General features: G+C 43.7%; 3 protein-coding genes across 5 annotated transcripts; 1 reads left to right on the forward strand and 2 right to left on the reverse strand.

Moving 5' to 3' along the window:
* Positions 1–20,068: 20,068 nt before the first annotated feature.
* On the reverse strand, positions 20,069–730,486 carry LOC119177243 (nephrin-like). 2 transcript variants are annotated; one of them, XM_075878328.1, is made up of 14 exons: positions 730,262–730,415; positions 493,307–493,372; positions 318,183–318,530; positions 317,193–317,294; positions 313,770–313,997; positions 226,456–226,749; positions 222,894–223,175; positions 197,753–197,936; positions 184,311–184,417; positions 153,617–153,736; positions 64,836–65,117; positions 35,725–35,931; positions 22,254–22,281; positions 20,069–20,390 (listed from the first exon to the last, which is right to left on the reverse strand). In XM_075878328.1, exons 1-14 carry the CDS (start codon positions 730,347–730,349, stop codon positions 20,372–20,374), a joined length of 2,355 nt encoding a protein of 784 aa, XP_075734443.1. In that variant the 5' UTR covers positions 730,350–730,415; the 3' UTR covers positions 20,069–20,371. The 2 variants fall into 2 exon arrangements, with proteins under 2 accessions (XP_075734443.1, XP_075734444.1); XM_075878329.1 differs by having other exon boundaries at positions 20,224–20,393; positions 730,262–730,486.
* A 62,270-nt stretch (positions 730,487–792,756) lies between these two features.
* LOC142775156 (uncharacterized) lies at positions 792,757–793,609 on the forward strand. The gene is made up of 2 exons (XM_075876498.1): positions 792,757–793,172; positions 793,426–793,609. Exons 1-2 carry the CDS (start codon positions 792,757–792,759, stop codon positions 793,607–793,609), a joined length of 600 nt encoding a protein of 199 aa, XP_075732613.1.
* Positions 793,610–802,500: 8,891 nt separating this feature from the next.
* On the reverse strand, positions 802,501–806,322 carry LOC142775886 (uncharacterized). Of its 2 annotated transcripts, none has more exons than XM_075878331.1 (3): positions 806,084–806,322; positions 805,368–805,412; positions 802,501–804,814 (listed from the first exon to the last, which is right to left on the reverse strand). In XM_075878331.1, exons 1-3 carry the CDS (start codon positions 806,220–806,222, stop codon positions 804,648–804,650), a joined length of 351 nt encoding a protein of 116 aa, XP_075734446.1. In that variant the 5' UTR covers positions 806,223–806,322; the 3' UTR covers positions 802,501–804,647. The 2 variants fall into 2 exon arrangements, with proteins under 2 accessions (XP_075734446.1, XP_075734445.1); XM_075878330.1 differs by having other exon boundaries at positions 805,368–805,490; positions 806,084–806,320.
* Positions 806,323–1,153,433: the final 347,111 nt, after the last annotated feature.

Below are 1,153,433 nucleotides of genomic sequence, written 5' to 3' on the forward strand. Positions count from 1 at the left end.
GCACGCAGCCGTCTTTTATCGCCAGCAAAACGAAATTACTCCATCACGGAACGCGAATGCATGGCGCTCTTCTAGGCAGTGGCTAAATTTCTGCCTTATTTGTCTCGACGGCCGTTCACGGTTGTCACTGATCACCACGCCTTATGTGGATTGTCACCCTTTAAAGATCCCAGTGGACGTCATGGCTGGCAGACTCTACGGCTACAGGAATATTCGTACACGGTTGTCTACAAATCAAGCCATCACCATAAGGATGTTAATTTTTTGTCGTGTCATCCAGTCTATAGACACAGCAGACTTTTCTGAGAGTGGTGAGTCTATTGCGTTTTTGGCACCTTCCACGTTCAGAAACATCGGAGATCAGCAATGCCCTGATCCACACCTCAGAGACACAATTCTTCGGCTCAGTAGTCCCACAACTCCACCGTCTCACCGTATGTTCCTGCTCTAAGATGGCGTATAATATCGCTACACCAGGCATACTGACGGACCTGAGCTACTGTTGGTAATACCATAACATATGCATCAGGCTGTCCTCGCACAGTTGCATGATATTCCGACAGCTAGTCCCCTGAGAGTTTCAAGAAATTATGGCCGCGTTCGACGCCGTTTATTTTGGCCCTGTATATACAGATTCGTGTACCATTACGTCGCCTTATGCAAATCTTGTCAACACCGCAAAAAAACAGCAACTATTCCAGCGGGATGCCTTCAGCCTATTGGGATCCTATCCGAACCATTTTATAGGGTAGGTCTTGATTTACCTGGACCTTTCCCTTTATCGGCCATCGGAAACAAGAGGATAGCAGTCGCCACGGATTGCACCACTCGGAATGCCATCACGTGGGCCCTTTCTACCGGTTGTGCGAGTGACGTCGCTGATTTTCTCCTGGAAGACCTCACACTACACCACGGTTATCCTCAGCAACTGCTTACCGGTCGGGGTCACTACTTTTTATCACAAGTTATTCAAGGCATATTACACTCTTGCGCTACTAAACACAAAAATAGTTATATGTATAAATAATTGTGTATATATGTGTTTATTGCTACATATGCTCTACTAAGCTGCTTTTATGTACTCCGATATGGACCGATCACTAGCCAATGTAGGCTAACGGTCCAGATATCTTGTAATCTTTTCTTTGGTTTGTAATAAAAATCAGATTGATTGATTGAAAAAAAACACCAGTTCACAACGGCGTGTCGCCCTCAAACTAACGGGCTCACAGAGCGGCTAAATAAAACCATCACGGACATCCTCGCCATGTACGTTTCTTCCAACCATGGTGACTGGGACTCCGCCCTGGTATTAGGGACGTTTGACTATAATACGTCCCGGCATAATACTGCATTCTTGCCATTTTTCTTCCTGTATGGTCGAGAACCCCCGCTGCCTTTTGACACGCTTCTTTCTGCCGTTAGCCACACATCTAATTACATCTGCGATGTGATCTCTAGAGCTCTGGAGGCACGTGAGATCGCTCGCCTGCGTCTGAGAGATTCGCAGGAATGACAACGACTGGTCTAGAATTTCCGCCATCGCAATGTCCGTGGTGTTAGAGTCATGGTGACAAAGTCCTTCTCTGGGCGCCTTCACGGTGAGTCGGCCTGTGCGAAAAGCTGACTTCGACGCACTCGGGTCTGTACCGTGTGGTGCGCCAAGTCACCGACGTTACATACGAAATTGAACTTTTTATCACCACCAACGCACGATCGTGTTCTGAGGTTGTTTACGTCACTCGGCTAAAGCGATATTATTCGGACCAACCAAGCACCGATACAGTGCCTTCGCCGCTGGGCGTGATGCTACGGGGTGACACAGATGAACATGGAAGAAAAGAAAATGTTTAGTGCGAGCTCGTGCAGACGAGGCTTTATATTTTATGCATGCCTGTTTATCTAAACTAGTTATATTTTTACACGTTATTTTACGGTAATATTATCGTGGGTTTCAGGACTTCAAACCGTGCATATTATAATTCAAGACCATAGTCTTTCTTGGAAACCTTCTACGCAAACATTTTTGTCTCTCTGTCTGTCTATCTACCTCTCTGTCTGTATATTTGTCTCTTTGTCCGCCTTTAACGGTATTCTTAACACTACCAGAGTAGCCAGACTATACTCCAACGGCCGACCCTAATCCCAGTGCCCACCAATATTGCTCAAGATTCAGCGTTCATACTTGTGCGATTGTTAATTAAACAGCATTTATTACGCATATCTAAGGCACCATAAACGCACGCCCATATTCTGTGTGTGTCTTTTACTAAAAAAGGCATACATAAGTAATTATAAGGAACGTAGCATTTATCACGTTGCACTGACCAGGCAACGCTCGCACGAAAAGGCAAACCTTTGCAACGCTTTGCTGAGACGACACGGTTGTGTCACCTACGCGTCGCCTTGCGTTCTACACCTTATCACCTCCGAGACGCACGCGCAGGGCGCGCATGCTTTGTTCCAGATAACTGCCAGATAGCACTAATGCCTCACGTGTGACAAGATTTGATGCGCTCGTTCGCCTTCGCTGCACGCTGGAGGTACTCTAACCCAGTGCCTCGAGAATACCATTCACAAATTTTCTTGCACAGGACATCAAATAGACGTTTTGCTCACCCTCTCCAAATGCAAGACTATCGTCTTTCGATGACAGTTGCAGATTAAGATGCAGACATGGGGCCCATTTTTATTATATGGTTACTACCTGAATACTACGTTAAGACCACTGCTACACTTTAAAATCTCGATAATTAGGCCTTTAACGGAACAAGACAGAGAGAGAACTCTTTACTGAAATAAAGAGAATTTAGCCGGCATATGAAATTCGCTGTCTTGCTACTCTGCGTGGGAAGGGGATTTAGGATTGAAAGTACGAATAGGAACGAAGAGAGAAAAAAAATACAAATTGTAAATATAGATGATAGAATAAAAAAAGAAAGAAAAAGGCCAGCTCTTTGACCATTGCATGCGGACGTGCGTTAATAGTTTTTCCGTGGTGTCAAGCTACAGCTACAGCTTGTCCAGCTGACCAATGCTGTCGAAGTACGCAAACTTAAGTTTCATAGCACGCCTTTGTAAAGTGGGGCAGGCTAAAGGTCCCAATACACAGTCAAAGAAGAAAGTTCTCTTGGTTACAGAACGCATGTGATGTTCATAAAGCGCACGCTCATCAGCATATACACTCAAACAAGATATGTTTCACAGTTTCGATAGAGCCACAGTTGTTGCAATACGGACTCGCTCATTGACCGAAGCCGTACCGTAGGCTTTTAACATAGGCATTGTTTAGACGTAGACGATGGCGCAGCGACGTGACGGCGTCCGACGTAGACGTGCCGTCGTCGCAGGTTAAATGAAAGGACGAAACGTGCAGGAGGAAGCGAGATGCCGAAGTAGAGCAGTGGCTGTGGCGTCGAGCCAGCTAGAAGCCTGCGAACATTCTAGGCTCCTCGCGCCACGAGCCACCAGCACTCGTCATCCTTTTTTTTCTCCAGCCGGCTGACTGCCACTAGCGCTACGCTACACTTTTACCGAAATCTGCCGTTTTTACTTGAAACGTGTGTGCATTTTTTTAGGCAATGAGCCATCGTAGCAAGTAATTCAACATCCTTTGTAGCGGCAGTGACTCCCTTTCATGCTGCGTCTTTGTACGCATTCCAATCTGTGGACATCACTACGGTTCTCATTATTGTCATATTTGCCTCAGCAGCTGATATCATTATTGGGTAGTGATCACTCCCACGCGTTTCCAAGTCGGTGCACCAGTCAAAGTTGCGAGTGACTGAACTTGTTACGAAGGTCACTTCAATGCTGCTGGTAGTCGTCGTACTTCGTAGGTAGGTGATGCTGCCGTCATTTAGAGGTTCGATTGAATGTTTTGAGAGCTGCTCCGCAAGCTTAACGAAACGGCAGGTTAACTCAGAACCGATGTGACCATTCCTTTGCTTATGACTATATAAAGTTATGCCAGAGCAATCATTATGATATGAAAGCAAAAAATAGCCACGATACAGCTCACGCATTAACCTACTCGATGTAAATTTCTGTAGTAGGACGACTTGCCGAAGTAATGTGACCTATGTGAGATATCGATGCAATTTGTAGGAGAGGCACTGAATTCCAGAGGCGTTGCCAGAAGAGCAAAAATAAAAGGAAGGGGCGGGGGTTTAATACGTTTTACGTATGTTTGTGCATGTGTTTGTATGCGTGCGTGAATGCATACGTATGCACATACCAAATTGAAACTTCCGGTGTAAGGGAGGGGGGTTCAACTTTCAATTCTACCTGCTGGGTACGCCAGTGTTGAATACCCTCGGCAAGCAAGCACTCTGTCATTACTGATTCAGGTAGATTCCAAGCCAGCAGTATTTTTAATGACAAACCGCAGCGCCCAGCAATGGCTTGTTTTTGTGTGTGCTGTAATAAGCGATAATCACTGGCCTTAAATGGCCTTGGTACTCGAGGGACTGAGTTAGCCTATAAATTCCTAGTTTTAGCCAGAATAGTTTTACATAGGACGGTGCGCTAACCAGTGCGCACGAGGAGGGCAAGCTCCTCCATATCACCTAAACAGAGGTGCCAATTCTGCCGCACTTTGCTTCATCTTAGCATTGAAATGATTCTTCAGCCTGTATAAGTAACGTTAGATCCAACTACCAATGGCAAATCCCCGTGGAAAGTACGTTGTGGCATCATTTTCATTTTGGCAACCTTTGCGGGTTTCGTTCTCTATGCTACTTACCCATGAGGTGAGGGAGAGGGCGAATCGGTGCCCACTTTCGCCAATGCCGAATCCTGCGCAGGCATATGATGCCTGCATCAAACATTAAAAGCAAACATTAAGGTTCTTTGCTATGTCATTCATGAAATCCATGTCTCACACGTGAATACCTGAAGCCCCTATTGTTTCACACATTTTGAAACCAAAAGCGTCACAGCTGCAGTTACGTTGCCTATATCGAATATTGGCTGAAACATGTATGTTGGCCAGTAAAATCTAGTTTTCATGCTGAAGATATGTGCGCGCTCCGTGTGTGTAGTGAAATTTCTTCACATGCAGCTTTACTTATCGGCGATCCTTCTGAATTTTCGAAACGATGTCAATGGTATTCGAAATATACTTTGTACTCAATTCAATAGATCAAATTTCAAAGACGTTTATCTTCAGAAGTTACCGAAGTGTTTAACAGTTTGTAAACTTTTTATAACATTAATCTATACTACAGATCACAGACACCACAAAAAGGTGTTCAGAAGCTGTGTTTGGCAGTGGAGTTTAAAAAGCAAGCAATAAAAGTATGTGATTACCTGCACATGTTTAACTGAGTCCACGAAGCACAACGCTGCAGTACTGAGCTCGGTAAAGGCGCCCTGGGACAAATGGTTGGCAGACGACGGTAGGTGCAGGTGCAGACGGGCGAACAATGCTTCTGACGTCCCCCGGCTGGTTAACACAAGGCATCTTCGTAGCTTTTTACTAACGACACACGACGAGCGTTGCGCGACAAACAGGCAAGAAACTTGTCTAGTTGCGTTGAAGGAGCCCACACCTGTCGATATTGTGGCTGCAAAACACCCAGGCCTATATGCCAAACTATAGCTGAACAGAAATACCGCAGCGCTCAAAGAAGCTCCAAAATATTGCCACGTTCCTTTCCTCAAGTTCTGTTATCACTTAGTTACACTACGTTCAGCGCAAACTGCACCTACAATATTCGAAAAGCTTCAAGGCTGTAGTAGATCGTTATGTCAAGGTTACACCCACTTCGTGAACACTTCAGATTATTCTGCAACCTACGTCGCTGCTAGCGACAACGCTAGAACATTTGATGGCAAATGCATAAATGCCGACGTGCTTCGCCGCTTGTCAGTTGATCGACTGCCGACGCTCCATTCACCATTATCAGTGCAAGACTTTCCGTTTACCGGGCACAGGTTCGCCCAAATGAAAAGTTTATTATTAGACCTGCAGTCTGCTTCATTTTTCCACATCCCGACTCCGTGGCATCTGGTGGAGGTGCTGCTTTTATGTACCGGATGATCCCTTCAAGCCAGGAAGCCAGCCCACGTCGCCAAGAAGACCCCGACGCCAGCCGCAAGCAACGAGTTAGCAGCAGGCACGAAGGCCTCTCATCGGAGTATGGGGATTCTACCTGACAAGACTACGAAGACCAAGACATTGAGAGCGACTACGACGACAATGACAGCGCCTGTGCCACCTGCACCGCTCCCGCTGTGGCTTCCAAAGGAGCCGCCAACTTTCCGTGGTTTGCCGCTCGGAGACCCGGAAAACTGCCTTGTCAGGTTCGACTGAGTCGTCGTCTTCGACACCTGGACCGAGGACGACAAGCTTCGGCATGTATATTTCGCTTTAGAATACGCTGCTCGGACCATGGTTCTGGATCAAGAGTGAAACCTGAGATCGTGGGACGTTTTTCTTTTCGGGCCAGGTTCCTTGCCATTTTTGCAAGTGCGGTCAGCCAGGAGAAGGCTGAAGCGCTTCTCGAAACCCGCATGCAGCTGCCAAACGAAAACATGACGCTCTTCACGGAAGAGATGACCAAAACTGTTGCGTCACTCCGACCCCGAAATGCCCAATGACAAAAAAGTCCGCCTCCTCTTGCGAAAAGTTAAGCAGGAGATTTTTGCGGGAGTGATGCGGAACGCTCCGAACAGTGTCCAAGAATTTGTCTCAGAAGCGACAACTATCAAGAAGACCCTTCAAATGCGCACACGTCAATTCAACCGCCGCTCGACGCCAGGCTGTGCAGAGATCCAGTCACTCTGCCCAGACGATCTGCGTGAAAGCATTAGAGCCATAGTGCGCGAACAACTTTGCCGAGTGTTCCCATGGTGCCAGCCTGAAGTTTCGTCAATCGGAGACGTCGTCAGAGAAGAAATTCAGCGATCACTGGGCATGCGTGAGTCAGCGCAGTCGCAACCCCAAGCCATGACCTACGCTGCTGCTGTGCATACGCTACGCTCTTCTTCCGCGTCCTCGTAAAGAGGCCGCACCGTCACATTTTCGTCGCCAGACACCGCCGCCACCACCACCGACGACATACCATCCACCTGCCTCCCAGCACTACACGCCGAGGAAGACCGACGTTTGGCGCACCCCTGACAACCGCCCGCTCTGCTACCACTGCGGAGAAGCTGGTCACACATGCCGCCACTGCCAGTACCACCTAATGGGACTACGCGGCTTCGCCGTCAACGCGCCACCCCCGCAGCGCGGTGAGCAACCACGCGACATCGCCGACTACCTGACCACCACAGAATGGGCACCTCAACGGTCCTCCCATTCCCCATCACTGGGACCTTACAGGCCTCCACACCAACCACATCAGTACAGCAGCCCCAGCAGCAGCCGTTCCGTGAGCCCATATTTAGAAAACTAAGGGCAGCAACCGATGGAGGGGCGGTTGCTGAACGACAAAACACCGAAGACCCTCCGCCGCCGATGACAACGCGATGAAACGTTAACACGCTGCAAGCCGGACAGAACCCTGAAGTAGCAACTTCTCGGCCAGAAGGAGACCTGACAACAACGCGTGGAAGCAGTGGAAAAGACCGACGTATAGCCATGACCCGGCGCCATGATCGAACCGCAACGCACTACGACGAACAAGCCACCTCGACGTAAATATTCGACGGCAAGAACGTCGCCGCTCTCGTCGATACTGGCGCTCACTATTCTATCGTCAGTGGGCTTTTTGTAACGAAGTTGAAGAAAGTGAGAACTGCTTGGCAAGGCCCTGAAATCCGGACCACTTGGGGTCATCTAATAACACCAAAAGGTATTTGCACAGCAAGAGTCACCATAAGTAACTGGACTTATCCCGCAAGCTTTCGAATTCTATAGCACTGCTCCAAGGATGTGATACTTGGGATGGACTTCTTGAGTCAACGCGGTGCCGTCATTGACGTGAAGTCTGAGGCAATAACACTATCCACAAAAAAAGCGCTGCCGCCGCACAGGCCGTCCGGAAGTCACGCCTTATTGGGCTTGAAGATCAAGTCACCGTTCCTCCTCACTCCAGCGTCTGCATTTCCGTCGGCTCTCAAAAATAAACAAACATGCAAGGCGTCATTGAAGGCGACCATAACCTGTTGATCAACTGAAATTTGCGTCGCCATAGAAATAGCCGAGCTGCGGGAAGGTATTGCAAGAGTGCTGCTCATGAACTTCAGCTATGAGTACAAGCACTTGAGCAAAGGTAGGACGATTGCCTACATCGAAGAAATACTGGAAGCCAGCAACACTTTCGCCGTCATCGATACTGCCGAATGCACTCCAACGACTCGCGCGTTTCAACCTGCTTTCGACGTCAATCCGAGCCTTCCGACGCATAAACAAGAGCAGCTCAGAACCTGCTCCTGAAATACAAGAACTGCTTTTTGTCGTCATCGATAATTTGGCAGACGCCTGCCGGGAGACATCGAAGAGAATGCTGGGCTACTCCGTCAAGGTCCGTACAGAGTTTAGGCGCGAGAACGCGAGGCCATAAAGAAACAAGGCGACGAAATGCTCCGCGAAGACATCACCCAGCCTTCAAAGAGCCCATGGGCGTCACCGGTGGTGTTAGTGAAAAAAAAAAGGTTGGAACACAATGCTTCTGCGTTGACTATCGTCGACACAACAAGATGACAAACAAGGACGTGTACCCTTACCCCCGAATAGATGACGCCCTTGATCGACTCCACAACGCAAAATATCTCTCATCGATGGACCTCAAGACAGGCTATTGACAAATCGAAGTAGATATGAGAGACAGAGAAAAGACTGCGTTCAAAACACCAGACGGCCACTTCGAGTTAAAGGTTTTGCCCTTTGGTCATTGCTCGGCGCCTGCGACGCTCCAGCGGGTAATGGACACCGTGCTTGCTGGATTGAAGTGGCATACATCCCTTTTGTACTTGGACGAAGCCGTTGCGTATTCGTCAAGCTTTTACAACCATCTACAGCGTCTTCAAGCTATACATCAAGATATAAAAACCTTCAGACTCTCTCTGCAGCCAGAAAAGTGCCGCTTCGCATACGAGCAACTCTTGTTCCTGGGACACGTGATAAACAAATCTTGAGTACGCCCCGACCCGCAGAAGACAGCATCCATCGCCGCATTTCCGTCACTCGCTGACAAGAAAGCCGTACATCGATTTCTCGACCTCTGCACGGCGTTTCGTCAAAAATTTCGCCCACATCACCGAGCCACTCACTAACCTGACAAAGACCGACGTCGAGCACAAGCGGGAAACCGTGCAGGAGGAAGCATTTCAAGAACTAAAAGGACGCCCGCGGACACCGACAATACTTGCTCATATCAACAAAAACGCCGACACGGAAATCCACACCGACGCAAGCAGTGTAGGGCTCGGAGCCGTCCTCGTGCAGTAGACTGACGGAATCGAAAGGATCATCAGTTTCCCAGCCAGTCACTATCTAAGGCGGAAATCAGCTATTCCACGACAGAAAAAGAGTGCATTGCCATCGTTCGGGCTACTTTCAAATTTCGCCCTTACATCTACGGCAGTCTTTTCAAAGTTGTGAGCGACCACCATGGCGTCTGTTGGCTAGCTAACTTGAAGGACCCTTCAGGTTGCCCCGCACGTTGGAGTCTGCGACTTCGGAAATTCGACATCACCGTCGTTTTGAAGTCGGGACGAAGGCACTCTGACGCCGATTGCCTGTCTCGCGTTCACGTCGACCCATCGCCGCAGGACTACGAGGACGGTGACTGCTTCCTGTGAACCTTAATGGCACTGTGTACCGCTCTGAAAAATTTTTGTTGACTGTAGTGGAAATGAAAAGATCGTTCATCACATAAGTGGCTATGAACATGCTTTCGGGCCAGAAACAAATAGTTATAATTTTACTTGATGTTGAAACTGTATAAAAAGTGACCACTAGCGTCACTCTACAGCGAATGCGGTGAATCTTGACAATCTATTGGTAGGACAAGAAATGCTCTCAGGTAAACTTATTTTGCTTAGAAACAAACATGTTTGACTTGCAATTGTAATTTATGCACTTGAGGCAGTTTTAGGTTGCACCAGAGACAAACTTCTGTTTTTTTTCTCACGTGCTCAAATAGACACATGGTTGCGCGGCCAGCAGTGTATTTGATTGCAAGTACTCCTGCCTGCAAACGGTGGAGAAACACGACCACGGCGTCCGCCACCGCACATAAGAACAACAAAAAGTTGAGTGCCTAAAATGTCCACTAAGATATTTGTTTGATCAATAGCCAGACTTGATGAAGCGTGCAAATACCACACCAGGTTTGGGTTTTTGACTTTCACCGGCACCGACCAGTGTTGTGGCAATTCATACTACCGATGGAAGGATGGAAGGAGATACAACGTGTACAGAAAAACTCTGCTTTAAAAAATTTTATGCACTTTCCAGAGAAACCGCTGCAGGGTTAGACACTTCATAGGGTACGCTTTCAATTGCGACACAAAAGAGAAGAACAACGAAGGACGGTAGACAGTCCCTTTAAGCATCGATGATTTTGCAGAACGACAGCGTTCTGACCCTGACAACAAGGTCCTTGTAAAATACCTAGAGGGCAAGGCTGCCGGTGTTCCAAAAGTATTCAAGTGAGGACTGGCGTCGTTTTTCTTGTAAAACGACATCCTCGTCAGGAAAAACTTTTCATCACATGGGGCCAACTACCCTCTCGTAGTTCCTTCAGCGTTACCTCCAGAAGTTCAAGACGCTCTACACAACGACCCAATGGCTGGTCACCTCGGTGATTTGCGTGCACTCGCGAGAATACAGGAGAAGTTTTACTGGCCATGACTTGCCACCAACGTCGCTTGTTACGTCAGGACATGTCGAGACTGTCAACGACAAAAAACACCACTGACTAGGCCAGCCGGACTTCTGCAGCCTATCGAGCCACCTAGCCGGCCGTTTCAGCAAATTGGCGTGAACTTACTGGGGCCGTTCCTGACGTCGAATTCTGCAAACAAATGAATCGGCGTAGCTGCTGCCTACCTCACCCGCTACGCCAAACAAGGGCTCTACCCAAAAGCAATGCCACCAAGGTAGCAAAGTTTTTCGTCGCGAACATTGTCTTGCGTCACGGAGCTCCAGAGTTCCTCATCACAGAGGTATGACCTTCACGGTGAACCTAACTCCAGAAATCCTAAGGTAGAACCAGACAAGTCACCACCGGACCACCACCTACCATCCACAGACCAATGGCCTCACCAAACATCTCAGTAAGACCATCGCCAATATACTGGTCATGTATGTCGACGTCGAGCACAAGACGTAGGATGCAATCTTTCCGTACGTGAACTTTGCGTAAAACACCACCGTACAAGAAACGACGCAGATGACGCCGTACAAGTTGGTCTACGAAAAGAAACCAACAACGACGCTCGACGCCATGCTGCCAAACGTCGCTGAAGAAAGAAACCTCGACATGACCGTCTACCTTCAGCGCGCGAAAGAAGCTCATCAACTCACCCGCCTGTGCATCAAGAATCAGCAGGCGGCCGACAGCTGCCGTTACGATCTTCGACGAAGCTTCGTGGAGTACCAGCCCGGTTACCACGTCTGGTTATGGACGCTGATACGCTGAGCTGGACTCAGTGAAAAACTTCTATGACGGTACTTCATACCGTACAGAGTAGTTGAATGTCTCGGCCCACTCGACTACGAGGTTGTTCCCGATGGCATTACGAACTCTCAATGGCACCATGCTCGACCTGAAGTCATCCATGTCGTGCGCCTCAAGCCATTTTATGTGTGAACCTGAGGACTCTATTTTGTTGTTGATTATGTGCTTTATCGCATGTACTTACTGTTTATTGTCTTCATTACTGTACTTTCGTGTTTTCTTAAAGCATCGGGACGATGCCTTTTTCAGAGAGGGGCACTGCCTCGTTTCTTTCCTCAAGTTATGTTACCTACCCATTACACTAAGTTTAGTGCAAACCATGCCATCGATATTTCAAAAGCTTCGAGGCTGTGGTAGATTGTTTTGTTAAGATACGCCCACTTCGTGAACATTTCAGAGTATTCTGGAACCTACGTCGTCGCTAGTGGTAACGCTAGAACATTCGATGGAAAGTGTATAAATGCTGACTTGCGTCGCCACTTGTCAGTTGATTGACCGCCAATGCTCCGTTTGCTGCTATCAGTGCAAGCCTTTTCGTTTACCGGGCACAGGTTCGCCCAAATAAACAATTTATTATTAGTTCTGCAGTCTGCTTCATTCTTGACAAGCGCGACAAGCGTTTATATGCCTACCCCGCCCAAATACACCAACGCGGGGTTTGGCATATAAACAGTGCGTAAGCGGCGAGGCATGCTAACATTGCACTTTTGTCGAATGCGCACACCGCTGACGCAGCCCGTGCGTTAGAACACAGCCGTGCCGCTATCGAACCATAATGTGCAGATATTTGTGCTGGTGCATGTAGGCGTCACTGGTAGCACCACGCAGAGCGTGTTCTGGTGTCTGCGCCAAGCGTATACAAAGTACTCAGGGGTGGAATCAAAGCACTTTAAGGGCACGGCTGCCGGTACATGCAGCGCCACTCGTAGTTGCTCATTCAAGCAAGTTGTTTCATTGCGGCATAGAGTGAGGGGAAGAACATCTACGGAGTAGCATTGCTGCTTTCAGTGGCCAAATATTTGCCCTGTAGTCATCATGTGCACATGCCCCGCTGCGGTGGTCTAGTGGTTAAAGTACTCGGCTGCTGACCCGCAGGTCGTGGGTTCGAATCCCGGCTGTGGCGGCTGCATTTGCGATGAAGGCGGAAATGTTGTAGGCCCGTGTGCTCAGATTTGGGTGCACGTTAAAGAACCCCAGGTGGTCGAAATTTCCGGAGCCCTCCACTACGGCGTCTCTTATAATCATATGGTGGTTTTGGGACGTTAACCCCACATATCAATCAAATCATCATCATGTGCACACTGCCAGCGGGACACTGTAATGCTCCCGCACTTTTGTATGTCGGCCAAACTGGCTCACTGATGTGCACCTCTTGTAACCAGTGGGTGTTCATTCAATTTTGCCACAAACATCCGTGTTCTTCCCTGGGCGAATGCCTCAACAAACGTTTGCGGTGCAGTATTGGCTGGAATGAGTGACCCCCCCCCCCCAAAAAAAAAGTAATTGATTAATTGATATGTGGGGTTCAACGTCCCAAAACCACCATATGATAATGAGATACGCCGTAGTGGAGGGTTCTGGAAATTTTGACCACCTGGAATTCTTTAACGTGCACCAAAATCTGGACACACGGGCCTACAACAATTCCGCAAGAAAATAACATTAGTACATTCCTTCATTGTGGCACCAACGAGGTTCAAACTACTTTTTTCTTTTTTAACCGGACAAGAAGTCGAAATAAATTTTCTGTACTCTCCCGCAAGAGCTTATCTTCTCTACGAATGCATACAGGGTACAAACTATTAGCTGTGTCATGTGTCCTACTTCTAGGACATGGGTGCTCGATCACCAAGGCGCTCAAAATGAGTCGTCTGAATGAGCCAGGAGTTCAGCGCACTGGTGAGCCAGTTCGACCGAAAAGCGAAAGCACGCAAACCTCGCAGCGCTGCGCTAGTAGTGTGCACATAGTAAACTACACGCTGATTTGTTCACGACTTGAAGCAGCCGTCCTGCTTCGTACATGTTCTCGCTCTGTCCCTATACCACAATCGCAACACCTAATTTCATCTGATGCGAACACACTACGCAGACTATCCTCCGTTCCTCCGTAAATATGGAGATATAACATTTACACACTAACCGGTGCAACAACTTAAGATGCCCATACTTATCGAAAGGTCGTACATCCATTCTATTGGCCTCAATATCTTGGAGAGGCACCCTCTCGCGTGTGACTTCATTATGTGGACTCCGCTATCAATAGCGCTGCAGCAGCCGCTGTTCCTGTGCGCTGATTGTCATCTTTTGGCGAGAACTTTGACAAACAAATAGCCCCGCTAGGGTCAACAAACACCTGCAACGAATCTTTTCGAGTGCAAATATGAATTTGCTTTAGTTGCGGCCCAACTGACAACACCAAGAAACCTCTCACATAGCCGACAAGCACGCCGATGCTGCTGACTGCATTGCTGGTGACAAAGCGAAACTACGTCTGAATGTTCTCACTCGTCATCTGCAGTTTCGGCCCCACAATACTAGTTAGTTAAGGTGTTTCGGAATCTCAATAAGCGTGACTTTCTCCGGCCTCTACAAGCATGTAGATACAGCTTGTGAAACGTCCCAGTACCTCATTGACGGCGCGGTGGTGTACGACGCAAGCAATGTTGTTGAATGCGTAGTTGAGGTCGTCAATGGAGATTGCATCACCGTCGCAGGTATGGTCCTGCAAGCACGTCGACTAGCGAACCCGGCACACAATGTATCTGAGGCGATCAAGTGCTGCACATTTGTGATGTACTGCTCTGCGCCTCAGTGTGTTTCCTCAAGCCGTGAAAATGGCGTTAGCTTTCACAACTATAAAGAGAAGGGCGCGCCTGCCCTTCTCTTGAGGATATTTTTTTCTGCAGTGCAAAGATGTGACATGAACACGAGGACATAAGTTATAATCACCGATTTCTGTGACCCTGGCATTCGCAAACAAGGCATGAGATATTTACTGCATAGAAGCTGTTTAAATTGCTGCCTCGGCAATCAATCGGCTGTTCAAGGCATCTACTTAAAATGCAAAGCAGCAACAAATTCCCGAATTTGAGATAATCGTGCTCGGATTGAAGCTATCGGCATTGACAGAACGCATGCCCGCGTCGTGTCGCAGGAAGAGGTTGAGGGGCAGGTGCTGGTGCAACTCGGGGAGGGCGCAAGTTCCACTTTATTGCACTAACCAATGCAAATGACTGCAGTTTGTCATAGTAATGCTTTGTCCTGGAGAATGACATCAGGAAATAGTTGATAGTAATACCACTAAGGGCCGTACCTTGGTTATCAGTATATAACAAGTAGTTATCGCTGATTATATATAACGTGCAAAGGGCCACAAAGATTAATGTGGCAAAGGCAAGCTGGGTGAGTTTTGTGCTCACACAAGTAGCGTAACAAAAAGCTTAAGGAGCTCCGCCTAAACTGTCTGCATTACCTGGGGCGACAACCTTTATCTAATGTGCACTAAAAAGCGACAGCAGTTCTTGATGACAAATTTACGGTAAGCAGTGCTAGGCGACCGTTTGTCTTGATCAGTAAACTACGTATATTTGTACGTACACCAACCAGATAAAGCCGTAGTCTCAGATGTCCTGCGCTGCTCATCAGCGCTCACGAGGCGCACTTACACGAGGTGATTCAGAAGCCGCATCGTCGGCTCCCTGTCTAGGGGCTTTTGTGGTAGGTTTCGGGATGGCACCTCACCTGGTGTAAGTCGCCTACGCTTGTAGCCTGCGTGTAATAATTCTTGAAGTACTGGCGAGGCGCTGAGGCTCAATTTCCAGCTTAACAAAGAATGGCGCGTAGGGCGGGTATAGCAAAAGTCACTCTCAGCGAACAGCTTGCTGCACATGGTCGGTGAAGGTGTGGGACATTTTCTCTTTCTGTGTTTGACTATCCACTTCATCCCCAGCTTCGGTTACTTAGAATAGTCGTGAAGTATTACGCCCTTTTCACGGATGCGTGATCATATAGTCGCACAGAGAACTACTTCACCAGTGCGTAGCACAGCCACGGAGACAAGCGGCCGAAGTTTTAATGAAGAAAAGGCTGTGCTTTTGAAATGAGCGTTACACGTGGCCAACCACGGTTGTTAGAACAGTGTCGGTAGCCACCACACACAATATAATCAATTGAACTGCTACTTTATCGTGTTGAACCACGGCGGTAGTTTCTACACGGCGCCGCGCCTCGAAAGCGCGTGAATCCTTGAAGTGACATCATACAAGCGCGGTTTGCAGCGCCGTCGTCGGTGGCACACAAGACTATTAGCTTCAATTTAGAGGGCAAGTGGACGGCCACATCAATGGGCAATCGCCTCAGTTGGGACTGACACCTGTTAGATTCCAAAATAGCCTCAACGTACAAATTCAAGCTGACACTTAATCAGCGCAATTCAGGGACTTCGCATGACTTTTAAAGCATCATTTATAGGCCCCTTTTTGTGGTTAGCCAACGTAGAGAATGCAGCTATGGTGACTGCGCAGTGCTCGCTTTCGTCCTCTTGTTCTCTTCTAGGCCTCATCCCCTTACCAGAAGTGCTGAGTAGCAACCAGCACGCACGTATTGTTGGCCTTCTTGCCTTTCCTCTCGTTGTTCTGACACACTTTTTTTCCTCAAGAACAACATTTTTATTGAGACATTGCCCTCAAGTTTCATGGTTTCACCAAGATCACCTGTGTCGTTACTGTGCCTATGCGCCATTTTCAAGGCTTTCCTGTCATTACAGGCGTAAAGAAAAAGTAACAGTTTCACCAAATTGATGGATCAATCAGTGCAATAGCAGGAAAATGGTATGTCATACGAAGAAAGGTCTGTAGGCCAGAACTGGAGGAGCGCAGCCTCACTAGAGCGAAATGTGGGTGGGGCGACGCCCATAGCCCGCGCCCTTTGCGCCGCCTCATTGGTCATAGTGAACAAGCTACGGCCTCACAAAACACTCCAGAAATTGGAGTACCAGCAGCAGGAAATGGTGTAAAGTGAGGCGTTTAGGAGCAGCGCTCATTTATATAACAGAGGAGCAGTCACAAGTGAACTTTTACTGGCGGAACCAGCCTGTGTACCGAACCAACCATACGTCGTCCTGTTCACAGTACGAGTTGTACGTACCCTCTACTTTTCTGAGTTGCACTCATCTTCTTCACTGGATTTTCCTCTTCTCCGAATAAAAGCCATCCTCGCGACTCATGACCAGGAGACTATAGAGAGATGGCAATATGATTTTAGGCAGTCCATGGGGGAAGGTGTCACGTCCACGACGTCGTTGATCAGAGTGCCATTCAAGTGGTTCCAGGATGTAATTCATCAGTGACGTTTGTTTAACTACACGGTTAGGGTCGCGATATTTGGACAGAAGTTTCATTTAGAGACCACGGCTGGTTGAAGGGATGCGAAGCCAGACAAGGTCATCCAAGACATATAAAGCCGGAGGCGTCGGGCTATCGTAGAGCTGTTTCTGGCGTTGCTGATCTGCACTTGCAAGGGAGCGGGAAAGCTGGCGACACTCTTCTGTGTATTAGGGGGGAAGCTACTAAAGCCGTCGATTTGTCCATGCGTGCCTGTGACTGGTTCGTAACCACACATAGCAGTATGACTCACTCAGCAGGTGGAGCTAGTGCGAGTGACAGACAAATATATGGCCAGACGGACGGGCAGACATACAGGCAGACATGCAAATAGACAGACGAACGGGCGGACACATGGATGCATGAATGAACACGCGGACGAACAGATATATGTATAGTACTGGGGTAGCAGCTGCACAAAGTAATGTACGCAATATCGTTCGCCAAATGTTTTTTTAAAGTTGAGCTTACCGCCATCAGACAACTTTCCCATGCTTTAGAATGTCACATTTTGTACGGTGTACGCGAACAGCAATCGACATAGCGATACTGAACCCTGTAAGGTATCCAACCACATGATAAAAATAAGCAAAAGCTGATGATAACCCACGTGGAAACTTTATTTTCATATTTTCCCACATGAATCATGAAGCACTTGACTTTCTTGTGGCTAGCCGTTAAAATCACACTTCGCGTTGCTCGGTGTTCATTGTCAAACCAGCCACAATAAATATCTATTAAGGAAGAAGGCAAGGCTTCATGTTTTCCCCTTCACTTTTACGCATATGTGTATTTAATAGTTGTTCATCCAGGCTACAATAACTGATTTTGACAAATCACTTCATGAGAACTGTTGTGAGAACAATGGTGACCAAATTATCTTTTCTTCTTGTACCGAATAGTCAACCAATGCAGCCAGTAACGAAAAAATTAGAGTAGCACTTTGAAAAGAAGCGAACTTTGCCTAACAACAACAACAACAACGACAACAACAACGGAGAAGAAACACTACAGGTATATCGAACAGCATGAGCTGGGCTTCCGACGCCCGCAGACATCATGAAGCAAACTCGATATACAGATATCACTTGAACAAATGAACTCCAGTGTGCGAAACTCACTTCACGTTTTGATAGGTTAGCTCAGTTTTCCTGTGATTTGTGGGGCCCCTTACCAGGTTTGGTCAATGCAAACGCACTAGCGCGGGCCATGGATGACGCTGTGAGATTGCTGTCTGCAAATTTTGTAGGGCAAAGTGTTGTAAAGGTAGTCGAAGTTTCAAACAGAAACTCACATGCCTTATATGAGCGACAGTGGAAACGTACACTTAGAAATTCGCAATCCAACACGCATTGCTTGCACCGTTACTCGCTACGGTGTGGGTCGCTGCTTAGTCATCTTATGCCAAATGTACAATGACATGACCTGAAATCTCTCGTGAAGCAATGTAGCAAAACAAGAAATGGTCAGGCTTAAGACAAAAACATGGCACGGTTCCAAGGCTACTGCACAAAAGAGAGTGTAGGAGAGGAACGTCTCTTGCAGTCGCTTTTTGGGAAAGGGCAGAACGGGCGTTAGCTGTGAAGCTAGCCCTCGTACAGCGTACTGATAGGATGGTTCAATTTCTTTCAACTCCTTTAAAAACAAGTCAACTCGAAAACAATCATTACATTCAGTAAACTATGTCTGTACGGGTCTTTAAAAGTTGCAGTGTGCAATGAAAATTCGTAATTTGGCCTGGTGAGGCGCCCTTTAAGAGGGAACTTTAGCTAAGATACTCCTATATGAATACAAGAAAAAGCAAAGAGCTTTTTCACAACAACCACCGCATCTGATTTATTGACGTTTTTTTTTTTGTATTGCAAAGGGAAAGTAAAACTGCTGTGACGGCGAGAAACCAAAAGCTCATTGAGGAGTTCACTAAGAAAACAAGAATTTTAAAATTTCAACAATTCAAAACATGAAACAATGACGCTGACAACTCGAAACGTGGCATAGCAGAAATATAACTTATGTCTCTATAGATCCTCCAAAATTCCTAAAAGGTTACGTGAAACAGTCCTCTCAAATAAGCCCTTTATTTTCGAGTAGGAGTTTTTGCAAGGCCAACGCAAAACTTATGGCACCTTCGGGTACGCCTCGAACTGGTGATACATTAAGTGAGTTAGCTTTAGCTGCTCTTGTACATGGCCTTTACTGAAGTGCGATGCCTTGTGTTTTTCTCGCTCAGCTAAGAGGTATCAGAATAACAATGATTTTCTTCACAACTCATACGTTTAACAACATATTTTAAAGTATATCATGCACCATGTCGAAATTTTAAACTTTAAAGTGATTGCAATGCGAGTTCCTCTATCAAATGAAACAGACTTCATAAAATTGATCAAGCGGCTCCCTCATAAAAGTATTCTCCATTTTATATTTTTTTGAATATGCGGCATTGGAGTTCACCATGACATACGGCTTCCACTGAAAAGACTAGTATGTACACGAATGAAATCACTGTGACATAAATATTTACATTGGTAACAGGATATTATGCTCTGGGCCCGCGAACTAAGTCCTCTTCATCACTGACCTCACAATGTTTTTAACAACCTGAGAGGTTTCCATATGTCAACAAAAAATATAACGGGCCACTCTCACACCCAGCCTGTGAGATTCATATCGCTGTACATAGCGCAGGCTCAGAAAAAACTCGGCACAAGATTTGCAGGTTTCACCGTGTGTGGATCAAAAATAAAATCACGGTGCCGCAGCATTCTTTATACTACAGACGAGCAATATCAATGTGGCAGGAGTGATTAATCGCACCAGAGCGATTGATCACTCGAGACCCCAGCCACAAACAGGCACTGTTACAGCCCCATCAAGATTCTCATCATGCAAACTTTTTTAGGAGCAGCGTTTGAACAACTTTCCAGCGCTGTTGAATTACGCCACCAGCATTCTGATGTACGTTCATTCTGGTTCAGGGCTGTTGATGCAGCTGATTATTATTCGAAAAAAAATACTGCCAGCAGTGTGACACGTGAAATAGTTCCAAGGGTCATTTATGACTAACGGTTGTTGGCTTCCGCTGTACTGCAGGAAAGTTCACTTGTGTTGTCTGAAGTAGCGCAGTCCACTGATGCGGCAATCTGTTTGTCCTCTAACCAACAGCTGTCATTCATTTCCAGCACTAATAAAGTCACTCACGTCTATAGCGTTTCACGAGCGTTTTGTTCCTAAAGAGTGTCTACATTCACATCACAGCTACATCACGAATTCGGCCACCACTCAGTCACCACATGCCCATTAATGACGCTCTACGTCGGAAGGCAACTCGACGATTTCGGCCTCGACGGCTGTTTGTCACTTGACTTCTTGAAGGCTGCTGAGAATAAGGGCAAACAAGAAAGGAAGGAGAAAAAAGTGCGCTGTTAGATGTATCTCAGAACCAACGTTTGCTGTGTTAAGGAAAATAACATTTTTTTTGCTCGTTGAACAATGCGTGAGACATCTAAAATGCCAACTCCTCACCCTGTAAACCTAAGCAGATGAACAGTTGTTCTTTCAGTGGGCAAAAGTGTGTACCATTATTGTCTGATGATATTTGGTAAATCAAGTAAGCTTTGCGTGGTGCGCACCGGTATTAATTATGTCATGAATAAAATTAAAACTTCAAATGAAAAATACGCCAGTATATAGGCATAAGCAGACTCACTTGATCAGCAAACTCACTGCATTAGCACTTGATTACAATAGTTTTCAGATGAAGTTGAAGCATGTATTGAAGTTCAGAGAATTCATGAAAGGCTTTTGTTATGATCAAGCCACGTACGGAAGTAATCATTTGTTAGCTAACTTGGTGTACTACAATAGATTGATCAATTATTACACAAGTAAAATAACTAAGCATTGAAGGAATGTTATTCTGTTCGGTTTTTTTAACGTGAGTTGCTTTCATTAAAAATATTGCATTTGATAGAAACTTTCATCTTTCATGTATGTTTTTTTCTGTTCTCATAAAAAAAGACAACAAAGTCCAGTGATTCGAAGGGATTCCCAGAGCTTGTATGATTGCATTACATTGTTTTAGAAGACAATGCGTGTCCAAAAAAAAAACAGTCATCTCATGAAGCTTACTGTAAGCTGCACAAAAAATCATGAAAGGGGCTTAGAATGTTCTTCGAATATTAAGGCAAAATCCTTTAGCTGCACCCATGGCGATGTGAAATTAAATACTGACTCCATGCGGTAAAATATAGCCCTCATGCCATGGAGATCTCAACATGCCACAAAAGCGCAAGAAGCTATAACCTCGCCAGGAAAAACAGCCGAATTGTATATGACCCCGACTGGAAGAGAACCTAAGGCGCGCTTCTCCGAGTCTAGACTTCATATGCTTGGTGGGGCTATCACTACAGAGAACCGGTGTATAGCAGACGTCTTGCCTTTGTTTGTGCTCCTACTGAGTTTGTGCTTACGCCAACGGCGCGAAGGTGAAGTAGAAAGAACACGCCCAGCTCACGCGTACACTTCACTTTCATTCATTAAAATTTTTGGACCTCGCACGGCCTTTAGACATGAAAATTTACGTTTCCTCGTTAACACTTGATGCAGTAGCTGATGGATAGCATGATTGCACGTGTCACAGTATTTTGCTGTTATATTGAACAAAACATTTATAAATGTACCATGCCACCACCGAATACACTGCAGCGCTATTTATTGATAACTTGCTGTTTTTTCTTACCTTTAACTCTCATTTTTCCACTCCCCCTTTCCATTACCCCAGTTGAGCGAGCAGCCAACCCGATATGTGTCCAGTTAGCTTCTTGGCCCTTTCTATTTTTTTTTCTTCTGTTCTTATTCCCTGTTAGAACATGACCAATATATGTCGAATATATCATTTATTTTGTGTGTGGATATATATAAAAGAAAGCATTAGTGGGGGACCAACCATCAAGTATAAATAAATATCAAACGAGACTTTTGCTGAAATACGCATTATCTGAAAATGAGAAACAACTATCCTTTGCTTCTCATTCATTACTCTTCAACCTATTATACAGCCGTAATACGGTGTCAGTGTAAGTAAACTCGCACCTAATCAAAATTCAATTCATTTCACACAAAAAGGCTATTTCAGTGTAGCGATACTCGATTATTTAAGAAACATTTCCTAAAGAGACTGAGTGATAATTAGAAACCAGGAAGTCAAGTTACACGAAGACACAAAAGTGTGACTTACTATATTTCCGGTGGTCGCCTGCGCCGGCCTGGAAAAAATTGCAAATGAAACATCATGAATCCCTCGTAAATAGCACGGGAAGGAACACAAACGAAAATGTCCAGTCATTACGTATTGCAGAAGAAAATTCATTGCGCTGGTAGTCGTTTAGTAAAGAGTGATTATACTAGCCAACTAGTGAACTCTACAGAAGAGTGATTTCGACGCATCAACATCATCATCATTATCATTATCATCATCAGCCTGACTACGCCCACTGCATACCAAGTGCCTCTCCCATGATTCACCAATGAACCCGGTCTTGTGATTTTCGTTGGCCTGTTATGCCTGCGAACAATTAATTATCTTTGGCCAGCCTAACTTCCTGTCTCCCCTTTGTGCGTTTGCCTTCTCTGGAAAACCAGTCAGTTACCCTTAATGACCACCGGTTATCCTGCCTACCTGTTACGTGTGCGGCCCATGCCCATTCCTTCTTGATTTCAAATATAATATTCTTTACCACGGTTTCTTCCCTGACCCACTCTGCTCTCTTCTTGTCTCTTAAGGTTACACCTATGATTTCCGTTCCATCACTCGCTGCGTCGTCCTCAGTTTAAGCTGCACCCTCCTTCTAAGCGTCCAGGTTTTTGCTATGTAGGTAAGTATTGGCAAGATGCAGCTGTTATATACTTTTTATGGGTTATTGGCGGATTATCACTCATGTTTTCAGAATGCTTTCCTGTTGTGATCCACCCCGTCCTTATTCTTCTAGTTTTTTTTCACTCTCAGCTGCTCGGTTACTATCTGTCCTAATAGACATACTCCTATACAACTTCCAGCGTCTCTCAACTAATCGCAAAGTACTGTCTCTGCTGAGACGGTTGCACATTACTTTAGTTTTGTGCATAATATTTTAAGACCTACATTTATGCTTTCCGTCTCAATTTCGGTAATGATGAGCTGCAATTAGTCCCTTGAGCTACTCGTCAAGGCAATCTATTCAGCAAATCTCAGGGTACTAAGACTCTCTTCAATAACTTTATCCATAACTCTTCTCGATCTAGAGTCCAGAAAACATCCTGTAAACACTCGGTGAATAGAATTGCAGAGATCGTATCTCCTTGCCTTAAACCGTTTTTTTATCGAGACTTTGTCGCTTCCCTCAAGAAGAACTATGGTGGCTGTGGATCCACTGTAGATTCCTTCCTGTATGTTTATTGTAGAGTTCTTCGAATATAGCTATATGACATATACTTAGAAATTTTGGCGCAACCTCGACTCACGCAAACACTCACACAAGCACACACACTTACACCAGAGCAACACACACGACACGAGCGCTGCGTGTCGTGTGTGTTGCTCTGGTGTAAGTGTGTGTGCTTGTGTGAGTGTTTGCGTGAGTCGAGGTTGCGCCAAAATTTCTAAGTATATGATGTATAACCAACTAGCCCAACAACAAGTTTTATTATAGCTATATGATATATGCTATACACAGAGATGTACTGGTGGATTGTATTCCGCGCATTTCTTTATTTTCTTATTGATAGTATGAATATGGTCTATTGTGAAGCAGCCTGTATGAAATCCTGCTTGGTCTTTTAATTGATTGAACTGTAAGGTTGCCTATATATATTAGCTATTTTTAGTACTGTAGAGAACGGCCAGTAAGCTTATCGGCCTGTAATATTTAGTCTTTGGCGTCTTCGTTCTTATGAATTATGATGATGTTGGCGTCGTTCCAAGATCCTGCTACCTTTCCCGTCAAGAGACACTTCGCACATAAGGAAGACAGTTTTACAGCGACGGTGTTATGAGATCAATACTCGGTTTATGCGCTGCCGTAGTTTTCCGCTTCCACCACTACCGCGCCGGTGTCCGTAACCACAACGGAAGAAATTAGACGAAAAACCTAGTACCAATGACACAGTGGTTCTCAAACCCAGATACACTGGGTTCCAGTCCAGCATTCTACCACTGAGCCACGCCGGTGCTTGGAACTTGTTGGCAAACTTGCCTTAGGCAGGCTTGATGTCGTGAAATAAATCGCGTTTATATGAGTAATGAAGCGTTTTATAAGCGCAAAAGAACAATCAGTCGTCACACAATGCGAATAGCGTAATGAGTAGGTCGTCCAATGCTTCATCCCATTACAAAAGCTTGTTCTTATCACCTAATAACTGTGGCGCATACGCACTTCAGCCATAATTTCTCTTCTTTGTAAGTCATTGCATGAACAATTGGCACAAAATTTCTTGCAAGTGTTTAGCGGATAACACGCTTCTCAGAAGAATGACAAAAAATAGCATAGCGAATGGTGGCCTACTACCCAAGAGTTTATTATTAATGCTCTAGTGGGTATCAAGCAAGTGTGCTTGCAGCTGTTGTTTATTAAGTGTTAAGAAAGGTCGCTCTTTTAGCTTTCGCTGTGACTGTGCGGCGCCTTCTGCGCACACCTGGCGTTTTTACTGACAGAATTTCTCCGCATTGTAAAGCATGCTTTGATGAGGCATCAGCAGGATATTTGGGAGTGAGCAGAACGCTCGAACACGTATTTGGACAAAACACTACTGGCCAACATTGCTGAATTTTGTGCTGCGCTACGTAAGAAACTGCGGAAATTGCCAAAAGCGCAAAGCACCATGAATGAAACCAGCTGGTCTCCTCCAACCTACAGCGCCAGCAGATGCCCTTTTCTCACAAGTGGGAATGAACTTACTTGGCCTGTTTTTCACGTAGTTATCAGAGAAGCGATGGATCATCGTTGCAATGCACTATTGAGCTAGATATGCGGAGACAGCATTGCTTGTTCGGGGAACGGCGGTGGAAATAGCCTAATTCTTCATGAGCAACATTGTACTTTGGCATGGAGCTTGTACTGTGCTTATCACTGATCGGGGAAGAGCTTTAACGGCTGGCTTCGCAAATTTCAAGTTGATATTGACACAACCTGTCATAAGAAAACCACGGTGTATCATCCCCAAGCGAATGGATTGACAGAACGGCTCAACATAACGTTAACTGCATGTTGTCGATGTACGTCGACGTAGAGCATCGAACTTGGGACAGAATACTAGCGTACGCAACGTTCGCATACAGTACCGCTGTGCAGGAGACAACACGAATAAATCCTTTTCAACTTGTTCTTGGCCGACCAGTTACGATGCCCGTGAAGACAATGTTACTTGTCGATGACAACTGTGACCATGACCATAGCACGAGTGACTTCATGCAAAGAGTTGAAAAAGCAAGGCATCTGGCGTGACATTGAAGTCAGCAGTAACAAAAATATGATGCTTATCGGTGTAATTTGCGACGAAGAGACGTCAAGTAGGCTTCCGGAGACAAAAAATGAGTATGGACACCAGTATGCGTACGTGGGCTCTCCGAAGATGTACTTCGACGTTATTTTGGCCTCTACAACGTGCTTCGCCAGCTTGGTCTTTTGAACTATGAAGTTGTCTAAGAGGCGCAAGCAACATCATCCAGATGGCGGATCGCACAAAAGCTGTTCACGTCATTCAAATAAAATATACCATGAAAAACAACGAGCAATGAAGCAACACCGCAGGATGATGCCTGCTAATACCGTTAGTTACTATAAAACACCAGCCTGAAACCTAAACAACCATCGGGATGATACATTCTCGGAAGGTAGATATTGATGCCAGATACATTGAAAGTTTGCGCGCAAGTCGTTGGCTGCACCCTCAATGTTGCCTGTGGTGTGCATGCGAAACAGGACAAGCGAAGCGCCAGTGGGGACTGCCAGGATCGACGCTGACAACTCAGGCACGTGCGAGCTGCGGGAGATAAGAAAATAAGACGAGCTGTCGAACTTGGAAGAAGCCAAGGCGTTCTGGACATAAACACTTTTTCTGACTTCTTTGTTTGTAGGACACAAGTTTGCCCAATCGATCTATCTTATAAAGCCTACTTTTGAACTGTGCGTGACAAATTTTGTGAAGGTGCCGGGTTTAAACCAAGCTTTTATGAAGTTGGAGAAGGCAATTCGGAGCAAAGGAGACTCGGACCCACCGAGCTGACCACTGTTCACTGGCGCAGCAGCCGTCGATTACGCGGTGGGGACACTGAATTTTTCCTCTTTAAATATACAAGAGCAGTCGCAGTTCTCAGCGAAGACCTTACTGAGATGACTTCCCTGGTCGCGCCAACACAAATTGTAGGAGATCCGCCGATGACACCCAAACCTTTCCACAGCGACGCACACGAAGACGCAGAGGACTCGCTCGAGCAATTTGAGCGCGTCGCAAGGGTCAATAGCTAGGATGCTGCACGGAAGCTAGCACGTGTTTATTTTGTGTTGGAGGACTCTGCACGAACATGCTTTGAAAAACACGAGGCTGCCATCTCGACCTGGGATGACTTTCAACTGGAGCTACTTCCCACATACGCGAGTACGGATCTCAAGGAGAGGGCTGAGACCACTCTCCAAGCTCGAAACCAGCGGAACAATGAAAGCGTGGCTATGTATGTAGAGAACATACAAGGTCTCTTTCGCCGAGCATATTCTAACATGAGGGAGGACAAAACGCTTCACCATTCAGTGCGATGCATAAGACAGAAAATTTTCACCGAATTGGTTAGGAATCTGCCGTCCACCGTCGTGAAGTTTTGTTTGCAGGCGGCCACAATGAAAATAGCGCTTCAGAAACGAGCGATCATGTACAACCGCATCTGGTCATTGCCGCTGGTGTTGCGGCACCCACTGCCTTGATAAAGAGCATAAAGCTTTTACGCGAACTTGTGAGGTCTGTGGTGCGAGAGGAGCTGCAAAGGCAGCGACTCGATCACTGTGCTCCAGCTGTGTCGCCACTGGCCAACGTCATGCGTGAAGAAGTCAGACTGGTAGCTCGGGATCTCCAGCCCATTCGGGAACGTGAGCAGTATGCCCAGCCAGAAGTGTCACCATTGTTATTGCAGAAAGTCTCATATGCCGACGCTCTACATCAAGGACCCTCTTGCGTAGGGACATCGCAGCCCATTCGGTGTTCAGCACTGCGCCACCAAGCACGCTTCCGCCACCAGATAGAAGACCAAGAAAGACTGATATATGGCATGCTCCTGACAGGGTACTTCTCTGCTACAACTGTGGAGAGGCCGGCCACCTGTGTCGAATGTGCCACTACTGCCAGGCAGAGCTTCGGGGATTTACAGTGAATGCACCTAGGCCTAGAAACGGCGAGCGTCCTTTCAAAATTAAGCAGTACCTGTCGCCTCGTCAGTACCCATATGATCTTCAGCCACATCAGGCTCAATTGACATCATCGTAAAGATATCGGTCACCGAGTCCCCATTGATCATCAGCCTATCTCACTGCAAGGCGCCGTTCACCAAGCCCAGGTCGGGAAAACTAGGGCCAGCGACCTGTGGAGGTAAGGCCGCTGCCAATGCTGAAACAGAACCTCCAACGCTGACTCCGCGTGATAACGACGAACTAGTAAACCACTACAGCAATCATGGCGGCGCTCCTGACTTGCGTGTATTTGTTGACAGCTACGACGTCAACGCACTAGTGGATACAGGTGTAGATTACTCAGTAGTCAGTAGTGAGCTCGCTAGAACGCTCCATAAGGTACTGACTTCATGGGATAGACCTCTAGTTCATACCGCAGGGGTACACCTCATCGACCCGTGTGGTACGCGTACGGCAAGAATTGCACTAAGAGTTTTCGCATATGTCGCCACTTTCATTGGGTGGCCGAAAAGCTCTAGAGACATAAATATTGTCATGGACGTCCTGAAGGCTAATGGTGCTGCGATTAACTTGCCTGAACTTGTGTCTCATTTTTGAGCAAGCACACGACTGCAACCTTCGAAACAGAAGAAAAAGTCAATGATCTGTGTATTGCGGACGACAACGTGGCGGTAACTCCGAGTTCCAGTGTAGCTGTCAGGGTGAGAAGCAATGCGTTTAGTGATCATAAAGGGCTCGCTGAATGCAACACTTCACTCATACTTGAAAATGGAATCTGCATGGCAAGGGGCCTTGTGCAGCTTGGTGATAGTTGGGCTAACGTCTTGCTTTGGGAATAAAGTACAGCCCCTTGCGAAGAGGACTGTCATTGGAAGCATCCATGACCTCGTCCAAGTTGCAAACCTGAGCACCTCTGACACGTCACCACCTGATTTTCAAGACGTGGATTTCGTACTGTAACCCATTGACATTGACCAACGACTGTTGCGAAGCCAAAAGAGAGAAATAGAAAACCTTGTAAGAGAATTCGCCACGTGCTTTTGAACGCCATTAAAAGTCCGATGAACGCCAATGAAGAAACTCCACGTCATTGTCGACAAATCTGACAGACCCATCTGCCAGCACCCCTACAGAGTTTTACTGAAGGAAAGAGAAGCTATCGGAAATCAGGTCCAGGAAATGCTGAAAGACGATGTAATTCAGCTGTCGGCGAGTCCATGGGCGCCACCCGTGGTAATCGTTAAAAAGAAAGACCAGTTCTTACAATTCAGTATAGACTACCGAATGCTGAACTCTGTCACTAATCGAGATGTTTATCCTCTTGCAAGGATTGACGGCACTCTCGATAGACTACGGAGAAGCAAAATTCTTTGCTTCCCTAGACCTTAAAAGTGGGTACTAACGGATAAAAGTGGACGAACGTGATCGTGGGAAAACTTCATCTGTGACACCGATAAGGTTATACGAATTTAGGGTACTTCTATTCGGTCTTTGTAAGCTCCCGCAATGTTTCAGCAGATGATGGCCAGTGTGCTCTCCGGACCGAGGTGGTAGTCTTACCTTAATTATTTTGACGATGCGGTAGTTATTTTGGCTACCTTCAAGCAGCATATTTGCAACGGCTGCGATATGTGGTTAAAGCGCCTGGTTTGGCAGACCTAACAATTAAGCCACAGAAATGCCACTTTGGCTTCCAAGAGCTTACTATTCTTTGGCATGTTGTCAGTGCTTAGGGTATTCGCCCAGATCCTCAAACACCGTGGCAACAGAAACAAATTTCCAATACCAACGAACAAAAAATTGTTAGACGGTACCTGGGACTTTGCATTTATTATTGGCGCTTTGTAAGTTTTTTTTTGAAGATCGCCGAACCTCTAACGTGGCTGACAAAGGGAGATGCATTTTTCATTTGGCTGAAGAAACAGGAGGATGCCTTTGATGAGCTGAGGCAGCGCCTTCGGAGCCATCCTGTCCTCGCCCAATTTGAATGAGGAAGCCGATACTGATATTCACAATGACGCAAGCAACTCGGATCTCGGGGCCGTCCTTGTTCAGTGGCAGGATGGTGTAGAGCGGGTCATTGCGTACGTTAATCGTACACTTTCGAAGGCTGAGGCCAATTACTCAACGACAAAATAATAACGCCTTGCGGTTGTTTAGGTAATAAGCAAGTTTTGTTCATACTTATACGGCAGGCCTTTTCGAGCCATCAGCGATCACATTCACTGTACTGGCACGCAAATCTTAAAGATGCATCAGGACGTCTTGCGAGTTGGAGCCTACGACTGGAGGAAGACACAATAACCTTCCTGTGTAAGTCTGGTCGCAAGCACAGCGATGCTGACTGTTTGTCCTGTGCACCGGTTGATTCTACGGAAGCAACCTCAACATAAATTGAACAGCACGTTCCTTTTTTGGGAGCTATCACTGCATGAGAGATGGCGCAGCCACAAAAAAATGAGCGCGAGTTGCTGATGCTGATAAAGTACTTAGACGGACAACCCGTTGACCTTCCTCGTGTTTTTTCTCAAAGTCTGTCGTCGTTCATACTCAGAAATGACGCCTACTACAAAGGAAATTTCGAACCCAGCATGAAAAGCCTGCTTGTCGTTCCTTGAGCGCTACGACCCGATAACTTCAAAGCATGCCACAATGACCCATCAGCAGGACATTTGGGAGTGAGCAGAACGCTGGCACGTATTTGCACAAAATACTACTGGCCGAAATGGCAGAGTTCTGCGCAGCACTACGTAGAATGTTGCCGAGATTTCCAAAGGCGCAAAACATCACCAGTGAAACCTGGTGGTCTCCTCTAACGATTAGCGGCACAATATGCCCATTTCGCACAAGTGGGAATGGACTTATTGGGCCCATTTTCCACGTCGTTCTCAGCGAAGCAATGGGTCATCGCTGCAACCGACTATAAAAATAGATATACGGAAACAGCATCACTTGTTCGGCAGCGGCTGGGGAAGTAGCCGAATTCTTTATGACCAACATTGTACTGTAGCACGGAGCTCCTACTGTGCTTATCACTCATCGGGGAGCAGCGTTTACAGCTGGCCTGACATATACCATTATGAGATCGACACACACCTGTCTTAGAAAAACAACAAAGTATCATCCCCAAGCAAACGCATTGAGAGAATGGCTCAGCAGAACGTTGACTTGTTGTCGATGTACGTCGACGTAGAGAATCTAACTTGGGACAGAATACTACCGTACGCAATGTTCGTGTGCAGGGGACAACACTAACGAGACCTTTTCAACTTGTTTTTGGCTGAACAGTTTCGACGCACCGGGATACACTTGTCGATGACAACTGCGACCAAGACCATAGCACCAGTGAGTTCACCGAACTAGCTGAAGAAGCAAGGCAGCTGGCGCTACATCACATGCAGCAGCAACAAAGAGGCAATGCCGATTGGTATAATTTGCGACGAAGAGACGTCAAGTTCACTCCTGGAAACAAAGTATTGGTATGGACACCCGTGCACGTGCATGGGCTCTCCGAAAAGCTACTTCGACGTTATTTTATCCCCTACAAGGTGCTTCACCAGCTTGGTCCTTTGAGCTATAAAGTTGTCCCAGAGGAGCAAGTAACACCATCCCGATGGCAGCACCGCACAGACACTGCGCACGTCATCTGAATAAAGCCATACCATAAACGACACCGAGTAACGAAGGAACACTGCTAATTGATGCCTGCTACTACCGGTATCTACTATGAAATACCAGCCTGGAACGTATACAAGCATCGGGACCATGAATTCTTGGAAGGGGGATAATGATGCTAGATACATTTAGGTTCGCGTGCCAGTCGTTTACTACGCCCTAAATGTTGTCTGTGGTGCGCATGCGAAACAGGACATGCGAAACGCCAGAGAGGACTGCCAGAATCGACGCTGTTAACTCAGGCACGTGTGAGCTGCGCGATATAAAAGAAGAATTTGCGGTGCCAAACTTGAAAGAAGTCAAGGTGTTCCGGACATAAGCACTTTTCTCTAACTTGTTTGTTCATAGGACACAAGGTTCGCCCATTTTAGCTATTCTATTACTGTCTACATTTTCAACTGTGCTTGACAATGTGTCTGATTTTTGCCTGCGCACAAATTCGCCTTCGCAGCTTTTAGGCTTCTGCTACTTTTTACAGCCTGCTCAATTGTCTACACGTTATACCTTCTGACGTCGGCTACCTCACGCCTATTCATTAACTTCGAAATTTCGCTAGCTCTATCTTGTCAGTCGCACTTGAAACTTGCTTGTCTTGTCTCTTAATAACATTTTTTGTCTCCTGAGTTAGTTTGCTAGTCCTCTGTCTAGTGACTGCACCTCAGGCTTACATTGCACAGTCTTTGATGATACTAGTAGGATTATCGTTCATTGTGGCAGCGCTAACGTCGGTTACGTTTTTTAGTGCCTCAAATCTATTTTGAAGCAAAACTCTGAATTCCTGTGCTTTCGATCTCGCCACTAGTTCAAGAATTGACTGCATTGATATTGAAATGATTAATTGCATTGCAAATATGTCGTGTGAGTTTGCACAAAGTAAATTTGGAGTTTTGAATGAATTGATTTAAATCTGACGTTCATGCTAGCGACAAGCGGCCTCTTCCAGTTATCTTTCTTTCCCTTTTGCTTTATAATTACCACATATCTGAAAGCTACATATATTGCTTCTTATCTTTCCTTAGCTTTTTGTGGTGAAGTCAAGCGATACATGCCATTTGATTCATTTTTTTTTCAATTCACTCAAAACACAACGATGATTGTTCGGTTTCTACACTTAGAAGTAGAGATCCTGCGGAACGCCATGGTGAAGGGCTCTGGAAGTTTTGACCATCTGATGTTATTTAACGTGCACCTCAATCATAGTACGGGGCCTCAAACCATTTCAACTATTCACACTTCTCAAATGGTGACTCAAGGTAAGAAGAAATCACGAGAAAGGAACACAAAACACAAGCGCTGACTCTCACCTGAAATTTTAATGACATGCCATATTCACACTCCGTTACTAACCAATTCGGCTGAATGAATTCTTACAAACTTGTCCAGTAGCCAGTTATTCCACCTACACTGAATTGCAGCTACCACGGCCAAGATTCAAGCCCGCGACCTTCGGGTCAGCAGTCAAACACCTTAACCTGGTGAATGCGACAGGTATTTCCACCAAGCGAACAAGGTTGTTTCAAGCCAGTGAGACTAAAATAATCATCCCGATTCATTTTCGGGGCTAGAGAAATGGTGGTGCATATGGGGCATATAAAAAATGTTGTGAAAATGAAACATTATACAAAGCTTCTACTGATATAAAGCCGCATAAACATTAAGGCTAATCAAAATAAAGGCATGACATAAAGGCAAATCAAACATTAGAACTGCTTTCATCACGCGTCTTTCCCTCAGCCATGGCCGGACTACCACCTCGTGGAGGAGAGAGTCTAGCCCTGACGTGAATCACCGTGGCCTTCTTCCTCTTTCGCTGGCAACTCTAGCCTTCGCGGGCGTGCTCCCAGTGGCCGCCTTCATCCACACGCACAGCTAATCAACCTCCTGCTCTCTATTCCACTGCACCCCACCTGCTCCGTTCCCACCATAGCTTCGCCTCTCCTCCTCTCAGCCCAGCGTCACGCTCTCCCCTTCACTACCCTTCACTTACCAGGCTTAACCACACTAGACTTTTTTCTCACTCACTTAGCTTTCCTCATGCTGTCTCTCAATTATGCTATCGCAGCTGGGCTAGAAAGTGCGTACTATGATCTCCAAAAATGCACCTCGATTGTAAGCAGCTCAGCTGTTAATACGCATAGAGCAACGTTTCCAACTGCCTTGAGCCCGGAACATAAATGAATGTGAGTGGTTGACGTCATGCAGTAGGGATGGGAGAATGTCCAGGCCGTTACTTCGATCACGCTCCGCGCAGCATTTGCACGATATTGCGATGAGAATTTTAGATGCCCCCACTTCAAAATAACACACATACCAAGTCATTTGCTCTATAGGACTTCCCTTCTTTTGCATTCATGTATTTGTACGCATTGCTGTTTTATACGAAAACGATGCGCTGAAATGCTGCATGATAGAGATAATTTCGTAGTTTCCAGTTAGTTTTTTGTAAGAATTTAGACTTTCCTCCGAAAGGTAGATTATTTCAGTTGAAGCAATATATCAGACAACTAGCCCAGTAATCATGATTTTGCCCCGCCGTGGTGGTCTAGTGGCTAAGGTACTCGGCTGCTCACCCGCAGGTCGTGGGATCGAATCCCGGCTGCGGCGGCTGCATTTCCGATGGAGGCGGAAGTGTTGTAGGTTCGTGTGCTCAGATTCGGGTGCACGTTAAGGAACCCCAGGTGGTCGAAATTTCCGTAGCCCTCCACTACGGCGTCTCTCATAATCATATGGTGGTTTTGGGACGTTGAACCCCACAAATCAATCAATCAAAATTCATGATTTTCAACGGTGTATTTGCCGCAATAAACCTCTCATTACTAACTAAATCAATGAGTATGTTGTACCGCAAACACAACGAAACATAAAAAATTGCACTTGATGTCAGTGAACACCGGCTGTCATAACGCTAGGAAGATGATCCTTTGAAGCAGAGGTGGATAAACACTGCACTGTGCCCGTTGCGTGGTCCCGCGTACAAAATTTTGAGACAGCTTAACCTCCGACACTAAACTGGCGGGAGGATAGTACTCCCGGTCCACTAATTATCCAGGATTGCCCACTCTACTTACCAAGCGCAATGTGCCTGTGGAGAGCGTGCTCGGGACATCAATGCGCTCCACTGTACGGAGATTTAGCCCATCCGCAACAGCAACGCCGTTTATAAGACAATACGTTTTCTTTCATTCTCGATCATTCGAAGCTCCGCCTCTACTAATTGGCTACAGCTGACATGTGGAGGCTTATATACCTGACAGGCGCATTTATAGCTTACTACAACATCAGGTAACAATGACTGCATCGAAGAATTCTTCCACCAATGGAGTCGTACTACGCGGTTCAGTTCCTTCGGATGGCATTCTCTCTTGAGCATTCATGTTAGGTGCTAACCGGTTTAAAGCCTTAAAATTGGCCTAAACACGCGCGAAGACGCATAGACGATTTTCCGCAGTGGAGCCCGGCGCTTCCGTGTGTCATCGCGTGACCGTAAACCGGCCTTTTTCATCCGTGAACGTAAACTGGCCTTGCCCGTAAACTGCCCGAACACGTGACTGTAAACTGGCCTTGCCGAAGCGTCGGTAGCTGAGTTTAGAAACTAACATGGCGGCTCCCATGCGGACGTGATCACCCAACTCGGTCCCAACCCACGCTTGCTACTGCCCACTGTCGTCACAGCAATAAAAGAATGATGAAATAGTACCGCTTCGTGCCATGTCACGGTAATGACATCAGGTGTGTATTATCTTCATTAGGAAGATTAGCTGTGTTTCTTTAGCCATGCCTGCTCAACCTTGTCTCGGAGAATTTAAGGATCAATCTAGCAAGACCGCAAAGTACCGATGAATACATTGCTCTCGAAGCTTCAGTACGTAAATAAAAAGCAAACAAGCGCATGCGTTGCGAACCTACGGGTCACACAATGCAGGACAATAAGACAGACCCGGATGGAAATTTCAGCAATAAGTACCGCCATGTTGACTTTTTCTATTGTGGCCGTCTTTCTGCCGTGGCCTCCTGCTGCTGCACATCCGCATCACGTCCTCTGCTTGGCATTCCTATTGCACCTGCTTCGATTTTATTCGCGCGTGTGCAGACGCTACGGGTACGCCGAGAAGACGACGCGAAGCAGTTGTTGAGCATTGCCGCAGAATGCCATTGCAGAAAGACGACCATGGTAAGGAGACGTCCATGGTGTTGTGGCATCATCCATATTTATTGAGCAAACCTGCTGCGGAATATCATCAATAGACTGGTCATTTTAACACGTGCTCGTTGTCCGCTGCAGTGAAACATGAAGTGCTATAAGCTTCACACTCTTTACAATGGCTAAATGTTGAGCTATAACTGGCAGGTGTTGAACGAGCCGATATGAACACATGAATTCAGTGGAAGAGACGGACAGAAACAAAATGCTGAATATATAACGGGTCGTCGTCTTCTTTTGCGCCCGTGCTTGCAAGCCCTACTCTCTATACATTCTGCTGATCATTTTTTAGCAAACGAAAACTAAAACAATAATGTAGGCACTACTCAGTTAGTCGTGAAACCTTGACGCAGAATTTCGAAGATAGTCTAGATAAACGCGTATCGTATATGTATACATACGGTAGTATTTCTTTTTTAGACGAAGACCGATGAATACTGCAGCTGGGAGTAGTGTGACCAAGGCTGCAGAAAGAGCGCACGCAATCGTCACGAGCTTCGAACAGCAGCCGTTTTGTTCCTGGCTAGCGTCTTCTTCATCCGGAAGCAGTTCCTCCTTTTGGTTGGCGTCAGGTAGCAAGGACTGCTGCTTTGTTCGCCTCTCTTGGGCTGCAGAGAAAAAAGAGAAGAAAAACATCAGACAAAATGTTTTGTTGTAGCGCGTGACATTTCAGGCACCACTCTTCACTTTTATTTGGAAATACTGTCATAAACTTAACACCAATAGCCCATTTTTAGAGCGAAAAAATCTAAATATTTCTGCTAGCCCTACGCTTATCATGAACATCAGACCTAGTAAAAACGCTGGCAGTACAATTGAATGAATTCCTGTTACGAGATGATCGCACGAAGCATCTAGAAAGAAAACTGCTCTCAGAGTTGGCACAATAAAAACATTTACCATTTATTGCATGCAAGAGTCAATGATGCATTGTAGTTAGCGCTATATAGATCTAAACCCTTGTATTGTTTTTTTGCTATGAGACATTACGATGCACACATAACACCACGAAGCACTCAGTTACGCATGCGGTGTATTGTGCATAGAATGTCTGCTGCCCCACCTTACAGAATGCATTCAGAAACTTTCTGCACAACAAACTAAATTACTATTGCGTAAAACTACAAATTATTATCGCCTATCCGAGGTTTTTTAAATTGCAGCTAAGTGCATGTACGCAGGTATTACTGAGTTCAGGGGTATGTGGCGGCCATGGATCAGAGTCGAACCCACGCACTCGTGCTTAGCTGCGCCACGCACCTTAACTGTAAACAGCCCCGTTGTTACCCCGAACGTATGGCACTCTACACAAGTATAAAAACCTCGGAAACAATCCGTATTGTCTACGGTCAGTCGCCCCGCAGGTCGCGGGTTTAAATCCCGGCTGCGGCAGCTGCATTTCCGATGGAGGCGGAAATGTAGGCCCGTGTGCTCAGATTTGGGTGCACGTTATAGAACCCCAGGTGGTCGAAATTTCCGGAGCCCTCCACTACGGCCTCTCTCATAATCATATGGTGGTTTTGAAACGTTAAGCCCCACATATCAATCAACTACGATCAGTCGTATGCGTACATGCAGGTTCTGCCGCGGTAACGTGTGACCTGGCAAAATATAGGAAGGCTGTATTAGTGCATTATTCCTTTTTTGAACTCACCAACAGGTCTACTTGGCAGAACACAGTATCAGATCTGCTTCAATGTGATTTCCGGATCCTGCCTTCAAAATGAACAGTAGGTTCTATGGTAGGATGATGGATGAGTGTGGATTCACCCAGTCTTTCTGGGCGCATTAATGAGGTTGAGTGAGGCGCCTAGCACAAATTAGGAAAATTGTTTGCACTTGGAATTTCCTCTGGTGTTGTCTCAAAGTGTTGTCATGGCTTGCTAAGAAACGGAAAAGCCGCCGTCCCCATGATGAAGCCCAACGTCGAGCTCTTCTATATTCCTTGCTCCGATTTGATCTTATCCTGGTGATGATAGTGTCACTCGTCGTCTTCTGCACAATATTCAACATCCTCCGTGCCCGAACACTGGCGAGTGACGACGAAAAACACAAATACACACAGTTTCTAAGTACACACTTTTTGTTCGTGGGTTCTTGTACAAGGTCACAGTCAATCCATTAAGGTTAGTCGGACTCTTCACCGATGTTTGGTCTTCCAGCGATGCTTCCAACGTTTGTTTAACTCTCGAGCCTTTAAACATGTTTCACTTGATGTAGTTGCACGGTCGATGAGCAGTTTTCGTTCATGTGCAAACCGATGATGCTGACTTTTCCACAAGGGTCTGCAGGAGCTATTTCTGAAAAGTTTTCACGAGTTCTTGGTCTTATCTGCAGTCACCTTGGAATCATCAGCTTTACTTCTTTGCCTTAATCTGAACTTTCCCACTTTTAACTTTTACGCTCTTATGGTATTTTTTTCTCACAGATGAAATAAGACATATGATTTTCATTTCCTTCAACCCTGGCGTATGGAGATTTCTCAAAGAGCATAGGCTACGATCAGTATAATGGGCTTGCTTCAGCGTTCTTGTAGTTTTCCTTTGTTTTTTTTTCTAGTGACTAACTGGCCTTGTTTCGCTTTCTGCATGTAATTGTACATATTGTTGCGAACGCTTATTAAATTGGTGACCTGTAGTTTTATGCAGGCACTCATCTTCAAGATCTGGTGGGTAGTCTTATGAAGTTTCAAATGTTTTCCGCTTTCCCTTGATTGATTTGTGGGGTTTAACGTCCCAAAACCACCATTTGATTATGAGAGACGCCGTAGTGGAGGGCTCCGGAAATTTTGACCACCTGGGGTTCTTTAACGTGCTCCCAAATCTGAGTACACGGGCCTACAAATTTTCCGCCTCCATCGGAAATGCAGCCGCCGCAGCCGGGAATCGAACCCGCGACCTGCGGGTCAGCAGCCGAGTACCTTAGCCACTAGACCACCGCGGCGGGGCCTGCTTTCCCTTGATACAGGTTTCTTCCACCAGGTACGACTGAGTTGCTGATGTGATCTTGTCATTCAATGCATGGGCACAGCATCTTCACGAAGCTTCGGAAGTTGTGGAAGGAGTCTCTGGCCTCTGAAGTTGTGCTTCGGCGCCTATTGTACTCTCTGCTGTAAGAGTGCATGTCTCTGTGTTTTCAGTGTGCTCTTCTATTCCTCGTAAAGTCGACTCATCAAGCGTCCGGCTGACAAGACCATCATTGAGGAAGCATTGGCTATGTGTTAGTGCTATAGACGAAGAACCCAGTTTTCCTTCCACTTCAGTTGTAATCCACTCTTTTATTAATTCCAAATCAACACTCCCAGCTTTTATAGCGTCTGCAATCTGGTACTCTGCCCTCACTTTCGCTCGAATATTCTGGTGAACATAACAGTCTGCTTCCTTCATCGCCGCTTCTATACAATGAGTGGGAACTGCATCTTTTACCTCAATGTCAATTTCTTGGAGAATCCTACACTGTAAACCAAATTACACCCATATAGGTGTTTTATGGTGTCTATAACTCACACCCCAACACCCCACGAAATGGGTGTATCAAGCAGGGCTACACCTATATCGTGGGGCGGATTTCCGAATTTACACCCTATCGCACAAACATTTCTTCGGGTGTAAAGACAAATTCACACCCAAGTGGCCTTAAGGGAGTGAGGGTGTAAAAGCGAATGTACCCAAGTAATCTTAAGGGCGTAAGGGTGTAATATTGCTATGACACCCTAACACCCTTAAAAAACAAAAGTAGTGTAAAGGTGTAATTGCTCAAACAACAAAAAGGGTGTGGGGGTGTTCATGCTGAATAATGCCCCAACACCCATGCGAAAAATACCATAATTCTAAAGTTACCCCTTTCCAGTAAGCCCCTGTGGAAGCACGTGAAAGCTTACCCTTTAGCTAGACCATTCATGTGCAGATGTCCTATTGTAGTGGCTCCTGCCACAGTGTGGTAATCCTGGCCTTAGCACAGCTTTTATGGTGCATATATGAAGCACGGCATATAACACGTAATCCTAGCTTAATGCAAAGGCATCACTCAAAATGAGCTGCCACACATAACACGACGTTCACAAAGTCATGCCATTGTGCAAAACGAAATCAAGCTTCATTTTATTAGGCACAGAGAACATACAGGATTCAGAGACAAATTGCACCTTAATCAAAAACCTTTTTCAATAGTGCAAAGCAGAATGCCATTTGCTACAAAAGAAGACCGGAAATCAGACGTCAATGGTACGGCATGGAGCTCTAACGACCAATGCATGCATATCAAAGTACAACAAAACAGCCTTTATTTGCACTTAAGAATCAAGAACTAATTTTAACATGCTTCAATGCAGCACAAAAGCACAGTGCAGTGAAGCATACACACAGTAGGAAGAGTAGTGCAATGCAGCATGCCTTGTTTCTCCAATATACTGAAATAATATATCAATGCACACTACAATTACCACAATGGTACGCCGCAGTTTGCATGTGTTGTGGCATGCCTTATGCATATTATGCAAGGCTAGTGGTATTCTAATGAATGTAATGACAAAACAGTCTTAAAATGGCATTTTCATTTCACAATAACCCTTGTGTGTTCAGACATTCAGAATACTGGGGAAACAATACAGGAGTGAAAACAATAGGCAAAATTACAATAGCTTAACAGTGTCACTAGATACTAACCACGCAGAATAAGTGATTTAACGATGTAAAATATCAAGCGCATCACATAATATGTCCCCCTGAAACAATGCAACATCAAAGAACATAAAATGGGCACACATAAGCAGGGTGAAAGAGTAACCACTTACAGCTAGCAGAGGTGGAGCAGCCAAGCTATCATCTGGAGCAATATTTTGGAGCATCATATCTTGCTTTTCTAGGGAGAAAATCTAAATTTGTAGCAGGTTTTAGGAAAAACAAACACAGCATTTTTGAGCTTGAAATTTCAAATTTACAGCATTGATTGATATGTGCAGTTTAACGTCCCCAAACCACCATATGGTTATGAGAAACGTCGTAGTGGAGGGCTCCGGAAATTTTAAACACCTGGGGTTCTTTAACGTGCACCCAAATCTGAGCACACGGGCCTACAGCGTTTCTGCCTCCATCGGAAGTGCAGACACCGCAGCCATGATTCGATCCCACGACCTGGGGGTCAGCAGCCGAGTACCATAGCCCCTAGACCACCGCAGTGGGGCTCCAAATTTACAGTAGTACAACAAATTATACTGAATCACACACACAAAAAAGTATATGTAGAAATTATTTGACATACGCTAATTCATTCAAAATACACGAGAGTGCAGCTATTTCAACAAAAGCACTCTTGAACTGTCCCACAGTGCAAACAATGCTACCCTCCCTATATACGAATGTTCCTCGACTCGAATCTCATCCTTCACTTGTACTAGCTAAGCACAGCGCCACCGCTTGTCTAAAAATGACGCTGCGTTTCTTGAGAATCGCAGCAGATTATCCCTGATATTGAGTGACTTGCTCTGCCAAGAGACTGCGCTGGAATCAATTTTCTTAAGTCAAGGTGAAGCATTTAGTGAAGGGATGTTTTAAAATACGGGTGTAAAACTCGCAGTGGCATTTGGTGAGCTTGTCCAACTGTTTGACAGGCAACCCGGAAATTCCAGATATTCGTAAAGGAGGAGCTCAAGGGGGTGGCGAAAAGAAAAAAAGTGGCACACGATTTTCTTTATCGTCGCTCAAGGCTGCAAAAACCTCATAAATCACTCTGAAAGACGGCCAGCACTTATACTAGCACTCGTTATTGAATGGCATCTGCATGGCAGAGTAAAATAGGGACCAAAATATTTTGTGTCCTGTAAATCAAAAAGCACTTTTCCGCAGAGCGAAAGCATATTCTGGCAAAAGCGACTTGAAAAGCGTTATGGACGTCATAGAAATGGGGGGGGGGGAGTAGAACTTTCTTTTAAACCGTTCTACTCTTTTCTTTTGCTGTGAGGTTAGAATATAGTCAATTAAAAGTTATAATTACGGTTGGCACATCTGTATTAGATTGGATGATGATGACCCCGCCTCGATGGTTTAGTCGCCAAAGAACTCAGCTGCATTTTTCATGCAGGTGGAAATGCTGTAGGCCCATTTCCTTAGATTTGGGTGCACAAGAACCCCAGGCGGCCGAAATTTCTGGAGCCCTACCCTAAAGCGTCTCATAATCAAATCGTGGCTTTAGGAAATTAAACTGCACACATCAATCAATTGGATGGTGATGCGCAAGCTTAAGTTGAATAATGGATTTTATGTTTCTTGATAAAATTAACAATACTGAGAAATAATTGAGGCTGGTTGGGCACTTCATAATGGTTTTGAGCAAAATTAGGAAATTGTATCCAATTGACACAATTGGCACGGCTGCTGTTCTCTTGAACATGCAAATATGAATACGAAAATATCATGTAATATTTTGCTACAGACATTAAACATGTGCTGTGAATAGACATGAATGCCTGAATTGAATAGTCAATTTCACGTCAAAACCACGACCGCACAAAGAAAACACATGACCAGGACGGGTGCTCACTAGCAGCTGTTTGTACCTTATATTCATAATATACTATATATTCATACGTACAACCTTAAAAAGGTGGCGAGCCGGCATGAAGTACTGATCGTGTTAGTGCCCCTAACAAACTAGCAAAATTGCGCCGGTGCATCGCTGAAAATCATGCTGAGCAGCTGAAAGGCTGTAAAAAGAAGCATGCGTGGCCATTCACGAAGTCTGCCACTGAAGTGGTTTACAAAATACCCCTATCGTGCAGAAAGACACATGTTAGCCAGACGACGAGGCGCTGCGTCAATGATCGAGCAAGGGAACACGCCCTTACGGCAAAGAATAACGACGGTGCCCGTTCAAGACCACATTTCACTTCATGTGGATTCACACCAAGAGCCATTTTGATGGGCTTTCACAAAAAAAAGGGGTATCAATTGCGTTAACAAAACTTCACTCATCATGTATGAGCTGGAAGCACGGTATCTAGCGATCATGTGTCCTATAGCGTGATTAGGTAAGGGACGGCCCGAGTAGGTTGCACAAGCGTTGACAAAAAGTGGGTTTACATCAGCCTATTTCCTCAAGAAATCAACAATTACAAATGAGTGCCCATTCCGTTTATGTGTTTTCTTCGTTTGTGTGGTCGTCATTTTGGTGCGAAATTGACTAATAGTTAATGCAAACATGCACCAACTATCCCAACAGCAAGTTCTACTACATATTAATGCTACTGCTGCACATGTAAACAACAATAGCATGTGCAGTTAGTTCCCTTAGAACTGTGAAAAAAGCGGCACTATACAGTGCCTCAGAGGAGGCACTTTTAGTATATTTTTTGGTAAAAAAAGGGCTTAATAAGCATACGACCTTTTTCTGTCTTCATGACACACTGTTAGGGTGATATCATGCTAAACGCCCAGCCGTTTCGGCGACGATCTCAAATGCATTCGAAAAATATTGTGCTGATGAACTGTATTGAAACCAGTGAAACAGTAGGATATTTCGGAGAGAAAAAATGTTTGGTCGCAAGGTTGCCGTCGGAACTTTCCAGGATGTCGTTTGGGTGTGTGTGAAAAAATTTATTTTAAAAGTACGTTCTATAACAAACTTGGTCTACATGTTGAGTAAAGGTTCTTGTGTAAGGTGTTTGAAGCTCAGTAATATTATTGCAACTATACTGGCACATATGCTTCTAAGAATTTATTCAAAATGTGCTTTGTTTGCAATTTCTTTATTGCAATACTGCATGTATGAATATCTGTGTAGTGAATACCTACTCCACGCAAGGTATATTCTGAGAAAAAAATATTTGAGACTTATCAAGCTGGTAAACTTTATGAGAAAAAATCATAAATTCTACAAAATCGTAATTTTTGATCATATTCAGATGCGATTTACGCCATGTGGTGGCTTAACTAAAAATTACCTTTATACATAAATTGAAAGCAAATGAACACTTATTTTTATATACAATCATTGAATTTTTTGTTTTAAGGAAGAAAATATTTTTTTAGCATTCCCATTGGTGCCTACCTTCCCATTTCGTCATACGACAGCTGCCACCTTGAAATTTCCTATTTTCATCAATGGGAAAGTTCAAAACTTATTTTCTTCCTTAAAACAAAAAAATGTAATGATAACAATTGGCACATGAAAATACCTTTTTTTTCCTTTCGATTTAGGTTTGAAGGTCATATTTATTTGGACCACTCCACAGTGCAAGTCGGGTCTCAATATAAACGAAAATGACGATTCTGCGAAACTCGTAATTTTTTTTGTAATGTTTAGCAGCTTAAGAAGTCTCATAATATTATTTCCTCAAAATATACCTTTTGTGTAGTTAGTATTCATTAGTCAGACATTCTTAACACATGTTGGCTAAGTTCTTCTGGGTGTAGTAGACGAAGAAAGTGCTTAACAGTGCAAATAACAAGAAAGAAAAGATGAGACGAGAACAGAGCCCTGAACAGACAACCAAAGTTTATTGCAAATCAACTGCAATATACAGAAAACAGAATCTGCGCATAACCACGCATTATAAGCTGAATTGCACATACATGCCCCATACGGCCTACCTTATCGACAACCGGTTATATAAGTGGACCCCAGATAACTAACTTCACAGCAGTTAAAAAAATTGAGGGTGCGCTAAGACAGGAAGCGCCAAGTTCTTGAATATAGAAAGCTTCCTTAATCTCGTGCTCGCGCCGATTTTTATATCCCCCGTAATCAAACACTTGTCAAGAATTGGCTGTCAACAAGACTTATTACAATGGTCTACCAAGTGGCTGGGAAGGAAACCTTTTAGAGAGATAGCGTGCTCCCTCAACCGATCATTTATGCATCGCCCTGTTTGGCCGATGTCCACAAGTAAATAATATCTTGCAGAGAATAGCTAAAACACATTCAACATGGTGCATAGCTTGTTTCTTAGTGCATGCTTCTTTCTCAGGTCCTTCGCTGTTGACCCTGCGACATAGGCCAGCGAGCTTGTCGCGTGCGCACAACGCAACTCTTACACCTATTTTTCCAGCGACCTTCTTTAGCCTATGGGAAACTTCGTGTACGTAGGGAATAACAGCCTTGCTAGAATGAGGCTTGTTGAGTTAGCTCTTGCTTAGTGTCTCATCAGGAAATCTTAGTGACGTTAGGAGAGTCTTGGCAATAGAAGTTAGCAGGAGATTAGAAAAGCCTGCTTGTTGAAGGCAGTGAACTTAGAACGAGAAACTGCACTCTATCTGGCGGTGACAAGAGTCAGTTAGAATTGCCTTTAGGCAGGAAAAAGCAATGCTTCGCTTGACTAGCTTAGAATTAGTGCACGTAAAAAGAAGGCTTTTCCTTGAGAAAGGTTCCTATACCGCCAATATACATGGTCAACCAAAAAAGCATGTCCAAGTCAAGGCATCGTAACTTGTCGTCATGAATCGAACTCCGACTTTAATTCCAGTTGCATCACTTCACGCCAAAAAATGTCAAATATCTCACCGGTGCAGATGTGTGCAATGGCTCAAGTTTAGCACCGGTTCTTTGTGACTTTTTACTCGCGCGGTATGAAAGAAGTCTCATGGCTAACTTTGATCACACGAGTACAGTTAAAGTGTTTGACTACGTTGACGACTTTTTAGTGCTTTACCGCATCGATCAATGTGACCCTCGGCGAACCACCGATGAGATATTTGACGTTTTCGGGTGTGAAATGAAGAAACTAGAAATAACGTCGGAGTTTATTTCTGACGACAAGCTACGATGTCTAGAATTAGAAATGCTTTTTTTTTTGTTCATCATGTATGTTGGCGGTACGAGTCATGCTCAAGAAAGAACCTCCTTTTTACGTCCGCCCATTCTAAGCTGGTCAAGTGAAGCATCGCTTTTTCCTGCCTAAAAGTAATTTTAACTGGCTCTTGTCACCGCCAGATAAAGTGCAGTTTCTCGCTCCAAGTTCACTGCCTCCAACAAGGAGGCTTTTTTAATCCCGAGCTAACTTCCATTGCCGAGACTCTCCTAACGTCACTAAGAGTGGTTGATAAGAGACAAAGCAACAGCTAACTCAACAAGCCTCATTCTAGCAGGGCTGTTATTCCCTACATACACGAGGTTTCCCAAAGGCTAAAGAAGGTCACTGGCAAAATAGGTGTAAGAGTTGTGTTCTGCGCACGCGATAAACTCGCTGGGCTATGTCACAGGGTCAACAGCGAAGGACCTAAGAAAGAAGAATGCACTAAGAAACACGCTACGTGCCATCTTGAATGTGTTTTAGCGATTCTCTACAAGATATTTTTTTACTATTGGGCATGGTTACATTGGCCAAACAGGGCGATGCATGAGTGATCGGTTGAGGGGGTACATAACTCTCTAAAAGGTTTCCTTCCCAGCCACTTGGCAGACCATTGTAATAAGTCTTGTTGTCAGCCAATTCTCGACAAGTGTTTGATCATGGGAGATATAAAAATCGGCGCGAGCACGAGATTGGTGAAGCTTTCTATATTCAACAACTTGGTGCTTCCTGTGTTAGCGTACCCTCAATGTTTCTTAACTGCTGTGAAGTTAGTTATCTTGGGTCCATTTACATGACCGGTTGTTGATAAGGTAGGCTGTATGGTGCATGTATGTGCGATTCTGCTTATGGTGAGTGGTTATGCGCAGATACTGTTTTCTATATATTGCAGTTGGTTTGCAATAAGCTTTCATTGTTTTTTCAGGGCTCTGTTCTCGTTTCTTCTTTCCCTTCTTGTCCTTTGCGCTGTTAAGCACTTTCTTTGTCTACCATACAGCACCGACCAGTCGTATCAAGCACATTGTTAGTCTTGGAGGCGTATGTGCCAGTGAAATTGCACTAATATTACTGCGCTTCAAACACTTTACACATCAACTTGTACTTAACATGTAGACAAATTTTGGTATCGAAGCAATGAGCAGTACTTTTAAACTACCTTCCCACAAACCACACTGAAACGACATTCCGGTAAGTTCAGAAGGCAACTACGTGACCGAAAATTTTTTTTCTTTTGAAATTATTTTACTGTTTCACTGTGTTCAATGCAGTCAATCATCACAATTTTTTTAATACATTTGAGATGGTCGCTAAAATAGCTGGGATGTTTGGCGTGGATTGACCCATTAGTGGATCAACCTTTTAAGCTGGCGACATCTAGGCTATCTCCAGTTTTTCATACAACTGTAACATTATGCATTGTACACAGTTTTCTACACGCACTGCTGTTGATCTGATGGCAAACTGATACTTATATTGAAAATATAAATAGGTATATAGGACACATAGCTTGAGATGAAGCCTTTCCCATCAGAGGAATGTTCCTAAAATGTACAAGATATTTGGTGCACCCTATGAGTAGCGTCCATCACTGCTGCGACCCTTTGAGTGAGGTCGTGAGCCCGGAACAGCTGCTTTCAGGTTGTGATGAAGAGTGCACTGCATTGTCAGCACCCAGTCCATCGTAGAAGACGTAGTGTGCTTTCCTTTCAACATTCTGCATGTAAGAGATGCAGAACATTTAACTAAGCATTTAAAAATACTGGGAACAATCAGAACCTCATTATGATGTGTCATATAATAAAAAGCTCCAGCTTCTCCACTTTCAGCTTTACCCCTATTCACTTTTACGTTTACAAGCATCTGTGCATATTAGTGTACGAATGCAAATGCCATGTTTGAGTATGGTTTTTTCACCACCGTGGTGGTGGTGAAAAAGTGCTTCTCTCTTGAATCATGCACCTACCAAGAAGCTTTAAATATACTGGGAAGCTCAAATTTCAGCGTTTATACCAAGTTTTCTTGCTAAGCTAGAATACCCTAACCAATAGCCACTACAATGGTTGATACAAAAAATTATATAAACCCATTCAGACAGAAAAGTAGCAATATTTATCATTTACTTTGAAGGATCGTTGTGTAGACATGTACATATCACAGATGTACTATCTACTGTGTGAAAATAGTGTAAAACATCGAGCAAGCCCCAATATGGAAGGATCAACAGCACTTACAATATGACAACTGCTGCTGGAAAAACAGCACTGTGTATTTGTGGAAGCTCACCTCTAAATTTCTTCTCCAGATACATAAATTTGGTGTACTCGATAATTTCATGTCTTTCACAGGTTGCTTATTGGTCAACAAAATGATTACTTTAGGCCACGAGTAAAACTGACCACTCTCAAGAATAAATAAGACGTGCTAACCCTATTCTTCGAGTGCATGCATAAGCAGCTCATTTGCAGTTGAATTTTTTTAATTCATAAAAACAGCCATGCAACACATAACATATCACAAGTAAATTCAATATATGCTGAATAAGTTCTGAACTGTTGGACCATAAATATGTGTAATTTAAAAAATGCACGCCATATTGGAGAAGTAGCTAACAGGAATATATGCATGGAGGGCTTATTAGTTGGATCAGTGTCCTTACATTCGTACGGATAAAACCTCCACAGACAAAATGCATGAAACAGACAAGAGCTGTTAGGTCTGCCTGCTTTCGTTTACAGCCACCTGTGTCGCCATCCTCATTTTGTTTTTCGCGAGCGTGTTCTTTAGTGGCTAACTATGCCTACACCATTATCATCTGTGCTGTATCAGTCTAACTGAAAGTTTCGTGTGCGTGTTTGTTGGTACACTATGGCTAAGCTTTCATATGTAACCACATCGCAAAACCCTACACCAAAATATACAGAAATATTCTATTCTACAATATTCTATGTGCCGCAGTACAGTGGTGCAAAAATGCAAAAAGATGTGTGCAGTTGAGTGTGGCTATTCAATCCCTTATTAAAGCAGATCAATGTTTCTATATCCTGATTATTTACGATATACTAGTATAAATATAAACAAACCTAGCAAGGCATAAAAAGCGCGAATCACTGCTTAAACAAGGTACATATAAATTCTTTGGTTAGCTGCACGATTTTTAACAAAACACGTCACGCCGCTGCAAAGCGCAGGCATCAAAGAGGTACTGATACAAAGTTTAAGTATTTTTCAATTGTTGCTTTAAATAGCGTATTTAGTCGCATTAAAAACGCACCCCTATCTTCAGTAATTGAAATCTGGATTTTTTTTTTCTCCCGCGTAATAAACGCGCCCCGTTTGTCCACTGCAGTCCCGCTGACAACTGGCGCCTCTTTTACCGTTGATCTGCTTCGTTTTTATTATTAATATTATGCCATTTCTTTCGCCCACCTCGGCTCGCTCAGCCCCCCCCCCCTTCCCCTTGTTTTCTCACCCGCTGCCGAATGCCGTAAGGTTTATCTGCGCGGGGCACATCCCCCCGTTTTCTTTAACCATGCCCCAAAGCGAGGTTCACGAACACTGCGACTGTTGAGACATCGCAGCTGATAAGCACACAGCGAGCGAAGGTCACGAAGCTACCGACGCCATGAGACGGTCGCTTCCTGCAATTACGAGTATCGCGGGCAAATCGGGAGTTGGCAGGCAGGCACGCACTTCTGCACTTCGTTGTTCGCATACACGAAAGCTTACCTTTTAAGCAATAGCACGAAATCCAAAAGCGTTCTCCATGTAGCTCCCAGCGTACAGTCCGTTGATTGCTTGATTAGAAACGCTCTGCTTGCGGCGGGCACAAGCTTCAACGAAAGCCGTTGACAGAGGACACACACTCCGCCGCACCGAAGTTGTTCTGTACTAGCCGACACGCCACAGATTGCAGTGACACGTACTGTATCTACTGTGAGCACAAGTTAAACTGTGCAAGCCGTACAAGAACGCGTCCCTGACAAAGCAAGTGAATAGTAAAATAATAAACCACCGTCAGCCTGCAGCAAACACGCACACGACATGTTACCACCTAATTCAAAGTCTGCCTGTTGACGACGGCGATGCGCAGTTGCCCCGAGACCTCAAAACTGAAACCGAAACCGAAACACATAGCAGTACCGTTTTATGATATAAATTCCAACCTATGCCAAGCCTCCAAGATATAGTGTAATATTTCATGCTTGATAACATATTTAGTCGCTAGCAGAGCTTCAAAGTCCTTTTTTTGCCACTGACCTGTGCAGGTGGCAAATGCGTAGCCTTCGTAATGTACATTTTTTTTTCCCTGGTGAGGCGTTATTGCGGCGTTGTTTCGACATTTCGGAGTCAAAATTTTTTACTTGCGGAACATAGATATAAACAAAAAGTTAGGGAAGGGTGGCAAGGAGGTTGTTCCATATTTGACACATCTCCCACCCTTTTTTATGTTCGTTTGAGGAGATAATTTTTAATTCAAAATGGGGCAATTCTAGAACCGAAACAAGCTCAACTAACGCTGCCTTGACATATACATACTATCAACGTTCTTCTAGAACAGTAATATTTATAAATAATGTTTTAATATTACTGTTTTAGAGGAAACGTGAACGTATGTATGAGCCAAATGAGTGTCATTTGAGCTACTTTCGGGTCAGGATTTGGCCCATTTCGCAAAAAAAAGAAAAAAGAAAGCTTGCGATTCGGATTCGCTTGTATGCAACTACAGGCAAAAATTTACATACAAATTATGCCAGGCCCCATTTTTTCCTCTTTCTGTTCCCTTGCACGCATAAATCCTAGCAACACCCCTGCTGTGCTATTAGCTTCTTTTAAATAACACTCTGCCAATCAGCAAGAACCAGGGCTTTGCTTTTTTTACCGACAAAGTATGAAGAACGCTTGCTTTTATTTCAAGTCTTAAATTTTGTGTGAGCATACCAATGTGCGATTATCAGTGCATTGTAACGCGACAGTAACAACTATCAATTACAATGCTGCAATTAGTCAACTACTCTCCATCTTTGTGGCACGGGTACATTGCGCTAGTGTTGTCTACGATCGTTCACGTGTATATTATACGACGCGCAAGCGTGCATTTTAGTAAATATAAAAAGAGCACTAAGTGCCCACAGAGTGGTGCGACCCATTGGAAGAGTTCACCCGTGCTTAGTGGATGTGCGCCAAGCTTGTCCTGCGGCCTAGCATGCGTGCACAGCAGCTGCATTAGAGTAAGCTTAGCCTGTTAATTGCAAACATGCCTAGTTCCGTGGCAATGCGAATACTACAAACATTCAATTTGAACTGACCCATATTCATATATCTAAATATAACTCACTGAATAAATCAGGGATCTGTGTATTGATGCGAAATACTTCAGTGTGAGGAAATATATGGACCCCCATTGTAAAAAATTGGCCCCGTATCTCCATGTTTCTGCAAATGTCGTCAAAAGACGATAGTCTTGCGTGTGGAGAGAGTGAACAGGACACTTATTTGGTGTTCTGCGCAAGAAAGTCGGTGAGTGGTATTCTGTAGGCACTGCGTTTGAGTGTCTCGAGCGTACAGCTAAGGCGAAAAAGAACATCAAATCATGTCGCACGTGAGACATGAGCGCCATCTGGCAGTCTTCCTAGAAAACAAAGCGTGTGGCTTTAAGACGGGTGTGCGCGCCCCTCTCAGAGGTGATAAGGTGTAGAACGCGAGGCGACAGGTAGATGCCACCACCGTCTCGTCTTAGCAAAGCGCTAGAAACACTCCCCGTTCCGTGCAAGCATTGCATGGTCAGCGCAGCGTGATAAGTGCTACGGCCCTTAATATTACTAATGTATGCTTTTTCTAGTAAAAGACGCACATGCAGAATATATACGTGTTGTTATGGTGCCACAGACATGCGCAATCATGGCTTTTTAATTGACGATTGCGCAAGCATGAACGCTCAATCTTGAGCAACACTGGTGGGCGCTGCGGATGAGGTCGACCATCTCAAGTACCAGATGCCGTATAGAGTGGACAAACCAACAAATGTACAGACAGACAGACAGACAGGCAGGCAGACCAAAATTTTTGCGTTGAAGGTCCCCAAAAAAGATTATCGTCTTTAATAAATCAGGACCTCTGGTACAAAAAACTTAGTGTGATTTCAAATGAGAAAGCGCGCACGATAGCCTGTCGAAAACCGTGCGTAATCGTTTCATGTTATGTTTAAGTGCAACATAATCTCTTTTACTGATGTCTCTGTGAGAATCAGGGAATAATGGACATAAGCGGCAGCAAAATATTTTTAGTAGGAATCCCAAAAAGTTAACCCATGAATTATGTCATTGAACATGTGAGGAATCTTCTGAATATAATAAATTGGGGTGGTTTAATATATATAATACATAGCACGATATATTTTGGCGAATGAATTATGGGAAATGAAAACGAATGCCGCAACATCAATCTTTTCACCAGACTTTTGGCATGCGGTTTGATTGCATCCGTTGAGATGTGATATGTATTGATGCTCTAAACTATATACATATATGATAGGTGTAACGTTCAAGGAAACACCCTTGGGTGTAATTTGCTAACATATACCTCTAATACACCTAAAAATGAGAAATGGGCGTACAAAAGGTGGAATTGCAGAACTTACACCCATGCGGATAAGTTTGGCAGAAATAATAGGTGTAAGACGGGTGATTTATTCAAAAATCCACCCTTAAGGGTGTGAAATGATTTGCAGTGTATACTCGTTAGTCAAAATTTCGTGAAAATTCATCAGCTCACTAATTGGTGGGTGATCTATATGCAGGAGACTTTCGACGCTGGCGATGGCTTCCATGACGGTCTTTCGTACGTGACTATGCCTTTCGATTAGGGCCTCCATAAAGCGGTCCAGTGTCGGGAAACGTAGAAAATCACTGGCCGGCTACGCCACGAGGTGAAGTAAGCATCACCGTGCTATCCGTCACGAAGCATCCCATGATGAAGCTCCGGGCATCGTCTACATGTCACTCTCCACGGTCTGGGTCACGAGCAGCCTTAGGCCTTGCACATGAGATTTACCCACCAGCGGCATCAACAAAAGTCCTGCAGCTGCAGATGTCGTGAAAGTCTGCTCTGTCTCACATCTATAGGCACTTTCTCCCGGGTTTTACGGCACCAAAAAGTTGAGAAAATAATGATCCGCCGTCCCCATGGCGAGGCCCATTGTCGGCCTCTTCTTTATTGCATGCTCTGATTTGATCCTATTCTAATGGTGATAGTGTCCCTCGTTGTCTTCTGCACGATATTCAACATGTCTCTTGCATTATTGTGGCGAATAAATTAAGGAAGTGACGCTATAGCAATGTTAATTTGCCAGTAACACATAGTAGCGATAATATTGCTTAGAGCAATGAATCATTTAAGCCATTGACGCAATGCGTGGTATGCCAAGGGTTAAGCTTGTGCTCGGGCATTATTATTGTACGGATGTTAGTTTTGCAGCTGTTGGATACGAGGGTAGTGATTCATAGAGATGCAAGCTCATGTCTTGTGCACATGCGAACTACATTAGAAACCGATGCAATATTGTTTATTATTTGTCCAAATTCTTTGCATGCAGAATTTTAGTGGCGTATTTTCGTCCACACTACGTAAGATAAGTACAAAGCATTCATGGTTAGGTTTCAGCAGTATAACAAATCTATAACGCTGAAAATGTCTGCAAAAATAACATTGCGCACAATTGCAGCATCTATACTGAACCTTTTAAAATATACCTTGTCATTGTTTACCATGTGGCATGTAGTAACTCACTTTATGGTCATCTTTGACATGGCCGCACCGCAGAAAACTTGGTTATACTAAGCAAGCGCATGTTTAATACAATTTTTTATTTCTCCTAAAATGCTAGCCTTGCTTCGCAAAACATTCGAATATGTTGCCATTGCATTCATCATTTCCCCGCTTGGAAAAACTGTAACTTTTTTTCTGATGACTCGACAAAACCGACCACTTTTGGTGGCCTGCGGATAGATTGACATGAAGTGCAGACACTGTGATTTAAGACATCCCGTGCAGCAATGACTATACGTTACCATGGCGCACGGCTTTTCATTACACTTAGTCCTTTATGAGCAGGCTGGCTACTCAGAAATGACTATGCAGTTTACGCAATCTGTTCTCTGACGTAGACTACCCTAGTAGCTGACGTGAGAAATTGTCGAAAATTGAAAACTACGTCAAAAGAAAGAAAGAATTTCCTTACTAGCTAATGCTGGAATAATGAAAATGACTTCGAAGACAAAGATTCTTGAGCATAGCATCAGGAACACAAGGTCGATCTCAATAAACTTTCCAGCACAGATTGTGAAAAGCAGCCAGAACCTGACGCAGACACACTCGTTAGCCCAGTGTAACAGCCCATGTATAAGGCGCACCAGCTTGCAGAAACTAATCCCTTCACTACTAAAAGCGTCATGCGAAACTCATCAATGTGAAACATTGCTTATTTGTCGACAGCGCTTGGGACTTGCTCTTAAAAAGAATTACGCGACACTAATTGGAACGACCAGCACGATTGCTAACAATGTTCGTGGTACTGAAAAAAAAAAACATCAAGAATTTATTTTTGCTGGGATTTCAATCACCAGACTAACTCCTCCCAACGCTTCCCAACGACTCGATGATGAGCCGAAAAAGTCCAACTCGAACGCTGTTCCCATCGTTCTTCATCCCATAAGACACTCAATCTTCTCTTGGGGTGCTTGAAAGCGACTGGTTAGTGCGACGCCGCTGATTAGGTGGGAGCTGCCATCTCAGCACGTATCTGACATTTACCAAGATTTTTACATCATGGGTCATCTTATTTATATGTTTTTGTTTCCTCCCCCAAACGTAATCAACCAGATGCCCTTCTGGCTAGCGCTCTTGCCACCTTCCTTTATTAAAGACGATAGCCTTTTTTGGGGACCTTCAGCGGAAAAATTTTGATTTCCTTTTCTGTCTGTCTGTCTGTCTGTCTGTAAATTTGTCTTTTTTTCCGATCTCACGATTTCTCAAATGCACTAAACGGCCAACCCCATTCGCAGCGCCCATCAATATTGCTCAAGGTTTAGCGTTCATAGTTGTGCGATTGTAAAATTAAAAAGCAATTATTGCGCATATCTGAGTTGCCATAACAACACTTCGAAGTTTTGTATGTCTGCCTTTATACTAGAAAATGCACACACACAAGTAACTCTAAGGAATGTAGCGTTTATTGCGCTGCGCCGACAGTGCAACGCGATGCTGAAAAAGGTGTTTCCAACACTTTGATACGACGTCACGGTGGTGGCACCTGCCCGTCGTTTTGCGTTCTACACCTTGTCACCTCCGAGAACGACGTGCATCTTTCTCCGCGGCTTGCACGCCTTCGTTTTCGAAGATAACTGCCAGATGGCGCTTCTGTCTAACGTGCCTCGATGCGCTCGTTCACCTCCGCTACACGCTCGAGGCACTCTAACGCATCGCCTCCAGAATACCCTTCACCGATTTGCTTGAGCAGAACATCAAATAAACATTTTGTTCACTCTCTCCAGATGCAAGAATATCGTCGTTCGACTACATTTGCGGTGTAACATGCAGATTTGGAACCAATTTTTTCTTCTAACCACTTCACCACCTGAAGAACTTGCATGTGGACAGATTTTGTCTTTTCTCCTAATCTTTTTCTGGTTGATCGCGCCAACCGTGGTATTGCAGATTACCTCTTCCCGAAGTAGAAGGAAGACGTCCTGCGTTGACAAATGCTGGTGAAAACCAAACATGCCTCAGAGCAACGGTGAAGCAGATCTCCCGTATGATTAATAGAGTCACCTATCACCAAAAAGGTTTCAAGGAAGCTGAGACGCTCCGGCTGGTTCAGGTTTTTGTCCTCAGTCGGCTAACATATAGTCTTACTTCCCAGGAGATCAATAAAGCGATTTAAAGACCCCTAGATGCATTGATACGAACATCGAACAAGGCGGCTCTTGGCCTACCACTTGGAACGTCCACAGAATGTCTCGAATCCCTCGGTATACAGAATCATTATGAGGAGTTACGCACAGCGGTGCTCATTTCTCAACGGGAGGGGCTTAACTTAACCACTACTGGGAGAATGCTACGCCGTGTAGGTTACCGAGCTCGTCCACAGTATGCGGGAGAGGAACTGGAGTCCATGGCTGAACAGCTACGTGAAAAGATTCTAGTATCCCCTATCCCAAAAAACATGAGCTCCTAATATCACAAAGGTTGTAGGAGTGCACGAGCTCGCAAATTACAGCGGCAATTCGGGAACAATCCGGACATGGTGTACACAGATGTCGCCCTATGCGGCACGAACAATTACGCGCTCGCAGTCGTAGGAGTGGCCCCGGGTCAAGGCCTTTTGATTTGCGCCTTGGTACGAGCCGCGTCCGCGAATAACGCTGTGGCTTTAGCTATCGCGCTTGCTATTAAAGCTAAGGATGTTCTGGGACGATCGTCCCTTGATCTCATCGATTCCATGGTCGCTTGCAACTCTTTCTCATGGGCAGACTACCACACAACACCAGTCGCCTATTAGGACCGGACCTAACGCAGGACCATGCTATCATCTGGTGCCCGGGTCACGCAGAACTCGATGAAAATGCGAGAGCGGGCAGCGCAGCCCGTGCTTTAACCAACCGAGTGGCCTCCCACTCCGACGACAGCCCCTTTTTACCGCCAGATATCCTTGAAAACCAACAGCTTGAGCGACGAAGGTTCAGTGTACCACACACAGCTTTACCCGGCCGGAATTCTTACGACTGGCCCCGTATACAAACACACATCCATATTTTTCGTTGAAGCACGTCATTCACTCTGCGATATACAGCGATAGTTGTCCGTGGTGCGGAGGCAGGCCTACTCTCGCCCACATAACGTGAGATTGTCGGAAATGGCCAACCGAAATTAACTCGCCGCGAATAGCCGGCGAAATTTCCGCAAGGGAGCAGTGGGAGACTTTGCTCGCCAGCGAGGATCTGGGAGTGCAACTGGCGCTCTTCGACCAGGCGCAGCGGGCCGCTAAAGCCAGTGGAGCCCTGGAAGAGGGGCCCCACCCACATGCTCCCCGTATCTTTTTTGCTCTTGTTTTTTTAATGAACGTTTGAATATATATTTTCTCGTTTATGTCATCCCACTGTTGTTGGTAGCCAAGTCGATAATAAACCTTCCTAAGCACTTTGCCCTAAATATTTTGCTGTTCCACGCACATGTGCGTCCATATGGGTGCGCTCACACATGTGGGTTCATGTGTGTGTGTGTGCGTTGTGTGTACGTGCACGTGCACACACAACTCACAGACGTATGCGAACGTGCGCAAAAATTATTTGTGCAGTTATAAAATTAAATCGAATTGAATTCAAAGTTTATTTGCCCTGATATAACTTACAGAAGCAGGAGCAGAGACTAAGGCCTGACAAAAGGCCTCTGCTTCTAAATACAATTTGAAACGTAGGCCACTGAACATCTGCATATCTAACAAATATTTTGAGTATATTATTGCACAAAATACAACAAAACCTAGCATATTCCTAATACGCAATGTGAAATAAACACAAAACAAAGTACAGTGGCATTATTCCGAATGAGCAAGTATATCGAATTAGTATCGCCTGTATGCCACTATTTACGTAAACTAAGTACATCGCGTTAGAAGGACGTTTAAAGTAGTAAGAAAAGGCTGAGGCTTTGCGTGGCTGAGGTTTTCATGTCTTTCCTATGCGAACAAAGCCTGTTACACTGAGCGGGCTTTCGAGAGAGGTTGCGCCATTATAATTACTCATGATAGCTACACTGCACATAATCACTGCACATAATATCTGGAAGATGAGTTTACAAGTAGTTTTTAATGTGAACCTCCTAAATGTTCATGTTTCTAATCCGCATGCATCGCAAAAGAAATAGAGCAAAAAGAAGAAGAAAAGAGCGCACCAGCTCCACCTTTGTTTACTTCGATCGCGTCGTCTTTGCGGCGCACACTTGATTAAAAAAAATTCTGAAGAGGTTACCACTTTCTGTGAATGAGAAGACGAGAGCCTATCTTGGACATTTATTGATCTGCTGTTGAACTCCCTGCTGATGTGCTGAACTTTATGTTGAATGGCAACGACGAACAAAGCCTTGTGCATCGATTTGGAATTTCACAACTGGGACTTAACAAAACGCGCTACGATGTGTATCATGCTACTTCCGTGGTCATAAGTTAATTATAAATATGCATGTGAATGTTCATACGCACCACATTTTCGGAGTGGCTAGGGAAGGGGGTGCACTTGTGCTGTGAATGATGTTGTCATTGTGGCGTAGTTTGAAATGGATGGTAAATATATGCGCGGTGAGGATTGAAGTGTGTAGTGCGAGAGCTGAATTTTATAGAGTGCAAATAAAGTATGCAATTAAACAGTACGGTTGGTGCAGTCTAGGTTCATTAGAATTTAATAAAGATAATCTGGTTTCAGAGCTTACCTTCGCATTAAAAAAACCGTGATCTTGTTAGAGCATTGCTTCGAAACTACTCTGGCCGAATGAAAGGTAAACAACACTTAAAAGCTCTAATATCTGCGTGTTTACGTCCAAAAACGACGTAGTGGAAGGGTGAAGAAGTTTTGAACATGTGGTGTTTTTAACGTGCATCGCATTCAAAAGTTTTACACAACGTCATCATAGGAGTACATAAAAGTCAGCAGAATATACAGCAGAATATACACAACCGTCATCGACAAGTTCTTCTGGAGCGAACCAGAAAGTTTACCATGTTTCTATATAAACAATCAGCATACCGTTCAACAGCAGATCAAGAGAAGTACCAGGTACGTTTTCTCCTTCACAATATTGAAAATTCCTAAGCATTCCGCAAGAGTGCCTCAAACCTTACTTTTGTTCACATTACTCTTTCTCATTAGTGGACAGGCTACGCCAAGAACCGGTAAAGCATAATCACTGTCTGGAAATTTGACCTGCATACAATTGTATTGTAAGGAGGTTTTGCGCAGGCGTGCCCTGAGGTACAATATACACAATATCAATTCGTAAGTAGTCTATTCCATTGGTCAGCTTGTTTAGTTATAACATATCCAACATCAAGTTGGCTAGTAGTTGGGAAGTTGCCCGTGAGAACAGTTGCAAAGGAATGCGAGAGGAAGAAAGCAGCCTTGATAAGATAAAAATATTTTAACTAACCAAATGAGACCGTCACAAGTTCTGTTAATTAGAGAGACGATCGCCGGGCTAATTCCAAGGGCCGAAGTATCGGCCCCCCCGAACTGCAACATGAAAGCGCAGACAATTTAGAAGTGGTTCTATTTGATGCACCGGCGGATGCTGGCTGTGGCCAAAAGAACCAGTCAGAGCCGAGAGTTGATAAACAAAACAAAATTATACTTTCAAATATGGCAGATCAAACAATACATAAATATGCACACTCGACAATAGGTGAATACAATATGTCAATGATAAAACAACGTACTACACAGTACAATCAGCTACACTCGAAACAACGGACACAAACAACAATGCGCGCTACATTGCAATAACATGGATCGAACAGCCAAGACACCCAAAGACTAAAGAGTTCGAAAACTCATTCAGTCCAAAGTCCTTGGAACAAAGCCTGAATGATACTCTTCCAAGAATCGCTCACTCAAAGTCCAGTGCTGTTGTTGATCCGCTGCCCCGAAGTTTCTCTTCCAGGAAACCTCGCGTCTTCGGTTGGCCGCTCACCAAGCACCAAACTTCTTTTCCGGTATCACGTCAGCTACCCACGCGTTGCGATTTCAGGACGCGTCTTCGCTCTCAGGTGGTAGACTCACACTATTCTTCTGCTGGTAGCATCAGCCTTCCCCCTTCCGAAAGAAATACTTTTCATTACCTGCTTTCTCACTGGGGACAGAAGCCTTCGCCGACACGGCGAAACGACCTTACGCACCTCTTGCCTACGCACACGGGCGCAAATTTCTTCTTCTCCTGATCTCCCTTGTCCACTGCTCGCTTAATTACCTTTCGTCCCAGATTCCAAAAAATTCTAATCGTTTCGTCGGCGCGATGCACAACTAAGGCTGGGGAAAGGGTGAAACGTTTCGAGAGCCATCTGCGACACGTGACGCAACACTTCATCATCACGCCTATTTCCTTCGAGATCTTTCCAGGGCTTGCTCGGCGGCTGATATGAGGAGATTGGTCGGTGAAACTACGCTTCCGAGGGAGAGAGGTGGAGCGCCGGGGCAGTCTTTGGATGCATGTTTTTTTCTTTATCGTTGACCGTGAGGCACCCCTCCAGCGCCTGGCACCGTTACCACCACCAGAACTCAGTGGTGCGCTTCCTTTCTGAGCCCTCATTTGTGACCCTGCCCCCCCCCCCCCACCAATTTAGAAATATTATCACACAATATTCAAAACCACACAAATGGGCGCGAACAGTCTCCACACAACAACAGTCGGTAACACAGTCTATCGCTCATGGCGGGTCACATTCACAGCAGAATACTCGATACACTGTACATTGTAATTCATTTTCACAACACATAAAGTATACCCACAGGTACCTGAGTACAACCCTCCATCGCACATTTCAAACAATAAAAAACGTACAAGGGTCTGCCTATACATCACGTCACCGAAATAAACACTTTGACACTTGTGACTCAGGATAACAACAATATTAACACAACATATTGCACTCAGCACTGCCAAACACATTCCGATTCGACCTCAGCACCTATCCTTTGTACTTCGAGCGGCACTTGCACCCTTTCCTGTGGTGCTCGCTCGATCTCTTGTTATTTTTTTCTGTTTTGTTCCTGTGAGCCCTTCCAATCTACGGTATCTGAGGCGGCTTTTCAGCCATCGTTGACACTTTCGACGTCGTTAACGGGTCATAAGGTTCAACCGATCTTGTCTGGTTATTCACCAGCTTGTTCACGTCGCGACATGGGGCCTGGCTGGCCAACTCCGTCACCTTTGCATGGTTGGTCAGTTGAGGTGGTTCTGCTGCAAGACCAGCTGCACGGCACGTTTTCTCATTCAACACGATCATCTCTCAATTCACCGTCTTTTGCACTCGGGCTTCACCTTTACCTCGGGTGACATCCACCGTGGGATGCTCCTCCACTCAATCTCGCTGTCCCTGTGCCCGCGAGGGCTCTCCATCTTCGGGTCTTTCCCCAAACGTTCGGGATCGCTTGGCCCTCGCGCTCCGTCAATATTTCTGATGATGAGGTCGTACAGAGGGGTCGTCATGCACAGGGCAGTAACCTTTCCATTGAAGCACGGAGTTTCAACCTCAATATCCGCTTAAGGAAGCATCCGAGTCGTGCTGTCAATTAGGCAAACCAGTTTCGTTTTGCCTGTTCACTCACTTTTCCGTACCGAATTTCTCCTCACGATAACAGTGGAGCTACCGATATATTTTAACACCGTGACCTTCTTGCCCGCAACTTTTCCAGGCAGCGTTGGCATTCCCTTCGTAACACCGGTCGGCCGTTTTGTCATTACAGCACTCACAACAGGAAGTTTCTTCCCATTTTTCAACCCTACGAATCCGTTAATAACGTCATCATCGCCTTCTGGTGCCACCTGCACACAGGCTACTTGGTGCGTTTTACTCGCTTCGCTACGACATGCGCCTGCCTTGTCTTGCCACATTTGAAACATTTTACAACAGTAGGGCTCGTAAAGTTATTTCGACAGCTGTTACCGTGATGACCCACCCAGTTACACAGAAAACATCATGGAACACTCTCCGGTGCACGCTTCTTTTTTTCGGGCGCATTTCTTCAACTCTTCGGGACGCTCCTTTACCTTGTCCAAATTTGTGCCACCTTGCGCTTCCAAGAATTGATCAGCCAATTCAAGCATGCCCTCAAGTGACTTAGCTCTCCTCTTTTTCAAGTACAGCGACAGGCTTGGATGTCAACTGGTAAGAAATTGCTCTCTAATAAGGAGCTCTCTAAGCTCACTGTACTCCTGTGCTGTCTCTGAAAGTTCGATCCACCTGTCGAAATTATGGCTAAGTCAGGCGGCGTACTGTGTAGCCGTCTCACCATCAGCTGGCTTCCCTGTCCGAAATCTGTTGCGGAAACCTGTGACAGTAAATCGAAATCACTTCCGTAAAGCAGCTTTCGCCTTTGTATAGTTGGCTGCATCGATTGGAGTAAGCCTACTGTACACACTGAGCGCTTCACCACTCAAAAAAGTACTCAAAGCAGTTGCCCATTGATGTTCCGGCCAATTCTGGCTCCTTGCAATTGTCTCAAACTTGTGAAGGTACGCGTTGAGGTCATCCTTCATTTTGTCAAACGCTACGAGCAGCTTATTTGGATTCAAGCGGAAGCCATGATCTTCCCGTTCGCTGCTTTCGACTCTAGGTTAGACGGCAGTATTGTTTCGCTGTTGCAAGCGGAGCCGCTCGAGTTCTATCTCGTGCTGCTGCTGCCGTTTCCTTTCAGCCATCTCAGCTTCTCTTTCTTTTTTTGCTCTCTCAGCTGCTAGCTTTTCTCTCTCCAGCTCAGCTGCTTTTTCTTCCTTGGCCCTCTCTATTTCTTCTTTTTCCATCTGGCTGACCAACTTCCGTACTTCGGCGCCAGGAAGACCCATCTTCTCGCCAAGGACTACTAAATTCTCGAGATTCATGGTGTCTCGCAAATAAAATCTTGCCCCGTGCACAAATTATCTGCCTAAAGCAGTCTCAAAAGCGTTCCGATAGCGCTATCAACAAATCGATGTTCTTTCTCAGTATTTTGGACCCACTGTGCACCAAAAAGGTCCCGTCACGGACGCCAGAATAATAATTGTCACGAATATCGTTAATTAAGGAGGCGATCGCCGGACTAATTCTAAGGGCCGAAGTATCGGCCCCCCTGAACTGCACCACGAAAGCGCGAACAATTTAGAAGTGGTCTCATTTGGCGCGCCAGTGGAAGCCGGCTGTGGCCCAAAGAACAAGTCAGAGCCGAAAGTTGATAAACAAAACAAAATTATATTCTCAAATATGGCAGATCAAATGATACATAAATATGCACACTCAACAATAGTTGAATACGATATGTCACCACACAAACAACGTACTACACAGTACATTGAGCTACACTTGAAACAACGGACACGAACAACAATACGCGCTACAATGAAATCACATGCATCGAACAGCCAAGACACCAAACGACTAAAGATTTCGAAAACTTATTGAGCTTAAAGTCCTTGGAACAAAGTCTGAATGATACTCTTCCAAGAATCACTCACTCAAAGTCCAGCTCTGTGTCGATCCGCTGACCCCGAGGTTTCTCCTCCAGGAAACCTCGCGTCTTCCATTGGCCGCTCTCCAAGCACCAAACTTCGCCGGTAACACGTCAGCTTCCCACGCGTTGCGCTTGCAGGACATGACTTTGCTCTCAGGCGGTAGAGTCACAGTATTCTTCTGCTGGTAGCACCAGCCTTCCCACTTCAGGCGGAAATCCTATTCATTACCTGCTTTGTCACTGAGGACAGAAGCCTTCGCCGACACAGTGGAATGACCCCACGCACACTTGCCCAAAACTTTCATATCCTGCCTACGCACACGGGCGCAAACTTTCTCCTACTCCCTTGTCCGCGGCTTGCTTAAATTACTTTCGCACTAGATTCCAGAAAATTCTAGTCGTTTCTTCGGCGCGATGCATAGGCAAGGCTGGGGAAAGGGCGAGACGTTTCGAGAGCCGTCTGCGACACGTGACGCAATACTGCATCACCACGCCCCTTTCCTTCGAGATCTTTCCAGGGCTTGCTCGGCGGCCGATGTGAGGAGGTTGGTCGGCGAAACAACGCTTCCCAGGGAGAGAGGCGGCACGTCGGGGAGTCTTTGGAAGCTTGTTATCTTCTTTGTCGTTGACCTTGAGCTTCCCCTCCAGCGCACGGCACCGCGTCACCACCGCCAGAACTAGGTGCCGCGCTCTCTTTCTGAGCGCTCGTTTGGGACAAAGACTGCACGTGGCAGTAGAAAGGATTCATGCATCAGACCTGTTTAGTATTAGTTTGTGTGCTCGTGTGCGTTTGTGTGCGTGTGTGATTCCGTTACTGTGCGTGTACAGGCAGAAAAAAAATGAGCCCAGCTATAAGTCAAGTAATACCTTTCTTGATCCGCCGAAAAGTAACACATAATTTGAATAGCGATAACACACAGTATTGCGAGTAGCAGCATGCACATACGGCTCTCGGGCTGCATAAAGAGGAAGAACCAACCTCAGAAGTAATCGAGTTCGCATTCACAGCTAGTTTATATTCGCAGGTTACTCATTAATCGAAATCTACCGTCACCCACATTTCTAGGAAAAAACGATAATTCCATTTGAATACTGTATCGGGAATCACACCTTGTTGACAATTAATTTGTTTAAGTACCTAGCTCTCACAATAACGCATAACCTAAAGTGGCACACACATATTGATTATGTTTGCTCTAGGGCCTCACAAAAATTTACATATTAAGAAAAAAAACTGCAGGGTGCTAGTATGGACGTAAAACTTCTTGCTTTTAAAACTTTCATACGGCCGATACTGGAATATGCCAGTATTGTCTGGAGTCCCCACCAAAAAGTGCTTGTAAATAAACATGAACACATACAAAGGCTTGCAGCTCGCTTTATATGCTCGAGATATAAGCAGAACGACTCAGTCACAGAAATGCTACAAATATGTGATCTGGAGACGCTCCACAAGCGCAGACGCAAAAATAGATTAAAGTTTCTTTCTCAATTATTAGAAGGTGAGTTCAAAATTAACAGAAATGACTACATAGAACAATCTGGGAAACGAAGCGAGAGGGCAAACCATACACGAGTACTGCACCCTTATTTTGCACGAACGAAGGCGTACCGTCATACTTTTTTCCCCGATGTCATTGAAGATTGGAATGGGTTACCGAGTACCATAGTCAATTCGGGTGATCTTAATGAATTTGTGCATTTACTTGATTTACACTTATGTGATTTATTGTATATATTATTGCGATTGTTATTTGTTGCATTGCGAATCAGGGTGTGTGTTTTTCGTTTGAAATGAAGACCTTTCACGGATTTGTATATATGTATACCTGGTTTATCATTGGGAGATGTATAGTTATATCCCCAATTTGTTTGTACAGTGTGTTGTACCTTTCCTGTAATGACTCTTAATAGAGGGTTGACAGTATTTAAAAATAAAAAATAAAAAAATAAGAGCACTTTTGCTCCCATTTCAAGTAATTCAAGCGGGGAGAAGGTAGGTTTGGAGGAGTAGAGGAGGTAGGCGCATTACCAAGGTTTAAACGCAACCCCCGTGGCTCCGTCACCAGTAATACCTACCTACCTACCTACGTACCTACCTACCTGCATACATACATACATACATACATACATACATACATACATACATACATACATACATACATACATACATACATACATACATACATACATACATACATACATACATACATACATACATACATACATACATACATACATACATTCATACATACAGCTCAGATAGGTGGCGGACCTCCATCAGGCAAAGTTGAACCCCAGCCCCCTCTCTTGAGAAAGGGAGATGATGCTGGACGAATCACTGAATCAGGTAATCTATGCAAACTTCTATGGAGAGAAAATTTGTTGAAAAAAACAATTAAAATTCAGAAACAACAAGGTATATTACAACGAAGCAAGGACAAATGTTAACACCCATCGCATTGCCGTTGTTGTCTCTCACCTCTTCCAGTGCTGCCAGGAGCTACCGATGCCTCAGGCAGAGTTTGAGCCCTGAGTGCGGCGAGCTGGCTGCGCCCTCTGGAGCTATCGGCGAACACCAGCAGCTCGAGTGGTGAGTCTGGTGCCAGGCCGCGCAGCCAGAGGGAGCGCCGACCGGACTGAGTTCTGCTCCAGGCGGCACTGCTGCTTGCGCGGCTCGTGTTGGTACCTCCTGCGGTTCCCGACAGCGGGCGGCGCAGTTCCAGGGTTAGCTTCGGTTCCTCTTCACTTGCATCTCCGTCCACTGGTGAGGAGGAGAAAAAGGACACTAATTAGGAGGTCCGTCCACGCACATGACACGCGTTACGAACCGCTCTGTGCTCCCTACTAGGCTGCAGAAATTAGGTGCTTTCTTCTTCTAACCAACACCACCCCTAAAACGCGTGCCGACTGAGACTGAAGAAAGGACTCACCGTCACGGCTATCTAAAGCACATCAGGATTGGAAAGCTTCCCAAACAATGCATTTACGCTTCGCTCGACAAGTGCTTCTCTGACGCACCTGTCATTAGGACTGCTAAGGCTTTGTCTAAGCGGCTTAGGGATAGGTACGAGCGCTGTCTCGATTGGTCAATGTAAAATTCGTCTGATTTAAGACCTTGGGCTGCAGCCACACTCTGCTATCACTGCTCTGAGTAAGGGGAAGTGTGCTCTTTGTTTCTTGCAGTATTTAAAGCCACAGGGGCGTTTTTCCTTATGTATGCATATTCATGAGACATGGTTCAAGTGCAGCAATGCATAATATACACGAAGAATCTTCACGGTGTGTGTGTGCTATGTGCTCTGCAACTTCAGCGTAAATAGAAACAAACTCACTGGCACACTCTGTTATCCTAGGCGTTCAACGAAACGAAAGCATGAAATCCTAAAGAAACCCGAATAACGAACTTCATTGCCGCTTTCAGAGAACACAAACGGCGACTGCACTTAAAGATTGCTACAGAATGTGTTTCTCAAAAATAGTACACTCTGGTATTGCTAAAATATTGTTGTTATCTTGGTGCATTGAGAAATAAGCGAACGTGCACGCAGTGAAATAGACGGTATTAACTGAAATTTTCCACGTGTCAAAGCCATATGTCAAGGGGCAGTTGACAAGCACTATGTGCCAGGAGCTAAAGCTAGAATGCAGCAGGAGGTAACGTTGAATGTGTGACTAATATATGTGGCAAGTGAATTGCCGCAAAAGTAACTAACTTGATGGATTTGACTTCCCAAACAGCCGATGTTCATCCCTCCCATGACGAGATTTCTTATAATGTTGAATTAGCGCAGCTATGCATTGTTCACCAAAATCTAGGATTCCCCATATAACAAAAGGCAGACGCTGGCTCTTAATTTAGTCTTTATTGAATAATAACGATGTATAATATCAAAAAGTTACATTCTTACAGTACTTGACGTGTGTCAATTGAGAGATCGGGGTGAAATGCGAGGTATTTTAGAACTTAAAAGAATCCGCACTTACGTTCTGAAAGACACATCAAATAACGCCAATATCGAAGTTTATTGCCGCAAGAATTGATTGCCGCGAAACTTTTTCGAGTCTGTTAAGAGCGAGAAAAGTTCCGAGAATTGGTCAACCGCTATAAACGCTTTTTGTCTTTTCTTTTCCCGATGAGTTCACTTGTGCTCGGCTACAGAGACAACAAGAAGACAAGAAGTCCACGTGATTCATGGCCATGAGTGCGTGATGAAGCCAGTTTTCTCTGTCCTGTTGTGATTCCTGAGTGCGCTATAGTATGCCTAAGTGCGCCGTGTTGGCTGATATTTGAGTACGGTGCCTGACGCCGTGGCAAGAAGCGCGTCTGATTACCAACTGACTCACCAACTTCTCTAATGCTGGCGAATAGCATTTCAACCCTGGAAGATAGACGAAAAATTGATAGGCTGAAACTGCTGTTTGCTCTTTATACTTGTTCTACAAAGGTAAATGCATCGGTATACATTCAGCCATTTCAATCGCACCCCACGAGACATCGGCACGCGCACAATTTGCTTCCTTATCGAGCCCACACAAACATGTTCAAGAATTCGTTTTTTCCACGTACAGTATCGGAATGGAATTCACTGCCTGAAGTGGTCTTCACATCTCAGTCTATTTGCCATTTTGAGCGTGCCATATTGTCTGTACTGTAGTCTGTACTCGACTTGCTTTACTGTTTATCGAAATTGTGAATGTATAATAGGGAGATAGACCCATCTCCGTTGTTCTGAAGGTCGTATTAACCTGTGTTTAAGCTCATCTATATATCTCTGTATAATGTACTTATCTTCTTGTATTTTGTGCACATCATCTATCACGCTTGCGTGTGTTTTCCACTTAATTTTTGTGCCTCTCCTGCTTGGTCTTTTCAAGACCGCAGTATGTTGTACGTAAAATAAATAAAAAACTCACGCTATTTCCAAGGGCTTCAAGCCAATAGCAGACTATTTGTTGTTTGATGCCAAACAGAAGGCACCGGCAGCTCGAAAGAGGGATAGTATTGACACGCCTCTGTATGAAAAGAGAGCGCCTGAAAACATAACAACTTCATATTCCACTTCTAAACTCTTCTGGCCACACACGACCCCAAAATGTGGCTGAGCTGTTTATAGGTACTGTCAGCTTCTTTCAGGATGTGTACTCTCACGAAGCCCGAGGCGTGCTTTGTCACACATTTTAATATAGCTATGGCTCCATGTTTTTGTATCAATCCGAAGAAATATTATAAACACAAGCCGGTAAAATTTTTTCACAACTCGGATCTATCCAATGAACACCCATTTAAACGTCCAATATGAACCTGTTCTGTTTTTTTTATTAAAAGAGCATGCTCTAAGCTTCTGTGGGCCAGCTCAGCAAATACGAAATTTGCCGCACATCAACATAATCTAATGTTAATGAGATCCAGCAGGCAATAATACGAACTAAAGTATAGCGGATACGTGTTATTAGAAGTAACTGCAATGTAAATAGCAAGAAAAAAAAGTTGACGAAACGATAACTTACCGGTGGCTGGGACCAAACGTGCGGCCTTCGAATAGCACATCCGATGCGCTACCATTTGGTCTACCTGTCTACTTGGGGTTTAACGGTAGCCAAGGGTAGCTACGACGGTGAGCGTTTTACACTCACCGTCATGGCTACTGGCGACACTAACTGCCGCTTCCACGTTTAAGGGCGCATTTGTACCCCATAAAGTGAACTGGGGAATACTCGCTGGGATAGCTCAGTAGGGAAAGCATCGGATGCGTTATTTGAAGATCGTTGCAGGCTCAGTCCCTGCGCATGGCAAGGTAATTCTTGTCTACTGCTCTTTCTTCATGTCTACTATAGAATTACTTCTAACAACACCCCCCTTACTTTTCTTGGTATTAATGTCTATTAGTTCTCATTAACATTGTATCTTATGAAAAAAAAAACGAGCCCTTCAATTGTCTACTTTTTTCTTCATCTAGAGCTAAGGTCTCATTCTGTCAGACTTGATACTTTCACGGAGTATGCGACAGATTACTGGTCAGCTGCCAGCTCCTAATAACATCACGTGCTACGTGACGCTAACACAAAAAATAAGATTGTTCACACTACTACAAATTATTTCTTCTCTCTCTCTCTCTCTCTCTCTCTCTCTATATATATATATATATATATATATATATATATATATATATATATATATATATATATATATATATATATATATATATATATATTTATATATATATATATATATATATATATATATATATATATATATATGCTTTACTTAGTAGTACACTGAACCATAATTGACGCCCTCGAGTCGGTTTGTTTGGGTGGCTGAGTGTACCACTGGGTCTGATGCTGCCTTCATATGAGATCATTGTTTGTGGAAACTCATGATGGGCCGACATGCGAGCATTTCATACACCAAGCTCGAGGTGGAGTATTCAGGTCCACACTATTAGATATTGCTATGATCAGCCTCGGGAAGGTACAAAAAAATATGTGCAGATATTTATCTATGCAGCAAATATTGGTGTTCGGGCATCATATGTAACATGTCTGCAGGTACGTGCAAGACTTCAGAAAGAAATGAACTCTATTTTGTCGTACCTTAGAGAAAAAAGCCTCAAAAATTCTCCAAAGAGATTGGTGCTGGTTGCGTTCTCGTGGAAGACAATGATTTCACATCCCATCTTTATCAGTTGACAAATTGTCTACTACACCCGAACAAACAGGCCCTTGGGTGTCACCACTGATCGAAATCTCTGCCGAAGTCCCCATGTGGCCACTCTAAAAAAACGCCTAACAGTCATCTCCCAAGTTTTCATCTTCCTCATAGGAGAAAAGTGGCGCACGTCACTGCATGCAATGTTGTAGCTATACAGGACGCTGTTCCTGGGGTAATTACGGTACAGCTTGCTGGTTTTGACGAACGCCTGCAAAAGTAGTATACGAAAAATTGAAAATGCCAAGAGCCCGAAACTCAGAGTTTGTCTTGGACTACAACGCTGCACATTCACAGCGGAGACCATCGCAGTCACCAAAGACCGTCCAGCCACAGTGAACATTACTCTAGAGGTGCTTCGAGCACACATTAGCTACCTCGTTCGGTCCCCTGCCCAACACCTCGCACCGCTTCCAGAAGACCGACAGAGTGCCTTCTTCTGTAAGAGAATATTGAGTTACCGTTAGCGCTTTCCAGCAGGCCACACAATTAAGAAACGTATCCTGACACCCCCTTGGTGTTTCAATCGTCCAAACCTAGATTTCACAGTGCCAGGCATTCGCAAGAAGGCGGATCTCTTGACACCAGCTTTGAAGCAACTGACTCTACTTATGTTGGACGAAATATACTAGCACTACGTTAAACTTTATACGGGTGGTTCGACAAATGTTAGGGTATCTGCAGGAGCTGTGATCTTCTCAGCAACAGCCAAAACCATCCAATTTCGAACGTCTTACAAAACAACATCGATAGCCGCAGAGCTTGCCACACTCCACAGGAATGATAAAGAAGCTTCTCTCAAAAGGTAGTATATTTACTGATGCGAAACCAGCTCTGTATTGTATTCGAACTGAAATACGTCGTGGACCTCATGACCAATTTCTGCTGGAAACGAGGCATTTGTATCAACATTTAATACAGAGAGGACATGATGTAACTTTGCAATGGTTACCAGGCCACTGCGGAATCATCGATAACGAGCATGCCGATGATGCAGTAAAGAACGTTCACGAAAATGGCGAGATGGATCCCAATCTGCAGTAACGAAGCAGCGCAGCAGCAAGGACTACTACGCTCACGCACCATGTCACCAGGTTTCTGTGGAACACTTCCTGTTTCCTCCACACCCGTCATCACCGCCTAGATCCATGCCTATGACTTACCGTTTTATCTGTTTTATATCCACATATGAGACAGCCATTCTTTGCCACATGTGGCTTGGGGTGTCTTATACGAGCACCTTTGCTTGCCGCATCGGCTGGGCAGACAGTGCTACGTGTGACCATTCCGCGCTGACGAAACCATTGAACATATTTTGTGTCAGTGCCCTCAGTTCAGCTGTGAGAGACAGTCCCTATCAGCAGTGTTTGCACACCTCGATGACCAGCCGCTTTCCTAAAATTAAATTTTGGAATGTCGGAAAGATTGAGCTTCACGCCCAAGCTCGACGTAGGTTCTCCTGAAGTTTCTGTGATCAACCCGGCTCGTCGAACGATTGGGACATCTTACTGTGTGTCTCTTCGCTTCTGTGTCGCTCTCTCTCTGCCTCGTTCCGTGTTCTTTACTTTTCTGTCTCATTTCTCTTTCTCTAGTACAGGTTAGCAAACTAGATTTTTTCTTTTTGGTTAACTTCCTTGCGTTTCTTCATACTATCTCTCTTTCGCTCTCTCTTTCTTGTTTGTTAGATCTTATCACCATTGTGTCTAACAAAGAAAAACAAGCTCTTGAAATATTTGTTCTTTCTTTCATCAAATCTAAACAGAAGAACACGCCCGTTGTACTTTTCAAAGGACTTGTCACGCATGGAGCGAGAGACGTCAACCTACACAGAGGTCCTGGGAGCGCGAGGAGCCATTTTGATATGCGGTTTCCTGTTGGCACTGGGACTTGACATACAACCAATATACGAGCCTCGTAAATTATGCTTCAGTCCCCTACAACAGACTTTAAGGGTGTAAAAAGAACAAACGTAGGTGTTTTGTGTGAAGGTATTGGTGCGTGTATCTATGTTTGTGCGCTCAAACCTTCCAGGCAACTAAGATACGCCTTACGATGTTTCCGTGCCTCGACGTCGCTTTATTTTAAATGTTGGAGTACTAAGAATTATGCAAAATTAAAACTGAAAATTTCTGGAAATTGGGGATTCGCGAAATATAAACACTGGTACATGCCGTACTTTCGCCGAAAAAAAATCCGAAACCCACCACGGAATTTTATAAAAGATGAACTCCGAAAACACGGGGCCCTAAATATAGGTGAACAAGTTTGATCATTGGGCTGAATTAATTATTTGCCTGCTTCCGGCATTTCTTTTTTAAACCTCCCCAAGATGAAAGAGAAAAATTTTATAGTGGTTCTTACTAACGATTTTTGTCATTCGTCAATGCAACTGTCTGCTTTCAGTGAATTATATTTCGTCAAATGTTTCGAGTTGGTCCCAATAACTTGACAGTTTATAACTTAGTAATTGTTACGATAATTGGTGGCACAACTGTAATAGCTTACGTTGCATTTTCCCCTAAATTTACACTGCTTCACTCACCTTACGCACGTGTGTGTGTGTGTGTTCCCTGCTGGTAGAGGAAGTCTTTTTATAAAAACTGATGTTTAAGGTGAGTTTCTGCTCTATCCGGCTCCACTTTCTTCTTTTCCAGCTATATTTGTCAAGCTCAGAGTAAAGCTCATGGTTTTTAAGCGCTCGTAAATATGTAGTGGTTCCCGTATTTCGCTTAGACTGAAATGCGACGACTATGAGTGAGCTTTAAAAATACAACGAAACTCGCGGCATTCAGCTGCAAACACAGTTGTGGGTGCCTTAAAGAAGTGTACTTTGTTATGCTTTTCTTCATGACGTACATCATCCCAGGCACATAATGCACGAATAGCCTGATACTTGCCAAAATACAAGAAAACAAATGCAAACAGAAAAAGCTGGTTATACGGTGCTTCACGCACTACGCACAAGTTTACCGCACCTATATATGTATAAATAAATAAATAAATACACACACACACACACATATATATATATATATATATATATATATATATATATATATATATATATATATATATATATATATATAGCGACATTGCCCCCAGTAGAACTGTACATAGCAATGCGCAAAAGTAGACGCATCCTGTCTATTTCTTGAAGTTTGTGTTGTATATTTAAGCAGCCTACTTTGGAAAATTACGATCGCCACAAAAGGTGTGTAACGGACATGACCCGAAATGCTTACATTATTTCCTCGGGCGCATGGGTGGTTACTTTAGTTCTCCGGATATTTCTCTGCCACCTCAAACGCCCCAAGGAAACTCAGTACAGGAGCGGAACGTGGGCCGGATTATTCACATTAGGTATACTCGTACTACCACAGGAGCTGGTGAGTTAGTGAAATTTCTTTGCGTCTCCTGCCCAGACATTGATTATGATGAGCAACAGACGCGCGGTGATAAGTTCCCATTTAGAATGAAAGATTGCTCCACAATATAGAGCTAGTGATTACTTGTATAGCAATATTCTTAACGAACTTACTAAACATGCTGTTTTCGGTAAGTGCGCGTGACCGAGTTTGTATAGGCTGACGGGTGCACTTGTGTTTCTGTATTTGACCGCAATAACCACAAACGTCAAGTTTTCAGGACATGGTTTTTAAGTGCTTTAGACTTGCTGGAGAGATCTAGATCAAGCTTCGAACTAGTTTTTTTTTTTGTTGCACTAAATACTGTAATTTCAATTGCACTCTACTTCTGACAGCAATATTTTATTATTTACAAGCTTGCCACGCCAGCAAGTTTATACAGGATTAAGTCTCTTGCGCTCTCCTACTTTTTGATTGCATAGCGTCATGCAGCATGACACGATGGTGACACCGCGTTGCGAGGAAGTGCTTCTGTTTTAGGGGTCGTTGTTACTGATCTAAACGGGTCATAAATGTTATCTCGTTCAACAAAACCCCCTCTACGGTAGTGTTTTTAATTAACAAAGAGAGCCGATAAATATTTCCCAGGCAGCGATATATGTATACGCAGTTTCATAGAATAAATATGTAGTTAGTGGGACATGCTCTTAAAATTTGCTCAATTATAACCAGCGACATATTATCTATCGCTTCTTAAATGATACTTTGAACTTTCCGTTATGCAAAGATAAAACGTCTAACGTTGTCAGTAAAAAACAATTTTTTAGCAAGCCCTCTTCTTTTATATTTTTCCAAGACTTGCTTATTCATCCGTCTACTCATTTCAATGTCTTCCTGTAAAATCTCATCGACTAAAAATAAGGAAAGACACAGTAAACTTAGTGCCACTTAGGTGCATCAGCAATCTATGGTGGCCTCATTCACGCGATAGACGTGTTTGACACCAAGTATCCCAATTTCAATCTGCAATTCATGTTTAGCTCTAAAAAATTGATGACCCACGGTGAATCATGGCCTCAGAAGCTGATATAACAATGAACGTATAGTTGGAATTGTATTCCGCAGTGGCAGAATAGATGCAGGAACAACGAATGCATACAAATAAGGTCACTTCAAGTTATTGGATGATGTAGTCAGAGTGCTAAACAATCTCGATATACCTTCCACTTCCGCAAGATGCTTCGCGGGTGTCGCACAGCAGGCACCAAAGGCAACATTTCGCTGGTGGCACAGCTTCAAACCAATAGCCCCTACTCGTCATAATCCTTTAACTCAGCCAGAAAGTCGATTGTCATGTTCATCATAAAAAAAACTTGTCTAACTTTACTCACACCCTTCAGTGAGCACGAGATGAATTTGACGGTCTACTTGAACTGTTCCCGTCAATAATTCCCCGTAGTCAAGTGATTCCAAATCGCTGCCAAATGTATTTTTTGTTTTCAAAAAAATGGTAGTTCTTGAAAAAAAATGAAGTTTTGAGAGAGCACGAAAACGACGTGCCCGATCGTAATTATGCTTGAAGAGAGTTGGGAACGCTGCTCATGCTTCTAATTACCTCATGAGGCACGCAGGACCGTCAAGCGCTGATTGGGCTCTACAGACCTGTGAGGTGTAATGGCGTGAAGAATCTTCACAATATCAAGCAGTACAGTGGCCTTCATCGACTCTGATTTTGTACTGACTCACTAATTTAATTTAGAAGCAGCGCGGAAACGCAACTGACATTACTTCTGAGGCGCGCAGCCTGTAATTACAAACTTACAGAGATGTATGGAAACTTGTGACTATAACTTCGAGATGACTTGTTTAGGTTTCTATATTATAACATGTGACATATTAAGCCTAATTTTAAATGTAGGCCATGTATTTGAATTGATTGCTTTTCTCTTACAACCAATGGCCACCTAAACAAACAATTCCACTCAAAAAATGTATATGATTACATTTTTAAGCGTTCACTAAAAAAATGTGGTCACAATACAACAATAAGATTGACGCAGTTCCGTAAAACTCTTGGCATGAAAGATTAGGTAGTTCGTATGACATCAAAGAATAACTTCATAGCACCGAAAACAAAGACAGACGAAAAATAGGTGACACCACGAGCACTGTGAAAACTTATTTCCGTAAAACTTACTGTAAGAAAGTCATTTCCTTCTTTATACGTGTCAAATACAAACAAGGCCGCGTCTTCTTGAACTAAGCGGTTGTCACTAGGTGACGAAGCACATGATGTGACTCTCTAGCTAAACACGCACAAACAAGTGATAAGCTACCCGAAGGAGTGCGAAAGTGTTTTGGTACTTGACTTCAGGCGCATGTTGAATAAACCTCAAATGGGATCAATAATTACGTACTCCCTCATCATATTGTTTTTCAACGCATGTGTGTTGCTTTGAGATGCAGAAGGCTCATCAAACCTTCGCATTCAATCTGAAGTGATGCGATCTCATTTCAACATATTTCGCGCAATTGTATTATTCGCACACAACCGCTATTCTATGTGGGTTTGCGTTTAGCTTTCAAACAGAATCATGCTAACTGCATCTTACATTTTTTCACTATAGACTGACATGTACACTCATTGATTGATTTGTGGGGTTTAACGTCCCAAAACCACCATATAATCGATTATGAGAGACGCCGTAGTGGAGGGCTCCGGAAATTTTGACCGCCTGGGGTTCTTTAACGTGCACCCAAATCTGAGTACACGGGCCTACAACATTTCCGCCTCCATCGGAAATGCAGCCGCCACAGCCGGGATTTGATCCCACGACCTGCGGGTCAGCAGCCGAGTACCTTAGCCACTAGACCACCGTGGCGGGGCGACATGTGAACTCAGTAATTATGGATGTAATAGAACAGCACCTTTATGTGTACAATGGTTGATATAGTAAACATGTTCTTTTCTCTGTACATCGGATTTCCTAGTTCCTTCCTCTATTGTGACTCAATCGTTTCTCAGAGTCCCCGATAAAGTAACAAAAACACGGCACAACTCCTGCTGTTCTGATCTTCTCACGCCAGTGTCTCATTCTACGCCATGGTACACGTACTTTTTCAATTCCACTTTTTTCTTTTGTTTCATTATTCAGCATCAGCCTTCTCCAAACACTTGCTCACAACTCAGACACGAGCATAAAGGGTGCATTGCATTGCCCCACACCTTCTTTTGCGAAGCCACTGCGCTCATCGCCGTTTCCTCGCAAGAAATATTCCACTGGGAAATGGCAATGAAAAACAAGATAGCGCGTGTGGTGCCCAAATGGGTGAAAAAAGTGGAGGTGGAATGTGCATAGCATTCCAGCAATGAAACTTCGAATATTCCGGGTTGATAGTAGGCAGACGTAACAACGTTTATACATTACTTAGCTGTTGACGCAGCTCTTTTTTGCTATCTATATCATTCGCTCTTGTCAAAATAACCTTTCATATTTAAATCGCGTTTTTATTGCCTGAAATCACGCAGTTCGTGTTGTTCTTTTTCCCAAAATTATTGATCCTTTTTTTCGGGTGAGTAGTTTTTCTCCAAAAAGAATTCGTTTGTCGCATCTTGTTCAAAATGAAATGCCTTTTTTGTTAACCGTATTCAAATCTTTGTCAAGTTATTTTATCGCTTTTATTTTCGTTCATTGTTGTTTTTAACTTGATGTTATTTCCTATTTGAGAGCAGGAAGGGTAAGATGCCATTGAACCGCCTGTCTCACGTTTGCAAAGTTAGATTCCTTTCGGCAATTTGCCATTAACGTCAGCTTCGGCTTTATAATAAAAGTAATATTATAATATTCTTGCCACAATAATGATGATGTTGTTTGGTGCTTTGTCGCGCAAGGGACATTTGATGGCCAAAGAGCGCCAGTTCATGAGACAAGAGATGTGGACAATGATTGTGATTAGCGGCTGTGTAAGGGCCTTAAAATTCCTCGCGCTAAGGCGGGTAAAAGCATAGAAGTAATAAAATCTTGACCATGCCATTAAACGTGTGTGGTGTTAATGAATGATGAAAATTGTGATAATAGAAACCATGGTGGACATGTATGGCATTACCACAAGTGCCTCTATAGTTCACACCCTTGCGTCCAAGGGCTGTGAGGCAAGTGCTTTGTTGAGTGTAGCCACCGCAGTGGAGACCTCTCTGGAGAGTTCGTGCTACGGAATGCCCGGGTATATGATATGATATGTACGAACTTCTCTCAAAAAAGCTAACAAGGATTTATGTGTGAAAAGTGGTTCCCTACAGACGAACATTGCAGGATTAAGTGGTATCTGTTGTCGGTCGGGTAATAGAAAGTGTTGTTTTCTTAGCGTGTATAATTATTTGCACTGGATGAGAATGTGAAGTACGGTGAGCGCTTCTCCACATCTATAACACAAGGGTGGATCGCCACCACACAAAAGAAATGAGTGTGTAGTGTATGTATGTCCTGTTCTTAACCTTGTAACTATGTGTGGCATGATTTTGATACTGGCGGCCAATGAGGTTGCGGCTTGATGACATGCAATTTATTACCTGTGTGTGTGTCCCATGTGCTCTACCTATAACCCGTGAGCTTTCGTTTTAGAAAAGGTTTCATGCCGAGTGCAGGAATAGGTATCAATGTATTGGTAGCGGTTTTGTTGGTGGATCCTGATAGCTGGTCCACCAGAGCGTTGCCTTGTATTTCGCGGTGTCCTGGCACCCAACAGACTACAACATGCTGCTTGGTTGAGTAGACCGTGCATAAGAGCGAATAAAGTGAGAAAACGACAAGGTTTTTGTGCTTTTTAAGAGTTTTCGGAGCTTTTACTACACCTAAGGAATCTGTATATATTACTGCCCTCTGTAGTTGTAATTTCTTAATGTGTTTAACGGCCGCAAGTATCACATAAGCTTCGCCAGTGGAAAAACTTGTATCAGAAAGCAGGGCGCCGGCTTCTGAAAAGGATGGGCTGATGGCTGCGTACGAGACAGAACTGTTGGTCGTTGAAACACCTGTAAAGAACTCAGGACATGTGTACGTTGTAGTTCTACGAAGTATGTCTGAATATGTGCAATTGGTGCGTGCTTTGTAACCTCCAAGAAAGACACGTCGCAATCTATCGCATGTCACTGCCCCGGTGGCAGGCATACTACGGGAGCCATCAAACGGTGTTAAACTGGCACACCGTTTTCCTTCGCTAGGCCCCTAGCAGAGAGTGAGTAGGGCTGTCCTATAGAAGGTCGTTTCTAAAACACAGCAAGGCTTGATATGTCATTAATTTCGAAATATGAAGGATGTTCCTTGTCTGCGTTCACTTTGAGATAATATTTAAAAGACAATTAACACATATGTAGGTGGAGCGACCATTTGTTCAATTCCACGAACAGGCTTTCCACAGGGCTAGTGCGAAAAGCATCTTAAAGAGGCGGATGCATTCTTGCCATAATAGCCACACGGTTCAAAAAATCGGGAGACTTTCAAGCATTGCTTTTAAGAGATGAACGCGATAGCAATATCCTGCCCGTAGTGCGTACTTCAACCACTTAGTGCATACTTTTTATTCTATGATGTTACTCGAGACGTTTATTCTGTGAACTACAGTAGTGTAATCAACAAAGTTTAAAGTGGCTCGTGTCGGCGAAGTTTTCGCATATGGTGTAATTCTGTGTAATGGCTGACATGCTTTATACCACGAGCAGTTATGTACGCAAAATAGTTTCCACCTTGCTATGCATCCACTACGTGGTTTTAAAGGCCAACTTCATAAATTTTTCCAGGTCAGTGGATCTCAATGAAATTTGCTGGGTACGTTAAATTGCACGTTTGCGCCATTCACGCCAAATTGCAGGCTTGAGAGTTTCACACATTTTTTTTCAAATGCATTTTATAGCTTGCCTCAAAACGCTCATCTCGCTTGCCAGAATTCATGGCAACATTGTGTGTGTCACGTTGAGTTTTGCCTAGTGGAAGTGACGAACTGATGTGCCACTGCAGCGTCTGCTATGAATTGTGTGGGTTTGACCGGCGCTTCCTTGGTTGAGCGTGCGATTTGCTTCTCCGTATTGGTGGGCGTGCAATAGGTGCCAAGTCGCGTTGCGTTGTGAGCCACGCACGATTTGCTGTATATTCACAATAACAGCGTAAGCGTTTCAGCTGATCACCCCAGGTGGCGTGGACAGGTAGTACCATTTGGCGGGCATTATGTGCATTCAGGCAGGTTCCGGCAGTGACAAGCAAATCTTTACGTCACACGTAGAAGCGCCCTCACTTGAATTTCGCTTTTCGAATTGTGGTTTCTCCGTAATTAAAAAAAAATTAATTTTTTAGCATTTCAGTTATCAGGTGCGTGAGAAGAGGGTCTAAGGAACATAAACGCACCATTATCCTGACATGGTCAAAAAATAGCCGCAGTTGGTCTTTCAAAGGGCCCTGAAACATTTTCTGAGCATGGTGAGAAAACGCTTCCGAACGGTAGTAGAGGCTCCCGGGAACACAGGAGCCAAATATTACAGCGCAGCCTGTGACCTGGTATGCACAATAAATTGTCAAATTTGGCTGAAAATTGCTTTCTTTTCTACCGACAAATGACGTAAAAGGCTCAAATATTACTTGTCAGGGCCGTTCTATCAGCCACTGGCTGATTTTGAACAGAGCACGCCTGGTCGTAACAGGGATCACCAGGGAGGCCATGATTTTTCTACGCAGTGTAAGAGCTACGTCTTCGATGAAGAAAAAAAACAAAAAGTGCTCGAGGTCACGACGCACGCGTGATGAATTTCCTCTGCCCGTGCCATCCCTCCCTGTCTAGCTTCCAGCGCTTTCATCGGGACAAGAGAAGAGGGAATGTGAATACAAGATGAGACATATTTTTGCAAATCTGTTCGTACTGCACGGTTTCTAAAATATTTTGCGGGGGTGAGTTCGTGAGGCGATAAACTCGTTTAGTGAGTTCAATCTATGGCTACTTGAAAACGAGTTGCATGGTCCCTTTATAAGAATACGCACAGTAAGGTCTGTAGCTTCTGTATAGGGTGGTTAGCTTTAAACCACGTAGTCGTTCGATAATTACATGTTCTGACGCCCGATGGCAATGTAGGCTTGTATCTCGCAATATCACTGCGATAATACACGTTGGATATTGAAGCCTGTATACAGGAAGCGTGTATCGGCCAAATATAAAAGTTCTTTTCACTGAATTTCGAAGCAGTGAAAATTTATTTCACCTGCATATCCAAGCATGTGCATGACTGTGGGGTATAACACCTGTTTTCCGCGCAAACGACCTGGGTGCGATCCTCCCTCATACGCAAAATTTTTGTTATTCATTTTATACGCATATTTCTCAATTTTTCGGTCACGCACAAGTTGATGATTTTTCGCTCGAAACCAACAACGCCCACGCCGACACCGATGCCAGAACTTCTGCCTAGCGAGCTCTTTAACGCTATCGAGGTAAATGTGTGCTCCTTTTCCCCAATACCTAGAAACTGTACAAGAAAGCTGGTCTCTCCGCATAGAGAGTCATTAGGCTCTTTAGGCGGATATCTTTCTTTCAACTTTATTGAGACTGTCGCGTCATAAATAAAATGTTGGGAGAATAACGCTGACAAACGTAATAAATAACGTAATAGCGAGAGACGGAGTGTGAGCGTGAGAGAGAGAGTGATAAATTAGAAAATATATCACGGTGTAAGCTTGCTGGTGTCCATTATCGCTATTCAGTCGAATAGCGTAACGCTTACTTGAAGACTTTCGATCTGTGTTGTCAAAACACGCCTTTAGGGGCTGGCTTATGCGGAAGAGATTATTGAAGAAGCCATCAGCGTTGTGTAAAACACGCTGGGCGCCAGGGCGTGTTTATTTGGATGTGAGGTATCATTACCGGCATTGAATTTCACATGACGAGGCATGTTCCTCTGATGTGATGGTTAGAGCATCGTGCTTTGACACTATAGGCCCAGAGTGAAAATCAGGCTGTCAGAATATGTCAATATTTTAATTTTCGGTTATTATAGCGTACATACGCACTGCGCGTATGCCACTCGTTCATGTTTTCGTGTGAGTGTGCGGGTAATGGAATGCAGGAAAATGGATCGTTATCCTATCTAGAAGAGGTCGTAATATGGAGTGACACGCCTTATGCATTAAAAAAAAGAAAAAAATTCAAGCACACTGATGGCGGTAGCCGACATGCAAATTATATCCTCTCGAGCATGAAACGAGCCCTTAATCGACCGTTTGTTTTGCATACAGCCACTGGCTACCTGCAGCGTTTAGGCAATTCGCCGAACAGGCCGATGCTCTATATATAGGACATGTCCCAGTACTAGTGAGTGCTTATGAGAGCACGCTTTTTGTAGGCCTTGATAATTGATAATAAAGCTTAGAGCACCTATTTTCCGAAAGCATAAAGCAGTGCCTGCAAGTTGCAACACCCCTAAGTCGTGAATAAGTGCTCTTTAACACACTGTGTATTAAGTAGTGGACACCACGACTTCTTGATTTCTGTTTTTTTTTTTTTGTCATAGCATGGCGGTGAAGTAAAGCCTCTAGCCACGGCGTCAACTACAGCCACGTCAGCAGTGATGGATTCAGAGTCGCTGATTTCGCAATGCGGCCCGTGTACTCAGATTTGGGTGCACGTTAAAGAACCCCAGGTGGTCAAAATTTCCGGAGCCCTCCACTACGGCGTCTCTCATAATCAAAATAGTGGTTTTGGGACGTTCAATCCCACAAGTCAATCAATCAATGATTTCGCGATGCAAATTTCAAGAATTATCGATGTAACGCCTTTTTTGCCCTTGAGGAATCCGCTTCAAAGAGGCTTCGGATCACGTAGCCGTAACCGACGCAAGATTTTTAACGCTGCATTTGGAGTTTCGAAGCGAAAGCTTTAGGTGCATAATCGAACACAAAAATTGGCCGGCGGGCCTCGTAATGTTGTCGTCACATGACGTTGTTTGCTCAAAAGTGGGCCGATTATAGACAATAAATTATAAGCGCACACACAGACGAGGACAAAAAGCACGCTTCACACGCATACGTCTTTAGATGCTCTGTCACCGTCTGTTTGTAGGCTTATAAATATTGGTCTTGTCATACAACAGACCACCACAGTACAAAACATGAAGGCAGTGCGAAGCTGTGTCAGATACAAAAAGCTCTCGCAGGGGTGCGGGAGAGGATAATACATCAGCTGAGAGGTAAAATAATAAGATGGTTCTCCTCTACGAGTCGTTTGAGGCGAATGTGTATGGGATCCTGCCAGTATTCTTGATCTCAAAACACGGCAACTTGAAAGTTTACCCCTCGGGTGTGCAGAATAAAATTCACTTGGGCGCGGTTGCTTGCGTATGGTTAAGCAGCAGAACGACTGCTAGATCGAGTAATTCATGGTAAAGAAAAATTTACCATTGCAAAAAGACAAAACACATAGGAAAGAATTCACAGACACACTGCTGTGTCTGTGTATTCCTTTGTATATGTTTTACCTTTTTCGGCTAGTAAATCCATCTTAAGCAGCAAACTAGGATTGTAAGTAGCTCTAGTAAATTACTGATTATCAACGTTCTTTATATTTTGAGAATATACTGCACGAATGCTGCTTACCATAATTGAAAAAAAACTCAGTGGAGGTGATTTTTACTCATAACTTGACTACAACTGGCGACACTTGTTATCGCTGGGTCGTTGGCCAGAAATGTACGTCAACGTGGCAGAAGCATACGACATTTACTTATCTCTAATTCAGCAGTCTAAAAATTTATCACACAAACCAGGCATGCGTACACTGGTATAGTGCGCGTAGTTATTTCCTTTATATTACCTGTTGCTCTGAGTCTATAAAAAAAGAGAGAAAAAGAAACCATACACACACGTGAAATTCACCTGAACACACACGTTGCCGCATGCATAGCTTTCTGCAAATAGCGCAGTCGTTTCTGCACAGATGGTACATTTTACTTCACAGATTCATGTCAAATTGAGTCTAGTATATTCTTTTTACTGAACGAAGAATGCTACAAAAAAAAAAAAAAAATAATAATAATAATAATAATAATAATAATAATAATAATAATAATAATAATTTTTTGAATTACCCAGAAACAACCATGAGGCCTTTTTACAAGCACACATACAAATAAAATACTAAAATTGAACAACATAATACAGCCTACAGAAAAATAAAATAAGAAGTAGAAAACGAATGACGAAAAGAAATAACCGTAAAACAAGAAGAATAAAAAATAGGACAAGAATCATAGAATGGGAGTGAGAAACAAAGCGGAATAAACACAACTATGTAAAGACAGAAAACTTCCTGAAAAACGGAAAAAATGATTTCATGATTGATTGATTGATAGATTGATTGATACATTGGGTTTAACATCCCAAAACCAACTTTTGATTATGAGAGACGCCGTAGGGGAGGTTCACGGAAATTTCGACAATCTGGGGTTCTTTAACACGCACCAAAATCTGGGCACACGGGCCTACACCATTTTACCCTCAATTAAATGCAGACGCAGCCGCCGGGATTCAATGTCGTGACCTGTGGGTCAGCAGCCAAGCTCCTTAGGCACTACACCACCGCGGTGGACCAAAAAAGTAAAAAAAAAAGCCGGAAAATGGAAACATCTGTACATTGTGAAAGACTATGTTAAAGCAGTGCGAAACTGAGTTAAAAACAATGAAAGTAGATTGTGAGAAGCATCAATATCTGGAATGTTAAAATTATGTATATTTTGTATTTTGTGAGCGGTAGAGTGTTGAAAGAAGTTGGCAGGTACAAGTAATAGTCGATTTCTTTGGGTTAATTCACGTGGAATTCAAGAACTTACACAACTGAGAAGCAAAGGGCAGGATACCATACCGTGAACAAGTTTGTAAAGAAATAATAGGTCAGCGCCATGGAGTTTCTCACAAAAATACCTAGAAGAAATCGTGGCTTCACCGTCTATGCGAATTTTTGAATGACCCCATTGGAGCACTGGGAATGACGGTGTAGGTTGGATTGTTCCAATATTCCCCGTAGACGGCTAATAGACAGCTAAATGGACAGCGGCCATCTTAAGTCCCATTTTAATTCTGATGCAGCTGGCAAAATAGACAGCTCTGAGAAGGCCGCATCGTATAGACAAATACGATGCATGCTACTTTGCTGTTCAAACAAAATGACGGCTCAGCGAGTCGCTCAAATAGATGAGATTTCGCCGGAATGCCTGGTCGTCTGCACACAAGCAGACGCTTTTCAATGTCGGTAACATTTACTTTTTAAAATTTAACACGAAATAAACCAGATAATACAACAGCTACATTTGTTCATTTTAGCTTTTTATTCTCGACGCGAGGTGGCGCCTTGTCACGTATAAGCCGTCCAGACGTTTTCCATTTCTAAGACAGCATGGGCTCGGAGCTGTCTTTCGAGCTGTCTGCGTAGGCTGTCTGCGTGCGGTTTAAGAATTGGAACACAGCCTGTGTCTGCGAGGCTTGTGTTGGCTTGTGTTGAGTGAGGCTTTGGCTTAAAAGTGAATACGACTGTGTAAATAAAGCTTCTATAAAAACATCTTTAACTGAATCTTTTCCATGCGTATTGTATTATAAAATAAAAGTGCACTTGACGGGGCAACAATACGGCGAAAGAAAAAATATCAGACGACGCAAAGTGCCAGAGGAAACGCTGGCTTTGTCTTCTGCCTGCTAAGTTTAGCAGGCGTTGGTTTCTTCTTATGCTCGTAAAATTTTACATCGACATAAAAGGCTCCAGTGTTGAATAAAACCCGTTTTTGTGCATTGACAAAAAATAAATAGCTTATTCTAGTAAGAAGTCAACCGTGTCCTTCTAGTAAGAAGTCAACCATTGTAACGTGAAGCCAGACGAGTCTTCCAGGTATACAAATCCGAATCAAGTTCCAAGCTCACACATATCCCGACATTCCCTTGCATCCAGCATCTCACTAGCGCCACATTTCTCTCTAGGTAATTTTGTGAAAAACTCTACGGCAAGCAAAATTTTGTCGGCAGTGAAATGAATGTATTTATAATAATCTGGCCAAGTTAGAACGAGATGCAAAGTCATTTCTAGCAAACAAATAGTTGGAAAGCCTTATGAATGTTTCTGGAGTCATTCAATGGCATCACTGGCAGATTTAGTGATGCCATTTCAAATCGCAGATGCATACTCCAGTTGAAGAAGTCGTAGTGGGGTGTAAAACTTCTGGAACGCTGTTGAAGAACTGAATTCTCGACAAATTCTGCAAACACAATCGAAAGAACGACAGCCTCGTGTGGCAGTATGTTTAGTGTGAGCAAATAATTGAGCATACTGTCAAAAAGAACACCAAGATCAGTGAACTCAGAAGCCTTACATAAGGACACGGTATTGACAGTATGGAAATGACATGATGAATGTTTTGAAGATATACTCAACAACTTGGTGCTTGGTGTATTCAGGGAAAAGCTATTGTACTCACATCATTCAGAGGAAGAACGCAAATCTGACTGCAGCACTGCAGCAAAAGACAGTTGTTAACTGAATGAATTTGTTTAAGAGAGCCCTAAAACGCTTTTTGAGCATGGTCAGAACACGCTGCCTATCAGCAGTAAAGTCTACCGACAACGCGCGAGCCAAATAATATAGCGCAGCACGTAGCCTGGAATTCACAATAAATTACCAGTCAGCTAAAAATTGCTTTCTACTCTCTCCACAAAAACAGAATACGCTCAAAAATCACTCGTAGAAAGCCGATATATGAGCCATTGACTGATTTGAACATGGCGCGCTCGGTCGTTACAGAAATTGCCGCGGGATGCCATGGCTTGTCCACGCGTGCGTGCGTGATCACAGTGAAGAAAACGCGCATTTGAAGAAAATAAAAACTCTCAAGGTCCCGAGACACGTGTGACGTATTTTGTTTGCCCCTATTGTTCCTTCCTGCTTAGCTTGCACTGCTTTCGACGGGGTGAGAGAAGAGAGAATGAAATTTCCGCATGCGACCGATCTTTGTAACTCCCTTCGCACTGGACGGATTCGTAAAATGTTTGCGGTGTTTAATTTGTGAGGCAATAAGCGCTTCCAGTGAATTCATTCCATGGTTACTTGAAAAAGTGTTTCAGGGCCCCTTTAAATAGCTTGATGTCATCAGTCATGCCCCGCCGCGGTGGTCTAGTGGCTATGGTACTCGGCTGCTGACCCGCAGGTCGCGGGTTCGATTCCCGGCTGCGGCGGCTGCATTTCCGATGGAGGCGGAAATGTTGTAGGCCCGTGTACTCAGATTTGGGTGCACGTTAAAGAACCCCAGGTGGTCAAAATTTCCGGAGCCCTCCACTACGGCGTCTCTCATAATCAAATGGTTGTTTTGGGACGTTAAACCCCACAAAATCAATCAAAAAATGTCATCAGTCATCAGCCAAGAAGAGAAAAGAAGAATAATGAATTACAAAAGATACACCGCTAACGTAAGTCAAAAATAAGATTGAGCCTAATACCGACCCTTTAGGGTCTACACTAGTCACTTCGTACTATATACGGTAACAGAACATTATCCTTTAGGTAAATAGCTGAGCAGAAGATTGAGAACAAAATAGTCCACATCAAACTTTGCAAGCTTAACCAAAACAGTGAGTGGCTGACTATGTATTTATTCACGCTAACATTTATCAAGCTGTGAAGAGCCAGCTCGAAGACATTTGATGTAGAACACAGCAGAAAAATCAGGTGGTCATTAAAACTGCTGTTTGCAGCCCATCCTAAATGCCGGAAAAACACGTGCGGTTTAACACATGCTGGGTATTTTGAAGGTGATCAGACAGTTTTTGAATATTGAAGTCAGTAGTGGGGCTTTTATACTACCACAAGCCTCTAGTATGGCGAAAAAGATGCCATCTGAGCCACACGATAAAAACTGTAGTAGAACTCGCTGTTGGGCTAGATGGTGCATGTCTGGAATAAATAGTCAGGAACACGTCAATTAGAGAGCATGTGTCTGATAGCGTGATTAAGAGAAGGGCTGATCATGTTGCGCATGTGTCGAAGAGAAGTGGGTTTATATTAGCCGGTTTCCTCAAAGAATAAACAGTTGTAAGTGGGCGCCCGTTGTGTCTGTGTTTTACTTTCTTTGTGAGGTTGTGAGTTCGGCGCGAGGTTGACTATATAATCCAGACAATAAGGACAGTTTTAAGCACCTAATGCATGAGCAGATGAACTTTTCATCCAGAGATAGTACACAAGATGTGCTAACGACCTTGTGATGTTGTACTATCCGAGTCCTAGAGTCTCAGACCTTATAAACGAACAAAAAAGGCATTGCCAAACAGTCAGCGACGGCATGCATTTCGACACCGTCCGAGTCCAGTAGATTGAAGGACATCCCAATTTTGCTAGACCGTTTGCGTACATGCTTCCAAAACACAGCTGGCCGTTTAGAAATATTTTTTCTAATAATGAAATATATGACCTTTGGTCCAGTTTACATGGGCGTTTAGAGAGAGTTCGGAAAATCTGAACTCTCCGTTCCACTGGCTGAATGGATTCTTGTGTGCGCTTATCTTTATGCTTCAGTAAACTTATAAGTTCAAAAGAAAACCAGTGGGGATATGTACGATGTTTAGAAGTATATCATGGTATAAACTTACATATTCTGTTTAATACGAGCTCTGTAAACTGCCCCACTCGGTGATCAACATTTGGTTTGTCAGTAACCTGGGACCAATCAATGGCTGACAAGTAATAATAAAAGCTCGTGTAGTCCCCTCTCTTGAAAAGAAATCTTGGAGGTTGGTAAGAATGACTGCTGTAGCTCGTAGTTTCCGCACACGCAGGTAATCGTACATTAAGTAGTAGGTGGAATTTGTCAGGACAAACAAAAGAGAAGTCGGAGCATTAAATTTCAACGGATAGATCGTTGCACAGGCAGAGCTCCGAGACGTCGTCATTGGAATTGACGGCTGTTTTGCGTTGCAGTACAAAGTTATACGTTAGAATATTCAAGAGCAAGCTGTACATTTTGTCGATGAAGTGGTTAAATTGAGAAAACGTGAGCGTGCTCCAGTTTTTACCTGGCACATTGAAGCCACCAAGAACAATGATTCTCTGCCTACTATGAGACTAAATCACATGTTCAATGAAAGACATGACATCATGGAACAAGGCTAGGTAAATTCTAGGTGGTAAATAGAAACATCCAATTAACATTTTTTTTGCACTCCAGGCTGATTTTCACCAAGACAGATCCTTCGAAAGAGTCCAATTCTTTTCTTCAAGCAGACTTTAGTGAACTATGAATGGCAAACAGCACGTGACCACTTTTCTGTTTGATTGCACTAAAAACCTCGGTTGCTGCAGGAGGTAGTGAAGGTCGGTAGAAAAAAGACAGATGAGAGGATTTCAGGGCCCCGCCAGGTTTCAGAAGTAGCCATAACAGGAAAAGAAGACGAAAGAACATTAGTGAAATTCTTGTTTCTCTTGGTACGTAGAACACGAGCATTCTGGTAGAGAATATTCAATAATAATAATAATAATAATAATAATAATAATAATAATAATAATAATATGAATGTAATGGTGATGATGATTCATGTTGTTTGCATGATATCGTAGTTTTGCACTTGTGTATGCACAAACGGCTGCACTTAGCGATTTATTAATGTTATTATTACTATTATTATAATATATAACCTAACGTCTTTATTTTACGGAATACTGCAACATTTACCAAGTACAAACAGAGTGTTGAAACCAGTGTGCTTTTTACAAAACTTTTGTTCTAGTATAATATCATTTATTGACCATAAGGCAACCTTATAGACGCCTCGTAAAAATTAGTTATGTACGAGACAGGCATTGCGACTGCTATCCCGAAAGACGTGGGTTGCACCACTATTTCGGTGGCCGCATTTATATGGAAGCGAAGTGCGAGAAGCTCGTGTACTGTGCAATGTCAGTGGACCTTAAAGAACCCCAGATGGCAGAGGTTATCTCGAGCCCCCGGTAACAAGCTTTTCACAAACATACATGCTTTGGGACATCAAATGCTACAAACCAACAAAAATAGCCGTTCAAAAATTCTTGCAGTGGCTTTGTGCAAGACGGAAAAGCAGTTTTGAGGAGAATTATTTCCCTCCGATGCTCGCATTCGTCACAATTTCCAATTGTGGCATTATAAACACCATCATAAATAGTTATATTTACCCTCTAGAGGAGCCCTACTGGACTTTGGCACTTCTATATATGTTAATCTTGTCGCTCACAGAGTTTGGGAATGTTCAAGGAAAGTATCAAATAGAAAGTAACACATAATAGAAATTTTCGCATCACGCACGACTACAAACTTTTCTAGTTTCGATCACTGTGTGCAAGCACAATCCTAAGCGCTTTCGTTAGTTGACCGCAGATATAAAATGAAACAGTAAAAACTCATCACGCAACTCGCTGTGAAAAGTGGACACTAACCTTGCAAGGCGCTTGCAGCAACCTCTGAAGATGTACAACATTCGCCTCAGGCGTGCATTAATTCGGGGTGCAAAAAGTGAACGCACGAGCTTTAGTTTATTAATCACCGACTAGCTTATTAATTTTCGACCGGTTGAGCAAACAGGAGCTTGCAGTCGCGCTTGTACAATGGAGCAATCCGAGGTCGTCGTTCATTTGTCATACCCCGCACGGCCCCATTAATACCCACGCTGTTTTGAGCGGAGGAAAATATAGCTGGATGTGAAGGAAGAACTGCCATCCCACGAAGTTAATACGAAAACAAAGATCGATGCTCCAATGAAGCGTCTAGACGCATGCGCGCGAAAGGTGAAATAAGTTCCGAGCCAAAACATTGCACTCCAGGCACTGAGAGAGAGCGTATGCCGGAACGACCCTACAACAATGAACACGCCCCTCACTCACAAATTTGCCGCAGGTAATCCTAAGCCATGAATGCAGTGAGATAGCCCACTGAAGCACGAACCGCTCGTTTAATTTCTCTCCGGTACCAGTTTCAAACTTTCCAGCATGCTTAATTTTAACTGACTATAGCGACAGTTTCGTGATGTTTTTGTTTATAGGAACGCTGAAAGCGGCTTTACGTTCCTTCATCCTTCATTGATATAGGAGTGGCGTAAGAGTAAAAAAATAAAAAAAGCTTACTCGCGCAGTGTTTCCCCAGAGCGATCTAAACTTCAGAAAAAAAAACGTAAATGCTACCAACCTCGATTACTGTTTTTTTTTTTTTTTGGTTGTTCGACTAGACTCTGATGAAATGTCTGACCTCTCTTTACATTTGCCTGATTCCATGTCCGCACTATTGGATGCGTTTGGAAGACTTTGGTGGTCAGAAGTATTTTTCTCTAATTTACAACAATGAAAGCAACTTTAAATTGCGCGTTTGTCGTTATTCTGAACAATGTTATATGTCCCGAAAAACTGTCTTACGAACACTCGGCACTGGCTGCTGAAACAGCATAGATTCGGCAGAACAAAAATAGAACAAACGAGAAGCTAAGGAAACACATCACTGTGACGAATGTGCCATTATCTTTTATTTATCAGCCGGTCAATGAAAAATTTGCCAGCGCACATTAACAGCCAACTATAAGATTCTGTTGCGTCGTCCTACGCGAATTAACGGAGTCGGAGGACGTGACGTACAGCAGAAAAGTTGTGTTGACATTGTCTAAATTATTATGCCTTTTCACGCCATTTTTTTGGGGGGGACACTATATCGAATAGAAAGTTTTCAAATGTGTTTCCCAAAGCGTATTTCACAGGAGTTGAAATGTGCACAAGACGATGGTGAAGTACACGTGTGTAATTTGCGGAGAAGGTTGCCTGATAACTTAAAAAAAAGCCGCAATTCGTCTTTCTTCCTTCTGCCTTTTGGTGGAATGATATACCATACATATATACTCGGATGATTGGTGAAGTTTTCTTTTTCTTTCTTTTTCGATTTCAGAATAAGATTGCCGGTGCAGCAATACACGAAAAAAATTCGGCAAACTTCACGTGCCATGGGAATCGACGTCATGCGAGCATGTGGTGAGATGGTGAGCTTGGTGTAAAGCTTTTGTTTCTGTTGAGTGAAATATCACTAAATTAGACTAAACATAGGTATCAATTGTATACGCACAGACATTTATCTTGAACAATCGCATATGTTTTATATAACCGGATGTTTACACCAGGTGAAGATGACGGTCAAGTAAAAACTCAGGCGTAGGCGGCTAGATAGATAGATAGATAGATAGATAGATAGATAGATAGATAGATAGATAGATAGATAGATAGATAGATAGATAGATAGATAGATAGATAGATAGATAGATAGATAGATAGATAGATAGATAGATAGATAGATAGATACGCAGGCTCAAAGTCGCCGCAGTTCGCTTAGAATTGCTTCGCATTTAAAATACTGGTTGAGTGGTAATCGCGGCGTCAAAAGCAGGGGCCACATTCTTTTTTATTTCGATAGTGGCCTATACCTGTTCCAGGAAAAGTTGTTTCTTACAACGTGCCTTGGTCGCCACCGACTGGTCTTAAGTATAATTTCCACCATATTTGCATTTGTTTTCTACCACATTTAGCGGGGAGTTCTCTCTTATTTCAACTTTTATTTTTTCGCTGCGGTGTCTTGTACTTCTATCTGCATTGTTCCCTCCCACTAGGAAGAGTGCCAAAAAACAAACGAACAAAAAAAACGGCAAGCTTTGTGAATTTCGTGAGGTTGCAAGGATGTTATTTCTCCTCCTCTTTCTCTGAACTCCTCACGTTCTCAATCTGCCTTTTTCCCAGGTAAGATCCTGCTGCGTTTCATCGCGTTCTCCTTCGAGATTTCCGCGACCTTAAAACTTTTCTCCACCATCTTGAAGGTAACGTCAGCGCACTTTTCTAAAATGCATTTCCATACGTATAGAAAAGGTGGCCCCTTCAGCCGTCAAGTCAGTATTTTTTGGAAAATGGCTGTGCCTCGGAGGCATCCCGCACATCCCGATGACTGAGCGCCGAAAACTGGGTATGGCTACCCTGCTTCAGGGGCTACGTTAGGCAGGAATTCCTGTAAAACAAGGTGACACCTAGGCCGCTGAGGAGTGCATTCTTGGCACTGTTCACAGAAGTGAGCAAGTTTTGTGGTGCAGATACCAAACGGCCACAGTCATGACTTCCTCCTTCTCTCCTTCATAAACGCATGGTGAAATCGCTTATCACTGCAACTTGCATTCTAGCACCAAAGCCAACTTTAATCGTATCTTTGTAAATTATCCAAAGCAACCAACGCCCCATGGCAAGGCTCAGAACACTAGAAACGGCCATATACAGCTGCCCGAAGGCCCTCCATCGTTTCTCCACCCCATTCGCTTGCACAAGTTTTTCGTGACTGAATAGCTTCCTTGCCTGTCTACCTCTTTTGAGTATAGCATAAAAAAACTTTGGGATAATCGCGCTTCTCAAACATAACACTAGTATCTGAAAAATCATGGGCATATATGGCTTAGACATGGGTAAATTTATAGGGGCCCTGAAACACTTTTTCAAGTAACCTTAGAATGAATTCACTAAAATAGCTTATTGCCTCATGAATTCAACGCCTCAAACTTTTTAAGAATTCGTTCAGTGCGAGTGGAGTTACAACGATCTGTCACTTGCTGCAATTGCATTCTCTCTTCATTCGTTCCGATGAAAGCGCTGGAAGCTAAGCAGGGAGGGATGGCAGTGCCACGGAAAAACGTCATGTGCAACTCGTGACCTTGAGCACTTTTTTTCTTCGAATGCGTGGCTTTCTCAGTGTGATCGTGCGCGCACGAGTGGACAAGTAGCCGCCTGTCGCGACGATCTCTATAATGAGCGAGTGCGCCATGTTCAAATCAGCCAATGCCTGATAGATCGGCTTGCAATGTGTGATTTTCGGGCATATTTTGTGATTTGTCTAGAGAAGAAGAAGGTTTCTATCTGACTTTGATAACTTATTCGGAATGCCAGGCAGCGTGCTGCGCTATAAAATATGGCTTGCGTGTTGTCGAGAGCCTCTACTACCGATCGGCAGCGTTTTCTGACCATGCTCAAAAAGCGTTGCAGGGACCCTTTAAATATTTTTCGGGGAAGTTTTTTGACAAAGTTCTGGGTGCGACGTCTACACGGGTGTGGTCTCCACACGACTATATAACGGTAAGGGGGCTAATCCAATGTCAGAATAAATAATGCAAGTTTCATTTTCAAGGGCCAGTAAATTGTACCGAGAAGGGTAATATTTTTCGTCAAATGGCCTAATATTTCAAACAGTATACTTGTGCTTGTTATAGAACCCCATGGTGCTTACTGGGGCAAACTGTTTTTTTGTTAGTGGGTGACCATACTAAAGTACTGCACTGATTAAACGTTAATTCTGTGCGAGTATTTAGAGTCGTAATTATTGTTTTTCTTAGCTGCACAATTAGCAATGAACGAGTCACTTGGTGAGTTGTTCAAAATTGTTTTCTTTATGCGTTTTCGAACGGTCACCTTACTACGTTATATATATTGATTTCCTGCATAAAGAGTTTTTTACTTTATTGCAGCCCAAAAGGGTAAAAGTTGTTCTCAAAGAGCTTAAACAAGAACAACTAGCTACTTCAGCTTCTTGGACTCTTTTGAATAAACATGCCCTAAATCATTAAACTCGATTTATTTAAGGTTCGCTCTAGTTGTCGCCGCCTTCGTTCTGTTCATCTCTGCGTTCTCGTTCTACGCAGTCTTAGGACAACAACATCGAGCCGCCAACGCCCGCGCACGTGCGGCCGACACTCTTGAACACTTTCAACGAAGGCATATATCAGAGGGCACACTTCAAACTCTCCAGAGATTTGAGGCTACGACGCCAAGTTCGTCCGTCCACACGATTATACTTTGGTATAGAGAGCTCCATTATGGGATTAGCTACGATAAAGGCCAAAGGCCGGCGCATACCTGCGTATATTTCTTTTACAGCAAAAGGTGTTGTGAGGACACAAGGGCCATTTATGGGGCCGTAGTTGCCGGTGCCGCCACCAGTGTCCGTAACCAGTATCGCACGAAAGAAGAGAAGAAAAAAAAGTAAGCAAATAAAAAACATCGATGATAGAATAAGATTCAAACCCGGGGCCCCAGTGTACCAGACAGTGATTTACCACTAAGCTGCTCTCGTTTTCTTATTGCCTTGCATATCAAGACTGTTCACATACTAGACAAATTACAAGGGAATAGTACAACCACAAAGTACAATGAAGAACCATCAGCTCTGACCTGGCTTTGGCATTCGCAACAATGGCTCAATTCGCAGAATGCACTCTGGCACATCCTCTTGCCACTTCAGCACTTCAAAATAATGACATACAGATACGCAAAAATATTCACGCACAGATCTTCATTTTCAAAAGCATTTGGGGTTTGCCATATACTGTGCAGGCCCAGGAATATAATTAGATCATAATGTACTCCGGCCTCGTTTTTAAGAGACAGAAAGCGGATGGCTTGAGCACTTAACGGCAAGTTTTTTTTTTCAAGGTTCTCTGCAATATGTTCCAAAAAAACACCCAACTTTAGTGATCTATAGATGCGTGTTTTATTGCTTCTAGCTTATTGCAAAAATGCCAATGTGTGCCCCATGCGACGAAGAATACCCCATCCTTCAACCAAGTTTTAACTGGTTGGAGCATTACTATAGGTTGGAGCATAGTGAAAGAGGGTGAGGAAGAGGTAAAAATGAAGCACAACATGCGCAGCCTGGTAAACGAAAGTGAGGAGGAAGTACAGTCAACCATATAGCATATAGGGCTAACTGTATTGGCGTGGTTCCATGCGCATGCCCGTGATCAAAAAACCTTTGATGACGCAAAATATTTTAACACATACTGTTGTGATCAGACTATAAGCAGGAGAGGTGGCGTTCTTCTAGTGGCTTCAAAATACATTACTTCTTCTTGTATACATATTAACACTGACTGATTGACTGATTGATTGATTGATTAATTGGTGTGAAATTCAACGTCTCAAAACCACCATATGCTTATGAGAGATGCCGTAGTAGAGGGCTCTGGAAATTTAGACCAGCAGCGGTTCTTTATTATGCACCCAAATCTGAGCACATGGGTCTACAACATTTCCGCCTCCATCAAAAATGCAGCCGCTGCAGTGGGTATCGCCAAACCAGCGGGTCACCAGTTGAGTACCTTAGCCACCAGACCACCAAGGCGGGGCATAATAACACTGCACTCCAGCAAGTTTGGCCTGTAGTAACTATCGGAACCGCATGATGATATTAGGTATATGCTTTCACTCTCCCTCGTCACCTTCAACATTTGTCGATGATCCTCACGACGCTACTAATATTGTTTGCACACAATTTCCATCACATCCTCCGTTTCTCCTCGGAGATTTTAACTTTTCTAGTGTATCATAGGACGCAAACGCACCTTAAACATTTCTGTCTTCACCACAACTACGTGAACTTAATAATCTATGTTCAGTGATTTCCCTGACACAAGTAGTGACGTCCCCAAATAGGGCAACTACTATCAGTGCTAGCATTCTGTATCTGATATTACCAAACCGACCAGACGTTGTTACTGGTATGAATTATACTCCAGGTATTAGTGATCACTCATTACTATCATTTTCAATTATTATTGCACCCTGTCCTAAAGGAGATAAAAAAGAAAATGACACAGGACTATAGGACAGCTAATTTCGATATAAATAAAAGTGAACTAGCAAACTTTCTAGATCTATTTTAAAGCAGTTTTACTCATTTTTATTCCGTTTTTGTGCCCGTTCAGTGCAGTATAACTGGGATATGCTTGCAGGTGAGGATGATAGACTAACAAGTATATTTCTTGCCATCAAACATTTTTTAAGAGAGAGAATCGTACTTATCGTGCCGCAATTTATTTACCGACTAACTACCCCCACTGGGCTGCCTACAAATTAGCATCATTCATCCACGTATCTGCACTGAGATCCGCTGAAGATGATTTTCTTACTAACACTTTGCTTTCTATGTAACAAAATGAGACACTAAAATATCTGGCGAGTCATTGACCCCCTGTGCGACAACTATATTTCCTTGATTGACTCATCCGGGGACAAAATTGTGAAGGACATTGCCCTGCTACTGTTAACGAATCTTTTATCAAAAACGTTTCCGTTGATAACCTTAATGATTTACTCAGCGTGATTTGATGAAATTTTTTACCTATGTCCTAAGTGATTATTGAAGCTCTACGAGTTGCACGCCTCATCGAATCACTTCAACATGATTGGTCTCCTCGTTATGATGGTATCAAAAGAATTTTTTTCAAAGTACTGGTGTTTAGTTTTGTTATATTAACAAAAAGTGTCCAACAGTTGCTAGACATCTACTATTCCTAGTAAATGAACAATCAGGAAAGTTGTTCCGCTTCACAAATCTGATAATAAGGACTGTTCGGACAATTATCTTCGCAATGCTCTACCTGGTGTTTGTTGTAAGATGCTCGAGCATATAATATTTACCATCATCGTCCATGCTTTAGAATCAAATTTATTCTTCACTTCAGTACAACATGACTTTCTCAAAACATATTCCTGTAAAACACAGGTAATATCAATGACTCGTGACTGACATCAGATCATCGATAAATCATCCAAAACCCCAAGGGCGGAGTTTTCTAGATTTTACAAAAGCTTTGGACAAAGTTTGCCATAGACTGTTACTTTACAAGCTATGCCAAATAAATCTTTACGGTCACCTACTAATGTGGGTTGAATGCCTTCTCGCTAACAGATCAGAATTCGTTACTGCAAGCGGTCACCATTCATATTTTTGTGAAGTTCATTCTCCGGTTCCGCAAAGGTCTTAGGCCCCCTGTTGTTTCTCATTGATGTTAATGACCTCTCACCCTTTGTATCATGTGACATGCATTTCTTTGATGACTACTGTAATATTTTTTGAGACATTGCTAATCACAATGACATTAACATATTGCATTCTGACCTAAACGCTATATCTAACTAATGTGAAAATTGCTATTAGACCTCAAAACTAAAAAGTCCGAAATCTTGCGTGTATGTAGAAGTCTCTCTACCTCACTTATTTACTATTTAATGACCTTCCTCTGGATTCTGGTTACCCTTATAAGTATCTTGGAGTTCGCAGAACAACTAATCTTCACTGGTCACTGTGATGCGTATGATGAGTATTAGGTGACTTCACAGTCACCTAATACTCACCTAATACTGAATACAAAACTAGGAATGCTATCGACATGCTTGGATATTTACGACGCAACTTTTTATTGCTCCATATGGCTTGCAACTTCATCTTATAAAACACTAGTACGCTCCGACCCCGAAAGAGTATAGCCGTGTGGGACCCCACCTATAATAATCTCGTAACTTCCCTTGATCTTTTTCAGAATAAATTCGTTCGCTTAATATTATCTAATTAAAAGTAAACTATGAGTACCTAAACGATGAAAATTTCTGTTACACTCCGGTCTTTCAAATCTTATAGAAAAGTCTCCCTCTTAACACTGTCGATATGCCATCCCCCCTTCCTGCATAACCAAACACTTCGTCGACCTCAGCAGATATCACGCCGCATTGATCTCCGTCACAAAGTATGTATTCCTTCAAGCAACACAAAAACTGCAATTAAATTTTGCTTCGTACCATCAAAGGAGTGAAACAGACTTCTCGATTACATTATTGCTATTAGCGATAACAACTTGTTCCCTGCAACATTGGGTAACATTGTGTAATAACGTCTTTTTGTTGCATTCGCTCACATTGTATAATTAGGTTCTGTGTTGTAGTAGCAAACATGTATTAATATATAGAACTATTAGCAAACATTGTATTTATATGACATTTCGTTTTGCGATCTAACCGTATTCACATCTTCCTATTCAGGTACGTTTTTTTGTATTGACCCACCCCCCTATGTAATACCAGTTGGCCTTGAGAGGAAAATAAATAAATATATAAATAAACATTGATATATTGCATAGTAAAACGATAGTGGCAAAGAGAAGTTAGGTAAGGAAGAGTGATGTGTGACTTAAAAGGAGGGAAAGGCAAATGAAGGGTTTAGCATAGTATTGGGTGTGAGCACGTACCATGGCGCCACCATGCGGACAAATCTCTGTGACCTGCGTAGTTGGACACGACCTGGCTAGACAGTACCTGCGCTCTAAGGTGCAGTCAAGGCCGGCCGTGGGTTCGATCGCTCCGCGAGCATTCTCGCGCACGGCCCACAGCCACTTTCACGTCTTCTTTTTTTTTATTATTAGAGACGATAGTCTTTCTTGGGGACCTTCGACGCAAAAAGTTCGGGTCTGTCTGTCTGTACATCTTTCTGTTTGTCCGCCCTTAACGGTACCCTAAACGGCATCAAAATGAGCAAACGATACTCCAAACGACCGATCCCATCCGCAGCGGCCCCCAATATTGCTCAATATTCAGCGGTCATACTTGTGGAATTGTAAATCGAAAAGCAGTTATTGCGCATATCTGAGGCACCATAAAAACACATCAATATTGTGTATGTGTGTCTCTTACTAGAAAAGGCATACATAAGTAATTCTAAGGACCGCAGCGTTTATCACGTTGCGCTGACCATGAAACGCTTGCACGAAAAGGAGAGTTTTTCCAATACTTTGCTATGACAACACGGTGGTGGCACCTACCCGTCGCCTTGTGTTGTACACCTTATCACCTCCGGGACTGGCGCACAGGGCGTGCGCGCTTCGTTTTCCAAGATAATTGCCAGATAGCGCTCCTGCCTCACATGTGACATGACTTGTTGCGCTCGTTTGCCTCCGCTGCACGCTCGAGGCACTCGAACGCAGCGTCTTCCTTCAGTATACCATTAACCAATTTTCTTTGACAGAACATCAAATGAAAGTTTTGTTTATTGTCTCTAGACGCAACCCTATCGTCTCAACGACATTTGCAGTGTACTTTTCAGATACGTGGCCAATTTTTATTCTTATGTGTACTTCATTGAACAAAATCATGAAAAAAGACTGCTGAATCTTCTTCTTTGACTGTTCGAAGCGCTAAATTACTGTTCTGGGAACGTTTTACGCTTCTCATAATGCCTGACTGCAGGCAGCGTCTGCTGTGGCCACCTATATAGAAATCGTGGTGACCGAGCACAGTGTATTTGTAAAAGGTAACGACTCATTCCGTGTCAAACTGAAGCATCAAAGGGGTAGAATGCGTGCTTGCGGCAAAGAGACTTATTTCCGTTAAAAGAAAACGTGCAACCACCCTACACCATGCATTGTAGGTTGTAGGCTCAGGGCTAATGGTTGGATGAAGCTCTCAGAAAGCAGGCAGAGTCAGCATAGTGAACATGACCTTTACTCACCGCAGGCTCAAGGTCGACTGCCAAGGCGACCGTTCATCTGCGCACGTCAGCTTGTGCACTCTAGCACCAAAAACCCAGGTTGATACCCATACTTCCCCTCCCCCTCGACGAGTGATGGCTCATTCTTAAAAGTCGAGGAGGCCGTCGACTGGCATGGACAAAGCACAAGCTTTTTCAAGTAACCATGTAATGACTTCCCTAAAAGAGCTTGTTCTCTTGCGAAGTCAACGCTGCAAAAATTTTAAGAATTTGTCCAGTGCGAGTAAAGTTATAAAGGTTTGTCGCATGCTGCAGTTGCATTCTCTTTTCTCGCCCAGACGAAAGCGCTGGAAGCTAAGCAGGGAAGGATGGCATGCCCACAGTAAAATGTCATGCGTGCCTCATGACCTTGAGCACTTTATCTTTTTTTCTTCGATTGCGCGGCTTTGTCAGTGTGATCGCGCGCGCACGCATCACTTGCAGCGGCCTACCGCGGCAATTTCTAACGAGCAACCGCGCCATGTTCAAATCAGCCAATGGCTGATACATGGGCTTGCTACGTATGATTTTGGGTATACTCCGTGATTTGTCGAGAGAAGAGAAAGCAACTTTTTGCTTACTTTGATAATTTATTGTGAATTTCATGCGGCGCGCTGCACCATAATACTTGGCTCTTGTGTTTTAGGGAGCCTCTAATACCGATCGGCAGCGTTTTCTGACTATAACGACAGGGGTGGTTTGTCACACTTGCCCTGCGTGGTCAACGAAACGAACAATATGAAATGACGCAGGAGTCGTTCTCGGACAACATTTATAACAAGGGACTCAATCAAAAGTCACGAAGACAAGCACAGATGTACACAGGTGAACTACCTAAAGTCCAAGACCTACTGTTCAATCTACATAGCAACACGATCGCTCACAATTTGCTGAACCAGCGCTTCAAGGAGGCAAAAGTCTACGCACAGCGACGACCTTTGTCTGTAGTGACCTTAGGCACGCAGGTGGCACGTCCCGCACGCGGCCTCAGCAGGAGCCAAGGCCTCCGTCAAGTCTCACATTTGTAGACGTCTTTCAGTCGTCTCAGGTGGCGGCAGCGATCCGGAACCCGTCGTTCCTGTCGCGCACGCCTACGTAGCAGGAGCCGCACCCAGTGTCGCTAGTCCTGGAGAGGTACAACTTCTCCCGGATCTCGATTCCCAGGGAGCAGGCAGAGGGAGCTCCACGGACAGCGCCCTGGTATGGCGTGTCCCAGTTGGAGCCACCTTCAGTACCATCAGGCGAGCACCGGGCCCTCAGCTAGCATGGCCATGAAAACCTCCAAGGACAGCGCCCTGATCTGGCATGCCCTTCGGCTAGGTGTTGATCGGGGCTCTCTGTGCGTTCTTCGCGTGCCTCTCTTTTTTTTCTTCTCTTTCCTCTTGTGCAATGACCGCACGTGCCACCTGTTGCCACCTGTCGTTGGCTCGACTTTTTCTCACTGTCCTTCTCTTCCTCGAACGCCCGCACAATTATTTCGAAATTGCGCCAAAGTTCACACGCACACGTGTTTACGGAACACAAAATTCATCGATGCATTGCACTGACCATGCTCCAAAAGCGTTGCAGGGCCCTTTTACAGAAGCTGGCATGCAATGCTTTGACGATAACGTGAGCTTGTGATCTTGCAACTTCCAACAGAGAATGTGCCAGCAAGTAAGTAGTGAGAGGTTAAACGTAATAAGTATTAAGCTCGGAGACATGTATAGGTCCCACGAGCTCTCCGGTTGTGGTGTGCTTCAATCGGTATGATAAGCTTACAAGCTTTTGTGAAACGCGAAATGAACCCTCCAACTTAAGGGCTAAGCATGTGGAGAAACCTTTAGACGCGTTACTCAGGTAGTGTGCACGGCGCAAAACTAAATCGCCGGGCTCGTATCGAACGTGACGACAGTGGGCTTTCTATTGACGCGTTTGCTCAAGCCTTGCATTATCCAACTGCTCGCGAGCAGGAACGATGGCATTGGAAAAACGATTTTTCTGAGTTTCGGTAAAAGTACGGGTGTCGGAGTAAGATGGCGGGGACGCTACAAGGGTGTGGCTTATTGGAAACGAAAGCTCCCTCCCGAAGTTAAGAAATTCGTGTGTATAACCTGTTGACCTATTAACCTGGTGCGCGAAGAAAACGCCATTTTCAGAAGATTGACATCTCATTGCGTATGGTCCGTGGTGTGCGCCCAGAAGGTCGCCTTCAAGTTTCAATTGACGCGTTCAGTGATGTTAGCTTGTGGGTGAGATTGGAGCTATTCTTGAGTCTGATACCCAACTATGAACATGCTTTGACAAATGTACGACTGGTAAAGTACGGGGCGTTGTCCGTGATCAATTGTGGTGGAAGACCGAACCGCGAGAACACATCGAGAAGGCAACGCCAAATTGCTTGCCAAATTAGGACACGCAAAGGTAAAGGTCAAGCCGTTTGGTAAAGTTATCGGTATTTACTAACAGGTAGTGGTTTCCCCTTGGTGTACGGAGAAATGGGCCAATCACTTCCCATGCGACGATCTGCCATGGGCTTTGGCTAAGTACTGGATGCTATAAGCCAAGTGGGAAGTCATCACGTGGTTTCACTTTTCGTCAGACAGGGCAACTGCGCACGTAACGCCTGACGTCCTTCCGCATTGATGCCATGTGGCGGTCTGAAATAACTTATCGTAAGTCTTGCTAGCAGAACGGTGACCTGCTAAACATGAATCATGGAAGTATCGAATAAAATCCCGTCTGAGTCGGCTTCGGATGATTATTCTCGTCGGCTTGTGAGATAGAGCGTAGCAGGATGCCGTCGTCTGCAAGGCCATAAGAATCAAACTCACCCCTTGGTTGCGAATTAAGGTCAGCTAAGTGATTGAGGATCCGCCGACACATGTAGTCATTGCACTGCTCTTCAAGGAGACGCTTTCTTGCGATCAGAGTGCCCAAGTGAGGAGCTTTGTTCACAGCAGCACAAGGAAGGGTTCTCCTGTGAGGACGACTGTGGGAGGTGGTTCTCCTGTGGGGAAGGCTCGGGCAAAGGTGCGCGAGAGGGTACAGCAACTTTGTTTTGCACACCGCTACATTGCTTAACAGTGAAATGATAATTTTGAAGCGTTAATATCCAACGAGCTAAGTGGCGGGGTGGATTTTGTAAACGCTGTATTCAAGTGAGTGTCGGGGGGTCTGTTTTTACTGTAAAATAGGCACCATCCAAATCCATGTCAAATCTCTTGAGTGCGAACACAATCGCCAAAGACTCTCTTTCTGTGACAGTATAGTTTCTTTCAGCTGGTGTTAAAGTGTAAATGGCGAACGCGACTGGCCGTAAGAGATAATGAAATTATGGTGACAATACAGGGTCAATACTGTAGTCGCTGGCATCTGTTTGGTGCTCAAAAGGCTTGTTTAGGTCGGGGAGCTTCAGAGATTCGGTATCCACAATTGCACGAGTGACTGTTCTAAAGGCATTTTGCTGAGGTTTTTCCCAAGTCCACTCTACACGTTTTTGAACGAGTTCACTAAGCGGAACGGTGATCTGCGCGGAACGCTGCATAAAAGCGCAACAAAATGCAATCATGCCAAGGAAACGCTGCAGACTTTTAACGTCGTGAGGGTATTCCGCAATGGCACGAAGCTTCGCGTCATTAGGGCGAAGGTGACCGTCGTCCACGAGAAAATCAAGCAAGTCAATCCTGGAGCACGCTAACTGAACTTTTTCAGGGTTTATTGTAAGTGGTGCTTGCTGCATTTTTGAAGAACAATGGAGAGAGATCTTGAATGTTTATCGAACTTTCGTGAAAATATGACAACATCCATCGTCTATATATGCCATAGCGAACTTTTACCGTGTGTCGTCGAAAACAATATCCATGAGGCGTTGAAATGAACTAGGGGGATTCTTAAAGCCAAATGGTATGCGGGAAAACTGAAAACCCCTTTATAGCAAGAGATTGTGGTTTTAGGAATGTCTTCGGGTTCCATTTCAATTTGAAGGCAACTGCGAGAGCAGTCGAGTGTGGTAAAACTCCTGCACTGCCAAAACTCCACAATATTGAGTCAATCGAGGGGAAAGGATAGGCGTCCCGAACAGTAGCATCGTTTGAGCGATGATAGTCTACGCACAAGCGTGCGGTGCCATCTTCTTTCGGCGCTAGAACGATAGAAGATCCCCAAGAGCTCTGTGACGGTCTCACCACACCGGCGTCGATCATCTCCTGTAGGGCGACATCCAGTAGTGCCCACTTGTGGACGCTGGGGGGCCTGGGAATGCAACTCCAAGAGCGCATGTCGCCTGTGTCGATGCGATCGCGCAGAACAGAGTTGCGGCCAGGTTTCTCCGTTAGCTGTGAACGGCTCGAGGGTGCGCACCAGCTGTCATTTCTGGGTATACCAAAATGAACTTTTTTTGACTGCTTCGAGTATCTTAGAAGGCAATGTAGTTTTGCTAATGAACTCGATGGAGGTATGCGCGTGCTCAAGGGAAAATGACGCTAGAAGAAAATGACGCGATTCGTCTGTGCACGTAATTCCAAAGCCATTCGCGAAGTTCAAAGTGAAATTTTCACGTGAAATGCAGTCTCGACCGAGTAGCACAGTTTCTGCCGATTCCAGACAGTAAATAAAACGCTGTCTTGCTTGCAAAGGAGAGATGGAGACGCACTGGAGCACTTAAAACGGGCCGGGGTACACGACAAGCGTGAGCAAATTTGTATTTTTGTTTAGCCCACACAGCCTTACGAAGCAAAATGCAAGTGGATTCCCCGCTTTGTGGAAAGCAACATGGCGTTCTTGCAGCCGCAACGTTTCAGTCATGATGGCGAACAAACGAGACAGACACGCTCACGCATGCCTTATTCATAGTGGTAACAAGGTAAAATTTCACGTGAGAAAAAAGTTTCCCTGCGGTACGATCATAGTAGTTATTGCGAAAATTTTGTACAGTTGTTACACGGTGCACATATCTGATCGCCATTGAGCCACACTTGGAAGAAAATTATGAATGATTGGCTCAGTTTCATACTGCAGCTTTTACAAACAGGCAAATCGTGATGAAGAAATGCAATCCCGACCGGGCTCCCTTACCATAGCAAATGCACTGCGCGCCAGCTGTATTATTTGGTGCCCTTGATGGTGAGTGCTGCGATGTACGTGGTGCATGCTGTGATCTACATGACAGTTTTATGTTTTAGTAAAAATGCCAATGTAGAGTTTTTTTACAGCTTCATTCATAAGCTGTGTGAAATTTTATGGCAGCTTTTAGATGGATCAGTTTTCAAAGATGACCAAATTTTCGCCTGTAGGTCGAAAAAACACTGAGAAATTAGTGACAGTGACTGTGGGCCCTGAATTCGAGAAGGGCAGGGGCGTAGGCACAAACTTCTTCCGGAAGAAGCACCACGTTGATTAGAATCAGGGTGTCGGGCAGGGAGATGTGGTCGACTGTTACTTTTGCGCCATATGCCACAGGAAAAAAATTCGGGAGTGGAGGCACGGGCTTGCTGTGCAACTGCCTGGCTACGCAACTCGGGTGGAAACCCATGTGGTCGGGCACACACATGGGGACAGATATCCGGGAAGGGCAGTGGGGGATCACGTAGACTTCGATGAAAGTTACCATGACGATGGAAGTACCCTTGGAAGACTGGAGGGGAACATGCATGATGAAGGAAAGAAGGTTTCATCGGACGCGCAGGCCGAACATGCAGAAGCAACTGGCCCCGAAATAGACCAAACTTAGGATAAACTTAAAAAAATTAAGGAAAAGAACTGGACTTTTGGGCTTTATTTTTACTCTTTGACAATTCAAATGACGGCGCACATTCTAAAATGTAATGACGGAAACACCACCCACATGTACCGATTTACCTCGTATGTCAAGATATACATAATCGGAATGTTTGCACATTCATTTTTTTTTTGTAAACGAGCTCCCATGCGATAACTGAAGCGTTCTGCTTTTATGTGAACAATTGTGGTCGGTGCTCAATTAAACCCAATGCGTTTGAAATATAACCACAACAAGATACAAAGAGAGAGGTGACTGTGGGACTGCCAGTGACAGTGGCAGTGGAGTCGCCTACTTAGCCCGTGGTGGCGCGCCGTCGATAACTTTTACTGCAGCTCTCCGGATTGTGAAGTGAGAGAAAACACATGAAGTGAGAAAAAACAACGCAGTTCAAAAGTGAAAACACCACGCAGTCGCCGTTAAAAACAACGCAACCAACCGCCAGCTTTCCTTTGTCAGAGCGTGGCGAGAGCACGTGATCCGATCCATGTAGTTTCCTAAATATATACTAAAGGAAACTGTGACGCTAGTGTCCACGAGAGCTGCAACGCACAGCGCTTCAGCGAGCGTGGGAATGATTGGTAGTGCACGGGTTTGTTTAAACTTTGCACTTCAGGCTCTGTTGGTTTTCGTGTGGCTTGGAGCTGTTTTCTCACGAAACAAAGATCAAGAAATGTTCAGTAGTTGCACTTCACCACCTTAATATTAAGCTTACCATTCCAAATCGGATCACGAAGTTCAAAAGGGTTCGTGCTTTTCTTCAAAACAATACCAAAACACAGCCACAAACGAAGCCACAAGTGCGGTTCACCGCCCGCAAATACCAAGACTAGACAAATACGTGTACTACCCATCATTTCCATGGTGATTGAACGATCTCAGTGCCAGAGTCCTCCCTAGTTAATTTTAGGAAACTCTATAATCCCACCCTGAACGTTACCACTATTGCAGCGCCCACTCCTCTAGATGTGGGCTTCGCGCGCCATAGCGAAGGCGAGCGGGGGAGGTTGGCTTGAGACATGCAAACAGATAGAGGGAGCAGTGCTGCTTAGTATAGGACGGAGTCTGACAAGGTAAGCTACTCATAAATTCTTGAAAGTGTGAGAGGAGAATGAGGACGGACAGGGGTTGAGGAAAGAAGTGTGACAAGGGTGTGGGAAAGGAAAGTTGCAAAAAGTGATGTGAAGGTGAGAAGGGAGTGCATAAAAGCATAGATAATAAAGGATCAGGGAGACGGAAAGAAGCAGGGGTAGACAGTAAAGCCCAGCATAGGCATGTGTTGTATAATATAGCAAGGAGATGAGAAAGAGTTGCTTAGGTGAGGGTATGAGTAAAGAGTGAAAGCATATCCCATTCAGTTAGTAAAAGTGAAAGCATATCCCAAGCATTTCCCATTCCCCTACGCATGGGGAATGGGAAAGGAGAGTATAAAGATGACAGAGGAAAACGATGAGAAAATCTTGTTATAACAAGTGGGAGACAAAGGAAACAAAGGCTGGAAAGAGAAAGCAAAAGAGGAGAGGTTAAATGAAAATTGAGAGCGTTTGCGTGCATGCGTGCGCGAGTGTGTGACTCTGCGTGGGTGTGTGTTACACTAACGATATGGACTGATAACTGCTACTCCCCAATTGTGTAGAATTGATTAGAGCTCTCCCATTTTCGTCAGCGGAAGAAGTTGTGCTTTCATTTTGGTTTCATCTGGAAAACATATACCAAATGTAGTTTCAGGGCATTTTCTTGGGCCAAGAAAACACATCTTGTAGGCTTCTAATATAAAATTTGCGCAAATATAAGAAATTAAGAATATGCCCCTGCGCAATTCAAAAAGAAGGCAAAGGAAATGGATAAATGACTGATGCATGTACAGGCGCCCTGCTTTCACCATTTTGTGTGCCCGGTTACGTACACACGAGGTACACGTATTAAAAGCGAGAAGCGACGATGAGTGACGAAGCAGGCCGTCGCGCAACCACATCGCTCGTTCTAATCGCTACGGTCTAGGAATCTCGAATTCGCCATGCATCAGTAGGAATTTCTTCGTGCTCCACAGAAGACCAGCTGGCCGAGTCCGAGCATTCTCTACATCACCGCTCCTCCTCCGTGAGTAGCAGCGCAGTAAGCCTCCGTCTCGGCGCACGCATCTGTTTGTTTCATGCGCATGATCATCGCCGAAGAAACGCTGTTTCTCTCTGCATGAATCTGTAAGTGTTGTACAAAATGTTTTACATTTATTCTTTTAGGAAGCGCTCATTCAAGACTACGTAAGTTTAGCTATAAAAAATGTTGCGCATGTTGAGGTGCCCGATTCGCGTTCTTTGAGTAACGTAATCAAGGAAGTCACCGTACAGTTGGTTGCAGCATCTATTGTTGATGCATTCAACGGCAAGTTTTTCTAAACAGCGAGAATCAGTAGTATACCGTCATTAACGAGTTTAATCTCAAATGCAGTGCCTCTTCCCCATGTCACCCACAGCCGACGCTGCCCTTGTCACCCACGGCTGTCGCTTGTACCTTAAATTCAAGTTTTTCTAAAGCAACAGGTTCACCGATTGGTGGCGCTTCCCATGCATGGCGTCTCCTGTCGATGGCATTGTTTAAATCTGGTTGAAGGTACGAGCATCGCACTCCGCCAAACGCACGGCGATGAAAGTGACGCCCACAACGTTTAAGCCAAGTCGCTGTCCACCGATGTAATTCGTGAATACATGCAAGGTATATAAAAACGTAAGTCGGGTGCCGGATAACGAAGGGCACATAGGCAGCACACTCCTACCATCCGACTAAAATCCTGCTTGTAGGGAGCCTATAGCACAAGAAAAAAATAGCTGTGACCGCCGTGTGGTACGGGACTACTGCTTAGAGCTGTGTAAAAGCGGGCGCAAGCACCGAAGAAAAAAAAAGAAAGAAAGAAAAAGAAACATAAAAGGAGAGAATTGCCGCCACTGTGTCTCCAGCTTATTCTTACACCGTGGTCACCAGCCCATAGAATAAAGAACCAATTGCCAGCCCCTGCGCCCGGAGCCGACATCAGCTGACGCACACCCGTTCACTGTGGCTTTTATACGTCCCCGTTTGGCCCCAATGCCTTGTGATAATTGTTTCCGATTCGCTCGGCGTTGTCAACTATGTGTGGTTGTTTTGTTCTTGCATCTTGACCGTGTTCTCGACTGGACGTGAACTGCGCTTTCCAAAGGCTCTAGAACTCTGCGTGTACTGCAAGTGCGCTAGTTTTTTGAAGGTCTCCGGCTTGGAGCGAGTCTGCCACCGCTACTAACAAGCCAGATGATACGGACACTGCCTGCTCGGTGCAGTCCGGAAACCAAACAGTTAGTAATGCGCCAGTGTTCTGTTTGCTCGTCCGCATCGTTGCTAGGGCTCTTTCGGGTGTTCTTCTGCACCGTGTGTCGGGGTGAAAGTACAATGAAAAGAAAAAAGAATAAGAAGTGACATTACGTCCACATAGAAACTATGTCAGGTGCCTGATGCACGTGAGAAGAATTCTGTCAAGGCCACTGGATAACAAAAAAACTATCTAGCGGTCATGCTACTGAGTAAGCAGTACTAACATGTATCACACGGCCATCGACGTGGCATGTAGCTGACGGGCAGGTTTTAGGTAGACGTTTATAGGTTTAAAAACGAGGGAGCAAATCACTAATAAGAAGAGTTAGATCCTGCTATGGCATTCGCATAGTTTCATTTCAATGCACAGTAACAAATCAAAACTGTTGTATTTTGTATGCCTCATATGCTACGCATTGGTTTTGTATGGTTGAGCCCCAGATTTATTTAAACTACTTGGCAGAACTTGCAGTAAGTTTTCAGGATGAATGAGTTATCTTTTTCATAAACGCACCTTTTATAAGAGAATTATTAGCCTCGAATTCCAGCCAACATATATTGTTTATCTGGTTTGTGTTAAGACATTGTAAAAAACGTGAACTAGCTAACCCACAGTGTTTGTTTTTTTCATTTTTTTCTACATATCAAAACAGCAAAAGTGTACTCTACGCTTTGTTCACGAACTGCAAAACTCAGCATGAATTATCAGCAAGCAACTTCTCAATATTGCATTTTCTTTTGTGTTTTCAAAAAAACTACATGCGCAGTGAAAAATGTCCAGCCAGAAGTCTGAGTAAAACACGCAATCTCATGACTGCCGAAACCATGAGGGATTTATTGGTTCGATATTTTTTTTCAGAAAGACTCTTCGAAGCAGCAAGAGTTATTGACCCCCCTGTTTTTTTTTTTCAGAAGATAGTCGACGACGCTAACCGTTTCCAGTGCCCCACGGCACACTTAGTTCGAGATAATATACACCTCCCTGAATTTGGGCAAACACTGGGACGCGCGCAGTCCCAGTGTTTTTCTGTTGAGCCCAATAAAAGACTACGAATAACAGTTATATCAGTTGTTAAGTATGATATTTGTCATGCATAAAAAAGGCATAATTGCGTATGCACAACAACTGATACCTGGTGTACAAACCGAAATTTCCGGAGCCCTCCACTACGGCGTCTCGCATAATCATATGGTGGTTTTGGGACGTTAAACCCCACATATAAATCAATTATCATGGCCTACAAACCAACCTGAACAGACGTTCTTTGGAAAGCATTGCTGTTAATAAAGTGACAGACAGCAGCAAGACAGAAAGTGATCAACATTGAAAATAGGTGGGTGGATAAATTATTATTGGTTGCCTTCTTTCAGGATCAACTCGACAATGTGCAGATGTCAGCTCGAGAGCGCAAAGGGTCTGACATTTTTCTCAATCTTGGATATAAGCGTCACTTCTTGCATTGCAGAATGCAGCATGACATTTGTAAGATTGAACAGCCATCATGCGAACCTATTTAGCTGTGTACTGCTGTGGAAAAGATGTACCAGTTATAAAAAAATCTCATTTACTGAAGAGCAGCTGTTTTTTAATGAGGCATGCAATATTGATAAAGATTTTCAGGTTAATTCAGCACGATCTCTTGATGTCAACTGCACGCAGACCTTTGAGAAAAAGATGTACAAAAATATTTGCTATTTATTTGAAGGGTAACCTTCAAATAAATAGCTCCGTTGGTAATTTGTGGACGTAATACTTGACATTGTCGTACATTTCGCCATTCACATGAGCAGCGGTGTCATGCTGAGTAAAAGTAAGAGTAGCAACTCCCCATTTGTGAGATAAGTTGAAGACTAAAAAAAAAACTCCGATATCAGAAAATAGCTCGCATAAATGCTATTGCAAAAATAAATGATCACCAAAATACTAAACGGTACTGCAGCCCAAGCGTGCAGCTCGCGATAGTTCACGCTCATGAAATGCAAACACTAGTGCAGGTGCGGTTTATTACCCATTTAACGTTAACGTCTGAAAGCAGATTGTCTTCGAACAGCTGAGAAAGGGCTGCTGCCACCTACACGCGCGTACCTCACGAAACTAATTACTCACAGCACGCGCACTTGGGAGAAACACACATGGTTCTCAGGAGCTGCAAATATTGTCGTCACGCTGGGATATCCGCATATTTTCAGTGTGCGAAACACCAACGGTTGAGAGAGAACACTAAAGCGACATACATATACACGTTAAATGTTCTTACATGACGGCGCACCAAGTACCAAAGTCGTAGCCCAAGGCCCTCAACAAGGTTGTCTCAAGTTCATGAAGCCCCGCAAACGACTGACTGACCTAATACAGGCCCAAAGTCACGCATAAGACACCGAAAAAAAAAGAAGCTCTACGTTCCGCTGATGGTTTGAAAACCACTTCTTTATATATATATATATATATATATATATATATATATATATATATATATATATATATATATATATATATATATATATATATATATATATATATATATAAAGGGAAAGAAGTGTATACCTAAGGGCTCGTTTCTCCGTGTTTTTGACACAATAATAATGAGATCCAACAGACAGTAATGCCAAGGAATGCACAGGGGAAGCTATTAGAACCAATGGAATGTAAATAAGGAGCAAGAAAAGTGGATGAAAAAATAACCAGCCGTGAGCTCACGGCTGGTTATTTTTTCATCCACTTTTCTTGCTCCTTATTTACATTCCATTGGTTCTAATAGCTTTCCCTGTACATTCCTTGGCATTACTTTCTGTTCTATCTCATTATTATTATTATATATATGTATATATATATATACCCCTGCGAAAAAAAAATTGCATGCGGTGACGCTGTGGTGCAAAGGGTAAGGTGTCGGCTTCGAATGCGTCCGTAACTTCTGTGTTAATGTCGCAGATTTGAATGAATGTGCTATTGTTCGTTTCTAATCACTAGTAATAAGAAATAGTACAGGCAAAGTTGTGACTCAGCGCACTAAAGACGTGCAAATTCAGTTTTATTCCGCAACCTCCTTAGGGACACCTACATACAGGCTGTCTACGGGCTGTCACGCATTACGACAGGCCGTACCTAGCCTGAAAAAAGTGTAACCTCGAATACCACCTAATCTTTGTCACGGCTATTCGGAACACCGTCTAGAATAGGGCCGCTTCCTCTAGAACACGACTACGCAGCCGCTTCTTGAACGGACTATAGATGCGGCGAAAATTTGTTCGGATTTCCTCCCTACTCGCGTGTACTGTAGCCAGAATTTAACTAAGAGTGTAAAGACAACCCGATCATCCGTCACCAGAGTGTGTATGTACTCTTCGGGAATATCTAGCGCCTCCTGAGGCACCATCTGTCCAAAAACTTCGGCGAGACATTTTAGTAGGGACTTCGGTAATAAATGTATAAAATATAAATTCCGCCATTGCCTAATAATATGCAATAGGAAGCACTACCTTCTCTATCTACAATCCATGGGTAACGGAAGGTCTACTAACCAGCATGAGAAAAAAAATTGATACAGAAAGTGTAACAAAAAATTTTCAATGTTCGTTTGGCTGCTCGATATAAATTGTATTGTAATGTGTTAAACCATTTGCTAAAGAATTCAAGACAACTATGTTATGAAAACGAATTTGCAAGGCATAAGGGAAACCTGAGGAGCAGTGAAAACAACATAATATTTTATGAATTGCCCATAGACTTGTGATTTATGTAATAAACATTAATTACAAAGTGAAATTTATAGGTGATGTGTCAACCAATGCCAAATCTTCAGCGACTACTTCTATAACATATGCAACAGCCATCAGACAGCTTCTGCGGATCCGATGACGTCATGTAATCGCTCTTTCTTCCTGTTTCCTGTAACTGCCGATGAAGTGTACTCTGTTTTATCAGCTCAAAAAAATACTAGTGCTGGCTTAGACAACATTTCAGTTTTCCACTTGGAAATTGTTGCACCTTTCGTTTCTGAAACACTTTGCACTATAATTAATTGCACTTTCAAAAGCGGCGTTTTTTCTAGTTCACTAAAAAGGCAAATATTATTCTGGTATAACATAAAGGTGACAAATCTGAGGTGTCTAATTGTTGTCCTATTTTTATTACATCATCAATTATTAAAATTGCAGAAAAAGTATTTTTAAACGAATAAATGCTTCCATAAAAAATCAGTTCCTTAAATTCCTGCCAATTTGGTTTTGGTACGGGTAGTTTAACTAGCTTAGCTTTGCTATCGCTAACAGATTACATTCGTCACTCACTTGACAACAGAACTTTTGTTGCATCTGTTTTTTTAAACTTTACTAAAGCTTTTGATATCATAACATCATTTTTCTAAAATTGGAGTCATTTGGAATGACTGGTCTTGTGCTAATCCTCATTTGAAGTTACTTGCTTAACAGAAAGCAAACAGTATTTACAGGTGATTATTCCAATACCAAAATTGTCAATCAAGATGTACCGCAGGTATCTATACTAGGCCCGTTACTTTTTTATCTATATTAGCGATTTACTATCACATCTTAGCTATGCACAGTGTGTGTATGCAAATGATACTAACGACTCAATACATAATGAATTTGTATCTATCCTAATCTCTAAACTTATCAGTGAAATTAAACGAATTGTTGCGTGGTCCGTTTCAAATTAATTATTCATCAATCCCAACAAAACGACAATTATGATCTTTAGAACTGTTCAAGGCAGACTACCAAATAGACCTGATTTATTTAAAGTAATCATATCAACCACGACACCAACTGCGCATCTGTTTTGGGCATGAAACAAGATTTTAGCCTTAAGTTATCTGATCTTGTTGGTTTCATTATATAGAAATGTGCATTCGGTATAAGAGCTCTGACTTGATTAAAATCATATTTATCTACAGGTGTCTTACTATCATTATAATTTGCCTTTCTTCACAGTCCCTTCATCTACAGCATTGTCTTCTCGAGTAATACGTATCATTGCCATTTATCATATATTCAGCACTCAAAAACGAAGCCATTCGCATCATCACTAATAGCAAGTCTTTTAACCGATGCATCTCCATTACTTCGCGACCACAACATATTACAGATATCCGGTTGTTTAGCTATCATCTCGCTGATATGTTTTACCAGCTGCTTAATAAACAACTGCCATACGAGTTTATTGATTCCAGTTATCTTACTAATAAAAATAATAAATGTTTGCAAACAACTTCAACTTCGTTTTACGCGATGTACATAACTACGGCAAAATGACCTCTAGATTCACCGCGATAAAACTGTGGCAGGATTCACCCCTGACTATCAAAGCTTTACCAATTTTTTTCCTATATTCAGATACGCAATTATACGTTTTTTTCTCCAAATATAAACTTATTCAATTCAGTATGTCGCTACTTCTACAGATTATTGTTTGTGATCGTCGCAATGCAACACTTGTGTTTCTATTGGTTTTGTTAGAATTTTTCCTCAATTATCGCACTTAGCCGCTGTGTTCAATCTATATATTTACTTTGTACATTAATTTTAATACTTTTTTTTGCTGCTCACCTGCTCTCAGTTTTTTTTTTCCTTTTTAGAGTTCTTGCTATACATTAATACCAGAGGGTCCCGCTGCAGTCTTGGGACTATCGGAGCCTCGTCTGTCTATTTTTCCATAACAACATTTTATTGCGTAAGAATAACAAATGACTCCGACTTTGATTACTTGCAAACTGCGCATTTGTTGATGACACTTATCAAACCTTTTTTTTTAAACTTAGGATACCAACACTAAGGTAAAACTTTTCACGAAACTATCAGTTTGTCAAAATTTTCTTTTTCATTGTTCAGGTTTTTTATATGGGAGCAAAAATAAGGCCCGTGTGCTCAGGTTTAGGTGCACGCTAAAAAAGTACACCTGGTCAAAAGTTATTTCGCCCACCACTGGGCGTCTCTTATAATCAAATCGTGGTTTTAAGGCATAAACCTAAGATGATATTAATATTATTATCAATAATAATAATAATAATAAAATGTATTATTATTATTATTATTATTATTATTATTATTATTATTATTATTATTATTATTATTATTATTATTATTATTATTATTATTATTATTATTATTACTTCCACACCACAGCTCCCAGCCGGGACGGATGCTTGCTGTGCGTGCTCTTGCCTGTTGATGGTAAGCAGCAGTTTTTATGCTCTGACAGCGTATTCACGCGAAGTGTGTGACCTGACCTGATGAAGAGCTGCAGCTTCTGAAGTCGGGATTACGTTAATCTTGATGCAATTCTTGTGATCCTAGCCACAATGATGCAAAGCCTAGCGAACACGACTCTGTGGCTTGCTGCCGTGAGGAATGGAGCTACAGCGCTTGAAGCTACATGGAGCTACAGCACTTGAATGAAGCTTCAATGTGGCTTCTAGGATGCACCTTTAAGCCTTTATGTGGGGTGCTGCTCGACAACAGGCTTCATCCCTCTGGGCTTGTGTCTGAAGTGCAATGCAACATAGACATTGTTCACCAGATTGCTCGTGATCTACGTACACAAAAAAAAAGGTTTCTTGCTGATGTCTTCTCGTCTTTTTTTCCTGTTATGGCAATTTATGAAACCTGGCTGGGCCTTGAAGTTTCGTCATCTGACTTCCCCCTACCCCCATCATTAAACACCTTCCGCAGTGACTGAGATTCCAGTGCAACCAAACAGAGAGGCGGAGGCGTGCCGATTGCCTTTGACAGTTCTCTGAAATTTATTAGAAGAAAAGATTTAGAATCTTTCAAAGCATCTATCCGGCTAAAAATCACCGTGAAGCGCCGAGCAAAATTGTTGATTCGATCTTTTTATTTACCACTCAGCATTTCCCCTTCCTTGTTACATGATGTCATGTCTTCCATTGAGCATGTGGTTTCGTGTCTTAGTGGGCACAAAGTTATTGCTCTTGGTGACTTCAGTCTGCCTGGAATTGACAGAAGCACGCTCACTTTTTCTCATTATAACCACATGATCGAGAAAGAGTGCAGCCTGCTCCTAAAATTTTTGGCATTTACTTCTGTACTATGACATAACACAGTCGTCAATAGCAAAGAAAACGTCTTGGACCTCTGCCCGTCAAATAATCAACTAATTGAAGTTTCAAGCTCCGACTTCTCTCTTATTTGTCCTGACAAATCCATCCACCATTTATTGTAAGTTTTTCTGTATGTGACGAAACTATGAGGTACTGCAGTCATATAAACCAATCTTCAATATTTGCTTTCAATATAGGAGACTACACGGGCTTTTATCATTAAGTTTCAGCCGCTGATTTGACCTGGGTTACTGACAAACCGAATGTTTATGACCAAGCTGATCAGTTTACGAAGCTTGTATTATTAAACAGCATGCGTAAGTTCATACCAAAATATAGGCCTAAATATTGTACATATCCCCAATGGTTTACCCCTCCACTTAAAAGTTCACTGAACCATAAAGATCACGTGCACAAGAAAGGTACTGTTTTCAATTTTGAATTAGAAGCAGAAGTTCCGAGATGAACTCGCCAGAACAAGCTGGAACGCAGTTTTTGCGTGCTCTACGGCTGATACCGCATATGACCATTTCATAGAAATTTTTTCTTCGGTATATAAAAAACACTTTCCGTACAAAGAAATAACTAAGCCAAAACGCGCACGTAAGCCTTGGGTAACGTTAAGTATATTGAAAATGATACGTACGAAAAACAGACTGTACCAGGCGTTCTTGAAAAATCGCGATTTGAATGCACTGAAAGCGTTTAGGGCCTACAGAAACAGTCTTTCAAAAACTTTAAGACAAGCCAAACGCGACTATTACCATACTATTTTTAACGGTATCGTAGATGTCAAGCAAATGTGGAAAAAACTAAACACAATCATATCTTCAAGTAATAGGACGCCTGGTGTCGACGAAATTACAATTGATAATCATATATTTAAAGGAACAGCATTAGCCAATAAATTCAATGGGTACTTTACTTCTTTGTCAGAAAGTACTTACGACGGAAATGCATTAAGTTACATGCCAACACCTATAGCCCCCTCAATATTTATTGACCCTACGGAGCAAACTGAGGTAAACAACGTTTTCATGAAACTTAAAAAAAGCAAAAGTGAGGACATTGACGGCATAAAAATGGAACCGGTTATCTTTGTTATTGATTTATTATCACCCTGCCTGACGCATATTTATAATATTGTTTTAAGCACAGGTATGTTCCCTAAGCGGATGAAAAATGCCAAAGTTGCAGTGCTTTTTAAAGGTGGTGACAAAAATGAAATGAGTAATTACCGGTCAATATCGGTATTACCTATATTTTCAAAGGCTCTAGAAAAAATCATTTTCACTAGATTGTATAAATTTTTGGACTCGCATTCTGTGATTACAACAGCACAATATAGGTTCAGGTCTGGCGTATCGACGGAGACAGCGCTGTTGCATCAAAAATAGTTGATACTGGGCAACATTGAAGCAAGAAAGCTAACATTAGGCGTATTCATAGACTTTACGAAGGCGTTCGACAGAATTGATCACCAATTCTTGTTAGAAAAATTGTTTTATTACGGGATTAGAGGCATCGCGCTCGATTTAATAGGAAGCTACCTTAGTGATCGGTACCAGTGTGTGTCTATAAATAGGCAAACATCTATGCCCAAAAAAATCAAACGCGTTGTACCACAGGGAAGCATATTAGGACCCCTTCTATTTAACCTTTATATCAATGATATTGTAAATGTGGATCACTCAATAACGTACATTATTTATGCAGATGATACAAGCTTATTCTTTACGGGAACAAATATAGACGATTTGATCAAAGCAGCTAATAAAACGTTAGTCAATTTTTCGAAATGGTCCTACCGAAATTCGTTACAGATCAACAGCTCTAAAACCAAGGCCGTTCTTTTCCGTGCGAAAGTAATAACATGTACGTACACACAAAAACTGATGCTAAATAATTTCAAAATCGAACTTTCAGAGACTGTCAAAACTTTGGGCGTCATCTTTCATCAACATATGTTCTGGAATTCTCACACTGAACAATTGTGTATTAAGCTAAGAAAAGCCCTTGGCGTGCTGAGAAGGTGTCAGTCGTTTCTACCGCTCCCCCAGAAACTTCTTATCTTTAATACGCTTTTTTGTTCTCATCTACGCTATTGTCAGTTGGTATGGGCTTCTGGAACTGAAACATCAAAACAAAAGTTGTATACACTTCAAAAAAGCGCTTTGCGGGCTGTTGCAAATATAGGTTACAGAGAACACACATCCCATTTATTTGTCAAGTTTAAAGTTTTAAAATTTTGTGTGGCATATGAACATAATTTGTTGTTGTCTTTGAGGTCTGAAATTCGAAAGAATTGCGCAAACCTGAGAGGCTTAGCACATTTACAGCCGAAAATTTTGTTGCGTCCGATGCGGAGTTCTGAACACTGGCACATCCCCCGACCGCGAACAAATTACGGACTCCAAATGCTAAAGCACTCTGTTCCCCATATACTAAATAAGTTCAAGCTCACAGAACAGCAATTGCGTCTCCTTTCAAGTAGTGATATATTAAACCTGTTTGTATAAGGAGCTATAAACCCAGAAAAATTACACCCAGTACTTGTAAATGCATGAAATTTTAAGTGTACCCCTTTCTGTTATAGCGTCTTATATTGGTTGCCTTTTTTCCCAAAAATTGTTTGTTTGTAAACACCCAAGTGTGCATCTATTCTGTACTTCATAAACAACCACTAGAATGTTATTTTCTTTTCTTTTTTCTTTCAATCATACGTGAGCACCGTATGGAGCTTGGTGTGCCATTGTTTCTGTTGCCTTGTACAAATGGGAGGTGGGGCTAGTCAAGCTGCTATAGCGCAGCTTTTTTCCTACTTTCCATGCCACAATTGTTTCTTGTTTGTGTAAATCATGGTGTATCGTTGTGGTGAAATAAATTTCAACTTTTAACTTTCAACTTTCAAGTGCAGCCTTTTCCGAGCTCTCTAAACGCCCATGCAAACGGGACCACAGTTCATATACTGCATCATTATAAAAAAAACTTTCTGCCAGGCCAGCTGAGTTTTGGAAGTATGTACGCAAACAGTCTAGCAAAAGTGGGATGTCCTTCAGGCTACTGGCTGTTTTGCAACGCATTTTTCATTCCTTTATAAAGCCTCAGACTCTAGGACTTAAACAATACAACAGCTCAAGGTAGTTAGCACATCTAGTGGTCTATCGCTAGATGAAAAGCTCATCAGTCGTATCTCATTAGAAATTGATTCCAGTTGTCCGGACTGCAATGAAACACACCGTTCATTAGCGCACATGTTTTGGCAACGCCTGGCGTAGCCTAATGACCCTCTATTCAGTGAATCCGACTGGGAAGAGGCCCTCTGGAGCTCATCGCTCCATTTGCAATTTAAGGAAATCCTTCTGGATTGCCTTAAGGTACTCAGGATCTATAAAGATTTTTGTCTGCCGGCCCTTCCTGGCCTGCCTGCCTGCCTGCCTGCCTGCCTGCCTGCCTGCCTGCCTGCCTGTCTGTCTGCCTGCCTGCCTGCCTGCCTGCCTGCCTGCCTGCCTGCCTACCCACCATGCCTGCCTGCCTGCCTGCCCACTGCCCACCGTGCCTGCCTGCCTGCCTGCCTGCATGCATGCATGCATGCTCATGCATGCTCATGCATTAAGCGCTTAACACCAGCCTAATCGTGTGGCCCTGACGGCATCCACTCCGCCAAACTAAAGTCTTGTGGTAGTATGTTTGCCACAGTACTGACTACCATATTTAACAACTCTCTGAATGCTTCCACATTTCCCAGCATGTGGAAAACTGCACGTGTTTTTCTGTATTTAGGTCGGGCTGCGGGTTGCAAAATTCATGTTTCTAATTATGGCCCAATTTCTCTACTGTGTGCCACATGGCACATCTTTGAGTTGGCTCTGCACAGCATATTGTATGTTAGCGTGAATAATTCATGGATTCCTAATCAACGCGGGATTTATCTCTGACCGCTCAACCGCCACAAATATTGCTAGTTTAATGACACAAATATCTTCACATATTTTTTTAGAGTGGACAGGTTGACGTAGTGTACTGCGACCTGAACAACGCTTTTGACGTAGTTAGCCACTCACTGTTTTCGACTAAACTTGCAAACTAGGATGTTTACTCGTTTGATGTGAATCTACTGCACAACTGTCTGCTTTATATATCATGTTGCGTTGTTTGATATTGCCAAACGTGTTCCTTCTACAAAGTGACTTGTGGAGTCCCCTAAGGGTACGTATTTATCCCACTCTTATATTGTGCTTACGTTAACCTTGTATCGTTAGCGATTCGATATTATTCTTTTATCTTGTGGGCTCATGACATCAAGATATTTAGGGAATTTTTTTTTCAGTGAACGACCATCGTTAGCTTCAGTAAGATTTGTGTTCTTTTTCTGAATGGTGTGACAACAATAACTTTTCCTCAATACCTCAAAGACAAAGTTCATGAGTATCTATCGTGTCATTTGCATACTCTGTCAATACTGTGTCGTTGTGTAAGAATCATAAGTTCAGTGATTTTCGTGTTCTTTTTGATAGTGAGCTTAATTTTTCTGCTGACACTAAAGGTACTGAAACGCTAGGCCTTCGTTTTTTCGGTTATGTTTGGAGAATTTCTCGAGGATGCAGTTCTCTTACAGGCTTCCGGAAACTGTACACTGAAATATGTCTTCCTCTACTGGAGTATACATCTGTGATCTGGCACGGGGTTGCTAAATCTGGCAGTGACGCCATTGAGCGAGTACAGAAAAAAAAAACATTTTCAAGCATTTACAACCATCGTTTTTGCTATAAATAACCTGTATCTCGCTGTAACACTGCCAGATTATTATCATTCGTTTCATTTCACGGCTGACCAAAGCGCGCTAAAATCTTATTTTTTTAAAAACTAGTTTACGGTATGATACCCTGCTCTCTCTTTCTCAGTTGTGTAAATTTTCGGATTCTGCGTAAATTAACCAGAAAGATTGGACCATTTCATGTACCTGCCAACTTCTTTGAACACTGTGCCGCTCACAGATTAAAACGTGTATATATTGAAAACTTTCATGATGATATTTTTCACAGTTCACTTTCATTGTTTTTATCTCAACTTTGCACTGCCTTATTATAGTCTTTAACAATTCACAGATTCTTCCCTTTTCCTTCTTTCAGGAAGGTTTCTACGTACTTGTGTATATTTCTCTTTGTTTTTCACTCCAATTCTATGATTATTGTTTTGTCGTTCTATTTTTTATTTCTGCGTTGGTTTTTTATGCGTGTGTGCTCACAAAGACCCTGCGGGTGCTCCTGGTCATCTTAAATACATTATTATTTATTATTCACTGATTATTAATATTATATTTATTTACTAATAATATTACTCGTATTATCACAAATTTTTCAGTTCTGACACTTCTTTAGAGTGATTTTTTTGTATTCAACAACAAAAGGAGTTCTCACGGCGTATTTTTGTTTCGAATATGAAAGAGCCTACTACAAACACTCACGTTGCAAGCTGCAGTTGCCCGAAAGGCAAGGAAAATATTAAATTCACGACAGTGCTGTATGACCTTCCACGACGAACAACGTACAAGTTTTCCCGGTACGTTGGGCAACACGCGTGATGACCATACACGTCACAACCACACTCCCCTATATTCTGGAGAGCCAGCGCTGAAGCACCACTGTCACTCATCTGTACAAACATGTCGCAATGTGATAAAGCAGGCACAGAAAAAAATATGAATTGCCTGCCACAACACTGGTTGCTGCACTGTCGTCAGAAAAAAAAATTCCTGGGACATGGAACGCTTGGCAAACCTGGCGCGATTCACAGCTATTGCATGTGGGCAGAAACGTAAGAATCACCTATAGCGAGAAACAACACACAACAATAATGCTTCAAATAACAGTGGCTACGCAGTCACGAGCATCTCAGCGGAGTGTAGTACGGAAAAAGAAGAGAAATGGAAGGAATTGAAGCGAAGCGTTCTTGAATTCAACAGGTTTTTAGTTTCTAGGCTCCATGGGGGAAATTGGGTAGTTGCTCCAAGACACGATGCAGTATACCGAGACGTTTAGTATTGGAGATAAAAATATAAGATACCAGCAACGGAAGTGTATCCAGTATTATACTTGTCATTTCTAATCAAGATACTTTGATACATCATTAAGCAAACAGCACGACAAAATGAGATGAAACTACATCAGCAACATAACACAGCTTTCGATATTGTTTTTTTGTTGTGCCGTTATTCATTATGCATTCCTACCCACTGTCCATCCTATACAGTTGGGTAGCACGGTAATAAAACCACAGTATAATTAAGAGAGACGCTGAAGTGGAGGGCTCCGGAAATATCGACCGCTTGGGTTTCTTTCATCTTTACCATCATCATCATCATCATCATCATCACCACCACCACCACCACCACCACCACCACCACCACCAGCCTGGCCACGTCTATCGCAGGGTAAAGACCTCTCCCATGTTCCACCAGTCAACTTGGTCATCTGCTTGCTGCTGCCACTTTATCCCCGCAAACCTTGTAATCTAGTCTGCCCATCTAACTTTGGCTTCCCCTCACCTGCTTGCCTTCTCTGCGTTTTTTTATTTGCACTTAAACATAACTGCATGGACCTGAAGCTTTTTCGCTGCCATCGAAATGCGTTCGGTGCAGTCGAATTCAATCTCGAACTTTTCTCGTCAGCAGTCAAGCCTGAAAACTATCGACCAATACGGCGGGTGCATACTTTGATACATTAGTTGGTAATTCATCATTATAGCTTCATTGATGAAGCTGTTGTAGTTGCGGGTTTGATTGAAAAATGTTTCTCTTGCATCTACAGTTTCTTGCGCGTAGGCAAAGAACTGGGTCAGAGAGCCGACGACTACGGGCTCCATCCGACATGTTCGTCTCTCTGTTTCAATTATCAGACACTTTTAGTTGGGCGTTCATAACAAACCGACACAGCTCTGGGAGAGAAGTCTGCATGCGCAGTACTTAACGTATCTTTTTTCAGAGATGCGCGCGTACGCCAGTAACAAGATGCTGCGTAAGTATAACAGAATGCTTACCACGTTGCGTTCTCACAAGATCTAGCTTAAATCAGACACAAGAGCTGGTGGTGGCTGCAGTGGTGTTCGACGCAGACATCAACAGCGAACCTAATGTAGGTTTTGTATATACTGCACATTGAAAGGACGTGTTTTCATGTCAGACAAGGTATATTCTAGCAGTTTGTTCCGGCGTCACGACGAGTAGGAAGACACAGTCTGGCGTCTCAAGGAACTGTCATCAATCAACCATCTTCGATCATTTGTATGCGGGAACGCGTCTCTTTCTGTCAAGTTTTTCCGCGAATGAGCCCATAAAAATTGTTTTTTTTAAAAGAAAGACCGTTTGGTACGCACGTTTATTCATGCTGCAACGTAACACGCGTGAGCGTTTTCTGAGGTTTCACTCCATAGCAGTCTAGGATACCTGAAATGAGACCACTTTCAGCAGAATATGCTGAACCTCATACACATCGTCGCTGGATAGAAAGCTGTTTTCAATTCAGCGCGACCGTACTCTATTATATGTCATAACGTTGAACGTACATGGCAAAGGTCTACGTATGTATGCAATGAACCCAAGAAGAACGATAAAATGTACACAGTGAACACCACTGCCTGACAAGTACTGCTGACTGGGCGAGTTGGTTTATGATGAATTGATATTGCTTTAGAGCAACTCTGTTTGAGCGCGAAGAAAAGGTGCTGTGCAGTCAAGAAACCAACACTATGGTCGCCAGTTTTGCAGGACAAACGAAACGATTATCTTTGGCAGACTATCCCAGTGTTGGTGCAGGTGCCGGTAGCTGAGTGTCTTTTGCATGGCCACGTAGGCGGGGATGGCTGCAGAACAATGGTGAGCCCGATGCTGGAATAATTCATTGATTGATATGTGGGGTATAACGTTCCAAAACCACTATATGATTTTGAGAGACGCCGTAGTGGAGGGCTGAGGAAATTTCTACCACCTGGGGTTCTTTGAGCTCGATGCGGGGAAAACCACTGTCATACCGCAAGTACATCAAGTTTAACACCATTTGAAAAAGATAGCCCAGAGAGCAAATGTCCGCATAGTGTTCTGTGCTCCCGACAAACTAAGTTGTCTATGTAAGCTTACAATCCCCAAGAAGGAGGTGCAACCAACCTTTAGAAAGAAGCATGTAACTAAGTTTGTTGAATGTTCCCAAGCTCTTGTCTACATGTTCCTGCTGTCGTGTGGTGCTGTCTACATAGGACAGACTGGTAAGTGTGTTAATGACCACTTGCGCGAGCACCCTTACAATGTAAAAAACAAGATTTATTCTGGTTGTTTCCTAGCTATGCATTCTAAGACGTGTGCTTGCACTCCATTCTTTGAGCTATCTGTAATCTTGGGCCACAGTCGTAACCAGTTGACGCAGAAAGTTATTCAGGCGTATGCTATCGCAAATGTGCGAAGCTGTGTATGAGTATCTGTGGCCTTATTTGTAAAAGAATTCAGTTTTCTGGAGCGTGTGGTGTGAAGGGTTGATATAGAGTTGTTAATTTGAGATCAGATCACAACTAGGTTTACTTGGTAATGTGTGCTGCGCCACACGTTTACGATTTTGTCATGTGTGTGGCGTTTTTCACGCTCAAACAAAGCTGCGCTAAACCTATATCATTTTACCGCTGCCTGATTTGCATGCTGGCAGCCGTTGCTCAGGCGATCGGGAGGCTACATTATTACTGGCACCTAGCATAATCCTGAGGGTGGTGGCGCTGATAAGCATGTGAATATAGTTGCATCTCGCATACGGCTTATCTAGTTAAGTGAAATACATCAGGGAACGTTAAACTAAATGTATTGTCTTCTGTGTCACTAGACACTTTTAATTGGGCGTACGGGGAAGTTGCGTACGCTGTGAAAATTACGTTGCGCACGGTGCAAGTGAATCGTGCAACGACACTTTTAGGTTAACGTACCTTGATGCGTTCTACTCAACTACATAAGTCATATTCGAGATGCAAGGATTCAGAATACTTATCAGCGCCACCCATGCTAGAAGTATGCTAGGTCCTAGTAATAACGTGGTCTCTGTGATGTGCACAAAAACATCCTGACTGCCAGGGTAAGGGCCCCCAGCGTACAAGTCAGGCCGTGGCGTTCGCTATGTAGATATTTAGCATTGTTCCTAGGTGCATTGATTGTGCACGTTCACTTTTGCTGTTTTGGAACTTGGGGGCGCAATGTAAGAACGACGTCAGATTGGGCACTGCTGCACTGGGTCGACCCCAGCGTTCTATCCAGCGCTGCTGTGGACGAGGCTTAGCGTACCCCGCAACAAATGGTCGTGTCCCGGGTATTCATGACCATACGATGTACTACCAGTACATTGAAGGCGTGAAGTCTTGCACAATAACCAAGGCGTGTTATGTTGCACCTTAAATAAAAGCACGTACAAAGCTGTCGTTTTATTCACGGGTTCATTCGTCGAGAGGCTTGGCAGAAAAATCACAGCATATCCATGGAGCGCATGATCATGACTGAGGAGAAGCGTGCGTCCGTCCGTTCGTTCTTGCTTCCGTCCATCCGTGCGTCAATTCGCGCATCCATCCGTCCGTCCGTCTTTGCATTCATCCATGCAGCCGTTCATGCGTTTATCCCGGCGTTCGTCCGTGCATTTGTCCGTGCATTCGTCCGTGCATTTGTCTGTGCGTTCGTCTATGCGTTCGTCCATGCGTTCGTCCATGCGTTCGTCCCTGTGTCTATCTGTGTGCCCGGCTATCCATACGTCCATCCGTCCGCCAATCCATCCGTGCATCTGTCTGACCGTCCGCCAATCCATACGTCCGTCCATCTATTGAACACTCCAAGTACCGCCATCTCGTATCTTTTCAATCGTTTCATCCTATATTCAGCATAAAGAAGTACAGCCATTGAACGGACATTCCGAGGACTAAACAAGAAGTGGCACTCGCGCACTTTCTTAAGGCCTGCGCTTCGTGTCTACTTCCACCTTCCATCACCTCTAGTTAATGGCTATATACTAGATTTCCATATTCATGGGACTGAGGCCCAACCCTCTCTAAAACTGGCTAAAACCAAGGAAGTTACGCCCAGCCAGTTTAATGTGGCAACTTTTTCTGGTCAGGTAGTGCTCAAAGTGCGTTCTTCTGATACTAGTTTTGTTTTTGTAAGCATCAAATTCAAGGCAAATTTTATTGTAGATTAAGTAACGAATACTCGTCTCTGTAAGTTATTTCATCAGAAATAACTGCTTTTTTATTTATATAATGCGCGCGCGTTTAATCTTGAACTGAATAAAGTGCGTGCGTGCCGTTCCTCAAGTTCGACCATGGAGGTGGCTACCTACTACTACTACTACTACTACTACTACTACTACTACTACTACATACATACATACATTGCGGACGCACAACTCACGGCATAGGGAGCATCGTCCCCAAAAGACGCGTTCCCGCACACAACCTATCGAAGGCGATCCATGGGGATTTCGTGAGACGCCAGGCAATTTCTTCTGAATCATCAGGATGCTGAAACGCACTGCTTGATTTTACTTTGTCCGGCATGAAAACATCGCCTTTCATTCAAGTTCGCAGTTGCTGTCTGCGTTGAATGCCACTGCTGTCACCATATACTCTCGTTCTGGTTTCTTCGAGGTCTCACGAGAACGTAATTTAGTGAATGTTGCGTTACGTACGCAGCATCTTGTTTTGGGTGTACGCTTGCATCTCTCAAATAGATACGTTACGTACTGCACATGCGCAGTTCTCTCCCGTGGCAGTGCTGCGTACGTGGGCTCGTTACGTACGCCCAACTAAAAGTGTCTACTTACAGCGTACACAACGCATTTTGCACAGCATATGGAACAACGGCATGCACCCAATTATAAGTGTCTTTTGCCTTCAGCGCAAGAAGAAGTATGAAAAGCCAGAGAAAGGCCGATGAATCGCCCTCCCAAACTTCTCGAAAAGGTAATAAGCTTCATGAATTTTGGAGAAAAAAGTTCCGGCAGAGCACGCGCTTTCTGGTAATTGATTTCATGGGAAGCAGTCAGCGAGGAACTGCCACTGCTGCATTCTTCAGCCATGAGCCAAGTGTTTTGAGTAGGATCAAAATTTTGCGTTAATTGATTAGTTGTGCACTCATCGTGCGATTACTGGGCAGATCGTCTAAGTTTACGCCTAAAATGTCATTATGCTCCTCCATAACTTCGGAGATTGCGTTAGAGCAGACGATGTCAGCTCCATATAAGCTATAAGTGCACGCTATAGAATGCGCTCATATGCTATCATAATCGGCGCTCACTGGCCTACTTGTGCGATGACGAGCAACGCTTCACTATCGCTTGCTGAATCCAAAGAGCACGTATGAAATGTTTATTACATTGTTATAGGAACGGGTAGACAGCCGTGGAAACAATTTACGTTAGACAAGCGCAAACAACCACCAAAGTTGATATTAGGCAGGGGTCACTATAACTGCTAAGGTATTTCATATGTGAGTTTTAACGTCCCAAAACCACGATATGATTATGCGAGACGCTGTAGTAGAGAGCTCCGGAAATATCGACCACCTGGGGTTGTTTAACGTGCACCCAAATATGAGTACACAGGCCTACATCATTTCCGCCTCCATCATAAATGTAGCCACCGCAGCCGGGATTTGATCCCACGACCTGCGGGTCAGCACCCAAGTACCTTAGCCACTAGACAACCGCAGCGGGGCAGAATTGCTAAGGTAAAAATTTATGATTTGTACTGCGTGGTTGCTAGCAAAGACATATTGTAGCTGGCTTCTCAGCACTTATCTGCTACAATGAAGTCATCAACTGTACCAAAGAGTACGTCTTTCTTTTGCTTACCCACGCAAGATGTCTTGTGAAACGACCTGAGATGATAGTCAAAAACACGTAAGGCTTTGCGCGGCTGGTGGTATGTACTGTATCCGTTTCTTTCACTCCAGCCGGCGATGTAAGAAAGGGAAATTTTATGATCAACAGAAACGTTTCCATTCATCTAGAAGTAAAATGAAAGTTTATGTTAACCGGGTATGGTAGAGTATATGGTATATATCAGTTTTAGCGTAGTATTTCAGAAACGGTTGCAAGTATTCCCATCGAGTTTCAGACGCTTACAAAAAGTGCCACTGGTTATCAAGTGACAACCTTTCGTGCGTCTAGGTTGCTTATCCTTCCGAGGACGCACTATCAAATTTTAAAGGGGGTTCACTAAGTCAATGTACTTTTTCTCTGCAACTACAAAAAGAATGTAATGATATTCAGCCGTTTTATTTTAGAGGTTCATAGGCTGCATCTCAACTTGAAAATATTACGTTTTTTTCCAGCTTTTGTAAAAAAATACTATACTGCATTCAGAAGGCCACAGAGAAAGCGTATTTTTGAGTAAATTTTTACAGCTTCACTTTTTGTGAAATAAGATTTTTTTTTACTGTTTGTAACTTTTTATCGCTCCCGCATACAACGTTTCATCGCAATCAATTGCATACTTTATGAGAAAAGATACATTGAAGTTGAAAATTTTATTAAAAAACGAAAATTGAGAAAACGATGTTGTACGTGCTCATATTGCTTACACCAGAGGGTGCTTGGCGCTTTTCCTGGCGGCAGTTGAACATCTTGGAGCGGCCACTCGACGTCGGACTTCTACAGGTTTGTCCCTCAGAGTACAGTGATTTTTTTTATTAGTTTCGCGTCTGAAGCGGCTAGCTAACGGTTAAGCCGCGTGTTCCCACCACAGCTCCAATTGTCGCAACTATAGTTTATCGACTTCTTCACTGCTTCAAGCAGTCGTGCTTCTCTGAGCTGCCTTCAGAATCCACAGTGAGGCGAATATATAGCGTAATAATGACTACACAGAAAGCGTGGTGCAGGCATTGCGATAGTTAGCCGTGCTTACGAAATTATTTTTGTCTCTTTGTAAGTAGGCTGTTCGATTATTGGTCTCATTATTCTACTGCAGTTAAATTCCCGAAATGTGCAGGGAGACAACGCATGGTGTCCCTATCTTGTTGTAGCGACTGCTTCATCATGCATTTGCTACAAATAAAACAATCATAACTTTTGTTAGGAGGCGCTAGCATGCTGGCACGCTTCCAGTGCACGCATGTCCTTTATCAGTGCTCCCATGGTGAAGCGGGTGATCTGATTGGCATTGAAACACGTCAATATGATTTAGGGTTGACGGATGGTACCCTAGTCCGTGGCGCTATACGTAATTTGGAATTTTTATCACGAGGCACGCCAACACACATATACACGGGAGACGTTTTTTTGGCGAAATTCGAAAAAAAAAATCCTGACTTTTAGCGACATTTTGCTCGTTGATCTGCTCATCGACGTTTCGCTCGTCGAAAGTAAGTGGCAACCCTGGAAGAGAGGGTAGGAGGAGAGTTACGCATGCATGCTGTGAGTGCACACACAGCCGACGCCGGAGGACGTAGGCACGAGCAAGGGATGCGGTACATCTAAAAATACTTTAAAGTATAACGCGTACACCCAAACACCGCTCTTTCCGTGGCGACGCTTTAGTGTGCAGCCAAATTAGATTATCCTCTGGCATTACGCACACATAGCCGTTCTGTGGACGCCAAGAACGGCAGGTCGTCCAATTTGCGCTCACGATTCACAAAAGGGGTTGCAGCTGGATTGCTGGAGCAGGAAGCGATGAAAAACTAAGGAGAGACTGGGTGAAATCTTATTGCGATAATGGCTTTTATTTCTATCCTACCCGAGGCGGAGATAACGAGAAGCACAAAAAACGACGAATCGAATCGCAAACAAGATGCTAAGTGCAAGTACCATTGAACAAAGAAGCAGTCAGGGCGTCGACTGTGCATCCAGAGATAAGCTAATGTATTTTTAAGCGAATTCGCGTCCCTTGAAAATGTCCAAAAACTATTATTGCGACAGGGCTGGAAAGAGTACGATATCTTAGTTTCATTCGAAGCAATGAAAACACATTGCAGCACCGCGGGGTTCAGCGAAGAGCACCAGTTTACGATATACTCTATAAACAGTGCGTGGTCTTTTCAATTGCTTTGTTTTGTTACAGCTTTCCAAAGGGGCATGAGAAAACTCATTTTTTAAATTTGCAATTTTCGAATAATTAGCCTAAAAATGATATTGGAACAGGCCTGGAGGGGTCGCATGTAAACCTAACACTTCGATAAGGTGCTCCAACTGCAATAATACTCGCAGCTCTCACATTATTGCCATTTCTAGTTGGCCAGAAAGCCGAGAACTGTCCCTGTGTAGCTATATGCCGCAGGCCTACCAGCGCCAGACACCCCTGCGGAAGTAATTATATTACTCGCGAAGATCACTGAACGATCTCACACAAATATTACAGCAACCAACACCCAGCGGAAGAATGGCGGGCAGCGTGCGAAACGAATTATTTAATTAACAAATCTATTTTTGTTAGCAACCCTTTTACGCGCCCACTTTAAAATTTGACTTAGACTGGATGACAGAACGCACGCACAAAAAGGTCACAGACACGTATTGACGTAATGCGGACGCAATATTGCCTGCAAAAGCGCACCAGCTACAAAGTTGGTAGCTGCGAAACATCTAGTCCTTATTCCAAAATAAAATGAAGAAATTATCGACGAATCCCAAAAGTAGAGGTAAAGAATTACAAAACATTATTCTGCATTGTTCTTTGCTATCAGAAGTTCACCTTCGATAATAACATGACAGTAATTGCTCGGGTTTAGGCCAACTTGTGTTAGGCCAACTTCTGTTATTTAACGTGGACGTAAAGCCTCTCACAGGGGTGCACATGTTCTTTGATTTCCCCTCCACCAATCGAATTGTGGCCGCTGTTCGCTTGAGTAAGTCTCACAACAGGATGACCTAAAATTTTCTCAAGCAAAATATTAGAATATTGTTTTATGGCGATAATACCTTGTAGTGAATAATATCGCATGTTGTGAGCAGTATATCTATTATCAACTCGAAATGCAGAATGTAGCTAAGAATTCAAATCGACCCGATGTTGTATTGTATAGTGATTGTGGAGCTTTGCTGTTGATCCGTAGGTTGCTGGATTGAATATTGAAGGTGATAGCCTCATTTTTGACGAAGGCGAAAAATGCTCTAGGCCCGTCAAGTCATATTTAGGTGCAGGTGTAAGAACCCTATGTGGAGAAAATTTCGGGAGCCATCCGCTCCGGCATCTTTTATAATCATGTTGTGGTATTCAGACGTTAAACCTCATAAATTATTTTAATTGCGGTGCATTTTTTAGCGTCCTGCAAGCACGTTTAGCGTGTATTTACGTAAATTATGAAGAACCTGTTCATTCAGCCAAGCTCGAGCTAAATCACACTGGTGATGATATTTACAGATGACGAAGATGTACAGGTGAGGATGATATGTAAAGAGAATGAAGAGTCATTCGCTTTTTGCGCTCACAATATATCTCTTCATCTACCTGTATAGCCAACTACGTCTGAGTTCTCTCTGGATCACCCCCTTGTATTAAAGTGGTAAACCAAAATTAGTATGGGAGGGTAAGATGGTTTAACGAATATCACTTGCTGCTCATGGCATGAATAATGTCACAATTCGGTCGTGTACGGTGTAAAACACTTTCCGCCAGATAGTGGCACATATCAGCGAGTGGGTATGTGCTACAAGTAATTGACACTTCATATCTACCCAAGAAGAGCAAGAACAAACGGGCAATTTTAACGTGCGAGCTTTAAGAAAAAGCTGACTTCGGCTGCGTTTACGCGAGGATTAAACATAAAAAATGTCTGCGTCCCAGCAGTAATTGAACCCCAGAATTCTGCATGGCAACCAAATAGTCTATCACTACGCCAGGTCTCACAACTGCTGCTTCAATAGACTGTGATGTTCGTGAAGTGTGAATCTGGTATGCAGTAATGGCTATCCATCTTTATAAACTATACATATCTACTCCTACGATTCGGCCAACATGCCGTGTTAAAATCAACTGTATTTAAGCAAAATGCGCTGATGGTAAATAAGCGTTTATATCAACCAAGGTACGGCACGAAATAGACATTGGCTACTTACTTTAGAAAGCGTTCAGAAAAATCAGTACATTTCCTTGAAGAGAATGAAGACGAGCGGACGAAGCCATAGCTCCTAAGGTCGATAATGTCTACGTTGAAGTGGCCGGCTAGTATAAGAGAGGAACAGATAGACAGACGGACGCATGGACGGATGTACACATGAACGTATGCACATACGAGCGGACAGACAGAGGGAGGGGCGTGGAGAATCATCTATTGTGCGATCGTATAGTTTATTACACATGCAGTCGTTTGTTTACAGAAATGCTTTTGTGCTTTGTTGTGTAAGTGTTAGGTTATGGTTTGACTTTTATAGGGCGTGATCGAAACAACAAGGTCGGCCCTAAGGTGCTTCGCCACTTAAAGCTGGCATCGGCAGCGTTGACCCAACGAACGCATGGAATAAATATTATGGCCCCAGCAGCAATCCAACGCCACATTCTGCTTGGCAATCAAGTGGTCGACCACGGAGCCAGGCCTTGTCTTGGAACTGCTTTTAAAGCAGACCGTATGTTCGTTGAACGCCACTTGAGGTTGCAGTGGTGGCTATGCACTCTTATAAACAGCACATACACACTCCTATCATACAGCCGTCACGCCGGGTAACGTCAACTGTTGTAAACCTTCATACACTGACGCTCATTTATCTAGCAGTGTCCAGGTACCCCATCCTCGCTGTCACAAGCGTTAAATATTCGCTTACCGCTTGTGGCGTTGCTAATACCCATATTAGCAACATAAATCGAAGCATATTTAAGCAACAGTAAATATGCTTCTGTTTAACATTTTTATGTGAATACATTTTTCAATATCTTTAGCATGGTTTCGTAATGTTTCGCTCAATAAAAGATTTTAAAAAGAGTCACTTTCTCTCCGCATACTATCTATTCCAAAGGTACGTAGGATCTGCCGTATTTCGATTAGAAGTACAATTCTTTCGAAATGGTGAAAATTCTGATGAAACGTGCTGTGGTAAAACGTATAACTGTAGTTAAAGAGACACTAAGGTGAAATAACAATTTACGTCATTGTGAAAGCTCAATGTATGACAACAGCTAAAACGACAATATTACCAACAGTTTCCTACTTACCGAGAAATTAAAGTAAATGCACGAGAACACAAGCACCGCAGAAGGACATTTTCAAAATGATCCCGATGACATTAGATGAACCACCTACAATTACTCATTAGTATTCGATCTAATTGCAATAATATAAGAACCTTCCGTGCATCAAGAGACGCAGCAAACTGCTACTTGTTCATTTCTGTTTGATTCACGAAAAAAAAAAGAACCGCTGGATGTTACTAAGGGGAATTGCGCGAGTGGTTCAAAAATTCAATTTCCTCGTGGTTACACGGGACAGGTGGTGCTGTCTAGCGGGGCGCAGTTAAAACAAAAGCAGCTGAAATCTCGAAGCCAATGGCTGGAAATTTATCAATGGCCGTTCTTGCTGCTGTGGCTCCCGCTGCTTTCGGACTGCTGCTATTTGCGCAGTAAAGCCGGGTAACGTTGCACACGGCAACAGTGACGTGAGTCGGTCCGGTTGGTCCGCTTCTTGAGACAAGTAAGTTGAAGTGTGCTAATCCGATGCGGACCACTAAAACGTGATTTTATTTCAAAAGGGGCCCTTCCTTGGCATAAAAGTAACATTGCGAGGTTTCTGTACCACCATTTCAAAAATCAACGTTGACTTAATAGCTGACTTTAGTGTCTCTTTGAGCCCACGCAAGCGCATGTTAGTAAGGATGCGTTCACATACCTTCCCTCTGCATACTCTTCATCTAGGGGCAGGCGTGCATACATGTGGTAGTGAGCATACTGATATCTCAGAAGGAAAATGCTACAGAAGCGATATTTGTTGTGTACTTCAGCTTTTTCCTTAAATCAAGCCTATCTATAACGTAAAGTTTAACAGCAACGTTTTACAGAAAGAAGTATTTCAGCTGCTGCTTCTCTTGGTTGTTTAAACGTGTTTAAAAATGTTAAAAATATCTTAATTTCGAAAGTACTGAAGGATATTATCAATATAATTAAAAAAATTCTAAATGTTGCAGGAAAAGAGAGCAGAGCAATCATCTATATAGTTATACCACGTGCGTGGTATCCGCGCTCTCCAATCTATAGGGAACAGAGCATGTGTTCCGTCCATGCGAGTGGACGAAAAAAACTACCGGCGGCAACTTCAAGAATTAGCAGGTGCCCCCTCCTCTCTTGCATCATAAATAAATGGTACCTAGGCATACCACATTTAGTTGTTGACGACCACATTGCCGCATTTATATTCATACTGGCTAGCACTGACTAATGAGGACCACTGCGGTTAAAATATAGCTAATAGCGGCTGTAGTTGCCTATAATGCAGCCAAATATCATCTGAGTTGGTCGTATGAATACTACTGTTGGCTCATTATTAACACACGTTGGTGTTGACACATGCTGCCTAATGTGCGCTTGCGTAATACGCTACCGACTGTTATAACAGCTTCGCTAGAGCATAGTTCAATTTAATGACGCTATCGCATATGCACCGAAAACTTCAGTTTATTCTGTCAGAGTTTACATTTTTGAATAATGATACTGACATATCATAAGCTGATAGTATTTATAAGAGTGCGAGGGAAACACAATAGTTATGTTATTTTATAATGGCATTCCTTAGCTTCATGCTATGCTACGGACACAATAAAGCTTTCAAAAAATTAAATACTGTCACAGCATCCATAAATATTGTTCCATCTGATGGCAGTATGTTTCTATATCATCGTAAAACGGAAAATAGTTAGGGTACAAAGTTAGATTAGATTTGTGGGGTTTAACGTCCCAAAACCACCATGTGATTATGAGAGACGCCGTAGTGGAGGGCTCCAGAAATTTTGACCACCTGGGGTTCTTTAACGTGCACCCAAATCTGAGTACACGGGCCTACAACAATTCCGCCTCCATCGGAATTGCAGCCGCCGCAGCAGGGATTTGAACCCGCGACCTGCGCGTCAGCAGCTGAGTAAGTGTACAAAGTTCATAATGCACGTGCTTCAGTAACAATTTAGTAGTTTAAGGGCAACGTTGCCCCGCCGCGGTGGTCTAGTGACTAAGGTACTCGGCTGCTGACCCGCAGGTCGCGGGTTTGAATCCCGGCTGCGGCAGCAGCGTTTCCGATGGAGGCAGAAATGTTGTAGGCTCATGTGCTCAGATTTGGGTGAACGTTAAAGAACCCCAGGTGGTCGAATTTTCCGGAGCCCTCCACTACGGCATCTTTCATAATCATATAGTGGTTTTGGGACGTTAAACCCCACATATCTATCTAAAGGCAACGTTCAGTAGAGTATGAATAGTGCTAATGTGACAAGTACAAAGATGGTGTGGACGACGAAGATGACGAAGAAGGAAGATAAGCACATGGAAGAGGCACGAGCGCGTGTATGAAGTAGTACACGGCTCGATGCGCGTAACACGAGCAGTAATGGAAGATGACAGTGCGATGAGTTGGAATTGCATGGACGGGAGAAGAAGGTTGCATCGGCAGTTACGCTCTGTCGATCGTGCAGTTGGCACTTTGTTCCGACAGCCGCAACGCTGGCACTCTGTGGCCTAGCGTTTTACCACGGCAATGCTTGGACGAGGCTCCTCGGAGGTTTTGCAGCATCTTTCGGCTGTTCTGGGAGCAACCGCCACAGTCCCCGTTCGTCGGCCAGCAGCAATCCATGAGACGTCACCACGTCGAGCAGAAGGCCAAGCTCGTCCTTAAGTCTAATCAACGACAACGCAATGCCACGTCACCTACAGTGACGGGAGACGGCTTAAGGCAGCTTGGCTGCCCGATGTGCATCGTAGAGACCATGGGAGAGGACCGTCTGTAGCATCAACTGTGGACCCAAACAACGCCGGTTGGACTTACAGCGATGCGTAACAAGTAAGAGTGTGCCATTCGGACTACGATCCCATGGCGAAGCCTAAGTGGCCAGACTGCAGATAGACTGTAGTTAGGTATAGCGGAAGAAGCTGATTATTTGAGTTCGAGTTTACTTTTGGAGATTTTGCTAGCAGTCTTCCGTCAAAATTTTCACTGTTAATTGTTTGCTTATGGACTTGTAAGACTTTCTCCGTGTTTTTTGTTTCATGGTCCATATTAAATCTTGTTTGCTGTGTCGCCCAGGGTCCTGGTGATCTCTCCAATAACATACGCCTCAGAAATCCATGACAGCCTAACTATGGTAGCAGTATACCTAGTCAAACTCTACAATACCACTTCACAATATACTGTTACGACCGTCATAATTATTGAAGTTTTTCGGCCTTTGTGAACGGGACGAAAATATTTCTACGCATTCCAAGCACGCGTGTGCCATCAAGATGGGTTGCTTTCCTTTCGGCAAAACCTGAACGAGGGGTTCGGGACTGCTTCGCGCAAAAGAAACGCAGGAGCCAAGAGAGGCCATTGTGAGCTCGACTCAAGAAAGGCTATTGTGTTTGCTGCGAGCAAGGCTTTCGAGGCAGACAAGGGGGCAGCTGGGCCATTTTCGAGATCACCGAGGATCTAGAAGTCTCGGAACCAGCATGGTATTTGCAGTTCAGGCAGAAAGCTAGAGCCAAACTGGTTGTGGCTGCATCTTATGAGGAGAAGTGGAGCCTTGGATATTCGCAGCTAAGTCCCTGCTTCTAGCAAACAACTAGGAATGGAATAATGGGTTGAAGAGAAGGAAAAGGCACTATCTGCTGCAGCACTTGCGGGAACCCGCCTCGATGACGAGGGATAAGTCGACCACTCCTTTTTCCCCCCTTTCTCCATAGGATCGGATGAATGGGGTGGCATATTTTGACGATATGCTGGCCCACCACTACATTGTCCTACCCAAACAGTCAGGCAAGTTTGACACGTGTACTGGCAGCCGGTTTTTCGAACCTCACCCAGCTGCCAGAAGAATCTTGGAAACCAAAATCCTCGGACGTGCACAAAACTTGGTGACGGGTGCGAAAACGTCGGTGCAGTGCTTTGGTGACCATATTTGAGCACCGTGTGGACTGTGCCCTCGCTGCATGCATTGTGTGGTGTCTTTCCTCTCCTTCGTATGTGGAGCACCTAGACCATGGAGCGCCATATCGGCAGAAGCCGCGGACATTGTGCCCATGGTTGGCAACGAGGCGCTATATAAGCCGAAGACTTTCGTGTATTTCAAGTTCTACAGTTCAACAGTTCTCATGTACAGTTCTTGACTTCTCGTTCTCCTTCTCAGTTACTAACCATGTAAATGAATTGTTGTCGTTTTTACGAGCGCCTCATCTGACTTGTTCAACGGTGGATCCTAGGACGGGGGCCCACTGCCAAACTGAGACCCGCGGGACCCGGAGTAGCAACAATACACTGATCTTGTGGCTTTTGCACTCCGAGGTGAACCATGCATCACCGGATAAACTTCATCGTTGCCTACACAAACTGTTTGAAGTATAAGATTAGACAGTCGAACTCTAGAGTGCCCTCGACATGTAATGTGAGGCAAGACTTGAGCCACATCATGTGTGATTCTTCGCGTCACTAGTCAGAGTGACAGATCTTCATGGCACAATGCGGCTCGAGCCTCGAACTGCGGCACCTCCTCAGCTAGTGGCAAAGAGCCGTCTCTACAATATGCAGCACGAGAGAGCAACTGGTGTTTATAAGGACAACACACCTGAACGAAACATCATGCACTACTATTTCGTTTATTTATAGTCAACCTAAACTATAGTCATCGCCTGACGCCTAGAGTAGCTGTAGCCAGATGATAAACCAGGCTATAGCATCTCTGGCGTTATCATTAATAACTTAATCTGTCTACGTAAAGTTAGATAGAAAAATTAAAATATTGAGATCTAGGTTTTTTTTTTCTTAGATCGACTCTTGTAACATGCAGAGCATTAAAGGTTTATTTCAGTCCACTGTGGATCATGGTGGTTACGGGGCTCAGCTGCTATCCCCAAAGTCACGGGTTCGATGCCGGCCGCGGTGGTCCCGTTTTGATGAAGGCGACATACAAGCGGTCCGTGTACTGCGCGATGTTAGTGCACGTTAATTAACACCAGACGGCCGAAACTTCTAGAGCCCCCCACTACGGCATGCCTCGTAATTATATCGCAGTTACGGCACACAAAACCATGTAAATTATTAATTCATAGGCTTATACAGACATTTATAAATGTCTGTATAACGTCGTAGTTCCTTTACTGTTTCCCTTACGACTGTATCAGTTTTACGAAAACAGCTTTCTAGCTTTTCTGAGCTCACCTGTTTGTATTAAGAGTGGGCATTAGCGAAATGGCAAGGGTGATACAGTGCTAACTTTGAAATTCAGCATGACATCGACTTTGTCTTTAACGCCATCGATCGCGGCCTTGGCCCGGTATTGCCGCATTGTATCTATGGTGTGAGAAAATGCAACCCGAAGCTCAGATTTCTCAGAAGCAAGTTTACCCCCCCCCCCCAAAAAAAAAGATACACATGCCATACCAGCTGTCAATGCCAAGCAGTTCGGGTGCGTCCTTTTTTGCAAATTAAAGATGTCATGTGTCATGATCATACAGACTGAGCGGCGCGCTTAGACATCCCCCGCTAAAGGCAACCTCGAAGCTGAGATTGCGTTGATTAGGAAATGCATTTTTGCTCACCATGGCATCACAATTCCGTTGTAAATGTCTTTTTCCCAGACAGGGGCTCAGTGGTTGATTAGCCAGTGCATTTTGTACTGAAGCGACGAACGGTCATACGAAGCCACGCTGCGTTTGGCGTTTCCCTTAACCCCCTTACGTGCAAAAGATGCATGCATATAAAGATGTATGCAAAAGAAACACATTTGTAATGGAAGCCAATGTTTTGAAGAAAGGTCGTTACCTCAGGAAGCATTATGATAAAACGTACAGGACGAATGTTTTGCACAGAAGAATGCGCAAAAGACGTTTAGGACACAAACCTGACGGGTGCCTTATTCACGATCGGCGTTGTGAATAAATTAAGCTCCCATTGGGAAAACCGAAACGCTGTTTCTCTAGTTTGATGTGAGGGGTGTATTTTGAAGTTTACTTTTTATCACATCTGATATTCTAATAAAGCCCCACCGCGGTGGTCTAGTGGCTAAGGTACTCGGCTGCTGACCCGCAGGTTGCGGGTTCAAATCCCGGCTGCGGCGGCTGCGTTTCCGATGGATGCAGAAATGTTGTAGGCCCGTGTGCTCAGATTTGGGTGCACGTTAAAGAGCCCCAGGTGGTCGAAATTTCCGGAGCCCTCCACTACGGCATCTCTCATAATCATATGGTGGTTTTGGGACGTTAAACCCCACATATCAATCAATCAATGATACTCTCATAAAGCTTTCATGGTGTTAAAACAGCGCGAACAACATATTGTAGAAGCACATTCCCAAGGGAATCCAGCGCGGAATCCAGTTCGTTGGTGGCGAAATTAGCAGATATATGAAATTCGCGTTGGCAGTGGTCTGTTCCAGACCAACTGTTTCAGCTGCTCCCATCAGAGTTCCTAAGAGCGGAGCCACCATTGCCGTTACAGTTTAGTAAAAAAACACTTAAAAAAGCAAATGTGGTCACTCTATGCGAGCATACATAACCACGCACCTAATCCGGGTGGTCTCATGTGCAATTAGGCGCTTTCGCCGCAGATAGCGCTAGCATCAATGTATAAAAAAACATAAATGTATAAAAAACCCCGCTATGAGTAACTACCGAAAGGGCAAAACGAAATAAGGAGGGAGAGGTTTTATGATAAATCAAAGGAAGCGCTTTACTGCATGCATGCAAAGCGCGTGAGTCTTGCAGCGTCACACTGGCAGTGTGCAGTTTGTGAAACAAATGCCAACTATTTAGCGACTGGAAGGAGCAAGCCTCCTCCATTGCTGTTCTCGCCCTCACTCTATACCACATTGCAACATCCTGGTTCTGCGAGCACCCACGAGCGGCGGCACATGTAGCCACGCGTTACGACTGTCCTGTTTCAATCCGTGAGCGCTGTACGCTCTTTAAGGTGACTGCTTCAGAGATTTTTTTATTATTTGCTCAAACAAAGCTGATGCACTCAATATTTCTGAAGATTTTCTTTACGAAAAAAAAAAACTGCTCAAAATACCTCCGCCTCCGCCTCGCGTTCCTATACGCGGGCATTCGCCTATAGACAAGTGTAAACTCTCGCTATTCTATGCCTTATCAATTTGAAAGCAATGACATATGCTTCCTTCGGGACTGCAAAGCGCACGCAATCGTAAAAACCGTTATTCCACGAGAAATGAACACCGCGCCGCCACAGCCTCGGTCACGCTGTACAAAGTTTGGTGGTGGGCCGAATGGTCGCGGTACTTTTTCGTATTCAGTGACTTTAAATGTGCTTTGAGCGCCTTCACGTCGTCGGAACATCTTGTTACCTTTCGAGAACATAGATGCTACCATACCGCGCACTAAGCACTCAGAATATACTGTCAACTCTTTGAAGGTAAAATAGGTACAATTACATGGTCTGTCAGAATTCCCCATGAAGGCCTCATTGTTGTAGAAAAAGTGGCCTGGGAATTTTTCACGTATCCTTAAAGTCACCAACAACAACAACAACCACAAGACGTTCAAAGACGTAGAAAGATGTTATTGCCTGTATGTTTGTAACGCGCGCCTTCTCGTTGGTTTTTTTTTTCTCTTGGCATGTGCTGCTATACATATTCGGAATATATCATATATTTTTTTGCACCAATGGTTCTCCGTTCCGTTTGCATACGCTACAAAGGCGCTGCACCAGCTAGTTTTGGATTCATCTTTTCCGCTTATCGCACCCGCAAAATGGAAAACTCTCTGGTTTGGAGCCTGTCAAAAAGTGGCGGTTTCTTTAGTATCTCGTTTATTGCTCCCAGGATTACGCTTGTTTCCGTGCAGGTGCTGACTCGCCCAAACGATGCCGTTGCAGTTCCGTTTTCTGTTTCAAATACTCGCAAAAACAGCTACCCTTTTGTTGGAGATAAGACGCATGATGATCATAAATGTCGGACTTGTTTTTGCTTTCCGGGCGAGCTTTTCACAATACACGATTTTCTTCAGTGCGCTCACCTACGCAGCTTGCTTGCGCTATAGAAGTGCGCTCCACTTTCGGCTGCAAAAGTGACTTTAGCGGTGATTCTTTCGAATCGCCGCTGGACTGCCGAATCTGAATCGATTCAGTAAATATCAGCCTATAGTAGCAGCTGTTAATTATTAGTCAAGACTCCTATGTTGATGAGCGTGAGACATCACAAAAGTTGGCGTGGCAAGACGATGCTCACCGGAAAGAAGTAGCTTTTCTCCTTCTGTGTTTCCCCTTGACGCCACTTCATTAGCATACATTTGTATTTATATGAAAAAAAAAACGTTTATTACAGCGTGTAGTCTTTAAGCAGTAATATTGTTTTTTTTTCAATTTTTCTTTGTGTTACTCACAAAAAAACAAAAAATCTTAGACATTTTTTTAAGTTTGATTCGAAGGGTTCCATTCAGCAGTGTAAAAATGACACAATTCTTGGATGCATTTACCGAGCAAAATTGACCCTAAAAGTTTGATCACAATTGCGAGGATGTACATATACGTTACATAGTCGAAAGCTTGTTTAAGTTTGAAGCAACGTGTAGGAAATTGTTTGAGAGGCTTATTCCTGTTTGTTAGGCACAGCCTAAGGTATTCAACACACGGCTATTGTTCAGTGTCATAGTTGAATAATAAAGCTTGAACTTGCATCGCACGTAATACTGAGCCATGGCCACACCTAAACTTCAACAAACGCGTGAATTGTTTTAACGTTATTGAATATAATTTTTAGTTCCCTTGCTCCGGCGCTGTTGTGAACCGTGAGTCAGCGTTAGGGGTGTCTTCATTTCTTTCTTTTGTCAGTGTTTGCACACTTTCTAATTCAGAACAAAGCAATGAATACGTTCTGCAGTTGGTGTTCTGTATGATAGCACCGTACACTTTTCTGCTGACACAAAGTGCAATGTTATGCGGGATTTTCGTTTCCTTAGCTCTGTCTGCGCTCAAAGCATGCTCATGGCCGTTTCACTAGCTCCATATATAGCAAATATGGTATCACGTGACGTAACAAGGCGACAGAGGTGAATGACACGTCGAAACAATAATCCCGAGAAGCGTGTCATGTAAAACATGACTATACACTACACTCATAGTGTGCTCACGGCCGTTTCGCTAGCTTGACATGTGCCAAATTTGATATTACGTGACATGAATAAACGACAAATTCTAGACACAAACATGATATCCATGACATTGATTGATCGATTTTGTCACGCGCTAAGAGCTCGAAGAAACGTACAAAGGGACGCGACTGTCTAAATCTGAGAGACAAAGAAGGACGTCTCCGCTGGCACGGGTTGCTCGTCTTCGTCTTCCTCGTTCACCGGCACAGAACTGACCCACTGTTCACTGGCACAGAACACCAGGTGGCATTAATCCTCCTCCCAAGAGAGCATCAACCCGATGCTCAAACAAAAGTGTGCACAGCAGTGGGTCGAAGTAGGCAACATAAAAAACATTAAACAAATTAGTGCACGACAGAAAATGCGTCACGTTACCACCCTGTGCAATTGTTGTGGTTCAGGTGGCATGGGACGGAGTAATGCCACCTGGTGTTCTGTGCCAGTGAACAGTGGCTCAGTTCTGTGCCGGTGAAAGCTCAAACTGGCAACAAATGTACAACCGCGGACTTGCATTCTTGCCGTGCACATATCGAGTGGCGTGACGATATGCCCGCCAGCTGTACGAATTGGCGTTCGCTTCCAAGGCGTCGTTACTTACTTGAGATGGGCGGCCAGCTTTTCGCTAATTATGGAATAGTCCGCACCAGTGTCTACTAAAGCGCTGACTTCACGACCATCTAGCAGAACAGCAATATCTAAGGAAACTCTTCCGCAATCAACCGGTGGTGCCATTGTCGATGTATCGTCGGTATCTTCAGTCCGCGTCGATAGGGGGCCTTGAGCATGACCAGTCTGAGCGGCCTTGCCCCTGAAGGTCGCCGAGGCTAGTTTTCCCGATGCGGGCTAGGTGACCGGCCCTGCGCCACACCCGCATAGGTGCGATGATTCGGCGGGAACCGCCGCGGTGATGGAGAGCGTGAGTGGTGCCGAGATGTCGATCCGCGCTGCTGAGCAACGTATTCAGCGATTTCCGGAGGCCGCTGGCCGAACCTAGGAGGTGGGGAGTTGGCCGAAAGACCATGAAGTCCCAGCTCTCGATAAGTGCACTGTCGGTAGATGTGCCCAGGTTAACCACAGTGATAGCAAAGGGACGTCGATCGGGGGCCCGCCACACGTCTGATTTTTGCGGAATCGGTCGGCGGTCACTGAGGTATGGGCCCACTTGGACTGCTTAAAGCATGGCTGGGGCTGTGGTACAAGGCGGAGTAAAATGTGGTACAGCTTGGCGCAGAGTTTGGTCTGCCGGAGGCGTGGCAGGGGCCGCGGTGGGAAGCGGAGCCAAAGGTGGTGCTGGCTGGAGCAGAGTTTGCTCATACGACATGTGAGGGAAGTCATTTAGGGGCCGCGGCTCTGTCTGACAGGACGGTTCTCGTAGTGCCTGCTGAAATTCATCTCGGACGATGCCGGACAAAGGACTGACAGTGGGCGCCAAGGGTACAGATAACTTCTGCAGTTCTTCGCGAATTACAGAGCGTATGAGCTCTCGGAAGAAGTCGACGCGGCCCCCAAGACCACCCATGTAGTCCGTAGCAGAGGCGAAGTTCACTTGTCGCTCGTGCGTCTGGGCCCGTTGCCGAAGCGTGCTTTCAATCATGACGACTTCAGCAAGAAACTCTGACGTAGTCTTGGGGGGCTGCGTACAACACCACCGAACAACTGCTCCTTCACTCCACGCATCAGGTATCGCACCTTCTTCTCTTCCGGCATGTGAGGGTCGGCTCGTCGAAAAAGGCGCGTCATGTCCTCAACATACATTGCTACGCCTTCATTTGGCATCTGCATACGGCACTGGAGTTCACGTTCAGCTCGCTCTCAGCGATCGGGACTTGCATACGTTTAGAGAAGCCGGCGTTTGAAGTCCCCCCCATGACGTGAACACACCTGCCTGGTTTTCGTACCAAACACGTGCCCCGTCATTCAAACTGAAGTAGACATGTCGGATCTTGTCTGCGTCATCCCACATGTTATGAGTGGCAAAGAAGTCATAGTGGACTAGCCATTCTTCAACATCCTCATGGACAGCACCAAAAAAGGGATTCGGCGTTCGTGGTTTGAACAGCGTATATTGCAATGATGTTGCGCCTTCCATACCGGCTGGGTTGGAGCCACTTGGGACGGTGCTGCCTGGAATAGTTGGGGCCGTCATCTCCTCTGAGAGAAGTCCGAACTCAGGGTCCAGTCCATGGATCCTGCGGCTAGCACGGTGAACAAGCGTAATCACCGGTATGGGGCTGGAGCTTCTTGTACTGGGAGGGGTTCGGTGCATAGGGTACCCAGCACCTCCACCAGTTGTCACGCGCTAAGAGCTCGAAGGAACGTACAAAGGGACGCGACTGTCTAATAAATCTCAGAGGCAAAGAAGGACGTCCCCGCTGGCAAGGGTTGCTCGTCTTCGTCTTCCTCGTTCACCGGCACAGAACTAACCCACTGTTCACTAGCACAGAACACCAGGTGGCAATATGTAGGGTTTAACGTCCCGAAACCACCATATGATTATGAGAGATGCCGTATTGAAGGGCTCCGGAAATTTCGACCACCTGGGGTTCTTTAACGTGCACCCAAATCTGAGCACACGAGCTTACAACATTTCCGCCTCCATCGTAAATGCAGCCGCCACAGCCGGGATTTGATCTCGCAACCTGCGGGTCAGCAGCCGAGTACCTTAGCCACTAGACCACCGCGGCGGGGCGGTAATCATGACATGGAAGTGCTGTACAGCCTAATTTACGTCCACCTCGTAACGTTGTGCTGAATTTAAAGTGACATATCAACGTTTCTCATTCGTGCTTCGCATATCGTCAATTCTTGCTGCACGTGGGATCTGTGAATTTTTTTACATAGCCAGTTGTCTACTTTTGCTTAACGATGTCAAGAGCCATATGGGTTTTAGCAACACCAGATGCGCTAGGCTTAAAATGAAGCGCTTGGGCTCGCGAGGGTGGTATCCCTGGACACTGCTACATAAATCAACTTCACCGTATGGCACTTAATTACAACTGAATTTAACCCAACGTGACGGCTGTTTTATAGAATTACTATGCAATGTTTCAAAACAGACTGGATTGTGAGTATTGCAATCATAATTAACGCTTCAGGAACATTTGGGTCTATTTGAAAGGCAGGTCCGACACCTGGCGTGGCTCTGTTCTGGAATACTTGATTGCCAGCAGAATGCTGAAGTTTCATTCCTGCTCGGGCCACGACATATATTCTTCGCATTCACGTTGCCTGTTCCTGGGTAGATGTCTGCGCTCAGTCACCTGCAGCATAGACCTGCATACCAGTGTCACATAACCGCCCGTGTTATACGGGCGTGTTCCACATATGCCTGGTGAAAAGGCTTTGAAGCCGTACGCTACCGGTTTCTGATATTAGTCACTTCATAGCCAGTGATTAATATTCATCAAACCATCTTGCCCTCACGTACTAACTTTATTTTGCCCCATGTTAAGGGGCTGATCATGAGTGCCCAGATATATATATGTATATATATATATATATATATATATATATATATATATATATATATATATATATATATATATATATATATATATATATATATATATATATATATATATATATATATATATATATATATAATTAATAGATAGATAGATAGATCGACAGGCAGACAGATAGATGGATGGATGCAATCGTAGTGTCCGTAGTACGCAATGAAATGTTTCACTTTAAAAACTCGTAAACATACATAACTATCACTTCACTATAAACATGATTTCAAATCTAATTTTGGCACTGTTGAATAATTCTTATCACTTCACTGTAAAGAAAATCACTCTGATCTACTGTTTCTTTTTAACTAGGCTTGTTCACAATATCGTAACTGCACCTGAACTGGCCCGTTGTTGCAATTTTCGAATAGGCGTTCGATAACCAAAGAGCATAAACCGTTTCAGGTATCCACCTGCCTCTGCAACATTAAACATTTCCGAAGATACAAAGTCTTTACATTTCTGTTTTTCTTGATGTCAAAGTTTTTCATAGCTCACAGTCATTGTTTTTCTTCAATCTTTGTGCAGTTTAAGCATAATGTCGCACCTTGAGCATAATATTTACTCCTTAGTCGTTGAGCCTGCCTGGTCAATTGGCGAATGCAATATTATTTAAAATTGACAATCTGTAGGTATTGTGATATTTTACTGTGCCTTTATTTTATTGCTCAGACTTTTTGTTTCGAAAGTATTGCTCTTTTTTTACATGTTGTCCTGTGCGCAATGCTTAATTCGTTGTTTATTCGTAATTGTTTTCGTGTGTCATCACAACGACCTCATATTATTTCCTAGGCACACTAAATATTCGGGAGATCAATTGCTTGATTGATTTTTGTTGCGTATATAAAAGAGTGTAGGTAGTCATATGAGCGAAGATATCTCGATCGAGGTGGAAATGCTGTAGGCCCGTGTGCTCAGATTTGGGTGCACGTTAGAGAACCCCAGGTGGTCGAATTTTCTGGAGCCCTCCACTACGGCGTCTCTCATAATCATATGGTGGTCTCGGGGCGTTAAACCTCACATATCAATCAATCAATCAATGAGCGAAGATAGGAGGAAATTTGCTTTTGAAAGTTTTCATCCGAAATTCCCGGTATGTAACAAAGAAAAAAGTGAAAACTTACAATATATTTATTCAGAGGTTTTCAAAAGCACGAATGCGAAATAAATGTTTACTTAATGTCACGGGCACCAGCCTCCGTGAAACAGTGGCTAGGGTGCCTGTCTGCTAACCCGAAGGTTGCGAGCTCGATCTCTGCGAGGGCGATCACATTTCAATGGAGCCGAAATGGGAGAGGCCTACGTACTGTGCGATGCCTGTGCACGTTAAAAAATACCAGACAGTGAAAATTTCTGGAACCCTTCACTAAGGCGTCTCTCATAATCATTTCGTTGTTATGGGACATCAAACCGCAGTTATTATTAATGTCACAAGCGGCTACGATTGCAAATGTTTATTCTTGTGTGTGTCGACACCCGCAAGAAAAGCGGTAGGCCTGGCACCCGTTATGCAATAATTAAAAAATAAGATGTTTTCAGGATAGCAGTCCCAGATCTTAATTTAGAAAACACGGTGACTTCCACAAGGCATGCACCAATGGTGAGCGACGTTCATTAAGTGACCTGCATTAATTTATGTGCAAACTATTTTTCAATACTTCACACAAGAATATTATTACTGATTAGACGAAATGCTTTTCGGGTGGCGGAGACATTTTAATCAGTGTGCCGATTTTAATTCGAGAACGAGCTGTGACCATCGGGAACGGAACTCGCGGAAAATACTGGTGGGTTTCCTTTTTACCGTGTACATTTGTGTCTTTAGAGGCTGGCTGAGTGAAAAGCACTTTTCGAAATCTCATACAAGTACAATATCAATCGAAACATTTTTGAATGAGGATACAACTCTTTTCTGTGCTGTACTCGAACTGCAAAACGCTTTGCTTAAGCAATTAGGCGAAGAAACCGTGAAAAAGTCATTACCGACGAACACCACAATAGGACCGGTGAAGTAGTTTCTGCCTTTACAGAGTTTTTTTTTTTTGAAAATCCTGGGCTGCCCAAATTATTTGGCCAGATCACAAAAAGGCACTGGTTCACGGGGAGTGTTACAAATATAAATGTGCGCTTGAATTTGTTTTGTGCTGCGGAGACACCGACCGTAAAATACGTTTGCTGTGAACAGTTACAATGAGCTGGGAGCGCAGTATTGCGTTTTGTAAAGTTCCCAGAACATTCCCATCAACAGCGCCCAGTCTACATGAGCAATGCTTCTATAAGGAACGCTGTTTTTTCCTGAACTTTCATCTCAAACTCTCATTATTTAAACTTCTCAAGTAAATCGGAAAAGATTTTCCGTAGAAACAAAAAGAAGATGGTTTGTGCTATGGCTCCTGAGCTATACGTAGCTCGGAGTCTAGAATTCATTTCTTGACATTACTTGCTGCTCATTCGCTAGTGGTGAGGTTAGTTGTTTCAGAAAGGGGGGCACTTTTTTCACAAAAACTGTGTGTGGAAGTAGGAAAAGACCACAGCCATTCACTGAATGATGATTCTTCGTTTCTTTTTCATTTGGTTTTCATTAGCCTATAGGTTCACTTCTTATCAGCAATGTTCGTTTACCCAATTACTTGACTCGCCTATCTGCAATACACCCAAATCAAAACCTTCATTATTTTGCTTTATGTACTCTCTAGATCAAGAGCACTTGTTTGCGTAGCTTTTCGTACACAATGCGCCTTGTGGAAGTTTGAAAACGAGGGACATGGTATAACAAAAAGTTACGAAGCTAGCGTAGCGAATATTTTTCTTTTTTGAAACACGGAACACTCTTTCCATAACAGCCGATGCCTGCAAAGCAGTTTTTTGTGTGGCGTAGAATTTACTGCGCACATCGCACTTTACACATCACAATGTACTGTACACTTCGTTTCGAAAAAACTGACATGTGCGCTCTAACGTGCGTGCCGATGTTAGGACGGACCATAACATACCCATTCACCGCCAGTGTCTGTGACTGGTAAAACCACAACGTACCGATATCTACTCATAATGTGCAAATACGTCGGGCCAACACGTAATGCGACTTGGTTAAATCAATAAATAATGATGGGCTATATATGGCTAATCGTCCATTGCTTCGGATGACATTCTCCCCATATTTGTGGGATCTGCCAGAAGTTTTAAGCTGACACTTCCCTAATTATTCACTGATGCTTATCTCCCGTGCACGTTAACTCACCACGACAAACATTTGTTCACTGTTCTCCATAGTGCGCTTTTGCTACATGCTTAAAAATGAGGCGACAGCAACAACAATGAAATCGCACAGAATGCTCAGACTCAGTGAGCGTTGGCATCGTATTTGAATGCCGGACGTCCGGCCACCTCAACAGTAACTGGAAAACACACATAATTCGAACAAGTGCGCTTCAGTCTAAACAAAATTCTACCTTTCTCTCACAGTAGCTGTGGTGTTGATTTGTAAATAAGCCAAAACTGAAGCTAATGTAACCAAAGTGGCGATATCGTTTCATTTTAGCGACAAGTCTGTAGCCAAGTAGTACAAAAAAAATAAAATGTGTAGATTTGGTATTCAACAGTGAATACTATAATTTTGAATGAAAAACAAACATCAGCACAGCCAGGATAATACTTTTATCCTCTTGCTTGGTCTTAAAGGCGGTGGTAAACTGCAAATAAATTAGTAAATTATTATATTTTCAGTGCGCTTGCACTGAAAATATAATAAATATACTGTCTACTGTCCAATTATACTGTCTATTGTAAGCAGAGTTCTTAAATAAGTAGCTCAGTGCCAACAACTAAGTAGAAACATTAGACGTTGGAAGCTGTTCTTTCTTGAAACCGTTTACCAAAATCGATACCAAGTTCCATAATAATGATCCGGCTTCAAATAGTAAAATTTGTTGGAAGATGAGGGTGTCGTGTCAGCTATATCTTTGATTTCCAGTGCTTCAGCATTACAATATGGCGCCAGCAGTGTGCTATTTAGACAAGCGTTGCCTTGCATGTTAGCGTCCCTGTGCCTTATCAGACAGAGGGACACTCGTAAGGTTTTCAGGTGTGCACTTGGCTGCTGCACTGGGGGGAAGGACACATGCACGCATAGGTCAACACGGCAGAAAAACTTGCAAACAATGGCTATTATTATTATAATCCTCCCTGTTTTATGTTAAAATAATACAAACAAATGGCCAGTAAATGCGCCAAAATAGAAGTTAAAAGTAGACCTCACACCAACCTAAAACTTTTGTCTCCAGGCTTCCTCGAAAAATAGCCAGTTTGGCGTAACGTAACCATGCATGACACCCTTTTTTTGCAATGATTCAAAGACACGCTTTCAGTCTACACGAACGAAGTACTGCTAACTGCAACGCTCTTTCTGAGACATGCCCATGACGCAACGCGCGCTAATAACCTGAAATTATGCCCAGCCCACATTCTCCTATGAACTGCAATAAAATATGGGTGATTTGAATCATCATGTCTCTGGGAAAGGCACACGTAATTTCAAAATAGTAGTCTGGAAATCGCAGCGTCATGCTTAGCGTCAATTTTGTTGTTAGGGGCGAAGCTCCTTAAAGCGTGGGTCTGTACAGCCGTCTACACCTTTATCACGAACCCTTGGATGCATAGCTAGGGCTAATTTGATTGATATCAGCCGCGAAGTACTGGGCGCTTTTGCCGAGATAATACCTCGGTAGGCTTCTATAGTATGTATGTCGGCATGTATAGTTAGCATCTTGGCAACAAAACCAAACGTACGTGGTGCCAGCGTCAATCAAACTGCTACAGGACACGTGGTGGAGCATTCGTGTTAAAGTGCTGATGGCTGTACATCCTCTGACGTATGTAGTAGTAGGTAGCCACCGGTGGCGCATACCCGCTTTAGAGCGGCTATGTGCCACAGGGGATGCGAGATAGGAGATGGCGGTACATGGAGTGTTTACTAGATGGACGCATTAACGGACGGGGACGGACGGACAGACAGGCTATCAGACAGATGGGCGGACGTACGGACGAATGAACGCACGAACGGACAGAGAGACGCATGGACGGACTCGCAGACGGACTCACGGACAGATGGATGGATGCCTGAAAGGACGCATGGATGGTCGCGCAGATGGGTGGAAGCAAGAACGAATGAACGGATGGAAGCATGGACGGGCTGATGGACGCTTCGTCCCACTCATCATCATTTACTCTGTGGATATGCTGTGATTTTTTTTTATTTTACTTTAGTAATTTTTGAGAACATCGCATGTGTGGATATTAAACATTCCGCCAACCAAGCTGGAATGCAGCACTAATCAACATAAAATATTTTAAAAAGTTGTAGCTATAAGGAGAACTACCAGTCACAAATAGAAAAGTGTTCTCTTTGAGAATTTCTTTTTTCGCATGACATATATATATATATATATATATATATATATATATTTGTGTGTGTGTGTGTTATATATATATATATATATATATATATATATATGATCATTCTGCTAGCGAGGGCGTTATCACTAGCGGGTAAGTCACAAGCCTTCGGAACGTGGGCCTGAAGTTCAAAACCCATCGAGAAATTTTTATTTTTATTTATGCGTATTTTTGTTGTGATTCATCTTACGTGACAGAGGATTGGACAGACATTTTACCTCATTGAGTCGGCATAAGGATTCTTGAGCATATATACTACTCTCTCTACATACCAAGATACCATCCTGCATAAAAATGCTATATATCATGGCGCAAAACGGCGGAGTACAGAGACCCATAACTGCAATTCTATACTTCCCATACACTCGCGTTTTACAGCGAAAGCTGTTATGAAATCCGAAGGAGGATCAAGCGCGATGCCATAGTTGACCACCACCGCCGGTGTCTGTAACCGATATCGAAAAAAAACAGTAAATAAAAAAACTCTAAGTACCCAATGAAATTTGAACCCTGGTCCGCTTGATGCCAACTCAGTATTTTACCACTGAGCCACGTCAGTGCATAGAACTCTTATTTAAGCTGGCCTTAGGGAGGCTTGATTTCGGAAAAGGAATCGCGTTATTATGAATAGCGAAGCGTTTCAGAACATGAAAGAAACATCAAGGTGACACACAATGCAAATTCTGTAACAGATGGGTCATGCACTGACCTAACTCATTAGAAAACTTGCTCTTCATCACTTAATAACTGTGGCGCATACTCACTTTTGGCATAAGTCTTCATTTTCATCAGTCCCTGCATGAAGCAATTGCACAAAATTCCAAACAAGTATGTAGCGGATACCACGCTTCTGAGAAGAATGACGAATGATAGCAGATAGTGAATGCTGGCTTACTACACAAAAATTATGATTATTTATGGCGAAATGGGTACGCAGCAGTGTGCTTGTAGTGGTTACCCAAATAGGGTTTAGAAAAATTAGGGGACCCTAAAGCTTCACCTTTAGCAGTTGAACGCGATAGCGACATCCAGTTTCTAGTGCGTACTTCGAACACTTAGTGCATGAAACCTTTTCGATTGATATGCATCCATTACGTGACCTTGAGAAAATAGGCACAGGTGAGTTTGTGCCTTTTGTAGTGGGGTACCGTCTTTAAACCAGGGAGCCAGCCATTATGATAATCACATGTTTTGACACTCGTTGATAATGAAGGCTTGTACCATGCATTATTACTGCAGTATTTTGTGCTGAATTGCGAAGCATGAAAGCCAATTCTCTGCATTTCCAAACAGAGGAAGTTCGTTTCACTTCTTTCACAAGCAGAGGCGTGGCCTTTTGGTATAAAACATCTGCCTGCCATGCAAACGACCCGGGTTCAAATCCCACTTAAACCCTAACAACCCTGATTCAGTGCCCACTCTGCTCCAGCGTTTTTTATACTTTATTTAGTTTATTTGCATCGTTCTCGATTTCTGGGTCATGCATAAGATGAGGATTTTTTCGCTCACAACCAGTGACGTCGACACCGACACTAGAATTTCTGCGAAACGAGCTCTTCAACGCTGTGCCGTTAAAATACTCTGAAAGGCGGCTCTTCTCTGTTTCGCTCTGACTGTGCTGCGCGTTCAATGAAAGCCTGGCGTGTATTTTATGCCTACTGAAGTGCGAATGAACTATTCGAGGCCTAAATTTACTGATACTTGCGTTATGCAGATCCATGTAAAGTGACACGTTTGGGTAGCGCAAGTTTATGCAGACATGTCAAGCCTGAATACCTTAACCAGAGCTTTATGCAGGAAAAGTTTCTGTTGCAATAAATTGACCTAACATATGAAATAAGATTCAAGCAAAATATACGTGACTGAGACAAAAAAGTCGCAATATTTCTAAATAGCATGGATAAGAATTGTCGTCACACACATACACATGCATATATATATATATATATATATATATATATATATATATATATATATATATATATATATATATATATATATTATATAGTGCGACAATCAGAGGGCATGCTTTTTCGTTCCGCCTCGGTGGAATTGTGCCTCATAACCTGAAGGTCGCGGGTCGGGCCCCGGCCGTGGCGGACGCATGTCGATGTAATGTAAATGAATAGAGACACATGTACCTCGCGATTTCAGTGTACGCTAGAGAATATCACATAGTCAAAATATTCAGAGCCCTTCACTAAGGCATCTCTCATAATCATATCATGTTTTAAGACATAAAACTCGCCTATCAATATTATTATTACCATAATTTTTCATCGTCTGTAGGAATGTAGCTATTGAAAGCGCGCAACCTTCGCGTATTAAGTAAGTTCAGCAATTGTCGATTATATCTTGCAACCACAGCCACTGTTTATCAACAGGTGTCCTCTTTTCTGACGACGTCTTTATTGAGTTATACTTTCGCACCTAAAACTTCTGCATGTATTGGTGCCATTAACAAGGCACGCGGAACGGATGGAGTTGGCAAGGTGAAGTTAGAACAGTCACCCTTTCTAAAAACAAAGCAATGGTTCCAATTTGCAATTTCCGTTCTCAGGATCATTGGTAGAGTACGTCGAACGTTCAGGTTTGTTCGCTCTGTCTGTTCATTGAAAGGCGTCACGGCATATGTTCCCCAGTCGCTACATCACCTCATGTCCAATGACCTCTGTTTATGCAAACTCACACCACAATGTAGAAGTTCTTCGTGGCCGCTTCACACGTCCGACAAAGGGAGCAAGAGACATGATTTATTATGTACGGATCTAGTTGATAGACATCTATAAAGATCTATTAACTTAACCCGTACTCTACATAGAGAACAATGTGAGGAGTCGACAATCACCATTGCATGGTGGCTGGATGGAGATCAGCTCACCTCTCACGATTCTAATTATTTGTCAGAGCATCCTACGCCAGTGCTTCAAGGCTTGTCCTGTATCTCACATACTCTCACACTCTCACCGAGATAAATACATTTAGGGATTACATTACAATGTGGCTACAATGTTCTGTTGCACTACAGTACAAAAAGACCTATTAAGCCTTCACCATACATCTCAGTGCTCTCCAGTCAAAATTCCAGTGCACTGAGTAAGAATCATTACGGTTTTCAGTATAAACGACCACAGTGAGCTCTATGCACTAGAGAAGTAGTTTTTATACCATGGTTGTCTGACGAACGCAGTATGTTAAAAAGGCCAACAGAAAGCAACCTACAAACAAACAAAAAATGCGTAGCTCGGAAAACAGTTTCCTTAACATGACGAGCAGAAGACTCAAGGGTAATGCGTGGAGCGAAGCGTGTCATCTGAATGCGAAGTAGAGGCAAACAATTTAATAAAGAAAGAAGGCCCACCAGGTTACTGACTAACTTACCCAACGCACCTGGGTCAGCCCCTGTAGGAATGGGTCCCCTCTGGCAGACCACTTGCACCGCGGATGACGTCGCATTCCAGACGCTGCAGTTGTACCACTTACGGGAAAGCCACGAGTTGCCTGTAAAATAGGTCAATATTTCGGGAAGTGAAAGTTTCTTGTTCGTGTCTGTTTTTGCACAAACTTTGGGATTAGGAGAAAATTACAGTGCGATGTAAAGTGGTCTGAAGCAGACGCATGCACTGTTCTTGCCCCCGAATAATACCCCCACACACGTAAAAGCCTCTTCAAACTCATTGTACGTAGTCATCAACAGTAGCTCAGCAGATCAAAACCGATATTTATCTTTATTATTAATACACTATTTTTCTACCAAACTTTGTTTTTAATATTATCATCAGCATGCACGCTTGCGTTTATACGCACGCACACTAAATAACCAAGCGCAGTTTATCAAGATTGGTTTACAGATTGATTGTATATTCACCATGCTACGCACAAAGCAACTGTGCTAAATGCTGCAACCTAATCATTCTGTACTGATTTAGTAAAATTCGCCCATATTAAGACCCGGTTTATTCAGGCGTTGCTTTTATTATAACAATTTTGAATAGGTACAAGCGTAGGCGAATACTGCGCATAGACCACACCACGGGAAATCTGGACCAGACGCTATTTTTGGGAGGTGTGCCGAATATCGCAAATGGGTTTCAAGCACAAGTGAAGTTTAACTCTATAGCAGAACCTGCTCGACAAAATTTTTGGAACCCATCTCTACCGTTACCGTATACTCTTGGTCGTTACGGTTTAGTGCAAATTGCAGTTACGAGACAGGAAATGCGCCGATCTGGTTCGTTCACCCGCCCTCTCTGTTCGTCGTCAAGCTTACGACACGACGTAAAAAAGACATCCTGAAATCAGCGGAAACGATCGTCTGACCTCCCTCATCCAGGCTTTCTTATCTCCGCTTCCCTTATTCCTTAACTTACAGCAGCTTGCCCGCCTTTTCTGGTTTTTCTAGTTTTTTTATATATTAACATACCTAAATCCTATGCGTTTGGTGGCTCGTGCATAAAATCGTCATCATGGCTCAAAGTTTTATGCATTAAAACGTGGAAAGTATTCGTGCATGCTTAATAGGTAGCGGATATTTGCGAAGATAAAAAAAAATGTTGGAGCAGCAGTTGGTGTACTCATATGTCAAGCGACATCACTGACACACTTGTGAACTACAGACATTAGATGGGCTTCTCGTAGGAAGAACGCCCGTAAACGGGGGATGCCATCGCAGACGTTGGGTGGCGAGAGCAGCTAAAACATGTCGTACGCTCATTGCGAAATTACTATGAACACATAAAAAACAAAAAAAAAGAAAATAAGTGATGAGTTGGCTATCTGTCAGTACACGCGAGTCGTATGGCAGGTAATTATTCTTCTCATTAATCTCTTATGTGCCACATCACGCAAGAATTGCATTTTAGAGGTCAAGTTTACAGAAACTGCACTTTGCCTTTTGTATCGTACGAGTGCGTGCCAAAATGTGAAGTCGGGTTAACGTGCTCTGACGAACTAACAATATCGTTATGCAAATGGCGTGTTATTTATAGCGCCTGGCCATCAAGTATTTTTTTCGGCATATGAGGTGGTTTTTTTCGTTTTCTCATTTTTTTCTTCTGCCCATCTTGCAGGGTGCAGCTTAGTGGCAAGCAATCTTGCTATATTGTTGGAAATGAATGTGTGATGAAGTCTGTTTTAGTTTTTGTTCAGGCCAGTTATTTTCTTGTTAGATTTAGTTTCCAATGTGAAACATCATTTTATAGTGAAATGAGAGACATGCGAAAATATATACGATGTGCACGCAAAGCAAGAGATGAGTGGCTCTGAAACTGACAAAAATAATACTTGTATCGCGAAAGAACAAGCACTTGAAAGTATACGCTGACAAACACAAACCTGTTCTATCTCTTATATTAGTACGGATTTTTGTTTCGTTCGAAAAGTTGCTGGCAATGTGTATGTAGCATGTATGCACATTGTAGGTAGAAGCTATTTTAGGGACGCTCTTCAAACGTACGCGAAAAAAGATTTTTAGTCGGGTTCCCACGACTCTTGGTTCGTCGCTGCACATAAAGTGTTTGATATGGTTAATGGTATCAATGTCTCCACCCGCATGTCCTGTTAATGTCGTTGCATGCGTGGCTACATTTTCTGTAGTTATGCTGTAAGGGTAGGCAGGTTAATGTTTTTAAGAATGCATGTATGTCACGATACCCACACCTCCACAAAGCACGCTTGTTCGCCTGCGTGTATAGCCCATGTTATGCCTGTGCGAGCATTTAAGTAACCTCAACCTGCAATTGGACCAATAGCTTCAGCTGTAAACGCTGCCGTTTAACATTTGCTCAACCTCTATTTGCCACTCGATCTAGTTCCTCAAAAACATGCAAGCAATAAAAGAAGAAATCGCTCAATGGTCACTCTGAAGAGACCTCTAAATAGCAAACAATTACATTTGGCATTCAGAAAAGCGAAATACGTGTTATTGCCCCTATTTGCTGCACTGCAAATTATGGCATCAGGCCATATGGTAAGTTGATCACGATGATGTGCCTGAGAGATTGGTGCACACGTACGCAGTATGCGTTTCGATACCATTCTTTGTTGAGCCAAGTTGGTAGATTGCATTTGGTGCGCAAACTTCAGCGCAAGCAAGGTCGGATCACAACGAATAGAATAAAAAAAGCACAAGCGCTATATAACTGCTTCATTTTTCTCGCAACCCGGCGTGTAAATTATACAACCCGAATTCGTTTCCTCCGCACGTGGAACAAAACCTATTAAATACGTAAGGACAGAGTCAACTAACGAAGATGCACACGTATGCATGCATTCATATTCGGAGGTCTATAAAGATATATGGATATCCCAATTATTATCGGTTCTCTTTGTCAATGCAAACCGCTTCTTAGTTAACTTCAGCGAGTGTTATCTATCTATCTATCTATCTATCTATCTATCTATCTATCTATCTATCTATCTATCTATCTATCTATCTATCTATCTATCTATCTATCTATCTATCTATCTATCTATCTATCTATCTATTAGTGGCGTACCAACTCACTCATAAGCGGGGAGGGAACCTGATGATGACGATAATGATGATGATGATGATGATGATTGGTATTTATTTGCGCAAGAACCAATTGATTGCCAAATAGCACCATTTCAATAGACCAGAGATATGAACAATGATATGATGCGTGGCTGTAAAGGGGCGTTGAAATTCTTAGCGCTAACGCGGGTAAAACATAGAAATAATAAAATCATGACAGTGGCATGAGATATGTGCAGTGAAAGTGGATGGCAAAATGTCATGATAATAAAACCATGAAGGAGATGCAGTCGCCGCAGCCGTGACCACAATACAGAGGTCGTGCTACGACTCACCTTGAAATATGGAGTGAACGCTATGAATATTTTTTTAGGAACGTGAAAAGCGATTGCAGTTTAAAAAGAGGATCCCTACCAATGAGCATCTCAGGGTGTAGTGGGAGCTGCTGTCGGTAGGGCAGAAAAAAGTGCTTTTTTCTTAGAGCATCCAACTCATTGCACCGCACGAGTATATGGAGAACCGTAAGTGGTGCTCCGCATCTCTCACACAATGGTGGATTGCCGGTGGACAGAAGATATGAATGTATAGAGTGTGTATGTCCTGTTTTTAGCCTTGTAAGTGTTACTTCTGTGTGTCTGGATTTTGATAGGGGTGGCCAATTACGTAGTTGCAGCTTAATAGCATGGATTTTATTCGCTGTGTGTCTATCTCACGTGCTTTGAAATTACCCTTTAAGCTTTCGTTTAAGAAAAGTTTTGAAGTCAAGTGCAGAGTTGGTATTGATGCATTGGAAGTAGTGTCGTTTGCGAAAGCAGCCAGCTTGTCAGCCGAAACGTTCCCTTGTATCTCATGGTGCCCTGACACCCAGCAGACAATGACATACTGTTTTGATGTGTGCAGTGTGCACATAAGTGAGTAAAGTGACACCAGCACAGGGTTCTTGTGCTTTTCTGGAATTTTCATGGCTTTAACCACACTTAGAGAATCTGTGTACATTACCGCCTTTTGTAATTTTATCTGTTTGATGCGTTTGACGACCATAACTATTGCATAAGCTTATTCTGTGAAAATGCTTGCATCAGGATGAAGAACACCGGCCTCGGAAAACCTACCGCTGCATTGGCCTACCGCTGCATATGACACAGAAGTGTTTGACTTTGACGCGTCGGTAAAGAACTCAGGACATGTGTATTTATATTCTGGTTCTAGTAAGTATGTATGTCTGTGTGCAAGTGGTGCGTACTTTGTGACTTCAACAAAAGAGACATCACAGTCTATAGGCTGCCAGTGCCACTGTGGCAGATATGCAGCAGGAGCCATTAAACTGTGTTCGAGAAGAGGCACGCCTGTTTCTTCGGCCACGCCCCTTACACAGAGCGAGTAGAGCTGCCTCATTGAAGGACGGTTCTCGTACAAGCCAGAACAAAACAAATTCTTAATTGTGAAATAAGAGGGGTGTTTCTTGTCTGCCTTCCTCTTTAGAAAGTACAAAAAAGACAGGTAACATGTTTGTAGGTGGAGCGACCATTCATTAGAATCTACGTACAGCCTCTCCACAGGGCTAGTTCAAAAAGCACCCGTAGAGAGGCGTATGCCCTGATGTAGGACAGGGTCGAGAACCTTCAAGGCTGATGGTGTTGCTGACTGATAGAATGTAGCACCGCAATCTAGACGTGTGCGTATGAGGCTTTTATATAAATTCATCAGCCATTTCTTGTCACTGTCCCATGTAGTGCGTGACAACAGTTTCAGAATATTAATTGTTTTTAAGCACCTGTCTTTTAAATACTTCATGTGTGTGATAAAGGTTAGTTTTTTGTCTAATATAAGTCCAAGAAACTTGTGCTCAGTCTTCACTGACAGAGGTTGACCATGCAGATCAACGTCGGGGTCAGGATGGAGGCCCCTCTTTCAGCAGAACAAGACGCAAGTGCTCCTTAGCGCGTTGAGTATAAATCCATTCTCATCTACCCATTGAGATACCTTGTTCAACCTTAGTTCAACTTGACTTTGGCAGATTGAGATGTTGCACAATTTAAAGCTAATCTGTGCATCATCCTCATATATGCAGTAAAAATAATACGTGGGAGAGACAGGTGCAAGGAATTCATTTTAACTAAAAAAGTGTGCAGCTCAATACACCTTCTTGTGGCACTCCTGTTTCTTGGACAAATATTCGAGATAAGACAGTGCCAACTCCGACACGGAGTGTACGGTTGGACAGGTAGCTTTCGATGATTGTCAGCGTTCTACCCCGCACACCTAAATGTGAGAGGTTTCGCAATATACCGAAGCGTTATGTAGTGTCATGTATGCCTTTTCCATATCGAGGAACACAGAAAAAAAATGCTTATGAACAAAAGCGTCGCAAGTTTATGCCTCGATACGGAAGAGGTAGTCAGCGGTGGACCGAGCCTCTCAAAACCCAAACTGGTATGAGTCAAATAGGCCATTTTTTTAAAGAAGTGCATCAGACGCATGTTATTCTTTTTCTCAAAGACCTTGCAAAGACAGCTGGTTAACGCTAGCGACCTGTAGCTGAAAACTGGGGCTAGGTCCTTGCCTTGTTTTAGAATTGGGATAACAATAGCTTCCGTCCAGGCAGAGGGTAGCTTACCCGAAGACCATATCGCATTATGCAGGGAGAAGAGAGCTTTCTGGGTTTCAGTGGGCAGGTGTTTAACCATTTCATGTGCCACACGGTTCTGGTCTGAGGTAGATTTATTGCAGCAGGTAAGTGAGGCCTGTAGTTCATCCAAACGGAAAGGTTTATTGTATGCCTCATGTGTTGTGGGTTTGCGCTCTACTCTCTGTTTTTCTATTCTTGTTTTGTATCGTCGGAACCCTTCGCTATAGTGTGATGAGCTGGACCCTTGTTCGAGGTGTGCCCCGAGAGTGTTAGCCTGGTCTTCCAAACTGTCCCCTTGTGTGTTCACTAGAGAAAGTGAATGTGCTTTTCGTCCTGCCACCTTACCATGTTCCAGACTCTCGTCTCATCTGTGTATGAATTAATGCCTGATAAAAATTTGTGCCAACTTTCCCTTCTCGCTCGTCGACGTGTCCTCCTTCTTTGCGACTTAATGTTCTTAAAGTTTACAAGATTCTCGGTTGCAGGGGAGTCTCTAAGCAACTTCCATGCCTTATTTTGTTTTTTTTCGGGCGTCACGGCACTCTTATTCCACCATGGGATTCGTCGTCTGCCTGATGGTCCACATGTTTGGGGAATACATTTCGTTGCTGCATCAACTAAGCAAGCTGTAAAGTAGCACACAGCATCCTCTATGCTTAACGCCGCCACGTCAGTCCATGTTAACAGAGTCATTTTTCGAAACTTTTCCCAATCGGCTTTGTCGGTGAGCCATTCGGAAACCTGTGCAGGACATGCATTTGTTATTGATGTGCTGATAACGATAGAAAAATGGTCACTACCATATGCATTATTAATGACTTCTCATTTGTGTAGAGGAAGGAGTGATGTGGATGTTATGCTGAGGTGTATTGTTGAGTACTTATTGTTAGCGATATTGTAATATGTTGGCTCTTTCCGATTCAGGAGGCACACACTGGAAGAAAAAAGGAATTGTTCAATCAGGCGGCTTCGCGCGTCACAGCAAGAGTCACCCCCGAGGCTACCATGTGCATTAAAGTCCCCTAGGACAACGTAGGGTTCTGGAAGTTCGTCTACGAGGGACTGAAATTCATTATTTTCAAGACAGTGTTGTGAAGGTATGTATAGATAGCAGATGGTGACGAGCTTATTCAAAAAGAACTGCTCGAACAGCCACTGCCTCAAAAAAAGTTTGTAGCGGTATGTTCGTGCATGCAATCCCTTGATTGACACTAATGGCAACACCACGAGATGGCACAATGACATCAATCCGGTCCTTTTGAAAGATAACGAAATTTCGTAGAAAGTTAGTGTGTTTTGTTTTCAAGTGTCTTTCTTGCACAAATATAATTTTTGGTGTACGTTCCTGTAAGAGCTCCCGCATACTGTCGAGGTTTTTCAGCAGTCCTCTGACATTCCACTGCAGTATTTGTGTCATTTCAGTGTTGTGTGGTGCTGTGTGTACAAACGTGTTGCCTTAGGTTACTGGGCCTTTTGGGGGCCCTGTGGCTTGTGTATTTTTTTCTTTCTTGGCGTGCCTAAGAGTTCCGCCTATACTTCGACGTCTGAGGCGCCGGAGGAGTTGTACTTGTATCAATCACCTCTTGTGAGGTGGTGGATGGTGCCAGCTCGGCAGGCATGGTCACAGAACTTTCGAACCTAACTGCGCTTGCAGTGGTGCGACGTTCAACAGACACGGGGGTCTGCCAGCCCTGTTTGTCAGGTGGCGGAGCAGCACAAGCCGCTCCAGTGGGGGGCGCTGGTAGAACGACCGCGGCCACGCACTGTGTAACATCACAGGTGCAGAAACATTTGGCACGGTGCCCCGGCGAGTCACATCTGCGAAGGAGGGATAGGAGGGGTTGTGTAGTGCGAAACGTTGACGTGCTTCTAGGAATGACAGAGTCAATTTGACCTTAACTTCCACCATTTGTGTCTCTTTTTTCTATGTGGGGCATGATCGCGAGTAGGCAGCATTTTCTGCTTCACAGTTTCAACATAGAGTTGTTTCTGAAGTGCGTTCGTGTGGTATGTGTTGAATGGATTCACACTTTGCACAAGTGGCACGCCCTCTGCGACTCTATGATCCATGACCGAAAGGTTGACACTTGAAACATCCACGAGGGTTGGGAATGTATGGTCTTACACGGAGCTTACAATAGCCGTTTTGGATTGATTCTGGTAGGTCACTTGTTCCGAAGGTAATTATTACGCGTTTTTTAGGGGCCAGCTTGTTGTTGCGCCTTATTGTTATTCGTTCGACTTTTACCACGTTCTGGTCCCGCCAACCTTCGAGCAGCTCACTTTCAGAAAGCTCAGTAAGATCATCATAGGAAATTACGCCACCGACAGTGTTCATAGACCTGTGTGAGCCCACCGAAACAGGGGTTTCCCAAAACGCTACAAGTCTAGACAGCTTCTCATACTGAGCTTTGTCACGAACCTCCAGAAGAAGATCACCATGCCTATTGCTTCCGTGGTAGTTTTCGACACGAGGAAAAGGGAAAGCGCTCGGACTTTTCTTTTCGTTCTGGCTGTGGATAACATGGTACTTTGGTAATGTCGGCTTTGGTGTGTTAAGCTGGAAAGTGTCTTCGGTGCGCCACCTTTTCAGGGAGCGATAAGGAAGGAGGGGGGAAGAGCTTTTGCCTAAAAAATACTATAGAGTTCGGTGGCGATGGTGGCCACCCACCACCGATCCCAACATGGGGATGCTAAAATGTTGAAAGCAAACAATGAAATGAAGACGCCAGCCATACATCACCGCTATAACCTGTTATAATTATCCTAGGTTGGAAAGCTACACCATCGCCACCAGGAAATTTGGAAGTAAACGGGAGAGAGAAGATGACTGGACAGATAAAAAGTGAGATATAAAGACGAATATTGGGGGGAAAAAATAGGGAAAGGCGACTGCCAATTTCCCCTAGGTGGATTTACCCAGGGGTGCCGTCTACGTGAAGCCAGGGCCAAAAGGGTGAGTTGCCTCTGCCGGGGGGCCTTAAAGGTCCAATCACTCAGCGTTAGCTCAACCACTAGGATCCCTTTTTCGCCGGACACGGGAAAGCCACACATAGCTGGGGGTTGGAGAGAGTCAAACCCCCCCCCCTCCCCCCGTTAGCTCGGGTCCGTGGTGTCGCTACGCACTGAACGCCTGCTTGTGCAGACGCCCCGGCGTGGGGTGGGGGTTAACCTACCTCACTCGTCAGCCGATATATATATATATATATATATATATATATATATATGGTGTCTCACGTACGTTAGACAGAGTTTAGGAATATTCCGGAACACGCAATCACGCCGCGACCCAATGCATGTTGCTCACCGTTGGCTGGAGTTAGACTATTTTCCGTCTTCTGAAATATTCTTTAATTAAACATGTTTAATGAACTAACTTTTCGAAAACAAAGATAAATAAAAATTTCATTGAGAAAGTTGTAGATCGTTTTGCAAAACGTCCGATTAGACAGTTTAGAACTTTATATCTGTTAGGTATTATTGTTTTCTGCTAATTACAAATGCCTGCGAAATACAAAAAACACCACGTGACAAACCCACTTGTGCGCCAGTGCGCGCAATGATTCTAGTGCTCCCTAATGTTCCGCGTACGAACTACCATAGCATTTGCCTCATTGTGCTGTCTCGGCAGGACCACAACGTTAATGGTGGCTTTACTATGAACACGTTTTGCTATCGGCCACATAAACGATTACCGCTGTGACTGCTTATCGCTGTCATAAACCGGTGCGAGTGAAGCGTATCGTTCGTACGCGGAACGTGTGGGAGCACTAGAATCATTGTGCGCACTGACGCGCCAGCGGGTTTGCAATTACCGCGGGCATTTGCAATTACCAGAAAAACACTAATACCAGGCATGGCGTCTTTAGCCTAATTGTCACGTCCAATATGCGACGCTCACCTTGCTATAACACCTCTTTATCTAATTATGCTTTGGCGATTAACATTTGGAGATACCACAGTAGTTTAATAAATTTATGATAAATGTTAGTCGTTGGGTTGGAGATGTACCAATCGTGAACGAGGAAACATCCACGTTGAACGGGCCATAGCTGCCAAATACCAAAACATACATTCGGCAAACCATCTGTTATAAATCCACACTAAACAGTTAATTACCTCTGTAAAGGTTCATCCCGGCTGCGGCGGCTGCATTTCCGATGGAGGCGGAAATGTTGTAGGCCCGTGTGCTCAGATTTGGGTGCACGTTAAAGAACCCCAGGTGGTCGAAATTTCCGGAGCCCTCCACTACGGCGTCTCTCATAATCATATAGTGGTTTTGGGACGTTAAACCCCATATATCAATCAATCAATCTGTGAAGGTTTGTTTTACTTTGTGTTATATGCAGATTTCTACGGCAAAAAGATCAACCATGTTTTTTCAACAAATGATTGCAATACCATGTTTTTCATAGTAAGGATTACGCTTTCTTGCATATACTCAGGCGTGTGTGTATTATATTTTCCCTTTTTTCTAATAGTCTGAACACTTTCTGGAGCGTGCCATTAGTAATAATATTGTATTGTTATATTACTGTTAGTAACTTATCAACTTCTCCACCTTTTCCTTAAAAATGTATATTTTCTTGTGTTAGTGGCGAAGTACATTGTTTACACTTATCGTATTTGTAATATGTTCCTCAACGGGCCCCCAGGCACCTCCATAAATACGCCAATAAAAACGGTGTAAACAAAACTTTTCTTTGAAACAACAAAATGTGGGTGATTATATCGTTAAACTGTCGGTTATTGCATGCTTTCGAAAAGGTTGTTAGCTGTACACGATTGGTGTAAAGAGTCTTTGTCAAGCAAACAGCACCAGTTATTACGCGAGGCAACAAATGACGCAAAAGTGATCCATCGCGTAATAGCCACGTATTCACCACCACACACAAAAAATAAGAAAATAAACAATCTTCGATACCGCAAATTGTTTGCCATTGGTTCTATTGCATTTAAAATTTTTTTGTGTATCACAAAATTACCTGCTTGTTACATGACGTGACGAAGCCGAGAGCATCTCCTTCTATGTGAATTTACGTAGGCTAGCTCTAAATCAAATAAGCTGCCGCTGCATATAGCGTCTGGCGATATGGAGTATTAGCTTAATAAAAATTGCACATACAGAATAACGGTGTTTAGTAGTTTGATCGCGTATACATCTTTGTGAGCTCATACTTGCTGAGAAAAAGTGGAATAGAGAGAAATAAGCAGCGCCGCACGTGTATACTTCTTTGCTGTCACAGATGTATTTTGAGCTGTAAAAGACAATTCAAGTTGAGTGAAAACCAACTAACTCGACTCTCAACTAAGCCTCCTTAGTGCTAAAAACACGGTCTTTCACCTTCTCTCTGGTAGGGTGGGTCAAGTTGCGGGGCAAGCTTAAAAGCTGAGCTTCCTACTGATCTTGAGTCAATTCGTGGCCACTTTGCAAGCTGCCGCTATGGCTCCAAGTTATTAAAAGCAAGGCTCATCAGGTTTATCAAAGACTAAAGTGGAAAAAATGTTGTGCGTTTCATTACGGAAAAACTTGAACATCAAAAACGATTCCTCACATTCATCGGCTCACAACAGCTTTGACAGAGCAGCGGTGATGCTGTATCCTTTTCGAAGAAAACAATTTTGTGGAAGCAGCAAATGCTTTGACCGGTTCACAAATATTTTGTTCGATCCTATCCGTAACTGCACCAACCAGTGAAAGCATAAGAAATTATGAACAAGTGGCGTAATATTCTAGGGCCCCTGTTCAGCACTTGCCTGCTCTGCAATACTACAGTACGAGACGCGAAAGCGTCGCATAGGCAACCCGCACCACAAAGAGCCTACAAGGAAAATCATCACAATGGAAGTGTTGGCAAAATTTCGCTCTGTGGCGACATTGCCTCGTAACATTTCATTCTTCCGTAAGAACATAATTAAGGGATTACTGCTGTGACGGAAACTTCACCTTCCTTGTTGGTTTCCCCAGAGTGCAGCCAAGAGTGACCACTGTCGACTGTGGAGGGGCTCAGCTTCACAACTTTACTCTGTGGGAGGCCTCGCGCCCCCTTGACTTCCCCTCCCCCGATTGATACGCCTATCTATCTATCTATCTATCTATCTATCTATCTATCTATCTATCTATCTATCTATCTATCTATCTATCTATCTATCTATCTATCTATCTATCTATCTATCTATCTATCTATCTATCTATCTATCTATCTATCTATCTATCTATCTATCTATCTATCTAGAACTATTACCTCTCCAAGCCTTTTCGATAATGTATCGATGCTAAAATTTCTGTGGCATGTCATGACTCTATATCACAAGCATAAGTCACTAGTCATAATATCAAAATCATCACATGTATGTCATGAATGTCAGAATTTACAAGCCAAGGTTTTGCTGCTCATACGGTGGTGTTATTCACATATCACAAGACATGAATGCTTTCCCATGACTGCATGGCGAACATAAGTGACGGGCCATCGCGTTGAATCGAAGACATGCGTGTCACGTAAGAACATTACTACATGCCGAGTTCATGATGGCCCGCGGTAATTTCGCTATAGCTTCACATGCATCAAATTTTGTATTACGTGAAAGGAATGGACGACTAAAGTGTATGACTGGTGCAAACACGACAATCACAACATGCGTGTAATGTAAGAACATGACTACATGCCACGCTCATGATGCGCTTGCGCAGTTTAGGTAGGTGCACATACACCAACTTTGGTATTACGTGACATGAATCGAAGATAAAGGTATATGACTAATGCAAACATGACAATCATGATATGCGTGTCGTGTAGAAATATGACTACATTCTACGCACATGATGCACTCGTGGCCGTTTCGCAAGCTTCACTTATACAAATTTTGGTATCACGTCACGTAAATAGACAGCAAAGATAAATGACACGTCCAAACATGATAATCAGGTCATGCGTGTCACGTATAACATAACTAAATGCTAAAATTAGAGCGCGCTTGAGGCCGTTTCGCTAGCTTCACATATACCCAATTTTCTATTGCGTCACGTGAATGGACGACGAACACAAATGCCAAGCGCAAACATGATAATCATGATATGGAAGTCATGTACGGCATAATTGACGTCGGCCTCATAAAATTGTGGCAATTTCGATGCGGCAACTTCAATGTGGCAATTTCGATGTGGCAATTTCGATGTGGCAATTTCGATGTGACAATTCAACCTTCGTCATTTGTGCTTGGCGTATCATTGATTCCAACAGTACGTGAGATCTGCCAATCTTCTTGTTCTTACGCATCATTATGTATACTTCTGCGCATGCAAGTTGGTTGTGGTATTTTTATAGATTACTGTGAAAATAATAAAGCAGTTGTTAATCAGCGCTAGTGCTTGCATCTTCTGTAATTTGTGGTCCGTCCTGGTTTTTACTGAAGTCTGTTTCTTTAACGCAGAGCGAGTTTATAGCCTCCCTGTCCTTCCTCCTTTTATCCTCCTCCTCACTTCGTCGGCTTCGCCGCAGTTGAAAGTGCGTTCGCATTGTAATAAAAAAAGCAAAAAAATGCATTCCATTGCACGCTTACGAGCGGCGAGTTCTGGGCTCTCAAGCGTGTCGTACATGCACAAACAGTGCCGTTAATCAAACCAAGAGGATTATTGCTGAAAACGTGGTGTATACTAGTGGCGCAAGCTTAAGGCGCGCAATTCACGCCACGATCAATACTGTGCTTGCACGCGCATTCATGATAGCAAGCGCGCTGGGCAACAGGAGTCTTGGGAGAGGCAACAGGCGCTGTAGTTTGCGGGGTAGCGACAAGTGGTCTGAAGATGCCTAAATTGTCACTCTCTCAATTCATCGCAAATGAGCATTAACACACAGAAAAAGGGCTAGAGTGCTTCACGCTGTTTCTTCTTTCATTCGCTCCATTAACATATTTTCTTTGGTTGTGCCCAGTGACCCTCAAGTGCTAATCTTATGCAAGGCGAGTGATTGAAACAGTTGACGGAGAAGTGGCCACGTGGTGAAGCTTACTTAAGGAGAGAACTGAGGAGGGAGTCTTACTAAAGAACTGAACTGAAAGAGAGTCACGTGATCAAGTTAACGTAAGGCGGGATATTAAAAAATAACTATAAATTGTGGTCACCTGACAAAGCTTACATGAGGTGGATGATTGAAACAGTTAATTGAGAGGGTAATTGTTACCCATAAAATGCAAGAAGGTAGATTGAAGTGACATAAAATGTCATTGGAGAGAGAAAACTGTTGGACAAGCCACGCCTTTACCGGAAACATCAACTGAAACTGAAGACCTTAGCCTAAATAGAGAAATAACGAAGATAATTTGCCAATGGTAAAAACTGAACCTACGACCTCCGACTAATGTGCCAGATTCTCGACCCTATCAGCTCCATAAAGTGGACGGTAGCACAACCGCCCCTCCAGGTTAGTTGGTAGAGCCGCGGACGTGCTATTCGAACGGTGCAGGTTCTATCCCTTCCGGCGGGAGGTTATATTGCGATAGCAATTATATGGACACTCTTGGCTGGATTCACGTATCTATATATACGCTATATACGTGTCTATGTATATGAAACCGCAAGAAAGAAAAAAATGGCCTCGTATCTGCATGTTACACTGGAAATGTCGTCTAAAGGCGATTGTCTTGCGTCTGAAGAGAGTTAACAAAACGTTCTTTTGATGTTCTGCAAAAGAAAATCGGTGTATGGTATTCTGGAGGCACTGCGTCAGAGTGCCTCGAGCGCGCAGAGGAAGCGAACAAGCGCATCGAGTCAGGTCACACGTGAGACATGAGTGCTGTCTGGAAGTCATCTTGGAAAACGAAGCGCACGGCGTGCACCCGTCTTGGAGGCGATAAGGTGTAAAACGCAAGGCTACGAGTAGGAGCAGCTACCGTCTTAGCAAAGCGTTGGAAACGTTTACCTTTTCGTGCAAGCGTTGCATTATCAGCACAGCGTGATAAACGCTACAGTCCTTAGAATCACTCATGTATGCCTTTTCTAGTATAAAGGCACACATACAGAATATTGACGTGCTGTTATGGTGCCTCAGATATGCGCGATAATTGCTCTTTAAGTGACGATCGCACAAGTATGAACGCTAAAGCTTGAGCAATATTGGTAGGCGCTGTGGATGGGTTCCGCCATTCGGAGTATCGTTTGGTGTCGTTTGAAGTACCGTTAAGGGTGGACAAACATACAAATGCACAGACAGACAGACCAAAATTTTTGCTTCGAAGTTCCCAAGAAAGAGTGTCGTCTTTAAAAATCCAGGAAAAAACACTCAAGCACGCGCAATCGAACGTGGGACCTCCGCGTCGTGAATGCGACGCGTTAAACACTGAGCCACTGAGAGATACCTCCTACAACGTTCAAACGGCAGGCTATTTATATCTACTACTTACCGCTGTTGGTGGGCGTTTTGATTGATTGATTTGTGGGGTTTAACGTCCCAAAACCACCATATGATTATATGAGAGACGCCGCAGTAAAGGGCTCCGGAAATTTCGACCACCTGGGGTTCTTTAACGTGCACCCAAATCAGAGTACATGGACCTACAACATTTCTGCCTCTATCGGAAATGCAGCCGCCGTAGCCGGGATTCGATAATGCGACCTGTGGGTCAGCAGCCGAGTACCTTAGCCACTAGACCACCACGGCGGGGCTGGTGGGCATATCGGGGGGGGGGGGGGGGGGGGGGAGGGAGGGGAGGAACTATCGTGTTTTCAGCATTATCAGCAAGATGGCGCAATGAGCGCGCGGTGGCTCTCATTTCTCGTGCGTACTTGTGCCCACGGATAAGAGGAGAATGGGCGACTTCTCACAGGCCTTTATCTCCGTGTGGGGAGAATCATAGGCCTTGGCTGGCGTTCGGCCTGCACTGGAACGATTCCGCTGTTGTTACGGGGCGCACAAAGGTCACTGCAATTGTTGCACAGCCTCCATTTGCGAGAAGGACGCGCTTTTGAGACAAAGCGAAGTAACAACTGAGACGCCTATTCACTTTCATCTGTACCTGTGAGGACGTTTTATGCGTCATTAGTGCGTGAGAAATGCAGGGCACTTTTCGATCGGCTTTCCATTCTGCGCGTGACTTTGCAATTTGTTGCTATCGCGTTTATTGCTTCGCCTTTGCGGCAAAGCTGTGACTTCTTCCATCTTTTTTTCTTCACATTTACGTTTCAACTACTACTATCAACACCTGTACTTTCCTAGGTATAATTGTCTGTTGCTTCTTATTTCCCCGCTGCGGTGTTCTAGTGGCTGAAGTATACTCGGCTGCTCACCCGCAGGTCGCGAGATAAAATCCCGGCGGCGGCGGCTGCATTTACAACACATATCAATCAATCAATCATGTTGTTTTTTATTACTAATGGTTCTAACAAAAAAAGAAGCTTTTAAGTTTTTCCATATATATATAATATATATATATATATATATATATATATATATATATATATATATATATATTGTGAACAATAATTAATAATATATATTAATATGTATTATTATTATTATTATTATTATTTATTATTAAGAATATACTGGGAGTAATATTTCAATGGACCAGTTAGTCTTCGTGAAGGTATGGGATATGGCACAATAGGAGCGTTGTCAGCAAGGATAAATTATTTTTTCCCAACAGTTATGGGAGGGGTCCTCCTTTCGTCAGGGGATGACTTATACTAACCTAACATAGACGTTCAAACTGAAAGCCTTAATTGTGACTCCAGTAACGTAATACACATGCTACATTGCAACATCTGCGGACAAGAATATATTGGCCAAACAGACACGCCATTTCGGCTATATATATATATATATATATATATATATATATATATATATATATATATATATATATATATATATATATATATATATATATATATATATATATTTATAAGGGAAAGAAGTGTATACCTAAGGGCTCGTTTTTCCATGTTTTTGACACAATAATAATGAGATCTAACAGACAGTATTGCCGAAGAATGTACAGGGGAAGTTATTAGAACCAATGGAATGTAAATAAGAAAGAAAAGTGGGTGAAAAAATAACCAGCCGTGAGCAGGAAGTGTATTGTTCCTGCTCACGGCTGGTTGTTTTTTCACCCACATTTCTTTCTTATTTACATTCCATTGGTTCTAATAACTTCCCCTGTACATTCCTTGGCATTACTGTCTGTTATATCTCATATATATATATACATATATATATATATATATATATATATATATATATATATATATATATATATATATATATATATATAACCAAGTGCAAAGATGCATGACCGCCGTTGTAGCTCAATTCGTAGGGTATGTAGGGTTGTAGGGTGCCACAGCTGTCTTCAGCCAGAGTTTCAAAATATTCAGACACGCGCAATCACGACTCGATCAAATATATGTTGCTGACTGTTTTCTGGAGGCAGTCAGACTCTTCTTGGTATACTGAATAATTGCTTACTTAGGTCACTTTTATCAATAAACTTTTTAAGCAATCAAAACTGGCCGGGCATTCTAACAAGAAAGTTGTTCATCGGTTTGCGAAGCGTCCACTTATACAATTTTAAGCCATATATCTTTTTTTCGTGTTTTCCTACTAAGTGCTAACTCCCGCGAACTGCGAAAAATACCACAAGACAAGCGTGTTCGTGCCCCAATGCGCACGATTATTCCAGGGCTCTCTAACGTTACGCGTACAAACGACCAAAGCATTTGCACGATTCTGCTTTCCATTGGAACGTTAAACCCCACATATCAATTATTCATCATTGATTCTGCTGTCTCGACAGGGCCGCAACGATACTGATGGCTTTTCTATGAACACGTCTCGCTGTCGGCCACAATAGCGACAGCCGCTGTGACTGCTTACCATTGGCATGAAACGGTGGGAAGGAAGTGTATTGTTCGCACGCGTTATGTTAGGAACACCAGAATCGTGGCACGCGAAGGGGCGCCAGTGGGTTTGTCCAGTGGTATTTCTCTTTATTTTGCCGGCATTTGTGGTTAGGAGAAAAACACTAATAATAACACATATATAGTTCCATACTTTCCAATGTGACATTTTCAAACTCCATCTACAGCTTTCTCAATAAAAAATTTGACCCATATTCGTTCTTTTAGAAGCTAAGTAGTTGAAGGGGCCTAATTAAACAATTGATAAGAACAAAAAATCGTCTGATTTGCTCCAGACAACGGTCAGCAGCATGCATTTGATCGCGTCGTAATTACGCGTGCCGGCATATTTTTAAAGACCAACTCCGGCGATTTTTTACCATGTTGAAGTAATGATGTTTCTATGTTTCTGAAACACTCTTGTCACAATCCCAATAGCTGGAATGCTCAGGAAATTAGAAAATGATTCTGAATTAGCAAAACGTGTAATACCGAAACAGAAACCCATCCGGGCACCCTGTCTGCGTATGAGGTATTATTATTTGGTCAGAACTGGAGGCTGTATACTGGTCCTTCAGTGCAGAGTATAAAACCTCTCAAAGCTAGACCAGCGAAACGCTGGCCAAACACCCGAGAGGAAGGAAGAAAGCTTTCTCGTGTTATACAAGTGCCAAACAAAGCCTCCATCACCCTGTTCCTAGCACAATAAGCGCTGTAGTGGCCGAAGTAGCATGCAATCTGCTGGGTCAATTTCATCGACATACCAAACATCACTTCACACAGATAGTGTTGCCAATAATTCTGGAAAGCGAAATGAGCTTTTTGAGGAAATCTTTAAAATTTATTTGTGAACCATCAGTGCATCTTTCAAGCTCGCAATTTGGCGTAAATGACGGAAATGTGCAAAGAAACGTACCCAGTGAAATTCATTGAGATCCACTGACCTCAAAATATCGACGGAGCTGGCCTTGTGTTCTGGCTAAAGATAGCTAGGGCACCCTGTATATCGGACAAATTATTTGAAGGTCGCAGATTTAGTACCCACCAGCGCCGAGACATCGTTTCCTCGACTTTTCTTTCTTTACATTCACGTTATAATTAGTGGTAATTACATATTTTTCTTTGGCATAGATGTCTGTTAGTTTTCAATAATATTGCCTCCTTACTATCCTTCTGAAGAAACGGTGTAATATGTGACCTTCCAAATTAACAAGAGGTATTAGTTTTGGGGGCCGCTTTTGTTAAATTTTACTTACCTGGAGATTTTTACAACTTTTTGGGGCTGCCCAGTGATTGCCGCACATTCTCATATTTACGGTTCCCATGTGTCGTGCAGCGATGACATCTGTCGGCCAACATGCGTGCGACAAATAACGTTTTTCTACACCTACCATGGTGAAGGATTTTGCCTGTCTCAGGTTTGTTTTACGCATGCACTTATAAAATTTATGTATGTAAACTACGCCCTAATCTCTCCCTTCTATTCACTTAACGGATATTTGAAAAAATATCTTTTTTAAGTACCTGAAATGAAACAATTAGGAAAGCACTGAACCTCCATAATTCTGAATTCTGGTCATTTGTGGGCTCACTCACACAGAGACTGTATTTTAATTTCATTAAAACGTGCGGGCTTCTTTCTGAACTTCTTGCCCGAAGCACACGCCTTACCCAGTTGGAAAGTTTTTGTCTACTACGTTCTTGTCCTTAGCCACCCGCTCGGCTCGGGGCTTCAGAAATGAGGCACTAGCGTCGTGCCAAAGACTTTTTTTTTCAATTTCTTGCGTAATATGGCTGTAAACCTCGACGGGCTTTTTGTTTCTGTATGCTCTGCATCTAATTTGCTTGTTGTGATGTCATTTTATTTACACTTTTGTGCTCTTTCTTTTACACGAGAAGGGCCACTGTGCACATGTCCTTGTATTGCATATAGGTCTACGTCCTCCACAATAAAAGAGATTCCGAGTCCGTGCTTCGGACTGTTCGTGGTCGCTCTATGGCCATACACTACAATGGCGACGAGGTATACTGCTACGCAATTGTTTGCGTACCGCGCTCCGCTCATTTGTTCTTTCGCCAGTGTGACCAGGATTCATCTACCATGAGCTGTTCTGGGTTGGCCCTGCCACCGCCGTTCCTGCTCAGCCCCGGCCATACAGTCGTGTCTTAGTAGCAGTGGCATCGCATATTTGAGACCTACCTGTTTCCTTCTGAAGCTACCGAAATTTCGCCGTAGCGACGCAGGGCCCTACTTACATACTGTGTCAGAACGAAGGGAAAGCGCATTTTCTACACGCTACCAGCTCCCGTAGCTACGACGCCAACCACGTCTGCAGCCAAGCGTGACGCCACTGAAACGTCAATCGCGTCTGCCGAGAAGTCCGACACAACGGGGACGTCAAATGTACCGAATGTGTACGACGTAGCCATCACGGCCTTGAAACAGCACTTCGCGTCTACCAGCAACGTGATCGTAGAAGGCCCTCGGTTTTATTGTCGCTACCGAAGTACAGGCGAGTCTGTTTCTGACTTTGTCGCCGCGTTACGGGAGCTAGCATCGCTTCGTCTTTTGTTTTTTTTCGGAGCACGATGCTCTTCGAGAGCAACTTCTGGCAAGTGTTTCTTCAAATTCCTTACGCAAGCGTCCTCAACTTGAACGTTTAGCACCTTCATTCACCAAAGCAGCTCGGTAGTACTGCATTTTGAGCAGGCGAGCGAAGAATTGAAGACATTTTCTGGATATGTGCAGAATCTTATTTTTAAGTGTGCATATGCGGATGGTAAACATTCTTCAAGGAAAGAAAGTGCATGCCTGAAACCGAAGATAGTGCGTCAACGCATCATAGAGCTTCACATGCTTCGCAGCGTCGTTCTCAGTTTCCACATTATTTTCGTTATGGGTCCCGGAACCACAACGTTTCGTGGTCTCGATGACCAGCCTTAGGCAAGCGTTGTTGATTCTGCAATCGGAAAAGTCCCTTTCAACGCGTTTTTAACAAAAAAGGTCGGCGTACGGAGGTGTCTGTGAGGTTGAGTTCGACGACGCTGCTTCGACACCCGATGATCCTGTGCAAGTTTTGGCCGTCTATCATACGGCCTGTGATGTGTTCCCCAATTCTGTGCAAATTGCTGATGGTAGACTGACTCTATTAGCGGACTCAGGTTCATCCGTTTCAACCCTTGGCGAGGAAATCTACACTAAAATATTTCCTAGCTTGTCACTTCTACCAGCTCCACGCGTTTCGTTGCTTGATTATTCAAATAGTGTTATAGCTGTGTGGCTGTTTCTGGGCCGATGCCGAATTGAATATACGCAAAGAACACCTACTGTTTCACGTTGTTCTTCACGGCGGAACTTCTATATGAGTGTAACGTGATCAAGGCCTTGCAATCAATTATTGAAGGTGTGACACACCACGTATCATGCCTGCTGCCCTTTCAAGCTGCGAGGCTGAAACTCCAGGAGCCACAAAACCTGAACTACCTTGGCGAAAACTTTACGTCGCCACTGTGGGCCCCTGGAACATGCTCATCAGAGTAAGAGACTCATCATCACACTCTTACCACTCGAAATTGCCGGAAGCGTGTTTCTGTAGTCGCGTGTCTACAAGCGTAGTCAAGGAGCTTCTGAATGGCGTATTATCGTGAGAGGGATATCCTGAAGAGACAGTCACCGACAACAGGGCACTATTCAACTCTACTGAGTTCAGTGAATTCCTTCATGATTAAGCCATGCGGTTGTCGCATTCAGCAATCTACTAAGCTCACGATTACGGGCAAGTAGAATGCTTCAATTGCACAATGAAGAAGTTTGCACGTGGTTGTCTTCGGGAGCAATAGGCACTCCATCAAGCAGTGACTGATTTATGGGCTTGTGTAGGTGTACACCGCGTTCAATGATTGGTGTTGCTCCTGCAGTTCTATTGCATGGAAAAAGGGCTTTCATAAAGCTAGACAAGGCCAAATTTCAGATTAGAGCCGCTGCGAAACTTTTAGATTACGCCTTCACATGCAGCAGCAAAGCAGTGTGCCAAGGAATGCGAGGGCCGGAGAAGAGTTAACAAAGATCCGAAGTGTGCAGTTGGCGATTTCGTTCGTGCCGGGAAGCCGTTCATTTGTTTCAAAGGAGTTAGTGTCATTTCACCACCAACACAAGTTGTAAAGCAACAAGGCCCTACTTTCTTCCAGCTACAAGATAATTGGACCCGGAATGCCTCAGAACTTGTCCATGTTCTTCAGAGGAGTTAATCTCATTTTCGTGTGTGCTAAGCTGAGCTGCTGCCATTTCGGTGTGAGTGTGCTGTGACGTGCTCTCGTGATGTTATCACGTTTCCTTCAACAGTGAAAACTCACCGGCCTTTCGTTCTGCCAGGTTGCACACACCGCCGCTTTCTGCTGAGTCACCTGTTGAGGTACCAGTGCCAAAATGTGCTAACGTGCATTTAACTTCATCCGGGGATGTGCAGTGTAAGCCTGTGCTGACGCAGACTGTTGCCCCCTAGAGTTTCCCACAATACTATCTAAAGGGAACTCTGGCGCTAGTGTCTAGGGGAGTTGCAACACACGGCGCTTCAGCGAGCATGGGAATGATGGGTAGTACACACATTTGTCTAATTTTCGTACTCCTGGCTTGCTTCTGGCTCCATGTGTGTTCGTGTGGCTTATAGCTGTTTTTTCACGAAAACATAAATTAGCAAATGTTCACCGTTTGCACTTCAAAACCTTATTTTTTAAGCTTACTACTTCGAATCAAGTCCCTAAGTTCAAAAGGGTTCGTTCTTTCCTTCAAAACAAAATCGAAACACATCAATAAATGAAGCCGCAAGCCTGATTCGCTGCCCGCAAGTACGAAGACTAGACAAATGTGTGTACTACCCATCACTCCCATGGTCGCTGAACGATCGCAGTGCCAGAGTGCCCTCTAGTTATTTTTGGGAAACTCTATGTGTTGCCCCACAACCACAGTGTAAGAAAAAGTCTAGTAATAAAACAGCACCTGGTGCCGCGTCCAGCTTGTGTTCACCACCTGGGCTGTTTCCATTTATTGTGACAGATGGTGCTCACGAAAGGTAGGGTCAAGGCATTCACTGGGAAGCAACTACGACTATGATTCGCATGTAGAAGGTAATTGCGCCGGAGCCTCGTTTTTTATTACGCTTGATTTACACATGTACATGGATATCAATGAATTAACACACATGTGACTCTGCTGTACCGCATTTGATTTCTCACTCTTAAACGAAGTTTAATTTCTTAGTGTTTTTCTGGTATAAATGCTGCCACAGCAGGGAATGTTGGCCTGGAGGATGGTCGCATTTTGACAAGACAACACCAAAAAGCTCCTTTCGGTAAAATTCAGATGACGATAGTGTTCGCGGTGTCAACGTTGGCATCTTTTGTTCAGAACAAAAAAGCAGCGGTGTCCGTGATAGAAAATTTAAGGTGTTTGCACTAAGGACAGCAGCCCGAGAGCAACGGCACACTAGCTCAGGAAGGCAATAGTCTGCGTGCTTGTGCGTGTATGTGAGGACTTGTGTTCCTGCGTGTGTTTGACGCTGGGCGTGCGTGTGTGTGTGCGCACATATCTCTGTCGCGTTCTCGTTGCTCAACTAAATGGGCAAGAAACTTCGTGAGAAAACTTTGAATATTGTATCACAGTTTCCGCGCGTTCTATTAAGAACATAATCTACACACTACCATTAGCAGATAGGCTGTTAGCGTCACGCAGATGACTCAATTTTGTCCTCTGGCAGTTTTGCCCTAAGGTGGGAAGTACTCCAATGGGTCCACAAGGTCGACCATGGGTTAACTCATGCCACACCCATGTCCGGAAGGTCAGGCCAGTTTAACTTGACGAAGCACACATCTAGAGAGTAAAACCAAGCACACTACCTAAAGCAGTATATTTTGAGCATTTTCTTCATTACGCCGAAAATCCCATTTAAGTTTGATGAGGCATCTTAGACTATGTAGGGCCTTTGCCTTAGATAGCTTAAGATGCCTTCGTCAGAAGTGCACCTGCAATGTTACAAGACGGTGACATTCAAGTGTGAGAGACATAAAAGAACAAGAAAATCTGGCTTGACGACATCGAGCATGGCAAACTAACTATAATCATGCTAATATAGTGAAGTAGTATTTTCATTGATTTGTATTCTTTAGTTAATCAACAACATATAATTTTTCTCGTTCAGATACGCATAGATTAGGCACCTCAAAAAAGCATCAATTCAATAAAAAAGTTCATTTACCGGTGGGATGTTGAACTGAGTCAGTAGCGCATAGACCCACACTATCAGTGTCATGTTGAGAAGTATCCTCCTTTTCACGTGGTGGAGCCCCGTTACTGTTAAAGTCGAAGCGCTGCCTTTTGCATGCGTGCGTATTGATTCATCATCGCCATGCTGTTGACTCGCTGTCTCCTCGCGCAATAAATTTGACTTACTTTCAGTGGTAGTGCCACGCAATTCAGATGCAGTTGCCTCTTTGGCCCCCATCGCTTCTGAGAAGCCGGCAGTAGAGCGAGTGATTTTTGCAGGGCTCTCCTGGATTTTGCTACATGGTCAGGTATTTTAAGCAGCCCAGTTGGCAGGCAAACCATCCCAACTGAGCGTAGGCTTTTTTTCGGTGTGCATCACGTTTATCTTGTATTCTGCATGATATGGGACAGAAATCACTTCTGCCAAGATATGCTTCACGCACACGTGATCAGTAGGGTGGAAGGTTACGTAAGCTCTCGAAATTGCCCATCGCCACCTATATAAGCGCTCTGGTTAACGCGAAGCCTTGAAAAGTGACACAGGACCCGTAGAAGTCTGATATCCTGACTTCAGTTGAAGACAAAACACCACGTGCCCATTTCAAGGCGCAGCCAGCGACAAGACAAGCCAGCGACAAGACAAGCGGAAAAGAAATTATCTTTCTTGAGAAGAAAACTGCGCAATGCACCACCACATATTAAAATAAATGCCTACAAAACACTAATTAGACCATGTTTAGAGTACGCCGATCTCATCTGGAGTCCACATCAAAAGTACCTGATTAGTAAAATAGAACGAATACAAAAATTGGCAGTAAGGTTCGTATATTCAGAATTCGCGAGGCAGTCCAGTACCGCAGATTTACTCGCAAGGGCAAACTTAAAACAACTTTTTCAACGCAGAATAATGTCACGATTAAAATTCCTTTACCAATTATATCATGGTCATTTCCACATATCACGCTCTCATTATCTGCAAGATCCACTTAAACAATCATTCCGACTAAATCATTCTAAAACAATACGCCAACCTTTAAGTCGTGTAAACGCTCACAAACATTCACTTTTTCCGTCAGCTATCTCCCTCTGGAACAGCCTACCCAACGACATTGTTTGTTGTAGTACGATTGACTCTTTCATCAACCGCATACAGTGTATTGAATTTGCACCATGATTTTTTTTTTTGGCAATGTATGTATTTCGATGTATCTGTGTACCCACTCCTGCTTGGGCCGTGAAGGGCCTGCAGTATATTCAAATAAAAAAAAAAAGACCACTGATGCGTCCTTGGAGTCATATGCAGTGTCGAGGTATACTTGCACAGAATCATAAAGCGTGAATCAGCAAAAAAATGCACTGGCAAGGCTCGCATGTACAGAGCAATGCATTTATAAATCACAAAAATTTATGCGTACAAAACTTTCAGGAACATTTTCTTTCGTGCTTGAAAATCGGAATGAGCACCGTGCGAATACCTGGCGCTCCTCCATATAGTAGCGCCCCCTCATCTCAATCGACGTAAGCTACTTGTTGCTCAAGGTCGTCGGTGAACACAATCTTTCCCCGCCCTGTTCTTGCGCAGAGCAGCGAGTATCAGCACCTAACTTATTCTCACACCATGCGCACAACCAACCGGGCAACCGCAGCGAGATCGGCGACTTCCTAGAAGGTTGAAGGAACCATACATTGAATCCTTTCCCATGTACATTATGTAAATATGATTTGTTTTTTGGGCTTACATTTATAACAACGCTTCTAAATTAAGGAACAGAATATGTTGTGATGTTATTTTAGGTCTAGTTTCGTTCTGTTCCTTCTACCCGGAAGTGGGCGTTACCGTACGTGTCTCTGTCGTTTATATAAGCCCGTATCCTTTAAAATGAAGGAAAGTCCGAGTCCATGCTTCGGACTGTTCGTGATCGCTATTCAGACACTACATTTATGTCTCTAATTCATGATTTTGTTGTTCATATTTGCGGGCCTCCGTACCTGTACTAGTTATCATTACCTTCGACTTGGTGGTTGACTCATCATCCTGTCGACGAGCTGCAGCAGAGCACTAATACTTGGCAGCTGAGGCACTGAAAGTTGTACTTATCTTTCAGTACAGAATATGCTGCCCGATACCAGGATACCAGCACGTACAGAAGTTGCACCCCAAAAGTAAAGGTTACTGCTTGAGTTAATCTGCTGAGGTTATGTCAAATGGAAAATATTGAAAAATTCCCCGGAGTTAGGTTACAAAAGAAGAGTAATCCATCCTTTTTTCAAGGCGTTTTCGCTCTTTTTACTCTGCAATACCTCTAAAATATTAATGCCTTAGCTTCGTTTGATAGTATCAATCATGCCATATCGTATTTAAATTCATCTTTAAGTATATCTCTGTATGGTTTCCGATTCCCCGTTCGCTTACCTAAACTTCTCTTACTTTTCCACAGTTTGTTTAATAAGTCTTCGTAATCACTATTTTATAAATGTACATGGTACGTCACATGCAGTTAGCCACTTGTTTTACGAGTCCCTTAACAACTCCTCTTGAGTAGCAACAGAAAGCGAGTGCTTAGACTACTCGACATCTCAAATATGACACTAGCAGTATTTATACAGCACTTGTGGTAGCTGAACCGGCCAAATTATAATCATTTTTAGGTTCATTCTGTCACCAAACCAACATCACGAAAATGAAATAGTGCTATTCGACACAGTAGATTCTTTGAAAAAACCATATTAAAACAGTCCCCAAGTATTTCAGAGAAACTGTTTTTACGAACTCGTTAGTTGCGAGCTTTTGGCAGGCTGTGTTCCACATATAGAAGAGGTAACTTTAGTTACCGTTATTTTTGTTATGCTCGGAGTAAAGTCAGCTGGCACATATAACGTGTAATTATAGTCTACGTTTGAAAGTAGCAAAATCGTTTAAGTAAACAAACATCAATCTTGCTTCACCACGAGGTATGCTGAAGAGACTGGCAACATAAATATAACTTCCTGGACTGACTTACAGTCATATTGTTCGCCTAAAGGCAATGAGAGATTCATTAAAATCTCGCTCAACTTGGCTCACGTGTGGCTCAGGCTTAACAAAAGTAAGTGTAGTCGTCTTAATTATAGTAACCTGCTCAAAGACGACTGCTCTTTTGCCCGCTCTCAAAATTAAAGACATCACTGACTAATTTTAGGGGCGAAGCACCTTTAACGGCACCCGTTCGTCCCTCGTAGCCGTTGTAGTGTGTAACAAGTATAACATTTTGGCCTCCAAGGTGGTGCCGTTGAGAGATTTCTTCTGTGCGTTGTTGAACAGCGAAAGATAGTGCTCAATGTACATGCCAATTGCTGCTAAGGGAGAATGAGAGACAGGAGAATTCGGCTTTTGGATAACGCGCACGCTGCAAATTTTTTATTGTTCAACAACGCACAGAAGACAAGAAAGGATTGCTACGTTATACTCGCTGGGCGTAACCCACTAGATTTTAGAAATGTTTAGCGAGCGTAGGGCCACAGTGCCATGAATACAGTGAACTAGTATATACCATGAACTCGAGGTAGTTAAAGGTGGGAAGTAGACACGAAGCGCAAGCCGTAAGAAAGTGTGCGTGTGCCTCCTCTCGTTTAGTCCTTGGAATGTCCGCTGAATGGCGGTGCTTTTACGTGAGGAATATATAACGAAAAAATACGAGATGGTGGTACTCAGAGTGTTGAATAGCTGGACGAATGGACACACGGACAGATGCATGGACGGACGCACGGACGGCTGCACGGACGGATGGACGCATGGACGGACGCAGGAGTGGATGCATGGACGAAAGCAAGGACGAACGCACAGATGAACGTGCGGACGCACGAACTGACGCACACACGGACGGGTGGATGGACGCACGGGCGGCCACAAAGACGCACGCATGGATGGACGGAAGCAAGAACGAATGGACGGACGGATGCTTCGCCCCACTATCCATCATTCACTCCGTGGATATGCTGCCATTTTTTAGGCCTTGGATACAAATTTAGTCGTGTTATTTAGCAGGCCTGCCCATTTGGACTTTTATCATATTACATGCGGAGAAAAGGCCTGGAGCTGGCAGACGCTAAGTCTAGAACAGAATGTTTTTTTTTTTTTGCTGTGCTAACCTTTCAGTGTGACTTAATGGTTTGACCCTAAGCAAACCCACGCTTCACATAAATTAAGGGTGTATTACAAAAAAATATCAAGATATTACGCTGTGTCATACGCTTGACTTCAGCTTACGGCTAGGTGACCACGTCAACTGGAAAAGTGCCATTTAACTCTTTCGTTACCACACCTATTCAAAGCGATCACCATTGATAGACGCTTTGGATCATTCATTTTGGCATTTTAAATCTGTTTCTCGTGCAACCAGCATTTTATAGTAATTAGTCCATCCACTAAACTTTCAGAATCAATTTGAATTTGCCCGTTTTGACAACAGTTATTTTTTACAGACATTTGCGCGAACCAATGTGCGTGTATTGTTGGAAAGGTGCTCTAGGCTGGCGAACTTGACGGAAGTGCGTGCCTCACGTGATTATGCTTCAGTAACATCGACGGTTTGTAATGAAAAGAACCTTTGCAAACCAAACATCTAAATAGCTTCGCAATTTTAGGTTCTGAGCAGTATTAATGGCCAGATATTTATGCAGGATATTGAATTGAGAGTTGTTGCTAGGAGTTGGGAAGAATTTCTTCTACAAAAATAATTACGAAGGTCCACCGCGTGTTTAAAATTTCGAGGTGGCCTTCTGTTACTGTTTTCCGCTGTTTTGGTTTTGCTTGCATCGTTGCATCAGACACAGGGTGCCACTAGTCGCTCGTAAGACATCGTCGTCTCGTGCGCATGGGTGCGCACCAGTGCTGCAAAACGCATGCGCTGGCCGAAACTGTTTTGCATCCCCAATTCAATTGAGTGAAGACGAGCTTAGAGTTCGATGATGAAAGCACCTCAGCTTCAAATTTTATGGCGACGACCTTTTGCGTCAGCCTGAGACATCCACAGCCGTTCGTGGGTTTGTTTATATTTACATCCTCAAGTTGTCTCCTCCACCACAAGTGCGTATTGCTTCTGAACTTTGTGCATAATCTTATAGGTACTCTGTTTAAGTGAGTGGTTCACACCTCAGGGTAAACTGGTGTGCGCAAATACAGACAACTACACAAAAAATATGGGAGAAAGTCAACTTTTTTGTGTCGTTGTCTGTATTTGCGCACACCAGTTCACCTTAAATTATGAACCAACTCACCTAGCTACAAGCTTTACTGGTTCCCACTTTGCTGGGACGCGGTGGGCTGGCGCTGGCCGCGGAGCTTTTTTTAACGATGATAAGGCCCCTCAAGCACATCTTAGCCCTAAATTGCGGAGCCGTGTTAAACATTTTAGAACTGCGCGATATATTGTGTTTTTTAGTATGATGTACGCAAAAAAGCAAAGAAATATGCTTGGATGCAAGTATTGGAACGCCAACCTGTGCGGAGTGCAGTGGCTCATAGAAAGAGGTGACGCATAATGAAATAGCAAATATCAATGGAAATCTAATTTACCGAGCATTCATTCACATCATGGGGACCCACCTATAATAAAACACTCGGAGGCTGTTATCGAAAGACAACAAAAATTTATTGAAAGAAGGGTCCGAGTACTTTTGCGTCTCACAGAAAAAAACCATGCAATGCTTCACCGCAAGGCACGAGCCACAAAGCAGCATTCAGGTTTTGATGTTCTCTGTATATGTGAAGAGATATATATTTTGTACAACATTCACTATTTTATACTGTTCCTGGGTCATTTACCTACAAATTGTGTAAACTGAATTTTTAAAATGTTTTTCCATATATAGAGTTGTTTATTCCATTGTTTACCCGGTGGCGACAAGAAATTTCACGCTCTTCACATTTTATTCATTCCGAAAAATTTTTTGTTGTTCTACAAGATATAAAATTCTTGAAAGAGCATTTCATTGGGCCAAAGTTTGGTATGCTGCAAAACGTGCTGGAGTACTTTTCAAACTGGAAAAAGACAATCTTCCCGAGACAAATGAAAAAGAACTATTTTGACGCGGTAACGAAAGAGTTAAATGCTCTTAGTACAAAAGTTCCGCACGTTTTTGTAGTTTCGCCGAGCACCTTTTATAACGCTCTTGCTTCTATATACTATAGAAGCAATCAAATACGTCTTAGTGGTGTTCGTTCATAATAACACCGAAGAAACCAACAAGGCAGCGCTGCTCCTAGAAACTTCTCCATATTGAGTTCCGTACTTTCTTTTCCTCTTTTAATTCTAGCACTGCTATCATGACCGCATAGACTAGCCATTTTCAATCAACATATGCAGAGAGAATTTTTTCTTAAATCTTGTTCTTTAAAGGTTCTTCACACGTATACCTTACGGGCTCAATTAGGAAAGGGATGCTCTAAGAACTACTAGTTCAACACATCACAGACAAATAAGATATATACAGAGTTACGGGATAAAACTTCATCGAACTGAACGTGACACTAAAGCACTCTGACAACCACACGTAAACATGCGTATACACGAGATACGACATGACTGAACGCAAAAGTGATTATTCTTTTTTTCCGTATGCTGTTTACGCCAATTCCTAGGCTGGGAGTACGCATGAGAACAACATCTTTGATCGTGCAGAAATCACGACATTCATCACTTAGGCCTGTCACGATATTTTCAAAAGAAAGCAACAAGGGCAAATAACAATTGTTTTGGCCCAAGTAAGTCAGAAGCGGACGCCTCAATTCATTTTCATACAGTCTTTTTCACGCACCTGGAGGTCTCAGGAGATGAAAGATGCACGGCCGAATTGCAGATCCGATGCTGTTCCGCGCTGTGCACTCGAGGGTACCGTAGTCCACTTCAGACTTTGGTCGGAACCTACGAAAGTCGCGTTTGAAAAGAAGACGCATAGTTCATGAGAAACAAAGAAAAAAAAACACAGAAGAGCACTTAAGCGAGGTAAGGATTGGGAGTGGATATTTCTGCTCAAGATATTTAACGAGAAACAACAAAAGGCAAGAAGACGTTTTGCAAGATGCGACTGTAGGTCCCTAAGGGCACACGCGTGATGACGAATGGGAGTGCTGAGCGCAGGTATCGTAAAACGGAAAGCACACCGATCGTCGTCTGGTGCTTTGGGTTATGCGGCATTCGTATGCACAGCTGCTGTCTGCGAATGTCGGCCAAAACTACTATTTTTATCTGGAAGTGTAAAGGTGCTTTCTCCCCTGTCTATAGTAACCTATGTATCGTAACTCGTGAATTGGCGTCTGCACTTTATAGTGAGGATGCCCTAGGGTGAATTCTATCTGTTTATTAACATGGCAATTATATTTCATACTTTGTTGTCATTGAAAGTCTCTAGTCTAATTAGTGTGCCAAAATTACATGCGTCCCATTTTCAGGCATACTATTATGCAATATTTCTGGGAGTGTGACCGCAAATGAAGAGCTAGACCAGCACACAGTAAAGAGAATTCATCAAGTATACCTACAAAAATAGCGAATTACAACCTATACTTCAACAGATGTCATTTAGTAGTTGCCGAGCGACATGGTAAGATGGAAATTCAAAATATTTAGACCTATTTCATGTTGATCCTAGCTTAGAATTCCAGATTTATTTAACGTTTGAATCAAGCAGGACCTTTAAAAGGCTGTTTCACCACCTCCGCCTTGGTAGCATGTTCACAAAGCACTTTCTACAAAACCATTCATGAGCGGAAAGCCCAGCATGCGCATGTACACATATACATGAATATTGGCTACATACTCTATTAAAATTCCTGTGATATCAGGACAAGTGACCACAGCTAATAAGAGATTTAATGGCACTGGACCATAGTCCTTTCAGTCTTCAGAAAATCCTAAGGGAATGGGCAACACCTACCTTACTGAAAAAAGCGCACAAACAGCAGTAAAGAAATTCATAGAAGAGAATGGTATACTTGAAAAATATCTAGCAAACCTGCTTAGACAGATTTTCTACATTGATTTTACCTGACCGAGTCATGCTTTGTGACACCTCATGTAAGACTCATTCTGCATTTGTTCCTCTTACTGCACATAAAATTTGCATGCTGTTTTTTTCTGTGTTTTCCACAGCGTTAATTCACAACATATATGGTGTACGTGGAACTGCATCTTATGAGAACGATAGCGTTACGTGACAAAATTCTATATTTTTTTTCTGGGTATTATTATCACAATTACCTTGTATGAACTCTGCCTAACTATTTTTTTCTTATTGAGTTTTCCTCGTTGCTTTGCTCCTCACATCAGTGAAAAATGAAGTTGCTACTTTACAATAGCGCCAACATCTATTAAGAATTAATAAATAAATAAATTACAAGGCCATCAGTGGATGAGAGACTCCATTGCACAGCATCACTTAAAGCTATAATCAAAACAGGCAAGGCTTGGTCGGGGCACATTTCTAGGGATACAAAAACTTTCTCACATTCTTCTTTAACATAAACGTGAATACAACAACCTAAATGTAGTTTACTGCATCACCCTTGGGGCAGCTTTCATGAAAATAGCCAGTGGCACCGCCAGTGACCCGTCTGCACTCAACTACGCTACACTGGTCGTAACTGCATGCAAAAAATAACACTATAGCAGCACAACACGTTTCGCCTCTTTACCGTTTTAACGTTACACTTCTCCTTAAAGGGACACTAAAGTCAAATAACAATTTGCGTCAAAGTGAAAGCTCAATGTATGACAACAGCTAATGATTGAAATGTGGAGTTTAACGTCTCAAACCACCATATGATTATGAGAGACGCCGTAGTGGAGAGCTCCGGAAATTTCGACCACCTGGGAACCTTTAACGTGCGCTCAAGTCTGAGCACACGGGCCTACAACATTTCCGCCTCCATCGGAAATCCAGCGGCAGCAGCCGGGATTCGATCCCGCGACCTGCGGGTGAGCAGCCGAGTACCTTAGCCACTAGACCACTGCGGTAGAGCATATGACAGGAGCTAAAATGACAATATTATCAACAACAGTGCCCTACTTACCGAGAAATTAAGGTAAATGCACAAGAACACATGTGCCGCAGTAAGAAATTCTCAAAATCATTCCGGTGACATCAGACGGACCGCTTACAATTATTCACAAGTAATTGATCTAGCTGCACTAAATAAAGAGCCTTCCGTAGATCAAGAGACGCAATAAAATGCTGCTTCTTCGTTTCTGTTTGATTCTTAGATAAAAGAACCGCTGGACGTTACTATGAGGAAGGGCACGAATGGTTTGAAAACTCAATTTTTGCGTAGTTACACTGGACAGGTGGTGGCACCTAGCGGGACGCAATTGAACCAAAAACGTCTGCAATCTCGGAGCCAATGGTGGGAAATTTATCTACGGCTGCTGTTGCTGCTGTGGCTTCCGCTGCTTTCAGTTTGGTGCTACTAGCGCAGTAAAGCCGGGCAACGATGTGCACGGCAACAGTGACGTCAGTCGGTCGAGTCGGTGCGCTTCTTCAGGCGAGTAATTTGAAGTGCGCTAACCTGATGCGGACCACTAAAACGTGATTTTATTTCAAAATAGGCTCTTCCTTGTCACAAAAGTAACGCTACGAGGTTTCTGGACCGCTTTTTTTAACAATCAAGGTCGACTTTATACTTGTCTTTAGGATCGCTTTAACAAGCATGAAGCAGAAAAGGAACACCACCCCGCCAACAAACGTATTGCTCCCACCGTAACTACGCGAAAAGAGAAATAAATAAAAGGAAGAGACAGGGAGGTTAACCAAGAATAACTGGTTTGCTACCCAGTACAAAGAAGGGAAAATGAGGGTCGTAAAGAGAATAGTCATAGAGAAAGATAAAATAAATTTTAGAAAAATACACGTGCACACACATGCAGGGTGTTCTGATCACAGTTGTTTGGAGATGCCGGTTGACCGCAAGAAGCGCAGGCACGCCTTCATAGCCTTCTTTTGTGACATAAAGTCCTGTCGGTAGCACAGGATTCTTTCTTCTGAAAGAGCCAGGTTGTCTAGTTCATCTAGTGTATTGCAGAGTGACTGTCTCCGCGAGCAGTATTGTGCATGTTCGCAGAGAATACGCCAAGTTGTTTCATCACTGCCGCAATGGTCACATGCAGCAGTGTCGGCCATTCGTATGCGGAACGCGTGAACAGTGGTAAATGCGACACCCAATCTCCACCTGAGCATATGTCTCGTCGGCAAAGTTCTGAAGGAATTCGAAGACTGAGGGTTCGGTCTAAGGTATATAATTGTGCGTGGGTGAAATGTGACTCGTTCCATTGCTATGTGTTGCGCTTGCGAGCAAGCATGCTTAGTTTCCATGCAGCGTCTGTTTTTGAGAGCGAGATTGATATTTGATTGTTTCAGTATGGGCAGGACGTTGAGCTAGATTAGCCCGTTCATTGTCAATCATTCCACAATTAGTTGGAAGCCGTTGAAAGGCTATTTGATGTCCTTTCTGAATTGAATGGTGAGTCTCTTCTGCAATCTCGACTACGAGTTGTTTGTACGGGCCACATCGTAAAGGTGATAAAAGGGATTAGAGTGCTGCCTTAGAGTCACTGAAAATTGTCCACTTTTTCTGGCTGTTGGTCACTATTGAATGGCAATGCGGCACGAAGAGTTGTGAGCTCCACTCCTATTGATGTCGTAAAGTGGGAGTTCTTGAATTTTCATGTTGTGGCTTTTATCGGTATAACAAAAGATGCCGTTGAAATGTTCTGTAAAATGGAGCAGTCGGTGAAAGTGAAAGTGAAAACAAGGTCATCGGGTTGCCCTCTCAGGATAGGCAATCATAAAAGACACGGCAGTATTTGAAACTTTGAAGTGCTTAGCAGTACGAAAAAATCGAAGTTCCAGTGAAGACCACATAGAACAAAGAGCTTTCATTTCGACAACGTGCATGGTTGATTGCGGTAATTTAACGAATCTTTGGTCAAAAGAAAGAGATCAAGGAAGCAGTTGCGTTGGATTGGACTTTTTCTATCTTTGGTAGCTAGTCGAATTACCAACGACCCACAAAGTAAGTCGAAAACATGCTGAGATTCTATCAAGTTCTACCGAGAGAACTACCGCGCGTGTGTATTCATGTGTCTGCGTTCGGTTTGTTTCTCATAGAAATACGTCCATCGTTTTCATATAGTGCTTCGTAGAGCACGAACAGAGCTCCACAGCGGTGGCACACACTCTGTGCATTTTTCTTCATTCTTGCTTCAGTTTGCTCACGTTGTTTTGCTCACTACTATATGAATAAGACGCACGCTGCTGTGGAGCGCTAGAGAAATTTCGGCCACCCGGTGTTCTTTAATGTGCACGGACAGGGCACAGCAGGAGCTTATAGTAGTTCGCCTCCATCGAAAGGCGAACGTTGAGGTCGGATCAAACTCGTGACCTCCCAGTCAGCAGCCCAGCTCCGTAGACACTAAATACGCCATCGCTGTGGACATATTTTTTTCCTAAGAAGCAGCCAATGCTAACATTGTTTTGTATTTGGCAATGTTTGTTTACTGTGCCACTGTTTTAAAGACGATAGTCTTTCTTGGGCACCTTCGACGCAAAAATTTTGGCCTGCCTGCCTGCCTGCCTGCCTGCCTGCCTGCCTGCCTGCTTGCCTGCCTGCCTGCCTGCCCGCCCGCCCGCCCGTTCGTCTGCCTGCCTGCCTGCCTGCCTGCCTGCCTGCCTGCCTGCCTGCCTGCCTGTCTGTCTGTCTGTCTGTCTGTCTGTCTGTCTGTCTGTCTGTCTGTCTGTTTGTCTGTCTGTACATTTGTCTGTTTGTCCACCCTTACCGTCCCGAGTACTTGAAATGGCCGACCCCATCCGCAGCGCCCACCAGTATTGCTCAAGATTTAGCGTTTATACGTGTGCAATGTCAATTATTAAGCAATTATTGTACAAGTCTGGGGCACCATAACAACACATATTAATTCTGCATGGGCATCTTTTACTAGAAAATGCATACATAAGTAATTTTAAGGACCGTAGCGCTTATAACGCTGCGCTGACCATCCAACGCTTGCACGAAAAGGTGAGTGTTTCCAACGCTTTGCTAAGACGCGATGGTGGTGGCACCTACCCGTCGACTTGCGTTCCTCACCTTATCACCTCTGAGACGGGCGCGCACACCCGTATCAGAGCCCCGCACTTCGTTTTGAAAGAAGACTGGCAGGTTGCGCTCATGTCTCACGTGTGACGTGACTTGATGCGCTCGTTCGCCTCCGCTGCACGCTCGAGGCGCTCTATCGCAGCGCTTACAAAATACCATTCACCGATTTCCTTGCGCAGAACATCAAATTAATTGTTCACTCTCTCCAAACGCAAGACTATCGTCTATCGACGACATTTTCAGATAACATGCACACACGGGGCCATTTTTTTTTAATATTTGTTAACGTTCGCTGTTCAAAAAACTTTCACCAATTGTAGCGGCAAAGTACGAAGACTGAACATCAATTTTCTTCAACAGTAAGGGGGAATAAATTATTTTCAATGTTAGTCTCGCGATCTTCTACAAATTAATGCCGAAGCTAAGAAAAGCAAAGATATTTTTATTTCAGTCGTTTTCCTAACAAGAAAAAGGGGCAGTGATCGAAGCTTGTGCATGGGCGCCTTCCCTGACAAACTAAATATGCTTATTCAGGTGCGACACGCAACTGGCGCGACTCGCAACACATTCCAGAAAGCGCCACTCTTTTCAGAATTACACGCGCTGTATCTTTTATTATATGCCAGGTTTCGAGAGGAAAGGTGATTATACCCAGCATATTGGCGATCTGTCATGCTTTCTTCGTGTATTTCAGCTACCATTGTGTGCACTGATCCATAATTTAAGCGCGGTTTCTCGAGGACTCAGTTTATGTGGCACCACCAGAGAAAAAGGAAATGCGTCACTACGCGTACCGATGTAGTTTTGACACCTGGTTACACGTATATGTACGTGAGGTTTTAAGCAAAATTAACAGCCTAGATAACATAACGAACGTGTGAGTGCACACGCTGGAGTGACGACTGGTCGTTCGCTAATCGCTGTATAAATTAGATACCGGATCCGGAATAAGCTGTGTGAGAAGATTTTTACAAGCCACAAGTACGACAGTGCAAAAAAAAAAAATTCTACAGCCCGTGCTGAATCAAGCGAATGCGGACAAGCAACGCTTGGTGTGCGTGGCCTACAACCTACCTTCCTTTTTTTATCTCCTTTGTTTCTCTCTTTCCTCTCTTTCTTTTGCTCCTTCTTTTTGTTCTATCTATCGCATACCGCAATGCTCCCAGAGGAGATTGTCCTCCCTCCATGCAGTGATTAGACCCTGACCAACCTGCCTAGGAAGCGCAACACTTCTTTTCCTCGATCTCTCCTCCTCTGTTTCTGCAACCATTAACTACCATCGTACGTAAAACAACGATTTAAAAAAAATGACATATAGCAACGTGAAATTACAAGTTACCTAGATAAAAGATCACATTTCCGCATCATGAACGGCTGATCGCCGACAAGCCGACGGAGAACTGAGCATGAGTTATTCTAAAACGAAGCATCTAAATACGCATGTGACCCACGCTCCTTTGAGGGCATGCTTTTCTAGTACACCCGCATATTTTTGCACTCGCCGATACTGAGTCTTTTGTGAAGTATACTATCCAGCAAATTTCTTCGCAACGAAATCTGTACGCGAAAGAAGCTTCGCGGAAAAACAGTATTCTGAAGTGGCATTGTCCGCTTATTGTTAACCTTACGCTGCACTGAATCTTACACTATAGTTTAACGCTTCTAGGGCGTCATTGCCATCTTGTTCAACTGTACATTCATAGGTTCACAAGTAGCCTGAAGCCTATTTGTGAACTTAATATTGTTCAGTTGTTATTTTCTGAAAGTTGTTACAGCAACCACGGCCTCGCTATTGACAAAAAGGGAGGTGAGCGAGGAAGTGCAACAAAGTAAAAAAAAAGCGTTTTCTTCAACATTACAAGAAACCCGCACATGAGCGCGTTACTGCGCATACACTGCACCATGCTTGCAAACAACTTATACGGCAAAGCATTTGTATTTTCTCTCACTATTAGGATCTCTCCCTATTAGGCTTAAAACCGGGTAAACTACAGCGTAGTGAAGATAGATGTGCGAACCCTAAAACCAACTACCAGCTACAGTATTATGTTTCAAAGAACGTTAATGGTGTCGATTGCCAGGTTGTACTACAGACTTGTTAACGCCCCCTGTTTTGAACAAAAGCAACAGTATAGTCGAGATAAAAGCAGCTATGTATACATACCAATAAATCAATAGGGCGTGGAGATGAACTGCTTTTCCCCGCCAAGGCTATCCAGTTGCGTTGCTTACTCCATTGATTGCCGTCGATATTCCTCTGTTGTATACTTGTAATACTGAAGCTGAGTGCCCGCCACTCCGTTCCCGACTCTGCCTCACAGATAATCCATTTCATTTACTATCTTTATGCCTTCTTGATGCGCGCCTTATTTCTACAAGCAGTGCTATTTTATATACGCATCGAAAGGGATGTTGCCAGGCCTTTTTTTTTTCAGGGAGGGTTAAACCATATTTTATTCATGTGCGTGGGTGGGTTTTTATGTGCGCATGTGTGTGGGCGTGTGTAAGCAAGCAAAATTTGAAAAAAATTGGTGGTATGGTTCGAACTCCCAAATCCCCCCTGGGCTACGCACGTGGCGTTCTACACCTTCGCGGAAAATGTCCAGTTGTACCCATTATTGCTGTACGCTGACATGAATGGCGTACGCTACATATATATGCCGTATACGTATAGCAGTAACTCTATAATTCTATACTCTACAAAGGTCACGCAAAAGCTCTGACAGCGCCAGTGTGCGTGTCGTCATTCGCTTGCCATCCCAGAAATACGGCAACCCCTTCGGCAACCCCTTCGGTTTTCATCTGTTTTGGCAGTGTAAGTACATCAGTTTACATGGCCACTCTGATCTCTGCCTCGTGACTTATGCACTGCCATTACCTGATTACAATGTTCCAACCTAAATGTTGCGTCCATCAAGCAGCTCCTGTTATTGACATCCTTGACTGGATCGGTGCGGCACACAAGGGACGTGAAGTGCGCCAAAACCACACAGGTTCCGGAGTTGTGCATAAAGGACATCCATCTACAAAAAGTTTACATAACGCCAGATCCGAACAATACTTTATTACCCACTCCGTATGCATGATATTAAGTTTAATGTATTCGCCTGTAGTGGCTTTTTGTGACGTGTACAGCCACTATAAACTCTGGGGGAGCAGTCGTATGCGTCCTTGGATCATGCGCCCACGCGTTTGTGCGTACGTGTTGTTGGGGTTAAGTGTCGGTTCTGCGCGGACCAAGATTGGGTGATGTGCGTGAAGTCATGACTTCGAGGAAGTAGCTTAGAGAAACTAATTTGTTAACATTGAGAAAACGTCCACCGGTCCAATAGCTTGGGCACCCCATTGTCTTCTACTGCTGTATACGTCTTCTGCCTTGCCCCTGCTTTTTCTATCTCCTTCTCTTTCTCCTCCCGGTGGATTCACAAAAGTAGTTCCCGCCTGTAAGTGGGAAGGTCCAATGCGTCAGCGCTGCTTCTTGATTTTGAACATCGAGACCGGCAGACCATGGTGTCGAAGCCCCTGCACAGCGCCGTGGCAGAGACGACCAGCCTAGTGGCTTTTCGTGAGGTTTCTCAGGGACACCAAGAACCGCCGCATTGCGTCGATCAGCGAGCCTCCGCCGTCACCAGAACAGCGTCCTCTGTGGCACTAGTCATAGTGGCTCGAGCTCCCCTCCCCTGCTTGACTAGGGGAACAGAAGGCAACAATGTGCTCGAGTGCACTTGCGTGAGAGAGGTGTGTGTGTTTACGTGTGCGTGCTCCTCCGGGCATGTGCATCATTAACAATAATTATAGCTGCTCGCGAGTCGGATAACGTAGTGCGGGATCCGTAACTTCATGAGAAATGGGTACAATGTTGTTACTTATTTAACACAAAGCAGGATGCGCCACACTGTGTAGTTGATAAATAACGTCCTGCACGCGACCATTTGCTGCTATCGACTCAAACGTTTGCCCGAGTTGACAGTAAACAAGTAACTTTCCTTGAGTAACTTTAATCAAGAGAAAAAACCTGAACAACTTTCGAACGAACTCATGTAAGGGGAATGAACACTGACTAAGTGAAGTCATACGGGATAGATTTTTCAGTCAGCACGTAAAAAAACTGTCTTGTGTACCCACTCATTGTCGCTTTTTTTACCAAAGTAAATTTTCATATTCCCGGAGAAAAAGAAGTATAAAGACTATAGTCACGTATTGCCACGTATTGTCACTTTTTTTACGAACAGAAATATCAAAGCAACGTACCTGTTCAGCTGTTGCTCGTGTCTCTCATGAATTTTGCACGCTCATTTTGTAACATCATCCCTGTTTTCTATTTTATCACCTCGACTCCATACGTGGTAAAACTTCCTGTACAGAATGACAAAACAAGCTAACCTATACTTCAAAAGAGTGCTTTGCTTGTGGACTACGCTTATCACAGCAAGGCAAATATGGCGCTCTAGCCACAGTTTTACGATGTAGCTACGAATGAAAATCCTCAATTATGTGTCATTGCGTATTTCACGAAGCTGAAAGGTCCTTCGAAGGTGAACGCGGTATTTTCTTTTTTTCTCACTGTCACTATAGCTTTTGTCTTTTAATGCTCGAACACCCAAGAGACGAAGAACTTGGGACTAGAAGCCGGCTGATCACAGTTTCGTCATACGTTTTATTAGGGCTGGGGCCGCATAAGTGCAGGGTCTAGACAACGAAGTCAACAGTCCACGTTAGTTATTGCACTAGGTGTTCGAGAGGTAAACATTGTGCGAGTACAGAACCACCTCACATAGGGCTCGGATGGGATTACACTTAAAAGTATTCTCAAAAAGATTCTTCATTTTCCACTTTATAAAAAAAAATACCATGTGCGTAGCCCCTTAGCTTTACCCGAGCAATTAAGAACACTGGTTCGTGTACCATAGAAGCAAGTTTCAGTAAAGTGAGTTCATACTACATACATATGGAAGAGGCGTGAACTATGTACTTTGATCAAGCGCTGCCTTTGTATATTACATTCATAAAAAGCGAACAATAATTATGCTTTGCTCTTAATCAGCAAAGAGCATAATATTGCTCAAGGTTTTCTGCAAAAACTTAGTTATGCATTCTTCAGATGGTCGCCAAAAATAGCGCAAAAATCCGCAAATTCAGCGTCTGAGAAGCCCACAACTCAGTGATCCAAACTGTGAGACCTCGAACACAGAACCGTCTGAATTTAGGTTCAACACAGAAATCTAGAACCCAAGTTGATTTTTTGGCTATCTACACAGCCTACAGCCGGAAGAGAAAAAAGAAAAAAAACTAGATTAAAACTAATTAAAACAAAGCCCGATTCCTTCAACGAAGCAAAGATGCAGTAGAACGGAATACAATATATACAAGGAAGTGTTCTTTAGCGAGCTAATTAACCACGGGAATATATTGCTCTGTTCACTCCTAAATACTCCACCATGACAACGGATGGATATATTTCGTGTTGAGTGAATTAAAGTTTTCAGGAAGCACTCTTCGAGGATGTGCTCCTGAGATAATTTGCGCAAGTTTGGACCTGGATGCCTTATGTCCTGCCGCTGAACATAGCGGCAACAAAAAATGATCGTGTTTACGTAATTTTTGAATTCTGCTATTGTAGCAAAAAAAACTGCTCCGAATAGCTGAAACTACGAAAAAAGCGTTTTCTGACAGGAGTTGTTAAATTGCTTACGAGGTTACGTGAAAAGTGCACCACAATAATTTCGTTTTATACTATAACCACGGATTAGGTACATACGTGTCATGGTAATCTGGGACACCGATAACTTTACTTATGTTCTGGTAGAATAGCATCAAGTGAGAAGGCTAATGCAAGAAGTACTCTCAAAGCTACCAGGTTGGGGCTGCTGGCAGGCGAGCTTTCTGGTGGCCCATATTTCTTTATGATAGCAGTTGACATTAATTTGGGCTTTATCATTAACATCTGCATGCGGGTGGCTGCCCACTAACAACTAGAATACAGAAACGCCAAGAAATGTGACGGAAGCATCTGTGCATACTGAGCACCTACCCTGTACTTTATTGAACTGCCATCCTACATTACAGAGGTGATGACATGGTCACCCTACAATTTGTTTTTTTTTTTCGGGGAAAAATGAAGGTAGAGGGTTGAATATGTTCGCACACGCGTGAAAACTGTACTGTGAAAGATTATTTCAGTCCAAAATAAGACGTGGAAGTCTTCGGCGGTAAACTTCGCCCCCCGCCGGCGACTGCCACTTTGCCGTGGCGTGCGTGACGTCAGAAACCGATGAGAGCAGTGCCGTCGTCTGCTACGAAACGGCACCTTCGGCACGTGGTCAGTGTGTTCACTGTGTTGCGAGCGTTCCTTGTCGCGTGGTCCACACGTTTCGCAAGAGTTGCGAAGTGGTACCGGTACTATCGCCATGTAGTCTGCATCGTCATCAGCTCAAGGTTTGGGCAATGATTCATCGAGCAGCAGAAGTGGTGATGACGTCGTATACGCTGCGGATTTTATCTCGACCCCATCGCCACCAGCTCGAGCGACGACGAAAGCGTTGAAAACGGAGCGAACCCTAATGCCAACGACCTCGGTGCTGTGGTAGACGTCGCAGACGGCCTTCCGCAATGGTAAGTATATAGCTTTATTTCAAGCGTACCAGGTTAACAAACGAGCTTAGGAGGCGCTGCATTCCCGAGCGCACGGTCGGCACAGCGTCCGGCCACAACCTAGGCTTTTTCACTGGTATGCCGAACTCGCCGAAAAGACGCTGGTCATCATTGTTGCTGTCTGCCGTGAAGTGCGCTGAGCACAAAACAGATGCGTCGCTTGTGCACCAGTCCTTCCTGCGCACGTACGTTTATCTCCCAAGCCTTGCGTTTGGCGGGTTCTTTGGGAAACTTGAAGAATGACACAGTGCTTTCCCTGCTCTGTACGCTCTGTCACCCCGCAGCGCAGCATGGGTGACGCGGCGGCATTGCTTCAACCGTTTCATGTCATTTAGTTCCAGTAGCACGTTGAATAACGCTGAAAGAACTCGATTGCAAGCGCAGCTGACAAAGAAACACGATCACCCTCCGTATATTGCCCTGCATGAAGAAGTTCGTGGAGCAATCGGTTTGTTACGTCACGGCTAGCGAGCACGCCACTGTTGCCCAACCACTAGGCCGCTCGCTCTTATATAAAAATATTCGATTATAAATTACCGACACGACCTAATGCGCTAAAATTTTGCCAGCTTGTTTGTAAACGTACAAGGGCCAACCCACACAACACAGATTATGGTCGAAAATTGGGTATCATGACCCCTTTAAATTGATAATTACTCCATGCTACGTGCTATTTATGGTGACAACATCTAACGAGTGGTGCTTCATTGTACGTGATTTACAAGTCTGTCTAAATGAGCCTAATCTAAACATCATTTAACTCTTCCTCACATGCTGTTCTCCTTCCGTCCTTTACGTCACAATGCTAACACATCACCAGTTCTGGGTCGCAAACCAAAAACTTGCATAATATGTGATTTTGCCGTTTTTCTCTCACTGTAGTAGCACTTCTTTCTACAGTGTCAAGTGAAAGTCCGCTTGCTTTTTAAAGAGAGAAATGTATTTACAAATAAAGTTCTCTATTTTCGAAAGTGGGCTTTTCCCACTGAGTTTTTATTACTTAATGTAACAAAATATTTGTTTATAGCTTACAATGTTGACTATTTTTCATAGAAAACACACCTAGTTATAACACATTAAAACAGAGTCACTGAGTGATGTTTTCGGTAGAAAAATAGTTCAACATAATTTGTTTTTCTGTTGCCTTTTAAAGAAAACACCAACGTAAATAATACTGGTCAGACTTTGGCCTGTTACTTCTCAAACATCATGTGCCACTAAAAAATAATATTTTTAGACTTGTATCAAGACACACAGTCTCTTTCCTCAATCAATTTTATATGTAAAAACATCTGTCATTTCGAAGTTGGTGGCGAACTATCTAATGCAGTGGCATCAGGATGTCTGCAGGTTTTAACATAACTAATATTTAAGAACCTTCAACTTGTCTAGAATGGCTTCCACTTCAGCCATCGCTGGCCAGCCTTTTTAGTATCGAGAGATGGCGACTTGGTGCACTCACTTAAGGCTGGAGCGTGCGCCGTGGCTCTGGAATCCGGTCAGCTCTCTTTTTCCCAGGGAGCCGTTCAGGGACCAGGAGAATACCAGCTGAGATGGCTCGGCCACCATGGCACACGGAAGCTCCACCTCCTGTTCAACGGCTGATATGAACAGTGCACTCTCCTCACGCTCGCACACAGGAGCGTCTGCACATAGAAAGGTGGAATGACCGACACTATAAAAGCAACGGTGATGGTTTTTTATGCGCACTGTACTTCATGACAAAAGTGCGTAAGACATTTGTTAGCGGCCGTGAGGCAGGGCAAAAAGTAATACTGATGAAGTGTATTTGGGGTGCCTGTACAAACTCATACAGTGAGGCAACTAATTCTTTTTAATATTTATGCAAAGTAAGCTTTAACGTGAAGAGACAATCAAAATAGCTTCGCCTTAACAGGGTGCTGTCTTCGTTGGACATTTGGCTAACCTCCCTGTCCTTCCTCATTTATTCCTCCTCCTCCTCGTTGGACATTACTTTGAATTAAGCTCTACAGGAATGCACAGACGTTGTATGCCGTTCACATGCAGAATGGAAAAAAAAATCTTTGTATAAAGCGTCAGTAAATATTATAAAAAGGATAGTAAAGACAACCAGGCATTGCACAGAGATGATGCGTAGCAGTGTCTTATTCTTAAACGATAAACTTCTAGTCACTTGTTGACTCTGTACACAGCTCCGCCCAGTCAAACTGCATGAACTTTACTACATCTAACAAAAATTTTGTCATGAATGCTGAGGGCGATTAAAGAATGCGCCAGGGTATGCAGAGCCGGGTAAGTTGCAAGAACTACAGAGGACCTTTCTCACCATAACGATCAGCATGGTGGTGCGCTTATATCGGAACTTTTTATTTGAGATTATTCTTGTGCGTCCCGCATGAGTTCACACAATTCGAAGCTGGCGTAGGTGTTTGTCTCCATGAACACAAAATTTTCTTTTTAGATAGTTTACGTAGTTGTCTTCCTATAGCGCACAGATCCGCAACCAACAGCTGCGGCTTAGCCGAGTAAGAGGTGTTACTGTGGCAACGGTAGTTCGGGTAAGCCGCAATATGGCTTTGTCTTAAGTAGGCCTTGTTTGCATCAGGCCTGTAGGAGACGCGGCAAATGCTTGCTCACTGTCATTTAAACTCAAACATTCGGCCTGTAACCGGAGTCGCCTTAACTGCATCATACCGTATACTTAATTTAATGTCGATCACTTTCTTTAGAACAAAAACTAATAACAGTAAAAATAGGTTAATTGCATCAAATGAAATTCGCTGTACATTTCGTCAAACCAGAATCAGCACTGTTTGTCACAAATTCGAGATTCAAGGCCACAAAATGAAGCGCCCATGTTGCGATACGCTATAGCTGCTTATAGGTTCTTCTAAGCACGAAATGCTATTACTGTAATAGGTGGCATGCATACGACTTTCATCCAAATTCTAATGCAATATACGGGTATTAAAAGCAAGACATCAGAGGAAATCAACGATATTATCCGCCCACCATGATGAGACGTTCGGGCGATCAGCCTAAATGTGTAAAGGAGCGCTCTCTTTGGCAGTCAACCCTTTGCATAGGACAGCTCTATGTGTACCCTAGGTAGAATTTGAAGCAAGTTAAAAGAATATAGTGTTTCAAACTTTTTTTGAGTGTTTGTTCGCATTACCCTAAAGCTTTATATTTTATTACGTTTATATACTACTATATAATTTACATATGTATGGCGTTTTTTACAGAAAAATCTGAATGCAAAAACGAAACTGGGCTGAATTTCACGGGAGCGTAAAGCGCGCCGACGAATCTTCAACCTATAATATAGTTAGAACGAAAGTGAACTCAAAAAGGCAGTTTATAATAAAAAAAATGAGCCAAATACCGCACCTGTTTTGTAGAGACTGAGGCATATTCATTAAATCAGCCCTGTGTCAATCATCGAGACCAAAACAGCCTACATAGTCTCATCCAATGTGTTCCATCTGTGTCCCATGTGTCCACATGGACTCTGTGTCCCATGTGTCCCATGTGTTCTATCTGTGTCTGTGTCCTCATAGTTGCTTTGAGGCCATTTTTACGTTCCAGAATTATTTTTTCTTGGGAAACTTGAGACTAAGGGAAAGACATTATGTAAGGAAAAACCTGAACATAAGGAGTAAAACGCTGACTTTTCTTCTTTTTGACTCGGAGTTTCTTCTGGAATTTATCACTGCAGTATCATGTCCTTTTTTCACTCCAAGATAGTATGCTTAAAAAAAACATGCTATGAAGGTATTTGCACCGAGCTATTCTGTGAAGTAGAAGAAGTGATCTGCAACGCCTTCACATAAAACTAACTCAAAATAAGAAGGAGTGAAGGACGTTTGAAGGCATTCAATGGAGCCCAAGAACAGTAATAGAATGCCGACATTGAAAAATAGTGTGGCTTTGCCGGAAAGGACCACTTGTTATTCACGTCTAGTAATCTCCATAACGCCGATACGATAAAGGGCGGCTCCAACGGAATCACGAGGTTCATGTTAAATTTATCGCAAAACGATACCGCACGTTGAAAGTATTAGTTTTCTTGATATAACTGGCATTCATGAAATGTACCTTAATATGAGAGCAACTTAAGTCACTTACTTATATTGAAAATATCTGTATTTCAGTGCAATTTTGTTGTATACCAAAAGTATACTGAACATTGATATGATTTTACACTTCTGTACTAGTTCTTTGTGTATTATTTCAATTAGGTGAAGCTATTCAATGAATCACTATATATTTTCTGATTGTATTGTTAGTATTTCACTCTTTTACGGGCCCGATGAGGGCCTGCAGTGTCTAGTTTAGGTCGCTTTTAGAACTATTTTACAAACTAATTCAAGCCCAAATTAAATGTTTCAGTATATAAGAGCGAAACACACACTTTACTCCTCAATATCGACACTCTTGGGCTATGTAAATTTTATCCGCCATTTAGATTTGAGGTATTTAGTCAGAAGGAACAAGCCGACCTAAGAATTGCTCGAGCAGACCCTACCTTATTATCAGTAGTAGTGCGTTTTTTTTTCAGATTTAGTGGAAATGCAGTTGGCTCTAATAAAAAAACGCATTATATAACGTTCGAAAGGCAGACAGGGCACCATGCACTTGCTGTCTTAAACGCCAGCAGTGAGTGAGTAAACAGACCGCTGGCAAAGGTAACATTGCCCGCTGTTGTTACAGGGCACGGCTAGCCGTATTCTACGAGCAATGACAACACGCTGTGGTAGGCTCACCAGGCGGATGTTTCTTCATAGCCGGATCAACCGTATACGCGAGGCAAAGCCCAAGATATAGTGTACTAGAATGATCTAATAGTGACCTGTTGAAGGAGCGCGCGGGCCCACCGCGGTGGTCTAGTGGCTAAGGTACTCGGCTGCTGACCCGCTGGTCGCGGGATCGAATTCCGGCTGCGGCGGCTGCATTTCCGATTGAGGCGGAAATGGTGTAGGCCCGTGTGCTGAGATTTGGGTGCACGTTAAAGAACCCAAGGTGGTCGAAATTTCCGGAGCCCTTCACTACGGCGTCTCTCATAATCATATGGTGTTATTGGGACGTTAAACACCACATATCAATCAATCAAGGAGCCTGCGATCTTGTTTGAGTTGACGTCATCAGTTGCCGCCAAAGCGCCGTGTTACAGCTTACCAGCCGCAGACTCTATCGTTGTGCCCGAATGTGTTCTTGTTTCTACAGTAGCCTCTGAACAGGAGTATTCAATTATTACAAAATTATTGGCTTTAGTATAACACAGATAAAAAAGCTGGTGAAAATCACATTAGCACACTGACATCGACAACGTCAACAACCAGCGTAAATGCCGCAGACCGGCAGACTAATTTCACTTGCAGTTCGTGACATCACGTGCGACAGTATCCATTCGAAGTTTTTAGATGCGGAAGCATCTTATACTCGCGCCTTGTAGTGCGCCGTCCGCACCGCTTCTCGAACATTCGACAGCTGACGCGCGCGCATGCGCCGTCGCGCCGTCGCCCACCATCTGTGCCGCGCGCGCTTCTCCTTCGAGAACATTCGACAGCTGACAGTGCATGCCGTCGCCATCTGTGCCGCGCGCGCGCTTCTCCTTCGAGAACATTCAACAGCTGACAGTGCATGCGCCGTCGCGCTGTATATATACTCAAGGTCGGCGCTCGCTCGCTCAGTTGCCGCTCGTCGGTTGGTTTGTACGGCGCGTCGACGTCCAAGGTCGCGGTGAAATGAATTCCAACGAATCCACAAACACAATGATCGACGTCCCTTCGACCAGCGCCGTCCTTTCGCATACGTGTGTACGTGTTCACTCATTTAACACCCCCTCCTACAACCACGTTAACCAATTTAGCCATCGACCCAAGTAAGTCGCAATTTAACACCCCATTTCACAACCACGTTAACCAATTTAGCCATCGACCCAAGTAAGTCGCACTTTAACACCCCGTTAACCAATTATATGCTCCGCATCCTCCTCAGTGTTCCCCCGAGGGAAGCTGCGGGCAATTTTTTTTAACCACTCATTACGAAAAAGCCAGCATATCTGCGCCTGTTTTTTTTTTCTATTGCACAATAATGAACCAAACATTTAAACCACGTGCTTATCACAAACGGCCGAAATGTGGCAGCAATACTTGCGCGGCGTTGCTATCCCAGAATCCTTACAAGTAAATAACCACCCCGACTATTACTCATTGATGCTTGTAAAACTTCTGTATATTATTGTACATTTATATAGACAACCAGAAATTTTTGCTGTGCTCTGTTACGCCATTTCAGGACATGCAGTGATGTTGTTTTTTTCTTTTTTGGCACCCTACGTGGAAAAGTCCGAGTAGTAGCGTCGTACGGGATACACACGAGACAAACAGCTGCGAATTGCGCCTGAACCAAACCTTGCACAACCGCTCGGTGACTATAGGCTCCGCAACGCTGCAACTGGCACATACAGGCATTCGCCTAAAATGGCTCATTGTTCCTCTCCCCTGAACGTGCAACTAGGGTACTATTTTAGTGCACTATAGCCGGAGATTTTCTCGCAGTGATGGCAAAAAACACTCTAAGACAAAAAGGTGTTAAAAGGGTGTGTAGTTAGTCCTTTTGGAGACTAATGGGGCTGCCACAACCATTATTCCCTTTAAGGACTAACGGCACCGGGTCTAACAGTTAGTCCCTCTAGAAGAGCTCAAGGGACTAACATTTAGTCTTCATATATACAGTTTAGTGAATAACCGTTAGTCCCGCAATTCACCTCAAAGGACTAACAATTAGTCCTCACATTTGCACCTTATAGGGCAACTGTTAATCCCCACATTTACACCTTACCGGGCCACCGTTATTCCTCACAGTTGAACCTCGCCGGACAAACGGTTGATCCACTCAAATACTCCAATCGGATGAACTTTTTATCTCCAGTTCAAACATTGTTTTTTTTGTTTATTTTTTGCCAGGCCTGAAACTTTTTTCGCCTGTTTTTCTGCGCAGTGAGCAACAAATAGCGCAGAAAGAACACGCGAAACAGTAGTTAGCCACCTATGTGTAACTGCTTTCGCAGTCACGGCAACAACGAACGACAAAAGTGAGACATCGAAATCTTTTATTTTTCTACACACACATGAAGTTTCTTCATACTTTTAAGTGAATTCATGGTGAAGTGCACGATTCCAGTCTCGTTGTCACATCTTGTTCACTTCTTGTGGAGCTCCTCCGACGGAAGCGATACCTGACAGGCATTGCAGACGCCAGCGCACGCAGCCTTCCGCCTGTTGTGTTCCCACGGCTGCACGTACAATATTATTGTAAAAATAGTTACGCACACGTGACAGAAGATGAGGATGCACGCATATAATAGGTACGTGCAAGTTAATATAAAAACATGCGTGTAAAATATGACACAAATAACTTCACCTTCACATCTCGCACAGTCCTTCTGAAGCTGCTCTGACGAAAGAGATGGATGACAGGCATCGCAGACGCCAGCGCACACAGCCTTCAGCACGGTGTGTGCCGACGGTTGCACAATAATTATGTAAAATAGTGAGTCACACGGGACAGAGGATGAATACGAATGCATAAGAAAAATACGTGCAAGGTGAAATAAAATCATACGTGAGATATGACGTGCTAATAATTTCACCGTAATGTCACACATCGTCTCGTCAGACTCATTTCGATTTCCGTAGCGCAACAGTTTAAGAGCGGCGGCCGCAGCCACAACTCCGTGAACCACCGTGTCGCCAACAAGTCGGCGAGTCCTAAGCGAGTGACGTCGTTTAGCTCGAGCAAGCGAACGCGAAACCAAGCACGGCGCTGCACGCGGAGTGTCTGCCGCCAGCGAACTTAGAACAGGAGAGCGAGCGTACGCTTGGTTGCTGTCAAGAACAGCGCCGAGCTGGTTTGGAGCTAGCACCGAAGAAATCAACGGTAATGCGGCCCTTTTCCACAAACTCGAGTGAGTGCAGGGCGCAAATGCGAGTCCACCGCCGCGGCCAACGGATGGCGCTGAGCTGCTTGCGACCGACTGACGGAAAAGCCAACTGTAATGGCGACCAATTTTCACTGAGTTCCGACGCTAGCGAAAACCCCGCCAGCCTGTGCTGGTGCACTGACAGCGCGCGATGCACTACAACCAAGCACGTTACGAGAAACCACAACGTGTTTTCCACGACTCCGAACACGGCGACGAGTTCTCAGCCCAATATCGTCAGCCCGGAGTTCATCGCGGCGACGAAGACAGGCGAGCACTCGATGAGCGAGCGTACGGAAGGCCGACGGCAATGGCAGCAAATTTACAGGGCGTAGCAAAGCACAGGTGAAGTGCAGATGCCCAAGCTGACCGCGGTGTATTTCGTGCGTGCGATATACAACATGACCGAGCCTATTACTGGCAAGCGCAATCCGTATTGCACACGCGAAAAGTATAGTAGAATAAAGATTAATAACCTACTTGCAAAAGAATCCAGCGCTGATTTCTGCCCCGAGTTGGACTGAGGACTGAAGTATATATCCGATAGGCCTACTGTCTTTTCGGCCGCCATGTTGGCCTTCCCTACTGTTGCTGTCGTGTGTTGGTCGTTACTATATTGAAGCAAGAGATATACAGCGCGGCGTGGTGACGTGTCGAGACTTGCTCCAGACTTCATGGGTGCAGCGAAGCGTAAAAGCAGCAGCCCACGCTCATTCAAGCGTACACACAAGCACCACGTCGTAATTCCTAGATCGTCGAATCCAGGCGGCTGTGGTCGAGCACTCTGAGTGCTACGCAACGCGAACCGTCGCCAGCGAAATACGGGGAACGACAGAGCCAGGAGAGGAGGAGGACAGCTAGTGACCTTGGCAAGGCTTTCCGCGCTGCCTGCATTCCCCGGGTGGTTGATTCTTTGGAGCGTGTTTGGAGACTAAGTGGTTTGCACGCGGCACGCTTCCCCCTGTGGTTCCTCCTCAATGGTCTATACGTTCATCGCGCGCGCGTATTAGACTCCATTACTCCTTTTCGGATAATTTTGCCTTAGAGTGAATGGTGTCCATATGAATGAGTGGAGAACATAATGTAGAGCAGTTTGTTGGGATGTACCCTTGTGAACCTCCACAACATAGTGACTATAATCATTTCCAGGCAATATGCTGTGCCTGTAGATATATCGTGCTTATATTGCCTATATTTGCTCTCTATTGCAAGACATCTAAACATCTTTTCTCACATCAGAACAAGAGACAACAACACCACATTCTTTTGATGTCACCCTAGATGCGAGAATACTCAAAGAGTGCGACCAAGATACACAAACTCTCATCGCAATTGATTTTCGCTGGAGTGCGCCGAAGGTGTTGAGAAAACGCGGGGTATTGCATCATTCACATTTTCAATCGATGACGAAACGTCTTCTGATGGTGCGTACAATCCATACCTATACATACATACTCCTATGCAGAAAAGGGTACCAACCAAAGATTCTGCAATGAAGCCAGTTTATTTCGTTCCGACTTAGAGCCTCACATTCAGTCGGTGACTGTAGTACGAACATCATGTTGCGCATTTTTTTTTGAAAACTCGTAAATTCATGTTTCGGCATCCGAGTTGCAAGAAATGTTGCTTCCTCGGGGGAGTGTCCATCTACTTATGCTTATTGGTGTGCGCATACAGGAGTAGCACATTAGGATTGCGTTTGGACGCTGGTGAGCAGCTTCACTAACTCTCAAAGTTTGAATGAATGCATGGCTGACTTTACATTTCCGCAATGTTTAGACAAACTTATGGTTGCCCTTTGGTGAAAAGATGAAAACAGCCAACGTGACTACCTAAATATTCCATATGCTTGAGCTCGAAGCGAGAACGACGCCCATCAATTTCAATAAAAAATATATGCATACAAAAATTAGGTAAGAACGTTAGACTTGTCAAACCTACGTTAAATGTTATCGTAACTATTGTCACAATGGCGTCGAAAAATATTTTAAATGTACATTTGCCTTCTCAGCTTGTCTCTACATATGAAGTATACGAAAACAAAAAAGTTAATGAAGTGCATGGTGACGCAAAGAAAACAAACACAGAAGTACATTAGTTAGACAGAAGATAACACCAAATTTTAAAATAAACAGAGTAAGACAATGCAACAACCACTGTGGAATGTACCCATGAAAAGTCCTTATATATGAAAATGCATTGAACTATTCAAATTCCCTTGCACTGCAGATAAGCACAGCATAAGCTTTCAATGCCAGGTGATTATTAAGGAAAGTTGCGGCCGTATTTCTACGCATATGCGTGCCTTAATTTGTCATGTTTCGTAGGGACAGACCTTTTAAAATCTAACGTTATATTTTAGAGAGCTTTAGCTTGAAGTGGGCCTGCAACACATTTTCAAGTAATCCTCAAGATACTTCATCATCCGAGTAGTGCTTGACGAATTGACTGTCACAAAGAATTTTAGAACTCGTTAAGCAAGAGTGGAGTTGTGTACATTTGTGGGCAGGGTTCCAACCTGATGATGCAGACGGGGCTTACCTGATTCGTCTTTTTTGCGCAGGTTTTCGCTGCATGGAATGAATCACTGCACTACAAAGAAATCGGATCATTACCTGTGTTGCAACAAGGCATCGGAGCAACATCGTCATCACCCGAACCGCCCGGCCCCATCGGCGGTTCTGAGCAAGTAAATTGTCAGTGATCTTAGATAATAAAAAAAAACACACCAAAAGCGAGCTTAAGTCTAAGCGGGAGAGATTAGAATGCCACGTTACTGAAACTAACAAAAGGATGGTCTCAATTCAACCGAAGCTGCTGTCATGCTCAGAGACTGTACCAAGGGTAGAAGAGTGTGAGCGTCTTGTCTCGAGGTTGCATGAAAGGACATGCCTTCTACTGAAAAAGATGGATCTTGAAAATAGCAATCGACGAAATAATTAGATTATTTATCGCATTGATGAATGTAAAACCGAGATGTGGGTGCTCTGAAAGAATCTGTTTTGAGAGCTTTCGAAAATAGACTAGGAATTCAAGTAAGCAGCCTTCAACGTATTCACCACCTCGGCAGAGGGAAAGCAAACAAACCGGTTCTAGGTAATAAATGCTCTTTTTTATTTCGTTGAAAAAACGCAACTGCTAAAAAATGCAAGAAATTTACCAACACAGGGTACTCGTTTTCGGAAAACTATACATTCAGAATTCAGAAAATAAGGAAGCAGTTGTGGTCGACCATATAAAGATAGCCGCATGCCTGAGGATAAAGTGTATTTCAAGTTTGATGAGCTGGTTATCAATCAGGCGATGTACGGTATGGCCCACTGTTACGGGGAACACGCAAACGCGTGGCCAGCAGCTCGCGTGGCCCGAACTGGTGGCGAGATTTGTACATGTCGCGCATACGCATACAAGCACAAAAACGGCACTTGTCGCTTTTCGTCTGCTACTCTCCACCTCTGCGCTCGCAGAGCGCCTTCGTTTTTCCGCGGCGCGATTCATTCCGCCGCCATCCTGCCGGCCCCTTTTCAGGTAATCAGCAGGTACAAAAAGGAGTAGCTTGTTCCTTGCTGTGGTTTCTCGCCCCTTCTGATATTAAGTGATTCATGCCCACAGCAGTCGATTTTGATTAAAGGCGTTAAACAATAAAAACTGATTGGTTAATTCATAAATACATTAATAAGCACCTACTAATACTAAATAAAGGTATTTCACATCGCAAAACAGCGATATGATTATATGAGACGACGCAGTTGAAGGCTCCAGAAATTTCAACCACCTGGGGTTTCTTAACTCGCACCTGAACCTAAGTACACGCGCCTCGAGCATTCCCGCCTTCATTGATAATGCGACTGCTGCGGCCGGGATTACATATCGTGACCTGCATGACACCATTCGAGCACCATAACCCTTACACCACCGTAACGAGTTAAGTAATCACTTGCGGATGAAATAAATGTCTTCGAAGGCAATCAATATCCCGGCAAATATTAGTTTTTATGTTCTAAATTGTGTGAGTTTTTTTATTATTGAAACAACATGAGTAGAAGCTCCATATTTCGAATATTCGATAACACGCACGTTTACGAAAGGTACTACGCTTCACCAACATATGCCTGCATGAAAAAAGCTTTGCGTGGAATTATACCCCCAAGTAAACACGGAAGAGAAAGTTTATTCGTCATATTTTTGTGAAAAAAGATGAACCAGGCCAGATATACGGCCTGTCACCATTAGAATAAGGAAAAGCTTCGTTTAATAACGGTTTAGCCGCCTCCAATATCGAGTACGGCCTTCATCCTTGTAGGCAGATACTTGTACAGAGCTTCTGCGGTAAAAAAAGTGCGCTTTAGCCGCTCTCATTCTTCATTTACATTAGCGCAGAGGTCATCCGCAGATTTTTCATTGAGACTTTGGCGGAAGAGAGATTATTTCTTTTTTCCCCACAGGTCTTCGATTACGTTCAAGTGCCAGCGGAGCCCTGGACTAAGGGTCCCACCACAACTGCCTGCATTCACCTTTTTTTTCGAATGAAGTTTCTTTCTCCTCCTCCTCCTCCTCCTCCTCCTCCTCAGGTGACGGGGGGGGCGCAGTCAATCCGTGCTGCTGCAGTAGGTGGTCCAGCTTTTTTGCAGTGTCAACAGGCGAGCAGTCGTGCTACAAAATGCAGCCACGCTGCGGTGTTACGCCACTGATGATTTGCGGAAGGCTGACTGCATCCAGAGTATTCTTATATTTTTCTGCAGTGAAGGCCCCTTGTATGCGTACTAGTGGTCCAAGGACGTTTGACCGTTCAGTTGAAAGCGCTGGTGCATTTCATTAACTGAAGCTCGTGGGTTGTTAGCTGCGGAGGTAGCAATATACATATATTCTTCCCGAGCATTCACTCGTGACCTTGGTCTCCGAGGGGGATTCTTAATTCAATTTTAAACCCTGAAATCCTGGATAATCCTGTTGACACTCTTCAGTGAACTGTTCATGCTGAGTAGCGGCAGCACGCTGACTGTATTCTCTAGTGTAGAACTCGACTATGCGAAGCCTTTGATCCTCAGGTACCCTGGCCATGCCACATCCAAGAGCTGGCGCCACCGAAAATTTTTGCAGCGAAAAATCACGCCCCAAGCTGTGCTAATTTATGAAGGCGATAACAAAGCCCATCACTTGCGTGACAATAGTGTCGATGCTGACCGAAATGCTAGTTGTAAGCATTGCGCAAGCAATCGAACATGCCAGCTGTTTTTCATAACAGACACAAAAATTAGAGCTTGATGTAACGAGTATAACCAGCTTTTAATTTCAACCATGAAACATTTCAAAGCGTTATCGCGTGTTGAGCGCTTGGGCCCGGAAGTAGCAGACGACTGTGGTGTACTATTGTTACGTGGTATTGCGTGGAAGTGTGGTGGCACCACGACGGTGTAACGTACAATGTGTTTGTAGGTGACGGCAGCGGTGCTTCTCGATTGAGCGACGGAGAGACGATGATAACGTCGACACAAAACATCACGCCTGAAACTGCGGCCCACCAAAAGGATGCACGGCCAAGGCACGAGGGAGAACAAGAGGGGGACAGTCGAAGACGAGTCGAGGGCCGACCAAAATTGAGCAGGCTAGACTGAAGATCCTGGGTGTCCCGCAATGGCGGTGTCGGATTCCGGACCCGATCGCGTGAAGTCAGGCCAAGCCAGGACGCTCCAGCTGCCCACGGTGTACTCGGAGGTACGCGGCCTTTCAGAGTTCTGGCCGTGACTGTTCAAGGCCCCGTCCGAGGTATCCAGGTCTCGACTCCGGTCCTGAACCACCCGTGGAGGGCGGAAACTTCCGGGTGGTGATCACTTCCTCGAAATGAGCCAGCGTCTGTAAAAAGCCGCAGTTTTTTCTAGGGCAAAGGCTACCTCGTCTTCCGCCAAGCGTCGACGTGCTGGTGAGCGCGTGACTCCAGCTGCTGAGACATCGCCAGAGTACGTCGTTCCAACACACCAGGCCACCGCCACCATCAACACCACCGGTGACTGTGAATTTTCAAAAACATTATAGCCGGGCAACTTATAGGACAAGTTTTAGTTTGTCAGCTTGGACTCTATGTGTGTACATTGCAACTTTATCTCTTCCCCCCCTTTAATTATGCTTAAAGTTTTGATTTTTGTTACTTTGAATGGCTTCGTCATTTTTTAGCTCTGAGGCTTTCTCTCCGAGCAACAGTTTACTCAATCGTAAACCTGCATCACAAATTGGCGTCCGCTACGACAGGACGAAGCCGTTTGTCGTAGCGCTAGGCGTATTAAGAATGGCAAGCGCACGAGATCTAGTGGCTTTGGCCGAGTGCATGGGGCTCAAAAATGAAGAGCTGAGAGCGTGGTTAGATGAGCAGGAGGCACGGGCACGAGATGAACGAGCTGCAGAACGCGAGGCAAGAAAGGAGCTGTTAGAACTGAAAGAAAGAAGAGAGAGCTTTGCAGTTGCAGCTGAAAGTAGCCGAATCGAAATGCAATCGTAGCGAGACGAGAATGGCTGACCTTGGATCTGGAGGGAACGCTTTTTTGCAACGTGAGCCCTCACAGCCTAATTCCAGGACTTAATGAAAACCCGGGACGACTTCGATGTCTACCTAAAGAAGTTTGGGAACTTCGCCACCGGACAAGAGTTGCCGAAAGGAAAATGGGCCACAGCCTTAAGCTTATGTTTTAGTGGGAGGCCTTGAAAGTCAGTGGACGGTTGTCTCCCGAAGATTCACTCGACTATGATAAGGCGAAGGAAGCTTGGCTTCAACGTTTTCGGTTTATGGCAGAGGGCTACCGCGAGAAATTCCGCCAGAGCAAGCCCCAAGATGGCGAGACCGGATAACAATACGCGGCTAGGCTTTCGAGTTTCTTTGATCGGTCGGTGAAAATGTCAAAGACAAACAAAGAGTATTTGGCACTCCAGAATCCAATAGGTTGGAGCAATTTTTGAACAACTGCCATAAATGGCTTACGCTGGTTCTTTGTGAAAAGGAGCACACAATCTTGAAGACATAGCGGAAGCCGCTGATGACTTTTTAGAGGCACACCGACAGCCTAACTTGCTCCTGTTTTGTGAGAGAACGGACCATAGTAGTATCACAAAGAAGGGCGGAGGCTTATCCGTGAAAACAATCATAAAGTGTTTTGTATGTAGCAGAGCTCGTCACAGGGCCTCAGATTGCCGAACCAAGCTTAAACAACCTTACTGTGGATATTGCCATAAGTCAGAGCATGATACTAAGGTCTGCACAAAAAGAAAAGGCTCTATGAAGAAAACATCTTGTTTGCGGTCACCTGAAGAGAACCCCACTGATAATACCGATCCACCATCCAATGAACCACAGGGAAATGTTGCTAGCGCGGTGAGAACTCACCCAAAAGCTGCGACTCGCCAGATGCCGACTTTGCAGGGCCTAGTGTTTGGCCAGATGGTTTCAATGCTGCGAGACAAAGGAAGCAGTACGCTAGTAGTCCGTCGAGCTCAGGCGCCAGATGAAGCTCTAGCAGGCACTAGTGATACGTCGTTCCTCGCCGATGGCAGTAGGATTAGCGTTCCGGAGGCAAAGGTTGAAATTCAGTCACCCTAGTTTTCGGGTATTTCATTAGTCAAATGCATGACAAGACCTTTGTACGATGTCATCGTTGGCAATGTTCAAGGAGCTATGGAAGTCCAAAATCTTGACGCAAAGTGGAAAGAGAGAATTTTGGGAAGTAAGTCGAAATCGGGAAGCTCATGAGGAAGAGAAACGAAGGAAGAATATTCGCCAGATTCTGTGGTGGTTGGGGTCAAGGGCCGAGAACGGTCGACATCATCTAAGGTCAACATGAAGACATTAAATTTGACCAGAGAGGATGTAAGCAAAGCTGAAAAACAAGACAGAACTGTAGATTCATGTAGCACGAAAGTGGGTCAAGAGCTCCGAGGAACATGTGCAGCTCATTCGTTCAAGATAGAAAAGAGAATTCAATACCATTGCTACCAGGCACACTAAGACAAAATGATCCAAAACGTGGTGGTACCCAGAACACTGCGTGGTCAAGTGTTGGCTTCGGCTCACGAAACATTGATTCAGGGGCATCAGGAAATGAAAAGGATCATCGACCAAGTTTTAGGAGCATTCTACTGGCCTGGTATTGAGGAGGCAGTGAAAAGATGTGTAAGCTCTTGCGACATATGCCAGCGGACCTATCCTAAAAACAAAGTTGGAAAGGCCCCAGCTAGTCGCATGCCTTTTATTGGCACTCCGTTTGAAAGAGCGGCGGCGGACATCATAGGACCTTTAAAGTCCACATCAGTAATTGGGAACCGATACACACTGACTCTGGTGGACTTCGCTACTCAATACCAAGACGCGGTAGCTCTACCATCGATTGATTCTGCTACAGTCACCGAGGAATTATTCAAATGTTTTCTCGCATTGGGTTGCCTAACGAGATACTGTGCGATCGGCCGTCATGTGTTCCATCGGAACTAAAGAGAGAAGTGAACGATTTGTTAGCCATTAAGCATCTTAAATTGACGCCTCACCATCCCTTGTGTAATAGTTTGGTGGAGCGATTGAGTGGTGCGTTGAAGCAAATGCTGCGGAAATTGATTCAAAAAGAACACAAGTCACGGGATCGATTGTTGGCACCTCTGCTCGTTGCGTACCGCGAAGTAGTGCAGACCAGTTTGGGCTTCTCCCTATTCGAGTTGTCGTATGGCAGACATGTTCAAGGACTGCTAATCATACTCAAAGAGCTATGGACAGGAGATCATATACGTGAAGAAGTAAAGACCACGTATGTGTTGTCCTAGACCTCACAGATCATTTAGAAAAGACCATATCGTTGGCACAAGAGAACTTGTCACGTGCCAAAGGGACAAAGAAGAAGTATTATGACCGAGGAAGTAAAACCTGTCGACTGAACATAGGTGATCGCGCCCTTATTCTGCTTCCAAGTACAGAGAACAAGATACTGATGCAGTGGAAGGGACCCTTTCTAATCACAGGAAAAAGGAAACTTTGATTGCTGGTTGGACATGGGCCGAAATACTAAGCTCTTCCACATCAATATGTTGAAGCGTTATGAGAAACGTGAACCTGTCAGCGCATTACAGTCGGCATCCTTTATTGTAGTGGGGGAGAAAAAGACCGATACGTCAATACCTACCTTCAAGGCTACTGCTAGCTCTGGTATAGAAGCGGTTAAGCCTAGCCGAGACCTCCAAGAAGGCCAGCGTAACAAACTTCGCGAGATCTTGACAAGTCACGGAGACGTCTTTTCGGAAATACCGCGAAAAACAAATTTATTAGAATGCCATCTTCAGTTCACTACCTCTAAGCCCATCCCCACTCAACAATATCCACTGCCTTTTTCCACAAAAGAAGTAATTGGGAAGGTGTAAGATATGCGCAAGCTTAACTGGTTTTCTTAGAGATATGCTCAAGCTGTATCTGGTTTCTTAACCAGCACCAACGGTGCTGGTTAAGAAACTAGATAAAAGCTACCACGCTTGCATCGATTTCCGCCGAATGAACGATGTCTTAATCTCCGACGCGGAACCAAACCCAAGGACAGATGTCATGTTTGCGGAGATCGAAACTTGAATGTTCTTTTCAAACTTCGACCTCACTAAAGTGTATACTGGCAAGTGCCTCTGGACAAGAATTTCAAACTGAAAACGGCCTTTTCCACTCAATCATTACATTATCACTTCTTGTACATGCTGTTTGGGATCAAAACAGCGTCTGCTGTTTTTACTCGATTAATGAAACGCCTTTTACAGGGCATAACAAATGTCGTACACTACATCTATGATGTGCTCATCGCCACTAAGACATGGCAAAAACATACGGAAACCATGCGGCATCTGTTGAGCAGGATCCGCGAGGAAGGACTGACGATCAAGCCCCACAAGTTTGAAGTTCGCGTGAAGTCTGTAGTTTTCCTTGGCCATAGACTTGGAGCTGGAATAATTCAACCGGTGGAAGACACGATTTCAAAAATAGCAAAAGCTCTACGACCTGAGACCAAGAAACAACTTCGTTTGTTCCTTAGTGTGACTGGGTATTACCGTGATGTGATACCCCATTACGCGGAGGAGACTCAGCCCCTAACCAAAATGACGAAGAAAAAAAGATAGCAACAAGGTCAGCTCTTTTGGCAGTGCATCCAATGATAAAATCTTGTAATTCTTCCAGGACAGTCCAGTGTTTTGATTCCTGTGTTATTCATTTTGGTTCATTGGCCTTTGTTCTTGTAACTGATATTTGTTTAAAGTGTCATCGTGATAATTCATTTCTGTATTTTTAAAACTATAACCAAGTTATTATTACGTGTTAACTTTCTTTGCCCCTCCCCTCTTCAATGTACGTTTGTACCCTGAGGGTATTTGAAATAATAAACAGCGAGAGGAAACAGCCTTCAAAGTCCTGAAGAAGGCGCTCACCCAAGTACCTATCGTCAAGGCTCCGGATTTCAAACGACCCTTTATAGTACGTAGTGATGCTTCCGATACAGGCATTGGCGCAGTCCTTATGCAATACCATGACTTGGTCTTATACCCAGTTTCATAGCTAGATGACAGTTATTGCCCCGAGAACAGAAGTACTCGGCTATAGGGCGCAAGTGTTTAGCTCTCATGTGGGCTATAGAAAAATTCTATATATATTTATACGGAATCCACCTTTATAGTACAGACCAATCATCAACCTTTGCAATATTTGTCGCAGGTGAACCATCTGGACAGCAGAGTCTTGAGATGGAGTTTGGCCCTGCAGGAATATGAATTCCATGTACAACACATCAAGGCGTCTGAAAATGTCGGGGCGGATTACATGAGGCGAATTCAGTGACTATACGCTAGTGCAATCATTTCACCATGGTGAGATTACATCTCAATGCAGTAAACCAGCAACATAATGCAAATGGACAATTTTGGTTTTTGGCTCACTGTGTGTTTTTTTTTGAGTGACTTCATCCAAGAACTGAGCAGTAGTTTTTCGTGCGGAAAAAGTTTCCCAAAAAGGGGCATATGCAGGTTTACAGTTGAATAAATTGTTGCTCGTAGAGAAAGCTTCAGAGCTAAAAAATGACGAAGCCATTCAAAGTATGAAAGGAAAAGTAGAAATTTTAAACAAAATTAAGAGTAAGAAAAAAGTTGCAGTGTACACACATCGAGTCTAAGCTCACAAACAAAAACATGTGCTATAAGTTGTCCGGCTACAATGTTTTTGAAAATTCACAGTCACCGGTGGCGTTGATGGTGGCGGTGGCATGGTGGGTTGAGCCGGCGGACGCTGGCGATGTTACAGCAGCTGGAGTCACGAGCTGACCAGCACGTTGACGCTTGGTGGCAGACAAGGCAGCCCTTGTCCTAGCAAGAACTGCAGCTGATTACCGACGCTGGCTCATTCCGAGGAGGTGATCACCACCCCGAAGCTTCCGCCCTCCATGGGCGGTTCCGGACCGGAGTCGAGACCTGAATACCTGGGACGTGGCCTTGAACAGTCACGGCCGCAACAAGTACACCGTGAGCAGTTGGAGCATTCTGGCCTTGCCTGACTTCAGGCGTTCGGGTCTGGAGCCCGACACCGCAGTCGCGTGAAACCCAGAATCTTCACTCCAGCCTGCTCGATCTCGTTCTGCCCTCGACTCGTCTTCGACTGTCCTCCTCTTTTTCTGGCTCGTGCCTGTGCTACGCAACTTTTCGCGCATACTTTCTCTTCCTTTTGGCGGGCCACAGTTTCATGTGTGACGTTTCGCGCTGACGCCATCATCGTCTCCCCACCGCTCAATCAAAAAGAACCACTGCCGTTGCCTCCAAACACGTTGTACATAACACCATGGTGCTACCACACTTCACAGACACTACTGCGTCACTATACTGCACCACAACGACGCAGGACACGGACGGCCCTTGCGATTCAGTGCACATGTTTCGCGTTTTATTGCGATATCAATTATATCGAGACTCTCGGCTGGATTTTGCTGCCGACGTCAACGTCGATGGCATGCTCATATATGGATATGTATCTATGTACATGAAAACGTAAGAAAGAAAAAATATCCAGAAAAAATGACCTGAATTTAAATGTTACACTGTAAATGTCGAAAGACGAGAGTCTTGCGTCTGGAGAAAGTGAAAAAAATGTTTATTTGATGTTCTGCGCAAGAAAATCGGTGAATGGTATTCTGCAGGCGCTGCGTTAGAGTGCCTCGAGCGTGTGGCGGAGGCAAATGAGCACATCTAGGCACGTTAGACACAAGTGCCACATGGCAGTTATCTTCGAAAACGAAGGCTTGCAGCCCGTGGAGAAAGGTGCGCGCCAGTCTAGGAGGTGATAAGGTGTAGAACGCAAAGCGACGGGCGGGTGCCACCACCGTGACGTCGTAGCAAAGCGTTGGAAACACCTTTTTGAGAATGGCGTTGCACTGTCAGCGCAGCGCGATTAAATGCTACGTTCCTTAGAGTTCCTTGTGTGTGCCTCTTCTAGTATAAAGGTAGACATACAAAACATTGAAGCGTTGTTGTGGCGCCTCAGATATGCGCAATCATTGCTTTTTAATTGACAATCGCAGAACTATGAACGCTAAACCTTGAGCAATATTAGGGGGCGCTGCGGATGGGGTTGGCCGTTCGGTGCCGTTTGAAGTATCGTTAGGGCGGACAAACAGACAAATGTACAGACAGACCAATAAAAATTTTGTTGTAGAAGTTCCCCAAGAAAGACTATCGTCTTTAAAACACTCCAGCGCGCGGAGTCGAACGTGGAACCTCCGCGTCGTGAATGCGAGGTGTTACCACTGAGCCACCGTGGCGCACCTCCACAGACGTTGAAAGGGCAAGCTATTTATTTCTACCACTTACCGCCGTTGGCGGATGTCTGGGGGGTGGGGGACTATCGTGTTTTCATCATTATAAGCAAGATGGCACAGTGAGCGCGCGACAGCTTCGGCGGCTCCCATCTCTCACGTGTACTTGGGCCCACGTAGAAAATAAGGGGGTGTACGCTCAATCACGCGCCCTTATCTTGTAGTGGGGAGAAATCGAATGTACCCATCGCACAAAGGTCACTGCAATCATTGCACATCCTCCGTTTGCGAAAAAGGCGCGCTTTTCAGACAGGGCAAAGTAACAACTGAGACGCTTATTCGCGTTCATCTATAGCTGCGAGTACGCTTATTCGTGTTCATCTGTACCTGTGAGTATGTTTCGTGCGTCATTTGTGCGTGAAAAACGCGGGGCACGTTTATATCTGCTTGTCATTTTGCGCGTGACCTTAAAGGTTCCTGCTATCGCGTTCATTGCTTCACCTTTGCGGCAAAGCTGTGAATTTTTTAAATCTCGCCAGGAGATAGCGCCCTGCAGATCGGCGGCCGCGTGCTCTCGTGTTTCCTCTAACAATAGACCTTACTCTATGTGTGGGATGAGGATAGGAACTGAAGACGCAAGCTTGCTGAGCCCGGTACGGATTCACACGGTGTCACTACACGAGGTAATGAAAATCATGATGCACATTACAATGTTGCAGTGACCACCGTACGGCGGCAGAGAAACTGCACGCGGGGCAAACAGGGCTAGAAACCACGCAAGAAACCACTGCAAATGGGATATCTATATGATGAAAAAATGACACGTGCCATTTACGGCTCCTTTTAAATTGTGCAAAGTGTCATAAATAATACAGCTGAACTTGAAGCCCTCCTTTATGACTGCGACCCACACGTTACTCTGCTGACAGAGACCTGATTGCACGCTGGAGTGACTGAAAATAAAATAGTTCCCCCAACCTATAAAATACTCAGATGTGACAGACAAACGCGTAGCGATTGTAAATAAGGGAAACATAATTGTGACAGTTTTATCGGCTACTCCAGAACATGAAAGCATCTTTTGCGAAATTGAGTTTTACGGCAATTCAATCGTTGCCGATGTTAGTTACCACCCACCGACAGCAGTGTTTGTGTTCCTCGAACAACTCTACGATTACCCCATTAGGTGCAGCACTGAAAACTGAGGTTAAGAAAGATAGGGACTCCTTCTTTACAAATATTTTAGCCAATTTCGCCAAGAAAGTGCCCGGATGATTGCGGGGCTGTATAGGCGACAACAAATCCGGTAGTAATTCTATATTGATAGATGATACACCAGTCTTCGAGGCTAAATCAGTAGCGGATAAATTTAACCGATACTTCCAATCTGTATATGCGTTGAAAGGTACTAATGTTGTTATGAGCCTGAATGGTTCATTCTATGCAGAATCTTGTTGTTCACATAGAATGTATTTTTAATTTTCTTCTTTATTTCAATGCTAAAAAAGCTGGTGGCCCAGATAACATCCCTACGATCTTCTTGCGCTGTTACACAGAGTGGATTACGCTATACTTGTTCATCAATTATAACACTTTTTTGCACAGTGTTCGCTTCCGTTAGACTGGAGGGGTGCGTATTCTTCCTATACACAAATCAGCTGATCGCTGGCTTGTGTCTAATTACCGCCTAATATTTTTCACTTCAACAAGCTGTAAAATAATCAATCCTAAGATTTTCCAACACTTGAGCACAATTTTGGAAGAAACGTTTTTGCTATCCGATGCCCAAAATAGGTTTCGGCGTGGTCTGTCAACAGTGACACAATTGCTTAGTGTATGTAATAATTTTTCACTTGCGAATAACAACAAAGAACCGAGAGCGGCTGTATTTTTGGGCTACGTGAAAGGGTTCGGCAAACTTCCTCATAATAAACTAATACATAAACTTGACGAAACTGGAATAAATAGCAAACTGTTTCAGTTCATTCTGGCATATCTGAAGGAGAGGTACCAATATGTACAGGTGAATAAGTACTGCTCAGTGACCATTCAGGTAACTTCAGGCGAACCACAGGGGTCAGTTTTGGGCCCTATTTTATTCCTCGTCTATATAAACGATATTGTAATTGTAATACTCAGTGATGTCAAGATAAAGATTTCTGCAGATGACTGCGTCCTCTAAACTACAGGTAAATTTCACGCTGATCCGACGTCGCTTCAGAAAGCCCTCGCTGAAGTTTCCGACTAGTGCAAGATATGTAACATGTTCTTAAAAGCTGATAATTGTTTAGTTCTCAGTATATGCAAAAAGAGAACCATTTTGCACCATTCTCATTCTGTAGATGACAGTATACTACAAGAAACAGCAATTATTAGATATCTAGAAGTTACTATCACACAAACTATGAACTAGAATGTTCAATACAATCTGCACCAAAGCATTTAAACAAGTCTTGTTTATTCGACGCAAGCTTGCAAAATCACCATCCAACGTCAAACTAGCTGCATGTAAAGCACTTGTCCTTCCATTTTTGGAGTACTTCTCAGACCCTAACAGACTAAAAAACGTAGTTAAATTTGAGAAAATTCAAAGATCTATGTTTAGATTTATCTGTAACAACTACAAATGCACCGGTAGTGCGACTGATATGATGAATTCCATTGTTCTAGTAACACTTAAAGCTATAAGTGCTGTAAGCAGAATAAAATACTTGTATTTTGATACATATATACTCGATACAAATCAACAGTCATTATTATATTAAGCACCACACAGTGCACACAAGTGATCGTTGAGTATTATTTTTTTTCCGAGAACCATTAGCACCTGGAACAAACTACTAGAGAAAGTTTTAAGTAGTCATAATGTTGAAGTCTTCATAGCTAAATTGAAGGAAATACTTGCATAAAGGTATCCTTACATCGTTGCATTTGAATTGTACTGTTGGTTGGGTTGATTTTTTATGTACGATTGTATCATTCCTTACTGGTGCGTTGTTTTAATGTAACTTTATTTATGTCCACTCCTGCTTGGCGTCAAGTTACTCTGCAGTATTGCTACATAAATAAAAAAAAGATTGTCACACTCTCTAAGCGCATTCCCTCCCTTAGCATCCTAGCGAGCACATCACGAATACTTGGCTGAGTGCTGAAAGCTCCACGGAGGTAGGGGGATGACCAGGGGCCAACAAGACACGCCCTCAGGTCGGCACGTCAAGATCTTCAGTATTTACATTTCTTGTTTTCTGTGAACTGGCACGCTGGGGATAACCTGTACCTACCACGGCAACCCGCTATGACCACGATAACTGTGCAGCTCACGATGTTGAAATAAGTGAACGGCCGTAACTTGGGTTAAGGGACCAGTTTTGTTTGGGTATGTGGCATCATTTGTCAGTTGAGAAGCGAGCTATTGCTGGCTGACTTTAAAACTCAATTTTATGCATCCTCCCACGTGCTGCGCGGAAACTTTCGACTCATGTTCGCAGGAGCCTGGACTACGGATTGGCAACTTTTTATGGCCTTGTTCAAATAGTGCTGCCGGCCAAATTAAGCTCGTCAGTATGTAAACTAACGATCTTCATGTTGTGAAAATTTAGCGCTACCTTGACTCTGGCAAACACTCACACAAGCACTCACACATCCACGCGAGTAATACACACGACATGCAAGGCTTACTACCAACTGTTTATTGCTCCTATGTGACCTTCTTATATACGTATAGCTGAATGCACAAAGGCAATAATTCACAGAACTGCGCCTGTGGAAATCAACAGCACGTGAGGTATATAGCACCGCCACACAATAAGGAACAAGTGAAAAAAGGTGACAATGAAAAGCAGGTAAACTAGCTCAAATCACTAAATCCTTGCCTCGAGAAAAGCAAAGATTTAGGGATTCCTCGGGCATGCTCATTAATACTTGCAACAAAAAAAGTGTCACTGCTTTGTACATCGAGAGTTCAGAATAAACTTTCTAGGGGAAATCATATTTGTTTTTTTTTATTTAAAAATTACAGTATGGAGAAGAAGGCTAGATGGTGAGCGAGAAATTCTATCTTTGCCAACACAAACCTATATATGTGCTTTAAAAGAAGCAAGTAACCGGAAAGCACTGATTCGTATGCACCGTTTTTGTTGTTTTATGAGCTATTCGGAGTACCGTAATACTTGTTGGGTCGTATTTTGCTAATTTGCGCAATATCTTACGTTACTATTTTTAGCAGCGCTGCAAGAGTCCCAGCACCAACGACTTCAACCCCGCTATACTTCGGAAGAAGGAAAAAAAAAAAACATCTCGCTAGAGAGAGGTCACAGGTACTTAAACGCAGTCTATCAATGACGGCACACTACCGGGAGAACGAACATGAGCTGCCTTAGCCTGTTCCTAAAGGCTTCGCAGTGCGTTTTTTTTTTTGTAAAGGGGGATTTCGAAGACTTCCCGAGAGGCAATGTCGGGACGTATTGCTTTTACAGTGAAGTTTTTTTTCCAAGCCAGCGTATTTGACCTTTCGAAATTGAGTCAATAAATCAAAGAGTTCGACGAAGCGTTGAGGTGGATCCCTGCCTTTGCACATTTAATTACTTTAACGTTGGAGCCTAACGGGAGACGTCGTTCTCGGGCGTTTCGAGTTCAACGATGCACGGCTTGGCACCTCAGGCGATAACCGTGCATCGATCCATGAAGGGTTATTATTTACTCCTTTTGGAGTTTGGGCTTTGCCCTGGTACCGTGCAAAAATACCCGCCACTTGCTGCTCAAGTGCCTGCATTTTGTGGCAATCGACGGCTGACAAGTTCTCTTAGTCGCGTCTTTACCCGCAAGTACGAACGCTTTCATAAGAGTTATACAGGCGCCCATGCTGACATGGAGTGGAGTGAGCCTAGGATCGTAGCTTGTAAGTAAAATTTTTGTAGCATCTGAAAACGAGAATGCTTTAAACGTCTTGTGATAGTTGTAGAGCCTTTAGCCAAGATGAGTTGACTCGTAAGTTGCGTAGACGCTTAGTTATCCCAGCAATTGATTGATTTGTGGGGTTTAACGTCCCAAAACCACCTATGATTATGAGAGACACCGTAGTGGAGGGCTCCGAAAATTTCGATCACCTGGGATTCTTTAACGTGCTCCCAAATCTGAGTACACGGGCCTACAACGTTTCCGCCTCTATCGAAAATGCCGCCGCCACAGCCGGGATTTGATCCCGCGACCTGCGGGTCAGCTATTCCAGCAATGTTTATCTAGTAGACGTCGTAACTTCATATAAAAAGGCGACCCTTCTAATCTCTACTTTGCAGCTCTCTGCGAAAGATTAAAAGTAAGGCGTAAAACCAGTGAGCCTGTAATGACGAAAAGTGAAAACCAATACATTGCGCGATTTCACTGGTGGCCACAGCTGACATAACACTAGCTCAAGTTAGTGGGGTCTACACTAGCAACGGGGAGAAGCAACCTTACGAAAACCTCATCGAAAAAACAGTGAAGTTTTCTTTCATTGGCTTTCTTTATTTTCCCTCTTCCGTTTTTTCAAATATTTTCTCTCTGACTTTGTTACCTGTTTAAAGTTTTTTGAGAGCGCAGTAGCAGGAGATGGATGTTTTTTGGCTCAGTTTCGAATTTCTCGTGTTTAAATATTCCTTTTTTTGTATGTGACCTTGTACTGATACGAATGGGGGGGGGGGGGGGCGTGTATGTACCGACAGCGACTAAAGTAAATGTGTGTTCGTCGTTATTTCCATGGAAGAGTTTCGAATAATTCGCACTGAGTATCCTTTCTACCAAGACGGGCTCTCCCTGTCACTCTATGCTGTAACTGCACGCAGCTCGAAAAGAGCACTCACGTTTAATTCGAAGGCGGACGGAGTTGCTGACGGTCTGTCCAGCCGAATTCTGCGCCAAGCAGCGGTAGAGGCCGGCTTGGTGGCGTGTCACCTGCCGTAGTGCTAGTGACAGGTTGCTCACGATGAGGCGAGCGCCACTCAGCCGCCGCCCGTCCAGGCTCCAGGTGACTTCGCTCACTGACGGGTTAGCACGAACGGAGCACTCGAAGTAGACGTCGTGGCCCTCTTGCACACCGGAGGAGTCCAGGCCCTGGCCTAGGCGCAGCTCCACGATTGGTTTGTCTGCGAAGCACATGAAGCTTTACATGGCTAGTGAGGTGACTGAATGCGCTCTTCTGCACTACCTCTGGTTCATGAGTAGCGAAAAGCTCTTCTGTAGGCGTTCCCGTCGAATTTCAGGGTTGACAAAACTCTTAAAGTGGAGCCTACTAAAGCTAGAGGGCTCGGAATGACCGAAGTGGCTGCTCCACCAAGGCATTGAAAGTGATGGCCAAATAGGGTAAATCCATTTGGGGCGCTGCGATTAGTACGTTGCAATATGTGGTCATTTAGCAGCTGCGCGCATGTAGACCACAATTAGGCAGAGGTAGAATGTCCGCTTCCATTCAAAAGTACCGGTTTAGAGAGGCAGCCGTAGATGGTGTTCACTTGTTTGGCATGACATGCTTTTTAGATTTTCTTTTATTTTTTTTCTTAAAAATCTGTACTGTCGACACGCTATGACAAAAAAGGTAACGCGAAATTTCAAGATAAAATATTGAGAGTTAACAAAAGCTTCATAGAGCCTCATACAGTATTAAACAAGTACATGAAGAAAAGTACGGCCTACGAGATTTTTTTATGTATACGAGACTCGGACGCACACCTTTCCTTAGGCCAAATCAAGGAACTCCTACTTAACAATTCGTCTTGATTATGAAGCTTGTGCACACATTCATAGACTCCCCTTCTTCAACTTGACGCATGTTTGATGTTCTTTTCCCTCTGACAAACAATGCAATTGACTCAAAAACCTCTTCGATGCCACTACGTCTTAAGGAAGGCTTCACGGGTTTCGCCTAAAAAAATAGACGTGTGTTCAAATGTAGTACTCGCAGAAAAACCTCAGAAGCCGTAGCTTTTTTTTTTTTATCACGTGCGGTGGTGCTGTAAATATTTATGTTCACTGTGAACTTGTGGCATGAATGTTATGTAATCGTGAGAATGAGGCAATGGCACACGTGTTCGCGGAAAAAGCCTTCCAAGTTTTCATGTTCGCTTTTTCCGGGTGATATTTTGTCTGATATTCACGATTTTTCATAAGCAAGCAAGTTCACCAGAATGAACCGTTTACTGACGTCAGCACTCTGCCCCGTGTCTTTCATTTGTCGTGTTTTGTTTGTGTTCCCATAGGGCTGATTTGGCAAAAAAAAAAACGACACCACAAGAAAGAAGACAAAACTAACATATACAATTCAACTCATTTCGTGGAACTATATCCTTTTTGTGCTGTTTTACTTAAGAACTGTGCATCACCAACTGTAGTGTCAGCAGATGTTCTTAAAAAGGAGGGCGACGACTCAGAGCTAGTTTTAAACGTGTGTTACCTTTCAGCAAATGCTTTATCTTAAAACAAGGCACACACTTATACAACATAGCAACGTTACATGCCACGGCAAAATATCGTGTGCAGAGGAATGTCCTTCTTTGGCCTTTGACTCAATAACGCGTTCACACAATATACGTCTGTCTGTCACATCTTGGGATATGACATCTTTAAGTAGGAAATTCGTTTTCTGTGATGAATGGGAGTAATACAGTTGGGCGAAAGGTATTTCTAGTTTGCAAAGCTTCTGTTATTAACCTCGTTAACTCGTCTCCGTGCATTACTTAAACCGCTGGTTTAGAAAAGACAAAAAACAACAAAAACCGTACGCGAATGTTTATTGTAACTCCAGCTGGTCACGGCACTCCTCTATTATGATTAAATATTCATATTACTGTGTCATTAAAAGTACAACACACTAACTGCTGAAGGAAAGTGTTTCTTCAGAACCACAAAACGCTGGGGGTGTTTTTCTTTGTACAGGTTAAAAGCATGGTTAACTGCCAAATCTTTAGAAATAAATTTTACCTTGTTCAAAGACTGAGAAGACTCACCAAACGTCTGCACAGTCCATTGGAGTTTTTAGTTTGTGCTATTTATGTAAATATGAAAGAATGGCTTTGCTCTTCAGATCGTCAGCGCTGCTCGGAATGCTGACTCGACCACCGCAACGATGCTTATTAACGTTCATAACGCCGATAGGTTAGAGTCGCGTGTAAAAAAATATATAGACGTAAAAACTCTTGTAGCAGTTTTTTGCAAGTTCGCATGGTCGAGAAAGCTTTATAAAAACGAAAAAAAAAGAATGGTTCACAGCCGCCTTTAGCAAGGATACAGAAAGGCCATATGGTTATGTTCTTTTGTTTCTTTAGAAAGTTAGTTTTGTTAAGAGAGTTTAGGACATGACTTTCACAAAACATTAACAAGAAATCAGTTTCAGACTAGGAAGAATTTTCCTTTAGGAACGAGGCTTCCTGTCTGCCAAGTCTGTAAAAGTTCAAATATAGCTTCGTGTCACATATGGGGAGATGACAACTTCTCGTAAAACTCCTCTGTCATATTTACTGAACATTTCGCAGAACTTTGACCACGTTGGCATCAGTTTCAGGTCAGCTGTACAATACAGCATTACGTGACACGACAAGGAACTAATGATATCAAATAATATAAATCACATCAAAACTTCGGGAAAAAAAGACCGAAATATGTGGTTTACAAAGTGCAGAAAGTGGTTTACTCTTTCAAACAGCACACCGGGCAGACGAGCCGCTGCCCCAATGATAGATTAGAAGAGCACTGCAAAAACATCAGAAAACGACGCTATGGATTGCAGCCTGTAGCGAGAGATTAAATTGTGGTACATGAGGGTTCACATTTTTGTTTGTTTTTTAGAAGATTGTGAGTGTTTTATTAGCTCAAGCGGAAAAAGTAACGCGACTAATATTAGGGAAGAAAATGCAAATTTGGTAATATTTGTGTCTGTATTTCTGCTCTCTTCTCTTCAGAGTGCTGTCACTTTTGGTGTCTTCACATAAGTGAGCCATCTAACAGTTTGATTTGTTTTGTGAGTGCACAAATATGTCAACAGCAATAACAAGGTCACAAGTTTGTAAGCGTGTATTGTTGTGGCATGTGGATCTCGGGAGTGTGTATGTGCTAGGACTAAGACAAGCCATTTTTGAAAGTGCCCCTTTTGTGTTCTCCTTCGTTCTCGTCCTTACCTTTGTAAGCGCTTCACGTTTGTTACAATCCATCCACACTAACCGAGTTCAAAGTGTTATTTGCCGTTTTGCCGATCATTTGCCGATCATATTATTCGCCCGCTTCACGATTAATTTCCCAGTAGCATCAGCCTGTGTGCAAAATTTTTGCGGCTAGGGACTTACAAAAGGAAAAACTAAGTTCAAATCAAGGACACTCACTGAGCGCCGATTCACAACAATCACTACACAAGCACCTTAGTTACCTGACACTTACAGTGTACGTCAAGCCTCCAAGTGTCATCGATGACGTCATGAGGAAAGTGATCGTTCACTGCGAGGCAGATGAGCCGACGGCCGTTGTCCTGTGGCCGTGGCGTCCAACGGAGCAAGCTGGCTGTGCCGTTGGCGCCCTTGGCCAGCACCTGGGCCTCCCGCAGAGTTGTCTCCTCGAGCCGCCAGCTGATGTTGGCTGGAGGCTGGGAACCCGTCGTTTCACACTCGATCACTGCCTCCACGTCGGCAGACACCGGACTTCGCAATCCTTTGATGCGCACCTGTGCCGGCTTCACTGCAACACGAAGCCGATACGCTTCCGTCACTTTCCCCAGTAGAAAAGAAAACGCTAATTGGGGCAACCTTGCCAGGTTCTTTCACCCAGCAGGCTGCTATAATGACTGATGTCGCTTATAAAGTTGGGCGGGTTGGCTTTAACCGCGAAAAAGTGCGACACAGAATGGAAAACACAAAACGACACAACTGACCTATTTTATTCACAAAAACATTTATTTAGAAAACGCTTAATCTGCAAAAATTACAGCTTGTTCATTATTTTTATAGAGACTTATAGAATCTCCACATAGACCGTTTCATTAGGAAGGGTTTTTCACGAGTAAGGTGTCCATCGCTACTAGCGCATTATTTTGTGTTTTTTTGTTTTCTGTTTGTCTTTATAAAAGATATTTATCCGTCAAAACCGGTAAATATTATTCCCATTTAGTCTGCCTTCTCTTTTTTCTTTTAAAATGAAAGACCTGACTCCGACAGTCTCAATTGTTCTACAGAGGCTTGTTGTTCTTATTGAAGTGTTTCCTGTTTTTCAGTAATCACTACGACTCGCTTACGGCCTTTTTTTTTTCGAACTAAGAAAGGCGGTGATTTCAACAACCGAATACTAGAGCAGGGAAGTCGCGTATGTCAGCGTAGCTTAACTATATGTTACATCTGCGATTTTGCGTGCAAAAACTAGGAAATAATCAGGAGAAACGCTGTAGTGGGGGACTCGGGGAATTTAAACAATCAGGTTTTCTTTAAGTCACACTGGCACCGCATGGGGCCCAAGAATTTTGCCCGCATTGAAATGCGGCCACCATGGCTCGTATTAAATCAACGACTTTCAGTTCAACAGGCGAGCACCGTGACTTCCACCCACCACGGCGTATTACAACATTGTTGATTCAGGCTGTTTGTGTTGTAAATTTTTTTTTCTCGCTACTACGTATTACTTGGGACGAGAGTACCCCATTCTGTCAATAAAAAGGATCGCCTAATCCTCTTTGCGAAAAACTACATATAATACCTTTCGGTCGTGCGGTCTGTGTACCAAGGACCGAATAACTGCAGACGCAAAAACTAAGGAGTTAAACGGAGTTCACGGGTGACCGTACGACAATAGTATTATGCGTGAGTCACAGTTTAAAATATATTTTCAAGATCGCAATCATACTTTTTAGGTTCGAAGAGACGTTTGGAATGACTAAGTCTTGGTGGAAAAAGAAGAAAAAATCGGCAGATTTCACGCACCTGGGAATCGACGTTATGCGAAGCATGCGGAGAGAAAGTGACCGTGTTGCAATGTTTTTATTGAGCGACATGTCATGCATTGATGCTAAATATATGTGCTAATGTTGCATGCACAGACATCTGTTGAAAAACTGCAGACGTTTATATAACCAGTCGTTTGCATTTGTGCAACGATGCCAACTGGAACATGCATGTGCATTAGCAACACCACAAGCTGATATGAAGCGCTGATGCTCGCGAGAATGGTGGCCCTTGGCACTGCTACATAAATAAACTTCAGTGCATGGCACATAACCACAGCTGACGTTAACCCGAAGTGGCGGTTGTATGAATGCAGTGCATATGTAAAGTTTATAAAAATGGGTTGGCAGCACTGAAACCACTATCGCCTGTTTCACGAAGATTAGCGTCCACTTGAAAAGTAGTTCCGATACCTCGCGTAGCTTTGTGGCAAAATGCTTCATTGCCACGCAGAATGCTTGGGTTTCATTCCAGCTGGGACCCTGACATTCATTTTATGAATTCGTCGGGTCGACTCTAACGATGTCGGGTATTTCTTAACGCTCGAGCGTTAGAATTGTCCAAGTGTCTTCTCATCATTCCTGGCTAGATATTAAGTGTCAATCACATGCGGCACATACCCGTGTACCAGCGGCACGTACCTGCCCGTGGGTATGTGCCACTGTCTGGCGGGAAATGTTTGACAACGTACGCGATGGTATTGTCACATTATTCATGTCTTGACCAGCGCGTTATATTCGTCAAATTATGCTACACTCCCATGCTAGTTTTGGTTCACGCCAAGTTAAGGGGGTGACCTTGAGAGCACGCAAACGTAAGCGGCTAGATAGATAGATAGATAGATAGATAGATAGATAGATAGATAGAGAGAGATAGATAGATAGATAGATAGATAGATAGATAGATAGATAGATAGATAGATAGATAGATAGATAGATAGATAGATAGATAGATAGATAGATAGATAGATAGATAGATAGATAGATAGATACGCCCAAAGTCGCCGAAGCTCGCTAAGAAATGCTTCGCATTTAAAAGAAAAGAAAGTACGGAAGGCGACACTCAGAGAGAGAGAATAAATTCAGAGAAAGGCCGGGTGACAAAGCAGGATCACGGCATCCGGTTTGCTACCTTGCATTAAGGGGAGGGGGAAATGGGAAAAGGATGAGAGGCAAAGTGGAAAGAAACGTAGGCGCATGACAAAAAAAAAGGAGATGCAGAATGCATATGAAGAAATCGTAACTAGATTTCACGAAGCTCAATAACAACTGATTTGCTACAATTATTTGGATTTTCAATTTGCACTTTGCCAAGAACGGAGCCTAACTCAATCAAAATTTCACATTTTTCACCAAACGTGTATGAATCAGGCTAACTCGCTCTGCGTGTGCATGAAAAAAAACACACTTTGCTCTTTCATTTGAGTGCCACTACCACACGTTTCTGAGCGACCTGTGCTATAAACGTCTAGGTTGTGAATTTGTGAAATTATACCGTGCCTGTATGCAGGAAGTTACATCGCGTAAAGGTAGTCCTGAAGTGTTCATCTGTCGAGTGCATATTAAATTAAATTGAGAGCCTTATGCCAAAGCTGCCAGATCATTGGTAGAAATGATCACGAAGTGCATGGAAGCTCCTAAATTACACCCCCCTTCCCAGAAAAAAAAATCCAGAACGGAAGTAAGCGATGTTCATGCTGTACACACACAAACACGCATAGAAACTACGTTAAAGACGTGAGTAATATGCAGTTGCTGCTTAATGCTGTCGGCAATTAGACGAGATCCAATGAACGTACGAAATACGAGTTCATTTGTACGATCCTTCCATATGAATCAATGTGAAACGCACGGAGGCCCTTTTGAAAATCACCCTGTATTGTTGTTTTCATTCGTTTAGCAAGCTTACGTGTTTTCTCATATCAGTTTCGAAACATTACATATGAAAGGTGGGTGTCGGAGCCGGAGCGATCATACATCTATATATGTGCCCTTTACATCAGATTAACGACGTTCTGCTTCACTCCATGAATCACAATTTCCGTCTCTAGCAGTCATCTTTCACAGACTCAGTATCTTGCCACCAGAAATAAATGTATCGGTCTCAGAATTTCATGGGGGAAAAGCAGCTAGCGATGTCTTCACCTAGAGCAGCTTTTCAGCCGACTAACTACAGACCTTATTTAGTGCTCATTATCTCTAGGGCATGTAGGCCACCGAAAATATAGCTACGTACTTTCCTTAAATTTTCATGCCAAGGTCATCTTTTCTTCTACAGCTTGTTCGCGTAAATAACTTCACTCAAGTCTTTTAGGCATGATGAAACCACTGCCATTGTATTGGCAGGCTGCCGGTTTTTAGGGGCGAAGCTCCTTAGGGCGTGGGCTGTGCGTCCCCTGTAGCCTGTATGTAGCCACCTCTAGTTTAGTTCTTGCAGTGTTCACTAGATGGCGGTACCGTCCCCTGTATGTAGCCACCTCTAGTTTAGTTCTTGCAGTGTTCACTAGATGGCGGTACCGTCTCCTGTATGTAGCCACCTCTCGTTTAGTTCTTGTAGTGTTTACTAGACGGTGGTACTTATAGCTGATGATGAAAAGATGCAAGATGTTATAAGCTAGAAAGCGGTACTTGTAGTTGATGAAAGACGCGAGATCTCATAAAATAGGAATGATGTCACATATGGCGCGTGTCATTGGTTGAAGGCAATCGTTCGATTTAGTGCGGCGACGTACGCTAGGGGGAGCGATGTAATAAAATCGAGTGGGCAAAATCTACAGAGGATTCATGGTTTACCAGGTTTACCTCCGGAGCTTCGCCCACTCATCATCATTCACTTCGTGGATATGGCGGAATTTTTTTGTTTGTTTGTTTGTTTTGTGCAACTTGTCAGCAATGTACTGTGCATGTTCGCTTGAAGAAGGTAAATGATTGCTTCTTCAGTTCCGTGCGTATCACCGCGAGGTTGATTACATCCATTAGTACATTCAATTATTTCGATTTGCCACTTGATATTGAATATAGTCGAGTTCTTTTGACTTTTATGCACGATGGTGAGTTTTTAATTGACAGACAAACTAAAGAAATAAACTAAACTGAGCTATACGCTCTTTTGATTGCATACCCTAAAAGAGCGTATAGCGTGGGTGTAGATATAAACAACGAAGGGAGAGTAAACAAACACATACTTTGTGGGTAGTGGGCAAGCCGTTCCTGAGTGCACATCATTGGCTCCCCTTAAATTAATTCCGGTCCCACGTAATACAGACTGACTTTTCCAGCAGTGTGCAGATAACCACTTTCACCGATTGTTACCATTTCGCACAAGCCAGCCACCTATACACATCCCAAAGAAAGATAATGAAATCGAAGAAGCTGTAGCTCGCCCACCCGTGAACTTTATATTGCGTCGCTTGTGCTTTACTACTATAGAAATATATGATGGATCCTAAACTTTGTGGCTTCTTTTCAGCGTCTCAAGGTCAGAGAAGTTAACTACTTGCTACTTAATAAACAAATATTTGTGTGCAGACACGCTCACAAGAAAAATGGTGAGAACAACACAAGCGCGTTTGCGTTGTGATCTGTTCTTTTGTGTCTGTTTTGGCGTCCCAACTTTTTTTTTCATACGTTCGTACCAACCAGCTCAAGTTTCAGTCGTTCTCGCTAGTAAACACTAGAACAATTTCTGGCTTTAGTGCGTTATCCAGTTCGGGTGAAAGTCTTATGTGAAATTTAGGCAAACCTAAATTTTGTGCATTTTGTTGAAAAAAACAGTTTTTTTTATAAAGCATGACCCAATAATATTGAAAACTAACAGACAGTGATGACAGAGAAAGTATAGGGCATGTTATTAAAAGGGCATTATGATTGGTTCTAATTACGTCTCTTATACTTCCACTGGCAATTTTTCCTGTTAGTTCAAATTACTATTGAATCTAACAAAAACAGAAGCCCTTAAATTCACATTTTCCTTGAATCCTGGTCAAAGTATATGGAAACAGTAATATATAAAATTCTGTCTTCATAACAATAATATTAGGTCTAAGTTCTTGACTACGCACCAGTAAAATGTTCTTTACACCAAAGAACAAACATATATACTGGAGAGTGTGTTGCGCCTATTTCTAGAACAAAAAATCAACCTATAAACACTACATATGACACGCATATATAAAATAAGCTGTCAACTTCTGTATTTGAGAGAGGTTGCATTGTTTTTGGCTAGATCGCGCAACTATGCATCTATATTCAACTTTCGTCACTATCTTGTCACGGGAAGTTCTGATGTGACATAACAGAGCAGTCACCTTTCTCACACGCCAATCGCACTCGGTTTCAGTATCACCATTTAAATATGATGATGAATATCTGAAATTACGTGAATCATTTTTTTACTTATAGGTGACTGGTATGCCATCAATTGTTATCTCCTACATCTAGAGAAATTAGTTAACGAAATAGCGTTAGATAGCCTTTTGAAAGTAACTATAGCAGCGGGAAGGCATTTTCATCTCGAGATAGAGCTTGTGTGGGAGCACAACCATTGCTTTATAATAAAAGAATATTCAATAAAACATAATTATGTAAAAAAAGGAAATAGTACCCTGTACGTACCACTGACGACACACCCACCCAAAACCAAATTTCTAAAAATACCGCAGTTCCACCCATTGTGAAAGCTGCAGAAAAAACGGTCTAAACTTCTCGTGTACGTGTTTTGCTTTAGATTTTCTCTTTCATGATTTTGTCGGACTGTCTATATCTATATAGCAGCCATGCACAGGCAAGAACTTGTGGCAGCCCCTGCCACATCCTCACTTTCTATGGTGCCGTTAGGCCCTATTCACACTTCAGATGAGCTTCATGGCAAGTTTCCTGGAAACTTTTTTGAAATGAGTGGCTTTCATTCACCATTTTTCTGTGGGGCCACTTCTTCATCCATGATCAAGGCAGTTACTCCAGTAAGATATGACTACGTAACGTACTACTTGCCACAGCGTGACATCTGGCCAAGACACTCATCTGTACTCAGGCCCCGTCCTAGAACAGCTCTACTGTTAAAACAGAGTTGAGAGTTGGGTGGTCTCTAAGAACTAGCGATTTAGTCATTCATTCACTTCCTCGTGAGTACAGCGGGATTCCAGACAATACGTGATTAGTAGAATTCAGCATAGTGCCATTCTCACAATTTTTGCATGAAAGTTGCGTGTTGCAAGAAGCAGAGTGTTAGTCTCTATGATTATTGTTCTTGTTGCTTTTATGAATGCTTAAGTACATTTAGAGTGGGGCTACTGAATTATGAAATAATATTTGCTGGTAATTTACGTGCCAGAATCACTATATGTTATGAGGAACGCCGAAGAGGGAACTCCGCTTTAATGTCGACCACCTATAGGGTAATTTACCGCACCTGAACCTATGAGCGCGGGCGTGTTCTGGAATTTTGCTCCCATCAATATTCGGCCGCCGCGGCTGGAAATCACACCCGCATCTTAAAACTTAGTAGCGTCGCGTCTATACGTGCGGTGCTATGCGGTGGTTTAATTTCAGGGTGGAGCAGATGGACTCGACGAGGTTGTTAATTTACTTATCAGATCTACTTGATATTGTGGTAGCACGGCGGGATATAACCTATACACAGCACCTGGTGTCGAAAATCAGGTCCAGGATCATGTAGCTGAATAGCGAAGGAGTAACGTCATCTTTGCATCGACGAGCTCATTTACATGCGCATAGGCTCCGGATATTTGCCTCGGAAGAAAGTTGGCCATTCTGTTGACCTAGCGCCCCTTTAGTCTCAATGAGCATGTGGGCAGCTGCTCTCGTTAATTATTCAACCCTGACTTCACGCGGAGCGTTGCCGAAATGCACGTGTGAAGAATTGCATCCATCCCCTCTTACCCCATATAGCAGGCGTTACTAAATCACACTGAATTTTTCCCCCTCTTTCTTGCCACTATTTCCCCACCCCCAACGCTGGGTAGCAAACCAGATGCCAATATCTGGTTAACCTCCCGGCCTTTCCTTTCTCTCTCTTTCTCTCTCTCTCTCTCCTCGGAAAGCTGAAGCGCTCTAACGGGATTTTCTCAAGCCCAACATCAGTCTTATTTTTATAATCAGGCGCTTTTAGTAAACACATAACGATGACGCTGTCGTTAATCAACCATCTCCACAGCTTGTACCTATGAAACACGAGTATGCCTCATGCAGCTGAGATTGCGTGGGTTCGACGGCTTTTGGATTTTCTATGCGGTAAATTCATGCAAGCTCCTATGCGAGCGTTTCATATCCGACTGTGTGAAAACACGAGATAAAAGCTCTGCTTGGCCTACGGAGGCACAGGTGGAGTTCTGCTCATTTACTAAGCCAGTGTATTGCGCCCAAATCCCGCCAAAACACGCAATAATATAATGATGGCCCAGAACTTGTTTATTTAAATAGTGGGTATTTAGTCACATTTAGGCAGCCGATGTTGACACAAAATAAATATACCACAGCTTTCGAGATGTATCATGTCTTTGTCAATCATACACTAAAGACTCTCGTTGATAAGATTCTGAATAATACGTTTCAAGAAGGAAGCAATGCATTTTCAAGTGCTTTCGCCTGTTGTGTTTGCGCCAAAAATCGAATAATGCGACCACGAAAGTGGATTTTGGCTGATATATCTGGAGATCTTACTTTATTCTCTACATGTTCAAACCGTGTTCCATCATGCCATCATAAGCGCGTTGCAGAGCCGCTGAGGCATCAGTTCACGCTTGCATCGGTTTCGCAGCGAAAAGATCGCTGTCAGGCGTGGTCACAGCAGTCAATGATGAAAAAATAGCAGTGCAAATGGGCCATGGGAGTGTACTTCAATATTGCTCAATAAAGCGAGTTGCTGATGGAGCATCTTATATGTTACTTCTTTTTAAAACTTCTTGGTCTATTATCATTTTTTCATGCATTTAATTTTCAGCTTCCCTTGAAAAATGTATCAATAAAATCTCACTACAAAAATCTTCAAGAACCAATCGATATTCAAAACATATTACAGTATGAACGTTTAAGTGTAGTGCGAAATTATAGGTCAAAGGGCACCGTATAGAAAGCGTTTCGTCGAATTATACAACAGTAACCTAATGTTAACAATCACGTGGTTTCGGGCTCCAGCCCAAAGATCCTACAATAAGGAAGTAAGAAGAAAGGTTTTCTTTTTTGTACAAATATGTGATATTTAGTGCTTCAGTCATTAAAACAAACAAAATATATTTGAGAAACTGTATTTGATATTTTGTCTAATACAGTTTACCGTAAAAAAGTATTTCACGTACTGTAGGAACAACAAAAAATTTGTTCGTATACGAGAATATGTGCGAATTTGTGACACCAACACAGGACTGGAATTCAACGTCATACGAGCACTGACTTCTACTTTATGTTATTATCGCGCATACATATGCCTAAATTTGACACGGCGATATAAAAAGAAACAAAAAAATACATCATCTCCCACTAAAGAAAGTCATGTGGGGATGAGAAGAAGGGCTGGGTGTCACTTGTGTTTGCATTGTTGTTCCACATGTATGTTTCCGTGTATGTTTTATTTATGCGTGAAGTCGTGTATGCGTGAAGCGGTGTGCACCACTTATGTTACACCCCCTCTTCATTGTATGTATTACTGGGTCTGTATTCAACGCACCACAAAGTGAACAACTAGCGCTGTTTCACATCCCCACAAGGATCCCTTTAGAGGCAGATTGTGTAAATACTATGTTGCTATTATGAGAATTAAAGAAAGACGGTTGTACGTGCTGTTGTTGCGTGTTTATTTTAGGTAAAGTACGTGATTCCCCGTGTCGCTATACGCGGCGCTTTGAAGACAGCAGCCGGGTGCATGGTCGGTAAGTATAGCGTCAATGGTTGATGCTGTTCCATGGGATGTTCCAGATGTATTGGTGCAATATTGGCAAAGACCAGGTCTATACCAGTTCCTAGAATGGTTGCGGGATGTCTGAAGGCATACGATATACAGCGCATCCCGTACACGGATATTATGTGTTGGACCAGCCAATCCGTCTTCATTGGCCATTGCCGTGTGTCAGGCGTCGAATGCTCATGAACGGCAGGCGAGCGGCGATGATCTGCTCTTCGACCACACTCATTTCGGGTAGGTGTTCGGGCTTCGGTGGGTAGCGGTAGCAGTGGGTCACGCTCATCATGAGGACTTTGCCTGACGTTAACACTTCCTCGCACGTGGAGCACACGTTGAACTGCAAGACGTCGCCGCAGTCCGGAAACTCTCTTTGCAACACGCCAATGGCGGCGTTACAATGTTGTTCGCTTTGGATGCTACCAACCTTGCTCAGGCTGTTGTCGAACCAAAGCCGGTCACACGCACTACGACTGCATCTGAAGTGCTATTCGAGAAATTCTCGCTTGAATCGTGCGGTAGCTCCGTCAGTTCCCGATCATTGTGGTCAGTTCCCGATCATTGTGAACGTCTCATTGTCCTGGCCACTGACTCGCGTTGCCTAGTCGCTTCGAGATTTGTGGTTAGGCACTTCTCTGGCGTTTCGGCTTCGCGTTGCTTCACAGTCTCGGACTCTTGGGCTCGGCGTTTCCGTTTCCATTCAGCTTCACGTTGCCTTGCAGCCTAGGGGTTTTCAGCTAAATGTTTCCGCTGCGCTTAGGCTTCGCGTTGCCTCGCAGCTTCGAGATTCACTTGCTGGCGTTGCCGTAAACGTTCAGTTACACGAGCTCAGAGTTATGGATGCACTTGCCGGCGTTGCCATTTATGTTCTGTGCCCCAAACTCTGTTTTGCTCAGAGGTGTTGCGCTGCTTGCAAGGCTTGCGCTAATGCTTTCAAAGCTTGCGTTGTTTTCATAGCTTACCTTACCGATGCCGCTACAACTGGTGCCACCGTTGCAGTTCATAGAGCCGTTGTGAAGGAGAGTGCAACGAGAGCGAGTGCACGCGTCAATATATACGAACGCGCAGCTGTAGCAGAGAGAGAGAGAAACGGGAGAAGAAAAACGAAGTGGAGGTGGCGCGCCCGCCCAGTGTGCCACAAGAAGTCGAGAGGGAGCAGAGTTAGTACATGCGCGGGGGGGGGGGGGGGGTCGAGCGCGTTAGGTTATGGAAGATCTCAGCTCCGAGAAAAATCTCATTCATATCTAAAAACACAGAACAAATTTAACAGACGAACTGTACTTCAATTTAAGAGTGTCTTGTTCAATTTCTCTGCAAAATTCACATCTAGATTCCATTGTCTGGTCATGCGCAGCCATTAGCAGGAGGACATTCATGTCCACTGAGCCCCTGGTGAGGCACACCGCTGTACCATTGCTCCTTTGAAAATTAGCTGACATTGGTCTCTCATTAGTAAGTGCTCATGGAAGCAAAGTTAGATAAGGCCATAGCCATTAGGCAACACTGATCCTACGTGTTTACAAGGCAATTAGCACATTACTTAGAATGAGCCGGCTTCAAAAAATACTGCAACTCACTCGGTTCGGGCATTACCCTCACGCACACTAAAATACTTGCTGCATCTGACATGACTGCAGCTTAACGATGTTTAACGTCATGCGTGAAAGCCATTATTATCACGTGAGTCAGTTTGCTCAATTAGAGCTAGACGCGCCACATCCATTGGTGTATTATTACTAGAAAAAGAATGGTCACATTACTCCCATTTTGCTATGTACGTATTTATGAGCTTTATAGACACGTCTTGCGTGCTACATAAGTTTTATTACATATTTGTACTGTATATTTTCTTGAGAATAGCACTGTATCTGTCCAATGTATGTGTGTGTAGACACTAACATATTATTTGGCACGCTAATGTAAGGTACCTATTTGTTCATTTATTATTTTCCATTCATGAGAAAAGTCGACATTGACATCTTTGTTTATGAAAAATACTACAACTGCTGTTTTGTTCTATTCCTAACGGTGCTATGGTTTCAGACATGTTCGTTTTTATCGGACTCTCCACTAGCCTTTGTTTACAGGCTCGACAATTGGGTTATCGGTATATATATTCTGAAATAAACATTTCGATCATTTCAAGAATATGAAAAATTTTGTAATATTTGTTTTAAGTTTACGTTGTATGAAAGAGCATTTTGTAACCTCAGATTTGGGTGCACGTTAAAGAACCCCAGGTGGTCGAAATTGCCGGAGCCCTCCACTACGGCGTCTCTCATAATCATATGGTGGTTTCAAAAAATCAAAAAAATTTTTAACAGCGAAACTTGCATTTATAGTCATACTTTGGAATTTCATTTGTTTTAGAGTAAAGGGCTTTGAATCAAAGAAATAAGAGGAGTTACATTTGAAGGCTGTACACCACTGTTATCGTAAAAAACAAAGGAGGTGACCGAATTTTTAGTTCTGGCGGTACCATGCCGCAAACTTTTTACAGAAACGGCGTCCTACTAAGCGACTTGAACACTTATTTTGTCAAGCAACTGGACGTAAGCACGCTTGTACAAGTTTCACCAAGAGAAGGCAATCATGCCTCGCACAGCAAGTCCAACCCATTCAACAATATCGCAACGATAATCGAGTGCCAAGAAATCTACTTACGTCCTTACAGCACCATATTTTTATGTTTCTATCCGTACATCACCAAGTGTCAAGCAGGGGTCATCAACCACCAATTACAAAAAAATACTAAAAATCATCCCGCCTGCGTGGTGCATGCAGAACAGTCACAGTGCAAGCTGCATCAGGATCATTTTACGATATAATAATATCTGGGATGTAACGTCCCTAAACCACGATATGATTATAAGAGACGCCGCTGTGGAGGGCTCTGGAAATTTTGATGATCTGTTCTTTTAACGTGCACTGACATCACGCACTGAACGAGCCTCTAGAATTTCGGCTCCATCAAAATGCGACCACCGGGGCGGCGATAAACCCGCAATCTAGGTCAGCAGCTGAGCACCATAGCCCCTGTTCCACTGAGGCGAACAACGTCATTCTATAAGAGCCTTTTTTACGCTCTCTTCGGGCAGCTATGGCGAATACACTCCCGTAGTAATCGTGACCTCATAATTCATCATCACTTTGCGAGGTAGCGAAAAACACGTCTCAAAAGCAGTACTTGCAGTTTGATGGCTGCACCTTTTCGTGATCAGGTGCCTGGAGATGAAGATCAGTTGTGAATGAATCCTTTATTATGGGTACGATGCTTCAAAGGACCCACTAAGTTACACAGTCCACATGGTGAAACGTCTGGCGCCATTCTGTGTTACTGTCATCTGCTAACATGCCCCCTCGCCCGTCATGAAGCCTGCATACGATGTTTTTACAAAGGCGTTTGAACCGCTGTAGTGGCATTGTGGTAGAATACTCACTTGCCATGCAGAATCCATGCATCGTAACCCTTTTATTGACTATGTCCGATAACTGCGGCGGACACTGGAAGCAGAGGTGGGGGCGACATAAAATATGGCCCTTAAAATTGGATGCTGTCATGACCTCACAACAGTTCACGCTGAAAAAAAAAACACTGGTGCGTTTCCGGTCGGCACTGTGAAATGAACCTCCCGCATTGAAGGCGAACGTAACATCATTGCTCCACCACTTCGGTATTCTTATTTAGAGCCTGCTGTAGTAGACCACGTATCCGTTCTCTCTTTGTTCTGTTTTGCTCATTTACAATCGTTCATTGGCTCCAATAATTTGTTGCTTCTTTGCAGTAGTTTATCACCACTACTATATTCTGTTACTAACGACCTCGCTATAGCTCCTCGTAAAGGTGTTTATTAGGTATCTGACACGCTGTAAACTCCTGTATTAATAATATTGTGCTTTTAGATATCCGTCATGGTTTCATTATATTGAGCGTACTTCTGCGCCATACGGTATTTTTGCGATTTGCTCTAACTTCAGGGTCGTTCGTAGAAAAATAACGCCGAATGATACGCAGACACAAATGACGACAAGCGATGCGGACATTGTCGTCGCCATATTTCTCTCGTTTATTCAGCGCTATGACCGGCTCTAACAAACGAAATCCAAAGGTATTTTCTTCTGTAGTATATGATTGCTACATGCTATGTACATCTCTGAAGCAGCAATTACCTTCTCAGTGGTTCTTGAAAGAGGGAACTTGGTAAAGACTCTGAGTGCTATCACCTTACATGCATGTCATTCTATACTGATAAACGTAATAAAGGGTACAATATTTAGAACATGATGCTTCAAAAGTCTTTGCTAAATGTTTTGGGGCAGTACTTATTATACCGCAATAACAATCTGTGCGCTGATTGCAGAGCGTCCTGTAATGGAGTATACCCAAATTTGTTTACTACAAAACAATGTTGTGTCATTAAGGGTAATCTTTTCTGGGAGCCTTCTTAGTTCAATGTATGCGCAGCCTTTCCCTTGCCATCGGCCGCAATATTCGAAAGAGCAGCAGCTACCCCTGCACAATATGAGATTTCGGCACAAAATATTCCCAATACTGTGCACTGGGTCGTGTCCTGTTTGCTTACGTTGTAGGCACACGTAGCGGTCGCAACAAGATTCTGCGTACAATCTTGCCCCAGGCAGAATTCCCTTCTTTCTCATGAGAAACTGTGCAATCGGAGCCCGCCTAGGGGTGAGTCGACAAACAGAGCATGTGAATCCCGGGCAGACGATTTCGATTGTGAGAGAACATGCTGTATGTGTCCTCATTCGGTGGCGCTATTTCTGGACTCTCGGAATGCAATCGCACTGAATTTGATTAAGAATTTACTGAGCTAACTTGCTTTTAATAGTATACAGACTTGGGTATCGGTATAGTTGCCGAATACTACACCTACTTCTACCAGCACTGCTCCTACTACTACTATACTTCTAGTAATACTAATAGTATTACAAATAATGAATTGAAGACAAGTTTTTTGGCTTACTTGCTTTAATTTCCTTGTCCTTTTTCCTGTGCTACATGTTTCCTTGTTTGTTTATTTTTATTTCCACAAAACTTGCCCTAAAGGCATGATGCTAAGTGTGTATATGTGTACTATATAATAGTATATGTATTCTGTATTGCTTGTGTTGTGCATAAAGTGGAGCAGTGTTTTGTGGAATCTCTTATTAGGCATACAAGTGTCATATCAAGGTCATGGCACTGTAGCGTAGATGGGAGAGCTCTACTTGCAAAACTTGACATATTTGGTGGCCTGTTTCGGCCTGTATCACTCTAATGAAGTAGTGCCAACGCTTAGCACCTAGAGATAAACGTGAAAAGTTGCGCATTGAGACCACAGGCCACATAAGAGCCACCCCGGCCAAAGCCTCTTGAGAACAACTGCCTCTTTCGTGATAAGGTTTGGGGAGAGAGAGCCGAAGTACGGTTAGATAAGAGAGCGAGCGTACAGAGGAGTTCAGTTGAGAGAGAATGGATAGAAGATGTAAACTTCGCGGGAGCGTGCCTGTTGGTCAGCAGCAGTGTTGGGCAGCATACCAGTGAATCCAGCACACCCTCGAGCAAGTATAGCCGTTTTACGATCCGTGGTGTTTATTGCTTAACACACTTTCATCGCCTTGCAAACCATTATAAGTTCTTGAATAATCTTTACAGAATCAGCAAAAACGTTTCATTGTAGGCAGGTCTGAGCTAGCATCCTTCACAGCGCCGTATGGCTTCATGTTCCCTTACCTCCACATATTACTAAGTTCTTACACTTTATCAACTTCATGTCACAAGGCTTACAAGCCGACGTTTCGCTATCGAAAACAAGCAGTAACCAATTAAAACATGTTATCTGGTTAGTTGGCAACTTCATGTACAACGAGCACAAATAGTAGAGAAGGAAAGGCAGGAAGGTTAACCAGTCCAGAAAACTAGGCTTGCTACTCGACGCAAGATAACGGGAAGCGGCAGATTTAAGGGGGAGACAAACGATTAGAAAGAGGGAGAAAGAGAGCACATAACGCAGCACACACACAAACATAGAATCATTTGAATGTCCGTCACACTCGCGCGGTACTAGACATCGCAGTCACAACCACTTGTTCAAGTTGGTTTTTCTTAGAAACTTCAGAAGTTTTTTGGTCACCTTCCACTGCGATGCCCTGGGTGAACGGCATTCAAGAATATATTCAACAAGCATTCATCTGTCCTCATCATGCGTGTAAAAAGTGGTCCCCATGCAATACAAGGCTAGACAAAAAGAGAGATAAAAGAAAAAGAAAGGCAGGGAGGTTAACCAGGTTGGACGCACAGGAGAGCCCTGTGCAGCTGTTGTCGGAGAAGTATATGCAAGAAGGCCATATTCTCAATTGCGATTGCGACAACGTCGAGCTTCTAATGACATGTCTTTAAACACGCACACACCCACACACACACACACACACACACACACACACACACACACACACACGCACGCACGCACGCACACATGCCCACACACACACGCACACGCGCACACACACGCACACACACACACACACACACACACGCGCGCACACACACACAAACATGCACACACACTGAGAACAGGTGCCTCGAAGGTGCACAAATGATAGGATAGTGCTGTGCTCATAGCTCATAGCATGTCGTGGCTCTTCATGTAGCCACAGGCTGAGGCGAGAACTGTACATATCAACAATAGAAAGAATTCTAGACAGTGCTGCCACGCTGCTGCTCTTAATATTTTCTATTCCCATCCCCGGAGAAAAAAGTTATGATTGAAGGCCTGCCTTTAAGTCAAAACGCAAGTACTGATAAATGAAAAAAGTGGAGTGTATGTGCACCGTTCTCCTTCCTCGTCGACCTCGGCGTTGCATATAATAAACAACCGCATGGTTGATACTGCTTTCAAAAGACAACCATGGTATGTTGTAAGCCACCACAGAAACCAACAGAACGACATATTTTATGCTGTCTTGTTAATATCGGTAGCCCAAAGACCATTTATTTTTGACTAAGTCTTTCGATCTTTTTTTTTTTTCATGTCAGCATGCGTGTCGGCGGGTACCTTCTCGCAAGGGTAATCAGATTCTCTTCGCCATGGCATTCAGAGGTTCACAAAAGTCTTTCAAACGGCCCTAAAAGGTGCATTGCCAAAAGAAGTTACGGCAAAAAAGTCACAGCTTTGCCGCGAAGGTGAAGCAATCAACGCGATAGGAAAAATTTGGCAGGTCACGCGCAGAATGGCAAGCAAATCAAAATCTGCCCCACGTGCCTCACAAAAAGGACGCACGAACCATGCTCACAGGCACATATTAACGCGAATAAGCTTGTCAGTAGTTAATTCGCCCTTTTGCAAACGGAGGCTGTCCAATGACCTTTGTCCAGTGACCTTCGTTCGCTCGGTAACTATAACAGAATAGTTCCGACGAAACTCAAAGACAAGCCAAGACTTACGATTCTCCCTCCTGCACGGTAAGGACGCGTGATTGAGCGTGATTCAGCGTACATCCTCTTATTCTCTACGTGGGCCAAAGTAGGCAAGAGAAATGAGAGCCACCGGGTGCTCACTGCGCCATCTTCCTGATGATGCTAGAAAAACCAAAGCCCCCCCTCCCCCACCCCGAGATGCCCGCCAACAGAGGTAAGTGGTAGATATAAGTAGCTTGCGGTTTGAACGTTCAAGGAGGTACCTCTCGGTGGCTCAGTGGTAAACGCCTCGCATTCACGACGCGGAGGTCCCACGTTTGATACCGCGTGGCGTTGTCTTTATTCTGAGATTTTTTTTCTTTCTTGCATCGTCATATATATGGATACGTATACCTATATGGTGCACGCCATCAACGCCCACGCCAGCGGCGAAATACAGCTGAGAGTGTCTATATAATTGCTATCACAATAAAAATATCTTTACTCGAGCTCATGAAGATAAGTCATCTGACCTACGATTGCCGAATTACTGTGTATATTAACACTAACAATAAAACCGGAGAGTTCTTAATATTTTTTTCCTCATTTCTGTCCGCCATTTGCGCCGGCACATCATTTTCATGGTGAGTTCACAGGAACACTGGGAAAATTCTTTTCGTTTTTGGAAAAATCATAATCATGAAGTTCGCTCGTCAAGCACACTGTACATTTGTTGAAATGAAAAACGAAAGTTTATGAAAACGCGGAACTTACAAAAACAATTATTCACCTGTAAATAGTCAGACACACACACATGTATATATATATATATATATTTATATATATAACATTTCCAAAAAGAAAAATAAATAAAAAGTTTCTATGAGAAAGTTGTACATCGGTTTGCATAACGTCCGATTAGACAGTTTTAAATTTTTTATTTGTTAAGTATTATTGTTTTTCTGCTAGTGTTTTTTTGCAAACCCGCTCAATGCCTTGATGACGCGTCATTTGCCCCATCGGGCTGTCTCGGCAGGGCCACAACGATGGTGGTTACTTTACGTGGAACACGTTTTGCTATCGGCCATGAAAACGATAACCGCTGTGACTGCTTATCGCAGTCAGGAACCGGTGCAAGGAAAGCGTGTCGTTCGTACGCGGAACGTTATAGAGCACTAGGATCATTGCGCGCACTGGCGCACGAGCGGGTTTTTCACGTATTTGTATTTCGTGGGCTTTTGTTATTAGCAGAAAAACACTGATACATAACAGATATAAAGTTCAAAACTGTCTAATCAAACATTTTGCAAACCAACCTACAACTTTTTCATGAAAATGATTTATCTATCTTCATTTCTTGAGATGTGAGTTAATTAGACATATCTAATTAAACAATATTTAAGAATACAGAAGATAGTTTAACTCCAGGGAATGGTGAGTAACATGCATTTGGTCGCCTCGTATAAAGGGTTCTTGTACATTTTTAAACTCTGCCTCAAGTTGCGTGGGGTTCCCTGTATATATAACAGAAAAGAAAACGACATAAGCTTGCGTATGTGTCTACTTGTGTACAAAACAGTTTAGTTGTTAACATTTAGGTCAGAGGCCATGGTCTTCTGACCACCACTCATATTTTGTTTCACACACACACACACACACACACACACACACATATATATATATATATGTATATATATATATATATATATATATATATATATATATATATATATATATATATATATATATATATATATATATATATATATATATATGGGATATGGCACAACGGGAGCGTTGTCAACAAGGATAAATATATTTATTTCCCAACAGTTTCGGGAGGGGTCCTCCCTTCATCAGGGGATGAGTTAACTCATCCCCTGATGAGTTAACTCATCACGCTGTAAACTCCTCCCCTCCCTCCCTTCATCCCCTGATGAAGGGAGGGGTCCTCCCTTCATCAGGGGATGAGTTAACTCATCCCCTGATGAAGGGAGGACCCCTCCCGAAACTGTTGGGAAATAAATATATTTATCCTTGTTGACAACGCTCCCGTTGTGCCATATCCCATACCTTCACGAAGACTAACTGGCCCATTGAATTATTACTACCACTATATATATATATATATATGTATATATATATATATATATATATATATATATATATATATATATATATATATATATATATATATATATATGGGAAAGAAGAGTATACCTAAGGGCACGCTTTTCCGTGTTTTGACACAATATTAGTGAGATATAAGAGAGAATAACTCAAAGGAATGTATAGGGGAAGGTATTAAAACCAATGTAGTGTCAATAGGTAGAAAGAAAAGTGGGTGAAAAAATCACTTGCCGTGAGCAGGAATCAAAGCTACGACCTTGGAAAACGCGTTGGATGCTGTACCACTGAGCTGTTCGATTCCTGCTCAGAGTAAGTTATTTTTTCACCTACTTTTTTTGCTACCCATTTACAATACACTGGTTTCCATAACTTCCCCTTTACATTCCTTGGCATTATTGTCTGTTAGATCTCATACACACACACACACACACGCGCACGCACGCACCCCCCATATATATATATATATATATATATATATATATATATATATAACACGTCCAAGGCATATTTGGTATTGCAATTTCAGGCAATGATAGCTGGCATCAACGCGGACTGTCAAAAACTCCCCTACCTTCGAGAAATAACGCACGATAATATTGATGACAAGAAAAATATAACGAGTGCCCATCATGCCCGTACGCGTGCAGTGTCGTGTTATTGAGCCGATGGGGAAAGTACTGGCACCACCTGAACTTCTCACTCTCATCTATTCTTTCAAATTCATTCAAAAGGAAAGTAAAAGAAATGGTGGACAACCGCAGCCTATTAGGGGACGCGTCTTCCTTTATCACCTGAGACAATGGTAAAGGTAACCCTGCGTACGACTAGAACTAACACAAGATATATAACACACCTCTCACGTTCCTACGTCAATAAACTCACGACCTTCAATCCCCAGTGACTACGAAGCTACTGACCACTGAGGCAGTCAGATCTGCATTGCAGCAGAGGGTGCTAAGAATCTCTGGGTGCGGACAGGCCGCCAATGAAACCTGGTTTTGGCAACATTTAATGCTACAGCCTTATCTAGTGAGACAAGTGTATCAGTACTACTCGAGGAGCTAGAGGGTGTAAAATTTGATGTAATAGGGCTCAGTGAGGTTAGGATGACAGATGAGGCCTATACGGTGCTACAGAATGGGCACGTCCTTTGCTACAGGGGCTTGGCAGACAGAAGAGAACTGGGAGTGGGGACCATATTATATGTTATCCATATAATATGGTCCTGCGCTATTGTGGCTTGGCTGAAGAGAGAACAGGAAGTGGGATTTGTTATCCACAGAAACATAGGGGGCAACATAGAGTAATACTATAGCTATAATGAAATGGCGGTAGGTATTGTAATCAAACTAAATGAGATACTAGATGAAGGTGGCACAGCCTTACGCGCCTACATCCAGCTATGATGACATGTCAGTTGAAAGCTTCTATGAAGACGTGGAATCGGCAATGAGTAAGATAAAAACACAGTATACTGTGCTGATGGAAGACTTCAATGCAGGGGTAGGGAAGAAGAAGGCTGGAGACCAGGCAGTAGGAGATTAAGACATCGGCACTTGAAATTCAAGAGAAGAGCTGTTAGTCGAATTTGCAGAACAAAAATTTTTACGAATCTTGAACACCTTATAGCGAAAACGAGGGAACCGTATGTGGACATGGAGGAGCCCTAAAGGTGAAAGTAAGAACGAAATAGACTTTATATTGTTTGCACACACAGGCAACGTGCAGGATCTTGAAGTGCTTGGCAAGGTACAATGAAGTGACCATAGAATGATATGGTCTCTAATTTGCCTAAACTTGAAGAAAATACGACAGAAACTGAGACGCAAAAACCAATCAGTGAACTAGCACTGAGAGGGAAAGTACAGGATTTCAGAGTCTCGCTTCAGAACAGGTTTTCGGCTCTTATCGAGGAAACCAGCCTTAGCGTTGACAAAATGAGTGATGACCTGAGGAGTATCAGTACGGAGTGTGCAGTGGAAGTTTGAGGTATGGTAGTTAGGCATAATACTGGCAAGCTGTTCCAGGAAACGAAGAACCTCATTATTAAGCGTCAAAGCATGAAAGCCTCAAATACAGCAGGCAAAATAGAGTTGCCAGAGCTTTCGAATTTGATTAATAAGCGTAAGGTATTCGATGTAAGAAGGTATAACATGGAGAGAATTGAACACGCTCGGAAGAATGGAGGAAGCGTCAAAGCAGTGAAGAGGAAACTTGGCATAGGCAAAATTCAGATGTATGCACTAAGGGTCAAGGAAGGCAAAATGACTACCAATATGAATAGGATAGTTAAAACGGCGGAAGAGTTTTAAAGGAATCTGCATAGTAACCGGGACAACCATGACCTCACTTTAACAACTAGCAGTAACCCCAACGGCACCCCGCCAGTAATATTAGTAGTCAGAAAAGCCTTGGAGAGCATGCAAAGAGGCAAAGCTGCTAAGGTGTATAAGCTAACATCAGATATGCTGAAAGATGGAGGATATATTGTGTTAGAAAAACTAGCCACCCTGTTTACAATGTGTCTCCTGAAAGAAAGAATACTATGATGAATGAACGTGGACAATATCTTAGTACATAAGAAAGGAGATGACAAGCACTTGAAGAAAAACCGGCCGACAAGCTTGCTCTACGTCATATACAAGCTATTTACAAATGTAATTGCTAACATAGATAAGACAACATTGGAATAAAATCAATAAAGGAACAAACAGGATTTCGATCTGGCTACTCAACAATCGATCACATTCATACTATCAGATAGATAGATATGTGGGGTTTAACGTCCCAAAACCTCCATATGATTATGAGAGACGCCGTAGTGGAGGGCTCCGGAAATTTCGACCACCTGGGGTTCCTTAACGTGTACCCAAATCTGAGTACACGGGTCTACAACATTTCCGCCTCCATCGAAAATGCAGCCGCCGCAGCCGGGATTTGAATCCGCGACCTGCGGGTCAGCAGCCGAGTACCTTAGCCACTAGACCACCGCGGTGGGGCCATACTATCAGATCAGGTAATTGAGAAATGCTCAGAATACAGCCAAACTCTATACATCGCCTTCATATATTAGGAGAAGGCGTTTGATTCAAAAGAAACATCAGCAGTCATGCAGGCACTGCGGAATCAGGGTGTTGACGAAGCATATATAAACATCCTGGAAGAAATCTAGAGGCGGTCAGATGCAACTGTATTGCTTCATAAGGAAGCAACAGAATACCGATCAAGAATAATGTAAGGCAGGGAAATACAATCTCCCCAAGGCTCTGAAAAACACCTGTAAGGGTGTGATCAATACCACGTGCTTACGGGTGTTTTTCAGAGCCCTAGAATTGGAAGAATTAAGAATAAGAGTTGATGGAGAGTACCTCAATATTCTGCACTTCTCTGATGACATTGCATTACTGAGTAACTCAGGGGACGCATTGCAGCTCATGATCACAGAGTTATACAAGTAGAGCAGGAAGGTAGGTCATAAAATTAATCTGCAGAAAACGAAAGTAATGTAGAACAACCTCACAAAAGAACAGCGATTCGAGATGAACAATAGTGCACTAGAAGTTGTAAAAGACTATTTCTACTTAAAACAGGTAAGAACCACGGAGCCGTACCACAAGATTGAATTAACTAGAAAAATGGCGTGGAGCATATTTGGCAAGTACTCTCAAATCTTTGCAGGTAGATTGCCACTATCCTTCAAGAGGAAGGCATATAACAGCTGCATCTTGCCTCTACTCACCTACGGAGTGAAAATCTGGAGGCTTACAAAGAGCGTTGAGCTTAAATTGAGGATGACGCAGCAAGCGATGGAAAGGAAAATGATAGGTGTAACCCTAAGAGACAAGAAGAGAGCAGAAGGTATCATGGAAGAAACTGTAGTTAAGGATATCATAATTGAAATCAAGAAGAAGAAATGGGCATGGGCCGGGCATGTAGTGCGTGGACAGGATCACCACTGGTCATTAGAGTAACTAACTGGATTCTCAGAGAAGGCAAGTGAGTTAGGGGGAGACAAAAAGTTAAGTGGGCAGATGACATTAAGGAGTTTGAGGGTATAAAATGGCAGCAGCAAGCACAGGACCGAGTTGAATGGCGGAACAATATAAATGCCTTTGTCCTGCAGTGGACGTAGTCATGCTGCTGCTGCTGCTGCTGCTGCTGATGATGATGATCCTGATCCTCACGATCATGATGATATTGCCGCGAAGCGTATTGCGGATAGTGTTGCGCATGCCGATACCGCCGGCACGCGGCCTTATCGTAGTCCTGGATGCACCATGATTCATCTGTGAAGATCGTGGCCCGCACGTCGACCATTCGTTGATTTCGAGATAGCCCCAGATGCTACGACGACTGTATCTCGGATGGTGAACGCGCCTTGCAATCCAGTGGGGCATTCTGTTCCCCGACGGCCGTCGAACACGCTGTTCGCCACCCGCTAAGCCGATGTGTATACTTTCCTTTAGTGGGCGCAAGTCCGCCAAATAAACAGATTCCCTTCTATTTCTACGAGCCTCCCGGTCTCCTGTTTTCGGGTTAACCTCACTCTTACGTGACATCTGGTGGAGGTGCGGGGTATGCGCAAGAACGACCTTAAAACAGCCACTGCAGAGGACGAGGACGCTGAAGACACGAATACTCGAAGCAGCCGCCGCCTCCGAAACCTGCCACCTGAGCTGGGACTGCTACCGGACCCCACGCGACCACGAAAGGACGCTTCCACAGCCAGCATGAGCACCCCGCCATCACCCACCCCTTTCTTTCTGCAACAGCCGCGGGTGCCTCCAACTTTCCATGGTTATGCCGCTGAAGACCCAGAAGAATGGCTCGACCAATTCGAGCGCGTGGCTACCATAAACAGGTGGGATGAAGAAATGAAGCTGCAATACGTTTACTTTTCCCGGGACGGCCCCGCCAAAACGTGGTATGAAAACCATGAGACTACACTGACCACCTTAGAATTTCTGAAGAATGAGTTGCTCAGGACCTTCACTAGCATGATGCGAAAAGAAAGGGCCCAGCTGCTGCTAGAATCGAGGACCCAACAGCCCAATGAGACCCTAAACGTGTACGTCGAAGAAATTAAACGTCTTTTTCGGCGAGTGGACCAAGCATGACCGAAGACAAAAAGGTCGGACACCTAATGCGAGGGGTGAAGGAGTCGCTTTTCGCCGGCCTCATAAGAAACCCTCCTAAAACAGTCCCCGAATTTACTGAAGAAGCACACACAATAGAAAGGACCCTGGATGCCCGGACTCGGCAATACAACCGCCCGTTTCAGCTCAACTCGCTCTACTAGGAACCGATCCGAGGTGAGCTAACCACCAACGATCTGCGGGAAGCTTTTCGAGAAGTGGTTAAAGAAGAACTACGTCGATTGCTACCTTCTACCCTCCAGTCCTCCCAAGCAGCATCTCTCTTGGACATAGTGCGTGATGAAGTCCAGCAGTTGCTTGGCTCTTCATCAGCGACGACTGGAACAGAGGCCGAAGCAATGACTTAAGCCGCTGCAGTGAACACTAGGCCACCCCGACGAAACGGGCCCAGTCCTCGACGATACGCTGCAGTCCTAAGTAGCCGTCCGCCCTTCCCCGCCCAACTTACTTATGAGAGACGCCCGAGCTCAAGAAAATGCCACACCTGGAGAACTCCCGACGACCGTCCCCTATGCTTTCACTGCGGTATGGCCAGCCAAATTCTTCGACATTGCCCCCACAGGCGGATGGGACTGCATGGCTTCTCATCTCGAGCACCACGGCCACGCCCTGGACAACGACCTCCGGCAATCGAAGACTACTTGCGCCATACAGAGTACTTGTCCAGCCGTTCTCCATCACCGCCATCGCAACGCTTCATGTCACCGAAACGCAGCAACAACGAACGAAGAAGGTGCCAAAGCCCCCGTAGGGGAAACTGAGACCAGCAACCTTTGGGGGTGAGGTTGCTTCAAGAGGAAAAGCTGAAGACCCTCCATCGACGACCATATATGACGACAGCACATCATCTACGACGACGACGACAACGCACAACAACTCAAGCCGCGAGACGAAGCAAAACGAAGCAACAAGACGAAGCCGTGACCCGAACCCGAAACCAACTCGTAACTCCAGCCCACGTGTCACCGATTTTGAAGTATCTATCAACGGCCACCCGGTAACTGCCTTGATTGACACAGGGGCTGACTACTCGGTGATCAGCGGGCCATTTACAGCACAACTGAAGAAGGTTAAAATGGCTTGGGACGGCCCGCAGATCCGCACAGCGGGAGGCCCATCGGGGCGATGTACCCCATCGGGGCGATGTACTGCAAGGGTGACATTCGATGGTCACACATACCTTGCGACTTTCTTGGTGCTCCCACAGTGCTCCCGTGACGTCATTCTCGACATGGACTTCTTGACTCAACATCACGCGGTTATCGACCTGGCTGGCGTCGAGATCCATCAAACTTTCCTCAGATGAAGCCATAAATTCATACTCGGCATCACGTAATCGCGCAGCCCTCCATGTGCTCGAGAATGACGTGAGCGTTCCACCCGATCAACCACCCTAATTACCGTAACCACTGGTACTGCCGAAAATGCCCATGGCGTCGTCGAAGGTAACATACAACTTTTGCTTGGCCGTGATATGGCAATCGCAAGAGGCATTGCGGACTTCTGGAATGGACAGGGCCCAGTGCTGCTAACAAACTTCAGTCAAGAACACCGTCCCCTGGACAAAGGCACGACCATTGCCTTTCTCGTTGAAATCGCGGAAGTCAGCGACACCCTCGCCCTTTCGAATCCAGCGACCATCACCCCACAGACCCACAACTCGCAACTGTCATTCAACATTAACCCTTCCTTGCCTCAATGCAAGCAGCAACTGCTCCAGAACCTTCTTCGACGTTATGACGACTGTTTCGCCACTTCTTGACAGGTCCGACCAACTTCTCTCGCAAAGCATCGAATCATAACACAAGAAGACATCCACCTTCTCCATCAAAACCCTTATTGTGTGTCGGCACGTGAACGCCAGGCCATCCGAGAGCAAGTTGAGGCAATGTTACACGACGATGTAATTCAGCCATCGAAAAGCCCATGGGCAGCACCAGTCGTCCTTGTCAAAAAGAAAGACGGAAGTCTTCGGTTTTGCGTCGATTACCGGCGGTTCACTAGCGTAACCAAGAAGGACGTGTACCCTTTATCAAGGATCGACGATACCTTAGATCGTCTTAGTTTTGCAAGGTACTTCTCGTCTATTGATCTGAAGACAGGGTATTGGCAAATTCAAGTTGATGAAAGAGACCAATAAAAGACCGCCTTCATCACGCCGGATGGATTGTATGAGTTCAAAGTGATGCCATTTGGACTTTGTTTCGCTCCAACAACCTTCCAGCGTCTAATGGACACAGTACTGGCAGGCCTCAAGTGGCAAATACGTCTCGTATACCTGGACGATGTGGTCGTCTTCGCCTGCTACTTTAGCGACCACTTGAAAAGCCTCCAGACGGTACTGGACGCAATTAAGTCATCAAGGCTGACACTGAAGCAAGAAAAATGCCATTTTGCCTAGGAAGAACTACAGTTCCTTGGCCATATTGTAAGCAAAGATGGCGTAAGTTCAGATCCCGAGAAGACAGCCGCTATCGCACAGTTTCCTCAGCTGCAAGATAAGAGAGCAGTGTGCTGATTCTTAGGACTGTGCGCCTATTACCGGTGGTTCGTCAAGAACTTCTCACACATTGCTGACCCTTTGACACAGCTCACCAAGTCGTACGCCCCTTTCGAATGGAAAGCTGTGCAACGTGAGGCATTCAAAGAACTTCAACAACGTTTACAGTCGCCGCCGGTGCTGGGTCAGTTTGATGAAAATGCCGAAAATGAGATACATACAGACGCCAGCAGCATCGGCTTAGGTGCCTTTCTCGTTCAGAAGCACAAGGGCTGCGAGCGCGTCATCGCGTATGTAAGCCACTCACTGTCGAAAGCGGAAGTGAACTATTCCACGTCTGAGAAGGAGCGTCTTGAGATAGTATGGGCCACCTCGAATTTCCGCCCATACTTGTATGTCAGACCCTTCAAGGTTGTAACGGACCATCATGCGTTGTGCTGGTTGGCCAGTTTGAAAGACCCTTCTGGCCGCATCGCTCGATGGAGCCTACGGCTTCAGGAGTTTGACGTGAAGGTGGTCTACACGTCTGGTCGTAAACACTCCGATGCCGACTGCCTGTCAAGAACACCTGTCGGCGCACCACCAAGCCATGAAGACGACGATGCCTTTCTTGCGCCTATCCGCAGCAGCACCTTTGCATTACAGCAGCGCTCAGACACGATCCTACAAGAGTTGATCAACTACATCGAAGGATGTACTCCATACCGCCTGAACTGTTCAAGCGTGGGTTATCCTTCTTCTGTGTGCAAAACGGAGTGGTAGTTAAAAAGAACTTCGCACCGAATAAGGCAGCTTACCTTCTTGTCGTCCCAAGCAGCCTCAGAGAAGAAATTTTACAAGCGTTACATGACGAACCCACTGCCGGCCATCTCGGTTTTACACGCAAACTCCACAGAATTCAAGAGCGATACTACTAGCCCCGCCTCTTCTCAGATGTTGCGCGGTACGTCAAGAGTTGCCGTGAATGTCAGCGCCGGAAGAGACCTCCAACAAAACCAGCTGGATTGCTCAAGCCAATTGAACCCCCGTCGAGACCATTCCAACAGAGTGGTATGGACCTGCTTGGACCTTTCCCCACGTCAACATCCGGTAACAAGTGGATCATTGTGGCCACTGATTACCTCACACGATACGCTGAAGCTAAGGCTCTTCCGAACGGCACAGCCGTAGAAGTGGCCAAATTTTTTGTCGAATCCATGCTCCCCCGGCATGGCGCACCTGAGGTACTAATAACAGGCAGGGGAATGGCGTTTACGGCTGATCTCACTAAGGAAATCTGACATTACAGTCATACAGATCACCGAAGAACAACTGCGTACCATCCGCAGACAAATGGTCTCACGGAACGCTTGAACAGGACCATTGCCGATATGCTCGCTATGTACGTGGACACAGAACACAAGACCTGGGACTTAATTCTGCCTTACGTGGTCTTCGCCTACAACACCGCGGTGCAGGAGACCACTAAAATGACACCATTTAACCTCGTCTACGGGAGGGATGCCGTTACTAGCCTGGACGCCATGCTGCCTAATGTCACCGATGAAAACAACCTAGACGGGGCCGCCTACCTTCAGCGCGCAGAAGAAGCCCGGCAGCTTGCGCGTCTGCGCATAAAAGACCAACAGCGAAACGACGCAAGACGCTACAACCTGCGGAGACGCGATTTAACATACAGGCCAGGTGACAGAGCCTGGGTTTGGACGCCCGTTCGCCGCCGCGGATTAAGCGAAAAACTCATGCGCCGTTATTTCGGCCCATGCAAAGTCATCCGTCAAGTGGGTGAAGTGGGCCCTGATGGACTAGCTCATCCCAACGACGCCGCGCACGACAAGAAGTGGTACACGTCGCTCGTTTAAAGCCCTATCATGCGCGCTAAAGGACGCTCCCTGTTCGCATCTCTTGTTTTGTTTATGTGCCCGTGATTCGCGCTTATTTGCCATTTACCTTCGCACAGGCTGTTCTTTTGTTTTGTTTTATATTAAACAAAGCATCGGGTCGATGCTTACGTTGAGGAGGGGAGCAATGCCGCGAAGCGTATTGCGGCTAGTGTTGCGCATGCCGATACCGCCGGCACGCGGCCTTATCGTGGTGCAGGATGCACCGCGATTCATCTGCGAAGATCGTGGCCCGCACGTCGACCATTCGTTGAATACGGGATAGCCCCAGATGCTACGACGACTGTGCCTCGGATGGTGAACGCGCCTTGCAATCCAGTGGGGCATTCTTTTCCCCGACAGCCATCGAACACACTGTTCGCCACCCGCTAAGAAAATGTGTATACTTTCCGATGTGTATACTTTCCGTTTATTTGGCGCAAGTCCGCCAAATAAACGGATTCCCTTCTATTTCTACGAGACTCCCGGTCTCCTGTTTTCGGGCTACCCTCACTCTTACGTGACAATATTATAACCACATATTGGCTTAGTGGCCTTCGCTAAGCCAGTGTATGGTTCTATACCTTGCACCCACCGCTAGCACCCGGTCCTCTAGCACTTTGCCCCCATCGAAGTGTGACCGTGTCACACCCGGAATTCAGTGGCATGAACTTTAGGGCAGCCCTTCAGCACCATAACAATGAGTTCACCGCTGTGATAAAGGTGCGAGGTCAAAGTGTCGCTCTACAATCTATCCAAAGACGTTTGTGTTTTTATATTGTATTATTGCGAATGACCTGCATCAGCGGCAGTAGAGAGAAAAGCTAATCACGTTAGTATCTAAAACTCAAGCGAGACACTAAAAAATAGCAGGGCGGGCAGAATTAACACAGACCGCACGGCATTTCACAGCGAGGCCTTTGTGTCTTTCTCGCAGGATTAAAGAAGCAAGAGACTGTTACAAGTGAAGGTTTTTCGCTATTGCTGTTGGTACGAGAAACTTTTTTGCTAGTGGGTGGTAGTAGGCATCTTTGATGTTGTCTCCGACGAGGTGATATAAAAGACAGGGTGCTGTATTTCGAAAGCCGTTGTTCTCTCACAAAAAATAATGTCGGTTTTGCTGTTATGCCGAAAAGACTGAGAATTTCAAAGGTACACACACACACACACACACACACACACACACACACACATATATATATATATATATATATATATATATATATATATATATAGAGAGAGAGAGAGAGAGAGAGAGAGAGAGGGAGAGAGAAAACATTGCATTCATTTGATCGATATGTGCGGTTTAACGTCCAGAAACCACCAAGATTAGTAGAGACGTAATAGTGGAGGGCTCCAAAACTTTCAACAAACAGGGGTTCTTTAACGCACACCCAAAGCTGAGCACACGGGCCTTCAGGATTTCCGCCTCCATTGCAATAGGAAACATTGCAGTTCCCAGCGTTTTTCGCCATCACTAAAGCGACATGGTAGCTCCGTTCAATGGTTTGTACGTATTGTCTTGTTAAACAAAAAGAAAAATACATTTATTTCGAAATGGGAACGTTGTTATTATTCTGGGAGGTGAGCTAACGTTACCATTCATTCAACAAAAGCAAGGAAACCCGCTACTGTTTCACGAGAGAGAGGCAGTTTATACCTGTGTCACACGGGCGCGCAAGAAGTCTTTTAAGTAAGCGGTCTTTTACGAAGTTGAAAGACTTTTAACAAAGATGTGTTTGCGGCGCAGACACACGGCAGCAACGATCTCCTTTTAGTGTTTTCGTTCGAAGACGCTAGCAAAAGCGTGGCGCTAGCAGTTAAAAGAGAAGCAATGAAAATGAAACGATGTATCACGGTGTACAAATTAAAGACTTGTTTCACTGCTCGTTTCTTCAAATAAGTTTAAGAACAAGAGATGAAGAAACACCAATGTGAATGTTTTTTTGCACTAGATAAGGAAGCATTCCCATAACTAGCGACGTGCATAAGTCCGTCTGGCACCACTGTGCTTTTATTTACCGTATTTGTTTTTCGCTGCTCTCGACTGTTCTCGACACGTTATGGGCGACCGTACGGGAGAAAAAGCGAGGATCGCAAGCCTCACGGCCTGCCTTCTCGCTCTGGAAAGCGAGGCAGACGCTGCAAAAGCCGCCAAGGAGAGGATAAAGCAGCGCAAGACCGAGCGTCACCACGTGATATTGCCGACGTGTTGTAGCTGCTTACGAGAGTAGAAAAAAAATAACCATTAAAAGAGTTCATTACACCTTCTGCAAGATATGAAACTTGTTTTTACAAAGAGTTTTGGTGACAGAAAGTAAGCATTTGCTCTTTTTTTTTCCACCACTCGAAAATTGCTGGCGCCCACTGGTTTCGGGGCTACTCATTCGGAGCCGTAAAAAAGATCGACGAACGCCGTTTACGAAAAAGACCGCTTCTGAAAAGGAGCTCGCTCTGTGCCGTGTGTCTGCTGTCAGGAACTCCTTTTCGGAAAAAGACCGCTTACTAAAAAGACTTTTAAGTGCCCGTGTGACAGGGGTATTAGACAAAAAGATTGCTCAATACATGACGAAATTTTATTGTTTGCCTTTTGCTAAATGAATACAACTTTGACACTCTCGTGAAATAGGCACGTCGAGAAGTGATTATTCTTGGAGTATTTTTGCTGAGGTATGCACAACGACCCTTTTTTTTAAACCTGAATGTGCGTGATTCGCCCACCGAGTCAGTGCAAGTGCCTGTTTCGGGTACTCTGGTGTCCGTTTCCCGGAACAGCTATGGAGAAGACAGCTGCACCAGACTGTTCATCGCTGAAATGCACGTATTCTCAATCATTTTGCCGCTGTGCTTCGTTAAATGTTGCTTGCTGACTCGGCGATCACCGCTTACGTAGTAAGGGTAGAGAAATTGGCTGATGTATTTTGTTACCTGCAACAGCCAGTGTACAGGAGCAGTCCATACTTTCAGGTGTGAAAACCATTAGAAACACGTGTCCATCAAGGTAACGTACAATTGAAGTTTTTTTTATGATTGTGGAAGAATAACTTCTAAAAACGAGCATATAAATATGAGAGATGCAGTAGCGGGGGGCTCTGGAAATTTCGACCACCTGGGGTACTTTAACGTGCACACGAATCTGAGCTCACTGGCCTCAAGCATTTTCGCCTCCAACGAAAATGCTCGGCTGCTCACCGGCGGGTGAGCAGCCGAGTGCCTTAGACACTCGAGCACCGTGGCAGGTCACAGTAGAATTTTTTTAGTTGGCTAGAAATCGCATTTAAATAAAAGAAAAAAAAGTTGAAAAATTGGCACATACCAGTTGCACTGGAAATTGCTGATAAACGAAGAACGAATGAGGAACGTTCATATGTCACTTTAAAATCAGCACACTTTTACGAGCCAGACATATAATATGCCGTACATGACTTCCATATCTTGATTATCATGTTCGGACGTGACATTTACCTTTACTGTTTCTTCAGGTCACGTGATACCAGATTTGGTGTTAGTGGAGCTTGAAAAATGAAGTCAAGTGCGCTAAAGGCTCAGCATTTTGTCATTTAGCATTTTGTCAAGCATTTCATAATTATGATGTTTGGACAAGGCATTTACTTTCATCGTTCATTAACATCGCTTAATACAATATTTGGTATATGTGAAGCTAGCAAGACGGCTGTGAGCGCATCATGAACGTGGCATGTTTCCATGTTTCTACATGACGCGCATGTCATGATTATTATCTTTGCACCAGTCGTATACCATCGTACTATCGTCATTCATTGGCGTCGCGTAACCTAAACTTGGTATACGTGAAGCTAGCGAATTGACAACGAGCGCACTATAAGCGTAGGACGTAGTCATGTTTTACATGACGGGCACGTCAGCATTATCATGTCTGGACTTGGCATTTACCTTCGTCGTCCGTTCGCAACACATAACCCCAAAGTTCGTATATGTGAAGCTAGCGAAACGGCCGCGAGCGCATCATGAGCGTGGCATGTAGTAATGTTCTTAGATTACACACATATCACGATTATTTTTGTTTGCACCGGTCATATACCTTCGTCATTGATTCGCGTCACGTAACACTAAACTTGGTATATATGGGAAGCCAGTGAAACGGCCGTGAGCACACTATGCGTGTAGCATTTAGTCATCTTTTACCTGACACGGATGTTATGATTATCATGTTCGGACATATTTACCTTCGTTGCCAATTCACGTAACGTGATGCCAAATTTGGTATATGTGGATTCAGCGAGACGGCCGCTAGCACGCATTGAGCGCGGGATGTAGTCATGATCTTACATGACACGCATGTCAAGATGATCTTGTTTGTACCAGTCGTATACCTTCATCATCAATTCCAGTCACGTAATATCACATTTGGTATTTGTTAAATTAGTAAAATACCGCGAGCGCACCGTAAGCGTAGTCATGACTTACATGGCATGCATGTGATGATTTCCATGTTGGGGTTTGTTGATTATGTTTGCCATGCAGTGATTTCATACCACACCAGTTTTGCAATATGTGAATGTAATGAAACCACTGCAAGAGCAGCAAAACTATGAAATGTAAATCATGACATTCATGACATGCATGTGAAGATTTTCATGTTGTGACTAGTCAGTCATTCTTGTCATACAGTTATGTATGTTGTGACATGTTGGTTTGGGTAAAGGTACCATTATCGAAATGGCCAGGAGAGCTAGAAGTCGCAGATGGATAGATAGATAGATAGATAGATAGATAGATAGATAGATAGATAGATAGATAGATAGATAGATAGATAGATAGATAGATAGATAGATAGATAGATAGATAGATAGATAGATTCAAAGTTGCCGAAGTTCGCTAAGAAATACTTCGCACCTACAAAATGCTGCTCCCGTACTTTTAAACTTGAGTAATCACGTAGCATGGTCACCCAGCGATTCTCGTTCGTAGAGTTCTTTGGCTGCTCCGTTTAGCAAACCGTCGATTACATAAAGCAGGGTTTCCCTGGCACGAGCAGAACATGGTTAGGGAAAACGGAAAACTTGGTGGGCAGCATGCGCATTACCTTTAGGTGCGTTTTATCGACTTCGTGGGTGTTTCGGCGGTTGAGATACATGTTGCCTGCACAGTGTTCCGTGAGGTTGTTCCTTTCTTCAGATGTTGCGATGAAGCACCGGCAAAGTAGAGATGGCAGGAGCAATAGCTTACTTTGCGAGGTGGTGACGCTGTCTCTTGCGTGGCGCAGTAGTCAACTACGTGTTTCCGAAGCATTTTGTGATGTAAAGTTTAGTATTGCTAGTTGTCGCTGGTTATTGCTGGTAATAGCATTATTTTAGACCTTGCTAATTTCTTTTCGTCTGCTTTTGAGCATTACTAGCCTTATTACGGGCCTCTAAGTGGCACGCATTAAAAAAATGCTGCGCTCTGTAAGGAAGGCTGTGTGAAGCCGCTTCTCATACACAAGCCTACTTAGACTTTTTCATATAGACGTCAATTTCGCATGGCAATTATTTTTGACAATATGCGGCTTTACACGCACATGCTCCTGCAGAGACGAATATTTTATACGCCTTGATCATACGACTCGCTTTATTTATCTTTGGCAGTTTTGCGAAAAAAAAACAGTGGTGTAACCTAACATGCTGCCGTGAAAAGTGGCAAGTATTTGCGCAACCTGACTGAGAATTCGACGAAACTCAACCGGTCAACCACATCCTCATTTTTTATTAAAGGAAATAACGCAGCGACTAGACTTGTTTGTGCGATTTAACGTTTTTACAAGCATGTACGAATGTGGAAGAATTGAAATTCCAGTAAATTGGCACATTTTGAAATGAAAATATCAGCAGCTCACAAACGACGAAGAACAGTGGAGAGTGAAGGAGCCAATAGTACGGGTGCGTTTACCCGCCTAACTTTTCAAAGCACGCATTCTTACGACTGCACTGAGCTCTCTGTTCTTTCCGTCGTTACAGAGGACGACGGCACCTCAAGATGCCTCACTGCAACTTTCATCTTAACGTCCTACACTACTCGCTATTGTGGTTCGTGAGAAGAAAGAAAGAATAGAGAAACAGCAAAGACAAGGTGAAAGAAATAGAAAGAAAAAGATAAAAAGAAAGAGAGCAAGAAAGAATATCACATCTCGAGCACTTTACAAGCGCGCATTTTCTTCGATCACGCGTCACTACTGCGACGCTTTTGCATGTGTGCTTTGGCAGCGTTAGTGCGTCATCGAGGAATCGTGCTAATGATCACTGCACTCCCGAAAAAAAAAACTGTGGGAGTATAAAAGCATAATTATCCTCCCAACAAAGACATGTGGTCGCATTCAGCCGATAATGTGAGCAGCGATAAAACGTGGTGCCATCGAGCCATAAGTGTATAAAGAATGTGTGTGAATACGCCGTACACTTCAGATAATACACTTGGAAGTTTCGGCCTTAGAGCGATTGAATCATTTTCCCTTAAAGAGCGAGGAAGAACACTGCATGAATAATAGGCCGAAAAACTTCATATAAGAAACGCTGGACAAAGTGGCATACGTGTAAATCCTGTACCAAGATGAATAGTTTCATCATGTCTGTGATATCTATAGGCGTTCCTTACTTAAAAGGGAGTATCATACGAAGCAAATGTGACGAATCTTACCACTTGCTTCTACCACCACCACCACTAGTACTGCTACTACTACTACTACTACTACTACTACTACTACTACTACTAAGTTTACTACTAATAATAATAATGATTGTACTATTAGTAAAGTAATAATGATATTACGGCTACGTCTAACAGAGTCACCTCTTCGGTCTATTTTCCGGGATGAAAGTTAGTGTATAGGCTAAGGAGAAAGGGCTACTGGTCCTTAAAGCCACCCTCTTAGTCTGGCTTCCACGGTACATCTCAGAGGAATCGAATGGCTTGTCGGCCTGCGATGTAGTCTTCTACCTTCAGAAAAGGCTGAATGGCAATATTAGTTTTTGTGTTTTATTGGCCCAGCCACAGTCAGAGCAAATGACACTGTTTGGGAAGTCAATCTGTTTAATGTGTTGTGCACTTGTATAGGGTCATGGAGGAAGCAAAAGGTGCATTTCTATTACCTTCTATCGCGAGAATCTCCCTTTATCATGCTGCATGCTCGTCACTTGGCTTAGATGTCTCCAGTTGGGCTGAAGTCCTCGCGTACAAACCCATCGCCTATGTATACGCTCCAAGGACTGGGTATTTGCCAAGCACTTGTTCTCTTTTCTTCATTTTTGAATTAACCTGTCGTAATCCTTGAGCGGAGCCACTTTAAACGATGCAGATGGGATGTGCCTGATTGAATATAAATAACCCACTTGCTAACAATGCATGCATTGTCGTTGTGCTTTGGTATCTAGCACCAAACCAGTGCAGATCCGCGTATGGCTTATATAAAAGAAATTTCACCCTGTTTTCAGTTGAGTTATCTGGCATACTCTGGGCATCGACCGCAAGTCAGCCGTTGAGAGACGTGCAATGTCACCTTTGAATTGGCCCAGGACGTGGATAATTTACGTTCACGTCTAGTCCAGCAGCGTTGTGCTCCATGTTCTATCTCTTTCGGGCTAGACTAGCCATCCTAAATAATGGTCATGAGAGATGCAGTGTATTGTTTTCTAGGTTTCTGTTTGACGTATTATGGCGTAAGAACAAAATATGAGCTGATTAAACGAAGGACAGTGTGAATAAGCGAAAAGGAAGTGATAACTTACGAGTAGTAATTGTAGCATGGTTCTCAATGTCGTAAGAACAGTCGCTTTAATGTGCATAAAATGCATATGTTGCCAAATTAGGCAATGAGTAGTGAGGTGGCATTTGAACAGAATATAACTTGCCAAAGGACTGTAAGGTGTACGAATTACACATAACTAATGATAGTTGTAAGAAGCCTAATTACCACAATGGTGTCCTTAGGTAGTATGCCGTGAAGGCAAAAACAAAAAGGTAATATCTTAGCGACATTCACTTGACACAGAATTAGATATAACTTTACAGAACGAATAGAATCTATCACAAGAAAGCACTTTCCTCGAACCTAAAATACTTTTAGTGACACTCCCAAGCCTATGTAAAGAGCGATAATTTTGCCGCCTCATTCATCAGATAAGGGAAGTTCGCTACCAATGAGTAAATAATTGTGAGTACCACATATAATTTCTACTCGAAATCAACAGAATATTTCTTGAGACGGTTCAAATAAATCCAATGAAAAAAAAATCCGTAAATAGGAATTGTGTCATGCCAAAGTTTCCACAAGCGGATTTTTCTTTCTTAAAACTAGAACAAAAAAGTGGGAGACCCCTGAGCTTCGCCTCTAAGAGTTGAACGCAATTGCGAAATCTGGTCCCTAGTGCGCCCTTCAACCGGTAAGTGCTTACTTATTATTATGTTTTGTTACATTCACACGCACGCACGCACACACACACACAGTAGATTGTACCAGCGCGCGCGCGCGAATGGTACATACAGGTTTTTTTTTAATCAAAAGCAAGAGTCGCATGGCCTCCAAGACACACACCGTGCGCTCGCCATCTTGGAGGCCATAAAGAATCTCACAATGCCTCACAGATAGCAGAACAATATCTAGCGTTTGCTGTTTGCTCGATCAAGGCTTCTGGCGGCGTTTTCACAAGCGGACTTGTCTTCCTTAAAACTAGAACAAAACTGATTTGTTAGTGCTTCGTACAATCTCCTCCTTCCTAACAGGAGCAACTGTAGGTACGGGGGTGTAGGTGACGGGATGGGGTGATGACGAATTGTGCCAGTGAAGAGGGAATGGGTGTTTCGTGAATAAAAAGAAGGAAGAGGTAGAGAGGAGGGGTGTGCACATTTTGCTGAATCACGGTTGTCAAAAAAGCACTATAGAGAGGAGGGGTGTGCACATTTTGCTGAATCACGGTTGTCAAAAAAGCACTATATAACAGTGGTAGGTTTGAAATTGCTATAAGGAAGGTTTAACTCTCATTGGTTTTCTCTGTGTACGTACCATACCGAATGAATTAGAGAGACTTTTCAGATACGTTTATACCAGCTTGCTGGAGTGCATAAAACTTTTGAATAGGGTAGGACACTGTACATTTTTGTCTCTGGACCACCGCAAGTCTGACTGAAGCAAGTAGGGTTTGAGATGGTCGAACTGTGAGATGGACGAAGGGTTTGAGATGGCCGTTTTATGTCTGTGCTACATTAAATAGCTCTGCCACTCTTGAATGGTAATAATAAAATTTTGAATGGTATTATTAAAATTTCAGTCATTTCTATTTTTGGCTTCAGTCGCTAAATTTGGTCGATGGTCATGGAGGCCCATATATCGAATAGCTAAGTTTCTTTATGTTTTTTAAAACTCCCAGTCATAGAAAAACTCAAATGATATCTTAGTGCGAACATAAGTTCTCTTTTATTCTTGCGTCATTTTAACGCTGCAATGCAAGTATACGCTTCCCTGTGCCACGCGAAAATGTCAAACAGGTCAGCAACAGAGAGCGACTAAATATGTGCATGTCGTAGCAGTGACCAAAACGACTTGCAAGCGGGGCCTGGTAGTTAACTGTTGCACGTAAATTTATGTGACCATTTAATTTACGCCGTTTTTACAGTTTCCGGGTCGCGTTTTCTTGCTGAAGACAAAACACGATGCGAAATGCAACAGCGGTTGCTTTCAAAATCAAAACTTTTTTTAGCTGAACACAAAACATTATTAACCAATAAAAGTTTGCTGGTTTGCTTCATTTAGCGTATTTTCAATAAAACCATCTCAGGGTTATGTGAGTGAGAATTTATTAGAAGGCAGAGAGGTCGGCCTGACCTAGTTCGCCCTAGCCTGCTACTCTACACAGGGGATAAGGGAAAGGGGAAGGAAAGAGGGATGAAGGGTGATGATGGGCACAAAAAGAGGTGGTGCGTATGTACAGTAGCCACTTAGCATAGTACCCTACAGTCTAGTTTCTAGTCCAGTGCTTTTTATAAAGTCTAGAACAGCCTTTGTAACAGTTTTTGACACTGTTTGGTCGTTCATTGCTGACAATATGTGGCTTTCACTTAATGGTGTTCGTCCAATGCTTGCCAACGTTGCAGTTAGCATTTTTGTTTGCGCCACGTATAATGCACAGTCACAAAATATGTGAGCTATCGTTTCGCGCACTTGGCAGCGTTCGCAATTCGGGCTGTCCGCACGGCCGATTAGGTGGGTGTAGTGGCGAGTGAAGGCGACGCCCAGGCAAATTCGGTGCAGTATATTAGCATGTCTTCGGCTGATTTTATCTGGAAGACGAAAAGTCATACCGGGGTCTGTTTCCCGCAGACGCTTGTTCCGGTGATCTGGTAGCGACCAGTAAGTGGCAGCGCATTCGCGCACGAGTGATCTCAACAATATGTTGACGTCACTTCGCGAGTACGGTACTCTGACGTACATAGGAGCGTTGTATATTGCCGCTCTTGCTTCGCTATCGGCTGTTTCGTTGCCAACCAGGCCGCAGTGTCCAGGAATCCATTGGAGTGTAATCAAGTGACCGCTCCTGTGTGTTAGGTCAAATGTTTGGACGATTCCTAACGCTAACTCGTAAAATTGGCCTCTTCTTGAGCAAGAATGGATAGCTTGAAGCGCTGATTTTGAATCAGACAGAATCGTCCATTTACGCGGTGCTTGGTCGTTCACAAATTTTATGGCTTCTTGTATAGCAACAAGTTCTGCAGCTGTCGAAGATGACCCATGATCTAATTTGTACTGTCGGGAAATACTGAGTTGAGGGATCACGAAGGCTGCAGCTGAGGCGGATGAAGTTACGGATCCATCGGTGTAACTGTGCACAGAGTCACTGTATCGGTCATCTAAATGTGCCAAGGTGAGTTGCTTGAGGGCAATATAAGAAACACGCGACTTATACGAAATCCCACGTATGTGAAGGCACACCAGCGGTTTAGTCAATGTCCATGGAGGCACTGCAGGGATTACGGCTGGTGCAAAGCCTGAAGGGATCATGTGCCTATGCGTATCGAGGCATCGCGAATAGGTACAGCCTGGTCGGTCCACTGGTAGCGAAGACAACGGGTGCTGTGCATGTCGGGTCAGCAGACGAAGGTGCAATCGAAGTGGCTCACACGACGTGTAAACCTGTATAGGGTAGGTGCGGGACTCCTCTATAGTGCCAGAGGTGGACGTGCACCGTGGCAGGCCAAGGCATATTCTCAGTGCTCGTGCCTGAAGGCTCTCTAAAGTACGAAGGCACGTTGCCCGCATGCTGGAAAGCACAGGTGAGCTGTACCTTATATAGCCCACAAACAATGCCTTGTATAACTGCAGAAGACTTTTCTCCCAAGGACCCCATCTCAGTCCTGCTATAACACCAAGAACGTACACAAAACTGATTAGTTTGTTTCGCAGCACAGTCACATGCTTTGACCAGGACAGGTTGCGATCGATGACGACCCCTAAATAGCGGTGGTGCTTGACCACGGGAATCACTGCTCCGTGAGAAAAGATTGGGTACCACGACATTGATTTCTTCGTAAATGCTAATGCAGCACATTTAGCTATTGAAAGTTCCAGGCCCTGACGACGTAAGTACTTAGATGTTATTGATGTGCCTTGTTGTAACCTTGCTCGCAGTTGTGGTCGCGTTGCTCCAGATGCCCATATGCATATGTCGTCCGCATACGCACTGATTCTGACAACGTCGGGAAGCTCAGCTTCAAGGCCAATGAGTGCTATGTTAAAAAGCATGGGGCTCAGGACAGCGCCTTGTGGAACTCCACGGGTTAAATTACTGACTAAGTATAGGTCATATTAGTTTAATTTTCTTTTGCATTTTTCATGTTTTTTTTCATTGCCTCTGTGCATAGGTTGTGCAACACACCTGCCGAACAAACCTTTTTCTTGTAATGTACTCTTCTTTATTTGATATCGGAAAATAAATTAAACGTTTCCTGCAGCAATCTTAATAAAGTAATTGCCTATTCACCCAATATCAGCAAACAATTGATTGCGGTGAAAAACATGTATATATGTGTTCATTTTCAGATTTGAAGCAAGTCCGCCCCTCTTTCACCATTATATAACGCAGCTTTTCGCAGCCCCTTTCGAAATACACACTGTCATGGCTCAGGAGGAAGCTTTAGCTTATGAGGCTTTTTTTGCTCTTTTCAGCACCAAAAATGTCACACAGTCACTCTACATCTTACATACAAAGATGCAATTTTCGATGGGAACGAAACCGCTCATGATCTAGGGCCAATACGAGTGCTTCTTATGCAAGTGTGTGTAAAAAAAGAAAAAAAAAACATTCGCGTGCTAAAGAAGAGAAAAAGCCGGAAGGTGCTGGAAAGGAGAAGAGTTACACCTAGAAATACACTGGTAAGATTGGGCCAGCGTCAGGGGCCTCTAACTCTCAGGAATTTTTGTTCTCAAACCCTGCCAATTGCATGTGTACCATCTGGGACACGCTGATGTGGACACTTTGTGAAGAGGCGCGGTTACTTTTCAACAAATTTAATGTCCCCGTTGTACTGTACACCAAAGCTATGAGCACGCGAGAAAGAAAAAAAAGAGAAAAAAAGACTGCAATACGTGCAAGCTAGAAGAGCCGTTCTGTCCCGAATGTCTCGCCCATCTGTTTGTGTCAATATCTAAAATGACGCAAACAGGAGCAATATATTACCGGGCACTCTTAATTTCACGCAGAGTGAATGAATTCAACAAATAGGCAGAGAGAGAAAAATATTGTATATAATAACAGTGAAGTTGACTAAACGTAAACATTTTATCACACATTGGAACAGGGAGGGAAGAATTAGGGCAGAAAAGAAATGCGAGAAGCCCAAACGAAGTAAAATTTACCCTAAAGGTACGTGAAACCAGCAGTCGTCTCATCGTGAATTATACGCACATCTGTCTCGGTAGCTCCGGGGGCCTAGCATTGCGCTGCTGATCAATTTCGAGGTCGTAAGTTTCACAGCAGCCACGTTGGCTGTATGACAGCTAGTTATAAATTTTTAAAAAAAACGCTCGCCTTCATAGTTATTTCTTGTGGAACGTCAAAGAACTCAGAGTGGTTGCGATGGTTTTAAAGCTACCAAATATATGGCATGCCCTATAATAAGACAATTGGTTAGGCATGCATTTAGGTATAATCTATATTCTTTCGTTGCTGTAAGTCTGCGTTGGTCAGGAACTTGAACCGCGCAAGTATATGCGTGTTTGCTAAGCTTCACTAGGAACCCTGGTTCGCAAATTTCTGTTTAGACAATTGATGATTGTAGAGTAATCTGACTTCTTATTACTTACCTCGCGGTGCTTTATAAAAGCCCTTCTAAGTAAAATAAAGCAACTCACATGGGTCTATACCTATACGATGGACAGAATAAATTAGCAATTCAAATATTTAATTGTAATTTACTTAACCTAATATTAGTATAGTGCTGCCTGAACGCAACTCACTGTGTGGTCTCTTTTATTGCAACGACTGTCGTATAGGAACAACCCTTGACACGGGACGTGCTTCATTCGTTCTCTAAACGACAATGTCATTCATCAGAACTGTGAAAGCAAACACATCTGAGGCATTCATATTCTATTGTGCTTCAATATTTGTGTCGCTTAGCCTCTACAAACATTGTTTTTCGGTATACTTCACTGCTATGCTTTTCGATATTTTATACTGCCAGACAAGACAATCCGGTGACGAGACACTGCGATCTGTGACGATGTCAGTCCATCGTGCACTAATGCTCAATTTTGGTCTCCTTAACCGTCCTAACAAAACCTAATCTGAAACAGCACCCTCGGTGTATAGAAATAGCGTCCAAAATTATTTTTCGAACACATTCCTCGCTTTCAATTTCATAAAAGTCGCATAAATATAACGCTAAAGCAAAACTCAACCACACGCACACGCGTTCACACACGCGCGTGCACACGCACGGACAGTAATGCCAACCTATGACAACTTTTCATCTTTGGATGGGCCCTTGAAAATTCCCCAGAATAGAAGAAGAATTCATGATAAAATATTGAGAGTGCAAACTAACGGGGTACAACAGAGGAGACCAACGAGCGCAGACTGAAACTTGGTTTAGTTAACAAAGAGAATGTACACACGGAAGACAAGAAGGGAAAGGGTAATAAAAGAAAGAAGGTTACACCGTGATAGAGTGTCGACACTTGATCTCAGTGAAACCTTCTTCTTTGTGTTTCCCTTTTCCTTCTTGTATTTCTGTTATAAATTATCTTCGTTGAATAAACCTAGTTTCAGTCTGCGCTCGTTTGTGTCTTTGTGTTTCGTTAGTTGCGCTCTCAATATTTCATTATCAATATATGTCAAATAGCCCACCTATCAACCCTTCTACAAAAAGAATCCTAATCATTATTGAAGCTCACTTACTCTTGAATAAGCATTAAGATAGTATGGTCTGTGGCAAAGTTTTTCTGAATATTCTGAAAATAACAAAGCTACGTAATGGCCACCATATTACGTACCTTTTCTACATGTTTTGTGAAGTTACACAGGAAGCGCTTGCAGATGTCGCCAGTAGCTCCAAAGAGAGATTTATCTATTCAAGACAAAAGATGTGGTTCTTCGGGTAAACTGCAAGAGCTCTATTTGTGTCCTTGCAGCTAGTGAGGTGACGGTATATTTTAAATTTTCCGAATTTGCAATCACTGTCGCATATAGTGAGCAGATGTCCATGAGCCCTTTTTGGCTGAGGCTGATAGCTACGTCTTCGCTCTGTACTTTCTATCAGCTCCCCATTTGGCCAAAAAAATTTGTTCCTTCTTGCTTTCATGTGAAGGGCATGACGGAAACACCGAAAACATTCGCACAGTCTTCTTGTCTATCTTCATCACGCCGTTTCCAAAGTATTGAACGCGTACCGCTTTACTTAATCTACAGTGATACTTTTGCTCCACATGTTCCTCATTAAGCCTCCTGGCTAAGGTATAGCGCATAGAGACATTGGTCGGCGAAGACACGCAGTACACGTGAAGTTGCAACGGCACGTGTTTATGAGCAGTACAAGACAAACTTTATCCTTTTATTACAGAGTAGCAACCACTGAGGGTGCTCATGATATGCGCGTTTATGCTTAACTCTTACTACGACAGAGTTCTATATTGCACTCGGAGAGGGTGCCTCAATCCCCAGAGTGTTGGACACATCTTATCGTGGCTCCTTGATATTTTCTACAAATCCACGTGAAAATAATATTTCACGGCAAAGAACACTGTGATAACTGACACCGTGAAGGCTTCCGCGGAGTGTGCCGTGCTTTTTATTAGCTCCAGTTGCCTTTATACTGAGCTACAAGGGCATTTTTTTCTTCTGCAACGGTGGCCCAAGGACATGAGCATAACCAGGTCTCGGCCAAGCTAAGTGCGGCCCCATCGAGGCCGGCCCGGTAAGCTCGACATTATGGTGCTACCACTACTGCACCAGCCGCCCCTCAGGGACATAAGTGTGAGAGCAGAATGGCCGCCGAAAAGTGGAGGCACCAAGAAGTTGTGCAGCGGGCTTTTCGGAACACGACCAACGCGAATGAGCGACCACAGAGTAGCTCTGGGAAACACTGAAGTACGTCGCTCGGTGGCGGAGTGCATGCAGAAGGGGGCACCACAAGTGGGCGACGACATGGACACCCGGGAGACCAACGACAAAAAAACCGAGGCTGACAATGACAAAAACAGTGACGCAGAAAACGGAAGCGCAAAGTGGTTCATATACGCCAAGCGGAAGCCGAACAGGCAAGTGAAGCCTCAGCAGCTTCGCCTTGAGCGGCGCAGTCGCGCTTATTTTGCACTCACAATCAGGCTACCTTATAACGTACATGTGCAGGCTATAGAAGCTACAAAAGAAATAACCACGCAAAGCTGAAAACTTCCAGAATTGGCTATTTTTTGCTACGACTCGGCTGCGAACAGTATAAACGTTACAGTAATAGATGACGAACATACGAAAATACTTACGGCGCTTACGGAATTACCTGAGAGAAAAGTCACAGTTTCGCCGCAAGGGCGAAGCAATGAATGCATTAGCAACAACATGGAATGCAATGTTGATAACAGCAAGCTGATTGAAACGTGCAGCGCACTACTGACGCACAATCGATGGACGAAAACAACGTACCCAGGACGAGAGTGAACTAACAACGTTTACTGGTCGACACTTAACGCGCTGTTTAAAAAAACATTGCACGAAACATAATCACAAGTACAGATGAGTGCAAAATAAGAAGTGCCCCAGTTGTTATACGTTGACGTGTATAAAAAGCACGCTATTTTCGCATACTAGGCCTGTGCAGCGAGTGCCGTGACAGTTGTGGGCCTTGCGAATAACGCAAGCGTTCCAGTGAAAGCTGAAGGCACACGATTCTCCCCACCGAAGGATAAGTGCGTGCGCACAAGCATCTCATCCCCTCGCGCATTTGCGGGGCAAAGTACGCATGGAAGGTAAGCGTGCGTCGGCGCACCGTAAAGGGCGGTGGGCCGAGCGCGGGTGGATTTTTTCCCCGTGATTTTCATATATATAGATACGTATTCACATACAAGAAATGATGGCGGCGGCGACGGTTAACAAAAACCAGCCGAGGCTATCCATATCATTGATATTGCACCAAAAGTATGGGCGAGTCCGTTGGATGACGTAAGCGTTGAAAGATCTGGAGTAGTCACGGCGTCATCAAAGTGCATCCTGGTCAAACCATTGAATATGTAATCGACCACTTGCGATACGAAACGGCAAAAATTATAGATGCGTGCCTAGTCGGGACCAACATGCTTCTGCTTACGTTTGACAAAGAAGCGCCCCCTAAAAGGCTTGTATTTGACTACGAAATTGTTCGGTGTATGAAAACTGAGAGAAGGTCAGAGCATTTTATAATTGTCATGGATTGGGACGCATTACCAAGTACTGCCCGTCAGAGGAAGTCTGTAAGCAATGTGGATGAAAACACTCTGAGGATCATGAATGCGATGACGAGCTCTTCTGCGTCACATGACAAAAAGAGGATCACATATCACGGAACTGTGCCTACGCCAGTCGCGTGTCCACGGACATAAAGAAAATGAGCCAGGATGCACAGGGTCAAAGGGCAGTGAGCTGGTCTTAAACATTTCCGGCAGGCACACCAAAAAATATGGGCCATCCTATGAATATGAACAAAAAAATCAAGTTTTTGCACGAAAAAACCCAGCAACTAAGGACGATGATAAAAAACATAATGGCAAGTCTATAAGACCCGAACAACGTTCTACGCAAACAAGCACACCGGGGCGCCAACACGAACCGACTCCACCACGTAATCACACAAAACGCGCGAGTTCAGGGAGACCTGTTGGGCGATTACAGAGGCAGAAAAGAACAGCAAACTTAAGGAAACAGCAACAACGAGAAGATATGCAGCCCCTGCAGAACAGGGTGCTTTCAAAATCAACGCCGCTACTGCGCAAAACGCCGCAAAAGCGCAGATGTTAAATATCCTGCGCCCAAAACGGTCCATGGGGACTCGACGCTTGCAAAAAAAAACTGTAGGATCAATTTCATACCAAACCGAAAACAAACCCAAATGCAATTAATGTTCAATGAATTTTAGATTTTTTTTTTCAAAAATTCTAGGAGCCCAAGCAACGCAAGAGCGCAGGCTAGAGCTTGCTACAGGACCTACACTTCTTCAACGGAACTGTGACAGTTTATAACAGAATGGGCACATATTAAGGAATAAAATCATCATCATCATCATCATCGTTATCATCGTCATCATCAGCCTGACTACGTCCACTGCAGGACAAAGGCCTCTCCCATGTTCCGCCAGTTAACCCAGTCCTGTGCTTGCTGCTGTCAATTTATACTCACAATTTTCTTAATCTCATCTGCCCACCTAACCTTCTCTCTCCCCCTAACCCGCGTTCCTTCTCTGGGAATCCAGTTAGTTACCCTTAGCGACCAGCGGTTATCTTGTCTACGCGCTACATGCCCGGCCCATGTCCATTTCTTCTTGATTTCAGCTATGATATCCTTAACCCCCGTTTGTTCCCTAATCCACTCTGCTCTTTTCTTGTCTCTTAAGGTTACAGCTATCATTTTTCTTTCCATTACTCACTGCGTCGTCCTCAATTTAAGCTGAACCCTCTTTGTAAGTCTCCAGGTTTCTGCTCCGTAGCTAAGTACCGGCAAGATACAGCTGTTATATACCTTTCTCTTGAGGGATAGTGGCAATTTACCTGTCATAATTTGAGAGTGCTTGCTAAATGTGCTCCACCCCATTCTTATTCTTCTAGTTAATTTAATCTCGTGGTTCGGTTCCGCGGTTATTACCTGCCCTAAGTAGACATAGTCTTTCACAACTTGAAGTGCACTATTACCTATCTCGAAGCGCTGCTCTTTTCCGAGGTTGTTGTACATTACTTTCATTTTCTAACGATGGAATAAAATAGGAAGACTTAAACCTCCTGTCATATTATTGCAGGAGACACGAGGACAGTGTACCCTTAGAGGTTGTCGTACCTTTCAGCAGGCTACTATAAAATACACTAGGGTAAACGGAACGAACAGTTGCACAGAGAAGGCGCTCACTTAATCCCGGAGCTAAGCAAAGAGTTTAGAAAAATTGTGGCCGTTAAGCTTTGCCCGCGTGGTCAGTGGCCTCTGGTTGCAGTCTCTATTTATTACACACTATTAACGAGCAAGGATCAAAACGGCTCCTTCACGGGGCTCGTTAAATTGCAGGCACTAGCCGAAAGGCTTCCTATCATTGTGGACGGAGATTTCAATGCCTAGCTTCCTACTTGAGGCAGCCTAAACACTGACTCGAGAGGACGTGCTCTACACGAAGCAATAGAAAGTCTACTTTGAACGTGTGTAACACACCAGATACGCATAACCACATAGGGCTACACGCGAAGCAGCAGGACACGACACTTGATTTAACGCTGGCCAATGCTAGGGTGATAAGGTATTGGGACGTTCATTTGACAACATGAGGAAGCAAGAATTTGTCTGTAATAATTACGCTGGCTTGAAAAGATGACGAGGGAAAATAGGCAAGTAGTTGTGGTTGACTGGAAAGAATTTCGAGCAGCAACCAGAAACAATTTCACAGATTTTGAGGAATCGAGCGCTATGATAGCGGTGGCGCGACCAGAGGCCAGCGAGACTATACCATGTGGTGACACTACACATCCCATTGACGCCCACATTGCAAACCTTTGGCCAAAGGCATATTATCTGACCGAACATCGACACAAAGAGAAACGCCATCGAGACTTTGTGTATGTTAATCGGCAATACCAATTAGTGAAGAAATACCAAGAACTTCTCGAAGCCGACGAATGCCACAATACCTTCACAAAGCTTGGACACGAACCCAGCCTCGAAAGGCTGTGGGGGTATTTCGAGAAATCTGCTTGGTAGAAAGAAAGGCGCGCCGGTGCTCGCGAAACTCTTCCTTCGAGAGGACGCTGCAACGCTAGAAAATTCAGTCATTTGAACTATTTTCTCTCACGTCGTGGGAACACCACCGAGGCCATTGCCTACATTAGCGATTGGCGGCCCGAATCTTGATCTTGACAAGCCTTTTACATTGGGTGAGTTCATGGCAGCACCAGCACAGGGCAAAATGAGATCAGCTAATATACACGATGGAGTCACTTGAGCAGAGCTTCGAAACATTAGCAACGAAGCCCAAGACAAACTCCTACCAAATATCAACGAGTCCTGGGAATCCGACGAGGTGCCAGATTCACTTAAACTATCGTTCATCTGCCAATACCTAATCTGCGCAAAAACCGCACGGTTCCTGCGAATTTGCAGCCCATAGCTCTAACCTCAACCGTCTGTAAACGAATCGAACGAATGTTACACACGAGAATGCAACACTACATTAAACACGAATGGCTTAGCCTACACCTAGCACAAGCAGGTTTTCGACTGAACATGGGTACGCATTACTGCCTATGGTTGCTCCGCAGAGTAATAAGCCGCAAATCTGGCAAACGGCTACCAGAATACATTCTAGCTGTTGATATACGTAAGGCTTTCGATAATGTTAAAGAAAGGTCATAATAATGGAGTTGGCGGCAAGGTACTCAAAACAAAAAGAATACAATAGAATTTTCAACTTCCTCCAAAGCAGGCTTATCAAGCTCCATGGCAACGCGCCGGGATGGAGCCCCAGAACCTAGTACTTGGATAAGATGTACTCTGGGAATGCGTCCTCTAGATCTATTTTTTTTAATCTAGACTTGATACAAAAGGCTAAAAGGCTTGTAAGATACGGTGTGTTTTACTATATATGCGGAGCACATTACAGTATAGACAGAAGCAGCGGATCATGCAGACGAGTGAAGCATGGAATCCAAACTTTAAGCAGCGACTCCTAGCCTCTCGAACACCTTAAAATATCTCGGATAACAGTTTTCCCCAGAGAAGATAGAATTGTTCAGCGTAGATGGGAAACGGTCAACAAATCCACGCAAACAAATAACTTACAACACACAACGGCGAAACACATGTCACTTTCAAAAAAGACAAATTAGAATTCTTGGAGCACAAATAGCTAGCTCGATAGCCCCCAACGTTGGATCTGCCCTTTGAAAAGCAACTGGAATTCAAATTTGCACAAGATCTGACGGATATCAAATAAGTATAGAGGGACACGGCAGAATGCATGTCTAACAATTTCAAAAGCAGTCGCAGTCGGGCGGATTTTGTACGGAACACCTGTGTATGATTTCTCCTATAGAGATCTCAGCCGCATTGAAAATATTCTCAGAGCAACTTTGCGAACGATGCCTGGACTGCCGAAGCACACGATGAACAAGGACTTGCTCAATATAGTGCCAAAACCACCAATACACAACATCATAAGCTAAGCACAATTTCTAAATCGATGTTGATTTGGAAGCACACCACAGGAAAAACAGGTCATGGAATGGGATAACCAGATCCGCGCGATGCCAGTGGCTGAAGACCTGCTAACAATGTCACTATGTGAATCGCCTCTAGGTACTCGGATCCTACAACGCCCTATTTCCAGGTGAGATGTGAAAGCCTGAAGACTGCTTGAGAAGAAATTGGGTCAGAGAAGGACTCGCAACATCATTTAGACACACTGATGCTGCAATCAGTGATGAATGAGCCACTATAGCCTGGGCATGCACGTCTGCACCCGAACACAATTGCTGTAACAGTTGTCAGCTTCCCGAGGGAGCAACTATGCACGCAGAGTAATGGGTTGGTGTCAACATCATTCCCCTCATTTAAGAAGGCAACGCTAGACAAACAATTCACTATCCTATCTTAGCAGAATTTTTCGAGGCAGTAACTGAACTGACAGCGTCGAGCAAGCACTGAAGATGCTGTAGCCAACAACACTACCACGTACGACAACATGGGCTGATCCCACGCTCTGTGGGATTATCGAAGCACGAATGAGTAACGTTAATAAGTCATTTTAAAATGAGCACTATGTTACGAGGTGGACGTGAATTATGCCGTACATGAATTGCATGTCATGATTATCATGTTTGAATCAGTCATTTACCTTAGGCGTATATTCACGTCTTATGATAGTAAATTTGGTATATGAAAAGCTAGCGAAATGCCCGCGAGCTCGCCATGAGTGTAACTAGTAGTCATGTCTCACACAACTCGCATATCAATATTATCATGTTTCAATGTGTCCTTTACCTTCGACGTCTATTCATGTCACGTGATACCAAATTAGGTATATCTGAATTTTGCCAAATGTTTGCGAGCACGCTATGAGCGTAGCATGTAGTGATGTTTTAGATGACATGCATGTCGTGAGTATCATGTTTGGACGTATCATTTCCTTTCGTCTTCCATTCACGTCACGTAATACCTCATTTTCTATATGTGAAGCTAGCGAAAGGGCCGCGAGTGCATCATGAGCATGGTATGTTGTCATGTTCTTACATGACACTTATGTCATGGTTATTATGTTTGCACCAGTCAAATACCTTCGTCATCCACTCACGTCCTGTAATACCGAAGTTGATATATGTGAAGCTAGCGAAAAGACGGCGAGCGCATCATGAGCATGGCGCGTAGTCATGATTTTCACGTTAAGGTCTGTCACTTATGTTCACCATGCAGTCATGTCATATCATACCAGTTTTGCGAAATCCCATGTGAACGAAAGCTCCGCAAGAGCAGCAAGACCATGAAATGTAAACTATGACATTAATGGCATACATATCATTATTTCATGTTATGACTAGTCAAATAAGCTTGTCTTACAGTTGTGTTATGCCGCACCAATTTTGGTATGAATACCCTTATCGAAACAGCCAGCAGAGCTAAAAGTCATATGCGCATAGATAGATAGATAGATAGATAGATAGATAGATAGATAGATAGATAGATAGATAGATAGATAGATAGATAGATAGATAGATAGAAGGAATATCGGGACGACATGCTGATCTGGCCAGCTGCTGCTTTAGGAGGGGTTGATGTATAAGCACCCGAGCGTTGTTCGTCATAGACAAAATTTGCGGGCAGACACAATCATCATGGCTGCAAGACTAAGAAAGGCGATCCGCATCTTCATTTGCCGGAATCCCGACGTGCGAAGGTACCACTAGACAGCTAGGGACATCCCAAGTGAGAGAATTTTTGGTAGATAGATAGATAGATAGATAGATAGATAGATAGATAGATAGATAGATAGATAGATAGATAGATAGATAGATAGATAGATAGATAGATACGAATAAAGTCACCAAAGTTTGCTAATTATTGCTTGGCATTTAAAAAGATAAATAGATTCCAAAAGATCGGCACAAATGTGTTTAAATTTTGTAGACACCAGGGCACACTAGCACGGACGGGGGAAACGCCGCCGCTCATAAAGTTGCTGCTAAAGCGGGTGCGTTTGACCAGATCTACAAAACCCGCCCCCCGAGTTCCACGTTGCTGTTAGAATACCGAAATTCTTATTATCAGATATGGACAGCTGGTTCCCCCACAAGAGCACTAATGCATTACATTCGAACCAAAATGTATTACGACAGCAAAAATAGACTGTTAGTAGCCACACCAGCGGGCCTGCTCAATTAAAAATGTGGGCTCACTCGTAAATAAGAAATCTGTTTGAACAAAGTAATTGCCAACTCTGCATACACACCACACGTACTAGAGAAACGGCAGCAAGCTAACTGACCTTCGAGTGACATTTTTACGAGATGCACATATTATCAGACGTCGTGCAGACGAGATTTAGAACACCTGATTTCGCAATGCACGGCTTTCTTAAAATGACTTTATTAAAGAACTTATTTGTTTATTCATTTCCCCCAGTATTGAGCATGTAATAAACTTGTTTTACAGAACTGTTATTCATTTGACTCGGCACAATCAGCATTTTCTGCAAGACGACATGACCACTCTACGCCATTTAGTTAAAGTGGCCTGTTTAGAGTAGTGTAGGTCACCTGAACCATGCCAAGGTGTTACACGAATCTGTTTCTTGCTCTTTATACGTCTTGTACGTTCCTCACCACTTCATCACCTACAACGGCCAAGAGTCGTCCTTTTCTTTATTAAAGGACTCATTCGTTTATTGATTTCCCCCAGTATTCAGCATGTAATAATCTTGCGTTATAGAACTGTAATCGATTTGACCCGGCCAAGCAGATCCCCAAGACAAATAAATAGCTGAATCTATCATTTCTCAGAGCATTTTTTGTTGAAAGAGCATGAATATTAATTAATACCTTTAATCAGACAGAATAATGTGACATTTCTAGAACCTTGAAAAAATCCCTAGATTCTACAAAACAGACACCAAACTTCTGAATGAAATATTTAATTCCTAAGGTTGGTATCACTGCGTGGTGGGGTTATCAGAGGTAACTAATCAGGTTTTTAAATACGAAGAATTTTTTCGTGAACTTCGTTGAGATTGAACGTATCTGTCCATCTATTCAGCTATCTGTCTATCTAGCTGCCTACTACATTTAGCTTTCCTGGTCTTTTGGATAATGGCATCTATAACAAAATTGGCATGGCATAAGATGGCTGAATGACGAGCATTATGGACTAGTCATAACATAAAAATTATGACATGTATGTTATGAATGTCATTATTTACATGCCCTGCTGCTCCTGCGGTGGTTTCGTTCGCATAATGTATTGCAAAACTGTTATGGGTTGTCATGACTGCATGGCGAACATATGTGACAGGCCCTCACGTGGAAATCTTGACAAGCGTGTCATGCAAAAACATGCCTACATGTCACACTCAGGATACGCTCACGGTCGTTTCGCTACCTTCACATACGCCAAATTCGGTATTACGTGGCGTGAATGAATGATGGTGGCATATGACTGTGCCAACATAATAATCATGGTATGTGTGCCATGTAAGAACTTGCCTACATGCCAAGCTTACGGTGCTCTCGTGGTCGTTTCACTAGGTTTATATATACCAAATTTGGTATTTGTGACGCGAATGGACGACGAAAGTAAATCACTCGTTCACACATAATTATTACAGGTGTGTCATGTGAAACATGACTAGCCGTGCTCATGATGCACCCACAACTGTTCAGCTAGCTTCACACATACCAAATTTGGTATTACCTGATGCGAATCAACAACGAAGGTTATTGACACGTCCAAGTAACATAATCATGACATGCGTGTCACTTAGAACATGACTACATGCAACGCTTATAGTGCGCTTGCAGCCGTTTCGCTAGCTACATATATACCGAATTTTGTTATACGTGACGTGAATGAACGATGAACGCGAATTCCTGGCGTAAATATGGCAATCGTGACATGGAAGTCATGTATGGCATAATTTACGTCCACCTTGTAACGTAGTGCTGATTTTTTTGACAGTTTAATCTCCTCATTCGTGCGCCGCATATCACCAATTTCCACTGTACGTGGGTTCTACCAGTTTTTTAAAGACGATGTTTTTTCCTAGCCTACTTCAACGCAGGAATTTCGGTTGATCTGTCTGTGTTTCTTTGCCTGTCCACCAATTGACCCCTTCCCCAACCGGTGAAACGTTGTTGCCTTGCTCAATGCCCCGCCATCTATCTTTAGTGACTACGTTAATACTTGTGTAAACTTCGCCAATCAAAAAGCAAATAATATGCCTATTGGATGCGCAACATCAATACATATGCAATAATAAGATAGAATGATATGTGGGGTTTAACGTCCGAAAACCACCATATGATTATGAGAGACGTGTAGTGGAAGACTCCGGAAATTTCGACCACCTGGGGTTCTTTAACGTTGAACCAAATCTGAGCACACGGGTCTACAGCATTTCAGTCTCCATCGGAAATACAGCCGCCGCACCCGGGGTTCGATCCCGCAACCTGCGGGTCAGCAGCTGAGTACCTTATCCACTAGACTACCGCGGCGGGGCAAGCATTATTCAGTGTGAGTTTTTTTTTTTAATCACAGAATTTATATATAAGTAATTTTAAAGTCCACAGAGTTCGTTTGCATGGAAAGTACGGCGATGAACATGGCCGGAGGAAAACGCGCTGGCGTGCGCCTATATCGGAGGTCATAGACACAAGCTCCTGTTTTGACACAATACTGCTAGGAGGCGCCCATATCTCAAGCAGTGATTTCTTGATTTTACCAATTACAGCTAGATTCCGCCAGTTCAATACGGAAAGGGCGCTGTCTTGTGCTTCACGGGTGGCCATGGAAAAAACCAGCACTCAAGCAGTACGGACAGCAGAAGACTATCGTCATCAGATGACATTTGCTGCAAAGCACGCAGTTACGCCAACCAATGTTTTTCCGCCTAATTAGGCATTTCAATGTAGCTTATTAAGCATGCAGTGCTCTATCATTTTCGAGCATGTCTCATCGCGCCATGCCAAAGGTGTTTTTGCCATAACATATTTGTCCGCGATAAGCGCAGTGCACTCTCACATACAATCTTAAAGCGAAATGAATAAATAAACAATAGGTATGATAGAAAGAAGACAACGCCATGAAACAAATGCTCTAAATACAATGAACATGCTTATACTGTCATAAACTGCGAGAAGAACTATTTACATACGCCTGGAAGATAATGAAATTTCCGACGTCTACAGTAGCAACAAAAAAATTGCGGACTAGAAATGATGCAGGCCACTCCAACATATATACGAAATATAACTTCCACCGAAGGACCCCATTCCGCTTACTCATCCATGGAATAATAAACTACACAGCAAATGTAGCATATTATTTCGCTCAGCCGCGTTCGGAAATAGCATTGTTGATCGGAAAGAAAGTATCACACCTGGCATAAATAAAGTTTACTTACAGACCGAGTAAATAAGGTGAACTTTTGACTAAATATAGTACTTCCTAATACTCTCAGAAACTGTCATGAACAATTACCATATAAATTAATCAATCGTTATAATATTAATATATTATTAAGCAAGCCATTCATCACTACCGTTGAAAGAACTTGGCTCATAAGCCATGTTTATTCCGTTCTGACTTCTTCCTTCTCTGCTTCTACAAACCATACATCCCATCATATGTCACATGATTCTCCTTCCCACCGAAAGAAGGCATGAGTTACAACTTACAAACAAGAAAAAGTAAACAAGGAGTGGCTTGGAAGTCACCAATGTCAAAATAAAGAGGTAGTTTCACAAGTTTTAAAATGCACGTGTTGTCTTCTTCGTCGCTAAGACTTGAGGGGAGAGTGTGGCAGTCCGGTGATATCAATAGGAGATCTGGCGGGCGAGGCTCATGGTTGCGCCCTGGATAACACAAGAATGCTTTGGACGTGGAGATAGCGGAAATCACAGCCGGCATTCTTGTGAAGAACAAACGAGGTTCCAACACCTTGCAGAATCGACAGTTCGGATATCCCGGTCATCGAATGTTTCGTCGTGGCACAGGCCGTGCAGGCAGCTTGCGTGCGCGTTGATCGAGGTTGATTAGGTGCTGCCTGTGTTTCTGCCGAGTACAAGTGGTGCTTTTATGGCTTTTGAAGATTTTTCTATGGCGATGTCGCAGATGTTTTGATGGAAGGCAGATTCTTGATCTTTGGTGGAGAATGTATCCACCACGATGGGCCTTTTTGCAATGTTCTTTAAGCCTTAAGAGTGCACTCGATGAAGTTTTGTTTCGTCGTTGACAATGTTGAAGTATACGTTGACGTTGTAGTTTCTTGGTTTCGTCAACTTGCTTGTGGTGTGACGTTGATCGTGCTGTGCCAGGATTCTTAGCGAGTCCTCCGCGGGCTTCTACGGCGCCAACCAATGCAACTGTTTCCGGCGCAAGATAATGTGGCGGGGTTAGTGCACTTGAATCATCTGTATATATAAACCGTTCATTGTTGGTGGTTGCCTGAGCGCGTACTTATGTCATCAGAAATCACACCTGCGGTTTTGTTTTCATTATAGGCAGTGAGGTTGTATGCTGGATTCACGTCGCTTCGATCTTGTGATTGATGAACACTCGACGCTTCTGCAGAACACTTTTCTTCACAAGATCCTGATTGTGAATGCTTCTCTGTTTGTGGAACTGTTGAGCTGAATACTTTGAACAAATGAGACTTCTGTGAACATTCGATGTGTGGTTTGGTTTCGTGCGGATTCACTAAATCTTCATGCGTAAATGCTACGACCTTATGAGGTGCTTCATCAGGTATATCAGTAAAGTTGATGACAGGAGATGGAACTGCTGAGCTGAATACATTGAACGAATGATGTTTCTGTGAACATTCGTTGTCTGGTTTGGTTTCATGCGGATTTACTAACTGGTCATGCGTAAATGCCGTCACGCATCCGAAGCCGTGTGGGCCATGTGTGCGACACGAAGCATCAAGTGATTCGGGTTGTTCAGTAATACCTGAAGTATTATGGTGCCGTAAATACATTGGCAATTCCAATTTATTGGCCGTGAAGAATCCAACCGTAAGTTCGGTCTTGTGGCAAAATGGTCTACATTCCTATCGGCATACGGTGGCATTACCTTCTCTGATGCGACGTGCAAGTCCCTAGTTGGTGTTGTAATGCGTGAAGTGTATTCGGACGAGTCATATGATGATACAATGATGGAATATTTACTCTGAAGTCTTGTTTGGGAAATACGCTTACTGCGGGAAGACTTCGCGTAACTGTGATGGTTGAGTTGAAAAGCCTTCAGCTGATGAGGTATGAACAAGTCTTCATCGTATTCTTTGAAACGGGTGACCATTTCTTCTTTGATCTTTTTCGAAGACTCATCGTTCTCGAAGATGTGGATGAGGTAAATTTGAATGCCTCACCTGAGGTGTAGTCAGTGAAGTTTGTGATCATCTTCCGTTCCGACCAGGATGCAGCAGCAGCGTGGAGCTCGAAAAGGTTGAACCAGTCCTGTACGGGTCCGTCATCCGCTGATCTGGTGTACTTGGGGATGTCAAGGTCGTCTGATGGTGCTGTCATGATGCTGGTCTTGGTGTAGAGTTGGGATGTACTTTTGTGGTCCACGTTCGGTGACTGCGTCTTTCTGAGACGTTCAAAGATGGTGGCCGGTTGATGAAGTGACCGCCAGGTCTTCATCCTGTCGACTCGTGTGACGCTATAATGAATGCGAGGCGTGGCCTGACTCATAAGCCATGTTTATTCTGTTCTGACTTCTTCCTTCTCTGCTTCTACAAACCATACATCCCATCATATATATATATATATATATATATATATATATATATATATATATATATATATATATATATATATATGTGTGTGTGTGTGTGTGTGTGTGTGTGTGTGTGTGTGTGTGTGTGTGTGTGTGTGTGTGTGTGTGTGTGTGTGTGTGTGTTGTTTATAAACTTGGATACCAAGCAATGCAACCACAGATGATATTTCACGAACATTAGCGTCTATTTGAAAAGTAGTTCCGCGACTAGCGTTGCTCTGTGCTAGAAAGACTGATTGCCGCGCAGATTTCTGGGTTTGATTTCTGCTGCGACTCAGACATTTATTATTTGCATTCATCGGGTCAACGCTGCCGTTGTCCGTTTTTTTTAACGGTCACAAGGTAAAATTACCCACGTCTATTCTTGCCGTTCCTGTGTAGATAAAAACTGTCAGTCCCTTGTGCCACATACCCCCACACTTGTGACACATACCCGCTCACGGGTATGTGCCACATGTGTGACTGACTGAAGTGAACTTTATTTTGTCCTGAGAAGACAAGTCCTCCTAAGGGGGCTCATCCGCGGGCCGCGTCCGCGACAGGACCGGGAGGTGGAACTCGACGGCCAGGTCGTGGGCTCTCTGGACAGCCCGAAGTTGATCTTCTGCTTTCGGACTCAGGCGGAAAAGTTTCTACGAAGTACGCGTCGGGACTGTCACTATTCAAGTCATGAACAGCCACTCATAATTGTCAAACCCTCCTAAGCTCTCATACTATTTTTTGTTTATCCCAAGTTCCAGGGTTTTCGCAAGGGCACCCACACGTAAGCCGATTGATAGATAGATATATAGATAGATAGATAGATAGATAGATAGATAGATAGATAGATAGATAGATAGATAGATATATAGATAGAATATATAGATGAAATATAAAAGATAAACGCAGAATGCGCTTTACTCGCGGGTAATGTTAACGTTGCATAGGCGTTCTGCCCCAATTCAGTTGAGAAAAGCGTAGATATTAACAGTAAACTGTAGTCACGCATTTTATCAGGTGAGAATCGACTCAGACCGCACACAACGAAGCGTCCCTGCGTGTACGTGTGTACGCGCTGCCGACCGCCTATCCACATTTGCGCGGAGACAGTGCTGCCACCTATAGCTCGATCTCCTCGCGAATAGAACGAGTCAGGCGTTCCGCGAAGCACATTTGCAATGCGGAGTATGTGTCATGGGATCGGCACTTTTTTTTTTGCGCACAGTCACGTGTGGGAAACGTTTTCATACTTTCTAACTAGATTGTTGTAAGTGATTTAGCGTACATAAGAATCTCTACAAACACATAACGAGCGGGTTGAACACCCTCACCGAGTAACTTATGCAAAAGCTGAAATGTGGAACACAGAGGGATAGAGCTGCTTGAGATCCATCGATTTCCAAGCCTGGGGGAATGTACCTGCATAAGCTCGCCCACAATCTTAAGAAGTTCGCTGCAAGACATGGAGTACGGCTTGTTTTTTCAACGCCGAAAAAAACTTGCCCGGTTTCGCCCGTGCATTCGCAGTGGCAAAGGACGTGGTTGCCAGAATAAATATCTAAAGTCCTTCGTTATGTGTGCCAAGGGGGTCTTATCTTAATTTCTCTTTCATGTGTAAAAGTGAACGTAAGAAAAACGAAAAGATGTACGAATGACCTGGTAAGAGAGCACGTGGAGAAAATGTAGGGAAAAAATCTAGGTACATGCTTCTTGCGGCAAACGCTTCGGCATGAAGGTGTGAACCACGATTTATACACACGCAGGCTCATGAAAGAAGCTTGAAATCATCTGCCCGTCTATCACTGGTAGCATATTATACAGAAAAAAAATATAAGGAACATAGCGTTATTAAGGCATTCGTAGCCTTCTATCCAAAGCAAACATATTTTATCGAGACATAATGTCATTGCCCCTATAGCTGGTTGTCATTTTGTTAGATTGTGGCTTGTTCTTGCATCGAGTGTTGATTGGCTTGACGCAATGGTCTGGTGGCTGACGTAGTCAGCTGCTGAACCACAAGTCACGGGTTCTAATCCCTGCTTTGGTGGCTGCATTTTTGATGGAGGCGAAAGGGCTGTAGGCCCATGTGCTCTCATATGAGCGCTGGTTAAAGAGAACCCCAGCTGGTAGAAATTTCCGCAGCTTTCCGCTACGGTGTTTCTCATAATTGCATGGTGGTTTTGGGACGTTAAATCCCACACATCAATCAATCATCGTTTGTTCATTATTTGTTCATGCACATTTTTGTTTCCTATAGCTTGTGCTCATCATCATGTATAGGTGTATTAGATGCTCAATCACGCGCAATAAATGGTATACTGAGCGCTGTGTGTGATGTGTGGTTCTTAAGTAGAAGCATGTGAATGTGTGCGTGTTTCTAGGGATTCCTACCTTGCGCTAAATTACTTGCGATATAAAGAGTTACCAACTAGCCAAGAAGTTTCAATACTCTATAATTCAAACTGTCAAATTCATAATTCTAGGCAGATTTTATTTTGATTGATGAATTATTTATTTGCGAAGAAAGAATTTTTAAAAATTAGCACACACGTTATATTGACCAGTAGTGTTCTTGGAACCAGCGTTCAGCACGTTCATTTCTACAGCACGGAACATGCATGCCACTCTACGTGGCTGGTGTCATGGAAGATTGCGCTCCCTGTAATAAAGGTGCGGTTTCAAAAGCAAGTCCGAAACACCAGGACCGTTTCTCACTCCATGATAATGACTTTCTTCTTTCTTCCTTTCAACTTGAGTCTCCAAGACATGTTCGTTTTATTTGTTTCTGCCACCAAAAGATGGGCCCCACATTAAGGCTGAACTTTCGGTAAGCTTTTGTGAACAGTGGCAGTGGGTGAGGGAATTAAAACGCTCCTTTGCTAGCCACAACCGCAAAACCAATTAGCTCAGGAGAAACTGAAAGAAAATGAAAGTCACTGAAGGCAGAGAGAAAAAAAGCGTCTTTGGGCATTGGGGCTGCCTTTTTGTTACCCAATTCGCCTTCCAATCAGGACTGTTGCGAGGCGGACGAAAATGGTCGACAGTGTCCTCATTACCACCTCCCAAGCCCCACCCTGCTTCTGTCCCGTCGCGCACGTGGCAGCCCTGCAGTCCATCGCAGGCGCCGCAATTTCGTTTTCGGCTCATGAGATACAGTCGGCAATCCAGAGTTCTCGACCCAGGGGCGCTGAAAGGAGGTCCGCAGAGGAATCGTTCTCCACTCGTCGGAACCTCATGGGTGCTGCAAATCGTCCTTGTGGCGGAGGCGCGCTCGATCGCGTCGCAACATTAAGTGTTCTCGCGACGATGAATTTCCTCTGTTGTCTGGCGGGGATCCCGCTTCTCGGTGAATGGGGCGGCCTCGGTTCAGCGTCAGCCGTCGGTGACGAATTGGCGGCAACGAATTTGATGGGATACAGTACTAGGCGCAAGCGGCCGTTACGCCCGCCTTCTGCCATCGCAGAGGGGGGCCCGGACTTCCAGCGTAATAGTTGTTGGCTTGGAGTGAAATAAAAAAAACAGTTTATATTAATGCGACACGTTCTACGGTGAAAAAAGAGTGGATCAAAAATGTGATAATAGTTAAGATGTCTGTTCTGTCCGACATGTCACACTGTGGGGCAGCTCTTCTCAAGCTATAATGTTGGTGTAACAAAATATTCACGCTACTGATCACGTGAATGCATCATTTGTAAAACCTTTTCATAATTAGCATACCAATCCCTCATATATTATGATCGCTGTCACTGCTGGCATGCAGTTAAATACGTTGTATGCTCCAGTGTATACACACATGTATTTGAGATATCCGGGTGTTGAATTGCCGTTTCGAGATGACAAGCATATATGCATACGCTTGCGCACATAAGAGCCCCATCCGGTGCAGCCGTTTTTAGTGGCCTGTGGCTTGTAGTGTTTTTGCTTGAGCATAAAAAGAGCTAACAGTGCTGCCTGTAACGAGTGTGGTTGCGAGGAAATCATCAAATGCAACCCCTGTCCTAGATACAGCTCTCAGAAGATACTCGGAAGCATTAGCACGCCTTGAGGACCAAGCGCTTTGTGAACAATCAATCTTAGAAGGCGCAACGTACGAGCTTCACAATAGAAAGCGACGACGACGCTTTCAAAGTTTCCACGAACAAACAGACGCGTAGGGCAACTAGGACACTGCCGTGTTTGTTTTTTCTCTCCTCCTTTCTTTTTTCACATCTATATCACAATTAATAGAATAATCATGAAAACATAGAATTCACGTCCTCTATACCTTCCTTGGCTTCATTACCAGCTCTCAATTGAAGTTGTGCGAAACAACGCATCCATATTTCTACCTCTTTAAGCTTTCATTTCATACTTTCTTGTCTCTCCATCTGCCTTCTCCAAAAAGTGGCAGTGAACTGGAAATCACATCATTTTCCGTAGGCACAAAAACCAACGAACCATATTTAGTGAACTTCTAAATATCTTTGTCATCAAGTTATGGTAAAAGCAGTGTATGTTAGCAGCGGAAGGGAAACAGACGACGATATTCTGAAGCACTGCCTGTGTTGAATCAGTTCATGATTTTTTTGCTATTTTTCCCAGTGTAACAGTTTGTATCACTTGTTTGTGTTTTGTACTCACACCGTGACGACCTGGAGGTCCCCTCTCACCCGGTAAAGCATGTCAAACAGACTTCTAGACACCCTGTGCCTTACTCGCCATGGCACAGAACATCGCCGCCATATGCAATCGATGCCTCATCTATGGCAGCGGCGGCAACTACTACTCCTTGAGCCTCTGTAGAAGGAACTACAGACATTGGCCCTGTGAACAAGAGACTACGGGACGAACAAGAAGGCTCCGATCCTTCCAATAAAAATGCAGATGATATGAGTCAGGCATCCTTCACAGTTGTATCCTATAAAAAAAGCGGTACTGGCGTCCCTGTTGTCTTCAGGCCTACCACGGTTGGAGGAGGCTTATGGAAAGTCAACCCTAACACTGCAGCATCAGCCATTGTAATGTCGGCTCAAGAGAAAGTTCTTAACCATCGCCTCAACAAAGACGGAAGCCTTATGGTCACAGTGTCGACCCTGCCGGCGGCCAACCGTCCACTAACGGTGACTGAATTAGCAGGCGTACCTGTGAAAGCCCGACTCCCATACTCTTACAGGAGGAACTATGGGAACATACAAGATTTCCCTGTGAGTAACTCAAATGAAGACTTACAAGACTACCTACGTGGTCACATAAGAAAATCACTTCCTCGAAAACTACACATCACGATTTACGCTGATAATATATGCATCTGGAGCGCTTCAAAGTCCCGTTATATCACCAAACAGTGACTTCAAAAAGCTTTACAGAACATATCTACATATCTAGCGCCCTGAGACATGCACTTTTCACCAGAAAAGAGCACAGCCATTGCTTTCACGAGAAAGAAAATGAGCAAGTATGCAATATTCCTCGGTGGACAGCCGCTGACCTACCTACGGTCTCAAAGATTTCTGGGATTCACCATCGACAGAAATTTTTTCTAGTCTCCCCAGGTTAAAAAACTTCGAACTAGAATAGTAGTAGCTACTCGACTCTTCAAATTCACGGCTGGAACACGATGGGGATGTAGTTGCCCCTCAATGGTATTGCTTCAAAAAGCATACTTTGAAGGAGCATTACGCTATTGTCTACCTGTGCTTCACCGATTATTCCCAGCAAATAAGAGAATTTTGGAAGCCGCATGCAACAGCTGCCAACGAAAATGTATAGGGCTCCCGAAAAGCTCTTGTTCAACATCCTAAAGAAACCGAATTCTCACCCCCTTTTATTCGACATAGCATTCCTACATCACCTGGGTTTGACCGGAGGAAACTCTATCACATTTCAGTGGATACCGGCTTATTGTGGAATTTCCGCCAACGAAAAAGCAGATGAAGCAGCACACAAGGGTCTTCGACAGCACAATTACAGACGGACCTATTTCACTAAATTATATGCAGCTCAGATGGCCGAAAGTCTTGCGATTGAAGAAAAGAATAGACGCCGGAACTTTCCGACACATCATTATGCCTACCTTCACTCAATCCACTCCTATCTGAGAACAAAACTTTCATTCGAAATTCCTCGCCATCTGGAAACGCTATACCGTCGTCTACGTCTAAACAGTGCCTATGTTAACAGCCTGCGGTACCGCTTCGGCCAGTCAGCGAGTCCAACTATGGCTCCATCGAATCTGTGGAACATACATTGTTTGAGTGTAAAGCGTATGACGAGGAGCGTGCGCTTTATGAACATTGCATGCATTGTATAGCCGAGAGAACTTTCTCCCTTGACTGTGTATTGGGACCTTTAGCCTGCCCCACTTTACAGAAGCGTGCTATGAAACTTTTCTTTGCGTACTTGGACAGCAACGGTCAGCTAGACAAGCTGTAGCTCTACCTTGACACCACGGAAAAACTATTAATGCTGGTGCTCATTGAATGGCAAAGAGGCAGCCTTTTCCTTTCTTTTATTTTTATTCCCTCATCTATATTTACAATTTGTCTCTTTTTCTCCCTCTCTTCCTATTCGTACTTTCAATCCTCAATCCACTTCCCCACGCAGAGTAGCAAGCGAGCGAATTTTATATGCCGGCTAAATTATCTGCATTTTAATAAACAGTTATCTCTCTCTCTCTCCCTCTCCACGTTAGCAGCGTTTATACTTTAATATATACTTTTTAGACTTTCTATACCCCCAAGGCCCCAGGTGTTATATACTTGAGGCAATGGTTCTAATTGCAATGAAGAAATAATATCAAAGCAGCGTAGAATTGATGTGGATCGGAGTGGTGAGCGGCAGTTGGAGGAAGACGGTTTAAGCTCCCCGTGGCTGTAACAAAAAAGGAGTGAAGATGAGCGGTATTTTGATCTGGTGGCAGGTATACGCTACTATTGGATGTGTTTCCCAGCTTTATTAGGGATAGACTTGAAGAATAGCAAGAAGCTCGATAGGTGCATAATAAAATTTGTGAAAAAGGCACAGCATAGATATAGGAAGGTTGCATAGATATAAGAAGATATACTGGTTGTTATAAGGTGGCCACGAGTTTTAAGCTGACTAAGGCTTTCCTAGGAACTGCATTAGGCTGGCGGAAAGGTCAGTGGGGTAGACGCCGTGCCGCAGACGACGGCAGCTTTTCGCGACGCAGTGGAAGCGCTACCCGCGAGCGCTTAACGAGACCGCCAACGAAGGAAGATGCCTGCCTATTTCGCAGATTGATTAATAATCACGAACTGGTGAATCTCGTTAGCACTAATGCATTTTCAATGCAGTGCGCCGAGATCACGGCGAAGGCTATCTTCGTAAGCGCGGCCGGCTCATCTGTCGTCTGGATCTGTCTAACTCAAGGCGGCGACGGGGACATCCCGGCCAGTGCCATGAGCGCGCCCTTTGTAAGACGCGAGTGCCTAAATTTCGGCAGTAGCAAGTGAGGTGCTTTTTGGCCTCGCACGAGAAAAAAGAGCACTGCAAATTACTTCGCCCGAAGCAAATCAATTAGCGCGAAGTCTGACCTCGTTTAGCTTTCACCTAGCTTTCACAAAGTAAGGGTCAGAAAACTAATTGTGTTAGCTACTTCCACATTTCCTCCTTTCTTTTTAACAGCGCACAGACAATTAAACAGTCCTTTTCCTGTTCTGCCTGCTCAAATGAGAGCAAGTCTACCAAGTCTCGGGGTATTAATTGTATTGATTACTTTGTGTCCCCATTCTCCCCTTTTTCTCTAACTAGCACGAATTAATGTTATATAATAGATATTCTAACAGTGCGAAAGTGACGCAACATCCATGGCGTACGTAGCAGTAATTTGCACTTGGCGGGAAAACACGCAAGGAGTAGAGTTTAGTGATTTATTCATTATTGCCAAGCTTTGAAAAAAGGGCATAGTTAATACTGATATTTTCAGGTTTCCAACCACCACCCAACGATGCCCGTTCGCCTTTTAAAAAGACGTACACAGAAAAATTAAAACATGGCAAGACTTAGGTATGGAAAAAACGTTAAACGGTAGCCTTTCAAAGAGTACTACTTAAAAGCCTTGAACTAGTCACCCTAGACAAAAACCTGCAACCGCTGGCAGAACACAGAGGCGAGCGAAAGTGGGAAACTCGCAAAATTTTGCTAAACATAACTCCTGCTGAAAAAGCCATGTGACGTTTTAGACAAGAATAAAGCAAACAAATCACACATCACTTTAGCTCATCGTTCAGCAGTCAACCGAACAAGTAATAAAAAATAGGACACTCTTCATTTTCCTAGCCTATACAGGGTACCCAGCCGGTCCGACCTTGCTAACCTTCCTGTCTCTGCGCCTGTTTCTTTCGCCTCTTCTACATTGGCATTTTGTGGCAAATGCAGGTGGGAATTCACCGAGAAAGAGAGACTAAAGTCGAAGCCAACAATGAGATAATGAAGTGATGCAGAATTTCATTTTTTTTCGCGCGTCTATAGATGTAGAGATGGTGAGCCGACTAAGAAGTTTAAAGGGGTGGAGGAAAGGGGAATGCGCTTACATGTTTAGTGAATGTTACATGTTACAATTCACTGGAACAGGTGAGCGTCAACTCAGGTTTTTCTCTGTCGAGAACAGACAACATCTTTAACACCGGTTTCGTTCATGCCAGCCGCTGGTTATAATCCGTAAACAAAAACTATCATAAACCTGCACGCGCTGTGTCGTTTTCCTCTTTCTAGTCAGCCTGTGCTTCGTCTTCTCCCTGCTCACAGAACACATGTATACGCCGCTTAGCCCGGCATGGAATACCCTAACTCTTATAGGTGAGAAAAACAAGTGGGGAAATAGAACTAAAGAGTGGAAGAGATAAAAGGAAGCGAAAAAAGCGAGAGAAAAAAGATAACTTGCCGTGGGCAAGAACCGAACCCGGGACATTCGAATAACGCGTTATTTGAAGGTCGTAGCTTCGATTCCTGCCTGCAGCAACTTTTCTATTCACCCACATTTTTCCCCCATTTACATGAGGATTCGGTCTAATGGCTCACCCCATATTTTCTTTGGCACTATTGCCTGTTAGATCTCATTATTATTGTGTCAAACACGAAAAAACGCACCCTTAAGTATGCACTTTTTCACGTAATTCATTACTAAGGGTCTCATCCTGGCAGACTTGGCGCTTTTAGCTTTTATACGAGGGACCATTGGTCAGCTGCCAGCTCGTAATAAATTCACGTCCCACGTCCCGCCGAACAGGCTCATAAACCATGTGCCACACTCGCCGCCATAGCTATATCTGCTGCTGACTGACACTCCCACGTTCAATTTACATATATCCCAAATAAAGTGGCTGCGGGGACATCTGTCGTGATATTTCAGTTGGTAGGGCATAGAACTCGCTATTCGAAGGTCCCAGGTTCGGTTCCTGCTCACGGCAAGTTACCTTTCAAACCACGTTTTTTTCATATTTACATTACAATTCGGTCTAATAATTGTCGCTACACTTTCTTTGACGCTATTCTCTGTTAGATATATCTGTGTCTCTCTCTCTCTATCACACACACACACACACTCACACACACACACACGCACACACACACACACACACACACATATATATATATATATATATATATATATATATATATATATATATACACACAATCAGGGTATTTAATTGACGGCGACGGCAAAAAGCAGCTGAAAGTGTCCATATAATTGCTATCACAATAAAACAGTCGCAGCTTTGCCGCAAAGACAAAGCAATGAACATGATAGCAACGCATAATAATGGCAGCAGATCAAAACGTGCCCCACGTTTCTCACCCACAAATAACGCACGACACGATCTCAGAGGTACGGATTGACGCGAAAAAAAAAAACGTCTTGTTGTTATTTAGCTGTGTCTGAAAAGGGCGTCCTTTCACAAACGGAGACTGTGTAACAATTGCAGTGACCTTTGTGTGCCCGGTAACTAGAATAGATTCGTTCCAGTGAATGCGAAAGGCCAGCCAAGACGTAGAATCCTCCCCAGCGCGAGATAAGGGCGTGCGACTGAGCGTTAACTCCCCATTTCCGCGGGGCAAAGTATGCGAGCGTGATGAGAGCGCTTGTCACCGCGTCATAACAATATGGCAACGCACACTAATTGCACCAACTCGCTGGTAATGCTGAAAACACAATAGTCCCCACCCCCGAGCTGCCCATCACCAGCGGTAAGTGGTCGATATAAATATTTTGATGTTTGAATGTTTAGGCATGTGCTTCTCCGTGGCACAGTGGGTAACGCCTCTCACTCACGTTTGAGAGGTCCCAAGTTCGATACAGCGCCCCGGAGTCGTCTTCTGAATTTTTCCTTTTAAATGCAAAGCATTCGTTAGCGAACTTCAGCGACATTGAGCGTATCTATCTCTCTATCTTTCTATATAGCCGCCTACGACGTTTAGCTCTTCTGGCCGCTTGGATAATGGTATCGATAACAAAATTGCTATGGCCTAAATGAATGTGCGACGATCATAAGTCACTAGTCGTTATATGAAAAATTGGCAGATCCCAAGCAATGTGGGAACCGATGATATGCAAAGCACGTATGAGTAAGGTTGATTTGTCACTTTAAAATGAGCACAACGTTACGAGGCAGTCGTGAATTATGCCGTACTTGACTTTCATGTCGTGATTATCATGTTTGAATCTGTCATTCACCTTAGGTGTCTATTCGCGTCTTTTGAAACTAAATTTAGTATATGAAGAGCCAGCGAAATGGCTGCGAGCGCCCCATGAGTGTAGCTTGTAGTCATGTTTTAGATGATATGTATGTCATGATTATCATGTTTGGACGTGTCATTTTCTTTCATCGTCCATTCACTTCAGGAATACCACATTTGCTATATGTGAAGCTAGCGAAAGGGCCGTGAGCGCATCATGAGCATGGTATGTTGTCATGTTCTTACATGACACTCATGTCATGGCTGTTATGTTTGCACCAGTCAAATACCTTCGTCATCCATTCACGTCCCGTAATACCGAAGTTGATGTATGTGAAGCTAGAGAAAAGACCGCGAGCGCATCATGAGCGTGGCGTGTAGTCATGATTTTCACGTTAAGGTCTGTCCCTTATGTTCGCCATGCAGTCATGTCATATCATAACAGTTTTGCGAAATGCCATGTGAACGAAAGCACCGCAAGAGCAGCAAGACCATGATATGTAAACTATGACATTCATGACATACATATCACAATTTTCATGCTATGGCTAGTCAATTAGGCTCGTCTTACAGTCAAGTTGTGCCACACCAAGATAGATAGATAGATAGATAGATAGATAGATAGATAGATAGATAGATAGATAGATAGATAGATAGATAGATAGATAGATAGATAGATAGATAGATAGATAGATAGATAGATAGATAGATAGATAGATAGATAGATAGATAGATAGATAGATAGATAGATAGATAGATAGATAGATAGATAGATAGATAGATACGCTAAAAGCCCCTGAAGTTCGCTAAAAAGATTTGCATATAAAATCATGAAGTCTGCGTCATGATTGTCCTGATTTACATTTCATCGTATTGTGCTCTTGCAGTGGTTTTGTTTTCCATGTTACAAAACTTGTATGGTATAACATGACGGCATGGTGAACGGAAGTACTGACCCTAACGGGGAAATCCTGACATGCACGTCATGTAAGTCATGATTCGTGACTACATGCCACACTCATGGTGCGCTCGCGCTTGTTTCACTAGCTTTACATATAGCCAATTCAGTATTATTGGACGTGAATGGTTGACAAAGGTATATTACTAGTCAAAAAATCATAATTGCGAGATGCGTGTCATGTAAGAACATGACTACATGCCACACTCATGATGCGCTCGCGGCTATTTCCCTATCTTCATATATACGAAATTTTGTCTTACGTGACGTGACTGTACGATGAAGGTATGACACTGGTACAAACATGATAACCATGGCATGCGTGTCTTGTAACAACATGACTCTCTGCCACACTCTTGATGCACTCGCGGCCATTTCGGTAGCTTCACATACACCAAATTTGTTGGTACGAGACGTAAATTGATGACGAATGTATATGACTGGTGCAAACAATATAATCATCATATGCGTGTCGTGTAACAACATGACTTCATGCGACGCTGATAATGTGCTTGTGGCTGTTTCATTAGCTCCACATATGCCAAATTTGGTATTGCGTGACAGGAATATACGGCGAAGATAAATTACACGTCGAAACATGATAACCATGGCATGCATGCGTGTTGTATGAAACATGACTGCATGCTACGCTCATAACTCGCTCGGGGCCGTTTTGCTAGCCTGTTTGCCAAACATATACCAAATTTGGTATCAAGGGACGTGAATAGACAACAAAAGTAATTGACACGTTCAAAGATTATCATCTTGACATGGCAGTTAAGTATGGAATAATTTACGTTTGTCTCGTAAAGTAGTGCTGATTTTTAAGTGACATCAACCTTCCCCAATCGTGCTTCGCCTATCGTCGATTCCCACTGGACGTGAGATCTGCCATTTTTTTTTGCGTTTTCGTATATATAGATATATATACATATACGATGAGTGATGTCGACGCCCATGTCGTCATCGATGCTGACGCCAGTAGCAAAATCCAGCCGAGTGTGTACATATAATGGCTATCGCAATAAAACAGGGAGGAACCAGGGAGGGCCCTCCGCCCCACTGGTGCCTTGAGGCTTGGCTTGGCACCGCAACTGCGGTGCCGTCTCAACTCCTTTTTTGTTTTTTCTTTTCTTTTTACACATTATGCTTCATTATTCCTTATTAACAACAACATTTTATTTATTACAAGTGGTAGCTATATAAAAGAGTACTACTCATTGGTAGGATTGATAATGCATCCTATATGTATAGCATCCGAAAATCTAATATATGCGTCTTTAAAATGGTACTTTGTTTTCACTTGTGAATCAAAACAGAAATCAATATTCCGTCGCTGTATTTGCGAAATTTTCGCACTTAGCGTTCACAGGTGAACATTTGTTTGTGTCATTATAACTGTGTGCACCTAGCCTGGGAGAAAGTCGCTAGGAAAGTACAAAAGGCTCAGAATCGTATGCGCAAGCGATCAAGTGCGTTCTCGAAGGTTTATTATAGATCCTCGCCTCTTCTGTGTACATCACTCTTTCCGACATTTCATTCTCACCGTGGCCGAGCAGGCAAGACATAAATGTCGGAAACGTTAATTAAGAACTGAAGTTTGTATTATTACTGGCGATAAAATACGTTTGCTTGTCTGCGCGTAACGCTCACGCAGACAGACACATCAATATAAACGCACATGTGGACACACACACACACACACACACACACACACAAACAAAGAGAGATATACACATGCGCACACACACTTACGCGCACACACAAACTATGCTCGGCAGCTGTTGGAGGTCGCGGGTTTGATACGGGCCGCAGTGGTAGCGTTTTGATAGAGATGAAATGGTAGGCGCTTGTTATCATTGTACACACACACACACACACACACACACACACACACACACACACACACACACACACACAAAGAGAGATATACACATGCGCACACACACTTACGCAAGCATGCACACATGCACCAGAGTAAGTAATTCTTGGTAGAATTTCAGTATGTGGTTGATGGTTCTCCCTAAGAGCGTCGCACTATTTCTCTTATATGCGGCTGTCAGTTTGTGGGACCAATCATGTCACTGAAACTTTCTGACAGATGCAAAATATGAAAACTCTGTTGTATAGTAACGTTCAGCAAAGATTCACCTTCACGAAAGTGGCAGGAGGGATCTGACGAGCTCAGTGAGGCCATTTTCGCGCGAAGACTTCGGATAATGCCAAACATCTAAGGCTTTTTTATATGTGTGCATTGCTGAGTTCTGGGAAGACAGGAAGCAAATGTGCTCGGGGGGCTGTCGACAGGTTGCTTTTATTGCATTCTTGCGCAATTATCGAAAGCAAGACGGGTAGACGAGTCATCGATTGACGATGGCATTGCGTTAGCCCTACGGTGGTATCAAAGCTCTTTCTTTCTACGTTCTGCTTGTAGCTGACAGGGCTGGGTGCCTCGAATGTGGAATGCCAGAGACAGAAGGCAAAGAAGAAAATAGACCGCACACATAAAATTCTTCAGTGCTTTAATGCTTCCAAGATTGTTGGCGCCACAATGGTTTATAGAGCGAGTAGAAAAGAATTGTCCAACACCAATTTTTCGTAAGCAAGCAGATCACCCCAAATGGGCCTGCATATCAAGGATGCAGAAAAGATAACAAAAAAAGAATGGTTAGGGAGCATGAAAGTGGTAGCTGACGTCAACGATGAGCAGAAGAGACAAAGTTGTAGCGTGATAACAGAGCTTTTGCCGACGGGAGCATATTTACACAAAGAGATGTTGATAAACGTTGGCGATAGACGAGGGCTGGTCGACGACAAGCTTATGTTGCGTCGGACGTGCGAACGCCCAGTAATAGTCGCGTGCTCTAGAAACTCCCCGGTGGTTCTTGTTATGCCGTTCTATGCGACGTGTTTTATGCACCGCAGTAAATGTGTTCTTGTAAAGCGATCTACTCATTTGTCAGACCACATGATGCATCGGTAGTTTCACTGAGGTCAGTGCGAAATGGATTAGATTTGTGGGGTTTAACGTCCCAATACCACCATATGATTATGAGAGACGTCGTAGTGGAGGGTACCGGAAATTTTAACCACCTGGGGTTCTTTAACGTGTACCCAAATCTGAGTACATGGGCCTACAACATTTCCGCCTCCATCGGAAATGCAGCCGCCGCAGCTGGGATTCGAACCCACGACCTGCGGGTCAGCAGCCGAGTACTTTAGCCACTAGACCACCGCGGCGGGGCGGTCAGTGCGAAATCAACGTTTCACACAAAACAGCTGCAATACTGCATTTCTGCCATGCCACCCTTGTAAAGCCCGAGTTATAACCCCTTTGATGCCCCTTCCCCTCCCCGCTGAGTCTTTTGAGTCTTCTAGTGAGCAATACTACCTCCTTTAAAGCTTCTACAGAAGCCACATGCTTTGTTATTGATGCTGTAGCTGTTGTTTACGTGTTCTGCGCACACTTGTTCCCGTATGAACAGAACTTACTTCGTGATTTAAATGAATGGACGACGCGCATAGCAGGCACCTTCCGCTTACAGGACACTGCTGACCGTCTTACCCTTGAAAAGAGCCACGCACGCAACATTGTAATCCACGAGTTCCGAAATTTTCGAATGCAAGAAGCTTTGCCTACATTTGACAAGAATGTCAAACTTTCAACAAGAGTGTCCAAAATTCGCCCTTGAAGTTCTTTAATTGCGGATGACAAAAGGAACGCTTTATATTTTCTGACAAATAGAAAATGACAACATGTTCATTAGCTATTGCAAATGTCACAACTAAGGTAAACAAAGTGAAAACACATTGATTGCCACGCGTCAAACGATTGTGTAAAATCATGGACTATACTCCTGTCCTAGGTATCGGTATAACACGAAAGTAAAACGGGTCTGTACAGAAGGCCTTCAATAGTTGATGTATAAATCTATAAAAGAGCTCACACAGTGTATGTTAACGTTGGGCAGCTGGAGCCCATTTAACGTTGATGTATCCAAGTTGGCGTTCAATGGCGCATCCTTATCCCGACGACTAAAGCCGATGATCATTGACGAAACAAACTCTTGTGGTAGCTAGTATGTCGCAGTTACAGAAAATGTGGTGGGCAGCAAGAAGAGCGTCGCTGATGAAACGAGGAACTCAAGCTAAGGTAACCATCGCGCGGCATGTAAAATAAGTCAAAATTTCGCCTAAAAGCCAAAGCAATGAATAGGTTAGCAACATATTAGAATGTTTTCGAAGCAAGGTTAGAATTTTTAGGAGCAATACTGTTTGTAGTAAACATGTGCTTGCATAGTAACTAAGTTTCTTGCGGCATGGCCGCTGCAGATGACCACAACAAAGCTCGTGCGTAGTGGTGGCCGGGATATACAAAGTAAGGCTGGAAGTCAACTCATTTAGGTACGCTCTCACGCAACTCTACAAAACGCTAGTGTAGGAGAACGGCCGCTCCAGGTAGACCTTTGGCACGAGAGCGCAGTCCGTAAAAGCTCTCGCCTGCAGTGGGGACACGGCGCGCGCTGATCTTCGCAGTAAAGCAGCAACCATAGCCCCCCCCCCCCCCCCCTTGTTCGCTGGCATAATAAGCGTGCGCGAAGACGAGCCTGACCGAACAGGCGATGTTCGCTCCACAGAAAAACGAGGCTATAGCATCCTTCACCGTATTTATATATACATACACATACAGTTACGTAATTGGCGGCGTCGCTGGTCAAAACCAATCGAGACTGTCCATATAACTGCTACCGCAAAAAACGCACCGTTTCATTAGAGAGAAACGCAACGCACGTTGTGTCTCCTTGTAGGACGGCCGCGATTGTTCTCATGGTGAGTGCAAGCGGGACACTTGGTGTCACAGCCAGGGGAGGCAAGCGTGCCTCGCACAAATATTTCATGTATGTGTGAATGCTATGAGCGAAGCCGATGTTCGGGCTAGCGTCACCACCTCATGATGTGTTCAGGAATTGACAAAGTTGCACTTCTCCTAATGAAATGGCCCAGAATGACGCATTAAGGGCTGATCGTTGAGGGCGTGGTCATAATGCATTACTGCGCTTTATTGCTCCCAGGCGCCGAAACTACCCCGCCGACGAAGGGCACTGTGAAAAGAGCCTGAGTGCGATATATGGACGCAAATAAAATGCCAAGTGGAGTGCTAATGGACTTAATTCTGAAAGCGCGGACTTTAGGAAGCTCGTTGCTAAGAATAGCTTCCCTGTTTTGTATTTAAATGAAACAAACGTAGCCCCTGACTTTAGGATTTTCAATTATGTGACATATGCACCAAGAATATATTCAGGCGTGAGCAGGGCACTGTTATGTACACGGTGCGACATGCCCTCTTTTATACTCATGGGACTCAGACGCACCGGAATTTGAAGGGTGTAAACTTGAGTTCCAGAAACTTATCATCACAGTAATTTGTGTTTATTTGCAGCCATCGGCACGCATCACCAAATCATTCCTAGTTCAATTATTGGGCCAGGTCCAGGGAAATGCTCTCATCTGTGGAGATTTTAATGCGCACGTAGGGCAGATAGATATATATGCGGGGTTTAACGTCCCAAAGGCACCATATGATCATGAGAGACGCCGCAGTGGAGAGCTCCGGAAATTTCGACCACCTGAGGTTCTTTAACGCATACCACGTGGGGCAGTACTCATAACGATTCTCGTGGTATAACACTTGCAAAAGCATTTCATAGGTGCAGTCTTGTACTGAATGATGGATAAGTAACGCCTGTAGAAGATATAAATGTGCCAGCTGTCTAGAATTGGCTATAGCCTCTCTTGACATTTTACAAGATAAGAACTGGTGTACAGACCTCGAAACACGAGGTAGTGGTCATTATGCAGTTCTTATGCAACACAAACGAATGCAAGTGCAAAGGACAACATTAACCGCCAAACTGACTGCAAACTATTTCGTGAATATACTTGACATGACTTGGTGGGAGTTAGTGCACTGGATACTCCCATGCGACAAGGTTTACAGCTGTCCCGGCAGGCCACTCCAGTGTATATGCAGACTATGAGCGCCTACAAGCACTTAGAGGACAAGCACAACGTCACTATCGCTGCACTGGGAGACTAGAAGATTACTAAAAGAGTCAGGCAACATACCCCCAAAGTAACTGACTAATGCAAAAGTTAAGTCGCAAAACGGCGCAGTTTCTGCAATTTATCATACCCATTCACTCCACTTCCAAAAATCTGGCAAAAAATCCCTGCTTCAAGTCATCCAGTATCCCAGCGAAGCCCATTCAGAGCACTGGCCATATCTCTTGGATTATCCGAACGTGATGTTGATAATAGGTTTTGCGAAATTCTGACTGGAACTGAGCAATTGGTTCACAAATCTACTACACTGCCTGATTCTGTAGAAAAGCAAATCGAAGATGCATACGCTTTATCAGATGCTCATCTGAATAACACGCATTCTCTACTAGAGTTACACACTCTTCTATCACTAACCCACGTAAGAACAGCAACAGGTCCAGACAGCGTGTCATACAGTGTTCTGAAAAATCAACGCCCCAATGGCATGCCAGCTCTTCTACATATATATAACATTATGTGCACGAAGGCGTATGTTAAAACGTGTTGGAAGATCGCGATAATCACCCGGAACTCTGGCCCCAGTGTACATACACGGACTACGCTCCACGCGAAACGGCAGAAAGCAATGGGGGGGGGGGGGGTCATTAACCACCCCTCGAGTGCTTTAAGGACGCCGCTGCAACATAGACCCCGTGCCTTCTGAGGAAGGCACCAAGTCGGTTCCGAAACGCCGGGTTTACGCATCTTCGCGTATTTTTTGGTTGGAGTTTAAATCATTTTTCAAGATACATAGCCAATCAGACAGACATCAGTCGATTGTTAACATTAAAGTCAATCAGCTAAGACTGCGGCCACGATACCATGCAGCTCGTCACGTGCTACGTACGTATTGAATAAGGCATCTCAGTCTCAAAGACTCATCTCGACTTCAACCACACCTGCAAAGAAAGGAAAGTTGTCTCTCAAAGCATGAAGCTGAAACAATCTGTATTAAACCCTGAAGAATTGGAAGTCGTCATCAAAGCCGAACAACAAATGATCAACGCCCACCTTCATGAAATTAATGCCTCTCTACGCAAAAAAGAAGTGAACCTGTTCTTCGCCAAGCGTTAACTTGAGCACCGCATCCCTGAGCTGTTGTCTCCGGTCGACGCGTTCGTGGGCTCCGTTGTAGCGTCGACGGCGAAAAAGCACTGAACCACGCAAGATAAGAAACATCTCTACCTGTTAAAGTGGACTTCCCCCTAAAGCATTGAAATATCAGGCTTGTCACCAATCTTTCACCTCGTCCACTCACTGATTGGGAAACTTCTGTTCTGGCAAAGGGACAGGGCTATAACGTATCAACGACGCCCTGCCTACCAAACGTTGTCGTGGCTGTTGAGGCAACCGTCGAGAGCGTGAGGCCGAGCGCAAGAGAACAAATTAGGCTGAAATCAATTGGGATCCTTTCGAAATTACCGTTACAACAGAAAAAGATCTTGACCGTAGAGGAAAAATTGGCACTTTGGGAACTCCGACGGGATCAGAGCATTGTCATCTTGCCCGCCGTCAAAGGCAATTCGACGGTGGTGTTGGACAGCCGGGACTACGATCAGATGATATCAGCTCTTTTAGGAGAAGCATCCACGCACCTAGGAAAAGATTCAACGAAGCCAACCCAGACACAGCTATACAAGCTACTCGCGGAAATTTTCAAGCATTACCCCGGCCTAAGAACACTTTACTTGCGACTAAACTACAGAGACAGGTCCGCACCGGGTTTCTAAGAACTACCGAAAATTCACAAAACTGACATCCCCATCCGACCGATTGTAGATTCACTTCCCTATGCCGAGCTCCTTCACATTTTCTACACCAAATCTTCGCCCCGCTAACCCAGAATACACCAACTCAAGTCCATTACTCCAGTCACTTTATGAAGCTAGCGTCAGAGGTGAGCAGAGCATCGACGATGACGAGAGCCTAGTCTCGTTTGACGTCGTTTCATTGTTCACCGATGTGCCAGTGCCGTCCGCTGTGTCCTCTGCCCGCGCTACGCTTGAGGGTTACGCCAGCCTGAGTGAAAGAACTTCTTTGGCGCTTGGCAAGCTCTGCCGTCTACTGGAATTCTGCCTGTCTAGTACGTACTTTTCCTACGAAGCAACTATTTTCAGGCAGAACAGTGAAACCGCGATGGGAGCTTCCATCTCCGTCACGATGGCAAACCTAACCACGCAGCACATAGCAAGGAAACACTCAGCTCCTCACCGCGACCTAAGCTTTTTCTTCGTTATATGGATGATTGCTTTTGCGTCATTAAGACGTCTGAAATTAAAAACTTCCGATATCATCTAAATTTTGTGCACCCAGCCAAACAATTCACAACCGCGCGTGAAAACGACCGCCGCCTGTCCCATCTAGACGTCCAGGTGGCAAGAAAGCGCAACGGCTTGGAGTTCTTCGTTCATAGGAATGCAACGCCGACCGGCCGCTACCTTCAATGTGATTCACTCTATCCCGCCTGCCAGAAGGCCTCGGTGTCACCACGTTACTCCAAAGAGCCAAGAACTTATGATCCAATGACATGGAGTGAGAGAAAGAAGAGGCCCGCGTTATTGCGGACTTCAGAAAAAAAGTAATACCCGAAAAACCTAGTGCGAGCACGCCGCCGCGCAGAGCAACCGAGGATACGAAAACCCCAATCAACATTAATTGGTAGCCCTCTAAAACGCATACCGGTCCCATACTTCAAGAAGCCAGCGAGATGTTGGCACGGGTCTTCAAAAAAAGAAGGGGTTCGCATCGCGCACGTGCCTTTATGTATGCTGGGCCACCTCTTCCCTCGCCCGAAAGACCACGCAACAATGGACCCCAGGGCCGTTTACAAAATCTCGTGCGCTGAGTGCCCTTCTTCGTATATCGATGAGACAAAAAAAAAACCTGTCGGAACGACTCAAAATACATGCCAACGCCATCAGGAAGCTCAACAAAAAGCGCAGCGCATTTGCCGAGCATTCTGAGACGTTCGACCACCTAATAAATTTCAACGCAACGACCATCTTCAAAAGGGAGACTCAATGGAGGTGAAGGTTTCAACTCGAGTCGTGGCATATACAGCTAATGGCCCAAAACGTCAACCGTTCTCTCGGAACACTTCCACCAGCGTGCACACACGGACTACGCACCGCGGCAAAACGGGAGAGAGAAAAAGAGGGGGTCATTAACCACCCCACGAGTGCTTTGAAGAGGCCGCTGCAAGATAGCCCCAGTCTCTCCTAAAGAAAAACCAAGTCGGTTCCGAAACGTCAAATTTACGTATCTTCACGTAATTTTTGGTTGGAGATTAAATCGCTTCCGATCCCAAGAAAGCTTTCCAAGTCCGCTTATTTTCAATGGTGCAATGACAGGTCTTTCAGAAGTGCTGCCCAAAGCCTTCAACATATACATGTATGCAGATGACATATGCGTATGAACGTCTCACATATCACTGGAAGAGATCAAACATCGGCTTCAGCAAGTACTAAACGCAATAAGTGATTACCTTAAAGAGCAAGGCATGCAGATTTCTCGCGCCAAACCAGTAGTTCGGCCGTACACGAGAAAGACAGTGAAAAACATTAAAACTTTTGTGGATGGCCAGAGAATCGAATTCGCACGAAAGCATCGAGTTCTTGTTGTTACCTTAGCCAACTCAGATGGAGTCAGCACATTGCCGATCTGAAAAATCAAGTGAACTGCACCATAAATTTTGTACGTCATATAGCTGGAACAAAATAGGGCCGTACATCAACGTCTCTACTTCACGTTCTTTGTGCACTTATCTGATAGAAGATTGCCTACTCCGCGCCAGTTGTCCACCACATCCCTCCGACGTTTCTACGCCGACTTCAGGTGGTAAAAGCACGACGATTACGAATACGTCTGGGGGTTCGACAGGCAACATCGAGTTCTCTGACCCTGGCAGAGGCAAGAGAACCGAACCTTATAGTAATTCAAAATATGGAGACCTGTTGGCACCTCTTTCGCGTAGTCACGCCACACCCTATACCCATCCGCTCTTAGGGAACATCGTGAACCGTGCCGGAACGCAAATACATGTGTACCAACAGTAAATTTCCTGGCTTCCTGTGTCAACACATTGGCCACTGCACCTAAACTACCCGCCATGGCTACTTGAGCTACCAACTATTGCAACGTCAATAAAAGGTCTTCGCAGTAAACATGAAGTGCTAATCTTTGCCGCACAGCAGTGGGCATCGCATCATCTGTTTGACAGGTACCATGGCTACACTCAGGTGTACACTGACGGCTCCGTCGCCAAAGAGACAGTGACATCAGCACAAACCATCAAAATATTGCCTTACAAAACTTAACTAACATTAGAGCAAATATAGTAACATACAACGCAAGAAACCCAGAGAATCGGCGAGTGCCACGATGTGGCACGAACTATGGGAAGCAGATGGTTCGTTACGAGCTATCATCACTGTTAAACCAGTTGCAGAGAACAAATGATGTCCATATTGAAATGCTATCAATAAAACATAGCTCCGTGATATATGTATGTGAATAAGTCGAAATGTTATTCATAAGAATAGAACCCTTATTTTACACATCCTTTGAAGGCTACACATCCTTTGATGGGTTACCTTATTATCTTGTTTTTTTTTCAATACTTTTTGATAACCAAGCCGAAACTATTTCACGCTTACGTTTTTTTTTTCGTTCTTGTACTAATGTTTTTATAGCTTTCCGCCAATATATGTCGAACACTCTTGTGTACCTTACAACATGTTTAACGTTGTTATTTGTCATATTCATGGCCTGCTGCTGTCCTACTAAGAGGGTCACCTCGTCAATCTACTCATGGCAGTAAGTTTAGTGACAGCTCCTATCTTTCCTTTTTTTCTTTGAAAGATTAAATAAAATTTAAATAAAAAAGTAGAAGCCACGACATTTTGAAGTCCACCATAGTGAGGCATCCCGCCTTAATATTGGTTACCTAATATTCATTATACTGAACCTATAGCTAAGTGCACAAGTTTCGTTAAAAATCCAAGCAGTGGCTATTGAAAGGGTACTGACCCAAATTTTTCTAAATGAGGTTTTCTTGCATCAAATAGAAGATGAAGTACTCAAGAGCCTCGAAAATTGTACTTCCCAAATGTAGCGCACCCTGAATAATTATTACGTATTTCCTAAAGCTTGTTTTGGGTTCTACTGTACTCTGACTTCACTAAAGACACGGTATTAGCTTCTCGTTAAGTAATCGCATAAGCTATCTTTAGGTTTACGCTGCCACTCCGCTACGAAGCTGCTTTGGCAACATACAAATAGTCCGATGTTTTGGTTACGGGCAAATAGCCATTATATGTCTTGATATACCCAACGTAATCAAAACTGTCAAGTACGTGACGTTCCAAGAATTGATGCTGTAGCCTGATGTCATCATGGTAGTTTTCATGTCAATAAGTGCGTTATCTAGTGGTCTAGTGGCTAATATACTCGGCTGGTGACCTGCAAGTCACGGGATCGAATGTCGGCTATAGCGACTGCATATTCAATGGAGGAGAAAACGCTGTGGGCCCGTGTGCTCAAACTTGGGGGCACGTTAAAGAACCCCGGGTGGTCTAAATTTACGGAGCCCTCCACTACGGCGGCTCCCATAATCAAATGAAGGCTTTGGGACGTTTAACACCACTTATCAGTCAATTATTAGGTGCGTTATGCGAAAGTTAGCTTCTGCATAAAAGTAAAATATGTTATAAACATTTATTTGCTCCGAGTGGTGCCTATGTATAGGGAATTTCGACGGGGAGGTAAACTGAGCTTCGAAAAATTGTCAGTAGGATGCCTCCGTATATACACGGACAAGCTTTCATTTAATCCCCATGGACATCCCACCTGAGCCAAGAACCTGTGTCGCGTGCTTTGTCGTATGCCAAAAAGCTCCGCTGGTCATTTACCTTCCCCTGGTGGAATTTATATTTTTGAATCTGATGATAAGAAAATGTTGGAACTTTAAAGTATTGTACACGGTCCTTTAAAACAAGAATGAAAGCTCGTTCATTCCCATTTTTGAAACGAGTTCCTACAAGTCTCTGTAATGCGAGGGCAATTCGTGACAGCTATATTTCCAAAATTGGAACACGTTGGCACATTAACATTACATCTGACTTTTGAATGAAAATATAACGTCGCATATTTCTTAAGTGAGATAAAGTGAACCACTGAAAGCTCACATTGAGCTACATATATTATTCGATTTTCACAGCGCCAAAACCGGATATACATAGGTAAAAAATCTAATTGTATGCTCCTAGACAATTTATATAGATACTACCGGCAATAAAACAAGTAAGTTTTTCTGCAAATTTCGTGCTCGCCAATTTCAAGCTCTACACACTCTCCAAGTCAGTCTTCAAAGGTGGATATTGGATTCTGCGCTCCGAACATTCAAATAGAAATCTCCACCCATTCAATAATTTAATTTAATTTCTTGCACAGGAAGCCAGGGACAATAATTAGGTGTTTGACAGGGACAATAATTAGGTGTTTAATGTGTACTGATTCCATATTTCAGTGCGAGTACAAAAATTGGGCATATTTCACGTACCCTAGGAATCGACGTTATCCGAAGCCTTCTGATGGAAGGTGACCGTGTTGTATGTTGTTTATTGAGTGAGACGTTCTGAGATGACGCTGAATATATGCGTAAATATTGCATGCACAAACATATGTTTGGGTGTTGTAGATATCTATAGTGTTGTACATATTTAAAAATTAGTCCCGAAACCTGGCAGAACTTTGTTGTATAATGCTTGATTCCCACGCAAAATACTTGGATTCAACCTTGTCATTTACTCTTTGAATTCGTCTGGTTAACGCGGCCATTGTCAGGCTCTTCTTATTGCGCACGCGTTGAAAACACGTGCATGTTGATTGATATGTAGAGTTTAACGTCCCAAAACCACCATATGATTATGAGAGACGCTGTTGTGGAGGGCTCCGAAAATTTTGACTACCTGGGGTTTTTTAACGTGCACCCAAATCTGAGCACACGGGCCTACGACATTTCCGCCTCCATAGGAAATGCAGCCGCCGCGGCCGGGATTCAATCGCGTGACCTGCGGGTACCCATGCATGTTCTCGTTGTTTTCGTCGTTCTTTGGTACATACTAAGTGTTAATCACTTGTGGCTCATACCTGCATACCAGTGTTGCATACCCGCCCCAGGTATGTGGCACTGTCTGGCGTGAAGTGTTTGACAACGTACGTGACGGAATAGCCACATTATTCATGCCTTGAGCAATGTGTCATATTCGTCAAGCTGCCTTACCTTCCCACACTAATTTTTGTTCACGCCAAGACAAGAGGGTGATCACGAGAGCACCCAGACGTAAGCGGCTAGCTAGATATATTGACAAAATACGCAGATGATTTCGCACTACGCAAAGAATTGATTCGCATTTAATCATTTAAAAGATGCACATTTGTAACTCAGTGAAGTTCCTGTTCGCAGTCAGTCAACAGATTTCTGTGAATTTGTCCCTGTGTCTTTCTATTTCTTTTCTGCCATTGCTTTCGTTCTCTCTCTCTGTCTTTTCTATACTCACTTTCCCCCTTCCTTTCTCACCACCTCACCAATACTCCCTTTTCCTACCCCCGTGGTATACTATAATACCCTATACTATGCTATACTATATTGTAAGAAAATTTGGTAAGCTCCAATTGCATGCGAATATTGCGGAGAAACAGATAGACAATAATTTTCTTGACATCTCAATTTCTTAGGGTGGTCACTCATCTTATCAGGTGAATATATATATATATATATATATATATATATATATATATATATATATATATATATATATATATATATATATATATATATATATATATCTTAAGGAAAGAAGTGTATAACTAAGGGCTCGTTTTTCCGTGTTTTTACACAATATTAATGAGATCTTACAGACAATAATGCCAAGGAAAGAACAGGGGAATATATTAGACCAAATTGTAATGTAAATATGAAGAAAAAGTGGGTGAAAAGATAACTTGCCGTGGGCAGGGTCCAAACCTGCGACCTTCGAATAACACGTTCGATGCTCTACCACTGAAATACCACGACCACTATCCCCCCAGCCACTTCATAAGGTTTATATGTGAATTAAACGGGGGAGTGTCAGTGGGAGTGTCAAACAAAACTTAACCTATTAGTACGTATTGTGTATTGACATGATGTCTTTATCCTTGGTGATAGCTATGTAAGCAATATATTTACTAGGATTTTTTTCTGTCTTCTACCGACTCATAAACATGATCCAAAATGCTGTGTTGTAAAAATGCACCCTGGTTAGAAATGCCAGTAGTGAAAAATGAGGCAGTGGAAACTTCTTTCCTCGTGGTTTATGGAGGTGTAACATTGAGGGAAAAGTAAAGCTTTGGCTTTACTGGGCTGTGTGAGAATTGTTATATGATTTTTTTTTCAATACTTCAATAGCTGCTTAGTTTTACGAGCGCCGAAACCACGATATGATTTTGAGGGACGCCGTGGCAGAGCGCTCCACATAATTTGAATAATCCGGGGCTCTCCAACGCGCACTAAATTCGCACAGAACACAGTCCTCTGCCGGTTCGCTTTGATATCAAAATGCGACTTGTGCTACCGGAATCGAGCCTTCGTGTCCCGGGTCAGCAGCTGAGTGTCTCAACCATGGTGCCACCGTGGTGGCATGGATTAGGCTTGCCTTATAATTTAAGCTTTGCATTGTTAAGCTTTGCTTTAATTTATAATTATTAAAGACTTCTTATAATGAGCCTACGAGAGAGTGGTTTGTTTACTATTAGATACTTCCAGTGAATAAACTGTAAAACAATAAATTGATACTTTGTAATAAATCATCAGTTAAGCATAATAACAAACATATAACTTACCTTGCACACCTACATTGAAATAAGTACATCCAATGTACAAGAAACAAATAAATATGGCATATACCCACTCCACGAGTGAACTATTCTAAAGTATCTATCTTATACCTTTCCTTCTTTATTGAATAAGTTGGATCAAGAATCAATCAACTCGTCTTCTTGCTCAAGAAATTAAAGATTTTTTATCGAAAATGGCAAGTTGAAGTGTTCAAACATTCCATATTATCCCGAGCGAAACCAGGCACCCGAGCCTAACGACTGTTTGCTCGTCCACAGCAGCTACTTTCATATACAATCTCTTCATTTGCCACCAACAAAGTGTGGCAATATATTATTGGCGCGTTATTGTGCTCTGTATACTATGTAATCAAAACTATATTTCGTTCTGTAGTGCGAGTTCTGTTGTAAAAAAGGTATTTTTTAACAAGTACTTTGCTATTTTGTTATCTTTATAGTGCCAATCTTCAGCTGTTATAGAGGAGATTGTATAATTATTTCCCTTTTTATTCTAGTGTATTCTTCACTGTATATCCCAAAATATTATTGCGCACAGCGTGCTGTGAACTATGTATTTATTACGTAGTCACTCACGTGCGATGCCATGTGAAGAATAAAGGGGGCAGAGACCTCTGTCAAGCCGTAATTGCAGCTTTTCATCCTACTACTTACTCTTTTCAACGGAAAATAAAAATAAAAGATTTATAAATTGACTGGCTGATCGATCGATCAATCTATTGATGATTGATTGATCGATTGATTGAATAAATGTGCATATTTTGTTTGTAAGGCTCCAGCAGTAGAAATATTTTTTTCCGTTTCAGCACCGCCAAACAAAGGTTATCGAGCTATAGCTTGATATCGCTTGCTTTGGAAAAGAGTAATATCACTGGTTTGCAAAACTTTAACGTTGTTGCATGTAATTTAGGGAAGGGTACATTGAAGTATAGAGGCTTAAACTACATGCGGTGACAAGAGAGCAAAATTTTTGCACTACAAAATAGCATACAAACACTATTTTGTGCAGTCGGTGAGCTTGAAATGAAGGCGCAGTGAAATTGAAGCAGCCATAGAGCCTTCGCCGGCGTTGGCGGACCGAGACTTGGTTTTAGCCACTGTTTTGGTTTTGTGAATGCGCCGCACTAGTGCTCGATAACGGTGTTCCACCAGCATTGACCTTGAATATCCGAAAGGCCAAAGCATCTACTAATGTTCGTATCACATCGCCAAGGGTAGAGCTGTCGCTATAATTACCTACGTACACTCTGGGCGCCTTCTTTCCATGCTCCAACGTGCTTAGCTTGAAAAACGAAAGAAAACAAAATAGGACAAGGTAGCCAGAAATGCAACTGTAGAAGTTGAATGTAGAGCAAGAACGAAATACCTTCCTCGTGCCGCGCAATGATCCTTCGCACAAACGCTTAATGATAAGCGGAACTGTATCGGAATCACTGCGCCAGAAGCTGTAGCGGAATACTACGGATTATTATAACAGCCACCTGCACCTGGGGTGCTTTAACGCATATAAAGATCGGTTCACGGATTTTTAAAACGAAGAATTCCTTAGCTGAATTCGGCGATTTTGAGCGTATCTGTTTATCTGTCCGTCTGTCCGTCCACCCGTCCGTCCGTCTGTCTGTCTGTCTGCCTGCCTGCCTGCCTGCCTGCCTGCCTTTCTGCCTGTCTGTCTGTCTGTCTGTCTGTCTGTCTGTCTGTCTGTCTGTCTGTCTGTCTGTCTGTCTGTCTGTCTGTCGATCTATCTATCTAGCCGCCTATGACATTCAGCTCTCCTGGCCATTTCGATAATGGTATCCATACGAAAATTGGTACGGTATAACATGTATGTCATAACTGTCATGATTAACATTTCCTGGTCTTGCTGCGGTTGCAGTGATTTCGTTCACATGGCATATTGCAATACTAGTATGGTATGTCATGAGTGCATGGTGAATATAAATGATAGACCCCAACGGCAAAATCATATGTATGACATGTAAGTCATGACTACGCGCCACGCTCATGATGCTCTCGCTGCCGTTTCGCTAGCTTCACATATGCCAAGTTTGGTATTACGTGACGTGAATGCACAGCGAAGGTAAATGACACGTTCAAACTAGATAATAATGACGTGCGTGTCATGTAAAACATGACTACATGTTTCGCCCTTTGTGCACTCGCTGTCGTTTCGCTAGCTCCAGATATACCAAATTTCATATCACGTGAAGTGAATAGACGACGAAGGTAAATGACACGTACAAACATGATAAATAACATGGAAGTCATTTACAGCATAATTTAAGTCCGCCTCGTAACATTGTGCTTATTTTAAAGTGACGTATCAACCTTTCTTATTCGTGCTTTACATATCATCGATTCCACCTGTACATAGGATCTGACACTTTTTTCGTCATTGCACTATAATAGGAATGCGTTTGCCATGAAATCAAATCTATAACTTTGAACTTAACAAACTACCTTTGAATCGTCAGGCCCAATAGATAAATATACCGATTAGAATTTTCAGGTTCACATTCTGCATTCTTATATGCATTTGATATTCCTCGTTTGTTTTGCATTCTCGGAATTCATCTTGTTCATGAATGATGAAATAGAGGACGGCGAATAAGACCATGAGACAAAATATAAAACCTGCATCGTGCACGCACTGTTACATATATCTAATGTTGACATTTGTGGAGAACTGCTGTGAAAAGTTGGCTCCCCGTAATTGACACAAGGAGTATGATTTGACCGCTGAGTTGTGAAAATCATGGTTCACATTTCTCCCCAAGGCATATAAAGTCTCGCTTAGTCGGGCATGCACACATAATTTCAAGTTTTGTCACGTTGGATATATATTTTGTTTAATATGCAGTCTTAATTTGTGGACGGTAAATGCAGCCTGTTTTGTCACAAGTCGCAAGAAACGGTATATATTGAAAACAAAAAACCTTAATTAAGAGTCATTTTCACCACAGATTCAGCTGGACTTTATTGACACCGATAGGCATGTAAAATGAGAGCTCTATTGTATCACCCAAAGCATGTCACGAGACCTCAGCGGGCAGAAAGAAGAGAGGATGGATGACATCGTGGCACCCATTTAGCATAAAATAATGGCTGCACTAAAAGAGCATAGTGTTCATGCACACGTTTGTAAACATTGCAGAGGCGTATTCTCCGGAGACAATAAAAGAGCCTTCACATTCTCACTGTTTGTTGAAGTTTTATACAATGTTTTGACAAATTTCCAACTGCATGAAACGCGCTCTCCTGTGGTTCAGTTGAGTAGTTCTGAGAAAGAAAAAAAAAGATCGGCATCGCAAACCACTTCTTCCTGTCGTAGGGTGGCCTTTAGCCACAGCGTTTCACCGCTTCCTTCTGTGCTTCCTGTTTTACCAAGCGCCTTGCACTTGTTTTGATGGCTACGCGTTCTGCACCAACGCTCGCAATATACGCGCCGCTCAGGCAGACGAGGCAGCCTCGAGGCTTTCCACTCACGTTCTAGCTGGAGCCGGAGGGAAGAGCTGGGCGACGCCACAAGTTCAGAGTTGAAAGCCTGGCAAGTGAGCCGGGCTTCGTGGTGCCATCTTTGGAGCTTGTCTAACGTCGCCCAGCTACGCGTGACGCCGTCCCGGCCGTCTGACGAGCCTTCCGTAGCCTCAAGAGGCGTGGGCTGCAACCCGCCCGACAGCGAGAGACTCCACCGCAGGCTGGGCCGGGGCTTGCCTGCATTGAAATGAGTGAAAGTCGCTCGCGGAATCCCCAAACGGTTGTCTACGAGAATAGCGCTCCAACGAAGTCGCTCTAAAATTCCGAACCATTGAGAATCGCCTGCCTGGCTGGTATTCGAGGGAGACCCCACAAACTGCCCATAGCGGCACGTCCGAAAGCGGTGAACGTTGTGTTCCGCGTGGAGCTAGCAGCTGCGCTCCTTTCTTTGATTGGCGGTTGCATTGTTTAGATTGGACTGTTTTCTAAAGCTGTCACTTCTCGCACAAAAGCCACGTTATTACGACGTGATGGCCTTCCAGACCTGCCTATTTAAACTTTGATTGACTAGGTCATTTCACACGTATCTACAATATGCTTCCATACAGGCTTAGAAACAGCATCTCAGTGTTTATATACTAACTTGTGTTATAAAATGTTATGACAGTGATATGGTTCGCATTCATGCTCCCAAAAGAGAGAGAGAAAAGTAAATGAAACGTGAGAAGGTTTACCAGGTTGCACCTGGTTAGCTACTCTACATAGAAAAAGGGGAGGAGACAGGAAAATAGTAGAGTAGGTAAGAAGAAAAAGGTGGGAAATAATACGCTCCCAAACATACCTGCTCTACCCACTAAACTCAGAATTTACTCAAAATGGTAGTGAGAATGTCCCTTTAATCCTAAAATGCTGAATAAATTGTGAAAACCAAAATAACAAAAAAGCCTAGCCCCGTGTTAACTTCCCCAAATAGGGCCGTGTGCAGCAAATTGTATATTGGCTGAAACAACTTAGAGACTTCTTAACTTGAGCAAACACTTTTTTTCTCACGTCGCTGTTGCCTAGGTAAAGAGACACGACATCCAGACGACTGTTTCTGGTTTAGTTCTTTGCAATAATCTACCTCTTTATCGGATAAAGAAGCTGCATTAGAGTATTTAAATGCATGAAACAACCGTAAAAAATGAAACTTTTTCCATGTCTCTAAACAAAGCAACAAAGAAGCGAGAAAAATGTATTTAAAGAGAATACCTATAGATACACTAGTGACACAAAGCGAAGCAAGTCATAGGAAATCTTCTGCACGCGCAGAAAGTGACTGGCACTGTCAGTTGCAATAGATATCACGTTACCACTACGATCATGTCCAGGTTGAAATGTGATGAAAAATAAAGGCGATTGGAATTTAGTGCATACGTTAGGCTAAATGATTGGGGAACAGATCTTGTATAATGTTTCTGCGATAGGAATCAGCCTTTCCTGCCTGCGTAGTTCGTGTAGTTGTTGAAATGAATACGGTATTCAACAAGCGTAAAGAATAGGAACAACAAGTTTTGTTTGCTAACAGCGTATACGCAATATATCATGGTTCGATGCGATAATGACCATCTCTAACAAAGAAAAAAGAATACTGTTACTTATTCGACGAAGTTTTTCGGAGCAGAGTTCATCAAGGATAGAATAGAAAAGGTAGAAGGATTGTTTCTTTTGTTCCCACCGGCTGTCACATAAAGCAGTACAATTAAGTATCCCTAAATAGAGTTGGCGACAAAGTGTTAACAGATACGCGTCGGAGCCAGACATATAAGTGAACACACCATCAAAACCCGGAAAAGGAGTGCACTACTTCCGCTTTCATTATAATTTAGCACCAACATTCTAATCATGTACCAGACATTCTCTACACCAGGTTGTGGAATAATCAGCGTAAACAGAGGAAGTGCCTCAGACTGGCTGGCTGACGTTTCGATAGGAGGACATATCTTTTTCAAAGGCACCGCCTCATTCTTGGCGTGTCAGCTTTAAAGGGGTTAGTGGTGACACCACACGTGCCACCACCACGAGATGATGTCACCATTAACTACGTTAAAACTAACACGCTAAGGATGACATGGTGCCTTTGAAAAAGATACGTCTTCCTATCAAAACGTCAGCCAGCTAGTTTGAGGCACTTACTATGTTCACCCAGATATCTCACTACGTTTTTTCCATCTGTTGGTTCCTATGTAAGTTTTCGACCTACACCAGGTTGGTAATTCTAAATCCACAAAGAAACCACTGACATCGCACGGCAGCTGCTTTTTTTTCCACTTTGGTTTCGAGCAACCAGCACTTGAAGAAAGTAGAATGGGGCACATAAATTGTTGCTGCCGAGATGCTCGTTAAACACAAGTTTTTTTAGCGTAAAACGTGAGTTACATCTTCAAGTACATTCACAAACGTTGGTATCACACTTCTTGACAACCTCGGAGAGGAGCGCATTATGCACGTAGTGACCAATAGAGTGTAGAACCTTTGCACTAAAGAAATAATGAGAAGCGCACCATTGGAAAGTGTTCCGATTCTCTGGGTAAGTAGTACTGAACTGGTAAGGTAAGGAGTTTAGTGCACGGAATGCCAACATACGAATATTAATAGCTCTTCAGTCGCTTATACAGTCGGGTTCGGGGAAGCCTTTAATTCAGGATTGCAAAGCGCAAGCACAACTGATTTTTTTTCGTCTTCGTTTCTTTTTCACACAAAATAAAGGTATGGTTTTAAGCGGAACGTCAAAAAGGTTGCTGAACGTCGCCTTTCTGAGATAAGATTCCCTGTTTTACTGTTGATGCAGGTGAATATATTTTTTTTTGCATTCATCAACAAACTTCTAAATATGATAAGCAAATCAGGCACTCATGGCCCATTAAGCGGAAAAGTACCATCTTGTGCATCAACAATTCAGCCTGCGCATCGGGCTCATCTGAGCCCAAAAGTATTTAGTCTTGAAATTCTAGCCAAAGTTATAGGGATCCGCAAAGCCAGAAGAGGGCCCTACACGGATGTAATCTTCATTGAACATCACTAAACGACGACAAAACGAATACCACGGCATGGTTCAATGATTTATTCAGTGCGACAGCATAAAGAATCATATTGACGAAGGTGTTGCCTAATTCCACTAAATGATAAGATATATTCTAAATGAACCTATCCTTGAAATAAGGAATTGTTAATGTCAATCGCAATATTGCAGGAAAAACATCTGTTCACATGTATTATTTCTGCGGCATATTTTTGCAATATAAGTAGGAAGGAACGCTGCAAAATACATGTACTTGTTCGTTAGCTACCTTGTCCTTTAGCACCTTATGAAGGTACGTCGTTCTGAGCACGTGAACACTGCATACTTAAGAATATTTTCACGTGGATTTCTTATGCGTGATGTGAGCTTACCTCCGACTACTTCACACAGCACTCGCAACCGCTTTCCTTCTCTAAGGCGGTCTCCTCCCGGCGTCTCTGGGTCAAAGTTCAGCACTGGAATTCCAGGGCGCTCTGCGTAAAGAGAAATCATGTTTTGATGCCCAAGACCCTTTCACAAGACTCGGCCGTCTCTGCACAAACGTCTTCAAAAATCACGTGGGGTTTGATCGCTGCGAATATTTGGAAAAGAAATTTTTATAGCCTATTTCATAGGATGTCAGAAACTGCGTACGATTCATGTATAAAGTCGCAAGTGTGTAATGTAACGTATCTCCCACCCCCGTGTTTCACGCTCTATTTGCGTCCTTTTATTGACGTCAGTTCCAATAACAACTTAGGTTATTTTCCTGGTAGAAATGAAGTTTCCGTGACAAAAACATCGTCAATATAATCAAGGGACACCTCAGCATCAGAAATGTTTGTGTCAATAATGTATTCCCGTGGTGACAGTAAAACGAAACGGACGTGCCGTTACTTGCAATTCAGTACGTTACGGGGGGACCTGAAAAGCACTGGGCAACAACGGCTCCTATAACTGGGATCAGCATCGTTAATACCCACCTCCTGAGAAGGGGCTGGGGAAGGATAATGAAAGCATCTTGCTTATACTTTTCACTAATTTTTTATTGTGTCCGGCAGTCGTGTAACGTTTCGATTCATCCTTCCCTGGCAAGTGCCAAGACTGTGGACAGGTGGCTGACACCTACCACATCGTTAGAACTTGCCAGCTCAAGTCAGCTCTTCTCCCCTATCCTAACCCAACCAGAGATGTTTGGTAGGTGACCCTGCCAGGTTGCTTGGACCTTCATGCCTAAAGAGCCCTGGTCCAGAAGGCCAGGCTAGTGAATGTAACCGATGGGGTCCCGGAATAAAGACTCCACCCACTATGGGGCCTCTAAAGGGCTGCTTCTCTCTTTTGTTGTTTCAATCTATGTTTTCACTCATCACTCACTCACTCACCAACTACTATAAGCTCGACGCGTGATGTCCTCTCAGTAGCGTGCTGGAAACGCACGCGGCACACGTAGATTCCAGCATCACGCGGCGACACGTCAGTCAGTGACAGTGTGCCACGTGAGACAGAAAAGTGGAAGCGCTCCTTCCAGGCCGGCGTCACCCGGTGGTCGGCCTGCACTAGTGTGACGCCCTCAGCGCGAACCACGCTGTAGAGGGGCTCTGCGGAGGCCGACGGGACGTGCGTCCAGCTGATGAGCGACGGCTCCAAACCAGACGCACTCAACAAGCCGCCTAGGTCGCATGGCAGCCGCGCCTGGCTGCCTGGCAACGCCAACACCTGTTGCACTTGAGCTGCAAAAAAGAGAGAGAGAAGCCATGTGGCTAAATAATATGTCGCATTAAATTCATCACATTCATTCACTCATTGTGTAAGACATTTAAATGAGTAATAAGCACGTAACATATGAGTTCCAAAGAGTGATCCCGAACTAATTATATGCTTACATTAGTTGGTACTTGAGCATCAACTTAAGCAGCACGTTTTCGAAATGATCATCATCAGCCTAACTACGCCGACTGTTAGGCAAAGGTTTTTATCGAGATCCCCAATGAGCTTGGTCTTGTGGTGTCTGCTGCCACGCTTTACCTGTGAACGTTTTAATCTCATCGACCCATCTAGTGTTCTGTCTTCCGTTCCTGTGTTTGCCTTTTCTGGAAGTCCAGGCAGTTACCCGTAATGACGAACAATTATCCTGCCTACGTACTACACGCCCAGCCCATTTCGATTTCTTCTTTTTGACCTAAACTGTGATATCATAAATCCCGGTTTGTTTCCTGACCCATTCTGCTTTCTTCTTGTCTCTTAAAGCTACACCTGTCATTTTCCTTTCCATCACTCGCTGCGTCGTCTTCCATTTAAGCTAAAGCATTTTTGTGAGCCTTCGGGTTTCAGCTGAGTAAGTATAAAGTGCCGGCACGATGCAGCTGATATGTATACCTTCCTTTTGAGGATAAGTGGCAGATCACCATTCATGATCTCAAAATGCTTCCGAATGTGCACTACACCGCAGAGGCTGACGAACCTGCTTGGTCCTTGCTCCATCCTTATTCTTCTAGTTACTTCATTCTCATGCTTCGGCTCCGAGGTAACCACCTCTGCTAAGTGGACATATTTTTTTACAACCTCCAGCGTCTCTTCATTTAATGTAACGTGCTGTTTTCTGCTGGCACTGCAGCCCATTACTTTAGTTTTGAGCATATTATTTTCAGACCTACTCTTACGCTTTGCGTGTCCAATTGAGTACCCATGAGCTGTGATTTGTCGCCTGGGTTACTCATCAAACCAATGTCATCAGCAAAACGCAAGTTACTAAGGTACTCTCCGTTAACTTTTATCCCCAACTCTTTTTAATATAGGGCCCTGAAAACTTCCTGTAGGTTTATTGGCATTCTGTTGCTTTTTTATGAAGAAATATGGTGGCTGAGTATTCACTTTAGATTTTTTCCGGTAAGTTTGTATATAGTTCGTCGATGACCTGATTCTTTAGTGGATGGATCACTGCTTATGTCTCGACTGAGTCAAACGTCTTCTCGTGATCTATGAAAAGTACGTATAGCGGTCGGTTGAATTACGCACATATTTCTATTACCTGATTACCTGATGAGTACGATGATAAGTACCTATTACCTGATGAGTACGAACATGATTTATTGTGGAGTAGCCTTTACGAAATATTGCTTGGTCCTTTGGTTGATTGAACTTCAATGTCGCCTAAATTCTATTAGATATTATTTTTGTAAATAGTTTGTAGAAAACTAACACTAAGCTGATCAGCCTCTAATTTTTCAAGTCTTTGAGGTCTCCCTTCTTATGAATTAAAATGATGTTGGCGTTCCTCCAAGATTTTGGTATCCTTCCCATAAAGAGACACTTCCTATATTGGGTGGTCGTTTTTTCTAACACAGTTATCCCGCCATCTTTCAGCAGGTTCGTTGTTACCTTATCCTAACCAGTGACTTTGCTTCTTTGCATTCCTTCTAGGGTTTTTCTTATCCTGCTGTTACTTGTAGGATATCGAATTCTGCTGGGATATTGTTGCTTCTTACGATACTATCCTGGTTGTTTCGGCTTCCCTACTGCTCTCTGTAGAACTTCTCAGCCACCTCAACTATCCTATCCACACTCTAAGCCGCAAGAGAGCGAAATGGAAGTAGGTGCTGCATTTAGTCCCTGCAACCAGCAGTTAGTTCAGAGAAAGTATAACTGCGAGACGTGGGTGCTATGTGCCAACAGAAAGAGTAACTATTCGATCATGCGGAGCAACATTTACTCCCATAGAATTTTCCGGAGCCGCGGCGGCCTCTAAAGAATTGTCAGCATGTAAGAAAATAGTTCCTTAAAGAAATGAGCCGTTCACAGTTTGATTTAGTGTAAATGACCGTGACAACAACAGCAAATACGTCACAAGCCAGGTCATAATTTATATACAACAAATGTGATAAAATGTGCAAGCCACTCTCCTAAAAATTTTTTGCGCTCAAGCTGTATCAATGCGCAGCGTGATGTTTTCGGCAAGCTAACCCTCGTTGGTGTAATGGTGTGTTGTGGACGTATTATCATTACGTGGTTGTGACTGTTGTCTTTCTTGGTGCACTGAATCATATTTGAGCTGTGGTAAACGTGTTACGCTACTGGAATGAAGAGCTACGCTATCGAAATGCTACGCGTCGACTAGGATATCGCCTGAGAGATCAGTGTAAAAAAGGCTGGCATCACTTCACGAGATTTTACCTGTGTGCTGTTGGTATGTAACGACCACCGCTTGTTTTGTACTCACATTCTTCGCAAACCAAACCCGCATGGTTTATGGGCTCGCGCTACACAGCGTTGCGAGTGCTGGTTCATCTGTTATAGAATTACTAGTGAGATGGCTGGACCATCGAAACGTGGTAGCCTCGGATCATTAGCTGTAGCAAGTATACAGCTGTTCAAAAATTGTTTTGCTTTCAGTGCAGGTGAAATAATCATTGTTAGTCGTAGATTTTCTCAGCTTTTATTAGAAATATTTCCCTAAACTTCGCACAATGTTATTGTTTGCAAGGTAAGCAACTATTTTATGAAGGTCAGCTGTTAACATTGCATGTATAGCATGGATTGGCACCGGTATCACAGGAAGTCAGTGGCCACGTAGGCGATTTGGCTCGTTTGTAGCGATGCTAGGTGTGTTTTAATTTTACATCTTTAAAATAAAGCGCAAGCTTCTTTGAGGAATAAGTGAGCCCACAAGCTTAGTGCAGTAAAACCTTGAAGCGGTAAACTCGAGAACGGGCTTTTTGAGCTTCATAAATTGTTTTTAACGGTTTGATAGCATTATAACGCGTTCTGGGAAAAAACAGTTTTTGTCTCATTTTTACACTATGGGACGTAACTACAAGTGCACGAAGAATTCTGTCGGAACAAATGAATGTTTATGCACTTACTTTTTTGAGAAATTGCTCACCGAAAGCGTTGTGCCTTCTGAAGAAAACCAACATCTTGCAGCTACGAACACACTCTAAACAACTGTCAATATTGCGAGTGCAATTCCTCAAGTCGGCTGGACAGCATGCATTCTAATAAAATATTCTATCTTTTATTGTATCTGCAAGACTGCAGGGAAGCTATCATATCTTTTGTACTCATAAATCTTGCTGAATAGATGTGTGCGCAGGATATTGCAGAATTGACACGAATCGCTGAATAAGCTTGTTGGTTTCTTTAAACATTTTTGTTTTTTCGTTGTCATTAAAAGAGACATTTCCGATACAGTTTCACTGAACGATATTACCAACCGCGTTTGGTACTATAAGAAGCGAGCAAACTTGACACTCACACACACACAAACACACACGCGCGCGCATATATACATACACATATATATCCCTTTCAGCCCTGGATTTTTTATTGTGGTCAGATGCACTTTTTGTGCGTGTTTTTCTCGTAGTTAGGACCTCAGAAGACCACAAACGAAAAATTGAGCCACTGGTACAAGCAGTTTCGGATTAATTAGCGTGGCATCAAATTAGGTAATTAGGGCCCTGCGATTGGAAATTGAAAAAAGTGGCTTATTTTTTTCTGCCAATCGATGGTCCACACAAAATGGAAACCAACGTTTTACTTTTTAGCCTGAAACTCTCTGAAACAGCTTCGGTACGTCGTCCCGAAAATAGCGCTTACCCGCCTCAACTCACGCGCCTCGGCTTCACGGAAGACCTCGGTCACGCTTCTTTTTCTTTGTGGCTGCTACCTCCACAAACGTGCGGCAATATTGGTGTCAATTGCAGTGGGGATCATTGAAGAACTATGCCCCCAAGAATGAGCTGTATTGGTTACACTTCCGAGATGCTAGGGGAAAATTTGTGCGGTGGTGTCATTTGACACCGCCAGGGCCGAAAGGGATATATATATATATATATATATATATATATATATATATATATATATATATATATATATATATATATATATATATATATATATATATATATATATATATACACTTGTGTGTGTGTGTGTGTGTGTGTGTGTGTGTGTGTGTGTGTGTGTGTGTGTGTGTGTGTGTGTGTGTGTGTGTATGTCTGTAGCTTTTAGGTTTTTGCTGCTGTTACAACCTTCTCAATTGCTCAATTATCTCCATGTTATCAATTCTGTTGTCGGCTATACCTTGCGCGTATTGATTAACTTCGAAAGCTCCACTAGCTACATATTGTCAATTGCATTTGAGGCTTTCATACTTTGTCGTCTTTCAATTAGATTTGTGCTGCCTGAGATAATTTGCCAATGTTCTGCATAGCGACTATAACTCTGACTTCCATTTCACACTCTTTGATGATACTAGTAAAATATTGTGACGTCTCTACCGTCAGTTACCTTGTTTAGAGCCTCGAATGTACTCTGAAGCGAAATTCTTAATTCCTGTACTTTTCGTCTGATAACTAGCTCATTAATTGGCTTCTCGTGTGTCAATTGACTTCTCGTGTGTCAGTAGGTGAATACAATCTCTGACCATTCTATGGTCACTGCATCCGATCTTGCCAACCACTTCAACGTACTGTGCATTACCTCGGTGTGCCCACAGAATGAAGTTTATTTAATGTTTCGTTTTGCTATTAGAACTTCGCCACGTTCACTTGGGTTTTGCCCATTTTCTGGAGAAGGCATTGAAGAGCCGTGAATATTACGTTCTGCAAACTCTACTGATAACTCCCTTCTGGCACTTCTAGAGACGATGCCATAGTCCATCATTGCATGATCTCGGGCCTCTTTTTGCTTACTTTGGCAATAAAGTCGTCCATCAGAGTAGTATGCTGTCTCTTTCCTTTAGTAACTGTGGACAACACGCCTTCATAGAAGCGTTCGACCAGATAATTATCATGACTCAATGTAGGCGCGTAGGTCGGTACTACCTTCATCTTGTACCTTTTCTTAAACTTCATTATGATGTTTGCCACTCTCTTACTGATGCAATAGTGTTCCTCGATATTACGAGTGATATTTTGTGCATATGAAACTCCATCCTTGGTTCTTTTTTGTCAACTAATCCACGGAAGCGCAGGACGAGCCCATTCTTTAGCACTGTTTAAGCCTCACTTGTCGTCCTAACTTCACTGAGCCCCATTATGTCTCATTTACCACCCTCTGATTCCTAGAATAGCACAGCTAGACTAGCCTCACTGGATAGCGTTCTAGCGTTGAACGTAGCCAGGTTTATATTCCAATGGCAGCCTGTCCAGTCCCAGAGATTCTTAGCACCGTCCTCTGCATCGTAGGTCTGACTATCACTTTGCACAGTTGCTTCTCAGGCGCTGGGTGTTGAGGGTCAAGGGTTGATTTGTACGTTTATAAGAGAGCAATGGGCCAAGTACTGCACCATGGTGGCCAATCCTGCTCCGGTGAAGAAGTGCATTAAGCGGAGGTTGTGGTCAACGAGGCCACACTCCAGACTCCTTATTTAACGATTCCTTTATCAGACGTTTTTTTTAGCAAATATACAATTGGAAATGGTACGGCAACTGACTTCGAATCGAATATTTTTATTGTACGTACGCTAAGCTGCTGCGCTATTTCTGAGTAGAGAGTTCTGTTGCACCATCCTTGCACTGTAGAACACCACCTGTCAGCCTAGTAGCTCTCAACCTCCCATAACCTGCACCTTGCTAGGCCTTTTCTTCACTGTTTTAAAGTCCGTATTTTCATTATAAAATTCATTCCGTAGAGTTACTTGTGTGTGCCTCTTCTAGTACAAAGGCAGGCATATAAAAATTCTAAGTGTCTTTATGGCGCCTCAGACATGCGCAATAATTGTTTTATAAGTGACAATCGCACAGCCATGAAAGCAAAACCTTGAGCAATATTGGTGGGTGCTGCAAATTGCGTTGGCCGTTTGGTGCCGTTTGAGGTGTCGTTAGGGCGGACAAACAGACAAATGTATAGACAGACAGACAAACAAACAGACAGACAGAGAGACACAGATACAGACACCGTCAAGACAGACAGACAGACAGACAGACCAAAATTTTTCCGTGGAAGGTCTCCAAGAAAGACTATCGTCTTTAAAAACGGAGTTGTTTCGAACTTCTGACCTTACAAGCTTCGGCCGGCTTAGTGCCCTAGATGACCCTCCTAGTAATACGTTAGTTCTGCAAAACCATGGGTATAGCTAAAGGAGGACGTCCCGGAAGCGTCTGGCATGTCTCTGTCTGTTTCTTGTTTCATTGTTTCTGTTTCTTTTTTTAGCGTACTGCTTGAGTAATAGGAAGTTTTACTAAAAACAACGTAGAGACTGGTAGAAAAATAGTAGTAACACAACTCTGCACCGTATAAAGATCTATTATGAATTCCTTTAAAGCATAAATAGAACTGTAATTAGGGAATAACCTATTAAACGCCTGATAAGCTTAACTTTCTAGATCTGTGACGTGTAATCGCCCTGTAGCCGGCTTTCCACCGCAAGGAGCCTCATGATACGAACTTCAAAGTCTCCGTTATTCCTTTTACTATTTCCCGCAAACTGAAAATAAACATAAATTTAAGATGCCATGGATCTTGCACTTCTGAATATATGGTGACAGCAAATCGCAAAGAGTTTAGCGCTGTAAGTGCCTCTCACTTAGCAACAACTAATGTGCTTGGCCTCTTCGTGTATGTAAGATCCCAAAACTGCTGGGACATTTAAATTTAGGTAGACGGTAAAGAATCCTAAATGGTCCAAACAAATTCGAAGTTCATTACTGTGGTCTGTGTCGTAACCACATCGTAATTTAAGAGCATAAAACTGTATATTTACACTGCATTACCTCTTTTACTTTTTTTCTTTTAGTTTCTCTGTGCAGCGTTTAGCTGCTTAGTGCGTTCAAAACATTTTAGTCTCTTGCGGTGCCACGTAAAGTAAGATGAAATGTATTATGGTCGAGAGAGCTAAACTTACCACCATGCAACACACTTTCCACGTTATTGTATAACATGTAGAGGGCCAAAGCATTTTCATCAAATTTTCAAGAAAAGGTAAACCAATTCTGATTGCGAAAATTGTAATTAAAGAATAATCTGATGATAATCACAAGCGTCTCCAGAAAAGTAGCAGTCTGAAAAATATTGAAAACTGAAGTATGGCATGCACACTTACTATTCTAAAAGGAAAATATATGTACGGGACATTCCAAAAATTATTCGGTGTAATTCTATTCATCGAATTTTTAAATGGGCGTTCTCTGCGATCGTGATATTTGATAACACTACCATCACTATATCAATTGCGATATATAAAGACACTACATCATTCAATTCAATGAAGAATAAGGTAAAAAATGCTAACTGAATTCAATCATCTAAAAACCATACAGCTTGGCGAAACACAAATATGTTGTTTGTTACTCGCCTAATATAAACTTTTGAAGTACGTGGTCTTTATTTGATACATTGTGGCTACGTTAACCACTGCATAATACAAGTAAACGGGATCGGTTTATTGAGGGCAGAGTTCCCAGCATCATCCAAACGATTATCGGCCCGCATGGAAGCTGTCGCAATTTCTGCATCAACAGCGAGTGCTGAAAACATCGCTTAGCTGTTTCATTATAATATCCAATCAAAGCGAGAGGTATCAGCGTGTCCCGCTATGTAACAGCATTTAAATCCCCGACTAAATGTTCATTTAAGGCGAAGGAAAGTGCAAGCTGCCATGCGGGCACACCATCATGCTTGCTGCAATTTCTGAGCACTCTGAATTTAATAATCTCTCATATGCCACTAATAATCCATGTTGCGCCATGTTTTATGTACGGCAGCCTACAAATAAAGGCGAGTGGTGCCGTAATACTTGCAGCTTGCCAAACCTCTCCCGAAAAACAAGACTAGCGCCACGGCACTACTTCAAGTTTCTTCACTATACTCTTTTCATATCAGCACCTGCCAATGACTAGCAAATCCTGGCAATAATTTAGGAGGAGTGGCTCTCGAAAATTGGGCAGACGTCCTACTATCTTCGCCCAATTAACGCAAATGAGACAGGGAATAGCTAAGTTTTTATTTGCTTTATTTGAAGATGGTGGAATGGCTTTTAGCCTCCATGGTAAAATTTAGTAAGTCGTGTATTTATCATAGCGGGTATGTGATTCATTCACACACACGTCATGAAAAATGGTGTCTGAAAAACGTATCCTCGAGTTTAAACACCTACATTACCCAACAAAAATTTCGCATGCAAAGTGCAGATTATGCTAACGACTAACGAAGCTTGAGTGTGTTTTGTGGACTATTTAAACAGCAAATACTACGTACACTGACAGTAGCTCTCAAGAGGTATGTCATGGTGACTTCGGCGCTTGGCATAAACTTGCAGCCGCCACATACTTTCTGCTTCCGAGTAACGCATACATTCGTCAAAGTTAAAAAGATATTAGTGACAACAAAAAGGACCCCAAGTTTCAAACCTTTCAGACACGCTTGGCCTTTATTAGGAAGCAGTGATCGCTGCAACTCTGCAGTTGTAATAAAAAACCAATTGCAAAATCACATCGTAGAGGCTGGAGGCATAGTATATTCTCTTCTCGTGTTCATTTCGTTAATATCTTTTTATCTCTGATCGAGTTCAAGATAGGCGACAAGAATATACATTCTATGGCGAACATTTCGCTTCACTATGGGGCGCATATGCTGAAAATTTATACTCATTCATTCATTTTTCTGGAGGCATTCTGGCTTGTTTTGTAAAACCGTAATTCAGGAAACAAAATAAAAAGGAAAGAAACGCGCGCACTCGCACACACACTCACTCAGAAGCACAAAAACGAATGGTTTCAACAAAGTAGGTTTTCGATATTGCAGCAATATACGTGATGGATGAAGAAGCACTTGAGTAGTCTGTGCACTAACACATAAAAAAGTTGCTTTTCAAGTCATTTTGGCGATGGTTAATTTGAAACTGGCATTACTGGAATGCAAAACGCACCATATACCAAAAAATTAAAAGTTTATATAAAAGAACACTCCCCGGTAAGTGCGGTAGGGAGCAAATACATATATGATGAGAAGGGTACCTACGACTAGTTGATGGCGACCGAGGCACGTTGTAAGAAATAACTTTTTCTGGGACAGGTATAAGTCACTTCCGAAATAAAGTAGAATATAGCCCCTCCTTTTGACGCAGTGATTGCCGCTTTAGAAGCAATGTGCGCTCGTGGTCGTTTTGCGGGCTTCACATGTACAACATTTGGTATTACAGGACGTGAATAGGTGACGAAGGTATATTACTGGTGCAAACATGATTATCCTCAGATGCGTGTCGTGTAAGAATATGACTACATGCCACGCTCATCAGGCACTCGCGGCCGTTTTGCTAGCTTCACATTTATATCTGATAGGACATCACGCGAACGGACGAGGCTGGCAGGTAAATGACACGTCCAATTATGATAACAATGACATGTGTATAATGTAGAACATGACTACATGCTACACTCATAGTGCGCTCACAGTCGTTTCGCTAGTTTCCCACACACCAAATTTGATATTACGTGACGTGAATAGACGACAAAGGTAAATGACACGTTTAAACATGATAATCACCATATGTGTGTCATGTAAAACCCCACTATGAGGTACGCTTATAGCGCACTCACGGCCGTTTGGCTGACTCCACATATACCAAGCTTGGTATCACGTGACGTGAATAGACGACGAAAGTAAGTGACGCGTCTAAACAAGATAATCATTGCATGCGTACGTGTCATGCAAACATGAGTACAAGGTGCGCTCATAGCGTGCTCGCGGCCGTTTTGCTAGCTCCAGATATACCAAATTTGGTGTCACGTGACATGAATAGACGGCAAAGGTAAATGACTCGTAGAAACATGATCATTATGATTTGGAAGTCATTTACGGCATAATTTATGTCCACCTCGTACCGTTTTGGTGATTTTAAAGTTACATGATTACCTTCTTCATTCGTGCTTCGAATATGAGTGATTTCTAGTGTACGTGGAATCTGCCTTTTTTTTTGTTTTTCTCCAGATTTTCTTTTTCACAGCTTTGTCTCGAGCTATTCTCTCTTCTGACCCCTTCATTTTTTCTCTGTTTTAATAACAGATGCCTATACTGTATCCGCTTGTTGACAAGTCGTACTTTCAGACTGCAGGCCACATTCGTTGGTAAGGCCAACAGTAGTAAGTCTGGGTGAAATGTCCTTGTTTTCAAGGACTCCACAGGCGTCATTAAAGTGTCCCCGTGATTGCTGGCTATGCTGGCTCATAATGCTTAACAAGATATTGCTTAAAAATTGGCAGTTACAATGTACAGTGGCAATCGATGATATGCAAGGCACGAATGAGGAAGGTTGGACTTTAAAATTACCACAGCATTACGAAGCCGACGCAAATTATGCCGTACGTAACTTCCATATCATGATTATCATGATGCGAATGTAAATTATGCCGTACATAACTTCCATGTCATGATTATCATGTTTGTGCCATTTACCTTCGTCGTCTGTTCACGTCTCGTGATGCCGAATTTGGTATATATGGAGCTAGCAAAACGGTTGCGAGCACGCTGTGGACGTCGCGTGTTGTCATGTTTTGCATAACACGAATGTTAAGATAATCTTGTTTGGACGTGTCACTACTTTCGTCGTAAATTCATGTCACGTAATACCAAATTTGGCATATGTGGAGCTAAATAAACGGCCACAAGCACATCATCAGCGTCGCATGAAGTCATGTTGTTACACGACACACTTCTCATAATTATCATTATAGCACCAGTGACGTACCTTCGTCCTTCATTCACGTCCACGGCCCTAATGCTGGATTATGTATATGTGAAGCTAGCAAAATGACCGGGAGCGCATCATGAGCGTGGCGTTAGTCAAGGTTTACATGACATGCACATCATGATTGCCACGTTATGGTCGGTCACTTCTGTTCAGTCATGTCATATAAATAGTTTGGATTATGTTTTGTGCGCAAAACTACCCCGTCACAAAGGTCTAGTGGCTAAGGTACTCGGCTGCTGACCCGCAGGTCATGGGATCGAATCTCGGCTATGGCGCCTGCATTTTTGATGGAGACGAAAATGCTATAGGCCTGTTTGCTCAGATTTGGGTGCACGTTAAATAACGCAAGCTGGTCTAAATTTCTGCAGCTCTCCACTACGGCGTCTGTAATAATCATATGGTGGTTTAGAAACGTTCAATCGCTCATATCAATCATTGTGGACGGTACAACTTGTAGCTGGACGAGTTGGTTCATGATTTCGCTTGTCCCTGTCTCTTCTTTTCCTTTGTCGTTTGTCTGCATTTGCGCACACCAGTTTACCCAGCATTGTGAACGAAACTTCCACAAGAGCAACAATACTATAAAATTCAAGTAATTGCATTCATAATATACATGTCATGATTTTCAGGTTATGTTTAATCACTTTTGTCACAAAATCATGTTATGCCAAAGAAATTGTGGTATCGATACCAATATTGAAATGGCCAGTAGGGCTAAACGTTGTAGGCGGCTATATATATATATATATATATATATATATATATATATATATATATATATATATATATATATATATATATATATATATATATATATATATATACACGCTCAAGGTCGCCGAAGTTCAGTAAGGAGTGGTTCACATTTAATAAGCAAAGCACGCTCAGTAGCAAATGTGAAATGTGGGACAGCACAATATGCTCAATTGTTTCGTACGAGCCACACGCTGCGCGCAAAGGACTGACAAGACACCCCTGACGGTATAGGCGTTGACGTACCAACACAGTGCCGACTCTTGGTTTACATGATATTGCTCTGGAATGACGAAGTGAGCCATCACAATGAACAGAGGGAGGGAATAATCAGTGGGACGACACGCTGGTCTAAGTGTTTCTTGAGGAGGGGTCGACGTATAAGCACACAAGCATTGTCCGTCATAGCTGAAATGTCTGAGCAATCAAAATCATTATGAATGCAAGACTAAGCAAGGCGATCCGCATCTTCATTTTCCGCAATCCCGACGTGCAAAGGTACCACGATACAGCTAGGGACCACCCACGTGAGATAATTTTTATTGCGATAGCAAATATATGGGCTCTCTAAGCTGGATTTTGCCGCCGGCGTTGGCGTCGCCCTCACTCACCATATATGTATACGCATCTGCATATATAAAAAAGCAAGAAAGAAAAAAAAAAGCCCTGAAAAACACCCCGACGCTCGGAATCGAACGTGCGACCTCTGCGTCGTGAAGGCGAGGTGTTTACCCCTGAGCCACCCTGGTGCAAGTCCGCCACTGCTTAAACTGCCGGTCATTTATATCTACCACTTACCACTCCTCACAATCATCTCGGGGAAAATAGTGTTTTCAGCATTACCAGCAAAATGGCGCAAAGAGCTCGCGTCACCACATCGCGTGGCGGCGCCCGCTCTAATCTCTTACGTGTGCTTCGACCGGCTTAAAGAAAGCGTGCGATGTTCCTTCGCACGCCCTGATCTCGTCGTGGCGAGGAGGAGAAAATCATACGTCTTCGCCGGCCTGAAAGTTTACCTCGAACAATTCTGCTGTACTTACCGGGTGCACAAAGTTCACAGCAATTATTGCAATCTCTGTTTGCGCAAAGCGCGCGCTTTTCAGACACAGCGAAATAACAAATGAGATGCTTATTTGCGTGCATCCGTACTTGTGAGTACGTTTCGTGCGCCATTTGTGCGTGAGATATGCGGGACCCGTTTCTATCTGCTTTTCATTTTGTGCGTGACCTTTCAGTTTGTTGCTATCACGTTCATTGCTTCGCCTTGTGACTTTTTTGGTGGATTCCTTAGTGCAGCATAGAATAGGGCTGTCGGGTTAGTCTACAAAGGGTACGACGAGAGTCTCTAAGGATGACAACCTTCGAAGCTGGTAACCTTTGCTGCACGTGTTCAAGGATGACATCAACCACTGCAAGTTCTGTGGTCACGGACGATGATGGGTGAGATATTTTAAACAACCGCCTAATACTTGCTGAAGGGCAAAAGAAGGCTGCAAAAGCGCCCAGGCCACCAACGCGTACAGATGCGTCCATAAATACTTTAGTGCAGTTGTCAGATTTTTCAAATAAATGAAATTGGGTTAATTTGTATGGTGCTGAAACAGGTCGGCCACACTCTGCGTATTTGTGCAATTATCAGATGAGCAGGAGAGGTACAATTGCAGTGCTTTTTGTATTTTGTCAACGCGTTCGTTTTGTCAGAGTTTCCAGTAACGACAGTGAACAAAGCCAACATTTCACCCATGCGAGAAATTGGGCGCAGCGTCAGCCTATTGAGAAGTGCTTTGACATTTGGAGCTTGGTGCATATGCTCAGTATCATGTAACTCTATCTGATCAGCTTAGAGCATTATAAGCAACTTGTATGCCTCAGTAAGTAGCGAGATGGATTGATAATCACGGGGTAAGCCAAGCATTATTCGAAGTACAACACGATGATCCTGTTCCAGCTAATACAGTAAATCAGGTGGCATATTTAAGACAGGCAAGGCATAAATCACGCAAAAGAGTACAGATGATTGGTGCACCTGTAGCGCTGTCTTTTGGTCAACGCCTTCACCCTAAGCAGTCAGGGGGACCACATACTTAAGCAGGTAAAGCGATATGCGTCGCACAGTTCTAACAGTAGGACGCCAAGACAGGCGATCATTGACGAATACAACCAGCAAGCGATGTTGCTGTACCCAATGTATCGGTGGGTCTCTGAGGCCTGCTCATGTTTCGACGAGCGCGTTGCCCAGAATGGTGCGTGATCGTGGCTGACTTTACAGGTCAAATCTGCATGTAATCTTCCTTCAAGTATGTTGAAGTTGTACTGAGAGATCTGTGCATTATACCACGAAGGCGTAGAGCGTGGTGCGACCGAGCGCTGACCCATAGTTCGAAGGCAGTGGCGTAAATCACTCGGCCTAGAGGACAATCACATTCTGGTGGCCGTCGTCTTGGAAGTCCAGCGAGCACGTTGTTAAAGAGATGCGGCGACAAGACGCTGCCTTACAGAACGCCACTAATAACAATGCAAGGTTCACTCGTGACATTTACAATGCGTACTTTCAATTAGCGCTCAGAGAAAAAATTGCGCGCAAGTTTAAAAGATGACTTGCGATTCCAGCATTCATAAGCGCACAAATATTTGTCCCATGTGGTAACGAATCAAAAAATTACTATATGTCAAGGAATAGAACATACGCAAAATGCCAGTTTGCTCGAGCAGATTCAAGCGATGAAACAAGATTTCCTAAGTGGTCGAAGGCTGAACGATGGTGGCGAAATTCATTCAGGACACCAGGGGAAAAAAGTTAGCTTCTGTAATCCGAACCGATCACCAGAGACATGAGTTCATCATCTATTCTTCTTTATTCTCTCTGATTTCTCACCAAAACACATATACATGGTGACATAGCCACCTTTGATCCATGCCCATGGCATAAATCCCCTTTCAAACAAAAAATAATAGACCATCGCGATGCTAGTGCTCATTATAAAAATGACCATAGCGATAATAGACCATAATAGACCAAAAGTAATAGACCATCGCGATGCTCAGTGCTCATTCGTCATTTGACGAATAGGAAGCACAGCCCCACTAGATCCTCGGGTTGGTGAATCACATGGCGATGACCAGAATTGTACCTCTGCGAGTCGATGCGTGGTTGTTTTTTGATCCGCTTGACTGAAAGCTGGTGGGCCGCGTATTAGAGCTGGATGAAGTTATTCACATCAGTAGTAATATCTTTCACGTCAGGTTAGAGCATGGCATCCAGCATCGTAATGGCTTCTCGGCCGTCAAGCGACCGGAAAGGGGTGAAGCCTGCAGTACCTTGAACCACAGTGTTTTATGTGAGCGTAACGTATGACAGAACATCTTTCCAGTTCTTGTGATCACGATAAACATACATTTAGGGCATGCAAGCGATTGTCTTGTTCAATATCTCCGTCAGACCATTGGTTTGTGGATGGTATGCGATCGTTTTGCGATGAGTGGTTCGGCTAATCTTCTTGATGTCTTGCATTACTTAGGCAGTAGAGGCTGTTTCATGGTCAGCGATGATCACTGTTCGTGCCTCATGGCAGAGGGCGATGTTGTTCATAAAAAAGTATTCAACCTCATTGCCGGTGCCTCGTTGTAGGGCTTTTGTTTCGCAGTACCTCATAAAATAGCCAGTAGTGACTACGATCAAGTGGTTACCTTCACGTGACTTCAGCAAAGGACCTAGCAAGCCTATGCCGATTTGTTCTAAGGGTTGTGTTGGTAGTGCAACAGGCTTTAGGACACTAGCAGGGCACACAGGTGAAGATTTACGGCGCTGGCAACCGTTACATGGTTTCAACGTAACGCTTGACATCATCGGTGAGCTTTTGCCAGTAGTAGTGAGTGTGAATCCGCGCAAGGGTACGCACTCATCCCAAGTGGCCGGACGAAGGCTCGTCGTGGCAGGCAGATAGATCATCAAGACGTAGGGCTGATAAAACTACGAGCAGGTGTTCGGTCGCATAGTGTTCGAAATTGTTTTTGTAGAGGATGCCGTTGCGGAGACAAACTGACCTTGAACGCGTGACTGCACGTGGTGGACTCGAGCTGCAGCGTTCAAGGTATTTGATAAGTTGTCCAAGCTCTCAATCAATCCGTGGTTGTTGAGTCAAGCCAGATTCACTGAACGTGCAAATAAAATTGTCATCAGTATCACCATCGCTAGATGTGGTTTTGATAGGAGCGCGCGAAAGGCGATCGACATCAGCGTGCCCATGGTCAGATTGTAGACGACTGTTACGTCAAATTCCCGAACGTGCAATTTCCAACGCAAGAGGCGCCCCAAAGGGTCCTTGAGATTGGCCAGCCAACACAGAGCATAATGGTCTGTAACGACTCTGAACGGATGGCCATACAGATAGGGTCGGAAATTTGATATTGCTACACAATGCGCACAACTTTTTCGATGAAGTTGTTTTGTGTGTCGCCGAATAGACGCATCTAAGCGTTTATATAGTGTCCGATCAGAGATTCCTTTAGAACGCTGCGCACTTCTGTAAGCGTGGAGTCGACAAGCAGGTATACTGAAGTGCTTAAGCAGGGTTCACAAGAAGGAGAAATTGATGGGGGATAAAGGCGGAGCCTAGTGACGTCAACCGGCGAGGATACGTTCTCCCAAATGTCCCCCACTCACACAGACAAGTCGAACGACGTGTAGGGATCAAAGAATTCTGCAATGCTCCGGCTTCATTGTATACTGGAGGCTATGGCCACACTGATCTCTTCCACCGTTTGATTGAATGATTCTAGAAAGGAGGGAGGAACGCACTTAAGACAGAAATTAGGTGCCTTATTCTCTTCTTTTTATAATCACAAAACAAAATATTGGGGGAAATCAGTGTTGTCAGAGCCTCCACCATACAATGTAGCGGGAGCACTGAAAAATTCTCTGACCCCCAATCATAGATATCGGCAAACTTTCGTCTTGAAAGAAGAGGGGGGAGGGTCGTATCTTTACTGGAGAAGGAGAAAAGCGCTGGTTAATCTTGGGTGAGGAAAGTCTTGGTGTGGTTGAGGGAAGTGCCCGTTTTGCACCCCCCCCCCCCTGCCCGTTGGCTGCTTTTAGATCATTTCTTTTTTATGTATTTTGTGTGTGTGTGGAATGCAGACGCGGCATTGCCCTTGGTTTTATCCGCCACCACAAGCTTTATTTTTTCAGGTGGACAGTAAAAAACGCCATGATCACACGAAAACCAGCACTCTTCAATGCAATCCAAACACATTCTAGAAAAAAACTGATAATGATAGGTACAACTGTAACTTCTTCTCTTATCGCCATCGGCACGCTACCCCCTTCCCGCCGTTGTCTAACACAGCAAAAAAAAAATTAAATGAATATACACTCATGAATAGATTACTATCGTGAATGGTGTCATTAAGCTACCCATCGGTAAAGAACACTATTGCAGCCTGACGTGCCTAAATGAGCGATTAGAGAGCAATATCGTTTGTGACAACACTTCTGGCATCGGCGTACAGAAAATGGCATTTATTGTCGGCATTGCATTGAGCTTCAACTGGCAAGCTGGTAGACGATCGTATAATTATACAGGAAAAAGTTATTTCATCTCTGGACCGGGAAAGAAGGACCGATCGGCTTTTGTTTCAATACCACGCGTAAACATCATTGTTTATAAAGAGCTTGGGAAAAAGAAGGTGCACTCGGTCCCCGTATTTTGTTACAGTTCTCGAGAAATATTGAAGATTTCGCCACCTTTCACGGATGACTTCTAAGTAATCTCGTAAAATGGTGAAAGTGATGCCTCTCAACTTATACCCGCAGCCAAGAACAAGTTAATCTTTGTTATCATTGATGAATTTAGCTATAATAGGCCGCTTTTATCGATGAAAAATGACCGACACGATGCGCTTTCGAAATTAACGTCACAGTTATCCCAAGTTTTTCTTTGCAAGAATCATTTACGAGCTGTTCCGAGACCTCCCAGGTTCAAGCCTTTTTAAATTGTTTTATGCCGTAAAACGGAAAATTGCACCACCTAGAACAATTTTCAATGTCATCAATTTTTTCTGAAACCCTGCTAGACTCCTATCACTGACTATAGGCAAAGTGGATTGATCAGTTGTTATTTTCTGCTCCGAATCAAGGACACACCCTGTAGGTTTGTCGAAAATGGCTCTTGAGTACACGTGCATTTCGAGCACTTAGTTTACAGATTCCTGAAGTATCCAATTGCTAGCTTCAATACGTAAGATTTAGCCAGCTACAAGGTCCACCTTCTCCTCATGGGCTTTCGTCAAAGCTCCCGCATTTGGCTCGATGTCACCTCCCAGTTCAAGCACAAACCCTAAATACAATACACAAGCGTGAACACTTTTGAAAACAAAACGGCAACGTAGAGACCTTGGTATGAAAGATCAAACCGCGTATCGCGCTAGTCCAGCCTTTATGTGAATACGAAGGTTTTCGCAGCCAAAAATAATCTTTACACAGTGTAAAAAAGCCAAGCCTACGAGTGCTAAATATTATGCATGGTGTCATGCGAATGATCATGCTTTTCAAAACGTCGTCTAAAAGTTTTAGGTCAACCACCGATGTTACACACCATGTTACATTTGTGCTGTGTGGAACGGAAGCCAGCGCTTTCACATGGCATGGCTGTGACATATCTAGCAGAGTTTGCACCATCTTCTCATTTGTTGTGTCTGCTGCAATGATATTTTTACTCGGATTTACTCGAACGTCTTCAATCAGACGAGAGCACAGTTTTAAGAAAAAGTCATGAAGGTCCTGTCTGGAGATAGCGTACAGGATGACTATCTTGTATAACTATTATAAGGTTTTCATCATTTCGTTAAAAAGTCGTGTTATAGAGGCAGGCCTGCCGAGCAGGCAGAAAATTAAATAAAGTGCACAACCCTGTGCCTCATGTAGCCATGTATACAGCTCGACATTCACTGCACTGATATATATAGATATATATATATATCGTTTGGGGACGATAACAAAAACTTGGAAAATGGAACGTGGCAATATATATATATATATATATCTATATATATATATATATATATATATATATATATATATATATATATTTATACTACCAACTATAAGCTTTTACTTTCTTGCAAAAAAAATTGTCAAATTGAACCACCCAACTTCCTGATGTTCAAACTCCAAAATAAGGAAGTAAAATGAAAACTTTCCGCGAGGGTCTAGTCAAGTCATTTTTTTTTTGAGGTTTTAATCTAACGTTATTATACATGAGCCTCATGCATGGAGCTCGACAGTGCTGAACCATAAAGAAGTACATGCAGCTAAGCTTTCGCTGTGAAGGAATAAATGTTAAGAGCAGACAGGCACCTTTATTTTTGTGGAGCTCCTTTGGCTCATTTGATATTCCCTTATTAGAAGTAAATAAGAGTTCTTTGAATAAATCCTAAGAAAGAAAGCATGAAAAACAAATACTTTAATCAAGAGGTTGGTTTACCGGACGTCCACAATTTCCTGTTACCGTACCAAACTTCCACAAAAGCTAAGGCATAGGGAAATAGCGTTCCATGGCTTTCCCCTTTCCCACATTTTTACACCACTTTCTACCCAGCGTCGTAAAAAAACAGATGTGCGGAGTCTTCAGTGTACAGCGCTGCCGACAAGAAACGCTGCTTACACTTCATGTTTTCTCCGCAGCACGAATGGGCGGATGGCTGGCACCACTAAGAAACAGATATGAAGTTCTCAAATGTGAAGGCATATACTTGAAGAACATCATAGAACCCGATAAACCAGAACGTAGCCAGCCTTAGCAAAATGAAGCTACTCCAGAGGCGCAGCGAAGAAATTTTCTTTTTTAGAAACGATGCTAAACAGCCCAGACCTGAGCGAGTTTGAAAGTTTCGTTATCGAGAAGAATTGGACAAATTTTGTATAGGCGAATTTCTGCAGGAAAAAAAGTTTTCGTCCTGAGATATACAAAGATTTTAAAAGCAGCAGTTTTTCGCAAGATGAAAGCAAGAACAAATAATGGTTCCTACTTTTTTTTACTGTGTTGGAAATACCCGGGACATCCGTGGTGGCCATAGAGACATGAACGAAAATAATGGTGAGCAGATTGGATATTCTGAAGCTTACTAGTATATATTATGGATCGCAAAAAAGGACGATGGGCAGTAGAAGCTTTAACGAAGTGAAGGACTGCGCAGTTGTGAAACTAGAGAGGATGGATTAAACTTCATTCGCCATGACAGCCTAGCGTTTAAGGCATAGCAAAGCTAATTTGTAGGACCCGGGTTCAATTCCTGGCAGCAGCCAGCTGCATTCCGGTGGAAGCGAGATGCAAGAACACCAATTCGATCAGATTATGGTGCACGGGAAAAGCTACAGTGAGCAAAGTCATTCTACTGTCTCAAACTACAGCATGCCTCTAATTTGATAGTCTGGCTCCAATATGCAAGATCAAAAAAAAAATTATTATTCCCCATTAAGCTTCGCGTATCATTTCCACATCTGCAGTTAAAGGAAATATTTGGGGACCATTGTCAGAGCTCTATAGCTCGTCTGATTGGTATTTTATAGAATAATTTCAAGATGGACTTCATTGCAGCTGTATTTGGCACTTAACTTTTCTGTGCTTTTTGTATTCAACAATTAAACTAAGAGTGGCACAAACGAACGCATATCAATTAAAACGGCTCGGTCGGTGTATTCAGCGTGTTCGGACCTTGTCATATGACCTCGCGGTCTACATAACAGGCACACACCCACACACCACACGCACACGCCACACAGACACACGCACGAAATTGTCACCTTTCATACCCACTCATGCGTTGTATAAAACAGAAACGAGTGCGTTAATAGTGCTTAAAAAGTGCTTCTGGCTACAGTAATATAACCTTTATGGTACTGGATTCGAGCAGGATCACTTTTCATAATATGCAGAATACTATACCTAATACACTAATATACAGAATGAAACAGCCGGTATTCCATCTTTGAAGTCATTCAGCTGAAACGTCTCAGCTATATGTAGCACACAGCCTCCCCTCACACTCAGCACATAATGACTTATATCCCGGATATACTCGAGAACATATCACAAAAGGCACCCGTTCGGCGTGATCCCTAATGATAGCTGATATGTGCACCTTACAGCCAATGGAGTTGCTACTAGTTGACGCAACCAACCTAAGATGTATTTTTTGTGATGCGTCAGTTGCAAATTTTAGGCTTGCGTATCATCGCAAAAAAGAAAAACAGGTATATCACCTCGTATACGAAGTGAATGTGCATCCCCTGACGCAAGACACTCAATGAGCTTTTCGATATGCCAAGTTGTTCTTGTGGATTCAGCAAACAAACTATAAATGAAGGGGAAAAATGTGCTAACATGGTAAAGAAATGTGTCCCAATATTATTGCTACCAGGTGAGAGGCGCCTTCTCCTTACTGTATACACCACAGAGAGCATTTTTCTAGGTCTTCTGATGACAGCGTAAATGCCTTCAGGTCGACGTCTACGACGTGATCTCGCGTCATCCATAGGTCTTGCGCCTTTTTCAAGATCTTTAGAACAGCTGCAAGATCTTTTGTTTTCATTTAAGAGCGTCTTCGACCTTTCGCAGTGATATTCGCCTCTAGGGGGCCTTATCGAAACTTTCAAAACATTCCATTTTCTCAATGGTTCTATTTAGATCAGGCCATGTACCTCATCTTGCCAATCTCTACTTTTCAAACAGCGAACGTTTCACATATCTATGTTTATTTTCGCCGTGATCAATTCTGTGAAAAAGGAGTTGTTGATGCGGCCTGTATGTCCCTCCGCGGTGGTCCAGTGGCTAAGGTACTTGGCTGCTGACCCGCAGGTCGCGGAATCGAATCCAGGCTGTGGCGGCTGCATTTCCGATGAAGGCGCAAATGTTGTAGGCCCATGTGCTCAGATTTGGGTGCACGTAAAAAACCACCCAAGTGGTCTAAACCCCAGGAGCTCTCCCCTATGGCGTCTCTCATAATCATACGGTGGTTTGGGAACGTTAAACCATACTTATCAATGAATCAGTCGAAGCTGCCTGTATAGCATCTGGCTGCAAGAACATGATCCTCTTTTTTAAGTTTTTTTTCTTAGCTCTTTTTCTTTTTTTCATTTTAAGGGGTTGTTGAACGCAGGAATCTGTGGTTTTTTCATTGCGTGGAACGGTGTCTCAGTGGCTTAATTATGTATGTAAACGTCCGTACACTCGTTTTCTCCAGTTCCTTTGCTTTACTGCGCTACATGGCATTCCCCTGCTTTACTGCAGGGGAATGCCATCTCGCTTAAGCGTCCAAATACACTACTGCAAGATTGGTGCAGAATGTGGGCGTCCCCATTCCCTTCCTCTCACTCCGGATGGTTTGTCAATTTTCACTGCTTACTTTTTTTGCCAGCATTCCGAAAATGCATAGCTCACTGCTATGAAGTGCTCAACATCAAAATCACGAGCTAAGAAGACTTACTTAGTGTCGTTGAAGTCAATGAAGTTTCCTGACTCGGCCTCATTTAGGTGAGACTTCTTTTTTTTCCTTCTCTTTCTTTCTTCTTTTCTTTGTTTTGTTTTTTTTTTCTTTCTTTTTCTCTATTTCTCTCTTACTATGCTCAAATGTGTTCTTTTTTCATACAATCATTTCTTCCGTACGTCACATCAACAAAGAAATAAACAAACGAATATTGTAATTCTGGAGGTGACTATATTTCTGGACTTAGGCAGGTGGTACTAGCACCCCCCTCCCCGTCGGCGTTCGTATGTCCTGGTGTCCTCCTTGGGTTGGCTACTTTTTGCGTGCTGCCGAAGCGAATATAAAGGGTCAATCTTTCAACAAACTGAATCGAATATTTTTCATTATTATCGCTACGAATGATTGGTCCTTATCTTAAAAGAAGTTATGCTCAAATGTCAAATGCATCCAACTGTTATTAGGGTAGTGTGGCGGTGTGATGTGTTTGCTAGAAAACGAAGAAGACACAGAGCGCGTGCAACAATGCGTGAACCTCCAAGATTCGGAGTCACGTGCAAAGAAAGAGAAGGAAAGAACGGTCAGACAGCGTTGAGCGTACGATGCAGTCGGTTGTCAATGTACTGAGACTCGGTCCACAAGTTGTAGCCGTGGGCTTCACGCGGGCACTCAGTCTCCCACTTCCACCACTAATTTCCGCGAGGCTGAAGCGCTTTCAGCCGTCTACAGAAGAAAGTTACAACCTCTCGAATACTCTCCTCCAACCACTCAGTGCTTCGCCAAGTCACCATGCCTCGTCACCATGCTTCGCTGGAATCAATAAACAGTAAGCTTGGCGAGCTTTATCTGCTCTGAGTTAATGACTAGTGAGATGGATGCTCACGAACTAATTTTTCTTTCGTCTGTGTTTGTGTAGTTTGATCCGTGTGTGTGTTTTTTGTCTGCATAAAGCGTCCCTCGAAACTTGCAAGCAGCCTCGTCAATTGGCCGGAACGTTCGCGTTCCCAACCACAACACTTTAATGATACGTTTGTCATTACACCAATGCAAAAATAAGCGGCCCTTCAAGCAACCTTTACAAATACAAAGAACGAGCGGATCATACCATCCTGGCGTTTCCAGTATTTTCGGCACAATTAGTGATGCTAGCAGTCTTTTTCCGTGACACCACAAGGCTCTCAATTGGTCTATATACGAAGGATATTAGTAGGAAATTAATTATCTGCTATAACGCTTCGTCACACAGTCACTCGCCCGTTAAGCCTAATCTTCCATGAGTATTGTGGGCGATCAACTAAATTTACTTCATTACTTGTATCTTCAAGTGCTCAACTGAACATCACAGCGCGTAGTCTACATGCGCAAAATCGTGATAAGCTAGTACTGAGCATGCTGTGATATAGGTATTTTTGATTTGTTTTTATGTTTTGTGTGCCGTGCAATTCAACTTGTCCCCACTGATTTAAATGTACTTTGAATTTGTAAACCCCCTACAACAATGCCCCCAGAGGGCGCTGTAGGTATAAGTATAAATAAATAAATAAATAAATAAATATTCTTCGCACGTTTTATGAAAAATAAGCAGTGGCGAGGAGTCAGCGCTTGTAGGAAGGATAGCGAAGGTGACAAAGGAACCACTTTCTTTCTTTATATATGATAATGGTTTAAAGGCCCTCTTAGCATCAAACCGCATGATCCATTTCCGACTTTAGGTGACTTATGAATACGTAAGCGCTCGATCAGATTCTTGCACGAAGAATACTAGTATCACTTGGTGTTCGTGCCAGCAAATTGAAGTGTCAAAGTTTTTCTGGAGGCGAACAGTTGTCGCAGGGTGAGATTTCACGTGGCAATAACGGCTAAGAAAAGCGGAAACTGAACGTCTTACAACTAACAGGTTCTTCATGTGCGCCATCGAACACAACGTCCAGATCCCATGCACGTAAACTACAGTTATACTTCTTAAACTACGTTTTAGATACTCGAATGACGTAGAGCATACCGTGATGACAGTCAATCCTTAACATAAGAGTGCTTCGTGCCTTATAATGCAGCCTATATTATAGCCTTGTATGATTAAGTAATATATTTGACCCTGATTGCTCTGCTGTGCACACTCTATGATAGGCCCTGTGACTATAGTTCGGCTGCTTGTTATATGTGTCTTTGCAATCCAATAAATTTTCAGTTGCTTGTTCAGCGCCTGTGTCGTGTCTTCCTTATCCTTGTCTGTTTTAGGGCTGTTTGCACATCACAAACATGAATTGCAAAAACGACCCTCTTTTGCGCACCCCTCTCTTTTGCTCAGGGACACTTGTACAACGACTCATAATCCTTTCATGCCTTTATCGTACCTTTAACATGCCTTGAATAAAACATACAAGCGCCATTATAAAATTTTCGTGACCGACAAACGCCTTTTTATTACTACACTGGTGCATACTTGAAGCTGGCCTCTAAGGAAAACTAGCATGCTTTTGCACACGCCTATTTCATGCAAAATCCCACAATTTCAGTACCATTCAGGCTGTCATGCACTTTAAAATGCATCATTGGCATTAGATGACTGGATTCTATCTCAATAAGGCTGTTTTCTAAGTTGTCGGCAGCATTTTCAAATACAGTAATTAGTGCTAATATTTTTCGCCTTTTCCGGGATTTGTATCGAATGATAGGCATCTGTGAGTAGTTAACTGCTTCTTTGTATGTTGCTGTAGCTCATCAGTCGGCCTAACGCAAGCAGTTGCGGTATATTGGTAGTGACATATGGGCTTGTAATTCTGTGGCGAACAATATATACGAGCCTATAACGCTTTAATGTGCTTCTAGTGAGCGCAAACGACGTGAAATTGTGTCGCAGTGAGCCGAGTGACATGCAACATAGGCAAATGGTTACAAATATAATGCCGTTCAACACAGTCTGCGCACACTATGAGGATGCAAACTTGAATCTATGATGCTCACAGCTGAGTTTTTTAAAATAAAAAGTGAAATCAGTAGGCTGATCATGCCAGTCCCTGTTAATATTTGAGGTTCTATGAACAACAACAATCAGAATAAGCTGATCATTCAGGCAAATTACTAACAGCTGTATAATTCACTCTTGTAGTTTCTCCTCTCACAACTGATTCCGTGCAAAAATCTTAGACCACGACGCCGTAATATTGCATTCCAGACTCTGGTTCATCAAATTATTCTATTCTATGGTGTCAAAAGTGACACTAGTGCTGGAGACACCCAGGCAAATGTCCGAGAAGCGACTTCGCCATGCACGTGTAGCGAGAACACGAACAAGAGCTACCACCTCCTGCGACCAAAGCTTTCGAATTGATTCGCGAGATTGGCGGACAGCTCTGCTGTAGCTCCACCTAACTATAAGTTCTCTTGTGGGTAGCTATAGCTAACAAGGTGAATGAGGAGAACTTGCAGTGGCTTTAGAAAAAGTGAGGAGGAGAGTGTGTATACCACAGAACTTTTTATTTAGCGTTCGTTCACTCGGCGTCATGCGGAGAGTGATTACTTGATGCCGACAGTCAGAAAGCCGTTATTCTTGCGAGCAGTCATGATCCAAACCTTTGGCTTCGCTGCTTGGTGTTGCTGAGCGTACAGAAAAAAAACATCGCCTGTAGGGAGCGAAGCAAAGGCGAGTAGGAAACCAGTGCGGTGCATAGTCATTCATCAAGCGATCGCTACTTCCGTATTACTACATCATTTCAAAACATCCTGGCGGCCTTATGATCATTGTGATCTTCTAAGCATAACTGGGGGTCAGAAAACACTATTCTGAGCTCAGAGAAGTACGGGGGCAATTAAAAAAAAAGACGTTTAGAACATAGTATTACCTAGTACCCATATGATATTTGTGCGATTTCTAGCTTGAGGGTGTCTGAGATATTTTAAATTTCCTTCCTAACTGCAAAACACCGTGGAATTTTATATAGGGCTTACACTATGCTTTTACGTTCTACTTTGCGTTGTCACACATTTGTTATACGACGAGTTCACCTGAATCCTATGCATGTCCCTGGTAGGCTAAAAGAGCGAAAATCATTCAAGGGGTTCGTTTTTTCCTTTTTTGTTACACACAGCTAAGGAAACCATAATTGTCTACTGGCTCCATTAATTATGTTCCCGGTAGGTCATCTAAATATAAGCAAACATATTACAACGCATAAAACACCCTTGATGCAGCATCTGTAGTTTCACTTTTATGACTGCTGGTAAATAAAAACCTGACTCAAATATATCTTCCCTGGAACGCATGGCTCATCGCTTTTTTTTTATTTTGAGTCATGGAATGTGTTTTAATATATAAGTTGTCACAATTTAAAAATTGGAAACAATGTACCCAAGAATATACAAAAAAGACGGTGTTTTTCATCACAGCTACAATCACAGTATATTAGGGAGCAGTGCAGAAGCTGAGGAGCTGTGTTACTCTCCCGAGAGTTCTTTACTGCTTGGGGGATTAGGGCAGAGTTGGCCATGGAACTTATTCTTTTCTTGAAGGCAGAGTGAAGGAGACTGCGAACGCTCTGCTACTCAGATGGAGTTCCCGATCTATGCAAATCTCGTGCAGGTGAGGAGTGAATAGATCAAGCACTCCGTCCTTGCTTATGGAGTTCAATCTAGCACTTAGATGTTACTACCGACGAAGGAAAGCACTATAACTGCCTCACAACCATACGCCTGTGAGCGTGGACAATGCCCCAGTTGAAAGTTTAATGCGTCAAGTTAATAGGATCACTTTAAGTCATAACAAAATTATGGTTGTGTGATTATGAACGTTTAGTTCCTGAAACGCCAACAGCAACACTTTCGAAGCAAAAACAAGCAGCAAAATCTAACATGTCGCAAAAAGTTAGTTTACGGTGCAACAAATCGCTAGTATAGCAGGGTAGCGATGGAACACATATAGTATGTAAATGAGTTACGAAAAAAATTGGCCCCGTATCTGTATGTTAATCTGCAAATGTCGTCGAAAGACGATAGTATTGCTTGTGAAGAGAGTGAACAAAACATTTATTTGATGTTCTGAGCAAGAAAATTGGTGAATGGTAATCTAGAGACGCTGCGTTAGAGTGCCTCGAGCGTGCAGCAGAGGCGAACGAGCGCATGAAGTCACGTCACACGTGAGCCATGAGCGCCATGTGGCAGTTTTTTTAGAAAACAAAAAGGGTGGCTCTGATACAGGTGTGCGCGCCCGTCTCATAGGTGATAAGGTGTAGAACGCAAGGTGACGGGTAGGTGCCACAACAGTCAAGTCTTAGCAAAGCGTTGGAAACACTCGCCTTTCCGTGCAAGCGTTGCATGGTCAGCGCAGCGTGATAAGCGCTACGGTCCTTAGAATTACTTATGTATGCCTTTTCTAGTAAAATACGCACATGCAGAATAAATACGTGTTGTTATGGTGCCCCAGACATGCGCAATAATTTCTTTCTAATTCACAACTGCACAAGCATGAACACTGAATCTTGAGCAACATTGGTGGGTGCTGCGCATGGGGTCGGCCGTTTCAAGTACCCGGCCCCGTTAAGAGTGGACAAACAGACAACTGTATAGAGGGACAGACAGACAGACCAAAATTTTTGCGTCGAAGGTCCCCAAGAAAGGCTATCATCTTTAAAATAACTCATAGCGGCCTTAAAGCTCGTCATCTACGTATTACCAGGCGGGTGCACTGCCACTACTTCACGTCGCGTCATGCTCGCTGCGAAACAACAACAACAAAAAAAAACTGGCAATAAGAAAACGCGCCGTTCCGCTTCACGAGTTAGTGTTTGAACACATACCCTATTTTTATTTCTAACTAAACATTGCGTCTACATAATAAAAAAAATACTGGCGCCCATGCATGAGATGTCCCTAATGTGAAGACGCCAAGTTTCTTTGAGAATTCACAACATAGAAAACAAATTATAAGCAAATTATCGAGAACCTGGAGCAGATTATCAGCTTTTACTTCCGAACGTAATACCTGTTTCTCGCTTTATCTGCTGGTTGACGTGCGCAGAAGTTTCATGTCGACTGTAATGCTCGATAAGTACCTACGTAGTTCATTGAATAAGATGTATTTTCTTGGGCAAGCGACGATATGCTATAGTGCGGTGGCAGCCTCAGAGTGTACTGGTTTGTATTTGTGAACAGATAGCTCGAACTACATGGCAGATTGCCAAAAACCAAATTGCATATGCAAGAAAGGGTCTCATCGTGTTACTTTATGAGCGCGCCCCGAATGACAGGCCTGTCGTTCGGTGCACGTGACTGATACGTGTTTTTACATATCAGTCAGTGAGGTGCCGACGAACGCGCCCGGTTGCGGCTGGTGTGCGCTGCGCCACAGGCTGAAAGCGTGTCACATCGATGCTCATTGCTCCTTTTGTGGACACCGTACGCAAGAAACAATGGTTCATTCAGTTAACGGACAGCAACTCTCTATTGTACAGTCTTGCTTCCTCTTCGGCATATCATATTATAAAACCCAGAAGCGCCGAGAACAAGTATGATGGACTCAGCCGGTATGCTAGTCCTACATTCGCTGAAAGTTGTACGGGTCACAATTAGCTGGACCGATCTCAGAGAAAAATATCTTCAGAGAAGAATATCCACAGAGAAGAATATCTTCAGGCCTGCTCACTGCCACCGTGACATCACTTGTTTTGCCCTAGTGAGCGTTTGTACGTGTCTGTGAGTTATTTTCCATCATTGTCCTTGTTAAAAGATAATGCGTTCGCGGCAAGTTTCAGATGCTTAACAGCTTTATTGCGCCTTACGCGTCATAAAGGGCGCTGGTTTGAATAATGTATTACACTTTAAAGCCTTGGGAGATTTATCAGGGAGCATTTTTTTGCGAAAAAAAATGCCGCCTCCCCCCCCCCCCCAAAGGGAATGAAAGGAAATGAGAGAGCATTTCTTGCACCTAGAGAGGGTACCGTTGCCGTCAGATTTCCCCTTCACTGACTTCTGCCACCGCCTTGAGAGGCGCCACGGCAGCGAACAGTCGAGTGATGAGTGAGTGGGTGGGAGAGTGGGGCACTAGCGTTCTCGGCTCGGCGTTGGCGTTTCTCAGCGGTGCCTCGACACATATTTCCGGATGTTCTTCTTGAGAGACACCCAGCCAGCGAGCGGTCGAGGGACGCGCGAGTGAACGAAAGAGAGGAGCGCAAGAAGGAGACAGAGCGAACAGCGAGAGAAGGAGCGAAGCTCTGCACCTACCGTCTCTTAAACTCACTCGCACCACATGCTCCAGATGCTATGGGCGAGGATAAGCGCGAGCGTCCGCAGCAGCAGTTCCTATGGGAGAGGGAGTGAGAGTAGAGAGATAACACCTGCCCGTGCCCGGACACCCCCACAGATAATGCCAGATGCCTGATATAGCCCGCAAGAAATTCATTCACATTTAAATGTCAAAGATGGCGCGCTATCGAACGTCTGGTCGATTTATAGGAGCTAAGTTTGATGAACTAAAAAAGCGACCAAATAAGTAAGGTAAATTTCATTCATGTTTTATTCAGCCACATAAGCACGCACACACGTATTATCTAGAATACGCAGACAAACTGTTCCTGCTAATTCGCAAAGAAAGATCCTGCAGGTTTATTTGTACTATTTCGCACATGTCTTCATAGGCACGAAGTTATGGAGGAGAGTGTGTGTTGCTGCCACAAGTATGTTATTCAGCAGAATAATATCAGGGCGATGACAATTGCAAGTGGGAACAAAAAAATCTTTCATTTCGGAAAATCTATTGTGACCAACACAAGGAGCAGTGCTTCCTCTTTTGCTTTGGCCCCTCTCATAGTGGTGCATAGTCGCTCCTATATCTAAGGGCCATGGAAAAATGTTAGTAGTGGGTCTAGATTAAAGCACCCGTGGGCGCTTCTTCTGCATAGCCATTTATTGGATCGGTATAGTCAGTAGTGGTTCTTAATTAGTCAAGCTTAAAGTAGAAGAGCTCACACACTTCAAAACAATTTAGGATGTGCTTTACCGTAAGTGTCTACACGTATCGGAATTTCAGGCAACATATCAGGCCAAGGTGCTGAAGAGACTGGCGCAAAAGTATACTACCACAATAAAGTGGTACTAACACCAGCAAGAAGATACTATGCACAAAGCCGACTCAATAAGCTATGTAACAGCATTCCTTCCAATTTTCTCAACCAAGTAAACAGAGGCAATATAAGTCCGCTACACTATTCACTCATTGAAAAACATTTACCGACCCTGAAGGAAAAACGCCTGTTCTGAAAACAAACTCCCACGCACGATTATTATTTTAATGCGAGGGCTTCCACGAACAAGTGAGAAGCACACATGACACCTTTATTTTAGAGTAAAAACGAAACAGGGTGGCGATGGTGCATTTGAAACGACCTAGATATATGTCACACTGGCACACGTACCTTCGGGTTACAAAGAAAACGGATGTGGAAGTCAGCTTGACGAACGCCACACTTTCATATCCTTCTCAGGTTGCCCTTAGGAAACGAGAACACTCGCAACTGTGGTCCCTTTGCTGCGACGATATGCCACGCGGCATCGCCCGAACGTTCGGGTATGCTGCCGTACAGTATACGAATATCCACTGGTGCACAAAGTGCATCACATATCCACGCTGCAGCACACGGACACAGCAAAACGTCGTCTTCTAGAGACGTCAACAAGCAAACTAGCACGCCACGAAAACGTTCGTCAGGCTTGGCATTCTATGTCTCTCGAGCCAATGACGAAAGCAAGCGTATAGCCACGTCTCTGCCAAGGTATATGTAAACTGGTGCGTAACTTCCATAAAAGCCCATGGGTCCAGTAGTCAGTGGCTCATTGCTACCGTCGCCATCTACGTGAGGAAGTGAGAACTAACAGCAAACAAAAAGAAAATATGACGTCACAAACGAAAGCAGTAGCAACGTCTCGCATTTGCCCTACATGGCGCGAAATTGATTTTTTTTTACTTCGGACATTTTACGTGCCGCTAATTATACACAATTTTATTGCGCCTTTTGCCTCACAAATTGCATGCGGGAGCAAAAAGAAACAAAATAACTAAGGATTGAGGAAGCAAGGTTGTTTTTATTAGCCAAATGATGTCCTTGAAATATAAACAACAAACTTCACAGATGCAATTGAGACAACTGTTCACGAACACAATAGCATAATAGTTCGAAAGCTCACGTTGCCCAATCACCGAAAACTGCAGCGAGACAGTAGCTTTAAAAGTATAGATTTGGCAGCCATAGAGTACAGCGCCTCGTTGCTCAGCGTGTTGCGTTCACCGTGATCAAAGACGTGGGCACACCGGCAGTGCGCCAGCAAAAGCAGTGGGCAGTCAAATGAGCGACTATCTACACATTCTGTGAGCTAGTTGGGCTCTGAAATATCACACCAGTAAACAGCGTATAAAAATAAGTAAACTACTGAAGGTAAGCACAAAACCACTACTAAAAAGTGAGCGATGCCTCGTTGACCTGGCAATTCACCAAACCAAAGAACACGCCGAACTAAACACAAGCTCTGATAGCAGATTGCCTGGATAGGCTCCCCCCTTCTATTTATGACACTCGCCAAAAAATTGACACAATCAACCATTTATCCAGGTGTGAGATACTTCGTAAAGTATGTTTAAAGTTTTAAATATATAAAATAACGACTATTTGAAAAAATTCGTATTGAGTTTCCCGTTTTGGTTGTACCCTCTTCACCTAGTCGCGCTTCAATTGTTGGCGGGCGATGATGCATGTGGCAACGGGTTTCCCAAGTTTTATGCCCATTGTAATTTGACCATGTCCGTGAAGCGAAACACACCCGTCTAAACAGATTGGTGGCAGAGCCCGTGGCAGGAAGAATGAAAAGGCCTGAAATTATCTAGGTGGCATTGTCTCTGCGCAGGTGACTTGTGGAGGTAGAACGTTGAGCATTTCGCAAGCCTCCCATTGTTGCAGCAAAGTGTAGACGAGGTAAGCAAAACTATCAGCCTTACCAGACATGCATCTGAGTTGTGATTTTGCCAGCATGCATTATTTTTCTAGTGTACTAGTACACACCACGGCATCGCAAGACAGATTGAACGCCGGCTCATAACGTTCGTACATTATTTCTCGGCCAGCACTGCAGAAAGATTGTCCGAAATTTGTTTGTAAGTGCTTAGCTACAACTACCAGGCTTGGACATAAGTGACTTCACCGCATTAAGCCAATGTGACCGAATTTGAGCTGATAATTAGAAGTTAGTAATAAAACGGCATTGAATACCAAGTAGTTTACTAATAACAAGTCGACGTGCCTGGAGAGTACCTAACGATCACCAGATATTTACACATGGTAAATGTATATTTGCTGTTCAAAAGGCGTAATAGAGATAGTGTGCCACCGGCACTAGGAGGGGGCTAGACATCATGAGTAAAAATACTGGAAGCTGTATGAACGGGCATCCGTAGTGCCAGATTTGTATGTTCAGTGTTCCTATTTGCTGTGTTGCGTACGACTATAATGTGGGTGCGGATGTCCGTCCTGTATATGTGGCGTAAGCATGAAGAAATCTATGCAGTTCATTGTTTCTAGAAAATGCTCGACATAGTTTTTTGAGATGTTAGCCCTAGCATAGCAGGAGTGATTCTACTTTCGAGGGCAGTTGATGCACTCTAGCTAGACAAGATTGCAAAACTATGTGAGAGAGTAGCGCACTTCCCACACAGAGTGTATGAACTATATTTCATAAGTGTGATTCTACTCTGGTGAGGGAGCTTGCTCATTCTCGTTCAGCCAGAGTGCCGGCCTTCTGTCAAGAGAGTGTGCCTACTCTGTGCAGCAATCTGTTCCCAGTACTCTTGAAATGAGAGTGAAATATTGGACAAGCCTATAAGAAATATTGGACAAGAGAGTTGCCAGCCTTCTCTTGGGGCTGTGAGTATAGTGTCTAGGCGTCAAGCTTGCTCATGCACCAAACTAGGGTATTTTACAGACAAAATATAAGGCTTTGGAGTTCGCATATTTTTAATAGCGAAGAATGACCTTGCGTATACTACTGCACAATCTTTATCTATCTATCTATCTATCTATCTATCTATCTATCTATCTATCTATCTATCTATCTATCTATCTATCTATCTATATATAAATCTATCTATCTATCTATCAATCTATCTATCTATCTATCTATCTATCTATCTATCTATCTATCTATCTATCTATCTATCGATCTATTCTATCTATCTATCTATCTATCTATCTATCTATCTATCTAAGTAGCCGCCTACGTTCAGAGGCTCTTGTGATCACCCCCTCAACTTCATCATCATCATCAGCTTGACTACGCCCACTGCAGGGCAAAGGCCTCTCCTATGATCCGCCAATCAACCCGATTTTGTACTTTCTGGTGCCATGTTATACCTGCGAACTTTTTATTCTCATCAGCCCTCCTAACTTTCTGTCTCCCGTTTGTGCGTTTGCCTTCTCTGGAAGTGAAATCAGTTAGCCTTAATGATTAGTGGCTACACTGCCTACGTGCTACGTGCCCGGACCATATTTATTTCTTATTGTTTATTTCAGCAAGATATTCTTAACCTCAGTTTCTTCCCTGACACACTCTGCTCTCTTCTTGTCTCCTAAGGTTACACCTATCATTTTCCTTTCCATCGCTTGCACTGCCATCCTCAATTTAAGCCGAACCTTGTTTGTGTGCCTCAAAGTTTCTGTTTCGCAGATAAGTACCGGCAAGATGCAGCTGTTATAGACCTTCCTCTTGAGGGTTAGTGGCAGAGAACTATTCAGAATTTGAGAATGCTTGCTGAATGTGATCCACCTCATCCTTATTCCTTTAGTTATTTCACTCTCATGGTTCGGCTCGGTGGTTACTATACCTGCCCTAAAAAGACATAGTCCTTTACAACTGCCAGTGTCTCTCCACCTATCGCTAAGTGCTGTTTTTTTGCCGACACGTTTGCACATTTCTTTGGTTTTGTGCATAATAATTTTCAGACCTACTTCTCTGCTTTTAGTGTCCACTTCAATAATCATAAGCTTTAATTTTTCCCCTTAATTAATCATTAAGGCATTGTCATCAACGTATCGCAGGTTACTAAGATACTCTCCATTAACTCTTATCCATAACACTTGCCAATCTGGGGTCCTGAAAACCTCCTCCTAACACGCGTCGAATAACATTGCAAAGATCGTGCCTTTCTGCCTTACACCCTTCTTCATTGCGATTCTGTCGCTTTGTTTATGGAGAACTGTCGTGCTTGTGGCCTGACTGTAGATTTCTTCCAGTATGTTTATGCAGGGTTCTTTCAAGCCCTGATTTCATAGTGCCTGCATCACTGGTGAAATCTCGACTGAGTCAAACGTCTTCTCGTAATCCATGAAATATATATGTATAGAAATTGGTTTTATTGCGCGCATTTCTCTATTACCTGACTGATAGTGTGGATATGGTCTATTGTGGAGTAGCCTGTGCAAAATGCAGCTTGGTTCTTTGGTTTATTGAACTCTAATGTCGCCCTAATACTATTGGCTACTTATTTTGTAGACAGTTTGCAGACAACAGACAGTAAGCTGATCAGCCTGTAATTTTTAGTTGACGCCTCATTTCTTATAGATAAAGATGATTCTGGCGTTCTTCCAAAATTCTTGTACCATTCCCGTCAAGAGGCACTTCATACATGTGGTGACCTGTTTTTTTAACCCAATTTCTCGGCCATCTTTCAGGAGGTCATTGGTTACCTTATATTAACCAGCGGCTTTCTCTCTTTGCGTTCTTTTTAGCGCTTCCTTACTTCCCTGTAGTTACTGGTATGATGTCGAAGTCCCCTGGACTCTAATTGTTTCTGATGATATCATTCTGGCTGCTTTCGCTTCTGCACAGCTCCCTGTAGAAATACTCCACCACCTCGACTATCATATCCTTCCTTATTGGTTATGATATTGCCTTATTTGTGGCTTAATGCATACATTCAATTTTCATCTAAACACAAGTTTGCCTTCATAGCGTTAAGGCTTCAGCCGCTTTTACAGCCGGCTTTACTCTCTGAATGTTTTACCTTCTGATGTCCGCTACCTTACCCGTATCGCTTAACTGCGAAAGCTTTACTAGCCCTATTTTGTCCGTTCTATTTGAGGCTTTCTTGGTTTTTCATCTCTTAATAAGATCTTTCGTCTCCTGGGATGGTTTTCCAGTGTCATGTCTACTGACTGTACTACCGACTTCCATTGCACACTCATTGATGATAGTTGTAGGTTTAATGATCGTTGTGTCAACGCGTACGTCGGTTAGATTGTTTAGTGTCTCGAATCTATTCTGTAGCAAAACACTGAATTACCATACTTCCCCTCTTACCGCTAGTTCATAAATGGACTTTTTGCGTATCAGTATATGTCTTTGCTTTTTCATATCCATGCGAATACGAGCTTTTACCATTCTATGGTCACTGCGCCGAATCTCGCCAACTACTTTCACTTCCTGTACAATGCCTGGGTGTGCACACAGAATGAAGTCCATTTCTTTTCTCAGTTTTAGTTTCGCCATTAGGAGTTTGCCACGTCCACTTAGGTTAGCTCGTTTTCTGAAAAAGGTAGTTAAAATTCATAAATTCTTACGTTCCGCGAATTCTACTAATAAATCCCCTCTGGCATTTCTAGAGCCATGGCTATATTTTTCTACGGCATGATCTACGACCTCTTTCGTGTCTACTTTGGCATTAAAGTCACCCACAAGTATACTATACTGTGACATTATTTGAATAATGGCTGTCTCGACGTCTGGATGGAAGCGTTTAACCAAATGATCATCATGCCTCGATGTAGGCGCCTGAACTAGTACCACCTTCATATTGTACTGTTTGTTGTATTTATAATACTTTACAACCTCGGACTGATAATAAAGTATTACTCTATGTTGCCAGCTACATTATTGTGTATGAAATACCATACCCCTAGTTCTTTCTGTCAATTCACGATATCATACGACGCGTCCGTTCTTGAACACTGTATAAGCCTCACGTGTCCTCCTAACTTCGCTGAGCTTTGTTACATCACATTTAACACTCTTGAATTCTTCGAAAAGCAGAGTTAGCCTAGCCTCACTATACATTGTGTCCCACATAACTTGAGTCAAGAGTTTGAAAGAATATGGCACTTAGGAGGCGAATTGAACCAAACGCATAGTACTCGCGCTAGCCTCTAGGTACTCAAGCTATTTTTTTTATTTCTCCCCATACTAAATATTTAATCATTTTAATTACGAATTTTTAATTATGCGCTGGAAACCCAAAATATGAACACTGAGATGTAGAGCACTTTTATAAACCACCGACCAAATTGTTTTTGTACGATACATCCAGCGCTGTTATTTTTTCCGCGTTTTAAAGAAAGGCTATAGCAACACTATAGCAGTGCGCTAGCGGTTCGTCAAAAGCCTTTTTTTCATATTTCGTGGGCTTTAGTAACTTGCCGTGAGCAGGACAACTGCCGTGCTCGCGGCAAGTTATTTTTTAACCCACTTTTCTCTCTTAATTACATTACATTGGTTCAAATAACTTTCCCTATACATTCCTTGGCATTATTGTCTGTTGTATCTCATTATATATATATATATATATATATATATATATATATATAAAGATAGATAATATATATATATATATATATATATATATATATATATATATATATATATATATATATATATATATATATATATATGCCAGAACACGAAATACAGACCACAGTGTTTCAACGTTCTTGATTGGGTCTTTGTGTTATTGTTTCACAAGGCAAGCCAATGATACTAAATGAAACAAAAATGGAACTAACTAAGGCCCTCTTCGGAATAACGACACTACACGTCATCAAACTAATTCCAAGAATCGCGCGTTGTTTTGATACAGTGTTCGTATCAAAGGAATATGTGTCGGAATCTTTGAAGTACCTTAGGCGGTATACAACTACTTTTTGGTGGGCACGCACACATATTTGTGTCAGTAATCTACAAGTGCAATGACGGATACGGCACTACTTTATTGGACCGTGCTGTACGCATGGCGGCAGAATGCTGCAGCTGCTTCTTCAGCCATGCTGCGATTCTTGGTGATCTGCTCGCAATATTTGCGCTTGCCTAATCAATGTGTCGCAGTTTTGAGAAAGACTGCAGAAAGGAAAACACCTAAATAAAAACACTTCCGTACTCGGCGTGTTTTTGAGAAACTACTAGTACCTACAGGTACACAGACGAAGGCAAGTTTCATTCCTATGAAAGGGCCACACCATGAAGCAGAGAAGCAGATAAAAAAATGCGGGCTGTTTGCAATAAGTCATGCGAAGATTGGTACACCAAAGCACAGGCCCAGCACAACTCCTACTCTCCCATTCGCCGACACGCCTACCTTCGATATGCGCGGATTCATCATGAGTCTATATCGCTACTTCTCATTTCTTTCTTATACGCTTTGCTGTTTTTCCTTCTCCTCAATATCGCATTGCTCCTTTCCATGCTCACTTCCTTTTCCCATCAACTTGAGACAAATTGCTATGCAAGGCTTTGCTATGCACAGCTAGCGCGTCTAGAAAGCCGAGCGGCTAAGACGCAAGCCTTAAGGTCGAGGCTCGTCAAAAATGTTTTTGGCAAGAATATTTTTCTGTCTTTATATCTTGCTTTCGGTCTCTCTCTCTTGCCTGTGTAGTCGTTCTCAGGGTTAATACAGACAACGCTGCAGCAATTATTAGTTAGATTTGCTCAAATGTTGTTGTACATCCCCATTTGTGATGATGATGATAGTTTTCGGGCGTTGTGAGACATTCCACACATTTTATAGTTTCTTTGTTAAATGTGTGTATGATGAATTAGGTGTTTATGAGTGGGATAAAGCAGTGAAGGGCATATATCAAAATTCATATGTTATTCACAAGTGGACCAGACTTGTATTTTCTTTTTTATAAGGAGCACAACACTCTATAATTTTGATATATTACGATAAATCTAAAAATAGAACGAGAACGTAGTCAGAACTGCCACACGGACAATACAGCATGGCAAGCATACCATACACGACCACAGTTACTTGCAAAGGGTAAAAGCTTGTAGAGCGTGCTGCACATAAAGTACAGAAAACATTTCAACCCAGGCATAAGTGAAGTGTTCACACGTAGAAAACCGACTTATAAATTACAAGGGACAGATATACGTGCAACACTCCATCCAACAATTTCACGCTGTCATTTTATTTGTGAGAAGTTATACGTTGACAAAGATCAATTCGAAATTTTTTTTAAGTGTCAGATTGAAAGAGAGATAAAATAGAAATAATCTCGGAAGCTTCTGTGGTCACAATATCCTGTTCGCTCCACTAAGGTGGAAGATGAAAATTAAGAGGCAGGGCACACGTCACAGTTTTGCCGCAAAGGCAAAGGAATAAACGCCATAGCAACAAATTGGAAGGCCACGCGACGAATAACAAGCAGATCAAACCATGCCCCATATTTATCACGCACAATTGACGCACGGAACTTACTCACTGGTACAGATAAATGGGAGTACGCATCTCAGTTCTTACTTTGCTTGGTCTGAAAAGCGCGCCCTTTTCGCAAACGAAGAAAGTACAGCGAGTGCAGTGAATTTTGTCCACCCGGTAACTACAACAGAATCGTTCAGGTGCAAGCTCAAGGTGTACGATTCTCCAAGCCCAAGATAAGCGTGCGCACACGTATGCGTCCACCCCCCCCCCCCCTCCGCCCTCCGCGGGCAAACTACGCCTGAAAAATGAGAGCGCGCCACCCCCGCGTCGTGACGATCTGGCGACGCGCGCTCATTGCGCCATCTCGCTGGTAATGGTGAAAGCACGATAGTTCCCCTTGCCTAGAAGGTGGCGAGCGCGCAGCGTGTTTCTCTCCAGCCGTGCTAATCACCACGCTCTCCAGCAAAACCAACGAGTATCGCCTCACGTGCCCGGAAACCATGAGAGGGAGCAGATTCCGGCAGTAGCGTAGACCGCGGCAGAGGGGAGAACGCACGGGATGACAGAGTGCGTGTTTTTTTTTTTCCGCGTACGAGCATGATCACCGCCAGAATCTTTTTGGTTCACTGAAGGTAAGTATTTTTTTTCTGTACCTGCACTTATTTTGGTGCAATTCACGAAGAAAAACGTGGCAACTGGCAAATTTCCCTGCTCTATATTATTGTAGGAGCTATGAATTCATTTGTAGCAGTAATAATTTTGATTCTTTACCGTCCGTTCTAACTCGGTGCTAAATGTCTCGAATTGAGAAATCTAGAGGCATTTTAGCCTTCCTATTTTCTGAAGACACGTATTGCGAAAACTGTTCTAATTATCGGCGTTCTATCATATTGCCCTATTGCGACACATTGTTTTAGCATTTTATTGTGTATGGATATTTGTGAAGTGGTCAACCAAAGCACAGTTTGGCTGTAAATAAATGAGTGCCCAGGTCATATTACTGAACTGAGGTGATACGTAATTTTGCCGCAATATTGTGGAAGGCTTTTATTAGCCGACCTACATTTACTTCCTACGTCTTTCGCAGAGAAAGTGCATGAGTTGTCATCGTCTCCTTTTTCGTTATTTGTATTTTGTTATGTTTTGCTAGCGTAATGGCAATATCAGTATCGGGTTCATTTACTGTACTCTCGACTGCATCCAAATCAAAGGGTCACACATGCGGCAGAACAGCGTCTTTCTGAAACTACGCAATCGTCAAAGCAGACTAGTGAAGAAAGAAAAAATTGTGAATTGTCACTGCTCTATAACGCGCAGTGTTTCATACCAGATACGCCAAACTCTGTACCCATCTTGCGTTATTTTTAAGCAAGCCAAAGATTTCGATGGTTGTTCTTGCATTACCCACCGTATCTACCTAGCTTCGCACAAATCATTGTGCGAATAGGCGACCGTTCACACTGTGACCACTGTGCGATTATTATTACATTAGGACGTCTGCGAGAATTCTTTATATAGCGTTACAATGAAAAGCAGCTCATGTTTAATTAAAAGGAATAAAAAGGAAAGCATTTGATGAATCGGGTGTAACCCGTGAGCTTAGAATGCGGTAGTCAGCACTCGTCAGACTTCACTCGCGGATTGGGCCATCATTTCTTTTCTCTTTCGTCAGTTGCCGCTATTCAATACAGCCTGCAAACTTTGAGGTATAGTAAGTCAACAGCACATGCGGATCTCTTGCAGAGACATCGCAATTATAAATTCCACGCATATCTACAGCCAAAAAAGCCGATTTGAGAACACATTCGCCTAAGCATCCAATTTGCCTTTCATGCACCTTGGCCCAACATTACTAATTTAGAGCGAAGTACTATACAAGCGCAAAATCATTTTTCCCCATGCAAGCTTCACCGACAGTGCGGTAGCCTTTTAGACCATACGAAGGAGCGCCGTGGTGTGGATCAAAGAGTGGTCCACACCCACCTGTTGAAACACGCTCTCTGCGTGCGATTGGGACAGCTGAAGAAAAACCCGCTGCACGCCCACCATCTAGGAGGTCATGGTTTCCCCGAGGTGGTCCTCACCCTGCGGTTAGTTCTAGATATAAATAACTCAGTGCCTTGCACTTCACCCTCATCAGCAACAGGTCGGACGTTCTATTCCACATGCTATTCTCTTTTTTTTTCCTGGATAATTTTTCTTGATATATAATAATGAAAGAAGTGTATACTTAAGGGCTCGTTTTTCTACCCAATATTATTGAGATCCAACAGACAAAAATGCCAAGGAAAGTATATGGGAAGTTATTAGACCGATTGGTAATGTATATGTGAAGAAATAAAAGTGGTGAAAAGATAACTTGCAGTGGGCAGTTGGTAGAGCCTCGGATGCGTTATTCGAAGATCGCAGATTCGGTCCCTGCCCACGGCAAGTTATCTTTTCAGCCACTTTTCTTTCATCACAATTAGATTACCATTTGGTCTAATAACTTCCCCTATACTTTTCTTGGCATTCTTGTCTGTTAGATCTCATTAATAGTGTGTCAAAACACGAAAAAACGAGCTTCTAAGTATACACTTTTCTCCCTTATTAACGAAGGTCTCGTACTGGCAGACTTGGTGCCTTGAGGTTCTATACGAAGAACTATTGGTCAGCTGTCAGATCGTAATAAGTTCCGTACTACGTGTCGCCGAAGAGTCTCATAAAGAGTGTGCCACACTCGCTGCCTTGGCTACTACTGGTGGCACTGACTGACACTCCTATGTTTCTTTCGAAATATATACTCAAAAAGTGTTTGAGGAGATGGCCACCTTGGTAGATCAGTAGGTAGAGCATTGGACGCGTTGTTCAAAGGTCGCAGGGTTTGTTCTTGCCCACGGGAAGTTATTTTTTCACCCAGTTTTTTTTTCTTCACTTAACATGAGCATTTGGGTTTAATAACTTTCCCTACTTTCTTTTGCATTCTTGTCTGTTAGATCTCATTATTATTGTGTCAAACCCAAAAAAACGAGCCCTTGAAGGGGAGGTGACAACAAATTTGTGGAATGCGTGTCCTTTGCATGAAGCGTTTTCTTCAGTTCCAGGAAGCATAATACACACACCAAGATTTGTGTACTTTCGCTGAATAATTTAATATTGCTCTGCTTATGTGTACCATTTTTGCTTTCGGTTTTGCGGCGCCAAGTTGGGCAGTGACTTTGATGCGTAGGTGGCTTGGCCACGTGACCACACAAAGCTGTGGCGCACATCGTGCTGAGCTTCGTCTGCTCTCACACGCACGTGCCACACAAGCGCCAGCAAAACAAACACGCTGACAGTCGACATGTCCAGCTGCAGTAGCATCTACGCAGTGTCAAGGCAAAAGGCAGCCAGAACAAAACAAAGCGTTTATATTTACAACCTATTGACAGAACCTGGACGATGCAGCTGCCTGATGCCAGATGGACCGGCCCTTTATAGGCGCCGATAAGCTGAAGGAGTACGCGGCAGCCCCGCTGTTGGACGTGCTCGTGTGTTACTTGTCGGAAGTTTTTGCGCTAAGAAGTTCAATAACGCATTACCAACTAGCCCAATCTCACACTTTACGTCTCTGACGAACAAGGACGTATCGAGTGTCGTTTCGAAAGCACCCAGTGTCCTTGACGGACGCACAATTTCTCTGCAAGAGACACCAACACACTCGTCACTACAGATCCGGTGTGACGTCCCGACAACTGCATTTGCTTCTTCTTTTCTGAAATGTCAGTGTTGCTGCACAAGCAATGGGTCTAGATCATAAGTGTCGGCATTGAGCTACACTTTTAAACGTAAAATAAAAAATATTCTACGCGTTCGTTATGTTCGACCGCTCGTGTGGAGAGTCCTTAAATACAGAGGAAACCCACAACAGGCTTGAGATAGCCTCGAAGTTTGGTGACACCACCCCTTTAGGTATATACTTCTTTCCTTAATTAATTAACGAGGGTCTAGTACTGGCAGACTTAATTTCCTTAGGTTGTATACGAACGAGTATTGGTCAGCTGTCAGGGCGTAAATAGTTCACATGATACGTGACGCCAAACAGGCTCTTTAGGAGTGTGCCACACTCACCTCTGTGGCTACTGGTGGCACTGACTGACACTCCCACGTGTAATTCAGAAATATATACTCAATAAATTGGTTGGGGGGTTGGCCGCCGTGGTAGCTCATTGGGTAAAGCATCGGACGCGTTATTCGGTGGTCGCAGGTTCAGTTTCTGCCAACGGCAAGTTATCTTCTCACCCACTTGTCTTCCTTCACATTTACATTACGATTCGGTACAATTAGTTCCCCTATACTTTCCTTGGCATTCTTGTCTGTTAGATCTCAATTATATAATTATTTATTTATTTATTTTTTATATAATACACCCAACCACTGTGCATAACCTTGTAGGCGAACGCATTCGATTCAGTATATTTATCAGCAGTGATGCAGACACTACAGAATCAAGGTGTCGACGAAGCATATATAAACATCCTACAAGAAGTCTACAGAGGACTACCGGTCACCATAGTGCTCCATAAAAAAGCGAAAGATTAACAATAAAGAAAGGTGTGAGACATTGGGATATGGTCTCCCCAATGCTATTTACCCCATGCTTACAGTATATTTTCGGAGGCCTAGAGTGGGAAGAGTTAGGTCTAAGAGTTAATGCAGAGTACCTTACTAACCCGCACTTCGCAAATGACATTGGATTGCTGAGTAACTCGGGGGACTAATTGCAATAAATTATTACTGAATTAAACTGTGAATTAAAATTACTGAATACTGACTTATACTTGGTCTTAAAATTATCTGCAGAAACAGAAAGTAATCTACAACGACCACGTTAGAAAACAGCGCTTCGAGATAGGCGGCAGTGCACTTGAAGTTGTAGAAGAACATGCATACTTAGGACAGGTAATAACCGCGGAGCTGAACCACGAGACGGAAGTAACTAAAAAAATAAGAATAAGGTGGCGCACATTCGGCAAGCATTCACAAATCATGACTGGTAGATATCCACAATCCCTCAAGAGGGAGGTACATAACAGCTGCAACTTGCCGGTAATTACCTACGGAGCAGAAACTTGGAGGCCTAAAAAGATGGTTCAGCTTAAATTGAGGAAGACACAGCGAGCGATAGAAAAAAAAATAGGTGGGACCTTATGAGACAAGAAGAAATCTGAGTGCGTCAGGGAACAAACTGGGGTTAAGTATACCATAGTTGAAATCACGAAATAAATTGACGTGGCCCGGGCAGGTAGCGCGTAGGCGGAATAACCGATGGTCATAAAGAGTAACTGAGTGGATTCGCAGAGAATTTAAGTGGGTGAGGTAGAGATATAAAGTTAGGTGAGCGGATGAGGTTAGGAAGTTTGCGGGTATTAAGTGGCAGCAGCATGCACAGGACAGAGTCGGCTGACCAAACATGCTAGATGCCTTTGTTCTGCAGTGGTCGTAGTCATGTTGCTGACGATGATGACGGCAGATACGGTGAGTTACGCATACACCTGGTGCTAAATCCCGCTGAGAGTGTCCATATGACTGTTATCGCAATAAGAAAAGTCTTAGATGTGTTTCAGGACTTTTTGAAGTGGTTGCAGTGAGAATCAAGAATGATTCAAGCGCAGATAAATCAAATGACTCTTTAGTTGTGAAAAGTAAACAATGAATAAAGGTACATAAACATGAATGAAGAGTAATTCAAGTGACGCAAGTGTGAACCAAGAACTTATAAAAAAAATGACCCAAGTGAGAATCAGGGGAGAATTGATTGAATCACGGGTGAATGAAGGGTGGTTCAATCGAGATAAGCTTTCATAATGAATGCATCAAGTGATTTAAGTGTCGATCATGAGTGATTCAAGGGGTTTAGGTGGGAATCAAGAATAAAGAACGTGACTTAAAGAAGCACTGCCATCATGTTTTGCAGGAGAAGTAATTGGGGTAGAGATTTGTACAGACGCACATCTATGATCTACGAAATGTCAACAGTATTATACCCTATTATAAATCTTAAAGTGCATGTCACGCCACAGCACGCAAAAACGTTTTTGGTTTTTATGTTAACAGCCAACCGCTACATGCGCCGCAGGTTTGTTTTGGATGCCAGGATCATTGCGAGCGCTCCTTCCGAGCAGATCTGCCAACCGGAAAAAACCGGCAGACGTGCACGAGAGTAAACAGACTGACGTCCTTGTCTCGGTAATGCACTTTTAGGGTCATGCCTCAATATTCTCTCCGTATCTGCATGTTAATCTGCAAATGTCGTCGAAAGACACTTGCATCTGGAGAGAGTGAAAAAACATTGATTTGATGTTCTGCGCAATAAAATATGTGAATGGTATTCTGGAGGTGCTGCGTTAGAGTGCCTCGAGCGTGCAGCGGAGGCAAACGATCACATCAAGTCACGTCACACGTGAGCCATGAGCGCCATCTGGCAGTTTTTTTCTTGGAAAACGAAGCGCGTGGCTCGGAGACGGGTGTGCGTGCCCGTCTCAGAGATGATAACGTGTAGAACGCAAGGCGACGGGTAGGTGCCACCACTGTCTCGTCTTAGCGAACCGTTGGAAACACTCGCCTTTTCGTGCAAGCGTCGCATGGTCAGCACAACGTAATAAGCGCTATGGTCCCTAAAATTACTTATGTATGCATTTTCTAGTTGAAAATGCACTTGCAGAATATATACGTGCTCTTATGGTGCCACATCAATGCGCAATAATTGCATTTTTTTTACAAGTGCACAAGTATGAACGCTGAAGCTCTAGCAACATTGGTGTGCGCTGCGGATGGGGTCGGCCATTTCAAGTACCCGGTGTCGTTAAGAGGGGACAAACCGACAAAAGTGCAGACAAACAGACAGACAGAGAGACAGACCAAAATTTTTGCTTTGAAGGTCCCCAAGAAAGGCTATCATCTTAGTGGTAGGACCCATGAAGCTTTAGTTCAAAAGAGATGTCAACGTGGTGCACAAATCCGCGTGATTTTGTACGATCATATCGCCAGTTTTGTTTAAATAAAAATCATTTTGGTCCCACCTTACTATTTCAACACGGAGCTGCCACTGAGTGCCATAATGCCATACTTAAGTAATGCACCATCCAACGCTCGAGCAAACGAGCTTTCCAGAAGTATATGTGGATCATTAGGTATTAAGTGCAATATCTAAACAAGATGCAATTTTTTGTGTTATTGCTATAATAGGTTTGACTAAAGGCACTTTACCGTGCATATGAAGTGACCCATTTTGATCATTATTATAAGTATCATCGTCACCATCATGAAGGTGAATTGGTAGTGATTAAAGTGAATCAAGGATGCTTAAAAAAGCGTAGACGTTTTGTGACCTTTTCAGCATTAGCCAATAGAATTTGGTGACTTTTGTGTCCAATTTTCGTGGCTTGGGCGTCTGTATAGAGAATTCATGAGGTCATGCACTTTTTGATTTTAAGGGAAGGAAAGATTAGAGTTCCTGGATCGTATTTCTCTTCTCCGGTCCTGCATACCCAACGTGGCTTGCCCTCATTGTGCTAAGTACGTGAGTCGCACCTACAATGTAGATGTGTGCTTGTTGAGAACTAGACGGATGGTATCGAGTGAAAGCTACCGCAGGTATATTACTTGTTGGTTGACAACCTTTGCCAAACTAGCAAGTACACTGCACGTTATGGCAGAGGCGGAGCGCATTGACTTGTTGACAGTCTGGGAATTCAACATTAGACACCGATTTAAAACATTAGTTTTACCTGCTTGCATTAACAAACCAATCAAATATTTCATCATATGTCACACACAAATTTTGATCAAATGAGCTCTAATAAACAGTTGTAACCCCAGGCTAAATGTAGGCCACTTATGTGAATCTATGATGATGATTTCGATGAGCTTCTATGAACATGTAGAGTCAGCCATTGATGAAGTAAAGGCACAGTATACTATTCTGATGAGCGACTATTCATCTGATAGGCGTCTAATTTAGTAGGCGACTTTCGTAATGAACACGCTGGAAACTATGCGATGGGGAATATGGAATCGGCTCTAGAGATGCCAAAGAGAAGTTATGTGTGGAGTTTGCAGAACATAATATTTTCCGGATTTTGAATACCTTCTCAAAAAAATGAGCTAAGCGTAAGTCAACTTGGCAAAGTCCTGAAGGCGAGACTAAAACGAAATAGACTTCAATCTGTGTGCACACCCAGGCACTGTAGGAAGTAGAAAGGATTGGCAAGATCCTATGCAGTGACCATGAAATGATAAGAGCTCGCTTTCCTATAGATTCAAAAAGCAAACGCATAAACTGATAGGAAGGAAGCCGATAATGAGCTAGCTGTGAGAGGGAAAGTAGAGATTTGATTGATTGATTTGTGGGGTTTATGGTCCCAAAACCATCATATGATTGTGAGAGACGCCGTAGTGGAGGGCTCCGGAAATTTCGACCGCCTGGGGTTCTTTAACGTGTACCCAAATCTGAGCACACGGGCCTACAACATTTCCGCCTCCATCAGAAATGCAGCCGCCGCAGCCCGGAATCGAACCCGCGACCTGCGGGTCAGCAGCCGAGTACCTTAGCCACTAGACCACCGCGGCGGGGCGAGGGAAAGTACAGGTATTCACAGTTTTGCTCTAGGATATATTCAAAGTTCTAAACGAGGTAACTGACATTACGTTGACGAAAGGAACCATACTAGAATCATTAATGAATGTGCATTGAAAGTTGGAGGTGAATGTGCATTGAAAGTTGGAGGTAGAGTCACTAGACTGTACACTGGCAAACTATCTCAGGAGACAAGAAATCACGATAGCCTAATTTTCAGCTGACACTAAAGAGCTAATGGAGCTTTCGAAGTTAATCAATAGGCGCAAAGTAGCCGATATAAGAAAGTATTCCATGGATAGAAATGACCAAGCTACAGAGAGTGGCAGAAGCCTAAAAGCTGGGAAATCAAACATCTGGTGTATGCATTAAGGGACAAGGAAGGCAATGTCATGACTAATATGAATAGGAAAGTTGAGGTGGCGGAGGCGTTCTACAGGGAGCTGTACGGAAGCCGAAATAACCAGGATGATATGGTAAGAAAGAATAATAACTGAGAGGAATTCGACATCCTACCAGTAATGACAGTGGAAGTAAGGAAAGCGCTAGAAGAAATTCAAAGAAGCAAAGCCGCTGGTGAGGACAAGGTAACAACGTATCTGCTGAAAGATGGCGGAGAAATGGTGGTGGAAAAACTGGGCACCCTATATATGAAGTGTCTCTTGACGATAAGGGTACTTGAATCTTGGAAGAACGCCAACACAATTTTAATACATCAAAAAGGAAACGTCAAGAACCAAAAGAGTTACAGGTTGATCAGCCTAGTGTTGGTTGTCTAGAAACAATTTACAAAGATAATAGCTAATAAAACTAATATAGCTTTCATAGATTACGAGAAGACACTCGACTCAGTCGAGACGTCCGCACTAATGCAGGTACTACGGAATCAGGGCATCGTGAAACCCAACAAACATACTGGAAGAAATCTATAGTGTATCCACAGTCACCGTATTTCTCTATAAAAAAAGTGACAGAATCCCAACAATGGAGGGTGAAAAGCAGGGAGACACCATTTCTTTAACCCTATTCACCGCTTGTTTACAAGAGGTTTTCAGGACCATATATAGGGAAGAGTTACGGGTAAGAGTCAATTGAGAGTATACCTTAGTAACCTGTGATTTGCTAATGACATTGCCTTGATAAGAGACGAATCACAGCTGATGATTACTGAACTGGACACGGAAAGAAAAAGAGTAGGACTAAAAATTCATGTGCATAAAACTAAAGCAATTTGCAAACGTCTACGCAGAAAACAGCTATTTGCGATAGGTGGAAAGACGCTGGCAGTTGTAAAAGAATATGACTACTTGAGACAGATAGTAACCGTGGAGCCGAACCATGAAAGTGAAATAGCTGGAAGAATAAGGATGGGGTGGAGCGTACTCGGCAAGTATTCCCAAACCATGACTAGTAATCTCCCACTAACTCTCAAGAGGAAGGTATATAACAGCTGCGTCTTGCTGGTACTCACGTATGGAGCAGAAACCTGGAGGATTACAGAAAGGGTTAAGAATAAATTAGGATGGCCCAGCGAGTGATAGAAAGAGAAATGATAAGTGTAACCTTAAGAAAGAAAAAGAGAGTATAGTGGGTGAGGGAACAAATTGGGATGAAGGATATCATAGTTGAAATCAAGAAGAACATGGGTCGGTTACGTATCACGTAAGCAGGATAACCGCTGGTCAATAAGGGTAACTCAGTGGATTCCAAAAGAAGGCAGATACACGAAGGGGAGAGAGAAAGTTGGGTGGGCTGATAAAAATAAAATATTCGCAGGTATAACGTGACCGCAGAAAACACCAGAATAGGTTGATTCGCGAATAATGGGAGAGGCTTAGTCCCGCTTAGGAGGAGGTTGATGATGATGACAGCAGGCTGTTTTTGAACATCGATTTGGGATGTTATTTCCTGTAACTGTTGTCATCCGGAGTATGATGGCTACAACAATGATTATAACAATAACCGTCACTGAAACTTTCTAAAACAACCCACAGACGCTTATCACGTTTCGATGTATCCAGCAAAATTCGCACTCTTGGTCATCTCCGCATTGAAAGGTATTTTTACGCTAGTGACTAGTCCCATCCCAGTTCATATCATGACCATTGTGAGCTGAGAACCCCTGTGTTTTATTTTAAACTTGCATTGTTTTTTTTTTGCATCCCAGCAGCTAATATACATGTAAAAAAATAGACTTTGCCCGCTCAGCCCCGTCTACAAGATAAAGGGAACTGCTTATTATGCGTGCTCGATAACCCGTTCCTAATTGGGCCTGCGCCGTTTGAAGTATGGACCTCTAAAAACAATTTGAATCCGAAAAAGATTTGCGCCACTAAAAAGACTACTTGCGAGGAAAGCGTGATGAAGATTCGAATACTGCGGTCATTATAGAAGAATTGGAAAGTATTGCTTTCAGATCATCAAAAAGTGCAAACAGGGTATGAAAAAATATGCGTCCTCGATTTTCATCCTGTCTACAAGGACATATCATCAAAGGAAGAGCAGCGTGCATAAACTTGACAGTGAGCCCAAATATTCAGCCCAGCATTGTTAGTGCACTTTTGATTAGCACTGATCCACCTCACTGATAAGAAGGAGGCGTGCGCTTGGGGATTCAATTCACGAACGCTAATCATACTTCTCTCCCATTTTTTGTTGTTGTCTTAATTCGACACTTCTTTTCAACACACGATGCTCTGGGCAGAGGCGTGCGTTGTCATAGAAATTTCGGAAACTAATGCTCACGTGGTGCTATGCAGAGCTAGGGCTGAGACGCTGCCCTGTGTATAGTCTGAATTTGCGGTCATGGAAAACGTTGGTATGTTGGTTCAACGCATCAATATGTGTAATAGAAAAGCCATGGTCAACAAAAAAAACTATGTTTGCAAATCTCTCGCGCAGTGCATAATTTTTAAAATCTGATAAAAAATTGCTTGAAACAAATATTTTTGCTACACCCCGACTGGATCCTACAATAAGTTTCATCATTAGAAATACGCAAGCGCGGCACGTAGGTGAGAGATCGTGCCATCAAAGTTTAGGCTTTCGCGCGGGGTGAAAATTGACATACATTCTAAAAGAAGGCCACAGGTTCTTAGTCTCGACTGGGCTGTGCTTTGAAAGAAAGCCATGGTCAAACGCGCAAGTGTCAACGCAAGGTGCAAGGTGTGAGTGGTCGTGGCATGTTATTTAACTTAGTCCTCCAGCGGCACAAGCAGCATGCCACATCGAGATTTGACTCGAAGGAGAAATAAAAGGAAAGAAAAAAAGAAATGGAAGGGGGTAGAGCATTTCTGGAACTTGAGAAGCTCCATTTCCATCAAAAATATAATAACGCGTAGGCAAGGCCACTTGCATACGTGACCCGATGCCGACCTAGTCTCTGTTGACAGAGACTGTGGCCTTACGGGGGCCATCATAGGTGAGTTATTATGAAAGAAAAAAAGCTTCTCTTATGGGCCCATGCATTGAAACATATAATTGCATGGGTTTCGCCATGATGAAACAAAACAAACGTGGCCAGATCTTGAGATTCCCGCGATATTTTGTGGTAATAATGAGTTTTATTCTACTAGCCTTGGCCAGCAAAGCGCTGTTGCCCTTAGGTCAGAGAGCATTTGCTGTGTGCCTATATAAACATTTATTTATTTATTCATTATTTTCATTTTTAAATACTGCCTTCTCAGGTTTTGAGATATAGCAGGGGGGAGTACACATTTTAGTACAAAAAAGAACAACAAAAATAGACAGTAAGATTCATAAACTAGAAGAAGAAATGGTATGCCTACGTAGTTTTACAACAAAATCTCTCATTAGTTGTGATTACTGATATTGAAAGGGATACAGAAAAAGTATAACCCCTTAGACAATGCGAAAACAGCTTGGAGAGGTTAGTTTCTCGACGAACTCTTCTTGTGTCAATGCGTGAAACGAAGAATACAATTGTTCCACGATTCTATAGTGAAAAAAATGAAAATTTAAAACAGCCATTAAGGCTCTCGAAAGGAATAACGTTTAGCAGGTCGCGGGATCAAATCCCGGCTGTGGCGGCTGCATTTCCGATGTAGGCGGAAATGTTGTAGGCCCGTGTGCTCAGATTTGGGTGCCCGTTAAAGAACCCCAGGTGGTCAAAATTTTCAGAGCCCTCCACTACGGCGTCTTTAATAATCATATGCTGATTTTGGATCGCTAAACCCCACATATCAAAGGAATAGTGTTTAGTCTACGGGTGTACCAAGTGACACGTGTATTAGCGGGTACATAGGAAGGGGTACCTGAGTAGTGCGTAGGGTGTGGACGATCCTATTTAGCAAAATTACGCGCTCGTGTTTGCCCCGATGCTCTAAAGGGTGCTCTGATAAGATGCGCGTATGTGATGAAGGTGAGAAGCTGCTATCATGGCAACCAAAGATGGGTTTGATAGTTTTTTTGTGGATTGATTATAGCTACATTATGTCACACGTCAGGTGAGCAGACCATACAGTTGAAGCGTATTGTAGAATCGGACGAACAAGTGATTTGTAGGCGGTCAGCTTACATTCCAACGCAGCATTTTTTATAGTTCGCTTTATGTGAACAAATTTTTGAATCGCTTTTGCAGAGATATGATTAGTATAAGCATGTCATTTTAGGTTATGCGAAAAATTGACACAAAGATAATTTGAAGTCAACTGCTTGGTACAAGTAACTGCCATTGCTATTGTAACAGTAATTCCACGGCTTCATTTTGTTATCGAAAGCCACGGTGACTCTCTTGGTAAAAATTATTTTCATTTGCCACATATTACACATATCGCAGAACATTGAAAATACCTTGGTTAGTTTTGTTGATAACTAGCATAAAAACAGTGTGGTCAAGAAGACAGTCATCTATATATGGGCGAAATTTAACGTTTGTGATAATATTTACACTTACTACATCATTAATGAAAATGACCAACAACAGAGGCCCCGCACTGAACGCTGAAGCACTCCAGATGTTACAGTTACCAATGAAGAATGCGTGCGATTCAAAGTAACAAATTGAGATCTTAAGTGGAAATACTCAGTGATCTAGTCTATTAACTTGGATCCTTTTAATACTGCTCGAAGTGTAAACAGGAGCTTTTCATGACAGACAATGTCAAAAGCTTTCGAGCAATCAATGAAACCGGTGCCTAGCTGATCACAACTATTGAGTGCAGAAAGTATCTTGTGAGTAAACTCAATGAATAGCGTGACGGTGAAGAAACCAGAGCGAAAAACGTGCTGGATTCGTGAAAAGAGATAGCGGAAAGTCAAATGCGTAAAAGATGTTTGTTAATAATGTGTTCAAGAAGCTTACAGCAAGTAGAAAAAAATAAATATTGGTCTCTAATTTATTATAAGCTCCTTATCACCAATTGTATATACTGGAATGACGCCGGCAAATTTCCAAGTCTGTGAACAATGGAGATTTCCTGCGATAATTGAAGATCACTGTAAGATAATTGGTGTTCTTTTCTGAGTGTCTCTTCAAGAACATGTTAGGTATGGCATCAGGCCCTGCGCTTTTAGTCGTGTTGATTTCGAGCAACAGGTTATGACCCCAGCGTGTGTTACCTCTAGATCCGGCAACGCGTGTTCCTATATGTGTAAAAGGAGGACGGTGAAGACAGAGTCAAAATATTGGTTGAAGCTTTCAGAAATAGCAACAGAATCAGTGAAAGTTTGATCGTTGATAATGAGTGCTACGAGCAATGAGAAGAGGAAAGTATTGATTTCAAAAATTTATTGGGTTTTCGTTCATAATTGTTGTTAGCGTCATGTTGTAACAAAAGCTTTTCACTTCTGTCATTTACGTCCTTAGCTCACACTTTTGCGAAAAATAAATGGATTGAGGCGGTTTCGTTTGCGTCTGCACTTAATGCGCCGTTAGAGATAGATTATGTAGCACTGTAACAAGGATTCTTCGGCTTGTGTTTTACACATTTTCTGGGAGGAACTGTGTTACACAGGGGCTCACCAAGTTATAAAACTGATCTAACAATGCATCAACACAGCGTGATTCACTGTTTGCCACAAAATCAGCGAAAGAGTATTCTAACAATTCTACAATCACATGATTGTTAGCCTGCGTGAAATCAGTAACAGAGCCAATTTTCAGACTACAAGGTTCATATGTCACATTTAGTTGCAGGAATACACCCCTGTGATCAGATAAACCATCTCATATGTAACACACAACGCCGTGTTGCAGCAGTTCATCGAAAAATGAGTTATATTAGGTTCAACCACTTGCGTTAAGTCTTAAGAAATAGCCATATTAATCAGGGAGTTGCATATTGCCTTTTCACGGCCTGTTGAAGTTAACAAGTCCAAATCAATACAAAGAGCATTGAAATCGCCAGTGAGGATTATTTTATAACTACTCATTCAGTCGCGGGCTAGGTATAGTGTAATATGTAAAAATGCACCTTCAGAACAGGGTGGAAGATAAACAGCACCAATTACCGTCACCAATCCAGAATGCTTTATGTGACACCAAACAGCCTCAGTATTAGAAAGTTTAGGTAGCATTGAAAATTCAATGCCTTTCCTAATTCTTATGGCCGAATGAGCTACTTACAAATAATCGGAATCCCATGTTGCGTTGTTCAGCCATATTTCCGTTCCACGAATACTTGAGGGGTGGTCACACTCTATTTGCCAATTAAAATCCTGAACCTTCTTAAGCAGACTGCGAGCATTTATATTCAAAAGGGTTAGCTTCCCTTCACTTCTGAGTCACTCGGTTCCCCTAGAAACGGTGGCACGTGAAGCCTGAAGGAGTGTTTACGAACACTTACTCTCGTGTAGCGAAGGCTGTCGACTTTCAAGGAATCAAATTATAATCTGTAGTTCAATAACTGTTTACGAATATCAACCGCATAATGCCACAAGTGTTTGTGGATTAGCCATATGCATGTAGCAAACTCTTCGTTAGGGTACATCCTGGTTTTGTTCAGCTTTCTGCCTTTTTTTAGATTTTTTTCATGCGAGAAGCCATGTGTTATTGTAGCATTGTCGATGCAGCTGTACCGATTTATTACAGTTTAAATCTCCACCTGTTTGTGAATGGTTTTTAGAAGGCACATCCTACCGCTAATGCATGACAAATAGTTTCTTCATACGGTAGCACAAGGGTCAAGTGACCCTTGTGCCACCTCAAATAGCCGTTCTTCTTCAATCGATGGATTCGCAGCTCAAAGTACAGTGTACGGTTGCTCCGAGTGAGAAGGGCAAGCCATGGCCTTGCGGTGCTTCGACCTACAATGACCAGATACCTGCATCCACATTCATTTCTAGAGAGAGTTACATTGGCCGTACTCTCGCCGTTACACTATGGCCGGTGACCACACCACGAGCTGAGCCGCTTTGGCATAGCTGCTCACTGTGCCATCTGGCATGACTTCAGAGGATCAGGCTGGAACCGCGTCGCAACAAAAGAGGAGAAGCCGACGTTGCATCAGATATATGGAAGGGGCAGCTTGGCGGAATTCTTCTGCAGGTATGAAAAATGTGTCGGAAACACTAAAAGAAGGCAATTTTTGTCGTCAGAACCATACTAGGAGGAGGCAGCGAGCCAAGGTGACAAAGAGAGAACGAGCCGCACGCTTCAAAAAGTGTAACAGTACAGAGAACTTAACTAAACAATAAAATAACCGTACATCTCACTACACACACAAGGGCATAACAGAGTTAAGCCAGAGCCAGTGTGGTCAGCTCATTGCGGCCGTACTTTGGCGCAGCTGGTAATAAAGCAGAAAAATCTCGATTGCCGCATTCAGCGGCGAGTGTGTGTGAGAGGTAGCCCGAAAGAATCAATCGAAGCCACAATTACACGTCCCTTGAAGTATTATCTCCATTGAAAAAACTGAACAAATAAAAATAAAAGTTCGGCTGTGCCCAGTTGGCAAATAACTTTCACTGCTTGTCTCATCTGTTTTTTGTCATCAGACCTGGTCTTTTGGTTTGTACTGAAGTATTCAGCATGAAAAAAAAAGTTAGTCACATGAATCGCAGCTATCGGCACGTGACAACAGCAAACGTCAGCCTGATTGTCATCCTACATTTTTGCCAAATGAACATCAAGCCTCGCACAGGCGTGTTCATGGGTGTGTGTCCTCCTTCAGGCAGGTTCTTTTCTTTCACCTGGAGCATGGATTTTCCCACTTTCGAAGGCAACAAGGGAGCACACGTCACACTCTTCTGCAAGTCATTTCGCTTCTGTAGGATATTCCAGAATACTATTTGAACAGATTGCTGTTATTTTTTTAAAACGTCGGAAAATTTTTCTGCAGTAACTAACAGCTAAAGATGTCTGCACAAACAAGAAAGTTAGCAACATTTTTTATCTATCTATCTATCTATCTATCTATCTATCTATCTATCTATCTATCTATCTATCTATCTATCTATCTATCCATCTATCTATCTATTTTTCAAGCTATCTATATATCTTGCCGCCTACATTTACCTATCCTAGCCGTTTGGGTAATGGGATCTATACCAAAATTGGTATGACTGTATGACAAGCATAACTGACTAATGATAACATAAAAATCATGATAAGTGTGTTATGAATGTTAATATTTAGATGTCATGGTATCATTGCTCCTGTGGTGGTTTCGTTCACATGAAATATCGCAAAACTGGTATGGTATTACATGACTGCATGGAGAACCTAAGGGGCCGGCTCTCACGTGGAAATCATGACAGCGTGCAAGGTAAGAACGTGACTACATGCCAAGCTCATGATGCACTCATGGTCGTTTCGTTAGCTGCGTGTACATACACCAAATTTGCTAAAACGAATGGTGGATGAAGGTATACGACTGGTGCAGACTTGATACTAATGATATGCGTGTCTTGTATGAACATGACTACATGCACACTCATGATGCGTTCGCGGTCGTTTCGCTGGCTTCACAATTACCAAATTTCGTATGAATTGCCGTGCATCAATGACGAAGGTATGTGACTGGTGCAAACATGATAGTCATGACATGCGTGTCTTGTGAGAGTATGGCTACATGCCGTGCTCAAGATGCACTCACGGCCGTTTCGCTGGCTTTATATATACCAAATTTGGTATTACGTGACGTGAATGGACGACGAACATAAATTCCAGGCACAAACATGATAATCATGACATAGAAGTCATGTAAGGCCTAATTTACGTCCACCTCATAACGTTCAGCTGAATTCATTGTGACAGTTCTACATTCCTCACTCGCGCTTCGCATATCACTGATTCCCACTGTACGTGAGATCTCCCATTTTTCTTTAATTTGTGTCTGAAATAACGACAAAATTCGCACAGGAGATGTATTTTGTGATCGTCAGCTGTCTTTGATCGCATAGCCTGCTGCTCAAAAAGACCTAGTACGCAGTCGGTAAGAAGCTTGTACAGGCGTGGCTCCACTCTTCTACACCCGTTATCCTGAATACGTGCTGCTACTGTGTTTGTACACCACAGCTCAATGAAAATGATTGCGATTCCATCATTTGCGTGTGCATAGGTATATTTAGTGGACTTGTGCATCAGCATTGCTTACACGGGTGGAGCCAACCGGCTGATGTGCCAGCTAATTATTAGATAATCAAAAAGGTGAGATCGGGAGGGTTTATAATGAAAGGTCGGTGGGACTCGTGGCAACGTGCAGCCCACTTTAAGTTCACGCTTGCACTTGTAACCATTGTTGTTCATCGATTAAAAAAAAAATAACAGCTCTTTTACCGACACTACATAGCAGATCCGAATGTCGTGCCTATACACACTGGATTGTCGAAGTACAGTCGGGTAACACGTACGGTGTGTACAGATGGTGTTTTATTCTGCATTAGTTCTGTGGGGGTGTTTGTGTGTAGATTTATGTGTCATCAATTCTGCCGTCATTTGATATTTATTAAATTCGTCAACTCTTTCGGCGAATGTACCCGTGAAGTTTTTTTTTTTACCTCCTGAACAAACTCAGCAATCACATCAAAAGATTTTGAAGGCCGTAAAAAAAATGCTCTCTCAATACTCGCGCAAAACCTTTGTGCAATAAATATTTACTACCCTTCCTGCGTTCAAAAACTCAGCTCGAGAGTAATTTTATAGTTCGACATGTAGGCGGTAAAAAAAACCCTGGTAATGTAGTACACTAGAGGACAAGTGGTTTAACCAGGTTTTAAGGTTATTACAGGTTGTTTTTGTTTATTAAGTGGAGCCATCAGTGGAGTGTGACAACACCTAGCTTCTTCCAGCTTTTTAAGGGGTCCAGCGTCAACGCCAACTGAATCACTTTAGTCTGTGTGGGACCCAAGTGCATATCAGCTAGGTCCTCAATTTTCATTGTACAATTGAACGTGTTTTTTACTATAATGTCTTAATGAAGACGATATTGGACACTTTTCTCTCGAACGTTGTTGTTATACATACTATCTCTTAGTTGAGCAGGGCCCATTTATTTTGTACACACTAATATGGCACTAGATGACATTGTCTTAATAACAATGCCTCTAAACGAATATTTCCCGATTAGCTTGCTTGTAATTAGTGCCGCAAAACATCACACCCTTAATTAGCTCAGTCCTCGCATAGCACACTATAGTTGGCATGGTCCTAATAAACATTTCAAGCCTTCTATTATTAGCTTAGTATTTGAATTTCTAGGGTTAATTAGCTTGGTTGTAACACTTTTGGGTTTATCAGCTTTGTGCACTACCTTGCGAATTAGCTTATCAGCCAGGCAAGGTGCTAGAAAGTGTAGGTCTATCAGTATCAAGATGATACACGCGGCATCGATGGTTGTCTCTCTTTGGACACAGTGAAAAGGCGCTCGGCCATGGTAATAACGGTTTCAAAGAATATTTTGTACAGGAATTATACACTATAAAATAAATTTAGAGAGCCCGTACTTCTAAAATAATAATGGTAAAAATGTCTGACACTTTTATTGCATGAGTGCACTTCTGCACCCATTGCAACGTCGAACAAACGAAAGAATGTGCCGCGGGTTTGAAAACGCCTCACAAGTTGGTTGACTACGCATCACGTGACGCCGCATTTCGTCGTAATGAATGAAACGTGGTGCACACTGAGAATAGTTTTACCTTTTTTTATACTATTAGTTTGTTCAAAAGAGGCTGTCGTCAGAGCTTGGAGAGATTCTGAACTTCGACACAATTAAGCTATACTGCATAGCACCAATGGTATCAGGTTTCCAGCTCCGCCGCGGTGGTCTAGTGGCTAAGGTACTCGGCTGCTGACCCGCAGGGCACGGGTTCTAATCCCGGCTGCGGCGGCTGCATTTCCGATGGAGGCGGAAATGTTGTAGGCCCGTGTGCTCAGATTTGGGTGCACGTTAAAGAACCCAAGGTGGTCTAAATTTCCGGAGCCTTCCACTACGGCGTCTCTCATAATCATGATTATGAGAGACCACTATATGCATATAGTGGTTTTGGGACGTTAAACCCCCCATATCAATCAATCAATTGTATCAGGTTTCCTGGGATTTCATGTGTCTTCTAAACACAAATTGTGTCTAATTATTAGGTTTATCTTATTTTTAGATACTAACGTTTTCTCGGTGGCACCTTGCAACTTCCAGTGTATGAGCAGAATTTTTAATGTGTGGCTGTCGATGTCCCTTGACTTTAAAAGGGCCCTGCAATGCCTTTGAGCATGGTGAAAAAAACACTGCCGACCGGTAGTAGAGGCTCCCGAGAGCACGCGAGCCAAACATAATAGCTCAGCACGTTGCCTGGTATTCACAATAAATTACCAAAATTAGTTAAAATGGCTTTCTCTACTCTCAAAAAATTACTGAAGAAATCACTTGTAGAAAGCCATCTATCAGCCATTGGCTGATTTGAACATGGCGCACTCGGTCGTTACAGAGATCACCACGGGATTCCGCGACTTGTCCACGCGTGCGCGCATGACCACACTGAAAAAGCCGCACATTCGAAGATAAAAAACGAAACTGCTCAAGGTCACGAGGCGCACACTGACGTATTTTCTTGGTCCCTGCCATCCCTCCCTGCTTAGCTTGCAGTGCTGTCGTCGGGATGAGAGAAGAGAGAACGCGATAGCTGTGTGCGACAAATCTTTGTAACTCCACTAGTACTATAGACAGAATCTTAAAACTTTTGAGGCGTTAAATTCGTGAGGCAATAAGCTATCTCAGTGAGTCCATTCCATGGTTAATTGGAAAAGTGTTTCAGGCCCCATTAAGGGCACGTTGGACATTTGTCACTTATGGAAATGATTCGAAAATGTTCTTGAAATTGAAGTTAATAAGAACCATTTAATAAAATAACCTTGAATGATATCCAATGAAGCCCAGCAATTCGAAACTGCTTAAGTATGCTATTTAAGAAAGATACTGATGCCGATCCGAAATAAAAATAATGTGAACATGGATGCTTAAAGCCGACCTGCGAAAGTGTTTGGAAATTCCGCTTCACATTGTTTCTAATAAAGACTCATCCTCGAGATAATATTCCGGCACAGCATATCTCACTTTGGTTGTAGTGGTGCGATAAGATTAGGTGGAGTACACCAATGGGGAAGTGTTAGGGGGAGAGAAATGTACGCTGTTTCAGAGAGGAGTTTAACAAAATTTTTTAGCCTAAGAGTTTATATATCGATAAGCCGAGGTGTATCTCAATTTCTAAATTGATTTTCACTGGAAAAAAGTTTCTACACAAAAGTGAACCACATTTACTCTATGGGTGCGTTATACAGGCTCGCAAGAACAGTTCGACGATGGCATTATGGCATCGTGCTTTATGGTTGGTTTGCAGTAACACATCATTAAAGCAGTGCAAGCACCGTTCAGTACTGTACGAAAAAACAAGATAAGAAGCAGTGTGTGATAGAACCGATACTATGCTGTCGTGCGGTTGTGGTCAGAGTAACGATGATTTACGGCCTTTTCAACCAATACCCATTCCTTTAAAAAAAGCGCTCTGTGCGGATGGATACGGTGTATATAACGCTCGTGTTTCCGTCGTAAGCTTGTGGTTTCGTTCGCCTTGGCAATTTCTTCTTTCCCAAGCGCGCACGATAAAATAAGGAGACTCGGCAACTTCCATTAACCCCCTCGCTATACCATCCACCCGTTCAATCTAAAGCACTGTTAACGGCTGCTTGAGTAAAGTGCCATCGCTTCTTTAGCACGATCACTTCTTTTTTTCTCTTTCATGCAGATGAGAAATTCATGCGAACACTTAGATGTGAAAAAAGCAAACCACTTTATATTCCAGTAAGCACGTGTATCGCATGCGTTTGCACTTACCCAAGTAGTTGGTATTACTCTATCTTTAACTTACGAAGAGTAAGAACGGGGATGGGACTTTGAAAACATAGCAAGTGGGCTGTCACACGATGGTTGAACATGCACTACCAAATACGACCTCACAATGCATTCGCCAGCCTGACCACCTAAAATCCTTAATTACTCGTTTGGTTGCTGCGTTTCTTGGGCCACGAGGCATCGAAATTTATGGTGTTAAATACATCACAATATTTTTGGGGTTGGTAGCTGGTTTGAAGCTTTTCAAGAAAGTTGGCCGTTTATACGACGCGCCCACTCCGAAGCATGCCGTACATCACAGATGGCCGGTTAAATCAATGGTGAACGCAATGCAATGCTCATAATGCTAATTCGTATCCGGTAATTTTTTTCCATGAAAGGCTTCATCCATTTTTAATCTATGTTCGTGAGTGCGTTTTGTGTCTCCGTAAACGCCTCCACGTGAAAATTTGCAAATTTGGCGGGAGTTGGAATGCCAACCCACCCTCTGGGGGGCACCAATGCGTGACGTTCGAGAGTGGTTCTCCACTCTCGGTCGGCGTGCGATGCAGTTCTTCAATGTCATCACAGTGATTTTGTAAATGACTAGTATTTTCAAAACAAACGTTCGTCATTGCAATACCTTACATCAAATGTCTACAATTACGTTGTCACAACGTTTGTCACTAGCTAAGATGAATCCACGATGCAGTGATCTCCGGTATTATTAGCATGAGGAGAATAGAATCACAGAAACAGAGGCCTATTCAAAAGATATTTCCGCATTGGAAAGCATACTTTAACATTATCATGCCGCCTTCGCTGAATGAATTGTGTGAAATAACGATTGTTGACCGGCTTCTGCTTTACAAACACTTATAGACCATTTTCTTGTTTACAGACAGAGTTGCTGTACGGCTTCCGGTTTTGTGCACCAGCGTATTCTAGAATCATTGTCAGGGGAGGAATGCTTTAGTGAGTAGCACGTTCATTTTCAACACTTTTGTTGCCTTTGTCTTGCAAATGATTCTAATACATTTTCTTCTAAGCTACACACAATATTATAGGCGTTATTCATTAGCTTTAGGCTCCTTACGCTTACCAGAAAGTGTAAAAAGAGTTCTTCCTTACTCTGGCACTGCTAAAAAAAACAGGTTTTCTGCTTCAGTGTTAGCGAGTGAAAATTGAAGTAACGGGAAGTTTCTTTGAAAGCAACACATGCTGCTGCTATTGTCAAGTTGAAACCGACTGAAAAGGTGAATATAAACAAGTTTACTTAGCTTAACAAACACGTATACGCAAGAACATTGTTTTATAGTTAAATCTGTTAGGAGATCAAAACTCGGGTCACGCGCCGCACCGTAATTCCCTCTTCCGTTGTATCAATAACAGACCCTTTGTTATTCAAGACTGCAATTTCTCAGCAATGCTTGTAATTATACGCAGTTTCCACTATCTATCTTTGTCTTGTATGTGCTTGAATTCTTATACATTTTTAGTTGACTTATGTTGCCTTCCTGATTTGCGCATCTGATACTTGTTTCTTTATTTTGTCTTTTTTTCTTGTGTGTTATATATGTTGTACCCACCCCCTCTGTAATGCCCTACGGGCCCTGAGGGTATTCTAATAAATAAATAAATAAATAAATAAATAAATTGTCCGCCACCGCCGCCGGTGTCTGTAACCACATCGCACGTAATGCAAAAAATAACTTCGTGCCAATGACAAGGTGTGGCTCGAACCGAGATCTGCTGCGTGCCAGCCCAGTTCTCTACTATGAGCCACGACGATACTTCGTACTAGGTGGCAAACTTGCCTTAGGCGGACTTCATATTGGGTAAGGAATCACGCTATTACGACTTATGAAGCGTTTTAGAAAAGCGAAAGAACAACCAGTCATCGTACAAGGCGAATAGCGTAACGAGTGGGTCGTGCAATGCTCCAACCCATAACAAAAGCTAGGTTGTTTTTGATCACCTATTAACTATGGTGCATGCCTACTTCACGCATAATTCCTCATAGTCGTCAGCCACTGCATGAACGCTTACCACTCAATTCTTTGCAAGTGTTTAGAGGATACCACACTTGTGAGAAGAATGAAGAAAAATAGCACTGCGAATGTCAGCCTATGTTTTCCGAAATCATTTAAGATTAATGCTGCAGTGGGTAATAGGCAAGTGTTCCTGCAGCAGCTACCAATAGGTGTTTTGAAAAGGGTCTGAAGATCGTTCTTTTACCTTTTGCTGTGACTTTGCTGCGCCTTTCATGCAGGCCTGGCGTTTCTGTTTTTTCTGAAAAAGAGCTAACAAACATTTTTTTTTCAAAATTGCTGCTCAAACTAAGTCAACTAAGCTTCCAATTAGGCGTGCTTGTCACAGTTGCCTTGCGGGACAGCGCTTCTTTCCGATCTTGGGTGCAGGCTAGGAAGCTGGTGGTCTAGTGACAGTAAAATTCCGGAGCTCCTCCAAAGGAGCAAGTAAAATGAAAGTAGAAATATCTGCCATTCCAGGAAGAATGGACAGCTGAAAAAACGACCGTTACCGTTTCTCTAGAAGCCATTCTCTTTCGTTTGTACGAGCCTTCAACCGTGGTGATGGTCATTTACATTGTTCAGAAGTGTTTAGCGGACGAGTTAATTATACCGGCTCCAGAAAGGGCAGTCGAATAACGAGACTGCGAGCTTCCGATGGCGACCCCAACGTTCCCTGTGCACTATGCTTGTGCACTCTCAACCTTTTTTTTTATTTTTGTACTGCGTGATGCTTCTTTCAACGAAGAAAAAGTGTTCTTTAGTTTGGCTGAATAAATGTCAGCGCTTATTAAATTTCTTTCTCGGTCTGTCTCTTTCTTGTTTGTATTTTCCGTGAACACCAGTTTGCTATACAACTTAATTGCTGGAGCACATATAAAGTCACTTGCCACACTTCAAGCGCCATTCAACGCTTTCTAATTTCATGCTCTGCTCGGGCCTGTTCAGTCCTTTTTTATAAGCTAATTTTTATGTTAAAGCTGCTGTTAAAATACCACGATCGTTAGCTTGGTTGTTATCGAGACGTTCTGTAATGTTTACGACTTACACTTTTCAAATATTTAAACCGTTACTGGAATGAAGTATCTGCAAAGTCAAGAAGGAAATAAAACAAAATAAAGTTGAGAATGGAAATGTAAAGATTCTAGAGTAAGCCTTGTCAGTTAATTTATCCGAAAGGTGTGAGCAATTAATATTTCACTGTGACAACTAAAACAAGGGAAAGTACAAGAAGTCGATTTCCCGTAAAGTGTAGTGCATGCCATTTAACCTGAATAATAGAAGGCATCAGGTAACGTGGACGTGACATTCAAAACATGCCGCTCAACGTTTCCACAACAAGCTGGTTCTGAGAGGTGTCATGTCATAGAAGTCTGAAGTCTACGAATAAACTAGATGAACTCGTCTGCAAAGTGCAATTGTTTTTGTTGTATTTTGGAAGGGAATATTGCTGCTGAGGCATGTATATTGTTCCTAACGTGAAAACATTTCTTTCAATGGACATTTTCATGCGTGAGTTCTACAATACTCTACTGTTATTAATAAGTTCGTGACGCAAAATATTACATAAGGAAAGGGAAGTAACAGAAGTTACGTATAGGCATCAAACTCTCCCCAAACACGTTTACTGAATGGGGCCAGAGAGTATTTATCACATCCTGTGCGTGTGCCCTCAATACACCGTTGAAAGACAATACCTAAAGCACTTCACAGATCGTCTACACTGACGACTCTTTTCGAAGAAGAAGCTTTCGGGTGCTTGGGAACATGTAAATCAGGCCCAACGTGGTTTACAGGGCTCGCTTACATTTTTCAGCAAGACAGGTTTATATTCTCTCCATTAAAGCATGTGCTATAGGAGCGCGTCCTACACCGAACGGGACATTGTTGGCAGTGACTCATTGAGCTATACCACAATCACCACTCACCATGCCTTCCTCTTACTTTTTCTTTTCCCCTCGTTACCGTGAGGAGTAGCAGGCTAGAAACTCGCTTTCCAGACTGACCTCTCCTTCCTATTTTCATTAAACATCTTCTTCCTCTTCTTACTGAGGAGGAAACAGTGTAAAAATGGAGCGAAGTAAGAAAGACTACACCACATAAGCGCGAAGAAACAACTGTGTGGGTTTATTAGACCGGAAAATTCCTATCTGAATAAGAAACAAGACTAAAACCACCACGTACGCATAAAAATGAAACGCAAGATGAATTTGCGACGAGTCGAAGCGTCTCAAGTTAACATCTCAAAAACATAATCTCTGTGTCGAGGAGGGCGATTGAAAGCTCAATGAAACAGTTGTTTCCTTTCTTCGTGTTGCTATGGAAGGCATTGTTGATTCCGCACTCCATTTTGTAACGATATCGTGAGAGCCCCTCGCAATTATAGAAGAGCGGTGTGCGCCCCCAAGAGGAACAATGGGCTGCTAAGGTACTGCTAGTTGATGTCCTAAGATTGTACGCATGCTCTCTGAGCTGCTAGTTTATACGATGGCCTGTCTGTCCAGTACAGATGCGGCCACATGACAACAGAATGCTGTCAACGACATCGTTAAAGCACCCCACGTACTGCGTCCTCTGCTTCTTGATACACACATGTTCATTGGGGTTGACAGCCTTTACTTGTTTGCATAAGCGGTTGAGCTTACATGGCGTCAAAAAAAAAAGGAGCCTTACGCCTGCTTTGCAAACGATCCTCTTGAGCGCATGGCTCACATCATGAACGTAAAGACTGACGGAAGTTTTTTGTCTTTCCCGTGTCTTGGTGCTTCGTCTGGAAAGCTCACTCTTTAGATTTGTTGCCAAGGCATTGAGAAATTCAATGGATAGCCTCAGTATTATGTAACAACAGGCCTTTATAAAATGTCATTAATTTAAAAAGAGAGCCTCAATTTTTTTTACTGTAATTGTAGGGCGCAGTAGACGAGAGTAGAGTGCCTCGATGCCTGCTCCTCCACTCAAAGTGAAGACATCTGTGGCAGCTGTCTTTATCACTCCCGCTGCATACAGGTCTCGCTCTGGCACATGGCTTAGCGCGAAATATTGTAGCTCTGAAGAACTCAACTTCCGCGTAAAACGTGGCGAAGTAAGCCGGCATTTGAGCTCTACAACTTGGCGAAGACGCTGCAGGCACTACGAAGGCGGATGGAGCAGTGAAAAGGGTAGCAGCAACCTAAGCAGGGGCGCGCCCATCAAAGCATCCTATACACGAGAGTTTCTTACATCTGTGCTTCATAAAAATGTGTTTACCACGACCGGGAACCGAACGGTTGACCTCTCGTTCCGCCGCCGAATACCAAAACTACTGATACAACGGTTTGATGTCAGGAAATGCATTTATTTGTACAAATAATAAGAAATCCTCCAGTAGGGCCATGAGGGGAAGGGGGCAGTGGAGCGAGAGGAAAAAGGGAGTGGAAATGGGAAACCGTGTTTTCTATATTATGCCAACATCTCCAAGAGCAATGTCGGGATGCTTCTCTCCCAATATTAAAGCTGGTAGATGAGTGGTGGCACAGAAAATTGAACTCCGTTCCTCTCGCGTTAGGACCACCATGGTTCGAGCGTACTGGCAGGAGGCTAACAACTAAATATATATAATGTCCTTATTGTGTCATAGAAAACTCACCGCCTAACGCATACACCAGCATCTTTTGGAGGTAAGAGTTAGTAGATGTTGCACTTTGTCATACTAGGAAAAATTCAAAAAATACTGTATATTTACTGTAGACGGATCATTCTTTCTGTATCTTAAATTTTCGACCTCATATGACCCGCACAAATGCTTCAAAGTGTACCTGAACCCCGCTCCGTATAAAATAGAAAGTATGTAAATTCTGCCTTCTGCGCTGAACAGCAGACATGCCAGTCTAGCAACTCACGTTAATCATTCTTGCGCCTACTGTACTGTTAAAAATAAGCGAAATATTTTAGTATTCTAGAGCCGGTCTCAATAAGCCAGAAACACAATGCTAATTCAGCATGATGGATGTTGGTGTGCTCAATAAAGGACCTGTATCTTGTGCGGAATTTTCAAAATATGAGAGCGCCACGTCGCTAGGCCAAACAAACGAAACTTTTTTGCCATCACTTGGAGAAAATAATGCTCGGTAGTGTTTTGCAGTTCGCCTTATTAGACACTAACTTATTAATTACGTTGCCTGAGATATTTTGTTATCAGAACAAGATTATTGACGACAATGTTGCTGGACATCCTAAAGAAGTCGGGATTGAGCTTCCTTTTTTGCTATATAGATGAAGCATAAAACGCATTTTTCAAAACCACGAAATACCAAAAAAGGTGACACGTGAGCAGTTCACCACACTGTTGACCAGCATATTTTTCTCATTTTGCGGGCTTTCTTTTAGCTTTGGCGAGTGCTAACGTATGCGGTATAGACACTTTTGCTCTCGTAATAAATGCCTGACAAGTTTGACAGTTCCTAATAAATGATTGTCCTATAAGTTGAGCAAAATACAATAGTGTTACTAACTTTGAGCGACCTTCAACAGCACCAACTCAGTTGTGCCTGTCTGCTTGGCATTCGCATAATTTTATATTTGGACGCTTAACTACGGTGGGACGCCCGTTCTATACATGAGGGGCGCACGTTTACTCAATGTCTTGTGGTGAAGATACAAAATTAAAAAATGAGAAATTTTGACAGAAAAACGAAATGGAGATCGACACCTTCTAAATTATTTAAATTCGCTTGCATAAAATACGTGTTACGCAAAAACTGCTGTGATAAGTTGACTTGGACAATTGCTTTGACGCTCAACTCATTTTTTTTTTTTACAGCAGCGCACTCTCCCAGCGTATACCGTTGTCCACAAGGGCTCCCTTGCGAAAAACACAGCATCACCTTATGCGCATCACTGCGTTATTTTCAATTCTGCGACATAGGAAAAGCGTGCAATATAAAAGCTTGGGCTTTTGGTTGAGTATGAATAGATTGCGCTACATAGCCGTGGCTGACGTGCGTCGTTCTTCCAACAGTGACAGTGCAGCTGCTTGGGAGGATGATTGGTATTGCACTCTTGATGGAATCCCCCCTCCTCTTTTTTTTCGGTTCGCAAAGTATTTCAGAAAAAAAAAACGAGATAGTACCGAGCGCACCTGGCAAGCACACACTGCTAATGCATACGGCAAGAACAGGTTTCCGACAGCATGCAATGGCGTTGATGTTATATATTCTAAATTCCAACGTACTATCATATAGTTGACACAACTTGCGCGCTAGTTACAAGGATCCACGTAAATACCTTCGTCGGTGAGAGATTGCAAACTCAAAACGTGACTAAGGCGCGTACTCTCTGTGGCGAGCTTCTCAAATGTCGGCAGGGAAAAACAAAACAAAAAAATAAGCGAATAAACGCGTTTCAGGAGGCATCGGGTGTTTCCGATCAACCGCGTTTGCACGGGCAGACAGCGGCGCCCAACCAACCACGCTGGAGCTGACGTGCCGAGGGGCGGAAATTACGGCGCCAGGCGCGCATCTTCGCGACTCAGCACATCCAGCTTCTCGCTGAAGCTGTCCCCACTCTTCGTGACGCGTCACTGTTGCCCCGAAAACCATATGCATTCGGGCCTCCTCCACTTCCGCTTGACGCGCCTGTGATATCATTATTTTTTTCTAGTGTTGTTTTTGTTTTTGCTGGCGTGACTCGTGCTTCATGTACCTAGTGTTCTTTAATCGCCACATCGAGACAGCACGCAGACACGGCAGAGCTTCGGTCCCACCTTTTAGCGTATTTAAGCTAAACGGAACATTTCGAAACAAACGGGGAGCTTCGGGCCTTTGGCGAGCGTCCAATAAGCTAAACAAAATATTATATAAAAAATAAGGTAAACAAAATATATGTGCCCAAGCAATCGCCATGAGCACTAATATCATCTCTTTTGACTTTACTGATTTTTACTTTGCTGTGTCGAATGGTAGAGAACGCTCCCGAAAGAAAGAATGTGCCTGTCTGTCACAAAGTTATTCCCGCTAGCTGGAAGCACAATATGAGAGTCTCGGAATTTTTCTTCGCCCTATGTTCGGGTATGCAGGCTTCTCGACTGAGTGCTGCCTCGTTTGTCTGAACTCGTTTGTCCTCTTGCAGCAAACATTTGCGTAGAAGGTGCATGCATTCAAGCCCATGCGCACGTCTGTGTCTATAGTAAACAATGCAGTTCGTGGGAAAATGGACTCACAGATTGCGCTGTACACAAAGCTTATAAAAGTTGAAACACTATTGTACCGGTCATATTCTACTTCTATTGCTTTGTTGTTCTATTCCTCTTGTGCGTAAACAGCGGTCATATGCAAGCCGCAGGAAACCGAGACTGGAGTTCATATATGAGGGGCCATAAAAGTATATCTGAACATATTTTTTGGTTGTGTTCAGGGTGGTTTAGTAGAAGCAGCTGATTGCACCTGTAAAAATGAGATGCGTGAAAAACATGAGCGCTGCCATGAATGTCGCCAAAAGTTAGCGTTATGTGTATTGCGGGTTAACTAAAACGCACTGTAGTCTCATTGGAGCTCTTAGGAGGATGGGTGGGCGAGTGTAGAAGTGCGCTTACCGCCCACGCATTTACAAGATTTTGTACTCCCACGCAAACCTTGCGGTTTTGTCGAGTATTATTTCGTAAATTTTATTGCGATAGCAATTATATGGACAGTCTCGGCTGTTTTTTTTTTTTTTGCCGTCGCCACCACCGCCATTCCCGCATATGTATATGTATGTATAAATATACGAGGAAAGATGCGCTAGCCTCCTCTTTCTGCGGATCGAACATCGCCTATCCGGCCGGGGTCGTCTACACGCGCACTTATCTCGTGAGTGAACAAGGGGGGGGAGGGCACTTAATGTTGGCGCGCTATTGCGGGAACGATAAGTGCGCAGTTGGAGCCCTCACAGCAGGCGGGAGCTTCTACAAGGGCCGCTCTCAAACCGAAAAATCTGTGCCAAAAGTGTATCTGAATCGGCCGTGTTTTCTTACACCAGCGTTTTGTGGATTTACGTGAGATCGGATCTAAATGAGCTGACTGCCGCTTCAGTTCGTATGACACTGCAATTTATCGCTGTGGCTGCACAGCAGAAAACTTGGTTACTTAGCAAACGAATGTTTAATGAAATAATTATTGTTCCTAAAAATGGTAGCATTGCTTCGTAAAACATTTGAATATGTTGCTATCACATTTTTGCATCACCTTTTTGGTGAAACTGCAACCTTTTCTTGAATACTCTCCTAGTAATACTGCGTTAGTTACTTTACATTTCCCTCACACCCAATAGAAGGACCAGGGGATAAATTATAATTTTAAGTAAGAAAAAAGTGGCTTATTTTTAACAAGAAAACACAATTTTTCAGACAGCTGGACATTCGCTGGGGCCGTACCAGGTGAAGCTGCCGAAAAGCCTCAAAATACAAGGAACCTATACAACGTTACCTACAAAACATTCGACACAGCGAGTAAGTAAGACAATTGTGTGATTGTTGCCTTCTACGTGCCAAACTGCTTCATTTCTCTTAAGTTTCAGTGGGACTGGCGCTCACCCCACTTGTGAAAGTAACACTTGTTTGAAGCAACGTATGCCCTGCGTGTAGAAGATCCACGAGTTCTACGTTCACTTTCAATCTGCTTTTTCAGCGTATATATACTACCATTGCACAACTGTAGCAGCATTTCTGACATGGATATTCATGTGCGCCATCAGCATAGGCCTGCTGTGCATGAATTGATTTTGTGACGGAAGGAAGAGGTGATATATATATATATATATATATATATATATATATATATATATATATATATATATATATATATATATATATATATTCCAGTAGATCTTCCGTGAGCGGTCACAACGTGGTTTATTTCGACGTTTCGGCCTAGAGTCTGGCCTTCATCAGCATTAAAGGTACAGTTTGTTGGTGCTCAGCTTTATACAATCTCACAGAAAAAAGAAAAAAGGAAGGAAAAAGAAGAAAAGAGAAAAACAAGATAAGGTGGACTCCCCTCAGGCACCCCCCTTCCACTCTTCCTTCCACTTCCCCCTTCATCTCTCTCCCCTTTCTCCCCTTCACTTTTCTGATGTCAGTTGGTCTGTGTATGCTTCCTTTCACTAACGCATTCTTCCAGACCAGACGGCGCCTCCTGGCACTGGCGGTTCGGTGTGGGGCAAAAAAGAGCTTTTTAGGAAGTTCTAAGCCTTTAACTACTCGGAGCCCCGTCAACATTTCGTCGTAGAAAGATGGGTACCGCGTATTGGGGCAGAGGCTGGTAAGCAGGCATTTTAGGAAGTTTTAAGCCTTTAACTACTCGGGGTCCCGTCAACATTTCGTCATAGAAAGAGGGGTGCCGCGTATTGCGGCAGAGGCTGGTAAGCGGGCGCAATGCGAATTCCTTGCCCGCTTCTGGATTACGCGTGCAGTGGGGGCCTCCCGGCTGTGCATAGGGTTGCTGTTGGGCATGTCATGCATGGCACAATTGATTGGGTAGTAAAATAAAACAGAAAACAGACGACAGCTGCACTTAGGAAGAGTAGTTACACTTGGAATTGTTTTGAGTTGTCCAGTGCCCTTCGCAGCTGCAGTGCCGTGAACTCAGTTACTATTTTCATTATTGCCGTTATTGTTTTTTAATGCTTTGATTGCTGCAAGTGTTCCAGGATTCTTATTTATTTCTCTATCGAGGGTGTTAAATCGGTGAATAAGGTATGACTCTCGTTGTTCACGTTCTCCATTTGATTTAAATCCCGTATCTAAGAGCGTTACTGATAGTTTGTCGAATGCATGGTCAGGAAGATTGAGATGTTTTGATAGAGGTAGACTTGGGGCTGATTTCGCATGGGCTCTGTGAATATTGAAGCGAATCCTAAATGGTGTTTCTGTTTGTCCGATGTATTGCATACCACACACGTTGCATTCGAGTAGGTATACCACATTAGAGGAATCCCATGTTAGGTTTCCTCGTATGTTAATCAAAAACTTGGATTGTGTGCTGGTTGTTTTGTGTGTTTCTCGCATCACCTCAACGCAAGACATAGTGGCTTTAAACAAGGTCGTCATGAATTATTGGGGGGTGATGTGTTAATTTGAGAGTGGACAAGTGTGTCTTTGAGGTTACGTGGTCGTCGGTAAACGACGCCTGGAGTGGATGGAAATGCGCGTTTCAGACGTTCACTTTGTTCCAGAATGTTGTAATGTCGTTTAGGGATTTTGTTCACATTGGGGAAGTTTGTGCTGTCAGTCAAGCAGAGGTTTGTTCGTTGTGGGTCTTCTTGCGGTGGTCGCTTCATAAGTAAGTCTTCACGCTTTAGTTTTCTCCCTTTTTTAACAGCGTCATCAATTACATGTGGGGGGTATTTTTGTTTCTCGAGCATAAGTTTTGACCTCTGTGAGCTCGTGTCAAAGTCAGCGTCTCTAGAGCAGATCCGCTTAAACCGGTGAGCCTGGCTCTATGGAATACTGTTTTTACAGTGGCGTGGGTGATCGCTTTGGTAATGGAGGTATTGTTGTCGATCCGTTGGCTTGCGATATAGGGTTGTAGAGAGCTTCCCTTCTTCTATTGTTATAGTAACATCAAGAAAATTTACGGTTACTTGCGAGTATGTGTGTGTGAAGTGTATGTTCGGATGTACAGCATTGTAAGTGTCGATAAAGCTGAGAAGTTCGTCCTCGCTGTGGGTCCAAATAAGAAAGATGTCGTCTATGTATCTTCTGTATAACATTGGTTTCGAGGATCTATGTGCAAGAAATTCAGATTCTAGCTTTCCCATAAATATGTTGGCATAATTAGGTGCCATTTTGGGGCCCTTAGCGGTTCTGCTGATTTGTCGAAAATACTCTTGGTTAAACTCGAATGAATTTAATTCGAGGACCATCCTCGTCAAAGTTGCGATGGCAGGGAAATCTGGGGTGTTAGATTGTCTATGGTTTGTGTACATGTTTCGTAATGCAGCTATGCCGTCATCGTGAAAAATATTTGTATACAATGAAGAGACATCAAGAGTAACCAAGTGCGGGTTTTTCGGCACACACAGACCCGCAATGTCTCGAAGAAAATGTGTGGTGTCTTTTATGTACGACGCGAGGGTGCATGGAATGTGGCTTATTAGTTTGTCCACGTACCCTGATATGGGTTCAGTTATTGTACTGATGCCTGATATGATTGGTCGACCTGGGTTACCAGGTTTATGAATTTTTGGGAGGATGTAGAAGCGACCTGGACGAGGGTATGCTGCTCGCATCAGTTTGTGGTCAGTGTTGGTTATCTTTTCTGCATCCAACAGTTTCTTTTGTTCTGTTGATACGATACGTTTGTATTCGTCTGTCGGATCACCTGGGAGGCGTTCGTAAAATCTTGAGTTGTCTAGCTGGCGGTATGCTTCTTGTAAGTAGTTGGTTGTATTAAGGCTACAATTGCTCCTCCTTTGTCAGCGGGTTTTATCGTTATGTCTGTCCTAGATGCCAAATTTCTCATACTTATTTTTTAAGATTTTGTCAAGTTTTCTCGGTTTCCTTTCTGTCTGTGGTATTCGTGTACTATATCTTTCTGTACTGCGGTTATATAAAGGTCCAAGCACTTGTCTCGATTACTGTTCGGTGTCCAATCATTTGATTTACGACGGTGAATTGTTTCGTGGTTAGAAGGCCTGTCCAAGAAATATTCGCGCAACCTTAAGCTTCGAGCGAAGTTGTCGAGGTCTCGGAGCAGGTGAAATTCATCGACAAATTTTGTGGTCGGGCAGAAGCTTAGATAGCAGTTTTTCTTCGTCAGGTGACAAGCTCGTGTCCGATAAGTTTACAACCACAGTGTCACAGGGTGTGTTCCTAGATGGGTGCTCGTTTGTACCGTTAGTGGTTTCCTGGGTGGTGGTGTTGTAGTGATAAGGAACTATATCAGGGAACGCGGGTTTGGGCACATGATTTCTTTTGAGTTTATGAATTTTTGCGGTCATGATGGCTTGGTATTTATTCTGATCAAATTCTGTTATTCGGGTGATTTCTTCGTTCGATAAAGTGTTGTGGCGGAGAGTGGTGTTGGTCATATCGACCAGTTTCTTTACCTGCTTATCACTGTGATTAAGAGCGATTTCTGTTAATTTAAGAGATGCCTCAAGGAGGACATTTTTCCATGTTATTTGGTCGTGTTCATCTAGATTTGTAGCGGCTGGTGTGAGGGAGAGTGTCATACCCTTGCGGGCTCTTCTAGCATGAAGGTACACTTGCAATGTTGATTTATGCATTTCATGTCTAATTCGTTTGTCAGCAAGTTTTCGTACTTTAAGGAAAGTGGCACTGCAACTGGGAAGCGATGAGCTGGACTTACATTTCAGATGTCAATCTTCTTTTGGGTGCGAGGATGGCACTGATGACGTGCGAAGGTTGTAGTTAAGTCCGGCAGGCCTTCGTCGTTGTAGGGAGGATTTCGGCGTTGGGCTCCCGGCGAACGTGTTCGTAGGCAGTTCCGTGGTCTGCAATAGGGGGACGCGGTTTCGTAGTTCGGCAGGCTTCCCTTTGAGGAGTGGTGTAGTGGTGCTGTCGTGTAGTGCTTTTGGTCTCGACATCCGATATGGAGGGACGCGTGTTGGCTGTTCAGCAGACTTCCCCCCTAGTAGTGGTGCGCTGTTGATGATGATGAGGGGGTGCTTGTGGCTCGCAGGAGTCACAGTTTCGCCGATCGTCGGGAACTCATCTGTGATGTTGGGTGGGTGTGGCTCCTGGTGTGGGGCTCCTGGTGTATGTTGATATGCAGAGTTCTTGTCCTGGGTGTCTTGTTGTGTTGAACGGATATTGACGGGAGCTGCTGGTTGAGTCGACCACCCAGTGGTAGCTTCGAAGTCTCCGCGACCGAGTGCACTCTTGAGGGTTTCGGCGATCAAACCGACACCCATAAAACTCGGATGAAGCCCATCCGCAGCAAGAAAGCGTCTTGGTGGCAACTGCTCGAATTGGTAGTCAATGTATGACACCTTGCTGGGTCTTCGGCAGTAGGCCTTGACTGTCTCGTTGATTGTTGTCTCAATTGTGCCATGCATGACATGCCCAACAGCAACCCTGTGCACAGCCGGGAGGCCCCCACTGCACGCGTAATCCAGAAGCGGTCAAGGAATTCGCATTGCGCCCGCTTACCAGCCTCTGCCGCAATACGCGGCACCCCTCTTTCTACGACGAAATGTTGACGGGACCCCGAGTAGTTAAAGGCTTGAAACTTCCTAAAATGCCCGCTTTCCAGCCTCTGCCCCAATACGCGGTACCCCTCTTTCTACGACGAAATGTTGACGGGGCTCCGAGTAGTTAAAGGACTTCCTAAAAAAGCTCTTTTTTGCCCCACACCGAACCACCACTGCCAGGAGGCGCCGTCTGGTCTGTAAGAATGCGTTAGTGAAAGGAAGCATACACAGACCATTCACATCAGAAAGGTGAAGGGGAGAAAGGGGAGAAAGGGGAGAGAGATGAAGGGGGACGTGGAAGGAAGAGTGGAAGGGGGGCGCCCGAGGGGAGTCCACCTTATATTCTTTTTCTCTTTTTTTTCTTTTTTCTTCTTTTTTTCTTTTTTTCTGTCGTTTTCTTCTTTCCGTTCCCTCTAATTTGAGATTGTATAAAGCTGAGCACCAACAAACTGTACCTTTAATCCTGATGAAGGCCAGCTCTAGGCCGAAACGTCGAAATAAACCACGTTGTGACCGCTCACGGAGGATCTACTGGACTATATGCAACGCTACGGCCACTCAACCACCATGCCTGCCTATATATAGATATATATATATATATATATATATATATATATATATATATATATATATATATATATATAATGTGTTAGAGCTGCTAACAACGCCAATGACTTTCGGCCTTCCTACCGCAGCATGGTGCTACCCTTTGGGAGCAGCTCATCCCACTCACTGAGCCATTCCCCACCTTTATTATACCTTGTATACCTTTAAAACAAATACCAGTCTGTGAATCATTTGCTCCCTGCACGAAAATTTCCTTTTGTTGTCCATTTTCTTACGTTAGGCCTAATTTATCAAGGTTTTTATTAGATTTCATCAATTGGTTTTAAGGAATTCTGAAAGTATTTTACGATCACTCACAGCCGTAGCTAAATATTCTATAATGTTGATTAGTTAGTAGAACAAATAAGTGAGAATTACCACTTAACATTTTAGAGGGAAGTATTTGTCACTTCTGCAGTGGTGAAACATTTACGCAGCATGTGACCATTTATTGATAAGCTGTGAGCTCAAGATCGCGTGATGCGTTACACCAACTTGCAAAAAACACATGTGTCCCACACTCACTGTTATGGCCGTAAGAGCCGCGTTCGCTCACACTCTTACGTTTACACGTGATGATTGACATGTGGGGTTTAACATCCCAAAACCACCATATGATTATGAGAGACGCCGTAGTGGAGGGCTCCGGAAATTTCGACCACCTGGGGTCCTTTAACATGCACCCAAATCTGAGCACACGGGCCTACAACATTTCCGCCTCCATGGGAAATGCAGTCGCCGCAGCCGGGATTTGATCACGCGACCTGCGGGATAGCAGCCGAGTACCTTAACCGCTAGACAACCGCGGCGAGGCACTGTAGAACTACCCGGTAAAGTGGAAGTGTAGCTGAATTGGTAGAGCATCGGAGGCGTTACCCGAAGGGTGTGGGTTTGGTGCTATCGAAAGGAATTGACTTATTAAATGTCTTAATTATTTCAGTTATCTAAAAATGATTGTTGTCTCGTTTAGCTTCCTTGGTTTCTTCGCCTACTGGCTTCATTAAGTTGTGTCTGACAAATAGGTGAGCTCCTAATTGATGTTTCGTGCGTAGTGTATGTTTCGTGCTTGCCCTTGTTTCACGCTCTCTTACAGCGGTTACACTGACTTCGTGTAAAAGAAAATACACATGTAATCAAATCCTTCCACCACCACCCCCCTTCTCACATGCACTACGCGTACTAAAGAGAGAGAGAGATTAAACCAAGGGAAAGGCAGGAAGGTTCACCAGATATTGGAGCATCCGGTTTGATACCCTGCACTAAGGGAAGGGAGAATGGGAAGAAACACCAAGAATCCAAGAAATGAAGCGTCTTCACGGACCTCAAGGCCGTGAAGACGCTTCATCCCATTCTCCCTTCCCTTAGTGCAGGGTATCAAACCGGATGCTCCAATATGATTTCTACGGTGTTTCTTATTCGCCGTAAGCCGGAGACTCCATGAACAACTACTGCTGAAAATTGGAGAGCTGCTTCACATGCCCTTCTACGAATGGCACAAAATCACGTTTCAGTGGCTTCCAAGTCACTGCGGCATATTGGGCCACGAACATGTCGATGCATGTGCTTGATCAGAAACGAAGATGATGAAGAAGAATCTATTCCATTTTCAAGAACTCATGCTGCAATGAAAATTAGACAAATCTCTAATGAAGAAGTAAAATCCCTGTGGCACGCTAAGTGCTTACGGCACACGCGACTGAATAGGCTGGACACGTCTCGTCGACTTCGGCCTCCATCCACACTTTCTCGACTTGAGACAATGGTGCTTTGCCGCCTGTGACTTGGTGCCGCTTTCACCAAAGTTTTTGCCTCCTGAATCGCCATACAAGACAGTGCTGCTTGCGATCATTGTGGCAGCGATGAAACGAAAGAGCACGTTCTTTGTCACTGCCTTCGTTACAGCGCGCAAAGATGGCAGTTAGCTGCTGCGTTAGCTCACCTTGACGACAGACCTTTGTCAGAACGAGCAGTGCTTGAAAGGCGACATGATCTGTCTTCGCACAGAAAATCAGTAAAGGCCTAATTGAAGTTTTTGCGTGGCAGTGGCCTATTGTATAGGCTATAGCACCCCAGCTGACATTTTTTTTTCTTTTTCACGCGTCTATTGCGGACTCTTATCATAGCGGGCAAAATACGCTCGCGTGCACATGAACGCAAAGGTGGACTAACAAGAAATTCTTGTTTGTGCCTTGCTGTTCGCGCTGCAGTTGACTCTACGCATACTAAATTGCTTCCTATCACTTGTCTGAACTTATATTTATTTGTCTGCGTTCTTGAGGAGAAAAAAAAATCACAGCATATTCACGGGGTGAATGATGATGAGTGGGCGAAGCTCCTGAGGGGAAATCATCGGTAAAACCGTGACTCTTTAGTGAAAGTTCGCCCACTACATCATCAAGAAAGGCGTGAGAAACAGTTTGTGTGCGTATATACACTCGCGCTGCAGCACGGTGATGGCATTGGCGCAAGCCTGGTCGTTCTTGATGGAAGATATTGTGACTATACTGTTTGAGAACCACAATCTGTCGCACACACTGCAACTGTGTCCGAACGTAACGTCTAGAAAGTCTCGCTTAAACCGCGCATCGGCACTTTGGGGCTGAGCTCGCCTGATGCGTTTTGCAGACGCCTCACGAGCTCTCACTGCATCGGGGTCTGCCTGCCAATACACGCGCTTTCTCGCCGCTTCCCGTTCTCTGACGTTTTGGAGATTCCCTTCGCGCCGCAGCCGTGCCGCTTCGCGTACGGCAGGGTCCTCGCGCCGTCACCGTGACGCTTGGGCCTCTCGTTCTCGAACGCTGGGATCTTGGCGGCGGCGTCGCGCAGACAGACGACACGCTTCGGCCTCCCACTCTCGTACGGCAGGTTCTTGGCGGCGGCGGCGCGCAGCTTCACGGAGCGCTTCTGCCTCGCGGGCTCGCACATAGGGATTCTGTCTGCGAGCACGCGCTGCCGCTGCCTTGCGCGCTCGCCGCTCTGTGGCCTTATCTAACGGGCAACTCCGAGCGCGCGCCAACAGCGAACGGATTCTATTACAAACTAAAGGTGGCTACATACATACACCGAGCATGAACAGACCCACGCTTTATTGAGCTTCGCCCCTAAAACAAAATTTATGCTGTGAATAGCACACACTAATGTGAGAAGGATTCCTACTTTTTTTCTCTCTCACGCTTCGTCGCACATATTGTCACACTTCACCGCTTGAATGTCGCCACTTCACTTCACAAACAGCAAAAATAAATTACAATGTGCCGCCTTTCCCCTATCGGTCTCTGTTCAAGCTTTAAGGTTTGTGTCTACCTTACACAAATTTTTGCACACTCCCCAGTCGCTTTTATAGAATGCGAGAACGCGATAGCGAATTTGGGTACTATACAGAGTGAGGAAAAAAACAACAAAAACACGCGGTTGAAAAACAGGAAGGGGAGTTTAGCGACTGGAAGGTGGAACGTGCACGACGCACGCTGCAAAAAATGCTCGAATCAACTTCTATTCTAAATAGCAGCGCTAATTAGGCTGGACACGAGAAACCGTGGTAGGTGGAACGTCAGCAGTCACCACTTCCCTAACGAGCGAAGGCGGCTGCTATAGTTGAACGCTCTATTTGTGGCCCGCGTATCGCATGTCGACTCGCTGTGCGCGGTGGCTGCTTCTGCAAAGGTGGCAGCTACGCGTGCGATTAGCTGCATTACGCCGTATGAACGGCGGTGAGAACGAAGGGCGGACCTTGTTAGCGCAGCCGATTCCTTCGAGGACGAAGAGAGACACAGTAGCTCGTTGCCCGAATGAGCCAGGACGGGAGCGAGAATGAGCCAAGAGTCGGTCACACGCAAACAATGATTGTTATTAGGGGCACCAGGCACGTAGATCCACTGAAGCAAGCTCTCATTTACTCCCAAGCTTATCGGCTTTCCCGAGGAGGGGAACAAATAAAATTGGCCTGTTGCAGAGTGACACTGCGAGAGTTGCCTTTGACCGGAATAGCTGTCTTTGTCCTATACATTCGGATTATACGCTTAAGGCGCTCGCATGTATGCGTTCTTGTTACCAGTAGTAAAGCGCTGCCTGAATGGGGTACACTAATTAACTCGATAAGGTGCGAATACCCTTGGGGAAGTTGCGATTTAGGACTTTAAATGGTAAACAGTATTTTATATTCCGAAGAAAACAGGTACTCGTGTAGCTGGCATAGATGAGACCAATACACGTTGTAAATTTTGGTGCAGCCTACTCAAGCGGTAAATGAAAGAACAAAAAAAAAGTGAAACAAGGAGGAAGAGTAAAAAAGATAATTATGATGACACTGATTAAGGACAAGAAAAAAGAGTTTGAATAAGCAATAAAGTAACATCTACCCTGAAGTGCGTCACTGCACTTTCCACTAGAGCTGTCTAAAGTTCCATTTTGATTGGAAAGGCACCGGTGTTCACACCCTGAAGGCTTTTTCTGTCCTCTTTGTACGAAAATTCTACTTTGTCACTACAGGCTATCTTGACTTTCTTTCTTTCCTTCTCTCTTTTTTTGTTTTCTTCTCAGGAGATGTATCAAGGTTTTAACGTTGTTGTTCTTCGACGTGAAGCTTTCTTTGGACACCAAAAATTACGTGCACTTCAATCTTAATTTCTGCCCTTTCTTCTTTTCTTGAGCCGACCAGCAATCCCCTTAGGTCCATAATGACGCGAAAAAAAAGCGCTACATCACTATGCTCCCGATAAGTCGCCTTTCACTGGGGATTCGTGGACGAAAAGTAGAAAAGTATAGCGTACACAATAAAGCACCTAACTTATACTTTTACTTTAAAATGGCCCCGCCAGCTCGTAGTGTTTTGTGACCATTTTAAATAGACATGTATATAGTGTTTTCCACTGCACTAGATGGATAGTTCATGTTCAACGGACAAATATATAACGCCGAAGTCGCGAAAGCAAAACAATGCGCACACTAAAGTAATAAGGGAAGAAATGGCTTGCCCGAAGGACGTAATGCGCCGACCGAGTGTGCTGCCAGGTGGTGGCAACGAAAGAGGCAACCGATAGCGGGAGAAGAGTGCAGTTTTGTCGTTCCGAGACCCTAATGCCACTTTGCTCGTCCTCTTCTTCCCCATTATTTTTTCCCTTCTAAACGGACTTTGCCGTGAAGAAGAAGCGGACATACATCTCGCCAGCATGAAGGAACACAATAAGTTTTCTCATTTTCTGCAGACGTTAGTCGTGCCAAATGGACTTCTCAGCGCACTGTATTACTTCCTTCCCGTGGTTACATTTTACAGGGTTTTTGGAGGAAAATGTGCGCTGAATGTCAACTTCCTACTGCACAACCACACATTCATTCCCTGCTTCGTGAACTCACTTCCCTTTTTTTCTTTAAAAATCTGCAATAAAGTACACGGGTTTAGGGGCAAGGAGGGAATGGGCCGTGGTACCCTAGCGTGCTCTCGTTGTTGCCAGGGCCATCTTGATTGTGCTTGAACGACGTAAGCCTCCGGTAATGACGAAGCAGGCTCATTTTTTTTTACTTTGGAATGTAAGTGGGAGGGTTGTGGAATATTCTGAATTTAAAGTTTGCTAGATGAGCAGCCAGCTAAAATCGTTAAGAATAATAATTTCTCTGCGTCTACACATTCATATTTTGTTGCCAAAATAACGCAGTTTCGAATGGTACTGAGTAGGAGTTGCGCTCGAGTCGTAGAATACCACTTCGGCTGCGAGATACGGAACAAGTATGTTCGCAAGAAAGCTTGGAGACGTATCTTTATAAATATAAATCTTTTATGCGTCCTATTAATTACAGAAGATGATTGTTCTAGATGATTCTAGAAGATTCATATATAAAGTAAAAGGAGAGATGGTAGACATTGTGATGATTTAAGACTACTGAGAAAGTGTGCTACTGCTCAAATTGAAGCTAGAATGAACAATTATTATAGTTCTAAACAGTTTTTTATCCCACAAAAACGTAAGGTTGGCCGTCGTTTTAGTTTGTCAAACGATTACTTGACCATGAAACATATCTTGCTTAGTCTGTGTTGAAACTTGGTGTGCGCGCAAAAACCAATACTATTTTTCTCTTCATCTTTCCTTTACAAAAAATTCCTAATTTTCACGAAAACGAAAGGTATTCATCTAACTGTTGAAACAAATTTGCGGTGGCAACTAGTACCTGAAATGCTGTCATTACGTTCATTGTCTCTGAATTACGCCCTCTCAATCTATTTTAATTGATCTCCATTCTGAACACCTGATGAACACTCCTGTCAACAATCTGCAAAGGCCACATGCAACACAAGTGTCATAGCCTGGTCAATGCTACAGGCTCACAAAGCTACAGTAAGAAGGGAAAACAGAAAATCGCTATCCTTCCATAATTCAACCCGAATGAATTTCGCAGCAGCACAAACTAACTACTCAGACTGTTTTAAGGCGTCTCTACGCGTTTGCTTTTACTCTTCACACCTACGACAGATTCGTTATGAGGAGAGGCAGAGGCCGAAACTTTAGTTTGATTTGGCCGGTAGTATTTTCTTGTAGGTACAGCCATAAATATTCTCTCCACTTGGCACCTTCTACAAGTATAAAAATTGGTCTGGTGCGTTTTTCATGGTCTCCAAACTTTAACACGAAAGCGTTTTATGCCGGGGTATATGACGGCTCCAATGACGTATTTACAGTATGTGCTGTAAACACCTTCCAAGTACTTTTTTATGCTCACTTGTACACACACATCATCATCGTTCCTTTTTGTTGGTGTTTGGAGCCGAGACAGACACCGCAGAATAAATGGTTCTGTGGGCATTGCCTGGTCAAATATTACTGTGCCTTTGAATGCCAATAGTTATTCAAAAATAAACAAGAAGAAAAAGTTTCATAGTGGGGCGTCGAACATTGCGCAGCGTCGCACAACGCGAACCACTAGACCACAGAGCACATGTTGTTCAGCTTGCTTACGCTGAACATTTTATATACACCATGTACTGCTTGCGTTGATCAGAGCTCGGCAGCATTACCACGTTTTCGTGATTAGTAGCAAGATGGCACGAGGAGCGTGCGTTGGCCGCGCGCGCTCTACACGTCATCGCCTGCGCCACCCCACGTGTTCTGTGAGCGCACCTCCACATGGCATGTTCAAAGTGCGATTATAGACAATCTCTCAAGTGGTCACTCACTCACGCGCGTGCTTATCTCGGGATTCGGGCACTTCGTAGCTCTCATGCTTACTCTGCAAACTTGCTTTGATGTTACATTGGTTAAAAAGAGAATGAAGGCCACTTCACTTTCTGCCGCGGCCCCGTAGAAGAGCGCGCCGCTCGCGCACGAACAAGCAAAAATATGACTGTAGTTCGCGCTCGTCCTGCGTGTATTTGTACGTTCATTTTGACTGATTGATTTGTGGAGTTTCACGTCCCAAAACCACCAAATTATTATGAGAGACGCCGTAGTCAAGGGGTCCGGAAATTTTGACCACCTCGGGTTCTTTAACGTGCACCCAAATCTGAGTACACAGGCCTACAACATTTCCGCCTCCATTACAAATGCAGCCGCCACCCCGGGATTTGAACCCGCGACCTGCGGGTCAGCAGCCGAGTACTTTAGCCACTAGATCACCGTGGTGGGGTGTACGTTAATTTCCGACGCCTTTTCGTTTGGGCAGCGTGCTTTAAGTGTCAAGCTGTGATAGTTTGTCCCCACTTTTCCTGTGTATGCTCATTTTGTGCGTACATTCTGCTTGAGGTGCACGCTTCAAGTTTCCAGCTGCTTATCTTCGCATGACATTGCAATTTCTTGCTGTAGCATTTATTCTCCCGACTTTGTGGTGAAACAATGCACAACAAATGCTCAACTTCCACTGTGAAGACACGTTTTGCTTTCGTGCTATACTAATTTTTAAAAAGAGGGATCAGCCACATTTTCACGCCCAAAGCTATTTACGAATAGGAGAAACGAAAAATGAATACTGCAGCAGCGTGACGAGTGGTCTCTGTTGGCTGTACTACTATTTACGTCGTTATCAGCGTTGTACCCAAGCACGTGCACCATTGGCGCTGTGAGTGACGTCGTTCATCTCGTAACAACCGAGGCGCCAAGGGCACACGCATCAGTTTATACTGATACCTTCCACATGGGTAAGCCACGGGCAACTCTAGAAAAGAGCCCACAATGAAAAAGTGAAAAAGCTTGCCCTCCCCGGGCCGAAGGTGCAGTCAGGACATAAAAACACACTCTGGAGGCCGAACGCCTGCAGCAACTGCGTACCGATAATCCGGCAGCCTTCCGAGCTGCGCTAAATCAGGAACGGTGGTGCAAGAGCCGGTGGCAGGTAGATCCTGCAAACTCTGCCACCGAGTTAATTCGCGACGTCAAACGCTTAAACAACAACACGCCGAACAAGCGCTGGTGCGGGCGCGACTGCGTCAACGTGACAATTGCAGCAGCGCATTTGCCGGGGCGCAAGCCCACTTTCCGCGGCAGTTCCTCCTGTGGCACTTTGGCTTTCACTGCGACGTCTCTGGCCACCTGTGGTTCGAGAACAACCACTGTAAATAACGCATTTCGAAACGCATTTAACTGCTCACCACACTCCTCTACGAACGAGGTCTTGCGATCCACAATGTGCGGTATGTGAAGTAAACACTGTGGTAAACCCAAGCCAAACATGTTCCTAACCTCATTAAAAAGCACGAACATGTAACGAAAAATTGTGAAAGGCTTTCAGGCAGCATCGGATTGAACTTACTGCTAAACACCGGGGCCACACGTTTCAGGTTTCACTGATTAACCATTTGTATAGAGTGCTTGTGTGGTGATAATTTTATGATGTAAATCGTTCATCGTGTTTTTGACTCGAGAGTTGTTACTTCATTAGGTGTTCAAAACCACTCATGTCTGTCAATTTGATCCTAGCCCATTATTACTGAGAGGCATTTCGATGAAAGAGCAGTTAATAGATGGTATTTATAGGTGCTGTAAACACGAGGTGCTTTCCGTTTAGAAAGTCACCTGGAAGAGGGCGGGATGATTTAGTTTGGGTTTAGATGGAGCTACCGAAGTCCTTCAGATGAAAGTCATAAGTAACAAGCGTTAGAGCAAATAAATCTAAATGGAATACAAGTATAAATTGTGAAGCTGGGTTTTACTGGCTGCTGTAGAGCCAAAGCGTGAAAACCGGAAACACAAGGCTCAGGTCTATTTTCCTCTGCGTACATTCGAATGCATTAAATGACTACGCAAAGTGTTGCCTAGGCAAACAGTTAAATTACACCACAGGGCAAAGAACATTTATTATTCCACGCTCCGCCAGACAGGCGTTTAAATATTACGGCCTGCCTGGCGGCAAAGTACTTCACGGGGGAAAAAAAAGAAGGATAGGTCGACTAATTGAAGTCTCTAGGGACGGATGCCGGCTGTAATGTCCACATTGGCAGACATAAACGTAGCAGGAAAACAACATATGGAATAGAAAGAAATAAGGAAAGCAAAGGCAGCATGCCTTTTAAAATTAGCGTGTATAAATCCGTTAAAAACCCACAAAAGCAGCACGGAGGAAGCCCTCTTTGGGAGACAAACGGCATCATCACAAACATTAGTCCCTTTGTGAGGCTAACTGGTCGGCGGAACTAACTGGTGGCTCTACGAGGCGGTCGCTGTGCCCGGCTTTTTTTTCCCCCGTGGGAATAAAAGGAGCCACTAACATTTTGGCACCCGAAAATCAGCAGCACGGGTTGCTTACACGCCCAGGCTGTTACTTAGCCTGCATCATTGCTTCTAGTGGCGACGGATTGTTTTTAGCTGCAGTAAAGCTGATAATGCGCGTAGCACGTTCGCACATGGAGGCAGCGTGCAAACGAAACAAAATATATAACTTGATTAGAGACCGTTCGTGACAGCCGTCTTAAATCAGATTTATATGCTAGGGATGACACTGTAAACGTAGCCGCGATAACGTTTCGCGGTGCGAGAAACACTCACACAGCTATCGGGGTGATTTATCATGCGTGATGTTGCGGCGACGCTTGGCAGCTGTGGTGTCTTCGAAGTCTTGAAAGAAATGAAAATTGAGCTCTGGGGTTTTATGGGCGTTATTATTATGAGGCGTGCTGTGTTCAGGAGCTCCTGATTGATTTTAATTACCTGGGGTTGCTAAGCATGCACCTTAATTCCACGTACGCGACCATTTTTGTCCTTTTCGAAATACGGAAATCAAACCAGATTCATTGAGCTGAACAGCGCAATACCGTGGCCGCTAGGCATTCACGGCTGCGGGTTTTACTGCTTCTCTGCTGCTACATGACATTGAAAACCTTGGTATAGTTAGAGGGTACTTTGTGTTTAATAATAATAATAATAATAATAATAATAATAATAATAATAATAATAATAATAATAATAATAATAATAATAATAATAATAATAATAATAATAATAATAATAATAATAATAATAATAATAATAATAAAATTAATATAATAATAATATCTGGAGTTTCACATTCCAAAATAACGATGTGGTGATGAAAGACGCCGTAGTGGAGGACCCCGGAAATACCGACCATCTGTTGTTCTTTAACGTGTGCTCACAACGCACAGCACACGGGTCTCAACCTTTTGCAACTATCGAAATGTGACTGCCGTGGTCGGGACTGAACCGGTGATCATCAGGTCAGCAGCTGAGCACCCAACCCGCAATCAACCGTAGCGGACAACTGTACAATTCGTTGTTTGAGTACACTGAAACTGAGTGACGAATTGGAAACCGCACATGCTCTCTAGTAAACGGATACAATTTTCAGCTGGTACGACATTCTTCGTCTAAAATAATATTTTCTAGGGCTTCACACTTCAAAACCGCAATACATTGATTAAGAGGCATGCCTTAACGATTAACCATTGAAATATCGATTTTCTCAATTCTTTCCCAGGCTAGTAATTTTAAGTTCGTGGGGTCTATAGCGTTTCACCCTCACCGAAATATGACCATCACTTGTGGAATCGAACCTACCACCTGAGCGTTCACATCCGAAGACAACGAACACTGCGCCACTCCGGTGACTGATATTCACTGAACGCTACTCCTAAAATAATGTGTGGCTTGTTATAACGCGTTATCTTATAGTACCATTGCAGTTCTAAGAAACCAGGAGAGTAACGGCATCTTGAACTCCTTACGTCTATGCTCTCCTTATAGATATTGGCAACTACCTCGAACGGTGAGCCCTCATCCAACCGGACGTATTAGCAGTTGAACACGGCGCATTCATCACCATCGTCATTATCAACATGATCAGCCTGACTACATCCACTGTAGGACAAGTGAATCTCCCGTGATGCGCTAATTAACCCAGTATTGTGCTTCCTGCTGCCACGGTATACCTGCCAACTTTTTTGTCTCATCGGCCCAACTGACTTTCTTTTCTCCTCGCGCATTTGCCTTCTCTGGGAGTCCAGTATGTTACTCTTATTGACCAGTGGTTTTCCTGCCTATGTGCTGCATGCCCGGCCCATGTCCATTTCTTCTTAATTTCAACTATAATATCATTAATCTCGGTTTGTTCCCTGAACCACTCTGCTCTCTTCTTGTTTCTTAAGGTTTGGTTACACCTAGTATTTTACTTTCCATTGCTCGCTGCGTCGCCCCAATTTAAGCTGAACCCTCTTCGTAAGACTCCAGGTTTCTGCTCCCTAGGTAGGCACCGCCAAGATGCAGCTGTTATATACCTTCCTCTTGAGGATTAGTGGCCGATTACCATTCATGATTTGAGAATGCTTGCTTAATGTGATAGACCCCATTCTTATTTTTCTAATCATCTCACTCTCATGGTTTGTCTCCGCGGTTACTACCTGTTCTAGGTAGACATATTCTTTTACAACTTCCAGTGGCTCTCCACCTATCGCAAAGTAATGTTTTCTTCCAAGAGTGTTGCACATTTCTTTAGTTTTGTGCATAATAAATTACAAATCTACTCCTCATTAGGTGATGTATATCTGATAATTGTACAGGTTAGTGCATCTTTTTTCTCAGTGAAAGAAAATGTCCATTCAAAAAAAGGCGTGTACAGTACTCACGGATTGAAATAGGACTCTCGGAGCGTGTGGCAGCAGGTACAGATAGTGCAGCTCGTGGAATCAATGTGTTGATTTGTAGTATGGAGTGAGGGCGAGAACATCTGTGGGGCAGGATTGCTGCTCCCGGTCGCCAACAATTCGGCGTGCAGTGAAACGATGTGTACACTACAAGCGTGGCGCTGGTAGGATAGCGCGCTTTCACAAGGCTCGCCAGTGCACACAACTTGTAATCAGGGCAAGCAGAGTACGCTCTCGTTCAGCGCCTTTCAGTAACACGGCACGTAGGCTCTGCAAGTACGATTCCACTAAAAAATTGCGTCTTACATGTATTCGCCGACATCAAAAAGATACACATCTGCACAAAATAATCGTGAGCATTAGGTGATCAATAAAAAAAACAGTCACATCTTTGTGTTTGTACGGCAATTAAACAGTGTATTAGAATTAGCGTGATTCCATCAACCTGAGGGCGGCCATCAAAAAAGTATGGCAGACGCTGGCGCGTTCTTGCGTGGCCGATAGCCTCTACGATTGTGTGTCACGTTGTATTGTGGCAGTATTGGCTGCTCGGGGTGAAGCAAGAATATTCTATGTCATTTATTTATTGATTTATTCATCCACTGCTTTATATATTTATTTTACATACTGCAGCCCCAAGGGCTGTTGCTGGAACGGAATTATACAGTGCAGAAGAAATCGCTACAGAAGAGACACATGAGAAGTAACAAGAAAACAACAACATAAAATACAGTTATAGCAATAAGGAAATAAGCTTTTGTTATGTAATGATTTTTAACAAGAATAGTCACATAGTCACGCAGGGGGAGTGATTGAATGGAACAAAGTAAGTATTTCAACAATTCTATTGTATGGGGACCGAAATTATCTTTAAATGTATCTGTGCGTGCAAAAAAGGTAGCAAGATTGAGCTCGTGGATGCTACGCCTGGAGAATGCCTTGGCAAATGACAAAAAGGCTGCGTTAGAAATGCGATATGAAAGGCTGATGATGTTGTGCAAACATTTTAATTATTTGGCATCACGACATACCTAAAAAGGTTCTAGTCTTACCTCATGTAATGCTAATGAAGGCGAAAAGTAGCGGTCGTGCCTGCGAAAACTTAAACAGGCAGCTTTCTTTTGAACAGCTTCCAGTCAGTTCTAATTGTTTTAATGTTACACAAATACAGGCATGTGAATATTTTTTTTTGTGACGGCAAGCACGTACTGAAACTCACTGTGCTTTTGTGCAGATGTCTATATATATGATGTCTGCGAACGCCTGCAAGGCGCCAACTGTGAGCCTAATCACGTTCCTTACTTGCAGAGCCTACATGCAGCATCACCGAAACGCGCAGAATGATTGAGAGCGTCGTCTGCTCGCACAGCCTTACAAGTAGTGAGCAACAGTGATCCATTTCTGTCGGCATGCAAAAGCGCGCTAGCCTAGCAGCGGCGTGCTGTCGGTGTGCACACGGTTTACTACAGGCCGTATCATTGGCAACCGGAAGGAGCTATCCTGCTCGGCAGATGTTCACCCTTTCGCTCTCTACCACAATCCAACACCTCGATTCCATGAACATCCACAAGCTCAGCTATCTGTACCCGCGGCCACGCGCTCCGAGTGTCATATTTCGATTTTTCTATACTGAATGTGTCCTATAAATACAAGAAACAAATTTGCCAGACCGAGGTTTAAACGCGCAACCTCGTCGGTCAATTTCAGTTGGAAATCCATTCCCTGCACGACAGATCTCCTCAGACGCCCCGGCTTTGTTAAACGCGCGGTCCATAGCTCATCGCCACAAAATCCTACTAGGTCATGCAGGTATTTTGAGTCATGTTCTTTTTTTATATCACAATAAGCTCCTACGTCTACATACATTTTACTTTTTTTAAACCGTGTATATGGTAGCACGTGCACGAGTTGCTGCATAACAAAAAAAAAATAAAGACAGGTACATCGTAAATCAAAGATCCACATCTAAGGCTGCTCTCTCGTCAATTTTGTTCAAACATTGCCGTTCAGATTACCCTAACAGGGCATATGTGCCCTTGAGTGTGGACAGCAGGAAAGATATGCAAGCATCGGAGGGCCCGTTTTTTTTGTTTGTGCTCAACTTCGCCAATCTCACCACTTCTTGTCTTAATAAGACGCTTGAGTGACACACGCTCAATTCTCGTGCATCGTGATTAAGGAAGGTATTGGCATTACAGAAAATGCATGAATTCCTACATGAATTGCTCTTTATGTGTCGTGAATGCCTCAAAATATAAATAGGAAATATATATTCACTCGATACTCCGGTTCATATATTTTGCGCAGAAGCAGGCGGGGGGGGGGGGGGGGGGCTGGTTCAAAAACTTGCGAAAAAATTGCGAAAATGGCAGATTGCATCATTTCAAGCGACAACACAAAAAAATAACAAGGACGACCTGGTCTGTCGCGTAAAGCAAAGAGCCACGTAGAGGTGCTGCAGCCTTTCTTTTTTCATACTTAGCCGAGACCAGGTTGCGACAGTGGGCAAAGAACCAAGGCTGATGAACACACAACGCTAACATATAAAACTGCATAAATGTTCTTCGTGGGCTTGACTTGATTACCATTCAAATTATTTGGCCATGAAGAAAAACTAAGTAGTGAAAATAAAAAAATATATAGCAGAGTTTCCTAAATGATGGATGGCAGCGTTTCGTCCTGACATGTGGGCACTCTTTGTTTGCATTATAAATCCATGACATTCTCTTTCGTTTGGCTTATTTTTTTTAACGTGAGTTCGAAGATGTGCAAGCTACAACAGAACAAAAAGCAATAGAGGGCTGCTCAAATGAGGGGTCCAAACAGACTTGAAATTGTGCATATGAGATTTGCCGAAGACATGAATCATTGTTTCTCTTATGCAGTTACCAATGAATGATATCTTTCGAAAGTACTGCGCTGTGTAAGACACGTGTGGGGCAAATCACGATACGTATTTCACAATTGTCACCACAAAGTCACTTTATGTTTCTCAACGTCTGCACGTAATGCATATCATGGCATGTCTCGTGTTCTCTTTTTTGTTCAAATTTTTTTTTCATGCTTTAAAATCAATTATGAACGTACACCAAGTCGCCCAACAATAAGCTCTTCTAAGCCACAATACACAGCTTGGACTGAAAATAGTAGAAACACACGCATGTTTATAAATTACGATGGCGAAGCATAATTTTGTTTGTCATTCTCCTGCTGAACCTAATTAAAACTAACATAAGTGATGCAGACATCAACAAAAAGTTTTTGTTCAATCATATTTGTCAAGCTCGGGACAATACCAGAAGCATAATGCATTAAAACATTGATACATCTTTTTTATTAGGCTTTAAATATCGCGCAATTATTAAAGCTAGGATGTTACAAACGTTTATGACTTCTTTCACTGATAAATTCGTGCTGATGTCTGTGTTCTGGCGAATAGTTTGTATGCATGTTTTCGTTATATTTAAACATTTCAAAGCGACAAAAAACATGCAGCATAATCGCTTGATCTCTGAAACATGAATTTAACGTCCTTCTGCAACAAATTTTGTCGTCGTTCGCTGATAGTCTTTGGACTTTGTGAGAAAACCAAATATCTGGGTGTATTCTTCCACTCTTTAACGCTATGCCCGAGGACACGCTTTTGAAGTAGAAAGCAAAAGCCTATGGTATGAAACAACCAGAAATGACTGTTTTATAAAGAGAAAGACGGTCATGTTGACTCCAACCACAGGGGCAGGTAGAATAACTGAAACAGCACATGACAAAATATGGAGATTGATTATGGAATAAAGGGCCGCAGAAAAATAACCTTGATAATGGAAGAAGGCTTAGAAGTATGTGTCGTGGGGGGATATTCTTGTATTATATCTATAAATGAGAACTCGCTGGCGGGCCTTTCACGCTTTTATGTGAAAACAACCTCATCTTCAACCAACGCATCCTACAATAAAAACTAGGAATAATAAAGAAGCCACAAACGCCATCACAACCGCTCAAACAAAAATTTGTTTATTGGTCGTTTTCGACATTTTTGGTAGGTATGCCACTCTGACTAGAAGAGAATGCGTCGTATTTGTGTAGTAGCTAGACATGAGTTATGTATTGGCGGCAACTGATGGTACCAGGACAAATCTGCATTTTTTTTTCACTTTTCTTGCCGAGCTTTTTCTTGCTTCTTCATACCACTTCGCCGTTGCTGGCAGCACTTGGTCTCGAACAGCGCATCAAAACTGGAGATGGCGTTAACCATAGTGAATCAACCAGACTGCCGTTGCTCGTTACGGTGGTTCACAGAATTTTTACACCGTCGTCATCAGTTCATCGCATTTATTACATTGTCCCCAATCTATCATCGTTTCTGCCTCGTTGTCACTCCGTGCAGGCGAAGACAAACGAACTAGAATCCACGAAACCATAAAAAAAAAGATTTCTATAGCGCACAAAATTTACGTTTTATTCTCTTTTACTTTCTTCTAATGCACGTTGGCTCTATCGCAGAATCTTGGAGAAGAGCCGGTCGAATAAATTTGCAATGCGGTGATCTAAGAAATATCTGTTAAGCATCTAGTTTTCTTCAATTTTTGTTGCCATATGCCTTGATCTACTACGGGTGCATCAATAAATGTGCGTATTATTACGACTCTGTTGTAACGACGTTTTTATGACAGTGAACTCGAAAGCAAACAAGCAACATAAATTTGGTGATCAAGCGCACATCCAAAAACAATGATGATGATCAGCCAAACAAATAATGATTATTGATCGCTGCTCAGATGAGGATGAAGTGCATAATGGATGCCTATGTACTTATGATGCGATAAGGGGAAACAAGGCTTAAGTTCCATTTCGAGATATATTTTTACCATGTAAATGACCTTCTCTAAGTAGATACCACGGCCTACTGCTCCAAGGCCTATAGTTGCAGGTGCACGCAAAGATCGCTATAGGAAACTGATATTTCACAATGTGGCAAAAGTCCTGACTTTGCCTCTTTTTGATCCTCCTGGGAGCCCTTTTGTTTCTTTCATGCCTTCAGATTTCAAGAATTACCATTGTCGAAATTCCTAGTAGTAACTATAAATAAACTTTGTTGTGTTATTACAGTCATAGTAAAAATCAGCCTGAAAACAATGCATTTTCATACCGTTCCTCTGCATGCTCCTCTTTCTGGAAGTTCTCATGTTTTAAACGACCTTTTTACGTCCTCTACGACATTTACAGACTATGCTACGTTTAGCCTGCTTAGTTATCAAGACATAATCAAATGCATAGGCTTTCCTTTATTAAAGTTCAAACTTAATTTACCGAACTGATCAGGGTGCTCAAAATATTTGATTAAATTCTGAGTAATAATTTTTAAGTCATTTGAAGTTTAAAATTGCAGTAAAGCGTCTTATAAAAGCAACCGCACTATTTTACTTGGCCCGGACGCACGCCTGCATGCATGGAAAGCGCGCGTTAGCAGCGTGAGCATAATTCCTCTCATGTAAGGGTGATCAAGGTGAGCTGCAAGATCACGTGCAGCTGTGACAAGCTGCTGACATTCAGAAGCAGGGAGCCTGAATAAAATATAAGTGCCAGATGGCAGAGCAAGAAATTTCAGAGGAGACGATCAGTGCCATATCTGGTGCATACAGCATGAAATAACGACAAAGGACTCCCACCCAGCACCTTCTGATATGTATAAGTGTTACATACTGCAGAGTGCAGCCTCGTAAAAATACAAGTATCGTGACTAGCGTGGCTAGACTTTCTACTCTATATCACAACAGCACACGACCAAAAAAACCTGTATTTGTAGCAATGAGGAAGAAATACCTGCATTTTTGCTTATTTTCACACAAGAAAATTGTAAATATATCACAGGGCCATGGAAGCTTCGTTACTTCTAACTTATCACAACATTATTAGTATGTGTAGAAGCTAGAGTATTGACACATTTTAGTTATATCAACAAATTCATATAATTCGGTTTCGTTTTATTGAATTGTATCTGTAATGTGTCAGATAATTTGCGTATTGACTCATCCTATGGTAGATTGCTCGTTTGGATGTTCTCACACCGTCCTTTTCTCTCTAATATATATATATATATATATATATATATATTATGATGACGGTTCATCCTGACGAAGGCTGTGCCGCAGCCGGCAGGCAGAGTAAAAACGTATTCAATTTTCGTGAGTGTGCTCCTTTATTTCTTGACAATACGTGCACCGAACCCACAGAACTTCTTTTTTGAATTATATATATATATATATGACCAGCGAATAAGATTGAGTGAATATGCGAGCACTTTAACACATACAAAAGTTTTTTTTTTATTCGGCACGTGATGCCAGCACCCAGAAGCAGGTTTCTTCTAACAACGCCTCTTAATGTGGACAAGCCAACTACAAAAAAGAAAGAGAGAAATGAGCATTTATCGAACAACCAGCTGCTGTGCCTGTCAGCGTGTGCTACTCAAGCTAAACAAGCCCAGCAACCACCAACAAACAAAAGGCGAGCAACATGGAATACACTTCTGCTTATAGGGGACATGATGCCCAATACTCGCTTGTAAGTTGTGTTAAGGTTGTTATGGGTCAAGAGCGTTATCAAACAAGCTTGCGAAATTGCAGCGCATTTGTTCGAGAACCTTATTTATATCAAGAATTTTTACGAACGTGCAAGCACCCAATAGTCTGGCAACACTGACGCACTTGCAAGGAATGACGTAACAAGGCGCTTGACTTGCAAGCGTCTGTGAATTGCAAGCGTCTCTGGTCAACTGCGCGTACAATGGCACAATATGAACTTTCTCGAGTGCGGCATTAAAAAAAAAGAATAAAAAAAAGAGTTTGCAGTTACTGAAACTTAAGTAGAAGATGAGCGCTTCACTCTGTAAAACACATGATAACACACATTTTATGAAAAATGGCGGTCGATGGTGGTGGCAGTAGTCTATAGCCAGTGACGTGTACGGATCATTTTAAAATAAGTATTACTTTACAGTTCACTCTTCATGTGCCTACGGGCACAATATACCCACTTCTTCCATTTTTTGCTAAAAACCGTAATTATGTGGACGATCATGTAATGGCAACTTTTTATGTATTTCTAGAAAAAACAGCGTGCTTAATAAAAGCTATTCAAAGCAAGCACGCAAAAACAAAAACAATAAACATTGTGTGGCAGCATCCCGTTATTTTTAAAATGCTGTCATATGTAGCATATCCTTGAGCCGGCAGCATAGCAGGGATAGATATTCCCCACTATGCGGAAACGCATATATCTAATCTTGAGGCAAATTTTTTCTTCTTCTTCTTCTTCTTCTTCAACTTCTTCTTCTTCTTCTTCTTCTTCTTTTCTTCTTCTTCTTTTTCTTCTTTTTCTTCTTCTTCTTCTTTTTCTTATTCTTCTTTTCGACATGATATTGATTCACATTTTCACATGCCTCTGTGCTCTTGCCGTTCAAGCTAACGTCGGAAAACTTCACCTCAGACGAGCAGCAATTGAGACGCATCTGCAGATGCAATAAAATGTTGTTTGAATAGAAATACATCAGATAGCTGATAGACTATTTGATAACAAATGACGGAAATGTACCTCGGAAGGCCACGTTATTCGTAGGAGAGGGAACCACTCGTGGGTTAGAGCAACGGAATGAATACCAAGGCTAGGAAAAGATACCGAAGGTGGCAGTGAATTAGATGCACGGAGCAAGGATATTTTAGGGTTCAGAGAGACAACACGATTTACTCATTCAGATCGCGCAAGAAAGGGTCAACTGGAAATTCGTGATAGAGGCTATCCTCTAGTATTGCGCTTTAAAAAAGGTTGCTGCTGCTGCTGCTGCTGATGATGATGATGAGGATGATGATGGTGATGGTTTCTAGTTCTGCCATTCACACAGCGAAATGTTCGGTCAGTGGATATTTTTATACACCGTTTGTCTGACCATACCTAATGTTGATACTCTTACGTGCTTATAAAATATTTTACAGATGTGTTTAAGTGCCACAATCTCGGGCTGTTAACTTTTCTGTTTTGTATCTGTATGAAGTAAAACCAGGCGTCGGCAACCTGCGGCCCGCGAGGCAGTAATATGCGGCTTATGGCAAGACGTCTGACCCCCCTCACTTTGTCACTTGTAGAATCCCGTGACACGGCAATTTTGACCCTAAATTTGGCTGGACACTAAGAAAGATCACATTCACTTGGCATTCTACCCCATTTTCACAATTAGCCAGATAACGCCTTCAAGCTTCTTTTCTTTGCACTGTCAAAAAAAAGAGGGAGATGAATTCTTTTTTATCAAAATAAAAGAAATAAAATAAGGTCATCTTAGCAAACTTGCGTCCGATACTCGCCGACGTCAAGGCGTTTGAGTAGAAACTCAACTTTTTTAATGTGGTAAGCCCAAGACAAACGTTTGTCTAACCTCATCAAGAATCCCGAACATGTAACGAATAACTGTGAAAGGCTTCAGTGCAGCGTCCGATCCAACCCACTACTGAACACCAGGGCCGCATGTTTCAGCTTTCGCTGGTTAACTATTTGTCCGGAGCACTTGGGCGGTGATTTTTTTTCTTTTTCGAACGCACCGCTATACTTTTTTTATCTACGTGGGATGCGCCGTTAACCTCTCATCATCATGAACCAACTATCCCAACATCACGTTCTAATAAGCCGTTGTTTGTTTTTCCCTCTTTGCCGTTGCCTCTTTCTGTCAAAACTGAGCTGTGATATGGTATTACAACATTTTAAAAAAACTGAGTAGGAAGTTAGTCGAATAGGCTTCAGCGTGATTTGAGCGAAGATCAAGGAGAAACACACTACACAGACGAACGCTGGTCTTTTCAGTCTACGTATAAACTGCGCTGAAGCCTATCCGAGTATGTACCAACACGCCCAAGTCAAAGTGCTATTGAAGTAAGTTTTTTTTTTTTGAATTTCAGAGACATCGCATTTGAAAAGCACCCAGTTCTTTCGGAATACTTTTAAACGTGGGAATGTATACCAGTTAGAACTGACATCTAGAGCTCAAAAATGCGTCTTATGAAAAAAAAAAAAACACTGAACGTTCACACTTGCCACTCAGACTGCGTTTAAAAAAAAACTATTTGCAGCTATGATCACAGCGTTCAGCAAAACATACGTCTGTAAACAGATTTCCTCATGAATTCCATTTCACCAATCAAACTTAAAACTTCAATAAAAAAGCCAAACTGAAACAGTTTTTTTTTTCTTGCAACCAATGTTTGCAAGTTGCAAACTCGTGAACTTGTGTCGTGTTTACTGCAAATAAACGCCATTTATATCTTGCTTCCATACATTACTGAGCATTAGCAGAATTTTTTTCCGTGCCTGCAAAGCACCCCCCCCTCCCCCCACGCGCCTTCTATTTGCCCTGCGACATCCTCCAGGTCGGCTTCATGCGACTCGGCCCGCCCCGTCTAAAGGGCGTTGACCCCTCAAGTAAACAAACTGTGTTGAGGTAAGTGGATACGCATTAAACGGCTGTGGATTTAAGGTTTTATGACTTCATTTGTTTCATATGCGGACAAAAAAACTTGAAAAACAATCGTTTATGAGGACAAGATGGCAAGAACCAATAGTCTAAAATAAAACCATGTAAACAGGCACGTTCCTTGCGTAATCCTATACGGGTTATATGCTACCCATACAAAATAACATGCATCTGGCTTCTTCATAGAAAGAAAACATTTTAATTTGCCTTGATACCATCTACAATGCTTTCACTCAAATGTTCTAGTTCAAACTCTTCATTATTGGAGTGCTAAACTTTCTTCCTAACGTAGAAGTTTAGAGCAACTAACTATCGTTGAAAGCCAGCTCTAGTATTTTCTATACGTAACAGAGCATTTTGGTGGCAGCATATAATGAATACTAAAGAAGGGAAACGCCAGGTGTGATGTTTTTACAACCCCCTGAGCGCCAGCGCCTCTTCACGCCACTCTTACGTAAGAACACGTGTGATTGTGCTCTTACGCTTCACCGCCATAGCAGTCTCGCGCCTTCAAAAGGGGGCGAAGCTTCACACTTGGTTTTGTTACTACCCGTCCTAGCAACTAAGACCGTAGAAGACTTAATAAGTTGTTGAGAAACACCATGTAAAATAGGAAGAAATAAATTGATAGATAGAAAAAAAATTTGAGTACTTAGTTTCGCTGACCTGTCTTAATGGCTCGTAGTAGTCCCTTTAGACGTGTTTAAGTCAGACTAAGCCAATTAAAGTGCATATCGAGGCTATACTGCGCATTACGAGCTACAATTTCAAAAGCCTACGTTATAGAACAAATAGATTTACCAAGTCAACACTTAAGCTATCTCACTATCTCAAAATATATCAATAATTAAATAGAAAAAACGAGTAGTGTTCTGCCATTATCACAATGTTCAATCGTTCTCACACTTGAAACAAAAAAGCGAGAACTTTAAGCGAAGCACTAAGCAAAGAAGACATCACTTCTTTACCTCACGCTTGCGTTTGAATTTACACTGATTTTTTTTTAAGCATCAGTGCGTACCAACTGGTCCAGAGCCTCATTCCTACATTACATAGAATTCTATAGTTATTTCTCTACCGGTCCTTCCGTGAAAGTCAGTGCCATCATAACTGTAAAAAAAAAAAACAAGGCTGGGTGTCAGTAGCCAACGGTATGGAGATCACCTATCCTCTTCCAGGCACCCTCTGTTCACCTAAATACTTCAGATTTACTCGATTCATTTCGATTCACTTTAACGTACGTTGATTGACGTTCACATTACTCGTTATTATGTACCAATCGTACTCCTAATCATTTGTTATCATTATGCGAGTTTACCGTCACAAGACTTTCGTTACTATTTGTGTCCACGAAGCTGCTGCACCAGTATTACTTGACAAAAAACATGACAAGTACAGCATTTAGAGGTACAGCAGTATTATAAGTACCCTTATGTTTACATAATCCAATTGTTACACGCTACATCGTTGTTACTTATCTAAGCTCACAGTAAAAAAAAATGCGTAGCGTGCAGTATAGGCAGAACGCTAAATAGACAGCGGAGCTGATGATCACCTATGTAGCCTTGCTTTTTGATAATTTTCTAAAACCTGCAAAACTTCAGTTTGTTCCTTTTCTTATATCTTTCTTAAATGTTTTCTCTTTGTTTTTCACTCCACTTTTATTCCTTTTTCGTTTCTTGCTTTCCGTCTCTCTCTCTTTTCGCTATTTCCACCTTTACTCTTTTTCACTCTCCCTATCTGTGAATCTATATCTTTCCAGTTCATTGAGTCCTCTTTTTTTTGCATTTCTCAGATGCTCAGATAGCACTTTCGGCATTTATCACGGCTTCCGTCACCTCCTTCAGCGTGTTTGCCAGCGTGTAGGCCCCACGCTTTGTTCTGCGGTATTTGTGGCCAAACACCACGACATTTTGCCGCCTGGCTTCAGACTTACGATGCGTTCGGCATCTGTGTTGTGGAGTCTCCGTCGACCTAACATGCGATTATGGGTTTTTTGGAATCGCTAAAAAGGTACGCATGTCACCGCTAGCCCTGAAGCAGTTGACTTTGCGTCTGTTGGACAAAACGTACTTTGAGCGCATACACATTTATACCGATGACTCTCCAAATTCCAACAGCTCTACAGGAGCAGTGCTTGTTCCATCTGGTAACGTATCGCTACAATAAAAGTGCTCTCATATTATGACGTCGACAGCAGCAGAACTCGCAGCACTGCAAGGTGCGGTTATGTACATTCTTCAGCAGCAACCTAATCAATGGGCTATTCTTTGCGACTCGAGGTCAGCCTTACAAACACTATGGTTTGCTTCGAGGCATGTATTACATGAACAATCAGTGTATAACATAAGGCACAACTACCTCTAAGCACTCGACGAGGGACACGATATTGTAATTCAATGATTGCGGAATCATTGCAGAATTATCGGCAATGACCACGCAGATGAAGCTGCTCGATCGGCTCATGACCAGGACCTACGGATGCCCATACCGCTCTCGAGAACCGACACTGCATGGCGACTACAATTACTTGCTCACCGTGTCACGCTTGTGCAACCAAATACATACACAGTTTCTCAAACGTGCACCTGTATTCAATCGACCCGAACTTGTGAATTCGTTTGTCATCCAGGCTCTTGCGACGCGATGAAACATCGCGGTGTCCCATGCGGTTGAGCGTGGCATTTACGAATGCGTATTTGTGTCTCTCTGCTATGGCCAGCATTGTGGCATGCAACACATGCAGCTGTGAGTAGACGCTTGACCACCCTGTATGCCGTCATACCAATCTGAACGACCTGCTGTGGAAGTCAAGCCCCGTCACCTGGATTCACGACCACATGCAAAAAGAAGATGCTGGTACCTTGCAGACCATCTCGCATACGCGAACAGCCACGAAAGCTTTCTTGTGCATTTTAAGAACAACCGGACTTCACGAGCGCTTGCGAGATAACAGTGTGAGACCGTGCTGTGTAGTCTCAAGCTGATTATTCATCCATCTTTTTCTTACTCTTCTTCTTTTCTCTCTATTTCTTACCTTTCTTATATTTCTCCTTTGCCACACCTCAAGTGTAGGGTAGCCAACCAAGCCAAGCTTGGTTAACTTCCCTGTATTTCATCTATATCTCAATCTTTCTTTTTTACATCGAAAGCTGTTATGAGATCAGAACACGGGTCACGCGCAGCGCCGTATTTGTCCACCGCCACCACCACCGCTGGTATCCGTAACTAGTACTGAACAAAAAAAAAACAACCTGAAAGAAATAAAAAGACCAATGACATAATGAGAATACAACCTGGGTCCGCTGCGTACCAGCCCAGTAATCTACCACTGAGCCTCGCCAGTGCTTGGCACTCGCTTTTAAACTGACCTTAGGTAAGCTTCATGTCGGGAAAGAAATCGTGTTAATATGAGTAATAATGCGTTTTAGAACATCAAAAGAACAGCCAGGTGTCACACAATATGAATTGCGTAGCCAGTAGATTGTTCAATGGTTCAACCCAATAGAAAAATTGCTCTTGATCACCTATGAACTTTGGCGCATACTACGTTTAGGCATATCTCTTAATCGTCGACAGCCACTGCATAAAAAAATTTACAGAATTCCTATTATGTGTATAGCAAACACTGCTTGTTTCTGAAGAGTGACGAAAAATAGCATGGTGAATGCTGTCGTACTACACAAAATTTATTATTATTTATAGCGTAGCATAGGTACCCAGCAGTGTGCTTAAAGCATAACCAAGAGTGTTTAGAAAAGGCTTTGAAAAGCCACTCTTCAAGCTTTCGCTGTGTCTGTGTTGTGCATTCCGTGCATGTATGGGATTTTTATGCAATTCTTTGCTCTTTCCCCTCTACTTTTTTCTCCTGACGCCCATGTCTTGCCCCATGCTACATTATACTGTACAAGTATAAGCTGTGCTCTGCTACTGTGCCTTGATAGCGGTATAGTTCAGACGCTTGCCCTCGTCTCAAGGGCACGCAGGCTCAAATCTTGCCTCGTGAAGAGTTTTTTTGTTAACAAAAAACTCTGTTTTTTTTTCCTCTTCATCTGTCTCCCTCTATGTGAGTACTTGTTTCCTTACCCATCATGGTTACTACAAACAATGCGGAAAAAATTGGCGCACGTGCTTTGGGAGCGAAAGAAGAGGATGCAGAATGTGCGATGGTTCATGATAATGAACATTTCGGCTTCTGACAGACTAATTACTATGAACTTGAGCAGCTTCGCGGTTAAAATATTTTTATTTCCTCAAAAGGATACTGGGCAATGCCAAGTTCATTAGGTTCTCGTGGTACGCAAGTGAATATTTTATGGCATACAATGAGTTAGTTGAAACACCAGGTATATACTGTTTAAGAGCTTGCGTGTACAATGGCACTGTCGTGGAGGAAAGGCGTTTGTACGTAGCTGTTCCTTAAAAAAATTGCAGAAGTACCTTCGTCAGGCTGGCACTTGCACACGTTTTGAACGGACAGTGGTCTGCTATCTGGCCATCCCAATTTGATAGCGTGAGACTGGTGCGAAGTACATAAAAGCTCTGCACATTACGCGGCCTCTTTCTTTCAGCTACATTGGTTGCACCAATCAAACGGGTGTAGCATTTCTATCCTCGTTGTTGCGCACCGCAGGCACCCCGCAGGCACCCGCAGGTACCCTCGTAATGTCAAGGAGAAACACCAGTTCTGCACAAGTTCTCTGTTTGCTGTGCGCCACTGCATTTATTTAAGGTGGAATAACTTGTGGGATGGATGTGTGTGGACATATGCATTATCTGAAAATGTCAACTTATAGTATAACCTGGAACATGTTTAAAATCAATCCTAAAGTGTGTGTCGCGGCACCGCTCGTGAAACTCGCCTGTGGTTTTAGTGTAAACAAGCAACAGCCACCATTCTCACGAGTTTGTGTTAAATGCTGCGATCCCTGTGAGCGGTCTCGTAGCAGACCTTTCCAACGGAAAGAGGGTGCCGGCATGCATGGGAGTATACATGCTCATGTCCTTGCCTCGGTAGTGCACGTTTGGGAGATTACGCGTATTCAAACTTATAATAATAATAATAATAATAATAATAATAATAATAATAATAATAATAATAATAATAATAATAATAATAATAATAATAATAATAATAATAATAATAATAATAATAATTGTCCATTCATCCTTGCGCACATGTTGAATGAGTCATTGAACTAAGCCGTCACGTACAATCTTGGAGGAACCGACCCACGCCTTTAAGAGCTTCACCCCTAAAAGTAAACGACAGCACCAATTTAAACCCTGGTTATATAAAACGTCCCACTCTATTGAGTATGTCAGGTGTGAATTTATTGATAAGAAAAAGTACAAGGGCTCCAGCTGAGAGCACCAGACAGAAAGAGAAAAGAAAAAAAGAATGGAAGAATTTTACAATTTTATACCATATTCATATTAGCATGTTTGAAAAAAATTGGATCTCGTATGTTTACTACAGACGATGGTAGATTATCCCAATCGACAGAGGTTTTGAGAAGAAATGACAGGGCGAACATGACAAACGAGACCATTACATTATGACAATGATCGATACGAGTAGATGTGAATGTTGATGGGTGAACGAAGAGCGATCGGAGAGTGGTATTGTGATAAAATAATATAGTTTCTGTAAAAGTGCAATGTGAACTTGCTTCCAGCAAATGGCAAGCAGTGTTAGGAATAGCTTTTATTTCTGTTAGGCCTACTGTATGGGGTTAATTTGTTCATATAAAACGAGCAAAGTGATTATTCACTGCTTCGATGGCGTAAATTAATATGGATTGTGACCGACCCCAAATCGATGATGCATACTCTAGTTCAGGACGAAGGTACGTGCTGTAGAACAGTAATTTTAGTGAAGATGGAATGGTAAATCATTTCTTTTTATGTATTCCAGAGTATGGTTACTTTTGGGCATTACGAGTTCGACGGGATGTTGCTGTGACAAATAATTAGTTATGTGGACGCCACGGTAACAGAATGCTGTGACAGATTCGAGAATAGAGCTATTATTCCCATATGTTGGGCATGCTGCATTAGCATTAAACTTGCATCTGTTTGCATCTCCTAAATTCAGCTCCATGTGCCAAGTGACGTACCAGTAGGGACGTGGTTTAGATCAGACTGTAGACGAGCAAGACGAGTAGTATTCTGCGTTATATGACACAGCCGGGAGCAAATGAACAAATTTGTGAAGAAACGTTATTGGGTAAGTTATTTATATAAGTTAAGAACACAAGAGAACGCTGAATGCACCCCTGAGAAATTCCGGACTCCACAAGGGTCATGTCAGATACGCTATCATTGATGGCAACAAATGGAAGCCGAGATAAAAGAAACACTCGAACCTAGTTGGCAATTGCAGGGTCTTTATTTAGTACGCTACGTTTCTACAAGACTAATGGGTGATTTACTTTGTCAAAGGCTTTTTTTATAGTCAAGAGATACGTACACAGTCAATGAGAAAGCCAGAGTCGAGGTAAGCGTGGAAGTAATCTGTAAATAGAAGCAGCTTGGTTTCGAAACAGAAACATTTGCGTACTTTATGTTGAACGTTACAAAAGAAGTCATTATCTTCAAGATAGTAAATTACATGAGTTAAAGAAACGGGCTCCATTATTTTGCGTAGTAATAAAGTTAAAGATACTATTCAGAAATAAAGAGGACTACGAATCTCACCGAATTTAAAGATGTGCATAGCGTTTCATATTTTTTATACGTGAGGTAATGAGACAGACTGAAGTGATTGTGAAAAGATGTATTCTATGATGACGAAGCAATACTGAGTGGTATTTTTCAAAATTTAGAGGTGATACTATTATCTTAATAAGACGAGCTAAGCGTTCAATTTTAATATTTGATGATGCTAGCGGATTAAAAGGTTGGGGTTCATTGTATGAAGGAAATTTCGAAGGGTACATATGTGGTAGTTCAGTACTGTGCTGGATAATGAACATGACTGGATGAATGTATTGTTCAAAATAGATTCACATTGTTGATTGGCTACATGATCCCCATGAGGTGTGATGATAGCTATGCATTGCGGATCGTTACACTGAAATACGCTCCGAAATCTTTGGGTTACTTTTTAGCGTGTTTGAAAGTGTAGTGTTGAAAAATGAAATCTTAGAGGATTCAACGCTGCTAAATTAGTAGAAGTCTCATTCTTATAAGTCTCTTATTTATGTTCACATTGCGATTGCTTTGTAATGCGAAACAGACGTTTTTTGTTGTTAGAAATACGGTTCAGTATTCTGTTCTACCATGATGCTTTGATATATTTATTTACAAGTACTGCTGTCCTATGCCTGGGACATTGCAGGAGCGGGTACAGAAAAATCAACAAAAGCACAGAAACAAACAATAGTGCGCACAAGTTTATGTGACTAACACACAAAATTTTTCCCGAACTCTACAGTGTTCAGTCTACGCAATGCACCATCAAGCTTGTTCCAAACTTCCACCACACGCGGAAAAAAAGAGAATTTGAAACAATCCGAACGAGTCCTGAAGGGTACAAGGTTCAAAGCGTCTGTACTACGTGTTGTACGCGCTGGTATATCAGCGAAAGATAAGGGCGCGTGAACGCGGGTCATTTTGTGTACAATCTTGTGCAACAAGATAATACTCTCACGTGTACGGCGGTGTTCCAGTGAATGAAGTGACAACAAATGAGCATGTGAAGACGGGGAGAAGTCCCGATTATAACGGTTAAAAACGAACCGTATAGCCTTATTGTACACAGATTCTAACCTGTTTTATCTTGCTCAAGATGAGGCGACCAAACCACAGTGGCGTACTCGAGCATCTGTCTCACTAGTGTCTTGTATTGATTTGATTTGTGGGGTTTAACGTCCCAAAACCACCATATGATTATGAGAGACGCCGTAGTGGAGGGCTCCGGAAATTTCGACCACCTGGGGTTCTTTAACGTGCACCCAAATCTGAGCACACGGGCCTACAACATTTCCTCCTCCATCGGAAATGCAGCCGCCGCCGCAGCCGTCACTAGTGTCTTGTAGGCAGTTAACTTACAATCTTTTGTCGAGTTTTTCAATCTTCGCTTTTAGTAACCAAGTTTCCTTAGAGCTTGACAAGTTATCTGATCAACATGTTTGCCCCATTTAAGGTCATGTGTAAAGGTGATGCCTAGGTATTTGAATTCACTCACATGTGCTAGGGTGGACCTATTGTAGTTATAACTGAAACTGAGAGGCTGTTTTTTATTTGAGAAAGTCATAGCTACAGTTTTCTTGTAATTTATGGGCATTTGCCACGTTGAGCTTCAATCGCAGAATAACGAGAATACGTTGTTGAGGACTGACTGGCCTTGAAAGGTAGTAATGCAGTTATACAGTACACAATCATCGGCATACAGACGTATGTTTACAGGGGTTCCAGAGATGACATTAACAACATCATTAATAAATATAATAAACAAGAGAGGCCCTAGCACAGAGCCTTGCGGCACACCGGATGTGATTTCAACAGGGGATGACTGCACCTGGTTGAAAGTAACGAACTGAGATCGAGAACGCGAGTAATCCGCAATCCAACCGAGTAATTTAGAATCTTTAAGAAAGGAACTAAGTTTTAGAAGAAGTTTTTTATGGCATACGTTGTCGAAAGCTTTCGAGTAGTCTATGAAAATTGCGTCTGTCTGACCCCTTTTGTTAAGTGATGTGGCAATGTCATGGGTGAATTCTAGGAGCTGCGTTATTGTAGAAAATCCAGCTCGGAAGCCATGCTGACACCGGGACAGAGGGTTGTTTGCGTCCAAATACTCAACAATATGTTTATGAATGATGTGTTCCAGTAGTTTACAGCTTGTTGAAATTAGGGAAATTGGCCTATAATTTGGAATGAGCTGCTTATTGCCAGATTTAAATAGTGGGACAACATTAGCTGTCTTCCAAAGTATGGAAACAGTGGCCGACGCAAACGATTTATTAAAAATGACAGTCAAGTAACGAGCGCACCATTCAGAGTACCGCCTCAAGGACGTATTAGGAATGCCATCAGGACCGGAACTTTTAGTCACATCTAATTTTAGTATCAAATTGTGAACACCTGAACAAGAGATTGTGATGTCTAGAATTGTAGACTGAACAAAGTTGAAAGCATAATCTGGGATAGTGCCGTCATCACGAGAGAAAACGGACTTGAAATAGTTGTTGAAGCTTTCTGCAATAGTGTTAGAATCGGAGCATGATTGGTCATTTATAAGGAAGCAAGACTGAACAGATGACTTCGGGTTAATAGACTACCAGAATTTGGTCGGGTTTTTTACCATAAAACGTGAGAATGTATTGTTGAAATAGAAATTTTTCGCTTCCTGCATTTTCGCCTTCAAAGTACACCTAAAAGAATTAAGCAGTGGTGATCGCGCAGCTGACAAAAGAGGACGACCTTTGCGAAGTCGCTTTACACGGCGAGTTAGTTGAATGATTTCCCGTGTGTACCACGGATGTTTTGGATTGCGTTTAATGCACTTTTGAGGCACAAACTTTGATATGCACTCCTGCACAATACCATGAAAATGACCAAGGAGTACATTTACATCACTGTGTTCACTGCTAGGAAAAAAATCTTCAGAACTAGATGCCAGCGTATCGATAATAGAGTTGTCATCGGCACGACTAAAATCAAGCACACGCTTAAACTCAGGTCGTTTTGGCGGCCACACTATGTTGAGGCACGCAATTACACCATTGTGATCAGACAAACCTGTGACAACCTCACTGTGGTATTCCTTTCTGAAAAATTCGTCGCTTATGAAGACAAGGTCAAGTATTGAATTTTCACTGGTAGGGGAAGTGACAATTAGAGTGAGGTCAAATGACAGTGCCATATTTACGAGCGAGTCACAAAGCTTTTTGTCATGACCGTAGGATGCAAAATTGTTCCAGTCAATGCACGGGGCATTGAAATCGCCAGTCAAAATAATTTGCCTAGGTGAAGCTTGCGATCTAAAATATAGTTAGTAATATCAGAAAAAACGTCAGAAGTTTCGTTTGGAGGGCGATAAATAGCTCCTACAGCAATAGCCTGGTCAGAAATTTTTAACTTGCACCAGATAGATTCTGTGTTTGGCAGATCAGGAAGCAAAGAAAAGTCAATGTGATTTTTGATAAAAAGTGCTACACCCCCTCCACGACCACATAGTCTGTCTTTGCGTAAAATTACATAACCCGGGGGCAAGATTTCAACATCTAAAACCGAATCATTTAACCAGTTTTCGGTGACGCAAATAATTGAGGGCTGGTGACATTCAATGAGCCAATTGAAGCTATAAATCTTGTTTGCTAAGCTACGTGCATTAATATTCAAAATGACCAAATATCGATCAATACGCAGTCATTCTGGAAGTGGTGGTTGACGTGAATGTAAAGGCGCATGCGCGGGCGGCCGCTCAGGCGCGTGTTGAGAATGTTTGACAAGGGTGCCGCTGGCTTCGTCCCAGCTATAACGGTCGCTGTCCACGATAATAGCATCGTGGCGAAGTTGAACTTTATCTGCATTTTTTCTGGTGTCAACCGAGTGCTGCCACAAAGACTTGCGTATTTGTCGAACACGTGCCGAGATGTCTCCATTTATGTATATTTTTGATCCTTTAGGTTTTCTTGCGTTGCTTAAAACTTGTGTCTTGGTATGAAAATCAATGAGCTTAATAATAACAGGTCATGGAATACTATTCTTTGTTTGCGTTCCTAGCCTGTGCCACCGCTCAATATTTTCAGACTTGACACCTAGTTGGACATTTATGAGTTCGTGCACAGTTTCCAGTAGCTGATCCGGAGTCTCTTTCTCCGTTTCCGTCAATCCGTGAATGATCAGGTTGTTCCTGCGAAGGCGGTTTTCCAAGTCGTCGTTACGGTGGTTAAGAATTTCAACCGTGTTTTTTAGGTCCCTCACAGTGCTTTCGAGCTCGTTCAATCGAGGAACCAGGTCCGCAGCCGCAGCTGTCCTTGCCTCTACGGTATTTAACCTACTATCGAAAAAACCTACTATGAAAAAACTCGTTTATTAGAAATGCATTGATGTCACAGTTTCCTTATTTTTCTCTTCTCTGCAGAACAACTGCCAGTACAGCTCTAACAGTCAGTTGTTGAAGTTCATCAAAAACTTATCTATCATTGTTGAGAGCACACTGTTAATAACATATAAGTTCTCACTTCTCTAATATCTATTTGTTTTAAAGGACCCTGACAGCGAAAGTTTTTTGGGACAATTTCACAGTAATTTTTAGCTTTTGGTATGGTAATGCAGAAATTGGATGGTAAATTTTCTAATGCATGGTATAATTTGTGCTAGAGTTGTTAATTCTGAACAATCTTGCGTCAGTTCCAAACAGCCGTCTTAATATCACAAGAAACTACGCCTCACAACGGGGCAGCGCCTGAGACTACGCTCGCTCAAGCTTAGGTGACGCTTGAGTCTGACGCCTGATAATTGGGCGGCCCCGCCACGGTGGTCTAGTGGCTAAGGCACTCGGTTGCTGACCCGCAGGTCGCGAGATCAAATGCCGGCTGCGGCGGCTGCATTTTTGATAGAGGCGAAAATGTTGTGGGCCAATGTGCTCAGTTTCGGGTGCACGTTAAAGGACCCCAAGTGGTACAAATTTCTGGAGCCCTCCACTACGGCGTCTCCCACAATCTTATGGTGGTTTCCGGTCGTTAAACTTTACAAACGAATCAATCAATCAGAATAGGGGGACCCACGGGTTGGGAAGAATGAACCAATGTGGATAATTTAAGAGTTTCTCTTTCAGAAAAAAAAAAGCATTCCGTGCTTAAGCAGTCCAAACCACCCTGAGACCAGCCCTAAAAACTTAGCGAGAGGGTTGCCGAACAATAGTGCTCGCCGGAGGCCAGTCTTTGCAACTTGCCGAGGGGATCCGCTGTCTACGTCAAAGCAAAGAGAATGTCGATTGCACCGGACTTCTCGGAAGAGCACGCACCTTTACTTTAAAACCAAATAAATTATCTCATAGATAACGCTCGTCACTATTATTCGGTCAGAAGTGCCCCCACGAGGGGACTCTCAAGCAACACAAGCATCTAGAGTGTCAAAGTTTGGTGTCACGGGTTCTTTAAAGCGGCTGCCTGATGACGACAATCGTAGAATGATAGAAAAATGCCGAACATCATGATCACTTAGTCCTGGTGGATGAATCACAGAAGAGAGGAGATTAGTAGATGACGTGAGGATCAAGTCTAAGAGCGATGTCGTAGTTTGTTGCGCGTGCAAGACAACCGACGATCTGGTGCAAGCTGAAATGAGCGCATGAGTCAATGAAACGATCAGCTTCAGATGAGGAAAAGGACAAAAATAGACATGATTCTGGCAATCAGAAACTTCAGAAATTATAGTCACCTATAGTAATAATCTCCGCCGCTGGAAACTGAACTTTCACTTGGTTGAGCCCGTCGTACAGGTTTTCACAAAGTAACAGAGCGCTTGATGGTGCGCGGTAACGAACTCAGACGACAACTTTTTTAAAAACAATGGAACAACATCATACAGACTCAACGTCATACTTTATTTGTATAGAAAAAGACTCATAACACTTGTTACAGCCAGCAGAACACCAGCGCCTGTAGTGTTAGCGCGGTCACGTCGGTAAATGTTCTACGATTTGTTGCATCGAAGTAGTTGAGAATTCGATACTTTTGAAGTTAGCCACGTTTCGGTTCAAGCGATAATGTCAGCTCGACAATCCTCTACTAGCCTGCACAGTTCGCAGTTTTTTGACAAGTAACTAGGAATATTAGTAAGCAACACCAATATTTTTTTTTGTTTTTTGACAAGACACTTGCCCCCACGTCATGCAAACGGCGTGCAGCCAAAATCACAGGGTCAGACCTGAATTTTGGGTAGAAGACTCTTTGGAACCACTGACACTGTCATTCAGTGTTACTTCGTAAACAGCGTCATCTTTTGCGTTGTAACAACAGTACCTACTATTGGTTAGTAGTTCCTTATATTTTAGCTTGACAAGCACGTTCTGAGATTTCGCATAGATGAAAAGTTTTTTTTTCTTCTTGCGTGATGCGTTCCTACGCAATAGTCCTTAATAACAGCCATTTTGTTATTTTTTAGCTGTGTTTGTTTCAATAGGATTTGCTCTTGCTTTTGTGCAAATCAAAATAACAATAAGTGGACGTGGCTTACTCGAGGAAAAGCTATCAATGCCCAGTTTCTTTCCGCAGTGCAGAGTAGCACAGCGGAACTTTGCTTTAATTAACCTCCCTGCCTTTTACTCCACCTTATTTTCTTCCTTTCTTTACCACTGCGAGTGTACGCGGTATGTATTCTCGTGTGATGACGAGGGCTGATATATTTGTACATTCTAAGGCAAAATTACCCAAAAAATAGTAACGGAGCGCAATAGGCGCACGCGATGAACGGATACACCGTTTAGGAGTAACCACAGTGGGATGCGTGCCGAGTGCAATCTACTTAGTATTCAAAGAGATAACCCGCGCGGGAGATGCGGGCCGTGTGCAACTGCTGTAGAGGAAACTAGCCGTACTCCTTTATCATAACTCAGAGTTCTCCCTTATTTTTATGGCGATGGTTCGCGTTGAGTTGCACTCGGAGAGCTCGATGATCTAGGAATTACGCCGTGGTGTTTTGTGTGTCCGCTTGGATAAGCGTGCGCTGCTGCTTTTACGTTTTGCCGCACCCATGAAGTCAGTAGCCGGTCTTGACACGTCGTCACACCACGCTGTATCTCTCTGACTTGGTCAAGATGGTCACGGCCAACTAAAGACACCACCGGTTCGGAATGAAGGCCAACAAGGTGGCCTAGAAGACAGCAGGCACATCGGATACATTATTTCACTCTGACTCGGGGCATAAATCAGCGCTGGATTCTCGCACAAGTAGGTGATCATTCTTTATTCAACCGAGATTGCAGCACGTGCGATAAGGATCGCGCTTATTGGCAACAGGATCATTCGGGTTGTATATCGTACGCGCGAAATGCACCACGAAGGTCAGCTTGGGCGTCTGCAGTTCGCCTGTGTTTTGTGACCGCCTGGCAATCGGCCCCCATTGCCGACGGCCGCCCATACGCTCGCTCATAGAATGCTCGCCCGTGTTCGCCACCGTGATGAGCTCCGGGTCCACGATATTCGGAGGAGCCCTCGTCGCTGTGTTGGGAGTCGTCTTAAACACGTTGCTTTTGCTCGTAACGAGCTTGGACGTAGTATGTCGCACACTTTAAGTGCACCGACATGGGCTGGTGGGACTCTCGCTAGCGTCGGAACTCTCAAAATTGGTCGCCATTACAGTTGGCTTCTCCGTCAATCGGTTGCAAGCAGCTCGGCACCGGCCGTGAGCGACGGCCTCGGCGGCGGACTCGCGTTAGCGCGCTGCACTCACTGGAGTTTGTTGAACAAAGTTGCATTGCCGTCGGCATTTTCGATGCTCGCTCCAAACCAGCTCGGCGCTGTTCGTGGTGGTGACTTTGCGCACGCTCGCTCGCCTGTTCGAGGTTCGCTGGAGGCAGACGCCCCATGTGCAACGCCGTGTTTGTTCTCGTGTTCGCTTGCTTGAGCTGAATGACATCGCTTGCTTAGAACTCGGCTGATTTGGCGGAACGGGGAGTCGTGGCGCCTTGGCTACGGCCACCGTACTTAAGCTGCTGCGCTAAGAGGATCGAGATGCGTCTTTGACGATGGGTGACATCAGGGTGAAATTATTTGCATGTCATATTTAACACTACGTCTTTATTTTACTTTGCACGTATTTCTCATATGCATGCGTATACATTCTCTGTCACATGTGACTAACTCTTTTTACAGTCTTATTGTGCATTCGTGGGCACACACCACGCAGAAGGCTGCGGCCTTGTGCGCTGGCGTCTGCAATGCCTGTCATATATCTCTTTTTTCGGTGCAGCTTCAGAAAGACTGTACGAGTTGTCCAGGTGAAGTTATTTGCGTGTCATAATTCACATGTATGTTTTTAAAATAACTTGAACGTACTTGTCATATGCGTGCATCTTCATCCTCTGTCACGTGTTACTTACTATTTTTACAATCCTATTAAACAACCGTGGGCACACAACTAAGAAGGCTGCGTGCGCTGGCGTCTGCATGCCACTCATCTATCGCTTACGTAGGAGGAGCTCCACAAGGACTGTACAAGATGTAACAACGAGGCTGGTCTTGTACATTTCACCATGAATTCACTTGAATGAATGAAGAAACTTCATGTTTTTATAAAAAAATAAAAGATTTCGATGTCTCATTTTTCATCTGTTCTTGTTTCAGTGACTGCTAAAGCAGTGGGGCATAGATGGCTAAATCGATTTTCTCGTGTTCTTTTCTGTGCCATTTGTTGCTCACTGCGCAGAAAAACAGGAGAAAAAAGTATTAAGCCAGGCGGAGGGTAACTAGAAAAGCAATGTTTGAACTATAAGGATTAAAAGCTCATAGTATTGGAGTATTTGAGTGGACCAACCATTCGTCCGCTGAGGTATAACTGTGAAGACTAATGGATGACAGGTAAGGTGTAAATGGGGGGAATAACGGTTGTCCAATAAGGTGTAAATGTGAGGACTAAATGTTAGCCTTTTGATGTGATTTTTGGGACTAACGGTTACCCGCTAAGGTGTAAATGGGAGGAATAAATGTTAGTCGCTTGAGCTGGTCTTTGGGGGCTAACTGTTATACCCAGTGCCGTTAGTCCTTGAAGGAATTTTTGGTTGTGACAGCCCCATTAGTCCCCAAAAGGACGAACCACACACCCTTTTAACACCCTTTTTCCTTGGAGTGTAAGCAAGTATAAATTTTCTTCTGATTGAGGTGCTATTTCTGTAATGATACCTGGTAGGTTGTAGAAAAGTAGATTATTACGACGAGAGGGATCTTCGGCATCGTCTAACTGGGCACGCGTAGTAGCGGATTCTTTCGCCTTGCGGGCGACCGCTTCACAAAGTTTATCCAGTTCACTGTGCCATTCATTGCAGTTGATTGTCAGGGTTTCTACACCCTGTAGCTTCATTCTAACATAAGGTAACGTGGTAGACATTGATTGTTGTTGTGATTTCAGCTCCGAAACAGTGCCAAATCGTTACGGGGAGACGACGGAAAAAACCTCAACATATCCATGGAGTGAATAATGATGAGTGAGGTGAAGCATCCGTGCATCCCTCCTACTGTCTGTCTGTCTGTCTGTCTGTCTGTCTGTCTGTCTGTCTGTCTGTCTGTCTGTCTGCCGCGTATCAGTCCGTCCGTCCATTTGTCCGATCGTCTGTCTGTGTGTTTGTATGTGTCTCCATCCCTCTTTCTGTCTGGCCGTTTTTCCTTCTGTGTGTCCGTGCCTCCATTCAATCGTCTTTCCGTCCATGCTTCCGTTCATCTGTCCATCCGTGCGTCCATATGTCCGTCCATCACTCTGTCTCTTTGTATATATGTTTGCCTGCCTGATACTACCGGTCACGCCTGATGCAGGACAAGCTTTTACTAGAAAGAGCTTAACCCCTAAAAGGTTGTAATTAAAATATCCACACAGTCACAGTAATTCGGGTAGAAACAACCAAGATGGCGAAGCCAGCAACCACCTAGTCCTACACTTCCTCGTTCTCAATAAAGCGGTACATAACATTACCCTTCGACGGCGAAAGCACCGACTTGGTGCTGCCGGAGAAATACGGTGATAGAAATTGTCACTTTGCACGTGCGTTGGGGCAGTCAGGTGTGCAATGTAGCTTTAAATGGACAACGTGCTGATGTCGGTGCGGAGTCGAGTCGACGAGGACGTAGACAGTGCTTCAATTTCATACGTAACATCGGTCACTTGACAGCACACTTGATATATTTCGGTGTGCGGGAACAGTATCTTTGATGAAAGTCGAACACAGGGTGCTGGAGACAAAAGAGGACAATAGATCCTGGCAGAAAGCGGGCGTTTCCGTGACTGCTGTCTTAATGATGTGAATTTTAATGTGGGCTTGTTGGTTATGCATTTAAAATAGTTTTTTTTTGTAGCACAATACGAAATACGGAAACAGGGAAGGATATATAGAAAAGATAGAGTGATCTACCTTCTACGTCTATCACTTCTTGCCTCCCTATTTCGCCTCACCTGCAAAAAATTACATCAAGTGTCATAACGACAATGTTGTCCCGCTTGCGAGTCAATTAGCGAAACACGCGCAAGTTGACATGCATGGTCGGCGCGGTATGAATTCACCTGCTGAATGCGCCTTTTAGGCGTATTTAGCAGGTGAATACGTTTCCCGAGACAGACGTAGAGAACGGACCAAAAAAGTGGAAGCCAACACGATGGAGCGGCTCATATTGGAGGTCGAATGATTGAAGAGCGCCATCAGGCCTGAGTGTTTTCTCCTGGCACTAACAGAGGTCGCACGAGGTAAAGTAACGACATACAGGTCATATATTCCTGGACAGAAGAACCAATGGCGTGCACGATCGGAGGTGGGGAAAACACCAAGGTGCCCCGCCGTTGGCACGTCATGAAGCTGGGCCAGAACAGTCAAACGAAAGTGCGCCAGAATCACAAGTAAGAAGTCCGAACCATCAGGTAACAAATTTCGATGAAGCAAGTGCCGTCGCTTAGACCGAAGAGCCTAAGGGAGGAACGAGGAGCCAGTGGGTTGAGGCGATCGTTAATATTGCGAAGAGCCGGGTTACGGCGTTGTTTAGCCGAAATTGTGAAGAGGTCAGCTATAGCGAGCACAGATGGGACAGTATCGTTCGATGAAGGGTTTGGCTGGTCTACGGGATAACGGGACATGTAGTCACCCTCTTGATGAAAGCTGCCAGAGTTGTAGATGAGAATGAAGGTGTACTCTTGAAGTCATAGTGCCCAACGACCTTGACGACCAGTGGGATCCTTGAGAGATGACAGCCAGTATAGGACTAAGTGGTCACATGCAACGGTGAAGGTTATGCCGTAGAGATATCAACAAAATTTTCCCACAGTCCAAACAAGAGCGCAGCACAGCCTCTAGATTATAGAATAGTAGGCTTAACTGCGGCAAGAAGGTGACTGGCGTAAGCAATGACGCAGTTGTGACCACGTTGATTTTGGCCGACGACTCGCCGATACCATAACCACTGGCGTCGGTACGTAGTTTGGTATAGGTGCAGAGTCGTTGAAGTGGGCTAACACAGAAGGCGACATGAATAGGTTGGCGAGATAAGCAAAAGCCGATGCTTGGTCAGGTCCTCTTGAAAAAGGGACGTCCGTTTTCAAGAGGCATTTAGGAGCTGTGCAGTCGCCGTAAAATCTAAGAAAGCGGTGAAAACAAGAGCACAGACCAAAAAACAAGCGAACATCCTTGGAAAAAAGTGGAGTAGGGAAGTTCGTGACACCACATGTTTTTGCTGTATCAAGTCATACGCCAGCAGGGTTAACAAGATGTCTATATATGGAGATTTCTTGGCGGCTAAAGCAGCATTTTGAAGCTTTGAGTTGAAGACCGGCGGTTAGAAAGACCTTTAAAGTAGCCGACAAGCGCTACAGCTGACTTGTGAACGTAGCTGAAAAAAATGACAACATCGTCGAGGTCGCGAAGGCATCTGGATCACTTGAAACACCGTAGTTGCCCAGCCGCCGTGGTCTAGTGGCTAAAGTACTCGGCTGCTGACCGGCAAGTCGCGGGATCAAATCGCATGTGCAGCGGCTGCATTTTCGATGGAGGCGAAAATGCTGTAGGCCCAAGTGGTCCAAATGCTGTAACCCCAAGTGATCGAAATTTCCGCAGCCCTCCACTACGGTGTCTCCTGTAATCATAAGGTGGTTTTGGGACGTTAAACCCCACATATCAATCAATCAATAAATCCTGTGGTAGGGAGCCTATCATGCGCTCAACTGTTGCTTGTACGTTGCACAACCCAAAGGGCATGACTTTAAACTGGTGCAGATCATGGATGTGATAAAGGTGATCTTCTAGCGATGAATTTTGTCGACAGCAATGAACCAACAGCTTGAAATAAGGTCTATGAAATAAAAGTACCATGCCTCAAAGGTCGTCTTCTACTTGCGGCAAAAGGTAGAAGTCTTTCTTGGTGATCTTGTTGAGGTGCCAGTAGTCGACGCAGAACCACAAGATGTTGTCTTTCTTCTTCATAAGTACCAAGGGGTACGTAAAATAACTCGAAGATGTCTCGATGATATCCTTAGCGAGCATCATGTCGACATCCATTTGAATAAAGTGGGGATCGGTCACCAACTTGCGGTACGAACGTCGACGAATGGGTCTTGGGTCCCCGGTGTCCGTTCGATAGTTCACCACCTATGTCTGGCCAAGTTGAGGTGAACTGATGTCGGTAACGTTAGGAACGTCGCGGTAAGACGTTAACAAAAGGCGTGGTCCTGGCTTTGAGAAGGAGAAAGGTCCGGGCAATCATGTTGTCAAACGGGTCATCAGGTGTCGCGCTAGCAGCAGGGCTGCCTGATGGTGGCTGGGAGGCGTCGATGGTCAGGGCAACAAGGTCGTTTGAGTCTAAAGGTTACATCGTGCCCAGCGTGATACCTTCAGCAAGCAGTTGCACGGTGCACCCAAAGTTCAAGACAGATATGCAAGTGTAGTTCGTAGAAACAGTCAGAAGACAGTGATGCAGCGCTACACGTCACGTCACAATAACGTCTAAAGATAGGGTAATGAGGTAGTCGCCATCACTTAATGGTGGGTCTGCGTTAGATGTGACGCCGTAGGTCGAGGTACCTGGGCGCAAGCTAACACACTGCATAACAGATAAGCGTGGGGGCGATGCGACAGTGAGATCAGGTATAGCAGGACGCTCTAACTATAACAGACAGAACGACACTAATTAAGGGCAGAATGCGTGCCCAAAAACTCGTGGCTGAGCATGAGGCCATTGAGCCACTCATCCAGAACAGCGTAGAGAACCGACGCCTTGTGGTCATCGAAGCTCACACGCACTGTACACATAAGGAGGACGGTAGGTGTACCATCATCGGCTACACGAAACACTGGTGGTGAGGCGGATGTGTGGACTTTACGAAGACGACGAGAATTGTGAGCGCTCATGACCGATAATTGATCACCTGTGAAGATTAGCGCTGAAACAGGCACGCCATCCACTTCTACGCCCAAAAGAACTTTTCGAGTTGCCAGAGTTAATAACAGATTTTCAGGTCGATAGGTAAATTCAGCATCATCTCCAGGAGCTGCACTAATTAGTTTTCCGAAGAGGAACGGCGGGCTAAAGGCGAAGGAGAGTGACAAGGCAAAGGTGAACGAGAACGTTGCTGGGTCTGTGGGGCCCGCGAGAAGTCATAAATTGGGATCTTTGTTTGCGTGTTAGGGTTCAGTGGGTCTTCATGGGCGTGCCAAAAAGAGGATTGACTGTCGTCTGGACGGTATGATGCGCGAGAACATGGTGGCTGACGATAACGACAGTAGTGAGAAATGAGTGCTACCCCGATGCAGTTAAAACATATCGATCTGTCATCACGTGGGGAGCCGAACAAATTGTTGCGTGACTCGTCAGCTTTTAAATGCGAAGAATTTCTTAGTGAACTTCAACGACTTTGAGCGCATCTATCTATCTATCTATCTATCTATCTATCTATCTATCTATCTTGCCGCTTACGAATGTGTGGTCTCGTGGTCACCACCTTAACCAGGCGTGCACCAAAATTAGTATAGGAGGGTAAGATGATTGGACAATTATGACGCGCTGGTCAAGACATAAATAATGTTACAACCCCGTCGCGTACGTTGCCAAACACTTCCCGCCAGACAGTGGCATATACCCAAGGGCGGGTATGTGCCGCTGATATGCGGGTATGTGCCACAGGTGATTGACACTTAGTATCTACCCAGGAACGACGAGAACATACATAGAGAGTTTTAACGCGTGAGCATTAAGCAATACCCGACATCGGTACGTCGACCCAACGAAAACATAAAATAGATGTCAGGGTTACAGCTGGAATCGAACCAAAGAATTCTGCGTGGGAATGAAGTATTCTACCACAGAGCTACGCCAGGTCTCGGAACTACTTTTCAAATAGACGCTAATCTTCGTGAAATGTCAATAGTGGTTGCAGGGCTGCCTACCCAATGTTATAAACATTACATATGTACTCTTTCGATACAGTCGTTACGTCACATTAACGTCAATTGTGGTTAGTTGCCATGCACTGAATTTGATTTATGTAGCAGTGTCTAAGACCCAGCATCTTCGCGAGCATCAGCGCTTCATATAGGCTTCTTCTGTTGCTAATACGCATGTTACAGTTTACATTGTGCAAGTGCAAACAGCTGGTTATATAGACACCTGCAACTTTTCAAAATATGTCTGTGCACGCAACATTTGTATATGTATTTAGCGTCGTTTCATGATCTGTCACTCAATAAAAATTTGCAACATGGTCACCTTCTCTCCGCACGCTTCGCATAACGTAGATTCCCAGGTACGTGGGATCTGCCAATTTTTTTGCTTGATTGAAGCGTCAAGCACTCCCTGATGATGTCGTCAATGGTGGAACATTCCTTGTACAAAAGCAAATGAAAGGCGTCATCAGCGATGCCTTTAAGAATGTGGCTGAATTTGTCAGCCTCGGGCACTGGACCGTCAACTTGCGGCAAAAGGCAAAGGTATCTTGTATGTACACAATGTATGGCTCCGTGGAGGTATGGGCCCAGCAAGAGAGTTCTTTCTGGACGGTTCGTTGGCGTGCAGTGAGCTTTCTGAAAAGGTTGTTCGTTTTAGATGTGAAGCAGCTCTTTGACTATCCTGTGCAACTCGGTCCCTCCGTCTGCACCGCGCTCTCCTAGCCACAGGTGTTGGGGCAGTGCCAAGCAGTTCATGCCTTCCCTCGCAGTGCGCGCGCGTTGACGTAATTATCTCCCCAGGCTGTCATTGCTCCCTGCATCTCATCTCACTCACTTTACCTTCTCCAACACTGGCAACGCTCGAGCCCACTCCTCAAGTGGGTATCACCTCACCCGTGCCACCTCTCTCCATCTGTCATCGAGAAGAAGACGTGATCCGGCGGGTGCAGCGCTGCACGTACCTCGAGAATCTCGCGGCGCCAACAATAGGACAGCACGCCGCTGATTGCCACGTGATCGCGCCGATGAGCAGGACGCCGTCACGGCATGCCTGCTTCGCGCTAGTAAGCGCGTACTCTTCTCGACTGTCACTGGCATTGCGAGGGTTATTGAAGCCGATCACGTTCCCGAACAGCGACGTCTACACCGACAAGGCGCGAGCCAGGGAAGTCAAACGCAAGCGTCGGCAGTGGAGGGCTAGCGACACCGACGAGGTGTGAGTCAAGAGCACCTTTCGAGGTCGAGAATACAGACGGCACGCGGGCCACACCGATGATACGCGAATCAAGGAAGCCGAGTGGAAGCGTCTTCAACGCATCCGGCCTCCCGTGTCTTTGAGTTTCAAACAAGTGTTTACTCGAGTAAATGCTAAACTGAGTTTTGCTTCAAACCGTTCTTCCAGCACCGGCGTCGACGCCCGTTTGAAACAGGTCAACGCCGTGCACACCATTGCTGATTGGCAACTTATCAGGGTTCACTTGAGGAAGATAGTTCATAGTTTTTTTTGTTTACATGCATCCCAACTGGTCAGCTCTTTCTCATGCGTCTCGAAGCACACACTTGCCGTACCCCTGAGGTAGTATATGTGACATTGCGAGCCTAAAAATAGGGATCCCACCGATTGGTATTGCTGGCACACTCATAGTCAGCCAGCCACTTTTCCACGTGCACGTTATCAGTACAGCAGAATGGGCCCGTCATGGTGGTCATGATGGTCTGTCTAAGAAGACGCCTGCCGCGAAGTTTTGTAATGCGCTTCAAATATACCGAGTACCTTCAACAAAGATGTTAGGGCGAGATGACATAAAAAGTTTGTAATTTTAATATTTACACAGTCACAGCAATTGGTGTAGAAACTACCAAGATGGCGAAACCAGTACCTGCCTGGTTCTTCACTTCCTTGTCCTCTATGAAGTGGCAGACAGACATGCAAAGAAATTTATTGTGGGTCGGAAGAACTGCGTGTTGATGCCACTTTTAAGGGAAATCCGTAGCAGTCGTGGGCCACTCCCACGTAGATACAGAAAGAACAAGACCAACCACCCTCTCTCAAGCCCTCTAGACAGCCCGAAGTTGAACAGAGCGGTTACCGCTGTTTAGGAATTCTTTTGAGTCCTTTTCTTTGTTGAATTCCGCATCACGTACATTGCCAGAGCATGCGAGATAATGAGCAATACGCCTCTTCACAGTCGGGACAGTATGGTTTGATGGTGGGCGAGAAATGATTGAACCTGCCACGCGATGGGAAAGACCCTGTTTGGAGCATCCTTAGGGTCGAGAATTGCGGTCAAGTAAGTTTAGGATGAGGAAGTAAAAACGCCCTCCGAGAGAGATGATTAGCAGTCATGAAAAGTAAGTAGCGTGTTCATGTACCTTCTGGCGTCCCCGCCTGCAAATTCATCGGAACAACCGCGGTGAGCAATACCTCGCGCATGGTCATGGGTAAACTCAATGGCGTTGGGGACATTAGCGTGTACGTTGGCCTCTATGCAGGCCGGCAACCATGCTGGAGCGTGAAATATGGTAGACCCCCCGAAGCCGAGAATGGCTGCTGGCTCCCATGCAATCGAACCCTAGGCGAAACATCTAGCTGCGGAACACGAGTATGTAAAGGCATATGGCGAGATGGGTCCTTCATTGCTATGGAGATGGCGATTTGCTCAGCCACCAATTCCGAAGTAGGCCTAACTGAGGTGGAGCACAGCAGAGTGGCACTGTGATCGACTGAGACCACGGCAAAGCGATCAAAACGCCCATACTGTGCTGCATCGACAAAAGTCACAAGATACGCACTTTGTGTAACCGTTTTCAATAAAGAACGTGCCCGAGTTATGCGGCGCCCTGCATTGTATTGTGGGTGGACATTTCTAGGAAGTGCAGCTACCGCAAACGTGACTCTGTACGGGTGTAGTAGAGTCACTTCACGTTGGTTAATTTACGTAACACCGTAGCCTGTGAATTCCACACTGCGCCTACCAGCCCGCCACGACGATAGTCGCACGCCCTGAGCCACCTGCTGGGCCTCAATCACGTCCGCGAGGGAGTTATGCATGGCGAGTTGTAGGAGCCTCTCGGTGCTCCAAAAAGGACGAGGCGAAAATTCACAAGCTAATACGCGAAAGCATAGAGCTCTAGGCCTTACTATTGAGTGGCACATAGCAATACACTCCAAGCCAAAAGGGTGTTAAAAGGGTGTGTGGTTCGTCCTTTTGAGGACTAATGGGGCTGCCACAACCATTAATCTCTTTAAGGGGTAATGGCACCGGGTCTAACAGTTAGTCCCGTCAAGGAACTAACATTTAGTCCTTACATTTACGCCTTGGTGAGTAACCGTTACTCCCACAGTTCACCCCGAAGGACTAACATTTACAAAGGACTAACGCCCCAAAGGACTACAGGCGAGGTACTGTATACATTTTTTGAAATTGTGCGAAATTTTAACCAATTTGAGTTCAATGACAAGCACTTCCATCAAGTTAGTGGCACTGCAATGGGCACAAAAATGGCCCCAAACTTTGCGACCACCTTTATGGCTCCACGTAAAATCCCATTCATTGAGGCACGCACCTTGAAACGTTTCTACTACAGAGGATACTTAGACGACATTGTCATGACATGAAACCACAATAAGGGAAGCCTTCTGCGCTTCATAGAGAATTTCAACAAGCTCCACCCGACAAAAAATTCACGCACGAAATTCCCAAAACTCGAATAAATTTCCTGGACGTCACTGTCTCGATCAACAAACCTTTTTAAAAAGCCTGCAGAGCGGCAAATGTACCTAAATTTCAACAGCAGCCATCCAAAGCATTGCAAAACGGGTATTGCATATTCTCAGGCCTACCGGTACCGAAAAATGTGCACTGACACACAGTTGTTTGACAGACACGCAGAACACCTAAAGCATTCCCTATTGAAACAAAATTATCCCGAAGACATTATTGACGATGCCATACTACGTGCTCGCAACGTGAACAGGAATGATATAATTAAGGGACCAAACAGAGTATCTAAAACGACTTCCCAAACGAACCTTGTACTAACTTACTCCTCATCAGTGCCCCGAATCAACAACATACTTGCCCGCCATTTCAACATAATCAGGCAAAGCAAACGACTAACTTCAATTTTCGCAAAGCCACTTCGCATGATTTACCGCAGGGATAAAAACCTGAAGGAACATTCTTATTAGAGCAAAAAGAAACCCCTCTAAAATTCAATCAGGGTGGCATACCTGCGGAAAAGCTCGCTGCAAGGTACACCCGCAGATGGTCTCAACACGCGAATCAAAAGCAAGCTTCTCAGACTTCAAACTCTGCATAACTGAAAGCCTTAATTTGGACTCCAGTAACGTAATGTACATGTTACATTGCAACATCGGCGGGCAAGAATATATAGGCCAAACAGACACGCCATTTCGATTGCGGTTCAATATTCACCGGTACCAAGCCACTTCCCTACAGAACCTACCTTTGTCTAGACATTTGAACTTGCCAAACGACAGTTTTGAAATTATCTGCGTAACTCTCTTACAGTCCGGTTTCTCAAACAGGCGTGAGCGCGAGCAGCGTGAGGCATACTTTATTTTTTGAAATTCAGAATATTATTAGCCAGCAGCAAAGAGAATCCCGAAGACTCTCCTGCCTCCGGGAGGTAAGCTAGGAGGAAATTGGCAACGAAGATTCATAACAGGAGACCATGCTTGTTTTCTGACTGAGTCGTACGTATACAGTGTCTTTGTTCTTTTTTCTTCTTTTTTTAAATTTTTTTCTACGTGCACATACGAAGTGAAGTGTTTACGCTTGCCTACCACTTCAAGGCCAATGAAGAGAAACGAGCGAAAATCAAAGGTAAAGAGCCGACCGACCCATTAAGGGGACGCTCTTCCCTTACGTGCGGTGGCGTGGGCTCCTTTCGCCACCGCAGCAGCAATCTTGGGTGGCCCCACACACGTCGAGAACTGGCCAGCACACGATGAGAAGCAGATGTGGACTTACACCAACTTTTGGATGTGCACAGCCTGGTTTTGTGCTCAGCGTTCACAGTTTTTCTTTTCACTCTCGCAAACATCTTCCAAGGCGAGAGGGACATGGCAGCAACCAAGTCCGAGCGTCTACGTTAGGCTAACTCATTAGACGCTGTGCCGTGCTCCTTAACGGGCTGCAGAAATTAGGCGTCTTTTCCTTTTTCTAATTACAACCACCACCACGTAACTGATCTTCTGACGAAGGGACGTCACCCCCTCCCGAAACCATTAGGAATTATAGTCATCCATGTTGACAACGCTCCCGTTCTGTTGTTATATCTTATATATATATATATATATATATATATATATATATATATATATATATATATATATATATATATATATATATATATATATATATATATATGAGATTTAACAGACAATAACGACAAGGAAAGTATAGGGGAAGTAATAAACCATTATTGGTCTATTAACTATCTCTATCCTTTCCTTGGCATTATTGTCTGTTAGATCTCATTATTTTTGTGTAAAAACACAGAAAAACGAGCTCATAAGTATACACTTCTTTTCTATCCCTATATATATATATATATATATATATATATATATCTATATATATATATATAAATATATTTTCATCCACTTTTCCTTCTTCTTTCTTCTTATTAAAATTCCATTGGTTCTAATAACTTCCCCTGTACATTCCTTGGCATTACTGTCTGTTATATCTCATTATTATTGTGTTAAAACACGGAAATACGAGCCCTTAGGTATACACTTCTCTCCCTTATTTCATTGAACGAGGGTCTCGTACTGGCAGACTTGGTGTGTTTAGGTTGTATAAGAGGGACAATTAATCAGCTGCCCGCTCATAATAAGTTCACGTGCTACGTGACGCCAAACATGCAAATAAGAGTGTTTTCACACTCGTTGTTTGGCCTATAGATGGCGCTGACTGTCACTCCTACTTCTAAATTCACATATAAACCCCAAAAAGTGGATGGAGGGACGGCCGCTGTGAAAGCTCAGTGGTTAGAGCATCGAACGCGTTATTCGAAGGTCGTAGGTTCGATTCCTGCTCACAGCTGGTAACTTTTTCATCCACTTTTCTTTCTTCTTTCTTCTCATTAACATTCCATTGGTTCTAATAACTTCCCCTGTACATTCCTTGGCATTACTGTCTGTTATATCTCATATATATGTAATGAGACTGGCTGGTAATGTTCGAAAATTATAATCACAACATTATCTACTGTAGCTCGCAGATAGAGGCGAATGGAAGGCATGCTTCTTTGGGTGATACACCACAGAGCTGCTATTATTTTAAAAACTGTGTACTCAACAACAACAATACGAACACCTTAACCGAACATAAATACGTCCAGAAGAAGACTCTTGAATACATTGAATAAACAAAACTAGTTTGCAAATAATGTTCGCCCATTTACTAGAACAAAACGGCATGTCAGCAAACAGGCGCGTAAGTTCTGGTTCTCATGTGATTTTTCGAAAATTGAGCGCCATAGCTTCGCACAAGTTGATATCAAGGGTTGTAGGTGCTGAGTTTTTATTTCACATTAAGCTCTTTTAACACTGTCTTGTAAGCGTACTGAGTCCTCGCCCTATTTACTAGCAAGAGAGTGAGCCTAGAGGAGGCCTTTACAATGCAGGTTATTATAGTTTCGGGGTATTGCCTCCATTCCATGGTGCTTCGGGCCTTCAAAAAACCGGGATTCACACGGGTCAGTAACAAAGAAAAACAAGAAAATGTAATATTTCAAAGGACATGGGGACACTGGTTTCAGTTTCTAAGAGATCATGTATGCTCAGCGGAATATACACCTACAGCAAAGTGAATTTATTTTCGCATCACGTTTGTACACTTCGCCCTCAAGCTCTTTCAATGCTTCCCCACCCATTCAATGTTAGCCTTCTTTGCTACAATATTTAACTCCTGAAAACTTCCCTTACTTTCGGTGCCTCTAGAAGTATAGAAAAAAAGAAAACTGCTTTCATTGAAGGGAGTGGATTTAAAATGGAAAATGCAATATTGACGAGCATTGCCTTTCGTGTCAAAACGAGCGCTGTGGTCGGAAAAGAAAGAGCGTGCTTGGACTTGAACGCAGATGAAAAATACAGGCTCATTTCGCTGCGGAAGAGCCCATCTGAAAATGCTCACTCAAATGACACATTTAGATCACATAAAAAAGAAGCTCGAATGCTATTGATATGACTTCCCAACTTGTCTTTATTTCTTCTCAAGCAGAATGACACAACAGTTCAGTAAAAAATCTCGCAGATAGAGGCAGCTTGTAGGCGTGCTTTCTTATAAGATACACCACAGAGCTGCTATTACATTGCAGACTGCGTACTCAAGAACAGCAATATGCAAGCCATAACTAAACTTAAATACGACCATAAGAGGATGCTTGAACACGCTAAATAAACAAAGCTTGTGTACAAATAATGTTTGTGGGTTAGAAAAACTTCACATAGCTATATTTATAGGTATCTAGACTACCATTTTCGTGACTCAGATCAAATTTATGCTTTTCAGTGGACATCATAGGTTCTGGAAAAGTGATTTTGGAAAGAGCTTTAGAATAGGACAAAGAGGTCACAGCGTTGAACATTACTACTCCATATATGTAAATTCAATATGCTGTCGTAATTGAATTGGCAGCGTACATAAAATATTTATACTTTAAAAGAACGGCTAAATTGTAATGGTTACTTAGTAATGTCAACAAACTACTTGTTTATTGGCAGTTAGTCGCGAATTCACGGCAGTATTAAAGAAGTGGTTTGGCCGGTACCAAAACACTAATTTTAAGCAGAACAGCGTTAGGCTGTCACAGTGCTGCTCCCACGGACACAGGCTTTTCGCTGCAGGCCTCACTAAATAATGCTCAGGCCTTGAAACTGAAAAAAACTGTCTGGAGCGTGACATCTATTTCATTCAGTATATCAGCTAACACACTAGAGCAATACCGCGAAGGCTCATGGACTCCAGTGAGGGACTTATTTCCCATTGCGTCCTCGAGAATCCACGCTTCGATTTCGAAGGTGCAACGCTTGATAGCACAGCATGTTCATAGACAAGCACTGCAGAGCCTCTCCACTAAATCACACACCCAACCCTTGCACCGTTAGACGGCATCGCGCGCTCAAAGCAAAGCCCGAAAGAGAATGCAATGTTAATACGTGGAAACAGTGTTATTATGTGTGTAACTCAATGCATCTCCACACCTTTCGAATCTTAGTAACTATCCGGTCTGATAAGTTGTGATGTCGGACTCTCAAGATCTTTCTTTCAGTGAAAGGCCGATCATCGAGTATCCTAAAGCCTTGAGTATCCTCAAGGCAACAGAATTGAGTGACCACCTGCGATACGCTGGAATGTGTGTGTTGTGGAAGGCGCGCATTGATGTTGTTCGCTCTCAACCTTTGCCCCTTATTCCCCTTCTTATGCGTAGAGTAGCAAAGTGGGCGTAGCCTTGCTAAATCTCTGCCAAGTTTGTATTCCAGCCTTTTCTTCTTGTGACAAATAGACTTATCACAACAGCTACTAGCGGTAACAAGAAGGTGTTATCACTAAACACGAAATGAAGCGTCCATATCTGAATAAAAAAATATATAGAAAGTAACAGCAAAGTTCTTAACAACAAACACGGAAGATGCGCTCCAAAAAACGCAAATGTTCATCATCAACTGATACAGTAATAAATTATTATACACTGCAACTATGTGTGTTCTTCGATGCATCAGGTAATCATGATAAAGAATAAAATAAACCAATCGAATTGGGTTTATTCGAAAACACCTTTATTAGAGCCTGCGAAACATGGCTGGCTCGCGCACCCGGCTGTCGTACGCAGGGTAGACAAGCCGAGCCAGCAGGCCATCTATTACCAAAAAAGAAAAGAAGAGATGAAAATGAGTGGAAAAATTGATTGATATGTGGGGTTTAACGTACCAAAACCACTATATGATTATGAGAGACGCCGTAGTGGAGGGCTCCGGAGATTTAGACCACCTGGGGTTCTTTAACGTGCACCCAAATCTGAGCACACGGGCGGAAAAATATTTACAAAAGAGCAAGCACTGCGCCGTTTAAAAACCACCGATAATGAAGTAAAGGACAGTGCGGGGAACGTGAATTGTACTGTTGTATGTGCATTGGATCAGTAGTTTTAAAGAAACGTGGTGTAGATGGGAATGAAGTATTGTGGATAAAAAGACAACTTGCAGCCGGCACGAACAGAACATGCAACATTTGAATGAAGCGTCGATGCTCTGCCAACAGAGCAACGGTGGCGGTGGTCCTTTCTTTCACTATACCGGGAATTTATGCAAACTGTGGGAGTGTTCATAAGCGCCACTCGTAGCCATGACAGTTGCCTCACGAAAACAAAACAGGCAAAAAAAAGAAGAAGGAAGAGATGGAAAGTAACAGATAGAAAATAGACAATAAGAAAGAAAAAACAAGGCAGAAGAATTGCGATAGAACAAAAGAAGGAGAGCACGATACGGAGAAATGAAGGGAACAAAAAAAAAAGACAGAACAAAGAAGCAAGATAATGAAATAAAAAAAAAAGCGAAATAAATGTTGAATGAGCGATGAGGGAAGGTAAATAGGTAGATAGATAATAAATGGAAACGAACAGACACAAAATAGATACACAAAACAATGAGCAAAAGAAGACAAAGAGAGAAAATCAAGAGAAAGAATGAGGGCCACCCAGCTACGCCTACGCTATTTCTATGCCTTCGTACCGTAAGTTCGTAGCTGCCAAATATATATATATATATATATATATATATATATATATATATATATATATATATAATATTTTATTTTATTTTATTTGTGATTTTAAACACTTGTGAGAGACATTGCATTGACTTCGTTGTTTCGTAGCTCCTTGCTAAGTTTTTCTATGTTGAATTTTTTTCCTTTGTGAAAATATTTAGCTAATGTCCGTTGTCATACTACTTTACAACATGCGCGGTGTAAGCGAGTGTAAAGTCTTTTGAATATTGAACCTTCGAGTGTACACTTTTCTTTGTCACTGTTTTTGAGAGTGCTTGCTGTTGTAATTTGCCATAAGCTCTGGCTTCTTAGAAAAGAAAATGGTTGCTTTCTAAGAAGGGCCCTATAGAAAGGCGTTCTCAAGACGACGCTTCAAAGGCTGGTGGCGACGGTTTATTTTCTACTTCTTTATTTTAATTTCGAAGCTGCATGTGAGCTCTTCACGAGAAGATTTGGCTAAAGAAGGCGAAACACGTGGCATTTCGAATAAACATTATCAAATTTGCCATGCGCTATGCATGCCAGAAGTGTTAAGTCAGGCGGTGATGCGCGGAGGTCATGTTATTTACCCTCGGCTTTTCTTTTTCTTCTTGTTTCAGCAATCGTTGCAGCTGCCACCATGCTGCGTGATTTCTTTCCGAAAAACCTTGAGATGACAGGTTTCTTTCTCGGTAGACGCCCCTGCGTCCTTTCAGATAGAACTATGGAGGCTAAAGTGCACTAAAGGCAGACACCTACATAAATACAACAGAGCTGTTGCAAGCCGCATTTAAAGTGTGAGAGCTTTGGGCGACACTCTGGAGAACTTTCCTAGCTGCTTTGATGCTGCTAAACGTATCGCGCATTTTCACTCGGCCCTCGAAAAGTGAACGCCACGCCCAAAGTAAAGCGAGATTCATCGCGGATACTCTTCAACATTTTTTCTCCAAAGCGAAAGCGGCTTGCGAATCTCATGAAGCACTCTTCGTGTCGAAACGTTGGACGCTGTGTTGCGAAGTAAGAAACAATACTGGAAAGCACGCTTAGCATTCTAAAGCCGACCTCCTGTGAAGCCACACCCTTCTCCATTAAAACTTTCGCACATAGTAAAACGCCGTTAGAAGCTGGTAAACTAAATTGTGGCTAAAGAATACAGAAAAAGAAGTCGATCTTTTTCGCTGAAACGTGCAGCAACAATAACGGTGCCAATGTACTGGATAAACAACTAAATGAAGTTGTAATTGCAGTAGTAAGCTATATGAAACTTGTAAGGTTCAGTAACATTTGCTTACTACTTAAACTGAAAGACGCAGTATTGTGCAAACAGTCGACAGATTTATTTGAGTGCCCCCAACAGCTCGGCGTACGCAGCATGCCGTTAGAAATGACTGCAAGAGTGCGTTCGCTGAGCTGCTCTGTACGCCTAACTTTATCTGTCTAGTATTGCGAACAGCTGGATCCTAATCAATGACTGCGCACACTTTCTGCCAAAGCACTCGTAGTTTTCCGCAAACTTTTCGCATTTCCAGCTGCGAGATACCTTTGAAGTTTTGTGAGGCAGTACAAGCCTGGGCTATGGAAACGGGTGAAGACTCGCGTGTTAAAAGTTTGGACTTGAACGTCGCCGAATAAATGGAAGATAGGGTGCGCGGTGCCGGAGAATCGCTCACCGCTAGCTACGCTGGCGTGACCATGGTAGCCGAAAAAAAATATTGCAGAGCAGGGCTCGGCAACCTTTTGAGGTTGAATACCACCCTACTGCGGTGATATAGTGTCTAAGGTACTCGGCTGCTGACCCGCAAGTCGTATAGAATCCAATCGTGGCTCCGGCGGCTGCATTTTCGATGGAGGCGAAAATGCTGTAGGCCTATGTGCACAGATTGTGGTGCACGTTAAAGAACCCCAGGTGCAATAAATTTCCGGAGCACTCCACTACGGCGTCTCCCATAATCATATGGTGGTTTTGAAACGTTAAACCCCCCCTATCTACCTATCGAGGTTGAAGACCGTGCTTCATGGGGCCGAAACAACAAAGGCTGCATGACAAATATGAAAAGCGGGATGAGGCCTTTAAAGACAAAAAAAAATTGGCGAATTGAGAAGAATCCTAAACGCAACTAGAAGGCATATAATGCTTATCGCAGCCTTTTTACCTACGCCTCTCACAAGGCAACACTTTATATTAACATCGACTGCAAGCAAAAAAAAAAAAGGAAGATCCCATGTACAGTAGAAATCGGTGATATGCGAAGCGGAAAGAGGAATGTGGATATGTCACTTCAACATTAGAACAACAATAGGAAGTCGACGTAAACTTTACCGTACAACACCTTCATGTCAAGGGTATTATGTTTAAACGCGTCATTTGGCTTCTTCGTCCATTCACGTCATGTGATTCCAAACTTGGTACATGTGGAGCTAGAGAAACGGCCGCAAGCACATCATGGGCGTGGCGTGTAGTGATGGGTCACTTACATGCCCTGCATGTCATGATTACCACGTTAGGGTCTGTCACTTATGTTGGCCATGTAGTCATGTCATACCATACCAGTTTCGCAGTATGCCATGTGAACAAAACCACCTCGAAAGCAACAAAACCATGGATCGTTCACTATGATATTCATGACACATATGTCATAATTTTCATGTGATGAATAGTTATTTAGGCCTATCATACACTCATCTTATGCCATACCAATTTTTGTGTCGATAGCATTATCGAAATGGCCCGGAGAGCTAAAAGTCATAGGCAGCTAGATAGATGAATAGACAAATACGCTCTTAGTCGCCGAAGTTCGCTAATAAATGCTTCGCATTAAATAACAAACTTTCAGTGACTTTTGGTGTTGAACATTGTTAGCCAAGTGTAAAATATCTATGCCAAAGCCACTCAGCTACATACGAAGGGAGTCAAGGAGGCGCTTTTTGTTCATTGTTCATAGGATCTTCCATTATGTGTGTTAAGTGCCGTTTCATATTTTTATATTGAAAACTACTAACTTGTTCAGTGTGCCTGTTTTCTTTATTGTGTGTATAGCGGTAGACATTCTTGTTTTGACGTCGTTCTGGGGGCCATGGGCCACAGGTTGCCGACTCCTGCTGTAGAGGACCCTTAAGCATGAGACGAGAACAGGAAGTAGTTTCTCTGAAGTATACGTTAGTTATATTTTGGTAGGTTTTGGGGGTGGGAATGTGGCTTATGGTTGTGCTGGAAAGCGTTGTTTCCGAGTTGTGTTGAATGCCAGCTATTACTATGGGAAAGGGCAGGCTCCTTCACTTCTTCTGTAGATGCTACGTTGGTGACCTATAGGCGCCTATACGCAGTGAGCCGACTATTCCTACGTTCTTTCCTTCTGTCCTTCAAGTTGGGACTTCACCGTCTGCAGAACTGGAGCGGCTGGCTATGTTCGGTGCGGTAGTTGTTGCAGCAATCGTCAGTTCTAGTGGTAAAAGTCAAGTGCCTTCTGGGCTTGGCTTTTATATAGCCAGCTGCGTGAACGCACCCGCCATGAAGCGTGGTCGCATAAAAAACGAAGGCGCCAATTGCAACTTTTGTTCAGGTTTTAGGTTTCAAGACCACAATAATACGAGAGATGTCGCAGTGCATGGCTCTGGAATTTTATACCACAGGGGGGTGTTTCAGGTCTCTCTAAATCTCTGGACATGGGCCTTTTGGATTATACAAAGTGTGAATCAAGCCACCATTCCTTTCATGTCCCCTTCGTATGCCCAACGTATACTGGACTCGGGAAGCAATAGCATGCCAACGCATCTGTGCATTACAAGGAATATTACGCCCGGTGCGAAATTCACCTGCAGGTTCCTTAAAATATTTATAGCTATAAAATGACGGAAACTGTAAACAAAAAAACGCATCCTTTAGGAAAAAAATCTGCACCGGCACACCACTTGCCTCTCCTGCAACATGCTAACATACTTATGATAAAATTTCCAGAATCTCGTTTAATTCTTCTACTCTTTTTTTTTCTAGTTAAGCAACAAATCTGTGTCATGACACACTGTACAATGTTCAACCTATGCTTGACGCATACACACGCTCTAAAAACATGGCTGGCCAAGAGCGTTTTCGTGTGCCGCGCTGCTTTGAGAAAATAACGGTTGGCCCCTCGAATTCCTCGACATTAGGCGGGCAATGCACAGAGGGACCGAATGGTGTAGCACTGTGTTGCCTTTTCGTTTTACGCACGGCACCTATTTCTCGAGCTTTCACCTCTCTTGGGGCAGGTGTGGGAAACAAACAACATGCGCAAACAAAACCTTTCACACGTAGGCTTTAGACTGAGAATAAGAGAATAAAAAATTATACAATGAGCAAGTGAAAGACACATCAACAAATGGGAAATCAAGCGCCTAAAGGTGCGCGCTGCTTTCAGAAGCGCAAACAAACGCGTAAAAGCTTTGCGAGCATCCAAAAAGCAGCATTGACCTTATTCTTGAAACTGCTGGTACTCAATGCAGCAAGGTGTTGCGACATCAAGGCGGCGATATTTTTTAAGTGAATCAAACAGCACCAAAAACTGCATTCTTGGAGGATGCTTGGAAGGAACTGAAAGAGGAGGAACAAAATTATAGAAATGGATTAAAGAAATTCCTTTCGCCGCTAGATTTCTGACGGCACCAAATAAACTTGAGCAAAGAAATAAATGCACGAGAAGGCTGCGGCGTAGGCTGACAACCTAGAAAATGACTCTATGCATAAGTGTCGGATAAAATGACAAGACGGCTGCCCAGAGAACGTCTGCGTATCCAGCGGTGCCACTTGGGACATCTCCAGTACTCCCACTCAGCATAGCACTGCTGTTTTTTGTCTCGGCAACAGGCTTTCGGCGTGTGCAGGAACACAGCTAAACAAAAACCTGCCCCTGTCTCTCTCCACTGGAAGCGGCCCCAGGCACGTTACTGCGAGCATGTTCCGCAAGATTGAATTCAATCGAAGTTTAGAGCTACGGCTAGAAGCGCCAATTTCTCCACGCTGTTCACTCGACCCCATTCACGAAGCGACGCGGCCAACAGTGAAACTTGAAGCGATGTTCGCTGGCAACGTTTATAGTAAAGCTCGTGCGCAATATGCGAAAGAAAAAAAACGGATAATAAAAGTTTCGACTCCACAGCACGTTAGAGGGACGCAACGACACTTAAAGATGTTTTCCAACGTGCCTGTAAACCTGAATTCTGGTATAGAAGCGGTTGCCTGCGCTGTTTTTTTACTGAGTCGCAACTCCTCGAACATCAACAAGGTACTTATCAAAGCTTTAGTTTTTAATGCACAGTTATGTCTGCTACACGTGCTGCGTGAATGAATGACAGCGCTTAACTGTGCTCAATGTGTACCACTTGAAGTGTCACATTTAGTGTGATAATAAAGCTTGAACTTTTTTCGCCTTGCATTCACATAAAATAACAAGGTATGCCTTTCGAAGTTTTAAAATACAGAGAAAAATTACCATACACGCTATTTGAGTTACAATCTGATGGTGTCAAGAGTAAGTTCCACCTGACAACTAAGTTATTTATTTATTTTATTTATTTAATAGCGCAACCTACATCGCCCAAGTGGGCATTTTTGTAGGGTGGTGAGGAAAGAAAAGCAGTAATACAGTCGAACAAAGCGCACGTTCGGACCGTTGAAAATGGTATACATTTGAGCAGCAGCTCCTGTGCATTCACAAAGCACAAATCCTGTAGTGACGAACAAAAACACGCGGAAGATCAACAAACACGCATCCAAATTATTCCATTCCCGAATGGTAAAATAGAAGAAAAGAAATTGCAAAGGCACAAATACGACTGCTGACCTCGCGAATTTTTTTTTGTGTTTGAGTGTGATCATTTCTATGTGACACGTAGTCTGGGCTCATCATGTATAATCTCTTGTTAATGCAGATTTCATCACAGAATATAGAATAGAAAAACTTTAATCGCAAGAATTTCCTGCGCTGCTCAAGAGGGTTCAATCCAAAGTTACTCCTAAGTCATCTAACACTGGAGTGAAAATTGCAATTTTCACTGACAAAACGAGCTGTGCGGTTTTGTATGCGTTCAAGTCTATAGATTAGAGTTTGACAATGAGGATCCCACACTATACAGGTATATTCGTGGATAGGTCGGGCGTTTGTAACATACAAAGCCTCTTTCAGACTTTTTGGGGCAGACTTGATATTGTGTTTAATAAACTTTAACACACTGTTGGCCTTGCCAGTTACGTAGTATATATGCTTATTCCACAATAAATCAGCAGAGAACTATCCACCAAGGTATTTAAAATGTTCAACATGGTCAAGTTCTGCTCCTGACAAGTTGTAGGACGAATGAAAAGGTAAGCGTTTTTTTGTAAAACTAAGGAAGCAACATTTTTTACATTCAAACCCATCTTACATTTCTCACACCACCTTACCACAGTGTCAAGATCACGTTGTAAAGCACAAATATTGTCCATACTTTGTATTAATCTATAAATAACACAATAAGCCGCGTACAGCCTCACGTTTCATGTTAACGTCTCTGACAAGTTATTATTATAGACCAAAAAAGATCAAAGTACCCATTACCGAACCTTGAGACACCCCGGAAGTTGTACTGACGCATAAAGAAGACGAACCATTTACTCGGAAGGACTGTTTGCTAGAATATAAATAATCCCTCAAGCAACCAAGAACAGATGCTGGCAGACCTAAAAAAATAATTTATGTAATAAAAGAGCATGTGGAATGGTGTCACACGCTTTTTGAAAGTCTAGAAATACCCAATCGACTTGATGACCCTTATCATATGAACTTAATACAGCATGAGAAAATTCGCACGGTTATGTAACACATATTGTAAGATATTTAGCGCAACCTCGACTTTTGCAAACACTCACGCAATCGTTCACACAAACCACCCGAGTAACACACACAGCTTACGGCGCTCCTAAAACCAAACCTAAAACCATGCTGAAATGTACCGAAAAATTATTTCCTTCCAAATGCTTTATAATACCACTATATATAACGTGTTCAAAAGTTTTACAACATACGCTGGTCAAAGAAAACAGCTGATAGTTGGCAACATTATTTTTGTTTCAAGACTTTGGTATTCGCACAAAACTTGCCATTCATACGGCAGTTTCTGACCTTCAAATAAGTTTGAAAACAAGCCGGCTAAAAATAGTGCTAGAGCACTTGCATAATATATTATGGTTCTAACCAATTCCTAAAAAAGGGGGCTTAATGTTCCCTGGCTTTTGTTGTGTATACATTATTTCGGATGGATGTATGAGCTCCCTTTGAAATGATCACACCTATTGGAGAGCGCCCCGTCGGGAAGCCTCTTGCGTACACGTGGGATGTTTCTCGACATCCTGTGCGCCGAGGCAGCGTCGCAGCTGCTCTGCTAGATGTCCAGCGATCATATAGGGCAGCGGCAAGCTTTTGGCTGGTTGGAGCCTATATGCACCTCCGTATGTTGACGGTGCCTACCGCTGTTTACAAAGATGAACTAGGTCTGTAGGCCACAAAAAATTGTTGAACTAAAGCAGCTGAATCAATACCCCTTCCACAGCACTTATGTAGATAAGCCGTTGAGTTTTCTATCGCGGACTGCTTAATAATGGTTACTTTTCGACAAGTGCCTGCAATGTGTGTGCATCAGGCATTACTCATTAGCTTGCTCCTTTTGTTGTTGTTCATACTTGCTGTATACTTACCATGGTGTATGAACAACAAAACTGAATTAGGCTAGTCAGCGCCCGTGCTTCGTGTTTCTTTGTGTCAGTGTACGTGAAGTGTGCGCTTTACGTATACCTTGTAATTACATAGCCAACTATGGTGCAGTGCTGCTGTGACGAATGGCTTCATACATTATTTTTGTCGTTTGTATCTGTGTGAAGCATGAAAATAGGCATACCAATGAGCACGTCATCAAAAAAAAAAAAAAAAGGAAAGTAGCACCCAATCTAAGTCGAGCATGTTTCACTTTTTTCCGATTTTCTCAAGTCACTGCAAGGCTCTGGAAATTTCGATCACATGGGAATCTTAAACGTATGCCCAAATCTGAGCACATGGGTCTTCAACATTTCTGCCTCCTGTGTAAATGCAGCCACCTCAGACGGGATTCATTCCTGCAACCTGCGGGCAGCAGCCAAGTACCATAGGCACTAGACCACCACTGCAGGGAACCAAAACTTGTATACGTTCGACAACAAGCCCCCTAAGAAAAAAGCATCTCGTGCTAAATTTCAATATTAGAAGAGGCGTTCTACCCAACTATGAAATCCGCAAAATTGTATATTTGTGTTTTGAACATCAACAAATCATTCAACATCTCAAGCACTTGAGTTACTAACTGAATTTTTTCTGCATGAATGAAGCTCAGGATAATTTGGAGCCAAAGGCACAGCAAAAAATACGAGGTCTGCGTACATCATATGAATCTCCATGATTGAACATGGCTTAACATGCGAAATATAAAATCGACAGAAAGCGATCTAGTTCGCACGCACAAAGCGCAGTACACAGCGGGGCTTATCGTACTCTGAATGCTAACTCTGTTTGATTTAACAGTTTGCGCAATTATTGCTGTATATGTATATATATATATATATATATATATATATATATATATATATATATATATATATATATATATATATATATATATATATATCTTCCCCTATCATTCCTTGGCAATATTGTCTGTTAGATCTGCCATGGCTACTGGTGGCGCTGACTGACACTCTCACGTTTAAATTCACAGATAAACCCGCTAAAGTGGCTGGGGGAACAGCCGCCGTGATAGCTAGCTCAGTGGTAGAGCATCAATTGCGTTATTCGGAGGTCGTCGCGAGCCCTCCACTACGGCGTCTCTCATAATCATATGGTGGTTTTGGAACGTTAAACACCACAAATCCATCAATCAAATCGGAGGTCGTAGGTTTGATTCCTGCTCACGGCAAGTTATCCTTTCACACACATTTCTGTCTTCTTATTTATTTACATAGGTTCTAATAACTTCCCCTTTACACTCCTTGGGATTATTGTCTGTTAAATCTCATATATATACATATATATATATATATATATATATATATATATATATATATATATATATATATATATATATATATATATATATATATATATATATATATATATGGGGTGTCTCTGGTTACTTTAGCCAGATAAAAATATGCCGGAACACGTAATTACGACACGATCAAACCCATGTTGGTCACAGTTGCCTGGAGTTAGTAAGGCTATTTTTGTGTACTCAAATATTGTTTAATTGGATATGTTTAATTAACAAACTTTTAAAGAAACGAAGAGAGACAAAAATATCACTGCGAAAGTTGTAGATTGGTTTGCAAAACGTTCAATTGGACAGCTTTTCGCGTACAAACGATCTTATAGCACTTACCCCATTGTGCTGTCTCGGAAGGGCCGCAACGAAAGTGGTGGCTTTACGATGCTATCCGCAACAAAAACGATAACCGCTGCGACTGCTTATCGCTGTCATGAACCGGTGCGATGAAAGCGTGTCATTCGTATGCAAAACGTTAGGGAGCACTATCATCATCGTGCGCCCTGGCGCGCGAGCGGATTTGTCACGTGGTATTTTTTACAATTCGCGGGCATTTGTAATTAGCAGAAGAACACTAATACTTACCCGATATATAGTTCAAAATTATTTATTTGAACGTCTTGCAAACTTATCTACAACTTTCTCATTGGAATTTTTCATCCATCTTTGTTTCTTCAAAACATAGTTATTGAAACAGATCTAATTGAACAATATTTTAGAACACAAAAAATAGTCTGACTACCTCCAGGCAACGGTGAGCAACATGCATGTGGTCGCGTTGTAATTACGCGTTCCGGCATATTTTTAAACTCTGGCTAAAGGTTCATGGACACCCTGTATCGATGTCGTAACATGAACAGAGTTATATACCCTATAAATAGCCGCAGTGTGCACTGCGCTTACTGCTTGCGATATATATATATATATATATATATATATATATATATATATATATATATATATATATATATATATATATATATATATATATATTTCAACATCATAAGTAAGATGTTCTATAGTTCTAATATATAAATTTAGAAGCAATTTATTTCATTAGCGATATAACTGCTGGAAGCAATCGTGAAGTTTTTCTCCGGCATATGAAAAAAAATCATTATATCAGTATGATTTTTATTGTAATATACTGCTGGAAACGTAAGTCTACACCAGTGACAAAAGGTCGATTGTCGACTACTCCAACATCAAGTAATGACGGCTATATGGTGAAATTTTTAATAATGAGCTCTAATGAGGTCAACTCCTGCGCCAAATCACGACCTGCATGCTTCTTGACAAAAAAAGTACTGAAATGCCGCCCATTGCACAGATCAGAGTGCGTTAAGATTTCATGTGCCAGTAGGACGCGTAGTGATGAATTTCCACAACAGAGGCACTGAATATTTAAGTGACGAATGCGGGTTTCTGTTACGGCGGTAAATTTTGAACGACATACTCTATCTTGTGGAGAAGTGCCCGCCACAAGGTAGGATGAAACAAACGCCGAGAGTTTCGGCGGCAGAAGCGCATTCTGTAGCTTCTATTTTGAATGCGATCTTCGCTGGCGCCCTCGTTTCTCCTTTATAGGAAACACCTGGAGGCAGCTAACAGAAATACATTGGTGTTTGTTGGAGCTCGAACCGAGTGAGGTTATAACTGAGTGTTTACTATAACATATAAAACATAATTTAATATGCAACATGACTGTATTGATGTAAAAAAAACTATCCCTAAGCAATGCGTAAAAAATATAAAGCAGTTTTTCATATATATATATATATATATGTGTGTGTGTGTGTGTGTGTGTGTGTGTGTGTGTGTGTGTGTGTGTGTGTGTGTGTGTGTGTGTGTGTGTGTGTGTGTGTGTCGAGTGCTATGACAATGGTAAGGATGACAGATATTTGTTGATCCCTGCGTCTCATACTGGGAGGTAACGGGCGCGTGAGCTACAGTTCTTTTATGCACCCAATTTTTTCAATGGAAAAAGTCAGGAGATCATTCCTAAGAGCTTGTTGGCGTTGTCATGGTTAGAAGATGCATGAGGCTATGGCATCTTAACTAAAGCATTGCACTGTTGCGTTGTAATAACCAAGCTCCAGCTTTTCCTCGAGCATATTCGTAAATAACATAGAGCTGGGCTAGTCGTTAAGTATTCGGCATAAAAATAGAGCGTCTCTATATTGCTTTGACTTATATCTTGTGTCCCTATTTGCACGTCCTGTCGTTTAGGATGAAGACGTTATTCAACTAGCTTTAAGTATGAGCAGTGCCTGAAGGCAGCAGAATAGAGCAGTATGGTCAACTAAGTCTACAGATTTTGTGAGAAAAAGCTTTCGTCTAGTAGAAAAGACAGTGTGCGATGAAAATTTAAATAAAACATGATGAAGCATAGAATGAAGATTTGCGTTCACAAAACACATATTGATAAATAACTGTTTTCTACTTAGCAACTACTGTTGCTGCAGCTCTCGCTTGCTCTTCTTTTGTACTATATATTGTCATCAACCAGCACCTTTACAGACGAGTGGCTGTAGTGTACAAAGCGTTTGGCAGGTAAATACTTAGCGAAAGTCACACGAGAAATTATTGGCTGCATTTAGGGAAGGAACTGTCATTTGGCCACTTGCAACGAAGCATTGGAAGTTGCAAGAGAAAAGAAATTCTTGAGGGCGCCCACAGCCATTAATATGACACCATTCCTAAGACTCGTAAATGAGACAGATGAATTAAAATACAGTCAGTTTCTATCATTAGAGCCAAAACCAAAAATTCAAGTTTTGTTGAAAAGAAGAGACAAGTACGTTAACTTGTTTGGTGCGGCCGTTCATTCTTGGATGATTATTCTAAACCATGGAAAGTGCAACCGAGCTTCAGCATAAGTATTTGTGGTGTTTCTTGACTTGAAAAAAAAAAGATACAGCTGTGAAAAACGTAACCAGCTGTGAGGAATTCTCTTTAGCTGTACCACAGCAATCTGCCAGTGAAGCTTGCATCAAGCCTTCGTTTTATTCGAGGACAGAAATTCATTTGCGTGACCAGTTACATGCACTCTACATACGTATACTTTCGGTTTTTCGCAAACCTTGTATTCACCCCTTATTTATGTAATAATAAGTCATCTCAAATGTCAAAGCTTTTCAGAGAAGAAAATGAAAGAAAGCGAATAATCACATACCTTGCTTTATAATTCCTTCTATTTCTTTATTATTGTTTCATGCAACATTGGTAATTGGTTGACTGCCCGTACCTTCGTTGAAGTTCTTTTGTGTCTTTAAAGCTGCTTTATAGTCAACACCAATACAAGAAAACAATCCGGGCTAAAGATTGGGCCCAAATAAAGGCATCTGCGTATTTTATCAATAAGTGAAATATTAGTTTGCGGGTATTTTTAAGAAATATTCATTCAGTAATGTATGAAATTAATACGCAATCTTCGCCATGTTCCTAGTACGTCGCCTTCACTCTCTGGCTTTCAACACATTTAAACAATGTAGTTTGTGTATTTATCGGTGAGACAGCATTTCTTTCTGGGCAGTGACTGCACTTACTTCTGGCATTTTGTCATCACTTGTCGGGCTCTTCCAATATATCTTGCACCAGCAGTGTTGCATACGTCTCCCGCTTGTGTTCTTCCCATTACCTTTTGAAAGGGCTAAATTAAGATGCTTTTCAAGATGAAGATTCTAAATTAAGAGGCTAAATTGAGACGCAAAAATTTTGGGCCGACTTTATGTCTGTTTATTTGTCTGTTTGTCCGTCCTTAACGGTACCCCAAACGACACAAAAACAATAGTCCAAACGGCGGACCCCATCCGCAGCGCCCACTAATACTACTCAAGGTCTAGCGTTATTACTTGTGTGATGGTAAACTAAAAAGAGATTATCGTGCATATCTGAGGCACTATAACCACATCTCAATATTCTCTATGTGTGTCTTATTATTTGAGAATGCATTTATAAGTAATTTTAAGGACCATAGCATTTCTCACGCTGCGCTGATAATGCATCGCTTGCACGAAAAGGAAAGCGTTTGCAACGCTTTACTAAGACGACACGGTGGTGGCACCTACCCATCGCCTTGCGCTCTACACCTTATCGCCTCCAAGACGGGCACGCGCACCGCGCGCTTCGTTTTCCAAAATAACTGCCAGACAGCGCTCACGTCCCACGTGTGACGTGACTCAATGCGCTAGTTCGCCTCCACTGCACGCTCTAGGCACTCTGACGCAGCGCCTCCAGAATACCATTCACCAATTTTCTTGCGCAGAACATAAAATAAATTAGGCTGAAATACGTGGCGCAAGGTTGACAAAGAGGAAAAAAGACAAGACAGAAAGAGCGCCATAGTTCTCTGGCGCCGTAGTTCTCTGGCGCTCTTTCTGTCTCGTCTTTTTTTCTCTTTATCAACCTTGCGCCACGTATTTCAGCCTAATATGTTCCAACTAGCCCAATGTAACTTACTGTTAAGCTTCATGAAATAAATGTTGTGTTCACTCTCTCCAGACGCAAGACTATCGTCTTTCGGCGACATTTGCAGTGTAACATCCAGATACGGGGCCAACTTGTAGCGCTTCTCTCTGGCTTACGCATTTTCGATGGCGTATGTACAAGTTCAATGCATTTTCAGTGTAGGAAAATATAACAAGGGCAAAGCCACCACGTTCAATTTTTCATATTTGCTTTGTGCGTAGTTTTTTGACATCAATGTTTTAAGCACACTAACAAAAGGGCCAAAAACTAAACATTTTACGCAGGGGATGTGCATAATTTGCAGCGATTTTCTATAGCGTTTACCCGGTGTGTGGTAACAGCCATCCTCTACACCAGCGCTCGTTTGCGTCGTCTACATACTGGGGGCAGCTGGGTGTCTCCTTCATATGGCGGTGCCTTTTTGGCAGGCCGTCATTAATCGCGCCTCTCTGTTCAAAGAACAAAGCCGCTTCAGTGTGCATTTGGTCGTACAAGGTAATAAGGTATGGCGTCACTTTACATACTGGCCATCACTTGGCGCTTTTGAATGCGCGGTGAAGTCTGAAGCATGTGTGCTTGCATCTTTGTGTAATAATGGTAACGTGCGCTGAATATGATGACAAAAACTCTGGTGTGGTGTATTTCCTGCTGCTACCTTGTGACTGCTGCTACGTCAGTCAAAGTGTTTGTTGCCTACTTTTGCGTGAACACCATTACAATGTCTTAAACGTGGCAAGATGGTTTCTTTGGAGTGTACTGTAAGCAGTGTGCTTGTTTTCCTCTGTTTCACGAATGCGGAGTTTCGGCACAAAATAGAAATCAACCTAGACGTAAAATCATAGAAGCAGTGGAGCTTGAAAAGATGAGTTACAAGTGTACTGACATGCCCTCCAACGCGCTGAGAAAAGAAATTGATTTTTCTGGCGTGCATTTGGGTGTCGAGTAATGATCTTGTTCTACTGCGCAACTAATGTGTGCATAAATATTTATTTTTGTGGCCCTATAGGTAGCCTTTGTATCACAAAACAAAACTGTAGAAAGTAGCGATGTGTGTGTGTGTGTGTGTGTGTGTGTGTGTGTGTGCGTGCGCGTGTGTGTATGTGTGTGTCTTTTTTGTGTTTTCGCTTTCAGTGCGCAATTTTACCGTTTTTAAACATAGAATACCAAGGTGACAAGATGTCCACCTTGGAGCTTGCATCCTTTTTTATCAGCAGAGCGCATACAGTCAGAGCGCATACAGGGCAGCGTACAAGGTCGAAACTCGTTAACATCGCGGCCTTTTCGTCTTTTTCTCAATCTCTCTTTCTATAGGCTCTCCCTCGGTGTCCCGCCATGGTTCTTAAAAGGAAGAACTTGACATCGCTTAGCATTGATTGATTTGTGGGGTTTAACGTCCCAAAACCACCATCTGATTATAAGAGACGCCGTAGTAGAGGGCTCCGGAAATTTTGACCACCTGGGATTCTTTAACTTGCACCCAAATCTGAGTACACGGGCTTACAACATTTCCGCCTCCATCGAAAATGCAGCCGCCATAGCCGGGAATCGAACCCGCTACCTGCGGGTCAGCAGCCGAGTACCTTAGCCACTAGACCACCGCGGCGGGGTGACACCGCTTAGCAAAAGCAAATCAGTGGCATTGAGCGAATCTGGAAATGCATGTACGAAGATAGATTTTTTATGATCGGCATACAATCTACGTAAAATGCTGTAGCTCTTCCGGGAGCATTTTTCGCGTACTGTGAGCTTTTTAATTACGTACTACGCTACCCGCCCCCTGGGTGCTGTTTAATTTCTATAGAATTGATTTCCAGGATATATGATGGCTGTTTTGCCCTTGTAGAAAGAAATGGAGAGTATCTTGTAGAAAACGCCTGAAGTGTTATTCTTGCGGTGACTTTGAACATAAAAACAAAAAAAGATTGATGTCAGCAGGCGAGGGAGCTTGTCTCAACTGAGCGTATTCGCTGAAGTCACATAATGCGTTTTCCAAGATACAAAACTAGTGGCGGAAGCATCTAGGAGGCCCAGCAAGAACAAAAGGCTGACCACCCGTGGACACCCACAGCGCACGATTATTTCATAATATTTACAGATGTGCCACACTTCAAAACTAATTCGCTTCACCCAACTTTACTCAGATACATTTTCTGAAGGACGAGCCTTGCGTGGGTCTCAATCAGGTGGAAGCTCATTTATTACACCGAACGTTATTGGCACTGGTGCACCATGCAGTACAGTTCACGGAATATATGCACTTCAGGGCGGTTTGGAACTGTCTTTTTTCCTTGTCGTTTAATTTTAGAACGGTCCTTTTCTATTGCTGCGGATTTTTACAACACACTAGAGATCGAGTCGGGTAGAGAAAAAAACTTGGTACATGTAAGAAACGTTAAATAACGACAACACATAAACGGTCTCAGAAGCGACGGTGGAACCAGGTGACCTAGACGAAGCAAACGAACAAATTTGCCAAGAGTCTCTGTGCAAACGACGACGTGTCCCATTTGTTGATTCTTGCTATGATTTTCTAGAAAGTGTCGTCTTTTCGGTAAGGGATTGATTTTGGACAGACAATGTATTCCACGTTGATGAGTGAAAAAGAAATGCATGAAAAGGTTGGCTATATTTACTAATCTGTAAATTTGTGCAATTTTCTTATTGCTTAGAACTTCACAATAAAAACCATCATTTAAGAGGGGCAGCCATTACCACAGAAGAATTAACCTTTTTCAAACACATTTCTTTAAAAAAAAGTTCTTTATGATCTCGTAAGCGCTCGTTAAGTAAAATATACTTATACAGATATCCTTGATGATAATTTAACTTCACTTGAGAATTCGTCTCATCAGCTGTGGATTTAAAACTTCCGTGGTAATCATTCTGAAGAGATTCATCACTCTAGGTGGCAGCCAACTTTTTTCGTGTCTATTCTGGTTAGTAATATTAGGTTTTATTTCGCCTAGCCATGACATGAAGGAACTTGTTCAAGCATGGCAAAAAAATTAGTGTGGTTTTGGCTTAAAAGCACGATCTCAGATGTTGGCGATTCTGTAGTTCTCTTAGAAGTCCAGGTTACGTGAGCGATATATTATTCGCCATACTACCACAGAATCCCAGCAGGCTGATTGCACCAGCAAACCACGTCAATTGAGCTGCCTCTGTTCGCAGACCGCAGCTTTTTTTTCAAACGGGATTTCCGTGGTGAGCAATAACACTTGTAAAGTAGGCATGTTAAAAGAGGTAGTTGAAATCATATCATTGCGATAGCAATACTATGGACACTCTCGGCAGGATTTTGTCGCCAGCGTCACCATTACTCACCGTATATGTATATGTATCAATTTATATGAAAACACAAGAAAGTAAATTAATCCAGTAAATACTCCGGCGCGTGGGATATAACGTGGCACCACTGAAGTGTGAGTTCGAACAATTAACTCCTGAGGTACAAAGGAGCACCCATTTCAAAGTTCAAATGGCAAGCTATTTATGTCTACCACTTACCGCTTGTGAAGGGCATCTTGGGAAGAACTACCGTGTTTTCGGCATTACCACCAAGATTGTGCAACGAGCGCGCGTCGCCACATCATCGTGACGCGGCAGCGCGCGCTCTCATTTCCCACGCCAACTTTGCCCCGCGGAGAGGAGGGAACTGGACGCTCACTCGTGCGTCCTTATCTCACGGTGGGAATGATCGTACGTCTTGGCTGGCCTTGCGCTTCCCCCAGAACGTTCCCCTTGCAGTACCGGGCGCACAAAGGCCACTGCAATCGTTGCGCAGTCTTCGTTTGCAAAAAAAGAGCACTTTTCAGACACAACGAACGAACAACTGGGACGCTTATTCGCGTTTATCTGTACCTGTGAGTACCTTTCATGCGTCATTTGAGTGTGAGAAACAGGGGGCAAGTTTCGCTCCGCTTACCATTCTGCGCGTGACGTTCCAGTTTGTTGGTACCACGTCCATTGTTTTGCACTTGCGGCAGAGCTGCGACTTTTTATTTCACCAAGCATAAACGACATAAAGCAAAATAACATAACAAATTCGATGCCATGGACAGCGTACAGCGGTTCACACGTAAAATTTTGCTACAAGAAAGAAAAACGCAGATTGTTGAAAAGCAAGGCACTAACTATGCGGACGCTTTAAATAAAAGATCACACAACTTTGATAATAAAGAAAATGTAATACAATACACCGCATTCATATCCAGCAGACTGTTGTGCGTCATAAAGATTATACGTGCTTGCAAGGCAACACGCGAAGAGTGAGCGCGTGAACAAGGTGTTGTTTCTCAGTACACTTACTCCCGCAATGACCTACTTTGCACTGACATTCGCAGGGCGGACACGCCTGCTCGACTTACGGGGCCCAGGAGTGGCGAAATATTCAACTATCACACTCCAACGCACGAAGCCAGAGGAAATTGCTTGACCAAATTACTAGCAATTGCCGCATCAGGGAAATTATGAACCTTCTCACACATTACTTCGACGTAACGCAACAAGGTAACATAACTAGCTAACGTAAAGCACTTCTAATATCTTGATTATCTTCGCTGACTGCAAAAAAAAACCAGGCACGTCGTCTCATATTATCCGCATAAGGGGTGATATAACAGTCTGTAACGTACGACAGCATCAGTGACACCAAAGTTGAAGATACAATATTTTTTTGCGACAAGACTATCGCCCTCAAAGATGTTTCAAAACAAAATCAGTAGCAAATTGAGACTTGTGGGATCATAATTCATTGAACCGGGAGCCAGTGTTCCGGCTAGAGTGTTTGTCATCCTCTTGTGCAAACGCTGGCTCCAGCGAGCATGTGTGTTCGATTCACTCAAGCTGTTAGCATACCACCATTTGTGGTCACTTCAGAAAAGGTTCATTTCACCCGCTGCTCTAGCGCTATGCCATTGCACCGCTGAGATTTTGGGTTTGATCTCAGCAGCAGGACACTCACTTTGATGAAAGCGCAATGAATCAAAGCTGTTGAGTACCGTGCGTTAGGTGCATGATGAAGTGTTGATGATAAGAACAAAATTTGGAGTCACCAATCTACGGTATACCGTATTACCAAACCTTTTATTCACCCTAAACCTTTCTGTTCTTCCGCTTGGTAATTATTTCCGCCTAAGTTTTGCCGTGTTAGTGAAACTTTAATTTAGAGGTGAAGCTTCTCTTTCTCAGGGCAACTCCATCGTCGCACCGTGCCCACTAGTTTTTGAGGGGAGCGCGAGCGCTAGTGCGAGTAAGTGGGCTTTGGCAAGCTTCACTTATCATCGCCGAGAGCTCAGTAAATGCACATCTTCTCACAGCGACTCATGAAGAACACCTCGGAAGCGAAGGCAGCAGCGCGAGAGCTCGCAACGCGGCTGCAAGCGAGCATGCCGCCAAGACCCTCAGTGAGAGCTCGCGACAAAGAAGAAAGGCGCTAGCGTCGGCAGTAATCGTAAACCAGCATCAGCATCAATCTGGAGGTGGTGGTAGCTGTGAGGGCTCGAGCAGCCGCAGCTGAACGGGCTCGTTGACAAGCAGATCTCGAAGTGCAAGCCCGAAAACCAGAGGTATCACGCAAGCGGTGGCAAGAGAACCTTCAACCGGAGCGGGCGCAAGAAGCAGCAATCAAGTGCCGAAACTGGTCAGTACCTCACATTGATGGCTCCGTTGCGCACTTCAAGCGTGACTTGCTTGGATCGCTCGTTCAGTCAAAAGTGTTAGGTATGAGACCGTTTGTGGTTTGACAACAACCTCACCACTATCATCGCTATCCACAACCACCAGACGCATGCTAACTCTACAACCTTTCATCTAATATCTTCTCGCCACGTAATTCAAAAGAAAACGCGTCCTACGGTTGTGTGATCCCTTGTGTAATTCATGTATATAATTTCATGAATATGCAAACGATTACACCTTGTGTGAATATTTGCATCGATGTTTGATTGATATGTGGGGTTCAACGTCGCAAAACCACCTTATGATTATGAGAGATGCTGCAGTGGAGAGCTCCGAAAATTTCGATCCCCTGGTGTTCTTTAGCATGCGCACAAAGCTGGCACACGGGCCTACAACATTTCCGCCTCCATTGGAAATGTAGCCACCACAACCGGGAATTAATCTCGAGACCTGTAGGCCAGCAGCCGAGTACCTTAGCCACTAGACCACCACGGCGGCGCTTGCATCGATATTCAAACAATAAATATTTTGCATATAATTGTATCTACGATCACCCTTATAACAACGTGTCAAGTCTACTTTATGTGCTCCGGAACGCTTCTCCGTTTTACCAATGAGCATTGTAGCTTCGCCCCTCTCATCATAAATTTTGAGGAGAAGGCGAGATTTTTTTTTATTTCACCGCTTTTGTCTGAAATTGCAAGATTCTTTTTCTTCGCAACGCGGCAGTTGGTTTACATTATAGTTCGAACCTTTTTCATTCAAAAATTTACCTACGTTCGCAAATTAAGTACTCCTAATGTCGTTCTAGTCGTCATATGTTGGTTACTGAGTACTGTAGAGAAAGCAGTGTGCCAGTCTTCGTAAGAAGTGGAAGGGATACCTTTGATTGTCCTCTACGTGTCTTCTCAGTATTTTTTAAAATACAATAAAGAACCTGCTAACGGGTCTTTCGTATTTCTCATTCCATCAGTATACGTGTATTGCAAGAACAGATCAACTTATATTCCGTTTTGGCTCAATTTTACAATAAAAAGAATATTCATAATTTGTTACCACTCTTCCAAGGTTTTTTTTACAAGATAGACGGAAATAGATTGTGCTAGAAGCACCTGAATATTTCAGCTGTGTCGCAAGATAGCCCAGTTCTTGTAACAGAGGTCATGACTTTGTCCTGTCGAATGGAAAAAGTGGTGCGCTACATTCTCTTCTCTCATAATTTCTCACTGTCTAGGTTTATGAGTTTGACAAATTTCTACATAAATGACTATAAAATTGGCCCACCGATCAATTCAGTTGGGTATAAGGCAAAAAAAAAGGTGAACTAAAACTACATAGTGTCCTTCGGTTCTACGCCGAACGCCCCCTCCTGATATTTATATTTTTATTTGAAGATACTCCTAGCCTCACAACTGAGGCTGTTGCAGGAAAGGGGGTATGATATATAAAATAAAAAATACAATTTAAATAGGTGCGTCCATAAATTTGGTTGAACCAGACAATACAAACGTTCTCTAAGTTATTTATATACAGGTTGATAAATATAGCAGTAGTAAACAACGTATTACAAGGTGAAATTTGAAAAAAATAAACACAGTTCAAGTAGGCGTTCACACAAATGGGTTTAACAAGACAGTAGATACGCACTGGACAAAAATTATACAAACGCTACAAAAATGACAAAAACAGCAATACACTGCATGAAAAAAAAATAAGAAGAAAGGATGACAAGAAATATAACAAATAAAACACTCAATGTAAGGCCCGACAAGTACGGAATAATTCAGCAGAAGTGCGAATTTTCGGCAGTAAAGAAGATGATGTGACGTTGAACATATTGTCGCACAATGCAGAAGTCATGCATGAAGATACTAACTATAACGTGACGCTTGATATCTTGAAGGTAAAAGCTTCGAGTGATGTGCACTTGATAGCATCTTTTGATAAGCTATTTTAATTTTGCATTGCTTGAGGGGAAAAATAGAGTACCTGATAACGTCGTTGTGAAATCTGTATTAAGGTAAATGCTTGGTGTTTATTTCGGGAACAGGCTGTATTCAAGTGTAGTAACTAGCTGTTCGCATTGATCTGCATGCTGCCATTAAGAAGAAGAAAAAGAAGCTTAAGGTGAAGAAGTGTGGCTTTATCTTGTACAGTGGGTAATTTGGCTTGCTTTGATAGTACAGTGGAAAAGTCTTGACGGCGATACCTAATGAACAAAACTGAAGTGTTTTTATTTTTACACCCTCTAACATTGCTATGCGAAGTTTAGGTATGAGAAACCAAAATATCATTCCATACTTCAGTTTTTAGCAAACGAGTTACAAGCATCATAGGCGTTTACTATTTACGCATGCGCATCTAACTAAATGTTTTAATTAGTATGAAACTGCCAGTGTTTTGTTATTAGCATACGTTACTTACTTGTCTCATTTGAAATTTGATGAAGTTATGACGCCTACTTTTTTATATTCTTCTACTTTCTTTAACTTATGGCCTTCTAAGTAATAGGGCACGTTCATGGGCGTTCTTTCATTTTTATCTGTCATACAAAACGTTTATCTGCGTAGTCACCATCTGCCACATCCGACACCACTGTGTTATATGTTCAAGGGCTCTGTTTAGAATTATCTCATATTTGTGGAAGGTTACTTGCTTATAGATCTTGCAGTCGTCTGCAAACATTCTTACTGTTGTGTTACCATTGATGTGCGAATAATTAATAAAAAGAAGGAAAAACATAGGAGCTTGAATGGGGCCTCTTGCAATGCCGACAGCACATTGCCGTAATCTGAAGAGTAGTCTTTGTAACGAACGGACATCCTCCTGTGAGACGGGTTTTAATCCACTAGGTGATGTTGTCTCTGAAATAATGGGTAAGTTTGTATGTAAAACTGATCAAATGCTTTGTGTATGTCTAAAACATTATATGCGTTTGGCCATGTTTGTTCATTGTGAGGGTTATAGGTCGTGGATTATCTCAATCAGTTAAGTATTGTGGACAGTCCTTTCTGAAAGCCACGCTTATTCGGGACAATAAAGTACTCTTTTTTGTCTAAAAATGATGTGATGTGTTTCAGAATGAGATGTTCCAGAATTTTTTCAGCCGTACAACTGAGCGAGATTGGTTGTAATTTGATGTGTCAGAAAAGTCACCAGATTCGTGGACATAAATGTTCTTCGGTGTTTTCATTTCTCATATAAATGCACAGATATCTATGACTGTCTGCTAGAGCAAACGTGTGCTTATTTTCACTTTTATGGCGAATAAATCTTCCCGCTCTTTCAAGAGTGCGTCTGAACCACCCAGGCATTAGAACACGAACGTAATGAGGATGCGAAACTTTCTTAACACTCACAGTGCTTTATGCTTCATAATGCTCGCAGCAAGCTACGTAGAGGAAAAATAAAACAGGTAGAAACGAAGACAACTTTACTAACTTCCAGTATTCAAGCACATTCTAAGGCTTGAGTTCCAGTCCTTGATTGATTTACTCAAATTGCATTTAGTAGAACAAGTAGAAGATACTGCAAGCATAACAGAAGTTCCTCGAGAATTCTTGGCGTGAGTAACTCACGTTGTTATTTTTATGAATGTGGCATAACAATTCTTGTACACAAACAGCGGGACGACGCTTCATACAGACAGCACCAACTTACTACCGCGTGCCACGAGACAATTTGTTAATAAAAAAATTGGCCCCGTATCTGCATGTTAATCAGCAAATGTCGTCAAAAGACGATAGTCTTGCGTCTTGAGAAATTGAATAAAATATTTACTTGTTGTTCTGCGCAGCGAGCAATTGATTGATTGATAAGTGGGGTTTAACGTCCCAAAACAACCATATGATTATGAGGGACGCCGTAGCGGAGGGCTTCGAAAATTTCCACAACCTGGGGTTCTTTAACGTGCACCCAAATCAGAACATACGGGCCTACAACATTGTCATCTCCATCGGAAATGCAGCCGCCGCCGCCGCCGCCGCCGGGATTCAATCCCGCTACCTGCGGGTCAGTACCCGAGTACCTTAGCCACTAGACCACCACGAGGCGGCAGAGAGTAATTGAAAGAAAAATGGTAGGTGTAACCTTAAGAGACAAGAAAAGAGTAGAGTGGATTAGGGAACGAACGGGGGCTAAGGATATTATAGCGGAAACCAAGAAGAGGAAATTGACATGGGCCGGGCATGTAGCCAGTAGACAGGATAACTGCCGGTCATTAAGGGTAACTAACTGGATTTCCAGAGAAGAAAAGCGGGTTAGGAAGAGACAGAAAGTTAGGTGGGCAGATGAGATTAAGAAGTTTGCGGGTATAAATTGGCACCAGCAAGCACAGGACCGAGTAAACTGGCACAACATGGGAGAGGCCTTTGGCCTGCCGTGGACGTAGTCAGGCTGATGATGATGAGAAAGAAAATCGGTTAATGGTAATCTGGAGGAGCTGCGTTAGAGTGCCTCGAACGTGCAGTGGGTGCGAACGAGCGCACCAAGTCTGTCACACGTGAGACGTGAGCGCTATCTGGCAGTTATCTTCGAAAACGAAACGCGGGGCTCTGCGACGGGCGTGCGCGCCCGTCTCAGAGGTGATAAGGTGTAGAACGCAAAGCGATGGGTATGTGCCACCACCATGTCGTCTTAGGAAAGCGTTGAAAGCACTTCCCTTTTCGTGCAAGTAAATCACGTATGTACAGAATATATACGTGTTGTTATGGTGCCTCATATCTGCGCGATAATTGCTTTCTAATTGTCAATCGCACAAGTATAAACGCTGAATCTTGAGCAACATTGATGGCCGCTGCGGATGGGGTCTGCCGTTTGTGGTATTCATTGATGCCGTTTAAAAAGTCCTGTAGGACAGACAGACAGACAGACAGACAGACAGACAGACAGACAGACAGACCAAAATTTTTGCGTCGAAGGTCACCAAGAAAAACTATTGTCTTTAAATATATTGCGTGATTCAAAGCCATGGTGACAAAACATCGATATCGCTCAACAAAACTCAACATGACGCTTCTGCTTCACCAGCACGCCCGAGACGGGCGTCTACCATTAACAAGCGACGCTGTGAGAAGATACGAGAATTTTTTTTTCTGAGGCCTCTCGTGTATTGCGAACGATTGAAATCTCTAGAACGCAGTCGCAAGCCCATGCAATCGGGGGAGAGGGTGTTAGGTAGAAATGAAAGAGGGTACGCCAACGTAGGTCCTCGCGCATAAAATTTAATCAATGTTGCACTGCTACACAACTGCGCTCAACAGATTTGCAAAAGCTGACTAGTCACGGTTCGCAAGTGGTACACCGCAAGCATTCTTTGCTTATAGTACTAACGTACGACGACGTATATGCAAAAAAACCTTATCTGAACTCCAAGCACGCTGCCTCATCCTTATTTTCCACCCCTCTCAGTCCTGAAAAATGGCGCTGTAGCTTGACACAGGAAAATATTTGAACTTTTTTAAGCACCTTTCGCGGTTCAATACTATGCTAAAGCTATAGATGATGGTGGTGAGATCATTGTGGAAATGTAGAAGTAAAGCCCCTGCATCTGTGAACCGTACCCGTTGTATGCCAGTGACAAAAGCAAGCGCACGCGTGTATCTGCGTGTCACACCCATTATTGCGGCTATACGGCGGAGTTAAATAGCTGATCACTATAGCGGCATCTACTTACCGTGTACTTCAACTGCAGCCTTCTACAGCAAATATAGTTTGCGTAGGGCACCCTAGGCAAATAAAGAACGGAAAGGAATAGGTGATTACGTTATGTAATGAAAGATTTTATTTAGGTCCACCAGGGCGTGAACAGTACGTAGTGGGCCGCTCCATAGGGTTAGCCTCTCCGCCACTTCGTGGGCCGGGTGGACTGCCCATAGTTGTGTCCTGAAATCTGAACTGCCTATAGCGCAGAATCGCGCTTGGACGATGTAACGTCTTCAACCTGTAACGCAGGGCACTGCTAGATCATGTGGTCTAAGCTAGCAAAGTTCAAGCAAAGCACGCATGTGTTTGACGTCTGAATTTCCGGATAAAATTTTTGCAAGAGTGCGGTACTGGGATATGCCCCGAATCTGAGCGTCAATGCCTAAGGTTTGTGCAGTTTACTGTGTGATGGTGGATACCTTCGCCTCCTCAGATAAAAACTTCTTGATATTTTTCATGTATGTCATTGGGAGATATCTGTTGTTCAGAACGGTTAGACGGAGCGCCCTCGATCATTCCCATGCATGTGAGCGGAGAACCAGACGATAGTGTGTTGCTGCACTTCCTTATTTCGCAGGATACGCAAGGCTGATTCCGAGATGGTGCCCTTAGCGAATGCTCGGACTGCCGATCTAGAGTCGCTGCATATTGTTGTTCTCCCGTCGTCAAGCAGGGCCAATGCTATTGCGACATCTTCCGCAACCTCGGTCACTGTCGTCAAGACCATCGAGGAATTTGTAACAATGCCACCTTGATCAATGGTGACTCCAACGAATGCTTTTCCGTTGGGTATCGTGCAGCGTTAACAAAACAGGAACTCCGGGCATGTGCCTGGGCATCCTTCAGTAGGGATTTAGCCCTCGTCTGTCGTTTGCCCACATTGTACTCATGGTTGACATTCCGAAGTATGGATGTGACGGTAATACGCTCTCTCTGTTCTCGTGGAATGCTACCTAGTATCAATCTTTGTCGGGTGAACTTCCAGCTCTCCCAAGATGTTTCCCCCGACACTGATTGTAGAAAGTCTGGTAAACTGCGCCCTCTCTTCTAATTCAGATATCCCTTCAAGATTGTTGTGCACGCTGAAGTGTAGCAGCCTCTCCGAGCTTGCCTACATGGAAAGCCCAACGGCCCTCTTGACGTAACGAAGTCTACAGATTTTAATCGTAGCGCACATGCTCCAAATCGACGCACTTCTGTAGACCAATAGGGCGTAATAGCAGTTCGTGCTGTTAGTGCAAATTTTGGTTGCGTCACTACTAATAAGCTATAATATGTTTGAGCCTGTTTTTTTGTTCTTCTTGCGAATAGCCGTTCTTTGTTCCCCATATATATTGTATAGGCCAACTTCAGAGCGGAGCACTTTTTAGCACTATAATATTACAATTTATTTCTGCCTTCTTTTTCCCACACCAAAAATGAAGTGTCTAGCTAACTGTTGGAAGCGTGTAATATACCAATTTCTGAATTCTTTGTGTGCTGATTCTTCATAGCAAATTCATCTCGTCTGCGCCCCTATTTCTCAGACAAAGCAGCGCTACCAGATCGGCAAGAAATACAACATTTCCCAATACTGCATTCCCGCAGTCCGCACGTAGAGTGACTGTTTGCCAAAGCAGACATTGTACTAAAGCACACAAAGCTTAGGTATCTGCATACCTGCATCGGTAATCTTGTCTTGACAGTGACTCAGCACAACCGAAAAACAGACGAGGTTCATTACGGTAGCATTGACCAATGGTATAATCCCTTATTTTGCGTACAATAATTATTCCTATGCGAGTCACACTCACAGAATTTCGGAGCTGTAAATAACGCGGACGGGCAGTCTCAGCAGGGCTCGCGGAGTTATTTACAGCTGTGTTAGTACTGACGCAAAATAGGTTTTGCCGTATTCACCTGATGCGGTTTTATAAAAAGTGCGTCGGAGGGAGAAATATTTTCGTGAAGATGTGGAGATGTTCGTCTGACTTTTTGCCCGACATAAGTCTTGTACTTTATGCGATGTCTCCGAATGTTCTAAAAACAGTGGACAAATAAAGAGCTAAACACACATTTAAAATCATTCGAACAACAAGCGTTTTTATTTGCTTCAGGGTGACGGGTGTTCTTAGGATTACATTTGTGTTTTTACGAGTTCTGCAGCATTGCGGGGATGCGAGTCGCAGAGCTGAAGAATCGGTTAATCAGTGATTTTAAGTCAGTTGCTTTTTTACCTAAACAAACATTCAAGAAAGCACCAGCATTGCCAGTAAGCGGTATGAATGCCTTCTAAACCTGTTAGCGAGTTTCTGAAAACATTTGCTCTTCGTTAACGCGAAATCAAAAAGCCTAAGCACACAGTACCATAAAAGAGTCCACTGAACCATGACAGCATATTCACGATGTTTAATAATTAACTGTAGATTGAGTACTTGTCTCCTATTCTGTTATGAATGACGTGCTATAAGCGGAATCAGCTGTGCGATAGTAAGAGGTAAAGAAGCTCGGTTTCTATATTTTCTAGTATTTTCTAACAACAAAACTTGTGTGAGTGCCTTAAACAACCACAAAGGTATCTATTTTATTATTAAACAAGTTTAATGAATCTTGCAAAGCCCGCACGTGAATTCACTTTTCGATTTTCACCGGCACTGCAATTGTCATCATGTTTACCAACCAGTGTTATAGGCCTTCATTCCACCGATGGAAGTTGACCGAACTCAGATAAAAAAACTGTGCTTTAAAACTTTTTTTACGCACTTTCCAACTAAACCACTGCCAGGTTAGATGCTTCGGAAGGTATTATGCTTTTTATTGTGACACAAAACAGAGAAGCAGTGAAGGACAGTAGACAGTCCTTTTAATCATGCAGCCACCACCGCTGTGAATTAACGGTTGCGGTCTTGGCGATTGAAACAAAAGTCACTGGTTTGATACCAATTCACGGTGGTCGCATTGCAATGAAGGTGAAATGAGCGTGTGGCAATGCAAGTGCGCGCTAAAAAAAGCCAGACAGCCGAAATTATCCACAGCACTCCACTTGGGTGTCTTTCAAATTTCAAAGCACGAGTGGCGAAAAAATTTTCAATATAAATTTCTGCTGCAGCTAGCACCAGAATAGCACATAGTAGTGTATTTATTTATGTACGGAACGTTCACCTAGGCACACACCACACACACACACACACACACACACACACACACACATAGTTATATATATATATATATATATATATATATATATATATATATATATATATATATATATATATATATATATATATATATATATATATATATATATACAGGGTGCCTACATAACTTTAGTCAAAGTTTAAAAATATGCAAGAACACGCAATTACGACACGATATGAAATGTACGTTGCTCACCATTGCCTTGACTTGGTCAGACTATTTTTTGTGTTCACAAATATTGTTTCATTAGATTTTTTCATGTACTAACTTTTGTAGGAACGAAGATAAATAAAAATTTTAATGAAAAATTTTTAGATCGATCTGGAAAAAGTCCACATAAATAGTTTTGAACTTTATATCTGTTAAGTATCAGTGTTTTTCTGCTAATTACAAATGCCCGCGAAATACAAAAAAAGCACGTGACAAGCCCGCGCGTGCGCCAGTGTGCACAATGATTGTAGTGCTCCCTAAAGTTCAGCGTATGAAAGATCATAGCATTTGCCCAATTGTGCCGCCTCGGCACGGCCGCAAGGATGGTGGGGGCTTTACGATGAAATATTTTTCGATTGGCCACAAAAACGATAACCGCTGTGCCTGCTTATCGCTGTCATGAAACAGTGCGAGGGAAGCGTGTAGTTCGTGCGCGGAACTTTAGGGAGTGCTAGAAGCATCGTGCGCACTGACACGCGAGCGGATTTGATTGATATGTAGGGTTTAACGTCCCAAAACCACCATATGATTATGAGAGCCGCCGTAGTGGAGGGCTCCAGAAATTTCGACCACCTGGGGTTCTTTAACGTGCACCCAAATCTGACCACACGGGCCTACAACATTTCTGCCTCCATCGGAAATGCAGCCGCCGCAGCCGGGATTCGATCCCGTGACCCGCGGGTCAGGAGCACGCGAGCAGATCTGTCACGTGGTATTTTTTGTACTTCGCGGGCATTTGTAATTAGCAGGAAAACACTTATACTTAACTTATATAAAGTTCAAAGCTATCTATTTAGATGTCTTGCAAACCAATCTACAACTTTCTCATTAAATGTTTTATCCATCTTCGTTCCTTCAAAAGTTGGTTAATTAAACCGATCTAATAAACAATATTCGATAACATCCAAAATGATCGAACTCTAGGCAATGGTCTAACTCTAGCTGAGCACATGCATTTGGTCGCGTCGTAATTACGTGTTCTGGCATATTTTTAAACTCTGGCTAAAGTTACGTGGAACACCCTGTATATATTTGTGTGTTTGCGGTGTGCCTAGGTGAACGTTAATATATATATATAGATATATATATACATATCAAAAGTGATGCTGGGTCCGGGTAAGATTTTCCGTATAGGGAAGAAGACGCACGTACGAAGTGAATTTATTGACGTTTAGGCCGTGGGTCCGGCCTTCATCAGAAACATGATGAAGGCTGCACCCGCGGCCAAAATATCAATAAAATCTCTTCGTACGTGCGTCTTCTTCCCTATACGGATATATATATATATATATGTGTGTGTGTGTGTGTGTGCGTGTGTGTGTATACGACCCTCATTGCGTGCTCTTTATTGATGAGAGAAGTTGTTTTGCAGTTTCTCCATAAGAGTGATGGTATGCACTCCTACCTTGGTTGCAGCAAGCTTATATAGCCCAACTTGGGCATTTCGAATTCCTTTTTTCAGGTGCTCAATCACTGCACCTTAACGATCTGAGTAAAGTTTGCCACGTTACTGGCGCAAAAAGAGCTCTCAAGGATCTCCCGCTAACAACATCTTGGGTAGCGGTATAAACTCCATACGTAGCAGTATCCTTGCTTCGGTGCCTCATAGCATATAATAAGCCAAAGTGCAGCATTGCATTATTTATTTATTTGATTTGTATACACGGATACACAGGAACAGTTGAGAAACATTCACTTTACGAGAAAATTCATCAGGAGGAGAGAAGAAGTCTGAGTGAAAAAAAAAAACAGTGAGTGGCCAAGGCTGTTGAAAAAATCGTTTGGGTTATCTAAAGTGACGAGAATGTTTTTCCTGGTATTCGGATGGATATTGCAGTGCTTGCATAAGCAAGACCTTGTAGCCTTTTTTTTTGTTTCATTGTGGTTTCGAAAGAGCACATTCAGCGCAGTAAAAAGATGAATTGCACAGAGGTACCCTCCCCCCCCCTCCCCCCCCCCCCCGAGGCGTATTTTGCGTTTTCGCAAGCTTCCACGCAAATCACATTGTTAGGCGTAGGGCGTTGTTTTGCTCTCTTGCCATGGTATATTAAACCAGTTAACATGAATTCATTCCCGAGATAGTGCATGCATTTAGGATACTTTTACGAAGTAGTTTCACACGCACGCGTGGCCCTGTGGTTGAATAATCCGCTGCGACGCAGAGGGCCCATGTTCATATCCCGCTCGATCCTGTATTTTCTCATTGTTCCCTTTGCAGTTACGGACAGCGGCGGCGCCGGATAACTAGCCACCAATTAAGTTTGACTGTTTTGATCTCATATGCGTTTTCAGTTAAAAAAAAAACAGCGTAACCATGGAGTGAATGATGAGTCGGCCGAAGCGTCCACCCGTCCGTCCGTCTGTCGCTCTGTCTGTGGATATGCTGCAGATGCTACGCCATAAAGATGGACTGCCATGGACCATAAGGAGCTTCACCCCAAAGAAATGGTCACATCGTCTTAAAACTTCTTTTAAGAGGTATAGTCCTAAAAACTAAAGACTTTTCAAGTATTGAAGGACCTGTACCGACAAACACACACACGCACACTAGTGAGTGTGTGTATTTGTGCGTCTTGCTCTCTTATGTGCATAAATCGGCAAAAAATTTGGAATTCACTCAAAGAATATATTTTGCTCTGAGTGCTCAATCGGACTCAGACTTGTCAATTTTATTCTGAGCCGGGTTCGCTCGGACTCACTCACTATACTTTTTTCTTAGCCGGAATCACTCAGACTAAAACATATCGTCATAATCATCAGCCTAGCTGCACCCATGCTGCGCGGCAAAGGCACCTCCCATATTGCCCCATTCAACCCGGTACACCACTTTTTGCTGCCACGTTATACCGGTGAACTTTTACATCATATCGGCCCCCCTAACATTCCGTCTCCCCTTCGTACGTTTCTTTCTCTGGGAATCTAGCCAGTTACCCTTAATGACCAACGGTTCTCCTGCATACATGCTACGTGCCCTGCCAATTTTCATTTTTTATCCTAATTTCAATTATATATCCTTAACCCCGGTTTGTTCCTTCACCCACTCTGATCTCGTCTTGTCACCTAATGTTACAACCTCATTTTTCTTTCTATCGCTAGCTGCATCGTCCTCCATTTAAGCTGAACCCTCTTTGTATGGCTCCAGGTTTCCGCTCCGTTAGTAATTATCGCAAAGTGCAGCTGTTATATATGCTACTCTTGGGGGTTAGTCTTCTAGTTATTTTATTCTCATGGTTTGGCTCCACAGTTACTACTTGTCCTAAGTAGACATATTCCTTTACAACTTCCACCGTCTCTCCACCTATCGCAAAGCGCTGTTTTCCGCCGAGACTGTTTCACATTACTTTAGTTTTGTGCATCATAATTCTCAAACCTACTATTCAGCTTTCCGGGTCCGGTTTAGTAATCAAAAGCGAGTTAAGTGCGAGTTATCAATGAATTCAATCCAGTAAGGACATTCTTATAAAGTACGTGATTCACACGATATATTTTTATCAATATGTTCTCCTCAAATTTGGCGGGGCAGGACATGGTGCCCCCTCCCGCCTAACTCACGTCTCGGATGAACATACGTTAGGTCCATAGGCGTATCAGCCGCAGGGAAAGGGGGGCGCGAGCCCCACCAATGGGAAATCTTGGGGGAGGGGGGAGGGTGCTTTTTTGATAATGGTCACTTTTGCTGCATGCTGGGGAAACCAATAACTAAAATGAAGTTTTCCGTCACAATATTATTCACTCAAATGTGTTCTTACGGGAGAATGAAAATGTTACGAGGGAATGATACAATATAGGGAAATTTTGCCAACATTAACACTGTGATGATTTTCCCAGTGGGCTATTTGCGGTGTGGGCTGCCTACACGACACCTTCGCATCTTGTGGTGTAGTATTGCAGTGCAGGCAATCACTGAACGGGGGCACTGTAATAATACATCAATTTTTTATGCCTTTATTTTCCTGTTACTTGTTGAAGAAGTTATGGATAGAAACGAGCAAACTTTTTAAAGACCGGTCAAAGCATTTGCTGCTTCGGGAAATTAATTTTCTTCAGACAGGATATATCGTCACCACTGCTCTGTCGAAACTTTTCCGAGCCGATGAGTGTGACGAATTGTTTGGGCGCGGAAATCAGGCTAAAGGCGCCAATCCTCAGCCTGGTAAAGAGTGATCGAACTTCACGTCCTCTAACAAAGCGAGTGGTGTCCCCTCTGTGTATGCAAATTCATATCAAAGTGCGAGCGCATCGATGCAGTTTTCTCCTTATATATATATACTGGTGGACGAGTGAGGTAGTGAGGTAGGTTTGCCCCCCCCCCCCCCCCACTCGCAAAAGAGTTGGTACGCCACTGGTTAGGGTCAGGTCGCGCATTGTTAAGATTAAGGTATTATAAGTGAAGAGACTTGAGTACACAACTAAACTGAATATAACGCTTATAATATGCCGAAGATAAATAGATAAATAACCGCAGGGTTACGATTAAAAAAAGGATATCCCTTATTTTAGGTCTCGCGGTCCCATGCCGCCAATTTTTCACGGAATATGTACCCTCACCAGCGACTCTAACTTCGCTCTGCGGAGCACCAGGCCGGAAGTGCGCTTGTACCTAAGTAGGTGCTACCTGGCGGCAGCAAATCTCTGCTTCTCACAGCACTGGCGAATGCTCACCTATTTCAACAATACTGTGTTGGGCTGGCACTCAGACTCACTGACAAATTATTGTTCAGGCTTACAGCTCACTCGAGCTCCAACTTGCCAATATTTACCTCAACCGAACTCAATCGGGCCCAGATTCACAAAACATTTCCTCAACCGGACCTAGTCAAACTGAATATTACCAAAATTTATTCACGATGACTCACTTTGACTGAGACTCACGGTGTCTGCCGCGGGGTTGTAGAGTGTTTACGGTGCTAAGCTGCTGACTCGACGGTCACGGGTTCGTTCCCGGCAGCGGCGGTCGCGTTTTCATGGAGGCGGAATAGTAGCGATCTGCGTGCTGTGCGATGGTATGACACGTTAGAAAACACCAGATGGTCCAAAGTTCTGGATCTCTCCATGACGCCGTCTCTCATACTCATATTGTGGTCTGAGGACGTAAAGTGCCAGATACTATTATTATCAGACGGCCTGATCTGAGTCCTTGCGAGTCGATTCATGAGTCAATTCGCCAACATATGCCTGTGTGACGTCGAAAGCACGAGTTCATATGAAATCAAATTTAAAAAAAATTGTGCGAAGGGAAACGAAGAAATCTTCATTTTCATAAGCGACGATTGACTTGAAAGCAGATAGAGATGACACAAATACACGGACACACATAGACACAAACACTCGTTGAAAGGTTAAATTGATGAACTTGGAGCTGGTGCATGGTAAAGCAAATACCATGATCAAAACAGTCGACGTCATTTTGTGAATATGCCCAACATTTTGTGGACATTTTGTCAAGCAAACAAGTTAAAACGACCACTGGTATGAGGGTTGCTCATTGCGCGCCTGTTTAAATGTGTCTTGGAATGTCATCAACAACAGAGCAGAGACGTGATCGGAATGCTCATACGACATCGCTTCTCGTATTGGTCCTTGGTTCTTAGTCTGTTTCGTTATTGCTTCTCTGCTGAGGTGAATGTTTTGTTGTCATTAATAACCGCCTTGCGCACCCTGCGCTTTGTTGATGCTCGCCCGAGTATCCCGAGGCGCAGGTGCCTTTCAGTGCTTTCCGAGAACTGCGTATCCGCTTTCGCTGTCTGTAGAAAAGAAATAAGAGCTGTCAGAGCTTTACAATGGGAGAACTACAACATGCAAGAAAAAAAAACGGCAGCATGCCAAAGGGCGCCTTTTGTAGCTTTTGACTAGGGCGGGACCCCGTCTACGCGCTTTTGCCATTGCCTTGTTTTTCAGCGGCAAACCTAACGGCCCCTCCAGGCAAGCCCTGTGTACTTTTCCGAGCACGCGCCCTGCATTTTGCTGCACATTGGAAGCTTTACAATGATGGAATCGATATCAGCAGTCCAGCAATATCGCCATCGCCCACATCTGGCGAAGGTGCAGGCCACTGTATATATATGACGGCGAAGAGAAAATGGTGATCCTACGACCCATAGCCGGGGTATCAAAGTGCGTGTGTGTTTTGCGTGCGCAAGTGAGCTAGTCGTATTTTCTTGTAAGGAAGTATACACCATAAGCACGTTGAGGTATTCGTACGCAAGGGCACAACTGTAATACGTCTCAAACTACGGGAAAATATTTACAGCTTGAACCGAATGTCCTCCACTGCATGCTCGAATCCCGCGTTTCTTCGACGTGCACTCCTTCTTTTCGTTACTGTTTTGTTCTGTGGAGACCAGGATATAATCTCGTATGAAAGGTAATATAGCCGGACTTGTTAATAGTGCACCCAACTACCTACTCTATTCACAAGGGCATCTTTTGATTCAAAAAAGAAAAAAAAATTACCATGCTTGCGCCATTACAGCAGTCTGATCTCTTTCAGGAAAGAACAAGCTTATAAATTAACTTTAAAGGCAGACACTGCTGTAATGTGTAATATGTTCCGCACTAGTCATTACCCTTTTTTTAGCATTTCGCTGCTATGTGCTTATCCAAACCTTTATCTTAAAGAATTACTAAATTTCTGCAAACGTACCACAACTGGACGTGAAGAAGTAAGTGATGGACGTGAAAGCTTGTACACTGTGCAGTGGGAGCGTTGGTGCTGCTGCTTTCGAACAAGTTAATTAGCTTGATTGCTGTACTTTCGCTTTTTCCGCGCGCTACGCTGCGAACTCAATTCATGTCGACATCAGGAAAGAATATTGCGCATAATGAATAAAGCTGAATGATGACAAAAAGCACGCTGTGTTCATACAAGCGCGCAAGCACGTGGAGACCATACACTGACCGTGCATAATACTATGTCGCGGGAGAGAAATAACCGGAGCTACACCAGCGTATTTAAAACAAAATGAAAATGAGTTTCGTTCAGAGAAGAAACATGCCCGTAATAGTTGCACCAATGTGGCTATAGTACCTCGTCCAATACAGAAAATACACAAAGGTCTGCAACGTGCAAATTTTCTCAAGTACAAACAAATCGTCAGGTTGAAATTTAATATTTTACAAGTGTACTTAAAAAGGAAGGAATTTTTATAAGAAGAAGTGTTCATAGGTGTTCAAGTAAGTGGAGAGTTGCTAGTTGTTCTTACTTCGATGGGCACAATGTTCCGCGTGATGGCGCCACAAAATTATTCGTTCAAAGTATGCGTATTTTTCAGTGCTGTCGGTAACGCTTTACAAGTAACGCCGTTACCAGTAAAGCACTATATTTTGGTAATTAAGTAACGTGCTCGTTACAATTTCGAAACTGTAACTCACCACGTACTTACATTAGCATTTTTGGTAACATGTGAGGTCACGTTACTCGTTGGTTTTTCATCTTGTAGGTGCCATTTTCCCAGAGCTCGCTCCACCAAATTCTTTTGTCGATTGATTGGACTGCTATCGGTTTGCCAGGCGTGGACAAAGAAAGCATGAGTAGGATCGCTTTCGTTTGTGGAACTTGCGTGTAGAACTTTCTTAAGGTGCGTGGACTCCGCGCGGCGAGGGTTGGGCCATCGCCACACAAAGTTTGAAAAAAATTGGCAGATGCCAGGTACAGTGGGAATCGATGATATGCGAATCCCGAATGAGGAAGGTTGATATGGCACTTTAAAATCAGCAGAACGTTATGAGGTTAGAGTGAATTATGCCGTACAGGACTTCCATATCATGATTATTATGTTTAAATGCTTTATTTACCTTCGTCATCTATTCACTTCACGTGATACTAAGTTTGGTATATATGGAGCTAACGAAAGGGCCGTGCACGCATCATGAGCGTGGTATGTTGTCATGTTCTTGCATGACATGCGTGTCATGGTTATTATGATTGCACCAGTCATATACCTTGGTCATTAATTAACGTCCCGTTACACAAAAATTTGTATAGGTGAAGCTAGCGAACCGGCGGCGAGCGCATGTTGAAAGGCCCAATATACGACGTAACATTAGGGAGTTTTAGAATGGCGCACCGCGAGTCCTTGTGGTGAGGTCGCTGCCACTGCGCATGCGTCGTACGCAAGTCGGCGTTCGCGTTCGCGGACCGCACGCGAAAAATCCGAAATTGCGTGCGGTAATCGCGGCCCGCATGTGGCCCACATGCGTTGGTTTCGAGGCTACGGGTGGTGACAGAGGCCCGCATGCGGCCCGCAAGCGCTGGTTTCGAGGCTACGGTGTCGTTGCGATCGTGCGTTGCGTATCGCAGTAGGGCAAATGCTATTCTAAAGATCATATCGCACCCGCCACGCCCGCCACGCCCGCCACGCCCGCAGCGCTTGCAAACGGTATTCTAAAACTCCCTATTAAAGCACGCGCACGCTGGGCGCCGCGACGCCACGCTAGTGAAATCCAGGCCTGGCCACGCGACCAGCGTCTGTCGGCGCGGCCCGGCGGCCACCAGTGCGAAATGCGACATGTGGCATTTCGCGCCGATGACGTTACCCAGACAGCACCACGTCTGCCTCTCTCCGTGAGGGAGGCACTCTAACGGAGGGACGCAGGGCGCGCTCAAACACGCATGCGTCAGAGCAATGCAGCGTGGCTCGCGCCTCCGAGTATGTGGCATGCCAGCGGCGCCTGACGTCGCATCGACGGCGTGAAGCGACCAAACGAACGCCGGTGCGCACGCACCCCGAGTAACGTCGAAGTGCATTGGCGCCTTGAGTTTGGCATGTAGTCACGTTATTACATGACACACAAATCATAAATATCTTGTTTGCACCAGTCCCATATCTTCGTCATCCATTCGCGTGACGTAGTACTAAATTTGGCATATGTGTAAGTTGCGAAACGGCCACAAGCGCACCATGAGTGTGGCATGTAGTCATATTGTTACGTGACACGCATGTCTTGATTATCATATTTGGACGTGTCATTTACCTATGTCGTCCTTTCGCGTCACGTAATACCGAATTTGATACATGCGAAGCTAGCTTAACAGCCGTGACCACATCATGAGCTTAGCATGTTACATTACACGCATCTCATTATTATCATGTTTGCTCCAGTCACATGCCATCGGCATTCATCCACGTCCCGTAATACCAAACTTGGTATTTGCATAGCTAGTGAAACAGCCGCGAGTGCATCATAAGTGTGAGATGTAGTCATGTTGTTGCATGACACACATGTCATGATTTTCATGTTAGGGTCTATCACTTGTGTTCGCCATGCAGTCATGTCATAGTATACCAGTTTTGCAGCATTTCGTATGAAATAAGCCACCGCAAGAGCAGCAAGGTTATGAAATCTAAATCATGACATTGATGACACACATGTCATGCTTTTGTGTTATGACTAGTCACTTATGCACGTCATACAGTCATAGTATGCCATACCAACTTTGGTATTGATGCTTTGGTATTGATGCGAAGTTGAGATAAAAGTCGTAGGTGGCTAGATAGATAGATAGATAGATAGATAGATAGATAGATAGATAGATAGATAGATAGATAGATAGATAGATAGATAGATAGATAGATAGATAGATAGATAGATAGATAGATAGATACGCTCAAAGTCGCCGAGGTTTGCTAAGAAATCCTTCGTATTTAAACATCCATAAAATCCACCATGGGAATGTTACAGGCAAGCTTTTCGGGGAAATGGATTGTGCAGGTTGATTGCCGGCACCTGTGCTTTTCAGTGCCCAAAATACAGGCTGTCTCAAGGGTATTACACGTAATGGACGCATTTTCGGCAACTTAATGCATTAACCGATGTGTACCACAGTGCTCAACGTTAGGTCCTCTGCTTTTCATTTCATATATTAACGATGTTCAGCATTATCCTAACTCCTCCAAACACAATAATTGCATCTTATACGCCGATGACACTACGATATCTTCATTCGATAAATCCAATAATATTCTTACCTCAAGGCTCAAGAATACATTGAGTAACAATATGGATTGGTGTAGCAATACCTACTTAGCTTTCAATCTTTTAAAAACAAAATATATGTTGTTTAGGTCTCCTCAAAGACCATTAACACCAATTCCCGAACTGAAACTCGGGTCTCATTTTACACCTACTTCCGGATATGTAACTTTTTTTCCGCATAAATCTTGACCCTAACCTCACATTTCTCTGTCGTGTGCACCATCTCATGCATAGGACTTCGTTTGGCCTCCATGCATCATTCAAAGCCCGCCCTTTTTCTCTCGCAAGGTTGTGCTAGCGTTTGCTTTCATTCATAGTCACATTAACTAGGCTATCGCGTCAAGGGGAAACACGTACGCTTGCCACTTGTCCTCAATTCAACACATTCAGAATGAGTCAATACGCATCCTCACTTCTACTTACACACAGTGTTCCCATGCATCTGTATTACTCTACTTTTACAGTGTCTTGACGACTATATATATGATACAGTTCTGCATAGTCGTCTTATTCCACAAACTGCTTCAAAAGAACCACCAGATTTCATTAATGTCACCTAATTTTTTGCACAATAAAAGCGTGACGAGATTTGAAGCTAATAAAAGACTTAGCTACCCACGGCTCGTAGTAATTACGGCAAAAACAACTATGTTTCTCGCAATTTCACTTTAGAATAATTTGCCTACACCTATCAAATTTCGCGTTTCCCTTGCAATTTTCGAAAAAAACCTTAAGCATCGCTATCGGAACTAAGCGTACTCGTGTCATACGTTTTGTCAAATTGCCTTTTTTTTACTTGTACTTTTGGTTTTCTTTTTCTTGCTGTGCTTTTTCATGTTCCACTAATGTAATTGTAAACGTTTGATGTGATGTGTTTTGATTTTGCAACATATTCCATTCACTTGCTGTGTTAATTATTACCCTCTATACTTGTAGAAATAACTGAGGGTCCTCTACATTTTTTTCACAGTAGGACCATCGCCTGTATATTTGTTTATGTTGTAACTTTTTTTAAAACAACGAACTGAAATATAAATTAAACAAAAAGCGCATGGGCTGGTTTACTCCATACCACGTGATCATTGCGACACTACGTTCGTGCGGGACGCAAATAACTTCCACGAGAGCCTGCGGGAACATAAAATGAACGTTCGCAAGTTTCAATGAAAGACGAGTGAACTGGCTAAGCATGGCACAGTGTGAACGACAATCGCATCGAATTTCGCTAGTCCTGCCTCGTTGATTCACGAGCCAAAAACTATAGGCGACTTTTTGTGGTATCCTCGCCCATTCACAAGACAGCCGGTGACTTCAACTGGTCTACAGGTGTGCTCGCAATCGAGCCTCAAACGAAATTTCGCCCATAATGGAGGATTGGCGTGGCCTCACAAGTTGAACGCGAAACGTCAAATTTAATCTTGTAGCGCTTCCCCCCCCCCCCAAAAAAAAGCTCCTTTGATTGGCGTCCCTCTCTTTCAACTAAAGCCCATTATTGCCATTGTGAAACAAGCATTACGGCTAACCACGGTTACAGGTACACGACAGACACGAGTGCAGCAAGTATTCTAACCGTGGTCATCGAATATGGGTGACTCCAAGAGAGGTTGACACAAACTTTATAAGAAATATTTTAGATTTTATTGAACGCTTTATATTTTCTGCAATTACTATGCATTTGCCTAGAAATGGACTTAGTTTTATTTTAAGCACATAAATTACAAGGCAAAAATTATCCAACATGTTCAAAACGGTCCTATTGTTCTGAAAAGTTCATGATGATGTAACACAAAAATTACCGTTAAAAGGAAAGCATTTAGCACATAAAATGTAGGCGTAAGGAAGCGTAAAGTAACTTACTATGATAGTTGTAATGTGAAGGAAAATATACTTCTAAACAAATGTCCAATTATGCGATGTTTTATGATAAGTGCCCTACATAGTAGTTGCTGGAAATTCAATAAATCTTATCAGCTTTGTTTTGAAAACATATATTTGCTTCTTTCTCTCTGCAACAGTAGCTATATTTCTCGTTATTGAACTCATGGGTGAGTGGGGATAATCTTGAACTCCCCGACATGAACGCTTGCAAAGTTTTGCGGCAATTGTAGAGCTTGGAAAGAAGAAACTGATTTATTGACAATTATTTATTTCCGTAACTAGGCCATTAAAGCAATTTTTACCACTATTCATTTGCGTGTCTATTCTCCTAGTACAAGCATGCTGTTACAATAGGCCATCTCAGTGTAGCTAGTCTGTGCATGCGCGCAGGCATCGATGAAGCACGCGCGATGATGTTTGGTGGCCAACACTATACGACAGATGTGGACGAAACAATGTATGGTGTCCCAATCGTGCACATGTTCCTCTTCCCTACAACCCACCCAGAATAATAAAAAAGGCCAATGTAGGCACGCAGCAGATCTTTTCAGAGGACAAGGACCAGCAGTTTCGATTTCGAAGACCTTCAATTTAGAAGCTGTCGCAAACGGGAAACAACCCATCACTGTACATTTTTTTAGAGTTTAGTGATGCTTTTTTTGCATATAGTGTGGATGGATAAATGTCATAGTGTGTATATTATCCCTGACAGAAATGGATTCAACATGTGCTAGAGTCAGAAGCCATTACATATAACTGTAAAGGAATCTTTCAACTAGTATACGATTGTTTAGATCCTGTACATTTATACAAATTATTGTCATTGAATGAGAATTTAGGTATAATTCTTGTTAGGCTTAGAAGTTTTAGTGAAATATAAATTGGATATTTAAAAAATGTTATTGTAAGTTTCTGCTGCAAAGACACATTGATTAACACGTCTGATTGCAGAGCAATGGCAGGGGTGGCATCCGCAATTTTTTTTTCGCTAATGGCAACGTTAAATCTTTACCGTTGTCGAAGGTATTGTAGGGTGAGAGTGCGTTTAAGTTTTGTTCGAGTAATGTGTAACGTATTTGGATAATTCTTCACGGTAACGCGTACAACACTGGTATTGTTCCAGTAAAATTTTATATCAACCAATCGCTATCAAACCAAGAAGTAAGTGAATAATAATAATAATAATATTAATAATAATAATAATAATATAAAAGTAATAATAAGTCTAGAGTTTCACATTCAAAAACCAAGGTCTAAATGCCACAATGGCGGGCTCCGAAAGGTTCGATCATCTGGTGTTTTTTACCTTGCACTGACATCCTGCAGAATGCACGGGATTTTACCTTTCTTCTCAATCTAGTTGAGACCGCCGCGGCCGGGATGAGTAATTAATCAGGAAGCATAATTTTTTGTTGATGGAATCCGGGTGAATCGTTTCACTGGAGTGTCGAGATTAAGAAGGCTATATGTACCGCCGACAAGACGCATGCAACGCTTTCAAAATGTGCTCAAAACAAGGTTTGTCCTCCACTCCTCCCACCTTTTTTTGAATAGAGGTTCAAAATGAAAGCCTGTTCTACTAGAACTTGGCATAGAAAGAAAACTTAGGGGAAACCACGATGTGTATTGTACAAAGGGCGCATAATATGCGTCACGCACAAGGAATAGATGCACGCACAAAGAATAAACGGGGAGTGATAAAAACTTCAGGCTTTACAAAAAAAAAATGGCAGGGATGTATTCAACAGCCGCGTTACAAAGCCGACGAAATTGGGCACTCTGCTGACTACTAGACCTTGGATGCCGCCAATCGGAGCACGAGTATTTCGAAGTATGTAAATGCTGTGAAACGCGGAGAAATACAGAAAGTTGAAAGAATATGGATGGCCAAAAGAAGCCAAACTGCGTGCGGGCGCGGCATCCATCACAGAACTCCCACGTCTCTCTACCCGGCGAAGATGTCGGTCGTGCGAAAAGAGGGGCGCGCGCTCGCGCATTTGGAATGGCTGCATTCGTCATGTTGCGGCCGTTAGCTTCGGGTCAGCTTGCCGCCTCGCCGCACTTCGCCTGCCTACACGGTGGCCAAAAAAAGGGGCCTGACATACTGAAGAACTTATATCCCATCCTTCGAAGCACGAACGGCCAGTATACGCTCGTTCCTTTGGCCCGGACTATTTTTCTTTAGTTTCTTAACGTACTTATTTGTCTGCAGACTCTTTCTCTCTCTTTCTCTCTCTCGTACTGAACCGATGAGGGAAAAGTTTCGTTCGCGGCCTAGATAGTGATTGTTTGCTCAAGAGCAGCTTTTCTTGCAGTCACGCTTCGAACTCCTGTTGCGGCGCTCGTCTATCTAAGCGATATGTCTCCACGAGGCCGATTTCAGAACGGTCTGCCCCGAAAGAACCGTTTGCCCAGTCCCGGCAAGGCCACCATCTCGTTCGCCTGTCACGATTGGCCGGTACCCGTTCTCACGGTGTCATTCCAGCGCACTGACGGCTTTTGAAAGCTAGTGTCATAAACAAGCCCCCCTTCCATTCTTGATATATATATATATATATATATATATATACATATATATATATATATATATATATATATATATATATATAGAGAGAGAGAGAGAGAGAGAGACTTCTTCACGTCATGCCGAAAGATGAGGAAAGAAAATATAGCAGTTTTTTGCGTTTTTTTTGGTGGGGGGGGGGGCAATGTCATGGCGGCCACAGCACGCACCAGCTACAACAATAAGGACTAGATGGCATTTTCGATGTGATGGTCTTTCAAAGCAATAGTGGCTTTCAAAGCATTCCAGTCTTGATCACAGCGTGGCGATATACGGAGATTTGAAAACAGTCCCAGCGGCACTGGACCTCAAGTATCCTGAAGGCGGAATCACATGTATGTCCCATTTCAATGAGCGCCGCGTTATATTCTCTTTGCGTTCCAGGCCTCTCGGCATTCTGGTCGAGCCGGATATTCACTGACCTCTAGTTTTCCGCCCTAAATCAACTTGGCGTGCATCGTTAGTAGTGCTCGTATGCTGATTCATATAGGGTTCCTACACAGAGCTCTTACCGATGATAAAGCGTTATTACTGTCACCTATCTACACTATGGTTGAATAATACAAGCGGTTCTGCTTGAAGGTCGCTGTGGTTTACGATATGTGGACACCTATAGCTGGCTAGCTGGCATATGTGCACGCTCCTTGCAATCAGAATCAATTCCTCCCAATCGATTTAGCTTGGTTCCACGTTCCCTTCACGTCCGCGGCTCATTATGCTTTGCGTGACCAGCGGTGAATATTATGTATTCGTCGCTCGTAACACGTACGTGCATTAAATCCAAATGGGCAACCTGATGCTTTGAAATTGGGAATGTGGCGAGTAAAATGGGAATGAGGCCAACCCTGTCTTTCGTATTGCGTAAGTACACTGCCAATCACGAATATGACATCACAATTATTGCTTTTTCTTTTCTGATTTATTTGAATCGATTCTAATAATGATGTTTGTGTATACATGTTGAGTGCACTATCGTTAGTCATCAATTATTCACGTTCTCTTAAACAACTACTTGTCACGATTTCATCGTTTTGTTGGTAAAAAAGTTTACTTCAAGTATCTTATTGGTGACGGTACATTGGATTTTTTAAAGCTAGGTGTCTCACATCCTGTTTTCTACTGGCATGCCATGCCCGCTCACTTTTCCCGCTCACCAGGAGTTGCAAAAAGTATTTTCCAATAGTTGCAAAAATAATCACCAAAGGAAGCGCCACTGGAAATAAGCAAAGACAGCGCCCCCAAAGAAAGCGCCACTAGCGCTCGAAAAGCGTGGTGGTAAGTTATTGCTTGCATCAACCACATGTGTGAAATAGTCGGAGGCGGGATAAAAGGGAGTTCAATAAAAGCTGAAGACACTAGGTCTGTCCAGAAGTGCATGGCTATCTACTGCAAATGATGTGTTTGAGGTGATGCAAATACAATTAGAGAGCAAACAAAATTCACAAAGAACAAAGAAAATTATTAAAAATCATGCTTGATGTTTAAAACAAAATTCAAAGAATGTCGCTAAAATATCACTGGCGTAAGCACGAAAGCACAAAATGGCCGGTTGGCATGCTTTTCTACTTTTGTCAAAAAGCCCCACAAATCATCTGCCCACAATTGCAGAACGATCTCCTCTATGGTCAGCGCTTGTGCTGTTCGTCCCTTAGGCTTCGTACTGTTTTCTCACTGTTTTAAACGCGATGCCTATATTTGTCGAGAAATTATAAAGTGATGTTTTCGCTGCTAACACTGTGGTGAAATCATAGCCACAGTCTCTCAGTGTATCCAGTGGCACCAAATAGGTAACCGTTATTGAAAAAGAACAGCATATTAACGGAGTGAATAATGAGTTGGGCGAAACGTCCAGCAGGATGCACGAACGGACGGACGGTAGCACGAATGTACGGATATACGGAAGCACTGACGGAGAGACGGATGGACGCACGGATGGACAGACAGACGGACAGACGCACAGGTGGACGGATGAAAGCATGATCGGACAGACAGACGGACGTATAGAAGCAAGGACGAACGAATGGATGGAAGCATGGACGGGCGGACGGACAGAAAGACGGATGGGCGAACGGACGGACCCATGGATATATCGACACATGTATGGACGAACACTTCCCCCCCTCTTCATCATTCACGGATAGCTTTGAAAACCACTAACGCCATCGAGTTATATTATTTCCAAGAATATATACATACAACGCCACCCACTGAGCACCACATAAACTAGAGGTGGCTACATCTATAACTACGACTACAAAGGAAAAAAAAAACGATCCACGACCTAAGGACCTTTGCCCCTAAATAAACAAACTGAAGGAGCCATTCAGCTCCACAAAAGTTTATGGCCCCCAAAGCTGCAGGATATAACAGTGTTAGACAAGAGTATATCTAATTTTTTTCTTCATTTAGCAGCGGTAGTGTTGATAGGTGTCTAACTACTCTGATGTGGACAGATCAGTATTCTTACGACTTCAAACCTTGGACTGATTCTTGGCTAATATACCAAAGCAATGGCACAAGTAATGCCAACTCAGGAACGGATATTCAGCTCATCAGTATAATAGGTTAATTTTTGTATTATGACTGATGATATATCCCTCGTAATTGATGTCTCCTACAGCCCGGTATATCTGCACGGTTGACCAACGCTTGCCTCTTATTTTATTGTCCACACACGCGCAAAGAGCATACACACAAACCTGGTCATATACAGAGAATCACTTCAAATTGGCCAGTGTAGCAATACCCGAAGTCTCAACCGACGAGGGACTCCCTAAAGCACTTACCGCGTCCACACGGAACACTGAAAGTGGTTTAAGAGCTGATGTGATAAATCTGAGCTTTCTGACAGTGAGGGTCAGTGCAAGAAGCAACAAGATTGCCTTCGTTGTCGCATCTTCGAGACAAGGACTCTGATTTACTCGGTGCAGTATATGACGTGAAAAGTAGATTTAATAGAATTGGCATCCCCTGCAAACAGAGCTTGGCTTGAAGCTAGCTATATTATACTTCTGCCGTGCTCGAGTAATCGCTGCTACGCGATTTTCGGACCTGCGTTCGTCACTTGCGTGTGGGTATGATGTATGTTAGCGGCGAAGTACACCAATTTAGTCAGCAAATGTACGTTTTCTCCGGCTGAAATATATGGACACTCTCGGCGTGTTTTCGCCGACACCGTCCCCATCATTCATTGTATGAAGTGCAAATCGATAATGTCACGCCGCGCATCGTATGTTCTAGGTGCTAGTTAGAGTGAGATTGCACAGGGTTCGAGTGCGAATGAAGTATAGAGATGTAAAGAGCCGGCTGCCTCCCTCGCATGAAGGGCACATACAGCAATGTCACTCGCCATACGAGACCTGGTGCTACTGCCTTCTCAAGCTGACTGTAAATGTGCAACCCGTGTTCCGTAGGCTGAAGGAGCGTTAAGAGACACCACTTGAAAAGGTTGGAGGAGCTGCGTCACTCTAATTACAACTGTGAACTTCGAATAAAACAGTGCAGTTGCCAGATATCTCAATGAACATGAGCACCACGTACTAGGTGGTATGCTCTGCCCTGCCGCGGTGGTCTAGTGGCTAAGGTACTCGGCTGCTGACCAGTAGGTCTCGGGATCGAATCCCGGCTGCGGCGGCTGCATTTTTGGTGGAGGCGAAAATGCTGTAGGTCCGTGTGCTCAGATTTGGGAGCATGTTAAAGGACCCTAGGTGGTCGAAATTGCCAGAGCCCTCCACTACGACGTCTCTCATAATCACATGGTGGTTTTGGGACGTTAAACCCCGCCTATCAATCAGGTGCTATGCTCTCAGCGTTTATATATCATTGAGACGACAGACTGCACGAAAACCACCTCTCTCCCCTGAGCGGCCGTATTCTCTTACAGCTGCATTTTGTAGAAAGATTGCACTGAAAAGAGTTGGGTGCGAGCAACACCATATGCAACATTCGAGTTTGTTGCCCTTTCGTTGCTTCGCGCGCACGGTGAAGGTTTCTGTTCTCTATTTTTCTCGCGGGCATCACGTTTTTTTTTTTTTGGCCACTATAGTGCCATCTAGTCTTTTTTTTAACTTTCTCGTATTACAATGCGGTACATGAAAGTGCTAGAAATGTGTCAATAAGCAAAATCGAACTACAGATGGATAGAACTGAATAAGATCAGAGAGGGCCTGCCCAGATTACTGAAGCTCGGCTACCGATCACCTCCAGGACTAAAGCGATAGTGTCACTCATGCACTCGGTTATATATTTATTTGAAGGCGCACTCACCAGCTGTCCGGCTGGTGACGTCATCTTGGAGCGCGTGCCTTTTGGTGCAGGTCTGTGCGCATCCGCCTTTGAGAAAGAAATGCACATACTTTTAAATGGTGCACTCTACTATAGATGTTTTATATATTAGCAGGGATGCTTTTGAACACTACACACAAAAAGTTTCGAAAAGCATGTATATATATGTATATATGATGTTTCAAAGATTGGCTAGTACTGTTTTGAGTTACAAATACATTATTTACTAAATATTCAGTTCGCATTTGCGAAAACGTTAGTAGCGATTGCGACACTATACAGGAAACAATGTACATGATCGATTTGTGTCGTGTAACGCCGTTCCTCCATTTCAAAGTTATGCTGCGTATTATCTTGGACGCCCTGCATATATATATATATATATATATATATATATATATATATATATAGGGGTGTTCCACGCACCCCCTCCCCTCGAGAAAGTCTCAGTTCAGAAGGTACAAAATAACGCCGCAGTTAGCTAACATGCACAATGTCAGAGTTTCTACCTAAGAGTAGCACGGAGCGGTTGATCTCATAGTTCACTCTTGAGACCTTGCGTAGAATCTTGTAGGGTCCTTCCATGACGGAACTCAGTTTGCCGTTGTTGGGATGCCATGGTGTCTCGTAAAGGACAAAGTCACCAACTTGGAACTTAAGCCCCGCCGCGGTGGTCTAGTGGCTAAGGTACTCGGCTGCTGACCCACAGGGCGCGGGTTCGAGTCCCGGCTGCGGCGGCTGCATTTCCGATGGAGGCGGAAATGTTGTAGGCCCGTGTGCTCAGATTTCGGTGCACGTTAAAGAACCCCAGGTGGTCTAAATTTCCGGAGCCCTCCACTACGGCGTCTCTCATAATCATATAGGGGTTTTGGGACGTTAAACCCCACATATCAATCAACTTGGAACTTAATCGAAAAAAATTTTCTATCATAAATGACTTCGATCTTATTGTGGTAGGCGATAGAATTGGTAACTGCAGTTTTTCGCGCTTCTTCGGCAGTTTCTTCTCGTTGTTCCAGTACAGTAGGATAAGATGGAATTCCATACATCAGGAAGGAAGGTGCGTAGCCGGTCACTTCGTGGGGTGTTTTGTTGTATTCGTCAATTACCTCCGGAAGCAGCTTAGTCCAAGACTTTTTGTGGTTCGTCATTGATCTTACATTTAAGTCTCGTTGCGATAGTCTGGTTTGTCCACTCGTTCATGCCGTTGCATTGAGAATGATGAGATGAAGTGAATAGTTGGTGTATACGATTATGTTTTAAAAACTGCTTGAACTTTCCTGCAGTAAATCCTGTTCCACGATCTGAAAGGAGCTTCCGTGGTTTTCCAGAAGAAAAAATTGTTTTTAAGCATGAAATGTAGGCGTCGCTGTTCTCAATTTTATGAGGAAACGCCCATAGGTAGCGAGTCGCATGATTAATAACCAAGTGTATAAACCTTTTTGACGAGTCATATCCAGAAAATCCTCCAATGGTGTCTATTGCAAAGAGGTCGAAGGGCTCTTCAGCTGGAGGCAGTAATTCAAGCGTCCCAAACTTTTTTGTTTTCGTCTTCTTGCATCTCTGGCTTGTATCACAATGCCGAATGTAAGTGGAAACATCGGTTACCATATGCGGCCAATGATATTGCGGAGACAGGAGTGATAGCGTCTTATTCACTCCGACATGCCCAAACTGTTCATATGCATTCTTCAGAATGGTTGGGCGTAGTTCATGGGGCACGTATATTTTCCGTAGTCCTTTTCTTTTGACGATGACGATGTTATTTTTCAATGAATGCGTTCCTTTTGGACGCTCATTGTTGCATCGCTGAAGGTCGTCGTGTGATAGAAAATTAACTATTGGGGCTCTGGAGAGCGCATCTGCTTCGACATTACTTGCGCCCTTTCGATGTTTGATGTTCACATCATACATTGGCAGTTTCAAAGACCACCGGAAGAGACGAGCTTGAGGGTTTTTAACATTCTTCAGCCACTGGAGTGCAGAGTGATCTGTTACAACAGTGAATGACTTTCCATGAAGGTAGCAATGTCATTTATCAATGGTATCTACATTGGCAAGACATTCTCTTTCTGTAATAGCATAATTCACCTCGTGCTTAAGTAGTTTGCGGGAATAGTAAGCAACAGGATGTTCTTTGCCTTTGTCATCAGGTTGTTTCAGCTCTGCACCGATGCCTTCGCCAGATGCGTCACAGTACACAGTACATGGTCTCGAAGGGTCGTATATGCGAAGCACCGGTTCTTCAGTTATCCGCTTCTTCAGTTCACGAAAGGCTTGCTCGCATGTTTCTGTCCACACCCACTTGCTGCCTTTGTGGAGTAGTTGTGTGAGTGGAAGAGCGATATCGCTGAAGTGGGGGATGTACTGGCGGTAAGTGTTTACAGTGCCCAGAAAATGCTGGAGATCTTTTTCTCGTTTTGGTGTCGGAAATTTGAGTATGGCAGCCACATTACTTTGCTTAGGTGTCACTGTTCCTTGTGAAACTTTGTGGTCCAGGTATTCAATGCTGCAGCGTGCAAATTGGCACTTTTTTCGTTTGAGTTTTACGTTCTCGGTTTTGAGAGCTTTCAATAGCGCCTCAAGGTGTCGTATATGATCACTAAATGTCTCTGAGTATACGACCACGTCGTCAAAGTATTTACTAACAATGGTGAGCTGATGTCTCGCTATTATTGATTTCATGGCTCTTTCAAATGTAGCTAGAGTGTTCTTCAACCCAAACGGCACTACCAACCACTCAAAATGACCATCAGGCGTGACAAATGCAGTTTTCTGAACATCGTCAGGATGCATTTGTACATGCCAGTATCCCGATGTTACGTCCAACGTAGTGAAAAACTCCGCCTTTCCCACGTGGTCAAGAATATCATCTATACGTGGAATTGGTTGAAAGCCGGGTACCGTTAAGGCATTGAGTTTCCGGTAGTCAATACATAGACAAGTGCGTCCTTCACCTTTCTTTTCTGCTAAAATGAAAGGTGCGGCGTAGGGCGATATTGAAGGCCTCACGACACCTTGCTTGACGAGAGCATCAACTTGTTTGTTGATCTCCACTTTATCTGTCTGTGAACATCAGTATGGTACACGACGAATACGGACAGCAATGGTAAGTGCGATCCTATGTTTCTCAGTAGTGATGCACCCAATATCTGTCTGAGATTTTGAGAATATCTCGTCATACTTGCTTAAAAGAGAGTCGAGCGCTGCAGACTCATGCTGTGATAACTTTTCTGAAGTCAGGGTTCGCATCAGCGGGGCTTGAATGGTTTTCTTTTCATTGTGATGCGGAAGGTTCATATTCTCACGTGCTTGTGTCCCTGACTTGCTTTCCAGATTTACAGAAAGATTGAAGTACGATGCGCTGTCTAGGCCAAGAATTAATTGCGTTCTCATACCTCGCAGCACATGTGCATGAACTTTTTTTATGACGTTCCCTATTTGTAACTGAATGTTTACGTGACCCAAAGTTCGAATGCTTGATGCAACTTGCTGGACCATGATGCTGGAGTCTCTCATCAACTGAAGCTTTAGCTGTTTGTACACATCCTCGCTGATACAAGTAATTGTTGTTCCTGTATCGAGAATTGAATTTACTGGATTTTTGTTGATGAGAGCACTGAAGTGTATTAATGAAACTCTGGGTCGCCCTTCTCGTTTCCCCGTTCAGTATCAATAGCGGACACATTGCCGCGGCGCGGACATTCGTTGTGCCAGTGAAACCGTCGTGGGAAACATGCAGCTGAGCAGTATCTACATTCGTTTTGCGGGGCACGCGGTTGAGGGGTTATTGTTGGCTGCTGCGGTCTGCTGAAGAGACGTGGAGCTCTTGATGCGATACTAGCGTTGCGAGTTAAGAAAACTCTTCTCACCCGTTTTAAAGATGTCTCGACCCTTTGAGCAGTGGTGAGCCACTCTAATGACGAGTTGAAAGACAGTCCGGCGAGCGCCAATTCCACATGAGGACGAACACCATCAGTCAGTCCAGAAATGATGTGGCACTCTTTCAGGTCAGCCAAGGAACCTAGTCGCTTTTTCTCGTCGTAGTAGTCCTTGATAGTCTGCCCTCCTTTCAGTCGGTAGTGAATGAAGAGACGGAAGGCATCTCCGTCAGTCTTAGCAAAGCGGGCTTGCATGTCGCGCTTGATATCGTCCCAAGTTGTCTCGCCGTTGCCGAAAATCTCTGTCAGGTACCACTTGAACGCTTCCCCTTCAATGTATTCGCTGAAGTGACTGACCCGATCGCGGTGAGTCCATGAAGCCTCGGCTGCCTTCATGTCGAAAAGAAGAAGCCACTTGTCGATAGGGACGTCTTCTGGTGTTCCCTTGAACACTTCTGTATGTTGAGCGGAGGCTTTGACTTAGCCATGGCATGTTGATGAGGTAGACCCTGTCGACTTGTGTGACGCTACAAAATGGAGACACGTCGTGATCCAGATGCCATGCGTTTATTCTAATGCACGCGCCCTTCCTCTTTGTCGGCTTCTCCTAGAATCACCTTGTTAATGCGTCGTAAATATATATATATATATATATATATAGAAGGGAAAGAAGTGTATACCTAAGGGCTCGTTTTTTTGTGTTTTCACACAATAGAAATGAGATCTAACAGACAGTAATGCCAAAGAATGTACAGGGGAAGTTATTAGAACCAATGGAATGTAAAATAAGAAAGAAAAGTGGATGAAAAAATAACCAGCCGTGAGCAGGTTATATAAATATACACACACACACACACACACACACACACACATATATATATATATATATATATATATATATATATATATATATATATATATATATATATATATATATATATATATATATATATATATATATATATATATATAGGGGCAGGCATGGTGGTTGAGGTTGAGTGGCCGTAGCGTTGCATGTAGTCAAGTAGATCCTACGTGAGCGGCCACAACGTGGTTTATTTCGATGTTTCGGCCTAGAGTCTGCCCTTCATCAAGATTGAGGGTACAGTTTGTTGGTTCTCAGCTTTATACAATCCTAAATCAGAAGGGTAGAGCAAGAAAGAGGGAAAAACGAAAGAAAGTGAAGAAAAAAAGGATAAAAAAGAAAGAAGAAAAAAGAAAAAAAGTATAATATAAGGTAGACTCCCCCGGGTGCCCCCTTTCACTCTTCCTTCCCCTTCTGCCTCCATCTCACTCCCTTTTCTCCTTTTCACCTTTAATATGTCTACGGTCTGTGTATCCTTCCTTTCACTAACGCATTGTTCCCGACCACAACAATCCGTTAGTGGCGCCTCCTGGCTCTGGCGGTTCGGGGTGGGGGAAAGAGCTTTTTCAAGAAGTTCAAGCCTTTAACTACTTAGTGCCACGTCCATATGTATATATATATAAATATATATAGTACAATTGAGCGAACATTTAGAACAGGTAATCGTTTTACACCTCATTAACTCTTCATTTCTCTCTCTTTCTCTCTGTATACATGCTGGTTGTCTCTAATCTTTAGCCAGAGTTTAAAGGTATGCCGACACACGCAATGACGACGCTATGAAATGCATGTGGTTGACTGTTGCCTGGAGTGAGTCAGGCTATTCTTTTTGTTCTGAATATTTGCCTAATTGTGTAACTTTTAATAAGAATCTTTTAAAGTCACATAAATTGGGTCGTTCATTCCAATGAGAAAGTGGTTCATTTGTTTGCAAAGCGTCCTATTAAACAGTTTCTAGCTTTAGATCTGTTAAATTTTAGTGTTTTCCTACTAACTGCAAATGCCCGCGGAATGCAAAAATACCATGTCACAAACCTCCTGCCAGTGCGCATGCTGATTCTAGTGATCCCTAATGCTCCGCGTACGAGCGACCACAACAATAGTCTGATTCTGCTGTTTGGACAGGGCTGCAACGATGGTGGTCACTTTGCGATGAAGACGTTTCGCGATTGGCCACAAAAGCGAGAACCGCTGTGATTGCTGTCGAGAAACGGTGCGAAGAAAGCGTATCGTTCGTACGTGGACCTTTAGGAAGTACCAGACTTACGGTGCGTGTAGGTGCCAGTGGTTTTGTCACCTAGTATTCTTTTATTGCGATAGCAAATAAAGGGACACTCTCAGCTAGATTCGGCAGCCAGCGTCGGCGTTTACGTAAAATTGGCATCACCGTCATTCACCGTATATATATATATACGTATCTATGTATATATAAGCGCAAGAAAGAAAAATAAGCCAGAAAAAGACTGCGGTGCGCGAAACCTAACGTCGGACTTCTGAATCGTGAATTCCAGGCGTTAACCACGGAGCCATAGAGGAGCACCTCCTTCTATGTTCAAGCGGCAAGTTATTTATATCTACCACATACCGCTGCTGACGGCATCTCGTATGGGGAGGGAGGGAGTGTTTTCAGTGTTGCTAGCAAGATGGAGCAATGAGCACGCGTCGCCACATCGTCAGGACGCGGGGGTGCACGCTCTCATCTCCCACGCGCGCTGCCGAGAGGAGGAGGCGAAGCTCACTTGCGCATTCTTCTTTTGTCGTGGGCAGAATCCTACACCTTGGCTGGCCTTGGGCTTTCATTGTAACGATTCTGGTGTAGTTACGTGGCACACAAAGGTCACTGCAATTGTTGCACAGTCTGCGTTTGCGAAAAGGGTGCGTCGCCCCGCCGTGGTGGTCTAGTGGCTAAGGTACTCGGCTGCTGACCCGCAGGTCGCGGTGTCAAATCCCGGCTGCAGCGGCTGCATTTCCGATGGAGGCGGAAATGTGGTAGGCCCGTGTGCTCAGATTTGGGTGCATATTAAAGAACCCCATGTGGTCGAAATTTCCCGAGCCCTCCACTACGGCGTCTCACATAATCATATAATGGTTTTGGGACGTTAAACCCCACATATCAATGCGAAAAGGGTGCGCTTTCCAGACACAGTAAAGTAGCAAATGAGACGTTTATTCGCGTTTACCTGTGTCTGCGAGTACGTTTTGTGCGTTATTTGTGCATGAAAAGTGTGGTGAGCATTTCGATCTGCTTGCCATTTTGTGCGTGACCTTCCAATTTGTTTGTTGCTATCGCGTTTATCGCTTCACCTTTGCGGCAAAGCTGTAACTTTTTGGTATTTCGCGGGTGTTTGTAGTCAGCACAAGAACACTGATGTAACAAATATGAAGTTGAAAACTGTCTATACAGATGTTTTGCAAATTGATCTAGAACTTTCTCATTGCAATTTTTGACCCATCTTTGTTCCTTCAGAGGTTGTTTAGTTTCAAGGCTCTAATTAAACAACTGATTTGAACACAGAAATAGTCTGATTCACTCCAGACAACAGTATGCAACATGCATTTGGTCGCGCTGTGATTGCGTGCGTCTGTATAATATTAAACTGTAGCTAAAGATAGCCGGGGCATCGTGTATAAATATAGACAGTAGCGAGGCTAAGACACAAGGAACGAGTGCTAACTTGTGTATCCATCACAGCCGTTCTGACATAAGGGTAGTGCAAAAGTGATTTGAAAAGAGTTTAACTTCATGTAAGTTGAATGCTAGTTCCATCAATGATATCTTGCTAGAATGCATACGCTCGGTAGCAATCGTAGTACTCATACGCCACCAAAGTGACGTCCGACACCAGTTATTTACTTTTTTTTGACCATGCTGCGCATAAAACTGAGCTCTTTTTGAAGAAAGTATGTTTTGAAGAAGAAGTATGTTCGCAAACACCGCCTACGGCTCGTCGAAAGCCTCACTTTATACCAACGCGGAGCACTTGCCTGTACCCAAGCAACTATTGCAGCAGCTCGACCTGTTGGCATCGTCCAACTTCGGTTGCTTGCCTGCCCCTGTACTCCCATCGACTGTTTGGACCTTGCCGGTATTCCACGGCTTTCAGGACAACGTCTTCGAGTGAGTTTCAATCAACAATTCACTAGGCATACACCATGGCTGGTCAGTGCATTGGAAATAGCTGGTGGTCATTGACCACCTTCGCGATGCTGCCAAGGCATGTCATGCCTACGAAAGCGTCCGCCAGCAATCGTGGTCGAATAGTTGTGGTAAGATAACTAGCCTCTTTCACCCACTTTTCAATTCTTAAAACCCCTTTGCCAGCGAACAAGTCTCTACCACCCAGGAGAACTGCTACGCGCAGAGCCTCAATAGCGTAGCTTGGGCTTCCATCATCACACCCTCCAACGAAGACAGAGATCGTGAGAAACACAATTGCGACGTGAAAGCTGTACCCTGCACCAACGTTTCCTTTTTCGGACATTGAGCTGCGCTGGTACACCCTCTCGATGGGCAATCGGAGCCCTCGAGCCCTTCGACAAAATGCTTTCCCGGCTGCTTTGAAGCTGGCGTCAAACTGTGCAGTTGTCCCGGCGGTGTAGCTTTACCCTTCGCCAAGAAGACTACTTTCAGAGAACTATAGTTGGTGAGGGAAAGTGCTATGATTGTTCATCTGTTCACTGAAGCCCCTGCGCAGACATAATTGTGGACGTGGAAGCAGACGTGCTCGACACCAATAGCGGCCGCGAGCAGGACTCCATGCCACACTTTTCGGTTTCCGCGAATCCCGCCCAACTAGACAAAAATACCACCCACACGCCCCAGATATTGGCAATGTGGTCTCCATGTTCACCAGCACTTGAGGACATGCAGTGTTTAAATAGATCAGTGCGTACGCGCTCCAAGTCAAGGAATTGGACAAGTGCACCACAGCCATTCAATGTGGTCTCAGGCACACAGGCACATCTACCGCAGACTCGAGAGCTGTCACCACCCGGATGTGTTGATGTTTACCGGGTGGTACTTGCAATTGAGGAATCTAATTCGACCAACGCGTCTATACCGCCAATTAGGTTATGCCATTTTCATGCATCCCACTGCCCTCTTTCAGACAGGACCACAAGTATTGCAGCTTTTACATGTGTCCTTAGCTCGGTGTAAATCACGCTGGTTACACGCCCCTGTTTCAGCATCGCCGTACATTACGACTTGCTCATGTCGTGGTTCTGCATCGACGATAAGTGAACACTCTTCTTCAAAGCTGCGGAGACTCTTCCGACTACTGGAGCGCCATTTTGAATCACCATCGGCATGTCCAGATACTTGCGTAGCCCAGACCGGCAGCCACTATGGCAAAGTCAATGTCGACTGCCAGAAAGATCATCAAACAGACCAGCGAAGCCGAAACATGCCTAAAACATATGGCTGAAAAGATGTCGCCAGTGCCGCCTACCTGATACTTCTCGACATCTCGACATCTCGACACGATGCCATGGTATGCCGAAGAGAGACCATACAGGCACAATCACGAACGCATACCAGAGATATCGCTGGCACCTACTCAAACAAACTTGCTGCGCAGCCAAGAGAGACTGGAGCGCAAAAGTCAATGCCGCCCTTCAGAGTGATTTCGCGACTGGCCTTTTAATGTCGCAGCGTGGCCGAGTGTGACAAAGCAGTAGCGGTGCTCAAGCACAGGCGCGAGCTCAGCTAGCTCGAAGCAGAGGAGAAAGAAAATGCCACAATAAAAACAGATGGCCTACAGCAAAGGCGCCGTCTCTTGTTTGTCTTTCTTCATTAAAATATACCGGGTGTTCAAAGTTAGGATTTATAATTTTTTAAAAATTAGGTGCTCGAAGGCACGTGAAAACCTCTTGTGCAAATAAGTTAGGCGCCCTGGGGGACAGAAACTTAGATGATAATTGTCGATGTCAGCAGCCAAATAACTAAAATTTAAAGCATCACGTTTTTACTGGCTGCAGTAAGTTGGCATGTTTAAATTGAAAAAAAAAGTAGGCAGTGTTGGTTGTACAAAGCTTCAGTTGGAAGACTTTTTTCTACCACGCCAATGCTCTGAGATATCCGGCTCCAAAGTTCAATTTTCTTTCGCAGCATTACGCACGCAAGGTGGTGAGGGTCTCCACAAAGCTCCTCGCTAAAGTAGAGCATCTTTAACGAGTGGTGTTTAGTGTGTGAAAAGGGTGGAAGCGTAGGCCTACAAGATAACAATCACCCGTGCCCTCTCGGCCAGCGAAATCAAAGAGTGACAGTGCGGTGCGCATTGAGCCTGTAGAGCCAGGTTGTACGAGACGAACACGTCTTTACAGTGACGTCTACTTTATTCTGACAACCAGAGAGTCGAAAATAGAGCAGGTGCACGCAGTGCACCGGAAGTAGCAAGAGTGAAAAAGACGAAGGAGAAACAGAGAGGAGAGCAGTACGTTGCTTAGAATGCTTCTCGGCAGGTTTTTTATGACCACAGGGTGCGCGGTGGCGGCCGCGTCGCTACAGATAACTCCCCCCTCAGAGAAGAAGCTGGTGAGACGAACGATTCTCAGTTAAAGTGTCATCCAAGTGAACGAGGCGCAGAGGTGGTGACGGGAGGAACACTGGCGAGGAGGGGTCCTCGTGTTCAGTGGGGGGAGGCACGCGATACAATGGCGCTCGAGCGGCTCAAACCAGCATTCAGTGAAGCACCCGATTTTAATTGCCTCGCCGTGCCTTTCCTTGCCGGACACGAGGGCCCCTCCTCGCCATTGTTCCTCCCGTCACCACCTCTGCGCCGCATTCACTGGAATGACACTTCAACTGATAATTGTTAGTCGCACCAGCTCACTCTCCAAGGGAGGGGGGGGGCGAGCAATTTGTAGCGACGCGGCTGCCAGCGCGCCCCCCACCGTCATAAAAATGTAGCGATGCGGTTTGCACCCCGTGGTAGCGGCCGCGTCGCTACAAGCCTTGTGCAGATTCTGATGAACGTGATAACAGGAGACCAATTTCCATGACGTTTTTTCGTGACTAGATGACACGGAGGCATCTTGTGAACGCGTTAGCTTGACCACCCTTTACTAGGGTGCCTCGGGTAGCACAGCGTCTCTGCATTGAGCTAGCTTCTGAGCTAGCTTCTGGCGTTAGCTATTCTACCAAAGTAAAAGTAGACGTGCTGGTTGCAATGGCTGATATTATTGATTGATTGACTGATGGATTAATATACTGATACGTGAGGTTTAACGTCCCAAAATCACCATATGATTATGAGAGACGCCATAGTGGAGGGCTCCAAAAATTTTGACCACTTGGGGTTCTTTAACGTGCAACCAAATTACGGCACACGGGCTGATAGAAATGGCAACGCTTCGTTAGCTATGAAAATTTACGCGTCTCGCCACCCCCCCCCCCCCAACAAGGCCCACTTTCCCTAAACCTTTTTCGACGCTTTTGCACAACAGGCTGGGGCCACCTTGCGAAATGAACCATGAAGAGAAGCGTCAATGAAGACTTCGAAATCAACGTTGTCGCGTGCGTAGCCTCGATGCCAGAGGTCAGCATCCGACAGATGGTCGATCAGTGTAGTCGCGGCGTCGGAACAGTCACAAATGTGCTATTAAAGCAAAAGTACCATCCATATCATGTTTACCTTCTTCAGGACCTAAATGAGGGGACTTGAAAAGGCGAGCTGACTTCTTCGATCGGGGCCTCATCAAAAGTGATCAAGAAAATAACTTTTTACACAAACTAATTCGAACTGATGAAGCTCGGTTTTGTCAAAATGGAAGTGTCAATTTTCACAACGGCCATTATTGGGCAGTATAAAACCCACATTGCCCGAGACCGCACAAACATCAAGTTCGCTGGAGTGTGAATGTTTGGTGTGGCATACTTGGGGACAGGATTATCGGACCTCAATTTTTTTGAGGACTACTTGAACATAAAGATGTGCACAAAAGAAATATTAGGTGTAGTCATTAATGACCCTGTCTGAATTCTTTCCCTGAATGACCTACGCCAAGTATGGTTTAAGCACGATGGAGCATCACCACACTTTTCTACCAAGGCGAAGAACTGGTTGGAAATGCGTTTTCTACAACAGTAGATTGGGTGCGTAGGAGCGATGTTTTGGCCACCAAGATATCCTGACCTTTCTCCACTCGACTTTTTCTTTTGGGGCTACGGTAAAGATCGAGTTTGCGTAACAGAGCCCAGTCATGTTAATGACAAAGAGGACACAATAACATCTACCTGTGCGTGCATTCCTGCAGAAGTAGTACGCGGAGTCGTCGAGTCGACACGAGAGCCGTTCATGTTTTGCGTTGCTGCCGAAGGCAGCCATTTTAAACACTTTTTGGGGCATTGGCTCTTGAGAAGTGAAGAGTATCGGTGAGATTAGTGCATGACCAAAATAAGCTTATGTAGCAGCAGGAAGTATACGTTAGCAAAATAAAAATTTTTCAGTTAATGTTAATGTAGTTGCTGCTTTTGATTTCAATAAAAGTTACAGTACTCAGGCTTCAGAAGTCAAGCTATTCGCGTAGTCCAGGCAACGACCACGCACGCTTCTCAAGTCATTATTACGCACACGCACTTGCATCCAGATCCTCCACTAGCACCATTATCTCGGAATGTTATCTGCCACTATCGTTAGAGGCTCTGCAGCTGTGTGTTGCGATACTGGTTACAAGGGTTCTTAAGTTTTTTTTTTTATTTCGATGGCCGAGAGGACAAGGCAAACTCTTATTGCTTATGCCTACACGTCCACCCTCTTCACACACTATACACTACACGCAACAGATGCGCCACTTTAGTGAGGAGCTTTGTGGAGACCCTCACCCCCTTGCATGCGTAATCATGCGAAAGACAAATAAACTTTCGAACCAGATATTTCGGAGAAAAAGCGTGTTAAAAAAGTATTCCAACTTAAACTGTGTACAAACACCACTGTCTACATTTTTTCAATATGAACATGCCAACTTACCGCAGCCAGTAACAAGTTATACTTTAAATTTCAATTATTTCGCTGCTTAAATCGACAATTATAGTATAACTTTCTGTTGTATAAGTTTTTGATCACACATTCATTTATTTTCGCATGAATATAAGCTCGTTTGGTAAGTTAATGCTCTTTTTTTAGTTTCTAAGTGTTGTACATTGCTGACGTAAAGGACACAGAATAATAGGTGGGCCTTGTTCTTTTCCATTCAGTGTCTTGGCGCTAAGATATGGTGTGGACGCTCTGTTGTTTCAACCAGGTGTGTCGTTCAAAATCAATACCTTTAAACAGATATACCAGTTCTATTTATATTCTATTTTAGTATTTTAGTAAGGTACTTATTTGCTTGAAAATGGCATTTCCCTCTCAAAGACAGGCGGCCGGCGATTCAGCCATGTGAGTGAGTGAGTGAGTGAGCCTCATGTAATATTTTGCGTTTTCACTAGTCCCATTTTTGCGGATTGACATAGGAAACATTAATTAGTGTACCCGTTTGAATAACTGAAAGGGCTCACCGGGCAGCAGCAGAGCGGCTGTGATGCTTCACCGTCACTGTTCGAGGTTGCAAATGCATTGGTAACCACAGTCGCTGCATTTGAAATGTAAAATCTTTCTGTTCGTAAATTTAGGCACAAATAAAACAGGCCACTTTGTCCAAATAATTGTGAGGCTCTCCGATACATCTCATACGTTTCATATCACATCGTGCTGTCTGGCACCTATTCTCCTAGAACTTAATGTTGGTTTGCATTTACGTTAGTCATTTGGCCGAGTATGGTAAGAGGAATGATAATTAAACGAAGAGTCCTAGCCCTTCTACATGTAATAATCATGCCTCAATTTATTATGCAAAAACACCTGTCATTAGGCCTGCCTGTAAGTTTTTGGTCGAACTTATCCTCCTGTGTGAAATGTTGACATTCTTTTCAACAACCCACATAAATAAGCTAGAGAAGTTAGCAGATTCGGAGAACTAAGCTAATTCATCGTTTCCTTGGTATAGCAATACACATGTTGATGATAGAATTACCCATTTCGTTGATGCCCGTTGCACCTATAACATATAAATAATCTGGAGGGCGAGCATCAAATCTAAAGTGATCTCTCTGCCTACAACATGTACGATTATCTTCAACAAAGTGGCTCGCAATATTACTTTGGCCGCAAATAAATATTGCACATTTTAGGTTCATATTTTATTGATATCTTCATATTTTTATCAACTACATGCCTTGATGGCATTCTAATGAACCTAAAATTATTGTAGGAGTGAATCGAATAGGCAAAATAAACAACCGTTACACAAAACATGTACAGAAGCCATCGTAAGTTAAACTAACGTCAGAAAAAAGAAATATTTCAAGAAAAATGTCATACTGATCGCAGTCGTAAGTCGCCCTGCCGGTACTGGTTTGTTCAAATCGTTGCTGAGGTGCCCCTGACAGCGTAAAAGTAATTCTGACATCATTCATCAAGGTATTTAAGCCCTAGAGAACAATTTAAATAAAAACATTTTATTAGGCTTTTTAGCATACGACAGTTTCCACGTGGTATTGGTGCTGAAGGGGGCGGGTATATCGGAAAAATGCGCATCGCTTTCACTTCCTTTGTATTTTTTATCTAAACGCATTCGATGAATCAGCTTACACATCATGCGTAATTGCAAACGTCCAAATAGTCAATATTTGTTGTTCCTCCAAAAAAACGGGGTGCGCTGGAAACAAAGGACTGCAACAATGACTTTCACAATATTTCCCATTGCCGATGTTTCTCCTTTGTATAGCCTATATGAGACGCCACAGAGATTTGAAATCCTGCTTCGGTGTGTAGTCATTTTTGTTGGGATATCGGTGAGCAACGTGCAGCAAACACAGTGCTCCTTCGTTCAAGATGAAAGACGACTTCAGCGAGATTCGATCCGCCAGCATAGTAACTAATTAAGTGCGTCGAGCTAGATGATGTATACAGCAGCGATGAACAAAGCGAGAAATAAAAACGACTCATCCAATTTTTAACAAACATGCAGTAGTGCGGTATCAGACTGGCGAAACACAACTTTCTAAACACATCCGAGCCCTATTCTTTCCTAAGCAGCTTTTCAGATTTCTTTGGCTGGCGTCATTACTATATGAAGTTGATATCACTATCACTCACGTCTCACTCCTTCTCCGTGATTGCCTTCATGTGAATGACACCTGTTTAGGAATGCCTTTTTTATAAATTCTTCCCTCAGAGTCATGTTGCCTGTCACAGATGGCAATAATTAACTGCTTAGCAGTTGCGTGTTACCGCCGCGGGAAGCGGGACGCTATGGCGGAAATGGTGCTGTCGATGTCTCATTTTCCTGTAATGATCATTTTAGGTGGAAATGGTGGATACTATACAGAGTGACGAGGAGTAATGAACTTCATAAATATATTGTGGGGTTCATGAGCAAAAGCCAGTCTGGCTTCTTTAGAGCCAGTCGCGCCAAAATGATTTCACCACATTGAATACCAGCACCCAGAAAACAAAAGCAAAATATTTGAAAAAAAGTAGAAATATAGCAATGGCAGGAAAGTTTTGTTGACCGAGAACAATGCTGGGATTGCGGTGTATTACTTTATAAACTGATATCAGCCAGTTTCTGAAACTTTCGCTGAGACAACTGGACTCACCGGCACTCATTACGTATGTTCTGCACACAAGTGCTTAGAAAACTAGCCAAAGCTTTCTGCTCAAGCAAATTGTGCAGCAAAAATGACAAGTGACTTAGACAGTACTTTTAGAAGATACGGAGTGGTAAGTTCTATTGGCCGGTGTGTGTGTGTGTGTGTGTGTGTGTGTGTGTGTGTGTGTGTGTGTGTGTGTGTGTGTGTGTGTGTGTGTGTGTGTTCGCAAGAACATCGGCCAACGTCAGAGAAAATATTTTCTTTTCTTATTTTTACAGCAGAAACTGTTTATGACTAGGCGAAACAGAAAGCTGTTCGCCACGAGTTTCGATAGTGACGCCAATGTGTCAGTTGTATTCAAGCACACGTGCTATTAGCTGCGCCGTAAGCAAAATTATTCATTCCTTCGCAGTCATGCTGCTAAGACTGCGTGCAGCAGTTTCATCTTAGCACTGTCATCTCGGGAGGACACGGATCATACAAACTCCCGAACAGCAGGCACCTTTTTAAAAGCGGCACCGACTGCTAATCCGTGAGAGGATTTATGTTGGCCAAAACATCAATTCTTTCTCGGATTCCTTCATGGGCACAAGACTAGGGCCGGTGGCAAAAGGCAAGCAGCAACTGTGCACGGAAGATGCGGCAGCCTTCCGAGTTGAATGCAAGCAGCAATGACATGCCATGGCGTTGAGGCAGGGCAGCGTCTACGTATGATTGCTGGAAACGCGTGTGCCGGGGCTGAAGCCCGCTTTCGGTGGGAGTTTCTAGAGCGGCACTTTAGCTTCGGCTAAAACATCTGCAACCACTTATGGTAGCAAGTTTCAGCTTTGCTGGCTAACCGTCTGTAGGGCGGGCTTGGGCGATAATGATTATTGTTTATTCAAACTGGTATAGTTTCCATTATTGTGTAGTGTATGCAGTATACTTGTATTGTATACAAGCACCATTATTCCGCTGTTGCATTTGAAAGCGGCAGTTGATAGAATGTAAAAGAATCTTAAAGCATTCCGAGCGCTTAAAGAGTTCACCTCTCTACGACTTCACTCTCTTTATCACAGTCACAGGATCCGCGCGGCCTTCGGAGCGACAATGTAAATGGCTTCAGAAAATGATTCATTAGAACTACATACAGAGATGCGTGGGTTGTAATGACAAAGGTTATTCTCACGCTGGAGCGAATGCTTCCTGAAAGATATCTCAAAGATCCTCGTTCTGCTTGCTTCACAAACAAGACATCGTGATATATTTTTCTGCAACGAAGTTGGCGCCTTCCCTCATGTTGTTCATTTATTGCCACAGTAAGCTGTCAGATATTACATCGCTTCAATTTCCGAACCTAAATGGCCTTGTGGATGTCTATTGCCCTTGCTGGGTCCCCGATGCCATGTTCATGGGCCTAAGCGTGTCGACTGTAAAAACTATGACCATCTCACCAAAAGTTTTCGCGCATGGTGATTGCTTTCTCCTTGTGTACAAGGACGAAATGCACAAGAAATTTTACCAGCGCACTTTAAATTTTACATTCTCGCTGCATTCCACATTTTGTTTTTGCGTGTTTCAGTACTTTCCGAACATATATAATTCTTTAGAACTCACTGCAACCATTTTCATATACGTCATTCTTTGCTGACAGCAACCTAATGTTTACGGTACGGGCACTCCCATGGTTCCCTTTATTCCATTTTCAAAGGGGGGATCTCGAGGAAACGACCACGTTATCCTGTTTTCATCATTCCGTCATGCCGAGTAGTGCAGCCCGATCGCATCTGGGGGATTCATCAGGCACTGCACCAAAGTGCTTCCCTGCACGACTTCTACGAAACCTTTAAAGTGAGAGGTTCGCGTAAAGAACTTGAAACGGGGTTATATACACTTCATCAATCTTCTCCTCTATTCGCGCAGTATCCGTAAACTCGAGATGCTCACGAGCCACCTGGTTTTGTAGAATGTGAGAGCACTGTCACCATATTAAACAGCCGTCGTCAACATCTTCAGACACCCGTTGAAATGAGGGCACTGGATACGTCTATTTTTTCACGTTATATGAGTAAGCCACAGCAGCGCAGCTATGCTCCTTACTTCCTGAAAGCACGCCATCCCTAAAAATGAACTACCATGTAATTTCTGATACAAACCTGCTTGTCCCCTTTAATCACCATTATTGCCGTGTCGACGTTCTCGGCCAAATACACACAATTGTGGATTTATTTCTCAGGACTGTACAAGTGCACAATGCCCACCAGACCTTATTCAATGCACTTCTCACTGATGCACATTTTTAACAAAATTAAAAAAATATATTTGTTTAAAACCATATTCTATGGTTGTCCAAGTCAGTGGGAAGCGATTTCGTATTGGAACGATGCAACCATCCTTGGCTTTAGCAAACCTTTTTTTTCAGGCGCGAAGCTCCTCAAGGCGTGGGCTGTGCGTCCCCTGTATGTCATAGAGTTTCTTAATATACACTAGAGGGAACTCTGGTTCTAGTGTCTATGGGAGCTGCAACACACGGCGCTTCAGCGAGCACGGGAATGATGCGTAGTACACACAATTGTCTAATTTTTGTACTTCTGGCTTGCTTCTGGCTCTGTGTGTGTTCGTTTGGCTTGGAGCTGTTTTTTCACGAAAACATAAATTAGCAAATTTTCACCGTTTGCACTTCACAACCTTATTCTTTTAGGCTTACGACTTCGAATCAAGTCACTAAGTTCAAAAGTATTCGTTCTTTCTTTCTAAACAAAACCGTAACCAGCAATAAACGAAGCCGCAAGTATGATTCGCCGCCCGCAAGTACGAAGACTAGGCAAATGTGTGTACTACCCATCATTCCCATGATCGCTGAACGATCGAAGCGCCAGAGTGCCCTCTAGTTAATTTTGGGAAACTCTATGCTGTATGTAGCCACCTCTCGTTTAGTTCTTGCTGTGTTCACTAGATAGCGGTAATTGTTGCTGATGATCAGAAGATGCAAGATGTTATAAACTAGACGGTGGTACTAGTAGTTGATGATGAAAGATGCGAAATGTTATAAAATGGGAATGATATCACATATGGTGCGTGTCATTGGTGGAAGGCAATCATTCGATTTAGTGCGGGGACGTACGCTAGGGGAAGCATTGTAATAAAATCGAGTGGGCAAAATATATGGAAGATTCATGGTTTGCCGGGTTTACCTCCTGAGCTTCGCCCACTCATCATCATTCACTTCGTGGATATGGTGGCACTTTTTGTGTTCTTGAGTTTATTTGGCTCTTCCGACAAGCCTTGGTTGTCACACCTCATCGGTCTTTCATCTCCGTCTTCGTGCTCTGATTGCTGTTGTTATCCCACGAAGAAAAGCTTTGGCACTTGGGGCTCCTTCCCAACGGCCTGCTGTTCTCCTCAAAAAATGCCTTCGGATCTCCCCATGTGTGGGCCACGACACATTGATAATGTTCGATCGAAGCTAAAGGCGCCAGAAAGCGATATATGTTCCACCAAATTCATCTCCAAGAAGTAATTTCGAAACTCACGCACTGCAAGTGCCCACTCCTCCAAACGGCTCCGCATGGCCCTGATGGCTGTATATTTCCACATAACTTCTGCTTTGAATATATATATATATATATATATATATATATATATATATATATATATATATATATATATATATATATATGTGTGTGTGTGTGTGTGTGTGTGTGTGAAAGAAAGTTTACACTTATGGGATACACTATATCAGTTAAAACTAACAGCAGACAATAATGCCAGGAAAAGTAGGTGGCATGTTTTTAAAAGTAATTGTAATGCAAATGCGGAGAAGGAAACGTAGAGGAAAAGATAACACGCCACCGATAGGATCCAAACCTGCGACCCTCGAATAACGCGTCCGATGCTCTACCATTGAGCTACGGTGGTGGTCAGCCCCCGTGCACTTTATCGCATATATATATGTACTATCAAAAGTATATGTATAGGTGCGTTTTATAGTACACATAAGCATATAGCCCTGCATGGTGAAGTCTGGCTGCGTGTTTCAGAGTGGTGGAGGTGCCGTATACAAGCGGTGACCAGATTGGAGCTCCAGGAGAGAAATGAACGTAGGAAAGCGTGGGGATTTTGACCCACATCCACCACTCTGAAAGACGCAGGCAGGCTTCAACAGGCATGGCTGCGAGCAGAAGCGTTTGTTCTCCGATGTCTCCCTCGGCTCAGAGCACCAACAACGGTTTTTGTTCAAAGTAGCTTTGCAGTTTGCACATATTCGTAAACAAGCAAACAGGGTTTTTTAAATTTTGTCTGAACGTTTCTTCCAAAGTTGGCCAGCTAATTAGACCGGAGCTTTATACTTGCGATCCTCGATAGCTATTACCACTTCCGATTCTTGATGCCTCTACCAGGGGCACGCTTTTTGAGCCCTAGCAGCTGTAAGCTTATTGAACAGGTGACCCGCAAACATCGCGGCAGCGTATCCGAACACAGCTTGTGCGGAAGCTGTTCGTGTACAGTGCCACTTCATTTAAAAGAGCTACCTACTCTCGCTTTGCTTCCCTGCTGTTTTAGAGTTATTTTCTCTTGATGCTTGTATTCATATTGCACTGGCATTTTTACGCAATATTTTCTCTTTTGTTTCGCATTTTACGTCTTTTTCGACGTCCTTGTTTTATTTGTACGCTCTTTATGAAACACTATGAATTGTGTACGTGTGTGTGCGTGCATGTGCGCGTGTGCGCGCGTGTATGTCTGTGTCTGACGTGTTAGCCGCCATCTTATTGCAAAAGCTATCTGTTTTGCTGAAAACCACAGCATATTGAGCATTTAAGTGAGTATGGTGTCCATCAAGTATATTGCAATAGTACGTACCATTTATGATGGTGCGTTGCGTTGACGTGAGTTCTCCAGAGTGATTTCTATTCCGCTGTTTTATGCTTTTCTGTCCCCAATTTGTTTTAGCTCACGCAAACGAATTCCTATGCGTAGTTCTTAAACAAGCGTAGTTCCTATAGCGACGTAAAGGGCAAGCTCGTAAAATACTGCACTTTCAATTAAATCACACACTTACTATTTTCGAGAGCAAGTCTGCTCATGCTCTTAGGTGTAATGAGAATGTGCACTTTGTATAGTGACTAAAGATATCAAGAACAAAAACGTGGGGGCTATTGCATCGCAAACAAGAAAAGGCGTAGCTAGCGTTTTCTGAGCAACTTGCAGATTGTCCGCAGCTTAGTATGCTGTTTAAATACTTCGGCACTTCCTCCATTTTAAAGCTTGATCATTGATTGTTTGATATGTGGAGTTTAACGTCTCAAAACCACCATATGAAATTGAGAGACGCCGTAGTGGAAGTTTCCTGAAGTTTTGACCACATGGGGTTCTTTAACGTGCTCCCAAAGCGGAGCACACGGGCCTACAACATTTTCGTCTCCATTAAAAACGCAGCCACCGGGATTTAATCCCGCAACCTGCGGGTCAGTAGCTGAGTAAATTAGCCACTAAACCACAACTGCGGGGCAGGCTTGATCATTGAAATAGCATCGTTGCTCTGCTGACCCTAAGCAACACCTCCACTTTTGATGTAATACGCACAATCTGGAAGCAGTATTGTGCGATGACAAATAATAATAATAATAATAATAATAATAATAATAATAATAATAATAATAATAATAATAATAATAATAATAATAATAATATCTAGGGTTCTACGTCCCAAGACCGAGCCATCGTTATGAGACACGCGGTACTGGAAAATTCGACATATTTTGACCACCTGGTGCTTTTTACCTTGCACTGACACCACACAGCACACGGGTCTCTACTATTTCGCCTCCGTGGAAATGCAACCACCGCCGTGCTCAGCAAGCAGAAAACTGGCGACAATATTGCTACAACAAAAAACGGAGCAACGCCGGCACCAAAGTGGCTCCTTTTCGTTCACTCTCGTCTGAAAGAGCAAAGAACGTTAAAAATTACGATCCAAAGTTTTACTTCCTCGAACTGCCATATAATTACGGTTTGTCACATATGAGGGGCTTCGCTTTCGTTTTGACCACGGTTTACTCAATGCGCCTGCCTAATTTTATGCACGTGCACGGTAATTCTTGCATCTTTTTCACCGCCCTCACGAACAATCCATATAAATAAGGCTCCCGACATCGAGGCTGAGCTAACGTAAGTACTTGTGAGCCACTCTTGCCAAGCAAGGATTTGCAAATGAATGCGCCCGTGGCCGACTCACTGCTGAGTACCCCAGCCACATCATTAAGACCATGTAGCTGATAAAACTGCGCACTCTGTAGTTGCTGAACGCCCGTTGCGTTTAAAACTGTGCTATCTAATCCTACAAATAAGACCCTAACCTCTGTTTGCGCCACAGAAAGCAGGATAGAACTGTAACTTTCGAGGTGTTCATCCGCAGTATTCATGACGCAGTGGTTCCAGCACTCTGCGACTGTACAGATCTCTTCAAATCAATTCTTATGAAACTTAACTCTAACGCCAATATTGTTTTTTGGACATGGACAACAGTAATAATTACACTGTTATCAGGCATTACTTCAAAATGGCTCAATCACTTATTTTTAACCTACATAACAAAATCTGCAATTAACGTGTTAATGTTTGCATATATCCTAAGTATAGGAACATGAACACCATCATTTTCCGTAATGTATAGGCTATTTTTAGGTAGTGATTTCGTTGAGACAGGAACTAGTGTAAAGGTACTTTTTTATACATAAATTGCAAATGTTGGTAAAATAGCACACAAGTCAAGGGGGTGTTTACCCTTTTCCAGTTTCTATAGCCTATTTTGCGCACGATTTCTTTCTGAAAATCTATTTGGTTTTTCGTTTGTTTGTTTTTGTCGCGAACACAATATACAATACCAAGCCCATAGTTGGAGAAGCTATCGCAGCCACTCGTAAATACGAAGCATAGGCTTCGTCGCCCAAAGGGACGTGCGATAAAGTAAAATTGCCCAAATAATTCAACATTTTGTGTGAACAGTGTTTGTTGCACGACTAACTCTCACGGTTGAGCTGCTCTTAATCCAAGGAGTGCGCAATGTTCCCCATTATCATGAGCGAAGTTTCAGCCTTCAAACCTTCTTCCGTTGGAGAAGTCTGAAAGACAAAAAAAAAAGTCACAGCTTTGCCACAAAAGAGAAGAAATCAAGGCGATATCAACAAATTGCAACGTCGCCCCGCCACGGTGGTCTAGCGGCTAAGGTACTCGGCTGCTGACCCGCAGGTCGTGGGATTGAATCCCACCTGCGGCGGCTGCATTTTTGATGGAGGCAGAAATGTTGTAGGCTCGTGTGCTTAGATTTGGGTGCAGGTTAATGAACCCCAGGTGATCGAAATTTTCGGAGCCCTACACTACGGCGACTCTCATAATCATATGGTGGTTTTTAGACGTTAAACCCCACATATCATATCAAACTGGAACGTCACGCGAAGAATCGCAAGCAGATCGAAACGTGCCCCGCGTTGCTCACGAACAAATGGCGCACGAAACGTACTGACATGTACAGAGGAATGCGAATAAGTGTCTCAGTTGTTAATTAGCTCTGTCTGAAAAGTGCATCCTTTTTCCAAGCTGAGATTGTATGGCGAGTGCAGTAAACTTTGTGCGCCGGTAACTACAACAGAATCATTCCAGTGAAAGCCCATTGCGTACTATTCTCCCCACCGCGAGATAAGCACACGCACGCGTGAACGTTTATCCCCCTTCCCCTTTTCACGGGGTAATATACACGTGAGAGACGAACGCACCAGCGTGCGTCGCCACGTCGTGACGAACTGGCGACGCGCGTTCATTGAGCCATCTCCCTGGTAATGCTAAAAACACGATAGTTCCCCCGAGATGGAAAGCGGCAGCAGTAAGTGGTATATATAAATAGCTTGCTGTTTCAAAGTTGCAAGAGGTGCTCCTTCATGGCTCAGCGGCTCACATCACGCACTCAAAAGCAAAAGGTTTGATGTTCAATGGCGCGTCCCGCAGTTTTCTTCTGGATTACTTTTTTTCTTGCATTTTCTCATATATAAATACGCATACATATACAGTGATTAACGGCAGCGAGATGCGCCCGAGAGTATTCTTATATATTTGCTGTCACAATCAAAATACTCCGTTATAGATTCGAAAATGAGCGTATATGCGTTGACTTGCTTCTCACTACTGATGCGTTTGGTCCCCGGTGGGTAAACGAGGGAAGCAGACTATTCTTGAACAGGAAAATGAGTGAATAGTTACCAGTCTCCACTACTGCCAAAAATTTGTGTCGTTAAAATCCTGCAAATTAAACAGCGACGGTACCAGCCCGAACAATAATGATATGAGGCTGATTTAACACACTTCTCCCCCTTTAAATAATATGACACCCCATTCCCCACTGCGCGCGAACATGTGCTCCTAAGGCTTTCCTGGCGGTGCTAATGCTTGACATTCTAGCCAGCTTGCCTATAGTTCTGAAACGTCTCGCGTAACAGCTTTTTCCACACGATAACTCTTGTCAAATCGCACTCATTTCAGCACGAGTCCAATAAGTGGTCGAACTGGTCCCATATCGTAGAAGTGGCGGAAAAGCTCTGTTTTAATGAACAAAAACATCTTATTCTCAGATCAGAGCGTATTGCCCGAACCCAAAGCCCAAAATAAATATTCAAGGGAAGCTCAAAGACGTAGGCAGATAAAGATAACGTAGCGAGTGCTGATGACATGAGGATCTTGATCCCTCTGCCATCTGCTAAAGCAAAAACCTTCACCGGAGTGGCAATGCTCTCGTGCGCGAGCTCGAAGGACAGATCCCGCAGTAAGGCTGATCAAAAGTCACAAATGGTCCTTCAACCGCCTGTAACAAGGAGCTACAAAGGAAGCGAATGACATAAAAACTATGTTACACGGGAATCCCATTAACGAAAAAAAAGCTTCGAAGTTCAAGAAAAATTTGTCCGCCTCCTGGATGCCAACCCATGTGAAACGCTTTTCGGGAGCACTCACTCTACAGTCTGAGCTATAACCGGAGAGCCGTCAAACCATTGAATGGTGTATATTACAGCAACGTGAAGGAGATGACATCTGGAACATGTCAAGTTAGTTTCGAGGAAAGTCATAAAGTGAAAAAACTCGCCCGCGTCGGCGAAATTTCAGACTGAAGTGACTCTCTATCAGAAAAAGCCGGATACGATTCGTTGTCATGGCTTTCTGCTAGAAACGTGAGTAGTATAATTTTTCTTTTTCACTCAATCCCAGTGCTCCTCTGACAAAGACAGGCACTCATTTTTCATAGGAACTGATGTGTCGTTGTCATAAAGCAAACACCGTTTTCACTGTTGCTTGTGACAATATTATCGTTCCAGGAGCTGTTTTAACGCACGTGTTGTGTGTCATGTGCAGCAAACGACATCGCTTGTATTTTTTCTCGATAGTGTGAACGTGATCAAGGCTGACGCTGAAAATTCGGCGTAATGACAATAAACATCTGGAGAAGAAAAAAGAATGAACAAAGCAAACGTATTTCGTAACTTCAGTGTCTCAGTAGCAGGATGCCTCCGGAAATTTAGGCTCTTTGTGTTTGTGAAATAAATGAAATAAACTGTGAGTGTGTTTTTTGCCATGTCATGGCGATGCCTACGTGTCTTTTCACATGATAGTTTGAATAACAAATTGAAACAATATATATATATATATATATATATATATATATATATATATATATATATATATATATATATATATATATATATATATATATATATATATATATATATATATATATATATATATATATATATATATATATATATATATAGTAATTCCAAGATTTAGGGTGTTCAGAAGACCACGTTTTAACGCAGCACACATTGAAGTTTTGCACACACTTGCGGTGTAGTTCTTCTAATACTTTTCACGAATAATAGTCTGTTTACTGCTGAACGATGTTTCGTTTTATTACTGATTTTTTGTTTCCTTTAAACATTGTGCTCCACTTTTGTAGGCTGAAATAATAAAACAACAGGTATGAAGTCCTACCAACTCCTTCAAAAAAGTATTCAGTATATTCTTTTATGATCTCTACGTGTGGCTGTTTAGGAGGCAGCTGGAAGACTGGAATATCAAAGCTTGCAAATGAATCCAAGAATACGAATACATCGCAAGTCACCGACCAGACTCCTTCAACAGCAGTTCGCCGCGGAAATATTCGAGTGCCTTGTTGGAATGATCTTTGGTATGCCAGAATTTATTCGCAGTGAATCTCAGCGGTGCAAGACAAGGCCGATAAAGTAAATCCATCAGCGCGTAACAAACATTCGCAAAAAAGCAGGAATTCGTCGCTGGACAAGAAAAAAGAAAGTAGGACTGGTAAACGGGGGCGTACACCCGGCGAAGAGCAAAGCCTAAGAACATATACAGAGCGAGATACAAGCGCGCCACAGCCCAGAAAGAAGTGCGCAAGGACAAGTCAATAGGAAACCTCCAAGCATGCAACTCCCCTTCTTCCGAGCTGTCGCAGCTGACAGACACATACAAGGCCCCGGGTTCGAACACGTCACAGCACGCGCTCCTAAAGCAACAGAATCGAAAGACCCGAAGGCAAATTCGGCCTGACGTGCCTGCCTCGTGCCCAGCATGACGCCGGCCCTTATAACCGCTGTCGCCATCCGCCCCCTCATTCTTCACGTGGAAGCTTCAGGGGCGCACATCGTGCAATAGGGAGAGTGCCAGAAGCCAAGTTGATCACGTGATTTAAAGTAAAGCCTGGGGTTGAGGCACACCAGGGGCCACAAGGTTAGGCCACGTGTTTAGGTGAAGGAGTGCGCCGATTTGATTGAGCGCCTGGACCGTACACGGAGACAGCAGGGATTCGGCAGCCACTGTGCCGGGAAAAGCCCTCGGAGAGGGTTTTTCTCTGTGGTTCTTTCTTCCACCCAGCCAAGGCGGCAGCCGGAAGCAGGGGCCACGAAGCGAGCCACAGTGCCGAAGCCTATGCGCGGGGCCTTGCAAACAGCGTGTGCAAGAAAAGTTGTCGACTAGACTGACTGCAACGCTCTGTCTGTGATGTGGCCAGCAGAGATGTCCCAGGCAGACAGGGCGATACTTCGTGCCTGCCATGTTGCTTTAGAGCACCCACTCGTTTTCTCTCGCCTCCTTTCACCAACAGCGTCCGTACAGCAATCGGTCTGCAGCAGTGCGAAAGCGCATTAGTCGCTTTAGTGAGCGCGGGTCGGCCACGTTTCGTTTGGCGATCGATCGCCACACTTCTACGCTCTTTTTTCTCACCTGCCACACGCACACTGCACAAAAGAGAAGCGATTGAATCTGAACGGTGGAATGCATTTGAATCCTAATTTTCTGAAAACACATTGTGTATGTTATTTCCGCGTAGACAAATAAAGTGCCTTTATACAACTGTACGCCTCACGTTTGTTTCGCCATACTTTTTTGCTATACCTTGCTTTTTACAAGCGAAGTGCGCAAACAAGGAAAGCTGGAAGTCAGGATGCGACATCTCTTGTTCCAGCAGTTGTTTGCTCAAGAACGGGCAATATAAATTTATGGAGCTCATGCACTTCAGCTCGAACACACATAGGAATAAAACAGTGCGAATGGCTGCCTTCCAAACAAGCTTCAACAGTCCACTACTTCAGTTCCACAGAAATCAAATGTATAGCAGTCGCATAGGGGGTGCTTAGTTCTCTCAAGAAGGATGATTTTTTTTGGCCTGCCTTTTCCTCGCTAATGCAGCCCGAATTTCGCAAGTAAAGACACTTGGATATCTGACTCAGCTTTAAAATGGCATTCTTTAGTGAGTCAGCATAGCGTGAACAGAACGAGAGTGGCCATGACAAGAAAGGACACGTCTTACGACTTAACACTATATACGCAATATGCCGACACTTAAAGTTTCATCCAACGTTTATATATATATGCTGAGCTTACTGTGTTTATTTATATATGGATATACAATAAGTTACCATAGTACGAATACTGCATAAATATACGCTTTACCTTTGAACTGGTTTAGCGCAATACGGGCATGAAGAGGCGGCCAAGCGGACTGACACACAAGGACAGTAGCACTACTGCGATTTCGTGTCAGCCTGCTCAGCTGTTTCTTTATGTCTGCAATGTGCTATGCCAGTTGAAGTGCGACGAACCAACTGAACAAATATTCAACGCTTGTTGTCTCAAATAGAATGATTCAGTAAATTCAGTGCGATATGTGGATGAGGCAAATATCATCTGTTCAAAAAGATGAAAATCTAACTCAAGGGAAATAATATGATAATATTTATTTTTTACTTGAACTCAATGGAGAGTTTGGGAAAGTTTGAGCAATTGAAATTTCAGATATCGAAGCTTGGGAGCACTCAGTGAACCCATTTCCTCAGCAACAAACTTTACCCTTATTACCACTTTAAGTATTTTCATCCCCGAATTTTCTTCAAACCACATTAGCCTTGCACCTAATGTCATCCGGAAATATAGATGGAGGAATCACAAAATTAGTGAGTCAAACGTACATGTTCATTCAAGCATGGTTATATCGCAAAAGCGGTTTGCTATATTGTTGAATTTTTTGCTAAACTGACGTAATACCACAACAGGTATTCTTCAATTTCACAGCGTAATACGTGTATGTCTTTGCGCAAGTACACAAACAAAAACTGTTCATTCCAGCATTTTTTCACATACAATAGCGTGGCTATGTCAGCTGGCGCATTTATAACCCACCATATGCTGGGTGCCGGGTGATTGCCTCAACATGATTGCCTGAAGAATAGGGAAATATTTAAATAAGTTCATGCAAGTTACAATTAAGTACAGAAACTAATATAAAAACACACATCACTTCATTTTATATCCTGGAATGTAATATTCAGTGCCTTGGAATGTTATGTGCGTTTAACTCATTAAAAGACAGTGTGTGACTATACGTGCCGTATAGGGTTATCTACGGGCTCCAGCGCCGTATTCACAACGAACATCTTGTGCCTGAACTACTCAGATGAAATGATACCGAGCAATCATTAGGGGATTAAGGCATAACTAAAGAAACAACGAAATGTCTGATAGTGTACATTGAAATGACCTCCTTTTACATTACGCTTTTCCAGAATTGGATAAACTTGCCTTCTTTTTATCAGGCAAAGATTAGGTTGTCGAATAGTTGACAACGGAACGCGTTACATACGACAAAATATAAGGACACAGCGCTAAACTCACAACTAAAGTTATTTTGAAAAAAGAAGAACACTCTGTCTAGTGTCTCATCCCCGTTTTGCCATGGTACGGCGCTGCATCAACAGCGAAGTTCTTTTTTTTTTTAACTTGTTCTGACCAGGTGTTGTAATTATTGCTGACGGAGGCTACACTCTCCTGAGACATCGATCATCAAGTTTGGATGTAAATAGCTGTGTAACGACTTCCTTCAGGCAGTCAGAGAAAAACATAGAGAAAACAAAGCTCAAGAGAGAAAAAAAGAAAAAAAGTATAAAGTCAAGGCTTGAATAGCGGCTGTTACAATTTTCGAATGAGCGAGCGCTTCTGTTGCAACGCATGCCGCAGGTGGGGAACAGCGACGTGCTCTTTCCACCTGCAGCAGAAGCACTGAAACAGGAAGAGTGACTAAAATCGCTGCAGCTAATTCTACAAACTGTCTCCTCAACAGGGAACAACTCGTTTCTTTCGTTCTAAAGAGTCTTCGGCTTCCTGCGAGCTTTCCCATTTGCGTGAATACTCCGCCGTTCGCTCAGATCATTTTATTTTTCTCCAACCACGGTATGGTTCCCACTTCTTCCGTTCTTTTGCTTCTGTTTGGCCACGCTCTACCTAAAACATTTGGTTTAGTTTCTTTGCGAAGGGCTCCGCCTCCTCCCCGAGGCTGCTGTGCACATCGCACTTTCTTTGTCACATAACCATGTGACAACGCTCATTTGTTTGTGTGTAAAGACATACCTGCTGATTACTTTCTAAATTCACGTCTTTGCTCTCTATTTTCTTTCGTACAATATTCAGTGGCACTCCATGCTGCAGTGGCCTTTAGAGTGAGCGAGAAAGAAAAAGAAACCACTAACAATAAATATCCTTTTCGGCTCGCCTCCGCAGGGGGCTTGATTTTACAAAAGATGGCTAGTGACTACAGGTGTCTCCGATAGAACGAAAAAAAAAAACGTCCAATTATGATCATGGGTTGAAGAAGTGGAGTCGGTGCATTGCGAGCATTAAGGGTACAGAGCTAGCTAGAAAGTGATTGTGCACGTGAGTGCATGTCCTCGAGTGAGGGCAGACCGCCACAAAGGACGCGGTGAGTTGCAACCCATTGAACTGTTGGCATTTGTCTCCAGCTTTGGTGACTGCGTTTCACTTTCGGTGCTCTCCAGGCTCAACCAATGTTTACAAAATAATGAAACATTGCCTGCACTAAGTGCATGTGCCAATTCTCGCTTCCTTTGTTGTTTGGAAGGTAAAATTTTAACTCAAGGCAAAAGTATACTGACATTGCTTCCGAAAAGCAATATATTCACTTTTCTTGTTCCAATATCCTAGCTCGAGAAATACTCCAACTCTATCAGGTATTTGATGTTCTCGTACATTGAGTCCCGGCGGGTGTTGAGTATGAGTTATAACTTTCCATATGTTCATATATTCTGTATTTTGTTTCACTTTCCTTCAATTTGGACATTCTTCGGGGTCATACGTTTCATCTTAGTTCTCACGCATAAACACTCCCTCGTATAGGAGAATGCGTCTCCACTGCGTATTGCTTAGTGGTTGGCAATTCTGCCTCTTATAAAACAAATCTTATTTTTCTATCGGCCTTTTCATTCGTTATCCATTTAGAAGTTCATTCACTCTTGTCTTTTCTGTGTATAGCAAGTTGTGGCTTGTGTACGTTAGGCATAAAGCCTTTCCGCACTTGGAGTGACATCTTGAATCAAGAAAATATTGCCTATGGCTAATAAGCCAGAAGTAGACAAGCCAATACTAAGCTTCAAAACAAGCACCCCTCACTATAATGCCACTCTGAATTCCTGGTGCAATATTCATGAACCAACTCCCTATATATTTCACCATTCGTTTGGGCTTCAACGACAGTGAATGCGAAGTGAGTACTTTATGATGGTGGTGGTGAGAGTTTGGACGCAACATCAAGTACTGGGGTAGCTCAATTCCCACTTTAGCAACAGAATAAAGAAAAATAAGCCTGACTAAGCGTTCAACGCACGCACATACATGTCGAGTGATGCTAGCTGAGCAGAATTCCTAGAGTTAATCAGGCGTTACGTGGTATGTTATTGGGTTATACAGGAGACTACGAAAAGTGGTGAGGCTTACACATTGCTTACTTATGGTGAAGTCTTCTCGTTCAAATGCGCTCTAATTAAGACAAAATACGGGTACGATTTATCTATATTGATTATGATAAGTGGGGTTTACCGTCCCAAAATCATCATATAATTAGGAGAGACGCCGTATTGAAGGGCCGCGGAAATTTTGATTTCCCATGGTTCCTTAACATGCATCAAAGTCTGAGAAAACCAGCCTACAGCATTTTCGCCTAATGATTTCTACTTATTAGTTACGACGTGGGTAACAACACTAAATTTTATAGCAGTAAATTACTTTTAGCACACGACTAATGAAGCTACGATTTTATTATACAAGATCAGACAAGAATGAGATTGAAGTTGAGAATATAATTAGGGCTAAATAAGATAAGATTAAGATATAGAATAAAGTCAGGAGGAGCATACAGTGCAACGTTCAGTCGTGATAGCGAAACAATCAACAACTGGTGCTGCTTCAAAACTGCTACGGAAAATTTTTAAATGCGAAGCGTTTGCTTGCAAACCAAAGGCACTTCAACCGCTTCAATGTATGTACCTGGTCAACCGCGGTGGTGCAGTGGTTAGGGAGCTAGACTACTGACCTGTAGGTCGCGGGTTCAATGCCGGTGGTGGTGGTCTCATATCTATGGATTCAAAATGGTAGAGTTTTGCGTAGTGTGTGATGTCACTGCACGGTAAATAACGCGAGAAGGTCGAAACACTATATATGATGTCTCTCATAATCATATTTTGGTTTTGGAACACGAAACCCCAGAGACTATTATTTTGATAATTGTTAGTCTCTTTGACTGGGCATCTACCAAACTAACACAAGAGGACCTAAGTGCAGGATGAATGCATCTGTAGGGTGATGTCATGAATTACTCAACATGTCTGTCACGTCTGTTACGAAATCCTTTCTTGCTGTCGAGTGTAAAGCATACTCACATACCGTAGCCCATGGTAGGTAGGTATGGGCCCCAGGTGAAACCCGTACTTATATTTATAGTTGGAGTTTTAGGTGCCAAAACCATAATGTGCTTATGAGGCCGGCTGTGTAGTTGAATGCTCCAAAAGTTTTGACCACCTAAGGTAACTCAACGTGTACCTCAATTCAAGTATACGGGTGTTAAGTATTTCCACTTTTATCAAAAAAGGCGATCACTGTGGTCGGGATGAACTCGCGGTCTTCTGGTCAGCAGAGAAGCACCATAACCACTGTACTACAAGGGTAATTGTGATTATGCATGTGTAACCTCCCTATTGGTGTTCCTGCTTCTCTAATGTCAATTGTGGTTGTAGCGTTGCCTATATGTAGTCTTATAAGAATGTCAGAAATCGTGGTATGTACTTTCTATGATTCCGGAAGACAAACTCGAGCGTTGGCCATCCCCCGATGAATACGTCAACGAACGCTCGTTATCATATGCACATCAGAGCACCATAGCGTGCTCTCCGTTTCGAGAAAACCAACGTCTGCGCTCAAACGTGAGCGCTAACTTTACATTTTACCCTCACAAAGTACCATTAGGCTTCAGTGTATCCACGTGAATGAAAAACACGTGATACACACGCAACTACTAAATTTACACCAAGACGATAATGCACCGCTTGCTACGCATTGCTCAATGCCTACCCTCCTTCCAAAAAAAAAAAAAAAACTAAAAATGCGCTATAAGAATCTAGTCACTGATTTATCTGCATAAAATTAATTTCTACAATTCATTGAGTCAGCCGAAAATTTTGTTCTCCATGTTCTTCGCTGAATTGGGCTCTCTGGCGATGTAGATTTACAACTATTTTAATTTGATGATTTTAATGACCAAAAGGTTCACAGGGCGTTAAATAAAAAGAGGCAGGCCGACTGCGTGTACTCCACATTAAAAAGTTATAAAAAAGTAAGAAAAAAGTAAATTACTAAAAAGCAATTAACAAGTAAGTGAGTGATTAAAGTATAAAGAGCGTAGTTTTAAATACAAAAACAAGGGTTCCCAAATGTTACGCCTTCTTCAAAGAGAATCTGTAATGATAAAGGCACAACTCAATTTTGGCGACTTGATTATAAAAGCGGGCAAACAAGAGGCTGATGCAAAACACTAATTGCAACTGCGGCAACAATTTTAGTAATAAGAGAGAAGCACTGTAGGTAAGATTTCGGGAAAGGAATCTACTTCGAATGATTGGGTGTCTTTCGAGAATTCGAAAAAACTGAAGCGCGTACGGAAAAAGCTGGTCAAAAAAGTTAAATATACATACGAAATAGCTTCCCTTCTTTATGCCGTACCCAGCACAAGCAGTATGCAGAAAACAGAAGTGCTTGTGTATCAGATATCTCTACAATTAACAAACATATTTTGAGGAAAGTTAGAGCTAAACTAGTCTAAACAAAACAGGTCCGCTCAGACACAGTCAGGGTAGAAAGAGGAAAAAGCAGGCTGATCTTCGCAAACATCTATGTAAATATAAAATATAACATTGAATACATGTAGAGGTAGCAAATAAAGCCGTAACTGCATTAATTTCCGGAGCAGAAAGAAGTTAAGAGGTAAAGCACCAAAACAACAAGTATGCGTGCTCTGCCAAATAAAGAAATTACAATGTTAATGGTGAAATCTTAAGGTGTACAGCTTAAATAATCAGACAGCACTAGAGGAACTGTAAAAGCTTATAAACAGTGTGCAAAATCTTGCCGATTCAGAAATTATAATGTTGGAAAGATTCAGGAAACAACAAAGATTTCGGTGGCACAAAAATTTGTGAGATCGAATTTCGTCCAGGGGACCAAAACTCCATATACCTCCCTTGTATTCGATCTCGGCAGTGGCAGCGCCGATTTTCTCACTATCAGTTGCCGGGCATTCTAACCAATGAAATCAGAAACAGAAAGCGTCTTTCATGAAGTAACTGGTAACTTCCAGAAATAAAAGGAAAGGATGCAAAATCGAGAGCAGGAGGGTTGCTGTTCAAGCCCTCCACTTCGCATGCTAGCGGAATGTGCTCATGCCTTTTGTCAGGTCCACTGACCGCTTGGGCAACGTGACCATTCTTAAAGTTTTCCTAATGTTTTCTTATGTTGTTCTTGTTTCCTGAAGAGTCAAAAGTCAAGCTCATTGAATATTTAGTAAGACGAAACTTAATCGACACAAACACAATGAACTTTTTTGTTGCACATTTTGTATAAAAAAACAGACATGAAAGTAGTATAAAATTGTCAATCTCTGAAAGCAGCTTTGGCTTACAACTTACATAGGGACATAATGAGCAAACGTTGAACCCAGAATATCCAAACCAATGCAAAAATTATCAACGATCATGAATGGGACACGCCTTTTTTAACTCAATCACGTTTGTTATAATTACGGGCACAGTTTTCTCCCAGAACTTGAGTACCAAACGAGAATGAAGTTCAGAGGCACGGAGAAGCTTGAAGTGATCAAAAGTTTCTCAAGAAAGAACGTCACTGGAAACCGTGTTTCGGCAAGATGACTTGTCTTCATCAGGGCAACAGCGTTGCCGTGACGAAGAAAAAGTTCACTTGTCAGAACGTTGGCTGCACGACATTCTCTGTAATATTTTTTAAAAGCATTTAGTCCATCACGTGTACTTGAGTGACAATATTAGAAGTAAAGACTCACATTTTTTCCAATGGCGGCTACACAAATTTCATGAGCAGGAACCACCCAACAATTACTTGAAGTCATTTGAAGTACACGCCGAAAGTAAAAAAAAAACTCAAGCTAATTAGCCAAGCCAACTCGAATTTAGGCATTCGAATAAACGCCTTTTCCCGATAGGAATCCGGCTGCCGTCTTCACCAATTAGTCAAGCGGCCCTGCACTTCTATCAGTCCAGTCAGGCTTGCAGAGAACTGGGTTTAATCACATATACTTCTGCAAAATCAATATCTGCTCAAATACTGGGTCGTAATTCTTGTGGTCACCCGTATCCCTTAAGAAAGGCTGAAGAACCTTCGCGGAACTAGAATTCTTAAGGTTAGCACATCGTAGAGCCGCTGAAAACATGTGCTGCCGGATTAAGCCATCTTTGACGAATGATGCACCGTTGACTTGTTCAGCGTAGCTAATGGCGGATTTCGTTCTCTACCACCCCCACCCCCCAACTTGCTGTCTTTATATTTTCGGTAGTTAATATGCCAACCGATCAAGATAACTCAGCGTAATTCAACTTCTAATAACTTTGAGTGAAAGGTGAGAAGGAGGGAAGGCAAGTGCTAGCTACGAACGCAAGTAAAGTATTTTCCGCGCTTCGCCCAATTTAAAATTCACAAAATAGGAAATAAGAAAAAAACATATAAACAAAAGAGAAGCTCTTTACAAGAATATCTACTTTTTCTCTGTAAAAACTTGTGAAACTCAATAAATTCGAGCATTCGCATCAACCTCACTCCGTTCAACCGGGTCTTAGGATGCCTGGCAACTGCTGCAAGCATGCATGTTCCTTGAAACCGAAACTAGCGCTGGATTTTCTAGGCCTGTTTTGGCATGGAAAGAGCAAGGCACATGAAGTGAAAGGTAATCAGGGCAAACCCAGGAAAAATTTTTATGTTATAAACGGCAGATAACAGCTCACAAAGGTTAACAAACTGCGCCAGAGCGGGCTGTGAAACGCCATAGTATCAAATTCATGCAATTTAGCAAATCTAGCAAGTTTGGAAAAAGTTTGAAGACTAACAAAATGAGTATCAGTGCAGGGGCACAATACGAGTCATGGGGCAAAAAATGTCAGGTATAAAATAAGAGACGGTGCCACGGATTAGAAAGCAGCCGATATCTATAAAAGAAAAATTAAGGCAGCTTCGCACTATGGCAGTGCTAAGCCTGAAGGAAGTGCGGAGCTAGGAAGCCTTCTTTCTTTATCAATTTCTTGATTTTCCTCCCTTCTTTTTGTTCTTTATTTGTTTCCTCTGTTTTTGATTTACTTCGGCTTTTTTGCCTATTTTTTTCTTGTCTTTAGTCGTTATACTTGAGGCTTGCTTCCTTCTTTTTTTCTCAATAGTTATACGTGGTTTTGTTTGCATTATGCCAAAGCGAAGACAGCTTAGGACAGCCAGGGCCCATAAAGTAGACTTTTCTCTGGCGCAGCTGTGTGCTGAATATGCTATAGAAAAATGTGATCTATGTGGTCAAGGAGAACTCGCTGTCAGGCTAGTTGGTACATGTCGGAAATAAATACTCAACTTCGCGCCAAAATCATAGCCACACGCAGAAGAAAACACTTAGACAGGACTGTATTAAATTTGTCCGGTCTATGTGTTTTGTTCTTCTGCATGGTTGTGATTTTGGTGCGAAGTTGACTATATATTTCCCATGTATGTGGGTTTGCCTGCGTTAATATGATGGTGTTTGAATAATAAGAGAAAGAAGGCTTTTACATGGCGCGAGTGCATGCCACAAATGGTTATGTGTATATGGTTTTTCATGCGTTACGCCAAGCGACGACGACAGCATTAAATCGCAGCATTAATAGCCGGCCACCTAACGTGCTCCTCACTTAAGCTCTTTCTTTCTGCACTAGTGAATTTGGCCTTCTTAGCTTCCCACACGTCATCGTGCACTCTGCTATTCTTCAGTGCTTGCATTGATGACTGGGCAATGCTCATTCGGCGGGTGTAAGACCTATTTTGCAACAAGGCATCCTCCAACCCCGCCTCTTCTAGTGACCTCTTTTTTAAGTTCTGAGCTCTGCCGCATACAGCTATATCGTGGGCTCTCCTTTTTTTTTCTCGCTTTCTATTGCCCCACACTACAGCACACACGCTTTGGACCAACAGCAAGTGAATAGTGAAGGTGGCCAAATACTTTACAAGTGTTCAAACAACAGAAAACACTGCCAGCGTGAAGCAGCGCAAGAACATTAGTTGGATGCTGCGACTGCTTTGCTGAGATAACAAGTCGGCGCTCCAATGCGTCTTGCTTTTTGCTCGCAAGCGTGTGATCTATCACGTGGTTACGAAAAATAATGTAGAGAGGAACGAGACTATTTTAAACCGCTCTTATTTTAGTTCAATCGATATAAATTTTGATATTGACGCTGTCGGCGACTACAATATTTACGATAGTAATTTATTAGCCCTTGAGTGCCCAAGAGCACATTTAGCAAAACAATATCGAGTGCTCATTATTATTTGGCAATTATTGTAGGAACAGTTCTTTAGAATTATTAGATATTCATCTCCGCAACAAAACAACGAAAAGAAAATCCGACCACTCCGTCACCTATGCAAGAGCATCTAAAAAGCAAATTGTGAAATATTTTTCCAAGGTATGGGCCAGCAATCTTTTCACCAGAAAGAAAAAATACTTATCATCCCTCAAGGTGTTCTTTTTACTAGAGGGGGAGGAAGAACAACAACAAGAGTGAAGACAGGGAAGTTAATCTGGCACATGCACGGTTTGCTACCCTATGCTGGGGTAATGAGAAAGGGAAGCATAAAATGAGATAGAGAGGAGAAAGAAGAAAAATAGACAACATAATTGTCAGTACATGAGCTGACGCGCATACAGCGGTGGTTCTATGCGAATTTCAAAGGCCTATTGTCCTCTAAAAGCGCAAGAAGGCTTTGACTGCCATGAGAGCTGGCGAAAAACGAGGACGGTGCTCCAGCAGCATCGTCACAGAGAGTGGTCACTCGTCCAACTGTCGCAATGCGTTAGGAAGTTTTTGTCTCTCAGAGGCAGAAAGTTGGCCACTGGGGTTAAAAAGAATTAGGGGTCCCTAAAACATCGCCTTTAGGCGTTGAACGCGCTAGTGATCTCCTCTTTCTAGTGCGTACTTCAAACATTTTATGCGTGACACCTTTTCGAACTTGCTATGGAAACACTACGTTGCCTTAAGAAAACAGGCGCACTAGTGTGTGCACCGTTTGTTGTGGGTTACTGGCTTTCAACCACTAAATCATTATATTCAAATGTTCCCGTTGCAATGGACGCTTGTACAACGCAATATTACAGCAATATTTCATGTTTAATTTTGAAATGTACACAGGACGCATGTGTTTGTTAAAAATGTGTCACTTCTGCTGCATTTCCAAGTACAAGAAGTTATTTTCAATGCGTTCACGAGCAGACGCTTCGTCGTGCGGTAGAACATCCATTTTTGTAATATTTGTTTTTATTTTCATCGTTGTGAATTTTTCCGTCACGCATAAAATGATGATTTTTTGCTCACAACATACAACGCTGACACCGATGCCAGAATTTCTGCGAAATAAGCTCTCTAACTCTTTCGCTTAGTATTTTGGACTATTCCCCTGTGACATTGGCTTACAACGCACCCATTTTCTTCCATTCTTAGAATCACATTGCTTTTATTAAAACGCATAAAAAATAAATTACACAGCACTCTTTATTATTGAGCGTGACTTGATGATGACTTCGTTGAACATGTGTAAATATTCAGCTTTAAATATATTCTTCCGCGCTGTATATGTGATCACAAAGTTATGGGTAATTTTGCCGCTGGAGTTTTCGAGGCTCTGATAGTAGAATCGATAGTAGTTTACCTCATTTCTGTTTCATTTTTTGCAATTTATGCAGAGCACTGATCTCGAGCTCTTTAACTTACATTGAAATAGAAGTACACGCGGTATATTAGCATTTCAGCTTCAGAATGCTACCACTGAAGCCGCGATATGAACTCCGTGAACTCTACAGATCAGCAGCGTGAGATCGTTGCCCTCGCGGCTTACGGCGACGCTTGCGTTATATACTTGAAACCCGCAAAACGCGTTCGTTACAGAAACGCAAAAGCTCAAAATATATTTAATACTCAGTAGAAACGAGAACCATCAGAATCGCTGAAGAAACAATCAATGGCCTCAGAAATTACTGGCCTGTGCAATATCTTCAGGGGAAAAATTACGTCAATTTATAATATGCATGGCGAGAATGATGTAGGACATCATGTGAAAACCAAATGATGACGTATCACTAAGAGAGCACGATAATGCGCAGCGATTCTCGTATATAGTTAACGGATCATTTTCTCGTTAAAGTGAGACTCCTGTTGAACACCTGTCGCGTGAAATGGTGGGTATTCCTTGAAAAGTGAAGTGGGCTGAATTGCGTCGGAAAAAAGCAAATTGTGTTAAGCATTAGCTGAACGTTCCTGGGATTCAGAGCATGAGAATGGAAATAGTTTGAAAAAAAAAAACCTCCACTTTAAAGCCAACACTAAGTCGTTTAACACTTGAAAATGAAAAAGAAAACTGGAATCTAAACTTTAACCGGGAGTCTGGCGTGCACGTACCTTACTTACTTGCTCTTGCATTCTGCAACGCTCCTTCAAAACATTTTCCATCTTCCATGCCAGAAATCTGCCCCGCCGCGATGGTCTAGTGGCTAAGGTACTCGGCTGCTGACGCGCAGGTCGCGGGATCAAATCCCGGCTGCGGCGGCTGCATTTCCGATGGAGGCGGAAATCTTGTAGGCCCGTGTGCTCAGATTCGGGTGCACGTTAAAGAACCACAGGTGTTCAAAATATCCGGAGCCCTCCACTACGGCGTCTCTCATAATCCTATAGTGGCTTTGGGACGTTAAACCCCACATATCAATCAATCCATATCATGCCAGGAATCTGATCTTCATCTCCATGCTTTACGGGCAACAACTACAGTCATGCGTGAAACAATGAAATGTGACGTTAAATCGTTGTCATCTGAAATGAAAAAGGATCTCCATAAAATTCCATATTGCCATATCAGAAATGACTGATCGCCGACAAGGCGTATAGTATACGAACGAGATAGCATCAATTACAGGAAAAGGGCGCATTTGTGAATACACAATTGACCAGCACACTTCACTTTCGAGGCTCACATTTCTGTGAACTTCTTGCATGCAGTGCCGCCTTCACCAAAACCAATAAATCATAAGTGTTCACCTAATATTTCACAAAAAGAAGACATCTGCACAAGCCTGTCGTTGTTCTGTCAGCTCTCGTTGCGCAATGCTGCATCACCGAGACTTCAACCTTCTCTTCGTCGTTCGCGGAGTGCCCCACTGCGTGGCAACATACACGTTGAGGAGCGTGCTGGTTCATTTCAAATTTTGTTTTATTCATTCGCATGATGGCACACGAAAAAATTCCAGGACTAAAACACTAAGATGTGGCTCGAAACTTGGAGACACTATGGAGGGCAGATTCTATGTGAGGCATATGTCTGGGTGCTCATCTGATGGTTTTCTTGACTTAATTGGTACACGGACGAAAAGTGACATATGAGGATAAAAGTGTCATTACTTCAATGCACGTCATGATCTAAATAACGTGGATTGTCTGCAGCGCACAACAGCAAACCTTTTCCAGCAATACAGAACCGCGTAACACGGCCCGTGGCAAACGGGTGTGAGCCACAATACACACCGTGAGTACAGATTAGAAATCCTAACGCAATAGCCCTACGAAGCTCGTGTCGTAGCTATTCCGGTGCCCTCATTGTCGCGCAAGAAATTTTGATGGAACGTAATAAGAAAAACAACAATTGAACCCAGAAAAAAATTGGAGTGTTCTGCATGACAGTCAAGTATTCTGCTAGATTGGCACGCCAGTGCTTCAACATCACAGGAAAAGACACACTAAGCAAACTTCTCGTAGGGCCAACGCCTGTTTCGGAGGCACTGCTGGCTACCCGCTTTGATAAGGAGGTGAGATGGGACAAAATGCGACAGGAACTTGAATATAGTCATTATTTTCAATATTTATATTGTGGCCACAAGATGTTAATGCAGAAACCTTTAATTGAGTACAAGGTGCGCCCTACATAACTATGACCATGTTTGCACTGTTTGAAAAATTATTTTAAAATTGAATAAAAAGTGCATAATCTCCTGCTAAAGAGAACAACGTGTATATTCGAAGCAGCGGGCGCTAACCCTCACAATGACGGAGGCGTGGACGCTGGCGCTCAACGCGGGGTTGCCCAGGAGTGGAACCTGCAGGGGTCCACTCCTGAGATAGTTCTTGAGATAGTAGAGGAAGGGGGGGGGGTCCAACTTTGTGAAATTATTCACGAGTCAGTGGGACATGTATGGTATGGTGGGGCGAAGTGCGTCAAAAATTTTAAAATAGTAAACATCTACTTATGTTTCACTCCTCACAATTAAACATCTATGCAGGCATTTTCCTTAGGGTACAATGTTATGTGCTACATGAATATAGCCACGTTACGGCCATTCAAAACATCATTTTAAAAATAAATAATAAAATACTCCAGGTTTTTCATTTTGCCCCAACCTTCGTGGAAAAACGAGACGCTACGAGGGGCAAAACTAGAGAGTGTGAAAAAAATTCAGTTTTTTAGTTTTTGTAGAATAAAGGCTTGAAATTCACTGTGTGGGCTCTTACGCAAGCTTAAGGTGCTCACTCCACGCATAAAATCAAAACAAATTGCGGTGTTTTGTTGCTCCGAAATTCTTTGCTGATCAAACACTACCAGTTTTACTTTGCACTAATGTTGTCTTTTGGTTAACGGTTGCTCCTCATTGAGCTATTCGACAAGCGGAAGCTAGATATTGTAACTAACAATGCAGGTAGTCTAAACAAAGTATTCTGTGTTAACTAGTTAAACACAAGGCAAAAGCAAGAAGCGTTTTAATGCTTACTGGAGTGGTTCATCACTTCTTTCTCTCTTCTGGCCACTGTTCTCTACTATCTGATCCCGTGCACCGAAGGCGGGTGTAGTCAGGGGCAATGCTGCTGCTCGCCGTTGTCTGCTAGGAGGAAGCGCATATTTCGAACAGGTTTATGGTATGCATCGATAGGTTTTGACGTATCTTATTCCGCTTTCTTTTTTCCCGTTTTGATGCAGAACAGTTCAGGACTTGCATGGCTTTGAACTTCGTTCGGCGGGCTTTGTGAGGCAATAAATTGAAAATGTGCAAGATTGAGATTTTCTTGAACTTTAATTTTTTAATTAGGGTATTGAAGAAATATTGTTAAAGCTCTGTTTCAAGACGTGTATGTTGACGACTTGACTTGGAAATTGCACCATTTATATGCTTCTCTTTGGAGCATTCTTGGAACACCGAAAAACCCGTATGCAGCGAGAATAGAAGGAGATATGTCCTGAACGGTAATCGAAGCTTCTTTCATGTCATTTTCCTCCTCGGAAGCTTTATATGATATTATCTTGAATGTCATAGACCATATAAACAAATAGAAGTAATATATAATGAGCGTACGTTAATGGTTAAATAATTAAGGCGCTCTCCAAGGCAATTGGATGCCTTTTTGTCGCATTTTGCTCTTCTCATTTACCATAATTTGGAAAACTTTTTGATTTCTCCTCGGTCACCAAACGAACTAAAGTTTTGGTGTTAAGTAGCTTGTAGTCTATAGTAAGAAAATACATACTTACGTTGCTATACTGACACAGAAGTGGCTTCACGTTCGGATCCGATAGTTTGGCCGAGCAGAATTTCGCCCCTTTTTTAAGGGTCGCGAGAGCACTAACACCAGCCGAGTAATTTTTTCCGAGCCAACGCTGTGACCAACTGGCAACTTTTACTGATAAAAAGGTGAAACAATTATCGCTAGAGAAGAAAAACAGAGAAAAGTAGCTTTTTTTATTAGCTTAGAGGCAGGAAAAGTCAAAATATTGCAGTTCGCGCCGTGTCTCATTTCACCCCACCGAATACCACGCGTCTCACTTTTTTTTTGTTCCAATAAACTACTGGCTTCGTTCTGGTGAAACAAGTTTCAGTCTACTCCTTTGTAGTTTATATCAATACACTGCAGCCCGATGTATAACAACGTGTCAAAAATATTAGGGAACCTACTAGGGGTTAATTCGCAGTGACATCTATTCACCTGGTATATAGTAGCGCTTAAAGCAAAGAGATAAATGCGTCATTAACGACCATTTGCTAACTTCTTCGCAATAAATCGATTCCCATAAAAAGTGTGATCTGCGGGTATTTTCGTTCTTGGCAGAGTCGTGCTGTTTTAAATGCGGAGTATTTCTTAGTCACACGATGTCGCGCTTCAGCGTCTGCAGTGGCGCAATGCACACTCCCACTGTACTTGATTGCGTCTCGCGTACCGTGCCGCATGCTCGCGTCTCGTGCCGGCCCAAGAAGACACCCGCAAAATTGACGCGCTCCCCTTCCCCTCTCTCGCGTCGCAAGGTCAACGCAGACGGCGTCTGCTAGTAACCAAAAAAAAAAAAGACTGCTCGCGCTGTAAAACCGTGCACAGGCCACCCCATATATCAGGCACTGGATCGTGCGCTGTAGTACAGTAATGAACGTCATTACTTGGCTTTCGCTTGACGTTGAAGGCAAGGCTTCTTCTTCTTTCAAAAAATAAGACTACTAAATACTAAATAAAAAATTAACCATTCCCGAGCCATACGCAATTACGCGAAATTCACGCAATACTTCATCATTCTGCGACACGTTTACATGAGTTGCCCCCATGGGAAGAAGCGGGTGGCTTTTTTTTTTCTTAACTCGCGGATGCCTCCGGCTGTTTGAAGAAGCCCAGGGGTGAAGTATTGCCAAGAAGCCCAGGCGGGAAGCCCAGGCGTGAAGCGGGCTAATAGCCTGAAAAGCTCGCTTGATCTAAACAAACCATCACACTGGCGTACGTCATGCTACAAATATGCTTAAATATGTGTCGTCATGCTGCTAATATGTTACCGGAAATAGAATGCTGAGGTTATCAGGCAATTCGTGTGGTATTCTTCGCGCCTTTTGCAAAGTTCTTGTTATTTTACGAAGGCGGCTGTATCATTGCTGTCGACAAAAGCAAATGTCAGCCCTTCATAGAGTGCTGCGAAAATGATGCGAACTAACACGATAACTCAGAATGCAACCCAAACGTGCCAGTGTATCGTAAAATGTTGTATCTGCTCAATTTAGTCCCCCAAACAAAATGAAGTCTTGCTCTACGAAACAAAAACAGATGGTTACTTTGTCCATACGTACACAGAAGTACTTGAACGAGTTATTTAATAAAAAAAAGTGTTTATGTTTGTCAAATACCATTCAGTGATACAATCTAAATTACAAAACAATTGCTCCATTGAGCGCCATTCAGCACGTCAAACAAAGAATTAAATACTTCATCAGATATGACCTCTGGAATGCATCATCACTTTATTTGAAATATATTGTGAATTTTCATAGGAATGCGTAGTGTTTATTTTCTTCTTCTTGTAAGCGTTGTAACACCGTTACACATAAGGCATGTAGGACAGCCTTTTTTCTAGGCAATTTTAGACAAGAGTTAGCATGTCTTGAACAGGCAATAGCGCATTTTGAGTCGTTGTAGAAACGCTAATATTTTTCCTGGCAGCATTAAACTTTCACAAACAAACAAATTTTGCTATCTTTAATATAAACACATCGTCACTTTTCAGTATGCTCAGTAAACGTTTCTAATAATTTTGTTAATTCATGCGAGCAGATTAATGCGTTTTATGTTTTAAAGCGGTATTAGTAATCGGTCCTCACAGCATGCGTTGCTTTTTTTTTTGAACAATCACAATCTGTGGAGGTAGTGTCGAAACTCACTGTCTAGATCATTCTTAATCAAAAGCGAATAGTCACACGTGTTAAAGCGCCCCGCCGTGGTGGTCTAGTGGCTAAGGTACTCGGCTGCTGACCCGCAGGGCGCGGGTTCAAATCCCGGCTGCGGCGGCTGCATTTCCGATGGTGGCGGAAATGTTGTAGGCCCGTGTGCTCAGATTTGGGGGCACGTTAAAGAACCCCAGGTGGTCTAAACTTCCGGAGCCCTCCACTACGGCGTCTCTCATAATCATATTGTGGTTTTGGGACGTTAAACCCCACTTATCAATCAAAACACGTGTTAAAGCTTACATAGTTGCACCAATTATGGCTGAAAAGAACGCGTAATTGGGGAATAGGTGTGGCGCGAACAAACGTTCTAGACGCCACCAAAGTAGTGCGAGCAAAGATAAGCGTTCACCTCAACAGGTGGGCGTCATGGCGAACGCTAACGCCACGACAGATTGAGAGCATGCAGAGCAGGCTCGAGTCCTTCTGTTCCTGAGAAACGAGCGAAAAGCCCGCAGAAAACAAAAAAACCTGCCATGGCTATTTCACGGCAATCTAATCGCGGCGCGAGACAAAGGGAAGCCGGCCCTAGACTTGCTCTGTTTGCTCCGTTCAATTGGGAAATGCGAGGAAGGTTGTGGGGGTGGTACTCCGGCTGCCGCGTTGGCGGCAGCCTGCGGGGAATCTGAGAAGGCGCCTGATTAATGGCCACACCGCGACTTCTACGAGGCCAAAAGAAGCAAGCGGCACACGGGAAAGAAGACACCGTCCGAAGCCGACACGGGGGCCGACCACCGGGTGTAGCGTAAGCCTGACGAGCGTAAAGAAATGAAGTGCAAGCCCGTGCTTCTGAGATAATTCACTCGGCCAGGCTTTGGCGATGCCTGAAACAATAGGACCCCAGGGGTGCGTTCTAAATCCGCAGGACGCTGCTACTGACAGCACGATGGCCGAATGAACGCCGCGCCAGAAGAGAGCGCTCGTGGGAAGCCTTCTGCCATTCCGTAGCTGCTCGCCATTCTTTACCTCTCACCTATTGTGCGCCGCCGTCGATACGGCTGCGGCCTATGGCCTATCACCACGTCGTTTGAAAACGCTTTAGCTTTTGTTTGTCTTGCACAAAGAACAGGCGTGTCAGTTTTCCAAGCTTGTTATCAGCTTACTTTGGGCCCTGTTCATTAAGTGTAGAAAAAGCTGTGGGGCTACAGGACCGATAGAGACCTCGTCAAGTTTTGCCGCTGTGGTGTCCAAGCGACAGATGCACGGGCCAAAATTCACCCTCTCTGGCTATCAGACATGCGTTATAGTACAAGCTGCGAAGAGCTTCCGCTTTATGTGGCCGGACTTCAGACAGAGCCAATGAGTACTTTTATTTTTACGCAGGACAAAGTATCAGCATCACCCAGCTGACCCATTGTGCTGACGACGCGGCAGACCCTCGTTTTAACGATCTATATATCTCACTCTCTGTTCAGCATATTGACATTTCACCTTAAATATAGCTCCTCGAGCACGATAGTGAAATACTCTACTGAGTGTACTACGTGTGTGCATATATACGTGCGTTAGCGAAGTTTACGTCAAACTCACAAAATAACATACAAATTTCTCCCCAGACAAATCAATTAACTGCAAAGGCGGACATTATTCAGATAACAACAAAGCCTACACGATCTGTTCACATTCTAAACCACCTGCACTAAATAAACAAGTTAACACGATTCATAACACATGTTCATGTCCGGAAGTTAATTGAAATTGTTATTAGGGCGAAAGCATTAGATGACTCAACAAAGGTGAAAAGAAAATGGTGTCCCGCATCAGTGGCATCAACATGACGTATGAAAAAATTCTCCACGTTATGACGCCTAAATATGATGTCATCGTGTCGTCACGTCCTGTGACGTCACACAATGACGTCGTCACATTAAATCCTTCCTTGTTCAAAGTATACAGATCATGGAGGCAGGGAGAAATCACATTAGGTGCGGAGAGCCTTCGATGGGTGGGCAAGCAGGATGAATAAATCGTCCAAAAAGAAAAAGAACGAAAAAGTTTTGCGCCTTCTTAATAATTTCTTCTGAAGCAATCCTGTCAATAATAAAGTCTAAGTACGCTCTTTCTGGTTTCAATATGGCCAGGTATGGGTTATCATCAAATGATTCGCAGACGTGACCCCACGAGAGCCGGATATTCATTCATTGTTCCAACGAACTAAGCGTACTGAAATAAAGCTGCTGTGGCTCTTTCCGCCTTTTCTCAGGAAGACGCCAGTTAACGATTTGCTCAACTCCCCTGTGACCATAGATCACTTTGAGAAGCAACGATGAGAGCGAATACTTAATGTTGCGCCAAAACTCTGTCTCAGAATTTCGAAATAATTCACAAAAGGGTCACACCATGGCGCACACTCAGTGGCGCCATTTGTGTACTCAGTCAAATTGAGCGAAACATTTGGCACCCATATACACGCCCATCTTAAAAAACAGAAATCTGGAACTAGGAAGCCATGCGTGCATGTTCGTTTAGTTTTTGAATGTGAAAAAAAAGCACCGCAATATTTGGATTCACTATGGTCAGGTGATGATTTTTAAATGTGCAGTTCACTAATTATATACAGGTTGTCCTGCGAAACATGAGTAATGAGTTTAAAAACAATAGGCGAATCATAAGTTATTGAAAAGAACTCACACTATATTTGCACTGGCTTATCAATTGTGCTTTTTTAGGAAGGAGAGATTTCTTAGAATAAGGTACTATGATATATTTCTGCAGTTTTCGCACACGCAGCATATGTCAAGGTGGAAATGTGTTGCCAAAGTTAAAGGGACCTAGAAATGAATAAATAAGAAAATCTCGTAATTAACTTTTATCATTGATTTCAATGAAGTTATTCACAAGGCAGAGTTTGCAGGGCATTTAGATTAATCGCAGATCCCCCCTCGTTTTTTACAGCGTTGCAGCTGCTGTTCTTAATATATTTTCTAAGTAGCGTGCAGTGCAAGCCATTCACGTATTATTCATCACTCCTATGTAAGCCATCAACCACGGACTGACAGTTTTACGGAGTACTCACGGAAGCTAACCGCACACTCGGTGATGTGCTTGCTATTCATGTGCATATCCTTTGACCGTTCCAATTGAGACTCGGCGCTTTCTTAGTGAAAGTAGACTGAAAACCGAATACTCATTTCAATCTATTTTCTGATTTCTCTATTTCCACGTGTATGAGTCTCACTGAAGAGTCACGTAAACTTTCTTTGAAGATAAATATACTATCGTCCGAGATTTTTGGGGCCCCGAAAAGAGTTAACGAGTCTCTCTAAGAAGAGTAATATACGTGGAAAGTTAGGACTGAGCGCAACGCAAGCGCGAAGGGAAGCTCAAAGCAAGACACACAGCGCAAAACACCTTTTGCTCGCCGGTACCTATAGGTGGGACTGCGTTGGGTTCGCAACTGCGTTGTGTTCCGCAGGACCAAATAAAGGTTTGTTCGATTCAATGACTAAACAGGCTTATTTTTATTATCAGGCAAATAAATTTGAACAACGCTACTGTTTAGGCTCACAGTTAACAAATCCCCGTGCTTATCGTTGTCACAACAACCGCCACGGCTTCGCTTCACCTGGATTTGCTCAAGGTAGCCTAGCGGCAGCTATGACAAGGAGTAATCAACGCCGAGCGATGGTCATAACGACCACCACAATTACTTACAATGTGGCCCAGGGACGGCAATTTGAACACATTTCAAAGTGGCAAGCTTTGCGCGTATGCTGTATCCACCGGTCACCGTCTCTTGGCTGTCGCAATTCGGTCAAGTACGCTGGATCCAATCACCTCCGGTGTTGTGATTGCCGTGCTGCAGCACGACGGGTTCAGGATCAACCAGCTTCACTGTAGGAAGCTTTGCGAAGTTTATAGTAAAAACTTCCTGCGTTTTTTTACGAATACCCAAAATTACATATTAATGTGGATATTTTCTCTCTTTTCCTTGGAGTGGCTTTTCCTTATATCATGCTTTAGACTCCACCGACATCTTGAACGTAGTGAGCAGAAACTCATCACAAGAAAAAGACAAGTACCTGACACAATGCAAGGACATTGTCTCTGCTATTTTCTTTATAATAACACTGCCCACGTAAGCCCAGCCTTTTTATTTATTTTTATTTAGTACATACTGCAGTCTTAAGAACTAGCAGGAGGGACCAAAAAAGGCAACACAATATGAGTAAAGGAATCAGGTTTGTACAGAAAGTTTTCTAACTATTCTACGCGACCATTAAAAAACAAGTGCATATTAGGTAGAGCGAATTAAATATATACAACGAGAAAAAAACTGCACATTGCTTAAAACTGTCTGAAGCATAAAGTTAAAGCAACACAACTGAAATTATGAGATGACGTTATCTAGCATGGTATAAAGAGTGCTGCCTAAACGAAAAGATTCATGTATTTCTCGAAGTCAGTAACTATATGTTCAGGAAAAGCATATATATAGGCAATGTGTTTCATTCGCTAATGTATCGCGGAAAAAAGAAGTGTTTGAAAAGGGTAGTAAGGGCAAAGTATAGTGTCAAATTATTATTGTTATTATATCTGGTTTGTCAGGAAGAACAAAGAGAGGTATTCATGATGACCGATATTGAACTGCCGATTTCGAAGAAGGAGAAGAAACTTGAGTCTGGTGTGGCAGCTTGGGCTAGTTGGTATGGCATGACGATAGTTATAGCGCGAGAACAAAACGATGACACAGAGACAAGAAGGACACGAAAGACACGAGCACTCGTGTCTTTCGTGTCCTTCTTGTCTCTGTGTCGTCGTTTTGTTCTCGCGCTATAACTATTGAGTCTGGTGTTAGCTCCACGCTGTTTCAAGGGCGGAATGTTGTTTGTAGGCATAAGTGATCAAGATCAATCAAGATTGTGATAGGCATTTTGAATGGCTGTTACCACCCTTCAGTGGACCATTTCAAGTTTATTATGGTTTTCTTTAAAATATGGGTCCTTCGCCACGCATGCGTACTGAAGGAGTCGAATATGACTGTATGTATGCAAGAAGTTTTCTTTGAGATTGCGCGCTTTTTAATTTGTGTCTTAGACACCCCAGCTTTCTAGAGGCGGAGAAACAAGCGTCGTAAGTACGAATGCTCCACGACAGTCGATTGATAATCTTGACTCGCAAGTATCTAAAATATTTACTTCGATCAAATGAGTAATATTATTTAGGTGTACCACAATGTAAGAGGGCTAACTTTAATTAAAATTTGCATATTGACAAATTTACTAGTGTTTACTGCCTTTGAAGGCAGCAGGCAATGTTCCAGACGGAAATTGAAGTAACTACTGAGATCTACTTTTATCTGGATTGTTGTTCACCCCAGAAGGTCGAACTTCATCCCTATATACAGATAGTGCTTGTGAGGGGCACGTCAACTATAGGCCCCGGTTGCAGTTGCTGCACGCCGCTAGGTGTCTGTATGATGCATCCGCATCCTTCGCCAGAACGTCACTGAAAGAGTCCCTGACCACATTCCAGCTACAGAAGTGATCACGGTCCCCAAGTTCATTTTCCTGTGAGGACATGGACTTGCCCGCACCTGGCCAAATACGGGTGCATGAAGCAGAACTCTAAGTGGCTGCTTTGTAAAAGATCACTTCTGAAATAACAGAGATTGGGTGGAAATCAAAAACAAAACAAGGATTCAAGCTTAAAATAGCCAACACAGCCACCCTGTCTCACTTTCTCACTAAGTTTGCAGCGAAATAAAGCGTGAGCGGTATTATGAGCGCCGTTTTTGTTATTCAACAATCAATAATGCCATAAAAGCACGGCTGTTCTCAATTGTATGGTTTTCAAGTCCAAGATAAATTGCAAATAAATAAAGAAAGAAATAAGAATGAAGTCAGTGCAGCTGTAGATAATATGTACTATAAAGTACATAGAGTTTTTGCGAGACAGAGTGATAGTAGAACATTACATCCAACAGGACAGCAGGAACATTAAGCTTCGAAGCGAAATTTTTTTCAAGCTTCCAATAAATTTGTTGCAGAATTAACATATTACTAGTCTAGCTTCAATGGGAATGTGTCCTGAATGTAACATAGTCGCAAATGATATCAGCTGCTCAGCTCAAGGCTGCTGGTTCGGCTGAAAGTGGCCGAGATTATTAAAATCTGGTGAAAGGTGCACACCCCACTAATAATTTTGTTGTGAACTTCCATTTTTGCGAGGCTCGCATAAGAAGACCCACTGTTCACCAGCCTTAAAAACCTAATCAGCATACAAGGCGGGCAGCGCGAGCAGTGTACTATCCATACGCGTTCGCCAACTTGCACAAAACTTCACCGTTGCGCATTTGCACGTTCGCCGTGCGTTTCCTTCGGGTGCATCGATGAGGTGCGGCGAATAAAGGCACGCGGGAGTGAGCTGACAAGATGGCTAAGCAAGGAAGCAGTTATACAATGCGGAAAAAATTCAGCGGATCCCTCGTACCATAGAAATCAATTTTATGCGATGTATGTGGGGAGGAATGTGACTATTATATGGTGTACGGTTCTTATCTAGCGAAACGTTACAAAAATACGCAAAAGAGATGTACACATATTTCGCACACTGACATATGTTAATCAGTTGCATTTGTTTTATATAACCACTTGTGTAAATTTGCGAAACAATGGCAACAACAACGTGAGCTTAACAAACATCAGAAGGGGTAAGCTGATAGGTAGCACTTGTGCTTGCGAGGATGTGATTAGTTGCCATGCGCTGAAGTTGATTTATGTAGCAGTGTCTAGGGCCAGCATCCTCGCGAGCATCAGCGTTTTATATAAGCTTCTGATGTTGCGAATGCACATGTTCCAGTTGGCATCGTTGTGAAAGTGCAAACATCTGCTACTTTTCAACATATGTCTGATACGATTTCGTTGGATTGATAAGTGGGGTTTAACGTCCCAAAACCAGCATATGATTATGAGAGGCAGTAGTGGATGGCTCCGAAAATTTCGAACACCCGGGGTTCTTTAACCTACACCCAAATATGAGCATATGGGCCTACAGCATTTTCGCCTCCATCGAAAATGCAGCCACAGCAGCCGGGATTCGATCCTGCGACCTGCGGGTCAGCAGCCGAATGCCTTAGCCACAAGACCACCACCGCGGCACCTTCAGGCCTTCAACATACATCTGTGGGTGCAACACTTGTAGATATATTTAGCGTCATTTAATGACGTTGTGCACAGTAAAAAAATTGCAACACGATCAACTTCCCTCCGCATGCTTGACATAACATTGATTCCTAGGTACATGAGATCTGCCGGATTATTTAAAGATGATAGTCTTTCTTGGGAACCTCCAATGCAAAAAAAGTTTGGTCTGTTTGTCTGTCTGTCTGTCTGTTTCTTCGCTCTTAACGGTACCCTAATCGGCACCAAAGTGACCACACGATACTACAAATGGCCGACCCTATCCGCAGCGCCCACCAATATTGTTCGAGATTCAGTGTTCATACTTTTGCGATTGTGAATTAAAAAGCAATAATTGCGCATATCTGAGGCACCATATAACAGGTCAATACTATGAGTGTGTGTATATTTTACTAGAAAAGGCATACATAAGTAATTCTAACCCCCGTATTCACAAACGCTCCTCGACTCGACTTTCACCCTTCACTTGACAGAGTTAAGCACTGCACCACCGCTCAGCTTGAAATGACGCTGCGCTACTCAAAAATCGCAGCTGATTATCACTGATATGCAGTGGCTCTCCGTGCCTAGAGGCGGCGCTCCCATCGGCTTTCTCAAGTGAAGGCGAAGCGTTGAGACAAAGGACGTTCTAGAATACGGGGGTAAGGACCGTAGCGTTTATCACGCTGCGCTGACCAAGCAACGCTTGCACGAAAAGGCAAGTGTTTCCAATGCTCTGCTAAGACGACACGGTGGTGACACCTACCCGTCGCCTTGGGCTCTGCTACATACCACCTCAAAGACGGGCGCGCACACCGCGCGCTTCGTTTTCCAAGATAACTGCAAGATAGCGCTTATGTCTCACGCGTTACGTGACTTGATGCACTCGTTCGCCTGTGCTGCACGCTCGAGGCACTCTAAGGCAGTGTCTCCAGAATACTATTCACCGATTTTCTTGCGCAGAACATCAGATAAACGTTTTGTTCACTCTCTCTAGACGCAAGACTATCGTCTTTCGACGACATTTGCAGTGTAACATGCATACACGGGGCCAATTTGTTTTATAAAGCGGTTTCGAAACTTCGTGGGGCTATTAAGTGAAATACCTTATAATCCCACAAATTGAGATAGATAGACAAATAGATAAAAAGATAGACAGACAGACAGACAGACAGACAGACAGATAGATAGATAAATAGATAGATAGATAGATAGATAGATAGATAGATAGATAGATATATAGATAGATAGATAGATAGATAGATAGATAGATAGACAGACAGACAGACAGACAGACAGACAGACAGACAGACAGATAGATAGATAGATAGATAGATAGATAGATAGATAGATAGATAGATAGACAGACAGACAGACAGACAGACAGACAGACAGACAGACAGACAGACAGACAGACAGACAGACAGATAGATAGATAGATAGATAGATAGATAGATAGATAGATAGATAGATAGATAGATAGATACGCTGAAAGTTTTTACAATTCAGGAAGAAATTCTTCGCATTTAGGAAAAGAAATATGGCTGCTTAATACACCAGAACGATTGGCCGAAATTCGCCTTAAGTTCCAATGGAGGTAAACGAGGCAATAAATCTGATAGTAACTACTTGAAACTATATACGTAGGCTATGTGCTTGTTTGGTTTTGATCTTGTGTAAATCTACGAAACCATCGTGTAAGTGAATGCGGTCATATTCGTGCTGTCTGTTGCCTAAACGTCAAATTAGCGGTGAGAGCACAGTACGTAAGAGGATATATACGAGCCATCTCCTGATGACCGCTACCGCCGTGCCCTTTTTCATCAAACGTTGCTGCTCAATCAACGTATGCCACCTGCCCCACCACCCTCTCCCAACAAACACACACACACACACACACACACACGCCGGCGTCTTTTATGTTCCTTCGTCCTGCGAAAGTCAAGCACGACGTTTTCTTTCGCTTGAGTGGCTGTCGATTGCAGGCTTAGCCAGCCAGGCGATTTCATCTCATGCGCCCTCCGTGTGACAAAAATGGCGAACTCGTTTCATCTCTTCTTCGGCTGATTCTGCCGACAGTGCTCACGGGCTTTTATTTTATTACTCGCACGTAGAAGATACGATGCGCGGGGTGAATTTATTGATTTTGACTTTACACCAAACATGACCCTGATGGCCGCATTTCAATAGGGACGATAAATGGAAACGCTCCGGCCTATTTAGATTATGGTGCATGTTAAATAACTCCAAGAAGTCAATGTTAATCCATGCCATTACACTGTGGTTTCCCTTGTAAGGATATCACTTATTTGGTGCACAGAACCATGAAAGTTATGTAAAAAGTTTGTATATTCAATGGTATCGATTGAGCGAAGCTCGCTGAAACAACTAGTTTTCCGTGGTTACACTTCATAGTCTACTTTAACAAAATATATCTAAGGTGCTCGTCGGGCTCCGTATCTTGTCGGGCAATATATATCCGCTTTTCTTCCGGAAGAATAGGGAGAGACGGAACTGACAAAGCTGGCTAGCGAATTAACGCAGTAACTAGGGAGATACGCTGGAGTGGGATCATAGCGCCCACTTCGCAATTTCATCTTTTCAACACGCTATATAGGTTGTTCTGAAAGGACAATTAAGGAGCGCATGTCTTTGCACGAGAGACCTCTACAAAGAAGCTCCGCCTGATAAAGCAGTGCACGTGGTCAGCTGCGTATAATTCAGACACGCGTGACGGCTGACGTGCCGAAATTCGCAAGATTCGGGCCTCGAGGGACGTTCTCCGCAGTAAAGAGCCCACACAACGAGTGAGGAAAGCACCCGATAAAAGAGAAAGGAGCACGGAACACGAAGAGGAAATGAGGGCTGTGTGATAGCTCGCATTTGGAGCGATGGTCGCGGTCCGTTTGTAATTTGGCCGGAGTGGGGTTTAAAGAGAAGAAAGAGGTGACACAGTAAATAGGATGGAGCAATCAACGGCGTAGTCAGTGATACCGCACATAATGATACAAAACATGCAGAGTATTTAGCGGTAGGAAACAGGCTTGAGTAAAGTTCTGCCACGGGTTATAAAGGAGGTTGAGAAATGGACTTACATTTCCTATGAGTTATGAAGGAAGCTCTTTCGTCTAGTACTTCTTGCAGTGCTTTATTTTTTGAACAATGAATTGCGTATCATTTTGTTTTTGACTTCACTGGTAAAACAGTGAAAAAATATTTAAACAATTTCGCCCGCATCTTCTTGCGGGGGAAACTCGAGTAAATGCATCGCAGGGTGTGGGCGCTATCACGTGAATGTTGAGGAATCGCGTATTGTTTGCGACTATATAATTGTTACTTTGTCTTTATTATTCTTATTTATTGAATGCAGGAGATGCATTGCCTTTAACAAGTGGTAGGTCGCTGATGTGCAATTCAGTGCAAACATATAAAGGGTGTCCCGCCGCGGTGGCCTAGTGGCTAAGGTGCTCGGCTACTGATCCACAGGTCGCGGGATCGAATCCCGGCTGTGGCGGCTGTATTACCGATGGAGGCGGAAAAGTTGTAGGCCCGTGTGCTCAGATTAGGTTGCACGTTAAAGAACCCCAGGTGGTCGAAATTTCCGTAGCCCTTCACTACGGCGTCTCTCGTAATCATATCGTGGTTTTGGGACGTTGAACCCCACAAATCCATCCAACATATACAGGGTGACCTGTGAACGGTTGCGCAGCTCGAGCAGTCGGTTTGTACTAGCAGACGCTCCCCGCATTGGCCGCGCAAGGCGAGAAAAGGGGAGGTATCAAACAATTGGCCCTAGAAGCAAGCATGCGGCACGATATGCGAGGCGCGAGCATGTAGAGTGGGGGTGTGGGCAACGTCGACGTGCGACAATGTGTAAATAACAAATGCTCCGCATTTAAAAACTGAAAACATATGTTGGGTCATACAAGATTAAGAATGCTTTCCAGTGTCAATAGAGAATCTTTTATCAGTGTCTGCGATATAGAAGACTAGTAATAAACTGTGGTGAGTACTTAAACGCACCTAAAGGTATGCTCTAAATACTATTAGGAAAAGTACATTTCTTTATATAACAGAAATATCAAGCTCCTTGTGGTAATTTGAAAGACACAAGGCTGACATAAGCTATAGCTGAAGACAGACTCAAAGAATAGCTTGTCGCCGGCAGCTGTTAGCCTCCTTCGTGACGAAGATGCATACAATCTGTTGTGCTCAGTGAGCGAAGAATGGCATTCAGAAAGGTATGCGCATAGAAGTGTAACACATGCCGAAGCGAATTTCCGGTCAAATCTCTAGACGTTCCTTTAGTTTCCTCACTCCTTAACCCTATATATGGGGCCCTTCATGTTTGCTTTTGCCGGAAATATGATAGGTTCCGTCACCCACCCTCACCTAAGGGGCGAATTCCACGCATCTGGTTTAGAGAGAACATTCATAATCCCCGTGCGTTCGTCTGTATTCCCAAAATAAATTTGGTTCATAGAACACACTTGTTTCTTGTTTAATTTTAACGCTACCACAATTGAGAAAACCATGCGGAGAGCAACGTTTACTTGTACAGGTTAACATTGTGCTACCTTTAATTTAAGTGCCATAGATGGGCTAAATGTAGAAATTTCTTTACTCAAATGTTACTTCCCTACAGCTATTTTCATAATAGGGGAATAATTCTCGTAAACTTACGAAACTTTTAGCAACGTATAACGTCGTTTTGTTAGCATTAATTCCGAAAATGTGGAGATGTGTTAAAGTTACCACGTTTAGAGCAACTTCTATATCACTAATATTTATGCCTTTATACCTATTCAAAATTGTAAACATGCTTCAGTCGTTGTCAGAGATGGTAACGCTGACTAGCAAGCATCATTAAAAGAAGGTATCCAGGCATTTCTCAAAGAACTTAGCATGTGTGGGGATTTCTTGATAACAGTCTCTGAAGGCTCTCTTGTTACGTGGGACATTGGCATTGTGTAATGCCTATGTCCATTGGCATTATATGGACATAGGCATTGTAAACATCAAGTTTGGGAAATACTCATACAAACCCCGTAGTTAATCGGGCATTAAGCTTGAATACTACCATGAGTGTGTGCGTATATAGTGACGCTGCATTTTCAAAAGAAAAGTTGAACGTTGCAGCCTGCTCTCTATCTTCCTTCCCCCACAAAGAAAAAGTTAGCACCAAAACAGTTATTGTTACAGAAATAAATGAAAAATATTGGGATATTTATGGAAAACTCTTTAATGTTTGTGTTGAATAATTTGTGTTAAAGCACAACTTTAAAGTTGCCAAATATTGCTTACTAAGTAGCTGCCCTCACACTAAAATATACTAAATTCACTCAACGGGAAAGGGGGAGACACTAAGTTGTGTGCATTTGTAACTTACAGGCGCATTTTTTGAAGACTTAAACAACAAAAACCTGGATAGGCTCAAAACAAGATGAGTATTAGGCATTTAGTTGCACTGTAGGCAACTTCTTCGAGATAGCTTGGCTTCTGAGCATAGGTGTAAGGATGAGCATGTCACTGAAACCCACAGGGGTGTATCTCGATCACTGTAAACTACACCATCTTGATCGGGTGTGTACAAGAATACGCAATAAAAAACGGGAATGGTTGCTTAACTAAATCCTTAAAAATGCGTCCTGTCAATGCACTAAAAAGAGCTACAGAAATTAGCGACAGAACACGTACGACAGTAAGTGACGGCCTTTGTTTAGATGACAGTCAATAGATATGACTGTTGTGCTATATTGTTCTAATGCACAAAGCAACCGCTGAACAAAGTAGCTTGAAGACAAGTTACGAGAGCAACATTTATGCTTCGGCTATACAGCAGAATGCTTACGAGTGCTCTATACCTGAAATCAGTAATGCGGTCAATTGATAGGAGAGAAAGCCTTCATAGTATTTGATGCCTTCAGTCTGTATTAAAATTTTTCATATATATTTAAAATGTAATCGCAAGTGCTATGAAAGCCACTAATTTCCTAAAGATAACTTGCGCGGTATCTCAAGGGCACTTTCGTGGCATGGTGGCAACTCCTAGGCATGCGGAAAAGATGTTCTGTGACGTGTGACGATGGTTAGATAAATTTTTATTTACCACAAATACGCTATGATGAGTGCGAATTCACACTTTTATAAAAAAGTTTCAGGTGAAAAGTCCGTGTTTTTACGGTCGCCAATAAAAATAAGGGCTCTTTATTGGTAGCTTGTCTAAGTAAATGTAATTTTTTACTTACTTCAAAGCATACTCATGCACCCTCTATCACAAACGCCCCATCATTTACAGGAATATTCAAGAGAAAGTGTACGAAAAGTGTTCGTTTGGATTAGGTGGGTATTGGAAGAAGTGCAGCAATATATGAAAAAGGAAGCAACGCTATTATTAGGGTGCATCAGTGAACTCCTGCGAAGCTTTAAAAAATCCGCATGCGTGTAGCGAAAAGGCCATTGAACCATAATGTTTTCACTCTCCTCCGAAAGAGCCCTAGAACTCCAATAAAAGGCCCCAATATCGAAACAACTAGACGCTTCTGTTGTTTGACTCTCCTGTATATACGTGGGCATTTTCGGCCGAGAGATGGGCAATTGTTGCTTCTAAGAAACTTGCTTTTCAAGTATGCGTTAGTGCCCATCCACGTTGAAAGCACCTCGGGACATTGCTACTACTGTGACCTAGCTGAAGGCCCCTTGTGACATTTCAAAAAAAGTGCATGTCCCTGACGCTGCAAAACATTAGCAGAGTCCACAAAAAACCACGAGTGGCCGCCGACGGGGGCTATGTTCCTCGCAATCTTCCTCTGCTGTCGGGCTGCTCTGAAGGTGGTTTTAACTGTTTACGCCAGGTATGTCTTTCTTTTTCTCAAGAAAACACAGGATTCCCAGGCTATGGAAGGTTTCTAAAAATTATACTCCGTTAAATATTGCGAAGCAGGGAAGTTAGCTGATGTTCAGAGGCAAAACCCAAGCCCAAGCTCCGATGAACGCAACAAGCGGACGACAAGAATTATGTCACCGTTTGCGACGGTGAAAGCAGTGGTGTTAGTTTTTAAATATTTGTTAACGTACGTGTACCACATGGGCTCCAAATGCAAACGAATGCCAGACAACGAAGAAGCAAAGCAGATCGATTATTAGTTCAAAAACGGTTACTTATTTTGGACGCCTCGTAAAAGTATGGAAGTTGCACTATTCCGAGTTTAGTTTTCGACTTCGAAATTGGTCATATCTATTTATTCGCTAAAAATTGCCAGCAGCGGCCTTTGCGAATTTTTCAAGTAACAACAGGCCCTTCACGGGAAGGGCTGCAATGTTGCCACTTGACGTTACTGACTTTCTCCGCTAATTTAAATTTTATTAGGGTATTCTTTATTACTGATGTAACTGATGGCACTACTCATCTTAAGCTATCTGCCGCCACACAAAATGTAAAGTAAAGATAGCACAAAAATATACCTTGTTTAGTTTTGATTATTTTTGAACACATTTCTTAGACCAGCCTCTGTATGTCGAGTCTTTATATCATGTATATCATGTCAAACGGGGTTGCTTCCTTAAGCGCAGCACTTTCATTGTAATTTTGGTGTGTGCGCGTGTTTTTGCAGCATGTCACTGGCATTCCCGCCAGCTCAGCTTTCGCAAATTATAAAGCATCACCTTTCCTGGGAAGTAGGCTGGAACCGCCTTCCCATATCCGTGGCTATCTTGAGCGATCATGTTTTGTTTCGTTCTGCACTAACTAGCATTAAACGCACATGCCTACTTACCTGTCCTCTTTGTACACAATTTTTTATATTTTGTTCTTTTTATATTTATTAGATAACATTGTATGAATCAAAAATCATGTTTCACCCCTCCCTCATAATGCCTTTGGCACGGAGGGTATCATGAAACAAAAAAAAACAGTCATATATAGTTTAGCGCTTAACTTGTTTCGCTGTTAGACTCGAGACTCCCAACCGCGGCAGCCATATTGCAAAAGAGAGAAAAGTGCAAAAACACGCATGACGCATGTACTTTTATTTAGAGTGCCCATTTAAAAACTATGGACCATCCCCACGAAGAGAACTCTGATGGGATGCGAAGCAGCAGCGGTGCGCACGGCGTCGACCCGGCTGACATGGGTGCTGGAAGAACGGTTTGAAGCGAAACTCAGTGTAGCGTTTTCTCGAGTGGACTTTGTTCAAAACAAAATGACACGTTAAACGGGACGCGTTCAAGACGCTTACGTTCGGCTTCCTTGGCTCGCGTCTCGTCGGTGTTACCCGCACGCTGTCTGTATTCTCGAACGCGATGGCTATTCTTGACTCGCACCTCGTCGGTGTCGCTGGTCTCCCACTACCGACGCTTGCGTTCGGCTTCCCTAGCTCGCACCTCGTCGATGTTGACGTCACCATTCGTGAAAGCGATCGGCTTCGCTAACCCTCGCAGCCCGGTGACAGCCGGGAAAGGTACGCGAACATTAGCAGGACGTATTCCGCGACGCGGTCTCACACGTCGGCGCCATCACGCAGCAAGCAGCGGCGCACTGTCCTTATTGTCGGCGAAGTGCGCACCAACCGGCTCGCCACTTCTTTTCGCGCGGTTGAGATGATGCCTACAAGAGGAGCGGGCTCGAGCATAGCCAGTGGTGGAAAGCATCAAGCGAGCGAGAGAGAGCTGACACGCGCTACGTGGGCGCATGGCAGGCGGGGGAGAGAGATGTCACCGCACACTGCTAGGAGGGCGTAAGCTACTTGGCATCGCTTCAACACCTGCGGCAAGGGGAGTTGTGCGGATGGAGGGACAGTGTTACACAAGCTAGTCCAAGAGCTGCTTCGCATCTAAATTTCAGGGAGGCCGAAAGGAATCTGTAGCCACAAACTATGACGTGCATTGTAATCATACCGTGGTTTTGTCACGCGTACTACCGAAAATTTAATCACTTGCCTGGATCGGAACTCTTACATTGTTATTGCACGGGAACGTAAATGTTTAAGTGACTGCGAGAATCAATATGTTGGGTTTAACGTCTCAAAACTACCATATGATTATGAGAGACGCTGTAGTGTAGGGTTCCGGAAATTTCAACCACGTGGCGTTCTTTAACGGGTACCTAAATCTGAGCACACTAGCCTATAGCATTTTCGTCTCTACCGAAAATGCAGCCGCCGCAACTGAGATTCAATCCCGCAACCTGCGAGTCAGCAGCCGAGTACCTTAGCTACTGGGCCACCACGGCAGGGCATTGCGGGAATAGGTTACATGTGTCTAGACTACAAAATTTCACCGATACACAGGTTATTCTGCCATGGATACATTGACACAGAAAGGTTTATTTGGTGATACATATTGGTGATGCATACTGAGTGCATAACTCATTTAAATAAATGGGAGCATGCTCTCCGATTTTGTTTCCTATTTCGAACAAGCTCTACACAAACCGACTTTGGTACTAGGAGACGGGAATGGACGACGAAGGCAAATGACACGTCAAACATGAGAATCTTGATATTGTGTCGTGCAAAACATGGCTACATGCTATAATTCATAGCGCGCTCGTGGCAGTTTTGCTAGGTCCACATATACCAAATTTGGTATTACGTGCCGTGAATTGATGACGAAGGTAAATGACGCGTCCAAACATGATAATCATGATGTGCACGTCATGTAAGAACAAGACAACATACTACGCTCATGAAGCGCTCGTGGCTGTTTCGCTAGCTTCACACATACCAAATTCGGTACTACGTGACGTGAATGGACGACTAAAGTAAATGACATGCCAAACTTCATAATCATGACATTAAACTTCATAATCACGACGTTAAAATTAACGTCCGCCTCGTAACGTCGTGCTCACTTTGAAGACACATATCAACCTTCTTCGTTCGTGCTTCGCATATCGTCGATTTCCAATGCAAGTGATTGCCAATTGTTAAAGACAATAGTCTTTCTTGGGGACCTTCGACACCAAAATTTTGATCTGTCGGTTTTTCTGTCTGTCTGTCTGTCTGTCTGTCTGTCTGTCTGTCTGTCTGTCTGTCTGTACATTTGTTTATTTGTTCGCGGTATCACTCTCCTTTATGGCACCAAAGTGAACAAACGATACCTCAAACGGAAAACCCCATCCGTAGCGCCCACCAATATTACTCAAGTTTACGCGTTCATACTTTAGTGATTGTCAATATAAAAACAATTATTGCGCATATCTGAGGCACCATGACAACACGTCGATGTTTTGTATGCGTGCCTTTATACTAAAGAAGGCCCACACAAGTAATTCTAAGGACCGTAGCGCTGCTCTCACAGTGCAACGCGATGCTCAAAAGGCAAGTGCTTCCAACAATTTGTAAAGACGACAAGGAGGTGGTACCTGCTCGTCGCTTTGCGTTCTACTCCTTAACGCTTCCAAGACAGGCACGCATCATTCCCCGCGGGCTTGAACGCCTTCCTGCGTTTTCGAAGATAACTGCCAGATGGCGCTAGAGTCTTACGTGCCTCGATGCGTTCGTTAGCGGTACTTGGCTGCTGACCCACAAGTCGCGGGATCGAATCTCAGCCACGGCGGCTGCACCTTCGATGGAGGCGGAAATGTTGTAGGCCTGTGTGCTCAGATTTGGGTGCACGTTAAAGAACCCCAGGTGGTCGAAATTTCCAAAGCCCTTCCCTACGGTGTCTGTCATAATCATATGGTGGTTTTGGGATGTTAATCTCCACATATCAATCAATCAATCAAGCAAGCAAATCAATGCGTTCGTCAGCCTTCGCAGCACCGATCGAGACTCTCTAACGCAGCGCTCACAGAATACAATTCCCCGATTCTCTCGCGCAGAACATCAAATAAACGTTTTGTTCACTCTTTTCACACGCAAAATTACCATTTTTCGACGACATTTGCAGAAAAACATGCAGATACGTGACCAATTTTTTTTGTCAATAGTAGCAAAATGGCGTGAAAAGGAGCGTGTTGAGCGTGCGCTGTTGCGGATCTCTGCACAGTTTACCAGTAGTCACTCCGAATCCCAGCGCTGAGCCCTCGCACCCGTTGTTGACGACCAGGGTCTACCCGGTCTTTTGTGGTAGCGTAGTGTAACTTCGGGTTGAGTAAACGAACGCTGACAAGATGAGGATACGGAAAACAAACAGGTTTATGGCACTATATACACTTGTTTGCAGCATAAAAAGGTTTGGAGTTTCACAAACCACGAGCGTGGTGGTTGAACTGTTACATGGTTCAGAGCGACGTCCAGCACTCTGCGGCGTCGTTTTAAGCCCTGTCGGGCTCTTCCTCCTTGCGTGGAACACCCATGAAACACACAACACATCACCCACAGGGCATCAGTCAATAACGCATGGTCCGCTGAATAGTTATTGCACCTCTTGATGCAATGCTCTGAGGAGAGGGGAAATGGGGTTCTCTCCCGGAACAATTTTTCGCGATTGGGTTGCTTCTTCCGTCTTTCCCTGGAAGGGCAGCCATGGAGTAGACACTTGAATCGCGGAGACACGACCTATGCGGTCGGTCTGCTTCACCGTCTCGCTAAACAAGCTGGCCTGGAGGGAATGCTTGTATGGACATTGGCTCTCGGACCATCTTCTAATCGACCCTTTGTCGCTCCCCTCCGCTGAACGCTGGTTCCGAGAGAACTGGGGTTCCGGGCGTGGGAGCGCTACCCGGCTACGTTTCTCAGCGACAGCATGGCGCCTACTGAAGACGGTCATAACAGCGTGCTCTGAACGTCGTCACTCGTTGCTATGCTCACGCACCTCCAAATGGCGTGGATGAAGTGGGTATAAATATTTCTTGGCGTGGTCTCTTACTAGCGCGCACGCTGATCTCGGAATTGAGGTGCTTTGTACCTTTTGTGCTTGCACCACCAGTTTGCTTTGAAGTTACTGTGGGCAAAGAGAGCATGAAGGTGACTTCTCTCACTGCCATGGTCGCGTTTACGAAAGGAGCGCACTTCTCCTATACGAAGTACGAATAGTGACAATTGTTCGCGTCCGTTTTTGTATACTTGTGCGTTTGTTTCCTGTGTATTTTTTTCTTCTTAAGCAGCGTGCTTTAAGGGTCGCGCTGTTACAGTAGTTTGTCGTTGACTGTCTTGTGTAAGCTCATTTCATGAGTTCTTTCTGCTTGAGTGCACACTGAAGGTTTGAGATGCTTGCCGCTCTTCGCGTCACATTGCGATTCCTTGCTGTAGCATTCAATTCATCACCCTTCTGTCAAAACAATACAAAATAATCACTCAACTACCTCTGGGAAGACACGTTTGACTTTCGCGTTAAAGCAATTTCTAAAAAGAGGAATCAGCCACGTTTATATAGTTCATTTATTTTTGTCTGTATTTCTTGGTCTTTGCATCTTTCTCTTCATTTGTAGCCTTTCTTCTCCTCTTTCTCCATATGTATTTCTTTCTTTTTGTTGTCATTGTTCTGCCTTTTACTTCTTCCTCTCTCTTCTCCTTTTGTCGCCATCTTTTTGCGTGTGTACTTGGTGTCTCCTCCGCCTACCTCACCAAGACTCCCCTTTCGCACCCCCTTCTATCTTACTATAAAATGGTATACTGCGCTATGATAGCGTAAATAAATATACGAGTGGTTTCTACGCTCTTCGAATTATGAGTACGCGGATTGGAATCCCGCATCGCCAAGAAAGTTTCACGCGAAAAATTTCTCTCTTTCTGATTCTTTCCGTTAGTTTCCTTCTGTTTCTTTTTGTACTCATTCTCCTAAACGTCCTAGTCATTGAATACCTCGCAAGACAAATTGACCCCCCTGTACTGAGAGTGCAGCAGAAGATGAGGAAGATAACAAAGTGAGAGCGCGTGCCGGTTTGTCATGACGGTATTTTGTGGTTGTAGTACTTGGCCTAACAAGAAGCATAAAGAGCTCCACTTTTATTAAAAGTTGTCACCACGTGATGACACCCTAATTTTTTGCTTCTTAACAGAAGTTTGATGTGAAGTTTGTTTGATGGAATGTGGGGATTCCTTCCGCCTTTGCCACCTCATAATGTCATGAAACTAATCATTGTTATTACATCACAAGAAATAGGCTGAGTTGACGATAGAATATAGTCAGATGAAGTCAGACGATAGTCAGATGATTACGTATAGTTAGGTATTGATGAAAATATCAACATCTGACAGAATGTTCACATAAAATTGCCACGGCAACCGCTAAATGTTCCGTGAAAAACTAGTAATGCGTTACACAAACATTCACACCAACTATCTCGCAAAAGATATGAATCACGTTCATTCTTGTAGCACAACTTCTATTGAATTCTTTTTTAAACCAAAAACACAATGAACAATCTATTTCATTGCGATAGCAATAATATAGACATCTTCGATGGGCTTTTGCCTCCTTCCTGTTCCGTGTCAACTCTAAATTGATAACATCATCCCACCTATCGTATGTTATACTCAGAAGGTAAAAACACGTGAGTGCTGGCCATGAGCGTCACTGATGCAAAGTTTAAACGACCAACCCAACCCAACATCAGGCGCGTGCGAAGACATAACCATGAATGCGTGGCCTGCCGTCAGTTTTCCCTGAAGCAGAGTTTTCTCCTCGAATGCCCCGTCTGTCTTTGCTTGGGTGAAGGAGTGTGGAATACAAGGAGGGGAGGGGGCTGCTTCACTCTAGGAGCGAGTGTTAACATTGGTCTTGAGAGAGTGCTCGCGAGCGCTGTCAGACGGGTTGTCTCGCTGTAGTGTAGAGTAGGCGAGTTGGGGAGGAAAGTGATTTGGAGGTTGGAGACATGCAGGTGGGAAAGCGGAGATGAGGCTCCTTTGCACTAAACCATGCCCACCTTTGCCCACTTTTGCATCACTATCCATTTCATCACTCTATTTCCCCTCATTTTTTTTATACGCTGCCCTTTACGGTGCCAATTCCGTTAAAGCTATGGGCAAGGTAAAGACATGAATATAAAAAAAAACTCTTGTTAACAAGGTTTTTGGTTATTTTATGTTGGCAAATAATAATATTGCCTGGGTATTGATTAGTTTTCCAAAACTATTCCAAATGAACTATCCAGAGTATCGATAGTATCGTTTAAACAATTGATGGCGCAAAAAGAACTGTCTTCGCTTCACTTCACTTTTATTTCCTTGAAGACCCCCTATCGGGGCATTACGTAAGGAGTGGTGTATAACAAAAAGAGAGAACTATACAATGGTTTTTCAAAGGCTTCTGCAACATAGATGGGTTAGTGATGGCACAGACGGCGTGAGAAAACCCGTACCACTCTTTTGCTGCTCTTACGAAAAAGGAGGCTTGGAATGCACTGGTCCAGGTACGTGGTATTGCGACTTGTGACGGATGACCAGTGCTTTGGGATATGTGCGGAGGGGGCGTGATGTACAGTGGATGATTCAGTGAACTGTAATAAAACATATGAAGAAGAGAGATGGTGGCACACTGTCGGCGTGAAGCAACGGTTTCTAGACCTGATTCTGCCTTTGGAGATGAGATGCTGATATCGTACGAGTATGCAGGCTATCCTGCATACTCGAATGAACCTGGTAGCCCAATTTTGAAGTGATTCGAGTTCTCCTATGATGTATGACTGATGAGGGCTCCAGATGGGAGATGCATACTCAAGTTTGTACCTGATAATTGATTTTTATGCAAGCATCTTGACGGGAGGAGGAGTATGACGTAAGTGTCGTCTGAGAAACCCGAGTGATTTATTAGCAGACGAGATGATGTTAGTAGTGTGACGACTCCAGTACAGGTCATGAGCCAAGGTGGTGCCGAGGTATTTGAATGATTGAACTGATTGTATGAACATTAGCGATGGAATAGGTAAACTCAAAAGGGTTAAGGTGGCGAGAAAAAGAAACAAGCTTACATTTATTAGGATTTAAGTTCATTAACCAACGATCACATCATGATTGTTTATGTGTCGATACTACAACAATAAATAAACAATTAATAGTATCAACAGTGTAATATATAGTAACATCAGCAGTATTGACGCCGATAGTATATCAATAGTGATAGTATATCAACAGGTTGTTATGCCGCAATATATATATATAGTGCCAACTCACTAGCGATGGCCTGGAGTCAGCAGTACTCATTTCACTTAATTGAGGAGCAGTCGTTTGGTGAAAGAAATAAACTATTGCGGCATTAACAATGCCGCAATATGTTCATAAATAAACCTATAACCAACAGTAACCAGTCATACTGAACAGTTGAAAACTTAGCGTATGATATTTTCGTATTGAAATGAGAAAGTGCAGTGCAAGTTTCAAGCCGCACCATTCCGCCACATGTAATGGCTTCTTTTCTACTAAAGCTGAACAGTTCAGCTTATAAAGTTACAGCGTGCTGCAGAAGGTACGCAAGCATGCAAACTTTCTTGCCCTTCAGCTGCTTCTCTTGCTCCACCATATAAAACCATAAACTTGAAGAATCATGTTTATTCTGGAACGAGTTTCTTCAAGTATATGCTGCAACGAGTTTGCGCGATTAATTTTGTACTATCGATAGTACTGCGGAACGTACTATCAATAGCACTATCGACAGTTTTTTTCTATGATACATTGTTCGATAGTGAATGAACTATCTATAGTCTTCATAGTGTCCATCACAGTTCTGCATCGCTAGCGTGAGTGCATGGTCGTCGTTGCCTGTAGTGCTGCGCTGCGGAGCACGTGCCCATGAAGGAAAAATTTTCGGCATGAGCAAAACAAGGAGCATCGCTCAAAAAGTGATAAAAAAGAGGAAACGAAGAAAATTATAAACTAAATAAGTAAATAAATAAATAAAAATAATAAATAAACGTAGTACGTCAAGCACGCACACTCCACGCTTCACTTGGCCTCTATTTTTTGATAAAGTGGTCCACAATTTAAATGATTTCTAGGCAAGCCCCTCCCCCATCCCATGTCTCAAGCTATAACACCGTACCCTGTGGGCACGTCACAAAGTGTGAGGAGCTTTACGCTGGTGCTCACTGTCAAGCCAGCATGATCATGAAGACGGCATTCAAATTTCGCTGTTCGATATGTCCGTGATCAGTTGCGCTACAAGAATGCTGTCAAATGAAACTGCGTAGAAACACAATTCCGTCAAGTATATTCTTCACTTCAAACATGCTTCCTCCCTGCATCCACTAAAAAGGTAATTGTTCAGTTTTAGTCAATTAAGCCACCGAAATCTATAATTAACGCCTCATTCTGTGTGCTGCGTGAGCGCAAAACGTTACTTTGGTGGTAATATCACAAAAATATTGTTACACGACATCGGCAACGAAAAAGCATCATAGTCGACGAAGACGATGAAAGCGACCATGCTCGTGTTGTTGTTGCTGCTGTTCTTCTATCTTGGCTGCAGCTGCCTCTGACTCTCCCTGTATATTTTGTAAATATATTTATTGCATTTATTCTCTCACCCCCGTGACATTTGGTGAAGGTGCTGAGTACAACACGATATAACGGAGCTCCGCAGTGGCCGACGCTTGGATTTTTCCACCGTGGCAAACCAGGGGCGGGCTCCCACCGAGGCGACTACAACAACTGTTGTCCTTCCGCAGCTAAAAGATCCTGGCACGTTCTGTGGCACGGATGATGTCGACATCGAAGAATGGCTGCCGTTGTACGAACGTGCAAGTAAGAATTACCGCTGTGATGAAACTTTTATGTTAGCCAATATCCTGTTTTACTTGAAAGGAACAGCAAAAGTGTCGTTCGAGAACCACGAAGATGAAATTGGAAGCTGGGATGCGTGCAAAGATGCGCGCCCTTTTCGGCGAGTCTGTGGGCAGAAAGGCAGCGGCCAAGAAGGAGTTGGCATCTCATGCGCAAACGTCAACAGAGTCCTACGTGACTTACATACAGGACGTGCTTGCCCTTTGCCGAAAAGCAGACAAAGGTATGGAAGAAACTGAAAAAGTAGCTCACATATTGAAAGGCATTGCAGATGATGCATTCAACCTTCTCATATGCAAGGACTGCAACACGGTCGATGCCATCATCAAGGAGTGCCAGCGTTTTAAGGCCACAAAAAGTCGACGTATAGCCCATAATTTCACTCGACTACGAAACACAGCAGCAACCTGGTCGTGCGAAGACAGGCCTGCACTACAGACGCCGTTAACTGCAGAACACGTGACCAAGATCATCAGACGTAAACTTGAAGCTCTCTCTCCTGCGTCCACGTGCTCATATGCCTGTACTCTAGCCCTCAGATGATACCACTGGTACATGCCATAGTGCGACAAGAGCTTTCCAATGCTGGAGTGGCCTCCGAGTGCACTACAGCTCCCTCTCAGCCGGTCCACCGTCGTCGACCCCCTGTATTGTTTGCCCAAAGCCAAAACCTTCTGGCGCGCCCTCGCAATCCAGCCGATTGGAGGACTGCTGACGATCACCCGATTTGTTTCAACTGCCACCGTATCGGACACGTGGCCCGCCATATTAACACTTGGTGGTATTGGCATCAGGCATTTTATGGGTACACCCATAGGCCAGAGAGGGATCATGGACGCTTTAAAACTTACCAGGAGTCACCTCAGGCCACCAGTCAAGACGTTCCTTCTATGCCGTCATATCGTCGTCGCTCTCCATCTCCGCATGCTCACCAGTCTCGTTCACCGCTCTGCCGTCACCCGTCGTCTCGCTCGCCCCAATTTCACCGACCAACGTCGCCGACTGACCACCTGCCGCGGGAAAACTAGATGATGCAGCTCCCGGAGGTGATGCTGTATCGACCACTTGCCCGTCAAATCCTCTGACCATGCTGCCGACTCGACGCAACCTTATTGATGTTGAAGTAGATGACACACCCGTTGTTGCACTTTTGGACACAGGGGCTTAGATATCAGTGATGAATTCAGAACTTCGTCTCCGCCTTAGGAAAGTTTTAACGCCACCAACAGTGCCACTCATCCAGGTCGCCGATGGCAGCACGTTTCCCGTGCTTCGAATGAGCTCCACGCGTATGAGTGTGGCTGATCGTTCCACGACAGTGCTATTTGCTGTGCTCGAGAAATGTTCCCATTAACTTATCCTCTGCATGGACCTTTTATCCGCCCACTCTGCCCTTATTGATTGTGGAACCGTCATGCTTCAACTTGATTTACCGTGTTACCATGACGACCCAACACCAGCTCAACCACGTCTGTGTTCTGTAGATCGCGTTCGCCTAGCACCTCAAGCCGTTACCTACGTGAACCTTAGATCTGTCCCTCCTGTTCGCGACGGTGCCTACATGTTGACACCTAGTGCTGACGTTCTGCTGTCCAAAAATGTTGCCGTGCCTCACACACTTTTGACAGTCACGGGAAATACAGCATTCCTTCCGATCCTAAACTTCAGCTGGTGCGCTCAAGTTACCGCAGATGGCATGACTTTGGTAAAAGTTTCTTCTATAGATGCTGCCGTTTCGGCGTTTGTTGCCAATTCTTCTTCGTCCTCTGTTCCGTTCTCATCCTCGAAGAGCGCAGCGGATGCCACCATCGACAAAATGATCCCTCCAGACCTTCTTCCAGCACAGACAGCTGACATCCGGCACCTGCTGAAATCCTACCGCGACATATTTGATTTTGATGACCACCCTTTGGGTCAGACATCCTTTGTAACTCATAGGATTAACACTGGAGACGCCAGCCCCATCCGACGACGTCCTTATCGCGTGTCCAATGCTGAGCGACAAGTTATCCAGCACGAAGTTGAAGAAATGCTCACAAAAGACGTCATCGAACCTTCCTGCAGTCCATAGGCATCGCCGGTCGTGCTAGTCAAGAAGAAGGATGGCAGCTGGCGCTTCTGCGTAGACTACCGTCACTTCAACTAAGTAACACGTAAGGACGTGTCTCCACTGTCGCGGCTTGACGAAGCTCTCGGCTGCCTACATGGGTCTGCCTACTTTTCATCTATCGACTTGCGATCAGGATACTGGCAGATTTCTGTCGATCGTGACCGTGAACGTGAGAAAACTGCATTCATCACACCGGATGGACTTTTCCAGTTCAAGGTTATGCCATTCGAATTGCGTGATGCGCAAGCTACGTTTGAAAGGATGATGGACTCTCTCCTGCGTGGATACAAATGGACCACGTGGCTGTGCTATCTTTATGACGTCATCGTATTTTCACCTACATTCGAAAGCCACCTTAGCCGCCTAACGACTCTTGTTGAGGTTTTCCGGAAAGCAGGACTTCAGCTCAACTCTTCCAAATCTCGCTTTGGCCATCGGGAAATCAATGTGCTGGGCCACCTTGTCACTTCTCGAGGCGTGCACCCTGATCCTGACAAAATTCGATTTGTCAAAGATTTTCCCATACCACGTTCCGTAAAAGGTGTACGGAGTTTTATCGGCCTTCGTTCTTACTTTCGATGTTTCGTCAAGAATTTCGCTCACATTGCCCGACCACTTACGGAGCTACTGAAGAAGGACATGCCTTTTTATTGGGTACTGACCAAGCAACTGCCTTCAACACCCTTACAACATTACTTACTTCCCCACCCATCTTTGCCCATTTCGACCCATCAGCCCATACTGAAGTTCGTACTGATGCCAGCGGACATGGAATTGCTGCTGTTCTCGCCCAGCGGCAACGAGGACAGGATCGCGTCATTGCTTATGACAGTCGCCTCCTTTCTCCTTCGGAGAGGAAGTTTTCCATTACAGAGCGTGAGTGCCTCGCACTAGTCTGGGCAGTTGGAAAATTTCGACCATACTTGTTTGGCCGCACCTTTTCGGTAATTACAGATCACCATGCCTTGTGCTGGCTGTCGTCCCTTAAAGATCCAACTGGACGACTTGGCCGTTGGGCCTTGAAACTACAAGAATAAAGCTTCGACGTGGCATACAAATCTGGCCTATTGCACCAGGATGCCGACTGTCTATCCCGTCACCCCGTGGACCCAGCTGACCTTTCAGCACATGATTCTGACCCTTGTGTCTTTGCCAAGTCGGCTTTCACCGACATACGCAAGGAACAGCTCAGCGATGTCCACTTGCGGTCTATCATACAGAGTCTACGTTTGCCCCACGTAGATCCGTCGCTACACTTGTTCGTTCTACGTGACGGCATTCTTTACTGACGCAACACCAGCGCCGAGGGACCAGAGCTACTACTCGTAGTTCCTGTGACACTCCGTTCCGCTGTACTTGAACAGCTTCACGACGCCCCAACCGCGGGATATCTCGGGGTCATGTGCACGTACGATCGCGTGCGGCGTAGATTCTTCTGGCCAGGCCTTTACCGTTCTGTGTGCCGATACGTTGCTGCATGCGAGTCCTGCCAGTGCTCCAAACATTCCACCTTGCCACGAGCTTGTCCGCTCCAACCAATAGACATACCCACTGTTCCCTTCTACCGCGTCGGTCTTGATCTCATTGGACCATTTTCTACTTCTCTCACTGGAAACGAGTGGATAGCCGTAGCCACTGATTACGTCACAAGATACGCTATCACACGAGCGCTACCGACAAGCAGAGCCACTGACGTCACGGAATTCTTGCTTCATGACGTAATTCTTCACCATGGCGCTCCTCGACAGCTGCTGACTGATCGTGGTCGCTCATTTCTTTCAAAAGTAGTAAATGACATCCTTCGCTCGTGTTCGACGTGTCACAACCTCACTACGGCCTATCACCCACAAATAAATGGTCTTACCGAGCGCCTAAATCGAACATTGACAACAATGCTCTCCATGTATATTTCCAAAGATCACCTTGATTGGGATAGTACTTTGCCTTACGTGACATTCGTGTACAATTCGTCACACCACGACACCGCTGGCTTCTCCCCCTTATATCTATTGTTCGGCCGCCATCCAGCGTTCCCCTTCGAGACTCTTCTCCCATGAACTACGCAAACGGTTACCGAGTATGCCCGGGATGCCACTGCTCAGGCTCAAGTGGCCCGCCAAATCGCACGGGAACGTCTTCTTGGTTCGCAGCTCTCTCAGAAGGCCCGCTACGATAGCCATCACAGAGTAGTTTCCTACTCTCCAGGTTCATTGGTCCTCCTCTGGACACCATGCCACCACGTTGGCCTCTCTTCGAAGCTCCTGTCTCGCTACTTGAGGCCTTACAAGGTTTTACGCCGGCTTACCGATGTCACATACGAGGTTGGTCCGTTGGACAGTCAGTCATCGTCGTCCGCACCCGCTACTGACGTCGTCCATGTGACCCGTCTGAAACCATACATATCCGCATATGATCCTACTCTCCTTCAGGCGCCGAGGCGGCGCTGCCAGCGGCGGGGGGTTATATGTTACATGACATCGGCAACGAAAGAGCATCATAGACGAGGAAGATGATGAAAGCGACCATGCTCGTGTTGTTGCGGCTGTTCTTCCATCTTGGCTGCAGCTGCCTCTGACTCTCACTGTATAGTTTGTAAATATATTTATTGCATTCATTCTCTCACCCCCGTGACAATATTGTCGCGGAAAAATCAGCATTCAAATACGTCAAGTCAGTTTTCCCGTACAGCACTTAATTAAAAAAAACTTTTTGCTAAACATTGACCAACCTGGTTGCGTCTGTGCGTGGGCAAGCGCATGTGCATGTGTCTGCGTGAGTGTTTGTCTCACCAGCACCTATTTTTACAATGCTAGCCAGATTCATTGGATTCCGCTGTTGACCGCCCTCTCCTCCAGCCTTTTCCTGCTCTAGCCCATCGCCTAGCGTTCGCGTGTACTTTGCGGTCAGGGGTTCATGAAGAAACCCATCATGTGTAGCCTCTTGGCCGAAATCATATAAAGCAAGTTTTTGTTCAGTTGTGTAAAGACCCATGGGGTGGCGCCTTACACTCCTCGTATTCACAAATTGGGTGGTCAGGCTAGCTCTGTGAAGATACGGGGTTTCAAGATACCATGTTGCCGGTCGCGGCGCTATGAGAACAACCAACGGGGCAGCTTCGCTGCAATGTATGCCTTTATTTTAAGAGCGCCGCGATGCAGAGGCGGCATAGCTACGAGCCACAAAGAAGAAGTACGAAGCAACAAATCTGACTGCCGTATGACATTAGAGTGGGAAACACGTCAATCACATCTCCCGGATACAGCGCTCGGACGCACTCGTCATGCAAGCGGCGCTACCAGACATATAAAGTCGCATCACGATCACACCCTGAACTTAGATGAACCTATAGCTCCCGCTTACGAGCGCGCATTTGCACTGGCATTGCAAGAAATGAAGGAGGCGTTGGTTTTTCATAAACTTGAAGCATTTCCGCTAGTTCATTGCTATGATTCATTTTAATCAAACAAGTAATGTGCTGTGTAGGTTCCTCTAGTTTTATCTCTTGTTTACTTCATGTGCATTGCATTTTTATTATTATTAAATGTGTTTAAAGAAAGACTAGTGCCTATACAGAGCTCTGGCAACCAGTTTTCTCTTAGGTAATAATTCTTTGAATCTGAACTATATATAACTGAATGCTTTATATGGGTTTTTTTATATGCAACGGAATCCTGTTACTCAAGTAGTTAGGCAATTCCCCGAAATCGGAGAATGCGAGCATTGCAAAAATATCATGCCTTAAAGGAAAGTCGCCCCGCCGCGGTGGTGTAGTGGCTAAGGTACTACGCTGCTGACCCGCAGGTCGCGGGATCGAATCCCGGCTGCGGCGGCTGCATTTCCGATGGAGGCGGGAATGTTGTAGGCCCGTGTGCTTAGATTTAGGTGCACGTGAAAGAACCCCAGGTGTTCGAAATTTCCGGAGCCCTCCACTATGGCGTCTCTCATAATCATATGGTGGGTTTGGGACGTTAAACCCCACATGTCAATCAATTAAAGGAAATGCTTTGTCGGAACAAAACAAGAAAACAAGTATACCTATAAAATTATACGTATATGACGGCGCTACGCAGGCTAGAGCATGATCATGCCACTGAACTAATATATATATATATATATATATATATATATATATATATATATATATATATATATATATATATATATATATATATATATATATATGTATATATATATATATTAGATATATATGGCCTGACAAACCAATTTCACCAGACTCTAATCGACATGATATCCATGTACATCGGACCGAACAATGATAACTGTGACAGAATCTTGCCGTTCGTAACGATTGCACACAGCACCGCTGTTCAATGAACAACCGGGTGCGTATTCACCTTTTTTTGTCGTCTACGGTCGTGCGCCGACACACACACACACACGCAAACACACACACACACACACACACACACACACACACACACACACACACACACACACACACACACACATGCACGAATATATATATGAGTATTCTCTAGCAGTACCAAACCTCTCACGCTGCAGTACTGCCAGGTGAAGTGAAGAGACCAGCGATGAATTATGTAAGTGCTTTCCGGACGTGTATTAAAATGTTTCAAGTAAATGTCTTCATCGCTTATGTGAGCTTGGAGCTAGGTACCATTTCGACCCTCAACAGATAATATGAATAGCTGCAGGGTTGGTGCTGCGTAAATCTTACATGGCTGACACCTAAACATGACTGGTCCTTCGCCAACTGGTGTCCACAATACTGGGGGTAGACAATAGCCCGTGAAACCGCTCTTAGAGGCTCGTCTTTTTTCCGCGCAGTTTTTATAATGTGTCTTGCGTCTTGTATCTGCCCTAAGGCGTCTCCTGATGCGTCCCACGATGCGCTGCTGCCTTTTATAGCGCCTGCAAGAAGTGCGTTTCATCTGCCTTTCTTATGGTGGGTCAAAGTCACTCGCGAGTGTTGCCTCCCTTCCTTGTATTGATGGGCCTCTTGGGTCAACGTTTTCTTCCACACTGAGGAAGAAGTAAGAAGTCTGCCATAGAGGCACGTCGGGGCTTACATATATTGCGAAGAGTGTCTAGACGTAACGATATATGCAAAAGTGTAATAGTCGCACCCGCTTGGCATACTGTTTGGCATCTAAGAATATCAGTATTTTTGTAAGGATCGTGGCGTTATCTCTTGCCGGCACTAGGTAAATACTCATATGTGAATGAGTGCTGATAGGCCGTTTATTTTTTTCGCTATCGATATTTCACAATTCAGCATTAATTGAACGCAGAAGCTTAAGGAATGCGTTGAAGTGGACACAATGCAACGCTTAGCATACAAGCGTGGTTTTTAGGATGCGCCAGCGATACTCGTGGTAAAGAAAACGTGATTCTGCCGTTACGTTCAATGAAGCAGGGCCTGCATAATGATGCTTTAAATTCCAAGCCAAGAGGGCCGGCAGGTTTTTGTTTGTTTGTATATAATTACTTTTACTGCGTCTCTTACAGGGTTCAAGATTATACAGGGAAAAATATCAACGCACCAATTCCATGATATAAACGCTCGTTTGAAAACCTAAAGTGTTTACTAGAATTTATTATTTAGCCCAAAAATTAATAAAGTTATTATTCAAGGATTTTGATAATATTTACATTACTATACTCGAAACATTTATTCACGTTGCAGAAATTCAGTAAATAAATGGAGCTGGCGTGGTTCGCTCAGAAGAGTGCCTTCTGCGTTCCAGATATTGTAGTCACGTATCATGAGTCACAATCTTTCTCTCACTTTTTTTCTTACCCCGTAAAGAGTGGCGCAATAGAAACCCGCTTTCGAGACAAGCTTCCCTTCCTTTCTCTTGAATAAACGTTATCTTCCTATATTAGGTTTCTTTGATTATGCAGAACTTCGGACGGTATTTTTCATTGTTTTCTGATAAACGCATTTGCAGTGACAACAAAATTTCACTTGTTCTTACACGGCGAAAGGTGGCGTTTGCAATGTACGCAAACCTCTTTTACAGCATTGTAGTGGCTTGTAGCCACTATGCTCATGCCCATGGCTAATGTTCTCCTATCGGCCTTCGAAACAGTCATCTTTTTCTCGAACTACAGCACCGTAGCTCACGTTCACTAAACAATTGACCTAGCAATAGCAGAATAAGCATTGAGAGCTCGGGTTTGCCTGCTCGAACGTATTTACGAAACCCCGAGGGTGCTTACTTACTTCAATTACTTACTTCAAATGAGCAAACTTGTAAGGACCTAGTTTCTCTCACGTTTACGCAGACTTCGGTATTTCAGTATTGAAATCACATTTTTTACTTCATGTGTGCTGCTTCGTCTCTCTTGCCTCTAACGACTAGTTATACAGTATAGCGCAAAAACTGAAGTTATTAAGATAGGAATGGTGACTGACTAGCTAGATTCAAGATATTGCTTGAGCTACGCAACGCAGTTTTCTCCGCAGAGCCAATTAGGAGAATCTGTAATAGGCTCTCTACAACGGTTGCACTTTACCGAGGGCAGCAAAGTGAACTGGCAAGACGAGCAGACCAAGAGAGCTCCTTCGTCAAGATGTTGCCAGAAGCACAAGACGACTTACTGCTTGACCAAAAGAAATTTTTTCCCTGGATGTTGCAAGCGAGTTTGTCAACAGAGATGAGGTTTTGAGTGGTATTTCGCTTCAAAATTTTTTTTCTAGCGATAGCTGCTTCTTGTGGGCCGAGGACCGTTAGCCCACGAGAAGGATTCCAGGAGTGGATTTCCGGATCGAAAAGCCGTTTGCAAAAACAAGCCTTCTTCACTGCAGCACTCGAAATGAACGAGAATGTAGTCGCACTACGTGCATCTTTGTTTGTTTTTGTGAGTCTTGGCGAAACCTTCAAAACAAAATTTGACAAAGATTACACTTCACGGGGGCAGTCTGAAACATTCAAAGTTAAGGTCAAGATCAAAGACATTCAATGAGAACTTCCATACCGTGGATAACTCCTGAATGCTTCTTTTTTCCTGTCCTTTTTTTGGGGGGCGGGGGGAGGGTTGTTGCGGTAACTTTCTCGATCATGTATTCTCTTTCAGTAAAAAAAAACACGCACACACAGATACGTCAACCAAGATTATGTAATAAAAAAGGACGCCGCGTAAGTTTTGGGTACATTAATATAAAACACCGTCATTTTTCACTGAATTCAGCGAAAGAAGTCGTAACTTGAGTGTTTCTGACTTGGCAAACCTATAGAATACGTGCTCAAATATAACGCAAAGTTGTTAACCTTGCGATTACCTTTTTTTCTGCCTCTCAGGACATATACATTGTGAATCGTATTCATAGCTCTCAGTGTAAAAAGGTTTATTATAGAAAATGTAAAGGGAATAAACAAATGGTAAATAATCATATTTTATGTCATGATTCTATTTCTGTATATTTCAAATTGAGTAGAAAAATAATAATAAGTTTTAGTAATACATTTCTCCTGAAATATTCAATTGATATGGTAGAATCCGGTAGGTTCTTTCGATGTTTACACGTCTACGAAACTTTAGAGTCGTTGGGTAGAGCTTATTGGCACTATGGCGTGCAAACACAGCGATGCAGAGAACCTATTTTCTAGCACAGTGGAGATCTTTATTGAGCTAATTAATTGTTGCGTATCAGAAGAAAAACCTGTGTGATACATCTACTTTTGACTAGCTTTCTTACGTAATATTTGAACACACAGCTAACCTGAATACCCTGAATACGTTATTTCTTGGCGAACTGGGCGTTCAATGAACCGCCAAACGTTTTTCAGAGTCTTCTGAGTTCTGCAGCGACAGTATCACAAATAAAAGTGTCGGTTTATTCTGTTTTTGGACGATCATTTCTTCCAAAGGCCCTAGCTTATGCCAGCCTGCGACACACAGATGTCTTTCCACAAAGGATTTTGGTTACTTGGCTTGTGCAAGAAACGAGAACTGCAATCAGCACTTTCGAGCGTAAGGCCTTCACGCGTTCAGCATCTGGAAGGAAAGATAGGAAGACAGGAAGAGAAGTACCCCACGCGCGTGAAAACACAAAAGTGTCATCTGCACTCACAGAGACTGTGTGGTCGCCCACATAAACTTCGCTCTATCATCGCTTTCGGGCATGAGGAGTCCCGATATGAAGCGTATGTTATGGCCACACTTTAACAAAAACGTACCACAACGCATTATCCTTGCTTTATCAAATTTACTAATTACTTGGTTTCTGGTATAGATCGATGTTTTTTTTTTGCGCCAGTGTTCCATCTTGAAGTAGGCAGTACAGAGTTTTGATACGCGGCATTCGATCGTAGTATCTCCCTGATGCGCATATCGGAAGTTATTGATTGTCTCGGCTCTCACTTACGGTTACGTCTGCTGCGAGTACTTATATACAAAGATCTGGATGTTCATGTAGGCTTCAGATTTTGTTTCCTTTTCTTTTTTCATTGAGGGGCGCGATTGAGTTAAAGAAATATCTCTCTAGATTGATAAAACGCGGCCACAAACACAATCCACCCACTCAATTTTCATGTTCACATTTTTTTCGTTTTTCTTTGCCACAATGCGCACTGGTGATGCCGACAGCGTTTTCGCGCGCTTCATGCGAGAGAACTCGTTTTATACGTTCTGTCATGAAAATGACGAAAATGGACGTTCAGGGTAATTAAAAATCTCCAAAGAGACCGAGAAACAAAGAGTGCCATTTAAATATACGCAAACACGACCACGCTGAGGAAAAAGAACGCAAGCAGAGGCAAAGTTGCGCTTCCCGAAGAGAAGGAGATCGCCCAAGTTGGAGAAATTCGCGTTCGATTAAGATGCTCCGCATCTCCTCTCGTCTTGCTATTCTTTCATTTGAGTCGGGGCGGTGGAATGCGTCGCTTAATCATCGGTAGCTCGCAGTTGATGGTCCCAACTGGAATGAATCAATAAATTCTATTTGAAGTCCGGCAGTTTCTTTCGCGCGAAATAGGGGAAGATGAGATTAACCCTTGTCTCTATCTCTTCCCACCTTCGTCGATAATGATGGCGGTGCCCTCAGGTGACCACTCAAAGTCTTTGGACCTCGGTAGCATCTTCGGCTTGCCGGACAGTCCAAAACTTGTCAGCCAGCTTGTCGCTGGGGAGTGCTGCCTCGCAGCGGCAGCGAAGCTGCCGCGACGATCCGCAGCAGTGACCGCAGAACTGACCAGTGGTGTTAACTTAGCGAGATGATAATGATGATGTTTGGTGTTTTGTGGGACAAGGGCTATTTTATGGCCAAAGAGCTCCAGTTTATGGGACTAGAGATGTGGATAATGATTGTGGTAGGGGGCTGTATAAGGGCCTTAAAATTCATCGCGCTAAGGCGGGTAAAAACATAGAAGTAATTAAATCATGACCATGCTGTGAAAAAAGTGAGGTGTTAGTAAATGACATAGGTTTGTGATAATAAAAACGATGGTGGACATGTATAGCATTAGCAGAAGTGCCTCGATCGTTCACACCCTTGCACCCAAGGGCCATGAGGCAAGTGCTTTGTTCATTGTAGCCACTACAGCGGGGACCTCTCTGGAAAGGTCGTGCTATGGAATGCCTGGGTATATGACGTGAAAAGTACGGACGTCTCTCAAGAAAGCGAACAACTATTTATGTGTGAAAATTGTTTCCCTATACCGACGAACATTGCACGCTGAAGTGATATCTGTTTTCGGTAGAGTAATGCAAAGTGTTGTCTTCTCAGCGTGTCTAATTCTTTAGGCTGGATTATAATGTGAAGTACGATAAGTGCTTCTCCACATATGTCGCACAAAGGTGGATCACCCCTAGACAAAAGAAATGAATGCGTTGTGTATGTATGTCCTGTTCTTAACCTTGTAAGCATTACTTCTGTGCGGCGTGATTTTGATACTGGCGGCCAATGACCAAGTTGCGGCTTGATGACATGTAATTTATTGCTTGTGTGTGTGTCCCATGTGCTCTTCCAATAACCCCTGAGCTTTTGTTTTAGAAAAGGTTTCAAGTCGAGTGCAGGAATTAGTATCGATGTATAGGTAGCGGTTTTGTTGGCAGATCAAGCTTTAGCTGGTTCACCAGAACGTTGCCTTGTATTTCGCGGTGACCTGCACCCAGCCGACTACAGCATGCTGCTTGGATGAGTAGACTGTACTTAAGAGCGAATAAAGTCAGACAAGGACAGGGTTTTTGTACTTTTTAGGTGTTCTCAGAGCTTTTACTATGCCTAGGGAGTCTTTTTATATTATTAACTTCTGTAGTTTTATTTGTGTAATGTGTTTACCAGCCACAAGTATCGCATAAGCTTCGCCGGTGAAAATGCTCTTATTGGAGTGCAGAACGCCGGCTTCCGAAAAGAATGGGCCGCGGCTGCGTACGAGACTTTGAAGCATCCGTAAAGAACTCGGGACATGTGGAGTCTTGTTGTAGTTCTAGGAAGTATGTCTGAATATGTGCAATTGGTGCGTGCTTCGTAACCTTCAAGAAAGACACGTCGCAATCTATCGCCTGCCACAGCCACGGTCGCAGGCATATACTGTGGGAGCTATCAAACGGTGTTCAAGTGGCACACTGGTTTCCTTCGCTAGGCCCCTCCCCCGGATAGAGAAGGGCTGTCTCATAGAAGGCTGTTTATCAAACAAAGCAAGGCTTGACATGTCATTATTGTAGAATATGATAGATTATCCTTCTCTGCCTTGGCATTAGGATAATATTTAAAAGACATGTACCATCTCTGTAGGTGGAGTGACCATACGTTCGATTCCACGTGCAGGCATTCCACTGGGCTAGTGCGATAAGCACCCGTACAAAGGCGGATGCCTAGATGATGAACAGGATCAAGCATTTTAAGGGCAAAAGGTGTCGCAGACTGATATGCTATTGCCTCATAGTCTAGGCGGGTACATATGAGGCTTTTAAACAAATTCATTAAACACTTCTTGTCACTTCCTCACGTAGGGCGTGACAACACTTTTAGAACATATATGGCTTTTATTTACTTGTTGTTTATATACTTGATGTGTGGTATGAAGCTTAGATTAGTGTCCTATACTAGGCCTAAGAATTTATGTTCAGTATTAACAGCAAGACGTTGCCAATGCAGTTGAATATCAGGTTAGAAATAAAGGCCTCTCTTCCTGGTGAACAAGACTCACGTACTTTTCTGTGCATTCAGCCGGACCCCGTTTTCTTCTATACAATTGGAGACGTTGTTCATACCAAGCTGAACCTGCCACTCACACGTGGCCAGATTGCAAGATCTCAAGCCAAGGTCGACGTCGTTGGCATGTTGCGAGAGATGGACAAGCGGAAATAATTCATTTTGATAATAAAAAGTGTGCAACTAAGTACACCCCCTTGTGACACGCCTATTTCTTGAGCAAATGTTTGGGAAAGAACACTGCCTACTCGAACGCAGAATGTCCGGTTTGACAAGTAACTTTTTATTATGGTAAAAATTCTGCCACGCACGACAAGGTGGGACAAGTCTCTCAATATTCCAAAGCGCCTTGTTGTATCATGTGACTTTTCGATATCGAGGAACACAGAGAGAAAGTATTGCTTATGAACGAAAGAGTTTCTGATCTGTGCCTCTATTTCTGATCTGTACCTTATTTATAACCAACATGGATTCAGATCTGGGTTGTCAACGGTCCTTTCGGAAAATAACGCATATACAATGAAAATTGTGTGTTTTGAATTTAGGTGTGGTCCTTGTATACACAGCACTTTTATTGAGTGTTTGTGTAAAAGTTCTTCGACGTCGTCAATGTTTCTGAGAAAGCCCCTGACGTTCCAATGTATAGTTTGATGTAAAGTAGTGCTGTGTTTACGAAAAACGAGTGGCTGTTTAGGTGGGGAGTTTGAATTCAAGTAATAGGGCCGTCAGAAAGCCCTGTTATTTGCTTTTTTGTATTCTTAGCGCGTTCTAAGGAGCCACGCCGCTCTTTCGGCACCAGGGGTACCGACGTATTCATTGCCTCTTCGGAGTAACTGGATGCCCGCACGTGCGAGCTAATAGTTCAAATTCCGGGCCTCGCATGGTGAGGCGAGGCCTTCAGGCCTCAGGACCCTGGAGTCTCCGGTCTGTGTTCGCGAGTAGGTGGAGTAGTCTGGACTACAGCCGCCTTGAGGGCAGGTGCCACAACCACCGGCTCGCTATGCGTGGGCCCAAGGAGTGACGGGGGTTGGTGCGGTGGTGCCCCCTGACGCACCGCATCAGCATATGTAGGCCCATAGAATGGTAAGACTCTTCGCCGTGCTTCCTTAAATGAAATGTTCTCCCTCACCTTCAATGTCATTATCTCTTTTTCTTTGTTCCAGTATGCGCAGGAACATGAATATGAGGCATGGTTTCGTTCACAGTTTACAAAATGTGGCGATTGTTTGCAGTTCTCAGACACGTAGCCTAGGACTCCACATTGTGCACAAGTCTGGTGACCACGACAGCTTTTAGAGCCATGGCCATACCTGTGGCATTGGAAGCAACGACGAGGGTTTGGTTTGTAAAGCCTGAGAGAGGTGTTCGTGTACCCTGTTTGAATGGACTCCGGCAGTTTACTAGAAGCAAACGTGAGTATTAAGTGTTTTGTAGGTGTTTCCTTGTTATCTCTTCTGATGACCATTGCCTGTCCATTAGTCACATTTTGGCTCTTCCACTTTTCCAAAAGTTCAGTTTCGGTCAGGTCGAGTAAGTCTGCGTCAGATACTACTCCGCGAGTTTTGTTCAAGGATATGTGTGGTGTTACGGTGATTGGTATGTCACCGAACGTTGAGGGGCTGTCTATATTTTCAAATTGTTCTTTGTCCCGAATTTCGAGGAGGAGGTCTCCGCTAGCCATTTTGGTTACCTTGTATCTAGCCCCGAGAATTTCGGTAAGACACCTGACAACTACGAAAGGGGACACAGTCTTCGCTTGCTTTCCAGTTTTCTCACAGTGAATGACGAGGAAGTGACGTAATGTTTCTGTTGGTTGGTTGAAAAAATTTATGTCATTGGTGCGTACCCTCTTTAAGCCGGTACGATCAGCAAGTAGGGCGAATGCTCTATGCATGCCAGTCTTATTTTTATTCAGCAGCGTTGGTGGCCAACCACCACGGAGCTAACAAGAGGACGCTGCAAGTTTGTGGAGGCTGAAAGCTTGCAGACGTCAGCCGTACAACACTGCCATAACCCAATGCACCTAGACCAAGGTAGGCTATTGGCAAAGGGTTAACTCTAGCCGCCCAGAAAATTGGAAGTAAGCGGAAAAGAGAAGTAGACAGGACTGACTAAAAGTGAGAGATAAAGACAAAGTTGTAGGGGAGAGAGATAGGCAAAGCCGACTGCCGATTTTCCCGGGGTGGGTCAGCCCAGGGGGGCCGGATACGTGAAGCCAGGGCCAGAGAAGTGTGTTGCCTCTGCCGGGGGGCCTTAAACGTCCGATCACAAGGCCTTGACTCAACCCCCAGGATACCCTTTTCTCCGGACACAGCTCAGCCAAGCACAGCTAGGCGCGGGAGAGGTCGAAACCCCCCGTTAGCTCGGATACGTGGTGTCGCTACACACCAAACGCCTGCTTGCGCCGACACCCCTGCGGGGTGACTTAGTGAGAAAGTCGCTAATTTTAGTGATTTTCCAGTCCAGTTAGTGACAATTCTATATCTTTGGAGAATCAGTGACTTCATGTGGGACTTTTGAAAATTTGAGTTAGAGTGCTGTAAAGCAGACATAGAAAATTAGGAAACTGCTAGAACCACGGGATGCTCCAAACAAGCTTCAATAAAGGAGGTCAAATTATGAAAGATTAAGCTGTTGTGGCACTGCGATCTTTAGCGTGCACCGTGGCCGTTACGAGCACTCCTTCTGTTCTAATTGGAGATTGGCGAAGTGACTCCGAGTGGCTAAAGGCTTATGGTTCGCCGCAAACAGGTGGACTACAGCTGCTCACCGAATCACAGTGCCGCTGCTCAGAAGGTATCAGCACAGTCCAGTTTCATGCGCCACAGCAGAAATTGATTTACAGTATTGTTACAGTGTGCTTTATCCAGCCAAAACTGAAGGCTCAGAAAAAATTATCACCCTCATCATCGTTTAGCGGCTTTTGCCTAAAATTGGCGACTTTTCCGAAGCGTTCTGGTGATTTTGCCAGAAAAAGCTAACACCAATGGCAGTGACCACAGTCGCGACGGTGGCCGGCCCCTGCTCTTTCGCGGTGGTAGCAGTAGCAGTTCGCCTCGGAGTCTGCCAAAAGAGGCACGCTCGGCCTTCGTGTAGTTGCGCAGCCTCTCGTGAAACATTTATTGAGCCGTGGAAAAAGGGCGCCTTGAAACGAGAATCACTCGCTGCACGCACCAAGCTTGGACAGAGTGCCTGCGCCCAGTCCCGGCGAGCGGAGATGGATACGCCCAGCCGCTTCTTCTTTCGGGGCCTCACTTTGGGACGCACGACTGATCCCCCTTCTCGTTTTCTGGCTCGTGCTTGTCGGGAGCCGCATTTGTCTAAGTGTAGCCATTGATCATAACGTCTCTCTTTCCTGCCTACCACTGCTTGTTTCCTCCCCCTACCTCTGGCGGCTCTATCGCGCTGTACTTACGTTTGGCGGAACCATAGAAGTTCACCGATATATAGCTTGAGAATGAAAGAACTCTTGTTGGGGACGAATACTGCTCGGGCGTCATAAACATAATGAGAACAGAGACGAGGAAGCATGCATGTTGGATAGGCCTGCCTCGTAAGCGTCACTGTTGCTAGAATGCATGCATGGACGTCTTCGCAGTTTATGTGAGCCGACTGTGCAGAAAGACAGCAGAGACGACCGAAAAGCGCGTGTGGTACTTCGATAAGAGACTTCGGTGTACGCGTATCTTGCCAGGACAAACGAGCCACCCTTACAATTTCAAACGCTGCTTTTCCATCACTGAAATGTCTCTTAAGAGAATATGCTTAAAGAAGCATCAATATTGACGAAGGTGTTCTTAAGCAGCAACTCGTCGTAACAGCGGGTGTGCGACATTTGGGGTATTGGACATGCCATTGGAGAAGTCACCTGGTGATGTAGCTTGCCAAAATAAAGGCTTTATGAATAAGTTTTGTAGCTAACCAATGAACTTAACACCAAACCACTCTACCAGCAATCTTTTCAAAATGCTCTTTACCGGCAAATTCAGCAAGTGTATGAAATGCTGGATATGTAGTATCTTATTCAGGACAACTAGACATCCAGCTCTTTATTGGAGTATGGTATAATGTATTTTAAAATACGCCTGGTTGAACCTGAAATGTTTTATGCCATAAAAAAGTTCTGAGGCAATACTACGCCCCGCTTTATTTTCATGTATCTGTGTGATAGGCATAGGTGGTGCCACAGTATACTCGCGACAACTTATCTTGACATTGGAGAGAAGACTGCGGAGGTGGGTATTCCGCACTTTCATGTTGCTCCGCAACCGGCTGCATTCAGGTTTGCGTGCTTGCATTGTTAAGGGCGTTTAGGAAATCGTATACATGAAAATGTGAATGGGAGAAACATTTCGATGCTTCAGTGTACATTTCAGTGCCAAATTACCACGTCATAAAGGCTATGTTTACTTTGGAAAATGGGCATACTGAAAAGGTGGTGCTAAGAAATTAAAAGGAAAAGAAGGGATTCTTCTAAAGCAAATAGAAGTATTTCACTGCAACTGTGAGTCCTATAATAAATAAGAAGAGCATTTATGCATTTATTTAAGCATGCGAAATGAGACTTTATTGATAAACTTGAGTATTATGTTTTCGCATGGTTAAAGACATGAGCTTCCGTTCCGTAGCTTCCACAGTGCTGTCTAGGAAACTTCGCGCCGAGCACAGTAGGTGTCTTGGTACTAATACTTCAATTCTAAAAGCGAAGTCTGTCTCCTCTACTCCTGCGAAGTATTATAGTTTTTAGTTGTATACTCCGCTACATTTCCATTCCTGAGCTATACAACTTCTTTCCCAATAAGACAACAAACCCATTCAATAAATACACTATTATGATTGTGCACGTTTGTACAAATAAAACGTACTCACTGCACTTCATTACCTTTAGCATCACTCAGCATTATTTAAATGGCAGTTTACTACCTTTAGCAACTCTCAGCATTTTTTAATGAAGCCTACATAAGTAAAGGTCACTTTGCTGGAATAACACAGCAAGAAAAACAGTTCACACACAAGCGGATCTAATTGACGCTTACTGTAACGCACAACACCATGAAATCAGTTTGGAAGAGTGGCACTACAGGAGATAAATATGTTGCACAAATCAATTCCTTACATACGCTTTCTTGAGTGAAACACTCAAAAGAAATTTCTTTGCTAGGTACATGAAATAATGCACAATTATGCAGCAGGATTTTTCCCCAAGTATGATTGTGCTTCCAGCGCAGCGCAGCCGAAGAAATGGGTGCAGCGTACCACACTGGAGTAAACTGCATACTTTCAATGTGTCTCGACGCTGTCACAGTCGTGTTATGTAGCTCCAAATGCATGAGAACAGTGGTACCACCTATACTAACGGTACGGTGGAAGTCAGTACTCTAAAATATTATTTAGCATTCTTAAGTAAGTTAAATACTCGAAAGCTTCTCTTATAAAGTAAGCTACAAGGCTTGGAAGCTTTTCTTTCCTTTGCGATGCCTGTGTGCAGGATGAAAAATGGTTTGTATGTACGTGATCTTTTCTATAACTTACTATTTTTTTATATTTTGCAAATGCCACTACTACGAAGGGAATCTAACAAGGTGATCTCCCTCATTTCTAATGTCCCGAAAGGGCTGAAAATGTCCTAATTAAATAAACCACCCTGTAACAATGACAGGCTTAACAAATTTTCAGCACTTCATAATCATTAAGGAAACAATGAATGAAATCTTCAAATCGCAACCAGAAATGGACTTTCAGAGACGATGTCGAATCACTTTCAACGTGTACAGCAAGGATGTACAATTACCTAATCCAAAGCAGTGCTTAGCAATCACTCATCGGTCTATACAAGAAATTTCATAAAACATTCTAGGCAAACTATCCTCTAATTATGTCCTTAAATGTAATCACGATAATGTGTATTATTTATCAATAGCAAAGCACGACGCACCAATGGCGTATAGCAGGAAATCGATTACATTATACTGCCGTTCCTTGGAGCTAAGAAGCGTTATAATACAACCGGCTCCTTGACGGTCTAAAGGGGAAGATACCGTTCTATGAAGAAAGAACTACTGCCTCATTTTGACGTTATAGACAGCAGTATCACGAAAACAAGGGCCAATAAATTGCATTACGTGCATTATTCGCGGCGGAGAAGCCCCCGCTAAAACCTCGTGCTGACGTGATTTGCAGTGAAGACAAGGCAAACGAAGGCTCCCTACTACCTTGCGGTTGTTACGAAGAAAAACATTTTTCTCCCTTAACTGAAACTGCGCTTTTGAAAATTTGTATATGTCTTATCAACAAAACATAGTATGGATCATTATACGACATATTTGTTTGTCTGCCACATCACATAAATTAAGCCACATTCTGAGTGAAAATGCTCATTTCCCCAACGTTTTGACAATATTCTGAGTATGCATTTGCTTCATTACCACCGGAAGTATTTTGTTCACTTGATATAGTAAACTACAAAGACCCATAATGTGAATATATTACCCGCGAGAAAAGTCTGCTTTTTATAAAGACCGCTAAGCATACATATTATGCATATTTCGCCAAGTATATTGATGCAGTTAAGAGAAAAGTGAAAAAAAAATTTCATATTCATGAAACAGCAGCTACTTGAGAATAAGTAAAGAAAATGTTTCTAAGTTATTGCTGAAACAAGTAACATTGCTTAAAATAATTGCTACATCACAATATTTCTTATATATATATATATATATATATATATATATATATATATATATATGGCGCTATGATAATTGGGAGACGTGGCCTGGCTCGTACGCTATGTTTATTCTACTGTTACTTCTTCCTCATCTACTTCTCCTAACCATCCCTTCCTTCTTATTTCACAGGATTCTCCCTCCCCCCGAAAGATGGCACCGGTTACAAACTACAACAAATTACAGAAGAGAACGAAATAATGGCCAAATTCGAAGTTTCACGTCCCGATGGTGTTCCACAATCTCACCAAATCTTCAAGGCCGAAGGAGCAGTCTGGTGATTTTTATGACGATTCTGGAGGACGAGCTTGACTGTTGCGTTCCGGAAAGGGTGCGCTACACATGGATACTGACAATACTGCTTGAACTGTTCTGGGGACTAAGCAAAGTTGGAACGCACTGTTGCATCGGCGGCTCGTATGTCGTCGGGGTTGTATATTTCGTCGTGAATGGTGTAATCCCGGTGCTTCTTGCTTTCGGGCTCTTTGACAGATTGTGACGAAGTGCCTGAGTTCTCGCGGTGTGCAAGCAGTGCTTCCGCGTCTTTCTCGGCGTTTTCTGTGGTGGTGCAGTTGGGGTTATAGCTGGGGCAGGAAGTGTCTCTGGTGACTTTTCTTTGTGCGAAAGTGCCTGATGTCTTGAATTAGAGATCTTATTTTTCGATATTCTTTAATTGGTGAGTGCGCTTTCGTATAAGTTGGCGTTCATCGATGCGCTTGTTGCAGTCTCTCTCGTTGTAGCATGAGTATGTGAACTTGACTTTGCTTGCTTTGCTGAGGCTGCTAGGAGATGGCTGTAGTGGCACCCCTTCCGGAATGGGGCATTCATTTCCTTCGGTGTTTGATGCGTCCTGTAGACAGCTGATGAATAGTGAACTGGTGTCTTTCTTGAAGTGCATAGTTGGTAAGGCGTCATCATTGCTATAGCATGCTTTTCAGAGGCTTCAGTGACGGGGTTCATTGCGGGTGCTCAATAAAGACAACTATGTACGAGGTTTGATGTATCATGTACTTCTGAATTTGTTCGATTCATGAATTGGTGAGCTGTGCATGTGGGCACCACAGGTGTAATGACATTACTAGCTTTGAACTGCAGATTTTGGCAAGACGGCGGTGCCGTATAAATTACACGAAGCCCTTCAGGGGCTTCTTTTTCGCTGTTCACTGCGAGTAGTTCTTGCGCCTGGTAGCGTGCGACGTTCAATGCATCTGAGCCTTCTGTTTTGTTTGGACTCTCGAGGGTGTGTGCACCGGACGGTGATGCATTAAACCGTACGCAAAAAGAATGTCTTTATAGGGTATTTTTCCGATGCGCCAGGTCATCTACCATGAATACGGCCTCCTTATAAGGCAAGTGGTGAGCGTTAGGAGCGCTTGAAGAACCGCGTGACGAAAACCCAGGTGGTGGACCACGTATGCGAGACGAAGAGTGAAGGGCACCAGGTGGTTGAGCAACGTCTCCTGTCATGCTGAAACGATGATTTTGGAAATGCTGCCTTTCGTGTAGAAGGGAAGCGCGCTTGACGGTTGGATTTTCCCCAATATACGCATGGCATTCGGTAAGTAAACCCGTGTGCCACTTCGTCTTGAGGCAGTTGTCGATTCGCGCTGGGCTTTCGAAAGCTTAAGGACTACTTAGGAAATTGACCATAGTGTGTGGTTGTCTCTAGATGGTTGGCAACGAGTAGGTCTTGGTCATAGTCGTTAAAACGGGTAATCGTCTCCACTTTGATCTTTTGCCATGACTGGTCGTTCTCGAATATGTGGGTTTGGTAAAATTTAAATGCCTCACCGGTGACGTAGTCGCTGAAGTTCCTAACCATCTCCCGTTCCGACCACAATGCAGCGGTAGTGTGGAGCTTGAACAGGTCGAAGCAGTCCTGTACAGGTCCATCGTCCGCTGCTCCGGTGTACGTGGGGATGGGAAGGTCTGTCGATGGTTCTGTCATGATGCCGGTAACTGCATGTGCCTGAGATCACATCTTCTGTGGTCGATATTCAGTTGAGGCGTACTGCCGGTGGCTTCGTGAATGATGCGAGGTTGATGAGCAGTGGCCAGGTTTACATCCTGTCGACTCGTGTGACGCTATGATGAATGGGAGACGTGGCCTGGCTCATAAGCCATGTTTATTCTACTGTCAGTTCTTAGTCATCTACTCCATCCGCTGCCTTCTTTTTTCATATATATATATATATATATATATATATATATATATATATATATATATATATATAAAGTGGACGGTTTAAGCCTGAACTGGTAGTAACCCTTGTACTGTGCGAAGTCAGTGCACCTTAAGTCACAGTAACCCCAGGTGATCCGAATTTCCGGAACCCTCCTCTACGCCATCCTTCATAATCACCCCTGAGAATAACTTTCACCCCTGAGAATATTATGCTTTAGGCCACGATAAAGAAGCGAAAAGAGCCTTGCGATTGGGAATGCGATAACACGATCACTACACGTTATCGCGGTCTGTTTTTGGAAGCGAAGCTCAAGCATTTTCCAAGCTATTGCTTGTGCTTTGGATTTCTTGGGCCTACTGAAGAGGTTTTGTCGTGAACACTTTGAGTGGCGCCTTCTTCTTCGGCATCAGCCCGTGTCGAATAATATATATATATATATATATATATATATATATATATATATATATATATATATATATATATATATATATATATATATATATGATGTCGCTTTCTTAATGCAGCATATGAAGGCAGTTAATCTACTGTATATTTGTTCCAGGATGATTATATATGATTTTTCGATGCCCTAATTCCACATTGCCTGCATGACTGCTGATAGTTCTACTGAATTAAATGCTTTCTCGTAATCTATGAACGCTATGTATAGCGGTTGGCTGTATTCTGAGCATTTGACTATTACCCAACTGACAGTTTGAATGTGGTCGATTGTTGAGTAGCCTCTTCGAAATCGTGCTTGTTCATTCGGTTGATTAAATTGTAATGTTGTCCTAATTCATTTAACAATCACATTTGTAAATATCTTGTATATGACCGAGAGCAAGCTGATCAGCCTGTACTTCTTCAAGTCCTTGTCATATCCTTTCTTTTGTATTAAGATGATGTGGGCATTCTCAAACATTCTGGGACCCTCCCCATCAAGAGAGACTTCGTAAACAGGGTGGCTAGTTTTTCTTACACAATCGGTCCTGTATTTTTTCAGCAGATCTGATGTTACCCGATCTTCACCAGCAAGTGTGCAAGACAAGGGGATAAAATCTCCTCAAGGCTCTTTACCGCGTACGTACAGGTGGTTTTCAGAGGCCTAGAATGGAAAGAATTAGGAGTAAGAGTTAATGAAGGAAACCTAATAGCTTGCTCTTCGCCGATGACATTGCATTGCTGAGTACCTCAGGTGACAAATTTCAACTAATGATCACTAAATTAGACAAGAAGAGAAGATAGTATGCTTAAAAGTATTCTGCAGAAAACAAGGTAACCTACAGCGGCCTCGAAAAAAAAAACAGCACTTCGGAATAGATAATAGTGCACTTGAAGTTGCAAAAGTCTACCTCTACTTAGGTGGTAATACCGGAAAACTGAACTACGAGAGTGAAGTAACTAGAATTATAGAATGAGAAGAAGCACATTCGGCAAGCACTCTAAAATCTTGACTAGTGGATTGCCACTATCCCTCAGAGTGAGGTATGTGACAGCTGCATCTTGCCCACACTCGCTTATGGATCAGATAGCTGCAGGCTTGCAAAGAGGGTTTCCCTTAAATTGAGGACGATGCAGTGAGCGATAGAAAGGAAATTGATAGGCGCAAGCTTAAAAGACAAGAAGAGAAACGAGTGGATCAGGGAAGAAAGTGGGGTTATTAATATCATAGTTGAAATCAAGAAGAAGAAATGGACATGGGTCGGGATTGTACCGCGGAGGCAGGGTAACCGCTAGGTATTAAGGATGACTGACTGGATTCCCAGAGGAGACAAGCTGGTTAGGGGGAGAGAGAAAGATAGGTGGGCAGATGAGATTAGGAAGTTTGCAGGCATAAAGTGGCAGCAGCCAGCACAGGACCGAGTTGACTGGCGGGACAAGGGATATATATATATATATATATATATATATATATATATATGAGAAGTAGGAAAAGGCACTGAAATAAATGCTCCAAATAAAATTTATATTAATGACATCAGTTTTGGGTTTTTTCATCTTCTCACGAAGTACCCTCATTGAATACTCAGGGCGATCCTAGAAGCTCCGCTGCATTTTTAGGATCCAATGTGATGGGTGCGTTGAGGAGAGGTTGCTTGTATGCGGTATTTGGTTCAGGTGTATTTCTTACGTTGTTGCCACGGATATATAAACTTGGCAGGGGGGTTTGAAAAATACCGAAGAGCTTGCGCAGCTGTATTTTTCAAGATTTGAATTGAAAGTACACAGCAATATTGTTGGAGTTGAATGTCCCCGAACCGCCATATGAATAGGAGGGACGCCTTAGTGGGGGCTCCGAAAATTTCGACCACCTGGGTAAATCAAGTTAGGCACACGGCCTCAAGCATTTTCGCCCACATCGAAAATGCCGCCACCATGGCCTAGATTTGATCCCGCGGCCTGCAGGTGAGCAGCCGAGTGCCTTAGCCATTGGACTAACGTGGCGAGTTTCTGGTAAATAGCTCCCACAGAGTACAGTCTTTGGAGACACCATTTCACTCAATACCGCTTGAAGGGACTCTGGTCAGTTGCAGTTTTTTTCGAAGGCATGCGTATTTGAGACGATGATGAAAGGAGATGTCGCGCAAACGCTGCTACGCGGACTTCAAGATTGCTTTTAAATTTCTCCTTAAGCCCTCAAAATAGGAGATTGTTCACCGTCACTGAATGTTTTATTATTAGTGAGCACGGCACAGTTAGGCATCAGCTTCATTGTTCAATTTATGCATGTTCTCTCTCTCTCTCTGGGCTAAGTGAGCCTCTTGACATCTTGCAAGCTTTGGGAAAAGAAAGGGTTGGCCAAGCTGCTGCTTGTTGATAACATTTCTCGTGTCTCAGACGTTACCGAAGTGCCGGCCATCGCCCTTGCTGTTCCCGTTGCTCTATTGAATATGCTCAGGCTTTGCGTGTGGACGCCTAAATGTGGCGAGGGTCGTTTTGCCCTGCACAATCTATTACTATTTTCTTTTCTGCTTTTCCGCCTTATTTGATGTCAGCGCCATGTAAAATATTTTGTGGGGTTTAACGTCATAAAAACGCATGGCAGAGTATGCAGAGATGTCATACACTGCTCAAGCCAGTCGTTGTTCATAATCATGATCTTCATCGTCATCATCCTGATCATCGTGATCGCGGCTATGGCGCACGCCAATGCCGCCAATGGACAAGCCTCGAGCTTAAGACGCTTCGCCCCAAAAACGAGCATTAATTAAACATGAAAGCAGCCTAAGTCGAAGTTACGGGCATGCTTGATTTACACCCTGGCTCAAGACTAAATTTCCAAAGCAAAAATCAAGATCAACAAATGTGTGCCTAATAGTGAGGCCTAAAAGTAAAAGCCCTGCGTGTCAAATGAGGTAACCGAAGACGTTGGTGTTCTTCTTGGGCACGCATATATACGGTGCATGGCACAAATATTCTATATGGTTATTTTTATTATATTGTTTGTGGATCAATCTTCGTATGGTGGACGAACAACGGGGCAACCAAATGTTGTGCCTCGCTAGCACAGATGGGCAAGCCTCATCCCCTAACCTCTCCTTTTCCTTAGAGCGATCGCGTGCAGCAGTCGGTAAACAAAGAGCACCGCCTTACGCCGGTGATATTTTGCCTCTGCAATGACACATGGTGCATGGAAAATTTTATGCGCGTGGACTAATTATTTTTTCATCGTCCATCCGTAGTTGTATGGTAATTGAACGTCCTGTTGTTGGCTTTTTCCTTCTTCTTTATGGGGCTCTACCGATACTAATAAGCCTTAATCATTGTACCAAGTCAAAACAGAGGGTCAAAAAGAAATAAAGTTTCTCGTTTCAACGATTTTCAGCGATCGAAGCGTCCCGCTGCGGAGAACGCGACGCCACACCGTTCGTGCTTGATTAGTCACTTCCGAAGCCCCCACACCCTCCCCTAGAAAGAGGTTGCCATACCTGTTTTCTATCGCGTTTCGCACGTGGTAGAGCCAAATGAGTAGATGATAGATAGATAGATAGATAGATAGATAGATAGATAGATAGATAGATAGATAGATAGATAGATAGATAGATAGACGGACAAACGGACGGACGGACGGACGGACGGACAGACAGACAGACAGACAGACAGACAGATAGATAGATAGATAGATAGATAGATAGATAGATAGATAGATAGATAGATAGATAGATAGATAGATAGATAGATAGATAGATAGATAGATAGATAGATAGATAGATAGATAGATAGATAGATAGATAGATAGATAGATAGATAGATATGCACTGCCATGGTACACTTCGCTGTTATTTTCGGTTGGCCACACACGCCAATGGCAAGTTTTCTCAAAGTTACTAATGAGGTGTTCGGTTCCCCATCGGCCTCTTGTTGCCATCTGTTTCATAGGGTCATGTGAGGCGCACGCAGTAAAAACACCTAGGTTGTGTGGACGCAGTGATAGAGACCCCGTTGCTGCTACCACCCATTTCTATCTCACCACACGCCCTTGCGTGCTGCCACGACGGAACTCATTTGTAGCTGTCCGTCCATTGGAATTTGCGTTGTAATCTAAAAACCAATGTAAACATGGAGCGAGGAGCATGCGTGTGTGCGAGTAGTTTCTGTCAGCAAGTATGCCTATCGCGATCAGTATGCAGTCTGCGACCAAGCCCCTCACTCTTGCACCTCACGCAAACACGCAGCTTTCTGGGCCGCTATCGCGAAAACGCCGAGCTCGTTTTTGGTCGCGCATGTTTGAGACGTGTTATATCGTGCCACGTCCTTGCCGCAAACGTGACAAAAGCACCGCGTCCAGCTTCAAAAATAAAAACGGGAATTTAGAAAAGCCCCGGTGTGGTTTCACCTCGACTACGCCTAATAAGGGGATTAGAGGCGCACAGTGCAACATGCACGCGCAGCTTTTCCCCCTTCTTTTGTGAGACTAGTTCATGCTGGTTGGCTATGCACAAACGGGTGGAAGCATTAGTGCCTTATCTGTTTGTTAGACCAGCGGAATGTGAGCGCGAAAACCTGCAATAAAAAAAAAAAACACGAGCCCTGTGTGAGAATTCCCAACTGCAGCCTGGGACTTACAGGATTTACTTCTGAGAATAATGGTAAATCTGCACTTTACCGCACCCGCTTTCGGTTTTCTAACATAACCGCCCTTCGTGATCGTTGCCTTCCACATACACGCGCGTCATCTCGCGAATGATTATGAAAGCAGCCTTCAGGTTCTTTGTTTGACAAAGAAAGCCCTTGTTGTAATGCTTGAAAAACTTGCGTTGTTTAGGCTGTTGATCAGTCTAGGAATAATAAACACCGCTAACTCAGGAGGACGCTCACGAGACTAAGACTGGCCATGCTGCGTTTCTATCATTTTCGCATCGTCCTGTTATGGAGCCTCATTTTTGGCAGGTTTGTAGATTTTTGCGCATGGCAAATCGGGAGAAGTGCTAAGGAAATTGATGTAATACAATGTTACTCTTCGTGGAAGGCCGTGTTTGTCATAAGACTCTCTCGACCTTCATAAGCCAAGACGGTGAAATTGGAATTAAATGAGGCTCCCGATACTTGCAGCCCCTGTTCCCCAAACATTGTGGAGTCAGTCGAACTTAGTAACCCTGTGGCTTATATACAGCAGTTTTCTTTCATTGTGAAAATTGAACAGCACTCACGGATTGAAAACTGTCAGTTCACAACAAACCAACACACGTACTTTCGTTAGGATCTTGTTCAGTTCGTATCAGTAACTTCGACTCGAGCACTTGCATCATGCAGAACCAACATTACCTTTAGCGGCAAGATTTGTAGCTACATGACGTGGTTATTGCGACATTTCTGCACACGCCAGTAGCTCTATGAGCCGTTTTAATTTCGTGTTTAAATCCATGAGTTTTAACATTCGCCTCAAAGCTATTCCCGTATCGTCATATACAGTTTTATAGGCGAGTAGTACTGGCGTAAAACGTTTGGAGACCATTTATATTCGATGAATAAGCAGTTCTTTGACCAACATTTGCCAGGGTCACTTGATCTCATATGTTAAATGCCCTAGTTACGCATGATACTTGCTCTTTATATGCTGCTGACCCCAAATACGTAGATTTGATATTTCTAGAAAAAATTAGAAGTGAAATCAGTATGCGTCACGCAACTGCAGATTTATTTTTGCAGACAAATGGCGGGCGCAATACTGTAGGCCACGTTGTCGCCGAGCCCGAACGTGGTGTTTATGATATTCATAGCAGCTCGTGCCAAACTGCCATGCATGAAACTGTACTGTTTGTTCATATTTACCTAGGTATATTATATATTACAAATTCTTGCAATCCTCACAAGGCCTTGCGTTATCGCTAAAGACGCATAAACACTGAGTAAGCACCAGATACGCGTGTGGCATAGCTATACGGCAACCGTCATGCGCGTGCGCCTTATTTGGACAGAAAATAGATAGCGGTAGGCTCTCGATTTCTGCTCATTCTAACGCACCGTCGCTCCACCTAAACTAGTCGAACAGCGTGGCCCTGACTTGCGCTGTTTGCGTTAGCGCTTCACACTATGGCGAGCTGATGCAATAGGTTCAAAGCAGATTTGAGTGTGTATGTACATTTGAGTTTGTTTTTACCGGCAGAAATTTGCCCCGAATCACAATTTATATTCAAAGCATTCGTAACAGGCGTATATAGCTGCGTAAACAACTTCCACGTCACCACGTTGCTTGTAGGCAGAACTTGATGACCGTGGAAAGAGAGTGTCAATTACGGTACGTCTCCAATGACGGCAGGCTTTTTCTCATTTGGGTTCTTCGGCATAAATGACGCTCTCTTGTTTGTGGGCTGGAATCCAACGGTCAATTGTATGAAGTCACAGATGTCTCACAATTATATGCTAAGTGGGGCATCTTCGTATCCGCGACATGCTGTCTTACTATCGAAGTGGTCGCTCAAGCACCACCTCTCCACAGCTGGCTATCCTTTTGTCCGAAAAAAGTGGTTGATCCCTATTTTAAGAAATCGGCATAACAAGAAAGTGAAACGTTTCCTCGCCGAGGTAGTTCAGCATTCAATGTGCTTTCTTTCGCCACAAGGGCGAAGCAACAAACGCTGCCGTAACAAATTGCAATCTCACGTGAAGAACCGCAAGCAGCTCGAAATTTGCAGCGCACACCTCAAGCAGAAAGCACGAACGAAAGGAACATACACAGGACGAGCGCAGACAAACAAGTTTCACAGCTCGACACTTACGCACGCTGCTCAAACAGAAAGAAAGACGTATACGAAACGAATGCACAAGTATTAATTGATATGTGGGGTTTAACGTCCCTAAACCACCATATGATTATCAGAGACGTCGTAGTGGAGGGCTCCGGAAATTTCTACCACCTGGGGTTCTTTAACGTGCAACCAAATCTGAGCACACGGGCCTAAACATTTCCGCCTCCATTAGAAATGCAACCACCGCAGCCGGGATTCGATCCCACGATCTGCGGGTCAGCAGCCGAGTACCCTAGCCACTACACCACTGCGGCGGGGCGAATGCACAAGTATACAGCTGGACGAGCGCAAACAACAGTCATAATTCTTACTTTTTCGTGTGTGACCAGCGCGATCCTTTCGTGAACGCAGCCTTGGCAGCAAAAAAAAAAAGAGTGACATTCGTGCTCTCTTAAACTACTGTAACTTCAAAGGAAGCTTGCTGTAGAAGCACAAGAAGTAGAGGGCGCTTGAATCTCGAGATGAGTGCACGTGCGAGCGAGCCACGGTGCTAGATAACATCTACACGCACTTTGACCGCGCCTTGTGAAGTGACACGACCTCATGGACGCGCGGGGTGGCGCGACACAACGCCCACTCGTCGTGCCATCTCGCAACTGATCACGGAAACGTGCTGAAAGGCCGAGTTCTGAGGACCGCCAGTGGTACATATATAGTGTATATAAATGGATCGTTGTTAACACCTTTGAGAAGGGATGTTCGGTGACTTAGTGGTTAGCGTCGCGCGAAGTTGCTGGTTCGACATCCCGTTGCGGTACTTTCGCTTCTCATTATTTCCTTTGGAATCAGTAAATATTTTACAACGTCATATTTTACAAATAAATATTTTACAAAGTCAATATTTTACAAAGTCAAGCCTTACGGGGTGTCAGTACGTTGACCCCGCGTGCATAGTGTTGGCTTACCAAGCATGTCGACTTAATCCGACGAAACGTTTTCACTTACACGGCAGCAAAAGCACAAGGCTCTTTTTATAAGCGAAGCAATTCTTAGCGAACTTCAGCGACTGTGAGCGTATCTTTGAATTAACTACATTATTTACGTGCATGGCACCAGTTTCTTCGTTCTAGGAACTAAGGATGATGAACTTATACATCTGGCAAATGAAGTACTAAGAAAACTGACTTCGGCTCAATTGCTCGAAGACAAAAGCAGTACTTTTTAGAGCGAAATATATGTCTTGGGATCTCACAAAGTGTTTTGCGCTACATGACTCTAAAGTAGTACCCTCCGCGTCCGCTAAAACATTGGGTGTCATTTTGCGTGAACTGGCGACCTGACACCACCATACTGACTACTTAAAGTCTAAGCTTTGCGAAGCCTTAGTTATGTTGTGCGGATGTCAGAAACTGCTACCAATACAACAAAAACACAGAATATATCATGCGCTATATTTGCTTCGCTTTTGCGCTATGGTCACGTTGTTTGGTAAAACAGCACTAAACAATCATTAGATTATCCATTCACACTACAGAAACAAGCTCTACAGGCTATTGCTTATGAAACTTATAATGAAAACACGCGTCACCTATTCTTCAAGTTCAAAACGATCAAAGTTTTGAGTATCAGCTTATGAGTTCTACTAAACATCAAACGATTAAAGGCAGCACTGATTTCAGGAACATCACAAACTTGTCAATAAACCACACGTATCGCTTAAACCAGCACACCGAACATGGGGCAGTTCCGCAACCACGCACAAACTATGGTTTTCATACGATTTCCTACTGCCTTCCTACAATACTAAACAAATATAAACTACGCGATAACAATATACGTCATCTTTCTAAAAATATATTGTTAACACTAATGTTATAAATACCAATGTTTGTGTTGTTTGTGAATGTGTTTGTTGAATATGTGTGTTTCTTACTGATTTTTTCCCTTTTATTATTGTTTTGCTTCGTGTATTTTTATTTTACTATTGCGACAATATAGAATACCTGTTGATGTTTGCGGCTGCTGCTGCCTACATGCAGCTTTTATCCCACCATCCTTGCTGTTTAAACATGTTTTGATCTATTTGGCAATAAATTTCACTACATTTTACATCTATCTATCTATCTATCTATCTATCTATCTATCTATCTATCTATCTATCTATCTATCTATCTATCTATCTATCTATCTATCTATCTATCTATCTATCTATCTATCTATCTATCTATCTATCTATCTATCTATCTATCTATCTAACTATCTATCTATCTATCTATCTATCTATCTATCTATCTATCTATCTATCTATCTATCTATCTGTCTGTCTGTCTGTCTGTCTGTCTGTCTGTCTGTCTGTCTGTCTGTCTGTCTGTCTATCTATCTATCTATCTATCTATCTATCTATCTATCTATCTATCTATCTATCTATCTATCTATCTGTCTGTCTGTCTGTCTGTCTGTCTGTCTGTCTATCTATCTATCTATCTATCTATCTATCTATCTATCTATCTATCTATCTATCTATCTATCTAGCCGCCTACGACCTTTAGCTCTCCTAGCCGTTTCAATGATAGTATCTACACAAAAGTTTTATGGAATAACCTAAATATCATGATTTACATGCCATGCTCTTGCTGCTCTTGGGTGGGGTTTTTTTTTTTGCATGGCATATTGCTAAACGGATATGGCATTACACAGGTTACACAGAGGCGTACCAACTCTTTCGCGAGTGGGTGGCAAACCTACCTCACTCGTCAGCTGATATATATATATATATATATATATATATATATATATATATATATATATATATATATATATATATATATATATATATATATATATATATATATATATATATATATATATATATTGCGACAATACTTACTCTGACGAAGGCCGTGCCACGGCCGAAACGTTAGTAAATACGATCCTTTTCTTATGTGCTATCTTCAAGTTATTTCAATATAGAAAATACCCGGACCTGTCGTGCCTTCTATATATATATATATATATATATATATATATATATAGTTCTATATATATATATATATATATATATATAAATATATATATATATATATATATATATATATATATATATATATATAAATATATATATATATATATATATATATATATATATATATATATATATATACATATATATATATATATATATATAAGGGAAAGAAGTGTATACCTAAGGGCTCATTTTTCCGTGTTTTAACACAATAATAATGAGATCTAACAGACAGTAATGCCAAGGAATGTATAGGGGAAGTTGGGAAGTTATTAGAACCAATGGAATGTAAATTGTGTTAAAACACGGAAAAACGAGCCCTTAGGTATACACTTCTTTTCCCTATTTCATTTAACGAGGGTCTCGTACTGGCAGACTTGGTGCCATTAGGTTTTATACGAGGGTCTATTAATCAGCTGCCCGCTCAAAATAAGTTGACCTGCTACGTGACGCCAAACATGCGCATAAAAGAGTGGTTCGCACTCGTCGCTTGGCTTATAGATGGCGCTGACTGACACTCCTACTTCTAAATTCACATATAAACCCAAAAAAGTGGATGGAGGGAAGGCCGCTGTGGAAGCTCAGTGGTTAGAGCATCGAACGCGTTATTCGAAGGTCGTAGATTCGATTCCTGCTCACGGCTGGTTATTTTTTCATCCACTTTTCTTTCTTCGGATTTACATTCCATTGGTTCTAATAACTTCCCCTCTACATTCCTTGGCACTACTGTCTGTTAGATCTCATATATATATATATATATATATATATATATATATATATATATACATATATATATATATATATATATATATATATATATATCATGTAAGAACCCTCGTAAAATTATCCCAACGGCAATGTTGGCAAAATTTCACAATGTAGCCTCGTAACAACTTCATTCTCCCGGAAGAAAATAATTAAATGATTACTGTTGGGATAGACAACTACGCCTTACTTGCTGGTTTCCCAAGCGTGCAGCAAGAGTGACCACTGTCGAAAGTCAACTTTCCTTAGTGGGGTGCTAAAGCCGCCCTTGCCCTTCCCCCCACCCTGGCTGGTACACCTACGGTATTACATGACTGCATGGCGTAGATAAGTGGCCGGCCCTAATGTTTAAATCATGACATGCACGTCATGGAAGTCATAACTACTCGCCTTACGCTCATGGTACTTTAGTGGTCGTTTCGCTATAGCTTCACATGTACAAATTTGTCATTATGAGACGTGAATGCATGACGAAGGTAAATGACATGTTGAAATATGATAATCATGATATGCGTGTCATGAAACACATGACTACATGCTACGCTCATAGCGCGCTCGCGGCCCTTTTGCTAGCGCCACATATATCAATTTTGTATCGCGTGACGTGAATAAACTACAAGGGCGAACGACACGCCAGACATGCTAATCATGAGATGTGTCTCATGAACAACATGACTACATATGTTACGCTCATAGCGCACTCGCGGGCGTTTCGCTAGCTTCACTTATACCAAATTCGGTATTCCTTGACGTCAATAGAAGACGAAGGTTTATGAAAGGTGCAAACATATATACATGACATGCGTGTCACGTAAAACATGACTACATGCTACGCTAATGGTGCGCTTGTGATGGTTTCGCTAGCTTCACACATACCGAATTTCGTGCTTGCTGATTGAATGGATGGCGAAGGTAAATGACTGGTGATAACACGATATTGATGATATGCGTGTCATGTGAAAACGTGACTATACATACCATGCTCATGATGCGCTCGCGGACGTTCCGCTAGCTTCACATATACAGAATTCGGTATCACGTGACGCGAATGGATGACGAAGGTAAATGACATGTTCAAACATGATAATCATGATATGCGTGCCATGTAAAACATGACTACATGCTGTGCTCACAGTGCACTCGCGGAGTTTCTCTGGCTTCACATATACCAAGCTTGGTATTATGTGACATGAATACATGACGAACGTACATGACACGTGAAAACATGATAATTATGACATGCGTGTCATGTAAGAACATGACTACATGCCACGCTAATGATGTGCTCGCGGCCGTTTTGCTAGATTTACAGATACTGAATTCAGTATTAGGTGACGCAAATAGACGGCAAAGGAAATTACACGTCCCAATATGATAATCATGACATGCGTGTCATGTAAAACAAGACTACAACGTGCGCTCGCGGTCGTTTCGGTAGCTTCACATGTGCCAAATTCAGTGTTACGTCACGCTATTGAATGATGAACGTATGAGAAAGGTACTTTATACATATGTGCGTACGTTTGTATGTCAGTGTTTATATATATGCGCAAAAAATGAAAAATTTCAATGGAGTTTGGGCTCTTCCCATCGCCGGCCCTCTTGGCTACACTCATGTAAGTAATAATATCAGGGTATTTATGTTCCAAAACCAGAAGAGGATTATAATGAATGCCGTAGTGAAGGGATGCAGAAATTTTGACCATGTAGTGTTCTTTAACGCTCATTGTGATTGCACAGTACACGAGCATCTCGCATTTCGCCTCAATCGAGGGTATGCTTATGAGTAGTAAAGTGATGTTTATTACATCATTTCAGTCTAAAAAGATCTAACGTTGGCACCAATGCTATACTGCAGCGGATGTTGGCCTGTCATGAAGCACGCATAGAGTATTTGGGGAATATTTCGTGGGTGTGTGGTAAAATGCTCGACTATCATGAAGCATGTCTAGGTTCGATTCTGAATCAAACCCAGATTTTAATTTTTTTTCATCGGAGAATTTTTCACTCATCAACGACGTCGCCGACACCGGCTTTTCTGTGACACGTGCGCTTCTTGATGCTTTCGAGATGAAAGTACCAGCGTGTTCTAGCCGCTCCTTAAGTGACATAGACGGAGGTTCACCTGTGGCTTATAACCTCATACCAGCGAACATGACGTACGGCTACAGGCCACTCGTGACAAAGTTTGATGAGGTACGCGACGGGATTCTCACAATATTTATGTAATGTCTAGCCAGACATATTCGTCACACTCTCTTACCCACCTATGATTTTGTTTAACCCAAGTGAAGGAGTCGATCACGAGAGTACCCAGACGTAGTTAGATAGATAGATAGATAGATAGATAGATAGATAGATAGATAGATAGATAGATAGATAGATAGATAGATTTAGAAAAGGCCAGACCTCCTTTGGTTCGTGAAAAATTGTCCAACGTTTAATAAAAACCACCAGCTGCAGCCAAGTACCACATTTCAATGGTTTTTGCAGTTGCAGTGGTAAGGCCATATATTGTTAGGTTATCCTAAGGTCAACGTGTCAAGAGAAAATACGGAGGGAATAGTGTCAATGAGTCTTTTTGTCCTATTGACCACCAAATTATACAATAAGTAAATTTGCGCTTTTGGTTGAAATTATGTGTCTTCTCTGTGACGTGTGCTAAACATTTAACTGGTCATTTTCCTTATCAGAATTGAAAGACATAATTTTGTCTCATACCTCTTGTGTATTATCTTACTTTTGCTTTCTCGTTTTTTCCGTTTTTTGTTCAAATTTTTTTCTCCTCCATCGTTCACTTCTTTCTATTTTCTTCTCTAATCCCGTAGTGTAGGGTAGCCAGCCACAAGTTTTTTATTGTCAATCTCCCTGCCTTCTCGTTTTCTGTTTCCTTCACTCCTACCTTCCTTGTAACTAGTAGTTTGACCTATTTGCATGTATAGTGAGCCACCAGCGCCAGCACGCCCTTCAGAAACCATACTCAAGGCAAGCTCCTGCACTTGAAAAGATGGCGCTGCAGTGAGTGTTATGTTGTTTTAGTGATCAGGTGGCTTCGTCGCGTACCCTGAGTTAGAATAGCAAGAAGAGAACCACAATTTTAGGAACATCAAGGTTCAGGTGCTATAGTTTGAAGCTAAGCGATGATATATAACGATACATTGAACGTAATTCAGAAGGAAAGTCTGACATATCGCGAAGAGTGGTCGCATGTCCCTGTGGATGAAGAAGTGTAACTGTAGATAACAGTTAGACTTCTGAATGGATGTGGCAGCACTTGCTCAACATTTGTTTTTGTCCCGTCAAATGCTCATATGCAATGACCTACCCCTCACGCAGTATGTATCTTTAGTGAATGCAGGCGTATAAATATCGTGAATAAACAATGAACAAAAGAACAAGAAGAAAGTCTGCTCTGCGAATAGCCACCTTGTCGTGTGCTTCATCTATTGTGTTTTATCGTTTGGGGCATGTGAACCCATCACCAAGCTCAAATTCAGCTTGACTTTAATATACCGAGCATGTATAGTTGTTATGAATAATAGGCGCTGTATATGCGTTTCAATACTCATCTTGGATGAACGATTCTGATTGTTCGAGTACGTAACTTAATTGAAGAAAGCGGACATACTCTCTCAGACACTGATACCTTCGCCTTCAAATTAGTGCAAGAATAATATTGGTGTTTCACTTAACAACCCAAAAACAGTTTAGCAGCTATAACCTTCCACCAGCTCATGGAGTTTAGAGTAGTTATTATGGCAAACACACTTAATAATGAATACTTGAATGCTTTTGGTGACGAATATCCGGACTGTCAGATAATTCCAATAAACGCCTTACGAAATCCGACAATACGCATCAGTGGATGTTGATAGGATAAAACCGTAAGTAAACAACAAATGTCACTGAGGTTCACTTCAATTATGGTGGCCTAGAATGTGTCAGTTAATGCAGCCTCTTCTCTCCTGAATTACATTAGGACGCTGATTTTAACCCGCCTTTGGGCTTTGTCATTGGCAAGACTGGTACCCCACGCCTACGTTAGCTTTGAATTCAGTACTTCTGCGAAGTGAATGAAGACTGGGAGTGGGCATAAACTATCATGTTACAAGATGATGATTAGCAATACTAAGAGCACCTAGAGTGTTGAATAGCTTGGAAAAAAACAGTTTTATTTTTCTCAAGTTCAGCACGTGGAGCGTATCGCAGAGAAACGTTTCACAATACATTGAGGCAGGAGGAAGGGCACCTGTAGCGAGAAAGTGGAGATCAAACTGAAGGCAAATCTCTTTGTTCCGATCAAAGAAGTACCGTTGAAAGCAAGCACACAAAACCTGTTGTTTGCTTCAGTACGCTGAAGAAATGGAAGGTGAGAGAGAGAAAAAATGTTAGATGGTCATTAGGCACCATGTCGTCTGTCACGAACATGACTTACGATGATAATTTAACATTTTGATTTTGCCTACCTATTGAATTGGCATTTATATCCGCGATTAATGAGTGCATCACCCTCCATTCGTCGACTGCAGATGATGTACCGATATATTTGAATATTCCAGGTAAGCTGAAAAACATAAATTGCTCATGAAACGCGAAAAGTGACCGCCGGTAGCATCAAAATGAGTGATTAAAAATAATCACGTAAGGACGTCATCAAATGAAGCCACCACGACGTCACAAATAGCCAGAATTTGTGATATCGCACGATGGCGTCATCATAGAACATCGTCGCCTTGTAAATAGGAGCGCCAATCCAGGAGGCAGCGCAAAACAAGCTGAGATGCAGAAAGCTCACAATGCCTCTGATCCTGAAGGCAGTGCGAAACCACGTTAGCTGCAGCAAGCATTTGGAGGAAGGCGGGTTATATCAATACCTCGACTGAGGAGAAAGAGAAGTAGGTTTTCATTTTCGAAAAGTCTTGGGCAGATGCATAAGACACCCTGTTATGTTTAGTGCAGAAGTAGCTCGTTGACTCACTCGTCTACGCACGCTGAATTGAAAAAAAAATATTAAAGGCTGAACGACGCAGCATGCACCATCCCGTTATCTTTACTCTCGATGACGAAGTGATGAAAGCGCACTTTTGTGCAAAGTTCTTGTCTCTCTTGGCTGGCCTGTTTGTCATCTTCGACCACTTGAAGGAGGTGGACGATATGATAGCGCGCCTAAGTGCCAGCGGCTGACATTCTGGAATATTTCATGTAACCCACTTAAACTGGTATATCGCATCATGGTAAGGAGGAAATGATTGAGCAAACAGACACAATAGGACAGAGTGCTAACCGACGTTACTCGGTTCAAGCACTCGCATGACGAGAGGGCACAAGACCCTCCCAGGGGACTTCGTCTGTGCGAGGTAGTGCTTAACAGCGCCTTAGGAGGATTACAGAGAAATGGTGGTAGAAGGGGACAGGAACAGAAAGCCTTATCCATTTCAGTCCTTCACTGTATAATCTTGCAAAGAAATGCTTTATGCCCCGTTACCGGCAAGTCACCAGACATTTTTTTTTCGTGGGAGGGAGGGCATCTGGAGCGTTTATCATAATTAGTTTGTCAACTGAGATTCAGTTCTACCTCGTTAATTCATAAGATGTCGTTTCCGTTTATGGTACTCTGCACAATAAGCCAACGACGTATTTCGTGCACTTAAATTATACTCGTGATCAGACGTTAAAATTGACGTAGAGAAATACTGCTTCTCGTAAGTGATTTATTGACGTCTCCGACCATTCCTTAAAGGTCAGTCAGACAGAAGCGCATACGAAATGCTGGAAGGAGGGTGAAAAAATGTTCTTCTCGCGAGAAAGTTGAACGCGCAGTCCCAATAAAGGAGTACCCACTCGAATGTAGTGCAAGGGAAAGAAAGAGTCAAACGTGGGAGGGAAGTTATGGGAGCCATAAACTGGCTCGGGGTCCTTTTTGCCGGCGACTGCTGCGACGGCTCGATTACGCGGCTGCACGTCGCGGGTCGCCCCGATCAGTGCCGGGCGTATTTTCTGGCACCGGCGAGAAAACCTTCGCTCCGGTGGCTGCTAATGATTGTCACAGCACCAGCCTTGTCTCCTCGGGGCGGCAGCTTCGATCGAACACAACACCTGCGGCGGCAGTCGTGATTAAAGATTTTACCACGCTCCATTGCCAGACAAAAGCCGGAGCCTGTCAGCTTTTTGCCCGGCTCGCCGTCCGCTGATTACGAGCGCCGTGTTGGGAACGGACAAGCGCCAGAGAAAGTCTGTGAAAAGCTCGCTGCTTGCCAGGAAGAAGAACGTGTGTCCTGTTAAAGCGTAACGTATGTGGACTACTTGCACTTCTTGCGGACTACCTCCTTCCTTTTACAATGGCTCTCCTAGAGTTATTTGAGGCTGAGAGAGAAAGTAGGGAGGTGTCGCGTTCATGCATTTCTATCGAGTGCTGCGGTGTTCGGTACTCGACGCTGGCTCCCGTTAAACGTTCGGTGGTCAACAGAATTGGCAGAGGCGCGTACAGACTACGAAGGCATGCAGAAAAGCTCACAATTCAGCAGCGAGTTTGATGGACTCGTCCGATACGAATACGCAACACGGGTGAAAACCAAAGTTCGCAGGTTTGTTAGAACCAAGCACTTCTTTTTTTTTATTTGCCGTCTAAGCCTCCGCAGTGCCACTATCGTCGTAGTAGTAGTTTGTAGTAAGCGTCACGCAAGTGACAAGACAAGATGGGGAGCATATAAAATAATGCCGCCCACATCTTCCCACGGAGGGAACTCGACTAAATGCATCGCAGAGTGCTGGGGATATCGCGTGAATGTTGCGTAGTTGAGTATGATTTGGGAATGCATAGTTGTTTCTTCATAATTCTTAATCTTATTTATTTAATGAAGGAAGAGCGCTGCCTTCAACGAGTGGTGGGACACTGATGTGCGATTCAATGCCTACATATAAGGCGCGGTCAGTGAACGGTTGCGCAGCTATGGCAGTTGGTTTTTACTAGCAGACACGACCTGCGTCATCTTTGCGAGGCAAAAGAAGGGGGGAGCAAACAGCTGGTACGAGATTCAAGCATGCGGCACGATAGGCGAGGCACGAGCATGCGCAGTGGGCGTGTGGACATTGTTACCTGCGCTCGACGCGTGACACCATGCGACAAAGCAATGCTCCGCATTTAATGCATAGAACGAAATGGCGATCATAATTTTGATGCTTGAAATGATCATAATAGGAAGTTTGCAAATAGGGGCCCAAAAAGTTTGGGGCCCAAAAAGTTTGGGGCCCCAAAGCCTTCTGTGTATGCATGCTTTGGGTCAAGCAGAAGCAAACAATTTTCGAATAGGGTCTGCAACGCTTTGCACACTGACTCAATTCTTGGTCACTCTAGTGTACAAAACGACCACCTTACTTCAATGGGTGCCGTCACGTTTGTCCCACGCAAAGCTTTTGGGGTAGGCTTTGGGGCTTCCGCTAAATTTGATAAATAGCGTCTTCCACACAAAAGCCAAACGAGCTTTGGGTTTTGCGCATGCGCAGGGGCCTTGACGCTATTTATTTGGGGTATCTATTGAAAAACTTCCTAATATTTCTTTCGGCACTGAATGCCAAGAATAGCAATGTTCATTTTGGTTATTTACATTAATAAAGACTGATTACCCGTAATGAACAGAGACATGTAAGAGGGTCATCTAAATAACAGGAGCGCACACTGGACAGAATGCAGCTGCGCAAGCATTGAATCACATGGCACATAAAGTTTGATAAAACACCAGTTTTCCAGTGTGCAGGTGAAAAGTTGCCCAATGAAATGAATGCGACCTGCCCCGCCACGATGGTATAGTGGTTAAGGTACTCGGCTGCTGACCCGCAGGTCGCGGGATCAAATCCCGGCTGTGGCGGCTGCATTTCCGATGGAGGCGCAAATGTTGTAGGCCCGTGTGCTCAGATTTCGGTGCACGTTAAAGAATCCCAGGTGGTAGAAATTACCGGAGCCCTCCACTACGGCGTCTCTCATAATCATATGGTGGTTTTGGGACGTTAAACCCCACAAATCAATCAGTCGAAATGAATGCGACCGTATTTCAAATCTAGTGGTGCATTTACGACACCACGTAATTTCTCTAGCTAATCACAAAGACTCGTGCGCTCACAGCTTCACTGCTCGATATTTCTCACAGTGACGAAGTGGGTCTTGTTTTTTCGTGTAGACAACGCACTTATTAGAACAAAGTTGCTTTTTACCGATTAAATTCTTGTTTCTGAGCTAGATTAGAAGAAAATAAAGATCATCTTTGCATCGCACGCAATATAATTTGAGCTAAAAAGTCTACTAAGTAAAATATACCTAATTACTTTTCCCAGTAGTTTTACGGCACTTATTCTAAATTCTATGTTATTTTTACAAGGCTTCTCCAGTGGGATAAGGGGCCTTAAGAAAATTCATGAGAAGATGGCTCATAATTAACTTTCCAAGGGCACGCAATTGGCATACAGCGCGAAAAGAACTTTTTATGTGGTCAGAAAAAGATGTAAACTTCAGAGATGAGTCACGTTGTTTTTTTTTCTTTGCTTGCTTCAACTGTCAATGGCAACCTGGATCTTCCAAATGAAACAATCATTGCCAGTTGACGAAAAAAAAAAACTTGTGTACTCTAGTGCATGGGCGCTCACCGTAAGACCTGTAACCACAAGTACAGATATCTATATAAAGTTGTGCGATGTAAAATGGTGATCATTTTTGAACGCTGTAAGACATAGTGTGTGGTCGTGGCTAAAGTGACACTTGTGTTTGAACTTATTCGAATAACTTACTTGCAATTTCAGAAAAAAGTTTCCAACTGCTCCTATTTTTGGTGATTCTGAACTTAGTAACAAGTAGCAGGTAAAGACAGAAAATGATATTTATTTTGGTCCTTAGAGGCGACTATAAATGTCCCCTTACGGGTGAGGAGTCGCTGTGGGCAGCTCCCATGTCTTGGTGGGCCAGCAGTGCTTGACTGCCGCGTCGTGCGTCCTCTGAATAGCTCGTAGCGTAGCGACGAGTTTCGAGCTCATGAGCGCCTCCTCGCCCTCTGCTTCCGTGGTGAGATGATCATTGTGCTGTATCGGGCGACACCGCCAGAGCATGTGTTTTAACGTGCATGAGGGATATCCGTAATGAAGACAAACAGCCTTATAAGACTCCGCGTGCCTACCGACCCATGGCTAAGCTCGGAAGCAACCAGTTCTTGACGTCAGAATGGTAGAAGACTGAGGCCTGGATAGCTTGGCATGAGGCAGGCCATAGATCCCCGTACTTAACGTATAGTGCTTGGTCACCTAGATGAATGTCTGAGGTGATTTCTTGTGGAGCCCGGCGTCCACAAATGCGAGCACTGCTTGCCCGGCGCGGTAGGTAAGCTCGCGGCCGTGGGCGTGATTCAGCTCATTGCCGTTGGGAACGACGGGGGAGACCTTACGGCCCATATGGACAGGGAACCAAGAGATGACGGTGGGGCCAACGCTCCTACCGCAAAGAAGTGAGGCCACCTTCACCAAGTCCAAACCCGAGGCGAAAGCCTTGAAATCTACCCGGAAATACGCGTAGATTTTTCGTCTTTATTCGTCTTGAAGGGCGAGAGCCACTGCCACCTGCTCCATCAGCAGTAGATACAAACCCCGCATTGAAGCCACATTAAGGAGGCTGCCCCTTCAATTTACCACAGTCGCCAAGAACCGGTCGAACGAACCGTATTGAGTGGCGTCAACGCACGTGAAGGATTGCGGATCGCCGGCAACGAAATAGAGAAACGCAGGCGCCCGAGCCCTTTTTCTGCCAGCATTGTGTTGTGTGTGCACCTTGTGTGGGATGGAAGAGACCATGATGGCCGCCCGTGTCTGCGCATCGAACACGCATCGCCCCTCCCTGATGTCAGTGAGATTTCAGACGAGGGCGTCCAGGACCCTCCACTCTGCAGGCGATAAAGAAAGCCTGGCAACGTGGACCACCTTCTGTGCCTCGACAACCTCTACGATGGTAGTGTGGTGTACAAGCTGCATAAGCTTATCCGTACTAGAGCTCCTATAGAGACGCCGAGAACCTTTTTGATGCTCTTACGCATCAGCGCTTCGAAGTCTGCCTTCTTCTATCCATGCCAGTGATGCGCGGCGGCCACACTTGCAATACGGCTCATTAGAAAAAAAAGAGAGAGAGAATAAAGTTGAGTGAAAGACAGAGAGGTTAACCAGAAAAAAAGTTTAGGTTTGCTACCCTGCACAAGAGAAGTGAAAATGGGCATGAAAAGGAAAGGTAGGAAAAGGAAGAAAACGGCTGGTTAAAGAAAAGAAAATAGAAAATTTGCACACACTGAAGCACGGTCATTTCACAGTCATTTAGCGAGTCCGGTTGACCGCAGGAACATCAGCAGTGTCTTCGTCACTTTCTGGCTTGATGGAAGAACGTTCTGGCACTTCAAAATTGACTCTTTTGAAGGCAGACAGTCATCGACCAGCTGTTGTCTTTGGCATATATAATGAGGACAGTCATAAAAGACGTGAGCAATGGTTTTCTCATTGCCACAGTGATCACACGCAGAACTGTCAGTAATCCTTATCCGCTAAGCAAAGCTGCGCTTGAATGACACTCCAAGCCACAAGCGGCAGAAAATGGTTGTTTCGGATCGAGATAGCCCGTTTGAAATTTGTAGTTGAAGTGACGTATCTAAACGGCGTAGGCGGGTATGCAGAAAACCAGTCGTGCTCCACATGGAGTGAGTTATATCACGTGCAAGCCAGCGAATCTTGAATGCTGCATCGCTTCTTGATAGTGGAATTTATTCTTCTACGTCCCTTTCATTAGCATTCCTGGCTGACTTATCAGCATGTTCATTGCAGCCAATGCCACAGTGGCCTGGAAGCCACTGAAAAATGACGTTATGCTCTTTATCTTCCAATCGCTGATACTTTCTCTTATTTTTATAGCTAGTTGGTGTTGTACACAACGACTCAAAGCTGATGACAGACACTGCAGGGCAGACTTGGAGTGGGTAAGTATGCCCCATTGTGGTGGTGACTCCTGTTGAATACGCCGAAGCGCACTGCGGAGTGCCACCAGCTCCACAGCAATCGATGAATTCCTATGAGACGTTCTGAAGTTATACGTTTCGCCTTTTGCTGGGAAGTTAAGAGCTCCCGAAGAACCCTCCGTCGTTGACAATCTATCCGTGTAGAGTTTATTGTGGTGTGCGTATTCTTCTTTGAGCATCAGCAGGGACAGCTACTTTAAAACTGGTGACGAGAGCTTCAACTTTTACGAATCCCTCGTACTGTCAGACGAAGCTGAGATTTATCCAGGCCCCAAGAAGGAATCAGGACTCCTTCAGCAGGTGTGTAGTATGTTGGAAGGCACCCTCGCTAAGCCGAAAGTACCTTGCAAAAAAAGGCTCTAGGCCAGTCTTCTGGAAGAGAGGCGAGGTGATGGGCAGAGGTGTGAGCTAAGTGTCTAATGTTTGCTTTAAGTACCTCCAAGTTTATGTGAGCGCAGCTGGAATGGTCTCCGCTGTCGACGTGCAACGTGGCAGTTCAAAACAAGCTTTTAGTGCCTGGCCCTGGGCACTTTGTAGTGCATGTATGTTGCTTTTGCAGGTGTTAGTATCAGCATACTGTACCGCAGGTACCCAAAAATAGAGTCCTGTACAATCGCAACATGGCGTGCACATATGTACTCTATGATTTCCCTCCGAGGATTTTGAAAAGATGTAACATGGCTGACTACACCTATTAAGAAGGCGTGGTACAACCTGGGAAGCTTGTCCACCCCAGCCCTCCACGGCTTTTGGATGTCCTGGTGATGAGCCTTTGTTATTCGTTTTGGTGGTCATACCAATGATCGTTTCTCTGTCACAACTGTTCGATTCGATCAGCATACCGAGAACTCGGATGGATTGAACTCTTAGCATAACGTGCTAGACGGTCGTGTGAATAGAAACGTCAACCTTCTCGAGAAAAACCTGTCTTTTGGGAACGCGCCGCCTTCTGGTAGGGTGATACGAAATGAGTTCCGACTTGGATGGGGAGAGCAGGAGCACCGTGCCCCCCAACGATTCCTTCATGCAGTTCAAGGCCACCTTCAGGAATTCCTCGACTCCACTTTCACGGCCGTCGTCGCAACACAATATGATGTCATCGGCGTAGAGATCGAGATTAACATCGTCTACTTTAGATAGAGAGGCGGAGAAGCCACACACAGCGACGTTGAAGCGAAGCGGCGAGATTATCAACCCTTGAGGAGTGCCCCTCGCCCTTAGCTCGTCACGTGGCGCCAAACAGGCATATAAAAAGTGACACTCATCGCCATGGCTACTGGTGGCGCTGACAGGCAATCCCACGTTTAATGCACCTATATACCCCATAAAGTGAATGGAGGGATGACCGACGTGGTATGCGTTGGTAGAGCATCGGACGCATTATTCGAAAGTCGCAGGTTCAGTCGCTGCCCATGGCAATTATTCTTTTAGTCCACTTTACTTTCTACACAATTTCAGTACAATTACTTTTTATATCATACCCTCTACATTCCTTGGTGTGATTTTTTGTTAGATTTCATTATTATTGTGTCTATTAAATGGCCGAGCCCATACATGTACGCATATGTCCTTTATTTTTATGCTTAAGGAGTTTCATGACGTCCGGGGTGTACAGGCATGGGCGAAGTCCCATTATGTGTTAGAGAAAGAGTTCGCATCCCTCGATACAACTATATAGCCGGTTGCTATTTACGTCTCCCGCGGCTTTTCCCTCGCATGAAGCGAGCGAGATCGGCCACAGTTTGTCTAGACCAGAGGTTCGGCTTGGCTTGGGCATGAGAACCATTGATGCCATGTTCCAGTCGGCCGAGACATCACCCGTTTCTCACATGCGATTAATCTCGTCTGTTAATGTGGCGGCAGAATTTAAATCTAGACTGTGAAGCAGCCTGTTTGAATGCCGTCCGGCCCTCGGCTTTGCGGCTGTTGAGGAGAAAAGTGCTTCCTAGACCTCGTTTTTTAATAACGGAGCGTCCAGGTCCTCGCTCTGGAGGCCCCTGTATCGTGGGTGGTCGGCGTCCCTTGAGGAGCCCATATGTAGGTATATAGCAGCAAACGACCAGAGAACGTCATCTGCCGTAGAGCTTTACCGTTACGGTACGTGCAAGACCCTATTCATGACTAGTCTCTTGTTGCACTTGTTGGCTGACTCTCCTAGTAGATGCTTCAGGAAATGCGCTTGCCTCCCGTGCGCATTTGCGTTTTCACCAAATTGCAGAGCTCGTCCCACTGCTGCTTACAAGCACGGGACAGTGTTCTTCAGTGGTGCGAGTGTGTTCAGCTATCATTTCACGGAGTCTACGATTGAGCCGTTGCTCCGTCCACCTGGCTAAGTGAGCCTTCGCTTCAAGCAGTTGGGTGAGATGACTGTCCACCTTGTTTACCTTGAGGTCCGGGCGGACTGTTTTGGTGGCGCGCTCAACATCCTTTTTAATTTGCCACAACCTATTGCGTCCATAATTGCGTCTATCAAATACTGTCTTTCCTTAGCCATTTTTTCGAGAGAGGTTCCAATCCGTAACCCCTGATTCGCGACGGGTACTCCTAGACACCTCGAAAGAGATGACCAAGACAAAGTGATCACTACCCAAGTTCTCATGAAGCTTAATACACGATGTCGCCCCTGCCCATTGATGAAGATACGGTCTGGCGTGGAGTCCTTAGTAATCGAATTGTGCCCGTTCTGTTGCGAAACAACAAATCCATCAAGACTGCGGGTGCGCGATTGGCGGTCGTTTACGAGAGGTCACTCCGCTTCACGGGGGAGACAGGTAGCCCCACTCACTATGAGAGGCGTTGAAGTCGCCCGCGACCACGAGCGTGGCACGCGCAGCCAGCCCTATGGCCTCCGCCACGAAAGAGGAAAATTGGTGTCTGTGGCCGCTGGGGGAACTGTATGAGAATAAAGATGCTCGATTTTATCGAGGAATTAGAAATAATCTTAATTAGAGAATGCATGACCTTGCTGTGTTCTTTGCGTTTAAAGTGTACTATAAAAGGTTATCGCTTAGACGCGTGGAAAATTCTTCTACAGCCGTCGCCAAAAACTAAGTGAGACCTGCAACCCTGCCTGCATGAGAGTTTCCTGTTGCAAAATATCATGAGGCTTACGCTTGCGGCAATGAAAAAATTGGAGCAGGACAGCCTTTTTTAGTGACCCGGTGCACTGACATTACCTGATTGTGAGTATGTTATCCTGACCCGCCATGTTTGCAGCTTTTGCTTGGCCTTTCATATGGTGAACTGCTTCTAAACCCTTCCGCTTCTGAAATAGACCAGCTCTGACTAACCTCGAGAGTCCGAGGTTGGAGTCTCCGAGACAAACCCTAGTTTCCACGGTGTCGACCCTGTACGCGCAGGGTTAACAAGGCGTGAGAGCAGTCACTGTTTTGACTAAGGTCATGACAGTGCGTTGGAGGCTAGTTGCCGATACTCTAACATCCTTTGTAGAGTTCTCTATCTCGTTTTTAAACTCCGCCATATCCTGTTCTTCTTCAACTGGGGCGAGAAGGGCCCACTTCTTGGCAAACCACGTCAGTGCTAGCGCCTCTGCGGGGATCTCGCTGGGGGCCAGCGCGGACGAATGTGACTTGCGAAAGCACTCGAACTTGTGCGCTTCAACGCGACTCTGAGCTGCGCGTTCTCCCGCTCTAGTGCGCGATTTCTGAATTTCTCTGGTCTGGCGGCGAGCCCTTTGTTACCTTAGGGGCCTTCTGCTTGACTCAATCAGCCCAGGTGGTCTGCTTGGTCTGGACTTCAAAGTGAGAGAGTCTACAAGGGCAAAACTGGCTGCCACTCGATGAGCTCCGACAGCCGGCTGGCGTGGCGCAGCGCTCACTCGAGGTAAACGTCGGCACGCTCTGATCACGTCCTTGGCAGCTAGATGCCACCGGCGTTGTAGATGTTTGTTAGGCGAGTTTCCGCTGCCTCTTTTTGTGGCGGACGACGTAGCGCACTTGGAAGCGTTGCTTGCAATCTTTGTCCGCAGTAAGAGAAGGCCCCCTGCAGAGGGTGCACTTGGGCGAGCACTCGTGTTCTTCCATGGGGAGCGTGGTTCCGCATCCACTGCCACTCATGTTCTTCTGGCCCAGGCACACGTCTGTACGGAGACCCAGCCTACCACAAGCCTAAAAAAATGTCCGCTTGGCGTTTGTAGAGCGTACTGCGAAGCATGCTGGTGCAGCACATGACACATTTAGGCACCTTGACTTTATCAAAAACAGCAATAATTGTAGCAGTTTCTTTGATGTGTTTCACTTCGATGGCATTGGGGTTCTTCCACAGGACCATCATGTCACGCAGCTCATTGTAGTTAAAGTAGAGGCCGGCGCCCCGATTTATCTCTGCATGTGTTATCCGGCGCCTCGAGGTAGTTGACTTCATAGTGGGCGAACCCTACACGCAAAGCTTCTACTCTCGGCGTACAAACGACAAAGATGTTTTGAACTGTACAGGAAGGAGAGGCGGCCAGGAGCGTGTGCCAAGCTCAGAGCTTTTATTCGGTACGCAGGCGTAGGTGGAGTCGCCATTGCAGTGTCCAGCCAGGTCGGGAGCTCCGCCATTCTATACTGATGCTGATGCTGATGACCTCTGATGGATGGCGCTTACCCACAGAGGGGGATGGGCCAAGTATCGTGGCTCGCGTTTCACGAGCCACGTGGCTCTCTTCTTCTTCTCCGTGGCCTGCTGGCCGAAACTGGCATGGTGCTACAGACCAATGTTGGCGCAAAGGATGTCGTCTTCAGTGTTAGCCGGAGGGAGTTGAGCCGCCATAGCGAGGGCCACTTCGATCACTTTGTGTTACCTTGATCTGGCTGATGTTCCAGATGTCCATCCCGCTTCTTGGGCGGACTGTGGTACTAAAGTGCGCCCTTGGTATAGCTGGGGGAGTCTATAGCTGGGGGAGTCGACGGTACTAAACTGCGCGCTTGGGAGCTGGGGAGGTCATGGTGAGGCGTTTCTTCACGACACCGGTGGTGCGGATAGAGAATCGCCGTGACCGCTGCTGTGTTGTGTCGATCTTGCCCGGAAGCTGGGGCCGGGCTGGCTTTGCGACATCCATTTGGAAAAAAGCCGTACCCTATTCAGACTCCAGGCTCTCCTAGGGGGTGATGTTCTACCCGTCGACCGTCACTTGCATGGATATTCTTGCGAGTAGAGAGTGCATGGTGGCATTTGAGAGCCAAGCCTCGACGCGCCTAACAGCCGTACGTCAGTGTCGGAGTGAAAAAAGTTCTCCGAAAATGACAAAAATACCACCACCGACACAAACTTGAGTCGGCGTGGTACTCTAGACGATCTGCGTCGAACAATTCAAAAACTCATTGAATTATGAGGCGGGTTTCTGACCTCATGCAACTACAGAGGTGGGAGCCAATGTTCGCGCGTCGGAACTAGTCGTCGCCCCCCCCCCCCCCCGGCACAATTTTTTTCTGTTAGATTGCACGTAGCGATGCGGTTTAATTTATAAATTGTCAACTGCGAAGCTGTTTGTGAAATCCAGAAGGCGGTTGTCGTCCGGAGAAAACTTCGCCATGTCCGCTCTCGTGCAACTCCAATAGCTGCGCACCATCTGGCCTCGCCACACTCCTCTACTGTCACGTCAATGCAAGCTGCGCAAATGCCAAAGCCACGCCGCCGCGCCTGACTATCGCGACAGCTGGGGTCACGTCAAGCCAAGCGGCGCATGCTCCGTGCAGCAGTTGTGTAGAGAACACGCTAAGGTTAAAGGTAGTAGGGGCTTTTAGCTTGTACGTATACTTCTTTACGTTACCGTGTTACTGGACACCGCATAGAATCTGCGCATGTGCGCGTCTTTACAGAACGTAAACCTTTACGTTTCCCGCCGGATCGGGTTTAATTGTTTACGTTTCCTGCCATACAGGCTTTACGTTTCCCGCCCTATCTCGCAAATTCATCTTCGTTCATAAAAACTCGTGGTATCCGCATTGCGGGGACTAAACCATCGAGTTGAAATAAGCCGAAATGCAAGTTCGAATAGCCATTAAATTGTTTCAGTCGGATTACCAACGTTAGAATGACCTAGGAGATAGACGCCGTAAACGTGCTAACTGCCAACAAGCTGGATAGGTGGCGCCATCTAGCGGGGCAATAGTGAATCAGATTCTGACAAAATTGTAATTGCAAAAACATTGTGCAGTGTACGTCTGCTGCAAAAAATGCACAGCGGCGTTATGATGAATGAGTTACCTTTTTAACCATTTTCACACCAAAAACATTACGCCTGTTCTAACGTGTTCATGACTGTGGTACGAAGTGCCACAAGATGTCGACGCCATCGTTGCAGTAGCATTGTATTTTTCACCCTTGTGCGCATACGAGTATACTGTACGTAATGAAAGAACGTCTCGTGACTTTTCCATACTGATGGTTCAATCATATGTAAGTTAAATGCAGTTTATATGCAGTTAGCATCACCATGTATGGTTTGCGAAAACGTACAGGTATACGCGTTTACGTACGTACGTAAACGTTTACGTATGAGGACCAAAATAGTTGAAGAATATCCGTTCCGGTATGACGGTAAACGCAAACCGGTATCCGGTAACACGTTAACGTAAAGAAGCATACGTACAAGCTAAGACTTCCTAGTGTCACCTAGCAACTATTTACGTCATAAAATACCTCATAAATTGTGATAATGAACATGTACGTGCCTTTTAAATCACTCTAATGGAAGCACACCCTGTCATGCCGAGGCAGCTCGTTCTGTCCATAGCCGCCCGATGAAAGTCCGTACACCCGAAGGTGCTGCTTATCGTGGTGCTCAACGGGTTGCCGATTGAGAACATAGCCATTGAAGACGCACGGATACAGTCTTACTGTCCCGTGAGGTGCACAGTATCAATTGCCGTGAGGTTGAGCCGAACCACGTAAAATATAGTAAAATGAAGAAGCTTGCACTCGTCATGCAAAACTTGATACAACAAAAAAAAATCGACAGATCCCAACCTCCTGGGAATCAACTTTATGCGAAGCACGCGGATGGAAGGTAAGCGTGTTGCAATTTTTTTAGCGACACGTGATGAAATGAAGCTAAATATATGTACAAATGTTGCACGCAGAGACATATGTTGAAAAGTTGCAGATGTTCATATGACCATTTTTTCATTTTCACAACAATGTCAGCTGGAAATGTGATTTAGCAACACCAGAAGCTGATATGAAGCACCGATGCTCGCGAAGATGCTGGTTCTGGACACTGCTACATAAATCAACTTTTGCGCATGTCAGCTAATAACAAGAGACGTTAACGCGACGCGACGGCTGTATCAAAATAGTACAGATGTAATGTCTATAAAGTTGGGTAGGCAGCGCTTCAACGCCAATTAACGTTTCACGAAGATTAGTGTCTATTTGAAAAGTAGTTTTGAGACCTGGCGTAGCTCTGTGGAAGAATGCTGAACTGCCACACAGAATGCTTGGGTTCGATTCCTGCTGCAACCATGAAAATTATTTGCATTCGTCGGGTGGCCAACGCAGCCTATGTCAGGTTTTTCTTAACAATGACATTTATTTTATGCCTTCGTTGGGTCGACGCTACCGATGTCGGGTATTATTTAACGCTCACGCGTTAAAACTGCCCATGGGTGTTCTCGCCATTCCTGGGTTGATACTAAGTGTCAATTAGCTGTTGCACATACCCGCTTACCAGTGGCACATACCCGTCCGTGAGTATGTTCCACTGTCTGACGGGAAGCGTTTGACGACGTGCGCGGCGGCATTGTGACATTATTAATTTCTTGACCAGCGGGCCATATTTGTCAAACGATCTTACCCTCCCACGCTAGCTTTGGTTCACACCAAGTTAAGGGGTGACCACGAGAGCACCCAGACGTAAGCGGCTAGATAGATATATATATATAGATAGATAGATAGATAGATAGATAGATAGATAGATAGATAGATAGGTAGATACGCAGAAAGTCGCCGAAGTTCGCTAAGAAATGCTTCGCATTTAACATAGTCAATCGAATGGGCATTCGCTAAAAAATACCTAGCATAAACCAAGCCGAAGCCTAACATCGGTCAAGTTAAAACATAGCCAAGTTCGAGCATGGCAATATAGCAGCAGCCGATTTTGAACCTCGCATCAGATGAGTTCAAACCTAGCACTAGCCAATTTCAAACCTAGCATCGGCCAAGAAACACCTTTGAACCGACCAGTTCCGCTCTTTGATGTGAGTTGCGGCTAGTGTGAGCTTGTTCGTTTTCCATGTTTTTACTAAGGTTAATGTTACTGCACCTGGGTCATTGCTGCCTCCTGTTACTAAAATATTAGTGAGATTGGTGGAAGGCCCATACTATAGTTGTGTTAGTAAAAGTTCATTTTTAAATGTGAAGCATTTCTTAGTGAACTTCAGCGACCTTGAGCATATCTACCTATCTAGGCGCTTACATTTGAGTGCTCTTGTGATCACACCGTTAACTTGGCCTGAACCAAAAGTAGCATGGGAGGGTAAGATAGTTTGACGAATATGACGCGCTGGTCGAAACATCAGTAATGTCAAAATAACATCGAGTACGTCTTCAAACACTTCCAGCCAGACAGTAGCACGTACCAACGGGCGGGTATGTGCCGCTGGTATGTGCCACAGGAATTTTTTTTTACCCAGGAACGACAATACACACACGAGCAATTTTAACGCACGAGCTTAAGAAATATCCGACACCAGAAGCGTCGCCCCGACTAATGCAAGGAATGAATGACAGGATCCCAGCTGAAATTAAAACCAAGCATTCTGCGTGACAATGAAGTGTTTTACCACAGATCTACGCCAGGTCTTCGAACTACTTTTAAAACACACGCTCGTGAAACGTCCATAGTGATTGCAGTGCTGCCTATCCAATTTTAGAAACATTAGATATGTACTACTTTGATACAGCCGTCACGCTGGGTTAACGTCAATTGTGGTTAGTTGCCATGCGCTGAACTTGATTAATGTAGCAGTGCCCAGGGCCACCATCCTTGCTAGCATCAGCGCTTCATATTACCTTCTGGTGTTGTTACTAATACGAATGCTCATGTTGGCATCGTTGCGCAAGTACAAATAACTTGTCATATAAACATCTGCAACTATTCAACATATGTCTGTGCGTGCGAAATTTGCACATAGATTTAGCGGCATTTCATGATGTGTCGCTTAATAAAGAAATTGCGACACGTTCACTTTCCCTCCGCATGCTTCGCATAACATTGATTTTCAAGGTACATGGGATCTGCTGAATTTTTTTCATTTACTTCAATTGAAGAGAAGCGTGCTGAGCAATGCACTCTTAGAAAAAAGGTGGCATTATTTGCTAACTTTGAAGTACTAATGGTTTGTGACATATGTTACAACCCTGGTAGTAAGCGCAGTTAGTAACGGAGAAGGTGGTTACATTTACACCTTTGCCATTACTACCAGCATTTAGTAACTGTTACTACTGCAGCCGGTACCACTCATGGGTAGTAACTTTTAAAGCAGTCAAGAAAAAAAGTAGTAACCGATATTAAATTGTTTCATTCATTTTGCCATATTATTTCGCCACTGCTAATGCTGGTCCATAAATGTCTCATTACTAGACAACTTCTGGTAATGAAGCGTGGTGTGCCATGAACGCGAAGAATACATATACTTGACAAGTTCACTATTTTTTGCGCATGTATACGTTGCATGAAGTAAGCGTGGGGTATATATAGCCCCTAGTTTGCAGAAGCATGTCTGGCGCAGGAGAGCCCTTGTGTTTCATGATGAATTGTAACGAATTTGAACCTATAACACTATATTTTAATACTTGGTTGCGTGCGCTGGGAGCGTAGCATAACACTTTTATTCAGCCTTACTTATAAAAAAAATAATGTCATATTTATTTACTATAAAATGGCTACAAACAGGAAATACGTACAGTGGTCGAAACAATATACATAATGCCTCATTTTTAGAGCCTTTGAATGCTTCACACGGCTAATATATCAGCATTTAAAAGGTAATAATTGTTTTTGGGGTTCGACGTCCCAACACAATGATAATACTTGGAGACACGCCGCAGTGAAATAATTGTGACCGTCCTCGGGCTAATTGTAACCATCTGCGTATTTTGATCCGCTGGTCTTGTTATTATGTGTTGTAATTTACTAAGTTTGTTGTAATTGTTCATAACAACGCGTGTAGCACTTGCTTATGGTTCGTTAACTTGTACATCTCTGTTTTGACAATATCAAAATGACGTTTACATATCTAGGTTGCGTCATTTAATACAAAATGTATTTTCTTCATCTATGGATATCTTCTGCGTCATTTTCTCGTGTACTGATAATACGTCGATACGATTCCTCTCATAAATTATCAGAATCGGAATCACACACTATTTTGGATTAGATAGTAAACAGCCGGGTAGTCAAAAGGTAGTAAAGGCTGCAGTTACTACCTCTTTCAGTCCAGTTACTAACTGTTTACTAACGTAAGTAGCAAACAGGTCGCAAAAAGCTAGTAACAGTTGCAGCTAGTTACTGTTTACTAACGTAGGTAGTAAACAGGTAGCAAAAGTGCAGTAACGCTCCAATAAAGGTATTAACAACTGCAGTTACTACCTATTTGCTTGTAGTTGCTACCTTTCTACTAACTTTCTTTAAGAGTGCGATCAAAACATCTGATAACTTTGCCCGAGGACGGGCACGTTGTCACTTGGTGTAAGCGCAAGAAATCGAACTCTTACGTAAATTGAGGTGCAGCTTACATAAATCCAATTTTTTCATTGCGTAATAGTTCGTTCAGTAGAAAAAGCCGCCAGCCTTACTATTATGGTCACTGCTCACCACAAAATCCACTCCATAGTTATCCGCTAAACAAGAATCGATTGGTCGCTTCGCGGCCGAATTTCTATTCGAGACAGCCGCAGTAACCGCTTAGCTGTAATTAATTATATTGTCTCCGGAAACACGCCTACGGGCCCAAACTAGCCAGAACTATCGACCCGGTTCGCTTTCGTCGACGCCTGTGCACAGAGTTCCCGCAGAACCACGACGAACACGGTCCGGCGTTCAGCCACCACGCTGCTGATAACAGGCGCTTCTCAATGGCGGCTCCCGGTATATAGGCGGCGCATCGGATGCAAATGCACAATGCCTTTGTGCCTCCCTTTCGGCGTATTAGTGGAAGCATTACAACACGCAACGCTGCCTGATGCCTCTCACCCACATGTTCAGGCACGCTGGATTTCAAGTGCTGTTGGAAGAAAAAAAGAACGATATAAAAAATTTCTTTTGTTGGGCCCGTGGTCGACATCTTCCGCGACAAATTTGACGACATTTTTTTATGAAAAGAGTTAGAGATAAAATGGCAATGTTTTCCAGCCCTCTAAAAGACAGGAGCACAGATAGTGCGCATTCCTTCACGTAAACCTCAACCCCGGTGGTTCTTTTTTAAGCGATAGCGTTAAGCAGCTCGTTTCTCAGAAATTGCGGCGTTGGCGTCAGTGGTCGTTAGGGCAAAGTCATTATCTGCTTCTTCGTGACAGAAAAATCCTGACAAATGCAAATATAATCAACAATAATAAAAATTTTGCTTAGAATAACACAGAGGTGAGCTAGTTGATAAGTATTTATTTTAAAGGAAGACTTATCTGAGCATGCCCAGATAAGTTTTCGTGCCTTTTTTATTTTACGCCATTGTGCGCATCATGATTGTTAGTAGGCTTTTGTGGTGCTCTGAATTCTTCTTATGCCAATGTTTGTATGCCCTGTCTCTTTTAGAAAAAAAAAAGAATCACCGGGTTTGAGCGAGGATCGAACCAGGCCATCTTTGTGGCAAGCATGCAGGTGTTCTTCCACACAGCCTCTTCTATCACACAGAATTTTGCAAAGCAGTTCTACCAAACTGCTTTGGGGAAAAAAACAATATGCTATGTAGGGCAAAGATATTACTCATCATATAATGCGTTGTATAGAAGCGTGGAATAGCGCCCGGCGTCGAAAGATCGGAATTAAGCAATAAGTGGTGGTCTAAAAGCCTACTCATTGCATAAAGTCGAAAGATCTTTATAATCATCAGCAGCAGAACCATCAAGAAAGTGAACAGTTCCGTGGGTTTGCGTGTTGCCTTGCAGATAATAGCGGGCCCTTCGCTGATTCGCAAAGGGAATCATTATGGTGTAGCTGGTGCCTAACAATAGTGCTTGCAAATGGTATTCAATGAGAAATTGAAACGAACAATGTTATGGGCGCAGTCGTTTGTTTTCATACGGCTAAGTGTAGACATGAACCAAGAACCGAAGCAGGTTCTCAGTTCAGAAGGCAATGCGCGCGAAGCCTGGTTACGCTATTTTGAGCTACCTTTGTAGCGAGCCTCAAGCACCCTCTAATTCTTTTTCATCGTTAGCTTGAATGTCACATGAAAGTGTTATCACGCACTGAAGAAGTAAACATGTTTCCTACGTCGCTACAACTTTTCCGAGTGTGTTCAATACGAGGGACCCGTTTTTACAAAGAAACACTCCATTGAAGTTATATGACACTTACCACCGCTTTCACATTAGTTATACAGACAGCCAGCGGCGCACTGGAGCACCTGCATCTCTTTAGTGTCACCGACGAAGAATAGAGGTATATACACATATATATCAATAACTCGGACATATATAGTTCACATATATAGCGTGTGAAGAATTGTATATGTAATGACACATGAATATAGTAGACAAAAACGGTAAGTAAGCAGTTAGTCAGCAAGTATATGATAAATGAAAATTCCTTGGCCTCTTTTGGAACTTAAGCGCCCCCCTTGCTGTTGAGGACAACGCAGCTGCACGCCGACGTCAAAGCACTCCACTGCCACAACTACTGAAAACTAAGACACGAGACACGTACAAACAAATTAGGTGTTCAGTTTTTTTTTTCTTTCTAATTGCAGCTTCGCAAAGAACATTATGATTTTCACTTTTACCCACATTTATAACCTGATTTCCTTAGAAACATCGTTCTTCATTATGTGGAAAATGACCAACCCCTCGCACATAATCTGGAGCTTCAGGAAAAAAATCCCTCCCCCCTCATTCAATCTTATACTCACTGACTCATTTGTGGATTAAAAAAATACTTTCCTGCAATAAACCGAGGGTCCACCTATGGGCCGTAAGTAGAGCCAGGGATGTGACAAACAGGCATGGTCTGCCATACTACCTACCCTTATAAATTACTCTGTGGTCAATAAATGTTTCCTTCTCTCTCTTCTTCACTAGCACATAAAACAGGTAGTCTAACCATTTACATGCCTGTGGTATGGGGGATGGATTACGCGAGCCTGTAGAATCAAGCTCCCGGACATTCCTTTCAAACTTGAAACGTCAAACTACAAAGCTGGGCAATGGGAAAGCTCTATCACTTGGAAGCGATAACCGGGAAAGTCAGCTTCGCTTCCTACACCAAATACAGTGGTGCGCTGAGGCCGGATGAACCCTAAGAATAAGAGACCCGCCCCCTTCTCCAGCAGTCGACGTGCGCGTATATTACCAGAGAAGTGAAAACGTTTATTATATATAAGAGGGTACAAAAAAGAAAACCTGGGCAAGCGAGCGGAGCCCTGAAATAAAGCTCCCACCTACTTACATAAATTTTTTTTCTTGCTTTTATAAACAAACATTTTCTGTTGCACTGTCGCAGACACGCGTTGACTGCCTAAAGAAGGATCCGTGAATACCCTTTCAAATCTTCCTCAGGGAAAAGAAATTTTTGATACTCTTGGCGGGTTATTTGCATCACACAACATATATAGCAAGCGAAGGTATAAATATTTTAGTCGAGGACGAGGAGAAACGTTACGCGGTGACTTCATCGCTTAAACCAGCGGCGCGTGTTTCATTCTAGAGTGGCCCGTTTTTCTGGGACTGACAACATCGTGTTTGCATTCAAGGCCTTTTAATGCTGAATAATCCTCGTGGTGCCTCTGCAGGGTTCCCGATGGGGGAAGAGGGGCATTTACCTCCGTCAAATGTGAAGAGCCTTGCGCCTAGTAATATGTCATTTTGCCTTGGTGGCTCAAGGCCGTAAGCTTTGCTTTCACTGACACTTGCAGTGCAGGATGTGAGCACATTGTATTGTTTTGGCCCGTGACGAAGCTGTAATATACTTGAATGCAGCATGAAATATTCTGTTTTTCTTTTTTCAACATGCTTCCGTATCACCCAAAACGCTATTGGTTAGAAATACTAGTTTTACAACTTTTAAAATGTGAATTAAACTTTGTTTACGTGTAGCTACAAATCTAAGCTCCCAGATCACTAAATATGCATTCTCGGTATTGGTTTAACTACACAACAAGGCAAGAAAGCTCCCGAACTCTTGCACAGTGCTAATGAGTTTCAAGCTGGTCAAGAGATTAAGCGAAAAAAAGAAAAAAAAAGATGAATTCCCCGGTCTTTGGAACTGCATCGTGTTGCTCCGAATAGAAAAAAAAGAAATAAATCTGGACTGAGACGGTTTCGACAAGACGAGCCAATTAAGCCGCAGATTTACGGCGCTGGGACAGAGGAAATCGAAGTTTTCTGGTTCTCCAAGGGATTTTGAAGCCTACGCATCGTTATAGATTGGACAAAATCAGTCTTTTTAGAGTTATTAATTTATTGTGCAATATTTTTCTATATCAGGAAAAAAATATAGACTGACTTGTGGACAGAATATACTGTACTTGTAAATTTGGTTGAAGTCTCTGCATATGTCACTTTACATCGGGAGAGAAAAAAGCGATGCAGAGCACGAGACTACTACGGAACTTTAAAAGCAACGGCGGCTTTGAGAAGACCTCGAACCAAGGGAAGCCTTAATTGAACGACGGCGTACCCGTAGAACTATGGGTGTTGCAAGCGCTTGGTTTCAGCGTGAGTATCTGTCCATATAGTTCGGACGTCTGTGGCGTGTTTGACTGCCTGTCGTTTAATTCCAACCTCTCTGCACTCAGAAGCAATAAAAACAAACGCATCATCACCCAGCGAAAGCATAGTAACAAACTCGAAGCAGCTTGATTAGACGTCATAATCATTCTGCTTCGCTGTTTCAAACCTTAATGCAAGCTTTGCCTCTTTTCACAATAGTATCGCGCTTTGTTTCGGAGTAAATATCAATATAAAAGCTTACAGAACGTGATTAACAACATGGCTTACCTCTCCGTAGTAATAATTGGTATGAAATCAACCTGAAACATATCTTCACCTAAGTATTGGTAAGTGTTTATTGGGCACTGATGCATGAGTGCTTTACAATTTTTACTGTTGTTTGGAAGCTACACCGATCTCTGTCGTGGATCCACCACATTGACGCCTAGTGTCACATCTCCATTGCGACGACTAACACGCATGAGTATTATTTAACCACTGCACTGGCTGAAGTTGTTAACATATCGGTAATCTTGTGCAAAAATAGCATAAACAAGCACATAATAAAGTGTTAACAAATGTGCACTTTTTCAAAGTGTCTTCAATTAGGGAGAAAATGGCTTGCTGTGTGCTCCCGAGAAATAAAATAACCAAAGCCTGTCCTCACGCATACAATGCAACACTGCACTTTAGCAACACGACAGGCGGAGATTCGTCGCTTAAGCCACGAACGCGTGAAAACTTTCTACGTCCCACTGGCCTCTGTCTGGCGCCGCGAATGCTGAACATTAACCCATCGACTTCTTTGCCTTTCTGTGGCACTTACTGCGGCAATTCTATCAGTTGGCGCTGTCACAGTCGAAGCAGCTTTCACATGCATCTTCGGTGCATGTAGAATCTGTAACATTTTTATATACAACAACCTATAAACGCTATCAACAAAGAAAAGACAAAGAACATAACTGCGTATAGTTCGGCTCATGATGCTAGCGCGGTCAGCGTCCCTGACTGGCGTTGAATTGCCCTTACTGCGCCATTTATCAATCGCTTTCTAGAGGCACTCACTCATAATGAGAGGCTTTACGTCACAAAACCACAGTATAATTATGAGAGACGCTATAGTGAAGCTAGGGCTCCAGAAATTTTGACCACCTGTGAATCACTGGCATCACACAATACACGGCCTATTGGCACTCGTTAGTGTTGTGGCACGATATATACTTTACTTCTGACAGACGGTGGCACCACCCTACCACGCCCGGTCCCACCCTGCTATAAGAGAGAGCACCGTGTGAAAGAGGTGAGAGACAAACGTGCGTTTGTGGAACCACATGCATTTGCATTGTTTGCGCAGTCTCAGAGCAGCAGGCTCCTGTCAACTCTGACCGAATGGTCGTGGGTTTATGAGGGGTGGTGAAAAAATGTATTTTCAGTTTTTCTTTCTCAGTTCTTTGTGTGCATTTTAACAATACCAGATTCTTGGCGGGAATACGAGGGCGCATGTAGTCAAAAGCAACCGGACCGGTGCTGCCCAACGCAGCACCGGTCCGGTTGCTTTTTACACCGGCAGCAATACACTGTTTTCCCGCTAAGCGAACATTGTGCTACACTTTCCGGGTTCACTTAATCTGTCGAATTTATATAGTAAAAATTTTCGGTGAGTACAGTGCTTTTTTTTTTTTCGTGATGGCAACATATGCGAACAGAAGGCGGCATGTGATTTTGTTTCGTACTCTAGTAAAACTACTGAGCAACTATTGTGATTTCAAATATGAAAATAGGAAAACCGCATTAGTTCGAATGATCTTCCTTCTTCAAAAAAGAGAACTGTCGATTCCTGAGAAACCTTGTCCTGGACGTCCGTCAACTTCGCAGTTAGACAAAATATTAAAAAAGAAGGTTTGGTGCTTTTTTTTCATACACTTTGCATACATACCAGAACAGGAGTTGCTCAACTGGGAACAATTGCAGAAGTTTTAAAAATCAATTCAAAATGGGAAGATAATCTCGCCACTTAAAACAATAAAAATAAAAATCAGAACAAAATGAATGCAACACACAATACGCACATTGCAGCTAGCTCAGGAGAAGAAAGGTTAGCAAGTGAGCACATTTTCACTGGAAAATTTAATCCAACAATGCACTTTCGAACCATTTAACATTCTTACACAATACAACGTCCTGCTGTAACGTATGCCATGTGTCTACAGCGGATACGATGAAAGTATTTTTGAACACTTTGATGTTCGGCTTCAAAGGTTTAATATATTTAGTGTGCTTTGCCAGTGAATGAGACAAATATAGAGTAAAAACATTTGTTATGTCTATTTATAGGTGCCATAGAATATCTCAAAAAAGAATTGCATGCTTTTGGTGCTCATATTTTCTTCAATAGAGGGATATGAGCTTTTGTTTTTAGACTTGTTACAGACAGCGTTTTGCGGTAGGAATTAAAAATAAACCTGAGGCTCTATTTTGAAGCCCTTAACATTTATTGATGTTATTTTGCGTATATGGCTTCCATACCGGGCACGCATATTCAAGCAACTGAAGTACCGTGGATAACATGCTGTAAGTTTTACCTCAGGTCTCGCGTCACCAAGCCTCCGATGAAGCATCCAAAGCTTTTTTTGGGGGGGGGACTAATCACAGATATGGTCTATATGATGGTTTCATTATACATGATGGTTCCACATGTGCTTGAAGACTGACAATGAACCCTCAAAGAGTTGGACAAAGAGGAGGGAAAGAAAAATGGAAGAAAAGGGAAGTTAGCCAGCCTGCATACCAGCTGGCAAGTTATCTGCTATAGCCTAGAGCAGATTTATAAAATTTTAGCAGATGACTGGGAGATTAAAGCAGTCATTTGGAAATTCTGCTTAGAATTTGAGAGAATGAGCTGAAAACTGGTCGAACAAACAAAGGCCACGATTTGGAAAAAAACGGTTCTGAATCTACCGGGACATTTGCTCCAAAGTTGTTACACATGAATAGTCATAGTGCTACTTTTCCCACCATGAAAAGTTACATCCGCTCACAGTTCACTTAAAACATTCATTACAAATGCTTCGGGTGTGTTTAACTCTTTTCACGAAAAAATCTGTGTACCCCGAGAAACGTTTCATTGAAGAATCTACCGGATACGAGGAACTCAATAGGTGGGGCAAGATGCTTGCCTAACCAGATAACTGCGCACTACAGCTGCTTCGCACAGGGCACCGGTAGTCCGGTCATTTTTGAGTTTCCTCTCGCACTTCGGGAAACTCTGCGTGGACGCATGCATAAAAACAATTTCACGTTAGAAATATTATATAAAAACAACCCCGTTACACATAGTACTTCTTTTGGTCGAAATTAAAGTATTATTCACTTTAAAAAAGAGTATATGTGACACATTTTGGGCAGTCATGACTTGACGCGTACGTACGAAAATTAACGTACCCTCTTTGAAAGGGTACATTCATACTCGTATTGGTAACACTACACTCAGAAGTGAAGTGAAGTGAAGTGAACTGAACTTTATTGCCACATATATCAAAACTTGTTTAAACAACAAGGAAGAGAACAACAAAGAAGAAGAGAGTATAATGCCTCCCAAAGAGCATCGACGCACTTAATTAAAGAAGGCCATATACGTGGCCAACCAAATCTCTAAAAACAGTCAGAAGAGTTTTGATATTTTTCTTAGAGTTATTCCGTATATTGTGCTCGTAGAAATAATTTCGTATACTTATAAGAATGAAGCAGCACATGCTGTTTTCACCACAGTTCAGCGTAGACGCACATTGCGAGCAGGCGCTTGTTCGCGTCCTGCGTCAATTTCTTCAATGTACCAACTATCCCTACTGTAAACGCACATTGCTATATTCAAAATTCTTCCTAAATTCATCTGAGATGGTGCAGAAAAAGGTGGACGAGGAGGAGGAAAAGACAAGTGAGGTAGAGAGGCCAATCATACGCACGTTCGGCACGCTATCTAATAGTTCGAGGAAGAGATAAAGAGCTGAACGAAAGAAAGAAGGTGAAATAAAGTACTGTCGGAGCACACGCGCACCTGTCCTCTGCACACCTACAATTTAGCTACGCTGAGAAAGCGTAACTAGCGTCCGAGATAGTTTAAGCAAACAGAACGCCGGGGTAAGGGCCCGTGGCTTCGACGGCGAGCGAAGCAGCCTTCGTGCTCTTTACAGATATAACGCAATTGGAGCAGTAAAGACCCAGCTATTTGCTGATCCCCGTCAAATTAAAGTGCGTTGGACCGAACCACGCATGTAGCTCAAAGTCAGATCATGCAGAATCTATGAGCGCCCACTCCTACACTGCGCCCCCTCCCCAATGGAAATTTACGTACGAAAGAAGATGGCCTGTGTGTTTCCTCTGCACTAAGTTGCATAAGTCGGCTGCCCTCACATGCTGTCACTCGCACACTGAACCTACGACGTGGAGCGCAATATTATAGTTAGAGCGCAATGTTATAGGAGGACTTGTTTGAGTAGTTTCGAGAGAAACGCCTTGTCGCGATCACTCAATAAGATGCGTGGTGCACCAGGTCTTAGAAAGATTGACTCCAGAAAAAATGTGGCAATGTCCTGTGCTGATCCTGAAAGAAGTGCAGCTGTTTTGGCGTACCTTGTTAAGTGGTCAACTGCTGTGACAATCCAGCGCTTGCCGCTAGCTGATATTGGTACCGGTCCGTAGAGGTAAATGCCAATGACATCGAAGGGAGCGTCAGGACACGGAAGAGGTTGTAGAAGACCGGCCGGGGAGGAAGTGGGTCGCTTGCGGCGTTGGCATAGCGAGCATGACGTAACATATCGCGCTACGCAGTTGGAAAGGCCAGGCCAGGCAAAACGACTGCGGATGCGTTCATAGGTTTTTTGAAAACCGAGATGACCAGCCTTGGGGTCATCATAAAACGCCTCCAAAATCTGCGCTCTTAGGGAGCGAGGAGCAACAGGAACCCAGCGTTGTCCTTCGGGGTGGAAGACAAAGCGGTAAAGGATTGAGTTTTCAGTCTTGTAGTTCCGCAGCTGTCGATGGGCGCGAGCGTTGGGAGGACGAGAGGAGCCTTGAAGGCGCTGCATCATAGAGCGACAGTAAGTGTCGCTGCGTTGGTGGGATGCAAACGTGTCGTTGTTGAAGGTAGAAAGAAAATCGACAGCGGCGAGTGAATGAACTGACGGAGACACTTTGATGGGTTCACTCACAGTTGGCGACAGGCCAGGAGTGCCTGATGAGGATTGTAAAGGACAGCGGCTAAGGGCATCGGCATCGTTGTGTCTCTTGCCGGATATGTAGATAACGTCAAACTCGTATTCTTTGAGACGAAGTATCCAGCGACCGAGACGTCCAGGCAAATTCTTCAACGTCGACAGCCAGCACAAAGCGTGGTGGTCAGTGACGACGGTGAAGTGGCGGCCGTGAAGATATGGTGGAAACTTCTGGATGGCCCAGACAACGGCGAGACACTCCTGCTCGGTGATGGTGTAGTTTTCTCTGCTGCACTGAGGGTGCGACTTGCGTATGCGATTACACGTTCGTCATAACGCTCTGTTCGTTGCAGAAGTACAGCGCCGAGTCCGTGTCCGCTGGCGTCAGTATGGAGGAGAGGGGGTGCGGCGTCATCGAACTGACAAAGCACTGGCTCAGACGCGAGGGCACGTTTCAAGGTGTCAAAAGCCATTTGGCATTCGTCCGACCATACGTATGACGCTCCCGAAGAAAGGAGTTGGTGAAGTGGCGCAGCAATGGTGGCGAAGTCTCGTATAAAGCGCCGGAAGTACGACGCAAGGCCAAGAAAGCTTCAGAGCTCTTTGACGCGTTGAGGCACCGGGAAGTGAAGAACGGCGGTAATCTTGTCGGGATCAGGCCGGATTACATCTTTGCTGACGAGATGTCCGAGTACTTTAGTACTTTTGCTAGCAAAGCGGCACTTCTTGGTGTTGAGCTGAAGGTCAGCAGCTGCGAGACTCGTCAGAACTTTATCCAGGCGCTGCAAGTGCTGTTAGAATGTTGAAGAAAATATGACGATGTCGTCAAGGTAACATAAGCATGTTTTCCCCTTAAGGCCCCGCAATACAGTGTCTATCTATCGTTCAAAAGTTGCTGGCGCATTGCAGAGGCCGAAAGGCATGACGTTAAATTCGTAAAGCCCATCGGGTATGGCAAAGGCAGTTTTTTCCTTGTCATCCTCGTGCATTGAAATTTGCCACTTCACCGGAGCGCAGGTCAAGGCTCGAAAAATATTCCACTCCTTGTAAGGAATCTAAGGCATCATCAATGCGAGGCAAGGAATATACGTCTTTTCTGGTTACATTGTTTAATGCGCGGTAGTCAACGCAGAATTGTACCGAACCGTCTTTTTTTTCTTACGAGAACGACAGGTGACGACCAAGGGCTTGAGGAGGGGCGGATGATGTTTTGCCTGAGCATATCAGCAATGTGCTTGTCGATGATCTCGCGTTCGCTAAAAGAAACACGGTATGGTCGACGACGGACAACAGAAGTTCCGTCGTTGTGTATGCGATGAGTCACCGCAGAAGTATGGCTTAGAGCAATGGAATGTACGTCAAAAGAAAATTTATGCTTAGACAACAACGCCAGTAGTTCGTGTGCTTGCGGGGGAGTGGGATCCGTGCTGATGGTATTGACAAGGGCCGCAGTGGGTGGAGCATCTATCTGTTGGTACTTAACGTGATTCCACCAGACTTGTATCCGAAGCCACTACAGAGATAGGTTGTGTGTCCACGCTGAAAACTACAACAGTGCCTTGAAGAAGAATGGCGATTTGGGCTAGTTGTTTGAGTTCATGATAATAAGGGTTGCAGCGCGAGCACGAATGTGCTAGAAAAAACAGACGAAAGTGCAAACCGCTTTCAGATATGTGGACGACTATTTAATTTTTCTGCTGCCTTCCGTAACTAACAGGAAAAACCCGGCTGAACTTGTATTGAGTGCCTTTAAAACACATGGAGGTGGGCTAGACTTCACTTGCGAAGTTCCCCAACAGGGATCACTGAGGTACTTAGATATTAATATTACAGTGTTTCCAAATCACGTATGCTGGGAATACCAACCGCGAAGTGTTAAACCCTTGTTAAACTATGCCTCCTGCCACACAAAACTGGTCAAAAGGGCTATTGCTTCGTCGGCTGTAAGTGCTGGCTTATCCAAGTCATGCCTACACAAGATGACGGATAGTGTATCATTGCAAATTACCAGACTTCTGTCAGCAGGATTTCCAAAATCTGTAATTTCTTCTGTGTGCGAAGCCTTGTTGCAAAAAATCAAACAACAACAAGAAAATGCACGAGGAAATAAGGAGCGAAAAAGAGTTGCAGTCATCCCATACTTCCACAATATATCTCATGGTTTGAAGAAGGTGGGCTCGAGATATGGTGTGGATGTAGTTTTATCAGCTCCGTGCAAAGTAAGCCAGATTTGCAGAATGACGGATGAGCGACTTAGAGGAATCACCAAAAAAAGTTGGACATGCGCCGTAAAACACATAAATAAATTTGTAGATTGTGCAGTTGGTGTTGTTTACATGATTCCTTTAACGTGCGGTCGTTGTTATATAGGCCAAACGGGGCGGTGCATTAATAAAAGGTTAGGAGAACATATGAATGATATATGTAAAGGAATCAGTTCAAACCTTGTTTTGCACTGCAAAAGCTGCGGGTGCCAGCCTCGATTTCCGGGCGTGAGTGTGCTGGCACGCCACATGGACAAGTGAACTCGGGAAATAGCTGAAGCGTATTTTATTAGAAAAAATGGGGACAGTTGCGTGAGCCAACCTTCGGTGGCCTTGCATGACAAAGAGTTTGCACTTTTAGATAAGGGTTAGCCATTTTTGTACCTTCTTTTATCAGAATATTCCCCAGAATATGTCACGTTGCTCACGTGTGCTGTTCAAAGGTTGCCTGTTGTATATATTATCATGTGTGCTGCGAATAATAAAATTCAGTTGGTAGTCAGCGCTCGTGTTGTCCTCTTTGCCTTCCATACCTCGACTTTCGTCTGTTTTTTCTAGCACATTCGTGCTCGCGCTGCAATCCTTATTATCATGTACAACAGTGCCGTTGGTCAGCAAAATCGGCTCATTGGTGATACTCAGTACTGCGAGAAATGCGGTGCTGTTGGCAAAGCGGACAAGACTCGATGAAAGTGCGATCCCTCTGGATAGACAACGGGTTGATGGACTGACTAGGACGTCACCCTGGTCAATGAAGTCAGACATAACCGTGATAACGGGCTCGTGGTTAGGTGGCACAAGGAAGTCATTGGCTGTTCGTAGCCGGTCACGTGATAATTACGGGGAAATATTATGCGTCTCTCGCATATGTATGAGTCGTTGTCGACAATAGATAGAAGCAGCAGCATCAGAAAGAAAGTCCCATCCTAAAATAAGCATAAAAGCACAAGAATCCAGCACGGCAAACTGAATATGATGCCGGATCACACCAATGAACACTCCAACGGTGCACTGTGCTGATGGCCGTATCTGCGAGTCACTTGCGCTACGTAATAGAATGCCGGTATAAGGCGTGGTAACCTTACGTAGACGAGTACACAAATCCACATGAATAACAGAAATAGCAGCCCTCGTGTCCACCAATGCCTGAACTGGTACCCCTTCCGCATACACTAATAACAAGTTGGCTGGCCCTCTGGAGGTCTTGGTGTTTGTTCGAGCGATGCAGTTTTCCCTCCAAAAACTGCACCAGCTAGTTTTCCGAGTGGTAGTCAGAAGTAAGTACAGCCGGTCTCAGAGAAGACTTGAGCATCGTAGAGGTGAAGGGGACCGGCGGCGTCCGGGATAGCAGGGGCGAGGCGCGGCGAGTGAAGTCGGAGAGAAGGAACGTGTCGTAGGGCGTCGCTGGTACTGGTTCGGGGATGGCTCCGAATTCCTTTCGTAAACATCGTAGCCATGGCATTCGTCCTGTTGGCGCTTGCGGCAAAAACGTGAAATATGGCCTCGAATGCCACAATAGTAACATATTGGGCGAGGTGAGCGCCAGGGGGCGTAGTGTGCTCGAGCTGTCACAGGCGCTGGTACTGGCGCTGGGACAGGCGAGTGTGGTGCAAATGCTGCTACGTTGGACTGCGCAGGAACAGGATGCGCGTGCTGAACCAAGGCAGGTGGCATGGCAGCGACTTGCGCATACGTCATGGGTGGTGTTGGTGGCGCCGTAGTGTTCGATGGGAGAGCGCCAGCCATGGATGAGAGCTCCTCTTTGATGATGTCGCGCAGAGCAGCAGATTGAGAGTAAGGCCGAGGGGCGGGTGCACATGACAACCCTTGCGCTTGAAGTTCCTCGCGAATCAGAGTGCGAATCAGCGCGCGCAAATCCGCATCCGAGGAAGGCCTGCTGTCACTGGCGTCTGGGTAGTCTGGCTGCAATCGAATGCCTTGGAGTTCATCAAGATGCTGAAATGTCATGATGACGTCCTCAACTTGGGTGGGGTTTTTAACAGCCAGAGCATTAAACGCGACATGATCTATCCCTTTGATGATGTGGCGAACACGATCAGCCTCTGTCATCGCCGAGTTCACGCGGTGGCAAAGGGCAAGGACGTCTTCAATGTACGAAGTGTACGTCTCCCCGGGAAGTTGGGCACGCCCATCGAGCTTTCGTTTTGACACTTCGGAATGGATGTTCGGTTTTCCAAAAATGCTACGGACTTGTTGAGCAAAAGTAGGCCAATCCGGGAAGCTGCTCTTGTGGTTAAAAAACCACGGTTTCGTGACATCGGACAGATAGAAGGTGACGTGGCGAAGTTCTTGAGGCTCATCCCATTGGTTAAAAACGCTGGTCATGTCGTATTCTTTTAGCCATACCTCGACGTCGTCGCGTGGAAGACCACAGAAGATGGGTGGGTCGCGCTGCCGGGCGTTGACGATCCACACAGGAATGGTTTGTTGGACAGGGATGCTGGATGTTCCGGGCAGCGGTTCTTGAGCCATGACAGCAGACGGAGGAAGCAAGCGGCGACCCGAACGAAGCTCCAGGGGAACGTGACGTCAGAGAGGACTTCGGGATCAAAGCACCTCCACCACTCTGTAAGACAGTAGCAGCGTTGAAGTCTCGACGGCGTTTATTAGGCCGAATCGCCTGATCAACCCTTCGAACGAAGACGACGTTTTTCGTGATGATGATGATTATATACAGATGAAGAAGATGAAGGTCAACTGTTGTCGATATTGTGCTTGAATATATATATATATATATATATATATATATATATATATATATATATATATATATATATATATATATATATATATATATATATATATATATATATATATACATTTATATATATATATATTTGTTTGTGTGGGCCCAGTAACCTCCCTACCATGCTTCGGTCAGCAAGCAATAGACTTTACTTCAAACTTTCATACCGTCTCTTTTATGTTTTATGCCCAGGTGGTCGAAGTTTCCGGAGCCCTCTACTACGGCGTCTCTCATAATCATATGGTGGTTTTGGGACGTTAACCCCACATATCAATCTTATGTTTTATGTGTTTACTTTTATATAGGGCAATCTGACGTGAACATTTGTCTGGCATGGCACCAAGGCAGCCTAGCAAACTCTTTACATTCACTCCTTCACTCCAATCGCTTTTATCACGGCCATATATCTGTGATTGCGACAACAAATGTTTATTGTGTACGGCGCGTTCCACTCATCTTGCTACGTTCAAGTCTTTTTCGCGTCTTCGACACATGTTGCAGCCAGCAGCCAGAATCGAAGGAGCGAGAGCCACCGTTTACAAGCGGCACACAGGCCGGCACCACGAAGGAACGCTACAACATAGAAACGACGGTAACCACTCTTCGGTATTTACCTTAGGGAGCGGCGAACGCCCGACTGCGCTAATAACTCCCTCGCGACAACCGGCTGTGCCACCAACATCGACGCGGTGCCTCATGCACTTTTCTTCTGCACGGGAAAGTGACCCGAGAGACACGAGTGTGGTAAATTACCATACCGCGGGCCATGCGAGACAGCTGCCAAGAGGAGACGACCCCGACACCGTGTCCCTGTGGTCCTACCGAAAAGAATAGAACGGTGACAAGCATAGAGAGTAAAAAAAACGAATAAAAATGAGGTAACTACCATAAAATTTGAGATACATTACGAAAAGATAACAGCTTGTTTTGCTCTGCAATGACACAGTCAAAATTTATTAGTCCACGTGGTGCTATTTATGACCTGAGTATGGGGTGCACATCAAACCTCGCACTGCTACAAATTTTGCTAAAAAAACGATTGTTGCTTTTTAGTTTTCATAAAATTAAGAACAGAACACCACTGGCGAGTGCGTTCAGTCCAAAGGTAGGCTTAATTACTAAAACTGAAACGACTCAGTATGGTTTTTGAAGGGAGCATTTTCTTGCTTGAAAAAAAAATTGTACTAGAAGTCTCCTGAAAAAAAAATTCGACAGATCCCATTCACCTGGGAATCAACGTTACCGAAAGCATGCGGAAGGTGACCGTATTGCCATTTTTATTAGCGATACGTCATGAAATGACGCTAAACATATGTATAATTGTTGCACGCACAGACATATGTTGAATAGTTGCAGATGTTTATATAACCAGTTATTTGCACTTGCGCAAAGATACATACTGGAACTTGCGTATTAGCAACACCAGAAGCTGATATATCAAGTGCTGATGCTCGCGAGCATGCTGGCCCTGGACACTGCTACATAAATCAACCTCAGCGCATGGTACCTAACCATAATTAACATTAACCCGACGTGACGCCTGTATCAAAGGAATACATATGTAATGTATATAAAATTGGGTAGGCAGCACTGCAACCACTATTGGCATTGCGAGAAGATTAGCATCTATTTGAAAAGTAGTTGCGAGACCTGGCAAAGCTTTGTGGTAAAATCCTTCATTACCACGCAGAATGCTTGGGTTCAATTCCAGCTGGTACCCTGACATTTATTCTTTGCATTTGTCGGGTCGACGCTACTGATGTCGGGTGTTTCCTAATGTTCGCGCGTTAAAATTGCCCATGCGTGTTCTCGTCGTTCCTGGGAAGATACAAAGTGTCAATCACCTGTGGCACATACCCGCATACAAGCGGCACATACCCGCCCGTAGATATGTGCCACTGCCTGGCGGGAGGTGTTTGACGACGTACGCGACGGGATTGTGACATTATTTGGTTCGTTACCAGCGCGTCATATTCGTCAAACCATGTTACCCTCCCATGCTAATTTTGGTTCACGCCAAGTTAATGGGTTGACCGCGAGAGCACCCAAACGTAAGTGGATAGATAGATAGATAGATAGATAGATAGATAGATAGATAGATAGATAGATAGATAGATAGATAGATAGATAGATAGATAGATAGATAGATAGATAGATAGATAGATAGATAGATAGATAGATAGATATTCTCAAAGTCGCCGAAGTTCGCTAAGAAATGATTCGCATTTTAAAAAAAACGCTCTAGCTCAAGTAAACATCGAAATAGCCAGAAATGACAAGACGAAGTTATCAAAGGAGACAGTCTATTCAGTCGGCCCTTTAGTGAAGCAGTCTCTTACGAATTAGTGTATGTACTGAATGCCACTGACTGAAAGGCTGATCATAAAAGCTTACTAAGCGTTCATAAGGTACTTGGTGTTCAACTGAGTATGTATGCATCAGGCTCATCGACGAAAATGAAATATGAGTATAAAGCGAGACATTTTATGCAATTGCACTATGTCAAAGCTGCGAGATGTGCGGGTCCGTCATTGCCTTGATATTCGACGACGCTGGTGCTTATGGGTAAGTGTGCTCTGGCATTCCGAACAAGCAGCCAGCTTGGCTTACCACGGCCTAAATGGAACTATTGTTTTGTGGTGCAAGGGTGCCACATCCTCCCCTCTTTTTCTCCCTATTCTCCCTCTGTTCCTTTTCTCACCCCTACACTACCATAAAGCTATGTTTTACCCTTGCCTCCTATTCCCTCTCCAAATCATTCTCACATTTTTCATCACCATCACTTCCCTATTCTAGTGCCTCACTACACTATACTCCACATAATTATGTTATGCTTTACCCCCCCACCCCCTCTTATTCCTCTTCAATCTAATTTTGCTTCCTCACACACTATAAAATATACTATCTTCTTTCGCTACCGTCCTATAATACACATGGCTGTGCATAGAGTTTCATAAAATAGTACCTAGAGGGGTTTCTTGTGGGTACCGATGTGGGTTCCTTCAGCGGCACATGTACCCCTCTTGGAAGTATGAGAAGTACAGGCTTCGGATGTGCTTCGGATAGATTACGTTCTTGAGTTTCGCAACGCTTGTTTGCCGGGTGTAAAACAAAGTGATATGATGATATTTTCAATTGAAGCTTTCTTTTTTTTGTGCGCAAGCCTTATTACAGAAAGGTTTGGTGACCAGGTGGTAGAAGTAAAACATAGGCAAATTTATCTACTAGAGTATGCATTGCTCTGCCATAGCGTTCTAGATTACGCATCAAGATTTAATGAATACTTTTTTACAACACTTCAAAACCAACTTTATAGTTTTTTTCTCAAAAGTACGCATTACCTATTTATGAAAAAAACCCAGTGTAGTAGTAAGCAAGAAACACATAATATATCGTCTGCTGTAATGCCAGAGGCGTCAGGCCAAGTAATTTGCCCCAAATGTACGTCTTATTTTGTTGTGAAGTGTGACGAAGCGTGTACTTATTCTCATCATCACTTTTCAGTCAATTTAAACAAGTTTTAGCAAGACGAACTATTGAAAAGACGTAAATTTTATGCAACATCCGCCACTGGCGTGGAACACTATACACCTATGCGCAGTGGTAAAACTCAAACGCCACACCAAACTAAGAAACCTAGCTGTCTTCAGCCTTTTTAACCAACAAAAGCGCTGCCTAGGGGCTTTTCACCAAACACCACTACCAACGCTGCGCGAAAAAGGTACCTGAAACTGTAGAAAAACATCCATAGGCAGTCCGTTAGCTAACGCAATTCAATTCGAAGCCTGTATTCCCCATTTCCCATGGGGGTACATGATCGCAGCGCGAGGCTCCTCTCTAGGTAGTGTTGTATAAAACTCTACGATGGTGATGGTTTATCTTCTCCCCTCCTTTTTTCTTCTCCAACTCATACTACTTCTCACACTCACTTGCTTTGCCCACAACCTTTTTGTACCGTAGTATACACGTCGATGCTATACATGCTTAGGCCTACGAGACGCTATACAAGGCTGTGCTATGCTTTACCCTCTCCCCTTCTCACCCTTGCATTACTGCCCCCTCACTTTCCTTACTTACCCCTTGCTATAGTAAACTAAAGGTGGCTATGGTACAATATAAAAACGTAATGCGATGTTTTATCATTTTTTCTTCTCCTCCACCCTCGTTACGTTTTGTTTCGCACCCTTTTACACTTAAACTATGCATGCGTAACACGTGGTTTTGTCTTCGTGATGCCATAAATACCTATGCTTTACCCTCTATCATTCTCGTTTCTATCCTCATCACCTTCGTTGCACTCTCTCTCGCCCTTACTTTTTTCCCGCCTCCCTGCTATAACATAATATACACTAGCTGCTAAGCTATACATGAGAAATGTATGCATGGTTTTGCCAGCGTGACAAGCGACGACATCAGACTTCAGGAGACGACCGCGTGTGATAGCCCGGTCATTAACAGTTCGAAAGGGAAGGAATAATGATTTAGTGTAACGTCGATATGCTTTAATTTCTTGCTGTAAGCTTGAGCCAACTTTAGAGACACTACACTCATACTATTGCAAGGGTACTGACTCAGTGTCAAGAGATTTAGCTTCTCGTCCTCACACACTGCCGTTTATTTCATCAGCTAATGTCATGATGGGTAATCTTTGGTATTCTTTTATTCAAGGATGGCGGGAGAAAAAACCACTAAGCATTGGTTCCTATGTTTAAGTGTGACCTAAATACGGAAACAAAACTTTTGTTGTGAGCTTAATAAAATTTTGTAAAGACTACTCACTGTCGCGGCGCACATACAGGCCAGCTGCGCCGCTTCAAAGGCACCGAGAAGTGACCGAGACATTGTTGTTTGAAACGCCTCAATTTTCAGGCAACTGATATGGCTGGAGCAACCGTTTGTCTCTAAGTATTGGTCTCAATACTGCTAGGGAAAGGTCACTGTGTTGTGCAGGGAAGAATAACGCTGTGATTAACACCTGATTGATGCACTGTTTGCCTCCTTACAATTGTTTTCCAATTATGCTGCCTCGTTCTCGTTCGTAACGTTATTTCTAGGGATGAAAGGTGGACGGGCTATTGATATTGACTATGACTGATGAAGTAATTTGTCGAACAACTGCTTGCTGCGTGGGTGTAAGAGTGGTTTCTCTTGCTCAGTACTGAAATAGGTAGTTTCAAATATCCGTATAACTTTATTGGATTATTTATAATTGTTCTCTGGTTGACCACCACTAACAAATATTAACAAAATCTTGCAATTTCAAAGATCTCGTACAACACGCCAATACATTCTATGATAAAACTTTATTAAGGAGATACTTTCTGTAATGAAGCTAAAGGGGGAAGAGAAACGGAGTAAATAAACTCTGAAAGACTGTCAGGTGTCTAACGCGCCTCTACTGGTTACGAGAGACTTAAAAAAAAGCAAGATACAATAAATGTTATATCTGTTTCAATTTATTGGCAGTTTCATAGCAAAATTAAGTCAGTCTCACGAGATTATTTCTTTCTCAGCGCAATCTCTGTAGGCATACGTGCGACGAATATTCTGCGCACGGTTCCACACAATAGAGTGATTAACCTCAAATGCACTGCCCACAAAACTTTCGCTAGCGGCCCGCGGCCCGAGCATGGCTGCCATCGTCAATTTTTTTGCACTTTTTAAAGACGACAGTTTTTCTTGGGGACCTTCGACGAAAAAGTTTTGGTCTGTCTGTCTATCTGCAGATTTGTCTGTTTGTCCGCCCTAACGATACCTCAAACTGTGTCAAACGGGCAACCCCATCCGCAGTGCCCACCAATATTGCTCAAGGTTTAGCGTTCATAGTTGTGCGATTGTCAATTAAAAGCAATTATTGCGCATACCTGACACGCCATAACAACGCTTCGATGTTTTGTATGTCTGCCTTTATACTAGAAGAGGCACACACAAGTAACTCTAAGGAACGTAGCGTTTATCGCGCTGGGCCGATATTGCGACGCGATGCTCAAAAAGATGTTTCCAACGCTTAGCTGCGACGTCACGGTGCTGGGACCTGCCCGTCGCTTTGCGTTCTACACCTTATCACCTCCGAGACTGGCGCGCATATTTCTCCGCGGGCTGCACGCATTCGTTTTCGAAGATAACTGCTAGATGGCGCTTATGTCTAACGTACCTCGATGCGCTCGTTCGCCTCCGCTACACGCTGGAGATCTAACGCAGCACCTGCAGAATACCATTCACTGATTTTCTTGCGCAGAACATGAAATAAACGTTTTGCTCACTCTCTCCAGACGCAAGACTATCGTCTTTAGATGACATTTGCGGTGTAACATGCAGATTTGGAACCATTTTTTTTCAATAAGAACAGATACGCTATGGAGATATGACTGGTCCAAAAAAACTTTTTTTTTAGTTAGGCACGCCATTCTGTAACCCTGTGTTCAACCATAACCACGAAAGAACAACCATATTGCAGAATCGGTCTCCAAAGACAATTAGGTTGCTCAAATCTTGGCACCAAATTCTATTCAGAAATTACTCTTGTGTGAAATATAGGACAGGTCTTTTCTCAACTGAAGCTGACACTCCGAAAAGAAAAAAGTGTAAATGCAAAAACAAGAAAGGAAATACCACAGACAATTAAAGGAAACGCTCAAGAGCACGTTCGTTCATAATGTCTCAAAAGCTATCGCATTAATACGATTTTCCCGACGTTTAGTAAACAGAACTACCGATTGGCAGGGATTCTGATTGCGCTTAGTAATCACATGGCAAGTGAATCTAGAGAGGTTTTCCAAACCCCCGCAAATAATATGCGCGGCTCATAGAGGGCCCTCACGATTAGGTCGAGATCGAGGGAGGGTGCCGAGAAGCGTCCGAGGCGAGAAAAGTGGGGCTTTTAGAAGCTGTCAAAGCGTCACTCTTGAACGCCTGGCTCGCATAAGGGAAACGAGAAGGGGAGAAAATTTGAGCTAGGGTTAACCGCGCCGCTGCCGCAGTGTGCGCGGAGAGTTTGGCACGAGTGGGTGTGCTGCAGGCATCGATTTGAGCATGCGGACCAGCTCTCCACGGCCTGTCCATTGTCTGCCCTCTCGAGGCAAATGCCGTGGGTCGGCATTCATCTCTCTCGAGAAAAAAATTGACTAGAGAAAAAAATGACAAAGCTTCAGGAGGATTAAAAGAATGTAGCGCCGGGCATATAGAAGCTGCTTGAATATCGACACTTTTTCGTACCACTGCTATGGAATTTTCTAGGCAGACCAGCACCGAAACTTTTTATAAATTCCCGACATAGTCATTATATTCAAATTTTTATGAATCCTCATGGGTCCGCGCTACTGAAATCACTTTCGCGCATTGTTTCATAAGCGCTGCGAGTTGGGCCAACCGGCTAGGATGGTCTCGTACGGTGACCTGCTCTATGACCCGAATGCATGAATTTCCATGCAATCTCCCGCCAATCTTTATGCATCCTACAAACCAAGCCATCTGTGCTATACAGCAAGGCAGAGTTTCTCCCCATACAACAAAGTCATCTTCTTCTTCCTTTTCAAGTTGTTCTGCAGTATTCGTGGCTAACAATGCTTAATCCCACAGTTCATCTTTTTACGCGAGCCCACCATCTGTAGTACGACTTTTTTTTACGACTAAGATGACCTACAAGCCGCAAGAGTAACGTTGAGCGATTGCAGAAGACGTTCTGAATATTCTTTCATTTGCAACCGGAGACTTATGGGTGAGTGACATACGCCATCACTACTGCTTTTACGACCTGTCAAAGCGACCAAGGCCTTTGTCATGGGAGACTGCGTGTGCATAAAAGTATGCTTTCCCATGCAGGACATTAATTGGCTTACCTGGTTTGAAAATGAATAAATTTGCATAAATCACGCTGTTGAATTTATGAATAAACTGCTGTGTACAACGGGATTGAGTACCACTACCTTTAAGGCGCAGTATTTGGGAGTTACTGACATCATAGGTTGCTGCCATCACCTCAATCGGTGCAGTAATGCAGCCAGTCTCTGCTTAAGGATTTGTGAAAATTTTGCAGCAAGTTGAGTGAGGAAAATATTTTGGCATTGCTATACGCCAGCTCTAAAAGGCCAGGAATAAAACTAAGTCAAAGCTACGTCAGGGACACCAGCCACAGAGAGTGATTTGCATACATCAAAATTTTAGTCGAAGGAGGAATAATGAAGCACCGCTAAAGAACATCTTGGAAATGTTGGCACACATAATTGCCCTACAAGCCTGTTTCTAGAACAAAGTTGTTTCTGAGATTTGATTGATTGATTGATTGATTGATTGATATGTGAGGTTTAACGTCCCAAAACCACCATATGATTATGAGAGACGCCGTAGTGGAGGGCTCCGGAAATTTTGACCTCCTGGGGTTCTTTAACGTGCACCCAAATCTGAGCACACGGGCCTACAACATTTCCACCTCCATCGGAAATGCAGCCGCCGCAGCCGGGATGTGAACCAGTTGTTTCTGAGAAATTAAGGACGCAAGATAAACAGAGTGTGATCAATGCTTCAAAGCACCAAGACGTACAGTTTGAGCTCTTATCCGCAACGAACGAAATGGCACTCACTTTGACATGCACAAAAACTGAAATAGTCTCTCATGCAACTTTCCCAGTGACCAATCTATGTTTACGACATGCGCATTCAAAAAAATAATGTTGATCCTGCCGAAGTGCTGGCTGAACAAGCTGTTGCATGGTAACAAGAATAAGCTCTACTTTGCTATGAGGTGAAGCAACCTTTCAGTTTGGTTGCTGTTTGGCGTCCCACGGAATACCTAACACGAATACCTTCTGGTCATTGACTCTGACGTAGCCCGAACAGCACCTGGCCAAACAACGGGTAGTTGTCTTTAAACCAGTGCTGCCTAATGCTCCAGGGTCTCCTAATAAACCAGGCGGGAGACTGTAACCACTTGCAAGCCAGAATTTGAAAATTAAAGAGCGCTCACATGGAGACTGCAGCTTGCTAACAACAGCAGCATCGCCTTTGATCCGCCTCTTCAGTTAGCTATATTGTATTGTCACACGCATAGTGGAAGAAAAGATTGATGCACAATATGAAGTGTAGTGAAGAGGAATGCCCACTACTGCAGCGACAGCGACACGTTGGCGCGAGGCACGAGCTAAGACTGCCTGGTTGCTGCTGCGACGCTGCCCGTACATCCAGCTAGCTCTTGCTGCTTCTGTACTGACGCTGATACCGCTTTTGACCTTGCATTTACATTATAAATGCAATACAAGAGAGGGAAGTAAAATTTGTTAATTTCCGGCAGATTGCTCGGCTGGATTTCCACCTAGGAGGTAACGGAGAGACCGTGTTACCCAGCAGCTCCCATGGTCTGCTGAATCGCTCAAACTTGCTTCTCTAGGTCTCAATCGTGCAGTGCAGCCCACCAGCGCTCCCAATGGTTTTCATTAGAGACCGTGACTCCATAATTTCAGATTAATGCAGTAAATTCCTATAGGTCAAGAGTGGATATGGTCAAGAGTGGCTCTGGTGGTACAGTACTGGCATAGATTACTGCTATAGACGTCCGGGTCTATGTGGTGCATGATGACGGGGTTCTTGCATGTGCGTGTTTGTAGCTGCCGCCCTTGAATGAACTCGGTCTGATTAAGCTTGGGGTGAGGCGAAGGGTACTCGCGCCTCCGAATTTGATAGTGTTATGTCACAAAATTTAGTGAGCCAATCAACCCATTCCAACACCGGCGCAGAAAGTTGGTCTGGGTGGTCGCTTCGTCTCACGCGGCTCGGAACGTAAGACCTCGAGCCATGTTATGTGCCACTTCATTCAGACTGACTTCCGGGTTACAGAGGGGTATGTGGGAAACACACCAAAGGATGTGCACGCATTTGTCCACCCCTTGAATCTTGCCTGTATTAAGGATCCACAATGCCTCGGTGGAGATTCTGCTGCTGACGTAGTTTCAAACAGCCGTCCGCGAGTCGCTGATGATATAAGAGGCGTTCGTTTGGTCTATGGCTATCGCGATCGCCCTTTCCTCTGCTGTTTCTACGTTTTCTGTGATGATTGACGCGCCTATTTTGGATTGGTGAGTGTGGTATATGACAGCAACCCCGAAGCAGTGACGTTCCTGGTAGCGTGCTGCGTGGACAAAGACCACCTCATGGTTGCAGAAAAAATTATTAGGAAAATAACACGTGATTGCCCCGTATCAGCGCATGGGCCGCACATGTCAAGCTATGGTAGTGCAGCCATGTATGGTAGGAAGACTGCAACTAGAAAAAGTGACTGTAATCATTTTGTTGAAAGTTTCACTTTCTAAGGCCAGCTGCCTGACGTACACTTTTTTCTTAACTTATCTCTCCCTTCATGTTTATGTGGATTGTTCACGGGCAGTAAAGCTGCGAGCGATTGTAGTAATAGAATTTGAAGTATAAATGCCATTAAAAGTATATCGGTCATCGGCTAGCGAGGTCAAAAGGAGGCTCCTCCGACAAGTCAACTTCAATTTGAATCATGAGAGTGTTATAAACTACTTTTTTCTTTGGCTATATATACAATATTAGAAGCATGATGTCATTTTCTTTTAGTGCATACCTGAAGAGATGTGGTAAACTGATAAAAAATATATCCAAAATAGAAGTAACATATTTCAAACCCATCGGAAGCGTACGTCATATTTTAAACTTGAAATGAAATGACAATATTCAGGCATCATATGGAAGCAACCACCAGTGGTGTGCTTATGGAAAATTCCTAAACAAAGAGAAAGAGGAAGTGAAAGGAGGCAAAGGTTGTTGCTTACAGCATTTATTTGTTCATGCACGAAGTTTTTTTACAGAAGTTGTGTAATGGTTTTCGCATAAAAAGATGAACGTGTACTGATATATTTTTATAGAATAAGTAAATAAGTTGAGGAGAAGTTACCAGCAATGCAATATTTTCAAAAATCTCCCAGGAAATATTTCTCGCATTGAATTTATTATGTAAATTGCGGAGTTGAAGAGGAAACCTCAAGGTGTGTCATGCACTATTTATACTTGTATCTCACAGCTCCACTTACTCCATAATTTCATCTAAGAAGCCATCTTGGCAAGAAGCTGACGCTCAGGCTGTTAAGCTCCATGACATCGTTTTTCATTTTAAACAAATGAAATTTCAAGGTAACAGCTATTTTGGCATTTCTCAAAGCAGTTAAACCTTCGCTTTATATTTATTCAAGCTTTACGCATATATTAAAGCAAGTTAAGAGGTATTCCCCAGTTGCTCACTCTAAGAACCATTTGTTTCATTTCCGAACAGAGAAAACAGTAAGAAAAAACTATTGAGTGCGTTCGCATAGTGTATAGGCGCATCTTAATTGGAGCATACTGTATATAACCCAACTTTATTCGACGACAAAAAAGATGACGCCATTTCCACTCAAGGGGATCATTGTAATAGCATGCGAAGTTGCGCAGGGGTCGACATAAACTTCCATTTATCACGGGCACCTTGCCTAATGTTAACATGTCTTTGCAAGTGGAGCCACACCATGAATTCACTGTGTGTTGCTGTTACTCGTCCTGAACTCTTGTTCGAGCACGCCACGTGGGTTCATTGCTACACCACGCGGGAGCACATGGGTTCATCGCGCGTCTGCAGAATCTCGTTCCCCGACGCCGTCACGCGATTGTTGAGTGAGTGTAAGGGGAATCGCCACAGCGTCTTACCCAGCCCTGAATGTGCTAGCGTGTGAGCTTGTTCTGGCAGTGCTTGCGCCAACTCTTGCGCATGCGCAGTGAGGGCACACACACCACCGGATTGAACTCCGCCATAAGCTGCTCCGCATGTAAATTCAGAACTCTTGCAATGCAGCGTTATTGCCGTCTTGTATCCGTTTCTGGCCTATGTCAACGACTGACCCAAACGTCCTTCCCGTGTGTGCGCATGGATGTGTTTTTGGAGACAATAGTTTTTCTTGGAAAACTTCAAAACAGAAATTTTGGTCCTTCTGTTTTTTTCTCCGTCTGTTGCACGATTTGTTTTAACCACTTTATCAAAGCCCATTCATCTTGATATAGTGGCTGTTTTTATACTTATGATCATTGTCAATCAAAAAGCAAATATTACGCATATTTGAGGCGCAACCTCTCTATGTAAGTGTTAAGCAATGTGTCTCTTTACTTAGCAAATGCATAAATACGCAATTCTATATACCTAATGGTTGATAAGGCTGCGCTGACAATGTGACGCTATGAAATAAAAATTGAATGTAACCTGCGCTTCACTAGAAATTCATGGGCTTTTTCATGCACGGAATTTCAATATTGGTGGGAAACAGTTTTATTGAAAAAATGGTGAAATGTTTGCAGGAAATGAATTTTTCGCGGAAACGAAATATTGGCAATTATAGTACAAAAGACATGCGGTGATCACGTGAAGGGACCACCATGTTGTAAGGGTCTATAGTCACTTTCGCTGAAAGTATGGTTCTTTCTATAGTCCTTAGCGTTAGCTACTCATACAACATGATTTCCTGCACTATCAATGTATTATGAGCAGCACGTAATTATCTATGAAAATATCTTGGGTCCACCGTCTAGCACGCCTGAGGACGATGGTAGCCAGAAGAGATCAAAAGTAACAAGTTCTGTTAAATCCCAAAGGAAGTAGCATTACCTTTTACAGCTGGCCAAATGTTTTGAAGTATGCGCCATTTTTGATGTTACACGCGGGGTTTTCGTGTTTGAAGAGGAAATAATGAAGAAAGGTTGACTCAAACTGCAAAGAGTTAACTGAAATTACTCGGTGCTGCCACAAACTATAGGGGCTCTGCGTTCTAAAAAAAACTTTCATTTCTTCACTTTACTGCAAGAAGGCGCCATATCTCACACAGTGCCTCCTGCAGAGAGAAGAATATTGTAATACAACGCCATTTGCAGCGAAAGAAGGAGAGAAGCAGGCAATTTTTCTGCTTTTGCCTTTTTTTAGTTCTTGTTTCTGTCTGAGTAATATTTTTGACCTCTATTTCCCTACTCGTGTGCAGGAAACAAGCGGGTAATTGTACCCGGTTGATCATCCTGCTTTCTTTCATATTTCTTCTTATTATTTTTCAACATCAGTACAATCAGTGAGAACTAATTACTTAATTATTTTAAACAAGTTCATGAAATTAGCCTGGTAAAATTTACGTGGGCAACCTATGTGATGTGGCAAGAACATTCAAGCAGTTGCGGGCATAATAAACAGAAAGAGCTCCGGTAGGGCAAAAAAAAAAAACGACGATTTTTTAGCTGGTTAGCAGAAAAAATTCAAAGCTAGACAAAAAGTGCTCCTCAATGTGAATAAGCTACTCCGACACAAAGGATACTCAGGATCAAAAGAGATACTCGACACTTCATTCATCGTGGGCAACACACTGAGTCACAAGAAAGAAGACGACGGAACAGAACAACACAGGTGATGTCATATATCGGTTAGCTCGGGAGATTGATTTCTTAGCGTACTCCCGAGCACCTCAAAAAACACCTTTAACCACCAGGACCCTTTCTCATTGGCACTTTCAAAACAACAATTGTTGCGTTATGCAGTGAGGATACAGTGCAAGAGTTACAGCGAACTAAAGCACGGTGTTAGTCAAAGGGCGAATGAAATAAACATGGGTAGAGATAACGAAACCATTACATATTCGGTGGTGGAAGTGGGAGAACTGCACTTTCCCTTTTTTGACGACACGTTTAGGCCGTCCGCCTTGCACCATTTGTTGTCCTCGTTCTCTTTTTGCTTGGGCCGAGCAACACCCCGTCTTGTCTCGCCAGCTGTTTTCTAGAACGGGCCGAAGTCAGCGTGGCCCGAAAATCAGCTGGGAAATATGTATCAGAAGAAGCAATGGTGAAAGGCTGGGCCAGGATAGAGCGTCCTCTTTGGCCACATAGCAATAGAGCAGAGGGAAAACGTGCGGCTAGTGTTACGGCCGTATCCTCCCACTGTGTCACCGGGCATCACATCACTTTCGGAGACGACTGCAGTGTATCGCTGAAAGGGAATGACTGAAACGAGCGGAGATCTTTTGTCGCGCTGTCTGCGTTAGCTGATTCAGCCTTTTGTGGGAACGCCATGCGTGGACCAAAACAGAGAAGGCAAGTCGGTGTTCAGCCGGTTGCTGTCGCTAGGTGGCGCAGCTATTCGAAACCAATGCGTTGACACAGGAAACCAAGTGAGCTGTAATATGGAGAAGGACGGCAGGTTAACGAGGCTGAGCCACAACTGTTGTCATTGTCGACGATCCAATTGAGAAATAAGTGTGCATTCTTTGAAATGTCATCCTTAGCCGGAAGCAAGGTACCAACATTTCTGCCCGTCTGGTAACAACCATACAATGATTGTGAGCGCTGGTCGTTGTTTTTTGGTGTACGTAATTTTATTGAAGTGATGTCAATGGCACGACCACTGAGGTGCCCACTGCATTCGTTCTCGGCAAAAGAAGCAAGTACTCATTGTCAGACACACAAATCATGCTTGCGGGCCCCTTTGTAGGCCGTTTGATTGCCAGTAATGCTGCAGTGTCCAGGCCTAGCCATGGAAACTCTATCTCATGCCCTGTGTTAACTACGTTATAGTAATTCAGTCTTACACGTGGACCCTAATTAGTAGAAAAGGCAAAGTTGCCTTAGAATGGCACAGCCAGAGCTTAAGTAGCTGCTTTTGATTCAAGACGAAATAATACAGAATCGTCCTCATATCGAGGCTACAGCGTCTGTTTTTAACTTGAAATGGTCAATATTACCAACCGCCTTTAGTTGTTATAAGTCATTACAGAGGCATATATCATCATCTTCTTAAAACGTGATTCTCACTCATGTCTTCATGTTCCGCTGTTCTTCCCCTTACATGTTCTAGGGCGTGCCAAACAGGTGAAGTTTCGGCGTAATATTTCCACAGTAGCCCTCCAAGTAGTAAGAGCTCAAGCATCGTACCGGTGGTCACTCCTGCGCACCACGCCAGCTCAAGGGTGCGGGAACAAGCCCCGGAGTGTGAACTATTCCTAGACAACATAGTGGTCACTCTTAAGCATACCAAGACCAACTGGTACTGACGAAAGAACAGCACTTCATTGCATCTTGCTGACACCATGAACGCCAAATCCCTTTTATGGCGATGCCCATGAGGATGTGGAAAATTACCTCGTTCGCTACGAGTTTGCTGTGTGCACAACCAGTGGGACGACACAAATAAACTGCTACACGTCTATTTCAGTCTCATGAATGACGCACGTGTCTTCCACGAGATTCATGGATGCATCTTGACATCATCGGAAGGCTTCAAATGACGCCTTTTTGACATTTATGTGAGCCCTGGTCTTTGGTACCGAGATAAACGCGATCTCTAGTCCCGTATACAAATGCCGATTGAAGGTGTTGCAATGTATGTCGAGGACATGGCGCGTCGTTTCCGACAAGCCGACAGCAGTATGCAAAAAAAAAAGATGTATTATATCTCATGCGTGGGGTGAAAACAATGTAGACTGGGGGGAAATAATAAGTGCGCACACGGGCACAAAACCAAATTGAAATACTTATACATACTCACTCCGAGAAGTCAATTTTTTATACGTTCTTTGACATTTCGTTTTCTTTCAAGAGCCACAATGAAAAACACAAATGTACCGTAGGGTATCTTTATTAAATATAAAAACTTCGGAACTCCATCATAAGAGAAGGAAACCAGAATTGGGGTAGCGTTTGTTTTAACATTATTGGCTGAGTCGAACCTACGGAAACAGCGAGAAAATGAAACTATCGCATAAATTACTAAATATAAGAGATCGGTGTGAAAGGCGAATACTCCATCACATCATACGGCTATAGAGCGCCGAACATGCTACACTTGACCAGACTGAAGCGACACGCTAGTGAACTTTTTCCTGTACCTTTCGAGAGCTGCCAGCTTCAAAGAGCAACTATATCACCACAAAAGGGAAACGCAAAGGCGCAACTTTAAGGTGTGAGTCAAAGCACTCTAGGAAAAGTGACGTCATGACGCTAAAAATGGCGCATAACTCCTCACCCCGTAACACGCTTCAAAAGACCCTCCAACACTCGCAACGCTATAAGATAAATGCATTCAGTGTAATTTTACATGGAAATTACTATGGCGGTCATCACACTGCGAGAATGCCCCACTTGCCAAGAATATTGATTGATAGATATGTGGGGTTTAACGTCCCAAAACCACCATATGATTATGAGAGACGCCGTAGTGGAGGGCTCCGAAAATTTCGACATGCCAAGAATAGATTCAGAGTCCAAACAATTGAAGTCCGATGTCTCTTTCTCAGCAATATCACAATTAGGGGTGCACATTAGTGGGCTTGTTGAACACGTATTATTGTTGCCATGCGTGGAATCTTTGTACCCCTGATGATATTTCTGCAAGCATTATATATAATGAAATATTTATATGTGGTGCACATAATGGAACTTGTGTTTTCAAGAGGATTGCAGAAGGGGTCACTTCTATGGCACTCCTCGTTTTACCCGTGCACCACGTTATATGCCCACCCTTGAAATATATATTGCTACTGCACCGGTGGTCATGAGGGAAAAACACCATTCCTAAACGATAACGTCAGGTGAAGAACCCAAACGGCATATGAACCACAGGCAGCAGCGGCTGAAGGTCTTGAGAAACACAAAATATATTTAACCTCACAACCACCTTCATTGGGCAGCACGTTTATTTCAGGTACTACGTTTGCATATGCGAATGTATTTCCTTGGTTGTTTTTAATATCTTGTTTCATAGTATCAGATCTTCTGTTGAAATACGAAAAGCCTTTATATGTAGCATTGTCTGAACAATTGCAGTTACTTGGTGTGATCAGAAGCTGTCATGCTTACGATTGAGTCAGTGCCTTAGGGCACCATATTTATCAATCATCAAAGTCTCTCTCATGACGGAAAGCAAAGATTATTAGGGTAAGTTTCTAATAGAGAGTCCAGCTCGGTGGCAGCCTTCGTGCAGGCGGCCTCAAAAAGCGCGTTGCGGCGATTTCTTGTTTGTTCATGTTTTCTTCGAATGATGAAAAGAATGATTCGGTGTACGCGTCTGTAAAACTATAAGTAACGATCGCGTGTCTAGTACACATGCCATACAACTTGCGAATGTTGATGGTTATCTGCAGAACCAACATACGTGCAATCTTTATTTATGAGCCCGAGGTGCACTGAATTTTTCTGAAAGTGTCACAGTGTCACTACAGCAGCAGAAGGCACAGGATTGCCTATGACTACCTAGACATGGCTCACGTGCCCACCAATGAGGTGAAATAATGCGTGATGCACCTGACACTTGCTTCACTTCTAACTTTTACGCTGTCTTGCCTGGCTGCCAGTCATTTAGCCCCTTTTATCTTTTTGTCAAACAATGTCGCTTTTTGGCATATCTCTGTTTCTAAGAGGTTATAAAAATAAAAAGAAGAGAAAAGTGTCACCCTAAAATGTCCGTTCTTACAAGGACACTTCAACATGTCGGCACAGGGATGGCATAATGAAAATTAAAAGAATATGAAGCAAAAAAAGAGAAGATGAATGAAAAAAGGACACATTCACTTCGCCACTGTAAGGGTGCCCCCGACCACCGCGACAACACGCAGCCGTTCGAAAAAGCTGCCGAGAAGGCCAGAAAAAAATATTCGCCAAGAATCATGATCAGCCAAAAAGGCACATTATAAGACATTATAAGACACAATCGACCCCCCGATGATATATGCTGTTGAGGGATCTACGTCCTCAAACCTGGCACAAGCCCTGCGGAAATCGTTGCAGGACTTCATGTAGACGCAAGATACAGCGCTCTTGGCGCACGCATGCTCGAATCCTCCACAGTGGAAGTTATCACTTTCGATGGGCAGCACGTCCCTTTTTACGTGGGGACTACAGATGCAAGCTGTAGCGCAAGTCAGTCCAGTACTTCAGAACCTGTGGAAACATCAGTCACAGACAAGACATCTGCCCCCGTCCTATCTTCTGCTACAAATGCGGCAGACATTGACACAGATGCCCACGACTGTCAACTAAAATGCAAGATTTGCGGCAAAGACCAGGAGACTGCCGGCAAGGACTGTTAGAAGAAAGTCCACGGCAGTCCAGCTCCATACCAAGTCAGACGACAGCAGCTGAATAATGCTCGCATCAGATCTAATCACTGGAGTTCTAGCACCGACGACTACCTAGGATTAGCTGCCATCTGAGACAGCCTACAAGCCCCTTCACCTCACCAGGATCCAAGCTGAAGCCGCTCTCATTTTAAACAAACGCCACGCTCTGCATCTCGCTCACCGTCGCGGTCTCTATCCGCTAAGCGAAACACTTACGCCGCCGCGGTGTGTGGAAGTAACGGCCCCAGTTCACAACACATCGCGTGCGCTTCAGACGTCTTTTCAGCTGAGATAGCGACAATCCATGAACTAGAAAATAAAGTTCAAGAACTCTAGAGGACGGTACGACGACAACCACCAGCCGAAGGCGGAGCGCCAGAACTTGAGGACCAGATTATCAGACAAGTATAAGAAGGCATAATGAAGCGAGTGGAAGAGCGGCACCAAACCCACCAAGCGAAAATGCTCGACCTTGTTGAACAGCGCCTCCTAGCTTTAGAAAAAACCCTCACCATGAAACTTCTCGCATCAGTGGACAGAATCATTAGGGCAGTGGTTACGAAAATTATGGAAAGGTAGAGCTTCTGACTCGTACGGTCGCTACAATCAACGCGAAGTTACATGGCTTCATGGCACAACAGCACAACTTCATGACCTATGCATAAGAAAATTTTATAACTCAAGAGCAGCTGGCGGAACAATCAGGAACCAAACGTGAATAGCGCTATACTGTGGAGGAGGATTCTGCAGTGGACTTCGATGAACAGCAGCAAACGGCCGACGCCAGGCGGAAGCCAACTGCCATCATAGCGGTTCTCAAATGTAAACAGCGTAAGCGACTTCCTACCCTTCGCATTTGGGACTGGAATTGCAGATCTTACAGACCCCATTCAAGAATATATTAAAACTTGCAGTCCTGACAAGATGGCATTGCAGAAAACTCACACAGAAAAAATCAAGCTTCCTGGCTACAGTACACTGGCACACATACTCCGCATGGCGATTCTGGTGAAGAAGACAATAACCGTTCAAGTTCACAAGATTGCGGACTCCGATATTGAACATACCATGGTCGAGATACTACCGACTCGAAAAAATCAAAAGAGTCTGTACATTGCGAATTTCTACAGCCCGCCACGAGAGCAGCTCCACCACTATGACGTCTTCGTGCGGGAACTTTGCAAGAGGATAAACGGCAATCGGCTAATCGTAGTGGGAGACTTCAAGCCCCACATGCCGCCTGGGGCTACCACAACACCACCAAGAAAGGGGCACGGGTTCACGACGCTGCACAGCAACAAGGTTTGGCGCTATGGAATGACTTGCGCCAACCAACACGAGTGGGCAACAGCGTGTCCAGGGATATTAATCATGATCTTACGCTCCTTCTTGAGGTGCAAAGGACTACGGCGACGAGACTCTCCGATGCTCTAGGCAGCGATCACCACATCATTCAATTCGACGTAGAACAGGCTCACCGTTCTGTTCTCCCAAGAGAGCAAAGGCACAACTTACGGACTGGAACGCGCACAGGAAAAAACTTGACGACGACTCCACCATTGATGACATTGAGGCCTGGCTGAACAAGATATTGGTGTTACTGCTAGCCATATCAAGGTGATTCAACTTGACGATGACAACCGTGCTGTTGATAATCATCGTCTTCTCCAATGGGAGGCTTGACAATCACTACTGACACAATAGTGATGGCAAAGGCTCAACCAAAAGCTCAAACGTAGGATTACGATGCTTAAAACGCAGGCACAGGAATACGCCGAACAGCTAGCTAGTCAGAACTTGTGATCCTTTTGCGACAAACTACAAGGAACACTAAGCACAAAGAAGACTTGGTACAATCTTCAAGCCCTGATCGACGACGCCCACATGAAAACCCAACGAAGGCATACAGTTCAATGGCTGATCCACAATTATCCCGACACAGAGGAACAGCTACTGCAAGAACTTGAGACCAAGTTACGGGGCTTTGATAACCTGCAAGCTACCTTTAACAGCCACTTAACCTCCAGGGAGTACCAAGGAGCACCAAACTAAGAGCTAGATTGGCCTTTTACGCAGTCCGAGTTACTGGCGTCCCTAGATAAGTTGACACACAATACGAGCCCGGGTAAAGACAAAGTCACCGATAAGCACCTTAGACAGCTACCACCCCTGGCATTGACAGCACTCCTTCGATACTATAATGACTGCTGGATTAAAGGTGAGCTAGCGACAGCCTGGAAGCACTCAGAGGTGACCATGGTAACCAAGCCTAACAAGCCGATTGCGATCGGTAATCTCAGGCCTGTTTCCCGTTTGTTCTGCCCCTGGAAACTCTTTGAACACATGGTCAACGAGCGGCTTACCGCACACGACGAATAAAATGGTTACTCTCTAACACCATGTTCGGCTTCCGTCAAATGCGGTCCACACAAGACGTCCTATTCCAGTTAAAGGAAACAATTCTTTTCTGTTAGAGCAAACAGAGTAAGTCCTCAATCGTAGCTCTGGACGTAAAGGGCGCCTTTGACAACGCGAGTCATGAAACCGTCCTCCGTAATTTAGAAGACATCGGCTGCGGCAACAAAACATACGCCTGTATGCTCGCTTTCCTCACCAACCGTACGCCCACGGGGGGGGGGGGGTAGGGGGGAAGAAAAGCCACCATTCGGAGCAAGTCCTTTCCCTTACCTAACAGATGTAGGCCAAAGGGTTCGGTGGTCTCACCACTATTTTTCAACGTGGCGCTCCTCAAGCTTCCTCGTCTGTGGATACTATCCCAGGGATGGATCATGCTTTATATCCTCAATCATTCTATGAACGAGAGGCGCAAGCACGGGCAAACAGGAGGACCGCCTTCGGGAGGCGGTTAACATCATTCAATGATGCTTCAAGACAAGCGGTCTTCAGTGTGCTCCGGAAAAATCCGAACTGTTATTCCATAAGACACGGACACGGAGGAGACGATACACCAAAACCACAAATCTTTCTCCAAGGCATCCAAATACTGCAAGTTGACTAACTTAGAGTGCTTGGGCTCCATATACATAAAGACGGTTCTGGCTCTGCTACCCTACCTCGGCTTCAGAACACAGTTGCACAGCTAACTCACCTCAATCCATGGGTGGCCAACCGCAGCATACTGGTTGCAAACACGAAATAGAAGACTGAGACCACGGGATGCATTAGGATAAAATCTTCGGAGACAGCGTCCATCGGCCATGGCTTTAAAATGAACAGTCTAACAGTCAGATTTTTTTTATAATTTGGCGGAATTTGGAAGATTCTTTGTTACTGCAGTAGCTACAAGGGTGCTTTTGTCTAATAAAAAAGGAAATATAGTATTAACTTGGCTCGGAAAGCAATGAAGTATGACCGCTAATTCCCCCGACGGCAATGTGATTCAAACCATTGGTAGAACCAACTCACCTCTTAGGTAAGATTGTTTGTCTTAAAAACAAATACGCATGGCTTAAAAGTGCATTTTATGAACTATTGGTAGCTTTCTATTGTGTCTAAGAGTAACTACAGCGTTTTTTTTTCTCGGGCGTTGAAAGTAGCATTCAGTGGCGCTGCTGGCATCGCGTTCGCTTTTCTGCGTGCCTGCTTTCCGCGGAGAAATTTGTGCATAGGATCCAGCGCCGCTCAGGAGAAAATAAATGTTTGCAACATTTAAACACAACTAAAAACATCAGGAGTCTCCTCTTCTGTAAAATAAAAAGTACTTCAAAGAGAGCAGCTTGGGCTTGTTGAATAAGGCCTATAGAATATCGCTAAGAGAAAAAAAAACACATAGGGCCACAAATTAGGCTGCGTTGTGTGGCAGGGCATTGAGCACAGGATTAAATTCTGGTTTCAAAATACTCAATATTAGTAAATTCAAAAAATACCTATAATCATTCGACATATAACAACAATTTGATACGGAAAAGAGTACATAAAATAACCACGAAGCCACTCTTGACGATCAAAATTTTCTCTACAAATAAACTTATACCCGGAAACTTGACTTTCTCAATACGTGGAGTGCTTATTTCCCACATATAAGTGGTAGTATTGCTGCCTCACGTCCATAAAACGTGCCCTCCGAGAGGGCCCTCGCGTGATGATCGTCAGCGGTGCTCGGAATTCAAGACACGCGCCTCGCGAAAGAAACTTTAAAAGACAGGAAGCGTCCAGGAGACGCTTGGATGTGCTGTTTTGCGTTCACGGACTGCAATCTTGTCGTGTTAGTCATTTTTATATTGAATGACCATAGTAGCTGGCTTGCCAAAGCACGGGCGAACTGTTGTGGAGAAACGCTCTCGGTGACCGCTCCTGACACATGAGAAAACTACTTTAAAGTCTCCCTTCTGGATCACCTTCCATGCGCTGTACCTGTACATACTATCTAAAGATCAAACCATGCGCACCCGTGGGTCAGATTTGGGCGCACGTTAAAGAACCTCAGGTGGTCAAAATTTCCTGAGCCCTCCACTACGGTGTCTCTCATAGTCATATGGTGGTTTTGGGACGTTGAACCCCACATAACAATCAATCAAACCATGCGCAATAATAGTTTGTATTGGTGTTTTACGACTAAAAACTACGGCATAAACAATATAGTGGAGGGATCCGCAATAAGATACCACTTGGGGCTTTTGAACGTACACCTAGATCTAAGTAAATGTGCCTCAAGTTTCGCCTCTACCGAAATGTGGCCGCACCACCCGAGACTCGATCTAGCGAGCTTCGGGTCAGCAGTGGAGCACCAGAACCACTAGACCACCATGGTGGGTCAATCTATCCATGAATAGGGATTCAGTGCCACTATATTCGGGTAACTGCAGCTTCACTCAATGGGTTCCTCTGTTAGTGAAGGGTCTTAAATTCAAGGGCTCTAATATATGCGCTAATATAAAAAATAAACTGATTAAGCTGATTGCAGGAAGGGCGCATCATCCATCTGCATCGCGAAATTCTACGGCAAGCGGAACCTCGTGAAAACAACAGGCAATGTAACTGAGGAAGGTACCGTATCATAATAATGACAAGAATGGATAGGAACTGAAGTGAAGGAAAAAATCATCAGATCCCACGCACCTTGAGAATCAGCGTTATACAAAGGATGCGGAGGAAAGGTCCGACCGTGTTGTGATTCTTGTGTTGAGTGACACGTTATAAAAGGACGATAATTATATGTACAAATACTGCACGTGCCGACGTATGTTGAACAGACACAGATGTTTATATTACCAGTTATTTCACTTGCGCAACGATGCCAACAGAAAGATCAGTATTATCAATACCAGAAGTGATAAGCTAACATCAGGCGCTGGTGCTCACGAGGATAGTAGCCCTAGAAACCACTACATCGTGAGAGAGAGAAGAGAGAATAAGGTTGAAAGAAAGGCAGGAAGGTAAACCATGCCTGAGCAAGGTAGGCTACATTGCAACGGGAAAGAGGGTAAGGGGTATAAAAATCAGAAAGAGAGAAGGAGAGATAAGTCACTAATGCTGTCGACGTAACGTCAGTTTTGTGCCTACTATCACAGACGACGAGTCACACCCGTGTTCTAATCAAATCAGCAGACGTTGAGTTACACTCATGTCCTAAGAAAATCAGCACACACATTGCATTACGTAAGTTGTATGCGCAGTTCCATGCACCCAAAATCTTGCCAATGGAGAAGCCATGATGGTTCCGCTTCCTTTCACAAGTAGCAGACTTCTGAAAGCTTACGAGAACTGGAGTGATGGTGTCAAGCAGTTGCAACACGCTTCGAGCTGTGAGTGTCTGCATCATGCTCAGCAGCATGTGCATAGCACTGACCGGGGTGCTGATCACCCGGTACCAGAATTTCACCAGATCACCCGAATTTGAGGTACCGAAGTGTGCCTCACTGTGGAAGTCTAATGCCTCTCATCAGGCGCATGTATTTTCTTCGGAGCTTGGGTCAAGCGTCAATCGCATAGCTGATAGAGGTGTCACTGTCATTTGGCACGGCTGCATTCGGACAGGGTAGTAAGAATGAAGCATAAGCTCCACTGCTAGCATTGCTGCATAAAAGAACTTCACGGGATGGCACCGAACTACAACTGACAGTAACGCGACGTGACGGCTGTATTATAAGAGTGCATATATAATGTTTATAAAATTAGATAGCCTCCAATGCAGCCAGAAATCACGCTTAACAAACACAAGGGCATATTGGAAAAGTAGTTCCGAGACATGGCATGGCTCTGTGGTAGGATACTTGATTGCCACGCAGAATACTGGCGTTTGATGCTGGGACCCTGATAATTATTCTTTGCAGTCGTCAGGTCAATGCTGCCGATGTGAGCTTTTTTCAGCGCTCTCGTCATGAAAAGAGCCATGTGTCTGAGTAGGTACTAAGTGTAAGTCACTTGCGACACATACCCGCATATCAGTGGCACATGCCCACTCGCGAATATGTGCCATTGTCTGGCGGAAAGTGTTTGACGACGTACGCGGTGGAATTGTGATGGTATTCATGTCTTGACCTGTGCGTCATATTTGCAAAATCGTCTTACCCTGCCATACTAACTTTTGTTCATGCCAACTTAGGAGGTGATCATGAGACCACCAAGAAGCAAGTGACTAGATAGATAGATAAATAGACCGATGCCGAAAGCGTTTGAAGTAAGCAAAGAAATGCTTCGAATTTATACCAATGAACTTGTGGCCGCTGGGAGCAGCACATGCAACTTTCCCACAATGCGTCCGATGCTCCTCCAATCGAGCTACAGCGCTGGTCACTTTCACATTCCATTTTAATATGTAGTTAGGTTGCGTAATTCTAGCAACACTGCTAGAATTACGCAAACATAACTACACAGCCAGCGGCGCCACAAACTATACACAGCCAGCGCCGCTCGCAGCCGTGAGGGCGATGGTGGAACGCTCATGTTTTCATTTTGTGTCTTATAGAGTACTTGAAAAAGCTCAAAGTTCACAAGTAAACTCTCTCACATACAACCTAAGGCATCAAGTCGGGCGGAAAGAGACCTTCACTATAAATTAAAGATAGAGGAGGGGATGATCAATGTCTGTTTCTTTTTTAATTTTTCACAAAACCTACGAAACCTAGGTTCCTAAAGGGGCGTCCGCGAAGCCATTTTCGGAGCTCCCAAGAGCAGGTTCAGAAATATTAGACGCTTCAGCAGGAGCAAAAAAGGATGAGTGACTTTCTAGGCCATTTTTCTTTTTTCCATGGTACATTTTGTAGCTTCTGCCCACAGCTCATTTTGAACGCTTGTTTCCCAAAGCTCTTGATGACTCATCTTGCAACTTGTTAATTTGTAAAGTGATCCCTTTCCCTACGTAAAAGTTGAGGCAGCTTCGCACTCTAGAACTGCCAAGCCTGAAGAAAGTGCGTAGCCGGGCAGACTTCTATGTTTTTATTGAGTTTCATTTTTCTTTCTTGTTCTCTCTTCAAGTTTTTCTGTGTTCTTTATTTATATTTATTCTTCCTATGATTTCAGATTTTTTTCTCTCTGTCTTAATTTTACTAGCTTCCTTTTTGAATTTTCAAGCGCGGTTTTTGTCGTCATGTTCCTCTAAGTAATGTCCTAAGTTGCTCGAAGAACAAGACCTCTTTGGCCCGAGTGCACCCACAGTGTGCTTTAACTGACTATGTTACACGAGGCTTTGCTTGCGTTACGTCAAGCGAAGACGACAGCATACGACGGCACATAACAACCTAGCCCCCTAAAGCGCTCGGCACTTTAAAAGACTTGTATTTAAAGGGAAGGGGAGGGGGGGGAACATTATGTCCCGTAACAACGACTTCTTCAAACTTTGAGTATGTTTCACGGCCTGACATTTCTACTTCACGACGGAGCTTCCCTACGCTACCCTTTCAATGGTATTGTCTTAACAGTTATGTTCCAGTTTTCTACGCCATGGTGACACGTGCGCTCTTTTTCTAGGAACGCATGTGTATAAAGCGATTTTTGCTGAAAAAGAAAGTTGGATGTAGATACCGGCCGTGCATATCACTGATGAGTTGTTGAGATCGAGTTGATTTATCAGTTTGGAATAACAGTTATTTAAAAGAGAGAAATAAAAAGCTCATCTTCAAAACTGCATGTTGCGTTATTTACCGTGCTTCCATTTTCATTCTCTGCAAAAGATCTTTAGTCAATACCACCAGTCCACAAGGAGTCTTCGAAACATCTGTTGCTGAGAACCAGTGGTGCAGAGCATCGGGCGCGTTATCTAACGATTGCAGGTCCGCGGCAAAATAACTTCTCATCCAATTTATTTCTTTTCTATTGATATCGTAATGAATATATACAATTGAAGCATTCAAGTATTTTCCCTGTACCTCGCTTAGCTTTCTCATTTGCAGGTTTCATTAGGTTGAGTCAAACGCAAAAATAAAAACGAGCTCTCAATCAATCCCTATCTCCTTACATCCTTCACGGAAAAAGGAATAAATCAGGTATGAGGTCCCCTATTCAGGCTACGCATGACAAGTTTTGGGGCTGTCATGTTTTGCTTAATCGCTTTTTCCAGAGCCGCAAATGGCGCGTTCTCCTTGAAGCAGCACACACACACACACACACACGTATTATATATATATATATATATATATATATATATATATATATATATATATATATATAGAAAGAAAATTGGGGGAAAAATAACCAGCCGTGGCTGGTTAAATGCATCGTAGTGCATAGCGAGACGTCATCTGTTGCTCAAGGCAGTCGTTGTCCGTGATAATCATCGTCATCATCTTCATTGTCAGCAGCGTCATTGTCATCGCCTATAGTGGGCACTTTGCATGCGCTGTGCTGTGATGTCGGAAAGAGAATGTGTGGTCTAGAATGCTTGTTACCTTCATGTCATCAGCGTGAATGTCATGACATATAGTGGGTACCTTGCATGCGCTCAGCCGAGATGGCAGAAAGAGAATGTGTGGTCTAGAATGCCCTTTCCCTTCATGTATTCGGCGTGATTGTCAGACGTATAGTGGGTACCTTGCATGTGTTGTGTCATGATGGCAGAAAGGAAATGTATGGTCCAGAATACCCTTTACATTCATGTCATCAGCGTGGTCGTCATGACGCATACTGGGTACCTTGCATGCTCTCGGCCGTGATGGTAGAAAGAGAGTGTGTGGTCTAGAATGCCTTTTACCTACATGTCATCAGCCTGATCATCATGACATATTGTGGGCACCTGCGAGTGCTATGTCATGATGGCAGAAAGGGAATGCGTGGTATGTAACACGTTTTCTTCATCGTCATCGGCGTCACCACCCTCATCATGGCGTCTCACGACGGACGGCGGAAATAGCTCGAAGTGAAGAAGCTTTTCCCCTGAAAACGTTTAACTGATGGAGGTGAAGGGCAACGATTAGGAACCAGATATGGGTACTAGGCCGCAAGATTCAACGAACCGACAACTAAGGTTATTACAGCGCAATAAAAGGATCACATTTAGTAGTGCTTGTAGCTGCAGCGGTTATTCCTCAAAGCATGTGGTAGTAATTTTATTAGCACTATTTTTTCCATCTGCAAAGTCCTTGAACTGTAAGTACGTCTTCCAGCAATGATATGAAGTGGTAGAGATGTTGACAACCCCCATCAAATCATGCGCAAGGTTTTGCTTTCACACGAGTGGATGAAACTGTGGTTAACTGCCTTTACAATAATACTTTGACCGTTTTCAGTATGAAATGTCTTCCAAACGCTCGGCGTCACGGGATATTTCCCTGCCATCTCATAAAGTTTCGCATTTCAATCTAGAAAGTAGTCTGGCGCTAGGGTCTGTGGGAGCTACAACGCATGGCAATACAGTGAGCATGGGAATGAGAGGGGACTCAGGGGCTGTGATCGTTCAGCGACTATGAGAATGATGAATAGTACACGAATTTACCTAGTCTTCATAATTACGGGCGGTGAATCACACTAGTTGCTTCATTTATCGATTTATTGTGGTGTTTAAGTTTTGTTTGAAAGAAAAGAAAGAACGCTTTTGAACTTCATGACACAATTTGAAATGCTAAGCAAAAAAATTAAGGTGATAAAGCGCGAGCGCTGAACAATTGCCGATTGTCGTTTCATGACAAAGTAGCTTCAAGCACCTCGAAGCCAGAAGGAACGTAAGGTACGAAGTCTGGGAAAATCCGCGTTCTACCATAACTTCCATGTTCACTCAAGCGCCATGCGTTGCAGCTTCCATAGACACCAACGCCAGAGTTCTCTCTAGTGTATATCTAGGAAATTCTATGCTTCCAACTTGTTGGCAGGTGTCGATATGCTCTGAAAAGACAACGCTCACGTTGCTTTTTATGCACGTGGGGACTTGCGCAAAGAGAGGTCAAGTGAAAGCCAGTATTCAGCTCAGAGCGAACGAATGCATCTCTGCACGTTTTACACTAGAAAAGATTATAATAAAAATCTTCTCCTTTTCAACACCAGTGCAGAGACAAGTAACAGGGTGCACCAGTAACAAGTCACGTGATAGGCACATGTGCACGTTCATTTTTTCACTGCCAGAAGCGCTAATAGCAATTTTGAGGGAATGAATAAAAATCTGAATCAGCATTTAATGAGGAAAACGGGATAAAGTTTAGACGTTACGATAGGCAACAATGTTTTTACTGGGGTTGTCTGATTTTTCGTTCAGAGCGAAACTTGCAGCCATGTGTGATCTTTATGAAGGCTCATGCTCATTCCTCACAGTTCGCTGGAGTTCTTCCAATAACCCCAATACGGTTTGCGTCACCCTTGTACATCGTACTGCAATAGCTCAACATCGTTCCGGAATTTCTTAGTAATCAAAGACGATTGTGCCACGACGAGCTTCCTTCGGCTTATGTTTTTTTTTCGGATTGTGGAAGCACTAGTGAACGCGAAAACACGAAATGGTCTAGCGCAGCTTATTAAGAGTGCCCTGAACTACTCTTCCGAGTAATCTTCGATTGACCTCAATATTGAAGTTTATTGCCAGACAAATCAATCAACGTTTTTTTTTTGTTGAATCCGTTAAAAAAGGCTGAATTTGCAGGGTTCATCGCATTCTTAAATGCTCTCTTCGTTTTTTCGTCCGGAAAAGTGCTCCGAAAGCTACACAGGCAGCATATAGTAACGCGTCATCACGTTGAGCCCGTGTAAACAAATGCGATTACTCTGTCAATGCCACCTAAAAGAATATCAGGCCTCCTCACTGACGCCGTGACGTCACTCGTTTTGCCCGAGCGAGCACGCGTTCGAGAGTCTGTGAATTCATTGCCACAATTGTCTCCTGTGAAATGTAGAGCGTTTGCGACAAGTTTAACTTGCTTAACAGCTTTGAATGATTGATATGTTGGGTTCCGCGCCCCAAAACCACAATTTGATTATGAGAGACGCTGTAGTGGAGGGCTCCGGAAAGTTCGACCACCTGGGGTTTTTTTTTAACGTGCACCCGAATCTGAGCACACGGGCCTACAACAATTCCACCTCCATCGGAAATGCAGCCGCCGCAGCTGTTATTCCAACCCGCGACCTGAGGGTCAGCAGCCGAGTACCTTAGCCACTAGACCACCGCGTCGGGCTGCTTTACAGCTTTATTATGCATTTTGGGTAAAAAAAGACACTAGTTCATGTAATGTATTGCGCTTTAAAGCATACAGAGACTCGCCTGTTAGCCAATTTTTCCATGAAAAAGCCAAAAATTGACGCTATCGAACGTGTGGTCAATCTGTAAGAGCAAACTTTGATGGACCAACAAATTGACAAAATAAATATGGTAAATTTTATTTATTTTTAATTTATTTGCACACGCAATCACGCACGCACACACTACCTAGAGCATGCTAAGAAACTGTTACTAATTCACTTGCAAAGTTTCTGCAGTTTCCTTTGTTCTCTTTCCAACTTTCATAGACACGTAGTTATTGAGGAGAGAGTGTGCTGTGGCCACAAGTATGGTATTCAGCACAATATCGGGGCGACGACCATTGGAAGAGAAAACAAAACCTTCCGTTTCACAAAAATCTCTTGTAACCTAAACAAAAGCCAAGGTTTCTTTTTTGCCCTGGCCCCTCTCGCAGTGGTGCGTAATCGGTCTTACAACTTAAAGCCTGAGAAAATTGTTGGTACTGGGTCTACATTAAACCTCGCGACCCCGTGGGTGCTTCTATCGCACTGCCGGTTTTTAGATCGGTATATTTTGGTAGTGGTTCCTAATTACTCCAGCTTGAAGTATAGATTACACACCTGAAAACCAAATAATAAAGCGCTGTTTCATGTCTACACGAATATAAATTTCAAGAGAACATATTACACTAAGGTGCTGACCATAATAATACTGCAATATTGTGATATAAACACCGGCAGGAAAATACTATGCACAAAAACGATGCACTAAGTAATACAACAACAATCCTTCCATTTTAATCAGCCAAGTGAACATAGGTGATACAAGACCGTGGTGCTAATCGCCATTTGAAGGAAAACGCCTGTTCTAAAAATGTTCTGCTACGCGCGTTTATAAATTTATTGCCAGGGTCTGCACCAACACATCAGAAGAACACATGGCACCTTTATTTCGGATCAAGAACAGAACTTGATGGCCATGGAACCATTGGAAGAACTTAAAAATATGTAGTATGGACACGCACCTTTGGGTCACGAAGAAAACAGATGTCGACGGCAGCTTGGCGGACGACACTCCCATTTCGTTCTTCGGTTGTCCTTAGGAAACCAGAACACTCGCAGTATCGGTCCCTTTGCCGTGACAATTGGCCACGCAGCATCGCGCAATCGTTCGTATTTCCAGCCATACCGATTGAGAATATCCAGTGCACAAAACGCATCACCTATCAACGCTTCGTTTCATGGACACAGAAGAAGATGGTTGTTTCAAGTCGCCAACAAGAACACTAGCACGCCATGAAAACTTTCGTCGAACATGGCAATCCATGTTTGTCGAGCGACGAGAGCAAGCATAGGCACGCCTGTGTAGCGAAACACACTGGTCAAAACAGAGTTACGTCAGAGCCCGTGGCCGATACAGTGAGCAAGCCTGAAATTATCTAGGTGGCATTGGCTCTGTCCCCGTTCGTACCTTTTTGATACACGCTAATCTGCCGTGTGACAAATCATATGATGTATTCGGCCCTCTGAAAAGCGTATATATGCAGCTGTCCTCTGTATGAATTCGAGTGGGCACTTGAGAGGGTGGTAACTTCGTGTTCTGCTTGTAAACACTTCGTCTTATGTATGACAGCAAGATTAAGCTGAACTGTTAAGAGCAGTATTTGTTCTCCACTATGTTTTTTCGCTAAGCACGATGAGTAGTTCCGGACCCTTTTAGGCGAAAACTTCGGGCTTTTAAGTTGGCGCTCTCCTCGAACAGCAGGATAACCTTGACGCAAAAGGTCACGTGACGAAAAAAACCCCGCCGCGATTGCGCGCAGAAACATCCACGAGCAAGGGACAAAACGTTTGTGTGCGCAGCTCTCGACTTCGCTCTGCAGTGTAACAAGCGTTGTTGAGCATAAAACGGGGGCGTCCCCACCGCGCTGGTGATGAGGCTCTTGCCGATGCTGCGAGTCGGCGGCAAGGTGGCCAGCGACAAAGCGTGCACGTCCTGAAGCCTCGCGGGAACGGTTGCGCAAGTATTCCATTGTGGATGATGCGCGTTTCGCAGGTCATGATCCTGCGTTTGAACAAGCTATTCCGAACAGCGGATGCGAGAAGTGGAACAATGATGGGTGCGATTAGCGGAAGCCGTTAGCAGATGCACAGTAGAAAAAGGGGCTCACATAAGCCGCTCAGAAGTTTAAGTTGCCAAATATATGTGAAATTCTCAACATATATGGTGCTCAGTGTGGCTTATTTAGTCTTACCAGGGTACAGCAAGGTGAACGAGAGCAGAATGATCCGAAGGTATGACAGACCATAGACCTACTGTAGCGCCTTTGAGGATAGCTTTTACTGAGTGGAGCACACTTATGAAATGTGAATTAAGCTTGACGAATGAGTACATTCGGGGCACATGAGCACAATCTCATGTATGTCTTCTGTGCAGAGAACGCAGTACGCTTTTCAGTGTACTCCGAAAATGATATGGGGAATGTTTGCATTTCTTTGAGGAAACATTTCGCACGAGATGTACAGTAAGTTTAACCATCCTAGCTGATCGGAAACATGCTATGTAATATCACAGGCTGCAAAGGCCGTAAATATTGCATATTATTTGAACCTGTTGACGCCCGTAGCTTCAAGGTAGCTAATATTTCTGACCATTACTATTAAGCGCACTATAGGCGTTGACAGACTCTGAAGCGTCACTCATTCAATAACCGATCAATCAAACGTTGGTTTCCTTCGTACTCCTCGGCTTAGAGCATGGGATATGCCTCGGCATTTTCTTACGAGCGCAGTGGTGCGCCCCTCATCCACACTTCGTTGCTTCGCTCTCTGAGCCTCTACCCTATTTTCGTGGCCAGTATCGGCTGACGAGCTAGCCTAATGACTCTCCCTCTCCCTTTAGCCGACTCCCAGCAGACTCCGGCCGCAGCCATCGTCCCCTGGGTGGATGAGAGGCGGGCCGTTCCGCATGCTGGAGCGAGTTCGCCTCTGGTGCCTCCAGCCGGCGGGAGAGGATTTGCGTGCCGAAGAAGCATGGCCAGGATTTCGCCAAATCCTGGCCCTGCTCTAAGACCTCTTTGCCTCTGCATGCACGTATTCAGCGTGCTACGCTCTGTCCAAAAACCGGAGAGTGCGATTACTCCTTGGCAATTTCACCGAGTGATAGAGAATCCAAAAGGGACCGTTTAATTTATGTTCAGCCTAAGTGCAAAATGCTTACCAGCTGCGAGCAATTTTTCGACCAACCACGAAGAAACCTACTACACAACTTCTCACTTTCAAAAGTTGTTGGCGTTTCGCTGTCTATCTCACACTGATTTGGTTGCAATATTTGTGTCAAAAAATTTTTTTTAACATTACAGTTCTCGCGAATTTTATTTACGGGGTAGTATGCAATTACTTCAAAACAGTGAAATCGTCAGCGGCCATTCTTATTTTTTGCTATCTCCAATAAATACTTTGATTTCCGGAGGCTCTGGAACTAAAACAGTGAATATTGCGCCGGTTGTGACTCAGCGCTTGTCTTAACATATTGTTTCGTCGCAGCTTTTTTCTTGGTTTGACTGTTTTTACGCTGCACTTTCCAGCAACGGTACCTCTACGTCGTGATCAGGTTTGTTGTGACGCTGTCAATGAGAAGTTCACTTTAACCAATTCTTTATTCAGCTCTAACTATTTCTTCACCAGTAGCTACTACTTTTGAGCACTCGTGAAGCCGCGGCCACGGTGCATGGGAAGCCACCTAGCGGTGTTCCCCCCCACCACCCTTTTCCCTCTCTTTCTTTACAGCATTGACAACCTCTCGGAAAGCCAACGTAATTACCTCTTTTAAGAAAACAAGCACCTAAATGAAAAAAAAGCAAAGACACACCCTATCACACAGCTCAGCGACCAACAAACAAACACGCTAAAAGCACTCACAAAGAGAAAATGAAATGCGAGCGAGAAAGGACGCCCCGCAAATTCCGCGTCAGTCATTTACCCCTCCCCGCCCTTCAGCAAAGGCAAAGGCTGAGATAATGCGCCTTGTTTTCCTCATCTTTTTTTATTTTTGTCTCGCGAATTTGTGGAGATAAAATATGGTAATAATGCAGATAGGTGGAGAATTCATGAAGGAAAGAAGCGAAAAGGAAAATAAAAGAGATAGGCAGCCCCGGTAAACGCACAGCGATAGTCACCAGATCAGGACGAGCGCGTAGATTATGCGGCTCCATCTGCATAAGTAGATCGACTTGGTGGCTCCAACTTCCACGCTTTCAAGTAAATCACTTGCCCCGTATTTCTTCGGAATGACTCGACGATAGTGGAAAAAAGTAAAGAAATGTCGCCACATTCAAGAAAAAGCAAAGAACTCATAAGCTAAAAGTGTGCCAGGCTCGCACGTTGCATATAAGGAACACCCTTGTTTACAAGCTCCGTCACGGCAGACCTATCTCTCTGGTTGCGTTGAGCCCAGGTGAAGACAGAGGAATCGACTAAGAACTTGGGAATCAGAATCGATGAGGACAGCTGCTTCTGTATAAGCAAGTAGCCGAGGACAAACAAATTTTGACAAAGCCATTTCTGTCTTTTGAAACTTAGCTGCGCTTTCCCTGATGTTTCTCATTCCTTGCGCCCTACTTATTCGTTGTTGTTTTTTGTTTCACTATTTCTGCCTCCGTACATTACGTACGTTAATGTTTCTCTGTCTAGTTTTTTTTGAAAACATGGTACCCTTCAGAACAAAAAAAAAAGCGAAATCAATAAAAAGCGTGCCTTCGATGGGTGCCTACAAGTCTTCCTGGTCGTAGTAGATTGCGCGAGTGTTGGCTTAGCAAGTGTGATCCAGATCGAATAGTTAAAAGGACCGACAGCTGCCTAAAATATAAAATGAAATAACTCACAGATGAAAAGATTTTCAGTCGTATTAACTCAAACCAGCCCTGTCTTTTTTTTGTCAGAATTGTATATAAATTTTTATTTCTTCACTTAAAATCGCAAGAAAGAGGTGTGGTACCTTTTGATTCAAAAAGATGAGCAATTCGATGTACCGATCAATCATTGCTGTACTCGCACTACGATTTTGTTATTGAAATAATATTTGATTTTCTATGTTAAAAGATAACACTCTATAATATTATACTTGTCTAGGTGCGTTAGTAGCGTGCATTAAAGTGGCGCTGCCTTCACGTGACCTAATGATTCCATGTTCGTCAGAGTGTGTTGAGCAACTTTACAGCCAGTTTATGCAACCATGCACGCAGTTTCCTGGTCGCTATGATTTTCTAGCGAGTTTTACTACCTACAATTGGTCTCAGAAAAGACGGCTACTGCTGCTCGGCACTGCCGTCCATATGCGTAGTGACGTCTTCATGTGATTTCGCTTGGTTCGTGTCTCCAGTTAGTAACGACGCCAGGACAAGGCACCCATAAATCAAGTTCAGGTGCAGGCAACTTGGTGCGCAGACGCATGCAGCACAGTACAAATGAAGGAAAGGTGTATAATTCCACATTGTCTAATCAAAACAGCTTGTTATTTTCCGAAATAGTCGAAAAGCTCAAAGTAAAGGTGGGTTGCCACAAAAACTCCCGCGAGAGCAGAACGACAACAGCTTTCACAAATGCTTTCACCAAGGGCTGGTGGACTCGCTATCAATTTGCAGCGTTGCTCAAGGAAAAGTACAGCTGCGTTTAGAGCTTTTCAGATCGAAAGAATTCTGCTTGTAAGATAAATAGGTGCTTTTGATATCAATAACAGCGGCTACAAGCACTACGAAGGGTCAGCATTCCGTCATGCCTTAAAAAAATGGGTCGAGAAAAATCAGCCGTTGGTCCCTTTAAGAGCCAAATGTCTTGCGTTGAATAGATTATTACTTAATCAATAAAAGGCTTCAACTAGTTCCTTTAGTTTTATGAAGTAGGAACAGCACAAATTCAACGCGGAACACAAAAAGAGACACTGAAAAGTATTGACTAGCAACGGAATTTTTCTGCACACAATTGTTTTCATGTATTTTCTTTTTGTGTGGAATTAAAGTGATTTGTTCAGTCCCTTATCTGCACAACGTTTAACATAGGCTAAAAAAATTCTGAAACGCACGAGCATCACTCTGGTCTTCTCCGCCCCGGAAAAACTATGAAAGCTTTGTAGTTGGTGAATCACCCGGCTGCAAATAGTGTAGGATGCTCTCTGAAACACAGTACGCGCTTTCTTTGTTGTGCTACTGGTGTCGTGTATCTTTTGCTGCTATCCTGTGGTGAGAAATTGGGCGAACCGGAAGGTGCTTGAATGATCGTCTTAGCCTAATGATAATGAGCACGATGTGGCTCAAGGATACTTCGGTATTCATAGCAGTGACTGCAGCTGCGTGCTTCCCTTGGAGCGTTGCGAGGTGATAGGCAAGCACCACTCGCACGCGACGCTGAAATAATTCAGGCTTATCACATATATGTAAGTTTGACGGTAGATGTATAAGTTACCCACCAGTTGATAATATGTCAAGTTTAACGTGCAAAACCAACCATACGATTATGACTTTTAGGAGAGACACCGTAGTGGAGGGCTCCGGGAATATCGACCACTTGGGGTTCTTTGCATGCACCCAAATCTGAGCACATGGACCTAGAGCGATTTCGCCTCAATCTTGCCCATCAGTTGCTCTATTGCGAAATTGAATTGCCAATCTCGATCACTTTTATCTGTGCATTGGTTTCTAGCCAAATCAACAAGTCACAAGAGTTTTATTGATATTGTATCGCGGTGGTTGTTAACAGCACCCATCTACGCTTACCCATTTTTCCCCCTGTATATGAACGCGGTAACAGTACACCACTCCGCTATGAAATCATGGAGTAGAAATAATAGAGTCCCGTGTACTGTGCAATTTGACAGTACGGTAAAGAACACTAGATGGTCAAAATTTCCGGAGGCTTTCATGACTGCGTTTTTCACAATCGTATCATGGTTTTAGGACGTAAATGACCAGACTATATTTTGTACAGAGACTACAGAAAGAAAGATTTAAAAAAAAAAAGGTCATGCAGTGTGAATTATTTACATATTTCGTTCTTATCAAACCTCTGTGTGTGGCAATATGAAACTTTATGATGACCAGAACAAAAACGTACACGATGCTTTCTACTGTCGGGTAACATCTTTACAGCGAAAACTGGTCGTGCCTTACATCATTATATTTATAACCATATGTGGGTTCTTGCGATCCAAACCACAACGTGTTCTTGAAGCACGCCCTAGCGGGAAATCCGGATTAAATAAGACCACCTGGGGTTACTTATCATGCACTCGCATCGCGTAGTACACAGACTTCTAACATTTTCCCTCAATTGAAATTCAGCAACCGTGACCAGGATTGAACCGTTATCTTCCGGTTCAGACGCCTAGCATAGCAATGATGGTACCCCTGTGGTGGCATCATTCAAAATAAGTTCTCGCACACATGCTTAGAATGTGTGCGAGAACTAATATATATATATAAAAGTAGTGTGATAGAAACGTACCGCATCTAAGGATCAATGAGGCAGAAGAGATATTCGGGTAGTGCCGAAGTAATTGCCATAACAATGAAATGCTAACAATCATCACACTACATCTACCACAAAAAAGTTAGCATGGTGTCACATACCAACCGGTAATCAATTAACCGAATATTCAGGAACAAGTCGAGCAAGTTCACTGCCCATAAGTTGTTGTGTAAACAGGAGCCAACTGGATTTCTCGGCATAGTGAATAATACAGTATTTCTGTAGAAAGCCGATGACGAAAACAAGCATACCCTTAAGGAGTATAATTTGCCTGTTCGTGTTGAAAAAGTCCACCTGCTAGGGCACCTCGCTAGAGGCAGGGCTGAATATTTGGACGCACCGACGCTTTCCAATTAGTTCACTATTTTTACCTATATCCTCCCTAAAACCACTTTCTCAACTAAATTTCACTGAAGAATTCACGAAAAGGTAACAGAAAGGTTTTGTACAAGCCACGTTCACCATGTACTAATTGGCATTTAGCATGCTCATCGGCCTATGTTTGTTGATTACGGACAAAAAAAAATCCCATCATTTTGTTTAGCTGCTTCACCTTCAGATAACTATCTTAACATAGAGGACATACAGAAAATCGTTGTGGAAAATGGAAAAAATCTCTTCTTAGCAGCAGCAATAATTTTTTTCATTTATTTCATTCTTAAGAGTAATGATGCACAACCCAAGATGCTGAAGAGCCAGAAATGCGTGCGAATACGCCCTTAAGGTGTGATAGTTTGAGCACGTTAAACACACTTTGACTATTTACATCCATGTATGCATCTATGCATCCATCCATCCATCCATCCATCCATCCATCCATCCATCCATCCATCCATCCATCCATCCATCCATCCATCCATCTATCCATCCATCCAGCCATCCATCCATCCGTCCGCCCGTGCATCCGTCCGTCCGTCCGTCCGTCCGTCCGTCCGTCCGTCCGTCCATCCATCCATCCATTCATGCGTCCATCCGTCCATCCATCCGTCCACCCGTTCATCCATCCATCCATCCATCCATCCATCCATCCATCCATCCATCCATCCATCCATCCATCCATCCATCCATCCATCCATCCATCCATCCATCCATTGATCATTGCTGATGATCGTCTCTAACTTCAATCATCGACAGCTTCTCTACGTGGTTGAGATAAATAAAAGCTGTCTATCAAAATCAAACTAATAATTTAACCTTGGAATTTGAAAAAAAAAGAACGCACATCAAAACAAATTTGAACCAAAGTACATCGATCATCTTTCTTCTATAGTTCTTAAATATTTTTCGATAAAACTAAAAGTGACGTTTAGTGGGGATAGCCTACACAATCTACACGTTACAGCCTACACGTTAATCTATGCCGTTTTGCTGCAAATACAATTAAGGACCCATAAAACTTTTTGTACGCCAGCTTAACCGAGAATGTTTTACTAAGCCATTCCAGCTGAAACATTTTTAGAATAATGCAGATGTGCAATTTCAGGCATTTCATAATGTTTGTTTGCGCACAATTATCCTTATTCATCCAAATACAGTTCGAACGGTTCTTTTACGATGGGAACAATAAGGAATAATTTTATATCATTCCGTCAGCAACTCTCATAAATTTAACTTATTTTTTGTTGTTAAGAAATACTAGAGAAGAAATAAAAAATAGCATAGCACAATAGTACAGCAGCAGATTAAACTATATCAGAATGTCAAACTGAAAACAGCACCCTATCCTAAGAAATACAAGGTTGTTGATCGCGAAAAATGTCAAATTGCTTCGCACGATCCCGTTAGGGGTCCCACCGCGCTACCAGATCATTAATTCTTTACGCACGCAAAGGTGCCCTTATGGTTGCAGTTATTTGTCTCCGATTTTATTTGTTGCGATGCACTACCCCTCAAGACCTTAATTTTTACGCTATTATTTACTACCAGCTACGTTCCCTGAGCCAGCCGCTGCGAAAGTCTTCGCTTCATCATTAGCTTATCACACAATACAGCTTCCTGAACAGCGTGAAAAACGTCTTGTTTTTCAAAAGCACAGTTTTGCCAAAAGGGCTAAGCAATTAATGCATAGCAACATTCTCGAATGTTTTACGAACCAAGGCATTTTTAGAAGCAATATAAATGTAGTCAACATGCACTTGCTAAGTAGCCAAGTTTCCAGCGGCGCAGTCATAGCGACAAATTGCATCGTTATACAAACTGAGGCTGGAAATCAACTCGATTAGATCCGATTTCACGTAAGTCTAAAAAACGCTGGCGTGTGAGAACACGGCCACTCCAGGTAGGAGCGGCCGTGTTCAACAAAACAAAAAAACGGCCGCACCATTTTTTTCGCAGCCAGTAAAAGCTCCCGCCTGCATTGGTGGCCGAATCTGCGCGCTGATCGTTGCCGCGATAACACGGCAACAATAAGCGCCCCCCCCCCCCCCCCCCTTGTTCGCTCTTGCGGTAAGCGCACGCGTAGACGAACCCGGCGATGTCCGCTCCGCAAAAGAGGAGGCTAGCGCATCTTTCCCCGTATATATATACATGCATATACATATACGTAAATGACGGCGGTGGTGACGGTGACAGCGAAAACCAGTCGAGACTGTCCATATAATTGCTATCGTAATAAAGAATTGCGTACCTGCCTCGCCGCGGTGATCTAGTGGCTAAGGTACTCGGCGGCTGACCCGCAGGTCGCAGGTTCGAATCCCAGCTGTGGCGGCTGCATTTCCGATAGAGGCGGAAATGTTGTAGACCCGTGTGCTCAGATTTGGGTGCACGTTAAATAACCCCAGGTGGTGGAAATTTCCGAAGCCCTCCACTACGACTTCTCTCATAATCATATGGTGCTTTTGGGGCTTTAAACCCCACATAACAATCAATGAAGAATTGCGTACCTTCTCCTTCCTGCAATCGAGTTTTCTAATGCGGTTCGTTTTCTTTTATGACAAGTGCGCTATAAAGTGTGTGTTCACGTGACTTGGTCGAAGATTTTTTTTACGCAAAAAGAAATAACGCACACAGCTACACCAAAAAAAAAAGTTCTAATCATATTGAGATTCGGTGGAGCACATGCATCATGATTAACAAACTACAAACGTTCGTAACAGATTAGTGGAGGAATTATTTATAAAAATGCGTTTGCGTCGGAGGAAATTTCTCACTCTCATTTATTACGAACCATGCCCGCCACCCGTGCGCTCAAGGCCCCTGCGTACGGCCCGCGTCCAAGAGACTTTCTCGCACGTGACAAGATCGACTCCCAAATTGCGTGTTCGATACACGCATAAAAAATAGTTTTATAATACTGCTCTCTGCTAGTTGCTTTGTTTTTCTGTTTGTTAACCTAATAGTGCACTTTTGCGGATGTCGGATGCACGTTCATTATTAAAGCAGAGTTTTGCAAATCAAGATTATTAAAAAGCATGGAAATGAGTCATATATATTATATATAAATAGAGAGAGGCAGAGAACTTGTTTAATAAAACATGAAAATACTAAAAACATCGACGGCCGTATTGATAAAAAATAAATAAGGAGAAATGTTATATGAACACGCTCGTTAAAAATGCACTCCATTTCATTAAACAGATGCGAAAACTGAGAGGAAATCGGGCCACAGTTTGGGCGATAAACCGCCCCGTTTTTGAGCCCAACAAGACGCTGACTTAGGGAAGCTAATCGCAACAGATGAAATCGAGCTTATGTACCACCGCACAGTGTTGTGTAAACTGTGCGGTGCTGTGCACAGGCCTAAAGCATCGAGACTTTTCGTCGAAATAGTGCTCAAGGTATACGACGACGTCGTCTAAAGTTTAAACCAGCCTCTGAAGCCACCTCCTGGAGTTGGCGGCTCCGAACGCACCAGCTTTGTTCAAATACTCAAGAAATGGCGTGTAAAAGTGGGGTTTTGAAGGCAGATTCACGGAAGCCGCAAGGCCATTTCGTGAAGGTGCACGGTTTATTAAGAAGATTTACCAACGTTTTCTTGAATGAAAAAAATGGTAAAGGCAGGCTACAGCCGTGAAAGAGAATTCAGAGATTTGCCTATGTTATATACAACGTGTTTCTTTCACCTAAGCATGCATAAAATCAACAGGCTGCAGTGCGTGAGCATGGTTTTTTTATGTCCTGTATAGTCTGCTGCGGAGACTTCGTGCTGCAAAGAAAGGCAAAAGTGGTGCACTGTGGCTGGCCGCCCTACCAAGTGCTGGTGCGATAATACATAATAAATACTATCGAAAATAGGCAAAAAAGTGGTTCTCCCAGTGTACGCCAAACCGACATGAATGCTGGCGTGATGTCTCGTGTCGCAGGTATTATGCAGTTTTGCGTGGTGTGATTGCAAGTTAACGTCCGCAAGTGTGTGCGTGAATTATTACAGGAAAAAAATAGTCACTGAGACAGAAAGGAGAGAAGACTCGTGTAGTTTCTCTAATCTGTAAATTTTTTCCGCTCCCTTATAGTGGGTATGCGCAATACTTATAGGCGAACTAATAAATCAATTTCTATTATTGGCCGAGTCACCTTCACTAGCGCCAAAGGGTAGAAGAAGCAAAATAAAGTGTTCCCTGCCTCTCCTGAACGAAAAAAGGAACACTCCTCAGTGGCTGATAAGTGGAGAGACATATGGCGTTTTCTTTTTATTCCTCTTATCTCCCTTGCATTTCGTTTCTTCAAGCTCACTGCTTTGTAACGCTTTCGTCTGCGCGCTGATTAATGGATAAGCTACCAGAGCGTGGTGCCACTCAATCATGGCACGTCGGCTGATCACAGCAGCTGTTGGATTGGCCACGCTCTCGCACACGCAGTTGTTTTTATCTCCTGTAGTGAGTAAGAGTAACGAGCTGGACGTTTCGGTTCTGTTTGAAAGAATGTATCCTGCCAACGGAATACAAAACACGCACGATTTGGGTGAAAAGGAAACTTGAACCTTTTTTTCTTTTTCGTTCTGCATCTCTAATTTTTCTGCCAGAAGTAATTATACTCTCTGATACAGCGTTGTGGAACTCACTTAAAAAAAAGACTGGATGCTCTAATAGGCGTACGTGGTGGAGGACTTGAATGGGTGAACGTCCATCCGTATCAAGTTTTCGCTACATTGCTAAACCTACATATTATCTGGGTAGGACCCTGCCTGCTCAGCATCGCTTTTAAACAGTGCTGCCAGAGATAGTTTTGTTCTTTTCTAAATTGTCAGATAATACAGATGGAGTTGTCTTTTTGGGCTGTACATTGATGTAACTAGGTTTCTCGCTTGAATGGACTTGTGAGTAACGTTAATCTCAAGAAGTTTGTATAGATATGTATAGAGAGATACGTGCTCCTTCCGACAAGATGCAGTGTACATGCCGATAGATGTATTATCAATATACGAGGAGGAATGTGGTCGAAAGAACAGTAAAAAAGCCGTTTTCAACGAATATATTTCTTGTCTATCTTATCGAAGTAGGCATTTCCTATGAAACCAACACTGTTCGAAAAAATTTTTTTTTTCTAGATTCGGAGGGGTTGTTTTAAATAGGCGAGAACAATAAACTATGCACATGCACTTTAAATGGCACTGTTTATTTCTTAAAATATTTAATATGCAAAAATAAAATATAACTTTCACAGAGAAATAACTATAAGATCTTTAACACTTTTCGCACTTTTTTAACAACAAAAGATATCAGTCTTTCCAACCTAACTGAGTTGATTGCGATGCCTAGTATCTGTAAGTTAAGATTTACAATTATATAAATGAAAAGGAAACTTTTTGTTCCCGAGTGTCATATAAAACAAACCTGCTTGATTTTTGTACAACTGCAACAAGTTTCCTTTCAACTTATTTCACCTTTTATTATTTCAACGTTTCCACAAAAACCCAATAAATGAAACCCCAGGATCACCACAACCGTAGAACATCCTCACAGCAGTGACAGACCCTCTCAAAACAAATGCGAAGGATAAAATAACTTAAAATCTTCCTAACGGTTCTACCTTGGTACAAAAGCCTAACTTCTTCAGACCATCCACAGCAAATGCCTCTGTGAAAAAGTACTGATACCCTAATACCAAGCTCGCTACAGCTGACACCTACACAAACAAATGCATGAGCTTTTCACACAAGTACTAGTTAGAGCAGCAGGCACAAATATAGAACGAGACACAGTGGCAGGAGTGGATCATGTATGAAACGTCACTATCGGAAACACGAAGGATGAAGCCATAACAGCGTTCACGAACATATAAATAGTCATTGCATGAAAGTACCACTACCACAGTTATTGAAAGACGCTGTCATAATTATAATATCTAAACCAGGGATAAAACTGATGTGAGGAAATTTTAGACCAACCACTCTTTCATGACGTCTAAGGGAGGTGTTTAAAATATTAGTAAACACTAGACTCTAACATCATCTTGAATAAAATGAGTGACTGACTGATACCACGTTTACCTTCACACTACATCTTACAACCCGCTATTTTTCTGCTTTTAAAACAGGAAGTATTAGCCAACATCCCCAAGACGGGAGAACAGAATGTCACAGCGGTTGGTATAAAAGGGGCCTTTGACAAAGCAAGTCATGCAGGGATACTGGATTGACCAGTAAGACCAACTGCGTTGAAAAGACATACGAGCGCATGCGAATTTTTTATCCGCCCGAGAAGAGCGTTTATCAGAGTAGGTGATGAAGAATGCAAAGTCGTCAATCCTCCTAAAAATTCCGACCTACACTCTTCAACATAACCTTGATCAGACCTGCCATCCAACTACAAGAAATTTCCGAGGTGAGGCGTACTCTGTATGCGAGTGGTACAAAATATGACTTTTTTTTCTAGAGAGCAACTTGGCAGAAAACTAGGAGAAGCTTCAACGAGTCAATGTAAAAGAAATGTACACAAAAAAAGAACTACAGGGCTCAGCAGAGATATCAGAACTCAGCTTTCCAGAAAACAAAGAAACAAGCAACTGATCCGAGGCTTAGACTTGATGTATGACCGGAAGGGAAGAGAGGGAGAATAAAACGAAGAAAAGGCAGGAAAAAGTATTACAGAGAAGCCAGTAGACAAAACAACAGAGTAGATGGACACTGCAAGAACCACGGCTGCTTCACTATACCGGGAAATTGCAAGTGGTGGCAGTTATTGTAAACCGAAGTGGTAAAATTGAGGCCTGTGCTTCTATTTCGCGAGAAACCATTACAGAAGCTGGACAGACAGTCATTGTCTTAGCTATAAATGGAGGCATGGAGCGTAACGCTTCAATGATAGTAATCACAGATTATCATCCCAAAATATAACTTATCAGAAAGAAAAATTGTTGCGAAAGCATACTGGATTTTTACCTATATCAGCGGAGAAGTCCACACCATGTATACCCACATAATCAATAACCTGGACATCTGTTACTTGGGGCCTACAAGCAGGCGAGACGCCTAGAGTTTTCCTACTTATGAATCAATCAAGTAATATTGCAGGGAACTGAAAAGGCTATACTCAGAACTGCACAAGAACCTTTACGTTGTGTACTTCGCAATGTTACGTAAGTTCCGCGTGGAACAGACATACAAACTTCTGGGAACAGTCCGTATACTGCGCAACAGCACACTGTGCAAGAACTTTTCATCTGTGTACTCCGCAATCTTACGTAAGTTACACACGGACACATATAGAAATTTCTGGGAACAGCCCGTATACTACGCAGCAGCATATATGCCGTATATATTGCCACACTGCTTTCATGTTATCACCCCACTATACGTGTAAGTTCTGCGTAGCGCAAACTGCGTCGATTGACTAAGAACCCTCGAGATAATTTTTGAGCCTTACGATTTAATTATGCGCACAATGCAAAGATTATAGATTCTTCTAGAACTTAGGTAGTTACTAGCAACACGTTTGGAATATTCAACTGGACATACCGAAATGCCGACGCGCTTAACCGTTTGTTAGTTCATCGACGGCGGATGCTGCGTTTGCCGCTATCATTTCCAATGTGTATCGCTGTAATCTGACTTCCCATTCGGCCAAATACATGACACGTTCAGCCAAATAAACAGTTTCATCTTAGACCTACAGTTTGCTCCTTTCGTCCACGTCAAGACCCCGTCCCAATACACCGGTTGTGTGGAAGCTCAACCCTGCACGACGTCACATGGGAATGCACGGCTCTCACTAAGAGAAATTAAAGAATAACATGTGACTGAAATAAAATGCACTGAATAATATTTAGGAGCTCTGTTATTCTGCTCACGCGTGACTACAGGTTATTTTCAGCGCTCTAGTTATGAAAGAGTTAGTTAGATATATCAATATTAAGGAACTCCGTGGGTGAATTACAGCTGTAAATATTGAATTAGAAAATAAAAGAACAAAAGTAGGTCTGAAAATTAATATGCAAAAATATAAAGCAATGTGCAAGATTCTCGTCGGCGAACAACGCTTTCTACTAGGTGGTGATGCACACTATGTGGTGATGCACACTATGTGGTAAACGAATATGTCTACTTGAGAAGATAACAATGGGAGAGCCAAAGCATAATACTGAAGTAACTAGGCGGATAAGCATGGGGTGAAGCACAATTGTAAAGCATTCTAGAATCATGAATGGTAGTTTACCCCCTATCCCTTTAGAGAAGGTAGATAAAAGCTGCATCTTACCGGTACTTGCATACAAAACAGAAACCTGGAGGCTTAAAAAAGGACTCAAATTGAATTTAGGACGACCTAAAAGCAAGGAAAAGGAAACTATAGGTGTAACCTTAAGGGACAAAAATAGAGCAGAATGGTTCAGAGAGCAAACGGGTGTTAAAGATATCTTAGCCGAAATCATCAAGAAATGGGCAATGACAGGGCATATAATGCATAGAAAAAATGAGCGATGATCATTTAAAATGCCATTCTGCATTTCAAGAAAATGCAGGCAAACAAGGAAGTACAAAGTTAGACGGGTAGATGAGACTAAGAAGTTTGCAGATGTAACATGACCGAAGCAAACACAGGAGTGATCTGCATTATAGGCGGAACGTGGGAGAGGTCTGTGCCCTGCAGAGCAAGCAGTAAGGCTGTTGCTGTTGGTTATGTGGGAGGCATTGCTGTCCCTCCGGGCTCTTGAAAACCAGCACAGGCTGGTTTACAGCACAGAAAGGGTGGCGTGAAATAAGGCCCCGGCCAACGGCATTGCCCAGGGGCAACTGATTCTGGGTAAATAAATATTTGATTGATTGATTTGTGGGGTTTAACGTCCCGAAACCACTATATGATTATGAGAGACGCCAAATAAATAATTGTTTTTTTTAATTTTTAGTGCGAATTGTATTTATCAACCCACAACTTTTTGTCGCTGCAATGTTGCCATTTTGTACAAGATTACCAATAACAGCAACGAAGAAAAAACACAAAGGGCCCCTTATGCAGTCACCCAAGATGAGTTGAAGGTGATAGCCATCTCCTTTGTCTTTGCATTGGATGTATTGATCGTGCCCCACCACCAGGGGCGTAGCCAGAATTCTTTTTTTTTGAGGGGGAGGGGGAGGTTGACACTGGCCCGGCTGGGAGGGGGGGAGGGGAAGACGGGCATCAGCTTTCTATGGTGGCGTGAATATCGGCGGTAGCTTCAACCGATTGCGTACATGTTTGTCAAAGTCATAAGTTTCGAGACTCCCCCCTCCTCCTGCGCGTACGCTTGTGAACAGGGTAAGTAAAGTTCAGTCAATAGCAGTAAAATAAAGTAAACGACAAGTAAAGTGACCGTTTGGAGTAACGGGCTCTCGTCGCACCACTTAATAGGCTACTCTTCGAAAACGCATCAATGCGTCGACGCGCCCCAACGGAGAAGACATCGTTAATCGTTAAACTGTTGAGCGTACATCGCGTAGGCCTAGTCAGGGCGAAGTGCGTTTCATAAGTCAAAGACGCCTCCGCTCACTACGAGGTATGAGTGGTATACGCAGCATGTTTTTGTACAATCACAATTATATATCGGTTATGCTTACTTTGATGACCGAATAATTTCTTACTATCGATGTTTGGGACTGCATGCCTATGAGAATGATTTTATGTTAAGCTTTATATGTCAAGCAGCCCTGACGCCTCCATAGTTGTAAGTAAAGCTTTTTTTTTTACTTTGGCTGAGGGGGAGGGGGGGTGCTGGCACACCCTGTAAAGTTGTTCGCGCCGCGTGGCGCACGTGTCTCGCTTATAGGCCGCACTTAGGGGGTCACAACTGTTGAGTGCTACGTGGCGTTGTGCTCGCGACTGTTTATCACCACCGTCATCATTATCATGGTTCTTAAAATGGTGGTGCCGACAGTGACTCCTGGCGGAGAGCCTAAGTGGTGGCACGGGAGAGATAAGCGGGCCTCATTGGCGCATGGCGGTTGGCGCGAAAGCTTGTGTCTCGCGGTACGCTCCCCGTGCACGGCACCGGGGGTCGTCTGCCGTGGGCGTGCGTGCTGAGTCAAGCATTGGCGAAGCCGCCTTGTGTGTGTTCTTGTGTTTGTTGTGTTGTTGAGTGTTGTGCATTATTGTGTAAGGTAGTTTTAGAACGTTGGTCCCGATTGATGTGTAATAATTCGGCTGACAATATCCTCGTTTTTAAATGGCGTTAAATAAATGTTTGTTTTTTGGTTCATCCTGACCGCGTCTACTGTGTCCGTGTTCCGAGATCGTGGTGCTCACCACATCCAGATCCCACACGGGCTGCCCAACGTGGGGCTCTTGGAGCATATGACGTCAGTTTCCGTGGTTCAGAACAGCCATTTTTTTAACTGGTAAAGTAGGCCTAGGTGGACCTCCATTGCTAGCATCGGTGGTGTGCTTTTTGAGAACGAGGAGATCGGTTGTTGTGACGTGTTTGAAAACGTCGGCACGTTAAGTTGGTTTTTTTTGTCCCACAGAGCACGTGCATTGTAGGCCAAGCCCGAAGCGAATGAGTACGGAAGCCTCGTGGGTGGTCCAAATTTCTGTAAATAGCTTCTCTATCTCTTTGGGCTGAGGAAGCCAGGCATCGTTGCAGTCTCGTCTTGTGGTTCGACGCCGGGGCGTCGTGACCCCATCCGGGATGGTGGGCACCGATCACTCCGTAAGCTGCTGTGTGCGGCGAGTGAGTAGGGCCACCATACAGAGTGGATGTCTCCTTGCGGCTGCCTCTTCTTCGCCTAGACTGGGTGTTGGGTGGACACTGGTTATTGTCGAGCAAACCATTAGGCCCGAGGCTCTGCGCAGTTGCTTGTCAGACGTGGCAAAACTAGGCGGATCGTGGCGTTGAGGTGTCGCACTCTGCTTCCCTCACTTTTTTTTATCTCGCGATGAACGAGTTAGGAAAAGTGACCTTTACTTTTTTTATTTTAGCTGGGCGTCTCGGCTGCCACTGATGTATTTCCTAGCGGTACCAGCCATCGTGCCACGTGAATGAGAAGCCCGAAACTCCCTTCCCTTTGACCTAATGCATTGTCTTTTTTGAGTGTTTTGAATATACGCAGCGGAAGTGATGTAACCCGCGGCTGGCTGTCTTCGACCCATCGTCAGCGCCACTGGCCAGGAATGCCGTCGTGAGATTGGGTGATGGACATCCCTGGGACCTGCGCAACTGCCTGCAGTCTGGCGCCCCACAAGATTGCTGGTCGCAACCACAAGATGTGTCGGTGCGAGTGACCTACTTGTGTCGACGGCAACGTTGCCGTTGCGGGATTGGTACTGAGGTGAAGTCATCAGTCCGGACAGTGCAGCAGTGCCGACCAGAGGCGGTGTCCTGGTGCACGCACATTCTTGGGACATGTGTTGTTATCTTTTGTTAGAGCTTGTGTAGCTAATTTCTTTCATGTTTTTTCTCCAGGATATGGTTTGAATTAAGGTTGGAAGGATGTTGGGCTGCTGACGCTCCCTGTAGAGTTCTGGGCGCCGCGTGGTGCACGTGTCTCGCCCATAGGCCGCATTTAGGGGGTCACAACTATTGAGTGCTACTTGGCGTGGTGCTCGCGAGTGTTTATCACCACAATCATCATCATTATGGTTGTTAAATTGATGGTGTCGACAGTGACGCCTGGCGGAGAGCCTCGGTGGCGGCACGGTAGAAATGAGCAGTCCTCATTGGCGCGAACGGTTGTCTCTGGCGGTACGCCCCGGTGCAAGGCACCGGGGGTCGTGTGCCGTGGGCCCGCGTGGTGAGTCAAGCGTTGGCGAAGCCACCTTGTGTGTGTTCTTGTGTTTGTTGTGTTGTTGAGTGTTGGGCAATATTGTGTAAGGTAGTTTTACTGTGTTGGTCTCGAGTGATGTATAGTAATTTGGCTGAAATATCATCGTTTCTAAAAGTGGTTAAATAAATGTGTGTTGTTTGGTTCGTTCCAACAGCGCCTACTGTGTCTGTGTTCCGAGTGCGTGATGCTCGCCACACCGAGACCCCACATGTTTACTGCACGCATCCAAACATGCTTGCGATACGCAATATGCCTATTTTTTTAAGTTAAGCTTCATGTTGACAACACAGTTTCACACGCGTTATTTTTCGAGCAGCCTTTCTCGAAAACTTGGTTGACATTACAGAGCCACTTTGACTTTTGATAGCAATGAAGTACTCCAATCGTAGAGAAATTATCTGGCAATCTGCGAGGGCAACGTAATTATTGTTGATGAATGTTTACTTGGTCTTAATCCAAAATGCACCTGAGACAAGACTACACCAACTCACATAGTAATAGCTTATTTGCTGCGTATATTCGCTAGAAAGTTTTGGTCGATATATGGCGTTTGACGTCGCGAAACCACCATATAATTATGATAGACGCAGTAGTGAAGGGCTCCGGAGATTTCGACCACCTTGGGTTCTTTAGGGTGCACCCGAATTGGAGCACGCGGGCCTACAGCATTTTCACCTCCATCAAAAATGCAGCCGCCACAGCCTCGATTTAATCTCGCGACCTGAGAGTCAGCAGACGAGTACTTGAACCACTGGACCACCACAGTGGGGCATGCTAGAAAAATTAAATACAAACAAAAACGCGTATTGTTCTCGTTTTTTTCTTGTAGATTTCTTCGCTATGATTTTTGAAACGATAGCGTTGCAGCAAAGTGTCTTCTGTTGTTTTAAGCGCGCAGTCATAATTTTCCTTTACGTCAACAGATTGAGAACTATACAGAATATTTCACCGCGCAGCATTGATATGCCATCTATACACTCTTCTAACTAGCACGTGAGTTCATATTTGCAGCACTTATGCCGGCGCAAACAGGAGCAGCCTGGTATAACACGAAATCTTGAGTCGAGTGATTCGTTCACTAGTGATAAAGGAATGGACTCTGGTCTTCTTCAGAACATAGCTCACCTTAATACATTTCTCAAAATGCGTGAACTCAGACTAGAACTAGCGCCGCATGCAACACGAGTCTACTTACGCTACTGTGCACTGTCCTTGCCTGTCTGTTGTCTGTTTGGAGCATTTTGATGCGAGTCGCTGGAACATCAATGCTGACATCAGCTCCTCGCGTTTATTCATCTTTTTGGTATGGCATAACGATGCAACGGAAACTACCAGTCCTTTGTAGGAGCGCAATCACAAACGCGAGACGTTTTGCACACAGAGTAAAATACTAGGCAAGTGCGACCTTACCGGCACCTGAAGAGAAGCGGAGTAAATGTATACCCGCGAATATTTCCGCCAGGGAAGAAACGAGTGCTAGTGTTTAAGGTACATCTTTACCAGCTGGCACGTATCGTCGCTAAAGGTCTGAATTCTCGCATCAATGTCGCTGCCCGAACTTTGCTGAGCGTGTTTCTTCCCAGCAATACGAAGTCACCCCCTTGAAATACGCTGCTGACACGAATCAATGGGTAGTTCGTGCCATGTGTAAATCAGCACCGCTTCATGAGACTCGATGGTCGTGCCGAAATACCGTAACATAACGCTTGATGATCATTTCTCGAAAGGTGACGCTTGCCCGAGTGCACATTCAACAACTAGCAAAAAAGCTACAGCAACCGAAGATACGATTCCAACCTTCAGTTCTGAACTGCCTGAATATGACTCATGTGCTGAAAGAAATCCTGAAAACCAATCGGAGCATAATGCATGCCGGAAACCGCAATTCCTGGTGACATTGTTCTTTACGTGTTCAACGGGCCAAAATGCCGGGAGTTGCGGGACGAAGAGACTAGACGACATTTGCTAATTACGCCAAAGAAGCCAAGCGATAACTATAACTTTCAGTTAGTAAGCGCTAACTGAAGTTCCAACCTCTTTGGCTAGAAATGTTTTCCTGGCTGGCGTATTCCAAATATCAGGAGGGCGCTCTCTGCAGGACATTTGCATTAGTTAAAAAAAATTCAGACAAGAAGATTTCATAAGTTTTTGTGCCTTGGCCTTCTTTTCGTTCACGCGTTGAAAGAACGCAGTTGAAAAATTCAGAAGGCAAAACGAGTGTCACTACCACATGACATCTTCGGGTCAATTGATAAAAATAAACAAAACTATTCCGGTATGTCATGTGTCACTTTGCTATACGAAACGTTGCTTGCACAGAGTTTATTTCATTTCTTGTAAAAAAATATAATTAAACTATATACCGTTCTTGATTTGGGATGATAACGCGTCCACTCATGTTTCTTCGTTCTGTGCATTTCTTTTTGTGGGGTATGTCTAGCTGCATAAATCACTTCGTGTTGCCTTCTAGTTACATCAATGTAAAGGAACAAACACATGAAGTATATATATATATATATATATATATATATATATATATATATATATATATATATATATATATATATATATATATATATATATATATATATATATATATATTAGTTTGCTTCATCTGTTCGTTCCTTTACTGCTGAACAATAAAAACTACCACTGGCCACACTTCATTTCTTAATACACTGATTTAGTTTTATGACCATCAGGTAGTGGGATCAGATCCCGGTGCGCGAAACGTTACGCAGCCGAGACTGATGTCGTACTGGCGTGGCAGATAGACGTGTTTTGCGGGCGCTCCAGATCGACTGCGCAGATGAGTGTTTTTGCATATTTCGAGGTTGATTTTATAATTATCAAGGCAGTAGTATAAACCTTTAGAACACCTATTACATTGTGTGGCTTTTAGGGAGTCATTCACCTGGTATTTCTCTTGTTTGTGTAGTTCTTTTCTCTTGCCACCCAATGGGGGGGGGAGGGGGATGTACACCTAACACGTAAAATTTTGTAGTAGAGCTTAGACTTCTTTTGCTTAGGGCAGAGTTCGTCGTACGCTGTGGTTTGTATTTATCGAGTGGGACAATTCCCCAGAAATCGATGTCAAAAAGACGTGGTTAAACGGACTAAAATGTTCAGGATGCGGGGTGAATTTGAAAATAGAGGCTAGTGCGGACACGAATAAAGAGAAGACTAATTTCAAGTGTGGGCAATGCAATGTCGAGGGAAAAATGGGGTAATTTATGGTAGCCCTGAGTGAACTGCTCTCGAGAATCGCCGAGCTCAAGTCTGCGTTGGCGGTAGAGCGAGAAAATCAAGAGCTACGAAAGGAAGGCTTAGAGCATCCGAGGATGCACTAACGAAGGTGAACAAAATAGCGGCCAATGGCAAGAACAGTAGGGCACCAGCACCCAGAACGGCAAAGAAGAAACAGGTTCAGAAAAAAAACAAGTTCAACCAGTTCAATGGTCACAAGACCCAGCCTCTGGAAAGTAGTGGTGGGGTTAGGAGGGGACAAAGCAGCCGGCGTCACAAGCGCAAGTAACCTCCAGCTTTGGGATACTCTAGCGGGAAATTCACAGCATGTGATATTCGCTGAGGACTCAAATATAAATCCATGCAGAGAAGCAATAAAAAGAGGATAAAAAGAGGGTAAGTCGAGACAAAAACTTTGAGGTAGTCATGACTTGCAAGGCGCGCAGTAGCTTTTTTTTTGGGGGGGGGGGGGGCGTGCAGGCCCTTCGGTGTCCAGGATAACTAGTAAGGAGAAAACAACCAGGGGGACTTTTTGACAGGTGTTATAGACAGATACGATTCCAAAGTGGCACCATGTCTAATACACGTAGAGTGCGAGGGAGAAATTGGCATGGGCATGAGGACTCAGCAAATTCGGACGTAGAGTATTTATTGGGTAGGGTGGCAGGAAAAGGTTGACTTGGGGGGAGATAGCAAAACAGCTAAGGAAGAAGAAGCTGATGGTATATTGGTTAGTAGAAACACATCTCAGGGACGTGAAACCTCCACCTAGCAATCCAGACTACACATGAAAACATTGTAATTGAACAGAATGCAGCCGAAAGGGGGGCGGTATCGGGGCATTTATTCATAAAACTACAGAGTGGCAAAAAGTCTAGCAGAATTACAGGGAAAAGGTATTGCTAGAAGAAAAAGTGGCCGAGCAGGGCAACGCTCCTCGGTTTTGTATACTTGTGGACAGGGGCAATAGCGAGAGAGAAAAAAATTAAAAATTGGTGCCGTGCTTAGAAAATGATATTCATTAACTAGGAGAAGATTGTGAGGTAATTAAATTAAGGAGTATGAAAGCGCACATAGAATACACAGATGGATATACTTACCGAACAGGCAGAATGCTAATGAATATGTGTACCGAGAAGTGTGAAGAAGGGATAACATGGGAGGTGGGAAGGCTGCAATCGGCGACAGATTATGCAATGATTTCACATATCACATGATCCGCCAAGGGTGCTGAACATGATTGAATATGGGTCCAGAAGCTTAGGTAGTGATCACAAACATATCAAGCTGATTTTTGGAAGAAAAACTAAAATAGAAAGGTGGCAATAGGAGCAACCACATGGTAATTTTTTTTTAAAAAGGCATACAGAAATAGCAATACAATGGACTGATAAAATAACCAAAGAGAATACTAAAGCACAGCGGTCGTATACAAATCTACCTCGATTGTTTGAGTTCGAGCTTCCTTAGGTACGAGTCAAATCAACCCGGAAAAGGAGACACAAACCTAAGAGCTGGTGCGAGGAGGAAGTTAAGAGAGACATAGTGAGACGTCAGAAAGTTTCCAGGGAACACAGGTATGCTAATTAGAGGGGTGACCCAGAATATGATATCAAAAGAATATGGAATAACTTTTTAAGCCTCAGAAGGGAAGCATTCAGTCTGGTCAGTAAAAAGATTAGAAGAATTGGGGCCCAATGGATGGTGGCACTAAACAAAAAGAATAGAAAGGTAGCTGCAAAGCTTTGGAACCATCTCGATTACCTGAGTAATAAGACAAGCATGAAACAAAGGTTTATACCTACAGTTGAAAGGGTTAGGCTAGATGGGGAGGAGGAAATGGAATATAGAAGAATAATCATGACAGAAACGTTTAGGCACCAAGGAAGCACTGCATCTTCTATACCAAATGAGGATAGACCAATTGGCGTACTGGCTCCACTGGGACAACGAGAGTGGAAAAGGGCAGAGAAAAATGTTCCCAATAGCGCATCAAGAGGCCCTGACAGCATCTCAATTATGTTAATAAACAGACTAAGACAAATCTCTAAGCAAACATTAAGAGAGACAGCGAGCAAAGCAATAATAGATGATGAAGCCCCCAACGGGTGGAAACTAAGCAGAATCAACTTGATCAGTAAAAGAAAGGGAGACAGAGCTGGTATATACAACTACAGTTCTATAACAGTGACATCAGTAGTTTGCAGGATGGTGATGCAGATATTAAAGGAAAGACTACAGACATGGGTGGAGAATAAGGAATGCTTGGAGAACTAAAAAATCGGTTCTGCAAACGAAGATGCTTGGAGGACAATCTGTTCTTATTGGTGCAGTGTATTGAAATAGCGGGAAAAGAACGCAGGTTCCTGTGGCTGGCATTTTCAGAAGTCAAGGTAGCTTACTATAGTGTGATCCAAGAAGACGTGGGGAATACTGGACTGTAATGAGGGAGATAGGTTATATTTCTTGTTTAGTAGGAAAAATAGGGCAATCATGATTTCTAATTATAATGAACGCAGGAACATAAGATAGAGGAAGTCAGTAGAAATAGTGGATAGATACTAATATTTGTGCTTGTGGATAAATAATGGCGCCGAGTACCCAAGTGATCACAAAAAAGGTTTAATGAAAAATGGTAACAGTAATGCAGCTGCAATGAAAAATAGAGCACTATGGAACCATAATGGGCATGACATTGTGAGAGTAATTTGAAAAGGTGTCCTGGTCCCAAGTTTGACGTTCGGCAATGCGGTTTTGAGCATAAAATCAGAGGTTCAAGCAAGATTTGAAATTAAGCAACGTGGCGTAGGTAGGCTTGCTTTAAAAACACGCGGGAATACCCCAACTCTTGGGGTACAGGGTAACATGGGATGGACATCGTTTGAAGGCAGGGAAGCTAGCAGCAAGATAGAATTTGAGGAGCAATTGAAAAAAAAAATGGGAGAGGAGTGTTGGGCTAGGAAAGTTTTCAGCTACTTTTACATGAAAAGTGTTGATACTAAATGGAAGAAGCAAACTCGAAATTCGCCAAGCAAGTATTGAGACAACAGCAGAGTACCAAGCATAAAGGAATCATCGATTAAAAGGATCGTGAAGGAAACAGAGAAGACCATGTGGAAGATTGGAATGCTTACGAAATCATCACTGGAGAACTACCAAACTTTCAAGCAGGGAATTGCAAAATAAAAGATCTACAATAATTCTTGGGGTATTTCTCTGCTGGTCGAGGCCAGAACGGGAGTATTGCAGACCAAGACGTACCGAGACAATTACGAAGGCACAGACACGTTATGTAGTGCGTGTGCAGAAGAGGAGGAAATGGCTGAACATTTGCTAATGTTCTGTAAAGAGCTCCACCCCACAGTTCAAGATAATGGCACGGAATTTTTCAAAGAATTTGGGTTTAGGGACACAGTGAAGGCAAAATAGATTTAAACGGGTAGCAATAACCAGGAGGCGGCTAACTGATTAGTCGCTACAATCAAGGCGTGAATGAAATTCAATCTTTCAACACATAGTGATAGTACTTAAATTATGACTAGGTGGCATGATTCGCCTGCCCTTTCTAAAGGGCACAGCCGGATACATTCATACATCTATTCATCCATTCAGCAAGTGCGTTTTCGATGGAGGCTCTAATTGCGTAGATCCGTGTGCGGAAATTAGGATGCACGTTAAAGAACCCCAGGTGGTCGAAATTTCCACACTCCTTTGTTACAGCGTCTCGCATATTCAATGGTAGTTTTCTGACGTCAAACCCCACATCAATCATTCAAATAATCAAATAAAAAAATAAACCAATCAATCAATCAGGTTTATGACCACTATCTTTTTATTTTTCAGCATAAGTTGCAAGATGGTTGTGTTAGTAGGCCTTTTTAAGGTTTTGACTTGCCTGCAGGTTCGCCTGTGTTGCACCTTCATGATTACACACTTCAGAGTGGCTTTAGCCGTCAGGGCATAGTAAGAAACGCCAGGCCTGCACGGAAGGCGCAGCACAGTAACAGCGAAAGCTAGAAGAGCGGCCTTTCAGAGCCTTTTAAAACACTCATTGGGTAACTTATGCAAGCACACTTGCTTGATACTCACTAGGGCATTATTAATAAACTTTTGGGGTAGCAGGCTGGCATTCGCTATGCTATTTTTTTGTCATTGTTCTGAGAAGTCTGCTATTCGCTAAACACTTGCAAGGTACTTTGCGCTAATTGTTGATGCAGGGGCGGATGGCGAAGAGGAGTTATGGCTGAAGTGTGGCTTAGTGGTAGAATACTGGGCTGGCACCCAGTGGACCCTGGTTTGAACCCCACTGTGTCATTGGTGCTAGGTTTCTTTTTGTAATTTTGCGCAATGAGGCTACGAGCACTGGTGACGGCGCTGGCGGTGGTCAACTGCGCGTGGCCCGAGTTGTGATCTCATAAACGCTTTCGCTGTAAAATATGTATTCACATATTCTACACTCGCATACAAGCGAAGTTCGGTGGATTCGCCAAGTATACTCTTGTGTGTGTGTTTTGTTTTTAGAGCTTTGATGTTGGCAGAACGTGCGAAGGTTCAATGCAAATGTTATTTTTTGGTTTGAGTATATCTTAGTACACGTACACACAAAGAGTCACACTGTAAAATGCATGAACGTGACTTACCAGACCTCTGAACTGTGTCTGAATTTCACTAATAAATGAGTCTTTGCCTAGAGAAAACTATCGAAGTGATCGATTCCAGCCAGTTCTCTTCAGGCGGTTACCCGTATGACCACCGCTGCAGCGTAATCCTACCGCCAAGCCAACTTACAACGCTAATGGCCGAAATTCCTGCCCGAAATCTCACAGAGTGTCAAAGCGTTGACAAACACCACGACACGTTTTCCCTTGAGCAGGCAATATTCACTGTAAAAGTGCTCAGGAATGATATTGTGATAGTAGCACCGCTTAGTTTCTCAATCATGTCAGTACAAAGCGACAAAAGCAAGGTGGGTAGTTGGCGGGAGAGGAGGGAGGCCGGGGCTCACGCAAAACACTTCAAAAAGAGTTTCAGCCCCCACCCTCCTCCTCCAATCTCCCTAGGCTACGTGACTGCCCACCAACCTGTGTAAGCTGTCTGCACCTAACGTGGTTTTACACTGCCTCCACAACGGGAGGCACCTCCCTTGCTTTCGCACTGCCGCCGTGGTCGGCCTGCCTAGAACTAAGCTTCGATGTCGTGGGAACAGGTCAAAGCACATGCCGTCACATTGACATCGTGATACCATACGTCATAATTCCGTCACGCTATTTGGTCTTCTGTGACTTTATGGTGCCGTCATCACGTGATCATTTTCTTTTCATCCCTCGCGCTGTCCCCGACGACCTTGGGCCTCGATGCCGAAGCTCATTTTCTGCATTCGATTAAGCATCTAAGGCTTTCGTTTCAATTTTTTTTGTCTCTGGTGGTACAGATTGACACCCTAGGACGACATTTCTCGTAGCAATTTGGAAGCGAAACCAAGACTGCTCATTCTTGGGGTAGTATTTTTTTAATGACCACCACTGCGATTGACACCCGCATCGCGGCGGTATCGCGGTGCTGGCAGCCAAAAAAGACGCCTGGCTGAAGTCCTAGGTGACGCCGAGGTCAGTTAGCTGATGCGATTAGGCACCGCTTTCGAGGTGAAGTCGTGAAGTGGTTTTGAGGACTTCCACACTGCCGAACAAACCATTGGTTCAGATTATGTTTACACAAGTGTGTATCAAGAATAAAGAAGTCCTCTTTAACAAAGAAGTGTTTTATTTCGGGGTTCACCAAGACGTAATTCTGTCATAAAAATGAAGTTGGATAAATACGCACAATCAGAAAACAGAGGGAAAAGTTCCGTCCTCAGGATTCAAATCCATGACCCCCAAAACCCCTACCGCAAAGACCCGGCGCGCTATCTATGACGCCATGACCACTTAAAGAATACACCTGTTATATCTACCACAAGGCTCCCACAGCGTTTTTGGTAAAGTGGAGTAATGCATCATGACCATGGCATCCGCGATTAGTTTCTTCAACGCTTCTTTTCTAAGCATATTCCCCTTCAGCGCGTTTCCAACTGGATAATTGCAATTTCGTAAACGCCTTTGCATACCGCCAGGCGTTCATCTCACCCCAAGAGTTGGCGTCGCTAATAGCATTCATTCATATCAAATCAATATGCGCATCTCACAGGCTTCTCCTGGCTTTCCAGTAAGTCATGGTCTTGTGACTGTTACATCGCTTTCTCAAGTTTCGCTTTTACTGCTAACTACTACAGCTGCCACAAGCAGCCATGACCACAAGAGCTTATCTATAATCATTATTTATGGGCGTTAGTCGTCGGGATAGAGTTTTACGACTGTTCACGTAGATACGTCCACCTAAACGATGCTATGGCTGTCGAGCGTGATAACATAGCGCAAGTTATCTTGTATCATAGTAGACTAAACAATAAGCTATACTTCTGTAAGGACACGTTTTACTTCCTTCTTTTACCAATTCCTTGACGCAGGGATCAATTATGTTCTTTTTTGTGAATTTTCTACCACTGAAGGATAATATAGTTTGACACCATGTATGTAAATACATTATTTATTGCACCACTGGCTCAGTTTTTCGTTTGTGGTCTTGTGAGATCTTAAACCCTTACGAAAACAAACTATCCTCCGGCCGAAATAAAAATTCGAAATCGTATGTGTTACAAGCAAGCCTCCACATTTGCATTATATTTATTGCACAGCACCCGAATACTTTCAAGAGAGCACCAGCAACTGCGTCGTGCAGCTACATTTGACGTATGCTGGCACAACATCAATCTTGAATCTTAGTCTACAGGGTATGACGACATATTCTGTTGATACAAGCTATCACTTGAGAGTCTTTTTTTCATTTTTTCAGTGTCGCTGACAAACTAAGGCGGTATGTGCGAGAAAAACCGAGGCTATCTATTTTTGTTATACTGTGTAACTGGGTTCTGTCTAATATCAGACGTTAAAAAAGTAAAGGCAAGTTTTGAACAGCATGGTAGACTTATACTTAGCGATAAATGTGAAAACTTGAAGAACAAAAAAACAAACTTACTCTATTCAGCAAGGAGCATAAAGAACTTAATACCCTGAATGTGAAAGTGTAACAATAACCGTGGAATCATGGTCTTCTTGTACAAATGAAGGTTACAAAAAAATTGGTGATTAATATATAATTCTTATGAATAATAATGAACATATCTTGCGAAGCATTAATTTTTTAGGATTAAAAATGACAGTTCTACAAAAATTTAATCAAGAAAAGCATAAAAAGTGCTAGGGTTTTACGTCCCAAAACCAGAATATTATTATGAGAGACACCATTCGAGAGGGCTCCCACAAATGTGCCCCGCCGCGGTGGTGTAGTGGCTAAGGTACTCGGCTGCTGACCCCCAGGTTACCGGATCGAATACCGGCTTCGGAAGCTGCTTTTCCGTTGGAGGCGGCAAGATTGTAGGCCTGTGTACTCAGATTTGGGTGCATGTTAAAGAACTTCAGGTGCTCGAAATTTCCGAAGCCCTCCACTACAGCGTCTCACATAATTCTATGGTAGTTTTGGAACGTTAAACCCCACATATCTCTCTGTCCCTCAAACGTAGACTAACGGGGGTTATTTAACATGCACCTAAATTTATGTATATTGGCCCAATGCCTTTTAGCGTCCATTCAAAATGCGGCAGCCATGGCCGATATCGATCCCGTAAACTGCGTATCAGCACTCGAGCCCTATAAACACTAGACCACCAGGGTGGGTCAGATGAGATAATAAGGAATAATCAGCTTGACGACAGAAGCTAAAATAAGACAAATACACGTCTTAGGCTAAAGCTGTGGTTTTCTGCGTGGTAATGCACCAATGCAAATTAAAGACCTTGCGGGAACATGCTAGAAAAAAGGCAGCCAGGTTGTGCACAGGCAGAGAAATGCACAAGGCAGTAAAAGTTCGAAAGCATGCCAGTGTCATAGCGCTGTGGCTGACATGTCGTGACGGAATAGAAAAACCCAAGTATTTCGGTCATAAGGAAGAGTAATCACGGTCATAGATGGTTCCTTCGATGCAGAAGTCATGAAACGAAAACTTCAACATTTTAGTCACGCGCGCTGCCGCTTCAATGAAGCGTAAAGTTTTTAGCAAATGGAGAAGGTACGTTTTCTTGTATGTCCATCACACCACAAAAGCGCCTTCGTTACCCTAAAAAACTCGCCCTGAAAATCTCCCCATGGCTCGTATACTCATGACATGACAAGAAATCTACAGTGGCTTGACTTTACCAACATCAAGAAAAGCAATGTGTGTTATCGGTGCACAGCTGGCGCTGCACTTTCATCGAACAAGCTTAAGTCCCAACGGGCCCTATTTGTCAAGTTCTTGGATGTTCATTGTAGATGCGTGTGGTTTTGCATAAGGGGCCCATTAACTCCGCAGCACCAGGTCTAGCTTAACCCAATTGTGTTACCATTCAACCTTTGTAGCAAGCATGAATAAGTAAATTGACAGGCTAGCACAGTATAATCATTGTCTCGATCCCTAAAGTAGTTTTGTGCCTATTGTAAGAAGCGAACAAGGCCATGCGCAAAGATTTTTCACACTCTAGCATTCCGCATAATCTGGAAAATAATGAAACCTCGTACGTCATCAATGACTGGCCACAGCCAACCAATTATTATAGTTAATCACTTTGTTACGACCTGCCACAAGGTAAGGAACTGGATGTGCGTTCCATCGTTTACCTGAGCAAAACATGCTAGCTATGTCCTCAAGCAAGACTAAGTTTAAACTTTGTGCTACTTTGTCTCGAGATGGAGAAGCTTGAAATGCTGACTGGGTGTCCATCGGTAGTCATGGTGTAAAGCGCTTTAGAGTTCAGCTGATACGTTCTTCAAGTACAAACGCAGAGACGACGCTTCCCTCTGCATCCTGTGCGGGGTGCGCATTCAGGCCTTTATTGAGCCAGTTCGAATTCCACAAAGAAATCAGTACCAAAAACTGCACCGATCCACTGAACGACAGTTTTCGACGCCCCGCGGCACGTGCGGAAATCGAAAACGTCGCAAGAAAATCTTTGCTGTGCCACGTGGAGCGCGAAACTACTACTCGATGTAAAAGATCATCTTCCGGCGCTAAGGGTCTTTCCGCAGCGTAGGCACACACGGCGATATCCCGTTCAAGATGCATTCATAAATCACGACTGCATCATTAGGTCATTGCGCTTCGTTAAGAGCCTCAGATGGCGAGTTTCAATATATCACACTCATCTCCGATATGAACAAGCACGCTCATGCATACGGTCTTATATCATGCGTTAATCGCCTCTTTGAGGAGGTGGTATTACCTCAAAACAGCCGCAGATAAAACTTTTGCAAGTTGTCTCGTGATGCTGACTTTAAACAAAAGTAGAGCAATGCAATTCCATATTTTGAGTAGATGGATTTATAGTTGGCTCACTCCTGGTGGTAAGAAATTTGATACTGTTACGTTGGCTTCATTTACTTTTGTTTCTATTTACGTATAAGTTTTACCAGTAACCCACTGTGTATGTAGGTCTTTAAAATTATCGTGGAACCTAATATAGCCAACCAATAGATGCTGTTGTGGAGAAAAAAAATGAGCCGCCGTCCACATGGTGAAGCCCACCCGTCGACATCTTTTATCTTCAATCCCTTTGATTTCATCCCAATGATGATACCAGCACTCGTCATCGTCCGCACAGTATTCAACACAATTCGCGCCCCCACAATTGAAGCATGACGAGGAAGTACACTTAAACGCACTCATGTTTTCCAGACAGAATTAAAGTCAGCAGTTATACGAGTTTCTAGTTGGTTCATATGGAACAACTCAGGTTTACTCCTGCGCCGGCTCTTCCAATGGTGTTTCCGACGGTTGTTCAAAATGCGTGCCTTTGAACGTGTTCCCCTTGATGAACTTGTTCTGTCGATGAGCATATTTTGTTTGCATGATAATTGACAATGCGGCAATTTCCTTAAGCGTCTGCATGAGCTATTTATGATATTTCTCGATTTCTTGAACATCTCTGCAGTTGCCTTGAAACAAGCAGCTTTTTTCGTTTTGCTTTTTCTAGGCTGTCTCACTTGTGGTTTTGACATTGTCTTGGTGTTTTGCCTTTTGGGTAAAAGAATCTTTCTCATCTGCATTCCTTTCAACCTTGATGTCGGTAGCTTACTCAAGGAGCAGAGGCTATGATCAGTACAAAGGGGCTTGATCCTATGTTTTTGTGGTCTTCCTTCTTCTTTTCGCTATATTAAGTGGCCTTGATTTTCCTCCTTCAGGAACTTGTTCGCAGGACGATGAAGCCTTTATAACGTCTGAGTCTGCCAGCCTTCACTTAGACGCACCCTTATCATCGCGTGAGTGGCGTTTTGGATCTACAAAGTCTTCTTCTTTTTCAGTCATGGGAATGCCTTCCACCTCGAACACCGGAGTTGTAAACGACTTGTCAATAGTTTCATGGCTATTGAACGCTGACGGCAGTTGTAAAGGCGTGGGCCAGATTTATGTAAGTAGCGGTTGTTCTGTGCGGGCTCCTTTGATGGTCGTTAGTGCACTCAAGGTGCTGATCGATTAGCTTCCGCCATGCTCAAGAATATGTCCATAGGCTGACATGTCTGGTATCTGTGTTACAAGATTACTGTCCAATAGGCTTCGGCTGGATGGTGGTGACGCAGCCGAAATAGACGTGAAAATTCCCACCTAGTGAACCTCCAGACGATGCCTGCACTGAGGGTGCTGCACTGTCAAGATGTACGCTGTTGACCTCGATTAACTGCCTTGACTTGCCAATATCGCGCCGTCGTCATGGAGGGCAAGTGAGAACGGAGCTGTAGTAGGCTTTCAGGTACCCGTCTCGCGAACTTCCAGACGATACCTGCTCTCACATCAGTCCATGGGTGCACGTAGTGGTATTAGTTTCAGCCGGAGTTGTTCACTCGGGTCTCGATGGTGGTTGGGCATCGCTCACAAACTTCACATAATGGCGTCTTCAAAAAATCATTCAGGATGCACGTGCGGTCAAGAAGTCGTGAATTGTGCTCTACCTCTCCCCTGAAGGCCCTTTCTCTCGAGTTTCACAGCACCAAAATCTTGTGAAGAAAAGGGCATTAAAATTGAAATTACATCAAATAGCATCCCTTATACCTAACGTCAGTATTATTTAATTATAGATCACGTTACTCACTGACTGGTAATAGTCCTTAATATTGTTTCCAATAAAATAAAGGAGCTCCATATTCAGAGCAGAGACATACGTCTCGTTCGGAGCCTTTACGTCTGACGGATGACAATGTGGTCACCCCGCCACGATCGTGTACGCTTGTTTCGGTGGCCGAGGATGAGCCGTTTGAAAGCGACGGTATTGCCGACCAAATAAGCTCGCTGATGTTCAGCCACGTTATTTCAGTTGCTAGAGGTCTTGTCACTGTCACTGCGGGACGCACAAACTTGCTGCTCACTAACATCAGTGCTGAGCGCTGACACCTTCTGAAGGGTACAGCTGTCGCTTACTTTGACAATACGGCAGAAATTCAAGGCAGTTTATCGGCACTAGACGAAGCCCTTCAAAAATAATCAGTACCTAATCTTGACGTTGGTACTAACTTATCAAGGGACGAGTGAACGAGACTTCTTGACCTGCTAGCTAAATTGCAGGATTGATTTTCATCGACATCACGGGTCGTTCGAACACCGCTAACAAAGCATCAAATTACACATGACGCAGCAAGGCCTGTACACCAGAAAACTTATCGTGTGGCTCCAAAAGAACGGGAAGTGATACAGCAGCAAGTCGCTAAAATGCTTGAAGACGTGATTCAGCCATCACAGAGCCCGTGGGCATCGCCTGTAGTTCTAGTTAAGAAAAAGGACGGTACCCTGCGTTTTTGCGTGGACTACAGGAAGCTGAATCAGGTGACTAAGAAAGATGTGTATCCGCTTCCACGTATTGATGACTCCCTCAATAGGCTTCGAAACGCTCGCTACTTTTCTTCAATGGACCTCAGAAGCGGATATTGGCAGATCGAGGTAGACCCAAGAGATCGGGAAAAACCGCTTTTGTGACGCCGGTGGTTTATATGAATTTAAAGTTCTGCCCTTCGGTCTGTGCTCAGCGTCCGCTACTTTTTAAAGGATCATGTACACTGCACTTTCAGAATTAAAATGGAAGACCTGTTTATTTAATATAGACGACGTCATAATGTTTTCCCCATTTTTTTGACGAGCATCTCAAAAGGCTAGAAGTTGTTTTACGAGCCATACGTTCGCGGGCCTCACAATGAAAGCAGAGAAAGGCCACTTTTGTTTTGAAGAAGTGCTGTTTCTTGATCATGTCGTCAGCTGCACCGGCGTTCTGCCTGATCCCGAAAAACTTGCGGCCGTGGCACAGTTCCCACTACTGTCCGATAAGAAAGCTGTCAGGCGCTTTCTGGGCTTATGCGCCTATACTATCGCCGGTTTATCGCCGACTTCACACACATTGCGTCGCTGTTACCTCGCCTCACTAGAGACGACGCCGCCTTTGAGTGGAACGACGAACAGCAAGTAGCGTTTAATGACCGCCGCCAACGTCTTCAAACACCTCCAGTTCTTGCCCACTTCGACGAACAAGCGCCAACAATGCTCCACACTGACGCTTCCAATATAGGCCTCGGAGCTGTGCTTGTGCAGTGGCAAGAAGATACGGAACGAGTGATCGCCTACTCAAGCAGGACGCTAACACGCGCTGAGGCCAATTTTTCAACAACTGAGAAAGAATGCCTCGCTTTGGTCTGGGCAGTTATGCAATTTCGCCGGTATATGTATGGCCGCCCCTTCAAAGATATTAGTGACCATCATTCACTCTGTTGGTTGACTAGTTTAAGAGACCCAACCGGCCTATTAGCGCGGTGGAGTCTGAAGTTACAAGAGTTCGATACGACGGTCATACACAAGTCTGGGAAACGCCTTACGGACGCCGACAGCCTGTCTCCATCACCACTACAGTCAACCTCTCTTTCTGACGACGACATGTTCTTGCTTGGTGTTCTCGACGCGTCCATGATTGCCCAACAACAACGAGGCAACCCTGAATTGCTTGATTTATTAATTACGTGGACGGACGTTCTTCGAGGGCACCCAGAGTCTTTGCAAGGGCATTATCGTCGTTTTGCTTACGTAATGGCGTCCTCTACAAAAAAAACTTTTCATCCATCGGAGCTCCCTATTTGCTCGTTATTCCTGCACCCCTTCGTACTGAAGTGCTTCAAGCATGTCACAACTAGCCGACGTCTGGCCATTTAGGCTACACTCACACATTGGCAAGAGTACAGCAGGGATACTACTGGCCACGACTCACAACAGCCGTCAAGCACCACATTCATACTTGCCTCGATTACCAGTGACGCAAGTCACCTCCAAAAAGACCCGCTGGTCAGCTGCAACCAGCAGGTTGCACGTACACCGTTCGACTAGATAGGAATAGATGGTTTGGGACCCCTTCCTACTTTTGCTGCAGGGAATCACTGGGTTGTAGTGGCAACAGACTACCTAACCAGGTATGCCGAAACAAAAGCTATCCAAAAGAGCACCGCAGCAGAAGAGGCGAGATTTTTCATAGAAAATATTGTGCTACGCCACGGTGCCCCCATTATTGTGATAACAGACCGCGAAACTGCATTCACGGCAGCTGTTTTAGACCACGTCCTGATGCTTAGTGGAACGACTCACAGTAAGACCACTGCGTACCACCCACAAACGAATGGACTAACGGAGCGCCTCAACAAGACGATTGAAGACATGCTGTAGATGTACGTGTATGTCCAGCATAAGAATTGGGACGAAATTTTACCCTATATCACGTTCACAGACAATACGGCTAAACAAGAAACGACTCGCATGACTCCATTCAGCTTGGTTCACGAATGGGAGGTACGGACAATGCTGGATACAATGTTGCCACATGAATTGGACGCTACCGACACAGGAGCTGACGTGTTCACTGAACGCGCGGAAGAAGTTAGGCAACTTGCCCGCTTACGGATCCGCCAGCCACAAGACTACGACGCAGGCCGCTATAATGCTCGCCATAGAACAGCAACGTACAAATCGGTGACAGAGTATGGGTTTGGACACCCGTACAGAAACGTGGACTGTCCGGGGAACTGCTAAGGCGATATTTCGAGCCATACCGAGTATCGCGCCAGCTAAGTGACGTCACCTACGAGGTCGTCTCTGACAGTCCCCACTGTCCGAGGCGTCGCCAGCACCAGCCTGAACTTGTGCATGTAGTGCGTATGAAGTAGTATGTGAGCGACTGACTGCACGTTAAAAATACTGTGGGTCTGAATCAGCATCGGGGCGATGCTCCTATAAGGAGGGGGAAGTGACAATTGTGTATATGAAAAAGAACGATGATAGGAATGTTTTGTAGATTCCAGCTAGTGGGTAAGGCGGTTTTGAAGCAGTGGCAACGCATGTTAACATTTTTCGAAGGGGAGAGGAAATGTCAAAGTATTTTATGAAAGGACTTCAGGGCGATTATTTCCAAAGCTACGCTTGGTATGACTACTCTTATAAAGAAATATTATTAAAGTACTGCCACGTTTTTATTCAAAAGTGTAGAAGTTGCGCTAAATTTTATGAATAATTAAGGCTAATGCATAATTTTCTAAAAGTGACTCCTGTTTTGTATAAGGTGCTTATTTTTGTTTTATAATTTTTGATGGTACCCGTAGTACTGTCACGACAATCCTCAGACTATTGCAAGCAATAAACTATGTAAAATTGTCCACAAACCCCTACAACATCTTTAAACACACGTGTTGAAACTTTGCTTTGAAAATTGATATGAAATTTTCAGTACATGGCAAACATAGCTGAGAGAAAAACATAATATAAATACAGGATGGTGAACCAGTAGAAGCCTCCAGTTTTATATTGTGGTAAGATAAACATAAAAAAACTATCTAATCACTCCTTGAGTTCGTGTTAGACACATGGTGCCTGTTTAAAAGTGACTTGGTCCTTTTTCATAAAACATCCAGTGCTTTCTAAGGATTTTTTTTCTGAAATTCTACTCTGAAATTGAAAGAAAATAAATTACTAGCAAGTTGAACACGTTTTGGTGAAGGAACTATCACCAGTTACTGTATCCTAAATAAGAAATAATATATCCAAACAAGCAGCTAAGAACTTCGGGAACATGCCACACTTAGATCCGTTCGTGTGGATAAGTGGCGTGACAAGAAAGACGAATAAAAGCAGCTGTTAAAGTAAATGTGAAGTGGTTTATGGACATTGAAACACACGGAACCAATCACATCCAATTTATCTGATGATCATAGGTATTTACAACTCGTACTCATATACCAGGACACGAGTAATAGAACTCAATTTGAGGACGCTTCTGAGAAAGGTGAGGCTTTACCATGATCATCAGAAAGCTATTAAGGAAATCGCACAGGCTACTAGAGGCACAGTATTATGCTCTCCGATGTATTCTGAATTCAACCTCGAACGATAGAGACTTCGTGCGATGCACTATACGATCGATTTTATTAGAGTATCTACGAACAGTCCAGTGGATCCGAAAGAAGATACAACGGCACATCGACTATTTAGAGACCAAAAATGGACAAAAATTTAGAGCATCGCTAGGTCCCCGTAAACACTCCCTTTATTATGGGGAACCATGCAGGCCCACGTTCTGTTCCGGAACAGAGTTTACGTTCTAGGCCCTCGCACTCTTTCAGCGCAGACAAGAAACTGAGGTGGCCAAATATTTCTACGCTACGATTGTGGGCCAAAAAACGTGCACAAGTATGGATACATTGAACCATATTCCACACTCGCGAGACAGGGGCATAGATATATCGTGCACATTAGAGGTATCCGACGTGGCGCTCGTCTCATGTATTAGATCTTCACCACCTGGCGCGGAGAACATATCTTACCGGATACTGGGCCATCATGAGGAATGGGCTGAATCCTGGCAACCAGGTGCATGTGGTTCCACAAGACTGAATGATTAGGCCGAATCCTGGCAAGCAGGTTCATGTGGTTCCACAGGACTGAATGATTAGCGACTTCGTCTCCTAGAAATTACCGCGTAATAACCAATTTCACTTTCAAATTACGTTGGAAAGGCAATAGATCTGTTAAATTTGCCGTGCTCATTGCATAAGAAGAAAAACAAAAAGTGCAGGCGAGCAAGCTGGTCAGCTCGTTCGAAAAAAACGACGAGCCATCATTCTTTTTACGTTCTGGGCTCATGCAGGCGGTAACAAATGTTGGTTTGAGCTTTTAAGTCTGTTCCGGCTATGTAGTTGGCCACACATTTTACAAATTTAGTGCCATTCAACCCGGCAGGTGACAGTCGGGAGCTAGCATTAAGGAACATTGCTGGTGGCCACCAGCTGGAACAACAGCTACGAACCACGGAGGCATACCGAACAGCTGACCACCATGAACGAGCTCAAGACTAAGAGGACACGTTGAAGGGCTCAGAACACCAAGCTCAATCAAGAGGCAAGCTTCATACTTGATAATGATGACGCGACAGTGAGACAAATCGAATCAATATCTGATAGACTAAAGAGTGGCAACGACAAGCAGAAAAAGATGAACAAAGAGATTGAGCGCTAACTAAGTGACGAAGCCTTCGAAGCGGAGTTTGATACCGTCGTCTAATATGAGGATAACGCGATCCACATATTAACCAAGCTTCAGAGTAAACGCTTACAGCACAACGATACATCTGCGGTTTCACCACCCATTAAATTTGGCGACGTGCATGCGACTATTGGACCAGCTGAAAGGCTAGGAGCCAAGTTGCCAAAGTTGACAATTTTACCTTTCGCGGGTGACTTGTGCTCGTGGAACGCGTTTGGAGAGCAATTCAATGAGCTCGTCAACAAGAACAGAAATATCAGTTTGGCGGAAAAGTTTAATATTCTCAGGCTCTTCTTGAAAGGCAGCGTGGCGGCAGGAATAGCCGGACTTCCTACTACCGAAGCACGTTACGAAGACGCGTTGGCATTGTTGAAACGGTGCTTCAGTGACAAGAAGCGCTTGGAACAAGAGTACTTTTCGAAGCTGCTAAGGCTAACTCTCGTACGGTCTTCTAAGGTGGTGGTACCACTCCGCGAGCTCTACGATCAAGCCCTGATTAATACGAGAGGTCTTGAGGCGCTGGCGTTAGCAAAGGGTTTTTTTCATCAATGTTATGCGACGTTTTGCTCAGGTCTTTGGCACATTACATCGTCGTAGCATATCATCGATCCTGTGCGACCCAACATGGAAGTGCTAACAACTTTCAGCATTCCACAGAAATTTGGTCTTCCAAACCTTGAGGTCTCCGTAACAAAACTTGAGGTCTCCCAGGTTTTTCCTCCAAGGTGGCATGTGCCTAGCTGGTTTCAAGAACCAGAACACATGTGGGCATCACAATCAGTGCGAACGATGAACTCATGAATTGAGAGAAAATGATCATTCAAGTATCGCTTAAGACTCAAGCCTCGCCTCCTCTACTTGTAGTGGAGTGCTACTGTAGACTTGAAAAGCTTCTGAGAGTGAACGTATGGGTGCAAGCATCAAGGCTATGACAAACAAACTGGTCCGCTCACTGCAGAAGAGCTATCGATGGCGGAGCTATACTGGATTAGACACGTACAAGATACAGTTTTCAGTGCAGTAATCAAAGCTCACACAGAAGAGCGTTCTATAGACAAAACATTGTCTATCGCAGGCCTCAACCCGTTTCAAGACCAATATCGGATGCTTCCGGTACGTGGGCGCTTGATTCAGGTGGAATCTCCTGAAGGTGTTAAGCAGCCATATATACTGACAAGTTATCGTCACCTTTCAAGGCTTAGCAATTCATGCTCACTGCGAAGATCTACACGGAGGTGTGCGTGATACCCTTACTCAGTTATGAGAGCGCTTCTGGGTGTGCAAAGCACGGAGCCTAGTCAAGAAATTAACGAGAGATTGTTACTTGTGCAAACATTATACCGTTGCCTCAGGAAACACTTCCATAGCTCCTCCCGGGAAGCATCGCGTGACACCAACGCACGCATTGGAAGTGGTTGGAGTAGATTTCATGGGACCTCTCTTCGTGGACACACCATTAGGACAGACAAAAAACCACATCGCTCTAATCACGTGTGCAATTTCAAGAGTGATTCACCCAGAACTTGTGTCCAGCTTGACACCTGAGGCATTTTTGATGGCCTTACGTCGCTTTTGTGCCAGAAGGGGACTTTCCCAGGTCATTTATTCAGATAATGCGAAGGCCTTTAAGAAAACGTAAGAGGATTTGTGAAAGCTTCACAGTATGCTGTTACAAGAAGATGTCGCCGGACACCTGACCAGTAAAAGCATAAATGAAAGTTTATTGTGCCCAACACTCGTTGGTGGGGTGGATGGTGGGAGCGGTTAGTAAGAACTGTGAAGACAACGCTTCGCAAGATTCTCCGAAGAGCCTGCCTCGATTCCGCAGAGCTTATGACGGTGATCGCGTAAGTTGAAGTGGTCGTGAATTGAAGACCTCTAACATTTATTGAATCCTAAGATGGCCAACCATGCACTTTGACACCGGCTAATCTGTTAATTGGCTGAATATTCACGGTGATACCACAGAGCAGCATCGAGGAAACAGAGATATTGATGTGTAAAGCGGCCACCAGGAGACTTCATCACGGAAGGCGCCTGACAAAGAACTTTTGGAAGCGATGAACCAAAGATCGTGTACTTGCTCCAACTAAGATCAGCGCACTTGTGTGACAAAAGGAGTGCGAAGAAAGTTAAGGCGATGTTGTACTCGTACATGCTGAAAACCTTCCACGTAAAATGTGTAAACTCACAAGGGTGATCTAACTCTACGAAGGAGACGATGGTCACGTTCGCTCGAGCAAGGTAAAACGACAAGACGGCCTTGCGACTACGTGGGAAATACAAAGACTGTACCCGCTAGAAAAACAGGCATGATATGACTACGCGGCCGGGAGTGTTGAATTGCCCGCGCTCATCGCATAATAATCCGAAAAACTACAGGCAAGCGGGCTGGTGTGCTCGTTCGAAGTAGACAATGAGTCATCATTTTTTCCGTTCTGGTTTCATTCAGACTGAAAAGCTCCGTTGGTCGGAGCTTTTAAGTCTGCGTCGGCTGTTCAGTTGGCTACATATTTCACTGGAGCGATGGTCCTGGCGTGACTTGTATTGTGCCTTGAATACTACGAGATATTCCCGAACGCCATGGCTAATTTTCGCCTTGTTCCATCTACAATGTTATCGATCTTGTCCTGTATGTCCAACATCAAGACATAAAAACGAATATCTGTTGCCATGTTTCTTGATGTGAAAGGAGCATATAACAACGTTTTTCGTGGCGCCATCCTAGAAGTCGTAGAGCCAGTGGGCCTAGGTGGTCAACTGTATTGTTGGACACGCAGTTATGTACAAGGGTGGACATTATTTGTGAACACTGCAGATGGTCCAACACCCCACGCACCATGGAGTTTTGCAAGGTGGCATTTTGAGGCGAACCCTCTTCAACCTTCTTCTCACTTCTTATTCGTCTTGTGGAATGACTACGGAGTATGATAAAGCTATCTATACATGCTGGTGGCATCTGCATCTGCACATCTAGCGTGACGGACATCTAGCGTACGTGCAAGGTTTCAGAAAGCTGCGAGGTTGGTACTGCTGGGCTTCAATGAACAGACTATGAAGATAGCGCCAGAAAATTGCGCATTGATTGCTTTTAGCCATAAGTCGATGAGGCTGGCTTTATCGATGGCCAAGTCATACAATATGTGAGCACCAACACATCTTTAAGCGTATTCATTGATAGGGGCCTCTGCTGGGTGGCGTACTTGAAGGAGCGCCTGAATGACATCGGTAACTTATTCAAGTAGCTTAGAGGAAAAACCTGGGAGACTTCAGTACAAGCCACGATGCAATTGTACAAGACGCCTTATATCGGCTATTTGCGATACGGATTGCTTGTGATGAAAAATACCTGCCGAACGAGCCTTCGCACTCTGAGAAGTGTCCAGGCTATATATGGCTCCTTATATTTGTCTAGGTCTACTGCGATGTTCATTGACAACCTTACAAAAAAAAACTTGCATCCTGTCTGCAGAAATTCTACAGATTATTAGTCACACGTAATATAGAATATATGAGGACAAGTGACAAATTTTCTCTACCTCTCTTACCTCCTAGTAGGCAATTTAATTGGTCCACCCTTTTTGCAGACAGCCTGCAGAGCATTTGTAGCGGCACAGGATGCAGCATTCCTACAGAATATATGTGAATCAAATGCAAAAAGTCTACAGAAACTCCTCGGCATTTCTGGAGAATATCCGGCATGTTTTGTCGCAGTGAATAAAAAATTGGGGGACCCTTAATCTTCGCCTTTAAAGGTTGAACGTGATCGTGAAATCCGGCCCTTAGTGCGTCCTTCGACCGCTAAGTGAATGCTTATTAATATGTTGTGTTAACGCGAATAGTATAGGTTTTTCATCTAAAGCAAAGGTCGCATGGCCTCCGAAATACACGCTGCACGCTCGCCATTGCGGAGGCCATAATAGTCTCACAATGCCTCACAGATAGCAGCACATTATCTATCGTTTGCAGTTTGCTTGATCAACGCCTCTGGAAAGGCATGAAATGTTTCCTGCTAGAAGGACATAGCTGTCCATTTTTAGAGCGGTTCAAAAGTTTCTGTGTGTTTTTAGTGGCAATGGCTGGACCCTTCCGGGCTTATTCAACGTAGTTTGAGGCTTCCAAAATTCACCTACACCTTCTGTGGCTCTTTAACGTCCACCAAAATCTGGGCACACGGGCCTACAACATTTTCGTCGCCATCAAAAATGCAGCGGCCACAGCCGGGATTTGATCCCGTGACCTTCGGGTCAGCATACGAGTACATTATTCACTAGACCAATGCAGCGGGGCAATATGAGCTAGTTAGATGGAATTTTGCGCCTTCCTCCAGACTACACGTCGCAAATTTGCGATGTGCAAGCGCAACTGCGCTCCCTGCGAAATACTGGCCTGTCTGAAAAACAGCCTAAAGAACTGCGCGCGCGCATGATTGCGTGCGTACGTGTCTGTTCTACTTACCTATTTTTTTCCATGTCTCTCTTTCTAATCACACCTTTCCCTACTCCAGGGCATGGTAGCATACAACGTCCTAGCATTCAGTTAACCTCTCTGCCTTCCATTAGTATCTCTCACTCTTAAAAGTTTGTTCAGAGAGCTGCATCGAATGAACACGTGTGAATCGTGTTCCTGTGGAAGATCGCCAAGTCGTCTTCCTTTTATTCTAATTGAACTGAATTTATTAAAATATTTTCGCATAGATATTTTCACAGTCAGCCTAACTGTTTATGTTGCTGTGCTATTAGCATTTATGTTCACCTGTACCATTTCACTGATAATAGTTCGTTTCACAAATATTAAAAAGTGTGGGTGGAAAGCCGCTTATTGAAAACAAACGTTTACACCACCGTCAAACTCTAGCGTCAACTTACGGCGTCAACCATCACCTTTCTCGCAAAGCGGCGACAAGTGATGCCTCTCCAAAGCACACACCATCTCACCACCGCGGTAGAAGACACAGGATCACCAGCGCGCCTCACACCAAGCTGCTGTGCAAAATTTGGCAAGATAGAGATGGACCACCGGCGCAAACGCTAAACGAAAGGGCTATAAGGGTGCTCATTCTTTCCCAAGTTTCCGCTGTATTGACAAGAGGTTCTTGAACCATGACACCATATTATATGCACTCGGAGAAGACCTGCATTATTCGAATAGGGAAAGGGCTTATTAAAATATTGCAGTGCATACCACAGGTTGGCAAACCCACTCATGAGTCGGCTTACTCAAACTCAAATTGAGTCATCAGCTTGAGTGCAGGAGAGTTAATCTTTAGCGAGTTTCAGTATAAAATAGTCTGGTTCAGAAATATTTTGGCGGATCTTAGTAGCTGTGAGCCCTAAGCCTAAAACACATTTCTTTAGTGAGTCTGGGAGTGCACGTGCGTTTTTATTTCTCTCTCTGTACACCCTCTTTCTGGCCCCTGTTTTCCCACCCACAGAGCTGGGTTGCAAGCCGGATTCTAATATCTGGCTAACCTCTCGGCCTTCCTTTTCTCTCTCTATCTTGAGTGAGTTTGAAAAAGTATGTGGGGTCTTACATCTCTAAGCCACGACATGACTAAGAGACGCCGTAGTGGAGGACTCCGGAAATCTTGACCATCTGGTATTCTTTAACGTGGCCTGACATCACACGATGCTGAACCCGCGAACTTCGGGGCAGCAGCGGAGCACCTCAGCCCCTGATCCACAGTAAGGCTGAGTAAGGTTTCATTTTTTTTATTTTTGTTCAACAATGGTGAACTGAAGAAGTGCGGAAAGACAGCCTCTATCTCAAAACGTGGCGCCGAGAAGAAGACAGGCTGTGCGGAAGGTACCTTTTATTCAGGACCACAGTCAATGTAATCCAATATTCGTCTGTATTTCGGAAAAAGAATTTGACAAATGTTCCAGGAATACGCCGTTCACCAAACTGTACACAAGCCTGTTGTATAATAAAGTCATATAGTGTTGTTGAATATTCACTCTAATGCGCGTACTTGTATGCGGAGTGTAACTCGATTATTCATTCCACATTATTAAAACTCCCATCTGAGTATTATTGTCATATGAGTAGCCAAGTGCGCATGTACGTGCAATGCCTGCAACTACTTGAATTTACGATATAGTTTTTGATTGTTTGTGGACTCTGGGTTCCTAATAAGCGTTTGGATGCTAATCAGCTCTCGTTGGCCCCCTAAAATGACCAGCTCTTAAATTGCAACTTCTTTCGAGGAGCGTTTCGGGGAACATATTGTTAGTCCTTGCAATCTGCCAGGCGACTGCATCCCACTCACGGGTTCTCTGTCACTTTTAAAGCTTCATGCTGCTGCTAGCTTCATCATTTTATTGCAAAAACAAATATCGCAGGTTGTAGTCGCAGCAAGGATAGCAGAAAATATCAGGGAAATGCAAAAAAAAAAAAACGCTGGCTCAACACACTTTGAGCGTGACAATGAGGGCGTACGCAGCTAAAATTTTCTCCTATTTGTGCCCCAATCAACGATGGGCTTAATTTACGAGTGGTTGACTATTTATACGCTTGCCTTTGCAACACACTGAATATGCTCCTCTACCAGAAATATTACCCCTAAAAAACGTGAGTTTTCTAAATTTTCTCACTTTTCATTTTAAGCGAAATGAATCTGAAGCGATAAGGTGTTTGCGGTATTCCGTGACTTACGTTGTCCGTTAAATCTGGTAATGTTGTTTGGCGTTGGGTGCATCATTTGTAGAATTTGTTTACGTGCGTACGCATTAAAAAAGGAAGAGGTGCTCCAGAATGCAAACAAGGTATGACCCCCATCCTCTGTCATCCTCTTACTTTCGCCATGGAATACTCATCACGTCAAAATTCAGTCTGTATAAATCTTCGAGGCCATCCATTTCGATGTTCGAGGAATCTCGGAGTGGCTTTACGGCCGTATTTTGTTACAGCAGCTGATAAATATTCATAAAGAAGCACCCTCCAAATGTCAAATCAAGACATTGTGGAAAGCGTCTCTCAAGCTTCAATTTATTGGCACTTGAAGTGCTACATTGCCGGCCAGTTATGAAAATGACTTCACCCAAGGACACTTTTTCTGCTACGAGAGTGACAGTGTTTTCTTGTATCATTTTGGTGCCAAGTGGGCCTTCAGAGTGGTTCTTCGCATTACATTTTTGCATTTTCTCCTCACTCATGTGAACGTAGATTTCGATACTTGAGTGCGCAAGTAATACAATTTCCGTCTCCTGATTGCTTTGGATAGAGAAGAATAAAAAAAAACTGAAGGCAAACGAAAACTGTGTTTCATGCATCGGCAGTTGAGAAGTGCTTATTCTATAACAAGAACGTACTGTACAACTCGCATAACTTTAAAAAGCACCCAAATTTGGAATATAAAATTCCATGTAGAAATAGAACTCTTTGACTTTTACTTATTAGCTCTTCAATTGCAATACATTACGCAGATGAGCAATCGCCTGCCACTAGGTTCTAATAGAAATGTTGATGTGCGTTCTCCTACAACAACTGCTCAGTAGGTTTACTTTTCGCCGCCAGACCCTGGCCTTTCCCAAGATGTAACTTGTCTGCATGTTTGATAAAATATGAAGTGGTATAGCGGAACACCTTGTCTGTTCTTGCGCAGTGCAGGACGTCGCTACGCGAGCTGTTCTTTATTGAGCACGCGTTATACAACGTGAAAACAACAAGGACACACAAGAAACAGGTGGCACCCGGCCCAGATAGAAATTTACCAACATAGAAGCCACACCAGCAAGCTGAAACCCACACCCTTTTTAACGTTATATTAAACAGCACATTGCAAGCCGTGGCAAGATAAATATGGCGAAGGTAGCCAATAGGAGATGCAGAAGCAGCCACCATCTGCCAGTGTACTGCTTTCTCTAAGCAAGCTCAGCCCAACTTCCACCCCATTTACACAATCATACTCATGTCAGCTGTAAGACAAGGATATCTTGTCATATCAGGCAATTCCATAGGTTTCGAACCTAGAAGATACTTCTGTAAACAAGGAGAACATTTCATAAGGCTGGTGAAACAAATGTTCCTCACTTTTGTCTGCCATGACGTTAGGCAGGATACAATGGCTTTAATTTGTGAACACCAGGTGCGTCAAGTATTATTGGAGAAAACGGTTTCCGACAATTGCTTTGCTCCTCTGATGAATCTACTAAATTAGCAGGCTTAAATAATAAAAAAATTAAGGTGTATTTGCCCTACACCGGGAAAATGTAGACAAGCGAAGCTAAGCGTGCACGTGCCTCACCTACCATTGTTTCTCCTCTTTTTCTTATTTCTTCCTTTTACTCTCTTTCCATTTTTATTTGTTCGATTGCATTGCGCAATGCTTCCGCCTCACTTTTTTTTCTTAATCATTGTCGAGAACAGGCACGCTGCACTGCCATTGATTCTGGCAACAACGAAGTGTATGCACAATAGGTTGCATCAATGAAAGACAACAATTAGATGTATACTGATGCAAACTTACGGCTTATCTCGATAAAATACCATATTTCCGTACTATGAACAGCTGATCATCGACAAGCGAACGGTCGATTGAGCATCAGGTAATGAAAAACAGAGCATACAAATACACATCTGCCTGGTGCATTTTGGAGGGCTCATTTGTGCACACCCGCTTTTCCATTAAGTCCCCGACGCATGGTTATACGCTAATTGTGCCACCACTACCGTCGGAATAGATACCTCATAGAACCTTCGTTTTATTACTGCATGCAGATGTCTTACTTGCCAAAGCCACAATAAGATTACGAGCCACGCCACTGTCGGGGATACAGATTTCATTTAGGCAACCTGGGGTAACCTATAACCTCACTTCCCAAGTGCTGGGTAGCCTACCAGGCCCGGCCCTGGTTATTCTCCCCGCCTTTCTCCTTTTTCTCTCTCTCTCGCCTGCGCAAAACTGCGGCCGCCACGTCTGGAAATTGAACCTGCACTATCAATGTTCACAGTGCAGAACATTACGTGGTAATACCACTGCGGGTACTATATGACCAGAGATAATTTGCCATGCGCAGCTTGGCTACCCCACCACAACACCATATGGTGCGAGTTTCAGTGCTCGTAATACCCGCATTAACGCAAGTTTAGTGAAGTGCATCACAATGCGCGACTCAATGAGGGTACTCCCTGACGTCATAGAAGGCGTCATTTTGTTCTACTGTCTGTTGTGCAGTCGAAGGTGAATGCGCTTTGTGTCACCCTGCTTACCTCAAGACACTTCTCCAAAACTGTGATTCGCCCAAAGAAGTGGCGTATGCTACGGTCACGTGAATATGCGTTCCAAATAAATGAGCTTGGCTGAGTTAAGGAAAAAGAAACGAGCAAACAAAAAGCCTGAAACTATACATGACTAACCAGCAAACGTTCACCTTACCATTGAGAATACTTTCATAAAGGCACTCAATGTCGTTGAAACATACTTGCTAGTTAAAAGGCTTGCATCTAGCTACCACATTTTATTCGATTTGATCATGATCACAGCGTTACTGGAATCACAATTTTGTAACCATATGAGATGCCACGTTTCGGCAAATTGATAAGGATGTCTTAGAAGTTTCTCAAATCCCTAGAATATCCTAATCACGAGAGTGATTTCAATACAAAGCACTGTTCAAGAGGAAGAAACGCCGAAGACTCATTATTTTTCTCTGACTTTCAATAATTCATGAAACGTATCAATGCGTATTCAATATTGAATGACCATACAGTCATAGTAATTTGTAGGATTACACGTGCCGAAGCAGCGATATAATATTTGGGCACGCCGTAGAGAAGGGCTCCGTAAATATTGGACACCCGGCGTTCTTTGCAACCACTGTACCTACGTGGCTGGTATACGCCGCCGCGTAGGTACTGTGGTACCTACGTAGCTGGTCACCCGGCCAGCAACAGCGTACGTGCATAAAAGCACAGAGCTTACTTTATAGTGAAAACTTTGAAAAGTTGCTGGTAAGCAGATGTTCGTTTCACTGAAAAGTAAAGCTCTTTTTTTTTACAACGAAGGGCCACTGCGTGTTTATTGATGATATATTCAACCTAACACACTCGTTCGGCTGCAGCGCCGCATGTAGCGTGACATGAGCCGGGTAACAAAATCTCAGTTATTCTTTTCAGCCTCGCATCTCCATCAGTTGAGGTAACTTGTGAGACTTCCGAATGCTAACGTCAGCTCATGGTGCCATAACAAGAATAAGGACAACAAAAGAAAAACAGGAAAGATACAGCTTATCAGATATCTTCTCGTTTTCTTCAATGTGTATGCAAGGGAATAAATACAGAACAACTTAGCAAAAAGGTATGAACCCTCTCCCCTAAAGGAGCCATGAAGAAATGCGAAGCAGCAGTGGTGCGCACGCTGTTGAACCGGCTGAAAGGTACGTCGACGCGGGTGCTAGAATGGTTTAACGCGAAACTCCATGTAGCCTTTACTCGAGTAAACGTTTGTTTGAAATGCAAAGGCATGGGAGGCGGGTTGGGATTTGGCAGATAAACAAGCCAAAAGAGTGTTTCCACTCAATGTGCGCTAGAACGTTGCGATTGGTGGAGAGGGTGAAGCGAGGGAGATGACACGCGGCGAGCGACAACAGTCTAGAAAGAGTGAAGTCAATGCGCGGGCGCTACGAGGAAAAGTGTGGTCGATTTGCAATAGGCCCTGTGCCGTGCTCCCGACCGGGCTGCAGAAATTAGGTGCCTGTGTAACCACTACCACCACCACCTATTTGCAACCGCTGCAACACCTACGGCCAGAGGAGCACGGTGCGGGCGGAGAGAACAGCGTTACACAGGCTAGTCAAAGAGCTGCTTCGCATAAAAAAAGTGTCCGCATTCGGATAAAGAAATTTCGCAGTGTCATTAGCTTGGTCTAAGTAGTGCAGCGCCACTAGATTTATTAAATAATTGATTCATCGAAAAAGGCAACGTCATGTTTGTAGCTTCCTTTAGGCAAATGTTTCAGAGATCCCAGAACTTATTGAGCGTAAAACATTTTGCCAGGCTCTATCACAACTATCTTCTTGTGAATGGTGTTCAGAGTGCTATCTGTTTTGATGCAGACTGAGAAAAAGCTGGCACATACTTCAGGACACGATTGTCGTTAGTTATTCAGGTGACCAGTGCTTTAAAGTATCAATTACTGCGTATTATTTGCCGCAAACGTGTGCTCGCCTTTTTCATCACGTCATAATTGGACTGCAGCACTAAACTTTTCACAGCTGATCAAAAATAAGTTTTGTCAAAGTTTGCATCTTCGCATCTAAAAAGTCAGTTGACATTCTTTTTTACCTGGTTTTATGTACAGAGCGCTGAAGCTGAAATTTACATTATACCGTACACGGCATTGAGTACTTCCAAACAAATATTCCTTCTTTGAAGAGCTCTAGAAGGGACATCTAAATGTGTTATTGTGATAGCGCAGTAACGATAAAGGCTGATGATGCGTGCAAAACTTTAAAAAGGCGCTAGCCCCATACGAAACTGCTTTCCACTGTGGGTTGACAAATCATTAAAACAAAACGTATTCATAAGGAACACTGAGTGCGAGTTTATTACTCAACTTTCTTGAAAAATAAAACAGCTGTCGTGGAACGAGATTTGCAACCCAAATAGTCATTGTGCTACTCCGCGTTCCGCGATGTTTCTAGTAAAAGAAGGTTGAGCATGCATTCTTCTTGTGTTTTAGTGACGTTTACATCTAGTTCACGAAAATTTCTTTTTTTTTACCTATAAACATTTATCCCCATATTAGGCGACATGCATCGTGCTTTAACGTACTCTTAACTTGATGTGTAAAGTTTTTTCATGTTATTTTGAACCCACGGCTTTTTCAACTATTATCAAGGCTTCTTATTCAGATAGCTTTCCGTTCAACTTCTTCCAATTGCATCGTAGTGTGATTGTGCAAGCTTCCCTGCACTTCCTCTCCTCATTTTCTTTCCTTCCTTACCCCTATAATTTTTGTTTAAACTTACATATACTATCTGTAGCTATTTTTTTTGCAGCTCACAAAAGTTTAGGATGCTGCTGCTTCGCGCCATAAAGCAAAGCCCTGACTTTATCGCTGACGCATTGTTTTGCGTTGTATCTCTTACATCATATAGCGGGGAATTAGTTTTAGCAATGTAGTAGCTTGATGAATAGAAATGACTTGCGAACCGTTAAGCAAGATTTCGCAAATTCGTGCGATCATCTGTCCCTCGATGGTATGAAAGTGAAGGTTCCCTTGATGGTGAGTCTTACAGCGTCATGAACGTTAGTTGAGCTCCTAGTCCTGGGGGGCTACAAAGACTGGGCTTTCTATCATAACTACTTTTCTCATACCTCAGAGTAATTGCTTCATAAAAATTTTTTGGCCGCACTGATTTTTGTAAATACATATTCCACAACGTGGCGTAAGACAGACAACTGCAGTAGTGTTTTTCAGACAAAGTTACGTCCTATGCCCTAACCTCGACGCCAATGAATTGGCAATCGATCTTCTGGTATTAAGTTTGCAGCCTCCAGGGTCACAAAATACTTTGCAATTTCTGCAAGGGTCACAGGCAAATGGCAAAACAATCTGGGCAGTGCAGGAACTGATAACAACCATAGCGCTGAAAAATAGGGAGGAACCTAAAATGTATAAAAGTAATGACTTTTGGATGTTTCGGCGCATTTCAAAAATAAGCGGGGCCGAAATATTCTTCCAAATCAGGTTATGTGGAACTACGGGTTTTTTGGTTTATTATGTTGAAGGGTTCTTTGGGCTCTCTCAAGATGTCTCTAACGTATTTTTGCCGAAGGGCCTCCGACTTGACGTTGTTGGACACAAACTTGTCTTATCGAAGTATATATATGTATACCGAAATAGTCTGAATTTTTATTACCTGTTCCAGAGATATAATTATACTGCTAGAAAATACAATGCCGACAACGGTCAAGCAGTGGTCCCAAATTTTAAATGCTCACGTTCGTCTTCAGAAAAGCATGTCACTAAATGGCCAGAGCTATTTTTAAATATAATTTGGTTCGCGAGAGTGGTGAATCAGAAGCCACATTACCCTCTGCGGTGGTCTATTGATTATGATGCTCGACTGCCAACCCGCACGTCGCGGGATCGAACTTCGTCCGAGGCGGTCGCCTTCTCGACGAAGGAGAAAATGCTTGAAGCTCGTGTACTTGGCTTTGAGTGCACATTAAAGAACTTGAAGCGGAAGAAATTTTGACAGACCTCCACTACATATGGCACCTCTCAGCATAATGTCGTGGTTTGCGACGTGAAAGTCCAAAATAATTATCACATGACAGATGGTCAGCAATGTGTCCATTTCTTGTACTAGTAAAATGGGACACTGATTGTTTATTTTGCTGGTAGAGCGTTGCTAAAACATCAAATTTTAATCTAACTCTACTTAGTGGCATCGTAGTTGTGGGTACAAACACCCCTCCAATATTTCCTAATTACTGAGTAGATTTGGGATTCGCTCTCCTTCTGTGGAGGTAGAAAAGAAGTATTACACTTACGTAGACAGGATGCCAATTGTATTATAAAACATTAAAGATCAATGAGTTGCAGGTCAAATGACATGCACTACTGTACTGCTCTTGCAGGTAAAAATATGTAGTCAGGGCATATTTCAAAAATCTAAGTATCCACTGCATAAAATCTAATTTACACAAAACTCCAAAAAGTAGCCATGGTTCTTAATTCCGGTTAATTCCACCTAACACTTATAGTATTTGTTCTTGTCGTGCATTCTGCCTAAATTTATTCGCGGAAACAAATTAACCTTATGTCTAGAGTGAACTACCGCATCTGTTCTGAAATCTAGGCATATTGTATCCGAAGCAGTAAATGCACTCATTTGATGAAGCTTCCTAGTAACAAAATCTCTTTGAAGACACAAAGGACGCTTGAGCTTTGCCTTTGAGTGTAGCACAAAATAGCTTTATCTAGTCCTTTTGCCACTACATTTCGTTCGCTGGTCCCGCTTCGCTTCTTAGCGGGCGCTTTAACCTTTCAGCTAGGAAAGGAAAATTTTGCAGTGTCATGAGCTTGGTCTAGGTAGTGCAGCGCCACTAGATTTATTAAATAATTGATTCATTGAAAAAAGCAACGTAATCTTTGTAGCTTACTTTAGGTAAATGTTTCAGAGATCCCAAAGCTTATTGAGCGTAAAAAATTTTGCCGGGCTCCATCACAAGGAAAGGATGCTAACGGGGGTCCCGTTACAGTTTTTAACTTTGGGACCCCCGTCTGTATATTAATATTACTGTACTACTTTTTTTGAAATGAATAATAAACTGAAACTGAAACTGAAACTGAAAGGAGCACCCATGCATGTAACATTGACCTTTCTAAACTATACTGGAATGCCTACAGCAAGTGCAGTTGCGACAAGTCATAACGCCATGATTTACGACTTCTGCGAATACTCGAAGCACGCACCATGCGTGCGCAAGGTAACACGCCCAACTACACAGTTGCATGTTTTGCTTATGCTGTTGCTACGGTTAGAAAAAATTTCCCCGTGCTCTTTGTACTTAGTGGGCCTTTACCCAGCATGGTGTAACGCAGTTGTCATGGTATGAAGCCTGGTGCGATTTCCATACTCAGTCCACGTCTACATGTGTTAATGGTTTGATTTTGAAGCAACATCAAGCCCAGGTGTGGCATTGGGATGTAACACCTGCTCGGCACGCAGAAGGCCTGTATTGACTTCTGGCTCATGACCATGATAATTAACAGTTACATATTGCTTCGAAACAGCTTCAATCCTTGGTATTGCTTTAGAATATAACACCTGCTCGTCACGCAGAAGTCCTGAGTTATGTTTGGGGCAAGCGAAGGATGGCCAGTCGGTAGACTGCGCCCGACGAAAACGAAAGATAGTTAAAACTGGTTGCGCAGATGAGGTACTAAGCCGTTCGCTTCTGTACGCTCCTTTGTTGCCAAACCCCGTGAGCTTTTGTTCACCGTACTTGGTGCTGGTGAGTCACCCACACGGCGGAAGCGTTCCCACGGTGAGCCAGTCTGAAAAACAAGTGGTCTTGTCGTGACACCACTCCCGACAGCATAACGTCGGGGCGCGCTGTCACAGTAGGCGTGGACAGACGGCAGTATCATGTGTACTAACTTCACACAGCCGACCGGCTTTCTAGCCAGGAATGTTGATGCGCGAAAGTATTTTCAATCTGTACTTTGACAAAGGACGCAGTTGTTTTTTAGCTGATTCCTTGGAGGATGAAGACAGCAAAGTGAAAGAACGCAGAGGCGGAGACACGTCTCTCAGAAGAAAGTTTTTTGCTGCTTTGGTGGAGCATCAAGAAGGGGTTCGTCCCACGAGGTGGCCTTAGTTGAGACGGGAGCTATTTATTGGATAGAAATGGAGGAAGGGGGATCTTAGTTCTCGAGGAGGAGATCGGGAAGCGTAGACATACTCTAAAAAATTGCACTAACTGCATGTTACACTGCAAATGCCGTCGAAAAACAATAGTCTGGCGTCTGAAGAGAGTGAAGAAAACATTTATTTGATAATCTGCACAAGAAAATTGGTGAATGGTATTCTGGAGGTGCTGCGTTAGAGTGCCTCGAGCATGCAGCAGAGGCGAACGAGCACATCAAGTCACGTCAAACATGAGACATGAGTGCTCTCTGGCAGTTATCCTGAAAAACTGGGCGCGCGCCGTGCGTGCCAGTCACTGATGTGATAAGGTGTAGAAGGCAAGGCGACGGGTAGGTGCCACCATCGTGTCGTCTTAGCAAAGCGTTGGAAACACTTACCGTTGGGTGCAAGCGTTGCATGGCCAGCATAGCATTATAAAGGCTACTATCCTTAAAATTACTAATGTATGCCTTTTCCAGTAAAAAATACACATACATAATTTTTACGTGTTGTTATGTTGCCTCAAATATGTGCAATAATTGCTTTTTAATTGACAATCACACAAGTCTGAACGCTGACTCCTTAAGCAATATTGGTGGGCGCTGCGAATGAAGTCGGCCGTTGGGAGTATCGTTTGATCACTTTGGTGCTGGTTAGGGTACCTTTAAGGGTATACAGACAGATGTACAGAGAGATAGACAGACAGACAGACCGACATTTTAGCGTCGAAGGTCCCTAAGATATACTATTGTATTTAAAGGTAGTGAAAATGAAGAAACTGGCCCCGTTTCTCCTTCGGCGCAGCGACTTTTCGTGCCCTCTTGCTGCAAGGACCACACGAGCAACGATTCTCCTTCAGTGTGAAAGTTTCTCCTCAGCCACAGGGGTCTTGCACGTGTGCATTAACACACCGAGCCGAGCCGCCCACGGCCACTCACGAGCAATTACTTTTACCTAAAATTGATGCAAGCAATGCAGGAGTGACGTTATTTTTTGTTTTTATTAGTGTAGAGTAAAAGCCCTCCTTTTTTATCGCCAGTCACTCACACGATGCTCCCCACACCTCTGTGTGTGTCTCGTGTTTATTCATACAACCAATTTGTCGCGAATACAAGGAGCTCTTGTAAGGTCCTTGTATTCTTTACTCTTGAACACTAAATCCCCGTCGTGGTGGTCTAGTGGATAAGGTACTCGGCTGCTGACCCGCAGGTCGCGGGTTCGAATCCCGGCTGCGGCGTCTGCATTTCCGATGGAGGCGGAAATGTCGTAGGCCCGTGTGCTCAGATTTGGGGGCATGTTAAGGAACCCCAGGTGGTTGAACTTTCCGGAGCCCTCCACTACGGCATCTCTCATAATCATATGGTGGTTTTGGGACATTAAACCCGACATACCTATCAAATCTTGAACTCTAAAGAGTCTTGCTTTATCGACCACCTTAGACTACACAAAAAGTGTTTTTTTTTCTGGCGACATACTTAGTAAGCATACGCATTTTTGGTTTCCAGGGGCACGGTCGTGCCCCTGGAAAAAACAAGACGGTTGCCAGGGGCACGGTCGTGGTTTTATTCCGAGTGCTTGGAAGGAGCCAAGGGTTGGAGCTGCTTCCTTCGCTCGGCCTATATATTATCGACGGTGTCTGGTCCACACGTCCGAAGGGACGTCGGTGTGGCTTCGTCTGCGTCGGTCTTTGGCACTTACCTGCTTCGTCGGCGCATATCTATCTATCTATCTATCTATCTATCTATCTATCTATCTATCTATCTATCTATCTATCTATCTATCTATCTATCTATCTATCTATCTATCTATCTATCTATCTATCTATCTATCTATCTATCTATCTATCTATCTATCTATCCGCCAGCGGCTCTTAGTTTACCAACCATTTCCATAATCACATAAATACCGAAATTGGTATGAAATAAGATGCATGTGTGAGAAGCATAAGTGACTAGTCATAACGTGAAAATCGTTACATGTATCTCATGAATACCATGATCTCCATTTTATGGCCTTGCTGCTCTTGTGGTGGTTTCGTTCACATGAAATATTGCAAAACTAGTGTGGTATGACATGACTGCATGGCGGACATAAGTGGCAGACCCTAACGTGGAAATCATGACATGCATGCCATGTAAGTCATGACTACATGCCACGCTCATGGCGCGCACGCAGTTGTTTCGCCAGGTTTACATATTCCTCATAAGGTACTGCGGGACTTGAATAGATGGCGAAGGTATATTACTGCTGCAAAGATGATGATCATGACATGCGTGTCATTGAAGAACATCACTACATGCCACGCTAATGATGCGCTCGCGGCCCTTTCGCTAGCTTCGCAAACACCAAATTTGCTATTACGTGGCGAGAATGGAGGACGACGGTAACTTACACGTCCCAATGTGATAAACATACCATGCGCTTCATACAAAAAAAATGACCCCATACTACGCTCCTAGCGCGCTCGTTTCCGTTCCGCTGATTGATTGATGTGTGAGGTTAAACGTCCCAAAACCATCATATGATAATAAGAGACACCGTAGTGGCGGGCTCCGGAAATTTCGACCACCTGGGGTTCTTTATTGTGCACCCAAATTTGAGCACACTGGGGTACAGCATTTTAGCTTCCATCAAAAATGCACGCGCCACAGCCGCGATTTGATCCCGTGACGGGCGGGTCAGCAGCCAGGTACCTTAGCGACAAGACCTCCACGGCGGAACTCGCGTGACCATTTTGCTAGCTCCACATATACCAAATTTTGTTTCACGCGGCGTGAACAGACGACAAAGGTAAATAACGCGTCCAAACATGGTAAACATGATATGTGTGCCATGTACAGTATGACTTAGGTCTGCCTCGTAACGTTGTGCTGATTTCAAAGTGATATATGAACCTTCCTCGTTCCTGCTTTCATATCACCGATTTCCAATGTACGTAGGATCTGCTAATTTTTCGTTTCTTTGTGAACTTCGGTGAGTTCGAACGAATCTATCTATCTATCTATCTATCTATCTATCTATCTATCTATCTATCTATCTATCTATCTATCTATCTATCTATCCGGCTACGACTTTTAGTTCTGCTGGACGTTTCGATAATGGGATGTACACCAAAATTTATGTGGCATATAATGATTGTATGACAAGCATGAGTGACTAGTCATAACATAAAAATCATCACATTTATGTCATGAATGGAATAATTTACATGTTAAGGTCTTGCTGATCCTGTGGTTGTTCCGTTCACATGAGATATAGCAAAACTGGAATGGTATAACATAAATGCATGACGAATATAAGTGCCATGCCTTCACGTTGAAATCATGACATGCATGCCATAAAATTTGATATTACGTGACGTGAATGGATGATGCAGGTATATCACTGGTGCAAACATGAAAATCATGACATGCGTGTAGTGTAAGAACATGAGTACATGCTACGCTCATGATGCGATCACAGTCGTTTCGATAGCTTCGCATACACAAAATTTGGAATTACGTGACGTGAATGAATGATTAAGGTACATGAATAGTGCAAACATATTAATCATGACATGCGTGTCATGTAAGAACATGACTGAATTAAACGTTCATAATTCTGTCGTGGTCATTTCGCTCACTTCACACACACACCAAATTTAGTGAAACGTGACGTGAATGGGTGATGAAGGTATATGACAGGCGCAAACATCATAGTCATGACATGCGCGTCATGTAAGAACATGACTACATGTCACACTCATGATGCACTCGCGGTCGTTTCAAACACTTCACATACACCAAATTTAGTATTACGTGAAGTGAAAGAATTGTGAAGGTATATCAAAGGTGCAAATATGATAATCATGTCATGCATTTCATGTAAGAAATGACTACAAGCCATGATCATGATGCGCTCGTGGTGGTTTCGCTAGCTTCACATATACCAAATTTGATATTGCGTGACGTGAATTGACGACGAGCTCACATGCCAGGTGCTAACATGATAATCATGACATGGAAGCCATGTGCGGCATAATTCACGACTGCCTCGTAGGGTTATAGCAATTTTAATGTGGCAGTATAAGCTTCCTCATACGTGCTTCGCATATCATCAATTCTTACAGTACGTAGGATCTACCAATTTTTTCCGTGTTATAACCCGTTGTGTCACCATGTAACGTCCTTGTTGTGTGTCTATATAAGTGCCGTCATAAAGTGAAAAGAAAGAGGGAACAGCCTCACCAGTTTTTTAAAACGTTGCTGTCCCTGACGCAACTTGTTCTGGTATCTTTTTGTCAGTTCTAAAGAACCTCGTTACATAGTTGCATAGATCGAGCCCGTACAACGCATTTCTACTTGGTTGTTTCTTATGACTTTTATGTACTGCCTGTCTTAGCGCTTCATAAACAGTCGCGAATACTGCACAATACCACAAAGTGTGCAAAAGTTAAAACGTTACGTCCGCTGCAATCCACTAGCTTCCTTCGCCTTATGCAACTAACTTAACCTAAACAGGCCGTTTTCGCCATTCTTTGCGCTGATCCTTGTAATCTTTTGCCCTTAAAGCAAACAGTCATTTAATCCTTGTAGTAGCTTTCCAACTGCTGACTCGCTCTTTCTACTTTGTTATTTTTGATGGCTGCATGTTATGTACGCGTGGCTGGTAATAATTACAGCTGTGACGCCGACGACCCCGAAGTTAAGCAAGACCATCGCGAAGACGTTACTCCAATAACCACAAAGCAAGGCTAATATAAGAGCCTCGAGCCACATGGTTACCAGCGCCGAGAGATTTCCGAAACGCACAGCTTGTGGCTAATAATTATCCGACAAAACAACGTCAGGAAAATGATGCTGCTTAGCATCAAACCATTATCACAAGACACAAAATTTTGAGACAGAAATAAACAAACGTGGCTTCAAAGATTATTTCGATCATTCTCTATCATGGTGAATTCTTAATTTTTAGTGGGTTATCAAGCTCGCAATAATTTTCTTCCTTCTTTTGTTCATTAGCTTTCCTTATGATCATCATATTTTTTCCCCCAGCATCTCTCTCTTCCGACGGACAATCTTGTATGAGCCCGTGCTTGTGAACTGCACTCGTTTGTTTTTACAATTAGCTGGCATATGAAAGCGGGGTCTGGTGTCTGGACCTGAGCGGCGCAATCCAGATGCTCGTGACGACACCGAACAAAATGCGGCGAAGCATACGAAACGCAGACCAAAGTCAGCGTTGCGTGTGGTCGGAGCAGGCCACGTCGCATGCACCGTTGTCCAGGCCGCATCATTATGGGAGCTTCTTTCGGGACCCTCTGCATCGTCAAGTTTGCCGCACCACACTATGTCGCTCGTTTGAGGCTCCCTTAGCTCTATGTGCTGCTCACAGAGCTTTCTGCGGCCACCACTGGGCTTCACTAATCCTTCGCGTAATGCGTGGGCAAAGAATCGCTATTTTTTTTCAACAAGGGAACCACTGGCTGGGATGTTCGCCATAAACATCACAGAAGGCAAATGCATGGAAATATTGTTTCCTAATTAAAAAAGGGGCATGCTATGCTTTGACTGAAAAAAAAGGAACAGCGACACTACTGCGAATTACATAATGGTTCTATATGAATGCACAAAATGCTTTCAATATAATTTGACCCTCCCCCCTTAATATTTTGTGCTTTAGACACTATTCCCTGTTTCCGTCTTCAGGATTAAAAACCTCATTTGGCTCACATTAGATCGTTTTGTTTTGTTCTTTTGAGTATATTTTCTGAACTTGGAATAAAAGAACTATTCTTTTGCTTGCTGTGTTTTATTTCCCGTTTTCATTCTATCGCGCCAACTAGCCTTCTCGCGGTATACAAAATTCATTTATCCCACTACTCGCTCACAACAGTTTGCACACAAGGACGCATACATGGCTTGCAGTGACAAAATGTAGGTTGAGTTATTGCAGCAAAAACCTAAAACAAGACATTGACGCAAGACCAATTAGACCAGAAAGTCTAATAAATATGACTTCTTGATGTATTTTCTGACAATTTGTTGGAATGAACAGGGTGGAAGTACTTTAATATTTTCAAATTATACATGCTGCTGTTTTCAATATGTCATCTTGAGGAAACGACAAAAGTATTTCCATGTTTGTTAAGAAGTTTAACTGCGTCTGCTTACGTTTTCATTTTAAGTTTTATGTTTTGTATTTGCGCAACCACTCTTCCCTATTGCGGGCGTAGCCAAAAAGAAGGTGGTTGGGCAGGTTAAAAGCCGCCCCCCCCCCCCAAATTTTCAGTTTCTTGTGAATATCTACATGCACTCATACAAACGCACGCATGAACATAGATAAAGTAGGCTGGCGCCCGAAAAAGGATTCTTGGCTATGACCCTGTTGTTTATGCTGAATTATGTCATCAAAGAGACGTGATAAGCGTAACGTGAAGGTACACGCAGAAAGAGAAGTGGATCATGGAAGACTCTGGTGTTCGGGACACCTGAGTCAAAATCAAGAAGGAATGGATAGGCATGGGCATGGCCTGTAGCACGTCGGTAATCTAACTCCATGTGATTAAGAGCGACAGGATGGAATCCAAGAGAAGGCAAGCGCGTGAATTGGAGGCAGGAATTTGGCTGGGAAGACGAAATTAATATGTTTTTAGGGGTAACGATGCCACAGCAAGCACAGGATCATTCTGTGGCCGAAAAAGACGAAAGGACTTTGCCCTGTACTAGGTGTAGTCCGGATGCTGCTGATGATGATTAAATTTTATTTTGATCTTTGAGAAAAAAAGAAAACATTTCGTGTGTCAGTAGCCCAGAACATTCTGAATATTTTTAAATTTTATATGCGCTTGTGTTCTATGCAACCACTGCGCATGACGCGCAACAATGAAAGGTTGTAGTATGATGTCACGCAACACTGTTGTTTATACTACAGTGATTGTCACTATAGCAATATAATTTTCTAAGTACATTGTACTTAGAAGTGGCATTTTGATTTTTTTTTGTATTGGTGGTGTCAGACGCTATACCTTTAGCGAGCTTTCGCCAAATTCCTTAGCATCAATATTGACCTCTTAGAAAATAATGAAAATAAATAGTAGATACATCTCAAAGTTTAGAAGGACCGACCAGAACAGTTCTATATTTTTCTGAGACCAGTGTACCTCTCAACAGTGTTGCGTTTTTTCTTTCATTGTCTTTGTGCGAGACACCCGAGATGCCTTTATGAAGAATACAGGTTCAATGAAAATAAACAAAATTTGTGCAATGAGGCCATTTTCACACTGACAAGGGTACGAATAAGTAAAAACAAATTGCTTTACATTGTTGCATTTTGTTCTTGAGCGGGAAAAACAAAAGCCTTTCTCCTAGTTTGTTCGAACAGGATGAAAACTCTGAAAATGTCAGCAGTTTCGCCGGACCTCGCCTGTTTCACCGGGGCTCGAAAAGTGAAGCTTGGTCTTACTATTTGTCGCTGTCACCGGGTCTGGCCCATTCAAGCGCGGTATTGATGTCACCCCAAAATCCTGATAGATAGAGCACGCTTGTCAGTTCATATGTTGCACATCTAAAATATACCTCTACAGACGCGCGGGTTATAACGACTGCGTTAAGCGCTAAAAAGCATATTCTCAGGCCAACGAGTGGGGTAAACTGAGCACAGTTTTTTCATTAAGCAACCTTTGAACTCCTCCTCTGTTGTGGTTTCTGGCTTGCTGCACCTGCTTGGTCGAACTAACCAGGGAAGCGAAGTCCACGTTCGCGCTAGCTCCTGTATCCGCCTAATTCTAGAGCGACGTTAATTCGTCGCTCTAGAGCGACAATGGCAATGTCGTGACTTTTCACCTACAAATTTCGCCACGAAAGTACGCACTCGATGAAGCACGCCAAGTGTGACACAGTTTCTCTTTTAAACAATGCCCTCAGTGTTTCACGCAACGATAGTTTCTCATATGCCTGACCCATTTTTTTTGTGAGATTGTAAAGCAAAAAAAGATGCGCAGCATTGCAGTCAGCGCATGAACTACTACAACACTTCTCGAACATTCAACCCTGTTATACCATATCTACACGGGCACGCTTACCTCAGCTACGGAAAATCGCAGTTCCCGTAAACCGCAATTTCATCAATTTAGACGAAAAGCCTAACCGCAGCTATCCCACTGATCGTGGTTGCTCCGAACTGAGGTTGCCCAGCTCAGTTAAGAAAGCTAGCTAACAAAGGGGCGGCACCCATTACATCTGTAGCAGGCAATGCGACTCCAATGAAGGTCAAAACGTCTACCCAAAAACAAGTCAACTGGCGTTTACCAACAGAGACGCTGACCCAAGGTACAGAACGTTAAAACAAAGCACTATACAACCTTCTAATACAATCTAGCGATACCAAAGAGTTCTCGTAATGAACTGTATTGGTTTTCGCACCAACCGCATAAGTTGACTTCACCCATATGTTTGGACACTAGCCCTTATTCACATCAAACATTGTCAAAACACTTGATGAAATACGTTTGGGGACTGTTGTCAAAAGGAGGAAGGATTAATTTTAAATGAAATGCGTTATTTTTGTCAGTATACATATAAAAACTACTTATGCATTTGTATTTTAAATCACAAATTTGATGATCACGTGACCTGCTTCAAAGACCCAAACTACGGATAACTTTTCATGCGTCACATGTGCCAACTGCAGTAGTCACTAAGTGTAGTTTACACTAAATAACTGAAGGCCCGTGTGCTCAGATTTGGGTGCACGTTAAAGAACCCCAGGTGGTCTAAATTTTCGGAGCCCTCCACTACGGCGTCTCTCATAATCATATAGTGGTTTTGGGACGTTAAACCCCACATATCAATCAATCAACTAAATAAGTGAGGTTCGTCACAACTCAGGTTCTTGCCCATGTACTTGATAGTGTGTTTGGGAAACGCATCCTGATGAACATCACTTCAATTACAATGTTGACCCTCGAGAACAATCTAGCTTACCTATACATTGTGTGACTTAGCAGATATGTTGTTTCCAACAAGCGATTCTCAGGCTGAAATTAGCTTTAACAAGTATACTTTTCTGTCCCTATGCATTTTCGTGACATCAGAAGACAACAATATGCAAAAATGTTGTTACCCATGCCTTGGTTTTCAACTTTCACTTAGCATTAAGGTACATACTATTATAATAAGGTAATGCAACGAACACACTTTTCTAATAGAGGAGGTTAGAGGGTTTAGTGCCTAACATATATGATGAAGTGCACCCGATTCCACGTGCACTCTTCTTGCATCCGGGTACGGCAGAGGAGGGCGGAAAACTGGGCGATGGTGACAGTGACTGAGTGAGCACAAATACCGACACGCTCAGCGCATGCAACGTACACTAGAACTCTTCAACCAGATTTCTCGAAGCATTATATGCATATGAGAGTGTTTTGCTACCTCTGCTACCATTGCCTATAACTTTCGAAACATGACCGTTTTTTTAGCATACCTAGTTTGAAAGAGTGTTGTCGTAAATCTGAACTGATCATTCATAGTATACCTCAAAAAGTGAATGAAAACATAACCAGGAACTTTATGACGAACATGGATGCTTCGATGCGTATCGCTGTACACATAATACTGCCGTTTTGCTCATTATTGGTTTTGATTACGCTTGCTACTAAAAACATATATTCGTGTGTATCTTTCATACTTGTTCCGTAAGTGCATTTTGGCCTATGTATAATTATATATCTATATATACACAAGACGCGTGTGAAAGTCCAACAACTAGTTATAATGCTCCCTTAAGGAAAACTATTGGTACATTCGGCACCCTACAATGCTTACTTGTTTACTCTGCTGTATACAAAAGTATTATTCGCTTCTTTCATCGTTTTACTGACATGGACAGCTCTCTTTCAGTTCATTGACAAGTCTTAGAAAACTGGCGCATCAATTTTAGATGCGGAAGCATCTTATACTCGCGCCTTGTAGTGCGCCGTCCGCACCGCTTCTCGAACATTCGACAGCTGACGCGCGCGCATGCGCCGTCGCGCCGTCGCCCACCATCTGTGCCGCGCGCGCTTCTCCTTCGAGAACATTCGACAGCTGACAGCGCATGCGCCGTCGCGCCGTCGCCATCTGTGCCGCGCGCGCGCTTCTCCTTCGAGAACATTCAACAGCTGACAGTGCATGCGCCGTCGCGCTGTATATATACTCAAGGTCGGCGCTCGCTCGCTCAGTTGCCGCTCGTCGGTTGGTTTGTACGGCGCGTCGACGTCCAAGGTCGCGGTGAAATGAATTCCAACGAATCCACAAACACAATGATCGACGTCCCTTCGACCAGTGCCGTCCTTTCGCATACGTGTGTACGTGTTCACTCATTTAACACCCCCTCCTACAACCACGTTAACCAATTTAGCCATCCACCCAAGTAAGTCGCAATTTAACACCCCATTTCACAACCACGTTAACCAATTTAGCCATCGACCCAAGTAACTCGCACTTTAACACCCCGATAACCAATTATATGCTCCGCATCCTCCTCAGTGTTCCCCCGAGGGAAGCTGCGGGCAATTTTTTTCAAGTATACGGCTCTTTCGCGGTGCTGGGGAAGCTGGAATTTAGACGCTCAGTGCCACGTTATTGAAAGGGCATGGTGTCATGCACCGCGGTTGGCAAATTGAAGGACCTGCCATCATTCCACCAGCGCCTAAATATACATTAAACCAACCAGCGTTGAGAGTGGTGAACGGAACATGCCCGCTCACTGCCACAGAGAAAACTGTCTCGCGATCACAGTCCACGCCAGCACATCATTATCACAAATTGTTTTTCTCAGTGCATCCTGACATGCAACGCCGCTGCCTTCTTGTAAACTGCAGTGTTGTGATTTATGGCACGCGTGTAAAAGATGAAGCAGGCAGCGATTGAGCTAAAGCTGTAAATTTCCGACTAAAGCTTTTTTGTTGGAGAGCGGTAGACCTGGGGCACACTTGGTCACGCGACATATGCGGGTTGTCGGCGTGAACAAGCCCCGGAAAGAGTGTTGCAAAACGTGTAGAGTGAGCCGACCTGAGGGGGAACTCGTGAAGTCACAACTCGTGGCAATCAAGGCAAAGTGACGAGCCATCACACGGTATGGTGCGCTAAAAGCCGAAGCACACGACGCTAAATTCTTAAGGTGGAATAAGGCGCCCTGCGGAAGCCATCATGGAGGAGCGACGCCAAAGAGCAACACAACGCCACCGGGAAGGAGATAGAATCAGAGATGGCCACCTCTCAGAGCATAGTATATAAGGTTGGACTTCTTATAAAAAGGTGCTCAGAAAATTGTATAGTAAATTATTCTGATGTCGCTATGAACATTGAACCTTGATGTAAAAGTATTAACCACATACAGCACGTGCTTTATGATGCAAAATGACGATAACGGATCGCGTGACGTAATATAACTGTCAGCCGACTGTTTTCGATGCATACGCGCTTCTCTGATAGGATGACAAGCAAAGTGAAGTCTTTAATAAAGTGGCCGCTATTAGTTTTTGTTGATTATCTTCTCAAGATTGGTGTACTTACAGAAGAACCAGATCTCTGCAAACAAAATGTAGCATAAACAAGAAAAATGCAAAAACAAACAACTCCGACTATATATCTATAAGATACTCTAGCGTGGATAAAGACACCTGATAAGGAATGCAGCTGCAGTTTTGACGAATCTTAAAAGCGTCCTTGTCGAAACGTCCGCTTCAGCGACATTCCTTGGAGAATGGCTTGTCATTGCCGCAAGCCTCCAAGCTTCCCTTCTTTTTTTAAGCTACTATACTGATTGGTTTTACACAACCTTCTATTTTACGTGCTTTGGGTTTTCTATTCCACAGTGGTACCTGGAAATACATTATCGTGCGCTCCAATGTTTTCCGATATTCACATTTAAAGCTTCTGTATCAAAGGAACCGAAAGAAAACGCACACAAGGACTGACCTTCTGTGTACGTACTCATAAAATTGGGCATCATTCAACGCGTTTTTGGTCCCATTATTCGTAGTATATATTTATATAACTGATGATCGCACCACGCGTTGATACAAGTAAAGGCTTACACAAAGAAGCTTACACCGAACAACACAATACATTCATACCTTTGAAACAGCAAACACACTGTTTATCCTGCATCAGCGATGAGAGGAAAGATGACGCTGTGCAGCTACAAATTACTTCTGTCTCTCAGAACGCCATTATAAGCGACGGCATTTTATTCAAGCGAGTGCCTTCGAAGTATAATGCAAGACCCCGAGAAGAATTTCGCTGCCTTGAGTTGCAAAAGCACGCAGAAAAAAAGAAGAAAAAAAAACTAAAATTCATGCTCTATCTAAGATTTTAACCTCATAAATATTCCGCAGAAACTCAGAATTTCGCGTAAATATAAATGTGATCCTGAAAGCGCAAAGTTCGATATATTGAACGCACGCAACAACGCAGTCGCCTGTGTATACGCACTGCGCTTTGTCTTTTGCGCTTCCCGTGTGCACTGTACGGGGGACTGATTTAATTAATATTCCACGCTGTTATTATGTTCACCTGAATGAGGGCTGCATTAAGTAAAACGTAAATGTCTCGTTTCACAATGCATAACTGTTTGAATTGTGAGCGGCAATTATAGAAAGCATTTCGCATAATTAAGTTCAAATAGAGACCGAAACTAGTTTGGCTGTTCACTCCTAGAACAGGGGTTTATCCTTAGTGCTTCATCACTGTGTTTCATCTACTGTTTTCTCTTACTTATCGCCACATATTATTTCAAAAATGAATGCTTTCTTATGTAACATTTTGTAAGAGGGAAGTGTCAGCGCACTGGCAGTTTCAGTGGTTGTTGATGATTATATTCTCTTCTGTACCACCTGCGTTTGCTGTTTAAAGCTATGAAGAACTCAAATATGTTGCGCTTCTCTCCGTACTTGTGTGACATGATGTAACATAACAAGATACCAATTTTCTTCAATACAAGCTATACATCATAGGCCAGTTTGTAGCCTGTGTTTTAAAGCTCGACAATGAGCTTTTCTTCGATTTTTTTCTTACTATCTAGACCAGTGATTGCTTAGCAAGCCACCATAAACCTTTAAGAAATGGTTTACTTCGTGAGCACTAAGTGTTCAGTCTGAACTTGTTGACAGTTTTGCCACGACCACGGTCGGCTTTATTCCTATTATTTCGACGTACCTATAAATATGAAGTTGTTTGCTTCTAGTGATATCGAATCACGGTATAGAGTGTCCGGAAAATAAAGTGCTTAAGATTGCAGGAGATTTTATTTCGCATTGGTCATCGATAATCTGTATGATAAAAAGAAGTTGTTACACAGAGTATGATTCAGGTGTGTCGCGCCGGCTGCTCGTCTCTGACAAGGTAGTTATGATTATGATGGTCACAGCAAACATTTTGGAAAACAAGACACGCGTTTTTCATGCACATAGTTCGACTAATGCAAAAGTAAAAACATGCTGCAGGAATGTACAAAAGACGTAACTTTTAGTTTGCCGATTGATGCTTCTTTAATATAAACCTATACACTAAAGTGCTTTCTTAAGTTTTTTTTATTAGTGTTTTGCGTGCGTGTTATATCTGCTAGCAGGCAAAGAGTAAAAACAAACTGATTGAAAAAAATAGTTTTCAAAAACAAAAACAAAATGCAGGCAGTCTCAAGACGCCCTTCATTATAAATAGAAGAAAAAAATCAACCCTTTGTACACCGATAACTGAGCGGGTAACGGCTACATTGTTCTTTTCATGCATTCACTTCGCTACTAGTTCCGCGATAGATTGCTCTTTTCTGTTATCCTCACTTTATTTTTTGAGTAATGTAAAAAAAAACTGTGAGGTTTCCTTGAGTACGTTGTCAAGAAATGAACATTCACGCGAATGAGCTTTGCTTTCGAGCATGTTTCAAGCGTAATTTTCATAAAGTGTTTACGACTGCATGCTTGTGAAGTACTTGCTGCACAGCCAGATATGAAAAAAATGCGGCTTGTCCTCATCAGCTATTCGTTTACTTCACAGTTTCCTTTCAGGCATGATGAATACTTCGTCCTTGTTATTTATCGCCCTTATGAATTATAGTGCGATATAGACATTTTTCTACTGTTCATACAGAATCAAGCTCGTTTCACAGCAGCCGCCATATTGTGGTCACTGTGTTTTGTCGATTACTATTTTGTTTTATTCGGTTTGAATGGCCTTTCACACTACTCACAGAACTTCTTTCAGATTACGAGAAAGCCTATATGACAGTAATGCATTCAATGAAAAGCAGGTTTTGTATTTAAAAAGTTATCTTTACTGTCACCAAAAAACTTGTTCATGGCGTGCTATTTTAAGAAGTAAAAGCCAAGTTCTTGTTTTAAAATGCCTGCCAAAGAAAAAAACTCCTGCTTTTTTCTGCAGAGTGCGCGAGTGAGGCTGGTATTTTCTTTGTATTCCTCAAAACTCTATAAAAATGCATATTTAATCACAAAATTGGCTCAACATTAGGCTGGCAGAGAAGAGTTGCCAGCTGACCACCGTGACCGATTTAAGCTCGACCGCAACATGTACCGTAGATGGCAGTAACATTTCACTGACCAATCGGTAGACAAACCTATTCCGAAACACTCTTCCGTTCCGACAGCCTAGAACGAATGGTCCCTGTTAAAGATTTTCTCTGTCACACGCGAAGTGTTTCTTCAACTGACAATGTCTTCACTGAAAAAAGCCAACGCAAGCGTGTTGCCTTACTGTCAGCCGGAGCCCGAGGCAGCGACCGAAGCGGCGGGTCTCTTTCAGTAGACTTTTTATAGTTTTCGATAAGAAGTTTACTGAAAGTTCTCAATTGAGTAGCGAAGCACAAACAGGATACGGGGAGAAAGTAGAACAGGGTGGTTGACACAGCTGCAACACTCACCATGTTCGCTCGGGGCACCTTTGACGATCAGGGCGAACGTAATCGCGAGCAGAGCCGGGGCGCCGGACGCCCGACGTGCGGATTCCATGGAAGCGGGGCTCGGCGAGCGTTCGCGTAGTCCGCCGGAAGAGCGCAAACACCGGGTGGCCCAGCGGGGATGCGCGAACCGAGGGCCGCCTGCTGCTTTCGCTCGCGACTGGCGGCGCTGCCGGCCTGGATGAGCGGGCCACCCACAGATGGCGGGGCGAACGCGCCTCGGCTCACTACAGAGGCTACGCGCACAGAGAAAGAGTCTTAGCGCGATCCATCGCAGTAAAGCAAGTGGCTACGTCCGTGCGCTTAGGCTGCCGAGGTTGGGACTTAACTCCACCCCGTCGGCGGCGTCCCAAGTTAAAAAGAGAGTTGCATGCGGGAATGCTGGTGTACCATGCACTCGTTTCACCCTAAAAGAAAAGAGAACGAGAGGTTAAGCCAATGAAGAGCAAAAATCATTGAGCTAAAGCATGTCAGCCAAGCTCACCGTGATATAATAGAGCGGGAACGTATGTGGTGTACGTTATCATTGATTGGTTTAACGTCCCAAAACCACCATATGATTATGAGAGACGCCGTAGTGGAGGGCTACGGAAATTTCGACCACCTGGGGTTCTTTAACGTGCACCCAAATCTGAGCACACGGGCCTACAACATTTCCGCCTCCATCGGAAATGCAGCCGCCGCAGCCAGGATTCGATCCCGCGACCTGCGGATCAGCAGCCGAGTACCTTAGCCACTAGACCACTGCGGCGGGTCGTGGTGTACGTAATCAAGAGCGTGACAAATGCCCATCTGGCAATGAAAAAGCATGGTAAAATATACAACTCGCCAATAGGTGCAACTAATAAAGCGTGAAAGGTTTCACGTTTCGGTGCCCGTATGGGTTCCCTAGACGAAAATAACAGCAATCGTAATGATTTTTCTTTTTTTATAGTTGAGATGGTCATGTTCGATTCCGCATATACTGGGTCGATTTCCGCGTATCCTGCTGTCTAAAAATTGCGTCGTCTGATGTGCATTAACTCCAGCATTTATAATGAAAGTAGTAATTACAAGTTCTTTTAGTCCAGGCGTATAAAACACGTGGTGCGGCACGTACGTGACTGTCTTCATCCCATACAATTTTTGCTTTTATTTTCTTAACAAACGCTTGAGACCGTTCACGCAGACATGCAAGTACACTCAAGCGTTTCGTGTATTTAGGTGTGTGTGCGCGTGTGGTGTACTTTATGCGGTCACGCTCAGTTAAACGATAGCCGTAGGAAAAAAAAGCAAATTGCAGAAATTGCGTGCAGATTCCAGATCAGTCATTCTGGAGAACAGCATTGATGTGTTTGTCGAAACCAGACGTCATATACGCTTCAGGAATGACTCGTGTATGAAATCCACAAAAAGATTTTTTTTTCCAAAACAGCAACATCACCTGACGTATTGTAGAGTCCCTTTCCGCCCCCCATTTTTCCTCGGTGAGGTTATAAACATGCTATACAATTGCGTTTTCTTTTCATTAGTTTTTTTTTTTACTTTTCTTGTCAGACATTTTTTAAAAGCTTGAATATATTTAACACTGCATCCATGAACATCGGCATTCTTTTTTTTAGTCTAATTTCCTACAAACTTCTTTTTTATCCGCAGTTACAGAATAAATAACGCCGAGCTTCATACACGTATGTAGGCAAGTATTAGGTACATTTCCACGTGTGAAGCTTCTGCGTATGCTCGCCTTTGTTCATCTTTGTATACACGAAGCCGGCACTCGGGTTATAAAAAGAGCGTGACATAAGGCGTACATTGTAAAAAATTTTACAACTCTTAACTGGTGCGCAAAGTAAGCGCAACTTAGTTTTAAATATATACTCACGCAGATATATTGCTTGCTCATTGCTGACTCGTACTTTCAGAAACAAAAATTCACTGGTTTCAGGCAACACCATTAATAGGCTCTCCTTCAATAAAGCTTGCTCGAAAATTGAATCCACCGAACAGCCAGACCTTCGTACAACACTAATATACAGCAAAAGAAGCCATATATACACAAATTATTAAACATTATTTATGCTCAAGAGCTTGAAACACATATGAAAGTTTGTTCTGCATGCAACACGATGTCTTGTACGAAACAAGCAAAGAGGGAGCGCGATTACCGCTGCACTGCAATTGTTTTTTATAAGATTATAGTATACTAAATGGCTTTTTCAGAGTGGCAAACTCTTCATTTGTGTGGTGTTACACTCCTGTTCGCCGCACGCCCGCATTCTGTTCCAGTGGCGCTCTTGTGCTTTGACCGCAAATTATTCAACACTTTCTATTCTCGCGCTGACCAGCATGAGGACCAGCCTCGTAAAAAAAACTGGATCATTGTGCACGAAGAAAGCTTTATGCATTGCAACTTTTGGCTTTTCATTCACGATAGCAACGCACAATAATATGCCTCATTGTTCAGCTATTTCGGGCGCTCGGAATGCCTGCAAGTTTCATTTGCAAATTGAATATTATTTAGGTCTGTGACACTGTGGCCGCGGGTAGAGAAGTGTAGCTAAGCAAGTGACACTGCGTTTTCAACCACGAAGCTGTTTAAGTCAATCCTACAACGTCTGGTGTGTTCAAAAAAAATTGTTTGGAGTGCCTCGCATTAACTAGCAGCTGCTAATGCCATAAATGTGGCACATCTGCTCTTCAACGCTGTCACGGCTATACGTACACTATCCTTGACACGGAACGAAACCGTTTTTTTATACTTGCGGACAACTTTTTTGGCAATGAAAGGAAGGGTACGAAGAGAATCTGGGGATGTACCACCGCTGAAGAATTAAGTTTCATAACTGCGTCCGTATTTCCACGTGAAAATCACAAAAACAACACTCCATTATTTCCTACAGAGCGTTCATTACAGGGAGACACAACACACACACACCAAAGACATATTCATGATTCATTTACTTCATTTGGTGTCGTTCACGCTTTTTGCACGTGCCAAAACGTCACATGTTTTACTTATACCTAAAATTGAAAATGGCGTCTTCGTCTTTCGGAGAGCGCTCATCGCCATCCAGCTGTTCTGACACCTCCACCAAGGAACTTGTCACGAATTTCACTCGCAAATGGCTGTCTAAGCAGATGTAGCAAACGTTATGTGATGGTATAATTCAAACACGGCCGTCATTTTAAGCGCGAGCCACACTGGACTACTTCGTGTAGAAGTACATGTGTAGTACGTCCCCCATTGCGTTCCCTTCATTGCCAAGAAAAGTTGTCCCCGAGTAAAGGAATATCGCGGCCTCAACGACGAATGCGCATGCACTCCTACTTCGTTCTGTGGAAGAGACTGTATGCAGGCGGTGGTGCGAGAGCGTCGGCGGCGAAACGAAATCCCGGAGTACGCACGAGAGAATACTATACGAAAAGGGCGGCTGCGACAAGATCCCGAAGCGATAGAAGGTCGACGCGAATAACGACGTGCGCGTAGATATATGAGAGCAGAGAGAGAAAGAAGGCAGTGACCCGTTTGTAGCACGAAAACACAAGAAAATCCGCAAAGGCACTGCGCCGTGCTCCCGACCGGGTTGCAGAAATTAGGTGCCTTTTCTCATATTCTAACCACTACCACCACCAAATCCGCAAAGATATCTCAGAAAGTAAACTTACTGAGTTGCCGGAAACATCGTTCTAGTCCGGGGTCTAATTTCCCTCTAGGGCCTGATTCCGGGGTTGCATTCGTTCTGGCCCGGGGTCATCCCTGACCAGGACAAAATTTTCGACAACTAAGTAGCTTTTATTTCTGAGAAACCTGTATGGATTTCCTTGTGGCTTCGTGCTACAAACAGATGGTTGTCTTCTTTCTCTTTCTCGAACCTCCCGACACCTTGCGGGCTTCCGTTGAACTCATTTGCAAATCCATAAGAGGTGCGAACGCCTGATTTTAGCAATACTTAGCTGGAGCCTAGCAACAACCTACAAGCAACCTAGAAACAACCTATTGTATCGGCTTGTTGAAGCCTAGAAACAGTCTAAAAAAGCAACCATGTTAGGCTTAAAAATAGTGAAGCATAACTGTTTCAGACCCTGCGTAACATAGTGCAAGCTTCACCTTTTTTTTTCTTTTTTTGTCAATCGCTTTGAACGCAAGCACCCAACCAGGGCCAAAAAATATAGCAATGAAGGGTTATCACTTGACCATATTGGAGCCTATAATCACTAAAGGAAAGACTCATAGTAAAGGCTTCTCCCTTGACATTATTTTAAATAACTTTAGTTTTGGACTAGACTGGAACTATATACAACGCGAAAGCATACTTAATAGAGCGCATGTTGATGGTAGATTGAAATGAATGCTTTTCTACTTGCAAGAAATAGAGCCTGGAAAATTACCTAAAAATGTAGACAAGGTACTGCCGAACCAGTATCCTGCAGATAGTAGGGCGGCGTCAGTGAAGGCTGCCTTGCCCTACCCCAAAATACCTGATCATAACGCGTACTAACCCTTTCTTTTTTGTCATTTGTGTGTGGCCCCGAAAATTGACCTCCGGAAAGCTGTAGTGTCGACATTCACGAAACAAGTGCTGAAAATACGGCTCATCTTGTAGAAGGGGCAAAGCGTGCATTTCGTTGTTTACTGAAAATTTAGAAAATTATGTCTCTCCTTTGAAGCAAGGTATTACTTATCTATTATCTAGGTATTACTACTACCTATCTCGAAGAGAAGAGCGCATCGAAATAGGTAATAGTGCCCTTGAAGTTGTGAAAAACTACGTCTATTTAATTAGAACCGGTAAGAACCGCGGAGCCGCACCACGAGATTGATGTAACTAGAAGAATAAGAATAGTGTAAAGCACATTTAGCAAACACTCTTAAATTATGACTGGTAGATTCCACTATTCCTCAAGAGGAAGGTATATAACAGCTGCAGCTTGCCGGTATTCAGCTACGGAGGAGTTACCTGGAGACTTACAAAGAGGATTCAGCTTAAATTGAGGACGACGCAGCGAGCAATGGAACGGAAAACGATAAATGTAACCTTAGGAGACAAAAAGAGAGCATAGTGGGTCAGGCAATAAAGCGGAAATATTTATATCATAGATGAAATCAAGAAGAGGAAATAGACATGGTCTTGGCCTGTAACGCGTAGGCAGGATAACCGCTGGTCGTTAAGGGCAACTGACTGGATTCCCAGAGACGTCAAGCGGGTTAAGGGGAGACAGAAAGTTAGGTGGGCAGATGAGATTAAGAAACTTGCGGGTACAAAATGGCAAGAAAGAACACAGGACCGAGTTGAATGGCGAAGCAGTTGACGTAGCCATGTCGTTGCTGCTGCTGCTGAAACTCCAGACAGTGTATAAAATACCGGAAGCTTAGAATCACGACAAGCCTAGGAAACGAACAGTGTAGTGCTGGTGGTCGTCAGTCACCCTATAAACCAGTCAGCGTAGCTTTCGAACAAAAGCAATAGCGTCGACTCTCCAGACATAATAGGGGCGGAGTTCTGACAGGAGGTTTGGCGCCGTAACTCTTTACATTTAGCATCGTTCATAGGGAGTTTTAGTGCTGGGTACGCATTCTCTTGGGGCCTTGCGGGCTTGGGGGCGCGCGGCGTTGTGTACCCAACCCATACCTAACCGGAATGTCTTTTAGTTGGCGCCACGGTGGCACGCACGCAAACGCAAGCCGCACGATGTTCACACGCGCTCGCAGAGCCATAGCGTACTGTCCCGTAAGTAATATTTAAGTCTTTTTATGATTTAAAATGTTAAATTAAACATACATAGTGATCAGGACACTTTTTTATTGTGTACAGTAATCTGGTATACGCAAAAAAAAAGAAAAATACAAGGTTATTGTAACGACAGTGTCGACATCTTGTGACACTTCGTGCAACCGCAGTCATGAACATGTTAGCTTACGCGTAATGTTTTTGAGATGAAAATGAATAAAAAGGTTACTCATTTGTGTATATTGTCGCTGCGCAGTTTTTGCACCAGATGTACAATGCACAATTTTTCTGCAATAACAAAGTTGTGGTTGTCTGTTTCACTATGGCCGCGCTAGATGGCGCCACCTATTCAGCTGGTCGCGGGCTGGCATATGCCTTTTAGTTTCTATGTTCCAGGCGATTCTAGCTTTGGAAATCTGGCTGAAACCATGTAATCGCTATAAGTTCTCGCACTTTGGCTTATTTTAACTCGACGGCTAGAGTATCCGCAGTGCGGATACCGTGAGTTCTTGCGAAGGTGGACCGCGCGAACGCAAGTCCCCATCGCCCAGCGATCTTGCGACGCATCTGTTTGGGGTTTCGCGCATGCGCAATACCGCCGCCCCAACGTCCTGTGTACGCAAGCCGCTTCGGTGCCCAGCACTAAAACTCCCTAATTTTAGCTTTGGTGGTGAGGAGTTAAGGAGATGGGAGTTTGGTGAGGGGAGATAGTTGTTGTGGCTACAACGCCAATGGTCGTATTTCTTTCCTTGTTTTTTCAATCTATGTGTGCACTCGCGAGACGGCCATAGCAGCAAAAATCCTTTTATTGTGTAGCACAGAAAGGTGGTGGGAAACAAAAGTGAAGTGATGGTGAGGAGAAGAGATATAAAGGTTACGAGGAACATAAGAATAAAAAAATCATTATATATATATATATATATATATATATATATAAAGAGAGAGAGAGAAGAAACAGAAGGAAGAAAGAAACACATGGACAGACCAAGCATGTACTGAGAAAGAGATTTCGGCTTTTACTTCCTCAAAGACAGGAATACTGCTCCGCCGGGCTCGCTTAGATTAGGCAACAAAAACTTGAACAGCCAGGCACTTCAACTTACTTAAGACACTACGTTTTGACAACGAGCTATGACATGTCTCCTATTTCTAAAACATTCACTGTTAGTGTTATTGCCCAGCAGATAATATTGATACTACTACTACTACTACTTCTACTACTCCTACCACTAATAATAATAACAACAATAATAATAATAATAATAATAATAATAATAATAATAATAATAACGACATCTTCCCAAAGGGAACTCTGATTGGATACAAAGCAGCAGCATAGCGCACAGCGGTACGTCGTGCGATTCGGCGGAGGGCTTGCGGCGTTTTCGAGACGTTGCCGATGAAAACGACGTCGAGGAATCGCTGGTGTTCTCCTTACGCTGCCGGCACTTCGGCTCGTCTTTCTTGGCTCGCGTCTCATCGGTGTTACCCACCTGCCGTCTTCATTCTCAAACACAATCGGCGTGCTTCACTGGCACCTCGTCGGTGTCGGTGTTCGAATGCCGACGCTTGCGTTTGGCTTCTCTGGCTTCCACCTCATCGGTGTTGCAGGCGTGAAGTCACCATTCGCGGACGCAATCAGCTCTGCTAACCCTCGCAACACCGGCGGCGACAGGGTTAGGCGCAATCGCTTAAGCGCAAGGTTCGGCAAGCGAACGTCCTGTTTTTTGCGGGTAACCGAGCCGAAAGAGTGTTCGGTCGATGTGCGCTCGTACGTTGAGAGTGGTGAAGAGGGTGGAGCGAGAAAGAGGGGACACGCGGTGAGCGCGTGGAAGGTGAGCGAGATAATGACGTCACTGCGCACTGCGAGGGAATGCGTTACCTACTTGGCACCACCCCAACACCTGTGGCGCGTTGGCACGAAGACACAGATGGACAGCGTTACACAATCAATCAATCAATCACTCAATCAATCAATCATAGCTTATTTTCAGCTTCAATGGCAATCAATGGAGCTTGGTGGGTACAGACAAAAAAGCCATAGATCCAGCTTGACAGAGTCTGTACCCCTGAGCTTGGCAAACATTGCATACAGAGTATAAAGAAAGGCAAAGAAATGGGCAAAAGGCAGTTTTCTTCGCTGGAGCAACGTAAATGAGCTACTAAAACTGAAAAAATTGTGCTGAAAAAAACATAAATGAGCTAATAAAACCCACATGGCAGTACTCTTCACTAAAACAGCATAAATGAGCTAATGAAAGAGAGGAAAAAGCAAAAACGAGCTAATAAAATGCACACGGCAGTTCTCTTTACTGAAACAACATAAATGAGCTAATAAAACTGAACACTGAACAAAATAAAAAAAAACAAAATTTACACAATAAAAAGAAAGAAACAAGTGGGGGAGAGACATTCACAGACATTTTTTTCATTATACAAATGCGAATTAAGTATATTGAGGTGTTGCGTATGTTGCTCGGAATTATTTACCAGTAGTGGTAACTGGTATTTCAACATCTGAGTTCCTTAATTGGTTCTCGTTCTAGGTAACCTTCAGAGTTCACGGACCCTCAAAGGCCACACATATTACGCGTGAGTTTGCCTTGTCAATTCTGTAAAATTATGTCGTTGTGTTTTGTAGCCAACTTGTAACGTTTTTTTTCTTTAAAAATAGTGTGATAGGGCTTTTGTACAGGAAATGAGTTCAGAGCCTTGAAAATTGGTTCCGTGTGCGCATCGTATGTGGCACTAACAATGTTTCCATTGGCTTTCTTTTGAAGTTTTTGTAATTTTTGAACGTTGGTTTTGGTGGTCGTTCCCCATACTAAATGACAATAAGATAAGATTTACAAAAATAGTGATTTCTAAATTAACAACTTCTTGTTCTGTGCAGGACGTAACAAAATTTGCATAATATCCCCGCAGTTTTAGAAAGTTTATTTAACGTGACATCCACTTATTATATGTTCTTCAAAAATGACTTCCAGGCTTCTAGCAACGCGTGATAATTCTATAGTTGACGTACCTATCCTAAGGCTGTTTGTGATGTTCAGTGTTTTGTCTTGAGGCTTAAATATGGCGGCTTTGTTTTTTGCCACGTTTATGTTCAAAGAGTTGGTGATATTCCAAGTGAGAATTTTATTTAAGGTAACGTTTTCCTTTTTCTATGAGGTGTGAAGGGTCACGCAAAAATGCTTGTATCATCTGCGTCGATGATAAACATAGTATTAGCACAAATATTTACTATATCACTCACCTAATTATAAAAAGCAATGAGCCCGAAAGGATATCCTGAAGTACACTAGCCTTATGTGGTTTGAATTCGGATACAAAACCATTAACAGTGACTTGCTGGTGGTGACGATTGAAGTAAGAGATCATAACTTTTAAATTGCACCTCAAAAGCCATAATGCTGCAGTTTCTCGAGCAAGGAATTGTGGTCAATTGAAACAAGCGATTTTGAGTATTCAATGAATATGACAAGTGTACAAATATATTCTTCAAAAGACTGTAAGATAAGCTCCTTTTGGCTCAGAAGAGCCGTCACAGTTGAACATCTTTTTCGGAAACCAAACTGGCAAGACATGATAATGTTATGCTTCATCAAAAAACTGGACATGCGTTGATATATCAGTTTCTCAATTCAATTAGAACAGAGTGCAATAATTGAAATTGGCCTCTAATTGAAGAAATTATTGATGTCAACACCTTTAAACGTAACAGTTACCTTTGACATTAATAGTTGTTGGGAAAAGGTGCCATCAGAAAACATAAGGTTAATAACGTGTTCACGAATTGGCGCCATAATGTCGATTACAAATTTTATAGGTCGCATCTATAAGTCGTGATTATCCATACACGTACTATTTTCTAGTGACACAACAGATGTTAGAGTAGTTGTTGGAGTGTTGAGTAGTTGGACAAAAGAATGCGCTTTTCTGTATTGGTGCTATTAAGTATTCAATGTACTTGGGATCGTGGTAATTCACAAGTGGTGTGAAAAAGTCGTTAAAGCATTCGCCAAACGTGCATTCGTTAACGCTTCACCGTTCATATTATATGATAAAATAGATTGTCCTTGGGGGTCACCATGCAGCACACTTTTTAATCGTTTCCACATCAGGTGTGGCTTTATAAGCACTTTGGGGGTAAAAAGATTGATTAAGTACATTTGTTTCGCTTCTCATAACTGTTTATTCAGTTTGTTCCTTAAGCACCTAAAAGCTTGTAAATCTGTCAAATCTATTATTTTCATAAAGATCTGATGCAGTTTGTCTTTTTCTTGCATGCTCTTGAGGTGTTCCCCCGTGACCCATCGTTTGCAGGCTTTCCGAGCTCGTTTCAGTAATTTACGTAGAAAACATTGTTCATGCACTGCCTTAAATACAATTAAGAGCCGATTATACGCTCTCTCTGGTTCAGTTGCTTCTAATACTTGGCCCCATTCTGTTAGACGCATATGAGAGCGGAAGCTTTCCAAAGTGCAAAAGTTTATTTTACTGCAAGCCCCGCTGCAGTGGTCTAGTGGCTAAGGTACTCGGCTGCTGACCCGCAGGTTGCGGGTTCGAATCCCGGTTGCGGTGGCTGCACCTCCAGTAAAGGCGGAAATGTTGTAGGCCCGCGTGCTCAGATTTAGGGGCACGTTAAATAACCCCAGGTGGTCGAAATTTCCGTAGCCCTCCACTGCGGCGTCTCTCATATTCATATGGTGGTTTTGGGACGTTTAGCCCCACATGTCAATTTATCTGTCTGCAAGATTTAAAGAACGGGTGTCGTGACGTTGTGGGGGCTTCATTTGCGCTGGTAGTAGATAATTGGGTAGGTGATCGGTTACCGAAGAACTGATTGCGCCAGAGCTGAGATGCTCGGGTGAAACATTCCTAAGAAAGACGCCTAGCAGTGTAGAAAAGGTTGGTTGTACTCGTGTAGGTAGACTAATTGCATTATTAAAGCTGTTTGCGTCCAAGAACCTACAAAGTTCATCGTGGCTTGTTGATTGTTTTGAGCAGTCTATATTTATGTCACCTCCTAGAATGATAGTCCTGGCATCATCAATAAAATAACTGAGGTAACTCTCTAGAAATGTGAAGAAATTACACACACTCGCGTGAGGTGTACGAATGCTTCAGTGAAGTCAGTGTACGCTTTAGTGTCATTTTTGACAGTGACAACTTCAAAATCATCAGTGTTTCTGGAAATTTGTTCCACAATAACACAATTCATGCTATTTTTCACTAACATCATGACTCCGCCTGCTTATTTAAGGCCACGGTTTACGAAGAAAGAAGTATATCCTGGAATTTTCCTCACTTCTGCAGCATCGCGATACCATGCCACGGTGGTAAACATTACGATCTAGAACTGGAAATTCATGCGCTATAACAAGTATTGCATTTCTTGCTTTTTTTCAGCAGACTGAGTGTTAATATGCAGGGCTGAAAATTAATACTTATTTTGTGACAACCCGCGGATTTCCGAGACTGACAAAACGCGGTTTTCCGTGTTTCACGTCGGAAACGGTAGACACGTGCTCGACCCCAATCTATCTTATCAAGGTCGTGACGCGAAGAGCACGTGACGACTCATTTTTCCTTGCAAAGGTTTTGCCCAATTTTGTCCAGCAGAAACGCCAGTTTTTCTCATTCCGTGTGCTCAGATTTGGGTGCACGTTAAAGAACCCCTGGTGGTCGAAATTTCCGGAGCCCACCACTACGGTTTCTCTCATAATCATATGGTAGTTTTGGGACGTTATACCCCACACATATAAACCAATCAGTTTTTCTTATTTTTCTTGGTTACCGTTTTTCCAAGAAGCACTTTCAAATTGGGGAACAGGTGCTCGTTTATGAACAAATGATGGAGTTCTTGGTGTCCGATGTCGGTCGTGGTTGCACGTTTCTCTCGTGCTTTCTCGAGAAAGGCATTTCGTTTTGAGCAGCTATGACACTGCACAACAATATTTTTTCGTGAAACGTCCTGTGTTGGTACACGGTGGCAAGCCTCAATGTCTTTTTCGAAAACAGGTTCATTTACTGCATTTACAGTAGCCACAAGTACGCTTTTGAGGATTTTCTTTAGGTGTCGTAGGAATACCCTTAATCTCAATGTTCCTATTTCTAGAGTACTCTTCTAATTGAGTGATTCTTAGTTTATTCTCAGTCACTTTGTATCTTAGAAGCGCGCATTCCTCCGTTAGGGAACTGTTGACTGCCTTCAATTCAGCATTTTCAGTTTCAACTTTTTCGGTTGCTTTGCCATATCCTCAAAAGCACTATTCATGCAATCAAAGGAAGTTTTGATCTCACGCTGCTCCTTCTGCAGCTCCCTCTCGAGCAACTGGCGTATCTAAGTCATCACGTCTTAGATCCTTCACAAGTTTGCACAACTCTGAACGGTATAAGGTCATGGCAAAAAAAAAAAACAGTACAGTACGCTTTGATGGCAGCAGCAGAAACAGTCAAAAGGGATAAAAATTATGGTTATGAAGTAATTTTAGACCTCCGATCAGTGGAAAGGTAGATATAAGCGACGGTCCGAGTTTACCACCGCTGCTGCCAAGTGAAAGATGTCAGCCGATGATCCTCCTCAAATACTTGTGAACCCTGGCCGCACGGTCACTCCCCGGAGCGACGTCAATGACGATTCTAACCACCGCCGCCTCTTCTGAAAAGAACAAAGGGTGTCGCCACTGTTATGCCAGAGGCATGGTCCTCGTTCGGGAGCGCTTCTTTCCACGAGAACGAGCGCAGTTCCGGCGAACTCTTCCCCCCACCCCTCCCAGCGCCACCTACCACGCAGACGGCGGCGAGCCACCGTGCCGTTGTGCGGAAAGTTTCGCCTTCTGCGCCAAGCGCTGGGAACTGGTGTCAGAGAAAGGTAAAAAAAACGTTATTTAAGGCCTTACCAACCCCATGTTTGGGGGATTTCCTCCCCAGCCAGCATTGTCGTGCTGGCCGGCTCTGTACAAACTATAACTTGCTATAGTAAACGTTCCTACCTCCTGCTGTTCTCACAACGATTGCCTCCCTATTGCGCTTCCGGGCGAATGCTTCAGTGAAGTCTGTTCGACTAGTCGCCGCTCCTGGCTACCGCTAACATCGCAACCTCACTGTAAATTCCTAATAGTGGTCGCCGCAGTGACATGCCATCAAACCCAAATTTGTAACAGTGGTTGGCAGCTTTGGGATATGCTAACGTACGTTTGGCAAGTCTGATCGTATCTCTGAGCACGAGGACGACCACCGTGATAGCGTTTGGCTACGCTGAGATACGCTTCCGTACAGTTGGCAAGCCGATCGGATCCCTGTAAGTTGGAGGAGGATGGTACTGATATCAGCGTTTGGACACGCTGGGTTACGCTACCTTGTTTTCATCGTTCGGCAAGCTGAGACAAGGTGCCCTGGCTCTCAACATTATCAAGTTGGACCGCATTCCTGCAGGCCTGAGGACACCCACGGCAATATTCGACTGCAGCCGCGAGTTGCACCATCGTCGGCTACTCTGTTTGGGTGAGTGCTCAACGTTTACTGTTCAATTCCCCAGGCGTCACTAGCACAGGCAGATGTTAGCAGAGTGTTTGTTTGTTTTTTATTATAATTTAAAATTCACGTGATTCAAACCTTAAGGTTTAGAGTACGGTGAATATCAGTAGTAGAGTATCACGATCGACGACATCGAGATGAAGCAGTACGTTGTGCAGGACCACCTTAAAATTTGTGGAGCCATGGAAATTTCCGCACGGTCCGCTGAAAGAAAAGAAGCGATTCTCGAGGTGATGCGGGCAGAGAACGTGACAGCCGGGGAAGCTGACGAGTTTTGGGAGCTCATTTGTGAGGAAAAACAGAAGGCTGAAGAGTGAGAGGCTAGAAATCGCGATCAGTGGGAGGCCGAGGAGAGTCGCAAAAGGAGAGATAATGCACTGAAAATGAGAAAGCTTGATTGTAAAATTTCAGCACTTGAGTGGCAGCAAGCGAAATGACAGCTCCACAACTTTCAGATAGGCGAGAACATCGTGCAATTTTAGATGAATTTGAAGGTGTCTGGTTTGATGTTGGTGTTAGCCGCGAGCTTTGGGTGATGAGCCTCGTCAACGGCTTGCCGTGCAAGATCGCGCATATTATGCATTGCTTGTTCGCCGAGGAAGCAGAAGACTTTAGTCATGCTAGATATGCTTTGATAAGGTAATTTTTTATTTCAAGTCCTCTTGGGAGCCGGAGCGATAGTGACAGTGCTGAAGCGTGTTGTAAAGCGCTAGAGGCAGACGCCCGCCGGAAAGAAAGAGATCATGAGGCGCACGGTAAAGCGATGAAGGCCCTTCACGTAGCGCTTGAGGATGAGGCTCGCTGAAAAGCGTTAGAGTAAAATAAGAGGTGGAAAGTGCAAGATGTTGAAGCACGTAATACAGGGCATGAGACGAACTAGGAAGGCCTGGGAACAAGAACAAGGGCTATCCTGGAAATGTGAAGACCCTTACGAAGTAAAGAAAAATCTTCGGGTGAGATGGTTAGCTTAAAAGACATCGGGACTCCCGTTGTGTCGCAGACAGAGACAGCTAGCAACGGGCCCGAGGAAAAGCTAGGTAACCAATATGGAGCTTAGTCTCCACAAAGCGAAGGCAGCGTACTTGGGAGTATGAATGCCAGCGCTATGAACACGGTGATCAGCTCAGTTGGCAAGAGTCACCATCGAAAATGTAAAGCAACCTCGAATAACGTCAGTCACGCGAAAGTGCCTAAACGCCATAGCTCTCGAGATGTCATACTCCATGTCAGGGCTGAGGTCGGGACAAAGCTCAATGAAAGAAGGTTGAAGCTCAGGCCGCTGCCGATATTTAGAACAAACGCGAAGAAAGGAACTTCAAGAAAATTCCGACGCCAAAATCTTCGCTTGGTCTCATCTCCTTCAGTAGAGATACCTAACAATGAGTCCAAATATAAGTTAGTTAAGCCGCATGGAGTTTTCAGAGAGCCTGTCGAAGGCAGCGCACTTGTGAGTACGTGTGTCGAAGCTTGCACCATTCGTAGCCATTCCAAGAGAAAAAGGCGTTGGCATAACCGTAATGCGGAAAAAGCAATTGGCGGTTAGTGTGATAAAACCACTGTTAGGTGCCGTGACGTCATTCGTCGAGACGCCATGTTCAGGGCTAGGCCTAGGACACGGTGCAAGAATACTTTAGGTGAGCGAACACCGCGAAGGGAGCGCTTGGCGGGGAGGTACAAGTTATGTTCTCGTTTGTGGCGTGCTGATAGATGGCTGGCCAGACTGAGGATCGTGGCGGGCTGCTAGTGAATTCCGCAAAGCACATCCGGCACATGGGCTTCTGTTCCCAAATCTTTGAAAGCCGGGTTATCACGCGATATCAACGACACCACACGCATAGAGCAGCAACGCGAAAGACGGGATGACAAGGGAGGAGGTTGACGATATAGCGAGGGTGTTGTGGCAACGATAAATGAGCACTGCTACTTTCCTACAAGCCAGGGGAAGAGTTTGTAGCGCCATCTCCCAGACTCCTAGCAAAGCATAACATTATCTGGCAGCGGATAGTGCCGGCGTTGGCTTACCTAAAGTATTCTTGCACCGTGGCCTAGGATCGCGAAAATGCCTAAGAAATGTTTTAAGAAGCTCAGATTGTCGCTGAGTTTGAGATAGGCGGGAGGTGCATCGAGAAAAACATAATTTCAAAGAAATTCAGACGCCAGATTATTCGCCTGGTCTCATCTTTTTCCCTGCCGTGTAGATGAAAACAAGTGGGTAAATGTCGCGAGTGCTTGAGCCGTAACACAAGCTGTTGTTCCCCACCACGGCGAGAAGGTCACTGGTTTACCGGGAGAGATAAACGCTGTAGATGACTCACTTTTCGAGTTCAGCGGCTGCAGGTCGAAAGTCGCTGCTACTGAATTCAGCGAACAGGTTGGTTCGTCGTCCCTCTGTCCAGACCGCAATCCTTGAAAGCTGTGGAGTGCGCGACTCCCCAGAGTTTGTCTGAGAGGGGGCCGTCTTGCCACCACCGAGAGTGTATTTTGTGTTTAGTCTTGAGAATAACTTTTTCGAAATGTGTCGCCCGCTGATGAACAAGTGATGCGTCTAAATTTTTGTAAGTTTTACTTTCTTTGTCCTCGGAGAAGCTAACATTAGTGTGTTTGTTTGATTACTTTGTTTTCATAATGTTTCAAAAGGTAACAGCGTATTTTATTTTAACAGAGAATTAGGCTGGGCAAAACCCCTTGTTTAGAATAACTTCTGTGTTTGGCATTACGTGTTAGTATGTGCATCAGTGTAAGGTAACTTTCAAGTTTGTTTTGTATAACGCAGGCAAGTTTGATTATCAGTGTTATTTTCTTATTTTTTCAAGCGTCTTCTTTGTTGTGATTCTCATCGCCTGCGCGCATTTAATGAGAGTTTGTCGAAGGACTAACCTTGTTATGTTAAACAATCTGACGCTTGCAAGCGACGCCAATGTGCGTGAATCAGAAGCGCTTGATATACGAAATTGTAGTTTCGGAGCCAAATTGAGCTAACCTTAGCAGCTTCGATTGTCCGCAGTCCGCCTAAGTCACAACTGAGAATGACTGGGGAAAAATATGTTTGGTTTAGCAGTGTCATGCACTTAAACTTAGCTAAAGTTTTGTCCAATTTGTGTATTCCTCCTGAGATACGCTGCTCGTTATGATATTATTTAGTTCAGCTTAATCTTGAGTGAATATTTTTGTTTCTACTGGTCTGGCAACTTGATCAGCAATTGGAGGACGTTTGCTTTGTCCAGAGTGGTTTCCCTTTGTGCTTGACTCCGTCGTGCATTGTCTCCTGGTGCATTGTCTGATGGCGGGGGTGCTGTTATGCAACAGGCAAGGTACTCGTTTGGGAGCGCTTCTTTTTTGTTTAAAAACGTTATTTGAGGCCATGCCGGCCCCATGTTTGGGAGATTTTTTTCCCAGCCCATGTCGTCGTGCTGGCCGGCTCTGTACAAACTATAACCTGCTATAGTAAATGTTCCTACCTGTTGCTGTTTTCACAACAGTTGCCTCTATTTCGCCTCTGGGCGTAGGCTTCAGTGAAGTCTGTTCGATGCCTCACTGCTCTTGGCTACCGCTATCATTGCAACACCACAGTGAATTCTCAACAGTGGTGGCAGCGGTGGGATGTCATCAAACCAGAATTCGTCCCAAAACGCCCCAAAATCACCATATGAATATGAGAGACGCCGTAGTGGATGGCTGCAGAAATTTTGACCACCTGGGGTTCTTTAAGGTGCACCCAAGTATGAGCACATGGACCAACATCGTTTACGCCTCCATCGGAAATGCAGCCGCCGCAGCCGGAATTTGAGCCCGCGACCTGCGGATCAGCTGCCGAGTACCTTATCCACTAGACCACCGCAGCGGGGTCAAACACGAATTCGTAAACCACAAAGACGAGCTTCTCCACGTGCGCGTCGACGATAGTATCTGCAATCCGTGATCAGTTGAAAGGTACGTATAAACGACGTTTTAAGTCTGCTGCCGCTGCCGCCAAGTGAAGGATGTTGGCCGATGATCCTCTTCGAATACTTGTGAACCCTGGTGGCACATTCCCTCCCTAGAGTGACTTCACTGACGATTCTAACCGCTGCCGCCTTTCCAAAAAAAAAAAAAGGCGTTGCCACCAAGACGAGCTTCTTCACGTGCGCGTCGACGATAATATCTGCGATCAGTAGAAAGGGTAGGTATAAGCGACGTTTGAAGTCTGCCACCACTGCTGCCGAGTGGTGTCAATCGACAGGCCAATCAAAGAGCTGCTTTGCGTGTAATGATAATATTAGCTGGGGTTTTACGTGCCAACACCTCTATATGACTATGAGGAACGCCGTAGTAGAAGGCTTCGGAAGTGAGGACCATTTGGTGTTATTAACAAAAACTGAGACTGCACAGTACGCGGGCCTCAATCATTTGGCTCCATCAAATTGCGACCGCCGCGGCCGGGATCGAAGTTCGGTTAATCAGTCAGGCACCATAACCACTGCCACGGAGAAACAGATCTGTGTTGCACAATAGTCACCTGCATTCCAATGCAATTCCATTCCGGGGAATCGGAACGTGACGCCATTACAATCCTTTGAATTCCTCGGAATGCAAAACCATAGCCCATTCCCACTCTAGGAATGGCTAAGCAGGTCATTTCCATTCCTACTATTCTTCGACGTAGGAAAGGAATATCTCATAGCTTCATCAAGCTAAAACTGATTGTAACAACATAAAGCTGATGTGATCAGATGCATTATGAACTGCAAAAGTAAATAAAACACGTTATCACGATCGAGGAATAGTATCTTCGTGACTTATCTCGTGACGATCACACTATACAAGTTTCCACAGGGGCACTTCTCTCGCTACTTATAGCATTTGCATGGTCAGTGCAATCGTAAGAAAAAGAGATAGTAAAGAGTTGAAAACGCATGTATATACTTGTTTCTAGTTTATTTTACTATCTCCGCAGCATCATTTTTTTTTGCTATAGCCAGCAGCCAGTTAAGTTTGAAATTTTTGCCGTTACTAACCAGGAATACTGTCTCAGTCATTTTAACTCGGTGACTACTGAGCTACATACGTTACGCGATCTCTGATAAGCACCATGCACCGTATATTGTACAGTAATCGTGGCAACCTATAGAAAAATTGAGACCCATGTTATTTTTGTCAAATTTTGCCTTAAGTGTTGACATACATAAACGCAAACATAAAAGCAGACGGTGTAGTGTACAAATCGTTCATTATTATAAAGATATACGGCTACTAACCAGTACACAGTAAGCTATTCCAATGCAGGAGCGAAAATAGCCTTGAAATGGCTTCTACAGAACATACCAGCTGAGTCTTGATATTTTATGTGCACGTTGTATGTCCTCGTATGTGATTCGTTCATGTATCTGTGTATGTTGCTGTGAGGTGCACTTGCTGATTTTGTTTTGTGTCAAAAAAGCTCTAAGCCACGAGAACACTTATGAAAGAAGAATAGGAACATTAGAGAAATCCGTGTACTAGCCATCATTTCCATCCTTGCTGAAGCACCGTCCGTTGCAGCTCCCATAGACACTAGCGCCAGAGTTCTCTCTAGTGTATCCTTAGGAAACTCTATGCATTAACTGGTTTGTTATCAGTAATTCTTCGATTCAGCACTATTCACAGGCTACTTTGCAATTTCTAAAGTTTCACTAATCTGCATTTTACTACCTTCACCTACTAGGAGGCTAGTGTTTTTTGTAACATGTGGACGGTTAGTATTTTGTTGGTGCGAAATGCAGACCCTTTAGCTGAAAGCTCATTTTTGAACAGGTTGTGAGGTTTTAAAATTGTTTGAAATTAAATGTGTTAATGCTAAAGTAACGACTGAGCGCATGAGTGCGTTCAAAAATATGTTTTCTATATTTCTCTTACAGCTCATGCTGTACAACAGTTCATCGCACGTAGAGTTTACACAGCACAGAGTTCATCGTGTACCAATGTGTGCTGCGCAGACGTACAGACCTTTGCGATAGAGCTTCATGCAAAGGTGCCCATGTGTGTAGACAGGAGGGACATTATTGCAAAAAGGAAGGGGGTAATATGTGATGAGGCAGCGCGCAAGCTATGGTATACAAAATCTTGCAGTAAATACAAGCATTGCACCAGCGTCAGTACGCATCACAACTAAGAGAAGCGATATTTCGAATATGCGAAACAGTCACTGTCGGCACAAGAAGCAAAAAAAAAAAATGTGAAGGATGGGGTGACAGGGAGAGGCTGAGTCGCCACCAAGGGAAAAAATCACAAGGAAGCCACCACCGTCATCACAAGGTAAGCCGCCACCGTAGTACCGCATCATTTATACCAAGACATAGTATAGAGCCGTGGTTACACGAAGAATAGAGAAAAACTTCGAAGCAACACAGTTTGTATAATAAGAACAGAACTATACCCGGTGTGTTAATTATTATTATTATTATTATTATTATTATTATTATTATTATTATTATTATTATTATTATTATTATTATTATTATTATTATTATTATTATTATTATTGTTATTATTATTATTATTATTATTATTATTATTATTATCAGCCTGACTACGCCCACTGCAGGGCAAATGCCTCTCCCATTATGTGCCAATCAATCCTCTCTTGTTCTTTCCGTTACCACGTTATACCAACGAACTTCTCAGTATGATCTGCCAACCTATCTTTCACTCTCCCATTTGTGCGTTTGCCTTCTCTGGAATCCAGTCAATGACCCTACATGACTAGCGGCTATCTTGCCTACGTGCTACGTGCCCGGCTCATGTCCATTACTTTTCCTTGATTTCAACTATGACATGCAGAACCCCGCCATGTACCCTGACCAACTCTGCTCTCTTCTTGCACTTAAGGCTACACCTATCATTTTCCTTTACGTTCCTCACTGCGTCGTCCCCAATTTATGCCAAACCCTCTCTCTAAGCCGGTATTTTTCTGCTCCATATGTAAGTACTGGCAAGATGCAGTTATATACGCTCCTCTTAAGGGGTAATGGAAGATTACTATTCAATATTTGAGTATGCTTGAAGAATGTGCTTCAGCCTATCTTTATTTTTCTAGTTATTTCAGTTTCATAGTTTCGCTCTACGGTAACTATACCTGTACTAAATAGACATATTCTTTTACACCTTCTAGCGTTTCTCCATTTATTGAAAACTGCTTTTTTCAGCCGAGACGGACGGACACTACTTTAGTTTTGTAAATACTAATTTCAGACCTAATCTTCTGCTTTCAGTGTTCAATTCAGTATTCACGAGCTGTAATTCAACCCCTGAGGTACTCATAAAGGCACTCTTATTGGTGAATCGCAGGTTACTAAAATACTCTCCATTAACTCTTATCCCTAACTCTTCCCAATCTAGGCTCCTTAAAACCTCCTGTTAACATGCGGCGAATTGAATTAGATAAATCGTGTCTCCTTGCCTTACACTTTCCTTTATTGGGATTCTGTCGCTTTTTATGGATAACTAAGGTGGCTGTGGATTCACAGTAGATTTCTTCTAGTATATTTATGAAGCGTTGTTTGATGCTCTGATTCCGTAGTGCCTGCGTTACTGCTGATATCTCAAATGAGTCAAACGCCTTGTCAAAATTTATGAACGCTGTAAAGGTTGGTTGTATTCAGCGCATTTCTTGATTGGTAGGTGTAACCTTAAGAGACAAGAAGAGAGCAGAGTGGATTAGGGAACAAACGGGAGTTAAGGATATCATAGCTGAAATCAAGAAGAAGAAATAGACATGGGCCGGGCATGTAGCGCGTACACAAGATAACCGATGGTCGTTAAGGGTAACTAACTGGATTCCCAGAGAAGACAAACGGGTTAGGGGGAGACAGAAGGTTAGGTGGGCAGATGAGATTAAGAAGTTTGCGGGTATAAATTGGCAGCAGCAAGCACAGGACCGGGTTAATTGGCGGAACATGGGAGAGGCCTTTGTCTTGCAGTGGACGTAGTCTGGCTGCTGCTGCTGCTGCTGCTGCTGCTGCTGCTGCTGCTGCTGCTGCTGCTGCTGCTGCTGCTGCTGCTGATGATGATGATGATGATTTATGGAATTCGTTCAGGAAAACAGTTTTTGGTGCATAGTTCATCGCTGTGTTTCAAACGGGTCAATATATTTAGGAATAGCAAAATTTTAGTTCAATCTTTAATTTTCGGGCTGAAACAGAACAATTATTTTTAATTTACTACTTATTTTATCGAAAAGATTTAAACTTTATCTTCTGGAAGTTGTCAGCATTATGCGATTATGGTTCCTGTATTATGTGGTTACGATCATTTATTACATCAGCCGCAAATATGGTTATGTAGACTTGTGCAGTGTCATCTGCGTGTATTGCGAATTTGGGAAATTAAGACGAAAGCCATAAGTTCCTCCCAATTCGCTGACCTCGGAAACTCAGCGCGTGACGCAAAAACATACGCAACCTCATAAAAAATAAAGGGTGATATGCTAGCCTGATTGGATGCCTTTCACGTTCAGGTTGTCCTAGGTAAATTTATATTGGACTACCTGAGTAAATATGAATATGTCATTAATATAGACGGAGAATGAAAGCGATCCTACAAGGTACCTTGCGGAAGAACAACGGCACTAAATGCCCTAAATCGGAGGCATGATCTTTATTATGTACGTCCTTTAGTATATTTTAGGTAAGAGATCAGTAGCTTTAGAAACAGCTCTCGAAGCAGCATAATGATTTAACTTCGTTTGTAAAGTACTCTTATCTGCGTTAACAAAGCATTGAGGATGCTTCAGACTTCAGCGTACTGGGGACCAGTGCGCATCGCATTGAACAATTTAGCAAAAACAGAACGTGTCTGCTAATTACGATGGCCATTTCGAACTACTCTAGCACGTCTACAGAAAGTGCAGTTTCTCGTGTCTGTTTGTTTGTTGCCTGTAAGCACGTTTGCGCCATAGTTTTTTTTCATTGTTGAGGTACCCACTACTCGTCCGTAAGGTGTCACGTGTGCTTGCGTCACTGCAAATTTTGTAATGGGTGGGGGCAGCTTAAAACCACCCACTTGTTGCACATTTCCCTTGTTTTGACCCCTGGTGAAAATGTAGGATTCTGGTATGCAATATTACATGCCATATGGAGACTCCTGCTGCATGATATTCATATTTGCCTTTTCGCTTGGTTTCAACATTCTAACAGCAACAGCACGTGTTGCTTCCCAAGGCACTCTCAATCACTTCAAATATCACTCTGTAACACTGAAGCAGAAAAGTTTTTGAAGTTGTGCTAGAATGAGGAAAAGCTTTTCTTCGGCACTCAGGTAAAAAGAAGGCGCTTAAACTGAAGCACTATATTTTTCATATTGCTGTGTGGAGCTTACACAAGATGTATTTGAAATATCTGAGAAGTCACAAGGACAAATGTGTTAAAAATGAGCAGGCTACTCGCTAAAGCCCCCCTTCCCTGCCAGTGCTACCAGGCTTCGTAAGTGCATGAAACCGGAAGCCGTTCAGGACCTGTGTTTGTAAACAGCTATAATATCTATAGTATTTCTTTCGAAGCAGTTTCAAGCAATGATGACGTGGCTCGGGGTTATAACCTAAATGTGGACTTGCGTGCCACGCGGACAGCCTGTGCTCCAGCAGAACATTTTTCACATTTTTCACATTATTTTGTTCGTAGTTTTTTCTACTTTTTCGTCACAGAAAGTGAATTTCGTGCTCACAATCGATGACTCCAACGTCGATATCGATGGGGGAATTCCTTCTAACCGAGTTCATTATTGCGATCACCATAAAACCCTTGAAACAGTAACCCAACACACCTAATGTGCATATATCACACAAGACAATGATTTTTTCTAAGAACAGACTTCATATCAAAATTTTTTCCTGAAAGCAAAATGTCTGTTCGTTATTGTTAAACGCTGTTCAAGAAAGCAAACGATTCTCTGGTGTGTTAATTTTTTACAGCATGAGGCCTAATGTCACAAAAAATATTTTTGAAAAATCAATATAGACTAGAGATTTTTATTCTACATTATAAAGCACATCTTTTTAGGAAATTTTGAGTATAATAAAGGAAGTACCATTTTTCGAAAAAGTTTTCAAAAATAAAAATTTTGTTTACGCCAACACCTCTAACTCAAGTTCCACTCATTCCATAAATTTTATTTTTGTGGAAAGATAGAAAAAGAATGCGTTCGTGCAATGAACTAATTCTAATGAGATCTGATTTATAATAAAAATACAGTTATAAATAACCAAAAGTATGCACTAGCACCAGGGTACCTTAGTTGAACAGGCAGTCATAAATCTCTTGGCATAATTTTGCCTAGTGAGGTTCAATGCGCGCCAACTAATGTGATAAATTAGTAATCCAATTTTTATTGAAAAATATTTATTACCAAAACTGTCTGCGTACGGAAAATCACAAGAATTGTAAGTTCTGAAAAAATCAGCAAAATATTTTTGAAACAGGTTAAGCGCTTACATCAGATAATCACAAGACCTAAAATTCTTAATAACTACAGTTAGTTTCATCGAATACCTTACTGCTCTGTGCCTTTACTCGACAAGCGGCGGCCCTAGTTTTTTTTAGCTCGCTTTCCAGCATCAGTGTCATGACGGGGTGTTTTCGCGCTGCGGTGCTGGTAAATTGTGCAGTAAGCATTTGCAGTTTAGAGGTCAAGCCCGATTTGAATTTCATTGAAATATCGAATGTGCTTTTTTTCGTTATTATTGACACAGCGCACCAATCAAATCAAGTTTGATGATTCACAGGGTCACATACATGTTCGAGCGTTAACAACACATGTACCAAATTACGCGTTAACTTGGTGAGAAGTATATGACTTGTATGACTAAAAATGACGAGTTAACAATGCTTTTAGGACATTTTTATATTTTAAAGCTTGATAATATTGCTAAATAACTAACATAATACTACATATCAAGGTATTCTTATGATGCAGACAAAACTGGCAGTCTCAGTGTCGCTTTTCTAGGTGAAGAGTGGCCTAACATTTTTCCAGTAACTTTTTAAAAACACAACGTAGTTTTAAGCTTCATACAGCAAAGTGTTGCGCAATAAATTACGCTTTTAACTAAACCAAAAATCAAAATTGGCATTTTGATAAGACGTTCGCTTTTTCACTCGGCCTCATACCTTAAACTTTCAGGCAACACTGAATATATGAATGTTTGTAATTGGGAAAGCTCATTAGCGACGCCCCTTTTGTGTGAAACAATTTCCTTAACCTCCTGAGACTCATTGGGGAATCGCCATCCAGAAACAGAAGGCTTAAAACGTGTTTCTAATGGTCTCTTTCATAACACAATGTCAAATCACAAATATGGCCGATCTCGTCTTTAAAGAAATTTATGACGAGTATTCAGCCACCTTTGGCAGAGAGTTCATAACTGTTCGGTGGTATTTCATACAGCACAAAGATCCACTGAGCAAATTCAAAATGCTGCCAACATCTCTTGGTGAACTGCATAAAGGTGAACAGTGGTCTTTTAATTTTTTGCACATCAGAATATGTAACCATAACACTCCGAAGCAGTGGAAATGAAAGCGCAGTTCAATACTGGTGTATTTTTACAGTTTTTAAAACGTTTATACAGACAGAAAATATAATGATGCGGCCTTTTTGTTTACACTAATACTTTCAGTTTCATTTATTCAAGTAGTTTGTGCAAACAATAAAACCAGTCGCTGTGCTGCGCAGAAGGAGCTATCGACCCATTTTCAAAGGTTGGTAATACGCTACAATGTTTTCGCACTGGGTTGCATCCATAATGCAAGAATATTGGGGCTGCTTCTCTCTGCTCCTAAACAGCAATTTTATTTGACGGGGCAGCGCATCAATATCAGACTGGGAATATACGAAGGAACTTCGATTCCCTCAAGGTGTAACCTCAAGAAACAAGACAGAGCAGAAAGGGGCAGAGAAAAAACTGAGGTTAAGGGTATCGTGTTGATACACGTGTAGTTGCAGTTGCAGGCGCCCTAAGGCACGTGTGACACAATCGGTTATGAACCCGAGACATTTCAACCTCTTCTACGGCTAAAAGCGTCCTCTAGTCGACATTGGAACAAACACCTACGTAACATTAACTCCCAGTGGCAAAAGCACTGTCTTTGTCCATCAAATCGGTGAACGTGACGTAGGTCTTTAGTCTGAAACTATGCACATTCTAGGTTACTGGTGAGGTAGACGAAAGCTTGGGGTTACATCGACAACCACTCATCGACGTCGACCTTTCTAATGCCGGTGAAGATTCCCGAGTCACGTAGTGGAGTCATGAAGTATTACAACGGTGTCTGAGCGGCTGGGATGCTGTCGGTAGCCATAGCAGCGGAACAGATGCGACGTCCGCTGCGGAGATCCAGGTCCGATTTCCATAGAGACTACCCCGCACTTCCACCAAAATGATACACGTAGAGTTGCTGTTGCGCACGCCCTAGGGCAAGTGCGACACAAACGGAAGGAAGGAAGGAAGGAAGGAAGGAAGGAAGGAAGGAAGGAAGGAAGGAAGGAAGGAAGGAAGGAAGGAAGGAAGTGCCTGGAAACTGTGGCACACACCCACGCTGGGGGACTGGCCAAGAACCGGGTAGTTCTGCCTAAATACTGTTAATTTGTTAGCTCACGGTTTCTAAGCAATAGAAAAAGGCAACAATAAATGAGAAATATGCAATTAGAAATAACGAATACAGAAATGAAGCAAACAGTTTCACCAACAACACGAAGTAAATTAATGAATAAAGCAAATGATTATATCCCGAAACACTTCAACCTCTTCTAGTGCTAGTAGTGTCCTCTTGTCGACACTGGCACCAACGCCTACGTAAATATATATATAGTTGAAATCCAGAAGGAGAAACGACATTGGCTAGACAAGTAGCGCGTAGGCAGGATAATCACCACTGGTCATTAAGGGTAACTGACTCGATTACCTGAGAATACACTAGGGGGAGACAAAGTTAGATGGGCTGATGAGCAGAAAGCAAAAAACCGTGTTGATTGGCCAATCATAAAAGAGGCCTTTGCCCTGCAGTGCGCGTAGTCAGGCCGGTGCTGCTACGGATGATGATGATGCTGACGAGAAGGAGGAGCATGACAATGACAGCGCCGCTGTACTTATGTTCCATCAATTGAAATAATCATTTTCATCATCATCATCAGCCTAAGTACGCTCAATGCACGGCAAAGGCCTCTCCCATGATCCGCCAATAAACCCTGTCGTGTGCTTCGTGTTGCCTCGTTATGTCTACGAACTTTTTATTCTCATCGGCCTCGCCTTCGTGCGTTTGCCTTCTCTTTGAATCCACTAAGTTTCCCTAATGACCAGTGGTTATCCTGTCTACGTGCTACGTGCCCGGTTCATGTCCATTTCTTCTCGATTTTGACTATGATATTCTTAACCGCGGTTTCTTTCCTGTCCGCTCTGTTTGTTCTCTTCTTGTGTCTTGCAGTTGTACCTATGATTTTCTTTTCCATCGCTTGCTGTGTCGTCTTCAATTTAAGCTGAACCCTCCTTGTAAGTCTCCAGGTTTCTACTCCGTAGGTAAGTACCGGAAAGATGCAGCTGTTATATACTTTCCTCTTCAGTGTTAGTGGCAGTTTACCATTCATGATTTTAGGGTGCTTGCTGAATGGGATCCACCGCATCTTTAATTTTCTATTTATTTCACTTTGAGGGTTCCGCTCCACGGTAGCCACATATCCGAAGTAGACATTTTTTTACGACTTCCAGCGTGTATCTACTTATTGCAAAGTGCAGTTTTTTGCCGAGACGGATGCACATCACTTTAGTGCTGTGAATTCTAATTTCGGACCTAGTCTTCTGCTTTCAGTGTTCAATTCAGTTCTCATAAGCTGTAATTCATCCCTAGAGTACTCATAAAGACAATGTCATTACCCAATCGCAGGTTACTAAGATACTTTACGTTAACTCGTATCTCTAACTCTTCCCAATCTAGGGTCCTGAAAACCTCGTGTAAATACGCGGTAATTTGCATTGGAGAAATCATGTCCCCTGTGTCACACCTTCTTTTTTTTTAAGATTCTTTCGCTTTTTTAAGGAATATATTGGTGGCTTTAAATCCACTGTAGATTTCTTACAGTATGATTATGTAGGGTTCTTCGATGCTCTGATGCCGTTGTCCCGGCCTTACTGGTGATGTATCGTCTAAATTAAACGCCTTATCGTAATCTATGAAGGGTATCGGAGTTGGTTGTATTCCGCACATTTCCTTTGCCTGATTGCTAGTATGGATATGGTCTATTGTGGAGTATGCTGTACAAAATCCTGCTTGGTCTTTTGGTTAATTAAACTCTAATGGCCTTAAATTCATTACCTACTATTTTTCTGCATAGCTTGTAGAGAGAGGACAGTATGCTAATCGGCCTGTAATTTTCCAAGTCTTTACGTCTCCTTTCTAATAGATTACGATGATCTTGGCATTCTCCCAAGATTCTGGCACTCTTCTCGCCAAGAGACACTTCGTATGTAAGGTGGCCAGTTTATCGAACACAACTTCTCTACCATCTTTCAGGAGTTCTATTGTTACCTTAATCTTACCAGCAGCTTTGCCTCTTTGCATTCCTTCTAGGGCTTTGCTTAGTTACCCTGTCATTACTGGTAGCATGTAGAAATACTCTGGTCTAATATTGCTTCTTACAATCTCATCCTAGTTGCTTTAGCTTCTGTGCAGCTCTCTGTAGAACTGAAGAAGGGTTGACAGGCGGGCTAGTTGGTACAAATTCGTAATGAAATAGATGGAAGCGAAAACCAACGGGACACAAGAAAGAGACAAACAACCTCTGTAGAACTCCTCCACCACCTCAACAATATAATTTATATTGGTTATGATGTTGCCATCCCAATAATATTATGTGGTGTTTAACGTTCAAAACCACTATATGTTTATAAGAGACGCCGTAATAGAAACCTCTGAAAATTTCGACCATTTGGGTTTCTTAACATGCACCCAAATTGAGCACACGGGCATAAAGAACTTTTGGCTTCATCGAAAATGCAGCCGCCGCAGCCGACATTCGATCGTGTGACCTAGAGTTCAGCAGCCACGTGCTTCAGCCACTACACCACGCTGGCGAAGCATGACATCGCCTTCATTGTCCCTTAGCGCATTCATCCCAATTTACCCACTTTCGCTCAAGTTTTCCTTCGCAGCTTTTAGACTTCTTGTAGACTTCTGTTGCTTTTTATAACCTGCTAAATTTTCTCCAAGTTATACCATATGATGTCGGCTAACTTATGCCTAATAATAAACTTCAAAAGCTGTATCACGTTGATGTGTTGTGTTTTATGGCGCAAAATCTATTGATTGCCAAAGAGAGCTATTTCAGAAGACAAGGGATGTGAACAATGACATAATACTCGACTGTACAGGGGCTTGAATATTTCTCAGGGCAACTCGAGTAAACACATTAAAGTAATGAAATCATGACAGTGACACGAAATATGTGCGTCGAGTGGTTATGACGAAAGGTCGGGGTAATTAAACCATGGTGAGGTAGTCACCACAGCCGCAACATCCGTACAGAGCTCGTACTAAAGATCACCTTGGTCGGTCGGTCGGTATGTGGTGTGAAAGCTAGATCCAACATTAGAAACGTGAACAGTGATTGAAGTTTAAAAAGTGGATCCCTATCAATAAGCATGACAGGATGTAGTGGCAGCTGCTATCGGTAGGGAAGTAAAAAACTGGTAGATTCCACATATAGTGCAAATCAATGATATGCGAAGCACGAACGAGAAAGGGTAATATGTCACTTTAAAATCAGCCCAACGTTACGCGACAGAAATAAATTATGCCGTACATGACTTCCATATCATGAATATTATGTTTAGACGTGTCATTTACCTTCGTCGTCTATTCACGCCACGTGACGCCAAATTTGGTATGTGTAGAGCTAGCGAAACGGCCGCGAGCACGCTGTGAGCATAGCATGCAGCCATGTTTTACATGACACGCATGTCATGATTATCATGTTTGGACGTGTCTTTACCTTCGCCGTCTGTTCGCGTCTTGTAATACTAAATTTGGTATATGTGAAGCTAGTGAAACGGCCGCGAACGTGTCATGAGCATAGCATATAGTCATGTTGTTACATAACACGCACCTCATGATTATCATGTTTGCACCAGTCACATACCTTCGTCATCCATTCACCTTCCGTAACACGAAGTTTGATTTATGTGAATCTAGTGAAATAGCCGCAGGCGCGTCATGAGCGTGGCATGTAGTCGTGTTGTTACATGACACGCATGTCATGATTTTCATGTTAGCGTCTGTCGCTTGTGCAGTCATGTCATACCATACCATGACCATGACCATACCATACCATGCATAACCATGCAGTCATGTCATACCATACCAGTTGTCTCAGATGTCATGTGAATGAAACCACCGCAAGAGCAGCAAAACCACAAAATGCAACTTGTGACATTCATGACATGTAATGTTTTTCATGTTATGACTAATTACTAATGCTCGTCATACAATCATGTTATGCTATACCAAGTATTGTATCGCTACCCTTATCGATGTGGCTAGGAGAGCTAAATGTCCTAGGCGGCTAGACAGACAGACAGACAGACAGACAGACAGACAGACAGACAGACAGACAGACAGACAGACAGACAGACAGACAGACAGACAGACAGACAGACAGACAGGCAGACAGACAGGCAGAAAGAAAGATAGATAGATAGATAGATAGATAGATAGATAGATAGATAGATAGATAGATAGATAGATAGATAGATAGATAGATAGATAGATAGATAGATAGATAGATAGATAGATAGATCAAAGTCATCGAAATTTGCTAAACGCTCTGCAAGTAAAACAGCTTCATTCTTAGAGCACCTAGCTCGTTGCACTGCATGAGGATGTGAAGAATCATACGTGGTTCTCCACATCTCCTACACAATGATGCATCGGCACCAGACAAAAGGTGTGAGTGTGTCGTGTGTGTATGTCCTATTATTCTGGTTAGTGTGACTGCTGTGTGTAGCAGCCAATTACTTAGATGTGGCTGTATAAGATCAAGTTTATTGTGTGTTTTCCAGCCCATAATTGCTGCCAATGATCCCTGAGTTTTCTTTTAAGGTATAGGGTTTTAGGTCAAGTGCAGGGATTTGCAAAGATGCATTGGCAGCCGAGTTGTTGGCGGACGCAGCCAGCTTGTTCGCCAAAACGTTTTCTTGTATCTCAAGGTTCACTGTCACCCAGCAGACAACGATGCGGTTTGGATGTGTACAGTGTGCATAAAAGGGAGTAAAGCGTGACTATAAGGACGGGGTTTTGTGCTTTTTAAAAGTTTTCAGGTCTTTTACTACACTTAAGAAATCTGTCTATAATACCGCCTCTTCTAGCTTTATCTGTTTGATATGTTTCATGACCGCCAGTATCGCATAAGCTTCTCCTGTGAAAATGTTTGTATCTAGATGGAGAACGCCAGCCTCTGAAAAGGAATAGCCTACCGCTGCATACGACCCAGAAGTGTTGGACTTTATGCATCGGTAAAGAACTCAGGACATGTGTATTTTTCTTGGAGTTTGAGGAAGTATTTATGATTGTGTGTAAATGGCGCGTGCTTTGTGACTTCCCTAAAAGAAATATCACAGTCAATAAGCTGCCACTGCCACGGCGGCAGATATGCAGCAGGGGCGATCAATTGTGTTCGAGAAGTGGTACACCTGTTTCCTCTGTGAGGCCGCTCACACGGAGAGAGTAGGGCTGCCTCAACGTAGGACGGTTCTGGAACAAGCCAGAACTAGAGAAATAGTTTCTTGTTAAATGAGAGGGGTGTTACTTTTCTGCCATCACCTTCAGAAAGTAGACAAAAGACGCGTAACATTTTTGTAGGTGGAGCGACCTTTCATTGGAATCCACGTAGAGGCTTTCCATGGGGCTAGTGCGAGAAGCACCCGTAGAAAGGCGAATGTCCAAATGGTGCACATGGCCCAACATCTTCAAAGCACTAAGTGCCGCAGATTGGTAAACAATGGCCCCGTAGGCAAGGCGAGTGTGAATGAGGCTTCTGTAAAGTTTAAGAAGGCTCTTCTTGTCGCTACCTCAACTTGTTTGAAATAAAATTTTCAGAATATTTATGGTTTTTGTTTGATATGTGGGTTTAGCGTCCCATAATCACCATATATTTATGAGAGACGCCTAGTGGTGGATTCCGGAAATTTCAACCACTTGGGCTCTTTAACGTGCACCCGAGTTTGAGCACAGAGGCCTACATCATTTTCGCCTTCATATGATTCCTGGTTTCTAGACACTTATTTTTATATGCGTAAATATGTGGCACGAAGGTTTGTTTTCAGTCTAATAGTATGCCCAGAAACTTATGCTCAGTTTTTACTGAAGACGCGGACCAGGCAGGTTGATGCCAGTGTCTGGGGGAAGGCCTCTTTTTCAATAAAACAGAATGCAAGTGCTCTTTTGTGCGTTCCGTTCAAACCCATTTCCTTCTGGCAATGTAGATATCGTTTTTAAACATTATTTGAACTTTCGCTCACAAATAGGTTACGCGATTTTAAACCGACCTCTACATGCTCAACACATGTCCAGTAAAACATATTTTGTGAAATAGCTAGGCGCAAGAAATTCATTTTGACTATAAAAAGTGTATAACTCCATACATCTCCTTGCGCAACACACCGAAAATCCAAACGGCCTTATAAAAGAAAAGTAGGGCTTTTCGTGTTTAAGGCGCAGATGTTTCAGCATTTCTTACCTTGAACGGTGGGATCCTGGAGCGGTTCAGTTGCAGCAGTTTATTGACGCTTCTAACTCAGCTAGGATAAAAGGTTCATCTTTTGTTTCTTGAGTAAATGTACGGGACAACACAGTGTCTACTCAACACGGAATGTCCTATTAGACAGGTAGCTTTCGGTTATTGCGAACATTCTACCCACACAGCCAAGTGTGACAGCTCTCGCAGTATGCAAAACGCCACGTAGTGTCATAGACCTTTTCCTTAACGAGGAACACCGGAAGAAAGAATTGTTTATGGATAAAAGCATCAAAAATTTGTGCCTCGACACAGACAAGGTAATCAGTAGTGGATTTAGCCTTTTGAAACCCGCCACGATATCGGTCAAGTGGGCTACTATTTTCTAGAAAGTGCGTCACTCGTTTGTTTATCATTTAACAATAACATTGCAGAGGTAGCTCCTCAGCGATATTCGCCTGTGACTTGATGCTGAAGATGGGTCCTTATGCCCCATTTAAAAATAGTAATAATGACAGCTTCTTTCCAGGCGGAAGGCAACACACCGGAAAACCAAACGGCCTTATACAAAAAAAGTACGGCTTTTTGGGATTCAGGGGCAGATGTTTCAGCATTCCATGCCCTATATGGTGGGATCCTTGGGCGGTTCAGTTACAGCAGTTTAGCGATGCTTGTAACTCAGCTATGACGAAAGGTTCATTGTATGCGTCATTGTTTTTGTAATTACGTTCTATTTTTTGCTTTTCTATTCTTGCTTTGTAACGCGGGAATGCAGGGCTGTAACAGGATGACCTGGAGACCTGTTAGAAGTGTGCGCCGAAAGAGTTCGCTTGGTCTTCCAATCTATCGCCTTTGTTTACTAGAGAAAGTGGATCTGCTTCTCGTGCTACTACCCTAGTGACAATGCTCCAGAGTGTAGCCTCATTTGATTGATTGTTAGGTGAAGTTTAACGTCCCAAAACCACCATATGAATATGGGAGACGTCGTAGGGAAGGGCTACAGGAATTTTGACCACCTGGGGTTTTTTAACGTGCACCCAAATCTGAGAACACGAGCCTACAGCATTTTCGCCTCCATCATAAATGCGGCCGCCACCACCAGGACGCAATTCCACGACATGCGGTTCAGCAACTGAGTACCTTAGTCACTAGACCACCACGGCAGGGCATTTTGCCTGATGTGTAAATGAGTTGATGCCAGATAGGAACTTCTGCTAGTTCTCCCTACTGGCCTGTCAACGCGTTCTCTTCCCTTTAGACTTGATGTTTTTAAATTTTACAAGGTTATCAGTGGAAGGTGCGTCTCTAAACAGCATCCATGCTTTGTTTTGTTGTTTTTCGCTCATTAAGAAACTCACTGTTTCACCAGGGGACACGTAAGTTTCTGGATAGTCCAAATGCTTGCGGAATCCTCTCCGGGCAGCTTCAATGAAAAACGCAGTAAAGTACCGTACAAATGCATCTATGCTAGAACCAAATATGTCAGTCCAACTTAAGCTAGCATTTTCATAAAACTGGTCACAATCAGCTTTTTAAAGCGAAAGCGTTAAAGAGCTCGTTTCGCCAAAACTTCGACGTCGGCGTAGGCGTCAGTGTTGTCATCGGTGTCAGCATCGTTGGTTGTGAGTGCAAAATCACCATCTAATGCGTGACCTAAAAATTGAGAACGATGCAATATAAATAGTAAATAATAAAAAAACCTAGAGCAGAGTGGGGACCAAAGCAGGGTTTTTGGGGTTCAAGTGGGGATTGAACCTGGTTGTTTGCGTGGCAAGCAGATGTTCTACCAAATGGTCATGCCTCTGCTTGTAATGCAGTGAAATGAACTTCCTCTGCTCGAAATTACAGTGAAAGTAGCTTTCATGCTTCACAAACACACGCGTCCTGTATACATGCTTCACAGTGCTACATGAAATATTGCAGTAATACTGCAGTAATAATTGCAGTAATACTGCATGGTACAAGTGTACATTTCCAACGGGCGTCAAAATATGTGATTATCACAATGGCTCCGTGGTTAAAAGCTGGTACCGCGCTACCAAAGGCACACTCGCTTTTGCAACTATTTCTTTAAAGCCGCGTAGTGGGTGCATAGCGAATCCGAAAAAGTTTCGTGCACTGAGCGTTTGAAATACGCACTAAGAGCAAGATGTCGCTATTCATTTTAACTCCTAAAGGCGAAGCTTTAAGTTTCCGTAACTTTGCTATGAGCCATTTGGGAACGCGTGCACAACATTCAGATAATGTTAGTGCACTCAAAATTAAAGAAAATGGTCCCTTTCATAACGATAATTTATATCGAGCCAAGCTTGGTTTACCTCCATGCCTTCCCTCTCTATTTCTCTCTCTCTCTTTTTATATGAGTAATTGTAGGAGCGATGGAGAGAATGCTGAGGTCTATCGATGAGCATGGTACTATCAGCCATGCTATAATATTTTGGCTCTTTTCGATTTAGGGGACACACGCCAGAAGAGTAAAGGAACTGTTGAATAAGGTGGCCTCGTGCATTGCAGCGATTGATTGATTGATATGTGGGGTTTCATGTCCCAAATTTACCACATGATTATGAGAAACACTGCAGTGGAAGGCTATCAAAATTTGGACCACCTAGAGTTCTTTAACGTGCACCCAAACGTCAGCACGTGGGCCTGCAGCATTTTCGCCTGCAGCCGCCGCCACCAAGATTCGATCACCGGACCTGCGGGTCTGCAGCCGAGTGCCTTAGCCACTAGACCACTACGGCGGGGCAAGGCGAAGATGTAGGAAGAGAGATGTAGGAAGAGAGAGATAGGAAAAGGCGACTACTGACTTCCCCGGGGTGAGTCAGCCGAGGGGTGCCGTGTACGTAAAGCCGGGGCCAAAGGGCAGCGTTGCCTCAGCCGGGGGGCCTTAAAAGTCCAATCACCTGGCATAGGCTCAACTCCCAGTATTCCCTTTTCGCCGGACACGGCGATGCCAAGCACGCTTAACAGTGGGAAAAAATCTAACTTCACCCCTCCCGTTAGCTCGGGTCCCTAGTGTCCCTGCATATCAAACGCATGCTGGCGCAGACGCCCCTGAGAGCTACTTCGAAAGCTGCACTAGCTCTATTTTGTCGGCTGCATTTGACGTATTCATGGCTTGTCGACTCATAAAATTTTCATCTCCTGAGGTATTTTTAGTGTCATGTCTAGTGGCTGTACCTCCGACTTCCATTGTACACTTTTCGATGGTACTAATAAGATTATCGTTCATTGTGTCAACACTAACGTCGGTTACTTTGTTGATAGTCTCGAATCTATTGTGAAGTGAAACTCTGAATTCCTGTACTTTTACTCTCACTGTTAGCTCATTATTTGGCCTTCTGAGTATGAGTTGATACCTCTGATTTCTTTAAATCTATCTGAATACAAGCTCTTACCATTCTATGGTCAAAGCGAAGTTGAAAGGACACGGGAGGATTATACAGTGCTGAAAAGTGAATACGTCATATGCTACCGTGTAATAGCTGACAAAAAAAAGAACTAGGAGTGCAGTTTTTGTACACAAGAATATCACTCGTAACATAGAGGAATAAATATATAGCATCATTGACAGGGTGGAAAGTATCATAATTAGATTTTTAAAAAGCTACGAGATGAAGGTGGTACAGGCCTACGCGCCTACATAAAGCCATGATGATCCCTTGGTTGAACGGTTTCATGAAGACGTACAGTCAACCAATTATAAAGACGCAGTATACCTTTCTGATGGGTGACTTCAATGCCAAAGTAGGCAAGAAACAGGCCGGAGACGATGCAGTGGGGGAATATGGCATCGGCTCTAGAAAGGCAAGAAGAGAGTTACTACTGGAGTTCGCCAAACTTAATATTTTACGCATTATGAATACCTTCTTTAGAAAACGTGCAGTGGCGAAGTTCTCACGAAGAAACTAAAAATTAGACTTCATTCTGTGAGAACACACATACATTGTACAGGATGTAGAAGTCGTTGGCAAAATCCGGTGCAGTGATAATTACATGCATCGTCTAAATATGTTCAATCTATTGAAAACATACGTTTGACATCTGCTAATTACTCGGCAAATACTGAGAACAAATACCGCAAAAAAAGTGTGTATTCTTGTTAGACCCTCAGCGCCAAAAAGCATTAGTGAGGGGAGGGTGGTTACACGATATAAAATTCATAACAAACACATATTTACAGGCTTTCTTTATAACAATCTATCAAGCATTGGGCTTTACGCTCCAGAATTAAAGGTGACAACAAAATTAAAGGGTACATAACAACATAACAAGAAGAAGAAGACAGAGCTAGAGGTGATGATGGCAACATCATTAATAAGGTGATTCTATTGCGAAATTGTACGGGGAAAACATGTGTTCCTAACCGACTCAGCTTCGCACTTGTATTGTCTAAATTGTTAAAATGGCGAAGACGCCATGGGGTCTAAGTACGTACTTATCTCTCTCTATACCTGTTTTGGAGTGAAGTATGCTATGAAACATTTTTGTACTCAATTTTTTCCTCCGTATTTCCAGAGTTCCCCACCATAAACTCTCTTTTGCAAATGGTATGTTACATTGCCATCTACATATATTGAGAACAAAGCTTACGGCTAAACTCTGTACCTTTTCTAGTGCCTTGATGTCTTGTTTTATTCACAGATCCCAGGCTGAGCAAGCATACTCGATTATAGGCCGGACATTCATTTGGTACAATAGTTGTTTTGTTTCTATCGGGATGTCTTTTGCGTTCCTACGCAGGAAGCCCAACACTTTACAGGCTTTTGCTGTTACATAACGGATATGACAAGCTCAAGATAAAGTGTCTGTTAGAAATACTTCTAAATACTTCAATTTTCTCACTGACGTAATGTGGTTGCCATTTAATGTCTAATTAAACTCGTCAGTTACCTGCTTTCTTGTAAACAATATCTGTGACGCTATGATAACTGGGAGATGTGGCCTGGCTCATACCTCATGTTCATTCTATTCTCACTTCTTCTTTATCAGCCTCTACCATCAGTCACTGCCTTCCTACGTCACAGCATTCCTCCTTCTCTCTGACAGATGGCACCGGTTACAAACTACAACAAATTGAAGAAAAATTAAACAAAATAATTCCCAAATTGACAGCTTCGCGTCCCGACTAAGTTCCACAATCTCACTAATTCTTCAAGGCCGAGGGAGCATTCCGGTGAATTCTATAACAAATCTCGTGGGCGAGGTTGACTGTTGCGTTCCGCAGAGAGTGGGCCACGGAGTGGGCCACACATGATTACTGACAACACTGCTTGAACTCTTGTGAGGACTGAAAAAGGTTGGAACACCTTGTTGCTTCAGCAGCTCAGATGTCATCGGGGTCGGATTTTTTGTCGTGAATGGTGCACTCCCGGTGCTTCTTGTTTCCGTGCTTTTTAAAGACTATCACGGAGTGCCTCAGTGCTTGCGTTGAGCGAGCAGTGCTTTGGCGTCTTTCTAGGCGTTTTCTGTGGTGTCGCAGTCGGTGTAAAAGCTGGCGCAGGGGGCGTCTCGAGCGACTTTCATTTGTGTGAGAAAGTCTGACGTCTTGGAATAGTCTTTGGGTTGGTGATCTTATTTTCCGATCTTCTTCCATTGGCGAGTGTGCTTCCGTTGAATTTCACGTTCGTCTATGCCTGCGTTGCAGTCTCTATTGTTGTCGCATGAGTTTGTGGGCTTGGCTTTGCTGATATTGCTCAGGAGAAGGCTGTAGTGGAGCCCCTTCCGGAATCGGGCATGCATTTCTTTCACCAGTTGGCATGTCCTGTAGACAGCTGGTGCATTGTGAGCTGGTGTCTTGCTTATCGGGCATAGTTGGTGGTGCGCCATCTTTGCTACCATGCTCTTCAGAGGTTCGGTGACGTGGTTCATTACGGATGCGTCTGAAAGGCAACTGCGTACGAGGTTTGATGTATGGTGTACTACTGAATTGGTTTGATTCTCGAATTGATGAGCACTAGATGAGGATACCGCAGGTGACGTGGCATCAACAGGTTTGAACTGCAGATTTTGGCAAGTCTTTGGTGCCGTAGAAATGACGAGAAGCTTTTTGTAGGCAACGCTTTTCTTAATGGATACTTCTGGCACACGGCAGTGGTGTAGAGTTGATCCAGTCAAGCCTTCTGTGTTGGTTGGACTCTCAGGTGGCTGGGAACTCGACGGTCACCCCGACAAAGGCAGGATTTTGTCTGATTTTGCTTGGGATTGTTTGTCTGTGTCGGCAGCTTTAAAGATCCACTGTTTTGATGCATGAATATGAACAGTAGGCCCTGGGCTTGGCTGAATGTCTTCAGTGGTGGGCCAAGTGTGCGAGATGGGGAGTAAGCTGCTCTAACGCGTGAAAACTGATTTTCACTCTTCTAGTCGTCATGGCGTTGTTTGGTATTTTTTCTTTGCGTCAGCTGGTCTACCGTGAACAAGGTGTCACACAAATAGCGACCGTTAAGAGCTTTTGAAGAGCTGCGTGGTAGAAAACCAGTTGGCTGACCACGTATGCGAGACGAAGCATGCAGGGTAGCAGTACAGTGAGCAACATCTCGTGTGATATGTTGGAGCAACGATTTCAAAAATGCCGACTTTCGTGCAGAAGAGAAACGTGATGAAAAGCTATGTCTCTTAAGGAAAGAGCGTGAACTGTGGCGACTGAGCAGGATTGTCTCTAGATAATTGGTAATAAGGAAGCCGTTGTCGTAGTCGTTAAAACGAGCAAACGTCTCTTCTTTGATCTTTTGCCATGACTCGTCGTTTTCAAAGCTGTGGGTGAGATAAAACCTAAATGCCTCACCGAAGTTGTAGTCAGTGAAGTTGGTGATCATCTGCCGATCCGACCTGGATGCAGCGGTGGCGTGGAGCTCGAAGAGGTGAAATCCAATTCTCTACGGGTCCATCGTCCGCTTATTCTGTGTATTTGGGGATCTGAGGGTCAGCAGATGGTTCTGTCATGATGCTGATTAATTAGTACTGCTAGGCACTGGTTAAGTAGTCCATGTATGGCCAGGGTGTCTGGCGGAGGACTTTGTTGATGATGTGCGAGTGATGAAAGGGCTGGCAGGTCTCCATCCTGTGGACTCGTAGTATGAGCCAGGCGTGGCCTGGCTCATACTTGTTCTTGTCTTGTAGCCCTTCACTTGTGGCTCAATTCCACTGTGGGGGATCGGTAAATAATTGAGTGGTCTTATAAAGTATTATTCGAGTTTAGAGCAATGAAACTTACAAATTGAAAATGCTACAAATTTTATAATAAAAGTTTGATGATCACTGATCTGTACTTGCTATAAAGTATTTGAATTAGTAATAGATAACCTAGATCAGAACTTAGCTTAAAAAAGAAAAAAAAAGGAGAAGTTAAGCGTATGTCGACACAGAAAAATAATATTCGTTTGTTAGTCTTTTCGTTTTATTCAGATAATTCTGCACTGCCTCGCAAACTTTCGTACTGGCAAAAACAGAAATAGAGGCTCCAAAGGACAGAATCACGGGCATGGATAAATTCATTCCAATAGCACGTAAATGATTTTTAACTTGGATCTACAAGCTGTAGTAAATTTATTGCTATGAACAAAAACAGCGGAAGTTACAACATAAATAAAATGACTTGTACAAACATGGCTGCGATCCCAATGGTATAATTCAATGTTTGTCGAAACAATGAGGGAGAAACACATTAAAGAGCAAAAAGAAATCTGAAAATGTAAAAACTGTTTTTTTATCATTTCACTCATACCTGCAAAAGTATTGTCGAACGTGCTTGCGCGTCAAATATTTGGAATAAATTCTTCCCTTTCCAATTTATTTAATATCGAAGGTAGGGTATGCCTCAGAGATTGCATAAGGTAATTTGTGTGCCTGTATGGTACGGACCAGATGCCGTGGCTACGAGTGCAGGAGCCACTATTTTTGTTTTCAAGCAGGGACGTATATTTCAAAAAGTATTTGATATTGTCGGAGCCAAAAAAAAAAGAATATAGAAGTCGGTATTCGTGGAGACTTTTCACAAGTAATATCTTATGTTTTAAAAAAAAGTGGTGCAGAGGAATGAAAATGGGGTGCATTCACTATTTGTCGAAGCGCGCAATTTTGAAGAGCGAGAAGTGCACAAATGTTGCCTTTTGTTGTGGTGGCCCATAAAAGCGCACAATAGTTAAAATGCCAATCAAATAGGGCCTAATATATCTGCAATTTCACCCTTTCCAGAAAAAAAAATGTTGACAGCGAGATAGGACACCAGCGGATGTTGACAGTGATTTGGCAAGTAGTTTCACGTGATGGGTCCCATTCATGTTTTCTGAAAATGTAACACCTAATACTTTGTATTTTTTCAGAATTTCAATGGCAGCATCATCAAAAAATAATTCTTCACTAAAACAAGGCTGTCTTCTTCTAGCCCTGAATAATATAGCCTTTGATTTTGAGCCGTTTATTGTTAGCGCATTACTGCGAGATGCATGCCGACAGGTTAGAAAGAACACTGCGGGATTTCTGCAACACATCATCAAGTTCTTGGCCAGAGACAAACAAACTTGTATCGTCAGCGTATAGCAGAATGGATGCATCTCTAACAATTTGAGCGATATCATTTACGTACACATTAAATAGTGTCGGTGCCAATACGCTGCCCCGCGATACTCCCGCTTTAATTTCAAGATATAAGGAGGAGAATTCTTCAATAGCGACGCACTGAGTCCGCCCAGAAAGGTACGACCAAAACAAGAAGTTTACAACGCCACGCATACCATTGTCTTCTCGCTTTTTAATTAAAATTTCTTGAGTTAAGCGATGAAATGCCTTGCTATAATCTATATATATGCTTAACGTTCGTATAAATAACGTTATTTTGAATATACTTAAGGTTAGTATAAATATACTTATCAAACATCTTCTTTCTTATATAAAGAGCACCAGTTGTGCGCAGTACAAGTGCGCGAAAATCTTCCGTATTTTTCTTGACGCACAAAGTGGTATCAGGTAAGCATTTTTCATTAACATAAAATGAGCATGCTACGCATATTCGACAGTGGTCGCTGATATTACAGCTGATAGTACCAACTGAGTAAATCTGTGTACCAGCATTAACAACAAAGCTATCAAGAGCCGATTAACAAGCTGAGGTCACACGAGTAGGCATTGTGATAATGCTGTAGAAACCTAGTAAATTCATAAGGTTAGTTATTTGTGGGTGGAAGTGCCGTCATCCAGCATGTTAATGAAGTCACCACCGAGATGCACTTTGTAATTGAGAAAAGAAACATGTTCTAGAAGCCTTTCTATGAATACTAAGGAATGAGACGTGTTACTAGTAGGCTGTCAATAAATCACGACAAACAGATTGCTGTCTAATTTAACAGTGAGTACTTCATAGTGTGGTGTGATGTAGGTGAATTCCTTAAGCACATCACACTCTATGCTGCGCCTAACATGCTTTGCAACACCACCCCCGCGTTTGCTCTCGCGATTAACAAAAAAGTGTCAATACTATGGTAAGCATTACACTGTGCGCTTGGTACCATGTTTAATAGAACATAATTAGGTCAAACGAAAAAGTAAATTGTGCAAGAAACCCAGCTAGGATATCTTGCTCATGAGCGAGTGTACTGGAGTTAAAATAGAGTGCACAAATATTTCTCACGTGTAAAGGCAGGGAGAATTCAAATGGTAGACTGAATTTCTGATACAATGTACAGTCGAAAGGCAGATAAAAAACTTGAGTTCTCGTGCACCACCCTCTACGTTATCTTTTGAAGGTCAGCCTCTGGAGCTATGTAGATTACACTGCTAGCCTCAGTTTTGCGTGCGAGTATGTATACTTTTCCATTTCGCGTCCAGACAAAACGCCATTGGTATTCCCGCGTGCTTGCCAACGCGAGCAAAAAAAAAAAAGACGATGCAACGCGGGACAAAGATGCTCGTTAATAAATACCCTGGCATCATTTAGAATTCCAACCTGGTTATATTGTAACCTGGCCTTACGTGATTTCTCGAGGAGAGTGTTCCTCTTCTGTGCGCTCTTAACCTGAACAATTATGTTAGATTCAATATCGGAAACAATTATGGGTTCACCAAGTGCAGAGCCAATTTTTCCAACAAGCTCTTTAACAGATTCGTTTTCCTGTTGCTAAGCCCTTTGATTTTCACGTTTGACCTGCACGAGTATTGGTCAGATTAAGCAACTCTCTTTTGAAGTTGCTCAATGATGTTTTCATACTCTTTCCATTTGGCACGCAGCTCTTCATTTGCCCTGTTCAAGGCTTCCCATTCTTCTGTGGCCTCTCTCAGGCGCTTCTTCATGTCCGAAACCTCATCGCTCATGAATTTGATACTGTATGTTAAAGGCTTTATTTCAGCGCGAAGTTCCTGAATTTCGGATCGGTTTTCCTTTTCATTCGGAGGCTTCGTCGTGTCCCCCAAAAGCTAAAAGCAGTGGCAGTTGAAACGATGTGTAACAAATGCACAGTAGGCACACAGCAATACAGAAAGGCAACAGCAACAGCGTAAACTATTGATGTACGAAAATGTGCATGATTCGTACACCAACCTGCACTACAGAGAACAGTTCTTTAGTGTTGCGCCAATCTGCTGTCACTGCTGCCAAACGTCGATCCTGCGGCAGGCAAACAGCTTTTGTATCGCTTGTCCAGATGACGTCTTCAGCGGAAGAGCTGTGAAGGAAATGACGCAAACAGGCCAAGGCTTCCTTCCGGTGATCAGCAAAGCTTGCGATGCAATTTCTGCAGTAGAGAAAACAGTTCTTTAGTGTTGCAGCAATCTGATGTCCCTGCTGCCAAAATACTCTTCTATTCCTTGATTGATATGGGGGTTTTAACGTCCAAAAACTACCATATGATTATGAGAGACGCTGCAGTGGAGGGCTCCGGAAATTTTGACCACCTGGGGTTCTTCAACGTGCACCTAAATCTGAGCACACGGGCCTACAACATTTCCGCCTCCATCGAAAATGCAGCCGCCGCAGCCGGGATTCGTTCCCGCGACCTGCGGGTCAGCAGCCGAGTACCTTAGCCACTATACCACCACGGCGGGGCTCTTCTATTCATTTATGATGGCATTTATCGCCCTATTTTTACGCGTTTCACTCTAATTGTGTTTTGCTTTTTCAATTTTAACATTTACTCTGTATTTTTCTGCCCCTTATTTTTTAGCTTGTGTGTTTATTATTTTATTATAATGAAATACTGTTTTGATGTTTTTATACCCCATCTTTTTTTGCAATATACTTAAAAGGGTCTTTAAGGATGAATGAGTGATGAAAAGAGATTCTATAATGAGCGCGTATTTGTGAACAACGTACAGTAAAAACAAAAAATAAATTACAAATTTTCAATATTACAATGTATCAGATCTAAACTATTTAGCGTGTTATACTCAAAAGTAAGAAATCAAGCAAATAGAACATTTTTTTATACAGTCGACAGTAAATGAGAACGAAAATATGAAACGACCTTGTCCCTCAATACTGCTTTCTGAAGTTTCTGGATCCCTTTATTTTAAACAAGTGTCTACTTTCATATTTTTCTGGCTCGGGAGGAACTTAGTTACTTTATTGGGCGTTTAGGGTAATTGCTAAATAGAGTTCACAATTGCTGTAATTTCGGTGTTATGGGCAAATATTAAGTAGATATTTGTATCAATACAGAGTACTTTGCGAATACATTAACCAAAACCATGATGATTCACGTCTCAAAAACATTGGCATATATTTATAAAAATTTGTAAATGAATTCTACAGGGCTGCGTGTAGATTCGCACACATAGTTGCACCAAACACTCTGTACTGTCTATTGATTATATTATTCAAATTAGTTCTGATTGTATAAGGCTTCGATTTCACGTAGTAAATAATTAGGAATAATGAACACAAGCGACATATCTAAGCTACTTTTTTTCTACATGGCATGAAACATGCATCAGTTTAGAGAGCTTGAAACGATGAAACATGACGGCTAGTTATCACAAACTATTCGTTTCAAAACAGAAGTGTAAAAAAAAAGATTGAGCATTGCCGCATTGACAAAGTGTGTCCGCAGAGAAAAAAAGTATTTTTAAACTTAGAGCATTGTATAGCGAAAGTTATTATAATAATTACGAAGGAATAAAAATATACCAGGCACTATTTTGTGCTCATGTTTGCTCTGGAAATAACCCAGAACTACTAAGTTTCGTGTACTACACTGGTGTTCGCTGTGGAATGTGAGGAGCTATTATTGAGCTGAAGAATTGTCGAACACTGCCTAATTTGATTGTTCGTACGTGCGACCACTTAGACCAAAAATTAAGAAGTTAAAAGAAACACTGCGCTGCAAATAGAAAGAGTAAATGCATACGAGAGAATCACAAGTGTCACACTAAGTTAGAATGCTGTCGCTAAATAAAATAAAATAAACAAAATCTCCTCACATATTCTTTTTAGTTATTGACTATTGGCATGTAACGTAAGTAGCAGCCTGCATTAAACAGACAAATAAGGACATAAATAAAAGCAGTGTGTCAGTTAAGGTCTTCATGGTCAACAGGTTTCGGTACACGCAACAAAAACGAAAGAAATATAATGACGAAGGAAACGATGAAAAAATCAGGCGAACACATCTTATCGCAGAATATGTAAATATTAAAATAAAAAAATTATAAAATATTTGAATTTTGAGACAGGATTTGTTTGCCAATGTTGCATTAGTCATGAATGATTTCTTAGAATGCATTCTACGCACGAGAATTCCACTGCATGTGGTGTACCGGCATGACGCTTTGTACATAGAACAATGTCGTGCATGATTATTTTATTTTATTTTTTATTGGCACCAGTGTACCCTACAGCATAAATTTAATAAAAAACAGAAGTTCGGTTTTCTGCATGAAGGCCAGGAGTAGTCGATGCAGTGGACCATGCGTCTAGCGCGTCAAGTTAGGCGGCCGGCCAGGCTGGTGGTGAAGGCTGTGTAGGTGGCGAGTGCGCACCTGGTGAAGGTCCCGGGCAGGTCTCCAATAGGTGATCGACCGTTGCCTCTGTGGTCCGGGCAACGCAGAATGGGCATGCCGTTGGAAGGGGCTGTGCACCAGATGCCTATGTAGCCCGGATTGCAGAAGCCAAGGCGGTGCCCACACAAATCCTCCTGAGCGCAACCTTTTATGGGCGAGTTAAGGCACCGTGAAGGTCTGATCCACGTGGTGGAATGAGTGCGCACGTGGAGTGCCAGAGGGTATTTTTGTGCGGAAGAAAGCTGTCCTTTGGAGACACACGAAGTAGAAACAGCAGGTGTCGAACTGCCGCTGAATGGCAAGCGACATCTGCGTCCAAATGAGACGGTGCAGACCAGCGGGTCTACAATATGCAGACAGTACAGGCGCACGAGTGAATCAGTCGGTGTACATCACAGGTTATATCTAGACAGCTGTTCACTTCTCGCAGCTCTCAAACTGCCTGCATGGAGTCCGTTTAAACAAGCAATTTATCATGTGACAAGGAATCCATCTTAGATATCAAGACTGTTAACCCGTCTCGTATTGCTGTGAGCTTCACTAATATTCATTGGAACGGTGTCTCTATTTCGTAAGAACATGCGTGTTGCGTTTAAGGTAGCGCGGGGCATACGACACTGGTGTGCTAAACGCAGTCCTTGATGGCTGCGTCTACGTATACTACTAGTGAGTGGTCGATGGTGTGGACGACTGCCTCCCGTGCCACTTGTCCGGTGGATGCCGCAGGTGAGTCAGGGGTCAGTTATCGCTGGCCTGTGCCTTGAGCCACGGTGGAACTTCTGCCAAGGGTGCGTCTGGCTGTGGCAGCATTGAAATATAATAGTGAGCTAGAGCCGCCGCTGAAGGAGACGCTTGATTCTTTATAGACAGTGAGCGACCTGACGCTGGTGTACAATTTCGTCGGTGGTATTGAGTGGCGCTTCCGCCTTGAAAGTCGCAATAGGTGTTATACGAGGAAGGCATGAAATCGCCCGCATGGCATCTCTGTTGGTGGTTTTGAGCAAGTCACAATCTATCAATGTCAGCCGCTGAAACTGAGCTTGATAAACAAGTCGAGGTTGCAGGATCAAGCACACCAAAATACCGGCCATTCGAGAACAGGTACCTCCAGTGTTTTGAGAGATGCGACGAATGAGATGGATGGCACAGCACGCTTCCGACAAACAAAGCAAACGCACGCATTCGTGGAGCCAGATGCGTCCAGTTCGACACCGAGCACACAGATTGTTTATATAAATGTGAGCCATTTAGGCTCAAACAAACCGGCGCCTGCATTAAGTGATAGCGACCTCATGTGTTGGTGATATACATGAATGCAGTCTTCGTGGCAGGTAGTGCCATTCCCATGCGCGCACTCCAGTCCGACGCTTGGTCGAGAGCACTATGGGTTGCGTCCTGCTGGCGTTGCAGGTCTGGATGTAGTGTCCACATAGTCAAATCATCCGTATACAGGAAGAAGGAGGTATCTAGAATGCGTGATAATTACCACGCGAGGGGCAACAGAGAAAATTGAGTATCGAAGCCAGCACCGAACCCTGCCGTACACCCCGCTTCATTACAAGGTTCGTTCTTTGCCGACTCGGATGCAGAAAGTATGGTTTGCCAGAAAAAAAAACACCACAAATTAGCAGACGTGGGGCGGAAGTTGAAGCCGTTGCATTATACGAATGTTATCACAGTGGCTGACGTTGTCGTTAGCCTTATCAACGCCCATAGCAAGAAGTGTTCGAATGCTACGTAATCTTCTTCCCACAAGTACCATTGATGTCAAATTATCTACGCTATCTTCCATGCCCAGATACGGTCGAAAACCAATATGGGCCGGATAGTACCAAGCGTGCCTTTCCAGCCACCAGGAAATGCGCGACGTCAACATGAGTTCAAAAAGTTTGCACATCGTACATGTTAGAGAGATCAGCCGAAGATTAGAAAGGTCGCCGTGGTGCTTTCCCGGCTTTGGTAGCGGCACAATTTCGGCATGCTTACACAATTCAGTCAGCTCTCTGGTCGTCCAGATTGCGTTAAGCGTGTCTAGCAGCCATTGCAGTGCAGGGTCATTGATGTTTTTTAACACTTCATAAGAGAACCAATCTCATCCTGTTACCTTGCGTACTTTTGCCTGGTCAATTACTGCCTGAAGCTCCGCCATCGTGTATAGCACTTGCATGCCTTCGATGTACGATGGACTGGAAGTCACGCCAACCTCAAGAGGTAGGCTACACGGACAGTCGAATTGTTGTGGCGCCTGGTTGTATGCTAGGAAGACAGCCTTACTATTTCTGGGGCAAACTGGCTTGGTATTCATGAAGAAGACAGACACGCACCGGATGTTGGGTCCGACGCACGAATGCCTAATTATATGCTCCGGAACGTTCACCCAATTGGGGCGGATAAAAACAATGGACCGAGCGACGCCCACCAGTCTATGCGCCATTCTGGGGCGAGGCACTTCTCGCAGCGACGCGCTGCAGAGATGAGTCTGTCAAAGTTATGACGAAGCTCAGCGATGACTGGATCTCGGTTAAAGGTTAGCTCTGTGCGACAGAATGCTGCTCACAGACGCAAAAGATGTAAACTCGAAGGTGGTCTGTTGTCGTGCTTGCATTGAAACAAAAGTGGTCCCTGCCCATTATAACATTTTACTCAGCTTAGTCAAAATAAGAGAGGCTCTGTAAGTTCACAGCAAAGGCATTTCAGATCGCTAATGAGTTTGCCGTTTCGACAAACTAGACTGTGACCAACCGTGCGATAATATACTGAATATTGTTCGTGAAAGCGGAAGCGGACTAAATTTCAAGACGATTTTTTTTTAAGGTAACACCGTTTTTCTGACTAAGGTCAAGTTTTTTGAAAGACTACATGGCCTTGGTAAATAAGCCGTGTTCTGAGAAACCTATTCCACCTCGCTATTCTGGACATAGCAAGTTAATAAAACATGGCATCACCTTCTACTGCTGCTATACCGCCATATCTAAGCCTTGTCATCACCTCATGCTGGAATGCGCAAACCAGCAGACTAAACAGGGATGATTGCCTTGGGTTGCTATTAAAGATGGCCAGAGCTTGGCGGAACTTGAGATCGTTCCGAGCTCTAGCGACACCCCTTTTGAATAAGCCAGCAGTACGAAAAAGTAAAATCTACCCGTCTGCATTCCTCAGCGCACTGCGTTTCATTAGTTACGATGAAATGGGGCAACCTCTCAAGGACAGTCGACATAATTCGGCGGTGTTTTCAAACTAGCGGCATCTTCTTTTATTGTTTGTCGTTCCACTGAGTGAAGAAGTGCACACATGCAATACGTGTTTCAAAAACTTTTCCTGGTAATATTTTTGAAGACATGGGCTGATCAATTGGAAGCTTTCAATGGCTGCACCAAGTCTGCTTTAGAATAATCAGCATGGTGGCCACTAAGTTTATTTCTAGTCAGGCGCCTTAAGACATCGCAACTACAGCTGAACCCGAGTTTATGAGTTATTCATGATGGTCATGCTGTACAATCTTGCACGCTCCTCGCCAGTGCGCACCCTTTTCGTTGTCTTCATCGTCTTCCAGCACCTTAGTACGTGCCGCCGGCTAATTAGCTCTTGGGCCGGCCGGTATATAGGCACCCGACGGTGGACCAGAGGGGGTGACGAAGCTTTTTAGGCCACCTCAGCATTGTTGGTACCGACTGCCAGGGATACCAAGGAAATGAAACTCTCACTGAACACACTGAGACGCTCAAGTGTCAGTGCCCTTTTTGGCGTGTTTTGAGAGAAGGCTTCCTGGGTGCTTACATATTCAGCCATGACCTTCGTGCTCACAACTAAAAAATTAAATAATATTCATGGGCAAGTCCACTTTTGTTGCGTCTACTCACTAGACTACGCATTGGAAGGCGAGGTTTTGCTGCGCCTACTCGCTAGGCTGTGTGTTCTGGCGCTACCATGATATCTCGTAAACTACATTGCCGGTTGCCTATACTTGGCAAGTTAGGCCATGTATAACACGCAACCAAATATCAATTCAAGTCGTGTAAAGACCGAAGTAATCACGCAATTGAAGCAATATAAAACTAGAATCGTGCTAACAAGCATGCTAGTTGATGAGCTAACTTACCATGCTAATAACGCAACTATATTCGTGATCATGCTGATTGAAAAGCCTAATTATACCAAACAAATATAACGATAATTAGAATCATGTTAATGTTAGGTGAATTAGGTCATTGGTAATCATGATATTGCTAATTGTGCCCGAGGCAATGCCATTTTAACATTAAAAATCTCATCGATCAAGAAAAAGCTAGTCAGTGTTATGTTCATTAGCCCCTAGCCAACCAGCATAATCAGACACCTGATGGAGTTTTCACTTCGAAGCAGATCGAACAGATGACTAGACGACCGACTTAAAAAGCTGGATGAAGCTAGGTTAACACAAGCTCCTCTATGACTCCAGGTTTTCAGAAGTAGTGCAAGGTGACCAAATCATTTAATATGAAAAGAACCTGCGGCTTTTGCAGCGTTCACCGCATCAAGCGCTTGACAGTCACACCGGCACCATGACAGTCATGAGTTGAACTGGAGCCTTCTCAGAATCAATGAGTTTGTATCCGAGTTCACGCATGAACCAGTTTGATTGACAGGCGCCCGCGGCGAAGATCGGGTTCGCCCACCACAATTGTTCTCACCGAGGAGCAGTGCTCAAGGCGTAACGCCAGCGAGCGCCACGATTTATGTATTAGCTTTATCGCGCAGACTATGCACACAAGCACGCACAAGTTAGTTATATCATCACGTGGTTACAATGTCTCGCATTCAATTTCACCACGCTCACGACGTATCCACTCACATCCACGTCACCGCCATGACGCAGCCGCCCCTGGTGACGACATGTCCTTATATTTATCTGCAACGTTCAATAGAAGCGAAATGAGCGGCACAAGAGGGCTGCGTGTGCAGCTTGCTGTCTTCGAGAATTGAAGTTTCCATGCTGTAAGTGGAACGAATAGCCTGCCCGAAAGAGAATGACCACGCAAGAACGTACCTGTGGGAGGCACGTGTTGAGTTGACAAAAAAGATAGCGCGTTAATCACGCCGACTTCGCGACCTTGTTTGAATGTTCACTGGGTGAGGGCGCTAACGTGTTCGCACGCGGTGTTTCCAAAGTCAATTTAAATAGGTCGCGAAAGTCGGAACGAAAAGTGGTCTGAAACATATATTGCGGCAGACATCAACAACAGCGTGACGATTCATTTCTGAAGCAATGCGTGTTCTTGTACTCATTTTTCATCAGCTCTACTATCACGCACTCGGTACTGTCCTCATTAAATGGCCACCATGAAGCGAGCTCTAAGCAAACTCGTCAGCCTGAGAAGCTCGGGCCATGCTGCATAGCACCCCTGAGGCTACCATTAGGACGGCCGCAAGGAAGATGGCAAGATTGCTGAGAAGAAGAGAACAAGCAAGTAGCACAAATGAGAACAGCGATCGGAAAATTCAAGCAATTCCATGTGTGCATATAGGTTGGTACAAGGCCTCAGGATCTCAGTGACCTGTTAAGGGGCTGTTTTTTTTTCTGGCTCGAAGAAGTTATTTCGTGAATGCCAAACTGCAAAACGAAGCGGTAAGATGCTAGATTAAGTTGCACGCAATTCATGTAAAAAGAAGCTTATGTCAAACTGTGCCTCGTAGTGGCACTGTCATATACAGTATATACTATAGTCGGGAGGCTATTACTACATCGAAAAAAATGGGCACGGGTAGGGAAAAAAATCCTAGAGAACATTTTCTCACACTTAGCAATGAAGGTATGATTACACCAACATTTGGCATGGCATGCGCAGCCTGTGGTTGCGCGCCCACGTTTTGATGGCGCTGGAATGACAGAAAAATAACGATGAAAAAGATGGCCTCATATCCGCAGCCTACAAAATCAATAAATATGGTGATAGGCGCGTCGTCAAGGTGTCAATCACCCTGCACCGCAAACAAAGACTCTTCCGAGCCGCCTTTGTATATTCCATCAGTTTTTTTTTTTTTTGCACAGTGCTTTTTGGAAAGGGCACAAGTGTTGGCGTATATGCATGTGAGAGCGCTTCGGTATGTGTTGTTTTTTGCGTTAATTTCAATTTCAATTTCAAAATTTGTTTTATTGTTTTCTTGTACAAGACACAAGAAACAAAAGGATGTTGGGGCTAAAGGCATATAGCCTGACAGAGGACCCAACACCCTTGTACACTGTTCATACATAAAAAAACAGGTTTCGCTGTTTAAATAAAATAAAACAATCATCTGTGAATCAGCGCTCGTGTTGCATTATTCTTCTGGTGTCCTTGCCATTTTGTTCGGGTTGTAAAAAAAGATCAACAGGCATCTACACGCCGAATCAGCTACCATGCTTTGCTATAATTGGCGAAAAGTTCTGCAGTCACCGAACGACTCTCGACACGAGTAAATTCCACGGAAGAACTGCATGCACAGCAGTACTAGGGTGCTGTGCAAATCAACTAGAAACCCTGCAGTCTCGTTTGTGCGCCATAAAAAGAAATCCTGTAGAAGTAGTTAGCAAATGGTATCACAAGTTCGCGGTGCGCTGCTGCAAATGACTCGCGAATTACGACTTGGTGGTGGTGTCGCTGCTTGGCATTGCGTGAGGCACCTAGTCGGTAAGTGGTTTCGTGGAGGTGGTAAGTCTATTGATTGGTGGCCTTCAGGGGTGTTGCGTGGCTTAGAAGCCTTTGAGAAATGTTTGCGCCCAACAACTTGGTGGCATTTTCTCGACTGCTAAACGGGTGGTTTGTATACTTCGCGCCGTCCACGTTCAAATATGTTGGCTTTCCCGTGGCTGGTGTGTGTTGACTGCCTTCCATAGTGGAAGGCGGTCAATTTCCAAATATTCGCCCACATTTGATGCTCACTTTCTGCAGCGCTTAGTGCAACAATATTCTCATTATCAACGAAACAATTGAGGGCGTGAGACGCTTCACGGCTGTCGTCTGAAAATCACGTCCACGGTTAGAGAGCTCACGACAGATTAGTAATATTTCCATGCGATTCTAGGAAATGTTCATGGGGATGATTCCATAAAGCATACCCACATAATATAGGTTTACGCTGGATGACTGCATAAAACGCTTTTATGCTATAAGAAGGTAAAGATATAACAGGGCCCCGCCGCGTTGGTCCAGTGGCTACGGCACTATATAGGCTGCTGACCCGCAGGTCATGAAATCGAATCCCGGCTGCGGCGACTGCATTTTCGATGGAGGCGATAATGCTGTAGGCCCTTGTGCTCAGATTTGGGTGCACGTTAATGAACCCCAGGTGGTCTTAATTTGCGAAGCCTTCCACTACGGCGTCTCTAAAATTCATATGGTGGTTTTGGGACGGTAAACACTACATATCAATCTAGTTTTAACAGGGACTGTATATTAGACCGTGAAGTGCGATCATCGATTTCTGTTAAAGCGTGCACCACGCCACACATCTTTTCCTGTTTTGCTAGCGTTACGCTTTAGTGGCATATCCCGTAGGTAGCCCAATTCATTGCCTAGATAGCCCTCAGCACCTTCATTTTTAATTAAACAGAGCGCATGAGATGAGAACCAAAAAATAAAAGCACATAAGCGCTGAATAGCAACTAAACTAACAAAAACAAGCGTATATAAAGATGATGTACATCGTCACGATAGGGCAAGTAAGTACAGATAAGCTCAGGTATCACATTTTGCAAGTGCTGTAGGCACGGCCTCCCCTGACGATGGCCGTGCCACGGTGGAAATATGAATCGATAAAGGAAATGCTTGCTTTCTCGTACGTGTACCAGCATCTTTTCTGTATATATATATATATATATATATATATATATATATATATATATATATATATATATATATATATATATATATATATATATATATATATTCTGATTGAGTACTTAGGATTTAAAAAAGCTCGTGGTCGCAAGTTATACCGCGCTTTGCACTGTCAAATATGAGATATGCGCCGTTGCACAATACACTACGTATCGAATATAAAATGAAATCTTCAAGCGCCGCCTTTTTGTTTTCTCTGTATAGCCATAAAAATGTTCATTTGTTTTCGACAGGGATGATTAAGTATTAAAATTATTATTACTCGGTTATAAGTGCGCATTCTGTGAAGTTATCTAAACATCATACGAAGCTTCTCTTCCTTTGATGAACACATTTAGATATTGCTGTCAGTAACTGTTTTTCTATTTTCCTAATGTTATTAGCCACTATTTTTGCAGTTAGTGAAGGCAAAGTCCAATGAACAACTTCCGGCTTTTGTTTTCTTTTTATATTATGGAAACTGCCTGCATAGCCCCTTGACTTGTATCATATTGATGGACCACCACCAGGCCAATTGCTTAGGCATCTGGTTAATACTAACCCTGACGCTCATTGTGAATCCACCGGAACCAGACTCTCTGAAGCGTGATGATGAAACTTGAGTTGATTAAGCACTTGTAAGAAGATTTAAAGAACGCCATTAGTTCACTGAAACCGCAAACAGGCAGAAACATCTGGCATTGAAAGCGTGCATAACTGAGCCCGACCGACATTGCCGACACTATGAGAGCAGTTCTGCTTACCATATACTTTTGATACCAGTAAATGAAATGCGGGTCACAGATTCAGCACAAATGCTGTACACACTAAAGTGTGACAAGAAAGATCTGCAAGATAGAGCAACAAAGTGCGGACAAACGAATGAAAAAAGGGGACGGTGGCTATTGATGTGGCCCTTCAAAAACTTGGTCATTTCGAGAAGGCCGAAGCGCTTATCGTGGCCACTGCTTTTTAAAGTGACAGCGATATTACCCTTCAAAGATGAAGTTAATATAACAAAGCGCCGTCTCACAATTACGTGCACTTATAGAGAAGAGACGATTCAGTGGTCGTAAAAGATATCGATAGTTCGCTCTCAAATTACTTGAGCCATTCAACCTAATTCCACGCTTTCTAAGCGTTTCAACTCACCATCGTTCAGCAAAGAGCGAGCTGAGCCTAAAAGTGAGAGTGCTATTGGTAGAGGCCACTTTATCTCAGTTAAGTTGTCAAAACGTACATGTGTAGGTCGTATAGTTCAGTGTGGCATCTAACAAACTCACGTCAAAAGCAACGTAGTGAAACAAAAAGATGTCTTTAGCTAACGTGCAAAAAGATGGCTTAACCTGAACAACTCGGCTGGTGGATTCATAATTTCATATTGTAATGACGTTATAAGGAAGAAGTCGGCGTGCTCACGATGAAACACTTTATTTCAACGAATTCCTACTCAGGAAACGGAGAATATAAGGCGCAAAGAAGCGAAATGGTGTATTAAATGCTGCATTTTGTCTCCGCAACGAGTAGTTAGTTAATCCGTGGAGGGATTAACTGCAAGACGAGGACGCCGCGGGAAAATTGACGGAGGAATGGTTAGGCAACGCGGAGCAACGTTTGCTCCCATAGAACTTTCCGGTGCAGTGGCAGCCTTTAAACAAGGGTCAGCCTGCGTGTAAGTGAATAGTTCTCCAAAGAAATGATCTCTTAACAGTTTAATTTCATACACAGTTTCATGCCCAGTTCATATCCAGCGATCACATACACAGTTTCAACCTTATTATGAAATACAAACAAAGCTTGCTATCAAACAACGCTTGTTTCCTTAAACTGTGTAACCTCAGAAAAAATACACAATCCTATTATTACATTCGGAAAAGGCCTTCCTGGTTCGTTCCTTATTCGCGAACTAATCACGGTTTGAGAACACTTGAACACTGCATTCCAGCTTGTTTTAACATGTTTGAAAATAAAAACATCGACATCTTTAATATACATAAAAAACAACTTAAGAACCTTCTCATCCAAAATGGCGGCGTTTAGTTTAGCATCTTCTAGTTGTCCGGCTACAGTACTATATGTAAAAGAAACACCCTAAAATAGTGCTCGTGTGTAACATGGCATCCTATGATGTTTGCTTTCTTTGATATTTTTTTCGTTGCTTTTTTTTACAAGTAAAACATGCAACTTTTCACTCGTCAGTGTTTCCCTTGTGCATTAAAACTTATGCTTTTCGCATACCCAGTGTTGTAAACGTTGTATAATCATTTTGTAATACTTTGGTAGCCGTTTAGCAACGTGTGCTATTGGCCAGATGGAAGGGTCAGAGACTTAATCGTCGCTATTGGCCAGATGGAAGGGTCAGAGACTTAATCGTAGGCTTCGGAAAAAGATAGCAGAGTTAAATACACAAATCGAAGAACATTGCAAAAACTTGTCGAGGCAGCAGTGGGATGAAATTTGTAATTCAGTCGATGGACAAATGCGAACCAGAGGTAAATGGAATCTTTTAAAACACTTGCTTGACGAGTCGGGCACTAAATCTAATCAGAGGGGGGTCCTTGCTAGAATACTTCATCTTGCTCAAAAATCCTCCTCGGGCGCGGAGCTATTGGGGCAGCTTGCTGAGAAGTATCTACCGCTAGCAGTTGATTCCATGCAAGCCTATCCGGGGTATATGGGAACACCTTGTGCCCATTTGGATGAACCCTTCACCATCAGCGATGTGCGACGTGCCCTGCACGAACTTAATGGCCGATCGGCACCGGGTCCAGATAAGGTCACCAACAAAGCGCTTCGGAATTTGGAAGATGACTCTGTTGAATTTCTTACTGATGAGATTAATAGGATTTGGAAGGGAGGTGACATCCCGGAACAATGGAAGTTGGCCAAGGTGATCCTCATTCCCAAGCCCGGTAAAGCACCAAGTTTGGACAATCTGCGCCCCATCTCTCTCACGTCATGCGTGGGAAAGGTGGTGGAACACGTTGTCCAGAACCGAATCGCGGACTACATAGAGCACAATGATCTCTTCCCTCACTACCTTATTGGCTTTAGGCCAGGCCTCTGTACGCAGGATGCTATGAAAATCATTAAGTGTCAGATTTTAGATAATCATACCAGAGACACCAGGGCGATCCTAGGCTTGGATATAAAAAAAGCGTTTGATAATGTCCGCCATGATTCTATTTTAGATGCGATCTCAAGTCTCAACCTAGGTTCCTCATTTCATGCGTTTGTCAGATCCTTCCTGTGTGGTCGAAAAGCCATACTTAAAGTTGGAGATCTAGAATCGGATGTGCAAGCGCTGGGAAATAGGGGCACCCCGCAGGGATCTGTTCTATCACCCTTACTTTTTAACATCGTCATGGCTGGTCTCTCGAGGCAGCTTTCTGGAATTTCAGATGTTGGTCATACAATTTATGCCGATGATATCACCATTTGGTGTAGAGGAGGAAGTGATGGCACTGTAGAGGCGGCCCTGCAAGAGGCCATCGACACTACCGAGAGTTTTCTGGAAGACACAGGCCTTTCTTGCTCTCCGGAAAAGTCTGAGCTTCTCCTCTATAAACCGGTCAGGAGGGGCCGTCGACCGCGAGGCTGGGTGCCGCCCCTAGAAAATGACATCCACTTACGTACCAAAAGTGGACGATCAATCCCCAAAGTCGCTTCCATTCGGATCTTAGGTATGACGCTAGAAGCAACGGGCACCAACACCATCACGATTAAAAGGTTGGAAAAAAAGACAGACAGTGTTATTAGGCTCATAAGACGGGTGGCTAACCGAAGGACAGGACTATCAGAGGACAACTTGGTCAGGCTTATACATGCTTTTCTGCTGTGTCATTTTGCATATGTGGCGGCAATGCATGTCTGGAAGAGAATGGAAAGGGACAAGCTTAATGCAATGATCAGGAGAGCTGTAAAAAATGCCCTTGGGCTCCCCAACTACACCCACACCAATCGTCTCCTGCAGTTGGGAATTCATAATACATTGGAGGAAATTGCGGAAGCACAAGAAAGAACACAGGTAATTAGGCTGTCTGGCTCAAAAGCGGGGAGGATGATTCTCGCAGAAATGGGTATCCCACCAGCTCAGATTGAGGCTCTGTACCAAGGGTTGACGAGGGATCAGAAGGAAAACATCATTGTCTCGCCTGCCCCGCGGAACATGCATCCCCAACGTAATGTTGGAAGGAGGAGAGCGCGCGCTCGGGCCCTTCTTCGCCAAGTTGCGGATCTTGACGGGGGGGCCTGTTTCGTGGACGCGGCGCAATATGATGGCCAGAGAGACCGATTCACGGTAGTGGCAATCAACCACAAAGGCATTACAATTAATGCGGCGTCGGTATGCGCCAGAACTGCCAATGCAGCTGAGCAGGTTGCCATCGCCTTGGCTCTTTTAGATCAGCGTAATGAACACATATTTAGCGATTCTAGAGCTGCCATTCGTGCCTTCAGTGTTGGAGCTGTGTGCAAAGAGGCCAAAAATATACTCGGTGATAAGTTGCTTACAACCCATACCATTACATGGTTCCCAGCTCATATGGGAAACATGGACGGAGGGATCATAAATCTCAATGAGTTGGCCCACTCCAGGGCGCGAGGGTTAGCTGTCCGCGGCCATGGAGGACCTTTGGGTCGAACTGGAGATTTCGTAAACAGGGATCCGCCAACTACATATAATGAAATAACCCAACATTTCGCTATGGATAGGAGAATCTTTCCACCTCCACATGCGAAGCTAAATAGAGCGCAGGCGCTTACATTGCGATTACTTCAAACAGAAACGTACCCTAACCCTGCCTTTCTTCACAAGCTTTATCCTGATGTTTATTTAACCAACTCGTGTACAAAATGTGGCGGTTTAGCCACCTTACACCACATGCTCTGGGAGTGCCCTTCGGTACGTGGCACCGATACAGCATCGTCCAGAAAGTGGGACTCCGCTCTCCGGAGCCCAGACATAACATCGCAACTTTGGGCTGTCCAGAGGGCCCACGATGCGGCGCATAGGGCTCGGCCTTACTGTCCCATCGTGGGAGCGGCCCGCCGTGTGCTAGGGCGCACGCCTTCGGACTTGTCAATAAAGTTTTTCCAAACCAAACCAAACCACACGCTGTTTTCTTTTGTTTTTTGTTGTTTTTCTCTCTATGTGGTTTGCTTATTTTATGTAAACCTGAAACTGATGTAATTTTGATGCATTTCCTTTTTATTTCCTAATTCCTTGAAGTTTTGAAAATCGACGTCAAATTGTTTTTTCATGTTTTGTGCTCTGCGGATTTTTGTAATGCCAAGTGAAAAGGGGTAGGAGCCTCGTCAAGCTGCTAACATAGCAGCTTTTTTGCTCTTATCCTTGCGTTTTCTTTTTCGCAACTCTGTGAAGAAAATGCTCAATAAAACTGAAACTGAAACTGAAACTAATTTAGAGTAAATGGTCGTGACAATTACGGCGACTACGTCAGGAACAAAGTACTATTGTTTACATAGCATAAATATAAGCAAATGTGCAAGCCCCTTTTCATAAAAAAAGAAGAATACAAAAGATGCTCGCGCTCCAACTTTATCAATGCGTAGCGTGGTGTTCTCAGCAAGCTAACCCTCGTGGGTGTAGCGGTGTGTTGTGTATCTTTATGTGGTTGTGATTACAGTTTCTTTTGGGTCACTGAATCATCTTTGTGCTATGGTAAACGTGAACTGCTGCTGGAATCAAGTGCTGTGCTATCAGAATGCTGCGTGCCGACTGGGATATCGCTTGAGAGGTGAGTGTAAACAAGGCTGCCATCTTTTCGCGAGATTTAACCTGTGTGCTGTTGATATGTAATTATCACCGATTGTTTAACACTCACGGTCTTTGCGAACAAAACCCGCATGATTGATGAGCTCGCGTTACAGAACGATGCGAGTGCTCCCCGTCTACTTTAGAATAACAACCGTGATGGCTGAGCAATCGAAACGTGGTAGCCTGGATGAGGGCTCAACACTATAGCTGTAGCAAGCACCGCTGTTGAAAAATTGTTTTGTTTTCAGAGCAGAACAAATAATCATTGTTCACTACAATTTTTGGCGCCTTTTAAAAAGAAAATTCACTTAAACTGCGCACAATGTCATCTTTTGAAGGGTAAACAAGTATTTAGGAAGGTTGGCTGTCAACTATGCATGTCTAGCTTGGCACCGCTGACACAAGCAGTCGGTGACCACGTCGGCGAGTTCGCAGGTTTGTAGCGATGCTAGCTTTCTTTTCATTTTATACATCGTAAAGGAAGTACAACCCTTATCGAATACTAAGTACACCCCGAAGCGTTTCACAGCGAAGTGTTTAACTGAGACGAGGTCAGGATTCCGGCTCACGAAGCGCTAGTTCCCGAAAATTTCACCCCGTGCCGCTTAAAGTTGAACCCTACCTCTCGTTCCCTCTTTTCTCCTCCTGGAACGGAGGAGAAATCTGTACAAAAATGGGTTTTGCCAAGCACCCTGCTCTCCCCCGCACCATCCCTCATTCTGGGCGCCACCCCAACTATTCTTCGTGGTTGAAGAATTAGTCAGTTTCAGGCACTGCGCTGGTCGCCTTCTTCTTCTAACCACCACCTCCACCATCCACCCTCTGCATTCCTACGCACTGTGTTCAAGAGTAGGCCGGCATGGAGTTAGCAAGCACGTTGTTAGACGCTGCGCCGTGCTCCCTAACGAGCTGCAGAAATTAGCCGTCTTTTCTTTCCTCTAATCGCTACCACCACCACCACCAAGCACGTTGTGAACCAGCCATGCATGGCTTTTCAGGCTGAGGATTTCCGCTTTTCTTTAGCTCGGTTCAATTGGTATCTTCACTAAACAGTTTAAATATATAGTCTTGGACGATTGACATACGAAGCAGTTCCCATAAACGAAAATATGTTCTTTCATTTTGTTGTCGTCCCCGGCAATTTATTGTATTTATCATTTAGCTTTAATGTTGAATACTAGCAAAGCAAAATGTTTAGCAAACACAACATTGGCGCTACAAGATTATGCTCTCATGTGGCAACGGTTTCGCTTCCTTCTTAGCGTCTTTTTTTGTCCTTGACAGTACATGAGGAGCTAAGTATAGTTTCAGAGAATAAAAGCAACGCTGAACCTGCCCCAGGACACACAGGGCAGTCACACTGTAAGCTGAAGTAGGGGTGACGATGCTCATGATGCTAATAATAATAATAATAATAATAATAATAATAATAATAATAATAATAATAATAATAATAATAATAATAATAATAATAATAATAATAATAATAATAATGATAATAATAATAATAATATAACGTGTCTGTGCACGTGCACAAAAAAACTATAAAAAAACAATACACTCTACAGAAAAGAATCAAATAAAAAGCGTAAACATACAGAGAAAAAGAAATAAGTGGAAAATTGGAGGAGTAAAAGACAAGTTGAGAATCGTGAAATGGCAGTAGAAAATAAAGGGTGATATATACATGTGGAAGGATTCCTGAAAAAAACTAAAAATGGAAAAATCGGTACCTTATGAAAAATTATCTTAAGACAGTGCAAAGCTGAGATAATAAAATTAAAGTGGACTGCGAAAAACTCGAAGATCGTGAAAGTTAACATAATTTAGACTTTTTGTTCTGCGAGCAGTAGAGTGTTGAAAGAAGTTGGCAGTATGGCTTGACGACATTCAATTAACATACTAGTCCGTACGCAACTTCATCTTATCCAGCACCAAATGTATTTCAGTGACTATATAAAGATCAGTGACAAAAGATTTGCTAAAGTTTCAACTATTTTTTTCATTTGTGTCTGGCACAACTATGTTCTTGGTGTAAATTCAGAAAGCTTCGTATACTATAATTGCAAAAGCGTGATTACTTATGGGTTGCTTTATCAGGCGAAGTTTTAGTGCTAGAATAGAAAAAAGTTCATAGCTTTAATGCGTACATTACTTACCGGGTGCTTTACACAACAAATAGTCGACTATGCAACTTATCTCCGCACTATTTTTCATGGGTGTTTGGAACTTAGAAACACCTTTTGAACTGTTCGATTGCATTATGACTGGTTCCACGAAAAAGCAGTTTTCCTCTAATTTTTACGCATGCGGCATTTACAGCTAACGGGATCGGACGAAGTTACAACTGACTGCTCTAACTGGTGTGTCGGAAACAAATAATGCTTCTCCAATTACTTTTTCAGAAAATCGATGACCAAGAGATTTGCGCCTTCCGAGGAAAGTCAGCCTCTTGCAGCTAGGAACCTACGAACACGCTCTTAGCCGCTGTCGATAGTGTGGGTGAACTTCCTGAAGTCGGCTGGACAGCATTCAATCCAGTAACGCATTGCATCTCTTATTCTCTTTCCTAGAGTGCCGGCAAGACATCCTATCTTTTTTACTTACAAAAGTTGCTCAAGTGATGTGCGCGCATGATGGTGCAGAATTGACACGAGTCGCTGAACAAACTTCATTGTTTATGTAAACGTTTTTGTTTTCCTTTGTTATTAAACAAATATTCTCGCTGAACGACGTAATCGACCCCGCTCTGTACTATGAGAACGGAGGAAGCTTGACATAGTGACTGTCACATATATAGAAACATTTATATATACATGCACTCATCAAGCACGCAAATGCGCTAGAAGCAGCGCGTAGTACCTATATATATATTCAACGTAATTTAAATTTTCACTAACGTCATCACGAAATGGTTGCTTGCCAAACCCTCAGGGCTTAAGTCTAATATAAGGAGTCTTCCAAGTTATGGCAACATGGCCGAACGCGCCACGTACAGACGATGCCTACTTATGCCCTGGTCATTTTCACTCAGCTATGTACTGGGGTGTGGTATAGGGGTGAGCGTACGCGACTGCTGCTGCAATGGTCACGAGTTCCAATCCTGTGCATTTGTCGTAAATTTTCTGTTTAGTTCTGAATTCACTGCTTGTCTATTGATTGTACATGTCATCAAATGCATTCGTTAACCTCTTTGTTATCGGTGATTTAACCAGAAACTGTAATTAATTTGTTTCTTTTTTTTGATAAGGGCTGTTAGTTTTATCAGTTTGTCCCTACGCAGTCACCTCTTTCAATAAAGGGAAAACTATTTCTCCTTGACATTGCTTCCCTCACAGGTTGCGCAAGAAGAACTCCGACCTTAAGAAGGCCATCGATGAGCCCTGCCACGTCCTCTCCAAGCAGCAGTGGGATGGGGTGTGCAATTCGGTAGACGGCAAGAAGCGTATTGGCAAAACATGGAACCTGCTCAAGCACTTGCTCGATGAGACTAACACCAAAACTAACCAGCGGAACGTACTAGCGTAAGCCGTGCGCGAAGCCAAGCATTCCTCTTCAGAAGAGGTGGTTTTGAAGCAGCTCGTGCAAAAGTACCTTCTTGTCGACTCGAACCCCGCAACAACGTACCCGGAGTACTCGGGGCCAGCCAACACTGAACTGGATGCCGAGATATGCCAGGAAGAGGTTCGGCAGGCGCCCAACGGGCTCAATGGAAGGTCTGCCGTGGGCCCCGATGGCATAACGAATAAGACCTTACGCCACTTGGATGACCCGTCAATCGACTACCTCAACAAAGTCATCAACGAGGCATAGAAGAGCGGTGACATCCCGGACCCGTGGAAGGTCGCACACACAGTGCTCATTATCAAGCCGGGGATGCCACCCAACTTCGACAACATGCACCTCGTTTCGTTCATGTTATGTGTGGAAAAGGTAGCCGATCGTGTGGTACTCAACAGGTTGACTCGGTACTTGGAAGACAAAGGGCTCTACCCGCAAACCACGAGTGGTTTTCGGGACAAGCTTTTGACAAAAGACGCTATGATGCTGCTCAAGCACCAAGTCATTGACTGCAACACTCGACACATCCGGGCCATTCTCGGCCTCGACTTAGAAAAAGCCCTCGACAATGCTACTCACTCTTTCGAGTTGTGGTCGATTGCCGAGCTCGGCCTCGAAGCCCCATTCTACGAATATGTTAAATCGTTCTTGACCCGTAGGAGAGCCACAGTCAGAGCGGGAGACCTCGTCTTCGAGGAGATTGGGCTAGGCTCGCGCCGTACACCGCAGGGGTCAGTGATATCGCCCACCCTGTTCAACCTTTTCATGGTCGGGTTGTCCAAGAGGCTCTCGTGTTTTGAGGGCATTAACCACACAATTTACATGGACAATATTGCCATTTTGTGCACAGGTGGCAGCAACGCACAAGTCGAGCACTCCCTGCAGGAGGTCATAAACACCACCGAAGGCCTCGGAACACCTCCGTCTCACAGGCTTGAGGTGTTCCCCAAACAAATCCGAGCTCCTCCTCTACCAACCCACTAGACGAGGTCACAAGCCCGAAAACTGGCAGCTGATCTCGAAGAGTGATGTCAAGCTCTACACCGGAGACGGCGGCGCAATACCCAGAGTCGACTCCATTCGGGTCCTTGGCATGACCATCGAGTCGAATGGTTTCAATGGCAAGACAATACTCAAGCTCGCCGCCAAGATGGATAACGTGGTTTGACTGGTTCGGCGGGTGGCCAACCGCCACCAAGGCCTCAAGGAAGACAACATAATCCACCGGGTCAATGCCTGTGTGCTCTGCCACTTTCCATATTGCCACCTAGAGTTGTGAGCCGGCAAGCCCTAGACAGCCGAAAAGGGCAAAGAGAAGTGTGTGTCAGCACTTCATTTGAAGATACACGCTCGTGTCTTTCTGCCCTGCTGTTCCTGTCTTGTCTCTACGGCTCTTGGTGCGTGACAAACTGGTGGACGTGCTGGGTAATATATGCACCGTACCCCTCCACATAGCAAGAACTCAAGCATCGTACCGATGGTCACTCCTGTGCACCGCGCCAATAGAAGAATCCAAGGGCAATCCCCTGAGTTTGGACTGCTCCCAAACAACATGGCAGCTCCGACCAGCTCTACCGACGCCAGTCTAATCGGTACAAACGGCACAACGCCGCTTCATTGCACCTTACTCACACAGCGAACGCCACATCCCTTTCATGGCACTGCACTTGAGGATGTCAGATTGGCTTGTTCATTACAAGTTCGTTGCTCTGCACAACCAGTGGGACGACGCAGACAAACTGTGGCACGTCTATTTCAGTCTTTTGGATGGCGCACGTGTATGGTTTGAGAACCGGGCAGGTATTTTTACATCATAGGAAGACTTCAAACGCAGACTTCTTGGGACGTATGCCAGCCCTGACCGTCGGGAGAAAGCTGAGCGCGATCTGAAGTCGCGCATACAAATTCCGAACGAAGGGGTTGCAATCTATGTCGAGGACATGACGCATCTTTTCCACCGAGCTGACCCCGGCATGCCAGAAGAAAAGAAGGTGCGGTACCTCATGCGCGGGGTGTAAGAACAGCTTTTCGGTGGGCTTGTGCGCAGTCCTCTTCAGACTGTGTCCGAATTTCTCAGAGAAGCCATCACCATCGAAAGCACTCTTAGGCACCAGGCCCCGCCATACGAATGGCACGTCAACGCTTCAACTACGGACTACTTGGGAGTTTTCGGGGGCCAAATGGATTTCTTCCGAGAGCTCATACGTTCAGTCGTTCGCGAAGAACTCTAGAAGCTGTCAGTGCCGTCGCAGCTCACTATCTCCTCGTTGTCCCGCGTTGTCCGAGATGAAGTCCAGCATGCCCTAAGAGAATCGGCTTTCATACGGGATTATCCCCCACCCACTGACTTCCCCCTCATGTCGCATGCTCAAGCTTTGCGGTAACATGTTACGACTGCAATTCCGCATCCCACCATGGCCCCAGCTATGCTGAAGATGGTCCAAGTGGCGCCATATAACAACGCACCTCGCCTGATCTCACGGAAATCAGACATCCGGCGTGCGACAGATTGACGTACTCTCTGATTTCACTGTGGTGAAGCTGGGCATCTGTACCGACAGTAATCTTACGGACAACTTGGACAACGCGGTTTCAACGAACTCACCGCCACCCAGGTTCCATCAGCGGCCCTTTGAAATTGAAGAGCATGTGGCTCAGCAGCACGAACTTCGTCATCCTTGCACCAGCCACGCTCCCGGTCACCACAGCGATTTTCTCCTAATTGCCACACCTATTCGAGCTTGGCGCTGGTTCGGTCACTCAGTCCTCGCTGGGGAAACTAACCACAGCGACTTTCGGAGGTGAGGCCGCTCATACTGGGCAAGTTCTAGGCCTCCCAACAACACTTCGGCAAACTGATAATTTTCCGACGATGACAACACCAACTGGTTCCGCAAAGATTTCCTTAGACATTCCAGTGCTGCTCGACGGTCGCAAAGTGAGAGCTTTAGTTCACACGGGTGCGGATTTTTTTATAATAGGTGAAAAACAGGCTGCTCTCCTGAAGAAAGTGACGATGCCTTGGAACCTCAGGCCAATTCGCACTGCGGGCGGGCACATCGTCACGCTACTCGGCGTTTGTACAGCACGAATACAGGTTTGTGGTTCTACCTTTGTTGTCAGCTTGAGCGTTCTCTGTCAGTGTTCTCGAGACCTGATCATTGGCATGGATTTCCTGAAGTAGCACGGTGCTATCATCGACATTCGACAGCGCTTCGTCACGTTCTCAACAAAAAGCGCCACACCATAGCATAATCCCAGCCACGATCGAGTATGTCTGCGTGTAATTGACGATGATGTGATAATACCACCGCGCTCAAGTGTTATGGTTCAAGTGGCGTGCAACAAATCAGCATGCGGTAAAATGGTGGTGGAGAGCAATCGATCCCTATTCTCTTCCCAAGGTGTCTGGGTAGTACGAAGCCTAGTAGACCTCCAGGCTGGCCACTGCGAGGTTCTTGTTACAAACTTCAGCTACAAGCGCCGACAGCTTTTTCCCTGGTACTGTCATCGTCTATGCCTATGCAGTAACCAATGTGACTTAGTATTTTGCTTCCGAGGCAACCGATAATGCCGAAGCACCTCTCTGGGGCGTCGACATAAATCCAACGCTTTCTCACGAAAACAAACGATGGCTTAACAAGCTGTTGACAAAATTTCACGCCTGTTTTGCACGTTCATCGAGAATCCGTCACACATTGGTTAACAAACGCCATATTATCACCTACGGCGACGCACACGCTATATGGCAACACCCTTACCACGTTTCACAAACCGAACAACGCTCGATTCAAAGGTCAGTGAAGGAAATGCTTTAGGATGGTGTTATACAGCGATCAAGCAGCCCATGATCATCGCCAATGGTCCTTGTAAAGAAGAAGAATGGTAAACTTCGCTTTTGTGTCGATTGTAGGAAGCTGATTAACGTCACAAAGAAAGACGTGCACCCGTTGCCACGAGTGAACGATTCTCTTGATAGGCTGAGGTGAGCAAAGTACTTTTCCTCAATTGACCTCATAAGTGGTTATTGGCGAATTGAAGTCGATGAACATTACCTCGAAAAAACGGCTTTTGTAACTCTTGACGGTCTGTATGAATTCCGAGTGCTCTCATTCGGTCTCTGTTCTGCTCCGGCCACATTCCAACGAATGATGGATACCGTTCTCGCTGACCTCAAGTGGAAAAGTTGCCTAGTCTATCTAGGTGATGTCGTCTTTTCGAAAACGTTTGACGAGCACCTTCGTTGCCTTCAGAGTGTTCTTGAACCTATACGATACGCTGACCTTACCTTCAAGTCTGAGAAGTGCCATTTCGGCTACAAAGAACTGAAGTTCCTGGGTCACATTGTGAGCGATGCAGACTTTCGGCCCGATATCGAGAAGACTGCCGCTGTGGCCGCTTTTCCAGCTCCGACAGACAGGAAAAGTCTTCGACGATTTGTGGGGCTCTGCGCATACTATCCCCGCTTTATTGAAAACTTCTCCAACATTGTGGAGCCTCTCATCAAACTTACGCGGGATGACACCCCATTTCTGTGGACTGACGAACAAGCGACTGCATCTGCAGAACTGCAACATCGATTGTCTTCCCCTCCTGTACTTGGTCATTTCGATGGGGACGCTGACACAGAGGTGCACACTGACGCAAGCAACATTGGTCTCGGAGCTATCTCGCTGCGAAAATAAGGTGAGGCCGAACGTGTGATTGCCTACGCGAGCCACACTCTATCATGTGCCGAGACCAGCTATCCAACGTCAGAGAAGGAGTGTCTCGCGGTAATATGGGCAATTACAAATTTCAGGCCTTATCTCTATGGGCGCCCATTTGAAGTCGTGACAGATTACCACGCTTTATGTTGGTTGGCTAACCATCGAGACCCCTCTGGACGATTAGCACGATAGAGTCTGTGACTTCAGGAGTTCGATGTCACCATCGTATACAAGTCGGGTAGTAAGCATGAAGACGCCGACACGCTATCACGGGCACCTCTGGAATCCGACCATACAGCTGTAGAAGACGACAGCGTCTTCCTGGGGACTCTCAGGGGCGCGGACCGCCTCAGTAAGCAACGAGCGGACCCCGAGTTAAGGCCCATCATCGATCATTTAGAAGGCAGCACCGCGTCTGTTCCTCGTCCACTTTCCCGTACGTTGCCGTCATTTTGCTTACAACACGGCATATTATACAAGAAAAACACCAGTGTTGGCAGCAGATCTTATCTTCTAGTCGTCCCTCAAGACCTTCGTGATGGCATCCTATTAGCCTGCCACGATGAGCCGACATCCGGCCATCTGAGATACTCACGGACGCTCGACCGGGTTCGACAGCTATATTTCTGGCCAAAACTCGCAGCTTGTGTCAAACGCTACGTGAAAGGATGCCGCGAATGTCAGCGTCACAAGTCACCACCTGTAAAGCCTGCAGGCCTCTTACAACCCATCGATCCACCGCGTACGCCGTTTGACCAAGTTGGGATGGACCTCCTTAGACCGTTTCCTTTGTCTCATTCCAGAAACAAGTGGATCATCGTCGCAACTGATTACTTGACGCGTTACGCTGATACGAAGCCACTTCCACGCGGTACAGAATCTGTTTTTCATGCACCACATTGGCTTCGTCACGGCACCCCATAATTCATCATCACTGACCGAGGGACAGCGTTTACGGCAAAACTATTGGACGACATCTTCAAGCTCAGTTACACAAACCACCGTAAGTCAACCGAATACCACCCCCAGAGTAACGGCTTAACAGAAAGGCAAAACAAAACGCTTGCGGACATGATTTCTATGTACGTGGGTGTGCAGCATAAAACGTGGGACGAGATCTTGCCGTACGTACCGTTTGCGCACAACACCCCAACCCAGGAAACGAAAAGGTTCGCACCCTTCCGCTTCTTTTATGGTAGAGACGTGCAAACATTGCTAGACGCCATGATTCCTTGTGACTTCGACTAGCACGAGCTGCTTACTCAATTTAAATTCAGATTGCAATTATATTCAGCGTGTAGAGGAAGCATGTCAACTAGCTCGCGTGCGCATAAGATCACAGCGATGTGAAGACGCCCGAAGGTGCAATATCTACCATTGACAAGTCACCTATCAACCTGGCGATCAAGTGTGGGTTTGGACTCCTGTTAGACGGCGAGGTCTCAGCGAGAAACTCCTGAGCAAGTACTTCGGACCCTACAAAGTATTACGACGGTTGAACGAGGTCAACTATGATGTTATTCCAGACGGAGGCTCGGTAGCGACCCAGCGCCACTCACCACGAACAGAGATTGTGCATATCGTCCGCCTAAAACCTTATTTTTTGCGTGGTGATACTGGCCTTATTGTGGCCGGGGAGCAAGCATTTTCTTTTTTTACGTCGTCTGTTGCTTCTCCAACGAACTGTGTACTGGGTTAATGTTTTTTAAGACCAACCATAGACAACATTTTTTGCGTCTGCATATACCTTAGCACTATAAGTATCATTTCTCTTTTTTTTTTCTTATGGGCCCTGCTATACCCTTGTGTATGAGCACCAAGTTGATGCTCTAATGGGAGGGGGAATAATGCCACCGAGATTTGTGAGCCGGTAAGCTCTAGCCAACCGAAAAGGGCAAAGAGAACGAAGAAGTGTGTGTTAGCGCTTCATTTGAAGATACACGCTCGTGTCTTTCGGCCCCGCTGTTCCTGTCTTGTCTCTTCGGCTCTTCGTGCGTGACAATATAACGCGGCCATGCACAATCGGCAGCATGCCGAGCGTGACAAGATCAACGTTCTGCTCAGAAAGATTACCAAGCGGGTCCTCGGTATCCCGATCAGAACGTGCACAGAGCGCCTGCTCCAGCTCGTAGTACACAATACGTTAGAGGAGACGGCCGAAGCGCAGGAGCGGGCCCAGCTCACCCGCCTTTCCGACCCCCAGACGGGCAGACATATACTCTAAGAACTCGGTCATTCTCCAGCTGATGTGGCCGAGAAGATCAGACAGGTGCCCCGTGAGATTCGCGACCTCATCACCGTGGCACCGATACCGAGGAATGTCTATCCCGAGCACAATCGTGGTAGGTGACGGGCTAGAGCTGCCACTCTTCTCAAGCAGATACACAGTGAGGAGCGCAGCGCCAGCTTTGTCACCGCGGCACATACCGCGGAAGCCGCGCCGTCTCCGCAGTCGTCATCGACTCCAAACAGGAAATCGCCAACTGCGCATCGGTTCACACTGACGATCCGACGATTGCCGAGCAAGTGGCCATCGCCCTGGCAATCCTCGACGGTGAAATAGAGGTCATCCATAGTGACGCTAGGTCAGCTATTCGCGCTTTTGAGCATGGTGTCATCTCCAAGAAAGCCGTGCGCATGCTCCAGAGTGGCGGCCGCAACGTTATCAAGCAACACGTACTGATCTGGGGCCGAATTCACAAAGCTTTCTCTTTGGCTACGCATTTTCTTAGCCAAAAGTTCTCTTATCTGGAGGGATTACTATAGCGCGGGTATGAATTTAACTTATTCAGCACTTAAGAGGGCAAGGAGGACACACGATAGCTGATGAAACGACAAGGAAAGAAAGAAGTGTGTGCCGATAATATCAAGGTAGCACGCAAAGCGTCTAGCATCGAGAGTATACGATGACAGCCAATGATTTGCTGCATCTAAGTTTCAGTTCCGCGAGCGTCTGCTACAGCGCTTACGGGATGCCGCGTACGTTGTAATAGGCGTTTTGGCGGGCTGTGCAAAGCCAAGCACTCGCCTTTCATCAACGACTGTAGCTAAAAACGAAATTGCTCGATGGCCTTAAGTCATCGAGCAATCCATGCACTATCTCGCCAAGTACAAGTAAACAACACTCCAGGTGTACCACATAAATGAAACCACACATAAATCGATGCATGCAATGTTTGAAAATGTGCCTCGAATGTCTTCCCCTATTTAACGCGACCAGTTACCTTACATTTCATTGAAGCTGCGCTGCTACTTAACTAATTCGGTGCAATCTAGCACGGTATAGTGGTGAACGTAAGGGTGTTTTGTACCTATAGTCAAAGGTAGCCTTTGTTACAATATTCTTATTACAAGACACATGAGCGACTTTGGTGCCTGCAGACGAATTGTGCGGAAATAGATAACAGCAGTAATCAAATGAAATTGTGAGCGCAATTTCGCTGGTTCCATGCACCGCAGCATTTTTATAAAGCCGGAATGCGAGAACGTGCATACGCTTACGCTTAGGTATATGTCTACGTAAAATGAGGGAGACTCGTCGGGAGGTGTCTCAGTGCTAATGCTTTTCACAAAACACGGTGCAAATATTTCGCCCAGCGTTGTTTGAGTGCGCAAAGCAAGGGACGTGTATACGAGTCTTGAGGTCGAGAGACGTTATCACACGTGCGAAAAGGATGAAAAGAGAGAGAGACTCTCGTTTCGGCTTCGCGAAAGCTTGAAATTGATAGATAATAAACACAATTTTCTGGCCCAGCAGACGTCAGGGAAAGTCTCCGCAAAACAGGGTCAGATGCTCGGAGAGCATAAAAAAGTGGAGTACGCGTTATATGAGAGTGACAGCCACTCAGAAAGCGAGATGAAGTGTGACTGTCCTTAGGTGTGAGAATCAATGCTAATTAAGAGAGTTGAGTTAATGAGCCAAAACTTTCCTAAATAACGATAATGAAAGCAAACTGAGCATTCATCTAGTGAAAGTGACACTAGTGACAGTGAACTCATAATAGTTGATTAGCGTTGTCACAGGCCGATATATATTTTTATTTTCTTATCTATATTTGGAAAACTATGAGAAGGTAGCGTACGTTAGAGCCGGCTATCCCAACGTCATGACAGTAATGTACAAGAATAAATAGCGCACGGTTATACAATCACACGTAGCGGTTTCTATCTTCTAGTAACCTTGGGAAAACGCATTCTAACTATTTTTTCTATTTTTGACAAAGTTTCACGGGACGTTTTTGCATTTGGCTTCATTCGAAGGAATGACGATATATCAGCAATAAGGCGAACGCAAGCACTGCTGCAGTGGACGAGCGGTTACAGCGCTCAACTACAATCTAGGAGGTACTTGGTTCGATTCGCAGAATCACTGAGCACTTTTTTTTTTTTCAAGAGGTTGCCCGGCCTGACATTATGCGTGGTGGCGGGTACTAAGTTTTTGAGAAGTAGGCTTTCGCACTTGCTTCTTTCACTCCCCTTTTGACCCAAAAGCGCTGTACTGTGCTCCTTCAAAAATTAAATAATTCAGGGTTCATAATTTTCTCCTCCATCCTCTCTTATCGCAAAAGTGTCCAGTGCTGAAATACCAATATCATACCTGGTATATTACTTTTCACGTGTTTGGATATTCGACCAGCAATCAGTCTTCACGGTGTTTTGAAGAAAATCTACACATGCAGTGAGCTAACTGCTTGCAGCCAAGTTGACTGCCTTTGTAGGGACACGCTTTCGTGCTAATTTGGTGGGCATCATCACATGCAGCAAGACCAAAGAGCACGGACAGTTAGAGCTGATGCAAACAGAGTGATTAGTTTGTGTCTTCTCTCCCGCTATTTGTCATGCTGCACGCTTCAGTGTAATGTCGCTGTCAATGGTTAAAATGAACTATAGCAGTTAATCGAGTTCTGCTGAGAGGGTCCCGTATTGTCCAGAATGGAACAGAACAATGGCAATTTGATTTGTGTGATAAAGAGATACCCTGCTTTTGGCTACTAGAATAAATTTCTAAACTGAAGTTTATTTTTATTAACAACAGTTCCAGTGCAGATGAAAGGTGCATGGACAAAAATCGTGTATTCAGCTTGACTAGGTTTGTGACCTTAATTGTAATTGCGAACCGGTATCACAGTATGCATAAATATCACACACATATACAACCACGGGTGATAGCTTGCTTATTCTGATTAAAATTGAAAGGTTGAGATTGACATATTCAACCAACGCAATGTGTACGAGATATGCCATGTAGAGTAGCTATGCTCGAAACTAATCTTCGCAGGTTCGTTCCATTTTACCCAATTTCTTGCCCATGACTGTAGGTTGGTAAATGAAACTTCTTCGAACACACATATTCTGTGTAAGTTTACATTTATTTTTATGCAGTACAAAACAAATTGAAATGTATAATGGCTCAAAAGAGAAATAACTAGAAACAAATTCAGCCAAATCATTACCAAACTTACTCACCAATGATAAACGGATTATCATTTAAAAGATACATACATACATACATACATACATACATACATACATACATACATACATACATACATACATACATACATACATACATACATACATACATACATACATACATACATACATACATACATACATACATACATACATACATACATACATATACGCACACACACATATACATATGTACACCCATACATACATACATACACTCAGGTGTAAATATTAAAATGAATGGCTATAAAACAACAATTCTAATACACTCATTTTGAATATACTACAGAAAGTAACTTACGAGAGATATCCACCGGCACTGTTATGTCTGAACACGGTGTTTCTCGAATTATCTCGCAAAAGCTTGATGCATAGTTTTCTGCTGCTGCCCAGTGACAAGCAGTTTTTATAAAAAACACAAGAATAAAGCCCTTGACAATGTCATGCTAAAGAAAAGGGCTGTGCATCAATATTTTGTACATGTCTGCAATATCACTCTATTTACATAGCTTGGCTCATTCACAACCCACTAACAAAGCATGTTAGGACACTTGGGCTGAAAGTTGGCACAGCACGAGTAAATTCTAGACAAAACATGAATAATACAATTATAAGCTACTAAGCTCCTTGGTGCAAACAGTGTTTATATTGACAGCTATAGGTGCCATTTCGTTTCCCCAAAACACTTCTCAAAAGTAGAATCAACTTTATTTAGCTAAAAGTTTCTATTCTGGCGCGTCGTGGTGGCTCAACGGTGGAAGCGACTCTTTCGGCCAAGAAAACAAAGACCAATTATTTTTCCAGTTCGTGAATTCACCCCATGCTAACATTGAGGCAGCTGGTAAGAGTGCTTTTGGAGAGAAGAAACCACCACATTCCCACCAGTTGTGGCCTTGGGTAGCTACTTCACTTGGACAAAAATGATGAAAAACACTCCTCAAGAAGACTTCAAAGTTTGCACATCAACACAGTTCCCATACAGCTGTCTATTAGTCTGCTTGAAAAATATTGAGTTTACTGGTGGGCAAAGACTGTACACTATGTGAGGTGATGCTCCAGTGCACTGCATGTACGTCTTGCTGCTGGCCTCAACTGCGATGTTGCTCAGCACATATGTGTAAAATAACAACTAATAATATGCCACTGCAAAGTAATTATGTGTCATTTGCATGAAACAGGGACCACAATAAAAGAACATAACAACATTTGCCTTCACAAAGTTCAAAAAATGTAAATAAATTTCCACAGAGTTTTCACAGTTCATCTGAGGATAGTAATATTGATTGTAAACACATTCTTACTTCCACTAACAAACTATTTTAAGATGCCAGATTCAATATTAGAGTATACCAGCACTTTTGTAGGGCTAAACAATTGTACAGGCACCTAGAAAAACACAAGTGAATGCATAGTATAGCTACATATAAAAATAAGTACTTTTATTTCTAGTCTGAGTAGAGCTGCATAGATGATAAGTCAGTTGCATTACATTATGAACAAACCTATCCGAGCAAAGTATACATTTAAAAAGTTACACTTACACAGTAGATAAGTAGACTGTTGAAGGACGGACAGGCAGTGGGATAATACCCAAGCACTAAAATCTTCTGTTAAGATATACTAGGAGTAGTGATGATCTACTTCCTTCCAAACAAAATAATCCACATAGATTCACTTCCCAGAGCTTATACACTCATGGCATCATTGGTGCTGTACAAATGAGTGTACACTGAAGGATTACATCGACTAAGTACATGATTACTGCATCCATGGCTTTACTTCTTGTACTACAAAAAATGCAGACACAGTTACCATTGGCGACCATGGATGCTGTGATTTCTGGCATGTAAATGTAGAGGCACGCAGGCACTTAACACACATGTTAAAAACTTCAGCTCAAAAATATTTGCCCACTAACACTACAGCAGCCTTTAAATTAGTGTCATAGTTTGGTATCTTCCATGCAAAATTTAAATAATTTTGAATGCAAGCAAATGAACTGCGGAATAATGCACTGCTAAGAAGTTAAGCAGCAGCTGCTCCTGACATCACAATGTGCTCTTTCTGCTGTTGTAAACTTTGAGCAGGAGAACAGTCACTGGCAGTCCCTTTATACTTGTTGGTCTTCTGTGCTCTGTTCTTGTTACACTGTACATGACCGTGGAGCACCAAACCCCTTGTTACTGCTGGAACTTAGAAAAATACAGATCATTGTTACAACCATGCTACATGCAAGAGTGTATAGTTGTCAATTATGTGCTCATATTTACAGATATTGTTGTATTTTCAGAAGCCAATGACAAGCCTCAACACACACACACACAAACAGTGAAGACTGAAAATATATTTAATATGATACAAGAGCAAAACTACAATGTTATAGATGAAGGCATGAAACTTCTGCCAGACATAAAAAGCCAATAAAGTTTCTTCTATTTTGACTTTACACTAGGTGCGAGAAGCAGACCACAAATAAGTTCACTAAGAAATACAAGTTAGACTGCATTACAACGCAACAGCCAATGTTCCTAACTTTAAGGCTGTCTAACATAGCCAGCTCACCGTACTGCGTATAGGAGCAAATGGGCAGTCTAGAAGACACAAAGAACTTGTGGATTATGAGTGTGTTTGTTGCTGACATCTATTATTCTAAATGAAGAAAACCTTTCAAAAATGCACTTCATCAGGGGAAATAATCATACGCAACAAACACAACGGGCTCCTACAGGTGCCACCAACACTCACCATTATTGTTGATACCAGTGTCTTGCCGGATGGATATGCTGCGTCCTGCACAGAACACCAAAGGAGCGCTCCATGACTTGGATTGCATGTGTGCTAGCTGCATCGCTCTGCTGCTGAAATAGGCTAGCCACAGACAGAGAAATGAGAAGCCATGGCTTTGAAACACACTGAACGTCACCTTTAGAGATCAACAATGCATACTTAGGTCAGGTACAATTTGTAGAAAAATATATATCACTATGCAATCGTGGTGAACATGTTCGGCTGAAACATAAGCAACAGCACTGAGAGAGAAAAAGCTACATTAGGTAAAAGATGCAGTTACTGGCCCTATGTCTTCTGAAGCTTCTTCAATAGGTCTTTCTCCTTACAAGTTGTGAACAGCCAGGCAATTTTCACCCACTTGCTATTTCCTTCCAGAGCACTTGATCCACAGAGGGAGTCACAAGCTCGAGAGCTCAATAAGAAATCAAAGTATTTGTGCTCGTTTCAAAGCACAAGCTTTTGAGCCTCAGATTATTGGAGTTTCATTCATAAGCTGCAGGCTTTCAGCTTTCAACATTCTCAATTATCTTGCAATTTAGTTCTATAAATGTTGAATAAGAATTATGTGTAAGAATATTACAGGTATCCACTGAAAGCAACCATGCTTGGGTTTTCAATTTGTGCACAGTAAGTGGTGTTCACGTAATCGTATGTATTAAAGAAAAACTAACCTTGCAGCCAGCCGTTAGGCAGTTTTGTGCGCTCGAAGCTCCCAAGCAGATCGCAGTCCTTCCAGATGAGGCTGCCATGCATGCTTCCACGCCCCATCCGCTGAATGATAACAGTCCCAGCAGTGACATAGGCTTGCATAGTTAGGGAGAACGCGTCCTTCCTATTTTTGTACAGGTGCTCCAAGTAATGATCAGGATTGATGTGCCAGAATGTTCAACCGATGAATCACAGGACCTTAACAAGCCAATCTCTGCGATCTGTGAAGAGCCAAAAACGAGATATTTAAAAACAATCATTAAAGCACTCACTTCTAATACTTATTTGAGGAAGCTATCACTTCGTTAATGTGACCAAAATCTGCTATAATCACTTTGAAATAAACTGAAGCCTCATGTAAAATTTACGTACCGCAATATATATGTCCTACTGAAGTATAGTAATAGCACAGTGGTAATCGTCTATAGAACTAATTTTCCAAAATAACATAAATTTTTTAGGTGCAACCTGGCTTCTGAAAAATAAATTCACATTAACTTTCCAACTATCAAACGTGGTCAATCGACAGGCCCAACCTCATAATCAAACAAGAGCTCACTTGTATCAAATCACAAAAAACTTTTTATGTATTTGCTCCATAATATATGTATGTATATAACAGTAGTAGTATATTTTTCATGCTTCAACTTACCATAGAGAAACATTACATCTGATGGGCTTAAAAACTTGCACACGTTATAGAACTGCGTGAATTATAGTACTGGTGAAATTTAGTTCTGCAAGGTGAACTCACCGATGGCAGCATTTAGTAGCCGTCGGTGTCATGAGGAACCAAGTACGGCCAACAGGCAAAGGGCATCTGCAGACTGGAAGCTGCCAATGACAGCAATGAAGGGCTGGCCAGGCGTGCACGTCCATTGATAAAGTGTAAAAATTGGCCATGACCGGCTGTTGTCAAGGCTCTAGTGCCGTGAAAAACGATGGCCAGACGAACTCGGAAACCTGTAGTTAGGCGATATTGGCCTACAACTTCATCCAAAGCAAGGCACCGGTGAAATCTTTGCTTTTTCTGGGGGCCGAAGGGAAGCTTGACGTTCACGGGCTCTCGCTGCCACATAGAACTCTCAAGTTGTTACCGAAGAACAGTCTAGGCGCGCTTCCAAAGTAACACGATCCACAACAGAATGTAGCATCTCGCAGTTTTGGTTGATCACATCACAGCGCTAGGACTATGGTTATCACAAAAAGGAGAAGTGACGACTTAATAAACAAAAGCGCCAAGCTGCCCCACCACAACTTCGCCGGGCAAAACAGTTATCAACGCTGTCTTTCAATTTTCGGTCACACGAGCACAGCTTGTTCACAAGTCTTGGAACGTCAACACAGCACCACTGTTCACAACGAACATCGTTTCACTCCCGAACAGTACATTGCTCTCAAGTAAATAGAAGCGTACGGGCTAACTAGTGGCGAAGCAAGAACCGAGCGCGTAGTTCATACGTTTCCGTACGTACTTGGGGTCACTCAAGTAACGTGTCAAAACGCTGTCAATCCGAAATGTCGCACAGCACCCAACTGAGAGACTGTAAAGTCAAGCGAACGAACTGTTACCGGCACACAAACACACATTGCAGGCTTCTCGAGTGCTAGTTGCCGTCGATACATCGACGCCGATCCCCGCTTGATAACCACACCGACGCACAGGCTTCGCTGCGCTTCACCGTACACCATTGCACTGCCACAGCTTTCCGCACTGCTCACACGCGCTGAAAGAGCTGCTGTAATCACAACACATCCGGTCAAACGCTGAAGTAACTCGTGCGAGAAGCATTTGCTGAAAGTCGCACCGACCGATATGCTGTTTACGACGCCATGTTGTTTTCGACAACTGCACCGCACGTAAGAGAGCTCTTAGAAAGTACTTGCACTATTTTCACGGCGTGAAAAAAATTTCTCTTATGTGCGAGGGCGGTGATATGACGAACAGGACAGGCGTGCCAGATGAAAGAAGTGTTTTGGCAACGTCACGGAGTGAGCTGATGTAGAGGGTATTGCTTCACAACCAATCACAAGCTGTGCCTGTCGGCCAAGCCGTCGTCTGCTCGCGTTTGTCGTCTGCTTCGATCAGAGCATGCGACAGGGGATTCGCCTTCGCAACGCTATTATTCTCAGGTCAAGTGGCCGCTGCGTCGCACAAAATACATGTCAGTGGCTCGCTCTACCTTTGAATGATGTTCGTGCGCCAAGTTAAACGGCTGGTAATTGACGCAGGGATGAATTCAGCCAAGGTTTGCTCCAGAATCGTGAGGGTTTGCATATTTTCGGTGTCATACAAAGTTACTAGGGTCATTTTATTCCGATTGCTTGCCATATTATCATGGTCCATATCGGTGCCTGAACAGTGAGGGTGAAGATGCATGATTTGTTTGTAGTTCCATGCGTAATCACGCGCACCCCTAATAGGCTTTGGTTTACAAAGTACGCTTTGTTCCAGATCGTCCCAAAGTGTATCGACAGCTGTATTTCAGAGATCGCAACCATTGGACAGTTAGAGCCAATGAAAGTACACTAGAGCACAAACTTATGAACCACTCACTGAAAACTTCCTCTCATTTTTATTTCCAATAGCGTGCAAAGAATGTGCTCCCATTAACCTCTTTGGTGGTAATTTCCACCAATGAGGCAAGGATCTCGAGTCGCACTTTTAATTGGATGAGATGGGGCGCAACACAACAACATAACAAATAAGGTTGATCCTATGTCATGTCGCGTTCGAATGCACCGACCATTCACGTATCACATTGGTTTTCATCCAACCACAAATCTTTACATGCGTAGTTTTATGCCATTGACGCCCAATAGAATTCTTCAATTACTGCGACTTCGAACTTATTGGACGGTGGTGGTTGTCAACACCATCCACTGCGTACAAGGGAAACAACACGCGAAGCTCAAAGCGCCGAAAGAAATAAAAACGCACCAGCAGTCATCAGGCAGCCCTTAATGGGCGTGAATTAACTCAAAACCAGCCAGGGCACCAAAGTATACCGCTGCGGCAGCAGGTTCTAAGTAGCCACATTGTTCCTAAGAGTGGTCCGGACCACTCTTGGGATTTTCTCTCAGCCATGCTGTTTTTACGCACAATTTTGCTTCGTGAATCCACTTACGAGCACTTTTCAGTGACGTAAGCAAATATAGCAACTGCATCACCATCGCTGACATGTTCCCGGGCAGTCACAGCGCGCTTTATTTGCAGTGGCCGATGTGACAACTATGGCCTCTTACGACGTTTTTTCGTTTCGTGAATCGACTTACGCAACAAAATTTCTCTTGCGCAAAAATGTTTTCGTAAGTGAGTTTTGTGAATCCGGGCCCTGGTTTCCTGCGCATGTTGGACAGGTTCAATGCCCTTCCCCAACCTCAACGAGTCTGCTCACGAGACCACGCGCACGCTAACTGACTGCGCCGATTCCGGGGCAACAATTCGGGGCTGACGGGGTTGCAGAAAACAGGGACGCGCCTGCCACGTACAACGAAATAACAAAACAATTCTACCTCGCGCGAAGACTATATTCACTTTATTATCCAAAACTTGATAGGCCACAGGCCCTTACGCCCAGACTACTGCAAACCAACATGTACCCTAACCTACGATCCCTTCACGCTATTCATCCTGACGTGTTCCCCAATGACGCTTGCCTCACATAGAGGGGGGGGGGTATATTCACACTGGCGCACAATCTCTGGGAGTGCAAGGTGATGTACACTAACCCCGACACTACATCGGTCAGGTGGGAGGCCGCCCTACGCCACTCCCTCCTGGCCGCCGACCAACTTTGTACCGTCCAGCAGGCCCGCGGAGCGGCCGATAGGTTTGGCCTAACGGTCCCTACGTGGGAGTCGCCCGCTGCGCGCTGGCGCGCCCCTTGTGGGACCACAATAAAATTTCGCAACCAACCAACCAATTTCTTCCCTCAAAACTACTGAGGACTAAACAGTTCGTCTCCTGACAGTTACTCCCGAAAGGATGAATCATTCATCCTTTGAGGATTGATTCATATGTGGGGTTTAACGTCCCAAAACGACCATATGATTATGAGAGACGCCGTAGTGGAGGGCTCCGGAAATTTTGACCACCTGGAGTTCTTTAACGTGCGCCTAAATCTGAGCACACGGGCCTATCCTTTGAGGAGTAATAGTTGTGGCAATGCAGTTACACCCCAAAAGGATAAACCAAAGACCCCTTTTCGTCCTTTGTGACTTGAGGTGTAGAAGTACACGTAATACACGCTGTACACTGTTAGCGACAAGCACGGTCGTCGTTCATCTGTAATATGATAAAAAGGAAAAAGCGTCAATATTTTGTACCTGTGGCGTCGAAGATTTTTGCGTTGGTGGTTAGGATCGTTTCAAAAGTAACTGTGCTGTTCACTTGGGAGTGTGCTTATTTTCAGAATATCTGGTGGCTGGGAATTGTACAACACAATGATGCCTGTTGACGCCACGTGAATACACCCTATAGAAAGATTCTAAGACAGCCAGGAATGTTCACAGATAATAATAATACTAAAAATAGTGATAATAACACGTGGTGTTACACGTCCAAAACCACAATATGAATATGAGTCGAGAGATGATTAGTAGTGAAGGGCTCCAGAAACTTTTACCACCGGAGGACGTGCACTTAAATATAACCCCACGGGCTTCCATTGCCAATTTTCGTTTCCATCAAAATGCGGCCGCTGCAGCCGAGCTTTCATCCCGCGACCTTCGGGTTAACATTCGAGCATCATAACCACTTGAAAACCGAGCGGGTGAATCCAAGCATCGTGACCACTCGACTGTCTAAGCCCATTAGCTGAGCATAACAGATGAGGATGATGAGGAAGGAAGGAGGAAGGACAGGGATGTTAGCCAGTGCTGTACAGTATAGCAATGCGGTTACAAAATAAAATGAATGAGAAGGAGAGGTGAGTAAGGAAGAGAGACAGAAAGAGGGAAGAGGGTAAATCAAGTCATAAAAGTTCAACACTGTCGAAATTTGTTGGTGCATTTGTTGGTGCATTTGTTGGTAGCGCCTGTGCTGTGTGTCCTCTTCTTGTGTCCTCGTTTCTTAGCGCTATTTTCAGTCGTCAAGTCATAAAAAGAGAGGAAGGCAAGACAGAGAGAAAAGAATGAAAAAGAGCGAGATAGAACAGGAAAATGACAAAAAGATAGCATGATCGAGAAGTACAAAAAAAGAAATAGGTACTGAAAAAAGAAATAGGAGCAAGAAATACACAGAGGTAAATTGACATTGGGAAATAGAAAACAACAGAAAGCAGGATATAAATATGGAAATAGAGAGGGGAACTTCTTTGCGACCAGTCACTTTGTACTTCAACCCTAAAGAGGTTGGCGTCCTCATTCCAAGTAGCCGTGGCGCGCTGCCACCGCCCAAGCCCTGTTCACAAATCGTAGCTCGTTGTCAGGGTCTTGCGTCACCATCAGAGCCTTCCACTGGTCTTAGAATTCTTGCTTGCTTGCTTGCTTGATCCTTTCTTTTGTGGCTCTCACCCACTAAGGGGGATTGACCAAGAAGCCGGTGGTTAATGCAAATCCATACCGTTAGGTTTTCTAGACTAGGGGAATAAGATTACTTTGTTTTGACTGTGAAATTAATTTGGCGCAATGTAAAACAAGGAGGGGGAGGAGAGAAATAATATAATTTGTTGAATATCTGAGGTGTAATCGTTATATGAAATTCTTCTGAAGGTTAAATCATTGCAGTGTAACAGCTAAATAATAAATGGTAGCTTGGCTAGTAAAGTTCAAGAGCTGATCAATGGTTCAGCCAGGAAATCTTCTTGTGTTATATAGGAATTTGCAGAGAGCCCCGCAGATTTTCCTGTTGCTGTGTCCCAATGAAGCGGCCCCAAAAGACAAAATATTAGGAGTAGTAAGTGATATTCCTCGTTTTTTGAATAAAATTTCGAAGAATTTTTTTTTTGATTTTTGAAACGGTGACTTGTGATAAGTAGCTGGTGAATATTTTCAGGTTCGTTACAGCTCGAACACAGAGGGGATGTCACCAGACCAGACCAGTTTAAGTAGAAATTAAGAGGTGGTACACGGCAACGTATTTTGTTATAGAGACTTTCAGTTTGCGCGTAGGACACCATTTTTTATTCCATGCGAAGTGCAGCTGCGAGAAATCTGTATTTGTTATCGTAATTTTTTGTGAGTCTTCAAGACAGACAGACAGACAAAGAACTTTATTGATGAGTCTTCAAGAAGGAAAAGTTCTTTAACACTCACTGCTTTTACATAAGCTGTAGGAGGCATGATTGGCACAATCGGAAGATTAGGGGATGTTCGCGCGATTGTGTCAGCCATCTCATTTATAAATATACTACGATGGCCTAGCACCCATATCATTCGCACTAGACGAATGTTTGCTGGGATTAATGATTTAAAAGTTTCCAGTACTTCTAATGCCGACGACGATCATAAAAATGAACACACGGAATACGAGTCAGTCACTATCACAGCTGTCGAATAAGTCGCATGAAGTTTACGAATATCTGGTATAACGGCCGCTAATTTCGCTTCAAATATTGGTGTATAATCTGGGAGGCACAATGAACATGACCAGAATAATGAGAGAGAAAAAATACCCACGCCTGTCTTCTCGCCACTAATAGATGCATACGTTGCAATTCTTATATTAGTACTTAATTGAGAGAGGTATTGTTCTGACAAACCAATCAAATATTAAGAGGGCAAGTGTTTAGCATTCATTGGGAAGATATCGTCAAATTTTATTTGCTTTGCTTTTGGCCGATTGGTTTGTCAGATGGTGTGATCTCGAATATATTGGCATTTAAAGCATCTAGAAGTGTTTGAACAAAAAGCACTTAGGGTTTATATACACGGGACCAATGCTCATTGAAAAAGACACCAGGCTCGGCAAAGAATACAAACTGTCGCCTTCTTAAAGTGGATTCAGAAATTTTTAAATCGGTTTTGACTGTTAAAATACGGAATCTGCAAGCAAGGGTGGGTATCCGAGCTTCTTTATACAAAACATTGTTAGCTCTGTATTTTGGCACACCTACACAACTTCGAAGAGCTTCCCGCTTTAAGAGAATCAAGGGGTTTATTTTGTATGCCGGTACACCAAAGAAAAGTACACATCCGAATTCAAGAAGAGGACGAATGTACATGCGATAAATCATCATCAGTGTATCTCTGCGAAGACCGGAACGGAGGCGGCCAAGCCTACCTCTCATCCCAACAGCGCGTGTAGCCTTAATTTTATTATGTTCAATGTGATCACGCCAGCTCAGTTTTTTATCATACAATACACCCAGATATTTAATACAGTTAACCTGGGGAATTAATTCTTGATGGTACTGAAGAGGAATAGTAACTGGTACATCCAATGAAAAAACTATTATAGCACTTTTAGTTACGTTCAGATTCATATGATTTTTCTTAAACCAGGTTTCTAAGGTTGCCAAATGAAACTGTAAAGTCGAATGTAGTAAATGAATATCACAGTCAGATGCGAAAAACGCAACATCATCTGCATATACATATACTTGTCCCTTATCACTCAGCGGTATTGAACTTAACAAAATGTTAAATAGCACAGGCGATATAACAAAGCCTTGAGCAATACCTCTCGTTTGGCTATACTTTAGTGTGGCAACTCCTCGTGGGGAGCAATAAAATTTTCTCTCTTCTAAATATCGGTATATCCAATTTGTTATGTACTGCGGGAAAGTTTGCTCTTTTAGGGCATTGATAAGATTAGGATGTTAAACACTATCATACGCCTTGGCTAAATATAGGGTTACTAGGGCCACTCATTGTCGTCTGTGGCAAGCAAGCTTTATAGGATCCTCTAAATTAACGTGCGGCCACCATATAGAGTAACCTGGTCTAAATCTAATCTGGCACGCACTGAGTATTGCCTTATCTGCTATGAACTTCGTAACTCTTATGTAAAGTATTATTTCTATTAACTTAACTACATGTGATGTTAAAGCGATTGGCGTAATGTTATCTATCTGCATTCCTAGTCCCTGCTGTTTTAGGAAGCTGTATTAGTTTTGCAAGTCTCCAGTCAGGAGGTATCCAACTATTTTCAAGTGAATAGTTGACAACGTTAAAGAGGTCTTCAGGAGAGATGTTGAATAATATTTTTAACATTCCTGAAGTGACGCCATCTGGTCCAGGACCTGTGTTTGGCAGAATACGAACGACGTGCGCAAGTTCATTCCTACTTACTTCAATAAAATAATTTCCTAATGAAGGTTTTGCAAACTTTATTTTAATTCGTTATGTAAATCTCTTCTTCAACCCTAATGCAATTTCAGTTATTGTATCATCCAACCCAGTTGGAGAAAAAAATTAACTGAGTCAATATTTACGGGAGCTGTAATAGCTTTACAATTACGGAGAAATCTGAATAAAGCTTTCTTGTTGCCGCTCTTGGATGGATATCTATACCGTTTTTCTTGATAATCGTCTTTCGCTAATGAGACTGTTCTCCTAAACGTAGCTATAGCAAATAAATAATTTATCCATTTAGTCGGACATTGGTTGGTAAGGAGTTTTTTCCATACAGTTTTGCGGCGTCTATAATTTCTGGCACAATCCAGATTCCACAAGGAAGATATAAATTTTTTCTCTGTACCAGTTTCTTTATCTTCGTACTCATTTGGTGGTGACGATGGTGGAGAAAAATTAAGAAGGAAGGGCAGTTATACAGCGTCCTTGTTCCTTCGGGCTTGGCACCAAATGTGCGAAGCTGCGAAGTTTATTTCGCAGCACTTGCACAGCGAAGTGCGAAATTCGCTCACATCTGCTTACTTGCACGGAGCTCTTTACACACCTATACTGCACTATGCAGCAAACGCCAACTTATATACTCGTATACAACATGAGCCGGGTGCTCCAGCTGTGCTGTCCGCATTGAGGCACACTAGCTGTAACAAATACATACGTCAGTAGCAAATGCATACGTCAGTAAAAGTAGACATATTTTTTTATCTGAGTGTGTGTGATGCATCACAGCCTTTGTGCTTGCGAACGTACTACGAGAAACCAGATCGACGCAGTAGCATACTGTGAGGTACGGTAATGCGTTATTGCAGTTTCTTTATATAGTAACTACGCATGAGTAAAGAACCCATAGCAACGCTCTCACATGTGTGCCATTGATATTTGGCTCGCATGTTCACAGTAGAACTAATCAGAAGAGCTTTTTGTCTATTTTAAGATAATGCTGTTACACCTCTCTAAAAGGAACTAGGCGGTCACATTTTATCCGGTGACAGTCACTATGGCATTTTTGATAATCATGTCATCATTGTGTCTCGCAAAACTATATCACTTTTAGTATAATATTACCCATCCTGTTGCAGAAAACAGAACATTTGTTTCGAAGTCAAACGATCTTTCTCGTGCTCTTTCTCAAAGATCTTCAGTGGCGCAGAAGGAGAAACAAGGCGTCGACTTGCAAAGGAAGTCACAACGCAGGACACGTCTACTAACGTGCCAGTTGCTTTAGATATTTCTGAAAGAGAGGTGCGCATGTAGAAATAATCTGGACGCACGTTCACTAGCGCACTGAGATGTTGCTCTGTGTACTCTGATATGGATTCATGGGCGTATACGTGTGCGTGAGTAGTTCGTGAGTGCTTATATATGCTCTGTTTGGACTATTATGTGGTGTGGACGTGTGCACCGGTACATATTAGTGTTTTAGTCTGTGTTCTTGAGAGAGCGAAGTTACAGTGGGGATAGATACAAGTGGTGAAAGCGTATTCAGCATGAAGAAAGCTTATAGGTTTAATATCGTTTGAGGGTGGTTAGGAATATAGACAATAAAAAAGTGCTAAGTAAAGAACATTCTTAAACTTTGACCTTAAAGAGAACATTGCAGTAAGTAATAATGTCACCGGCAGACAACATATGGCACTGGCTAGAATTGGGCGAGCATTGACAAGAGCAAAATTAATGACTTTGACACGTTATCACAGCTTCGACATATTATCGCAAAGAAAAGTGATTATACGAGCTCAGAGATAGACTGATTAGTTCACAAGATAGACGAACAGTACTAATGAGAAAAAGAATTGCGTCATTATCTAAAAGTAAACCTTCACCGAACAATATCAACCATTCTTATTAAAAATTATGAATGAACCGCAGATTTTGAAGAGAAGCAGACATAAACACAAACTTGAGACAAATAATGAAGCTTGTACATAGTTTATGCTTCTATAAGTGAAGTTAGATGAACAGAGCTGGTCAAAGGTTTCCGAGCTACTTTTCCACGTATACATATGGCGCCGTGGCCTGGGAACTCTTGACCCTCCTGTACAATGAAAAGAAAGGGCATTAGACCTTATATTTCTGAAACATATGCAGTGATTTTTTTAATAAAATGCATAGGACTTCATACGAGAGAGAGTAAAAACCGATGGGAAGGAACTTACGTTAAGCTACCCCAGAGCACAGAAGCTTGTTGCTAAGATAAAGATCCGCATGCACCAAGCCAAGCAATAATAAAGACGAAGAAAATGAGGCACAGTAGTAAAGGACAGAAGTTCACGTATTAAAACCAAGAGCAAGAGAAATAGCTTTACAAGAAGATCGATGACACCTGATGAAGCGTGATGCTACCCGAACAAACGTACGCGAGAACAAAATAGTTAAAAGGAACTGCATGACGGCAACAGTGCACACCGCAACACAGTGGTGTTAGTAAGACACTAAAACACTTGAATAAAATGCAAGGCGAGAACAAGTCTGCTTTAGCTACACAGCAGACATAAGCAGAGCGATGGTTTTCGTGCTCTTTTCAAGACTTCAACAGAAGGTCACGAATGCAGCAACCATAGTAGCACTAAAAACACACAAATGAATACTTGATCTAGCATCAGATATCGGCTTCAGGTGAATTTACGGTTAGGGCATCTACCCCGCATGCAGCAAATTTGTTTAGGTGTTTCATGCAGTTAGGCCATGAAGATAAATTGCATAAGGTATATGTGTACGCTATGAAACCATCATATCGTTTCGTTACCTACATATATTCCCGAACGCACGTGGCTTGACATGCGTACCGAGAAGATGAATGACATCATGCCATGACTGTCATGTCTCATAAATATCAACTGCGCCACTGTTTTTTCAACAGAAATGTGAAGACATGAGGTACATACCATAAATTTATTGATATATATACCCAACATTATATGTGCCGTACTTACTGGCATGATAGCAACATTGGCAGGCTAACTGTTGTGTCTGGTAAAGTCGTCGAGCGGCCTTACGCTGGCAAGGTGATGATTAACTGCTGGCTACTGTTGGTTAAAGCTGGCTATCCGATTTCAAGACCAGGTTTTCAAATGCCTGCTTCTTTACACTCATTTTTACTGCCTAGAAAGACGTTATGATAAACATCAGTTCCACTGCTGATACTTCTTCAAATGCCTCAACTGCACCTGGAAACTGCTACAGCAGTCATATCTGTCATATCTGTCAACTTAGTGAAAATGCACTCGAAAGTAAAACACTTTGATCAATGAAAAAGTTTCTTGAGAAGGTAGCTCAAAATGTCTAAGCGAATTTCCAATTTCTAGTAGCACACTGTCCATCAACATCCGGTTTATAATTTGTCGATGCATTGCACTAATCGATGCAGCCCACAATTCAAGAGTGACTGAGGTGGTGAGACCCGTGCGTCTATGGCGAAAGTGCATGAAGCACCTCAAGTATCGAGATCGAACGTGCATGAGTGAGAATAGATGTTGTATCCAGCCTCACGAACACACGAGGCTATAGCGTAATGGCTACAGCTTTTGGACTAGAAATTTCGTTTCGGAATCATGAAGAAACTTTATGCTGCCATTACTTTAATTGGTTATTACCCACTACCTGGGGAGAGGAACCTTTTATGAATGTGTCATTTAGTATCGACGCAAATTGTATAGGTCAGGCAAAGGATGTCTTTTATCCTAAGCAAGTCTATTAAGGCACTCGTATTGCCGCACAGGAACTTCCAGAATTGTCTCGGACTTAGTTGTGTATTGTTCATTGTAGAAAGGATGCTTATTCTGCAGCCCAACGGGGAGCATGGCGCATCATCAAAAGAAGGAAAGCGGAAAATAAAAGGGAAAGCAAAAGACAGAAATAGAGTTGAAACATAGAAGGATAAGCAGCAGGGGTCTCGTATTTAAGATAAATTGCTTACGGCAGGAGATTTGTAAGTTCAGTTGCACCTCTTAGTCCTCTTTACGTTTTATGTTCAAACTACTTTTTGTTGTGTATCATTGGTTCCTCCGATTTTCCTTCTTTTCACTCGTTTCAACATGAGTGGGCACTCGTTTCACAAGCGAACAACTTTTGCGTCTTTTTTGATTATCGTGAGGCTTCTTATGGTTAGGCAACAATAAGTGTTTTCCTAACAATTTACTGTTTTTGTGAGTCTCTAGAAGTTAGAATAATGGTGTATTTGTTATTGATATTTCTTATGTGCTGCTCATGAGCTCATACTAGAGCTCTAGGTGATGTGTGAAAGTACCCCTTTTAGCAAATACAAAACGCTGTAATGAAAAAAACTAATTATTCTCCCATTGTTCATTTTGCCTTGTTCAAGTACCATTAAAAAGTATCTACAGCATACAAGCAGCTGTGAAATTTATTAGGACCCGAATTTGTATCTGACATAAACATTCTCCCATCGTAATCTGTCGGTGACAAAACGATTTCCCGAAGGGAAGTTCAATGTTTGCAATAATAAAGGCATGCGCAAAAATATCGTCGAAGCACATGAGAGAAGACCCGAAAAACAAAGCTGCCATTACAAGCACAAAGAAGGCCATTTTCAAAGAGAAGTGGTTCACACACTGCATATGTACAATGAGAGGAACAGCTTAACATTGGCAGCAAAGACACGGTCGGATTAAAGTGTTTACGACTTAACTGTGACTTTGCCAAGGTAAGCGTACTTATATTCTGATTGATTGATTGATTTATTGATTGATAGGTGAAGTTCAACGTCCCAAAATCACCATATTATAATGAAAGACGCCGTAGTGGAGGGCTCCGGAAATTTCGACCACCTGGGGTTCTTTAACGTGCACCCAAACCTGAGCACACGGGCCTACAGCAGTTTCACCTCCAACGAAAACGCATTCACCGCAGCCGCAATTCGATCTTGAAACCTGCGGGTCAGCAACCGGGTACCTTAGCCACTAAACCACCGCAGCGAGGCTGTGCCCACCTTCTCATGCAGAAAGAGTGTGATCGCAACCCCTTGCTCTGCCCTTTCGAGCATTTTATTTAGTTCTACTTCTACGCGCTATTCACGACGGTGAATACAAAAGTACGCCTACAAAAATACGCGTACGAACGCTGCTTGCACTTCGTTTCGATAAATGTGACGTCTGTGGTGTAAAATAATTGACAACGTTACGTCGGGCTATAGGCTACCGTTTACATGCCAGTTTATATAGTCGACGTGCCTCGTAAACCCACGAAGTGTACCTAATTAATAAATTTGGACGAAGACTACGAGACACGTAGGCGTTGATCGACTTCGCTAAAAGCCAACGCAGCTTCTCGCTGAGTCTGCCACATGAAATATGTTCCTAAGATGTGTGGAGTCTCCCGGAGTATTTTTCAATCAGGTACATGTATAAACCGACTCAACCATGAGTGCGGACACTGAGAGTTCTGCTGCTGCAGGTATTATTTTGTATATTGTTGCTGCATGCATAACCTGGCTGTTTTTAACACTGTTCTAATAGTCACTACTGCTGCCTCTATTTGTGAGCAGATTACCTGGCCCACTGTGGACGAAAATATTCTGTGCATAACGATTGGTTATGGGATAATGGTACCCGCTGAAACTTTCTGCTAACCCGTTATGATTGTCTGCTGGCTGAAGCACTCGGTTGCTGACCCGCGGGTCACGGGCTTTATTCCCGGCTGCATCTGTCACATTTTCGATGGAGGCGAAATGCTTGAGGTCATTGTGCGTAGATTTGCGTGCACGCTAAGGAACCCCAGGTCGATATTTCCGGAGCCCTTCCGTACGGCGTCTCTCATATACACAAGGAGGATTTAAGACATTAAACCTCAACAAGAACATTAAATCTTTCTGCTGAGGAATCCTAGGGTTTGATTACCTTTGTTCCCAACAAGATCACAGTGCTAGTGGCAGGATGAGTTATGTCATTTTGGAATATTTGAAGGTAATTGTTGTCTCCAAAGAATCGGTACGTAAATAGGCAGCGCTGGCATCATCATTTCGAGACATTTTAAATCTAGTTACAATTCTTGACACACGTAACATACTCAGATGTTGCGAGTTTTATACCAGCTCAGCAATGTGTGTAGTTAATCATTCTTACCAGAACACACGTTAGCATTAGCAGTAAAATTGCAATATATTACGGAATTAATGACAGTGGTGGTCACAATTGAACAGCATACATACATCGTCAATACTTTATAGTGGCATCGGAAAGGTAAATGGGGCCAAACCGAACAAAATAGAAAAAGCAGTTGAGCATTCAAACGCCCGCGCAAACGCACCCTGCCACAGAACCCACCCGCCCTACCCCACTGTTATAATACTAATACAGAACTGACGCAAGCCTTTTTGGTGCAAGGCAACGCCATTTGAAACGGACAAGGGAGCGAGGCATGCGTGCTAGAGATACGGTGCACGCACATACCACCGGTGTATTGTACCACCAACGTTCCGAATTATCGTACAAGCTAGCTTACATAAAAGCACTGAAAGTTTTTGCTAACAGCAACCAGTACACCACCACCAATTGTGTCAGCAGGATCGTTTCCATACACAACGTATTTTTTTTTTTCGTGGCAATGAAACAATTCAGTCTTTGTTAGTTCTATAGTGAAGAACGTTTCTGTTATCGCTGCTATGTCTGTACCCATGACACTAATCATAGAATACAATGCGCTGTTTTTATTAGTTCAAGTGCGAGTGTTGGTAGATGCAGCGAAAAAAAAAGCTCTTTTTTGAACAAGTAAAAACACCTCACATATGTTTTGGCATCACGAGTTTTCTCGACTGCTAACCCGAAGGTCGCGAGATGCAATGGCCGCCATCACCGCCGCAAGCGATGGAGAGGAAATGCTAGTGTTCTTTTCATTTAGATTTCGGTGCATGTTAAAAAAAAACACCAGGAAGGCTAAATTTTTGTGGCCCTCAACTAAAACATCCCTCTTGAAGAGATCGCTCTTTCGGGACGTGAAACAAAAATTATCGTTTTTGTTAATAATAATAATAATAATAATAATAATAATAATAATAATAATAATAATAATAATAATAATAATAATAATAATAATAATAATAGCAGCAGCAGTAGTAGTAGTAGTAGTAGTAGTAGTAGTAGTAGTAGTAGTAGTAGTAGTAGTAGTAGTAGTACTACAAGTTATGTAAATGACGACCACAGTGAAGAGTTTGAGAGTTACAATTCCTGCTGCTCTACTCTATGATACATTTGAAGAGTATAAAAACGTAAATCATAGCCGTAACACTTCTCTTTCACGATTAAGGTTTTTCATAACGAAGGATTAATAGTGCATTGTGTTTTTCACCATGTTCTGGTAATTTACTTCTCACATTTCATTTTGCGTCAGAGAAGTGCTCATTGAATCAAACTGCTCTCTTTTAAAAGAGAACGCTTAGTAAGAACTTGTACTTTGGCTTTGTAAGCTTGAAGTTTACTATCAGTTTGCATGTTTTGTTTATAGAAGCGGGCCCTCCTATGTGCGAACGCTGTGCGATCAGAAGATAAATAACGCTTTGAAATTCCGTTTGCCGACTTTAGTGTTTACTCCTCTGACTACTTGAAATTTTATATTGCACTGCGAAGTAAAAAAGAAAAAAAATTAGAAACAAGTTTTCGCGACGTCAACGCACTTTCGCGTCGCAAAAGTGCGCATGAAGCGAGCTCGTATCGATTTTTTCACCTTCAGTGTTCTCTCAGAACAAGCTCGCATATTTCCATTAAACAAAGACGACCATTTCGTTGATGGGCTTCAACGAACGACTAGTATCGTATAGAGAATCTGAAAAGGTTTCGTTTTCGCTGTTGCTTCAGCAGATTTAGATTGTCACCGACTTTGAATTTAGCACAGATTCCATTCTAATAGGTTATTCATTTAAGTCGCAAAGGGTTTCAAGCACTTCAATAAAGTTAGCAGAGGCGGGTTTCATGAATGAACCAAGATTACTTTGCACATCACTACACAAAGACATAATGAACACAGCGGGTCACCGAATTCTGCACACAAAAGAACGTCGAGTAAGTGATTACTAGATTTCAAGTAAAGACGCAGCAGTTTGAAAATGCAACTAACCTGCAGCGAGAAGACAATTGTGAGCCTATCATCCTGTCGGGATCACCGTGCGATTTGACTGCCCGGAGTGCACTGCTTTGTTTTAGGTGTCCCGCTGCTAGCGGCACCGATTCTCTCCAAGCTGTGGTGAGCTGAAGGTACGGTCGGGGCGTCGTTCCAGCCGCCTATTTGGTTCTGAAGGACTGATCGCACAAACACCGACTAAAAAAAATCGCACATTTTTCACCGCATCTCCCTGCTGCTCCTTGTACTTCTTCACTGCTTTAAATGCTGATTACATGGAGCGAAACAGCGTTGTTGTCACGTCGATGCCGTATGCACTTCTCTCATATTCGGTTCATGCCAGATCATGCCCGACCATGCACACGCGAGAGGATAAAGAGGGATAAGAAAGCCAAAATCGCAATCGTAAAGACACTTAGACGTATAATGCCACGGAGGAAGGAAAGGTAGGAGAGCCGCCGGAGCGCTACGTCAAAATTGTAGAGCAAATGACATCATGGCGGCCATATTCACTGGGTACAATGGCAGCGTTGTTATGGTTACGTGTTGCGCAGTGGAGCTGGTCTAGCAGTGAGCGGCTGCGGCTGGCGGCGGCATGTGTGCCTCCCCAGGCATCGTGCTGAGCCGTGGCGGACAATATCCGTGCTCTGCGCCGGGTTATTGGTTACGATGTGTTCTCCTGGCAGTTACTGTACTCTTAGCAACGTTTACAAATTCTTTTGTCCATCACGGAGGTTTCAACAGTGCGTAGAACGAGTGCATATTCATTGTCGTGCGGCGAATGACGCGGATGAAGCAATTAGTGTTCAGCGAAATTGCGTTGGGTAGCATGACGAAGCGGAACGACCCCGAACACCTTGCAGGCCAGTTACGGTTGGGCAGTGCTCCTGCTTATGACAACGGACGACGCTGTTGAGCCCAGCAAGACGCAATGAGGATCATGTGCTCTTTGTGTACAGTAACAACTTGCATGTGCGTATTAAAACACCTTTTCTGTTCCGCTTCGTATACTCTCCCCCAGCATCACATGTAATCTCAATCTAACAGCAACCGCGTTCAAGTGTCACTTGCACCGTGCTCGAAGTCACCACAGTCGCAGAATGCTGACGCCGGTGAGTTTCACGTGGAACATGGACACAGTGGCCGGACGCTGCGTCGGCCGCGTTGCGGAATGCAACCGTAGAAGGCGCACGACCGATCGTGTTGTCTGTACAGTTGCTGAATTAATGACGTGAAAACACTCACCGTTGTCAGTGCATCTGGCGCGCGTTCTCTTGTACTTGCTTCGTTTTCGGTGAGCTGTTACTCGCTGTTAATACTCGCACGAAATGTTTTCGCCGAAGGTGTCGTGCTGACCCAGAGTTTTCAGCCCCGCTCCATTAGTTTCGGATTGTCACGACACGCACGCTGCAGCTCACGTGCTTTCCGAGCCGCAGAGAGAGTCGTGCCTTCTGCTTTACATTCGGATGTAAACAAGAAAGAAGAATTTGCCCAGTCAATATGGCCGACTTCCGGCTTCATCGTGGCTTCACAACGAGTGACGTCAGGGCCTCTTCTACCTTTCCTTCCTCTGTGTATAATGCACTAGCGATGCTACTGTAGTAGACAACTATTACGCGCGTTTTCTTTAAAGCAGTTAGTGATGTGTTGCCATCTTACGGCCGGTGTAAAGCTGCGTAGCGCCGCCGCTTTTGGACATGAAGAGTGACCACTCTTAATTTTTAATATAATACTATATGGCTTAACAGTGGATTTGAAGGACTAAGGAAATACTTCGAGCACATGTGGATCTTTGGTAACGTTAACTAAATGTTTATGATCGGTATACTTTCATTCTGAGACACTTTAGTAATGCTCAGTCCTCTTTATTTTTTTAGCGTTAGACGGATAGGTTCCCCTAGTACCGGGACATGCCGACATAACTTTTGTGCCTTCTTTCTTTTCAGCTGTGGTTCACCTCTTCAGTTCTTAGTTGGTGTTTGTGGTGTCTCAAATTGTTTCTTGTGTCCATTTTCGCACGCCCAGTCTTTTAGAATGAATACTGACCATCTAGCTAAGCGCTTCGTTATTTAAATCTGCTTTAGGGATGCCTTGATGTCGGGATGACTACTAGGTGCTTTCATGATGCGCGCAAAGAGTAGCGGGAACAGCTTCACTGAACTTGCCAGTCATCTGAGTCACGAGACTGGTTTGCCACGCAAATCCAGCACACCCAAAACCAGTGGTAAACATGTGGAGTATTTGCGGGGGAAAGCCATTTGGGAGCCTATCATCTACTCGGTGCCTCCATGCCCTCTCGCCTTTGTTGGAACAGATTCCTTGGTTTAAAACAGCTTTCTGATTGGTGCGGGGCACGTTGCAAAGTTTTGCGAGCACTTTCACTGAACTCGTGGTCGATACCAAATACAAACACAATCTGTCGCACACTCCTGGTTCATGAGGGTCGTTGTATATATATAGCATGTAGGTATGTCCCTGACAAGCTATAAGAACCAGTCCTTGAGGGTTTCGCAGTGTTAGCATTCTTATCGCTGACAATACAAGCTGGTGTTCGTCGTATAGACTGGTTCCTTTTAATATATGAATAGAAAGTGGCGTCACTCCCCATGTCACAAGTTGCCGTCACTGTGGCAGCTTGCGCAATAGCCGTCTTTCCAGGGAAAATGTTACGGGCAGCGTGACGGCCTTATCATGCCTCGTCATCAATTATGGGGCTCTGACGCTTCTTTGTGCTTGTTCTTTGCTGCGTTGCATGTTGAATGCCGTATGATGTATGCGCGTGTCGCTGCAATCACTGAAAGTTTTTCTTTCCTTCCTTCCTGTTTTTTTTTTCTTTTTTTTTCAGAAAGACTACGCTGCGAAAAGTCCCCACCAACTAGAGGCTTTGGTAGGCTTCGCGGAGCAGCCAGTGTTCCCCTCGATCTGACTTCTGACCACCACAGTTTGAAGAACCTACCAAATATGAATACGACCACAAACTTCGTGCTCCTCGCTTATAGTGACAGATTAACAGTGACCATTATTTGCTTTGAGCAATAATTTCTTGTATGGTATTGTCATTACAATTAGGCATTCATAGCGACCACTCTCATTCGTCTGTTCTTTAACAATCGCTGGTACCTTTTTGTTTCAGGTCTGTGAGTGGGTGTTGGCGATTACGGGACATTTTGTTCCCGAAAATTGTTCATAAAATGAGTTGTGAATATTCGTGGTTCTGAAAGGTGCGTATCAGATGAAGGCAGTGTCGAATGAAAGAGCTAGGAGCGACAGCTGCAATGTGTGATCAATGTTGTGAAGTATGAGAACGTACATCTGGTGCACAGCTGAGAGTACGGGTCGTGGTATCGCACCGTTGTGGCCACGGTTACATATTTGCTGTGACGCAAGGGAAGTGTGTCGTAGAGCAGTTGCATCTGGCGTATAAGATCCAATTACTCTGACGGGTGAGAGAACACGTACACAGAGAGAGAGACAGAAGGGAAAAAAGAGACACAAGGAAAGACGCAGAGAGAGCAAGATATAAAAAGAAGCAGGCAAAAAAGAGACAAAAAGGAAAGGAAGGCAGCAAAAAAAAAAAAAGAAAGAGCGAATGAAAGGAACGGAGAAAGAGAGAGTATGGTGTAAGAGTATACATATAAGTGTGCAACACTTTCTCCCAACGCGTGGAAAAGCGCCCTCCCACGCGTTCAGATTAAGTTCAGGCCGTTATCAGTTGGTTTGCAGCTTAGTCAGTGCTTTCTTATATGACGCTTGTCGAAAAATGGGGTCGTCTCGGCAGCAAAGCGCGTGCTTATGATTCTGTATCTGATGATATGTAAGGTTTAACGTCCTAAAACCACCATATGATTATGAGAGACGCCTTTGCCTTTTTCCTGGCATGCGCCGCCGTGCTGTTTTGACGCCAGGCTTTTGTTCGCGTGTGTTTGTGCTCTAGAATAGGCGAAAGTGGCATCGAAACGCTGAGGTGTCTGCAATGGGTAGAACTTGTTTTGCACCGAACTGCCTTTTTGGCTATTTCACCTGTGCAGAGCGTGCTGGAGCATTTGCCTTTCTTGAAATTGCCGTCTGGCAGTGATCCTCTGGTGCAGTGGCGCTGACAAAGTCGGAGGGCAAAGCAAACTGTAATGCCTTGCGACCATGTCTGCGTTAGGCATTTTTCAAAGGACATGATTTCCACCGCATATCACGTGGAGTTCAAGAAATGTGTGCTAATTGAAGGACCCAATAGGCCTAATTTTTCTATAAATGTCGCTCGTGCATTATTTTGCAACTTTCCTAAGTATATACCTGACATGATCAAGTGAATATACAAAGCTACTCTGAAGCTAGAAACTGCTGTGTAAGCGCGCCAACAACGGGCGAAAGGTCAACAACACCGATGTGATGCAGTGATGTTACTAGTATAATTATACAATAATGTTCTTGATGTCGTATAGATGCTCATATTACTGCAAAGTCAGATGGCTCATACATGAGGGCATGACAGCGCCCACTACAAATAATAATATGAACATGTCATCCTACTTCAACAGAGAAATTACAATATCACTTTGTCAGGATATTATTACCACAACAAAGGGATAATACATTTTTCGTATTTAACGTCCCGAAACCACAATATGATTATAAAAGACGCAGTAGTGCAGGACCCCAGAAACGTTGACCACCCGCGGTTCTTTAACGTGTACCTAAATCTAAGTACACGGGCCATCGAAAGTGCGGTGACCGGGGCCGGAATTTGATTCCGCGACTTACGGGTCAGCAGTAGAGCACCTCAGTAGAGGGATAATAATAATTGCTGTGGCTAGAAGTTCCGCTTTCAAATCACGGCTTGAATATGAGGGACGTTATAGTGGAGGGCTCCCTGCTAACTTTGTCCTCCCGGGGTTGTTTCACCTGTATGTATGTATAATCACACGAATTTTCTTTGCGTTTCACCCCAGCCAAAATGCGGTCACCGTGGCTGGCAAATATTTTGATGGAGGTACGGCACGCTGGCTATAGTTGTTTTTTAAATTCTTTTCTTTTCATATGAGCATGCCTTGAAGAGACGAAAGTACTAGGGTGTCCGTGAGAAACTTGAGTGAACGTAAAGTGCTGTCCTACATTGGTCTGTTTTCACGACATTCACACCCTGCACAAGGCATTTTCATGTCAGTGAATCCTCAAACCTGGTATACTTTTGAATTATTCTGATACAACGAATTCACTTTGTTCATTGTGTGTCACTCGCACCATTGCCAACGAAAATGTTCAAATGGGGGGGAGGGGGGCACAAGAACTTGAAATCACTAACATTGCTTCGCCGAGTCTGTTTCTCACGGCGCCATCTAATGGCTCGCAGCAGAGTGGGCCTAGCAGTTGCCAAACATAATGAACACGTGAATGTTCTTACAGCTTGCACAAAGAGCGCCTCAGAGAAAGAGAGGGAGAAGGAAATGTAAGCGAGAAGTAGTAAGAAATAACAAAAGAAGACGACAGAAAGAGTGAGAAAAGGAAAGAAATAAAGGCAGGTAGACAGGAATAGCAAAAATCAGAGACAAAGTAAGAGATACAAAAACAAACAGAAGTGGATCTAGAAAGAGAGGAAAAATGAAAGTAAAATACCGAAAGAATAAGGGCAAGCTGCCCAGCACCCCGCTTTATTTAAGCTTGGCCGAATCGGTGATAGTGTGTTAATTTAGCATTTTTGTGTTGTGTCTTGCCATGGTGTGCGCGGTACGTCATACGCTATAATGGTGAATTTTAAAATACGTGCAGTTCTTACGATAGTATATAAAATAGGCATACCATAATTTGCAAAGGCGTAGAACTTCCCATATTAAGTACTACATTCACGGCCATAATTGAAATGTTACCTGAGGATTTCTACCTAATATGCCATTTAAAATAACTTCACAAGTAGCCTCGCCGTGATGGTTTAGTGCCTAAGGTACTCGGCTGCTGAACCGCAGGTCGCGGGATCGAATCACGACTGCGGCGGCTGCATTTCCGATGGAGGCGGAAATATTGTAGGCCCATGGGCTCAGATTTGGGTGCACGTTAAAGAACCCCAGCTGGTCGAAATTTTCATAGCCCTCCACTATGTGTCTCTCATAATCATATGGTGGTTTTTGGACGTTAAACCTTACATGTCTATCAATTACCTTCAGCCGCAGTAAAGTGTTTCATGTTCGAAGGTGAAAGACGCCTGACAACCATGGCATAATTTTAAAACTGTATGGCTTTAATAAAACTAACATCTATCGGTAAATAGAATAGCTGGGTGAGTTGGTATCGATTGATGCTTTAAAAATTTTTTGTGGTGCTCGCAAAATATTTTCTGTATGTCCCCATCCTATATGTACGCTACAAACTTTTTCAAATATGAAAAACCGACCAGCATTCACCCCACTCATCGGCACTTTTCTTACCATTTCTCCTCTTCTATGACCTTATAAGAAACAATCTATACTCTCCACTGCCTTCATGCCTCTGTTAATACACGTATTTTTTGTTTAATGTGGAGCATTTATTAGTCACACGATGTCGTTTTTCAGCGTCTGTTGTGGCGCCGCCCACACTTCCACTGCGCATTCTCGCCTATATCACATCTCGTGCTGCATGCTCGGGTGTCGTGGTGGCCGAGGAAGACACCCGCAAAAACTTTCACTCCCCTCCCCCTCTCTTGCCTCGCTAGGCCGACGCAGGCAGCGTCTGCTAGTAAAATAAAAATATGACTTCTGCCCATCCGTTTACTGGGATTGGATCGCGTGTTCGCAATTCAGTCAAGGGGATCTTTACTTGGCTTTCGCCTGACGTTAAAGGCAACGCTTCTCCTTCATTCAATAAATAAGAATAAGAAAGACGAAGTCACAATTAGGCATTTCCACACCATACCCAATTACGCAAGATTCGCGCCATAACCCGACCACTCTCGGACGCATTTACTGGAGTTCCCCCCGTGGGAAGATGCGGGCGACAATTTTTATTCTATTACTGACCCTAAAATTTCTTCCTAGACCTCTGCTGAAGCTTACATGATTCAATTCATTGCCCTTACTGGAAGGCAACTGTCATCGATATCAATTTTTATAGCAGTGTTCTATCATGATGATTTTAAACATCCCTTATTTGCTCCTTAAATATTTAGGTTACTGTAAATTTAAGTATCACTTTCGGAATCTCCTGAAAGTGCTTGGCATGAACTAACAATATTCTTGCACAGGTTGAAGAAGTCGGACTACCAATCACTTTTTTTTTTCCTGTCTTGACAGGCCTTTGAACATGCGCTTGCTTTTTTTTACTATGCTTGACCCTTACATAAAGAATTAAGGCCAAACAAAGGTAAATGCTGCCTTCAAAGCATTTACTTCATTGCCTTTATATTTACTCTTGACTGATTTGATGCAAAAATTGGACTGATGATTTGCAGATTCAGTGAATAATATTGAAGAGATTCTTTATGGGCAGTACCAGCGCACAAAATTACGGGACGAAGAAAAGAGACACAAAGAAGCGCTGACTCTCAACTGAAGAAATTATTGAATTATACAAGTTATCTGAACACATAAGATCACATAAGAACACAGAACATGCGCAGAGGGCTAGGGAAGGATCATGTCGACGTCATTAACAATTTCGCGCTATGGGTAACTGCGCAGGCGCGGCATATTCCATTCAAACAAACATGCTACTGATCAAGATTTCTTCTTTTTCATGTAAAAATATTGATGTCTGACTGACACAGGACCCCCTTCTTTTTTGATATAGAATGCCCATACTGGTACTGCCCATAATGTATCACCAACTAGCCCAACTATTAGTCCTGCTGAAGAGATCTTGTCTTTTTTGTTGATTGATTTCATTATTGTTATTTCTGCGCTTTTTTGCTGAGAATAGAGGTGGCTCCAGAGACTCTATAGGTGCTTGATAAGACATTCAAGAATGCTTCCGGTACTCCTTGATTGAGCATTGACTTACGACTACTAATATCATCCCTGCAGATTGAAATATTTTTTCGGATACTATGAAAACTGTGTAGAGAGAAGAACCACTCTTCAGCTTGATGAAGTAACTTGTTCCAGGCATACATGTAAATTTTTCAGCCAGCCTGTTATATGCGTTGAATAATGAATAGTAATGAGGTTATGCTGAACTATTTTTACTGTGAATTACCATCGCGAACATTTGCCACCCTATTAGAAACACTGCTGAATGATGTTTTTTTTTTTCATTTCAAACCTAAAGAAAACTCAGACCGCAGTTACCTACGATCAATGTACTGTTTGCCCCCCATAACACTTCTAGAAGCCATATCATGGCGGAGTTGGCAGAATAATAAAGCGGCTTTATTCATCGTTTCCCGGTCACAGCCTCTCCGAGTGCACTTGCTGTTATTGCTCTTCTGAAAAGACGCATTCATTATTTTGAGTGGATTTGTTTCCGCCATGTCTGCCACCATTTGTCCTCTACTCAGCGCCCAGCGATGTCGTGCTTGCAAGTTGCCTGTTTCACGCTCCCGTTTTTCACGCACGTGCCATGAACGTGATGTCTTTTATAGGAGTGGTATATTAAGTTATGTTTTTCTCATTGCTAATTCTTCATCCTCAAAGCCACAACGATACTTTTATTTGCAGCTACTGGGCGCTAGGGCATAGAGGCTTGCTCTAGCTATCACATATTAAAAATATTCTTGCACCTATACCGACCTATTATGACTGTCACTTTCATCATATTAGTCCCACAGAATTATTAATTTTATCCTTTATGTCAGGAACGACTACAAATCGTACTTAGTATTATCTATTATCTGGAGGACATTCACCGCATGCAGAAAGCATGTTCATTTGTCCACTGGTTGTTTGCTTCACCAGACGTGTGCACTGCTAAAGCGCACTGCCAAGCCACATGATACACACGTTAAGCGTTGCTAAAATCTGATGCCAGTAGTTTTCTGTATGCCTTCAGGTATTCTTAGCTCCTTCATTCACAGCGTCGCACAGATTTTACTACCATCGAAGTCACGTGCTTCACAACCGCGGCATGAAGATTATCAGGTCCTTTCCTGGTGGCGATGTTGCCTGTGAAAGCTCAGCAAGTAACTTTCCTAATTTGTGACTTTGATTTCACCTGAACTATTTACGGGGCACCTCTTGTTCCCGGCAATTTCTAGGCAGTTTCAGGCGCCAGTGTACGCCTGAACATGTAGTAAAAAGGCCAGGTAGAAGATTCGAACTTCGGAACACAGAAACACAGTTTGTTAGATCTAAGCGCAACATCACCATCTCTCATTCCACGCCGCCAAATATTGAAATAAGAGGCTTTCTCAGAGTTCCTTCCGTTAAGTAGAGAAAGCACCACCCTTTTCAATCCAGCAGGTCGCAGGACCAAATCCCAGCCGTTGCGGCTGCATTTTCTATGGAGGCGAAAACGTTCGCGGCCCGTGTACTTAGATTTTTCAGCACTTAAAATAACCAGGTGGTCGAAATTTCTTGAGCCCCTCCCTTAAGACGTCTCAAAATAATATCGTGCATGGTTTCGCGGCAATAAGTCACAGATAATAATAATATTTAACCCCTTTTTATTCAGACAACGTGACACACACATACATTTCATTACACTTTAGCAGGCGTACCCAAGCCCAGTCTCATCTGATTTCTATCCCCATGCACTTTACCCCAGTAAAAGACAGCTGGATTGTGTCTTCTCTGCATGTTGAGCCATCAACGGCAGGCAGCTCTAGCGGGGGGAGCTTGTTACTTGAATCCTTCTTGATATAAAGAGTGCCAGCTCATCTCGGCTTCCGCTGCATTCAGCAGCACTGGTCATGTGCTTTCACCCGCACGTATACTACGGCAATTTTTTTTTATTCGGATATTATAAAGTACATGAGGGTGACAGTGAAAACCCACCAAATGTGTCATTAAAACTTTTTGTCGCAATAAAAACAAGGCATTCTATGTTTTAGGGTCATTTCTTCGAATAGCAAATTTATGTGGTGAACTTCTTTATGCGCCATAAATTATGGCAAGAGAAGACCAAATTAAAAGACGTGAAGCTTCATTGATCAGTGCACTTTCTACACAACTACGAGCATGCTAGGTGTTACGGAGTTTACTTCACAATCAAGCTTGCTATACAGTTCAGATAACACATATGCACAGATATTGAATTTGTTAGAGTGAACAAACACACACACACACGCGCGCGCGCGCACGCATGCACGGACGCACTCACTTACTGAGAGAGAGAAAAAGGAGCGGCAGGTATACTGACACAGGCTAACTTTGCGCGGCAACAAAGTTTAGCCCCCTGGAAGCATTATTATCCCCCCAACACTGAGTCATGCACGTGTGACGTTTGATTATCCTGCCTCTACTAGGTCTCGACTTCGCTTGCCCCGCCGCGGTGGTCTAGTGGCTAAGGTACTCGGCTGCTGACCCGCAGGGCGCGGGTTCAAATCCCGGCTGCGGCGGCTGCATTTCCGATGGAGGCGGAAATGTTGTAGGCCCGTGTGCTCAGATTTGGGTGCACGTTAAAGAACCCCAGGTGGTCTAAATTTCCGGAGCCCTCCACTACGGCGTCTCTCATAATCATATGGTGGTTTTGGGACGTTAAACCCCACATATCAATCAATCAGGTCTCGACTTCGCGCTTGTACGTCGAAGCCCATTGCAGTGCACAACGCTCTGGGCCAGAACGCGTTGCTGTGATAGAGCGTGCCGACTGCCTTGAGAGAACCTAGCCGGGGTGCAAAAATCGCTAGGCCTGCGCAGGACGAGCAGCACAGTCACAGCGATAGTTTGAAGAATGGCCTTTTAGAGCTTTTTCAAAACACCTATTGGGTAACTGCTGCAAGCAGACTTGCTGGGTACCTACTACGGCATTAATATTATTGAATTCGGGGTAGTAGGCCGGTTTTCGCTATGCTTTTTTGTCATTCTACTGAAAAGTGTGGTATCTTCTAAACACTTGCAAGGAGTTTTGTGCCAATTGTTGTTGCTGTGGCTGACGACAATGAGAAATTATGCCTGAAGTTGGTATGCGCCATAGTTAATAAGTGATCAAGAACAAGCTTTTGCAATGGGTTGGAGCATCGGACGACTCGCTCGTTACGCTATTGGCATTGCGTGACTCCTGGTTGTTTTTTTGCTCTTCTAAAACGCTTCATTACTCATGCTAACAAGATTCCTTTCCCGACATCAAGCCTGCCTATAAGGCAAGTTTGTGAACTAGTCTCAGGCACCGGCGTAGCTCAGTGGTAAAATACTGGGCTGGCCCGCAGTGGACCCGGATTCGAGTCCCACTGTGTCCTTTATTCTGCGCGATAGTGGTTACGGACAACGGTGGCGGCGGACAACTACGGCACCACGCGTAACCCGAGTTGTGATCTCATAACAGCTTTCGCTGTAAAAGCAAAAATACATGGCTCATGAAGGTTCTTTTTAGATATTACAAAGCTTTAAGGATTGTTCTCACAGTAAAACATAAATATTTTCTTTAGTTGACGTACGCGAACTGATGACAATTAGTTTCGACAAATATCCAAATGCATAATTGGTTATTTATCATTTGTAATTGATTAGATTTATAGTTGATATTATAAATTACATGTATTTATCAACAACTAAGTATTTACGGCACAAGATGAATCCCTAGAGTGCATTCACTTTGAAAGAAGTTTCCGGATAACAAGAGCAGAGAGGTATTATTTCTCGTTCATAGAACGTCATAAATTCATAAGCATTCTGGTTACTTTTTTTTTGTTTCAGTGTGTAAAAGAATGATTTGGCAAGAAGGCATGAACAACAGCACAGTTTTAATTGAAGTTTTATATTGTATTTCTCAAAATCTCTGCCACCCTCAGTTTTGCTCTAAATGAATTTGCCTTGTATGTTCATTGAGCACTGTATTGTACTTAATACGTTAATCAGTAAATGTTAGTTTATTATTCAACTACGTATTTCAATTCAGGGCATAGTTCATGTCCGCCGCTTCAAGTAAATTTGCATAGTAGCATAAAGCTTTCAGAAATTTTGTATTCTCGGAGAACATGAAGAACTTCCTAGTCAATTCACAAAATGACTTAACAAACGTTTAGTTGGAAGTTAAGCTATCTTTAAGCATATATAACAAAAAAAGTTTACTTAAGCTGTCACGCTCGAGGCTGATAAGTTCCCTGTTACCTCACGTATTGCAACATGTTAAAAAGTACCAACGCGATAACGGTTAAAAGCTTGTTTTGGAGAAATTCTGGCATGTTTGCTACTGCCGGCGCCGGCATCGTCGGTTGTGAGCGATAAATCAGAGTTCTCCATGAGCGGAAAAATGAGAAAGTAGAAAGATGCAAATAAAATAAATAATAAAAATCTTAGCTCCGAGTGGGAAGCGAAAGCGGTTCTTCTGCGTGGAAAGCAAGTGTAGTGCCACAAAGCCACGTCATTGCTTGGAACTGCTTCAGAAAACGAACAAACAAAAAACAAAAAAAGCTCTATCAAAGTCATGTACTGGAAGGAGTCTCCTTAGCGCATGTATTATGACGTGGTTGAAGAGTAGAATCATACAGGGCGTACAGACATGTGAATTGCGCAACAAATGGGTGCTTGAAAGGCCCACTCATTAAAAAGCGCTCAGATATAAAACCACCAGCAGCAGAAAAAGGTTCACTAAATTGAGCTGCTGCGTACGTTCACGTTCGTTGTACCTTCAGGACGCCTACTGGGCCCTTCACTGATTCGCAAAAAAATAAATAAATAATTATGACGTAGTGGGAACTGCGCAACTGCACCTTCAGTAGGCTTTCTAGAATACAACCTAAAGGACCCATGACAGCTAAAGTTTTGTGTGGGAGTGTTTTAGAGTAATTCATAAGTTTGCGTCTGATAATGCCAAAATTATATTGTAAATGCTATAACGCATCGTATACTTAATGAAAGCGGCAATAATTCAGAACGATTTTGCCTCAGTTAAAATCGCCCGCCTAAATACCACAAGAAACCAACGCCCGAAAGCGGAGCAGCGCCTGAAGCTACGTGCGCTCAAGCTTCGGTGACGATGAAACACAATGCAACAGAGTTCCTTGAATATTAGGGGTGAGCTCACAGTCCTACTTTTTTGTCGATTGGTTAAAATCTATTATATTTAGATATATTAACATTTGAAATTAACGTGTTAAATAAGGGTCATTGATCATGTTTTATTATTTATTTATTGTAGTGTTTAAGGGGCGTAAAGTTGGCGCGGGAAAGCATATGTTGGTGAAGTCTGCATACACAACCCGTTTCGGTGAATCGAGCCTCAAATATACAATTGATGTAGGTTATAAACAACTGGGGCACCCCTATTTTACAATAGTTGTTAAATGCGCCAAGTCAACGACTTTCACACAACGTTTTCAGACAGTGAAAAAAAAAACTGATTCATTTCTGCTAGAGCTTCTGGATCCAACTTGTCTTGAGCGATAGCTGATATGTTAATTGGGCAATTTGGCTTTGAACTGCTAGATAGGTTGTTATTTTTCCGCCTTAGGTTTCTCGCATTTTTGTATATTTTAGGAAACAAATATTAATAATGAGAAAAATTTGCCTCTTCTAAGTCAGCAGGGGCATGTGTGCTGTGCGATGTCAGCGCACGTTAAGGAGCACCAGAAGGTATGAATTCCGAAGCCGTCCACCAGGTGTCTCTCGTAATCATATCGTTGTTTTAGGACGTGAGCCCAACCTAATTATATTATTATTATTATTATTATTATTATTATTATTATTATTATTATTATTATTATTATTATTATTATTATTATTATTATTATTATTATTATTGTTATTGTTATTATTATTATTATTATTATTATTATTATTATTATTATTATTATTATTATTATTATTATTATTATTATTATTATTATTATTATTATTATTATTATTATTATTATTATTATTATTATGCAAGGCAGTGTTGAAATGATAGCATCTGAATTCTGCAAGGAATACTGCATCGAATGATGAAACAAACTGGCGGTACTTCTCCTTTTATATTTTTGTGCAAGCTGGTCGTTATTGAAGGCTTACGCTTTCATTTGCGTTGTGTAGTATTGCAGACCAAACAAAATGTTGTTCGTAGCTAGCTAGAATTTTCTTTCTAGCCAACACTCTTCACCCTAAACACTTTTCCGTAATGTCGTTCCAGCATGAGAAACAAAATTCTTGAGCGAGACGGGTCTGATATCACAACTCGAGTTCACAATATTTGTGTGCTTTTGAGGGGCTACTGGTATAAACGGAAAATTCAAAATATGGTCCCTAATGTCAGGTGAGAAAACACCGGTAGAACAGGGGTTGGAAGAATAGCTCAGCATAGTCACCCCGGAGACCATTCACTCACAATCATTTAAATGTGGTGTGTGTGAGTTTGAGCGAGTACTGATGAGTGTGCTTAGACGTGAGTATAAACGTGAGTGAGCACTCATCAGTGTGAGTGGACGTGAGCATGGACGCGAGTAAGCACTCATGAGTATGGGTAGAAGTGAGTATAACTGCGAAAGAGCACTCATGAGAGTGAGTAGGCGTACGATTGTGAGTGAGTACTTATTAGTGTGAGATGTCGTGAGTACGCGATTCAGCACTTATCAATGTAGTTGTGAGTATGAATGTGAACTCATGAGAGCGAGTAGATATGCCGCGCAGAGAGACACGTCGACACACAAACAATGAGTGGTCGGGCTGAGGAATTGAGAAGCCATAGTTATGCTGATGTTTTTGTCTAGCAGCAGTGACTAGACATGAGATATGAGGCAGGAAGAAAAAGTTTCACTACGATGCCATGTTTCTCGGTAATAGGCGTTTCAAGCTGGAAAAAAACAACAACAACACAGGAAGCAGAACTAGCAAACTGCAAAATCATACCTTATTTTTGTTCGAGAGATAACTGTCCCTCGTGCAGCGCGTTTTGATCGGATAGCGTGTCGAATACACTGCTCGATAGTCAAATATAACGGGGCTAGCATTCAGATTATGTGCCCTTTATGTATACACTGGGCGGCTGTGCGCCCTGGCACCACGGCGCGCTATCACGTTGGCGCCAGTCGCGCCACAGCAGTGTCTTAGGCGACGACATCTCCTCTGTGTATCCGTCTCTCGTAGTGAGCTGCTTTTTTGGTAGTATTGCGATCGAGAAAGAGCTTCAAAAAGTTACGGAAATATAGAACGCAAATACGGTACGTGAATACGGTACCACCCCTCCTCTCTCATTCATTGTGCTTCTGTCATTCCTAATTGCTGTAAAGTCACACCAACACCATAAATATATATTTTTTAATTTAGTGTGCAGGGTCACGTATTATTGTTGCCTAGCTTCTCGCGTAATGCTTAATATTCAGCTGTAGATCGGAGGGGGGGGGGGCATTATTGGGTGCGTTGGTTCATTCTAGAATACGTACGAGAGCAGAACGAGGAGACACCAAAAGACAAGATGACTGCTCGAGTGCTCGTGCCTTCTCGTCTTGTGTCTTGTCATTATGCACTCAAACTTTTTTTTATTTGAGGACGCACTTTAAAAACAGTGAGCTGAAGGTGAGGTGCGCTACCACAGTCCCGTGCCCTATTTGCGTATCATATTTGCGTAATTTGCTAAAGCTCTCTAAAGTTAGAATGTTTGGTTTCAGTCACGCTATAGTACGTGGAGGCTCCGTGTTTGAAGGTACGCTTGGAGGGCGGCATACTCATGGCGCTGCGGACACGGACAACGTGCGCTCAGAGTGCGCTGTTTAAGCGGCAGACTTAGTTGGCCTTCCGCAGCAGCTCTGCGGACGCCGTCTGTCAGTCATTTCATATGATAGGCTACGTCTTCAAAACTGTTGCGGAAACTACACTAAATCTGTCCAATGTGCGATGATGGCATGCGCACGTTGGGCTGCCATGGACGCCCAACTAAAACTATATCAACAAGCCGAGACAATTATGCACTTTTTTGTTCTCACTATACCGTAATACTAGTAGCGCAATCATTTATAACGGGTGATTATTTGCTGATTGCAAATTGCGTCTAAACTGCTGATGACATATGCCGCTTTTAGAAGAGATTTAGTGTAAGCTCTAGTAACATTTGCATCAATATTAAAGGTGTAGCTCAATGGTCAAATGACATACACTGGAGTAGCAAAGAATTCTATAACTATTTCAAGTTATTCAACTGACTCGTGCTCTAGTTTCGTTGAACTAACGGTAATAAAAATAGAAAAGTATGCATTTTGAGCAAGTCCAATAACACTTGCTGCTGTGACTGCCTAGTCACTGCCGAAAGATAGAGAGAGAGTTCAACTTTAGCATTATTCGATGAAAACTTGTCGAAGTAATTCACCGAACTATTCTGCCGACTCGGTAAATTAGGAAGTTCAAGATTGTCCGTGATTTCGGAATAGGTAGCCAAGTTAGGCCTAACTTACATATATTTTTGTGAGCATAGCCAAATTTTGACACTTTTGACAGTTTTTCCTCGTTGCCTTCTCTTTCCGTATGAATGAAAAATTGACAACATCGCTCCGCACATCGCATGTATGTTCTAACTGCGAGTAAATGCTCGAGGTTTGTGGCGGGGAACGCTTCTGCAAGAGAGATAAAGGAAGCTGGTGATCTCCATCGCATGAAGGGCTCGTGCGATATCACCTCGCGTGCGAGGTCTGCAGTCGATTGCTTCTCAAGAAGAAAGGAAACGCTGCGCCCGTAATTCAGTTGGCGAAGGAGCATGAAGGAACACCAGAAGACTGCGGCGGTGGGGCTGCTGACTGGCGCAGCAACTGTGAATATTTAGGGCTGGTGGCGAGCGTTGTCGTGTGCGATTAGCGTGCACAGGAATCACCTTGAGGCAAGGAAGGAAAGGTTCATCACAGCGCACCCCCCCCCCCCCTGTTAGGTTACTTGTTAGGGCAACCAACCCCCCCCCCCCCCCGCCCCCCACGCACTACGGGCTGAGCATTATCTCGATATACATGAGCAAACGGCTCGTGTACCATACTGCGCGGTGTCATCTTATTGCTTCGATCTAGCACCATTGCTGTGAGAAACCGGAAGAAATCAACTCTGTCGGATGCGCTGTATTTCTATACAACAGCGTCTTGTAGTTACGCGAGATCGGATGAAAAGGAGTTCGTTGCTAGCCTTACTTTGTGTAAATTCACGACGTTGTGATCGCATTCACGCTGTATTGCCATTTCGGTGAAACTGATTTTTTTTTTCAAAACTGAAGACACAAACTTTTCTACCCCACTAACTCTCGAATTGAACTCGCCAACTGAAAGCGCGTGAGATACCACTAAGCATGAGCACTTTTGATTATCAATGTGAGTTAGTGCCTGCGTATCGGCATGAGGAGGCGTCAGTATGAATTTGAGAAAGTATGTATGAGTGTGAGTGAACATGAGTCGGAGCGTTAGAATTGTTATCAGTGTATGGAGGTGTGTGTGTTAACAAGGGTAAGGTATGTGAGTAGTCGTGAGTGTGAATGTGAGTGAGTGCGAGTAGGTGTGAGAAAAAGCGACAGAACACGTGAATGTGAATGGGTGTATCAACTCGATGGGTATGAGTAGGCCAGAATGAACCTCAGTATGTACTTATAATAGCGTCCGCGGGCGTGGCTACAAACGTGAGTAACAGTGGCGTAACCAGGGGGTGACACACGAAGCCCGTGCCATCCCCCCTCCCCTAAATCTTGTCATTGCCTATAGACAACAATATGGCACCCAAACACATCTGCCCACCCGGCTCCTATTCCTAATCAAGGAGGTGCCCCTTCCGAAAGTATTTCTGCCTGCGCTCCTAGCGGGTAGCCATGGGCATGAGGTGCGAGTAGGAACGAGAATGCGCGCCTATGCGTGTGAGTCGTAAGTATGAACTTGAGTGAGCATCAATGTGTATGAGCAGGTGCGAGTAAAAACGCAAGTGAGTGCCTATGAGTTTGAGTAAGTGTGAGTATGATCATAAGTAACAACAATTGGCATTGATATGAATATGAACGTAAGTGAATTGGTATGACTCCGAGAACACATTAGTGTGAACGTGAGTGACGTTTGAAAAAGCATGAAAAAAGAACACATAGACACGAGGAGACAGAACGACGTGCTTGAACGTGAGCGTGAGTGCCTAAATTATAAGTACACATTTGAACGCGTATGAGCGTGTGGTGTGAGTACGAGCATCAGTGAGCGCCTATGAATGTGAGAAACATGTGTGAGTGCCTATGAGTGTGAGTAGGTGTGAGCACGAACGTGGGTACCTTTGAATAAGAATGCACGTGAGTATTAACGTGAGTACATATCACTGTGAGCACGCGTGAGGTTGAACGTAGGTGCTAATGAATGTGAAAAGTGAACATGAATGTGTGGCTGTAAGTGAGAGTATGGGTGTGCGCATTAGAGTTAAAGCCCATTAGTGTGAGTATAGCCGTGAGTATCAACATGAGTGATTGCCTACGATTGTGAGCATTTGTGAGTTCGAACGTGAGGGCCTTCGAGTGTAAGGGAGCCTGAGTATGAACGTTAATGAGTACCCGAGTGTAATTAGGCGTCAGTATGAACCTGTGTGAGAACTCATGAATGTGAGTAGTCGTGAATGTGAATGTGAGTGAGTGCCTATGAAGTGAGTTGACGTGAATAGTACCTATGAGTGTGAGTACAGATAAGTATCAACGTGAATGTGCGCCTATTACTGAGTAGGCGTCAGTAGTAATGTGAGTGCTTATGTGTGTGAGGTGTGAATAAGAAAGTGAGTGCCTGTAATCCTGGTTAGAAGTGAGTATGAGAGTGTGCCTATGAGTGTGGGTAGCCGTGAATAAGGACGTGACTGCTTATGAGTCTGAGGAGGTGCGAGTGTAAAAGTGAGTGAGTGTTCATGGGTGTGAGTAGGCGTGATTGTGATGGTGAGTGAGTACTTATGTACGTCTGTAGGAGTGAGTACGATCATGAGTGAGTGCACGAGTACGCATTTGAGCGTGTACTCATGAGTGGAAGTTGATATGCTCACAGAGAGACACAGACATACACACAGTGAGTGGTCGTGCTGACAAATTGGGAAGCCCTAAGGGGTGATGACGTTTGTTCAGTTATTATTCACGCAAAACGGTAGCGTCAACAGTTCAAAATAGTGGCACTGACCTGCATCCCATTAAATGACAGGAGTATAGGCATCGTGATGGCGCGTTTATATTTACTATAGCAACACTGGCTTACACTCTAAGATTGAAATGCCCATATTCATTCATTTTCATTCATTCACTGTTTATTCAGACAAAAACAATGATTGCCTAGGTTGAAGGGACTAAAGGCAGATTACCTCTGCCTGACTACGGTCCCTCCACCCATACATTTGCTCAGGTGAAGTGAAACAAAGGATACAAATTTCATTGTGCTTTTGAATGAGAGGACACAAAATTCAAATTCAACAAGTATAACAGATGTCGACTGTCGACACATACGTCTTAAAAAACACATTAGAGTCATCACCAATCTTCAGTCCCAATATATATATATATATATATATATATATATATATATATATATATATATATATATATATATATATATAAATGCAACAAGGAGAAAATTCTGACAGAATTACTAAGTACCATAGAGAAATACATTTGAAAAGAAAGAAATTGAGCAATTTTCATCCAATATGCCAAAGCACGAATGACATAAAAAATATTCATAATAAATGATACAATTAAGGCTTCTTACAAGGAAGGAAGTACATCTTAACTTTTTTCTTCACACTGTTTTTAGTGCTATGTTCTTTCAAAAGTTCACGAACATAGCTATTTTCGTGGAGTAGATAAGGTATTTGATATAATAAAAATTTGCTTACCATATGTTGTTCTGAAAAAAGGCAATCGAAAACGATCAAAGCGTAGTTCATAGGGAGTATCGCTTGGTTTGCAATGCTCCATATAAGTGCCAACGGTGTTTCCTATTTCATTAATGACATATAGGCTGAGTTTAAGATTGTATAATTGGTAGACAGTTAGAATCCGAAGCTTGCCAAAAAATGAAGGAATACGTTCTCTATGTTGCAGATTTTCTATGTAGCATACAGACATTTTTGTAAAACTAACAGCCTGTCGAGATTGCTTTTTGAAGTTGTGCCCCAAATTAAAAGACAGTAATGTAGATGGGAATGAACCAAAGAATAATATAGCTGGAGCTTTAACCAGTTTGTAACTAGGAACCTAAGTTTATTTGAAACCGAAATTGATCGAGACATATTGGCGTGTACTTTATTTATTTGAGGTGTCCAACTCAGGTGCTCATTAAAAAGTACACCTACAAATTTTAACAAAGAGACTCGTGGGATTTCATAATTTTTAAACCAGAGAGAAATCCTGTAATCTTCACACTTGTTTTTGCTCTTAAATAAAATAAATTTAGCTTTACTAACATTCAACTGTAGTTGGTTTGAATCTAGCCAATAAGAGAGTGAGACCAGGCATTCATTCGCTTTCTTCTTAAGATCTTTTAGACAGCTGCCAGAGAAGAACAAAAAGTATCATCTGCATACATAACTGTGGACGAATCCACTGGCACATTAACAATATCATTTATATAAATAATAAAAATAGAGGTCCTAGTATAGAACCCTGAGGCACACCTAGTGTTACTGGTTTTAAATGGGAATTATACCCGTGAACACATGTATATTGTAACCTGTCTGTTAAATAGCTACGTACTATTTCTAGAGCAATACCTCGAATGCCATATTACGGTAATTTTTGAACAGAATATCATGCTTAACCGAATCGAATGCCTTTCGAAAGTCTAAAAATATTCCCAGGGTGAACTGCTCCCTGTCTATATTTTGAGCGATTTCTTCTTTAATGCCAAGTAATGGCATTTCTGTAGATTTCTTTGCTCGAAAGCCGAATCGCTCACAGGCAAGTAGTTCATGATCATCGAGAAACTTGGTTACCATTGTTTTATTACGTTTTCTTACACTTTAGAGAATAAGGGTAACACCGATATCGGCCGGTAATTATTGAAATCATTGATAGGGCCTCCTTTATGTAAGATTGTTATGCTCGCAGATTTCATAGCAGCTGGGAAAATGCCTGTAACTAGCGCTCTGATGCAGATAGGTTGTAAAGGTGCCGCAAGTAAATCTGCAACAAAAGTTATTGGAATGGCTTTGATTTCATCGTTACCGGCCGCAGTATTTTTATTTAGCCCCATAAGATAAGAATAGATCTCCAATTCACTACATGGCGATAGAAATAGAAAATTCCTACAAAAGGAAGCAATGTATTTTTCAACGTTTAATTGCTTGGCGGAAGACAAATATGTACCAGAGGTTAAGAAGTATGAATTGAATTTATTTGACAAAGTCTCTTTACTGTATGAGACACCATCAGTCACCAACGTGCTAGGAATGGTATTTTGTTCTTGAGAAATTAGAGAACGTAATTTGTTCCAAACTTTTTTAGGGTCATCGGAAACAGTAAGGAATCTGTTTTTATAATATTCAGCCCTAGCTTTCTTGAGGTCAGAGTTTAACTTGTTTCTCACTTTCTTATGATCGTTAAGAAGCGCTAAATCTTTTAGATTAATAAATTGATGGTACATGATATCTCGTGCTTTAATTCTCTGATGTAACTCTTTTGTTAGCCATGGTTTTCAACTTTTTTGTGTATTTTCGCATAACGTTTAGGGAAAGCTTCCTCGTAGTACCACTTGTCCTCTTTCAGAAATCTATCGTATGAGATGCTTGGGTTTTTTTCCTCGAGAACATTTGACCAGTCGACAAGCTCGATCATTGAGCGTAAGGCAGAGAGAGATGTTTCATGAAACCTACGATAAGAAACAGGAGCAGTACGAGTTCGGCATATTCTGTTTTTTTTTTTGGTAGGAAAGATGCAGAAAATGGGTAGGTGGTCACTCAAATCACTTGCGAAAATTCTAGAAATAACATCACTTTTATCAAAGTTAGTAACACACAAATCAATCAGGGTTTCACTTAATGCTGTAATTCTAGTTGGCGAATATATTACATTTCCGCAGGAGTAGGATTCGATCAAGTTAATTAATTGATCTGATTGTGGAGTGTTTCTCAATATATCAATGTTAAAATCACCAACAAGAAAAATAGGCAACATTTCTGTAGACACATATTCAAACAGGGAAGTAATATATTTAAAAAAGGTTTAGTATCATATGAAGGGGGGCGGTAAACCGAAGCAATAACTGTTCCCACGCTCTTAACAACAACGTATTCATAATTTGCCGTAACACCCGAAAATTCACCCAACACATCATAATGTTACATAGCACGGTACGCTCACTCATGAGTACACTCACTCACACACATCGCGTTTCGTTTGCCGCACTGAGGTGGTCTAGTGGCTAAGGTACTCGGCTGCTGACCAGCAGGTTGCGGGTTCGAATCCCGGCGGCGGTGGCTTCATTTCCGATGGAGGCAGAAATGTTGTAGGCCCGTGTGCTCAGATTTGGGTCACGTTAAAGAACCCTAGGTGGTCGAAAATTTCCGGAGACCTCCACTATGGTGCCTCTCATAATCATATGGTGGTTTTGGGACGTTAATCCCCACAAATCACTAACACACATTGGGAGTAAGAATGAGTACTCAGTATGAGTGTGTTTTGAAGAGTGTGAGTAGAAGTGAGTATGAACGAGTGTGAGCACTCATGAGTGTGTGTGAAGGTGAGTCAGTGCATATGAGGGTGAGTAGGCGTGAGTATGGACGTGAGTGAGTGCGTATGAGGGTGAGTAGGCGTGAGTATGAACGTATGTGAGTGCATACGAGAGTGAGTAGGCGTGAGTATGAACGTGAGTGAGTGTGTGCGAGTGTGAGAAGACGTCAGTATGAACGTGGGTGATTGACTATGTGTATGAGTAGTCATCAGTAATAACGTGAGTGAGTAGTAATGAGTGTGAGTGGACGTGGGTGTGAACGTGAGTGAGCACTCATACAGGTGAGTAGGAATGAGTACGAACGTGAGTGAGTTGGAAGGCTGAAAAAATTGGGTAATTGAGTTTGAGTGAGCAGTCCCTTAAATTGCCAACCTATGGGTGGAAGACACGCTGTTTACGCAGATATCAAGAAGCGTGGTGCTACTCTCACTAATACAAGCAGGTAAAGTAATTAGATTTGCGCCGGCAAAAGTAGGATGAAGGGTTTCAAAATGTTCTCTGAATGCGTTGCCGCAGAGCATATTGATGCTCACATCAACCATTCCTAAAAAGAATGCGTGAATTGCGGGAGGACTATAGCCGTAAAGTGCCCATAAAAATAAAGAATTTGGATATATGTCCTAATGGGGACTTATAAACTGCCACAGCAAAGGATCCTAAAGTCCTTCGTCTAGACACTCAACGTTGGGTGCAACACAAAACAGTTCATCGATAACATCACATCAATATAATTTTACATATACAGTGGTGTTACTCCTCCATGGTTTACGAACCACACAATACGCCATAGTAATTCAAGCCCGGTATTTTCGATGGGTTACCACTCGAAGCAATCCTAAATTTTGTCAGAAATATGGTATGAATTTTTACCGACGAGTCATCTAAAACGACACGTGGGCTATTCACCTTATCTTTAATGTTACAAATGTTTTAGTAAAATGCACTGGAGGTAATTGTTGATCATTTAGGGGAAGGGTTGATGAGGTCAAAGTCGTAGTATCTGCATTGACCAATGTACTTAAACATGAACATTAGCAGACCTTGAAACGTAGCAACAGCATCAATGATCTAGCTTTGTAGATAGGTATGCTTCATAGCCCTATCAAGGAGTTATCTTGCTTGTAAATAATATGATGGTGGAGGCGAAACGTATATTCCTTACGACCAGTACAGGTCTACAGCTCCTGCTACTCGGAAAGTTTAGATGCATGTAGGTGGCCCAGCACCCCCACCAATTTCTCCGGAGCTAAGGTAGAAAAAACAAACCCCTGGCCACAGTGAAAAGTGCAGCACAGTCCCAGCAAAGGCTGGAAGAGCGGCCTTTATAGTCAGATATGTAAACACTTTTAGGGCTTCTAATACAAGTACGCCTGCCAAGTTCCCACAGTACGATAGCTCAAAAGTTTGTAATTTCGGAAGCACCCATTATGCCTTTATCAATTCATTTGGTGGGACGTGAGGCACCCGCAATGCATTCGCAAGGAGTTATATGCGCTTTGTTCTTGCGGTGGCTGGTTACGATGAAGAATTTCGGCTGAGCCTTCTGTAATGAGTTGGACGCATTCGACGATCCACTCAGTGCAAACTTTGTATTGTGTGACGCCTGGTTACGGAATTAAATTTGAATATGTAAGTGCGCCAAAAACGAACGGAAACACAAACGGTCTTTTGCGCAGGTACGCACATAATGCATCACTACCCACTCACCCATCTTACCACTCTTCCACAGGATTAAGATTGGGGGAAGCCTCGTTGCTACTTTACTTTTCCACAACGCTGCACTACACATGTGAAAGGGACACTGAAGCGGTTATGCATTCGCGAGTTTATTGCGACTTCGGTATCTGTGACCTTTTACAACATGCTTACGGTGGTTCTTTTCTAGATTTTCGATTAAAGAACGGCGCTATAAGCAAGCAATCTTTGACCGAGAGAACCCCTCTCTTCACCCTTCCCCTGCCCTGGCACGCGTGGAGTGTGGATGAAATAGCCACGTGGGGAGGTGACGTCATCGAAGGAGTGAGCCACGAAGCCGCCTGCGTCGTTCAGACAGCTCACCTAGTTTATTTTGGGATTGTATCTTTTTCTAGTGCAATCTGCTGCCTATCGAAGCATCAATACTGCCAGTTCGTAGACATTTCTTGCCATTCCGCTGTTAGATATTCGCCATCCGAAGTTCACTAGTTGTGATGGTACAGGGTCCAAATGAACTCGCGATGCCCAATTACTGCACAGAATATAGACGGTTTTCCACGGCGAACGGGTGCTGCCGCGTTTGAACACGTGCAATACTGGCCTTATCCTTTCCACTTCAGCGTCGTCGACGGTGAAGCCACTTCGGCGCCGCTGCTCCCGGGTTGAAGGCCAGCAAAGCGGGCGCTGTGGTAATATAATAGGATTAGGTGCCGACATGGTAGATAGTGCGGTGAGCGGCAGTGTTTCGCATACTGGCAAATCGTCGCCCAGCGGCGCACCGTGCTCGGTAAAGCGCTAAAGATATATATATATATATATATATATATATATATATATATATATATATATATATATATATATATATATATATATATATATATATATATATATATATATATATATATATATATATATATATATGTGTGTGTGTGTGTGTGTGTGTGTGTGTGTGTGTGTGTGTGTGTGTGTGTGTGTGTGTGTGTGTGTGTTACGCTCGCCCGCTAGCGCTTAGTCGGCGCCACCTGCTTTTCGCTGTAAATTTGCGGGGCAACATCCGCTATCATGGCCGTGCCGCCGAGAAGATGGCCGTGGTTCTTCGGTACTGTGGTGACATCTACATTTACTTAGAAAAACTAGCTGGGAAAAATCGTGTATAGCTACCGCAGCACTTTCGGTCGCGATCTGGTCACGTTTCACAAGTTTCCTTGGGATCAGAAGATGGCTGCGAAATGAGCCGCTGCAGTTAAATGAAAGGACTTCGATTCTGCGAGAAAGTCACTGGGACTGACGATGAATTGTGCGGACTGAACAGCGACGTGGTTAGTTCTGTGTTCCCGTAGTTAAGTGGGCCCTCGCAGCCACCACGAGTTGCATTTTCGAAACGAAAAACTCGAGCAAAGCTGTAAGACTACTTATGTGCCATAGCAGCGTGTAGTTAGTTTGTGAGAACGCGCCTACCAACCGTGATCACCTCACTGTGCTGCCTCGCTTCTGGGACGCTCACTTCGAATCTCTATAAAACGTGTGGATCGCGAGCCATTACGCAGACATCATTTACCGTAGTTTCGCTTGATCAAGGACCCAGTATTCCGCGATCTCCGTTATAAAAGGACCGCTCGCGATCGTGCCTTTAAAGAATATTTAGCAGAGCCAGTCTTAATCGCCAACGAAAGAGACCATGTAGCTCTGGCGCTTTATTTCGGCTTCTGTAATGATTTTCGATCAAAATGCAGAATCATTGCACTATTGATGCAACAATCTCTCCAACGATGACCCTGGGAACAATTAATCACTACCGTAATCTTTATATCTGCGGCATTCCTCCACATGAAGCATAATCGTAGTCCAACTTTCCGCGTAGCAGCCCTTCATCTAATTAAAGGCTTTCTCGATTTCCATCATTTCATGTGTGGTAAATTTGATAACAGTGAATGCTTCCGAATGCACATATTGTAAGCCAACGTACTGCTGGTACCTAAAGTGTTCATGCCCCTAGCTTTCTTGTTTAAAAGTGAGGCCTGTACAACATTGTTCTGCTGCTTTATTCTGCCTTTTGCTGAGTATAGGGCTCGTCTGGCAGTAGTTATGTGTAGTGCTGAGATTGATATATGCAGACGTGCTACATATTACTATAATGAAATGAAGATATTGTTATTTTTGATCGCATCCAACAGAAAAAATTGTGGGACTGCAAAATAAAATCCCAGAACGTATCTTCAGGTGCATCTTGTTTTGTACGCATCCCCCTCATTACCAGTTGGACCGCAGTGTGTACATGAGCACTTGTGGCAAACACACCTGTACACAGATATCAGTACGCAGCATCGAAAGAGGGCACTTTACATGACAGTAGCGTGCTTCTAACGCAGCTTATATACCGCTTGCATTTCAACACACCAGCACTGTATTACTAGCAAGAATTTACAAAAAGTGATGTTGTAAACAGTACTGCAATAGATGCGAGCCAAACTATCCATGCATGCGCAAGCTTGCAGCACAGTTTTGTTGAGCACATGTCGCTACTGCGGCAAAGTGAGGCATTCGTGTGGCTTTTTTTTTTCTTTTCCTCGTGGTAGGAGCGCTAGCACACGGAGTCATCACATGCTTCTTGCCCGGTGCGAAGGGCGATATTGACTGCATCAACAACGCTGCACTCTGAGGAGTGAATTCCACGAGCAGCTCATGTTTCCGCATGATGCCCGCGCGCAGCGCGGACTATGCCAATGCACAGCTAAAGCGAGTGGCGATGCTGCTGTTCTTATTGCATTTAACATCTACGGTCAAACGTATCATTTGTATCAGTTTACTGCGGTCAAATTGCGCACTGACACGCAGCTTACACGTACCAGTCTATGTTTCTGACGCGGGGAAGGGGGCTCGTTGGGACTCGGTTTCCTGTCCGCATCATCAGTGCCGACATCGTCTTCGGCCGGGGCTCTTATACTGTCGACTGGCTCGAACATGTACGTACAGTGTCACTTATAATGAAAGAGAACACGCGAACGCATGGCCCATGTGCTCTGGCGGCCAGTTGTAGCATGTTCGAGTGGGAGTGATAGCATCCACAGCCTCTATCCCGTCATCTAGTGGCCAGCGAAACAACCGGTCGTTGGTAATACGGAACCGGTGGAATGATAACGCCCGGAAACTTGCGTAATCGCGTTGAAGAAGGGGCTGTTACTATCTTGCTGCCGTTTTCATTTCACCAATGACCAGTTGGTTTGCTCACCACTAGACGGGAACGGAGGTTGCTATCGCTCCCGCTTGAACGTGCTACAAGTGGCCACCAGAGCGCGCGGACCACGCGTTCACGTGCTCACGTTCATAAAATTTGACAGTGTACAGATGTACAGCGAGCTCATTAAAACCTCTACAGTTTGCCATACTAACCAGTATACCTGATTCGAACAGAAAAATGCCCCCACCTACACGAAGGGAATCGTGAAGAAATGCGAATGCATTGCGTAGCGTCCATAATGGAGTTTCGCTCGTGGGAACCCACCATTAGAAGAATCATGTTTTTTTTTTACACCGTCCAGCCAATAGCGCCGTGTGCCGCATGTGGCGTTTTTTTTTTCTTTTTCTTGACGTGAGAAATGCTCTATGCGTTTCAAGCTCTAGTAGCTGGCGTGCACGGTTAAAAAATACTATGAAGTGAACAATACAAACAGCGTTCTCGGCTCAGCGTTGATGTTTCACACCGAAGTCTCGTGCACACATTTGCGGATGTTCTTGAGAGGCGCCCAGCTAGCGAACGGTTGAGAGTGAGGCGCGAGCGGACGAGAAAGTGGAACGCAGGGAGGAGAGTGAGCGAACACCAGGAGAAGAAGTGACGAAGCACTGCACATGTCATTGTACCTGACGGTCATAATGGCGGCACCTTATTAACATGAACGCTCGCAGCACAAACGCTACAAACGCGGCGTTTCAAACGCCCTGTATTGAGGCGGTGGCAAGTCACGTTCAAGTGAAGGTGGGGCTCCGGCTGCTAGGAGTGAGGGTAAGCGCGCGTTCCCGCTGCTGTTGCTTAAAGCTACCCATGCTGAAGCGTGACATGGGGAGGGGGGAAGCTCTGGTTGCTAGGAACGCGCGCGCCAACATCTGTTGCTATAAGAGAGGGCGGTGGACGGATCCTGACGGACGCCTGACATAGCCCGACTATGAAATGCATTCGCATTTAAAATCCGGCATCACCTGCCGGCGAGTGCGGTCAGCTGTCTTCACGTTCCTGTCAATAATGCCATGAAGCTTCGACCAATCACAGCGGCGGCGAGACTCACGATGGTTGCCGTGGTGCCTGTTGCTCGTTTTTAGCAAAATAGAGTTATTTAGGCGGTTTTATGTGCGTTGGTTTATGTGACTTGATTTTTGAGTTCACCACACGAAAGTACGTATCATGATACCATAACCTCTTTTTTTTTCAAGTATTTCAGTGTCCATTTAACTCAGTTCTTTCCTGACACCATGCCTCTGTATAGGATCTTTTTGCAGTGGAGCTCCGAGCAGCGACATTGTTCTGTGGTAAAACGCTAGGCTACGAAGGACAGGACCAAATTTCAAACCCTCTTCCATCCTGGATATAATTTATATCTTCTGATAGCTTTTTTTTATTTCGAGTGATAGCGGTTACGGACAAGGGCGACGGAAAACTACAGCGCCAAAAGCAGCCCTTGTGATCTCATAATAGCTCTCGCTTTAAAACAATTACCCCAGAAGAAATCATGGGTATGCTAAGTGGTATATATTCAGTAGGACAACTTGGCAGTAAAAACAATGGAGCACCAAAAAAGCGGGACAGAAACTAGCGCAGACTGATAATTACATTTATTCATAGAAAAAAATGTCTACAAGAAAACACGAGGAGGAAGAGGCTTGGAGAGGAAAGGTCCATAAAAATAAAGTGTCTTCTAGAAAAGAAATATAATTTGAATGTGATGGCTAGGGTGAACTGGTAGAACTAATATTTTTTTGTACAAAAAGATTCAGCGATCTCTCTATGGACTTCGTTTTATGGAGGGCATACAGATCCGAAGTGCATCGATGAAAACTCCGGTGCGCAAACACACTTTGCGCGGTTTGAAAGAGAAAAAGGATGCTCTATTGATGCTTCAAGAAAGTAGCAGATGTTTGTAGACGTACTGTACATATGCATGAGTTCTCACGTAGAACAAAAAGATGTAAGGAAACAGTAACGTTCATTAAAGCAAAACTGCTAGCCGCTCTCCTTGGAACGAATTCAATTTTAGCCTTTTGCGCGAGACAAACAAGGACGAAGAAAGCCGGGATTGTGCTCATTTGTTTCACTTCTTTCCTTGCCTTGTTTGTCTCACACAAAGGGGCTAAAACATAAAGTTGACGTTGTTGTTTTTTTTTTCGCCACCAAAAATTATGTTCAAGATTATTCACTCAATTGAACATATCATGAAAGATTATGTTATGTTCAAAGACTGACATGTAAACCGACATTAAATTAGGCTTCACTATAAAAAGCGCCAGGCGTGCGTGCAACGCGCAGCGCAATCACAGCGAAAGCTGAAAGAGTGGCCTTTCTACAACCCCTTTTTAACACTATTGAGTAATTGCACTTCAAACGTCCCAACCATATTGGCGACCATCTGAAATGTATTCGAAAAAAATCATGATGATTTACTGCATTGAAAATACTGAACTGCCTAAATATTTCGGAGAGAAAAAAATGTTTGGTCCCGTGCCTGCCTTCTGAACTTCCCTTAAAGTTGTTTGGGTGTTGTTTGGGGAAAGATTGATTTTAAAAGCACCTCTCCTTCTTTCAATACGAAATTTTATCTGCATGTTAAGTAAAAGTTCTTCAGTAAGGTATTTGAACTCCAATAATATTATTGCAGCATTACTCGCACATACACCTCCGAAAATTCCGCCAAATTGTGTTATGTTTATATAATTGTTATTGCAATACTGCACTTTCTATAAATGTCTGAGTAAAACAACTTACTTAAAGATAGGTATATTTTGAAGAAAAGACATTTTTAGATCTCTCAAGCTGCTAACCTTTACGACAAAAATTAGAAATTTCACAAAATCGTCATTTTTTTCATGTTTAGACGTATTCTGCACCATGTGGTGGTTCAATTCAAAATCACCTTGATACTGGAATCAAAAGCAAATAAGCAGTTCTTTTTATAAGGCGAATATTATGATTCCGTTTTTAAGGAAGAAAATAATTTTAAACTCTCCTATTGGCGCCTATTTTCCCATTTGGTCATACGACAGCTTCTGCCTTGAAATTCCCCATTGCCATCATTAGGAAAGTTCAAAAAGTTTTTTTTCCTTATTTATAGCAAAAAGTGTAATCATAAGGAACGCCATATAAAAATAACTACTTATTTGCTTTTTATTTAAGTGTAAAGTTGATTTCAAATTGGACCACCACATGGTGCAAATTGCGTCTCATATGGACAAAAAGAAGAGATTTGGGAAATTCGTGAATTTTTTCCCTCAAAATATACCTTCTGTGAAATAAGTATTCACTACTCAGACACTCATACAAAGTGCAGTATTGCAATAAAAAATACAAGCTTAACACATTTCGGCTAAATTCTCAGAAGCGTATATGTGCCAGTAAATTTGCACCAATATTAGTGCAATATTTGCTCTAATCTTTTCGTTACTATATAGATGACATTTGGTATCAAGGCAGAAGTGGTACTTTTAAAATAAGTTTTTTCTACAAACAACACTCAAACGACATTCCGGGAGCTTCAGAAGGCAGTTGCGTGACCAAAAAAAATTTTTTTTCGGAAATATTCTACCATTTCACTGTTTTCCATGCAGTAAATTATCGCGACTTTTTTCGAATAGATTTGAGATGGTCGCTTAAATAAATGGGACGGTTGGCATGTAGTGCTCTACTTGGGTAACTGCTACACGCATACTTACAGGGTACCACTACGCCATTAATCATCATAATTTTTGTGTAGTAGGGAGGTATTCACTATGCCATCCTTCATTTCTCTTCGGAGAATTGTGGTATCTGGTAAACACTTGTAAAGATTTTTGTGCAATTTTCGATGCTGTGGCTGACTGCGATGAATAGTTATGCCTGCCTAGCGTTATTATAGCGGGTTGTACCATTCGACGAACCGCTCGTTAGGCAATTCACAGTGTTTGACACCTGGATGTTCCTTAGCTGCTGTAAAGTGCTTTAATATACACACTAATGTGATTCTTTTTCCACCATAAAGCCTACCTATGGTCAGTTTGTAACAGAGTTCCAAGCACCGGCGTAGCTCAGTGGTAAAATATTAGGCTGGCGCACACTCCCTTTACATCCCATCTATTCACTCTCGGCAGTGCCGGGCATCTTGCTGGAAATTATTGACGAACAAAAAAATTTATTTCGTGACGTCACTAGTGATGTGCTGAAATACAGGAAAAAGACCAAAAATTGAGAGTAGGAGGAATGCCACGGAAGCCCTCTTTCCCCACTTCGCATGCCAGCGGAATGCGCTCGTGCCTTCTTTCAGGTCCACTGGTCGCTTGGGCGTTGCGGCCATTCATCAAACTTTGTTCTTCTTTTTTTTATAATTTTACTCGTGTTATCTGAATAGGCGAAAGTTAAGCTGACTGATTTCCCAGTAACATGAAACTGCAGCGGGTTCATCTGGGATTCAATCCCGCGGCCTGCGGATCAGTAGCTGAGTACCTTATAGCCATTAGACCACCGCGGCGGGGCAAGTGGCGAAAGTGAAACTGAGTGGTTTCTCAATAAGACTGAACTCGGTCGGCACAAATAAATTGACCTTTTCTATGCACGTTTTGTATAAAAAATGGACATACACGCAATGTGAAAAAATCAGTCTCTAGAACATCTTTAACACACAACTGACATACGGACATAAAGAGCAACTGTTAACCCAGCATATCCGAACCAATGCGAAAATTATCCACAATTGCGAGTAGCGCACGTCGTATTTGACTCACACGTTTGTTATGATGACGCACACAGTCTTCTTTCACAACTTCACTATATACCAAAGGAGACTGACCTTCAGAGGCAATGAGAGGCTTTAAGCGATCAGACATTTTTCTAGAAAGAAAGTCATTGAAAACAGCGTGGCGGCAAGATGACTTGTCTACGTTAGGGTAACAGCGTTGCTTTGACAAAAAAAAGCTCACATGTGAAAACGTTGGCTCCATCGACACTTTTTGTAATAATCTTTAGAAGCATTTGATGATGTGTGGTGTTTTATGGCGCAAGGGTCATTCGAAGGTGAAAGAGCGCCAGGCCATAAGACAAATCATGCCGAACAATGTTTATTGTAGGTATAGGCTGTTATGGTAGGTAGGCTGTATTAGGGCCCCAATTGCTCGCGAGAAAAACATAAATATTTGAAAATCTTGACAGTGGCGCGAAACATGAGCAGTGAGAGTGTATGGCGAAAGGTCGTGATAGTAAAACAATGGTGGAGATGTAGCCACTGCAGCAGCGACCTCTCTTCAGAGGTAGTGTTAATGTAGCGCCTGAGTATATGACATTAAATGTACGCCCGTCTGTTAAAAAAGCCCGCAATGATTCATGTGTGAGAAGTGGTTCCCTGCCGGCGAACACTGACTGGTGAAAGGAGGATATCTGTTGTTGGCAGGTCAATAAAAAGTGTGTTTTTTTTCTGAGAGCATTTAGCTCACTGCACTGGACGAGGATGTGGAGTACCGTGAGTAGTGCTTCACGCCTCTCACATAATGGTAGATATCCACGAGACAAGTGGTATGAGTGTGTAGAGAGTGTATGTCCTATTTGTAGTCTGGTGTTTCTTGTGTGTAGCGTGATCTAGATACTTTTGACCGATTTCCAAGTCTCGCTTTGATTATATGTATTTTGTTTTGTGTTTGCATATCTACGGCACCCTGCAAATGCAGGGACAGCTGTGGACGTATTGGCGGCAGCATTGTCTTCAGTGGATGCAGCTAACTGATCTGCTAACACATTCTCCTGATTTCATAGCGCCCTGGTACCCAGCACACTACATGCCATTAAAGAGCCGAGACCATGCATAAAGTAGAGTAAAGTGGCACAAGAACATTATTTTTAAGTTTCGACAGAGTTTTGAAGCTGTTACTACACTTAACTCATCTGTATGTAATACCACGCATTGTAGTTGCAGTTGCTTATAGTGCTTGACGACCACAGATATCGCATGAACTTTTGTAGTTAAGATTTATGATTGGGAGTGCAGAAAACCGGAGTCAAGAAAGGGTGAACCAACAGCTGCATATGTCACACCAGTGTGGGACTGAACTGTCTGTGAAAAATTTTGGGCAAGTTTGCTTGCAGTGGAGTTCGAGGAAGTGCATGCGGATATGTGTATTAGGTGCGTGTTTAGTGACTTCCACGAAAGATAGATCGCAGTCTATAACCCACCACTGCCACGGGGGTGAATATACTGCGGTAGCCTTCAAACAGTGTCATAAAAGTAGCACGTCTCTTTCTTTTTCATTTCATTTATTTTTTTACTACTTCACAAAGCAGAGGGCGTGGGAAGAAAAAGTTCGACAGAGTTTGACTAGGCTTCCCAGCTGGTTACAGTGCAGTGTCACGCAGTCGCAGTACAAACATTTTGCAGATTGAAAGGAAATGAAAAAAAAAAACATTCATTACATGCAGAGAGTCATCAGCATTGGAAACAAAATAATCACTCGGAATACTTTATGAAAGGCTACTCCCCATGTGAAAGACCAAATATAAGATTCTTTTAAAAAACGCCAGAAGCTGAAACCTACAACATACGTCAACGTCAACATCACTTCGTGATAAAACATTTAAAGCTGAAGGCAAAGTAATTCTTAACATTTGGGCACCGTAATTCTTGCGAGAGGACTTCACCTTAAATTTTTCGATCAGCCTTAAAGGGTTTATAGGAACATATTCGGCTAGTTCTGCCTTTTCGCTAAAAATTGATACATTTTGTTTTATTTCATGTTTATATCGGAGAGCTAGGCGTAATTTATAGACACTAAATATTTTTGGAATAGCAGTGGTCTGGAAGATCTGCGCAGAAGGATAATTTCTAGGTAAAGGGTGAATGAAGGCATAGAGCCTTTTTTTTTTGTAGAATATAGACCTTTTTTAAATTTGTGAACGTGGTAGTGCCCCATACAAGCTAGCAATTATTAACCTGTGACATAAAAAGAGATTTGAAAAGCAAAAGCTTGATTTTGGTAGGAAGGACATGATTATTATGGTATAAAAGACCAACAAAGCGTGAGGCAGCTAAGCATATGTAATTAACATGAGCGTGCCACAGCAACTTTTTTTTAAACAAAGCAGCAAGAGTTTTAAAAGCTGGCACAATTTCCATGTTTTCCGATCTATAGCTGAAAGATTGAAAGCATACGGCTTTACCCTTTAGACGAAAAATGATCGCTTTTGTTTTAGTCGCAATACTTTGCAAACCATTTAAGTTTGACAATCGCTCGAGAATGCGAAGCATTTCGTTAGCCTTCCCCAGTATATCGTTTGCATCTTTGCCGTTAAAAAAACAGTCGCGTCATCAGCGTATATAACAAAGAATGCCTTGAAGTGAATGTGGACAATATCATTATTGTATATAAATTAAACCAAAATTACCCTAAGATACTTTCCTTTGGTACACCTTACGTAAGGCACAGTGCCCATCAACACTAACATACTGGCGTGTATGAGACAAATAAGATTTGATCAGTTTGAGAGCACACCCTCTAATTCCTTTATTTGTAAGCTTGGAGAGAAGTATTTTATAATTAAGACTGCCGAAAGCTTTCTTGGAGGCAAGAAAACTTGTGGTGGATCTAGTTGGTAGACAGCAATATATATATATATATATATATATATATATATATATATATATATATATATATATATATATATATATATATATATATATATATATATATAAGGGAGAGAAGTGTATACCTAAGGGCTCGTTGTTCCGTGTTTTAACACAATATTAATGACATCAAACAGAAAGTAATGCCAAGGAATGTACAGGGGAAGTTATTAGAAATAATGGAATGTAAATAAGAAGAAAGAAAAGTGGATGAAATTATATATATATATATATAGTGGAGGGAAAAATCACATGGAACCCGATAGAATAAAAAACAGGGAATAAATACTTTCGTTGGTTTGGCACTGTATATTTTCACAAAAAATTCGTCTTGTGGACCAGACCAGATCAACCAGACGAGCTTACGCGAGGCTATTCGGAATCCGCGGCTCCCTATGTACGTGCATTCGCAGTACCTTTTGGGACGGCACCTCACCTGGTGTAAGTCACCTAGGCTTGTAGCTTACGCGTGCAATGAATAGCTGAAATACTGGCGAAGCGCTGAAACACGGTCGCAAGCTTACCGAAGAATGGAGCGTATGGCGGGTAGCCAAAGTCACTGTCAGAGAGGCGCTTGTACCACGCGGTCGGTGAAGACGTGGGTCGCTTTCTCTTTCCGAGTTTGACTATCCATTTCTTCCTCAGCTTCGTGTTCTTAGGATAGTTGCGAAAGCTAACACCCTTTTCACTGGTGGGTGATCATATAGAGGCACAGAGCACCAGTATTCCACCATTTAGCAGCACTCGCTGTGGAGACAAGCGGCCGTAGTTTTAAGAAACAAAACGCTGTGCTTTTATACTGAGCGTGAAAAGTGGAAACCTACGGTTAGAGCAGCGTCGGTAGCCAAAATGACCAATTGAACTTCTTATCCACGACAGTGGTTTCTATATGGTGCCGCACGCCGAAAGCGCGCGAATCCTCGAACTGACGTCATACAAGCGCGGTTCGCTGCGCCGCCATTGGTCGCTCACCAGGCCAATACATTGTTTGTACCAATAAATTACGAGTTTCAGTGTGCTTCTTTGTGTGTTCCGCTCTTTCTTTGTACCGTTTGCCTGCTCTGCAAAGTTGTCAAGTGAACAACGACCACACATGAATAGAATAAACGAAAAAAAAAACATTATCTCCCAATGGCGCGGAATCACATCCTTCGGTCTTTCCACCGGTTTCGGTAGCCATGGTTCGCTAACGAAGAGCATTAGAAGAATCTCATCTGAATGGTGTAGGTACGGTGTGTTACCAGAGAGTTGTTTTTCGCGCACCTCGATTGTTTTCCATTTTGTCACAAATATTAACTACACTTAACAACTACCCATAATTTCCCCTATGCCTTTCTTGGCTTCGTTGTTGTATGGCTTTCTTATGTTGTTTCTATCGAAGAGAACATCACATTGAATGAGAGGCCCATTATAAATTACTAGGTGACTGAAGACTCTTGTTTATTTTAATCACCTGGAGCTCTTTAAGGTGTAGATAAATATAAGTCTACGTGCGGGTTTCGCGTTATGTCTTTATCAAAGAGTTGCCACCCTGGCTAGGGTCAAACTTGAGCAAGAGAAGTACTTGCACTTCTCGTGCATCAAGGAGTAATTCTAGGACCATATTAAAAATACTTACGATAATCTATAGTGATTTTGTTCCGTAGCAATAGCAACGGCCAGCAGGAAACAGCTTTAAGAACGTTGTTAGTGCATGGACTACTGGCTGCCTGCTTTGACCCCCCCAACGGCTGCAGATTGAATCACGCGCAAAAGCTTTTCGCCAATTTTTTCTTGCTTCACAATTAGGAAGTAAAGTAAAATCTTATTTTCTTGTTGCTGCGATTTTCAGGGATTATATTATTTGTGAAAAAGAGTAGGCTTCAATGTTTAAAAGTGACAATGTATTTTTAAACAACATGTAAGTAAGTACGTTTGTAGTAATATAAATCAACCATTGCCATTATGCTCAAAGTGATATACATAAGTAGACTCTGAGGAACAGGATCTGTTACTTGTTTCGATTAGTCATGACTTGAGACGATATAACTCTCCTGTAAAATACACGTTAACTTTTTTCGAGGTTTGTGAGTGGTGCGGCGCTGCGAAAGATACTTTACGTGTATCTTGAATAGGAGTTAAACTCCTAACAGGTGAAGTTTCACTAAAAGAGTACAATGTAATATTTACATTTTGTGAACGTACATCAGATTATGCGTAGCGATATTAGAAGTACAGGTAACGCTTGGGCAGTATAAAATCACCATTTCTTATTGTTATTGATAATATAGCTACGTAGCAACATTTTACGGGATGGGTAATTCGCACACAAGTAGGTGCCTGTAATATTATTACTGCAAGCTGCGTACCATTTCTTTCTCCTTATGCAACAGATACCAGATTTGAAGATGTCAGTTTTCTAGAAGGGCCCCATTGAGGAGGAGAATACAACAGATTCTCGTAGCCTTCTTGCAAGACACATAGCTCCGTGACACTTGGTGACGAGCCCCTATAAATCCGGAGATGTCGAGGAGTAAATATTGCTAGCCATTCAGGCGATGCTAACTGTTGAAACACCCCATCCAGCACTAGCACCACCATCTGTGGGTGCCGACTATGGTTCTTGTCACAGTGCAACACCTGTCTGCGTTGCACTTCCCAACCTACTCGATCACTCCAAATTTTTTAATTGAGCAAATTATGCCATGAAAAATGCCGACAAAGTGCTGGCTAACAACTTCAATTTGAAATGTGTACGTTAGCAATAAACATCGTAAATAGACACATGTGAAGCCCAAAGCTGAAAGTTAAGGTCCAACACTTCGAAAATGTCTGTGTGTTGGGATTTCATATGCAAATACTATAAAGCAGGGTTTTCAAACACGTGGCTCGCGGACCTTTCGCAAGTGCCTCACGGCTTCACAAGGAATAAACTTTTGAGACTATACAAAGTTGAATTTCCACCTTCTGTGATTAATAGGGCTTAGTTCGTGAACGTTACAGAAAGGGGACTCGTCTCAAGCACTTTGTTCATGAGGAAATCCATGAGGTCATTAGGTGTTGAAACCTCACCGTAGAACAGGAACTATGTTTCAGGATGTTAGTAATTCTGCGGATCGGTATCGATTTATTTCTCTACACCTACGAGAAAATCCCTGTATACAAATATGACCCACATTGAAATATGGGGAAGACATTTCTACAAGTGGCAACATTTGGTGCCATTTTTTTTTAATCCTTCCCTTTACACTAACATGACCCTTGCTGGAATGAGGTTTGGAACTACAGCCCGGAAACTGAGATCAGTTTCATGTCCCCTGCTCTAGAGCGTGTTATTCCGATACCAAAATTGATTTTTTTTTCAATAACACACTTTTATATCGTACTCTCCACTTTTAAAGGTATTGCAGCAAAGAAACTAAAAGGAAAGGACAATTTTACAGTAAATAAAAGCCTTCAGTGACCTTGAATTTGGTTAAAGCTCGTTTGCTAGCAAAGCTTTGGCTTTACATTTAAGTAAATCGATGCAATGCGCAGCAGAGTGGAAGACATGGTTGTCATTCTTCGCATCATCATCTCAGGTATTTTTCCTGTCCCAACCATTACTTATCATGATCAGTGAACTACCATACGAGAAAAAAAGAGGCGGAGGGGGGGATTGATCACAGGGACCATTTTTTACCCGCAAGGTTGAGACGTGACATTGCTATAAAAATGAGCACCACGAGAAAGCTAATTTCCTTGTTACATCTACGGCAGAAAGAAACCTCGCGGGCTAAAAATTTTAAAGGTCAAAGAATAAAAGAATAGCCTGTTCTCGCTCTTTTAATTTAATATAATTATATATGAAGATAAGATGGAATGTTACGCCACTCCGCGTGTGTTCCTATTCACACGTTGCCCAGATCGCTTTTACTAAAGCTCAATTCCAGTTTTTTAAATATCAAGCATTTCTTAGTGCACTTCGACGACTTTCAGCGTATCTATCTATCTATCTATCTATCTATCTATCTATCTATCTATCTATCTATCTATCTATCTATCTATCTATCTATCTATCTATCTATCTATCTATCTATCTATCTATCTATCTATCTATCTAGCCGCTTATGAGTTTTCGTTCTCCTGGCCATTTAGATAATGGTATCGATATAAAAATGTTATGGCATAACATGACTGTATGACGAGCCTAAGTGACTAGTCATAACTAGAAAATCATGACATCTAATTCAATATTGTCATGATTTACATTTCATGGTCTTGCTGTTCTTGCGGTGGTTTTGTTCACATCACATATTGAAAAACTGCCATGGTATGACATGATTGCAGGAGAAACACAAGTGAGCGACCCTAACGTGGGAATCATGACATGAATGTCATGTAACAACATGACTACATGCCATGGTCATGATGCGCTCAGGTCATTTCCTTGGCTTCACCTATAACAAATTTCGTATTACGTGACATCATTGAATGATGAAGGTATGTGACTGGTGCAAACATAATAATCATGAGATGCATGTCATGTAACAACATGACTACATGCAATGCCCATGATGCGCTCGCGGCCGTTTCACTAGCTTCACATATACCAAATTGCTATTACGTGATGCGAATGGACGACGAAAGTAAATCAAACGTCCAAAAATCATAATCACGACATGTGTGTCGTGTAACAACATGACTACATGCCACACTCATGAACGACTCGTGGCCATTTCACTAGCTTCACCTATACCAAATTTGGTATTACGTGACGTGAGTGGATGATGCAAGTATGTGACTGGTGCAAACATGATAATCTTGAGATGTGTGTCATGTAACAAGATGACTACATCCCACGCTTATGAGGCGCTGGTGGCTGTTTCGCTAGCTTCACATATACCAAGTCGGTATTACGTGATGTGAGTGAACGACAAAGGTAAAAGAAACGTCCAAACATTATAATCATGACATGCGTGTCATGTAACAACATCACTACATGCCACACTCATGATGCACTCACGGCCGTTTCACTAGCTTTACATATAATAAATTTGGTATCACAGGACGTAAATAGACGACGAAGATAAATGACACGTCCAAACTTGAGAACATTGATATGCGTGTCATGTAAAACATTACTACATGCTATGCTGATAGCGCGCTCGCGGCCGTTTCGCTAGTTCAGCATATACCACATTTATTATCACGTGACGTGAATAGACGACGAAAGAAAATGACACTTCCAAAGATGATAATCATGGCAAGGAAGTCGTGTATCACATAACGTTGTGCTGATTTTAAAGTGACATATCAAGCTTCCTCATTCGTGCTTCGCATATCAGCGATTCCCACTGCACGTGGCTTCTGCCATTTTTTCTTCATTTCAACATGTTATTAACCAGTCGACAATGAGTAGCATTCGTCAGCAAATGAACCGGGTTTCATATTTACTTCCAACTCAAAGAACACCCGCAATAAACAACAAAGATGATTGCTCCCAATAGAGGGACGGTGCCGCAATGAAATGGCACCTACCAAGAAAAACTTTTTTCCTCTGTATAAATACACTCTATCACTTGGTACTGTGTTACTCATAGATGTGTCTTAAGTGCGACCTGTAAATGCTGCAAGCAGATAACAGCCTCAATATGACAGCATGACTGATGGTCGCTGCCATTTTCTGCGGCGGCATTCCAGGAAGTGGATCAGCTCTGAATCCACATGAGAAATGAGCGCTTCATGCTACTGCAAGAGGCTTGACAGCTCTGGGACCACATTGGTGGTAAAAACAAAAATGAGCTCTGTTGAATTGCCGAGGAAAAGCAGGCGGGTGGAAAAGCAGGTGCTTATAAGCGGGATGTCGGGAGATAATTCTGGTGTACCGAGTTAGGAGGAGAGCATGATCAATAAACGGGCGAGTGGGCGCAGACATCGGGCAAGCACCTCTAGGCTAATGTGCTGTGGGGTACAAAGAAAGATGAAATCGTCGAGCCAAAAATTATCCGGTGCCACTGACCATGAGCTGGTGCACGATGCTGTATGCTAGTCGAAAGGGTTTTGGGAAAACGATATACGAACTGAACCGATAAATAAATCTAGAATGCTATTTAGTTTGACCTTTATCGTAAAACGTACATGACTATTAGATATAAGCTTTATATTACAAAGGTCAGCAGCATAGTCACTCTATACTAGCGCACTTTAAAACCTCCCATATCTACAAATAAGGAGCCCAAACGTTAGCAGTATGGTATTCGCGACTTATTAACTACTTTGCTGATTTCATCCAAGGAAGTGAACCTATAACGTGTGCAGCAGTTATTTAGGGTAGGTATGTGAACCGATATCTAGTTACTCATGTCTATCACATCGAGAAAAATTCGTCTCAAGTTCCAGTCGGCTAATGGTAATACACATAGCTAAGACGAGGTTTCTAGGCAGGTATGGTGGTTAATTTGCGGAAATAGAGGAAAAAACACATCGCAGAGAATGTTGTGCACCTCTCCAGCAACTTCATATGTGTGTTACAAAAAGAAAGTGCTTTTTTGTATTTGCAAACGTAATAGCGTAATATATTAGTGAAACATGAGATGCACTTTGAATTGTTTAATTTCCAACGCTCGCCACTATATGACTTCCTACCCTATAGGAATAAGTTTTAAGACTTTTCTGCTGGTTAATTGTTTATAAACAAAATGGAAGTAAAACACGGCCTTGTCATGGTTCTCGTGTAGTGGCGACTCGACAGCTAAGAAAACATGCTAACTAACGTGAGTTCCGTGCGCTATTCCTGCCTTTAAAGCCCGCACTCTTATTGACGTGTAATACAAAAATGCTTGTGTTGCGTGCTTACAGCCAACGTCAGTGAGCATTAAGCTGTCGAACCTGATTTCGAGCCTTCTAATTTGCTGTTTCAGGACGCCAATCCCCTTGATTGAAGTGCAAGCTCCTGCAAGGAATTTCGTTGTTGACGTAAGGAAAGTATGGTTGATTTTTAATCAATATATACATCCCTGAAGCAACCCCTTATTTTTTATTTTTTGTGTCATTTTATATTCTAGTCTCGAGTTACACGGAGGTGCATGTAATGAAAAGGTGGTCAAAAGTATGTTACGTTTAGTCGCACGATTAGTAGAGAAGTGTTTCCTTCGCCATGCTGTAAATTTGATTGTGCCTTATGCTTTTTATAGAAGACATCTAACGAATTAGCTGCGTTTATAATCACCTTGCACTGTCCGTTGTTATGCTTGAAAGAACTTCCCCATGGCAGAGACGCACGAAATGGAGTTTGAGACTCACAATGTGGCCAACTATTAGCTCGAAATAACCACGAATTGTACGGACAACGAATCACCGCCATATCCGCAAACTGAATGCTGTTGGAGTGGCTTGCTCGGAGATGATCGGGTAATCCACGAATCCTACGTACACATTCTTATAGAACGCGAGATGAAGCGGAGTCACCACCTGGCGGCAGCTGGCCGATTTGGCGAAGTGTGGATTGCTCTGTGCGTCGTATGCTAGCCACGTTGGTTTTTATAGGCGCTTACGCCATGCACGTCCTCAAAGTGTGGTTTGTCCGGTCATGTAACCGTGAGCCTAACTGTTTTTACTTATGTCTGAAACGAAAGCATTTGGTCTTGCTCGGCTGCTAATGTAGTGTAATAAGATAGGCGAGTGCATTTTTCTAGAGTGCTCTTTATTGTCGTTATACCCTCCATTCAGCAGAATAATTTGAAAGCGGGTGTCGCTTTCTGTTTCAAGCACATCGCAAAATGCCTTTGGCATCCTCCCAAACATGAGGACTATTAAATGCTCTGTGAATGCAGCGTTTTATAGCGACTCGAATGTAAAAAAAAAGTTCTAGGTCATGCACTTGCGCGTTGCTGTTAGGTGCACAACTATGGCAGTGTAGTTCACCGATCATGCGTGGGGCCTTAGTTGTGTTTATTGGGCCGTGGTACCACTACACAGAAATATCACTATCACATAAACTGTCACACAACAATACTTGAAGTGCACTTAAAACAGAGTTACCATGCGTGACCGTGTGCTTATATTTAGGAACGCTTTAGAGCGCCCAGACGTTAAATATAATTCAGATGGCATGCCTTATAAATAATCTCGTATGATTTCACTGAAAATTTAGTTTTTTTTACAGTTTCCCCAGCGTAAGTGTGGCGTCGTTAGTGACGGATAGAAGGCAGTGGCGATTTTTTGTTTGCAAAAGCAAAACATGCTTTTCCCATTATTCAGGCTCTTGTTGTAGCACTGTGATTCACGTATTCTATCAATGAAAGCTTTCTCTTGAACTATTATGTAAATTTATATTCTTACTGGTGCAAGAATATGTGTGTGCACGCGCTAAACACAGTGTAACGCAAGCACCGTCATCAACTAAACTGTCCTGGCTGGACTTATGAACTGTCCCATATTTCATGATGAACAGAATGAGACAAAAAGTCATATGCACATAAGGTGCGAACGGTGGTACTGATCTAATCGCACAGATATGCGGGCTTTCTATGATCTTTCTTTATCTTTTTGTAGTATGCAGATGAAGAAGATGTAAATAAGCAGTTCAGTCACGCTACAGCAGTGCGTAACAGGTGGAACACAAGCTAACCACATACAAACAACCCAGGAAAGGAGGTATTACTGCGAAAGCATGAAGAGAGTCACCCAGGGCGAGTATTCCTGTGAAAGGCAGAATGCGCTTTCATCGCGGGTAATAATGACGTTGCGTTGGCCTCGCGCACCGATTCAGTAGAGAAGAGCGTAGATAGTAACAGTAAACTGTAGTTAACGCATTTTATCTGCCGACAATTGACTCAGACCACACGCCATGAAGCGCTGCTGTGTGTATTTATACAAGCGCCATCGAACGCCGGCCTATCCAAGCTTTTGCGGGAGGGTGCTGTTACCTATAGCCCGATCTCACTGCGAACACCATTAAGTAAAGACATGACGAGTTGGCTTCACGGCACGCTCGGTTCTCTTCTGCTTCGCTGGCCCGCAGCTCTGAGGTTGTTTGACGGCGAGCCCTCCTCGCTTCTGCCTCCCGGGCTCTCACCACCAGGTCTTAGCAGTGAGACCGACCTGCTGCTGCGTTGCGAGCCCGCCACGCTGCAGCTTTGGCTTCTGGGGTGTTCATGCTGCGTAGCGGTAACGAAGAGTGTTCACTGAGTTAGCTGCCAGCGAAGAGCAAGGAAGTGCGCCAAATGCGAGCACGGTGTAAAGGCGCCGTACTCTAGCGGTCACATATCTAACCAGAGCGCAGGGCGCCCGAGTGTCGGCGCCGACCGGCGAGAGCGCAGCTGTGGCATGGCTTCCGAGATTGCGGGCGCGCGGCGGGTTCCTCTCAGGCCGTCCCAATCACTCGTAGAGCGCGTGTTTCCAGAGGTGGGCGTAGCCCACTCTTTTCTCCGCACCTCGGCGCTCTTGCATTTGGTCGAATTAGCATGATTGAAAAGTCCGCACCAGAGATCTATCAAACATTTAAGCAGGAAATTGCCAAGGAAAGAATCTATTTAATACTCGGGAGAGTTCTCTACTGTTTCAGGACATGACGGGAATATTGCGAACCAAGTCATATCGGGCCAAATACGAAGGGGTAGACACGGTATGCAGTGCACGTGGAGAGGAGGGGGAAACTGCCGAACACCTGATAATGTCCTGTAGAGGGCTTCACCCTATAGTTCAGGATGATGGCACAGAGTTCTTCAAAGCACTGTGGTTTAGGAACAAGAAGGGCAAAATAGACTTTAAGCGGGATGAAATAACTCGAAGGAGGTTATCTGATTGGTAACTAAAGTCAAGGCACCAGTGAAAATAAAACCCTTCCCTGCAAAGTACCAGTCCTCAACCTCACTATTAAAAGAAAAAAAAAAGATAAATCCAGTTGTTGGTTCACTCAGTATTACGGATAGGTGGCGTTAGCCGCCGCCCGATCTAAAGGGTACAGTCTCATCAATCCCTCCATCCATTCATCCATCCAATAAAACACCCTGATCTTGGCAAAGTAACGACACTTTCCTCCACGCGCACATTTTTTTTTTCCTCGATTCTCCTCGCCCGTTTTTCGTACGCGCGGCGCACGGCGCCATTTCTCGCTGGCACTCCTGCGGGCGTGCCGCAGAATTTAATGGAGGCGGTTTATTTGCGCAGCTTACGAGCCACAGTAGTGCAGTAATTTTTTGAAGTGGTGATAATGAAAACTAAGAACACTGAGGCAACCGTTTAGTAAAGGATTAGCTTCTTCCAAAGGGCGTATAAGAGGGGCATGCTAATTAAAAAGTTGTTATGAAGAGTTCTACGAGGCGAATGTTTTTTGCTGCATGATAACATGCTGTACATTTGCATCCGAAGTAGTTTCGCTTGTGTCATGTCCGTCCGTGTTTGGACTTTTTTTTTCGTGCTTGTGCGCCTGTATACGACACAGGTACTTATATTGTAACATATTGCAATGACTTCGTCGATGGTGGATCGTTAAGTTATGTGTTCATCTTCCCAGCGTGAAAGTAGCTTTGCGCAGTGGTCTCCAAACTGAAGAAGGCCTTAGAGCAATGTCAATACGATTAAGGGTCGCCGATAGTGACTAATCTACCACAATAACAGAACTATATGATAATAATTATTTAGAACTTTGTTTTCAGATTTTTGTCAAACAAACTAGCAATCGTGTTACTTTATTGCAAACGGCAGATTGGCAAAAAACATGATGAAAGCACATCATAATATTTGGGGCTCCCAATGTGGTTTAATAGTAATAATTTACGACTCGCACGCAGACACTGACTATCTAACAAGGTTTAGCATGTTTTCCACGAGAATATATTGTAAATTAGTAATTGTTACAAAGGGTTCACTGATATTATTAAAAGGTAGCAACCACACGGCTTTACAAAAATGACAAAGCAAATTGTATTCAATACACGGCAATTTTACATGCCACAGCTTTCTTTGGCGAATAATTATACTTCAAAAACAAGCGCTATAACTCACTGCAAGGTAATCACAGTGCATGTCTTTTCTAAGCAGCCGACGATTCATCTGTCAAAGTGTCTTTGGCCCCGCCAACCCTGCGAGCGGGTTGCGGCAGACGAAGCCAACGGGTTAATAGAAAAAATGTGAAAGGTGTCGGTTCTTTCTGAAACACAGGTACAGTAAAAAATATTTTTTGACAATGACCTGATGAGATGAATGGTTTCAATGTGATGTTACAAAAACAAAAGGTTGGAGGCACCGGTAGCAACAAGCGCACAACGTAGGCGCGCATCTTGGTGCACCTGCAGCTTGTGTACAACAAGCGATTATTAACAACGTATTTTCTGCTATCCAAAATGAACAAGGTAACTACGCATGTACACAGCAAGTGTGTTGCACCAGGTGCACTGGGGATTGTGGTTCAGCCCTATGGGAATGAAATTTCTAAACAGTGATTGGCGCCCTTCTGCAGCTGGCGTAAGAGAATCAATCACATCAGGCTCGATCAAATGTGGTCGTGTGACAGCGCTTTAAGATATGCTTCTAGAAATGCTGAAATGGCATTACTTATGCTGCACAAACACGAATGGTCTCTGGTTTGCCACTTGTCGCGCTTCATCTTTACCAGCCACAAGATCTGCCTTTTCGGATCTTTCGTAAATCGGAACATCCTATACAGTCGTTTAGCGAGCGGTTTTAGCACTTTGGCGTGCAACACCTGGGTACTTTCCCGAGAAAACGCCGCGTACGTGTCTCATTCAACCAGCCGTAACGAGACGGGGGTAGCCGAATGGCGGCCGCCGATCGGCAGGCGGCACTCACTCCTTCAAAGAGTGACTCCACCCTGCAAAGGGGTGCGCGAATCAAGGAACCCTATGCGGGAAAGCACAGCGGCACCTCTAGTGGGTTCAATTAGAACCTGTGTACACGCCGCTGACAATTGAAGAGATGTGATCATGGAAAATTTCACGAGCAAGCTCCTATCATAACAGAGATGAGAAAGCAATACGAGATTGGCGCTGACTGGCAACTGAGAATATACCCTCAGATACCCTTATAAATATTATAGTAAGTGTGTGTGAATGTTTAGAGAACAGCCGCTAACTAATCGTTGTCTAGCTCAAGCATAGTGGCCGTTGGGTCAATTTGAAAGTGTTCGCGGTCAAGGTATGTGTAGCCAAAATTACCATATCAAATGCGAAGCATTCCTTCACGAACCACAGGCACATTGAGTGTTTCTGTCTGCACACCTTTCTCTCTGTCCAGCCGACTACGCGTCGGTGATCTTGTGGTCGCCTTCTCCACTTGGTGTAGACCTAAACTTCTAGAGGAGGGCAAAAAAGTTTGACGAATATGACTGTCTGATCGTGATATGAATAAAGTAAAATCCCGTTGCTCACGCCGTCAAGTCATTTCCTCTATACACACATATGGCGCATACTCGTATACCGTGGACCGTGGTATGGCGTATGAGAGACAATTTCTATCTGCCTGCAGAAGTGGCAAGAACAGACATTGGTTACTTAAATGCGAGAGCATTAAGAAAAAAATCACTGCATTTCAAGCTGCTTGAAGATAATTATGGGGCGAAGCTTTCGAAGGTGATTATTGTGATTAAAGTTGAGATAGTACTGAGACTGATTGTGGTTGTGATACTTATATATTTTTTATTCCTAGCCCTAGTCTTTATTTTTAGCCCTAGTCTGTGGTGTAGCACTTTGTTGTCGCCGTCGTCGCTTTGCATCAGCTTCCTTCTCTTTTGTCTCCGCGGTAGCTTCCCGTCGACGGCGACGCTGATACTCAGTACGTTGCGCTTTCCTGCGTTCGTCTTCGTTCATATGAGAGAAGAGAATGTGTGGTATGGAACGTGGTTATATATATATAGCGTTGACAGCAGCGCCATCACGTCTACAACTAATTACAGCGCCCTCTGTTGCTTATAAGTTGAAGGTTACATGGAAAACGGTTACCACCAACGCCCTCTGTTGCTTATAAGTTGAAGGTTACATGGTGTTACGGACAGACGGGAGACGGCGGACATCGTGAGGTATTAAGATGCTTCGCCCCTGAAAAAGCCGCCCGCATTTTCCCTCAGGGGAATTCGAGTAAACACGTTGCTGAGGGGGGAGGCGGTATCGCCGGAATGTTGCGTAATTAGATATGGGTTGGAAATGCCTAATTGTTAATTTGTCTTTATTATTCCTATTTGTTCAATGAAGGAATAGCGTTGCCTTCAACCAGTGGCGCGACGTTGATGTTGGGTTGTGCTCCACTTCTGGTAGAAGGTATTGTTCCTTCTATCGCATCTATTCCAGTCAAGAAAATGGCCAAGTCAAATGAAAGCCAAGACGCCCTAGACTGAATTTCTAACGCACGATCCAGTGCCTACATATACAGGGTGGCCAGTGAACGGTTGTGTGGCACATGCAGTTGGTTTTTATTACTAGCAGACGCTGCCTGCGTCGGCCTCGCGAGACGAAAGAGGGCATGTGGCACGAGACACAAGACGGGATCATGCGCAGTGGGGGTGTTGGATGGCGCCGCCGACACGGAATCTGCAACATGGTATGACTAAGAAATGCTCCGCATTTATAAACCGACATCTGTGGCGTTGACCTGACAAATATAAAGAAGTCAGGATTTGAGCATGAATCGAACCCAAGAAACCTGCGTGTCAATAAGGTATTGTACTATAGACTCACGCCAAGCCTTTTAACGGCTTTCGAAAAAGGCCGTATGCAGGCGCAACGTAGGTACCACCATAATGGTTAGAGTGCTGGCTATCAAATTTTGTAATTAAGTAAAAAAAACATTGCATTTGTACTCCAGTTATACAGGCAATATGTTGGGTTTATGCCAACTCGGTTGGCACAGTTTACTGGACTTTTAAAGCAGTCTAATAATCATCATGATTGTATTCCTATGAATCAACAAGCTTTGCTCGACTCCTTACGAACACAATAGTCAAACTAAGGAATGATAGACACATCGCACCGCGAGGTACACATCATTTTGCTAATACTGAAGTTTGAGCTATAACGTTAGTGCTAACGTTACACCACACTATAAGAGACCCATTTTACTCTTTTGTCGACGTGCCTGGTAAATCCATGAATCCACACAGCTATACTGCACTCATAAAAACACAATATTAACGCATGCCACTATTGATGAATGGGCCACTGTGGCTCATACCCGTTTTAGGGGGAGAAGAAGAGAACATTTCTGTTGCTCTGGTTCAGGTCAACTCCTTGCTGTCACTCTTGTTTTTCTCGTGACATTGCTGGTGGAGACAATGGGTACGTGTACTTTGGCTGTGTTGGCCATCTTGGAGACAGCCACATCTCCCAAAGTGACAACCAGCCGCCGCTTGCGTGGTTTACCCCCTGAGTTTGGTCCCTTGGCATCGACGCCTAGAAAGATGGCAACTCCAATGACAAGCCGAGGACTACGACGAAGTGATTCTCTCACAGAACGCTTGTGCCCGTGTCTCAGTGTTTTCCATTTGTTTTCCTGGAAATCCTGGGAGCTGCCGCTCCCTCCTTTGCGGTGATGCTTCAGGACACACCTGAGAATGTTCCAGGTGTGCAACCGTCGCGCCGGACTTCGTCGTCCAGGAAGCGTAGCAACGCGTCGAGCGACACCGACAGTGAGGCAACCGATTTGTATTCGGACGGCTTTGAGTCATCGGATGATGACTTCACGGCCGTCATGAATCGATCTACAAAACGAAGACTGCTGCGGACGGCATCGTCGGCAAGTGTTTCCACCATTAAGACTGCACCACAGCGGTGGCCGCACACCATGCTGTTTATGCCCGAAGACCCTGCATCTAACTTGCGACTCCTCAACAGGCAAGTTCTTTCTGTGCTTCTCGAGGAAACCGCGCCAAATGAGATCAAAGACGTGAGGATCAATGCACGAAAGAATCTCCTTGCTGTAGACGTTATGCACCGTAGCGCACTGCAAAGCCTTCGGCACATAACAGAAATCGGCAACGTGAAAGTTCGGCCAATGGTCGCTACAGGTTGTAATGGCACTGTAGGCGTCATTTATGATGTGGATCTTTCCATCTCAGCTAATGACCTGCCAATACTAATAAAGCCAGCGACTGAAGGCACCCGCATCACGCACATTACCAGACTCGGCAACTCACGCTGCTTGAGGCTTGTGTTCGAGGGAGACAGCCTTCCCTCGTATGTCAAAGTTGGCCATGTTCGCCACTCAGTGCGTCCTTACATACCGAAGCCACTGCAATGCTACAAGTGCTTCAAGATGGGACACGTAAAAGGTGTCTGTGAGAACAAAGTTGTGTGTCCGCGGTGCGCTGAGTCTCACTCAAAAGACGCCTGCAGTGCCACCGTGCTACGATGTCCAAACTGCCATGGCGCTCATGAGGCCTCATCCAAATATTGCCCGCGGGTGCGAAACGAGCACGCGGTACTTAGGCGTATGGTGCGGGACAATTCAACGCACAGGGAAGCTGCCGCTACACTACGCCGACGACGGCGTCGTGGGCGAAGACCATCACAGAAAAACGCCTCTACCGATAGAGGGATGTCATCCTCTATCAAAGAGGCTGACCCACAAACACCGAGCTCACTGAAGACGGATACTGCCAAACAGAAGAAAGGGACAGCAGTCGCACCTTCCGAACAGTGGCCCTCTCTTCCACGACGTCAACCTACTTCGGAGCTGCATCAAATCCCGCCGCCCTCGACGACCCCTCAAACCAATGATGCGATGAATGAAGATCAAGTGATAAGCTTGCTGCAATTGCTGATGAGTACCATGCGTGTCCTACTGAGTAATATGAAGACTTCGGCTGCGCAGACCGCACTGCATGTGCTGGACACCCTGAGTCCGGTGCTTGCAGCTCTAAGGTAAAACCATGGCCAGCGAGGCACCGTCGTTTCGAGCGGAAGTCAAGAATGCATGTCTTTCAGTGGAACGCCAGAGGACTGAAGTCGCGCATGTCTGACTTTAGACAGTTTGTATTTGTGAACCGCTTCCCCATTATCGTGATTTGTGAACCCAACCTGTGTGCTTCAATCAAGCTGTCAGGATATGAGTGCTTTATGTCCTCCACTCACAGAGACTGCAGCAAAGTTATTGTATTCATGCGCCATGACCTCACTTACGTTCACCACAGAGTCTCGCCTGATGAAGGGAATCAGTATGTGTGCCTTACTGTGAAGAAGGATAAGGTTGCTTTCACGATTATCGGAGCTTACTTATCTCCATCAAGCCGCCTTGACTGCGAGCGCTTACACGGTATTCTGACATCAACTCCAAGGCCATGGGTGATCACTGGCGACTTCAATGCCCACCATTTCCTATGGGGAAGCTCCAGAGACAACTATAGAGGAAGAAAATTGGTGTCCTTAGCCTCGGAGTACGAACTCTGCGTTTGTAACGATGGAAGCCCTACATATTTACGCGGATCAGCCTATAGCAGCTGCCTGGACATTACATTGGTTTCTCGCTCACTTACTAGGAAAGTACACTGGTTTTCGAATCCGGAAACGCGGGGCAGCGACCATATACCAACTTACCTGTGTATAGAAGGTTTCACCAGCTCCAAGTCCTCAAGAGGCCTCAAGTACACCGATTGGCCGAAATTCAAAATGTTAATGGAAGACTGCTGTACCGACGGCTCATCATATAACCTAGAGGACTCGATAAAGGATGTCCTGCAGAATACCACGCATACACATTTGACTAGTCACAAGCGCACCGATTTCGACATCGAGCTTGAGAAACTTCGCGCAATACGCCGTCGTGCAGAACGAAGGTACCGACGGACAAAGTGCATGGATGATTTGAGGCTGGCTAGACGCATTCAAAAGAAAATGCAGCGGCACATGGATAAACTGGCTAGGCGACGTTGGACATCCTTTTGCGAGTCGTTGGATCCAGGAAAGCCCCTATCACTGATATGGCGAACTGTCCGGGGTCTTAGCACAACCTTGGGTCAGCGACACCCGTTTACATCTCTGGCACTTCACCTTCGATGCAGAGAGATTGACGTCGCAGAATCTTTCTGTAGAAGAATTGCCGGTGATTCCAATTTCACAAAATCAAGAACGGGAACATTTGACAACCCACCGCCCTCACGTGATCCCCGTATGGAATGCCAGTTTTCTATGGATGAGCTAGAGGCGGCACTGGCTCTGTGCAGACGTTCTTCAGCACCCGGTCCTGATGGCATTACCTATCGTGCCCTTTGTAATCTTGGAGACGAAGCTCGGAAGGCACTCTTACGCCTATACAACGACTCCTGGCAGACTCGTACGGTTCCCCAGGCATGGAAGTCAAGTCGCCTCATTCCACTTCTAAAGGCTGGTAAATCTCCTTTGGATATTGCCTCATACCGTCCTATCGCACTTGCCAGTTGTGTGGGAAAAACGATAGAACGAATGATTCTAACACGAATGGAGTGGTATTTAGAGCACTACGAAATCTATCTAGTATTCATGACCGAATTCAGGCGCGGCCATTCGTCAATCGACAACGTTGTTGATCTGGTGACATATGTTCAACACCAGAAAGCATGTAAGAGACTGTGCGCCGCCCTGTTTCTAGACGTTAAGGGGGCTTACGACAATGTCACCCATGAAGCCATCCTTAGTGCTTTGGAAACAGTAGGTCTTGGTGGAAAGATATATATGTGGGTGTACAGCTACTTACAGCTGAGCTCATTTTACGTGATGACAGCGAATGGCCCAACACCTGATTATTACAGCAGCCGAGGAGTTCCTCAGGGAGGAGTGCTAAGCCCTACCCTTTTCAACCTAACTCTCATTGGTCTAGTCGAGCAGCTACCTAGCACTGTAGAACTTTCTGTCTATGCTGATGACATCTGCATTTGGACATCAGGTGTGACAAGGCCCCAGCTTCGCGCCCGCCTTCAGAAGGCTGCTACAACGACGTCATGCTATCTTCGTAAACAAGGCCTCGAGGTGTCCTGTGGAAAATGTGCAGTGGTAGCGTTCACGCGGAAACCAATGTCTGCTTACAGTATATCGATTAATGAAGAATACATATCGTTCAGCAGAAGCCACAGGTTCTTGGGAGCCATAATAGACAGAAACCTGTCGTGTACTCTACACGTGAACTATGTGAAGAAGCGCCTGATCGCAACATGCCACATGTTCAAATTCCTTGCAGGAAAGAATTGGGGAGTGCCCATACCATCCATGCTACAACTGTACAGAGTGCTGTTTATCGTATTCTTACGGTACAGCTTACCTGCAATATCTAACACCGGCAAGACCAACATGCGCGCAATTCAGAGCATTCAAGCCCAAGCACTTAAGATATGCCTTGGAGTACCCCGCAGTGCTTCAACGGCGGAAACCATTGCCATTGCTCAAGATCACTCAATAAATACGCATATTATTACCGAGACAATGCGCATGCACCTCAGGCATTATGCCAGGACCCCTTCTCACCACCTGGCGAGCCTAGCTGCTGAAAGGCCCCGCACAACATACGGCACTATTGTCTCCAAGCATCGTTCATCGTTTGCTGAGACATACGCACCTGCATCAAAGCCACTGCTTCCTCCTTGGAGCTTGAGCCGGCCGCGAGTTCACTTAATGATTCCAGGAATGAGGAGAAAATCGGACTTACCAACACATGCCCTGAAACAACTGAGTCTATTCCTACTGGAAGAAAACTACAGTAACCACGTGCACATTTACACGGATGGCTCTACTACGCCGTCTAGTTCAGGTGGAGCAGTGGTTATACCATCACAAGGGTTAACTCGGTGTTTTAAGACTTCACATGTGACAACTTCAACGACGGCAGAACTCGAGGATCTGCGCAATGCACTGGAACACATCAATTCAGAAGAAAGACCAGGTAAATGGGCTGTGTTTTCTGACTCAAAACCAGCGTTATTGTGCCTGATATCAGTTCTCCGACGCGAATGCCACGACCAGTTGACCTACCAAACCGTGAAACTACACAACCTGTTAATACAAAAAGGCCATGACATCATCTTTCAGTGGTTACCTGGGCATAGTGATATAGGCGGCAATGATTCTGCAGATCATGCTGCTCGCACGTCACATAAAGAAGCGAACAGCGTTCCGATACCGCTTTCAAGAGCGGATGCGGCGAGGCAGATTCGTCAACTGGCCCGCAGTCTCACACTGACTGAGTGGAACACACCAAGCATACGACGTACACGACTGCACGAGCTCGACCCTTCCCTACAACTCCGGCCTGCACCCGGCCTACATCGACGTGAAGCTTCGCTTCTCTATCGCCTTTGGCTGGGAGTTGCTTTCACGAAAGCTTATACCACGTTAATCAGAAAAACTGACAGTGCGGCGTGCGATGTTTGCGGCACCGACGAAAATATCGAACACCTGCTGTGTCATTGTCCTCGATTTGCCTCAGATAGACAAGTACTTGCCAACGCAATGCGGCGACTGGATGATCGGCCTCTTTCTGTGCAGGTTTGTGTGAACGCCTCTGACATGCGGTAGAGTTCTACACGCTGCAGTGAAATTACTGTCAGTCTCTCCCCCACCTCCTTTTTTCCCTCTCTTCCCTCTTTCTCGTCTTTCTTGTCCCCTTCCTTAATCCCACAGTGTAGGGTAGCCAACCGGATGTCTTTCTGGTTAACCTCCCTGCCTTCTCCCTTTTTGTTGCTTCCTCCTCCTCCAATGACAAGCCAGGCGGTCCAAAATAGCGGTACCCATAGTTCGGTGCTCGCACAAGTTTTTCATGCGCCACAGGCACTAAAGCTGTTCCATGGAGACATCTTCGAGGTTGTTGATGACTGGCTCGACCACTTTGATCGGGTTGCCAGTATCAGTGAATGGGGCGTTGTTCGCAAGCTGCGCCGAGTTTACTTCTACTTGGAAGACTCTGTAAAAACGTGGTACGAGAACCACGAGGGTTCCTATGCAACATGGCAACAGTTTAGCGGACAGCTCCGTGACGCCCATCGCAACACCGAGAGGAAGGTTACCATACCGTGGCAATGATCCCAGTTGCGCACGGCTGGCGGCCATCTGGTGATGCCTACTGGTATGTGCATGGCACGCATTCGAATACGTACGTGGACATTTGCGGGCTCTTTCCATGTAATGTGCGTGTGTTCTCGGCCAATCAATCTAGGTATAAACTTCCTTCATGAATATGGCGCCGTCATTGTCATCCGTGAATTACCTGTGTCGTTCTAAGATCTTTTTTGCGCCGAAACTGACAGTACGCAATTCCCGAAAAGAGCGCTGTGCGTTACCGATGATTCTGTGGCTCTCTCACCTCAAACAGCATCTTTGTAAAAGTATAATTAGGACAGGACGTGTCTGACACAGTAATTGCAGAGGCCAATTTGTCTCTCCTTATTTCACGACAAATATGTGTTGCCCGAGGAATCATTCAGCCTAGCAACAGGCATGCTCACTTGCTGGTCACGAACTCCTGCGACGAACATCGCCACCTCACGAGACACACTGTCATTGCATATTTTGAAGATCTTGCCAATGCCGAAGGTTCGTCCACGTCAGCTTCACTTTCATTGAATGGCCACCTTGACGATGCCTTCGCGAGCACTCTCGGCGTAAGTGAGAGTTTACCGCACAAAGAGAAGGCCTTTTGCGTATACTCGGCTCATTTCAAGACTGCTTTGTCATTACGCTGAAGGTTAAACAGATACCACTTGCTCAGCATCGTATCATCACGGAACCCAACGAGAGACTCATCCGACAACGTGCCTATAGGGTGTCGCAAAAAGAACAAGACGCTATACGTGACCAAGTCTAGCAGATGCTTCAGGACGACGTCATCTTCCCATCAACCAGTCCCTGGGCTTTGCCGGTCGTGTTAGAAAAGAAGGATGGTACGTTGCGCTTTTGCTTTGATTACCGTAAACTGAAGAAGGTCACCAAAAAGGACGTTTATCCTCTACCAGGGATAGATGACTCGTTGGACCGTACACGCAACGCTAAATATTTTTCCTGGATGGATTTGCGTAGCGGCTACGGGCCGATCGCAGTGGATGAGCGCGACCGCGAAAAGACGGTTTTAATTACTCCCAACGGCGCGTACGAGTTTGAAGTGTTGCCTTTCGGTCTGTGCTCAGCGCCAGCTACTTTCCAAAGAATCATGCATACAGTTCTCACGGGGCTCAAATGGCAGTCATGTCTTGTTTACCTTGATGACTTCATGGTCTTTGCAGACACGTTCGAAGAACACGTCCAACACCTTCAGGCAGTTCTTCAGGCAATCAGATAAGCGGGGCTTTCTCTCGAACCCGAGAAATGTCATTTTGGATACGAAGAACTGAAGTTGCTTGGTCATGTTGTGAGCCATGCCGGCATCCGCCCAGATCCGGAGAAAACCCACGCCGTTGCCGCCTTTCCCGTGCCCACAAATAAGCGCGACCTACGCCGATTTCTGGGGCTCTGTGCGTATTACAGGCGCTTTGTGAAAAACTTTTCGAAGATCGCTGAACCCCTCAACAAGCTTACAAAAAACGGCGTCTCGTTTCTTTAGGGTCCCGATCAGTGCCATGCGTTCGACACCCTCCAAAACCTTCTCCAGGCTCCACCTGTACAGGGTCATTTTGACGAAAGCGCCGACCCAGAATCACACACCGACGCCAGTAACGTTGAACTAGGAGTGGTATTAGTTCAGTGGCATAATGGCGTAGAGTGCGTGATCACTTACGAACATCATCCCTAGCGTAAAAAAATATTCTGCAACCGGAAAGGAATGCCTCGCTGTTGTCTAGGCCATAACAAAGTTCCGTCCATACTTGTATGGCCGCCCATTCAGGGTAGTCAGCGACCACCGTTTCCTTTGTTGGCTCGCGAATCTCAAAGATCCCTTAGGTCGTCTAGCACGATGGACCCTTCGGCTACATAATTGTGATGTCAACATCATCCACAAATTTGGGCGGAAACACACTGACGCCGACTGTCTTTAACGTGCACCAGTCGAAAATGCCAAAATTGACCTAGAAGATCATGACATTTTCTTTCTGCGTACCAGCAACCAGCTTGGCTGAGCAACAGCGTCACTGCTTGGAGCTCATCCAGCTCATGGACTTTCTAGAAGGGCGCAATTCCCACCCTCCTTCAACCTTTGCATGCTCGCCATCCTCCTACTATATCTGTGATGGAGTGCTTTATAAAAAGAACTTCCATTCTACACAAGCTATGTATCTGCTTGTTGCACCAACCAATCTTTGTGGTGACATTTTAGATGCGTGTCATGATGAGCCATCGTACGGACACCTCGACTATACACGCATGCTGCAATGGATTCAGCGCTCCTACTACTGGCCACGTCTCGCAAAGACTGTGAAGCACTACAGTCGCACATGTCGCGAGTGTCAGTGACGTAAGGTTCCACCTTTCAAAACTGTGGTAATACTGCAACCAATAGGCCCACCGAAGTCCTTTTCATCAGATTGACAAGACCTTGCTGGGGTCATTCTCCACGTATTCGTCTGAAAACCAGTGGATTGTTGTCGCTACTCACTACATAACACACTACTGTGAAACAAAGGCACTTCCGAAAACCACCACTGCAGACCTAGCCCATTTTTTTGTTAACAACATTGTCTTACGCCACGGAGCGCCAGCTGCCATCATAACTAATCGTGGGACAGCTTTCACCGCAGAGATGCTGCCGGAAGTCTTACGATTAGGTGGCACAGAACATCGTATAACAACAGCTTACCACCTGCAAGCAAACGGGCTGACTGAACGACTCAATAAGACAGTCACAGACATGCTGTCAATGTATGTGGACATGAATCACAACTAGGATGCCATCCTTCCTTACATAACTTTGCCTATAACACTGCTGTTAAAAAAGTACGGGTTTCACACCTTTTCGCTTAATCCATAGTCGCGAGGTCACGACGATGCTCGACGCCATGCTCCTGCCCGACAACTTAGGAATATACCACACGGATGGATACCGCCAAATTCGCGTAGTGGGCAGAAGAGGCCTGTCAACTCGCTCGTCGCCGTATTCAATGTCACAAAATCGCATGCTCACGCCACTACAATCTTCGTCACCGTGAAGGTATTTTCAAGCCGGGTGATGAAGTCCGGGTGTGGAACCCTATTCAACAGCGTTGGCGTTAAGAAAAGCTGCTTCGCCGCTACTTGGGTCCTTACAAGGTCGTACGACATCTCAGCGGCGTTACTTAGAGGTTCTCTCAGCAGGCACTTTGATACGTTCCCGTCTCCCCCCGCCAACTGAAGTCATTCACGTTTCACGGCACAAACCATGCTTCTCGCGCTGTGGATAACCAGTGGAGTGACTGACTTTATTGGTGACTTTGCGTCTTTCTTTTTGTTTTCTTCTTTCCTTACATTCTTTCCTATTTTTCTTATTTCTCATTTCACTCTTTACTTCACAACCAACTACGTATTTCCCTTTACGCCATTCATTTGGCTTGCATACGAATTTTGTCTCATTTTCTTTCTTTTTTTTGCTTTCATGAACAGCATTGAGACGATGCTTCTTGGGAGAGTAAGTAATGCGTATGCCACCATTGATGAACGAGTCGCTGTGGCTCATACCCGTTTCGGGCTGAGAAGAAGAACAGAAACTTTTTGTTGCTCTGGTTTAGGTCAACTCCTGGCTGTTGGTCTTCTTTTGCTCGTGACAATAATAATGAGAACTGCGAGACAAATATACCAAGGCAAGGAAAAGGAACGCTACTAGAAGTCATTGTGATGCAATGGTGAAGAAAGAAAAGTGGACGAAAAGTTAATTTACCGTGGGCAGTGCCTGAGCTTGCCTTCTCCGAATAACGCGTGCGATGTTTTGTCAACTGAGCTACCATGGTAGCTGTCTCTTCAAGTAATGAAGGGGTTATGAAGAAGAAAAGAAAAATAAGTGCCGCCCGTAACTGCTTATCCTTTAGATGCCACCTCAACATGGTGACACAGAGATGGGGTAATGGTAACGAAAGAGATAAAAAAGGTAAGAGAAGATAAAAAAATAGAAAAATTGACTCATTCCATTCGCCTTCCTCAGTATGCGCTCGAACCAACGAAACGCGCAGCTGACCGGGAACGCCAACGCACAGTGAAGCGCACGATTCAACACGGGCAATAAGAAGAGTGGGGCCTGCCAAACTCACGGTTACGTCCGGTTGGCCCCGGTAGTAGAGCCTCTTCCGAAGCGGATCTGAGTTCTCTGAGGACTAATCCTATAGTGTCACAGAGTAGTAGGCGAGCAACTTCGCAACACACATCTGTCGCTCACGGGGGTCTTGAGGGATAATCTTGAGGACTTCACGAAATGCCCCAACGAGTGCAGTCATTTTCTTCTTCAAAGGGCCTGTAAGAGCCGGCAAAGTTGATGAACCAGGTGGTGTCGTCGTCGCACTCTTGGAGTGGTGGCAGGAACCGGCTGAATCGAGGAAGTGCGCAGTGTCTGTGTCACTGTCGAGCGCGTAGTGACGATGTCAAAGGCTCGCTGAGTCGTGGACAAGGGTGATGTCATCGTCGTGTTCGTGGAGACGACGAGCACACTTGATGTAGGTCGAAGGGCAGCTTCCGAGGTCGTGCCACCGGTTCCAGCGAACGCATCCCAGAAAGAGTGGCCCTTGACGATCATCGCACTGCTCCCAGAGATACTGGCATGTTACATGGTTTCGCGGCGAGTCACAGGCCTATCAGATGAGGCCATGATGACCACTGCCTTGTGCTAGAGCTGGCTGGAACGGCAGCGCGGCTCGGTTGCGGAATGTTTCCCGCTACAGTTGATGCTGCATGGATGTTCAGCTGCACTCGGTCCTGGGGTGTGCTTGATGCCGCAGCGCAGACCCCGTTCGTCTCGCGAGCAAGTGGCAGTTGCGTGCACAAAGCGGCCGCAACGGGAACACTGTAGGGGCCGGGACTAGCGTAGGCAAACAGGGCGCCTTTGCTTGTATAGCAGGATGTCAGAGGAGATAGTGGTCCCCGCCAACGTGAGGGTGAGGCAATTGCATCTGCGAACACCGACCACAAGTGGACGGATGAAGCGATGTTGGCGGCTATGTTCTTGAAAGGGATCAACTGGTCCACTCCGAAAACCATGCCAACACAGGTGTTCAGGTCCATTTGTTTGGCCCGGAGTTCAGTTGCACTTGGAGTTCACCGTACATGTTGGGTGGCAGCGAATTCCGAGAGGAAAGTGGTGATCGCAACCCTCGACACATTCAGAAAGATGGCCTTCTTCCCGACATGTCAATAGATGATCGTGCTCGCTTGGTCACTTGGAAATAACTATCCGGCCACTTGGAGATCTTGATGGCTTTGATGGTGGTAGTGGTTAGAAGAAAAAAAGGTGAATAATTTCTCCAGCCCGATAGAGAGGCCGGCGCAGTACCTAGTGGCTCGAATGAGGGCGTGAAGAGGTGCTTGAAGGCACGCACGCACTTGGGGAGGGCGCCGTTTGCTCGGCAGGCGCTGGGGTTGGGAGAGAAGACGAGATGTTGGTGCTGCAAAGGGATGTCCCTTGCAGGAAGCCTTCATGGTAGCTTAGTTGGAAGAGCGTCGGACACGTTATTCACCTGTCGCTGGTTCGGTCACTACACACAGCAGGTTATCTTTTCGTCCACTTTACTCACAACTGCATCACAGTAACTTGTAATAACATCCCCTATACTTTCCTTTGCATAATTGTCTGTCAAATCTACTAATTATTGTGTCTAACAAATCAAGCTGAGCCCATAAGTTTGCCCTTCTTTCCTTCACTTATAAAATACGTTGGTCCTCCATATAACGCTTGGCTGAAAGCCCAAAATTGCAACATAATGAATGAATGACCGGCTACTTCGCACGAAGCATGGGATCTGCTGACTTTTGTTGTAGTCAATTATAAAATAAGCTATTTTGCGAATAATATTACAGTATATTGTCATTGAAGAATAAGAAAATAGCATTTGAATAAAAACAGATCGAAATACTTGTACAATATTTTTCTCTGTTGCACCGTTTTCGAAGTAAATGCAAGTTGCAAATAAATGAACAAATTTCAGAAATTCAGTGCACCTGCTCTTAGTTTATTTAGAACAGATAGAGTTCGTGTCTCGTACAGGATAATTTTAGAACACTTGATTCAACAAGTTATTAAGTATATTAAACGCTGAATCAGCTTTTCCTTGAACCGCAGTCTAAAACTACTTGCTAGAGTTACGATAATACCAGTTCATATAGAGGAACCAGGTTGGGAACGAACAGTTCGGCTTTCTTTTGTGGCGGAACTCTGTTTTTGTTAAGTTCACACAAATGCATGTGCTTGACATTTGCGCGTTAGCAACTGGGGTACCGCGTTACATAAATGCCAGGGAGTACGAGTATCGTGATAGCCACACGTTCGCAAACCTGCATGTGACTTTTTGACTCAGTCTTAGCGGGTGCTCCACGCATTTGATTTGAGTACCTCGATGCTCACCAGCTTTATGGCGGCGGGAGGACATGCACGCGCATGAACTGAAACAACACAACCACTGGGGAACAGGGTATTTTATCAGTGCACAAGAAAAATGAGTACTAAGTGCACCAGAATAGAAGTCCAGTGTAGCAAAAAAAGCAACCACGCTGCCAACCCAAAATTTTCGTCACCAGTGGGAAAATCAGTACAAAGTAGCCACCAATGGTCACCTTGTTGTTTGTTCAGCCTCACAGACGGTCTTTCCACGCGCGTGTCACAAAAATTATGAATAAAGCTTCCACGCGTACCTTCGTACTAAAGTATGCGTAAGTGTACCTTAATGCAAACTTTCTGTTGCTTGTCTGCACCCGTTTCGTGGCCCTTTTTTGTCCCTGGTGTTTTTTCGGGCTGTTTTAGGTTAGTATAACATACCAACTCGCTCATCACTCTCTCTCTCTCTCTCCCTCTCTCTGCTCTCAGACTGGCAGTAAGTGAAGATAATTCTTTTTCAGCGATCTTCGTACCGTAGCAGTTCCGTCGCCAACAACAGTGTCCACCTACTCGCAATACGATCCACCTAACAAGAACGCACGGATGTTAAAAGCACCGGCTACTTGCTTCTTTTCCTGCAACGTAGCAATATAATTAATGTCTGCGTTACCAAGAGTCGCTTACTCTGGTGAATCGTTGTTATCGTTTGTAGTTGAATTAACTACTATGCGACGCGACTGTAGATTGTTGCTTACGATGATTTTTTTTTTCAAGTCAACTTGGAGGAGGACTTTTCACTCCACGGCGGCAAATCGAATTTCTACTGGTCGATTAAAGGTGAATTCGTGCTTTCTACTGTTCGTTGTAGATCAGCTCGACCGGCGGCGGGTCATCCTCCCTTTTTCTTTCCCACCGCTGGGGTAGAGACAGCTTACGTGCAGAGACGGCTTACGTCACCTTCATCTTCGTGCGAAATTGACGTCTCTGCCGCTCTGCTAAGGTTACCTTGGCAGCCATGAAAACGCATAAAGCGGGTGTCAGGCAACTTCTCCGTAACCATTGTCTCAGACGTGGGCGTGCAAGTTCTCGCATGATTCCATCCGCCCACTTGGACTGAGGAAGTTATAAAGAACTCGCTCCATAATTTTGGTGGTCTCTCTATATATAATATAGCCTGTCTTCCCTTTCTTCTAAAATCTTTATTTATTTCCTGTCAGAATGATACACAGTATCATATAACTAATATTTGCGCCTGCGGAAAGTCGCATACACATATATTGGAATGCTGATATTGTGAGCCCCATATATAACATCTATATATGATCCGCAGAGGCCTATGCATGATGTCAACACGTGTATATTACCACATTCATGAATAACGCGTTTTTCCGCAAAATTATGTTCCTATTCTCATTGTTCGTTTCTTATTTCACTGTTCTAATGAATATATAGTAGATCTGTTTGCCTTATTGCCCTTTTCTCATCTCGTGGTATTTCCTTTTCATAGTGGAATTGTTTTGAGAAGTAGGCTCGTATGCGAACTGCCACCGAAGCATTTAAAAGCCTATCACACTGCTGCACTAACCAGAATCTGAGGTGCTGAATATTTCTTATATCAGGCGTTAGCGAGTGCGCATCGTAAGGTAAGCGTACTACATAGGCTCTTCTTATGTATTTATATACGCTAAAGGCAAGCCGTTAAGGTACACAAACACGAAAGAACAGCATGTGTACCACTGTTGCCCAACAATTGCTACTCTCAATTTTCGACAAAAATGATTCTTCTGTCAAGAAATGTGCAACTTTTTGATATTCGCGTCTCAAGACCTCGACATTGGTGTCATCCACTCCTTCGTTTTATCTCTAGAACGCTACAGCTCATTTCCTTTTAGCAATAGGTGTGAATAGTGCTAATAAAATGCACTCCCAGAAATTTAGAAATATAAGAACTACGCAGCAGAAAAAGAAACCGTGTAAAAATATGGCACATGAAGCTATGAATCAATGCAGCAGAATCGTTCTCTAGAAACAAGTAGCATTCGCACTAGGTATTGAGGTTATAGGCTGAGCGAACTGTAATATGTAGTTTTTGATTAACTGTGAAAAAAATCAAAGCTGTCCAACCGCAATTTATGCATAGGCTCTGTGATGATAAACGACTGTCAAGGGAAGAGTAAAATAAGATTTGTTCGGTGTAACGTCTCAAAACTTTCACATGATTACGGCAGACGCCGTAGTGGCCGGGCTCCAGAAATTCCGAACACTTGAGGTTCTTTAACGTGCGCCTAAATCTAAGCACGCGAGCCTGAAGCGTTTTCACCTTCATCGGAAATGTCACCGCCGCGGCCGTTTAAGTATTTACTGATAAATGCAATGAAACCTCATTCATACGATTCTGCATGATGTGTTTTTTTAGCTCAAACACGTTTTTAATTCTATTGCAGGCCAACGCTCTTTGAAAATAATGTATTTTAATGCGTTATAACGATCACATCTTTGCTTAACATTTAATAATACGACTGCGAAGGTGGATCTCGACCGATCTAGCCAGATATACTAATCAATTGGTCTACCGTGAAATCCTGGGGATACCGATCTAGCAGGGTAAAAAAAAAATCGTATCATCAAACATTCGCATGACCAGAAAAAAAACAAAAAACGGGCAAACAGCATGCGACAAATAAAAGGAGGCGTACGGCTTACTTTAGACTTATACTATGCCACAGCGTCATGGTAGACAACTCTGTATGACTGCCAGCAATATTTTTAGACGTCACAAATCGTACCTGTAGTATGATTACTATAAATGCTTGAGAGCCACTGTCCTATGTTGTTATTTTCTTATCGTGGGAGGTTTGCATGCGCAACGTTTACATCGGAGATTCACTCAACATTCGAGTCTCTCCCATGCAGATTAGAGAGTGTGCCGATGTGCACGTCCTGAACAATCCTGCGCGTTGACGTTGCGAGGCCTAGCTTTTTCACCGTGTCCTTGCTGTTTCAGTTCTCGTATTTCTTAGATAGGATTTCTGATTGTGAGGACATTAGTTGAATCGACGTGGTAGGCATGTGTACACAGTATCTCGAGAACAGCAACACGCGTTGTCGAGGAAAAAAAAAGTTTACGCCAATGTGATCTGCAATCTAAACACGAATCCACGTGAGAGTGCATTACGACCTCCAAGATTCGCGAGCACAATTTGCTGTGTCTTCCACGGCAGCATGACCAGTACTTGTTCGAACCAGTGTGGTACCCTAAGTTCTTTTCGAACGTTGCAAGCCGAGATGGTTCTCAACAATCGTCCTGCCTTACATTGCAGGCTTAAGGGCCTTGGCCGGCACTGCAGAGAAATTCGTTTTAGCCAAAAATTCGTACGAGCAGCGATCGAAACACGGACGTCCCACTGTACTAGCTCAAACTGCGTTCTAGCAAACCACGAATTGTACGTTGCAGAGCCGCTGAGGCCACGGTAGCGTTAATTCTACGCCGAAGATATTACTAAAAGCAGCAAGCGATGCACTTCGTAGCTTCGTCACCAATGCAGAGCTGAATGGGCAAACTCCAGCTGCTTATTTAGGTGCGGAGCAATTCATGGGCCTGAAATGTCATCCCGCCATGCTACTAATTCTCAAATCTAGGTTAAAATGATTGAACAAGGTTTATTATACTACAGTTAACAGATACAATGAAGAAGTAATCAGAATAATTGAGTAAATTGAGAAATCATTCAGAAATGTGCGGCCTACTCCGAGCCTGCTAGAGAAGGCGCCACCGCCTCGCCTTGTGAGCGAATGCGCCTCCCCTTAAAGCCTGACCACGCGTACCCGTCGCAGTGCGTCAGCGTGTGGCATTTTGACGCGGCATCGCGCCCTCTTCCTGCGAAGAAAGCGGGTGCGCAGCTTCGCGTAGCCTCTCTAAACGTGGCACACGAGCTCTCTCTCTGAGCGTGGCTCTAAACGTGGCACGGCGCCGCCACGTTTAGAGCCACACGTTGAGGCGCTGCAAAGGGTACGCGGGCTGAGACCTATAAGGCCGAACTATATGCAGTGTTTTTGGCAGCGTTTTCTGGCATTGCGTATCTCGGCGTCATGGCATACACGCCGTCAGAGAGGGCGGCCAACCACATGTAAAATGCTGAGACAACCGTGAGCCCAGCGTCACATACTGTGACCAATGGGAATGAACCTGACACCTCGCAAGTAGTCTGCAGTATTCGTAAATTGTCCAAAAAGAACTATTTGTGGTTACAGGTTTATTGTCTCATTTGGACTTCTGAGACGAGGGAAACAAGTTACAATATAAACGATTTTTTTCGCTGTTAGCACCAGCTGCTGAAAATAAAAGGAGCCAGAAACTCGCAATATACGGCCTCTGAGCTTGGAAGTTGTAGATCTTTGAGTCCACGTGTTCAGCCAATACACTCACGACTGTTAAGCCTACCAATGAACTTGAGAATGGCGCTCGAAAACGGTTCTAGGAAATCACGAACGCTTGCTGTGGAAGCTTTTAAGGAACAAGCTAAGTCAAACACAAGAATCAGTTGAGAATTTGCGGCTCACCCTCAGCATGGCGACGACTTGACAGATCCGAGGCAGTTGGTAGCCATTTTGGCAGCAGTGACAATACCATTACGTAGCCGAAGTCGCTGCTAACCACGCGCTGATTGATTCTCTATCCATCTAATCACCTCCTGCGTTTACGCAGAAGCTGCAGATATCTAAAACGTTCAGAATGAGAAGTTTCGACCACCGTCACCCGTAGCGTCGACGCCGAGTGACGCCTGCGTGCGAAACGCCGGGAAAACGCCGGGAAAACGCCGGTAAAAACGCTAAGTATATTGTTACGTGGTTTCGGCTGACGGTAAGAGGGCATTTTGGGACATTTCCTAAAAGGGTGCCTAAGACTAAATGTGAAGAGGTTGACGTTGTTGGTGAGCTGTGTTGTGGCTGCGGACTGTCGAGTTATTTACACGTAACATTTTGGTGGAGGTGCTGGGTGCTCTTTTGACGACGGAGCTACGCCGTGAACGCCTCCTGAAGACTGCTACCATGACTTCGGCTGAAGAATCTGATTATACGCCTTCGCCACCTACCTCGGCAACGACTGCAACCCGGTACGTTGCCTTAACACAACCCCGTGATCCCGGTACCTTTAGTGGAGAGAACAACGCGAATGTAGACAAGTGGCTCAGTATATACGAACGCGTCAGCAAGCAATATGGTCGGGACCAAATCGTTATGCTTGCGAATGTCATTTTCTATCTCAACAAGACCCCTCGCGTCTGGTTTGAGACGCACGAGCACGAAATCACAAGCTGGAAAATGTTTAAAGGACAGCTCGACGACCTTTGTGACTACCCGTTTGGTCAACAGCTTGATCCCCGAAAGCAATTGGCCGTACGTACGCAAGCAATTGGCCGTAGTACTCAACTTTGTCAAAGGAAGCGTGAAAGTCGAGTCGAGGTACATGCGTAAATACGGAGGTTTGCCTTGTGTCAAAGGACCGATCCCTACATGGCTGAGGCTGATAAGATATCACACAATTTGAAAGAAATCGTCGACGATGCATTCAATCTGCTTGTCTTTACAACCATAATGACCATCGACGCCGTAATCAAAGAGTGCCACCATGTCGAGCAGGCGAATAGTCGACGCATTTTGCACCAGTTCCAGCGCCTATATAACACCGCTGCAACGTCGTCTTGCAAGGCCGCTCCTTGTCAGCCGTCTACAATCGAAGACGTAACGCCCATTGTCCGACGTGAATTCGAGGCCGCTTACCCGGCTGCCAACAAACTGACGTTGCCCGACACATCAACGTCATCTGTCTCCTTGATCTAGGCTGTTGTCGGCCAAAAATTTGCTAACCTGGGTCTCTGAAGCATGAGTAGCTTCTGAGACCAGGTGTCTCGCACACACGGCAGTTGCATACACTTTCGTTCAAAGGGACTAAGATACAGGCCCATATCCAATGATACCTCATATGGCTGCATGTACCTAGACATCTCGAACTCTGCCTCAATGTCGAGATGAAGTACTCCTCGCTGGGGCCCCAACTCAACTCAACATTCGCTGCCCTGTGAGGCAGCGGATGTTATTGCGCGACTCAGTTAGCAGGACGCGAACAACTACGAAGTTGTTAAAGCAGAGGTAATCAGAAGATTTGGAACTTCTGTTAGCAAAAAGAAAGAAAGACTCATACCGGAGCCTGAAAGCGAGGCGTGTCGCAAAGCAAAGAGCCGGAAGTTGAGGCGCGCCATGGAGCGTTTGAACCAGAGATCGCGCAAGTAAAGAGCCCGCGTATTCTAGAATTCATCAAGGTAGAGTATGCAGAGAACGAGGCCGTGGCTGGTCTGGCAGTAGGTACGATGTCAAAAGACGCTCCTTGCGTGGATGAGAAAAGTGCCAGCAGCTCTACTGGGCCCAGTAAGGAGCTGGAAACCTTGTTCGTGCCTCAAGAGCGCGTTGCGACATCGTCAAATGTAGGTATGGTTAGCACAGTGGCTGATGAGAGCAAAAACGCCACGCTTCAGCAGTGCAGCCATACCATCGAGGGGGTTTATTAACATCGCAGAAAAGGGAAGAAGAAGCGGAAGCGTTCGGCACTGCGTAAGCCTAGGACAGGTCCCACTCTGTAGCACGAGAGATGAAAGGGTAGGCCATTAATACGTTCCAGGAAACGTCAATGGTGGCGTTCATGGAGGCACAAGTGGCGAGCCAGGTGTATAGGGATGAAACGAGGTGCGTCATCCCAACAAAACGAGCGGTTCAGTTTGACAACTTCGAAAAAACGACCTTGTTCGAAGGGTGAACGTGGGAAAAGCACAATGGCTAAAAACCGCGTGGGGGTGAGCACAAAGAGACAATATTTAATCCCTGCTTATGGCGTTCCTTTCACATTCCTGAGAAAAGCCGGCCGAAGTACAGAATGGGGCGTGACAGCAGGACACAGCCTAGTATTCGTGCGTTTTGTAGCCTCTGGCGTGTTCAAAAACCGCCGGAACCGCGACATCATCGTGTGCGATTCAAGTGAATCTAGTTCAGAAAGAGGGAACAGTCAGTTTGAACAATTGTTGCACGTGCGTGTTAAGTATAGTTACTTAGTGTTGCTTTGTAGATGCAGATTTCAGCCAGTTTATTTTTGTAAGTTACGTGACGCGGTGTTAAATTTTTTTAAAAGGTAAACCGCTGAGCAAAAGGCTGAAGGTTAGTAAAAGTGCTTTAATTATTACGGCGAATATGTGCAGAAGGTTAAAACAGGAAAATTGTGTTATTTTTAGTATTTTCAAAGGTTAAGTGTAATGTCGTATGCCTTTACTGTGATGTGGATGTGACGTGAATGAGAATATCAAGTAGCACGATGTTAGCGTAGACCAAACGATTTTGTAAAATGATTAAGCTTGGCGCAACACAGTGAAGTTGTCGTTGCGCGCTGTGAGAATTGAGGGCCATTGGTGCACAGTTTTAGCAAAAACATGCGCATTATTGTGAGGTGCTTTTGATGAGTATATAGCACCTAGGATTATTTTTGTGTTGTACACAGAGTGTTACAACGTAACGTAAGAATGTTAGAAATACTGTGAGGGATTATGCGTTTGGTTAATAGTGCCGTGTATTTTGCAATGCTGTCTACAGCATTGCAAAATACACGGCAATGCTCTCATATCTATATGAGAGTAATTTAACGCTCTGCAGAGCCCAGTGAGTTTCAATCAGAGGCATTAGCATAGGCAGTTTGCTTTAACCAAACGAACCTGCTAGAAGGCAGTGGTTTTTCCGTATGTTTTGTTGGTTTTCTTTGAAGACGATTGATCAAGTGATCATATGAGCGGAACAGTAAGCTTCTTTTAATATTGACCAAACGAAGAGTATTTCGGCCACAGCGTAGGCCAAAGTTTTAGGAAAGCTAGATAGCTTGATGTTTCAGTAGCGGATGGTTATTGGTGGCCGTAAACAAAGACGGACGTTAGGACAACTTTAGCGCTCACTGAATCCAAATTCCAGACTGATGGTCTCAGCGGGACAGAACCGATGGCAGTGGTCAGCGAAAAGAAGGAGGCAGCCATTCTATGTCAGGACGACAGTGGTAACAAGCAAAGCTGCGCTTTACTTGAGCTAAAATTGGGCTCTCGTGCGAGAACGTACTGCGATTCAGGAAAGGAGTACGCTTGCATTGTGTAGGCCATTCATCAGTTGCAGTGTTATCTGAGAGGTGCTAACGCAGAGACAGACCATTGTCCCCTTGGCTGCAAACCGCGACATCGAAGAACAGTCACCTTGTGAGGTGGAGCTTGATTCTTCAAAAATGTCCTTTTGACAATAGGTATAAGAAGGGAAAATTGAATGGAAACGCTGACGCGCTCAGCCGCTCACTCTAAGCTATCTAGGGGTGCTCTTGATGTATCTAAATTGATATTTTAGTTTTTTTTGCATCTTAAGTGAAATGTGTAAGGCAGCACGTCTGGTTACTCAGCGCAAGTGAGTCCTGAGAGTTCTGAGTTTGAGCTTTTTGTTGAAACTAGTAATGAAAACTGGTTTGCCATCCCGATTTGGGCTTGGTTTGTTCGAAGGGGACTGAGTGCTTGCTTGTGCATGTGGTCGAGTTTCAGAGACGCTGTCGAAGTTTCCGGCAATTACTGAGACAACGGAACAAGCAAAGGTGAGTTCCCGGCATTCAACTACGGACCCTTTCCTCGTCCCTTCGAGCAGCAGTGGTGACTGCTGCCCTCCATGACTCATTTGGCGAGGGGGAAGCTGCTGGGACCGACGGTAGAGCTGACGAAAGAGGGGCGCTCTTTTAATCCTCAAACAAGTAGCCGACTGGCCGGCTGCCTATGCCCGCCAGGTATTGTCCCTCCTAGCCGGAGGGTGAGACGTCGTGTCGTCACGACACCGTAAGCCGTTCGAGAGAGGACAACAAATACAGCATCTTCCTTGGAAGAGACCGCGGCGGCCGCCGCAAATCGCCCCGCTAATTAGGCGAGCACTTCGGCGGACAGTTTGGTGTATGCTGTCATGAGCTTGGGACTCCTCGACTAGCGGCACACACATGATGAGGAAGAGCCCCGCTGGCGCCACCTTGGGGTGCTATGATCACGACTCAATATCAGACGTTCACGTGGGCCGTGCATGCTCGTCCCCCTCGCAAGTTGTGTGTGATCTGTGATTGGACAGTACCATCTGCACGAGTTCCCGGATCTAGGGATCTGGGGAGAACTTACCCTTTATAATGAGCCACCCGGCTCATTCGAGGAGCGCCATGTAGAGGAACGCAGATTCGAAAGCTCGCTATGTAAGTAAGAGCTCGTCATGTACGATAGCTCACCATGTATATAATGTAAATAAACCCTCTTCAAGTTTCTCTTCCTCCTGCCTCGACCACTACATGCCAGACCTCCGGTGCCTGCAAACCCCGGTCGTAACAACATGTTGATGGTACACCTGTTGAAGCTTTGATTAACACGGGCGCTCAAGTCTATATTATAAGTTCTCATCTTTGTGGTCGCATGAAGAAGGTCCTCACAACCCCCTTGACCAGTGTCGTACAAGTTGGAGATGGCGCAACAGTCCCTGTCATTGGTATGTGCACATTCAACATGCCGTAGCCGGTCATCAAGTGGTCATCGTTTTTACCGTCCTTGCAACATGTCCCCACGACATCATACTAGGCCTCGATTTTCTTGTTACCAATTCTGCTCTGATTCATTTCTCTACTGGCGTGCTCCGTCTTGAACTGCCACATGCTAGTGACGCTCCATATCAGCCTACATGCCGATTACGATGCAGCGACTTTGTTCACCTGCCCTCCAAACTGTTATGTATGTCGTTTTCCCATGCTCACCAGCTGTGCCTGATGGTGACTATTACGCTACGTCTCTCCGTGACGTACTCCTTGCAAATAATTTTGCAGTTCCCTGCATGGTGCTCAGCATCATAGCTACCAGAACGTGCTTACCACTTGTAAGTTTCGGCTACATTGATCAAGTGCTTCCACAAGGCATTTCTGTGGTCCACCTTTGTCCGTTTCTCTATTTAAAAACCGATGATTTGTGGGGTTTAACGTCCCAAAACCACCATATGATTATGAGAGACGCCGTAGTGGAGGGCTCCGGAAATTTCGACCACCTGGGGTTCTTTAACGTGCACCCAAATCTGAGTACACGGGCCTACAACATTTCCGCCTCCATCGGAAATGCACTATTTAAAAACCGAAGTGCTTACCTTAGACACCCGTGTTCCAACGCAGCGCACACCGCTCACAGCACATTTGGGCAGCCATCATATTGTGGACATGATCGCCACTGATCTTCCACCTCAGCAAGTTCAAGCCCTACCGTGTCTTTTCGAATCCTACCAGGATATTTTCGATTTTGGTGACCAACCTTTAGGGCAGATGTCCTTTGTCCAGCATCGCATACACACAGGTGAAGCCAACCCTGTTCACCGCCGTCCTACAGAGTGTCTGCTTTTGAGCGGAGGTTCATTCAGAAGGACGTAAAAGAGATGCTAGCGAAATACATTATTGAACCATCCTCCAGTCCCTGGGCATCCCCGGTGGTTTTAGTTAAAAGAAGGACGGATTGTGGCGATCTTGTGTGGACCATCACCGCCTTAACAACATCATGAGGAAAGACGCCTACTCTCAGCCACAAATTGACAATCCCCTTGATTGCCTCCATGATGCTGCCTACTTTTTTTTCCATCAACCTTCGTTCTGGTTATTAGCAGATTGCCGTGAAACCCATGGACCGAGAAAAAACGGCTTTTGTAACACCTGATCGTCTCTACCAAATCAAGGTCATGCCTTTCGGCTTATGTAGTGCCCCCGCCACGTTCAAACGAATGATGTACTTTCTGCTCCATGAATTCAAGAGGTCTACGTTTCTTTGTTATCTAAATGACGTGATTGCGTTTGCATCACGTTTGAAGCGCACCTTCAGAGACTGTCCAAAATTCTTGATGTATTTCGTCTCGCCGGCCTTCAACTGAATTCATCCAAGGGCCGGTTTGGTCGCCGCCGCATTACAATACTCGGTTATATTGTTGACGGTAACGGCGTGCAGCACGGCGCAGAAAAATTCGAGCTGTGAAGGACTTTCCTGTGCCAAAAATGGCCAAAGATGTCCACAGCTTTATGGGGCTCTACTTCTACTTTTGGCGGTTCATCAAACACTTTGCGGAAGTCACTCGGCTCCTGACGCATTTACTCAAACCAGTTTAGACATTTACTTGGGGTCCTTTGCAAGCAGCAACTTTGTGCGATCTCATCACTTTGCTCACTTCCTCTGCTGTTCTGGCTCACTTCGACCCTACTGCACCGACCGAAGTCCGCAGCAATGCCAGTCGTTACGAGATAGGCACTGTGTTGGCTCAGCGACAACGTGGGCAGCATCGCGTGATAGATTACGCCAGCAGGCTGCTGTCTGCCTCAGAGCAGAATTCTTTCCTTACAGAGCTTGAATGCCTTGCGCTGGTGTCGGTAGTCGCGAAATTTCGTTCTTACATACACGGCCGACCATTTATAGTTCTCACCGACCACCAAGCTACTTGCTCGCTCGCCTCCTTCAAAGATCCCAGAGGTCGTCTCGCCCATTGGGCCCTCCACCTCTAAGATTATTTTACACCGTAGTGTATAAATCAGGAAAACTGCACAAAGATGTGGATTGCCTGTCACGCTACCTTGTGGCCAACTGCGACTCTCCGAGCACAGAATCCATGGGCTTCGTCCTTTCCATCTCCCAGCTGCTTCAGCTCGGTGACGAGCAGCGTCACGATTCGGATATCAGTCACCTAATCCAACAGCTTGAATCATCACCGTACGACGCTTCTGTTCGCATTTTTACCTTAAAGGACCCCACCCTATATCGGCGTAATTTATCGCCCGCCAGTCACAACCTACTTCTGGTCACACCAAAGCACCTACGTTCTACAGTCCTCCGCAAGCTCCATGATGCACCAACCACGGGTCACCTTGGTTTCTCTCACACATATAACCGTGTGCGCCGCCGCTTCTACTGGCCTGGCCTTTCGCGCTCTGTACGTCGTTCTGTCAACGCTTGCGAAATTTTCCAGCGCCGCAAGAATCCATCGGGGCGCCCTGCCGGGTGTCTTCGACCCATAGACATCTTATCGGAGCCCTTCTTCCGTGCTGGTTCGGACCTTCTTTGTCCCTTCCTAACATCCACCTCCGGAAACAAGTGGGTCGTGGTTGTTACAGATAACGCGACCCGCTATGGAGTTACCCGAGCCATGCCAACAAGCTGCGCTACAGACGTCACTGATTTTCTACTAAGCGATCTCATTTTAGTGCATAGAGCGCCTCATCAACTGCTGACAGACCGAGGCCGTACGTTCCTTTCTAAAGTGGTTGACGAAATCCTGCGTTCCTTCTCTACCCAATGTAAGCTTACGACATCGTACCACCCCCGGACAAACGGGTTTACAGAGCGTTTAAACCACAGTGTAAAAGACATGGTATTTATATGCGTCTCGGCCGACCATCGTGATTGGGACCTTGCACTACCCTACGTGACGTTCACGTACAATTCTTCCCGGCCTGACACTGCTGGGTACTCGACATTTTACCTTCTGTTTGGACGCGAACCAACATTGCCGGTATATATATATATTTAAATATATATATATATATATATATATATATATATATATATATATATATATATATATATATATATATATATATATATATATATATATATATATATATATATATATATATATATGTCGTGAAGTGTCGTGACTGTAAAATTCAGGCGGAGGACCCGTGGCCACAGCTGCCGTTATACCTTGAAGTATGCTTCATGATGGTGAATTGTTGGGCTAGTTAGTTTACATTTGGCCTAGAAAAGCGAAGGCTTGGAATCGAAGAAAGACTGCTTGGAAGACGCTCAACTTAAAACTGAGTGCATTTTGAAAAGCTTTTTACCATGACAACAAATGCGCAGACACAGTCACACCTGATTTTCCCGGAACCAACAATAGGTATCTGGGTAAAAAACATGTTAACAATCTATAGTTCTATGAAGGGGCATGTTTAGTCAGTTTTTAGACTCAACTGCACTGTATGAAGTTTATTTCCTTTATTGTCAGATGCACCGAAGGAGAACTGACTCATGCATCTGTGGCAATTTTAATCTTTCCTGTCTGTAAGATTTTGCGCTCACATTTGCCCTTAGCCCTGCCCTTGACATTCACCTCCTTGAAAAGTGCAATGCAGCCACACGTACTGCAATGCGCAGAAAGGTGCGCCCTATTGTCCCGAGCGTTAATCGTATTTGCGTGCTCTCCGAGTCTATCGTTAGGGAATCGGCTGGCCTGTTTGAGCGATGTAAGCTTCACTACTACTGAATGGTACTTTGATTGATTGATTGATATGTGGGGTTTAACGTCCCAAAACCACTATATAATTATGAGAGACGCCATAGTGGAGGGCTCCGGAAATTTCGACCACCTGGGGTTCTTTAACGTGCACCCAAATCTGAGCACACGGGCCTACAACATTGCCGCCTCCATCGGAAATGCAGCCGCCGAAGCCGGGATTACTGAATGGTATTTTGCATATTACTTTCATAGCACAGCGGACAAATGGCTTCTTATGCTTTTTCAGACGTACTCCTTTCTCTGTTTTTTCACCTGCAAGAAGTGTACAAACGGATGAGCTTTATGAAGACGAGGTTTGTGCCCTGCGTGAAATTGTGTTATTGTAGGGAATTACAATAAACTTGTTCAACTTGTTGGACCTTTGTCATGTTGGAATGCTGGGTGAAGCCCCAATCTGCTTGAGAAGGGAGGATGCTACGACATCGAGCAACGTGGAAGAAAATCTCGAAGTTCAAAGGCACAAAATCTAGTGTTCGAAGCTAAAGCTGGCCTTAAGAGAGCATGCTTTGGTCAGAACCGAGTTGAGGCATGAAGAAGCAATCCCAATTTTCACCAGTATTGTATGGAAAGAGTCAAATGGGAGGAGAGCTTTTCTTTGACCGTAGCTTATACCCCCAGAAGATCTTGTCGTCAAATGTTTTCTGGATCACAATTTTGTCGGGAAGGTTTACTGTATAGGATAGTAAGGTGAACACTGTTTAAGCAGGGTTCACCAACAAAAATACAATTCAGTTTTTGATTTAGCATTGTTTTTTTTGTGAGGCGACCACATTGGCTGGGAGTATTAGTCACGTTCAAAAGAAGATATTCTTCCATATGACTCTTTTCAGACTATACTAGGGAAAACGGCGATCGCTTCTTCATGCCTCAACACGGATCTGACCAAGTCATGCTATCATAAGGACAGCCTTAGCTTTGACTGCCAATTAACGCGCATTCTACCTTTGGGTTTTCCATCCACATTACCGTAGCGTACTCCCTTCTCAAGCAGATTGTAAATTCACTGAGCGTGCCAACACAACACACGTCCAACAAATTTGTTGTAATTACTTAGATTCACATCACTTCACACAACTTTAGCAGAACGTTCAAATCATAACGTATACCTCGTCTTCTTAGCACCTTTAAAGCTTTTCCATCATTGCACTCTTGTAAGTGACAGAACAGAGAAAGAAGTATGTGCAAAGAAACACAAGAAGCCATTTGTTTCCTGTGATACGAAATTGAAGTATAAGATAGCACTCAGTTGTGGCAAAGCTTACATCGGCCAAACAGGCCTATGCCCTAACGATGGGCTCGGAGGGCACGTAACTACGATTATTGCTCGGAACGATGGGGTGCACCTTCCTGCGCAATGCTGTACATGTGGCTACAATGCAGTTTTCTAGGAGGCGGACGTCAAGGGCAGGGCTAAGGGAAGGTGTGAGCGCAAAATCTTATAGGCGGGAAGCAGAAAAAGTGCCGCAGATGCATGCATTAGTGCATCATTGGTGCATCTGACATTGAAGGAAATAAACTACCTTGAACGCAGTTAAGTCTAAAACTGATTAAGCATGTCCCATTCATATCGTAAACTGTTCACGCGTTTTTTTACCCAGAAATTTGTTGTTGGTTTAGCGAAAATGAGGTGTGACTGTGTCTGCGCATTCGTTTTCGTGCTGAGATACTTCTCCAAATAAACTCGGTTGCAAGTTCAGCGTCTACTAAGTAGTCTTCCTTTCTTCCAAGTTTTCACTTTTCTAGGCCAAATATACCTGGAGGTGTGGGCAAAACCAATTTGCACTCGGGTTAGTATAACGACCTATGCAAGAGACAGAGTGGATGTGTTGTTTTGTAGAGCACTGTCAAAGAAAGTGAATGGGAGTTATCTTTGCTGCTGTAAAATTTCTGCCTAAAAAGGTTTGTAGAAGTGAAGATTATCTTTGTATTGCATCAAAAACAGAGTAGATAAGCTACACGTGAAGCTTTCAAACACCTTTTTGAATCGATGTGTGCTGTCAAAAACGTCAAACGACAAAAGCTTGTTCCAGTACAGCATTGTGTTCGGTGTGGTTCAGATGAATCTGTAGGGTCAAATAGCCCAGAAGAGACTCGAGATGAATAGCTGCATACGAGTTTATGTTAACATTTTCATCTTCTGTACTGCTATACTACCAAAAGAGGTCCTGAATTTATTTTAAAATGCAAAAATGTCCTCCTCCTCAAGTTCCGAGTGGCAAGTTTTTTCCGGAGGAATAGGGAGTAAAATAAACGGCTAAAAACACTGCAGTGCACGTGTAGCTGCAACAGTTATTGGGCTGAGCAAAAAGTGCGCTTTTTTGTGGAAAATATTATTTATTATCTGTGCATTGTTTTCCGCGTCTTTATTCATACTGTGCCCATTTGATATCTTGCCACAGGACAGCAGTATGGATATTACTACACATTTTCTGCATGGAACATAGCAGACATGTGCACTTCGCTTGATTTGCCATCCATGCCTGTCAACACCGCTTGTGTGACAAACCTGTTCAAGACTGTTCATTGTAAAAAAAAGCGTCAAGGAGGATATCGTGCTTTCCTGCAACTCTCTAGAGCTAATGTGCCACCTGATAAAGTCAAGGCACTGCACTTTACCTGAATGGTTCTCGTTTCGATGGCGCCCTCTTACTGGATTTTCCTTTTTGAATCAAGCCTTCAGGAATATCTGTAAGTAGCGTCATATTGTTGCCTGCAGCCAAAGTGTGATCTACTACCGAAATGCTAAAACTTTGCATCTTATGCTCACATTACCTTTTAAGGCAGATTTCATATATGACACAAATATTCTTTTCACAAATTTCCAATGAGCTGACCTAAATGACACAGGCACAGGCTTTTAGCTTCGTTAATGGTGTTTAGTGCAGACGTATCACGACAAGGCTACACGAAGGGGTACACACAGAGGCACTATTGTGTGTGTGTCAAGTTCAAGGTGTCTTCCTTGTTTTTCACCAATTTTATTTTGTTAAGTCTGCACTCACCATCAACAAGGCCAAAAGTCCGCCTATGCCAACAGCTTGTGTGATTTAAACCAGCCAATTGGAAGGTAATAAAAGAGACATTGTGTCATGTGTAAAATCTGCCTTCAAAAGCTTGTGTGAGTGTAAAATGCAGTAGAGATTTAACTGGAAAGTACCACATCATCTTTTTGCTGTAAGTTACCATATGCGGCTCCTAAAGGCCGTTACCGGCCGAAGCCGTGATTTAGAAAAAAAGAATCAAGAGGTTGATGTGTGAATGTGAACTGTCGGGACAGTTGTGGCAACTTACTTTCATGCTATCACCCGTCAACTCAAGAGAGTTGTTAGCACGCGCGATATCTCTATGGCCTTTTCTGTATGAAACAAGCGTCCTAAGCAGTGCGGCTGTATACGCACGAGTGGAGGGAGGGGGGGGGGTAACGAACACTAGTCAAGCATCGAGTCTGCTATAACCCGCGCAGCACCTTTAATACACATCATACCTCATTGTTGTGGCAAGACCTGCATCGGAAAAACTGGGCGTTGAATAATTAGGCAACTTAAAAAATATGCATTATGCGTAAATGATATTGGAAAAGGAGGGCATCTTGTTGCTCATCTGAACTATACTGCTGCAGCTGTGCCTGATGATTTTGTGGCACACTGATTTTTGGCAGAAACAAGAGTAAATATGTTGCTTGCACTTAAGCTCGCCACATTAAGAAAAATATGAAATCTTTCTATCATTGATGCCTCTATATTTTTTTGTAAACCTGTTAGTTTTCAATTCGTGCATTAACTTCATTTTTCACAATTTGTGCTTCGGTATGCAGTATGTTTTGCTGCATATGCAATGTTATGTAGCAATGGCATTTATAAGTCGCCGACTGTTTATTGACATCAGACAAGAACCGTTGAAAAATCTGAATAATCGATAGTCCGAAAGAACGGACTCGCCCGAAAAAAAGCCCCTTTATTGGCCCAGTTGCCGGAAAAAATAGTGCAGGTCTGCATAAAAGCGCAATTACAGGCGACGACATCTTGCTGTATTTTAGCTAGTGTTTGGCCATAACTGTATGTCATAGCACTGTTAAAGTATACGCTACATCTGCATAGCATTCTTGTGGGTGGCACTTCAGGGGAGTCATGATAAGCCATTGTTCACCCATAGTTGCCCAACTCAAACTCCTAAGCAGCATCAGATTGAAGTCTCTCTACTTTGGTCTTGCAAATTATTACAGCTTCCTTGGCTGCTATCTGTGTCTTGTAATTCCTGAATTCTCATGTTAGTGCCAACGACACAAATGGAATTGGTAGTGTCAGAGCCATTTTATTAGACCTTGCAACAAACAAGGGAGCGTGACACAAAGCACGCTTGGCCACAGAAATAACGGACAAGCAAACTCTGCAATGCCAAAAGGAACTAAATCTCGTCAAGATGGTTCGTGCTGCAGCCCTCGTGTTTCTTTGTTCGCTGCGTACGTGTGGCCAATTCGAGCGATTACCAAGCCGATTCAGAGTACGGCTTGGCTTCGCTTGCAGTTTGGTTGTGGTAGTCATTCAACGAATACTCGGCGAAAAACGGCTATTATGTGCAGCCGAAAAACGCATGGCCTTCGATATCGACAATTGTAATTTCTGCATTGACTTTTACCCTGACCGAATTTCCAGCCATAGCCACTGCAACCATTTAGTGCTGGCAACCTAGGGAAAATATTCTAAAAACAGTGCGGACAGCTGGTCAAGGCATTCGATGCCGCACTCGAGCAGCCAGCTGGAGTGCGGAAAATCTGAACGGTGCAGTGTGAGGCGTCTTAATTCTCAGTTCTGAGTTTACACTGCTTCAATGGGATGACTGGCGGTGCCGTGGAAATGCCCGAATTAACGGGAATGTCCGAATTTTCAGCGTCCGAAAAAACGGGAAACGACTGTACATGTTGCAAAAAGAACAAAGTTGTTAGTGTCAGTGCTGGTCTCTTTTATTCTTTGGCGGGTCTGCCTGGCTTGCACTCAAGACTTCTCCATAAAAAAGATGTGCTCTTGGACAGAAAATTATAAATATATATAGACAGAGTATGTATAAAAATTATAAGAGAGAACTTTTTTTTCTAACATGATTACATTTCAGGAACCCTTGCAATGCGCACGTACTATGGTGGCCAATGTAACCTCACTGACGCGCCAACTTGCAGCCATCTGAGAATTTTGTCAGGATAGATCAAGTTTAAGTGGACTCGGGTTGAGGGAATGTGCTAGTGCATAATGCAGCAACCGATTGAACAATGACATGATGAAGCATCAACATTTGAGCTCGCCTCGCAATACATGACCACCTGACCTAAATGAAGCCTCAATGATTCCCCGACTCTCTTACTGTACATGCTTTGCACCAGCAGACGCTTGCCTGTTCCGCAAAGTGAAATCTACCTGCAATGCACACCACCATGCCCCTTCAGAGAAACTTGTGCGCGTGCCCTTCAAGGACTCCTGACAGCAAAAAGTTTGTTTGCAACTTTTTTACAAGAATTTGTAGCTTTGCATGTGGTAATACCGACATAGAAACATAGCTCATCTAAGACATTGTATATTCAATACTAGTGCATTAATTAGGATATTGTGTTGATTGAAAGCTGCCACCTAAGTATCCTAAGAGACAAGCGCCACACAGCGTGAAAGTGCCTGAGACTGCATGCTTCAGTGCATGCAGTCTAAAACAATTTGGAGACTTGCGGGTGGCGAAGAAGGAAACAATGTGAGGCCTTTGATTACGTCCCCCTGAAGTAGAAAGAAAACAACTACTGCGATAAGCAGCGAAAACTACTGTGAGAGGAGCGATGCAACACAGTGAGATGGAAAATGGGGTGAGGTGGCACTCCTGGCTGGGTGCCAAATGGGGTATAGTGCACGCCCCACAAATGTTCTCCAATGTCGACAATACTCCCCTTAGTATAGCACGTCACGCGCTACCTCTGTTTGCATCAAATCAGCGATGTCGATTGGTGCTAATAACTTGGATGAGCACTCACCCTCACATTAAACCAAATCAAAATATTTTATAGGCAACGCTCTTCAATAATAATTTGTCATTAGTGCCTACGCATGCTGGACTGTCCAATAACACAAGCATCTCGAGTTTCCAAATTTTGTATCAGGGGTAGTTTAAAAACATTTCCGAATTAACCTACAAGGACACAGTTTAGTAATGAAAAAGTCATTGAAAAAACTTCGTCAGGGCTCAATACTACAAAAAATTTATAATGACAAAGCAGCGCCCTACGCAGTGCTGTAGTGGCTAAGGTACTCGGCTGCTGACACGAATGTCGCGGGTTCAAATCCCGGCTGCGGCGGCTGCATTTCCGATGGAGGCAGAAATGTTGTAGGCCCGTGTGCTCAGATTTGGGTGCACGTTATAAAGCCCTAGAGGATCGAACTTTCCGGAGCCCTCTACTACGGCGTCTCTCATAATCATATGGTGGTTTTAGGACGTTTAACCCCACATATCAATCAATCAATGACTAATAAGCGTCTTGAATAAACCTGTTTTTCTATAACCTTTTCTAATACGAAAAGGCTTATCAAGGTAAGCTCGAATTTTCAGGAAAAGAATAAACGCCCACACAGAAGTACAGGTTACAATAAATATATGGCTGCACAACCCATATATGTGCTGGGAGTGTTAACACTGCTAGTAGCCATGACGGCGAGTATGAAACTATTTTCTTGCCTGCTGGAATGGTAAAGTACGTAATATTTCAAGAGTTGGAACCTGACTAATATTCTTTGCATACTACCTCAGGGCATCCAGTCTGACAAAACGAGACCCTTACTATGAATGAGCAAAATAAGGGGAACTTTAAGGGCTTATGCACCTGCGTTAGGTACATTAGATAGAAATAATGAACAAGTTGGTGGAGCATCAGACGTATTCCCAGTTGGCAGGTTTGGTCTCTGCCAAAGAAAACTATGTTTTCGCCTTCCTTTCTCACATATTACACTATAATTTTTTTAAATATCAACCCGTATATTTTCATTGGTTTTCTTCTTATTATCAACATTTTGTTAAGGTTGGAACACAAGCTACTAACATTACCTGTTTTTTTGTTTATTTCATACTATGAAGGGATTTATAGATGATGTGCACTTTGCACGAAATAAAGGTCTAGCCTGCATCTTCTCACAGGCATTCAGGTTTCACCTCCCAAATTAAGACATGAATATTAGGAGGGGTTGAAGAAACAGTGAGTCCACTGACCTCTGTCTGCACTATTTTTAAATTCTGCGACGTTATTATAAGGCACTAGTTCCAACTTTCTTGTTGGGTGTTTTGGCAACAATCTTTCCAGTTTTTTTTAACTTGTTTTCGTTTTCGAAACTGGCTTTTTTCCTTACCTTACATGACCACAGTTGAATTCATTTGAGTTAGTGCCCATTATCAGCAATGAACCAGTTGAAAAAAATCTTTCAGTACAATCCCCCTTTAAATGTCGGTTCTTTTAGAACTCTGGTGTGCCCCTTTTTATGCAGTTTCGGCTCACAAAGCACTTGACTTGTTATTCGTGTCAAACAGACATAATTGTGCGTGACACCACCAAAACAAGACATCGTTGTGAGACATGCCTTGTCAACCTTAAGTGGACAGACCATACGTGGTAAAGAATATATTTTAATCGGTTCAACTGCATCAACATTGAATGTTACAATTTTGCTCAGTTTTGTTGCACCTGTGCTAGTTCGTTCCTATCTGATTGCCTGTCTAGTTGCGCAACTCGCAATGGCTTTATGTTCAAACACAAACTAGCCCAGTCATCAGCTCTTTTAAAAGGTGGCTTTCTTTCTTCTATCCTTCTATCAAACGAGCACTGTTTCGCCCTTACCTAGTGCAGAAAGACATACTGTGCCTACACTTCACTCTGACGGGCAGCTTGTTTTTGAAGTGCAATCACCATTTTCTAGAATAGCCTACCTTCTTGCGCCTCTTGTGAAATAAACATGATAAGGACGCAGAGAATTGTTCACAGAGCATGCGTTATTCAACTTTTATACAAACAGCTGCATTTTGAAGCTCTTGACATGAATTAAAAAAAACCAGTGGTGTATATTATGCCCTGCTGCTCTTTTTTTTTCACCGAAGTGCTTCTCTCTTGATAATCTCTTGATAATATAGGAATATATCATTATTTATTAATATTATATATTAAATATAATAATGGTTTGATTGCAGTTAATGGTAACGTTGTCATTGATATTACCTTAAGCCTTAAGAGTGGTGGGAGGGTATTTAAACCACCATATATGTGTTGTATAAATGCTGACTCAATATGATTTTTATGAAGCCATGATTCCTGAATACTCTAATGGTTTTGTAACTGGGCACAGATAGCTCATTAACCCATGCATGTTTGTTTAGTATATTGTGCCTTGCAAACCAGTGCAAGAAAGCTCAATGCGAAATTTTGGAAAATGTAACAGTTTAGTTGGTGTTACATTCAGTGCAGCAGTGATTTTTCACCTGCCATGGCTTCTTTAAATGACACACTAATTAACACTCTACTGTTGATGCAGTTATTGTCCACAATGTTCTTTTCTTGCCTCATTGTCAATTGAATTACTGTTTTTGTGTATAACATAAAATAAGCCCCTCAAAAACACTCCCTTTTGTTAATTTGCATTCAGTTAGCACATTATAACTGGGTTATGACATGCCAAGCTAACCAGCCTTTTTCAGACAATCACAAATATGGCCGAAAAATTGCATGTTTCTTAAAGAACTCGTGCGGATTGTTTATTTCGGTTGCCAAAAGTTTTTGTGTCTATTGTACGTCTGTAGTGCTGTGCCGACTGAGTTAGAGGGCATAATAAAACAATTTTTTCGTGAAAGGTTTTGTAATTCACTCGATAAATTGGTATTTGTGGCAAGGTAATGAAGCAATCTAACTACAAAAATAATGACTCAATTTTGTATATCAGTACTTCAAGGGCTTTCACACAAGAAAATTTTAATAGTTGCAGAATGCGGTATTTTTTGGAATGAAGGCAAGCTCAAAGAGAACAAATACATTAGGTAAGCTGGGCTTTTTGACATGTCAAAAATTAAAAATAACTTAGGCGCTGACAGTATAGCAGATTGTCTGAAAAAATAAATAGCAATTTTTTTTTCTTTTTTTTGTGGGGAAAAGCTCTCTATTCAGCGTCAAAAGGTCACCTTGGTGCTAGGACAAAAATATGCATGATATATCCCTTGAAAGCATTATGTATTAGCTGAACGTAGGTTCAGTTACTTGAGAGTATTATTTTTTGTTTTAATGTTTCTTTTACAGCTTTTGACCTACGTAGCTCTGCAACATGATGCACTTGCAAAGGCAATCTTCAGCCCGAGCCCACTGATAAAATTGTAGGCGACAATATTGGTGCCATCTATAAAGCAGCTGTAAAGGAAATGGAGTTATCATCTGTGTTCAACTGTCAACACAGAAGTGCTACAAGGAATGTGACTAGAGTGTGGTGACGGGTACATTGCAAAATATTTTTGGGTGGGGTTGTGTGAAGGAAAAAGGTGATTCAGCCACACTTTATGTGCATTCGTGTGCGTTTGTATGTGCATACTTATATATGCGTAGGAACAACTGAAAAATATTTGAACAGCAAGGTGGGAGGGGGTGTCGAGCAGCTCTCTTTCCTTTCCTAGTGGTGACTCCGAGATGAGCTATCAAGTCGTTAAAACAGTATACAATACACAATAACGCTACATTACCCACAACATAAGCGAGAGAAGACAGTAGACTAGACAAGGTTCCTAATGTAAAGCTCTTCATTTGTGTGTAGTTGTCGTTTGACAGGGTTTGGGTCTCAAGGAGCAAGGTAGTCTCCTGAAATACAAAAAAGAAGCATTTGTATTAAGCCTGCATTCATCAGTGAATTGCGTGAATGGTACTTACGTGCTGTTAGACCTACGTGCTAAATATGAATAATTTTTTTATTAAGTGTGTAAAACATGCCTTCTGCATTTGCAGAAGTTCATAGGAAAGGAGCATTTTTTACTTTAAATTTCCAAAGCTGGATGGTTAATCTGAACTAACCACATTGACCACATTCATAGTTATGCATTTTTGTTAGCAAGAGAATGCAGATGATGAATCCATTTCTTTGTAAATAGCACAAAGTTCGCCATCCGCATTCGATGCCAGTCGGCTTGAGTTGAAGATTGCCTTTGCAAATGCATCATGCTGCTTGCGTTGCATAAGTAAAAAAACTGTAAGGAAGGCTTAATTTCCAGAAATATTTATCAAGCTAGAAAATAATACTGTCTATTGACAGCCTCTATGTTTAGCTCATACATAACACTTGCAAATGAGCTGTCGAGCCTATTTTTTGTTCAACATCATTGTAAACTTTTTGCTGCTGCATAGTTTTCCGAAAAAAATATACTTTGCATTTTTTCAGAACATCTGTTACACCTTGAGCCCCTAAATTACTTTCAATTTGTAGCATGTTAAACAGGTTGATATCACAAACTCTATTTGTGCTCTTTGAGCTAGCCAATATCTTGAAAAAAAAGTATGCTTAAACAAATTAATGCATTTTGCTCGTCTCAAAAGCCCTCAAAGAATTGATATACATAAATATTTCATTGTTTTTGCAGTTGCATCAATTCATTACCTTGCCGTAAATACAATTTATTGAGTGCATTTTAAAAACGTCTTTTGAACAAAAAATTTTTTTGACGTCCTCTAGCTCCGTCGGCGAAAAACTACAGACTCTTATAAATATGCAGGAAAGTTTTCGGCAACGGAAATAAACGAGCAGGACAAGTTTCAATTTTTAAAAACATGTGGAATTAATTTCAGCTGCATTTGTGGTGGTCGGTAAATGCTCGATGATTTGAAATGACGTGGCCCAACTGCGCGCAAGTATGCTAGATGACGTCAGTGACAATTCGTTAATGTATAGTATAAGTTATGGTGTTGTAATGCTGAATTTATTTTTTAATTTTATGTTGTTGTGTGTAGTGGTTTGCCTCATTGTCATTCTAAATGCATTATGCTAAAAAAGTTGAAGCTTAGACAATTTTGAATGCATTCATTAGAAAGTATTGGTTGATTGATTGGTATGTAAGGTTTAACGTCCCAAAACTACTATATGATTATGAGAGACGCCGTAGTGGAAGGCTCCGGAAATTTTTACCACCTGGGGTTCTTTAACGTGCTGCCATCTGAGCACACGGGCCTACAACATTTCCGCCTCCATCGGAAATGCAGCCGCCATAGCCGGGATGTGATCCCGTGACCAGCGGGTCAGCAGCCGAGTACCTTAGCCACTAGACCACCGCAGCGGGGCTAGAAAGTATTAGCAGAGCATACATCAGGAAATGACAGAAAAAGCCGTGTGCTTTGCGTCTGCTCGTTCTGTCTAGTTTTCTAATGTTGTATGTTCTGTTAGTACTTTTAATGCATTACCCAGTTCTGAGAAATGTGTTTTTCTTCATATGTTCATGGTTGCATTTTTTGAGCTTTATCGATATGGTCGCCCATAGTAGTGAAGCAGCCAATTTATTGCAGTACACTCTTCAGCCTATCTTCGACTGTTGTGATTTGAAGCTGATTTGGAATAGTCTGGTGATAATAGCTTTGCTGTAACATGGAAGCTTATCCAATAGTGCCTTCAGATTTTTTTTTTATTTTCCTAAAGAACACAGGTGCATCCCATTAATGCATTCGAGGATTGCCTGTTTATTCTAAATGTTAGATGTGTGCTACAAGAAAAATGTCCAGCAATCTCTAACAGAACCTTAGTCACTGGTATTGCATTTATTTCAAACAAGTGCCATAGGTTCATCTCTTGACAACTTTTAATTAAGTTCTACATATATGTTATTAGGCCTAGTCATCTACAGCACCAGAGCAGCAGAAATGAACTTTTTACTAAATTAGGAGGTCTTCCCATATATTTTTTTGCCGATTTCTAGTCAGATACTATAATGAGATTGGCAAAGTGTTTTTCAATGTCTGTATTTCATTTTATTTTAACTTTTCAACTGTGTGGTACATATATGTGAAAAATTTATGTTAGTAGTGTTTGTACTTTAGGTGCTTTATGTGATGGTAATTATTGGACTCGTGTTGTACTAATCATGCTCACTTCTGGAAAATGAACACAAGAGTTGTACTTTGTATGTAATTTAACCTCCATAATAAATATTCCCTAAGTCTTCAGCTCAAACACGCATGTCATGACTATTCTGTTTAGACGTGTCATTTACCATCGTCGTCTATTCTCGTCACTTGATACCAAATGTGGTAAATATGGAGCTTGCGAAACAGCCGCGGGCGCGCTATGAGCGTAGCATGAAGTAATGTTTTACATAACACGCATGTCATGATTACCATATTTGCACAAGTCATATATCTTCATCATTCATTCACATCACGTAGCACCAAATTAAGTATAGGCGAAGCTAGCGAAACGTCCGCGAGCGCAGTATGAGCGTCGCGTGTAGTCATGACTTACATGAGACGCATGTCATGAATTCCACATTAGGGTCTGTCACTTATGTTTGCCACGAAGTCGTGTCATACCGCACCAGTTTCGCAATATGTTATGTGAACACGCTCGTCATGCAGTCATGTTATGCCATAGTAATTTTGGTATAGATACCACTGTCGAAATGGCTAGGAGAGCTAAATTTCGTAGGTGGCTAGATAGATAGATAGATAGATAGATAGATAGATAGATAGATAGATAGATAGATAATAGATAGATAGATAGATAGATAGATAGATAGATAGATAGACAGATAGATAGATAGATAGATAGATAGATAGATAGATAGATAGATAGATAGATAGATAGATAGATAGATAGATAGATAGATAGATAGATTAAAACTTGCATTGAGAACACGGTCACGCACTAAATATTTCTAATATTTTTGCTGTTTGTGCAAGAAACATCCATGAAATGCTACACGCACAGGACTTTAGCGATAAAAAAAAAAAATGTGCTCGACCACTTTCACGTTAATAGTTTCTGCCGTTTAGTGATTATTTCACCCTGGAACGTGCCACATAGCTGGGAATGAGTTGAATCAATAGCTATCGAAATTGAAGCTTCTATGAAACTACACTAATAAATGGCACTGCTCCAAAGAGAAAAGCGTGCTCGGAAGTGAGAGATCCATCCCGCAAGCGTCCATCGTATAACGAGAAAACAACGGCTATTCCTTCTCGATAAGCCATCCCTACTCGATCGTCACAAGCGGGAGCACTTTAGAAGCCGCGACAGGACCGAAGGGAGGCGTGGGAGCCGGGTTTGGCCTTCCCGATGTGCCCCATCGGGCTGAAACGTGCCCTTATATCGTTCCTTCATGTCTCCCTGAGCTGTTCCGCGAAAACAATGGCCCGCAGGGAAAGACGTATTTGGCCGGAAGCCCTTCCGATTGACTTCCGCTCAATGACGACCACGAGTTGGCCGCGCATACCCCCGTCTCCTGCCGGCCCCGGTGCTGCACGCCCGTGGGACCATTCATTATTGAAACAAGGGCGAATGAGTGGGTGCTTTTTTGCGCGATTGTCGTTCATTTCTCTATGAACGGTAGATCCAGATGCCGCAGTGGCTTTGATTGATGAAGCAACTTTATGGCCCGCAACATTTTTCTCGGCGTAAAAGCAGTGTTGTGTACAGGTTGCAGAATCTTGCTTACATTTACGTTCTTGTCGCCCTCTTAATCATACACAAATAAAAAGAATTACGAAAACAAAAGGTTTTACAACGAGCATTTATACTCTGATAGTTTTTTTTATCATGAACAACAGAGGAACGAAGACTTGTTACCGTTTGAGTGGACTGGTGCAAGAGTATACTGCAATATTTCACCGATGGCCCAATATGAAGACTTTGGATGGAGAAATAAGTGCCACAAGTATTCATGTCTGTTCTTTAAACTATTCTTCAATAGCAATGAACAAGACAAAATACGTAATCGTGATGCACCCCAAAAATTGTATGAAGCCCATAATTTATAGATGTACACAAAATACGTAATCGTGATGCACCCCCAAATTTGTATGAAGCCCATAATTTATAGATGTAGAAATCTTCACCTGCGCACAAAACCATGAACTACCGTGGGGTGCTTTAAATAAGAGCTTACTGTACGTGGAATACAAATAGACGGCATGAAATTCATAGTCCGTTCAGCTTTCTACCGCAAAAAATAGGCACTGGCACTTTAAAGCTCTGCAGACCATGGCACGCAATTTTTCTAGCACTTTAGTAGAGTAGACCAGTCACAAAATAACTAGAATGCTCTGAAATTTGACAAAGTCAACTGAAATTTGGTACAATTCCACGTTTATGACACTAAATCCATCGTTATTATAGGAAGCAATGATCTGAACTGAAATATTTTGTTTCTAAGCTATCTTAACAAGAAACTCGCCATCGATCACTGCTATCAGTCACGGACTGTGCCCGTGCCCATCAACCATCAAAGACAACTACAGCCATGGTTCTAAACAGGGGCAGGCTGGACAGCCAGCAATATCTGTGCGTCCTTAAAGTTCTGCAGGTGCTCAAAGCGGCAGTTTTCGACATTGGCCGAGTGTCATTGTTGAAATCCTGTGCACTTTTGTACAGTCATGCTATGCTACGAAAGTCATCTGATAGTGCTCTTGTGCTGTTCACAAGTGAACGCCTCCTTCTCTACTTTAAGAAGCTTTTGTGATGGAAGTGACAAAAGCAAGACTTCCATGCAATCAGTAATAGTTTAGGATGAAATGAATAATGGCAGTATGACACGGAAATCCTATATTCACACATTTCTACTAAGCTGGGAGCCATGCAACGTATATATCGACGTCTGGTGTGTTACGTAAAAAAAAAACAGGCTTTATTTTAGAAGATAGACTGTTGAGTAGGGGTATTGTAACTAACGAACTAGTAAACACATACAGAAGGTAAGTGGAGCAAGCTGGATGTCACGTTTATTTATCATGTGCGAAGCAATAGGGAAAATTTTTCGCTCCTTTATTGAAAGGACCGAAATATCGCAAACATGCGACGAAGTCACTGAAAGTTTTTACTGAACCCACCAAATGTTATTGTTGTTAGGTTTTCCTGGGCTTCCTTCGCTGCCTCCAATCAATTATCTTGGCTAAAGAAGTTTCACACGCCGCATCTATTCCCGTGGTGCTATAAAGAGGTTTTTTACGCTTCTGATTTAAGTGAGTGCACAATGCGACTGGGTTCGTCACCCAGTCACGTTGCCCAGGACCAAATGAAGTTTTTTTTTTTCGCTTTCTTCTGAGTTAAGTATTGCAATTGGTGGTAACGCGCTATAGTGGTTGAGTGGTTATGGTGCTCGAATGCTGACTCGCAGGTCGCGGGATGGAATCCCAGCCACGGCAATCACATTTTCGATGGAAGGAAAAATCCTTGAGGCCCGCGTACTCAGATTAGGTGCACGTTAAGGAACCTCGGGTAATCTAAATTTCTAGAGCCCACCACTGCGGCGTCTCTTATATTAATATGGTGATTTTGGAACGTTACAGAAGAGATATTATTATTATTATTATTATTATTATTATTATTATTATTATTATATTATTATTATTGTTGTTGTTGTTGTTGTTATTGCTGTGTTTTATTTGAACGAAAAATTTGTCCACCAACCTCGTTACCCATATTCTTTAGCTACCTACCATTCAAGCAAAGTGGAAAAGTAAGCAAATCTTTCGCGCTTCTGTCGATCACGGCAAAAAAAAAAACAATACTATCACAACGACACATGGAAGCCGCTACCTTCTTCGTACAAACAACAAAACAAACGTAGCTCTTCTTCTCATGTGCACGACACATCCCTTCTTCACGACACATTCTTTCTTCAACATAATTCAACGCACTAGCGTTCATGCACTTCATAAACATTAATTTATCAGAGGCGTGAGTTACAGAAAGGAGAGGGGGCAGTTCCAGCATGTTTCCACGGAAACACGTCCATAGCTATTTCCTGACGAAAATATCTCATGTGATTCATATTAGTCACGAATATGAGAAGTATTGATCTTAAAAGGCATTCCCACCATGACAAGGAAAGCTCATTATAAGCTGACGCACCCATGAGTCAACTGACGCCAGCTCAGATAAAGCCGTGAGTCTGAGTTTTACAAATATTTTAATAATTTAGAGTTCAAATGAGTTAGGTTGAAGAATCTTTTGGTGGTGCTCAGTGGAAGTGAGCCCTAAGCGCAAAACAGATTTTATGAGTGAGTATGCATGAGGTCCACTTTATTTGTCAACTTATAGTCCTAACACGAGTCAGAGAGAGAGAGAGAAAAGAGAAATAAACGTTTATTTAGAAACAGTGTTCTGAGCGAGGCCCGGTGCCACCCTAAGGTGGAAGGGTTCCCTAGTCCACGAACCCTCTGGCTTCGACTGCCCTCTTGGCCCTGGCGACGAGTTGTCACTGGTCTTCCAGGTCTTCGAGGACGAGCTTGGCCTCCCACGTTTCCATTAGGTGGTCGTCATTTATTCTTGGGTATTTGTCCCGCTCACGTTGCATGTCTTGGTTTACATAGCACTGGCATTCAAGGAGCATGTGTGCCAGGGTGTCTGGTACGCTGCAGAGCGGGCACATATAGCCATGTGTCGTTGGGTAGAGGTGGTGCATTATTATGCCATGTATGTAAGTGTTGCTTTGCAGGCGTCTGAAAATCACGCTCTCTTCTTTGGTTAGTCTTAGATGGGGTGGAGGGTACACCCGTCGCTCCAGTTTGTAGTGTTGAAGTAGCGACAAGTAGGTGTTTTCTACTACCTCCATCTCTGCAGCAACGAATCGGGTATCCTTTGGTCACAGGGCAGCATGGCTCGCGGGCAGCGGCGTGGGCCGCGCTTCCTTTCTCTGTAGACCCTCGTGTCCAGGAACCCAGATTACGCAAGTATATGGAAGTGGTGAGCCTAGCCATTGCAGGATGTTAATTTTGTCGGCAGAGACGCGGCCCTTTAGATAATTCCACCAAGCGGCTTGCTAGTCAGTGAAAATCACCGCGGCGTCTTTACATGTGGTGATGGTGAGAACAATTGCCGCTTCTTCCGCTGCGTCTGAGTTGCGTGCCTTGACTATGGCCGACGCTAACTCTCGGCTGTGAGAGTCAACGACGCTGATAGCATGCGCGTTTCTACGAGGGTACTTGGCCGCGTCGGCATAGCGGGCGTTCGGGTCTTGCCAGAAATTTCGTTGAGGAGCTTCTGCTCTAACCTTTCTTCCACCTTTGTGAAATATGGCGTGCATGTTACGTGAAATAGGCGCGATAGGCAGGGACTTTCGAACGTCCACCGAGATGCGCTTTTTCTGGTCTGCATCCGCAATGTATGATTCGCTGTAGTTGAGATACCGGAGTACCGACCTACCAGTGGGCATGAGCTTGAGTCGTTCCAGCTGGCTGTTCTTGTGAGCTTCCACGAGGTCTTGCCACGTGTTATAGAAACCTATCTTAAAAAGTTGTGAAGCAGAAGCCATGAGTGGTAGTCCCATGGCGGCTTTGGTTGCCTTGCTTATCATAATAATAAGTTTTTTTCTATTTCGCAGTTTTTAAACCGAGGTATGGCGTGCCGTATGTGATGCGGCGGGTAAGCAGAGCTTGCATTATTCGAAGGGTGTCGTGTACTCACTTATTTGATAAACTCATAATAATAACTATGATATACAGCAGCCCGATAGTGGCTTGTCTATTGTTTATTTTCTTCCGCCATTTTATATGTTTAGTATGGCTACCATATAGGTTGAATGAATTTCATTTCAGATTGAAAAAAAATGTGAGGTATGCGGGCCCAAGACACCGAAAATGAACAATAAGTTTTATAGCGCGCTTACGTGATAGTGATATCAGCAGTATTTCAGGTTCTCTAATTAGGTAGCAGGGTCATTCAGGAAAGGGCATACTTCATTCTTGGTTGATGGCTGGCTTATTCGTACGAACTGCTCTTTGCCACTCGCGCTATCTCACGAGTGAAGCTGTTGTCCCGAAAGTGGAGCGCCAAGTCACTCGTTGTATAAGCGCCTGGCTATGCGAACTCGCCTCTTCTGGCATCGGAAACGCTACGTTTACCCACCACAAACATTTTTGGAATGCTACAAACTTTGCTGAGGGCAGGAATGATGAGGTCCACTCCTGATTTATTGCAATTGACAATATTTACTGAAGCAAGCTGGTAGCGTTGTCCCGCCTAGTCTTCTCAAACGGGATATCGATTATAACAGCACTGGAGGAGCTATGACGCATAGTTACCGAAACTCTTCCCCTCACCCCCTCCACAAATATCTACAGTATGATGCGAAAGTAATTACAGCACTGAAGGATCGGATATGCTACCTGTGCCTCCTATAGGTCTGCCTCACGTACATTTTGCCGGAGAGTGTGCGCACTTTGTGCACGTATACAGAGCATGCTCAGGGCAGATGGGAGGACACCATGCACAATTTTTCTACTAAACACTCCAGAATACCATGAATAGACTGGCTGGAAGGCTACGTTTCATCAAATCTATAGTCCTCAGATTCTAGCCTTAATCCTTATCCGTCTAGAGTGTCACACACGCGCAAAGTACTCGAAATCGATTTCACTATACATGCCATGTCAATTTTTGGAGTTTCAGGTTTCAAAACCACGATATGGTTGTACGGAACGCCACCGAGGAGGGCTTCAGAAATGTCCACATGTGGTGTTCTTCAACTCGCATCTTAATGCAGGTACACGGGCCTCTAACGTTTGGATCCACGGTATGGTGCCCACACTGGTCGGGATCGGATCAGCAGTCAAGCACCATAATCACTAGACCACCGTGGCGGGTATGTCTTGTCTGTGTTGCACGGTATTATTTCAAAGTTTCTTCCTAGGTTTCTTTCGCATGTCTTTCTCCAAGCGTTAGGTACCCATTGAAATAAAAACAGTCTAACTTCACTCCACAATAAAAGTTTTTCCTCTATCAATCCAACTTCACTCCAGTCTAGCCGCATCTCTAAGCAACTTCTGCAATGCGGCCGTTTTTCGATACATGTGCCTTTATTCAGCGTTATCTATTATGACGGCCCATAGCATTGAATACTTATTGCCTGTGACGGTTTACCTTTAACGCAAGAAAAAAACCAGAACAAAACTAGAAACCATCAATGTAACGGAAATGTTATTTAATACACGCTGAAAATTATTGTGCATTTATTTGAATAAAATACGGACAATTGAAGCCGACCCCCTCGTAGTTTCATCATGTAACTGTGCATACAGTTGCGGCATCATTGACATGAGGCGTCACCATAGATAAATCGCAATAGTACTAGTCTACTGCAAAATCTAACAAATCAGCTCATCGTATAAATATCCGCACTGCCTCCAGCATAACTAGATGGAAGCGAAAATGCTTGAAGCCCATGCACTGAGATACAGGTGCACGTTGAAGAACCTAGGAAAGTCGGAATTTCTAAATACCTTCACTATTACGTCTCTCATGGCAATCTCATAGTTTCGAGGCGTTAAACCTTAAAAATAATTTCTTATGCCCTAAGTTTACGTCTGTAAGTGACTTTGTCCGGCATGAGAATTGCGCAACGAAGGGATATCCGGGAGAGGACTGTCATTGCGATATTTTGATCCACGAAATTTTGCACTAAAAAGCGGTGACGTTTTGAAGAATGTTTAATATCAGCCTGAGTCGTTCACGTGGTGAATTTCTCCGTGTCTTGCTTATTTCCATTGAAGCACAAAATGATGAAAAACTAAAATCCCGCTTTAGAAAGCTAGCAGCCTTATAGCAACTAACTAGAACACTTATGACCCGCCCTGCATGTTATATTTGCATTTCTTTTTTTAAGCCATAGAATCCTGAAAATGCAAGCAGTCGAAAGATGTCAAGAGAAAAAGTAAACTAAGCCACTTCCCTGCTGCCATTGAAACGTAGCAAGGTTATTCTAATCTTAACATTCTCAGCATCAGCGCCTTAGATGCACAGAATTCTAAAAAAACACCATAACATCTTTATCTCTTTAACTCTCTTTAACTCTATCTAACATCTATCTTTTTAACATCTATCTCTTTAACGTCTCTTTAACTTGACCGCCTTGAAGGCATTTCCACGGAATCACCAAGCGTGGTTTGTCACAGATCACTAGATCACCGTGTTTTCGAATCAACCTGAAAAAAAATTCAATTATTCCTCACCGGCCCCGCAAAAGAACATTTCGTCGATTATATTGCAGTTCAGGTGAACAGCCTTTTTAGGAGAGTAAATAAACAGCGGGTGACACAAAAAAGAATAGAGAAGCAATTTGATCACAAACAATGAAGCGCAATTTCTTTAGAACCTATTAATAATAACGCCACATTGCAGCAGTTTATAATGCAAAAAATATACTTAATTTGGGAGAGTTGCCGATTTATGAAAAATAAACTCCGAGAAACGCCAAATTAAACAAAATAAGCTGCGAAAAGCAGCCTCCGAAATTAAAAAAAAATTGGGGGACCCTTAAGCTTCGCCTTCAAGAGTTTAACGTGATAGCGAAATCTGACCCCTTGTGTACTCTTCAACCGCTAACTGCATACTTATTCTTATGTATTTTTACACACACTCGCACGATTGATTGATTCATTGATTGATATTTGGGGTTTAACGTCAAAAAAACACCATATGATTATGAGAGACGCCGTAGTGGAGGGCTCCGGAAATTTTGTCCACCTGGGGTTCTTTAACGTGCACCCAAATCTGAGCACACGGGCCTACAATATTTTCGCCTCCGTCGGAAATGCAGCCGCCGCAGCCGGGATTCGATCCCGCGACCTGCGGGTCAGCAGCCGAGTACCTTAGCCACTAGACCACCACGGCGGGGCAACACACACACACACTCGCACGCAGAAAAGCACGCACACAGTAGATTAGACCAGCGCGTGCTATTAATGCCGAATGGGCTCGTTTCTGTCATGACACCTATCGAACAAGATGCGTTAAAGGGGCCCTGAAACACTTTTTTAAGTAACCATGGAATGAACTCACTGGGACAGCTTATTTACTCACGAATTTAACGGCAAAAAATATTTAGGAATCCGTTCAGTGCGAGTGGAGTTACACAGGTATGTCGCATGCTGCAATTGCATTATCTCTTCTCTCGTCCCGACAAAAATGCTGGAAGCTAAGCAGGTAGGGGTGGCAGGGAAACAAAACTACCGCACCTCGTGACCTTGAGCACATTTTTTTTGTTCAAATGCGCGGCTTTGTCAGTGTGATCGTGCGTGCACGCGTGGACAAGTAGCGGCTTCCCGTGGCTATCTCGGTAACTTGATTTTTCGGTCACAGACGCACAGATGATTTTTCGCTCACAACCAACGGGGCCGACGCCAGCGGCCGGTTTTCTGCGACACGAGCTCTTTAACGCTATTCCGTTAATACTCCGAAAACACGCAGCCCTACCAACCACGTAACGTAAGTGATCCTCGAACATCTTCGCATAAAACCAAACACTTCAAGTAGGGTGAGATCTCTTCGAATGGGTTGGCATCGCACTTGCAGTAAAACCCGCTCCACGCTGTGCCCCCACATGACAAGTTAGCCTTCCTCAACTAGCTTCACCACCTTGAACTTTTCTATAAGAATCAACAAAGACTTCACCTGCGATAGCGTCAGTTATATTTGCGTGTCTGAGTGCTCCAACTGTATGAACAAATACGTCAGTCAAAGTGAAACGTCATTCAGGTTGCGATTTAGCAACCACAGATCCTGTCAATATAACTTTCCTCATATTCCACTGCCAAAGTATATTCCAATGCCAGGTCACTCCTTTGAAAAACTTAAAGTCACAATACTTCTATATGGACCTAAAACTCATGATGACCAAGAAGTTTCGGAATCTTATTTCAAGAACAAATTCAATAGCCTTATCTGCGTGGCGTAAAAGAAAGTTGGATTCGTTGCCTTTGTTTCTGTGTAACAAGACCATGCAGATGCACCTTGCGTAGAGTAGTGCTGAAGTGTTTCGGAAAGAAGTGCACAGAACAGGCAAGAACAGGCACAGAACAGGCACTACATTTAGAATGCGAACATATAGCGATGGTACGGTTACGCTGCTAGTCACAGTGGGAGTCTGCTTGTGTGGTCTGCATGTAGTGAAGGTGTCTTCGTGGGGGCTTTATTGGATTTGTGTCTGATGAGTCGGTGGACGAGGCACGCACACACGCACATGCACACAAACACACACACACAAGCACACAAACACATACACACTTCACAATAAGCATAAAAGAGTTTGCCGGTTCGATGAAGTGGGTGTAGTGGCCAAAAGCCTCTCAGTGCGTCTACGTCTTCTCTCGCCTGTGATTTGGTGAAGAGAAACATTTCCGAGAAGGCGTTGCCTTAGTCAAAGGTGTAAAATTTTTTGTGCTACAATCAAAGAAAACTGACGAAGAAAGAATGACACGAAATAACACAAGCGCGAACTGACAACTAACTGTTTTGGTCAGTTCGCACTTGTGTTGTCTGCTGTTGTTCTTTCTTCCTCTAATTTATTTCATTGTATGAAGTACGCCCAAGTTTTCACTACGTACAACGAAACAGCCCCGCCTTGGCTCTTCTTAGCGTGAAGGCTTTGCGGCGTCCTGATGGTTGCACATGACCTGCACCCCAGTAAGCGATGTGACAGCTTAAGGCTAGTTTGGCGCAATTTAGCATCCCAGACGTCTTACATACTCACAAATGAAACACATACACACATTAGGAAATCTTCTTAACTGTACGTTGGAAATATTTGAGCTCAATTACCACAACTCAGCCATATTATGGCTAGCTTGATTAGACTGACCCTAAACGTACTTGCTTGAGTACATACAGGTTGTCCCAGTTAAATCGCAGCACGATATAAAAAGATCCGCTAGTTTTACTAAAAAAAGCTACGGCATATTGTTGCTAGTACAGTGTACTAGCCGATAGTTATTTTTGGCAATTAAATTTAATTACGAGAAAAAAATAAATATCTCATTAGAGAACTACATTTCTAATTGTTGAAGCGTCAACTACGCAGTTGTAGTAAACCACGTGGGGCAACAAACTGCAATTTTAGGTGACGTGTGAACTGCGTAGTCTGTGTTTCTGATCGACAAACGATCCTCGAACAAAATAAAAGGTACCACGTGAGAGCGCTCCCAGCCTCGTTGTAAAGCATCGCCCCCAAAGAAGCTCATTAAAAGCGATTCCTTTGCTGATCGCTCATCTAAAAAGATAGCGCATCCACCTTGATTGTGATATGGAAGCACGAGCAAGCTATGCGGCTTATCAGCGATTCATTCCTGCCAGTTATATGTCACTTTTCTTACCCGCCACTTACGACTTACTGATACACTAGATAGAAATGGCTTTCAACAGCGTGGTCGAACCACTGATTGTACCACGGACGAACCCCAAAAGGCAACAAAACAGACGCAGATTATTTCAAAATATCAGTTCTACTCCTACCGCAATGAAAGTGTGCATGTGCAGATATATCTTGAATCAGAAACTTTCTTTGCAGAGAGGCCAAATTAAAGTTGTGGCTTCACTTTTCGTTATTACATGCCACAAAAACAGCCATTCGGAAAAAATAAATAAAAATAAGAAAAGCACGCCAGAAAGCTACCGACATGCAGAAACAAAGCAAAACCGATGCATTGAAGAAACTGAATGTGCCACTGCCAAATATGCCGATTTGGCAAACGCGACCTTGCAATATATCATTGAACACCGTTGAGCACTGAATACCACTTACCAAATGTGTTCAAATAATTCTGCTCCTGCAGCTACACAGTACTGAACCCGCTTTACGAAATCCCCAGTTGCTTTTTTGATGATCGATGGAGGAATTATGCTGCATACATCCGTTATTCTGGCCTTAAGGTTATGTGGCGTCTTCATCTCGGTCATGTATACGTGATGTTTCACGTATTTCAAGTTCCGCACCAAGCATTAAAAGACCACTGGTACTGGTGCCTAATGCGGTTTACCCCGTGTGGATTGCAATCACTCCGGTAGTGGGCATCATGCAGATTTACTTGGACATTTCGACAAAATCTCGATTCATCTGTCCAGAATACATTGATTGATTTGTGGGGTTTAACGTCCCAAAACCACCATATGATTATGAGAGACGCCGTAGTGGAGGACTCCGGAAATTTTGACCACCTGGGGTTCTTTAACGTGCACGCAAATCTGAGCACGCGGGCCTACGACATTTCCGCCTCCATCGGAAATGCAGCCGCCGCAGCCGGGATTTGAACCCGCGACCTGCAGGTCAGCAGCCGAGTACCTTAGCCACTAGACCACCGCGGCGGGGCCAGTCCAGAATACATTGCAAATACAGTTCGGAGATACGTCGCATTTTGTGAGGATCCAGCTCGAGGAATCCAAGCAACCCTGCCAGTCGCTCTATTCCATGCTTTGGTGCAGGTTAAAGCGGTAGGTATGCAAATCTTAGTTATTAAATATTCGCCGAACTGACGACTTGGAAGTGGGTTTCTGGGCGGCCACGTCTCGCATGCTGCCGAGAGGGTTTGCTGCTATAAAAGCCAGAACACCATCAAGTAAATCGTCACTCAAAGATGGCATTCTATGCCACTGTTTCGTGAAACAGCCGGTTTCTCGCTGGTTTTCAGAATTTCTCATGAATGTTGATGAGTTATATCTACCACCACACTCTTATGAGTAATATATCTTTGCGGCCTTTCTTGTGTTGCAGCATATATTCGGCTAACAAGGCAAGGATCATCCTCGTCTTCTGTTCATAAGAATAGGGCATGGTGACAAGCACGAAGATAAACGCACCTTCTAACCTTTATGCTGACTTTGTAAACCCACTTCTGTGAAGATAGGCTCTGTTGCGAGAAGAAAAAGACCTGACCATGTGCTATCTACGTAAAGAAAACAGCTGTAAGTGCCCGTTCAATACGAAACGCGACTTTCTGTTTCAGGCGTGACCCACGTGGCAAATAAAACACAAACACGGTCATAATTTATTTCTTTTGTCCCTTTATTTCATTCTGCTGAACTAAAATTTTCAAATATTCTAGTCTGTGGTTCCTTTTATGGTTTCGTCCGTGGTGCAAGCAGCGCTTCGACCGCGCTCCCGAAAGCCACTCTTATCAAGTAGATCATTAGGTCTTAAGATGCGGAGAAGAAAAGCGACGCATAACTGACAGGAATGAATCACTGATAAGCCTCGTAGCTTGCTCGTGCTTCCATATCACAATCAAGCGGATGCGCTGTATCTTCGGATGTGTGATCGGCAAAGGAATCGCTTTCAATCAGCTTCTTCGGGGGCGCTGCTTTACGATGCAGCTCAGAGCGCTTTCACGTGATACAATTCATACTTTGTGGGCATCGTTTATCTTACATAAAAATTGAGTACGCTGTTCATACGTCGCTGCAGATAGCGCAGTTTGATGCCCATTGTACATTGTTGACTACGACTGCCTCATTGACACTTTAACAATGAAAACTGTAACTCTAAAATTGATTGATTTGTGGGGTTTAACGTCCCAAAACCACCATATGATTATGAGAGACGCCGTAGTGGAGGGCTCCGGAAATTTAGACCACCTGGGGTTCTTTAACGTGCACCCAAATCTGACCACACGGGCCTACAACATTCCCGCCTCCATCGGAAATGCAGCCGCCGCAGCCGGGATTCGAACCCGTGACCTGCGGGTCAGCAGCCGAGTACCTTAGCAACTAGACCACCACGGCGGGGCTGTAACTCTAAAATTAGATGTTTAAATATTTCACGAAATAAATGTAATTAACAAGAAGATTGCTATGAGATCGTCCACTGTACTGAAAACAATTCGCAAAAGGTTTTATTTGAGTAACGCTGGCGGCTTTTTTTTTTATGGGCTGTAAGTTAACTGGGACACCCTGCATAGCGCACGAGTATTGTAAGCAGAATTATTTCCGCTAGCACGACTTTCTGGCTCCCTAGGTATGCAGGGTAAGCACAGAACAAATTTGTCCTTCATCGGCTATCCTTACCCCTCTTTCCCCTATCACCAGCTGTATGAGGCCATGCTGACAGTTTTTTTTGCTTACATTCTTGGAGTGGCAATTGAGTTTATGAAATCCACTAACAATTTTCTCTCGAAACTTATAGTGTGAATAACGCTTCCGTTTCAGTGCAGTGAAAGGAAACGTATCGATGAATATAGTTCACTCCAAATAGTAGCGCAGCGAGAACAATTTTTGTAGCGGCCAACCTGTAAGATCATTGAGAGCTTAGAGTTCGGTAAACAGCCATGTTCAACTACACAGATCGACAACGACTAACCACGTCACTGCAAGAAAGAATGTACGCTGTCTCCACGAAGTGAATGATGATAAATAAGTTTGCTCGCGAGTGATCAGGAGAACTCGTGAATCTTTTTGACTAGTCATTTTCTGTACGATGGCTCGTTAAAGAGCTGGTCCTTGAGGTGTGCTTCGAAGGTGGCGTTGTCGGGCAAGTTGTTCTGCACGTAATGCACGAGACGAAACTCTTGTAAAGCACGAGAATGGTGTTGGCGTGGAACTGGTCGTTGCGGATGGAGGTGATGGTGGTGGGGTTGTTGTGAAAGCGGTCGCATGCCTTGCAGCCGTGGCCGAACAGGATATCGAGGAAGTCGCGCTTGATGTGCGCGTCGGCGCCACCAACTTCAGGTATAGTGACCGCTTTCAGCGCTTGACCGCTGCTTCCCGCGCCCGCTCCAATTCAATGTTTTCTTGCCGTCGCTTGCGTGCCGCCTTTTCTTTGCGGGCTCTCACATAAAATCCGCTTGTCGACGAGCCCACGTTGCTTCAACTGCGTGAGCCCTCACGGCTGCCGCCACCTCCAGATCGATGCTGGTGCTGGATTGCGATTGCTGCCGACCCTAGCGCGTTTGTTTGAGCTCGCAAGCTCTCATCGCGACATATTGGCGGTGAGCCTACACTGAAGCCACATTGCGAGCTCTGCGAGCCATTGCCTGCATTTTCAATGTGTTAACGATGAGTATCTGTGTGGATATATGCGCCAAGTACACTCCTGGCGATGACAGAGGAAGCGCGCCAAAAGCGCTCGCCTCAAGAACAAGTGTACACGCCAAGGTACATGCCCCGAGAATATAAAGCTTTGACCCTAAATGTACCAAGCATCGAGCACATATCAAAGACGCTATAGATATGGCGTCCATGTAATACATCAGCGGGCTCGAGGAAGTGCAAGCGGCTTTGCAATGGGTACTTAAAGAAGCGTTTCCCCCCAACAGGAGTTTCTAGAGCCCCAATGAATGGAATGACAGTCTGTAGTTTAATCACGGGGTGTAAATGGTGCAGCCCTACACCAGTCTGAGAAAGAGAGACCTTTTGCGATTTTTACCTTCAAATACATTTTCTATAAAGCAAGACTCCTTATCACAAAATACCGATACGAGTAACAATGGTCACTTTGTTTTTGCTGCTTTCAAGCAAGTGCCTCATTATTTACCTGGTTGTTGCCGCTTTAGCGATAGGGGTCTTCAACTATTGCATTTCTTTCTTCTCTTTGGGTCTAATTTTTGTCTATATGATCATTGTGTATATCATAGTCACCACCCGACACCTTGAGTAGCCAGACAGGTGGTAACGCAGACTAGATTCTCTGAGAATACCACCAAACGTTCTTGTCTCTCTCTGGTCTTGTGCTCTTCGGTTTACCGGCTGGTTTACTAATTAGCAGGATGCCCTAGCATTTAGAGGGTTTCAACATAATACTGTGTACTGTAAGCCTTCAAGAGCCACCGCGGTGGTCTAGTGGCTAAGGTACTCAGCTGCTGACCCGCAGGTTGCGAGTTCGTATCCCGGTGGCGGCGGCTGCATTCCCGATGAAGGCGGAAATGTTGTAGGCCCGTGTGCTCAGATTTGGGTGCACGTAAAGAACCCCAGGTGGTCGAAATTTCTGGAGCCTACGGCGTCTCTCATAATCATATGGTGGTTTTAGGACGTTAAACCCCACATATCTATCAATCTATAAGCCTACAGAAGGCTGGTGGTACATGAGGTGTAGAATGGTGTAGCCTCATTGACAGCAGCCGAATGACCAGGCTTTTGAGCATGATAGTCGTATTCATTGAGGTGCTACACGCTCACAGTTTGCATTAAAACAATCATCCGCGAGCGTACTTTCTCAGTGTGCGCTAGCGAGCTGACCACAGCATCGTCTGTAACAAGGCACTTCACAGCAACTTTCGCTTTGCAAGGAAGGAAAACGCAACTTCACGGGCGAGTGCGTTTCAGCTATATTGCAAATATATATTAACATCAAGCAGGCCTGGGGTTAACAAATCTACGCGTCTTTGCAGTAGTGTGCAATAAGAATGTGCTGACAGTGTATGCACAGTGTCACTCTTTTGAGAGCATGCGAGAGTAAGTAGCACAACTGCATCAATCACATTTGTTATGTAAATATATATATATATATATATATATATATATATATATACATAGCAAATATCTCTCTCTCTCTCTCTCTCTCTCTCTCTATATATATATATATATATATATATATATATATATATATATATATATATATATATATATATATATATATATATATATATATATATATATATATATATATATATATATATAAACACGCTTCACGCTATAGAAACACCAGGATTCGAATTCACAAAGCTTTCTTTTGGCTGCGCATTTTCTTAGCCAGGAATTTTCTTATCACGAGGGGGTACAATAGCAATGACACGAATTTACCTTACTCGGTACGTTTGAGCGCAAGGAGGTCACAAGAAGCGCAATGAAAGGACAAGGAAAGAAAAGTGTGTGTCAATGATAGCAATATAGCACGCGAGGCGTCTATCGTTGAGAATATCCGATGATAGCCAATTATTTGCTGCACCTCAGCTTCCAGCCTTGCGGCCGTCTGCTACAGCGCTTACGCGCTGCCGCTTCGTAACAGACGTTCAGGTGTCCCGTGCAAAGCCAAGTGCTCGCGTTTGTTGTGTACACGTGTCCCGAAGGAATACGCCCACTAGCATGGGTCCTCTCTTAGCGAACCGCAGGGCACGCGTTAACCATCGCCATGGCGAGAACATTGAACTGCTCAAGGTCGCAGCACTTTATTGCCGGCAGCAACACCAAAAATGTAGTACAGAGCCCATTGCAACTGGGGTGGCGGGAAAGCGAATAGGCTTATCCGCGCCCCGGGCGAGAAGTTTTACACAGGGTGCCGCGAACACGTCTCCGTGAGTAAGAGTGATTCACGGTGACACCGGGACAAAAGGGCCCGGTCCCTCGAACAAGGGAAAAAGTACGCTCGCGTTGGCTTCCGAGAGGTACGGGTCGGCGTGGGTGACCACGCACAAGGACACCGCACTGCTCATCGGCCTAGCGCTCTAGGGGGGGGGGGGCGACAAAGGGTAAGCGTTCAATGTGGGCGCAAGGCAGTGTCGGTAAAGGAGCCCCAAACAAAGAGAGCCGACAGACGGAAACAAAATGCGTGCTTACCAGTGCTGCCAACCTGCGGAGCCGTTCTTTCCCTCCCTGGAGAGGAAAAACTCCCTAGAATCTCTAGATATTTATAGAGAGTAGTTTTTGAAGGCTGATGTGTTTCTGCGGCGGAAAACAATTTCCAAGTTCACTTTTAAAATATAACAGAGCATTCGTTTGGGAGTATTCACTGAAATTACCACGATAAAGTCAAAAAATGGCACAGAACAAATTGAAAAGCTTTAAACAATATCTTATTTCATGAAATCACAAAGGTAACCCAAGAAGAAAGCATTGCATATACGCAGAAAGAGGATAAATTGTCAAAATAATATTTGCGAACACTGCCAGCTGTTCACTGCAAAACACGGAATTGTTACGCTACAATACAGTGCACTTGTTATAGCATGCAAGTTAGAAAATAATAATAATATTAATAATATTAATAGTAACAGTAGCAATATTATTTTAATAATAACAATAATAATCATCATAACAAGCCTATAAAGCGCAGAGCGTGAAATGTTTCGGAGAGTAAGCTTTAAAGAATCATCAATTCTGCTATTTTGCAACTCTCCCGCAAAAATGCTTGGTGGTGTTCATATTGCCGCGTGCATAGCTGCATTTAGCGGCGAGATAGCAACGACAACGAAGAACGCGGTTTTGCTCGAGAGGCGCTGATTGATTGATATGTGGGGTTTAACGTCCCAAAACCACCATATGATTATGAGAGATGCCGTAGTGGAGGGCTCCGGAAATTTCGACCACCTGGGGTTCTTTTAACGTGCACCCAAATCTGAGCACACGGGCCTGCAACATTTCCGCCTCCATCGGAAATGCAGCTGCCGCAGCTGGGATTTGATCCCGCGACCTGCGGGTCAGCAGCCGAGTATCTTAGCCACTAGACCACCGCGGCGGGGCTTGCTCGAGAGGCGCAGCGCAGGCGAGTGAAGAAGACGACAATCTTAGTGGCCTTCTCTGAGAGCGTCTCTATAAGTTCCACTGTCTGTGTTTTTAAATAAACCCCCTGTAATTTATAACCCGTGACACTGGTGGAGGTGCTGGGTACTACCACCTCATGGTCAGCACCCCTGTGAGAAGCCCCGAGTCGAGCCCTACGAGACAGCCACGCGTGGAGACGCCTGTGCACCGCTCAAGCCGTCGCCTTCAAGGTCTTCAACCGGAATTTGGCCTTTTAAAGGGAGAACACTTTCGACAGCCACCCCTACTCAAGAAATGGCAAGGAGTCCTGCACAGGTGACGGTCCAGAATATGCGCATTCCTGAACCATTTCATGGCCGGCCGAACGAAGATGCGCAAGACTGGCTTGAGCAGTTTGAACGGGTGGCTAAATCAAACTACTGGAGCCTCGAGGGAAAGCTCTTACACGTATACTTCGCCCTTGAAGACGGCGCGAAGACGTGGTTTATAAACCGGGAGGCAACATTGACGACATGGGAGGAGTTTTGTCGTCGGTTTCTTGACACCTTCGGTAACGCGGACCGACGCGAAAACGCACAACACCTTCTTGAAGGACGCACTCAACAGCTGCATGAAAGCGTCGCCATGTTTGCTGAGGATATGGTGCGTCTGTGCCACCGCGCGGACCCCAACATGCCAGAGGCTCGAAAGCTAAGCCATCTTATGAGGGGCGTCAAAGAGCAGCTATTTGTTGGTCTTGTGCGCAATCTGCCGACAACAGTGAACGAGTTCACCAGGGAGGCCACCGCAATAGAGCGTGCGCTGCAGCAACGGTACCGACAATCTGATCGCCCGGCCACCGGCGCAGCTGCAGGCGCCGCCACACTTACCGCAAACGACGAGTTTTCTCTACGCCACCTGATAGACAGATCGTGCGTGAGGAGATCGCGAAGGAGAACACAAAATACACATTGCAGTCACAGGTGCCCCTGCAGCAGGAGTCCACGGTAGCCTCCGTCGCTGAAGTCGTTCGCCATGAACTTCGACAAGCGTTTGCCTCTCCTATGCAGTATTCCGCTCCACCGCACCGTTCAAACTCGTGTACCTATGCAGACGCTGTGCGTCGTCCATTGGCTCCAGAAGTATCCTACCAGCCAAACGGATACAGCTATGCAGACGATGTTCGTCGACCCACGCCCATGCCAGCGCCGCAGTACCTCGAACCGTATCCTGTGGCAGCCTGGGCTCAGCAGGATTATGTCAGGCGACCCTATATGAGGAAGACCGACATATGGCGCACTGCGGATCGCCGACCACTCTGCTACAACTGTGGAGAGCCAGGGCACATTTACCGTTTTTGCCCACATCGCCGAGCTGAATACCGCGGTTGTGCACCTACAGCTACGCGCCGACAGTTCGACGAAAGCCATGCCCCCATCGACGACGACCAGGCTGGCAGACGAAAAGGCTCTTCTACCTTCCGGACACGCTCACCATCCCCGGCTCGCTTTGGTTCACCAAGCCGCCGTAGTTTTGCTTACGCCGTCAGAGGTCGGTCTCCCAGCCCACGGCGGGGAAACTGAAAGCAGCGACCTCTGGGGGGAAGGTTGCAAGCCATCGAATTGCCGAAAATCCCCCACTGCTGCCGAAACACGTGAGAGATGACGATGAAGACTCCGCCGAGAAAACTGTGACTGTCGACCTCGCTGTGACGATTGACGGCGTTGAAGTGACGGCCTTAGTCGATACGGGTGCAGACTTCTCCATAATGAGTGAACGATTGGCAGACGAACTTAAGAAAGTCAGGATGAAATGGACGGGCCCTTATATCCGAAATGCTGGAGGCCAGATAATGACTCCCACCGGAAAATGTACAGCAAGACTCACGATTGAGAATGTGGATTTTGTAGCCACATTTCTGTTCCTACCGGAGTGCTGCAAACCTATGATACTGGGAATGGACTTCTTAAGAGAGTATGGTGCTGTGGTCAACATACGCGATGGTGTGATCACATTCGCCGCTGACAAGTCTGTGACCAAAGATCCAGACCAAGAACCCAGGGTGTTACGTGTGGTTGACGACGACGTCTGCGTGCCACCACTGTCATGTAGTCTTGTTTCCGTTTGTTGTGACGTGGACTGTAATGAAGACGCCATAGCCAAACGCATCACTGCCCTTCTTTTTCGCCAAGACATCGCCATCGCTCGCGGCATCGTCAGCTTAGTAGATGGGCGTGCAGAGGTGCTTCTGACCAACTTCACGAATGAGCACCGGCACATCGGTAAAGGCACGGCTGTGGCGTACCTCGAAAAGCTCGACTACTCTCACGACAGTCTTCTAATGCAAGGGGAAGCCACCGCTCAATCACCTCCACATACACCACCAGTTCATATCGGTCCGAGTCTAACACCGACTGAAAGATGCCGTCTTATGGAGCTGCTCGACCAGTTCAAGAACTGCTTCTCATCGACATCACGAGTGGGTCGAACGCCTCTGACTAAGCATCGCATCATTACGGAAGACACAGCAAGACCGATACGACAGAACCCATATCGCGTCGCTCAGAAAGAACGTGAGGTAATCCAGCAGCAAGTCAAGAAGATGCTAGAGGATGATGTAATCCAACCATCAAAGAGTCCTTGGGCATTGCCAGTGGTACTCGTGAAAAAAAAAAGATGGCACCTTGCGTTTCTGCATCGATTATCGTAAGCTGAACCATGTTACAAAAAAAGACGTTTATCCATTACCACGGATCGATGACTCTTTAGACAGGCTACGGCATGCGTGCTACTTCTCGTCAATGGACCTTAAAAGTGGATACTGGCAAATAGAAGTAGATGAGCGCGACCGAGAAAATACCGCCTTCATGACGCCAGACGGGCTTTATGAATTCAAAGTCCTCCCTTTCGGTCTATGCTCACGTTTCAGAAACTAATGGATACCATCCTGTCCGGCCTGAAATGGAAAACATGCCTTGTGTACCTCGATGACGTGATCGTTTTTTCGGCCATGTTTGAAGAGCATCTAAAGCGGCTACTGTCAGTCCTTCAAGCCATACGGTCCGCTGGACTCACACTCAAACCGGAAAAATGCCACTTCGGCTTCGAAGAACTCCAGTTCCTGGGACACGTGATCGGTCGCGAAGGTGTGAAGCCTGACCCAGATAAAACGGCAGCCGTCGCAAAGTTCGCAAGGCCTGTTGATAAGAAAGCGGTCAGGCGTTTTCTGGGTCGCTGCGCCTACTACCGGCGATTTATAGCAGGCTTTGCACACATCGCCTCTCCACTCACCCGCCTTACAAGGGAAGACATTGCATTTGTATGGGGTGAAGAGCAAGAAGCTTCGTTCAACGAGCTGCGATAGCGTCTACAAACTCCACCTGTCCTCGCTCACTTCGACGAGAATGCACCAACAGCCATCCATACAGACGCCAGCAATGTGGGCCTAAGTGCTGTTCTTGTCCAATGCCAAGATGGTATGGGAAGAATGGTCGCCTACGCAAGCAGAACGTTGACACGCGCCGAGTCCAACTACTCAACAACGGAGAAGGAGTGTCTGGCCGTCGTTTTGGCAGTTGCGAAGTTCCGCCCATACTTATATGGCCACGCCTTCCAAGTCGTAAGCGACCATCACTCTCTTTGTTGGTTGACCAACATGAAAGACCCATCTGGACGTTTAGCACGATGGAGCTTACGGCTCCAAGAGTACGACATGACCGTAGTTTACAAGTCCGGAAGGCAACACTTAGACGCCAACTGTTTGTCAAGGTCACCGATTGAATCACCGGCTATAGAGGATGATGATTTCCCAGGTTTTTTAGGAGTTGTAGATGCAGCTATCATTTCTCGGCAACAACAAGATGATCGGGAGCTCAACTCGCTTATAGAATTCTTGAACGGACGAGCCGCCAATGCGCCAAGAGTGTTTTCGAAGAACTTATCGTCATTCTGTTTACGGGATGTAATTCTGTACAAAAATAACGTTTCATCAACAGGTGGAAGCTATCTGCTGATAGTTCCTGGAGCTCTCCGCCGCGAAATTTTACAAGCCTGCCGTGACGAAGCCACTGCGGGCCACCTCGGTTTCACAAGAACACTGACACGCATCAAAGAAAAATATTAATGGCAAAGAATCGCAGCAGATGTTAAAAATTACGTCCGAACATGCATTGACTGTCAGCGGCGCAAGGTACCACCTGTCAAACCCGCTGGGCTATTACATCCTGTGCCCGTGCCAGAAACGCGGTATTGGCACGGGCACAACGAAGAACGCGGTTTCGCTTGAGAGGCGCAGCGCAGGCAAGTGAAGAAGACGACAATCTTAGCGGCCTTCTCTGAGAGCGTCTCTATAAGTTCCACTGTCTGTGTTTTTAAATAAACCCCCTGTAATTTATAACCCGCGACAATATAAAACATCAAGTGTTGCACGCTTACCTAAATTATAAACAATGTCTTGAATAACGCACTCTCAAGCTTCATCATGATATCTGATGCAGGATATTGGGACGAAAAATAGTTTAACCAGGAAACCATATTATGCCATTATGCAGTCCATCCCTCACAACCTGGTGAATGGTTACGAAAAAAAGATGTTTATTAGAAATGTTGACTGCCATATATTAGTGTTTAAATATATCCTTGCATTCTTCCGCCAGCCACTTTTTATTTCAAACTTTTTTTTCAGCTGTGCAAATAACTGAATATATGAAGCCTACTGCTCTGGCCGCGCTTTTCACAGAAACCTCGGTTACCTTGGTGAAGCCGCATTGCTCCACGGGGCAGCTCACTAGCAACGTCACAGCGTTCGCAAAAAATGGAAACCGATAAAAAAGAACAACAAACAAAAGAAAAAGGCAATCAACGTAAACACGGAATGAAAAGAATAAACCGAAATGAAGTGAGGGAGAGGACAGTACTGACACAGCGTTGGGGACAGAGACCGGCCCTATCGCCCCCTTGCACCCCTCGGAACCGCTACTGGGCACGCCACATCGCTTTTGGGTGAGTGTAGAGGGATTTAAAATAGAAAAAGTGGAAGAAAGAACAAAAAAGAGGTTGTGGGTGGGAGGTACATCCGTCGATCTGCTTGCTTCACGTAAAAGCAAAAAAAAAAATGCCTGAATGTCTACAAATTTTTCCTTTTTCCTGGGTACTGCGAAAATTTCCTATATCTAGGAAAATTTCCCTAGAGTTGGCAGCACTGGTGCTTACCCCATGCCGCCCCGGAGAGGTTCTCTCTCCCGACACGTGCGCGTGAAGCCTCCCTAGAAACTCCGCGCTCGGTACAACAGTCGACATCCGCTACCGGGTGAGAGGGGTTAGACGTCACTCTCCGCTTCCCCAGCGCGGCAGACCGCGGAGGAGGGGTGTCATGTCGGGACATGAGAACGCAGAAAGAGGCGGAAAAGTCGGCGCAAAGACTGTGGGCTAGTTTCAATTCCCACGCGTTTCATCCATGACCATAACTGAAACAAAAATTACTCAATGTCTTTAAGAAATAATCTGCTCGCCATCACACCAGGTGCAAGTGAACCACCCTTTAGGTGCACTACATCAAAGAAACCACACAAAGTTTGATGCATGCGATGTTTGAAGATGCGCTGAAAATGTATTTTCCTCTTTAACGCGACCAGTTAACTGACATTTTATTTAGGCTGCGCTGCTACTCAACTAATCCGGCATAGTCGAGCACGATATAGTGGTGACCATAAGGGTGTTTTCTAGCTAGACGCGAATGATTGCTTTTTTTACAATAACTTTATTACAAGACACAGAAGCAGTTTCTATGCCTGTGCAGGAATTTCGCAGAAACATAGAACAGCAGTACTCCAATGGAAATGTGAGCGCAATGTCGCAGGTTCTATGCACCGCAGCATTTTGATCAAGCAGGAATGCGAGAACATCCATACGCTTACGCTTGAATATATGTGACTGGATAAAACGAGGGGGATTCGTTGGCATGTATTTCAGTGCTATTGCTTTTCAGCAAACACAGTGCAGTTATTTCGTCTTGTGGTGTTTCACGAGTCTCGGGGTCAAGAGACAATACCAGAAGCGCGGAAAGAATAAAAAAAATAGAGAGAGAGAGAGACGGCTATAGCGTGAGTGTCATTTCGTCTTTGCGAAAACCTGCAATCGGAGCTATCGAGGAGATCATAAAGACAATCCTTTAGCGCAGAAGACGTCATGTAAAGCTTGGACAAAGCAGCGTCGTCGGATGCTTGGATAGCATAAAAAAGCGGAATACGCGTTCTATAGGAATGACAGCCCCGCAGAAAGCGAGATGAAGTGTGACTGTCCTTATTGATTGCGGGATTGGTATATAGCGTTTAACGTTCAAAAACCATCATGTGATTATGACAGATGCCGTTGTGGAGGACTCCGGTGACTGTCCTTATATATAAGAATCAAAGTTAAGAAAGTTGTGAGCGGACTAGGAAAAGTTTGCTCAAATGACAATAATGAAAAGAAACTGAGTACTGATTTAGTGAAAGTGACAAAAGTGACAGCAAATCAAGGATGGTTCATTAGCGTTGTCATACGCCAATATAAAGATCACGGCAATACAGCCACACTTGGTGGTTCCTACATTCTAGTCACCTTATGCGAACGCCTTCCGATTTTTTTTTTGTACTTTTGACCATGTTTAACCGCACATTTAGCATTTTTCGAGGGAATAACGATGTATTAACAATGGGGTAAATGCTGCAGTGGCAAGCTTTCATCTCAAGCACTGCAGCAGGGGAAGAGTAGTTGGTGTGTCCCACTACATTCTAAGTGGTGCTGGGTTCGATATGTGGTGTTTAACGTCCCAAAACCACCAATTGATTATGAGAGACGCCATGGAGGGCTTCGGAATTTTCGACCACCTGGGGTTTTTTAACGTGCACCCAAATCTGAGCACACGGGCCTACAACATTTCCGCCGCCATCGGAAATGCAGCCGCTGCAGCCGGGATTTGATCCCGCGACCTGCGGGTCAGCTGCCGAGTACCTTAGCCCATTTGACCACCATGTCGGGGCAAGTGGTGCTTGGTTCGATTTGCAGTGTCACCGAGCACCGACCTTTTTTTAAGAAGTTCCTGGCCGTAGAATGTGCGTGGCGGCGGGCATACTTTTCTCGAGCAGATGAATTCTGCGCTCTTCTTCACTTGCCTTTTCACCCGAAAACGCTGTCCCATGCTCCCTTATGATTAACAGAATTCAGACTTCACATCTTCCCCCTCGAACCTCTCTCTGGTATTGCAAGAGTGCGCAGAGCCGAAACACCATTATCACACCTGGTATATTATTTTTCACGTGTCTGGATATTCAAGCGGCTGTCAGACATCTAGATGTTCTGCAGAAAATCTAGACATGCAGCCAGCAAAGATTTTGCGGCCACGTTGACTGCCTCTGTCGGGACACGTTTTCGCGCAATTATCGAGGGGTTTATTACACGCAACAGGGCAATGTGGCACGGACTGAGAGAAAGGACACAAACAGAGTGATTAGTTTGTGTCTTCTATCTGGTACATGTAATGTTGTGTGCTTGCATGCAATGCCGCTATCAATGGTTATACAGAATCACAGTGAGTTCTGTGGAGAAGGCCCCCGATCGTATACTGCAGAAAAGTATAATGGTAATTTAGTTTGCATCACAGAGAGGTGTAAAACATTTGTGTAAAACACAGAATAAATTATGCCACTAAGTAATGATTACGTTTCAGGCGCATGAAACAGGGACCACAATAAAGAAACTTATGAACTATTTACCTTCGCACGGTTTGAAAAAAAACGTTAATCAAGTTCCATAGAGTTTCCACAGCTTATTTGCGCACAGTGATAATGGTAATAAGCACATCGTTACTTCGTCTTTCAGATTAGTTTTAGGTCACCAACTGCAATATTAGAACAAACTAGTAGCCCTTGTATGGCTAAAACATAGTACAGACACCTCAAAAAGACAAGTAAATGCATGCTATAGCAACATATAAATAAAATAAATATTTTCAGTAATATTATGAGGAAAGCTGCATTGACGATAAGCCATTTGCATAATACACAATTACATTATGAAAAAACCTATCCCAGCAATCAATACATAAAAAAGTTATACTTACACAGTAGAAACAGAGAAGTAGACTGATAAAAAGGACGGACAGGGAGCGGGATAGCATTACACGAGTACTGAAACCTAGTGTTGGATTCGCAAGAGTAACGACGATCCTCTTCCACCCAAATAACATAATCCGCGCAGAAGCACTTTCCCAGAGCTCATACACAGGAAATCATTGGTGCTATACAAATGTGTGTATTCTCAAGTAATACATTTACTAAGTGCAAATTTTCTTAATCAATGGCTTTATTTCTTGTACTACAAACAATGCAAACATGGTTGCCATTGTCGACCAGGAATGCTGTTTTCTATGGCAGGAAAGTGCATTGACACGCAGACACTTTCATTACCACGCATGTTAAAAACTTCAAGTAGCTCAAATTCATTTTCCCACTACCGCCACAGCATGCTTTAAATTAGTGTCGTGGTTTGGTATCTTCCATGCAAAATTTAATCAAATTAGAATGCTCAAGCGCACAGGATCTGCGGAATAATGCACTGCTGAGAAGATAAACCACAGCTGCACAGAATATTACTATACCGTTCAAACTACTCCAGGCTTCACGATGTGTTAAATTCATCTGCTGACGTGTTGTTCGAGTACGAGCACACAGTCACTGGCAGTCGTTGTCTATTTGTTAGTCTTGTGTGACTTGTTCGTCATACACTGTACATGACCGTGAAGCACCTGATCCGATGTTTCTGCTGGAACTTGAAAAAAATACGGGTCATCGTTACAACCACGCTACATGCAAAAGTGCGCACTTGAGAAATATCTGCTCCTATTCACAGCGGTCGTATTTTGAGAAGCCGAAGACATGTATAAAAAATAATAAAAAAGTAACACACATACACACAAACAGTGAATACTAAAAACATATTTTGTGCTGCAAGTGCATAAATATGATGGTAAACTTGAAGGTGTGAAACTTCTGCAGGTACAAGCCCATAAAGTATCTTCTATTTAGACGTCACACTGAATGCGAGAAGCCAAACACTAGTCTACAAAAGTTGGACTGTGTTACAAGGCAGCAGCTAATGCTCATAACTTTAACGTTTTATAACATAGCCAGCTCTTTGTACAGTGTACAGGAGTAAATAGGCAGTCTAGAACACACAAATCACTTGTGGATTATGAGTGTGCTTTTCGCTCACATCCACGTTGTTAAACAAAGTAAATCTTTCAAAAAATGCACTTCATTAGGGAAAATAATTGTACGCAACAAACACACTTACATATCCTATTCACGGGTTCCTACAGCAGCCACCAACACTCACCATTATTATTGATGTCAGTGTCTTGCCAGATGGATATGCTGTGTCCTGCACAGAACACCAAAGGAGCGCACCATGACTCGGCTTGCATGGGTGCTCGCTGCATCGCACTGCTGTTCAGGTAGTGCTGCCACAGGCAGTAGGATGAGGAGCCATGGCTTTGAGGCACACCAAGATTCACCTTTAGAGATCGACAATGCATACTTAGGTCAGGTACAGTTTGCAGACTATGCAATAGTGGTCAACATGTTCGGCTGAAATACAACATGCCACAACACTGAGAGAGACGAAGCTACGTCAAGTAGTACATGCCGTTACTGGTCCTATGTCGTGTGAGGCTCGATTGATATGTGGGGTTTAACGTCGACAAAACCACGATATGATTGTGAGAGATGCCGTAGTGTAGGGCTCTGGATATTTCGACCACCTAGAGTTCTCTAACCTGCACCTAAATCCAAACACACGAGCCTACAGCATTTCCGCCTCTATCGGAAATGCAGCCGCCGCAGCTGGGATTTGATCCCACGACCTGCGGGTCTGCAGCCGAGTACCTTAACCACTAGACCACCACGGTGGAGATGTCGTGTGAGGCTTGTACAATAGTTCTTTCTCCTAGCAAGATGTGAACAGCCAGGAAATTTTCGCCCACTTACTATTTCCTTCCAAAACACTTGATCCACCGTGTGAGTTACAAGCTCGAGAGCTCAATAAAGAATCGAAGTGTCTATGCTCATTCAAAAGCTTGAGCTTTCCAGCCTCTTATGAATATTGTGAATCATAAGCTGCAGGCTTTCCACTATCAGCATTCTCAATCATCTCGCAATTTACTTCTATTTCATTGTTCAATTAGAATTATGTGTGAAGATAATACAAGAACCCACTGCAGCAACTATGTTTGAGTTTTCAATGTGTGAATATTTAGTGCTGTTTACTTAATAGTACGTACCTAAAGAAACTGACCTTGCAACCAGCCGTTTGGCAGTTTTGTGCCCTCGAAACTCTCAGGCAGATCACAGTCCTTCTAGATGAGGCTTCCAAGCATGCTTCCAGGTCAGTTCCAGGTCCACTGGATGATAACAACCCAGCAGTGACAGAGAATTGCACAATTCGGGAGCACGTGCCCTTCTCATTTTTGTACACGTGCTCCAAGTCATGAGGAGGCTTGATGTGCCAGTACGTGCAACCGATGCATCATAAGACTGTAACAAACTCTGTGAGTTGTGAAGAGCCAAAAACTACATATTAAAAAACCATTATTAAAATCATTCACTTCTAATACTTCTTTCACTATAACACAGAGCTTCGTCAAAATGATCAAATCTGCTATATTCGCTTTGAAAGAAACTGACGCCCCATGTAGGATTTACATACCCCAATATATTTGTACTAGTGAAGAATAGTGCTACTACAACGGTAATTGTTAATATAACTAATTTTTCAAAATAACATGAATTCTTACAGTGCATCCTGGCTCCTGGAAAGTAAATTGACATTAACATATCCAACTATAAAACGGGTAAATAGACAAGCCCATCTAAATAATAAAAAAACTTGCGTCGATCAAATTACAAAAAAACTGCTGATGTATTTGCCCCCTCTCCATAATATATGTATGCATATAACGGTAGTAGTAATTTTTTTGTAGTTGAACTTAACATAGGGAAACATTCCATCTGGTGGGCTGTAAAACTTGCACACTTTATACTACTACGCGAATGGCAACAAATTTAGTTCCGCATGGTCAACTCACCGATGGCAGAGCATTTAGCAGCCGTCAGTGTCATCAAGGACCAAGTGTACTCTGGGGCCAACAGGCAAATAACATCTGCAGACTGGAAGCTGCCAATGAGATAGCAGTGAAAGGCAGGCCAGGCGTGCACGTTCATTGATAAACTGTCGAAACTGGCCACGAGCCGCTGTTGTCAAGGCTCAAGTGCCGTGCAATAGGACAGGCAGACGGACTCAAAAAACTGTAGTTCGCCGGTACTGGTCTACAGCTTCATTCAAGAAAAGACATCGGTGAAATATTTGCGTTTTATGAGCGCCAGAAGGAAGCCTGACGTGCACGGGCTCTCGCTGACAGGTAGAACGCACTTGTATAATTCACTGTCAGGTTGATATGTGTGGTATATATGGTAGTAATGTGTTCAGTTTTCACTGAAGAACCGTCTAGGCGTGCTGCCACATGATCCACAACAGAATACCTATAGTATCTCACGACTTCGGTTGGACACAACACGGCGCTTCGGACTATGGTTATTACAAAAACGAGAAGTGACGCGTTACTAAACAAAAACGCCCAAGCCCCACTGCCACAACTTCGCAGGGCAAAACTGCCATCAACGCTGCATTTTGATTTGCTGCCTCACGAGCACAACCTCTTCACAATTGTCTTGAAACCGTCAACACAGCGCCAATGTTCACAAAGAACATTGTTTCACACCAGAACACTAGACTGCTAACTAGAAAATAGAAGCCCACGGGCTAAGCAGTGGTGGAGCAAGAAAACAACACAGCGTGTTGTTCTTGCGTTAACGAGGGTACTTCAGGTCACTCAAGTAACCTGCCAAAACGCTGTCAATGCCAACTTTCGTACAGCACCAAACTAGGAGACTGGAAAGCGAAGTGAACGAAATATTACCGCCGGCACATAAGCACACATTGCCGGCTTCTCGAATACTGTTTGCCGTAAATACACAGGCGCCAATGCCTCCTTGATAAACACACCGAAGCACAGGCTTCGCTAAACTTCACAATACAGTAATATACTGCCGTTGATTTTCACACCGCTTACACGCACCGAAAAAGCAGCGGCAATAATCACACGTGCAGCCGAACGCTGAAGGAGCTCAAGCGTGCAGCGTTTGTTAAAATCGGCACTGATAGGAACGCTGTTTATGGCGTCATGTTGTGTTCACCTATTGTGCAGCACATGAGAGAGCTCTTAAAAAATTCGTGCTTATTTTTCAAGGCGCGAGAAAAATTTTTCTGGTGTGAGAGGGCGGGAGATATAAAAAACCCAACAGGCATGCAAGGTGAAAGAAGTGTTTTCGCAACGTTACGAAGTGACCTGATGTTGAGAGTATTGTTTGCCAACCATCTACAAGCGGCGCCTGCCGGCCAAGCCATCGTCTACTCGCGTTTGTCGTCTGCTTCGAAGAGAGCATGCGGTGGGGGGTTTGTCTTCGCGTCGCAATTATTCCCAGGTCATGTTTCCGCTGCCTCGCGCAAAATACATATAAGTGGCTGCTTCCTTTCGAGTGATCTTGTTACGCCAAGTCAAACGGCTGTAATTGTCGAAGGGACGAATTAAGCCAAGGTTTTCTGGAGAATTGCGAGGGTTTGTAATTACTGGAACAATTTCATCCCGACATCTTGTCATATTAACGCGACCCTCATCGGTGTTTCAACAGTGAAGGTGGAAATGCTTGATTTGTTTGTATTTTCATGCGTAATCACGCAACTCCTAATACACTTCGATTTGCAAAGTACGCGCCCGTTCCAGATCGTTGCAAAATGCATTGAAAGCTGTATTTGAAAGGTCGTGCCTATTGGACAGTTGGAGCCAATCGAATTACACTAGAGTGCAACCACAGAATATGCTTTATCAATAGCTAACTGAAAATGTCCACTCACATATTTACAATAACGTGCAGGGGATGTCCTCCTATTACCCCTTTGGGGGTATACTTTCCATCAATGTTTCAAGCATCACGAGTTCTACTTTCAATTTGATGTCCCCGCCGCGGTGGTATAGTGGCTAAGGTACTCGGCTGCTGACCCGAAGGTTGCGGGTTCGAATCCCGGCTGCGGCGGCTGCATTTTCGATGGCGGCAGAAATGTTGTAGGCCCGTGGGCTCAGATTTGGGTGTACGTTAAAGAACCCCAGGTGGTCGAAATTTCCGGAGCCCTCTACTACGGCGTCTTCCATAATCTTATGGTAGTTTTCAGACGTTCAACCCCACATATCAATAATTTCAATTCGATGATGTGGGACGCAACACAACACCATAACAAATAAGGTTGCCCATAGCGCATGCCGCTTTCAAATTCACTGACCATTCACGTATACTATAGCACATTGGTTTTCATTCAACCACAAGCAATTGCATAAATAATTTTACGCTATTGATGCCCAATAGGGTTCTTGCATTACTGTCACTCTAAGCTTATTGAGCGACTGTGGTTGTCAGTGCTGTCCTTTCAGTACAAGGGAAACAGCACACGAAACTCAAAGCACCAAAATAAGTGAAAATGCCCCAGCAGTGATCAGGCTGGCCGGCATGGCCGTGAGTTAATTCAAATTCAGCCTCTGCACCAAAGTATCCCGCCTCGGCTTCAGGTTCTAAGCAGCCACAATGTTTGAAGAGTGGTCCGGACCACTCTTAGGATTCTTTTGTAGCCACGCTGTTCTTACGCTTGACTTAGCTTTGTGAATCTACTTACGAGCATTTTACGGTAAAGTACGCAAATACAGAAAGTGCATCGCTCACGTATTCCTACGCAGTCGATGGGCGCTTTATAGCAGCGGGCTATGTCACAACAATGGCCTCTTATGACGTTTTCTTTTCTTTTTATTTCGTGAATCGACTTACACGGCAAAATTTCTCTCACTCAAAAGTTTGCCTGTAATTGACTTTTGTGAATACGGTCTGAGATGGCCAAAATTCTACGTCGTCGCATAATCATATCGGAGTTTTTGTACGCAAAACCCCCCAAAATATAATTGAATCCTCTGTACTGCATGATTTAAAGCATGGAGTTAATGAAATCTCGACTACAGCGCAGTTTCATCAAATTGACAATACTTTCTAAAGCACTAATCAAAATAATGCATGATAAACTATAGTATGAAGCAACAGCCTCAATAAGATGGCAAAGCACACTGGGCGAATGTTCTTAAGACTCGCGTGCTGAAATGGTGGCAGAAAAACATTTTTTAGCAGTTTTATTTACATATAATAATCATATGCAGGAGCATGATTTACACCTACCACAACATCCTGCATTGTCGCCTAATATTTACAGATGCGGGCCTTTCACAAGGCAGATAAAGTATAGGTACCTAACCATTTCTTATTCGAAAAAAAAGTCAACCCATGAAGGTCAAAATATCGTTTTCCGAAATAAAGCGACAGCACACAAGCTGGCAAAGCTGCGCTTTGATGTCGGTACGAGTCTGCAGTCCACTGTTGAGCGCTAGTGTAAGCGATTTGAAGACTCTTTTTTTTCTTCTCCCTGTTCGTCTCACGAAAGTGAACCGCAATACGAAAGAGCACCCACGCGTGAAGTGCGTTTCCCATCGCGCAGCCATAACTCAAGCTCTCTTTGGCACCCCGCAGCGTCGGTTCAATTTACATTTGGGCCTCAGAACCACTTTTTCTTTCCACTTGAAATATACATAACAGAGACCCTGCAATCCTTTATCGAAGTGCCGGTTTGAAATATTATTTTGTAGGTTTATACAGCTCGCAATCACATACTAGCTGGGCTGCACGACCGCTATACACGACTGCCAGGTCTGCTGCAACAACGGTCCACTCGGGTTTTCCTCTTATTGTTTTTAATCGGCTAGAATTCCTGACGACAGCATCAATAACCGATGTTTTGTTTGTTTCGTCGGCAGTGTTGGTTTAAGTGTATCTTCTCGACGGTGCATTTTAAGTTAATGAGTAAGTTATCCCTTGTGGCAACTTTTTCCCGATCGACCAGCCTGTATGCTGCGTATGCGCAAGTCTTCATAGCTATGTGCGCATACATTGACTACATTGTATATTGTGCACAAGCTAGCACAGCCGCATGCAGCATGAATAAATTTTTCATGAACCTAGAGTTGATAGTGGTGCTTTGGCTTCGCATGCGGCATTCAAAATAGGGAGTTAAAGTAGAATGTACAGGTTTTCGTTTGCATAGAGGACAATGTCTTCTCAAGGTGTATTATGAGGAAAATCAAGTTTCATTAAGGACATGAAGATCATTGAACGGACTGCGATTTTCCTGCGCGATGACTTCCGTTGGCATGTCCAAGCAATGCTGTTAGTCTTTTTAAATGCAACGCCTGTCAATTGCACGTCCATCCATCCATTCATCCGTCTATCTATCTATCTATCTATCTATCTATCTATCTATCTATCTATCTATCTATCTATCTATCTATCTATCTATCTATCTATCTATCTATCTATCTATCTATCTATCTATCTATCTATCTATCTATCTATCTATCTATCTATCTATCTAACCGTCTACAACACTGTGCCCTCCTGGTTGTCTCCCTTGCTTGCTCCACACGAAGAGAGAGAGAGAGAGAACGGTTATAGGGGTACTGCCACCAAATTTCGAGGCTATCCTAAGCTTGTTGTGGAGTTCCTCTGTATACAAAGACTCTCCACACGAAGAGTTGGACCCTACAAACACGTATAATATACTTTAATTCACTTCTAATTGTGTAGCTGAATGCTCACTCTTATGATCTAGTCCCATCGCTTGCGCAGCAGCACTGACGTTTCACAATAGGAAAAGCAACGGAAATGTTTTGTGACGTCACGCCAGGTCTGTACTGACGTGAGTGACCTCCCCCATCTCCGAAACGAGCGTACCCAACGTACCAGCAAGGCATCGGTTGCTGTATTACTCGCAGAGTTTCGATCGCTTCTCAGCTAAGCGCTACGCATCAAAACCTGCGAAGGCGTTGTGTTTTGCTGTCGCTTGTGTGGCACCTGTGTGTGAGAGCAGACGAAATTCAGCAGAGATCCGCGTCACAGCCTTGATTGATCACGTGGCCAAGCCACCTATGTATCGGCGTCACTGCGCAACTCGGCGCCACGAAACCAAAACCGAAAATGGTCCGCATAAGTAGAGCACTATTGAATTATTTAGCGGAAATACACGAATCTTGGTGCGTGCATCATGCTTCTTGGAGCTGAAGAAAATGCTTACAGCAAAGAACACGCATGCCACAAATTTGGTGGCACCACACCTTTAAGAGAAAGGCAGGGAGGCTAAAGACTAAAAAGAAATTCCGGTTGGCTTCCCTGCACTAGAGAAAGGATAAGGGGGGAAAGAAAGGTCCAAAAACAAAAGAAGTAGCACTGAATAAAATAAATGCAACATAAAAAACGCGCACAAATTCAACAACACACGCACACCAAAATGCCATAGCAAGACATTAGTACATTTATGAGGAACATAAGTGATACGTCATGACATGAATACACGCGTGTGCAATGAAACCCTTTTTCCCAGTCATGGTTGGCACATGCCCACATATTATTGGCCATGGAATGTGCGTATGCACCACAGGAGCAACCCAAGAATTGCGAACAGAGACACTGAATGTTTTGTAAGACAATAATATTTGCTGAAGATTTAAGCGCGGAAACTACAATATAATGATAAGACAAACCATAGCGGAGGATTCTAGATTAATTTCGAACACCTCCAGTTTTTAACGTGCACCTTTGTTTAAGTATTTGGGTTTTTATTTGTTTCCCCTCCGTCGAAATACAACTGCCGTGCGCAAAAGTTAAATTGCGTTCTCGAGCTCATCAGAGCAGCACCTGACGTGCTAAGCTAGTACGAAGAGTAATCAGTGGGCGCCGACACACATTGCGTGGGAGAGACAGATCATTTGTGATAGTTGGCAATTTAAATGTAGATGACAAACGTACTGGTACTGCCCTAAGCCAAATAGCATGTAGTGAAGTTCGCGAACATAAAATATACACTCCCAAATACACCATTCACAAAATGACATTGATTGAAAGTAAAAAGCTTTCTTCTGCTGTAGGAACCAATGCTCGCCTAAAATATTTTCTTCCAGTTATCTTAAAATTTTCCTTTACAATGCTGTAGTGTTTTTGATTTACAATAGTGCAACTTTGGCTGGGGCACAACTACAAAGAAAAACCTGACAAAATTGCATTTACTCAAAAAAAAAGAGCTGTGCGCTCCATTGCCAACGTTCCACGATTATTTTCTACGAAAGATCTGTTCGTATAGTTTGGTGTTCTACCTGGGTTCTTTTTATACGATTATTGCTTAATTCTAACCTACACGTTATACCTAAAGTCCAATAATTCTATTACTCGTTCGCTGGCTGATTTGAATGTAAACCGCAGTATTCTCATACTACGCATAAGGAAAAATGGCATGTCCTTACACCTCGAAACCATTATGATGAACATTTGTTAAAACATACAGTGGCAGTCATACTTAATAAGTTTACAAAGGCCGATTTCAATTCTCAGTGAAACTCTAATAAAGTAATAAGACTATTTTCTCAGTCGTGCCACAGAGATTTTTAATGTTGTACATATTATATTTCTTTTTGTTTCTTTCCTTACCCTCGTGTTTAGGTTATGTAGAACATGTTACCAAAAAGCGTATACACGTGGGAATATAGACCTGCTTATATATACTTGTGCATCAAGTATGAAATTGTAAATCCGCGAAATCCACATTTCCATTCATAGGCTCATATTTTCTTGTGTATACACCTCTAGATATATATGGAAGCATACAAACTTTGCTTTTTATTGCAACTGTATTGTTATCACGTATTACCTTGTTTGTAATGTGTTGCGTTTATTCTTTCTCTGCAATGTGTTGCTGTCGACTGTAAAGGGGGCAGGACCTCTGTCAAGCTATAGTAGCTTTTAGTCATGTCCTCTCTCATTCAAGTGTGAGGAGAAGTAAAAAATTGAATTGCAGTGAACTGATAGTAAATATCTTGCTAAAATAAAAAAAATCACAGCACATCCACGGTGATGAGTGGGGCGAAGCGCTAGAGGGTTTCAGCGCTAAACCTTGAACCATCCGCGATAATCACCTTTTACATCATCAAAGGCGTGCCAAACAATGAATATATTTGTGCAAGAAATTTAATTATTCGTAAGTGGTAGCTATACCTCGCTTCCGTTCTCCCTTTACTATAAGGGCTTTATGGTCGGTGAACTGGTGAATAGGTGATGGGGCGTAATGGGATGTTTTCAAGGATGAAGTAGTTGGCAGTTTGCAAAGGTGGAACTATAGGCGGTCACGTACAAACAAGGGATGGACACAGTGGGACAATCTACGAATCTTTAACGCACACATCTTGCATTTGATATTGGCTACTTCTCAACAGTATTTGCATTATGGTTGGTGTAGTGGCAGATCGGTGATGGGGCGTCGTGGTATGTTTGCAAATATCAAGTAGTGGGTAGTTGGTAAAGGTGGAACAATAGGCGGTCACGTACATACATACAAGTGGTAGAAAGGCCCATGTATTTAGGAGCTTTGCCCCTAAAACTTGCGACATAGGCAGTCGACTAAAAGGTTCATGGAATCGAGTCCCAGAATGCGAGGTATCCGCCGTAATTTTATTTCTTGGTTCATTACGTTGTGATTTACGCCTTATAAAGTGCATTCAAAACTAAGGTCTATTTTAAAATAGGTAAAGCTTGCACGAGCCGCTAAAAGCTTAAAACACAAAACGTTGATGATTCACAAGGCTAGTTTGGTGGCTTTTAGGTTATTTCTTGGCCTTATCTAGGTGATGCAGGTAGTTTCTATATTGCGTGTTAGTAGTTGCTAGGCTTTAGGTAAATGATGCTACAATGTTTCTTGATGAATTCTCAGCACAGAAAGGTTTTAGTTAAACCACACAGTAACAGACACGACACGTATGTGTTTCCTTCCGAGACCGAGGATCACGCTGAGACTACGCGTTTCACCCCTCATAGACCTACGGGCACGTCGTTGTTCACTTATGCCTTGCATCACTTTGGGTTCTTCTCGCAGACGCCGTTGCCTTTCCCGATGCCTAGTAGTCTCTCATTGCACGTATTTGGGTTCTTGGGCTCACCGCCGTTGCTTCGCACTTGTTTTTTAGGCTAATGGGTGCCTTCTTCATTTTTAGTGGACCAGTGGCATGGTACATGATAAACTGCATTCTAATCGTGAAGATCAACCCTTAGCTTGACGCAGGTGGCTTCTTCGTTGGGATATTGTGGGTTTAGGTAGAAATAAAATAAAAATAAATAAATAAATGTTGAAAATTACCTACATCCACGCTGTGCCTGGGTACATATCAACTATATAAACCTGTGGCGCCTACCCGCATAGCGCGCCCCGTGGTATACGTGAATGTATCACACGTGTCTGGAGAAAAGAGCCTCACGACGTACGCCACGGAATTTCCACGTTACTCATGTCATGACCAGCTACACATATTTGTCTAACGCTCTTACCCGCGTATTCTAGAACGTCCCTTCACTCAATGCTTCCCATTCACTTGAGAAAGCCGATGGGAGCGCCATCTCTAGGCACGGCAAGTCACTGCATATCAGCGATAATCTGCTGCGATTCTCAAGTAGCGCAGCGTCCTTTTGAGCCGAGCTGTGGCGCAGTGCTTAGCTCTGTCAAGTGAAGGGTGAAATTCGAGTCGAGGAGCGTTCGTGAATACGGGGGTGAGTCTTTTGTATACTAACTTCTTAGGTATACGCGAAGTTAATAGATAGATACGTAGATGGAAACTCTCAAAGTGCCTTTAGTTTGCTAAGAAATGCCTCGCATTTATTAATAATATCAATAATTATAAATTTATTATTATTGATAATAATAATAATAATAATATTAATAATAATAATAATAATAATAATAATAGGAAGAAGAAGAAGAAGAAGAAGAAGAACAAGAAGAAAAGTACTATCAGTTGACCTCTGATCACACATGGGGACTTATCTTTATGTGGTCACGAAATGGTGATATCAGCGGTTGTCGCACAAGTGAATCTATCCTTGGGATACTTTAACACTGAAGGGCACCTTTCCTGGAAGTGAGCGACCAGGCCGACACACCGAGCCACACTTATAATACATCGACGAGCAGTTGAGGCCCTCTAGGAATTTAGAGAAAGAAGTCATATAATGTACTGTGATTTTGTAATTTTTTTGTTGCTGATTACCGCTAATTTCGCCCCGCCGCAGTGGTCTAGTGACTATAAGGTGCTCAGCTCCTGACCTGCAGGTCGCGGGATCGAATGCCGGCTGCGGCGGCTGCATTTCCGATAGAGGCGGAAATATTGTAGGCCCGCGTGCTCAAATTTGGGGGCACGTTAAAGAACACCAGGCGGTCAAAAATTCCGGAGCCCTCGACTACGGCGTCTCTCATAATCATTTGGTGGTTTTGGGATGTTAAACCCGACATAATAATCATTAACGCAAATTTCCGCTACAAAAGTGAGGTTGTTGTATTTTTTTGTAATTTGTGCATTTACAGTAAATGGCTTTACAAGTCAATGCTTTGTATTGGACCTCGTTTGAGTTTTATTTTATTTGCCGTCAGAGAGCACACGTGGAGAAATTTCATTAGGCGGCACAATGCAATAAATACATGCGTGAACAAAAAATCATTACAAATTACACGCTTAAGTCACACAGTCAAAGAACACCAAGATAGGTACCACGTTTTACAAAACCGTAAGACGGTATTAGGTTAGCTACAACTACCTTTTTATTTACGAATCAAATACATAAGCAAAAAGTCGAACTGAAAAGAAAAGAAACTAAGTGTATTGAAATCTTATCTGAAAGCATTATGAAGATATATCTTGCTGTATAGAGGAATGAAACAAGCTCTTCATCGAATAAACAATTTAAACGACTTCATGTATAAAGGGAGACAGTACGCTTGGTTGCTAGTTGTCTGCAGTGTCGCTAGTTAAGACCGCGCCGATAATAGGTATTCTGAGTCGAGTAATAGTATCTATTGGCATAATACATAAGAACGGGAAAGGCTAGAAAGTACATCACGGTAAATTACGTCAGTGTAAACGGTTTAAGAAGTACCCTAGGTCAAGCTGGCTGATCTGTGCATATCAGATGGGCCAAAACAACTACGAAGTACGTGATTTTTACAAGCCTGTTTGTTCAAGTAGGTGTGCTGTTACGGTGAAAAATTACCGAACATTTCATATTTCTTTTTATTTATATTGCTTTATTTATTGCTATATTGCTATATTATTGCTATATTTATTTATATAGCTTTTTATTTCGCACCACTTTCTATGCTGTACTATGCACGGCTATCGTTGTTCTCTTTTCATTTCTATCTTTTTTGCGTCTAGTTCTATCTGTGTGTCTATTTCGCTCTCTTCCTCTGTTTTTCTTGCCTTTCTCGGTTGTCTCTTCTCTTTCTTTTCTCTCTCTTCTCTCTCTCTGTAGCTGTTCTCTGGAGAAAAGGCGAGCTCGCCTTTTCTTTTTTAGTATCTTTCTTCTCTTTCCATTTATTTCGTTGTTTGCCTTTCAATTTCTCTATTTCTCCGCCCTCTCCCCCCCTCTTTGATCTTATTTTCTTCAGAGCTCTCCGGCTCACCCTCATTTTTCTTTGCCACCGCCTTGCGATGCTATACTATACTATTCAAGTGTATTCAATGCTGTGCAAGAGCGCCTGGTTAGCCGAGTGATTCAGGTGTTCCCCTCGGATAGCGGGTTCAAATCTCGCCTTGCCGAGTATTGTTTTCCTCACGGATTCGATGTAATTTATGTGTGGAATTAAATGTCATAAATGCACCATAAAATCACGAGAGATGTTGTAGTGTAGGGCTCTGAAAATCTCGACCAGCTGAGGCTCTTTAACATGCAGCCAAATGAGAACACACGGGCTTCAAGAATTTTCGCCTACATGCAGCGGACACAGCTGGCATTCGATCCCGCTACCTGCGTGTCAGCAGCAAAGTACCTATGCCACTAGACCACCACAGCGGAGCTTCCTCGCGAGTTTTCGTTCCTCGATTTCTTTCGATCATTTTCCTTCACTCTCTCTCTCTCTCTGTGCGTGTGTACGCGTTCTTCGATTCATCATAGTTATTGCATCAGTCGCCGGACAAATTGGCACAGTGACCTTGGTGCGATGCGGAATAGGAAAAGTGGACGACAATGAAGAAGGCGACCAAGACAGCTCATGCCGGTTCATGATCATTATAATTTTCTATCTGCGAAACGCGGCCAACCTTGAGCATAGCTGTTCTGTGGTAAAATAAAATCGCCAACAGCAATCTCAATCTTAAATGTGAAGCTGTGACGCTTCAATACTACCTGGCATGCACAAGAAGTCACGGTTTCGCCGCAAGGGAAGCTGCGGTGCGTGATGTGGTGCCTTTACATCTGCTGCCACGTGATGCATTTGACGCAAGGTGGGCCCGGCGTTGTTTTTTTTTCATTGTAAATCGCGAGTAGGCACAGAAAGGTGCAACTTTTTTGCGACGTGTGAAGACAGTTATCCAACTGAAAAAATAACACGCTTATGCTCCTCCCAGCTTTGCGTACCACCAGCCGTGGATGGCGTATATAAACAGTTCAATCTTATTATGCCGGTGCATGCATGGTGGATGGTAATGTTGTTTAGGATAGCATGCAGCACAGCAATGCGTGGCTGGTTGAAATCTCCGGTAGGAAGCTTCAATTTTTTAAAAAGGACAGTCTTTCCTACGATACTCAAGAGGAATTTATTGTTTCACCAAAGTAACATGGCACAGGTTCCAGACACAATGCAGTTCTGTATTCGATCGGCCCTCAATTACAGTGACAGGTTCCACAGTGAAGTCGGAATATTTCACATCACAAACAGTATTTTTGGCACACACACCTCAAAACATTCGGGTGTAATAAATGTGGTTTGAAGTCTCTGTATTAGAGATCGGGCAATTGCAACCCTGTTGTTGGTAATTTTAATAAATGCACAGGACCAACGGTTCAGGATTTCTTCCTCAACCAGGCGGAAAAATTCACTTTCCAAATGGTTGGTTACAATGTTTACGTTCGCATTAACATTGGCTGCTGTTTTTGTGGGTATTTGCCTCGCTTACTGCCAGACTTCAGTTTTCCCACATGAAAAACATTGCGACTGCCAGCACCAGACATGCCGGTGTGCCATTGGGGCACCTACCACTTTTTATGAACCCCACCATACATAACGGTTGGAACGCCCTGCCCACGAGGGACAGCAGCTACTGACTACACTGAAAGTAAGCAATGCGTGTTTATTATCCCCGTGCTCCCTGCAGTGCACGCACTGCTCCGAGTGGACGATATGCCATCTGTACATCCGGTCCGCCGTAGGCAAGACGGACCACCCAAATCGCTGCACCACATCCTGAATGCTGCCTCGCAGCCAGCTATGAGTCAGCAGGACCCCCGGAAACCCGGTGTTCTTAGCCTCGCAGCCAGAATTCACCAGTAACTTTCGCACCAACTCTGTGTTGCGAATCTCTCGGAGTGGAGTATCTATGTTTAATACGGCTATTCTACTATGAATACCTATGACATGCCTACGGCTGCTGGTTGAAAAAGCGCATGGTACGGCTTTTTATGAAAGAGCGCGTGTCAGCCAGAGTTGCAGTTGCGGTCGCTGCAGCGCAACAGGGCGGGGCCGGGTAGGACGGGGAAACGGCTGACGGTGGTTCCTTTGGGGCAGCAGTCGCAGCAAATTAGTTGGTGGTTGTCACAACAGTGACCCATTCAGTTGTTATAATCAGTGTTTTATTGTGATAGCAAGTATAAAGAACCTCTCGGCTGAATTCTGCCGCTGACGTCGGCGTTCACGTCGGCGTCGCCATCAATCACCGTATATGTACACGTATCTATATATTTGAAAACATAAGAAAGAAAAAAAACGCAGAAAAACATTCTGGCCCGCGGAATCGAAGTTGGGTCTTCTGAACCGTGAGTGCGAAGCGTTAACCACAGGGCCAGCGCGGAGCACGTCCCACAACGTTCAAACGGCAAGCTATTTATATCTACCAATTACCGCTGCTCACGGGCATCTCAGGAGGAACTATCACGTTTTCAGCTTTACCAGCAAGGAGCCGCAATGAGTGCGCGTCACCATATCGCGCGGGGGCGCGCACTCTAATCTCCCACGAGTACTTTGCCCCGCTTAGAGAAGGGCGTGCAACGCTCCCTCACGCGCCCTCATCTCGCTGCGGGGAGGAAGGGAGGATCATAGGTCTTGCCTGGCCTTGGGCTTTTCCTGAAACAATTCTGTTGTAGTTACCGAGCGCACAACGTTCACTGCAATCATTGCAGACTCCGCTTGCGAAAAGCGCGTGCTTTTCAGAGAGAGCAAAGTAACAACTGAGATGCTTATTCACATTCATCTGTACCTGTGAGTCTGTTTCGTGCGTCATTTGAGCGTTATAAACGCGGGACACTTTTCGATCTGCTTTCCAGTCTGCGCGTGACCTAGCAAATTGTTGCTATCACGTTCATTGCTTCGCCTTTGCGGCAAAGCTGTGACTTTTTTAGTCTCATTTATCGCGCTGATTAAATATCGCGTATTTTATAGAATACGTAGGCGATATATAGTTAAAAAGCGAATTATATTTCTGTACGCGAACCAAGCGCCTAATGCTTTTTTTTGCCACAACCAGCTTCTGGATTTGAGGCTGAAAAAAAAATTCACAATGCATGTGGCTGAATGATATGGCGCTAAATGTGGTACAAAGTGGTTTTGCCATTTATGAAGATGCAAGGCATCGCTTCTTTCAGTAATGTATCTCACTTTATGTGACGTTTCTTCAGTACCTTCACATTTTCTCGGCCTGGATGGTTGACAACTATATTTTAGACACATGACAACAGACGTTCATAGTCTTTATATGCTGAAAGTGTATTAAAAACGTTATTTGAATCTCTTTCGTGTTATGTGGTGCACCAGTTGTGTGCAGAAAAGTAATTCACTATCAACCGCTTGATAAAAGTGGCATCTACCAACATGGTGACGAGCTCCTTGTAACTCTAATGAAGAGGCTGTGACAGTATATATCATTAGAAGAGGCAATCATATATATATATATATATATATATATATATATATATATATATATATATATATATATATATAGATAGATAGATAGATAGATAGATCCGTTTTGACCCCTTTTGTCGTTTCCTCTTACAACAAACTGGTGGAGCTGCTGGGTACGCGGACGTCTTTGCCTTCTGGTGCTGGACCAGAACAACTGACGCTACTACACCAGGTTCGGCTGAGGTCGAAGTAGCCGTCGCCTCCTAGGTCTACCACCCCAAAATAGTACCTTGGAAAGTTCTGCGAGAGAAATGACCGCAAATCAGACTGAGCATGTCCATGACCCATCCACTGCCGTACCATGTGTGGTCAACACGCCTCGCACGCCTAACCCTTTCCACGGCAATACTGGTGAGGATGTGAAAGACTGGTTGGACCACTTCGAACGTGTGGCTGCCATCAATGACTGTGACAATTGCCGTAAGTTGAAAAACGCCTATATCTTCCTTCTGGATGTGGCAAGATTGGGGTACGAGAGTCACAAGACTTCGTTCACAAGTTGGCCGGAGTTCCATCGGCTACTCCATGAGGCTTTCAGCAACACCGAGCGCAAAGGGTAAGCAAGCACTGTCTACACGATTTCAAATGCCGAACGAGAATGTCACCATATTTGTTGAAGAGATGTCATGACTGTTCCGACAAGTCGACCCGCAAATGCCAGAGGGCAAGAAATATGAAAGTATGTTAATGCGCGGCGTAAAGGAACAGCTTTTCGCGGCCCTCATGCGCAACCCGCTAACAACGTGGTGTCTGAGTTCATCCGTGACGCGACAATTATGAAGCGCATGTTTCGGCTGCGGTTATCCCAGTACGAGCGACAGACTGCCTTCTCCGCTGCATGCTCGCTCCTGTCTGAGCGTTATGACAGGGAGAAGCTTACAGAGCTTATACGGCAGGCTCTCCGAGAGGAACTTCAGAAATGTGATACAGCGGCACCTCCGAACGTCACAGTGGTCACCAAACTCCTTCGGGATGAAATCAGGCAAATGATTCCCCCGACACCGCAGTCCTGAGCCGAACCTCCCACGTTATCTTACGTGGATGCCCTGCGAGTCCCTACACCGTCGACGGCACGTTTCTCGCATCCACTTGCTGAGAGTTTTCGACAGCTCCCAAGCCCCATCCACCACCTAGCTTTACAGACCGAATATCGCCCTAGCCAGCGGAAGTCCACCGTACGTCGTGCACATGACAATCGACCTTTGTACTACCACAGTGGTGAAGCCGGACACATGTACTACGACTGCTACTACCGAAGAATAAGCCTGCACAGATTCCATCCGGATGCCCGTTATCCACGCTAGGGTGAGCGCCCGTACGAAATTGAACACTACTTAGGAAGCAGTCATCTTCCTCCTGGCCCTCAGCGAAGACCGTCTCGGTCACCATCACCCCGTCGGTCCGCATCGCCAAACCACGTCCTAGCAGCCTCTGAGCCCACTGGTGTCAGTGGCTCAAGTCCATGCCGGGGAAACTGAGAATGGCAACCTCCGGGGGTGAGGCCGCTGTCACGCGAACTGACAAGTATCCTGCGATGCCACGCCACAATGACGTACCGCTGACGCCTTATTCCGTAACCGCTAAAAGAACGTCTGTTGCTCTAACCATTTCCGCTGGCTGTCATCCAGTAACCGCTCTCTTCGATACAGGAGCTGATTACTCAGTAATGTGTTCTGAATTGGCCATCGAGCTACGCAGGGTGCTGACAACGTGGGACGGCCCACAACTGATCACCGCTGAAGGACACCTCGTATCACCAATCAGCCGGTGTTCCGCTAGACTGGAAATCTGTGCGTTGGTCTTTGTAGCATCTCTCCTTGTGTTGCCCAATTGTTTCTGACCAGTGATATTGGGTATGTATTCAGGAGTATGGAGTGGTCATTATTCTGCGAGCTTTGTAACCTTAGCTAACTGTATTGATACTGATTCGGATGAAGTGGACGAACATCGGCGTGTGGCGTTACGTGTTGTCGAAGACTGTGTAACGTTGCGGTCTCGTAGCAGCGTCTTCATCTTTGTTGAGTGCCCACAGGAACAAGCGGGAACAGGCATTGCCGAAGGTGATGTCGCCTTGCTACTGGGTCGAGAGGTCGACATAGCTCGTGGTATCGTAGAGCTCCTAAATGGACGTACTGCGATTTTCGTGATCCTAGGTCACGTTGACACAGAAGCATATCCGGAAGTGCACACTGATGCTAGCAACTTCTCGGAGCCATTCTCGTGCAGTTTCAATATGGCGTCAAACGTGTTATTGCCAATGCAAGCCGCGTGTTGTCTTTGGCCGAGAAGAACTATTCAACAACTGAAAATAAATGCCTGACCATCGTATGGGCTATTACAAAGTTTTGGCCATACTTGTACAGATGGCCCCTCCAAATCGTCAGTGATCACCACTCTCTCTGTTGGTTGGCGCAATCTCAAGAATCCTTCGGGTCGCCTTCAAAGATGGAGGCCTCGGCTGCAGGAATTTGACTTGAAAATCGTGTACTAATCTCGCCAGAAACACGCCGACGCCAACTGCCTGTCCCGTGGCCCCGTCGAGACCGCTCCAAAGGATTATGACGAAGACTGCGGTTTCCTTTCCACTCTAGCATCTTCCAAACTGGTCGAACAGCAACGCCTAGAACCAGAACTGCAATCACTAATAGAATACCTCAAAAGACGTCGCCCACAACATCTCCGTCAGTTTGCTCGTGACTTGTCATCTCTCTGTCTACGCGATGACGTCCTCTACAAGCGCAACTTTCATCCGACGCAAAGCGTTTACCTGCTAGTAGTTCCTGCTCCTCTCCGCGACGACGTTTTACGTGCGTGCCACGACGAGCCATCCTCCGGGCATCTTAGCTTCTCACGCACGTTGCCGAGAATTAAGCATATTACTATTGGAGGAAACTCGCAAAAACCGTGAAGCAGTACGTCAAAACTTGTACTGCTTGCCAACGCCGCAAAGTTTCCCCTATAAAACCAGCCTATCTCCTCCCGCCTGTCAGACCTCCGCACGCACCTTACGAACTGGTCAGCATGAATTAGCTCGGGTCGTTTCCCAAGCCTACAGCTAACAACCGTTGTAATGTTGGCGCTCCCGATTATTTGACTAGGTTCTGCGAAACCCGAGCCATTCTGCGAGCTACTGCTTTCGTTGTGGCCAACTTCTTCGTCAAAAACATCGTTCTCTGCCATAGTGCCCCACTGTTGTCATCACAGATCGTGGTACTGCCTTCACGGCACAGTTGCTCCATAATATCTCACAGCTTCGTGGTACCACAAATCTAACAGCAACATATTACCACCTGCAGAGCAATGGGTTAACCGAGTGCCTCAACAAAACCATTGCAAATGTGCTTTCGATGTATGTAGCCTCGGATCACAAGAATTGGGATGAAGTCCTTTCATACGTAGCATTTGCCTACAACACAGTGAACCAGGCAACTACCTTTACAGAAAACCACCGAATTGGCACCTTTCAGACTCGTTTACAGCTGATATGTAATCATTTTTGGGACGTTGAACCCCACAAATCAATCTGATATGTCATCATGATGCTTGATGTAATGCTAGTGCCGAGTCTGTCTGCCGCCAACTCTCCGTATAAAAACACATTCGTTAGGCGCGCTGATGCAACACAAAATTTTGCGTTGTAACGCATATTGTCTCATCAAGACCAAGATGCTCGCGATACAACAGACATCACAGAGTAGTGGCCTACAACACGCGTGACTTAGTCTTGATTTGAATGCCTCTACGACGACGTGGCCACTCAGAAAATTGTTGTGGCAGTATTTTGGACCCTACCGCGTTGTGCATCGCATTGGCGAGCTACGAAGTTGTGCCAGCGGAGACATCGCGCCACTCTCGTCAACCACGCTCTTTTTATGTGGTTCACGTCATCAAAATTAGCGCTGACTACAACCTACAAACTTTGCTGTACCAGGCCTTCGGTCTAGCCCATTGTGTCTTTTTTTGTTTTTCCTTTAATTTAGTCCTTTACTATTCAAGTCGTCACTACCATTCTCGGCTCAGCTTTCATTTTTGTTTCAAACTTGGTATCGAACCAAAGCACTTTTTCTTGCGGGGGAGGGGGGTAATGCCATGCGCTGGTGGCAGTTGATGCTGAGAAGGAAGAAGTTGTTGGCCGCTGAGAAAGAACCGTTCACTAGGTCTGAAGTCTCGACTCCTTTAGACGTTTCCTCTCCTTATATATATATATATATATATATATATATATATATATATATATATAGAGAGAGAGAGAGAGAGAGAGAGAGAGAGAGAAAGAAGTGTATACTGAAGTGCTCGTTTTTCCGTGTTTTTACACAATATAATAAGATCTAACAGAAAATAATGCCTAGGAAAGTACAGGGGAACATATTAGACCAAATTCGAAAGTAAATATGAAGAAAAGTGGTTGAAAAGATAACTTGCCGTGGATCCTGCCTACGGCAAGCTATCTTTTCACCCACATTTCTTCATATTTACATTACAATTTGGTCTAATAACTTCCCCTATACTTTCCTTGGCATTATTGTTTGTTAGATCTCAATAATTTACACACACACACACACACACATATATATATATATATATATATATATATATATATATATATATATATATATATATATATACTCATGCAGAGTGGCTTATATCTCAAGCAATGCATAATGAAGATGACAATAATAGGCGTCAAATCGAATCCGGAAACAAACTCGTGAAATTGCACGAGTGAACTCAAGCTATAATTATTCATGTGTGACATTCCTCTCCGAGTTTTTTCATATATGGCCGGATCAAGTGACAACCATGTTTTTTTGTACACACATCGCAAAACAACGGCTGCTGTAGGGCACTCGAGTACGCGTGCTTTCGTTGGAGACAGCACAGGTGCCAATTTGTCGACAATACTTAGTAGAGCAATGAACAGTAATACATGACAGAACCACATGACGGAGACTGCCAGAAGACCAGAAGATAAGCGCGCTAGAGTGTTATCCGAATTTGCCAGTGCCCGTGAAGGTGCTAACATGAAAAGACCAAACGATTGGTATATAGTCAATCGACAAAAAAGTTAAAAGTTGGGCGCAAAAGCTGCAAGCAGAGCAAAACAACAATGACGAATAATGTGAAAAGTAAATGGAGATGAGTATAGCAAAGCATTTATGCCATCTTTTTCTTGCCGTAGCTCTTTCCAAAACGACCCTTTTTACTTTCTCCCGGTGAGAGGCTCTCAACGTGTGCGTCGGCTGCCATGTATATATTTGTTTCAAGTATAAACCCCAGTTGCCTACCAGCCGCATTTCGGCACCTTTTTGCCTCCGCAGGTTTTGCTGAGGTAAGTTTGAGTTGGTGTGCCGCTCAGTAAATGACCACAGACAGCCGAACTTTCTCGATGAGATGCACGCACGTGGTTTTTTTTTTTCTACAAAAACGTACATAAGTGCCATATGGCATTGCGGGAGAATGTATACGACACAGCAAAGCGACAGCGTTCAGAAATATTCGGAACTGATGACAAAGGTGCCGCGGGCTTAAAGGCAGGCATTAGAAGAAAACTAGAAATAAGCCGCCAATTAGAAAAAAAAAACTAGAGACAAGAGAAAACGGGAAGTAGTTGTCACGAGCACTGGTGCAACAACGTTTGCAGCCAGTGGCTGTTGTTGTGTGAGAGTAAACATATGTAGTTGTAAGGCACGGAAATTAATGAGCACCTTTTGTGTGTGCGTGTGTGTTTCGCCAACTACTATTCACTCACTCAGATATTCTCCCTGAATAATATCGCCGACGTGGCTGTGAAGCATGTGTCAACTCGTTTTATTATGCAAATGTGTAAAAAAGTAAAAAATGCCAGGGTCATTCCTAAATTGAAAATACATAAAATATTTTCATGCATTTTGTTCAGATTATATGTTCACAGTTCAATGTAAGGTTGAATTATTTTCATTATCCTAATAACGTCGTGACTTAAAGAGACGAAGACATTCAAAAGACTACGAACACAAGCAGTTGTTTTCACATTTTTCAGCCTTTTATCACCCTTTTTGTCTTACATTTTTATATTATTCACTTCATAACAGCTCGCTCAATAGTCAGCATTGAAGTTACAGTCACTGAAATTTCAAAGAGGCTCGAGTCCACTTTATGAGATCGCACACATGCGAAATATTATTTCGTGGCTGTTGCTTCTGATACTGTAATGTATGAATACTATAGTCGTTTTCGGAGGAAGTAAAAAGTTTATCTAGTTTTGTGTTAAATAAACAATGGCAACTGCAATGACTAAGATTACTCTTTTTAAATGAAATGGTCAATTCTGAAGGCACGTTTTCAGAAGCGACATACTCACAGTTACTATAGTAAATTTGGATGCATTAGGAAAGCTACAGCTCTTCCACATCGGTTCGCTAGAATTCTGTAGGATCCCAGTAAAATGTGCTCATAATTCTTGCTCCGCGAAAACTGACAGGTGGTCAAGGTTGCATCTCGGGTGAGACAATAACGAAAATTATTTGCAATAGGACTGGTATGCAAAAAGCAAGATCGGGTAATACCTGATGGACACACCCTAGACTGATAAGAAAACAAGATTTTGCGGTTCACACAAAGATTCACCCGATCAAATAACTACCGCAAGCGCTCCGCGCATGCAATTCCGTGGGCGCTCGCGAAATTTATCCCCCCCCCCTCCGCCGCCAGTGGCACCACACTGGTGGTCCACGTTACTAGACCTGCTGCGCCGGCTTGTGAGCACGCGGCGGGCCATACCCGGGCACGTTTTAATCCAACGGCCATCGCATCTGGTTCAGATTCTCGGACCCAGGGGGCTGCGTCTGCAGAAACAGGCGACTTTGCATCCCTAGGACATACGTCGCCAGTTTCTAACAGGGTGTTTTGCTGGTAGCTGTAACACCCTGAGGGTCATCTTCAATGCAAAATCATATGCCAAAACGACGCCCGAAGGGTTGTTTCAACCACCCTTCTCGCGAGGCAGGTTTAACTGTTCATATTTGACGAAAACGATTTTTGCATTACAAAAAAAAAATCTAATAGGCTGTGATTTGACCTTGCGTGCAACCTGGTAGGGCATCGCTAGAGAATTGGACAAAAACTAGAGGTGACCAGTAAATACAGTCATCAGTAAATACTCGTGAATACTGGCACACCTAGTACGGGAATTCAAACTACAGGGCCCTGTTGATCCGCAGTTTTACCCCCTCTTCCCAGCTCTCTCTGGTCGCTCCACTGGCTTGATAGCTGATTCCTAGAATGCACACTTTATCTACGATCGAAATGCCATGCAGCCATGTTCATGGCAACAAGTCACGACATGAAGATATATAATTGTGTAGATTATATTTGCTCTGGAGAGCTCCGTATATACTGCCAAAACCTTGAGAACAGCTGCAAGGCAGTCCTCATCCCTATGTTATTTCGTGGTGTGATCTACGTAAGCAGATATTTTAGTGGCACCAATGCCGGGGGTTTGCTACCCGAGGACACGCTGGTGTTTTTCTATCTAAATCAAGGACGATTCTACATCGTTAACGTGAACAACAGGGGCGAAAGTGGGCATCCCTGTTTCATGCCTCTCGTTACTGGAAAAGAAGCTACAATTTCATTGTTTATTGTGAGGTCGCTATTAATGTCATTTGTATTGAATGTAGTGGACATGCGGCTTGATGAAGGGAAAATAACATGACGATGACGAGTGATCCTACCCACTCTGCTAGTTGACCTTTGTGGTATTAAAACCTGTGTCCAGTAGTCGCGAATCCTGCCTTTAGCAAACCATCGTTAGAGTTTTTGTAGGTGTGGGGTAGCGGTTACACGTCTTTACACGTAATTTTGTTTACTCTTCAATAGTCAACGCAGACCCTGATGGATCCTTTTTTTTTTAACGACGACTACCGGTGAAGCAGACAGACTGTTGGATGGCATGGCGATGCCACGTTTTATCATGTCGTCCACTTGTTGGTTGATGACGCGGCGTTTAGCCGACGACACATGGTATAGATGCTGTCGTAGTGGGGCTTGCTGGCGATTGCCAATATTGTGAACGACTGTTGATGTTCACCCTTGAGATGGTGGATCGCAATCGAATGAAGCGCGAAATTGCTGTAGAAGGTTAATGATTTCTCGACCTTGGTTGGGCGTGACCTCAGGATGAATGGCGTTGGAGAGAACGTCTATATTGTCAGCCGCCACAGAAGGTCGTGTGACGGCATGATACGAGAGTGACACCACAGTGTTGGGCAGAGCCGCAGGGAAAACGCAGTCGAAAGCTTCGTAGTCTCAGACATTCCCAACGGAGTACTAATGAAGAGCTAGCCTAAGGACTACATGCGTCCACCTCAGAATAACCCTTGTAGAATGCGAAAATGCCGAATGAGAGCAAAACGTTTTGACGGCGCGCAGAACTGGCTGATGGCGCCAACAGAACAGGTGCTGTCGCAATACGGGAAAATATAATATGATCTAAGCTGTCGAATGCTTCAGCCAGGTCCATGGTGAGTCATCACCTCACTTGTATTTTGTGATTTTATAATATTCCTGTTAAACATATTCAGGGTTTGCCCTTTAGGGCCCATCCCTGAGCATGACTGCCAAGAAGAGGTGATAAGCGAGGGCATGACTGCCTGTAGGCTCAGTGTTAGGACAGTGGTTAAAATTTTGTTGTCTGTCCTCAAAGCGTAATCGGGTGCCAAAGATCGGGTCCTCGAGGTGCTCTTGCGTCTTCGGAAGCAGGATAATCTTGCCGATCTTAAACAACCGTGGGAGCGTGTGTCTACTCGTAAATACGTTGAGCGCCTCACACAAGGTGGGTCCTCTAATGTCCCAGAATGGACTGTGAAATTCGACAGTTATGCCATCGCTTTGCGAAGCAGAACCTTTATACAGGTGACGCACTGTCATCGTGAGCCCCTCAAGAATTATGGGAACGACTAAACTGACATACTCCTCAGCAGTTATGGGAAATTACATAGAAAAGAATGATTAAGAAGCATTACAAGTCAAGTTTTTTACGTGTGCCCATTTTTTCAATGTGTGCGCTAAACCTAGCAATGGCCTGTCGGCTCAAGTTACTGCGGTTTTTCACCCGGCCGACTCGGTTGCCAATGATGTAATTCAGGACCCCCGGATGGGAACTAGGAAAGTATCTGGCCTGCTAGGAACTAGCCATGGTGGACATGAGCTTCCTTAATTGTGCTAATTTTAAGATAAAGTCATTAGCATAGGCCTTCAATAAAAGAGAGGTGGGCTCCCCTCTTTCGACTATCCCGGTGTTTCTACTTTTTATCCTCGTTGGTTCAGATATCTTTCCACGCCTGCTTGAGAGCGTCCTAACTATGGTTGCCTATAGTGGCTGCCGAACGGTTGCGCAAACTGACCATCATTGTTTCATTATTCAAGGGTCTATTGTTTGTTCGCCACGGCTTGAGATAAGGCGACCTGTCTTTAACTTCATAAGGCACTACGACCAGCCTGTGGTCGGAGATGTCCAAGGTGTACGAGAGAGGGTGAACCACCTGACAGTCTACAACCGTTGACTGCAGAGACGGAGTCACATACACTTGATCTAGGTGAGCCTGCGTGTTATTACGCGACCAGGAATGTTGAAAACCTTCCCCATGACACAGTATATACCCGTCCCATACGTTGAATAGTTCTATAATTTTCTTTATTTCTGAATTATAAATGTATATTCTCTCCCTGCCCGGCTTTGTTCATCGTTTATATTACTACAGCAAAAGCTGTAGTAATATGAAAATATAAAATCACGCGAAATTAGAAAAAATAACTAGCACCAATGACATAGTAAGGCTCGAACCCAGGTCCGCTGGGTGCCAGTCCAGTATTCTACCACCGAACCACATCAGGGCTTGAGACTTGCTGGCAAACTTGCCTTACGCAGGCTTGTTGTCGGGAAAGCAATCGCGTTAATACGACCTATAAAGTGTTTTAAAACAGCGAAAGAACAACCAGTCGTCTAACAATGTGAACAGCGTAACGAGTGGGTCGTCTAATGCTCCAACTCAACACAAAAGTTTGTTATTGTTGATATGCGGGGTTTAACGTCCCAAAACCACCACATGGTTATGAGAAACACCAAATTTGCAAATACTAGGTGAATGCATGTTTCTCGGATTGTGGTTGGTTTCATATGGTCATACGATAAGCATCTGAGTGCAATCTAGAAGCCATATGTTGGATAAACCATTTATTGGTCATGTCTGCGATATCAATGTTTCAATCACCAACGAGAATGAACGGTGCATTCTTGTACTTAGTATTGTAATCTTTTAATGCCTTGTCTATTTACGCCTCAACATTTTAGACCAACAGGTTTGGAGCTAGATACATGGCCAATAATACAATACCAGAGCCAAGAACATTGATGATTGCATGTTCTCCGTTGTGACTTTCACTCGTCAGTGGTAGTTTGAGATCTTCAGCCGTTTTCGTTTGCCTCACGTACCTCCATCTAGTACCACGATCTAGTCCCACATAGTAGTACCACCATCAGTGGCACATACCCGCTCTATAGCGAGTATGTGCCACCAGTGGTTACGTACATCACCAAGAACAAACCCCCTGGCATGTCCAGACCCACGTCTTAAGGAGCTTCGCCACTAAAGAAAACGCCAGGCCTGCTAGGAACGCGCAGCACAATCACAGCGAAAGCTATAGAAGAGCGACCTTTCAAGGCCTTTTCTAAACACTATTTGGGTAACTGCTACAAGCACACTGCTGATTACCCGCTACGCCATAAATATTCATATTTTTGTGCTGAAGGCCAGCATTCACAATACTGTCCTTTGTCATTCTTCGGAGAAGCGTGGCATCCGCTACACAATTGTGCAATTTTCATACGGTGGCTGGCGACAATCAAGAAATATGCCTGAAGTCGGTGTGCGCCACAGTGAATAGGTGATCAATAATAGGATTTCTAATGGGTTGGAGGAATGGACGACCCACTCGTTACGCAATTCGCATTGTGTGACTCCTGGCTGTTCTTTTATATGTCCAAAAAGCTTTATTGCTCATATTACTGATTCCTTTCTCAATATCAAGCCTGCCTATGGGCAGTTTTGAAATGAGTGCTAAGCACTGACGTGCCTTAGTGGTAGAATAATAAGCCGGCACGCAATTGACCTGAATTCTAATCGTACTTAGTCATTAACGTACCTTATTCACTGTGTTCAGTTTTTCTTCATTTGATACTGGTTACGGACAGCGGCGGTGGCTGCGGCGCCACGCATGACCCGCGTCCTGATCTCATAACAGCTTTCGCTGTGAAAACACAAGCCTGACTTGTATCTATTTACAGAGCACTGAGATACAACGTTACTTTCACTGACACTTATATGGCCCAAGGGCTTCGCAGCCGAATAAAAATGAGTGTGTCTTGTGCTGAATGTGCTGAATAAAAATGACTGTGTCTTGTTTGGACCTCCTCGCCTTCTCTTTCTTCTTTTTTCTTTTTGTTCTGCCGTAGATCTGTTCCCCAATTTAACGAAAGCTAATAGGCGGCTACAGTTTAATTTAGCATACGTCTTGTTGAGTTTTGAAGTGATGAATCATTTTACAAGGTTTTGATTTTGATTGTTTTTTTGTGTTATAAGTTTGCCGAGATTACCAAGGTGTGTCTCAGATATTTTTACTAAATTAGACCAACAAAATAACTATTATTGCGATAGGAATTATGCGCACTTTCTCGGTTGGATTTCGCCGCTGACGTCAGCGTCGGCGTCGATGTCATTTACCGTATATGTACACGTATTTATATATATGAGAATGCAAGAAGGGAAAAAAATCCAGAAAAAAAGATTTCGGTGCGTGGAACCGAACGTGGGACTTCCGCGTTGTGAATTCGAGGCGCTAACCCCTGAGTCACCAATGGGTACCTTCTTGAACGTTCAAACGGCAAGCTATATCTACCACTTACCGCTGTTGGTGGACATCTCAGAGGGGGGGGGGGGCTATTGTGATCATGTTTCTAGCATTATAAGCAAGATGACGCAGTGTGCAGGTGGTGGCTCTCATCTTTCACGTGTACTTAGGCCCACGAAGAGGAGGAGAGGGGACAATCTCTCCCGTGTCCTTATCTCCCAGTTGGGAGGATCATATGTCTTGGCTGGCGTTTGGCTATACTGAAACAATTCTGTTGTAGTTACACGGCGCACAAAGGTCACTGAATTCGTTGCACAGCGCCCGTTCGCGAAAAGAGCGTGCTTTTGAGACACATTGAAGTAACAACTGCGACACTTATTTGCGTTCATCTGTACTTGTGAGTACTTTTCGTGCGTGTGCGTGAGAAACGCGCGGTACGTTTCAATCTGCTTGTCATTCTGCGCGTGACCTTCCTATTTCTCGCGATCGCGTTCATGGCTTCGCCTTTGCGGCAGAGCTGTGACCTTTTAATGGTGGTAGTTTGCATACGGCAGTATTCGTTTCTGACCGAACGCTTTTTTTTCTTTTCTTCTAGTCTAATAAGGTCAGGGCACATGTTTAGCTTAATGGATAACCTTCTGTTCAAAAAACACTCCAGAAAAATTGGTGAAAAAGCGACAAAAAAAAGTAAAGCAGAATGCGGAATATTTCGTTTTTGTACCCCCATTTGTTGCAGTTCCTTCAGCTGACATTTTTTCTCAAGCTTTTAGGGGCTTTTATCACATTTCTCGTCTCGTCATGGATGCTAGGGATCACTCGTCGCTATACTCATTCTAGTGAACACGAAGCTTGACTTCCATATTGGCTGACACGCAACGGTACGCGTTCGTAATCTTCTATCATTCATTATTGCAAAACCGCATAGCTAAGATGCTCCACCTTCCTTTTTTTTTCTGCAGTCAATCGTGTGTATTGTATTCATCGTTTGCCTACCCCTCCCGGAAGTGCAGCAGGCGCAGACGGGCGCTCAACGGCAAGATGCACAGGAAAATAGAAGACAGACTCCGGTGGCTGATTTCCTTCAAGTTTATGCGATCAAGGAGAATGCGGACGCGAGCGCAGCCAGCCGTGAATCTGCCAAATTGTTCACCTGCTTTTTTTTTCATTAGGCGCCAAGGAAAAGCATTGCCACGCGTGCGGGTTTCACGCACAGAGATGGCAAACAATTTTTTCTCTCAGTGCGCTACCTCTTTTCCATCCCCCTCTGACTCTCTCCGCCACGCAGTGGCCTCTAATCGCATTGTACGAATACTTGGATCGGAGTTTCTGTCATGCTCTCTTTACTTTGCCTAAAGACTTGGGAACATCCAAACTTTATTGTTAGGCACCCCCGATCGATGCACTCGACTTCCGCTTTGATGCGTACGTCATTGTTTAGAGTACGTAACGAGAGGGCTGCATGTGGCTTTGCGAGCAGCGTCTATGCATGGAAAGAGACGGAGTCGAGCACGACTAAGAGGGAGCGAGTGAATAAGCAGAAATCGAAGGACCCCGCCTGCGAGCTAAAGACAACGGCCGACGATAAGTGCATCTGCAGTTTAGTGGAGGACGTACAGGGCTAACAAGGCCCGACTAGCACCAATTTTCTCACATTCTGCGGCCTTACTTTATTGTAGATGTAAGGCTTTCACGTATTGTGTATTATTTTAGATAAACAATTTGCTATAGTCAAGAGTCCGACGGAATCCCGTCTGGTCGGGGACAAACATAGTGCAAAATAACAAAAACAAAACGTCTTTTCAAGTTTTGTGTATTTCACCTTGGTCGGCGTTTTTGTTTTTGTTATTTTGCAAACAATTTGCTAGTTTGCACGTTAGAAATTATGACAAGCAACTCTATGTAGTACATATAAAGGTAGAAACGAAGGGCAATAGTGGCAAAAAAATGCAAACCAAGACTGCAAGGGAAAAACAAAGTATACAAGAATAGCTACGAACCGTCATTCAGCTCTATGTTGTTCAAAGAAAGGAGAGGTATACAAGAAAAAAACAAAACAAGCCAATTTTGATGTTCATCGCGTTTTAAACTACTATATTAAACATTTTTAATTTGTACTTAGTAATTTATCGTTTATCTATGAACAAATAAAAACGCCAGGCCTGCGTGAACTACGCAGCACAGTCACAGCAAAAGCTAGAAGAGCGCCCTTTCAGTATTTGGGTAGATGCTACAAGCACAGCACTGTATACCCACTACGCCTTAAATAATCATTATTTTTGTGTTGTAGGCCAGCATTCACAATGCTATCTTTCGACATTTTTTGGAGAAGTGTGATATTTGCTACACACTTGTCAGGAAATTTTTTGAAACTTTTTTTATCCAGTGGCTCATGACGATGAAGAAATACGCCTGAAGTGGGTATGTGGCACAGTAAATAGGTAATCAAGAACACGTTTTCTAATGAGTTGGAGCATTGGACAACCCACTTGCTATGCAGTTCACATTGTGTGACGCCTTGCTCTTCTTTTTTTTTTTGGTCTTAAGTGCTTTATTACTCATATTATTGCAATTTCTTTACCGACATCAAGCCTGCCTAAGGGCACCTCAGAATATAGTTTCAAGAACTGAGTGCCTTGGAACTAAATTCTTCCTTTACCGTGTTTTTTGGGATCGAAACTCAGTTTTGATACCGAAACAATTTGGACAAGGAAAATCTTCGCTCTGTTGAGGGTTGCCGGCTAATGGCTCTGTCAAACAATGAGCACGAAATTTTCGCCAAAGTATTATCAAATAGGTTGCAATTTGCGATGTGCATTCTCATTTGCATTCTCATTTGTTCCCACCAGACATCTGGAATTAAGGGCCGATCAGTACAAAACAATATACCTGCCGCTCGTACTGTCCTGCAGTACTGTTACGGACACCAAAAACACCTTGCAATGTTACAGGTAGCCCTTGCAAAAACCTTGAATCGTGTTAGTCTTTTGTTTCTTCTCTATCTTCTGCAATATCCCAATGTTGGCACTGTTGTGCTTAAAGGCGTTAAACTATGCTACAATCAATCTTCGATCCTCTTTTTTGTTAATGGTCAGCTGTGTAAACCAGTTTCGATTTGTTCCTCTGTAAACCAGGGCTGCCCCATGTCCCCCCCTTCTGTTAGACCTTTCTATAGAACCGCTGTGCCTGAATGTATTAAGGTGAAGTAGTATTCGTGGATTCAATATATGAGGAACTGAAATGAAGATATTAGCTTATGCAGACGACATAGCAGTCTTCTGTCCAGACAAACCAAGCATAAAATTGTGTTATCTGTAATAGACAAAATCGGCGTAGTATCAGGAGCTCGTTTGAACGCCCCGACACCCCGAAGAGATTAGTATCATGGTTTTGCTCGTGAGGTAGTACACGGATTATTGTTTGCCTCGTGAGGTAGTTTACCTGGTGAATATGCAGGGATTAATTGGACAAGAATTCCATCAACGTACCTTGGTGTACCGATAGATGCATATAGATTCTGCGCACATTACTGAAAAGAGCGCGTCCCTAAGCTTCAACGACAAGCCCAGACATTTGTTCCCCATCACCCATCAATATTTTGGAGAGCTGAAGCTTGTAATACTTTTCTAGGAACAAAGCTCTCCTATGTATATCAACTTCTTTATTGTTCAAGATTTAATGTACAACGATTTAACCAAATTTCGGCAACGTTCATATGGTCTTCTACTTTTTAGCCCATGCATCGTGACAACATTTTCAGGCCAGTTGGCGCTGGTGGGTTAAAAACATCTATATCTATGGCAAACAGTTTCTCGCTTTTTCTTTTTTCGTGGCTATTCGCATCCCGTAATTTGTTCATTCTTGTCGCTTAATTTTGTGGATTGCTTCGTAGACCTAGTCGTTTCTGCGAACTTTTTCGAACGCCTGTGTTTGTGGCGACTCATGCAGGAAGCTGATTCAACAGTTAGGTTCGTTAGAGCTGGCTTTTCTGTAGATATTTTGTACACAGCGTCTCGCAAAGTATTATACCAGGATTTACTCTCTATGCTTTTTCCGCCTCCATTGTTCTGTTCATTGTGCTCCGATATGCCAGGTCATGATGTGTTACAACGAGTGCGCCAAATGTATGTCTCTCCAAATTGAAAAACATTCTTCTATAAACTACATACTAAAACACTGTCCGTTAAATTATAGTTCAAAAGAAAAGCTATTTCTGTTTCTGGTGTTAACTGTCATCTATTTGATGAGCCGGAGACGGTAAAAACTGCTCTGTTAGTTGCAAGGATGCTTTCTTGTTCTGGAATGTCCTTCAGCGGAATTTGAAGAATATTGTTGATATTAATTCCTACACTATCCGTTATCTTTTGCAAACATCACTTGATGAAGTGCTTTTCGATATGTTTTCTTTCATGGGTATGCACAGCCTATGAAAGACGCATATGCAAGACCGCAACACTGAACCCAGCATTTCATCGAGCTCACATTTTATTAGAATGGCTTTTCACCTAAAAGATATTTCTGATAATATGGACTTCACACCGTACTGGTACCCCATCTTGGTGAGGTGCTCGGCCTCGTCACCTTTTGTGTATAACGCAATTTGAAGAACTATCGCTACTCTTGTGAACTTCATTAAATATCGAGTGTTTCCTTAGTAACACTAGAGTACGTATTGTCGCTATGTGATTGTACTTATGCTCCAAACTCTGTCATTTTATATCTATTCTAACATACATTGTAATAAATAACATGAAATAAAACATACACTGTGTGGCTTAGTGGCATAATACTGGGATGACACGCAGTAGACCCGCATTTGAATCCCATCGTGTCGCTGGTGTACATTTGTTTACTGAGTTTTTTTCTTTCGTTCGATACTGGTTCCGGACACTAGCGGTGGCGGCGGCGGACAACTACAGCGCCGCGCGTGACCCGTGTTCTGATCTCATAACAGCTCTCGCTGTAAAAAGAGTACTATGACCAAGGGACGTTTCAATAGCGTTATTGTGCAAACGTTCCTATAATGGCTTATGCCTGCTCCACTATGGAATCGAAGCTTTGTTCATTGAATAAATGATTGGCTATTATGAAACACCAGTGTGTTATACACTTCATTCTGCTGCCGCGTTGCCCTCTTGGTAACGCGACTCTTTCATTGCTGGTATGTATCGTACAAAGTTCAATGCATACTCAAAGTGTTCTTAGTATTCATTCAATTTTTTTTTTTCAATTATGCAAGAAACTCTGTTCTTTTGTTACGATGTGACCACCTCTGCGGGGTGCGTGTCATCAGCTTCAGCTTTCAGTCGCGCAGTCTGCAATAAAGAGGACAGGCTCAAGTTTGCGCAGCGCCGTTGACCACCCTTGCGGAAAGAGGGCAAAGCTCCGGTCGCTCGGAAGGGCCGAGCATGCTGGGTGTTCCCATTGCGCGCACGAAAAACGTGTTTCTTGGAGCGCTTATCTCGCATTTGCACGCTAAGGGCAGCCCTCCTTCGTTGTTCTGGAAAGCAGGCACGCACTGCTGCTGCATTGTGAGCTGCTACAAAAGTTTAAACAAGATGAAGGCCTGAAAACTGCCCGTCTATTGCTACAGTCTCGAATGCAAGCAGTGCGAGAAGCAAAGGAGTTATGAGTGGATTATTACAGTTCGTCGATACTCCGTGGTCTCGTTACTTAAAGAATTTTTTGTTCACAGTACTTCAAACTATTACTTGCTGAAAAAATGCGATGTCCATACTCCTAATAAAATAAAGCGTGCTTCCAAACAGAAACTACAGAAAATAGACAACCACTGTACATTTCGCGATTAGGCTGTGTCTTTCCGAGACAAGCAATGGTAGTGCGAGAGTGGTGGAGCTTGCTAGCTTGTTACACTTAAAATGCCGTACTGCAAGCCCAGCAACTGTTTTATTCAGCTGATGGCTGTAGACTTCTCGTTGCCGCTTAGTGTAAACAGATTTGTGCTGCGGGTTCGCGCTGAGCATTTATACGTGCAGGTCATGTAAAGAACACCCACTGATAAGTTGGCAAGATGAGGTGTTGTGATGCTAGGATCGAAGTCATGGGTTCAATTCTTGCATACGCTAGCTGCCTTTCCATGGGAGCGAAACGCAGTAACAGTGCACTCAGATTTTGGTGCAAGAATGGTATGATAGACAGGGCGTGTTGGTGTTGCGTATTTCAAGCGTACGGTGGTATGATGCTCAATGTAAACTGAAGTGACGCTAGGTGTGTGCACCGTCTGTCAGTTGTCATCCCGCCGTATACACATCAAATACATTTAGGTGCACGCAAAAAAAAAAAAACTTCAGGTGGCCGGAATCAAGCTGTAGTCTCAAACGACGGCGTGCCTTTTGATATTTTTTGCACGTAAAATATTGTGTCATTGCATGCGTCCGAGCCGTGGGTGATATACAGCTGCTGCTATAAAACCGAGTTGAAAAATGAACCAAGGCAGATATAAAACTGTTGATGGTTTTTGTGAAATTCGACGCGGTTATCTGGGACAAACCTCGGCGTAACTAAAAACGTGCTTGATCCTAGTGTGTATTGTGTGATATGACGACGACCAAGGGAGCTGTCAAAACAACCTAATCGACATTCGGATCAAAGAACACGCTGCTTGGTTAGGCGTGAATATTATTCGAAATGAAACATGCGCTGCAAGCAACATGCATATTCGAAGTGGACATAAAAAAATTTTTTTGTACGCATCCTTATACTTTCAAAGGAGCTGAAAAAAATTGAAGGTGTCATTGAACTTACGATACGACCTTGTTAATATCCGATGAAAACCTCCGCGAAAGTGAAACTCTTATGATACTGAACACACCTCAATAGACAGTTATACTTTAGCGTTAGCGTGATAGCGTAGGTTAAGGGAATGGCGCTACCGTGCAGCAAACGGTCGTTGTAGGCAGCGTCTTATAGTTTAGCGAAATAGCGCTTATGTGGTTTACGTGCCCCCAAGTGGGATAGTGGCGCCACCTAATAAATGGTGAATAAGTTAAACAGTGAAAATGAAAAGAAAACAGGAATGTTTGCCTATGCCTCAACACACAGCATTGTTAGAAGTTTATTTTTGTGATAATAAAAGTAAATAAATATGAACCACGTACAAAACGCGAAAACATCTACGTTGCCGATTTGTTTACATTGATCTTTTAGTTAGGCCTAGGCGCGTTCGAAATGGGAAGCTATCTCAAAAACTACGCCAACTTATCCGTAATACTCAGTCATCGAAGCTAACTGAAGGCAAGCGAAGCCACTTTGAACAGTCGTTTGCTGCGAACAAGGTGAATCTTTCAACAACTACGCCAAAATCACTTCGAAGCGGACGTTCGAGACCGCCGCCATGTTTACGTACACTACGTGCACCTACGCTACCTTAACTTTGAAAAATACCGCGCGTACGGTAAGCGGTACGCGTAACGTACGTATCTACGCATGCGCACTTCGATTCCGGTATCACGGTACGTCCGGTATCACGGTAAGTCCGGTATACTATAACTCTCTATTGACATGGTGCCAGGGACTGAACAGGGCAGAAGTTTAGTCTCTTCCCACTGACCTCCTAATAAATTGAGAACCACGTGACAAACTTGGCATCGAAGCAATATAAATCCGAACGCTATACATAAATGCATGCGAAAGCGTGGTGGTAGTTCGTCGAAAGCTCCGAGAACACTCGAATGCCGCAGCAAATGCGCGTTTTACTGGTAACATACATATATAATTCGCGCCGTCCCCTCACTTTTAATGTCAAGGAAAGGCAGCTGTTCACCATAAACATTCACACATAGCACCCACTCAAAGACTTCATGTTTGACTGCCTGGGTCCCACAAATGTCAATGAATCGCTCTCAGTTCTGATAAGATTAACCCTATGAAAACATTTTTATAGTCTTTTTAAGCCTTCGTAGCAAGTCACAGGTCACGCTGCACGTGGAGGGCGACCAGATAACAGCGCGTGCAGAGCGTGTGAACGTGCTGAGATAGCGCAGACAAAAAACAGGAGAGGGGTACCGAGTGACCGGCTTTTGCTGGAAAGGCGGCGAAACGCGCGCGGCGCAGCGCCCCATGGCTGCGGTTGGGAGAGAGACAGAGAGAAAATGGCCCGAATCTACATTTTACACTGTAAATGTCGTCGAAAGACGATAGTCTTGCGTCTGGAGAGAGTGAACAAAACGTTTGTTTGATGTTCTGCGCAAGAATATCGGTGAATGGTATTCTGAAGGCGCTGCGTTAGAGTACCTCGAGCGTTCAGCGGAGGCGAACAAGCACATCTGGGCACGTTAGACACGAGCGCCATCTGGCAGATATCTTCGAAAACGAAGGCACGCGGGACTGCAGAGAAAGATGCGTGCCAGTCTCGGAGGTGATAAGGTGTAGAATTCAAAGCGACGGGCAGATGCCACCACCGTGTCGTTGTGGCAAAGCGTTGGAAATACACCTTCTTGGGCATCGCGGTGCACTGTCAGCGCAGCGCCATAAACGCTACAGTCCTTAGAGTGACGTGTGTGTGCCTCTTCTATGTAGTATAAAGGCAGACATACAAAACATAGACGTGTTGTTATGGCGCCTCAGATATGCGCAATATTTGCTTTTTAATTGGCAATCGCACAACTACGAACGCTAAGCCTTCAGCAATATTGGTGGGCGCTGTGGATGGGGTTGGCCGTTTGGTGTCGTTTGAGGTGTAATTAGGACGGATAAACAGACAAATGTACAGACAGACAGACAGACAAACAGACCAAAATTGTTCCGTCGAAGGTCCCCAAGAAAGACTATGGTCTTTAATAACGTTTATTTGCACCCGTCTAGAATAACGGGGGTAGAGGCTTCAGCCTCTGCCCCCGGTCATCCTCCTAGCCATCGGCCGGAATCCCTTGGGACTCGGCGACGGCCAGGGCTGAGGTTGGGATGCCCATAACGAAGGCAGCTGCTTCATTCTGTCGCAAGCAGGCTTTGGAGTTGCCCCTCTATACGCCACAGTGCGCAATAAATATGCTGCTTGTCCCAAGATGTGCGTTAGCCGGCTGTTATGTGTTACAACAGTTTCGCGATTGCTGCATCGAAAGCATTTGAAACATAAGTGGTATAGGTGAACGATTCATTGATTTGATTGATTTGTGGAGTTTAACGTCCCAAAACCCCATATGATTATGAGAGACGCCGTAGTGGAGGCCTCCGAAAATTTCGACCACCTGGGGTTCTTTAACATGCACCTAAATTTGAGTACACGGGCCTACAAATTTTCCGCTTCCATCGGAAATGCAGCTGCCACAGCCGGGATGTGATCCCGCGACCTGAGGGTCAGCAGCCGAGTACCTTAACCACTAGACCACCGTGGCGGGGCTATAGGTGAACGAGTGTTGGGCATTTGAAGGAGTGATTAAACTAGTGTTCGACTTCCGTTCATGTAATTCCCTTCTACACATTAGTTCCCTATACTTTCTCAAATGTGATGGTCGCATAACTGAGCTTGCGTGCCTTCAACCTAAAAGCAGAAGGGAAAATGGCAACTGGATTTGGGACTTCCGAAAGTCTTATTTCTTTTCAGCACGAAGTTAATTTTATAAACTGTACATATTGACATGGTTATGGTTGCGTTGTCATTCTGTACGCTAAAATAATGTGCATGAAGATATTGTGCTCAAGTGAAGTGACCGAATAAAATATAGTAATATGCCCTAATAAGTGAGGTTGCTTATATGACAAGATTGGACCAAATGCCCAGCTCCATAATCAGCTTAATGACAGACATAAATGCAGACACAAAATAGGCTCTCTACATTACACACTAGAAGTTCCCGCTTTAGAAGAAGAAAAAAAAACATTTTCAGCAACACTTTCAAAGAACTATGGTGCAAAACGCTATTTCTCGCAGCTCAACTACACTAGTTACGAGTCTGCATGACAGGCTGTGAAAGCACTGAAGTGCCACCATAGATAACGTTGTTTCTGTGTGCCTGTTATTTTGAAGTTTTCAGAACTCTTACCTTTCGCCCTCCTAGCAATGTAGCGAGCTATAACTATATTCAATTTAATATATCAGTACATAATAACATTCATACTGGCTTTTTTTCACGGGTATATGACACATATTTCATGGCACACTGTTTTTGTCCACGCAATTTTCTGTCAGTGTAGGTATTCATATACGCATATGTTTCATCAGGGATAAAATACACAACTATTACTTGAAAAAAACTTAGTCTCAAGGAAAACGATAATTACGCCTTGCCATGGAAAATGAACATATGTACTTGAAGGTTTCGGCAAATACTCTACTTTTTATTGTGTCAACTGAAAAGTGGTGGCTTCTTACAGAACTCTAAAAGCTCCCTGTCCGCGGAAGGATTATTTTCAGTCATACCCCGTGTTTTTTGCTCGATGTTTTTTTTTCTTGCGTCGTTTCGTTATTCCGTACAAATAAGTAACAGCTTTAAGTTAGAAACAAATGACACAAAGAGAGGCAAGGTCTTTTTGCAAACAAAGTCGCTGTATGCGCGCAATGTTCCAAAAGTTGCGGCTTGTGCTCGTTTCTCAGAGGCGAGCAAGCAAGAAAGAAAAGTCAAGCACGAAGAAAGCGGTTGCGCTGAAAGTGCTCGTGATGGCGTAACGATCAGACGGGCGTTCTCGCTTTTGACAAAGTTCGACACTGCTTTGATTTACTGGCTTCAGATGGCGTCCCCAAGGGAAGTTGTGTTCTGGGTCGAAGCACTTTCACTGGCCTTAAACTGAAGCAGCGATCGGAGAAAATGCCTTCAAAACGCACGTCGTAAAACAGGCTTTGAGGTACTCCTGGAAACAGAAACAATTTACTTCTTGGCTACGGGCTGGTCGTACAAAAAGGAGTGAATTTTAAAGGCGCTATATCAGAAGTGTGTCTATATTTCCCCAGTGTCTGCAAAAAATATAGATTACGCGCCGTTTCAAAGCTTTATGGGCCCGTTTGCGCGGAGGGAGGGCAGCTACCTGGCTCCTTGGCGACTCACGTCCCTGATTCTCTGAGAACTCCTTTATCGGCGAGATGGAGAAGGATGATTTCTTAGCCTATACGTTCTCCTTAACTTTCGTTCACCACCTCGACAGCAAGCATACTATGTTATGATGAATGCATGTTATAAATTCAGGCATATGTCCCCTGTTCGATCTACTGAAACAAGAGTATGCTGCTGTTAGTGAACACAATACACAAAGGCGAGCTATTCACAGTGCTAAATTTAGTAAATAAAAGAGACAAATATTGAAGATTACAAAAGGTTGTCGTGACATCTACGCCATAAGAATAACTTAAGCGTTTTGGTGCAAGAGCAATATCAGAAAAAAAAAACGTGGGATCTTGGCACACGTTTTCGTACAAGCACAAGGTTGGGCTACCTGAAGTCATGGACTTCCTGAGCATCTCTTACCTATCAGAAGTTGTGCGTGTTAAAACTTGCTGATCATTCGTTCTTTCTTTGCACCATTCTTTTTCCTTCAGTATCTTGTTTATTATTTTCCCATTCTCCACCCCACGTGTAGCGTAGCCAACCAGAGCAAATGTTGGCTAACTTCTGCCTTTCCTCTTCGTTTCTTTCACACACTCTCTCTCTCTCTCTCTCGCCCTGTGGTTTTGTGGGCAACACCATGATATCGTCAAAAGGCAGGGTGTATGGGAAGGGCTCCACTGATTTGAACCAGCTGAAGTTGTCTAACCTGGATTGACAAACACTGTAGACGGGGCTTCATAACATTTATCTTCCTTATAAACTATAGAGGAGCACGGAGAGAATGAAATCCGAGGTTTTGGGGTCAGCAGTCGAGCACCATAACCCCTGAGCTATCGCGGCGGTTTATACAGACAGTTGTGGCCGTGTCCGCAGACCGTACCAGTGTTGTAGAATGGGCGCCTTCATTTCATTCCAATCGATTCCGCGGTATGACGATTTCTCACAATTTTATTACTTTTAATTCTTCGTAATGCAAAAAAATTGACATATTTCAACTCCGGCAATGACGGGGTAATTTAAATGCATTCCTTCAATTCTTCAATGAAGGACATGCATCTTTATAGTTTTATGGAGTTCAGAATGAACGACATCATAAATACGGTCTCATGATATGCATTAAGAACTGCAAAATACGTAAAACAAGTTACCAAGGTGTAGGGTTAGTAGCTTGGTAGCATATCTTGAAAAGTGAAACCACCCTAATAACTCCCGTAGGAGCGATCCTCCCGCTACACAAAATATTACCATTGCCAGCATGTTTAAACGAATGGTGATATTTTACTTGTTTAAGCTTAAAATTGTTAATGCTAAATTGATGACATACCGTATTTTCATGTTGGCAAAAGAAGTGTTCACGAAGACTAAGCAGTTTTGCACCGTGTATCCTAAACTAAAAATTGGGTAATTGGGAACAAAATGCTCTATTTCTTCTGGTGTTAGAACAGTGCACCAACACTCGGGCAACTTTTGCCTTTGCATCCACTACGGAACTTAGGGTAACACTGCTTGTCAGCACCCACTCCTTTCAAGTGCGCCTCGTAAGCACGATGGGGTGGCAACTTTGTGTTCTCCTGCGCGCAGGTATGCAATGTCTTTCTTCACGCAAAAGTTATTTACATGTGTCAGGTACTAAACTGCTACTTAAATAAAGATCACAATGTGCATCGAGCATTCTCCCCTTTTGTGTGGGGCAAAACCAATGTGCGAGAGGTAATTTATGTTTCTCCTTTCAGTATACGTTGAAATATTGCATTTGTTTGTACGCCAACTTATGCCGCAGTTTCTCTTTTACAAAATGGCAGATTGTTCACACTTTTAAATCAAGCCTACCCAGCTTTGGCTTACTAAAGGTGGAGCCAGAGAAAGCGTTGTGGCTTTCGACATTGATAGAGCATGTACTCATACCTACCTGACTAAATTGAGCATTATATTACAGTATAGTAGCTATTAAGGGTCTACACAAGTACTCCCCAATGTCCTCTTTGCTTGGCGATGTGAAGCCGAGTCGTAAAAACCAAGCGAAGTTACAAAAAAGACAACAATAATACTGAAATGAACCCACCCTGGAGCACTGGGTGTGCGGGATGACCAGCTCTCAACTCGAGATTCGGGAACGTCTGATCTCCAGGACGTTCGGCAGTTGATCAGTAGTGCTTTCGTCACTAGGTTGACGTCATAAAAAGCGCTTAAGCGTACTCGAGATTTTTAAATGCTGCAATGAAGGTTGTAGGCACTACAACGCGCAAAAAAGACAATATTTTGGTTCATTCATCAAAATTTTACCACAAAATGTATAAAGCTAAATGGGCAATCACCGTTTAATTTTAAACCCGAATTGTGACTGGACGGCTCTTTGAACGGTAGGTTTTAAAAAAAAGTGAGATATGAAAACTGCCGTCTACCTATGTGTGCCGCTTCCCAAACAGAAGCTGTTCAAGCTTGAACCACTGAATGCAGGAGCCTGTGTGGTAGTGCACTATGGTAGTGCTTCTCTAGCCGACAACATGCGCGTGGTGCCGCCACCCAGGTCTCCCCCCCCCCCTGTCCCCCAAAATAGTGCGAACGTGGTATGTGTTTTTTTTGGGGGGGGGGAGGAGTAGTGGGGTAGGCAATTGGGAAGGCGCCACCGTGGCCGTGATTACGTGGGCTTTCCTGCTTCACGCGGCTTCCAGAACCCATGCTTTCAAAGTTTATTCTCTCTCTCACTGTCTGTCTGTACGGAGGGGCAGTGCACACAGTTTATCGAGTACGACTGTGTGCTGCACTGAGCTAGAGACCCTCACTGACAAAGTTTCGGGCGAAGGCACTCATGTGTCTGGACAAGGAGGAGGGCAATACGGCACAATTTGGAAAAGGGGGTAGTACAAGGTTAGATTACAGTGAACAAACGCATTGCGCCAGCGTTAATGCACATCACAACTTAGAGACGCATTTTTAGTACATGCATGCAAGTCTACCGACGGTAACAGAAGCTATCACAAAGGCGTGAAGGGTGCGAAGACAGGAGACGGCTGTGGCCAGTAGCTGGGGTTCCGCCGAGGGCATTAAAAAGCACAAAGCGAGAGATGGGGGGGGGGGGGGGGCGTTAGGGCAGGGCATACTGCCATCGTAGTTTCGCCCGACCGCCGTTACGCGAAGAATGGAGACAAACTTCAGAGGAGCAAAGTCAGTATAAGGACAAACTTGTCATTGGCGCATTGCTTATAAATGTATTGTGCTTGTAAATCAGGCAAGTCATTCTAAAAATGCTGCTTTATTGTTAAATTCGAGGATCTGATTTACTTATGTTTGAAAATTGCAAAACAGCACGTAGACGAAAAGGTGCTATTTTTTTGATAAAAGACGTAACTTCATTTCATTCGATTATGGGCAAAATGTGCTTAATAACATTGCTTGAAGAATTGCCCCCATTTCATTCCCATTCCATTCCTGGATCCCGAAAATTTGGAATGATTCCAGAATCATTCCGATTCCGGAGTAGCGACTCCGCTACACTGGACCGTACATGGACACCACTTGTAAAAACATCTATACAGGATGGCTCGACATTTCCAGCTAGATGCGCTATCCTGCTGTACAGCATGAAAGCATGTAAAAAATAATGACGCTTGTCAAGTTTGGGACGCTGTGCTATCAATGCTAATGTCCCTTCTTGGCTACCTCATTTCTGTGTGTTCTGCTCGAATAAATAAAAACACAAAATACATGAAAGCTTATTATTCCCCTAAAACAAACACTTTAAATGAAATCATGTAGCAAAATTAAGTAAACTCGAAACGCTGTGCTGTTTACTAAAACCTTCACAAACATTTTTGCACAAGAATAATCCACAGGTCATGAGACAAGGCATCAATTTATAGACTGCACATGGCAATATTTTGTGGAAAACAACAAATTATTATTCGCCCACGCTTTCTAAATTGCAGCCAGAGCGGCTGCTTTTCACACACAACGCCTGAAAAATTATTGTGTAACCTGAATACAGTGCCATCAGACTTGGCAGTAATTAAAGGACAGTAATTTCTCCTATTGTGATATGATGTATATGGACAGTCTCGGCTAGTTTTCTGCCATTGTCGCCGCCGCCACCGTCATTCACGTATATATTGTCGTATTTGTCGCAAAATGGAAACGAAACGGTTGCTTTTGAGGAACTAATTGAACGACCGGCGGAGAGAAGGCACGAAAGGGGGCAACTCGGGAAAAACGCGTTTCCGGCCCGTCGCAGCAGCGACACTTTTCAAAAGAGACAAGCGGTTCAGCAAGCGGGGAGCGCGTCCTCGACGTCGGTGTGCCTTTGCGAGTTACACGACTACCGGGGACGAGAGGCTCAAGGCCACAGGGACCGACTGCGTTAGTTACCCGAGTTGCTGGAAAAAGTTACACGTGCGCGGTGCATAGAAAACTGTTTTACTATATGTACGCTTGTGTGTCTCTGCCTGTTTTAAAGAAGATAATCTTTCTTGGGGACCTTCGACGCAAAAAGTTTGGTCTGTCTGTCTGTACACATGTCTGTTTGTCCGCCCTTAACGCTACCCTAAACGGCACCAACGTGGCCAAGCAATAATCGAAATGGCGGACCCCATCTGCAGCGCCCACCAATGTTGCTCAAGATTCAGCGTTCATACTTGTGCGATTGTCAATTAAAAAGCGATTATTGCGGATACCTCAGGGACCACAACAACACGTCAATATCATGTATGTGTGTCTCACTAGTAAAAAAAACATACATGGCGCCTTCGGGACCATGTTGGCATGTTGGTAACAGTGGTTGGCAGCTGAGGGATCGGCTGGCGTCAGCGACATCGATGCGGTGACTGCTCGATGTTTTCCCCTCAGTTCACCGTTCACCAGACTACTCTGGCACAGGTTATAGTAGTTTAGAGAAGGGCTGTGTGAAGCATTAGAGTGAGCTTTGATCGTTTCAAGCAAAGTCGAAGCGCTTTGACACCAAAGTTAATGCGGAGGGTGTAAACACGGCAGTGTTAAAAATTGCTTGCGCGTCTTGATATTAGATTTATAGTGGGTACGGCAAGTAGATTTTTAACAGGGGCAAACAGCAAGAGGTTAGTGTGAACGAAAGAGAACCTTAAAGTGAAGGAACTTATCGAAATCGGTGAGGAACTTGGCCTTTTTTTGTGCGGTGCGAAACGAAAGCAAGCGATACTTGAGATCATCAGGGATGCAGGAGTGACGACTGAGGAAGTCGATGAGGCCTTGGCGGATATCAAAGCACGCCAGGAGGAGGCTGAAAGGCGAGAAGTTCGCGAACGCGAAGAAACTGAAAGGCGAAAAGTTCGTGAACGCGAAGAAGCTGACAGGCGAGAACGCCGTGAGGAGGTCGAGAGACAGGAGCGCCTTGAGTTGAAACGAATAGAATTGGCAATGATACAGTGTTCGCAGGTGCCTACACTCTAAGGCTAAAAGGGTGTGTGGTTCGTCCTTTTGAGAACTAATGGGGCTGCCACAACCATTAATCCCTTTAAGGACTAACGGCATCGGGTCTAACAGTTAGTCTCCACAGACGAGCTCAAGGGGCTAACATTTAGAACTCACATTTACACCTTACTGAGTAACCGTTAGTCCCACAATTCACCTCAAAAGACTAACATTAGGTTCTCAAATTTTCCCCTTACAGAGCAACTGTTAATCCCCATATTTACATCTTACTGGGCAACCGTTAGTCCTCACAGTTGCACCTTGCCAGGTGAACGGTTGATCCACTCAACTACTTCAATCGGATGAACTTTTTGTCCCCAGTTCAAACATTGCTTTTTGTTTATTTTCCGCCAGGCCTAATACTTTTTCCGCATGTTTTTCTGCGCAGTCAGCAACAAATTGCGCAGAAGAGAACACGCGAAATAGTAGTTAGCCACCTATGTGTAACTGCTTTCGCAGTCATGGCAACAACGAAAGACAAAAGTGAGACAAGGAAATCTTTTATTTTTCTACATACACATGAAGTTTCTCCATTCTTTTAAGTGAATTTATGGTGAAGTGTACAAGTACAGTCTTGTTGTCAAATCTTGTTCACTCCTTGTGGAGCTCCTCCGACGGAAGCGATAGATGACAGGCATTGCAGACGCCAGCGCACGCAGCCTTCTGCCTGTTGTGTTCCCACGGCTGCACGTACAATAATATAGTAAAAATAGTTAGACACGCGTGACAGAAGAGGAAGATGCACGCATATGACAAGTACGTGCACGTTAATATAAAAACAAGCGTTAAAATATGACACACAAATAACTTAACCTTCACAGCTCGCACAGTTTTTTTAAGCTGCTCTGACGAAATAGATGGATGACGCATCGCAGACGCCAGCGCACACAGTCTTCAGCCCGCTGTGTGCCCACGGCTGCACAATAAGTATGTAAAATAGTGATTCACACGTGACAGAGGATGAATGTAAGTGCATATGAGAAATTCGTGCAAGGTGAAATGAAAACATACGTGTGATATGACACGCTAATAATTTCACCGTGATGTCACACATCGTGAAAGACTCATTTCGACCCCGTCGCCCAACAGCTTAGAAGCGGCGGCCGCAGCCACAACTCCTCGAACCACTGTGCCGCTAACAATTCGGCGAGTCTTAAGCGAGCGACGTCGTTCAGCTCGAGCAAGCGAACGCGAGACGAAAGATGGCGCTGCATGCGGAGTGTCTGCCGCCAGCGAACTTCGAACAGGAGCGAACTTCGAACAGCGCCACCGAACATGAACAGCGCCGAGCTGGTTTGGAGCTAGCGCTGAAGGAAGCGACGGTAATGCGGCCCTTTTCCATGAACTCGAGCGAGTGCAGCGCGCAAACGCGAGTCCGCCGCCGCGGCCAACGGACGGCGCCCAGCTGCTTGCGACCGACTGACGGGAAAGCCAACTGTAATGGCGGCCAATTTTCAGTGAGTTCCAACGCTAGCGAAATCCCCGCCAGCCTGTGCTGGTGCACTCACAGCGCGCGACATACTACAACTAAGCTCTTTACGAGAACCCGCAACGTGTTTTCGATGACACCCAACACAGCGACGAGGTCTCAGCCCAATATCGTCAGCTCGGAGCTCATCGCGGTGGTGAAGACAGGCGAGCACTGGATGAGGACCCGTCTCTTACGGACACTGTAGGGGAAGGGCAAATGCAGGTGGAGAAATCGAGTGTGGTTCCTAAACAACTCACTGATATCACATGGGCGTTTGAATCACGAAAGCCGCTAATCTGCTACTACTGCAAAAAGGAGGGGCACATCGCGATAAAGTGTAAGTAAAAGTTTGCCTTCGCAACAATCCGGGAATCAGCAAAAAACGTGTGGTTGTTAGAGCCGTATCTCCAAGTAATTAGTTTGAATGGCAAAGCGTGTCGAGCACTTCGAGACTCAGCGGCAACCATGGACCTTGTCCATCCTTCGTTGGTGTCTCCAGATGACTTTACAGGAGAATGCGCGTGGATCATACAAGTCGCCGAGGAGCAGAGTGCTTGCTTACCAATGGCTACGGTTGTCATTGAAGGCCCATTCGGAAAGCTTCGCACCGAAGCGGCTGTGTCTGCCGCGCTTCCCGATCGTTTTCCTTATCTTTTCCATAATAACTCAGAGCAGATTCTCAAAGAGCAGGGTAAATCGTTCTTCTCCAACTAAGCGTACATGGCCCTCACGTGATCGCAAGCGCGGAAGCTTTCGCAGGGGCTTGGTCTTGTTCAATGTGGTGAAGCTTCAAGTGCAAAAGCTGCTGATCTGTGTGACCTCGGTGGCGAGTCGACGGAACCTCAGACAGGAAATTCTCCGTGCGAGTCATTTTAGCAGTCACTCGAGCAACCCGTCGCAGAAGCGACTGGCGCGGTCTCCGTAGGCGGAGGAGACGACATGGCGCCGTTGAGTCAGAGCGAGAGGGGTGCAATGCTCTCACCTGTAGCGGAAAGTTGGAGTGAGCTGTCGAGCGTTCATCGAGAAACGCTCATTCGAGAGCAGCGTGAGCACCTCTCGATTAAAGCGCTAATGGAAAGCGTAAACTTGGGAAACAAGAAAAAGAATGTTTCTTTTTTTTAGAAAGCAGGGCTCCAGTATCGGAGCTACACAAATGCGCAAGGTCGGAAGTATGAGCAGCTCTTGGTGCCACAAAAGTATCGTTGCCAACTATTGGAACTGGCGCGTGAAAACACGTGGGCAGCACATCTAGGCATAAAAAAAAACCAAGGCTAGAGTTTGCCTTGAATTTCATTGGCCGAAATGCTGGAAGGATATCGAAGACTTTGTACGCTTATGCGACACTTGTCAGAGAGCGTGGAAATCCGCGGACAAGTGGAAGGCACCCATGAAGCTGGTGCCAATTATCTCAGAACCTTTTCGGCGCCTAGTAATTGATATTGTCGGGCCATTTCCAGAGTCAAGGCAAGGTTGTCGGTACATTCTGATGGCCCTCTGCGTAGCCACAAAATTTCCGGAAGCGATACCACTTAAGGAGCTCCATTCCCCTGATGTCGTGGATACACGCTATTTATATTTGCACGCGTCAGATTTCCTTCTGAAATCCAATGCGACAATGATAGTGTCTTCACCAGTTGCCTTACCTCTACCCTTTTGGATAAATGTGGAATAAAAGTAGTGTAGTGCACAGCTCAATCCCCCACCCGCAACCTAATCCGGTAGAGCGTATGCATTCCGTTCTAAAACAGATACTGAGAGCTTTTTGCTACGAGCACAAATGCGACTGGGAAGCGTGTATTCCTCCCGCTATTTTCGTTTTGAGATCAGCTCCTCATGAGAGCACAGGTATTAGCCCTGCAGAGGTTGTGTATGGCAGGAGTTCGAGAACACAATTGTGAATGCAACGCGAGTCCTGGGAGGGATTCGATGGGGACCCCAATGTAGTTGCGTATGTTCTAGACCTCCTTCAGAGGCTTGGAAAAACGAAAGATCTTGTGGAAAGCCACATGAAGGCTGCATAGGTGTTGTCGAAGGAGTACTACGAAGAATCGGCGAAGAAGCGCACCTTTGAAGTAGGTAGTCAGGTAATGCTGCTGCGGCCATCCAAAAGAACAAGCTTGAGGTTCATTGGGAAGGGCCCGCCAAAGTAATATCGAAGCTTTCTGATACAAGTTATGAAGTGAAGTTAGGAAGACGGCCGAACAAAATTTAACACAGTAACTTAATGAAACCATACGTTCAACGTCGAGCCGTCGTAAATCTGCTTTTGAATGCTTCAGAAGAAGAGGGAGCAGAAATTTTGACCTCTGGTGATGTAATCGAAAGGGGATCGGAGGCAATCTTGGAGCAGTAGAACCTAGAGCCTAGGTTAGGTGAAGTCCAGAAGGAGGACCTGAGACAGATTGTTTCCGAGTTCAAAGACGTGTTTTCAGACAGTGACGGAAGCACGACGGTGATTGAACACGATATCGAGCTAACTGGTGAGGAGCCAATCTATAGCAAGCCGTATCAATTTTCCCCTGTGCAAAAGCAGATCATGAAATATGAGATCAATAATATGATGGAGTTGGGAGTCATAGTACCAGGCAAGAGTGACTATACATCTCCTCTAATATTGGTTCACGTGCCGGCAAAAGATCCGAGACCATGCATCGATTATCGGCGTCTTAACGCCATAACTCGAGACCAAACTTACCTGATACCAAACCTAGAGAAGTGGGTAGAAACTGTGTCACAGTCTAGCTATATTTCCACGTTAGACCTCGTGTGAGCGTGTCGGTAAGTCCCCCTTAAGGAGCGCGCTAGCCGCTATGCCACATTTGTTTCTCCATTCGGAACGTATCGTCCACTAAAGCTGAGCTTTGGATTGAAAAATGCGCCCTTTCATTTTTCACGCTTAATGGACCGCGTTTTTAAAGGCCTCTCTGAGTTCACTCTGCCGTATTTTGACGATGTTGCCATCTTTTCAAACAACTGGGAAGAACATTTCGAGCATTTACGCGTCGTGATGAACAGGTTGAAAGAAGCCGGTCTTACGTTGAAACCTACTAAATATCACCTAGGGTGCGGCGAGGTGTCGTACCTGGGACACGTTGTGGGGCGTGGCCTGCGTAGACCTTCAGAAATGAAGGTAGCGGGCGTCTTGAACTATCCATGACCAACCACAAAATCTGAGATAAGGGCATTCTTGGGCCTAGCTGAATACTATCAGCATTACGTGCAAAAGTACTCTAGCATTGCCAGCCCTCTAATTGACGAATTTCGAATGTCTGAGCCGGTTAAAGTAGTATGGGGCTCAGAAAAAGAGAATGCGTTTTGCAAGCTGAAACAGGCCCAAAGTGAAAAGCCCGTTCTCATGGCGCCTGATTTCTCTTAGGGATTTGTCATTCAATGCGACGCGAGTGATCGCGGCATAGGAGCTATATTGTGCCAGGAAGACAGTGCTGGTAACGAAAGGGCAGTTTTGTATTTAAGTCCAAAATTCATCTACAGGAAAGAGGCATACAGTACCTCTGAAAAGGAATGCGCTTGCCTCGTGTGGGCCGCTCAAAAACTAGCCTGTTATGTCTCCAGTTCGAGGTTTGTGGTCGAAACAGACCACTGTCCTCTAACCTGGTTAAATAACATGTCGCCTAAAAGTGGCCGGTTACTGAGGTGGAGCATGATACTCCAACAGCACAACTTTGCATTCTCTACAAAAAAAGAAAGCTAAACGCTAATGCAGACGCATTCCGCCGTGCGTTTTAGTTGGTACCATTTCCACCTTTCGGTATCTCGCTGGCGATTCGGGGCAACATTTTTTCCACATCACGGCCTTAGCTGAGCGCTCTCGTCCAGAGTGATCTCAAGGGGCCCACTTTCTATTGTATTCTATTTCCTTACGTTGTTGTACGTGTAAAAAAATTGAACTCTGATTTTAGGAGTCTTGTGTCCCACATGTGCCTCTTGTTGCAGAGGGAACGAAATTCCGATATACACGTAGCTAGGTATATGTTGTACTATGCTTTCTCTGGTGTTTTGTCGGGTGACCGAGGCCATTTGCTTGTGTCGTGTGTTTTCTGTTGTCGAACCGTTCTTGACAAGTTGCAGAGCCATCGACAAGTGCTGAGACCAAAAATCAGCAGAAGAGACGAGTGAAGCTGGCCGACAAGTTGTGGCGACAATCCAGTGTAGCTGGGATCCGTCCTCCAGAATTGGATGTGTTTACGGAACTGAGCCTAAAGGTACATTCTCCCATGGCCTTGGAGGCAAACGTGGAGGGACCTGGCGAACGAGCGCGCCCGACATCCGAGCCACGTGGAAGCAGCTCGTCTTTCCGGCGCATTGTCCGGCGGCGGGGGTGCTGTTACGCCTGGAAGTCAACACTGAACGTCAATGCCTCGCAAAGGCAATCTTTGCCAAGGCCAGCGATCGAGCCCTCCTGACACGATCGACTCAACGACGTCATCAAGCGGCGGCGCCGGTCTGTCACGCAACGCACGGTGAGCTCCCTCAGCCCACGAGCCCGTTGAAGCAATCGGCGCCTTCCCGTCTGGCCAGTCTTACGCAATGCGTGGGAACGTCACTCGTCCTTGGCTGCGACCACGCGCAGCGGCTCCGGATTTGATTAGCATGACGCGGCCCAGCGGCGGGCCCCATTGGAGGATTCTGACATCACGGCTAGCGGCGCTTCTGGTTGGATGTTTGGGACTCAAAGGATCGACCCGGTGCCTATAAAAAAGCCCTGCTGCGCGACGCGAGCAGTAGACGTATTAATTTATTTATTGTTTATTTATGTACCCTCAAGGCCCGAGGGCATTACAGAGGGGAGTGGTGAACGGAAAATTGTACAAACTTGGGTAGTAAATAACAGAACAAGAACGTAACAGAACAGTGCAATCAAACAAACGACGAGAAATAGCAGTGCATACAATGTAGCAATGAAATGCTTTGCAATAATAATAAAAACAAACAAAGTAACATGACAATAACTCCTGTTTATACAACTTTACAACAATAATAAGTTGCCATGAATTCCAAGTTAAACAATGTTAGCTATAGCCTTTCGAAAAAGTTTATTATCAATGATGGTGACTATGTCATTGGGAAGGTGGTTCCATTGTCGAGATGTTCTAGGGAAAAATGAATGACTAAAGGTGTTGGTGTTTTCTGCTTGAATATCGATTTTGAAGCGATGGTCTACACGGTGCGTTAAGTAATGTAGCTGTGAAATGAAGTTATTATGAAGAAATGGGTGATGGTATATCTTATGAAACAGTTAAGCGAGCAATTTTTCTCCATGATGTTAGTGATGGAAGACATAGGTTAGCTTTGATTAAAGATATGCTGGAAGTGCGGTTATAATTGGAATAAATGAAACGAACAGAATTGTTTTGAAGGAGTTCTAGAGAGAAGATGAGGTTTTAGTTGTGTGGGTCCCACACTGCTGCGGTGTATTCTAGTTTCGGCCACACTAATGACTGATAAACTAGTAATTTCAAAGATGACGGGCCGTTAGAAAGTTTGTGACGTAAGTAGCCAAGCGTGCTGTTAGCTCTACTGGTTATGTATTCAATATGAAGAGACCAGGTTAGGTTTGAAGTTATATGACCGCCTAAGTATTTATATGAATTCACAGGATCTAAGGGGATATTATTCATATGGTAGAATGGAAGGGTGGTAGAATTTCTATGAACATGCAAAATTTTACATTTGTTAATAGTTAATTGCATTCGCCAGATATTACACCAATCACTTATAAGGTTTAGATCTGATTGAAGAGCATTAGAATCGTCAGTACTGATTATTACACGATAAACGCAATCGTCAGCAAATAAGTGAACATGAGATGTCAATGTAGATGGCAAGTCGTTAATATCGATTAGAGAAAGAAGTGGTTCTAGTACAGATCCTTGAGGCATGCCGGAACGAACTTCAGTTACAAGTGAGTCATGATTATTAGCAGTAACAAACTGATGGTGGTTACAAAGAAAATATTCAATCCATTTCAGTATATTTTTTTTTGCGAGGTTCAAAAGACTTAGTTTGACAAGAAGTAGTTGATGCGAAACTTTGTCAAATGCTTTACTAAAATCTAAAAACACACAGTCAGCAGATGAGGCGCGATCTAAAGTACAGTTTAGTCCATGAGTAAATGATATTAGTTGCGTTTCGCATGAGTAAGTTTTACGGAAACCGTGTGGAGCTGTGGTAAAAAATGAGTTGGAGTTGAGGAAGTTAACCAGGTTGGTGAAAATTACGTGTTCAAGAAGTTTCCAACAGGTGCTAGTCAGTGAGATTGGGCGGTAATTCAAGGGTGAGTTTTTGCTGCCGGACTTGTGCAGAGGAACCACCTTCCCTATTTTCCATTGCGAAGGAAGAGTAGATGAGTCTATGGATTGTTGAAAGATTTTGGTCAGTATGATGGAGATGAAGACGCTACTGCTTTTTAAAAATTTGCTGTTGATGCCGTCAAAGCCTAGAGCTGAGTTGAAGGGTAATTTATTAATAAGTTTAGCAATGCCAGATGAGTGTACTGTTACAGGAACCATGATAAGATAGTTGCATGCGCTGGTGTCCGGTAGGTGAATGTTGCTTGAAACCGAGAAATTATTGCAAAATGCGTCATTAAGAGTGATCCCGCAAGTGTTACTTGGGATTATGTTGCCTTCTGTGTCTGTTAGAATGATAGTGCTATCGCAAGGGGGGTTAATGACGCGCCAAAACTCGCGAATGTCTGTTTTGATCATGTCTGGTAGTGTGTGGGTTAGGTAATAATTTTTAGCTTCTTTTAGGGCAGATATATATGCACGATTAGCAGTTTCATAAGATTCCCAACGTGCTTGGTTAGAAGATGATTTAGCTGAATGATAGAGCTGTTTCTTTTTGTTAGATAGGCGCTTGATGTATGAGTTATACCAAGGGGCGTATGTGTTGGAAGTGATGGTGCAATTACGAATGTATTTTTGTGTCAACATACGTACCTGATTTGCAAAAATTCTCCGGTTAATCTCGACAGAACGCGTATCAAAGCTTATCAAATAACTGTCGAGAAATGAGCCGAATGCATTGTTAATTGCCTCAAAATTAGCTTTCTTATAATCACAAATAATTTTCTTAACCTTAATTGCTTTAGGAGTGCTACCGTTAATAGCAAAACTTATTAAAGAATGATCGCTAATACTAGGCAGAAAAGGTGTAGGGGAAGCTAGATTTGGATGATTAGTTAAGACTAAGTCAATCGCGCTCGCTGTGGTGGAAGTGAATCTGGTCGGCTGGGTAACGAGTTTTAACAGGGAAAACACAGAACAAAGTTCGCAAAATTTTTTCGCCTGAGTTGAAAAAGGTGTCCTATCAAGTGGTTGTGTGTTCCATAACAGATCGGGAAAATTAATTTCACCGAGTAAAAGCCAGGGTGATGAGGAAAACCGAGATGAAACAAGGTTAATAGCATCATGTAAATTGTCGATGAAGGTGGCAGATGATGAAGGCGAGCGATAGCATACACCAATGATTATCTTTGTATGACTGAGTGTTAGGCAAGCCCATGTGCATTCAAGCTCGGTTTTAATGTCTATATGAAACGACGGAACATCTTTAGAAATGGCGAGAACAACACCCCCTCCTCGACGCTCAGTGCGGTCACACCGGTAGACAGTGAAATTAAAAGCGCCATGAAATATATCACATTCAAGCACATGTGCAGGAAGCCAGGATTTGGTAAGGGCGACAATTTTAGCGCTGCACGTGTCGATTGCTGATGACAACAAAAAGTATTTGTTTACAACACTTCTTGCATTTGTAAAAAGAAAGGGCAGGAAAAATGTGTCTGCATGAGGTGATCGGCCACTTCCCTCATTGTTTTGCTATTGCGCCAGAAACCGTGCATTCGCACGATTTAGTCCAGCACCTGTTGCATTCTGAATCAGTTCATGGACAGAATCGTTAGTAGCGTCGTACACGTAGCATTTATTGTTCAAAAATATTTATTGTAACGAAGCTTGAAGTTTGAAGAGCCAGGCTGGGCGGTACCGAATTCAAAGAGCTTTTTGCGGGCGGCGTGGGTAGGTAATGAAAAGTCTTCGCCAACAGAAAGATTTTGTTGTTTAAATTGGTTTCAAAGAGCAATTACGCTTTCCCTTGTTTTGAAGTGCGAAAATTTTGCGATGATGGGGCGGCACTTGTTCGGAATGAAGGAACCGAGACGATGTGCGCGTTCTATTGCACCATCGGGAAATGAATCGGAAACTGATCTTATTGCTGTGATCAGCTTGGATTCGGTTTCTCGCCACGATTCGTTTGTGTCAGGAATACCCCGGAATATAAGGTTATCACGGCGTGATCGATCTTCAAGTTAGCGAGACGTGAATCGAACGTACCTAAACATCTAGCAGTTTTTTTCAACCAGAGCCAGCGCGGATGCCATATCTTCAGTTAATTCATCGACTTTCCATGATTTTTCTTCGGGCAAGTCCAAGCGTTGTTGAAGACCATTAATTTTTGTCTCTATGACCTTCTGGCCATTTTTGATAGCTTTGACATAAGAAGCCAGCTCAGATTGCGCCTTGTAACCTTCAAGGGATCGAGTGTGCAAATCCTTCAGCAGCTTGAAAAACACATTCCTTTGTTCTGAAGGGTCTCCGGGAGTGAATCTATATTAAGCATTGATTCGGAGCGTGTGTTAGGTCCAGGGTTAGTCTCGACATCACCCGATTGTAACAACCGAAGGGCAACAGAAAAGCAATCGCATATGGTATCCAATAACACCCGTGGACACAGAAACAGTAGCAAACACCGATCATCAGTCTTTTTAGCGTGAAGAGAGGCGGCTGTACGCACCTGCATAGCGAAGACAAGGTGGTTAGGCATGCTGTTGTGAGCACTCCTCCCGTGTCCACTGACGTTCAGGTCGCTTAAAATGTTGCCTAAATCTTCGTTTCCTGGTGATGGCTGCGTCGATGAGGCTGGGGGGCGGATGGGAGCATTCAGAGAAAGTGCCAACATGATGGGTGGTGTGCAGTCGAGTGGCGCAGATGTGCTTGTGGCTGGTAGAAACGTTTGAAAAAGCGCAGGAATGCTTGATAAGCAGGACGGCCCTCCGAGGATGATCGTGAACAAAGCCTGCATAGCGAAGACAAGGTGGTTAGGCATGCTGTTGTGAGCACTGCTTCCGTGTCCACTGAAGTGTCTATGTGTCAGAGAAGCGTCTCGTTGCTTCTAGCCCCTTCACGCAGTCGGTGCGCTTGGTGTCCTTGGAATCGGCAGAGAGAAGCCGAAGGATGCGTGCGAGAGAAGACCTCTCGGCTCTTCGAGTCCCTAAGCTGTCGGCCCCAGTGCCGAATTTGTAATGCCTCTATTTGTATGCTGTACATAAACTTTGCCTTAACTCACCGTCGTCTCGTCCAACCGTCTATCAGCTCTGCACAGAAGTAGTCGCGAGCTGAGTAACAAACGCTACCAAACGGCTGGTGACCTTGGCGGCGGAGCTTGGAGCAATGGCGCCTGTGGTACCGTGTTGGCGTCTCGCCTTCGTAACAAGGCACTCTAAAGCCTGTTTCGCATGCGAGCAATTTTGCTCCAAGAGCGGAGTGGCAGCCGCCGTGCGAGCCCAAAACAGGTTTCTACAGCGACGACTGGTCGCTCTAGAGAAATTCGCCACAGGTGGAAAAATTCACTTGCGGCAGAAGCGGCAGAGCGACCAGTGACGGCATTTTGACACGTGATTCTAGGAATAAAGTCGAGGAGTCGACGCGCGCGCTACAGGGACCTCACTCCACAGAACAACTCGTTCCGACTGAGTAGCAGACGGCTTCCGTCCTCTCCTCGGCTTCCAAATGTCTCCCGCTGCTTTCAACGAATTGATGATTGCAGAAGTTGTGAAACGTTCTTTCTTTTGGGACGTCAAGATGAAGGATTTCCGCAACAAGCATAAGAGCATTTTTTGGGAAGAAATCGCCGAGCTCTTTGAAGAGTCGCACACTTCCATAAAGTAAAAGTCGTTGTCACTTGAACGGCCAATGTTCACTGGTTAAATCAACGGGACGCTCTTTTCCTTTCATTGCTCTGGACGAAGTTTCCACCGGAGTTACAATAGTGTACACGCACCTTTTTTTATTATATAATATTATTCTTTTTTTCTGTATTTTCTGCCAACTTTTCTGTCGCAGCAAATGTTGGGGGTTTAACAAAAGCTGAAACTTGGTGACACGGTGCATAGCTGATAGGGTTAACACGTACGAAAGAGCAAGGCCGGGTTCTACAGCAGTCAACTTGAAAAATAGCATTCCACACATGCAGGTCACTGAAAAGGGATTTTGTGATGTGACTCAACAAGGAGGGAGCGCGAAGCGTGCTGTAACGATTCGGAGAGACACGGCATTCACCAGGGGTCTTTAATTCTGTACTCCCCTTCAACAGCTCTATCTCTCACTAAAACCCAGCCTCACTTGTCCCCGTCCCTTCTAGCGCTGCACAGCGCTCAAGTTTTCAGGCTGTCGGTAAGTCCTGACACACTGGCCATCTGCTCTTCGTTACACTCGGTGCCGGAATGCGTGGCTGGCTGAGGAAAGATAGATGTTCGGTCACGAGCACAAAATATACTGCACAGATAACAAAGAATAGCTGTTTATTTCAGGCACCAGTACAGAAACACATGCCTAGATGCATGCAACTTAAACACACGGCCGTAGGCCGCAAATTGAATGTCACTGTGTTCCGACGGCAAAGATGTGTTGTGTGAAATGATGTGATACATCGCCTTTCCTGCTCACCACCGCAACATTTATGAACGCAAGTTCCCGTTAGAACAAGATTTGCTGCGTAGTCCCCGATATGGGCCACGCACAAGTTTATTATACAGCAGCTAGAGAACCGCGACAACGAGTGTATTACGTATACTATGCTACCTGCTGTTGGTGAAACTCTGTCGGAGGTGGTTTATTGAATCACTGAGAAACCTAAGAGGCTGAATATTCAGGGTAGAAACATACAAATCCAAGTGCCAGAAGAGATATAGACCATTCGGAAAATCCCGATAAAGAGTGTGATCACACACACCACAGGGTGACCAAAAACATGGCCGAAGCTGACCACTGAAGCTTTTTATATAAACTTTTATTGTTACTCGAGCGAACAGGCATAAAAATTTAGGTATCAATTCAGCGACGTGTATATACTTCGCGTCCCAAATATCAATCGCTGGAAGCAAGAGCATTGAATCGAAGAAACACGGGAAGTGCTGCTTAAAACACGCTCACAGCTCTTAAGCATTCACCTAGCTGGAAAATCTGTCTAATAAAACTATACCAGCAAACTTTTACTCTTGCTTCTTTATTGCCAGGTATTTGAGCGCGCAACAAGAACCATACGTTAAAGAGCCAGAACAAAACAAAAAGCGACAGTCAACGCTGTATATTTATTATAAAATTATTATAAAAGTCACGTTACGTATAGTTCAATCAGTGTACAGACGCGTCAAAATCTAGCGGCTATTCATGAAGAAAATCACAGTACTAAGGGGCCAGAGAAAGAATACTTGGAACAAAGCGTGGTTTTAGCTACGACTGTAAACGGCCGTTGGCCGGCGCGTTCCGCGGGCAACACTGCCTGCCAGAGCAGCGGGCGTCGCACAAGAGCAGCGGTAACAGCGGTGCATAACGAACGCGCGTCCGCGAGTCCTCCCGCCGCTCATCGCTGCGACCACCGCCGCTCGGTCGCTCGCATTTGAAACAGACTTAACGCAGCACCTCCAGAATACCATTCACCAATTTTCTTGCGCAGAACATCAAATAAACGTCTTGTTCACTCTCTCCAGACGCAAGACTATCGTCTTTCGACAACATTTGCAATATAACATGCAGATACGGGGCCATTTACTTTTTGCTTTCGTTTTCCCTCTCGATGAGAGCAGTGTACATACTGTAAAATAAACCAGTCTGCGTGATGCGTTCGTCGTACTGAAAAGACGTCTTGACTCTCTGTCGTCATCTTTTAAATAAAGTTTATTGCCTCCTTGCTATTTCCGCTGAACGGAAATAGCAAGGAGGCAATAAACTTTATTTGCCACTGAACGCGTACCTTGACGGGGAGGGTCTCATGCGATTTGGTGGACGCCTGCAGTTCACCGCGAACCCCCGAGAGACTAAGCTTCCCATCATTCTGCCTAGCACTCACTCCTTCACGCTTCTGCTCATAAGGATAGAGCACGTGAGAACGCTGTACTCGGGAGTGCGCGACACTTTGGTGCAACTGTGAAAGTCGTATTGGATAATCCGAGGGCACCAGGTAGTAAAGAAGGTTATCAAGCAGTGCCTCATCTGTTGAAAACAAAGTTGCCCTCCGGCTATGGGGGGCAACTACCGACCACTTCCAGCAGACAGAGTCACAAAGGGAAATCTGTTCAACACTGTCGGCATCGCTTTCGCTTGACCTCTGATTTGTCAACAGTCGCGTGATGTGCGAAAAGGTTACATTGCTATTTTCACCTGCGCTGTGACACATGCTGTACATCTTGAACTAGTCAGCGACATGTGGACTACAGCCTTTCTCCTGACATTCAAGCGCTTCGTGGCTCGCAGGAGAATCTGCTCAACTATTTATTCGGACAACACTCTAACGTTCAAAAGAGCAGCTAAGGATCTGAGAGTTCGCGTTGCTAAAACGAGAGGAAATGCAGTCATACTTCGCCGGAAACCAGATCAGGTAGAAATTTATTGTTGAAAGGGCAGCTTGGAGGGGCGGATTCTGGGATTGGTTGGTGCGATGAGTGAAGCTAGCGCTGCGCAAAGTGTGAGGTTGGAGCAGTTTAGGCTTTGAAGAACACAGAGCTGTATTGCACGAAATGGAAGCTGTGATAAACTCAAGCCCAATGACTTTCATCTACGATGAAGCTCAAGAGCCAGAACCGCTGTCGCCGGCACACTTCCTTGACGGAAAGAAGCTGACAACCCTTCCTCCACATCACCTGCAAGCCGAAACTCCAGGTGGTGACGCGCATCTCTCACCACGCAGGAGGTACCGGTCGGCTGTGGCTTAAAGATTGTGGTAGCAGTGGCGGAAATAGTACTTGCTGGAGCTTAGATCAGCACATTTGTCCCGCCACACGAGAACGAGTGACCTAAAGATGGACGATTTGGTTCTTTTAGAAGAAGATAATCTGAAACGACACATGTGGAAGACCTCAAAAATCAAAGAAACTTTTAAAGGCAGAGACGACAGAGTGCGGGTCTGCAGATTGAAAGTAAGAGGGGGAAAAGAAATGAAGCGACCGATACAGCTGCTTTATTTCCTAGAAGTCTCCGGATAATGAGCTCAAGAGTTTGCTCATCCGGGGGAGTTTGTTGTATTTGTCGCAAAATAGAAACGAAACTACCGTTTCTGATGAACTAATTGGATGACCCGCAGAGAAAATGCATGAAAGGGGGCAAGTCCGGGAAAACGCGTTTCCGGCCTGCTGTGGCAGCGGCACTTTTCAAAGGAGACAAGTGGTCCAGCAAAGAGCGAAGTGCGTACTCGGCGTTGGCACGCCTTTAAGCGGGATTCACACGAGAGAGAACTCCCTGCAGAAGCAGCGAGGATGGCGCATCACATGACCACGACGTCACAGGTTAATGTGTCAACGCGCCCTTTTCGCGGCTCCTCGGGGGTGGCGGGGATCGTTTCTCCGACCGGTCAAACGACCTCCGTGCAGCGGGGGATGTAGTGGAATTTCCGGTGGGTCTCTGGCCACATTGTAGCCTTCTCGTTGTTCTCTCCTGGATGCGTGGCAGTGGCGGCCTTTCCAATTTCAGCTCCGGTTTGCAGACCCCGTCATGGCCAAAATGAGCAATGAAGCAACTTTTTTTCCTCGTGGAACAATATCTTTGTTCGTGGGAGATCATGTCCAACAATAACAGTAAGACTCATCTGAAGAATGGTGTGTGAGAGACGATAGCCAAACAGATGATGGAGCGCTGCCATCTCTGTGGAGTGATATTTAGTTTCGCTTTAAAGTGGTTATTCTGATGAGTATTGTGACATCGTCCACTTTAGCTGTTGTTGCTGCTGCTGCTACTGCTCTAATTGTTCAGCCTGATAAGATGTCTCACTTTATGAAGAAACTTTTTAACGGCCCTTTTTATACAAGATTAGACTATTAAAGTTAAGGCAGTCGTAGAATCCTAAACATGCTTTTTATTTTCAGAAACATGACATACTTCACATTTGACTTTATTGGTGGCACTGATACAGCAAAATCTTAGGCTGAGTTCGCATAGTGAAGACAGAAGTGGTCTTCTGTTGCCTTGTGTTTCGAAATTTTAATGAAACGCTTGTACAGATAATTGTCAAATAATAATAGGCTAGATTCCTTCCGTTATCGGTTGTTCTTGTGAGAGAACTGCTATAATTTCTTCGTTCACAGAAAGCCAACCGATATTGAAAGATGCTGAAATTTCTATGTACCAACTCAGTAGTAGTATTTGACGAGTCAGAGAGGCTATGAGCCGTTTTGTAGTAAAAAAAAAAAAGCCGTTGTCAATGACGCTGCCCGGAATGTCGCTTTGGGGGAGTTCGTTTTTGCAAAAAAATAAAAGCTTGTGGTGGCAAGTCAAACCAAAACCAAAGCCGTGTCTGCATTGCGCACAAACAGTCATATAAACAAGAAAGTTTTCAAAAGCAGCGAAGTGGTAGTCGGGGGGGGGGGGCGAAACGGGCACTTCCCTCAAACCACAGCAGCACTTTCCTTACCCAAGAAACACCAGCGCTTTCCTCCTTCTCCAGTCAAGACACAACACAGCTTTGAACCCCCCCCCTCCCCCTGCAATATGAAAGCTTGCCGATATCTATGGCTGGGGATCAAAGAATTCTTCAGTGCTCCCGCTCCATTCTACGGTGGAGGTTCTGGCCACAGTGATCTCCTCCCCCGTTCGACTCATCCCTGTGAGTGAGGGACATTTGGGTGGACTTATCCTCGCCTGTTGAGGTCACTAGGCTCCGCGTTTATCCCCCGTGTATTTCATCCTTGTGTGATTCCCGCTTCACGACTCCCGCGTACAAAAGGCTCAAGGCCACAGAGACCGATTGTGTTAAGTACTCTTGTTGCTGGAAAACGTTGCACGTGCGGGGTGCAACTATATGTATGCTTGTGTTTCTCTGCATGTTTTTTTCTCTTTCCCCCTCGACGAGAGTGGTGTACATACTGTAAAATAAACCAGTGTTCGTGATGCATTCGTACTGAAAAGACGTCTTGACTCTGTGGTAGTCCTTAAAAATGTTTTTCTCTCCCTGCTATTTCCGCTACAACATATGTATATGTATGTATACATATTCGGGGAAGGATGCGCTAGTCTCCTCTTTTTGCGGGGCGAAGATCGCGTTTCTTGCCGCAGTTGTCTGCGCGCGCGCTCATCTCGTGAGTGAACAGGGGGGGGGGGGGAGGGCTTATGGCGGATTGCGGCAATGATCAGCGCGCGTCTTGTGTCTGCACAGCTGGCAGGAGCTTCTACGGGCTGCGCTCTCAACACGTAAAAACGGTGCAAGTAGTGTACTTGGAGCGGCCGTGTTCTCTTACAGCAGCGTTTTGTACAGTTATGCTCATAGATTTATTATACATACTCTAGAGGAAAATATTCGCAACAAGAGCTATAAGAATCAAAGCGCTGCCATCTTGGAACGTTGTCGTGTTGCTATTACAATACTTAAAGGAAGCGCTAAATATATCAGTTTAAAATAATCAAATTCTCGCTGTATAGATTATAAAGAATTGTTTTGACATATAATAATCAAACCTAAATTGTGTGATTTTCATATCAACTACTCTTACGAACAATACAATGATCAATTATGTGATTTACTGCGCGTGAAAAGAAGTGTTGCAGGAATGTTTACTACATGGCGTCGCCATTATTTCATTGTATCAACAATTAGAAGTGGGGCCGTATTATGGCCCGGTATCATGCAGCTGATTCCTGCGGCTTGCTTGTGGCTCGTCGTCAATGTTTCTTGTTGCCACCCATAGTGTTGGCCCAGCCACCCTTTCCCGTCGGCAGGCAGCAACGGTCAGCTAAAGCCTTTCGCAGCAGAGCTTTCTTTTGTCAGCGGCATACTGGGAACCAAAGTTGTGATACTTGCAAGCATGCGCATGGAGATGCTGAAACAAGTGCGCCAAGAGCATCTCGGTTTTAGAAAATGCAAATTTATGGCCCGTAAATTGATACACTGGTCACGAATGGCAGCAGATATTGCACATCTCATTGACAGGTGAAATGTCACCAGGTCTGCAGCGCCTGTTTCTTCTGCTGCTGAAATATAATTATGATTTGCAGTATCTTCCAGGCCACATATTAGTTGTTGCTGATACCTTGTCTAGAATTTCAACACAGAAACTCCCATACAAGGGCACAACAGATGCTGACGTTCATGCAATGGCCAGTCAACAGGACAACACTGTGTGCCATCTAGAGCAACATTTGGCAACGCTGTACGCTTGCGTTCCGTTTTGTATCACTGAGCCAGTCTTTTTCTTCCCGGTGAAAAACTCGAGCAGCACACATCACTGGTCTAACTGCACGGCGAGCTGAACCTTCGCACAGTAGGTATTCCGCAACCCCTATGATGACGCACGCTCCGTGTGGGGTACAGCTGTTGCTTGGTACCGAGCCTGTTGAACAGTGAACGTGGCAGCAAGTTAGCCAGTGCTCCGGTATCGATCTTCAGCTGCAATGTGATCTTTATATTAACTATACTTTTAATAAATATACAGTGGTCAATTATGTATTTGTGGCGTGCTGAAAAAAGCGTTTTAAGATTTGTTTACTAGATGGCATTCCAGTGTATCATCAATTAAAAGCGGGGCCGTGTTATGGCCGTGTGCCATGCGACTAATTCCTACGGCTTGTTAGTGGCTTGTCGTCCGTGCTTCTTGTGGCCACGAGCGAGCAACTCGATTTTATGTGCCAGTCTCTTCCTGGGATGCAGGAGAGATCCACAAAACAGAAAAAAAGATGCCAGAGAATATGCAATGGCGAGTGCGTACACCAACCGAAAGCTAAGTATCGTTGCATCAAGGCATGATTGATTAATTGATATGTGGGGTTTAACGTCCCAAAACCACTATATGATTATGAGAGACGCCGTAGTGGAGAGCTCCGGAAATTTCGACCACCTGGGGTTCTTTAACGTGCACCCATATCTGAGCACACGGGCCTACAACATTTCCGACTCCATCGGAAATGCAGCCGCCGCAGCCGGGATTTGAATTGCATCAAGGCAGCGCACTAGTGGTTATAGGTTTTATGCGTGGGCTCTACGGGGAGCTTTTCCTCTAGAGTATGTATATCAACTATACGGTTATGTGAAATTGGATCTGAATGAGTTGACTGCCAGCCTAACTTCGTATAACATTGCGATTTGTCGCTACTACAATCATTGCTTCAACTTTTCGGTGAAACTGAATTCGTGCAACCGCAGTCGCGAACAGCACTTGACAACATGCGCACGAGTATACATATCCACCGACAAATATTGAGACACAGCTAGGTATCCAGTGGCTGTGCAAATTTTGCAGCTTTTCAACAATTTTCATAAGCTAGTTACGTTCATCTCTACCCGTATTACGTTTTGTGCGTCAATTTTGCGTGAGAAATGCCGGGTACGTTCCGATCTCCTTGCAATTTCTCACGTGACGTTCCAGTTTGTTCCTATGTTGTTCATTGCTTCGCTTTTACGGCAAAGCTGCGACTTTTTCCAGCAATTTTAATGTAAGAAGTTACTTTTGTAGGCTGATAATTCAGCAAAATATTACTCATTATTTTTATAATTACTTCTGACGAAAGTGTAGCATGTTCGTTCCTTTCTGGCATCAAAAATTTACCAAAAAAAATTTAGAAAGACATTGTGAGGCTACACTCTTGGTTCCCGATACACTCTTGTATCCCGAGAAGGGGCGTGTTGTAGATTTGCAGAGGTGTGCGTCTTATAGGTTAATGGAAGCTTTTCTCGGTTTCTCAACAGGGAATGCTTAGCCTCTATTGTTTGTCTCGAGTTCACATAAAGGAAGCCGGCTTCATTTCTAATAAAGAACCATGCGGTGATCCTAGAAAGTGGATTGCGCAAATGCCTTCATGTGAACAAAGACTTCAGCTTCCGTCGGCAGCCTGGGCCTTGCAGTTGCATTGTTGTGAGAACTATCAACTCTTCGAGTTTCACTAAGAGTGCTCGGAACAACGGTGACTTGAAGACCAGTGTTCGTAAACAGCAAGTTCAGGTAACAAATACAACAACGGTCTTGTTCAAGCAGGTTTTGTTTTTCTACAACCTTGGCTGGCTAAAGATATCACTGATGGGTGCACTGCTGCGTCCCGTGAAGTGATGCATCCGTTGTGTCTCATGAGCTCCGCCTCGACTCGCTCTTACCTAAGTAAATGTTGTCGTTCAAGTAACCATGGGCACTTTTCTTGGAATACGAGTATATTGCCATGACTCTGTCCTTGAATCTTCAATGAATGGTAGTCATGATCACTTAGTGTTCATGAAGTATTTGCCAATTTTTAGGAACGGGGCACAACGTTGCAAATGTCGGTAAATTTTAGAAAAACATTTTCACTTATTTTACAAGTTAAAACAAATGATATATATATATATATATATTTCAATAAAGCGCTCGTGCGCACATCTGTTCATACGTTGAACTACTTTGGTGTTAATTTCTTTAGTGATCTAAGTGACATGTTTACATCAAACGAATTACAAATAAAGTGTTGAGAAAGTAATTACCTTAAGAAAACTTGTAAGATATTCTTATAGAAACCTAATACTAATGTAAATATCACTATAATAAGAATTGTACTTGAGTGTGCACTGGTTTTGAGGTCACGAATCATTCTAAGATATATGCATGCTGAAGTATAATAAAAAATGCCTTTGGATTCATACATAATTGCTTTGGTCGCTATTTTTTTTGCTACGCTGTATGCTAAAAATACCAACTCAAAAAAGTATTTAACAGCCTGCTTTTTTTCGCATAATACTGACAATAGAAAAATAATTAGGTAAACACCTGTTGCTTTCGAAATCTTTACTTCCTCGCCAACAAAAAGCCATTGTTCCAATCTTTTCCCCCTTAAATTTGTCTAGTGATTGTTTTGGGTGTTGCTTGTTTTTCTGTTATTGTACTAGAAGTTGTAATGGCTTTAAAGAATCATTCACGAGTTATCTAAGGAAACGTTTGCCCCGATGAGTTGCCTACTTATTTTATCAATAAAAACCCTCATTCAGGTGCTGCTTTAAAGCTGAAGCTACGAAGCGCCAGAATGTATTGTTGCGCTGATCGAAGGTCAATGTCGCGCAAGTGCTTCAGCAAACGACCGAAATAAGCTAGATTTTATTATTAAATGGTGCATTTGGTGGTGTGAACGTCGTGATGATACAATTCATGTGGTCCCTACGAACGCTTCTTCAGTATAAGCAGAATCTACTTTTTTTTTCTCTAGTGTGACGGCCAGCTGAAGCGAAATCGGGCCTAAGTGCAACCTGATACAAATAAATGACGATACACGCCTTCATGGCAAGGGGTCCATTTCCGCCTATTAATGGGGCGCTTAAATTTTCTTCAAGTAACCTTACTACTAAACAAAAGAACTACCCAAGAAACATAGAGATAATAGAGGTGACAGAACAATCAAGGCAATGTCTCCCATTTCAGAAGCATCGGTAACTTGCAAGAAAACGGACCACTTCATCCTCTTGCAGCTGTCCGTTCCGTACGTCTAGACATTATCTAAAAAAAAAACAACGTTGATAACGCCGTAAGCCGACGTAAAAAAGGTAAAACTGACTTCTGACGCAAGATACCGCCTATTTATTGCACATTTGAGCAATTTTTATTGCGCTTTAGATGCAAATTATGCGGTACTAATTACTAAGCTTCAATTTGAAGCAAAAAAGCTGCTCCTCTGAACAAAAACGCTGCTTGAAAATGTTGTTTACTTGCTTCGGCAGACAATATTTTGCAGATAGTTGAAGTCACCAGTCACACACACACACACACACACACACACACACACACACACACACACACACACACACACACACATATATATATATATATATATATATATATATATATATATATATATATATATATATATATATATATATATATATATATATAGACGTAGCTAGGAAGAAAGCGCACTGGCTCCGGAAGAGAAAGCAGGACGTACGACGAAACACTTTTAATAATCACATGTTTCGGCTGGTGGGCCAGCCGAATTGTATGTGATTATTAAAAAGTGTTTCGTCATACGTCGTGCTTTCTCGCTTCCATATATATATATATATATATATATATATATATATATATATATATATATATATATATATATATATATATATATATATATATATATATATATATATATATATATATATATATATATATATATATATATATATATAGACCGAGAGAAAGTTTCACTACTGCGATTACAAAAACTGGGAGACCCTTAAGCTTCGCCTTTAGGAGTCGAGCGCGATGGCATAATCCTGTCCCCAATGCGTACAGAGTTCAACAAAATGGTTTGTGTCAGTGAAGCTTTCGTATACGGAAGCCTTCTGTGTAATAGGTAGCAATCTTTATACGTCGGGCAATTGGGTATGTGAAATCTTTTCGAGCTCCCAATGCACCCACTACGTGGTCTGAAGGCAAAAGGAGCTGTAACATGTTTGCCTTTTGTAGCGGGAGCTCACTTTAAACCATGAAGTTATGATAATAACAAATTATGACGCCTGATCACAATGTACGCTTGTACCACGCCTTATTATTGTGATGTAACATGTTGAATTGTGAAGCATGTATCTTAGATGCTTGTGTTTGTAGAGCATGCGAGTTACTTTTACTGCGTTTCCAAGCAGAGAAAGTTATTTTATTTCTATTTCCAAGTAGACGTATAGCTCTGTGGTAGAACACTCGCTTACCAGGTAAATAACCTGGGTTCAAACCGCACTACAGCCTAGACATTTTGTTTGCATCTTTCTCGTTTTTCGGGTCACACACAAGATGAGGATGTTTCTCTCACAATCAACGATGCCACCACCGACGCCGGATTTTCTGCAGAACGAGTTCTTTATCGCGTTATTATATTTCTGGTTAAAATTCTAGCACAACACAACTTACGCGACTGTACTCGCTGTTTGGTCAGAGTCCTTACTCGCCATTCTTCTTGTTCGTTTTCACCATCACAAAGAAACTACCACTTTTGCACTTTGCAGAAACCATCACGGAATAACATCTTCAGAAGTCATCCTATACCTTAGGACGAGGAACGTCCTTTAATGGTTTTAAAAAGAACACAATTCGCAGAAGCAGCTGCAGATAAAATCGATGTCGTGCACGGCACAACACTGCCTGTCTGTGAGGTTGTGCATAGGCTGCACGTCCCTCTAGCTCACTAGACCCTTACGTTCAAACGTTCCAATCTCACTGCAGGGTATGATCCTCGCTATACCGAACTGGTGAAGCTCCCTACCTTTCACTCTCTCATGTTATAGCCGCAGTGGTGGTCCAGTGGTTACGGTGCCCTTCTGTACTGACCCAACAGATGCGGATTTGATCTCGGCTACGGCGTTCACATTTTGATGGAGGCGGAACTCTAGAGGGCCCGAATTTTGTGCAATTTGAGTGCACGTTAAAGAACTTTTGATCATAGAAACTACCCGAAGCCATTCACTGCGGCTTCTCCTCTCTGAAGCCTTAGTCACTTTAGAGAGATAAGCACTACGAATCAATCAACTATGCTTCGTCGGGAAAATTGCTTTCTTTTGAAAAATTCCCTTTGATACTACTGTACGATTTTTGTTCCACGATATTCAAAACAAAGTCCCGCACGTTCGGCTATTAAATTTTTCTATTACGTCAAGGCACAAATAATGACATAATGCTGAGCCCTTCTTTGGGTAATAGTAATAGTTCATGATCTTCGAGCTGGGCGTAGCTGATAGTAGAGCTGTTTTCCTGTCAGCACGAGAAAAATATGCATTTAATTGGTTTGCTACGCTCAGCTGACACTGACATGCATTCGCAGATTGACATGTCGAAGATCACGCCCTGAACGCGAACTTGACTTGCCGATTGTTGCAAACTTTAAGATTAATACAGTGACACAAAACATCTCTGAAAAATTAGAGTAAATAAAGAAGTTGTCCTCAAACGGGATGTTCTTGGAGCCTCAGACATACGAAGTAACCAGCACGGTGTCGGTAGAAATGTGGACTAGAAAGTAGTTGATAATGATGCCTTGAGGAGCGCCATGGTTTGAGAAAATTAGCACTCGTCAAAGCGCAAACACAAGCCAAGGAAAGTGATCGAAACATTATGAGATGGCGCACTTTGACGTCTTAATGAAAGGAAAAGAAAAACTAGTTGTAAATGAATTTATTGAAGCTTGGGTGTTGTAATTTCTAAAAGAGTATACGCCTAATAGAAGAACACAGAGGAAAAAAGTGACCAAGTGGGCAAGATTCCATTTATTAGGACAATCCCGTTACTCTAAACTAAAGCCACAGATGCGTGACAAACAGTACATTCTAAACCACGGTTTGGTTAAATTCTGGCATTATCCAGGAAGCCGGATAAAAATGTCCAGTTTCTTGGCTATATCTAGCACTTCAGACAGGACTTGATTCAGAGTGTCGCCTTAAGCAGCTCAATGACTTCCAAATTGTGTAAAGAACGTAGAAAGAAAGTCTGAAAAAAACTTAGACCTAGAACGTATTTTAACCATTCGTGAAATATTTCCTTCACAAACGCTGTTTTCAAAGTGTTTGTTCAGAGCTAGGTTGCGACTGGCAGCGTGTGATTTTGAACTACAGCTCGCTTTGAAAGAATCCCGTGTGCCTTCACAGTAGGATGAACCAGAACAGCGGTAGTACCATCTCCGCAGCTCGTAACGTTCATGGCTTCTAAAAGTACGCGTGCTGCGCAGGTCTGCAACATCGCCATCGCGCACTTTGCAACCAGCACGACGACTTAGAAGAAAATTAGCATCTTGAGACTTATATTCGCTGCCTACAGGGCACGAATTCTTTCCATAGGCACACAGTAACTCTTCTCTAAAGAAAATGCTAGTGAAATAAAGTTGCAAACTGCTTGCAGAAGCTTAATTACAGCAGATCACGCGGAGTTCATTCCGAAGTCTGGAAGTGGATTAGGCCGACTAACAGCTTGGCTGAGAATCAAGTTGTGATTCTGCAATGAAGCTAAGCCTCCGTGATTCGCATTTGTGTGTCTGTTTATGTTTACTTATTTTGCTGCGTGACTGGAAAAGTTTCGGAGGCACATTACGCGAGGGGATCAAGGTGAGACGATGTGCCTCCTGCTGATCTCTATATTCACCTATGGCATCTATAGCTTTATATAGCCACATGGAGCATCACCGCACAACAGATGAAACGGAAGAAATGTAGATATGTAAACAACAGATATAAGAGCAGAGAGTTTGTCTTCCTCCAATTTCCCTGCGCAAAACAAATATCTATTGCGCAGCTTGTAACATATAACGTGTATTACCTCCACTACAGTAGGCCCGGTAATTCGAAACTGAACATGGCACCTAATTTAATGGTAGTATTTCTACGTAGACGAGCTGGCAGACATGAAGATAAGCAGAAACGTGATAAATCACCACAAACAGAAAAAAAATATTGTTCTTTTAGCCTCACCGGAAATGAAAGACGAGAAAACAAACGGAATAATTTTTCACCATTAATTTGGGGTGGCTTACGCACACAGGCCAGGCTGGTGGTTATCTTAATAAAACAGAAAAACAACAGCTTTCGATGCTTTTGATGGCACTGTCAATTTATCGCGCCACATATTAGATGAAAGGTTCATCTGGAAAAGAAACATATAAACAAAAATAGTTTACCGCATGCCATCGTCCTATGTCGTCGCTTTGTTGGTACTTAACATCACAGGAAATCTGCTATTCTTAATTTGCCCTATATGCTAGTAAAAACACAACATTATCCTAAGAGACTTAATCGAAATCCGATCAGTAGACAGAAGAAAATGAGAAAATGATTCCAATCTCACTAAATGTCGGAATTAATGTTGGCTTTCGCTGGCTGTCCAGTGTTACTTGGGTTTGTACAAAACGTTACGCAGTGAAGCAAATGGGTTGCACAAAGTGAGTCATTTTTGTTCTTATACTTCCAGTTTTTAACAAAAAGGGCAGAGCGTTCCGGAAAGCGGGTTTCACAAGAACCAGGTCAAGCGCAGTCGTCTGGTCTTAAGTCATTGTTGGCATGCACGTGTCCCGTTGAGAATGCCGCACGGACGCTGACCACTGGGCTGACCGAAACATAGTTGGGGCACGCAGACGAGCTTGTCCACCCCCGCTATGCCTCATTACCGAGTGTTGTTAGGATGGCGGGGCGCGTTGCTGTCGCATGCCCATCTAGTCAACGCGCAGGGCCTGACAGTGTACTCACTGTGCTTAAGGAGGCTTTTATGAAGCGATGTTTAATGAGAGAGCTGACGAAGCTCGAGCGGGAGAACGGCTACCGACGGAGGTCAGCCGATACACGGCTTGACAGGGGAGAGAGTGCGACACGCGTTGCGCAGGGAACCTGTCGCCTTACATGTTATATTTTGTCGATGTGCTTGTTTTCAATGCCGTGTCCATCATGAAAGTGTTCACGCAATCGGCCGTGATGATGCGAGCCTCAAAGTGTTATTGGCTAGTGTGCAGACCCTTTGCTTGACCTGAGTGCTGCAATAAAGCGTCTCGTCATCAAGCTACGGCTCTTCCTTCACGCTGTCACCGAGCACTCGAGTCATCGAGGGGCACCCTTTCCGAACCTGAACAACTACCTTCCATAGCTAGTGTAGAAGCTAGTCGAGGAGTAAGAAAATTGAATACAACGTTCACCAGAAAATGTGATGGGGTTAACGTCAGAAAGGCCGGAGGAGGAGTTAATCATTGCGCACAAGAACTTCAAGCCTTAATTCTTGTATCGTGAGAGTTGTCTTGGAATGTTTAATGATTGAGGAGGTACCAGAAAACGTCACCACCAGAAAACGTCACAAGTTGCGACTGTAGTTGCTAAAAATGAAGCGTCGCTTAGAGAGATTGCATTGTGGCCTAATATACAGAGCACATAGCTGCTACACTATAAAACCGGGAATCCGACTTAGCTTTTCGTCAAAACACTATCGTAACCCATGCATTTATTTTATCTTTTTTATAGAAAATACCCCTGTCGTGTCGAGGGAAGATCTCATCTTTTTGCCCGAACCCACTGAAAAATGTGCTTGGTATGAGGTAATTTCTCAAAGTAGTTGCAATAACATTTATATCAACAGTCTAGTCAAATTTTTTTCCTGTCGCCGTTGGAATCGCTTCATAGCAAGAAGGCTGTGTACTTGGAAAACTGTCAACAAAAGTGCCTTTGCCCAAATATGTAAGAAGTATTCTCCCATCGACAAGTCGACGAAATATTTGTACATGTTAAATTATGTTTCAACGTTGTCCAAGAGCTACAAATATCTTCATACTGCTTTATTTTCGTGATTTTTGTGCTCCTAATAAAAGCAAACACACCATTGGCAACCTATTCGTGCTCTGTCATAACGTGAAGTGCGAACAAACAACGGCTAGCCAATGGAACAAAATATGAAAACTGCAGAACGTATGTCACACAATGCAGCGATCTTTCACAGACAAAGTCAAGTAAATGCTTCCCGCCTCTCTGCTCTCCATCTTCTTCTTTGCTCTCGTAAGCCGGTGCTTCGAGAAAAAGAGTGCGTGATCGAAGCTCCAGCTAAGACTGCTCGAACGCCTTATAATAGCATCGCGGGAGGCATTATCGAGCGCCTCCGTATTGCCTAAGCGAAAGACGAACCGTCGATCGGTGGTGGCGGCGGCTTTCCCTTCTTTGACAGTTCAAGCGATGAGGTCGATGACGCGGCCCGACAAGGCGGCGCTTCGGCTTATAGGACGTCGCGGAGATGAATGAAGGTGCCTCGCTTGCACTCGCACTATCGCACTTGACCTATGCAGCTGCTCAGTGACTGTGTTGTGTAACCATGACTTGCGACAGTGTCATCCTGTCGATGCTGAGACCAAGTTGTCAAGGCGTGGACTACGGAGTCTCTAAAGCTTGCTAGCATAATGCACCTATTCTTAAATTTCTTTTTCTGAAACGGTGATGAAACGTCCGGAAGTCACGCTACCCGAACTTTTGTGATATTGTGGTACTTCTCGTGGCATTCTTTTTTGACTGCACCGGTGTTGTATAGGCAGTAGACGCAAAAGGGTCATCCTATTTAGAGACTTCACTCCCGTACTTGTGGTCATGGTATAACATCAAAGGAATGGGAAGATACCCCGAAATTCCACCGAATAGCAAAGGTCTCAGCATTTGAATGATGGCATCGTCCTTTCATTGCAAAAGAAACAGACGCTATTTTGTTCTTCCGTCAAGCAGCGCAAGAAACCGTTTATGACGTAAACCTTACTCCCGGGAAAGCTATTGCACAACTGGCGGCCATATTTATTTTTCTTCATAATACAAAACGGAAACGGGGGGAAAGTTTCAAAATATTATGCGGAATTCCAACCAGGATATGTGTCTCAAAGAATCTCGGGAGCCTGTCTCTTTTTATTGCCAGTCCGCCAGAAAACGTCAAGAACGGGCGATTATATCAAAATGAAAAGTGACGGGCCCGTGGGACGACAAGCAGGGCTCTTTGGCGCTGCACTGGTCTGCGCAAGTGTCTAAACTGTGCTTGCGTAAAAAAGCGCCTTTCCCACCTGCAGTGCCTCGGTCTTCGCATTTTCATGACAATGTGCATTCACCATACGATATTTTATGATTTTAACAATTAAGTTAGCTAAGTATATTCTTTTGAAATGGGGTAAAACGATTCACGACAGCTGTGGCGTTTCAAAGAAGTCAATAATTATTTTTCACGATATATACATGAAGACCGACGTCTAGGTTCGCAGAAGGCAGACAACACTATTTGCGGCAAACGCACTCCTTGTCCCGTATAAAAAGGTCTGTGTACTGTATGCGCACGATGGCATATAGAGTCACTGTCTTTATTTCTTTCTAATAGTCACAACAGCCGCAAGAGGAAAGAGAAACGACCAAAAAAAAACAAAACAGACTTTTCTTTTACTGGACTCGACGATACCTTCAACAGGCTTGTAGAGGGGCGTTAGTCAACTGTTTTGCTGGCCGCAAGAGCTCATTGAGTAAAGGAACGTGTTAAGCGAATCGGCACGCAAGGTGAATAGCTTTTGCCGGCTCCACAGTGTGCTAGTGTGGGTGAATTGAGGTCGATGACTGCGTGCATTCGTGGTGTTGAGTAACGTGCGTGCGTCTTTTTTTATGTTCCAGGGATTCACACCTATCGATCAAAGGGTGAATGGCAGAGCGGCACGGACAATTACGCTCTACAGAAGCGGGACCACGAATGTATGATAGCCACAAGCAGCATAATAGCCGAGACCGCCCGCATGACGCCTCGTCCGCGAGGCTCGTCGACATCGAGTGCTTGTCAGCTTGTCAACCTCGAAAGGAAAAAAAAAAGACGAGAACGTTGAGTTACGCGTAAATGGATGAATTTGTCCATGAAGCCGGAAACAGGAGGACAGATGGGCAGTCGGAAGAGGAACGAGGGAATGTATGTGTGCAGGAAAAAGAAAATGAAAATGGAGACGCAAGTAGTAAATCTGCCACCTTGCCCTCGAGAAGCTTATTCTATACCATGGTCACCACGAGCACTCGATTTGCCATTGATGACGCGTAGAGTCCGTTATGAGCTCCAGCACAAGCGGGTGTTGGCTCTCTTTAGCGAGATAGATGCAGTCAGAAAAGTGCGGCCACTAAAACTCCTCGTTTTAAAACTGTTTTTATTATATTTTCTTTGGAAACTTGAATCTCATTTCACACCTTTCGTGCAAGCTTGCCAAGAAATATATATACACAAATCGATTACTTTTATCTGTTTTCGCTGCTTATCCTTGGCTGCCTCTGTGTCTCACTCTACATTTACTAGTGTCGTTGCTTTCTTCCCGTGTTTTCCTCAGCCGCTTTTGCGCACGTTTGCCACGCTACAGCGCGCCCTGTCTCCCATTGAGCGAACCTCCCAGCCGTGCGAGGCCCCCTTTTCCCGTCTTCAATCAAAATAAGGAGCATCTTCGGAAAACCGTTAGTGAAACTTGGCCGTCGGCCCCTCTACGTCGGCGGCAGCTCTTGCTTGCTAGACACTGCCACGGTGCGATGTCAATCCCCTGTGTGATACCCTCGTTTTCTTCCTCCCTCCGTCTTGCACGTCCCACTGCGCTCGGTGTTCATCCAGGTCGCGAGGACAGCCCCATACGTGGCGTCAAGCAAATCTGCAACACAAAAGATCTGCAGAGCCGCTAGGGAGAAACAATCAGAGAAAGTGCGCAGGAAAGGGTGTGATAGAATGAGGGAGGGTTCGTACAAAGATGGGCGTCATTTCACACAGGGTGGAATATAAGTGGGCCAAAGAAAAGAAACGGGGGATCCGTTGTCTCTTTCAGTTTGCTTTCTCCTGGACTAGCCGGTGCGAGCCGTATGAAAAAGATTGAAAAGAACACCGCCGAGACTGATTTTTAGATCGACTGATCATGTTGGGGAGGAAGTTCGCGAGCCGTTATTTCTCTGCTATTGTTTTCTAATATTCCCCAACGGAGCGTCATCTAACCTGCGTCTTCGTGAATGCCTCTGTTCACGTGTAGGTGGCCTAGAGCGGTGACTGCCGTGGATATAAATGCAATTGGTGGATCTATCTTAAATTGCCTGAATATAAAGCTGCGCCAAAAAATCGAGAAAATTTTCATAGTTCGAAGCATCGCGGTGATACGATACTGTGCACTGCCCTGTGGCTACTTGTTCAAAGAGACGCGCTCAATAAGACTGATAACGTTAACTGTTTCATGTATAGTAAAGGAAAGACCAAATGCTGCTTCCAATATTTTAGGGCTTTGTATGGTGTATGCATGCTTTTTTAACGACTAGAAGTGTTTTCAGATAAATAGCCATCAAAAATAATTTGCTATCAGAATGCACACAACTTCAGACAAACTCGTGTACTCAGATTTGGGTGCACGTTAAAGAACCCCAGGTGGTCGAAATTTCCGGAGCCCTCCACTACGGCGTCTCTCATAATCATATGTTGGTTTTGGGACGTTAAACCCCACAAATCAATCATCAACTTCAGAAGAACTGAACTGCCGTATAACCCTTCTAACGGCAGGAATATTGTGAACGATAGATGTGAACGCTGGCACTATAGGTTAACATTAGGTAAGTCAGAGGGACCATGCAATCCTTGATTAGCACAGCTTCATTTTAGAAAATTTCTGCAGATCTAATGTATTCATCAAATTGATTTCGTTCGAAGCTGTGAGTGAGTATCGGCCTATACCACATTTTTATCTCTTAAGCAAAGGTTTATGAGCTCGAATAATGCAATTGTGTAAAGTGACAAGTTTGGTTACAACGAGGCTTTACCAGGCACATCCTACTACAGTGGCGCCACCAGAGCACCCTGCTGAAGGAACTGTGTTACTTACGTTGGAACGCAGCCATCGCAATTATCGAAACATGCATGCTATAAATAGTGGTTGTGTGCATGTGACATGCAGGGTTCATCATTTCACGCTTGCATAGGGTATTTTTGTAAACCAGTTGCAAGCACTGGCGTGGCTCTGTGGTATAATCCTTGACTGCTTGGTGGAATTGCTGCGTTTTATTCTGTTTAGAACCATGCGTTTTAATGTTGACGCTCTTCGTGCATTTGTCACTCACTCACAACGTATCGAATGCAGACGCCATATTTTCTGTTGCACGGGCTCCTTCACACTATCTCGTTAAGATAAAAAAAGTTTTTTCTCGCTGTTTCTTAGTGATATTGACTGTCAATACCGTGCGGTGCACACCAGCATTCCATGAGCTGTGTTATCTGAATATGCGCCACATGTGACTTAAGGTAAGAATTTCGGGACGTACTTGACAAGCTTTATGACTGGCAAAGGAAAAAAAAAGGTACATCTCACGTACAATGGGCATCGATGATGTGCGAAACGTGAATGAGGAAGGTTGAATTGTCAAACTAAATCAGCAACACATTACGACGCGGAGATAAATTATGACGTGTATGACTTCCATGTCATGATTATCATGTTTGGGCCTGGAATTTGTGTTCGTCGTCCAATCACGTCACGTAATACTAAATTTGGCATATGTGAAGCTAACTAAACGACTGCGAGTGCGCTATGAGCGTTGGGTGTAGTCATGTTTTAAATGACACGAATTAATGATTATCAAGCTTGGACGTGTCATTTACCTACGTAGTTCGTTGGTGACACGTAATACAAAATTTAGTATATGTGAAGATAGCAAAACGACTGCGAGTGCATCATGAGCGTGGCATGTAGTCATGTTCTTACATTACACGCATGTCATTATTACCACGTTCGAACCAGTCATATACCTTTGTCACCCACTCACGTCTTGTAATACCAAATTTTGTAAATGTGAAGCAGGCGAAACGACCGTGAGCGCACCATGAGCCTGGAATGTTGTCATGTTAATACATAACACTTATGCCAAGATCATCATGTTTGTACCAGTGATATATCTTCTTAATTCACCGACGTCACGTATACCAAGTTTTGTATTTTTGAAGCAAACGAAATGGCCGCGAGCGCATCATGAGCATGGCATGCAGTAATGGTGTTACATGACACGCATGTCATGATTTTCACGTGAGGGTGTGACACATATATTCACTTTGCAGTCATGTCATATCATACCAGTTTTGCAATATGTCATGTGAACGAAACCACTGCAGGGGAAGCAAAACCATAGCATGTAAATCATGACATTCATGAGATATACTCATCTTACGACTAGTCACTAAGGCCCATCATACAGTCATGTTATGCCATACCAATTTTGATATGAATGCCATTATCCAAACGGCCAGGAGAGCTAGATGTCCTAGGTGTATAGATAGATAGATAGATAGATAGATAGATAGATAGATAGATAGATAGATAGATAGATAGATAGATAGATAGATAGATAGATAGATAGATAGATAGATAGATAGATAGATAGATAGATAGATAGATAGATAGATAGATAGATAGATAGATAGATACGGTCAAGGTTGGTGAAGTTCCTTAATAAATGCTTCGCATTTATAACAGTGCCAGGGAACAGGCACTAAAAAAGAGTAGACATGACACAAGTACTGTCTTAAAACTGAAACTTTTATTGAATGAACTTCATAACATACACTAATACTGTGCATGCTCATACAATTTTGAGTTGAAAGCCAGGGCTCATGTTGTGTCGACTCTTATAGCTTATCTTTTTGCGCTCTTCTGCCTTTGCCAGGCATGAATTATAACCAAGTTTCCCGGTTTTCCATCATACTCAGTAACACGTTAATTATGTTTTTATCTTCAGATCTGTTAGTCATGTTCGTCATACATCAATATCCTTCTACGCTAATTTTGGTACAAACTAAGTTAAGGAGACGATTACAAGAACGCCCAGACATTCACGGTTAGACTGATCTACTGATAAAAACGGCAAAATGCTCCTTGGGCTTACGACGTATTTAAAACTTGAACGTAGCAAATAAAATATAAAAAAGCCTTCAGAGCAGATCAGCACTATATATAACTACCACAATGTTACTGGATGCAATCATTTTTCGAAATAGAGCAACCTTTTTTTTCCAGGCAGAGAAACATATATGATAACAGTCGTCTCTAGCATAAAGTGACGCACCAGCACCCAGCGTCCTTGTAAAATACACTTACAAAAAAGTTTGAGTTCCTATTGCGCAAAAAGTATGTCGTCTGGCACATGCTTTGTGTCTGTCCATGCGTTGCTCTGCACTACAAAAATTTCTTCCTTCTGAGGAATATCATCTGAGCTACTCATAAAGCAGTCCTCCAAGTAAGAGCAAATATTAAAGCATAATTTAGTATCAACAGGCAAGCTTCAACACCTCAAACATTGTTGTTTTTAACAAAACGTTCATGTAAGCATGCAGTGCTCCTCAGTGTCTAAGGTACACAGAAATTTAATTGAGAAGTACCTCAGTGAGAAAAAAAAGGAAGCAACGTAGCCACTATGAAATGCTCAGTATGACTATCCTAATTAGATAACCTTCAATTTTCATTTTCATATAACCCGGTTTGTCTTGGGCAAATGTATCCTTTTTGTCGTCAAAAAGCTAAAATCCATAATTAGATTTACGCTAAAGGTGGTTCATCCATGCGTGCCTCTAGGGGAAATACACAGACCGCTTTTCTTCTCTGTCTTTGAAGATGGTTCATCTGATTATGTGACGCATGCAAAAATATTTTGAATGGGAGTCGTACACAGCTTCATTGACAGCACTTTATTCACTTGAATAAGAAATTTGAGAAATGAATGTTATGCATAGTGCTGACGAGTCGTTCAAGAGTAAGAAATGTGTGTTAGAAATTGACGTTAGGAAGAGCACAGGAACACACGGACAAATACAGGCACAACGCGACGAGCGCTGCTCTCTGTGTGTCTTTATTTGTCATTGCGTTCCGGCGCTGTTTTTAAGATAAATCCTAACGAACTTGGCCTATTGTTTTTTGGAAATGAAACATGAAATACCCTTTGAGCTTCCTGAAATAAAAAAGTTACTCTATAAATAGCCGAACCCCGATGAAACTTTGGTAAATATTACATGAAATGTCGTAATGTGAGCATTTGGTGTAAACTATCACATTTCGAACCGGTGACAGAGGCCAACTGATATTGCAAATTGCAGCCTTGTCAGTGTCAAATTAGAAGGCCTTGATGGCGTTGTGATTAATGAAAACTGTAAATCTCTTTCATTATAGTAGCGATCAAAATCCCAGCATAATCAAGAAGTGAATGATTATGAATGGGGCGAAGCTCCGTCCGTCCATCCGTCCACCTGTCTTTCTGTCTGTCTGTCTGTCTGTCTGTCTGTCTGTCTGTCTGTCTGTCTGTCTGTCTGTCTCGAACAGTTTTATCGCTATTACAATGAAACCCACACGCAGTGCGCGCCTCCACGCCATCTAGCGATCAATTCACGTTCTGTCACAGCGCAGTGCCATCTAGTAAACTTTGAGAGAAGCAGCCATGGGTGGTTACCACGAACAACTATGGAGGAACTGAGCCACAGGCTAAGGAGCTTCGCGTCTAAAACATATGCGTTTTTATTGTGTTATTATTTATAAGGACAATTCGGCGCATTTCTGCCGTCGCCGTCTCCTTGATGCTCAGCATAAAGTCCAAAGCAACAACATTGCCCGGAGTGTCGTATGTCTTACGTGCACGGCCAACCGTCGACATACTTAACCTGGTAACCTGGTCGTGTACATCACGCGAAAGGCGCGTGGACTGGTCCCGAAAGGAGTGCGGCTTCGCTCCGGCAAGGAATGGGCACTTCACCTGGAGGGGCGGGGTCACCTGTGGGCGCGTGCGCCGTTTAAGGAAAATCAGCAGACAGCTCAGACCTTTGTGTGCGTTGTGCTCTCATCGCAAGGTTTGTGTTGAAGACTATAGACAGTACAAAGCTCCCTTCACTTGCTGCCGTGGCAGGATTTCCTTACACCAGCTTCTATTGGTTGCATGAAAGATAGATTGAGCCGCTGGCCTTACTTCATATAACTTTGCAATTTGTTGCTGTTTCATTTGTTAATTCACCCCTTCAACGACACTGTGATTTCTTCGTATCTTTACAGTTTGTGCAAGTTGCACACACGTGACACCTGAGACATTGCGCTAAAAGGTTGGTGTAAGCTTTTCTAAAATCGAGCCGCTAATGAAAGTGGTATAGCGAAGTTGCATCAATACGAGATAAATATAGTCAAATTTCTGGTTTCAACTCATGGTCAAGTTTGGGAAGTCGGACACATTCTAGAAGTTCAGCCAAGTCAGCATTTCGGTGCAGGCAAGAAAACGAAAACCCCTTGCTTCGTCTGTTCTAGAGTAAAGGGGGCTGTAAGGCTTCTACTATGAATAATACTATGAATGGCTGGGTGACATCATTCACAAGGTTGACACGCACGCTACCACAGCGATGCCACAGCCACTAGGAAGATATCATTATGTCCTTCCCGTGAATGGTTGGTTGTTTAGTTCACAGATTTTACGTCCCAAAGTGACGCCGCGAAGAGAAAGGCCGTGGTGGATGGCTCAGGATAATTTCGATCACCTACGGTCTTTTAAAGGGTACTGACGTTGCACAGCACACATGCCTTTAGTATTTTAACTTTATTGGAATGCGACTGTTGTGATCTCTGTGGCTCTTAGTTTGCGACCACGAGACCATCTTTGTTACACTGACGCACCATGGTGCCATCCTCTACATGTCTTGAGATTTTAACTCATAAAAATTAACTGTTATTCACTTACTAAACAAAAATGTTGCGCAATAATAAGACTGATAGAAAACTCTAGCTCTCTTTTTATAATCTGGACTCCCCATTATATCTATGATTCAATTTGCTCGGCACAGACAGCAATTATAAGCCGTAATTTCTGGATACATTCGGAGTATGTGATCTGAAAAGAACACCGCCTATTTAGAAATCATAAACGGCTGTCTGGTGCGAAATTAAGCATGCTAAACAAGCAGTCCATCACACAACTTCAAGCTCTGTAAAACTCGGACATTGCACAAAGAACGGTTAACGCGCAGAACATATGTGAGGCAACCACACAGTGTTGGTGCAAAAGCAATGTATACTCATAGCAGTGCCATAACATGTTCATGTCATGCATAGAATTGTTACATTTCGACTCGTTCAGCACTTAGGCTACACGATCACAAAAGCGATGGAAAACAACAAGATATATTAGTTAAAAAATACTGCAACAAATGCTGCATCCGACAGTTTTTATTTATATAGTGCTACTTGTATATGATCTGCTTTCTTTCTTGTTGATATTGTCACGGGGTCGTGACGTGGCCGAAGACAGGAGACTTTGTGTTGGAATTTAACTGTTTATTTGGGCGAACCTGTGCCCGGTAAACGGAAAATCTGATTACAGTAGCAGTCTTGGACTGATAGCGGTGAACGGAGCGTCGGCCGTCGATCAACTGCTCACAAGCGGCGAAGTGCGTCGGCATTTATACTCTTGCCATCGAATGTTCTAGCGTTATCGTTGGTGGTGGCGTAGGTTCCAGAATAATCTGTACAGTTCGCAGAGTGGGCGTGATCTTATCGAAATGATCTACTAAAGTCCGGAAGCTTCTCGAAGATTGCAGGCGCGGTTTGCGCTGAGAATTGTGTAGTGTTTTGGGGCAATAACCAAACTTGAGAAATAGAACGTGGCATTGCCCCCCTCTGAAAAAGGCATCGTCTCGATGCTTTAACTAAGATGAAGGTACAACAATAATGCAAGAAAGTACAATGACTAAATTACGATACAATAATAATACAAAAAAACACTGTTTCAGTTTGTTAACGCGCATGAAACGGCTTGAGGCGCGCGACATGGACGACTTCAGGTCGCCATCGGCGTCGTTGAGAGCTCGTGATGCCATCGGGAACAACCTCGTAATCAAGTGGGCGGAGACGTCGAAGCACCCTGTACGGTCCGAAGTACCGTCGCAGAAGCTTTTCACTTAGTCCACGTCGGCGTATCGGCGTCCGCACCCAAACACGTTCACCGGGTTGGTATTCCACGAAGCGTCGTCGAAGATTGTAACGGCAGCTGTCGGTCGTCTGTTGATTCTTGATACGGAGACGCGCGAGTTGTCGGGCTTCTTTGGCGCGTTGAAGGTACTCACTCACATCGAGGTTTTCTTCGTCGGGGACGTTTGGTAACATGACATCGAGCGTCGTTGCCGGGCTCCTTCCGTAGACCAATTTGTATGGAGATATCTGCGTCGTCTCCTTCACCGCCGTGTTGTATGGGAAGGTCACGTACGGAAGAATGGCGTCCCACGTCTTGTGTTCGACATCGACGTACATTGCCAGCATGTCGGCGATCGTCTTGTTTAGCCGCTCGGTGAGGCCGTTGGTCTGTGGGTGGTACGCTGTCGTCCTGCGGTGGTTTGTGTGGCTGTATGCCAAGAACGCGTGAGTTAAGTCGGCAGTAAATGCCGTTCCTCTGTCGATGATAAGGACCTCCGGGGCGCCGTGACGTAGCACATTTCCGACCAAGAACTTAGCTACCTCGGATGCACTGCCTTTTGGCAGGGCTTTTGTCTCGGCATAGCGGGTGAGGTAGTCGGTAGCTACCACGATCCATTTGTTTCCGAAAGCTAACGTCGGGAACGGCCCCAGTAGGTCCATACCAATCTGCTGGAAAGGTCGGCGAGGTGGTTCAATTGGCTGCAGAAGTCCCGATGGCCTTGTCGGCGGTGTCTTGCGTCGCTGACAGTCCCGGCATGTCCTCACATAACGAGTGACGTCGGTGGTAAGACGTGGCCAATAGTACCTTTCTTGCATCTTCGCGAGCGTGCGAGAAACACCGAGGTGCCCTGCTGTCGGATCGTCGTGCAGGGCCTGCAGGAGTTCTGGCCGCAGAGCTGAAGGCACCACAAGGAGGTACTTGGCTCGAAGCGGTGAGAAGTTTTTCTTTTGGAGAAGACCGTTTCGCAGGAAGAACGACGCAAGTGCGCGCTTGAATACCTTCGGGACTTCGGTGGTCCTGCCTTCGAGGTATTCTATTAGGGCCTTAAGTGCCGGGTCAGCCCGATGTCGTTCAGCGAAGTCGTCGGTAGTTATTGATCCCAAGAAATAGTCGTCATCCGGGTCGTCGGGTGGTGGTTGGTCGACAGGCACACGAGAGAGACAGTCAGCGTCGGAGTGTTTTTTGCCGGACTTGTAAACGGCGGTAATGTCTTATTCTTGAAGTCTCAGGCTCCATCGTGCGAGGCGACCGGAAGGGTCCTTCAAGGTGGCTAGCCAACACAAGGCGTGGTGTTCGCTCACAACTTTGAAGGGCCTGCCGTAGAGGTAGGGCCGAAATTTCGACGTAGCCCAGATGATGGCGAGGCACTCCTTTTCTGTTGTGGAATAATTGGCTTCTGCTTTGGATAGCGATCGGCTGGCGTAACTAATAACCCTTTCAAGTCCGTCAACCCTCTGCACAAGAACGGTGCCAAGACCTACGCTGCTTGCGTCAGTGTGTATTTCTGTCTCGGCGAATTCATCGAAATGGGCAAGTAACGGAGGCGCCTGGAGGCGATGTTTAAGCTCCTGGAAAGCGTGTTGCTGCGGCGTTTCCCACTTGAACTCCACGTCGGCCTTGGTAAGGTTAGTGAGAGGATCGGCGATGCGGGCGAAGTTTTTCACGAACCACCTATAATTGGCGCACAGGCAGAGAAATCGGCGCACCGCCTTCTTGTCAGTGGGGGGCGGGAAGTCGGCGATGGCGGCTGTTTTCCGTGGATTGGGACGAACTCCAGACTTGCTAATAACGTGCCCCAGAAACAAGAGCTCCTCGTACGCAAATCTGCACTTTTCTGGCTTCAGTGTAAGTCCGGACGTCTTGATGGCTTTAGGTACAGCTTCAAGGCGCCGAAGATGCTCGTCGAAACTCGAGGAAAACACGACGGCGCCGTCCAATCCTGCCAGTACTGTATCCATAACGCGTTGAAAAGTTGCAGGCGCTGAGCAAAGACCGAAGGGCATCACCTTGAACTCGAAGAGGCCGTCCGGTGTTATAAACGTCGTCTTCTCTCTGTCTCTTTCGTCGACTTCGATTTGCCAATAGCCAGTCTTGAGGTCGAATGATGAAAAATACTTGGCGTTATGGAGGCGATCAAGTGCGTCGTCTATTCGTCGGAGAGGATACACGTCCCTTCTTGTGATTTTGTTCAGGCGGCGATAATCGAAGCAGAAACGTAGGGTCCCATCCTTTTTTTTCACTAACACCACGGGGGACGCCCATGGACTCTTGGATGGCTGGATGATGTCATCCCGCAACATCTCATCAACTTGTCTCTTCATGGCCTCACGTTCTCGCGTCGAAACCCTGTACGGACTCTGACGGAGTGGTCTGGCATTTTCTTCGGTTATGATGTGATGTTTCGTGATTGGGGCTGCCGAATTTTCGATGACGATGAAAAGCAATCTTCGAATTGCAGGAGCAGGGCCTTGAGCTGTTCTTGCTTATGGTTCGGAAGTCTGGGATAGACGTCAAAAGCTGTGGGAGGGGCTTGGTTCCTCTGAGCAGGTTCCGCAGAATCGGTGAGGGCGAAAGCACTGGTGGCGTCCACAATTTCTTCGATGTATGCGACCATTGTTCCTTTGTTCACATGTTTGTACTCATTGCTGAAATTCATGAGCATAACCGTTGCTTTGCCTCCCCGCAGCTCTGCAATTCCTCTTGCGACGCAAATATTTCGGGTGACCAACAGATGCTGACTGCCTTCAACAACGCCTTCCAAGTCAGGTGATTTAAGAGCGCCGACTGAAATAATGACGCTGGAGCGAGGCGGAATGGTGACTTGTTCTTCCAGCAGATTCAAGGCATGGATTCCTGACGGCGTGCGTGGCGGTAGTGCTTCTTCTGTGGATAACGTTATCGACTTTGTTCCTAGGTTGATGACAGCCCCATGGAGGCATAAGAAGTCCATTCCAAGGATGACATCTCTCGAGCAACGCTGTAGGACTACGAAGTCTGTAGGATAAATATGGCCGTTAATGGTGACTCTCGCTGTGCAGATTCCTGTAGGCGTTCCGAGATGACCTCCGGCTGTGCGGATTTCAGGGCCTTCCCGAGCTGTCCTAACTTTCTTTAACTTCGTGGCGAACGACCCACTGATGACAGAATAGTCGGCTCCAGTATCGACGAGAGCGGTCGCACTGTGGCCGTCGATAAAAACGTCGAGGTCGCTAGTTCGCCGTCTCGCATTACAGTTAGGGCGTGGCGTCGGGTCACGGCTGCGTCGGCTTGTTCCGCTGCTTCCATGTTGCGTCGTCAGGCCACCTTCGGTAATTGAGCTTTCGCCGTCAGGGCTTTGCCAGGTTGGCGTTGTGTTCGGAAAGCTCCGTCGCGTCGTCGTCGTCGTCGGAGGGGTAGTTCGTCGCACAGCAACCACACCTCCATCGGTTGCTGCCCTTAGTTTCCCAGATACGGGCAAGGAGACCGGCCCCGCATTGGGTCAGAGTACTGCCGGTGGTGCGGCGACATGCGGCAGGCTGGGCGACTGCGAACGGGAAGTACTTCGTGGTGTCCATTGAGTTCCTACCAGGTAGTCGGCGATGTCACGTGGCCGTTCTCCTGGCTGTGGACGCGGTGCATTGATGGCGAAGCCACGCCGTCCCATCTGTCGGTACTGGCAACGGCGGTATGTGTGTCCGGCCTCGCCGCAGTGGTAGCAGAGCGGGCAGTGGTCAGGGGAGCGCCAGACGTCAGTCTTCCTCGGCGCACTGCACTGGGCCGCTGGTGCACGGTAGCACGTCGGTGGGGGTGGTGGCGGCGGTGGCGTCTGGCGACGGAAGTGTGATGGGGCAGTGTTTTGGCGTGCGCGTGGAGGAGGGGCGTGGCGGCGGGCTGCAGCCGCATAGCTCATGGCTTGCAGCTGAGGCTCTTGAGACTGAGGAACACCCAGCGATTGCTGGATCTCCTGGCGTACGACGTCCGCGATGGATTCCACGTGAGGCTGCGCTGAAGGAAGTAATTTTCGCAGCTCTTCTTGCATGATCGCTCGGATCGTCTCACGCAAGTCAGTGGTTCCAAGCCCTTGAATGCCGGCGTAGCTTGTAGACGAGAAGCTACGGTTATATTTCCGCGTGCACATCTCGACCGTCTTCTCTATCGTAGATGCTTCTGAAATGAATTCGGCGACCGTCTTTGGCGGGTTTCTGATCAGCCCGGCGAAGAGTTTCTGCTTTACTCCTCGCATGAGCAGACGGACCTTCTTCTCCTCGGACATGTCGGAGTCAGCGTAGCGGAAAAGGTTTTATCATGTCTTTCGTGAATAGCGCCACGTTTTCGTTTGGCATCTGCATGCGGATTTCGAGAAGAGCTGCGGCCTTCTCCTTGCACATCACATTTGCGTAAGTGGTGAGGAACCTGGCGCGAAAGACGTCCCACGTTGTAAGGCTTCTCTCTTGATTCTCGAACCAGGTCCGAGCAGCATCTTCTAAGGCGAAATACACATACCGGAGCTTGTCATCGTCTGTCCAGTCATTGAAGGCGGCGACGCGGTCGAACCTTTCGATCCAGCTTTCCGGGTCTTCCAGTGGCGAACCGCGGAAAGTTGGCGGCTCTTTGGGTTGTCGGAGCAGGAGTGGTGCAGGCTGCACGGGGGCGGTCATGGTTGCAGTAGTTGATGTCGGCATCCGGGTCTGCCTGGCTGCTTCAGGAAGGGGCCCGTACTCTGGTTGTAGTCCCTTCTGCCGGCGGCTTGTTCGCTGTTCAGGGTTAGCGTCCGTGTATTCTTTGCCGCTTGGGCTGGGATCGCGGCTTGAAGGGGGCTTCTGGAACATCAAAGAAGCAGCACCTCCACCAGATGTCACGGGGTCGTGACGTGGCCGAAGACAGGAGACTGTGTGTTGGAATTTAACTGTTTATTTGGGCGAACCTGTGCCCGGTAAACGGAAAATCCGATTACAGTAGCAGTCTTGGACTGATAGCGGTGAACGGAGCGTCGGCCGTCGATCAACGGCTCACAAGCGGCGAAGTGCGTCGGCATTTATACTCTTGCCATCTAATGTTCTAGCGTTATCGTTGGTGGTCGCGTAGGTTCCAGAATAACTTGTACAGTTCGCAGAGTGGGCGGAATCTTATCGAAATGATCTACTAAAGTCCGGAAGCTTCTCGAAAACTGCAGGCGTGGTTTGCGCTGAGAATCGTGTCGTGTTTTGGGGCGATAAGAAAACTTGAGAAATAGAACGTGGCAATATAGAGTGGCTTGGCACCCAACTTTCATAGCTTTGCCTAACTGCTGCAGTGTAAAAATATTTTTCACCGTAAAGTGGTCTTTCATTTGCTCACTGAGTTCTTCCTAGCTTTTTCCAAGTCATTCTGCTATCCTCGACTGGCACACTTCACGCTCGGAGACTTCAAAAGCACACAACAAAAATTATACAAAGGAACGTGAATATTTAAGAACATGAAATTCCAACGAACTGCGCCAAGCAGAAAAACAACTTAATGCAAACGTAGCTATTGTAATTAAATTAAGAAAATTGCCGACGACAGCAAAGGCACAATAATATTGGCAGTATATTATACTCGACAAAATAAAACGCACAAAGACACGCTTTAATAATAAAAGCGAGTCTGTCATGTAATCAGAAAAAATGTCATAATATAGAGAGAAAAGTACAACGAAGCAAGTGTCCGTTCGAGTCGTCAAAAAATACCGGGTGGCATAGCATAAATATTCTTGTTTGAAAACGTGTATTTAACAATTGCGTCTCTTCTATTGTGCAGGTGCTACAAAAAATCTGGAATAGAAATAGAAGTTACGCAAATTCAGATATCACCTAAACATATAATGGTTTTCTTAAATAGAATAGTCATACAACTGCAGCCTATAAATTATAAAGCTCAATATTACTGCAAAATGAGACTATGTGTATGTAAGCCATTGTCTTTTCACACAAGTATGCAGGAAAACCAGTGTACGGAACATTAACAAAAGCAGTTCTTAAGAATGCTACAACTATCACTTAGCGGCCAACTTTCTACTGTTAAGTAAGCTTCGTAAAATCACTGATCTCGGTGTTCTCTTTCTTTTTCTTGAATACAAACTTTCACTTATACCAATAAACAGAACGTTTAGTTTTTGCTTTTAAGATTTTAGGCAATGACACAGATCTCAGTCAAATGTGTTTACCTTTAAACCTTTCACTTCTATGCTTGCACTGATTGCGTTGCAATGCGGGGTCACTACCGAGAAAATTTAGTTCTCTAAAATCATTCCGAAATAGTATACAACATTACGTTGTTGCCAACTTGAAGTATCGTTTATGATTTTAAGTGGGATTTCTAAATACGGGAGTGACACTATTGTAATGGCTCGGAAAAAGATGCTTAGAAAATGTATATTCAATTCCTTGCTGGTAATGGATCTGGATGTTTTTTTCTAGAGCTAATGAGTTATTGAGGTTCTGATTGATTCATTGCGGATCAATTTGTGCTGGCGCGCTCTTTTTTAACTTCTTCGAAGTCCTCAAGTGCACCGAACACCTTCTTTATATTTTTTCTAACTTCTAAGGAAATCGGAGACCACAGACACTTCCATATACCGGCCCCGCTCTCTCAACACTGAGCTATTCCTTGAACACAGCAATTAAAATACTTGTTTTGGTGATATAAATGTTTTTGTGAGCCGTTTTCATTGTTTTTTTTACTTGAGAAATAGCTTTGAGCTATTCATACATATTTCTACGCACTGCGCGAATTTTCTACTTTAGGTTCCGTTGTGTTTTTGGCGTATACCTTGTGCTTTGTCGAACTTAAACTGCTTTTAATATACTTTTCTTTCTATATTTCTTGTGTTGTGTTAATGCATACACGGTGGTGTTAAAGAGCTAGTTTTGCATATATTCTGGTATTGGCGTCGGTGTGAGAATCATTGGTCGTAAGCGAAAAATAGCGATGAATGCAAATAAAAACCATGAGTTCAAACAAAAATTTAACCCAGGTTTCGTGCATGCGAGCAGAGCCATGCTAAAGAGCTTGAAACTGTTTCGAAAAAATTCGGAAGAACCCCCGTACCGCGAAATCGACGTTATGCGGTGCATTTGAAAGGAAGAAGACCCTGCTGTAATTTTTTATTGAGCGACACGTCATGAAATGATGCTAAATTTATGTACAAATGTTGCACGCACAAACATATGTTGGAGAGTTGCTGATGTTTATACAACTAGTTGTTTGCACTTGCGTAACGATGCCAATTGGAACATGCGCATTAGCAACATCAAAGCTGATATGAAGCACTTATGGTTGCGAGAATGCAGGGCCTGGACACTGCTACAACTACTTTTCCTTTTCCGCGAGCCTGACAAGTCACGTATATAATTTTCTTTTAAAAGACACTTGACCTCTCTTTTGGCTGACAAGTACTCTATTAGTGAATAGGTGTGTAGCCAAAGTGTTGGAAGAGTGTAACTAACTTGACTGTCCTAGAAAGAATGCAAGTACTCTTTAACAAAACATCACATGACTACTTCCGAGTAAATTTGTTTACCACGAGCAATTATGTGCGTAAAATCTGTTTAAACTTGCTATGCACCCACTGCGTGGTCCTGAAAAGTAAAGTAACGTGTGTGCATTTTGTAACAGGTGGCCGGCCTTAAACCACAAAATAGTTACGATAATCACGAGTCCTGACGACCGATGGTAATGTATGCTTGTTCCACGCAATATTACTTCAATATTACAAGTTGTATTGTGAAGCCTGTATAAAAAACATGCGTGCTTTTAAAGCATGAACGTCATTTTCAATGCATTTCTAAGTAGATGAAGTTACTTTAATTAGACTTCTGAGAAGGTGGATGGTTGTATGGTAGAACACTTTTTTCCCACGGAAACGGCTTCGGTTCAAATCTCACTCAGTCTTGGAAATGTTTATTTTATATCTTTTATTTTTTTCTTTCTAAACTTTTCTGTCAAGCCCAAAATGATGATTTTTTGCTGACAACCATCCACGCCCACGCCGACGCAGGAATTTCTGCGAAACGAGCTCTTTAACGCTACCGCGCTAATACATCATTTGGTAACAAAAATGGCATTAGGCTTGCAAAATATGTTAGGCAAAGTAGCATTTTTCGTAATTGTTCTTTGTGATTGATTGATTGATATGTGAGGTTTCACGTCCGAAAACCACAATATGATTATGAGAGACGCCGCAGTGGAGGGCTCCAGAAATATCGACCTCCTGGGGTTCTTTAACGTGAACCCAAATCTGAGCACACGGCCTACAACATTTTCGCCTCCATCGGAAATGCAGCCGCCGCGGCCGGGATAATTGTTCTTTGTGTATCAGGATGATCTTCTCAGAAACTGTAATATGACAAAGATATAAAGGCATAAAAATTTGTGAAATAAAAGGGAAGCTTTGCGTATTTATCTGCCATTACAGTAGTTACAATAAACAAAAGCCTAAATATTTTATTTTTCGGTAAACAAAAAAAAAACAAGTAGTCTGCTCATTTCCTGAACAAAAATGACATTGAGGGTATGATAACTACTGGTAGAATAAGCTCTGAAAACTAACGAGCATGAAAAGAAGGAAAAGAGTACTAGTCAATTTTAAGTGCTTCTTTTTATGTGTTTGTCGACAGACAACTTACCCAAATGTGTGGTCTGGTGAACCCACGACGCCACGTGAGAGATACATTATTCAGGTTTACAACAATGCAAAAGATGCTCTAGAGCATTAGTTTCTCCTGGTATCCAAAAAATAGATTAACAAGACAAGTTTAAAAAAATAGTAACATTTGGAGGAATAGTGCCAGAAAATGCAGCAAAGGACACACTTGAGAGAGAAAGAGAAAGAATATAACAAAGGTAGGAAGGTTAGCTAAACTACGCCCAGTTTCTCGCCCACACGTGGAGAGGGGAATAAGAGAACATAAGAAAGAAAGAGAAAGAAAAAAAAGAGTTGCACAATGCACACCACACATACAGGACAGGGTTCCACAGGTATTCCTTCAGTGACGTTGCCTTCAAGAATTAGACAAGGTATCATGTAAATTAGACAAGGTGTTGTGTGGGTCCGGCGGTGGCATGGCGTCCGATCGCTACAAGCTAGTTTGCTTGATTTTACAGGTGGCCGCAGTTACCAGTAGATGCAGTTCTTCGTCGTCCGATGTGCGCGTGCTCCCATCACAGTTTCCCGATTCCTGGGCCGTGTACGCCTTGACCGATCCTGCTTTTCAAGCTTTCAATTTATCATCGGCGTTTATCACGGGCACCGGTTACGGACTTGAATGGGACTGTTTCTACGGCGCATGGCACGGTGCAGCGGTGACGTCTACGGCATCAGCGGTGGATATAAGAACGACATCCTGACAGCTCTTCTTCAGTGGGTCCAGCGGCGGCATGGTGTCTGATCGCTGCAAGCTAGTTTGCTTGATTTTACAGGTGGCCGTAGTTACCAGCAGATGCAGTTCTTCGTCGTCCGATGTGCACGTGCTCCCATCACAGTTTCCCGATTCCTGGGCCGTGTACGCCTTGACCGATCCTGCTTTTCAAGCTTTCAATTTATCATCGGCGTTTATCACGGGCACCGGTTACGGACTTGAATGGGACTGTTTCTACGGCGCATGGCACGGCGCAGCGGTGACGTCTACGGCATCAGCGGTGGATATAAGAACGACATCCCGACAGCTCTTCTTCAGGGGGTCCAGCGGCGGCATGGCGTCTGATCGCTACAAGCTAGTTTGCTTGATTTTACAGGTGGCCGTAGTTACCGGCAGATGCAGTTCTTCGTCGTCCGATGTGCGCGTGCTCCCATCACAGTTTCCTGATTCCTGGGCCGTGTACGCCTTGACCGATCCTGCTTTTCAAGCTTTCAATTTATCATCGGCGTTAATCACGGGCACCGGTTACGGACTTGAATGGGACTGTTTCTACGGCGCATGGCACGGCGCAGCGGTGACGTCTACGGCATCAGCGGTGGATATAAGAACGACATCCCGACAGCTCTTCTTCAGTGGGTCCAGCGGCGGCATGGCGTCTGATCGCTACAAGCTAGTTTGCTTGATTTTACAGGTGGACGTAGTTACCAGCAGATGCAGTTCTTCGTCGTCCGATGTGCGCGTGCTCCCATCACAGTTTCCCGATTCCTGGGCCGTGTACGCCTTGACCGATCCTGCTTTTCAAGCTTTCAATTTATCATCGGCGTTTATCACGGGCACCGGTTACGGACTTGAATGGGACTGTTTCTACGGCGCATGGCACGGCGCAGCGGTGACGTCTACGGCATCAGCGGTGGATATAACAACGACATCCCGACAGCTCTTCTTCAGGGGGTCCAGCGGTGGCGTGGCGTCTGATCGCTACAAGCTAGTTTGCTTGATTTTACAGGTGGCCGTAGTTACCAGCAGATGCAGTTCTTCGTCGTCCGATGTGCGCGTGCTCCCATCACAGTTTCCTGATTCCTGGGCCGTGTACGCCTTGACCGATCCTGCTTTTCAAGCTTTCAATTTATCATCGGCGTTTATCACGGGCACCGGTTACGGACTTGAATGGGACTGTTTCTACGGCGCATGGCACGGCGCAGCGGTGACGTCTACGGCATCAGCGGTGGATATAAGAACGACATCCCGACAGCTCTTCTTCAGGGGGTCCAGCGGCGGCATGGCGTCTGATCGCTACAAGCTAGTTTGCTTGATTTTACAGGTGGCCGTAGTTACCAGCAGATGCAGTTCTTCGTCGTCCGATGTGCGCGTGCTCCCATCACAGTTTCCCGATTCCTGGGCCGTGTACGCCTTGACCGATCCTGCTTTTCAAGCTTTCAATTTATCATCGGCGTTTATCACGGGCACCGGTTACGGACTTGAATGGGACTGTTTCTACGGCGCATGGCACGGCGCAGCGGTGACGTCTACGGCATCAGCGGTGGATATAACAACGACATCCCGACAGCTCTTCTTCAGGGGGTCCAGCGGTGGCGTGGCGTCTGATCGCTACAAGCTAGTTTGCTTGATTTTACAGGTGGCCGTAGTTACCAGCAGATGCAGTTCTTCGTCGTCCGATGTGCGCGTGCTCCCATCACAGTTTCCTGATTCCTGGGCCGTGTACGCCTTGACCGATCCTGCTTTTCAAGCTTTCAATTTATCATCGGCGTTTATCACGGGCACCGGTTACGGACTTGAATGGGACTGTTTCTACGGCGCATGGCACGGCGCAGCGGTGACGTCTACGGCATCAGCGGTGGATATAAGAACGACATCCCGACAGCTCTTCTTCAGGGGGTCCAGCGGCGGCATGGCGTCTGATCGCTACAAGCTAGTTTGCTTGATTTTACAGGTGGCCGTAGTTACCAGCAGATGCAGTTCTTCGTCGTCCGATGTGCGCGTGCTCCCATCACAGTTTCCTGATTCCTGGGCCGTGTACGCCTTGACCGATCCTGCTTTTCAAGCTTTCAATTTATCATCGGCGTTTATCACGGGCACCGGTTACGGACTTGAATGGGACTGTTTCTACGGCGCATGGCACGGCGCAGTGGTGACGTCTACGGCATCAGCGGTGGATATAAGAACGACATCCCGACAGCTCTTCTTCAGTGGGTCCGGCGGCGGCATGGCGCCCGATCGCTACAAGCTAGTTTGCTTGATTTTACAGGTGGCCGTAGTTACCAGCAGATGCAGTTCTTCGTCGTCCGATGTGCGCGTGCTCCCATCACAGTTTCCCGATTCCTGGGCCGTGTACGCCTTGACCGATTCTGCTTTCAAGCTTTCAATTTATCATCGGCGTTTATCACGGGCACCGGTTACGGACTTGAATGGGACTGTTTCTACGGCGCATGGCACGGTGCAGCGGTGACGTCTACGGCATCAGCGGTGGATATAAGAACGACATCCCGACAGCTCTTCTTCAGTGGGTCCGGCGGCGGCATGGCGCCCGATCACTACAAGCTAGTTTGCTTGATTTTACAGGTGGCCGTAGTTACCAGCAGATGCAGTTCTTCGTCGTCCGATTTGCGCGTGCTCCTATCACAGTTTCCTGATTCCTGGGCCGTGTACGCCTTGACCGATCCTGCTTTTCAAGCTTTCAATTTATCATCGGCGTTTATCACGGGCACCGGTTACGGACTTGAATGGGACTGTTTCTATGGCGCATGGCATGGCGCAGCGGTGACGTCTACGGCATCAGCGGTGGATATAAGAACGACATCCCGACAGCTCTTCTTCAGGGGGTCCAGCGGCGGCATGGCGCCCGATCGCTACAAGCTAGTTTGCTTGATTTTACAGGTGGCCGCAGTTACCAGCAGATGCAGTTCTTCGTCATACGATGTGCGCGTGCTCCCATCACAACTTCCTGATTCCTGGGCCGTGTACGCCTTGACCGATCCTGCTTTTCAAGCTTTCAATTTATCATCGGCGTTTATCACGGGCACCGGTTACGTACTTGAATGGGACTGTTTCTACGGCGCATGGCACGGCGCAGCGGTGACGTCTACGGCATCAGCGGTGGATATAAGAACGACATCCCGACAGCTCTTCTTCAGTGGGTCCGGCGGCGGCATGGCGCCCGATCGCTACAAGCTAGTTTGCTTGATTTTACAGGTGGCCGTAGTTACCAGCAGATGCAGTTCTTCGTCGTCCGATGTGCGCGTGCTCCCATCACAGTTTCCCGATTCCTGGGCCGTGTACGCCTTGACCGATCCTGCTTTTCAAGCTTTCAATTTATCATCGGCGTTTATCACGGGCACCGGTTACGGACTTGAATGGGACTGTTTCTACGGCGCATGGCATGGCGCAGCGGTGACGTCTACGGCATCAGCGGTGGATATAAGAACGACATCCCGACAGCTCTTCTTCAGCGGGTCCAGCGGCGGCATGGCGTCTGATCGCTACAAGCTAGTTTGCTTGATTTTACAGGTGGCCGTAGTTACCAGCAGATGCAGTTCTTCGTCGTCCGATGTGCGCGTGCTCCCATCACAGTTTCCTGATTCCTGGGCCGTGTACGCCTTGACCGATCCTGCGTTTCAAGCTTTCAATTTATCATCGGCGTTTATCACGGGCACCGGTTACGGAATTGAATGGGACTGTTTCTACGGCGCATGGCACGGCGCAGCGGTGACGTCTACGGCTTCAGCGGTGGATATAAGAACGACATCCCGACAGCTCTTCTTCAGTGGGTCCGGCGGCGGCATGGCGCCCGATCGCTACAAGCTAGTTTGCTTGATTTTACAGGTGGCCGCAGTTACCAGCAGATGCAGTTCTTCGTCGTCCGATGTGCGCGTGCTCCCATCACAACTTCCTGATTCCTGGGCCGTGTACGCCTTGACCGATCCTGCTTTTCAAGCTTTCAATTTATCATCGGCGTTTATCACGGGCACCGGTTACGTACTTGAATGGGACTGTTTCTACGGCGCATGGCACGGCGCAGCGGTGACGTTTACGGCATCAGCGGTGGATATAAGAACGACATCCCGACAGCTCTTCTTCAGTGGGTCCGGCGGCGGCATGGCGCCCGATCGCTACAAGCTAGTTTGCTTGATTTTACAGGTACGCTACCATTTCAAGTGTTACAGAAGCGATGACCGCTTCTTGTTGCTGCTGCCGGACCCCCCCCCCCCTGCCTTGCACATGCACTGTGAATTCATTTTTGTGTTGGCTAAGAATGCTACTCTTGATTTCTGGAGACGTCGAGTCTAATCCTGGTCCCCAAATCGACGTTATGCTGAAGGAGTTGCTTGCCGGTTAGCAAAAAATTAGCCAGGACATAGCCAGCCTCACTACTACAATAGCGGCTCTCGATAGCAGGTTAAAAACCGTAGAGGCTAGGACAGCTGCGGCTGCGGACCTGGTTCCTCAATTGAACGAGCTCGAAAGCACTTTGAGGGACCTAAAAACACGGTTGAAATTCTTGACCACCGTAACGACGACTTGGAAAACCGCCTTCGCAGGAACAACCTGAACATTTACGGATTGACGGAAACGGAGAAATAGATTCCGGATCAGCTACTGGAAACTGTGCATGAACTCATAAATGTCAAACTAGGCGTCAAGTGTGAAAACATTGAGCGGTGGCACAGGCTAGGAACGCTAAGAAAGAATAGTAGTCCACGACCTGTTATTATTAAGCTCATTGATTTTCGTACCAAGACACAAATTTTAGGCAACGCAAGAAAACTTAAAGGATCAAAAATATACATAAATGAAGACTTCTCGGCACGTGTTCGACAAATACGCAAGTCTTTGTGGCAGCACTCGGTTGACATCAGAAAAAATGCAGATAAAGTTCGACTTCGCCACGATGCTCTTATCGTGGACAGCATCCGTTATAGCTGGGACGAAGCCAGCGGCACCCTTGTCAAACATTCTCAACACGCGCCTGAGCGGCCGCCCGCGCATGCGCCTTTACATTCACGTCAACCACGACTTCCAGAATGACTACGTATTGATCGAAATTTTGTCATTTTAAATGTTATTGCACGTAGCTTAGCAAACAAGATTGGTAGCTTCAATTGGCTCATTGAATGTCACCAGCCCTCAATTATTTGCGTCACCGAAAGCTGGTTAAATGATTCGGTTTTAGATGTTGAAATCTTCCCCCCGGGTTATCCAATTTTACGCAAAGACAGACTATGTGGTCGTGGAGGGGGTGTAGCACTTTTTATCAGAAATCACATTGACTTTTCTTTGCTTCTTGATCTGCCAAACACGAAATATATCTGGTGCAAGTTAAAAATTTCTGGCCAGGCTAATGCTGTAGGAGCTATTTATCGCCCTCCAAACGAAACTTCTGACGTTTTTTTTATATTACCAACTATATTTTAGATCGCAAGCTTCAACTAGGCAAATTAATTTTGACTGGCTATTTCAATGCCCCGTGCATTGACTGGAACAATTTTGCATCCTACGGTCGTGACAAAAAGCTTTGTGACTCGCTCGTATATATGGCACTGTCGTTTGACCTCACTCAAATTGTCACTTCCCCTACCCGTGAAAATTCAATACTTGACCTTGTCTTCATAAGCGACAAATTTTGCAAAAAGGGATACCACAGTGAGGTTGTCACAGGTTTGTCTGATCACAATGCTGTAATTGCGTGCCTCAACATAGTGTGCCCGCCAAAAAGACCTGAATTTAAGCGTGTGCTTGATTTTAGTCGTGCCGATGACAACTCTATTATCGATACGCTGTCATCTAGTTTTGAAGATTTTTTTCCTAGCAGTGAACACAGTGATGTAAATGTACACCTTGGTCATTTTCATGGTATTGTGCATATCATGGTATTGTGCATATCAAAGTTTGTGCCTCAAAAGTGCATTAAACGCAACCCAAAACATCTGTGGTACACACGGGAAATCATTCAACTAACTCGCCGTGTAAAGCGACTTCGCAAAGGTCGTCCTCTTTTGTCAGCTGCGCGATCACCACTGCTTAATTCTTTGAAGTGTACTTTGAAGGCGAAAATGCAGGAAGCGATAAATTTCTATTTCAACAATACATTGTCACGGTTTATGGTAGAAAAGCCGGCCAAATTCTGGAAGTCTATTAACCCAAAGTCATCTGTTCAGTCTTGCTTCCTTATAAATGACCAATCATGCTCCGATTCTAACACTATTGCCGAAAGCTTCAACAACTATTTCAAGTCCGTTTTCTCTCGTGATGATGGCACTATCCCAGATTATGCTTGCAACTTTGTTCAGTCTACAATTCCAGACATCACAATCTCTTGTTCAGGTGTTCACAATTTGATACTAAAATCAGATGTGACTAAAAGTTCCGGTTCTGATGGCATTCCTAATACGTTCTTGAGGCGGTACTCCGAATGGTGCGCTCGTCACTTGACTGTCATATTTAATAAATCGTTTGCGTCGGCCACTGTTCTCATACTTTGGAAGACAGCTAATGTTGTCCCGTTATTTAAATCTGGCAATAAGCAGCTAATTCCAAATTATAGGCCGATTTCCCTAATTCCAACAAGCTGTAAACTACTGGAACATATCATTCATAAACATATTGTTTAGTAGTTGGACGCAAACAACCTTCTGTCCCGGTGTCAGCATGGCTTCCGAGCTGGATTTTCTACAACAACGCAGCTCCTAGAATTCACCCATGACATTGCCACATCACTTAACAAAAGGGGTCAGACAGACGCAATTTTCATAGACTACTCAAAAGCTTTCGACAACGTATGCCATAAAAAACTTCTAAAACTTAGTTCCTGTCTTAAAGATTCTAAATTACTCGGTTGGATTGCGGATTACTTGCGTTCTCGATCTCAGTTCGTTACTTTAAACCAGGTGCAGTCATCCCATGTTGAAATCACATCTGGTCTGCCGCAAGGCTCTGTGCTAGGGCCTCTCTTGTTTATTATATTTATTAATGATGTTGTCATCTCTGGAACCCCTGTAAACATACGTCGGTATGCCGATGATTGTGTACTGTATAACTGCATTACTACCTTTCAGGACCAGTCAGTCCTCAACAACGTATTCTCGTTATTCTGCGATTCGAGCTCAACGTGGCCAATGCCCATAGGAGGAGGAAGCAACAAAAAGGGAGAAGGCAGGGAGGTTAACCAGAAAGACATCCGGTTGGCTACCCTACACTGGGGGAATAAGGAAGGGGACAAGAAAGACGAGAAAGAGGGAAGGCCAATGCCCATAAATTACAAGAAAACTGTAGCTATGACTTTCTCAAACAAAAAACAGCCTCTCAGTTTCAGTTATGACTACAATGGGTCCACCCTAGCACATGTGAGTGAATTCAAGTACCTAGGCATCACCTTTACACATGACCTTAAATGGGGCAAACATGTTGATCAGATAACTTGTCAAGCTCTAAGGAAACTTGGTTACTTAAAGCGAAGATTGAAAAACTCGACAAAAGATTGTAAGTTAACTGCCTACAAGACACCAGTGAGACCGATGCTCGAGTACGCCTCTGTGGTTTGGTCGCCTCATCTTGAGCAAGATAAAAACAGGTTAGAATCTGTGCAGAATAAGGCTATACGGTTCGTTTTTAACTGTCGTGATCGGGACTTCTCCCCGTCTTCACGTGCTCATTTGTTGTCACTTCATTCACTGGAACACCGCCGTACACGTGAGAGTATTATCTTGTTGCACAAGATTGTACACAAAATGACCCGCGTTCACGCGCCCTTATCTTTCGCTGATATACCAGCGCGTACAACACGTAGTACAGACGCTTTGAACCTTGTACCCTTCAGGTCTCGTTTGGATTGTTTCAAATTCTCTTTTTTTCCCCGTGGGGTGGAAGTTTGGAACAAGCTTGATGGTGCATTGCGTAAACTCAACACTGTAGAGTTCGGGAAAAATTTTATGTGTTAGTCACATAAATTTGTGCGCACTATTGTTTGTTTCTGTGCTTTCGTTGATTTTTCTGTACCCGCTCCTGCAATGTCCCAGGCATGGGACAGCAGTACTTGTAAATAAATAAATAAATAAATAAATAAATAAATTTCCGGGTTGATGTAGATTGAGACCATGCACCCCAAGATGTTTTTTTTGTGTGTGTGCAAAGCGATGATTATACCGTCTAGAGAAAGCAAACTGGAGATTTTGGTGATCTTGTTCGATGTAGGAACAGACGCACAAGAAGCGGTCAGGAGTTTCTACGCACCAGTTGAGTGAGATAGCCACACCAGTGTGTTACCCGAATGAGTTGGTAAGGACCACACTGACCCAACCCCGACACAGATTTATAGTGTCCTGTCGCTAAGTCTTTGATGGCTGGTGTAATTGGAATAATGAATCGAGGTTTATTGGATGACTGGGGAAGTTCTGTGGAGACCTCCAATGCGTAGCAGTGGCATTACGCGCTATGTGGTGAAGTTCCTCTGTATTGTGGATTCATGACAAGGGTATGAGCAGCGTGGGCGTTCCGTCGTGGGCACGTCGGGTAGCGTTGTTGGCAAGATGGTTATTTCATAATACTGTCAGCCCTCTCTTGAGAACTCTTACAGGGAGAGTACAACCAAGCACAAAACAACCAATATAAATCTATGTCAGGTATGATGATGATGATGGTGATATGTGGGGTTTAGCGTCTCAAAACGACCATATGATTATGAGAGACGCCGTAGTGGAGGGCTCCGGAAATTTTGACCACCTGGGGTTCTTTGACGTGCACCCACATCTGCGCACACGGGCCTACAACATTTCCGCCTCCATCGGAAATGCAGCTGCCGCAGCCGGGATTCGAGCCCGCGACCTGCGGGTCAGCAGTCGAGTACCTTAGCCACTAGACCACCGCGGGTGGGACCATCTATGTTAGGTAGTAGCGCAATCAATTAGTACATGTGTAACAATTTCAAGTAGGCAAACACTGCATGCATTTACAGCAATGCCTCGCTACGTATTATAAACACAACTGGGAGAAAGAAAACAAAGAAACTCAATTCAAGGAAACATGCAGGCTAATCATCTGGTGGCTCCATCACTCAAGTACATGTCCAAGAATTTTTCGAACTGGCAAAGATCGCTTCCATTTTCTACAATGCCTGGCAACGCATTCCAAAGCTCAATCGCAGTTGGAAAAAAGAATAACAAAACACATCACTTCGACAAGAGTACCGTACTAAAACACAATCGTGATTAACCCGACTGCTTCGTTTCCCTGTCACTTTTAAGTACAAATCTTTGTTAACTTTTAGTTGTGCTTGCAGTATCCTAAAAAGAGCTTTCAACCGGTTCTTTTGTTTTCGTGCCCCAACTATTCCAGTTCACAGGACTCCAACATCTGCGTGACAAAATCTAACCGGCGGTAATTCGTGCATATGAAGCGGATGGCACGGCGTTGAACTTTTTCTTATTTTGTTTTCAGGCTGTGTTGATGAGGACTCCACACGACTGAGGCATTTTCTAGTAGTGGTCTAACGAAGGTTTTGTAAGCTACAAGTTCTATATCTCGCATAGCCTGATGTAGTTTTGTCTTAAAAAATCTAGTCTCTGGTTCTCTTTCAAGCATACATTGTCTATGTGTGTATGTCAGGCCAAACTTTAAGCAAGGGTGACGCCTGAATGTTTAAATTGGTTAACATGGAGGAAATTATTCCTGTCGATAGAAAATTGAAAGGGCATAAAACCTGTTTTTCTAGTCATATGTGTATATGTTGATTTTTCGTAGTTTACTTTCACATCCAATAGGTTACACCAAAGGCTGAATTTTTCTAAGCAGTGATTAATGCTAGCTTGATCGTGTTTGATCATTACAGTAGAATAAATTACGCAGTCATTTGCAAAAAGTTTTACACGTACCGATTGTTCAACCACTGAAAAAAGATTGTTGACATATATCGGAAATAACAAATGGCCCAATACCAAACCCTGGGGAACACCCGAGAACACTTCGAGTGGACGTGACAAGCTGTCATTTAAACGTACTCTTTGTGTTCGGTTACTCAAGTATTCTTTTATCCAAGTTACTAGTGTTCTACCAATACAAGTTTTTGAAGCTTAAATATTAGCTTATCTTGAGTCCCTTGATCAAAACACTTTGCAAAGTCTATAGAAACGACGTCAATTTGTTGCTTATTGTCTAAAGCTGCCGCAAAGTCATGAACAACTTCGCATATTTGTGCAATTGTTGATAGTCGAGCTCGGAAGCCATGGTGGAATGCGTATAATAAGTTGTTCTGTTCAAGAAATTGTGAAATGTGTTTTGCGATGATGAGCTCCAAAACTTTGCAACTAACACATGTGAGTGAAATGGGGCGGTAATTGTTTAGAGGTATGCGATCGCCTCCTTTGTATGCCGGTATGACAAATGCACTGCGCCAGTCCAAAGGTAAAGAAGGGGTATTTAGCGATTTCTCAAATATTGCTGGAAGGCAATACGATATCCATTCAGCGTAGTGCTTCAAAAAGTCTGAACAGATCTCGTCAGGTCCACTAGATTTATTCCCGTCTAGGCTCAGGAGTAGTAAAAACACTCCTTCCCGTTTTAGTATAAGTTCTTCCATTGATTTACGTATACAATATTATCAGTGCTCGCCCACATTAGTGTTTGTATTTTTAGTGAACACAGACTGGAAAAAGTAATTAATGTATTCAGCTGTGTCAGCTGCATGTGTTAATGTTCCTGTATCATTAGAGATTTCTTCATTTTTATCTTTTCTACTGCTCAGATACCTCTAGAATTTTTTGTGGGGAAGTTTTTCAAAATCCATTCAGTGTTTCATCAAGGCACCGCTTTTTATTTAGCGTCAGAGTGCGCCTCCATTATGAGGGATGTCTGGATGTTTCTTCAGAGCCCTTTTTTTTCCTGAGCCGCTTTAGCTTTCTTTTCATATGAATATTACCACAGTTAATACGAGGTTGGCGTTGTTTAGACTATTTCTGACGTGATGGCAAAAAGCACTCCACACAATGGTTGACTATAGCCTTCAATTTATTCCACAACGCATCTATTGTTTTTTCGTTTGCGCGTTGTTCGAAAAGGCTAAATTAGAATTACAAGAAATCAACAACTGCAGTGTCATCAGCATTGTTGCAATCTTTTGTAGTCATTGTAATAGCGTTTTTTCTGTAGGACATAATGCTAGCAGTCAAACTTACTACAATCATTTTATGGTCAAAAATACCATCCTCGATTGAACACAAATATTCCTCAATATTGTTTGATAGCAACACCAGGTCTATCAATGACTGTGACGTAGAAGTTATTCGTGTACATTCGTGCCCCGCCGTGGTGGTCTAGTGGCTAAGGTACTCGGCTGCTAACCCGCAGGTCGCGGGATCAAATCTAGGCTGTGGCAGCTGCATTACCGATGGAGGCGGAAATGTTGTAGGCCCGTGTGCTCAGAGTTAGGTGCACGTCAAAGAACCCCAGGTGGTCGGAATTTCTTGAGCCCTCCACTACAGCGTCTCTCATAATAATATAGTGGTTTTGGGACGTTAAACCCCACACATCAATCAATCATTCGTGTATATTTATGAACAATTTGATTTAGATAAAAGATAACAATATATCCAATAGTTTATCTGCACTAGACTTTTCAACGCCTTTGTAAACCAGGTCCTGCCAATTAGTAGGCGGTAAATTGAACTCCCCAGCCATAATTAGACGTGTCCTCCTATGTACATTGGTGCCCAACAGTTTGTTCAACCGTTCAAAAAATTCACAGGAGGCCGAAGGGGGACTGTATATTGCACCAACAAGATAAGCAACATTTCAAAAGTAATCCTACACCAAACTGTTTCGGGAATGTCACAGTCAATCATGGGTACATAAATAGATCCTTTTAATATTATACAGACTCCCCTGCCACGGGAATCTCGGTCCTTTCTAAACATTTTATATCCAGGGGGAATCATTACGTCAGTATGTATAACACCATGCATCCAAGTTTCTGTTATCAAGACCATATGAGGAGTTTGTGAACGCAGCAAATATTTCAGGTCAGTTGTCTTGTTAACAATGCTGCGTGCCTTTAGAACAATAAAACCTATCTATGACGCCACGGGTGAGATGGGCGTTAATCGCGAACTTGTTGAGGCGTGCGAGTAAGGCGAGAAGTTGGTGATCTGAGCCTTTTTCTTCTTATCTTTATCTAGTATACTTCCTTCAACCGCACATGGTATGCGCTTATCTTGGGTGAGGTCCCAGGTGTACGTTTTGCCTTTTACTTTTATTTTATCGTAGACGAGCTGGACTTTCGTGCTTTTTGACCGATCCGAGTCTGTACTTTTCCAAAGCTTTCCTTTTATTTCTGCTGTTTCTTTGGAACAAACTTGGCTGACCCGCACATTAGTGCCTTTCAGCTTGAAACACCATTGACCATAAAGCCATTACCATTGACTTTGAAGAACATTTGAAAGAAATTCATATGAATGCATTGATCAAGTTAGAACCGGTTAGGAACAAAAAAAGATGTTGAATGATTCCGTGAACTTTGCCAGACAGTGCAAGTGCACACGATCGCATTGGAAACGCTTGGAGTTACAGTGCGCTCGCCCGCTACGATGCGTATGCCTATCATAAACCGTTGCACATCACAAAAATTGTTCATTGAATACCAAATTTGTCAGAAGAGAAGGCAAAGTACGCAAGAGAGAGCAGGAACTTCGGAAGCAGAAAGCAACATTGATTCTAGTGAAGATACACTAAAAGGATTGCTGGCTTTTTTTCAAGAACAAGTGAGGTGAAGAGAGTCGCTAGAAAGTTTCGAAGACGGAGATGACAAACCTCGAAGAAATTGGACTAACAGATCCAACTTAAAAAGCAAGACTTCTGCGTTTCAGAGCATCGTCTCAAAAAAATGTTGCTTCTGTAATATAACCAATCACAGCACTGAAGACTGTATGAGGTCATTGAAATACGACAACAAAAGGAAAAACTAGGAGAAGAAAATAGGTGCTTTAGGAGCACGAGGCCAAATCACAACTCAAGAGTTTGTAAAGCCACGGTAGTTTGTAAACGTTGCAGAGCAAGACACGCAACTTCCATGTGCAGGACAAAGGGCACTGACGGCAGCAAGCATAATGATAAAACTGATAAACGAAACGACGATATGGCTGTTAACCAATCATACAACCTGCCAGCATTTTACAAACTGCAAGAAGAACGCCATCGTGTTCTATTGCAGACAGCCATAGCATGTACAGAAGGTGAAGGTACATGAAAGTACGCAAGAATTTTATTCGACAGCGGAAGCCAAAGATCCTTCATACAAACCAGTCTGTTACGAAGAATTGGTTGCAAGGTACTCCGCAATGAAAAACTGACAGTTGGATCATTTCAAGGAAAAGAAAGTGAAAGTGTTATGAACGTTGTCGAAGTTGCACTAAAGGAAGATTCAGATGGGGAATCACTTGTAGTTGAAGCTATTGAGATACAGATGCTATCAAGGAAAAGACTCCCTAGCCCAAACGGTATCTCAAAGTTTATATCAAGAAAATGGGAATGAAATCGCTGATTACAACCATGAAAAACGTACAACGAAGGAAACAAGCTTACTCCTAGGATCCGATTTCTACTAGTAGCCAATAACAGGACGTGTAAAAAGGTTGAATGAACACACGATGTTAGTTGAAAGCGTTCTAGGTTGGATTGTACAAGGACCATGTGGTGTAGAATCATACCTTAGAGAAGCAAAATCAGTCATAGTTCTTCACGCTACAGAAATAACAGACGAGATAGCGGATGCCATCCAAAGATTTTGGGAGCTCGAAAACACTGGAATAACGAAAACTAAGAAAAGGCTGCATAGATTTGACCACCTTTTTGCATAATTTGAAAAGACGGTGGAGATGGATTGAGATATATACAAAGTAAGAATACCCGACCAGCAATAGGCTGTCCAGCAGGCCCACGAAGCGGCCGCCAGGTACTCCCTGTCAGTCCCTGCGTGGGAGACGCCCGCTACGCGCTAAGCACGTCCTGCCGGACTGAAATAAAAATTTTTCATTCCAATACCCTGGAAAGAAACAGTGAACATGGAAGACAACAAGGAAGTGGCAATTAGAAGATTAATGCAAGTATCTAGAATACCCCAGAAAGACTTGACGCTAAGAGAAAGATACAACAGCGCTATGAAAAAATACTTTACATTGGGAGAGGCAGAGCTAGTGAGGTCGGATGAATCTGAGAACGTTGCATACTACAAGCCACATCAAGCAGTCATTAGAGAACATCGACTGACAACAAAAGTGAGGATAGTGTTTGATGCTTCGTCGTCAATGACACCAGGAATGTCATTAAAGGAAAACCTATAAGCTGGAGAAAACTTGAATCCGGACATACTGGCATTGATAATGAACTTTCGCAAACACTCAGTTGCAATGACGGCAGACGTGGAGAAGGCAATCCAGCAGATCAGTATTCACGAAGAAGATTACAAACCCCTTCTTTTTTTGTGGTGGAAAACGAGCACCGCAACTGAACTAAAGAAAACATCATTTCATGGAGAATGACCAGGGTGACGTATGGTACAACGCCAAGCAGTTGTTTGCTGGCAGCAACAATACAGCATCACCTAATTCAAAAACACGAAAACTTTCACGAAACGGTGGATAAACTTCGAAATTCAATTCACGTCGATGATGTCGTGATTGAAGCAATGCACGAGATTCAAGTGAAAGGTTTATATCGAGACGCAAAGGAAATTTTTCGCAGAGCAGGAATGAACATAAAGAAATGGACATTGAACAGGGAAAGGATGAGGAAGCATTTTTCAGAAAATCAAGATGCTGTTTTTACATCATCAAGTGAAATCAACGTTCGAGGAATGACATGGAATGCAGATGACGATACTTGGTGTTGTACTGGGAAAAATTGGGTGACAGCAGAAGTGAGAGAAAGGCTGACAAGCGAGCAGTACTTCAAGAAAATGACAAGATATTCGATCCATTGGGATTTCTAACACCTGTCACAGTAAAAGGAAAGATAGCGGTACAAAGGCTCTGGAAATCTGAAATTTCTCGGGACGATTATTTATCACAGCAAGATGAGAAGATATAAAAGAAATAATTGGAGGAAATTGAATCAGTCGAAACTATAAAAGTACCACGGCAGTACGTCTCAAATAGGAAACAGCGTTTGAACACAAAATCGCACATTTTCTCCGATGCAAGCGCTTTGGCGCTTGGAAGTGCAGCCTACATGGTATTATCGTACGAAATCGGAGTCAAAGAGACAGTGCTGATTCTCGTAAAAAGTAAATTGTCTTCAATGAAGGCAGTCAGCCTAGCAAAATTAGAACCTCTAGGAGCAACACTATCTGTTAGAATGTGGAGTTGCATCAAAAGTAACCGGAAACAAGAAATTGACCTGGTGAAGTTTTGGACGGATACTACAATTGTGTTAAACTGGATAATAAATGCAAATGGGCGTGAAGAATTTGTTGAAAATTGACTACAAGAAATTAGAAAATGGTCAGCAGAGAGTCAACGGGCATACGTGAGCAGTAATGAAAATCCGGAGATCTTCTAACCAGACAGATCACTGTGGAACATCTTTCACCAGTAGAAATTTGCTGGAAAGGACTGGAGTGGTTACAGACCTCACAGTGACCCGGTAGCCATTAAAAACCATGTCTTGTCCTTGGTCGGGAACGCGATCATTAATTTCAATAATTTGAGACACCAACTGAAGGTAGGTTTCACGCCTTAGACTTGGCACACATTGGAGGTCCACCTTGGCGTCACAGAATATGGCCCACTTACCACAGGATTCTAGAATAACAAATTTTATTGAAGCTAGAAAGGCGGCGAGCTCGTAGTTCGTGCTGTGACGTGTGAGGTCTCGTACTTGGCGTTGATTGACTGAGATGGAGCAGCAAAGGCGTCCATCGAACCTCCCGATAGCGAACCAACCATCTGAATATGAATTCGGTTAGCGTGCAATATACGCAAAAGGTCTAACGTGATCTGTTCGAGGGCTGCAGATGACAGGTGAGCCTTTTGAGATATCCTAAGCAATTCTAGGTGCACAGGGGGTTGTTGCAGGCACCACTCCGGGTGTAGTGGTATGGATGTGGGCGAGAACCTCCACGAGATGGAGTGCTGATTGCCCGCAACAACTCTAAAAAATGCTTCCTTCGTGATGGTTAACAGGCCGGTGAACAACCCCAAGGTACAAAAATATTAGAAAAAGAAATTTATGCACTTATACTTCTTGAACACTCTGCTGTGCGAATTTTGTAAATACATGCTGTATTAACGAAGTTACTGGGCTTAGAACATCGCTTTGAGCTGGTTTGAATTTGTCACGTGGTCTCGCCACCCTGCTTCCTCAGAGAGAGGGGAAGGCAAAGCCCATCCTCGTTACTTTACCCTATTCGGCAACGTGACATGACATCAGCAGTTTACGTAATCGGTAAACTCGATCAATCACAACGCACTACCACTTGCTGAGATGCCTGGCTGTTTACTGTTCACCTGATGCCAATGCTTCTCCGCCGCCCAGTCACTCGATTTGCAGCCGACAACGATCTGCAGCAAAACTGTGTTTCGAAATCTGGACATGCAGTTGGCCTGAATTTTTGGGAGTTAGCAGACTGTCACGCCATCTTGAAGCAGAAACACAAAACAGAAATAATCTGTTTATTAGTGGGTGTGCCAGAAGCTGGGCCGGTGACGTGTGCGTATTTTGCTACATGAAGCCTACAAGGAGTTTCGCAACTCGTGTGATTGAATAACTCTATCGTAGTCGTGGGAACAGAAACGATCATTAAATTCAATACTGTTTGTTCAGACTTGCTTTAGACCAATCGACAAGCTGCGTGCTGCATCACGTTGCCAATTTCCGAGTTGACGTCACTGCGTTTAAAAGAAGGTTGGTCAGGCGCAGCAAAGGTGTGCGGAAATTGTGTTTCGAAATGGAAGCTTTGCGCGGTGCGCAACGCTGTAATATTACAAAAACGTTATCGCTGTGACCTACTCTACACTTTGCCTAACTTGCTCGGGTGGTGTAAAAAAATGACGGAGCCTGTTGACGAGCGCTTTCAGAAGTCGGGATATATGAACAATATGCGCATGGAGTGTGTCGACAGTTTTGTATCACATAATCGGGTGGTCTTTAAAATTGCAATCACGATCTTCAAGCATGTGCCTTGAAAACTTGCCTTGAAAGCTTTGGAAGACCAGGATGTTAGTCTTCCTGGCATTTCAAAGAATAGGTGTGCTAAACAACAAGCAGAGCACCCTGTACAGATGAAACATAGCTTACACGTTTGTTATCCGTGTTTTACCGCAAAGAAGTTTCATTACGTCGGCGATAGAGGTGGGCGTTTTCTTCAAGTGCCTGGTGTGAGCACTTTAGAAAGATCTTTGTCGACAATGACGCCCAATAATTGGTGAAATTTTGTGTAAAAAACTGTGACGTTGTCGATTGAGAGGGAATACTAGAACTTCAGTTTGCGAATAAAAGGAGCTATGGCACACGTATCGGGAGAAATTCTGAAGCCTCGAGCACGGATGTGCTTCGATGTTATTGTCGCTGCTTTTTGTAGCCTTGCGCATACCTCAGATCACATCACAGTGGAATCTCAGACGCGTATGTTATTGGCGTATACAGCAATGCTGAGTGATTGAGGTAGAACCCAAACAAGTCCAATGATCGTCAGGTAAAAAAAATAATGTAGGCCTGAGAATCCCTCCCTGCGGTACGCCGTGACAGGTGTATAGTCTACGGTGCGGCTTTCTGCGCTATGAATGAAGAAGGATGTATTCAATAAATAACTGCAAATCCAACAAATATTTCTCCACCGGTTTCAATATTTGCAAGGAATTGAGAATGGCCTCGTGTGTTACGTTGTCGTTGGTCTTTTCACGTCGAGGAACCTAGCAACAGCTATACGCTTGAGGTAATTGTGTTGTTTCACAGAGGCCACGACGTTAATGACATATAACTGAGCAGCCTCGTCGAATACAACACATATTCTTTGGATATATATTGTATCGTTCTAGTCTATGCATGTGAGGGCCATTCTTTCTATTACTTTTCTCACGCAGCTGGAGAGCGCAATGGGTCAGTACGATGCCAGGTCAAGCACCGAGTTTCCAGGTTTAAAAATCAGTACTATGCGGTTGGACTTGCACCTTTCAGAAACGGCGTCATCATTCTATGAGTGGTTTCAGCATTTCAGTAGCTGTTCTCTGCGGCGTCTTCTAAGATGGAATGAAGCAGCATATGTAGTCCCGTGTGACACAGGGGACGATGCACGCCTACAAGTGGTTAAAGCTACGTCGAGTTCCTTGAGTGAAAAAGGCACATTAAGTTCAGAAACAGGTGCTGCACGTACATTGCCAAGAACCTCGTCACTCACGGTGACCACGTCCCGCAAAATCTTCACGCAGGAGTGTTCGGGAATATCAACCTGCATTCACCCCAATTCTTCCGGAGCCTGTGTGCTGAATAGAAGCCACTATTGTGGAGTCGAGCCAAAACCATGCGCCCTTCACCATATAAAGGACGTAGGGTTGCAAGGATCGAGTGATTCACAGCTTTTTTTTTGTCTTCCAGCTTGTTCATTCAGCGTTGAATTTCGGATTCCAAGCATCAGTCCTCTCTGATGTCATAAATTGATTCAATGCACCTGCTCCTCCCCTAAACCCACTTACGAATCGTTCGTAGATGGGCTCGGGATAGGAGCCCACCTACGAACTCTAGTTTCATATCAAATTCTGTGCGCTTGAATGTGTACGTAACAGCACTCTTAACTGCTTCCATCACATATACAATTACGTCTTCCCGCCTACACAGGACATCTTCGCATACCTCATCCACTAACGTCTTATACTTTGTCTAGTTAACGTTTCTGCGAACTGAAAAAGTGGAATGTGCAACACATGTGACCTTCAAATACTTTAAGATGTGGTCGCTGCCGTTAGTCTCAATATCAGTGAACCATCACATTTCTTGAGTGAATGGTCATGACACCAGTGCCAAATCAAAGCAGCTTCTTCTCTCGAACCACCATATCTTCGACTGCCGTCATTTATAGTGTTAAGTTCGTGGCGGTGAGGCACGTTCAGAGGTTTCTGGCCCCTGGAATCAATTTTCGTGCTACACCAAAGCATGTGACGAATATTTAAATTACCAATAGTAATCCAGAAACCCGTTGTTGCCGTCAAGATGTCTAGCATTCTTTCACTGGTGAACTGAACTGATGGCGACATTTAAAAAAGACAAGCATTCAGTACTTTAAAACTGCAATATGTTCACTTATTGGTTTGGTCATTGTTGTAGCGACAAACTTTGTGGGCGCGATGTTGAGCGTTTCGGACTCAACATCGCGCTTGTGCCGGAACAAAAAAGCAAGGAAAATCTAGATTCTAATGATGCAGGCACAGAGTCAGAAAATTCTAGGGATTTTAAATATAGTGGATGTAATGAACGTCTTGGCCACAAGGAAGAAAAACATTGCCCGCTATTTTAAAGTAAAGATCCTGCAAGTAAAACATTATTTTTTGTGTCACGAATGTTGCTGGTTCAATTGCTATTCCAGCTACTCCTGGGAATAATTTCCCAGGAGTAACTGTAGACCTTTGGTTGTATAACGTGTGTATGAATGCAACTAAGATGCATGTAATACAAGGTATTTAAGCTAGACATGATGCCTTTCCGCGGCCTCAATAACAATACCATCTAGGCATATTGCACACGTTCGGTCTCATTTAGTCTTATCTTGCACATCGACAGCCAAAATTTACGCTGTATTGAACTGGCAGGTTTTACCACATGACCAAAGTATATAAAAACTGTATCGCAGCTTCCGCCTCGTAAAAACATATCACAGTACTTTTATGACCAAGAAATGCCTTCGCTTTACTGCAAATAACATTCACAAAACTATATGCCCATGACCTGGCACTAAAAGTCTTCCTTTCTTTCCACTTTTACTTACGCAATGTACAGAGGTCACACCAATATATAAACATAGGAGAAAAAAAGACAGAAAGTTGAGCATATGTAGTTCAGTTTTAAGGACATTTTGTTTTGAGTTAATGAACCTCTTGCTGATAAAAACTGCATTGTTTCTTCTCATTACCTAAAAGATACCATCAACTATCTAATGTTAGAAATTTTGTCACTAACATCACGATGATTTTTAACTATGTTGTCTTATAGGAATGTTTTTTTTTTCATGAAAAGTCATTTTTCTTGATCACTTTGAGGAGTTGTTCAATTATCTTAGTTAACAAAGTGCTCTCAAAGTTTGAACATTCATAACGTCACGTTTTGTATGCACTCTCCAACCTCCAATCGATCCAATCTTTTGGTCATTCCACTGATTTCAACATTTTCGGCCTTGTAGGCCTATTGTAGTTTGCACCGGCCGTCAAGAGTTCGATTCACAAAGAAGTGAGTGAAGCAAGGCGTTTAATGGGCGGCGCATATAGGGTCCGGTTGACAAGGAAATCAGTGAAGCAAGGCGTTCAATGGTCTACGCATATAGGGTCCGGTTGACAAGGAATGCGGTGAAACAAGGCGTTCAATGAGCGCTGTATATACAGAGGCATTGCTTTTCTTCGATGAATTTCGGCGCCCATGCATGGGTGACAGCGGCGCAAATGATAACACCAAAGAAGTCATGGACACAGCTGATTGATTGATTGATTTGTGGGGTTTAACGTCCCAAAACTACCATTTGATTATGAGAGACGCCGTAGTGGAGGACACCGGAAATTTCGACCACCTGGAGTTATTTAACGTGCACCCAAATCTGAGTACACGGGCCTACAACATTTCCGCCTCCATCGGAAATGCAGCCGCCGCAGCCGGGAATCGAACCCACGACCTGCGGGTCAGCCATGGACACAGCTGACGCAGCTTGGCCTTCGTTGTTGAAGTTGAAGTGACATGCTGAGTCATAGTGGACATTGGCAACAGCGAATATTGAATGAAAGAATGTCTAGTCACCCGAAGACGGAAAAGCTAACGTCGTAGTTCTTCAGTCACTCCTAGAGACACTTCGCATGTTCGTCAGGAAGCTCAAATCACCGTACGTTCAGCCCGTGCAACATGTGCTGGATGCTCCTTGTTCAGTATATGCAATTTAGTCTTCAGTAGGCACCATTACTCTACTATCTACAGAGCAACGTGATCTGACCGAGATCTGCGTTCAGTATAATGAAACGCACCAATGTTCTCTTTCTTTTTCTCGCCCTATTTTTATTCCCCTATTCGCCTTCCCGCAGTGTAGGATAGCAAACCGCATCCGCGTCTGGTCGACATTCTGCCTTTACTGCCTTTTTCTCTTCCTTCCATCCAACATTGTTGACGCCATAAGGGATCATGCTTGTTAATTCTGGTGGACGTCTGTTCGTGATTTCAAGTTCATGCCAGCCAATCTGGAATGTAAGCGAAAATGTTGTCGCTCGTATACAAGATGGTAAGATAACATTCTTCAAGCCACGGTAAAACGTCTTGAGAAGCCTTGTGATAAATAAACTTCAATAATTTTGCGTTCATGTAATCGCTGTATCCCCAAGAGTCTATTAGGATCCAATAGCACTTAAAGGGCAGCTCTCTTTTATTTTCGATCATACTGAGATAATGCCGTTTACAAATAGTAATGACAGTCCTGCAATAGCTAGGGTGGTTATTTTGCCCAGATACTTGTCAATAATTTTAATTAGGAAATGCACGATGGGTCAAAAAACAGACCGTAAAAGGGTGTTGCTTCATCCTCTATGGTGGGTATCAGATGACACCACGAAATGTGAATTTGATGACGTCACGAAATCCGCAACGCACTGCCATGGCTGGCCAAGGTGCGAACTTAGCTCAAGTGTCTCTTCTGAAGTGCGAAAGGCAAATAGGTGATATCATCAGGCGCGAAATAAAGATGATCCAGCTCATCTGAACTAAGCAGGGAAAAATTCAACCATGATTGCAGCTACCATTTCAGCGCCGAGCCATTGTCTTTTGATTTCGACCCGCCGCGCGTGAAACATCTGATGTGTCTCGAATCAATATGCTCGCGGTTCAGTATTATGCATGCTTACCCCCATATTCAGAAACGCTTCTTGACTTGAACTAGACTTGCCACCTCCTTCGATCCAGCACAAATGCGTCTCGAGCATGCTACTTTAGGTGGAACTGAGGTAGTGCAAACGCACAAAGGTGTTTCAAACACGCTGCATTGAAGGTTATCGCAAGTTGTGTTTCTGAATGCGGGGTTTAGTGTCAAACGAGACGTGAACGATGACTAACACGCTGCGTGCAGCTAAATATACTAAGCTGTGCTCGCCTCATTGTCAGCTCGTAGAAGAAAGTGCGTGCTGCATTCGTCTGCTGGGCATGGCAGGGTTTTCAAAAAGCATGGCCCGTGTTTACAAGTATGATTCTAAAATTGATTATCAATTTTTAAAACCTGTTTTTTAAAAAGTAAATGAATTAAAGTTGAATACTTTATCACTTCTCACTACGGCACCCACAAGAACACATGTCCCAAGTTTTATTGAAATTGATGAATATAAAAAAATTGCTGGAGTTTGCAAATATTTACCAAAACAATGACAACCGCCACAGGTAAACATGATCTCTGTGAGATAGCAATTCATGACAAAGCTCATGCGTTTCGTGCTTGAGAAGGTAGTTATGGAGTGTTTTTCATATTTCGTGTGCTTAAATCCAAAAAATCAACATGTAATTAGAACGTTGCTGAAAGTAGCGCAGTTGTATGTCGTTCGAGCATGCCTACATATGCGTAATTGACAGTTTAATTATTAGGTGAGCTTTGGTCGAGATAAAAACCGAACTAAGTAAAATAAATGAACCTTTTATTAATGGCTACTACAAAATAGTGGGAATGACTTAAGGCCCCAAGCATTGCCACACCATAGCCTTTATTTTGCGACCAATTTCTTCTATGAAAAACAAATAAGTTGGCTGTTTTGATAAATGAACCATATTTGATGTTAAGCATGACATTTAGTGATAACCTTTTGCAAACATTGAAATTTAGGTAGATTCTGAGATTTTAGTATCTGACCCTAAAACTATATAATATCGAGCAAGATACTTACGCAGTAGCTTCGTCAAGCTACTTGTGTGTGGGCGAGGGGGAAGGGTGAGGAAGAAGTTGAAAGGCTGTCCCAGAAGATTTACCTTAGAAATTGAATGGAGTTATATCATAGGGACCACTAGTAGAGCTCGGAGCACTAGTTCACCAAGACGCATTTCGAATGCAATAATACAAATTAAGAAAATTGCATTTTGTGATGTCTATTGACACCAGTACGATTAGTAATGAATCATAGTAACGACGCAGAGTATTGCCGATGACGAAACACTTTATGTATAGTTCATTTACAGGCACAAGAGAGTTTTTTTAACCATTCCTTGTTCAATCTCTATGCCTGATGCAACGGTGCACACGAACGCTGGGAGTTGTTCTCTGCCACTCACGGCATAACCTGGCACACACGTTACCCCAAGTTAGCGTGAAATAGTTTTATTGAATAGCGTTCTATATATACACCATGTATCTCCGTAAAGCGTTGAGCCACCGCGCCTAAGAAAGGCGTGTGACATGGCTTTCACTTTGACAGCAGCAATCATGAACAGCCCGCGCATACACCACGGGAAGCAAACGCTCCTCGTTACTGCCGAGAGATTGCTGCCATTCTCACTCATAGCATTGCATTTTATTGTATACACGACTAAGAACTTGTAGGCTACTTCACTTGCAACTTGGTTTGCCGAGCTTCTTCAAACAAACTTAAGATCAAAACTCGTATATATGTCTCATGAGAAAGTTGACGAGGCGGAAAGGTGGCGTCTATCCCGACGTGGCTGCTGTGTATCGACGGTTTAAGAATATTCTTTGGTAATGCATTTGATCATGCAGTCGTCACTGCACTAAATTATATTTCTTCATTAAGGACAAATGGCCATACAAGAATTTACTTATCAATAGCCGAATGCAACTTTAATAGTCCGCATCATTTCCTCGTCAAAGGCGTATGCACAAATGCCGGCACCAATAGAAGCGTACTCCGGACTAATGTCATGAGCCGGACGCCTTGTGACTGCGGCTTCGGTGAACTTTACCTAATGTGTAGCCTAGGCTACTTTTTTACCGTTTGATGCGGCCGGCTGGTGTGCTTCGAGGTGTGGGAGAGGGGGTACCATGTAGGATGAGCGACGAAGGGTGCACTTCACATAAGCTGCACCGATTTCTTATCTCCACCCCGGACAGTGAAACCCTTGCTTACTTCAATCTACGTCATCGGTTTCCACCAACGAGAGGAACCCAGAGGCACCAATGTATGTAGCATGATGAGTGGCCATTCTAGGCTACTTTTCCCAAGGCCATACCGGATGTCTCATTAGACCCATCGTGCTTTGCCATGAATCATAGAACGTGCTGCAGCGGTGCGTTCTTCGCCATCGCCACACCATAGGGCGAGCCCCGTGCCGTAGTTAGGCATGAAAGTCACCGTAGCGGACATGTCAATTTCTCGAGAACTAGCAGCCACCAACTCGTCGACTAGTATAAACAAGCTCCGGGTATCAAAAACTGCACCAGGGTCTGCCGTACTCTATTCCCCCAGAGATAAATTGGGACTCCCAAAATCAGCAAAGGCCAAGCCTTGGGTACCTCAATAAGGAAGCTGGCAACTGAACCCAAGCTTCGACAGCGAGGGCACTTACTAGCCGAGAATTCAGCAGCCTCAAAGTAGGCAATATTACGCAGCGACCCACTCAATCTGATTATTCACCTTCGTGTCAGACTGTTACTCCCCACGATTTCGACCTACCAACTACTGGAACCAATCTGCATAGCAGCTTGTTGCACAGAGAACCCGTGTGTCATGACTCACGAAGAACTCATACAGCTCAACCTGATTTAGAACACTTCGACGTACTGTACCCGAGACATTGGAAAAGTTGAAGAAGTCTTACAAATCAAAGCAAACACAATCCACAACAAGGACTCCGGAGTGCACTTTTACTGTGCTCCTGACGATAGTTCAGGCACCGGGGTGATTCGTAGCTTCGATACCTGACTGGACTGAGACACAATTCAAGAAAATGACAAAATAAGTGTCACCCACCCGTCACGAATGACCGCCGGCTCGGGAACATTACCACAGTGATCATTACGTTCGCTCGTTCCCAAGTACCGACCTGGGTCTACCTTCGCGAAAGTCTACACAAATGCAACTTATTCAAGAAGTACGAACTGTGCTGTCACTGGGGTAAACACTGTAATCGAGCCGACGTCTGCGCTAACTTGTAACTACAAAATGCCGAGATTGTGAGCTATCAAATCCGCCGAACGACCATGCCAGCAAACCAAGCGGTCACGTATGCGCCAAGGAGCACTTCGCGGACTATATTCACTGCTAAAAAATCTGATTGATTGATATGTAAGGTTTAACGTTTCAAAACCACCATATGGCTATGAGAAACGCCGTAGTGGAAAGCTCCGGAAATTTCGACCACCTGGGGATCTTTAACGTGCACCCAAATCTGAGCACACGGGCCTACAACATTTCCGCCTCTATCGGAAATGCAGCCACCACCGCCGGGATTCAAACCCGCGAGCTGCGGGTCAGGAGCCGAGTACCTTAGCCACTAGACCACCGTGGCTAGGCCTGCTTGACACCGTGCTGCAACTAACTCTGCCGGACAGGATCACCCTGGACGCAGATGTATTTGTTCAGTGTACTGAAGACCCCCGGCAGCTGGCGTGATTTCGCATTATTTCCCGGCAAAATCAAGATGCTCGCCGGTACAACACCCACCACAGAGCAGTAATATAAAAAACCCGATGACCTAGTCTGGGTTTGGACTCCTATGCGTCAACGTGGACGCTCAGAAAAATTATGTCGGTACTTCGGACCCTACCGAGTTCTGATCGCCTCGGGGAAGTGAACGACGAAGTTGTCCCAGCAGATACGTCGCACCGTTCTCGTTCACCACGCTCCTCGGATGTGGTTCACGTCTCCAAGATGAAGCCCTACTATTCACGTTGACTGCAAGTCAAGAACTTTGTGATGTAGCACTTGCTTTGAAGACAATCATCCATTTCTTTCTTGCTTCTTTCTTTTTCATGTTGTCTTTTTTCTCCTCAATTGACACAGACAATTTCGACTACCTCTCGTTGTTTTTCAGAGTCATGGCATTCATGCGATGCTTCTTCTTTTTTTTTTCGGGGTGGGGGCGGGGGGAGGGCAATGCCACGCTGTGTTGGTGGCAGAAGAGGAGAGCGAAGAAGAGAAAGGCTGCTGTGGCTGAGTAAACAGTCGTCCACTTCGAGTTTCTGTCTATCGTTTTCTCTCGCGACAATATAGTGCGTTATTTAGACCAGACATTTTTGCTACCGTGAAGACAACTATCATATACCAGACACGATGTTCCGTTTTCACGCTCAGCTTGCAGCAGCGTAAATCGTACTTCTTCTCCGTCACAGGGTTGTGAGGCGTGACACTCTAGGTACCAAAGTCATCTTTGGTCTCGGTGTTGCGAAGGCGTTCAACAAGGTTATTTCCGAAGCGATTCTTCAACAAATGCAAAATCTTGGCATCGGACATCACACGCATGCACACGTATGATACTTCCAAGTGACCACAAAGTACAACTCAGCGTCGGCACGGCGAACACCTGCACCATCTCAGCTTGCAACCCACGCACGCCTCAAGGCTACGTTTTATCACCGCTGCTGTCCAAAGTTGCGCTTATAGGCACACTTGAGCTTCTGGCGGCCATCTCCAACTTACACCACAGTCTGTACGTTGACTATATCACTCTTTGCATCACACACTTCTACACTTGATGCACTTCTACATGGATAACTATTTCAGAAGCACGTGCTTATTCAGCTCGTGTTTATCTTCAACGCGAACCACTACGAGCACATCTGAGGCTACTGACAAGGCATCGAGACCATCTACTGGCAGACACTTTGAACACACGACCCAGCACTGCATACTCAGAAGCTGTGATGTCGCACCGAGATCTGCAGCCTTCAAATTATGCAACACATGTTATCCCCGACATACCACTCTGGACGATTCCTAAGCCCATCGTGCGACTTTCGATCCCAGGAATAACAAAGAAGTGAAAAATACCAACTGCTGGTCTTAAGCAATTCACTTTGCCGTATATTGACTGTATGTATGGATATACAGTACGCATTTTTGCAGATGACTCTGTCCCGCAGACCTCCTCAGCAGCAGCTTTCACTGTGCTTCAAATGGAAATCACTCAGCGCTTCAAAATAGCTCACTGGACATCTTCTACTGCCACTGAGCTGACCGGCATCCGACAAGCGGCGTGCTACATTTTACAGCAGAATCCAGTGAAATGGACATTATTTTGCGACTCCAAGCCGGCACTTCAGCTAATTAGAACCTACATGAAACAAGACACTGTATACAGGCCTCTGGTGTGTGACATAATGATTATGTTGAATAAGGCATTTCAATCCAGACATACCGTTGCGTTACAATGGATTCTCACTCATTGTGGAATAGCTGGGAAGGAACATGCTGATGCAGAAGCGAAAATGGCGCACGCTAGTGGCGAAGTGATATCAATCTACTTTTCCCGATATGACATGAACGCCTTGCTGTCTAAAAGTATGAAGACATCTATGCAAGGACTATGGAATGATCCGGATTATCGCCACAAGCGCATTTACAGGCTTGACTCTTGTCGTTCTTGTCGCGTTTTTCTCCTCCCGTTGCGACTAAGGAGAGACCAAGAAACGCTACTACATAGACTGGGGCTGGGTGTTGCATACACGCAACAATACCTATGCATGTTTGGAATCAAACTGCAATTGATGTAACACGACAGAAACTATTAATCACATCCTGTGTGTGCCCTTTATACGAAGTTGAAAGACAATCTCTTAAGTGCCTCACAGATGACCTAGAGTGGCAACCCTTTACGGAAGAAAAACATTTGGGTGCTTGGGAACGTGTCGATCACGCCCAACGCAGTTCAAAGGGCCTATTTGAATTTCTCAGCAAGACAGGTTTAGATTCCCGTCTTTAGAGAATATGCTAAAGTAGAGACTTTTGTGCGTGTACTACACCGAACGAGATATTGTGTGCAGCGACTCATTGTGCTATACCACAATCACCCCTCATAATACCCTCCTCTTTCTTTCCCTCTTCCCCTTACTCCAAAGAAGAGTAGTAGGGCAGAAGGCCGCTTTTAAGGCCAACCTCTCCTCCTTCTTCTCAATAAGCGCCTACTTCTTACGTCACTGTCTGCTCATTGAACTAGCGACGAAGTCTCGTCTACGTCAGGCACCATCACATAGCTTCAAATTGGTGACCACGGGCAAACGACCGATGGTCACAACCACTGCCGCGTTCCGCGGCCATGTTTCAGTTAGAACAAGCACAGCAGCCGCGATTCAACCCGCCACTGCCACAATTCCGGACATCTCGCTTAGAGTCATCGTTCAAAGAGTTTTTGGTGGCCTTTGAGCGCAACATCTCGCTCCAACAATTCATGTACGAGGTACTAGAATATAATCTTCTGGGTGGCCTCAAGCACCACCTCATGTATTTATCCTGGTGCCCTCGCCATCACGTAATCTGCGAGATTGCGAGCTTCACTTTTGTGGCATCAGACGTCGTTCATTTTCAGAGTACCTCTACGGCATCTGAGTCTTTTTCTTCTACCTGCACGCCTACCACACCATGGCCAATTCCAACTTATCTCCTGCCAAACACGAGCGGCTACAAAGGCGACGGAGGCCATCCTCCCGCACCCATCAGTCCACTGACGGAGGGATCCACAAGCCAGGAGATCACGTCCAATGCCTTCGATGTGCCAATTTTAAACCTCTGTTCACCACGAAATTAACACCGGCCTACTATGCCTCGCGCCGTCGAATGCGCTGCAGAATCATGTTTTGCAGCACTAAATATGATTGGGTGATACGACGATCACAGACAACCCAGCTGATCCGCCTGCAGAGTCCACGCTTGTCTAAACACCCGTAGAAGCCCGCGACATCACTCAAACCATGGACCCTGTGCCCACACTTGCACTGTTAGGCATCGGATTTGCGAAATCATCAGCACCTGTCACTCAATAGCTCGTAGGCATGCAGTCCATCCAAACACGACCTCTCCTAAAACACCTCAAGTGGCAGCCAGGATTTTCCAGATGGGCCTGCGTGGTTTTCTTCCCACGTTTTTGAGGGGTAACGCCACACGCCTTACTGCCAATCTACAAGCACGATGCCATCCGCTGTCTTGGACAACCATTGCCCTACACATCCGTCGTCTTGTCACCACTTTATGAAGGGCTGCACCAGTTCTATGCACTGCGCTTGACTCGGGGTTCACCCAGGATGCACATCATATTATGCACAGCTGCGCTGTTGTTGGCGCTCAAATAGCTGAAACGCACGACAGTTAGTGTTCCTTAAACCACGGCGTTTGCAACACGTACCTCCATCATTTTCAAGGCGCCCATCTGCTTTGCTGGCTGTTGCTTGGGACGCGCACCCATCGCGTTCCTCGCCAGCTGCACAGTCCACACGCCGGATCTGTCAGACTTCTTCGTATACTTTCCACACTGACGACATTAAGATTTTGCAGTGGACACACTAGCAACGACTACCTTTTAAAGATTTTCTTACAATTTTTACATTCCTTTTCTATTGCGGAACACGATAGGCGGGGAGCTCTTGTAGCGTAGCACTTGGGGTGGCCAGCCGGCTAGAGAAAAAGAAGACGAGCGCCGGTGGCCCGTGACTCGAGGTGCCTCGAACGTTCGGATGATGCTGTCTGGCTGGACACCATGATAGCTGCTCTACCTCGGCCTCTCGCGTCCCTCCTCAACTGTACGCCTTCGTCTGCTCTATAAAGTAGCGAAAACGGCTCGCCTACGTCGGACGCCATCACGTCGTTGCAGACAATATTGCAAGTTAAGCTGCTTTTCTGACATTGAAATTCCTTCACATTGTTTTATAATGCTAGTGACTGATAAGGCATTATAACCTCTAACTCACACTGATGCCATTGTGAAGTTTCTAATCAAATTGCTCAAATTGTTATGGTTGCAGCATTTAAAATTGCGCACTGCCTGAAGTAGGTTCGTTTGTTTTTCTCCTCAACAGACTCTTCCGTGGCTTTAGTTGGCGTTCTAATGAATGCTTGCTAAAGCTAGCTTATTTCAACCTAAGGATGTTACTAATTATGTATATGTGCTTCATCCTTCCATGGAATTGCATTAAGAAGTCGTTCATTCACATATACAATATTTACCGTTTGCTTTTATGTAATTGTCTCGAGGGTTACATAACATTATAATGGTGATATTTTATGTTTGTAGTTCTTCAGTTTCCGTCTGCGTTTGTGTTTGACGATGTGTGCTTATGATGTTCCCTTCTTTGGTCTCGCTTGGCTTTATTACCGACAAAGGAAACATTTATGAATGGTTCGTATGTTTCACCTCGACTAATAGTCCATTGCCGTCTTGGACAATGTTGCAGCCCATTGAAGTATTTAACACGTGCGCATGTCCTTGCACTTTATTTGAACTTCGTAAAGTGCGGTAATAGCGAGTTTTAATTGTTGCTCAAGTTTACTGAAGTGGCGGCAAGCACGTGCTGATGGGATGCCCATGTTATTGTCGGTCGTCTTGTTTACGTGATCAAAACCACTGCTGTTTGTGCAATCGCATTACGGGTACGCTTTTGGCTCAATGTGCCACTCCAGCACCACTACTCTTGGCTCTTCGTACATTCATCATTCATGTTTTTTTCAGCACAGAATATCCAATAGGAGAAATTATCTAGTAAATCTATCTATATTTCCCTTGCTTCTATATCTTTCTCTCGGTGGTTTGCCTTGCTTCTCTGCACAACGCATTGACGCTGTAACCAGTGATAGCAACCACCGAAATGACCATTTGGTGAGCTGAAAAGCACAATAACCAGACGCGATGACAGCGCCTGCTGGCCACGCAACCCGGAAGTCTGTTCTCTGACATCTGTTAGAAGCGCGATATCTCGGACAGATGCAGTTCGCGAAGAAGTCAAAGAAAAAATGTAAACAGCGTGCTGGGCTCTGAGCACTTTGACGGAGTCACTTAAACTGGTTGGTCTATTAAATATAAACTGCGATGCTGCGCGAATATTTTTTTTATTTATTGCACCGAACATGTTGAGTTTAATCGGGCTCCTTCATAAATTGGGTTACACAACGAATGACAGACCGTGCTTTTTGTAGAATTTTATGGGAAAGCATCACGTAAGTCGGCTTTTCATGGGTTCTTCTATTTAGCGATGGCTGGGGTGAGAGGGTGTACACATCGAAAAAAAAGAAAAAAAAAAGGCGGAAACAATTACCAAGGGGAAAATTGTTCAGTAGGTTGGGGTACTGAAGCTGTGCGCTTCGTCTCTTGTCTAGCGACCAAGCGCCGGACGTATACACAATACAACAGAGGAGTCCGCTTTCGAACGATTGATATGCGCTGTGTTTGTTATGTCATGCATGCAGTAACCGTCTTTTTCCCAGATTGGTCTCCATTTGAGGGTTTTGGTTTCCTCCCATTCAATCTTTCTTTTGATACATTTTTCAAGGCCTCGCGCCGTGGTGGTCTTGTGGCTAAGGTACTATGAGCGTCAAATGAAACCCGAACAACGGGAAGCCTTCGAAATGATATAATACGTGCCGTAAAGCTATCACCGCAGACAGACCTGCGTATATGCGCAGAGCTGCCAACAGTATGCGCGCGCCTGTCAACGTTGATAACTGGATGACGCGCACTACACTGTCGACAAGGCTTGCCCCTGTTGGGGTTTGACTTGACGCTGATAGTACTCGGCTGTTGAGCCGCAGGTTGAGGGAACGAATGCCGGCTGCATTTTCGATGGAAGTGAGAATGATATAGGCCCGTGTGCTCAGATTTGTATGCACGTTAAAGACCCTCAGGTAGTCAAAATTTCCGGAGCCCTTCATTACGGTGTCTCTCAAATACATGTAGTGATTTTGTACGTTAAACCACGCATATCAATCAACCTTTTTCAAGGCCGGTTAGTTTGTGTTCTACGTAAACCAAAACTTAAACATTCCAACAGAGAAATGTAGTAACCACAAAAAAACGTAGGTGGGGAGAAACATAAACTTACACTCAGTGAAGCAGTATCACAGAAATGTCATAAGACTGAACAAATGCATTAGTTATGCTTCAAGCAAGACCCATTTGAAAATCTGCGAAGTGTACCAGCATATTGACAACGTGCAGGAAAAAAAAATCTTGCTCTAATAAGTGTGTAAATATTGCAAATAAACCTGCGCAGTTTAAATACAAATGAGATAATATATGGCAAAGCGTCTTTTTTAGTTTATACCCTCACTCTCAAGTAAAATCTGGGTATACAACAAGAATAACTATGTAAAGGAATGATGCGTAGTTAAATATATAAAATCAATGCAACACAGGACAAAATGTAGACCGCGGAAATGATACTCGCTTCCCGAACTAGGCTCTTCCCCCGTGTTAGTCCCGATTCGATATATTCAACTCACTTACTATATTCGAGCAACGAGTTTTATTAGATGCAACGGGGCTTCAAACACTTCCAACCATTACAAATGGCTACGTAGGGGATACTATATCCCTGACAGTTGAAACAAGGCACAGCTAGGTACTCGTTATTGAGCAGCTGTGCTCAATCGGGGTGCGAAATAATTGCTAAAATAATTGTCAAAGTAGGACAGGCAGCCACTTGAACCACCGCGCTGGTGTAACGGTTGCGGTGCTTGGTTGTACACATGACAGTCGCGCGTGCAATCATGGCCGCGGAGGTCACAATTTGATTCATTTGATTATTAATGATCAAAAATTATTATTTATATATGTTATTATTATTATTATTATTATTATTATTATTATTATTATTATTATTAGTTTTATTGATAGGAAAGTATAATAATTTTTATAATAATATTACTTGTGGGGTTTAACGTCCCCAAACCACATTACGATTATGAGAGACGCCACGATGGAGGACTCCAGAAATTCTGCTCATCTGGCGTTCTTTAACGTGCACTGAGACATCGCACATAAAAGGCCTGCTGACTGTCCGCCGTGGCGTCACGCGCCTTGACTGAGCGAGCGCGCACAGGAGGCTATGAGTCCACTGCCACCATCGCCTTACGCGAAAAGATAAAACGTTCGTGGCGAGTTTTACATGTGTACAACAGCTTCATTCAACCCTTTGTGTCTAGATTGACGCTAGTTTAATGGTCGTATTGCGCTTCAAAATCTTTGATGATTTTATTTATTGATCTAAACAAATAAATAAATAAAATCATCAATTTCAATCATTTACAAATCATTTATTGTAACTCACCTGGACGTAAGAAAATATTATGCGTTATTCATTACGCGACCCACTTATAAGAGTAAAGTTCGGTGAATTAAGTGAGGTAAATCTTACAGACTAAGTTTTATTTACACACACACGAATATTTCAGAAGATGCACACAAAATGTTCCTGTTATTAGCTAAGATTCTGCTGTTTTTTCTGCTGAGTAAGTGCGTTGGTTTTGCTGTGCTTGTTCGTCGATCGTTGTACTTGGTAGTAGTGCTCAAGTATTTCGGCTTGAAGGAAAGCTCACACTCTTGAAAAAACATATAACAAAGAAATTTATCGCAGGCTTTCTGCTCCAGATGCGCGTTATTGAGAAGCTATAAAACCGGGAAATCATTGACGTGTGCACAGGCATCTAAATTGAGTTGAAGAGCAGCAGCACATTTTTAAGGACCATAAATTAGGTGAAAGTACCAAAGAAACTGCCGCATAATTAAAATATTCTGAAGAAATTATTGGAGCAGCACTAAGAATTAATAGTTAGTATAGATAACAAATGCACGACACCCCGCACTAGCCCTCCTTCCTTCATCTAAACAAAGGGACCGGAAGTGTCACAATAAGCACAATGTGCTATGCGTACATAGCGAATTGTTTACCCACCCCGAAGAAATAACACCTGTTTTGAAAATACATTGCCATGCGGTGATTATTGCTTTATTTGAATGCGTTTGCGGTCCAAGCAGCGCAGCCCAAAACGCTGCAGGTTAAGCGGTTAAGTTGTGTCTAGTTCATTTCGCCGTTATTTTCAGCCAAGCAGACCAGGTCTCGGCACATGCGGTCATCAAAAACGCAAAATCTGTGAACTTCTTAGCACTATCTCGGGACGATGTATACGTTATCGCGGGGTTGAGCGCCAGAACCGCTAAGCTAAAATTGTTGAAGGTCAGGTCTTTCGCTTACAGTTCAAAAGCGTACAGACACCATTTTACAGAAAGAACATGACGTGCTAAAGGTGGTGCAAATCAAAATCAAGTAATATAGTCACACATACGTTCGGACAACGGAGAGAACGCTAATGGAAACTCTGAAACCTTCGGCATATTGTGAATATTGATGACAGCTGGGTCCGCATCTCTGTCGCATTGCAAGAGCATGCAAGTCTACACCACGCAAATATTCAGTGAGCGAAGCACTTCACATCACCCTACAGAACTTCACAGACGCAGAAAAACACGCTCATCTTCCCGCAGTCGTCGAAAGAAACACCAACACTCAAGGACAGGCTTCGTCCGGCTTAGCGATCCTGCTATCTCGAACGGCCGGAGCATGCATGCGCACGTGTACTCGGCATGAGACGAGTGTGAAAACTGAGTGACGTCAGAGGCCACGCCCAGAGTAGTGAGCAGAGCTGAATTATTTTTCTAGGTGGCACTGATCGAGCCAGCGACCTTCGGGTACAAAGCCGAGCATCTCAGCAACTATTACACCGAGGCAAGCCCGCATTTGGATGAAGAGAAACGCTAGATGCCAGTGTACTGCGATGTTGTTGCACGTTAAAAAACTCCAGATGGTCAAAATTTTCAGACCCTTCCACTACGACATGCTTCACGATAATATATTCGTTTCGGCAGGAGAAATCCCAGGTGTTACTATATGCGGCCCCCTGCTCACAGAGAATGCCGTGGTAACAATACAGCCGCGGTCGATGCGCGCGCCGTAAGTTAGCTTCGCTCCCTAGTGCATCTACATTGGCGTTGACTTTTACCAAGACACTTACGTTAGGGGCATTTTAGCAATGTCTCAGTAGGGTTGGGTGGATGGGGTGTGTGATACGCTTTGTGTGCACGAGCGTTGGCATGCACAATCCAGTGAGTGAGTTGGAGTGCTTCGCTGTCTTTTATGCTTTGTTGCGCCTGGTGGCATTCATCTTTTGGACTTTACTATCCGCATCAGGAAACATATCTATGTTTGGTGACTCTGAATAGCCCTGGCAAAGCGCGGCTTTTTGCATAGCGCTAAGAAGCAGCTGACGCTACTTGTTTGGAGCAGGGCAGCACATTCCAGAAACCCTGCATAGCGAGATGTGCTCGCTAGAGATGCTGCACACGCGCAGACCATGGCACAATGTTTGTTGTTGTTGTTTTTTTTTGTTGGACACTCTGCCGACCAGCGCCTGCCTGTCCGGCATTCCCAAGAGTTCTGAGAGTACCTGTGAAGGTGCTATTGTGTGTGAGCTAAGAAAAACTGATGCTGCGTTCATTTACCTCTCTAGCTCCTCTTATACTGGTATTCTCAAAAAAAACTATTCAAAAAATTGTACGGAATATCTCTTTCGGACAAACAACATTCCATTCGTAAGTAGGCTTGATTAAAGGCTACAGTATGCATGATAACACTAAAGAATGCACTAAGTACAAAAATTGTCGTTCGCAATAGAGAACAGGCGCCAAAATATTGACGAATGCCTTTGAAATGCTTTCGATCGCAAGGCTGTTTGTTGTAGAAAGCGCTGTTCTGAACAACCAATACACATGCAAGCAATTTATTGCAAACAGCTGCAATGTACCGTTCCATAAAGAAAGTAAGTCTTCTAGAGTGTTCACACAACAAAGAGTTAAGTCTGAGGCAACTTTAGAACTCTGTAGGAAAGAGCCCTTACTCAGAAAATAGAATAGAGCGCACGATCAGATAGCAGCAATTTGAACAACCCTGTACATGCAAAACAGTGCTATCGATGTTGTTAGAAACAGAAATCGCTTATGCATGAACATTACACCGCTCTTTCGCTTGGCTCATGCGAAATGTTTGTCGGCACACAAAGCTCGAAAAGTTAAAACTTCTGCTTTTGCAAGGAAGTCGTCATAAGCATATATAGCTTGTTTCCTAGCACGGAAAATATTAGTGCCTCCTAGGTGAAAAAAAGCATACAAATAGCTGATTCATATGTGGATATCGTTCACCAACAGGTAAATATATAGACGGGCCTGAATAGAGTGTCAGGTAAAGCCGAAGCTGGATGGCAAAGATATTGTAATAATGGGGGAATCTTACTTTTGAAGGCCTAGGTATGTATATGAGAGACGCCGTAGAAAAGGGCTGCAGAATTTCTACCAAGTGGACTTTAACGTGCACCTGAATCTAAGTACCTCCACCTCTAATATTTTGCCTCTATAAAAATGCGGGCGCCACGGTCGGAATCCTTTCCCCCAACCTTCGGGTCAGCGGTGCTGGCGTTTGACAGAAACATAATACGATGCATATTGAAATGACTGTCCAACATTTGTAAAACTGAAAAAGTGTGTTTTGTTTTATTGCGACCGCAATTACATTGACACTTTCGGCTGGACTTTGCCGCCGGCCTTGTCGTCAACAATGGCGTCGGCCTCACTCAGCGAATATGTATACGTATCTATATATATGCAAACGTTATATATATACGTATCTATATATAAGAACTCTGGCGCGCGGAATCAAACTTGGTACCTCTGAATCTTGAGTGGGAGGCGTTCACCACTGAGCCGCGGAAGAGCACCTCCTTTAACGTTAATGGCAAGCTATCTATATATACCACTTACCGCTGCTGACGGGCATCTCGGGGATGGGGGTGTTTACAGCGTTATCAGCAAGATGGCGCAAATAGCACGCGTTGCCACATAGTCACGACGTGGCGGCGTACGATCTCGTCTCCCATGCGTATTTTGCTTCGCGGAGAGAAGGGGGGCGACGCTCACTTACGCGCCCTATATCGCGGTGGGGAGGATCGTACATCTTGCTGACCTTGGGCTTTCAGGAACGATGCTGTTGTAGTTACCGGATGCACAAAGGTTGCTGCAATCGTTGCACAGTGTTCGTTTCGAAAAAGGGTGTGCTTCTCAGACACAGCGAAATAACAACTCAGACACTTATTCGCGTTCATATGAACCTGTTAGCTTGTTTCATGCGTCATTTGGGCGTGAGAAACACGGGGCACGATTCGATCTGCTTGCCATTATCTGCGTGACATTCCAATTTATTGCTATCGCGCTCATTGCTCCGCCTTTGCGGAGAAGCTGTGAGTGTTTAAAAGTATTATTTATTCATTTATTTATATTTGTCAAGATGCTGTGAAGGGACAGTGGGCTGTGAATATGAATGCAGGAATTAAATTTTAGCCCTCAGTCCCCAGCGGCTGCGAACCAACTGTCCAAGGTGGTAGCCCAACTTGTGACGCCGCAGAGGGCACTAAGAATTTCTGGGTCTGACAGGCGTTCACTGGAATCTGTACTTGGCAACGTTCAAAGCGAAAACTTTATCTAGTGAGGCTATTCTAGCTGTGCTATTCGAAGAATTGAAGGGTGTTAAATGGGATGTAATAGGACTCGGTGACGTTAAGAGGATAAGTTTGGCTTATACAGTGCCGAAGAACGAACACGTCCCATGCTAAGCTGGATTAGTTGAGAGAAAACAATTAGACGTGGTGTTTCTCATCTACAATAATATCACTGAAACGTAGAAGAATACTATAGCATCAGTGAGAGAGTGGCAAGTATCATGATTAAGTTTACCAAATAGTACAAGATGAATGTGGCACAGGCCTACGCGCCTGCATTCAGCCATGATGATCATTTGGTAGAACGCTTCCATGAAGTAGAGTCAGCCTTTAAAAAAGAGACAGCATAATAATTTGATGGGCGAATTTATTGCCAAACTAGGATAAAACAGGCCAGATAGCATGCTGTGAGGGATTATGGCATCGACTATAGAAATTCAAGGAGGGTGTTATTAGCAGAGTTCGCAAAACATAATAACTTACGAATCTTCTATACCCTCTTCAGAAAACGGGCTAACCGTAAGTGGACATGACGAAGTCCTAATGGTTCAACAAAATGAAACGAACTTCATTTTGTGTGCACACCCAAGTATCGTGCAGGATGTAGAAGTAGTTGGTAAGATCAGTTTCAGTGACTATAGAATGGTAAAAGCTCGTATTCACCTAGATTTTAAAAATAAGCAAAGAAAAAACTGATACACGAGAAGCCAATCAATCAACTGGCGGTGAGAGAGAAAGTACAGGAGTTCTTGTATCACTTCAGAATATGTTCGAGGCACTGAACGAGCTATGGAACGTTAGAGTTGACACAAAGAACGATAATCTTACTATTATCATCAAAGAGTGTGCAATAGAAGCCGCACGTACAGTGAATAGGCAGCGCACCGAGAAACTATCTCCGGAGACAAAAAATTTTAATAAGGAGCGACAAACCACGAAAGCCTGAAATACAACCAGCAAAAGAAAGCTAGTGGAGCTTTCAAAGTGAATAATAGGCGTAAGGTAGCCGACATAAAGAGGTATAATTTGAATAGAACTAAGCAGGCTGTAAAAAACGGCAGAAGCCTAGAAGCTACGCAGGCACACTTGTGCGTAGGCAAAAATCGAATTTGTGCATTGAGCTACAAAGAAGGCAATGTCATATGGATAGTCAAAGTGGCTGAGGAAATACCTGTACAGAAGCCAAAACAACCCGGATGATATCCCGAGAAACGCCCCGCTGTGGTGGTCTAGTGGCTAAGATACTCAGCTGCTGACCCGCCGGTCGCACGATCAAATCCCGGCTGCAGCGGCTGCATTTCCGATGGAGGCGGAAATTTTGTAGGCCCTTGTGCTCAGATTTGGGTGCACGTTAAAGAACCCCAGGTGGTCGAAATTTCCGGAGCCCTCCACTACGGTGTCTCTCATAATCATAGCGTGGTTTTGGGACGTTAGACCCCACAAATCAATCAATCAATCGGTATCGCGAGAAACAATAATAGCCCGGAGCAATTTGACGTCTTACCAGTAACGACAGAGGAAGTGAGGAAAGCCTTAAAAAAATGCAGAGAGGCAAAGCCACTCGTGAGGAAAAGGCAATAGTGGACCTTCTCGAAGATGCACGATAAATTGTGTCGGAAAAATTGGCAATGTTATATACGAAGTATCTCTTCACGGGAGGGGTACCAAAATATTTAAAAAAAAACTCCAATGTCATCCTAAATTACAGTGGATCCATAGCCACCGTTCTTTTTCACAAAGAATGTGACAGAATCTCAATAAAGAAGCATGTAAAGCAGGGAGACACTATCTCGCCAATACTATTCACCACGTGTTTATAGGAAATTTTCAGCACCATAGATTGAGAAGAGTTAAAGATAACAGTTAATGGAGGGTATCTTAGTAATCTGCGATTCGCTGATGACATTGCCTTAATGAGTATTTCAAGGGACGAATCAGCGCTCATGATTACTGCACTGGACTTGGAAATCATATAGGTAGGTTTGAAAATTATTATGCATAAAACTAAGTTATTCTGCAACAGTCTCGGCAGGAAACAGCACGTTGAGACAGTTCGAGAAACAGCGGAAGTTGTAAAAGAATATGTCTACTTGGGACGGGTATTAATAGCGGAGCCGAACAATGAGAGTGAAAAACTAGAATAAGGATGGGGTGGAGAGCAGCCAGCAAGCATTCTCAAATCATGAATGATAATCTACCACCAACCCTCAAGAGGAAAGCATATAACAGCTGCATCTTGCCAGTACTTGCCGAAGGAGCAAATTTATGGAGTTTTACAAACAGGGTTCTGCTTAAATTGAGGATGACGCAGTGAGTGATGGAAAATAAAATCATAGGTGTAACCTTCAGAGACAAGAATAGAGCGGAGAAGGTCAGGGAACTAAACGGGGTCAAGAATATTATAGTTCAAATCAAGAAGAATGAATGGACATGAGCCTGCCACGTAGCACATAGGCAGGATAACCGCTGGTCATTAAGGGTAACTGACTGAATTCGCCGAGAAGGGCTACACGATATAACGCAGCCTGAACGAAATTGCTACAAAATAGTAGCGGCACCTTGCCAACACGAAAGAGTGTTCGAAAGCTAAAAAAGACAGTAAAAAATTAAAACACGTGTTGAAACAATGACATAGAACATTTGGCAAACACAACAACCGACAAATACGTCAGACTGAGGAGGACAATTACTTGCTTCCACCTGAGCCCAGTAAGTTAGTATTGATGTAGTGAAAAATTACAACAACGAGACACACAAAAACGAGCTCTATAGCACTCGTTTCCCTGTCTCCCGTTCCTGTTGCAATAGTCGGCGCTTGTGTTGTTCCTTTTTGCCTTCTGTTTCACGCCTTCTATGTACGCTTTTCTTCCAGCGCTTTCGTACTCGCGCTGTAACCCCTATTAACATGAAGTTCAACCAACTAACGCAAATAGTCATTCGTGTTCTTGTTACTCCTTGTCTTAGCCGTAAGTTCTCGCTATATAAATTATGACGCCCCAGCAAGACTAGGCCGCCAACCTGTTAACATGGTGCCATTTCCCACGTCGAACACGCTCTCACGCTTGCTGCCATGAACCTTGTCTTAATCTTTCTGTAGACAGGGTGCGTGAAATTGAACAGCGCGTTGTGGAACAAATCCATTAGATGATCATGCAGCACTCTCATAGTGAAGTTGTTTATATAACAGAAGAAACAGGAATGAGAGTTACCACAATTGCTAACTACGTCAGTGACCACACAGCTAACCATCACTATTGTTACTCGAATTCAGTATTCCGCAAACAACTTATACAGTTCATCTTAAAATGTTTGCGCAGTCACAAGGAGACACTGAAGAGACCATAGGCTAAATCGGAGTTTTGCTTCAGTTTACAGTTCCTTACGCATTCGTCTAAGACGACTCCATGGCAAATATCACCTGGTGTGGCCATTTTACCATGCGCTTACTTTCACTCAAACGCCCGTTTTTTTTAATTTTTTCTCACGATCACCGCAAAAACGAAGGGAATGCGCATCTCTCGTGGTTAAGTTTAAGAGTCACGTGCGTGTATACACAAGGGGCAGAAACTCCCTATACCTTCTATGTATTCGCTCTCAGCCACGGCAGTGCCGCTTTTACCACTGGCAGTTGCCGGGCATCCTACTAGAAATACATCCCCAACAGAAAACTTCTTTCATGCGTCACTGATGAGCTCTTCAAATAGAGAGAAAGGATGAATAAATGAGAGGAGAAGTGTCACCGCGGGAGCCCTCCTTCGCCTCTTCGCATGCAAGCAGAATGCGCTCATGCCTTCTTTCAGGTTCGTTGGCCGCATGGGCAATGCCGCCATGAAAATTTGGTTGTTATTTTTTTCGTGTTTTCTAAAAAGGTGAAAATTAACCCGTCTGATCTTTCAGTAAGACAAAACTGTATCGGAATTAATAAAGTCAATTTTTGTATTGCACGTTCCGTATAAAAACACAGACACACATAGCAAGAAAGTGTCAATCTATAAAATCAGCTTTAATTTACAACTGACATGCGGGCATAGCGACCAAACATTAAAAGCGGAATATCCCGACCAATGCGAAAATTATCAGCAATCGCGAGTAGGATACGTCGCATTTGACTCAATAACTTTTATTATAATGGCGTGCATAGTTTTCTTATGAAACTTGAGTACCAAACGAGACTGATCTTCAGAGGCACAGAGATGCTTCAAGTGATCAGAAGTTTTTCGAGAAAAAACGTCACTGAAAACGGTGTTCCGGCAGGTTGACTTGTCTTCGTCAGGGCAATAGCATTGCCTTGACAAAGAAAATTTCACTTCTCAAGACGTTGGCTCCATCAACACTTTCTGTAATAAATTTTAGAAGCGTTTATTTCACCACGTGTGTTTGAGTGACACTATGTAGAAGTACCACGGCTGCAAGAATTTCATGAGCAGGAAGGAGCCTACAATTACTTGAAATCATTTGAACTATTCATGAGATGTAAAATATACGAAAGCTATGTAGCCAAGCCAACTCGAATTTAAGCCTTTCATTAAACAAATTTTCCCGCCCGGAGCTCGGCTGCTGTCTTCACCAATTAGTCAAGCGGCACCACCACAGCGGGAGCCCCACCACGGTGGTACTCGGCTGCTGACCCGAAGGTCGCGAGATTGAATCCCGGTGTTGGCGATTGCATTTTCGATAGAGGCGAACATGTTTTAGACCCACGTGCTCAGATTTGGGTGAACATTAAAGAACCCAAGGTGGTGGAAATTTCTGGTGCCCTTTAATACAGCGTATCTCGTAATCTTATGGTAGTTTTGAGACGTTCAACCCGACATATCAAACATATTGGATTTAAAGAGTGGGTTAAAACGCATTTTCTAAGCAATTTTGAACGCGTCTAATAATATAAAGGTATAAAACAAGCTATGACACAGAAACACAATTGCCTAATTGTTAGTTCTAGCCATGATCTGTTGCTCTCGATGCACTGCATACGTCCGTAATAAAGCCCGACCTAAACTTTGTCACACACAGACAACGCATAAAGGAATCCTGAATGGTACTACACAGTCATTGTGTAAGTCCTTAATATGATCAGTGTTGTATGATACTTGCGTTGTTTTGTGTCATAATAAGCAATTTTTTTTCAATCCGCAGCTTTATACTCTTAGTAAATTTACCGGTTTTTTGCCAATGGCTTTTGAAATGTATAAATAATCCTTTAAAAGAATTGCATTGCATTTTGAGCCCTTCCTGCCACCTTAAAGCGCAGGTTCAGCGTTCACCAAACAGTAGTCAGAACAGCTTCATAGAAACTGAGGATACCATCTGTATTTAACTACACGAAAATCCTCAAATTTAACATTCTTTTCTCTAAACGATAAAAACGTAGTTCTATTCAAGCAGCAGTACTCCTGGTGTACCACCATATCAGTGTCTTTTCACACTTGCCAACGTACAGCCAGTCCAGGCTATTTTTCATTGTTCCTACACTCTTGAACTCTTTGTTATTTATCTAATTATTTTGTAGTTTACTTGTAATTACCAGTTAGTTATATGCAACGATTATGTGTGTGCTTGAGCATGTACGAATTAATATAGTAAGTGAATACCCAAGTAAATAAATTAGAATACGTTAATCTACCCACGATTTGGTGTATATATAGAGAGAGGACAATAATAATGTAAGCAATGAACTTCATCGACGTTGTAGTATGATACGACAGTGTAGCTTGTGTAGTGACCTAGATCATTATTACGTTTTGAACCACTAATAAATTGAACCGAAAATACCACGTGTCTAACAATGTCATGCGGAGTTATATTCGAAAAGAAATCACTCCCGGCCCGTAAAACAATGGTCGTTTTTGTTCCCTGTATTGGCGACACCTATTACATATATCACAAATATTACTCCATGAAATGCTGCCGGTTGATCACTTGGTCTGTCGTCGAGCAATGGTAGGGAGCATAAAATGAAGCACCTTTTATATGATGTCAAGATATGCTTTGAATGGGACAACCTGAAGTATAATAGATACCATACAATATGAGGACACCTTTAATAACAAAGTTCTGATTCAAATAAAAAAAAGCCTGCTCCTACTGGACGACTCAACCTGTAGTATTATTATGTCTGCGAGTGTGCTATTCTAACCACCTAACTGTATTAACATTTCATTATACCGCAGGTAAGTTTACCTTTCCTTGCGATAGCCAGGTTTTACGCAAATTTTCCTCATCCAACATCTCCACAAAAAGAAAGATGAAGAGGATAAAAGTACAAACGTTAATTAGACACGAATTTCCGGTCGGTTGCCCTAAACCTGAGTGAGAGAAAGTGATACCACAAAAGAAAGAAACAAAATTAATAATAAAGAATGAAATAACACTATTACAGGCTTTCACAGAGGTTGAAAAATTATGAAAACACGATGAATTTACGGTTCAGTTACGTCTGCATATACGGGCTATCCCGAACGTCCTGAAGCTGGTCATCTAGCGCAGACTAGTCGTCTCTGCAGACGAGGCCGTACGTGGACAATGACGCATATTACTAGCTGTAGTTTCCGGCTCATAAGAATGATGGTCTTAGGCTAATGAGACATCTTACAACTGTAGAATGTGCCTGTGAAGTTGAATATCAGACTCCACCTTAACTTCTGTAAAGCTGTCTCTTCTCTACAGAAGACATGTCGGTGACCGATTTTTTTTTAAGTAGCGACGATGAAATGAAGTCACGTTGGTCTGAAGGCCATTCAATTTAATCAGTTAGAGTGCAGTGTCGCAGAGTTTTTCTTGCGGTGTCTCTATTTCGAAAGGGGGGTTGGAAAAATCATGGTCTTTTCGGCTGACAAACTCGAGCAGTTGCATTCGTAGGATCAGTGTTATTAACCCTAAAGAGAGTTGCTCCCACTAAAAAATGACCAGGTGCCTCGACTCATCCAGGTTCCGTAGTGTTTTGGTAAACCTAGAATCACTTTGTTCATGAAAAGTGTTACGCACGTATGTCTGCGAAAAGGGCAGTATCGTCTTCTGGGAGCACGAAAGGGATCGTACGTTGGGTTGTTCACCATTATTGTAACACACTGTGACATGAAACGCAAGGAGAAATTCAACGGTTATTACAGTGATCAATAATATGACACTACGCTTCAAAAATCAAGTTGGCGTATATAGTTACAAACTGCTTGTCAAGTATGTTACATCATGAGTACAATTCTCATGAACGAATCTATCAATTTAAGTGTTTTAAAAGTTAAACATGCAGCCTTTTGCGATGTCTCCTCCTGGCCAAAAGTGAAATGTATTACACAAAAAGAAAAAGCAACACACCAGCGTAATGGTGAAGTGCTGACGCCTTCAGATTAAGGAAGAAGTTGTTTCATTATATTGAGTCAAAGCAGCAATTCTGCGTAAATCATTTTGCTCACTGAATTTTTGCTTCCGTGCTTGAAGTTTGAAGCACCTGCACGTCATCACATTATTTCTGCTGAAGAATATGCACAGCATGAATACCTTATATTCTTCTTTCACGTTGATTGGAAACAATTTATTTAGTGTGGTTGGATATAACAGGCAAGACCACTTGGTGCCTTTGAGCCGAGGTCACCCATATGTGAGGACATCACAATAAAAGTTCATCGGGTGCATTTATAAACTACAAGTATTTTAATTACTGCTCCTGTCAGAAGGTGCTCAAAAAGGAAGTTTTTGTGGAGTATTCTCACAAAGCCTAACTAACATCCTTGTGCACATGAGATTGCTTCATTTCATACTTAAAGGGGCCCTGCAACACTTTTTGAACAGCTCTATTTAGCGCGGGAACACGCGTAGCGATGATTACTGAGACGAATGCAAGAAGAATGATGAAAATTGGTGCACGGACAGTGAAGTTACGAGTCCTCAAAGTTCAAAACTCGAGCAGACGACGAGGAGACGCGTTCTCTTTTGCATTTCACTCGCCTGCTCAAGTCAAATACAACTTCCAGTCCCAGTTCGCGTCTCATAAAGACATTCCGGCAATGTCACCTCATGGTGGTCTTCACAAAATATTTCACTACCACTCTTCTTGACGGCGTTCTTAGCACGGTAACTACGAACCACGTGCGTCAAGTAGAACCTTAGAAGACGCTCTCACGGTCACTGTGTAAAATACGCACATACACTTTGGTCAGGGTTACTTTTCAGCTTGCATGCAAAACACGTTGCATGCACCCACCACCCGTCGGATTGTTGGCTCGCTAAAAACGCGGCATCCCTTTCTATGTTTGGTTGCTTGCTGGCGTACCATAGCCTCGTTCGCAGGCTGTGTTGTGGTTGCTGTTCTCTAAATACATCATTTCGAAATAGGAATGATTTTTTTCTCAGAAAGTATAAAAAAAGTATTTGGTGTTTTTAGCATCATCTCGCATAACCTAGCTACCGCCATATGAATATTCCACGCTATTTCTCGCGTCCAGCTAATCAAAAGTGAATGGTGTTCGTCGTCACGTCACATGGCATTACATCACTTCTTATGACAAAAATAGCCGATGTGTATCGCCGCAGTCTGAAACCAAGGTAGTTTGTCCTGTGATTTAAAATTATAACAGCATTGATTTCGGAATTTCTATTTGCGTAACAATATCGCCGCGTTCCATAGCACCTGAAGAACCAATGAAAAATGCATGCTCAACTAGTGTCACAGAGCCTCTTTAAGTAACCTTTCAAAGAACTTCTTATACTTCATTTGAATACTCAGAAAGCAAAACAAAATGTATCAAATTTATCGTGGTACACCTGGCGTGTATGGGATCGTACCTTGGGAACTCATGAAAACTTTACGAGCCTATATATTTAACCAAAATATACCACTTTTTCATATCCTAGTGTAACGTTGCTTCAAAAGAAAACAATCAAACGAAAACAAGAATTCCAGAAGAACTTGTTTTTGGGCAAGTTGGTGCTTACCTAGTGCTGATGACTAAGGCGAAAAACGTCTTCCTGTTTCACGACTTCTTTTTTGCGCCTCAGTCATCAGCACCGCAAAAAACCAAGAATGTTATTGTGAGACAACCCAACAAATGCCTTCTCGACGTGCGCATCTGCGTTGATCAGCAAAAACCGCGACGCAGAAGTTGTATTGCAGTATCGAACACCAGGCATGTCGGATAATATGTGTTTCGTCAGAAAAGACATATTTATTGAGAGTGAGAATAAACCATGACGCCTATTCAGACTCCGCTCTGATATTGCACAATACGGAAGTGCGTGCTGTCTATCAACGAAGGCAAGATGCAACCATTCACTGCATAATTGTAGGGTTTTGTCGTACTTTAAACAGGGGTCGGAAACTCCCTTCACCTCCAATGTATTTGCTATCGGCCGTGGCAGCGCCTATTTCACCACTCGCGGTGGCCATGCATCCTACTAAAAATAAATCAGGAACTGAAAATGTCTTTCATGACGTCACTGGTGACGTCCAAAACTAGAGGGAAAGGACGAAATATTCACAGAAGAAGGGTTGTCGTGGAAGCCCTCCTTTCCTCCTTTGCATGCAAGTGGAATGCGCTTGTGCCTTCTTTCACGTCCGCCGGCTTCTCGGGTGATGTGGCCATTCATAAGGTTTTCTTAAGCTTTTTTTTATTTTGATATTGCTCGTATTTTTTGAGGAGGCGAAAGTTAAGCTGACTGATTTCTCAGTAAGACAAAACTGTATCGGTACAAATGAAACGAAGTTTTTTTATGGTGCATTATGTATAGGAAACAGACATACACGTAGTGTGAAAGTGTCAATCTATAAAAACAGCTTTCATTTACTGCTGACCTACGGACACAATGAGGAAACGTTGAATCCACAATATCCAAGCCAATGCAAAAGTTATCCACAATCGCGAGTAGGACACGTTGTATTTCACTCACTCACCTTTGTTATGACGGCATGCGTAGATGTCTTTCAGAACTAGAGTACCAAACAATACTGAAGTTCATTGGCATGGAGAGGCTTGAAGCGATCGGAAGTCTTTCGAGAGAGAACTTCGTCGGAAAGATTGTTTCGGCAAGTTCAGTTGCCTTAGTCAGAGCAACAGCGTTGCCTTTACGAAGAAAAATTCACTTGTCAGAACGTTGGCTGCACGACATTCTCTGTAATAATATTTATAAGCATTTAGTCAATCACGAGTACTTGAGTGACACTGTTAGAAGCTAAGACTCGGAATTTTTCAAACCGCGGCTACAAGAATTTCATGAGCAGAAAGTAGCTTCCAATTACTTGACATCATTTGAACTACACGCTGAAAGTAAAAGAAACTAAAACTAATGAGCTGAATCAACTCGAATTCAAACATTTCAATAAACGCATTTTCCCGACAGGAGCTTGACTGCTGTCTTCACCAATTAGTCCAACGACACTGCGCTTTTGTCAGTCAAGTCAAGCTTGCAGAGAACTGGGTTTAATCATATGTACTCATGCAAATCAGTACCTGCTCAAAGAATGAGTCCACATTCTTGTGCTCACCCGTTGCCTTCAAAACCAATAAACCCTTTCGTGGAACTTGCGATCTCCCGGCTAGCACACCGCCAAGCCGCGGTGAAAATATTTTGCCCGATTTATCTAGCTTTGAGGAATACATGGTTGACTTCTTCGGCGTAGCTCACTGTGGCTTTTGTTCTGTGCCCGCCAAAACCTGCTGTGTTTATCTGTTACTACAGTGGACACACGTACCAAGTGAGATAACTGAGCGCTATCCCACTTTAAAAATTGCTGAGCGAGGGGCGAAAAGGTGCACAGGCAAGCGCTACGAACGCAAGTCAATTAGTTTCCGCGATTCGCCTGAGTCAACATTCCTAATCTAAGGAATAAAAAGATATATAAGCCAAAGAGGTGCTCTTTACGGGGGTACAATTTTTTTATTATTCGTAAAAACGTGTTAAACCCAATAAACGCGAACATTCACAATAACGTCACTCCGTTCTACCAGATGTTAGAATGCCCGGCAACCGCTACGAGCGTGCATGTTCATTGAAACCGAAACTATCCCTGAGTTTATTTTTTTATTTATTTATTTTATTTAAGTATACTGCAGACCTTCTCGGTTCAAGCAGGAGTGGTACATAGGATATACAAACAATGATGTCACGTACAGAAAGGCACCGACACAATCCAAGAAGAAGAAAGAAAAAACTATTGAATTCCAAGTAGCCAAAACAACAGTGTCATAATGCAATGTTCAGAATCATGCTAAAAGGACAAACCAGTCAAGGGGAAAAAAACTGCTCACAATAAATCCCTATTCGTACATTTGCGTCTATTGTTCAAAACTTATAGTTTTAATCTTTTCAATAAAGGATTCTACGGTGTCACAGTTCCGGGGCTGCTCTAAACGGTAAAAGGTTAACTTTTCGAATTCGCCAGAATCACGTCCATCTGCTTTCACACACATGCATCTATAAAAATATAGCTCCACTCTCGCAACGAACACCAAGAAAAGGGCGAAGTACTAAATGTTCGAACACAATTGTGCGCACCACCCGTTTGCAACCACTAATATTGAAAGTTTTGGCTATTGTTATTATCTGTAAGTTGCCTGGAAATCTTACAGCACACTCAGTACAACCAGGCTCTCATTGCCACGTCTACAGACAACCAGCAATAAGATACACTTCCAATTGAAAGCGCAATTGCTTATGGTGACTAGTCCACATACACAATATATTCCCAGCGTGGCGGTGTACTGGTTATAGCACTCGAATGCTAAATACGGAGGACGAGGAATGGAATTCTGGCTGCAGTTGCTGCATTTTCTGCGGACGCAAAGATGCTTAAGGCCTGTTTACTCAGATTTAGGTGCACGTTAAACAACGCCAGAGGTCACAATTTCCGAAGCCATGCACTACGGCGTCCCTCCCAATCATAACGTAGTTTTGTGACGTTCAATTAGTTCAATCACGACAATTATTTTTTTCCCATGCGCAATAACCAACCGGCAAGCTACCTTTCGAGGAACCTAATCCGCAAAGCTTTTATTTCATGCGCCCTGCGTTACTCATATGTCCTCTGTCCCAATAATAGTGTGTGGGGCTTTATGTCCCGAAACCATTATATGATTATGAGAGACGGCGTAGTGGAGAGCTGCAGCCATTTCCACCATGTGGTGTTCTTTACTATGCACTGACATCTTACAGAACACGGGCCTCTACCAATTCGACTCCAAGTAAATGTGACTGCCGCAGTCGTGATTGCACCTGCGACCTTCGGGTCAGCAGACTAGCACCATATCTACAGATCTACCAAGGCGGACATTCCAACGGAGAGGATTTCCTGACACTTCTTCTTACGACACTTCTTCCTCTGATTATTTCAATTTGTGCGTAATAATTATAAATGCGAAGCCTTTATTTGGGTACAGCAGACATTTTGAGGGTATCTATCTATCTATCTATCTATCTATCTATCTATCTATCTATCTATCTATCTATCTATCTATCTATCTATCTATCTATCTATCTAACTATCTATCTATCTATTTATCTATTTATTTATCTATTCGCCACGTACGACGTCACGCCCTCTTCTCCAATTACGTGTGAACATACACCATGGGCCGCGGTATGTGCCACAGATGTTTGAAAGTTTAAATCTATACAAGGATGGCAAGAACAGACATTGACAATTTAAATGAGAGAGCGTTAAAAAGCACTCATCGGTGGTGTTGATGCGACGAATGCAGAGAATAAGAATTAGGGTTGCAGCGTGACGCAAACACAACAAATGGCAGGCCTGCTGGGAAGATGTAGCAAAGTCACAGCGAAAGCTAGAAGACTGGCCTTTTAGAGCCTTTTCTAAACACTCATTGATAACTGCTGCAAGCGCACTTGTTGCGTACCCACTACGGCATTAATAATGAAAATTTTAGCTAGTAGGCTGGCATTCGCTATGCTATTTTTTATCACTCTTCTGAGAAGCATGGTATCAGCTAAACCTTTGTAAGAAATTTTGTCCAATTGTTCATGCAGTGGCTAACAACGATGAGGAATAATGCCTGAAGTGGGTATGCGCCATGTTCTTGATCAGCCATAGCTGATCAAGAACAAGCTTTTGTAATAGGTTGGAGTATTGGACGACCCACTTGTTAAGTTCTTCGCGATTTGTGACGCCTGGTTGTTGTTCCTTTGCGATTCTAAACCACTCTATTATTATTATTATTAACACAATTCTTTTCCCGGCATCAAGCCTGCCTAAGGCAACTTTGCGAAGAAGTGCCAAGCAAGGGTGTGGCTTAGTGGTAGAATACTCAGCTGGCATCCAGTGGACCCGGGTCTGAGCCCCCATTCATTCTTGGTGTTTTTAGATTTATTGAGTTTTTTTTCTTTCGATACTAGTTGCGGACACCAGCGGCTGCGGCGGACAACCATGGCGCCGCGCATGACCCGTGTTGTGATCTCGATTGATTGATTGATTGATTTGTGGAGTTTAACGTCCCAAAACCACCATATGATTATGAGAGACGCCGTAGTGGAGGGCTCCAGAAATTTCGACCACCTGGGGTTCTTTAACGTGTGCCCAAATCTGAGCACACGGGCCTACAACATTTCCGCCGCCATCGGAAATGCAGCTGCCGCAGCCGGGAATCGAACCCGCGACCTGCGGGTCAGGTGTTGTGATCTGATAACAGCTTTCGCTGTAGTATCCTGTGTGGCAATCAAGTAATCTACGATTCCAGGTCTTGAAACTGCTTTGTCACAAGCTAACATGCAGGCGTAATGTTAGTGAAACGTCCTTTACGGTTGCAATACTGAATACTCAAATTTATAAACATTACATACGTATCCGAATGATACAGGAGTCATGCTGGAATAGCAACAATTGTAATTAGGTGGCATCCACTGACGTTGATTGCAGGGATTTACCACTCTCGAAAGCATGAGCGCTACATTTCAGCTTACCGCTTCTGCGATAGGTACATTACCCATGTTATTCTGGGTATTGTTATGCAACGGAAAACAAGTTGTTATATAAAATATCTTGCATTTGTCACATCGTATGGCCAGACTACGTCAATAAAAGCAATCTGGTGACTCTAAAAAGCTTCAACAGTTTGTCAGCGCCAAAAGAGAAATATCTGCTAAAATGAAGGCCCCTAAATAACAGTATTACAAGGTTACATTGCCGAAGCTAATCAGAGCAAATCCCCATAAATTCTAAAAGGGTATCCTATCGTCTGGTTTTTGATCACACGTAATGACAATTAACAATGTTGCAGTGTCTGATCCGGAGATAATCACTTCAACGTCCAACACCTGCTTCCATTCAGTCTTTACGACTGACAATTCGGACATTCCTGCTTTTCGTTCAGAATCTCACCCTGGAATCGACAATGTGTCACTGTCACTTGAGGGCGTACTCAATGTCATTTTAAAACTTAAACACTAAGAAATCATGTGGTACCGACAGAATCCCAAGAGCTTTCCTTGTAAGATGCGCTCTTTGGTGTAGCAGATACTTGACAATTAACTTCAGAAAATCTCTCTCGTCAACGACACTTCCTTCATCATGGAAACGTGCTTCTATTCTGCCTTTCTTTAAATTATGTAATGTTCAATTATTAAGCAATTATAGGCCCATCTCTTTACCAGCACATTTTTGTAAAATGCTAAAGCATATTATCTTCAAACACATCATGGGATTCCTTGAAACAAACAAAATTTTGAGAACATCCCAGTATGTTTTCAGACGTGTTCTTAGCAACATCGCTCAACTGACAGAACTCATTCATGACATCAGCAGCTCTTTAGACTTAGTTGATCAGGTTGATAGTATATTTATTGCGTCTTCAAGGCTTACGACAATGTATGACACCCTAAATTATTGCACGAAGTGTTTGTTATGCAAAAGAATGCATCATTAGTAGGCTGAATATCTGACTTTTTTTTGCAGCGTTCACAATATGTGTGCTTCAACTCTCCTAAGTCGCCTTCGATGCCGGTTTCATAAGGAGTTCTCCAGGGTTCTGTGCTAGAGCCCCTCTTATTCCTGCTTTATAGTATGACCTACGCTTGCGCACTTCTGTAAAAATACGCTTTTCGCAGATTACAGCCTCCTCTATCATACTGTTATATCTCCAATGGATCATACCGTTATTAAAAATTCATTTTCTCGTTCTTTTTGCAGGTGCAATTATTGGGAAGTGAATAATAACTTCTACAAGACGGTCATTATGTCCTTTACCAGACATCCAAGACCGTTGACAATTGACTACAGTTTCAACAATGCTATTTTGAACAAGCTGTCCAAATTTAAGCACCTTGGTATCTTTATGATACAGAATTTATCATGGCTCTAAGATATTGATTTCACATTCCACACAGCCCATAAGAGTTTAGGTTATTTACATCGTACGCTTCATCTCGCTCCTCAGGAAACCAAACTGATTACCTACAAAGCACTCATTCGGCCCATTCTCGAATTGGGTAGGGTGGTTTGGAAACCTCATAAGAAATGTAACGTAGAAACCAGAAGCCATTCAAAAAAGAGCTGTGCGTTTTGTTTGCAGGAAACAGGACAGGGATTTTTCTCCAACGAATTTCCATATCATCTAAGCCTCACTACACTTGCGAAGCGTCGCCATGCTAAATCCCTAAATTTTCTGCATTTTTAATTAATTCTTCTCGCTTCTGCATTCTCGAATCACATCTGAAATATTCTAAATCTTCGTCTACGAAGAGTGACCATTTCCTTAACATTGAAACTTTTTTCACCTACATTGACATGTTCAAATACAGCTTTTTCGCTTTAACTATAGAAACCTAGGATTCACGGCCCGGGAGTGTTCGTTCTCTGCCCCTTCAAGAATTTCTAGAAGCCTGTTAATGAATGTTTATTTATTCTTGATGTTTCTTCCCACTTCTGCAATAGCCTTATTGAGGCCCCAGCACGTAAAAATAAAGATAGAAAGAAATAGACTGTCCAACCTACGTATTTTTGAATATGAAATTTGTGCATGTGTTTAGCGTCATTTCGTAACGTTTTGCTTAATAAAAAGTTACACCACAGTAACATTCCCTTCGCATGTTTCGCGTGATATCGATTCTCATGATACGTAGAATCTGCTGAATATTTTTATTTTGCTAATCAATACATAAAGGGAAGGAGCCACTTCACTCTCCCTGTTCCCACATCTGATGGCTGAACTTCACTCAAATCGTCGAATAAATTTTTCCTCTTTTGTTCCTGTGAGTGAGGGTTTTGTACTTAGTTCTGTCTACTACGCCCTCAGCCCCATCACCACCATGTCTATGGTATATATTTCAGCCATTTTTTCAACACGCATTCAAAGCGATTTACGTGGCAGACGTCACTATATATATATGCACACTAAATATTATGTCGAGACTCACACTATAATATTTGCCAAAACACGTGGGCAAAGCATTCGGTAATTCCACCTTTACATCAATTACGTTTTCAATACTCTAAAATGAAAAGTTTAAAAGTATTATTGTAAACTGCGGGTGATTCAACTGTCACTACTTTTTATATTGAACCAAAATCTGTCTGCAAAACAATTTCTAACAATGAATCATTTATCGACTTTTTAAATGAAAGGAAGAACAGTGCGTAGATCGGAATCATTCTTCTATCATTTCGGTGCAAAATTAATGTGGTTGGCCTGGTAAAAATTAGCTCTGTTTAAAGGCAGTGATACAAGATTTTTTTTTTTTTTCAAACGGGGAGACATCAGTGTGGTTGCAGTGAAATCATATAGGTTGTTTTTTAATATACATTTTTCACTTCGCCCAGCTGCTGTGTTTCTTTTTTAAAAGATCCTTTCTGACCAGTGCAGATTTCATCAGGCTCAACTGCTCCAGAGTGTGCCGCTGACAGTGCTCACTTTCTGTAATAACCAGGAGGCGAGCGTAAATGTCAAAAAGCCGCTGACCAGCACTGTGGTTTCCTTGCCTCTACAATAATACATCTATGCTTCTTTACAACACAAATCCAAAGGGCATCCACCATATTTCAATATTTTCCTTTATATAAGATACACTGAGTTACACACACACATACGCACATGAAAGAAGTGTATACCTAAGGGCTCGTTTTTCCGCGCTTTGACACAATATTACTGAGATTTAACAGACAATAATGCCAAGGAATATATAGGCGAAGTTATTAGAACCAATGTAATGTAAATAAGAAGAAAGAAAATAGGGTAAAAAATAACTTGCCGTGTGCAGGAATTGAATATATATATATATATATATATATATATATATATATATATATATATATATGGGTCATTTCACGTCAACTGTCCCAACTAAGGCGCTCGTCGAAAATCAATTGCAATCAAATACAATCACAAAAGTCCACATATATAGGCAATATATCTGAAGCATTTTGGCAAAATATTTTGAGGGCAAAAATTTTTTATGCCCGTGACCACCATTTGAAAATCACGAAATGTTGAAAAACGAGGTATAAAAAAGAAATCCTTATATAATAATCGTTTCGCGCATTCTTTCAATACTAGCTTTTTTTATTTTTAGAGCAACTCCCTTTCATTATAAAAAGTTGCTCATGATAGCTTGAAAATGTTCACACTTCAGAGCGTAGTCAATACTTTGTAAATTGTAGCGTTTTCCATAGGTTTTCTACAAAACATAACCATTGATAGAACCCATAAAAGTACTTTTATCAAACTATCCCTAACACGTTCTATCTACAAATATTTTTGTTTTGCCAGTGTGCGGAAGATAGACTCTAAAATAAAATCGAGAACTTGGAAAAATGTCATTTTGGTCCAAGTTTAGACGCTTGTAGAACTCTAAGGTGGTCCAAAAAAAATCATGACAAAAGCGCATACGATTAATTATCATAACGACTTTGTTCGCAGACAGTTAAATCGAAGTCATTTTTGTTTCAGGGGAGAAATACATATTTGAAATTCAGTCCCACCATTGCATTGTTTTTTCATGGAGCCAATTACAAGCCGATTAAATTCGCTGCATAAAAAGAGTGGTACAGCATTTACAAGAACTGGTTAAAAGTCCACTTGTTAGTGCTCTATTTTGTATACTACATATCGAGGTGATACTAAACAGTGCTAAAGATAAAACAATGCGAATGAAATGTATGCCACTATGCTCGCAATAATAAATCGCGTTACATTTATTGCTTGGGACTAGAAGAAGCCATTGGTGTAAAAAAAAACATGTCGAAAATTCATATAGATCGTAGGGTGGAGGCAAGAGCGTGGTAATTTATAGCCGGTCTGCATAAAGTTTATCTATCTATTTCGCAAGCGGCGCACGATGTGATCACGCCCTGCGCATTCACGCGTACAGTGTGTCATCCGCGACGCTACAGGCGTAGTATGCCAAGTCGTTTTTCACAGCTTGCTTGGGTTGTTGCAGGAAACAGGTTTTGGTTAAAGTATGACTGTAAGTCTGGTAAAATGCTCCGTTTTACAGCTGTTGTGAGATCTTATCAAATATTTATGGTGTAGTCGTCGGCCGCCACCTGAGCTGTGTGGCTCATGCAATAAATGTAACGCGATTCATTATTGAGAGCGTAGTGGTATATATTTCATTCGCATTGTTACATCTTTATCACTGTTTACTATCACCTCGATATGTAGTATAAAAACAAGAATGCTAACAAGTTGACTTTGAACCATTTGTTGTAAATGCACTACCACTATTTTTACGCAGCCCATCCAGTTGGCTTATATAGGCTCCATAGCAAAATAATGCAATGGTGAGACTAAATTTCTAAAATGTTTTTCTCCACTAAAACAAAAATGACTACAATTGAACTTTGTGTGAACAAAGTCGCTATGACTAATAGTTTTGTGCGCTTTCTTCTTGTTTTCCTTGGACTTCCTTAGGGTGCTACAGATGCCTAAACTTAGAACAAAGTGGTGTTTTCGCCAAGTTCAGAATTTCATTTTGGAACATATGCACCGCACACAAGCAAAACAAATTCAATTGTAAATATTACGTGTTATGAAAAGTTTCATACAAGTATTTTAGGGATTCTAATATAGCTCGTGTTTTGTGGAAAACTTATTGAAAACTCTAGAATTTACGTAGTTTTGACTACGCTTTAAAGTATGAAAATTTCAAGCTAACATGAGCAACTGTTTTATAATGAAAGCAAGTTGCTCTAAAACACAAAAAGCTAGTATTGAAAAAATACGCAGAAAGGTTAACCTATAGAAAATTCTTTTTGGTACCTGGTTTTTCAACATTTCGTGATTTTCAAATTGAGGTCACGAGCGCAAAAAAATTTTGCCACACAAAATATCTTGGGAAGATACCCTAGATTTAATGCCTATGTGTGCGTGATTTCCTGAATCCATTTCGTTGAATTTGAATTTTGGCGAGCACACTGGTTCGGACAGTTAGCTGGCGTATTTATACTTGCAGGAAAGCATTCGAGGCCCTCTCCTCCATTCTTTTTGTCGAAACAACAGATGTACATCACTAAGTATAATCCATCCAATAGAAGTGTTCTTCTGAATTGGCTCATATTCACCCGAACAACTGGCGCTAGAACTGTTCATAAAAAGACTTTCAGCGAGTGTTCATGCTTGACATACCATTAGCGAAGGCAACTGGCCAGTGACAAATTGCCCATAATGAGCAAAAGTTTTGTGAATTCGACCCCTGGATATTTGATATGAAGATAACACGCAAATAATGTCACGAGCGGTTCATATAGTTTTTTATAATTTGTACGCAGTATTCCATCAGACTCAAACGTATCGGTATTCTAGATAACATCGTAAATTTTAGTGTTTTTTATACTTATCATTATGCCAGCAAGCTATGGTGAACTTGAAGTTACAATGCGAATAATTTGAATAAAGCAGCAAGAAAACGTTGTGGGAACATACTGACCCAAGATCAGTCAGACTTAAGACTTGATGAGCTTTCTGAATGCACTCCTTGACCACAGCTGCAATAGTCGCTCTAGAACAACGTTTGACGGGCTTCCTTCATGAATTTCACAAACAACCCTCGGCTTTAAGTCATCAGTGACTATGCCACTACTTCATGAAAGTAGGCAGACCTATGGTGCCGGAGAAGCACTAAGCGCTATAGATTCAGACACATTGTTCAAGTAAGCACAGCCTGGTAACGGCCAACCTGATAACACCGTTGAGTTACGTAGTAATAAGGCTTTCTGTGAAATTCTCAAGCGTAACCTGGGCTCCCTTAAAGGGCTACTCACCAGGCCCCATACCAAATTTTAGTTAGACAGTGGAAGTTGTTGGGTGTCCGATGAGGAACATTTTCCCACAAAAATATTTTGAATCGGTTCATCACGAGCGGAGAAAACAGGTTTTTTGAAGCGGCGCGATACGAGGATGAGAGGAGGCGAGCTCAAAACTCTTGCTGCTCCTCCGCGTAGCCTTCGCAAGCCAAATCTCTTCTGTACCCTGTCTGGCATCTGACCAAGAGGTCACGTGCGCATTACGTGCCCAAACAAGTCCAACCCCCGAGCATGCGAGTGGCATTGCTTTGTTAACCAGCGTTATTTTGTGGTCTTCTGTCTGTTTCTGCGGTTTGGAAACGCTGGCCTAGACGTGGTAGAATAGTCGAGCAGAATGAGTGCGCGAATGCGTAGGAGCATTCCACGGCAGTGGTCTGCGCTGACCGCGGGGACACGAATGCATGCGAAACGCTGACACATTCACCCCGAATATCGTTGCAATTCATGGAAGAAAAATGAAAAAAAAAAAGACGTTCACATTCTCTTATTGCGTCTCAATATTTTTTTATAATTTTAATAATCTCTTCAAGCAACAAGTTACATAAATACGCAAGCCGTGTAAGATAATTTTCGCCATGTCACAAGCTACTGTTTGCAACGTGAGAGCAGAGTCGTCTACGTGTAGGACCAACATCATTGCAGGGCCATGTACGTAAGGCCATTCATACGCGCACGTTATACCTTCATTCTCTAGGCATGTGCCGGCCGAAGGGCGGGGGAGCAGCGTTAATCTTGAAATTTGATCCGTTTCCGCGGTGCGTAGCGTTGCAAATTTTGACAGACGTGGTCATGAACGCCTCATCTACGCGTTACGCTTGTCAGCTCAAAATTGTCAAACCTGGTGAGTGGCCCTTTAACACCTAGCGATGCTAGAAGAAATGGCAAATACTGTGAAGTATGGAAATGTTAATTGCACGGATTTTCATAGAAGCCATACGATGATATAGATAATACAATACGTGATTTATTTGCAAATAGAAAATTGGCAGATGCAACGTACAGTGGAAATCGATTATATGTGAAGCATGAATGAGAAAGGTTGATGTGTCACTTTGAAATAAGCACAACGTTACGAGGTGGACGTAAAATATGCCGTACGTGACTTCCATGTCATAATTATCATGTTTGAACGTGTAATTTACCTTCGTCATCTATTCAGGTTAAGTGATACCAAATTTGGCATATGTGGAGCGAGCGAAACGGCTATGTGCGTAGCACGCGATGAGCGTAGCAGGTAGTCATGTTTTACGTGACACGCATGTCATGATTATCATGTTTGGACGTGTCATTTCCCTTCGTTGTCTATTCATCTCCCGTGAGATTCAATTTGGTATATGTAGACCTACAGGAACATAGTGGTCGTGCCACGACACTTCGCAGGGGCGTTTGCTTGGGTAGTCCATGATGTCGGCAGGCAGTGCCGTCGATGCAGCCCCGCAATTGAATCCAGCCACGTCGTCGCGATCCATCTGCGAGACCCAGGAACTTGCTGCGGAACTGATAAAGTACTCGTTGAAAAGTGACTGGCCGACTACAAGTGCGCCAGCAAGACCCACCAGGATTCAAATTTCTCGTTGACAAACGTCAGCTACATCAGGGGAACGGCCAGCGTGTGGTTCGACACGAATGAGGAGGAGCTGACCAGTCGTGATGTATGCAAACAAAACACGAAGACTTAGCTCATCGCTTAGCATATTGCACGCCCACGAGCCACTCAGAAAAAACTCTCGTGCAGGACGTAAACTTCGATGGAGCCGTACATGGTGTATACATCCAAGCTGCTTCAGACTTGTGCCCGCAAGTTGACGCGCACGTGCCCGAAGGTGACAGTCTGCCACATTCTTCAAGGCATCGCCGATTACGCCTTCCACTTAGTAGTTTGAGACTAGTTCACTACTGACGTCATCAGGCAGTGCCAACGCTTCGAAGTTGCGAAGAGTTGTCGACTCACGCTGCAATCAATCGGGCTGTCTAACACGGCCGCCACATCATCGTGCAAAGAAGTCCACCTGCAGCCACCCAGTGCCGAAAACTTCCTGCGCCTTGTGCGGAGAGAGATCGAGGCAGCAGCCCCATCTGCTCTGCTAGCACGTTCTTACAGGGAGGCCTTCCCCACAGTGTCATCGATTCAAGTCGTCGTGTTCGAAGAACTTGTAAAAGCAAGTATCCAGCGCACATGTGCACTATATTGTCACGCTGTCAGCTCTGTTACATTCTACCACCTACACCCGACCTATATCCGAACCAGTGGCGCACACGTGATGACAGGCTGATATGATTCAACTGCTAAATGGTTGGTCCCATCATTCGCTATTGCTGATCGTCGTCTCCTCGTGCACCATATGCTGCTGAGGACACTCTATCTTTACCTTATTAAAGAATTTTAGTTCAGCGCGCGCAACAGCCTAGCGCACGCATCACCCAAGCGGGAGCATGGCTGCGCCTCTACGTAAGAGATGCGTGCGTTTGCACACGCGACGGATGCGTACACTAGATCTCTGCTCTACAGCCGTTGGGTACCTTAGTTGTGCCTCTCACGAGATATCTGCCTGGTGCAAGCACGAAAACGAAGATGGCCATGATAAACAGCATGCACAAGTAGCAGTGTTGTCATGGCTGCGAGCAAATCCCGCGTGAATTTTAAGATTGCCCTTGATTTGGAGCTTCTTTCTTAAGTGAGGAGTTTTAATTTGTTCGCGGACTTCATTCAATGACAGTTCTCGCTGAGAGGACCTGGCGAGGATGCCTTTCAATGCCCGGAATGTCCACAGTCAGATGAAGCTGTGTGAAAACTTGGCATGTATCACGTCTTGACTTATGTCAACTATAATTGGCTGTGGTAGTTTATTGCTTAGTCACTAAGTGCCACCAACTAGCACTCCAAGACGAAGGCGTTGACGATTAGAGGCAGTTCATGTGTCGGTTGTCGCGTACGCTTAACTAATACTGTAGCAAGCAGCCTCAGCTGTAACGTACGTAGCGCGCTAGCCATTGCACACGTACCGCCTTCCGCGTGCTAAACGAAAACTTTCTATTGTCCTCGCGAAGACCCTCCGAACCTTAATGTCCGAACCTCGGCCCCATGCTACGACCGCTTGCCATCCCTCCAAAACAGGTAACGTTCACGGTCACATTTGCCCCATGGTTCACCTTCACCGTGCCCTCGATTTCCCTCTTCAGAAACCTAACCAGTGCAGCTCACGGAGGTTGGTTGGTTGGTTGTTTCCTTAGTGTTCTGGTGCACCTCTAGGTCATAATATTGTTACAGGGTAGTTTCCCCGTATTGATATTTGTCAACTATTCACTTCATTTTATGGAATCCTGAAGTAGAAAAAAATCAAGGCTCTAGATTCTGCGAAAAAACTGTTCTTAGGTGCAATAGACCTTACAGAACCCATTGGGAACCACTTCGCGAGAGTATCAGCCATCTCTGCGACCAAGCAAGTGCCTGAACATGACAAGGTGAGCCATGCACGAGTTTCTTCTCACACTGCGTCTGTAACGGCGAATGCCCAATATTAAAAATCAAAAATGAAAAGGCTGGCAGATTCTACATAAAGTGGGAATCGATGATATGCGAAGCACGAATGAGAAAGGTTGATATGTCACTTTATAATCAGTACAATTACCTTTCGCGAGGCGGACATTATTTTGCCGTACATGAATTCCATGCCATGATTATCAAGTTTGGACGTGTCATTTACCTTCGTCGTCTATTCGCATCACGTAATACCAAAGTTGGTAGACCAAGAGCTTGGGAAAAAAGTGCGAGTGCGCTACGAGCGTAGCATGTAGTCATGTTTTACATTACACACATATTATGATTGTCATGTCTGGACGGGTAATTTAATTTCGTCGCCTATTTACGTCACGTGATACCGAATTTGGTACATGTGAAGCTGGAGAAACGGCCGCAAGTGGATCATGAGCGTGGCATGTCGGCATGTTCTTACATAGCACGCTTATCATGATTATCATGTTTGCATCAGTCACATACTTCCCTCATCTATTCACGTTCAGTAACACCAAATTTGGTACATTTGAAGCAAGGGAAACAACCGCGAGCACACTATCAGCGTAACAGGTAGTCGCATTTTACATGTCACACGTGCCGTAATTATCATATTTGGACCTGTCATTTACCTTCGTCGTCCGTTCGTATCACGTAATACCAGCTTAGGTATAAGTGAAGCCAGTGAAACGGCTTTGTGCGCGCTATGAACGTGGCACGCAGTCATGTTTTACATGACCTGCTGTCATGATTATCATGTTTGAACGTGTCATTTACATTCGTCGTCCATTTACCTCACGTAATACCAAAATTGGTATATGTGAAGCTAGCGAAACAGCCGCAAGTGCATCATGAGCGGGGCATGTAGGGATGTTCTTACATGACACGCATCTCATGATTGTCATGTTGGCCCCTGTCATATACCTTCTTCATTGATTCACGTCCCCTCTAATACGAAATTTGGTGTATATGAAGCTAGTAAAACGACTGCGAGCAAATCATGAGCGTGGCGTGTATTATTACTTACATGACATACACGTCACGATTTCCACGTTAGAGCTGTCAATTATGTTCGCCATGCAGTCATGTCATACGATACCAGTTTTGCAACATGTCATGTGAGCGAAACCACCGCAAGAGCCCCAAGACCATAAATGTAAATCATGACATTCGTCACATACATATCCTGATTTTCATGTTATGACTAATCACTTATGCTCGTCATACACTCATGTTATGCCATACCAATTTCGGTATTGATACCATTATCGAAACGGCCAGGAGAGCTGAAAGTCCTAGGTGGCTAGATAGATAGATAGATAGATAGATAGATAGATAGATAGATAGATAGATAGATAGATAGATAGATAGATAGATAGATAGATAGATAGATAGATAGATAGATAGATAGATAGATAGATAGATAGATAGATAGATAGATAGATAGATAGATAGATAGATAGATAGATAGATATACGCTCAAAGCCGCCAAAGTTCGCCACGAAATGCTTCGCATTTAATAAACAGTCAACACGCATGTCTGCTATGTGGTTAATAAACAGGCCCTACATTCTAAAAATGAATACCGACTGGAAGCCGAAAACGATAGATGGCCATGCACGAATGTTTTATTGGAAAGCCGAAATAGCGGTTGTGTATACAAACTTTGCATTAGCGATGAAATTCCGAAACCCAATATGGTGTGTTCGCCACCAAATGTAAAACGAGTGTGAGAAAACAGCTCGCTAGACAGCCCGAAATATGGAGTCATAGTATTTCATGCTTAAGTCGCCAGTAGTATCGAGTACGTTTGTCAATTTCTCTGATATTTTTTAAACCACCGATATTGATAGTTCCAATTATTTTTTGTGCAAATGCTGTGGCACGGGATAAACTAAGAAGAAAAAATTCAGTATATTATAATAACGTTGAAATCCGTACGTTTTCGGCAAGTAAACGTCAGTGATGACAGATTTCTATGAAGTCTAAAATTTTTCATCAGTGCTGAGCACAAAAGTAGCAATGAAAATTATTCATCCTAATCCTAGTAAAAGAGAAGTAAAGGGAGAAAGGAGCTTATTGTCTGTGAAAAACATTAGACTGTAAAACTGAAGACTCAATATAATCAAAAGACAATAAATGAGACGTCATTTTGAGGGTACGAATTAAAAAAGGATCTTCGGGAACGAAATGAGTTTTCAACAAATCTTGAAATTGGGAAATCTGGCTGACGTAGCGCTGCCTATGCCAAACTCCTAGTTATGCAAGAGAAGAGACACATCACGTAAACGAAATCCGTAATAAAATGGCCGTTACAGTAGCAGAGTGAATGCGTAAATAATAAAATAATTTAGAAATGACGGTTATCAGACCACGCAAATAAGAAAAACATATGTCTTTGTTCATAAGTGGTTTGAATAATTTGTTCAATAATAATGTGTACTTCTTGGCCCTATGCCTTCTTGTAAATGCATATCTTATTTGTTTCAGTTGCTTACAGCGGTAATGTAGTCCATGTTTTCATTGTTACTAAAATAGTATTGTTGTCTCTTCTTATTATGGCAATGTTTAATTTACATTTGTATGTATTTTTCTTTTTTCACTTTTTTGTGATTTTAACGATTATGATTTCGTGCAAACAAACGTTTTATATGCTCTCCATGCTATGATCTCTTATGATGTTAGCAGTATTGTCAAATAAATAAATATATCAATATGCAGGAGAAGTTAAGGAATATGTCAAAGCTTGAAGACATGAAAAATTACTGGGCATGGGGTGAGCCAGTGTTTTGAATAACAATCATGCCTTCTTCAAGGCTGTCACAGCTTCATTTGTAGGCGTCATATAACCTCTCCCCCAGAACAAACAATAGATAAGCAAATGGCAATAATTGTTCAAAGGCATTTACTGGTAATGCGAACCTTAGTCTAAACGGAAAAATGGTCGGTTATTACCATTCAACACAAGTTCTTTTTAGGGTAACCTTGTGAATCACGTAGATCCTTGAGGGCAAATTCATGTTTATGTCTTGGGGATCCTACTGGAGTTCAGGGGCTCTGGGTATGGAGAATGGCATGCGCATCGAAAGTGTGCAAGCGTTTTTACTCTGTACTCAACAGATTATGCCATTATCAGCTGGTTAGAAAGAAAGGAAGCAATTCAGTTGACAACTAATTCATAATCTTCGATCATAACAGAAAGCTTTTTAAGAGTTTGGAACGTGTAGGAACGTTTAAAGGCGTTCATTCGAACATAATGCCTTCATGTCTTGAAACTAGATGTTTTCATGAATTCAGTAGGTTGTATATGAGGCTAAAGTGACATAGAAAGCAATCCTGACCACACTATCGAAAATTGGGTAACTGTTAAGCTTAGCCTTTAAGTGTTGAACGCGATAGCGATATTCTGTCCCTACAGCGTACTTCAACCACTCAGTGCATACGTGCTATTGTATGATACTCCAAAATCAAGATGGGAGCTGACAGATGATAATATGTTGCGGAATAAGCAGAATGAACAGAGGAAGTGTCTCGGACAGGCTAGCCCACGTTTCGATAGGAGGAACTATCTTTGTCAAAGGCTTCTTGTCATCCTTGACGTATTACATTTGAGGGGGTTTGATTGACCTCACCTTGAGTGATGTTACTCGAGATGTTTAAAATCTGCAGCTATACAATTTATTCGATAAAGTTGAAAGTTGCTTGCGTCAGTGAAGCATTCGCATATGTCTTCATTTTGTCTGAGGGGGGTGATAGCATGTTTTAAACTCCAAACAATTATGCGCATAAAATATTTTGAAATATGATTTGCACCCACTACGTGGTTTTTAAAGAATACGTGCAGTAAAGTGTGCCTTTTGTAATGGGTAACCGGCATTAAACAACAAATAATTTGTAATCATAACATGTTATGACCTTTGACGGCAACTTACGCTTGTACCACGCAATATTACTGCAAAATTACATCACTCATTGTGAGGCCTGTACACAGGAAGCGTGTGTTGTTTTTAAAGCATGAACGCTATTTTCACCCAATTACTAAACGAAGAAAAACAATTTCACTACATCATTGTGGCTGTCGTATCATTGAATTTGGGTGGAACTAGATAAATTATGCCATGAGAATTGAGATCTTGTTTTTGAAAAGCCATCCGCAGGATACCCCAAACAAGAATGGTGTCCTTACAAAGAGTGAAACAATGTTTTACTGTTCGTATAGCATAACAGAGGCAGCAATTATTTGAGTGTACAAAAATACTTGAGCCATTTACCAAGGCTCATACACGTATTGTTCCTGTATGCATTTTGTAGAAAAATTGCTTGGTTACTGGTGAAATAGGCATTTTGATCACACGTACTAGCACATCATCACCAGACAATTCAGCTTATAGTAAGTGGTACAGTGGGGCTGGAAATATTATATCAAGTGCATCATCTTTTTCTTGAGCTAGAGAACAAATATTCATGAGGAAATCTGGCTGTCAAAAAACGAACTGATTAGTATACCTCACGCATAAATCCTTGTACATAGGGAGGTATGTAAAGTTAGTAGATGGAACCAAATTTTGTAAGACATCCGCAACATTCACTTGTGAGAAAGTTCGAAGCATTGAACGAGCATAGTGTCAAAAATATAAAAATCCCAACGCTAGTTGCCTGATAAAGAGGTGTACCAGCCCAAGACGAGCTACGCAAATTTATCCGAAAGCATTGTCTCACCTGGTTGGTTCATAGGTTCGTGCAGGTGCGTAGCCAGGATTTTTTTTTTTTTTACGGGAGAGGTGGGGGGGGGCTCGAACGATAATTGTTCGAAAGAAAGTCTGTTCATGGCAAATAAAGAAAAAAATGTTGCCTGGGAATACAGAAAGTGCTTAACACACAGAATAAATTGAAAACAAAATAGAATGCAGCAGAAGAGGTCAGCTAATCAGCGATGGAAAGAAAATTTAGACACTGCAGTAAAGCTAGTGCGTTTGTGCCAGAATTATTGTTTTTCTGCCGAATAATCTTCACCAAGAAGGCCCCTACTGACTCAGTAACAGAGAAACGAGTGACAAAAATAAAAAATAGGGGTTGGGGAAAGAGAGAAAACTGGTTTTTCACTTAGGCTTGTGTGGCAAAAAAAAATTGGACGGTTTCTCTACTGAACTTGTCACACTCAGTCTTAACAACAGGCCTGTGAGAAGAGAACGAGAGTCAATTCATGGCAGAAACTTTTAAACAAAGAACCCACACATTCAGGGAAACAATTTATGGGACATTAAAGAACTAAAACATGGACTCTTTCTGACACAAAAGGAGCAGAACGTGAACATTAATTTTAGCAAGCAATTTTAAAGAATTGCAAAGCTAATGGTTTTTCACATACAACAAAATTCAATTAAAAAGAAAAAAAATAACAAACATAGACCCTGGTTGAAGAGAGGGGTTCACGCTACAATTCTCGTGCGTCGCGATTTCTTTATAAACACTGTGATAATTTTGTCGACACTGACCTGTAGCCAGTGAATGAAAAATAGAGCCAGACCATCAAACAGCTCCTCAGCCATCGCAATCCTCAAATACGTTAGGCCTCTTTTCATAGTCGGGAAGCTGCATTCTGCAGCAGCAGCAGCTGCCCCAACTGAGTGCGTTGCCAATATTTCGAGGGGTGTGTGAAGGTTTGGGAAGAGGCTTTTATTGTACTTAGGTAAAGGGCTCGTCTCAAAGCGGCAAAATTTGTCGTCGTGCATGACTGACCATTTAGTTTTCCGGATTTCGCACTCACGTTTTAGTGTAAGAGTATGAGTTGATATATCTCTCAAGTGAAAATAGAAAGTGCACAGATTGAAGTTTGTTTCCGAAGGCGTGCTTTCGCATCACAAATTGCAAGCTTTCCATTGTTTTGCATGGTTTGCAAGGCACTGTTTGAGGGAAGCGTTGAGGTCATCTATGCACGGCATGAACAAGGCTGTGATGTAGTATTCTTCCGCAGAACTACAATCATAATTTGCCCAGTATTTCGGTGTTCCTACCACCCATGCAATCTCGCACTTCACTCCAAACTCCTACGATCTGTCTTGACTAAGAGAAAATATTTTTAGAGATCGGCCTCCTCATTATTTCCCATCTCTTTCAGCTCAGACAGCACCAAGTCCACCTGCTCCAAGGTGATGCTCGTGCCAATGTATGGGCTCTGCAGATACACAGACAAGTGGTGCGTGATTACTAGGAATATCTCACTAACAGCGAGATATATAAGAAAAGTTCGGCGAACATATTCGCTGATGAAGGCAACAAGCAGTGGACGTTGTTACTTCGTCAAGGAAGGTGTTCATGAACTCTTCAAGTGAGCGAAGCGTCTCTAAAAGCACTTCTTGAAAGAACGCAACTAAATCGTGACAATCCACGCACCTTGTTTCACAATATCGGCGCAGCTGGTCGAATGACTTTGTCGATGCTTCTAGTTGTTTCTTTTTTCAGGACTGCTCTCCATTTTGTGACACGCGAAAGAAAGTGAATGCTCTACTAATTGTACCAAAGGCCTGTTGAAATTTTTGGACAGCTAAGGCATCACTCAAACAAAGGTTCCGAGAGTGCGGCTTGCAATTTGTGTACAAGGCCATTGGGAAGTAGTTCCGTATGAGGACCTACACTCCTGAAATTCAACGACGCTCTTCCTCCTCTTTGATACTGTTGCACTCTCATCCTCGTCGCCGGGACATCGAGCCGTCCTATTGGCAAGATCTGCGGACATCGAGTGGATCAGGGCTCTCAGACAGCGCTAATATAAGCCGAAGAGTTGTACACAATTCTCTTTCGTTTCTTACCTCGTGAGATGTGAATAAACCTTCACCTGTCCATTTCCTCACAACAAAGGGTGGGTGCAGTGACTGTCGCGGCCGGCTGGACCTGGTCCCAACAAACTGGAGGCAGCGGTGGGATCCTCCTATCCCCCAAGCACCAATGCCGCGCAAAATAGGGAGAACTCGAAAAATTGAAGTTTCACCGTCTGATTCACAGACAAATCTGTGAACAACGTGCGGCCCTTTCCCACTCCTTTCGCTTCGCAATGCATACACGAATCATGCAGATGCTTCAATTGCCACCCGACCCGGGCTCAAGTGCACGGTGACAAAGGCACAGAAGCTCAGTCAGTAAGGTGTGAGTTAAGTCAGTTCTTCAAGGAATATCATCGTTGCTCGACTAGAGAAGACCTGTTTGATGATGTTGTTTGGTCAGTCCAACTGTTGAAAAATATCAATGCTTTTTCAGGTTTTATGTTTTGTCAAAACTACATATAAACTCTATACATCAAACGCCGTAGAAGCAGTGACAAGTTTCAGAGAGGGTCACCAAGGAGACATGTCAGCACCTTCTACTGCGAAGAAGAACGAACGGTCAGCGCTGCTGTCTAGGTTGACTGAATCGCCAAGCCAGTGAATATAATAGGAGCTTCGTGCAAACCAGCGTAACAAAGCCTAGATATGAAGTGTAGCTCGTGGTATACAACATCCGATTTTTTTTTATTACAAATGCGATGTCTAAATCGCTGCTTGTTCATTCTGAAGTGGATGATTGCCGCATTGCTGTTTTTGTAAATAATCGATACAGAATGTTCGAGTGAAATGCGCTTGCACGGTGGTCGAACCAAACCAACGTATGCTTAGGCTACGATAACCTTCGACGTTTACCAGTGTCAACATGGTCGAGTGCACCGAAAAAGCACCGATGTGGCAGAACAAAAGCTTGAGGACAAGAAGCGATGCATCAACTTGCTTATTGTTGGAAGGGTTCGTCTGTCCCAACGCACGGCTGCGATCTATTGCTTTCGTCGCTTTTTCTCATAAGGCCCTGCGGTAAATGAGTAAAGCCGTGTTGCCGGTTAGTTTTCGTAGGTGTTGAGCACCCCACCCCAGAGAAATTATTAGGCATCCCTAGACGTTTCAGCTATACTAGACATACACACCTACGAGGAACGTTGCTATTTTTTAACGGAAAAGGAAACGCGAACAAGTAGTACCACACACAAAACGAATATGCACTCTGTATAGAAGTACAAGTTCCTCTGTGCAGAGTATAGAGGTACTTTCACCTTTATACTCTGGTATTATTGGCTAAATGAATGAAATTCAAAGAGGGCAGGGGGGGAGGAGGCGGGTTCCACTGCGCTCCCCGTGCCTAAGTTCCTCGGTTGATGACGAAATAGAGGTAGGAAACATGCAGTGAAACTTCTGTATGTAAAAGCTCGAATAAGAAATTATTTGCAGTAGGTAGAACATTTCTGTTGCTAGAGAAAGGCTGCATGCTTAATCTCTCCCAAAGATAGAGAGGTCATGCAGAACAAACGTGTGGGCATAACACTTTCGGGTTCTTTCCAATAATGCGCACTTAATCTATACGCATCTAATGGATCGCCTAGGTATTTTAGTGCCCCATAAGACTATTCATTACCCTGTGAATGGGTTGTTTTATAAGTCCATGGCCAAAACACCAGTCCCAAGGTTTTAGCAAAGTTCATTCGCGCCCCTGAAAATTTTCAGAATTCTCTGGTTACTGATACCACCCTTTATATACTAGAATGATCTGTGCAAAAACCATAAGAGGTTATCCGCGCACGCAAAGACATTTACTTCATTTCCATAAACATTGAAACCACGGATGTTACGAGATTGAATTACACTTAGAAACAGTGGCTACAAGTAAATAGCAAAAAGCATTGGCGACAATAGACTGCCTTGTTTCACTGACAAGTTAATGAACACACACTTTGACAAGTGCACATTAAGAAATAAACGGGCGGAAGAATCATCGTAGCAGAGTTTTACACATTTAAATATAGTGGAGCCAACGCTGGCTTGTTGAAGAAAAGAAAACAGAAAAAAGCACGAACCTGATCAAAGACAATCACTAAGTCTACTTGCAGTATTGACAGTTTTTCATATGCCAGTTGACATGCTCTCGATGTGCATACTTCATGGAAAACTCGAATATGAGGCCGGCACGCTTACCCTATGGTGTTATGGTGTTTTCACAATTCTATTTTGTAGAAATGACTTTGCAGCTCAAAGACTTTGAAGTCTACTGCTCAAATACCCTTTTAGCGGTAGTGTTCTAGGGAATTGTTTTCAGGTGCATACTACACACTTGTCAAAGTATGTGAACGCTATGTTTACACCTAAAACGCATTTGTATTAAGTACCATGTGAGAGCAAAAGAAAGAAGTGTGGCTGTGTGGTAGAAAAGCTGCTTGCCCCGCAAACGGCCGGGATTGAATTCTCAATCAGACCCGAAAATTTTTTATACATATTTTATTTGCATCTGTCTTTGTATCATGCACAAGATGATCATTTTTCGTTCACCTATGCTGATGCCGACACCGAAATTTCCAAAAAGAGCTCTTTAATGCCATCGCGTCAATATACAGATAGAGTTCAGCGTAAGTAATATAGTAGATTAAGGAAACAGCGTTGCCGGGCTGTAAACGTTCGTTGCAAAAAGTGTGTTTTAGTTTAGCGCGATATCCTTTACGTGCTGAAGTTGAGACATTCGCGTCACCAAGCGGAGGCTCAAAAGCGGAAATAAGAGAAAAAAACACCTCGAGAATCATTGAATATGCGCACGCAGCAGTATTACTTTTCTTAGTAAAATCGGAAGTAAAGGAACATTCCCGTGATGTGTGGATTACTATGGACTGTCTGCAAACGTCTTAATTTCGCGCAACATAATCCTAAGGAACTCGGTATTGCAATCCTGTGAAACTAAATAACATATTTTTGAAAGCTTCGCAAGTTGGTAATATTTAGCGTTTACCTAAATATTTAGTCATTCTACTGCAAGTCATGTTCAATTATTACACAGAAAGAGGTAAAGTTTCGGCTCAAATCGCACACGTGACTTGTTTTTGACTTTGTTTGTTTCAAGCTAAGAAAAATAATGCTTATGACATTGGTCCTGAAGTGGGTCTCGTCAGGCTCTTCAATGAACATGGTGGTGCTTTCACCAAGTTGATTGCTCACAGCATATTGGGCTTAGGTCATGACGCATTGACTATGAATAAATTTGGATTAATTCTATATATGGATGCGGAATTTATCTAGCCCTTTCTTTCCCACTATTCCGACAAACTTACAAAAAATTACACCATCTTTCGCCAAAGGGAAACCGTGTGAGATTGTTAAAAAGGTGGCGCTAACGCTTACACTCGCGGCGGCATCAAAGCCAGCGCTCATCGCAGCGTTGTGCAGGTGAAAAACCTGGGGAGTCCGAACGCACGCAGTGATGGACCGGTGTACCCTACTGGAACAGGCCGATTGCTGCTAATGAACAATAAAAAACAGAGGACTTCCATTGCACACAGAGACCCGCAGTTTGCTTTTACAGAATGGGCACACTGCGAATTTCCATTGTCCGACAACTAACAGTATAAATCTATCACAAGCACTACAAAAATGTGCTCATTGGAAGGAAACGGGAAACGACTGACTTGTTCTCTAGCGCACCCTCCGATGGGGGTTTTAAAGTCGTTGTCCGGAGGGAACAAACTATATAATTCCCAGCGGCACGGAGTTTTTGAATGAATTTAGGGAAGTATATATATATATATCGGAGAAGTTTTTTAGGTTAGTATGGCAGTAATTGTTTTCGTTTGTTGAAAAAAAATTAACGTCCGCAGCCATAGCATGCCCAAACGTGAGTTCAATTGAATCGCCTTCGAAGCACACAATATTGATCACATGTACATAAACATCGACACAAAGCTCGCGTAATACTACAACACTAAGTATTGACAAAAAGTGGTTAGCGTTCTACTATGGGATAGCCTAAAATTATTCCATGGCCCTCACACTTGATGATGCCTTGCTGACAATAATTACGTCGTGAAGGAGTTCACTACAAACACGAAAAACAGGTCGCAAACATCTTGGGATATCACTGACCACAGCTTGCCGCTTGCGCTGCACAACCACACTTCTGGCACCGGGTACATGTATGCACCGTATATTATGACCTCCAACGTAGCTCTGGAGGAACTCTTTTTTTACAAGTAGTTAAACAGTAAATATTCGCGGCCTAGGTATAAATATGCAGTGGTCTGACGTCACTACTTCACATGTGCCTTTTATACAACATTGGCCTAATCTTCAAAGCTGTTTAAATTATAGCAAAACTTATTAACGGCTTCTGCTCGATCGCATGGGCTGAATTTGCATTAGGAGTGCAGTGTGTAACTTTTTAAAATGCACTGAATCGTACACACAGGCCGAGTGGCCATGCGTGAACACTTCAACGGCGCCAATTCATCAGTACTAGGGAAGAATCGAGGCACCGCTGCTACCTCGTTCGACCACTATAGGCCTCACTGAGCAATACGACACTGCTATACGATGAATGACAGCTGCTGATGACAAAACGCTTGCTGCTGTGCAGTTTTCATAGTCGTTGTTTTTTCCACGCAGAAATAGGTGTCCGCTAACCTCGCAGTTTTAGCTACGGAGTCACAGACTTAATCGAACGAAACGGTTCGCAGTCGCGGTTCCTGTTGCTCGCAGTGCATGGGCATGTCATACGCTGTTTCTGTATGTCTCTGCCTCGTTCACCGCTTGCCGTCGATAGGCTACCAGCGCGTTAGTCACTTGACAGTTGCAGTCACTCGGCGGAAAAGAAAATGTGAACTGTTATTTATTCCAGCAGCCCTTATTTTCTGTGAAACACTTCCTTTGCTTCACCGGTGGCCGCTGCTAGCTCGTAGAGCTCGCCACAGTGACCATCGCGAGAGCATGATCTGGCTACGCCGTCAGCTTGATACAAAAAAGTGTAGTGAGGTCTTCCTACCACTTAGACGTTGCATGTGGTAAAATATCGGTGGCACTCTAAGAAATCACCGTCGCCCACCGTCGCGGCGAGTGCTTCGCCGACGCAACTCTCACACTGCAGTTGCCGGCCAGCTTATCGTGGTGTAATAAAGCCTATTTTGTACCACTTCAAAGAATTAAATGATAAAACTCCAGGAGCAACCACTGATGATCGCACTAGGTTACCTTTGTTATCAGTAAATTATTCTTCGTAATTTTTCTTCACTCAGAACTTTGAAGCTAGTTATTCATGGCGTTTCGTTGAGGAGTCAACCGATCTCCAGCGTGGTTCAACGGTGCAAAATACCTTCAAACGTTCACGCTAGACATTAACCGGTTGTTGCAAATATACATTGCACTGGTTTTTCGTTGCCTTTAAACAGATGTTCACATGGTCATCCACAAAAGGCACTGGAGTTTCACACCAGCGTGTTAAACAGATGTCCGCACACACACACACACACACACACGCACACACACACACACACACACACACACACACACACACACACACACGCACATCACGACCAAAAGTTGTTTTAAAACTCACATAGAAAGTTTTCTCACCACTTACATGAATCAGCGTGGGGAGTTTAACAACGTCTTCTCGTTCGTAAACTCACTAATTAAGCAAGGGGCATTTTACCACGACACGTGCCAAGTTCACTCTGCTACCAGGGTGTAAATAATTGGGGCAGGAGAGTTTTGGGGGCTCACATGCTGCTAAACTCTCATCTCGGTAAATTTTTCCTTACAGTGTACCTTGGAGGTCAAGCTCCAGTGCCTATATATGTGGGCTGGCCAATGAATGATTGTGCAGCGCGAACAGTCTGTTTTTTTTTTTCAATCGAGAAACTCGGCAGCAGACGCTGTCTGCGTCGGCAGTGCGAGGCGAGAGAGCAGAGGAGAGGCGTAAGATAGGAGAGCGAAGGGAGGGCACGCGCATGCACAATGGGTTGTAAACGCCGTGGGGGGGGGGGGGGGATGATTAGAAGGGAGAGAGGCGGAAGCAAGCTTAGGTTAGCAGACGCTGCCTGCGTCAGCATTGCGAGGCGACAAAGGCGGGAGCATAAGTGGAGAGGGTGAAGGGATGTGCAGGGGCAGTAAGGGTGGTCACACCACTGGCACACCAGATTGAGCTCGGCCAGAAGGTACTTCGCGTCTAAAATAGCTTACGTCCGCATACGTGCATGATGCGCCTCAAGGGGATATGAACCCCGCACCAAAATCAAATGTTTTTATGTTGCTTACTCCAGCCTATTAGTTAGGCATGGGGCTTCCGAAATGAGAAACATTCTTAAAAAAACTACGGTAAATTATTTGCAAGTGTCCATTGTTGAAGCAACCTGAACGCAAATGAAGCCATTTGCCACATTCATTAGCCATAAAAGCAGTGGGTTCGTTCATTTCAACGCTAAATTCTGTTCGAAGCGGGTGTCAGAAACCATCGCCACTTTTAGGGGCGAAGCTCCTTAAGGCGTGGGTCTGTCCATCCTCGGCGTATGTATGCAGCCACCTGTAGTTTGTAATAGAATCCGTTCGCTGTTGGCGCGCACTCGGAGTTGCCCGATGGATAAGGCCACCTCTAGTTTGTAAGAGAATCCGTTCGCTGTTTGCGCGCGCTCGGAGTTGCCCGATAGATAAGGCCGCAGAGCAGCGAGTGCGAAAGGCGGCGGCAGCGCATGCTCGCAGACAGAATTCCGATATGCGAGCCCGCGAGGCAGAAGCGCTCCGTGAAGCTGCGCGACGCCGCCGCCAAGATCCTGCCATACGAGAGCGGGAGGCCAAAGCGTGTCGTCTGGCTGCGTGACGCCGCCGCCAAGTTCGCAGCGTTCAAGAACGAGAGACCTAAGCATCACGGCAACGGCGCGAGGACCTTGCGGTACGCGAAGCGGTGCGGCTCCGGCGCGAAGGGGATCTCCGAAACGTCAGAGAACGGGAAGCGGCGAGATAGCACGTGTATCGGCAGGCAGACCCCGATGCATTGAGAGCTCGTGAGGCGTCTGCAAAACGCATCAGGTGAGCTCAGCTCCAAGGTGCCGACACGCGGTTGAAGCGAGACTTTCTAGACGTTACGTTCGGACACAGTTGCAGTGTGTGCGACAGGTTGTGGTTCTCAAACAGTATAGTCACAATATCTTCCATCAAGAACGACCAGGCTCGCGCTAGTGCCATCGCCATGCTGCAGCGCGAGTATATATACACACACAGTGTTTCTCACGTCTTTCTTGATGATGTAGTGGGCGAACTTTCACTGAAGAGTCACCGTTTTACCGATGATTTTCACTCAGGAGCTTCGCCCACTCAGCATCATTCACCCCGTGGATATGCTGTGATTTTTTATCCCACTAATCCGCCAGGCCTGGTATCCCAATAACCCTCTAAAATATAACTGTCTAGGAAGCCATGAATTTGTGACCTCATTCTTAGTTTTGCGTCCAATGAGTGAAGTTGTTCTATTGTTGACACCATTTTCTCTGTTACGCTCTCAGCGTAAAGTGCTGCAGCTACTTGTCGATTTACTGACTGATCATGGACGCTGCTCGTAAAAATAGAGCTGTTAGATTGAGCGTCAACATGGGTGTATCAACGTTATCCTGCGCTGTATTTATCAAACACCAAGAGACATTTTGCAATCTCTCTTAGATCTTTGTGGTAAATATTCAAGTACTTGTGGAAGGACAAGTTATACTTTCGTGTTACACGTATAATGAAGGGATCAACCTTGTTTTAGGGGCGAAGCTCCTTTTATACTAACCTTGTCATGCGTCACGCGTAACCGAGAGAAAAGTAGGCGATAAAGAAAAGAAGGCAGTACCTCCCAAACAGTATAATAGATGACGCTGTCTTGTAGAAGTACACACAAGCAAGAGTTGAGAGAAGATATTCTAGATGATTCTGTGCCACTACTCTCCGATTGGCTGCTCCACGGGTTGTGGCTGGGTACGCGGGGAACGAGTGCCTCTCTCAGTCTTCTGGATAGTCGCCGTACGTGGCAGATCCTTAGTAGGGCATGGACGAAGTAGAGTGGCGGGCGCGTTGAAAACGCTTGCGGTCAGCTTCCTTGGCTCGCGTTTCATCGGTATTACCCGCGCGCCATCTGCATTTTCGAACGCAATCGCACGCATGTATGGACGGATGGACACACAGACGGATGGACGGATGGATGCTTCGCCGTACTTATAAACATTCACTCAGTGAATAGGCTGTGAATTTTTCTACTATAGCCTCCAACAATGCGCGCTACTAAATGTTTTTTTGTTATATAAATGACATTCCGCAGGTCTATATGCTGAAGTTGGGCTGCTAACCAGTATAATATGAACACTTTCCCTGAACAGATATAGACTCATTCTTTCATGTATGTGTACGCTGTTACAAGGCTTGTGATAATATCATCATCATTATCGTCAGCCTCACTATGTCCACTACAGGACAAAAGCCTCTCCCACGTTCCGCCAGTCGACTCGGTCCTGTGCTTGCTGCTGCCACTTATACCCGCAAACTTCCTAATCTTACCTACCCACCTAGTTTTCTTTCTCCGCCTCCCCCGCTTGCCTTCCCTGAGAATACAGTCAGTTGCCCGTAATATATCGGTTCTCACATGCAATAGCAAGCCTTATTAGAACAATGTTTTGTCGCATGCTAATAAATAACAAAACTTGATGTCAACCGAGCATACGACACAGTGAGTCACGTTCACGTTCTGGAAGGTCTGGCGTTACAGGGATTCAAGGGCAAGATACTGCGTTGGATCGGTGACTTCCTGAAGCACCGGAAAATCTTTGTACTTACGCAGGAGGGCCCAACGTCAGAACATGTCGTCAACCAAGGAGTGCCACAGGGCAGCGTGCTAAGCCCTACTCTCTTAATGCAGTCATGGCGCAGCTCCCGTATAATCTTCCACCTAACATCAGATGTTCAGTATATGCTGATGAAATAAGTATATGGACGTTTAGTCCATCGTTTTTGGATGTACAACAAACTCTACAAGAAGGATTGGATTATGTAGACCGTTTTCTAAAAAAAGACCTATGGCACTGAGTCTGGCTAAAACAGCCATACTTCCGTTTACATTAAAAAGACCTGGAAATTTCCAGATTATTCTGCAAAATCAGCATATTCAAATGGTTAAAACTCCTAAATTCTTGGGAGTAATTTTAGACCGGAGAATAACATGGTCGCCTCATGTCCAGTCCCTGGAACAAAAAGTGAATCAGGCCATTCGAATCCTCCGGCATCTCTGCGGGGCCAAATGGGGTGGTACTACAGAGTCGTTGTTAGTCCTACATGTTGCCTGGATACGTCCCATCGTAACTTACTCACTGCCTCTGCTGCACGGACTTCCAGCCTCCACCGGAAGGAGCCTTCACTTGTTATTGGCAAGGAGCTTGAGGGTATGTCTGGGTTTACCACGGTCAACTTCCAGTGCTTTAGTGTATGCGGAGGCTCGAGAGCCACCTTTGACAGTCCTCCGAACTAAAGAAACATCTCGAAATTTATTTAGAATTTTCACGCAACATGAAAGTCATTTTTTATCTGGTGCACTTACACAAAGGACGGCAACGAGACTACAGGAAACTATATCATCATTTCAGGCAGTAGTACCGGAATTTAAACATTGGAAACATTCAAAACCACCTTGGACGCTGCCACTTCTAAACGTTATCCGTGAAATAGACGGCATAGAGAAGAAAGCAGACATGGCACCTCTAGTGGCGGCACAGTTGGTACTTCATCAGCTTCATGTACTGCATAATGATAAAAAAAACGAAAATATATACAGACAGATCATGCACAAAAGAAGCGTCAGCCTGTTCGGTCTTTATACCCGAAATTCAGAAAAAGAAGATGTAAAAATTATTGCACAAATCGTCATCGACGACAGCAGAATTGGTGGCTATCTTTGAAGCAGTTAAGCTTATCTGCGAAAATCCTGAGCCACGAAAATGCGTGATATGCACTGATAGCAAACCTGCTCTTTAGCTAATCATAAATGTGAGATCGCATTACAAAAACAATAAAATAGCACAATGTATCGCAGAAACTGTGGAATATGCCTCATCGCAGGGTCACAACATCGTATTCCAATGGATACCCAGCCACATTGGGATAAAGGGAAATGAAGATGCTGATAGTCTCGCGAAGAAAGCATTGAAGGAAGGACGGGATTGCGCTATCCCTATGTCTGGGGCGGATATTCGACATTTTATATCCCAAGGAGCTAACCCTTGTTCAATGGAGAAGTGGTTTGAGAGCCCTAAATCAAAGGAAATGGTACTTTATGAAGTTGATCCACACAGAAAATTTTACATAGTGACAGACCTCCCACGACACGTAGAGACATTGATCCACCGACTTAAATTGGAAGTAGCATACACAAACAGCTTCCTGCACAAAATACATCGATCCAACTCACCGGAATGCCATTGTGGTCATGCAGAAGAAAATGTTCGCCATATTCTTTTGGAGTGCGTTAAATACGCGAATGAAAGAGAGAAATTGAAGAACAAATTAGCAAGTTTGGACAGACGGCCCCTCACAACAAAGAAACTACTTGGACCATGGCCTGAGATGCATCTCCAGAAAAAGGCAATAATCTTCCTGACAGACTTTTTAGTGGAGACCGGACTGGACAAGCGCCTATGACTGACAGCCAGAGGTGGATATTATATAAAATGTGGTCATGTATATACTGACATTAAATTAGTAAGGTGTGCGTGTAAGTAGTTTATGACTGTGTGAACTGCGCGAAGAAAACTGTGTATTGGCATGATATTTGAACTGGTTTCAGTGTGCCATTAAGTTTTTTTTCTTTTTCGTATTTTTAATTTTTGGGTACAGTTCTGTATTATTATTTTATTTTTCGCTGCAGAACTTTGTGATATGGAGTAGCCGAGGCAATAGGCATTTCAACCTCTCCACAGCAAAACAGTTAAAACAGAACAGAACAGAACAGAAATACCAAAACTCTGCTGGCAGTAAAAACAGCATAAAATGACGAATGCAACCGCAAAAAGTACACATCATTCACACTATTGACGACTTGCGTGTCCTTGGCCTGGTTGTATATCCTGCGTGAGTGTCCTTCATGGTCCCCACTAAATGCTCGTTGGATCCACACTGCAAATCCAGCGGTACATCTAGACGCGACGTGACCACAGCACTTCCAGAGTGCTCCCCGTGAGAGCTTGCAGTGCATGCAGGCAGGCTATATTGTTGCGAAGAGAAAGCCTTGCATGCTTGTGACCCATCGTTCTTGCTTTTGGCAAATGATATGAGCACCCAGCATATATAAGTGCGCACCAAAAACCGTTCAAGTTTTTTTTTATCATCTTGTGTCCATCTTCTTCTTCCTTTCCCATTTCTACTTTGAAATGCGTTTACGCCATTTACCCAACTGCTTTCACGTACCCATTCATTTCGTTTCATCGATTAGTCATTTTTCCACCAAGAGCGGAGTTCTCGTGTTAATATATCAAGAAAAAGAGGGCAAAAGAAATACGACGTTTATTTTTTTTTTCCCGTATCACGGGAAAATAAGACACAATGTAGGCCACCGGGTTTCCATAAAAGGCTAACTCCATAAGTCTTCCTTAAAGTTCCTAAAACCCATTTGTCACAGAGCACGGTCTTCAACGTACCGACGTTTGGACGTCCATCAGTATCGTCGAATTCGGCCAGCTATCATTACCGCATGGCAGGCTTCTGGCGTTATACGCATTGCGGAAATATTTTTTGTGTTACAGGAGTTTAAGACGCTGCGAATCAGTTTTACAGTTTGTTTTAGCGTTGTTTTAGTGTATGGTATTTATGGACAATTAACCAATATATATATATATATATATATATATATATATATATATATATATATATATATATATATATATATATATATATATATATATATATATATATATATATATATATCAAGGAAAGAAGTGTAGACCTAAAGGCTGGTTTTTCTGTGTCTGACACATTAATAATGAGATCTAACAGCCAAAAATGCAAGGAATGTATAGGGAAAGTTATTAGACCAAATGGTAATGTAAATGTGCTACTGAGCTACCACGGCGGCTATCCTCCCAGCCACTTTATTGGGTATATATGTGAATTTAAAAGTGGGAGTGTCAGTCTGCGCCATCAGTAGCTATGGCGGCCAGTGGGGCACACTTTTTGAGAGCCTGTGTGGCGTCACGTAGCAGGTGAACTTATTACGAGCTGGCAGCTGACATATAGTCCCTCGTATACAACCTAAGGCACCAAGTCTGCCAGTAGAAGACCCTCGTTAATGAATAACGGAAATAAGTGTATACTTAAGGGCTCGTTTTTTCCTTGTTTGACACAATATAATGAGATCTAACAGACAAAAATGCCAAGTAAAGCACAGAGGAAAATAATTGAACAAATGGCAATGTGAATGTGAAGAAAGAAAAGTGGGTGAAAAGATAACTTGTCATGGGCAGGAACCGAACCTGCGACCTTTGATTAACGCGTCCTATGCTCTACCAACTGAGCTACCACAGCGGCCATACCGCCAACCGCATCTGTACGCCACAAAAAGATGGCGCTTACCGCTGCACCGCTTAATGACGGGATGTGACGTCTACCAACTACGAGAGAGCTGCCTTTGAGCTCCCAGAACACGACTCGGGGCACTGCTTGCACGTTTTGAAGAAACAGTGGACAAAAGGGATTACCAGAGCAAGAAAACCGCAAAGTAGTGGCCCTTTCTTTTATTACAATGGTAAACATCAGAGGCTAGTTCTTTGTAAGGACGAAAAGCTTAATTGTTTCATGAGCCGATATATTCAGCGTTCGGCGCCTTGTCAAATACGAGAGGCACCATCGGAGGTGTGACCAAATGCTAAAGTCATGTTATTGCGCCATGTGATGCCATCATCCTTTGGCTGAAGGTAGGCCGTCCCCGAAGGTAACTGGGCGAGGCACAGAAATATGCAAGGGAGTGCGGGGACAATGCAGTGAACTGAGGAGGTCATAGAAATACAACAGTTGTCTCGTCAAAGCATGGGAATTCACCTGTGGTTTTATGAACGTTGAGCAAAGAACTGTCAACGTTTTACTTTGAAGTGGGACGGTTAGAGGCAAAGGCGGGATCGCGAAATGGCGGTAACAAGGGGGTTAATTTACTGGGTGTGGGAAAATTCTAAAATTTCGAATGACGAGTCCAATAGCATTCCATTCAATTCCGTGTTCAAGTAGAATACTGGATATTCTTACTACCGAAGGTCTTTTAAATATTTCCATAATATAGTCAGCGACTTGAAAACAAAAAGAAATAAAACCTTAGCACATAGAGGGATCATTTTGGTAGCATGAGTTTTTCAATTACTAAGATGCATGCAATGAAAAATTTTTACGAGAATATCGAAGTCATTCTGTACACCTTAATGAAGCGTTCTTACTTTGAAGCGCAGTGTTGCCGAAAGAAGCGTGTAATCCGCTGTATGCAGAATCAGGAACGTGGTTTTATCATTACGCTTCAACTTTATTTTGTAGGTAACGACAAATCATAAACCTGAATAAGGAAGCTTCTGCCGTAGCTTAATATGCAGTTGCCAAATATTCCGAAGGTTCGGTCCAAGAGACATAGCCAGTGGCCAACGGTTGACAAAGGGTCGGCAACCAGTCGGTCGCTAGTTTAGTCGGTGACACAACCCAAAAAAGTGGTCGACCTGTAACTAGCCATTGAACAGGTCAGCAGTAGGTCAGCGCGCTTGGCGCGGCGTGGTATGTCTACCTTCTGCGAATGCCACTTGGCATGGGCCGAACTTTTTTTTTTCATCAGGTCGGTGATGTGCAAGCATGGGTGATCACGCTTGTCAGTTTGCACGGCGTGTAAGCAGGAACGCACATCTCTGTCACTTTTTCTTTATTTATGTTTGTGACACAAGCAGTGACTTTAATTTCGACGTAATGGTAGTGTATGTGTATATCCATGAGGGCTGTCTAAGGTGCAACGTTTTAGCAAAATTTATTCTTACACATATATTTCAAGTAAGTGTAATAAGAAAAGAAAGAAAAGGTAGTATAATTGCTCTACAACCACAATGAAGGTACGTATATGTGGAAGAGTTGTGGTGGCTGCAACCACTTCTTGGGCAGCTGATTTGCCAGGACACAGGAGCTACCGTGTACGCAGTGTGGTTCCAAGTTCGGTGCGCATGAATGCCGTGCTTCTTCGTAAGAGGAATATTACGACAACACAGTTAACACAATGTCATGCCGTTTGGACGGTGTTAAATATTCGTGCTTCCTCCCCTCCCGCACCCCAAAATAAACACTGCCGAGGCATTTCCTTCCGCGCAGTGATCTTGTGAGGCTTAGAGGCATATAGCTTAAAGAATGGCATGAAGCAGAAATCATGGTTTACAGGAAAGGGTGCAATATTTGGGTCATGCTTTCGTTCGTTTAGCTGCTATTTAGAGATGCCTCAAACTCCTATTCACCTTCTGTCGTACTTATAGCTTGGAGGCATGTGAACTTCTTTTCTAATAAATCCGTTTGGAGTGGTCTTCTATCGCCTTCTTGGTAAAACTCACCCCGTTTTTCTTGTATTTTTTATTTTCTTGTATTTTCAGACTTTCTCATGGTAAATAATGCTAGTGCATTTGTGCAGAACGTCTGCAATGTCAGTAAAAAATGGCTGGTCTGAGCCCAAGACAGGTAAGGTGGCCTATCGCACAGGTGTCATGAAGAGAGCCTCCACAAGTCGCCATGAGCATTCGTGTGAAGAATCAGGGTGAATGAAAAACTTTTTAGGTCCACGTATAGTATGTAATGCTATAGTCTTGTTTACACGCTGTTAATAAATGGTGAAAGCATTCGCAGCATTTCGCACTCGTGTTACAAACGATTTCTTCCTTGCATGTGCTGGCATACGTATACTCTAAAAGAATGTTGCCTCTACATTTACGATTATACCTGCGCCACGCTTACACCTACAGTGGCTCCCACAGGCGTCACCAGTGGCAGGAGAGGGTTACAACCACCTCCCTCTCAGCAAACCCTGGTAGCTGCCAGCTGGCCTCTTGCTAAATTTCAGTGGGCCGTACGTGGCCCTGCAGAGGCTGGCACTCCACATATTGCAGGGAAACAGCGCGAAAGACGAGCAACCAGGCAAATGTGGACACATACAACACTTCATCTAGCCCTCAGCCAGGTCGGCTGATGAGGTCGGCCCTATGTTGCTGGCCATAACATCGGCGAACGTGAGGCCAGAGTAAATCTCAATACGTGGGGAGACCTCAGGGGCCAACCTATGCCCAACGTAGGCAAGGTCGACTTTTGTACAATTTGGTAGTCACTTCTCTATTCGAGTTTACCTCGGTTTACCTACTTGTGGCAGTTCTGTCTTTTAAAAGCAACCGGAAAATTTTTTTTTCTGCGTGTTATAGCTGGTGGACATTTGTTTCAAATAAATTGCAAGGGAATGAAGGGCTGCTCTGGAAATGGTTTGACTATATTTGAAAAGTATTCGAATAATAGTCGACACTTATTCGTATTCATCACGGTGTCATCACTATTCGCTTTGTATGTCAATCGATTCTAAGATTCACTATTTTCACATTCCCGCTGTATTCTAAACTAGAGGTTGGCTTCCAAGAATTACGAGATATATGTCCATGACAGTAAATTTCAAAAGCAATGTGAATGCTAACTACAGCACGTCGTGCAAAATACTGCGTAGGTATGTTATTCTAACTCATTTTGTATGGCGAATACTGATGCGCAGCATTATCGAACATCGATTGGAGTCACTAAGACCTATATGGTCGTCCACGTTTGAAACTATACTTCAGTATTTTCAAGTAGCCATATGAGCCTAAAGGGATCAACTACTGGTCAGAACATATAATTATATTGTGGTAGAAAGCAAAGAAAAGGATGAAATACAATGACATATTCCTTCATTTTTTATAACGTGACTAGGATTTCTATTTTTAAATCTTGCTTAAAATCATCAAAACCCATCATGTTGCGCAGCCTAGAGGAATAACTTTGAAACTGGGCTATCGAATATGGAGCTGACCACTTTGCCGAACGTGGTCACCTAGTCTGATGCTGTCATGCGAGGCAGTCCTCAATGTTAGAGTATGCATAATACTATCCAACGCCGCTCAGTTTTGTGCTACTTACGACGTAAAGACGGTGAAAAGCGGAGCTGCCATCGTGGTCGCCAGTGCACCAAATATAACCCTGGCGTATGAGCGTAGAGCACACACATGCACAGTGAACCGTCGCGCTCGAACAGGGACCAACCGCACGCTCACTGTTTGCAGAATGTGAGCACAATTTCGATGCATATATAAAAACTATGATTACAAATGTTTGGCGGTGTTTTCTACTCTGACATTCCGGGATCGGGCTCACTCATGCGTAATATTTCCTTCGCGCTTATAAAAATAGGCCCCAGGAAAATGATTGTTGGTCTCCTTGACTTAACACTGAATGCAGCCAATTTTATGTTCATTATTAGACATTCCTATGAAATCTTGTACGCGGACCTTTTTACAACAAAGCAGAAACAGAAAACGTATACCTAGTGTATATCAATGTAACCAAAACTTTCTTGCACATATAGACAATGATGCACTAAAATGCAGCACGTATATAGTAGGTACAATCTTCAGTTCTTTTTATATACAGATTCCGAATGCTCACAGCTCTTAGTCATTCTTTTGTTCTTCTTCAAAAGTTGTATGCATATTCTGACGATACTTTACCCACTATTAAGACAACAGGTTTTTTCAGTTCTCTTTTACATTCGTCCGGCCGTGTGAACTGCCATTTTTTATTGGTTTGTAGCTTGAAGCATCTTTCTAAGCTATTTACTGAGCACAACTGCTGTCAGTACTCTGACACAAGAATGAGTTGACAGCACGTTGATATGTTTGAACCACTTATGCTATGCGCACGCGTAAGAAATCAGGTGAACCACCTAAAGATACATGTGGTGCAAAAATTTTAGTCAAACGCCCCAACTGGCTGGAGTTCAGTGGGACTTCAGAGAGTCAAGGGTTGAAAAAATACTGCCGCTATGCAATTCAAAAATAGACTTGCTGTGGAGGTGTGGTGCTTTGACGTTGGTGTGCGCATGTGCGGTCGACAGAGCTTAAAACGAAAGCTGCCTGTGAAATTACAGAAAGAACTGCTGAGGAAGGTTGGATTGAAAATGTCAGAATTATTGCGATGAGTGGGGCCTTTACGAAGAGTTGATTGATACATGATACTATTATACCCTTGTTTTACAGGCAGATTAAACCGCGGCTAACGTGCAGTGGTACGCTTGTGCAGCGGTTCGCTTATATGACACGGTAGGTGAAACCAGTGTTATTCCGATAAACGCAAGTTTTTTTAAGAAAACGATCTTCTTATACCGCTCTTAGTGGGGCTTGTTGGTGCATTACATCGGAAAAAATCTCCAGCCGATAAAAACACGAACACGGGAAACGAACGAACTGTTTTAACTTCGATCGACTGTTGTTTCTTTTACACTGGCTTGTTTGTTCAAAAGAAGTGGATATGCACACGATACTGTGATGCCCCTGTGTCGCGTAACATTTTTTATCTTCTATTGACCTGGAGTTAGAATCCGCCTTCGACGAACTCATTGTCCTGCGAAGTTTTAGACACGCTGAAGACTTTTTCGTAATTTTCGCAACTGATGTTAACTTGGCCCATGGCAGCACCGTGCAAAGCGTATTGTGCTGCTTTAAAACCTAAGGTCTGAATTTTACGCATAAGTTGCCGGTGAACAATCGTCTGCAATTTCTAGACATGAAGAACAAGTGTTTTGAAAGACACGTTTCTTGTACGTATTTGTCAAGAGCTAAGAAATAGTTACAAGCGTATGGGGTGACACACTTTAAACTATCAAGAAGGCCACCTTTTCTCTTTGCTTTGAATCTGCCCTGGCAAGGTCCTGTGAGCACATGTTTGAGATGATCTTTAGGGTCCACATTGATGGACTAAAAAATGCCGGCTTTCCCAGATCCGTTTTGACTGCTGTAGCTGAATCTTTGCTGCAAAACAAAAGCTAAACACACAGGCCTGGCTAGAGCAGAGAAGATCGCAAGTGGTGCCGTATACGCACCATGTTGCGCATGGCCTGAAAATTTTCTGTCTGGTATGGTGTGCCCATGGTGTTTTTCATACAGAGGAAACTGGTGGTTTATGCGCACGCATGGGGAAAAACAAGTAGCCACAGTGTGAGTGAGGTGAAGCATGGGTACACGTTCGTGAAATGTGTTGTTGACGTGGTTTATAATTTTCCAACTTGCGAGAGGGTGTACATAGGCCAAACAGGTCGTTGTGTGAATATGGGGGTCTAGGAACAATTTAAATTGTTACACAAAGAAACAGGCTACAGTTTATTTCGTCATTGCAAACATTGAAAATTTAAGCCATTGCTGAAAAAATGACAAAATGAGGGTTTCCGGCCGAAGCCATGAAAAAATGGTACGTGAAATACCTGAATCTTTTCACATTGAAAAGAAAGGCGAGGCATGTCGAGGTGACGTTGCACAGAAAGGAAAAGATTTTTTGCAATCTTCTCTGTAATCATGAGCTTTAGTAGGGCTATGAATGCATACAGTGACTTTACGTGAGTTTATTGTATTTTGCTATTTTTGTTAAAGGCTTGTAGCATTACCGTGTGACCCCATGGGTACATATACATGAGCTTCGCGTACGTGAAAAAACAGTTGGTAATTCAGCTGCTTTCCTGTCTCCTTATTCGTTTCCTGCGTTCATTATTTTGTTTGCTTGATAATTTTTTCTGATGGAAACAAGCTTGGCAACCTCTGTTTGGCGGCTAACACAGAATGTGGCAGCATCTTTGGAGGTGGTGTTTGTCCCTTTAATTGAGGACGCTTTTGCGCTGTGAATCGGTGAACCTTGGGGGTGATAATGGTGGTTCAACGCGCCTAACAGCAGCTGGCCGTAAAGGCGTTTTACTTGCCTGGGTAACAGCGATAATACTAGCCTGAGTAAACTAACAGTTTTGTTCTAGAATTTATTATTACTGTTCTTTCTCCGTTTCCATGATACTAGATTCTCTGGCAGAATTATTTCATTCAGCTGATGAAAATTACGCATGCATGGTCATCTATTTTATGGTAAGTGCTTAGTCTGTAAATCCTACGAAGCATAAAAATTTAGTATATAAATGCTACACAGTATAAACGAAAGCAAACAATAGTCTAGTCTCTCACATTTACGACTAACGTCTCACTAGTTTTAATACTTGTAAAACTTATGCAATTATTTTATTCCTAGTAAAAACGTTTTAGACATGACAATCAATTACGTTTATAGAGGAATGAATAGCCTTCTGAATTTACTGGTAAGCATCAGCTGCCAGTGCTTTCCATTCTGTGAAGTGTTTTATCTGGGAATTTCACTAAGCCTGTATGGTCCTTCTATTTGTCCCCTGAGTTAATGACAGATATTGCAATTATACATGTCCTTATTCTTGTCATATAGAAAAAGAGAGGATACCCTCAGCAAAAGCTACAAAACTGTTGCTTGAGTGTGCCTGAGGCCCGATAGAAATACGTTCATGTGACACCCCTGAGTAGTACTTTGTTTTCAATATCAAGCAGTCCTAATATTACCCAGTGATTTCCAACACAAACATACACGCTCAAACATACCTCCCCACACACATGCACGCACGTATGTCCATGTACACACATTTAGGGAACCTCAGCTGAGCACAGGCAGTCAAAATGTTCTGAGGTACTCCAGTAAATCGTGCCTCAAAATTATAATGGAAATCTCATAGGCCAAAATGTATTTGTAGTTACCTCCATTTATTAATCAGTTGGTTTTACGATATATATATATATATATATATATATATATATATATATATATATATATATATATATATATATATATATATATATATATATATATATATATATATATATATATATATTGTTGCGGTTAGCCCGTCAGTTAATCATAGCAGACGCCATTGTGCGTGAGCTGGCCTGCGAGAAGGCTTTCACCCCAATATCGGAGCCCGGTAACAATTAAAAAACACGACACTGTATGCAGGTGGGACAGGTAGTTTGCTGTGGCTGGGTTACAAGAAACTCAACGGAAGCTGTGCGAACAACCCTTTGTTGAGGAGGTCAAATAGCGGAAAATGGCGTCACTGTTGCAGTTCTAATGAAGTCAACCTCTCCACACAGCCATTGTCGCCTACGTGAGGTCGTGACGAAGAAGCAACAGTTCGGAAGCGTGGAAAAGCGTCGCAGTCACAGTTCTCAGAAGTCGAGCACCTGGCCTGCTGAGTTCGAGAAGCTTCTGGAACACTGTAACTGAACGCAGCCATGGACTGCTGCTGGCGTTCGTGTCGAGAGCAATCTGCCCGGAGGAGCGCAACTTTCTACCTCCACCGGACTCTACCTCATCGCCCTTCGATGTCTTCAAGGCACGCAGTGGGTTGTTTTTTTTTATTAAAATAGAAAATAAACGAAGTAGTTTTTGTGACCGTTAATTGACTATGACTACCCCTTTCATTTTGACTTTTACAAATAAAGAAAACAACAAAATGACATATATACATATATACAGTCCTATGTAGGTGAGAACAAAATTTATCCTATGGGCAGAACAAACACGTAGTCGCCACGCTCCCTTTTAACTAAAGACCGCTCAGTAGTGGTAAAAAATCTTCGTCTCTTCGAAGAAATGTTACAGCACCTTCATTGCTTTGCCATTTCTTTAATATGACCATGGGCCTAGTATTACATTCAACGCAAATAACCGCTCAAGATCTAGCTTATATAGTTCTTGTGCGAGTCGGTTTCGGTGTGTGTCATATTTCGAACAGTCGAGCAAGAGGTGATAGATATCCTCCTTGTCGTGGCCGCATGAACATGCTGACAATGTTGCACGCTGAATACGAATCATTCCGCTTCCGCCGGAAGGCATCCGCTGCTGTCGGGATCGAACCCGCGAACTGCCGCTCAGCAGCTAAGCATTGTAACCGATGATCCACCGTGGCGGACATACACTCAGGTCATTAATTATAAAGGTGTGTAAGGCGTTTAACAATAAGATGCGACAATGTCTTTTCCACTCCACTATAGTGCTTTTCTTCTCGGCGAGTAGTTCATGCGGGAAATAGCAGGAGTCATAATACTGTCTTTTCAGAAGTAACACATAAAAAAAACTTCAAAAGATTAAGTTCAATACGCCAGTTCGGCGCGTGTCCTGGTTTCAAAAAAGACCTTGACCTGGCCGAAACATCTGTGAAATAAATTAACTCTTGATCTGCCACTACCCCTCATGCTTTACACGGGGTTTTTTTTTTTAGAGAATACATATATTTTTTAACAAGAAGGATACAACACTCAGGCCCCTATAGACTTATCAGACGAAGTCGTCGAAACAGAAAGATAACATCGCACGCAAGGGTGGTTGAAAATGCGTAATCAGCAGACAAAAGATAACTTCACAATTATTAACTTCGGGGTTCAGGGCAATTATTCATACGTCATAGTTGTAGGGCATGGCCATGTATGGCGTACAAGATTTTTTAATGCCCCTTCTCTCAAAAATTATGTATTTGAATATATTAGTATTCTAAATTGACGGCGCCGATCCCGGCGATATTGAAACGGAGAGCGCCGGGCGTGCCGGAACTTGACTGTGCTGCGTCAGTCCTGAATTTTACGTGAAAAGCTTTGAAAAACGGCGCGTCACCTCATAACATGGCCAAAAAAAGACGGCAAGTCGTCCTATATACCCGCTTGAACCACTTATTGTTCGCGCTAGAAGTGTAGTGCTTATCTGTTTTTTTATTGAACATTGCATAGGCGGAAATGACTCTAGTTTTCTCGCAAAAAAAAAGTAGCACCACAGTGGATGACGCCTTGTTTTGCACTGTACAGCGAAAATAAAAGTGCAAATTGCACTTCTCTTGGAAACAACAAGAAAGAAATATAATTAATGAATTTGCAACACATGGCCACAATATTGTTGTTGAAACAGTTCAGCTATCGGCCATCGCCGCTGGAAGCTTCGGTGCTCTACTTATCTTCTAAAAATGACTGTCTTTAAACCATTCACGCATTGATAAACAATTTAAAAAGAAGCTGCTTCAACTTTACGTTTGTTTTCCTCTGCACCACCACTGTTTCAGTCATCGTTAAGAGAGTGCAAACTCATTGATGTTTCTAAGATTTTTCTACAAGCCATAGGGTCTTGGCTTAGCTCAATGCGTCATCAGTTATTTATGGGGAGAACAGAAATATTCTATTTGGATTAGCTCACTGCGTTATCAGTTATTGATGGGGAGAACAGAAATATGCTGTGAAGAAATCCTAACACATTTTTCGCACCAATTCTACATGCGAAGCATCAGCAACTTACATATAAATATTTCTTCTATATATTTATTTTTAACATATATTTGAATCAAAGGGCACTATTTTTATACATTATTAACATCTGTTCTATTCTACAGCATATTCTTGCATCTCAGAGTGTCTTCATGCCTTCTTTTCGTAATATCGTTCCTCATTTTCGCATAGTACTTATTTGTTAGTAAGTTGCATGCTTTTTTAATAAGCTTTCGTCTTTATACAGGCACGCAAATATCGAAGCGTCCTCATATTTCAAATCTTGTGCCGTACTTGCGGTTCAGAGCAAAGTTTGCTCGATGAATCCTGCACTTCAGAGAACACTCATCTCACACCTCATTATGCCGCATAACATGCAGTTTTTCCGTGCGCACTCAGTTAAATTTTTTCAGCAGCCCTTTAATTAAGCACAGTCGCGGTTCTGCGCCAAGTTTCAGTATGCCCTCGAGCTAGCAAACGTAAGCCCTAAAAACCATATACCCCATTCTGCCTACACCTCCAGGTTATACTCCTATGATGCTCTGAATTCTTTATAGCTGCGTTTTCTCGCTGCTCCGTATGACAATCTTGGCTTGCATGTTGTAGTACCCTTCTTTAAACTGCGCTTCTGCAAATTTGTAGCCAGATAGTTCTTAACTATTATTTATATGCATTATGACCATCACACAAACTGTTTTATTAAACACAACCAAGGCAAGATTATTTGCGGTAATCTCAAAGCTGAGAGCTTCATGTTGAATTCCAATGGCAGATCCACATCAAGTTTTTCAGCCCTGCATCAAGCAATCACATTCCAATAGTGGATTGTGGGCATGCATTGTGTGTTCCAATGGCAGATTGAGAGCAACCACAGATCACGGATTGCTCCGTGGAGCAAGAATTCATGCTTCAGCGAAATCGGCGAATTTGACCAGAAGTTCTAGTGACGTATTCTGTACGGCCGCCTTGCGCCGAATCGCCAATAGATGTACGGAAAACGCTTTGCACTCTCTCGCAGCCTTTCGTGTTCCCTGCTAGATTTCCGCTCACCAAGAGCTCCTGTCGAGACACGCACGTTTCAATCGCAGATTTGGTGTTCGAGAGCAATGCCACTCATATCTGCACGCTTTATTCGCTATCCGGCCAAGCACTCGTGATCAGCCATTAGAATTCAACATCAGACTTCTTCATATTGTCCACCAAAAAACAAAAAGCAGCGTTTCTCAGAATATTTTGTAGAACTCCGCTCCAGGTTTACGTTCACGCGAGCACCACCAACTGCGCATATAAAACCCTACACGTCTTCTTACGCAAACAGTGATATGACTTTTTGGTCTATCTCGTATTCTCACCTTGTTTCCTATATGCATCACATAATAGCGTGTTTGGTTACTTTCATGCACTCTGTAATTAGAAACATGCACTTTACAAAATAGTCTAATAGTTCTCCCCAATATTTCAATCGGCTTAGGCATTCTTGTAGGCTTCTGTTTTCTACGTGCGTTCTAACATATCAGACTACGGATGTAGCATCGTAACTGGTGTCAAGATCTCCGCATTGTCAAACAATAATAGTTGAAGCTCTTTTTGTGCTTCTAGTGCCAATTTGTCACCACTAACTTCCTCGGAAATGTATCGTAAAACTCAGCCTAACTACCTCGTTATGACCTTTGTGATGTTTGCGTCTACTGCAGTACAATTGTTTACACCCTTCAGGGTGCAATACTGATGTTCGCGTCACGAGCACCCTTATGATCACTCTAATTACACCTTTTTATTAATTAAGGTGTTCGTAAATAAAACATCCATGCAACACCCCACTTACACTCTCATCTAAGGTGTGTCATGAACAAGGCTGCTAATGCATAATATTTCGGTCAATTTTGTATAAATTTAAATATACATTAATCATTCAGCTACCAGCAATTCTCCTCCAACTAGCTGCTTGTGGTTATAATAATGAGTCGAAGCAGGAAGTAAAGCAATAAAGTGAAACGCAGTGTTCTTCGATAAAGCGCGCAAACTATAAAGACGGGAGACACAACAGGTGCACCACTCATCTAATAAATGTATAATCCTCTAGTATCTATTCCTCTCATCTATGTCATTAGCGTGCCCCGCCGCGGTGGTCTAGTGGCTAAGGTACTTGGCTGCTAACCCGGAGGTCGCGGGTTCAAATCCCGGCTGCGGTGGCTGCATTTCCGATGAAGGCGGAAATGTTGTAGGCCCGTGTACTCAGATTTGGGTGCACGTTAAAGAACCCCAGGTGGTCAAAATTTCCGGAGCCCTCCACTACGGCGTCTCTCATAATCATATGGTGGTTTTGGGACGTTAAACCCCACAAATCAATCATCAATGTCATTAGCGTGATAAGTGAATTTTTACGAAGCGCACTGCCTTGCCTGAATCAAGGTAATGTTGCGCACAATGGAGTTTCCATGCCCCCCCCCCCCCCAACATCAAAGCTATTGAAGCTGGAGGTAAAACGTCCGCCCTCTGCAAAAAAACCATCCGCACTGTTCACTATCAATAACCTCCACGTCAACGGGTCATGATATTCTAAAAATGGACACTGACGCGATGTATCTTGAAAAGGCATGTTTAATTCAATTACTCGTGCGAATATTCATCTTCTGTGTCCTGAAAAGTGCGCCGTAAAAATCCAGAAGAGGACAACGACCGCAAAGAAAAATGCGCAAAAAATACGTAATGGTGATCGTAACGAAGCGCTGCTCAAAATAACGGGAGGCTTGTTGACTAAATTGTGAACCAACCTCTCCTCGGGGGATGTGAAACGCCTTTGTTTCTTTCTTTATGTGTTCTGAATTCACTTCTTTTATCTTAGGGGCGAAGCTCCTTATGGCGTGGATTGTGCGTACTCCGTCGTCGTTGGGCGTTACCACCGGTGGCACATTCACGAGAGCGGGTATGTGGCACAGGGGGCAGACGGGTAGGTGCCATCGGGAAAGGAGAGAGACGATCACGCTACTACGATCGCGATTGAAAGATGCGAGATGGTGGCACTTGAAGTGTTCACTAGATGAACGGACGGACGGGTGCATAGGTGGACAGACAGACAAGCAGATGGACGGGTGGATGGACGCGCGGACGGACTGGTGGTCGCACAGCCGGACGGATGGACGTACGAGCGAATGCATTGGTGGACGCACGGATGGACGGGTGGATAAATGCACAGACGGACGAATGCACAGACGGATTGACGTATGGACAGACGCACAGATGGACGCACGGATGGACAAAAGCAAGAAAGATGGATGAACGAAAGCACAGACAGACTGATTGATACTTCGCCCCACTCATCATCATTCACTCCAAGGATATGCTGTGATTTTTTTATGTTAATCTCTGAGCAGGCGTGCTTCGGTCACAACCTCGACTTTGTAGACAGTGAAATTTCAACATTAGTGAAAAATTGTAAGCCGCGGTCTTGTTCAAAGGACTGGCAGCTAAGTACTAATAGATGTTCTCCTCGAATAGTGGGACGTCCGATGCATGTAATGTTGCATGGAGGAATGTATTTAGCGAAATTAGGGTGCTGATAAAATATTGCCTATGTGTCCGGGAATGTGCCGTTTCTAAAGCCCCCATAGAGCAAATGCCCCCAGCTTTGCTTTTTCACTAGTCTTCACAAATTCAGGTAAGTGAAGGTGCGTAAAATGTGCTCTTGAATATTACATTCCCCTCACAATGCTCGGTGTGATTCGAAGACACAGTTAAAGGTACAGTGTAACGCCACAGATCCCTGTCGCCAAAAAAAAAAAAAGTGGAGGCTGCGCAACCTGCCAGGGGAGCAAGCGTTGGACTTGATCTAACCAGACCGCAAGCGCCGCAAAGTCTCGTAGCCTAGGCAACCTCGGCTACCTGGACTACCACGCGTGCTCATTGGCCGCTGAGCGTGGAAGCGTGAATGGTTTCATGTTACATGTCACTGCGTGCGCTGGCGATATACATGAAATACTCTCCCGCTTGTGTGCGTGTCGTGCGCGTCGCTTCTCGATCGCTTGAGTTTATTAGATGGTGTTTTGTTGTTTGAATTGTGCCTGCACTATGTGCTCATCCGCTGCGTTCTGCCAATGTTGCTTATTACGAAGATGCACTATATTGAAAGGGAGACGTGCGGATTCATATCGCAGAGCGCTCGAAGCGAAACAATCAGTAACGTTCTAACGTTGCTATAGTCAGCACATAAACTGCGTGAGCTCGACAACAACGCCTTCAAACATTTTTTTCTCAACGGTAGTTGATTATTTAGCGAGCATACCTGTGTGAACTGTTTCACCGGGATAGAAAACGAGTATTAGTGCGGACAAGTTTTCCTTGATTGGGATTCTTTGTAGTAGAAAGCACAGTGCACATGCGTGGCTGTGGTTCAGCGAAGAATTGATCAGAATTGTAGCGGCTTTCTTGTTTGTTAGCGGGGGTGCTTGGCATCCCGGTCACGATGAACATCTGTTTTGGTTTCATGCTACTTGCGTGGGGATGTAACCTGTCAGCTCTAAGCGTCAACCTTATCTAATACGCATATATGCTTGGGTATGTTCGTATTCATTTATAGTTGCCTCGCCCCGCTTTGGCATTTAACTTCGCTAAGTACTACCGACGTTAAAGAGACGTGTACTGTCTGAAGCATATTGATATTTTCTTGATTGCACAAAAAGAACTGTAATTTTGTACATTGTGCACGGTATCCGTGCATGTTTTGCCGCCAAAATGTAAAATTAGGCAGCATATTTATCCAGGCACACAGGAGATATGAAATCCTTTTTTGAGTATCTTGGCGTTCAAACAACTATTAACTTCAAGAATCACTTTCCTCAATTGATTATTGTGTATTACAAAACTGTGGTCAGAAGCTTTCAGGATTCTGGTTCATTGTTTTAGATTTTCAGTAAAACTTACATATTTATTGTGATGGCACGGGGTTCATAAGAGGTGCTTTGCAAGTTTTGGCACTTACACTTTTTAACACACATTCACTGAGAAGCCTTTGCTGCACAAGGAAGCTTTCTGCTTTTTTACCTGACCAACATCATTGAAAATTTGGGCCCTAATTTAAGGTATGCAGTGCCCATGAAGAAAAAGCAATATCGATTTCTCGCGTTATATAATCGTGTTAATGTGAGCTACCTGAACAACGTAGGTTTAATACACAATTAAAGACATAACTACACACTACCTAATTTCACGTGTTACCTGCACTTGATACCCTGTGAAGGTTCATACCGCCATGTATGCTCAGTGACATTGTGCTTTTGTGCAATATAGATAAAATAGTTATATGTTGCTTGTCGCATTGCATTTCTAGAAAAAAAAAGCCAATCGTATCAGTACCGTGGTAGATTTGCAGAAATGCACAATTGCCTGTGTGGCATTATCGCCTTGGAGCTGCAGCTTTCAATTAGCCTGCGCGAGCAAGCTAAAAAGGTAAAGTAAGGTTCATATCTACTACTTCATGAAAAGTACATAAATTTTGCCACAGCGCGCTTTTCAGGACGTCTTTTCTGCAGCATACCCTTTCTTGCATTTCTCACTACAGTGGAGCCCAATGCCACTAAATATGCTGGCTATGCATTGCATTTATATTTATGCCGGTACATAAATAAAAAAGCAGTTAGTCATGCAGAGCGCATCCTTTGTGTTGTACTGAAACTTTTGGTCAGTGCTCCTTGTGGATTTTTTTTGTTTGTTTCCGGGATTGAGTTTACTGTACAGGAAGAGCAGCCTGCCCCACTTCTCTCGAAAGAACCACTCATCTCAACAGCTGAAGATGACTGTGCAAGCACCAGTGACAAGCTGTGGTTTTGCAATTACAAGTGTATGAAGAGTCACAATACTTTATTCCAACCTGAAATTCATTACCTTGGCGACTGTTGTGATCTTGAATGTCCAACTTTATACCGTGACAAGTAGTTGGTTCTAATTAAGTCTCCACAAATAGTTCAACAATCACTTTTTGTACGCGTTTTTGTTTTCTATTGTATATGTTCCAGTCAACGCGAAACCAAATATTATATTAAGCGTCTCAGCCACTTGCCCGACTAGCGCAAATGTTTTTGAAAGAAGTTGTGTGCATTTATTGCATTGAAAACGTTTAAGTTTTTGTGCACTTCAGAGAAAGAGTTTTTCGGATATTTCAAAATTTTGCAGAATGCCATCAGAGTCTGCTTGTCAGTCTTCTTGCAGTCTTTCTATAAATAAAAGAAGATATGGACATATAGGCTTCACTTTTTTTACTTCGATGTTATGTTCGGTTGAACCTTACGCTATAGCCATTGTTTTTAGATACTGTCTAAAAACGTTGGCTACAGCTTACTGCTTGCGCTACTGTATAGTGTGGTGCGTGCGTGCATGTCTGGGTGGGTGTTATGTACCTGCCGCTTTCAACTTTGTCATTTTTAGTGCAGTCTACCTACACATATATACACCTTTATTAGGCAGCTCATTCGTACACCATGACACCTTATTTATCAACTGCATAAACGCAGGTATAATAATGGCAGTGGGGACCCCAATATATTTCTTTTTCGCTGTCTGCCCCAGAACAGGGATTAATATTCATATATGCCTCTCCCTTTGAAGAGTAGAGGCTTGGGCCAGTTGTTGATGCGTATTTGATGAAATAAAGTGCTATGAACGGAAAAAATACACACTTAAGGGTGTAGTACTTTTTAGAGTGATAGCTGTTTTATCTACTCTGTGTTGAACCACTAGTGCATACGTGCTGCGTATGAAAAACATCAAAGTTTTTAGCTCAATTTAGCACTTCACCTGCTCCAAAAAGGGCCGTCATCAACGCCACTATTCCAATTACCTTGGCAGCCTGTCAAGAACCTTCGGGGTCTGGGTGTATAATGGGTGTTTCTGTTGGTGTAATAAGCAAACATCATGCCACGTCTACAAACCGCCGAAATAAGTTGGATCAAAGGACTCAAAATTCACTTTAATTCAGTGCAATTACAAGTTATTCACCTCCAGGCATCGCTGGCAGCGAAATGAACAAAATGCGCCCGCGTTCAACAGTACTGAGCAAGTTATGCCGCAGCATGAACACGCCTAGCTTTTCTCTTTATAAATTGGTGGTCGCACGAACATTCACGCCACATGCTGTCCACCAGATAGTGCTTAATGGCACAACATGTTTATCTTTCAATGCTAACTCCCACGGTAGTTGTTCGTCATACACTTAATTAGGAAGCTGGCGTGTACTCGAGCATCAAAGTGAGGCCTAAAAATTTAACACAGGCCTATGTAATAGATCCTTTACAGGTGAAATCTCGTAGAAGACGTAGAGTGGATAGACCCTGAACAATTCACCGAGCTGACATTGGAAGCGAATACACGCATCGCTTGAACATTCGCGTTACGAAATGGTAACGATTGTCTAACAAGTTTCCAATTATTTAGAGCTACAGACAGACGTAACTCTTGCAGTGTATTTCATTTCATAAGTCATTGCCATTCAAATTGGTTTTCTCTGCACATCAGAGTAGTACTGTACACGGATTTCTAATAGTACACTGTCATGAGTGAGGACTGGCAGTGTATGGATCTGGCTGCAAGAAACGACTATTAGCTGAGCTCTCTCAGGCGGTGCTCGTCGACTAGAATGCGATCTGCGTCCCACAAGAGCGCGGGAACTCTCCCAAGTGCTTTGCAAGGAACGCGCACCGACGTGCCAGTGACACGCGGTCCGCGTGGCACGCGTACGCTGTGACCCGCAGTCGGCGTTTCAGGAGTAGCACGTGCACGGACCACCGAGATAAAAAGCGCTTCGCATGTGCGTTAGGGTGCTTTCTCTTCCTGGCCTTGGTTACGGCCGGTCGTGCCTGGGGTAAAGGCGCTTTTCGACGCCTAGTGTTCTTGACACCTGTATGTATGTAAATAAATCGTGTGTTCTTTGTGTGAGCAAGAAGCCTCGCAAGAGTTCCTCCTGTCCCGGCACCTAGCTGTTCACGTGTGCGCTACTCCTCGATCACATCAACTGGTTGGCAGCGGCGGGATTCAGTTGAATTCGGTTGGACCTGGTTGTGTTCTTTGATGGTGCCGTATAGATGGTGAGTGCTCACTTTCTATCAAGATTCTGGCAGGTGCTTCGGATAGATGCTGAGGGTCATCCGAAGGTGTAGATTTATTGCTGTTTTGTGAAGGCTTGTGTATTTCAGCTGTAGTTTTACGGCGGTTTTAACGGAAGTCTGCACAGGGGTGGACCATAGATCTGAACAATTCAAGAAAACCATATTTAGTGTTTTTGCGCGAGGAACTGAGGATTGAGCTGTGACGATACATAGGAACCTACACTTGATAGAGGCGGTTAAGGAGTCTGGTGTGGATGAGGAAGAGCTTCCCGGGTGCTTGGGGATAATTCGGGAAAGGATGCAAATGACACGCAAAGACGAGGAAAGAGAGACTATCAGCCGTGAAAAAGAAGCGCTAAGCCAAGAAATGGAGCTTGAAAAACTAGGGCTTGAGCTGCAGATCACAGGGGCATAACGCGCAAGTGGTCAGAAAATAGAAAGTGCAGAAATTTATGCAGACATACGAGTGAGCATGAAGGATTACTTGCAGCTTCATAAAATGAGCGAGGATATTTGAATGTTTCTTTCAAAATTTGAAAAAAAGACTTTTCAACAGATGGGCTTCGATTGTGCCACACACTGTAAACACAAACTAGCCGAATTGGGCATTTTAAGGGCGTGCTACTACCTTCATTCACACTTATACACCCTTAGGTGTAACGAGAGAAGAGTAATATGGCTCTGCGACCTCAATTTTACTTCTTTAAGAAATAACGTGTTAAAATTAGAGGATAAAAAAGGTAAATTCACAATCTGACGTCACTCATCATGCAGCCACCAGAAGACTCCCATTTCCCTTCATCTCGCATGTTTTTTTTTTATTTGTTTCTGGAGTTCTCTGCAATTTGCCTTCAGTGCTGGCCGGCATGCATTCTGCTGTGCAGGCAGAAGAAGTGCGTTGTCACATGACTGCACAAGTTTATCAGAATGCTTAACAGATTCACAACGCGCAAAATCAATTATTTATTTCTTCGTATGGTCGAATGAAATCCGTTGTACGGAATGCTGCATAGGGCACCTTTCAGACAGTTGGGCTTAGAATCAACCAGCATTGCGACCACAGAATAACTTCGCTTACGTTGTTTTACCATCAAATCAATGTAATCCTAAAGGAAGGGCCTGCAGACTTTCGATGCGGCCGATCGGCACCGCATGCACACTCAGTATTCGCAATGCCCACGGCCTATAGGTGGCGCGCCGTGCAATCCAAGTTCGCTGGTGAAGGATGATCAATCCGTGAACTCGCATAAGAAAAGATAAGACGCACAGACGTACTCCTCGTTCCGCTATCAACCGGATGAACTCTTGATCGTCAAATGAATGTATATCGAACCGAAGTACTTTCCCAATCGATGGGAACTGCTGAATGTTCGCTACCTCATTTTTGCCGCAGTGCAATGGATGGTGCAATGGATGGAAGAAGGATATCGAAACGAATATGCGTACGCTTTTCGCAACACCAAAGTTGCAAAAATTTGTTGAATAACCATGCCGTTTGAACGGCACTATAGAAGTGCAGGAAAAGTTAGCGTGCACTGTAGCCGTAACTGCCCATTTCATTGCTCTAACCATTTCGCTTCGCTGGTCGAGCTCGAGCGTGTTGGCGGCATGCGGTGCTTTATAATATCCACTGTAATTGTGTTAGCATCAATGCACAAGAAAATATTATGCTTTTATTTTGAGCTCCCTGAAGGATATTCTACAATAAATATAATCAAAGTTACTTACGAGCGTTTAAAAACATTAACGCATGACGGGACGTGAAGTGCAAGTCTCTGCTCGTGAGTTAGCAGCTGATCGTTCATCGCCACTGTAACTCTCAGCGCGTTGACAACCATCTACGTCCAGTAAAAATCCTCGAGGTTAAGACAGTTTCTTTGATCATCACTGCTGAAAGTAATCTGAGGAATTATTACCGCCAAACGGCTTCGATATCTCCCACAACGCGTCATTAACCTCGCACAACACCCACACGGCGTCACTCACCAGATTTATCTGGGGGTGTGGGGATCAGTTTGCTGCGATACCAGGCAAGAAAGGAATCATTTTCAGTGTGCTGGCATGTATCAACGAACGTGAAAAACAAGCGACGCAGCGTAGGTCAAAGTTTGGAAGCGCAAATCGCGAGCCTGCGCTACTTTCCACGTACAATGAATGTTATGAGATTCATGCACTACAAAAGCACTGACGAATGCTCTGCGCACGTAAAACAAGGCAAGTTTTAACTGAAATGGTCAAACGTTAACATTTAACTATCCAAAATGGCTGCGGAAAATCTCGCTAAGCTGATATGTGTATCTGCGAACTATATTCCGAAGCGCGAGTTGCAACGTATTTTCACGATAACTTCGTATCTCGCAAGAACGAATCAGATTTATCGTGTCACGGATGGTTGGGTATATTCGCTGATGCACAAAGTATACAAAGTGCTTTGTGTTCGTTTCTTCTTACGAGTTAACACTGCGAAAAGCAGCGCTTAACTAGGCAGGATCAGCCTATAGATCATCTTTGAGAGGACGCTCTTGAATTCCGCCAGGCGGCGTGACAGTCTATGAACATTGCGAATACATTCCTGGGTACCGTATCGGGCAGGCATGGCGTGCATCAACGCAAGGAATAAAACAAGGTGTTGACGAGACCCAGTGAAAAAAAAAGGAAACAAATGGTGGAAATAACGCTACTTTTCTGAAGCAGCCACTACGAAGTGAAAAAATATGCCCTTTGACCAATCTCTGCTCCGACCTTTGGACAGCGACGGCTCCAGGCTAAAGGAGAACGAATTAATGCACACGCCCAGTGCCACCCACACGCGAAAAAAAAGAAAAAAAAACATGTGAAAAGAGAGTCGTTGAAGTTCCGAATTGCCAGTGGAGGTTAGGAGACTACCCCAGCGACGTGCGTGAGTGGTAGCGAAGCGAAGCCGTCGTGGGACAAACTTTGCCTTTTGAGCGACGCCTTTGAGCTGCACGGCTATGTGTCGTGGTGTTGTGCGCGTGTTTCGTGCGGCTGCGTTACTGTGGTATCATCGCTAGACGTAAAACGTATGTCTTGACAACAGTGCAACTCGCCGCTAAGCCAGTGCGATGGTGTGACAATGACCGTGTGACCTAAGCGAGCTCATCAGCATGCCGCTGTGTACAAACAAGCACCATTAGGGCGCACTGCGTTCGCGGCACTATCAGGAACACAAATAGGAAGTAATACTTGCGTTTCCTCTGTTCGTGCATATTTATCGTCGCTTGAGAAGCAGTAAAAGGTGTTTTACACTTTGCGTTGCGTAAAAATAGCAATGAAAAGCAAAAAACAGAGTCAGTAAGCTCACATAACGATTGGTGGTGCATGTTTTGAAACACCTGTTAATATCTCACAAGCTGTGGGCGGCGAGCCAATTCAAGCTAGTGCACCTTAAAAAAGGCAAGTTTGTGCGACATAATTTATTCGATGAGATGAAGCTTGAATGAAACAGTACTTTCAGGGAGTATACACTTAAGCGAAAACGAAAAAAAAAAACCGCTGTTACCGCGCTGCCATGTGTTGAAGTGTGCAATAAAGCCAAAGTTGTTTTCTATTTATTCTCTTCTTATGCCCAGGATCTGAGCTAGTAAGAAGAATTTACGATAACAATTTTGCATTGTTCTCTTGGACTGCATTGTAGAGAAAAAATTTACATTGAATATCAAGGTACAGTAGCATCAGAAAATAGTATTGATTTAGCTTGAAAAATAAATTGTGTTAAAAAGACATAATCATGGCCATATGATGTCAGAAATGTGGTTAGCGACATTGTGTTTTGAAGAAGGAATTGTCACTTCATTAGTCACTTATCAGCTCTGCAACTTGCCACGATTACATGTGAATATTTATAGCATTTAGGAGATATGTCACTTATACGTGTTTAATTTAATTGCATCGACATCAGTCAGTTGACTATGTTGAACCTTGTTATTGAGTCACCTTGATCCTTCCTTCTGGTTATCTAATTTTACATTATGTTGCCATAGTGTTTGAGATCAGTACAGCGTATTCTGACTATTGAGACAATTTTTGGCGAGGTATAAACTGCTGGTCTTGTGTCTGGCTCTCTTTTTATCATCATTACAAGTGTGCTGTTTATTTTAGCCATGAATCAATAACAAGCCACCCATACTGAGACCTAAACGGAGCAGCTGGGGTTGTTGAATAAATAAGCTAGTATTCCAAGTGTTTCATTACAAAGGGGTATAATTGTTGGTGTTTAACGACCGACAATCATCATATGATCATCAGTGACACTGTAATGGGGAGGTACAAAAATTTAGACCACCTGAAGTTTAATAAAGTACACTTAAATCTAAGGACAAAGGCCTCAAGCATTTGTTATCAAGAATCGGCTCAATAACAAAGTGAATCTTTCTTACATTTACTTCCCTTTACAATACATTTCTATCTACACTGAGACCAAAAAATGCCGTGGTATTAGTGCATAGGAAAAGAGTTCACTTCTGGTGTTGTTTTGAATTTCTTCACAATCATGTATTTTTCACCCTTTGTACTTGAAAGTAAAAAGTTTACAAGAAACTACTTCAGAGCATCTCAATTTTGCACCTGTTTCATGTTTTGTTAGAAAGTCCGAAATGGTACTACCAAGTGTGAGTCAGTGGTAAGACATTCATTTCTATGCATACAAAAAGGTAAATGGACTTTTTGTATCCATTTCAGGAATACATTTATGGGAAAGCACCAGGAATTACTCATCCACCAGTTTGTGTACAAGACTGTGTATTGTGGGAACACTCCCTTGTGCCTCACTGTACATCAACTCGAACATTTAATACATGTTACAACATTTTGGATAATACTCTCACTGTGCTTCGTTATACACGCAGAGTGTTATGTGCGGTACTGCATGAAACCTGCCCAATAGCGTGCCCACTTGAAAATTTCGCACTGTTAGAAACGACACTATGTGGAACCGGCTTTATACAGCAAACTTATTCCTAAGATGAACAGTTCGGCAAGTTGATGAGTAATAAGAGGTAATGAAAGAGCGCAAAAGAGGCCGATATCATAGTGAAACGAGAACGAAACGCACAAAACAATGCGCTACTAGAAAGGAAAGTATGACGCCAACCACGAAAATATACACACACATAGTACGGAAAAATTACAAAAGTATCATGCAGTCGCTGAATGAATACGAACGTGACTAAAATAACCATACTTGTGGTAAAGTTCAGTTTATATTTTATAGTTCATATATGCATAGCAGGACTTTGTATAGTTTATAGTCCGGCTATGGCTACTGGCCCAGGAAGAACCAGTCATTGAAGACAGCGACCTTCCTTCAGCGCCGTGCGACACGTCCGACAAAGGGGCAACCGGGCAACGGCAACCGGGACTCTGCGGCTGTGGATAGTCCCATGCTGTGACCAAGTGTGTGTTGTGCGCTGATAGTGGTTGCCACACTAAGGTGTGTGGGTGTGCCGCCCATAATACCGTGTGGTATGTGGTTCTAGGTGATAGTAAACTGTGAGTGTGACGCCCAAGGAGCCGTACAACGGCCACTACAAGAACTAACACGTGTTGCGTTTGGCGGGCCACCCTTATGCCGTGGCCGCCCGAACAGAAAAAAGGCAGCCGCCTCATTTTGTGGAGATAAGGAGCAGCGCCAAGACACCCTGCTGTTTCCATGTACTAGGCGCTGCGTGGCTGAAACTACTCTATGGAGCACCGTTGTCCTTCGGCGCCGTGCAGAGATGCGACACGTGGCGTCTACGTGCCCCAGTAAAAGCCACAATGCGGAGCTTCCGGCGATTACGGACGTGGGACCATCACGCTGTGCGTCTCTGACTGATCAGCCGCCGACGCTCAAATCAGCACCAGATGTCCAGGTATGGTCCTTTGAAGGCACCTAGACCACGATCGCCATTCGAAAAAGCTTGGGTGCACCCAAGCTTTTTGGGTGGCGTGAGCGGCGAGATGACAAACATGTTTCACCCCGCTGAAGCAAGATTCGCTGGAGGAGGCATCATCACCGAGACCATACACGTGTTCAGTTCGTGTATTTGTGTATATGTATTTTGGGGCTGGTGCCGGCATAATGACACTCGTGTGTGCTGCTGGACATGTTATTGGTTAGTGCTGTATGAACCTGTTCCCCAGTATAGGGATCTGTGGAGATGAGACTATTTATTCAGCCCTCGCGGGCTGCTTAGTGTGGTTCACGGAGCTTGTTCAATAGACATCCCTTTGAATGTAGAGCTTTCAATGTAGAGCTTCAGGCCGGAGAGCCCGTTCCAGGTAAATAATGTAAATAAACTCTCTCTACGAAATTCAACCTCCTCCGGCCTGGACATCTTGATCCCGGATCTCCGGTGCCACCAACCCTGGTCGCAACACACGGCAGCACATACGTGACACCTTCGGGTGGCGGATGGCCTGTCGTGACTGGGTACTGGTAGCGCATGGATTCGGCTGCAAGAGACGCCCATCAGCTGAGCTCTGTGACGCGGTGCTTGTCGACGAGAACCCAGTTTGCGTCCCACAAGAGCGCGGGAACACTTCTAAGTGTGCTGCAAGGAACGCACACCAACTTGCCAGTGACAAGCGGTCCGCGTCGCACGAGTATACGCTGTGGCATACAGTCGGCGTTGCAGGACAAGCGACCACACGGACCGAAGATATAAAAAGCGCGTCGCATGTGTGTTAGGGGGGCTCTCTCTTCCTGGCCTTGGTTACGAATGGTCGTGTCTAGGGTATACATAATGCGCTTCTCAACGCCTAGTGTTCTTGACACCTCTATATATTCAAATAAATCGTGTGTTTTTGTGTGAGCAAGAAGCTTCCGAAAAGTTCCTCCTATCCCAGTGCCTGGATGTCTGCGTGTGCCCCACTTCTCGATCACATCAACACCTATTCTATACACGCCTTGTGCCCATGCACTTTTTCCTAGTTAACGCGTACATCTGACTGTTTTGTATTGCAGCTCTTTTTAAAGATAGAAGATTCTTTCACATGTTATTGGTGGAATATGTGGGTAGCTTATTACCCTGCATTCAGCCGTTTTCGCGTCTATTTTACAGCAGGTATTGTCGTTAATTTGAAGCGATTGAGATGCAAATGCTCTTCAGACCACGTTCCCAAGCTTTTTTTTTATGAACTACGCTTTCTGTGCACTTTGCTGACTTTAAAAGACGTTCGCACAACGTCATAATGCCCTCCCTTGTTTGTGGTGGCACCGTATGCGTCCTTTGTTAGTAGGCCACTCACCTTCGGTGAGCAGCCTGATTCCTACAGATCTCGTAGTTTAAGCCAATAGTGGCATTTGCGAGCAGTTTCTAGCACCCACTGCGCCCTCTCCTCCATCATCACATTTCGCCTTCCCGACATTACCATGAAATATATATATGCTTCTTTGAAATTGAGAGAAATTGAAATTTCTCTCAATTATTACTGATTAGCGCTCTCTTATCATTCCCAGATTTTTCTTTTTTTCGTTGACGCTCATGTACGTTTGAGTAGGTTCCAGTGGTATATTTTCATATGGCGCTGCCTCTAATTAAGACCGGAAGAAACATCGCTATACACAGCCGGGTGATAAAGCAACCGAAAGTGGTGTCCGTGTCATTCCCTCACCATCTCGGGTTTAGAGCTGTTTATTCCCGTCTTCATGATGTACCGACCCGCCTAGTTGGTTGCACTCCAGTGGTGCTACCTATCACTTGCAGACATAACCATTTCGAAATAACAAACGTTATTAGCGAAAGTAAGTGATTGGTGTAATAAGCGCGCCTAATAATAAATAAGGGGCCGGATACCCTATAAAACATTTATGCAAAGAGTGATTATTCGAGAGGACGTTATAGAACAATGGGACTATTCATCCTCTATTTTTAAACGTCTTTCAGTGAAACGTAATCATACTGTTCTAGAATACCTTGCATATTTATTAACGTGCCAATTCTAGTGGATTTCCCCATTGCTATCAAGTACAACACCTGTGTTTTTGCGCTTTGTGTTCATTTAGAACAATTGTGCACTCGTGCCTTGGACAGGGGCCGGAGTTTTAGAATAAGTGCCATGTTGCAATTATTTCTAATTTCAGTTTTAATTCGTTCCTAGATGGTATGACTGTGTGAGACTTATGAAACAGTTCTAGGCTTAAAACAGTAATACCTGCTGCTTTAGCTGAGCGGCTGCCGTGTTACGCTGCTAAGCTCAAGCATCCAGGTTTGACTCCTGACCCTAGGGCCACATTTAGTTAAAAAATTAAATGGAAAACACTCTTGTGCATGTATTGAGGTGCACAATAAAGACCCCAAGTAGGCAAATATTATTCCGGGGTAGGATCACTGTATAGCAAGTTTACTAATCATATGATCGCTTTGGTACGTACACTACGAGATTTTAATTTTAGTTTTAAGAAACGCCTAATTCTCCGACAGGGTATAGAGCGCCACTGAACATCGTCAATTGAAGGCGATATTTAATCCGATACCTTCTCAAGAACGAACGTGCAATTTAAACAAAGCTTTTTTTCATTCTTAATCAATAAGCGAGGTATGTTTACTTTGTTTTTGTTTCAATACACCATTTTTGGCATATATACTCCACTTACAAACTCACAATTATCCACTTTCGCATAAAATATAGGGTTTTGAAGTTGAAATGTGAACTTACTGCAAAATTTGGGCGGTTCATTGGCCGCAACACTCTTGCTCACTGAAGTCTTCTAACAGCCTGTTCACGTGGGCAGTAGAAATCACTCGCCGGAAGATTAGTTCTGGACATGTGCGAATAGCATCACGAGAATGGCAAAGTACGACAAATCATTCATGAGATTTACCTCGGCAAGCTGTTCAGCTATTGTTATTTTTCACACTTGCGAAGGAACAAATGGTAAAATATTCTGAATATCTAACTTCTAATTTAGTAATAGGCCCTCAGAAAATATTGATCACATTTAGATATCAAAGGAGTCAAGTCGGTACTTACACAGAACTGTACACATCCATGTACATTTTTTGTTTTGTTTTGTTTTGTAATAGGCCAAGCAAGAATGGCTCTCAGCATAAAAGCTCGTGAATAATGATACGATCTGGCAGGAATTCTAAACAACACTATATTGAACTTCTCTTTAACGCAGCACGTACTCTCGGTGCCAAAGTGTGTGTGCTAATCTTTATGAATAAATCACCACTGACATGAAGTTGTCCATTTAAATGAATTTCTTCGGCACGTTTTCAAGCACTGGAGTCACTATAAAGCAGGACTCGCAGTGTGGGCAGAAAATATTGCAATAAGACTGTGCTGCTTTTTCTAATATATGCACAATTTATCAAGCTCTACACCTAGGATGCGAATATGTGCAAAAGATATCGCAGATGACATTTTGCGAAAAGCAGCACATACGTGTATCTCTTGTGCAATGAAACAAATGGTCTGAGAAAATTCCACTTAAGAAATATCTATGAAGATCGGTTCGCGAACGGAAACAACGAAGCTAGGAAAATGGCTGCAGAGAGATTTGCAGAAAGGTGGTGCGTACGTTTTTTTATAAAATATTCATAATCGCCCTCAAATGTCGGCATACAGTTGCCCAACCCGGATATGACTTGGAAAAGAAAGGAGCCATTAAAGGCGCTGCAATGTGTAACGCACGAAAGCGGAAATTAACGAAATCATGACGAATGCGCATGAAGCATTGTGCAACAGGCCTGAACAAACATTGCTCATGTAGGCCACCCGTAGCCACTTGCAACGCCTGCGCGTGACGACCACCACGACCTCGACAAATTCTCAAAATAGAGTATGAAAACACAACCTGGTGGATCTATTTGCTTTGAATCCCCTTCAAACGATCGCAACTACAGTCAACGCGATTGCAGACTGAAATTTCGCAAGGCCATGCTGAAATGCCAAGGTATATAAAAATTGGTATAGGTTCTGTAAAAGCTCATGCGTACAGTAGTAGCGGCTCGTTGCCACAGCATTCATCCACGTATGAAAGGGACAACTAACAATTAACAAAAAGTAACAAAAATATGACGTCCCAACCGGAAGTGGGAGCGACGTCGTGCATTTACCCTACAAAGTGCGAAATTGAAATTTTTCTTTATTGCTGACTTTTTAGCTGCCATTATAAATACGCAACTTTATGGTGCCTTAAGGCTCGCGAGTTGCGTGCGCGAGAGAAAAGGAACATTAACAATAAAGATTGAAGAACCAAAGATGTTTTATTAGCCAAATAGTGTATACTTGCTATATATTACAAAAACTTTGCAGATAAAATTGTGACGTAACTCTTCACGAGCACAATAGTAAATTAGTTCAAAAACTCACGTTGCTAAATCGTGGAAAACCACTGCAGCGAGACAGAAGCCTTGAGAATATTGCTTCAGCAACCGTAGAAAAACGCATCTTGTTTCTTGGCGTATCGCATTCATCATCATCATCATCATTATCATCATCATCATCATCAGCAGCAGCAGCAGCCTGACTACGTCCACTGCAGGACAAAGGCCTCTCCCATGTTCCGCCATTCAACTCGGCCCTGTGCTTGGTGCTGCCAATTTATACCCATAAACGTTGATTGATATGTGGGGTTTAACGTCTCAAAACCACCATATGATTATGAGAGACGCCGTAGTGGAGGGCTCCGGAAATTTCGACCACCTGGGGTTCTTTAACGTGCACCCAAATCTGAGCACACGGGCCTACAACATTTCCGCCTCTATCGGAAATGCAACCGCCGCAGCCGGGATTTGAACCCGCGACCTGCGGGTCAGCAGCCGAGTACCTTAGCCACTAGACCACCGCGGCGGGGCTACCTTAAACGTCTCGTTCTCAACTGCTTACCTAACCTTCCGTCTCCCTGTAACCCGCTTGCCTTGTCTAGGAATTCAGTTAGTTACCCTTAATGAGCAGCGGTTATCCTGTCTACGTGCTACATGCCCGGCCCATGTCCATTTCCTTTTCTTGATTTCGACTATGATATCCTTAACCCCCATTTGTTCTCGAATCCACTCTGCTCTCTTCTTGTCTCTTAAGGTTTCACCTACCATTTTCTTTCTATTGCTCGCTGCGTCGTACTCAATTTAAGCTGAACCCTCTTTGTAAGTCTCCAGATTTCTGTTCCGTAGCTAAGTACCGGCAAGATGCAGCTGTTATATACTTTCCTCTTGAGGGATGGTGAAAATCTACCTGTTATAATTTAGAGTGCTTGCCAAATGTGCTTCACCCCATTTTTATACTTGTAGTTACTGCAGTCTCGTGGTTCGGCTCCGCGGTTTCTACCTTTACTAAGTAGACATAGTCTTTTACAACTTCAATTGCACTATTACCTATCTCGAAGCGGTGTTCTCTTCCGAGGTTTTTGTACATTACTTTTGGTTTCTGTAGATTATTTTCAGACCTACTTTTCTGCTCCCCTGGTTATCTCTCTAATCATGAGTTGCAACTCATCCCCTGAGTTACTCAGCAATGCAATGTCATCGGCGAAGCGCAGGTTACTAAAAAATCTCCACTAATTCTTATGCCTAACTGTTCCCATTCTAAGCTTCTGAAAAACTCCTGTAAGCACGCGGTGAATAGCATTGGGGAGATCATATCGCCCTGCTTTACACACTTGTTGATTGGTATTCTGTTGCTTTCTTTATGAAGCACTATGGTAGCAGTTGATCCCCTGAATATTTCTTTCAGGATGATTATATATGCTTCGTCGACACCTTGTTTCCGCAGTGTCTGCATGACTGCTGATATTTCTACTGAATCAAACGCCTTCTCGTAATCAATTAAAACTATGTATAATGGTTGGCTATATTCAGAGCGTTTCTCTATTACCTGATTGATAGTATGAATGTGGTCCATTGTTGGGTAGCCTGCTAGAAATCCTGCTTGTTGCGTTCGTTTATTGAATTCTAATGTTGTAATAATTCTGATAGCAATTACCTTTGTAAATAGCTTGTATACGAAGGAGAGCAAGCTGATCGACTTGTAATTCTTCCAAGTTCTTGTCATCTTCTTTTCTATGTATCAGGATGATGTTAGCATTCTTCCAAAAGTTTGGTACTCTTCCCGTCAGGGGACAACTCGCGAACAGGGTCGCTAGTTTTTCTAACACAATCTGTCCTCCATCGGGATCGTATCGCATTAACCATCCCCAAAAGCGAGGGCACGCCGGCGTGAGCCAAGAAATGCAGTCGGCAGCCACAAGAGCGGCTATCTGCACAATCTGTGAGCTATTTCAGCTCTGAAATTTCATGCCAGTGAACAGCATACCAGCAAATAAACAAACTGTGGAAGGTACGTACAAAACTACCACAAAAATTGAGCGATGCCTCGCTGACCCGGCAATGACCTGAACTAAACACAAGCCCTGATAGCAGATTGCCGGGGTATGCCTTCCATTGCTGGCACTGGACCAAAAAATGAGGCAATTAACCATTTAGTGAAGTGTCAGATAAAACAAAAGTTTATATTTAGGTTTGGTATACAGAAAATTTGGACTATTTGAAAGAAAAGATCAACGCCCGCCGACATTAATACAATGAAACGTAGTTATAAATTGCGTATAATACGGAAGGAAGTCCCAAAGTCAGGGGGGACCTCCTGTTAGAACTAGTCTGAGAAAAATAAAACAAAAATTTACATTTAGAAAAGTATTTCAAAATAAGAAACAACACATATGTAAAGACCTATCAATGAATATACATACATAATGAGCATACACACACACACAAAATTACAAATTTATTTAAACTAATACGCATATAAAAGCACAAATATGATCAGATGATGCACGTAGTTGGAAAAATTGTTTTATATGACGCCAGAAATAATGCAATGAAGGGTTTGATATAATAATAATGGACGTGAATATCAGGATGAAATTGCACAAGAACAACGCTGTCATTTTACCGTAGTTAGCGTTTAGCTTCAGAGTCATAAAAATATCATTTTCAGAAATTGTGTGTTATAAATATTGTGAAGATATGTTAGGAAAGATCTGCCAGTGAGAATGTCACTTGTTCTACTTCTTGTTAATAAAACACCAAGTTTGTGTTGAAAGGTGTAGTTATTAGGTAAACTTTTGAGAGTACAAAAGAGGGTTGCTGCTCATTCAGTATATGAAGTATGAGTGATGATACGGATTGTTCTAGTCTGAAGGTGAATGATGAATGTCAGATGAGTACCGTATGTGTTGGGCCAGGGTGAAATGCAGTAAGGTGATTGCGAATAAATGACTTGAGAATGTGTTGCTGAAAACAATGTCTTGAATGAATAAGTATGCGGATGCTTAACGCACTTTTCCTTATGACAGAATACGCAAGCAGTCAATCAATGAGCTAGCTTTGAGAGGGAAAGTACAGGAATTCAGAATCTCGCTTCAGAACAGGTACTCAGCTCCTAGTGAGGGAACCAACCTTAGCGTAGATACAATGAATTATAATCTGACGAGTATCATTACGGAGTGCGCAGTGGAAGTTGGAGGCAGGGTAGTTAGACAGGACACTGGCAAGCTTCCTAGGAAACGAAGAATCTCATTAGGAACCGTCAAATCATGAAAGTCTCAAGTAAAACAGACAAAATAGATATTGCACAGCTTTCGAAGTTGATTAATAGGCGTAAGGTATCCGATGTAAGAAGGTATACCATGCAGAGAATTGAACACGGTCTGAAAAACGGAGGAAGCGTCAAAGCAGTGAAGAGGAAACTTGGGATAGGTAAAAATCGGATGTATGCACTAAGGGACAAAGAAGGCAAAATAACTGCCAATATCGATAGGGTAGTTAAAATAGTGGAGGAGTTTTACAGAGATCTGTACAGTTGCCGGGACAACCCCTACCTCAATACTATAAAGCAGTAGCCCAGATGACACCCCACTAGTAATGATAGAATAAGTCAGAAAAGCTTTGGAGAGCATGCAAACAGGCAAAGCTGCTGGTGAAGATCAGGTAACATCAGATCTGCTGAAAGATGGAAGACAGATAGTGTTATAAAAACTAGCCACCCTGCTTACGAGGTGTCTTTTGCCGAGACAGAATCTATATGAAAGTCAAGTTTAAGGTGAGGAACAAATGTGACACCTAGAAAAGTAATTAACTTTGAAAGGGTATCGACGCAGCTATTTATGTGTATTTCGGGTTTTAATGTCATGTTTTTGGGGGTGAGTGAAATAACGTGAAAGTTGTTTTATTAGGAATGGTTTTATTATATATTTATTGTACCAATAAACAATTTTGTCGATACCTGTGTTTAATTTTGATAGCAGAATATTGAGATCTTTGTCACTGGAAAATATTCTTGTATCATCTGCATAAAGACTCCTCGTGATACAATATTTTGGGTTCTATATTTGACCAGGAATGCTTTGTATAGCACTCGTACTATCGGAGTCTAATGAAAACCGAACCATACAGAAACACACTAAGTAAATAGTAGCCACAAGTACTTTTTTGCCACTGATCCATGCCCCGGAAACTCAACGCTATAGTTTCAGTTTTAAGGAACGCACACGCTCGTAGCGTTTGCCGGGCATATTCAGATCTGTTTGAACGAAGTGAGGTTAACCTGCATGTTCGCAATCATTGTTTTTTACAAGTTTTTACGTATAATTAAGTAGATTGAACTGTAAGGAACGCATCTTGTTTATTTGTATCTTTCGTCCTCATTTTGGAAATTTTGAATCGGGTGACGCACTGGAAGACGTGTGCGTAAGGCTTGCTTCTGCTCCGCCTTGACACTTGTTAAGCAATGTCACATTGTGCCAGGTATGAATAGGGAAAAATAAGACGTTTGATGTGGCGTGCAGTGAACTAAATCTTCAGTAGGCCTGGCCGACTGAGTCAATCATACAATGCAATAGACGAAGTTGGCTAAATCAGGGCATCACATGTTTTGCGCGGCTTTGTGGTGTATTAACCCAGTTTTTTTTTTTAGTTGCACGAAGGCTTTCTAGGCTTCTTAGCGACAACGGGTCAGCACAAGTATTTTCGTTTAATATTTGAGCAGCTATTCATTTCGCATGAGTTCCTGAAGAAACTCGGTACTCTGCAATCCTCACTGGACTGATATATGAGCACTGTCGTTAGAACAATTTGCGATGGTGACAGCGTACCGGCTTCAGAGAAATATGTTTCTTGTAAGGCTTGAATGCATGTTGACTCGCTCTTGTCAGTATGTAAAACACCAACTTGACCAAACATTTGTAAAATAATACAGAGTTGGTTGATCCTTTACTTTTGGCATGTAGCTAAAATGATGCGAAGCAATTATAGGCTCCTTCCTGTTCATGGAATTGCATGTAGCCAGTTTGAAGTTTTGTGGGCCTTTTCTTCTAATACTGCCACTCAAAAACATGTCACGGACTCGCTGATGATTTGACAAATAGTTGAACACAGAATGTCACTGGAACCAACGTTTTAAAAAGAAGACGTGTCTTCCTCAAGGCAACGCCTTGCCGAAAAAAAAATCCGCTAGCCGATACATACTCTGTAGTGGCATTCACTGTTCAGCCGTTTTTTCCAATTCATGTCTCTGTATTCCTGTGAACTTCTTTCTTATTTGGTACTCAAGATCTGAAAGAACATAAGTTCGCGGTCTTAAAAGACGTGATTGAGCGAAGTCAGACGTTGCCTCAATGCACGTGATTGTTAATAATTTTCGCATGAGTTCAGATATTCTCGGAAATGTGTGTGCTCATTACGTGCATAATTCAGTTATAAAATAAAGCTGCTTTTGCAGATTGCCATTCACACTACGTGATTTTCTCTGTTTTTAGAACAAATGGTGAGACAAGAAAAAAAGACTGTACCTATACTTGTGTTCATTGAGTGTTCTGTGATTGAGAAATCGGTTCTTTGTCAGCTTCACAACATGCGAAAATATAAAAATAATTAACTAAATAACTAAAACACCAGCGCTGCCTGAGGGGCCAGAAGACGTGCAAAAGAGCACGAACGCATTCTGATTGCATACGAAGTGAGAACAAAGAGCTTCCGCAGCAACCCTGATCCCCACTGATCGTACCTTTTTTTTCTATCAGCTGACCTCACATGTAATGTCGTAAAAGAACTGTTTTATCTGTGGAGTATTCCTAGTAGGATACCCGGTAGCCAACAGTAATAGTAACAGAACTGTCTCACGGTATACCGTGTGAGAGTGCGTCCCATGCAAAATATAAGGAGTACCATTCCTTAGCTGAGCAAGTGAGGGTCTCACCAACGCTTCCACTTCGATCCAAAGATAGACCCCCTCTTATGCCTGCAGCGGGTTGCATCGACGTGCCACATACAAGGTTTGCTAAAATAGGTCGTGAAAGTTCGGGTGAAAAGTGGTTCAGAAGCTGTTGACAGTGACATCGGCATGGGGAATGATGGGTGTTGCGATTTAACAGCGAATATATATGTAGGCAACAAATATTAGTTGTGAAATTCAAAGGTGAAGGAATAACTAAGTTTGGCAAATGGCATTTCTTTTTCCCAGTAATAATACGTAGGTGTAATGAACAAATTGTTTATGAGAGTTTTTTTTTTATTACGCAATACGTCTTTCTGGCATCCTCTGCACACGCCATTGTTTCTCAGTATGACTCTCGCTCTCCATAGAAAGGCACTATCGTATAATTCGTCTGCGATGACAAACTCCCTCACATGTTCTTGGTGTTCTGCTCTCGCTTGCATTCTGTGCTGTGCGCGAAGTTGTGAGGAGCGTTTTATTGTTAGTGAACGCCAGGAGTGCTGTGTCTGACGCTCAGCGGAACGATGCGAATTACATTTAACGCCAATATGCTTTCATCAGTACCTGCGGAAACATTGTGCTGTGCAAGAATGCAGTAGCAACAACCGTACAACCGTATGCTTGGCTGACCATGTCTTCTATAGATAACAAGCAAGGGCAACGGTTCGGAATACTGTGCTCGCTGAGCTGTCATGCATCAGTATTTCTGCGGCCCGGTTTCTTTCTTGAACACGGAGTGCCTACTATTATTCGTGTTTTCCGTGAGCATAACGCCAACTTATCTATCGTGCTATAATTCGCATGCCTGCATTTGCAAACATCAAACTAGGAGTGTGACCACTTGCCCCGCCCTGGTGGTCTAGTGGCTAAGGTATTCGGCTGCTGACCCGCAGGTCGCGGGCTCGAATCCCGGCTGCGGCGGCTGCATTTCCGATGAAGGCGGAAATATTGTAGGCCAGTGTGCTCACATTTGGGTGCACGTTAAAAACCCCAGGTGGTCTAAATTTTCGGAGCCCTCCATTACGGCGTCTCTCATAATCATGTGGTGGTTTTGAGACGTTAAACCCAATATATCAATCAATCAATCATCAGTGTGACCACTCGAAATAAGCAAAACTCTGTCATTACGGGCACTTTGAATCCAACAATGTCAAAATTTAAGGAGGCAGAAAGAAGTTAGGATACAATAAACGCATGAAAAGGAGGGTCATTCAGTACGCTGAGCCGGCCTAAGCTCGCAAAGTCAGAAGTTCAAAACCGCGCCGGGTGTTTTTAAAGCAAAATTGGATTTTCAGACATTTAAGAAAAGGCCAGGCGAGCTACGAGTCTTGTGAAATTGAAAGCTGCTAGGCTCTCAGGTGGTATTCTACAGTGATGATAAAATGCAACATAACCCCCTACTTAGATATAGCCCAGCACCCTAGCATGCAATGGCAACGTTCGGTTCGAACGCAGATGCCGGGCCGTTCCCTATTTTATATTTACTTAAAACCCGTGATGAACGAATCATTTATCTAGCCTAAAAGTACATAATCAAACGAAAGCTTTATTATTCCGCTGCCATTTGGAGCCCGTCTCCGGCTTATCTAACAAATTCACTTGAGGCATGGCAGAACCTTCCGGTACAATTTATTCATTCATCCTACTCGTATCATATCAGTGTGTCATTGTTGAGGGAAAAATCATCTTTATCAACTCTTGCACTTTGTCGTCGCATCGTCATTCTAGCTCTGTTTCACAAGTTCTATTACAGCTCACGTGACCCACCCCGCCAGCCGGCACAACTCATCGCAGTGGTCATGCCTTGCATGTCACCCAAACACGAAGCCACACCAAGACATTTTGTGCCTCCTTCTTTCCACAGTCATCATCTGTATAGAACGAACTTTCCCACAGCATTGCCGCCATAACCTGCCCGACCTTCTTTTTGCGAAGTGTAACACATTACCTGTCTCATAAATAACATAAATGTGGTTACTATTTTATAGTTTATATCCACTCCTTATGTAACACCCCCTAGAGGTGTACTTAAGGTAATAAAATGAAATGTAATAAAATAAAAAAGGAAAAGAGGTCTGGCGTGCGGCGCCCTGGCGACCACCTGCCGACAATGCAGTCCTTCGCCAGAATAGGCTTGGCCACCCTGGTGCTGTACTTGGGCACTGCCTTCCTTATGAACTTTTAAATAACATTTTGGCACTCAACCCCGTGCGGCTCCGAAGCAGCTGTACGAGGTGGTTGTCAGACCTGTGATGCCACGGAGATTGCGAAGAATCTTTGGGTCCGGACAGGCCGCTATTGAAATCCTAACCTGGTTAGATTCAACGCTAGAACGTTATCTAGTGAGGCAAGTCAAGCTAGGCTATTCGAGGAATTATAGGGTATAAATGGGATATAAAAGGGCTTAGCGAAGTTAGGAGGACATGTGAGGCTTATGCAGTGCTGAAGAATGAACACGGTGTATGCTACCGTGGATTACCTCCCAGAAAACACCTAGGGGTGGGGTTTTCTATACACAAGAATATCGTGGACAACATAGAGGAATAATATAGAATCACTGAGAGGATGTCAAGTATCATAGTTAAGTTTAGAATAGGTACAAGATGAAGTTTGTACAGCCCTACGCACCTACATTGAGGCTTGATGATCATTTGGCAGAACGCTTATATGAAGACGTAGTCAACCAATAATTTAATAAAGACACAGTACATTATTCTGATGAACGACTTTGATGCCGAAGTCAGCAAGAAGCAGGCCGGAGACCATGCAGAGAAAAAATATGATATCCGTTCTAGAAATACGAGAGGGGAATTATTACTAGCGTTCACACAACGTAAGTATTTGTGAATCTTGAATACCTTCTTCAGAAAATAGGCTAACCGTTAGTAGAAGTGCTGAAGTCCTAATGTCAAAAATAAGAAAAACGCCAGGCCTGCGTGGTAGGCGCAGCACAGTCACAGCGAAAGCTAGAAGAGTGGTCTTTCAGAGCCTTTCCTAAACACTCATTGGGTAAATACTGCAAGCACACTTGGTAAGTACCCTCTAGGGCCTTAATGATAAACTTTTCGGTAGCAGGCTGGTATTCGCTATGCTATTTTTTATCTTTCTTCTGAGAATTGTGGTATCCGCTAAACACTTGCAAAGAATGCTGTGCCAATAGTCTATGGAGTAGCTGACGACGATGAGGAGTTATGGCTGAAGTGGGTATGCACCACAATTATTAGGGGAACAAGAACAAGTTTTTGTGATGGTTTTGAGCATTGGACAGCCCACTCGTTACGTTATTCGAATTGTGCGACGACTCGTTGTTTTGGCGCTGTTGTAAGTGGTATAATACTGGGCTAACACGCAGCAGACCAGGGTTTGAGCCCCACTGTGCCATTGGTGCCTGCCCAAAGCAAGTTTGAAGAGAAGCTTTAAGCACCGGCGTAACTCAGTGGTAGAATTTTGGGCTGGCACGCAGCGGACTCGGGTTCAAACCCCACTGTGTCATTCATGCAAGGTTTTTTTTGTAATTTGACGCTATCTGATTACGCACACCGGCGGTGGCAGACAACTGCGCGTGACCCGAAAACTGATCTCATAACAGCTTTCTTTGTAAAACGGCGAGGCCTACAGCGCGTGGAACGCGCAGCACAGTCACTGCGAAAGCTGGAAGAACGGCCTTTCAGGGCCTTTTCTGAAGACTCTTTAGGAAACCGTTACAGGCACTCTTGCTGGGTACCCATTACACCGTAAATAATCCTAATTTGTGTGTAGCAGGTTGGCATTCATTTTTCCAAGCTTCGTCTTTCTTAGAGAAGCGTGGTATTCAACACGCTCTTGGAAAGAAAATTTTTTATGGAGTGGCTGACGGCGATGAAGACTTAGGCCTGAAGTGGATATGTGCCATAGTTAATAGGTGATCAAAAACAAGTGTTGTAATGCGTTTGAGCCTTGGATGACCCACTCGTTACGCAACTCATATTCTGGGTCACGTGGCTGTTCATTTGCTGTTTTACAGTGATTTATTGCGCATATTAACGCAATTCCTTTCCCGACATGAAGCCTGCTTACGGAAAGTTAGCAAACGAGTTTCAAGCATCGTCATGGTTCCGTGGTAGAATACTGGTTTGGAACGCTGAGGATCAGGATTTGAATCCCGCAACGACTTTGCTGTTTTTTCTATTTCCTTAATTTTTAGGGGTGAAAGTTCTTATCCCGTCACCCGATTGTTCCGTTATCGTAGTAACCATCGCTCGTTGAGTCTCCCATCCGGCCATAGGTGGCGCCCCTTGTACTATATGAGAAATGCATACACGTTGAGAAATGCAAAATTGTTCCACGCTAGAGGGCATTTTGTCGCAAAAGATAATATTAAAAGTTGAGTTTTATGAAAACAGGATTCACGTCACGCGTACGGAAGGAGAGAGAGACAATCGTGCCACTGCGATCGCGTGTTCTTCGGCGGCACTGTTTTGGCGCACGCGGCAACACAGGCTCGTCAAGGGTGGATGGACAAAGCTGCCGAGCGGCATGCGCGCAGGGCGGCGGCGGCTTGCGCTACTTGAAGCGAAACCGCTTTGTGGGCGCGGGAGGCGGAAGCTAACCATGATTCTGCGTGGTGGCACCCCAAGGACCCTGCAGGACGAGCTTCGCCCACTCTGCATGATTTACCCCATGGATGTGCTGTCATTTCTTCCTATTTCGTGTGATAGAGGTTACTGACACAGATGGCGGGAGCAACGGACAACAACGGTGCCGCACGTGACCCATGTTGTGATCTCATAGCAGCTTTTGCTGTAAAATGAAATGGAACTCAGCCTGTGTGCACATCCAGACATTGCACAGGATGTCTAAATGGTTGACAAGATAACATTCAGTGACCACAGAAGGGTAAGAGCCTGTATTCATCCAGATTTTTAAGAAGTAAATGCACAAAGTGGTCTGCACGAAGAAAATGATTAGGGTAGTGGTGAGAGAGAAAATACAAGAATTCAGAGTTTCACTTCAGAAGCAATTCGAGGTGCTAAGCGAGGTAACCAATGTTAGCCTTGACACAATGAACAATATTCTTACAAGTATAATCTAGAAGTGTGCAATGGGAGTCGGAAGTGTACTAGGCAAGACGCTGGTAAGCTATCTCAGGAGGCGAAAAATCTCATTAGGAGACGACAAACAATGAAAGCCTCAAATTCAACTGACAAAACAGAGCTATTAGAGCTTTCAAAGTTAGTCAATAGGCATGAGGTTGGGGGGAAGTGATGGGGAAAGTGAATTTAAATGAAAAAAAGAGAAAAGTGAGCCCCGTAACTGTCTCTCAGGGGAAGGACACCTCAACAGTAGCTCAAAAAGGATGGGAGTAGAGAAGAGATTAAAAGAATAGAATTAAAAGGTTAAGTGATAGAGAGAGAGGAAGGAGAGAGTGAGGCGCAGGTTCAGCGAACGACGGAAGGAGAAGACAGGAAAGATGGACATGATTGCAGGCGTCCGAGGACGGGGCCCCACTGGCGAGAGCTCTTGTCTGCGTCAAGAGATGGCAGAGGGCAAGTCCAGTAAGCCAGATCTACGCTGTCGTCAAATATCGGCGTCAGGAGTTGGCGTAGGGCCAGCCCAGTCAGCCAGAGCTACGCTGACGTCGGAAATCGCAAGGGCACAACCAGTCGGCACGCAATCCAGCGAGCGAGTCCCCAAGCGTAAGGTAGCCGACATCAGAAGCTATAACATGGAGAATCGAACAGGCTGTAAAAAATATGTTGCAAGCGTAAGAGCAGGGACGGCAAACTTGGGCATAGACAAAAATCGGATGTATGCATTAAGTAACATGGACGGCAATGCCCTAGCCAATATGAATAGGATAGTCGAGATGGTGGAGGAGTTCTACAGAGAGCTGTACAGAAGCAAAAACAACATGGATAATCTCATAACATTCAATTAGAGCCCAGATATATTTCACATTCTACTAGTAACAACAGAAGCAGTAAGCAAAGTGGTAGAAAGAATGCAGAAAAGCAAAGCTGCTGATGACTATAAGGTAACAACGAACTTGCTATAACATGGCGGAGAAATTGTGTTAGAAAAAGTGGCCACCTTATATACGAAGTGTCTCTTCACGGCATGGGTACCAGAATCTTGAGAGCACGCGAACATCATCTTTATCCATACTAAATGAGACGTCAAGGACTTAAAAAATTGCAGGCTGGTCAGCTAACTGTCAGTTCTCTTCAAATATTTACAAATTTTTTTGCTTATAGAAATAAGGTAACATTAGAGTTCAATCAACAAAGAGACCAAGCAGAATTTCGTACAGGCTACAGCACAATAGACCAATTTCATATTATCAAGTAGGTAATAAAGAAATGCGCGGAATACAACGAACCCCAATACAAAGCTTTGATAGATCACGAGAAGGTCTTTGATTCAGTCTAGACATCAGCAGTAATGTAGGCGCTACGAAATCAGGCTATCGACGAACCATACATAAACATACTGGAAGAAATCTGCAGCAGATCCACAGCCACCACAGCTCTCAATAGGGAAAGCCAGATACTCCCAATAGGGAAGGGTGTAAGGCAGGAAGACACAATCTTGCAATGCTATTCACAGGGTGTTTGCAAGAAGCTTTTAGGGCCCTATATTGGGAAGAGTTAGTGATAAAAGTTAATAAAGAGTATCTTAGTAACCTGCGATTCACTGATGACATTGCCTTGACGAGTAACTCAGGGGACTTATTACAGCTCACGACTACTGAACTGGGGACAAAAAGGAAAAGTGTAGGTCTGAAAATGAATATGCACAAAACTAAAGCAATGTGCAGCACTCCAGGCAGCAAACAGCACTTGGCAATAGGTGGAGAGACGCAGGAAGTTGGAAACAATAATGTCTACTTAGACCAGGTAGTAACCGCGGGGCCAAGCCATGAGAGCGAACTAACTAAAAAAATAAGGATGGGGTGGATCACGTTCAGCAAGCCTTCTCAAATATTGAAGGGTAATCTGCCCCTTATACTCAAAAGGAAGGTACATAACAGCTGAATCATTCCTGTACTTAGCTACAGAGCAGAAACATGGAGGCTTTCAAAGAGGGTTCAGCTTAAATTGAGGTTGACACAGCAAGTCTTCGAAAGAGAAATGATAGGTGTAACCTTAAGAAATAAGAAGAACGCAGAGTGCGTCAGGGAACAAACGACGGTTAAGAGTATCATAGTTTCAATCAAGAAGAAGAAACGGGCTTGTGCCAGGGGCGTATCACGTAGGCAGGGTAACCGCAGGTCATTAAGGGTAACTGACTGGACTCCCAAATAAGGCAAACGCACAAAGGAGAGAAAAAATGCTACGTGATCACCTAAGAATAACAAGTTCGCAGGTACAACTTGGCAGCAGAAAGCACAAGACGGGTTTGATTGGCGGATCATTGGAGATTCATTTGCCCTGGAGTGGGCGTAGTCTAGATGCGGATGGTGATGATTATGCCTTCGTAAAGCAAAACTTCAGTAGAGTGGCTTGTTCGGCGAGTTGGTTTATTCTTACGGTAGATTTAGCGCAAAAAACGAAGGAGAGAGAAGGTTTACACACACTTAGTAATAAACATAATAACGTCTTACCAACAGCTGCGCTGATTCGATCGCCCCAGCTTGTCTGCAGCAGAAAAAAATGACACCGCACCCTGACATGGGGCCCACATTTTTCAACCTATGGGATACCTTGTGCACATACAAATCCTTACAAACGGTGCCACGTCCTTCTGTTTCCCTTCATTTACACTGAGTGCTTCCATCTTCATCTTTTGCAAGATCATTTACCTTAAAACGGGTAAATGACTATGAGGGAACTATGACTGTCCAGGGTGTATATGAAGCGAAACCGAAGTACGTGGCACCGTTTGTTCGCGGGGTATCCCAAAGGTTGAAAAAGGTGGGTGCTAGGTTCGAGTGCAGTGTGTGTGTGTTTTGTCTGCAGCAAACAAGCTGGGCGAGTTTGCGCGGAAGTTATTAGGGCAGAGCGAGTGGGACCACGGGTATGGTATCAAGCACCGCAAAAGATTGATCAAGTGTGGCAGGGGTGTATTCTATCATATACTGTTACCCTGTTGAAAATGCTAAGTGCGGCAGATGAGCCAGTGTTTGAATTACAGGCCATAAGGCTTCATTGAGGGAGACCCTTTGTTCTAACCTTTTATGGCAATGCAGGCAGTGTGGCTGTGCACCCTTGCTACCAGAAGCTAAGGTTCTCTCAAGATTAAAAGAGAAATTAGGGCGAGAAATTGAAGAAGCGTTTTTTTTTATTGGCAGATCTGGCGAGACATGTGTAGCGAGGCCCTCTCTCAAGTTGCATGCCACTGAGATGATTACATGAGTGCATGACATTAATTGAACTCTTGTTTGCTCATGTGAATAGTGACTTGAGATTTTGTTCACGTGTATATATGAGTGTGCTTTTGGGAAAAATCAGTTGATAGTTTGCGCTGTGTTTATGTCACACTTCTCGTTTCTTTGTTTATCGCGCTAAATCTATCGAAATATTGCTAAACATAGCCCATGTAGTGTCCACAGAGTTTTTTCGTTTATTAACATTATGTGCAGTGTAATAATTTTGAGTTATTCTTACCATCAAATAAAACTGAAACGTCATAATTTCGGCATGACTAGGCATCAATTCTGCTAGAACTGAAAAACACAATCATTGTGCACGCTGAATAAACTGCGTAAGTGCGAAGCAAATCAGAAACATTTCAGATATGACAGGTACGCTGTTGGTTGCTTTAATACATCTGCGGAAGATGTCACCAACACCAAATAAACGTTCCAGAAATAAGCTTCATAGTAAAAGCGGGGTAAACTCAATGCTAGTGCTCCCAAGCATCCCTATCTAGTCATGAGTTGATATTCATTAGCTGGCGTTGACATGAAGCGCACTCGTATAGAGGTCTCGCTGGTGATTGCCTTAGCACAAAACCATAGCAATCAGGGGCATGTGAAAATTAATTCGAGATAGAATTTCACTCTGGTGACAACAAAATGGCGTCACTTGTTTACCAGCTATTTCGTCACATCCGCTTCCTTTTTTATTTCGCGGAAAGTGTTCTCTTCTCACAGAGATGGCGTTACGCCCTATGACTAGCTGATCAGCCACCATTTTTTTAATGTACAAGCTTCTGTAGAATTTTCGCTAGCAGTTATATCTACCTTGTCACTTATTTGTCTATGGCATCCCACCAGTAGCGTCACGTTTCCACAGAAACGTTTATGCTGTTCTGGCTGTTTCTGTAATGTGCCGCTGGTTGCCTCCAGGTGCACCTTGCCTTGCGTTTCTATACGACCGTTTTCTACGGTGGTAAGTTGCTTCCTTCCGTCCACACAAGAATAATTTGCAGTTTATTGCGTTCACCGCATATAGTTAAGCAGATGTTTATCAATTCTGGTGGAGTGTATATTGCATGCTTAGCATAATTTGTGTGCTTCTACATCCACCGGTGCTGGTTTGCCAGCGCGAGTTTAACTTGACACATTGATGTTATATATGAGGGGTTTAACGTCTCGAAACCGCCATATGATTATCAGTTATGCCGTAGTGCAGGGCTCCAGTAATTTCGACCAGGCGGTGTTCTTTAACGTGCACCGAAATCACACATTGATGTGGTGGATACATTAAGACCTGAACTCATTCTGCCTTTTCTTTACGTGCAATTCTGAGGGTATCAACTGAAATTAGCTGTGTTCAGTATGCTCTAAGTAATACATTTGTCACACTGGCACTTTTGATCGGGGTAGGTCTTGTGCGAGTAGAGCTTCAATCATTATCTAGTTATCAAGCCGTAATTGAAGAGTGCATGCTTGCTTTTGTGTTAGAATGATGTATGCTGTGTTTAGATTTCAAAACAACCCGAGGCTGATGTAGAAGAATATTGCAGAGACCATACGTGTTTTTTTTTCTTTTACTCGTGCCCAGCCGTTCGAAACTATTTTTTTGCATTGCTCTCGTGGATGTTTTAGAACAAATAGACGCAGCGGCTCTGCGCATTTTTTCTTTGGTATAAATTTGGTATTTTGAGCTTTAGCACTGTTTTTTTTTGCTACCCTTTGTAATTTGTCGTTCATCATCAAGTGAGTGATGAGGTATACTTTCGGGGCATTTTATCACGCAAATAAAAAGAAATAAAACACTTTGCTGCATGCTACTGCATTTTAGTCTGTGTAATTCAGAAAAGCAGCCCCGCCACGGTGGTCTAGTGGCTAAGGTACTCGGCTGCTGACCCGCAGGTCGCGGGATCAAATCCCGGCTGTGGTGGCTGCATTTCCGATGGAGGCGGAAATGTTGTAGGCCCGTGTACTCAGATTTGGGTGCACGTTAAAGAACCCCAGGTGGTCAAAATTTCCGGAGCCCTCCACTACGGCGTCTCTCATAATCATATGGTGGTTTTGGGACGTTAAACCCCACAAATCAATCAATTCAGAAAAGCAGCTAAAAAGTGAAAGCAACCACAATAACAACCACTCTGATCGCATAATTTTAGGTGATTCGCACGAGCGAAGACTGTTTCATTTGAATGCATCAAAAAATTGTTTCTTTATAGTAAAAATCTTACGATCCCCTATTTTATTACGTGCACATTCAAAAACACGAGA

Source organism: Rhipicephalus microplus, chromosome X (assembly GCF_043290135.1).
Source record: "Rhipicephalus microplus isolate Deutch F79 chromosome X, USDA_Rmic, whole genome shotgun sequence".
NCBI lineage: Eukaryota > Metazoa > Arthropoda > Arachnida > Ixodida > Ixodidae > Rhipicephalus > Rhipicephalus microplus.

Coding starts and splice junctions, on each gene's coding strand:
- LOC119177243 (XM_075878329.1), bottom strand. CDS start 730,349: ATGGAATCCGCACGTCGGGCGTCCGGCGCCCCGGCTCTGCTCGCGATT. Junction 184,418..197,752: donor GGCGCACGCTCCAGCCTTAA/GTGAGTGCACCA, acceptor CGACTTTCGTAG/GTTCCGACCAAAGTCTGAAG. Junction 153,737..184,310: donor TCATCTCCTGAGACCTCCAG/GTGCGTGAAAAA, acceptor CCTATTTTACAG/GCAACTCGTGGCTTTCCCGT.
- LOC142775156 (XM_075876498.1), top strand. CDS start 792,757: ATGCCACCCAACTTCGACAACATGCACCTCGTTTCGTTCATGTTATGT. Junction 793,173..793,425: donor TCGCGCCGTACACCGCAGGG/GTCAGTGATATC, acceptor CCAACCCACTAG/ACGAGGTCACAAGCCCGAAA.
- LOC142775886 (XM_075878330.1), bottom strand. CDS start 806,222: ATGCAAGCCTATGTCACTGCTGGGACTGTTATCATTCAGCGGATGGGG. Junction 805,491..806,083: donor GCCTAACGGCTGGCTGCAAG/GTTAGTTTTTCT, acceptor GTCTGTGGCTAG/CCTATTTCAGCAGCAGAGCG. Junction 804,815..805,367: donor CACTGGTATCAACAATAATG/GTGAGTGTTGGT, acceptor TATTTTTCTAAG/TTCCAGCAGTAACAAGGGGT.